At 40.2% G+C, this 1,135,192-nt stretch overlaps 9 protein-coding genes and 2 long non-coding RNA genes across 47 annotated transcripts; 6 read left to right on the top strand and 5 right to left on the bottom strand.

Annotated features, from left to right (window-relative positions):
- Positions 1-52,152: 52,152 nt before the first annotated feature.
- Positions 52,153-53,025, bottom strand: LOC148054490 (uncharacterized). Its single transcript, XR_015706711.1, has 2 exons — positions 52,635-53,025; positions 52,153-52,549 (listed from the first exon to the last, which is right to left on the bottom strand). It is a non-coding gene; the product is annotated as an uncharacterized LOC148054490 (long non-coding RNA).
- Positions 53,026-104,682: 51,657 nt separating this feature from the next.
- Positions 104,683-664,128, top strand: CELF2 (CUGBP Elav-like family member 2). 11 transcript variants are annotated; one of them, XM_087768249.1, is made up of 16 exons: positions 104,683-104,956; positions 208,002-208,044; positions 208,769-208,804; positions 357,596-357,631; positions 532,702-532,898; positions 564,089-564,171; positions 586,768-586,816; positions 595,250-595,384; positions 605,951-606,030; positions 610,925-611,083; positions 612,506-612,569; positions 624,036-624,170; positions 644,104-644,223; positions 649,850-650,047; positions 652,870-653,013; positions 658,428-664,128. In XM_087768249.1, the coding sequence occupies exons 5-16, from the start codon at positions 532,721-532,723 to the stop codon at positions 658,553-658,555; spliced, it is 1,473 nt and encodes a 490-aa protein (XP_087624375.1). In that variant the 5' UTR covers positions 104,683-104,956; positions 208,002-208,044; positions 208,769-208,804; positions 357,596-357,631; positions 532,702-532,720; the 3' UTR covers positions 658,556-664,128. The 11 variants fall into 11 exon arrangements, with proteins under 11 accessions (XP_087624375.1, XP_087624371.1, XP_009465565.1 ...); XM_087768245.1 differs by lacking the exons at positions 104,683-104,956; positions 208,002-208,044; positions 208,769-208,804 and adding an exon at positions 289,458-289,582; XM_009467290.2 differs by lacking the exons at positions 104,683-104,956; positions 208,002-208,044; positions 208,769-208,804; positions 357,596-357,631 and adding an exon at positions 405,918-406,117 and having other exon boundaries at positions 658,428-658,599; positions 659,889-664,128.
- A 61,541-nt stretch (positions 664,129-725,669) lies between these two features.
- USP6NL (USP6 N-terminal like) lies at positions 725,670-856,642 on the bottom strand. 5 transcript variants are annotated; one of them, XM_087767356.1, is made up of 15 exons: positions 856,564-856,642; positions 850,835-850,924; positions 796,523-796,596; positions 794,536-794,618; positions 775,429-775,468; positions 769,794-769,874; positions 759,893-760,000; positions 756,855-756,964; positions 754,070-754,118; positions 752,112-752,232; positions 747,747-747,841; positions 744,997-745,062; positions 744,811-744,910; positions 742,019-742,171; positions 725,671-730,897 (listed from the first exon to the last, which is right to left on the bottom strand). In XM_087767356.1, exons 2-15 carry the CDS (start codon positions 850,836-850,838, stop codon positions 729,456-729,458), a joined length of 2,526 nt encoding a protein of 841 aa, XP_087623482.1. In that variant the 5' UTR covers positions 850,839-850,924; positions 856,564-856,642; the 3' UTR covers positions 725,671-729,455. The 5 variants fall into 5 exon arrangements, with proteins under 5 accessions (XP_087623478.1, XP_087623479.1, XP_087623482.1 ...); XM_087767354.1 differs by lacking the exon at positions 856,564-856,642 and adding an exon at positions 856,376-856,498; XM_087767355.1 differs by lacking the exon at positions 856,564-856,642 and adding an exon at positions 856,073-856,094.
- Positions 856,643-879,606: 22,964 nt separating this feature from the next.
- ECHDC3 (enoyl-CoA hydratase domain containing 3) lies at positions 879,607-887,834 on the top strand. Its single transcript, XM_087766698.1, has 5 exons — positions 879,607-879,798; positions 879,919-880,040; positions 882,261-882,358; positions 885,560-885,760; positions 887,319-887,834. Exons 1-5 carry the CDS (start codon positions 879,668-879,670, stop codon positions 887,646-887,648), a joined length of 882 nt encoding a protein of 293 aa, XP_087622824.1. The 5' UTR covers positions 879,607-879,667; the 3' UTR covers positions 887,649-887,834.
- Positions 887,835-887,961: 127 nt separating this feature from the next.
- LOC148054491 (uncharacterized) lies at positions 887,962-900,152 on the bottom strand. Of its 4 annotated transcripts, none has more exons than XR_015706673.1 (5): positions 900,062-900,152; positions 898,728-898,845; positions 896,771-898,649; positions 895,686-895,749; positions 887,962-892,629 (listed from the first exon to the last, which is right to left on the bottom strand). It is a non-coding gene; the product is annotated as an uncharacterized LOC148054491 (long non-coding RNA). The 4 variants fall into 4 exon arrangements; XR_015706674.1 differs by lacking the exon at positions 900,062-900,152 and having other exon boundaries at positions 887,962-889,627; positions 892,431-892,629; positions 898,728-898,919; XR_015706675.1 differs by lacking the exon at positions 900,062-900,152 and adding an exon at positions 895,284-895,585 and having other exon boundaries at positions 898,728-898,919.
- Positions 900,153-909,815: 9,663 nt separating this feature from the next.
- PROSER2 (proline and serine rich 2) lies at positions 909,816-935,918 on the top strand. Of its 3 annotated transcripts, XM_087767383.1 has the most exons (5): positions 909,816-910,042; positions 911,496-911,665; positions 919,539-919,754; positions 930,961-931,216; positions 932,114-935,918. In XM_087767383.1, exons 3-5 carry the CDS (start codon positions 919,575-919,577, stop codon positions 933,103-933,105), a joined length of 1,428 nt encoding a protein of 475 aa, XP_087623509.1. In that variant the 5' UTR covers positions 909,816-910,042; positions 911,496-911,665; positions 919,539-919,574; the 3' UTR covers positions 933,106-935,918. The 3 variants fall into 3 exon arrangements, with proteins under 3 accessions (XP_087623509.1, XP_087623507.1, XP_009465563.1); XM_087767381.1 differs by lacking the exon at positions 911,496-911,665; XM_009467288.2 differs by lacking the exon at positions 911,496-911,665 and having other exon boundaries at positions 909,819-910,042; positions 930,961-931,213.
- A 9,733-nt stretch (positions 935,919-945,651) lies between these two features.
- Positions 945,652-1,015,249, bottom strand: UPF2 (UPF2 regulator of nonsense mediated mRNA decay). 5 transcript variants are annotated; one of them, XM_087764901.1, is made up of 23 exons: positions 1,014,848-1,014,915; positions 1,012,448-1,012,528; positions 1,009,875-1,010,254; positions 1,008,028-1,008,807; positions 1,002,788-1,002,948; positions 1,001,595-1,001,792; positions 999,594-999,743; positions 993,150-993,253; positions 992,531-992,616; positions 985,366-985,474; positions 983,980-984,093; positions 982,657-982,773; positions 976,363-976,548; positions 975,622-975,825; positions 974,718-974,993; positions 972,730-972,913; positions 968,821-968,960; positions 966,916-967,020; positions 965,893-965,991; positions 964,986-965,153; positions 959,903-960,044; positions 955,865-955,985; positions 945,652-948,090 (listed from the first exon to the last, which is right to left on the bottom strand). In XM_087764901.1, exons 2-23 carry the CDS (start codon positions 1,012,454-1,012,456, stop codon positions 948,081-948,083), a joined length of 3,843 nt encoding a protein of 1,280 aa, XP_087621027.1. In that variant the 5' UTR covers positions 1,012,457-1,012,528; positions 1,014,848-1,014,915; the 3' UTR covers positions 945,652-948,080. The 5 variants fall into 5 exon arrangements, with proteins under 5 accessions (XP_087621027.1, XP_087621029.1, XP_087621030.1 ...); XM_087764903.1 differs by lacking the exons at positions 1,012,448-1,012,528; positions 1,014,848-1,014,915 and adding an exon at positions 1,015,074-1,015,249; XM_087764904.1 differs by lacking the exons at positions 1,012,448-1,012,528; positions 1,014,848-1,014,915 and adding an exon at positions 1,014,976-1,015,249.
- Positions 1,015,250-1,020,421: 5,172 nt separating this feature from the next.
- On the top strand, positions 1,020,422-1,040,607 carry DHTKD1 (dehydrogenase E1 and transketolase domain containing 1). The gene is made up of 17 exons (XM_087764906.1): positions 1,020,422-1,020,627; positions 1,022,427-1,022,582; positions 1,023,358-1,023,569; positions 1,025,378-1,025,572; positions 1,025,889-1,026,158; positions 1,029,308-1,029,479; positions 1,031,046-1,031,244; positions 1,032,138-1,032,450; positions 1,033,534-1,033,618; positions 1,034,259-1,034,398; positions 1,034,784-1,034,934; positions 1,036,172-1,036,278; positions 1,037,368-1,037,532; positions 1,037,931-1,038,013; positions 1,039,127-1,039,296; positions 1,039,818-1,039,903; positions 1,040,372-1,040,607. The coding sequence occupies exons 1-17, from the start codon at positions 1,020,471-1,020,473 to the stop codon at positions 1,040,471-1,040,473; spliced, it is 2,763 nt and encodes a 920-aa protein (XP_087621032.1). The 5' UTR covers positions 1,020,422-1,020,470; the 3' UTR covers positions 1,040,474-1,040,607.
- A 5,644-nt stretch (positions 1,040,608-1,046,251) lies between these two features.
- On the top strand, positions 1,046,252-1,078,499 carry SEC61A2 (SEC61 translocon subunit alpha 2). 8 transcript variants are annotated; one of them, XM_087764912.1, is made up of 13 exons: positions 1,046,295-1,046,351; positions 1,047,575-1,047,642; positions 1,048,534-1,048,601; positions 1,051,510-1,051,575; positions 1,053,484-1,053,562; positions 1,057,960-1,058,091; positions 1,058,237-1,058,346; positions 1,058,958-1,059,111; positions 1,060,070-1,060,230; positions 1,061,265-1,061,462; positions 1,061,681-1,061,872; positions 1,062,023-1,062,099; positions 1,062,918-1,064,026. In XM_087764912.1, the coding sequence occupies exons 5-13, from the start codon at positions 1,053,502-1,053,504 to the stop codon at positions 1,063,102-1,063,104; spliced, it is 1,272 nt and encodes a 423-aa protein (XP_087621038.1). In that variant the 5' UTR covers positions 1,046,295-1,046,351; positions 1,047,575-1,047,642; positions 1,048,534-1,048,601; positions 1,051,510-1,051,575; positions 1,053,484-1,053,501; the 3' UTR covers positions 1,063,105-1,064,026. The 8 variants fall into 8 exon arrangements, with proteins under 8 accessions (XP_087621041.1, XP_087621034.1, XP_087621033.1 ...); XM_087764915.1 differs by lacking the exons at positions 1,048,534-1,048,601; positions 1,062,918-1,064,026 and adding an exon at positions 1,078,480-1,078,499 and having other exon boundaries at positions 1,046,252-1,046,347; XM_087764908.1 differs by lacking the exons at positions 1,048,534-1,048,601; positions 1,062,918-1,064,026 and adding an exon at positions 1,064,720-1,065,027 and having other exon boundaries at positions 1,046,252-1,046,347.
- On the bottom strand, positions 1,064,978-1,078,755 carry NUDT5 (nudix hydrolase 5). Of its 6 annotated transcripts, none has more exons than XM_087764919.1 (10): positions 1,078,522-1,078,663; positions 1,076,507-1,076,611; positions 1,074,176-1,074,284; positions 1,070,513-1,070,580; positions 1,069,348-1,069,400; positions 1,068,546-1,068,653; positions 1,067,915-1,068,010; positions 1,066,830-1,066,931; positions 1,065,599-1,065,652; positions 1,064,978-1,065,311 (listed from the first exon to the last, which is right to left on the bottom strand). In XM_087764919.1, exons 3-10 carry the CDS (start codon positions 1,074,236-1,074,238, stop codon positions 1,065,202-1,065,204), a joined length of 654 nt encoding a protein of 217 aa, XP_087621045.1. In that variant the 5' UTR covers positions 1,074,239-1,074,284; positions 1,076,507-1,076,611; positions 1,078,522-1,078,663; the 3' UTR covers positions 1,064,978-1,065,201. The 6 variants fall into 6 exon arrangements, 1 of the variants encoding a protein (XP_087621045.1); XR_015706376.1 differs by having other exon boundaries at positions 1,065,217-1,065,311; positions 1,065,599-1,066,399; positions 1,078,618-1,078,755; XR_015706374.1 differs by having other exon boundaries at positions 1,065,217-1,065,311; positions 1,065,599-1,066,399; positions 1,078,563-1,078,696.
- CDC123 (cell division cycle 123) lies at positions 1,078,751-1,114,082 on the top strand. 2 transcript variants are annotated; one of them, XM_087764916.1, is made up of 13 exons: positions 1,078,751-1,078,968; positions 1,080,052-1,080,123; positions 1,082,424-1,082,478; positions 1,083,300-1,083,332; positions 1,086,919-1,087,014; positions 1,087,733-1,087,839; positions 1,096,298-1,096,346; positions 1,098,010-1,098,085; positions 1,101,086-1,101,208; positions 1,104,885-1,104,913; positions 1,110,280-1,110,408; positions 1,112,246-1,112,383; positions 1,113,196-1,114,082. In XM_087764916.1, the coding sequence occupies exons 1-13, from the start codon at positions 1,078,895-1,078,897 to the stop codon at positions 1,113,220-1,113,222; spliced, it is 1,008 nt and encodes a 335-aa protein (XP_087621042.1). In that variant the 5' UTR covers positions 1,078,751-1,078,894; the 3' UTR covers positions 1,113,223-1,114,082. The 2 variants fall into 2 exon arrangements, with proteins under 2 accessions (XP_087621042.1, XP_087621043.1); XM_087764917.1 differs by lacking the exons at positions 1,098,010-1,098,085; positions 1,104,885-1,104,913 and having other exon boundaries at positions 1,078,832-1,078,968.
- Positions 1,114,083-1,135,192: the final 21,110 nt, after the last annotated feature.

Genomic DNA, 1,135,192 nt, shown 5'->3' on the forward strand with positions numbered 1-1,135,192 from the left:
TGAAAGTTGGTCTTCTTATGGGGGCTGGCCTCCTTTTTAACAGCATTTACTTTCTACTATTAATGTGTTTGTGCCCCCACTTAAGTAATGCTAGCAACACAGTAAAAATCCTTTTCCAAAGAGCTTCCACTGCAAACCAGCAGAAAAAGTGGAAAAGGGGGTACTTAGCCCTGACTAAAGAACATCTTACTGCTTTCATAGAGTTAAGTGAGCTCCTGCATAAAGCCTTTTGATATCTGCACAGCCCCACTTGTGAAGCTGGAAGTGTGAACCCCGTGGCTTGGTTTGACATTGCGCAACAGAACCAGGTAGGACCCCAAGGAAACTGTGGGGCTGGGCAGGAGAGTTTCCTCTTCTGTCCACAGCTCAGAGTGGTCCAGTCTGGGAAACTGCCTTGCTGGGAACATGAAAGCCTGAAAAACTGCTTGCACCTGTAGAAACTCCTAAAGGCTCTGACTGCCAAGGGTTGTGGCAGATAGCAGCAGGGAGGATATGTTTCATTGCCTGCCCTCCCATCTCCCAGGTTCACTGCCTGTTAATTCTTCTTCCCTCCCCTATTTGAAAAACCTCTGCTGTAAAAAGGCAAGGAAGCAAAGACATGAAGTCTCTTCTCTGGGTTTATACTGCAGATCTGTTGAGACTTGGTCCAGGCCTGTTCACTAGACAGCTACCTGGCTTCTCAGATGTAAAGGTTTCGTCTACACAGTTCTATGCAGTTGAGAGAATTCAGGTGCCTTACTTCATCTCTGAATTTCTGGGTGATTTTCTGAACCCTTTGGTATTGTGCCAATCTGTGATTCTTTTGCATTTTTATCTCTAGCAAAAGGACACGGAGAGCATTAGACATTTCAAATCTTAATTAATGAAAATACCCTTATTGTGCATAATCAAGGTGCTGGGTAAAATTAAATAAATGGACCCTATTTGGAGACAGAGCGGAGATCAAGAGATCGAGAAACCAGATTAGACTATAAAACCTGATCCATCAATTATCAGTTACTAAAATTAACTTTGTCAAATGTCAATATGAAGCCTTTCCCCCTTGAGAACTGATGCTAGTGACACAGACTTATAAGATTAATCATCTTTAAACACTTTGTTGTTGTTATTGCTGGATAAATTTCCAGTTCATTCTTCTATACATTAGAGGAAGTTTAATTCCAGCAGATTGTTCAGTAAAACAGATGCTGTTTATCACTTTCCCTTCCTTTTCCAAGCTGCTGTTGGTTTCACAGTCAATGAGGAATATTAGTTTAAAAAGCTAAAAACCTTCATCAAATAATTGTGGCTAAGAGGACACCAGAACTTTGCAGGAGTATATCAAAGTGCATCCATTCATTGGCTCCTACTCTTGACTCTTACTGTAGAGATCTATATTTATGTATGTTCCCTGTTTACTTACTTAGAAATCTATAAATTATATCCATATCTGTCAGTCTGACAAATGCTTTAGCCAATATACCAAAGGAAAATTTGACCAGTAGGAATTTAATGGTGAGTAGGTATTGAAATACACAGCAAGAAATGCATTAACCATTTCTTTTTAATATTGACAACTGTTTTAAACAACATACAGTACTACAACTGAAAGGACAGAATCGATATCTTCCTTTATAATTACACATTATTCACAAAGAAATGTAGAATTAGGAAACTGAAGAAGCCAATGGTTACCTCTGCATTTGACTGTATCATTTTGAGGTCTTCCACATCAACAGATTCCCAAAATCAAGTACTAGCATGCACACCAACATGCAGAAAGAGCAATATTTTATCTCCCAAGACGACTATAATTGCAACGCCATGCATCTGAACTCAGAATCACTGCAGTTGAGCATTCAGTGGCAAATATATTGAAGTAGTACCCAAGAAACCTCATATTCTTGTGAATTCCAGTAAGACAGGTTATGCCAGAAGAACCAGGTAAAGAAAATTCCAAATACCAGTTACCTTCTGAGGGCTATGAATCAAAATCTTTCCCTCTCTCGGATTGATGCCTGGTTAGAGTCACATGTAGATGTAATAGGCAATAGTAAGTACTACTCTGGCTTGGGAAAATAGGTAGGATCCTATAATGTATTAGCTAAAATATGCTGAGTTTTAAAGAGTTCTCAGCACTGAATACAAGCAAAATCAGTAATAAAATAACCCACTAATGGTGGATGACAAGCAGATCTAAAAGCAGTAAGCCATGTCTATTCTATACACAGCAAAATGAAAGAACAACTGTAGTACAGAGAGTCAGCTACAGTTGGTTAAGCAGATAATTAACCAATTGTTTAATTGTTAGCTAATTGGATAACAGCAGCAGAGCAAATGCAGCTGCCTGGGTTTCAGCATAGACTTGGACCACAGCAGGAGCCTCTGGGCTGTTAGTCTACTAAGGAAGAGGATAGTACTACATGTTCATTTATATTTTTAGCAAGATAATCTGGAGTAAAGCTAGAGCAGATATGTCTATATGTGGTACAATCAGGCTCTTCTTTTGCTGTCTATACCTAAAGTGAAGGTTAGCCAATTAAAACACCAGCTACCACAGTTTAAAACATAGGAAAATTCTAAATGAAGGGGGATTTTTAAGAGCTGGAAAAAAGTAATACATAAAATAGTGTTCAGTATCATGAGTATATCTCACTCCTTTCTAAAATGTAGCACAGCAAAATTCTCCAGGATGTTATGCCAAATGTAAGTATGGTTATGGATTTGCAAACAATTGCCTCTCACAGCAAAATGTCTCTATCAAAACCACCCACTCTCTCACCAACACTATTACTCGATTTAGCTACTTAGTTAGCTGGACATTTTGCAGAACAAATAAATAGTTCTTGGTCCAAGGATCTTGTCAAATAATTTCATCAGTGATGTAATGAGTGACAGAAAGTTGCAGCAGTAGAGAAAGAGAGGACTGAACTTGGGCCTCAAAAGTATGTCTATGATTATCCAGTCTGAGCTTACAAACTAGGTGATGGGCAGTACGTATACTCTTTGCTTTTTATGAGAAGGCAGAATTCTGAACAGTAGTTTTTCTATACCTTTGCTACTGAGATTTTGATAGCCATCTCAGTAAAAATCTGATAGTTAGCATACACAATATAAAGAAATACTGTATGACTGCCAAATTTTCAAAGTATATTCCAAAAAGCTACCAGGAAGGAAACCATAGAAACATTGCTGAGTGTGTAACATCCAAATGAAAGTCCATAAATAACTACCAAGAAGAAAAAAAAACCTAAATTTTTTAGAAGACTTAAAAATTAAGGAACAATTTCTTTTTCCAAAGTAATAGCTGTATGCCACCTTTTTGGCTGCTTTCCTTTACACGTCATCTTGTTAATGTAATGACTTTCTGTTCAAGATAATACACAGTATCCACATAGTGTTGAGACATGTACAGCTCAGGGGGAGCCTACATGGAGAAATCAGTGCTCACTAGGTAAGGATATGAAGTTATATCAAAGAAGCTACTCTGCACCAATTCTTAATGCGGACACTGGCCTTTGCTATATCTGCCTTTATATACCTGAGGGAATTAAATCAGAAGCATGATTGTCTTAATTTCCCCATGTGGTGAATGGGCAGAAAGAAGTGTGTCCAGAAGGAAGGACAGATGTTAAATGGACTGTACTGTGCTGTTGAGGTGGTTTTACATCTCTGCTGCTTTTACAGGGAGAAACTAAACTGAACTGACTTCAAAGAAACATACATTCCTTAAAAAGGGAATAAATTACTTTTTTTCACCAGAAAGACTCAATTCTGCCAAGAGGACAGGATGCATATCACCTGCCTACAGATATTTAGAAGATGGGTTTGATACAAGCCTTGTAGTACTGAGGACAATCATTTTTCACCGTACTTTTCCCTGTTATTTAATTCCAGTGGTACTGGGGCCTGAGATCACAGTGTATATTTTCCACACATAAATTCTAAAGAACTAGACTTTGAATTTTGGCTTTGCTGGTGGCCTCTGTCATGCATGAGCATACAGGTTCCTGATACAATAGTTGAGCTCTATCTGTTTTCTAGTGTTAATTTGAACACTTCCCTCACATCTTTCCAAGTTCCCTCAGCCTTAGAATGGGCTTTATCTCATTTAACCTAATCATTTAAAAGTTAGGCATGCAGTCAAAGCTAGTCATGGAAGTGCCATCTGAACTCGATGAGAGGGGCAGGAGGAACAAATCACACAATATTTTAGGAATCACGCAATATTTTAGGCAGAGGGGACCTCTGTAGTTCATCTAGTCCAACCCCCTGCACAATGGAGAGTTAATTTTGACACTAGATAGGGTTGCTCAGTGTATTTTCCAGGTGAGTTATGAAAATTTCCAAGGATGGAGATTCCATAAACCCATCCAACCTGTTCCAGTGTATAGCCATTTTTACTGTGATTCTTTTTCCCCATATATCCAAAAACCTCACTTATTTTTTCACATCATTTGCCCCGTCTTTTAGCATGGAGAGTTGCTTTTGTTCCAAGGGACTCTATGAAATATCAGCACTCACATCTTGCTTTAGCAGAGTCAAGGTGATTTGCCAGTGAGCTGTGAAGATTTTCTTTTTGTCTCCTTCACTTGGGCTAACATGACTATTGTGGTTTGTCATGAGTGTCTAGATTGTGGTTAGATGTGGAAATACAGTAATAGATGCTTTCACGCAAAGATGGAAGGTTGTGACACCAGTGTCAAACCAACTATTTCAGCATTCCCTGGTGATGCATCAAAATGTCAAAATAGTGACAGAAGTTGAAAAGCATCTCTAACAGGGGAGGACCCTGAACACACACCTTCCAAAGAAAGAAAAAGGCAAGGCAGTTTCTGTTGTATTCTGAAACAGAGAGCGTCCTCTTTAATGATACGGCACTGGTTCTGGTAATGTCTAGTTTAGAAGGGCAATCAAATGGGCATGCAGCCATGTGTAAACTGCACATTTCTTTGTGGACAAATAATCAGCGGATGCAAAATGTCTGAGATAATCAACAATTATATAATTTAAGTGAAATGGAAGAGGGTTATGGAAGTACCAAATATTCTGGCAGAACAAAATAGAATTAAGTATCTGGCAGAATGAAGTAGAATTAAGTATCAAGAGCACTTGCTAATTTTTTAGTCTTCTTCTGGGGATCGAAAGTACCTGTAATTTTGCTGTACTTTGTTTATGCTGTGGTAGCACAGTTATGGCCCAATGTGCCAGATGAATAGCACATAATAGTAATTAATCCTTGCACCACAGAATTTGCAATACAATTAGCTATGATGAGCGAAGAATGGAAGACTTGCTTTGGGGATGTGTAATCTTACTTGGGACTAAAATAAGATTTACCCCCAGTTACACTTACAGTCATGAAGGCACAGAGAATCAAATAATCTGCTCAAGTTTGCAGAACAACAGATGTAGCAATTCCAGGAAGTGATCATATATTTTTCAGTCCCATAATGTGCTTCAAACTGACTGTCATTTCCTATTTCTTCTTTTAATAACTACGTGCTTAGTGCAGGGCAAGAAGCTGGATTTCTTTTATGCTAAATATTCAGATGGAAAAAGAAGGCTTGCAGTCCGGAGATTCCTGCTCCCTGAGGAGATGTTTCCTACCCAGACTGCTGAGGTACCACTATGCATAGCTGAAGAAACCAGGATGGCAAGAAGTGAATTAATTTTTTAAGTGCTAACCCATGGCTGAAATGGTTTCAAACGTGTTTTGGGAATTTAAATCCCAAGGTCTTTATTTAAGCCCATATTAGCTATCAGTTTAGATGAGGGTCTGAACAATACCTCTTAGCTTTACTAGGTTTGTTTCAGATGAATCATCCTGAAATCAGTATAGAAGTCAGAAACGTATTTAAGTAGAAATGAAGTCAGTGTTCTTTATTGCTGAAGTCCAAGTAATTTTTTATCTTGTTTAGCTTAACGTTGCCTGGCAGAAACAACAACCTGGGAAAAGCTGCAAAGGTAAATAAATCCATTAATTAAGCAATTTAAAATTTACTTAACATGCTGTTTTTTAAAGAATTTCTTAACACTATTTTCTAATATATTAAGGTGTCCATTATGTTAGTTACAGCAATTAGTTCCATCAAACTTACATCATCATTTACTTACTATTGTTGAACAGTGTAATATTATTATAATAATACTGCAGTTCACTGCAAAAATTAAAACCTCCTATTTCAATAGAATTATCACATCTTCATTCTCCTCTTTAACTAAGAAAAAAGGCTCATCACAGCCATGTTGTTAACAGAATGATTATTAGACCAATTCATCACTGTAATCCACTTATGCCAAGTAACCTTCTTAGGTCTACAGTATTTCTGGTGTCCTTTCTGAAAAGCTAAAATACCTCAGTAAGGTGAACAACTGACTGTCTCAAAATAGTCTTGTCAAAGGTAATGTAAATTCCTATTACATTCAGTAGAGGAAGGATGTTTTGGCAACTACCAAGACTAGTCTGACACCTCTCAAATATTGTACACCTGTGTGTACCTGTTTCTTACAATTTGTTTTGCTAAACATGGAACAGAGTCTTCAATGTTAGAGCACTTAAAATCAGTAACCTTTATTTTTTCATATGTGACATTGCCCAGTTCCCTGTTGAGTGATTTCATATCTAAAATGCAAGTGTTGCTGGACGATGCTATTTGCATTAGATGAAATTTGACTTATCCAGCCACACAGGAGAGGAATAAAACACTTTCTTTTTATTGTAAGAACAAGGCTCTTTTGGACACATCAGGGGATGATTCACTGCAACCATCTTCCATCACCAAAAATATCAAAGGTCTATTTTAAAAAGAGGCCAAAGTGCTTTGTCTATTTCACAGCCAAAAACTACTGTGAGATTAATTTTCTCCTATAAAGGTATAAAGTTCAAGTTGCTAAAATTAGCAATTGTTTCACCTAAGCCTCTTCTCTATGGTCCTATTCAAAGCAGTATTGTTTAGTGTTTCAGTGCCTGCTGCTTAAAATGTAATGTTCCCCATTTAATGTGTCAAAAAGCTATAGCTAATTATTCTCATAGCAAGGATAATCGTACCAATTATGATTCTTTAAAAAGAATGGTGGAAACAAAGAAGTAGAGATAAGATTTAACAATGACAAGACAAATTGGGGAGGCAGGGAAGTCTTAAATGTTGAAAACCTACAGTGCCTTCTTTTTTACAGGAAAGAATAAAATTACAGTTTTATGAAAGAGACAAGTTATCACCGTTCAATCTGTGGAATTATGGATTATTATGATAAGGCTCTTCCCGGTTTGTAATGAAACTCATAGCTGTCTTTTCAACCTCAAAATCTAGGGCTGAGGATATGACATAGAGCAAGATCTAATGTTTGTACCGTATCTACCTTAGACTGATAGGTGGTGGAATTTTAGGTGCATAGTCCTGAAGGCACTGGTCCGCCCTTTCCAAAACAAACACCTTATTTCTCAGGATGGTCTATGAAGAGAGGCAGATGGTCATAGGATTATGCAGTCTTCCTATGTCAAGTGTCTATATCCATTGATTGCCTCAGGAACACAAGTATTGCTAAAGGACAATTCAGACCATCTAGGTTAGATCTCTGTTTCTCTTTATTAGTGTATAGAGTGTACAGGCTTTTCCATCCAGCTAGGATACAGGCTGCATTTCCCCCTTTTAAGGAAAAGTATCAAAAAGAGCAGATCTGAATCCTGATGAGGAAGAAAACAATGGCAACAATGAGACCTATATCCCCAGCAAAGGTAAATAACCAAAAAGTGGAAGACGTAAGTTGTCAGCCTAGAAGGTGAAGAGCTCTTCTTTCCCACATCAATAAGACCACAATAGGACATAGGACACTGTCAGGGAGGAGCACTCTGTGATCCTGCTAAAAATGACTCTTTATACTAGTAGAAAACCAAGGATCAAGGAGACAGTGAGGACTTTTGCTCCTTCTGCCCCTCTGCCAGAACAAATGGAGAATCTACTGGCTTTTCAACTCAGCCAGCGATCTGCTCCTGCAGCTATTCTACCACTTACTTGTGTGTATTGTTAATCACTTTAAATGGCTTTGCAACACATTTGGATTTCTCTGAATGTAGTCACAACTTTGGACAGAAAATCACAAAGCCTTTGGTTCTGATCCAGATCACACAGATAGTTTGAACATACCTACTGTCACTTAAAAAATGAAGAATAGCATTGCCCAATTGTCCTTTTGTACCTGACAAATTCAAAGCCACAGATTGAGTTCAAACAAGTGTTGCCCTGTTCTGCAAGCGCTGATAATAAAGACACCATGAAAGTTCCTGGCACAAAGGAAAACAAGTCAATATACACATCAGAACACTACAACAGGTAATATTTAGCTCTATTATAACCAGGTATTCAAGCACTCTTGGAGAAATTGAATCTTCCTGCTGCCATTTCTGCCATGCTTGCTTTAAGCTGTTCTCTTATCCAACTCCCTGACTGTTTATCAAACAGAAGACATCGTCTGGGTGCTAAGGAGACATTTCACCATCAGGCTGAAGTGTGGCCCTCTCTGAGAGGTGTCATGGTAAAAGGTGCTGAGAGATGGGAAGAGTATAAAGTCTTTTTGACTCTCTTCCTCCCCTATTTCAAAATCCTTTTCTGAAATGTATCCTTTGTTGCTACCAGGCAACTTTTATATTAAGAGAAATTTATACCAAGGCTAGAGAAAGAAGTGGACGGAATGAAAAGAAAACCTGTAAGTGTAAAGGTTGCTGAGACATTTAGAAAAAACTTGAAGGGGCTATTAGAAAGTTGGATTTTTGCTTAGCAAGGTTTAAATGAAACATGGTTATGTGGGGCCACATTACCTTTAGAAAGACTGTGATTATCTCACAGCACAGTGAAATGAACACCTACTTAGCAACTGCCCCAGGCTGTTAATTATTGTGAGGATTTTTCCACATTCCCACCTCCCATGACTGGTATTGTTCTGTTCCTAAAAGGCTGGGAAACTCAAGAGACAGTCAATAGGGCTTGGATTCCTTAACCAAAATATAGCTGCCTATTGCATGACTTAGACATACAGGTCTTGCAGTAGAAGCACTGGTAGGTCGTTCTCTGTTATGCAGAAAGGTGTGTAGCTGGGAGTCATACTTTACATTGGGAAAATCAAGGATGTAGCATTGAGTTCTGGATATTCAAAGGTATTAAAAAATACCTTAGGTTCTAGGATCCTTCCCTGTATTTGTTCCATCCTTCTTCACAAATCTTAGACCATTTTTTCCATTATGAATTCCATTTTTCTAATAGATTTTCCACCCATTGTATACATGCAAAATGAGACTAGTTAGCATTGTCTGCGAAATACCAGTTTGCCTTGAATTTCCTTAAGATGGCTCTGTGAGGCAGAAGGGAACTCACGGCCAGGATGCAAGTTTTGAGGACCTATGGGCAAGTTTCACTTCATCTCATATAAACTATGTAAACGTTTTTTGTCTTGTCTGTGCCAATTGTCTGTACTCTTTCTTTAGGAAATGGAAAGGGATAACTACTTTCAGCGGGCAAACGATCCTGCTCATCATGAATACTTATTTTAGATTAAGACACATACTCTGGAATACCTCTCTGCCTCTCCTTGAATTACAAAAAAGAGCTTAGACCAAATGTTTTCCTACTGGATAACTAAATTTAAGCTCTTGTTGCAGCTAAATAGAACAAGAACACTGTGAGACTAAGCCTAAAAGCCTTTTCTGTACTACAGCTGGTAAACAGGCCACCTGACAGCAAGGTTACATGCAGGTTACAGACACTTCCTCCTAACATTTTTTTTAAAAACACTGCTCTCTTTATCCTCTATAACACAGCTCAGACTATCTCAAGCCATCATGCACATGAACAGTCCAGACAGCTGGATGGTTTTGAATGGTTCAGTTGCTGTTAAGTCTATACATGAATCTTACTAAAAGCCTTTTGCAGGATTCAGGAGTTACCGCTTCAGCCAGTTCTGCCAATAGCAAATCTCATGTTCTGCCAGTAACAAGCCTATTTTGAGTATGCTAATAGTTTCACTGAATTACCTTAGGCTTGCTTTTGCATACTGTCATTTTGTGGCCTAGTCTAACATCTGAGGGGGCATTAGGAAACTGGTGGATGAAGCATCTAATGATGCCGTGGTCAGGACATGGTTCTGCAAGGAGAACAGCCCAAATGGCCTCATGAGAGTATTCAGAGATTCTCCTCGAGGACTTTAAGGTTTAAACTACAGCAGAAGCAAAGCCTTTGCTTTTACTATATGAGAACAAGAGGGGAAAAAAATTGGTTTCCCTTCTGTTCCCTAAATGAGAAGCAGCAACCCATTCCCCATGCTCCCTTACAAGTGGCAAAGCATGAGGAACTGCCAAGGTGTCAGACTGGAGTTTCAGGTCATTACTAATCTGGTTGACATGCAAAGTGCTGAGGTAGAAATTGAAAGCCCCGTTGCACATCCCAGCCCCCTGAGACATTCGGTCTTCCAGGAATCATTATTTCTTCTGTACAATCTATTGTTTCATAAAGAATATTGTGTTTCAGCAGAAAAGTCAGATGTGTCCTCTCATAACTCCATGTGGCTGTTAGCTTACTGCTGAGTTAATACTTTGCCACATAAATAAAACTGTACAAAAAAGAGAGAGCAGACTTGCAAAGAAACATGGGGAAAAGTATAATGCATTGGTGCTCAGGGCTGAAAAGCTGGTGAGTTTCTTTCCTTTCCTTTTTTCTTCCCTTTACCCTTACAAGTTGATGTGTATCCAAACAGCTTGAAAAGTACTTTGAAATCCAGCTTTAGTCAGCTACGATGAAGACATAAGAGGAGCTGATTTTTCCTTTGTGATGCTTTGTTTTCTTCTCTCTTTTATTCAGTGTTCGCTTCAGCAGTGGCAGCAGGAGAGGAGCCAAGTATTTTTTCTTGGAACTTTTTACTTTTTTGGTGCAGTTAAAGACATATTTCTTGAGTTACACTGGGCAATAGTCACTACCTATTGCTATTAAGCCAAGTTCAGCTAGTGAGCTGAGACAGGAACTAACCAAACTGCAAGCCCTCTCAAGGTAGGTATACCATAACATTTTGCCTAAGGGCTCTTTACTCAGGTAAGAAAATGCTGTTTTGGGAAAAGATGTGAAACAACTTTTATTACAAAAAATAATAAGTAGTACTATATTTATCTGGTTTTATTTTTGATGAAAACTGTACTGAAAAAATCAATTTGACAAACGTTCTAAGGTACCATTTGTATGGGCTTTTCATCAAATTGGGGACCAGTCATTGCGCTCAAGAGCAAGGCTGCCACTCAAAGGGATCTAGACAGGTGGGAAGACACGGTCAACAGGAACTTCGTGAAATTCTACAGGCAAAAAATGCAAAATTCTGCACCTTATATGAGTTATCACTGCTTGGCCAGGGAGCAGCTCTGCTGAAAAGTACTTGGAGGTCCTGGTGAGCAAATAGCTGAAAGTGAGCCAGCAGCATGCCCTGGCAGCAAAGAGCAACAGTATTCTGGGCTGCTAATGCAGGAGCAGAGCCTGGAGTTGGAGAGAAGGGATTATTCCTCTCTAATTGACTGTCATTAACCCACAGCTACTATACTGACCCAGTTTTGGGTCACTCAAAAAAGAAAGGCATTGGTAAACTGGCATGAATTCAGTGATGGTCCACCAACAAGTGAGGTGGGTGTGGGAAGCAGGAACTGGAGTAATTGTCCTTCCAAGATGCTGGGGACCTGGGTTTGTTTGGCCTGGAGAAGAGACAGTTTCAGGAGGACGTAACAGCATCCTGCCCATACCTACAAGGAGGGTATCAAGAAGACAAAACCAGGCTCTTAAAAGTGGAGCATGGTGGGAGGACAAGACAACATGGGTATAAGAAAAAGAGAGGTTCAGAATAAATATACGGAAAAATGAGGACAGTCAGGCACTGGAACAAGTTGTTCCTGGAGCTTTTCAAGACCTGGCCAGCAAGTCCTGAGCCACCTGGTCAAATCTCATAGACGGCCCTGATATGAAGGAGCAGGGTTGAAACAGAGACCTCCTGATGTTCCTCCCATCCTATGTCCTAGGATCCTATGAAGTCTCTGCTGACTTTCTATTCCTGTGTCCTTTGTCAGCATATTTGAAAATGCCACCCATTAGCTTGCCATTCTGCTAGTGATAAGGTCGTTTTTGAAAAAAAAAATCCAGAAGAGCACAACAATGGGTAATGGTTTTAAACTAAAAGAGGGTAGATTCAGACTAGATATAAGGAAGAAATTTTTTATGCTGAGTGTGGCGAAACACTGGAACAGGTTGCCCAGAAAAGTGGTAGGTGCTCCATCCTTGGAAAAATTCAAGGTCAAGTTGGATGGGGCTCTGAGCAACCTGATCTAGTTGAAGATGTCCCTGCCCATTGCAGGGGTGCTGGACTAGATGACATTTAAAGGTCCCTCCCAACCCAAACTGTTCTATGATTCCATGAATTACTAATGATTTTAATACTGAGTTTGTAGAGTAGACCTATGCAGACAACCATGAGTTTCCTCAAAATTAAAGTTAATATTAAAACTCTTGTTCAGCAAAGCACTTAAACTCATACTTAAATTTAAGCATATCTTTATTTCCTGTTCATTATAGTCTCTCTACTAAATTTAGATATTTATGCCTTTTTTATTCTGATTTCTCTAATGGACTCACACATTTGTATCTTTTTAAAAGATTGTGAACACTTTCTTAAAGCTGGGCAAACACTTAACATCTTTCCTGTGCTGAGATGTTTTGTAATATTAATATGCAATTATCGTTCATCCAATTTGTGGATTAGGTGTTATTTCATTTTATTTTTACAGCTATATGCAGTATTACCAACCATTACTATGTAAGTAAGAAATGATGAAATTATATGGCTACCGCATAAAATGTAATCGTGCCAAAATTATGAGTTTTAACTCTGAACAATTTTTAAAAGTAAAAGGATCCAGTTCTATGATATTCCTTTGGCAGGGTGTGTGGTGTGACATGGAGTACAGCGGGTACGCTCCACAGTGCTCATGAGTCGTGCACAGCCTGGCCATGGGAGCTCCCTGCTGACTTGAGACGAGGACATGCATTGCTGCTGTACCTCATCATTTTGGTTCAGAGTTGACTCCATGTGAGTGTGTTCTAGCACATATTGCAGTTTCCACCCTGCCCCTGCAGCCTGATTGTTGCTGGAGGAAACCCAGATATGGAGCTGCTTTAGAGGAAATCCCACTGTCTGACATGGCCTTGGGGCCAGGAGAGCATTGGGCAACAGGAGGGAAAAACATAGCTGAAACCTGTTTGAATTATCTTCAGCCAGCATAACAAAAGAAATGCTGCCAAGGACAGAAGACCCTCCAAAGCATTGGCTAGAGCTGTTATCTCATTCACAGCTGAGAAGAAATAATTCTCAAGGTCAAATGGAAGCTGAAGTGCTCCTGGCCTCATCTTGGGAGTCCACCAGATAAATCGTTGCTTTTAAAGTGTCAGGAGGCACAAATGACTTGCTCCTTCTTTATTGATTTAGGGGACTGTATTCTTCATGGTCTGACATGACCATGGTGACACCTCATTTGAGATCTCCAAATAACAGCACAGCGGTGGTTGACCATAAAAGCTACACCGAAGATCCCTGCGATCCAATGCCTGATTCCCTCATCACAGTAAGATAGCACCATAAGACAAAACAGTCCTTTGGAGCTGGACAAAGAACAAGATTAAAATCATTGTCTTTGCAAAAATGTCTTGTATACTGGCAAAGATTAGATAAAATAAAAGAAATTAATATAAATGTCTAGACAGATTCTCAGAAGCATTGGCTGGCAAATGACAAATGAATCCAGGAATGCTGTATAAATTTACAATATCTGAGAATCTGATACTGTTTCCTTAGGATAATATAAAAGCAATAAACCCATAAAAATTTAAAAAAAAAAAAAAGAGAATGATGTAACTTAGTCTTGGAATACTTAAAAAATTATATCCAGTGTTAATACACACACAGATGACAAGAAAAAGGTTTTCAGAATATTGGTTAAATGCAACGCTGAATGGTGTGTGTTAATATTAATTACTGTTTTCACCATTATTCTCTTGATGTTCTAGGAAAGATCAAGAGAAAGACTAGCAAGAATTTTTAACTTACACTGATATGCAAATTATTTTTCCATATAATATTATGCATTTTCTTGTGGCAAACTTCATCCTTTATGCTTTTTCCATCAAAGAAAGAAACAATACTTTCTGCCTGAGGTATCCAATCAAAATTTGTGACCCATTTCAAGCTTTATGATTCAAGTATGCACAGTGAAACCCTTAAGTGCATGTTGTACAAAGGGTGACTCCATTATGTTTCATGGTGGGGTTTGGGTCTTTTTTATTGCTTTTTAAATTATTTTCCTAATAATTCTTAATTACTTTTACAATTTACTTTTTGACCGTTGCTAACCACTGAGCCACATGTTCACAGAACTAGTCATTGCAATTTCAAGATCGCATTCCTCAATGACAACAACTAATTTTAACGTTGTATATGGAAAAGTTAGGACAATTCTTTTCATGTACATCCATTAACATTTGGTCTTATACAGTTTTATATCCCCACTCGTTACCTGCTGATCATCACATGTTGTACATCACATGTATCATATTGCTAAAATGTACTGAGTTGTAGAGCTAGAGGTCAAGGCAAGGCTTTAGTTTAGTTGTTAGGCTGTGTCTCAGCATTCAGATCTTAGATATCCCATAGATCTCTGTGAAGCACTTTCCTGTGTGATTTTCCTTCACAGAAACTAGAGTATCAGAACTTCAGTACCTCTGGAACTGAACCTTTAATTCTTTGTATCTGTGTTCTCCATGTATCAAATCTAATATTATTCTGCACCAGAGATAACAATTTTCTCCTGAAGAACAGGGGCTGTAAAGAAAAATTCATTCATTTTTTTTAGGCACCTCAGGCAGGTTTCAACTGGCCTAATTTTAAATGTCTACAAAGTAATTGTCTATACCTGAACTAGGTGGGCTTTTTTTGACTCTTAGAGACCAGGGAGAGAAACAGGCACCTAAAGAAGCTGATTCATCTCATCCTCAGGTAGACATCCATAATAGGTCAGATGAAACATGTAATTTAAGTGCCTGTTCTCTCTATGACTGTAAAAGAAGTTCAGATGCATACTGGACCATACAGTTCAGATGTAGACATCTACACAGCTGGATAGCTACACATACTGAGATGAGCTTGACATTCTGAGTTTACAGTGATGACTGCTGTTTCAGCCTCTACATAGATACCTAATGGAAAGTTTATGCAATATATATGTCTTTGGGTTATAATCTAATCAATATTTTAATAACTACATTTTTCACAGTTAGAAAGGATATTTTCCAAAGCTATACGAGCATGATTTTGGTTTAAATTAAGATTTGGAGTCTGTCATGAACTGTAGAAACTCTGAGAGAAAAGTGCCGTGATCGCATATAGCATCATGACCCAAAGGATGCATGGAAATTTGTTTGCTAAATTCTGAATAAAATAGCACAGGTACAATGAGATTACCCTGTAATTGTATTTTCACCAAATTACTTCTGAATTCAATATAATTAGTTAAAAGTAGCTCAAAGCACCAAGAGGAAACAGAGTAATACAGAGGGGAGAAGTGATAAAGAATATATCAGAATGATAATGCAGGTTAGGCTAGTGAAAACTCCTTGTTCTGTACCGGAGGTGATAAGTAAGAAAATACAGTTTCAGATTCTTTGAGTATTTAAAACTTCAGAAGGAAACAGGAAATGTTATATGTACAAAAAGAAAGGGTGATAGAAGCCTGCCTGGCCTTCATGAAGGATGCTAGCATGCATTAACCATCATTTTTGGTACAACTAATCTCACAACAGTGAGAACTTCTACCTTTACTTCACACACAAGTTCAGAGACATTGTAGAAGTCAACCTTTTATGGCAAAAGTGCACTAAACTCTGTTGAGCATCAAGGAGGCATTTCCAAGAAGGGCTCAAGGAGTCTTCTAAATGTTGTGAAAAAAGTGGCTTTGTAATAGTTGAATAAATTGGCTTCATTAGACCCAGAGGTGAGAACGACACAAACTTTTCCTGGGTTCAGTATCTGTACTAGCAGGGTGAGAAAGACAGCTTTGAAGTGTCCTGATTGTTCTTAGGAGTGAGATTGTGTTCTAGCATAACAAAAGACAGTATTCTGAGAAACAGAAAACATTCATTTCATTCAAAATATAAATATATTAACAAAACAGACCTAAATCATGGGGGAATGAATTCAGAAGTGCATCAATCTTTAGCAGATAAGCAAAGGCAGGGATCAGGCTCAATGCATGAAGAGAATTGTTATGGGTGAGGAAAGCACACAATCCTCTTAACAATGGGCTATGATGAATTGAATGGGAAACAATGATGAATAATTTCCCACAAGATAACTTTATACTACCTAAAAATGTTGGAAACATAAGAAGAAAGTTGTTGCATTATTGCTTGCTTGGAATCAAACATTGCCTTCTCCCCAAGTCTCAAGGGCTACTTGTGGGAGTGTCCCATTAACCTTCAGGCCATGGGACAGTTTTCTGAGAGTACCCCACAGCAAATGCTTTCAGCCAGCCTCATCCACAAACTCCTAGCCTGCAGTTCCAAAGTTGTTCTGGAGGCAGTTTAATGCAATTCAATAGAATTAGCCTTTAAAATCACAGCTATTTTCCAAACTACCTCTGGTAGGTCCCCCATTGCCTCTTTCTCTATTCCTAATCATGAACGTTGATGGCTGAAAGTAGCAATTTTTCTCCAGAAAATTTTGGTTTAATAGCTTGCTGTGAAAATACCCCTCTCCCACAATTTATCCTAGAAAGGCATGATCCCAAGCTTTCTACCCTGCAGATTTCTAGACTCACAGCTCCCCATGGATTGAAGAAGAGACAGAAGCTTGAGTATTAGAGATCTACAGATGCACTGCAAAACTCAAGGTCCAGGCTTCCTGCTCTGCCTTTCAGGATCTTGTCAGCCCTTGGGAGTACTAACCTGGCAGTTTTTTCTGACTTCTTGCCACCTTTTCTCAGTGAGTCTTAAAAAAACGTGCAGTTGCTGAATGGAAAGCAGGAAGAAAGGGAAAATGATTAATAACTAATTATGCTGCATCAGTTCCCCAACAGAAAACACAGTCCAGCAGTTTAGGGATGTGAGGAACATGCCTTTGCAACTATTTATATTTAAAAGTAATAACCTATACACAGGTATAAAACTCTTCTGAGGGAATTTAATGTTTGTGCAAGATTTCAACTCACTGCCTCTGAGACTGAGATGCTCTGTCATCACCCACAGGGCACGGATAACAGAAGTGCTTGCAGTGGACAACAGTCCGCTTGCAGAGGTAACTCCAAGAGCTAGGGCCCCTGGTAGCCACACAATCCTGGTGTCTCTCTGATTAGCTTTCCTGCTTTTTCTCATTGAGGGTAGTAAAGTGCCCAGCTATGGATGAACTGAAACTCATTTCATGTATACCGTTGAAAAGCCAACAGAGAGGAAGAGCTTGAGGTGCATCAGCTTGGATGCATCAACCTCTCTCACTCCCTGAGCCATGTAGCTACTCCAGAGCTCTTGCTGCCTTTAGAAAAATGGGATTTGCAGTGGAAGGAATCAAGTGTGTTATATTATTTCCAGCTAAAAGGAGTCATCCATGACGGTAAGACCTTTATCTTTTGGGACCATGGCTCAGCAACCAAATTGCTTGAGGATTTCAGGGGGAGAAAAGGAAGGAAACAGAGGTTGAGGGGTAAGAAGAGGAAGCAGATGTGACCACAGTGAGTGCCTTGACTCTAATCATGTCTCAGTCCTGTTGGTATAGCTTATAGGGAGGAGTCTGTGTGAACTTGTGGAAGCTAAATAATGTTGAATGTCATCTGTTATACAACTCGGTCATTGCAAAGGGAAAAAAAAGTTTCTTTTTTGCCTCCTATTTTATTCTTTGATGTTGCATTCAGCTATTTTTTGAAATTCAAAGTTACTACTCTTCAGTTAATGACTTCTGAAAAAATAAATATAAACTTTGATAACTTGAGTGATTATTTTTTAATAGTTGTCTACAATCTAAGCTTGCAACAAGTTATTTTAAAACATTTTTTTAGCCAACTTTTAATTTATAGTCACTCCCGAAACAATGTTCGTGTAATATCTTGATTAAGTAATATTAACAACTGCCTTCAAAGTATTGGTTTCACAAAGATAAAGGACTCCCAACTTACATAAGCTGTCACTTCCTGTGGTCTGATAACATTTTAGATTAGTTGAGTCTTTAATATTAACATTTTCTCTAGACATTCCCAATTTTCCTAGTGAGTTGCATTGTTTTGATTTTTACTTATATAAATAGAGAAGCCCTAAGGGGCCTACATTGAGATGCCTTAAGCAGTCTGATTTTCCAATGGAAAGCAGAGAGTCCTCCATCTTCTGAAAACTAGACATCTTTAATACGTTTGTTTATTTGGACATGCATAAAATCTAAGTATGCAAAATTGTATTTTTTAATAAGGTTTAAAAAAATCTCCCTTTTTCTATATGTACCAGTAAGGATTTGTAAAGACTGCAGTTATCACTTCTAATATCACTTCTAATATAAATTTAATTTCACATTTTTTCTGTGTATCTGTGATGAGAGTTTGAGCAACAAATGAGAACTTACCTTTTGTATTTTTCTTTATTTTTAAAGCACAAGGAAAATCCTAAGGGAGAGCAGAAGGGAGAAGGAATATACGAACAAGTATCCACTTGTTTTATATATATATATATATATATATATAAAATATCACCTCCAGTCATATTCATACAAGATAACGAGGTGACCCCACTGCCACTTTCCTTCGAAGTTGAAAGGGAGGTTACATCTTTGCACACTTAAAATAAATGTTTGCCTTCTGTAAAAAAAAAAAAAAAAAAAAAAAGGTGTTGCTCAAGGGAAGCTATCAGCACTTGAGAGAACCATAATCCCCACCATCTGCTACCACAGAGACAGAGCAACTATTCACAGCTTTTGTTGCAGTCCTCAGGCTGCAATTGTACTGCAACTGAGGGTGGTCACAGTAGACCTGAGCAATTTTATATCTTTACTGCTTATTCCCCTGCCTACCACCGCCTCTCTTCCTCCCTGCTCTGCCCATTTTTTTACTGTAATAGGCAAAATGAGGGCAGGGAAGGGATTGTATCTTTCTGATCTTTAGGCCACCTGCTGCCACCAACAGAAACATGAAATATGCATTGTATTTTGGGCCTGTAGGAGATGTCCCCTAGGCTGAGATTCATTTCATTTAATTATAGTCATCTAAAAAGTATCCAGTCTAAGCTAACTATCTAGGCTCCTCCTATAGACAATAAAAAAAGAGACAGTTCCAAAGGCGATTCATCCTGTCCTACAATTGGTATTAATCCTAAAACAAGTGCTGTGTAAAACAAATCATCCTGTCTGCTACAAAAGGAGCTCAGTCTCCAACTTAGAGCAGCAGATACCCAGGATGGGTTTTGTCTGAGCAAATGCAGACACCTTCAATGCAGATGTCCTTATCTGAGCTGACAGTTTAGACTTCTTTTATAGCCAATGGAAAGAACAGGAACTTCTGATTCCTCTTTTCCTAATGTAGATACAGAAAGATTGAAACATTATAAGTATTTCTCTCCACTAATGACAATGATTAGCTTGGAAGTAGACCTTTTTTTATAGATTTATCCAGTTAGAAGAGGCAACTTGTGTTTCTAATTTCCAGGTGGTTAAAATTAAGTGAGATGAGTCTGGACTTTTCTGACTGACCCATACAACTAGAAATCATGCTTTATGAGCAATGCCACTAGCTTTAAAAGATTAGTCCCCTCGGCTGGACAGTCATTGACCAACATTATCACATTCAGTTTCTGGACTGTGCAGCTTTTCATGCGCTCTCCAGAGTAGCATGCAGTGAGCCAAAGACTGAAGACCACTCTTTCTTCTATCACACCAATGTAAAGACACAACAATTCCTTCGAAGTTTCTGAGTTATTGAAAGGGAACAGACAAGAATTTAATGCTAGAGGTAAAATGTGTGTATGTTACATGAACTGTCTGGAAACATTCATATGGCACAATGTTCAAATGCCCACGGCACTTAATTTTCATAGGCTGGTTGTCTTACAGTAAATATATTATGTGAGCTACACATTTGTAAGGGTGCTTATTCACCACAATGTGCATTTCAATAAGTACTAGTTCATGATAACCTTTAAAACACAAGCATCTTTACTTCATTGGCATTTAAGTATTGGATTGAGCTTTATCTCAATGAGCTCATTAGAGAGAGTTAAATGTATGGGAGGATAGTTCTTCAGCCTTATTTCATTGTGAGTTTTATAGTTAATTACTAGGACAAAACACTAAATAAGAACACAAACAGTATTACAAGTTAAAATGGAAGGTTCTGTGGCAGATATAGCTTTATAAAAAAAGCATAAGTTAAATGCTAAGAACTCATTCATAATAAAAAGCTATTTCCCAAGTATTATGTGCTATCTCCATTATGGTTAAACATCATAAATTAGCAGTGCACATTCCAATTCCAACGTCTTGTGTTCTTCAGTATTCTTAAAAATCGGTCAAATCATAAGTCCACTAGCGCTTCAATGGAAGTAATAGAAGACAGAAATGTGTTTTAGATAATACTTCTTATCTTCAGGCAACACATTTTATTACCTAAAACTTCATTACTGTGCAGAAAAAAAGGAGAAAGAGAAACATATATTTACTTGTAGTGAATCATACATTTAAAATGATAACAGAATTGATTTCTTCCTCCATTTTTTATCTTTACTGTATACATCATGACCTATATGCTGAAATGTGAAAACCTAGAAATTTCTGTTACACTTTTATATTTTCCAGGAAAAGAACAATAATGTTCTCAGAAGAATGATATTTTTGCATTGTTATAATGTGCATTGTTTTTCTAAGATCAAATCTAAAAGGAAAGGGGCCCCCATATCATCCAGGGCAGTGCTTCTGTCAGATCACATAGTTATATTTGCTGAACAAAGTCAGTTTGCAGTTTCAGTGGGAATCCTCAGCACAACACTAAGGAGGCAGTAATGCTAGTTTTTATGTGCAAGTACTGTGTGTGAAGTCTACTTTAAGGATAACAGGGTGACACCAGTGATTTTAAGTGTGTATAATCAGTGGGGAACGAAATAAAGAATCTGAACCTACTGTCAATGATTACCTACAGATTTTTGTCATCTGCTTCAGAGAGAACAAAATGATGTCCAGTTTCTGCTGTTTCTGTACAGCCAGTTATGAAACAGCCTCTAGCATTCCACATCAGTGCAAAGGTGTGTAGTTTGACAGGGACACAGAATTAGATGGTATGTTAATGATTAGAAAGAATGAAAATAACTAGGTCCACAATCCAACAGCAGACCTTTTCACACTATGATTTACAATCTAGTAGTTATCCTGGAAAAACACCTAGAGTTTTCCACAAAAAATGAGAAGAAGTTGAGTCTAAAATGAACAGTCCACTTCCTAAGACTATGAGACAGTTAAAATCTATTTTGGGGCTATAAATCAAAGCTTGAATAAACAAGATGAGATCTTCAATTCATGGATGTATTCAACAGTCTTAATCCCATTGAAATCAATAGAAGGCATGTCCTTCTTACCAGAGCCTTTAAGGATCTAGATCTAAGTTCTTACAGTCATGGTACAGGAGGCCCACTGACAGTCACAAAGGTGTTAATTGACTTTGACTCAGAATTGTAATTGTATTACAATTATTAAAACAATGTATTACAAGTTTTAATACACAGTAATTGAATTACAAACTATTTAATATTGGGGATGGGTGCGGGGGGAAGAAATCATCGCAGAGAATTTTACAGGTGCACAGAGAACAGAGAATTGACCTAGATTGCTTGGTCGGTCAGGCAGAAGCAAGCAATATGGACAACAAGAACACAGATCTACGACAAAGACTATAGAGCTTCTACATAACTATTGAATCCTATAGTGGGAAGCAATAACTCTGGGAACACAGCAGACTGTCATCTGTGTGGAAGCCTTTGTTGTACTATTGTAGTTGAAATATTAGTACAATCCATGAATTGATAGAAGGAAATACAGAATAAATATAGAGTGGTAGCATTTCTTCTACTGGGACAGTTGCAAACTCCACTAGAATACAATGACCAGTTCCAGAAACCAGATAGAAAAAAAAAAAAAAAGAAAACAACAAAACAAGCAAACAAACAAGCAAACAACAACAAAAAAAACCCCTAAAACTAGTAGAAGGCTTAAAGAAAAAATAATGGCATAATGAAAAGATTGAAGAATAAGGAGAAATAGCATTCCTATATTTACACTACATTTAGTCCTGTACTGCTTTTGAGCTAGCAGATTCCAGTAGTCTGAAGACTGCTATGCTCCTGAGACACAATTATATGCATTATAAAGCATGTTGGTAATTTGGGTTGAATGCAGGTTGCTTACAAGCACTGTCTGTTTCTGTGTGACTGCAGGACAATCCGTCTGACTGACATCGACCATGGGACCATGCCATGGCCGTTCAAACACAACATTGTGAGAGGCGCATGAAAGCAGTGAGCAAACTCAACATTTTCCCTTTGAATTTGCCTCCAGGTTCAGTTTCTATGCAGCTCAAATGCACTCTTATTAATAAACAGTAAGAACTATTTATCCATTTGATCTAAAGTTCTGTCTCAAGGACCTCTCGAAACACAGTGTTTCTAAAGGAAATGGGTTTAATGGCCCCTCAAAGTGCCTGCTTCCATTGGTGCAAATGACTAATGGAGGCTGGACACTGAACCTGCAGGCAGCGTAGTTAGCAGAAATGAATCTTGCTGAGGGTGACCAGTGCAATTTTATTTTGCTTCAGGTCAGTATTCTGTTCGTTCCTATATTTTTAATTTGTGTCATTAATTCCTTGTCACTATTTCTTAAATTAGGAGGTGTTTAAGTGAAAATCAAAAGATATCAATATGACATTTTGTTTAAGATCTGAACTATGTTTCATATTCTATTTTTTTTTTCTTTCCCCTAACGTGTTTATGCAAATGTCTGGAAACAGTCTTCCCATCGCTAATACGCGTTAGTAGTCCGTTCTTACCCTCAATGTCCTGATTTCATCCTCTTTGAAGAAATGTACTATTTGTAGAGTATTATTACTGGGATGAAAGAATAACATGGGTTGATGGATAAACAAATAAGTAACAGTAAAATGTTAGCCTTTCACAGCACTGTACAAACATCAATTAATTCTCTTTGCAGCAGCCTTATGCAGCTGTTAAATTCCCATTCTGCAGATGGAAGTGCTAAGGCAAAAAGTGGCAAAGTAATTTACACTGTGCTGGGACATTGATTCAGCCGGAGTTTTGAGGCTTGACTCTCCGTAGAGTGCTTTCCCAAAAACACCAGAAGGTTCTGTAAGCTCTGGAACGAGTTTTTGTTAGAACAGAAACTAGATGCATTACTTCTTTTTTCTCCCCCGTAAAGAAAAATCTGAGACAGTACAGAAATACATCAGTTTATAAATAAATCTTTCCTTGTCCTTTCTGTCCCTGTGGAAGAGGTGCTTTGTTTCAGGCTCTTTAGCAGCTGAGATGCAGTGGATCGCAGCCTGTCCCTTCTGGGTCCCCAAGAAGTCTTTTCTCCTGTATCTTCACCTTCACTACTGAGGTCTCCTTGATGGTGTGCACCTTCTTTCTCCCAGTAGCCCACACTCAAACATCCCCTGTGTCTTCCTCCTGTCTTAATAAGCCTTTCTCCCCATCCCCTGAACCCTTATTTTCCTTGAAGAGCCCAGCTTTCCCCCTTGAGGCTCCTGTCTGCAGCCAGAACAAAGCCAAGAGGCAGCTTTCCTCTTTGCTGCTTCGCCGCAACCTTTTAAAAGAGCATAACATCTGATGCACAATGGGCTGCAAGCAGACATATAACCCAGACACCATCCATCATGCATGGCCACAGAGTGACTCTCTTAATTCTGCTAGTCCAGTCCACCTTGGGAGACCAAGATAGGGAGGTTGTTCCTCGAAAAGCCTGTAAGTTTTTCTTTGGTATAAGCTGTGAATGTTTTACTGTTGCTCATAAAAGTAGCCTTACATAGCCTTTTATACTTGATTTGGTTTCTCTCTGTGCAGCTTTTAACTGATGGAATCATTCATGGTGACTTTTTTAATTTACTGAATTAGAACAATTTATTTCTTTCCAGAAATAAATACTTCGTCTTCCCAAAGCACAGTTGCCTTTTAATTGGGCTAATGTATCTGGTGGTGTTAAAAGTTGCTGCATGGCTGCTTCCCCTTCTTGCTCTTCTGTATTTTTCCTCTTAAAACATTAACTGGATTTCTTTCTCAGCGGAATTACAGCCTCCTGAGGACAGAGGGAAAGGCAGCGTGAGTGTAGGATATGATAGTGGCTGAACACTGAAAGGACAAGCAAGGCTGGAGCTCCCGAAACACAACCTTCAGACTGAGTATCACTCTGGAAACACCCAGACTTGATCTACATCTGTTAAAATGGTTGAAGAAGCCAATGAGAATTTATTTTTAGCACACCAGCATAATATGTAAACCATTATTTATTTTTATAGAAGAAAGCTTTTTTTATTTAAGTCTAAGAATGAAGCTTCCTTGCTTGTACCTTTTTGTCACCATGCTGTCAAAATGAGTCAGTCAAATACCTGATTTTCTTACGGATCACTGTTCAAGCTCTCTACGTTAGGCTTGAGCCCAATACTGTGCCATCCTGTGCAGCAAGCACTCTGCTTTCAGGCTCGGGGAGCTGGGAAGCAGCTCAGCACGGAGCAGGATTGGAGCCCAGTCTTTCTGAAACAATTTCCTTCCTGTTTTACACCTCATACATGACCAACTCAAACTGACATTCAGCTACTGGTAAAATGAAAAGTGAAGAAACACTTTAGAAAGAAGACGTTTCAAATTCAAACTGATATTCTGGAGAAAAACTTTGATCTCTTTACAGCATTTGCATATATATATATATTCATATACCTAGTACATGTGTATATTCTCAACATATTTGATTTTAAGAGGAAACCACTTATATGATTATTATTTTTAAGAGGGTTGAGAAGTTTTCTGTAATTATGCTATGCTCATCTTACACATCTGCTCATTACATGTCTGTGTCCCTGTAGCTAAGCATTTAGAAGTTCATCACATGAAATATATAAACAAGGCAGTTCCATCACATTGGCAGCCAATCAGAGATGTTGGCAATGCATATATAGCTATTTCCCAAATTAAATATTTCTGTTAAAAGGCATTTTATTTCATAATTATTTTTCTGTATTTTAGTACTGGAACTCCCCATTTACACAGGCACAAAGATTTTGAAATAAATGCCTGAAAACGGCCAATTACACTGCCAAGGTCATCTAACATTGACTTTAAGTATTAAATGGAGGTATTCACATGGCAGGAATTTAGTCGTTAGATACTCCTCTGGTTTTCAAAGGGGGAGGTGTTCTTCATTAGAGAGTTATTCAGATTTCATAGGGCCCAAATCGGACTTTGGAAGGGCCTTTCTCTACATGAACCTTACAGAAAGCCCAAAACCACTAAACTCTTAAGTTACGTCCCTCAGTTGTAGTCCTTAAATTAAATGGAATAAGTCAGATAGAATTCTTTTTTTTCCAGTAGTCTCCTCCAGAATAAATAGTTCAGTTTTTTGGTTTTGTTTGCTTTTCTCATAAAGCCCATACACTATCCATCATTACAAGCTGGGTTCTGCAACTTTTGCCCTAATGAAAAATATTATTTAAAGTAATATATTATGCAAAAATGAGGATTGGGTCCTATATAAAAAGGCATAATTTTGCAGGTGAATGAATGTATTTGTGCACAGCTTACTCTCCACATGCTTGTTGTCTTTGAGATCTCAGGGACAGTACCTAATGTTTTCCCTTCAGACTTGTCATAAATAAATGAACTGGGGAGAAAATAGTGAAAGGATTTGTGCAATTGTTGAATCACTGCAACTGATTGAAAATACATAGCCATAGAATTTTGACAAATATCTTCAGCTCACAGCTGGCAAGGTCACAAAGCCTGAACTGAGCTGCAAAATTATGGGTATTTACCTCTCACTGAGTTAATATGGCCTAAATTCTTGAAGCAAAACAGCCCGCCTTTGGAGTCAGAATGTCATGACAGCTCAGGACAGGAAAGCAAGCTCTTAAAGTTGGTTTGAAGTGGTTTAAGACAACGTTGTCCAAATTAGAAAAATACCACTCAGCAGGTGGTAGTTACCGCATACCTAAGTGAAGTGCAGGAATTGATGATGACTTAAAAGCCACTGGGTTATGTTACACTGAGCAAACAGTGAACGTGCAGGAGCACATTTCAGTTGATGGGTGGTAACTCAGATGGCAATAACTTCTCAAGTTATTCCTATTTGATCTGCAGGAGCATGCCTACACTTTCAGCAACCGGGACGCTAAAAAATAAGTGTGTGTTGTTGCATGCTAATCACGTTACTGTATTTTCTGTCCCAACGCAGCCACAGATTTAAGTATAAAGAACACATAGAAGGATGTCTTATTTAAAATAGGGCGTTATTTAGAAACAAGGCAGCACAGCCTGAGTTATCTGAATGCTACTGCATCCAAGTCCCTGTGATCTTAAACAGATCATGTCCTCTACGTCTATTAATAACATTGCAAATTCGCCTGATTGTGCGACTGTCTAACATATTCAGTGTCGTGGCTCTAAATTCTGTTAATTACAATTCTGCCAGATGGGTGACAGAAAAGGGACCAAACTCCCAATTTCTGTAAAAAGTTAAAAGAAAAGAAATGACATTCTATTTTTCATGTAGCAAATGTTAAACCAGATCCTGGCCTATGTAAACTGACCAGCTCTGTTACTGGTGTCTGGCTGATTCCTACCAGCTGAAGATACGACCCAGTGTTAAATGAACAGATGATTCATGCAGTTTTTATATTAAACATAAAAATTATGTTCTCTAACATAGTTTAATAGGTACTTATTGAGTGCCAAGTTTCCATTGGTGCCTTATAAGTATACTGACTAATAATAATTAACAGATCTTGTTGGAAAGCCATAATTTTCATATATTCCCCTGCAAGATTTTTAACTGTTAATGCAAGTTAAATTAACTATTGCTGTAGATGGATCTATAATCCTTAGCTTTTACCTTTTTTTACCCTCAGCAGTGCGAAGAAATGATCATACGGGACTCTAGTTTCCATCACAGGGGAAACAAGGACCCTCAGGGACGTTCCCAGGGTTGACTGAAACAGGGACTTTTTCAGGTAAAGCAGCCCATTGTTGTTGCTAAGCAAGTTGAAAAATGTGTTGACATTCTAGTCCTCAGTATTTTTTACGGGGATTTTTGTTAGCTCATTTTGTGTTCTGCGATCATGGAAATGAACGTGATTTCCCTTCAAAGGTATTGCACCATTGCAGAGTACGTAAGGATCTAGAAGCATAAAGGGTTTTTTACACAGTGTTGCAATCCTCAGGCTGGTACTTACTGAGTTTGGGCAGCTTGGCAAAGGGATACCATATAAACTTGGGAATGAAAGCTTCAGATTGTTATTTGCACCGCATGGGGATAAAGCCCTTTGGACCACAGCAGGTTCCTGTTATAAACAGGTTAGGGAGCTGGGCACCACCCTCGCTAGTCCTGCAGCATCTGACAGCACCACCTTCCTCCCAGGACTCCCCTTTCTCACCTAGAGTAGTTCCTGCCAATGTGAGCACTGAAGGAAAGTTTGTGGTTTTTTTAAGAGAAAAAGTAGTAAAAATGCAGCCCAGGGTCTGAATAATACTTACACCGAGAGAACCCAGCCAAGCTCTGCTGATACTGATGTTTCACTTTCCCCAAAGTAATGATCTAATTCACTACTTCTGAAGAAAAAAAAGCCCAAAACATTGGTGGTTTTCTGTTGTGTGGGTTTTTTATTTTTTTTAATGCCTGCTAGTGGGAAGTCCTGACAGGCCAGGCTTTCCCTGAAACAATGCAAATGAAGGCCTTAGCACCATACAGTTATTGGTGCCTCTATCCTTTGTGGGCTGCAAATGCAGCAGAACTGTGCATATTTAGTGTCTGCCTTAGATAATGATCTTTCTCTGATGCAGTCTTATTGCTGTTTCTGGCAGACTCTAGGAGTGCAGGCTAATTGCATAATGTCAGATGGTAGGTGTGTTATTGGTTAAAACTGTAAGAGGCACATCAGCAGAGCTTTTTACAATATAATAGGCACTGATTAGCCAGCCATGTAATATGGCAGGAAAAGTTTCACCACTCACTATTTGCTTTAAGTTCAAGAGGTCTGAATGTAAACCAGGAATAAAATGGAGACTTGTGTTTCTTATTATGGGAGTGAGGGATTAAGAAATTGCACTGCGTGAAGAGTCTGGCCCCTTCACTTTACTGAGCTCTGTACCACATTTTACCCACTTTAACACCCATTCCTTGGAAGAGTGTGGTTTGTCATTTAGCTTTTCCCAGGCTGATAATACCTAGGAATCTTTCAAATCCCACCAGAATCATCAGCAATTTAATCCATCAAATAAAATTAGGGCTTCATTCTGCAAGGTGCAACAAAATCACTTGCATAGAATGTGGAAGGATGTGTCCCCTGGTTTATAAAAGCCCTATAGCAAAATGGTATCAATGCAGATTGCAGTGGTAGCATTTAGATGATAAGAAAAATTCTTAGATCTCAACTTACCCACTTGAATTGAATCTAGAGATTCTTCTCTCTAGAAACAAAGAGATTGATACTCCAAAAATCCCAAGAATGCATTTCTGTGTTAACACTGAATACATGAAGGAGGTGCTTAGATACTAGATGGCAGTATAAAACCTTAATAAAATTCATTTTAATAATGACATCCCAAATAATCACACAGTACATTATCAATACACTTGCCAACCGTATCCTGGGCTGCATCAAAAGAAACGTGGCCAGCAGGTCAAGGGAGAGGATTCTGCCCCTCTGCTCTGCTCTGGTGAGACCCCACCTGGAGTCCTGCATCCAGCTCTGGAGCCCTCAGCACAGGAAAGACATGGACCTGTTGGAGCGGGCCGGAGGAGAGCCACAAAAATGATCAGAGGAATGGAACACCTTTGCTATGAAGAATGACTGAGAGAGCTGGGGTTGTTCAGCCTGCAGAAGAGGAGGCTGCGGGGAGACCTTATTGCGGCCTTTCAGTACTTAAAGGGGGGCTTATAGGAAAAATGGGGACAAACTTTTCAGCAGGGCCTGTTGTGATAGGACAGTATCCTGTTAAAGAGATTTATAGTCTGCTTTTTATTCTTCGTTCTGGGGGATATTAGCATTCTCCCTTTATGTTCATAAGTCGTTTTCATGGCAATATCCATAGTTCATAGACTAATTCTTAAAGCATTGTTAAGTTTATCTAATCCAACCTCCTACATAACACAGGTCAGGGCATTTCATTAAGTGTTTCTTGCACCTAGAAAAATACTTTTATAGCAGCTATCATAGCAATGGTAAACTGCCAACACCTTTCTATCAATTTATGGTCTGTTACAGTGAACTCTCATTGCCCCAGCCCAAAGTGTTACACACTGCCATTTACTCTCAACAGTTTATGGTTGCACTTTCACTCTCCCAGACTGCTGGTTCTTCAGATTTATCAACTAAATCCACGTAAAAGGGCAGAAATAGTACCTGCATGATGCTAAGTTCAGATGAATACAGAGTAAGCAGTAGTAAGGCAGGGTATATTAAGCAAGAAATATAAGACAAGCGCAAGCAGCAGTTGAAGGGCTCTTGAGTATTTTGCTAGGAAAGGTCCTCTAACCTTTGTGCATTGTGCATTTCAATTGGCTTTCAAAGACATCTGGATCCATAGCTCAACTGAACATCAAACAGAGCCTACTTGAAAATTACATGAAAATAAATTTTGCTTATTATTAACATTGCAGGACTTTTTTTGTTTTGGTTTGTTTTCTTTTTTCCCCAATGAAACAAAATTCTTTAAATCATCTATACTCCACAAGTAACAGCAACTGCATTTCTGACTGTCTACTGGTTTGTTTTTTTTTTCCCATAAGGTTTTGCTTTCCAAACTAGCATGAGCAAACTCATATCTGCTAAGAAAGCTTGCTGACATGGTAAGGTCACACAGTCTTTTGCGGACACACCTGCTGTTGGTCCATAGCATGCAGGCAGATGAGAAAGGTCTCCTCTAAGAGCTTCTTAGCTTTGTTAACACGCCAGGTCTGTGGCATCAATGGAGCCCATCAGATCAGCATAGCAGCACCTTCAAACTGGGACTTGCAAACATGCAGTAACTCACAGCACATGTGGAGCAAGCACAGGTCTGTCTGCAAGAACCTGTACAAACTTGCATGTAATTTATTATAGCAAATGAGGCCCATACAGACTTCACACAGCCATCATGCTTCTGCTTCTGCTGTAGCTGGCCTACCAAAAGGAGCACAGAGGCATGGCAGGGACCAAGGGGAATAAATGTCCCAAATGGGCTTCAAAATAGCTTTCTGCAGCTTTGACTGTGATCTCTACTTACCATATCAGACATGATCAGTTTGCTTTTATAATTTTCCTGTTTTCCAAATTCACCAGTTGTCTTTCATCTTTAAATCCAGGAAGCAAACCTTGTACAGATGTGGACAGTTTTTCCATTACACTGCCCACAGTTCATCACATAGCAGGCCCCTTATCACAACATCCAGATGATATTGCCACATAAATAATAAATGACAAAATTTATTTCATATCCAAAGTTGTTGTGCTGGATGACTCCCAATTCTGAGCATCTCAAAATCATCCATCTATTATCTGCATGAGGAAGAAATGTATTCTATTTCCCTACAAATGAGAAAGAGTCTCAAAAAGTAGTAAGTGAATTTCCAAGTTCTTCGATCTGGAAATATCTCCTAAATCCAAATAAAGCATTTTCATTATTCCCAAATACAGTAGTTCTCAATAACACCATTAGTGGGACTGTTGTACTGAAGGAAAGTAGATTATTTCAAAGTATTTAGGATAGTCTCTAGGCAACATTCTCCACCTTATTAAACATCAGTGGTCAGGTGCAAAACCCCTTGAACAAACTGAAATTGTCCATTTGTGTCCAAGTAAATTTGGACTCCAGCACAAGACCTGCTGAATTTCACTTTGAAATGTTTTACAGATACCAACCCAATACTGGTATCATCTTAATTTCCCTCCATTTGTACTTAAATTCAGAATCATCCAACTGATCTGCACCAGGAAAATGCCCATATTTTCACTGATGTGCATACCTCCATTAAGTTTATTCTCTTATTTTACACCCTTTGTAAGGAGATGAAAAGAAATAATTGCATCTACTTTTTTCGGTCACATGCCATTAAACTTGCCACATCAATGCATTCTCTTTTAGTTTGTTCAGGAAAAGGTAATTAACATAAAGCCCAAATGTTAAATGCACAACCGGGGCATATTTTTAATTGCTTTTCGTCACTTTTAGAAAAATAAAGGAACGAGTCATTTTCCTCTAGTTCCTTGTCTAATCAGGTTTCAGATTCCCAACACAAATTAAAGTCTATTTGTATGCAATTTTGGCTTTCCTTTCTGAGCCAGCTGGGCCTGACTCTCTTGTCTGTGTAAGATTGAGTAGGATACCCTTTGTGCCATATCTGGTTTTCAGCCTCCAGTGAGGAAAAGTACCAAACACCCCGTTTTCCAACACTTCCTACTGACATATAATTTTTTGTTACAATAGCAGAAGTGATATCCTAAGCCCCTGAACAAAATTTGTCTATTTGCAGAGTAGGCAACAAAACTTGTGCTTCAAACACCCGTGCTATAGTGAGAGCTCTGACTACATGACTTTATGTAAGTGCAAATTTAATCTAGTACTCAAGGCACAACAAAATCCCAGGGCTAGGAATGGAAGGAAGGCAAAGTCAAATGAGATAGGGCAGGATTTTAACAATAAAGCTAATTAACCATCAGAATGACTTCATATGGAAAGTGTTGGCTTTCCCTCCCTTTGAAGACTTTAAAATCAAACTTCACTATCTTTCTGAAGCTAGATCTTCTCTAGCTTAGCCAGAAGTCATTGATTAGGCTTAACACAGGAATTACTGTGTATAATTTTGTGTTATGCAGTAGGTCAGAGGAGCCATTGGGTTTTTTGGGCCATAAAATGTAATTTCAGTATGGTGGTGCCAAAAGCTTGATGCAATACATTAAATCCAGATGTCTTAGAGCACTGGATATGATATGGGAGTGAAATCTAATCTCAGCAAAAAATTATTTAACATTGCTTTGGCTTTTAAATATGAGATACCTAAGCCATGGGATCTACTGATTGGCTCTGCTCCCAGCTACCTCTGCCAGTGAGGAAACCTTGAGCCTTGAACTTGACTGCTCTCTCACCCACAGCTGACCAGGACGATGCCTTTTCTGTACATTCAGCATGGTTTCTGCAATGCTCGTCTGTTAAATTGTGTTTTCCAGCACAATTAGGTACTACAAAGAGAGCCTCATACAGCATTCAGTCACAAGCTGCTAATAGATGCTGATTCTTCCTTCCGCCGAAACACACATTAAAAAGGAGAAGATATTATCAGGCTCATGCTGAGATTTAGAAGTCCCCTGTGTGGGTGCGGGAAGAGAGAAATGGGAGGAAGAATAAGAGGGGCGATAAAGAACTAACACAATCTCTTAAAAATTAGGGCTATTGAAAAGAAAAAAGTTTCCTGGCTCAGTCTTGGGAAGGCAAACTGTCCATCTGAACATTTGTCCCTTTTTTTTGCCATTGAAAAAATTTCTTCTTACAGGAGATACCTTACGATATTATTGGTTTGAACCTAGACCTTGTCCCTAGCTTGCTAGAAATCTATATTTGTTGCAGATTGCTTGCTTTATGCTTTTTTATAAAGAGCAGTTTTTTCAAAAGGCTTGACTTCTCCTGATGTCCATGGGACATTTAGCATTTAACTGTAATGCGAGCAAAATTGGACCAATGCTGAGAAGAATCTCTCTCCCATATGCCATAATGAAACCCCCCCTTGTGTTTATGTGCTTTTTAAAGCATGTTAAGTGATTATGATGGGGAAGACACTTTTAATATATAAATCTCTAGAAAATGACAGAACATTTCAGAAGCTTCCTGAGTGGATAGAAATCCTGAACCAACTGTTATTTCATATTTAATCCCATTCCCTTTCTCCCCAGAACTAGGCAATCCTGATTAGGCTCTACTTTTTAATAAAATAACAAATGCAAATAACAAATGCACATACAGTAGTGTGCTTCATATAAAATTTACATTAGAGCTTTTCTGAGAAAAGCTTTAATGCTGTGTTTGAAGTCATTTTATTTTTACAGAGTGCTGCTAGTTAAAAGTTGTAAATCCATTTCTGTGTTGCTGAGGATGTGTCTAGCTCTCAGTTAAATGGAAATATATAATCCTTCTCATTCATTTGCTTTGCTTCAGCTCATGGTGCTCTTTCTGGGCTCAGTCCTGAAAGGTTCTGGGTACTCCCCAGATACCTGTCAGGAAGACTGAACCACAACCAGATCTTCCTCCTGATCTAGGAGGTATTTCACTTTCCTGAATGAAAGCCATCTCTTGTCTCCTCCTGTCCACATTGTACATTCCTGAAAAATGGAATAGAGAAATGGGGCAGACCTATGTTTCCAATCCTCCCACATCCATCCACTCACTGAGCAGCAGAGTTGAAGCTGTGGGAGAAGCTGCATGTTGTGTGCATGGCACGTTTCCCCCAGGTGAGGAGAAGACCACGAGGCAGACTGAGACTTTGAGGATCTCATCATATTTCACAACTTCTTCTCTCCTAGCCACTGGGCCAGTGGGTGTGCCTAATATGAGCCTGAAGTCTAGTATTTCAAAGACATTTTAGCAGCTAGCAATCACTGTAGGACTTTGGTGCCTAGCTACTTCAAAACGCAAAAACTATGCCTGAAAATTAGTAGCAAATGGAACTTCCCACTATTTGTCCCTGTGAATTTCTACTGCAAAAATAGAGAAATAATTAAAACAGAGCAAAATCACAAGGGGAAGGTGATTCATTCTTTATTTGTCAAACCACCGGAGATGCTAAAGGCCTCCTGCCGTCACATATTTCAGCCTCACAACGGTTTTGCCTGTCCTGAACATTACCAGAACAGTGCTGAGGCTTTGGGAAGCACACACTGCACCATTATCCTCAACTGGAGCCACAACCCTTAAAAGAATCTTCTCTGTGTTGAGAGAACAACAACTCTCTCCCAGTTGTATTTTGTCTGAAGTATAGACAGGGTAAGGTGGTTTTTACCTGAGACTTTTAGGTTAATGTGACAGATGCCAGAAGTCTGATTAGGCTCTTGTGTGAATTCCGAAAAAAAAAACCCTCCTTTAAAACATGCTCTTCTTGCTCAGTGGAACCAAGCAACTTTGTTTTCCTCCTTCAGGTCTTTTTTTTTAAATGTAAATTAATTCAAGGTTATCGCTTCCCTTCAGCATCCCCCACTTCACTAGAATTACTCTTAATTTACTTTGATGAAACGTACAATATTAGTCTTAATTAGAAGCCTTGGGGACAGACCTGTGTAGGCTCCTGACACAGACACCTTGTACTTTTGTTGGAGCCTCTCTTCTTTGTAATTTGGGATGTAGGAATTTGTCTTTCAGCAAATGATAGCCCTGATATTTTCCAGCTTTATTGATCAGCCAAGTAGTCAATGACTACACACAGATTTCCTGAGAGACTCTGACTTACACTTAACTAGCTCCTTAAATCAGCATTTGTTGTCAGAGGGAGGAAAAGCAGTGCGAGTTAATTGGTTCATACGACCAACCTATCTTACGCACGCATTGCGTTTCAACAAGTAAAACAATTAAATAAAAGTTCAACAGAACTGGCCATTGAGTGACACAAAGAATGAAACTGGCCCCATAATCTTCTTTTTTCTCTCTCTTCGGGTGTATTGCATGAAAAGAGGGAGGACGGGTCTGCTTGACAGGCTGCTTTTGCTGTTGTTCAGCACAGGCATGTGACTTCCTACTTGGCAACAGCTACAAAGCTGCTGGTTTCTTTCCAGAAACCCAAGTAGAAAACTGTTTTGCATTCAATTTGATGGAGTGAAACATCACAGTTTTCCATGATATTTGGAGAACACAAAACCAAATATGGGGTTTTTTTGCTTCATTTTATATACACGTAAATATATGTACATTCATGTATATACATGTATCAATTTCAAAAGATGTGGAAAGAGGCAAAGTTTGTATGTGAGTGGCATAAATGTTTCTTGTACAACAGAATGATCCTCTATTTTTTGAGAAAATTAAAACCCCACAGTTGTTCGTCCCACCATTGCTCTTCAGCATGCTAAAAAATACAATAGACCGCTCTCCCTCGCTCCAGTAAACTAAGGAATGTTTAAATTGATTCTTCTACACCTGTCCCTCTATGGTGAACACTCACACAGCTATGAATATCAAACTCCAGATGTTTGAGATCTTGGCAGTCATGCCCGGCTCCTGAACCTTTGCCATCAGCTGTAGCAAATGACTGTTACTGAGAGCAGTTGTTGACCTAAACGTTTTCTGACAGCAGCTTCACCCTGCCCCTATGATTGGCATTTCCCAGAAAGCTGATGTGTCTGATGGACTGTATCAGTTTCAGTACTTCATGTTTCAGATTCAGTAGCTGGTAAAATGAGTTCAATCCTCAATGTGCATAATTCGGTAAATGCTGCATCAGCTTCAGCATGCTCTGCATTTAATTTATTAGAAGAGATACGTTTCATACGCACAGATTGATTGCTATTTTACTAGGTGATGTGTTTCAATCATCAGATGAAATATGTCATTTACTATATCACACTGTTTCAGATGTTGATCTGTGGTTCAAAGGGAGATGTACTCGAATTAGCAACATTTTCTAATGCATTTCAACATGCTTTTCATTCAGTAACATATCCAGCTTTCTCTTCTATTGTGTAGGTTTGTCTGGTGGGCTTTTTTTGTTTTGGGTTGTTAGGGGTTTTTTTCTTAAATGTGTGATTTATGGATGTTTCTCTTCATTTAGACTGTACTTAAACCTTTTACCCCAACTTCACTTAATTTTGCTTATTTATATATCAGAAATACATGTAAACTATTACTACACATAAACCTCTGTACAAAGCAAAATTAGTAAATGCATAGAGACATGGACTAAGCATTACAAAATGTTTATAATAGTTGGACTCTTAGGACACTGCTCAAATACCACTGAATTCATAACACGCTTCACATGTTCACTACTTTTCTTGTTGTGATTTATGACTTTCTAATTTTCTTTATGTGAATATAAGTAGAAAAACATTTGCATTAAGTTTTGTGGACTCAAATAAATCCATACATACTTACAAAGATTTCACAGTCCTGAGATGCACATTTAGGAAATGTCTTGATTTCCATTTGTGCTGGAGAGAGATTTTCTGAATTTCCAAGCTGACAACAGTTCTACCACTCATAAACAAATGTTGTTGGACAAAAGCATACTTTTTCTCCTTGTAAAAAAATGGGCCGTTTTCCTCAAAATGTAGCAGTATGCATTCGGTAGTAGGCAATGGATAAATATTTTCTCTGAAGAAAGATGAAGTGTCAGATTAAGCTGCAGCTTCACATACCACATTGAAGCTAGAGGTTCAAACGACATTCAGGCAACTTCAGTTCTGCCTTTTGTCATTCTGGAGTGGATGCTCTGAGGCAGAGATATTTTACTTGAATCATGAGGTTTATCAACCTAACTATGCTCCAGAACTTTAACTTTACAAAACACTTCACAGACAATATTTAGTCCTTAAAAGAACTTCCTTAAAAACTAAGAATGTCAGTATTCCACACAATTGCTAAAGACCACATGACATTCTCAAGAGAAGCAGAGATTTAGTCCAGAAATAAGAACAAAGTTTTGCCTCACCTTTGTGTGCTTCAGTTCTGCACTCCAATCCTTCAAATAACTGCTGCAATTCAGAATATTCTCTAATGTTTTTGCTGTGAATGATTTTGCTAGCGTATTCAGGGCACTTAAACTACGTTTCTCCTCTGAACTGCTCTCTGGAGAAGGCTTTCTCACCCCAGTAAGTATAAAGAGAGCCAAAGTATACAAATCTCCTCACTTAGGTACCTACACTGTAAATACCCTCTGCGGGACTGTTGCTACAGAATGTAGCATTAAGACGTGTAGCGATACCTAGAATTACTGAAGTGTTGTCACAGGCAGGCAGCTACGTATCATTTTTCTGTCACTGAGCACCTTTACAGCATTAAAAATATTCTAAGTGCTCAAACTATGTGCAAAGTAAATCCATTTTAAACCAAGCCAGGTAAAGTATAAACAGTAAAATGTTTGGCTTGATTTTTCCTTTTCTTATTTTCCCCATACCAGAAAATAATCATTTGTGAGGCTGTAAAATGTTGGAACAATGAGAGCAATTTTATAAAGTGTTTTAACAGTTTGAAAAATGTTCTGCTTGGAGGATGAGGAGTATATGTGTATATATCTATATATACGGGGATGGGGATTTTTTTTTTTCTTTTTCACACCGCTTTTCTGACTTACAAAATGCTTTAGTTCATTGAATTTATTAAAAGAAAATTGTATGTCAGTGTTTCTGATCCAGTGATTGGCTGAACTTCTCTCTTGAGAACTGTGGGAGAGAAGAAATCTTATGCTTTGTTTTTGCAATGCCACCTCTGGAGGTAGATCCAGAATATTGATATCAAGGGACCCACCTAAAGTTTATTGAAATCAATAGGAAGACCGACCGTGGTGATAATGATACATGCTACTAGCCGCAATTTTGGAAAATTCTTGAGCAACAGCTTTATACTGCAATGGGATTTGAGTAAATGCTTAAGCGCTTTGCTGCACTGAGATTACATCCTGGAACTGGGGCTTATATACCTGCGTTTATCAAACATGGTATGAGTATATGCTTGTAGGTGTGTGTGCATGTGCCCAAAAGAGCAATACATGCAGAGCTGCTATGCCTTTATTACCCAGAGCAGATATTCAAAAATCCATCACTCAGATAAGATAATAGAGAACTGCAAAAACTAACTTGTTTCTCCAGCTCCATCGTCCTCTCTTTCTCAGGGAGACAGTTATGTTGTTACATTTGCCAGGCTGTCACTGGCTATTTCTCTAGTGTGGGGAGATCCTGGCACCAGCCATCAATATATCACATCCAAGTTATGTTGTGCTGAACACTCACATTTTTTCAGGCTATATAGTTCTGTGTTCTGCATAAGACCCTTTAGATGAGAGTAGGGTCTGTAGCAGATTTACATCATGAAGTGAACTGAATTATGAGAATCAAATTGTTTTTATGCCTAACTTGCTAATTTTAAAGCTTGCTTCTGCTAGCTTCAGACCCTGTAGTTTCATGAAGATATGAACTGATCTGCTCCCTTGTTATCCAAATGGGCTATCCAAAAATCCCCTAACAATAAAAATTAATTTGTGCTCAAAAGTTTTTGCCATGCCATAACAGCATGTAACCCATGAAGTAAGGACTTAAAAAATAAGGGAGAAATCATGTCAGTAGGTTTTGGCAATGAAAGAGTTCTGGTAAATGTCAAATGACAAAAGACTGCCAGTGCCTATGGGTCTGAGAGGCCAACACATGTCACTCTCAAGCAAAACTAGAACAAAATGCTTGAGAAGCTGTGTCTAAAGATTGCTTTAGAAGATCTTTTTCATGTGAGTTTGTTATGTTGGTTTGGAACCACAAAGCCCCTCGACAGTGATAACAGGGATAAAAATGTTATGTTACTCTGGAGAGTGTTTTGAGGTAGCATTACTTGGGAGTTTATTTTGTGCTGCAGTTATGTACTGTATTTGTAGTGGGGTTTTTTTTGTGGCTGCTCTGTGCTAAATTACTGCAGTACAAAAGTTTCTTATCTCACTTCTCTCCACTTCCTCCCCATCTTTCAAAAAATGCTACTTCGATAACTAGCTGAAGATAACTTGCTGAAGAGTCCTTTGTCTATTTCTCAATCATTTTGCACTAAACAGCTTTTGTTTTATGGTTCAAAATAAGCAAATCGTTACTTGCTGGAACATAATTTTTTCCAGTGGCTGTGGCACCACATTAATCCCAAATTATTTTTCTGAAATATTAGTTGTAAAAGAAACTACACTTAAATAAAACAGCATTTGCCTGGAAATTATATGAAACTGTAAGAGGATAGAAGTTTATTTTAGAGATGGATGGGAACGATAGACAGACGCAAACAGTTATCTACGCATGTCCAGATGGTACATTTTAGTGATCTGAGCTTAGAAACATATGAAAAAAACTTGAGATTTCTAATCTTGGGTCTGACACCACTTCCCTCGGTGGCCTAAGGCAAACCACTTAACTTCTCCATGCCTCAGTTCACCATTTGCCTCTAACTTTCAGTCTATAACAGCAGCTGTTTTCACTTTCTTTGGTAATTAGGCAAGCAATCTCTTGCTTGAGGCCTGGCATTAAAAGCTACCCCCCTGCTTAAAGAATAGAGGAGATTTTTGACATCTGTCACACTCATTTTTCCTGGTTTCCAATACTTCTTAAAGGTTTCTTTTGACATATCTTGCACATGATAATGCAATCAAGATATTTAGGTTCCTGTGGATGTAATAGCTGAGCAGCACACACTTACCAATGCATTACATCTGCCACTCCTCCAGCCTCAAGTGGATTGAGGAAACACAGGTGAGGATTTCAGGTACATCATCATGACCTTGCTGTCTATGATGCCAGACATTGGACACTGTTATTGTATCTATATAACTGAATAAAACAGACCAGGGACCATTTTCTGCTGCCAAGACCTAGCATATGCCTCACACTCATACAATACATATTTTTCAACCCCAAATAGAGTGGTTATATCCATACTGCCTATGGGGATTTGTCCCTTTCATATACTGTCTCTTCTACCACTAGGAGAGGGAGAGAGTTAATTGGGAGAGAGGTTAATTGGCACAGGACAAAATCACATGAGGGAGAAATCTGAAGGTTTCATGAGGACTGCAGGCCATTGTCAAGCCATAGACCTGTTTTATTTGCCTGGATGGATATGGATATGTCCCAAGGAAGTATCCTGACTGCTAGGTGAGGAATAAGTTTAAGAAATAAAGCCTTTTAGATGTTATAGTACGTTCTCTATAGATAACTGAGATACTTGCAGTTTTGATAAAAGTAATAATACCTAAGAGGCTACTCTTTAGTAGTGACTCTCAAAATATACAGGTAATAAAGTATCATCATCTCCACTTTACAAATGGGAAAGCATGACCAAAAGAGAAGAAATAACTTATCCGAAGTTGCTCAGCACATCTATAAGCAGGACAGGACTCAGACTTGAGGCTCCCAAGTGTTCTGTGCTGTAGGAAACAGGGCTTCCCAAAACCAAACCTTGGTTAGATTTTATTTAGACACATTATGTAGTAAACTCTGCAACATTTTTACAAGATTCACTCTGATTAAAATAGTTTTAGAATAAACTAGCAAGTCCCAGGGTGATTAGTGACTGGTCTCAGTTACTCAGGAAGCTTTTCCCAGACCTAAGTTTCTTCAGATGTTCACACTGCTCCTCTAATTGGGAAGCATATGTCTTCTTTTTAAGATATGAGAGCAGTACCTCATGTCTTGGCAGTGCCTTGTTCAATGACAAGACCTATATAATAAATGTTTGAGTAGCATTTATTGTCGTGGCCATATCAACTTACAACCTTGTCATCAACTAGTATATCCAACAAAATCCTTCTTTTCCCTGGTCATTTCCAACTGAACACTGCGTTTATGGAATAATTTTTGTTATTGGTCCCCAGATGCATGCACTTGCCCTCTGTACTATTGAATTTCATCCCATTTCTATTACTCCAGTTTTTAGACTCATCCAGTTCCTCCTTGCAGATGCTCTACACCTCTCTGTAACATCAGCAAGCTTCATTAATGTACTCTCACTTTCTATGCAAGGATTGGTAGTGAAAATATTAAGTAGTATTGCTCCCAAGGCTCCTCTATCAGCCTTCCTTCAGGCTGAAAACTTCCAGTCTCAGCAGTACCTGTTGCAGTCCTTTGGCTAACTGGTGAGCAACTCCACAGTTCTCTGTCCACGTCACAGTTTAACATCTTCCTGGCTTATACTTCAGCTTTAATTTTTATATGGTTTCGCCGAAGCTCATGCTCCTTTGCTGAGGAAATCAGTGTGGTTTGAGTTTTTTTTTATAAATGAAAAGCAATCATTACTCCAGCAAGACCTGCCTTTGGCATCCCAAATTGTATTTTACTCTGTATCAATTTTTCTGAATATTTTTTAATTTTTCTTTTCCTTTGAGATTTGTTTCAAAGCTTTTATACTTTTCAGGTAGGACTAACATGTCTGTAGTGAGCTGGATCGTTTTCCCCTCTGCTTTCTGAAAATAATCCCTACTGCTTCAACTACCTATGCTTTAGAGATTTAGTGCTACTAGCTCTGCAACTTCTTGTTGGTTTGTAATTCAGGCACATCAGGTCACCCTGACTTCTTTTAAACCCTCTGAGTTTTGCTTCTTAATAATTTCCATTTCCATGCCTTGGTGTGTATTAGTCCTCCTGTCTTTGTTACTGTGTCCTGCATTGCTGTTATCAGCCACTTCAGTACTAGTAAATAAAACAGGACCAACGACCCATGCCATTTAATTGTAAGGATACAATTGACCGGTTTTGACCCATGTAAACTAGTACTGACAGATGATGCCCATGCCCAGCTCAGGGACAGATCCAAGTAAGAAATCTGGATGTGACCATCCTGCTTTGGGAGGTGCAGAGAGTTTAATCATATCAATATTAGCACTTGCTCCACCCACATGTAAGATTTTAGGTCCATTTTATTAATTAGCATAGTTGTATCCATTGAAAGCAAGGCACAGTATTCATTTAGATTAGCTCATTATCTTTCCTCCCTCCACCGCTAATTCTTACTTGGCAGTGAAAAAAAATTAAGATAGAGGTACTCAGTAACTCCCTAGTTCAGTACAGTCCTCAAAACAGGGTGAATGAAATGGGACTAGAAATGCAGAGAGGGGATTTCTATATGCCTTTATAGATTTCTTTGTCAAGCCTCTGGCTTGTAAGCACCTCCCTGCTTGAGTCTTTTTTTATTCTCTCCATGTTGTGATTTTATCTGTTTTCTTTTCTCTTTTGGACAATAGGTTATTTAACTTCTCCCTTCCCTTTCCCCTCCCCATTCTGTTGTCTCTGTTGTCTTTTTATAGCTTTGTTTGGCTGATTTATGTTTGCATGATTTCTCACTCTAATAACCTTTTCCTGCAATGGTGACAGGGAAGGTGCCATGGAGGGTGGAAAACTCCTTCTTCTTTGTTGTTGTCTCCTGTGTGATCTGACAAGCTGGGAGAGGAACACAAAAGTGGGAGGGATGGAAATGGGAGGCACCGGAGCTGCCAGAATCCCCCTTTTTTAACATTTCTGCCAGGTTTTTTAGAAATGACAGGTTCTTCCACCCTTTTGTTTGAGCCTTTCAAGGGGAGAGGGTGGGACTGAAAGGCAGTAGCATGAAAGGGTGTCCGGAAAAAGAAAATAGTTGTAGGCTTGATGTGACAATTTGGGTTTGCAAAGGCTTCACCTCGGGTGAGTTTCTTTTTGCACAATTCAAACTAGCTGTGGTTTGGCTGTAGGTGCTGTTTAATTCAGAATGGCTTGTTCTAGGGGAGTGGGGCGAGAGGAGGGCTCATATGGCTGTTCTGGTTTATGGTCTATTTAATCTCAGCAAGGGGGAAAAGACTCCAAGAAAGGACAAAAACGAATGAAAATAAGACTAATGTTCGGTCTTCTGTGGCTAAGAAGATTCTGAGCTATTACAACATCAAATAACACAGCCAAGCTCTGTCACTGTTTTCTCTCTTTATTTTATGCCAAGTGCAGAGCAGCTAGAGACCAATGGCCTGTTCAGCTATTTTATAGCAGCTTTGTTTCACCTTCACACTGAAAAAAAAAAAAAAAAAAGCAAAGCATTGATTTCCTCCATTTTACCACATATCTTTTCTCATTTACTGTCATCAGAGCTCCTCTCCCTCCATCCACCTGCTCATATGTCACTTGCTTTAATACTCCAGTTTCTTACCCTACTGTTAAAACTTTTCCCACCACTCTCATGGCGCTGCTCTTAAGATGTTTTTGCCATAGTTTTTCATCACATTTTTTTTTCCTTGGAAGATGCCAAAAAGTATTCTGTCTCAGGAGAGCTGCCCACTTGCAAAACTGGCTACCATGCTTTCTTTCCCAGGAGGCTGAGATTATAAACTTCTCCCAGATAGAAGGTCTGTTTTCAAAATTACATTACACCTGAATATTCTTAGTAATAAACAATTTATATCACCTTTAGGATGAAAAAAAAATGGCCCATGTGGAGTCAAGGTTGCTTAAGATCATAGAATCATAGAATCATAGAACAGTTTGGGTTGGAAGGTACCTTTAAAGGTCATCTACTCCAACCCCCCTGCAATGAGCAGGGACATCTTCAACCAGATCAGGTTGCTCAGAGCCCTGTCCAACCTGACACTGAATGTTGCCAGGGATGGGGTATCTACCACCTCTCTGGGCAACCTGTGCCAATATTTCACCACCCTCAGTGTGAAAAATTTCTTCCTTAGATCTAGTCTAAATCTACCCTCTTGTAGTTTAAAGCCATTATCCCTTGTCCTATTGCGACAGGCCCTGCTAAAAAGTTTGTCCCCATCTTTCTTATAAGCCCCTTTTAAGTACTGAGAGGTTGCAATAAGGTCTCCTCTCAGCCTTCTCTTCTCCAGGCTGAACAACCCCAACTCTCTCAGCCTTTCCTCATAGCAGAGGTGCTCCATCCCTCTGATCATTTTTGTGGCCCTCCTCTGGACTCGCTCCAACAGGTCCATGTCTTTCCTGCGCTGAGGACTGCAGAGCTGGACACAGGACTCCAGGTGGAGTCTCACCAGAGCAGAGTAGGGGGGCAGAATCCCCTCCCTTGACCTGCTGGCCACGTTTCTTGTGATGCAGCCCAGGGTACGGTTGGCTTTCTGCGCTGCAAGCACACATTGCCAGGTCAGGTCCAGCTTTTCATCCACCAGTACCCCCAAGTCCTTCTCTGCAGGGCTGCTCTCTGTTCCCCTGAGGGACACCACTTGTCATCGATCTCCATCTGAACACTAAGCCATTGACCACTACCCTCTGGATGCAATCATCCAGCCAATTCCTCATCCACCAAACAGTCCACTCATCAAATCCATCTCTCTCCAATTTAGAGAGAAGGATGTTGTGGGGGACCATGTCAAAGGCCTTAACAGAAATCCAGATAGATGACATCCATAGCTCTTCCTTTGTCCACTAAGGTAGTCACTCCATCATAGAAGGCCACTAGGTTGGTCAGGCAGGACTTGCCCTTGGTGAAGCCGTGCTGTTTGTCTCAGATCACCTCCCTGTCCTCCATGTGCCTTAGCATAGCTTCTAGGAGGATCTGTTCCATGACCTTCCCAGGCACAGAGGTGACGCTGACAGGTTGGTAGTTCCCAGGGTCCTTCTTTCCACCCTTTTTGAAAACGGCTGCAATGTTTCCCTTTTTCCAGTCCCCAGGGACTTCACCTGACTGCCATGGCTTTTCAACTCTCAGGGAGAGTGGCTTGGCAACTACATCAGCCAGTCCCCTCAGGACTCTGGGATGCATCTCGTCAGATCCCATAGACTTATGAATGTTCAGGTTCCTTCAGGTGGTCATGAACCTGATCTTCTCTTACAGTGGGAGGGATGTTGTTCCCCCAGTCCCTGTCTTGCAGTCCATGCACCTGAGAGATGTGGGAAGAGAGGTTGCCAGTGAAGACTGAGGCAAAGAAGTTGTTGAGTACCTCAGCCTTCTGCTCATCCATTGTTACCAGTTTGCCAGTCTTGCTCATCAGGAAGGGTACGCTTTCTTTGATCTTCCTTTTCTGGATGACATACCTGTAGAAGCCCTTCTCATTCTTCCTTGCCACCCTTGCCAAGTTCATCTGCAACTGCGCCTTGGCCTTCCTGATCCCATCCCTATACAACCAGGCAGTGTCCCTGTACTCTTCCCAGGATACCTGTCCCTGCTTCCACTCTCTGTGCATTCTCTTCTTGCCCTTTAGTTTGACCAACAGGTCAAACTCAGCCATGCCGGCCTCTTCCCTTCCTTGCCTGATTTCTTGCAGCTGGGGGTTGAGAGCTCTTGCACTCTATGGAAAATGTCCTTAAAGATCTGCCAGCTCTGTTCTGCTCCCTTGTCCCTGAGGGCAGTTCCCCGGCGGGTCCTTTTGACTAACTCCTTGAAGAGCTGGAATTTTGCTTTCCTAAAATTCAGGGTCCTGACTTTACACTTCACCTGACCCATATCCCTCAGGACTGCAAACTCCACCAGTGCATGATCACTGCAGCTCAGGCTGCCCCCAATCTTGATGTCACTGATTAGCTCACTTGGGTTGGTGACCAACAGGTCCAGTACCACATGCCATCTGGTAGGGCTGTCTATTACCTGGCTTAAGAAGTTATCCTCCATGCACTCCAGGAGTCTCCTGGATTGCCTGCAGCTCACCGTGTTACTTTTCCAGCAGATGTCAAGGTGGTTGAAATCCCCCAGCAGGACAAGAGCCTGTGAGTGTAATGTCTCCTGTAGCTGGAGTAAGAAGGCTTCATTAACTGGTTCCCCTTGATCAGGCAGCCTGTAGTAGACACCAACTACAAGGTTTCCTTTGTTGCCTCCGTCTCTGATTCTTAGCCATAAGTTTTCTATCTGCTCATGGCTGTTCTTCAGAGACAGCTCTTCACATTCTATCCATTTCTTGATGTAGAGGGCAACCCCTCCACCCCTCCTTCCTCACCTGTCCCTTCTGAACAGCCTGTAGCCCTCAATAGCCAACCTCCAGTCATGGGATTTGTCCCACCAAGTTTCAGTAATGGCAACTAAGTCATAAGATGATGACTTTATGCTGGATTTGTAACACCGAAAGGGTTTTTTTCCTATACTACCATCTCAAATCTGTTCCCACAGCTCAGCTCTGAGGCACAATGTCATTTTCACTACATGCCTCTCCTCTTTTGTTTTTGTTTTATAGCAGGTAATTATTCAGGATTCCAGTTTATTACAGCACAGACCAAGCACTGTTTCAGCAGTCATCAGTAAGTCTGTCAGGACTGGTTCTAGTTAGGCTCCTGAGAATCACTTCTGCCTCTCTTTTCATTGCTCCTCCCTGATACTTAGTGATTCTTCACAATCCCATTTTAATTTATTTTCAGGGGCTCTCTCTGCAGGTTCCTCCTTCATAACTTGGACTTGGCTCATTTCCTGGCACTGGCCTTCAGGGTCTGGAGAGGGGGTGATGATGGCTCAGGTAGTTCATGGGAATAAGGAGAAATCATCCTCCTGAAACCTCAGAGTACCACTCTGCATGCCAGCTGCACCCCATAGGCATCAAAGCTGGCAGTAATATGGATTCAGTGTGCCCTTTTATCAGTGGTTTTGCATGCATCTAAAAGACGTGCTCTGCCTTCTGCTACAGGTAGAAAGAAACTAGGAAAAACTGTGCTTTTTTTGCAAAACAACCTTTTGCTGCAATGTTTAAGGGCTGAATTTGTAAGAAGAAATTATGGATCTCTTTCAGATCTCCAAGACTTAATTAGAAACACTCCAAATTTTACTTTATTTTTTTGCCAGACATTTGAATAAGTAAGTTTGGGTGGCTCATTCCACTTTTGAATCCATAATTCCCTAATGCTTTGAAGTCCTTTCTATGAAACTGCAGACCATCCCAATTATAGACATTTCTGTAACACATTGTTTGTTAAATACAGCTCTGATTCTGTTTGTGACTTGATTTGATATTAGACTCCTCAGTAATACAACTTCATGTTAGTGGGAATAGTAGTTCAGTATTTAAGTGTAGTTTGGCATCCCATAATAAGTTTTGCACAATCCCAAGATGACCTTCCCCTGCATTGGATAGTGAGTTCCATGTCTGAAGGCAGTAAACCCCATCAGTCTGCATGGTGATCCAAAAGCTGCTCCTGTTGACTTGTGATGGGTGTCACCTCAAGACCATGGGGTTGATGTTCTCTGGGGACGGCCCTGCGAGGAGTCAGGGCAGGGGGTCTTTTCTCCAAACAGAGTACTGGGGTTCCCCCGCTTGCCTTGGTGCCTCTGGGTTCCTTCATGTTTGCAAGGATGAGCCTTCAATCACATAACCTAGCAATTCATGGCCCAACATATCATTTTGTCTTATACGCTTCTCCGTGATCATGAATCATGCCAGGTTGTCATAATTCGAAGCCTGTGATCTGGTGCCTCTAAGTACTATATCATCAGCTAGAGAAAATTCTCATTTAAATGAGTAAGATGCAGTGGATATATTTTGTAATTCCCATGCCATCTTACACTGATAGCCTTAAAGATTTTCTGCAACGTCTCATCCTTTGCTGCAGTCCCTGCAAATTTATTCTACATTATTTCTGAGACTGGATAATTGTTTCTTATATTTACATTATTATATTTTCTAGGTTTCTTCAATCTGTACACACTCTGAATCAAACTTAGGCTAAACATGTTTTTAAACCCAATGTTGCCTTTTCATTCCTGTAGCTATCACAGACTTGATCAGTTCCAGTTAAAGATAAACTTCAGATCACGTAATCCTTTACTCAGAATTAGTTTCATGCTATGCATTCTCAATTATACTTGTCTTTCCTCTATGTATTTACATTTTCCATTTTTTTTTTCCCAAGTAATCTATGTTTAGTTTATAATTTATAAGCATTTCATTATTTTTTAATGAAAAAAAATTGTTCTTTGCTTCAGCATTTTTCAGGCAATCCCCATGCAGAACTCCTCCATGTTGCTGTCTACTCTGTCGCCTGGAAGAAGGCCTGGTGTGCATGGGAGCTTGTATATTTTTCTGACTAAGTTGCCCTGCTTAAAAGTACTACCTGTCCCTACAAACCTTGTCACTCTCTGCTGTCCTGACCAGTGAGTCACGAGATGTTCTTTTTTGTTCCTGCTACTCCGGGCTGAAAAATCTTGCAATGGTTGTATTTATTTCTAAATGCTGGATGTTGCCTGGGTCTGTACACCTTTTTTTCTTTGACATTTTCTTGCTGCTTATTCTACAGCATCTCTTCCGAATTCCTCACTTTGCTGTGACCTTCTGCTTCCCAGCTTCCTCTCCTGCTGGTCAGTCTGTCGAGAGTAGCTGCAACTTGTTTTCCTTTCAACATTTTCATTCTGCCTTGAGTATTTCTGCAGCTTGGCACATCCTGATAGCATTTTCCCTAAGTCTAAATCTACATCTTCCAGCAGTCCTTCCTTGCAGCTCTGGAACTTTGATGCTGGTCACTATCTGATCTCTTTTAATGAAGCCTGACAAAGTATTAGAGTTACACATCTGACTCATTAGTTTAAAAGCAGTTGAAAAAACCTTCAAAAGGACTCTTCCTCTTCTTTCAGTTTCCAGTGAAATCTCTCTTTTTCCAAAGTTTTGTTTTTCTCAGGAAGGCTATATTCCCCAAACTTATGAAGCTTACTCGTTTGTTCTGGCTTAATTATGCAGAACTAAAGCCAACAATGGTAGGGAGAGGTACTGTAAGCTCTAGGTCAATGCTGTGGATTTAGTTCAGTATGAACTAAATATCTCTGACAGCAAAGTCTTAGCAACTGACACTGTTAAAAAAAAGACCGTTGTGAGCTCTTTCAAAGCTTGTTTGAAAGTAATCAAATACTATGGCATTTTGGGAAAGCAGACCCCTCTGTGTTTCTGCTTTCCAAAGCTGGGACACGGAAAAATGCAATATTTGACCAGGTTCTGATTGGAAGATCTCTGTCTTTTTTGGGTAACTTCTTTGAAACCAGTGCAGCTGGAATACCAAAAAAACAGGCAAAAATTAAAATAAAATAATGAAATGAAATAATATGAAACAATGAAATGAAATAAAATATAAAATATAAACCAAAACAAATCAAAGCTTCATCTCCCAAAATATAAGTTAGGAACAGTTATTAAAAAAAAAAAAAAAAAAAAGAGAGAGAGAGAAAAAAGAGAGTGCTGTTCTCATACAGTCTCTTGTTTCCAACTGTTGTGCTGTTAAAAATACCTTGTACGACTCATCGTAAAACTGTAAGAGGTTGTGATACTCGCTTTAAGGCCGGAACTGGGACCTGTGCTTTGCTTAAATATGAAGCCAATTAAACATGGAAAATACTGATTAGTTAAATAGCTGTGAAAAATCTTTTCGACATTTGAATATTTATTTAGAGAAAGATTCCCGGTATATAAGGTCTCATTCTTTGAAGGTAATGCTGTGTGAAGTAACCAAACACAAAGTGCAGAACTGCCTGCTTCAGCCATGTTATATTATGAACTGTACTGAGCATCAGTTAGGACTCTGGAAAATTGTGACGTCAATTTAGGCTGGCTCACCTTCTTGTATCGCAAATGGTAATTCTTGGGCCCAGCTTAGATCTGGACTCTCCTCAAGGATCTGAAAAAGCTGCAAGAAATAGCTTTCCATGCTATTTCCATGCTTTCACTTTCTAATTCCAAAGAAGATGCTGTTGTGAAATGAAAATACAAAGAAATAACACAGGTAAGCATTTTTTGGAGGGTTTTAGGTTTGTTTAGTAATTTTCATGCTTTTTCTTTTTACAATGCTATCTAAGCAGAAGAGTAACTCTTTGAAATACAAAGCATCATTCTGATTATATTGAGACATATAAAAGGCATTTAAAACATCATTTTAAATACAGAGTATCATGCTAACAAAATCAAGCATTCTTTTATTGATTGAAAAGTCTCTGCTTGTGATTAAAGTTAAAGGCAGGTTTTAAAACAATTGCACTTTTCTAAAAAAAATGAATATGGGCTAAATTGTTTAATTAACATTGAGACACCTTTCTGAAAAAAAAAAAAAAAAACCACCCACATTAAAATTAAATTTGTGTGTGATTACTTCAAACATGTCCTTATTAGTAGTTACCTAGATGATCGTGGTCCTTCATGCATTCATGTTTAGTTCCCAATTATTCACAGTTTGTTAATTGGTGTGATGTGGGATGAATATTGATGGTACAGTCTGAAGATGATTTCCATACCAAAGGAGCAGGCATATTTACAGTCCATGTACACAGCAAAAAACAAAGTTCGCAATAGATCTGACTTTGAAATTTGACAAACACCCTCTCTCTGTGCTATATGTTGGCTCATTATGCAGATAGCCTTGCAACATGCATGATGGAAAATACTATGCAATACAATAAGAACAAATTAAAAAAAAAATCAGAAGAAAGTAAAATGGATAAGTTCAGTTTAATTTGTATAAACTTCTTGAGAAGCTCTGGACCCAGTAGATGATTATGATAGGTATAACAGTGGTGTGACTTAGTGTTTCTAATAGAGGAGGGCCAGTGTGTTGTATTAGCTATCCAGATTTACATCTAGACTGAAGCATTAGTGTTTTCTGTGATGAAAAAAGTCTTAGGAATTCAGATCTGTGTCAGAATTTTCCCCAAGCCGAGTGTTAGCACCCCATTTTGAGCTCCTCTGTGCATCTGTATTAAATCTGGCATGGCCTTGAGCCAAAGTTATTCAGAGGGGAGGTGAAACATCCTTGAGAACCAGTGAAAAAAAAAAACAACTTTCTCCTTCATTCATTTCAAAGCATTTATGTTTGTTTGTTTGTTTTTGCCATAGGGTAGAGCATACTTGAGCAGAGGGATGTGTTAGCGAGTAACAAAGCAACTCAAGCTGGAGAAGCTGGAGGTAGAGAGAGTCTAATCTACGAGAAATTCATCTCTGAGGAGCTGGGATTGAACCTCAAACATCTCAAGGGAAACCTGAGAGATTATGTCTGAGCCAACACCTAAGTGGGTCCAAACTGACACTTAAAATAGGGATGCAACAGGAAAATATGCAAGAAGTAAATGCAAGAGGTGAACGGGATGGAGGATTTCAACAAGAGACAATACATCTAAAGGAGAACAAGTTATAGCATGACACAAAGCCTCGTATCCAATCTGCAAGAAAGGATTTTCTCCTAACCAGAGACAAAGTGCAGTTTCCAAAGGAATATGTACATACCCTACTATGGAAACGAGCCAGCGAAATATGGGTTCACAATTATTGTGTCCCGTCTCTTCTTCACCCTGGCCACAGTGTGCAGCATGTAAAATAAACCAATCTATACAAGCATGTGAAGTTCTTAATGGATTTCATTTTCTTTTGAAATGGCTCAACTTATCATTGAAATGTAAAGAAATACAGCTACTCTGAAAATGTTCAGAAAACCAATGTACGAAGAGAAAAAGCATTAACATTTAACTTGCATTTGAGATAGTCTTCACCTTTGATAAGATAGTATAGCATAAAAAAAAGTTATTGAAATAGTGACATTTCCAATTTTCAGGCAATATAATTTTGCACATAAGAGGAAGAATAGTTTTGGCCCAAATTCTTTTCACTAAAAAAACGCAGTTTTAGTACAGTCCAGGTAGCCTATAAATTCAGCTTGGTTTGTCTGACTTAATTAAAAAAAAATTAAAGACATTACATAAAATAATAAATTATTTTGTACTTGTTCAAAATGCTGTGGGCTATTTATAAAATATGTTAATTCAAAACCTTACTTTTTCCTCAATCTGAAACAAAGCACATTTTAGTTTAGATAAAATATTGTGTTCTAAATGAAGTGGGTTTTTTCACCTTTTAATTTGCTGCTTTTTTTTTTTTTCTTTTTTTGTTTTCCCAGTCAGTGGCAATGGCTGATGATCTGGGAAAAAAGACAGTTCAATTTCTAATTCTTCATACTCTTATGAGCAATGCAAGGCAACAGAAGATCATTTCTTCTAGGTAATTCTATATGACAGAGAGAGAGAGATGCTCTGGCTATATTTATACCAGTAAAGTGAACAGGGTGGTGTGCAAGACACAATCACTCACATTTCAAACGTCACCCTTCCTGTTAAATTCCCAGCACAGTGTCTGGCATTATTTTGACCTGGTCTAAATCATGTTCTCCCAATCAATGCCCAAGCTTGGTACAGGGCTTAGTTTAGGCAGGAATAATTTTTAATAGGCAGCTTGCACATATCCATCCAGTTGAAGACAGAAAGAGTAAGTTCAGCTAAATGTACCAGAACGGTCCCTGTACCATTTAATTTTCTATTAAAGACATAGCCTCCAAGGCTACATTTAGGATCAGCTTTAGTCTCCATATAGAAGCCAGGTATGCAAGGCTGGCTCCAGGCACAGCTGAAGGCTGCCTTCCACAGCAGACAGGATCTCATCAACAACTCAGAAGTGTTTGAAGAAGAGTGTATTTTAAAAAGTTCAGTGGTTAGTGGCATAAGCACACAGAGCTCTGCTAGCCTGCTCTTGCACGCAGACATTAAGTGGAAGTATCCCATCTCAAATGAGCTGCATTAAGAAGTCTTTGCAAACCCTTCCACACCGAAAGTAAGCCAAGTAAACCAGTCTTCATGATGTTTTCATATGAGGCAGGTTGGTAACGCTGAGGGGGGAGAAAAATAAAGACATGAAGGAGGCAACAAGCCTAGGACAAGAACATGGCTTAAAAACAAGAAACTAATCTATACCTTGCTGTAGCAGCTTTAATGATGTTAAAGGAGGGACTTATTCCACCAGCAAATTTGAGGTTAAGTCCTGCACTCACTGTAGTGAGTAGTAAGATGTCCACTGACTTGAAAAGGGGTTAGGTTGCACCCTTGGTCTCCTTGGATTTTTCTTTCTCAATCATCCCTTCTCACAATCCTCTTTTGCATCTACTTCCACTTACTATGTGTTCAAGTATCAGAGCAGGCTGCTAACCCCCCTAACTCTACCATATTTCCCTTGTCACATTCACCAACAGAAGGAAAAGAGAGCACAAAATACTTATTCATGAAAGATGGAGAGCTTAGTTGCAGAGTCCACAGAGTCTCCTTTATAACAGCATTGGGTTTTTTTTGGGTTTATGCCAGAGGTAGATATCTTTTCAGTCTTGCAGATCCCTGAAAAGACAAGTAGACTTGCCAAATATATAGGCACACACACTTAGGTTTGCACATCTCAAAGCTATCAAACATGCCACATTTTATTTCTTTCACCTGCTTATGGATTGTGGACACCTGTGACTTATTGGCAGCACATACTGGTTGCGATGGGGGAAGTCTCAGATACAGGAATTAGCTTTGTACTCCTCCAGCTTCATGAAACCATTTTGGATTCTCTCTCAAACATTTACTATCTGTTTGAAGCAATTCTGTATGTTTAAAATAATAATACTTTTTAAAAAAACAAAACCAAAGCCAAAACAGTCTTTCTTTGGAATTCTACAAAAGCCTACATATAGGAAAGCAAAGAACACCTAATGAAACCCAAAAGTATGTAATTGTTTATTTTTCTTACTACAAAATAGCTTCACTTGTGGCAAGTGGAATCAACAGTCTGCAAACTGAGCAACAGATGCTCTTAGGTAGTAAGAGTTACTAAGCAGAAAGAGCTTTAGTAGCAGTTGCTAGGTAGTGCAGGAACCATTTCTGGTAGCAGATGCTACCAGGTATTCAAGATATTTGTGCTTCTCTGATCATCTGTTGTGCGGGCTTCACTCTTTACACTGACTCAGAGCTGAAAACATTTGGAGTTTAGTGTATTTCTGTTAGTTTTAGTGGGTTTTAGAAGGGCAGCGATCAGTACAAAAGCCACCTTACCTGAGGACCATGCAGGAACAGAGTTTTCATGCACACATTTTGAAAGAGTTTTGGGAAGCTTTGTCAATAAAACATGCATTGATATTGTGAGCATATAGCTTTTTTTTTTTTCTATGAACAAATACAAAACTTATCCAGAGGTTTGAATGCTTGCTACTAAAAACACAGACTTAATTTTTAAAAGTTAGTGGAGACCCAATCTCTTTTGTCAGATATTTTCTTCCTAGTAAATTTTATCACCTAATTTGGCAAAATGCACTAAACTAGATTGACAAAGCTGATGACTGGTGTATGATTATTCTGCTATCCAAAGGTAGAGTGGCCAAAGCTTTTGGCAGCTGTTGGAGGTATCAACTCCCAATTCTTCTTATGGGGTTTCACACCCATATCTCCAGCAGGGTGTAACCTAGCCATTAACTCTGCTGTACTGGACATGTATCTGCTGAAGCTGTTTCATTTCATCTACGAAATTTAAACATCTAATGGAATAAAAACTGGAACCCTTGTCCCAGCTTCTGGTTCAGTGTCTTAATCACTAAAGCAGTATCTTATTTCTCATTGTTTAAGGAACTGTTTAAAGTATTTCATACAACATGAAATAGCTTCAACACAGACAGCTGAGATAGTACCGCTGAAGAAATACAGATCTGGTGCTTCAAGCAATATTCTGAGTGTCAGGAAATGTGTGAAAAATTTTAATCTGAATGTTGTTTTCTCTCCTCCTGGATATTTATTCCAACCACAGACAGATGTAGTCAGACAGATTAGACAAAAAGACTGACCACCCCTTTCTAGGACTGATTTGTGAACCCAGTTCAAACTCCTACATCCCAGTCAAACCCAGATGGCAAATTCAGCATGAATTTCGAAGAGAGGTTTGTGACAATCAGCTGCATTTTTCACCCACTGGTATTCATCAGCTCTTCTTTCAGGATAACAGTGCAAGGATCCTAAGACACAGTATTTTTTTGCAGAAATGCAAGTGAGTGTTTTGAGATGTGATTTGATTTTTGGCTTAGATCCATACACTGGTGATCATTAGCAAAACAGGTTAGAAGGTATGTAATCGCTTAAGTAAGTGGCAGAGGGCTAGGAATCTTGGCTTGTAAATGTAATTACAGAGCTTGTCAATAGCCATTGATTTCCTTAGATGGATGACTTGAAAGCATTCAGAAAGGTGGGAATAAAATGGAGGAATGCTACAGAGCTCCAAAAGGAGCAAATAGCTTTTTTCCATCTCTTCCTCCAACTTGTGTACTTACACGGTGGAGCATCTTACACTTCAGAAGCACCTTTTGTATCTTTGGAAGAAAATGCTCAGCATTCCTCTTGTTCTCCTGTACATGCTAGTTTTAGTGCATTTCATTGAACTTTGATTTTATAAAGCCTGACTAAATGCTCTAACATGAAATGATTACTAATCTCCAACATTTCTGTTCTCATAGTCCATCTGCCCTCTCTTGAGTGACTATTTTCTCATTAAAATGTAATGTTTCTTCATATTATGAGCTTTTAAATTACCCTATTGTGAACCAAACTATCCTATTGTTTACTTTGCTCTGCTGAGGCCCCACCTGGAGTACTGCATCCAGCTCTGCAGTCCTCAGCACAGGAAACACATGGACCAGTTGGGAGATGGAGATGGAGCACCTCTGCTATGAGGAAAGGATGAGAGAGTTGGGGTTGTTCAGCCTGGAGAAGAGAAGGCTCTGGGGACACCTTACTGTGGCCTTTCAGTACTTAAAGGGGCCTTATAAGAAAGATGGGGACAAACTTTTTAGCAGGGCCTGTTGTGATAGGGCAATGGGTAACGGTTTTAAACTACAAGAGGGTAGATTCAGACTAGATATAAGGAAGAAGTTTTTTACGCTGAGTGTGGTGAAACACTGGCACAGGTTTCCCAGAGAGGTGGTAGATGCCCCATCCCTGGCAACATTCAAGGTCAGGTTGGACAGGGCTCTGAGCAACCTGATCTAGTTGAAGATATCCCTGCTCACTGCAAGAGGATTGGACTAGATGACCTTTAAAGGTACCTTCCAACCCAAACTAACCTGTGATGATTCTATGATTCTATGATTCTAAAAATTTACTCTTGCAAAATTGCTTTGCCTTCTTGCTCCTTCTTTCCCTGAACCTGGTATCTGAACTTGTTGATAGGAGGGAAATATTTAAACACCGAGTCCAGAAGTCTTTCTGCAGTTAGTTGGAATTTGAAGCAGGATGTATTAAATGGCACTGAAAATATCAAACAAAGCTGAACTGTAGTTGAGGAGAAGAGAAAGAAAGGTAAACTCATTGTGGAAGTCACCTGTCAGGTAATAAAAATGTGAATATCTGGGACTCCTATTCAAACAGTAGCCTGGAGGAAAATTATTATAATTAGTGCCAGTAGATAACAACCTCTTTTCTGTGCAAGAAGTGATAGAGATCCAGCCAAATATTTCACAGCAGGAAACCAAAAATGGGTATCATAAACAATTGCCACTATGTATATCACACTACTCTTCTGTCTTCTTAGTTTTGAACGTTTTCTTCATTTTTTTAAATAATTGCTGCTGTAAGCCTTTCCCATGTTCTTATTTATAGGAAAGAATATAAATTCTATTCCATCCACTTGGTGCTATTGAAATATGATAACATGGCTGAATTTCAGCTGGACATAACCAGGGGAAAATTACCTTCCTGTAGAAGCTTTTTTTCTGGAGGGCAGAATCAAAGTGTAGACAGTTGTACTGGGTTTGTGTGGCAAGGTTTTGGTAGCGGTGGGGCTACAGGGGTGGCTTCTGTGAGAAGCTGCTAGAAGCTTCTCCCGTGTCTGATAGAGCCAATGCAGCTGGACCTGCTTCTGGCCGAGGCCAAGCCAATCAGCAGTAATGGTAGCACCTCTGTGATAACATATTTAAGAAGGAGAAAAAAACTGCTGCACAGCAGCAGCTGGAAGAAAGGAGTTGAGAACACATGAGAGAAACAACCCTGCAGACACCAAGGTCAGTGAAGAAGGAGGGGGAGGAGGTGCTCCAGGCACTGGAGAAGAGATTCCCCTACAGCCCATGGAGAAGACCATGGTGAGGCAGGCTGTTCCCCTGCAGCCCATGGCGGTTAATGGTGGAGCAGACATCCACTTGCAGCCCATGGAGAACCCCACGCTGGAGCAGGTGGATGCGCCTGAAGAAGGCTGTGACACCATGGGAAGCCCATGCTGGAGCAGGCTCCTGGCAGGACCTGTGACCCCATGCTCCAACCCATGCCGGAGCAGTCTGTTCCTGAAGGACTGCACCCTGTGAAAAGGACCCATGCTGGAGCAGTTCGTGAAGAACTGCAGACCGTGGGAAGGACCTATGTTGGAGAAGTTCATGGAGGACTGTCTCCTGTGGGAGGGAGCCACACTGGAGCAGGGGAAGAGTGTGAGGAGCCCTCCCCCTGAGGAGGAAGGAGCAGCAGAGACAACATGTGATGAACTGACCACAACCCCCATTCCCTGTCCCCCTGCACCATCAGGGAAGAGGTAGAGAAATTGGGAGTGAAGTTGAGCCCAGGAACAAGGGAGGTGTGGGGGGAACATGTTTTAAGATTTGGTTTTATTTCTCATTAACTTACTCTGATTTTATTGGCAATAAATTAAATTAATTTCCCCGAGTTGAGTCTGTTTTGCCTCTGATGGTAATTGGTGAGTGATGTCTCCCTGTCCTTATCTTGACCCACAAGCCTTCTGTTATATTTTGACCCCCTGTTGAGTTGAGGAAGGGGAGTGCCAGAGCATGTTGGTGGGCACCTGGCATCCAGCCAAGGTCAACCCATCACAATGATACAGCAGAGTCTTCCAGTGCTCCACTGCTTCTCTTCCTAGCAGGTAAATTAAAGTAGACTTAGGACTGCAATAATTTCTGCTTGGTGAAGGTTTAGGGAGTTAATAATCCACTTGTACAGCTCAGACATTGTAGGCTGACCCAGTCCCACCCCTTCCTGAGGACTAATGGCCGATGCACCTACAACCAAGGACTCAAAAACTACCTAATCCTGAAAAATCAGGGGAATTTCTTTCTCAGATAGTTCACTGATGGGTTCTGAGCTGGGTGTAGAGACCTCCAAGGTTGTCATCTCCTGTGTTTATCATGTACCCTATGTTCCTCTGCTTTGAAGGAATTTCTGCTAGCAGCTCAGGGCTAGAGGAAGAAAAAGACAAGGAACACTGAAATTTCAGGCCCTGCCCTCAAACAGCATCCAACACAGGATTTTTATTCTTCAGATTTACAGAGAAAACATAAAGTTGCCTGGACTTCCTTACTAATCTGGGGCAAAATGGAGATTACCACCATATGTTGGCTGGTGAGCTAAATTTTCTTAAAACAATCTACAGAAGATCTTGACAGCACAAGTGTTGCAGAAGTGGGTATGAGCCAAGTAACCATATGTGGCCAAAAGGAGTATATGAACATTCTTTTCTTTCAATAACATCTGCAAGATAAAGCATCCACTGGGGTTTGAGGCTAGGAAATAGCCCAGGAAATATCAAGACCCTCCCACTGCTTGCATAGATACGAATGAATACTTCCAGGGTGTCAGATGGCCTAAGTGTCTGGCCCTTTGTGGGCAAGCACTTTGGAACAGAAATCTTGTCTTTTTTAAGGTTTGTGAAGTCCCTGTATCCTATGTAGCAGAAAACAGGTGTGCAGAAAGCAATAGAAAACAGCAATCTGCTGAACATGCCACACAGATTTGAGAACAAGACAGACAGCTAGCAGAAAAAAAAAAAAAGAGCGATAAAAATAAAAGTTAAGTCACTTTTTAAATCCCTTAAAAACTCTCCAGGGTATTGCAAATCCCTGTAGGCATGGAGACTACATGTCTGTGGATTTTTCTCTAGAATTCTGCAGACTTTGCAAACACTTTAGAATGCTGCAGGGAGCAGATGCTTTCTAGCTGTCATCACTGGAGTATAGCTAGCCAATTATGTTTTTGTTTCTCAGCACCTTTAATATTTCCATTCACTTTATCGTTTTCCCTTAACTTTTGTTAAGCTAATCGTAGGCTTACAGTTGCCAGCCTGATGGACTTGGAGAAGCAGTTGTTAGGTAAAGCAAGTTTGTCCCTCGAGAGATTCTCTCACAGTCAGATAACAATTCTAATAATAACAATGACATGGGGAGGGGAGGAAAAAAATAATTCGGGCAATAAAATACAGTATTCATTATGTTAATTTACTCCAAAGCATTTATGCTCTGTTACTTGGCTCTAAGAAATGAAAATCAGTGCGTCCCGTTCATGTAAGGAGCATGGTAACATCATGTAAAGTGTCCAGGGTTTCATTTAAGGCAGGCAGGGAAACAGGGTAATGTTTTAATACTTTATCACATAAAACCTACATTCAAAACCTTGCATGCCACATGTGAAAATAGGGGCATCTTTTTCCATCAAGCAGCTCCATTTGGCTATACTACACAAACTACTGGCAAATACTATTTGTTATGGCTAAGTGTATCCATTCAAGAGAGTCTCAGGACTAGAAAAAGGTATGAGGAAGAAGATAAGGCAAGTTAAAACTGAGGTGATTTGACAAGGAGTTGTGGAAACACTTTAGTGGTAGTGGTTTGCCCTCCAACTGTTAAGTACTTTGTGTATCTCTTATCTGACCCTCACTGGGGGAGATTCTGCTCTGTCAGTAACCAGCAGCATCCAAGTTCTCTGGATGATTTCTGGATAACTCAGATTTTTTTCTAGGACTATCTCAGAGGGCCTAGGGAAGTGAGATTCCACTGTTGTTTTAAACTTATTTGAAGCATCCACGTTTCTCTCCTATAAAGGTGCCATGCCATGTAGAGGCTCAACAGTAAGAGTGTGTAAGCCATCCCTTGGAGTAAAGAGACTCTCCTTAAAGCAGAGGGTTTCCACAAGGAGGGTTGCACCAGATACACAGGTTAAATATGGGAATTACATGAGAGTCCCCTAGAGTGAAGAAATCTCATTGACACTTGAGTCTACTCAGTTGGCAAGAGGGAATAGGTTTACTCCAGGGCTGACCCCACCTCCTTCCTCTTCTGATAGTCCTGATAGTGGGACCTTTTAGAATTTCAGGCTTCAGAGTGGAGTTCTGTTTGCATGGGTAGCCAGGGCATGGTGGAGGTGGTGAACATCTACATCTCACTCTGACATGGTGCTGGATCCCATTCTGCACTGCTACATTAGTATTTTTGGCATGAGGGCTACCTTGGAAGAGTATCCATGACTGCTAGCCCTGCCCCATAGTCCTTCAGCTTTTCAGACAGATGCACATTACTGGAGGAGCGAGGGATAGATATCCCATCCAAATTCTAGGCAGATTTTAAAAAGGAAAAAGAAAAAAAAAAAAAACAGAAAAAAATCCCATGGCTTTTCTCCATTTCTATGCTCCCCTCTATCTGTTTCCAAGTAGGAACTGAGCAGAATCCTAATTCCATTGAAATCAGCAGGAATCATTTGCGCTCCCATTGACTGCAATAGCAGTAAGTCTTTGGTGCATAATACATTCAATAATTTTTTTTTCCTATTCTCCTCAGAATTTGGAGACGTGGAATAAAAAAAATCTAAATGTGGCATAATGCAGGGAAAAAGAGGAAACTGCACACTTAACCAAATAAAACAAATCTCTGACTACCTAAAAAAAACCCAACAAATAAGCCTGACTGGACCTACATCGGATCATTCTCTGTCTAGTAAGGAGTGGATCGGAGAAGAGAAATGCATTTAACTGCAGGAGGCTGCTGAACTTCTTGAAAATGACGTTGATTTTAAAATGGAGATTTCTTACAGGATGCTTGTACTGAAATACTGACTGTGGCCATAGCAAGTATGTGTCCAAGCAAACCCACACTTACTTTAAAGTGCCTTACTCACATGCCAGACCCCAGCAGCCTGCAATTCAGAGTACACAATATCAGCTTGACCATAGCGTTGGGTATGTGCATAGACATTTGGTTTGCTCTGAGCTCTGTAATGACACAGCTCCACTGTACCTGAGCTGGCTAATCAAAAGCAAAGCCAGGACTGTCTATAGGTGCTGCAATCATGGCTGTTCCTTGCACAACAGCATCTCCTCAAAGGGGAAAAGCATAGGGCTGAGCACGGAGAGCTGCACACTGTGGACAGGCAGGCACTTGATGAAGCTCTCCATGGTGGTACTTGTTGGGTTGCATGGTAGGAGGTGCCATGCACACCGCGAGGCACAGTCTCAGCTGCAAAGTAGCTGCCAGCCTTTAAAAAAGTTTGGCCATCCCTGGTTAGAAAAATGGCAATGCAGGAAACGAAGGCACAGAAACTACGTAATGTGGAAAAAGGGTTTCTTAAATAAGTATCTCCACCAAAACTTTGATCTTCAAAATGTTGAAGAAAATGGAAGCATGAGCAAATGTCAATTTCTATTTTCTTTATAAATTACACTATATTGCACATATACTGCTAGTGTGAGAACGTGTGTAAGCATGTGTGTGTGGACTCATATATAATTAACATTTATAGACTTAAGCAATGATTCCTCAGATGATTTCAGTTATATTTCCCCACTGAAAGTCTTCCATTTAAAAAAACCAATCTTCCATATAACCCAAAGCAAAGAATGTTGGGGTATCTGATCTCTTTAATGCCATTGCAATTCTTGAACTGGGTTTTTTTTGTGTGTGTGTTTTTTTTTTTTTAATAGAACATTGCGACTGAAGTTATTTTCAGAACATCATATGGATTTTTCATTGAAACATCTGTGTTAACTTTTATCATCCTTGCTCTGCTTTGTAATTTTGGAAACAGATATAAAGAATGAGCAACCCAGAGCACAGTAATATAGTGGGAAGCATCCTTCATAAGTCAATTGAGGAATTTAATAATCTCTTTAGAAATAAGCTCTGCAGCTATGAGAAAAATGTGTGGGTTAAAGGCCTTCCAATTAAGAAAGGTTTCTCTGTGGATTTATAGGCTGGTGGTTAGCTCTTCCTGTTCTTGTTTCCATGGCAACTGTCAGGTAGATTTTCTGCTACTTGCTAGGAAGTTGGAAATGTTGAGTCTGGTTGAGCCTTTCAATGCACTGAAGCTTAAATGAAATTCTTTGCAAGGAACTGGCATTTAGCCTGGGTCATTTATTCATATCTAGAAGAGAAATCAATTATAGTAATCGAATGTGCAAATTTTTTTATTGGAATTATTTTGGGTACACAATTTTTTATTATTATTGTGCCACAATCTATTTTTAATGCTAGGGTAGGAAAGGTTTGAAATGCTGCAGCTGGCCTCTTTGCTACCGATGGCTTATGGCTTTAATTACAGTCCAAGACACACACAGGCACGTATCTTTCTGGTCTGCTTTTACAAGCTATAATCACTCCTGGTGATATTCATGATACGAGCTCGAATACCGTAGACTCATTAGAGTTGAGACACCTGTATTTCGAGAAACACAGCTTATCACCTTTTCTACTTTCAATTTTCTTGTCTTGTTGATTTGTTTGAATTAGGCTTGAGGAAAGTAAATAATTTGTATGCTGTTATTCAAACTTTCTGAGTACATCGTGTTTTAATTCCACATCAGAATCTCTGTGTGTTTGCGCACTTCTTTGTGCTCCTTATATTTTTCCATCCCACACTGACTGCTGCTTGACAGCTGCAATGCAAGCTTCATTCTTTTATTTCTCTAACATTAGATACGTAGGCGTGCATGGTGTGTACCTATACTTTCAGCCTTTCTGTAATGCATAATCTATACCACCCAAAGAGCTGTGTCCTGCAGGCTTTATGTGAATAATACCATGTAGACTTCATTGACTTTTCTTGCAAGAATAAAGCCAGCATGGCTTGGCCTAAAGATCACAGATTATCTAAACAGAGGCAGGATGGTCTTCTGGGTAGAGCAATAGTTAAGAGCTTGGAAAACCTCGGGGCTTGCTTTCCCACTCTGCCCGTGGCTTCCGGGGAAAAGGGAGATTCGTTGAGTGGTGGATCCTAAAATCCATTGAAGTCCTCTCATACCGGAGTTAATGGAGCTGTGACAATTTATGCTAGCTAAGAATCTGCTCCATTACCCGAGCCTCACTCCATCTGTATAATAGAAATAATAGCAGTCCCCTACCTCAGAGAGGTGTTGTGAGGATAAATAGTTAGACGGGGAAGTGTTATGATACCATGATAATGAAGACCAGAAAAATACCTGTGATTGATAGACAGAAATCAGCATAACTGATCTGACATTTACTTTTATTCTTTCAGTCCTTCTGACACAGAGAAACAGTAATAGCTTGACAAAGAAAAAGTGATGCCCAGCCCCCGTTTCTGCTGTTGCTTTGCTTTGCTTGCTTTACTTTCTTGCCTTCGTTCTTTCTTTCTTAAGATTTCCACTAACTTTCCTTAAAAGCTTTTAAGAACCAGCTAACAAATATTTAATTTCATTTTCACCCTCACCTTGTCCCAGCATATTTAATTGTTCTTCTCTTTTGTGCTATTCTGCTTATCTTCATTTCCATGGATTAAGCCCAAAAGCGGCACACACAGAAATCCAAACAGACTTAGTTAACTTTAAACACAAAATTAGTTCCTCTGGCATTGATAAAGCACGCAGAACCAAGTTTCAGTGCTGTAAATTTTAGCAGTCACTTCCAGGCCACCTCAGAGTAAGGGAGCTGATTTGTGTCAATGGAGACATAGCTCCTTGGGCTAGAATACCCCATGCAGAGATGTTTCCAGAGAAGGTCACATCACTCTGAGTACCAGTTTGAATTTATGGGTTGGTATCATCAGACATGCATCAAGGAGCTGAGTGACTGGATGGATTCACAGATGCATAGGTGGGAGGAGGTGCCTCGATAACAACCACTGCCCAGGCAAACAACTCAGTTGCTGAACGAGTATCTGGTTCTTATGGTCAGGAGGATGTTTTGATAAACCACTCTGACCTTCTCCACTGGGTAAGGGTGTATAATTCACCAGGAGATGGAGCTGAGCCTAATCTCTAAATCATATTTTTTAAACCATAGAATCATAGAATCATAGAATTGTTTAGGTTGGAAAAGACCTTTAAGATCATCAAGTCCAACCAGTCCTCAAGAGACTAAACTGTTTCACACCACAAGCAGATAAGAGGAAACCAATGTACTACTAGCACCACCACTACATATTGACAGTTCTGCTCCGAGGTCTGTATTGACTACCTTTGTTCTCTGTTTTATGACATTAGTTTTAACCAGTGAAGGGAGGAGCAGCTGTGCCCGTTCAGAGGACTGTCTCCATTACAATACAGTTCTGCTGGGCTTCCAAAGGTCGGATCCTACTCCTTTCCTGCAGCAAACACACCTGGAATAGGCAGGACTGATCTTTCATTGTCACTGTAGAAGATGGCGGTGTGACCAAGACTTTGGAAAGATTTGAAAATGTCCTCTTGTGGCGCTAGGCGAACAGAAGACAGGGTCCCTTTATTATGGTTTGGGAAATTTCAATACATTGCAGATTACAATTCCAAGAGTCTGAAGGTTTGGGTTATAACTTGGTTTTCCTCTGTATGTCTCTTCTGTGGCTATTCAAACACTGGGTTCAGGCACACACAATAAAAGCCAAGTGCCTACTTAACCTCAGTCTGGCACAGCACATGGGTGAGAAGAGGCTGGGGAATAACTCTGCTTCACTGCTCAGTAAGTAGTGCAGCTGACCCAGTAGTGATGAGTTGGCAGGCTAAGGGTGGTATTGCTGTGCTGCAAAACTTCAGTCTACCTTGCTCCAGTGCAACTAAGCAAGGACATGGGGGGAATTCAGACTGTGAAACGTAATGTATCTAGGGTGGTTATCTTTGTGTACCAGCCTTTGCTGACAGCTGTGTGTAAAGTAATTTTTTTAATCATCTCTATGAATACGTGCTGAATATCTGACTTTAAAGCAGTACTGTGTGTAAGCTGTAAGTGTCAAAATGGGAAAGGGCTGGAAAGCATCGATGCTTGTTACACAAAACCCGAAGCAGTACCTTCCTTCACTGTTCTATATAGCCACATCTGTTTTAAATGTAAAGGCTGCTGTTGCAAGTGACCTTATATACTTTCAAGCATTAGAGTATGTTAGCTAGTGTGTTTTGGAAAGGTTAAAAAAGATGTCGTTTCTTTTTTCAGAAGCTATTAGTTGGATACAGAGTATTTCAGCCACACGGTGTTACTGTAGGAAATACGAGGATCACTTCAGATTCAGTAATGGCTTGTTCTTCCTGGCACTAAAGAATTGTGGCATCTAATTAATGACTATACTTCTCCATCACAATCCCAATACAGATTCATATTTCCATTTATGCAGGCGCTCACAGGATTATCCATATACAATTACTCTGTGGTTGTTCTCAATAGTTCTGCTGCAAGGCAAGAAACAGTTTTACAAGTCACTCGCTTTCCTTCTAAGAAAAACAGCAAAATGGGGAAATGAAAATGAGCTTTTCTTTAGGTGCAATGCCTGGACTTCTTCTTTGAGGAATGAGAAGTGCTAGGAAAAGACAGGACCTATTTGACTAGTGAGGTAAGAGCATCCCTGCCAAATGGCTTGCCAAACTGCTGGGGAGGGCCTTAAACTGAGTATGGGAGGTGATGGTGATAACTTTAATTTGGGCTGATAGGGAAATGGCAGACAAACCCTGTCAAAAGGGGCTGCCTTGAGTGCCTATACGCAGATTAAGGCAGACAGGGAAACAGGCAGGAGGAATCAGGCTGTAGATGTGGATACAAACACTGTTGGAGTAACTGGGACATGGTAAGCCTGGAGACCTCCCTGGGTCCCTTCCACCCTGAATGAATCTGTGACCTGTCACCTGAGTGGAGTTGCTCAGTATTTGCATTCCTTTAGAAGGCATTGATCCATGCCTGGTTTCTTGATTCAGTTCATAGCCTTTCCTTTTTAAATTCTTCTTTCTTAATTGATCAACATAGTCTCTTTGCAGAGCAATAACTTTTACTAAAATTAACTTTCAATTCTTCTCCTACTTACAATAGTATAAATCTGAAATAACTTCATGGAGACCAATGCAGTGATACAAATTTACATTGCTGTCATTGATGTGTGGTTCAAGAGCTTTAGAGCATGAAGAATTTTAAAGATGGTTGTGGGGACAGATGAAGTTTTACATACACTGTGTGTTCTCTGTATGGATATATCCACCTTTCCAACCCAGAGAACAGCTCTTGAGCTTTTGAACCTCATTTAAACACTGTAGAGTGGTGACACTGAAAGGCTACTTTTTTTCTTATTTCTGTATATGGGATCAACCTGCTTCCTTTCCAGCTCTCCTACTTTCCATCAACAGAAACAGGCCAATAACATGTAATCCCCCATCTGAGGGAGAACAAAAAGGTACAGATCATCCAAGTCACACAGATGACTGTTCCTTATCTTGTACCCTTTCAAATATTAGCAAGCACACATCATCAGGAAGATCATTACACTGCATGGTTTAAATCTGAGACACAAATTTATGTGAAAATGCTTCAGCCACTACTGATTGTTCTTATTATTAAAAAAAAAAAAAAAAAAAAAAAAGAGCTAGTCTTAATTGTTGCCATGGTAACTAACACATCTGCCAGGATATGTTGCAGTGGGAAAAGAGTGAATTCTGTGAACACTTCCTGTTGTCTTTCCATGGAAAGACTTAGAGCAGGGCTCCTTAATGGCAACTTTACTAACTCAGCTAGAAGGCACTGTGAAATTGAAAGGCAAGCAGTGTGAAACGAATGGAAAGAAGCACTCTTGTTTAAGAGTGTTTAAGTTGCTTTAACAAATAAGCAGAAAGAGCATGATTGGCCAATAGAACTCATTGCTTTGTTAGAAACAAAGGATTTTTTTGTAGAGTTTAAAACACTATCGGGCACTTTATATAGGTGGCCACATATTCACTTGGTAAGAATTCAAATACCTATATTTTCAACAGACTCAACAGAGTTACGCTTTGTGGTTCAGGCCAAGTCATTAATATGGAAGGAAGGAAAGGAGCAAAGGAAGGAGGTCAGCTTCTTTAGAGTTCCCATCATCCGAATGTGGCCTTACACAGGGTGGGTGAGGAATGCTCGTTTGGATGTTTGCCCGTTCCACATTCTACAATATAAAAATAAAGAGAATATTTCCCAACCTTTATCTCACATTGTCAATAAGATGACCTGCATCTTCTCTTTCTCACCCTTCCTGCTACCCATATTTTTACGTTTCATTCGGAAAGAATTTGATGCACTGCTCCTCTATTTATAGCTCAAACAATTCAACTGCAAGGCGGGTGGTTTCATTGAAAGATAAACAAACTTCTAACAAAACCCCACTGATTCGTAAATGACCAACTTTGCTGACACTGCAGGCTGCAGGGGACTTAAACTACCCTGGGAAGTTAGCCATTTACTGTACTACAGAGTAAGAGCCCCTGTTGTTTCCTTGACCAGGGAACAGCTGATAGGGTTTTTCTTTTTTTTCTTTTTCTTTTTATTCCTTACATAAAAATCAATTTCTGCATTGTTTTGTAAAAGAATTAAAATGTAAGGCTTTGTTGCTGTTTTAATGTAATATATAACACACCATAACTTCCATTGCATCCTTTGTCTGACACATGTATTGATTTCAAATTGTTTTGGGGGAGATTGTTAGCATCTTTTTTCCTTTTAAAATGTACTTCTGAATCTAATAGTTTATTCCCTTGCATTCAGGACTTTTGACCTTTAGCACTGGGATTTCTTGTCTTGATCTTGTTCTTGTTGATGCTTGCCTCTGCCAGAATTAAAGCAAGTTTCTATTCCATTGCTACTTTTATTCCATACAAAAGAGGTGGTAAGACATATGATTTTGCACTCCATCTCCTTTCAAATTCAGTGGGCTTCTAGGTGACAATTTTTTTTCTCTAATATTTCAAAGGTAAAATACACTTTTGTCAAACAGCACAGCTGCATTTTGTTTAGAGTTGTCTTTTATGGAAATGGCCTAATATCAATGAAATGTAGCCTCTGCATCCCTTAGAGAAACCAAGGAGGAGAGGAGATGACTACATACATATGCAACATTTCTAAGCATCGAGACTACTTCGAAGACTACTTCGAAGGCAGATATGTGCGTTATCTTGACTCTTCCTCACTCCCAGAGTGTATTCACTTCCTTTTTTAGACTTCTACAAATTAATCACATCTGTTTGACCTGAAGATACAATTCTTTGCCCAGCAAAGACATTTTGCACCACCTACCTCCACCTGAGGTTCCTTCATTGTAGGGATGACTCAGGTTGCTGTATTGTCAAGAGAAAAGCATGCTTGCTGCTGGGGGGGGAGAGAAGATTGTATAGCAAGTTTAGGTAAGCAAAGATCGGCCATTTTTAGGATGGAGAATTACATATATATTCTCTAGCTGTCAGTGAGCTCAGCTAGATCAGCTACATAAACTGCCATCTCCTCCCAGGCTATATCCACATGACTAGTCATCGGGTCCTGGTAGCAACTTCTGGCCCTTGTCCCAGTGTTGCACAGCTATATGGGCCAAGATTTCAAGCCTTCCCACATCCAGAACCTTCTTAATCTGGATGTTGTCTGGGGAAGGCTTGGAAGGTCTGTGGCCTTAAGAGTTATTGTTGATTTGTTTGTGAGGGGGTTGGGATTCTGAATGCCTGAAATAATGAAACAACCATGTAACAGTGCATCAGAGAGGTGTTTCTGTAAAATGACCCAAGGGATATGTGTTGTATGCCTTGAATATGGCATGAGAGCCATAAGGGAGGTATAAGCCTGCTGAAGTAATATTGAAGGACTGTGCAGGGAGAGGAAGCAAAATAAGGTGTGATTTCATCCATCTCTGGAAAGACCTATCATCTGAATTATATCCTGGCATCACCTGGGAGGGAGGTAGCTGGTTCCCTCCAAAGGAGAAACCCAGACATGAATGGATGCAGATGAGTGGGGGACCAAGACCAGAGAGCAATGTGGGAGTAAATTTGCTCTACCAGCCTCTGCATCCTTTTAATTTTGTGATCTCCTGTTGAATAGTTTTGCAGGAAAAAATTATTTGAAGAAATAAGGGTGAAGATGAAGCCTGGTTTAAATAGTATTTTTAGTGGATTTTTGGTGTACTACTTGTTAATGAAGCCACATCTCAGAAAAAAGAGTGTGATTTTTGCACCTTCTTTGACTGTGTGGGAGAACTGCTGAAATCCATCTCTGGACCTAGACGTACTACACTTGACTTCATTTAGAAGAATTCTTAAAAAAAAGGAAAGGAACTGATAAAAGTAATTTTAACTTGATTTTTTTTTTCATTTTTTTTTACAAACTCTGAAGTGTCTGTGTTTTGTTAAAATCATTAATACAAATCAGTCTTTTTAAATTAAAAAAATTGATATTTAATTCAATAGAAAATCATTTTAGTACATTTTCCTTGTTATGAAAATAAAAATACAACAACAAAAAAAAGCCCAGTTTTTTTAAAATCTGTTGGATAAAACTGTCATTTACACTTGCTTAGATTTTTGGCCAAGTTATCAGTTTTCCTAGTCTACATCTTTTCCTGAAGTTGACTCCAAATTATGTCAGCTGGTTTGTTTTACATGCCTTTTAAACTATACATTTGTATTAAAAAGTGAAAATAACAGGACAGACTGAAAGGGGGGGAATTGTCTTTAAATTACCGGGTTTCATATTCAACATCCCACTGTGTGCATGACAGAACCACAGAAACTAGCAATGTCAAAGATATTAGATCATCCAGTATTTCTTTCTTAAAATGCAGAATTTTATTTGCTTTGATATCAAATCAAAAGAAACCAAAATGGAACTGTATGTAAAAAATTAAGGCAAATGGTCCTGGCCTTAGAATACAAGTTACTTTACTATTTTATATTTCATGTCTCTAAGGGAGGATTTTCTGAAAATACAAATGGGAGTTGGGTGCCTGAGTCGATGGAAATCGGACACCTGACTCCCATTTGTGCCTTTGAAAATCTTCCTTTTATAAATCATTGTGGAATTCCTATACTATGACAGAATGTAGAAAGGGAGAGAGGGCTTAGAAGTAATGCTTGAAGTTCTCCAAGGACTATAAGGATACCCTTTCTACTTTCTTGCCTTTGAAACCAATATTCTTGGTTAAGTCACTGTATTTAAACATAGCTGTTCTTTTGCAAAGAATTATGGTTTGCAAATTATGATAACCAGCTATCCTGCTGCCAGTCATTCAAAAGTCTGCTGTATGATATTTTCAAAAAAACTGCACTATTGTTTGCACCCATCTTTTACTAATAGTCTGAAATAGCAAATCTCTGAAAAACACAGGGAGATGAAAGTGGTCTGTAGCTCATTGGGCCCCTGATTGCTGTAACTATTGCAACAGTTTTAAATTACTTTTGTTGCTTTCATTTTTTTTTTCTGTTTTCAGGCTTTCTGACCAGCTATTATGCTATCCTAACAGGAATGTACAGAAAATCAATGACCTGAAAAGTTCAACACACTGTAATATGACTTAACTTGGAAATATTGTGCAATATGGTATTACTCATGGTCTAATCCTCCCTCAGTTTTTTTCATTGTTGTAACAATCTTCTTAATGCTTTATACACCTGATACAGTATAACTCTTCCTTCAAAGGAAAATAATTTCTGTAAGGTATAGGATAACAACGAGAGATATTCTGATTTCCCATCACTATTTTTTTCATCACGCGGAAACCCAAGAGAAATGCCATATCCTCTCAGCTGTGAGAATGTTTTCAAGGTTTGCTTGTGTTGTCCCCCAGGACAAAGTTTTCAAGGTCTTAAAACCAGACTGGAATTCATTCAGAAGAACAGGCAGTTGTTTAGTGAAATGGAAGATATGATGGAATAGGAGATTCAGTTTGATGAAGATGAAACATGCTTTAATTCATTAATAACTGAACAGTACATAAAATAACACCTAACAGATACTATACTTTTTATATCAGCAGGCTTGGACAACATACACGTTACAGTTCTTTAAGAGTTATTCAATGAAATATGGTTCAGTTACTAAGATATTCTTAGTAGATCCTGCAATACCAGAAAAAATCCTGAAGGCTGAAAAAAATACTAATGTGATTTCAGAAAGGATGCGTGGAATCATCTGGTAAGCTTCAGGGCTGTCAGAGTGACATAAAGTTATGGAAAATATGTAAAAAAGAAAGAGGAATTAAGTGGATGGAAATTTAAGGAATGAAATATCAGCCAGTACTAATTAATGCAAAAAATATCTTTTACAAATTTGAATGTCATCTTTGATGAGATTATGAGTTTGGTAGGGATAATTAAGAGATGAAACATGTTACTTTGGTTATGCAAATTTGGTATTACAATTCCTAAAACCATAGAATCATAGATAATCATAGATTAGTCTGGGTTGGAAGGTACCTTTAAAGGTCATCTACTCCAACCCCCCTGCAATGAGCAGGGACATCTTCAACCAGATCAGGTTGCTCAGAGCCCTGTCCAACCTGACACTGAATGTTGCCAGGGATGGGGCATCTACCACCTCTCTGGGCAACCTGTGCCAATATTTCACCACCCTCAGTGTGAAAAATTTCTTCCTTAGATCTAGTCTAAATCTACCCTCTTGTAGTTTAAAGCCATTATCCCTTGTCCTATTGCAACAGGCCCTGCTAAAAAGTTTGTCTCCATTTCTTTCTTATAAGCTCTTTTTTAAATACTGAAAGGCTGCAATAAGGTCTCCTCTCAGCCTTCTCTTCTCCAGGCTGAACAACCCCAACTCTCTCAGCCTTTCCTCATAGCAGAGGTGCTTCATCCCTCTGATCATTTCTGTGGCCCTCCTCTGGACTCGCTCCAACAGGTCCATGTCTTTCCTGCGCTGAGGACTGCAGAGCTGGACACAGGACTCCAGGTAGGGTCTCACCAGAGCAGAGTAGGGGGGCAGAATCCCCTCCCTTGACCTGCTGGCCACGTTTCTTGTGATGCAGCCCAGGGTACGGTTGGCTTTCTGCGCTGCAAGCACACATTGCCAGGTCAGGTCCAGCTTTTCATCTATCACTATCTCCAAGTCCTTCTCCACAGGGCTGCTCTCAATCCCTTCATCCCCCAGCCTGTATTGATACTGAGGGTTGCCCTGACCCAGGTGCAGGACCCTGCACTTGGCCTTCTTGAACCTCATGAGGTTCACATGGGTCCCGTTCTCAAGCTTGTCCAGGTTCCTCTCAATGGCATCCTGTCCCTCAGGTGTGTCAACCACACCACTCAGCTTGGTGTCATCTGCAAACTTTCTGAGGGTGCACTCGATCCCACTGTCTATGGCATTGATGAAGATACTAAACAGTACCGGCCCCAATATGGACCCCTGAGGGACACCACTTGTCATCGATCTCCATCTGGACACTGAGCCGTTGACCACTACCCTCTGGATGCAATCATCCAGCCAATTCCTCATCCACCAAACAGTCCACTCATCAAATCCATCTCTCTCCACTTTAGAGAGAAGGATGTTGTGGGGGACCATGTCAAAGGCCTTACAGAAATCCAGATAGATGACATCCGTAGCTCTTCCTTTGTCCACTAAGGTAGTCACTCCATCATAGAAGGCCACTAGGTTGGTCAGGCAGGACTTGCCCTTGGTGAAGCCGTGCTGTTTGTCTCGAATCACCTCCCTGTCCTCCATGTGCCTTAGCATAGCTTCTAGGAGGATCTGTTCCATGATCTTCCCAGGCACAGAGGTGACGCTGACAGGTTGGTAGTTCCCAGGGTCCTTCTTTCCACCCTTTTTGAAAACGGCTGCAATGTTTCCCTTTTTCCAGTCCCCAGGGACTTCACCTGACTGCCATGGCTTTTCAAATATCAAAATGACCTCACATGGAGATTTACAACACCTGCCTAATATAACACTTTAGATGGGCTTAGGCAGTGTGTAAATATGTGGTCCAAGAGAGCTGTATAAGTATGCTATCGAAGGTTGCACGCAGACAGGACCTCTAAGTCAGTTTAACAGCTTTCTGTTAACTAAAGAGGCAGTATTGACCCTCCTTCCCCTCTCTTCTCCTCCTCTTTCCCACCTTCTTCTGTTTCAAGCCACTCCCTTATGGGACTTATCTGACCCTTTGGTGAGCTAATTCCACCTGCAAACTCTACTTGAATTTATTCACTGTTTTGCTGGGTTAATTTTCTTGTGCTTTAATGGGTGGAATTGACTCATCAAGAACTCAGACAAATGTCAGAGCCTGCATATGGAAATCAGCTGGAGCATGTGGCCTGGAGCCTACTGGGGGAGGTGGAAAGACGAGAAAAGTCAGGATGCCTTCTTTCAGGAAGAGAGCGCTGTTGAGTGAGCCCTGGCCATCCATTTGCCCAGTTAATTTGGTGCATAAACCTTAGCTGAAATAGATCTGGTGCATCAACTGAAATGTCTGCCTCAGTTTGAGCAGATTAGTTCTCCGTCATGATTGAGGGAAAGAGAAGACAGGTCTAAGATATACACTGTATTTTAGAAAAGAAAATACTTTCCCAGAGGAGGGAAAGGAAGGTGCTGGCTTGTGATCCCACAGTCTTGAACAACAGGCAGAGTAGCTCTTTTCCACTCAAGTGCCTAAACTCTGACAAAGTCCATAATGAGTATTCAAATGGGCATATAAATACCCACACACTTATTCTTTTGAAAAGTACCAAGTAACACTGTAATCAAAGAATAGCTTCACAGAAAATCAGTTAAACAATGAAGACTAAACTGGACATCAGAAAAAAATACTTACAGGAAACATTTCACTCTATGAAAGTATTTCTAGTAGTATTCTGCAGGAATCTATATTAGGGCTGAGAAAATTCAGTGTTTCCATAGTGATGTAGAAGTAAACATGATACAGCTGCCAAAAAATGGGTAATTATTGGCAGAATGATAGATAACGATAGTGACAAGGAAATCCTGCAGAACAATCTGACAAGCAGGGTCTGTTCAAAGAAAAATGCCTACAGATATTTGCATCTGTATAGCTAGTTGCACACATAAAATTGAGGAACATTACAGAATTGGGGAATTGCATCCTGGTAAACCACTAACCCTAAAATTATATATCTTTGTAACATAACAGGAACTCAATATAACATCCTAATAAATTATTTGGCCAGAAGGACAATCGGATCTCTTAGAGGAGAAGCAAAAGATTGATACTAATTGTTTATGTGGCATTCATGAGTCAAATAATCTTGCTTGGTCTTGTTGGCTTTATCATTATTTCTTTTAAAGAAAAAATTGATAACAACTGGACAGGATACAGGCAAAGCTACAAAAATTATTTAAATGCTAGAAAAAAACCAGCTTTCATTTTCCTATTTAAAGAGCTTAGAGAGTTTCTTTTGTCTACGTCCACACATATATGCATCCTGTAAAAGTTTGCTTGCCCTGAGAAAAAGGTTGTGACTGCAGGACACAGCTCCTCAAACCATAGGAAATCTGCTGTCACTAAGAAAATATTACTTTGTTTCCAATTGTAGGTAATTTCTTCCAGAGGTGAGATAGCTTTTTTCCTAGGATAGCTTCCCAGGTTAATTTGTGCATGGATGTGCTATCTCAATTAACTCCATGCTCTTCTCTTGGAACAACTCCACATGCACAGCCATGGCTTGAAGGAAGGTTGAGAGGTGACTTGATAAGTACCTCCAGGAGCAAAAGATCAGAGGTTTTAAATGAGTCTTTAATCTAGCAGAGAGAGCTGTAACAGAGCGATGCCGAACCAAGTCAAATTCAAACTGGCAAGTAGGTACCTGCTGTAAACAGTGAAAGGGATTAATTACTGGAACAAATTACCAATGGACGTGTTGGTTCCTCTGTCTCTTGATGTCTTCATGTCAAGCATAGGTGCCTTTGTGGTAGTCAAGCAACTGCAATTTGGTTCAATTCAGGCAAAATTAAATGGTTTCTGATCTACAGAGGGTCAGAGTGCATGAGCTGAAGATTTTATCTGCCTCCATCTGCATGGCTGTCTGAGCAAAAGAACAACATTAAGGAATTATTATATGGATAATTTGATTCTTTTTTTTTTAGTATCAATTATTCCAGAGCTCATTAAATATTAATGTAAAATCCAGGGTTTTTTACTTGAAGGTCTGCTCAGTGAAATTTCAGTTTTCTCCAGTGAAGCTAATGAAGATAAGGAGATCTCAGCATTTTGCAGGACTAAATGAGTTTTCCTCCTCTTTATGGTGCATGTGATACCTGAGTAAATGCCAACTTCAATTGTTTTTCCAATATAAGCTTTCATAAAATCAGTAACAAAACTAATATTTGCACCCTCTGAAATTATAATCCAGTTTAAAGAGAGAGAGAATGATTTAAAGAAAATCCAGAAGTATGGCTAGTCACCAAATTCATATGAGAATTTCCTAAAACTTTTTGTAAATGAGGTGAATGAATAGTAAATAAAAAATCAGAGAACAGCAAATATATATCTATTCAAACATTTATGCTTGACACTTTCAGCATTCATAAGCATTTTTGCAAAACATCTGGCTCACTGAATACTCAAATAACATGACCCCTCTAGAAGCAGTTTGTTGATTAACCGTGTTTATTTATGAAAATATTCTTGACTAAGTTTTTTCATTTTTTTTTAACTCAAGCAGCTCTAATGGCAAGAATGTAAAGCAAGATCTTAATTAAAACATGATGGTAAAATCAAATGGTTTTAATTAGAGTAGGGTGATATTCCATGTATAATAGAAGTGATTTACAATGTGGTTAGTTTGATCTAGATGTCTCTCAACTTGAACCTTGTGACTTTTTCTCTAAAAATTATCCAAATCCTGAGGAAATTTTATAGGATTTGAAAGTGTTGACATTCTCTGAAAAATGTTAGTCTGAGTTCTTTAAGGTTGCAGTAGTGCATGTGAGTGCATCTATGTGCTTAACAAAGTGCTTAAATGTGATTTTCAGAAGAAATTTTTTTAGGTTTAGTCAATTAAATGTCCCTTTTTCAGATGCCTAGTAAAACAATAGTTTTTGTGAAAACACCTCTTTGCTGTTTCAATTAAGCTGTAGATTTGATATTCAAAAACACGGAATCATTACCTGTACAGACATTTCCAAGAACTCATGGAAAGGTTTTGGTTTGGTTTGGTTTTTTTTTTTTTTCACTTCCCTGAGCCATTTTAAAAAGATGGATAATTTGATCCTGAAACTTTTTAATTATAATGTGTAATTGAAACTCTTACATTTCAATTAAAACAAAGCAGCCTAAAACCATAGGGTGTTAGAAGCTTATAAGCAGGGTATAATTTATTGCCATTTTGATGATCTGTAAGACTTCAACTTAAATCAATTATAAATAACTCATTTGAAAATGGATACAAGTGAAATTAACTAAATTGATACCAGTTTCTTTTTGTGATCTGAAAATACATGCCTAATGGCAAGAAAATGTTAATTGACCTTAACCTTTTCTGTGAGTACTTTTCTTCAGTAATGTAGTAATACTTTGCACTTATATAGTATACTACCTCTTATCTAAAGATCTCAAAGAGTTTTACAAAAATTAATTAAATCTCACAGCACTTCTTTGACGTAGCCATATGAAGTATTAAATAGGTGATTAAACAGAAAATGAGAAGCTAAAGCCAACATTTTCAAAACAGAGTGCCTAATGTTAGGAATGAGACTCTAAGTCAACTTATTGTGGTACTTTATTTTCATTAAAACCACACTTCTCACTGATCCCAGGTCTCTAATGACTCATAAGCACAGAGCTTTTGACTCACAAGGTCTTTGATACAAGAACTTGATTACTTTGGCCTTTATAATGCCAAGCAAATCACAGGTCAGACAGTGCAGAGACTCCTGCTTGGTGGAAAGAAAGAGACATCCTCTCATCTTTAACACCTCCTGATTCAGCAAGCCTCAACACAGAGAATTTAGCTTCGATACGTGGCATGGCTTTGAAACATGTCACCGTCCAAGACACTGGAATGAGTTTTCTCCTGAAGGTGCCTCTCTCCATCAACAGTAGAGGTAACCAAGAAACTAGCTGACAGAGACGTCTAATTTTTAGGCAGCCAATATCCTGTAAGATGAATTTCACCCTCATTAGGGGAAATTCTACTTGTGTGGACCTGATTAGCATAGTAATGCTAGAATTCCAGTATTAAGAAAGCACAACGAATAGGTAATGCTAAGAGATATCTTTTAAATAGAGCACTTAGAATCACATATTTCTTTGTCACTTTGATACTAAAGACATAAAGGCAGAATAAACTTTATCATTATTACACTATATTCTTGTTAACATATGTTGCAACATGGATAACCATAAAATCTCCTGCCTGAACAAGGTTTACACTCACACAGCTTGGAAATGCAAGGTGTTGTTAAGCAAGATGTAACTACATATTTGCAAGGGGGAATGTGATGGTATGTGCATACATTGCGCCTTACTTCCAAGATTTCCTGATTGAGGAAAGAGTTCAGTGTCAATTCAAATAGAGGTACCTGTACAGGATGGGCACTCTCTCTGGCATGTAATTCATTCATGACGAATTTGAGGAGGAAGACCTTCTTGCCATCAACTAAGCATTCCCCCTTTGAATTAATAAGGATTATAAGCAGGGGTGACAATTTGTGTTAGCACAGAGCTCAGAAGTCCACAACAAGTCTCCTAGCAGAGACCGGACACCCATTGGTACTCCCACAACCAAGAGGAGACAGGTAGTATTTTATTTTCAGCATCTCTGTCCCCAGTTTCTAGGTGTCTTCTCAGGTGATGTAAGAAAATATTTGAATTCTGGGTTCTAAGTGCCCTGCGTTGGGTAGCTCCAAAACTGAGAACACAGAACCATAGCGGGGAAAAAAGAAAAAAAAAAAAAAGGACAGAAGGTTTTAAAGATGCATTGATACCCTATTTTTACAAGAGTCGCTATCAATACATTTATGGTGTTACAGTCCAGGGAAGATCTCAGACTTATATATATTTATCTCCTATATCTCTGCTACCTGTCTCTCTTGGTTTTGTTTGGCTTTTCTCCCTCTACTTTAATCTTGAACACAAGTCACTCAGGCTAAAGCAAAATCATATAATTCATATTTGAAAACCACCAACCAAAAATATAATTCAGTCTCATAAGCACTTTGCAGGACTGGGCTGCCTTTGTTTGTATCACATAGTGCATCAGTAAGACACAGCAACTGATAAGAACATGACCCAGCTTCCCTTGCAAGCAATGGAGCTATCTTAGTTTATTTTGCTTGGTGGAGCTCTAGAACTACTGCATGACCTTGTTGTATCCAATAAAAAATGAAACTATCAAATTTTAAAAGTTTCATGTGTTTCTGGGTGAAGATCACTGAAGTGAAAATCTTTTCAAAGAATCAAATATATTTCTGGGTATTTTATTAAAATAACAAAAGCCAAGTTCAGAAAACACATCTTGTGTTCCTGTCACCGTGAAATCCTTGAACTGGAGTATTCATGGCAGAACAGAACCAGCTGCAGCTATTGAGCTTAATTCTGGTGGTAGCTTACATTTTTATAGCTCCAGGGGCCAGTAGCGTACAATGCATATTTGGCATCACAAAACGCAATATTAAGTTTTGATGTCAATCTTTGTTTTTTTAAAAAAATAATGTCTTTCTGTTCAGCACGTAAGGAGCAGATGCTTTTTCTAGGTGTCTCCAGGTACACAGGTATGATGAATACATTCCACATTATTCAGTTACACAGCTGAGATATTTTCTAAAATGGCATGTTGAGTATTTCCTTACGAGCTTGGAGCCTGTCCCTGAAATAGCTTAAAAAAAAATACAGAGCCAAATCAGGTATAGTCTTCTTTCCTTACATTAGTTTGCCTTTTCTTGTTCTAGTAGCAATAAAGTTTGTCTGGATCAGCAAATTGTGGAATTAAACCATTGCATTATCTATCAGTCCTCTTTGAAGAGTGCTTTTAAAGTTAGCCAGATCCTCAAACGGATTAAAGCAACCTTATACACCATGAAAGAACACCCTAAGTGCACCCAAAAGATCATCCTCAATTGAGCTTTGCATTCCCTTTGAAACAAAGATCTTATGCAACACCATCAGCTGTACGGATGCCAATTAATAATTGGGAAGACAGCTGCTGGTTCAGTTATTTATAAAGGTTTATTTACCAGCATGACCACTGAGAAAGTCAAAACCCTAGGTGTAGGTTATGTTTTCAACTAGATTTTGCATTGTCCATCCTGCTATCTTACAAATAATTCTTATATCATTATCTGTGCTGAAACAATGTAGGATACGTCTGAGTATTTAAAATTCAGAAAATGCTGCATATTGAAGTTGAACTTTGCCCTCCTGCAAATGAGTGCTGTGATTCCAGGATAAACTCTTCTCTAGCTTCTGTTGGTAAACTACACAAAGTCCCCTTGTTCAGCACCCGTCTGCAGCAGCAGCCGCCTTCGCTCGGCGAGGGGCTCTGTTTCGGGTTGACTCCAAAGACCTGCACCACTCATCTATTTGTCCTACTTGTGTGGGCCTGATTAGCATAGCAGCAGAGCGGCTTGCAAACCACATCTGTTACCTAATGATACTGCCTGCTGACACATTCATATATCTTTCAGGGAGTCCTTTCTACCTCTGCGCACAGCTGCTTCCAGTTCTTTTCTGGTCCCATTCAATTTGAGTTTTGCATAGCTGTGTGAGTCTTGCTATGGCTTGGATCCTAATTCTCATTTCACTGCCTCTCTGTGTGCATTGTACTTGCTGGAGATTTACTTTGCCTGAGCTAACTGCCTCTAGATTTTGATGGAAAGGAGTTAATTGTAGTGGATTTTTAGCACAACTCATATAAGGAACTTTTTTCTGCCCCGCAAAGTAGTTTGCTGCTCATATGGGACCAATGCTCAGCTGGCAGAAATAACCCTATTGACACCAGTGCAGCTCGAGACACTTATATCAGCTAAGGAACTGGCTTTCCAGGGTATGCTGAAGGCCTATCTTCCCACACAGGCTTTTGCTTCTCAGATTGTCAGAAAGACACTGGACTTAACCTTCATTGTTGACTTGACCTTTAAAGCCCAGTCCCAAGTGCCATTCTTCCGCACCTGAAACAGTCTGCTCAAGCTCCTTCAGCCTGGGAAGGGTTGGCAGGACACCTCCCTTGGCACCTCAGCTCTGGCACGCACCCCAGGCTGGGGATAACTGAGGCAGCTGCAGAGACCATCTATGTCCAAAAGCATCCAAGGAGGGGCATTTCGCTTGAAACACAGTTTGTAAGTCTGGATTTTTTTTTCCATCTTCTTGTTGCCATTAAGAGTTTGTTGCAGCTAGTTTTATTTGTAAGACTTGATGTGTTTCTTAAGTAATTGTAAGGACACCTGCAGCTCAGGGGAAGGCTACAAATATGAACATTCATTTTTGATTGCTTGATCTTAGTTGTCCAGCCCTGGAGGGATTTTGTGATAACAAATATTTTCACTTAGTAAATCAAACTGGACACACAAAACTGAGATACACCTCACAGTAACCAACAACACTAATCATGTTGAAATAGCTTGCCTGGTGCCATTTTTTAAATCTACTTTATATATCATAATTGATGACCTCATATCTTGTAACTTGTTTAATGTGTCCCTTCTGATTGTTCTAGCGCTCAGACATTGAGCGATGCTTGAAACCAAATGAATAAGAGCCTTATTCCGTGCACTGCTTGGTAGGTTGTCCTTGCGCTAATAGACAGAGAACAGTAAACTGCATCACTGAAAACAGTCCCTTATGGTTTTAGGTGACCCTGTCAAATAATCCCATTCATAAATCTATTAAACTCCATCTTCAAACCAGTTAAGTTTCTTATTCCACCTCTCATTGTTTATCTACCAAGCCAGGCTCCTCTGATAGTTATAACTTTGCATCTCTTTCTAGTTTAAATGTACCTGTTCTCATATTATGTTCACACATAGTTTGTAATGTCCAGTATTGCCAAGTAATAGCAACAAGCATCTTTTGACCTGCATCATAAAGTCCATAATTAAAGATAAGAGATGCAAATCACTTTCTGTAGCAAGGTGGCCTTGCTATGTGCCTTTAGAGCACGCAAGGAAATACCTAACTGGTTAGGCAGCACAACGGATGAAGAGAGTCTAAATTCATATCAATTGCAGAGGGAAATTTGCTAAAGTATATGGCACTGAACACAACTACAGAATGCAAGAAGGTTTTGTGTAATTTGTGTTTCTAAATAGTGTGGTCTGACTATTTCCCATATTGCCAACTCAAACATCAGCAAGGAAGTATGAACAGGTTCCTAAATTCTAGCAAAGACTTACAACTAAAACCCCTGGTTGGGCTTTCTGAATCATGTCTAGAACTGTAGCCAGGTAAAATTTCCTACTGATCCATGAAATGCTAAAGTTTAAACAGTACCATTTAGCTGCAACCACCTGTTTCAATTCATTGTCTTACATGTTTCATGCCTTGAAAGCTTTATTCTATCTCTTTAAGTCACTCTGTCAAAGACCACAGATGTTTTATTTTTGCTGCAGCCCTATTATGCTTTCAGTAATAACAAGAGTTGAATTAAATAAATCTAGAAAACACAGCATACGTGGGCATCCATCATCACTTGCAAAATATGTAGGCATAGTTGTCAGATAAGAGAAACAATTTTAAAGGACTTGGCAAGACAACAACCAGCCTTGTGCTGTACTTGCTGGATATCGCATTCAGTTATAAGCTTAGGGAAGGAAATACAGTCTCATAAGTGGGGCACTAGACAGGGAATTGAACTGCTGGTTATAATCCTTGCTCTCCTGCTGGCCTGACAGGCGGTATTTTACTTTCCACTCCATCTTGTGAATTTATGCTGAGATCTGTCTTTGCTTAATGTGTGGGGTATCACCTTTGGCAAGAGCCTTTCAGTGTAATACTGATATGGACAGTAATCTAACATCAAAAAAATCATACATGGTTTTTCACATTCTTGGTAAAACTAGAGGCACTATACTGAGCACCGCCTAGCTAGTAACACACAACATAAAAGTGAGATGATACCTCGCTGCAATGCAATGAAGGATTGTCTCAAATATTTTCAAAATCCTCAGTTAGCATTTATTTCCCATCTATGGCTGTCATATGATGTGAAGGCATCCTGCTCCTGCCACCTAACCACCATCTTCCCTGCACTATAGGTTCTGTCACACGTAACCTGTGCTTCTCTAAGGAGAAGTTCCTGCAGTTCCTTGAACCCTTCTCCCTGCAATACAGACCCTTACATTTCTAAGCAAGCATAAAGAAAGGCAATTTTGTAACTTTATAAGTGAAGACTAACAAGATAGTTCATCTTGTTTTGCATTGTTTTGCAGGAGGACCACAGTGGTACACTGAAGACCTGGTTCTATCTGTTTACATTATCTATAGGATGCCTTCGGATCATCCTTTGACTTGTTCTAAGAAGCTCTCAGATAATACCTAGAAGAAGGTTCTCCAGCTCACCCAAACCATATATCCTCCATAGACAACCTCTAGGCCATTTATCCAGGAGGACTCTTCCATGGAGCATCCTGAACCTGTTGGTACATACTTTACAAGGCTGCAAAGTACCATCTCTGCCACTGTGGCCTGCTATCATAACACCTTGGCTTTAGCATCACAACCATCTGACCTCTCCCAGAATTTCTGCTGGTGTCAGTTGTACATCTTCCCTTCACCTTGTCAATAGTTTATCTTCAAAATGGATAGCCTTTTGCTCCAGCAGGAAGAAGCTGGAAAGGAATCTCTTGCATCTCCCCTTATTGTACCCATTGGTACTCCCACAACCAAGAGGAGACACTTTTCTCCCTGAATGTCACAGAGCTAAATTTTTCTTTTCTACAGCAGTTTGAATGCAGTATTATAAAATATTTTACAACTAATGGAACTACTTTGAATTTGATTAGACTAAACAAAACCACTGTTTTACTTGAAACTGAAAACTCATTTCTGTATTTTTATTACCTTCCATTCCAGACACCATAATATATCAGACTCACTGTTCTGACTGTCTGTTGGTCAGTCCAGAATGGGACAGGGTACCCTAGAAGAGCAGGGAGCCAAGGTCACCTGCTGGAGGTGAAAGTCATGCATGATGACATTTGCACATGCATGAGTGCAGTGATGCAAACTCTCCTTCCACATCTCAGAACACATGAACTTGCTCATGGCTGGCCCCAGACTCTGGAATCCTCTTTCTCCATACCTCTTTGCTTCAATCCTTCTCCCTATCCCCTCTGCAGCATGTTGGCCATTGTGGTCAACCTGCAATGGAGCTCCTTCTTGCTGTAAACTGGCACTAGTTACCAGTCACATATACTCAAGCAGGCAAAACCAGACAAAGATCTTCTCACACAGGTGCTGGTTTTAGGTGATGTTGGTGGAATTAGAATTTCATACATGCTACTTATATAAGGGGAGGTGCATCCAAAGATTTAGATCAAGACTTAGCTCTTTGTATTGAAAGTAGGCTGAGGATGCTGGTTTAATGGCTCTTAATACAACTGCAGAAGTTAGCAAGTAGAGATCAAGGAAAAAAACCTTTTTTTCCTTTTTTTTTCTTCTCCATTTCAGGGAAATAGGTCATGCAGCTCAAGGAGGAAATATCACAATGCTACAGGGACCACCACTGATATCACGAGACCAATTAGTACTACTTTCTTTTCAACAAAATTATACACAGCTGTGAAGTTCAAGGCATACAACAAAACTGAAAGTCACATTACTTCTTGGAATGCTTAGATGTAGATTTCAGTTACTCACTTTAAAAGCACCAGTCTTTATTTATTACTTTTACGCTTATTTTTCCACACACTTGTCTCTGGCTTCAGCCAACCATAACAGCAGCTGTCCTTGTAGAAATAGGTATATGGAACTTAATACAGGGAGAAACCAACAGGTATCCAAGGAAATAATTCTAGCTGTCTTTTGATGTACGTGTTTCTATCTACATTGCAATCTGGAGGTGGGTGGCTATCCTGTGTAAATATAGCCAAATTAACATCATTCTAGCTGTGTCTCCATGGTAGCGAGGACTTCCTGTGAGATGTACAATCCTGCAAGATGTGGGGTGCGTATGCTGGAAAAGCTGTGCCTCCTGAGTTCCACAGCTGTCAAATTAAAGCTCACTTGGAAATGTCCATGTAAGATGCCATCATGCAAGAGCTTTAGGTGTATTTTTTTGCTGTTGAACATTATTGAAAGAGGACTAGGTCACTTTTGAGATGATGATTCAAATCCTTACAGCTTGAAGAGGAAATGAAATCTGAGGTGCTTACCCATCTGGGGCAAAATACAGAAGAGCTTTTATCAGTTCTGACTTTCAAATGTGGTCACTGTGGAGACACAGACACATATCTGTAGCCCTGATTAAGATACCTAATTTCTAAAGAGATCATCCTAGTGTTCAGTGTTTTCCTGTAGATTGGTCTGCTCAATGTTAAGCATTGCTCTTCTAAGTTGTTTATCTTGTCAAATTCTTTGCACGACAAGCCTATGTATCTAACTCCAAATTTGGGGGTTTACTTTGCAAACTCATTACATCAAAACATAGATGCTGCAGCACTTAGAAACACAGGCACTGAGATTTTATTCTACCTAGCCCTCAGACCCTAAAGTCTCCCTGTGCTGCTTATCCTCAAAGACAGATAGATGTATTCCATGGGATTTCTCTCCTGTATTTTGAACTCGGACAGCATTAATTCATATCCTGTCCTCTAACCAGCTGCAACCTGACTAGAAAGAGTGAGATTAGCTCTCCGAAAACTTTCCACACTGAGGATAATATAGATACTTCATGTGTCACTCTCTTATCCTTATCACAGACATCTATATAAATGAGTTTCTGGCATTCCCCTGCTTATCTGTTACACAGCATTACAGATTTGTAAGATTACGCTTTCTGTGGGCTCCAAGATTCCCTCTTGAATCCAGACATTCAGCATTGTTTTCATCACGCTTGGACTTTGTTCCACCTTTAGTAACAGCATGATGTCAGTCACATTTAAATCAGATGAAGCCCTGAATTTTTCATATTAATTAAAGTTCAATAGATTCCTTATAAAGAATAGATGAAAGGAGCAGCAGTGACATGGGAGTCATGTAGGCCGGATTTTCTGCAGATTAGCTAAAGCTGGTATGAATTTATTCCCTGGCTTTCTCAAATATTTCCTCATTTTTTTAAGAGATTGACAAATAAGGTTTTGCACAGTAGCACAGGAGCTCATCATTTCATCATTTGCTCATCATTTCTACAATGCAAAGAAGAGACAGGAATAAAAAAAAAGACAACAAAACCCAGGGATGTCTCTCCAATATGTTGTTTCTTGAAATGCTCTTAAATGCACAGGGGCCATATTAATCTCCAATATAATTCTCCCAGTCACACTGGATTACACCAGCAATGAATTTGTCTTTGGTGTGTTTAGGTGTAATGTCCTGGAAAAAGCACTAGCAGAGTCTCTTAAAACTGTCCATTTTTGGAGACTGATCATAAATGTTATTTTCAAGGAAAACCCCCACATTACATTAAGACACCTGCTTTTAATATAATTTCTATAATATCATAGAATTATAAAAACATAGGATCATACAATCATAGAATGGCTTGGGTTGGAAGGGACCTTTAAAGGTCATCTACTCCAACCCCCCTGCAATGAGCAGGGACATCTTCAAATAGATCAAGTTGCTCAGAGTCCCGTCCAACCTGACCCTGAATGTTGCCAGGGATGGGGTGTCTACCACCTCTCTGGGCAACCTGTGCCAATATTTCACCACCCTCAGTGTGAAAAATTTCTTCCTTAGATCTAGTCTAAATCTACCCTCTTGTAGTTTAAAGCCATTATCCCTTGTCCTATTGCAACAGGCCCTGCTAAAAAGTTTGTCCCCATCTTTCTTATAAGCCCCTTTTAAGTACTGGGAGGTTGCAATAAGGTCTCCTCTCAGCCTTCTCTTCTCCAGGCTGAACAACCCCAACTCTCTCAGCCTTTCCTCATAGCAGAGGTGCTCCATCCCTCTGATCATTTTTGTGGCCCTCCTCTGGACTCGCTCCAACAGGTCCATGTCTTTCCTGCGCTGAGGACTGCAGAGCTGGACACAGGACTCCAGGTGGAGTCTCACCAGAGCAGAGTAGGGGGGCAGAATCCCCTCCCTTGACCTGCTGGCCACGTTTCTTGTGATGCAGCCCAGGGTACGGTTGGCTTTCTGCGCTGCAAGCACACATTGCCAGGTCAGGTCCAGCTTTTCATCCACCAGTACCCCCAAGTCCTTCTCTGCAGGGCTGCTCTCTGTTCCCCTGAGGGACACCACTTGTCATCGATCTCCATCTGAACACTAAGCCATTGACCACTACCCTCTGGATGCAATCATCCAGCCAATTCCTCATCCACCAAACAGTCCACTCATCAAATCCATCTCTCTCCACTTTAGAGAGAAGGATGTTGTGGGGGACCATGTCAAAGGCCTTACAGAAATCCAGATAGATGACATCCGTAGCTCTTCCTTTGTCCACTAAGGTAGTCACTCCATCATAGAAGGCCACTAGGTTGGTCAGGCAGGACTTGCCCTTGGTGAAGCCGTGCTGTTTGTCTCGAATCACCTCCCTGTCCTCCATGTGCCTTAGCATAGCTTCTAGGAGGATCTGTTCCATGACCTTCCCAGGCACAGAGGTGACGCTGACAGGTTGGTAGTTCCCAGGGTCCTTCTTTCCACCCTTTTTGAAAATGGCTGCAATGTTTCCCTTTTTCCAGTCCCCAGGGACTTCACCTGACTGCCATGGCTTTTCAACTCTCAGGGAGAGTGGCTTGGCAACTACATCAGCCAGTCCCCTCAGGACTCTGGGATGCATCTCGTCAGATCCCATAGACTTATGAATGTTCAGGTTCCTTCAGGTGGTCATGAACCTGATCTTCTCTTACAGTGGGAGGGATGTTGTTCCCCCAGTCCCTGTCTTGCAGTCCATGCACCTGAGAGATGTGGGAAGAGAGGTTGCCAGTGAAGACTGAGGCAAAGAAGTTGTTGAGTACCTCAGCCTTCTGCTCATCCATTGTTACCAGTTTGCCAGTCTTGCTCATCAGGAAGGGTACGCTTTCTTTGATCTTCCTTTTCTGGATGACATACCTGTAGAAGCCCTTCTTATTATTCTTTGCGTCCCTTGCCAAGTTCATCTCCAACTGCGCCTTGGCCTTCCTGATTCCATCCCTACACAATTGGGCAGTGTCCCTGTTTCCACTGCCTGTGCATTTCCTTCTTCCCTTTAGTTTGGCCAGCAGGTCTTGACTCAGCCATGCTGGTCTCTTGTCTTCCTTTCCTGATTTCTTATAGCTGGGAATTGGGAGCTCTTGCGCTCTATGGAAAGTGTCCTTAAAGGTCTATATTTACAGTGCATTATGCTGGTAGATACCCACATGGTCTTACCTCCCACTTAGGACAGCGGGTTCAAAACCACCTCTGTGGAAGCTGTACAGCCACATAAGCACAGTGACGCAACCAAGCTAGAAAGCCTTATGAAAAGGTCTATAATGTCTCCCATATGCCATTTTATTAATGAGGTTGGAGGGCTTCTGGTCCTGTGGGCATGGTGGCAGTACACAAGCACTTGGAGCCAACAACCTTCCCATACACACATTTACACAGTATATTCTTCCTGGCATGAGGAATAAAGAACACAAAGAGCCATCAGTGAAACAGAGCTCTAATGTGATCTACATAAATGCTCTTCAAACCATACATACTTCAAATTATACATACCATGGCTGAAATTTGTGTCACTACAGATTCCCGTTCATACTATGTATCTGTACAAATATCACTCAGTATATTACAGACAAAATTTTCTTAAAGTTAACCAGCTAAAGACAGCAAGGGTGTAACTAAAGGCTGTACCTCAGGACTCCTGACCTATGGGCGTAGCTGGCAGGATGGCAGATCCAATTAGACCCTCATAGATCCTCAGGCTGTGAAGCCACTAATATGGGGAGCCCCCACTGTTTTAAAACCTTATCTCATTGCAAAAAGAGATGAAACAAAAGACAGCACTGGAGCTAAACATCGTGTTAACATGGATACACCCTAGCCAATCATTAGAAGCAGTAACCAGTCTGGAGTCTACCTGCCAGGTCTTGTGTTATTTCCCTTTCCAGGAACACTACCAGGGATGATACCAAAGCACCTGCCCTGGAGAATGGGTCAACCACCAGAAGAATACTTATCCTTCTCACAGGAGTAATCATCTCTAATGTGAACCAGATCTGGTTTATATGATGTTGATAAGCCCAATGCACAGGGTGGAGACCCTCACTTCTTTTATTTGTACTAATCAATGCGATAACAGTTGTAATCGTGTTTAAGCCTGACTGCATTACAATGACAACTGCTAACAAAGCAAGCTATAGTTGTACAAATTTAAGAATCCCACCCATTAACATGAACTTGGCAGAGGGAAATATAAGCATAATATGTGAAACACAACCCCCCAAAAATGAAGGGGAAATGTACTTACTTAGTTTTCAATATAGCTCCTTCTAAAAGTGGCATAGATGTGACAAGGCTAGTAGCTGTTCAATGAGTGTTGCATTAAAAGAAAATGCTGAAAGAGAAATAGTATGCATATGGAGATATAATTTATCCACAACTGAAGCTAGTATAATTTATATCGGCACAACAAAAACTACCTTAACCCCCACAATGCATCCTACTACCTCCAAGACCCCTGATAAGACTGTTGAAACCTTATCCCCACAGATTTCTGAAATTGGACCCTATGCTATTAAATATACAGGCCAGCAACAAGTGCTTATAATCCATCATAGTCCCTCAAGTGAGTGGAACTATCAATGTAGGTTAATATCTCTGCAATTAAACCTACCTGCTCATCATTTCTAAATACGTCCTATACAGGATGTAGGCCTAATCAAAGTTATCCTATTGTGTAAGGCTATCAGTGAGAACACAGCACCAAACCCCCAAAAAAAACATTTGGCCACAGACTGGGCTGCTAAGCAGCCAAAACTGCATTAATATAGCAGAAAATCTGACTGCAAGTCAACCACTTTACGCTATAAATATCTGGAGCCATCAGGGTCCATTGAGCTCTCACTCCATACCAGCTGACTGCACAGCAGTGATCTCCCCTTGAGTAGGGACACCTCTCAAGGTTACCCCTCAAGGCTGAGAGATCCTTTATCTGACACCAGACATCAATGGGTTGGTAAGTGACATTTTTTGCATGCATGTAAAATTTAAGATACATATGATAAGCTTAACTAATAAACTTTGTATCCCATCCTAACTTTAAGTGTAGTAAATAGTAGAGTATTGACTACCAATCAATCTGTAATTATTAAATATTTTACACACTTAAATTTACTGATTAAAACTCAATAAACTAACTACTAGATCAGGTCTGTCTGAGTGATCGCTGACTCTTCTCCTATGACACCTATTGATCAATACCAGCCTCTAGCAGTGGAGCGAAAAAAGAGGACTCATGACCATTTTTGCCAGCACCATCCAACCTACTCTTACCACAAGTGCTGCAGGTACATTTATTGCTTCTTGCTAAACAGTGAAGAAACTGTTGCTAAAATATTATGTCTCATTTGTCCTCATCTTCCTTAAGTCTTCAGAAGAGACTGTTAGTTACACATCCAGAAATAGGGTAAAGAAAAAGTGAGTGTTTACAAGACAGTAGTTTAAAAACAGAAAAATGTACAAGTGTTTTAATTTAGTTTAGGAAATAGGTAAATTAATAAATAGGTAAACAGGGTTATTAGTGACAGATTGCCCAGAGCCGCCCTTATTTTAATAAATTCTACTTTAAGCAAACCACTCACTGTTATTACTTAAGGAGATTCTGCTTGTACATCTCACTACCTTTTCTTAATGAATATTTGTAAAACTCTAGATAAAATAGTGATTCTGTATTTTTCACAGACAGATCAATCAATGCTATTGTTAGTTAACATTGTGGGCATTTTTTTGTTTGTTTGTTTGTTTGTTTTTTCTTGATACAAAGTCTCTACGGTATTAGTGTAAGGCTTGGCTTGACTTCATTTGGGATGACAGGCTCGAAAAGGGGCAATCCAAGACAAGCATACCCTAGAAGCCTTTGACTCTGAGTTCACTTGCAGCCAGGGAGACTGTAAGAGTGCCTAGTACAAGAGATGCACTAGGGAAATTCTTCCTGGCTTTCTCCTTTGAGAAAGGGGAGAGGTGGGATTTAGGATGTAAGTCTCTTCCCTTCTCTACCCAGAAGGCTATGCATTGTTACTTATCACCTACAGTATTTCTGACACATATAAGAAAACATTTCAGTTTTCTAGAAGGAGAACTATTGCCTCCCTCACTAACAGAGACTGTGAATAGTGAACTTGCTCTCTTCTCAGCTAACCCATCAGAGGACAGCAGCTCAGCATTTATGGCCTTGGATCACTCAGAAGCCTCCCAAGGCTCCTTTAGCAGCAAGGACAGTTTCCTCAACCATCTAGGATGACTCTGAAGCTAGCAACCATAGAGACCCAAGTTTGGGCTATCAGGGTACTGAATTACTCCAGGTAGCATAATGGACAGCTGCCTCACAGGTCCATCAAGTCAAGCCAGGGAGCACGGGTGTACCTGCAAGAAACAGGAGAAGAAACCTCTCCTACCACAGCCTCTACAGTCATGTAAAGACTCTATCCTATTTCTTTAGTCTGTACAGCTACCAGATATACATCCCAACAAGACAATTTTTAGCATATTAAAAAGCAATCCTGACTATTAGCCAAGCAGTCAGTAAGGCAGGGATATTTTGAAGTAGATTAACAGCTTTCTCCATCTTTGCCAGAGCCACCCTGGACTCTTTACAAATAGCAAGGCTGGACTGAAGTTGCTGCTACAGTGATTCTTGACTGGTATTCCTGCAAAGGAACCAGTGAGATAACATCAATTAGACAATGATTTTAGCATTTAATATCACCTTTCCACTAAAACTGTTCCTGAGAGAATCAGCAGCAAGGTCAAACTGGTCTAGTATTATGGGGAGCATGAAGAGAAATTCTCAGCAGGAGACTAATGCTATGCTCTGTTAACCCTGCTCTGTGCTCAACTAGATCCCCCCAAAATTGTCTTTTAGATCAAAGCTCTGTTTTGAGAAGGCAACTTCTTGTTTCACACAGACTTAAACATCTAAAAAGGTTAAGCTAGACTAGGCTATGGTAAATACTGAGGTTAGCCTAGGCGTTTACCATCCTCTCCATGCCAGAAACCTGACCATTTCATCCCAAGTAACACAGACAGCTTTGTACTATTTCTGAAGCATGTTTCTACATGGGACAAGAAAGCATGGATTAAAAGTATCCCTAAGCCATTTCATCTTGTGCAGTATCCTGACAGTGCAATATGAGGGTGTGCTGAGAAGAAAGAGATCTCTGGAAGGCTGGAAGGTAACCTTCAGCAGCAGCAACAAGCCTCCAGAACATGCTGGCCTAATCTAGATCTTATGTAAGCCACTTTGCCCGCGATTTTTCTCTGGCATAAGGAAAAAGTATGTACACCCTTGGTCCTGGTGCGTGGGCATGTACACACTTCCCAAAATGGAATAGTTGGGCCTCCCGCTAATTTTGGGGGATACATAGATCCACAGGGGCACAGGACCACTGCACGGACTTGTAGAAAATGTTGGGAATTCATAGCAAGTCCAAGCAGTAACTGTCTCAAGTATGTGATCTTCAAAATTGCCTGAAAGGATACATTACGGTGCACCATAAGCCAGGTGCTCCCTACAGGCCTCACTCATTCTTCTGTCAGGGCAATCAAGACATTGCCGTGTGCAGCCGAAGGGCAGTATAACATGAACCATTGGGTATTCACTCACTCTGCCTCCTGGAGGAAGACCCAGATCCTCAAGAAGCAACTGCTTTGTAATTTAAGTTCTTCCAAAGATGGAGGTCCAAGCACTTCCAGAACTCATTCTACAACAGAAAAATGCAAATGAGCCTTCAACTAAGGGAAAACACCAGCTTTCCATATTGTTATCTACTAAAATTGTATTTACAGCTACTGTAAATAAGCAGGAGTATAACACATTTCAGAACAACTTGATAAGAACTTAGACAATGTTCATTTTCCATCCAGAAAGAGGATTACTGCTTAGAGTTTTTTTTAAAGGACCAAAGCAATAAATATGCTAGTGAGCCATGCAAAGAACAAGTCTACTGACTATTTTATTGGGGTTTGGGGGTTTTTAGTTTTACTTACTATTGTTTATAGTAGATATTCTAAGGTTGAAGAAACATCTTTTTATTGTCACTCACATTGAAAGCTGTCTAGAGGATTCTAAATGATGGGTAATGAAAAACAAAGTTCAAAGTTGCTGGGAGGTATCTAGCAGGTACTGCAGGAGTCAGGTCAGGCCTTAATGTCTTCATTTTGGTCCAGGGGAAAAGAGTAAACAGAATACTAATGAAAGTTGCAGATGGTACTAAAATCAGTAAAGGTTATCAACTCCAGTGAAATAATGCAAGAGGACCTGAATAGGTTAGGAATGTGGGCTTAAAGCAAAATTATGTTTAGCCTGGAAAATTGCAAGCTAATCCCACTAGAGAAAAAATAATTAATGTTGGGTAGCAAAGGGAGGAAGGTAAAAAGAGCCTGAAATGCAGGGTTATTGAAAGTGATCTGGGGTGAAAGAAAACTCAAAGTTAGAGATAAATTTGCAGTGTGAAGCAGAAAGGAAAAATATTGTTGAGTTAAGGACTTAGGCAAAATTCACATGTGTCATAAAACAAGATGAAACATTGTAGCTTTGCGCGTGGCAATATCTGGCAGAACATCTCTAAATGAAAGCATCTCAGTACCAGAGGGCAAAGTACAAGAAGTGAAGACATTTTTTTCTTCCCTTCAGGGATAATTGTTTTCTAGGGACACAATAAAGAAGTTCTTGAATAAGTCATGTAAATGTAGGCTTGAATAAGTGGTGTGAAAGTGGGCACGTCCCTCCAGAAATAAATATTTTCTTCTTCTCTTAATACATTCATTTTAGTTGGCCAAAGAGAATGAGATGAATTTAAAGAGATCAAAATCAAGATCTAGCAGCCAGTGTAGCAGGCACACATAGAGAAGACATAAGCTTTAGCACTTCAGGCATTTGAAGGAAGGAGTAAGCAATTTTAGAGCTGCGCAATAATAAACTTTGGTAAAAATGGAAAGTAAACTAGATAGCACAGCAGATCTTCCACACTTGTAGCTTATGCTACTTCCTAGTGACTTAAGCTTTCCCATCGGATAAAACTTGATTTCTAGGAAAGCATGTTTCAAACTCATCCAATCTCCTGAAGTGGATTGCTTCAGTGTTTTCATGTAGGATAGAGATTTTTTTTTTTGTCGGGTCACATTAGTCTAATTAATATGATAGATCACTAGCCCTAGTACTTAGTTATTTACTGCTTCATCTAGACAGCTTTGGAAATAAATCAGTAGTAGTGTGTTCCAAGGCAATGTGCTCTTTGCTCAGAGATCTGCCCTTTTTCCTGTCCCTGACTTTATTTGTCTCTGTAAGGAAGTTATTTAACATCATTTTAGACTTTCCTTACGTATGGATAATATGGAGGTAGTAGTACATATTTTCAAAAACTGCTGTATGGATGTATGGAATGTATGGAATTTCCTGTATTTCTGTATCAGGGAGAGATTTTATATCATGAAATATTATATATATATATATATACACACACACTGATTTTGCATTCTAATTAACTATATTTTTTCATTCAGTTAAAGTACTGATATTTGTTTCTAAAAGCTCTTAATTCTGAATTGATAGGGTTTTTTATTAAATATTTTATAGTCCAGAAAACTTTCCACAGTAAATAGCAATTTTCAGATAGATCAAATTTTAAGCCTAACTTATGTGTTGGTTTTTTTTTTTTCCCCCTCTGAAAAATCCAGTTTCTATGATTTCAGTGAGACGTTCCTATTTTATGCACCATACTTAAGAAAGATTAATGAGTTTCATTGTTAAGGCCAAAACTTTAATAAAATCTATCCTAAGTACTGTAATAACTAATAACTGGTTCTATTGAATTATCTAAAGTCAATTGAATTGAAACAAATATAGTTGAAAAAAAATCACTTGCTGCTTCATTACTTATGCTAAGTGCAACATACAAATTCTTAATTTTGCACAGGCAACATAAACGATTTGCTATAGAGCAGTAGTGCAGTTATACCCGGAAATGTTTGTGCTTAAGGTAATTTCTTTCTCTACTTCATGGCAAAAGGTCATTTAATGTTGTATAAAAGGAGTAGGGATTTCTGACGATACAGGCGTAAGGCAGACCAATTGCTGTTTCTCACACTTGTCCTCAGGAAAATCCAGTTCTGTTCCTGCCTCATTAGACAACGAAGGGATCTGGGAAGGGAGTTAGGCTGAAATCTTGTGAAGATTAAAAAGAAACGTTGTTCAGACAGGCAGTATGGTTTTGGCACATATTTTGACCTCTGTGTATCTCCTGAGCTCTGTACAGGAGACCATCACAACACCATTGGAAGACAATTCTTCGACTGAGTCACACACGTAAGCTCTGGCCTGGGGAACGTGCCTGTGGCATACGATACAACGGCAAAGCAGAGATGCACTGCAGCCTGTAAAGTGACAGCTAGGGTGCACTGATACATAAGTGCCTGGCAACTGCTCTAATTTATTGCAGTAGCTGTTATGACTCTCTGTGAAGCCTAAAATAATCTATGAGCATTTCACATTTTAATAGTATTCATGTTGAGGGCCTCTGTGTGACTGCAGCTATATGATAACATATGCCCCAATGGGATCTGCCCTTTGTGTACAAGATGACACAATTTGTGCATAGTTAGCCATGAGGGAGACGGAGATTACCCATTTCCAGTGCAGGCAACACCGAGTCTTCCAGCCTCTTGTATACACCAAAGAGACAAATATTTTCCTTTTTAAGAGCATTTACACCCTCAGAGCTCAACAGATGGGACGTTCTTGCCCTTCAAGGCAAAGCTCTGCTGTCAGAAGTGACACACAGAGGAATAAGTAGCAGGCACAGAAACTAGTTAAGAGTTTAATGGTATTTATCTGATTATTACATTTTCTTTCATTATTATTAACTCATATTTTCAATAACACCAAGGACCTCAAGCAAGGGACACCATTAGGCATCTGTACAGTTCCTAGCAAAGAAATATGTTGTCCAAGAACATTACAGTTTATAGAAGCTGAGCTCTTCAAAAAATTAGGAAAAAATACAGTTAAGATCACTAGTAATATTCATTCCCTCCTCTGAAGCCAATGTTGTACAATGCTACATAATCATGTGTTCTTCATTACACAATTTCTCTTTACCCATCCAGCCTATTTCCAACAGCGCACCTCCAGTCTCCATGTCTGACTGCCTGCTCCCACCTTACTTCCAGGCAAGAAGTCCTGCATAACCAACTTAGTCTCCTCTCCAGCAACATCTCAGTTGTAGTTGTCTTTTTCCAGGCATTTCCAGTCTCCTTTCTTTCTGTGTCCTCCTCAGTATATGTCCAGATTTGCCCTCCTAACATACTGCCTCCAGTCCACTTTTGCTTCTCTTGTCTTTAGTTTCAGAACATTTCTACCAACAGTTCAAGTGCTTAGTGATACTGTAATGGCTATATCTACACTAGTAAGTGAAGCGAGTTTCAGCCTTGAGAACAAGGGCCACTGCACAGATCTATGTGCCTAAGCCTTCCTCCCTGAACTTTCTCCCCCAAATATATGATGGTGTCACCCTGTCATTCCAGTCATGCTGCACCATACCCTAAACCATGCAGGATATAGCTTGTCCATCCTGTGTTTTTTACTAGCTTCTCCAGAAGTGCCCTCATTTGTATAATTTTCTTTATGGATGTTCTTTTTTGCTGTCCCTGACATAAATGCCACCCTTATGGACAAATTTCAAGTCCCTGCTTGAAGCCTGACAGAAACACAATAGTTGCAGACTTCCTGAAAGAAAAGACTACTGCTATCTTAAGATGCTTTTCTCCCCAGCCTGGCTTTCAGCAAAGACTGTGTTGATTTGGCTGAAGATTTCCACTAGATACCAAATCATGTCTTTGTCTGTATATCTGCATACTTCTCACCTGTTAAGTTTTAAGCTCAAAGGCAAAAAAGGTGTTGGTTCAGGAGCTGCCAACATGCACTTTGTGAATTCATGTTGGATCCCTCCCAGATCTACGCAATAAGGTGCGAACACAGAAGTCAAATGTCAGGGTCAGTGCTGAATACCTGGATGTCTTTTTGTGGAGTAGCCCACAGAGCACAGTCCCGTGGTACATGTCAGGATTGACTGAGCACATTTAGGGAAGCTGCCAAAGTGTTTGGAGTGCTTTGGCAGCAGAAGAAACAGCTGGTCCCATCAAAGTGATCACATTCTTGGGCATTAATTTAGAGTCTGAGAGGATGGACTGATGTTTGCCAGAAGATAAGCTTCATAATCCTAAAGGGTTAGTGATTCAGAAATTACAGGATAGTAAAGGTGTGGTTAAAGCAGTTGCAACTGCTTTATTAACTGGTCGCTTGAACCTTGGAGAAAAGTGTATTTAGGCAACATGTAGTCTCCAAACTGACAAGTTCTTTCAATGGCAGGAGCTATAGATGGACTAGCATTGTAAGGCATCAGACTCTGAGCATTGGGAGCCATTTCATGGAGTCTCAGTAAATAACAATAAGACAGTGCTAGTGCAAGAATTAATTATTCATCGGCGTGTGTTGTAAAAATACACTTGAATGTGTCTGGAAGGTTTTCTTCTGGGGAGCACACGCTGGAGGTATGTGGAGATACGTATGAGAAAAAAATAAAATATGTGTTTGTGATGACCTCCATTAAAATATGTAAGGCTTATTTCTGCCTCATTTATTGTGGTATTTCTTAAACACAAGATAAGTAGCTCCTATAAAGTTTTGGTGTTGACCTTCTCATAAAGGCCATAGTAGATGTTTTTTTTATTTTTTTTTACCCATCCAGTCTATTGCAATGAGGAATGTCCAAGTACTTCCTGAGCCAATTAATGAGTCCCTTTCTGCTCTGAGGTTGTTAAGAAGAAAATTTCATAGGAGTCAGTTATGAACACCTGAACTTGATGTTGGTAAGGAGAGTCTGGTTATCTTCTCTCCTTCTCCTATTTACACCAGCATGGAAAACATCCCCTTTCAACTCGGCGCCAAGGTTACTATTTCAACATTACAAAACTGCTGAGTAATTTTCTTGCTCTGCTTAACTATTTTCAGTTTGAGCATCTGGAAGTTTCCATCAGATCATCAGTTAACATCCCACTGAATGCAACCAAACATCAAAGCAAACCCCAAAACACATTATGAACAGAGTTGGCACCCTTATCATCCACATTATTTTTCCTGTGAAAAGAGCGGGAACCACACAGCATCTGTCTCTCTTTCTTGTCTTAGGGCTTTACTTTCAACCCACAGACTATACTTAAGACACAAGCATTAGGAAGGCTAACACACAAGGATGGATTAATTTATCAAAGCACCAAATTCCATAGAGATTTTTTTTTTTTAAGTTAGCCCCCTTTGATTGCAAGACAGCAGGATGTACCAAGGGGACAGCAACATAGGTATGAAAAATGAATTCAACCACAGGCAAGGCAACAGCGAAGGACTAAGATGTGTAACTGTCATTTATTAAATCACATAAGCTACAGAATTTTTTCTTCCTCAATACGAAATTTTGGTAAGCAAAACTACACCTTATAAAATGATGATCTTTTAATGGAAACTGTAACAAGCCATTTTTTTCAGTTGGAAAAACAAAAATAATTAAGTGATTGTTAGCCGCAAGGCAGTCAGAAGTTTACAACCTGACTTTTCATTTTACCAAACCATTTTTACGGACTGGATTTTGCTGGGGGAAAGTGAAGTCTCCTGGTGGGTTTTGGTTTTTTTTTTTCAGCATAAGGTAATTAACATATATAGGTCACCACATCAGATGTAGAAATCCTCCAACAACACACTACTTCTGAAATAATGCACTGGATTCAAAGACTACACAGAACTGTACACAAAGTACTCCATTAACAGGTGCTATACAAAAAAGCTTACTTTAAAAGAGCTTTTAATTACTTTATATCTTTGTTTAGAAGCCACCTTCAACTACCTTTTCCTTGTGAGTTACAGGGGAAAGCAATTAAATGCATGAGAAAGCCACCCTGTCGTGGTTTAACCCCAGCCAGCAACTAAGCACCACCCAGCCGCTCGCTCACTCCCCCCCAGTGGAATGGGGGAGAGAATCAGAAGAGTAAAAGTGAGAAAACTCATGGGTGACAAAAAGACAGTTTAGTAAGTAAAGCAAAAGCCTCACACGCAAGCAGAGAAAAACAAGGAATTCATTCACTGCTTCCCATCGGCAGGCAGGTGTTCAGCCATCTCCAGGAAAGCAGGGTTCCATCATGCATAATAGTTACTTGGGAAGACAAACACCATCACTCGGAACGTCCCCCATTTCCTTCTTCTTCCCGCAGCTTTATATGCTGAACATGATGTCATATGGTACGGAATATCCCTTTGGTCAGTTGTGGTCTGCTGTCTCAGCCATGTCCCCTCACAGCTTCTTGTGCACCCCCAGCCTCCTCACTGGTGGGGTGGGGTGAGGAGCAGAAAAGGCCTTGACTCTGTGTCAGCACTGCTCAGCAGTAACTAAAAAATCCCTGAATTATCAACACTGTTTCCAGCACAAATCCAAAACATAACCCCATACTAGCTACTATGAAGAAAATTAACTCTATCCCAGCCAAAACCAGGACATTCTCCACCCCTCATTCCATACCATTTACGTCATGCTCAGGTCCCCCGCTATCCAATACATCTTCATTACCACCACCCCCTTTCCCATCCTTTGATATAATATCCAGATATCATTCCCTTAGTCTATGGACCACCCTTGTGAAATGTCCATGACTTTGAGCTCCATCTCTTATGGTGGTCACTCAGGACAGGAGAGGTGGAGTGTTGCATGGAGTTATTGGGCACCAAAGCCAGCTCAGGTCGAATCACTGGTGCACTTCCACTGCTTCTTGTAAGGCTTGTCCTCCATTGGTTCAGGTGGTTCCTGCTATAGTAATTCCTATAACATGCAACTCAAATCTTGGATTACAACAATTTAAAAGTATTTCCTTTACAATCTCTACCCCTGGTCCCTTTGGGCCGGGTTATAGCGTTTAATATTGCAATGAACTTCTTTCCCCTCCTCTGGCTTGGACTTATCCACAGACTGCAGTCCCTTAGGGATGTACCTGCTCCAACTGGAGCCTTATCTAGGAGCCACAGTCTCTCCAGGGGTGTACCTGATGCGGCATAGACTTATCCACAGCTGTAGTCACTTTGAGGTGCACCTGTTCCAGCGTGGTCTTCTCTATGGGCCACAATGTCTTCAGAGATATACTTGCTCCAGCATGGCCTTACCCACAGCCACAGTCCCTTCAGAAGTAAACCTGCTCCAATATGGCCTTACCCATGGCTGCAGTCCCTCCAGAGGTGTACCTGCTCTGTTGTGGGATTATCCATGGCCACACGCTTTGAGGTGCTCCAGAATGACCTCATGAACAGCCACTGATGCTTCAAGGTGTACCTGCTGCAGCATGGACTTATCCACAGCCACAGGTACTTCGAGGTGCACCTTCTCCAGCATGGACTTATCTTTGGGCCACAGTCCCTTCAGATGTATACCTGCTGCATATATGTTGAACAGAAAAAAACTGACTCTTAATAGCTGAGGCCTTGGTTGGAGTGCATGAGGAAGACCTACCCTTCTCGGCTTGCTCGGATATTTTTTGGGTCAGTCTGTCCACAGCTGAGACACAGACCCACATGGAGGAAGTGAGATTATCTTCATATTCTCAGAGTTGTCTGGCCAATTCATCTATAGCTGGTGCCTCCGTGTCTGTCCAGCTCATTGTTGCCAGAGCGCAGATGTATGACATCAGTGCATTTCATACAAACTTTCGCCACATGGACCACGTGCACTGGATTTCATCCTGGTCTTTGGATGCCTGGTTGTCATCCAGGTTGTTACAGATCACCTCCAACATGGCTAATTCCCTCAGATAATGGATACCTCCCTCAACGTTGGTCCATTTGCTTTGAGAATTTGCAAGTTCTTCCTTGAAGGTATACTTGTCCTTCACACTTGACAGGAGTAACCACCAAAGACTGAGGTATCCTGCCTTCTTTCCAATCCCTTTGACAATGGCTTCATCCTTAGCAAGGGATCCGACTGCTGGTCTTCCTTACCCTCTAGTTCCTGACTACTGGCCCCACTGTCCCAGCATTGGAGTAACCAGCTGAGAATTAGCTCACCTGGTTGATGGCTAGAATCTTTTTGCATATCTTGCAGCTCACTTAGGGATTGGGGTCAGGTGGTTTCTGTCTCATTTATGATGTCAGTCTCTTTTCCTGTTCTTGTGATTGTTCTGTTGCAGAACAGGCTGCCTCTTCTGATTCTTTCTCTGAAGGAGAAGCTTCTTCATTCCTTACTACACAAGCTGACTTCCACTTCCATTGCTTCTTTTTACTTGTAGGGGTGACTGATATAGTGTCTGGTTGAGCCATAGTGTCTGTTGGTATGTTTTCCCTCTCTTCTCCCTGAGGGTGCTGCATAATATCAAGCAGTGTTTGGTAGATGCTGGCCAGGGCCCAGCACAGTGCGGTAAGTTGTGTCTCTTTGGAATAGCCACAGCATTCTTTTTTCAAGCATTCTGTCACTTCATCAGGATCCTGTAGTTGTTCAGGAATGAAGTTCCAGACCACTAGAGGTAAGAAGTTCTCTAGATACCTGCCCATATTCTCCCACATGCTGTGCCACCCATGACCATACTCTCGCAGAGCCTGGGTCATATTCCTAAATTGTTTGTTAACCTTAGATAAAACTGAAGTAATATTCCTAAGAAATACCAATAGAAGTACTTTAACTGCCCAAGGATGTTCAAGATACTGAGAAGTTATTGTAACAAGGGAGAAAACATCACAAAAGAAGGTAGAGAAAGTGCCACTCTGTATTTCCTCCACAAAAAAACTTCTCAGAGGAAGAAGTATAACTGTTAATTGTCTCCATGAGATGGTACCTGAAGTACAGTAATGGCTTCAGTACCGAGCCCAAACACCAGATTAAGCTCAAGGTCAGTGTTTTAATAACAAATGTCCCAGGCAAAATACCACTAATCACTACAGAGCACAGCAAACTGTAAAAGCCAACACCAATCTTTAACATGTACAGCAAAAAAAAAAGCATGGTGCAGATCAGATAAACTAATATCGAGAACAGATGAATCAATATCGTGACCCTCAACTGTTAACAGATATAAATCCCTTCTAATACACTCTGGTCAATCTGTCTTTATCTTAAACCCTTCGAGCCCCATGTTCGGCACCAAAAAGGACTCTGGTGGTTTAACCCCAGCTGGCGATTAAGCACCACACAGACACTCGCTGTTGTTGGAGTGATCCAACCCTGGTGGAATGGGGGAGAGAATCAGAAAACTAGCTACTATGAAGAAAATTAACTCTATCCCAGCCAAAACCATCACACACCTCAACGTAAAGCTGCAGGAGGAAGCAATTAACATAACAGAAGTCTTAGTTGTACACAAAGAAATATTATATGGAAATATATGGTACATGAAGTTACCGGAGGCTGGGTATTACTTTGACATAATTAATACATGTCATAAATTTTAAGATATGTGGCTACTGTAAGTTGAAAGTCATAGCTGGCTGTATGGCCCATGTTTATTCCCAAGGCTCCCTGTAACAACAGAGTTGGCTGTTTACACAAAATTACATTTATATCGCTTGGCTGTGTAATTTACACCGTCTCTAAATTCCATTTACATAGGCAAAGGGTGTCAATATAGCTGAGTGAGCTCCTTTGCTTCTAAGGGACAGGAAGGCACAGGGTTTTATTTATTTGAAGTAAGGCCATTTAGCTAGATCTGACTACAAAGAAAGACTTTACAAGAGGAGGAAAGGGATCTTTCTGGTCTCGTTTGATATTTGCCAAGTTTACAAGTCTTCATTTTAATACTGGGACTAATCTCATACTAGGCTAAAATCTCTTCTTCAACCCTTCTCCCATCACAGTACAGCAGTGTCTATTTAGACACAGTGCAAAAAGGGATTTTGAAGATTTGGTGTGTTCTTTTTTTGTTTGTTTGTTTTTTAAAAGGAATGGAAATTTAGAAAATGGTTTCAGTGATTTTAGGAGCTAATCCTTGATGGTCAATGACATGAAAACTTGTGGAAAAAAACCCAAACAGTCAATATGAACTCCACTGCAGTTAAAGGCAAAAATGTTCCTGACTAAAACAAAACCAGAAAATGCTTCACTCCATGGTGTTTTGTGAAGGATACAAAGGTTAATTAGATACTTTCTGTTGCATTATACAGTAGGAAACCTCCATTAATTATTGCTTCTTTAATTTAACTGATTCATTAAAAACTGACTATAGAACCACAAAAAAAAATATTATCTTTCCCGTAGTACCTAACTTCTACAGTTAAAAGCCTATGACCCTTAATCAAAATTAGATTTTAACAGAGACATTGAATGGTTAATAATAGCGTACAGCATCACTAAAACCCTAAAATGAATGAAGCTTCCACTGACTTCAATCAGACTCTGCCCTTCTAAACACCTCAATGTTTGCTCTTGTGTTTTCTAGCATACAGGAGAAAAGCTTGATATTAACAGCTTACTTTACCACTATTTTTATTTCAATTTGATAGCACTGGTAAGGTGTTTCTATAAATGTTTGATTTTATGAGCTCTTGTGCATTTTCTCCACCAATTAGTCAAATTACCTTCTTGACTGTATCTCCTTGCTAAATCTAGCTTTTTTATTTTTTGTTATTTAGTGCACTACTGTATTCCATTAAAGGCAAAGTTCAATTATTTGTCTTTTGAAGGTCTGAGTGCTTTGCTTAAAATGCCAAGTGCATTAAAAACAGGCCACCCTTGACTTTTGCAAGGAGATATAGAAGGTTAATAAGTTGGATTTAACAGAATTTTGAAATTGAGCATGTGTGTGTATGTGTGCATGTGTGTGTATGTGTGCATGAAGACAGCAAAATAAGGATTAAGTGCTGTCAAATCATCAAGAACACATTTTTTTTTTTTACCATTTAACGTTGTTTCTTCTTTACAAGGAGCAAAAAGAAGGAAAGTCTTGTGGTTAAAACAAAGGACAGGGAGCCAGGAGACACTGAACTTGGATGAAAACGTGTACTAAAACATTTTACTAGCATAAAAATAGGGATTTAAAGACACACAAGTGTAAATGAGAGCAAATTCTGGTGGAAAAATGCTGCATTCTTGCTGTGACTATTTGGGGAAACTACTGTTGCACCTCTTCTGAATTATGTCCACTGTCCTTATGTATTTGTATTTCCATTTTGAAGACAACTCTCTAATGCTGTCTTTCCCGCTATACTGAGATTGAACTCACAGGGCATAGCAAAAGTTCTTGTAGACAGCATGCATCTGCTAAGAGATCTTGGTGAACTTTGCAAAGAGATGGTTCTTGGCCATGTCAGTTTAAACCTCATATCTTGAATGGTGGGAGATTTCTACCATCTGTAGAAATGGCTTCAGGTGGTCACTTGTTAAAAGGGTCTGGAGGCTTTAAAAGAGAAGAAAAGCAACTTAAAAGTTGACTGTGGTACCGATTTAACATGGCTGGCTGTTCATGAACAGGAGTCTTATGAGGGCTGTAGGGCAGACCCTACTCTTTGAGCCCTATTGTGCAAGTCCTGGTGGTAGGATCTACTTTGATGAGTAAAGGCTGAAGAAGGGATGCAGGCGTAGTAGCAATTAGTTTCTGCAGAGTTTTTAAAAATCTATTTAGAAGGCAATTGTCTATGGCAGGCATGTTCAGCATGCATGTGTCTCTTTCTGTGTAAATGGCAAACTTCGAGTAAAACAGAGATTAATTTAATTAAGTTTAAACATTTCAGCTTTTTATTTTATGGTTACACACATAAGTAGAGCAATAACTGAATATAAATGTTGCATATTTACTGTGGCATGATCCAAGCAATTACTACTAAAGTATTAAGGAAAAGCATCATTTCACTCTTTTAATTTTATTTTATAATTAGGTGGGAACCATATTTTGGTGAATACATTTATAGTTAGAAGTTATAGATTATGCTTCTCTTTGTTTTGGAAGGATGATTTTAGCCCTGTTGCTAAAAGCCTGTTAGCAACAATTAAAATAGCTATAAAAATGCGTTTATAGCTTTTGTACTTGTTTTTCCTGTTAGTTTTCATCAAATATTTCACACTCGTGATGTATGCAGTCTGCTAATAGTCACTAGCACAGACTTTCAAGAATGGTTTTAAACATCTGGTTAAAAACATAGCTTTTTATGTACTGTAATTGTTAGTTCGACCTTTTTACATGAGTGTTGTGCCAGTTGTTCGTTATGCCTCTGACTTCTGTTATTTTTTGTTCTTAAAAATGATTTGAAAAAGTTTAGAAGGAAAACTTGAAAGCAGAGCAAAAACAATACTGGCAACTTTTTTTAAGTGTCAGAGTTTTAACTGCTTTCTGTTGAAACACTTTCCTGATTTTCCATTCAAGCAAACATTTTTGTACACAGTATTACAGGAAGGGCTGAATGAATGCCTGCAAAGTGCAACATGGCAAACGTCTGTGTCGATTCTACATATACCGTACTGTTAAAATCAATCTGTTCAGGTTAGTTTCCATTCTGAGCAGAGCTGAGAAACACCACCACCAGTTTCTGTCACGTGCTGTGTCGTATCAATTAAAAATAAATTAAATTTCATGCAAAGAACCCAACTTAAAAATCCCAGAAAACAACAACAGAACCTTTCCACTAATGATTTTCAGTCATCAGAAGTGGAGAGAGACTCAGACAGCAGACAGCATGGTCCCAGCATGCTTTTTGCCTTTTTTTTTGTTTGCACAGTAGCTGTCAGTTGCAGCCCTGCAGGTAGTAGAACCCAGTGGGAAGAGGGGCGGGACAGAGCGATGCTGCCTGAACTGACAGCAAATTTAAATTACTGAGCTTTCTTTTTCTTTTTTTTTTTTTCTTTGCGTGTCTTTTTTTTTTTTGGTATTTTTCTACTCTGCGACAAACTGCAAAGATTCTAGCACAGGCTAATTTAACAACCCTGCTTCGTCGTCTTCTTTTTTTTTTCCCCCTTCTGCTTCCAGGATAATTAAAAGAGAAACCTGTAAAGACAACATTCCTTCAAGCAAGTTGGTGCTGCAACGTGCTGGTAAGATGAATTTAATTTTTTTTTACCTTCCCCATCTTTTCTTTTCCTTTTTTGGAGCTGAAAGCTTTTGTATATCTAACGCAGTCATAAGTGTGGTTCCCCTGCTGTGGAGGGTTAGGATGTAATGAAAAGGTGTAACTGCTTGATATGTGACCTTCTCCTATTACTTAAAATGGATAATAACAGCTTTCGTGTCTGTCCTCATGATGCTTTTCTCTCTGTGAATTGACCATTTGCTCAACAGAAGCGGTGCTGTGATTGTCGCACTATGACAATGAGGACTTGATTGTTTTTTGGTTACTGTTCCATGCTCCTATCAGAAAAGATGGCTTGAGTTGGGGGTTTTGTGTGTGTGATTTTTTTTTCCCGAACGTTGCCTGAAGCACTGATATGATGGGGGTGGAGATGGGGGTGGAGGAGATGGTCTTGGGTATCATTCTGCCTGTTCAGCTGTTTACTAGGTAGGGAAGTGCAACACTGAAACTTTTTTAAAAAATAAATAAATATTGTTCAGCTTGGATCGAGTGGGGTCGGTGTATCCAGGATTTATTGTTGTCCAGTGCTGGGTAAAGTTCTTGCTGTCCCTTGCATTGTTCTTCTGGAGAAAGGGGGAAGGAATGTTCCACCTCATATCTTGTCATACCATTGTAGTAGCTAATTGCAACAAGCTGACAAACTTTGAGATGAAATAACAAGCGTTGCTTTTGTAAAGAATGAGTTTGATGCTGTGGATAGTTTCCTATGAATACAAGCCTGCCAGATACAATCAGATCTGTATTATACGTGTTGCAGTCCCTGCCTTGCAAGTCCCCTGATTTCCAAGGTCTGCTTTCTAGTCTTTTTCTGACACTAATACATTATTATTTTTTTTTTTTTTAGAAAATTAGATGTGTTTTGCTTTTGCTTTGTGTTTACCCTTATAAAACTTATGAAGTGACTTTTTTCCTCAGGCTTTCTGGATGTAATTCTGCCAAGTATTAAATGCTACAACACCTACTGAAATCAACAGGAAGGGTGAGCTTGTCCTGTATTTAAGAGGAAATTACTGAGTACTAGCAGAACTGGATCTTATGATTGCTGAACTACATCTCTTTTCCTAACTGCAATTAGTTGTTGTTACACTTAAGACTGGATTGTGTAGGCTTTTACCGAAGTATATTTAGAATAAACTACATGAATAAACACTACCCTTACAGTTAGTCGTTCACAGGTTTGTGGCCATGCTGAGGAAAACTTTTTGAACATAGGATGGGATTTTTCAGGGAAATCTGATAGAGTTAGAATGCCAGTGTGATTCAGTCCTCTAACTCCTTGAAAGCTGTTTTCCTTAATATTTTTTTTTTTTAAAAAAGGTGTCTTGAAATTGATCATCTGCAGATTGATACATCAGATTTTCCAGACTCGAAGGTCTGTTTTGCCAAATGCATAATGTGATCACAGGAGCAAAATTGTGCAAGGAGAGGGGAGATGAGGAGCAGTCAGGGATTAAACACAGACTCCCTTACATGTCCCTGGAGAGAAGGAGAGGATGTGCAAATGCCATATGGAAAATCACATTCTTTCACAGCAACTTTGTTAGGGCACAGGATTAAGGGCGCTGCACTTGCAAAAGTTCATCACTCCCTGTTTCAGCCTCAATTTCAAGCACTGCAATACTTTTCTGAAGGTTTACTTTGCTTGTGTAGAAAACACTGGTGTCTTGTGAAATGAGGTCAATGTAGCTCCCACATCTTGCTTTTGCCCTGACAACTTTCCTTCCCCCACCCCAACACCAAGGTCTACAAAGCCCAGAAAATTAGTCTTTGTCCCTTGTAATCCTAAACTCCCATCCATTTATAACCAGAGAAGAAAAGGATTGAATTCAGTGTTCTTGTTATGGAAATAAGTTTTTATTCACTCAGTATCAACTGACAGTTAGAAGCGTATCTGATGTAATATGAATAAACTGTAGGCTGTTGACAGTAAATTATGCAGCTATAGTCTCACATTCTCCTAGAAACAGTGCTTTTACAATGCTCAAGTGGCCTAATGGGGTGAAACAACTACCAATACTCTCATTTGAGTTTCCTAATCATCCAAAACCATGAGAAGTCCGTGGTGGTTGATTCCCACTGCCCAAGGTGGGCATCTCAGCAATGGACAAGGCTGCATGGGATAGAGCCTGAATGCAGCCAGGGATATTCAGTCATGGAGGTGATGTCAAAGTTACTGTTATGAGGCAACACAAAAACATAGCACAGACAAGTTTAGATGCTGAGTTTGGTGACAAGAACTTGTTCCTGAAGTCATAAAGTACAAAAAGACATATATTTGTACCTTTAAAAAAACCCCACCACTCTAACCCAATCTGCCAGTCTACTTTCTCTTTGAATTTAATCTTTAAATAGATATATTTTTAATTAATATGTGCACATTAAATTGCTGTTGGCTTCTGGAAATATTGTATTCCACCCAGTGCTTGGAAATTTCTAGTTGAATGGAATTGCTTTCATTGTAACAAAAAAAAGCAAGCCAGAAAACTTGCTGTAATTTCCTGTCAGTAACACAGAAATAAGAAAACACTAGGCTAATAAAAATGATAATCTGAGTTTACAACTGTTAACAAGATTCCTGAATAGAAATGGTGCTATTATGCACAAAGAACTTCTATCATCACTAGAGGAATGTAGTATAAAATTATGAGTTTTATTATTAGGGCCCTGTCATCCAATCAGAAATCAACCCATAATCTTACTTGTGAAGTGTCATAAATTTTGGCATCCTCCCTCCCCTCCTATTAATAAAATATTAAAGAAATTTTATAATTAGAAACTTTGATAACATAGCTATGAATTTTCTTTACAGGAAAAAGCTGGCATAAATCTGTATTTCTTCCACATCTCCAGCTCTCCATATAAAGTTACTGCAAGTCTGAGTTGCACGCAGCAGGTAGAATTGGGGTAAATCACAGACTTGCCATTGGCAATAATGACGGGATTTCATCAGCTTCTTTCTCCTGAGAGAAGCCAGATTCTCAGACTTTTCTCAGGACTCTGCAGAAGTATTTAAGAACATGCCATAACACCCCTTTCCCTGAATGAGATTATTTATTAGCGTTACATTTCTGGTCAGCTGAATTAAAGTATTATAGAGTCATGACAAAATGCTTAGATTTTAACCTCTGAGGATTTTTTTTTTTTCATTCTAGTAATAAATTTTTACATTTCTAACTGCAAATGATTTATGGCATTATAAGGGTCTTGCTGTGTTTCCATTTGATTTAAGAAATTAGCTATGGTCGTCTTTCGGCAAGAACCACTCTTGAAGCTCTACATCACCAAATGAAGCAAGACAGCTGTACCTGGCTCAGATTGACCCCAAGTCTCTGGTCCTCCCCCACTAGCTGATCGATAACATATTGGGCCCACACTTGCCAAGACACACTTGTTCCACAAGCCTGGCAGCCAGTCACATATCCTTCGTCTCCTGGTGTTGTGTGCATGGTTCACTGTAGACTCCTTGGGACTCCTAACCCTGTGTATGGTATGGGAAACCCTAAAAGTAATCTAATATCTCTTAATTACTTTCATCACTCCTAAGGCAATAGAGCACACAGTATTTATCTGGTCAGTAGATATGAATTAAGAATATAAATAAATATTTTATTTTATTAAGGTAAACAGTAAAATATTAGCAAGAATGAAACAAAGTGAAAAGAGAAGTAGAGCCCCAGAGAGCTCAGTTCTAGACTATAATTATCACACAAAGTCTTCCTTGGTTGCTTTGCGTCTCCTGTGGCCTGTGAGGCTGATAACTTAGCTCCCGTCCTAAGGCTGATGTGCTCCAAGAGCTCTTGGAGCCACGTCTTTCCTACTCCCATTGTTAAAGACACATACTATCATCTTCCTTGGGGATGGTAACAAAGGGGGAGCAAATCAAAAGCTCTGCATATATATTTTTTAATTTGCTTTTTCAGACTGGAATCTCCAGCTGCCTGTATATTGCCTATGTAAGTGTTTGGACTCTGTTCATGGCATTTGGGCACCAGAGGTAGGATTCATCTTATCCAAATTTAGATACCTATACTGTAGACACCTACATCTGAGCTAACCACCTCGGGGTCCCATTACAGTGAGAGGAAAAAAGGAGGCACTTTCAGGCAGTGATTTATCTGACCTATTTTAAAGGTTTATTTTCTTTGAAACGCACTGAAGGACATCACATCTAAGACTCAGATCATTTAACCACCTCTCCTTCTCAAATTTTCTTAATTAACTGTACTGTTGCATTGTTTAGTTTAGACATCTTTTCCTCATCTGCTTGGCTTCCCTTGTAACTACTTTATGAAGACAGAGGGCTTAAAACTCTGTAAATTGCACACCTTGAAAAACAGTCATAGTAATATTGATTTACGGAGCCTCATATACCTGGCAGTGGGCTTAAAACAAGGGTAATCATAGTGAAATTAGGACTGGATTGCATAGACACAGTAATATCACTCACATATTTTATTAGTCCTCAAGAGCTGCTGGGGGGATGCTGTCACAAGTGTATTCCAGGCAGCGTGTTTAACGTACAATTAATCTTGCTCCTAATGGCTACTTTTATTAGCCTGAACTGATCTAGTGAAACAAGATGCTGTGATTGGTTTATTTGTTCTACTTTGCAGACCAGTGGCATTTAAAAGTTATGCCGCAATGCTTTAAAAAATCTAAAAGTCAGGAAACTCCATGAGTACAACGAAGTCTATCTAATTTAGGCACCAGCGTTTTAATGAGCTGATGCTCCTGATGTAAGTTCCCTTACCCAGAGGAAGCCACATGCACTTGAAAGCTTCCAGACAGACAATTTATACAGCTAAGGCTGCATTTACAGTGTTAAAAGTATCTGCTGCAGAGACATCCCTGTCTCCCAAGTGTTACAGTGTACCTCACCTCCATATCTCACCTGGCCATCTGTGGAGGGGCTAGTTGTGTCCTCTTGGCCCTGTGCTTGGCCCCAGGCATTTGCTTTTGTGCCCAAGTAGATGGCATGAAGGGTTGTGGGTGATCCTGGTGGGCTCACAGCCCACTTGAACAGAGGGTTGAAAGGAGCAGAGGGAGCCAGTGTCAGGTAGCCTTGTTTGTAAGGTCTAGAGGAAGTGATACCTAAGGATGACCATAACCAGCATCACAGTCAGGTTTATCTTCAAGGAAAATTTAATTAATTTCAAAAGCAAACATGTCAGCACATAAATATATATTAATATATATATATATAAATACCCAGTATGGCTGTTAGAGACATAAGACCACACTAGATAGCTAAGACATTCAGCAATATGGACACACTGTACCTCAGACAAACATGGTCTCCCTTAGGATTCATTTCTCTCTTCACCTAAGTAACCTTCAGCATCCTAAAGATTAAGTATAGGTTTGGTTTAAGTCAGAGAAACTGGATTCTACCATTCATTTAAATATAAAGTTGTTCATCATCAGACATAATTGAGGTAGCTCTATTCTGAACCTGAGTTCTGCAGTGTTTTGCAGAAATAGTCTTTATTCAGACAAGGACAGTGGCCGGATTTTGAAGCATGCAGAAAATGTGATAATGCACAATGGAACTGCTCACATAATAAAAGAGCTCTGAAAACAGGATCTGATCTCTTATACATTTGCTATATTCAGTGATTAATGTATAAGCACTGTACAAGCCATTGACATAGCAAGCAATCCAGAAAGCCTGTTGCCTGCATTTTGGATAACAAGAGACAGAAGTATAGATTAATAGTGGTTCTTAATCAATCTGATGCAGTCGTTTTCCATAGGCACTCCATTAATAAGCAGCTCTACTAACATCTTTCTTTTGCTGTATCCTAAGTCACTGACAATTATGAAGGACATATGCATACTAAATGAAGCTTTCGCACTTGAGTGAAGAGCAATAGCAGCCTACCCAATGTCACGCAGTAAGACAGACCACGTTCACAGGACATTAAAGGCTGGGTACTCTTGCTGAACAGATTTACACGTTTAAGCCTTGATCCTGCAAGGACTTACACACATGCTTAACCTTACACACCGCGAATGAAACCCTGGGCCTCTCAAAATCAATGACAAAACTCACTGACTTCAAAGGGCCGCTCGGTGAATAGCCTTTTTGGCTTCAGTGCAGCCACACAGAGTGTAGAAGCACGTGAGCTGATTGCCCCAACCTTGCTTGCGTGAAGTCTTAAGAGATTGAGGGAGCTGCTAAGTGTAACTTTCAAAACACTTCTGTCTCACAACAAACCATAAGCCTTCAAAGATGGTTTCTTGTTTGATCTGTGTTCTTTAGGGGTTTTGCCCAAACCCCGTGATAAAACCTGCGGGAGTGGTTTCTGCTGGAGAAGTCTGTGAGCAATCCATGATGCAATCATCTCCCTGGCTAGTATTGCACTCTGAGCAGGTTATTTTCTTTACTTTCCAGAAGATCCAATCCCTGGAGTGAGGTGATTATACTAGAATCACATCTTTCTTTTCTAAAGAAAAAAAAATCTATAGCTCATGATTTTATAGGAAATCTGGAAAATATCTACTGAAATGACTTACAGGTCAGAAAAACAATAGTATATGATTTTGAGCAGGTTCTAACTGCTGGTTTTGATCTGCTTGCTGCTGGTAATTGAGATACCCTGTTGCAAAATCTAACAGCTGTTTCAGGATCTATTGGAGACCAGAGACCCAATCCTGGCTGTGCCTCTGTGTGTAAATCTGTCCCCTGGCAGTGATACCCCTGAGACCTGCTGTGGAGTCCTGAGGAGTTTGGTGAAGAGCTGGGGATGAGGTAAAGTGGTGTTAGTCCCATTTTTCAGCATAGATCCCTTCTCAAAGCAGATTAAGTCAATGATCCTTCCCCCTGCACAGACCCTCTGGCTCTACACATGATGCAACATGCACCCAACCCTCATGCTGGCTGAGATGATGAAGCTGGGGGATCATTGGCAGGCCTGAGTAACACCAAAGTGTCTCATTTCCAGCAGCAAAGCTCGTGCTGGTAAATGCAGATGTCCCAGGCTTGAGTGAAATAGCTAACAACTGATGTGCAGATGCACCATTGTGACTTCTGCACGCTAGGAACTAGGAAAGTTTTGGCTATCTTCTCCCTAAGCCAGCAAAAAAATTTGTGAGGACAATTATCCCAGCTTAAGTGTACTGTAACAGGGAGCAAGGGTTTGGAAAAGAGATTGACAAAGATTTGCAGCCCAGTTACGCTTTAGGATAAGCCTATGTTAGCATTTGTGTAAGCCAAATTATCACTTCTCACCTAAATTGGTGGCAGTCATTTGAAAAGAAGAGTAGGCTGGGTGAGACCAGTGAAGCTTTTTTTTCTATTTCAGCATTTTCCTCTGACACGTTTCATTGCTCCAGTAGTGAAAAAAATCCCCAGACTTTACTCTTTTTTTTGGCTTTTCCTGTAAAGGTATTTTAATTTTATCTTCATCGTGCTCCTGTACTAATGGGCTTTACATATTCCCAGCAAAGTCCTGTGTGAAATTCTTAACCATAGAGATTACAGAAATTTACTGCTTCACTGGCATGGTCAAGTTGCCACAAAATTGCATTTGTTAATGTAGCTGTGAAAACACATGGCACCTGCCATTTCTTAGCATAAGGATTTTAAATATGGCTGGGAAGAATTTAAGAATGCCTATAAAATGGGGCTTGGCCATGTCAGTTTAGCTTTAGGAAGGAGACTGTGCTATAAAATCCTCACCCATAATTGGACACAAGTGACAGCTTTACTTAACTAGTGTTCACAAATGAACGAGCAATGAAAATGTTCTGCCTTTCTCACCCCAGAAGAATGACCGTGGCAGATGTTAACACTGTTGAGAACAGCTTTATTGTAACTACAGGTGAGACAAATGGAAGATTTATTAATCTGGGCATTGAGGGAAGGGGAGGGAGGGTAAAAGTCGTATTCAGTGCTGTTCCAAAGAAATGCTGTGTACATTACCAAACACATTGGATGATACACACAGTGTTCTAAAGCAGGCGCTATTCTGTGTCCATGAATTCATGAGCACGCCTGCTTTCTTGTTTGCTTTTTAAGTACCCAATACCCAGAATCACAAATTGTACATGATTCTGCTTTTTGTTTCCTCATGCCCTATCCTGTACCCATTTGAGTCGATGGCAAATCTCAAACTTCATTGATAATACAATGTAATCAATGACTCAAAGTCTGGGAACTCAGTGACCTGCGAAAGAGTAAACAAGAGACAATGTTGTTTCTCTGATGAAAGTCCTGAGACGAGGCTTGATCCAACGTCTGCTGGATCCTTTCTGTTCATATTAATGAGCTTACAATTGGTACCTAACATAATGTGCGTTCAATAGAAAACAGCACTGGTTGTTCACGCACTGATCCAGTAAAGCCCTTAATTATGTGCTTAAGATTATGGTATGGGAATAGTCCCATAGAAGCCACTGCAACCACAGAAATGCTTTCAGTTCAGCAAGTAAATAAATGTTTTGTTGCTGGAGTATCATCAAATTTTTTTAGTCAATCCTCTCTGCCAAGCAAACTAACAATTACAGTTTCTGGAAATCCAATGCCTTGAGATGCCATAAAAGTGTTGATATTCAGATTTGTACCCAAATTTTTTTGCTGCTTTATACTTCTTTATGCCCAGATATAGCAAAACATTTTACTGCAATTGTGATATGAATAGGAATACTTGCAGCTTGAAATTCAAAGCTCCCTCCCCTTTTAGATACAGGGTACACTCACATATGGTGCTACTGTCTGATTGTCAGTCCCATTTCTAAGTAGAATAACATTTTAAAATTTATATAAAGTAAAACTGTTTGCAGTATAAGCAGGAAAATATTCTTCTCTGTAGTTAAAGTAAATTCTGTCGGTTTGCCCCAAACTCTTTAACCAGGTGCTTTCTTAGAAGAACTGCTTAAAAGCAGTTTGAGCTTTTGTGCCATGTGAAGCACACATTGTTTAACTGCTTCAGTGCAGCTCATCCCATTTAACTAAAGGGTACCGTATTTCTGTATTGTCTTGCTTTCATGAAACCTGTGATATTCACCAGGTTTTTCAGGTAATGCTGTTTACAGCAAACACTGCTCATGGTGTTTCCAGAAGTTTCCTGCTGTCAGAAGCATGAGGGCCAAACTGAAAATATTGGTTTGGGAGAATGTAATCTTTTCAATACAGACTTTGGTCAGTGTGATTGTGTTCAGTGTAAGTGCCCAGTAGTAATGATGTCCAGGCATAGGGCCAAATGCTAAAACTGCCCCCAGAGTGAATAGACTCATACTCTGCAAGAGAAGCAGTAAAGTATGCTCGTATTCTGGCCAGCAACATCCGAAAGCACAGCTCCCCATGAGGATAATTCTTGCCAGGAGTATGAATAAGCTGCATTGAGGCTATGCATTATGGCAACTGCTGCATCAGGGACTACTAAGTAACTCATAAATAAGCAGTCTCTGCTGCCCCCCAATTCCTGTCTCGAGCTTCAGAAGGTACTTACGTAGCTCCAAGTATGAAAGGCTTGCATAGTGGCCTCAGTGGACTTTGAGAAGCACCAAAACAGAGGTGGCTACTTTCCATCTCCTGCTCCTTTGACTGGCCATAATTTTTCTGGCAAGCACAAATATAGAGCGCCTAGAAGGATTTGGCTTCTATTCTTCAGCTCATATTCATCATTTGGGTTGCTCCAGTGAAGTTATGAAGCCAGGAGCTCCTGTTATGGTAGGATAAAAACTCGACCACAGCTGACATCTTTATTAATAAATGAATTATGAATAAACCCAGAAAAAATAGACACACTTTACTAAACCGACTGACCGTCTTGGTTTGGGCACAAAAGTGTATTTATACCCACACCAGAACTACATTAAAATGTAGGGTTTTTACCTTACTGCTCATTTCGTTTTTGTTTTCTTGAGAATGACTTCCACTCACATAAGCCTGCCAGACTTTCTGCTGATATAAATCAGAGTGACCCCTTGAAGTCTACTAAGGATCTACCCAAGAATGGCAAATGATAGTCTCTAGAGCCTGACTAATCTTTAAGGACGATAGAAGTTACTGATCCAGCATGTACAACTTTCTGCATAACACAGACAAAATAATTTTAGCCAGGAATTCCTACACTACAGATAACCATATTGTGTAAGACTGTAGTATAAGTTAACTGTATTCTTGCAGCAAAGCATCCTGTCTTGTTTTAGAGGTTTCAAACTCGCTTATATGGATGCAGTAGTTCAAAGTTTTGTGCAGACAGGTAGTAGTCAATATAATATATGTAGTAGTCAATATAATATATAATATAAAATAATATATGAGCATTAGACCTCTATATTGCTCTATACTGTGCCTCTGTATTAGAAATTCTCCCAGTTCTAACTGCTGACATACAAAGATCCAGATGCTGCTTCTTTGCAGCAGAATTGCAAATTCTGAGTTCAAATAAGCCAATAAAGTGATTTTCTGGAAGGCAATACTCTGTCCATGTACTTCTTTTCTTCAGATACATTTTTCTTGCCTTTCAGGACATTTCATAATCCACTGCACAGGTAATATCACCAGTGGATGTGGTTATCTAAAGAAAAAGCTGTATAATTCAGACCAAGGATAATCAACCCCTTCTGTATGTGAAGACAAGCTGACCACCATAAAACAGAAAAACATTGTCATAGTTTAATTTTCTTTCTGTCCTCTTTCAACAGTAAAGGAATATACTTTTGTGCTGTAGCTACTTATCTTTGGTTGAATACAAGACTGAACAAACAGAAGCAGTTCTTTTTTCTGTTATTTCCAATCAACTTCATACCTTAAACTATTAAAAACCTCAGGCAAATCTTTCTCATGAAGTGTGATTCCCAAATTTGTATGAGTTAGTCTTGAAAGATTTTACTAGAACAAAAATAGTAATCCATGACTCCTACTAGTGGTTTATCTTATATAGATGTATATCTCTGCATAAGTTTCACAAAATACATTAGGGCAAATTAAATTACATTGAAGTAGGACAGGAAACATTTCAAAAAGAACTGATTTCCACATGCTGCAAAACTAGTTTGGGGAACTTCTTGACTCAAAAGATCCTCCATGCCTCCAAGTTTCTTTATGCAGCTTCATTCATTGCCTTAAAATTAATTTTCTTGGGTGGGAAAACTTCTTCTCAGGAAAGTAATAAAACTGGTTTTGAAAGTCCTGATGATAGTTGTATATGTTACTGTGTTATCAACCCCGTACTTGTGGGCATGCCTCTATGCAGTACTATGGAATAAAACAGTCAAGGACCACCCTATAGCCCCAAGGCCTGTTGGCATGGCACAGGTCATCTGCAACCCCAGACAGACTGACAGCATCCAACCTTGCTGTTAGTACCTGCTGTCCCTCAACCCAAGCTTGAACGTTTTGAAGGAGAGTGTAGTTGGCACAACCTAAAGCTCTGCAGAGGAGCACACTATCAACTAAATATCTATGAACAATCAGGCAATAGTGCTTAAGCCACAACCCTGGCCTTGATTTTTTTTATTAGGATAGACATAATAGAAACACAGAACAAAGGGTTCTCCTATCCTGAGTACTCAACCACTTGGATTTAAACTTCAGATGGGTGTAGTTTCATACCTTACCAACCATGTTATAGAGGACCTGAAAAGAGGAGATTGTAATAATTGCTAGCAGGTGACTGCACAGATTAAGTAGGATGTTTTCATATCTAAAAGTATATCCCTAACCTTCGTAATAAAAATTCAGTATGTGGATATATCTACAGGACGTCCCTGAACCATAAAGTTTTGGAAGAAGGGAAAGTATTGTAACCTTGCTTTCCTCTCACAGCCTGCTCTAGGCATCCACTATTGACCACTGATGGAGACAGGACAGTGAGATGAATAGACATGATTTAACCTGGTGCAACACTGATGCAAAATTATCCTGTTACCTGAAGGGGTGTGGGCAGAGGCAAGGAAATTTTCTGCCTTCATTAGAGGAAAGAAGGCTGGCTATTGGTACTGAGTTAATGAGATCTGATGAGGGCTGCTGGAGTGGAGCTGGCTTTTAGACCAACCACGTCTGTGTCTGTGCAAATAAACATACCAGGTACTCATCGATACGCCCTTGTCCAGGAGCAAATTGGATTCTGAACGAGCATCCAAAGATATAAAAGCATAAATATACTGATGCTGTCCCTTTGGAAAAGTCAGCTGCATGCATTTAACACAATGGGAGGGGGTGAGGGAGTGGGGGTTGTGTTATTCTACTCACTTGAAATGTCAGTTTAGATAATTTTTCTAATTGAGTCTTGATATTTCACAGCTTCCCATATTTCCCAAAATGATTATTAACAAATAAACAGATCTTTCTTAGTTGTCTCTGAAATAATAATGGCAAAGGCTTCATTGCATATGCAGGAACTTCAATTTAGGTGAAAATTATTTCTGGCAATGCAGCAGGTGGCATCATGCAGGCACATCTACTAATGAAGCTACTTCTTTTGGTGTGTGTTGTGCAAGCAGCTAAGGCAGGACATGTTCCAATCCTGGTTTTATTAAACGAACAAAACAGACCACCAATAAGTGTTATGTCAGTTGAAAATAAAAACATACAATATGCATATAATATGATGATGTGAAAATGCACAGAGGACCACATCACTGTGCTTTCCTTCTGCAGGGTTTTGGCAGGCTTCCTATGTAGCTGGCCAGTTTAGAATTAGCAGGGTCAGAAGAGGTGTCCCAAAATTTAATATAATTTGGATTTATCAATACCAGACTCCTCTGAGGAAAAATAAGTCTGCTTTCCACAGGATAGATAAGTCTTCCCAGAATATTTCCCCAGACAGATTCTCTTCTGCACATCCGTTTGCCAACTGGAACATTTTGATCTCAACATCCTTAGTGCCAAATTCTTTAATGGTGTAAATGAGTGAAACTCCACCTAAGGCAGTGGAGCAGATCCCATTTACACCTGCAGAGAACCTGGCTTTGATTCTGTAGCCAAGAAGAGATTAAAACCATTGGTTCTAGTAGATTTGTTAGCCCGTAAAAATGCTCTTCATCTCCGGTTGCAGATAGCTCTGTTATCCATTCGAAATGTGAGAAGGAAAAGCAGCAGAAAATGCTCTTGAGGGGGTGAATCCTGGACAGGGAGGGTGATACACTGGAGGATTTAACCAGATTTTGTGATCACGCTCATATGATTGAGTCTACATTATCATCAGTTTGATTCTGATCTCTTCACTTGCTCTCTGTGCAGCTTTTTTCCAGATCTCCTAATATGAATCACTTATTCCAGATTGCTTTTGAAGAAGGCATCCAGTGATACATCAGAGATTAAATGAGTCACTCGTGATGGATTGTGCTTCATGGCTTTATATACCACAGAAAACTATGCATTTTACACTACCTTGTAAAATAACCATTTATCTAAGTAAACATACTGACTCCTTTTGGATTCATATGAAAACTATCCTGGGTTGTGAATCTTAATTTAGCAAGCTCTTGACAGGCAGGAAAAAAGACAGCTAACAATGATGGAGAAGAATCAGTTACTTAAATGTCAGTAGAGGGAGTTTAAAAAATGAGCTCAAAGTAACAGATCAATTTGTTCTCTAGTGTCCAGTCAGAGATACAGACTTGGCAACTTCTAACACCTTTTCCCCTCTCAAAAAAAAAGCTTTAGAATCTGTGGCAAGTGGTGTAGTTATATGCTGCTATGGTGTTGATTCAAACACAACAGCACATGCTAGAGAAAGAAATGAGACCAAGTGGTTAGAACAAAGAGGAACAGTTGAATATCATTTTCCAGGGATTCTGACTCTTGTCTTTCCACACTTACTGTAGGTACTAAAGCAAGATATCTCTTTTCCAAGCATCTCAGTTTGCACATCTGTAATATGGAAATTATACTTCTGAGCCAGATTCTCTCTGGGGTCATTCCATGTGCATCACCATAATGTTTAGACATCCGACACTGGTAAAATTGGATCAGCATAAATGCACCCCAATTCCTCTTCTGAGTTGAAAGTGTCAGAAGGCATAAGTATTGTGCAAAAATGCAGTTCAAGAATGGGGGTATAACGGCCTCATCCCAGGCCCTTTGGAAAGCCCTATATTTGTCTGTCTAGGGAGCAGGAGTACAGGTTAGCACTAATGGAGTCTCGCTCAGCTTTCAAAAAATAACAGGTTAGATTTTCTTGTACCTGACCATTTCCACTTGTTACCCCAGATTGCACTTAATTGGTGTACCTACCTGATTTTTGTCCTTTTCTCATCCTTTTCTTGCTAAGTATTTACATCCCTCTAACTCAGGATAGGGTCTAAGATGCTGAGCGCAGCATTGACTTCAGCAAGCTTTGGATCAGACCTGTAATCACTTCAAGCCTCTGACTAGCTGCCTCTAAGTATTTAGGATGAATCATCTCAGAGACAAAGGAGAATATCAGAGCAAAGTATTATCTTATATTTTTCTGCTTCCCCAAAGGTTTACTCTTCAAAAAAATCCATTGTCCTATATGTAATGTAAAATAATTCACCGTGGAGCAAAACATTGTATCATGATACAGATCTGGGCAGTGATTGAAATAATAACAGACTGTTTAATTGCTAAATTACAGTGGTGATATTATGAAATAACATATTATATCCGCATTTATAATAAATTAATCCATCATGATTAAAGGTCTCTCAATGAATACCAAATGAATTAATACATGATTGGCCTTTATAAGTATAAGCCTTTAAAATTATGCAGTATTCTGCAAGCAGCTAACAGCCCACAGAATAAAGTTGCAATGAGAAAAAGTGTCACAGAAAAACTTTTCTCCATTTCATGCAGAATACCTTTTTTTCAGAACATTTTTGCATTGAATTTGTTAGCAATTATGACAGATAGCTTTTTAACAGGAGAAAATATGTCCATAATCACACAATGTTTGGGGGAGAGGAGAAAATTACCACAATATGACTAATTTTATGAAAGACATCTGTCATTTTCTACTGTTGTAATACAAGCTGTTTAGTAAGTAAATTTAATTAACCAGATTTCTCATTTTAAAAAGGAAAAAAAAAAGGCTTTTGCAGCATGCCAGGAGCATATCCCTTGAATATAGTTTGTTTAATGTGTCCAATTAGACTGAATCATCAAATTTTCTGAACCTTAAATATCTCAAATTAATTTGTTTCCACATTGTTTTTCTATATACCATTTTGCAGCCATTTGTACCATGTAGTGGATGTTGTTTATTGTTGATATTACCATTTTGGAGTCTCTGCTTAAAACTGAGGCTTTTTTGTGCTCAGTGTTGTACGTAAAGAAAGAAGTCTCTACCAAAAAGTTTCCCATTGAAGAAGAGAGACATACAAAGAGTGAGGAGTGAGAAAGGCAGGGAGAGCAGGTGTATCTGCCTCAGGTCATAAATAATTCAGTGAAACATCTGAGTCTTGATCTAGTCTTCTATCAAATTGTAGAACACACTATACTTTTGGCTTATAAAAGGATACAATATTAAGTCAACAGTAAGCTCCTGCTTAGGAGTGCGAAATTCCCTCTGTTGCTCATAATAGTTGCAGACCTGATAGGCTGGTCCTTTTATTAATGAGGATAATACGGTTCATTTTGCACAAAATACTGGTTGCCCCTACTTCATGAAGCTGGCAGCACAAACAAGGATGTTCTATAAAGGCCTTTTACCGGTAATATGCAGAAGCTTATGCTATAATATGGTTCCCCCAAAAAACTGCTAGTATTTATGCAGTGTTTTTCCAATGATAAGAAACAAAAAAACCCAACCAAACAAACAAAACATTTATTTTACTGAAGTCAGTGTAAATCTGGAAACTCCACTGACTGTATTTTAATCTAGCTAAGGTCAAAATCTGACAAGAACGCTCAATTCAACCTCAGTTAAAACAAATACTTAAATAATACTAAAATAGTTGTTTGTAACTTAATATAGCATGTTTTCCACTTGCTTAAATTATTCTTAAGAATATTTAAGCTTGTAGAAGCTACTCACTTCCTAAACAAAACCTCTTGGTGAATTTCTGGTGTTGGTGCACCTTCTGAATTCTGCTCCTAAATACAAGCACCATCCAAAATTTAATATCTGCTGCTTTTGTACACAGGGGAAGACTTCCTCCTCATTCAGAAAAAAAAGCAATCATTGCAAAAAATACCCATGCTCATTGCCTAGGAGTGTGCTGAACTGTACAGAATTTCACTGAAGAATGAAAGCTCCTTTTTTATTTTTATTTTTTTTTTTTGCTTTCATTTAGAAACACTTACATAGGTTATGTATGGAGAGCACAGCATTAATTCTGGCAAGTTTTTATCACCCTAACCTTAGGTTTAGGAAGTCTAATTGTACATAATATGTGTCTGGTATTTAGAGAGCATCATTCACTTAATAGTGTGAATGGAGTTACTAAGTGTGGGGAATAAGTCAGTCCAGAAGATAATAGATTGCTTACTGGGGTGGAATAATCATGAAGAGAAGTGGATGGGGAAAACTGAAGGGCTTTGGTTATTCTCATGTACATGCATGCATTGTAAACCTGGTAGAAAATCTGCAAGTTTAAACACAGTATCTAGTCCTTTAGACCAGAGCATTCCTCCACACTGTTGCAGAAGGATAGACTTTGATAACTCCAGTAAAAGTCCCCTATTTCCTGCACAGAAAAAAGTTCCCTATTTCCTTTAGATGAGTTGCAGTGGAGAAGGGTCAGAAAGCTGGCAGAAAAGTACCACAGTAAAGGGTTGATATGTGGATTTAAGCATCTTTTTTGTCACAGACTCACTCTATCACCTTTATGAAGACTCTCAGGGTTATACTCAGGCAGCATGAAGTGCCCATGTGTGGTCAGGGGAGAGAGCTGGCTGCTTCTGAAGAACAACTGATGCTTTAGTAAGGCACCATATAGGGGGCTGCTTAGAGCAGCCAGGAGAAAATATTACATCCAAAGCCCTGTTTACAATCCAGACGATTTGAATATGGCTTTTAGATTCTCTTTGCTTTAATTCCTCATCTATAAAATACCAGTTTCTAAACATCCAGGACAGATAAACGCAATGGAGCTTAGCATTAGAGGACATATGAATATCTATATTCATATCCGTGCTATACAGATAGAAGAAATATGTAGTTCAGCATGTGGTGCATGCAGACATGAAACAAACCCACCCCTGAGGGGTCAGCAGCAGAAAAGGTGTTAGAAGCTCGAGGGAATTTTATCTGAGCAAAGGCAATAGGATCAAGCTCTGAGACAGAACAGCTTTTAAGTGAGTCACAGACAATCCTGCAATTAATGGAGACATATCTACTCAGTATTACAGTACAGCCGACCTGCATCCTTGGCTTATTAATTTCTCCCACTAGTACAAGTAGGTTGACGTCTTCTAAATTAAAAACAGTTCCGCCTTAGGAAGAATTGCCAAAGAATTTGTACATTAGAAGTCTCAGGAGAGGCAACTCTTGCATGCCGCCTTCACTGGGGAAGAGTACAAGCTTATCCTTCAGGAAGTGTCATCTGCCAGTTATGACAGCTACACATTTGTATTCATTTATGAATTCACAATTTACAACTGTGGCTATTTAACACAACAATTCCCTGGAAAATCTTTGGACTCTGTGTTTGCATAATAAGAAAAAACTTTCAAGAGGAGCTCTTCTCCTTCCTCTTTTACTGCTATTATTTTTTGTACCCAACTAATTTTATACAAGAATAATTTAGGACAATATTTGGCAGGGTTGTTCTGGCCTCTGTGCACATAGGAAGCTTGTGAATCTCTTGCAGTCTTGCTATAGGGGACAACATTTCTAACAGGGTGTATTCAGGAGAGTTAATTTTGTTATTCTGTAGAGTGAAAGTGTAGTTTGTCACCTGGGCAGATATGACTGTTAACTGGAGCAGGGCTCCATGTACTGAAGCTCTGTTTCTGATTCAGCTAGAGAGATCCTGAGTGACCCTAAATAGATCACTTAATCTAGCTGGTTCTTCATCTTTGTATAACATCAAAATACAGCTAAGATTTCTTCTTCTCCCAGGCATGCTGTGGGAAAGCAAGCTGTTCCTAACTACGAGGTGTTTAGATAGCTCAGTGTCCACTCCGCTGTGTATTTGGTATATAAGACACATTGCTTCTTGAAGCTGAGCCATAGCATATATAAGTCCACCTAGGCTGTTAGCTCTACCTCTTCTGGGTGCTTTCCTTTTGACAGCTGAGCTGGTGGTGGTCGTCTGTGATGTTAGCTTATTGATTTCTTTAGACCAAGAGACTGAGAATGAAAGAAAAGGTTGTCTAGCTCTCCCAATATAAAAAGAAGACAACTAAGTATCAAACTTACCTGTGATGGAGAAGCAAAAATAAAAATCTTATCTTACTAATGTTGAACTATTTCAGTTGATTTCAACAACTGTATTTAAATATCTGCATGCTCAGGTCAAAAGTTGATCCAAAGAGGATATTTCCATGAGTTTGATTTTTTTTTTTTTTCCTTCTTGGTTTCTCTGTTCATTAGTGGTGGTGAGGGGTTGACAGAGGGGAAAAGGATGTCTGTTTGGAGGGGAGTAGGGGTTATTTTAGTAGAATATTGGCCTCTGAGAAGTACAGGGAAGCAAATGAAACAGAACTGTTGGTGGACTTGTGCCTCGGAGAAGGTGAACCAACATGCTGCTTAGTACATATGTAATAATGGGAGATTTATGAGGAGAAGAGCAGGTTATAAGAATAGACCACATTAATCTTCTGCTTCAAACTCTTCTCATTAATCTCCCAGTAATAAACTGCAATGGTCAAAAAAATAGAATATTCCTTTAGGCCAGTTTTGCCATGATTTTATGAAGCCCTTAAAGAGCTTCCCAGAAAAGAGATTCTCCGCTTCTTTTCCTCTCAACTTCCTATGATATCCTATATGGGACAAAGAAAATTCCTAGGCAAGCTGTAGGTTTGCAATAACTTGCCTCATCACCATAACTTCTTTTCACTTCTAGCTGGAAGTCAGTGTCCATTCCTTATGGCTCCCACCTTCCTTTCTTCTCTCCCTTCTCCATAGCTAATGATTTATAACAGAGCTGTAACTTGTGATTTTTATCTGCTGATTAGCCTGAACCTGAACAACATGAGTAGGTGAATTTGCATTTGTAACACTGAAATAAAGCCAGATACCTGAATAATCATGAACATCAAAAATAAAAACAAACAAAAAAAAACCTCCACTAACAAGATAAGAGTTTACTTTAATAATCTATATGAAAGGAAATTCAGCAAAAAGATTTAATCCATCCTGAACTCTGTCTGTTAGATGTAAGGATTTCAGAAGTGCTGCATGTTGCTGAAACCATCCAGATAACTTGGCAGTATCTCAGTAAAATAGATTGGGCTAATCACTAGCTGTTGAATTTTATTCTACATCTGAATTTCTTGGCTTTGGTGTACTGCAAATGTTCAGTAAGTCTGGTTTTTTATGATTTTCAGTTATCTTTAAAAATATCTTTCGAAGAGTGGAGGCTCTGACCAGATAGGGATCACGGACTCCATGGAGTCATTTTTCTTCACAGAGTAGTAGAAGTAGCACTGTCACAACAGCAAAATTGTATTCTATCCAGGGAGTAAATATATTGATCGTTTACTTAGCAGAACTAGCGAACAGTGCACATTACACCTAGTCTCTGCAGCTTGCCCTGACTTCCAATTTGCTTTTGGATGTTGGATTTGACGTATAAAGCCATGGTTTTGTGCCTGTGACAGTTTTTCTTCTTCTTCTCTCCTCCCTGTGTCCTGCCACCAGAGATCAGCTGGGATCCATCTGCTAACAGTCCCCCTTAACTCAGAGGTACCCAAGCTTCTGCCCTGCAAAGTACTTCTCCTGCTGCCCCAGTATTTTTAACCCATTTAGTGCCTGGTACAGAGACTATTTACTCAGATGATTGCCTGGGGAATGAATGTAGGCTGAGTTGAGATCATCTACAGGAGTTTATTATTTGACATTTTTCAGTTTGTTTTGCAATCATCATTCTCATCAGTCCTCTGCCTATGACCAGAGGTTTATACTGTGGTAGATTTTTGTTTTGTTTCCCAATGTAAAATGAATATGACGGGGCTTAGGTCTTCAGATCAACTTGAACTCAGTTTAGCAGTGGCCACATACTGTGTAGACACATGGTTCCTCAGTTGCAGTGGTGAAAACACTCAACCTAAAACCAGCATCCATGAAGGCTGCTCTGTCTGGTGGCTTGGCAAGGAGCTCCCACATATGAATTCAAGAGAAAACCCTCATTTAAACAGTCTTTGCACCAAGGTATTGCCCAGTCACTTTGGGGAACCTTGCAGCTCTTCTGCTAATATTTCTTGTGCCTTTAGGGGAAACGTAGAGCTTCAGATGTTCCATGTTATTAGCTGCACATCTCCCCACTACGCACATTTTTAAATGCAGTTGAGTGGATCAGTAAATTAATGTTTCACTAAGCACACTGACACACACTTGATGCTTCATTATTTTTGCTCTGCCTTTGAGAGTTTTGTTCACTCTAATCATGGTTTCCCTCATGAACCTATATGCCTATGACATGGGATTGCTAATATGTGTCTTCCTTGGATTTAACATATGTGAATAGAGAAATCCTACTTGACTACGAGGTATGGTACAGGATTTCTGGTAATACGCTGATTGCACTGGCTAGCAGATACTGGGTAGCACCTGCACAGCACCCACCCAGCTCTACTCATTTGGCTATGTCTGACCAGTTCACATCCACACTACAGTGAGGCATGTGCAGACTTCAGCCTGTTACCTTCAAAGTATCTTTTGAAGTCAACATTTCAGGTACTTTATTTCCCTAATGTATAGCTTGTTCCTAGATGCACTCAGCTTGTGTGTCCATGGCTTCTCCGTAAGTCACAATAAAGCCAGCGTTCATGTGCCTGCACAGGCTGAACACAGTCAGACCAGCTGCTGTGCGAACCTACCTTCAGCCTGCAAGATTGCTGGAAATTTTTCAACAGAGTGAGTTTTCGTTAGGAGATACTGCATTGCCAAAGAAGTCTTTTTTTAAGGCAGTATATTGACTTTGACTGAAATTTTACTGTAAATATCTCATTTGAGTAAAAAGCAGTGACCTCAAAATAAAAACGTGGTTGGCTGCAGTGGTACTCAACTAGGTTGTGGGAAATATGCTGCACGTTCCAGCGCAGGGAACGAGTTCATGTCTTCTCCAGCATAAAAAGCTTGGACTGGTCATGGTTTCATCCTAAGGTAAATGATTTTAATCCCCCACATTTTCTGAAATGGGTAAGCTGTTTCCTATCCAGCTAATCCACCAATTGCAAATGTTTATGTCAACTCAAAAAAACACCTAAAAACTTTACTGCTGAGCCCAATCCCTCAGGAAAAGTTTTGTATTTTTGTCTTGCAGACAGAGATAACCTCTATCTTGGTCTTCTTAGAAAAAAAGGCTTATATGATAACAGTTCTTGTCCTCCAGGCCACCATAACAAATAACCTCTGAGTCCACGAGCAGCCTTCAGCCCAGTTTGACAGCCACTCTGTATTTTACACCAATAATTGGTTCTGCACGCATAAAAACCAGGACTAGTCACAGTGTCTCTTGCATGCCAAGATTTCATGGGGAGGACCAGCCCATACACTAGTTGGGACAAGCCCAGTGCACAACACGGCTGCAAACTTGCAGGACGTTTGGTTTCATTAATTCTGCAGCTCACACAGCGGTTTGTGAGGTGGGAGGGGGATGTGGATTGGCAAGAAGGGATTAAATATTTTGTATTTGGAGAACCCCTCGAAATGGCATGTAAAGCAAATCCTCCGCTTTGCAGAGCTTCCTGGGAAATGACTGTCCCAATCCTTATCGCGGCTTATCTCTCGCGCAGTGTCCTTTTAGCGCGTGCACACCAATGCCCAATCAGACTACCGAGTTGCTGCATTATCGCGGCCATAAGCCCTCTCCTCCTCATTCTGCAAGAGCAGATAAATGGGAAGCAGGTGTGTTGTATCCGGCATGTTAACTGAGTGAGTGCTCCCCAAATCTGCTTCTTCAGCTCTCGCTTTTATCTTGTCTTTAACACCAAGCAGCCACCGCTGATAACAAGCAGATTAAAAACACTATCAGATTAACATTTTTATGTAATAAATGGTCAAGAACCTCACATTAAAAGAGTATCTTTCCTGGCATTAAACATCCTTCACTCACCCAGGAAGCCTTTATCAGTTTGAACCTGCTCTGCTCGTTGCATAATAAATCTCCGAACCCTGATTTCATCGTAAGGAAATTCTTCATGAGGACAGCAGGGAGCTAAATGGATGACTGTGTTTGAAAGGAAAATCAAGCAAAAAGATTAAAGTGCTGGTCTTCTTTAGTTTAAAACTAACTCTCTGTGCTAAATCTTTTAGCAGGGGGACTGCTTATTTTGGATTGTTCATAGCGTGACACAGTTTTTTGCTTTCTCCAGGGCAGTTCAAATTTAGCTCAGGTCAGATTTACTCCAGATAGACTATTTTTTAATGAAAAGTCTCTATTTGGTTGTTTGTTTTTTTTTTTTCAAAACCAAAGCTCTCATCCACTCACCCTTTCCAAAATGCTAATATTATTATTAGCACTTCTTGTTTTTTCATGCTACTAATTTTATCTTTGACAGTCTCTGGCATCCTTTGTTTAAAAACAAAGTACTTCTCAGACCAAACGCTGGACTTCTAAAAAAAGGGGAAAACCTGAAAAAACTACTTTGATAAACATGGCTATGGTAAACGTTCCAGAGAAAATCCTGTGGAAAATGAGCAAAGGTCATTCTGAACCTTGTCAAATGGAAACATACTTGCAATTTAGCTTGGGCAGCAGTAATCTTACAAGTAAAATGTAGTAAGAACATTAATCCATTTTTTTCACGGTAAACCCTGAAAAACTGTCACTGTAGGTGCCACTAACTTGCACTATTCTGATTGTAAGGGGAGCAAGACTGGGGATGAAAAGAAACAGAAGACCCCATTTATCTATAAGCACATCCCCAAAGATTGAGGGCAAGGAGTGATGTTCAAGGACTGATGTTTGCATCGCAACTGCTGCACCTCTCGTAGGCAAATAAAGCTTCTGAAGCTCTGGCATCTTTAGATGAGCACTAAAGCCACTCAATGAAAAGTGAAAAAAATAAAATATCTTTCTGGTAAAATGTCTTTCTGGTAAAATATCTTTGTGGTAGAGTGAATAAATGCAAAATCATCTTGGATGGAAACACTGCTTTTTTGCATAATGTGTCCATGTTAAAATAAGATGATTTAATTAGGTTTTCAACAACAACTGTCCCAGAAAGAGTTTTATAGTCATTCAGTGCTCTGTTGCTCTTCAACATCTTCCTTAAAGATAATCTTCAAGTCTACTTTATCTATACTTTAAAATAGGCTGGCTGGCACAGTCCCAAGTTGCGTGACTAGTGTTTCCTGATAGATTTGATTTTCAATCCTGAGATTATCTCAGGATTGAAAATCAAATCTATCAGGAAACACATAGTGCCTGAAGGAATCTGAATTGTGTTTTCTCCTCAGGATACTAGATAGCCTCTGTCCTTTCTTACAGAGCTGTACAATACTCAGACTCAATCATTAATAACTTTCCTATACAATGTTCTTAAAACTATGTGTAAACTCTAGTACATTGCCATTTAATAAAACCTTTTTTTCAAACTCAGATGTTCACAGCCACCTTTGGGAAAGGAACAAATCTTCATCTGTGAAGATGTCTCCTTTTCCATTTGGTTGAAAACTACTCCAGTAATCCCTGGAGGAAGCACTATTTTCAATCGCATCCCAGAGGTAATCTGGGCCGGTGCCTTAACCTTTAGAGTAAAAAATAATTAGAATGTTTTTTGTTGCTTTAAAGAGGCTACCCTTCAGATACATATACAAATTAGCAACTTGTCCAAAAGCATATCAATATAAAATGTATAGGGAACCAAACAAAAAGTTGTTGTAGTGCTTTTAACAAAATATACACTCCTTTCAGTTATTGAAAAGTAAATCCTACAGTAAAGCTCCTAGGGCTGGATTTTGCAGCCCATATTCACACTGGTTAAAACATGTCTCGAGCTAACATGTGCATCTCTCATATCAATTGAAATGTTGCCCTTGATTTCAGTGGAATGACATCATTTTGGGGGAGCAAGAAATTATCAAGTAATAATTGATAACACCTGCTAGAAGCTCATTTTAAGTAAGGCAATGACATCAGGCGCACTTGACAGTATTTTAACCCCAAACATTTCAGAATAAAATGGTAAGGAGCCAAGCTTTTGTTTGTAGAGCACCTTTCATCTAACCAGATCCTAAAGTATCGTGCAAACGTAACTGATTGCGTGAACAATGCAATGATTCACTGCAGCCAACAGCAAAGTTCAGCAACTGCTGAGGCTGAACAAAGCGACCGCATACAGAAAATCCAAACAAAAGGGCATGAAGCAATAATGATTCTACAGAAGAGGTTCTGTTTGGTTTGGGTTTTTTTTTAGTGTGAAAGGATATTGGGGAAAGAATAGAAAGGTTAGGCATGGAGATTCCAGCAAGTAGGAGCATAAGAGGCAACATGACCAGGCAGAAAGCGATGATTGGGCAGGAAGACCAAACAATAGAAGTGCTCTCAGCACCAGATGCCAATTTCCAATAAATTCAAGCATCACATAGGGTTTTAGCCACATGACTCCTATTGACTTTAATAGGAGTCATGCAGCTAAAAAACCCTCATTGCTTGGAAAGTTGCTTATTAAAAAGTGAATACGAAAAATTAATTCAAGACAGACGGGCTATTCTGAAAGATCTGGCTTGGAAATACTATGAATTATGCCAGCAGAGAATTTGGCGTGATAGTTGCAGTATTACCCCGGACACCTTTTTCCACTTGATATTGAACATGTGCCTTCTCCAGCATTAGTTACTGGATAAAGAGGAATGTGAGCTCAGTTGACACTTTGGTTGACTGCCAAATAGAACTTAATAGAGTTAATAGACACTAATCCTGATTTAGAATTTTTCAGGGTTTGCTCCATAAATTACTGTGGCCACTGTATGTTTAAATACTGTTTTTAAAGAGGAAAAGTATATATGAAAGTGTAGTACAGACAGTTGAGTGCACCCAGGCTTGTGCTGTTCCCTGTAAATTGCATTTCTGAACTCTGTTTAAGATGTTGTTATGCAAAGAGATGTTCTGTATTTTTTGAGCCATTGTAACAGCAGTTGTCATTGACCAACAAGAGTTGCCCCATAGAAAAGATATTCTGACAACATTTTGCACTCCCACCTCCCTTACCAAGCCAGGCAAGAGGAAAATGAAGAGGTTTTAGCACAGGATCAGTAAAATGTTTTTAACTGGGATGTTAGGTGACAAGAAGCATAAACAACAATTAGAGGGATGGCAGCTCTTTGAAGATGCAATCAAGAATATATAGATTTCCATCAGGCCATCCTCAAACTGCCTGGTTTGGAAAATCTTCATGAGGAAAATGAGCTATGTTCATTCTTGAACATATGATTGTCATATGTGAAACCATCATTTCCAAAGTTTGTTGTTGACAAGCTGAGAAGAGGAAAATACCCAGATTCAGATATCTTTTGTTTCACAGGCTGGACTCTCTTTTGGAGAAAGAAAAATTCCCAAGTTGAGTGCATGAGCTCATTTTACCATCAAGAAACTCTCCACAGATACAGTAGGCCAATGCAACCTCAGCTGTTTAACATGCAGATCTCTTACCTGAACTACTGCCTAATCATTTTCTTGAGGAAGGTATTATACATCAGGTGCAAAACTATGATTGCAAAAAGCAGCTGCAATACTGAGTATTCCCATACTAATATGCCTATGTCATGGCAGCCAGAGCAGTTTTTTACAGTATGAACCTTCTTCAAAATGTTACCCTGTATAAGCACAAATCAGGCACCATATAGGAATACTGAATTCTTACATGTCTAGCTCAGCAGAGCTATCAAATCTATCCCTTATTTAACTTGCACGCATCCTGAAACAGAACAGGTTTCTGTATTTAACAGAACAGGTTTCTGTATTTAAATAAAAAGTTCTTAATTTTGCTCTGCTTAATCGTATTCACCTACTTACCTCCTTGGAAAAAACAGGTAAAGGTCAAGGTAAATTTTGCGCGTTAGAAGCTTCAGCTCTTAAATCAACTTCCAGTTACAAGGGGTTGGGAAAAGACTACAGTGTTTCAGGAAGGGGTAGCTTTCTCCATCAAGGTTCAGTTTCTTGAATGTCTTTATGAATCTTCTAGGACTATACTGGATAAAGACATGACTTGAGAGTGAAAACAGTAGGACAATTCCTATGATTCCTTTTCTTGATCATACCATAACCCCAATTAAGTCAGTGAAGGAGCAAAAGAATAAAAGGACATATACATATACAAGACAGCACGTAATACCGTCCCATATTTATAGATGAAGCTGATATTAAAAATCTGAGACAGGCAGCTTCAAAAGGAAGCTGTGTGAAGTACACAGAAATGAGCCTTAGTGATATTATCATGTCCAAGAAATGGATGATACATGCATCTACTAGGATGTACTGACATTTCTACCAGCATAAACAGTATAGGATGAAGGAAGTCTGTGAGATAACAGTGAATCCTGAAAATATGTCTTCACTCACCCATGGCACATCCATATATCTGTATTTCCATGGTTTTTTGGTTAGCACGTTGGATCCTGTTAATGTTAATCTAGGAAACTCTCTTCCCCTCTCTCCCCAGGATTTTGGATGACTAACTTTCCCCACTCTGAGTAGGAGCACTAGCTTCTCAACATGGAAATGCTAAGCATGACAACTACCTACTTTCAAATACCACCACAAGTCTTGCCAATGAGCAAACAGCCTCTGTCATCCAGATTTCTGGCCAGCTTGAGGACCAAAATAATGACCTGTGGCAACTCTGTTCAGACGTCAGCTATTCTCACCACTCATTCTCATGAAAATAAGAAATTGGAGTCCACTACAGAAGAACATTTTAAGCTGCTTTTTTCTGTTTCCTAACCTTGCAAGTCAAGGCAGGATCCCCATTGCATTAACACTTCTCACTCCTTTGTACTGACACAGCAGAGGTAATGAAGAGAGAGATGGAGGAGGCAAGAAGGAGAAGGTGCGGTCAGAGGATTTTCTCAAACTGTGCTCTACTGGTTTCTCTTGGGATGGTTGTAATAGTTCAGCTCCATGCAATATACCTTGTCACTTGTGGTACAAACACAAAAACTTGCTACATTTTGTCATTAAATACAGGCTGAAGAAAGTCCCTCAGTTAGGGGAGTGAATGTGGTGTGTAAGTGCTTATTTTTCAATTCACAGTTGTGATGAGAAGCCTGAAATGTTTTTATCCCTCATTTAAGATGGTCTTCCCAAGAGATAAAGATAACTTTGTACTTTTAAAAAAATGGGGAGGGAAGCAAATATCCTAATATGCCATCCCTTGGCAGTCGAATACAGCAGCATACTTTGCTGCCCTCAGACATCTTTCTTTGTGTCAGTAAACACGTAACTCTTAAAAAGCAAAAAAAAAAAGGAAGAAAGAAATCAAACCACACAAACAAAATGCTGATACCCCAGGGACAATAGATGAAATATGTCTGAAATCCAGAAATATGTTAATTGCAAATCAAAGAAGAAAGCATAATCCAATGAAGCAGTGATCCTCTGCAGGTTTCAGCTGACACCTGCATTAAGCTTCCTTGTTTTTTTCCCACCTTAATGAACATATGGAGACTGCTCTATAAAGGGAGCAACATGTCATACTCTCTATAAGTAGTTTTGCACAGTTGCTGAAATGAAACAGAATAACTGGCTGTATAAACACCTTTCATTAATCACCCAAATACTGCTATGACACTTAAGGTAGCAGTTTGATTATTAAAAGCTCATGTTCCTGGATTTCATGTTCATGCAAATATTTTGCTATTCTGATAAAACATTAGGAAAATAATGTGTCAAAAGGAAATCAATCAGTCACTAGTGGCTGGCTTATTTTTCCATTTCCTTATTCCTTTCTTTGCACTATTTTAAGGAGAAATATCTTTAAATACTAAAGGCTAAATCTCTACATATGTGCCTAAAATCAAACAATGGCATAGAAATAAGGGTGTCCAGGCCTCCCATGCACAACAGTATGGAGAAACTGAGGGATTTTATGAGACCCCAGAGCTGTGGAGCTTGAAGCTCACCATGCTATTTCCAGGACTCCAAAAAAGCTGAAAGCTACCACTCGATGTGGTAATAAATAAAAGAATAGCGAAACTTCAGGGCCTTCCAGCTCAGTATGTGACAAGTTTGTGAGTTCTGTCTTGTCCAGGTCAGATAAACTATCTGAACCTCTTTCATTCTTGACTACATTTCTTCTTCATATCCCCTATCCCACTCAGTTCTTAGGCTGTTTGGGGGGGGGGGCATTTCTCAGTTGCCAGACTTCTGGCATTTCCTGGGAAGTGCAGAACCTTTTAAAACCTTGAGTTCCTCTAGATTCCTTGTTCCTAAATCAGCGCATATGCCTGGACTGTGGTGAAACTGAGGATGCCGAAAGGCCAAACACCTTTGCTTTGAAGGCAGCTGATGCACTGAGGCTTCCCAGAGCCACAAAAGATCTGGGCTCCTATCAGATAATCTGGAAGGATGCCAAGCTCATTTCTGATAGAAACCTGCATTAGTATAATTTCAAGAAAAAAAAAGAAGAAGAAAAAAAGGACATATTTTCTCAGAGCACCATATATAAGAAGAATTGGCATTTTTCCACAGAACCCTGCTTTGCCAGAAAATTTACAGCTGCAACAAACTATTTGAAAAAACAGATGAGCCCAAAATGTCAGAACACAATTAACAGTCTAGCAGTCAAAAAAGAAATCTCCACTTAATGGTATAGCAAAAAAAAATAATCATGGAAACTTGCAGATTCTTTGTTTATATTAAATTTTTGGTTTATATTAAATTATCTCTTTTGCAAATGAGAGATCTAATAAACAGATTACAGAATATCCCTGAAAAATAATTTCAAAATTTCTCATTACAGTTGTGTCTATTTGTGTTTCTCAGGAAAAGTCCAGATTGGATAAGCTCAGGGTACTTAGTGTTACTGTGGTCATCTCTAAATTGTTCTTGGTTTTCCTGCACCTATGGCTTTTGCTCACTTTTCATGTATTTTAAACAACAAAAATATCACAGTCTGCTGTGTTATGTAGGCAGTTAAGAGGGCTGATGACAATAGTTCAAAACTAGATTACTGCCTCTTGAACTTTCCCTAAATGGAGTCTTCAGTGTGGCAATAATAGGAAAGGGAAATATCTGATTCTAGCAAAGCTGTGTAGTTAGCAAGGAATTGTACCTTTTCTTGCTGAACAAATGTCAAAAGGCAAAAGGCTGTTCTAGGTTAGCACCTTGAAGCAGTTTTAATGTACACGTCACTGTAGCAGCTAATCATGTGCAGCAGTATGGGATTTGTCTTAAAAGCCAAGGTGGGTTCTGTCCATGAGTCTGACTGCTGGTAGGTGTTGCATGTAAGCAGACGGGGAACATTCCTTGTAGTCTACTAGAAAAGCTGACCATCTTACTGCATGACAAAGGGTCTGCTCATTTATGCTCGGACAAGATCTCCGATATCATTTGCTTATGCAAAAGACTAATGCACATAGTGTTTTGCAGACAATCTATATGTTCTTCCTTGTTCCTAAAGGATTTGGGGTTTTTTTAAACATATATGTATTTGGTATCATATCCAAATGAGCCCACCATTAGAGAATGCAGCTTCACAATATGTCCTCTGGATTACTAGACACACTGGGAACTTCCTCAACCACTTACACAGCACAGTGGCATACCAATCCTCCTGGGGCATCCTGGAGATGACAACCTGGCAACCGTCGTGAATAACTATTTAAGTATCATTGCTCCAATATACTGAGTCTAAGACAAAGACTTTGAAGGCAAGGTACAGCAAGTATGTGTCAGTGGTCTTTCTCAGTGCCAATGTGATCTACAGAAGATAAAGAGTTTGTCTTTGCCCCCAGTTATGGCTTTTGCTTTTCGGTTCAAGCTGTAATTGGGTTTTTTTTGTGTTTAGCTTTGCTGGTTTAAGCATTTTTGGGCAGCTAAGTTAGCACACATGAGGGCCTTTTTGTTACCTCTGTTTTGTGAACCCAATAGGAGTCAAGGAACTTTGACTTTCAGAAATGGTTTTCACTCTAACTCCAGGTCAAATAATGTGTAGACTGAAGTGCTTAGCACGTCAACCAATCAAACCTTAGGTGTTTCAATAACGGACTTCATGGACTTTTTTGAAGCTGTTCACCTAAATGTACAGATCATACACAGAATCCTAGGAAGAGCCAGGCACATCCCATTCAAAGCTAAGGCTGACAATACAAGACTATCCTTCCTTACTTTAGGGACTGAAAGGTATTTTGGGCAGAGTCTCTGTAATTCAATCTAAGACAGTGTAAGTAAGTGATTTACTTTCCTGTGGCTTGTACCAATAGTCCACATTCCCACTAACAAGACCAGCACGTATACATTTGAGATAATATATACCTAAACTCAGTGCTTTAAAGCACTGCCTCCTATCCACCTATATGATTTTCCTTTAATTCATTGGGAAAAAATAAATACTATGAGACAATGGCAAGTAATTTTATAAATTCAAACAGAGCCAGTACTGATTTATGCCACCTAGACTGCTTGCAATAAAGTAGGAAAAAATGGCTATGACATTCAGCAGACAGTGCTTGGCTCTCTATCTTTCCTTGTTAATACAATTAACTCCCACACAATCCCTGGTAACACTCCCATTCACCCTATCCAAACAGGAAGAACAATATAAGCTTATCCTGCCTATCCTCTGTCTCTAGAAAAACCCTGAGATATACTGGCACCCATTTAAAATCAACCCTAAAGCCATCCATTCCTAATGATTCAAAACTGACAGATTTATTCATATACTTCACCATACACACTTAGCCCCGGAGGGCCTTGGAACATTTTCTTCCTAGATCCTCAGGGAATTTATGCAAATGTTAAGTTCTCTACTTAAGAGAGTTTCAGGAGTGGAATAACAAGGATGGTGTAGCTCAGGACCAAGGAACCATGATGCAGGGGAAGATTGCATTACACCTGTTAATATTAAAACTGGGTCTTGCCTGTATAATGAACACCCACTTTTATGAAGTAAATTTGCGTTACAGAGCTTTTGAGGTTGGGTTATGTCAGTCCTCTTTAGACTTGCTGCTGAAGGCAGGATAGCGTGCCCTCTTGTTGACACCAGAGTTGGGCACTCTGAAAAATAATTTATAGTAGTTCACCCTGATTTTTTTCTAAAAGCTTAAATATTTCATGTTGACGTTTTGCAAGTGTTCTATTCCAAACTTACTTGATTAAAATCAGAATTTTGTGAAGGATTAAAGGGAACGAAGTTGCACCTACTGATGCAGGTAGTAAGTTTGTACTCCTGTTCAGTACAGAAATCCCTGATTCTTTTTTCTTCTGAAGAACACCTTCTTTACTTACGAACTGGGTATTCCTCTAAAGGCAGCACTTTAGAAGCTATACCCAAGAAAATTCTTGGTTGGAAATTGTAACGTAAGAATGTGCAGGGCATCCAAAATGATGCAGAAACCAGGAAGGAGAAGGATTAAAAACTAATGCACTTGGTGACTTAATTTTGGAAAGAAGTTTTCTAAAATACTCCCTGGATGTCAAGCAAGACAGAATAAGGTCAACCAATTGGCACTATCAACTGTGATCTAGAGAAAAATGTGGAAAAATCTTACAATTAGAAATAGATCTGCAAAGTGCAATAGTCAGGAAGTAGTGAGGAAGAAAGGAAAGATCATGCATAGAAAAATGGAGAATATAGAAGTCATGGCAGAGAAGATAACGTAGAAGACTTCTGAAAGATTTAGAGGAAGGTCTTGTGAAATATTTGAAGTCAGCCCTCACGTTATTTTTACAGTTGGAACAAATATATTAGTTATCATAGATAAAGCAGAATCTGAGACAGCCAGAAAGTTTTCTGATTTGTGTCAAGGAGGACATACGGTGTAAGTATTTCAAGACATATCACATACAGCTTTAAAGAAAAGGCAGGAATTAAAGCTTCTGCTAAAACAGGAAATGTTAAATACAGATTGGCTTTCCCTTTTACATTTATCTTTTAGATCATGAATGACAGAACGTCATAAAACCAAGCAAAGGTTGTATTTAAATCTCCAAGTGCCTGAATTTACTAGGAAACATACACCCACAGTAGGGTTCATCTCACCCAAATTTATAGAACTACAATGTAGAGATCTCCATTCCAGCTAGTCACACCAGGTTCTCATTTATAGTCAATAGAGAAAATCAGGCATTTTTAGGATATGATCTATTTTATGTATCTACTGCAGGATGAGATTAATTGTTTCTGTGAAACACTTATTTTTCCTTTGATTAAACTGAGAGTCTAGACTGCTTATTTATGTTAGATGCCTGTGTTGTAGATATCTACATTTGTTTGAATGAATCTTACACAAAGATGTAGTATTTTACCCTAGAAGCTGTGTAGAAAGCTGTGCTGTTCAAGCCAGAGTTTTTGCTTTCAATGTTTTTGCTTTCAATATTTTTGAGTCTAGTGGTTAGTGGCCTCCGTCTCTACTGTTTCTTCATGGCTGTTTATGTAGGACCTGTAGTTTCATTCCCCTTGTCTGTCATGAGAAGGGAGAGACATAATTGCTATAAAAATTGCTGAGCAACCTGATCTAGCTGAAGATGTCCCAGTTCATTGCAGGGGACGTTGACTAGATGACCTTTAAAGGTCCCTTCCAACCCAAACTATTCTATGATTCTATAATTCTGTGAAAATGCTGATCTTTAAACTACTTCCATGGAGCTTTGCCAGAGAGCAATCTGTCTGAATCCTTTGGAGAGCTAGACCGAATTCCAACACTCTCAGGAAAGCCAAGGGGGTGCAACACTAAAAACTGCTTGAGTATTCACATTTTCGGGAAACTGGCCTGTAGAAAGCATAAGGAAAAACTCAAGGACAGACATCAAACTTAGACAGGCTGGTTCAAAGTTCATTTTTGATCTAGAATGTATAAATGGGTACAAGGCAACGAAAAGAAATAACCTAGATGTACAAAGGGTGTTAGAAAGTAACCTGGAATTTCATTTTTTTATTATCATGAAGTCCTATCTATAGAAAATTTTAATCAATGTGTTTGGTATTACTGGTGATGATACTTAACTTTGAAATATAGTAAGTATTGAAGTTGGCAGGGGAATTATTCTAAAAAATATAAACAAAAAAGAATATAAGTACACAGGCCAGGCTTCAAGGTATCTTATTCTCTCTTGAAATGAAAACCAACTGACCAAAAACCTTTGGTCAAAACAGCATGGCAATATATAAGTACTGTAGTCAATATCTGAAGTTCTAGAGGTAGTCTGGAGGCTTACAGTTTTGCTCTGTACAGTTATCCTTAAGCTTCTTCAATAGGAAATAGAGCTTCTTCAGAGGGGTTATGCTGAGCAGAATAAAGCCTGACCACAGCAGCAGGGCAGGTGCACTGGGTGCATAATATCACCTTACTGCTCACCCGTTGGTCACCACACATCAGTAGAGTCCTCTGACTGAAAGGAGTAAAGGGTGAACAAGGAGGAAAACATGATGCTATTCTTCATGCAGATGATGTGTAGCTTTTTGAACAAGACCCACTTAACTCCTTGGAAAAAAATATTCAATCTTTATAAGGTGATTCACTTTGTGCAGACTTTTAGTGCAGTTCATTTTTATTGTTCTGAATCAAAATTTAGTCAAACCTATCATGTCTTCTTCTTATTAAGAAAGGAAATTGAAGGTAGTGGGGTAAAGTGGCCCATCCTCAAATCCCCTCTGCAGTGGAGGCTCCATTTATCACTTCCATGAAAATCTCACATCTTTGGCAGATGAGGAAATGACTACTACCATAGCAAGTCACCTAATCAGACTCATGTGCCTGAATATCTTTATGCTCCTGCATTTCTTTACCCATCCTTCCCTCAGATTGGCTAGGAGGCTAAGATAATAAACAAAAACCAGGTCCCACCTCCAAAATGAAATTTGCCACCCTTGCTCCTCAGTTACCCCGGAATCAAAAATGTATGAAAAAGTTCAAAGTATGCTTTTCAGACAGGTTCACTTGTTTGACTTTTTTTTCCAGACCCCTCTAATTGAATAGAAAAGTTTGAATTAAAAAGACATATACAAATCAAAAACAGGGACTTGTCCCCAGATACTTTCCTGTTTGTCCAAAATCACTTTCTAATGCTGCCTGTATTCAAAATAAACAAACATCTTTCCTTGAAGCATGAAAAGCATGTATTATTAAATAGTAGGTATCTGTGATTTTAAGCTCTAATTCATGTTAAAATTGGAGCTAATGTTTAACTTTGAGTTCAAGAAATTTTATTGCATGTAAGCTAATCACATGTGAAATGCTTTTCTTTCACCATCACCCTGATTCTACACAGATTTACATTTGTGCTTCACCTTAACCACAAGAATTATCCCACTGAATCAATGAAATTGGTCTTATGCTTAAATTTACATCAATATATGTGAAGTTTGGGTCTTAAAGAAAAAGAAGGATGATAGCAATTGTACCAGGCATTTATTACCATGTCTTTATGACAAGAAGTTGAAATGGAGATGAAATTTTGGTAGCTTTTTTTTTTTTTAAAATGCTGTTGTCTTTTTCTTTAATAGTTCTTGTCCTTAGAACTTAGCTCAGCTTTTTTCCTGTTGCACTCAGGGCAGCTATCATATCATAGCCAGGAAAAGATAATTGAATGAAGAATTGATTTTTATTGCCTGTAATAAAAAGCAGTTCTTATTACTTTTACAAATTACTCATAATTACAATTGTCTAGAGAATGCCTTATCACCCTAAGTGGAACCGAAATAAGCTGGATGCACAATAGTACTTCTATGTCTGTGATTTAAAACTTGTGTTCTCATTAATGGCAATGTAAATTAGCACTATGGCAAATTTAGTTCATATCATTTTACTGGACAGATTCTAATACTGCTGGGGAAGAATCTTAAGCAGACATGCAATTTATTTCTGAGTGGCATCATTCCTGCTGGAGCATGTGCACTGAGTCTGAGAGGTTTCTTTAATTATTAAGGAAGTAGAGTTGTGCAAGTTACACTTCATGAAACATTTTGATTATGTCTTTTAGAGCCCAAGTGCTGGAAACTCTGGAGTGTTATAAGCAGGTAGCAGATTTGTTACATTGCAGACATGCAAAGCTAGTTTCAGCATTAAGATTGCCCTGATTAGGTTCAGCAGATATATATTGAATGGCCTTTCTTAAAGTCTTGTCTTTAAATTTCACCGAAAAGCAGCAGTAAGTTTGCACCTGCCACATCTGAATTCTTTTTTCATGTTTATCATGCAGTAAGGCTAATAGAGGATCTGGCTTTTTTCTGCCTTCTTTTTTTTTAAGTAGAACAAGTAACTCTGGGTCACTTTCATATACTTGATTTGTTACAAGACAGAGAAGGAAAAACTAGAATTAATCACAACCTCTCTCACCTCCCTGAAGAAAAATGAATTGTTAAAAATTCCCTGGGCACTCAGTCTTCATTAACTTCTATCGCAGAGTTTTGTGCCTTGTTTAAATGTGTCATTCTGATAAATCAAGGTATTGATCTCACTTGATTATAAAGAAAATGTCTTTCAAGAAGAAAGAGAACCAGTTTTGGGATGAGAGATTGATATTTCTTCTGTTATGACCTGTTGCATGGCTGAGAAACATCTGGCCTCCCCTTGTTAAATAGTGTGAGCATAAATGAGGGTTAATTTTCTGAGAAGTGTTTTAATGCTAAATTAGATCTACTAATTTTGTTCGTGTTATACTTTATGTGTATTAACTCACTCATTTAAAACTTACTACCTTTAAGGCACATATTTATGTTAGACAGTACTGTGCAAACTAGGATTCATGATTAGTTTTTACCAATCAACAAGTCCTATTTATTCACTAAAACCTGCTTAAGGATATAATCAGCAATTTAAAGAACAGTTCATACATTAAACTTGCATACCGGATATCTAGACATATCCTAACCACACTGTGCCACACAAACATGCAGTTTATGCAGGCATGTGCTGGGCTTCTGCAGTTATTCAATACTGCAATTAAATTATCAACTCCTTATTAATGTATCTGGTATTTCTAATGATCTTTGCCTCAGGCATTTTTGTGAATAAGAACCTTTCATTTCCTGTGTTTGCCAGTAAAAGCCCCAGTTTAAAGCATCAAAAGTACTAAAAGAAAAAAAAAAAAAAAAGACAAAAAACCCTTCCTAAGGCTTCTCTCAGGACATCCTACTTGAAATTTTAGTGAAGAAATGCATACTTAGACCTACTTAATAAAATCTTGGAATGTCATTGTACACTCAATGGGAGCTTTTTTGGCTTCTAATATTAAAGGAAACAAAGCAAAATATAACCTTGGAGAGGAGAGCTCTTCTGGTCCACTTAGTCCTGGGAACCTCAGAGGAGACAAACTGCTCCCTTGCTGGATTCAGCAGGCTGCTGTGGGCTCTGCAGCTTCTTCTAAGGTTTCCCATGGCAGCCTCCTGCTCTGCATCCCTGATGCATGGAACATCTGAGGAGACAACCCTTTCTTGTTCCCCATGGACACATGCCACCAGGCTCTCAAGTAACATAAATCATGTATATGCCATCATATACATTTAGGTTTAAATCTGCACTAGAGTCCAGACTCCCTAGTTGCTTACTTTCCAGCTTGAGCCCCCAGTGGCCTAGGTAGGCAAGCTGGGAGGAAATTTCTTCATGGTGGGGTCGTTATGCTCAAGTTCTGTCTTTACATGTCCTGTAGATGTAACGGCATCACCATGAATTCTCTTGGCCTGTCAGTCTCCTCATCCCAAGGAATATCTACTTTTAGTAGGCCTCTACAAAAGAACTGTAATTGTGAAGGAACTCTCCACCGTTATTGCTACAGCAGCTCATGGGGAAGGACTGAGGTTCCCTTAGATGGAACCATGGTGTAGGTTTCTGTCTGAGAAGACCTATGGAAAAACTCTCTGAAAAATGAAACAATACTTTGAGAAGCCAGGCTGAGGCTGAGGCTTGTGTCAACAGAGCAATGCTCGGTTCAGAAACACGAGGTGAAGAAAGATATTCCCTTAGAGAAAGGACCGAGCCGATTAGGGCTGTGAAATGCACTTTTCCTTTTTAAGATGATTTTCACAAGATACACGGATGGTAGATCACCAGGGAATGCTTAAATGTTCACAGACTGTTGTCAGCAGGGCAGAGCTGAGTGTCCAACAGAAGTCCCAGGGCCACCGCGGCAAAGGGTCCTCACCACACCTCAGGTTCAGCGCACTTTCAAACTCAGACCTGGTGGCATCATCCAAGACATGATCTTCCCAGATCTCTCGAGACACAGCCAGACCCCTTCCACAGTTCAAGAGCTGGCCTCTGGTGAGTACATTTCTGGTGGAGGGGAAATGGAGAGGGGGCATGTGAGTGGGGGGCACATGGATCCTGCCAAGGGACCAGATGATGTTTGTGGCACTCTGAGCATGACAACTGCAACAACAGCATGTCAGGGTTCCTTTTTGTCTTAAAACTTCCCACCACGACTTCAGCAACTGATGCCCTCCCCAACTTGCTCTGGACCTCTAATTACATAAAACCAGAAACTCCCTTTAATTAGACAGCAGAGGCGCATAAACATAGCCAGATGCAAGTTCTCCAAGCAAGCAGTTTTGTCATGACCAGAAATGTTATTACCCAACTTTGCCAGCCCCACACACTTCAGTATTTGCACCTGGAAAAAGTCTGGTCATCTCTTTCCTGAGCAGATGACCCCAGCCTCCAGTGTCCTCCTGTCTCTCCCGCTCCCAACACCAAATGTGTGTCTGAGCTGGATCCCCTGGTTCTGCCCACCACAAGGTCCTAAGAGATGGAAACCTAGGTTCCAAAAGACCGTGAAGTCAATTAACTGTAGAATTAGATCATTACCCAGTGATACACAGCAGCAGCAGCTCTTTCTCACCCCATTTTCTCACCCCTCTGTCTAGACTCCACTCATGTACCTCACCCAGCCCATCAAATTCCATCTTCTGCTGATATTCCCAAACCTGATAGTGAGTGAAGTCTAGTAGGAGCTCATCCCATTTCACTCCGCCACTCTCTGCTCTGTCCCCAATAGCATAACCTGTAGATTACAAAAATGCAAAAGGTTCTTGGCCATTTCTGCTAGACTCTCAGACATTTACTTGTAGTTTTCTGATGATCTGTTCTTTGTATGATCTCCAAGGTAACACAATCAGGTTTGGGCTCCAGATGCAAAGTCACAAAATTTGACCTGTAGGTAGTCTCAGTCCATGTCTGGATGTTGATGTGGTTTATTATCGTCTGCCTTCCTGATCATGCAAAACAATGACATAGTTGGTTTTTTGTTCTTTTTCTCACAGACATAAGTAAAGGAGAGACATTGATCCAGGATGCTTTCACTACATGATTTCCAAACAAATTCTATTTGTTCAAGTGGACCAAGAGCAGATGATATGGCAGAGAAACTGCAAGACAACTAGAGGACAGAAATGAGAGTCTGGGTCCAGAAGGACTGTGAGGATCAACCTAAAATCAGCTGAGAACAAGCTGGACTCTGCCAGAAGTTCTTGGCCTATGAATGTAGGACAAAAAAAGAGCCGAAAGGCAACTTTTGAGGGATCTCTCTTTTTAAGTGCTGGACAGTGCCAGAGCTGCTACCAGCACCCAGTGTTGTAGGGGAAAAAGCCCCATGACCCTGCAGAAATTTTGTCCACTGAAACACTTTTCAATATTTTGGGCTACACCTTCAACCACTAGAAAAGCTAGGGTAGTTTGACTCCTCTTTCAATGACTGTGATGGGTAGGGACTACATGTATGTTCTCTGAAACAGGCCATGTGACAGTTGTTATTTTTCCCTCAATGATGTAATACCTCTGCAACCATAATCATTCCTTGTTCTTAATGTTCTCATATTAAGTTAATTGACCAACATTTACTGTTTATGAAAAAATAAATGTCTTTCAGCTGTTGAATTTGTCTGCAGTGCCTTAACTACCGTTACTTTTCTGAAACTCTGTGGAATTCAAGGGAATGAGAAATCCCCATCTTGTTTCTTAATTTCTTTCTTTAAAAAATGAATATAATGGAATAGGTTGATATCTTATTGCTTGTTGACATCAAAAGTCAGTCTTGCAAAAATTGTCATCTGCTTTCCCTATTTACAAAATTTCTTCTTCTCTCCCCTCCAACCAGCAAGTGAAGAGTGATACTGTACTTCCTTTTAAATGTAAATTGTTTATTCTTGGACAATAAGCAAGTAGGATGTTGCAAGTAGATATAATTTTTAAAAATAGGCTGAACCAACTGATGACAGAAATCAAAATTCAATCATAAGAATTATTCTGTCAGATTATTCACATTGTTTATCCTTTCCTTCGTCCTCACTGACCCCTTGAAAGAAAGCTTCTTCATAAAAAGGCTTGCCTAATAGCTGTACAATTATTTCTTAAACAGTGTTCTGGAATGTATTTCATGATCAGTTGTGGTTAGTGTTTTAATTAAACTTTTGCAGTGTATCTGCATGAAAATATAACCAGTGAGACAGACATACTTGTTCTATGGGAGCTGATTGACGGAAGGGAACAGATTGACTTGGCATGTTAGTAAGACTCATTAATCTTCTTCAAGTACATACTGGGAAAACATGGAGTTCTCTCAACAAGCTGTTACCAAAACAGAGTTTCTGTTTGAACAGTTGGAAAGCTAACGGTACGAGTGGAAGTTGTAAGCAAAGAGTGAGATGCTCTTGCATGATGAAGCATTGTAGTTTGTGGGGTTTGTCACTGTGTGTAATGTACTTTAATATTTAGAACAGGATGATGCTTGTTAGAAAATAATTCATTATCGCTTAGATCTGAATTTTTGTGTTCTGAGTACAAACCTGGAACCTAGACATTGAAATCATGCTTCAAGTCTTGATCTACAAATTATTGTATTCATTTTATACGAGATAAACACGCAGCTTCTTGAAAAAAAAGTATGTATATAATGTGCTTTCATACCTATCTAATGTGACAAAAGTATGGAAACATAGATACCTTAGATGTAGCACAACAGAAGGGTTTAAAGGAAGCTGCAGGTACCTGGACATATTCTTGGAGAATCAAGTGAATTAGAAGTGCAAGAAATGATAATTTCACTTAGTACTTCTGATCAGCTTCTCAGTAGACAGACTTTTAACATCTGTCATATGTGACTTGTATTGAGGCAATTTTTCATGTTTCTTCTACCGAACACTTAGCAGGAAGGGTTGAAATTCCTTTTTTTTTTTTTTTTTTTTTTTGGATTCTTAAATTAGTTAATAGCTAACATTTTAACCACAGGCTACATCTGACAATTCTCCACAATCTAGTCTTATAAGTTTTATTGCATCTACTAACAACGAATATATCATCTGAAAAAATGTCTTTTTAACACAGAATGTGGAAAGTCATTCCAGCTGAAGTATATTAAGGGGAGAGGTATAATGAGGTATTTTGGGGGAGATACTTACACAGGCACGATTATATTTATGAGATGGCCCTGAAATCTATCTCTGATCCAGATGCAACTAATGTAAAGACCCTAATCTTGCAAAGGGCTATGAATGTCCTTTTACTCGCACTAAACTCAACAAGATGTTTAGTACGTGACAGAATTCCCTCAAGACAGAAAAATACTCAAGAGCCCAGACAGGAGTGGCCATAAGGAGGAAATTAGGCTGAAGCTCTTTCCAAAAGTCTCCTTCCCTCATTATAAACTAAATTTATGTACATCACAGGCTGAAAAGCTAAGATGATTTGAAAAGGTGATTACAAGGAGTCTGTGGTCCTGATTTTTTTTCTTAATTTTTTTTTCATTGCATTTCTCTGAAAGTACAAAGGGGACCAAACATACAGAATTCCTTGTTATCTTAAACGTACGACTTAGTTCTCTGACATTTTTCCATTTGTAAAATGAGGAACACTTTTTACTGATGCTGTAAATAGTACAGGCAAATTAAATGCTATCAAAAAGCCCATGAAACAGTCAAAGCAGCATCAGCATCTGCTTTGCATACAATATATTGAAAAAAGAAGTTTCCTCTGCTTTCTTACAGGAGAGATTTTTATGTACATTCATTGTATTTGCAGAGCTTTCTTTTCCAATGCAGTGTCAATTGAATGGTTATACATGATAAATCTTAGCAGGCATACAAACACACAGAGAAATAATACAGACTGCAATACACTTAAGCATGGGATATGTATATTGGAGCAAAATTGGACATCGTTAATAGACGTTTCCTGGTAACAGAACTGCTGTAATATGAATTTTTATTCACATTTGGTTTAGCAGGCATGCTTGGGGTGTCATGCTCTGTTCTGAAATGTAAAGCTGACAGGAAGATACAATACACAATAACACTGCATGTTTCCAAGGGAGAACTTTGCTGTGTCTTCCTTGGTCCTCTTTTAGCATAGCTGTCTGCAGTTCTTTACATTTCCAAATTTAGGCTCATGAATACATGTCCCCCCAAGAGGGCTAAGTGTCATTGGTATGAATTTTAGAAATCAGGAGAAAAACAAAGACATTTTCAGTGATGTTTACCAATGCTGACTGCCTCTTTCTGGGATGTTCAGTGGGTTATTACATCCTGCTACATCCTACATCCTTTCAAAGACCATCAAAGGTCTTCAGCCATCTGGAATCAGCAGGTTTGTGTAGGTACTCATTACTTTTGAAAATTAAGTCCATGGTTTCAGCTGAGCATGCAAACAGCAAAACTCATATATTTGGAAAGTGTTCTTCAGGCTTGCTTGCCAGTGATAAATAGATGATACCAAAGGAGCTCCTAAACAAATTTGATTAGAACTTTTTGAACAATGTTTGGTAAAATGCACAGTCTAATTGATGCTAAATCTTTGCAGAGATGTACCCATTAAGTTTTCCTTAAGTGAGTTTTACAGATTTGCAACTCTTAGGAGGAGAAAAGAGAAAGCAAGCAACAAGGACTTTCAATTTACAGCCAACGGAAGAGCAAAGTACAGTTCACAGCTGTTGAGAAGTGTCTGTGTGGATGCTTTTGGTCTATGGCACCTTAGGAGACAGATAGCAACTGATCCCTGCTTTGTTGACACCACATCTTGGATAAAAGGTTGGGAAGAGGAAAAATCAGGTTTTGATCCCCATTCTGCCTGATTTGGACGGTTGTTTTTTCACATCTCATACCAATGCCTAATCCTCTATGCTACACTAGACATCAAAATCAGAGAAGATGTTAAGAAACTGGCCTTCGCCATGCAGGCAGCCTTATCACAGTTAGACAGTAAAACCATATTTTATGTATCATCTTCTCCATTCCATGCTAGTGTCCAGCCATAAGTCCAGTGTTCAGCTGTCTGGGTTTTGCCCTGCCACCTCTCACTCATTTTTATGGTGTGTTGGATCATTCTTTGCCTGCCTTCCTCTTTCTCCCATGTGCGCCTTTAATGCAAATTTCTTCCTTTGATACGTCAATGTTAGTGTCTAGGCCTCTCGACCATAAAGCAGAGAGCTCTAATTTCATTGTGTGACATTGATCCAACACCTCCAAATCATACCAGATAGGGCTTCTTTGAAACACAAGATCAAGACTTAGGCATTGGTGTATTTCCACAGATCTGAGATTTAGAAACTTGCAAACTCTCCCTGCGGCCCCTTCATATGCACCCAAATAACAAAGGATTTTGGTGGTATTGAAACAAAGAGCTTCAGTCAAGTTCAGTGAAGCCTGAGCTGGAGTACAAAAGAAGGAGAAATGGAAAAACAATATCTGGAAATTTCTGTATTCATAATCCAGTGACATTTCAGGAATCAGCAAAGGTCTGTGCTTCTGGAATTAGAAGCTTTATTTGAACATATTTAAGGGAGAATTTGGCTTGGACCTTAGTTCAGCTTTTGCCACTTGTTTCTTGAGAAGTTTCTGTCCAAGGTTTCAGACCAGTACTCTGTCCTTACCCTTCATTCACCTCCCTGGCCTTCTGTACACCCAGTGAAGCATAGATGGGAGCAAAGAAAGCCAGCCAAATGTTTATGTTAACACCTTAACTCACAGCCACACTGAATGGCTGTGAAAGAACCTGTGAAAGAAAGGTGGAAGAAAAGAACAAACAGTACCTCTAATGGGGTACCGCAATGAAAGCCACATAAACCCAAGGGTGAAGGCCACCAGAGAAAGAAGCTCTTAAATGATGAGTAATTCATACTAAGACCATTTCAGAACCTGAGATAAATGGGGATAAGACAGCAAAAAAGATGCATTATTTTGGTGACACTCCAGGAAAGGTAACTGTGAAGCTTTAGGTGCAAGTATTGCAGTTCAAACCCTTCAGGACAGAGGTTGACACTGATACCAATCAAAGAAAGAAATATTAAAACCAATTAAAAATAATATTAATATCTAGGGCACCTGGTGCTGTTAATCCAGCCAAAATAGTTTCAGAAGCACCAAAGCTGCTTATGCAAAAGCAGTTATCTGAGAAACTGTTGTTGAGTTCTTATACCATTTTGATAGATTGACAGTAGAGTCTGTTATGTTAATTCAGAAAGTGCACAGTAATGGTTTAGTTATTACCAAATAATTCCTGTATTGCTAATTACATGGAGCATTTTGAATAAATTATTCATACACAGTTTAAACTTTTTAAAACAAATGTTTTTAATCTGTTTTTTATCTGTTGTATGCAGCCCCTATTTTGTTCAAGTGCATGCTCCCAAAGTAATACTGATGCTAGTAACTAACATGGGCTATTTTAGGGGAAGGATACTTTAAATACCCATTTCTTCCCTATGTATGGGTGCCTGGCTATGCTAAATTGTAGCACAGACTATGCAGTAAGTAGATTCAGCAATAAAACTGACTGTAAATTAATCGAATGTTGTCTTTGTCACAATGATGGATCATGTACAGTCAAAGATCTGACACTTTACGTGTTAGAAGGGACTATTCCTCTACTTTACTTGCTCTATTTTTCAAAATTCATATGGCAATTCGCCTAGGAAATCTCTAAACTGTTGGTTGGTAGACTTGGCAAGTCTGTTTTCACTTGACATTTGAATTGTAGTTGAGGTATTATGAAAAGCTGCCTAACTGTCTAGGTGCTGAGCACTTTTGCAATGCAGTATAAATTATCTTACATGATTACCAATGATTTATATGTGTTTTTCCTAGTCTTCTGAGTTTTGCTAAGATTAGGCTTTCAGTTATTATTTATTTCCACATCTCTGCAAAGATAAAAAGTGAATTATTCATTTCTGTGTCACAGACTCATATGGTTGGGAGGGATCTCAGAGGCTATCTCATCTATCCCCCTGCCCTAAGAGGCATCAACAGCAGATGTGTTAGTCCTGACAGATGCTTGTTTAAGGTCTTCTCGTAGATTTCCAGTGATGGAGTCATCACAACTTCCCAGACAGTCTGCTTGATGCTTCCCTATCCACACTATTCAAAAGAGGGTTTGTTTGTTTGTTTGTTTGTTTTCCCTAATGTCTTTGCTTTGATTGAATTCCATTATTTTTAATCCTCTGGCACTGGCCTGAGGAATAGATTGCTCCCCTTCACACTGCAGCAGTCATTTCTGTATCTGAAGACTGCTACCATTCCCACATCAGGTTATTAATTTCTTTCACTCATTTCTCATACACCAGATTTCCTTATTCTTCTGAAGGTTTTCTAGCTTGACCCAAGCCCTATGAGCAAAGTGTGAACACTGGGTGGGATTTCATCTTCACTGGAACTTCATTCCAGTTTCTATGATATAGATGTCTACAGATGACCAAGTCACCAAGGGCTCCTTTTGTACTCACCAGAGAGCTCGTTGGATCCTTAAAATTGGCAGTGTTCAGGGCACAAATGGTTTCATTACAAAGTGGATGCTTGCTTTTGGCCAGATGAATTGCATCCTAAACTCCAACATCTGTACTGGGGAAGATTCATTTGTGTACAGTAGGTGCGCAGACAGCTCATCTTGTAGATGCCAGAATAAGGTGATACGAATTCCGGAACAGTGATTCCAGAGATAATTGCTTTAGTTTTGTGCTGCTTCTATGTAGCCATCTAATACCTATACATATAGCGTAGGCTTATCCCATCTGGTCTCCATCTTCTCTTCAGAAACAGATGTGTCTCATATGGCTCCTCTGTTTCATCTATCTGTCCCATACAGAGGTCTCAGGTATCCCAGGGTGTCTAAAATGGCACTACCTGCCTACATTTAGGCAACTGAATCCTTCTGTGTCTTACAGGTTATGCTCTTCCTTATATTTCCCAGTATAGTACTGGCCCACTTTGAGACACTGTAAAACCCAGTTCCTTTTCCATGGAAAACCTACACAACCAATTGTTCTTCATGCTATACATATATGTATGTGATGTTAATTATTCCTGCTGAGGTGTTGTATATTGTATGTGTCTTAAGTCTAAAGAAATGTACTTTTGTTACATCTGCTTTTGAATGTGTGTGTGTTTTAGTATATCTTTCCTGAACCTTGTGTAAATTTATTCTCCAGAATGTTAGAGATTGCTCCAGTATCTGTGCTTCACTGTTTAGCGGCACAAAACACTTCTACAAAAAAGTGGTGGGTTGCAGAAAGTCCTTGGGGATCAGGGTCTCATCCAAGCTCATTCACTGACTTCACTCTTAGACGAATCTCTTTCTTTATTTTCCTTTTTATCTCCATCCTGTCAGATCTCTGGGACAAAGAATCTCTCTTCCTTTGCGTTTCGGTCTCTGCTGGGACTTCTAAGTGCTATTGGAAATCAATTAATAATAATATATTATGCTTATAATAAACCTGACATTTAAAAAGAGATAAGCTACTCATTTTTATTTCTAAGCATGCTATATATGAGGCCAACCATATCCTACACCAGGAATGTTTTTGTACCAGAGGGAGAATTTCTGGCCCATTGAAGGAAAAGTGAGTTTTGCAGCCACAATTTTAACTGCAATCTGTTATTGAACTCAGAAAGAGCAAGGTGTGATGGCAGGGTGCAATGTACCAGGTTTTTTATCAGATAACTGTAGAATTAGACATGGAAGGGACTCTTCTCAGGTTTTAGAGGATTTTCTTATGGATTGTTCTTCTGGCTGGTTTGCCAATACAGTATCCATTTCTCATAAGTTTAGAGTTCATGTTGTGTTATTGCTTGTGTCTACCTATGCTAGATCTAACAGCTAGGAAGCATTTTCTGATATTCAGTTTACAGTTTCCTTTATTCATATTTCCTTTAGAGCTTCATTTTAAAGGCTTATCTATTTCATAGAAACTAATGCACTTTTCATTTTCTAGTATTTGGTATTAAATGCAGATAGCAATCTTTGCATTTTTTTTTTGTGGAAAAGGTTATTATTTTTCTTTTTATCACATGGATGTCTGTAAGTAACATGTAAAATTATCTCTACTCTTGTAGAATTGTAGACACATAGTGCTTGACTGCAAAGCTCTGTAATTTTCATGTTTTTTTTTTAAATACCCTGCATTTAAAGTTTCACATCTGCAGATCTGAAGAGGAGGATGTAAAATAAAAAGCACACAGTGTTCTCAGGAAAACAAAAGAGGAGTGGGTGGCTTTAGGTAAAACGATTGCCTTGTACCTCTGACACTGATTATTTTGTTTGGTGGTGCATAAGGCTCTAAAGGAGAGAGTCCATTTGGGAGAGACATCTGCACTCTGAAATTGCCTGGTACAATGGGATACAGGTTAGTCTTTGGCTGAAGAAAGAATTCATATAAACTCAGACAGAAATGAATGTTCAATGTTAAGCAAAGAATACTGCATTCCTGAATGGATGTTAAACCATGTGTCAGGCAGCTCTAAAGCATACCCTTTAAAATGAAAAGATGGTATTGCCTCCATGTCCTACTTGCTTATTTGCACTGAAGCACCAGTGACAAAATATGGATTGTTTCTCTGATTCTATCCAAAACAAGGCTTTGATTATCCTCAGCTGCCAGGCAAACTAAACCCCAGGTATTATCGCAAGACAGACATACTTTCAACTCGAGACATAATTTACACTGAATTCATGGTCAAAACATTTATAGCTGACCTGGGCATAGGCAGAATCATAACGAGAATCCAAGATATTTTTCAAGTAAGAGTAATTTTTTTATTTCTTACATATTTCAATCCAGACTTTGAAAGGCACATTTTTCTACATAAATTAAAAGGCTTTCTCAGGGAAGAGGTAGGTATTTGTATGTAGAAATAAGGAATTATGAGATTTCACTGTAGTAAACCTAAAGGGAATGCATTTTTTCTTACAGGTCAGTGAAAACAAGGTTAGTAGAACCTCTTGTTGAATAATCAAAAAGCAATATACTATACATCCATGTAAATCTTGTCTGATTCAATATTTGCTTTAATTAGGCTTGCTGCAGTGCTTACAAGGGCTAGTGATCCCTTTAGAGAACCGGCATTTCAGATTAGGATTCTACTGAAAGACTTGCCGTACTTGTCAAATGAAAAAAAAACCCCTCCCCCACCTTCTTTTCCCTTCCTTGCAAGGAAAAAAAAATGAAATAGCAAATTTTAATCATTAAAGTAATACTTTCATCAATAAGTGCTAATGAAAAATAATTCAAAGCATGGTATTCCATACTTTTTTGAAGGCTAATCTAAGGGACAGAGAGGTTACACTATTTAATCTAGGTAATGTGAGATATTAAAGGGAGGGTCAGGACGGGAGTGTAAGAAGTTTGTGGGGTTTTTTTTATCCTGGGAATATATGTAATTATCTTCTTGTAGTTAAGAATAACATGAGAACAATCTGCTGCTGCTATTATTTTTTTTTATAATTCCAAATGTGTGGTGTTAAGGATAATATAGACAAAAACCAATGCTTCCAATTTGTGGAAAAATCCTTATTCTTTTGAAAAAGACTGAATTGGTCTGAAAATGTTTTATGCCAGAATTTTCTGTAGAGTAGAAGCTCTCAAGAGGCATTGAAATTGGCAGTCTGGCTACATGTATTTCTACAAGGATATCAGGTTTACAGGACTGCAGCAGGGATTTCATAAGCTCCCTGGTTTTAGGGCAAATCACCCAGGAAGACTACCCCAGAAGTGAGGACCTCATATCTCCATGGTGTCTGGCTTTAAGTGCTATTCTGCCTCACAGCTAAATCAACATCGCAGGTGTCTCACAGAGGGCTTTATCTGGACTGAGACATCTAATTTCTTTTTGTTAACTTTGTCCCAAAATTTCCGATCACTACTAGCATAAAGGATAGTAAAAAAACCTCTTCCTTTTCTTGGTTTTAAGAGGACAACTAAATAAGCATTGAAAACATCTATTAAGCTACCTTACAAAGGTTCCTGTTCCCTCAGAGCCTAATAAAATAGCCTTCAGATGTTAGAGCTTTAAATGAGACAATAAACTTCACCATGCTGATTTTTTTTCTAGGCTCTTTTCAGCTCATTGCTAGGATAAGACTTTTAACATTCATAGTTTCAATACCAGACAGCAAAGACTGAAATCAATGGATGTGGGTTTCTAATGTTTCCAAAGCATTCCCCAGGAAATACATATACCGTTAAGTAATTATCTGTGCTTCTTTTTGGGTGATTAAAGATTCTGCTTTGGAATTAAAATCCTTAGCCCTCTAGATATGCAGATGTTTACAGGTGCGACATTGAAAAGTATCCTTCCGGTACGTTGCTCTTTGCATTCCACTTCCTAAGCACACCGTGTCAGAAATACTGAGGGACTCGAGTTTCTCCTGGTTGTCTTAGGCAAAGAAAATACCATAGACATTGTTTGTCCATTCTTTGTCACTGTTGATGCATAGCAGAAACCAGGCAAAACAATGGAGCTAGAAACAAAATAGAAAAGGTATGAAAAAGAGAAAATAAGAGAAAGCCTGAATGAAAGCCAAATGTGTAGAAAATCACTGACAATTTAAAAAAAAAAAAAAGTTAAATAAGTCAATAAAAACAAACAGAGATAACAGATCAAAATGAGAAAAGAAAGAAAAATGTTGCTTATTTTCAGTGTATTAAAGGAATGGTAAACCTAAAGTAGAAAAGTTCAGGAAAAAATCATGACAGCAGAAAACGAAACCATAAAATGATGAAGAAAAATAAAACCAAGACATGCTGTAATAATTCCAAGCATCTTATTTACAGGAAAGTGCTTGTAAATATGCCTTCCATATGCTTATAAATATTAATGTTACATATTGAACATATAATAAAAAGGCAAGCAAAGAAAAGAATCTAGCTTTAATGTGATTGTGATTTTCTAAGCTGTGCCACTTTTTAACATTGACATAATACACGAGGAATCTAACTGAGCATGAAACTTAAGCATATGCTGAAATTTAAGCATTTCAAGAATCCCATTCACTGCCGTAGCTGATTAAAGCAAGCATATGCTTAAATGTTTTGCTGGATTAGGGTTTCTTGGGACAGGTTAACTTGCAATGCCTACGAAAGAAGATAATGTTTTAAACAACATCAATTTCACTCATTCAAAGTCTTTCTATGACAGCATAGGTTTCTATGCAAATATTTGGGATCTCTTTTCAACTGAATCTATTCCCATATTAGTTGATTTTAACTGAAAATGAAAGCCAGTTTTTCAGAACAGACTATTTTTTAACTGGGATGTATCCTATGGTCCCACTGCCGTCCTGTTTGCAAAATTCTTAATTAAGAAAATAGTTTTACAAGACAAAACTGTAGGAAGGGAAAATTTTCAGCACCACACACTGAAAATTAGTGAGGATGGGAGGTTGAATTGAAGAGATGAGGCTTGGAAAATGTAGAGCAAAATTGCACATGCACAGGATTATTTCTTCAGTACGTCCACTAATTAATCACAAAAAAATCAAGGTGATGGCAAATACCAGATTTCCTAGTCTGTGTTCTTGTTTGCTACCAGATATCTTCTTAAATCCTGCTTATATTATGACTTTTTTGACACAGCACTCAGACAGGGATATACCGGCAGCCTCAGTGCCAAATTGCACAATTAATCTAAGGTGACCTGAGTAATTCGGCTAAATGAGGCATGATCTGAATATCACAAGGTAGAAGGCATGCAGAAAAAGAGAGCAGAGCATGAAAGGAGAGGGTCCTAGTTGAAAACAAGATGCAAAGATTCTGGTTCACTATTTCCCTGCACTTTTTATATTTATTTGCATCTCTGTACAAAGTGGATGTTACACAATACAAAAGAACAAGTAAATGAAAATGCATCTCAGTGGTACTGTCCAATGGTAAAGTAGGACAGGGCTGTAATTTAACACATAGGGACAAGGCTATGCTAAAGAGCAGCAAAAAAACACTGCGCTTTAGCAGCACTGTCTCTGCTCTCTCAGACCTCTTCACTGTAACTTCAAGCCTGACTCTCACAGATTTGTATAAAGATGACAGTCAATTGAATTTCCCTTTCAACAGCCCTAATAGCTCGTCATCATTTTTTCTGATTCATTTGTGTCATTCCATGGTACATTTTCTCCAGCTGAAAAACCTATATAAGACTTTCTTACGCCATCATGCCCCAGGCACCTCCAGCCCATGTCTCACCAGAATAATTCAATACCTCTGTTCTACCAGTGCTGCTTTTGCAGAGCTGCACCATAACTCAGATTTCTGAAATGAGCTGAATTAAAAACAAAACAAAACAAAAAAAAAACAGAAAAGAAAAAAAAAAAAAAAAAACAACACAACAGTTCCACAGTTGTGTGGAGAGAAATGTGACACATGGGAAGGAATAAGGAACTTGGAGAACAGAATTCAGGGAAACTGGGGAAAAAAGAAGGAAATCTTCAAGCTCTTGTGAAACTGCAACCTAAGTGGGTAATGTACTGGCCAAATAGCAAAAGAAAAAGCAGTGCTGAATGACAACTAACTTGACTCAATTATAGGCAGAGTTTAGTGAGCTGTCTAAAATCTGTAAAAAAGAAATGGAAGAGCCCAATTTTGTGAATCACAGTGCCCTAATAAAAAGATCATAATTTCTCCTTCTACTGATGCAGTGTTCATAGGAATGAATAATTCCCTGGGGTTTTCTGCAACAGGAGCAGGCATGTGCTAAAGCACCAACATTATACACCTTTGATGATGCTGGGACATCTTTCAGACAATTGTCTGGTTTTATACTGTTGCTATTAGGATCACAGTTTAGTTCAGAGTAATTTTAAAGGTATCCTTAGCTCTTTCTTGCATCTTTCCAATAAATCTTATCTGCTGGTTTTGTGGAGTAGGGGGTGGTATAGAAGACTATTGTAAGAGCTGTTTGCTTTATGAGGCAAGGTAAAATTTACAAGTTACAGTCCATCCAGCTGCTGGAAACGTGCCTTTTTCGCATGCAATTCAGTAAGTCTTTTTTACAATTTTTTTTATTTTATTATTTTATGAAGAGAGCTCTTGCAGTCCATTATAAGCTACTACCAGAATCAATTAAACATGGCACAGTAAAACTGCAGAACAAAGGACAGCAGCTTTGCAGGATACAGTACGTTCAATTAATTATTCCATTGTGAATTAGAGGCAATTAAGATTGAAATCTTTTTCATTGATTTGTGCTAGTTTATCTGTGATTGAGCCAGTAGATGAATTACATAAAAAGACAGAGAGAAGGAGGAGTGAAACAACTTCTAAGAAACATTTAGCTTATTTGGATTTGTTTAAGATCAGAAACCATACCAGATATTTCTCAGATTTGAGAAATAAAGCAGAGGCTGGGAATGGCTGGGATGAAGAAGACGACTATCTCTTAATTACAAAAATTTTGTCTATAGGGTGGGAGTAGGTCTGGCCAAATACAGCGTGGTTCTGGTGGAGGTTTGTGCTCTGTTCTGGGGACCATGAGGGTCATAACCATCTCCTGCAAATACTCAGAGGGAACATCTGGGCTTTTAAAGTGCACTTTTCTATGTGGTATTTAAATGCCTTCAAGACAGCTGTGATGGAAGCAGCTCATCTGTTATTTGAATCTAGGAATTTTTGCTTTCAAAGTGAAAATCAGATGCCTAAATCACTGGAAGCTGGAAGGAAGGAGACCATAATATCTACATTAGAAAAAGTTTATAATAGTCCAGAAGTGTAGCTAATACTCTCTAACTTGTTTTCCTGCCAGAAACACACTGTTTCTGAGCCTAATTATCTCTAACCAGTTCACAGATCTCCCAGTTACACACCTTCTGAAGAGATAATTTTTTCAGCTCTATATACTTTCCTTTTGGTGCACTATAGATTATTCAACTATCCCGATCCAGCTCTTGAGCTGGAACTAGAAAGCAAGGTCACGATGCTGCACTTCACAAAAATACACGTACAAGGCAATCCTCAAGACATTTATTGTACAATGGGCAAAGTACACATAATAAAATGCTGTTATGGTATATTAGGCTTTTTGTGGACTGTGAAAAGCTTTAAATGCGAAGGGAATTGCTACATTTCCAGATCCTGGAATACCCCTAGTTTTGCTGTCTCTGAGAAGACACTAATGCCAGAGAAAGAAAAAAAAAAAAAAAAATATATATATATATATATATTTAAGGCATTTTTTAGTCACTTATAAGACACCATATTTATGAATGCATGAGGAACCACATTACTCAATAAATTGATATTTGGACCTCAACAGCTATGAATCAGTCAGAAGTTGTTACTATCTGGTGGCCATTTAAGAAAGTAAGTGCAATAGTCCACGTCCCTGCAGGCAGGAGAACAACATCCTAATAACCGTGGTATACCCTCTGCTTTTATTCCTGGTGCCATTCTCAACACTCAAAGATAGAAATGAACTTAATTTTCTCCCATTGAGGCCATGTCTTCATATCAAGGCTGAGCTGCCTCGATATGCCAGCATGGGTAACTGTGAACTTGTCGCAATACACATGGCTTGCAGACCAGAGTGAGGATTTGAGACTCCAAAAGTTAGCAGTATGCCAGCTTCTACCATCAACAACATCAGACACAAACGTGCAACAGAATCCCATCTTTCTGAATGTAAAGTGCATTTATGTACAGCTATAGGTTCACGAAAGGGATTCCACATGGAAGGAGGTTAATTAATCTCTTCAACAGGTTTTTCAAACATTTGATTTTTCTTCCTCTCTGTTTTTTAACATGTTGGCTTCACCTTTCTGAAAGTAACACATATGGGTAGGCACAAAGGTAGGAAAGCACAGATGGATCCATTAGAGCTTGAACGCACAGACCCGCTCAGAACTGCTGTGTTATGTAACTACTTCTCTGCACACACAGTTTTGGACCACAGCTGTAGTAAAAGCATCGCTCCCTCGTTAACATTTTAAGTGCAAAGAGCAGTGCTGTCTTGCTGAAAGACCAAAGTGTGAGCATAATGAATTATGCTAAGCTGATTTATTACTGCTCCATTATGCCTCTGAAGAGATGCTTTTTTTACGTTAGCTTTTCACAACTCGTAACAATTCTTACATATAGTTATACTTACTACACATGCACCTCTCTCTCTCTTTTTAAATACATACAGTCATACATCTGTAGATTCATCTATAGCTGTACGTAGAGATAAACACAAGAAATAAGTAGTATAGCACCCTAGATGACAATAAATAGACCTTTCAATGCACTTCTTGTTGGTACCTGCTCCCAGGGTGACAACTCCCACCAGGTAAATGCTAAGCTCCTCCCAGAGCTGCCATAGCCAGAGATGTGCCTGAACTCTTCCTCCAAAAAACTGTTTAAAAGATGCAGGGAAGTATCTCAGTTCTTTGGGATTCCAGAGCTCAGATCCTTCACAATGCTGAGAAGGTAAGTAGGATTCCACTCAGATCAAGACACCTAAATGTAGAGATCTTCAAGTATCTACATGTAAGCTAGATGCCTAAGCTTCCACAACAGTCATTGGAGTGTGGTATTCAATTTAAGTGCCCACAAATGGGCATCCAGTGCTATCTGGGATGGAGCCAGGCATCCAGCCTGTCCTCCAGAAAGCTCTGGGGATCATATACTTCGTGTTATATGAGCCAGTCTCCTGGTGCACCTCAGATCCTCAGGGGTGCATCAGGTGGCACTAGAAACCTATGTTTAAGCAACTTTATCTTTGTCTGCTTTCAGGTGAGCTGAATTGCTCTCCAGAGTCTTTCGACTGTATTGACCAGGGGATTGATAAGTTGTAAAAAGGTTGTAAAAGAAACTCATCACGTTAAAAAAATATATCTACATACAGTAATGCTTTTTGTGAGGAGTCTGATCATGTCAATGTAAGTTAAATACTCTCTCCATGGACCTACCAACCTGGGAAACTGAAGGAGCTAAGTTATTGTCCCATTAGTTTACATGGAATTTAGACAGCAAAAAGCAGTTCAGACCACAGCAAATAACTACACATGGTGTTTCTGGCCTAATTCAAAAGGAGAATCACAAGCTATCACATCACTGCAGGAAAAAAACTTTCTGCAAATAGTGTGTTTAGGCATCTTTAGAAGTAGTCACCAAACTACAACATCCCAGAACCTAAATTTTACCCAGAACCCAATTCAGTTGCCTGCAGCCTTCTTTGAATCTTACCCTACATGCCCATAAACCCCACATTTGAGGCGTGTATAGTTGAACACCAGAAGATTTAGATCATCTCCACAGATTTCCTTAGTTGACAGCCTAAGTTAAACCAAATACACACTGTGTGTAAAAGTACAATACTTAGCATTTTGTGTCATTTTCATAAAAATTGACTGAAAAGCAATGATTTCCCTAAATTTTGCTTTTAGAATTTTGTGGCAAAACAGTTCCAGAAAAATAATGTGTTTCTTAAGTCTGCTCTACTACAACAGCTACAAATCTCTGGCATCTCAATGACAGCCCTGTGTCTTCAGTTAATCCTTTGTTTAAACAGAGCATACTTGGGTCTTGTTTCATTTCTCTGGAGGGAGCTAATCATTCTGCAGCAGGAAAAGCAGCCTACCATTTTTAAGTGTTCTCACTGTAAATCTCAGAAATCTTATTTTGAAGCATCCTAGGGTCATTTTAATTGTGGTCACTCGTTCCCTAGCACAACAGCCCCACAGAGTGTATGTGTTTTATTAGATCATTCCTTCAAGCTCTGACTGGAGCTCCCAAAAAGTGCTTGTAGTCTGAAAAGTGACAGTAAAAATGACATTGTAGATTCCTATATGTCTTCTCCCAATGGATTCCAGATCCAATTTTCTCACTTCATGAGTGAAAAATGCTTATTTTCTCTTCTCCCACTTGCAAACACAGCCTGTGATCTGAAAAACCAAGCGGGGTTCTTTGTGCCTCTTGCCTCATTACCAGTAATAAAGGTTCTGCAAGCAGAGTTTTACCTTTCTAATGATGAGAATACATTCTAATTTGCTCTTCACTTTTGACTTTATTCCTCTAATCATATTGAGTCTTTTTCCTGTCAACAGGATAAACATAGTAAGGGCCAATATCTGAATAAGAAGAGGTCACTTCTATGAAGTCATGTGTCATAGTATAACAGCATTTCACAGATTTGGTAATGCATCAAGAGAAAATTGATATGTGGAAGATATCAAAGATTGTTTCTGAATTTCTTGGCCTGAAAGATCAATTTGAAATAGCATTAGAACTGGACTGTAATGTCAGCAGGGAGCCCCACTACTTTGTAAGATTATAAAGAAAGAAAAATCTAGAAGAAAAAAATTCTTTTTTTTTTTTTAAGAACACAAGAAAGTACAATGTTTGGCTTTAGACCCTTGACAGCATCATTTTTATTGAACCAGTCATCATTTTTTGCCCCTATGTTTTGATGAACTACTGTGGAGATCGAGTGCTTCCCCTTAGGGCAGTGTGGGTTAGCCAACCAGGATCACTCTCATGGCATTACAAGTGACATTTCACTGGCCCTCATTCCAGGTAGATCTTTCTGCATGAGCAGGCTCTTTTCAATCCCTCTCTTGTCTCTCAGAAAGCCAAGAAGCTGTTTCCAACAATTACCTTGACCATATCTGAGCAGGCCAAACTGTAGTCGGTTCCTATTACTCTGTCATGTTGAAACTAGAGGTGGGTGAAAGTCGGATTTGAGAGCAATAGAGGAGAGAACGTAAAAATTAATATATCATATCATTATTAACAATAAAACATCAGCCAAATATAGTGATCATAAAATAGTCACAAACTAAAATCAAGGGGTGTGAAACAAATCGTTTAATCTTCTTGCTTCACTTCACACTTGTATTTTATGGTAGATTGCGCAAAATGCTCTTTGTGCTCCTGCAGTTGCAGGACTTTTTTATTTTTAATGTGTATATTGCTGTTAACCTCACCTTCTCTACAAAATCTCATAGTTCATTGCAAAATGTAGTGTAATGCACTTCACCATTCAGATTAGATATGGGTGATTACAACACAATAATCGTGTGCATGTGCTATATGTCTATACGATCAAGTCATTCTTTTTTAAATATTAAATGGTCTCTTGGGGCAAAAAGTAGGTTAATCAAAATAATACTGTCAAGTAGAGAGTACAGACCTTTTTATAAGAGAAAATTAAGTAGAACTGGTAATTATAACTAGTGTACAACCTTTCAATGTAGTCAATAAGAAAGTCAATTTGCTTAAAATAATGAGGTATTCTGGCATGAACAATCTGTTCATACTTTGTTCCCAAGAGCCTCCAGAGGGAATCAGAGCCCTAGCTGACATTTGATACTTTCTGTCAATTTATCAGCTCTGTGTCAGTCTGAGTTTGTAAGATGGTGGTAGGAGGATGCTTGGGGACTGATTCGAAAACTGGGAAAGCACAGTTGGTTTCTAATGCCTGAGCTTATCCTTATTAAAAATAAATAAACCCCTCACATTTCCATCCACACTCCCTCCAAAATTGACTTGGGATGTTTAGATATGGTATTAAACTAACAGGAATAACTAGGGTAATAATATTAATTGCTAGCAATATTTGGGAGAGGCGAGGACATCTTAAGCTGCAAGCTTCACTAACAGAGATCTGTTTGCAAGTTAATGAGTATGGGAGAAAGCAGATTACCTCCCATTTCCATTTCACTCTGAGGTTGTTCCTGTGCTGCCAGGGGGGCTGTCAAGTGCCAGTTTTGGTAAGACAAGATACCGGATGAGGTCAATTTAGTGGCCAGTTCAGAACAGCATTTTTCTGTATCCAGCAAATTATATGGATTTAAGCTCCAACCATGGAGGCTTGTGTTCCCTTCTGCTGCTTTGCCTTCAAACACATTTGCTTTAGGAATTTTTTCTTGCAGGATAGAAACAAATAGCCAAATAATTGGGGAAGGCTCAGGGTGACAAAAATCTGTGGTTATGACAAGTTATCCTGGTTTTCATACACTGTTCACACTCAATGTGGAAAGATTTGGACACCCCCACAAATTGATGGTGCTCCATCGGAAAGCAGTATTATTAGGAGAGTGGTCTGGAGAAGATATCTGTATATATGCCACATAGAGGTCACAGCTAATCAACAGCTTGTGGTTAATCAGAATACATAATTATTCATGATAATACTTACTGGTTCATTAAGACGTTGTGCCGCCAGTTCGATTAGTTTGCAGAATCATCAACGTCTGAATGGAGATGGTCTTCAGATCACCAAAATCAGTCTTTCAGCTGACACGAGGCAACTCTCTGGGTTTTGCAGAGACCATTAAAACAGTCCACCAGGATAACTGACATTACTGCTCAACAAGACAGCTTGCCAAAGTAAGGGCAGTAGCTAGTCCATAATCTCAAGTCCTGCTCAATTATGGCCAGGTGAGAATGGCCAATTATCCTGTGCTGAGGGAACTCACAGTGGAGATGAGACAAATCATTACCACCATCATCTTTCAAAAATAGCCCCTGAAGACATGCCCATGAGACCAAAGAAGTAGCACCGCATTTCTTCAGTAATGGCAATGTTACAAGTAAAAGGGGGCTTCAGTATTGGTGATCCTTTTGTCTTTGACACAGATTATCTAAAAGCAGACAGATCTCACTGAGAACAAAAAGGAGGTGAAGGAAGAGAGGAGCAGAAAACCCTAAAAACTGAGAGGACAGCAAGGTCATCTATTCATTTCAAAGGCTGTCTAGTTAACTAAGGAATTGAAGTGTCCATTAAAGACAGGCCTGTGCACATTTGTAAACTGTTCAGGGAAAAGCCACTGATAGCAGGTACTCAGGAGCAAGCAATATGGTTTTTGGGCTTCTTGTGCACAACCTTGCGCAGGTATTCCAAGCATTGCAAACTTGTACAGAGCCCAGTGCAGGACCTGGGACCCGGGGAGCTAGCAAAATCCTTGCTTTCACTAGTGCTTTGCCATAATTGTAACAAAATCTGACCAATTTTCTTTGGCCTCTGACGAGCTCCATGTAGTAGGTTTGTTTATCCTGGCAGGGGAGAAGGTAAAAGAATTTGTTTTCCCAGGCCTCCCCACAGGCAAAGAGGGAATGCTCAGTCCATGTCAAGCATTCCTGGGAATGTGCAGAGCCATGCAAAGCCTCGCTACCTTTGACCCTCTCTGCATGGATGCAGACATCCTCTGTGAGACATCCGTTCACGAGACCACAGCCTTCCCCAGAGGCATTTCTATGTGTTTCTGGGGCACAAATGTGGATGTAATATGTTCGTTGAAATGGAAGTGCTCTGCAAAGTCACAGCACCTAAAAACTTCCCTCAGGGAAACTTTAAAAACACCTGATCTCTAGTACTGTCTAGCCTATTTTGAAGGTAAATGTTTGCTCTTCAGAAGGGTTTTTAATATCTCCTAGGGGTGAGCGTCATCCCTAGCAAGGTCATTAGCACTGCCTTTGGTTTGGCTAAAAAATATATATATTACAAGTTCTTTCCAAGAACACTCATCAGCACATTGCAGTTTGTCTAGTGAGTGGCAATAGCTATGGGACAAAAAAAACCAGCTTGCTTTAAAGGAAGGGGCAAAAAAGTTAAAGAATATTTAAAGGATAGAAAAGTTTTTATTACTCGCTAATGTAAAGCAGAGACAAGCAGAACTTCCTTACCATGAGGTTTTCCTAAAAAAAACTTGACTCCTTTTCCAAATAAAGGAACACTTAGGTAGACTGTGTACTTTTCCAAATTAAAGTAAAAGAAAAAATACTCACTTTAAAGTGTTATATTTCATCCTCTCAGCATCCTCACATTTTTTTTCTGGAGTGACCAAACACAGAAGGGATCAATCAGCAACTTCCTACGTTCCTACAAATATGAAAATGTGGAACAACCTGATTTCAGTCTAATGTTCCTTTTAAAACTTTCCACATGAAAGAACTAGCTAACATTAAAATGTAAAGAAAGTCAGAAGGTCAAACACAAATTCCTGATGCTGAGAACAGTACATATTACTTGCATTGGACTACGAGGTCCAGATACCTGCCTGTGTCACATTGTCCCATGAACAACAGATGTCTGACCATCTCCTCTAAAAACATGCTATCAAGCTAGGGCAAATTATACATCCTTTCCTAATTAATTCCAGGGAGAGGCTAAAGTTTGACAGGAATTGAGGTGATAGCAGGAAATATTTCCTGCGTTCACTACCATGGGGGGATTAAGAGAGAAAAGGTTAAAACTTCTCACTTTCCCCACATGTCAAACACAGACCTTGAGTCCTTAAAAATGCATAGCAAGTGATGGATTTATTTTCCGTGAACACTTGTTCAGTTATTTTTAAGACTAAACCAATCTCTTCCTATGAAATTTTAAATAGAAAGAAGTTCTTTTGGCTATGTGAAAATGAAATTACAGGTGAAATCTTCATACAGTACATAGCTGCACAAAGCTGGTAGTAGTTTCAGACTCCAGCAACTCATTTGATGATGTATTTATGCTCTTAACTGGGCTTATGTGCAAACCTAGAAGACACTTGAAGAATTCTGAAAATATTTCATCTATATCTGCACATATTGTCCAAATTGACTTCTGATTTGGGGTTCTTTAATTTTGGAAAACTTCCTGAAAATGCCTTAAATGGGCTTAGTTTTCAACAGGCAATGGGTTTCTACCCATTGATGATTGGGCCCCACTGAAGTGTCTCAGTTTGAGTACAATAAATACTAATTGAAAAGTACAAGCTACTCTTGAAAATGTTTCCAGTGTTATCTATAGGGCAAAAGAAATGCAAAAAAAATTTTTTTTTTTTTTTACTGTGTGTGTACTGCACAGGGTGGAATTCATCTGACCTCACATGGGTTTTTGGATATACACAGACACACATAAAATATTGGTTTCAGCATTTCACGAAGTAACTCTAAACTCCTTTTGTAGAGAGATAGTCAATACATCCAAGAGTCTCACCTTATTTTAGACAGCTACATTTCACTAGATAAGTCTTCCCCCTAATCTCCACTGACTCTCATGAAGCCTAGATTCTCATAGCTCTGAAGCCTGATCTCAGACATACACTCACCTTTCGTCAGATGAATCCCAGTTTGTGTTTCTGACTCTCCAATTTAACTTTTTTCTAAGCTTTAAGATAAAAAAGTATTCTCTACTATCCTCTTGCAGAAGTTAGAATTTATGCTGTTTCCCCAGGGTTAGGGTTCTCCAGTCCTAAGGAAAAACACAGTTCAGCCTGTTCACCTTACCAGGGAATTCTTCATGCTGCCAGATGTGTCTGGTTGTGGATATACCAGTCCTCGTGTCTTTTTAGGTCCCATCCACCCAGTGTGCCTGGGTTTCATCCACACAGTGAAATTGCCCCTATTCCTTGGTATCAAGCAGGCTGATTTCAGTCTTCTTTCCTCTCCCCACTTTTTCTAGTCCCAATATGTAGATTTATACATAATTCCCTGTATTAAGTGTGACACTAACTTATGAAACTTCAATGGCTGTTCATACAGGTTTGTTGTTAATAATAGGTTAAGTGATTTCACATGTTCACTTAGTGAGTCAGTTCTCCATCCTGTGCTTCTGACAGACAGTGAACTCTGCCTCTTCATGGCATGATGAACACAGGCACTGAACACTAAGAATCATTAACTGCATCTACAATCCACTCCACGAATGTCTTTCACTCTGCTAGATCTCATTGCTCAATTATAACCTAGTCACTTATATTTCGCTGCTCATCATCAGAGGCTTCTTATCACATGTGGCATTTGCTCATTAAGGCTGAGATGTTATTCCCAGGATTCATGCAAGGGTTAACATCAGCAGGAGTTGCATACTCATTCTGTAAAAATGTCGTTCTGAAGCATGACTAAAATGATCATCTCCTGTTAAAAATTTGCTTCTTAAGGAAATGAAAGGCATTGTCAAATAAAAATGAAAACTTCCTAGGCTCCCAGTTAAACTAACATACCAGGCATGCATTAAATCAATTAGCTGTAAAGCCAACTAAATCAAACTATCTTGCTTTTTTTTTTTTTTTTTTTTTTTTAAATAGAGGACAAAGTCTCACCTTTGCATTTGCTAGTTGCCTGAATATTTAGTGTAATCAAAATGCTGAAATATCCGGTGACCTATTTCTGAAGCTGAAGATAACATGCAAAAAACATGAGCATGTTTTTTGTATGTTGTCTTGAAATATTTTTTATAGATTTGTCAGTCATCATTGCTTCAAAGACACATCCACATTTACCGTCTTTCTTGTGGGACTTAACACCATGCTGTGTGGAGGAACTTTGACTTGGGTTGGACCACTGTAAAAATCAATATCAAAGCACTGAATGTACTGCAATAGGGAATGCTTATTAATGTGCAGCTGAGGGGAGTAATGAAAATGACCCATCTTAATGCTGTTGACAGCACATTTGTCTTGGTGTCTTATTGGTTTTAATTTGTCATTTGATAAATGTCCATTTATGTAATGGAGAGTTAAGTGCTCATTAGTTTACATTTAGCTTTGTGTCTAGAGTCAGGTCAGGCTGCTGAAACTGATGTTACATGAAAGCTATTAATAGCCACAAAAGGTTATTTCAATAAAAACAACTGAAAGGAAATATTATATTTGTAACTGTTCAAATAAATTCATCATTTGGCTGCTTGATTGACTCTAATGTCAACACAATAGTTTTTCTTGGTGTTTTTGGAAGGTGTGGAATTCGTAATCCTTAATGACCAAGAACTTTTGTATAGAATGTTTATCAAATCAATTTTTAAAGTATGAAAATAGATCTATAACCTTTATTACTGGTGAGCAAAATGGGTGCTAATGTAAAATTATTAATTTATGTCGTGTCATATGGTCTGTAGTACAAAGCCACCTATCTTCTGTCTCTCTCCGGTTTTGTGTTTTCTCAGTCTTACAGTCTCAACGCTACTTATAATGAAGATGTTACAATAGAAATCATTATTTCTAGGGCTTTCATCTGAGACCTGCCATATCTGGTGAACAGCAAGGAAGGCATAAACGACAGGATAATCCAAATTCATTCTGTAGAGCTGGGCAGGATTGTCCTTCTGAAATCTGAATATTTTACTGTCTTTCCCTAAATATCTTAATGAAAAACACTCAGCTGTTCTGGTCATGTTTTGGCATGGGGTGAGAATGTGCATAAGGTCAAGTTATATACTGAACTGTAGCCTGGACTACAGAGTAGCAAGAAAGTCCAAATCGAGGTGCTTTTAAACCAGCCCTGCCAAACATGTCTGCTCTATCCTCACCCATTAAAGCCACTGAATCTGTTAAGATCCAGTAAATTCTCTTTGCCAGTGTCTCCCTGTAAATTTTAGCTTCTTCCAGCTTGCAACAAGTTATTACTTCACTGTACATGTGAACTCTGACTTCTGCAGCTGAAGTTGAAGTATCTTTAGTCTCAAATCCTTTTAAACACAGGAAGATAGGGGAGAGCTTAGAGTGTGATGCACAACATTACTGACACCTTAAAACAATACATGTTACGCTTTAAAAGCAATCTTAGGCCAAGCTACACACTGATTTCAAATCCATTCTGCAGCTGTGTTAATCTTATTGAAAAAGCCAAGATGCTTTTGTACAGCTTTGAAAGGTGAAAAATGAACAAAGAGGACAATGAACTGCAGGGAGAATTATTTTCCATATATTTTTGAAAATCTAAGCAAAAGGTTTCATCCAAATGACCACTTCAGTTAGTACCATACGGCTGAAGTCCTAACCTCAGCTTTCCCATCGACTGAACATGGTTGACCTCCTTCATAAAGTACCTTGGTTTTCACTGATGAAAACCACAGTGTAATAGCTACCTGGTGGTATTTTATATCCCACAGGTCAGTGAGTGCAACTTGTGCCTTGTGCGACTAAGCCACACTTAATAAGTATCTGTATTAGCTTTCAAATCTGGCCCTTTGACTTAATTTCTGTACTTGGGAGGCTTTCCAGTCCAGTTCCAAGCAAGGACAAAACTGCAGTCGTCGTGCTTCCAATGTCCCAAGGTGACAAGTTTTCTGAAGTGTTACAAGTATCTTTTCTCAGATGAGTCCTGTATTTTCCAGGCAAATATAGTACCTGAGCACCAGGAACGGAGGCATGGAGAGTTGAGAAGCCAGGACTATCAGAGTCAGAGAGGATTCTTCCCTGAAAAAGTCCATTTTCTTCCAGAGACCAGAGGAGCACAAGAACGCCTGAGTTCAGATACAGGATGGTTTTGAAATGGTTTTGTGTTGTCAGCCTCACTTCTTCCAAACAATTCCTGGACACAATTGTGCTGAGGTAGTCTGAGGTGCAGTCGCTATATTTTGGGAAGGTGACAGAGTTCAGCTGTACGGACATGAGCCATGCAGTGCTAATCTGGTTTCAGGCCAGCTGGAGTTACCAGTAGGCAAGTCGCAAAGAGGCATTAGGGACAGGGGAAATAACAGTAATCAATATTATTATGTTCCAGTGCTATACAGAATTACTGTGATCTGGATTCCCAGGTTGAAATAAGGGATGATGTTTTATCTTTCACAAGGTGTCTCTCACACTTTTCTTTCAGCTCTACATTCCTATGGACCTTAATGGTCTTACTACATTTCACAAGCTTAATTTTGCTTTTTAAAATTGTGCTTATTAGTTTTCAAACTCTTCAATACATTTTTAATCACTTCCTGAAACTGAAAAGAGTTTGAAAACAGTGTTAATTTTGATTACAGCATTAAGTGCATCAATGTTGAGCCAGTTCCTGCAGCCAATTCGTATCTGTTTGAAAAAAGGAATGTTCTTACTACTGCTTTTGAGACAGGAACGGAGAAAATAAAAGTTCACAAATTTTCTGAAGTCCAAAGAGTTGAGATTTGAAGACAAAACTTCTGGCTGTTTTCTAGAGCAAGGCTCTTCATCTCATACACACCCTGAGCTGAATCTCTAAGTACACAATATTCCCCAGACAAACAATCCATGTCCCCACCCCCCACTCCTTATCAAGTTTCAATCCTTCAATAATGCTCACAATTTTGTGAGAAGTCAGGACTTCTTCAGAGAAAGTGAAGAGATCAGGTGAGGTTATTTTTTTTGCTGAAATCAAAATGTGAAGCCAAACCTTTCCATGAACTAAATCCCTTTCTACTTCTTCTTTATAGCCAATGTGTTCAGGATCAAGTCTTTGTTATAAGTTTCCCTCTGATAGGTATACGATATCATAAATTTAGCACATAGGAGATGAGATTTTTATAATTTTAGGCTTGCATTGTTTACAATGCAATACTGTTATATTTCTTTCTTAGTGTCCTCAGTCATTTAAGGCATCCTCATCACCCTCAAAGACGATAAAAATTTCATCTGGGTAATCTTGACCTGCACATAATTATATGGAAAACTAGTAAACAAAAAGTAAACTACAATATTTGGAAGCATCTTAATTTTTTTTCAGTCTGGAAGGTCTAGTGATTAACAAACCTCACCCATTCCATTAATTATATGTTTGCAAAACAAATTTACCTCTACCTCTCAAATTCTTCTGACAAATATCAAAAAGCAACCAAACACTTGTTAGATAACATGCAACATCAAATAATCATTCTCTATGTCATAGTTTGTTGTATTATATAACATGTGAGGTGGGCAATTAGCTGGAAGTAACTACTCATTATCATTTTCTATGAACTTGCAAACAGGGTGGTATCTCTTAAAACGTCAAAATTTAAGGAGCAGTTTATAACAAAAAGAAAGTGTTTCTAGTAGGGAAAATGTTCTTAGAAAAAAAATGTTCTCAGGTTAAAAAATCTATGCATCATGGCTAACAACAAAATCCAGATTATATATAAATTTCACAGGATTTAATTAAGATAGTCAATCCAATAAAGCATTTGAGAAAAAGGGATATTCAGTATCTATGGAGCAGAAAGTGATAGTAAACTGCGAAGACTGTTAAAGGAAAAACACATCGACCACTACAACATGGAAAATAGTCTTATGTAAAATGGAGAGCTTGTAGCACAAAAGCAAGGCTAGACAAAGAAAGCAATTATGTTCTTATCTACTGACAATTGCCAAAGGAGAAGTCAAGTGTAATATCATGTATTAAGAGTCAAAGTACCAAACATGAGGCCACAGCCATAATTTTTATTTCAGATGTGTAATTACATGAAGTCGTAAGACAACGCAAAAAAAGAAACCCTTTTTTTTTTTCCAGCTCTGTGATTAGTTCTTGTTAAATCACTAGCTTGCTTTCGGTTCAATTCTGAATGGAAATAAAATTTAATCAACAGCTACGTTGCTTAGTTTTGCTCTGTAAAGTTTTGATGGATTGATTCAGCTTTCCCCTTATCCATGCAACAAATCAAAGAAATATGGAGGGTAATTCAAGTAAGAAAGATTCGGTAACTCTGAGTGGGATATAAGTTGCCTCATTTGGAATGAGAATTCCAGTAATCTTTTGAGTATTTTGGCTAAACAGGTTGCATACCTAGTTATTATGAATTTAGTGAAGGCTTGTTCTTTATTCTGTTCTCTTTGTTGAATAAGAAAGCTCCAAGCACCAACCACCATAAAATCATCTGAGACCTGTTTACCTTAAACTGGACTGATATAATGCCACATTAGTCCCTTATTGGTTAGCTGGCAACAATTAACATTTTGGTAACTGTGATAGTTATTCTTGGCTTATATATATTTTATTAAAAACATTAAGTTTTTACCTTTGTACTAGCAATAGCAGATCAGAGTAAACATTTGAACCGAATCAGCACAGAAGCAACCAAAAGACACAGTTTTGTAGGGAGCTGGCATAGGGTGGTGACTGTAGATACTTAACGTCATGAAGAAATAACAGGACAATTGCACCAGTTCATAAAAAATTGGGATTCAGGCCCCCATCTGTGGGTACAAGTAGCACCAGTAAGAAGGATGGTTTCTTAATGGCACAGGATCGTACTCTGAGTCACTGCTGAACATACTGAAAACATACAAATATAACACCAAGGCCTTCAATTCTGTAAAACCAAAAGGAAGTCATTCTTATTTGTGTTACTGTATTACACAAGAAGCCAGTGACAAGGACAGGACCCCATAGTACTAGTCTCAGTACAAACATAGAACAAAGAGGCTGCCCGGGTCAGGAGTTTACAATCTAAACATAGCTCTTGATTTGTAGAGGGCAGGGTAAAAATTGTCTGTTCAGTCTGGGCAGCACTGGTTTAGCATGTGCATCACATTCTTTTTTTCCATTCTGCTTTCCAAGACCAATCAGGAGGGATCAACTAAGAAGCGTAGTTCAGGCAGAATAGACTTACTATTTTCATTTTCTTCTACATAAATAATGCAATGTTATTATGGAAAGGAATAGAAAAAGATTATCCTCTTTTTAGTTCCAGTCCCTGGATGAAGGTTGAAAAATATATTATTGTAGTTCGCAATGTTACACTTGCAGAGAGAATTTGAATATCAATAAGCACAGAGATTTTTAAATGGATATTTACATATAATATCACTGTATGTTTACATTTAATATCATATTGGATTTAATTTTATTATGTTCAAGAAAGCAATTGGGTGAAGAATAAACACTGTGGGATGTTATCTCATTGATATGCAGAATCAATATGATAATCAAGTTGCCGATATAAACTCATAAGAAAAAGCTTGTGACATTTCATCTAGGAACCCTAATTTCATATTTACAATGTGATGTGAAACTATATACTACAGTCTTACTGTTTAATTAGGAAGATTACTTTTGTATCAATTTTTATTTTTTTTCTAATTACTTTTGCTCTCCTTTCAAATGATGGAAGACTAATACTGGCTTCTACCAGAAAGTCATGAAGACTTTAAAAAAAAAAAAAAAGTTTAATTAACAAATATAAGGTGAATATATAAAACTAAAGATCATCCTAAACCTATGCTATAATCCTTGTGAGAAATATGTTTGTCTTTATGAGTTAGAGTGGTTAGCATGTATTTCCAATATCCTAAACAACTGTGAGTTTCTGAAGGAAGTTGGACTGGGTATACCTTGTATTCTTAGCAAAAATATAGTCAGGCATGATGACTAGTCGGTATGTGCTCAATGCTGTATTTTACAGAAGTCATTTCTCTTCCCTATTTTCACTATCATTTGACTCATTTATTTAACAAGTGTAATTATTCTTTTCCTTGCATTTGGCCAAATAAGCCTCCAGCAGCTTTAATGGGTGGCATGTTACACGCTCACTAACAAGTTGGCTGCAATACATACCTAGCTGCTCCTGAGATACTGAAACACAAAAACCAATGCACTTTCCTAAAGTTCACAGTCAGCATCTATAGGGTGGATTTATTGCATGACCTCTATAAGAGTGTGAGTGTCATCCTTGGACATCCAGAGCCAATGGCAGTAGTGCCCGGTGCAGGGAACATAGCAGAGCCGGGGACTTGCTGTGGTTTTGGGGCAGGGCACTGGCATGCTGTGAGGCTGGAGAATAGTCTGCTTTGGCTGGAGATGTTTTATATCCTTAAAGGTCTGGGCACTGGAAGGACTATGAACCAAGTGTTCTCTTCTATTTAGACCCGCCTTTAAATGTTATTAACAAATAGTTCACTCTCCCCCTGGATCATCCCTTAGGGCAGTATCACACACAGGGCAGATATGTTACCCTTGCAATGGACTAAGCAAAGATGACAGTGACAAACTGTCTTTCACACATGTCTTCAATGATGTGAGAACACCTCATGAAATATGTTTCTCTGTCTGAATTAAATAAGCTTATCCTTTTCCAAACTGTTCTATAAAAAGTTATGAGCGCCGAATGTCTCTAAAACTGATATATCATTAAAGCTTCTACAACATTCCAGGCATTGCCACTAGTAATTTTGTGAGTTAGGATTGATTGGGTCTCTACTCAAGAATAAAAAACGAGTGGTGTGCCAAGAATGTTGACAAGGAACGATATGAATCCAGTCTTATCTCAGTGTTATTGCTCTTGCCAGTCACTATCTTACTATTAAGATAAAGCAAGTTACCCCGGCGTGTAAGCTACTGATTGAAGGCTGGATAATGATTTCTGGATTTCTCACTGCAGCTGCAATATTGGAGAGAGTCTGGAAGAAGATGGATTGGCAAATTGCAAATTTATGTTTTAGGATGTGCACATAAAAAGCAATTTAATGAATTTATATACCTGTTCATATATGTACTTCTCCCTGTCTTTCATTGGCATAAAAAAATGACATCTACTTTTCATAAATAGGTGTACATAAACATGTCATCTCTGCTTGTTGGTATGGCATTTTAGTTGTGCAGAGGTATTTAAACATAAAAAAGACATTATTTCTATTCTGAATGGTTCCATTAGAGTGATATATATCTCAATATTTGGGAAACATCGGTGTAGCTTACATATTGTATATCTATAAGCACTGTATGCATATATGTGAAATTTATATGTGGACAATGCAATGCCGTAAAATGTTTCATGCTTGTAAGTGGCTTTTGAATCAGTCCCAGTATATATTTCTTGTCTAGATGCAGCAGAATTTAATACTACTTTTTTTTTTTTCCTTGTTGGCTGTCTGATAAGTTATGGTTACAACAAGCAGGAGCTGTGCTGGGGGAAAAGAGGTTATGAGATTCCAGAAATGTATGTGTTCCAAACAAGAATTAAACTAAGAGTGTAAAGATTTTTGAAGAGATAGAGGCAGACCTCATAGGAGAGTAATAGGGCATTCCAGTAGGTTGCTAAAGCAAATTCCTCCTATACATAATTCAGATCACCAATCTGAACCTCAGTTTCCACACCTCAGATTCACTCCCCAACCACCAAGTTATTAATAGTGTTGGAGTGACATTTGCTTTTACTTCTTTTGTGAGAGCTTATTTCCTATCAAAACTGCTATGTGTTTCAAGAATACTATGTTTTTTCAGGAAAACTTATTTTATTGGAAGATCCTCGACCAACTCTGCAAGACAGCTTTCGTTTTCAAAGTTGGATGTCTCCCAAATTACTCTGGCTTCATCCTCCAAGCTATCTGGTGAAGCAAGGATGCGCTTAGTGTCGTATATATCTTTATAAAATATCGAACACAACAGAGCATGGGCTGAGTTAGGCTTTCAGGTGTTAACATAATATTTTAAAACTTACAGAGCTTGTTACTGTAGGGCTCCCTTTGTATTCAATGGACAGCAATAAGCACCTCAACAAAATAACTCATTTAAACTCTTCTATTGAGGTGGGATTAATCTTCTTCTAGAAATACCTTTTTGTCCTACAATTCTTGAAGGATTCTTAGCCCATCATAGGTATTTCTCCTGGTTTTTCTCATTGTCCTAACCATTTATATTTGGGGATATTTTTTAAACTTTACCAACAATACAATTATAACACATTCACTTGGAGAAAAAGCCTATATATAAACATCTTCAACATTAAGTGTATACTGAGTTAAAGAGCTAACAACAAATGTGAAGTATTTATGTCTTCATTAGATATTTACATCACATTATTCTCTGTAAAACTGACAAAAAACAGTAACACAGATGTTTTTCCTCCTACTGTACTATTTCAGGTAGCAATTGTTGCTCCTATTTTATGGTAAACAGACTAGTTGCTATGATTTCTTTCTTCATTTTACTATTTTCATGAGCTCAAGCCCCGAATTCCATAAAAATTGGGGGGCTGGGTTTCTTTTTTTAATGTTATCTCATAGCTATGAAATCAACACTGATCTACTTCCTAGTCTTGTGCTAGGTAGTTGCCAGGATTGTCCTTCATGCATCTCCAATCTGCCCACAATAGGCTTTAATGTCAGTGTCCACTTCTTAAAACAGACATAAAAAGCAAACATACTGTATGGTATGAAATCAGAAATAGCTAATGAATTGCTGCCAACCTTGATAATTATGACAGCTTTTGGATTTATTTTATTAATTGACTGCATTAAAGGATTGTCCGATCTAAGCCTTTTCCAGTTTTTAATTAGTGTTTAATGGATTTCAGGCAAAACAATATTTTAATCTGCACTGCCACAAATTATATGGTTTGGTGTGAAATTCAGAAAAAGAAATTAAGACACTGTCTACCTACCCTGTATAGGTCTGTGTTTCATAAATTCTCATGTAGGCTCTGTCTACGTTACATATATCATACTTATATAAGCTGGCATCCTCTACAGACCTCAAAATCCCTTGTAGACTATAAGCAAGCAGTATTATCTCCATTTTTTACACTTGGAAATTTAGGCATAGAGGCTAATCTGAAGTTCTGTTTAGCATAAAAGCTTTTCATCCAAGGTTTTATATTCACTGCTTCTCTCTAGTGTGTTGGTATTTCTAAAGAATAATACATATATTATACACACAACACTTGCAAGAATGAAATTTTTCCTTCAGTGTATACATAGAAGCTGAGGAATAAGAAAGAACAGTGACTCATAAAGCTGGGTAGATGATGTGTGGCAGAATACACATCCAGCATCTTATAAGTCTCCTTCTCATTTAGCGTGGAATCCTGGATTTATTCTTACCCTCCTGTTTTAACCAAGAGCTTCGTATTTACTTGTTAAATGCTGACAGATGTCTTCAGATCACTGTGGTTGTGAGGAGCTTATTGTCTAAGTAGACAGTGTGAAATGGAATGCCTAAATCCCTGTTCCAGCTAAATTAGGACTAAGGCTTCAAAAACCCAAATTCCACTCAATAATCCAGTCTGCCTCATTTCCAGGGGAGTCTACCAGTAAAGATGCACACATTCATTAGGCATCTCCTTACTCAGTACCTAACTTTAATTGCTCAAATATGCTCAGAAATGCTTGCTGTGCAGAGTTGGAAAACATCTCTTGCTGTAGTTTCTGGTTTAGTCAACCATGCACACTGTGTTGATGTGCCCAGAGAAGCCCCAAAGCTGGAAACGGACAGGACCAAAATAGCATGAGTGCTGCACAGCTTTGCATAATATTAGGACATGAAGCATTTTGGATGAGAATGCCTTTCATTCCTCCATTTACATTACTGAAAGAACAAAAGACAAGAACAAAAATTCCCAAGGCAAGGTGGAAATCCATTGGCTACCCACTTTCAGTTTCTTTTCCTTATAAACCCTGATTTCTGGCTCAGGATTTGCACTTATGGGCATACAGTCCTTCATCTTCAAGATATTCTCACTCAGAACACTCTAAAATCTCAAAATTGGGCATTCAAAGTTGGACTGAACTCTGCATTTTAAGAGGCAATGATCTCTCCCCATTAGCCATACACATCAGATACAAACTAAGGTAGACTTGTTTTCTCCCCTTCTCCATTTCTTTTTCTCCCCAGGTTTACATTCTCAAAAGTTTAGTAAGACAATGCTCATATTTGGCATTGAAATCCTCCCAGTAAATATCCGTCATGAGTCTCCGAAATCTCATGTTCTGCCATCTGCTATTTTTTGGTTTTTTCTGCTGACACTTCTTAATTTAATGATTTGGAATAGCTGTTTTTAAAGATGAGCCTTGGGAAGAAATTTTGAAGGTGAGAATGTGGTTAAACATCCTCAGCCTGAGGGAGTTCAAACCTACACCACAGAATGCCCTAATTATTCAAGTTTGGAGTATTCTAAGGAACAAAATATCAGAATGGGAAATGATGAGAAAGCAAGGTCTTTTAGGCAGAGCAAGGAAATGCTAATAAGGAAGGACAACAGAGACATAAACAGCTCAGAATTTGAAAGGGAAGAGCCCAAATTTGAAGCTAGGAGGGATTCTGAGAGGAGGAAGCTCCCTGATATCTACTCCAGATCTCATTGATGTTTTCTTATTTTTTTGCTGCTGAAGTCAGAAGGAGCATAATACACCAATATTTCAGAGTGCTGCTAATTTTCTGCTCAAGCTGCAGTCTTCTCTTTACAAATGTGTTATAGCTTAACTTGTAAACTACTGATTATGAAACTATGCTAAATAACATGTTAATGCAAAATTTTATCCATCTGTACCAATTTTTATTAATCTGGCATACACATGTGCCTATGTAAAATTATAAAATGTCAGTTTTTTCATTGATTTACAGTATGAATTACAGACTGTCACAACTTAAATCACTTCAGGGTGTGCAACAGTGCTTGGACTCACAGTTTCATCATTCAGGATTAGTCATTAAGATACTGAATGCTAAAATTTCAATCCCCCATACATGGTGAGCAACTTCTATAGGGCAATGTGTGGTTTAAATGAGGTAAAACCAGAGCAAAGGCTGTAAATCTTCAGGAATTTAGTATGCAGTTAGCAGCATGTAGATCCATGAATGTGATTAACAGTCTCATGCAAGTAAGGCAGCTCCTCTAGCTGTCACGATTTTCACAAAGCAAAACCCAATTACACATAAACAGATCTTGAATTCTCCCTCTAGGCGTGTGTTTCTCTTAGCTATAGATTTTCATTCTTACTTTTTTTTTTTTTTTCCAAATGTAATATTTAATACATTTAAAGGTTGCCATTTTATTGAGGAATTCAGACAGCGTAATCCCCTGGGTGGCTTTCTTTGATCATATATGGTACATATTAAATTGAATATATTGACAGCCTATTATAACATGCTTTGTCTTGTAAATTAATTTTCAGTTAGTTTTTAATGTGTGTCAAATATGGATTGTAATCAGCTCTTGTCTTTGTGTTTGAATATCATGACCACTTCTTTCATGGAAAGGACAAAAACCTTCTGTAAATGGCTTAGGGCTACTTTAAAGTAAAGCATGTCATTTCATCTCAAAGGGCACAAGTGAAGGTCACTTGGGACACGGTTCATGTGCCATAACTTAGGCATCTAAAAATTGCTTCTCTAAATCTGGACGACACATGGTCCCTACATAGTCTACAGAAAGAAATGATTACTTCTTAAGGGTTATTAATTTTCTCCAAAACAGTCAGTTTTGCTGGGTCAAATGAATTATCCTCTGAAGGTGCTAATTTCCCTCTAGTGACTCCAGAAAGAGCCTGTATTGTCTAGCTCAGACCTCAACAACACACTTTTTAGATACATAGGGTAGGATTCAGTTGCTTAAAATAGATGCCTAGGGTCATTTGAGATGCCCTCTGGTATCAAAGACATGCACATGCAGTGGGCAGATAAGATGCAGGGCCTACAGCAGGCCCAAGATCTTGTAAACTAGCAATTAGAGCTCATGCAAAATAATCCACAACACATAAGGAACACTAAATGTCTATTTGAGGTAGCTGAATTCTATCCCTGATTTTAGGTGACACGTATTCCACCCCAAGTGACTTCAGCAAAAGGGTGGGCAGTAAAGGATTACCTTTGCTCCCTAGAGTGCTGGTGTAAGGTTAGGCAACTCTCATTCAGTAGGTTTGAGATTAAGATGTTGAAATTTATATGTCAACATATAGTTGTGTGTCTGTGAGCTGGGTAGCTGAGCTCTCATGAACACCAGTTGCCCATACGTATGTATCATCTGCAACCTGTGCTGCTGAAGTGTATCTTAAGCATTCACACATATTGGTGGCTATGATACAGGACTCATGAGAGACCCATGCCCATCTGGACTGGTAGCTGAAGAGCAGATGAGGCACCAGTGCCGTCTCCAGTAACCTCGATGACAATATGCAGGCAGATGGATCATGCCCCTTTTGATACAGCCATTGGAATCTAGACAATCACAGAGTAAATCCCACAAGAAATACTTGCATGTCATCAGATGAATCACACCTTAGATAACTGATTTTGTTAGATCTGAATTAACTGTTGTGAAGGATTTGGTAACTAGTGCACATGTAAGTGCTTCAGTCTGCAACTGGATCAATCCAATATCAAAAGCTGATTGGACTTTTGTTCGCATGACACAAGCTACTTCTCATCTAATCCTCTCTAGACAAGGTCCACATTTCTAAACGTATTTTCCTCTTATTCATTATCAGTGTTAGAAGGGGGGTAAGACAATCTGGGGATTCCTCTTTCAGTTGGCTGTGACTGTGACACTTCTGTTGAAAGCTGTGGGACTAATCTGACTGTCTTTAAAAAGGTTGATAAATGGGGCAATATCCTGTCCCCTAAAACAGTATTTTGGCTGCAAAATGCCTCAGAAAAATCACTTATCTCCACATCACCAGAGAAACCAGTTAAATACTGGCAGCAACTTTAAAGGAATTCTCTGTTTAGCTGCTCAAATGAACAGATTTAAAAGTAACTTAAATCACAGTCTCTATCTGCATGAGTACTTATGCTGAGTCTGGAGGGGCCTTTAATCTAGCAGACAGAGGCAGGATAAGGTCTAATAATTGCATGCTGAAATCAAAAAAGTTCAAACTAGAATTAAAAGGAAACTCATTTATTTTTTAACTGTATAATGAGCTAACTTACTGGGGCAAATTACTAAGTGTCATTGTAGTCCTTAAATCAAGATCAGATGTGCTTATAAAACATACATCTTAGTTTAACAACATATAGCTGGGCTTGAGGCAGAAATCCCTGGATGAAGTATGGCCTGTGTTATGCAGGAACTCAGACTAGACAGAGGTCAAACTAGTTAAGCATAATGGTCCTCTACAGCTTTAAAATCTATGAACCTATTAATTTCAAGAAATAGGGAATATATGTTCGTGTAAAACTTAATTTCCTTAGGATCTCTAAACCCACCTTCTCCTTGTATACTAGTTTCTGCCCCTATGTGGGACTCGAAGCTGATGCTGCTTTGTGACAGACTGTGGTACTTCAACAAATAAAACCCAGGGCTTAACTTATCTCTCACTTAAGTGCCAGGATTTACATTTAGCTGAAATAGAAGATAAGTGAAAGAGTAGACACTTTCACATCTGCTTTTCTTAATATTCATGGCCCAAATCTGAGTTACCATATTTAGCGAGATACCTTCTGTTTTAGTCTAGTGATACCACAACAACATCTTAGAATGGAACCCTCTTTCAGATCATCAATGGGGTCCTGCTTCTGGAGGTTTAGGTGACAACATAATGTTTATTTAGACAGCGCTGGAGGTATATAACTCCCCCTCCCTCACCTTACATAGAAGTATTATATTTATGGGGCAAAAAGAATACCAAAGACTCAACTAACCACAGAAGAATTACACATTAAATGAGATGCCCTTTAAAATGCAATCGGCTAGGCATCTTCTTAGCAGTTCCTGCCTCAGTAGTTGCTTTTCTGTCCAAAAGAGTGAATTAGCTTTCCAAAAGACATCCTAGTGCCAGTGATCTAATGGACACCTGGAAAATCACATTAAAAAGCATTTGGAAAACAATGAGCTTTGCTAGTCCTTGGATTCTAAAGAAGTCCATCAGCAACCAGCTTCAACACTGACTCATGACAAGACAACAGTGGCTTGTGATGTATATGATGGAGAAAAAAGCACACGAAAAGAACAGTAAACCCGGATAGTAGCCTATATGTCTATTTTAATGTGAACTCTACCTCGGGAAAGAGAGAATTATGCAGACAATACAGAGACACTGCCATTACCAATGTGAAAAGCTCTTATCAATGTATCAGCTGGGAAAAGTTGTGCTCAGAAAGACCAAAATCATCAAATGTTGCTGCTATCAGGCACCCTACAGTCTGGTCCATTTCTATATGTGTAGTATTTTCTGTCAGCATCAGTAGACTGCATTTTGGAGTGTGGATGCACTGTGAAATCACTATGTATTATATTCATGGTTCTGGATACAGTACTTTTGAATTTCATGACTCTTATGCTGCAGAATACTCAAGAATGACACTTTTGTGTAATGGAAATGGGAAAGCAAAAAGAGATCTTTTTCACTGCATGCCTTTGATCTTAAAAACATGTATGTGCAGGAGTGGGAGAGTGCATTTGTCACTGTAACCGCTTCTTATTTTCTGATGAGAACTGGGATGCAAAGACAGCATTTCATTTCCTGTTAATGTCAGTAGTCATTCTAAACATGTAAGAACGTGGCACTTTGGTTTTCACTGTGAACAGGACTAGACTGGGAAACAGCAATTATGATAACTCAATTTTTAATATTTGATTTCTTACAAACCACAAAGCGCCCAAAAATAAAACCCTTAACTCCAATGTCTTTGCTTTTTTTTTTTTGCAATTTCTGCCAGAAATGTTTATTTTTGTGTCTCACTGGATTTGATCCACAGATTTCCTACTGAGTTCAGGAGAATTGGTAAAAAGCTTATACAAGTAGAAATAGGCAGCCTACAGGACTTTTGGGGCCAGTAGTAAGCTGAACCTTTCTTTGCACATCTCAACTTCCTTCTGTTAAGTAACACTTTAGTTCTGTTTAACCGGCTGAGAATTTTTATTGATTTTGTTCATCACAGGCACTAAACAATCACCACTTTGTCACTTCGCTAGTTTCCCAAATCCAGTTCTGGCCACCTAGATGTCTGCATGGCAAATGTTCATGCAGAGATTAATTTGTTCATGTGCAGTAGGTCTAAAATGAGATGAGTCAGATTTAACTGCTTTAGATCCATCTTTGCTGACTGATCTTTTTATGTTCTGTTGTTCACTGGATTTTTTCACATTATAAGGGCCCATTCTTAATAAACCACTGGTAGATCACAGACAAGTGGTATTTAGCTTATGGTACTTTCACATTAGTTCCTTTAGGTTCACTGAGATACATACACAAGAATATCATGGAAGAACAGATAGGTACATTTAAGCATTACTTTTGCAATTATGCCCATACATAACTTAGCACGTTATGGCAAGGATTTCAAAGAAGAGTTGGTAACTTAATGCTCATCCTCCCTTAAGGATCAATGGGAATTAGACTCCAAAATCCCCTAAGCACAGATGAAAATTTCAGTTCTAACCAACACATTTGTAATCTCAGATCTAGAAAAGCATTCAAGCAGGGATCCCTACAGGTCTTTGGAGCCATTAGTTCCATGGAAATCAACGCAAACTTGCTGACTAAATACCTCATGCATTTGGGCTCTATGAAAGTACAGCTTTCAGCTTATTGGGTTTTCATTGACCCTGACAGACTTTATTTTTGTCCTTATAGCTGGGCAAATGGTTACGTTCTTTGCCCTAGACCAGTGTTTTTTTCTGTCCATTGCTTTTAGTTGCTTTTGAATTGTTCCCTGCTAGTTATCACCATCACTAATTCAAATATGGGTTGAAAAATATTTATAAAGAACTCCATCCATCATCAGAAAGACAGTTTCTAAAGGTAAGTCCACATGGTTTGCTGTGATACAAACCTAATAACTGGCTTTTCAACCTGCAATAAATATTCTTTTCCTTATCCTTTTCTGATTGTTCCATAATTAACACTAAGGACACACAGATTTAAGTCTCTGACAGATATTTATTTAAAATACCTTCTGCTGCATATATTAACATTTCTGTATCTACTTTTTTAAAGCAGCTTTGAGTTCTGCAATAAAATCAGATCCAGACTTTGGTTATGTTAATAGCCTTGCACGGCGGTAGTATAGATCAATTTGGAAAAAGAGATGAATCAGTCATCTGCAATATAATTGTATGTGTTTACACTGTAGAAATGTTTTTAGCATAAAAACACAATAGAAACATATGACTCACATTAATATCACTTAAGCTGGATAAATTCTGAAATGAAGTTTGGTGGAAAGGAGGATTTAATGCTCTCCACATACATGTGCTGATGGCATATATTTATGCATTAACTAAGTCTTTCTCCTGAGCCTCTGCAAAAAAGTAAAACTACAAATAACTGCTACCTATCCAACATCCTGGTCAGTGAATGCAGTTGTGCCACTCAAAAAGAAGGCCTAAGTGGCCATCCATGAGGTCAGCTTTATCACACTATCTGGCTGTCTAATGCATCTGTCTATTAAAATCCCAGAAACCAGCTGAAAGAATAGGATTTCCATTGTCCCCCTTCCCTTCCCTTCCCTTCCCTTCCCTTCCCTTCCCTTCCCTTCCCTTCCCTTCCCTTCCCTTCCCTTCCCTTCCCTTCCCTTCCCTTCCCTTCCCTTCCCTTCCCTTCCCTTCCCTTCCCTTCCCTTCCCTTCCCTTCCCTTCCCTTCCCTTCCCTTCCCTTCCCTTCCCTTCCCTTCCCTTCCCTTCCCTTCCCTTCCCTTCCCTTCCCTGACTGACACCACACCTTACAACTGTAATGTTAAGGATACCTGGCAAAGGTACTGGATGCAAACAGATCAGGAACTTCATCACTACTATTAATGTCAACTTTTTTGCAGTAATATTCCCCAGGCAGCTCTGATCACTTCAAGCTATGGCTGGTTGAGCAATCTGGGGTGCAGAAACCCCGCAGAGACAGCCACTGAGGTTGGCACCCATTGCATGCTCAGAGCTCAGGCAATAAAGGAAATGTGTAAATATTCACACTGTTAGCGCATGCTAAGGGGTGCGATGCTGACAGGCCCAAGGCAATGTAAACCCAGCTCATGAGTGGCAATGTGAGTCACTCCAGGCTAATGCTACCCAAAAGCTTTTGCTCCTGGACAGCGAATGGTATCAGGACAATGTCCGTATTCTTTATTTCGTATCTGCCACATGGTGAATCTGTTAGTGTGGCTGTAGGAGCCAAAATCACTTTGGAACATAGATGAAACAGAGATAATACAGGTTACTGATCTGTCAGGATGCACAAAACCCAATCCTGCTGATCCCGGTCATTCTGCTACTATCTGTAGTGTAGTTCACTGGAAACTTAGCAATGGGTTTTAACTGTCCTACATGACAGAATCTTCCTGAGCAAATGAGTCAGAAAGAAGTCATGGGTTAAAACCTTCTTTTGCCAGAAAAGTCTTTGTATATATCCTTTGTGCATGTATACATGTAGGTGCATCTAGAGTGGAAGAATCTATTATAGACACGTTCTAATGCTATGGTCATCACAACAATATCTGGGCACTTTCATATCAAGCCTTAAGATCCATGATTAAGATCTGCAATTTATAGTTCAACTTCTCCCAGGGAAGAATCAAGTGTGAAATACGCTGTATTGTTTTGAGAGGGTTTTATTTTCTTTGGGGTTTATTTCCAACATATATGCTGAGGTCTGACAAGATGAACACTGTTTTCAAAAATAGCAAAGTTGCAGATTGAGGAAATGATTTGTTTAGGGTATTCTCTATCAAAGAAGTGTCACAGATAGATGGGTTTTACTCAAATATTAGAGTTTGCAACCAGTTCTCTGATTTAGCTGGGTAATAAGTATATACTCAGGCAGCAAGACAGCTTGCTGTTGGCTATGTATATCATGCTCAAAAGTACAGAGGAATCCCAACAAAGCCACTTGTAATTTGCACTCACTAAATTGGATACAGATCCACCTTTTTTTCCAACAGTAGCCTAGAAATAACAAAGGTTTTGGGAAAAATGCCTAGTTTTGGTTGAACGTTTCTTCTCATTGGCTATCTGCCACCACAAACACAGAGGGGATATAATAACAGTCATTTGGAGTTCTGTAAACCTTGTCATCTGAGGACCTCAGAATGCTTTCCAAGTGTTAATTAAATCCTCACAACATCCACGTACCCATGCATAGCAGATTTCAGGTTGTTAGGCTCTCCCTGTGACCACAGCGGCTCACTAACTCTATTGCTCTTGGGAAACTTCAGACCCTTTCACACCAGAGACACGAGTTGTATCTCAGCCGCTGCACTGCCAACCCAAACACCGGCACTGTGGTTTCCACCTAACTCTTTCAAAAAAAAATTAAGAGAATTTTTCAGAGAAACTGAACCCCAGGACTTTAATTACAGTGGAGCTTTAAAACGTGTTAACCTGTTTTTTGGGGATAATGCTTTATTAGCAGCTTCAGAGATAGCAACTTTAAAAAGCACTCAGGTCAGTATAGAAAGAAATCGTTCCTTAGTTCTGAAAAAGCACACAATACCTCCCCATGTTGCTGACTCCAAGCAATAAAAAATCATGAGTTCACTCCAAAAAGTTCTTTTAATAGTCTTTTTGTCTGCAGGCTTTTTGCTCCCTGCCCAGTTCTTGAGACATCAGAGTTTTAAAGTTCTTTGGAGTGGGAAAAGATTTTTCTCACAACCATAAAGAAATGAAAACAGATATTCTTTTCAAGTCAGATGAGTCATTAAGCTAGAAAAAATCAAATATTGCAAGACCTGGTGTAAAACCATAAGAGTTAGCAGTGTCGTTTGTTTACCTCTTTAACATGGCATTATTTTCTCTTAATAATCAGTTCTGAAAAGACACTCAATCTCAAACTCTGTGTAGAAAGAGCTCTTTCTCTCTTATTGCACTCTAATAGGCAGCTTGCAATATGTCTCTGAATATATCTGGCGTGATGATATCAAACAAAATTCCATCTGAATGCTGTTTTCATTTTTTTCCCCTCCTATGCATATTTGTTTAATCTACTGAGTGCATGCAAATAAATTCTGCACTGATCTCTAGAGAGAGGCAAGAGTGAGAATGTGGTACAACACACGTGGAGCTTTGCCTCGTTACCTCCTGTTGGTGCAGTTCTGATTATCCTAGGTTCAAATCCCAGTAAGTCACCCACGGGGACAAGTATCACATGCAGATAACAGTAAATATTCTCCAGGCAGCCTTCTAGAAGTGTTTCTTTACCTTGAAATATCAATGTACGGTGCTTTATATCATCAGCTGCACTCTGGAAGGCCATTAACTCCTGTCTACCTTGTGATCACAGAGGAAACTGCACAATGCTCTTAGTGACTACCATATAGTGTAGATACACAAGGGGTAGCTTTAAAATGGATCGTTTGGATGCCATAACAGCCCTACCGTGATACCCTGGAGTTCGTTTGCCCTGCCAAGAGACCTCTTCAGGCCATATTGCACATGCAAATCATAACGATATTTCTTCTGTGTTCAGTAGAAGTCTGTGCAAACTAAACGTCGTCTGAAATGGTTAGCTAGTCCACTTTATAACTCAAGACATAACAAACTAGATTTCCAGAAATTGCTTCCTCTGACATTGTTATGATGAATATACTTCAGCAGTGCTACATACAGCACCTTTCTGGGTTTATAATTAGTCAGAAACCACTAAAAAATGTATTGTCTAGAAGCAAATATTACTTTCTTTGTATTGTCTCTTGATGATTGGCATGAAAGTTATGAAAGTCTCACTGGGTAACAAAACAGAATACCTAAATGTCTTGATTTGTTTTTAATGGCTACTATAATTTTCAGTTCATGACATGCTGTATATGTAATTATGGCAGAGAGAAAGCCTTCCAAACTATCTTAGATAAAGTTGCAAAGAATTTTAGTTGCAAATTTTTTCCCAAGGATGTTTTATTTGGAGATGAGATGTAAAATGCTCCTGTTCCGTGCATCTGTTACATCACATCTAACAAAATATTTGAGAGCCTTCCAACCCTATACGCAGTAATATTACTAACTTTTTCTGTATTTTTTGTGTTCAGTCCTCCCTCTGAATTAAAGGTATATGCTGTAGAGTGTTTTGCACTGTGCATGTACAGAAAATATGATTTATGTGACATATTTGTTAGAGGAGGCAAGTTCAAAGAAACATACACCACACATGGAATGATTTTTGCTCCTGTGGGACTGTGATTCAGATATCAGACAGTAACTGAAGCTCCATCAACTTCATGTAGCCACCAGGTCTAGCTTTTCAGACTTACTACATCAGTGGTACTTACTACGTCAGTCTTTCTTTTAGCATATTCTTTGTTGGTCACTGTATTTCAAATAATGTTCTTCAGAAAAACGAAGCAGCTCCTAATTTCTTCTCCTAAAGCAGCCCCAGATGTGCTTTCTATCATCCTTTTCCCTACCCAGTTTATGATAGGCCAAATGGTAAATCCTGTTTTTCCCTGTCACTTTGCAGTGCTCTGACCTCACCCTTCCTATTTCTGTTTCTCCTCCTGAACAGTCTTAAAGAGCTCCAAGACCCAGCTGCTAAAAACACCTACAATATTTCACACATCGTTATTCTCTAGGAACTATTTAATGCAAACACACTTATCTAGGTACTTACAAATGTCAGCGTAAATTCACCAAGCAGAAATTGTGTCAAAACAATCTAGATGCCACCCACTGGAATGGGAAGGTTTGGGGACAGAGGAGAAGCAGTTGAAAGTAGATCATTTGACTTTTTAGTACATTTTTTGACATTGCCTTATGTGATGTTCTCACAAGGAAAATCAGGAGAGGGACGGTGCAAAATCATTTGAGTAATTCATCAACAGTAGCTTGTTACCAAATTAGAGGGAGTTATCAAGCAGAGTTTCCAGGGAGTTCAGCTCTGCTTTATATTTTATTGAGAGTCTCCATTAAAACCTCAACAAGGGGGTAAAGACTATACTCACTAAAACTGCAGATGACACAAATCCCAGAGGGACAGAAGCCACTGAAGGACAATATAATTCCCATAAAAATCTCAATTGCAGTTCTTTGGCCGGTTTGAGATCTTCTGGAAAGATCCCAAAGGATAGTGATGCTAATGTCTAAATTTATTAGGGTTTATTTAACCTAAAGCCAAGAATTCTAAAGGGGATATGATAAGTGTTAAAGATATGAAAGGCTCTTAGAAGTAGAAGCTGATGCAAACAACAGAACAAGGTATCTCAGGCTTACACTATGACAAAAAGAAAGATTCAGATTAGACATTAGAAGCAGTTTCTAACAATGAAGACAGTAAAACTCTGGAATAAATTGAGAAGGAAGCGGGCAGAGTCCCCACCAGATTAGACAAGTATCTACCAGAAAATTATGTAAGGTAAAGCTGGTCCCAACTCAGAGAAAAGACTTTTTCCACCCACTTTTATGTTTCATTGTCTCCAGCACCGTAGAGTTTGAGTGCCTACAAATCACTACTTCATTTGTCCTCACAGCAAGGCCATTAGGTAGGGAAATAAATATTATTATTTAATTTTTGAAATGAAATTAATGAAAAGAAATTAAATATGCCTTTAGCAAAGGCACAAAAAAAGATGCTAAGGATCAGATCCAAAAGGTACTCAGGAATCCCACACCCATTGATGTGCTGATGATCCCCTGTAAGTCTAGATCAGTACTAGAAACTTACTTAAGCCTCTTTTGTTCATTATAGCACCTGAACTGCATCATTGTCCTTTGTTCCATTTCATGTCCCAAGAGAAAAAAAGAGGCAACTCCGCTTCTCCTAACCTATCACACAAGCATGCAGGCTAGAAACACTGTGTATAAAATAATGGAACTACTAAGTACAGTCTATAAACCAATAGTTGTCTCTTGGCAACTTTACAGCGCATTTCAACTTTGTTCATAATTTAAAAGGTGACATCTGTATCGTGACTGCTCTCCTTTCAAAGTCTTGTTTCTCATGAAAAGTGGGATAAGATGCCTTTGAAGCTAACAGCCATCAGGATATTACATTAATGTTATATTGACTCAGCCCTTCATCCTTCCAAGGTGTATAACTCGAGTTCCATGCAGGCAGGTATGTGATGAGACCTTTCGAAAGAGATATTGCTCATTATCATCACTATTACTTTATGTGTCCCAGAAAGGCATCATTGTGGGACATAGTAAGTAAAGCACAGAAATGTGAGACTTGGGAGATCAGACTGATGTTCCTGTCATGACCTTGGACATGTAATTTCCCCTTCCTGTGCCTCAGTTTCTGCTTTTATAAATTGAAATAATGACACTTTGCAGACTGCATTAATATCTGGAGTTGAAAAGCATTGCCTGAGAGAGAGCTATTGTTATTATCTTTATCAGTGTTCTACTTGGGCAAAACATTTTCCACCCCTAACTGCCAAGAGCTTGCAGCTTAAAACAGGTAGACAGTAGAGGTAGGAAACAGAAAGCTTTATCCTCATTCTAGAGAAAGAGAGACACACAAATCAAGCACATTTCCTTTGGTCACAATGGAAATTTGTAGCTAAACCAGGGATCCAATTTGCAAGTCAGTGCCTTAAGCACAGGCTTTTCCAGGTGTTCTCCCTGGACATTAAAGATTTAGTGGGAGTTTTCATGAGAGAGTGGATTTGTGCCAATATCCATGGCTAGGATTTTTCCCTTCCTCTCAAGTTATGCAGAAAACTGTTTGCTGATAGTTTGCTGGCCTGTCTATGGTCACCCCAGAGGTGACCATATAGCAGTAAAGCTGCACAGATTGTAAATTATACAGATCCTTTCATCCTATGAAACAGCAATCAAAATCTTACACAGATTTTCCAGTCATTTATTTGAATGGAAGGTGCAGCAGAAGGAAACTCAATACTTGCTGCAAGGTGCCAAGGGTTTGGAAAAGTCCCAGGGACAAACCAAGTCCATTCAGAGGAGAAGGATGAATCAAATTTTGAAACTGGGACAATGGACTGGGGCATAAATCCTCCCTGCTCTGCACAGCAGCTTACTTTCATTGTCACTCTCTGCACAGAGACCAAGGGGCAAATCTGGCATAATGTAGTAATTGAACATTTAACTGCTGTTACCACATTACACACCAGATGAAACCTTTCCTCTTGGTTACTCTTTCTTCTCACCATCCCTTTCTCTTTACTTCCCTTTTTTCTGAATTTCTTTTCCTCAATATTTCATGCCCTGGTGCTACTCTCCCTTTGCAACTTAGTGGGTTTCATTATTACTGTCAAGCCCCATTCCATTCATTGAAATGATCAGTGTCTAAATAATATCATTGATACTGATTTATCAATATAGGTACTTCACTTCCACAGATAAAGCAAAGATTGTGGTGCTCAGATTTCTGGTTCATTGTTTCAGGCTGTTGATACATATGAAGTGCAACAGACTAAATATCATATAGAATCATAGAATTCTTTAGATTGGAAAAGACCTTTAAGATCATCAAGTCCAACCGCTAACCTAGCACTGCCAAGTCCACCACTAAACCATGTCCCTAAGCACCACATCTACACATCTTTTAAATATCTCCAGGGATGGGGACTCAACCACTTCCCTGGGCAGCCTGTTCCAGTGCTCTAGACCCTTCACCAGCTTCGTTGCTCTTCTCTGGACATGCTCCAGCACCTCGATGTCCTTCTTGAAGTGAGGGGACCAAAACTGAACACAGTACTCAAGGTGTGGCCTCACCAGTGCCAAGTAAAAGGGGACAATCACCTCCCTTGTCCTGCTGGTCAAACTATTTCTGATGCAAGCCAGGATGCTATTGGCCACCTTGGCCACCTGAGCACACTGCTGGCTCATGTTCAGGCGGCTGTTGACCAACACCACTGGGTCCTTTTCCACAAGGCACCTCTCCAGCCACTCCTCCCCCAGCCTGTAGCGTCACATGGGGTTGTTGTGACCCAAGTGCAGGACCCGGCACTGGGCCTTGTTGAACCTCATACAGTTGGCCTCAGCCCATTGATCAAGCCTGTCCAGATCCCTCTGTAGAGCCTTCCTACCCTCCAGTAGATCAACACTCCCACCCAACTTGGTGTCGTCTGCAAACTTACTGAGGGTGCACTCCATCCCCTCATCCAGATCATCAGTGAAGATATTGAACTGAGCCCTGGGGAGCACCACTTGTGATCAGAAGCCAACTGGATTTAACTCCATTCACCACAACTCCTTGGGCCCAGCCATCCAGCCAGTTTTTTTAACCAACAAAGAGTATATTCGTCCAAGCCACGAGCAGCCAGTTTCTCCAGGAGAATGCTGTGGGAAACTTTGCCAAAGGCTCTACTAAAGTCTAGGTAGACAACACCCACATATATTTGCTTTGTATGGAAGGCCACCTTCTTCTTTGAATGCTTATATCTTGGCCATAGTTTATCCATATAAACATAATATGCCACTGGATCTAGGCTAGGAACTTCAGGTGGGATCACCTGTGTTCACAAAATATTTTATGAATGTTCTTACTAGAAGAATTAAATTTTGAATAGCATTTTCTGTGCATCTAATCCATTAAAGGTTTTCTATCCCATCTCCCATAGTAGTCAAAGTCTAGGTACTCAGCGTAATCTATTTCTACTATTCAAGAATCAACGTCAAAAAATGACACCAGTGACTTTCTGGGCTGCATTAAGCACTGTCCAGCTCTGGGTTCCCCAGTAGTATGTCGCAGAGGTGGACATACTGGAGTGAATCCAACAACGGGCCGTGAAGATGATGAAGGGACTGGAACATCTCTCATATGAGGAGAGGCTGAGAGAGCTGGGACTGTTCAGCCTGGAGAAGGCTCAAGGAGATCTTATCAGTGTGTATGAATACCTGCTGATGGGCAGTAAAGAAAAGAGGACCAGGTTCTTCTCAGTGGTGCCCAGTGATAGGAAAAGAGGGAATAGGCACGAAATGAAATACACAAATTCTCTTTAACCATAAAAAAAAAAACTTTTTTAATGTGAGAGTGACTGAGTGCTGGAACAGGCTGCCCAGAGATCCTTGGAGATATTCAAAACCCAAGTGGACATGGCCCTGGGCAACCAACCTGCTGTAGGTGGCCCTGCTTCAAACAGGAAAGTTGGATTAGACAATCTCCAGAGGTCCTTTACAACTTCGGCCGTCCTTTGATCCTATGTTTCTGTGAAATAAAATATTTTAGTGTAGGGGAAAATCAAATTTAATTTAACTGTCTCCCCTGGGAACCACAGTATATTACCATATCATACAGGAATAGAGGGGAAATAAAGACTTGCAAGTTCTGAACACCATATGAAACTAATACCATGGAAACAGTGGTCTGAAGGGTGCATCCAGAGCAACTGAGTTCAGTCCCTTGCTTGTCATCATAACAGATAATCCCTGTTCTAAACGTTATTATAAATTAGGTCCAGGCACACCTGGGAAGACCAGGTATTTCCAAACTGAAAAAGGGAACCTAATAGGGACACTTGCAGAGAGATCAGCCACACTCCCCATGCTCCAACACGTCGCTGAAGGAGGATGACCTGCCTTGTATGGTGTGGCTGGAACATGGAAAGATGAAACCCATGTCAGAGTTTGAGACTTTGTATTAATATGGCGTAAAATAAAGGAAGCTGGAGAGCTGAGAGAAGGAGTACTAGGTGCAAAGCCTTTCTTTTCATGGTGGGTGGGACTAGTTTTGAGGCTAGCTGACTAAAACATGTATTGTCGTTTTACTGTTAAATGCTGTGTGGACATCCAGTATAAATATAAGTAACGCCTTTTAAGTCCATTAAAAACAAAAAACAAAAAACCAAACCAAAACAACAACAACACCCACCCCCCCAAAAAAAACAAACAAACAAACAAACAAAAAACCCCTTTGTTTTTGCACAGTTGCACAAAGAACAGAAAGGAGTACAGTATTTATGGGCTGTTAATAACACCATGTTGCAATTTAGGCTTCCTTTACAAAATAGTGCCCTGTACCTACTATCTCATGATAAATAGAAGCTGTATCGCATGAGACTTGTGAACAATGGGTGAAATGGATATTAGAAAAATCTCATTTATCTTCTGCTTTATTTCTTGATAGAGGTCCTTGTCATCATGGCTATTATGTGACTAGCCCTAGAAAGGCCACCTCATTAGTTTTCTTTATCAAGATAGCAAGGTCTCCTTTAAAGGGACAGCACTTAGATTTTAGTTTCAAATAGGAAACAGATTTCATTGTGTGAATGTGTTTCTACCTCTGTTTTCACTGCCTAAATGTGTAGGTTATTTCCATAGCTGTCAAGCAGATGAAATTAACAGCCCTGTGATGAGGAAGGTGCCTCTGGAACAGAAATATAAAAATGGAATTTTATGAGCAGATTGCTTGTATTTACCTCATGCATTTCTTTAATGCATGTGGCATTTCTTTAATAAAAAAACACACACCAAGGGGAAAAAAAATGAAAGCAACTTTCTGTAAATTCTGTAGATCTATTTTCCCCTTTGTCTCTTCCACTGACAAATACATCTTCCTCTTGTATGACAACCACTTTGAAAATTTTCCTCTATTGCCACCAAAGCAACCATGTGAGTGTCAACAAATCAGTAATGATTTAGAATATGTCAAAGGAAATTCAACATTTTTGTCTCTTTTCAAAAATCTTAATGACAGGCAGATAAAGTTGGACAACACCATCTCTATCGGTTTTCTGTAAGTTTTGATGGGTATTTTTCATAGAATGAAAGAGCTTGCTTCCCTTCTGCAGCAGGCAAAGCAGCAGAAGAGTAGCTGCAAAATCTGATAGTTGTATTAGGCTTGTCCAGCTTTCTGCATAATTAAGACTGTTTTGGCTTTGGTCATATAAAAGATCAATGATTACAAAATACTATTGTTTTTTTCTTTGTTCTGAGTTATGATATAATAGTAATTAACTCTCAGAATACACTGCTAGCTTTAAATAGGTGATTCATTTGATAACTCACTAGAGAAGAGCCTTAGAGGTAAGAGGACACTGAATGGATCTGAACAATACTATTACCTTACTGTATAAATCACTGTGACTTATTTCACTGCTTTTTAAATTAAGATAAAATATTAAAATGAAAAAGAATTGCATTGATACAACATTAAAGTTAGGAATTTTAAGGCATAAGATCACAAAATGAAAAAGCTAAGGCTCTTTTAGTAGTAATCCTGATATGTGTGTGCTTGCAATGAGTGTTTTCAACAGGTGTGTGTTTTCAATGGTAACTGGCAAGATAAATACTATATCCGAATACATTGAAAATATCCTAAAAATAATGGGCCAACTACATTTGCTAGGAATAGATTAGGTACATGGAGTTTGAAATTCCCGTTTGTCTTGTATTTACAGTTTTGAATATGAAAGAAAGAAATGACAGTGTGGGTTTTTCCCTGAAGTTGTTGCATTCCCTACTGCAAACCGTCTGGGAGTAGTTTCTCCATGTGTCATGTCCACTAAAGAAATGAAGCAGTCATGTTCCAGAAGCTCACTATGAAAGTACCATCAAGAAAGCACAGGAACAGCTTGCACTTCAAAGAATTTCCAAGTTCGGTGTTAGAGTTAACAGATGCAGAAAGAGTTCAGAGAAAGAAGATAAAATAGATCACCATGGTGGAGGGATATTCATTGACACTATGAGTCTGTCCTGCTTTGAATGAAACATCCCTTAGGCAAGGTAGCTGCAGACTCATTGATTAACCCACCAGTGCAGAGTTCCTTGTTGTGTTGCTTATGTCTGAAGTGAACTTGTGCTCCTTTAATGCCAGTTTTGTTACTCCCCTGCTATCAGTGATTGGCAGACCTGTTCAGGAGCCTGCTTGACAGAGTCCCTTGGGAGGCAGTCCTGAAGGGCAAAGGAGTCCAGGAAGGCTGGACGTTCTTCAAGAAAGAAAACTTAAAGGCGCAGGAGCAGGCCATCCCCACGTGCGGAAATACGAGCCGGCAGGGGCAAAGACCGGCCTGGCTGAACAGAGAGCTGTGGCTGGAACTCAGGAATAAAAGGAGAGTTTACAACCTTTGGAAGAAGGGGCAGGCAACTCAGGAGAACTACAAGAATGTTGTGAGGTTATGCAGGGAGAGGATTAGAAGGGCCAAAGCCCATCTGGAACTTAAACTGGCTAGCGCTGCAAAAGACAACAAAAATGTTTCTACAAATACATTAGCAACAAAGGAGAGCTAAGGAGATTCTCCATCATTTATTGGATGCTGGGGGAAACATAGTGACAGAGGACAAGGAAAAGGCTGAGGTACTTAATGCAGCCTTTGCCTCAGTCTTTAATAGTCGGATCAGTTGTTCTCAGGGTACCCAGCCCCCTGAGCTGGAAGACAGGGATGGGGAGCAGAATGAAGCCCCATAATCCAAGGGGAAATGGTTACTGACCTGCTGCACCACTTACTTACACACACACAAGTCTATAAGGCCAGATGGGATCCACCCAAGGGTACTGAAGGAGCTGGTGGAGGTGCTCACCAAGACACTCTCCATCATCTGTCAGAAGTCCTGGCTAACCAGGGAGGTTCCAGTTGACTGGAAGTTAGCAAATGTGATGCCCATCTACAAAAAGGGCCAGAAGGAGGATACAGGAACCTACAGAAACTCGGTGCCAGGGAAGGTTATGGAGCAGATCATCCTGAGTGCCATCATGTGGCACGTACAGGACAACAGGGTGATCTTGCCAAGTCAGCATGGGTATATGAAAGGGAGGTCCTGCTTCACTAACCTGATCTCCTTCTCTGACAAGGTGACCCACTTAATGGATGAGGGAAAGGCTGTGGATGTTGTCTACCTGGACTTTAGTAAGGCCTTTGACAGCGTTTTCCACAGCATTTTCCTGGAGAAGATGGCTGCTCATGCCTTGAATGAATATACTCTTCGCTGAGTAAAAAAACTGGCTGGGTGGCCAGGCCTAGAGAGTTGTGGTGAATGGAGTCAAATCCAGTTGGTGGCTGGTCACAAGTGGTGCTCCCCAGGACTCAGTATTGGGGCAGTTCTGTTTAATATCTCTATCAACGATCTGGATGAGGGGATGGAGTGCACCCTCAGTAAGTTTGCAGGTGACACCAAGTTGGGTGGAAGTGTAGATCTGCTGGAGGGTAGGAAGGCTCTACAGAGGGATCTGGACAGGCTTGATCAATGGGCTGAGGCCAACTGTATGAGGTTCAACAAGGCCCAGTGCCGGGTCCTGCACTTGGGTCACAACAACCCCATGCGATGCTACAGGCTGGGGGAGGAGTGGCTGGAGAGGTGCCTTGTGGAAAAGGACCCAGTGGTGTTGGTCAACAGCCGCCTGAACATGAGCCAGCAGTGTGCTCAGGTGGCCAATAGCATCCTGGCTTGCATCAGAAATAGTTTGACCAGCAGGACAAGGGAGGTGATTGTCCCCTTTTACTCGGCATTGGTGAGGCCACACCTTGAGTACTGTGTTCAGTTTTGGTCCCCTCACTACAAGAAGGACATCGAGGTGCTGGAGCATGTCCAGAGAAGACCAACAAAGTTGGGGAAAGGTCTAGAGAACAAGTCTTATGAGGAGCGGCTGAGGAAGCTGGGGTTGTTTAGTTTGGAGAAGAGGAGGTTGAGGGGAGACTTTATTGCCCTCTACGACTACCTGAAAGGAGGTTGTAGCGAGGTGGGGGTCGGTCTCATCTCCCAAGTAACAAGTGATAGGATGAGAGGAAATGGCCTCAAGTTGCCCCAGGGGAAGTTTAGGTTGGATATTAGGAAAAACTTCTTCACCAAAAGGGTAGTCAGGCACTGGAACAGGCTTCCCAGGGCAGTGGTTGAGGGTCCATCCCTGGAGGTATTTAAAAGGCATGGAGATGTGGTGCTTGAGGACATGGTTTAGTGGTGGACTTGGCAGTGTTAGGTTAACAGTTGGACTTGATGATCTTAAAGGTCTTTTCCAACCTAAACGATTCTATGATTTTCTTTTTGGAATTTCGTCAGTGCTTAGGAAATAAAGGAGACTGAGATAGGAGTGGAAAATGAAGATTTCCTAGCACTTCCTTTCTCAGTTTGTTCCTACCTTTGTAATCATACAGATGTTTTCTCTAGGAGCTCCTTTTACTTTAGGGTCCTTGAAAGTCACATTCGTATTCCATTGGAGCACAATTGTTCCGCTCTTGAGTAAGTTTTGTGCCAGAAAAAACTCCGTCACATCACTAATACATATCACATTGGTTACTATGTTGTGTAGGTCAGCATGTTGTTAGTAACAGATGCATATGAACTGAAGAAATCAAGGAAGCACCTGAACTTACAATCATTTTTGCTTCCTAATGGAAATAGCCTGTCAGGGCTCTGAACACTAGTGCTCAGGCCAAAGACACAACAGTAGAAAAAGAAGACAGCTAGTGCAAGCCTGTAGGAGCTTAGTCTAAATAGAAAAAGCAAAGTGGGAAAAAAAGCTGGGGAAATGGAATACAGACGTGGAAAGATGAGGAGAATAGCCTAACGAGCACAGAGTGCATCTAGATGATAACAAAGCTGGAAACAGAATCAGCTCCACAGACGCCTGGTTCAGGGCATGATCTAGCAGGTTTAGTGGGTGGCCATAGTGAGAACATATCCAATTTGTTGATTGACAAGCCAGTCTAGAATGAAAAAAAAAAAAAAAAAATTTCTGGGTTTAAAAGCCACTTGTTTGAAATAATAATGTCCTTGGAGGCACAGAGAATATTTTGAATGTCATTGGCACCTGCTATTGCATATATTGATCGTCCCCATGGTCTGGACAACCACCACACAGAGCTAGACCAACCAGTATAAATACCATAGGCACCCGTTACATAACAAATCTTTATCTATTTACCTTCAGAAAATTAGATTGATCTGCTCTGAACTCTGGTCTTTTCACAATCATAAGTATTATTGTTTCCCATTCATAGCAACTGCAGAAATAGCAGGGGTACTGCTGATGGAAAGACCGTGACCTTACTTATTACACCACCTGTGTACTCTTGAGAACCCTATAATTGAAACATTACATGTTGACTCACCTTTTTCTTATGATGTATTGTAACTTCTCAAGGCTAGAGTTTTCAATCATGAATTTTCAGAGTTATATCAGTGAAACAGATTTTAAACCTATTCTACTCTGAGAAAAGCTGGTCCTCCTCTACAAACTCTCTGTCTTTCCCAGTTATTTTATTTCATTAAAACGAATGTTCTAAACAATTCCTTTTTCTCATATAGTCCAGTTTATTCTTGAATAACATTTTACTATAAGGTTTTCTGTTAACCAGGAAGGATTCAAAAGTACAGTCGGGCCATTCAGAACTCTAGCATATCAGCACTGCACACCCTCTTTCCCCCTCAAAGACCCCTATACCTTTCTTACACCGCATATACATATAAAAATATCCTCCTGCTACTACTGCATCTCAAAAATGTTCTCCCCTTTGTTCCACTTGTCTCCTGCAAAACCTCTCATGTAGATGCTACCTTCAGCTCCTCTCTGCTACTATTCCCCAAAACAGGGAACCAGGAAAGTGTCTAAGATGTACTCATCTGTCAGTGGACATACTACACTTTTAGAGGCAGCCTGTGCCATATTTCTTCCCAGGAGATACCTCCTGATGGGAAGCAGTCAGACCATCTGCAGATCATCGTCCAGGACATTTACCTCCTGATTTATTATGAATCGTGCATTGGCCTAATAAACCTATTAGTACTGTGGAGCAAAATTACTATGGAGACCAAATAAGTTTCTAGATTGACTAACATGCTTGCCTAAATAGCTTTTGAGGTCTGATGCTTGTTCTGTCAGATGCTTGAAGGATGTTAATAGCCAGAAGACATTTCTCCCAATGAACTCCATGAATATTGCTCATCTACCAGGGCTTGCTGCAACCTCATGCACCAGCTGAGAGATGAAGGAGCACAGAGTATGGTTCATCTATCTATGGCAGCTTTCCACTCCCATGGGGGAAATCGGCTCTCTTTGCTAACAGAAAGCTCAGTGATTAATGCATTTTAGCCCATAGTCCCTACAACACTAGCCAAAAAGTGGGAGGGACTTTTAAGGACAACTGTTTCCCTAGCTGTGGGAAATGTATTCCCTCTAAACTAATATATAAAATAATCTTAATGATAACCAAGCAATGCTTTGGAGCTTCTGATCACCCTGGCTATTTTTTTGTTCCATATGTCATCACTTTATGCTAGTTAATTACCAGTTAAAAACCCTGCTGAAAAGCATGTCACCTCCTGTAGGAATAGTTGGGGAGAATATGTTACAAGAAGTTACAGGGAAAGCTACTTATAGGTGAGAAAACACATCTGAAATATTCTCAGATTTTTGAAAGCTTGCTGGCTGGATAACTGGAGATCTGATTACAAAAGAAAAGTGAATCATTGATAATTAACTGTCTGGAAGTATTGATGTTTCTAGCCTGATATTATTTATGTCCTGTCCACCCTTACACGCAATCTCCCCATTGCAAGTAGTAGTACCTTCTGGATATTTTAGGGTTCAGTATTGTGGAAGGTTTCCAGAGACTTTCCAAAGACTTTTCAAGAGAACACTAGTTAATATAAAGTCCTGTGGAAGAATTGAACCCGATTCTTGGCCCTGACAATTGTCTGATGGATAAATGGGCACAAGTTCTACTTCCTTGCATATAGTTAGAAACTTGGCATCTACCAATTCCACAGTGAGTTAGATGCCTGAATAAATTCAAGGATCCCAGTCCAGATCTCCTTATGACACATGGGATACTGTTAAGGATCTCAAACAGTTTGAAATCTATTAAGGTAGTAGTAAGGAATTATTATTGACAACAGTTTTGAGTGAAAATAATTAATCCCCTTAATTCTTTGAAAAAATCTCTTATTTTTGATAAGGCACATGTCATTGCTCACCTAAAATTCCTGGCATTGTTTCCAACTTCTTTCCTCTTAATAAAAAGATGTTCCAGAACACTGCTTCCATATTTTACATGTTTTAAATAATGAATGTCTTCTGAAAGGATGCATGAAAATTATGCTTGGCTTTGGTTACTAGAGAAGTTAACATAAGCTACTTAGATTACTATTATAAAAATGTTATTCAAATGTTTTTACTAATGTAAGTCTATATTGAGAGCTTGATCATGAATGGCTTTTGTTCTTCAAGTTCTTCTTGACCTGCATAATCCTTTGGTTTAAATCCTTGAGGGAAAATAAAAGCGCATTAAAGAAATCATGCCCTGTATACAAATAATTTTTCATTATTTGCATAACGAAGGAGTAGTCTTCCTATTATGCATTGCTTTCTTCTTTCACTGAAATATTTCTTCACATCCAAAAAATATATAGCCTTGAATAACAAAGGTCTAAAGTTTGACAATGTGTTAAAATACTTTCACTGCAGTAATTTAAAATAGGCTGTACCAATTGCTACTTTTTCTGTCAACCAGAAGATTACAAAAGATTTGCAAAGGGAAAAAATACACCCAGTCATTTTTGCTGGCCTATGTACAATTTCCTAACTGCTTTCTACTTTAAAAAAAGAAGGAAGGAAGGAAAAAAAAAAAAAAAAAAAAAAAAACACAACAGAGAAGGAATAAGGGCGGTCTCAGAAGGTATCAGAGAAATCCACTTTCTACTGAAGAGACAGCAAGGAGTTTCCAGTTCTGAATAATGCCCTGCTACCAAAGTAGCAAAACCGGACTGAGGAAAGGGAGGAGACATTTAGCATGTTCACAGTGCCATGAAAATGCAAATGTAACACATCCTGCCACAGTGTGGCTCCTTTGCTTCTCTAGAGTTTAACCCGCATAACACTGTTGGTGAATATACTGCTGTTATTGATGAAGTTAATGGTTCTGGTATTATTAGTTAATCAGTAGAGATTCCCATTTTCAGATATCCTAGTATTCATTCTCATAGATGATTATCCTCAGGAGTATTGTAACCGTTAGTAGTCATCAGCTGATGGTAATTATGGAAGAAAAATATTTCAGATGAAAGAGAGATGGAGATTGACTGGATTGAGCAAGGTCACTGAAGTGATTTGGGGATTACTTTACCAGTCCTATTCCCATCTCGCCCCCAAAACATATTCATCTGCATGGTGTATTCTTCCCTTGAAGACACAAGCCACAAATGTTACTGTACTTCTCCTTTACTGTGGAGTGCGGTAAAGTACTGCCACCCTCTGGTGGAATATACATGGACCAAGCAATTTTTCCAGATCCCCATGTCTATTTAGAAAGAACAGCATGGATTGCGTCATGTTTTCTTGTCAGATATGGTTATGACTTTTTGCACCACTTCTAAACCCCACTGGAGAACAACTAAAAGCAGAAAGAGACACAAGTTCAGCTACTGTCCTTTCTTTATATGAACCAAGGTCTACTTGGTATTACTCAGGTTATAAGCCAGCATTTCCTGCTTTGTTACAGTGGAATCAAAGTCTTTCGAGTTACAAAAGCAAATAAAGGGTGTGATGAGGTGGGCAGGGATAAATTATTTAAACAAGATCAAGAAATCAACAACTTTGCTTATATGTTTGTTCTAAAGAGGTACAATAAGCCCCATGTTTTTTTAAATGCAAGTGATGAAACTGGGCACCTCCATTTCTGCTTGTTCAGTTTCATGGCTTAAATGCAGATAAATAATGCTCAGTCCTCTCTGAGTACCAGACTTCTCCAAAATATTTAAATCCAATACCAACAGGCTGAAAACCACCAATCCTCTCTGAAAGCTTAGGTTTATTTTTCCATCATCACTAATGCGCAGGATGAGTTCAGTTTCTAAAAAAAAAATTTGAGCTATTAAGATCAAATTCTGACCATATGGGAGTTACAAGAAGGTCTCAGCGCAGGAATATTCCATCATGTTAATTGATTACTGCAATATGTTGCACATGAGGAGAAAGAAGGAAAAAGAATGTTATGAAGATGTTCCAGCAGGTCCCATCTTTGAGTAATGCAGATCACTGAGGATTTATTGCCCAAGAATTTACTGCTTTTATACACATTGGGCTCTGATTTAAGGATCTGATCCAGATTCTTGAAAAAATGGTAGACAAAACCTTGACTGTACTTGAGCTATGTTCCTTACAAAATGAAGTTAACTATTATGTAAGACAATCAGATCTTTGCACCTAGCAGTCCATAGCTGTTGTACAACACTGACTTAAATGGTAGTCTGACATGCACTATGATAGATTCATGATCTTAGTCTATGTATGACCACCTATGATGTTTTTACTGATAATATTTGATAACTTGGATTTATATTAAGTAGGCAAAAATAAAAAGCATTAGTTTGGGTAATCACCTACTCATAAAATGTTGATCACATTTATTTCTAATCCAGGCTGCATTCATTATTATTTCTGTCCAAAAATGCCTTAATTCTCTGTGTTTGAACCTTAGCTATATGCAGCAATACCCCAAAATGGTGGCAACTATAGTGTAAGCAAGGAAAAAATCATGACAGTTTAGGAGGGAAAGTGTAGCATAAGGGAAAGTTGGGTTAACATTAAAGCTCAGTATTTCATTGTCTTCACTAATAATTTGGAATTTAAAATCAATTCAAATTACTAACACAAGACAGGTTTCAATAAAATCATGGTGACTGGACTTATGAGCCATCTGTGCCATATACTGAAGCTTAACTGCATTACTGTGGTCAAAGTACTGAATTAAAGGGAGTCAGGAGGGGGACAAGGGAGAAGAGACAAGAGGTATAGCCTCTAAAACCTCTATAAATCTAACCTCCCTCCTTCCTACTGCCATCATTAGATTCCTACTCTGCCACTGAATAGTCTCAGGTAGGGCTTTAGCATTTGACAAATGAAGGCAATTTGAGGATTTTATACTTGTGGATACATTGTAGGACTTACTGTGTGACTTAAAAGCATTTTTCTTGTAAATCAAATATTACCTTGGAAAATAACAATACTGGCAAATGAAACCAGTGAGGTGCCACTCAGGACTACAGTCCTGCTTTAATCATGTTGTTCTTTGAGAATTTAAAGCTTTTAATCATGCCAGGCTGCCACGTTTTGGGTTAAAATTCACAGGAATTTACAGATATTATTTTGGCCACTGGAGAGCTCACTTACTAATACAACAGGGACTCTATTGAAGTCATGGAAATTTTTTGCATTATTATTTTTTGAATGCGCTACAATGACTGCAACGTTCAAACCTACCTGAGTTCATACGTGACAAAATTAACGAAAAATAGGCTTAATTTGCAATGATTTTGCCTCTTTTGTTCTTTTGTATTTTGTCTGTGTGTTATGCATTAGCAACTGATTCAGTGAAAAAACAGCATATTTTGATTGCTTCATATCTTCATAGCAATAGCCTGTGTTGACTTTTGTGCTCTAACATTGAATTAATAAATATATAAATGAATTCTTACATCTATGCTGTTTTCAGTATCTAGTCAAGGCCAATGTGGTCTTACGATAGGATAGGCCAACGATTAACTGCTTAGAGTTTCATTCAATAAGGCAATTCTTTATCTTTCACATGAATTATCAAGTAACCACCTATGAGATACCAGTCCAAAATACAAAGCCAAAGCCATTAGAAACCAGTCTTGGTTTTTTTCCTCCTAGGTTTAAGGACAAACCTAAGGGCTGGCAGCAAACATCAAGAGCAATTCCTATTTCCCTTCCCTTCTCTGCATGCATGCAGTTATATAGCATTGAGAAGGTTCAGAAAACAATAGGGGCAGACAATATATATAGCGTACCGTTATAGATATATAACCAAACAAAATTAGAAAATGGTACCAACTCGTTGCTACTGCAAATAAACACTGGAAAGACGTGCTTTAGTTTTACAAGCATGTAAGTCTGATTTTATGGAACACACTGCATGAAAGTCTAAGCCTTTTGAATATATCTTCAACAGTAATATTCCTCCTGTTGACAAATCTTTTAACCACCTTATGCAAGCATCACTTCATGCAAATCAGATTTTCAGAGGTGCCATGTGAGAACACACGCTTTAGATCCAAATCCACCAGAATACCAGGGATAAAAGTATGTTGCCGAGTCATGGGAAGATCCGAACAGTTTTTAAAAAGCAGTCTTTCTAGAATGTAGATTCATTTCTTCATAACACCATTTTCCAGACAGATTTATTTCTGAGTATCAAGTTTTGAGTTCATCTTACTTTGTATTTCCTAACCCAAGACTGTCAGCCAGATATTTGAAAAGCCATCTATTTGTCAGGCATTTAAACTAACCTATTCATGGATATGCATGGCTTGCAAACCTACTTCCATATACCAATCTTAATGAGGTTTTTGCTCTTCAGCCTTCTAGTTATGGGCAAAACAATCTGGGTTTGTGACTCCAGTGTGTATGCTTCGAATGTGAAATAGACTTGCATGTTTCTGTCTCTCACTTTTGTATCTGGGTGACAATTTATTTTATGCACAGAGCAACACAGTTTTAAATCAGTAATAAAAACACTTTAATCCTACTTAATTTTCTGGATTTCATCTATTTTCGGTTGTGTAAAAGCATAGAAAATTTACTGAAGTGTCAGTCTAGAAAACAGTTCTCAAAAAAACCCTATATAACTGTTAACAGCAATTGTGTCCAAAATATACGCCATTAAATATGGTGCAGAGGATGTATAAGCCATTTCCAGTGCAAGAACAATGCCAAACAGCACAATAGATTTTATATTTCTCTCAAGGTGCTGAAATTGTTAAATAACAAAATTCAGTTAGTTAAGTAAAGTATAAAGGACTGTATCACCATGATTCCAGTCATTTAACCTTTAACAGCTATGAATTATTAGCACTATGAAGTTGCTTATGGATAGCCTAAGAACTCATCTTCAAACTCCCTAAGTGCTTGCTATGGACATGCTTACTTGACTGCCAGTGCCTGAACAACTGCATTCAGCTGTCGTACTTCTTGCCAGCTGACCCATGGTATCTGACCTTCTGCATGCTCCACTCTTATCCCATTAATAAAACAAGGCAAATAGTCTTAAATCACCATTGTGTTAGTTTAACACATTTTAATTTGCATTTACAAGAGGTGATGAATGCACTTAGAGTCAAATTCAGTAGAAGTTTATAAAAGAACCACCATTTACAGTGAGCAACAACATGTAAGCACTGGACTATATGACTTCCAGAGGTCCCTTCCACCCTCATGTTTTCTCTAGGATTCTAAGAATTATGTAATTTAGTAACTAAACTGCATCAAAGATTTGCAAACAATGAACTCCGATAGCCAAGAAAAGTAACCAGAACATCTCGGTTGGAATAATCATCACTATGCTGTTGTTATGATGCATCTTACATGAAGGAACTCTTATTTGAAAGGAAAGGAATTTCAAACACTAATGAATAAGGTGTCGACACAAAAGGGTTATATTGGAGTATCTGTAACCCAGACTAGTTAACCAGTTATGTCCCTGAACTTAATGTAGCTTTTAGTGCTGCCAAAGAATCTGTTAAAGCGTACCTGGAGCAAGAATAAATTGTTGAGGAAGGAGATGTAGGAATGAGAATATTACAAAACTCACCGGTGAGGTAGACGTTATAGGGACGTAAGTTATAGCCCCAAGCTTTATAGGTTTAAAGCTCCTGATTTGTTATTGGGCAATATATATTTTATAATAATGTGATTCTTCATAGACTGGTGGCCTCATCCAGTTCTGAGAAAAGCCTGAGTCTATCTGTCTGAACTATGAAGGCTGATCCAAAACCAGGAATTTTCCCATCACAGACAGACTGGAAAGCCCGAAACAGACAAACTGGGAAGTCAGATGACTCAGAGTACTTAGTCCCAGACCTGTAATAGTACCTTATCTCATGTTTATTGAGAATTACAAATGCACGTTCTCTACAAAGTTAAGCCAAATTAAAATGGTTTTATCATTGATTTAAAAGATTGGAAAGCTTCAGAATCACATGCAAAATGCTCACAGCGTGAGTGACAAATTGAATTCATTCTTTTCAAAGAAAAGTCTCCATTCAAGAAAAGATCAATTTTTTGAACGTAGTAGGTAGGCAGGTCAATTTGTAGTAGAGCTGTTGTTCAAGGAAACTTCAGAGCCCCGTATTGTCCAGGTTTAAAAAAAAAAAATTAAAAATTTTAGATAATGTAAATTATGCTCTTATCTGATTTCTGATGTGAGTCTGTCAAAGACTTGGACTGCACCAAAGGGATCAGTTCACCGTTGTTTTGTGGTGGTTTTATTTAGCTCAGTTTAACCTCCATTATGTTGGTATTGAAGAGCCCATTTGACAGTCTGGTTCAGTGTAGGCAGGCAGTGAAGAGGATGGATGGTGCATTAGGGGACAGGACACACTGGACAGAAAGGAGGCAAATCGGAAAGGTCAGAAATGGATATACATGAACTGAATAGCCAGTAGGAGAGGAAAAATGACTTTTTTGGCTCATGGTTCGCCTAATAAAGGAGGAAATAACTCAAAGGCACCACACCAGAAGTAGCTTACCATCTCACTTCTTAGTAGTTTAAGTGGGATGAGTAAGAATTGCCTTCATTCATAACACATCTTTTACCTAAATACCTGCTGTGATGGCTAGGTGTATTGTACATAAATGGTCTCTGGACCAAACCTGAATGGAACTTCAGCAGTAGGGATAAAAGATGAAACACTGGTAGAGAGTGAGCTTGACAGGAGTAAATTGTTACAAGGTCATGATCCTAGATACAAATCATACTACTAAAAATGAAAGGGAATAAGCTGCTTGAGAACTTTAATGTGGATGTATTTGATTTCATTTTGTGAGCCTTTCAAGCCACAACAATATGTACCCAGACACAAAAAAAAACCCAAACCACCAGTCTAAGAAACATTATATGCCAATAATTTTGAGGTTAATATTACCTATTCAGTATTTTTAGCTCAAGCATTAGGTTTGAAATAAGTGCAGAACTACTTTTGGTGCTTATATGGCACCTTCCAAAATTCAGGCTGCAAATGGAAGCAGTAGAAATAACAGTGTTAGGCCAATCTGCTGTTATTCATATTCTAAAAAGAAGTATAGAGCACTAGAAATCTCATAAGAAAATCCTTGGTACTTCCAGCCTTGTTTTTAGCATTTTCATGTTGGATCACTTTAACACAAACAGCAAAACTCCAAACATTTGTGAGACTGCTCACAGTTTACCTTGTCTGCTTCTTGGGGCTTCCTATTACCAACACTTAGCTGAAGATTTTCACTGACTGATTCAAGTAGGATTATGATCTCCCAAGTGTCCTGAATCAGAAACCCAGAGCTTGTGACTGGGGCAGCCTGAGAGACTCTGCATCATTGCCAAACTTCTTCCTCATCTGATATGAAGCTGGAGAGCAGGTGCAATGCTACTTTGCAATTAAGTTAACAAAAGGAAATAATCTGTTTTAAATATTTTGTTTTGACTGGACAACAGTGATTTTCTCTGTTGCTTCTATCCAAATACTATTCATTCCCTGCTTTATGGAGGTAATAATCCTCCTAAATAGCCATTGGCTCGCATTTAATCAGAACTTCATTTCTCAGGTGGGATAATACCATTTTCCGCAATGAGACACTGACCCAGTCACCACAGGGATAGCAGCAGCACATACCACTCAGTACATCAATAATTTTCTTTCATGAAGCTTGGATGGGCAAGGTCTGCTTAGTACCTAGGTTATAGCTATGTTCCTCCATAGCTGTATACACGCTAGTGACCGAAAGAAATAAAATTCAGTCCAGTCATTTTATACTGCCTTTTTGAGCCTCATGGTATTGGTAGCGTGTTAAACTTCTGCTTCTTAAATTTAGAGCAGACACATTGAGTATTAAATGACATTTAGAAACTGCCTAATGTTTTTGTCTTGCTCATGTATAAACCTGATTTTGAGCATGCAAATAGACCTTTTGAAGTTGTTGAGAACATTTGCATGTGACACTATACATATGCTTTAGCAATGTGCTTTATGAAACTGTTAATGATTTTTGTCCTGACCATTTTTAATGCCCATTCTAGCATCTGTCATACATGAAATTCCTCTTACTGACCCAATTATGTGGATAATCTGGCATTTAACTCCTATCTTTGCTGAGTCAGGTGCATTTTGCTTTCATCTCTATTCTGAGCCAAAACAGTGTTCAGTGATTACCTTTATCAATCTCCCTGCACTAAATTTGAGTATACTCATTGAATAAACTGCACTATAAACAACCTGTTTGGTACGCAGATAAGAACTGGATCCTTTTAATCCCAAATTGTTATTACTTCAGGTCCCAAATGCGTAATTTAAGGATCAAAGCTTGAATTGTTATCACAGATGTAATTCAATATGAATAAAAACCTGAATGGTTTTCAGATAAATAAAATCAGGCTAAATCAATGTAAATCTATAATCATTTCTCTCACATAATTTAGTGTATTTAATTTCATTTTGTATTTTTCTTTGTTAGGTCTGCAAATAGAAAGAGCTCAAGGTGTTAATCAACTGAACAGGTAAGAGTCAAGTTTTCCCTAGGACTTCAGATTTTCATATTAATTATTCTATTTTTCTTCTCTCTATAAGATTATAATACATTTATAATACAAAATTATAATTCAGTTATCAGATCTTGTTTCTAGTTTCTATAATCTTATTTACACTAGCTTTGCACATTCTTTTCTATGTGTTTTATTTTCTTTTAGGAAATTTTCATAGTTCCTTTCACTTATTTCTCATATGTTTAATACTTGTTGTTTTCCTTGTTTTAGCTAAAAAAAAAAAATACAGGATTACCAATAAAATATTAGTGCATTGGTGAAAAAAGGAAGAAAAAAGATGCTACAGTTTGATGTCCATTGAAATGTTGGGAAGCAGTAAAATACACGGGATAGATCAGCTATATAAACATCCAAAGTATATTGCCCAGAATTTTGAATACAATTTCTGCATTCTCTCTCCTTCACTTAAATATACACAGATGAATGCAACAAGATAATGCGTGCAACTTTAATATAGTCTACCTGTGATCATGCAAACTTTATCAATACAATTTAATCAATAACTGAAATGGAAGTGTGGAGTCCTTACCTGTGGTTAAATTATACTTTTTTTCTTTCTATAATAAATGTTTAATTACTGTTTACAAGGGCTGAAAAGCTAGGAGAAAAATGACAGCTAATATAAATATTTACTTGACCATCATTTAGTAAATACATAAATCTTTTCTTCTTTCCTTAGATATTCAGCTCTTTTCAACAGAATAACAAGGAGTAGGTAAGTTACAATAATAAATCATTCTTTCCAGTTTCATATTCTATTTATAGCTTTTTCATTCATTAGGGTTTTTAATTTGTTTGGGGTTTGTTGGTTTTCACGCTCCCATGTATTTTTTAAGGAATAATTTATTACAATTCATATTTCTTTCTTTTCAAAATTATAATCCAATTACTTTCTCAGTAAACAAAAATTCCTCCTTTTTATGTGAAATGAACTACCAGCAAAAGTGGTTTCTGATTAGACAAGTTAATTTTGAAAGGACAGATAGAATCAAGGAATGAACTGGATAAAAATAATAATGGAGCATACCTTGTTAGATAACAAATGGAACAGACTTTGGAGACAATTAATGCAGGAGATACTTAATGCTGAGATATGTTAAACAAGCTTTGTCTTATTTATTTGCTGCTATAAATCATAGTTAATTTACTTAAATAATGTACTGTAACCACCTAGCTAAAAACATCACATTTCTGTAAACACATGCCACTGTAACTCCTTTTGTTCTCTCCGACTTTGCATGGAAATCCCAACACCCTTTGTAGGAGGGAGTGTGTGTATATATAAGTGCGTGTGTGTGGATAGTAGGTAGATAGATCGATTGATCAATCAATCACTCAATCCAGAAAGGGAAAGTGTTCTAACAACATTCAGGACGAATATTGCAGGAAGATGTTTGGTAACTTTATCCAATGGATAAACATGATTTCTTTTACATTGGGTTTCCAAATATGTAAATTACAGACTGCGGGCCTTTGCTTGCTGGGCTTGGTTCTGTTTCAAGTCTTACACTAAAGTAGCACTTTTCATTGGACTGTTGGAAAAGTTGTATCAGAGTCAGGTGGTCTGAGGGACATTTTTTCCTATATTGTTTATTTGCTGTATATAGTGAAGTTCTCTTTCTAAGAAGAAGCATAAACAAGGAATTTTTTTGAGTAAAAAGCTGGAGTGGTAGACTTTTGAGGAAAAAAATATGCATATTTCTCTTATTCTTTTATGCTCTGGAAATGCGCATACGTGTACACATTTCTAAAGAAAGAATCAAGTTAGTATTAAAAATATCCCTGGCCCATATTAATGACTTGCCCCCTCCAATGGAAACAATCTTGCAAGGACAAACTTAGTCAAACTCCAGAAGTCAAGGGTAAACAATATGAGTTTTAGGACTCTGAAAATGTGTACATTATAATCAAAATGGAATTTCAAGTTTTTTAGTACAGATATATGATCCTGACTGTGTCTGTTCAGCTTTTTATTCAGCAGTTAAGCAATTGGCAATTTAGTTAGGAAAGATAACATGTAGCTGCATATCCCTGTACTCTGTGTCTGATGTTTTTTGTTTTGTTTGAAGCTAGAGAAATTTTACGTAAGACCTGTTTGTCTCACCTTTAAAAAATAGAAATACATTTTCTTTATCTTCCCTTAGCAGTAATACTTCCTGAGCAGTTTTCAAGACTGCTTTCAAACAGTAGAGAAACACTATGTGCAACTATTAAGAAATCAGAGTTTGACATAGTTCTCTAACTATGTATTTTATGATTGCATTTTGTATCAAACAGCAAAATTTACTGCTGTGAAAGATTCAGTTATAACACTATTTCTTCATCAACTGGCAATGTACTAGAGGGTCATTGGAGCAAGCATATGATACACAGTTGTTTAAAAAGGAACTGGACAAGGTTATAGGGAGTCAAGATGAATTTTCTCAGGAACCCACAACTATGAAAGGTGTAGGAAATGCTTCATTTTCTATGGGAACATGGGGACCTGAGTGGTGAACTTTCTCATATGATTTTGGGAACAAATGACACCAAGGAGTTAACACAGGTCTTCGGGAGCAGACTCAGGCACCATAAATGGTTAAGGATACTGTCTTACAGGCTACCTATGGTCCCAATCCAATGTTTACTGCCAAATTGTTCCATTGTTCAGTAGAAAGGCAGCAAATACAACTAGGGCAATAAACAGCCAACGTTTAGTCTTGAAGAAGGGAAGGGAATCATAGGTCTTTATCTCTTTCTAACAAATATTGTACATACAATTTTTTTAAACCAAGGACTGCAATCCCTGTGGGGGCCCACATGCTGTGACAGTATTCAGAATAAATCCTTCTTCTGTGCTCTCACAAATTGTGTGAAACCAGTCCTTTTACTTCTGTTTGTGCTGCAAATTTCAGTTTTACCCAATGCTTTAATATGAAAAACTTCAACAGTTTTATTTTATTTTTCAGCACTCAAGCAAATAATCATGTGGATGTTAATTTTTCTCAGTGATTGGTAACCTGTTTCTAAGCAGCAATGCCTATACTAAAACTTTTTCATTTACTTCCAGACACTTCCCCTTATTCACTTCCTTTTGGAGATTATACCAACAAATCCCTCTTATCTCTCATGTCTGTATCTGGAAATATCTCTAACTGCCTTCTCTCCCTTAATCAGCCAAATTGCACCTTAATACTGATCCAGTCAAACAACTTCATAGTTTCAACATCTGAAATCTCTTTCTCTGGTTTTTTGTGTCCTTCTCCAATCACCAAATCCAGGGCTTCCAGATGTCTATTACTCATGCTGTACTGCATGTCTAGAGTTACAGCCTCTCTCATTTTCCTACTTGTTCCTTCCTCTACTATATCAGCTTCCCTTCTGTCATGGCTCTCTGGATGTACACTGCCAGAAGAATATGAGGTGTGCGAGGCTATGCTGGGAGGTAGAGCCAAGCCCAGAATACAAACCTCTAGTACCTCAGCATAGGGCATGAGATTGGGTTTGTAATATGTGTGATGTTATGATTTTGGGGTACTGTTGAATAGCACCACCATCTTTGCTTATGAACCCTTGCCTAATTTTGTATAATTTCTCATCTCCTCTGTTCTCGGTTTTCCATTAAGGACCTTGGGATTTCCTCTTGAGAGCTCCTTACTTACAAGAAAGTTGTTTCCAGGATTATTACTTTTCTGGCCTTGTGCTTTCTCTTAGAGTACTCACTCCTATCCTGTGACTATCCTACTTACTGATGGAGCTTATTTTTATATAGATTAGAGTCCTTCTGCATTTCAGAAGTCCTTAAAACATCAGAGAAACACCCTGTCAGAGAGCCACTGCACAAATGCTGTTACAATTGAATGCTGCATGTGTTAGTAAATATGACTGTTTGCATTTCACCTTGCCTGCCTGTTCCTGTCCACTCTCATTATATATGAGTAGTCGGTAAAGAACAGAAGTGAAAGATTAAGTAGTCATCTAGGGGTGTGGAAAGATAGGTTTTGGTCAGATAGTCATTGCATAATTCTGTGTGTTTTATTTGTAAGCCGTATTTTCATTTCTTGTGAGAGATGTTGCCAGGAAAAAGACTTTTGCCTTCTCATGTCTGAATTAGATCCTCCAGGCAGCTAATACTCCAGTCAAATGTGACACAATTTAGTAGTTGCAGTAATATTGGCTTTGATTTTAATTTTTTTTTTTTTTTGGCCTAAGGTTATGTGTAGGCCAGGGTTTCACGCTGCCACAGAGCAAAAGATTTCAGCTGTCTTAGAACACGTGCAATGAAGTATATGGGAAAAGATAGAGACAAGCCTTGGAGCACAGATCAGATCCCTACCATGGAAACAGAAAGGGTTATGTGTTGCAGTTTTAGTCTGAATGGGTAGGAGAGAGAAGGGTGGAAAGACACCTGAGTGCAGGAAACATGGTGATGGGAGAGTAAGAACCATCCCAAGGAAAAGAAAAAGCACCAGAGGCAGGTTGTAACAGGAACCAGCTGTGATTTCAAACACTTATTGAACCAAACCTCCTCCAGCATAGCCCTGTAATGGAGCTTGGGGACCAGGGACATCTCTGAGGAATGACGGTGAATGATCCAGCTGGGAGACAATGAAGATTTCAAGGCTTGTCTGTATTTCATTAGAAAGTTGAGCAAAATCAGCACATTTCCTAGAAAATAGTTCTGTATTGATGAACCAGCATTTTCTGTAAGAAGACAAATATTCTGTTGACAGTTTTGACCAGCTCTATTTTAGCATCAAGGGATCTTGTGCTACTTCTCTCTGTCATATCCACTCTGGTTCTTGATGCAGGAATTGTCATCTTTAGTTATATTTGCACATTGCCTGCAACAATGGCTGAAGGCTGTAGACTACAGCACAAATAGGCACAGAAATCAAGAGACCTAAGGTATTTTCATTTCCATGCCTATCTAATTGATGGCCTCTCTAACTAATGCTGCCAGAAATTGATACTGTCACATCACAGATCAACCCCGAACAAGTGAACCATATGCAACGTTCCAGATTATTTTTGGTGTCACTGGCATAGAAATATATAACAGTAAAACCTCAAGTTGCCAAATGTAGATAGTTTGTACCCAAGCAAAGCGTAATTACAAGCCGTGACACTGCTCTCCTCTCTTTTGTGAAGATTATTTAAATTTAAGTTTAGTTCACTCTTTTTAATTTATTTCTCCTTTTAATTTCCTCTTTTCATATAGGGGAAATTATGATCTTATGAAGCTGACATTAAATGATCAAATAATATTGAACAACCTAATGAAAATCTTAAGCAAAAGTCATTGTGAATTAGGTATTTGCTAAACTGACAACACAAGCCTTTGTAAACCTGATATTGTTCTTATGTAAACTCATGAATGGAGACTTTCTCAAATAAATTACTTAATAACATCAGAGAGTCATTGGCTGTGTAAATATATCCCAGGGGCGCATACTAAGATTCCTGAATTTAAATGTTCAATAGAACTTCATATTTGTCACCTTTACTAACGAGTTTTTCCTTATGAAATCATTATTAACATGAAAAAGTTAAATTTTGTATCTAATTTCTTGAATTAATGCTGTTTGAAGACCCTAAGGGTTTGAAAGTTCTTTCACTGGAATTCATCATTTACATAATTTTCATAGCCCCAACCCTTTGCTCTCAACTATGAATGCACATTGTGGTTTTTTCACGCGTTAAGGCAGCAACTTCTATTTTTCTCTACACAAAACAATTAACAGAAGAATAACAGGTAATAAACATTTTTAATCTTTAATGTTACATTAACAGTGAAGTGCCATATTTCATGCTTTCGCAACACTGCCTACTGAATGATGCCTTTCTGGTTCCTCACTAGGAAGATATTTGATTAGAAGAGGAAAAACAATTGAGTTATTTGAGATCAGTGGAGCTTTCCATCATTTCTTGCTTGAGATACTTTCAAGTGCACAGCAGCATGGCCAGATTTTTAAGCAGACTAGAGAGTATTTTCTCAACTCTACATTATCATAGTTCAGCCATGATCTATGAATGAGATGTTTACTTGATGTATTTCTCTTTGTTGTTAATATAGCTTATTAGATAGGAATTTTATTCATTTCATAAGCCCAGACTTTAGACACCAATGCAACACAGCTTTTGACCAAAATATCTCTTGATGTTAACCTCTCCTTTGCCTACTGCTACTAATAATAATTTCTATTACTGCAAGTCGTTGTGGACTCAGGGTCATGGCCATATCATAGGCATAAGACAAAGACGTAGGATAGACCCCAGCCTGAAAAACACTATCAAGTTAGTGGCAAAGATAGGCCTAATATCTGAGTGCTTCGGGTTTAACATCACAATTGCAACGGAAACATGACAGTTCAGACGGTATTTTCAACGGAAAAGCTGAACTTAGCTCTGTGTCGAGGCTAAACTTGTTTGACAACTGCTTCCATCCAGTGATTTACTACAGACTACAAATCAATTTTACGTTGTAGACACATCCACTGTTTCCCATTTTAACAATGTGCATGATAATTTTTTATTATTATTATTGCTGTCTGTGCACAGTGAAAAGACTAAGGCAAATGATGCAATCTGTTTTGTGGCAAATTTTTTACTAGGATTCAATGTGTGACTAAGATTCTGCTTTTAGGTATACACTTTTCATCCAGTTACAGGTATCTAAAAAGCTACTGCACCCACATAAGATCCACTGACTCTACCGGTTGCCTCTCCCCCGGCCATGATGGGAACTTACACACCTAATGCACCAATTGCTTCTATATTTTTCACATTTAAAGTCTAAATCTGGAGCCAAATATGACCATTTGAGTTTGATTCATTTGCCCATACATTCATGTTTCGTGCTATTTTAGAAGCCTAGTGTCATGTTCTCATATAATAAAAGAATTAACACCACCTTCTTACACCAGCTCCTGGAAGTAGTTTATCCCATCCCAATTCAAAATGGAGAAGCAGCTTCATAAAGTTTAAGCTGAACACAATTTAACTTGCATTGCTAAATGTAATGCAGTACAGTGAATACCAATGTTTTTCTTAACCCAGCCTATTGTGTCTCAGACTTCCTCCAATCTCTTTCAGAGTTTCTGTAAACACACACTCTTGTTTTTCCATAGAAGGAAAAACACGTATCTGTGTGTTTTCTCTTTAGTCACAAAATGTCTAGAAAGAGCTTCTAGGTGCATTATCTAAATTCTTATTATTTTCCAACAGAAGTTTCAAGTGTCATGTTACATGGTAATGTTGCTGGTGTTCCCACCCAGGGACAGTACCAATGCATCTCAGGGATGGATAAAAAGATGAACAGTTTTGAAAATATTGTTAACAATGAAATACAGATGTTACAATTTTTGGTGATCAGTGCTTGATGTAGAAAAGGGCTTAAATGAAATACTGAAACAGAATGAACCCAACAAAACCCTGTAAATCTATCTTCTGACCACCATCAGCTTCCTTGTAAACCTTGTCCCACATTTTGTCCCCAGCCGTGTCCTGGGGTGCATTAAGCACAGTATTGCTAGCCGATCGAGGGAGGTGATTGTCCCGTTGTACTCTGCACTGGTGCGGCCTCGTCTTGAGTACTGTGTGCAGTTTTGGGTGCCACAGTACAAAAAGGATACAAAACTACTAGAGAGTGTCCAGAGGAGAGCCACGAAGATGGTGAAGGGTTTAGAGGGGAAGCCATATGAGGAGCAGCTGAAGTCACTTGGTCTGTTCAGCCTGGACAAGAGGAGACTGAGGGGAGACCTCATTGCAGTCTACAGCTTCCTCATGAGGGAAGGAGGAGGGGCAGGTGCTGATCTCTTCTCCTTGATGACCAATGATAGGACCCGAGGGAACAGCAGGAAGCTATGCCAGGGGAGGTTTAGGTTGGATATTAGGAAAACGTTCTTCACCCAGAGGGTGGTGGAACACTGGAACAGGCTCCCCTGGGAGGTAGTCACGGCGCCAAGGCTGACAATATTTAAGAAGCATTTGCACAACGCCCTCAGACATATGGTGTGAATGTTGGGGTTGTCCTATGCAGGGACAGGAGTCGGACTCGATGGTCCCTGTGGGTCCCTTCCAACTCAGGACATTCTACGATTCTATGATTTTCTCTCTAGAGAAAACCCTCTGCTTGACGTAATGGAGGAAGTCCAGTATGTGTGATCAACTGTGTACAGTTTTAAATTTCCTACAAATCATGTTAGTTGCTTGACAATATGTGAAACTGTAGGAATTAGCCATACTAAAGTTATTCATTTTGGACTCCAAACGAACAACCTCAGAACAGCTTGTTAGAAGGTCTGGCACTTAGTTACAATCAAATTCGATGATGACTTGTAATATGCATGTTGAAACAAGGTCAACCATTTGAGGCTGCTCACTACCAACCTTCCTTGTCCATGAGCCAAATCACTGCCCAGGCACTCGTAGAGGCTTATTATTACCATAATGCCAACATTTTATCCAGGTTAAAATGTGTTTTTGCTATTGATCCAAACATACACTAAGCCACTGGGAAACTTTATCAAGGAGTGCTATGCTGCTCATGAATGCCAAAATTCGACTGGCTCAGAATTTTGACGGATTTTGAGCCATTTGCTATGTCCTAACTCACTGTGTTGTAAATTCTGGTTTATAAGATATGAGACATTAAATGAATACAAATGCTTGGGTTTGGCTTTTTCCTTGCTTTTGCATGACCATTTCCAATAGCCAGCCCTGCAAACCAGCACTTACCAAAGACTCCCACTGATTTCTGTGGGTTCTGGATGCAGCTGTTAGAAAAGCTGCACTGACATCCATTGCCCTGCTGAGAGTCCAGTCGATGTTCTCACCCTGTGCTGATGTGCTCTTCAGATATAATTGTTTGTTTCTGATTTGCAGTATCTCTTAGTAACGCAGGCACACTCCTTCTTGATTCGTTCCAGTGACAATGGGCACAAATTGAAAAAAAGCACTTCTAAAACTAAAGTTAAAACATATAACTCAAATCTTCATGCCAAGCAAGGTTTGACTGGTTACAAATAAAAACTATATCTGGACTGATATTAGGATTTTAAGAAAATACATTGTGGCCCTGTAAACCAAAGCCATGAAAAATGACTAATGGTACCAGGACAACAGGAACTACATATTTCCATCTGTTTATCTATTCTAGCTTGAATAACTCAGGAATACATTCTATTCCACTACTGTTAGGGCACTAATTTTAGGTTTGTGGACCTAAGCTTCATCTATCTATCCATCAGAAGATCTTGAAGGCATGCCAAACTTGTGTTTCATTGAATCATTCCTCTGTTTTCAGCTTTTAAGGTATATATTAGTCATCAGATTGGAAAAAAAAAATATCTTTTATTAAAATTTCTCTCAATGTTGTGATTTTCCATTTTGTACACCAGTATCTTGTGATTTTACTTCTAAGAAATATGCAGTTCTCAGGAATATTTTACGCATTGGTGTAGAATTGTGTCCTAAGTTGGAAGGGAATATTCATTCAAAACCATTTTGTTTTTTCTGTGTTGTCTGCCTGTACCTTTGACTTTCCTTTCCTTAGTTTGTGTACACAGTAAACTTCCCTGTGTTATTTATTGTCACCATTGTGATTTCTATTGTATGACATATATTTTCTCTTTCTTCTATTCAGAAAAGAGAAGATGGACTGTCAGGAAAGATTCCTTTTATTCTTATCCTGCTTTATTTTGATAGTATATAAGTTCATATTGTTGATTTGAATTACTGTAACAGCTGCTTAGTGCATAGAATGAGCTTGTACATTAATTAAAGAGAGAGAATCTCAAGCTATTTAACTTAATAAGAAGAAGTTAACTGACTTGATCAGAGTCTAATACTTGCAGAGGGAAGAATTTCTGATAATCATTGACTCTTTAATTTAGCAGAAAAATATATAACAAGATCCAGGCAATGGAAGATGAAGCTTGACAAGTTCAGAGGTAGAAATAAGATACTTAGAGTGTAATTAACCATCACAGCTTCCCTACAGATGTGTTAGATTCTTCGCTGCTTGCAGTTTGAAGTCTTAAAAATCTTCTGACAAAATTGCATTATTCAAATAGAATTTACTGCCTGGTTGTGATGCTAGGCTGAAATTCCTGATATATATTGTGTAGAAGAGCAAGCAAGTAGTTTTACAACAAGCCTTGTTGGATTTCATCTATATTTGTAGCAGAACGCTGTCAATTCACTCAGCTGTCTCCATCACATCTTCCATATGGCAGGGCTTCACTCTTCAGCTTTGTGTGCAAGGCCTCAATTGAATCATAGAATCATAGAATCATAGAATCATTAAGGTTGGAAAAGATCCTTAAGATCATCGAGTCCAACCATCAACCTAACACTGCCAAGTCCATCTATACCATGTCCTTGAGCAGCCCATCTATCCGTTCTTTAAATACCTCCAGGGATGGACACTCAACCACTTCCCTGGGCAGCCTGTTCCAATGCCTGACCACCCTTTCGGTGAAGAAGTCTTTCCTAATGTCTAACCTGAACCTCCCCTGGCGCAGCTTGAGGCCGTTTCCTCTCGTCCTATCACTCGTTACTAGGGAGACGAGACCGACCCCCACCTCGCTACAGCCTCCTTTCAGGTAGTTACAGAGAGCAATAAGGTCTCCCCTCAGCCTCCTCTTCTCTAGTCTAAACAACCACAGTTCCCTCAGCCGCTCCTCATAAGACTTGTGCTCCAGACCCTTCACCAGCTTCGTTGCTCTTCTCTGGACACGCTCCAGCACCTCAATGTCCTTATTGTAGTGAGGGGACCAAAACTGAACACAGTACTCGAGGTGCAGCCTCACCAGTGCTGAGTACAGGGGCACTATCACCTCCCTGGTCCTGCTGGCCACACTATTCCTGATACAAGCCAGGATGCCATTGGCCCTCTTGGCCACCTGAGCACACTGCTGGCACATGTTCAGGCAGCTGTCAACCAACACCCCCAGGTCCTTTTCCACGGGGCAGCTCTCCAGCCACTGCTCCCCAAGCCTGTAGTATTGCATGGGGTTGTTGTGACCAAAGTGCAGGACTCAGCACTTAGCCTTGTTGAACCTCATACAGTTGGCCCCGGCCCAACGATCCAGTCTGTAAAGCTGGAACCAGAAGCTGAAGTTCTGGTTTGCATCCTTATAGGGTGTAAATGATATAGGACAAATAAAATTAATATTTAATAGGATGAATAGCCTAGAATGTGAAGATAACTGTAGTATTGTGCAGTACAGAGAGACACAGATGCCTTCTCCTAGACCACCTGACTTTGACAAACATGATCCGTACTCCAAGAAACTCATTAAAATTAGACTATGAATGTGTATTTGATTCCTAGATGGAAAGGCCCTAGTAATAACAGCCTCTACTTATGGCAAAACCAGGGGATGTTTGCACCATATGCTTTAGGAGTGGGATTCAGGTCAGTGGATTAGACATCTAATTTGAACCAGTTCTCAAGTTACGCTAAAATATTCTTCATACAGTCCACAGAGAAGGGCTTCCAGAGAGAGGTCCTGTCTACCTAAATTTAGGTTTTGTTTCAAAGTCCTGGGCCCAAATCGGTTTCTGAGACAGTCTGTTTCTCTTCTTTAACTGAGTAAAGATTCTAAGAAGAGATTAAACCCTCAACTTAGGTAACTACTTAGGTTTCAGGAAAAAACATTATAATAGACCTCTGATGACCTTCAAAAATTACAACTTGCCATTTGCATTTTGCTCCCTAAATACTTGTGAGTGCTGTCTAGCCACAACAACTGACAGATCTTCTTTTTCCCTCTTTAAACCCACATTCCTCTTAGGTAAGGTAATTCTGTTAAAAAATCTTGGAGGGATTTGTCGGACTAACTGTAGGCCTCTTGGAACAATCATCCTCAATTCTCTTTATAGCCAAAAAAAAAAAAAAAAAAAAAAAAAAGAAATAGTTGTTTGTAAGACATGATTCATCTCCTGTAATGTACTGCTACATATGAATGCATTCTAATGATACCTATTTTTCCCTATAACCACAAAGTCAGCCTAAGGAAATTAGAGTTTAGATACTGACACGGTAGATGTCTGAAGTCAGGTCAGATGAACCTTCCAAAGGCTTTCATGTCAAGCTTCTTCATCTTGTCAAATTAATAAGGGTTGAACAAAACAAGATATAACTCAGTAACATTTCAGAAGACATCCTAGAATAGCAGTAAATGAGTTTTTTATTGTATTGCATGCCTCATTCATTTACTATTTTAATACAGGAGAATAAGTTTGTGTTACACAATAGCAAAAAAATGGAAATAAATTTTGAACACACTGTACAGAACATTTCTCCTGAATAAACCTTTAATATGAAAATAACACATCATATGTGAAGTGCCATCAGTATTTCTGGTGATCAGGACCAGAACATGCTGATTATGCTTTGGAGTGCACACATGGCACTTAGGCACCTAGCTGACATTTTAAATGATTGAATGTTAAGAACCCACATCCCATCCTTCTTGCTGAAAATATGCTCCCAGTGTTCATATCCTGGAAAAGTCCTGGATTATAGGCATAACAAATAGATGAGGAGAAAGGGAAAAGATGTTATCCATAAGGTCATACAGCTTCTTTTCATTGTGAGAGAATAGTTTTTTAAAGTCAGCAAACGATTTGGAAAAGAATGTCAAAGCTTTCAAGGCAGAGATTTCTGTTTTAATAGGGAGTTGGAGTTGGGAAACATGGCGGTATTGAAGAGTGTTAGGTTTAGAGCCACAGGCATTGCGACTATCCTGATACAGCCAAGAGAAATAGAAGGATACTGGAGGATGAAAGGGAAGCATAAACAAGTCCTAGGACAACCGTTATTACTGATTGTCCTTACGATGAAAGAGATTAGAGTGAATGATAATCTCAAATGCCTCCAGCCCCTCATCAAAAGAAAAAAGGAATTTTATACCTATTCTTCTTTTAAACTAAAGTTCTGTTCTTTTTCCAGGCTGACATCAAATGCTTCCCTCTATGTTCTACTTTGTTTGAAAAGTCAGCTTAAAGGGGTACAGGTGAGAGCAGTGTCACATGTATGATGAGTATTGGGGTCTATATCTCAACAGCAGACGTAGAGCGCTCTTTCCCATTGTGAACCTGTTATGCAAGTAGATACAGTTGCATCAAAGTATGACTGACTTATCTTATTGCAACTTCTAGATCTTCCACTACTTATGTCTTGAAAGCAAGTGAATTTAGTTCAACTCTGATTCTGAATGGGTTATCAGGAGTAAGTGGCTTTGAATTTTAGTCTTTATACAGTTGCAGAGCAAAAACTTCCTGAGGGTTGGCTCTACTAAGTAAACACAACATGAAATCCAGCTGTGACTTTCTCTGTAGGTTTGGCTGTTTGTTGAAAATATCTTTTGAAGTTCTCAGATTCATACCCTATCACACTAAAAAGCAACACCAGCTAGCATCTCTTGGCAATGTTCATGTACTTGCTAATAAGGACTCCAATGTACTTGCTAATAAGGACTCCTGGAAACTGTAAAGTTGTTAGATAGGATTCTCAAATGATGGAACTCTATAAAGTAACTATTTGCATTTTATTTCCACCAACCTGAGATAAAATTTCACACTGTTCAGGTAAGATTGCATTTCTATCCAACAAGATTGCATTTTTACCCAAAACAGAAACAGAAAAAAGACCTTTTCTTATTGTGAATCTTGTCATGACAATTTGCAGTTGGCCCATTTCTAGGTTTTATTTTCTTAGAATGCATCAGGGCTACCAGTCTGGGACATATGAAAATGTAATTAGGCTTGAAATGTCATCTTGATAACAAGTGATACAGTTAATTCTGTTGGTAAATGTTGTGCAGTGCTAATTGCTAAGTCTAAATTTAACAATTAGTTTAGAAAATCCGAAGTGTAATTTATAATGGGATATAAGCTGCAGGCTTCAGCTTGTACTGGCTTTTTTATTATTCTTACTTATACCAGTTTAGGAGAATGCAGCTGAAGAATTCTAACCAAGAATCAAGATGCATCCCTAATTTAGCTTCAACCAAATTTGACTATACATCTAGTAAATTTGCTATGGCTGTAAAACATGTTCTAACAAATTAAACTTGTATCAAGTCTTTTGATTTCTAGAGTTTGTAATTATACATGAACTAATATTGTCATCCTAAACTTCATTAATTTCTTTAAAACTTTCATTGATGTTGCCTATCAGAGAAGCTGGTTGGTACTGTTTTGTGTGGTTTCTATCCTTTTAAAGAGGAATGTTGCTATATTTCATCATCTGGGGTTTTGAAACCTTGAATTAGTTACACAGATTTTACATTGGACATTCTGAAATACCAAAATCTTTGAGATAATGAAACATTAGCAAGAAGGAAATAAACTGGAGATGATAAAATTAAATCTTATTTTCCTCACACTAAAATATTTTGTATTGCAGAATCACAGGCTAGTTAGAGTTGGAAGGGACCTCTAAAAATCATCTAGTTCAAATCCATGCTTTAAAGTGGAGTCGACTAGTGTAGGTCGCCCAAGATTATGTCCAGACAGGTTTTGACTTTCTCCAAGGATGGAAACTCCACAACCTCTCTGTGCAACCTGTTCCAGTGTTTGAGCATGCTCACAGTAAAAGAGTATAAATGGAATTTCCTGTATTTCAATGTGGGCCCATGGCCTCTGGTTCTGCTGCTGGGCAATGCCGAGGAGAGTCTAGCTCCTCCCCATCAGTTATTTATACACACTGATGACATCTTCTTGAGCCTTCTACTCTCCAGACTAAATAACCCCAGCTCTCTCAGCCTCTTCCCATTTAACAGGTGCTCCAATCCCTTAAGCACCTTCATGGCCCTTTGCTGGACTTGCTCCAGTACGTACATACCTGTCCTGTACTGGGAAACCTAGAGCTGTGCACAGCACTCCAGAAGTGTCTCACCAGTGCTGAGCAGAGGGGAAGGATCACCTCCCTCGACCTGCTGGACACGCTTGGCTTAATGCAGCGAAAGATGCCGTTGGCCTTGCTTGCCATGAGGACGCATCACTGGCTCATGGTCAACTTGGACTCCCACAGAACCTCCAGGTTCTTCTTTTCTAAGCTGCTTTCCAACCATTTGGACCCCAGTATGTACTGATATGTGGAGTTGTTCCTCCCCGTGGGCAGGATTTGTCATTTCCCTTCATTACCTTCATGAGGTCCATGTTGGCACACTTCTCCAGCCTGCTGAGGTTCCTCTGAATGGCAGCACAACCATCTGGTGTATCCATCACTCCTCCCCATTCTGTATCACTTGCAAACTTGTTGAGGGTGCACTCTGTCCCATTACACAGGTCATTAATTAAGCTGCTACACAGTACTGGCCCCAATATTTACCCCTGGGGTGCTCCACAAGTGATTGGCCCCCAGCTGAACTTTGTGTTCCTGATCATAACCCTTTGAGCCGGACAGTTCAGCTATTTGTCAGTCACCTCACTGTCCACTTGTCTAGCCTGTATCAGCTTGTTTATGAGAGTGTTGCAGGGGTTGGTCTCTTCTCCCAAGTAACAAGCGATAGGATGAGAGGAAACGTCCCCAAGCTGCGCCAGGGGAAGTTTAGGTTGCATATTAGGAAATAATTCTTCACTGAAAGGGTAGTCAGGCATTGGACCAGGCTGCCTAGGGAAGTGGTTGAGTATCCATCCCTGGAGGTATTTAGAAGACGGGTAGACATGGTGCTCGAGGACATGGTTTAGTGGTGGACTTGGCAGTGTTAGGTTGATGGTTGGACTCAATGATCTTAAGGGTCTTTTCCAACCTTAATGATTCTATGATTCTATGTTATGGGAGACACTGTCAAAAGCCTTACTGAAGTTGAGATAAACAACATCCACTGTTCTCTCCTCACCCACTAGGCTAGTCATTTCACTGTAGGCGGCTTTCTGATTAGTTAAGCATGATTTCCCTTTTGTAATTCCATACTGATTACTCCCAAACACCTTCTTGTCTTTCATGTGTTTCAAAAGGGTTTCCAAAATTATTTATCCCATCACCTTCACAGGGACTGGGGTGAGACTAACCAGCCTGTATTTCCATGGATCCTCCTTCTTGTCCTTCTTGAAGATAGGAGTTGCATTTGCTTGCTTTTGTCCTCAAGAGCCTTTCCCAATCACCATGACCTTTCAAAAACAAGTGAGATTGTCCTTGTAATGATATTGGCCAATTTCCTCAGCACTCATGGGTGCATCCGATCAGGTCCCACAGACTTGTGTGCATCCAATTTGTTTAAATATTCCCTAATCTGACCCTCTCCCACCAAGGGTAAGCCTTCCTTGTTCCAGATCTTCCCTGTGGTCTCAGGGACCTATGATTCCTGAAGGCTGGTCTTACCAGTAAAGACTAAGGCAAAGAAAGCATTGAGTACCTCAGCCTTTTCCACCTCCTTTGTCATCAGACGCCCTGCCACATTCAGCAGCAGGCCCACATTTTCCCCAGTCTTCCTTTTGCTGCTGATGTACATCTAAGAATAACAACGTCAGGTTTCACAGCAGCTTTTCTCAGATGTCTCAAAACACTTCTGTAGCCTGGGCTTTCTGCTGGGGTTACAATTTGGAGTTATGGTAGCCAGGAGCTTCCACTTCCAAAAATGTTTTATTAATCACATTAGAAGAAAACCGTAACTCCTCTTCACCAACCACACTGTTTACACCTTAAACTTCAATTATACCAGTGTTCTTACATATTCATTCTGACACGTGCTTTTTAGTAAACTCAATGTTTTCCAGAAATCTGTGCTCCTTTGTCTGTTTCAAATCTGGCACTGAAAATCATACGTTATTCTTTAATCCATTGAACTTCTCAATTTACCCAACTTTATATATATACCTATGCACGGAAAAAAGCTTTCCACTAACTGATATTATAGTCAAGATTCAGCTATGTCCTTGGAGCACTGCTAATTTGCAAAAATGATAAAAATGATGAAAGTTGTTGCTACTTAAATACAACAATATGAAAGGTGTACTTAAGTTTTCACTTCAGCAATGCTTTTGGGTTTTTTCTTTTTTTTTCTATTCCACTTACACTTCATTTTTTCTGATTTCTGTCTCCTTCAAGTATGTAAATCTGCAGTTGGTCACCCTTTTCTGATCAGATCTTTAGATACAGTAGTGTAGAGTTTTGTCATTGGCAATAAACACAACTGAATTTACTGAGTTACATAACCCTGAAAAGATTCAGTTTTGAGAAAGGCAAGATCCTCAGCTAGTATAAACTGCCATGTTTCATTGAAGTGTGTCGTGCCAGACTTGCATTGGCTGAATATTTGGATCCAAAAGCTCCTTTTGAAGTCAGTGAATTTCTTATTGTCATCCCTGTGGAATGTGGAACGTTGCACCCGTGCCATAATCTGTTAGGTAGAACCGAGATGAGAATTTTCCTTGCCAAGAGAGTATTACAGAAGACAGAGAACATGTTAACGGCTTTTTAAGATATACAATGTTGTTACGGAACAGTCACTGCTTTAGCATGAGGGAAAATAATGACTGAAAGAATGGTCATACAGTAAATAATTTTCAGCCCACCGAAAGATCATTTTTGTTCTCCCACAACAGTCCAAAGATGATACAAAAACTTGAGACTGGTTATGATAGCTGATATTCTTCTGCACTGCCCTAGCTTAGAAAGTGTAATTTTCCTGTCATATAAAAATCACTGAATGACAACAAGGCAATACTGTAGTTCAGCACCCTGCTTAGTATTGACCTGAGGTATGAATTACCAGTTCACTACTATGAGGAGACAGTTACGTGTCTTCTCTTCCACTTAACCTTTCTTTACATGAAACAATTCAGAATCGGTGTGCCTTCCATCAGTCCTCCTGAGCATAGAATGCAGAGCACCACAAAAACTCAAGTGACGTTAATGACTATTTCCTTCTCAGGAAATGGGGAGGGGGTGTGATGAATTGAAATGTGCATCACACAGACACGATGGCAATGACAGAAAGAGGAGAGGGATTTAATCTTCTGCAGGATGTGCTTAATTAATTGAACACTTTTTAAACTAACACATATAGTGACTTCTCTAGGTCTGTGTAGTTTTCTTTCTTTCAGTAGCAGGATTGCAATCTGACATTCTTCTTTCTGAATGAAAAGAAAATAGGTTAAATGGAGTCAAAATGTTACTCTGCTAAAGATGCAGAGACTTGCATCTGTCACAGTACCTGTTTCATAGCAGTCTTGTACGGGATTGTCATGGCATTCACATTACCAAATGGAAAGTAACACGCATCTTTTATGCTTTTGTTGTAGAAGTAGTGACACCTTGCCAGACCTCTTTACTGAAAGCCAGGTGAATTAAATGAGCCTAAAAGCAATAACCTATATACTTTACCCTATAATCATTGAAATGAACACGATTATATTTCCAGCCATTTTCAGAGATTAAGGTTAGCTCCAAGCATTAAGTATGACTTTTAGTGTTCTCTTCATACAGTACCAAAGGCACAATAAATTAAGTAAGTTACTATGGTTCATAAAATCACTGTAAATGTAATACATCTCAGTTGATATAAATGAATTCAGTTAGGATTTTATATAACTAAGATGAGCCTTTAAATGTTGAGTAATATTTCTGCCTTTTATTAGTTGAACTAGAGAAGGTTTTTATCTTGCATTTGTGAAGAGACAGTTAAGACATAACTTCCAGGGATCTCATCAAATGGATTTACAAGCTTTCACATCAAAAAAGCAAGAGAGGCAGATGGTCAACAGAGTTCACCAGGTTCATTTTGTAAGGGTTACAGAGAGGTAGCTTGGGTGTCAGTAAAGCTTTAGCAATGGATATTAGAAACATCATAATTTTATCAACAATAAGCTCCCAGCAAGAATTTTAATTGTTGGCAACACAAAAAATTGTTTTAATTGTTCTTAATGAAGAAAGGACACAAAAATGTTGAAGATGTAGATACAAAACAGGCAGAAGGCAAGGAGCGAAGATGGATACAACTGTCAGCTTCTGAGCAGTTCTTATGTAAAAGAAAATACTAAAAATATTTTTCACATTTTATCCTTCAAAACCAATGCAATATTAAAAAGATGTGTTCAATAAAACCAGAGAGACTTCACAACTAATAATGTACAGTTTGTCCAAGCCCTGGTATGAATCCTGTCACTGCTAGTTGCAAAGCTCTTATACCTCCATGTATTCTTATTGCTTTTTAAAGCAATCTAGACTTGAAAGCAATCCAAAGCTACATTGTTACATTGTAAATTGATGTACGTCAGCGTTAAACCAGTCATTAGTGTGAAGGGAACCAGGAGAAGACAGGGAAGACATAAATTATTCAGCATACAGGGAGACCATTTTTCCATATGCTTCCATTTTTAATATAAAAAATAAATGTGCACACACATACATGCACCCACACATACAGATACTTTCTACAAACCTTTCACATTTGAGCATCTTTGAAAGCAATATCATACAGATACAATCCAAATGTTTAGTCCAATTCTCTGCACAATGGCATTATTATAAATAGACTATCTTTTGTATTTGGCGGTCAGAGGGACAGAAAAAAAATGCTAGGTTTTGACCTGTTGATTTTATTAAGAACAAAATTTGTCTAAAATTAAGTACTTTTCACAATTTTAGCCATCATATATTGTACTAAGAGCAAAAGATTCCATTTGTGTTCATATCTTTTATGTTTGTTAATAATTATCTCAGACACTGAACAAATAGCAACATTATAGAGAAATTAGTTCTGGAGCTGGTAACTAGTTTTAATGTAGCCTGGCATAGAACTGGAAAACAGCAAAACTATACTCTTTAAAAGGGATGTCTTATAATACTAGGGTGTACCAAAGGGGAAAAAAAAGCCTCTTTTGTATTAAAGAAATAGAAATCATAATTTTTTAAAATATAATTTTCTTTTGCAATTTTATCTGTATTTAATGTACAAGCAGCACTGAATGAAAACTTAAGCTGAACCAGGCATTGTCATTTTCCAATTTTTAATCAATAATAGAAAATTTCCACATATATTTCTGGTGTCGCAATGGAACATTTATGAAGCTGAATCTGTCCACTCCTATTTGCATGAAATATTTGTGGTCCTACCATGAGTCACAAACCTCAGAATTTAAATTTGGAACACATGCTTGCTAATAGCCTCTCTTTAATAATGTATCTGTGTTCCTAATCAATGTGAGTGAAATGTTTTCATAATTTAATAATAAAGTGGGTACATTCAGAATTTTGAACAGGTGAGGATAAATCATGTTTGCCTGTGAATAACAGCTTTTATCATTTACTCAGTGGGATCATAATGTATTCTTTCAATCTGCACCAAAGGTAGTAGCAGGAAGCTATTTTATAGATTTCTTGGTAATCTGAGCTGATGTTATACCTGTTACAGGACACTTCCAATAAAATAGAAACACAGCAGGATGAAAAAAGATACAAATGGTGTTTTTATACCAGTCAATAAAAGCATGACTCTGTAGTAATAGAAAATTTGTTCATGAATTGTGAAGTACCAGTGGCTCAGTTGGTAAGGTATTAAAATAATTCATGTCCTGCCATTGTAACTTTTCCTTACAATTGTACCTTTAATTTGCTGTCTCATTTTCATTGTCAATGAGAAAAAGTAAGCCAAGTACATTTATGGACCGTATCATTAAAGCAGTTTATTGGAATGACTTTTTATTTTGTAGATCGTTTCCTGGAAGAAGAAGGAAGCCTAGCACATGTGTACATATGAACTTGTTGCTAATGACTCAAGTTCATGTTTTAGAAGTTGTATTTTAATGATGCAAAACTTATTTTATTTGACATCCCAGGTCTGCTTAGTCAATGTCACAGAACCACTCCCCAAAACATTAAAAGGTCTAGGCTGCTATCTGCAGGCTAATGCAGATTTCAGGGGTACTCCCAGTAGGCATAAAGGTTGCCAGTTGGGCTCAGTTTGCAGGATAGAGTCAGTAATTTGGAAAAGAGCATTACAGATATGGAAGTTAATTGAGTGCGCTGGATTCTGACCCCAGCCACACTACTCAAAATTGGGAGTCATCCCAGAATGAGTAGAAATTTTTCTGCTTTACAGTTATGGTCCATAAGTTATGATTCTCATCAGTGTCGGTCTTGCATTTCTTTCAAACCAGGAAATGAAAATTAAATACATTGAAGAGAAATAGGAGTAGCCATGCTGCATCTGAAATGTAATATCTCTGGCTGGCTGGAGAAGATTTGTACAGCTGTTATTCTCTCAGCTTTGGTAAATAGTTGTTTTGGCACATTTAGGTGTCCAGTCTCCATTCTTTTAACTGTGGATTTGCAGGTTTTTTTAATATCTAGAGGGACATTACTCTTTTGCTTTTGTTTCACCACCTGTACATTTGTTAATTTTTTCCTGAATAGGAAATTCTGATTTTTATAAACAGGTACTTTTAAAGCACATGATGCTAAGCACATTCAGTCTGTAAGGGAATATTCTTTCTAGCTTCCATGGGAAAAAAGAAATCATGAGTGATATAAATTTTGCATCTTAGATCTTATTTCCTCTTCAGAATATAAATCTTGTGCAAAGGAAATAGGGTCTCCATTATCTCTTAAAGATGAAACAGCTTCTAATATGGATAGTCTGCATTCCCTCTGTCATGTTCCTGGGGGATAGGTTAATAAATAATGAACTTAATGTCATATTTTGAAGTCTCTTTTTTCATGGTGATGCAGCTTTCTTACATGTTTATTAGATTTCAATCTTCATTAAACAGGGTTAGTGGAGAAATTAGGTCCCTCTTGTATTGGTTTAGTAATGCAGAGTTATAAAATAAATAAAAAGCAGATAGATTTTTGTGCTTTTTTATCATCTGTGGGTCTTTCCTTGATCCTGACTGTGCCAGGTACATTATCTATGACTGAGTCAGCTGAAATATTTGTCAAAATTATTTCAACACCATCCATTTGACAGGTTAAAAAGGGAAAAGAAGATTTGAGATTACATGTTATATTTGAACAACAGTGACCAGCCTGAGCAATTGCAAAAAAAATTTGGTAAAACTCTTTGTAAGAACTCTACTTGGCACAAATTACCAGGACCTTCAGGTCTGTTTGGGTCCCAGACACAGGGAAGTATGTGAACACTAGCCCTGTCACCATCTCTCTTCATCTGTATACTCAACTGGGTCACTGGGGTCGTCTTTTTTAATTTCTCCTCAGCATCCAGGCGCTAAGTTCAGGTGGAAGAATTCATGCTAACTTTATGTTTGCTTCTCACCTTTCGCAGACAGTAGTTTAGCATTCTAACGTAAGCATAAAAGAAGTGGTTTGGGAATTCAGAAGTGATTTAAGGACTAGCAAATCCCACCTACTGGACATCCTGATGATTGGTAGGTTTGAGCTAAATGGCTTAAATAGGCTGAACAGAGCTTGGGTTTCTAGGCATCATCTCCAAATGTAATGCCAAAAACTTTGCAGTCCAGCTCTCTGGGCACTGAAACTAATGCTTGTGATGGTCTTCACATATTCTCCACTCTCCAAGAGTTTAAGCAAAGCCTTACCTTATGCTCCCATTTGTTGGGAGCTGCCATTTGCAGTTCATCTCCCCAGGGTTATAAAAGAGCTGATGATCATAACACACAGGACAAAAAAAACAGACGTATACATTACCTAGATAGTATCCTAGAATAATTCTGATGGGTAGGGATCTCAGGGTGTCTGTAGTCCAACTTTCCACTCAAAGTAGGATTAGCCACAGGATCAGACCAGGTCGCTCAGACCTTTGTCCAGCCAGATCTTGAGGCTGAATACAGGGACAAAGAAAGGCTGACTAATGAAAATAATGATCTGAAAATTAATAGTTGCAGCTAAAAAGGTGAGAAACAAATCCCCAACTGGGGGGCGATTTGGTTATAATTACTAACGCACAACTCTAATAGTAGCAACATGTACAACCACACATGAGAAACTTGCTAAGCCAGGTAAGTACCAATAAGTAGAAACTAGCTATAATTAATCATATAATTAAGAAATGGACCTTGGAAAACTATAAATTTGAAATTATGTAATACCTTAGAACCTATTTTGTAGAAAATAATAAAAAATTCTGAAAGGAAAAGGAAAAGAAAAATGCTATAAAAAATACAGTTTTCTCAGTGGAAAGATAACTGATTGTCTACTTAAGAGAAATTTGAAATTTACTAAACTATTCCCTCTGGTAATATATGGAAAATCATTACTCCTGTTGGAAAAAGTGGGAATTAATACAGAAACTGTAAAAAAGGTCAACTAAAAGGAGACAAAGTGAAAGAACAATGGGATTGAAAAGAGGTTATAGATGGATCACAGGATTAGAATCATAGAACCATAGAATCATAGAAACATTAAGGTGGGAAAAGATCCTTAAGATCATCGAGTCCAACTGTTAACCCAGGACTGCCAAATCCACCACTAAACCATGTCCTCGAGCACCACATCTACCCGTCTTTTAAATACCTCCAGGGATGGACACTCAACCACTTCCCTGGGCAGCCTGGTCCAATGCCTGACTACCCTTTCGGTGAAGAAGTTTTTCCTAATATCCAAACTCAACTTCCCCTGGTGCAGCTTGAGGCCATTTCCTCTCGCCCTATCCCTTGTTACTAGGGAGGAGAGACCGACCCCCACCTCACTACAGCCTCCTTTCAGGTAGTTGTAGAGAGCAATAAGGTCTCCCCTCAGCCTCCTCTTCTCTAGTCTAAACAACCACAGTTCCCTCAGCCGCTCCTCATAAGACTTGTGCTCCAGACCCTTCACCAGCTTCGTTGCTCTTCTCTGGACACGCTCCAGCACCTCAATGTTTTTCTTGTAGTGAGGGGCCCAAAACTGAACACAGTACTCGAGGTGTGGCCTCACCAATGCCGAGTACAGGGGCACTATCACCTCCCTGGTCCTGCTGGCCACACTATTCCTGATACAAGCCAGGATGCCATTGGCCCTCTGGGCCACCTGAGCACACTGCTGGCACATGTTCAGGCAGCTGTCAGCCAACACCTCCAAGTCCTTTTCCACGGGGCAGCTCTCCAGCCACTCCTCCCCCAGCCTGTAGCATCGCATGGGGTTGTTGTGACCCAAGTGCAGGACCTGGCACTGAGCCTTGTTGCATCTCATACAGTTGGCCCCGGCCCAACGATCCAGCCTGTCCAGGTCCCTCTGCAGGGCCTTCATACCCTCCAGCAGATCTACACTTCCACCCAACTTGGTGTCACCTGCAAACTTACTGAGGGTGCACTCAATCCCCTCATCCAGATCATCAGTGAAGATATTGAACAGGACTGGCCCCAACACTGAGCCCTGGGGAACACCAATCGTGACCAGCCACCAAATGGATTTGACTCCATTCACCACCACTCTCTGGGCTTGGCCGTCCAGCCAGTTTTTAACCCAGCGCAGAGTGCACTTATCCAAGCCGTGAGCAGCCAGCTTCTCCAGGAGAATGCTGTGGGAGACAGTGTCAAAGGCCTTACTAAAGTCCAAGTAGACAACATCCACAGCCTTCCCCTCATCCATTAAGCGGGTCACCTTGTCATAGAAGGAGACCAGGTTAGTGAAGCAGGATCTCCCTTTCATAAACCCACGCTGGCTGAACCTGATCCCCTGGTTGTACCACACGTGCCATGTAATGGCACTCAAGATGATCTGTTCCATGACCTTTCCCGGCACTTCCCGGCATTATTGGAGTGGTAGGATGCAACTGTGAAAAAGGATGTGAAGACAAGTATTTCCATTATTCTTGCCACTTGCCTTACTGTTAAGACCTCACTGGGAAAATAGAGTGCAGCGCTGATCACTCCTATATGAGAAACGTGCTTTCAAACATGAACAGACACAAGCAGAGGCTGCTAGGATCAGCACAGAAACACGGTGTTTCCCTTGCAGAAGGACACAAAGAGAGTTTGGCTTGTTTAGCCTTGCAAAACATAGACGAAGACAGGATGTGATTGCTCTCTGTAAACTTATCAGGTGGGTAAACACCAGGGGGAAGAACTGCTTAAACTAAAGAACAATGTTGGTCCAAGAACAAATAGTTATAAATTGCCCAGGAATAAATTTAGGCTGGAAATTAGATAAAGTTTTCTAATCCTCTGGTGATTAAGGTTCTGACACAGTCTTTCAGTAGGAATAATAAAGAAAATGGGGAATCTAGTTGGTTTTAAAAGGGGCATTAAATAATTTTTGAAAGGGATTATGTGGTGTGGGTGCCTGTGATGAGCAGATTGGATTCAGTGGCCCGGTGGACTATCTCCTCTTTTATAAGTGGATATTCCAGTCAGGCTGATTCTATTGCATTATATCTAACTCTTTACTCATGGGTGTCCTGTTTGAGTGGATAGTGATACAAATGTAGGAGTCCTCCCTGTTGGCCCTAAAACAGAATTAATAATTTACTTTTCTGGTGTATTTTATGTGAACTTGAAGGTAAAAGGTATCAGAAAATGAAAACAAATAGGATTTTCAAAGCAGGCTGCTTGCTGTACAAAGCAAATCACAAAGAGAACAAAAAAGACACTTGATGCCTCAAAGAAAATGTGCAATTTAAAAATAAGAAATAGTCAACAGTTAGATAGTGGAATATGAGGAAACAATGAAGCAGTATTGGTCAGCATGCTGAATAGTTGTGTAAGCACATGACAAGTTTTTTGTAAATATGTTAAAGGAGACCTTTGAGGAGGAAAATGAGGTAACTGTATTTATGTGAATTTGCTTTAAAGCTTGTATGGCAGCGAAAGTGGAAGGGCAGAAGAGGGTGCATACATGTGAGCAGCAAAATTAAAGGTGTACTCAGTACTTAACCAGAGACAAGAGTCCACCACATGAGAGAAAGAGATGATAGACAGGCAAGGCTGCAGGTGGTGAAGAGCAATAAAAGTAAAGGGAATAGTTCCCATTTGATGCATGGGAATGCAGCAAGCAAGGAAAACAAATTAGTATCAAAACAAAAAAAATCAGAAGGTGATGTTTGCAGTGGCAGTCCAAGTGGACACAAGTAAGTTAAAGTTGTATATGTCAAAAAAAATGGTATCACAGAAGCAGAAATCCAAATAAGAGATCCAGCTATGTTGGCAGGAAATAAACCCTACATGTTATAAATGTTGTGCAAAATCAATATTATTGAATTATATATATATATATTTTGAATTTTTTATATATATATATATATATAAAAACTATAACATTTGAGTGAAAGGGAAACTTGAGCCTGAAAATGAGACTCTAGCACAATAATAATGCACAAATGGAAAATTCAGGAATTCAGATGGAATCTATAAATTGTCTAAAGATGGACATCCCAGATGATTACAGATGCTCAAGTACCTTTGACTCCCAGTGAGACACCAGCTCTTCAAGGACTCATGTTGGGGTTGTTAAAAACACTCTCTTAAACCCAGGTTTTAAAATTGTCTTTAGCAGAAGATAGGACACGGGTAAATAAGTGTTTAGTTTTCTTTCTTCTGCACTTATGATGGAAACAGATTAGCGTCAGACCTAGCGTTCAATTTTTCACTTTAAGTCTTTTATCCATTTATAACTTTGCAGCATTATTTCCTTTAATAGATATGCTCTGATTCTTGAGTATGGGCTTCATGTACTCAATCTATCCCTTTTTTCTCCGAAGTGATATTTAGCAATTATTGTTATTTAATTCCTGGATGAAAAATTACAGGGCTCTGCTCTGTAATTATCAATGACCTTTCAATGTAGAAAAATGGAGCTGATCAGATGCAATGGAACTGCCACAGGCGGCCTGAGTATTTGGACAAATAGCTTAGGAAGAATGCTTTCCCTCCTTTGGATCTGTCTTTTGTTGAAGGCCAGTAGAGATGTAGGGTAGAGTTTTGAACAAAATTTTCATATTGCTACTTGTCATTTTAGAATTATTTACATTAAAATATGAACTAGGAATGAATCTACCTGGAAAATGACACAACACTCACTTATTTCATTGCCTCAGACAACATTGGTTTATTAAGTCAATAAACATAACACTAATGTTAGTAGTACAGCAAACCTGGAGGTACATATGATATCGGGTACTATACTGACACAGGAAAACTCATTCTTTCTATAGAGAGTTTATGGCATAGCTAGGAAAAGCCAGTAACAGTGAACAGGAGAACTTAAATTATTCTAGAGAGAGAAATGCAAAGATGAGGATCTGATTCAGCAAGCCACTGACTTCAGGCATGCTGGGTAGACTGCTTCACATCCATGACTGGTAGACCTCCTCCAGTGTCTTCCTGCATCACAGCCTAGAGTGGTCTGTCCCAGGTTACAGGAGGAGACTATGCTGGTGAGAAAGGTAGAGGGCTCTTCTACTTCGCTCTGGAGACAAAAAACACACACACAAAAAAAATCATTGATATAAGCACACCTCTGCTGGCTGCCCTGCCTGAGGCACAGTCAGGAGGTGACAGGCAATAATTAACAGCTATCTATGAAAAAGCCTAGAAAAGAGCTTTGCAAAGCCAATAGCACTAAGGACCCTCATGGGAGCTCCCCCCTCTGCTGTTTCTTCAGGTGACTCCACGTGGAGCCATCTCTGCTGATCCACGTTTGGTGCAATAACTAGACACAGCAAAGAAATCTCTTCTATGGATCTCATTGACTGTTGCAACACAGGGAATTACCCTTCCTGGGACAAATCTTGCCCTCTGTTCATAGGGTGAGCACCACTACTTTTCTGAGCTTTGAAACAGGAACAAAGTGAGTTGGCCCATGTGCTTTTACAAAGTTAGCATTCCTCAATTTATTCATTCAAATTTCTGAATAGGGCACTTTCCACTTATCTCCGTGACTGTTCCTGTATTCTAAGTGATACACCTGATAAGAAGGCCCTAGCACTCAAGATATTCCTTTTATTACTTTTGCTTTTTGTCTAATCTGATTGGAACTAAGATTAAAAAATTGTTCACTTGTCTTGTTCACTGTGATAACCAATGGTGCTTTAAAACTAGGTAAGATCAAGAAACTTTGAGGCATCCTCACAGAGTCATGTGTCAGAAAGGGTTATATATTTAAGGAATCTTTTTCATCCACTGACCAGGAGTAAACTGTGGGAGCTGCTCAAACCACACCATTTAGGACGGGAAGTGAAGGCAACTTCTGTCTCAGTAATAGGAATATAATTATCCTTTTGGAAATCAGCCAATATCCTGGATCTAATATAGATATAGTATTCCATACTAAGTGATACAGATTTTTAAGGACCACATGTGGCCAACTTTCCATTCCACTTCCTTATTAAAGACATTTTCAGCAGCCTCTTGTCTCCTAATAACATAGACATTACCTCAGGCTTGACACAGAGAAACAGACTGTCTACTAAATTCAGCCATTCTGGTGGTTTGTCTTACACAGAATACTGCCATGCACATATTCACCAAGCTATATACCCTATATACCCCACTAAGCCTGGAAGATCTGAGAAGATAACTCCTGAGGTTGAGTGACCGTGGGTGGTAGGATACTGTTGAGTGTAAATGAGAAAAGGAATTTGAGCATCAGAATCTTAACTGTGAATCACCACCACATCCAACCAGCATGATTTATTAATTTATAATTAAATGTTGACTTTTTTCCCTAAGGATATTTTGGCTTCTCTATCAGTATAGTTCATTAGTTAGTCACTGCAGTTGATCCAGTTATTGGCATGCCTTTGATCACTTTCCATCTAACTGAGCACGTTAGAGTGGATACCAAAAAGCTTTGTGCTTCTTCATAATTGCAGGCAGAACATTTACTTCCTACGCAAGGAATAGCATTTTCTCAGCCTCAGTTTTGCTTCTCATGACAGTCCTCTTATTTCATTGAAACTGCTGAAACTTTCTCAAAATCCATGTTTTGTATCATGATGTTTCCTTTTCCTGGTGTCATCTACATCAGTGAGATAACCAGTCTTATCTTCATGGGACTGTCTAGTGATTCTTAAAATGAGTAATTCTTGCTAGTAGAGATGAAAAACTCATTTAAAAAAATCTAGTTAATAAAACATCTATGCTATTCGTGCTCTAGGTCTAAAAGTACTCCAAATAATTATATTTTTTTGCTTAAATATAGTGCACAATAGAATTCCTGTTATGAATCAGCCCTCAAAGGATAATGGTGTTTGTGTCTGTCAGAAGGTAAAGATGTAGAAAACATGAAGTTTACAAGAAGCTTGACTGAACTTAAGTATCCTATTTCCAGTACAATTCCCTTTACCTTAGTTACCAATTGATTGAACTTTCTTACTGAATATAGCAGGGCATTTGATTCTTTACAAGATATTTTCCTACTTAATTTTTTATAGTTTAAAAAAAATTGTTTAGTGCAAAAAACAAATACAGAGCTGAAAATACTTTTTAGTAACATTGCCAACACTGATGATTTACAGATGACATTAGCTTGTTAAAATGCACCACCAACTTTATAAAACATCAGTTTCTCTCTTACATTTCTCACAGCTTTTGCTACACATAACACCTAAGACTCCCATAACTGAAGGTTTAATGTATTTTTTAAACCTGCCTCTTTAATCTTTCAGTATTTCTTTGAGCATTCGTCAGAACTTTGTGCTTACACACCGTCATTAACTCCCCTGTATAGTCACTCAGTTAGGATTCGTTTAATGTAACTTCAACCATCTAGAAGTTAGTATGTGGAGTAAACGAGCAATCTAAGCTTTCTGCAGGGACAGCTGATCCCTTGCTAGGATACACGTCTGATATAGATGGAATTATTTTCTTCTGAAGTTGTTTATCTCTCTCCACTAACTACGGGGGAAGCCTAGGCAATTACCTCAAAAGAAACACCAAATATTTTAACAGCTAAAATGACGAGACGAATTCTTCAGCCTTCTCTTTTGTTTATGTGGCTGAGCTGCAGGAGAGGAAAGGATTGTTTTCATTTTTTAACAGGATATCATGATTGTGAATCTAGCAACAGAGACAAAATTGAAAACTATGCTTTGGCTCATATTTTGAAATTAACAGTAGTGGAAATTGTGTCCCTCCTTGGTTCATGCATATCCCTGGAAAGTGTGTCTATGACTGTATTTTCTGGATCTTAGATACAACTGCTGTGTTACAGACCTAAGAAGCAATCAAGGTATTTTCCCACTGCTAACTTTTTCCATGACTTGATACAATAACTAAGCCGGGGCTGTCACCAAAAGGGACTATTCCTCTTTCCCCATCCCTAGTCCTTCTCATGCATTCTCTCCCTCTTCCTTGACTAAAGCTTTTATTGAGAGATGATTCAATGAAAAACTCTCTTTTCAAGGTTAATTTTGTTTAAAATTCTCCCACAGACCTTGCTCACCCAATGCAAGGTCAGCAGTGGGAAGGACCAGTTGGGTTGGCCATGGGGGGAAGAATGGACTGTCCGCATTTGCAGCCTTCAGCATTTCTAGATAAAAGGAAAATCACACCCTAAATGATGATGTTCTCATGGCATGCATGGTTTTGAACTTGTATGCAAGATGTATATAGAAATGTAAGCATATAGAAATGTAAATCTTATATTTATAAGATTCAGATAAACATTCTTTGTCTTACATCTTAAGAGTGATTAAATATTTTGTATTTATTTATTATTATTCTAAAATATTCAGAAGTGTATACTGATCAAGCTTCACACCCCTGAAAATAAATTCTTTCTAGCCTGGACTGTGGAAACTGGCTGTTGCAAATAGCATAACATGCTGCTGTCCCACTCTGGGTGTTACGACTCCACTAAGTTTGAGGGATGAAAAACCCAATCTTTCTTTATACATGGAGGGACAGAAGAAGAGTGATACATAGTCAAATTGTGGTCAGGAAATTTCTCAAAAGCACATCAGTCCCAAAAATTTTAGCCAAACTTTCAAAAAATTACCTTTCAAAACATGTTTGTGTGGTGCTTTGAAGTTATCTTCTGCTACTTATACAGGATTTTGTATCATTAATGATCTATCTTGTTCTTATATTACTTTTTATGGCTTCCATTCATTTCACATTGATTTTTTCCTGATTTATTAAGGGCCCAGTCTTACACTCTAGACACTCTGCAAATGTAAATTGCTGCACAGAAAATAAAAATGCCAAAATCAGGCTGTGTTTGCCAAGACATAACTCAATAATATCTACCATCTATGAAAATAAAATCCATAAATACTCCTTAATATCTGCATTAGCTTCATAGAGCATAATCTGTAAATGCTGTAACCACTCCCTCCTCCGATGCATGAAGTTACTTAATCCAGACGCTAGAAATATTTCTTTTACAAGCATTAATATTAAAGTGCTGATCAAAGTGAATCTTCAAAGCTTCCACATGTCTAAGTATTTACAGGATCCTCGGCAATCTGCATACAGTCTTGCCACCATATTTCAGACTGTTTACGTGCTAAACTTCACACTGAATATATAAACAATACTGGATTGCACCAAGCACGCTGTGCAAACACTTCATTGTGGAGAGTGCTTTCTCTCCTGGGCTGCACGATACCAGGAAGATGCTGGGAAGGTCTTCATAAAAGCAGCAGGAATTATTAGAGGACTGACTGGTAGATTTAGGAAGATGGAAAAGAGTAAGAATGAATCTGACTAGTTTGACTAAATAGTGTCTCATATTTATGAATAAATTGGTCTAGCAAATCACTTTTAAGTCTTTGTCCCTTATCAGTAGGCACATAACCAATTTTCATTATGGTTTGTAGGGCACCCACAGATAAAATTCATGCCATAGTGTCTTTCTGTCTTATGGATATGCAGGTAAATATATCATTTATCATGTGCTTCTTCCTATTCATTTGGAAGACAGTGGAATATTTTGCAGCATATTCCACTGGGATATGTAGAAAACATTGATATCCTGTTATGCAGTAGCCTCACATTGGTTTGAGAGTTTACTTTGCACAGCAATTATGAAGTATAATGTAGATGAATTGTAATGCAAAATGACTGTTTAATTCAAGAGACATCCAAGGATTTAGATTACGGCAGATATATACAATATGTATGAGGAGTATAAGTATATCCATACTTTGAGCAGGAGAACCTGACATTTACAGGGATTTCAATATTACAAGGAATAACACCAGGTTGCCTTAGCATGAACTACAAATATAAATCCATCTTGGTGTTCAAGATATCTTTTCAGTTTACTCCGCTGTGTGTTTCAATGGATATTAAACAGGAGGAAAACAAGTTGAAAAAGCATAGGGTATCATTTAAGCAAAAGCTGATAGGAGCATCCTCACCCCTTCTTCAGCTCTTCCATGTGGATTCCGCCTAGGAGGGAGTTGGGTGGCTCAGGGAAGCCATGCCCAGCTCAGGAGATGTTCTCTGCACAGCAAGAGCCTCTCTCAGATTTGACAGCAATCCCCATGGGAACTGAAAGGCTGCATATAATACTATTAACTTCCAAGGGAAGGGCTTTGCAGCCATATCAGGAGTAGCCCATGTGCAGTGGGTGCATATGGGGAACCCATATACAAAACATATGCAGTTTCCCCCCTTCGCAGTGGGACCTTCTGCCTCCTGACAACCAGCTCTTCCCTGAGGGATATTGCAGCTGGAAAGAGAGAAATACCAGGAGGTTTTTGTCTGCACGCTGTAGGTGTGCATAGATGATGTGGTTTCTGCTCACATTCTGCTGCATGCATCGTGCTCCGCGCTGCCCATTAGCAAAGTACCTATAGACTGAAAGCGGCATGTCAAGATGCTGACACAGTCAACTTTCTTTTCATCTGACTGTTGATTTCTGCAGTTCCTTTGACTGTGGTTCATTTGCTGACAAAGTTTCCCTCCCATAAGAACCAGCAGACTCATCACTATTTCTTCACTAGCTGGGAAAATAAAGCTGTCCTTTCTGCAGAAGCTGAAACTGCAGAGAACATCACACTTTAATGCACAAAGCCACAGCTCCAGGGTGAAACAGTCTTTCACTGCATGAGGAAGAGGCATGCAAAGATGCTCATTCTGTCTTGGCTGTGTAAGGAATTGAGGCATTTCATCTAAAAGGACTGGTTTTCTAGAACATGAATTTAGGTGCACGTAATGCACCAATTAATGCAAGACAAACAAATTATGTCTCATCTAGTCTTTATTGAACTAGGCTACTGTTATTGTTGGAGATGGGACAGTTGAATAGCTAGAACATTAATCTAATCTGTTAAGGATACCCCTGTTGAATCTTAATTTTAAATGTTTTTTAGCATCTCAGAGAGCACAGGGGAAAAATCTGAAAAAAAAAATCCCTTAATTTGAAAACTGACATACTTCACTTGGAAATGCTGTAAAATAAAGCTTCTATTCAGAAGGACTGAGGCAGGCCTAGGCCAGTCTCAAATGTTCACAACTATTAAAATATTAATTTTGCTTGTGTTTTTTTGTAGTTAATATAATTTATCTGTATTAATTTACATCAAAAAAACTTGTAAGTCAAAAGTAGTCTATACACAAGCATCAAATACTCAGTAACTGTTTAGGGAAAAAATTATATGTATATATACACAAAAATACACATATATTTTTATGTATACACATACAAATATATCTCAGAGCTGCTATTTGCAGACTTTGATTAATGCTTTTGTGTCAAAGTTTTGAAATTGAACCAGTACTCCACAATGATTTCTCTTCTCCTTTTAAGCACAGATATTGGATAACTTCTTGATGCCTTTTAGGGCTTTTTGATGGCCGAGAAAGGAATCCTCCCATCTTAGGAGGATGAAAGATTACACGGAAATGGGATGTGCAGGCAAATTAGTGGAAGTCTGCTGCTACCGTGAGAGTCCTACTGCAGCCAGACACAGGTTAGAGCTGGGGAGAAACTGCTCCAATGAACACCAGAGGATGAAGAGGCCAAAGGATTTGACAAGTGAAAAGCTATTTTTGTGTCCTTTGGAGCTATGCACTGCTGGAAAACAAGCAGATGCTTTGCATCAAATGATCCTTATGGATATTTAAATAAAAGCTTCTTTGTAAGAGCTTGCAATTTTGTACATGCCCCTAACCACAGGCAGAACCAGGCACTGAATCTAGTCCTGACGCTGTAATGTCAGCTGGATGTTGAAACTCCTTTTGTAGCTTCAAGTGACCCATGGAAAAATCCCACATGCAAATATAAGACTCCGTCCTGCAATAGAAGGACTCAGTCAGACATTCTCATCTCATATTGTACTTCTTCACACCGGCCAGGAATGGGTGAGGGATAAAAAGTAATATCAAATACTCAAACATCTACATCTTTTTTCAATTACTTCATTTTTTCTTAGTAGTCTCTTATCTAAATGTAATCTTGTCTCAAATTAATTCAGCTAGAAAGACTTGGTAAATCAAAGTTCAAGTCTATCTGACTGCAGATTTCCAGTTAAGAGCATTCAGCTTAGATGACTGGAACTAACCATTACACAAGAATTTGGCTAAAATCTCAAGGAAAAAGTTCTATTTGTTTAGTTACCTTTTTTAATGAAAACATGCTTGTCTGAAACGTTTCATGGAGGCTGAGTCTCTTTAAAAAATCCAACCAATACATATTTTGCTGACAGTGCAACTTAGATGCCACAAGACCTTTGGATGCAAGTTATCTGTACAGATATCAGCCTTTAGTATTCCCATTATACAACATATGAAAAATTGGCAAAGGTCTTGGAACTGGAAGAATCTTCAAACTAGAATTATAGTTCTATCACAGAAAAATTTTGAATAGTGAAAGGTGGTGTGGATTTATTGCTAGTGTCCTGCCAATGTTTTTAAAGGCCTTCTACACAAACACATGCACATGCATACACAGAATATCTCATAACTGCGATAGACCTACCGTACAAATACACCACTTGCCAAGCAAATGTAATCCATGCACTTCAGCTATGACTATTTTGCATGTCAATAAAACGTTGCTTAATTCCCTTATGCACTTTGAAAACAAGGTAGGAAGAGAAATCCTTCTTTGTGGCATGGCTATTCCAAAGGCACAAAAAATTTGCTCTTCAGAAGTGTTTTTCAGAACCACAAGGATAAGTTGTCTCTGGCAAAGAGTTAGCTGTAGACAAAGAGGGGGTGGACTCCATCAGAGAGAGAAAAAAATCACACCTACTCTTGAGGTGGAGGAGGATTTCTTAAACTGGGGCTCCCAAGAGCCCCCTCTAGCACTCCTTCATATGAAGGCTTTGAAGATCTGTGATGGAGACTTGGAGCCATATTCTTCAAAGGGTAATGAATAGATATACTGATTAGAAAACTTCAGCAAATAAACAGTAAGCCCATTAAATATTATTTCGATGTACTGTGAAAGAGTTTAAACAAGGGGTTACACTGACTGGCAGTGAGGTTTGTGACTTTGACATCTAGCACTTGAAGAAGAGGCAGTGATATTATCTCCTGCAGACAAGAGAATCAGTGACCATAAGATTCTGGAAAAAGTTAAGTGTTCAGTAACACTTATACCCAATGATAAAAGGATTGTACTACAGGAGACCTTCAGTTGTTTTATTTAAATGTGAACATTTATGGATATAGCTGTCCTTATGCTTCACAAAATATACATCTATGAAAAGATTCAGTATGTTTACAATTATAAGATGTCTATGGAGAGTTGTTAAAGCCAAAGGTGAGCACAAATACATCAGCTGACCAAAACAAAGATTGCCTCTCTCTGCATGCCTTGCCTCACTTATGTCTCCACATCCTCATGGCTGCAGAAAGCTACTGATGCTTCACAGAAGTGTCCACATACTTTTAGAGCTGGATGCTGGACTTTTTTCCCAAACTGTTTTGTCGAAGCCTGAACAAACAGATCACACCTTTCCGTGAAAAACAACTCAAGTCTCTAGATCCATTTGCTTTTCTATTGAGGTTGCAAATAGTGATGTTTTTGAAATCAGGAAAACTATCTGCTAAAACTCATATTGAGTGCATTCAACTTATTTTACACAGAACTCATTGACAGGTTTCAGGTGCAAATGCATCCTGTTCATTATCAAGCCAAGTTTTTAATCAGTTGTCTCAGGGTAAAAGGCTTTGCTACAGGAAATGTTAATCTGTCTCCCACTGCAGTGTTTGGTCTGCTGTACAAATCAGGGATTTTCCAAGAGACTTTCATGCACCACAGATGGATTACAACGCTTGACACAATGCCTTCAAAAAATGACATGCTTTTATGGTCTTAAAATAACATGCTTTCATAGTTTTGTTGCTCTTCTAGCTAAAACAAGGAGAAAGGACTTTTAATTTGTCTTATACGAGCAATAGGATCCAGCTTGTCAGATTAGGTGGGAGGCTTCCTAAATCTCCAGTTAAACAGAGTCCAGCAGAACAATGCCCACAAATCCCAAAGCATTATTAAACGGTACCCTATATCATTCAAAATTAAGAAATTGAGGCAATTTGCCCACTGTGATCCCATAGGGTTGGTTTTCTGCATCACTGTGGAATGCTGTCCATTAAATCACAGTGTCATCAGTCTGTTATACGCATCACCATATTTGATAACAAACAAAAATTTGTCTTCCTCATGCTTAACTTTGACCCTTCAGATATATCCAAATAATTTTAAATCATCAGTTCTTAACCAGGTAGAAAATTATATTTTAGTACTTCATTAATAAAGAATTACTAGTTCTATGTTAATGGGACAGCACTTATACAAACATAAAGAAGCCAATGTAAGTTCAACCTCTTGTATGGTAGGGTGTGAGAAAAATGCCAAGAGCACTGATGAATAAGAGCAATGATGTCACTGAAAAGTTACAAGCATTACCGATACAAACATGTTGCTGATACTGCAGCGCACCATGCCTCAGGAAAAGACTTAACCCTGCTTATTTGGGGCAAATATTTAAAACATATAGGAATGCAGATAGATAGAAACAGTTCTGTCTTTCAAATAAGTAATTTTATTCTTCTTTCCTGAATTACGTAAACCGAGAGAAAAATGTTCTGCTCTCAAAGGCCTCACTTTTACGGAGGAAAGAGAGAGATTCTTTACCCGAATCTGCTAACATGTAGCAACTAATTTGAGATGAATTTATGAAGAGAAAGGCTGTTCATCCATCTCCATGCAAGTTAGCAGACTGACATGTTCATTGTGAAAATCACTGGCTACCTTGTCTCCTCTGAGGTTTTTGCTTTGTTTTAGCTAACATAAAATAAACCCACTTTTTCTCCTCTAATATTAGCATAATGAAAGTCACTTCTTTTTATTGTGGAGAAATATTTTTTTTATCTTCATTCTGGACTGACAAAACACTTCTTTTCAGAGGAAATGTGAAAAGAAATGTGTGATTTCTTCTAGAATTTGTAGATTGCTCTTCACAGAAACAGGTATAGCATATATACAGTTGGCAGTCTTTCCTCTAGAGGCAAAAAAAACAAACAAACCACATTTCTTTTGAAGCCATCTATTTAATTAAAAAAAGATAAACAGGCAGAAAGTCAGAAAAAACAGAAAGATAGTGAATGAAAAGAATAGAGAAAGGGAAAAAAAAGAAAGCTTCAAAATGCAATGGTCTGATGTATTTGAAAATTCATTAGCAAGAATAAAGTTTAAAAAACTGTATCTGGAGAAATATTCACCCCTGTATATGTGCTATTAGTCCATTCAAATGCAATGTGAAATGTCCTGAAAATCTTAGAAGAAAACTTATGATGTTACTCCAGATAGTGAATGAAGCATAGCCATGTCTATTCCATTTAATAACAACCCACTTAAAGTGAAGAATATAGCCACACAGCAAAAGCTTTCATAAATATATTAAGAGATTTTTACCTATAAAGTATATTCCAAAATTGATCCTTACAAAATCCCTTGAAAGGAGTTTGTATGTAGAAAATCAACAGAGATTATTTTTGTTGTGACTATTTTTTTTGTACCTGTGATAGAGTGAGTGGTAAGGTCAAGAGAGGAATAGGACTCTCAGTCATCTGTTCTTGACACTTGACCTGCAGATAAAAGTGATCTGCGGAGGTCAAGCATCTTCACAACATGGAGATAACATCTCTGATGACTAGTTTCCTAACTCAGACCTCTTCTCAGACCACTACACTGCACTAATTGTTTTCTCTAGCTATTTTTAACATAGATTCCCTTTTCAAAATCCAAACAAGATTTAACTTCCTGATTATTATTATTCCCTTTCTTTACATTCTTCAGAAGATTTCTGTGCCTTTTTTAGTAAATTCTATTATAAGCTTCAGTGGGTTTTGTAGTGATTTGTAAAGTATTCATAAAATGTCTTTGCAAAAACTGAGCTGAGGTTTCAGTGTAAAGTTTCAGACTAATCCTGAAATCACTAAACTCTGTTCTACCAGATCAAAATGTAGTCAGTTTTTAAACACTTTGGGGAAAGGCCCAACACCAGTACAGATGGCAAAGCGTTCAACTAGCTCTGGAGTCTATAAAAATAACTCGGTTTTATTACTCAGCTGTTTCACAAGTAATACGAAAATAGGTCTGCTTCTTGATGGTTATATTAAGGATAACTGGGAGAAAGTAATAGGGCATCTTCTCATTATTGTCTATGAATTGGTGTTCCTTAATTATATTCTTTTTATGTGAATGTCTTGCATTTTTTCTTCTTTTTTTTTAAGGGAGTAATTTTGCCTTCCAAGTGTCTTTTCCAAAGGAAATTAACACATATCACGCTTTTAGACAAAGTACTGTAGTGTAATTCATCTCTGCACTGTCCTTTCCTAGCAACCCAAAGTAGGAAATATATGCAGCCAAAGTGTAAAGCTAAACAGCTAGCAGGTTTCTATATTTACATGAATCAAAGCAGTTAAATGACTCAGCTGCCTCCTAATGTGGGTTATATTTGAATTTGGGGAGGGTGGAGGGAAGAATGGGACATTATTGCTTTAACAAGGTTTACTGCTAAACTGAACATATGTTGCTCATAATGTCACTTCCTAAATCAATGAAATTATCATTATAGAACATGTCGACAAATTAGACATGTAAAGTGCAGGCTGTATGTGGGAGAGATGTAATTTGGCTCTATAAAAAGAAATTAAACAATAAAATATCAATGACAGATGTAGTTAGCTAAAGGTTTTGAGGTTTAAATACCAATTTGTGAAAAAAAATTATACAGACCCAATCAGGGTACGAGATAAAAATACCAGCCTTCATGCAACAAGATGATTAAGTATTTGGACCAGATGTTCGGAGACCTTAGCTGTGCCCTTTATTTAACTGGCAAGCATGCTGGCAAGTCCTTAAATTTGTAAAATCCAAGTAACGAAGGTTAGCTCAGATGGAAGTAATAAAACAATCAAATATCAGAAGTCATTCATGTCTGTGCACAATAGATCACGCTACAGTTCTGAACCCCACATTTTAATATAGCAGCATAGGTTTTAAAGGAATAAGCTTTTTGTATTATTTTTTAAGAAACTTACTGAAGTATTTTTTCTGTTCCAACTTTCAGTTCTCAAAGCAAATGCAGGAATTGAATGCATTTGATATGTTTTTAGGTCCTTTTCCCACAGGTTTGCAGATTTTATAGCTCTCGAGTCTCAGCTAAAATTCTGTGTCATAATTCCTGGGTTATAGCTTTGTCTCGCAGCTGCTATATGGTTGTGGGCAAGGTGTTTAAGACTCAAGAATAAAATGTCTGTACATTCAAAGAAGAATGTCTTGCAGGTTAAGAGATTACTTCTGTTTCAGACTCTTCTATTGACTTTGCAAGGTGATCAATCTCTTTGTGCCTCATCTTTTCCTATTCACAAAAAGCAGGGTGACATAATCTAATCTTTTAGCTCATTTTCTCTCTTTCTTTCATTCTTAACCACACTGGAGGTGCTGTGCACAACCGTGTTGTGGCAGACCAACGTTGTGGTATGCAATCACGTGTCTTGGGGTCCTGGCTGGGCCATGCTATGGCTCCTGTCTGACCCATGCACCAAACTCTCCTTCCTATGGAAACCGGGGCAGCAGATGTGGGGTGGGGCTTTCACATATATTTGGATCTTACCAGAGTGTGAAATAGGGATATATCCCAAGATTAGAAATACTGGATGCAGCCACTGTGCTTGGACAGTGACTAGCAGAGATGGCCCTGATCTTGTTTAAGCCTTCAAGACATTGCCATAATATAATCAGCAGCAATTCTGAGGGCATAAATAAAAGATAGCATTCATGAGATTTTCAGAGGGATGACATAGTGTGCATAAAACATTTGAATACCACAGACAGAGCAGATGAAAAGGGATTGAGCTGTAAAGAAGAAATCATTCCTTGATGGGCTGATGTAGTTTGGCAGTAGAAGATGGGTTTCATCTGATCAATGTAGGCATCTACAGTGTATAGAAAGCATCTCAGCTATTCACCCCCACTCTTTACCCTTACAGACAACGAAGAAAAAGATGCTTCTCAGGCACAATTTAACTCTTCTGAAAATAAATCTTTTAAGTAGCTTCATTTTAGCTACAGCCTAAAAATGCATGTTCCACACCATTAAATCTGGAGAGAGTCTATGGTGACTAGCTCAGACGTGGACATCTGCTGGATAAATATGAAAAGGCAAATGAAATGTGTGCCAACCGCGGTGACCATCAACTGGTAGCTTTTCAGCCTGCCTTGCTACTCTAACCCCATCTTAGAAAGCATTACAGTCAGTTAGAAAGTTAAAGAAAAGAAAAGAAATGCATGAAAAATACTGACATGAAAATTTTCCCATTTCTTATGAGAAGCCTGATGTGATATTCCCCACAACTTAGGAAAATGAATCCAGCCACGTGAGTAGAAGGATATGCTCTTGTGTACTCTGTTGTTCTTGTGTAATGTTCTCTGAAATACGGCTTTCAGCACTTCTGTTACCATGGTGTCACTTACAAAACACTTGTAAGCCTGCAAGGGACATCAGAACTTGATTAATTAATCTCTACAAAATGCTTTGAGTTTCACTGGGTGAAAGATACTCAGGGTTAGTTTCTTTGGCCTTCTTTCATGAGGAGCAGTACCTTCAAAAGATGAGTGAAGGTATGTGAAAATTATTGTTTGCCTGGAGGCAGATAAAGTAGTCCTGAAAAATGAGGTTTTGTAAATTCATTTTGACTCTTCTTTTTTCCCTAGTGCCCTTTAAAGGGCAGATCCCAGTCCTATTCAAATGACTACACTCAGTGTACTGACTACTCTAAGTGTAAACTGTTACTCACTCTAGGTAAGCAGGGAACACAGCTTTCGTTATTGAAAAGCACTTAAATGAAGTGAAATACCTTCTTTTAAGTGATAGTTTGAGCATAGAAGAGAGATGGGACTTATAGGAAGAAGTAATGTCTTTTTCAAGACAAACTGATAGAAGTGAAAAGAAACAGACAAGTTTTAAGGGGCTTTTGCCCAGGAAATATAAGTTTCTTTCCAATACTACATTATTTTAATAAAAGATATTACCTCTTCCTATAAACTTTGCCTCTCACCTCTTAATGTTTCTGCCATGGTTTAACCCCAGTCAGCCACTTAGCACCACACAGCCACTCGCTCACTCCCCCCCAGTGGAATGGGGGAGAGAATCAGAAGAGTAAAAGTGAGAAAACTCATGGGTTGAGATAAAGACAGTTTAATAGGTAAAGCAAAAGCCGTGCACACAAGCAAAGCAAACCAAGCAATTCATTCACTGCTTCCCATGGGCAGGCAGGTGTTCAGCCATCTCCAGGAAAGCAGCGTTCCATCACACATAACGATTACTTGGGAAGACAAATGCCATCACTCCGAATGTCCCCTCCTTCCTTCTTCTTCCCCCAGCTTTCTATGCCGAGCATGACATCATATGGTGTGGGATATCCCTTTGGTCAGCTGGGGTCAGCTGTCCCGGCTGTGTCCCCTCCCAACTTCTTGTGCACCCCCAGCCTCCTTGCTGGTGGGGTGGGGTGAGAAGCAGAAAAGGCCTTGGCTCTGTGTCAGCACTGCTCAGCAGTAACAAAAACATCTCTGTATTATCAACACTGGTGTCAGCACAAATCCAAAACATAGCCCCATACTAGCTACTATGAAGAAAATTAACTCTATCCCAGCCAAAACCAGCACAGTTTCTTATACTGATACTTCTTTTTATTCCTGTTTTCAAAGCTATATGGATTTAGAAAGAGTCCATATCCATCTTCTACAGTTTCCAAGTGCTTAAAACATTCTGCCTGTAGAATTTATACTGTATATGGAGTTCTCTCAAAGAGCTGCAGCTACATAACAGTAATTGATTGAATGTCTTATTTTCCATGTGCAAGTCCAACCGGCTGGAAATCTGGACTGCTGAGAAATACCTGCTTTCTGAAAATCATTAGTCTTTTTCTCCCCTCTCTAATTAATTTTTTTTTCTGCTACTAGAGAGTTGCACTAGAGGTCCCAAGTTGACTGAATGTGGGTCATGCTCCGATGTAACCTGGACTTGCCTAGAGGTCTGCTAAGATCCCCTGCTCACTCCTACTGGGGCTATTTGTGAGCTTGACATAACTTTATTCCCAGAATCATGCGGAAGTTATATTTAATTGTTTTTGCTCTTCTCTGGACATAATTAGAAGGATGTTCACTTTGTCTCTAAGATGGCTCAAAAAGGAGAAAGCTTCTGGGTATTCATACTGAACTTTCCAATCGCTCCATTTATCTGCACAAACTGAAAATTATCTACAGTTCTTTGGATGAAGGCAAAATTACCTTGTCTGCTGAATTGACCGAAAATAGCATCCCTCCTGTGTTACCTAGCTTGGACTACTATTTGTAGCTGCTAATTGGGGTTAGTTCTACTGTGCCCTTTCCCAAACTGTCAGGGCACTGCATCACCAAACTGAGACAAAATACTTCTGTAAGAGCTATGACCCCCATTTTGACCAATATTCCACAGAAAGAATATGCCTAGTAGGGAAATACCCTCAAAATTGACAGAGTCTGATAGTCCTAGTTTAGAGAAAAAATAAGCAGAGAGATTATCTGTTGGAGGGACAACACAACAAGCATAAGCAATCCAGGAGGTTCCTGGAGTGCATTGATGATAACTTCCTCCTCCAAGTGATAGAGAAGCCAATGAGGAGAGATGTTCTGCTGGACCTCATACGCACCAACAAGGAGGGGCTTGCTGGGGATGTGAAAGTCAAAGGCAGCTTTGGCTGCAGTGACCGTAAGATGGCTGAGTTCAGGATCCTGAGGGCAGGAAGGAGGGTGAAAAGCAAGCTCACAATCGTGGACTTCAGGAGAACAGACTTTGGCATCTTCAAAGATCTGCTCAGAAGGGTCACATGAGATAAGGCCCTGGGGGGAAGGAGGGCCTAAGAAACCTGGTTCATGTTCAAGGATCACCTCCTCCAAGCTCAAGAGAGTTCTATTCCAACAAAGTCAGGCAAAAATGCTAGGAGGCCCACAGGGATGAACAAGGAGCTCCTGGCCAAACTCAAACACAAAAAGGAGGCATATATAGGGTGGAAGCAATGAACTCTAGGTAGCCCTGCTTGAGCAGGGGAGTTGGACCAATTGACCTCGACAGGTCCCTTCCAAACTCAACCATTCTGTGATTCTGTGATTCTGTGATTCTATCTGCCATCATGTCTTGAAAGCCATTCAAATAGAGACAAAATATATTTTTCAAGCTATATAAAATATCAAGACATTACATCTAGCTCACTGAAATGCTGGGTGGTGTTCTGGCATTGTACCGTCTCCCATTTTCATCTCTGGGCCCAGGCCACTGGGTGCTGGAGACCAAGCTGACCTTTACTTGGAGCAAGAATGTTTTTAACATCTGGCCAAAGAAGTCCAGCAACTAGCACCAATTTCTAACTGCATTTCCATGGCATTTTTTCACCATCACAGAATGAGTTCTGTAGACATACATAGGCACAAATGACAGAATATAAACTTCCTCTCATTTCACTGAGGGTATATGAGAGTGTTTGAGAAGCACTACAACATCCAAGTGTTCATTAATGTAGTTTTCTGCAGCTATAAGATATGCTTTTTAGAATAATTCCTGGTGGAGTTTAATAAGAGCAGTTAAAACTTTTTGAAACTGTCTTTTGATGGGAAGATCTTTTCAGTGAAATGGAATGTCCCTATTTGGTAAAATTTGCATGTTTGGGCTGGGGGGAAGAAAATCAGACAATAAACTTTTAGTTTTGCAGTCATAATCTGGAAAATATAGAAAACTTTACAAAAAAATATTTATTAATACTTACTAAATAATCATTTCTGTGATTTTTTTTCCTCAAGGCAAAAGAAATTATTTTCTGACTAGTTCTCTTTGTACCATAGATTTTGCATAACAGGTTGTATCAGCCCTTTCTCCCATAAGCAATATAAGCAAATGTAATTTGTTGGCATGAATCCAGACAGCTGGCCTCAGTGGGACATCTTCCTTGGTCATGCCTTTGAATCTAAACACTGCAGACAAAAGGCGGCGGTGAATAAGTCACCCTTTTCACACTGGGCTCCAATTACATCTGTTGCTTTTTGAGGGAGGGCGTTTGAATTTTGCAGACAGTCCTTGGGCAGCTGTTAAGTTTGTAGCTGTATCTGAGTCTGAATTCTCATGAATTGGAAGTACTTAAACTCCACTATGATTCCCATATCCCACAACCATGGGAACCGTGAGAAAACTTAGACTGATTGATTAGACTCTCTGAGTCACCTAACTTCTGTCAGGGATGTGAATCTGGAAAGCCAAAATAAGCTTCCTTCAGACAGGGGCTCACTGGAGATTTCTCTATGGTGTTTAATAATATGACTGTGCCCAAAGAAAACCAAGAAATCATACTCTTCCTCTTATCTGACATTAATAAAATTAATTTGTCTTCAGAGTAATAATGAAATGTTTCTCAAAGGAAACTTATTTTACATGCGTTTTTATTTCTTCTTTTGAATATCTCTGCATATTCTTCTGATTGTATTTATAAATGATACACTATTTTGAAATCTGAAATTAAAATGTTTTCAAACATAAAAAATGCAAAATCTGATAATAGTTTCTTGGCCATTTTTCTCTCCTTCAGCCTTAGTCCCATGAAACCAGAATGGTAGGGGTTATTAATTCCCTGTTATTTATTGGCTATCTAAAGATTTCATCCTTCTTGTGATATCTTAATATATTAAGTGCTTTCTATGGAAATTATTAAGGTATTACAGGCAGAAGATTGTGATACTGCTTGAATGGTTCCAAAGCATGTGATCTCCAAGGAAACAGAGATCCTATTACCAGTCCCTTTCCTACAGAAGCTGTCAATGGTACAAGATGCTGCGAGTCATGCCGTTGACTTCAGTAGCACTATTCCTTATGTGTGAAGTTCGGTATGTGAAATATGCCTCATGGGGTTATTTTTAAAATAAATGAAACTGTACACAAATTTACCTCAATGACGGGTGTCCCAGGCTTTTGAACTTCTCTTGTACTCTTCTGAGAGGACTATTGGTATGAGAAAATTAAAACTTTACAGCAGAAGTTCAGCTTTTGTGGCAAAAAAACCCTGTGGACTCTGAATGTGATCTGTCCAGGCATTGCAGGGGTCAGCCAGCTTTAGTTAGCTTCACAATTTGGGTGCATTTTCATCCCAAAGAAATATCAGAGCCTCTCCAGAGGTGTAAGGCAATTAACACATTTTGGCAAACACTTTTACTGCAATGAGGAGGAAAATGCAAAATAAATTATGGGTTTTACAACTCTCCATATTACCTCATGACCAGCCTTCCTAGTTAAATATGTGAATTGTTGTCCATATTTCCAATGAAGTACATGCAAGCTTCATTGCTGCTATATCAGGGCCCCTCATCCCTTCACAGATGAGGTCTGGGACAGCACAAGGGTGTGCAGGCAGGTTCCCAAGGGCTAAAGTAATGTTATAGCCACAGGACAGCCTTGTATATTTATTGGAAGGAGGAGGGGGGCATGGTTTTCCAGTGCTTTGCTGAATTGGGACCTGTATAAGCTTGTTTCCAGGTGGTTTTTTTCTTTGTTTCTCTCACACACTACTTTATATTGGCTTTACAAAATCCTGCTGTATTAGATGTATTGCAAATGATGTCTTAAATATCACTGATGGCTCCCTGAAGTATATTCTCTGTTAAAATGTTCCGTCTGATTTAAATGACCAAAGCTACACAGCTCCCCCCAGCTCCCTGAGGAAGCTCTTGAGACTCTAACAGATCTCACCTTCCAGTCAGCAAAACTCTTATTTAATTTTGCCTGCCTGCGGACACTTCTTGTACCCTAAGCATGCCATTTGCACTTTCACTGTGATGTGTTATAGCTTAAGACACAAATGACTTAACTCTCTGTTGGTTATGTCTAGCCTTTTGTTCAGAAAAGATGTGGACGGAAAAACATAGAGCAGAAAAACTGTTAGATATTTCATAGCTAAGCCGAAGAGGTTATTCCCTAAATCTTCTACCTTACTCTATTTTTACTGTTTCCTGTTTTAATTGTCTTAACATGGATAGCTGGAAAGAAGTACTAATCCTATCAATTGTGCTCTCTAAATCCCAGTATCTTTGTTCAGGTCAAACTGGAAGTCTTCTTTAGAGTCTGCCTTTAAAGACCTTTTCATGAATTGTATCAAAGGGTAGAAGCTTTTAATTTCTGAAAGTTGAATTGGAGATGGAAAAAAATTTTAAAAGCCACTGTTGCTGGCTTTTTTTAAGGTAATGCATCTGGCACTGAGATTTTATAAACAGGCTGGGAGATTTAGCCACTCTATTTTCCAGAAGTTTATATAGTTTTTTAATGAAGGAAGCTTTACATTAAAATGGGCCTGTTGGTTCTGGAACAGAAATGTAAGCCATATGTCTCTTTTATGATATCTTAAGTGAAGCCAGTTTGATACTGTAGATTTTGGATAGATTTGCATTAAAATGTAAGAAAGAGAAAATGAAAAATAGGATTGTGGGTTTCAAGAAGCTTAGACTGCCTTAACATTGCACAAGGCATTTGCAGGGACAGATATGTATGCAATAAGAGTCCCTGCAAGTGCAGCACAACTTCCTTATGTACAGTTTAGTTGTATAAGATAACGTGCAAGTTTGTCTGTAGCTACATTAAGATAAGGAACAAGGGATGGCCTTGCTGGACTGAAAAAGACAATCTCTATGCAAAGATCTGCCATCAGCACAAAGTGGGATTCATCCAATATATTATATATTTTTTTCCTATCTCTGATCTGTCTTTCCCATGTCAGTTGTAAACTTCAATGAAAGGGCTCTATTTTAATGTGTGTGCCTGGCATGAGGTATTTCTCATCTTGGACAGCACTTTTGGATGTTAACATAATGCAGTAATGACTCACCTTCAAATGCAAAATGTTCTGCTCAAGAAATCACTGTTGATTATGACTTGTACTACAGTGATCCAGGATGAGTCTTGCCTCTCACTAAATAGGGTTCAGATAAAGTTGAAAAAAACCACTGTTAGAGGAGGAAACAGCATTTCAGGGAGAGCATAAGGCTATATGCATCTTCTGTACAGTGCCAACAATAGAATGAAGCTAACCGCATTTTTTTCTTTAGTATTTCTCAGCCCTAAGAGCTAATCCTGCAGGAGGTTAATACCTCCTCTGATGTCCCTCAGTCTCATTGATTTAATGGTGCTCAGTGCCTTAAAAAATGAGGTAAAACATTTGAATAAAATGTAAAACACCCTATAAAAACAGGGTAAGCATAATAATTGAAAGTGACAATCAGTCATGATAAATTTAAATGGAAGTGATTTTTTCCTGTTACGTTCAGCTTTCATTCATTCAGTGGACATTCCCACTTTAAGTCTTTGTACCTTTAATTATTTCAGATATGAAATAGCTGCTGTTTCAAGAACATACGCTTCAGCAGAACATATAATCAGAATAACTTTCATGCAGTAAAACCAATTTGACTTGTGCGGAACTGAAATGCAAACAGGCAATGGTAGCATTAGTCAGAAGGTTTGTCTATGCATGACAGTTGCTTTGTAGCCCCTGTGATAAAGTGAAAGGGCATGGCATTGTCACCTGCCCGTCTCTCCATCCGTCATTAGTTAGGCTAGAATTAGTTAAGGTGTCATATATGCTGACTGATGTATCGGAATGCTGTTCAACATCGGTTGCTATGGGTTCCAGAGTCACTAAATCCCTTTTTATTCCTATTCAGACTCAGGATCTATAAAAGGTGCCATATCCCTTTGTTAAAAACTACAAGCTGGCACTGAAACCTACAGAAATGACAGACATCATTTCTTTGAATATCTGTAGGAATCTCAGACATGTTTTCTGCAGTACTTAAAAAAAGGTAAAAACTAAATATTTTCCCTTCTTTTTGCAGAACACAGAGGGATTAAGAGCAGAGTTTGTCTGTCTGATATACCTCAAAAGATTTGCTAGTGACTGTGAGCTTTCAGTAATTTTTCCGTTCCTTCCTAGTACCCTATAAAAGCTCTCAAAAATCAAAAGGAGTCTTTGAGGTTTCAGACTGAGGTTAGCCTAAAAAGAATAGTTCAGAAGAAGGACTTAAGTAAGGATTTGTGGGACCAAGATCAACTATTCTAAGAGGCTCTGCTTCCAATGTAATAATCTAATATGTATGTGATTAGTGTTTATAAGAAAATCAAGCTGTTGGTTTTTGAGGAAGAGACAACAGTGTTCATTTTTTCCAGCTTCTCATAGCTTCTAAATGTGATCCGTCATGTTATTTGATGCAAATTTTCATTTGGAACTTTCTCTATTATTTCCTTTGTTTCTGAAATTTGGGGTTGGAAAGCATATGTACATTTTTAGAAAGTAAAGAGCAAGAAGTCTTATTTATTTTGTTATTATTGGGTCATTTGTACTGTTTCTGTTGCATGCTCTTGATTAAGATCCGAATTGCCAAGTATCATTAAAATCAATATGTACTTATACAAAATGTGTGTGTATTAAAAATCAAAGCAAATATCATTATGCTAACTACTGTAAAAGCGATATGAACATGAGAAATAGCAAAGGTTTCTTACTAAAGAGTTGCATGCCATTGCAAGCACATTATGACCTTGCTTTCACACTGTAGTTTGTCCTGTGCAACGATCATATTTCAATACTCTTCACAATCACCACACTCATTTGGCTTGCCATAGAGTAAGATGGAACCAAAGGGACAAGTATAAACCTGCAGACGCAAGAAACTATTTAGTATTCTTTCCATATTGAAAACAATATTTCCAATATTGTTACTGTTCTTATTGTTTTCATTACTATCTCAATATGTTCTGCGGGGCATTACAGCGAAGACTTTCATTACATGTGTAACACTGGATCTGAAGTATTGCAGGTAAGAGTTACACCACATCAAACAATTCTGAGTCTATTTCTTACAGGCATCATTTTAAATTTATAGTTCCATTACTTCCAACTGGGTTTGCAGATTGAGTACTGGTTTATGAAGTATTAATCCTTGTTTTATTTTTAAAAATACTGCTTTCTTAGTTTAAAAAAATCAATATATACAATAGCGAACATTTTCCCACTGGGTTACAAGCAATTAGAATCCACTAAGAGAAAAGTCATCTGTCAATTGCAAACATTGTACTTAAAAACAAATCCTCAGTGCTGTCTGACTAAGCCAATGTTTAAGCAAACAAATATATTCAAATATTCAAAGATATAGTTGATGTAGTAACACTTTTTGCTGAGCTTAATTCAAAAATCATTGCAGTGTAGTAAGCAGAACACCCCCTAAAACAGAGATTAACACAAGCGATGATAGAACTGCATATAAATGACAAAATAACCACAGGTATATGAATCTTTATTGCTGAAAGAGACCACATTTCACAGTAAACACAAGAGGTGGAGGTGGGGTGATAGAAAAAATAACCGTTTAAATAAAAAATAATAGGATGTTATCAGTCTGTGGCATGGTCAGAGTGTTTAACAATGCTCAGATCATTCACCAGACCAATAATGTCTCTTTCTTATGGACATATATTATATTATAAATATATAGTATATACAGACGTAATATTATGCATTTGGCTGCATCTTATTGATCATAAGACTCAAAGACAAAGCATAAGATTTACTTTTTCATTGTTTTTTGAGTCTATAGGGCGCACTTGAGTTACATTTTCATGCTTTTCTTCAAGATCTTATGGACTTGAAAATTCATAGTTTTAATAAAAGATGAGTTTTTTTCTGTTTTCATATGACTCATATTAAAACACAGGACCTGGCAATATTGCTATAAATTCATAGGCATGCATAACAAAGATTAGAAGAAGGCATTTATTGTCTTTGAACACATCTTCAACTTTCAAGGTACACACTTTTATTTAGGGATCTCTACATTAAGCTTTAACCCCTTTTCTTATTTCTTTTTTTTTTTTTTCTTCCTATCAAACTGTAAAGCCCAAGGATCCTAGTCTCTGAACTGGTGTTAAGTGCCCAGCGCTAAAGACTGTACTGAACGGTCAGCAGCAAACCTGCCTCCCGTAATTTGTATGCAATGCTGCAGCAACGGCAAAGAGAGGTTACATTGCCCATTGCTTGGTTTAATTGGAGTTAAGTAGATCTATTATGTCGGTGCGCCCCATACACTAGCTGTTTATTTTGATTAATGCTTGCATTCCTATGAGTGAAACGTCTGTGTGAGAGAGAAATTTTTAGAAGAAATAAGTGAAGAGTAAGAAGATGTTATATAGACTAATTTTCCCAAGAGAGCTCTGTGGTTTTTAATGTTTCCCCGTCTGGGGTATTCAATTTCAGACTCTTTAACAGATTTGCTGCTCAGGATGAGAAGTACTCAGCAATTTTTATATTTCACAAGTTGGGACCCTAAGAATTGAAATACACTAAATCACCAATCTTGCTTAAATTGTATTACTTTTAATTTCTGACAAAAATAATAATAAGTAAACTAGGAGTGGGTATCTGGGCAAAAGGGATGTAGAGACTTGAAATGGGCAGTTTAAAAGAATAACATTTGAAATAATACAGGGGAAAAAAGCAGCTGGGAAGAAGCTTCTTAAATTTGCTCATAAGCAAAAGGATATACAGCCTGCAAGGGTATTGTGACGGAGAAAGAACAAAGGTTAAGGCATTAGCTAGAGAAAGGAGGATATATCTGCTATCTACAGGTATCAGACTGGCAGATAGTTTCAAGGCTGTCATCTTCCTGGACTGTAACCAAAGAAAAAGTGGTTCTGCTTTGGTAGGCTCACAGGAGAGAAGATGACGCTCCTGGAGAGCACAAGGGGTAGGTGAACCTAATTGAAAAGAAAATGTGAGAACCAGCACAAAATCTTTCCAGACAAACTCCATCAAGGTCAGGTAAATTCAAGTCCCTTCCAGCATCAGCTGAATCTTCCTGGTGGTTACATAGGAAACCTAAATGACTCGTTTATGCTAAATGCCTGAAACCAAAGCATCAACCCTGTGCCAACTGTGAATGTTACCAGCCATATGTGCTGCAGGAAATGGCTGTACTGTGGCCTCGGACTGAAGGTTATTTAGAGAAAGTCCTTTTGTGATCTTATTTATTGCACTGAAAATCTCAGGGAAATGTAGTGCCCTCAGCAGCCAGAACCTGCTCAGGACCTCATAGAGCCACACCACCCACATCTTCTGGTGGGAAACAGGGACAGAGAGATTACCTGGGGGAGATTTTTTAGGATGTTAGGACCAAGAGAGACAAGTGCTTATTAGAAAATAACAACCAAAGTTGGGATAATAGCTTATAAGCTTTCAAAGTTTCTAGATGCTTATCCTAATGAAAATTGAACCTCTGAACCTTCTGAGGTTAACTTGTTCCCACTTATAACGTCATTAGGAGATAATGTCAATGAAACGGAACATTGTCACAGGACAGCAGTTTCCCACTGCTAAATAAATGCTGAGCCAAAGCCAAGATATTTATTTTCAAAGTGGGAGATATTTACCCTGTAAACATGTTCTGTTCCAGTGACTTTATGCCTGTTACACCAAACTGCTAATGAGGTAGATGCTGCCTGATGCATGTGGTTAAACTAATAAGAGTTTCTCTGTGTCCTCCTATTGATGATATGTATTTTTATTGGATTAGAGAACAGATTAGCTCAGCATTTCAGCTGATCTGGAAAAGTTGATTCATTCCAGTGCAATTTCTGATATACACCCTACTTTGGTGGCTCCTCAACGTAAACAGCTGGAAAGCCTGTTATCGTTCAACAGCTATAGAGCTGTAAATTAATTGTCTTGCTAGGCTAACAACCTGACAGATATGATGCAGCACTAGCACTGCAGACATCACAGGAACCAAAATTTCACAATCCCATTAATTCCAACATGAATTGTACCGAAAGGATATCAACAGTTTCTGGAGATATGGAGAAGGAGGAAGATGTCTGGGACAAGAAGCTGTTTCTTGTGTTGAGCCAAGAATTTCCAGGTCCAAGCCCAAGCAGATGCAGGAATTTGCAGAAAGGCACATCTGCTCAATCAAGCATAGGTAGTACAGGTCCTAGAAGAAAGTCATGGATATAGGGGCAGGAAGTGTAGATAATTTTAACAGTCACTTCTATTAAAGCAAATCTCTATCAGAGCTATAGATTGATTTCTCTCCTGCTTTGACAATCACAGTCCTTGATTGTTGACCGCTTAGAGAAAACAGAAAAACTGTTTGCAGAAAAAGACCTTTATTTTTAATTATTGCTTATATTAAAAGAAATCAAAGCATAAATTAGAAGTTTTAAAATTCAATAAATTCTTCCTTTCTGGCCATACGTATTGAGGAAAGGCTTAAAAGTATGATTTGGAAAATAAATTTCTAGAGAGAAAAAAAAATCCCATTAAAGATACTCCCTTTCCCAAGGGCACCGAGTTCCTAAGTCACCTTGATGTTAGTAGGATACTTGTTATTTCAGGGGTTTAAGGCTCCTTAGTGCTTCTGTGGATCTGGATCTTCACACCTTAAATTTATCAAATCAGAGTTTCTTCAATAGTGAGAGCTGAATATTGCATATTGCATAGGCCTGAACTAGAATTTGATACAAGCAGTAAAAAGCACTGACTGTTAAGGAATACTTATATATTGCAATGAAGCATCTGTTATTATTTACACCTATTGTCCTTATTAATTTTACCATGTGGGCTTTTTCTTAGGCAAGGAATTTGGGTAGAATCACCTAATAAAACCATTAATCCATTGCCTAGCAGTTTGTAGTAAGGTATTCCCAGTGCTTCCACCAAGCACTTTCTCTGCTCCTCAGTGAGGCCAGGATCTTTTGGTGTCTCAGAAATAAACCAGCCTCAGAGCGTGAACCACAAGGGCAAACATTTATGACTTACTATATTCCATTTTCTTGCTTTTGTTATGAACTCTCTCAGTGCTTTATTCTGTTCTGAAAATGATTTTTAAAAAAAGGAAGCAGGAGCAATCCTAGGCAACGCTGATGTGGATTTGAGTTTGCATTTTGAGGAACCTTCTTTTTCAGCATATATCCAAAGCTCCATGACAGTCCTTCCTTGGACCACATATGTCAATGATGATAAGCTCTACAGTTTCCTCCATATTCAAGTTGCCTCAACATGCTTTTTCTGTAGGTTTATTTCAATTCATTTTAATATAGCCTCAGAGCAGATGCCATCAGGATCCAATAATCACAGTTTATTGGGTGGACAGAAAGCAGGCAGTGAAGACTCTATTGGGATCTTCAGCATCAATTTATGAGGTGCACTGCAAAACTAAAATCCATCTGATTTCCATCAACTTAGCTATAAATGTAGGCATAATGATTCTGTCCACTTATTTTCAAATCAATTTAACATAACTATCTCCCAGAATTAGGAGACATGGATCACTGCACAGTTTAGGCACTAATATAGTGGTTTCTACTCACCAATGTCCAATAGCACTGATTAGTTTAGTGTCCCACTCCTGTATTCACTCCACATCATTAACAACTATTGGAAACTGTAGACTGGTGTTGTCTGGGCTTTCCTACACCAATCCATGCAATTTAGAGAGCAGAAAATGCAAAATGTTTTAATATCAACTGTTGCAATTGATAAGTGCTTAGTGCATCAGAATGCTAAAAATGATTTGGTGCTTTGGGGATAAAAATGTCAATAACTTAAAATTTGGAAATTTGGACTGACATGTTCGTGGAAAACTTGGACTGAATAAAAACATGCATTTTATAAGCAAAATTGAACCCTGTTTCATTTATGTTTTCCTCCAGTTTTCAGCTGTCTCATCAGCTTTGCTAGAATACAAGTGGTTTACATCAGTGTCGTTATGCTGATGGCTGAAATGGGGGCAAATCCCAAGTTAGACAATGTATTAGCAGAATTTATATGAGTATGTAAATATGCATAGCAACATTTCAGCATACACATTATTCCAGAGAAAAATTCAATTCACATGTAAAGAAAGAATTGAGACATTAAGTTGGATGCATTTTAACGTGAAGTTTAATTTGTATTTTCTATGTTTATTTATAGGGAAGGCTTTATTACGAACAGGATGTTCATCTGATCAAATGCAATGATGCAATTAAATTGCTGCTTGTTGAAACAGGTTTTATGGTGCTTATTAAAAGTAAACATAAATAAATGTTTGAAGATCTGTGTGATCAGAAATGCCTTTTGATATTAGACGGAAATATATCAGTGCATGAAATGCCTTAACTCTTTAGCTGTGGCAGATGAGTGTTTTTAACATCACCACCACACCAGAGTACTATAAACACAACTGACACAAGTCATTTGGTTTTTTGAAAAGCTTTTGTCAGAGACTTCATGGGAGGCTATTAAAAAAACAACACAAAGTAATCATGGGCTATATCAGAAATATCCAGGTCAAAGACAGAATCCAGTATGAGAGTATACTGTTAGAAAGTCAGAGTCTTCTTACTCAAGAAGAGTAAGAAAAGACTTGTTCTGCTACCAAATGGAGTTAGAAATCTATGGACAGAAACACCCAAACAAGCCACAGTGTCTACTGCCTCTTTTGCTTCTGCCTTCACTAAAGAGATTAATGTGATGAAATGGCTAAAGCAATTAAAGGCATGAGCAAACAAGAAAAACTGAGACTAAGTAAGATAAGGTTTTATATTAGTTATATATTTTCATGGTCACTGAGCCTCAGGAAATCGACCCCAAGGTGAGCACTATCAGAGAAAAAGAGCTGTCAGGGCAATCTCAGAGCTGTCACTGGTTATCTTGGGGAGCTTATGGGGGGGGGGGGGTCCAGAATACTGGAAAAGTGCAATTATTGAGCCTACCTTTAAAAAAGGGGGAAAGGAGGATAGATTTGTCAGCTTAACTTCAATTCCTAGAAAAATCCTGGAGCAAATAACCAAGCAAACAATTTGTAAGCCCCTAGAAGACAACAAAAAGATGAGTGACAGCCAACATGGATTTGTCAGAAACAAATCTTGTCAAACCAACTTCATTTCCTCCTATGACAGGGTAGCAGGCTTTGTAGATAGGGCAGAAGCAGTAGATGCTATATGTCTTGACTTCAGTGAGGTTTCTGACAATGTTTCACCTGACACTGTCATAGTAAGGAAGCGAAACATTGGCTAGATTGAGCTACTATAAGATGGGCAGAGAAATGGCTGGAGACTTGTACTCAAGGCATACGGAGGAAAATAAAGTGTATTTATTAGGACAGAAGATGCCAAGTAACTGAAAAGAGGTCCAACCACTTGGGAGGGTGAGAATTCAGAATGAGCTTGACAATTTGTAGGAAGTCTGAAACATCTAAGATGACTTCAGGGAACAACTGGCTAATCAGCAGCTCTGCAGAAAAAAAACAATGATGGAGAATAAGATAAGAGAGGATCCCTGAAATGAATATTATCACCAAATGACACTTTTGCAGAAAAGACAAATACTATTATGGGATGTACAACCAGGAATAATCTCTCTAAGATGCATGACATAGTCTCTCTGCTCTATGAATGAGGCCATAGTTGAAGCACGGTGTTCCCTCTGCAGTTTGCATTTCAAGAAATATTTGCGTCAGCTGAAGGCAGAGCAGAGTGATTAGGGATGTAGAAACTTCACCTATTAGAAATCAAAGAGTTGAGATTGTTTCCTCAAGAGAAAAGACCAAGTAGAGACAGGATTAGTAGTCTTCAAATACATAAAAGTTTGCTGAAAAGGGAAAAAGCCTGAATTGTTCCACACACCCGTTTTGTATGTGACAAGAAATAATGTGCCCCAAATTGCAGAAAGGGCTATTTATGTTAGACACTGGAAGAACTTTTTAATGGTAAGAATGATTAAGCACAGAAATAGACTGCCTGAAAAGATTGTGAATCTCCATCACTGTAGACCTTAAAAGCAGTTTAGATAAACATATGTTAGGAATAGTTCAGAGAGAACTGATCCTGCCTGGGGTAAAAGAATGACCCCTTGATATTCCTTCCACCCATTCTTTCTTTATTTCTCCAAAACATTACATGATGGCACACAAAGGTTCACCATACAAAGTTGCAGAGCTGAATGCATTTGCTAATGATGTGCACAATGGATAAGCAGGGCATATTGGCAGAGGACGGAACATTTTCTCTAAAGTTTACTTAGAGGAACATTTAACAGTATTAAATGGGAAGAATGATAGCAAAGATAGCTTGAAATATATATTCACAGTGCTGGCTAGGCTAGCTAGCAAACCAGAAGATCTAGGTGACTTTGTGCATAAGACACATGAAGGGTCAGTTCAGCCCTCCCTGATGGTGAAACTGAGCATGAGAGAAAGGAGTCCACACTAACGCTCATAATGCTGTTATGTAAAGCAAAAGGATTTTATTGTTTTTTAACCTGGATTATCATATGAATTTGGGTCATTCTTTAGCAGAAATACAGAAGTCCAAATTTGTATTGTTTCCTTATTACAGAGGAACTGAATGACTACATTGGTTGGAGATGAGTAGGGAATATTAAAAAGCTAACAAAAATAATTATACACTAGAGTGTATTCCATCTTATAATTCAAGACCACATGAGCATGCAACATCATTTGTGCCATTCAAAGTGATGAGGGAAATGAAACCCTAGAATATCCCTAACTGGAAATTTTTTAGGTTACCTGTCATTTAGAGTAGTCTGGCTTCGAGACAGGAGTATATTCATCAGAAGAGCAGTAGAGCAACACTCATAAATAGGCGGTATGCTTTGAACTCCATAAGACCGCTTCAGCTCTCTCTACAATAGAGGCTTGTATTCTGGTGAAAGGTTTTCTTCTTGTCAGTTAGTAACTGTGTGCCATTATTAGCCATCAGAGTCTACACTGGGCCATTCTTCCCTTGCAGACATGTAATCTATTTTAATATGCTTCTTTGCAACTAGCAACTCTTTCTTGAAGCATGCTTACATAGGCAGGTTTTACCTAATGTCAGCATATTCCACTTCTCAGGGAAATGCATAGCATCGGATATGAGTCTACAATATCTTTTGAATTAACCAAGATGTTACCTGGAGTCTTTACTGTGATGACAAGCCAAAGAAAACCTATGTGCACCAAGATGCCAGTGATTCTTTGTAAGGAATGTTATCTTCCAAGTCATCAAAGAACAAATCCGTTCTCCTAAATTCACAAAACATAACACAACACTGCTAGGTTTTCTTGATTTTTTAAGACAAAGAAACAAGATCTTCCTACCTGCCTAGAGTGTCAAGGAGGGAAACCTCGCTATTTGTATATCCTATCTAAATATATTTGTCTCATATTAATATAAAATGATTCTTGTATTTCCCCCAGCTGCAGTTGTCTTCACAAAGTGGATAATTGTACCTCAGAGTCTCTAAACTGTGTTGGTGTTCTTCAGGATATAAACTGCTACACAGATAACTAAAAAATCATCTACCTTCATGGTTTAGGTTTGATCATAAAGGAAAGACAAGTGCTTGCACAACATTTAGAGGAGGAAAAGTTATTAAAAGAGTTTAAAGGTGTTACTTATTGGAATACAGCAATGCAGACTTGACAATTTGAAATTACTATAAGTGTCACTAAATAAAGTAATGGGGTCAAATCTCATGTGTCTCTAAACTGGTACAGGTCCATGGAGTTTAACAACGCTGTGCTAATTACATCAGCAGAGAATTTGCCCTCTAGTTTCTTAAGGCCTGTCACAGATAAAAATGCTTTGCACACAAGCACTTATTCTCAATTTGATATCCTTGGATGTGCTTGTTTGTGTTTATATAGATGCAGAGACTGATGCAGGGATAGATCTGTGCAGTTCTCTGGCTCTGGTATGGCTACCAGCAATCTGTACATTTTCATTTTGAACTCTGGCACCTCAGAATAAGCTGGAGAAGAACTAATAACTCTGCCTGGTGTCTCCAGGTCTAGAGAGATCTGAAATGCTTTTATTGATAGACGATGAACTCTGTTTGTGACTGAAGAGTATGGGAAGAGTTGGGGGGGTTCTGCTTCTGAAAAAATGTAGCTATTGAACTACTTTTACTGAGGAAGGGAAAAAAGCAAGCAAACAAAACAACTCAATGTACTGTGTATTAGGCCTGAATTCACCTTAGGCCCTTTATCTACTTTTTTCATCCTGTTTTCTCTCTGCTTTATTCCCTCTTCCAGCCTATAAGGATTTGACAGCACTGCTGCCCTTTAGCAATGCTTGCTCTACATGGGAGGGCAGCAAAATATTAGCTAGTTTAATGACACTCTCTGGCTCCCTAGAAGAGCAGCATTCATCATCATCGCTTAAGAAAACACCTTATCTCAAGTAGACAAGCTCAAGCAGGTTATTGCATCCACATCCATTACAAGGTTTCAACATCTACACTGAGGTTACCAAGAGTCAACATACATTTTACTACTACTTCAGAGAGAATTAATGTATTGAATCACAGTGCTAGCTAATTATCCATATCATTGACCCCGACACCTTAATGGAAAATATTGTTCACCCATTGAACAGCAGCTCACACAGAATTAGTGTTGCATTGAACATACCATAATTAAGGCCTGAAAGCACGTACATGGTTAGAAAGAGGAAAAGAGGCCACTCTTGGTCTACCTTACTCCCTCGCTCCTGTTCTTCCTTCAAGTGCAACTCTAAGTAGAATTTCGTCTCATTTATGTATGTTGCAACCTTTTGTCACACAGTGATGTCCAAGCTGGTTTTGTCTTGGGATCCTAAGATTGTAGGCTCGCAGGTTAATGCAAACTAGAAAGGACCTCATCTAGGACCTCATCTAGGTGACCTTCTGCTCACAGCAGGGTCAGCAACAAGATCAGAACAAGCTCCTCAGGGCTTCATTAGCTTTAGGTAACAGAAGCAATGCAGAGGTGTGAGCATAATGCTCCATCTCTCAACTGGATTGCTCTTGCTGATCACTGAGGTCACTGCACTATCTCTGAGTACCACAGCTATCTCTGCTTCCCTATGTAGTACTAACTCCAGCATGTAGAGCACTTGACTAGTTGTGTCTATTTCCTTTTAATTGTACGCCTTACTAACACCCCATCACTTTGTCACCACACTTGTAACACTGAGGTAGTAAGTCCCAGAAAGGAGTTCTAAATATATAATTATTTGTGGTTTCCCAATCACTATCTATTTTCTAGTTTCTTTTCCATTATTAATTTGGTCCCTCTTTGCCTACTAGTCAGTTGTCTTAAATGTTCTTTTAAGTCTCCATAGTATCTGATGAAAAGGAATTAGGCTTCTGAGTGTGTTCTCAGACTTAATCTTGCAATTATCTTCTTTGTATTGTTCATCACTCTGTCCAGGCTCTCTCTTTAGGAGGATTATGTGGCCTGAATAAATACCTTCAAGGTTTGAAGACTCAGTTTCCATAAAGTTTACAGAGGCTTTCATCTTTATCTACATTATGAAAGTCTGCAGTGTGATTTTAAATTTAGTAGCAGTGTCTTCCTTAGACTCATAACAATACTCTTGCCCAAGAGTTAGGAAAATTGTAGTAACCACCTTTTCAGTATTTTGATTCTTCTCTTCCTTAGTCGACTCAGAAACGGGATTATAAAGACATGTAAAATGTTAAGAATGTGTGAAGATCAATGCATAAGACTGAAAAGCAGAGATCCAAGGATCATATACCATGTTTCACATGATTTGTGAAAAGATTTGTTGCCCTGACCTTAAGTTTTGGTGTATTAACTGTGGTAGCATCTCAGTCTTTATGCAAAGTAATTTCAGGCAAATATCAAACTTTTAGAAGTGCTTATAATTTTTAAATCCTTAAAAACAGAGTTCTTCCGAAATGAGTAAAACAACATCATCTCAGAGCAAAACTTTCATGAAGCAGTCAGAGACATAGCAATGGCTTCAGAAACTGAGATCCCTAAGGAAACACACGACCATTTCAAAGCACCAATGCACAGATTTGCTCAGGATGCAGCTGACTGCTGAGAGCAAAAGCATCTTCCTAGTTTTGAACCTTTAACCAAATATCAGTATGAAGATTTCGGCACCAAAACCAAGAAAAGTAAGCCTGACCGTGACTGAGCAGGAGGTTGAACTAGATGACCTCCTCTGCTCCCTTCCAACTTGTGATCCTATAAATCATGAACAAGAGTATCTTTTTTAGGATATATTCTTACATATTTAATTGCCAGCTTCATTACTGTTGATTTAGAACTAGGAATTTTCTGAAGAAATTAACTAAAAAATCCCCCAAAAACAGCAAAGAAGCTGTAAAATTAAATTAAACATCATTCTTTAATATCTAGGCCAGAAAATACAAAGTTTGCAAAGCAAATACAGTAAATCTATGTACATATTTTAGTGGATTAGATGTATAATACACGTGGATGACTGTCCTATGCTATGTTTTATTTGCTACACTAAATGCATCGTATCTTACAGACCACAGAGAGTTGTGCTGCTGTATTAATTACATTTTTAAGTGATTTTTCTAATCTTTGGACCATTTTAATACCTGACTGTTGCAGAGAGAGTGTATTAGAATTTCACACAGCACTGCTATTTGAAAGAATTTAAATAGTAAGCAAAAGGTCTCAATTTTTTGTGTTCTTTCAGCCATTTATTTCTATTAGTATCGAAGTGGCTGGTTTACCTTATGCAAACATTCATTACAAAAGCAAGTTGGATAGTAGGTTAACTCTTATTGAAGAAATAAACTCTATGATAACATTACCCAGTGTCAATGTGTTACACTTAAGACATTAACTTAAGTATAAATCATTCTTCATATCAAATAAAAGTGCTTTATTGCATTACAGTAAGACCCTAAAACACAGTAGATGGATGTTGCAGGATGTATTCTGGGTGTTGCCAGTCAATTGCTGCTCTTTTTAAAGTAAAGGATGGAATTGTAGACAATGATATCCAAAAGAACATAAAAATCTGATGTATACTCACAAAATCAATTACTATTTAGAATGAAGCTTGAAAACTTGGTATAAAACACTATCTTCATCTCATCAAGCTAGGCCTACATCTTGTCCCATTGAGGGGATTTATGGAGGCAGTACTGCAGTATCTTTAAATGAATGTGAATTCCCTTGCTCCTTCAGGTCTAAGACACACAGTAGAACATTATGACCTGTTGAGATTTTTCTGAGCAGCAGCAAAGATAATAACAGCTTCACTTACAGGGATATGGGAAATCAACCAGTCTTTCTTTTTAAGATCCTCTTTGCTTGTGAATAATATAGCCATCGTATAAAAGTATGTTTAGCAAAACAAGGAATTAATTTGTTTTCAGAGCTTGCTGGAAATTTTCCATCCATGTTCTTTCAGCAGAAAAAAAAATGTGTTGTGAAAATGAAAAGTTCTTTTGGAAATGTAATTTTCTGAGAAAGGCTTCTTTTCTGCCTTAAAAACATGTAGTATACATTTGGACTAATAAGCATATTTACTGTTCTTTCCCCCCCCCCCCCCCCAAGAATTTCCTCTCTACGTTACTAACTAATCCTTAAGTAGCAGTTTTCATCAGTAGCTTTCAAATCAGTACAAAGGAGAAAAATGTCATTGTTCCTCCTGAACCTAGGGCACAGCAAGGGGGAGGAAGGAGATGCTAAGTGGCTTGCATTAATCACCCAGCATGCCAGTGCAGCAAAACCCACCTCCCAAACCCTAGGACAGTTTTCTACCTACTTTTGCACAACCAGCCAGCACTCCCTGTATGCTCGGTCTTTTGGCAAGAATTCCACTGCAATGCTCAGCCCAAAATAGCTTTAAGTATGGCAGAATATGGATTTAACCTTCATATTTGAGCAGCTCATCTGCTGAAGAAGGAACTCAAAAAATCTTTCCTTCCTTCTCTGTTCACTAGCTTCTGATTATTGGGAGCCAAACCACATGAATTTTTGTGCCTTGAATGTTTATTATTTTACTTTGTAGCTCAGCAGACAAAGAAGAAGAGAGCAGGTGTGGAAGGCAGGGAAGAACAGTGGGACTCCTTCAAGACAGGAAAAAATAATCTCAGGCATGGGGAGAAAAAGAAAGAATAAGTTGCTTTGTGCTACCAATGCCTACACTGGAGGAGCTAAACTACGTTCCCAACAGCAGTTCTGCCTCTTTCTTCATGCACCTCATTTTTTGCATAATAAGAGAAAATGATACTTTGTCATGCTGTATTAAAGATAATTATCTCCAGCAGTCCTTGTGGTTTTCTATGGTTTTATAGTTAACCCAGTTACAGTCCTTGATATTTGCACAGCAACTGGTTGTTACTGCCTCAAATCAGAAATTCTTTGTTTGTTCCTGAAGAACTCCTTATCAGTCCAGATGTTGACCTTGATTGCTGGTCACTCAGCCAGCAACAGCATGGCCAAATTCAAGGAGAGCTGTGGTCGACCCTTTGACTAGTTTGCATTCTTGAGAGCCTCTGAAAAGGGTCTTCATGATTGTGACACATCTGGGGCCTATGTCCCTATTAGAGAAAATGGTAGTGACCTACAACATGAGCCATCAGGGCACAAAAGGGAACAAATATCCACAGAAGTCTTACTGATTTCCACATAGCTGTGGGGGTGGAAAAAAAGCTTCATCTAATTGAGCTTGATTTACTGATGGTAGCTGCTCTTCCAGCGAAGGGCCCTTTGTAGGAAAACCAGTCCCTGAAGGAGACATCCAGAGGACCTATTCTGGAGGTCCTGTAGGTCTGTACATTCACAAAGCCTGGAAAGCTCCTGATGTCCTTAAGAATATCATGATGCTCTTCATGTTCTCTGATACAGCTGCATGGATGGCTTACAGACAGATGTGAGTCACAACTGTGAAAAGAGTCCAAATAGATGAAAAACAGACCAATAAAAGATTTCCTGAATGAGGGTGAGAGATAACTATACATCTATCATTGAATACAATGTGCCTACCAGTGAATATCTTTGGAAAGCCTACAGGATGCAGCCAGTATTTGAATACCTGAGACTTTCCAATGCATTAAAGGGCTTGCAGATTGGAAAATATAAAACCTCATGCTCCAGTATTTAAGCACACAAAGCCTTGGCTTTGCCTACAAGACAACACCGTCCTCCTTGTCTCAGGGCTTCGTTTCTCGGACTTGCGGGAGAGCAGAGTCATATGCTAGGGCAGGATACTTAGGTGCCTAATGAGTATTTTTACCTTACAGTAATATCTAAAAGCATCAGCACTGTGCCGTACACTGTACCAGCACTATAAAAGACAGAAGGATTCTCAAGCCACTTATCATTTAAATAGACAAAAGAATGGGAGAATGTAAATATTATCATTCCCATTGAGCAAACAAAGAGCTGGTATCACTCAGGGGGGTCAGGCGGATTAAGGAAGAAAACCCAGACCTTGCGACTCCCAGGCCAGTGTCTGAACCACACAACCACAGTTCTGCTCTCAACAGAGCTGCTGTCTCTGGGTTTTGATCAGCACATATTGCTTCCAGCAGTTACCCTGTCTGATTTCCATATCCCTATTAAATTTTCTATAGATGATGTAAAAGGTCGGGGCGGGGGGGGAGGGAAAGCACATGCAAACGTGTTGAGAAAAATGCCATCCCTTTTCTGAAAGCTTATTGTAAAATAAATAAATAAAGTAGTATTAAAGAATGGAAAAATTACCAAGGGAGTCATAAAAAGTTAGCTTTAGGCCAGAGAAATGTTGCTTTTCATTTCTATATAGTACATGAGAATATTTTGTGGACTAACAGTGCATGAATAATGTTTTATTAAAATGTATATCTTTACAGCTTTATTTTATCAGGTCCTTCAAGGCTTGGCATAAAAAAGGTTTAACAAGTTTGACACATGCTGATTTAGCATTTATACCACAAACTGAATCTGCTGCTTTGTGAGGGAAAATAGGCCAGCTTTCAAAATACAAACACTGTGAAGTATTCAAAGTGAAACAAAACAAAAGTGAAAAGTGGGAAGAGAAAAAAAAAAAAAAAAAGAAGAAAAATGCAAACCATGATCATTCCAAACCCGCTGTGGAAAGGTTTTGGACTAACTTAGAAAATACATTGCACTGAAAGTTGTAGCACTGATGGTCTCAGCATCCAAGTTTCTTAACATAATATGCAAGTCTGATCTGTAGAATTTAACTAAAAGTAGTCAGTGAGGTTTTCTTCTCTTTTCTTTTTTCAAATGAGTATTTGATCAGGTCCTTCCTGAGAAATCTTAACACTTTCAGCTATTATTAGCTGAAAAATATTAGCCAAAAGAAAACATTTCTGAGAATGTAAGAGTTTTAAAATTTTAAATTAATATCACATCATCTGTTGCAGGAGGTATTTTAAAATCTCCTTGTTCAGCCTCAGACTCCAACCCAGAAGAAAGACGCCCTAATGTTCATCGGGGCTGTTATTTGCAAGTTGATTTACAAGGCCATAATTATGCATTGCTGTAAACCCCAACATTTAGGAGAAAAAGGGCTTTTCCTGTGCTATGCTAAACTGTGACCTAGATTCCTGAGATACTGAAGTTAGCCGAACCTCATCTAAACTCTTAGCTAACCTGTCTTGTACAGAAAATTTTTTAATGTTTTTAATCAGAATTTGTCTTTTTGTACAAACCCTGGATAGCTGGCACGTTTTGTAACTTTGCATTTCCATTATTAAAATTGCCAGATGGAGACCAGTTAAAATGATTTTTATTTCTGTTACTTTGATATTTTTGTACTTCTGCTTTTAAAGTAACCAGATGGGGGTTAGCTAAATCCTCTGAGCTACTTGTTTATACAAATGGACTGTAGAGACAAGTGTATAAATCTATATACTAAGCTTGCTGGAATTGCTACAGCACTGTAATAGGTAGAGGATGGGTAACATATCCTTTTTGTTAACAGGGCATCATCTTTATAGAGCTAATCAATAAACTAATTAAGATTTGGAGTTGTACCATTGCCCAGCTTCACGGTGAGGCTTTTATGTTCTATCTACAGCTCTTCTACATTTCCTATATTTCTGCCAAATTAGAGACGACAGAAATCTGCCTCTCTCATGACACATATCTGAACTTTTATTTCTAGGTGTATTGAACAGCAGGGACCCACTCTACATCATAACTCAACATGCATGTTAGAAGAAAAGCTAGTTATAGATGAAGCCCCTAATGTTTTCTCTGATCAATATATTCTTAAGATATTCGCTTAATCTAAAGATGATTTTCCTCACCTCTGTATTCTCTTTCTTTTGAAACTCCCAAGCTTTCTAGTACCTTAAAATCCTCTTAGTAGATATCATCCCTGAGGTAATTAAAATATTTTTTATTTGTATAGCAATTTTCCTACCATTAATTTTTGAACTTCAAGAGATTCCAAAGCTACTTGTAGGGGTTATTTCATTTTCCATTAGTATAAGTGGACACAGCCACTTTCTGCAGCAATCCAGGAGAAGGAATCAGTGATGGTTGTCACATTCCGTTGCAATTTCCAAAACATATACATACACATTTTATAAAGCCTGAACGTCAAAAAGTAAAATTAACAGAGCTCGTCTCATTAGGTATACTTCATGATTTTGGTGAAACCAACAGTCCTTTACTTGCATGCATCTACTTGGAACACATGAATATGGGAAGTATATATCAGAAACACTGTAATTTATTAAGCTTTCTGGAACCATCCTTTGTTCTTTTAGAAACAGAGTACTTTTTGTAGTTTCAGCCAACAGTTTTTATCTTAACTGTGTCAGCTAGAATAAACCTTTCCTTAGCAGTCTTCATAGGCAATACAATATTGGGGGGGAATATGCTGTTTCTTGTGGTAACAGGTGTTGTAACATTAACAGAAATTTTAAGCCAGTTTTTGCCTTTTTAGGGTATACTTAGTATGAAACAGGCTCATACTTTCCTGAATAAATAGCATAACTCTATACAACAATTGCCAATTTCTCTACATTCTATGTTTTATTGCTGGGTGATTCAAAACTGAAAAAATGCTGAAATCATCCTAGGAAAAAAATAGTTAGATTGGGTAATGGGGCTAATGGAAAGTGATAATTGGGGAAGCTATAAAAGTTGGAAATTTTCTAGTCTAATAATAAAGGAACAAATGTTAATTTTGACTGCTTTGCAGTAATCTGCATAAGAGAAGATTTGTATAGCAATAGAAATCTGATCAATGAAGAAATTGTCTTGGGATTTTCATACAAATTCACAAGCTCTGCAAATCTACATTTTCGGGTGACATATTATCCTGTTTGTTCAGTTGCCTCTCCTATGAATTTCCATTTCAAATTTAACTTCTAAACCCTTTGTGAACATAGTAAGGTAGAGTGACAACAGTTAGAGCACTCTGAATCCTTACAGCACTTTCTAACCAACGTTGCGTATTCTGTGGCAAATTTTTCTTGGCTTCAACAGCAATAGCTCTGAAACCTTCTCACAGATTTAATTTAATGTCATCTGCTTCATAATATCATCTTCTCCATAGTGTTGTCTCCTTCATAATATTTTCTTCTTTTTAGTTTAATCTTTTTTCCCATTTGGAGAGTGGAAATAAGGGTTAATCATTGCAAATGCTCATTGATATAAAGTCAGCTGATAGCTGTTGATGAGCGTGTTCGAGGAAGGTCTGCAGAGCAAGTTGTTTTGCTTTGTTTCCTGCTAAGCATTGCAGGCGGCCCAATCCTCTCTGCAGGCCTCTGCGCCCACAGAGTTGTCCAGATGGTCTGGCTCTGACCCTCTTTCCTTTCATGTGAAGGTGGGGAGGTGGTGGGGAAAGTTTGTGTCTGGCTTAAATGACTCATTCCCCAGATCCTCGCGCCTCAGCTGCTGTAAATCCTCAGAAGACCCCAATATGTGCCTTACACCATTGCTTTTTTTTTTTTTTTTTTAAATAATCTCATCATCACCTCTTGCTCCTTGAGCCCTGGAAGGATACAGGGGAGCAGATGTTGCCCCCTGTTAGCTCTATGTTGTAAGGCAAGCTGGAGAGTGAAAGGCAAGGCACGTCAGGATGGCTCTGGCTGGCTACAGCAACAGTACAGTAGAAATTCCATTGCTTTTGGCATGTTGGAAAAAGGCCATTTTTCCAGGTTTGTGGAAGCCACAACCTGACTGAGACGTATTGGAAATCAGTTTCACTCCATTCCCCACTAGACAGCTGGTTGTACCTGTGTTCAGGGCTGGCTGAAAGCTGTCTGTCTGCTTAGCACAGCCTGACCCTCAGCTGATGAACCATACAGCACAATACTAATGTTTCAGTCAAATAACAGCTGGAGCCGCCAAGAGGTCTTTAAACTAGCATGTTTAGTAGGATACTGTGAAGGTCCAGGCAGTCCAAACTCAAAATGGAACCTCTGCAGCAATGAGCATGAAATAAATATGTTTTCTTATTCCTTACATGTGAGAGCTAGTCCTATGAATTAAAATCAAGGAAATTGGGAATTTATATAGAAAAATCTGATATAGTTATCTTTTTGAAAGACTGCTGATTTGAATAAACTGATTTAGTATCTCTACCCATGACCAGCCTAAAAAGGGTGGAGTGCGCAAAAAAAAAAGGTGAGTGGAGAGGATTTGGGGATCTTTGGATGGCTGGGGTTGGAAGGGACCTCAGGAGATCTCTAGTCAAACCTCCTGCTCAAAGCTGGGCCAGCCATGAGTTCACACCAGGTTGCTCAAAGAGAGGAGTCTGCAAAAATGAGTCTATGTAAAGCATAAAATACGTTTGCTAGAGAGAAAGCACTTGAAATGGAGACCATTAGTGGAATGAATGGATGGATGGAATAGGAGATTCTCAGTGCTGTGGAGCTCTCTGCAAATTCATAAGGTCATGGACCATAGGATTGTAGGAGAGCAGTCCTCTGTACTAAAACCACCAGCTGCATCTGCATTAGCAGGACTGACAGTACTCATCAATCAATGATGTAACTAATAGTCCGTTAAAGGCGTCTCCACTCAACTATTTCAAACAAGAGATACAAATCAAACCTCAGAATAAGATGTGTTATTCCATAAGCACCAGTCAGTAATGCATGGAGGGGAACTGAGGTGTGATGGGAGACTTCAGTGCCTGAGACGGCTACTGTATCCATGCAGTTAGTAGCAAAAGATCAATGATGATTTGTTTGGGTTTTTAAGGAGAGTAGTCCCAAACATAAATGATATTGTGCTCAATGCAAACAAAGTCTGTTCCGGACTTCATTATGTTGGGTAGAGATTAATTTGTCACTAGACTGGAAGTTAGTGGTTGCCTAAGGATGAATGATCATGACATGATTACATTCAGTATAGCAAACTGAGTACATCCCTTCTAGTCATACACATACTGGTGCTTTAAAAGCAATAATTTTGCAAAGGAGAAAAATTATGAATGAAACTGATTGGAAAATATAAAGTTCTTTATTCATTGTTTATTAGGTTATCATAATTCCACAGTGACGAAAGAGGACACCTTTGGCTAAAAGCTTGTGCCACCTCAGTGGTACGGATGGCAATTATAGATATACCAAGATACAGCAAGATAAAATGGAAAAAAAAAAGGGGAAATAGAGGTAAATGAAAAGTTATGAAATATGTAAGGTTGTAATAGAGAAGCCAAAGGCATAGCAGGGGATGGAGGGTGGTTATCAGGACTAAGACCAAGTGGGAGAAGCTGGAGATGTGCCAGGAGCAAACAGCAGTGCTATAGCTCAGGGCACTGTGAACATTTATTGTCACATACTGGTATTGTTGCTGGTAAGGCAGTAACAGTTTTTGGCTCTGGGACAGACTATTTACTTGAAAGTGGTTTTATATCACTCTTTAATTTGGGAATTCCTGCCTTTAGGAATCCTTTTCTTGTATTATTGAAAATGACATAATTTCTAAAAATCTAATGTATTTTTCATTCACTAGGTTATTTTCTTAATTATATTTGCTGGAGAGTTTTCAATTGCAGTTTTGTTCACCTTCAATTTATGTTCTTATTTCTAAAGCCTTTGGCAGTTTTTCAAAGAGTATCCATACATGCTGAATTTCATCTCTCAGCTTTAGATGATAACTCCCAATAAATCCACGAGCAGTGCTTGCAGAGGGGAGAGCACCTTCCCTACTCTCCTCCCTGTAGCAGAGCTCCAGAATAAGTCATTATCCACAACACTTCATTGATCTTGGTAAAGCTCTCCTTTCTACCAAATTCAATGGCTGATGAAGTTGCAGCTACTATTTCTCCAGTCATGTGCCATTTTTTTCAGCAGTTGGAGCAGAAATTAAAGAATCTGTAGTATATTAATGTTTAAGTGTTGTTTTTCCATTCAAGGTATCCAAAAGCTGTCCTGCTGCCCACATCAAGACAGCTTTCCACAACAATTATTTTGCTCAGACATGAGTTTGAACTATAACAGACATATCAGTTCAGGTGGTTTTGCTAAAATGGTTGTCACCTCTGACAGCGGGGGAGAGTGGCCAGATGGGAGCTGGGAAGTAGGAATTTGTTTCAGCAGGAGCTGGCAAACTTTCAGCACATACGGGTGGGGATAAAAAGTGGCATTGCTTCTCTATGCTGGGCTGTATACTCTTTTACTTACTTTTTTCTTAAAGAAACTTGTACAGTTTCTTTTAAAACAGTTTCATACCCCCTTCTGTATATGAACTCTATATATAGGTCATTGCTAGCCATCCTGGGTGATAAATATTTTGGTTCTGTATTTGAAATGTAGCAGGATGATTTGCCCACATCATCTAAGGATAATGAAATTTGTTTCACATTTATAGAAAATTTAGACAGCTACAAACATCTCTTGGGAATGGATCATTTTAAATGTGTAGACTGGGTTAATCTGCACTGAAAGGGAAATTTTATTTCCCATACCATGGTCATGTTAAAGTTATGCGGGTTCAAAAAGGGCAGGTGGGCTGCCCCACATCCCCACAGGCTGCTCAATCTGTCAAGAAAGGGAAAATACCGGAAAAGATACAAAACATTTGTTTGAAAAATATTTTACTAATAGGAATGTAACTAATGAAAACCAGGAATTCCTTGAAAAATACCCATTTTATTCCTTTATGACATTACAATGGAAAAGTATTAGCACTTCTAGGCTCTTTATTTTGCATATCTTGGCAGTCTAGGGAAGATTATAACTATTCATTACCAGCAAAGCACAGGTTAACTGGACTGAACACAGGCCAATTAACATCTCAAAGCAGGCCTCAGCTGGATGATTGTGTTTTGGGAGAAGTATTAGGCCCCCTTTTGTTACCAATAATGTCAACACGAAGCCTGAACTCACTACTGATATCATGAAATGAACATTAATTTTAGATGCAGCATCCATAATTTGAAAAGAAGGTTGTCTGGAAACAACCTTTGAATGCAATTCAGGACCTTGAGGGCAGGAAGGAGGGTGAAAAGTAAGCTCACAATCCCGGACTTCAGGAGAACAAACTTTGATGTCTTCAAAGATGGGATAAGGCCCTGGAAGGAAGGGTGGCCCAAGAAACCTGGTTCATATTCAAGGATCACCTCCTCCGAGCTCAAGAGAGTTCCATCCCAACAAATACAAAGTCAGGCAAAACTGTCAGGAGGCCAGCGTGGCTGAACAAGGAGCTCCTGGCCAAACTCAAACACAAAAAGGAAGCCTACAGAGGGTGGAAGCAAGGACAGGTAATGTGGGAGGAATATAGAAACACTGTCCAGTCATCCAGGGATGAAGGCAGGAAAGCTAAAGCCTAAATGGAGTTGAATCTGGCCAGGGATGTCAAAGACAACAAGAAGAGCTTGTATAAGTACATAGCTGACAAAAGGAAGACTAGGGGAAATGTGGGTCTATTTGTAAATAAGACAGGGGACCTCATTACACAGGACATAGAAAAAGCTGAGGTACTGAATGCTTTCTTTGTCTCAGTCTTGACTAGCAAGACCAACTTTAAGGAATCCCAGGTCCCAGAGACCAGAGGGAAAGGCTGGAGCAAGGAAGATCTGCTGTTGGTGGAAGTGGTTCATGTCAGGGAATACTTAAGCAAACTGGACAGACATATATCCATGGGCCCTGATGAGATGCACCCATGAGTGCTGAGAGAGCTGGCAGAAGTCATTGCGAGAATGCTCTAAAGAATTTTTGGTTGATGATGGTGACTGGGAGAAGTGCCTGAAGACTGGAAGAAAGTAAATGTCACTCCTGTCTTCAAGAAGGGCAAGGAGGACCCAGGGAACTACAGGCTAGTCAGCCTCACCTTGATCCCGTGGAACATGATGGAACAACTAATCCTGGGAATCATTTCCAGGCACATCGAGGACAAGAAAGTCATTAGGAGTAGTCATCATGCATTCACCAAGGGGAAATCATGCTTGGCCAACCTGATGAACTTTTATGATGATGTGACTGGCCTGGTAGATGAGGGGAGAGCAGTGGATATTGTCTACCTGGATTTCAGTGAGGCCCTTGACACTGTCTCCCATAAGATGCTCATAGACAAGCTGTTGATGTGTGAGCTGGAGGAGACAACAGTGAGGTGAACTGAAAACTGGCTGAACATCCAGACCCAGGGGGTGGTGATCAGCAGTGCAAAGTCTAGTTGGAAGCCAGTAACTAGAGGTGTACCCCAGGGATCTGTAGTGGGTCCAGTCCTATTTAATATCTTCGTTAATGATCTGGATGATGGGGCAGAGTGTACCCTCAGCAAGTTTGCTGATGACACTGAAGTGGGAGGCATGGCTGATATGCCAGAGGGTCGTGCTGCCACCCAGAAGGACCTTGACAGGCTGGAGAAATGGGCTGACAGGAATCTCATGGAGTTCAACAAGGAGAAGTGCAAAGTCCTGCACCTGAGGAGGAACAACACCATGCACGAGTACATGTTCGGGGCTACCCAGCTGGAAAGCAGCTTGGCAGAAAAGAACCTGGGGGTCCTGGCAGGCACCAGGTTGAGCACAAGCCAGCAACATGCCCTTGCTGCAAAGAAGGCAAGTGCTGCATTAGATAAAGTATTGCCAGCAGGTCAAGGGAGGCAGCACTGATCAGACCCCCCCTGAAGTACTGTGTCCAGTTCTGGGCTCCTCAGTACAAGAGAGACATGGACATACCAGAGAGAGTCCAACAAAGGGCAACAAAGATGATTAAGGGTCTGGAGCATCTGTCCTATGAGGAAAGGCTGAGAGAGTTGAGACTATTCAGCCTGGAAAAGAAAGGGTTCAGGGGGATCTTGTCCATGTATATGAACACCTGAAGGGAGAGTGCAAAGCGGACAGAGCTAGGCTCTTTTTGGTGTCGCCCAGTGACAGGACCAGAGGCAATGGGCACAAACTGAAACACAGGGGGTTCCCTCTGAACATCAGGAAACACTTTTTTACTCTGAGGGTGACCAAGCACTGGCACATGTTACCCAGGGAGGTTGTGGAATCTCCTTGGAGATATTCGAAAGCCATTTGAACATGGTCCTGAGCAACTGGCTCTAGGTGGCCCTGCTCGAGCAGGGAGCTTGGACTGGATGACCTCCAGAGGTCAGTCCCTTCCAACCTGAATCATTCTGTGATTCTGTGAGAAGCAAATGATTCAAGTACTGAATAAAATGCCTTAAGTTAGCAATATAGAGTTCAGTCTGTTCTGGAGGTTTTCAACCTTTTTTTTTTTTTTCTTTCATTTGTGGAGCCATATAAATGTTCCATTGGAGGCAAAAAAACCCAACGTTTCTGGGGAAATTTAGGCCTGTTCATGATTAGTTCACTTTCTGTTTACTTTCCAAGGAGCTGGTATCTAAAGGAAAAAGGAAAAAGGAAGGCTTGGGGTATCTAAAAGCAGCCTGGTAAGTGACTAAACACCTATTTCTGCAAGAGGAAAACGTTTTCTCAAACTACTGGATAAGGAATGATTAGCAGCAACTGGAACTTCTTATTTGCAGACAAGCTACAAACTAAAAGAGAGAAATACAAATTATTTGAAGAAACTATTATGAAAAGCATCAGCACCTTCCCCTCCTGATTTCTCAGACAGAGACTGAACTCTTTCCTGGCTGATGAGGAACAAATATAATTCACCCCTCTAAAAATCCCATCAGACAGAGGGACCAGTGAAATCTAAGGCAGTCTTACAGGATGATCTACTGAACTCTTCTTGCCGGACACACCAGGAACCTGTGAAATGAAGTTTCCCAAGAGCACCCCATGAGTTATTAGCAACCAACTTAATCCAGGCTTGGGGGACTAGGCCCATGTTAGGTCCTGCAGCTTCCAGAGAAGCATGGAATTGCTGAGGCTGTAACAATTGACCATCCAAATGAGAAAACAAGGATATTTTCCTTGCTCCTCTATGGGCCAAACCATACAATATGCAATTTTCAAGACATCCAGTGTTTAGAAGGCAGTGTAATGTTCTAGAAAGCTGGTTCTATTAATCTAACTCTTTTTGCAGTTTTTATTGGTTGGATTTTGTCAGATGAAGCAATGAATGTTTATGCCCGAGGTTTAGAAAGTAATAAAAATGTTTTACTTTCAACATGGGGACCTGTGCTTGTCTTTATTGGAATCACAGCCTAGGCCTTGTCTGGGAGAAAAATCACTACAGTGCTTGTGCTTTTGTAAATGAGGTCAGCGAGAAAGAAAAGTGTGACATGAGATTTTGAATATTTTTGAATGGAAGGAAAGGATCTCTTGTAAACAAACTGCATGTGTGAATATGACCTGTGTATATAAATAATGTAATCTGGGCTACAGTAACTATTAATGCTTTGAAAGATATAAAACTTTCATGAAGAGATGTAGGAAGTAATGGAATAGTCAACACGGGAATGAACAAACATTTACGTGATTTTTTTTTTGACTGAGTAGTCCTCAGAAATAGAAAAAAAACATGGTACTGCTTTTTTCACAACTAAAAGAAGTTTCTTCAGATAATAAAGGCAAATAATTACATTCAATAATTAAGCATTAAAAAAAGTTTTCTCTGATTTCCTCTGAATTAAGGAAAGGACGTTTTTAGTGAACTTTTTTTATCAATAAGTTGCATTTTAGAACAGAATTTAATTCCAGTCTTCTATTGATGATGTAATACTGTTACGAAACTCTCTCCTATACTGTTTTTACAGGGATAACATTTTTTTTCTCAGGAGAGCAACAGATTATTTCAGTGTGCTCCATAGTGCTTTGTTTAAATGTACACACACATCTGTACATGGATTTGTAGATGCTTGTGCCTATGCAAGCAGATAAGCACTTCTAAACAAAGGCTCCAGGGGAGTTACATGCCCAGAATCAGGACACTTAATTGTTTTCTGTGCCTATAAAAATCTCCTGCCAGCTGTTACGGCAAAAAGTAGCCTTCACATTTTGTCAGCTCTCCCTGCCTTTGTGATAGGAAGGAAAGATGAAACAGTGTTATCTCTAGTGAGTCCAGCAAATCTTGAATCCTGACCAGTGTCAGACATAAACTCAGCCTGTGCTGGTGCAGTTCATGCACAGGCTAAAAGGATGCTTCTCCCTGCCTTTATATGAAATATGTATGTGATTGCTCAGGCATCTAAAGCATTTTCTCTTTCCCTACTTGCATGTCATCATCTTTAGGTCAATAGCAAAGCACACTGCCACAGGGGACCTCATGTCTCTCTCTCTCTGTTTAAAGGATATAAGCTCCATTTACAACATAGGTGTTTGCGGTTGGCACTTTCAAATGTCTGAATGTAGTTTAATAAAGATGAATCTCCGAAATGGAAGATTTATTTCACCATTTTCTTAATGTCTTAATTATTCCCTTTTGCTATTTTCCCCTTATTTGGAGCTTTTAAATTATTTTCTTTTTAAAGGGTATGGTATAGGTGACCATTTTTTAAAGCTTCAGGGGTTTCTTGCTTTGCTACAGCAACTCTTAAATTTTTGAAGTGGTAGAAGCCATCTGTCTTAACAGATCATGTTCTTTTACACTGAATGATGAACCAGTATTTCAGTTGATTCAGACTTAAAACAATCTTGGAAAGGAGGGAATTTCATAAAGCTGCCAATTTTTGTGTCTTCTACTAGGTTCCTAGTGTTCTGCTCTGTAGATTGCTAGGGTGGTATCCTTCCCTCCCAGATGGGAAAGTAGGGCACAGATAAAAAAATAGCTTTCTCAATGTCAAGAAGAAAGACATCAAAAGGAATTAACTGAATATCTCCATTTAGTCCCTTACCAATAATCATCCTATTCTCTGGACTTCTGTGATGGATAGAAAACCAGAGGTAAATATTTGAAGAATCTATTAAAGACACATATGGGTATGGAGCCACTAATTTTCCTTTGTCTCTTTGGAAATCGTTTCCTAAATATTTTACAGTATGCATTCAGCATAATTTAATTACTCTTAGATTTATACTTCAACACTGCATGAGATGGCGTTCAGACTGTATAAATGCAGCTGTGGTCCGTGTGAAAACATGGCCTTCATAACAAAGCACTTATTAAGGTCATTACCAAAGTTTTTATTTTCTGGACTATGTTACGGAGGCAGCCTGAACAATAACCTTTTCATAAGGATTCATAAGGACCTCTTGGTGTTCACTGTATGACCTGACACCAAAAGAATGGAAATGAAAAGACAGACAGTGTCAGCTTTGGCTTTTCAGTCTGCTGCGGCACTGGACCAGTTAACGGCTGCTATTTTCCTCTCTACCAAATTTGACCCATGACTCTCCCAAATGGAATGAAAGGAGCAGATTGGGGTGTGCAAGTAGCTCTTTTTGAACATGTCTGGCAAATACAAGGAGCTTTTCTTTTCTTTCATGCTTTCCTTTGGGTTAGGAAGGGCAAGCCCTGCTTCGGACTACAGCAGTGTTCTTGCTCTGGCAATGCTGCAGAATGAAGAAACCCTCCTGCCAGCCAATAAAGAGAAATTTAACAGAGGACGTAAATGTTTGGCTCATATGTTCTTTAAAGTAAACTACAAACACCTTAAAAACAATTAGGATGATGGGAGTTTGGGGAAGACTGTCTCTTCAGAGAGGCTGGAAATCAGTTCTCCCATAATAAAGTATGCCGTAATAGTCATTTTCTGCTAGGTGAATAGGCACAAAACACATCTTTGTTCATGAGGCTTTTTATTGTAGCAGTTGTCATGAGCAAAACCTGAAAGTACTTGAAAATCCATTAAAATCACAATCCGCATAAAAAAAAATAACATCTCTTGAAAGTTTGTCTCTACAGACTTCGTAAAAGTGAGAAGTTGATGAGACACATTTATGTAATTTAAGATTAATGATTAACTGTTAAAGTGCAGGGTTTGTACAATCAGGCCTGCTGTTTAGCAAAGAAACAAAACCCTTAAATCTCTGCAGCTGCTGGATGAAGCCAACTTCTAAGTTGCTGTATGTGATAAGATGCGCTGAATCCCAGACTGACTGACCATTGACTGGCCTCGAAGCAGCGATTACTGACTGTCCCCAGGGTGTTTCGGTTACAGTACTCTTTCCCAAAGGGTAATCGTCATTTGGATTTATGCCTGCTTGTAACTGCTTTTTCTCTGGTTGTGTCCAAGCACTGGTGCATAACTTTGTGCATTTCTTAAACTTAGGACTTACAATTTCTTGTCTCCTGGATCATGTATTTCACCAAGAGAGAATGGACTTGCTTTAAAGATTTGTAATACCCAGATTTACTCATACCGGTTCTAGAAGCGAGATTTTTAATTTTTTCTTTCAACAGAATTATTGAATTCAGCCAGATTTTTTTCACACATCCAGGCCATGAACAAGTGCCCGAGTTCCCAAGTTAAAACAGTGTCTTGCCAACTTTAAAACATTTGGCTGGTCAGCAGGAAAGGAAAAGCTGCTTGTAAAGCACTGGAATGCATTTTCAATTAGTCACTCCATTGCTTAAAAGGCAAGGCATTAGGCACTGGGAGGAGAGGCAGGGGGGTGGCAATGCTGGTGGGGAGGGACAGCATGAGACAGACTGGAGAAGAGCCTTTATCAGCCCACAACAGCAGCCCTGAAGTTGGAAGCCACTCTTTAATAGATAAGCTATTGTTTAACAACAGGCTCCCTAGGGAGAGTGAGGTTTTCCTGGTAAAAGACCAGGATTTCTTTCAAATAACTTTATATTGCTTTGCATGAAAGAGCGATGGAAAATATGTGTTAGGAAGATGTTAGAACGTTATTTATTTCTCTGTTATTGCCTGATATAATGATGGCTGTTGGGCATCCTGACTAAAAAGTTGTGCTCTAGCAGAGCTTCCTTGGCTCCTAAAAAATTTTGAATGAGATAACACTCTTGAAAGAAGATTAAATAACCAACCCAGACTGCTTACTATACTTGGTTTATTTTCCTGCCCAACACTATTAAGTCCTCAGTCCAGGAGGTTTCTGGTAAACATCTGGGAAAAAAAAATCTCATGGCATAAAATCATCTTTCTAATGCTCAGTAGCCATCATTGCTTACACTTTTTTAAATGCTTTGTCCTGTACTTGGCCTTCAAATGTTTGTAACTAGCTGATCTGGAACTTTTTTGACTCCACAGCTGTCTAAACTAAGGATAATGACATTGCTTAGAGATCCTTTTGTGTATGTGTGTGTATATACGAATACGGTTTTCAGAAGTATATACATATACACTTACTTCAACATGACTCAAAATCTTGGAAAGCTTGTACTTCTTTATCATATTAACCAAGAACTGCTAAGCTCTCGCTGGTGGGACATGTTATGGCATGATAGACCCAAGTTATACAATAGGCTGGATTTCAGCAGGTAGAGGAAACTTTCAGGGCTGTTGCCTTCTGGCTAACTAATAAATTTGCTTAAGTAATATTTCACAGATGTGCTGGCTGTTTCTTGGCAAACAAGCTGAAAATCATAGGAAATTTCTTCACTTAAAGCATAAAAACCAAAAGTTTTGAAGACAAAGTCCTTAACCACAATGAAAAAAACATTTAGCTAAAAGATGGGCTGGAGTGCCGCTATCCTAGCACAAGAGTTAAAATAATGTTACAGTGGGTTTCTGTTTCTGTTTTATTTGTTTTCTCCTACTATAGCTACATGCTGTATGAAATACATGAGGCTGTTTTGGAAAATCCATTGCCTGTCGCGAGTTCCTCTGTGCTAAACTTAATCTTCTAGTTTTATTTTTAGAAAGCTTATAGTTGCTTTCTTCAATGTTGTAGGAGAAGATGGCAAAATGCCAGCCAGGTCCAGAAAAATGGAGACCTGGCTTTCATTCCGGACATGAAAAGTTTAAGAAGAAAATAATAAAAATAACCATAAATAACTGAAATGGGAAAAGAATAAGAATCTTTACTCCTACAGTATAGTTTTCATGTGGATATGTTGGAGGAAATAATGGAGTGTTTTCTGTGGGAAGGCAGTGAAAAATGTGTCTATGGAAAGTATAAAACATACTTGTTAAAATTCTTGAAATGGAGACAGTTTGTGAAATTTCTGGATGAACAGAGTAAGAGATGCTCAGCATCTTGGTACAGTGGAGCTCTGGGCTGGTTTGGCGTTGACCTGGAGTGGGGGACATGGGCTGAGTTGTTTCTCTTGGCCTTCGTTTCTCCATATACACCAGGGGAAACTGTGGTCCTCCGCCTCATGTGTCTAGTCCTTGAAGTCTAGGGATACAGGAACATCCAACCTCAATGTAAAGGTCTCTTACCCTTGTAGCTTTCACCTACTCTTGAATCATACAGAAACTGAAACCAGATAGATCCCAAAGTGGGGTATAAAGGCAGAGCATCATTACCTTGTTCTCATCTTGGCGTGCAACAGTGGGCAGACAGCATGTGACAAAGACTCAAACTGGGCTTGCCAAGGGGATATGATAGGACAAGATATTTTGAATTTATTTTGTTTGCAGGCTAAACTTGAAGCCTTTCTTAATTTGAGCCTGGTCATCAATATGAAACATTCAGTGAGAAGTTTACATGGGAAAATACGTGAATATAGCTCTAAAACCAGCAAATGTGACAGTAAGGTAGAGAGGAAAGAGAAAAGGCAGTGTGCTGTAACCATTTATGTCCTCCCCAGCTTCAAGTGAGGGATTAACCTGTGTAATGGTGGTTTACAAACTTTTGGGAAGAAAGGAAGAGACACTGGCCAATCTCTTTTTAATTGCTTCCCATGCTAAAAATGAAGGTTTCCTCAGCTAAATATATGGCCCCAGTTTCCAGAGGTGGCTACAACCCTTATCTCTGAAGACATGCTCAGAGATATGTGTGTATCAGGTGAGAGACACCCTGTGCCACAACTGACGTTAAGAGGAAGGTGGAGCATCTGTAACCCCCCAGCTGTCCTCCACCCTCCTCCCCCAGATCTGCACCTGCAATCTCACCATCAGCAGTTTCTGATGTGTTTATCCTTGTTACACTCCTCAGAGATAAAGCAAAGCTGTTGGAGCCGTTGCCCAGGGGAGAATGTAAAATCCAGAGGTCTGAATTTGGGGCCTGACTTGCTAAACTGATTAACTGATATGGTCCCACATGCTGAGCCAGGGGCTTCACCGGGCAGAGGGGTGGAAAAAGAGGCAGGAGAGGACTCAATGCACATTTCTCCTAAATGAGGGGTCAACGATCACTGGCCTTTGAACAAAGGAGGCATTTTGTATCTAGGTAGCTTAAAACTGGTTGTTTCTGTCTGACCACTATCTCCTGGCTGCTTTCTGGCAGACAAAATGGTCACAAAATGTTTTTGGGGCAGTGGGACGCCTCAGTGTCAGCCTTTTACCATAGGGACACCAGCAAGGGGAGGTTCAGACTGCCCGAAACCAGCCTACAGCATACAAGAGAGCCCTGAAAACAGTTTAGACATAGCTCAAGTTTTATCTCACCAAAGGAGGTGGTAGTGGCAGACTTAAAGCAGCCTCAAAAGTTTATTATGCCTTATTATACCCTTTATTAATGTTTCCATGAGTGTGTGATGTCACACACTACCAGATCTCTATGTGACCATCATATTACTGCTTCTTTTTAACATACAAGGGCTGAGCTTAACTTTTTTTTGAGAACTGGTGGCAGAGAGAAACTAGGAGCATATGCCTGTGGTATAAATAGCAAAGTGGAAGTATCTGTCATTTGGGGTAGTTTGGTTCTGACTGAACACTTCATAAAGTACAGTTTTGCTTCCCCCCCCGAATTTTAATTTGGGAATTTCCAGAAATCCCAATGAATCTGTGGAGCTCAAGGAGATGGTAGAGTCATTCACAGGATGAATGGAAAACATTTAAAGGCAGAAAAAAAATGCAGAAGAGAAATATTTAAATACAGGGAAATCAATGTCAAAAACTGTTATAGAAACACAAAAGAAGGCAATCATCTAGATTTTCCTAAATAAACACACACTAACACACCAGTTACACAACTTTTCAGATCACCATAGTGATTTGGAGGATGCTTTACTATTTATTTTTTAAGTAGCAACAAAAAGAAGAAATGGATTTAATAGAATTATATAGACACCTTTTCCCCTTTCAAACACCCAAAGGCTTACAACTGTCTTTGCATTATTATGCTTTTTATTATTCTACCATAACAGAAGTCTTGCTATAAATCAGACTGTTTTCCGTCACAGCTTCAGCTTACAAGTCTATCATCAAGTCTATTAGATTTTAAAAAAAAAGGGGGCAGAAAGATTATTTTGTGTTCAAAAGGTTGTAAACTGTTTTTAATGTGTGTATCTGTCTGTCTATTAGAGGGTGAGGGGTAAGGGGAGGAGGGAAGGGTGGGAGAGGAGTTGCATTAGAAAGTCCCTCCTTTAAAAGTGTCAAACTCCAACCTGCACAGAATAGGAAAAGGGAGACCCCCAACAACCTTCAGAAAATAATATAAAAGCAAACCTCAGAGGCAGAAGAAAATACCCAAAAGGAGAAGACTGCAGCTTGCAGTAATCTGTAAATGATTGCTGGCAAAGACTGGAGGCTTCAAGCTTGAGCTGTGTTTGTTCCAAAAGAAAGCCAAGAAGGACGGTGTTAATAAAGAGAGATTTAACTGAGGGCTGTGCTTGGAATAAAGTGGGCTACAAAAAGGTCAAATTTGATCAGTTGGAGCAGATTACAAGGGCTTTAAAAGGTAGTGGTGAAGAAATGAAACTGGGACTGTGAAGCAATATAGCACAAGATTGATTTTGGGGGTGGAGAGAAGCTGGGACAAGTGCTTATCAGCTTGAGAAGGAGGAAGAGCTGTGCTGGGTTTGTTGTCATTCCCACACTGAGTAGAGTACTTGCTGCTTTTGTGGTTAGGCTTCCCTGCCGTGGTTTTTTTTTTTTATATATATCTATATATATTATTGTTATTATTACTACAATGGTGTCTATAATCTCTGACTTGGATCCTCTGAAAAGCTGGAAAGTTTTAAGGTAGGCCTATGTTTTCTTCTGTTTGGTACAGGCATTTTTGGTTTAGCCCTAAATTAACTGGAGCTTGAGTTATAATCGAAATGTGAGCCCTGGGCTTAAGTAAGAGAGGAGTTTCTGGTAATTAGAGCCCTTTTAAGATACAGCAAACCTTTAAGCAGATGTTTAGAGAGACCCGAGGGAGATTTTTTAAATATACTTCTCGGTGTTATAGTGCAGTGAGGAATTTTTTTTCCTTTTTTTTTTTTTTTTTAAGGAGAAATTGCTCCGTAAATTCAAGTTAATAGTAAAGGCTCACACCAGTTGAAACTGCAGGATTAACTCTTTGCTTTCCTTGCTGTGCTCTGCAGGGGCATGGGTGGGAAACTTCGGAGGAGCAAAAAACCAGCACAAAAGTTGATCAAGAAGTGAAAAATAGTCGGGGGCGGGGGGAAGGGGGACAAATGTGCTTGTTTCGTTTTGTTGTTGAAACTTCCACAGTTTGTTGTCCCTCTAAGGCATGTGTTTGATACTCAAAAGTTGCTACTGATTTGCACCTTCAGTACTGCTTTCTTTTATTTTGAATAGTGAAAAATGGTAACTCAAACTGCTAAAAAGAAGGATAAGGAGGGAAAAAAAAATACCATTAATTCCTGCTGTAGATATTAAAACTCCACAGTGTTAAATGTCCATGTTTAATGCTGTTATAAGTGCCTGGTTTTGCCTGTTGAGAATCCGGACATGTAAAAAGTTTGCAGATGGTTTGCAGAAACTTCACTAAAACATTGGAACCATCTGGGAGTGTAGATGGCAAAATTATACAATTAGTTAAATATAAAGTTTATTTCCCTCAGCTCTTAAGCAAAACATGAAGCTGCACCTAACACAGTGGGGGGTTTTTAAGGGAATAAATGACAGGGATTTTGAGGGAGTATGTGAATTGTGATGTTATTATTATTTAATAATATTTTAAAGTATACTTGAGCTTCTTGCTACAATGTTTTAAAGACCTTAACGTGTCCTGAGCTGAAAGAAGAAAAAACAACCCTTCAAAAGTCAAACCATAAAGTCTACTTACATGACTAGGGTTTTTTTCCTCATGTCAGCAAAGCATTGAACTTTCTTTTTCAGAAGTTTAAATTTCTCTGACCCTCCTCTGAGCCTGTGTGTAGGAATGTGGACTAAGATCCTTTATCCTTGTCTGTGGTATGAGACTTGACATAGTGGTCTTATTGCAAGTTTATTTTATTTTTTTTTTTAAAGTCTTTTAGGACTGTCAGCACAGAATGATAAGTTTCTATTTGACTTACAAAACTTCGGTGTGAATGTTAGCTCCCATGTAGCGTTGTGCAGCATGGTGGAGTGCAGGGCTATGATTGGCATCTGGGGTGGATGCTCATGTTAGGGACCAGAGCCGGGGTGTTGTCTTTCATGTGTTGTCTTACAGCGTGTGTGCTCTGAAAAGCTATACTAGGAATTATTTTAAAAGTTTATCTCGCTCTATGAAACTACTTCTGACTCCTCTGATAGTCAAGTCAGGTGATACCTGGGTTTTGCTGAGTTGAGGGATGACAGAGAGGACTTGAAAGTTGAGAAGATTTGAGGAGCAGAGACTGTTGCCCTCTCGCAGAATCCTGTTTTCTTTAAAAAATGACATGTTTACATGACTGTAGAAGAAATAGCTCCCTGGCCGTTTTTCCCTACAGCATGACTGAAGTTTCCCAACTTTGTGTGTGAATCTGGAGATTACAGCTGTTCAGACACAGAGTAGGTCAAAGATATGATTAAGTCAATTTTACCAGACATTTCTTTGTGTGGTTACTGTGTATGATTACAGCAGTAACTCTGTACAGGCGTGACACTGTGCAGATCAACTGCAGAATGCAGAGGGTTAAGAGGTGGGAAAAGGCCACTTATTGTAATATAAGTGAAATGATCACTGATAGTCAAAAAAAAAAAAAAAAGAGCTGGAGGTCAACATGTAGCTCATATGGCTTGTGACTTATTAAATTGTAATGCTACTTCTACTTTTTCTTATAAATTTTAGTTCCTCTTCTGCAGGCCAATTTCCAGCCTGTTTGATGCCTCTGAGTTTACCAGTTTTAGTCTCTCCCCTCCATGTATCAAGGGATCCTGTAGCTAAGATTTATAAGAAATAGAGGAGCGTTCCTGTGTGTTTCTCTTAGGTGGCACAAAGCAATTCTTTAAGACTCAAATGAAATGCTGTAACAAACACTATGGTCAGCTCGAGAGTAGTGTCCTACAGTGGCAAATTCTCAATTTTGTTTTCCTTGTGCACCCCCTGTAATTTATTCTGTGACTCACTCACAGTTTGAGACCTGCTTAGCTGGGAAAAGATGGGAGGGTGAAGATCTCATGGAGGCGGGGGGGGAATAATTGCATTGGGGCTTAATAATTCTCAGGGGTGCAGAGCAGCTATGGTTACCCATGGGTGCTGGTTACCCCCATCTCAGCTGAGCTCTGGCTCCTCTGCCCTCCTCCCCAAATCCCCTGGAAGCACATCATCTGCCCTCTGAGTAAAGATAATTGTAAAGGAAAAGGTACAATATAACAACAGACAAGGCTGTGGCTGGTGGTGGAGCCTAACGGGTGGGAGAGGTGGTGTTGGAGGCAATGCCAGGGGATTTTGCTGGACTTCACCCAGCAGGGCCGGGAGAGCTAGCAGAGGTATTAAAATAAATCAATGGCAATATGGTGTATATATATAATATTACATCAGGCCTCCCTCTTTCGTTGTGTCTGTCTGGGGTAGCACAGTGAGAGCTGCAATACTCAGCACCCACTGGCTTCACGTTACAGCAAGGGCGGAGGAATGCAGGGGCTCTAAACACAGTTTAATGTGCAGAACAAAACCCACTTCAGAAAATATTTTCTTTCACTGGATTTCTTGATAGTGATCTGAATATTAAAGTTATTAGAAAGTAAATCTGTGAGAGCTCCTGGATTTATTTTTTTTCCCCACTCCTGTTGTCTCTTTTCAGATAAGCTCCCAACAAAACCTCTATGCTTTGACATTAACACACTGCTGCCTGATCTTCCTTATAGATGCCTTCTCACTTTTCATAGTGAGGCTAGAGTAAGTGCCGTGTATGTTGTACTCCTTGGAGCCAGGAGAGACTGGCAAAACTTCAGGGTTTTTTAAAATCCTTCAGAGCCTTACCAGCAAATGGTGTGCGCTCACCCAGCCCTCCGCTGACATAGAAATCCTATTTACCTGTCTCCAGAATTGTATGAGAGTTGGGATCTAGCCCCCCTAGTGCATAAGAGAGACTGTGATCAGCTGCTGTGACTCCAGAAATGTGTCTTATCCCTGCTCAAAACTTTCCCTGTACTTCTGGGACATGGTTTTGTTCCTCATATGTGACAGGGACAGCTTTGGTTGCTGTTTCTAAATCCAGAGCCTGTGCTCTGGGCCCCTATAACAGCAAAAGCAGAGCAGTAGCCTGGCAAGGAGAGGCAGAAAAAGGAGGGAAAAAAAGTATCCCTCAAGGCCACATCTCCTCTGTTGCTTTTCTCCCTTAATTTGGCTCCAACAAGGCTAAATGCAGCACTATAAATCACATGATTTACCTATACAAGAAAGACCTTGTACCCCTTTGCATTCCTGTCTGAAGAAGTATGTGACCTTTCTATGGCTTATTGCTAGGAAAAAAACCCTTGTTTTTAACTTGACTTCGCAACCTCAAGGTGAAATCCAAGCAAAGAGCAGGAGTTTTCACGCAGATGAGTGGTCAATTTACAGTCTGTGAAGCAGCAAATCTTGCTGTACTGCTCTGCATACAGATGACCTGAATTTTACAAGTCCTATTGAACTGGCCCATACAACTTGGCTAGTGGAGTTGGGAACATCTTGTTTGGAACACATCATGTGTCAGGCGGATGTACAATTCAAATGTTCTCTCCAAAATGCCTTTTCCCACCACACACACCATCCAAACAGCCTGTAAATGGTTTGGCTTTTCAGGAAAAAATGGTTTTCTTCATGCTTGGCAAGTCAGTCCAGGAGGAGCAATTTCAGCCTTGTTGGTGTTTGTATTATGAGCTATTTTGGGCAAATAGTCCTATCCCCACAGCCCGCTCCTGTGACTGCCTGTGAATTCAGATGGGTGAAATAGCTTCAAGGTATTCAGGTTGGGGAATGGAGGAGGAAAGTACGCATGACAGCTCAAATTCGGGTTCTGGCACAGAACAATAAACGGAGACAACTGTAAGTGATGTGAGTTGTTCCTGATTTGGCTTTTTGCCTTTCCATCTTAGCAAAGGCATCCTGTGTTGTATTCAGTATATGAACAGACCAGGTAAGTGAAGGGACCCCCAACAAAGAACTACTGTTCAGAAAAGGGGGTAAAAAACATTATTTCACATGTGCTTTACTCTGAGGACCTGAACAATGTTGTCTCCACGCACACCTCAAAAACAAAACAAGTCCTGAAAGTTTGGCTCAGGGACATAATGCTGGACTCCATTGCCACCATGAAGTACAGCTAATGGAATTTCAGATGTCAGCAGAGAATATAAATTTCCCCATAATTGCCACAATATGCTTGCTTTAAAAAAAATATATGTGTGAAAAGAAGGTGTGTGTATCTTGTAATAACTAAAAACACATTTGAGAAATTGTTTTCCAGTTAACCCTTCTGAAAATACAGGTCATGTCCGAGGTGGCACTGAAAGGGCTGGTAGTGAGGGTCGTGTAAGTCCCAAGTCGTGACACAGATGAGTATCACCAGGGGGAAGATGGTTGTTACTAAGCTCTAATATGTAAAATATGAGCAGCAAAACATAGTCTGGATTCTTCTGCTTTCAGTTTGAACATGTAACTCTACAGTCACTCAAGTGAGTAATATGGGGATGAAAAATTAGGGCCAGCTATATTGAAGTATGAGTTTTTAACAACTTTTTCATCTTTTGTATCTGTGCTTCCTCTGCACTTTGTAGAGGACAATACTAGCAGTTTTTCTTGGCTTATTTTTTTGTTTTGTTTTGTTTTTCCTTGAAAAGGCAGGATATATGGAGTGATTGAAAAAGTAAAGATAACAGAAAAGAGCAGATGAGGATGTAACACACTCCTGCATCCATTGTTGATGGCTGAGAAAGTCATCTAGTCCTTCTATAAGCTTGTGCAGATTTATTCTTGCATCTTTATTTTCCCCTGATTAAAATTCAATATCACTCTTTTCAATAAGAGGTTATTCTCCACTGTTTTACTAAAACAATCCACTTTTCATATCAAGCCTGTATACAAGCTTATTACATCTTGTTCATTTGGACATGAGCTGTTAAATCTTCCAGGTGTTTTATGGGGGATTTAACCATCCAATTCAAATGAATGCTCTCACAAAGAGGTTTACTTACCATTGCTGCTATATTCCTTTGCCTAATTGTTTAAATTGCCCTAACCCCTAAAACATAATATAAAATTACTGCACCAGCAACACAGATGCCGAGCAAGAGTCTAAGATAATAAGTATGTAGTAATAGTCTTCCAGCCACCAGCAATTTTCAGTTCAGTGACTCCCTATGCCAGCAGTGATGTCTTTTTCTTGATGAATGTTTCCTGCATGAGTTTATCTGATTGGTTTTGCAGTTTTAACTTGAGCCCATAATGTTTTGCAGTAAAAAAAATCAGTAGTTTGACACACTGGTTGCATCTGTCCTACAAAGCAGTGCACTGGAAGGGTTATTTTTATGTGTAAATTTGTCTTGCATCCATGTTTTGGGACATGTGGTAGCTGTTTGGAGTGGTTTCCCTGCTGAGGCCTTGAGACATTGAGTTGAGGTTTTGAAGGGAGAGGGAGGTTGTGTTGGTTGTTCATCTATTATATCCTAAAATTTCATTCCTGACTGGTGATTAGTGACACCCAGTTACATGGATGCACATGTTGCAGGATGCAGGTAACAACAGGATCATCCTTTCCTACATGCATTACTTAATCATACTGACTTAAATCTACCATTTTATCATCTTCATCTCTTAAATCAATGAGAGTCCTAATGTACTTCTGCAGATCTCTGCAGATCTTTCACAACTAACCATTGCAAATTTTAAGCTTTGTCTAGTTCTATGCTCAGTGGAACTGAAATAAGGAGGAAATTGCCTGTAGAAAGGAAAGGTAACTGGGCAGTGGCAGTGTTATATTGTGCCTTGAGAGATACAGTTATAATTTCAAGCTCTTCCCAGTCTTTCTGTGTCAGTTTGGATGAGTTACTTAATCTCTGTGTGCCTCAGTTCCCACCAGTAAAATGGAGTTGTTAATACCTGTCTTATCTACTTTGGCTATAAACTTTTCATAGCTATAGAGATGTATGGCTCTGTCCATATAGAGCCCACAGAAGTGAGGGCTCAGCCTTGGCCTGGGCTTTTCACCGCCTGCCCTCATAAAAATAATTCAGTTAAATGAAACTAGAATTTAGCTCCTTTGAGAACAAGCATTTCCTTGCTCATTTACTAAACCCCTTTCTTCAGTATTTCTGCCTTTGCAAGGCAGCTCCGCAGAGGAGTCGTTCAAATTCCTTGTACGCACCATCTTTTTTTCCAAGAAATTGTTAGGCTGAAGCTGGTTGAGGCCCAGAACCCAGAGCTGAATGATGTGGCTGAGCTTTGCCTAATGGCAAATTACTCAGCTTGGGAGTTTGGGTTTCATGTTTTTCCCCTTTGGGTGTAGGGGTTTTTTTGTGTGTGATGATTCTGTTCAGTAACCCTTTATAAAAATTTGTAAGCTCAGTTAATATTCTGCTTTATTAAACCCCCCTCCAAGCTTAGTCTCCCCTTTGGTATGCAGTTCCTTTTCTGCATAGCTGCTCTTTTCATGTCTCATAGCTGCTCATGTGAATAATTCTTTTCATAGGCTCGTTTCTTGCTCTCCTTCATTTTTCTAATCCCCTCCCCAGTTGACATTCAACTTTACTCACCTGTGTTTCATCACCTTCATTCAGTAATACCTGTGCCACATGGCATTTTTCCAGCCATCGGGAGCATGCCCCACTGTCCCCTGGGTGGGGTGTAATTAGAGCAATGAAACTCTTCTAGTAGTTATTATTCCAGCAGTCATTATTAAAGCATTGCGTATGTACCAGGCTGTGTTTTGTTCAAGACAGATTCATTAAGGATCTCGTGCACCCCTGCTAATCTGAAGGTGTCACATCAAGTATGGAGCAAAGGAAGGTGAAACCAGGGAGATTTGCAGCGTCTCTTGCTGGGCCTTTACATCAAGGTCCAGATGATTGTCTTTTGCTTGACCTGAGCAGGAGCTGAATTTTCATCTGTAAGGAAAACGCTCTAACTGTTCCCTATGGGTGTTGTATGGTGGGTATCAACATCTCCCAGGGAAGCTGTTCAGACTTCAGGAGCTCTAATACTCCTGAAAAATGCTCTGTGGCACTAAAAAAAAAATCTTAGCATAAGCTAAATGTTACCATCCAACCTCTTTTATAGGAACAGCTGAACATGCTCATACTGATTATAGTTTAATTTTGCTTAATAAAAAAATAAAAAAATAAAAACAAAAACCACCTTATATGAATTGCATTTCTGTATAACTTTCTCAAATGCTTTTTTCCATGATTGTGTGTGTTTCCCCGTGTTTCATCACAAGTGGAAGAGGTTCCTCAGTTTTTAATACCCCATCTGGGAAAGTCTGTGCATCCCTTGTGTATAGAGTTTGTTCTGACAATTCAGTATAGGATACTTGTTGTTGAATTGGTCCCAAGCTGATATTAATGGACCACTTTGTTTACTGGACAACTGTTGATCACAGATACTGGCTTTTTATTGTTGTTTAGTTGGTTTTTCCGACCAAGATTTAAAACTGAAGATTTTCTAAAGGTAGAAATATTGGGAGGCTCTAGTGATTATAACAATAATTGTACCATCTCTCTCTTCTCTTGAATGTGTGGATTTCAGATCATTGGAAAAATCTGTTGTGTCTGTTGTGCTGGATTTTTTTCTTTTCTTTCGTTTTGTTCAGATGTCAGGTTAAATTCTCCATAGCCAGTTATCTTCAAGAAATGTTTTACATAGATAATTTGTATCTGATAAAAAAAATCATAGAATCGTTAAGGTTGGAAAAGACCCTTAAGATTATTGAGTCCAACCGCTAACCTAGCACTGCCAAGTCCATCACTATACCATGTCCTCAAGCACCACATCTACCCGTCTTTTAAATACCTCCAGGGAGGGACACTCAACCACTTCCCTGGGCAGCCTGGTCCAATGCCTGACTACCCTTTCGGTGAAGAAGTTTTTCCTAATATCCAAACTCAACTTCCCCTGGTGCAGCTTGAGGCCATTTCCTTGCTTGTTACTAGGGAGAAGAGACTGACCCCCACCTGGCTACAACCTCCTTTCAGGTAGTTGTAGAGAGCAATAAGGTCTCCCCTCAGCCTCCTCTTCTCCAGACTAAACAACCCCAGTTCCCTCAGCTGCTCCTCATAAGACTTGTGCTCCAGACCCTTCACCAGCTTCATTGCCCTCCTCTGGACACGCTCCAGCACCTCCATGTCCTTCTTGTAGTGAGGGGCCCAAAACTGAACACAGTACTTGAGGTGCGGCCTCACCAATGCCGAGTACAGGGGCACTATCACCTCCCTGGTCCTGCTGGCCACACTATTCCTGATACAAGCCAGGATGCCATTGGCCCTCTTGGCCACCTGAGCACACTGCTGGCTCATGTTCAGGCGGCTGTCAACCAACACCTCCAGGTCCTTTTCCACGGGGCAGCTCTCCAGCCACTCCTCCCTGAGCCTGTAGCATTGCATGGGGTTGTTGTGACCCAAGTGCAGGACTCGGCACTGAGCCTTGTTGAATCTCATACAGTTGGCCCTGGCCCAACGATCCAGCCTGTCCAGGTCCCTCTGCAGGGCCTTCCTACGCTCCAGCAGATCAACACTTCCACCCAACTTGGTGTCACCTGCAAACTTACTGAGGGTGCACTCAATCCCCTCATCCAGATCATCAGTGAAGATATTGAACAGGACTGGCCCCAACACCGAGCCCTGGGGAACACCACTTGTGACTGGACGCCAACTGGATATCTTAACTGCAGACTACATTTATGTATTAAATTAGTAGATCAGCGGAGCCAGAATTTAGTTGGATTTGGAAAACTCAGTATGACTTTTGAGTGGTTTGATTAAGCATATTCCATCCAAGAATTTGTAAAATACTATGGAAAGCTTTAAAGTAAAAGGGGGAAAGGGTAATTTTTTCTTAAGTTTTAAGACTCTTAGTTTTAAATAGGGCTCTTGGTTTCCAGTTCCAAAGAAAACAGTGATGTATTATAGAAAGGACTTCAAGTGAGTCTTTGAAGCTGTGGACATTGCAGTTCTCAAAAATATGTGGACTTAATAATCTTTCTCCAAGAAGAACAGGTTATAAATTTACAAGTGAGTTAATCTACATGTGTAAACCCAGCACTACTTTTCCCATTGCACTCATCCTGAACCAGGAGGCACTTGCAGATTTCAAGCTGAGACTACCTAATTCTGCAAATAGTAACTAAATTCACCTTCAAGCATTTGTAGGATGAATTTCACTTCTCAGTCTCTTAGGCTGTAATTAGTCTTTGCTTTAAACAAGCAAGGGGTTACTGCATATTGACCAGAGGTGGTTTCTAGTCCCTGGGAGGTTTGCATGGCTTTCCATGCAACTTCCTTCAAGAAGTACTGGGTCCATGATCCATGTTATGTATTTGAGCCTTAATTTTTACATGCATTGTCAGTAGAGCTGTTGGGAATGTTTGCTAACTTGTCACTTCGGCTGGCCTACCTTTCTGCTCTCATGTGGTCTTAGGGAAGAATTTCAGTCCTGCCAGTAGCCGGCACTGCTGAGGCTGGTGGGTGTCCCTGTAGCCCTTGGACTTCCCCCTTGTTGGAAAAATTGACCTTGCCAAGAGTTGCAAAATGTTATTGACTGGGGTCAAGTTTCAGCTGGACATGCCAAAATAAAGAATTTATGTAGCCTGGGAAGAATTATGGGCTTGGAAGGGGGAGATAGGTATTAAAGGTCTCAAATGGGGTGATGGGGAGAAAAGTATTTAAACACTGATGTAAACTTTCATTGACTCCACGAGGAATTAATTGGCAGGGTCTTTTACGTGACTTTTGGGGTTAGATTTCCAGCTGACACTCCATTGAGCAAGATCTACTGACTTAAAGTAACTGAGAGTTGGGCCCCATGTGTTTAGTAGAAGACTTGACATCTTTCTTTTTATACATAAAGTTTCTGGATCTAATAGGAGAAAAAATGTCTTGGTCAGAGCACTTACTGTATGAATGACTTCCAGCCTGTTGATGCCCAGTTTTACTCTGTCTGAAATCTGGACTTTAAAAAGCTCTTGGGAATAAGGTTACACTAAGTTTTAATTTTCTAGTTATTTTTTCCTGTATTTAAAAGAAATGGATGACCTAGCTCTTTAGTCAGCATTCAAGCAGACTAATAAATTTAGCATAATCTGTTAACAAACTGAAACCTACGACATGCTATGTTGCAGACAAGCTGTGTAAACTAACTATATAAGTTGCATACCAACTTTAAATCATTGGAAAGTGGTGATAGGAGAAAACAAACTTGCTGTATTGTAGAGTAACTTTTTCTTTATTTTTTTTTTGCTACCCATTTCAGCTGAAAGTTTCCCAATTTTTGCAAAGGGATTGTTTTGTTTGTTTGTTTGTTTGTTTTTAATTTCTGCAAAAGCAGCTTGTATTTTTAATCCAGAACAATGTGGTTCCCACATATAGCTCTGGAACTGCTCTTAGACTGCGTTCAGATCTCCCTGCTGTTCACTGAAAGTTGCGGCTACATCTGTGGGCATTAAGTTGCTCTGTTTGCCACGTAATTCATTAAAATCTGGGGTTAATGAGAGCTTACATCATGCACGCAGGTCTTACAAGTGCAACTGCAGAGTCTTGTTACATGATGCCTCAAAGCTGGCTAGATTGCTATTTTATGTGGACTTTGAGGTCTTCTCTTACATCTTTACTCTCATTCTTCTCACAAGAAGAATTTAAAAGCAGCCTCAGTTCTCCACCCCCACACCCCAGAGAAAAATTAAGTTACCCTCCTATTAAGAGGTCCCCTAATTTAAAAGTACTCTCTCTAAGTAATATTTTCTATAGTAAACTACAATCTGAATTTTTCTGTTGGTATGAGTCTGGGATGCGCTTATTGCACTTTGCATCCTTTCTTCTCTATCTTATCTATAGATACTGTACAACCATGCACAGCAGTGTGTCCAACAACAAAAATAGGTAATTATTCTTAAAAGTGACAAGTAGCACAAAGACTTTGATCCACTGCAAAGAAAATTCATGTTGTTCCCATTGATGTGGTTGAGTAAAGGCAACAAGACGAATGAGCATGGATAAAGCTGCAGGTCCAATTCCAGGAGGCATAACTTTATCCTATTTACATGCAGATAAGAAGTTACCTTTGCCAGAATTATTTTTTGTTACAGTTACAGATGTTTACTGGGCAGGCATCATAGCAGAAAAATCCTAGGAAAAGACTTCAGTTAATTTCCAGAAAAAAAACATCATAGTCGCTCTTTAAGAAAAATGAAACACCTTAAAAACAAAAATGTCCTGTAATGTACAGAAACCTAGCTTGAATGTACTGTATACTTGTATTAATCTGACTGTACTAATCATTGCCTTGTTTTCCTATTAAACTCTCTGCAAGTTATTACAGGGTTAATTGTACCTCGTGTATTGGCAATTCAGGTTATGGATTAAATTTAAGCAGATATTATGAAAATACAGTCTATAACAACGGGGGAAAAACAAGTTCTGTTGATGAAAATGAGCCATGTATACAGTGAGCTTGTGATTTGGACATGAAACAATGTTGGGCTCCAGGTTGCAACATCGCAAAACATGACAATTTGGAGGAAAGAATGAGTTCTGCATTTATTTCCTCCCCTCCTCCATTTGTTCTTATAACACACAACAGCAGTCGGACCACACAGGAAGGTTGCACAAACCTACACGGTGAAAGTGGGATGGGAAAGCAGAACTAGTTCAGCAGCAAAGGGCTGGGCATTTTTTCTTTCTTCAGCAACTGGAAGCTTAGTGTGGCACTACTGAATAAAATCAGCTGTGCAGGGAAGAAGCTGTATAATCAGTATGTATGACAGTTTCTTAAGATGTGATGATCTGGAACAGAGCAGTTACCTATATATGGTATCTTTGTATCTTCTCAGTAGTAGCAGCCAATTTTGAATTCCTTCAGGAAGATGATAAAAAATGTGCTTTAACCGAGGGGTTCCAGCAATAATTAGCTAATAATTTCAGACCTAGAAGGACTTCCTTATGAGGAGTGTTTTAATTACGGAGGCGAAGAGTTGTACAGAATAACAAGCACTTCTCAGAAATGGTGATTTAGGTTTTTGTTGTTTGAATTTTGTCATAACACAAAGGGGGGGAAAAAAATCTTGTGAGAGATTTGAAACCAATAAACCTCATGACAATTAGCTCGCAGGATACTGTGCCAATAGAAACCATGGAGGCCAAATGCTTAGAACTGGAAAAAAAAATGTGGATGATGAGAACATCTACAATTAGATAGGATTAAAACGGATGAGGAAGGACATAAGTCCTCACGCTTTAGGCCAACTACTATCTGAGGCTGAGAAGCATCTTTCCTTATTTGGCAACATATCCCTATCCATGTAGGCTTTTTGCATCTCTTAGGGATAGAAGGTCATATAAAACAAATTCCCGTCTGATCCCATGAGACAATTTCTGTGTTATACAAGAGTGTTAAAATCCTACTAATTGAATTTTCCTTCCTAATACTGAATTCTAACAGCATTTACTTTATTGATGCAATGCATGAGTCAAAAAACAGAAAAAAATTTTCAAGCCTTGTCTTACTAAAGCATGTACTTTTATTTAACAGTTTTATATATGGTATCTTAACCACTTTTTGGACCAATGAGTTCCACAGGGTAATTTTGCATTGCATTAAAATAATTATCTGTCACCATTTGAACTTTGTGTAATCTCAGATAGGTAAATTGTATACTTTAGCAAGCCAGCATGCATTCCAAAATTGTTATGGGAAAGATTTGCATTAGGAAAACATAGACTTCCTCCCCCTCCTTCCCATGAAAAAAAATCTCCGTGCACAATAGCTGTACTGCCACATGTCATGGGGACATTGTGTAAATTACAGAGTTACAAATTTGTCAGCCTAACCAAATGTCTGAAAGAATAATATCATATTAGTTATATTTCAGCTGTAAGCCTGGCCTGTTTTAACCTTGATTTGTGTGGCAGCTAGCCATACCAACAGCTTGTGCATGGTTGATTATAAACAACTTTGTTTTAATGTAACAAAATTCTCATTTAATTCCTGGGAGCTTGATGCAATGGTGATCAAAGTAAATTCAGACATATTCCTGAGGTAAAGGATTAGATTAGACCGACCAGAAAAGACAGAGTCCTGAAGATTTCAAGATCATAAGATCTTTTGTATGTTGTAATTCAAGCTTTCTGAAATTGGATAGTGTACCTGAAAATATATAGACAGAGAATTGCATTACGTACATAGCAAGCCTTGATATAACTTGGACCCACTTTGATTTTTACTTAATTCTGCTTTTGTGTGGAAGGACCTGTATGTTCAACCAAGATTTCTTTTTTTTTTAGAAAAGCCTTATTCGTTTGGGATTGCAAGTTATTTTTCCCCTACATTATCTTTCCACATTAAGGATGAAAAATTTATTCTGGAAGAGCTGGAACCCTTGAAATCTGTTTTCTTTGTTTGGGGTTTGTCTTGGTTGGATCCTCTTGTGCTGAATCAGATGCAAATTCAGACTTGGGGAGGGGGCGTACTGGTTTGGGTTTTTTGATATTTCTGGTGGCTTCAGTGTTGTTGGGGTTTTTTTCTGTGTGGGTTTTTTTTCCCTTTTTTTTCCTCTTTATTATTATTTAATTTGTTTTAGAGTGGGTTTTGTTTTGGTTTTGTTTGTTTCTTTTTGTGAGGATTGTAAGTGTCCTTGTCTGAAGTGGTGTACCTGAGAGGCTCTCCGTCTTTACTTGACTACCTATTTCCAGGAGGTTTAAGACAATTTAGTATTTTTGAGATTACCACCTCCTTGCCAAGGATCTCAGAAGCTGAGCAAGAAGTTCAAAAAAGGTGGGAAGGTTTAAGCTAACATTTGTATGTGACTATACTTACACGTCTGCTTCCTAAAGAGGGTGGGAAGGCACTATGATGTTCACTTTATTTTGAAATCAGCAATAGTCAGCTTAAGTCTGTAAATGTCACACTTGAGGGTTTTGGTTACATGAGCATCAAAACCTGAGTTGAACCTTTGAGTGGTTCTTAAGCTTGTGGTGAACTGAATCAAACTGCAGGAATGATCCTTAACTTAATTACCCCAATAAACTCCTGCTACTTTGCAGCTTTATGTTCTTTCTTTGCAAATAGCTGATTTTGAACATTGCCTCTTTCCCACCTGTAGAAAAAATACAACCCTTGCCTTCAAACAGAATCAAACCTTTACACAGACATGGTTGGTAAGGTTGGGAAAAATGTCTTTTTTTTCCCTCAAGTATTCAATTCCTGATTTTTTTTTTGTTTGTTTGTTTGAGACATAAACCATGAACTTTAATTTTCTGTGTGGTGTTGTCAATGGTGGGGTGGGGGAACAGGAGTAATAACCTAAGGCTCTTCATTATGAGTTTGATATTTGTATCATAGGGCAATATGGCGTTGCCCATCATCATGGTGTTGGGGAATCTTTAGGAGTAAAGATAATGAATCCAGTGCTGCCAGTTTTCGTAGTTACCAAATTCCTTGGCTCTGGGAAAAATAACTATGTGAATGGGGATTTCTAGTTTATAAACACACAGGAAAAAGGCACAGATACTCACATGTACACAAAGACTTTTAAGGTCAATAACCTTTTGTTCAGTCAGAAGGTAAAAATGCAGAAATTTGCTAGTATTTTTTTAAATATATAAAATCACATAGTGGGGTTTTCTTTACCTCTATGCTAAGATTATTGCACAATCTTAGGACTTGCTTTGAGACCTACATTTCTTTTGTGGATGTCAGTCCATGAGTTTTTGAAACAGGAATGACAAAGATTTCTGACCTCACAAGGTAACAGAAATTACTCTTCTAAATTCCACATGAACTTACAACCAAATGTTCACTTCTGCTTCAGCTGTGATATTTCCCCCTCAGTCTGGACTAGTATAAATGTTTCTTGACTAGTGTAAATATTTCCCCCTCAGTCTGGACTGGTATAAATGTTTCTTGACTCCAAATGGAAGCATCAGTCCTGTTTCTGGGCCAAATTTTAATGGTCCTTTCAAATGTGTACTACAGAAACCATGTAAAACTCCTGCTCAACATCCACAGAAGACATCAGCTTGTGAAGGTTTCTGACAGTGTGCTTCAGGGAAAGATTTTAAGTCTTTAGTTCTTTTATATTCTCATGCTTATGGCTTGCTGGTTTAAAGACCTTTTATTTTTAAGACTTCATACCAGTACTAATCAATCTTAACTGTATGTCCCCAGATTATGTATGAAGAGAGTGTATTTATGTTTTTATTTGTCAAAGATGACTCTATGCCAAACCAAAGGCTTAATAATCAGTGAGTGCTGGGTGGGGATCTTTTTTGTTTAGCTGTGTTTGTCCTGGAGATTGTTAGGCTGAACTATTTGTTTAAAAGAAACAAAATGAAAATGAGAGGTCTATAGCCAAGTTTTCAAATGATCCTCTTGCTAACTGGCACTCGCTGAGACAGGAAAAGTGATGGCTAGTTCTTCAAAAATCCTTCGTGCTCTCATTTTTTGGAATTTGAGCTCCTAAGAGAGTCTGGCTTTTTGCCTACATCCTGAGATTAGCCCAAGCACTGTTTTGTTTTGTTTTTTTTTTTTTTTTTCCAGTCTGCACAGTCTAAAATTAAGATATTGGTTGGGAAGTTTTTAAGCCAGTTCTTGTTAAGGCATCTTCTTTGAGGTATTAGCCTCGTTTAACTATTCTTGACTTCAAAGAGTGTTGATGAGTGAGTTCCATATTGGCATATCAAAACAGAAACAGACCCCCAGTTTGGGGAGGTATGCTTTCATTAGGTTTTGGACCTCTCTTGCCATTTCTTCTCTGTGACTCTCAATTGTTTCTAATACTGTGTTTAACTTTGCGGTGAACTTTTGTTTGGCAAAGGAACGTATTTGCTTGTTTGGGGCAGGCTGTTTTACTGCTTTGCTGGTGTTCTCCAAAATCACAGTGTCTTACTTGGGAATCTTGCCAGTGTTTTAGACTTCAAATAGTGATAGTGAGATTTGTGTGCTCATTTGAGGCTTACATAAGGCTAAAGCTAATATTTGTGGGCATGATTAAATGTGTTTGGTATTTTTGGGAGGAGGGATGTATCTAGCTTATGAGTTATGCTTGCTGCCTTGTGGGGAATCTTATGAAATGTAGCAGCAGCTCAACAGGTTATCTAGCAGAGGGAGAGTTAATGCATAGTGCTGATACTCATAAATCAGTAGATTAGTGCCTGCCTTACACCTCTTAATAAAAATAGCAGAGAACAACAATCTTATCAACATACATGTAATCAGTAAACAAGTGTCATATTCATATACAAAATAGTTTTTTTATCAGTCTTCTGCTTCAAACCATGTGACTTTGCAGTGAAGCACTTGCAGGAGATGAGTTAATACATGTTTGACGACAGTGGCAGCCAAAAAAAAAAAAGAAAAATCATGAATGCTAACATAAGGAAGATAATTGGGATGTGTGGGCGGGTGAATGTCCAGATTTGAACTTTTGAACTATCAAGCATAAAAGCCTGCTGCTTTCTCTCAGCAACTGGTACAGGCTGGTTGTAGATTTTGTGAATGCCTGGAGTAAACAAAAGTGGCACATGCTAAGTCTTCCAATTAATAAAGAGAGATGACATTGATGTATCAATTAGCAGGCTGACCACTTGCTGTCCTGCACATAGACTATTTTGATTGGTAAATGGGAAGTTTGGGGGCCCAGAAAGAAGAGAAGGCTGAAAAGATGTGTTCCTAGAAGGAAGCGGTCTTGGAGAGGAGGAGAAGGTGGCGGCTTAGAAAGAAGATGATCACAACTGGAGGAAAGATCTGGGAAGTGAAGTTTGTTCTCATCCTAGAGATGAGAACGATAGGCAGAGATGAATGTTGAGGGATGTCTGGAGACCTTGGCCAGTGATGCCCAAGATGGGTAACTGCAAGCAGTGGCACAGCACGGATCAACACAATGTCCTACCCGACCTTCCCAGACCAGGGATGTTAAGACCTCGTGAATGTACCATGAATGTAGTATGTGAGGTGATCAAGTATGGTAAAACTGAATGTTCTTGGTTCCTAATTAACTCCTTGCATCACCATGAATGGTCTGCTGAAACATTAACAGATATTCAAGCTTGCATATATAAAGGCACTCCTTAGGTGGTGGTATGTAGCACTTTTCAAAGCACAAAACAAATTCTGGCCCCTAGATTTAAACATGTCATGCATGCATATGCATGCACATGATATACAGGGTCAAAGATGATGTGGAATTACAGTAATTCAATAAATGGTGTTTATAGTAGGTTGTGGGACTGTAAGCAGCAATGTAATCGTACGTATTTTGCAGAGGAGATTGTAGTTGCCATTTCAATGCCAGTCCACTTCCAAAAAGCCCAAATAAGCTTGAAACATTTTGAATTAAATGGTACTCTGTGAAGAGTAGGTAGGATCATTGCACACATTCCTAATTAGGTCTTTGAATATAAATGATTTTATATGGTATTAAATAACATATTTTGCTTTGAACTCTCAAACCTCACTCTAATCACCTTCTAGCTTTCTTTGGTACTCTTGGGTACAAACTAACCCCCTCTCTTTTTCCTCAAATAATCTATCAAGGGTTGTTAGCTGTGGGAAGAGAGTCCTCAGAGAAGGCAGTAAGTCAGTGACATAATTGGTTTCCTCTCAAAAATGTGTGTGAATGGAGATAGTTGCATCTGTTAGCGAGTACAGAGATAAACTTCCCATGCTTTGATTAAGAGTCTTCTGATACAAATTATTTGTGCATACACTTTGCAGCTAACCCATTTTAAGGAAAAATTTCAATAAATAGGATATCTGTAATTCCTAAAAAGTGAGCTCTTATTAAAAGTGAAGGAAATGATAAACTATTTTAAATGGCTTAACTTTGCATAGGAGAGACATGGAAAAGTAGGTGTAAACCCCTGGTCTGTATCTTGAAGCTGGAATAAATGATGACAGGCATAGTTATTGTTTCAGTATCTTCCTACATAAAGCTAATAAACCGTTTTTCACCCGATTTTCTCAGGGCTTTGAAACTCCTCCTAGCATAGGTGCCTCTCCTCCAGCAGGTCTTATAGCCTTCATCACTGATGGTTTGGAAAGTTAGAGAGGAAGTCTCTCTTCTTCTGCCCCCATCTCCTCACCATCCTTAATCCATCTTCTCCAAACATTAATTGAAATTAATGTTAAACCATAAATCTGAGCAGAATCCAGGTGTCAGACCCCTAAATCTTATCCTTTAGAGTAGCTAGGGTATATAATAGCTGTATTAGCCCAAGCAGAGGAAAGAGCTCAATCTTGTAAAGATGGCTTAGGCACTGGGCAGAACCATTTTGCCTCTAGTCATACACAGGGAGCTCTCAAACTATCTTATAAAAAGGACAGTCACAAATTGTTATAGCTTCAGATACTTATACTTGGAATTGAAAGAGTTTGGATCATCTGTAGTTAAATTCCAGTGGTGACTGAGACTCCTAACTCCCAAACCAATGCTGCTATTGAAAGCAGACCAACATTAGCTTTGAGCCAGCTAAGACTAGGTTAGATTTTAAAATACATAAATATGTCTGTCTATCAACAAAGAAATTTTAAATTAGGTCAAGTGAAGCTACTCTGTAACCACAAGCATGGCTCTAGTGCAACATTAGTTGTTTGGTGGGGGTGTTTTTGTGTTTGGTTTTGGGGTTTTTTTTTGTTTTTTTTTTTTTTTTTATGAAAGTCTCTGTCTTAAGAAAGTTGTACTCATGTAATTGCCAGCCAAACGCTTGACTGCAATTTCTTTCTGTCAAATGAAGATGCAAATACAAGAACAATTTAATTTACATGGCGCTTTTTTTTTTTGTGATTTACAGTGATTTTTACAGAGGTGCCCAAGTGGACAGTGGCCCCACTAAGTTCAGTGTGACTTTCAAAATCTGCCAGAAACCCTGGCAAATACTTGAGCAGTTTGTCAAGGCTCAGTTCTTTGCTGCTTAAAAAAATATGTAAAAAAAATATACTGTTATCCATTTTCAAGTAGGTTGGGTACATTCTGATCTAAATGAGCTAGACTCAACTCACGAAGGACTAAAGGACTGGGGGTATCTTTAGTATCTGTACTGCAGCTATTTACCTGTAAAAGGAGTTTGACAGGGATGATGTCCAGGTAGATGCATTATTAAACTGGGGGGGGCCACCAGCATTTGCACCCAGGTACACCACTCAGAGATGCACATGTGAGAAACGATGTGCTGCACACAAGGGTTTTTTTCACCAGTGTATGAAATTGGTGCAGGTGTGAAGTGTCTGAAGTTTCTTGTATTAATGCGGTGGTTGTACTGCATCTTCTTTCCACTGATTGCTGACTGGAAAAAAAAAAATATTTGCTGTCTCAGCTGCTGGGTTCACAAAATGCTTCACTCAGTGAGTCACACCAAATGCATAGTATAGTTATCATCTGTCGGGGTTAATTGATAGAGAACTCTTCAGAAACAGAAATAGACTCTTAATTCTTCTACGTACTGTTTCTCTTTTGTACAGAGATGACATGAAGGGAAGAAAATCTTTATGAAGAATCTCATTGAATTAATAAGGTTATACAAAACAGTATTGGAGACAATGTATGGGTTAATGTGCCTAAAATGTGTTGTAAAGACCTAACAATTTACACATGCCTATTTGGGATATCCAACATACATTCCAGAGGATACTTGTAACAAAACCCCTGTGTGTGCTCTCCCTAACCCCTTCCTCCCCTGGGCTACACCCTGCTGTTGAGTTGAAGCCTTTTTTCATCACATCTTGATTGATTAATACTAGGTGCTAAAAGCAAATTGGTGATAACTGCTGGTCATGACAGCTATTGTGTAAGCTCTTGCCAATGGCATTGCTAGTTCTTTCCTGTTCTTACCTGCAGCAGCCTTCGTATTTTAATCATGGGCTCCGAGCAGAAATTGTCAATTAGATTGAGCCTTGTGGTTGTCTTTGAATAAATGTTCTTTAGCAGATAGATTTAGTGCCTTGCTACTCTGTTCCTGTGGTTTCTATGTGCAATATACTTTCCATATACACTAAAATGAAGTATCTTCCTGGGGAAAAAAAAATCTATCCAATCACACACCAGATAAAGTGGCTACTCTGCTGAACTCAAGAAAGAAATGAGAGGGCTTGATGAATGCCTTGAGGCCAAAACAATGATTCTCTTGCTGCTTTCTCTTGGAAAAAAAAAAAAAAAGTAAGATGGAAAATCTGAGTTATTTCAATTTAAACAGTACAGAGGATTGTGGTAAAAAAGGCAGAGTCACTTCTTTTATCACGTTTACATTTGATCAATGCTTCTTGAATGGTTTTGTCCCAAGTGGGATAAGCGAAACTGGGATCTTCTGTGTAACTGGCTACAAATTATTGATAAATGGGGCAGGATCTGTAAGGATGCAGGGTGGGTTGTTCCACTGACTCATGAGAGCTTTGGGGATGCTGCACACAAATGCAGCTCAGTTGTGCTTCAAAGGATAATTGCATAGTCAGAGACCTGCCCATCTTAAAAATCACAGACAATTTGCACATAATTATATCTGTTGGACTTGAGTGGGCCGTGAAAAGGAAAGATGATAGAGTCTGGAGTTTGGTTATGCCTAGGGAAAGTCTAGCCCAAGGCAGGGAGGGACAGAACGTCATCTTGCATCAAATTTATGATTTTTTGAGTTTCTGATTCTTTATTTCAAAGAAGTTTCTTAGTTATCTTTTATAGTGGAATCAACTGTATATGTAGGATTCTCATACACTAGGGTGAGTGAATGAGGGAAAGCATCCCACTTGAAGGGAGTGTTGTGGCTACCAGCAGGGCACTGAGATGACTCCAGGATCCCACAGCACTCCATGGTGCTGGGCTGGTATATGGCCATATCAGCCACAGGAGACATAGGGAGAACTGCCATTATCTACCTAACAGGTGGAGTCCAGAGACTAGTGACTGGACACTGTGGCTGAAATTTTCACAAGGACGGTTTGTTCTTTTTGTTTTTCTTTTTTGGTTGGTTGGTTTTGTTTTTTATTTTTCTTTTTTCATTCCACTAAACTAGTAAAAAAGGAAAAAAAAAAAAGATTAAAACAAGAAAAACACAGGAAGAAGCTTATCTAGCACATATTTCAGCAGTTGTCCTCACTGGCCCTGAGTGCACACATAGATGTGAGTTGCTGACTGAAAACATGATGTTGGGGGTTCGAGGTGGACAACGGGATTTGTTGTGCTTGGCAGCGTACGTGCATGCTCTAACACGTGCTTTTCTGTAAGAGTGTGTGGCTGGAGGAGACAAAAAAGAAAGCAAATAGTTGTTACCATGATATGAATGGGTATAATTAGGTGCCTTGCCCAAGGTGACATGGAAATCCTCTGTCAAAAATGAAAACGGTAATCCAGGTCTTGTGGAGAAAAGCCTGCTGCAATAAACACAAAGTTATCCTTCCTCTTCTAGCTGCCACTTTCCAGCTAAGCCCTCTCCTCCAGGGCTGTGGGCTTTGGTTTTACTTCTAGTAACATAATGATTGAAGAAAAGGTGCTTGGGCAAAAAGGATTAGCTTCCTACCATGGGCAGTGTGTAGAACAAATGCCTCTTACTGGCAATTAGTTCCAAGGTCCATCTTAGGTTGTGGGGTTTTTTGGTGTTTTCACTATTCATTAATTTTTTAATTAATATCTGAACTTTAGAATGGAAAAGACTCCTGTGCAATGCAAACTCCAGCAATTTTGTACTGAATAAAATGGAGGCAGCATTCGCCTGTGCTTCCCCTGCAATTACAAAGCAACTCTCTTGTTTTGTTTGAATTTCCTTTGTCGTTATGAAACACAACAGGCTGACGGCTTGATATTAAAAGCAATTGTGTTTCCATTCATGCAGATGCCAGCCTGTTTAGGTGAATTTACTAAGTCCCTAGACGTACATTTTTATATTATTGCTGTCTCTGGGCCGTGCTGAGCATTTTAATTCTCTGAAAATAACCTCTGTTTTCCTTTCATCTCTTCATTAGCTCTTTCATCATGAGGACATGAATTTCAAAAATATATACATCTTAAAATTGTATGTAATAAAGATGTTTTTATCATTCCAATTTGTTGAGCTGTGCTTTTAAAGTTGCACAGCTTTCACAACCATAAAATGGCACAATTATTTTTGTGTTGTATTGCTTTGTACCCTGAGGTTCCATTTAAAGCAAAGCAGAGAGACATGTTTATAGGCAGTATTGAGAGCAATGTATATGGATCTTGATGTCAAGCATATTTTATTGAAGTAAGATTAGAAAGGGACCTGATGACAAGTTCTGCACTACTGAAGTGAAGTCAGAATGAGGTTTTGTGCCAAGCTGCACATAGTTAAATCAAAATTAAAGTAATACTAAGCTGTGTTGTTATTTTTGTGGATTTTTGGTGGCATCTTTTAAAGACAAACTTTATAGCCAATTACGAGTATCTTAAACTAAGTATTCTGAGCTTTTTGGACGTGTTGGTACATTGCAGCACACGCTTATGCTATCCCAGCTAGGCATTGGGGTTGGGGGGAATTTCTGTAGGTGTATCAGATATCTGAAGATTGCAGTTTCCTGCTATATATTGTGCATGCATGCTTGGATTAAATCCTTGCGAGTAAAACTAATTTCCTTTCTATATAAAATCACCACATTAAGTACATTTCAGGTGAAAAGCCCTTTTTATTTGATCTCTTTGTCTATTTTGTTAATGTTCTGAAAACAGGCTGAGAAGGTGTTTTTTTTTTTTTTCAAGAGGGATAGGCTTAAATTCAATCTGTTTTTAAGTCAAGTGCCTGGAGTTGGCTCTAGTTAATACCTGCAGTACAGGAAAGAGAACAGTACCAGAAAATTAACAAAACTGTGGATTTTCTTTCTGTGTACAACTTTGCATTGTGCTGGGAAGCAATCCCATAGGAAACGTAGTTTTGCTTTCAAATTTGCGTTTTGGATTAATAGAAGGGATACATTTCTGTTTAATAGAGGGGCCACCAAAACTACAGGCTTAATTAGGCTATTTGTGCTTCAGGATGTGAAGGAATCACCTCTTAAAGCATGGTCAAATTAAATATCTTGCTTCAGTGCTTTACGATGAGTTACTCTGCAGGAACACCTTGTAGTTTGCACATGCACTAAAATTTTTGTCATGCTACAGTATTAGTGTCTGGAAAATACACTTACTTGAGGCTTTTGAAGCTATGAAGTAGTATGACTCCAACTCTTAGTGTGCTATTGCAAGAATTTGAGTATGTAAGGGAACACCAGGTTCCTATTTTAACTGCCAGCTCTGCGTGTTCAGCCTGGGCTCTGAATGTCAAGCTGGATTTTTTTTTTAATCATCACTGGCATTATTATGTCTCTCACCTCTCCTTCCCATGAGACAGTAATCTTAGAAATATATTATCTAATAAATATAGATGATTTAAAATCCCAGCCGCCTTTACTCCATCTAGTCATGGTTTAGCCACTGCCTGGTATGTGTCACATAGTAACTGTCTTCACCTTTTTTTTTAGCTGTTTCCCTTCCAGGTTTTTGCTGCTTTTCCATTGAAATTGTAAAGGATGGAGACTCTCCTGCAATGTGTTTTATGCAGCATTCAACACAATCAGATCTGGTTCCCATTTTAGGCCTGTAGGTGTTGGCATCCCAAGCATATTCCTACTTGCTATTATTATTTCTTTAACATGCTCAGTCCTGGACTCCCTTCAACAAGGGTGAATAACATGGAGCTGCTGTGCAAAATGCACTTCTTTGGTCAGGTGCGCTTTTTAGTTCCAAAACTTCTGTTTTAATCACTGAGTGATGATTCTATGTAATAACATATTATATGATTATATGAAGAGAATCATGTATAATATGATTCTATATAATAACAAGATCTGTGGTACAGAAGTATGATTTTTGCCTGTGCACTGAATTTGACCGTGAATTTGGTTTTTGTTTTGTTTTTTTTTAATGTTAGCAAAATCTATCTACAGATTAAATCCTGTCCGTAGGACTACTACTAGGGAAGGACTAGTAATCTTTAAGAGCTAGTTTTCTGAAAACCTGTTTATCCAAGGGGAGGAAGGAAGAAAAGCTGCTTTAATTTAGTTTTACATTTTGAGTTATTTGGATGGTGCAGTAAAAAGGTCTTTTGCCAAGCTCAGGGGGAGAAGATAGTAAATGACTTATTGTTGTCTCAAATTTTTGGCTGTTATAACTTGAGTATGCTAGACCCACAGATTTTTAGTTAATTTTTGGAATTTTTCCTTTTGTTTCAGTTTTTATGGAGAAATTTGACATGTGGAGAAATTGAGGATTTTACCACCCAGCAAAAAACCAAGCTGAATGTATTAGTTAATACCAACCCCAGAGTTGGTTTGTGCGTTTTTAAAGAGACACATACTGCTTGGGCTTGGAGAATTAATGAAAACAAAAGACTAGGATGATATATTCAGGGGAAAACTTTGCAGACAGTCATGTTTCTGCAAGTTTGCCCAAATGGGCAAAACTGGGGAATCCATAGCAATGACCTTCTTTGTCTAAAAGGCACCATTCCTGTGTTGTTCACTGTTAATAAAAGTGTAAGAACTGGGTATTTGGGAAGCTACTGTCCTACAAATAATGAATGTTAGTGAATGGCAGGGAAAATGCACAGGACACTGTCTGAGATGAAATTACTAGCTTTAGCAGAGTTGTCTGTCACCCACTGCAGGTAATACACAGAGAAGGATGTCTTGAGGGAAATTATGTTATCCATTTTTGGTTGCTTTCCTTCTGACGTTGGCATGAAAGCAAATAGGCTTCATAAGATCTGGGGGCTTTTGGCTTCCCATTTGTTTTTTGGTGCCAGATGACCTCTACCCTTGACACTCAGTGCCGTTCTCAGCCAGGCATGTGAGTGCAATACGTGTCAGCAGTTGCACTGCATATATATATTTTTTTTTTTTATTTATCCTTGGGACATGCATGGTGAAAGACTTATTGAGCCCCTGCTGTAATGCAGCATGTCAATTTGGCAGCCTTGTTTATACAGGCACTCGTCCTTTTCCTTTTCTCATCCGTTCAAATGCTCTGTTTTGGCACGTGTGTCAACAAGTGTGATCAGGTGTAAAGAGGCATGCCACACAGAAGTGACATAGCTGTCACATAGGATGGACTTCCTGCAGTCGAGACGGCACCTCCCGCGGTATTGCACAGGCTGCCCGTACACAGCCCATTGGTACCTGTGCCCCCATGAGAACGAGTTCACCAGCGCGGAGGTAGCGTTTATGTCTTCTGGTAAATGTTTGTGTTTTGACCTCAGCGTTGCAGTGCCACCACTGCATTAGCTCAGTGCCTTCCTTGCTTTGCCCTCTTCTTGGCATGGGAATGCGGTGCCTTTCATCCCGCTCGTATTTCGGAGCAATTTGGAAGCCTGCCAGCCGAAGGTGACTTGATTCCAGTTGTCAGTGTCAAAATCTGCAGACAACAAGACATCGCTGCTTTATTGGTTGCTGCCAGGAAATCATCCTGGTAGAACAGACCCTGAAAGTAATTTAATGGGACTGCTACATTTCAGACTGCTTAGAGGCCTCCACTGAAAGCAGGTCTTGGTTAAAGAGAAACTTCACAAAACACCGTGCAAAGTTAACTGCAGCAAGTACTGTATGTCGTGTTGGCCTTCCCAGCAGATGAGGAAGCAGTACAAGTGCTAAATACTGGTGGAAGAAATTATCGGAGAAGTATGAAAACATGATTTGGTCAGTAGGAGTTATGAAACATTTGGTTTCAAACCATTAACAGTCCAACTGTAATGTTTTGAAAAATAGTGTACTGCTGTAAACATTTTGGTGTTTGAGGAGATTGATGGCAAAAGGCATTTTAATTCAACCATCTTCCTTTGCATCTAGCATAAGCCTAACCAGCTGGAGAGGTTTAGCTATCTGAGGTTTCACAAGCTGATGGGATCTGACACAACTTCCTAGAGGCTGGGTGGTGAGAACCCCGGCTGGATGTAATGCCCTTGTGAAATAAGTAGTCTCTCAGTCCTGTCCTGGGTGTTGATAACCACAAAGAAGTTTCCCTACCTCAGAAGAGAGACCAAGGATGGGTTACTCCAAAAGTCAGGGATTTTAGCTGCTTTTAGCATTTCTCTGCTGCCTGCCCGTGATGTACCAGCGATGGACTCCATCAGTAACTTCCAGCTGTACAGCTGTCAGTCTTTCACTAGTTCAAATTCAACTTTAAAATAAAGCCAGGGCTTCTCCATAGCTATGCAGGCTATTTTTGATGGCTTCTACCATGGCTGAGAAGCAGGCAGGTGTCTGTGCTCTTTTTCAGTGGTTGGGACAAAGCTTTATGAGTGATATGGAAGAAGGAAATGAAGAAGGGTCACAACAGGGTCGCATTTTGCTGGGCTTGCCTGTCCCCTTTCAGATGTTACCCTCCCTCCACCAAACACAATTCTTTCTGACTTCCATGAAGTTATAAGTGATTAAGGTTAGGAATCAAGAAATCCCAGAGCATGAGAGCTCAAAGCGTTCAGATCAAACAGGGCATGGTGACAAAAATGTAGGCAAAGGACACAGAGCAAAATTCCAACTGTAATTGCAGTTCTGCTGTATCAAGCAGTTATTCAGACAGTGAACAACTGAAAAGCTATTCACATCACTTCACATTTGCTTAGCCTTGTGGCTAACGTCATTTTGGCTATTGTTAGATGGCAACCAAAAGCAGTGAATAGTCTCTACTACTTGGGGAAGAATTTTAAAATCTAAGCAAATTAATAGTTCTTTCTTGGATGTCTCTTATTGTGCCAAGTTAGACATTGATGTGTTAGGTGAACTCAATCTGCTCTCTGCAAGTGCCTTGATCTATCTGTAGCATATGTGGAAAACCAGGAAGAATTAATTAGAAAGGATGTATCTAATTTTTGTACAGTGAATGCTAAGTAAAGCAGATTCAAGCATGACAAAAATAAGGTGCAAGGAGACATCTCTTGACAGGAGTCTGTGTCTGCTTGCTTTGGAGATTTTCCCCCAGCATGAACACAGATCTTTTATTTCTGACTTTGGATGAAACTGAAAGAAAACTGAGAGAAAGGCTCTTTTTGCAGGAGGGGCCTGTCTGAAGCCTGAACAAGAACTAAATCAAACTTCTTTAATCTAAAGAAAGCATCTGGTTCAAATATTGGCTTTGAACTTGGCTGCTGCTTCTTCTGTAGAAGCTGTTAGCCCTTCCCCAGGTCTGACCTGGGGCTTCCAAAATCTGAAGGTTTTTCTCTTCCTTTGGATTGCTGGCAGCAATTGCTCTTAACTGTTACATTTAAAAAACAAATGAACAAAAAAAAAAACCACAACAACTAAAACACTCTGTTTCAAGTCCATGCTATAGAGAGATGATGTATTATAGCTTTGTGAAGCAGTATAGGGGAAACCAGCTACACAGGAAAGACCTTCATTAGCCGCAAAGACTTGCAAGGGTATCAGAATAAAACTAAAGTTGATATTAATCACTGCCAATGCTATTGTTTGGTTTTAGCATTTCACTTGATGTAGAACAAGCTCAGACAAATAAAAGATACCTGTTCATGTTAAGGAAAACTCTCTGAAATGCTCTAGTCAAGAAGAATCAAGCCTGTTTGCCCAAATTCTTGAGATGCAGCATACTTGATTTGTTATTTGCTTTAAATTTATTTCCATGTTTCTGCTGAGTGAAAATCGGGCAACACCATGCAATTGCTTTTTGTATGACAGCTAAGATGTCCTTCTGTATGTGTTAAGGTGTGGCCTGACACAACAGTTAACATGGGAGAGAAGGGATGTCTCAGACCTTCCTTTTACAGTTTCCAGCTTTCAGGAGTCCTCTGGAACAAGTATCAAAAGCAATAACCAAATAGGGTTGGCTGGTTTGATTGTTTTTTAAATTGTATTCAGCTCTTTGCATTGTAAGGATCACAGCTTAATTGCTTAACTGCCTAATAAAGAGTCACAGGCACATGGTTAATAAATAGATCAAACGAGGGCAAGACGTAGGACTTGGAGTCCATAGGAATCGGGGATGCCATCCCAGGTTGGCAATAGGCATCTTGCATGCCCCTGGAGAAATTGTTTAATATCTAGGGGGGCTCTGTTCAGTATTAGAAAAACAGGATGATAATAACTTAAGTATTATGAAGATATAACTCATTAGCACTTGCATGGGGCTTGGCCATTGCAAAGATGAAAGCACGTTCCTGATGTGGTCTTAACTTCACGGCTAGAGTGGACTCAGTCAAAATCCAGTCTGTCTGCCAAAATATTACTGAGTCCAGTTCTCTGTGTGCTTTAAGGATAAGAACAGACTAGGTGTGGAGGTTTTTTTGTTTTGTTTTGTTTTTTTCATGGTTATGCCAGTTCCATTGACAAGGTAGGAGCAAAAGGCTTTTGGAAATGAGGGACACAGTATTTGGATTGAATGAAGCAGTGTATCATGCAAGCTAAATTACTTTGTACAAATAACTAACACGATTATGTTTCTATATTAAAAACAGTAACTCATAGTCACAAAAATCCATTCCCTGAAGACAGCTTAATACAAAGAGGCTGATTTGGCAGTTGTGTGTTCCGCCAAATCTTTTTTAAAATTAGATATTTATTTTGTATTTTTTTTTCTTAAGGATGCTTCAGAAAAATAGTAGAGAGAAATATAAACGGGGTGTCTCCTTCTATAAATTCTTGTATAAACACCTAGACTCAGAAAACCCAGACAGATCTATCTGCCACTGTGCTAGGCTCTGTACAAAAGCAGCTAAATTCAGCCTGTATTACAATTTAATTAAAATAAACTGCAATGAGTATAAGGAAATCATTGAAAAGCAAAAGGCGAGAGTCTTTGGAGATTAATCATATTTGTCACTTAGAAGCACTTTCAGCACAAGTAGGGGGTTTCACGTCTTTAAAATAAGTAAATATATGTACGTTAGGAAGCTGCTAACATCTTCCAATTAAGAAGTGATAGTTCCTCTATCAGAAGTGGTGTTTCAGGAGGGATTTTTGTAGCTGGTAGGAGTTTCCTAGGAATGTGACCTGGGTATAAAAAGAGTCCAGTTAACCTGTTAGAGATAGTTATGTCCCTTCCTGGAAGACTAATTTGAGGCAGATGATACTCAATTTTGAAGAAGCAAGATACTGCAGTACACCTACATGTGAAGTACCTGAGTGAGCAACGAACACCACTTCTGGCAGAGTGGAGACTGTATATGATACTGTAAAATGAAAGTGAGGACTGGAGTTGGTCTTAAGTCATTAAGCAGCATGGGAGTTTTAATATTAAATAATATTTGTTCTCATTTCCTGAAGTGTTCACAGCTCAGTTGTAAAAATCCACTAATTCATAATATTGTGTTGTTTATGTTCTTCAGGAAAAAGTGGGGGTTTTAGTACAAAATCTTACTCTTGGTGGGGGGAGAGGGTGTTGAAAGGGAGAGCATTTTCACGTAGCATTCATTAATAGCAAATCCTTTTTTGCTTTTTACCTGCAGCTTGTTTTCTGTTCAGAGAGGTATTCATAGTTATATATGTTTAAGGGAAGAAAATTAAATTCCTTATTAGATTATGCTTTTTAGTGTTTAGGTCTACTTTCACCAGTGTCGATACATTGGAAAGGCAAAGTTAGACCTATTTAAGTTGCTTGCAGAGATAGACCTCAGCAGCCTTGCAGCCTTGGTTTATCAGGGCTATCCTGTGTGGCTGCATTTATAACATCAAGCATCTATGAACAGGCCACGGGGCAAATAGTTTAAAATGTGTTGCAATTTGAGAGGCTGCTTCTTTTTTGTCCTCTCTCTAAAATGGAATTGTAGTGGTAGGTCCCAAACAATCTGAAAACAAGTGTTTTATTCTTTTTCTCTAAACTCATCTTTCTTGGACTCAGTGTAAAGGCTCACTTTCAGTTCTGTGATGAGTCTTAGAAACTCAAAGTAGCAAGTCCATCCTAGAAAAGAACATTATTGCAGTTATCTATGCAAAAGAGAAGCTGAAGTGGCATCTAAGTCATCCAGACAATCTCAAGCCCTGAAACCTAATTTTAGTCTTTCAGGGAGTGGAGAGGGATGCACAGATCTACTTACTCCAACATTAGACCAGCCGAAAAAGGCACATGTCATTTGAGACTTGAGCCTGTGGAAACAATTTGGAATGAAAATGTAGGAGGAAACTGCTTGCTTAATCATCATCTTTCCACATCTTCACTGAAGAAGAAAAGTAAAGTCATATAAATCCAATTTGCATGAGATTTTTCATGCAGAAAGCTCCTGCTGTGAAGTAGAAAAATATTTTTTCTGCATTTGGAGAAGCCATGGTAGCCTGCCAGTGGCTAGTTTAATACCTGTAAGCCCACCCAGCTCTTAACCAAGTCCTGTGAATCCAAGCAGATAAAGCAATCTTATTTCAAAGATAGTAAGTTCAAATCTCGTGGCTGCACGTAGTGTTTTATCCTCTATGCCCAATCCATTACTGTGTTTTTGGCACTTATTTATCGTATATCATACCCAGATTGTCTAAATTGAGAACTGAGGTATGTTTCACTATGGAGGACCTTGCCTGAGTAGTAGGAATATCTTATTAAATAAAATATAATATTTTTATCAGTGTAGAGGGTTGCTTAAATACTTTTGCTTATATACTAAAGGAAAAGGTATGATGACACCTGTTTTCAATGATTTCACTAACTGTTGCATGCTTTTATAGTTTTTCCAAATAAAGCCCTTCAAGGGCTTTAGATGTTTTAACATTGTTAATGATTTTTGGGAGGCATGAGGGCAGAAGTGTGTGTTTTACATTGAAGCCTTCACCATGTCTTTTAGCTTTGCCTGCCTTTGTGATTACGGTGCATAGCATATCATGTAAAACTTCTGTTTTCCTTTTCCAGAGCTGCAAAGTTTGAATTTATAACTTAGTGGATTGCTCCAAACAGAATTGGTTTAACCAAGGAGCATTACTACACACGGGAACAGCTGGAGGTTGGCAAAGCTACAATCAGTTGGTCATGATACGAGCTGCTAAGGGAGTCTTAATTGCAGTTAGTTTTGAGGTACTGCACCAGTACGGTCATTAACATTGGTGTTCCATTGTCAAAGCAAATACTGATCAGAAAGCTTTTTCTACTGATTGGAGAGGGAGATATATATATATATATAAAATTATATATATATATATATATATATAATATAAGGGGATGGTGCATATTTCCCAAAGGTAAGGAAAATGTGTACTATTTAAAGTCCTTGAAATACTGCTTCAAATTCTGAAAAACACTCTGGATGTCACTAATATATTTAGAAAACGCCAAGCACCTGGGAATTCAAGTATGTAAAGGTGTGGTGCTGCAAAAGAGGTGATGCTTCCTGTGTGGTCAGCAAGAGCAGAGGACATATCCCACCCTGCAAACTCCCAAACCTTTTCTCAACCAGTAAACTAATAGTTTCTTGCTAGTGATAATTTTCTCTGAACGACAAATAAACCTTCAAAGAAATGTAATATCAAAAAGCGCAAGCCCTCTGCATGACTTCATCTAGCAAAGAGGAAATGTTATTATCTGAAAGTGGAAAAATTGAACTTTGGGAACTTTGTTTAACAATCATTTTGGTTTTCCTGATTGAAATAAATGAGCCCAAAGATTTAGCCCCATGTTCACTCTTCAGAGAAAGGGCTTTTACACTGAATTGTTTCAATGAGCATAATTTTTTATTTTGATGTGCAATTAGGGCAAATTCAACTTATTTTTTTCCAGCTCTTACTTTCGCACAATGCCCCTTAATTAAACACACTATACAGATATGGCAGGTGACTTGACGTGCAGGGCTGAGACTCTGCTGTGATCAGAATTACAGCCACAGTTCCCACCAGCCAGTGGCACTTTTAAGAATATAAAGCTGCAAAATTGAAGGGTTGTTTAGTCTGGAGAAAAGGACACTGAGGGGAGACCTTATTGCTCTCTACAACTACCTAAAAGGAGGGTGTAGCAAGGTGGGGATCGGTCTCTTCTCCCTAGTAACAAGCAATAGGACGAGAGGAAACGGCCTCAAGTTGCACCAGGGGAGGTTTAGGTTGGATATTAGGAAAAACGTCTTCACAGAAAGGGTAGTCAGGCATTGGAACAGGCTGCCCAGGGAAGTGGTTGAGTCTCCATCCCTGGAGGTATTTAAAAGATGGGTAAATGTGGTGCTTGAGGACTTGGCAGTGCTAGGTTAGCGGTTGGACTCCATGATCTTAAGGGTCTTTTCCAACCTTAACCATTCTATGATTCTATGAAAGCCAAAGCCCATAATGGCTCACTACAGAGCTAGCCGGTGAAAGCCAAGCATGGGCTAGCCCTCAGCTGTATGTAGGAGCTGGTGTGTATAGCATTGTGTTGACTAGCTAGTGGTCACATATAGCAAAGGATACATCTCACTAGCAAAATCCAAAACCAAGTCTGAACCCCTAATTTGCTTGCAACTTGCTGTTCAACAGCAACCCTCAGTAAGTAAAAAGAGCCCCTGCTTGTCAGCGAAGGCTGTGCTAATTGTGTTTAATGTGATTCGGTTCCCTGCCCTGAATCCTGGGCTGAAAGCCAGCGGGGACCTTCAGCTCCTCCTGTGGCTTTGGGCATTCACAGTTTCCATTGCCCTAATACGTGAGTAATTCTTGCATCCCGTACCAGTGTGTTAATTCTTCAAAGCACTTTGCAAATCCCTGCGTGGCCAGTTCCAGCTGGCCGCTGTAAAGGCACGTTGATTTGAATGTGTACATGTGGACACTTACCTGCCGAAGCAATCCTATAGGACAGCTTTGCTTGAATTTTTTTGTGCAAATTGTGTCCCGAAGTATCTTCCAATGATAAATACTTTTTTAGAGCGAAGAAGGTGTGGTAGAATATAGAAGATACAAGGAAATAACTGGGTTTTTTTCTACTATGCTCTAAGGAAGATGGAAAATTGAGAAAGCAAGAGTATCCAAGGAGACTTGTCCAGGTGGCTAAAGGACTATTTAAAGCGATTTTTGTGCCAAATTCTTTCAGACTTTTAAATTCCTGACCTGGTCAGGATTTCAGTTTCTTTCTACTACGTATACCAATGTTTCTTGACACTTAAAACTAAGAACATACTCAAAAGCTTAAAAAGGAGATCCTCTTCCCCTTAAAACGGCAAAGGGGAGACAGGGAGATAAACTGAGCCTCTGAAAATGGGCTTTAAGGATAAAACTGGGCAAACTTCAAATTCTGAGATCAGTTGGTATTCCAGCAATAACCTGTTTTCAGGTGCTACATGTTTTGCTGAATATATGACAAGGATAGCTATGACACAGGGACTTGAGGAGCCTTGGAGAAAAACATAGTTAGAAATACTTCTGGGTTGGCAGGAATTTTTTTCTTTTTCTTCTTTTTAATATATCCTGACTGCCACAGTCCATATTTCCTTTGTTCGAAACTGTACAGTAGCTGTCTACAAACTGCTGTAAAGTGCAGTTACCTGTTATTGCCCTGTAAATAATTGAATAACCTCTTCCAGGCAACATGGTCAAGATGCAGATTTAATTTACTTACAGGCCAGGAGTAAAGATGGTTGAATCTGTTCGGTTCACTGTCTGTGTCTGGAGGTGTTGCGTACGGGTACATAAATAGTTTACTGAACCTGTCAAATTCTCTGCCAGGAATGAGCATGCCCTCTGGTCTGCTACATGTGCTTATATGAAACAGTTCCCCTTCAGTTCTCAAGCAGTAGGGAGTAATATATTTTCCAATACTTTTGTGGAAGTAGGTAAAAGACATAATGAATCATACATATAGTAGCAGAAATGGACATAGGGTTTGGGTTTGGGTTTTTTTTCTGGTTGTGGGTTTTTGGGGTTGTTTTTGGTTCTTTTGTTGTTGTTTTTTTTTTCCAGGGGGAAGCATGGTATGAGATTTTTTTTGTCTCTGTGCTCTTGTGAAATTATATAACCTCACTGGAAATGTGATGTGTAATTGTCTCTGCCAAAATGTTGAAGGTAATAGACGATAGGGCTCAAATGCTCCCTAATGTAATGTTCAGGTTGTGAAATGAAGCGCAGGAAAATCAAAACTCAAATTTGTCACCATAAACATGAAATCAGATGTGTGTGGCCTGCAGCTTGCTGTGGCAATGGCCCTTTGAGCTGTGATGCTGGGGACCAGCCGGTTGTTTCTACTGAAGTCAGGCTTTCAGAAGTGCTCAGGGGACTGCTCCCCATCACCAGGGCCTAGGTTTGTCACATCTCTAATGAGGATGTCACACTGAAACTGCTTTTTGGAGAATTAGTACCATGATACGGAGTGTAATTTAAAACAAGAGAGTAGCTTATATTTTACTTAAAGCCAGAGTCAGTAATACCCCTTGACTAGTTACCTAAGCCTTTCAAAATCTTTCATGTCTGATTTTCAAAGTTTTTGTATTGCTTTCTGTCTAAAGAAAAAGCAAATGCTTTTGATTCTGATCTGCACTCATTACATAAAACTTTAATTTATATAATTTTCTCCTCAGGTTAGTATGTTTTGAATTATTTAGTCATCTTTTTTTAATTTTTTTATTTTTTTTTTTTTAAAGACAGATGAAGAGAAAGAATTGTTTAGGGGTGGGAGATGTTGGAGGGAATAGAGAGAAGAGAGAAACCTTCCTTTTATGAAGACAGCCTTAAATGAGGTATCGTCATCTGCAGATGTCCCATTCTCTAAATTGCTTTTCCAGAATAATTAATAAAACCTGGATGCCACTATTTCTCCATTAACACCATCCCTTTGGAACTGTAGATGCTAAAAATCATGTTGACAGCACAACTCTTCCAACTGCTGCCATTAAAAAAGCTAAGATAATAGAAACAAGAACACTCCATTGAGCTGTCAGTGCCCAGGATGTCAGTGCTTTAAGACCTGATCACATGTAATCAGTAAAATTCCTCTTTGTTTTGGTAAGATGGTGGGTGTCTAACACACTGACACACACACACAGGTTTGCAATATCCTGGCAATGTTCCAGAATGGATAATGATTTTCCTGTCTCAGTTCCCTTACAGTTTGGATTAGATACAGTATTTTTCTACTCTTGCTGTTGTCAACTCTTTTTATATCACGTGGCTGTGCGCCGTTAAACAGCTGTTACCTTCTTCTCTAGAGGCAGATGCATTAAGCCAGGCCGTTTGCAGAAATACTTTAAGTGCTTTTTAATGAAAAGTATAGAGGAGGAGAGCCACTGTCCAAAATGATGATATTTTCTTGGAAATGGCCTCTCTGAAGGTCAGTGAAGATATTCTGTTGTTTTGAATGGGTGGTCCATAGCCTTTCAACAGTCCATGTGTCCCATTTTTGATTGCCCTCCATCCAAGGACAGTGCGGTGCCTTCCTGCAAAGTGACCAAAAGGCGACTGTCCCTAGCATGTAACCAGATATGTAACCATCGCACAAGTGGCTTGCCATAACCCTGACCAATAAAAATGTCATAGTACCAGATAAGACAAAGTGAAGCCAGATCCGGTATCTCGGAGATGATGAACCCGGTGGCAATATCGGTACCCAATGACTCTGTTAATGCACGACCTGGGAGTTTCAGAAGGAGTTGCTATCATTCCCGTCACAAGGCAAAACCTCCTGACTTGAAGTCTGGTAGTTTTGAAAATAACCTTCTTGTACGGATAGATATAAAGCATTATATCTGTATATAATAATGTGCAGCTAATATTTATAGAAGTGCTCTGTGCTGCTTAATAGTTTGTCACTTTTGTTGCAAGCTTACATAAAATCTATGGCTGCTGTAGGGCAAAGGTATAAAACTTTCATGAGTAATATAAAATATACAAAATGTTGTTGTTAATATTTAATACAATTTGCAGCAGTCAATGAGCACAATCAATGTTTATTAATTAAGTTGTTCTGTTGCAATAGCAATTTCTTCTTTTTGGTGTATGTGTGTCTTTGGGGAGAATTTAGCAAGCTTTCTTACCCTTTTGAAAAAAAATGGCGTGTTTAACAATAGTGTTGGCAACATCTTACATTACTTGTTTGCCTTTTCTTCAGCAAGTAAACATAACTCTTTTAGTGACATCTTCTATTTAAACACACTACATGATAAGAGCACTGGGTTTTGGCCATGGTATTTAATAAGATATGTCGCAATTCAGGCTGTTCGTAGCAGCCATGCTGATGCACTGCAGATAATCTAGCATCTGGGGGGGTGATTTTTTTTTGTTTTAACCCAATTTCGGACATGTTCATGGAGGTTTCAGACGGCAGTATGCAGGGCAGGAGCTGAATTTGTTCAGCTGATGATACCCGTAAGATCGTAAGATCATAATATCTTTAGTTAAATTTGTGTGTGTCTTGCTGTACCTGTTGAATCAGGCCACATACCGAATTGCCCCAAAGGGACAGTGCTTTGGCCCCAGGCACAGACTTGCCCATGTTGGGGTTGCTCCCCCTCGAGCCTACAACACCATGGGGTGCTTCCTCTGAAATCACAGGAGGGAAGTAATTCCCAGACTCAACTGTTCTTGCAGAGTTGAACTGGTCAGCAACAGTATTTTAAGTAAACCCTCCGCTGCTCAGCTCGGTCTGGTTTATCAAGACTGCATGAAAACCACTAGCTTTGAGGTCTTCGTAGTACCAAAGTGGCTGATTGTGTTGGAGAGCCACCAAGGACCAGGGCCTGTTTCGGTGGCAGCAGATGCAGCGTTTGATTCAAGTGGATCCAGGAGATTATTTCTGTCACCTGAAGTATGTGGTTAATCTCTCACTGTGGTTTTAATCTGTCTTCCCCATTTTTCCATGTTATGTTTCTCTTAAATAAAACTAAGCAGTTTTAAGATGACTTCTTCACACTATAAAACAACTCGATACATCTATCAAAAATGGTTTTTGTGGTAGTGCTTAATGCCATATCCAAAATTGTGTGTAATCTGTAAAGTCCATCCTTTCATTCTCATCTCTGTGCTATACCAGTTGAGAACAGCTCAAGTACATTTTACTTCTGTTTTTTCCCCTAGACCATATTGAACTCTCCAGCTGCATTAGAACTGGAGCACTTCATGGTATGGGGTTTTTTCAGCTTCTTCAGAAGTAAAAACATTTTGCAAGATAGACTAGAGCAGTGTGAGAAGTGGTTCTGCAGCAGCTACGAAGTGGTTAAGTCATTAATTTATTTGTCTCAAATAATCCCTAAAGTAAACATAAAAGCCACGATACTTTATTTAATTTGTCCTCTGGGCTAAAAATGTCTTGAGATTACCAAAGATCTTAGTTGTAATAACCTTTATATATATATATATAAAACTGTGCCACATTATTTTGAACTATACTGCTAGGGGTTTATTGAAATATATCAACCTTATTGCTAATATTTCACAGACGGTTCTTCATTTCAGCAATATAGAATTCAATTTAGCAGAAATGTGATATTCCTTCTGAAATTTTAAATTCCCAGCAGATGTATAATTCAATTAAGTCCAGAAGATTAAAAAAATTGAAGTCATTCTCTATACATACACTCTTTCTGCTCAGTTCCAAAATAATGAAAAACTACAGCTGTTCAGTTTTGGTTCATCTATCGCTTTGTACAATTTTTATGGGTTTTATGTGTAATCACATTTGCAGAGAGAATTTTTATACAGTCTGCTCCATTTTGCACAGTTATTATCTTTCCACGTTAAAAACAGATTGTAAAAACTGATACACAAGCCTTGGGCCCACTCCTTAAGGAAAGTAAAGCACGGTCATTAATCATGGGGGGGCAGGCAGGGGACAAAGGAGCTTGTAAAACTTAATTGTTCTGTTTCCTCATGCTACAGGATGGCCTTTGTCTCCTCTTCTTCCTTTCATCAACACGCTTCTTTTATTTTAAACTCTTTCCAGTCTGTGTGGAACTAAAGGGGTCATTTATTTGTGCGTAACCAACTTCAGCAGAAATTGGACACACACATTACCTAAAACTGTAATTTTCCTCCAAAGGTGAAGAGGTCCTTTCATGTAAGTGCCTGCATGCTGAGAGTCTTACCAAACCCTTCTTAAGTTCTTGGCTCGTGTTCCTAGGCCAGTGCTCAAGGTCAGGTTTCCATGTCAGATGTCACAACAGTATCTGTGTTCTGTGCAGAATAATTTAATTTCCTGTGCCTCAGTTTGTCCATTTTTGAATGCAGCTGCAACACAGACCTGTTTCAGAGGATGCTACTTGCATGTCAGAAATAGCTTGGTTTGTTAAACTGGGATGCCTACAACCTCGTTACTCTATAGGGGTATAAGTGAGGTAAACCTTGAATATATTCATATAACTTATGCCTCAGAGTTTGCACATTTCTTTTTCTTCTAATCACATTGGTCTATTAAAATATTACCCCTCTCTGTCTCTCTGAATTCCTGGTCCAGAGGGGAATGAAAACCTATTTCATCTTGGCATTTCAAACATAAAATATATAAAATATTTTTATTCAGACTTCCAGATGTAGGGTGTCAGAAGGGTATTTTGAAAAAAGTCCGATTCCTTCCAAAAAGAGAGCATTTGCAACTCTCCCTAAGCAGTCACTCAAAGGTAAATAGCTTAAGCATTAGTGATCACCACTGCATCTAATCAACTACCTGATTACCTATACGAACACTACACTGCTCAGTATTGACCTCCATGAAGAAAAAATTGATTCACTGACCTGTCACTAGATTGTTTTCCAGAAAGTACAAGGGACTTACCCATGCTTGCTGAAGGTGCTTCTTATCTGTAAGGTGTCTCACCTTTAGCAGATAATGGTGGGGTTTTTTTTCTCTCCTTCTTCCCCAGCAAAACTGGAATGTAGAGCTATTGAAATGGGAGAACGAGATGATTTCACTTTGATTCTGTTTTAGCTAAAGGATCTGGCTTTGGGGTGAATAAATCAGCTGAGGAAAAATAACTGGCAAAAATTTAATGTTGGCAGCAGAACTGGATGGAACTGTGAACAATCACGCTAGGTGAAACATGATGTATGTACTTGCCATAGCATGTGCAATAACACAGCTGTCCTGTCCATGGTTACTACTTCAGCAGCCGTGAAAAGGTTTTCAGATCCGACTCTGCATTCATCTGTGTTACAAACTGATAATCAGACCACCTTAAAAATTATGGAAGAATTAAAACTTATTTACTGTTGACCTGTGGTTCTTACGTCTTGTGTACGTGGCAGCATGTTAAGATCGCAGTCATCATTTGGGTACTATGCATTCCTCTTCCTCCTCCTCTTAACCTCTGTTTTGGTCTATGAAATGTGTAGAGAGTTTGTTTGCAGATTTGTAGAGATCCAGATCCCAGGTTTGTTAGTTTTCTAACAGGAAAAATGCCCATGCCATCACGAACCAAAAGGTATTAGTACCTACTCTAACTTTTCGCCTCCTTCTGAATCGTGTCCTTTAAAATATGAAAATCTTTGAGCTGCAGTTGAGTAATTATTTCTTCCCTTCCTCTTGCAGTCTGCCTGCATCATAGATGCCTCCCTACATCTACTAAGTTACCAAACCTAAACATTGTGCTCTTCTGATGCTGCTATTCCTCTTTTATTATACAGCAGCCTTTCCTTGGACTTCGTGCTTCTACATACGAACTAGAGCTGCAGGAGATACTCTAAGTAAGGGACCATAAGGAAGGTCAGTGTTTACTGTGATCTGACCTCTGTGATTACCCATCACACTTGTAACATGCAAGTTGGACATCTGCCATTATATATGTCTAGTTATGTGAATTCTGCATTCCTCTCACTCTGGACATGGAGAACATATTATTCTCCTCTTTTTGCAGCAGCCTTTTCTGTATTTGAAGATGTTGAAGCTTCCCTCAGCCATCTACTCTTCAGATCATCCTAGCACCCTCAGTTCTTCCCCCTTTTGCTACTTGCAGGTCCTAGCGTTTCAGACGTGGACCATTCTTGTGGCTCTCCTCTGGGGTCTCTCCAGTTGGCTCATAACTTTGTAGTAATTTGGTGCCTGAAACCTCAGCAGCACTGGGTAGAGTGCATTGTGCTAAAAGTTACTTTGATGGAACAAAAATTCCCAGTTCCCAGTGAACTGTGTAAATGTGGTGGCACTGACTTTGTGTTTATCTTTCCTGTGGTCAAGGAGGTCTTCCCACCCTTTCTTTCACATCTCTATGTTCCTTTCAAGACAAAACACCCTCTTCCCACTATGTCCACACTGCACTGGTGTATTAGGACTTAACTGCCTGCAGGAAGAACTCCTTCGGCCTGGCCAGCCTAAGCTGTAACGAAAACAAATAATTATTGTCCAGTTGGATGATAATTTATCTGTGATGTTTTCTTGTTGAATTTGCTGTATTGCAAAACTTTGAGTCATGTGCCTGTAGCCTATTTTTTGGAAGCTGACCCTGTTGACGTAGGAAAGGCTCAAGAAGGGCATCCAGAACAGAAGAGGTTGAGACATCCTATCCATCTGGCTGACTGATGAGACAAGAAAAGAAGGACAGTTTGGGGTTTTTTTGCTGTTACCCAGTCTGTGCTCAGACATTATCTGCAAATCCAGACACACTGACTTTTTCCCAAAAAATCTCTATGTGAGAATTTTTTCATAGTTCTCCCATTGCACTGAAAATTTATTGTCCAGTAGATGGGATGACATATATATCACCATATCTATATGTGATAAGTTCCTTGAATGAATAAATAATGCTTGTCGGTAAATACTTCTGGGCTTTTTGTGCAAAAACTATATTTTCTTCATAAGTGGGTTTCCTTCTCTTAGATTATGAAATGAACCAGCCATTTAAATTTGCCATTTAATTTGTCTGGGCAATAGGTTATGTGACTGGAGCCAGGAAGGAAATGGAGCTGGATTTCTCACCTTACAGTTTTGTTCTTTTTATTGCAGTGAGTATGTTTTGTTGTCAACCTATACAGGTTTTCATGGCTAATGCCCCACAGCAGCCCCTATATAATTTACAATTCATCAGGGCCTTAATGTAATTTCCTTTGTAAAAACTTGATAAAAGTTTTGAAAAGCTTGTGAATTTACCTTTTATCAGGTGCAGGCATGAGTCTCTACTTAGCCTGCCTGAGTTGCAAGTGAAGAATAGTCTGGGTTGAGCTTTGAAGTATTTTTTTTGCAACTTGCCTACAGTTAAATGTGACTCTGTTGGTCTGAGAATGATGGACTTATTCAGCCAGATTCAAGAACATAATGCCAAATTGGTAACTGAGATCACCCCAATTTGTAAGATAATTTCTCCTTTGTTTTAAAATGTTAAATCCTTTATCTCTAGTAACTGGAAAGAAGACGACAGACTAAAGTGTGCTGCCACAGGCCTGGTCCTTCTTTCTCGTTTTTTTTACTGCTGGGTGCACATTAGGCTTTCAATTACTTTCTTGTTTACATCAAGAGAGGAAAACAATGCTGATTGTACCCACAGGTGGTCAGCCTTTAGGTAATCAAATGAAAGCAATTAATTCCTTCCATGCACAGCAATGCACTTCCTCCTAATGGAAAATAAACACTGTCACTTCCCATAACACAGCCGAACAGCAGGGGAAGGGCCCACGGATGCAGGGCTTTCTCAGCTGCCATATTGCTTTCCCTTTCCCCCCTGAGAGGGGAGAGGTGAGGGGTCGGAGTGGGGCAGGGAGGATCTCTGAATGGATGTTTTATTTCCCAGCTGGTGCCTTTCTGGAGAAACAGATAAAAACACGCAGATCCCTGGTGTGGAAAACATTGGAGCAATCCATATCCACTAAACTCTGGATATGAGTTTGGATGGATATGGAATGAGTGTTTTAAGGGGCAATTTGTGGTTTACTGCACTCCCAAACTCTTAAGCAAGCAGCAAGTAGATGCTGGAAGTGACTGAATTCTTGCAGCAGCACCTGTTCTTCAGCGAGACGGGGTCCAGGTACCTTGTGGCCCAGATCTAGGGTCAGTGGTTTCACAGCTATGGGTGCACCCTGGGATACTGTTGACTTGAAAACCAGCTGCTGTCTTTCCTTCAATGTCCGAGAAAAGCACCTCTTTTTACCCAAGCGATGGCACAGCAAAAACGAAGATGAGTAAAGCAGGCATTGTCTGGATAAGGACAGGAATCCACTCATCCCAGCACTGGTAACCAGGTATTTAAGAGATCCTCATTAAAACATTACAGCATGGGCCCTCAGAAGAAACTAGAAAGATGGTCTTTCAAATGCTCAAAGGTATACAAAGCTCAAGTTGTTAGTTTGGTTTTTTTTCTCTCCATTAACGTGAAGCCTAGAAACTTACTTGTAAAACAAACAGAAAAAAAGCATCCTGCTAAAAAAAGTGCCACCATGGGACTAGCAATAAAAGCGAAGGAGCTGATAATCCTGTATCCCATCTTTCCCAAACATACATCTGAGAATTTTACGACTTTGACCTGGGTAAGCATGAAATCTTACTCAACCCTAGCTTGAAACTCTTGTGGGTTTTGTCTTTTGAATTGCAGTATGGATGAGTTGACTGTACCAATTTAGGTATACTTAATGTTTTGTTGTGGGGTTTTTTTACCATCTTGAAATTAAAATGTCTTGTTTTCTAATATTTACAAAGATCCTGAAAGTGTTTCCTTGTAAACTGAAAAAAAAGAAAAAATCCTCTGCAGTGCAGTCTTGTTTAGTCTGTTTATATGCATAAGTGGTCAGCGTGATACTCGTAAGAGATTGCAGCCTAAGTGTGTCCTAACCCAAAACAAATTCGGAAAAAACTCAGCAATGGACAGGGTAGGGCATTATTTTATTTGGGGCTGATTTTTTTTTTTTCCCCCCAATTGGTTTATGCTGCTTTAAGGCAGGACCAGTGATAGAAGGAAGACACTGCAAGTGGGATGAGTTTAATGTTATCCCCAGTTTAGTAGACAGCAATGACTTTAGAATCATAGAATCGTTAAGGTTGGAAAAGACCCATCGAGCCCAACCGTTAACGTAGCACTGCCAAGTCCACCACTAAACCATGTCTGTGAGCACCACGTCTACCCATCTTTTAAATACCTCCAGGGATGGAGTACTCAACCACTTCCCTGGGCAGCCTGTTCCAATGCCTGACTACCCTTTCAGTGAAGAAGTTTTTTCTAATGCATTTTCTTAATACATTCTTTCAACTTTTTTTTTTTTTTAATCTATTAACTCCTAAATAGTTGAGAGCAGTGAAAAAGAAAAAAGAAAAGGCAGCAAGCACAGCTCTCTGAATTTATCAGACCCACCTTTCCTGTGCTGTGGCAAGATCAGTCCTATACAACTTCTTGTGCAAATAAACTTGAGTAACGTGAGCTTGATAGTGCAAAGAACATTAGTGCTAATCACTTGGAAGCTTGTGTAGCTCTCTGTCACATTTATCTTTGTCACATACATCAAAATGAAGTTTAACTTTTTTTCTTCATGTCTCAACATTTAATCTCTGTAATTGGACAACTCAATCTCTACTCCTACTGCCCCCCAAGACATCACACAATAACTAATGTCTGCATTCAACAGCCTGCTCATCCTATGGCTATCCACAACAACCTCAAGAAAATAAGCTTTTTTTTTTTTTTTCCCATGCAACTGTTAGGCCTCCAGACATCACCTTTTCTGCGTTCAGTTTTGTATAAAGGGCATAATTGTTCTTGTGCTTTAAGTGCCCATAGGAGTGACCAAAGCCTTGAAGTCTGTTTTGCTCTTTAGCGGGAAGACCGCTGTGGTTTGTGCACATCAGCTTGGCTGCTGCTATCTAATGTGTAAGTTGTAAATGTGAAGTGTCATGACTCCTTCAAGTGGCTCGAGTGCTGAGAAACTGCCTTGAAAGCTGTCAAACCAGCCAAAGCATTGCTCTTCAGGCATGATCTGTCACTAAAAAATCCTTTCAGCTAGAAGTTCCCTCAAATCGCGAACTCGTTACCTGGGCTATCTGACCAATTTCTATTCATAGGGTGGAAGAAAAGGAATGTACAACACTGGGAAAATTACTTGCTGGTAATTTTTTGTTGTTATCCTGTTCTTTTCCCAGACTGCTTTCCTTCTCTCTCGCCTGTCTGGGATGTTGCTTGACAGATGTTTCCTTCTTATCTCACTCTTTCTTTATTGCTCTGCCAGTAGAATCTGATTGATAGAAAGTGGGCAGGCTGGTACTTACAATACCATTCTTGGCTGATAACTCTTTTGCCACCTTTTTTTAAGAGAGCTGGAGTCATTGCTCTGTTTTGACTGATTTCTGCTAATAGAGCAGGAAAAAGAACGTAGGATAAATTGCCCTGTGGTAATTATTATTCTTATTTTGCATGGAATTTTAGTAAAGCCTGAATATATTTGAGCAAATCCTAGAGTTTGAAGGATCTGAGTGATCCATTTTACTTTAAATATTTAGCTGGGCTTGGACTTGGATTGAGCTCAAAGATGTAAAAATATTTTGGGCAAAAGTTTAAGACCTTCTATCATCTCTGTATAAATAAGCCCTACTGACCAAATTGCTGGTCATGTTGGAAGTGTCACCTTTTTGCCTGGCTTTTTCTTTCCATTTGTGCAAGTGCTTCTCCTGTTGCTGAATATCTTTGGTCCTGGTCTTAGTTCAGTAAAACATATGCAAGTCAACAGCATGGTTTGTGTGAAGTAGGACCATTAGTGGGGATACGGACGAGACCTAATGGTCCTCCTAGGCATGGGAGAAGCATATTTATTGGTTTCATTGCAATTTAGTAGACAATTTTTGTCTTGATGGCTCTTTAAACTATCTGGAACGTATAAAACCACTTATGTGGGGAAATTTTGCCGAGTAAGAAATGGACACCAGTTCAAATTGCTATAGTGCCTAACGCATTAGGAGTGATCTCTGTGAGGATTTTTGTCACTGTATTTCTATTTTATTGTTTTATTTACTATATGTCATTGCCAGTACACCCCGTTCATCTGTGATTAATAGGATAATTTCATTCTTGACTTAACTGAGACTCTGCATAGTAAGAAAAATGTGGTGGTTGTATTGCTTTATGCGATAAGAGTTGTGTCATGTAAGCAATTGGGGAAACATTCTGCCTGCATGTGTTTATTACAGTTCAGTACTTTGTAAAGTCCATTTGAATTGAACAAGGCTTTTGAACTATTGATTTAGCTGGCACTTTGCACACTGAGAATAATAAACAGTTGTATGTAGACAGCAGTCTATAAAGAGGTAGGAGTCTGTCTGCTGCCTTATGTAATGCAACAACCAATGTCAGCTGCACTGATGGGAAGCAGTAATGAATATGGTAAAGCATAAATTAAAAAAAAAAAAAAAAAAAAAAAAAAAAGCTTAACTTCAAACTGTCTAAGCACGAAAATACAAGGCATTTTGTCCTGAGGCTGGCTTTAGGTATACAGGAAATCCCATAATGTGTTTTGCAATGATGTATACTTGGCTGAAATAATTTACACGGTTCAAATAGACTTAGAAATCGATCTAATAGGAGAATAGCATATGTATTTATATTGGGTAGATATATGTTTGTATGGGCTAACCACCTTCTTCTGAGAGATTTACCTGGAAATAAAGAAGTATAAAATACATTGTCTGGAAATTTTCTAGCCAGTTTAAGTATTTGTAGATTGTTTATGAAGTTTGCAGCACAATGATAGAGCTTCACATCTTAAATCTTTCTTTTTACTAATGTATTTGAATCGACTTTTCCCCCTATCAGTGAATGGAAGAGAGGGTTGCACCCACTAAGATGAAGCAGACATAAGAAACGGTAATGCAAAGCTCATGTGGGGATAGGTCAAAATTGCTGTGGGGTAATGGGGATGATCTTTTTTATCTCTGGGAACTCCGATGACTAATGAACGCAGATCAAATCCTCAGCACCACTTTCACTTAGTTGTGGTTTGTTTTTTTTTTTTTTTTTTGTTTTACCTTAAATGCCTGCCTGAAATGACATCCATTAAAAGTGTAGGCGCTAGCTTTGTAGAGGACGATGGGCCACATCACGCTGTCACTTTGGAGGCAGAACTCCCACAGACTTCAGCGAGCGCTGCTGGGAACCAGATGGCGTGTCTTGGCCCAGCCGAGGCGTACGAAGCCGAACCGAGGCATGAGCAGCCTGTTCGGCAAATCCTTTTGAAATTGGGGTAAATTCTTGCGGCTTTCTGTGATCTAACCTGGGTTTCAAATAGTGGGATTTTTTTTTTCTTTCTTTTATTCTACAGCATCAGCAAAGCTTTTTCGCAGTCCTGCCGATCCGCTGTGATCAAAAAATGGTGCTCGAGTCTTGCTGCTGGTGGGAGGTTTCATACGGTACCTCCGTGCACAGAGTGGATCCTCTGCTTAAATCTGCAGCAGGTGGAAGGAATAAAGCGGTGTGTTCACCTGGTGTACATTTTTATATATTTAAATGTAACGGTTTATGACAGAATTCAAAGTAACCAACTTTATATTCATAGAGAAGCTGAGAATTAAAACTGGTAGGGTTTTTTCCTTTCAGATTTTTTTTTCCCCCTTCACAAAGGCCTCGAGGCAGCAGCAAGATTAACACATCATGAGCTTTTAAGTGCAGGAACATTTTTTTTTTTCCCCTTCATTTGCGTTTGCCACATGCCTAAAGTTAACCACGTGTTTAAGAGCTTTGCTGGATCAGAGGTGAAATCCAGCAAGTCTGACTGTCATTTCTAGCACAAGCGAAGAGAAATTAAGGACTGTCAGTGAGGTTTTGGTAGCCGCAATTGTTTGGGACTCTGGAGTCCCTGGGTAAAATTGCTGGACCATATTGTGCAGAGTTCACAGTTAACCTGCAGTAGCTGCTTTAAAAATTTTTTATTTGATGATATACTCTCCATAGTCTGCCTGAAGCACTGATCATAGACTGACTGGTCGCCACCTTGATCCAAAGCATGTCGGCTGTCAGCCATGGAAGAGTTTTGGGTTTTCCTGTGGCATTTGAAACCTGGTTTTGGTTTATTTTGGCCCTCCTTCCTGTATTTGTGTTGATTTTGTTACCCTCGTTTTCTGTAAGATGCTCCGCATCCTTTGACCCTTGTAATGAAGGGTTTGCATGTAAATGACTGACCACAGGAAAAATGTGGTGTGTCGTTATTCCTGACGTGTTGTGGGAGCCAGGTTTTGGTTTGCTGGTCCTTTTTTTTTTCTTTTTTTCTTTTTTTTTTTCTCTTTTTTTTGTTCCCCTCCGTTTCACTGAAGAAGCAAGGATTATATAGTTGAATTGTCTGTCAGCCCCTATTTTTTCTCCTCCTGTCTCTGTGGCTTTTTACGCCAGTGAATACATTTTAACCAAATTTGACAGGCACAGAGGTCTCAGATATATTTAATTTCTGCCAGTTTCATGAAAATAGCCGGCATTACAGAGGAGAAAAAGTAGTCTCTACGAGGGAAAGTCAGGAGATCAACCTTTATTAGGTATTCAAAAATTCGCGTGGGCAGGCAACTTTGAGACATAAATCAATAGGCAACAAGGCCCCTTTGGTTCTACTGCTCACCAAACCCCTCGTCTTTCTCCCACCTCTACGCTTAGCTGAATCATTAGGAGCAGATACGGCATAATTCTCTGTCTGAGCACACTGTGGGATGATATAAGATGAATGTGAACTGTACTAGTGTTACATTGAACACAAAAAGCAGTTGGGGAAACTAAATTCAGATTCACTTATTATTTCTGGATGGACTTCAGAGCCAGGGAGGGCAAGGAAATGGCCCCGCTTAAATGGTCTGCGCACTTAGAGTGGTTGAGTATGGGAGCGGGTCAGGCAGGCTGGTGCTGCCTGTGTGTGTATGTGTGTGTTTGCAGTGCCAATTAATTAAATTTCTTTGTAGCTTGGTAGCAATTTCATCCAGGGGAAATGAAAGGATGTGCAGTTAAATAACATTCTGTGTGTATATGTAATTTCTGGAGCTGCCTGTGAATGTTAATATTGTTATTCGGTAAGTTATTTCTCGGCTCTTGCAGCCACCCGGCAAAGCACAAATGGAAGTTTTGTGAACTTCTAGGTGATTTGCCCAGTGAAGACACAGCAGGTTGGTGAAGGCATGATCTGCTTTTGTGTCTCTCTTCAGTTCCTAATCTCTGGGTAAAAATCTCCATTTATTTTCAAAGAAATAATAGGGAGAAGAATGATCTACAGATTGTTTAAAAAAAAAAAAAAAAAGTCTGAAGTATAAATTCTTCATATATGTGAATTCAACTCTAAAAATGAATCTAAGCTAAGGAATTTTTCAGTCTGAAATCTGTGGATTTGATTTTTTGTTGTTCTCTACTTCTGGTTGCCGTTCTGTGAGATGGCGCCTGTTTGGAGGTGTTAATCTATACATAATGAAATTTCAGAGAACACACGTCCTATATCTGTAGTGCTCCAACTGTTCTTTGAGATCCCTGCAAATGCATCTCACATAATAACCAAAGAAAATAGCGGAAAGCCTGCAATTAGAAACCTAACAAGTAGAGCTTATATAGCAATAGCTAAAAAAGCTACCATTCACGTGAGCTGATTTTCTTTATACAGCTCAACAAGATAGATCTATGCCTTTGATGGAGTAGAAAACACTTTAAAACAGAGTACAGGAATTTATTATTTCCATGGCTCATTTTGAAAATCGATCTTTTTCCACTGTTTTTTCTTTTTTTCTACTGAAAGCTCTTTTTGAAGGTGCAAGACCTGTTACACTAGCCAGCTTAATCTTTTTTCCCCACCCTGTGTAAGTCAGTAAAGTGAGAACCTTTCACGCAAGCAGCACTAAAAGATTAGTACCATTAAAAGCATAGCTAATACCTGTGTTGAGTCAATAACAAAGCATCTTACGTAAAATTACTGACCATTCCTTAGGTACTAGCTTCACGCTTAGTTTTATTTTCTAGGACATTGTGTGTTTGTCACTTGCTAAATAGGAGGGAAGATGTGGTCTGGGTCAAAATAACTTGTATCTAAGCAGTCTGTGGCACGTAGACACGAATATGAGCATAGTAAGAAGTAAGGGAAGTGGCAATTGGCTATAGCTGAATATTGCAATATATTGGTAATTTGTGCACTGGGTTGTTATGTATATTCCAGCTTCACTATTCTGCATGGTTTGGGGAAAAAATTGGCTTTATGAAACAGGCCTGATGTACTAAAAAAGTTTTGTGTAATGGATAAAATACTTGTGTTTGAATGTTATTGATTGATAGTAGAGGAGGTGAAATAGAAGACACTATTTCTGGAGGCAAGGGTATACAGACAGATCAGAATTGCCAGAATAAAGCAAGCTAGGGCAGAGGAAGATGTAAAAAGGGATTGAAAAGCAAGAGGAGGTGACTACGAACTGAATACTGGGAGTAAACCAGACTAGAAGAGATTTAAAAATAGAAGTAAAAAAGACACATGAGAGGCAGTGAAATAAGGAAGGGCCACTGAGATTTCTGCCAGGAAAAGATGTGGAAGTATGGAGATAAACCTCAGCAGTGGAAGAAAAAAACAAGAACATCAGTCAGCTTGCTGGGTTTTGTCTTTTGGTTGGGTTTTTTTTGGTTTTGTTTGGTTGTTTGGTTGTTTTTTTAAGATGGGTAAAATCTCGTGCATGTTAATAGTATTGGAGTATGAGGGGAGAACTTCAATAGCTGACAAACAATAATGTAACTGTCACTGTTGTGCATGTGGGGAAATGTCCCTGGAGTTTATAAAAGTGTTTCTAACTTCTAGTCCTTCCTATTTAAAATACAAAGCTTTAGTGTCGCTGTGGGGTGTGGATTTGGTGTTCACTCAGGGAGCGTTACTTGTGAGAGTCGCCACCAAGAACTTCCTGAAGCATCTGGGGTTCCCTCGGAGGTGTCTCCCACAGTCCCAGCCCGACCTGGCCCCATTTCGCTTATGAGATCTGACGAGATCGTAGCCCGGGGTGGGACTGGCTTTTGGAAAGAGTTCCATAGATTCGGGGAATAGGACGGATTGGGGTCAGGTTGACAAGATTTAAGTTGACACACATTTTGTGAAATGAAAAGGTCATGTTTCAATGAAAAAGAAGTGGGTTTTTTGTTTGTGGGATTTGTCTTTTGGCTTGAATTTCACTGATGGCAATCTGGTCCACAATTGTAAATGAATGCCCCAATCCTTGAATATCAGGGCTTTTGTAGGGATTTCAGGTGGTTACAACTTATTCATCTGATGTGTTCCAGTTGTTTGAATACGCCAGTTCACTCCACACCTCCCACATCCTCCATCTTTCAAAAGCGTTGCCCATGGCTTCATAAACTAATAATATCCAAGAAAGCTTTGCTCCAATACCCCTTCGTCTCAAGGGATTCAGCTGGGGGAAAATGTTGAGATCTCTTCTGGCTGAGAAAACTCTCCTTTTGTCCCTGCTATAAAGTTTTAAATCTAAAGAAGCAAGGATTTTAAATGGGGTAAAGCTTCAGTAAGGACATGTTTTCTTGCATTGAACCATTCCTGGTTTTTTCTGTTGAAACACTTATGGCATCACCTCAAAGCCCTAGCTGTGCTCTGTGATGTCTGTAAATGCAACAAAAAAGTTGCTTCTGGCTCAAAGAGAATATAATATATATATAATATAATGCAACTAGAGGGAGTTCTCACTAATACAGGCTCCTCAGCTGGAAATAAACTGTTGTAGATATCTCTACTGTGGACAGGAGGGTTGGAAGCTTCTGTTTTCTGCCTTTGAGATTGCTTTTAAAGGACTTCTGCTGATACCTATTTTTATTCTTCTCAGTATTTTTCTCTTTGGCATTGATTTGTTTACAGCTCTTGTAGTTGCACCCAATTTCCACCTGTCATGGAGCTGCGATGACTTAAGTTGGATCTCATACATAAGGAGTCCCTAATACCAGTTGGAAATACAGTACCCCCTAAGGTGTATGCATTAAGACCCTTAACACTTTCATTCACTGGTCCTACTTTTTCTCTTGTGCAGTTGGCATGGTCGCTCCGAGCAGTTGGCACCAGAAAGATAAATCTTCAATTTTCCTAAACACACGTGCATTACGATGCTATTGGAAGCTCTGTTTTGCCCAAAACACACGTGCATTACGATGCTATTGGAAGCTCTGTTTTGCCCAAATGGTATTATTGACTAACATGACAATGTGTTCTTCCACCTCTACCCCTTCCTAGAGGGGCAAATAGACACCTCCATTTTTGCCTTCTTTGATCAGAGCAATCAGCACGCCCATAGCATCTAAAGATGAGTATTTGCCTAGTCAAGTGAATGTGATAGCAGCAAATCTCCGCTCCATGGGCAAATGAATTGTCAGGCATTTTAATGATGAGGTAGCTTAGCCAGGTTATAATTGTCTTTAATTTGCACTTGCAGAAGCTGTAACATTTACCTGAACATGATTGGCACTGGGAGAAGTGGAAAATTCTGTTGCACTTTTTAAAAAAATCAAAGAAACAACTTCAGATCTTGTATTTGAAACAGAATATCCTGCTGATTGACCATGCACATTGGTATCAGTAGGATTTTTTGATCCATAGAGCTGAATGATCACTGCAAGTAGTGAATACAAAAAAAACAGTTCCATGGTGGAAAGTAAAGTTTTCCTTTTATTTTATCCTTTTTTTTTTTTTTCTTTTCCAAGAGCGTTTCAGAACACTCAGCCCTTTTCCCTGCTGAATGACACGTTGAATTCTTTCTCTTCTCTCTGCTGTCCTCGGAGACTTGGAAAATTTTTTAACTGAGGTTATCTAGGGTTTTGTCTAGTTTAGTTATTTTTAATAATGGAAAGAAGAGGCTGTCCTTCCCATCCCGCCCACTGTGGCACCTTTTTACTGTAAAATATAATTTCCTTCATGAGTGAGAAATGAGCGATGAACATAACTAGTGCAGGCCTGTGCACCAGTCCTGGCACTTCTCATGAACTTGTAAACCAAGGTTGCGTTTTCGTATTCTGTTGTGTCCTGCAAACTTCCCCTTTTCCTTTGCAGAAGTTTTTACAGGAAATACCCATAGGCTTTAATTTCATACTTACTGCTGCATTTTTTGTTATTTTTCAGCTTCTGCAGTGAATGGTTTTTGCTTTCAGTGTTTCTGTTCTGTAGGAGGGAACTGTGGGTGGTTACAGCTGTAACGTGTGCTCCATAATCTCGAAGCATTTGTTCAAAAATTTCCCGTTTGCTCTGTTTCAATTTTTAACCAGTTGAGTGGCGTATGCTGGTGCCCTGGGGGAGCCTTGCTGCTCCAGCATGGCAAGCTGAATTGCATCCCACCAACACTTGTAGCACTTGGCAATTGCAACAGGACCCTACAGGACCCACAGCCTCCAAAGAGAGGATAAGATGAGGGATGGAGTTTGCATTGTAAGCCTAGAAATTGCTGTGGGTGGGAACTGAGGGAAGAGGCTTCTGAAGATTTTATTTTGTGTTTGGTTTAATTTTTTTCCCTATAAGCTTCTGGCCAGCCAGTCCACGACCTATGTTTCTGCTGAAGCCCCTAAGGGAAGGCATGAGGGCGTATTAGGGAACAGTGGGAGTTGTCTTGTTGGTAGCCAACAGCAGAAGGGCCAAAGTATTGATTGGGAAACATGTGAGAAAAGGATACTGCTTCCTAAGAGGAAGCAGAAGGCATGAGCAGCAGGCAGTTTGGATGGGAAGAGGGATTTTGGATTAGGGGCAAGGAGGGAAGAGACTACAGCTTGCCTTGGTTTTCATCCTCCTGACTATTTGGGAGCACGTGGATGTTATGTCCTCATGTTAACATTGTCCACAAATCCCTTTTTTTCCCCTCCTTGTTGTGATAATGTGATATTTGCAATGCAAGTTTCCTTGATACTGTTGTTATAGAGACATTTCTCCTCTCCTTGTGCCAACTATTAAGAGCCATCATGTGCAATAGCATTTGAGCTTATTCTTCTCCTGGCATTAGCAGAGAGATTTCTTCTCTTTGTAAATGTTGAAATGTTTTGCAGCTTAGTTATAAATATAGCAAAATCATGTCGCTTTAGTTCCAGCATCTGGTAGGATCACTTTAAAATATAATTGAGTAAAAATTAGACTTTAAACAGCAATTTTGTCCCTATTTTGCTACTTTAAAACCACAAAATCCAACTTTTTTTGTCATGATATGTATAAACAAATCTCTTCTTTCTTTCATGAAACTAAAAATAACTACAAATGCAGTCTCTTTCCTAAATTGCTTGCAATTTATATTAGCGGTGGCCTCAAGATTCGAAGTGTGGCTCTGCCTATTGAACAGTCCCTGAACTGATGGATATGAGATTGTGGGCTTTGTCAGGGAGATAGCCAGACATGAAACCCTGGTTGCCTCTTGTCTGCTATTATGAATGTTCATTTTTGATAATTTTGTAAAGAAACGAAAGCCAGATGAAACGTGTGTGAATCTCGTTGCTGTACATACAGGTTCCTGCAACGCGGGGTGTACACCAGGGATACAGATGTCTGTTCTCCATGCCACTAAAATGGGGTATTCAGCCCCTCTCTTGGGGAAGTACATGGCAGGTTTGCGGTGGGGTCTAAAATTGAAGTAAAGGATCTATTTATTCTCTTCCTACGTTTTTTTTATTTTCTTTTTTTTCTTTCTCCTTTTTTCACTGTCTTGTTTTTTGGGGTAGCCTTTGGACTAAAGACCTTTGAAATTCTGTCCCAGGTTTTACCTTTTCAAGTCTGGTCTTGGTTTCAGTGCAGAAGTTTTGCGCAGCCCTAGTGGTAGGTACAAACCTCTGTTCAGGAGAGGAGGCTGCTTGGAAATAGGTTGAGCACCTAACATTTTTCAGGGCACTTCTGTGAACCAGTTGTGAGTTTACTATCTCGGTCTAACCTTCTTCTGAACAAACAGTGGCAGTCATCTTCTCTTTTACAAGGTAATTCAAGCCTCTAAATTCCTCATTTATCATTTATTTTAAATCAGTTGATGAAACTTCTGTGATTCTCTGCAAGGAAGAGTTTATTTATACATACAGAGAGAGCCCACTGCTTCTCTACAGAGCTGGAAAAGGGAAATGCCTCTCTTCTGTCTCAGAGCTCCTCATTTGTTATGTTCATCTTCGCAAGAGTAAAATACCTTCATTAGCCCTGGTTTGTAATTTATATTTCTGTGTAAAAGTAGTAAGATTATTGCTTGGCAAAATAGCTGAGTCTTGGGTAATTTCACTATGTTTTCTTCTGATGACTTGAAGAAGACGACTAAAGACATACATGGGAGATTTGTGACTGTGTCTCGAAATGTGTTTCTTTAGTCCCTGTTGCTAGTTCAGCTACTTTGGGGGAGGCTCTTAGCAAACAATGTCTGTGCTAGAGAGATTTGTGGCTGTAGTCAGAAACCTGTTGCATCTGTTTAACACATGTAAAAGATGGATCCTGCCACAAAAACTTCTTCTAAACTTAATCAAAGCAAATAATGTGGGCAAAGGATGGATCAGGAAACAGTTCAGCTGTGATCCTACCCCAGGCTTCCCAATTCCTATGATTTAGATTACGCTGTTCTTAATCTCCTCAAAGACTCACCCCTCGGAAGACATGGCCAGTAGAAATAGAAAACTTAACATGACTTGGTGGTTGTAGTTTGCTATCTTTTTGCATCACAACACTTATTTTGCAGTGTTCAGAAAAGATGCGTTACAGAGTGAGAGAATTTTACATGCCATATCTTCATTAAAAAGCTGTGGCATGCACTAAATTTAATTACTCTCCTTCTATGGCATAAATTGAGGGCAGCTTCAAAAATGAGGGTGGCTTCTATTAAACTTAATTACTTTTCCCTGCAGTCTGCATGGTTAGTAATCGCGGGTAGATTCTAAACAAAGATACAGTAGAGAGATTCTTTTATGAGAATAGGGCTGGAAAGTAGCCTATAAAATATAGAGAAATGCCAAATACCTTTTATGCTCAGCTTTAGTTTATTATTGTTATAGTTAGCTAGTATAATAATAATAATAATGTTTCAGTGTGATTAAGAAGGTATTGCTGGGGAAGCAGTGTTAGTTGAATTTGGCCTTTAAATGTTTAAGCAATGAATTCTTCCATTTCTTCTAGTTCTTTTGCAGATTTATGGGGTGAAAAAAGGTTAATGATAGAGTTTTTTTACAATGTGTTCTATTGACTATAGGTGGCAGATCTGACAGTTAAAATGAAAATTGTTCCAGAAGAAACTTGAGTCAAACTAATTATTGGAGATGTTATAGGGATGTATAATTATATTCACCTTTAAAAAAAAAAAAAGAGGGGAAAAAAGTTTTATTACAACTGTGCTTTTTAAAGAACAAGTGGAGAAATAAAAGCTGTAATTGTTCTTAATTATAGCTAACTGTAATTGCACACGACCGCAATATGCAGCACATCAGCAGCAGATTAAGAGATCCTGGCACATGTGTAGTGTACAGAGCAACTTTGAGCAGAGGTGTAGTTTTATGAATATAGTTATGTATAATTTAGGTCTCCTACTTTGGATTCCATCCGTGTTGATTTTATTTTATTTTTATGGCTATTATGGCAAGATAATTGTCACTTGGAAAGTGCTGCTGTAGTGATTTATCTGTTCCAAATGAGTCAAAAACCTTCAAAAGGAAAATGTGTTTTCTTTTACGCCAATGATGTGATGTGACCAGGAGAGGTTTTCTTAAATGCCCTTGTGTATCTACTGATGCAGATAGATGGCTAGCAGGATTTTTTTTTTTAAGCATCTCAATATAATCAGCACTGAGCTCCCAAGGATTTTGCAGCATGGTTGAAAATCTTTGTTAGCAATCTATCCACAAGTTTTTTAGATTCAAACCCCTCAAAAATGTAACCCATGAGTCTTTAGCCCATGTGAAAATGCTGCTTTGAACAAAATCTAGGGATGTGAATGCCTAAAGGTAGACTCTGATTTCTTCTCTTTGCACATGATTTACAGTCAAACTTTTTTTTCAGCTGCATGTACGCAGTTCCCGTTTTTGAGTGCAATTTTGCCTGTAAAATATTAAGCTGTTGTTACTCAGTGAACTAAAGAGGGAATGCAGATGCTTAAAGGAGGCTGTTGAGCTTCAAAACTACTGGTTATATTTCCTACTGCAAAACAGATTATTGCTGAAAGAGTGAGGGTCAGTGCACACCATGTTATTGATGAATGTGTGCATGTTCTTGTGATGGTAACTTCTGCATCTCTTGAGTGCTTCAGATGCATTCAGTCTTTGTCTTGATGTGCCAGGATCCTCTCCGATGTTCCCAACCTGTTTTAAGCTGTTCCTTTTACCCAAAAATAAATAAAATCCATCTGTCACTGAATGCCTTCCTTCTTTTGCAAAATGTTTCACTCTTGGACCAGCAGCAGAGCTGATTCAGCCTAAACTTTGTGGACCAGAAAGGATCTTTTAGACTGCTGGGATAGGGTTGCTTTTTTGCCCTGCTTGCTGGCACAAGCTGTAGCCCCAGTTGTAAGGATCTGTACTTCTAAGGTTTTTTCGGCTTTGTAGTTTGGGAAAAGTGTGTATGCTTGTCCCAAAGCAGTAGAGAACGCTTTATGAAAGAACAGTGTGTTTTTAAAAAAGGGGTTTCACCAAGGACAGTGATGCACAGAAGTGAGAGGGAGATTTCTGAGAGTAAGAAGCAGTATCAAGAAACTGCGAGAAATCGGTCACAGCAAAAAGAAGTAGTAAAATGGATGGCTAGTTTCACAAGCAAGCATGCAAAGATGCAGGTATAATAGAAGTTAAAACTCATTCTAGCAGGTGGCAATGAGAAATCAAAACTTGTTGTTTCAAAAGATTTACCGCATGGAGAATCTCCTGATAACTGGTATGTTCTAAATAAAGCGTTCGCTTCAAATGGCAGCACCGTAGCAGAAATGTATTTATTACAGGGCTGCTAATAAGCAAATGTGAGCAATATTTCTTGACAGCAGGCTGTGGGTGTTTTTTAATAAATCTGTGTTAAGTAGAAAAGGAATAAAAGCTGAAATCCAAATAGCAATCCACTTTGGCTACTGTTTTCTCACTCCAAGTATAGGTGGATGGATTGACCCCGGTCAGAAATTCTTGAAGGATAATTCTGGTAGTAGAAGCTAATGTGGAATTAAATGTGTATACATTTGTGTATGTAGAAAAGCTAATGATACGATTCCAAATGCTGAACATGTTCCCCACTCTTCTTTGTTAATACAGTGTTGCTTATGCTCAGCAATAAACTATTATTTCTGTGCTACTTCTGTAATTACATTTAATAATCAGCTCTCACAGTCCAATAGTATTAAACGTAGGAGTCTTTTCAACAAACTATGATAAATAGCTCTCGCAAAACTGTTGTACTTGAGGAAGCTTTATGGCTCTCTCTGTAAGATTTGTCATTTTCTTAATGCAGCTTCAAAAAGCTTCTGAGCTTCATTATGGACCGTCACTGTATTTTCCCTTCCCCCTCTGCCTATGAGTGTAGCCGGGTAAATGAAGCTTAATGTGCCATTTCCAAGCACTGTGACACTCCTCCAGGGCTGGTTACATTTACCATTGCTAAAGTCTAAATAAGTGAGTTTTAATGAGCAGGAATGCTTGCTAATAGCTGATTCAGGTACTTAGTAGTCCATGTTATTTAACTGTGGTAGAATTACAGAACATAAATGGTCTGATGATTAATAAATGTACCTGCTATATATTGCAGCCTAATAGTTTTTGCCATTAAAGAACTATCTTAACATCTTCTGGTTTGGATGTGGTTGAGGAGAAAAGGACTTGCTTGTAGATTTATGTCACTGGTAACTTACACCTTAAAACACTTTATATAATAATATCACAACAGCATCAATATATTGTTCAGTAACATTAATGAACTCATTAGAGAATGGTGGTACTTGTGTACTTCAGCTTCCTGAGGGGGCCAGCTCAGCAGATTTAGTCTCTTTGCTTAGGGCTGTCAAAAATAAATTCAACCCATCCTTTTAAGGTCAAAAATACGGCGGTGAATTAGATCCTCATCTCCTTTCTTCTCTTGTCCTGTTAATTTTGGGCAGCAGTAAAGAGACCAGTAAGAACAGAGCTTGACCACAGGTTTTTAAACACTTCTGATTTGTGGACAGGCAGGTGGCAAGAGGAAAAAAAAAAAAAAAAAGGGCAAAAAATAACAGATGACCAACAAATGAACAAGAATGAAGAAATAATAGCATCCAACATCTGTTGCGGTTTGCACTGAGATACTCCAGAAGATACTGTGGTATTTATGGAAATAGTATAAGGACTGTTTTGAACTGCAGCTAATGGGACACAGACTGCTGGCTGGCAGGCTTGTTCAGAGTCCTTTCTGCGTTTTTCCTATTCCATCCCATATTTCAACCTGATGTTGTTTTTTGGATCAGAAGGAGGAGATGTCAGGACAGAAAGGAGCTAAGCAGTGACTTTATCCTTGACTAACCAGTAGAGAGAAAGGCAGTAACTATTTCAGCAGGTGGAATAAAAGACAACATAGGCAGATGTCTGAAGGAGATGTTGGCAACACTGGTGTTCCAGGTAGAGATGAGCTGTTTTCAGTGGTTCCTCTATCCATTGGATGAAACCTCTAATAAAGAAAAGCAGGATTTTCCACAGTCATCGAATGCTTCCTCAGAGCTGGGTTAAGGTAGCTGCAGCATTTTTCAAAGCTGGTTTCTGTTTCCGTAGCTGGGAGTGCAGACAGAGGAGTTTGCATCTGCCTGTGGTACAGCACGTGGGCATGCCCAGCATCCCTCTGACTGCACGATGCTTCAGCAAGAACTGACCTTGTGACATTTCTGGTATTTGCTGCCTTCTGAGTGGAAAAATACTGTGAGAGTTCACTGCTCTCGAATCTTGAAGTAGGAGGACCCCAAAGCCTGGAAATCTGTGGAGTTTTCAGGGGGGTTTGTTGTTTTGGGTTTGTGGATTTTGTGGTTTGTTTTTTTTTTTACCCCCTGATTGCTGCCAATGCAGTTCCTGTAGAAAACAAGTTGTTTGCATATTGAATTGAGCAACCAAGGCCATTCCCGTCCTAATGTTAGTTCTTCTAAGGTGCCTATATTTTAGCATCTCACTTTGTTCCAGAAGTCCCTCAGCTTCACAAAACTTCAGAGATTCCCAAATGCACGTCTCTGCCTGGTCTGCATTGGGTAAGAAAATGAATATTTGAATACATAATAGCTGAAGTATCCAAGTTGTTCTGATTCAGTAAAGTATTTTGAGACTTGGATGAGATGCCATTTCCAAGCTGGTCATTTCTTGGTGGAGAATCAAGAGATACTTCTCTGAAACAAGTTTAAATGAACCTCCAAATTTTTTGGGTGGCTTCAAGTCTGTGTATATTAGTGAAAACATCCAACACCAGGGAATACCAGAGTTTTGAACTGTTCAGCATGTGAAATTGGAGGGGAGGGGGAAGAGTGAGGTGTGGACATTCAATGGAAAACACTTGTTAGGGTGGCTTTTTTTGACATTCATCACCAAAGACATCAACATTTGACCCAACCAACAGCTGCTACATCATAAAAGATGCTTGTGTAGATGGTGCACATAACTGCTCCCTGCACCCTACACAAATATGACAAAGTCTTAAATATGAGAAGATATTTACTGCAGCCCTGTGCAACATCCTAGAAACTAAGGAAAGAATCTAGGCCATCACTGTCTATAGAACTTGAATAATTTCTATGTCTTTCTTCACATATCTTATGCATCCTTGTGATTATATGACTTCTTGGGATTGTTTAGCCTAGAGAAGAGAAGGCTCTGGGGAGACCTTATAGCAGCCTTCCAGTACATAAAGGGGGCCTACAGAAAAGATGGGGAGGGACTCGTTATCAGGGAGTGTAGTGATAGGACGAGGGGTAATGGCTTTAAACTGAAAGACAGTAGATTTAGATTAGATATTAGGAAGAAATTCTTTACTGCGAGGGGGGTGAGGCACTGGAACAGGTTGCCCAGAGAAGTTGTGGGTGCCCCATCCCTGGAAGTGTTCAAGGTCAGACTGGATGGGGCTTTGAGCAACCCAGTCTAGTGGAAGGTGTCCCTGCCCATGGCAGGGGGGATGGAACTCAATAATCTTTAAGGTCCCTTCCAACCCAACCCATTCTATGATTCTTCTGTAGAATTAACACACGGCCCAGAGTTCTCCTTCAGTTCTATATTTGTACAACTGAGTTTGACCTCAAATTACTGCTGAGACTTCAGGCATGATTCCCCTCCTTTGCTTTGTACAGTGGAGAAGAGATGGTGGTAAAGTATAACACCCTAACCAATGGAAATGGTAGTGTGAGCTACAGGTCAGTCAAATACCAAGTGTGCAAAATTTTCTATGCAGGAAGGTTACGGTAAGTTTAATGAGCATATGGGGAGAAACGTCTGCTCTGTTTCGGATCTTGCTTCTCATTTTGGAGAGACACAGAGGGTATTTTCCTCCCACTGAGCTCATAGAGCTCCCTGAGGCAGGAGCCTGTGCATTACTTCTTTCTCTCCCTGTACTAACAGGGTGAGGATGTAGGAGTTGGTACCGTGGTGGATTCTCCTACATGTTCTTCCTGCCACTTACTGTGCCCCAGAGAGCCAAATTCTGTACCCATGGTGCTTCCTTCCTTCATTTCTGACCCATTAACTTTCAAAATGCAGCACTTCCCTGAGACGACACACGGCAACGGCAGTCCCTGTGCTGCGACAGCCATATCTGTACATCCATGATGGCAGGGTCTGACCTTGGAGCAAAGCACCAAAGTGGAATCTTTTTCATTTCTTCTCTATGCCCTGGCATTTCTCCCTGATGACCCTGGCTAAATTGCATCCTATCCGTGCCTCTGTTACCAACCTATAAAATGGGCACACTACTGTGTTTCTTCCACCTATTCATTTTTATCTTTCTCTTTAATACCAAAGCAGAAGGTGTAAGAGAGAGGAGCTTTCATCTGACGTCCTTGGTGGGTACTTAGACAAGAGGCCAAGATCTTAACTGGGATTTGTGGGTAAATTGCAAGGAGTGAAGATTTGGCCTAAATTATGCTTTAACTTGTAAGTTATAATATTACTGTCTTCAAAGATGTTGGGGGAGGGGGTAAAACGAAACTTATTTTTTTATGAAATATATAAAATAGTCCCAATCAAGAGGTCACGTTTTATTTGGGGTATTATTTGTATATTGGATGTACACTGGACTTACACTGTTTTCATGGCAGGCGCTTATCACTGAATACACAGAGATTTCTTTCCTCCTTACCTAAGGAGGAATGAAAAATTCAGAAGTAGCAAATTTAGAATAGTGAAAAATGCAGCTTTTAAAAATAATCATGGGAGAAAACAACAAGCATGTTTGCTCATGTCCTTTATCTCAGTCAGCTAATCTTGCAGAATGTCAGCTTGTATAGAAATAGATTTTTACATATGAACTTGTTACATCACTTCCTAAAAAAAGAGTATTTAGCTTGTACTTAAATAGCACATTCAGAGACTGTTTATGCAGTATTTCTGCTGCAAATTTATGATCCTTGTTAGGTAGCTAAGCTCTGTGTGAAGTTTTAAAATTGCAATGTATTTATTTGCTGCCTACTGTGCGAAAGATAAAACACAAAAGAATCAGTTTGAAATCTTGATTTGTTTTTTTTTAATATCTTAATTTTTTTTTTAAAAGATAAAATTGTTTTCTGCCATTTTGATCTTCACTGGTGATAGGGCACAGTGCTAAAAAAAAAAATGTTAAAAGCGTGTGACATAGAGAAAACAAAACTTTCTGTGGAATCCATCAAATTAGTCATGGCAAAACTGAATCCAAAATTTAAACCCCATATTTTATCCAAATGTAGCTTGTTTATTTTGCTGCACTCTAACAAAGCTGAGAAACTATCCAATTTAAAACTGGTGAAATATCTTGTGTCTCACAATTGTGTGTCAATACACACTATTAATTCTTCCAAGTCAACTTGGACATAGTCACCCCATGTGATTTTAGGAAGAGCAGAGACAACAATGTGTCTGTGGAGGTGCTATTTTTCAGCTGAAATGTAAAATCAATGTCCTGACCATTCTGGGTCATTAAAAATCCCATGGCACTTTTCTGCAAGAGTAGAGGCATTGACTCCCAAGCCTTGGTGAAATTCCGACTAAGTAATTGTATTCCTCCTGATACAACCTTCCTTTTAAAGCTAATTTAATGTTCCTCTTCAGCTGGTCTCCCCTGCTTTAAGTGGAACTTAATTTCCTTCATTTCCCTTTGTAAACTTTTCTTTAGTTCTGCTTTATACTGACAATTAGTAGCTGTCTTTTGCCACCTCACTGATGCATATATGTGCAATAGCAGTGAGCGTGTGTGCAAGCATGGACCCCTACAACTGAAAAAGCTGTTTATTGGTGGTCTGGTTAAAAGCCATGGAAATTACTGGGACATATCCCTTTGAGTTGGTGGTCGCAGGAGCCATCAACGCTGTAGCTGAGAGGTGTTGCTCAACGATACCCACCTCTACCCTGATTTTCTTGTGTTGCTGAGTGCAGTGTAGAGAGTTGGTGGTACGGTGTCTGCTCCCTGTCTGTGTGTAAGCAGAGCCAGGAAAGAGTGGTCAAAAGCATCAGGTGCATTGTTTGTTTTGGCAAGCCAGATTTGCCCATGGGGCAAAACAAAGAACAACTTCACAGTTATGCAATATTTGCAAATATTTCAAGGTAGAACTTCCTAGTTATCAACATTATTACAATTTGTTACACACAACTTATCAGCACACTTGGCATATCCAGTTATGCCCACTGTGGATATTCCTGGAAAAATACATACCTTTTCAAGTGATTCTCTCAAATACCTCATTTCTCTTCAACTTATACTTATTTTTATTCACAAATATATCCCTTCTGGTATGATTAATGCTTGTGCCAGGTGTAGGACTCTGTTTAGTAAAGAGTTGAATGTTTCACCCAAACCAGAAATATCAGCTTAACCTCTGGGGTTTTTTTTGTGCTTCATGGAAAATGAGCGTAAGTGATAGAACTAACTGCTGCTACACAACCCAGGGAATCAAAGGGGTCATGGTTACTTGTCCTGGAGAAGATAGGACCTTCTAACCCTCCTGGTCGAAACAGCTGCTGGCTCTGATGCCTACAACCATGACCTCAGGCTGTAGACACTTCTCTTCACAAGTTGGAAGACTCCCATATTGTGCATCTGGGAGTTTTCTGCTTGCATTTGTGCTGTTTTCTTAATAGCACACCATACAGATCCCTCCTTCAGTTTTGCCCTTATCCTTATGTCCTTATCCTTATGTGCCTCGTGTGCTGTAGGCGGGCTTTCTCCCCTCCCCAAAGTGTGAGATGGAAAAAGGAAGAATGGTGACACGATTGCAGGAATGTGTTGCTGCCTTTCTTTTTGCATCTTCACCAGCACCCCGACAGATTGCTTAGCTTGAATCCATATGCTTTCCTTCTCACAACAAAAATTGTTCTCGATGGAGACCTAAGGCTTTCCAAATCACTAAGGGTCATGATCCTGCAGAAGAAAAAATTGTTTCTAAGCATAGTCTTGACTCACATGGTTTGAACTCAGTACTTGCTAAGTTTTCTGGCACACATCTAGCAGAATATACACAAGATTACCTCAGTTGCCCTTTAAACCCCTAACCTATCTCTTGTGCCTCAGTTTACATCTCTGTAGAAGCACAGCATAGATCATTAAAACGGACAAAAATGTTGCACAGTTAAACCTCAGAGCTGTGTTGTGCCAAACCCTGCACATAGGTGGGTAACAACAGCTGCCAGTCAGCCTCTGAGAAAAGAGCACCATATGATTTCTCAGTGAACAAAACGTTTAATACAAACACAACACTTTCCAAATATTCTGAAGAGTTTTCCTCAACAACTTTCTTTAAACAAAACTAATAGGCAGTAAAGTCTGTTTGCTGATCTTTATGCAGATCTTCCCACTTCCACTTCACTACAAGGTTTTTGACTAAAATATTTATACTTTTCTGCTTTGGTACACATCCTACTCCGATCCTACGGGAAGGATTTCTCAGCCTGTAGAGAGAAATGACAAAATGTGTGTGTGGTGCTTGGTTCGCCCACACTGGCTTTCTGGGTTTTGAGAATAACTACGTAGTCCTCTCTGGAGGGTGGAGAGCCTCTTCAGTAGGTCAAAGCTCCTCACAGGTCTAGTGAAAAATTTGTAAACCTGCAATTTGATTTTTTTGGAAGATCACATATGAAGGGGTAGCATTTTGGGGTGTGGGCCTCCCACCCAGCACCCTCCTGGCTTCAACAGCACATTCATCTTCCATATGTACGGACCACACTGCCCCAGATCCATCCTGCGCAGCTGAACACAAAATGCCAGGAAATTGTAAATGACCTTCCTGGAAATGCTGCGACTGCGCTTCGTAATGCCACCCTCCACCTAACAGCTTTTCCAGGGTCTTTAGCCTTGTCCTCTTCTGTCCTTAGCATTGCTGTGCATTAGCTTTTCCCATTTGCATTGGCACCGATTTCGGTGGAATTCAGGGCAGCCCTGACAAAGCATTTAGGTTTCTGTCCTTACTCTTTTTCAAGGTCATTCTTTCTCATCATAGACAGGACATGTAAATACCTGGTCTTATATTCATTTTCCATTTGAGTATTATCCTTCTCTTGTTTTTATCCAAGAAAAAAATATTTTTTTTCTGTAGATATAGTAAATTATGAGTTATATTTATTGTACGTGTCATTTGGGAGTACTAGGGATCTGAAAATTGGTTGTATAAGTCTAGCTTCAGTTTCTTGAAATACTGCAGAATGAGTGTCCATTATCTTTAAATAAACTTTAAGGGTTTTCTTGATGAGTAATTTGCTCCATAAGATTTTCTTTTTTAAACTCCCATGAAATATATTTATAGAGCAGTGTTTCAATTCCTGATATTTATAGGACATTTACAGTGGACATTAACTATCTTCAGCAGTCCGTGTACCATTTATTTCCAGTGACATTGCAGGGATAATTGTGTTTGTTTTCTAGGAAAATAGTATTTTTAGTGTAATAATCTAAAGGCGTTTTTAATTTTTTTTTATGGTTTAAATGTTTACTGAGCTGATGAGAAACAGTGAAATCTTTGAATAGTTGGGAAGTAATCAGACTTTTCTTTTACTTGTAAGTTTTAGAATTTTATTTGCGTTTGATCTGTTTTTCAAAAATCGTTACCTTACATATTTTTGTTTAAAATTGGAATTTGATCGGACCAAATGTGAAACTGGCAATACAATTAATTACATTAAAAATGTATATGATAAAGGCCTGCAGTGTCTTTGTTTAACATTCTGATCACATTCAGATTTTTTACCACTGTATCGACTATTTAATAATTGTTTTCATAAGGCCAGCATCTCTTGTAGAGAGGGTTATTTAACAAAAATGAAAATCTTTAGAAATTTAGATGCACCAATCACTCACCGCTCTGCTCAGAAGCGGACAGCGTGTTTGCAGTTTAACATCCTCTTTTAAACCTAGCTACTTCTGCTTCTTGATGCTTCCTGCACTACCCACCTGTGATTTGCCTGGTTGTCTCTTTAAGCTGGATGAGCAACTGCTATTTTATAAAATGTGCTGCCATATCCTAAAGCAATAAGGTTTGTGCTATTCTGTTATTAGAGTGATAATAGGTAGCTAAAGGCTAGGGAGTCCCTTTAGAAGAAGAAACAAAGCAACGCCCAGCCTGACTTTGTAGTCCCAGTTCTTTCCCCAAAAAAGCATTTCAATGAAAGGAGATGATGCCTGTGATTAGTGGTGGAAGGGAAAAATTTCCTGACTGTTAGAACCATTTAGTGATCCAATTCTTTGTTAGGTTACAGAAAATATCATATTAATTCTTTGAACAGTTATGAGTGGGGCTTGGAAAATAAGGTGCTGTGATACCAATGTGCAGGAGTTTAATGAAAATAAAATATCTAAAATATACAGCTGCATCAAATTACCCCATAGAAACCAAGTCTGTATTGCTCCACTCTGATTTCATTTTCTTATCTCTTTATGTTCTCTTCCTCTTGCTCCTGGCTCTCACCTTTGATGTCATTTATATCATAGACTGTGTTCATCCCAGGCACCTGCTAAATACGTATGTGTCTGCCTTTGCTGGGGTGGGAACTGGCTCTTCTGAGAGGGCTTAAATATCTGCTGGTCTGTTGCTGAATGGTGTGTGCAAGAAAAGGGTGTGAGCCATCTTTTTATTTTTTGCTTATTCCTCTTTGCAACCACTGAACACGGTTCTGATCTGTGCCTTTTGAAGCAAAACACTGGGAGGTTTAAGGCAACCTTCTGTGACCGGCAAACTGCACAGCTTGAAGATACTCAATGAAAATGCAAAGCCGTGCATGTTTAGAGGGACCATTTTATCTTCTCTGACACTGTAATGGAGTCTACAATTGCCAGTGTAACCATTAAAGAAAAAGCCTGGGTGTCACTGTGGGGTGCTCAATTAAAAAAAAAAAAAATTAAAAAAACAAGACTCTTGTAGCTGCCCATAGTTCATATAGTGCCAAAAAGCATGGGGAATCTAGAATTAAAGAAGAGCTCTGAATTATTGTGCTTTTACTATAACAACTTTGTAGCTGTCCCATCAAAAATGTGGCTTCAGAACATGGTAAAGCTCTACAAAAGCCTTCAAAAACACCTTTCTTTTTTTTCTTTTTTTTTTCATTGGATTCCTAAAGAAATTAGCCTTGGGGGTTCAATCTGTATTTATAAGGTTTATGCCCCTGCAGCAAAAATGTGTAGGTTTGGTTCCATACTTAGAGAACACTAGATCCATGGTTTTGGGAATTTTTAAGGCAAGGAAGATTTTTGAGACCTGTCTTTACCACCACAACTCCCCCCCCAAAAAGATTAGATTTTTTTTTTTCCCCTTTGTATGTAAAAGTGGACGGAAGATTTTCTGTTCCTCAGCTGTAAACAAGAAGAGAGTACTATGTTGAGAATTGTCCCATACCACAAGTGCAAAGCTATGGATGTGAAATTTTTTAATTTGGATCTCAACTGAAGCAAGTAGGGTATGAACTAACCAGGAATCTTTTGTGCAACAAACTTAAACATAGGACAGAGATTTCATAACTAGATGAGCAAAATGTGAAAGGAGATGGACCTCTGGTCAAATGTAGGAGAATGAACCCCTTTATGCCTCCTTGCTGTTTTTTTTTAAGGTCTTACGTATGGGAGAGAAAGGAGAAATGGAGCTTTCCAGCTGTATTCCTGATGTTTGGATAAGGTCTAAGCAAATGTGCGGGGGAGGGGAGCAAGGACATACAGTGGTGGCAGATCTGGGATGTATTTTAAGGATTGTGTACATAGGTAATGGTAATGTATTTCAGTTGTGCTTTAAGGTGACATACCGGTTACATTAGTCCACTTTCACTATCTCACTCTTGGTTTCCCTCAAACAAATTGCAAACCCACAAAACAGATTCAGACAAGTAAATTGGATCCAAAATCACATATTTGGAAAATAACTATTGCCTAAAACCCCATATAAGAAGATTTAACATTAACATGGTATTTTTTTCAGTGCATGACATAGTTATAGATCTGTCTAATGTCTTGCTTTTGCTGCAGTACTGAAAGAAGGGAACTTTTTCTGCTGGAAAATTGGCCCAGTGTTACGTTTTGGCTATGTAGGATCATACAGTGCTGGCATTTGAAATAGTGATAATTTTATGCCTAAAAAATGAGTAATTGAACCATTAAGAGCTTTATTCTGATGAAATCCTTAGATCACACTCCATCATCTGTTTCACATTCTTGTGTATATGATCATGCAGACGTCGCATCCGCAAATGGCGCATTTGCGTATAAAGCTGTGTATGTGTCTCTGCACTCCTAAAAAATACAAGCAGTAAAAAGGCATCTTTAAAATTTTATAGCTTCTTTAAACACAAGCTAATTTTTCCTCACTTTGTGTCTTTCAGAGAAACTGCCACAGAGTTATCTGGAACATTACCAAGGTAAGCAAGTTGTTCTATACTGCATCTGTGTATCAATGTCTGGAAGGTGCTGAAAGAAGCATGACCTTTTGAGCCAGAACATAATGCTTTCCCTAAGGAAAACTGCTGGGATATTGAGAACTGGAGGTGCAGAGAGGAGAACACACACTGTGTGCCACAGACAGACAAATGACTGTGAAATACTGGCGCAACCAAAACTACACAGCTTAAAGCGACACATTGAAGTTGCTTTGAGGCTCAGCACAGTTGTGCACCTGATGAGAAAAATCCCAGATGTGGCTTTCTTCCAGCTGTGCAATTATACCCATTGCAGGTGGTTTGGCTTTTGTTTTAAATTTCACCTGAGGGATGAGGGGAGGGAAACTTGGAGGTAGGAGGAAAAAACACTGTGATCTTAAGGCATTTTCATTTGGAAAGCAGGAAAGCAGCTTAGACCAAATTCTTCTGTGCTGAGAAAGCTTTTAATAAAATAATAGAACTAGACAAGACTTCCAGGCTGCGATAGAGGTTTTTGAAGAGAGACCTGCCTACATATTGTCAGAGGATGCAATAAAATGCTGTAATGGTGCAGACAGAGAAAAGGGTGGAGGGAAGGGAAACAAAAAAATCTGGTGCAGTAACCTGTCACTTAGCAGAGATGCCTGGTGAGGAAAAAAAAATGGTGCTCTCAGTCTTCTTGCATATTCTGCCACCAGTTTTGCTCTTTGAGGTGAAGGGGGTTTTAATGATATCATGGTTTGGGGGGGGTTATTATCCTCTGATTAATACCAATGTTGTAGTTCATGCAATATATAATGTTAAAAGGATATTTCAATAAGAAAATAAGTTTTCTTGTTTTTTCTTGTTCTTATTAAGCATAGTAATACATACAAGGTATTTCTGCTTCTAAGGCAGAGGAAAAAATGTCTACCTTTATAGTATGTGTGGTGTCTATTAGTTGGCTTGACTGTGGCGTTAAGCTGTAAAAATGTAGATTTTCACTGTATGTGATGTTTTTCCCCCCTTTGTAATCTATAACCTTGTTTTGTAGGTACAAACTTGTGTAATTTATATCAGTCGTTCATTTATTAGATACCTTTCTTCTTATGACTTACCATCACTTGATATCCTCAGTTGTGCAAGCAAATATGCTGGTGAAATTTTGCCAAGCGTTTGAAGTGCTGACCAATGATCAGGCCCACCTGACGTGTAAAAGATTTTATTCATCTTCGTTGCAAAAGAATTACAATTCTTCATACATACAAAAAAAAAAAAAAGAAAATAGAGATTCAACAGAGTAGCTGTCTCCTTGATTAGGAACGTCAATAACACTGCTTAGCTGTGTCTTTTGCTGGTTTTAGTGCTAAAATATTTCCAGTTTGACTGCATCCCCCTAATTGGTTAGGTATTATATGACTAATATACTGGAAACATGAAGTTCTTGTACTGCAGAAATGAATTCCGTTTTAAATTAAAGTTAAAATGAGAGATATAGGTGCTTGAATAAACATCCAGTTTCATACTTGCCATTAATGATTGCCTAAATGTGTTTTTTGAATTATTACCACATGGCTTTAATTTCAACTGTGGCAAGTGTTGCAAGTAAAAATCAGATTATATAAGCAATGTGCACAAGGCATTGTAATTGTGTTATAAATATTAAAACCAATGATCTTGTCTTGATTTAAAACAAATGTTTACAGCTGTGTGCAGGTTGGCTAGTCCTCCAGCCTTCTCGGGGATTCACCTGTTCCTGCATTTCTCTAAACAAGCAGTTCCTTGGGGTTTTTAATCTTATGTTGTGATGTATTAATCTAATATTTTTGTTCTTCTTTCAAACTTCAAGTGAACCATTTTTCTATTATTAATTCATAACAGTGAAACAGTCTAATTTCCCCACCAACACCACATCTTCCTCCACCTTCACCCTGCAGCTACTTTATAGCATATATATTTTTAGGTGTTGCAACTTGAAATGATGAAACTAATAACCGCTTTCCCATAGTTACTGTGCTTCTTGTATTTTGTCCGGTGGGCCACAAAAAGTTCTCTGTAATCCTAGAAATCTAACTCTCATTTGTGCCGGTAAACAAAATACCTTTTCTCAGGGCAATAATGGCTCATGGGTATATTTGTGGCCAGAGTTGATCAAATCCTTTTCAAGCATTTGTAAACCTGGTGAAAGGGTTTTTGTTGCAAGCAATGTAAGTGGGAGCAGATGCGTCTGTACGTGAAATATTTTGTCAGACTGTCAGGAAGACTTTGGCATCAGTGGCATTAATTTTTTGTTGTCATTTAAAAAAAAAAATTCCCAAAAAACCCTTCTGAATTTTACATGGTTGAGTTACAGAAGAGAAGTTAGGGATTTGTTCCCAGAAAGCCCTGTAAATAGTCAGAAGTTACATAAGAGAACATTTTGAATATCTTCTCTTCTCCTGTAGTAACCAAGAGAGGTTACTTACGTGCATTTTAAAAAGAGAAAATATAACCAAGTGTCTTGGTAAATGGTGACTTTTTAATATAGGCATTTTCCATTAAATACTGCTGATTGATCTCTCATGATTATTTTTAAGAGGAAGAAGAAATTACCTTACCTCTTGCCACTGAAGAATATGTCTCATTGATAGGCAAAAGTAGAAAAATCTGAGTTGGTGGACATCATTTAGAAGGAAAGCTAATAGATTAACTTTGCCTGTAGAAAGATATAAAAATATTCAGCACAATTATATCGTGTCAGTTCTAATTTACCAGTTATTTCTGATGATTTTGGGAAGCTCAGGCTAGAGAAGGAATTTAAAATTTAAACTTAAAATATGATAAAGAAGCTTTACAATTTTTATATTAAATGACATTATTATATCTATGAACGTATATTGTTTTTTTCGAAGAAAGGCTTTCTGTGTGCAACAGCACATCAAAGAACAGATCTTCACAAGGAAAACTTTATAATAATATTAAGTTGTTCATTGCATGACCTATTTAGAGTACTCAGATACTTCTTGTTGTAGACTACATAATTAAATTTTAAATGGAACATGATAAAGAAATTATACTGGTGATCTCTAGAGATTTGAATACCCTATTTGGATCTTTACAAGAGTGTAGCGAAGGCATACTTTAAAATTTAATAAAGTTCTGGCCTATTTTTTTTTTTCCCTTTTAGATGTTCTATAGCTGCTATGGCAGTCCTAATTCAAACTGTATTTGCTCTCAACATTACATAGATGGTACCTGCGATAACAGACCAATACTAAAAGTATTACAAGAAATATAGCTTAACTTGAGAAATCCACCATTTAAACGTGATACAGAACAAATAATGAATGAAGATAAGCTCCTAAAATCTTGTGGTACCTAAGCTCGTAACCACTCTTTCATAGACCAGCATCTGCGTTAAGCGGTGGAGGGGAGCAGTAAATTAGCGAGGTGGAGTGCTTGAGCACAGTGCAAAGCCCTGTGGGCATGAGGGAGATGATGTTTGGAGCTTAAACGAGAAAATACTCAGCTCAATATCAAAGGAATGATTTCAGTCTCTAGCCACTTCTGTTTGTTTCTGTGAAAGTTCTTTAAATATAAAGAAGAACAAATATTTTAAATATAGACTAACCGCATGGAGTATTTATTTGCTTAATACCAGGTTAATAATGATAACAGAAGTAAAATCTGGGCTACTTTTCCACTTTTTTAGTGGCTCAATTTTACACTTCACTCGGGGGAGGGAGTAAAGTTTAAACAGTCACTTCCTCCTCTAAGCTGTTCTTATTTACTGTTAAAAAAAATTCAAGAGAATAATTTGCATAGATACTTTTCATAGAAAAAATTGTAGAAAGATCTCTGCAGCCCCTGCTTAAATCTTCAGCATAACTCAGGAAAGCTTATATTTTGAGGTAAAGGCCATCTTAAAACTGTCATTTAGAAATTTTTTTGGAAGGGTGGGAGGAAATCTGCAATAAAATATAATGGCATGGGTACATTGATGTGAAAACAATCAAGTATGTTCAAAATGGAAATTTAAATCTTTAGCTTGTCTTAGAATTGTAATAATTTGCAAACTTTATATGTTTTAAACCAGTGGTCTGGAGTAGGATACAAATTTTAAGCCCTCTTGAGTTGGGCTTTTATTCTCCACCTTTCCATAAATTTCTTTAATAATGTCTAAGTTCCATTTACTGTAGAGACTTATGTTCTTGCATGTCTACAGCATTTTGAAAATAGAATTTAAGTACTGAAGTCACTTTGGTACTTTTGAAAAATGTTAACCTGCAACTTCACCATTATTTAAATCTAATGCAACTAAGCTTTTATCTAAAGGGAAAAGAAGAATTGACAACCCACCATATGACAAGCAAAATGAAATCTCTTGATCACTAACTGTCAGCAGTCTTTCTAATACCATTGTGTTAGGAAATGATATGTCTTCCAAGGAGCTAAGTACACAAGGTTTTGAATCATTTCTGTCTTGACAGCCTAACCCAAGTAACTACTTGTAAGTGCTTGGATGAGTTATAAAATCTATGTGGCTCTGTAGAGTGAGTTAATAAAACATCTATGAGCATTTTAATTACTGTAACATGAAAAGGATTTTTTCCTGACAGTAATAGGGGCATGGACTAAAGACCTACTTGACATCTCAACTGCTATCTTCACTGGTTTTGCATGGATGGTGGGAGCTGGGGTTAGCTTCTGGGTTTGCTCTTCTAGTCCTCCTCAGGTCATCGGCCAAGCAATTTCTCTCGCTTTGAGAACACCGGGTTATACCTTTTGCCCCTCATGTTTCATATACTGTGGATGTCCTCTCCTGTCACCAGTGCTGCTTTACCCATCATATCAGGCTTGAACACTCATCCACCTACACCATATGCATGTCTCTGCCAATTTACAGCAGAATTTTTGTTACTTTGATATAACATTTACTGAGGTTTTATTCTCCCTTAAATAAAGCAGGGATTTGGCATTGTCCATTTGTGACTCTCTCTTCTAATGGAGAAGTTCTTCTTTCCACCTCCAAATCCCTTCTCAAAACTAACTTTTGTTTAGAGGCATATAAATAATAGGTCAAGAAAATGTTGTTCATCCCGGGTGGCAGGCAGTGGTAGCTGATAACATTAAAATCTTTTGAATGTCAAACTGTATGTGGCTAACCAGAGTTAGTCTTTGGAAATGATATCATCTTGTATCTTTTCTGAAACCACATCATTAAAAAGAAAAGAAAAAGATTCCAGCCCTCGATATTTAAATGTTCTCAAGTCAACTGTCTTCAAGAGAAGGTTTTCCATAATTTGGATGCCTGCCATTTTCTGAAGAAAATCATTATTTTAAATTGAGACTTGAATTTAAATAATCATTCCCTTAAAAAAAATAATTCTTATGTTTGACCTTTCTCTATGCCTCAGATGCTTATTTCTAAATACTATTTTCTTTCATCTAACCTTTGAGCTGTTTTTCTGTACTGCAAGCAGGACTGCCTATTACCCATTGTATGTGCTCAGTAGGAATGCCCTGATGTTGTTTGGTCTTTCTGAGGTACTATAATATAAATTACAGCAATTATTTGGGATAGTAACGAGTTTGACGTTATTGTAAGTGAATCTGGGTTTTTTGAGGAAATAATACACAAGTTGTCTCTTCACTATTCTGATTTTTATTTTTTCTAAGTAAAGCTTCAATATCATTAAAATGTGACATGGAGTTATTCCTTCTAGAAGCTGTCGGTATTTTTTTTGTTGTTTTACATCCATTTTGAAATATGTTTTTTACAGCTAATGTTAATCTTAAAACACACTTATGTGCAATCTGATGTCTTTCTGAAGAGATATTTTTAAAATCTTAAGAGGAGCCTAAGGAGCATGGAGGTGATTATCCATATGTGCTTACTGATGACTTGCATTCAAAAATTACTAAGATACCAATGGCAGGATTTACATTGCCTAAATTTAGCTATCACAAAAGTCCTCAGTCTTAAGAACCAGCAGAGAAATGAAGAGAAATAGGTGCCTTATCTCAGGACAGGGCGAATAACCTTGGGGAATTTTTTTTCTTTCTCCATTGCCTGAAAGTGGAGCCTGGGGGAATAGCATAGACTAGATGTTTCACCTGATGATAGCTTTAATTTAAGGTGAGTCCTAGCAGCCTGAGTTTTCTAAGTGCTAAAGTGCCAAGTGACGTTAAGCCGATGCCTATTGGAGTTTTGAGGACATTGGTATGCTTAACCTCAAAAAAACTTTCGATATTTGGTACTTAAGTCCTAAATATAGACCCTGGGAAGGAGGGGGGAAAGTCGGACTAAAATGATTGTTGGACTTGATACGGCTCTGACCCAGAAGGCAGTAACTCTTCTCACAGTGCAGAGTCCTCAGAAATCACAGCTCACAGTCTTGAAATGGCTCCTAATTATACATAGTCTTTGAATCTTAAAATGAGTGTAAGTTATTTTACTCAGTGACCTGGGTTTTGAACCCACAATCATTTTTCACCAGCAATTGTTAGCATCTCTCACAAACACTAATGAATTTGACAGCAGACCTTTATCTTAAAAGTCTGGTAGGGCTTTTATTTTTATTCTCTATTGTAAAACTCTAAAACTAGAGACATATTCCCTTCTTTTTTTTCCTGTTATTCACCTTTACCAGACTTCCAAGCATCTTTTTAACTTGTCTTACAAAGCATTGCCACCCATACGTGCCCAAATGAGGATAACGTGCAGCAGAAATGAAAGGACTCGGATCTCTTCATTTCCATTCCTGAAGGTGAATTCCAAGATCGTGATTATTTTTATTTATACAGTGCCTAAAGAGTGCTAAATACTTTATGGAACAAATAAAAGAGCTCTTGTAAAAAGCACGCATTCCTATAATCTAATTTTAGTCTCAAATCAGGCAGTATGAATGCCAAGTAGCAGGGCTTGAAGAAAAATGGAAGGTATATGAGGGCTACACTAATAAGATTGAGCAGTTATTTAGGTTCATTATCTGTTCCACTTAATAGTGCTGCAATATCTTACTGGTTTAAGTTAAATTTACATTGGTCTGGGGAGAACGTTTGACTGACACAAGAATGGTATTTCTTGGGTTTGTTCAAAAAATGAGCCTTTGAACAGCACTTTGAATGAAGATAGAGAAAGGGACCATTACAGGTGGATTTTGAGAGGCCATTCCAATATAGCAAACAGCAAAGGAAACCACCTTAAAATACAAAGCCTTTTTTCCCCCTTCTCACTTTATTTCCCAGCTCAGTTGAAATACTTGTGCTCCAAGTTAGTCATTTGTGTGTATCCTTAGCTTAAGTGTTGTTTTAGCACTTAAGATCATCGGAACAACGTTATTTAGAAAGTCAGTGCAAAGGATGAAACTTGTGGGAATGACTTCAGATGTAAATATGCATTTCGGGGGAAAAAAGGTGTATATGCATCTGCCCCTGGAAAAGCAGCCCAGGAACTGAAGGCAAGGAGAGCTTTGTTAACATGGCAGAATTGAGAAATTCTCTCTAGTACCTTTGCTACGGCATAGGCCAGGCATGTATCATACATTATGATACATATATTATGATATAATACAGAATGTTAGAAACAAACTGCTGATATACAGCATTTTTAGTGTGTCATCCTTACCATTGGTCCCAGAAGAGCAGCAATAAGATACATGGATGGGACAGTGTCAGGAAACCCACACCGATACTCCTAGGACAGCAGAGACCCCAGGTTAGTGCTCTCTTCAACGTTCTCTGCTTTCTTAGCATCACTTTTATTTATGAAATAATAGCTATTGTAACATTTACAAAAATTGCAACTATTTTAACAGTTCCAAAAGATTTGCTATGAATTACAACCAAATCTTAGACAATTCTTAGTAAATTAAAGAGGTTAAAAAAAACCCAAGAACCTAACGCATTCCCCAGTGTTCAAGGTTAACAGTTTATACTTCATCTACATTATATTAAAAACATTTTTACTGGAGTCCATAAATGCTACTACACATTTTTAAAAGGCAATGATCACAGTGGGACCGGGTACATTACATAAAGCCAGACACAAGATTTGCAAGCAGTAATTGGTGACTGTTTTTTATTTTTTGAGGGTGCTGACTTGAGATTCCTCCTATGAGACGATGCAAATTTTCACGTCTGTGCCTTGCCATTAGAAGCAGGCAGCCCCTAAAGTTTTCCTGCAGTCAGCAGAAGAAGATTTTGAGCCCCAAACTCATGTGTTCAGAGCAGTCTCTCATAGCGGTGCTGTAACTCTCTTACTAGCCAGTTTGGAGCCACTGAGGACCTACCCCACTTTCTGCGTAAGTTCTCCCAATGTGTTTTGCAAGTTGTGCCCTACACAGCACTTCTACAACAGCAAAGTGCCGGTGCAGCGCTTCTCTTAGCTGGGCTATAATGGAAATTATTTTTCATTCAGACCCTTGGAATTTTTAGAGCTTTTGCACTGTTTTCTGCAGGGAACTTTTAAGCCTCAGCAAAGCCATGATGTTGTAGAGTGGATGCAAATCATGTCTGTTTGCCATAATCTAACCTTAATGAACGTCCATGGAGAAAGGAGGGAAAACAAGATACCAGGCTTCACCTAACACACACAAAAAAAGAGAGAACTGACTTTCAGCCCTTTCTGATTATTTTGCTTCTGAACTTTTAGATACTCATCTCACAATGGTTCACGTACTTAATTTTGGAGAATAGTCCTGCTGATATCAAAGTGATTGCACAAGTCAGTGCAATTTTAGCATGAGTATTGCTGCTTTCTCATTGCTGTGAAATGAGCATCATCTGATTTGATCCCGACTTTGTCACTAAGACTATAGACAGCTCTACTTCATTAAGAGAGAAGAATATACACATAGAAACTGGGTTTTGGTAGCATCCTCTTAAAACGTGAACTGAGAATCGTAAAGTGGAAGCCTAAAATAAGGGCCTAAATGACTCCTAATACTGTTTAGATATATGGTTTGGGTTAATCAAATATGCTGGACAACTGCAGGTGCCACTGACTTTGGTTCAAAGGGCAAGTGCTCTTTACTGAACCAGGCTATTAATTCAAGTTCGTAAAAGGTGGCTGTGATATTTAGGAAATCTGCTAGGGCTTGGAGCTCAGGAGCCCATCCTTAAATAGACGTTCAAAGCTTATTTTCTTTATTAAGATTTTCTGTTGGGGGGTACAGATGCACATGCACCTATGTGCTCATGGACGCCAAAGAGACTGTGCCTTGTCTCAGTTGCTGGTAGCTTTCATTCCAGGATTGCATGGTGAAGTAAGCAGAAGTTCCTGCAGCTAAAAAGTTTTATTTAACAAAAATGAAATATTATTATTCATGTCATGAGTAATTGAATCCCCAGATGTTCTCATTCTGTATCAATGGCTGAGGACAATATGACTCTAGATAGACTGTGACAACATGAATTGATTTCTTCTTTCTCTTCTTTCTTTTTTCTTTTTTTTTTTTTATTTTTTTATTTTAAACCTGCAAAGTGACTGTGGGGTTTTTTTTAGCTGATTGCTTGGAGCTGACATTACAGGCTGTGCAGCTGTAAAAAAGACCTTCTCATTTTCATTGAGAGTAAATAAAATAAAATATTGCAGAAATAGCATTACTTTTCCCCGGTCCTGCCCCTGCAGAAATAAACAGAGATAACTTGGATAAAGCAATTGGATTTGGAAAGGCATTCACAAGAAGAGATGGTTGCTGCTAACATTGAATATTCAGAATATAATAATAAAAGTAATCATGTTACTAAAAAGCCACCTGTTACTTTCTTCAGTTTTTATCTAAAGCATAGAGTTCACTTTTTTGTTTCTGAATTTATAGCAGAGAGGGAAGCACAGCTCTTTAAAAACCTTATCACATGCAAGGTAGTAATTCCTTATTAAAGTTAAGTAGAAATGTTAGTGAGCATGGTTTCTTTTTCTAAAGCTGTTAAAGATGGACGTTTCCACAAAGGAACAGAAGTAGAAAAACTTTAAGTGCTTGTTAAGGCATGCACATACTGTGCATACAAGCAATAAGTCTGTTTTGCTGAACTGTGAAATTGCACTGAGTAATTTCTCTAATAACAGAATAGATATTGCACCTCTGACCCCAGAGGAGCTCAGGGCTCGGTGCAGCAGCCGGCCCTGGCATCAGCAGAAAGTTGTGCAGCCAAAGTACAGGCTGCGCGCTGAGTGGTGGAAAGACAAAGAAAAAGGTGGCAACAAAAGAATTTGACATACAACTTGTAAATGTTCTGGCTGATTTAAAAATTCAGAAAATGGTTAATGATGAAGGTACTTTATTTATTGATTCCTGCCCCCACCCCGTGACCTGTTCTTCAGAGGAGCTGCACAATTGTGTCCAAGTTGTGTTTTTGACAGCTACCTCCTACTTCCAAAGAAAGTATTCAATCCACTACGAGTGTACAGTAGCAGAAACTTTTAATTGGCATTTCATGTTATCTTTTTCTTATAGAAATGATGCAGTGGTGATGTTTTTCCTCTCTGTTATGGAGAATGCCTGTGGAAATAACAGTTCAGTAGCTGGAGCAGGAAAAAAACCCACAGTATCCCTCAGGATAATACTGCACATGTAGAAATGGGAAAATAAATCCTATAATAAAAACATTCAGTTAAAGCAGCAACTATATCTTCTATTTCAAAACTTGCAAGGTGAAAAAGAGTGATGTGGTTTAAAGGGAATATTGATTTGGCTGAGCTACGCATGAACTCATGCCACAACCCCAGTACTTCTCCGGTCTCTGAACCTCTTAGAATTAATGCAAGGGTTTTAGATTGATTGCTTGAAGTTTTTCTATAAAAACAGTGAGTCTGATGAATGGCAAGTACTCCAGGTGATTAAAAAATAAATAAATAAAAAGTTACTTCAAGGACTGAGAAAAATTTTATCAGTTGTATTTTCTTGTAGTGCTGTATAGTCAGAGCAAGGCAATGAGAGACTCTACCTCATTTCTTCTGCCTTCCATGAGTGAGTGAGTGACTTTCTTCAGCAGCTCCATCAGGCAATGTGACATAAATGGGAAATAAATTCCCATCATGAATTTGTCTCACAGTGCCAGGGACATAACAGACATTTTTAGATATTCACCCATTTGAAAAAATTCGGAGCTCAGGCAGATGTTGAAAACGTGGCAGTCAAGTTTGGCTTGCTATTCTAATGCAGGTTTCCAAATTTTGGTCTTAACTAGATGATATTTTGTTAACTTATGGAACTGTAGAGCCTTGGTAGTGGGTGCTGGATAATAGAAAACATGTGGCAGGAGCTGTTTATCTTTACAGCAGCATAAGAGTTGTTGTTCAGGGGGAAGCCAGTGGTTCATCTCTTCGTCTGGTATTATCTAGCAGCTGCTTTGAAAGACAGGCTGGCAAAGTCGAGAAGAGGCAGCTATGGAAAGAAATATCTGCAAGAAAATCTTCTCAGTCCCTAGACAAACCTCTTTTCACACCAATAAGAAGATGCTTTATATCTTTCTTTTCTATGGTTTTTAGGGCCTTTATAACTCCTAATATTCTACCTTTTCAAGAGATACAGATGTCCAGTTTTCTTCTGACTTTCAGCTGTGATGCTTTCTTTGGATGAACCAAAAGCAAAAACATGTTTCCTTTTGTAAATTCAACTTTGGATTAACTTCATTCTGTGAGACAAAGCTTTAAAGAATTATGGCTAGAGTTCACAGAAACAATAAATAAGGAAATAAGGATTACCAATAAAAAGAAATGCTCCAAATTCCTTTCCAGCCCCCGGTTGCCCTGTATTGTGGATGCATCAAAGCTGGTCACTTCCAACCTTCTAGAGACTTCTAAGTTTTATGGTCTTTATAAATCTTATGGTGAAGCATCAAGTCTAATATACGAAAAAATCAAACTGTCCAAAGCAAAAAGACACAGAAAACAAAACAAAAGCCCAAAACCTCCACCAAGCCCATCTTTGGTATTATTCTGCCTGCGTAAGAACCTCTCAGAGTAACTAGAGACAGTTGCACACGATTTTCCTGCGTCCAGTACTGCCCGCGCAATGCTCACCAGTGGGCTGCTGCTCTCAGGCATGCGATGCATCAGTCATCTTTTGCTTCTCTCACTGTGTTTTTTAGTCTTCCTTACATTCAGAAATTCTCAAAATGTGCTTCCCAAAAACAATCTGCTCCAACCACCAGTCTCTCTTACTGGTATTTCCTTATTGAAAAATAAGGGCTTTTATCACATATCCTATATGTGCTTTATGGTGCTGAGACTTGATAACTGAGATATGATTTTATAATGAAAAATCCCCCAGGGAAGGATGCAGATGTATTATGGAAAGATACTGACACTTTGTGCTTTATTTGTAGGAAAGATATAAACGCTTTCTCCCCTTCTTTTTAACAGACAAGAGTATTAAATTAAGAAATAGACTTGTGTCTCTTGCAAAACTCCTGAAGATATGTCCAAGTGGTGGCTGAATGATGTACACATGTTAACGTGGTACGCTGCAAAGCATCAGGATAAAATTTAGAAACGATACCTGATCATTGATGATATCACTGTTTCTTTTCCTTCAGCTAAAGCTGTAGGCTTTTGAAGTGAATGCTGCAGCTAGGAAAATTCATCAAGATGGCAGTAATGGGGGCTATTGATGGCATGCTCTGTACTGGAAAGCTGTCTTGTTATTGAATGCAAATGTGACTTAGATATGTAAATTATATTCAAGATTTCATCAGTAAGGCTTTAATATATCTAGAAACTATCTTAAAGCATTTAAATAAAACGTTAATTGAAAGTATGGAATAGTGTTAGCAAGCTCTTTCAAAGAAAGTTTCAATTCCAGGCACGTAACAAGGAAGCAAGCACTCTGATCTAGTCAAACAGAACCTCCCATGGTAAAAACTATAATTGTTTTAAAGTTCTCTAAAAACCTACATCTCTGTTCTCATCTCATCCCACACACTGTGATATTCCTTATGTTCCTCACTCTCCTCTCTCAGAGCTGACTTTCTTTGTAGCCTTCTCCCACTCCCAGCGTGCTGCCTTCTCTCACCTCCTACGCGTGGAGCTGCCTCCTGCTGCCCATACAACAAGCAGTATTCTATACGTCCCAGCCCTTTCCTTTCCTTGAGCTCATCTGCATCGAAGTCCCCATGAAGCCATCAGGATGTCTTGCCCTGCATCAAAATCCAGAGGGTGAACTTTGTTTCCAAACTCAGGAAAGCTCGGTAAAAAGCCAAGCAGTGAATTTAGATCTTCTGAGAGTGATCATCAGATGGAGCAAATGACTGATCTTTATATCTAAAAATAAACCCAAACTTATTTTAAAGAATAAAGAGAGAGTGATTGAGCTAGACTGCATCCCTCTGGTGTTTATGGAAATGCTTTCACAAGTGGCGGGGCAGTTGTCAGCAACGTTGACTTCAGTGGTTCAACTTCAACCAACCCCGGTCCAGTTCATCAACAAAAGCTTGAAATTAGTCCTAAGAGCTAGAAGTGTGGGAACACAGAAGCACAAGCATCTCTTTCTGCACCTCTGGTTTTGATTGTCACTCCTTATCTACTTACTAAGCAGAGGGATTTCGGAGGTATTTGCTAAGTTACCTTCATATTTGTAGATGGTCTGCAACAGTGACAGCAGCTGTTCCAAAAGCGACCATGAAGGGAGGTATTGTCACTGCTTAGCTATGTTTACAAATCTGTAACAAGACTACTATTTAAAGTATGTTCTTTTGTGACTGCATGCAATATGTTATCATCTAAATATTGCTGGATTGATGGGGGGCATCAAAGGGATGCGGCACAGAGAGATTTCTCTGCTTTGGAGTGGTTTCTTTCTTCCAGAGCTTGTGTGAATCTCGTAGGTTTGGGCAGAGGTTGCATGGGTTACTACTACAACCTGTGACTTGTGCTCCCATGACCAGAGGAAAAAGGAGGGCAGCCACATGATAGTGTTCAGCTGACAGGAGTTTACTGGGTAAGGCTGGGGAAGTGCTTTAGTTCAGGAAAGACATAGTTCTGTACTGAAAAGCAAAATATAAGTAGAAATAAAGCACGTTTAGTTTTTGCATGTTGAACGTACTTTTGATGATAGAGGAAAACTGCCAGCTAGGAACGCTTTTTATGGTCTTTTTTGACAAATCACTACATCCACAGATCGAAGGAACCCAGCCACGTGCTGTGCCTCAGGGAGGCCATTGGAGCACTGGGATGCTCTTGCGTGGCTCCCAACCATCTCTCCCAGCAGCAGCGACTCAGGCAGGCTGTGCTGCTTTAACTGCGATGCCACACAGGTGTGACCAAAGTGCACAACTCATGCGGGCAGGACCCAGCTCCTGAAGCTGTCAGGACCATATCAACCCAAACCATACATGAGGGGTGAAAGCTAAGGTCCTGCCCATGCTCTTGTAGTAGAAGCTTCTCAGTTTCAGTGTATCCTTTCCATTGTGCTTTACATAAAATGGTTACCATTGAAGATGGGTTTTTTTGCTTTGCAGCTCATCTATGAATGGAGGTTTCTGACTGCCTTTTTCTACGGGAAGTGTTCACAGAAAAAAGAAAAAAGAAGAGAGGAAATGCATTTAATAAAAAATTTAAATACAAAATCTAAACTTTTTAGTAGGGAAGTGAAAATCCAAGCTGCCTCATTTCCATTGGAAACATGTTGAGTTTTCCGCTTGCGTGACTCATTGCTGGTGTTTGTGTTATTCCCACTTGGCTTTGAAATAGTTCCCCACCTTCTCAGGTGAAGGGATTCATCCCACAGCCCTTTACAGATCCATATTGGAGTGAGATGAATCATTCCAGTCTGTTTTCACTGCTGACTTGAAAGGCACCTACGCAACAGGGTTCCCATGGAAAAGTCCATGTTGGAGACAGGTGAAGTTACGGGCCAAAAGTTTCACTGTTGTCTTTGCCATCATTTTAGTGAGACTGGAACCACAATTCTCATTTTGTTGAAATAACGCACGGCAGGGGGGGAACTGTAGTGATGTACAGGTCCCACTGTGTGGTACCGTTTGGCAAACCACACAAGTTAGGCTTATGAATTGAAGCCTATGGTAAAGTGAGAATATGTTGTGTGGTTTTGAGCATTAAATGTTAATAAATACATTTTGGCTAGTGAAATATATTTAATTATCTTTCTGGGAGTAAGTGATCGTCATTTCCTGATATTCTTGCATATTGGGAAGCAGAACTAGAAAAATGTGTTTAAAAATTGCACCTTGCTGAACTGGTTTAATTAGAGGTCAGTAAAATGTAAATTGTAGGAAAAGAGCTGATGCAGACATTCTGAGTTTGTTTAGATTGGGTATGAATACAGAAAGCCCTATAATGTAGGGCTGAAGGTTATACCTGGGTTCACTCAAAGGGAAGGGTGGGTGTACTGTGGCTATTACCTGTTAGGGGAGGTAGAAGAAAAGATCATCATTCTCTGCAAAGCCAAAAAGCCCATATTCACAAGACTGTTCCTGCATATAGCGTAGTTTACAACTGCTTGGTGTAGGTTTTCCTGTGTTCCAGTCTGCTGTCATCCCCCTAACATTTGAATACACCTGCGTAATCAAATCAGAAAGTAAAGGTCTATCATTTACTTCTCTTAATACCCTTAGACAGATTGCTGTCTCATTAGAAAGTCTCGTCAAAGTAATTCAAGAACTGTAAGGCGCTAATAAGACGCTGTCTTTAAAAATGGATTGGCTGAGTGGAAAGTCTGGCAGGTCCCCAAAATGAGTATCTGGCCACAGGCTGGAATTATTCCTGTGATAATCTGCTTGGTGTCTTCAGAGGATCTACTTGCATCTTGTGGAGAGGGAGGTTTGGAGGCTGCTGACCCATGAAGAGCTCCCATCTGTGGATCCAGCTCACTGCAACGATGCCTGGTGGGTGGCTGAAAAGTTTGCCGTTTTTTACAGCTACAGTCTGTGGGCCAGGGTGTAGTCTATGAACAGAGGCATATTCTGAATATGTCCAGCCTTAAACTGCATTTACATTTCACTAGGGTGATGTATAGGCTTTATGTAGCTCTATTTGCTGAAGTGAGCTGTCAGAGCTTATAACTGTAAATTTATTTTTTTTCTATGCATCCTTGGAAGAGGAAGCTTTCGATTTTAGAAAGGGAATGGCAAAGAGAGAGCTGACAAAATCAGAAGCTGTGTACTTCACTGAAAAGTGACTGGGCACAGCTCTTTAAAATACGGGGTTTGCAGTTGTACAGAATTGATCTGGAAGAGATGCAAATTCCATGCAGACTAAATTCAGATTTAGATTTAAAATGCAACTCACATGGGCACCAGCTAATACACCAGCCAAATTCACTCCATTATTAAGTTAAGAGACTATCAGGTGACCCCCATGAAATGTATTAACATAATGTCAATAACGAGTCTTTTTATAGGAAGGTGTTGAGGAAATGCAAGCAGAGTTTGTAGTATGGTACCACGCTTCCAGCCTGGCTCGTTTCTCATTTCACAAAGCTTTACGTGATGGATCCATCTGTTCCCAGGAGATGGGAGTGTGTTGATGCCATTTTCATGGGAGACTTTGTTTCTAGGTTGAAGCTTTCTGAATTCTCTGGAAGTTGCCTGAGACTTGTTATTCATTGCCTGGGGCTAACTATTGCCAAGACACTCAGCATAGCTAGCAGAGATTGCCTTCACAGGCTGGGTGGGGCCTTTACTTAACTGGATCAAGGCTCATTAAAGCTTCAAATCTCTGAATGCACGTTCAAAATTGAGTGACAGGAACTTCTGGGAAAGTTTTGTTGAAAATCCTGGCATAACTGAGTAATTATAATATAGCAGTACTTCATATGCAACTTGATTGTCACAGCCTGTGTCAAGAGAACTCATAATTTCTGAAGGATAAGACCATATGTTCCAAAAAGAGCTTTCAGAATGTGGGATACTTGTTTTGCAAGTTATTTTTTTCCTCTTCATAAAAAAACAAAGTGTTATGAAATGCGATTAAAAAGATCCCCCACACTTAATTAAACTGATTCTCCAAGAAGAGGTCCCAAACCTGTTGGGTAAGGATGTTCTAGTAGCTGCGGTTTCTGATTTACCTCTGGATGTAGCTGAAATAAAATGTTGCAAGGATAGCTGAAAGGACATTATTATCCTAAATATTCTTATACGTTCTTAGATTTATTTTTTTTTAAATTTGTTTTTCCACTTATACAGTCTAATGCACTAGTTAAGGACCTCTTTGTGTAAGATGACAATCACCTTGCCGGTTATATAATATATAATTGGCCCCTGAAACAAAGTATGGTCAGGAGAGTCCACCAAATGTCCAGACAGATTTGTGTGTAGCAACTGGAAATGTTACGTGGTGTGGTTTACATCAGCATTGAATATAAATGTAGGTGACTTCATCACCTTCCATTTTAAGCTGTATCTAAATCACCTGTATTGTCCTGAAAACTTCTTGCTTCTTGAATGTAATGTGAAAAGGTAGCTTGGGCATCACTGGTGTTCAAAAGTCAGAACTGAACCTGAGCTGACATTTCTGAGGACATAAGTATTATACAGGATTCTGCTCCAACAGGAAGGAATAATACTGACTAACAAGATCTCAGTCTGCTTTTGGAGACCCTGAATATACACTGTGGTTATATTTTTAGAATTTAGATTTTATTTTCATCAGCAATAATATTCCAATAATGGGGTGGTGAAAACCAACTAGAGTCAGGTTGGTGGGTTGGGATATTTTTATTCCCAATAAGGGACAAGCACATAGGGAGATGTGATTATTGCCCCAGGAGATTATAATATCCATAGTCACAAGCACAACTTTATCAGCTAATTAAGCGTATCCCTGTAAGATTTCTTAATAGATTTTTTTCCTGCATTTCTTTTTGAAGAAAGGTGCCATGCAGCAAGCAATCTTTGCTTGCCTTGCTAGGGAGAAGTTTTACTAACATTGTTGTGATAAAATGGGTAAAATAACTCTTGTAAATATTTTCTTGACCTAGCTGGAAGACAGTCACATCATCTTAGCTCTTCATGCTCAACCCCTTCATTTTACTGTTAGCTTCCTTTAAATGAGGGTAGTATCATGTAAAGTCTGTAAATTTACCCACTTTAAATACTTGGAACTTTCTAAATGTTTCATGTGTGTTTAATTTTACCTCTTTTCTTAACATTGCATATTTCAAATATCCTTTCATCACTAGGTTCCTAGTGGACATTTACTAAATAAATGACAGATACCTCCACTGGAAAGAATCTATGCAGATTTGGCATTTGTTAGGCTTGTAACGTTTGCTGATCCATGTTTCCTGTGGAGTAGTGATTGAGACACTAGGTGAATCCTAAAAAACATGTTGTAATTGCCTATTGGTATTACCTCTGCAGATGTCCTCATCTGGGCTGGCCGTTCAAGTGTTGCCTTTATGGTCAGTAGAGAAAAGCAGGCACTTTTCCAAATAACTTTCCTCGAGGTAGCTATTTAAAATAGTTTGTATGGCTTGCTTCCTACTCACAGGAGAAAAACAGGCATTACTTACTGTACAGAGAGTCTGAATTAGTGGTTCAGGTGTGGACACCTTCTCTGAAGAGGTCTAAAGTCATCTGAAATGGTTTGTACCACTTGCCCCTTGACTTTTTATGGGGAGGAAAGAAAGATAAATCCTTCCATATATCTTTTCCATTATGCTGTCTCACAGAATAACTTCTAATGGACTGACAGATGCTAAAACGATCACCCATTTTCCATGATCTGTCAAGTCAATTAGACAGATTCTGCCTAAATTCTTTTCATGTTCCAAATCCCAATGATTTGGTTGCCTGCGTTTTGGCTGGCCAGCTTGCAATGTCTGCAGCAAACCATCTTGTCTGTAAAGGCTTCACTGACTGGTGTTAAGAATAAACTAATTCTGCAGAGTGTAACCTCCATCAGGAAGCTCTCTGGTAAATGCTAATGAGTAAGTAGCAAGAGGTGTTCCAGAAGTGATGTGAGCTGCCTCCGCTTAACGAAATACCCACCTTTTTCCTAGTTTTAGCTTGTCTCAGGCCTCGTTTCCTAATCTAGGCAAACCACAAGAGAACTGTTTAGCTAATGAATGATTGAAAAGTATGAACACTGAATTCAATAAGTCAAGAAGAAAACAAACATAAAACCCCACAGAGATAACAAAATGTATGCTTAAATGCATCATTCAATTACTCTGCTCACTCTTTGCTTCCCATTACACTCTCCTTTGTCAGTACACAGTGTATCTAAATGGCAATCTCTTTGTGACAAGAAACTTTTCTTCATGCCTTTACCTGCTGGTGCAGAACACTGTTGGTACTTTGCAAATATCAAACAATAAAAAGAATTGATCGCAAGCCATACATAAATTGCAAGATGGTTAGTGAAGCTTCTCAGAATTTTCCCTACCCAGTACTAAGGTAGCCACCAAACTTTGAAGATTTGGACTGCGCTCGTCTTTATGAATGAGAAGGGCAGTTTCAGGTCAACTACCACTAGATGATTTTAGTTCCTTAAGTCACCAAGGGCCATACAAGCCACAGAAGGATACGATCGATATGGCATTATTCTTTGGGTTTTCTTTCAGTGTAAGTCATCCAGGAATCATGTTGCCATTACCTGCTTAAAATTGTTTGTCCCCGAGGATGTAAGTTGTATCAGGTTTACTACTCAAGCTTTTCTTTCTCGAATTTCTTTCTTTCCTTCTTTCTTCTTCTTCAATATTACTAGAAAGTTGGTTCATCATCCTGGCACAAACAGAGCAAACCAGCTTTTCTGCTCAGAGACCACCCTTATTGTGGAATACAGAAGTTCCCTTGCTTCAAAGAACGGAGCCAACTGCTTTGTCTTATACCATTCTTAGCAGGTCTTTTTAACTGCCTGTAATGTGAATAAGTCACCGGCAGAGCTAACATTTGTTTTATTAGGCTGCATGGCATTAATGCTTCTTGGGATCTCAAAATCCTCATTTTCAGTGTACTAGCATCTGAAAATGATTGTATGATTCTCCAGAGACTTCACTTGGATATTGCAAGCAGATGTTAGAAAAAAACCTGAAAATGGATAGTGGTATTGATGAGTCCCGTCATAAAAAGATAAAATAAAAATGTCATTACCTTTGCATTGCTGTGTAGCTTAAGATGATGAAATGCAGCAGTTATTATGGAAGAAATGGTCTTTTTGCATCCTCCAGCTATAATCTATTGCACATGATTAACACTGAGAGTCTTTACTAATTAGCTTTTATGGTCAAACAATTTTCATGAAGTTGGTTTCAAAGAAATCAAAATTAAACTCCTTATAGCTCTGAAAGATAGAATTATGGAATATGAACGCATAGATAATCTTTACAAGCTAGAGGAAAATGATAGTTGAGCAACAAAAGCTACATAAAAAGATCCAATAATATCTCAGCTATTGCAATATAGTGTGTATGGGTAAGTGATGACACTAGGATTTTATAAATACAGTCTGAGTAGATTGGGGGATATACAGGGTTATCTTTTGTCTGATAGCATGTATTGATGAAACTTTACATATTGATGCTGTGAATGCAAGTGGTATAGAACTGATCAGAGCAGGATGCAAAACTTGTCTCTTTAGTCACCCTTGTAAAATTAAAAAAGATAAGAATAGGATGTGGAGGGCTGACTTTATCCCATCAGAAGAACTGCCACAAATCAAAATGAATAATTTCGCCCTCCACCATTTTGCTCCTTAGTTTCTCTTTGCATTGTTTTGTTAGTTTGCCATACCTTCAAAATAAAACACTGCTTCAACTGACTTCATCCCGCAGTGTTGCACTGCATCTTCTGTTTGTAAGTGTAATGACAAAAGAGCTTTTAAAAGATGCTTACGCTAAAATGTGGTGGTTCTTTCCCAAGTCAAACCACCTTAATTTACTTGTGTGTTTGTGCAGATAAGCTTTACTAAACTGTGACCCAGTAAATACTCTCTCTTCAGTGAGCCTGTAGCAATTACATTTCACAGAAGGAAGGGAAAGCACTGGATTTAGTACAGTTTTCAAAACAACTTAGTTTTATAACAGAAAAAAGTTTAAGAATTTAGGGGCTCGTATCCCAGTCACTACCAACAAATTTCTAACTCCCAGAAGATTTAGCAACCCAAGTACTTTTGAAAAATCTATCTTTTGCTCACTGAATTTCATAGACTAAACACAACCATTTAATTATTTTATGGAAGAAAAGGAAGGTCTTAACTCTTCTTTGGGCTTCATCCTGAAATCAAGACCTTTGTAGTAGACAGTGGGTCACTGGAGACAAAAACATACAATTCCAAAAGGGCTGGATCTCATAATTAGTTTTGTGAAATTTGTCCCATTTCTGTATCATTGATCCCCTCAACAGTTGGGATCTCAACAAAGAGATACTTAAAAAATTATTAAATGTTAGAGACATACACAAAAGAAGCAGCTCTCATAGGCTGGCTTTGTTACAGGGTGGTTTCATAGGAAGGCTTTATTCTTCTAGTTGTATTGTGGAGCCCTACAACAGAGATTTTTGCAGTTCTGATGTCGTTCACATATTTGAGATTCCCCAAACACTGCTTTCTTTGGTCCCATTGTTAATGTTTGCCTAACTAAATAACAGGGTGAAGTTGAGGATGATTCTGCCCTAGGCTAGATTATTCCAGCTCTGAGAACCTGCAAAAATTTAGTGTTTTCCTGAAGTAGCAGAGAATGACCATGAGATACTTTCACTTGAATTTTGTCCTTTTGGCCCAGGGTTTGGGGTTTTTTTTGTTGCTTTTTTTTATATGGTTTGGAGTTTTGGGGGGGGGGGGGTTGTACCTAGTCATACAAATTCTCTGTACCATTGTTAAGAAATAACACGTATATAATGGTAGAATCTTACCCATTCAGAGAAGCATCAGACTGAAGGCATTGAAGGCAGTTAGGTCTATATAGGTAATTCATGTTTTCAGTGTCTTACAAACTCCATTTCAAACCAGGTGGATTGTCTCTCAGGACGAGGCAATCTCCACAGCCTGCTGAGATCATGGTTTCTTTTTTTGACATTGCCAATGTAGGCCCAATAAATGTAAAACTTGTCTTGATTTTGAGGTGCACCCTCTATTCTAAAGATACACTGATGGTTGTCATTTTTTATTCAAGACAGCACTACCCAGTAATAAATGCGTCTACCGCTACACCAGATTAAAGGATGTGAAGTCTTGGAAATGCAACAAGGAGTTAAATTATGAAGTGACCCAGATGCACTCCATTAATAAAAGAAAAAAATCCACTATTTCAAGTGTTGGGAAAAGTTTCTTTAGTGGTTGTAAAATAGATTCCATTGCTGTGAAGAGACTTAATACAAGAAAAGGAGCCGGCCCCATTATATCATTAAGAGAATCCACTTCTTATTTACAAGTTAGGATTAATTTTTACTGAGGCTTAAATGCTATAAACCCCTGTTGTGTGGCAGAGACTGTGACATTCTGTTACAGGTTAATTTCTTTCCTTGCAAATTAGAAAATAGTGCGACTTGCAAAACAGGGGGAAAGAAAGGGGAAATATGCCAGCAGCTGTGCTTAGGCTTTTTTGCCTTTTGGCTTCTTCTTTCATTTTCTAGTCTGCTGCACTTCTTCTTTCAGTGATTTGGATGCTGGATGCCAATTTAAATTTCCAGTGCATTTAACGTCCTACAACACCAGGGGATTGAAAAGAGAATTAAGAATGTACACAGCATAAAAAAAAAAAAAGATGATATATTCTTCTCCACAGTCCTTTTTATCTTTTTACCTCTCTGTGATCGCAGTGATAACAGAATCCAGTAAACTACAGCCGCAAAAAGCCAGTAGCATGTTTATTTTGCAAAGGTGTGTTTACAACAGGAACCAGACGGGGCTTGCTCGTCGCTCACAATCTGTAGAGGGCTCTTTCACAGATCAACAGACTATAAGATTGCTTTCGTGGATATGAGCCACTGATGGACCCATACAGGCTAGTAAGTGTCATGTAAGAGTCTTTTATCCTGTGTCAGCAGGGACATCTTCCTCATGGGCTTCACGAGAGAGTGTTTTCCTAGCAGCAGATTTAACGGGGGGAGAGAGGGGATGGAAAGAAGATTAATGTTTCTTCCAGTTCCCCGCAAGTTCACAGAAAATATTGGCTAGAGCAGGAGTGGCCCGACTCTGTCGTGCTCCAGCCTTTTCTGTGTACTTAGAGTGGCATGTTTTTAATCAAATGTGAAATATAGCTTTAGCAGGTCGAATGGATTAGCCTTCCTTGTAAGTAACTCTGTCTGCTTTAGTCAAGAGTGCAACTTTTTTTTTTAATGTTTCACACTTAAGGTTGTCGTCTTTAACTTCATCAGTTTAATGGGTCTTTGGAGTTTTGATTGTTAAAGGTGGGAACTGTTTAATAACCATAATCAATTGAGCTTCGAAGTATGCGCAGTGAAGACAGCAGGGTAAGAAACTTCTCAGCCAGTCTGTCATAAAAGCTTGGAAATGCTTTTCCTTTTTTAAAAACATATCGAGATTACAGCGCTTGTAAATATTTAAGTCTTCCTTGCTTTGGGCTTTGAAATCTGCCTGTGTTTAGAAAGTTAATAGTCTCGTACTCAAAAGCTGGAAAATCTGCTAATAACGTACATAACTGATTTCCTTCTTCTAATGTTGGTTGTTATTTATCAGCATCTCATCCGTCTCCTGTTCTTATACAGCATTGGAGTTATCAAAGAACTGGAGGGATTTTCAGCTACCTTATTTCTGGGCCTCTGAATCAGCTGAGCCTCTAATAAAGTTAGGCTGTTCGTATCAAACCATCCTTTATCAGTAATGTACTTTGAAAGCTGTTCTATCTGGTTAAATCCAAGTGAAATAATAGACCTCGTACCTGTCACATCCTCAGGCTGCTATAAAGTGCTGTTGCTCCACTAAAATAAGTAGTTCAGGTGATTTCCATGTGCCAAGAAATTGATGTAAATATTAGAAATAATTTTTTAAATAGTTTGATTTTCAGGGTAACTGAAGATTTTTTTGATATATTAATCACTGCCATATTTCAGTGCCAGATATGGTGTGAAATTGCTCTCAATTCTTCTTGTAACACAGACTTTGAAAATTTTCATTTTTCTTTTTGGTACTATTTGTAATTACCTTTTACATTTCTGACCTGCATTTTAATGTGTTGTTTAGACAAGTTTCTAGGGTCTTGTTCATTTTACTAAGTACAGTTATAAAAAAGTAAGGTTTGAAAAAAACCAAACAAAACCAAACCTCAAAACTTTTAAAGCTGTCTTTGTAGGAATTCATGGGATTTGAAGACTGAGGAGAGAAAGCAAAACAGAAATATATCCAAAGATTCATGGGCTGAACCAGGTCTCTGCAACACTTTTAAGACCAGTTTAATTTTGTTCACATTAAAGTAGATGGGAAATTCTAACTTTCTGTTTAGCAGAAACCAATATTGACTTCTCTGAAGACCCCATCTTAGATGACTACCTTCTTGTCAGTGCTGTCATGTTGAAAACCCTCCTCCTATGCTGCAATAGTCAGCAGTATAAGTGCAGACAGCAAAAACTCAAGCAGTCAAGATATTCTGCAAAATTTCAGGCAACGGAGAACACGATAACATCATAGCTTGACCATATACCATGGGATTAAAAATGTAAGACATAGTCCTTTGATTTTTATGAAGATCATCTTCCAGTCATTGCAGTGTGACAAAATTCATTACTTACCATAATAGATTTATATATTTTCTTTTTTAAAAATAAATAAAAAATAGTGAAGCCCAGTAGTATTGCAAAAGATGTTGGAACCAGATCCTCTGGTTCATATTCCCAACGCCTTGCATGTTCTGATCTTGTATCTTTTCTGTTCCTGCGCCTGTCTGTCCGTTGAGCAGGAATAAAACTCAAAGGGTGCCTGGTGTCTTCTGTACTTTTTTTTTCTTTTTTAATTTGAATGTTGGTTCAAGGCCATGTTTCAGCAAAGCATGTCAGCATTTGTTTAAGTCTCACTGACTTTAGAGATGAGGGCAGTGTTTTGAGAAACCAAGGCCTCTGAAGTTATGCGAAAACAGTACACCCTCAGTATAAATATCTCTTGTTTTATCTGATTAGTGATGGGCTATGCATTTTTTTGCTTTTTAAAGCCAGTGCCTTCATTTATTACCATCCAGGGACCTATTTGGATAGTCAGTGGACAGAAAACAAGGCATGAATCAGTTCGAAAAATCATTTGGCTCATGTAGTCCTTTCTAAATATAACTCTCTGATCAAAGTGCAGTGTCTTTTTCTAAGTCCTATCCAAAACAGATATTAGATAAAGAATACACTGAAGCCCTCAGATTTTTGACGGTGCCTTTTCAAAGGCATGCCATCCTGAATGTAGCACCATGTGATGCTGTTTGAACTGAGCAAACATCTTGCCTTCAACTTCTTTCTCTTGCATTTGTGCCACTCTACAGAGATAATTGTATATACAGCTTAAGGGGAAAAAAAAAACCAAAACACCACAAAAGCATCTTCAATTAAAATGCTGGGGATTTTTGAAGGCTGCTGGAGAAAAGCAGTTGCAGTGTTATGTCTTAGAAGTAATTTTTTGTATTTATAGCAACTTCTGGACATAAATAAACATAAATTGTTTCAGGGTTTTGTAGTACATTCATAAACATCAGGGTCCTTGCAGTTGAAATGGTATCCTTCTGAAATGACAGTTAATAAAAGCTATTTTTGATTTAGATACTAACCAGTTTATATTGAAACAGTGTCTTTCAGGTGACTCTTACTGTCTTGGGGAGAGATGCAGGTGTAGGCAGAAGAAGAATGACTAAACTCTGGTGAATCTTTACAATTATTAATTGAGCACTGAAATTTCATTACATTGCTTTTCCAATGCTGTGGTTTTCTAAAACAAAATTGTTAACTGTTCTGGGGTGCAGTCACAGGAGAGAGGGATGTGCAGAGGCATGAGGCTTTCTTACTAGCGCACGTCGCAAGAGAGGGGGCCAGGGAGAGAAAGCTGTTGTTCCTGTAAAACTGCCACAAACAACACTAATTAATACACTGATTTTACAAGTGATGTAGGGGACTTATATAGACAGAATTAATTATTAAAATCTCTTTCTTCAAAACACTGTTTCTAAGGTGCTTTGCATGATTATAATATGAACCTGCCCTACAAAGAAGTTGTAGATCTAAGATTGGACTCAGACAACAGTCATGTACTTTATCAACAGTTTGAAGATGAATGTATGCACGCATCTGGTAAAATTAGGGAGCCTGGTTCTGAGAGATGCTGTCAGGATCAAAGCCTGGGGAGTACAAGACAGCGAGAGAAGTCAGCCTGCATCAGGGGAAAGTAAGACTTTACTAAGTCAGTCACAATACATGGGACTGCTCCCTCACTTGCTAGTTTTTAAAGTATTAAGGTGGTTTTTTTTTTTTATTTTGCAAGTTTTAGGAACTTTATTGGGTCATTTTCATCAGAATGCAAAGAGAGATGTAGTAGACAAATCCAGCTGTGATTACGGTGGAATTGCACTCTCTTGGTGCTGGATTTACTCCTAAACTACATCCAAGAATCTGCAGCAGGTATTCTGTAGTGAGCTGAGGGGTTTTGTGCAGCTATCTAATTGGGGTTCATGCTTCAGGGACCTATTTTTAGAGTTATAGCAGAAATCAGACCTTGCAGTGGAGAAGGGTTTGTAACAGAGCAAAGGCCAGATTGTTATTTCTAATGCTGGTTTTATTCTTAGCCCTGCATAGTGATGTTCCTCATGTCTGGAGCACAGATAAAAATGAGATATTGATGACTTTCAGACTCTAAAACCCTTTTGCTTGTCTAGAATGCAATTATATAAGTGGCAGTAAGTGATGCCTGAATGAGATTAATATAGGCTGCTTTGCTCCTCATTGCTACAGGTAGGAATGAGAAGATCTAGGGAATGACTATTGAAAGTATTAAGCAATTAAGGTGGGTAGTATAAAGGGGAGACTGACTGACTGGATTTTTTTTTTCTTTAACTTCATGAAAATCTGAAGTAATGAGTAGCTGCATTATATAAACCATCAGGTGTGATGATGCATTACATATATTATTCTTATTTCGTTTAAGAATAGCTTCAAAAATCTAATGCATCTTCTCAATCCGATTTTAAGCAATCGGAGAATATTTAATGATACATATCTGTCTTTACAGCCTAAATGTCTCTATCCGTCTAAATTAGGAAAATTAAAAACAGAGTTTGTGCAATTCAAAAGCAATTTAGTCTGCCAAATAACAATAGTGTACAGAAAGAGGCTCAGCCTCTGCTGATAGGGTCATGTCTTCACACTGGTTAAGTTTTGGGGCAGAATCTGCGCTCAGTTTTACACCTCTGTAAACCGACAGTGATTTCATTAGTGCCATTATACTTAATCTGTGTAATTCAAGTAAGAATTGAGACCCTGGAGGTTAAGAAGCACAATGTCAAATTGCAATAACTGTGAAGTCAATCACTGTATAATTTCCCTTAGGTTTCATGGATAGTGAAGTCTCTGGATACCTGGATAAACTTTGAATAATTGGGGGAACATAAATTCAGGGGTTTGTGTTGAGGAACTGAGCTTTCAGGGAGGGAGATGTTTGGTTGGTTGGGGGATTTTTTTCCAGAGAAGGTGAAAAGATTGCGTTGATTACATTGCTGTAATTGATGTGTGGCAGCCCATTTACTACAAAATAAAACACATCAGAAGAAAAAGACTTGCTCCTTTCTTGGAAGTACAACATTAAAATCTATTGAACTTAAATAAATCCATTGAATTTCATTGCAGAAGAATCACTTGCTTGAATAGTTACCTAAACGGACACTAACTGTGTGCTGGGAAATGAAGCCTCAGAACCAAATTCTGATCTCATTTATACTGATATAATTAAGGAAGACTGTAGGCCCTTTGGTCTTTGAGGTGATCCTTGTGCATGAGTAGGGCCAATGGGGGCTACAATAATAAAACTAATTTCTCCAAGAAAATCACTGCCACAGGTGTAAAGCTGCTTTGTGGTAAGAGTAAAGCTGATCAACACATAAAGCATCCACTATACATTTTTCCCAGGAGGTTGTTCATATAATACACACATGAGTGTGGGAATGAGAAGGGTGATTGTCTTTTACATTAAAGTCTTTTTATGTCTCCCTGGAATATAAAGCAGCTGTAGGAAAGAATTTACACCTATGTTCAGTTCCCTGCATACGATGTCTGCAACATAGAGTGGATATGTGTGTGAGTGGGAACAAGGTCCATATAGAATATATTTCAGTGCTGAAAAGGGTTTTCTGCTTTGCAACGCTTATAGGAAAGCTTGAGCATGGGACTTTGCCCATGCAACTCCCAAATTGTGCTGGTGCCCTTACTAGGAGTGAGTTTATTCAAGGCAACATGAAATATAATCCAGTAACCTTGTCCCCACTGCAGATGGAGGACGGAAGGTGGCCTACCCTTTCTTCTTGCAAGCTATTCAGCTCTGCAAAGAGAAATCTGGGGTGTTGAGCTACCAGCTGCTCCTGCCGCAGGGGCATCCGAGGATGCTGCAGGGGAAGGACTCAGATTGGGGCCAGGCAACATGGATCAGGCAAAATATCTGCTGTGAAGACTTGCGTGCACCGTGTAGGGCAGCTGGTGTCACTGGTCCCTTTTTGCTTTTATGCCTGTTGGGGCTCTGTGGAAAATCCCATCTATTATATTACAAAAAAAATAGATCAGTATATGTCTTCAGCTTTTATATCCACAGCAGCGCTGTGATAGCAATTTCATCCCTAGCTTCTCTAGTGTGGATAAAGCTGCCGTTTCTCCTTTACTGAAAAATAAAAAGTAAAAAAATATATTTATTTTAAGTGTGGCAACTGTGTGCACATGGTTCCTGTGAAACTCTTTTGAAATGCCCAGTATTTCAGAAGTATCCGCTAATTAGGGCTGCCCAGTTGGGCCTGATTTTTCAGATCTTCTGAGTGATTGTTGCTTTCACTGATCTTTAACAGGAGTGGACAGTCAGAGCATCTGAAAATCTGTGATGCAGGCAGATGAATGTTGATGAACCAGAGGGAGAGTGTGGAAAGAAAATGCTTTGTTTGATATTGCTAATTGTTTTGTTTTGGCAATTAAGTATTTTTTGAAGCAAGTGATTGATTTGGTGAGAGATGAAAAGGGATTAAGTGTGACCCACTGAAACTCATTTCTAGCCCTAGCTGCTTATTACGAAATTAGTTTTTGTTTCAGAATAAAATACACAGACAGACTTGGTGGTATGGAAACTATCAATTAGCTGAATATACAGAGAAGTCCCTTTCTGTAAGATGTCATCTTCTTATGTGACAGTCTTCTAAATATATTCTTTTGAGAGTTTTAATTATTTGGTGATGTTTTTAAAAGTAGCAGTGATAGGGAAAATAAATAGATTGTGATGGAAAACAACTGAAAATACTTGTTTACTCTTTCATTTCCCCAAAACATATTCAGAATAAATTCTTTTGGCAATTTTAAAATAATGCTGCTGGTTTGGTCAAGAATTGTTTGATACTTTTATTGTGAAATATTGATTTTAGTGCCTTTGAGTTAAAATAATAACAATACCATGTTGTTTGCTTCTTTTTGTTCCCCACCTGAGGAGCAATTACTATGAAGTTAGGCAGTAGGCACAGACTTAGGCAGGAAAGTGTTTGTGTTATTATGGTTATCAGACGCACAGACACTATATAGAATAAGCTTAAGAAGAGTCTGTGTTATTTTGGGCATCTTCTTTCCAGACCTTTTCTGCAATAAATGTCTAGTTGAAATGCAATCTGATGTACCTCCAAAGATCTGGGAATTAATTTTCTACACAAAATAAAATTCAATTAAAAAATCCATCTGATCTTACAAAGTATTTACCTTAAACGAATGATATTTGAATACTTAAATCACTTTATAAGACATACAAGCAGGAAAAAAAGACCTAGGATCCCCAAAATTTTGGATCTGTTTTTAGGAACATGAATGGATTTCACAGAGGGTTCAGCACGGCTGGTGTAGACCCTTCCACAAGGATGATGCTTGGCCATCCTTGGGTCCCCAGCCAGCCACCAGCTCCATCTCCGTGGCTTTGTAGATGATCTTTCTTTGCAGCTGCAGCTCTCAAGGCAGACAAGAACAGCAGAAGAGCACATTCAGGAGGATGCAAAGAAGAAAGAATAGAGAGGAAGAGAATGGGGCTCTTAACAGTACAGCTTGATTTGATGTTTTGCCTGAATCTTCACAAGTGTAAATATTTGACTGCAGTTTTGGTGCTTTTTTTATTCCCCTTCAGGTAGAGTATTTATTTACATAACATAAAATTTCCTCCTTCCTCTCTTCTGTTCTTTCACTCCACGAGTGAAAATCTGCAGCTCCTTGGCAAGGGCTTAAAGGTAGTAACTCTAGTGAGTGGGAACTCTGCTTTCTCTGGAGATTGTATAAATCATTCTCCTTTTATTAAAGGCTCCCATGGGAAGGGGCATTTGAGTTTCACGCCTCACCCCAGTGGGAGTCCAAATGGACCTGTAGATGTGGTTCTTAGGGCCATGGTTTAGTGGTGGACTTGGCAGTGCTAGGATAACGGTTGGACTTGATGATCTTAAGGGTCTTTTCCAACCTAAATGATTCTATGATTCTATGGAAAGCTTGATTAACAAAACCATCTGTTTTTTAACATGAACATCCAAGTTTCAAATTCGTGCTCAGGTGAGACCTTCCTTACAAAGTGGAGGGCAATTTAGGAGCTAATGCTGGAAGTCTTGTGCTTGACTACTATCTACTCCATTCATCCGAATGAATACTGGGAATATATATACCAGGAATATTGTCTTCTTTTACATGAGAAGAATAGTCAGCACCAGAGTCCTATTCCCAAGAAAAAAAAACATGGATATGTCCCTACTTCTAGGAATCACATTCATTATTTACTGTTTCATTCAGGCACCATTGCCTCCAGCATGTGCCGTTATACATGGACGTGGTAGGATTGTTCACGTTCAGGAGAGTTTACCTTCGTTTTGGAAGTTTTTTCAAAAATAAGAGAGGGACTCTACCATAGCTTTCTATTTATGTTGTTTGTTTAGAGGGCGGCAACAAACAACTAAACATATGTTCTTTCAGATGTGTAGATGTAGAGACATTTGGTTATAAGGCTTCTCTGATGCTGTATGAAGGTTGCTTTTAAATGCCATAAAAGCAAAAAAAGAAAAAAAAATTAGTCTTAAAAATCCATAAACAAGAACACGTGTTGACATTTGGTAGGTTCCTACCCCATTTCTGGGATCCTGCACACCAAAATAGTCACAAAGGAAATTTAACACTGCAGTATCTCTGGCATTAAAAATCTCCCTCTTTCGAGTGACTTTGCTGAAGGAAAGCATGTAGTTGTAAGATTTAGGAGTAGCTTAATTTAAGCATATTGAAACCCGATGATTGAGTGAAACAGTTTTTCCTAACAAGTACCTTGCTCCCAAGGTAGAGAAGATGACTTGCAATTTTTTTTCTTAATGAAAACTGAATAGGAAGGGATTAAGTTTCATAGGCCTGTTGCAGAAGTGCTAATGCAAGAAGCAAATCAGTAATGAAAGTACAGTTTTGGGGTTTTTTTGGTCATTTAAAGGGAAGTTACTGAACCTGTCATGACTGACAATGGCCGATTTTCACATTGCTAACAATTTTCTCTGTGCGTTTTATTATGAAATTATTTGACACTTAAATACCATAATAAAATTATCAGGTTTAAAAGACCAGCATGGGAGAGTGTGGAAGATGTCATGCTGTCATCTGTGCTGTTTCCCATAAAAGTTTCAATCTTATTTATTTTGATTTATGAGTTAGGAAAGAAGGTCTTTTCTAGAATAACCTGCAAACACCTTGCAATTAGTTGTTCACACTCATGGCATCTCCAGGACAGAAGGTACCAGATAGGTTAATGATTTTTCTGTCTCAAATTGATCATATTGCTTGACTTAGGAGACAACAGATGAATCAAGACTGTAATATTCTTTTAAATCACAGAAGACTGGCAAAATCCACTCATTTGGATGGAGAGGGAGCAGATATGTGTTGAAGAGTGTAGTAGAGCAATTGAAGTAAATGGAAATTATTTGGGAGTGGAATTTCTGTCACCCAAAAAATATTTTCTTGAGCTTAACTGTAGATGTTTTGAATGCTATTAGGAATTTTTAAGCTGTATTTGGCTTTGTGTCCATAGGGTCAACTATCTATGAAACACTGTTCTCCGTCTGCGGAGACAGGAGTCCTTGAAAACCAGGTTTAATATCTCCTTGGTTTTTCATGCTGAATTAATCCTTTGGGAATGTCATTCTCCCTTCAGTTCAGCCGTCTCAGTCTTTGGGAATGATTTCATATCATTTGAAGAACTGAATCCAACTTCTCTAACACTAACCTACTCGATACTGCATGATCTTATATAAGTGCTGCCTGGAAAGCCGTATGTAGCTAGACTGAAATATGGACAGTGTGGGTTCCCATTAGCTGAAATACCTAAAGAATTTGTTATATTTAGAATTTTGTTCACTTATGCTTAACAGAGCTCCACTTTAAGTTAGGGAAAATTGGTTTCATTTTCTCTTCCTACCATTAATAGCTATTAGAGTTGAAAATAAGGCTTTAACCATATCATTAAAGTACACTTAAGTAACTTGCAATTGACAATTAACTCAGCATGGTAATACATTATCATAACATTTTCCTTTGATAGGTTTGTCTCTTAAAAGATACAAGGAAAGACAAAGGATGCCTTTGTAAGACCCATATTGAAGTTATTTGTTTTAATTGTTCACGTTTTGTGTATTTTATGAGTGAAATGTATTCCACCATATATGTTTAAAAACCATTTATTTGGTGTTTGATGGTGGGCAGTTGTAAGGGATGGTGTTGAGGGGGTGTCTGGGTTTTGCTGATTTGTTTCTGTGGGTACAGTGGTCAGGCAGATGGATACAGAAGAAAATTTGCTGCACACTTCATGGACCTCAAAGTTTGGGAGATTAGTAACCGAAGGAAGATAGAGGCAGAATTCAGATCCACATTCAAGCATGTTTGGCTTTCAGGCTTTAGTAAAATCCTCTTCAGCAGACGGCATGATAAGTTCTGGGGAAAAAACCTCTGATTACCAGCATCTTAGCATAACATACCATGTGTTTTCCCTTTCAAGACAATAGTAAAATATAGTACAGCACTTAAACTGAAAGCACTGTTTGTCCTGTCTTTTAATACACAGAGTTAACAGGGAGCGTGTGAGTGTGCAGTTCCCCGGCACGGTGACCAAGGACTGCCACCTCCCAGAGCTGAATTGGAACGTTACTATGACAATAGCAACACCGATGACATTCTCCGTTCTTTGCACAGCCAATGGGCATTGACCTTATCCTGTCAAAGCATGTAAAAAGCAATGTGGGCAACACTGGCTTTGTGAAAATTGGACACATTTATCTAGGACATTTCACTGCATTACCATATACTGAGTTGCAGAAGTGTAGCTAAAATAGCTGCTGTATTGTAAGTTTTTTGCAGTGAAGTTAGAAATGTAACAAAGACAACTGTAGTCTGAGTGAATATTTTTTCTAATGCTTTAAAAGCAAAACCACCGGTGCCAGGCATGCAAAATCCCATCAGTTCTGTGCCCCAGATCTTCTCCTCTCCTGTTTTCTTGTAAATCCACTCTTGAACATATTGGTTTAGAAATTGTACATCTTCGGGCTCTGTAGCCTGGCAGTCCGAGCATTTTGTTTTATTTTGAACGCTTTTGCCATGCTTAAGTCTGCAGAACTTAAAGAAATCAAACTGTTTGCATACATCCTGCTGAAGTCAATAGTAGGGCAGCATTCAAGCATAGTATTTCCCTAGCTCACTCTCCTCCCTTTCCTCCTCAATCATTTCTTGAAAATTCCTTCATAATAACCTTATCCAAACCATAAATATGAAAGTCAAATAAGCCCAAAGGAGATTTATCATCCTCTGACTCGGCACTCCTTTTATGATTAATAATGACATTGATTCCTTTAGAAATAAAACAAAAATTAATTTAAAGGTTCTGATTGGTTTTAATATTAGGTAAACTTAACATATTGAATGAGCGTAAAACAATTATCAGTCTTATTAACAAAATTAGCTACAGCAAATTTACCAGAAGGAAACTGTTGCTATTTAGCTCCCTAATTATGTCACTATTCTTTGTGACCAAATGATATAATGAAAATAATTTGATCTACTGGTGCTGCATAGAGAATTTCCTAGGAGCAGCTGAATATCATAATCTGTTTTGAACGTATGTTTTCCTACTCTTCTTCTGTTTCAGAAAGTAGAGGTCAAGGGCTTCAAAGAACTTTGCAGTGAAGTGAAGTTGAACTGTGCTGGGCAGAATATGGAATATATTCTTTACTATTATAAAATATTAGATAACCCTTTCCTTGAGGCCAGAACCCTTTGACTTCTCCAGCTGATTCATGGTGTATGAATTTCAGGCTCTGGAAGAGCATGGGATGTCTTTTATTCTGCCTGCCCCAGAAGCCAAGAACTGGACTTTCTGTGCTGTGCTATTGTCTATGTATTTCCTTGCACTGTGTCTCCATCCAGGCACTTAAACTTGGCAAGTTTTTCTTTTCAGCCCTGAGAGTTGATAAAGCGGAGAGCAGTTGGATGCCCTCTAGCCGTAGGCAATTCAGCCCAGAGGGACAGTCACCTGGCCAGCTTTGAAGGCTATCCAAGCATTGGTGATACACAGAACTTGGGGCCTGGGTGCCAGCTTTCATCTATTCTATGTGAGTATCTTGTGCTTATGGATTAGCAGTGCAGTGGCATAGAAGCAATGAGAGCTGCCGAAGGTAATGAGAGAAATCATACGTGGTCTTGGAAAACTTCTTGCAAAATGTCTCTACTGGCACTACCGTACTTCCACCCCAGCAAGCATCTAAATGGTGGGGTCTCAGAACGTTTTCTTCCTACTAGATCTGTCTGCTCTCCCTGGCTGCATCCTGACTTTGTCAGGATACGACCCTCACGGTATGTGTTCTCCTTTCTTTCTTCTACTTGCCATCTGTCTTCCCTGGATTTCCATCAGTGGGCAACTTGGGTTTAGACGCATTTCCTAGCACCATTCCTGTAACAGCTGCCCTGGGGAAGTGGTACCATTTGTAGGTAGGATCCTTCCCTCTCTCCCTCGTGGTGTAGCTTTATGAACTGGAAATAAGGATATGAAGACATTTTGGTACAGTAAGAAATCTGCAGCACATGAGTGATCTGCATATTGTAACACTGCCTTAGATTGTAACAGTGAGCTTCAACATGATCAACTCTAATATTAAACTACACAGAAGAAGTGAATGAGAAAGCTCCTGTGGAATAGTAACCCCTTGAGTACATCCCCTGGCTGATTGCTTGACGCTTATGAAGATGCTCTGAACTACACAACTTGTTTTCTTGCCCATACTACAACTTTACATCTTTACAGTTTGTGTCCTCTGGGAAATATTTTTATTTTTGTTTCATTATTTAAAGCAAACCTAATATTAATGGTGGGGCTGCTGTGCATTAAATTGCTGTGCTACCGATCCACATCAGCACATAACTTTTGGTGAGGCTTTCTGCATAATTTATGTCCAAAGGAGAGTATGCTGACACAAAACTGAGGATTTAACCATTTTTACTGCTGCTTGCAATAATTAGATAATTTCATGCTGGAACTACTAAGCAAGTGTAGCAAGGTGGGCCTCTGAGTAAATGTTGAAGTTACAAACTTCTCTGTAACTGGTCAAACGTAAAGAACTTGAAATATATTTCATAGCCTGTTCTTTATATAGCATTATCAGAAAACCCAGATGCTTTAAATAAGATACTTGGGTGCCATCAGATGGACCACTGCAAGAACTGGCACGCAAAAATCATGTCCAAATCACAGGATTTGCCCAATCATCCCCAAATCGCTTGGGTTTATAAAACTTTCTATGGTATTTCGTGAAAGAGTTGTGTAAGAGCTGTGTTAGGCCCCAGAAGTTCCAAATATCACAATTTGTTGACAGTTTCAACACTTCTAAACATGGCTGGAACAGAAAGGGCTTTAAATGAGAAATCAAATCCACATGTGTGCTTCTGTTAACCTCTGGTTTGGCACATTTTAAATCGCTGCACACATTTCTATATGCTGTCCCTTCAGCCATGCTCTGGCATCTGTTTAAAAGTGTGTACCAAGTCATATGGCTCAACTGTCTAAGAAGTAAATGCATGGGATGTGGGGTGTCAGTGTGAGGAAGATCTAGAAGGCTGAATACGCACCTAGTTCAAATGCAGTATAGAAAGATGATTTGAAAAAAAAATCATGAAATCTGTTATTTTAAGTGGAAAACAAATGCATTTTTTCTACTGATGGATTGTGAAAGAATTACAAGAAACATATATTCAGACTCATGCAGCCATGCAAAGCGAGTTTACATCCAGCAGCACTAAAATCTTCACCATCTTGCACAGGTAGACTGTAGAAACTCTTAGTCCTTTGCTTTGAAAAGTATTTTCTATTAGTCAGTCACTCTTGTGGCTCCTTCTCACCTTCATGTTCTGCCATCTGATGTTTAACATCTCAGCTGAAGAGGAAGTCTTTTATATTCAGAGTGGCCCCATCCATCCTTTGACAGCACTAAAGGATTTAGGTAGCAGAATGTGACCCTTCGTTTAGTTTATATTCTGTTTTCTATTTAATTAACTTCTGTAGCTGGAGGTGTGGAGAAGGACAATCGAGCAAAGCAAAAACCTGTCTTCAGGAAGAGTTGGGCTGGATCAAACTGCTACATGTAATCGAGCCAGGCTGTTTTGAGAGGAGAGGTGGTTGCTAACCTCTGCCTCACAAATGAGACTTTAAATAATTAGACCCTAGAGATCAGAGAGGAGAAAGCATTAAGTTTGGGTGCTTCTTGCAATATTCCAGAGAGCTGTTTTTCCTGGTGGTCACTTGTTTCTTTCATGAATCGGACAATACCTGTTCTTATTTTTGCAGCTTTCATAGCAGTTCACTTTGTTTCCCTTTAAATATCCTGAAGTGATGTGTAACAGAGGTGGGCTCTTGTTAGGGTGCCTTGTTACATGGGAATGTGTGTTGGGTTGTCCCTGAGATGACAAGAGGTCCAACCTTCTTCTAGACATCATCCTGCTTAGTTTTGGGTGCCTCTTCTGAAAGATCGGTGGTCGCTGGTATGTACTACAGATCTCAGAAAAGGCATCCAAACCCAAGGAATCTGTAGTACATACTAGTGAACATCCGTCTCTCATTCACATCAGAGCATGGAGATTGCAAGAGAAGCCATGACTTGGCTTTTGTGTGGGCTTAATACAAGCCCCCCCATTTGCATCCTTTGCTAGGAAAAGAGAAACTGTTCTTCCTTAAATCCAGATTCAGTTGGGCTACATCTTTTTTCAGTGGGCAGAGCCTATCCTGCTTCAATCTTAACACAGAAATTCCTGTTTACAAATCCAGTTTTCCAGTCCCTGATGCAAAGTGGTTAAGAAAAACGCAGTTCCCGCATGTGTTACTCCTGCACTTCGTTTCCTCAGTCATATCTTTGAGTGAAATGCATTCAAATGCCAAAAATACGTAGCATTTCTGAAGCTGATTGTTATTAACATTGTTCTGTTTGGGGTTTTTTAGCTGTAAACCTTTTTGAAGTGCCTAGTGAACGGCAAGAGGAGCAGCTTTGGAGTGGGGAGACAACTTTGAAATCCGCAGAGCAGAAGCTTTAATCTCCAGTTGTGACTGACATCAAACAAAAGTGCAAAAACTCCCTTTGTTCTTGAGCACAAAGGGTGTGTTTGTTGTTTGTTCAGGGTAAGTGAAAGGCCCCCATGAAGACCCACTGAAGATGTTTAATGAATCTGGCAGCCTCCAAGCTGTCTCTTCTACAGAGTAATCCTAACGACAGACCCATCACACATAATTTAACAGTGTGACATGACAATCTCTGCTCAGGAGAGACTTCGGAGGGGGAATACTTTTACTACTCAACAGCACAGGCCCCTTAGGGTTGGTGTTCTGCAGCAGAACTGATGCTGGTGGTGGTCACACTTTCGTCTCTGAATTGAGGAGATTTACTCGCTCAGGTATCGGTTATTAAGCTTCCTAAACATCGACTTTGAACTCGTGTTTAGAACTGAGTGAATGGTACTATCTGTAGTGCAGGGGGCTGGAATTTTGGCAGCCTCAGCTTGTAGTAGAAGTCAAAGTCAAGAATATCGAAGAAAGGAGGTCTGCCACCAAAATCAGGCCAAACAGGGACATGTGTATTACGGAAGGAAGGGAGAAATAGCATCAATTAAGAGTGGAGCAATAATGGAAAAGACTATTTAAAAAAAAAACACAACAAACATTTCTTAGGCATCAGGTCAGTTAAGGGTTACCATATACATGTCATCTTTTTATCTGTTCATCCTACTTGATCAGTCTTCAGATAACTAGAATAGGAATGACCAGGGCGTGTGACTTCAACCGCCCGTGTCCTCTCTATGGTCTAATGTTTATAGCCTTTTGTATTGTGGAAGTTGGGCTGTTTGCTGTCAGGTGTCATGTTTTGTTGTCAGGGTAAGGATGTTTTGTGTGGTTGGGAGCATGTGGAGTTGCTTGTTTGTGCCTTTTTGGTCTGGGCATCTATTGCCCATGACCTTTCTGCTGGGGCAGATCCTCTCTAGACTTGAGTGCTCAGGTGGGACTAATACCTGAGCGTATTGCTCTTCTCTCAGCAAAATCTGCTTTCCGATGCTGCATGTGTAAATTTGGGCAATTCACTTAACTTTTCTGTATCGCCACTTCTTCTGTAAAATGGGCATAATATTGTTTACCTCCTTTGGAATAAAGTATGGCGTGGAGTGTGACTACTTACTGCAGCAGAGCCTGTGAAGAAGCAGCCACTGTTCTCTTGGAGAACACCACATTTGGGGTTCTTTTTTTCCCTAGCTTCCTCATGACATAAATCAACTTGTATCCCCACTGAGGGACATAAATGCCAAATGCATTTGTACTGTAAATGTCAGCCACTCCAGGGAGTGCTGAAGAGCTAAGCACTACCTGTTGTTGCATTTGATCCCCATGCCAATTGCCAACCAGAGCCCCAGCAAACCATCATATATCAGGTCTGATGACTGGGATTCAGACTCAGTGACAAACCAACACTGATATCCTGGAATACAATACACAGCCCCTTTCTAAGAGCTTCTCTGCCCGGTATCACTGTTTGAAATAATTCCTTGTTCTCTCTTGAATTGCAAGAATATTGTAGGATCTATCTAAAAGAGTAGTCCCTGTCTCCCTCCCTTCTTCCCCCACCCTTTATCAAATCAGACGTCCAAAATCAAGTGCCTGTGTACTCTGCTGACAAGCACAGGGGGATTAGGGAGTGACGGGTTTAACAAAACTGGCACAAGGTTTTGTAAAATGCATCTTGGAGCTTGAGCTCTGAACGAGCCATAAAATTTGTCCCACGAGGTAGAAGTGAGATTTCTGCAAGACTGGATCAGAACTTAATAATGCTTTTTTAGGTTATTTTTTCTTGCTTTCTAAAAGGTGCTACCAAAATATCTGACTTTTGAAGATGCTGCAAGACTAACAATGACTTAATGTAACCATTGTGTAAAAAATCACAAACATGTTTTACCACCAGCAAAAAGAACTGATTTCTGGACTGCATGCAAACCATTTGGGGCAATTAGCATGTAATTTAATTTGCATTAATCAGCACAAGGTCAGCAAGAAATTAACTTTGGGTGTAGATTTTACATATAACAGCATATGAGAAGAAGGGAGGAACTGTTTTTACAGGGTCTTAATTTGGAGTTAAGTGCATTCAGCAAGGTTTGCAGGGTTTGGCCTTGCAGAAGAAAGATGAATGATGTGGATTTGAGAACACTGAAAGCACAAAATGATGTGGCGATTTACCAAGCATTTAATGTTGCAATATGTAAACACTTTAACAGACTTCTTGGCACTTTTAAAGACCAGAGCGCAGGTTTTGCTGAAGCATCGAACACACTGCTAGCACTGAAGGGCTATGTCTGGCTGAACATGGATGGGGTCCCACAAGGCTGTATGCACTGACCACGCGTTGCGTGAAACGATTCAAGGACACAAGACAGATATTCCAAAAGCACAGATCTCTGTGCAGCTCCACAGTACAACCTTACTGAGCTCTGAAGTGGGAGGAACTTAGGCAAATGACATTTCCTCATGCACCCCTTTGGCCCTCCAGGCTTTCCCTCCACTGCCATTTCATTTCACAAAGTCTTCTGGGGCTCCATGATCCTTCAGTGCTAGCAGCACGGTAAGTCTTGCGAGAAATCCACCGCGGGAGAGACAGAAATTCTTTTTGACAAGTGGTATCTGAGCATTTGGTTATGCGAAATAAGATGCTGAGGACTCTGGTAGCGTTTGGCTATGGTGAGGGGGTAGATAAAACATATATGGCTATTCTTATGCCTTTTTCTTTGAATGAAAAGCATTTATCAGTCGTGGGGCACGGAAGGTGTCTGCAAGTGAGTCTCTTTTGTTACCTGTTTTTTTTTCCAGAGGATAATCTCAAGGCGCTTTGGAGCTGCCACCTGTATATCTGTAGTCCATGTACATCTTTGTCGTACCAGAGTTAGAAAGAACCGTGGGCAGCATTTCACAGCCCATTTCAAGAGAGGGTGCCAGGACAGCACCCATTGCCTAAATTTTCTTCTGGAAACAGGATTTGTGGATGGAGACCTCTCATCCAGTTATTTATGCTGAACTGAGATGCTGAGGTTGACCCTAGTTCACTTATGCTTCTTGCCTAGTCAAAGGGAGATCCATGGTGGGTTGAATTGGAATTGAATTCGAACACACAGGTAATTACGCTCTTGGGCTTCTCTGTTAAGTGCCCAAAGTTAAGTGGCATTAATCAGGCCAAAGCATGTCTGAAGGAACCAGCTATACAAAGAGTTTGATCATGCAAAGTGCAGTCACTTTGGGACTCAGAATTAGGATGCAGTTTGTTCGCAAACTGGTATCATATCTTTATCAGATAGCTTAGTTTTTCCTGAGCTTTCCTCCCTCTGTGGCTTAGGATACACTTACAACATCCACTAAAACATTCAAGCTAGTGGGAACAGTCTACCTGCCATGGCAAGAAGCTGTTTGCAAGTGGACTTACCCTACTTCTCATGCTTCTTCCATGGCTTCAGTAAGGTTTAGGTATCTTAACACTCATCAAGATACCCTTAAACAATGTTTTCCTTAGTTAGCTCACTGTTAAAAAAAAAAGTATGTTTAATTTTTAAGTTACATGGCAGATTAATAAAAGCAAATTCGAACTTGATACCTTTCTCTTCAAAAACTTGTGCTGTGACTATTTAAGGAATCTCTTAGCCTAGAACTTCAGTTTGGCCAGGTTTTCATCATGGGTTTTCAAGTGCCTCCATCTTCTGGGTTTTTTCACAAGGTCTGATTTATTTCTTCTTCCCCACAAATCAACATCCTAACTCTGAACTACAGGCCCTATGAAACTCCTCTGTGAATTTGGGGACTAGAATCACCAAAACTCACTTAGCCATTTTTTAACATCTTTCACAGAATTGTCAAATTCTGGATTACATGAGAAAGGTCAGAGAAAAATGTATTGTGTAGTAAATCTAACTGAAGATTTATATCCCAGCTCTTTCTTTTTAATCAATGCTAATAGATTTTTAAAGACAAAAAAAGGAAGAGAGAAAGGGAGAGTATCCTTTGGATAAAAAATGTTAGGTAGAGAGTTTAAAGTATTAAAAAAGTGACATTTTTTTCTTCTGTCATGCAATAAAATTAATTAGGGAGGGTAAAAGCTGCTGAAACAAGTGTTTGTACTAATTCATTTATAAAATAATAAAATTATTTTGTAGTTATTAGTTTTATTTTTATGGCAACTGTATAGAAATTGATCCATTTCCTTCCCTTCAGAGCATATGTAAAAGGAAATATATATTCTGTAAATACTCCTTTTTTCAAAGTCTGACTCAGTGTTATCAGATAATGAATCAAGAGTTCTCAACCAGCATTTGCAACCGAAGATCACTTGATCTGATTTGAATTACATGACTTTCATTTTGCTTCCCTTTCGTATAGGAGAATGTCACATTACCTTCCTTTTCAGGCAACTTGACAGATCATGAGTTGTTCTAATAAGCCTACATTTCATGCTGGACAGTGTAGGAGTAAGGTCCACATATCACATCACATTCATTGCTAAAGGTTCTCTTGGTAGATGCATCCACTCATCTAGACCCCAGATCCAAGAAATTAAACTCCTACCTCATTTTCACTTGTACATGAGTTTCTGTTGAACACCACTCTCTCTGGTGATATCTGGTTTTTAAATATTCACGTCATTCCCTAGTGTTGGATACACTTCATGGATGTGTGAAATGAACCTTCTGCGTACAGCACCATAAGATCATTTTAAAATAGGCTTGATAGAACTGTTAAATTTCTAATTTTAACTTAAAAGGATGAGTAGCCATTAAATTCTCATCTGTAATTATTAACATCTTTCACATTCGTTCGTATCTGCTAATATACAGTTTATACATTTGTATATATTGTGCAAGTTCACTCTCTTTAGATTGTGCTCACAAGAACACAAGGTCTTTGATATTCCACATGGCACATCTAAAAGTGATGATCTTGGCATTACTACAAGTGTAAAATAAAGATATTCTTGTTTAGACAGAGCAGGTTCTACTTATACCTTAAATAGACTTTAAATTAAAGCAGGAAATAAATTATTCTATAACCAGCTGTGTTTGTTCTCTCTCTCCCTTCTTTTCTCTCTCTTGCTCTCAGATCTGGTGCTCTGTTGCCTCTTCTGTTTCTCTTTGCTCTTTTGATCAGCTTTCTCCTCCTTCCCTTTAGTTGCAGGCCAGATGTTCTTATGACATGTAGACCTTTCCAAATAAATTATTTGCTTTGTAGAGTAGCCATGTCTGCAATCACAACCTGGCCAGTTATAAGTTGTTTCAAGTGATGTATTGTCTTTCAAAAAACACACCAATGTGTGTTTATGTGTCAGAATTTGTGATTTGCACAAGCTGCAATTTTTGCCCCTTCCCTGTCGAGGGTGGGGGAAGCACCAGAGCGCATGGTTTAAGTAAATAGAGAGGGTCTGTTCCTTCTGGTGCCTCTGTATTCCAGATGCTGAGACGCACTGAGTCAGCGCTGCTGAATGCTAGAGGGAGGCAGCGCACACCTTTTCTAACGGAGAGAAGCAGTGGATGCCAGTCTTGTTGGATGCTTTAAATACGAAACATTTTATTCCCCCACTGCCCAAATAGTAATCTTCAGCATTTACGCAACATTTTGTACTTCTGTGTTTTCTGCCTGTGCTATTTAATTTTTGTGATGCTCCTTGGATGCTCCCAGGTGAAAAAGTAAAGCTAGAAAAGACCTCTTGCATCATCCAGACCGACCCGTAGGTCTGTAAGTACTTGCTACCCCCATGACTCAGATAGGAAAGCTAGGCATATAATCTAAGAGATCTACCAAAACAGATAAAAGGAGATATGGGCAAATGTTACACTGTTTTTATTGCCTGCCTAAACTAAAGAACTATGATTTGCTGCATCTCTGCTTCAGGAGCTTGAAAATAATTTGACTTTTCCCGCGCACAGAGATGACACCCGCAGATAATGTGGGTATGAGTAACGCACACAACGTATACAGAGTTAGTATATGTCCTGAAGACAGCGTGGTCTGCACATGTGCAACTGCCTCTACAACTGATTGATATGGTTTTATCATGAAATTGTTTGAAGATACTTACTGGTGAGGAACTGTGTCTCTGTGACCTGTGTTTTCATAGCCTGTAACAGTAAAGAAACTTCTCCACCTGTATGTATGTGCATAATACAAATAGCAAATGCAGGCTGTCTAATACCACATGGTTACTGCTCTCCTGATAAAAGTAATATCTTAGATGTCAGACTGCTGGAGTTCAGGACCAAATTTGATCTCCCATGTACAGCTATCTTAAAGGCTGTATAAACAAAACAAAAAAAAAAACACCAAATCAAAAGAGGAAACAGAGACAAATATGCAGTAATTTGTTTTAGATAAAACAAAACAAAAACCTCCATAAGAGCAGAGGTAAAGCCTAATGAGATAAAGCCTATTGAGTTATAGCCCATTTCTTGCTATTCACATTCACCAGTGAAGTCATCCAGAGTGCTCTGGTTCTAGCAACACCTGGTCTCGTGCTCCACAATTTCTAATAACATAAGAGCTGCAGGCGATGAGTTGCTCATTTTTCTAGGAGATTTTAGGAGGAGATACCTAAATGAACTGTCTGCTTTCTCAAAGCACGCTGGAAAGACTTCACATGCTCCACTTCTGAAGCTGAGGCCAATAATTTCTACTTCAAACTTTGCATAGGCGTAGCTTATAGGTCTGCTTCAGACCTGGTAGCTTTGCCTAGCTACAACTTGATTGCTGTAGACGTCCTGCAGGCAGGTTACAGCTACATCTGGAAGTGCCAGACATGCTTGAGGTATCTGAGCTGCACTTGCACAGCAGTCTCAGCGAGCCCGGCACGCTGGCAGTGCTGCGGAACGCAGGGACACGTGCTGGCAATGCTGAAACAGAAACATGGGATTTCTCACCTTCGCTTTAGGCATGTGGGTAGGATTCATCTTGCCTAATATATGTATTTAAAAGTTAGGGATCTAATCCCGTTGTAGTCAATGGAGAGAGGTGGTAATGCTCTTTAGTATAACTAATCTCTCCTCAGTGACAATAGAGAAACCCTAGATGACTAGTTTAGACTAATTGCTCAACTTCAAAGGTGGGATTTAGACATCTAAAACAGTAAAATGCTATCAGATTAAAGAGTAGCTTTTCGCACCTATAGAAAACAAATGTGATTTGAGTCTAAATAACCGCACAGAACAGCAGATAACCGAGACTTAGACTGCAAGTCCCTCTTGTGAGGAGAAGACATATTTGAAATGTTTGTGCGACTCACAGTAATACACTGTTTTATATAGCTTTTACCATTCTGTATTATTGTCACGCTGCTCTGGAGTTTATTGGGCTTTTCCATTTTACAGATGGAGATGCGAACAAGAGGTTAATTGGCTTGCATAAGGTCTGACACGGGGACACGTAGTGAAATGGAAAAATGAATCAAGGCTTTCTATTCCTCTCATGATATTTGGGCTGTTGTCCTGGACACTTGTCTACCATTTCTCTGTCATGAAATGTAGTTCATTGCTTGGCTGGTAGTATTGCTTTAGTGTAGCAAAATGCCATTGTATTTTGGGCTTCTGAATATTTAAAAAATGCTATAAACAAATGGAATGGTCCAAGAATAATCTGAAGTAGAAGTAGAGAGCAGAAGGCATATTTTTAATTGAAATAAATTACTCATTATTACTGGTTTGCCACAGAATTTTTTATCATTTTGCCTCTGTAAATGATTGGTATTCCTTGGCCTTTCAAGGATTTGCAACATCACTTAATTAGTTTAGCAAACTCATAGGCCACACATAGAAGGCTTGGGTTTACGTTAAATACAGGGCAACAAAATTATTAAACTTCCACTGTATGTCATTTGTGCAGAACATTACGCAATATATACATACCAGTTATGAATCTACAATCCATTTTCATGTTAAATGTTGAATTTAAACTCCACAGCTGGACTTTCATCTTGAAAGAAGCTAGATAGCCCTGTGCATCTGGTTTAATCTTCCCTTTAGCCATATTATTTTAAAGGCACTCCTGCTTAGTACATCTTACAATTGAAAAATAATACTCATATTCCCTCTCATCCTCAGCAGCTGTGATCCCTCTGCAGATGTTGTTCTGTCAGACGTTTCATTATGTGTGATAGAAAGCGTAGGTTCTTTTTGTCTGTCTGTGTTACCGCTTTGTGGATTTCATTTTCTTTTTCTTTATTTATTCCTTTGGCCGTAGATGAGTCCTTCCATAATACTTCACTTTATTTCCTATTGCTGCTGCTTCGCCTTCTTTCTAAGCACAGAAACGATCAAGAACTTGCAACCATGCGGAGCCACCCAACAGAAGCCCATTGATTCCCCACCAAAGGGCTCTGTGTGAGCCATTCTACTCCAGCCTGAAAAGAAAGCTTTGTTCCCTCAGCTGGTAGTGTCTTAAGATGCTGATCCTTGCCATATTTTTGGAAAACTGTAGCAGTTTATCAGACTGTTTGACACTTCCCGTTCAGCTGTGTATTCCGTAGCATACTCTGATATTTGCCTCTTCTCATACATCAGTCTCACGAGTGCGAGACTGGTCTGGAGCAGCCCAGGCGTCACGGTGAGTTATGCTGGGCAAAAGTCATTTGGAGGCGAACAGTGAAGGAGGAGGAATCTGGAGTGCTGGTGGCCATGCCTGAAACGGTAGAAATGGATTTAGTATTTGGGGCAGGAGGTATGGGATTTGTCATGTTGGCTGAGTATTTTCCTGGCCGCCTTCCATGGCTGTTCAGATATTTTTAGCATGAAGTGCAAGCTATGTTGTCTCAGTTGACCTTGGAGCATGACATTTTAACATGGAATTGGTTTGAATTGTTAATCATTAAAATGATTTATTATTTTTTATTACAAGAGCAACTAGAATCCCAGTCATGTTTTGCAGATGAAAAGGAAAGCAAATTGAAACCTGTCTTCTCTTGACTTGCAGTCCTTCATGATATCCATGTTTCCTAAACTACCGTCTTCAGCTCTTTCTCTCTACATCATTAAAAGTAGATTATGCTTAGGTTTGTTTTTTAACTTGTCTTTTGGTCATTTGACAAATATTATATCAGAACGACTGCAACTAATCCCAGGATCTCACAGTGCTCTACAAGAAGTGTAGAACAAAAGGATCGTTTCTGTTGCAAACGATTTATGACCTTAATAGAAGTTTACAGCTGCTATCAGAAAGGCAAGATCTTGCTATCAGTATATTTATACTGGTGATTGCTCCCTCTTTGCCTTCATTCACAGACTCAGGTCTACCAAAAAGATCAAGCCCCTAAATGTCAACTTCTGTTAAGGAATTAGAAGCAGTAGCGCTGCATCAGGATATTGTAGCACTATATTTTAAGGCAGTAATATATAATGTAGGAAAAGAGGTTCAGACCAACCAGAGACATAGCCAGAAGTCTATGAAAGTTTGAATTTGAGTTTTGAGGTCCAGAGCTATTTCTAGCTCAGTGTATTTTACTCTTGCTGCGCTTTTTGATGAGTTGTCAATTTTGGACAATTCATGTTTATTGAGTTTTGCATGTTAACAGGACCTCAGAGGAATTGACAATCATTTTTAAGATGCATTTTACCACCACAGTGGTGCAGAGAAGCCTCTGATTGAAAAAAGCATCACGGTCTTGTTGACTTTTTTAGTCTATTAAATAAGCACCTACTCAAGTATCTGATGTAGATTTAAAAAAAAAAAATGAAATGAACCCAAAAAAACCCGACCATTCTCCTGCCTCAAAAGTCACTGCATGGTTTAAAGATTTACCCAGCAGAAGTTGAAACCAAGATGTGAAAATAAACCTCTCTTTGACTACCTTGGCAACTAGGAAGGCCACAGCCTGTTTCTACAAATTACATGGCGGATCTCCCAAGCAGGGCCAAAGAGGTTGCTTCCCTGAAATCAGTGTCACACTATGGTCCCTTTCATACATAGGAAGTGAGTAAATCATTGAATAATGCAACACCCTCTCCCGTCTGTGAGAACTCTGCCAAAGCCAAGCGTAAGGGTCTGGGTTAAAGCAAACTCAGTTACTTGGTAAATGAGTTGTGTTTTGGAGGGGTTAAAGTTGGAGGGATTTTGGACTTGTGTTTTGGAGGGGTTAAAATTGCCAAGAAAAACTGAAAACGTGAAGAAGATCCCCAGGTGCCTGCATTAATACTCCCCAGTCTCTGTGATGTGAGCTGGCAGGTCCCATAAAGCCACTCAGCCTTGAACAGGGAGGGAAGGAGGGAGAGAGCAAAAGCTCCAGCTGCAACTCCAGAGCCCCAGAAAGAGCCTCTAACCCAATTCCCTTAAAGTGCACAAGCCTCACAAGCCACAGCATCTGTTTGCCACTGTATTCACCGAGTTCACAGGGCAAACAAAAGATCCATATCAAGCATGCACCCTTCCAGAGGGGGAAAGCCTTTCCTCTTTCACCCGTAGATTTTCCCCGCTTTGCTTTCAGTTATACACATATATATATATTTTTTTAGGGGGGGTGGGGGGATGTTGCTAATTTTTTTTTGGATGGTAATTAAGAGAGCTAACACCAGCTAGGCTAGAGTGAACGCAAACAAGACCCCTATAGGCAGCACAGTGCATTAATGTAAAATATGCCCAGACAACATAACTTGTCAGAGAGGATTATTTCTGCTTAGTGAATCTGCAGGGGCCCCTTTGCTCCACCACTCAGCGTCTGACTAGAGAGAGAAAGAGAGAAAGAGTAGCCATTAGTGAGTAGCTACTGTGGCATTGATGTTTGAGCGCACTTCTGAACTGGCTTTTGTTGAGAATATCGGTGCAGAAAGCATGCGCTGTCCCAAATCCGCTGTTACTATGAGAAATGAGGAGCTGCTTTTAAGGTATGTTGTCTCCTTTGTTTTAACGCGTGCTTTCGAGTTGCCTGGGCCCGCTGCAACTATAACCGTGCTGTGTATTAAGTAGTTTCCCTATTTAAAGGAAAAGACAGGCATTGCTGTGTGCAAGTAGCATTTTCCACTAGTTAGAATCGCACATTTCATGTATGACGACAAATGTACGGAGAGGGCAAGGAGGAAAAAAAAAAAATTATATATATCTTTTTTTTTCCCCCTAAATAAGAGCTGGTATTTCTTTTATCACCTCCTTTGCAATATTTCTGCCTGCTTCATTATTATGCACTGGGCATGGAATAAGCATGGAAAAAGCTCAGGGAGACTCCATATTAGAGCTAGTGCCCTAAATACCACTTTAATTTTCACTTAGCCTATGTAAATAGTTACTAATGCTCTACCTAGTCTTTACCACTTAAAGATGTTTTAAAAATATCTAAATACTCCCATACGTGGGATTACACATATATTCTTAATGTTCCAAGGTTTAGCGGGGGGCCAGCATCGACTACTCTTTTCAGAGACACACACACACACACACACACACACGCAGACACATGCACACACGCACATACACACAGAATTATGCTAGAATTGGCACCCCGCTTTGAAAAATGTAGTCTTTTGTTTATTTGCTAGCAGACATTGTAGCATTGAATACATCTTTTGGTCTGACAATGGGACAGCTGAACAATGGTGCTGTCAAACTAGCTTAATGTATGTCTGGCGATGGGGTGGTTTGGGGTTTTTTTTCTTTCCTTTTCTCAGCCCCTTTTTCATTTCCCTTAATCTTTTTGTACGTACGGTAGCATACGAAGTGTATCGCCTATTTTGTGACTGTTGTTGCATTTGATACCTGCTGCTAAGAGTGCGGGGAGGGGGAGGTTTGCATCTTACAATTATGCCTATTGCATGAAGTTGGAGATTTATTACTAACCTCTCCTTTAACTGTGGCGAGAAAACTTACTGATTCTGAAAGCTTACAATACTGCTGTCAGTCTGGCAAATACATAGTTGCCAAATGTGCCCTTGCCGGATTTTATGCCTGATCATATCAACTTTAACTGCTGTTTTGAAGATACTGTTTCTAATTTTGTTTAGGTAATGAAAATGCAATAAAAATGATAAATCAGATCTCAAAGTGGGAGCCCATGCTACTTTCCATTTTTATAATCCAGCTATTAGCATACGTTAGAATTTTTTAAGGTCAGGCAGAATAATTTACCTGGATGATTCCTATCCCAAAATCTAACAAATTATTCAGATGACATTTCATGAATTATCTTTCTGTTTAGACAGCCGTAGTTTAGCATTAGAACAGTTAGCAATTTGGGGTTTGAATTTGGCAAAATGCTCACGCATCTTATGCATTCTGAGAAGAAATTGTTATAAAGCTTTTGAAAAATTTTGAGTTACTACTTGGACAGCAGCTTGTGCCTTAAATAAAATGAATTGTCATCAGTCTGTGGAGTTTCTGAAACTGTTTAAAGTCTTTAAATACTTTACATGTTAAGTAAATATATTACTTTTAATAATAATTGTAAGCATTTTCTGAGAGAAAAGAGAGAGATTTATCAGTGGCTTTTATTTTTTGCTTAGATCAATTAATTGTAAGGGTTTCATGCTTTTTTTTTAAAGTGGATTCTAGTCCATGATTTATATGGGTCGAGGGGTCTCTTGGACCCCTTAATTAAAAAAAAAGACATTAAAGATTTATTGGTAGCAGTCAGAGCTCTCTAAAGCATGTATTTTCAACAAAAATATGTTTTATGGGGAGACTCTGAGTACTTGCTATGCTTTTTTGCATTTTTTTTATTGTTGTTGCATCTCCTTCCCTTGTGTGTTGAGATGGTATAAATCAATAGGAAAGAGTTTACGTGAACAAAAAGGTAATATGGTATAAAATACGCTAGAAGCCTAGGGGTTATGGATTATCAGGTAGTACTTGCATGCTGTGTGTTGTGCATAAACATGAAGAAAGCAAGGATGGTGTTTAATGTAATGGGACCATGCTATAATTCACTTTCTTGGAAGAACTTCTTTCGAGACAAACATTAACTCATTCACAACTGCTCTGCTTTGCCAGAACTAGAGGAGGGGTATGCTTTTTTATCAAGTTATCCTCCTTCAGCCTGGGCTTTTTAGCAGCTGCTGCCCTTTGTGAGTGGCAATAAAGTGAATCCCTGGCTCTCGGTTACATGGAAAAGCCCCTTTAGTGATTGCCCAGAGTAGTGTGCATGCCACTTTTGTAGCAGACACCACCAGCCACCTAGGCAGCATACCCAACCACCACTTTTAAGGACTATTCAATACTAAAACTGTTTCCTAAGCGCTCTTCTCACAGGTGAGTTCATACTAAACTTACAGTAGTTCCTGTGTTTTCATATAAAATGCTGCATAAAATACATATACTGCAGATTTTTGTCTTGGATTGCCAATTACTTTGTTCTTTTCCAAGGGTATTTTCTGACATTGCATTCACATCAAAGACTAATTTTTGAATTATTCTGTGTGAACCCTACTCCATAAAAAAATTATTTCTATGCATATTTACTGAAATATTGCTTTTTGAGCCATAGCAATTATTATTAACATCAAAGAAGGTGAAGCAAATCTATAACATAAGCCATTTCTTAGCATGCTTTAACAAAAGTGTCAGCTTTTGAGAGACTATATAGGTTTCGAGATCTTATGCATGAACATCGCAGGTGTCCTTAGCGTTACCTGTTTTGAATCTCACCCATTCACAAAGCAATGTGGTGCCTTGCAGTTGTCAAACTTGGCAACATCTGTTTCCACAACAGTGCTAAGAGAGCTAATTCAGACTCTGCATGAGTTGTTATTTGTTCTTGCAATGACCAGGTGTAATGCCAAAAAGAAAGACCCTCCTCGGTCCTACCTGTCAGAGCAAGAGCAGGAGAGGTCTTAACCTGGGAACTGGCTTTCCATGCTGCCATAGGAAATGGAAGTGAATTATATTTATTTATTAGTCTGGAGTCTTTGTCTATATTTTTTTTTTTCAGATTCATGAACCACAATCTCTAACATCAACATGTTAATATTCTCTTTGTTAAATGAGAATAAAACTGAAGTGTTTCTGTTATCAAATTTAAGTATATAAGATTGCAAACTATACCTTTGGGGCTGAAAAACAAAGGAGAGCATTCAATTAATATTCATATCTAGAAGTTTTCCTGCAAGTGTAGATTGTGCTTGAATACTTAAGAAGTCATTCAGGAGTGAATCAATACTAATTATTGTAATCAGGAGGGTTAATTAGCTGAAGATGCTGCTGATGGAAAGTTCACTGCTTACAGCCCTGAAAACACCTAAGTTGATGAAATCTGAAAGCAAGATGTCTAAGAGGACTTTGTATGGAGAGAAAAGCTTGGCTTTCCTTTGGCATTTCAAGAGCCAGTTGTTCCAAAGGGGAAACATAGCTCGTACTTTGCGTTTTGCATGATATTAATTCAGGGGGTATTAGAAGATGCAACTAAATCTGTCTTGAAGATATTTTCTGGTAGTTTCTCATTAAATGCAAGTACCATTTTGGATAACCTGTACTGTCTCTGCAGCATTCATTTGTAGATTACCATAAATTAATATGGATAATCTTATGCATTTGAAATCTTGTTCCAGCACTGTTACTTGGAACAGGTTTTTGTTGGGTTTTTTTGTTTTGTTTTTACCATTTGTGTGCAGGCACGGCGTCTTTAAATGGTATATGTACATGAATTACACATGGTCTATATCTAATGTACAGGTATAGATCTCTGTGCACATGTACACACGTACACATAAGTTTAAACATTTTTTCATTGCGAGTGTTTATTTCTATAGTCCTGTGCCCTCAAAACTCCCACTCAGTTTCCATCTGCAAAAAAGTATTCAACTACATAGAATTCAGAGGACAGTTATTGAACAAGTAGTTCATGAAATTTAAGTTAGAAGATAAAGAATAAAGACTGAAAAGAAACGACTGAAGAAAATCCTTTTTTTTCCCTTAATTAGAGCAGTTGTATTTCTTAAAGTGAGCATTACTGAATTCAAGCAAAATCTAGCTATACAAAATCTTTTCTCACAAGTGAATTGCGGGAAGATTTTTTCTTTAATGCTGGGTGTTCGGGGCTTTTTTTTTCCTCCTTTCCCCTAGTTATATCTATTAAGGTTATAACCAAGACAAATGTCTGGATGTTTATTCGAGAAAAAAAACAAAACAAAACAAACCACAAAGAACCCCCTCTGAGTCACACACACACACTCACATAAACCCCCCGAAGTCAAGTGATGCTTTCAGAAGAAAGAAATTCTGTTTCAAAACACATCCTTCTTTGCTCTCTAATGACATTAGAGATTATCACGTGCAGGTGCTATTTATCTTTGCAACTGCTTTCCTATGACTGTTTTACTGCTTCCAACACATTTACTTGTATGTCAGCCATAGAAAAGGTAACTGAAAATGGCAGCTGTTGAGAAAGCATGTCGCCATGCCTGGAATGACATGCATTATCAGGGCAGCAGGAGTTGCTGGCTCTCCAGCCCATTTCTACTTGACCTGCCGAATGATTGGCTGCCTGGGATGGTGATGAATCACTGGAGTTTATGAAACAGGACTGCTGGCATCCTCACAGAGGAAATAAAACCGGGTTTTTTTCTATTCCTCTAACACTCTTGCTGTGGCAAAAAGCTTTTTTGTTTTGTTTTGTTTTGCTTTTGTGTTATTTCACCCTGCGGCGGAAGTAAATGTGTCAATTAAAGTCGCTTTAATACTGTTCTTGGCAAGTTAATAATGCACTGAAGGTTAACTATCTTTATTGTATGGGAGGGGGCAGGAATTTTCCCAAATTTTGTGTAAATCTTGATCTGGACCCTAATTTTCTCATCTCTCACTCCAGTCTTGAGACTGAGATAGCATGACTAAGTAATCAGCTCGAGCAGGATGTAAAAAGGATTTTGGCTGTTCTCACACACAACTTTATTTTCTCGGATAGTCTAAGGATCAGTGACCATTTCGTGGGCTAATATCAGACAGATCCATCTTCAGGCTTTCTGAACTAATGGCTAAATTGACATTTCTGGAAAGCATCGACTCCCGAATTTGCACTCAGTTTCTAGGTGGTTCATGAAATTATATTATGCATTAAGACCACATTATTGGATTAGGCTCTTATGAGTCAGTGCTTGTAAGAAAGTATCGTAGGTCTGTAAACCTGCCAGTGCACTGACAAGACTGACACAGTGTGGATCACAAGCTGCCCTGCAAAATGCAGCCAAGTAAAAACGATCCTTCTATTTCAATTAAAACACCCAAAATTGTGTTTGGGGGTGGGGAAGGGAGAGAATTACTTGCTTGTCTCTCCATGTAGCATACTCAGTGGCTGATGTGTGGCTGATGTGTTAGCCCGCGTCCCTTAGTCAGGTACAATAATTTTAAGTTAACTCTGTCTGATTCAAAGCAATAGGGTTACCAATAAAATTGCTTAGGAAGTTTTGAATATGGCACTTATACGAAGATAATGCTTTCTGCCATTACATTAGAGAGGGTTTTCCTCGAGTCTTATGCTTTGCTGCCTAAGCTTTTTCTCCATTAGTTTTGAAAAGCAATTTGCATGCTCACATATGCTATTAGACTTTTTCACCTTACTCCAAATAATTCAGCAGTGGCTGCTGCTGGACACTGGAGAGGCTGCAGCACTCATGGTATTTAAGGCACAGCTTTCTGATGTCTCTTGGAAGGCTTCTGAAATAGAGGAGGGCAAACTTTTATGGGTGAGAGGGGTGGCATGGGGAGCTGTTGCTTGTGCCCTTTGGTGTGTGAGGGGTAAATGCTGTCCTCGTTCTGGAGTTCCCATGGCAGCAAATCAGCAGGTCATCTTCAAGAGCAGCCTTTGAGGATGCCAGACAACAGTCTGTCACTGGGAGGAAGATAGAGCAGAGGGTTGGAGGGGGAAAAAAACTGATAGAAAATCAGAGAGAGGATATGGGAATTTACTGTCCCTTTCAGACAAATAGAGGAGTGAAGAGAAAAGAAAGGGCACCCAAACGTGGATCATCTGGAAATTGAACCTTGCAAGTGTAGATAGCAGTAGATGATATGATAGCTGTGCTACAGAGTGAATTTAAGATTCAAATCCTGCACCTGCTCTCCTTGGAAGCTGCAGGTCAGCATCTGAAGAATTGAGGCCCTCTAGAAAGGAAATGGTGAATTATCAGAAAACTTAAATTCTTAGAGACTTGGTTTTCAACTGTAACAACCTCTTGCTTTCATTTTCCTTCTCTTCTGCCTAAAATTGATCTATTTTCAGCTAAACTGCGAGGAAGAAGCTCACTCTAAAGCTTGAGAATTTGCCTGCATCATTTCAGCCCACATTTAATTTTAATGAGAGTTATATAACCCCCTTTAAAAATAACAAAACAGTAACAGAACTGCATCGGCAACATCAGGTGTTCTGCAGTGTTGCTCCAGTGAATCATATGGAGATTTGTCTGTGTACAGCTGATGAACATACATTTAACTCAGTTAACCCCCACCCCCGAATAGAGCAATCCAAAGTGACCAAAATTTTTCCTGAAGAGTCGTTCTCACAGAAGGAAGCCAAACTAGATGCCTGTCCTAGGAACTTTGTGGTTTCAGCATTTTCCCCTTACAAAATTGTGTAATCAATGGGTTTGTGTTTTTTAAAAAAGTTGCAGGTGAATTATTGTGACTCTACTGAAACGAAACATTCTATGTTACAAAGTTGGGTTTAATGTTTTGCTGTAGAAAAGAAAGCCATTGTTCCTGTTTGTTCTACTGAGCCCCAAATTTCTGAAATTGTTAAGAACAGCCCGTTTAAGAGGCAGCTTGGGGAGTCATAAACATATGACTTCATCAATGTTCCTTTCGGAGGGAGAATTTGGGGGAAAAATCAAATCAGCGATTTTGAGCTTGTTAAACATCTTGGTTCGGATAAAGTCCTTGACTTTAGGCAGTCCCTCAGCCACTGGTTGCTGGAAGGTGGGAAGGATCACAGTGCACTTGCCATACTCATGCTTTTTCTCTTTGCATCCATTACAAGCCATTATCAGAGGCAGGGTCATGGACTAGACGGACCTTTTGATCTGACCTATGTGGCAATTCTTACACTGTCCATTTAGGGGGGAAAAAACTGCCAAACCAGGCACGCTGCAGTTTTCTGCATGTCTGAATGCCTTACAGTTCCTGCAGGAGCCTTTTCTTTCCTTCCTTCACGTCTGAGGTTTAATGGATTCTGTCTGCAGGAAATAATGATGTCAAACAAAGATAGTTACTTTACATATTATCAGGGTGATTGTTTGTTATTTTTGAGGACTGAGATGTATGCTAGGCACTTCACGAACAAATGAAAAAAAAAGACCTGTGAAATTTCCTACCTTAAATACGCTACAATTTGAACGTAAGGTGAGATCCAATTGTTTGCAGTGAAAAAGAAAGAAAAACATGTGGTGGAAGTGAATGAGAAGGGAAGATGGTGGTTAATGTTACGAAGATCCTGCAGTTAGTCAGAAGTGCAGTAGGTTAATTTAGATATTGTAATACCCCCCATGGATTTCTTCATATTTTGTTTTTAAAAATAGGTCTACTTTTGGCTTCCTGTCTCTTTTCATGTCCCTTACCCAACCTCTTGCCTTGCTGATGCCACGTTAAAACTTCACACTTGCCTTTGCTCTTTGCTCTTGGAGTTGGAGCTGCCCTCCAGCATCACCTCCTGATGCAGCCTTTTGCCGTGTTCAGCCCATCCTCACCATCGCTGCCCTGATCCTGCATCTCTCAATAACCAGCCTCCCTAGTGGGCAAAAATCTGCAGAAATCTCAAATTGATATAAAATGAGGGAGGGTTTTGTGTCTCCTAGTAGGTGTTCCTGCGGGTTTGGATGGAGGGGGAGGAGCTTTTTTGGTTACAGTAGACTTTTTCCCCTGCCCTGTGAAGGCGTAAGTGGGGCTCTTGCACATTGTGAGGATGGAGCAACACAGACAAGAGCACCAGATGTGTGATTCCTCCTATCCTAAGTAATATAAGATTATACTTTTTCACGTGAAGATAATATAATAGCCAAATCCAACAATATTAAATTCCCTCTTCCAGGGTTGTTTGGAAAGGTGCTTTTTTTGACCATAAATAATGCGCCTGCTGGCTAGTAGGAAATCAGGTCTACCCAGTGCATGCAGTGCCCCAGTTTCTCTCCTGGTTGGGTAGTGGTTGTTGATGGAATCAGTCAGTGGGTGAGAAGATAACGTAGTTCATAACAAAAAGGGGGAAAAAAAAAAGAAAAAAGAGGAAAAAAGGAAAAAAAAACAATCAATGTCTCTTGTCAAGTTGAGATAGGACTGGGTTGACAAAAGCCTTGGTCTTGCGTCTATATGCACAAAGCACTACAAAAAGGCAACACCTACAGATCAATAGTGATGCTCTTTAGTAGGGCTGGAAATAAATAACAGGACGGTAAGACTTGGTCTTGCAAATATTTACTTGCTACTACTTTACTTTAGAATTTGCTAAATACAGTGCTGAGCGCCATGGATAGCTCAACTGGAGCAAATGGTACTGGGCAGCTCCCGCTCAGCACTAACACTATGCAGGATTGGACCTGAGGGTCATGATCGACTATCCCAAGTATTTGCATGCTATTAACAAAGTAGGGTGTTCCTCCAAATTAAAGGCCTTTCCTAAAAGCCCTCCATCACATGTAGCATCTGCCTTGTGCCATAAAAGCTTGCCTAATTTTTTCCGGAAAGATTGCGTTAATACCCGCAAAATGGAACAAAGGCCTTATACCCACAGTGGGATGAAATCACCTCTTCAGTGGTATAAAATAGGAAGAAAAAAAAAAGAAGTGAGTGGGAAGTTTTACTATAGCAACCAAGTTTACATAATATCAATGCGCTTCAAGTGAAAGCTCTAGAAATGCTTAATTTGAGGTACCTTTTCACAGGGCTAATTTTAAATGACGTTTATTTCTGAAAATTACTGATTAGCTACAATAGCCTACAGAAGTGGGGGGGAGCCTCACAAGTGGCTAAGATTTGAATACTTAAAATTCATTGATCAGCTTTTAACCAATAATTTAATTTTCTTTTTAAAAGGGTTTTGGTTATATGCAAATTGTTTTATTTCTCAAAATAAGGTGAAGGGAAGACTGTTGTGTGTTTGGTTTCGTAAATAAAATATCCTTACTGAAAGGTTAAGGTTTCATAATGCAAAACTTTATTCCAATGTTAGACCTAACTGGCAAAGACTGATTTGTTACAAGTAATCAAAATCTTCACAAATGGTAAAACAGTGCAGAACTGGGTCCATTACTTCTTGCCACTCAAAGAAATGCACTACTTTTTGCTGTAATTGTTTACGGCTTTTACACCATTCTTTACCTCTGCCCAAACACTTTGTGTAATTTGTGCCTGTGTGCTTTGCTTTTTTTTTCTCTTCTTTCCCTCCCCCCCCCCCCCCATTCTTGTCCCTCCAGAAGTCTGCTAATAAAAGTTAAGCTGGTGGACTTCCTCCTCCCTTTTGGGCAGGTAGGCTCATGTCCCGCCACACAAACCAAAACGCTGTATTTTCTGCCATTAGCCATGCTACTACTTCCAGACTCATGGTTTGCCTGGAAGGTTATTTCTTTGTGAAAGATAGTGAACACTTCATTTGCATTCACTAACACTTTCTGGACCAGATTTCTTTTTCCCCTCGCGTTAGTGGAAGATCCTGAGTGATTCCACTGAAGTCATTTGAGCCCGCTCCAAATTTACACCGCTGTCGCTGAGCTCTGCTTCTGCTGCCTCTGTTAGAAACTTGCTTTGATGCCAGAGATAAGCTGAATCCCGAGCATGTTCATTGGCTTAGTGGGGAATAAAGCAGAGGATTTGAACTCTCTTCATACTGCCTTGCAGGCTTGGGAGAGAGTGAAGTCATTCGGAAACTTTCCCTTGAAGTGCTTCCAACGGTAGCGTTTCCTTGGCCCAATACTGGGGGGCAAGTTGATTAAAAGAATGGCAATTAAGGAAAGGCTGAGGAGGGGGACGTGATGTGAGCTCCACGCTGGGTTTGGCTGCGGGATCTGGAAGGGAAGGGGGCGTCTGCTCTTTTTCTCACTCGCTGAATGAAAGCCACGGGCAGTGATGTCAGAGTGAGCTCATACACTCGACAGCAGTCCACCACTCAACCCCTGTCTTTCTCCAGCTGAACTTTTTGTGTTTTGTTTTTTTTTTTTCTCTCTGAAGAGGTGTTCGGTTTTCAAAGGTTGAGTTGTTTGGAGAAATTGCATATAGCTCTGTGTTTGAAAAGCTGCTTGAATGGTGACTAATTCACAAATGTGAGGTGGAATTGCTTCATCTGCCCCGCTTAGACGTATGGAGAAACCGAGGCACAAAGACTAAATGATGCGACTGCGGGGGCAAGCGGGGTCTGGGCCTCTGCAATGAGGGGAGGATGGATAGGAGGCAACGTTTGTAGCTGGAATAGGATTAAAGCCCGAGAATTGCTGATTCCAAATTCCAGGTTCCTTCCTCAAAACTGCCATATGCTCCACCAGCTGAAAAAGCTTAATATCGGCGGGCAGCGACAGCACAGCAATGATGCAGCTCCTCTAAGCCAGTGTTTACATCTATTGTCTGATTTATGCTGTGAAAATTAATGCAGCTTCATTTGCCATTCCCCCTCCCCACTTCCCTCTGTACCATTGTAACGGACCAAAGCTTCCGTTTTTTCCTTCATTTTTAATAAAAGTTGCTATTTTGCACACATGTGCCAGTCAAGAAACTGGTATTAACGTTACAAATAACAGAGCTGAGCCTGTAACAGTGTGAAACATTCAGGGGTTTTTTTTGTTTTTGTTTTTCACCACTTACCCTCTGCATTCGAGAGTTAATTCATACACAGACACTACATAATTTATGTTTGAGAACCAAATCATTCGAATGCAGTTCTCCCTATAAGCTCTCCTTGAGTCATATCTCGGTATCTTTTATAGAGAGGGTTTCTTTTTGCATTTGACCCTGTTCCTGCCTCTAACTTTTAAATGGAAAAAGCAAATGTGCTTTGAAAAGTGTGTTACACTGTAGTTGTTAAATAAAGCAATAACCTATGCACTTGTAATGCTTTCTCTATGACCTACTTACATACTACTTCACCCTCCTTATAGTATGATTAAAAGCTGCTTTGAATCCACTATTCCCTCAAGGGATTTGAGGCTAGAATTTAACAAACTGCTGAGAAGGCTTAAGTCAGTAAGAGGGCTTCCCTACAGCTTCTTCCAGCTAATTCACATGTAATTAAAAGGAAAATAAATATTTCAAAAGAACATACGTTTTAATGAAGCATTTTTAAGCACTTACACCTTGTGAAATGGGGCAAATTTATAAAGATCTCACTATTCCATATGCAGATTTTAAGCAAAATTATTTGTGAGTCTCTCCTCCTCCGCCCTTTGCATCCTGTGCAAAGCGTGGATTTACTTTTCAGTCAGCAGCAGTGGGACTGTGGTCCTTAAAAGCGACAGGCTGGTGAGACTGAAGTCCCTTAGATTTAGCAGGTACCAAAAAAAAAATGATGATGAAGAGGTACAGATGCAGCCGCACAGGGTGAAGTGGGGGTGGAGACTTCTTAAAAGAATATCTTCATCCTCACTGAGCTGCCTGTATTTCTTCTGAGCTAAAACCTGCCCCTTCTGCAGTGGCAAGATTTTGAAATTGAAAGTTAATCCAACTCTGCTCTGGGCTGGATTAGCCACCATGGAGGCCTCAGATCAAAACCCAGGTGGCTGCATCCAGCTGGAGAAAGTTGTGCTGCTTTCTCCTTTTATTTCAACTTTGCGCTTATTTTTTTATCTGCTGTGTAGTCCTACACTGCGATGGATGGGTGGCGTAGAGGAATTGCCATTAATTTAGTAAAGAGAAGCCATAGCTTTGCTTTGTGCCTTTCTATGTAGATGTTTAGGTGCCATGGTGATGAGGACAGTATGCGAACATATAGAACAGAGCAGATTAATAACACTATAGATATCTGTTCAGGATTGCAGCTGTCCTACGGGGATTACGCTGAGGGCCAAGTGAACCTTTTCTTTCTTTAGACTTGCAAAGTAGGCAAAAATCTTAGCAGCCTGAGGGGTTTTTTTCTTCCTTTTAACCTTTTAAAATGGAAAAGTCTCTTAGTGCAATAAACCAGACTCTGAATATTCACCTGGTCTGTATTTTAATTATCAAACCGATGTTGGTCACAATTTAAATAAAACTTGGCCTGACAGATAGCATATTTATTTATTGGTCAATTTAATTTTATTTTAGACTACTCTTTGAAAAGTTTAAGTGTAGTAGTTTTTAATTTGCATTTCCTACTTTTTTTCAAGTGCTGATTATCCAGAACAAATCAAACTATAAAACCTGGAGAGAGATTCGGAAGGAGAAGCACACACAATGCAGAGAAACGTTTTGTCTGTCTAGGCTGCTCAGATCATCCAGTAATCTTCGTAAATATGTTAATATTCTTTTGCCTGGAGCTGCTTTGTATTGAAGCAAGTAGGTTTTGGAGATGCAAAGGAAAATTTATACAGATTTTCAGGGGGCGGTAGCGTGGGGGGGGTGGCTCCAGCTATTTGTATGTGTGGAATTTTGTGTGCGTCTTGGCGGTGTCGCTTCTGTGTGCGCGCTGTGGCCAACTCCGAGTGCAGCGGGGTTGGGAACGGGCTTTTGGCAGGTTACAGACATGAGGAAGGATTTACCGTCTTTACTTATTTAAATCCCTATTTTTGATCAGTGAGGACAGAGTTACTACTAGTCTCTCGCAAGCCAGTAACAGCACTTGGAGCGTTTAATGGGTGCCAAGGTCTGAATGGCAGGAATTTGAGTAGAGAGAGCCTGTGCTGGGCAACCTGCTTAAACGTTCCCAGTGCTCCCAGTTTGGCAGTGGCGACTGCGCCCTTCCTACCGTACTGGCAAGGACTGGCTCCGTGCGAACCGCTCGCGTGTCCTCGTAGAAATTTAGGGCGAGGGTTTTAAGCCCGGCTGCTAACTCCGCGGGGGCAAGGCTCTCCCCTGCCTGCGCGGTGGGCGCACCCCCGATCGGGGAGCGCGGGGCAGGGGGGAGCGCTGCTGAGGCAGCCGGGCGGGCGCCGGGGCTCGGCCGGGCTCTGCCCTCCCTTCCCACGCCGCCGCCCTCAAAGTTTGGCCGGGCGCTGCCCGCCGGCGAGGCGGCGGCCCGACCCCACGCCGCGGGGAGCCCCGGGCGGCGTGTCCCTCACCCCCGGGCGGCGGGCCCAGGCCTCTCCCCCGGTCGGCGGGCCCCGCCGGGGGCGTAGGGGTTAACGGGGAGCCGCAGCGGGGAGATGGCTCCGCCTCCCCGCTCAGCACCTGGCGCTCCACCGACAGTTGCCTCAGCAGTCGATTTCGGAGGGGATTGGCGGAAAAAACCAAGAGGGGGAGAGAAATGTGACAACTGCCGGGGCTGGCGGCTGCCGCGGGGAGGCCTCCGCACCTGTGCCTGCCTCTCCGCCGCCCGGCGCAGTTGTGGGATCCGCCGAGCCCCGCCGCATCCTCCCTCTAGACCGCCGCGGCGCCCCCGGAGCCCAGCATGACTTCTTCGTTCAAGCTGGATTTCCTTCCGGAGATGATGGTCGACGGCCGCTTGCTGGTCTCTGACAGAATGTAAGTGGCGGAGGGGCTGCCGCCGGCTATAACCCCCCTCCGCCCCCCGACTCCGGGTACCCCCCGCCGCCCCGGGGCTTCGGCCGGCTCCCTCCCGCACCGTCCGCCCCTCCGCGGGAGGAGAAGGGAGTCCTCCCCTTTCCTTTCCGTTTTTTTTTTTTTTTTCCTTCCCACCCCCTTCCCAAGTCACTTGGTGGTCTCCGTGTTGTGCGTGTGCCCCCCTCCTCTCCCGAAAGGGCGGCAGCTGGGTGTTTAGTATTCCGGCAGGTCGGTAAAAGGCGGGCGAGGGGCGGCAGGGTGAGCGTGGGGGTTTTTAGATGCTGCTGATGCAACGTGGAGAAATGTACAGCGGCCGTGCATAACTGAGCGCGCTCCCCTCCGTGCCCAGCGGGAATTCCTCCACAGACACTTGTGCCCTGCACCCAGCCCGGACCCACCCGTGCTACCTCAGCCTTTCCCCGGCAGAATAAAAATCCCCCCTTGCAAAAGCTTCATCAGTTTTCAAGTTCAAACGAAATACTGAGCATCCACTGGGAGTAAGACCAGGCAGAAAGCAGGGATTTTTCTTTTTTTTTTTTTTTTTTTTTTTTAGCCTGTTCCCGACAGCTGCCTGGTATGGAGAGTGTTAATTAGGGTGAGGATGGTGGTTTTACATGCAGTTGAACTGGGGATAAGATTTATCGGAAGGCACTGTATGCTGGAATTTCAGAAAGAGAAGTATTCCCCTAGCCCGCCTCTGCTCCATTAATCTCGATCTGAAAGTTTCTATTATCATTCTCTTGGGCATTGCCAATTGCCAGGGATTTTCAGGTAACCTAGCCTTATATGAAAAAATAAAAGCTAGAAATGAGGAAATAGTCATTTGCTGAAAGGTACGAAGGCTGAGGACTGTGCTGCATTTTTACAGTATCCAAAATGTCTTTTATTTTGTTGCTTTTTCTTCTTTCATCAGGATGACAAATGTGGTTTGAGTTACATTAGAATGAAGCGAGAGGCTTTGGCATTGACTCTGTACTGGAGCTATTCCGGTTGAGGCAGCACTTAAGTTACAAGTGTAAATAAACCCGTGTGTGCAGCAGAGACTGTCACCTGTGATTTGCACAAATCAGGTTGCATACTGTGCCCCCATCTAAGACTATTCAGACTTTTATTACCTTCTTTACTGGCAACCAAACTTTCTCCTAAGGTGGAGTGCGTTCTCTTGCATCAGCAATGTTCTGCGTGGAGATATTCAGCGGTGGGCAGTTGTTCAGGCAGCTGAGATTTAATAGTGTGTGGAAGAGGGGAAAGAGGCAGGGGGAGAACCTGCTTGTGCGGATGACTTACACTATTTTCACAGTCCTCGAAGGACAGCAAAGCGTTTGTGTAAATGCTGCCCGTTGTCTGTGTTTCGTGATCTTAAATTCAAACGAGTTCTCTGCTGTGTTTTGTTTTTCCCATTGTAAGATCCCTGTTTTTATTGGCATCAGTCGGTTTTGGGTAAGGTGCTGTATTTCTCGCCTTTTGCACAAAAATTGCATAGGTTTGACGATTAGGGTACAAAGTTGCAGCTGAACATTCGTATCGCTTGCTTTGCAGCCCTCTGTAGGGACTTGCCACAGCCGAGCTTTCCCTTGTTTTCATCGTCTCAGCTTTGATTAGACTTTTCTACCCCCTGTCCTTCCAGGCAGTCAGAAAAGATACTGCTAACAAACATCTCCAAGCTCAAAGGCACTATTAACTGCAGCTGATGATGCCCTGTTGTCACTTAGGCTTATATAACTTTATCTCCAACTTGCCCCTCAAGGGGGAAGTACCATGTCAAACTCTTCCTTCTGCATTGCTGTCTTCATACCCCTCTTCTCTGGGAGGCATCCATAATATATTTTAACACAGCTTGAAACACAGTCAGTGTTCATCAGATGCAGATCTTAATGTGTATCCAAAGAAACAAAAATTACTCTGGAGATATGTCAGCATCTAAGTGGATCTCTAAATACAGAAGTTTAATAATGGAATCGTTAAACACACATCCTTGTAGGATTTGGTGCTTGTTCCTCATATATTGGGGGGGGGGTGTGTGTGTGTGTCTGTAATGTCTTGAAGGAAGAAAAACTTTCCCTCCTGCATCATTGCTGGTAGTGTTGTGATGTGCTAACCAAGCTTTGCTTTGCTGCGGAACTAAGTAATTGTGAAGATGTATGATTTCAAGGGATCATGTGTCATGCATACAAATTAATATTGAGGCTAAATTGCTATTAACTAAGGGAGCTTCTATTCCTAAAAAAAAAAAAAATAAATAATCTTGAAGCTAAATGCTGTCTGTGGAAGCTTTGCTACACCGCCTTTCTAAAACTCTCTAATTCACTATTTAAACCATCGTTACTTTGTCCTTCTAGCCAAGTGGTGACACACATTTATTTGCAAGTCCCCAACTCTCTGGACTAATCAGTGCTGACGAGAATGCAGTTTGATTATGCGTAAGGGGTCACGGGCACGTATGCACCTTACCCTTTAGCTGGCCCACCCCAGACGTGCAGCGAGCCGCCAGCGGCGTTCAGCGGGGTGGCACAGTGCATCGCAGAGCATGCTCCAAGTTACAGTGCTGCACAAAACTTTTAACCTCACCATCTGGTCTAGCCATTGAGTATCGCTTAGTTCAGTCTTTAGCAGAAAGGAATTTCCTATTTTAGAGTGAGGCAATTAGCAAGATGTATGTAAAACTCTTCTTTCACAGTGACAATTTGCAGAACTAGATTTTTAATTTTTTTTTTTTTTATGCCGGTGGTGTATCAGATGTTTTAGGAAATCAGCACCATACAGTATCACTTACACTTCCCGTTGTTTACATGTTTTAAAAGTTCTTTCTAAAAGGAATTCTTTTCAGTACCATCCATTTTTTTTTCAACAAGCAACAGAGAAGGAGAATTTTCAAGGAATAATTTTCAGTGCGTACCTATTGTGAAAGTTAACTGCCAGCTTGATAATTGTCAAAGTTGAAACGCTCTTACCTCTGTGAGACTTAATTGCTCTTGAATATTGCTTCCTTCCAAATTTTGCTGCTGTTATTATCTAGCTAAATATAAGCAAAATAGAACATCAGATCTGTTGAGCATGACTATTTAGTATAATTAAACTGTATGCATGGCATCAGTGTATCTGGTTAGTAATTGAATGGCAATTTTACTAATAAAAATTCATTAATGAAATGGCATCGGAAAATAGACCCTGTAGGCTATGAAGCGTGAAGATGCACGAACTTTTGTTCTTGAGGGCAGATGGCGAGCTGGATGCTCTGGCCATCGTAAATGCTTGCAGAAAGACCGCTCGGTTAGTGCTCTAGTTAAAGGATCAGGGTCTGTTTGACTGACGTTATTCATAGCCTGTGTCTGTTAACTGTGTGGAAGAAGCAATTTTGAAGAAAGATAGAGGTGGAAGTTTGTGTGTGTGTGTGTGTGTGTGTGTATTTGGGCAGGGTAGGAGAGGGTTAATGGTTACTAAGTGCGGTTATAAAATGTGAGTTCAATGTAATTTGCTTAGTAATTTCAGTGACTTACATGTACATGCCAACTGGATGGTTGTAAAGTGGTTGCTTTGAGGATTAAATATTCATTGTAGTAACCCCCCACGTTGATTTCTGCAATACCACCAAAGATTTTCTGTTCCATGATACACATTCCACTGCCTGGGTTTACCTTTAATGTAAATGAGTAATAGTGTTTGCTGTTACTGAGACAAGCTCAAATTTTACTTTAATTTTTGATAGCTGGGTATATAATCTCAATAAAATACATGATGCTTAATGCAGTCCACATGCAACTGCATGGGTTCCATGGCAATTATGTGTAAAAGTATTTAGTCTTCCAATTCCTGCTTCTTTTTATCCAAGATGAGTCAAAATCAGATATATGTGCAATATGCTGATTAAAAAGGCAGTGAAGATCAATTTTCAATACTTCTTGTTTGTTTTATTTATTGCTTAATAAATCAGAGATGTCATCATTCACAGGCATTCTTGCACTTTAAAAAACCAAGACTTCCCTTTCTGCACTAAACCTGCAAAATAGGATTTTTTCCAGCATAAACTGGAGGTAATAAAATTAACTTTTTTTTTTTAAATTTCACTGCAGGGAAAACTGAACATACTGTCAAAAATAATTTTTCAACTATCTGGGTTTTTTTACATGTAGACTATCAAGCCATTAATTGCTAACTGAAAGCTGGGTATCAGCTGGTTTTTAATTCTATAGCCTCATCCTTATACTGTCATTTTATTCTAACTTTGATTTAGTAATAGCTTTATTTTAAGTATTATGACTTGTTACTTAAGTTACTTGCATGACAGGTTCCTTGGGCGACTACTGAGGGAAATTAAAGCAAAGGAGAAGAAAATTCTTGACTGTTGACAAAGAGCTTCAGAAAGGAAAATAAATGTGCAGATGTCGATTAAGTAACTACAATTTCATGGTATCCTTCTCCCCATCATCTTTTCTAGTAGCTGCCTAGAACCCCGTTCAGTATTTAACCTACAATAACTCTCAGCACTTTAATATTTAAATATATCTTCCACTTCCTATGGTATGATCTCACAAGTTTTGAAGCCTCCCCCACATGTCTTCATCATCCAAATTAATCATCAGTTATGACTGCTTTAAAAACTTTGATAACTCTAAATATTTCATTGGCATTTTAGGATGTTTGATATCTTATGAGCATTTGGACTATTCAAATTTCATAATTAATTCATAGATTAATATAAAAATATTTGACCCAACCGATATAGGGGAAAGGTGTACAAAATCTTTTTGTTTTTAAAAGCTCGTGGAATGCAAGGAATATACTTTGGCAAGTCAATGCTCTATCATTGGCTTATAGTTTAAGTATATAAAAACCTCTTCTCTTCTAAAGCAGAGAGGTGATTTTTTTTTTTTTTTCTTCATTTCTACAAACTGTGTTTCCTATAGTGGATTATTTCTTTTGTGTTCATATAATTGCAAAGTATATTGCATCTCCTGACATGGTTTCCTTTGATTAAAACAAGCTGATGGCAGGGCAAGGTTAACCAGAGGCTAAAGTCACAAAATAGAGAATACACAGAGAGAGTGAGGCTGAGCTTTCCTTAGCGAAGAAGTGGGAAAACAGGAAAAACCTTCATAGGTGCAAGAAAAATGCAGGAACAAGAATGCCTATTTGGAAAATAAAAACTAATTAGAGCAATAAATGTAATGTTCTCAAGTAATTGTGAAATAATTATTCCCCTTTAGAATCATCATACTTTAATTGCTTTCCCCCGCATTCCTGCGTTCTGCATGCCTATGGAAAGGAAGCGAAGCGCTTGTGTTCCCTCCAGGATTTCATTTTTCATTTGCAGTAAGCTGCTGGCTTTCTCGTAAAGGTTTTCAGAAATATGTTGCCTTAAACGCTGTTGTGTTCTTCCATATGGCGTTAAATAGAAAAGGTGAATGGCAGATGCTGAAGCTATAAATTCTCTCCTATCGTCCAGATAAAGCACCCTGAGATTTAGTTGTGCAGTTTATCCATCCTCTGTATCACAGATTTATAATCAATCTCTTATTTTCATTGAGACTGTGTTACGTAAATAGGACACACTTCAGCAGTGTATTCTCTTTTCTCACAGCTTGATCCTTGAAAAATCAGCTGACAATAGTTTAAAATTATAATATTGATAAAAAGGAGATCATCTGGCCTTCAAAATGACATCTGAAAGCTGCTTCTGTTTTGTGTTAAATCTTAATTACTGTATTTAAATGAATGCCTAAATGAGCCAATTCACAAAGGAGTTGCCTACTGTACCAATAGTGGCTGTTTGGTGATTGTATTTTTTTTTTTTTATTTTGTTTTCTTGTGGGTTTACACAAATACAAAAACCAGTTTATATTGAAGAGAACATCTATGTTCTCTTTTCTCTTACAACTCAGCTGAAGACGACTGAGTATGTTGAGTCTGGTCTCTGCCCTGGGACAGCTTCTCCCTTGCCTGGCTGCCATTGCCTATCAAATGGTGGCAATACTTGCAGCCAAGTTCAAAGACAAGTCTCCAAGAGAAACATTGGCGCAAGAGCAGCGGGAAGGTCTCCGTGTCAGCCTCCTGAGTGTTATTTTGTGACTGTACCCATCGCGTACTATCAGTGGCAGCATATTGTCACACCTGAGGGACCGAGCTTATGGCTTAGGACCAGGGAGAGACTTACACCGTGCCTGTAAAGGCCCCAGCCCTGCTGCTTTTGGTTGTGCTGGAAGGGATGCGATCGATCGTGACCAGCTGTGCCCAGGTGGCTCTGGAAGGAGGCAACCCCACCCCCAGCTGCCACCTGGGATGCACTCATCCTCTGCCAAGGAATGTGTAGGAAATGCGTGTCCTTTCTTTCCCTGTCAGCCTACATGAGTGGAGCCACTTCAGGTTTGCCAGGAGAGCAACAGCAGCAACCTCGGTATTTTGTTTTATGATTTTCACATCCCTGTTAATTTCTTAAATTGCTCTGTGTATCTTACTCTGGGGTTTTAAAGTTTATGACCATGGTTGTTTCAGAGATGCAGCCATTGATCTTTCATGAAAATGGCATTAGTGATCTACTGATTTTTTTTTTATTATTATTTTTTTTTTCCTTTTTCCGTGCAGGTTAGCATCATAAAGAAAATATAGTCCTGACAGAAAGGCCTAACACTGACTGTCTCCCAGAAGTGGTGGTAATTCATTGCAACACTAATTTCCGACTTTTTCAGTTTCTTTCCACTCAAATGTACTGGCCCCTGGACAACAGTGGGGTTGCTGTCTGGGAAAGAGAGAGATGTCCAGGCACACACACTTTAGCTGGTGTGTGTAGCTGGATATCTCCACGATGGGAGGACAGGCAGTTCCTTTTGAACCAATTACGATCCTTTCTGTCCCAGAATATACTGTGCTTTTTCTTGTTTTCTGTTTCTACATTGTATATCCTTTGAAGCATCTCCAGTCTGATTGCAAGTCACAGCTGACAAGAGCTATCTTTTGTTTCATAACCCTGAAAAATAATGGAGATCCTTCGTCCTCTTAATCCAAAGGCATGACGCTGTCTTCTTGTTTAATATACACGCGCTTTTCCCATTTCTTGCTTCTCGACAGCTTTGCACCACTAAATTGCTCAGAGATGAAAAAAAAAAAATCCATAGCTTGCTTGACCCACCACTTGTTGTGTCATTGACTCCCGACCTCAGTGGCACTTGGTCCGGTGGCACTGGTGGTGCCTGGCTTGGTGTGAGATCAGTGCACTTCATTTGCCTGAAACAGACCCAGGTAATTGAAAGTTATTAACTTCTGGCAGAGGATAACCGTATTTGAAAATCTACAAAATCAAGTGATCTGTTCCCTTCTCTCTAATTTTTTTTTTTTTTCTGGCTCATTCAATTGCTTGGATCTGTCAGCCTTTGCCTGCAATTCATTGCTAGTGAGAGAGACATCTGGCTATGCCCTTTATCAATAAACGCTTTTTTTTTTTTTTAATATTTTACCACAGGTGGATTGTAGAACAAGCATTAGGAGTCTGAAACATTGTCAAACACACTCCATGCCCAGTGGCTATCGCTTAAAGAAAACCCTATTCCGTAGCTGGTTTTCATACAAAACGCTGTAGAAATTGCAAGTTAGATGGCTGTGGTTTTGCTTGATTTCACCATGCATCTTAGTAAACTTGATCCCCGTGTCATGTCTTTCAGGGGAAAAAAATAATCTATTTTATCTGCAATATTTCTGTATAAACATATAGAAAAGTTGATCATTTCATTAGCCAGTAAATGAATTTTCATTTTTTTAATTAAGTTTAATTTCTTCTTCCAAGATCTTGTTGCTTAGAAACCTTTTTTTTCATACTTTAACTCCCCTATCCAAACTACTTTTACCTCCTGCTGTCCAAAAAAAAAAAAAAAAAAGAGAGAGAAAGTTTAGGAAATTACAGTGACTATTACTTTAAGTATGAATTTAGTCTTTAAAATTGATTCTTGAAAATATCCAGATTGGGGGCTGCTTCAGAGATTTTATCGCAAAACCATAAATGCCTAATTAAGGGGTAGCCACAGGTAGAGATGATCTCTCCAGGGAAAGAAATTGCAAAAGTCATTCCCCTTGTCCTAAACTGACTCATGTAATGCAACATCTTCCTTGAAGCACTGAAATTTTGGGATTGCAGGGTGAATACCAGCTTTCTCTGGCAGGTTCAGAGTTGCCAGCTCCTTCTGGAGGAGATCAATATTGAGTGGGAGGGGAGCAGGGGGAAGAGGAAGAAATAAAATTAGCATTTGATTTAGCAGGATGTGGAGAAATGGATGACAAGTGAAGCAATTCTTAGAAAAAGAGAATGTCTCTGGACACATAAGGCACTATTATCGGATATTTTATTACCGACTATAGCCTGCAGTCAGTGTTCAAGCCAAACTTTCAATAGGTTTACAGGAGCTTGGCTTGAATGAGGAATGCATAATGCTCGGCTTGGTGTCCCATGCCAGGTTGTCTGGCTCGGAACCATGATTCACAATTGTATATGTATGTTTTTTGTAGTCTTTTGGTCTGTATGGTTTTTGCAGTCTTTTTCCCGTCGCTCACTTCGGAGTGAACTTCAACATAGAAACATGAGGCAACTAACTTTGCAGATACTATTCTACATTACTAGCCCAGTGAGTTGCTATCTTGATGATGGAGTGGAAGATAAGTCGATTTTAATTGGGCAGGTATTCTTTTGAGGGATGTTCACACATCTCAGGTTGGTGCAGGGGGGTTTCTTTTGTTCTTGACAAACCTTTTCCCCTTTGCCAGAGAGGAGGATTCATCTGGACGCCTGAGGGCTCTCAGCTTTCACCAACATACATCTCTATCATTTGGCTGCAGAAGACAGAGTACAACTTTTCCTTTTAAGTTGGTTTGCTGTCTGTGGAGAAAAGAATAAATGCAGTAGCTTCATAACAGTGCTCAGATATAGTCAAAGAAAGTCCAACACTATGTTACAGGTTTTTAAAACTATTGTGTTTGCCTGATTTCATTACTGCTTAAGTGTAGCCTAGTATCTCGCTTGCTAGACCACGTTTATCTTCAAGACAAGACTGTGTAGAATAGGAAAACCGCAGAGCTTCAATATCCTCTTTTTACCATGCCCATGTCTGTGCTGTTCTTGGGGTATTTCACTGGAATGGAATGAAGCTTTGTACGCTTTATTATGTATTGTAGAGCATAGTGACTTAGTGGCAGATTGTGTGTATTTTTGAGCTCTTTTTTCTGCAATGGCTATTACAACGCAGCCCTATAGATGTTGATGCAGGGTTCCTAGCTGTCATTGTAAAGTAAGACAGAAGCAACTCTTCAGTGTCCTATGCAAACCCTTCCTTTGGAACAAACGTGCAGTAATTCATAGAGGAGTGAGATCTGTTTTCTAGCCAGAAACATTGCTTACAAGGCTTAGTTAGGCACATGGAGTCTTTAACAGCACTGACTGATCCCTGTGTTTTCAAAGTATTATTCCAGGGTCCTTTAGGTTGTTTCTTCTTTCCACTGCATGTACAGTTTATCGGATTTGGGAAAAGGTCCTGCAGCAGCATCGTTGTTGCCTGTGTGTCTTTGTTGAGGAACAGCAGGCTGCTTGTAGCAAGAGGTACATGCCGGGATTCAGAAAGGAACAATTTTCAGCTTGCTAAGATGCCCATATTGCTACCTGGAAGCTCTGCAGGAGCTAGAGACTTTTTGGCTGTTTTCTGTGCCTCTTTGCTCCCTCTGTCCTCACCTCCACATCAGGGGATACTTAGACTTCTTTACTTTGCTGGCCTTCGGAGGATTTGAAGGTCTCCGAGCTTCCCTAGGCTCTCCATTTCTACTCAAGTGGGAAAGGAAAAGGAGAGGACTGCTGCTGCCTTCAGCCAGGCGGGTCTCCGATTTTCCTGTTTGGTTTGAAGCCACAGATACAGAGTGAATTTGGAGCTGAGAGATGCCAGGCCCTTGGGTAAGATGGCTATTGTGGAAGGGAGATGAGCAGAAGACAATGGGGGGAGAAACGTATGTATTTAGGCAGACTTTCATAAAAGATGCAAATTCAGGATTACTTAGCAGAGAAAAAAATAATTTAAAATGTATGTTATATTTAAAAAGCGGAGCATCATTTGTGTTAACAAGAACGAAGGTTTTATTTTTAAGCTCAGCAAAGCCTCAAATCCCAGAAAATGCAAAATTGCTGCTGATCATTTCTGAACGTGAACCTGGAAGGCTTCGTCGAAACTTAGAAGGAAATAAATCAACTTCCCTCTCCTTCCCCAAAACTCTTTGGGCAAAAAAAATCTGTAAATATTTAACAGCAAATAATCACATTGCCAAGAACCAACAAACAAAGCCCTTTTATCCAATCCTATAATATGCTGTAAATAATGAAAGCCCTCATAGATCTCGTTGGAAAAACTTTTTTTTTTTTTTTACCAGTGAAGAAGCTTAGCATCTAGTACTTCAAAAGCCATCAACGTGGCTAAAACTCTTTTTCCAATCTCTTACCACTTCATGTCATATTTCTCTGTCCTTGACATATGCAATTTGCCCTGCTTATATCTGTTTAAAATGCTGGGAGCCTTCAGCATGCTCTACTCCATGTTGCAAGACTGCAAGAAGCCTTCCCCCCTTTCCTACCTCGCAAGGTGAGAACCACCCTGCTCTGCTGTCCCTTATCGCCATCCGTTCAGTATTCAAACACACACCTCTGATTCCTACCCAGCTTCTCTGGTGGCAGAAGTTCCTATAAATATCTGCAAAACACGTACTTTATTTTCCTCCTTCTTTGATAAGATAGGTAAGAGAAACCTATTGAACTTGGAGAATCATCTAGAATTTAGATCTGCACTGCTTAATGATTTTATATTCGTACTACCCAGCTAGTGGCTCATGTCTTGTCAGTCTGTACAAGTGTGACCATCCTTTTTGGTCTGTGCTCACTGACCCAGCGTATTGGAATTATCAGCCCTGCCTATGATTTTCTAGGTCTTCTGGGGATCTGTTGTCTAATAAAAATGTTGCTTGACAAAATATGGTAAGTTTTCTTGCATTTTTGTAGTGGATGTTTTATTAGGTTCTCTCAGCTCTGTTTTTTTTTTTTTTAACAGTCTCGTACAACAGTTGTGAACCAAATACAATACTATCATGTGGATTTTCTTTTTTTTTGCCACAACCACAAGTTGCCCTACTTACCCAATGCAAATCACTGTGGATCTACGTAATATGCCTTTCTCAAGGGCATCTGTTAATTCCACGTGATAAGCTGCGAGTTTCAGCCAGGAATATTGAGCATTGAAAGAAGACCTGGTTAAACTCAGTAGGACTTAAATTTAGTCAAATTTTAAGCAATTCTCCCAAATTATAGCTCTGACAGACTTTGTGTGTGAGCCGTTGCTTCAATGTTGAGGTGTTTAGGTGAAACTTTTATCATTAAGGGGAACAGTATTCCCCTATACAGTCAGTATATGCAGCTGCAAGTTAGATGATGCAGCAGGAAAACACATACAGGCTTCAGTAGCTTGTGGCCCTTTCTTTAAGGACTTGACTTTATATACAGTGAAACTGGTGGTAAAACTCAACCAACATGAGTGGTTTAGAATCAGCTCAGAGATTCAGATTCCAGAAAGACTGGGTTTTATGAATAAATTAAGGACTGAATCCAAGGCTTGTTGAGTCAATGGGCAGCCTCCCTTCGATTTCAGTGTATTCTGTATCTGTGATCCAAACGCACTGCGAACAAATAAAGACAAAGAATTTGTGTTGATTGGACATATTCAGTGTGACAAAAGCTTAAGTGTGATTCTCCTCTTTGCTTACGAAACACAACTCTGTGCTTCTCCCTGGGGTTGCTGGAAGACAAGTATTTTGGTAGCTGCATGCTAGGACTCCCAATTAGTGCAAGTGCTGGCTCCTAGTGCTAAGAATCACAACGATCTGTGAAATGGAGAGAAAGTTATGGTTGATAAAACTATATTTTGGGGTTATCCTGATTTGCCTTCAGGGTTTTAAGGCGTTCATTTATCCTCCCTTTTTTTTTTTTCTTTTTTTTTCCCCCTTTAAAAAAAAGAAGTCATCCTGATCTGTTATGGCAGTAAGTTTAATGGCACCAAAAGACTTGCAGTTAAATTGTGGGGTTTAATGAGATGAGGTTCTCTGCTTGCTGACCGCCCTCTGTCCTCACCCCTTTGTCCTGGTTGGGGAATACTTTGTGGCATCAGGCTCTGGGTCTGCCTGCCCCTCACACCTAATCTCCTGTGAGATTTTGGGATGCTGTGTAGGTTCTTTGTTCTGATGTGCAAATATGCATTCTCTTCTTTCTGTGTGCAAAACTCTATTTTCTTTAGAAAGCAGGTTAATTTTCTTAGTCACGGAGCTCAGTGCGCTCTAAGGGATGGATATGCTGAAAGTAGCACCAAAGCAGCATCAAGATCACTTACGCCTCAGGCTGATTCTGGTTTACTACTGAGGCGGACAAGTAGTTACGCTGCATATAGAAGCACAAATAATTTTTACTTAGGATATGCTTAATTTATATGATGCAGAACTCCTCTGATACAGATTTCTTTTTTAATATCAGATACATACATTTCATTTTACCCTAAAATAATTTACTCTGGGTGGATCTTCTGACCAAATCAAATGCTTGATTTCTCTTCCTGAAATTCCTGGTCATGTTAGCTTTGAAGCAGTCTTCAGTCTTAGTTCTAACCTGCACCTGGTTAGTTTGTCTCAAAGTGACTTTCCCTCTTGCAACATTGATACCTTTTCACTTGCTATCTTTTTGGTTTGATCTTGATTTACTTTTGTGACTGCAAAATGCGTGGTCATTGGAACAAGGTGTATCGATATACCTTTATATTTTTAGTTAATGTATTTTAGATTTTTTTTATACACATCAGATTTTCAAAGTAATACAAATTAATCTTTGTTCTGGTTTATGGTTCCCTATGCAAAGAGTAGAATAAGGGAAAAGTAAAAGCAGAATGTACGTATGGGTTACTATAAACCACAGTCCTTTTCATACTGAACATAAGCTTGTTGAAATGCCTCCACTCTTGGCAGAAGACAAGCTTCGTAACCTAAGAGGATGTGATTTGAGTGGAGTTTTCATGCCCCATGTGCTCATTGTGTTCTTGCCACTGATGCAAACATTATCTATAATTACATTTTCAAGAGACTGAAAATTGCAGTCTTTGTGGAACAAAAATGCAGCTGAAGAATGGCATGTATCCTCTCCACCCTCATTATAAGGCTTATAAAAATCAAACTATAAGGCCCAGTACCGTAGCTTTTAGATACAGGAAACCAGCACTGTTAGCCTGTGTTAGAGCATTTTTCACTGAAAATTATGACCTTTTGAAGATCAAGCTAGTGCTGTTATTTCCAATAGTTTGCTGTTGAAACTAGGTGAACTAAACTTTGTAACTGAGATCAGTATAAATAGTCAGAAAAATTACTCGTCTGCTTATTTATAATATTATTTTCATGGATTTGAGATTTTATTCACGATTGGTGGTAGCATCAAAGACTTAATAGACAGGTCATAACATGGGTGTTGAAAATTCCTACCACACGATGCTGTGGAACAGCCCTGTTTTTCAGGAGAAAAGCTACAGTACTGAAAATGGTGTTTTTCTGATGTTCTCCTGGACACCAAGGAGTTTTAGTGTTACAGCTCAAACTCTGCGCATTTAACTGAAGCACCTCTTCCCCACATCAAAATGTTACCATCTTCCATTCCAGTAGCTGGAGAACCAGAGGCAGAAAGGAGATAGGTATCCTTGACTTCCTAATTGTGTAAAACAAGCACTGGAAACTTAGACAAAAACTTCTAGGTGGAGACAGCTAATCCTGAACTCCTATAATATGCTTTTTGGAGTAGAAATTCATAGAATCATAGTATGTCAATCACCTGTTCATAACACCCATATGTTCTTTTTCCTTTCATGACCTTTAGTTTTGAGTGGTTTTTTTCCCCCCAATAAGTGGGGCAGTGGAATCCTCTCCGAAAGTGGAATTCGACCCTGTAGGGATGATCCCAGGGAGATAGCTGCATTTGATGAGAAAGTCACATGCAGTTATTGGTTCTGTGATTTACTGCATTGAGAAGTGTGGGTAGAGGTGTTGAATGATGACATGAATGCTAGTAAATAAATAAGGGATGGTCCTGAATGCCTGTACATCCATGAGCAATTAATAAGCACATGCATGTAGGTCAATGAATTTATTGCTAGTAGCACAAATAGTCTGGACTGAAATTCCAGTGTGTTCACTGCTTTCCTTTCAGTCTTGTTTTTTCTTATTCTAAAGAAAGTGATAATTTGGATGCTCTTCATAGGTTCAGGTTTTCTTTTTTTTTAAAAGCAATATAAAAAATCATTTGGATGAAATAATATTAGTCTTACTACATATCTGTTTATGGCCGTCTAGCTTTCTGTGGCAGGAGCTCTGGACAACTTCGTATTACAGCCAGGTGACAATACATCACGTGCTTCCTGCAGTTGCTGCCCAAGGTGGTAGTTCTGCCTCCAAGTTCTGCTGCCTAATTGCTGCAAGTTATGCACAGGAGCACCGTGGTGATTGAGTGCTGGAGTTCCCAGGACAGCATCTATTCTTAGTGGTCCAGCAAAACTTATTAAGAAAAGTAATTAGAACAAAGCTCAAGCACATTAGCCTCTTTAATGCTCCTGAATTCTCAGAGCTATCTTCAACGTTGGCAGAGGCTGTGTTTCCAGTAGAGAAACTGAAGCAACTTTTTTTGCTGAAGTTAAACCCACTTTGGTCTTAGCATTGTGATGGGAGTTTCTTCTTACGTAACAGTATCAAGACCCAGACAGATAAAAGGGCAGTGCAATGCCAACTAGTGAAAATAACCCACCTTTGGTTTTATTTTTATGATGAATTTCCATTGGGATGGAAGGTTCTGTGTTTCTGCCTGCTTCTTATGTGTGGTGTTCTTCTATGCCATGTCACCTTACACCTTTCTGTCAACTCCTGAGGCTCGAGAACTATAACATGGATATATAGCTAACTGTTTCAAGAATAATTCTTTCTTTCTTTCTCATCTGTTAACTCTGGCAGGCTAGAAATATATTTTCTTTCTCTGCTTGCAACACCACCCAGCATTACATTTGCCCAACAAATTGTCTCCACCATTGTTCTGAGTATTTGTTTCTCCACTGGAACCCAAAAAGCAGTCTCAAGCCTGTTCAATCTTGTCTGGTGAATCAAAACTATGTCTTCTCAGGCCTTCAGGATGTCTTTGGGGAGATCTCTTTGGCCTTTAAGCTACTTCAGAAATGTGAGTGGCTGTCTTCCTGAGATGGGAACATTCAATAGATTTGAAGACCTTAAATACAGGGAGGCACATGCTGTATTGAGTAGGCTACCAGGAGAGCTGCTCTTCATTTTTCTTATTATATACCTATATTCATTCAGCTTGCGTACATATCCCCTTCCTCAGGCTTCCCCCTCCCTGCTAATTCTGGTATAGATGGACAAGAGTTAACACAGTATCCTTTGAACTGTAGGATATCCAGTTAGGTAGCTATGGAGAGTTCAAACCAGGCAGGAAAATGGGTTTCTAGGTTTTATAGGTCCAGACTACTCACATTCACTTACTGAACAAACAATCTTTTTGTAAAAGGAACTACAAGCTATTTTTTCTTCCCTTATGCCAATTAGTGACAATTTTTAGGTCTTCTCTTCTGCCACGCTCAGATTTTTTTTTTTTTTTTTTTGTCTTTGTTCTTCAGTTGCCTTAGAGAGATCTTTTGATGCTTTCTGTACTGTTGCTTTGTAGGCCAGATAGTCATGTCTAGTGTCACTCCCGGCAACATGCAATCTGTATAGGAAATTCAATAGAATAACACTCACTTGTTCTTTTTCTTAAAAATAAGTTCCTCATTGAGTGTAGGCCAGTGAATTGCGAGGATTGCACAGCAGCTTGTGTTTCTGTGAACACCTGAAGGTTGACAAGACCCATTACTGTGACCACACCAGTACTCTGGTATTTGGTTTTCCTTCTTGGCAACCTTTAGAGCTATGGGGGAGTGAAACATAGTTTTCAGTAAATTGGCTTGTTCCTGTATTGAATCAAGCTTGTGTCAGTTCAGATCTTTGTGTCTTAAATTTCCAATGGCACTGAAAATATCATGTTTGTTAATTTTAGAAGATTTTCAAGACGTTCTCGAGGATGAAGACGTCCCGTAACTCCCGAGGCAGGCTGACTTTTCCCTGGCACTGCAGACAGGATTTATGTTAGTTTCACAACCAACTTTTTAATAAAATACACTGTTTGAATATAAATATTACAGTAGTCAGAAAAGAGTCTGCCGCTACCTGGCTTAAAGTCGCTGCTTCCCCACGCTGAGGAGTTGAACGCTGATCCTCAGGCTATTTTATTCTGTAATGCTAATAGTGCTAATACAGTATCATTGTGTTTGAGGCTTCAAAGATACTATACAAGCATTTTCTTATGATTCCCTGATCTTTGCATTTATACCCAGCTGTTTGTTATTCAGTTCAGCCATCAGCATCTAAGTCTCAATGGACCATGTAATATGCAGCTATAGCCAGATGTAATGCTTCCTATTCCTAAATGTTTCTGTTAGAAGCTAAGAGTGGCAGGCTAAAGACTACTGATAACAGTGTTGCTTGCATTAATTTAAACTCTAGAGCTACACTGATTCTGTTTGGCAAATTTATTCCATGGCCAACAAGCAGAGCAATATTTCCAATCTCCATCGTTGCTAGCAGTGTTGACATTAAATACATCGAGTATGTCTGCACTGATACAGAATGTACTTATGGTGCTAATTCAAATAGGAGAAGGATGTCCAATTTGCATAAACAAATATATTTTCAGATACAGTTCTATTTAAGAGAGATAAAGACAGAAAGGAGCCTGTTCTAAACAATGACTCGCAATAATTTAGAATAGTTCAACAAATCTTCACCCTCTTTAATTTTTTGTTTTCTATGGATAGCTGGGAAACCTTTACAATATCTTGTTCAGGCTGCAGGCAGGTCTTGCTCTGCTCAGCTTTCCTGGCTTGGGTGCTGGCACAGAAGGGAATCGCAGCATTTGAGTTTTCTGCCACAGATCACTCCAAAGCATTTGGGAAATCACTTCAGCAGGTGCCTGGGGCTGCACACATACTTGGGGAGCCTTGGCCAAGCCCTTCACTTGAAGCTGATGCCAATGTGTGGTTAGAGACCTCTGACAAACTTTGGACAGGAGACTTCTGCAACTGCAAAATGCCCTGTCAGTGAGGACTCGGCATACATCAAAATCTTTATGGAAATAGTATTTTCTTCAGGGATTTTAATTTTTTCATTGGCAGTGCATCTTCATAACACATGCTTTAGGTTCTGCTTTGTCATTTCCAGGTGTATGGTTTAACTTGATGTAAGAATGAAAACAAAATTAGATGTATAGTGGTGGCTCCTTGTTTCTTCCCTTGCTCAGCCCCTGCCCCTACCCCCAGCCCATTTTGTTTTGTTTATTTTTTTTGTTTTATTACTCTGAACACTAAGTAATCCTAATCCAGCAAGGTTGTAGAGGTTAGGAGCAGTGCCGTGCTTTCTGCTCTGTGCACGCCCAGGGTGGTTAGTGCTGCGCAGCAGCAGGCTTCTGCCCCACGTGCGGGGCAACAGGGGCTCGTGTTTTGATTCCAGAGCCAATAGCGTTACACAAAGGATTTGATGCGATTGTAATGAATTGCATAGGGGAATTGCTTGTTTGAAATCAACTCCATTAACTTGGAGCACAAACCATTGCAAAGTCAACAGTTTTTCTGAGTGGCCACCGCCAGCCATCTCTTTTGAAAACACTAATGGGCTGTTTAATTAGGTGCTGAAAATTGTTTACAGTTGGTGATCCCAAGTTTTGTCATTTTAATAATGGTTAAATTCAATCTCTTCTTTGATTCTTGGCAACTCTCATTGTTTCATAACCTGCTTACGTCTAGTTTAATTCATTTGCGTGTATTAAAACGGAACCTCTCTCATGCAGCAGTGGTGTTTACTTAACTGCACTGTGTCATTATAATAGGTGGGGTGGCTGTTAAACGAGTATAGCATTGCAAAAGAATATTTACATTTGTGAAAGATGTGTTCCTTTTGAGCTGACTATATACGAGACCTAAAGATAATCCTGCCAATGGCATCTAAATTTCAAGTGTTCCTGTGCGAGTATTGCTCCTGGGGCGTGCTAGCTTCTCTTCCCTCTCTCCTAGCTTAATAATGTCTGTCATTTTAAGAATCTAAGATGGGACAACTTACAGAAGTGCCCTTATATGCTTGGTTTTGCCTTCAGTGGTTGCTTTAGAGTAAACAAGAGCAGAAGTTTTCTTTTTCTCTTAATTTTCTGATGCTTATCTTTACTTAGAGAAGGTGGATTGGAATATCGGGAGGCACTGAATTGACTGTTAATTTTTTTTTGAACGTTAATAGCCACATGATGCCTATGGGCTCCTTTTTCTCTTCAACTTATCTAAGCATACTACAAAGACCCAAAAGTCCCTGTCTTAACAAACCTACAATCTAAACAACAGGGAAAAAAATGGTTGGAAGGTGAAAAATGAAATGGAAGCACACCTGAATTGCAGGAGGTGCATCCAGACTCATTGGATGGCACTGGCAGAGGCCAGAAGATGCCTGGTTCCCTGTCTCTTGGTTCTGTGCCCTCTCAATGGACGTGGATTTTGGGTTGGTTTGTGATAGCATTAGTTATATGCCACATATTTTGCAGATACTTTCTGCCAAGGAGCTAAAGCACAGGCAGATAAACAATCAATCTGGCAGATGCTGGGGGAGGGAATGTGTTTTGTGTTTTGGGTTTGTTTGGTTTTTTGTTTTTGTTTTTTTTTTTCCCTCCCTCCATTTCCAAAATATGTCACATATGGGTCTTTGAATTCAGGAGGGGTAGCAGCCTTTCAGATGAGTTTTGGATGCCACCAAGAAGGAAACATAGAGTGGTTTTTTGAGGAGCTGGTGACTGGTCTGTTCAGAAATCACAGTGGTGTTAGGTTGATACTGTGATATGAAATCCCTACAGCATTTCTAAACCTCTCTGCACCTCTTAATTTTGTGTTGCAGATGTAAAGTCATCATTAATATAAGCATGCAATATGCTGCATGAGTAATTAAAGCATTCTTGCATAGCTTTCCCTTGCAAAGTAGTACAGAAAGTACCAACCATATGTGACCACAGTTAGATAAAGGTTGTGCTTCCTAGAGCTCGGAAACCACGTAGGAGACCCAGGCCCATCTTCAGAAGGCATTTGATGGCTTCTAAGTCCCAGTTACTTTTAGCAAGTCCTAGTTTCCTGAGACATTTTCGAAAAAACTCTTCCTGCAGCTCAGCTGCTCAAGTGTTCTTTAACCCTAGAAGTTCCCAAAAAAGGACAAAACCTTAGCTATAATTTTACAGCACAGCAGTTGTAGGTGAGTGACCAGCTAAGTGGTAAGAAGGCTGTACACAACGGGGTAGGCATTTTCAAGCATGACAATACTCACTTAGGGTGTTTTCCACTGCCATCATGTCTACTTAGCTTTCTGAAATCAAGGTAAATGGGCAAGCTGTGGGTTGTTGTAGCCCTGTGTCTCTGACATTACTGGACTTCTGGAAAGTATTGTGATGCTGTTGTGATATAACAGCTGATTATTATATAAATAAGAATGGCTAAGGAAGAAAATGTTTGTGTTCAAGGAGTAGAACTACATAAATAACTCCAAAAAAATGTGATTTGTCCCATTTTCAGGCTGCTGTATTCTTGGGAAATTCTCTAAATATGCATAGAAAGTGGAAGCAAACTAGGGTTTTTAAAATTTGTAATTGCATGTGCCGTTTTCTCCCTAGGGAGCAAACAGATGAACCAAAATAAATAAGGTTTATTCTACAGCTTTAGCGATAAAGATGCTTGACCTGAGTAACGGTAGAAAGTAATGAATGCAAATGTTTGCAACAATCTGGCATATATCTTTATTATATAATCAATACAAAATAGTTGGGAATGTGTTCACATAGCAATGGCACACCCTATTAAAATATTATGGTTCACCATAAATGCAATTTTAAAAGTACCACTCAAACCCGTTACATATAAGGGATGTTCTTAACAACCTTTTCTTCCTTACCCTTGTGTGTTACACATTTAGAAAAGTCTCTCCTTTGCTTAAAACTTTCTACAGCAAACTGCATGAGAAAGCAGTTTGAGGTTTGTTTGGGGTTTTTTTGGTCAAAGTTGTATTAGCTTGGCTATTTTCAAAGCTAGAAAGCAAAGGGTTAAAAGGAGACTTTGTATTTTTCTATTCCCCAACCAACGTTTAAATTGAAACATAATTTTATAAACATTACATCTGAATACGATTTCTCTTTACAGGATCTTTTACCTCTGGGACACTGGCTTGGATCAGGATTCTTTTTTTTTTTTTTTCTTGCAACAGCTGTTCAGTGCATGAAATAAGCTAGTGGATGTGGTCCAGTTTATAGTGGGAAAGTGTCCATCTCAAAACCACCATCTCAATTGGCACTGAGTAACATCCTTGTCTCAGCAGAACAGCCAGAAATTGAATGAGCATGAATAATGAACCCTTTGCAATTGTCCAGGTCAGGTTGACAGCAATTTTGCCTCTATGTATTGATAAACTTGGCAAACGTTCCATGTTTCCAGCATGCAGAGGCCTTTCTTAATGATTAATTCTTTAAAATAAAATGCACCAAGTTTAAAGTCGCTGTAGTTCCTACTGCTGATTAATACGATGATGTAGTTTTGAGAACATTTTAATATAGAGAAGATCTACTTCTTACCTGGAACAGTTTTCAATTTAAAATCACAACTAGAGGAACAATACAAGGTTGCTTCATGTTGCAGTAATCCAGGATATGAGATTTAAATAGTATAGATTGTCACATGACCTAAATTTTCAAATTTGGGTATCTAAAGTTAGACACTGAAAATCAGGCCAATTATTTTAGTCTTCCTACCCATTTTTTTTGCAAGCACAGAAATGTATTGTAAAGCCTCATATTCATTTTCTATGGAAGTAATGATGGTTTAGTTTTAACTTAGTGCTTTTTCTCTGAGGAGCTCTGAACGTTTTTATGAAGTATGTCAATGTCTTGGTAAAGAAAATTTGATATTGAAACACAGGGAAGTTGAATCTGTGTTCTCATCTTAATATACAACTGTCCTTTCAACCCAGCCTGGAGCCTTTGGAGGTGTTTCCAAGGATGATTATCTTTCTTGGCTTCCTCCATAATCAGTGGAGAATGAGAAGCTCCAGTTCTGAAATGTCCTGTCGGAGCCAAACATCAGTGCTCTGCATCATCTGTCTGAGGACCTTTTTGTCTGGTGTCTGTAGAGGGAACCCAGGGCACTGCATTCCTATGCCTAAAACTAGCTTTGCGAGTACCTTCTTTTGTGGAATTACTGCAGTAAACAAGGATAATGATTCTTCCATGGTTGCCACCTGGAGGACTTTTGTCCTTTCAGCTCTTGAATTTTCTTATCCTTGGGAGATGCACGGATCAAACTCTACAAAATGCTCGAGTGGGGCTGATTAATCTTGGTTTTGTCAAGTATTTACTCAGGAATAAGCCTTTGCCTTTGAGGGGCCTGGTGGGATACCCTTGTGTTGCACAAAAATGAGACCAGATTTTTCCATTGGGTTCGTCTTTATGTAGTTCATCTTGATTTGCGTCAAGTTAGGTGAAGAATGTCTTGTTAATTGGCTGGTCCTATATGACCCGTTTGTCCAGGCTGAGCCCTAGAGCTGCTTTCAGCAACTCCATTGTGCTGGTTTTGGCTGGGATAGAGTTAATTTTCTGTGTAGTAGCTAGTATGGGGCTATGTTTTGGATTTGTGCTGACACTAGTGTTGATAATACATAGATGTTTTTGTTACTGCTGAGCAGTGCTGACACAGAGCCAAGGCCTTTTCTCCTTCTCACCCCACCCCACCAGCGAGAAGGCTGGGAGTGCACAAGAAGCTGGGAGGGGACACAGCTGGGACAGCTGACTCCAGCTGACCAAAGGGCTATTCCATACCGTGTGATATCATGCTCAGTATATAAAGCTGGGGGAAGAAGAAGGAAGGGGGGGATGTTTGGAGTGATGGCATTTTGTCTTCCCAAGTAACCATTGCACATGATGGAGCCCTGCTTTCCTGGTGATGGCTGAACACCTGCCTGCTGATGGGAAGCAGTGAATGAATCCCTTAGTTTGCTTTGCTTGCATGTGTGGCTTTTGCTTTACCTATTAAACTGTCTTTATCTCAACTCATGAGTTTTCTCACTTTTACTCTTCTGATTCTCTCCCTTATCCCTCCGGGGGGGAGTGAGCGAGTGGCTGTGTGGTGCTTAGTTGCTGGCTGGGGTTAAACCACGACATCCATCCAAGCCAACTAGAAAGCAGTAGGCTCAGAGAAAGCAAAAGAAGCGTCCCAAATGCAGGCTTGTCTCAGAAGCTCTCCATCAAATGGTGAAAGCGAGGGTGGAGATTTAGGTTTATGTGGTTTGGGAAACTTCCAGTGAAAATATTCTGTTTGCAAAATGTCAAGTCTTTGTCATCATGGTTGATTGTGTAGAAGTACACCAGCTTTCTGTCAAGGAATAGTCCTTTGCTCAGGAGGGGGAGCGGGTAAAAAAAAAAAAATTACCTAGGTGAGCTAGCAAGCTACCAAGTGGACCACTGTCTAGAATGACCTGATTTGAGTAAGCAACTTGAACCTCGGTGTCTTTATATCAGCTGAGTTCCCTGCCTGCCAAATTGTTTGGTGGTTTCTTGTGCAACAGTGGAAAGAGTAGGGCCTTTCCATCCCTCCTGTCCAAAACCACTGGGCTCAGGACTCACAAGGACCGTGCAAGACAAATCTGGTCTTCAAAATTAAATGTTTTCTGGCCTGTAGAGATCACAGTAATTCTTATTTGTGTGTAAGTCTCATCCCATGTCATCACTGCCCTCCCATCTCAACAACATGTCTTAGAACATCCAGTTGATCTATACATACCTTTTCTAACCTTAAAGTAAATATTGTTCCTTTAAAGGAAAGCTGTAGATCCAGTTCTGCACTTCTCTGTGATTAGTAGAGTAATCTTACTATTTATTTATGTACTATACAGCTCAAAGGCTGCTTTGCAGTGTAAAAGCCATAGAAGATGGTCTACAGACTGACCACTTACAGTCAAGAGCTCAGCTCTGTCCTGAACTCCTTTTACTGAATAAATTTGCTTCTCATTTCAGACTCATTTGAGACCTTAGACTGTGCAAGGTCTTTAGAGAAAAGACCATTTCCTTGTACTGTGTTTATACAAAACCTAATTCTGGGGACCCTGATCCATGAAAGATCTGAACAGCTCCTACAGTGCAAATAATCATTTGGGAAATACAAGCTTAACCCCTGCGAAAACGAATGTATTTGCTGGTTGTTGAAGGGCGGAAGGAGGAAAAAAAAGTGTGCATAAAGAAAATGGCATCTGGTAGGCTGCCGGAAAATGGACCAGTCTATTAGGAATTAGTGTTAACAGGCCTCTAAGTTTCTTTCATCAAAATTACTGCAGTCAAAAAAAAATACCACTTCACATTTGTGCTTAATTTCACCTCTGTTTATTCTCCTCTCCTGTTCCCTGAAGAATGTAGATGAGGTTTAAGTTAGTCTTAATAGTAATAGGTTTGGAATCTAGCACACTTTCACAAAATTAACTTTGCTTCTGTTGATCTGGGAATTAAAATGCTTCATTAATTTAGCGAGTCCTGGTTTGACAGCCAAATAATGCATTTTGTGACTTGTACTCTTAAGTCTAAAATTCTTATCTGCGGTTCTCCCTGGATGTCTCTGACATTCAGGGCAGCTTGGAGATCTGCGTGGCCTGGAAAGGAAGAAAATGTGCATGAAAATATATATGTACGAGTACTATAATACAGTTTATATGAGTGACTATGCTGTGTCCAAGCATGTCTCTAAGACCTGCGTGGGTAGGTAACTATCAAGAATCCTGTTTCTTACCACCTTTACAATATACGCTTGTTTTTTCCTTTGGTTTTTTTCTCCTTTACCAATGCAACTTAACACAAGCAAGGATGTTTTTGCTGAAAGGAGGCTTGGAGGCATGATGGATTGCTGTACTGTACACTGAGGCTGGAGGAAGGGAGCAAAAAACCCCCAAACATGTCTGTATTAAAGAAAGAGATTTGTCATCTTTCTTCATGCTGGACACAATGTGGTACTGACTCCTGGGAAACGCAAGAGATGCCTATACATACTCTTTAGTTGTATATTCGAGAACTTGGTGGCTATTTAGAGTGTTCTCATGTTGCTGGTTCCAGTCATTCTGTAAATGCTCTTTATCTAATAGGTGTTTTACACTAAAAACCTCCGGGAGCTATGCAAACCATGCTATGGTCATGTAGCAGGCTTGCGGACTGTCCTGTTGCATGACGTACACCTACAGAGGACTCGTATGGTGCCTTTGGAGTTTTCCCCATCACAGAAAAGAAATGTCTTCTTCACATCTGTTATAAACATATACGATGCCCTCAAATCACTTCTATTTGTGTATTGTGGTGTGTCTCAGGAATTACTGTGGTTCTGGGCTGTAAGGCTGTGCACTCAGATTGCATGGGCACAACCCAGGCAAATGGCTACAATACACAACTACAAAAAAGACCCCAGGATCCTCAAGGCCCCATAAAACTAATCGTAAAGCACTGAAATATAAAACAAGTTGAAATAGTTTTGCTTTAGTGGTGCCTAAGAATGCTTTTTCCCCTTTAGTGTCTCCTCAGAGCGGTGCAGTCCAGCAGTTTTACAAGAAAATACTATAAAAGCAGGTACAGGTTCCCCAGCATGAGGCATCCCTGGATTCCAGGTTATAAAGGTAGAGAGGTTCAGCCATACACAGAGGTTAGCATGCTAAAAACCAATGCAATAGATTCAGATTAACTTGTGCTTCGTTTTTTTGCAAACTCTAAGTTTTATGTCGTATCGTTGCCCACTGAAATGTCATGCAAAGACGATCAACTGCAAAATTCTGTTTGTGTGCCCTGCTGAAAAAGCAGGGATTTTTACCCATGTGAGATGAGCGACATTTTTTAAATTTCTTTTCGCTGCTTTAATTATCATAAGTAAAGATGGGTCTGTAGATCCTGTAGCTGAGGCTAATTGTGTTTTGTTTGGGAAAGGATGTGGAGTGAAAGGCGTATGTTTTTGTGACATAGCAGTGTGACACTTTTTTTTTTTTTTTTTTTTTTGCCATGCATTGCTTTATAACGTCAGTTATTTAAGTGGTAGCTGCTCTTTAATATGGCTCAGAAAGCAAAATTCAATATTTCTGCCTCTGTTTTGGGAGGGGTGGGGGAAGAGTTAATTTTGCTCTTCTGTTGTCTAGGAAACAGTGGTTGTACTTACTTCCCTTTTGAAAATAGATAGTGAATTCCACATTCAGGGAGCAATGAATAAGATAAAAAGCCACAGATTAGAAGCTTGAATTAGACACCATTTGAGAGAGCAAAGATAAGTTCTTGTGTGATGGAAACTTTTAGGTTGCACTGAAGTGAATAGGAGTAGAGCTCAGATCGGTTTTTAAAGACAGTGCTCAGGGCTTTAAGGCTCTGGGCTTGTTGGTGCCGATTCACCAAAGCGTTTAACTGAGTGTCTGATTTTAATGCTATAGGGCCCCACTGAGTCCACAGTTAAGGACATGGTCCTGTTTGTACATTAAGTACTTTATCTCACACCTCTTGGAGAATTCAACTCTGTGCATACAGCGCTAAAAACAAAGAGAGAGACACCAACAATTGCAATTTGGGTGCCTGCTCTGAAAACAAGCTATCCATCCAATTTAGGGCTGTAAATACTGAAATTGGAGATGGAGTTAATGACTGGGAACAGGGAACAGGATTTTAAAAAAAAAAAAAAAAAAAAAAAAAAAAAAAAAGCCTTGACAGTTGACATGATGGGCAGTAAATGACAAGTGCATTTCAATGCAAGCTTAAGATGATTATACTTGGAAGAAGGAACTAAAATATAAAGCAAGGGCTATATGCAACACTGCACGTTGAACTGGAAATGTAGGTTATGTACTTGGTACTAATTCATGTCCCAGCGAACAGAAAAAAAACCAACCCTCTCTTCGATTCAGATGGGACTTGAGCTGTAGATTTTTCTGACTAAAAAGCTCTGGATAATTCTTTTCTTATGTATTATTAATAGTTCTATTACATTAAATCTTAGGTGCTCAGAATGATCCTCCGGAGGTGTTTCTCCCTCTCTCTCTGTTGTTCCCAGCTGAAGTCTAGGGTGATTGTGCTCCTGGGTAGGTGAATCTGGGCTTGGAGAACAGGCACGCAGATGCATATAAAGAGAGACACAATTTGTAGGACTAATTTCTTGCAAGCGATTCAGCAGATGTGTTTTCAGGAGGGACTTTAGTGTAGTCAAGGAGGTGCTGCCCTCCAAAAGGAACAGTTTGAAAAATTGCAGAGTCCTGGGAAAGAAATACTAAAACAAATGAGTGGGAAGGGGGAGGGAGTGATAAAAAAAAGGAACATCTTGGAAGAGAGTGAAGAACGGGTGTTCTGGATGTGTTTGAGGGTGCAAAAAAAGGCAGTGTCAGAGGCAGTAGTGCAGATCGTAAATCTTCTCTCAAGGTTTGTGATTACTATGCCGTGATTAAAAAAACAAAAAAACAAAAAAAAACCCCAAACAAACAAAAAAACCCTACAAACACTCAAACCTAAGGCAAAAAAAAAAAGTCACGTCAAAAATCCTCCTGGCTCTTCTTTTGTATTACTGATCACAAGCAGTCCCTTGTGAAAGCGGTCAGTATTACTATACAAATATGCATGCCATGCTTCTGAGTAGCAAATTCCAGCCCCCCCTTGAGGGGAGCTTTGAGAGAGGTTTTGGAAATATAAATGCAAAATCCAAAAACTGAGAAGGAATATGAAAAATGGAGAATGCTCAAGAGGATTTGTCATGGCTTTGCAGACTGGAAGTAGGATGCGAACTCCCAGGTTGGAAGAGGTTTCTGAAATGGCAGTCAATTAAAATTATATGTGATAGGAGGTTGACAGTCTGCATGTTTTCAAATGATCCAGCTGTAGCTTGGAGTGCGGTAGGTAAGGTGCAGCACTTAGTTGGATGTCCTCCTATGGTAGTCATTAGTCACCATTTCCCTTCCTGTAGAGTAGTGAGAGCCCTAATGACAGTGGATATAACGATGCCTTCAGGGATGCTTAAGGAGTAACACGGCTCCTATAGCAAGGTGTAGCCTGATTCCCTTCATCTCCTCTGTTTCGCCAGTGTGCAGAGGAGTCAAGGACATGCCTCAGAGGGGTTGTCAGCCCCCCTTGTCACCCATCATCACTCTTGAACGTCCTGGAGCTGATAGACAATTAGCGGCTGCTTCCTGCGCATGGCCATGGCTCGAAAGGGAGCTCCGTCTCCACCGCCTCGCGTAGGGCCAGCAGTCATTTGGCCTCCGCTGTAGAGAACCAAGAAATGTGAGTGTGCGTTTCACCATGAAGGGTTATCTGGCGGGACCTCTGCAAGAGGCATCCATGTCTCCTGACAAACTTTGCTGGTGCTGCCTTGTCTCTCTCCGACGTCAGCTTTCCTGGGCTGTTGCAGCCTTATGTAACTGCCCCAGCTCTCCCAGCAGCCTTTTTTGGGGGAAAAGCTGCTGATTCACCCTGCACACAGGTGCTGCAGCACGGCTTCGGTTGCAGCTCTCCGGTTGGGCAGCACCAAACTCCTCTCCTGAGCAGAGCTGGGGAGAAGTAAAGAGAGGGGAAAAAGTTGGAGCCTGAGGAAGGTCACGCTGAAGCATCCGTGTTTCTACCTCTCCCTTAGAGATGCTTGCAGGGAAAAGACAAGACAACCTGATGGATGGTTGTGTTTGCAAGAGGATAGAATACAAAGCAGGTGGTACTGGCACTTAATAGACCCGGGGTTGCGTCCGTGCTGCTTTCAGAGGTACACCTCCAGCAGTCTTTAATCCTGGCTGCCACGGGTTGTGCTAACAAAAAAGACATGATGGCAGAGACCGCAGGGTGAACCGCCCACATGCTAGATCCCAGCAGCGCGGTGCGTGATGCCGAATACAGGTATTGGTGCCTCTTTGCTATCGTGGCTGATATCATGGTGATAATTAGCAGAACTCGGCCTACCATTGGTGCATCTTGCCCAGCTGCAATGCTGCCTCCCTCCAGTGATATCAGCATTCACCCCGTGCGGTGCTCCGTTGTGCTACAGCAGTGGTTTTCCACCTACGGATCCCTGAATCGCAGTGGGCCATAGACTACAGCTCAGATTTTCTTGAAAGGGGATTAAAATAGGAATTACCAGCCCTGGCTCAAGTACCCAACTCTGAAATCCAAGGCTGGAATCCCAGGTTCTTCTGTGCCCCTCCGTGGAGGAGAAGGGGCACCCTGGGGATGTTCATCTCTTCCTGACCCATGGGTGTATGACAGAGCAAACAAATGGCCTTTGAGGGCCAGTTTCTGTCCATTGATGAGAGAGGGAGCCAACGGTGTGACCCACACAGGCTGAGACACCAGGACTTCACGCACCTGAGATGGGACAAGGTGATTTGCAGAGATATCTAGGGACATGAGTAGAAACCAGGAAAGGGAGGCATTTTAAAAATGTGCTGTTTTAATGAATGTTTTCAAAGCAAACCAAAAGTGAAGTCCCAGCATAAGGCAGTCTACAAAGATACCAGACTTCAAAAGCCAAAAAGGAGGAGATTTGTGGTTTTCAGCCTACAGAATGTGCAATATATAAAAATATATTTTTTTGAAGACTTTTAAAAATTCAGAAATCGGAGTCAAGAAGGAAAGGGAAGAAGAAAAGAAAAGGTGAGTTGAGAAGGAACAAAGAGGGGTTTCAGGGTTTTCTTTGTTGTTTCAGTTTTGGATTTTTTACCACTTGTTACTGCAGGAACTCTCCATCAGTTGGCTCTAAGAAACTGTCCCAAGAAGTGTCTCATCTCACAGGGATTAGCCGCTTGTTGTGAGCGTGCTAATTTCTGATGATAGTTCTGAAAGTGTATTTTCTTTCCTTACTGATAGAGACCGTATTAGCCAATAAAAATAATTTAAATTTATATTATCTAGATCTAATTGGTGATTATGCCCTCTAGGTGGGAAAAAATGCTTTCAGATGAGCAGAAGCCTATATTCTCTGTTCAAATGACTAAACTTCTTTAATTTCCACAGAAATGGACTGCAGGGTGAGTGGTATCCCCCAAGCCTGCACAGAGAGGTCATTAGCAGCCATTTCCTAAAGTAATTTATAGTATGGTTCACTGTAGTATGCCAACTCTAACAAACTCTCTTCTCCTTTACTGCTAGCATGGCTGTAATTCCAGTTACTCTACTGGGAATTGAATCTTGGAAAGCTAAGTGATTTATAAATTTTTAAGGAGTGATGCATACACCTAGTCTAAAGGAAAATGGGCTCTTGCAGCTTGTGCACCTGCTCTCTGGGAGGGGAGAGGCTTGCTCACAGGATTCCTCTGTCAAAATGGGAAAACGCTGACAATCTTAGGGTAGCTTGTTTTAACTTAGTGTTGATGAAAGGTCATTGCCCCTGAAGCCTAAAGCCCTTGGTTTACCCAAAAATGGTTAAAGCAAAGATAAGGATTTTGTAGCAGTGGTTAGTCTTGGCTTGTAAATATGAATTTCCCAAATACTGGCTACTTTGCTGTCTATGCAGGGGTGCAGTTTGTTCTGAAACCATAGTGGCATTTAGTTAGGTCAAACTTGTGAGGCCCTTCTTGCATCCTTCCCCAACATGCTTTCAGTGTGGAAAACAAAGTCTTTCTAGGAAACAATCTCTGAACAGCCTCCTTCCCTCCAGCTGGGACTTATGGGCAGTGGAGAAGAGATGTGTGGTGCCAGGAGGGTTGCGAGGCAGGGAGCCGGAGAAGTCCTCAGTGAATTCATACCATAGTAACTTGATATTTGATTTCTGGAAGGGTACAATTATTCGTGAAATTGTGGAATTGCCTCCGAAAGACTTCATGTATGGATACCCGTGACAAACGTACACTTCAAAATGTGACTTAAAAGAACTTCGTACTAATCCATTTACCCTCAGTCCTCGCCAAGGTCCAGGTGAAAAGTTGCATGGTGTTCCCGCTCCCCTGACACACGTGGCACCTGATGCAGTAGAGAGATGGAGGAGAGGCTGCTCTCTGCCCTGCTTCAGTTGTTAGTGTGTCGTTGTTGCTAGAGAAACACAAAACCTTGGACTGGGATTCTAGCAGAATAAAAGCCTTTCAATTCATATTTGATCACATTTAAAGGAGGGGGAAGGAGGGACCTTGTAAAAACCCTGTTCATCCACTAGAGAGCATATAGGCAGTGCTTCTCCTTGGAGAAAATAAAAATGTCAAGCTCTTATTATACACAATAATGCAATGCAGTTTAAATGTTTACTGCAGTTCTACTCGTTGCGGTTACATATGGAGAAGAGAGTATGTGAAAACTGGAAGAAGGCTTTGCAAACATATAACTTTCATGTTCAAAAGCCTCTTACCTCCTCGTTAGCGTTTAATATCTTCTTGTTCTTAAAGAGCGTTGCTATTCTCCCCATGGAAATATTAAATTATTTACAAAGTTCCTGAGAAATCGAGGAGTGGACTCAAGAAGGTGCAGAGCAGATCTCTGCAAGGGCATTTTATGGCTTTTAGCGAATTCAAGTGTTTCATTTCTAGCTGATGTGGCTGGGAAGAAGCTTCTGCAAACAAACTGATGCGAGGCTGCTCGTTCCGCAGATGATCAATGCGAGAAGCTGGCGCTGAGAAGGTGATATCCTTTGAAGTCTAATGATATTAATGTTGACTCTTAAATATTTCATAGCTGTTACTCTTTTGTAGTGATTTTAGGGCTTGAGTTATGGAGCACGTTCTTTTTTTTCCTAATCTAATTTCCATCTTTACCCTCTAAACTGCCGCCTTCTCTGTGTATACAATACACATATATAACTTCAAATTTAAACCGTAGGGATTTGCCTGTGTTAAATGAATGGTGGTAGACCCCACTAATTAATTAAAATTTTCTCCCCCCCTCCCATGGGTATCAAATTTACTTTTTCCAAAGGCAATACTACTGTTTTTTAATACAGTGCATGTTAGAGGCAGTTTCTTCTAGTGGAATATGCTGCTGACTTTCTCTGCTGCCCTAGTTAACCTGATTCCCTCCATCTGTAGGTTACAGATCATTCCACTTACACCTGTAACCTGCTGTGAGAGCTAGGCATGAAAAATAGTATATAAACCCCAGGTAGCTCTTGTGATATGTATCTTTTCCTCTGGTTTCTTTGTGCTTGTCTTACTTTGTGGGCGCTAAAATCCTTCATAGGGAATTTGCTACACTCACATAGAGCAACATGGGTTTGGTGCAGCACAGATGTAGATTCGTTACGTGGCCTTTCCTGGTATATTTTTGCTTTCTCTGTGCCACGAATCTGACTTAGTTGGCAAAATATTTGTGTAGTACTTAGTCACTGGATGGATTTCCACTGAGAATGATGGACAATCTGGTCAGGATTTTATTTGCCCTCAGCATCAAGCAAAACTTTCTTTTTGTTGCCTTTTGCAAGTGATCAATGGATCCACTTACATTATAACCTGGAGTTAGGAGCAGAATTGTATGTTAATATCTCTCATTGCAATAAAACGACTGTTGAAGTCCATTACTTTTCTGGGGAAAAAATGGGATGTATTTAATTTTAACTGCCTCAGTAGTGTACTGGTGCATATATAAATCCTGATGAATGAAATCAAGCAATTAGGATTAGAAATGAATAACACAAGGCATCTAGTCATTTCGGCGAGTTTGCATTTTGATTCTGATTGATTTTTCTAATATTTGCTAAGTGCATATGTATCAGCAAAAGCTCTATATCCATATGTTGTACTTTGAAAATGCCATCGTGTTGACTTCTGGGATCTAGATCTGTTATTTGACAGCATATTATGATTAAATTTCAGTTATCTGAAAAACTCCACCATTAAAATAGCTGACGCAGAATTTAAGCACGTCTGTTCATTGTTCTTTTTTTCAAGGTTTTTGAAAATTACACTTGATGCCTAACACTGCAGAGTCAGTTTACATTTCAGGCAAGGTTATTTTTCCTCTTTGAATGACAGCACGTATTTGTGTGCGTGTATGCAAGTGTGAGATGAAAATGTGAAGATATCTGCCTTGCAGTTTTGTTTTTGCTTTTTAATTGATATTTGGATGATATAAAGCGAGCAACTGCCATATGACAATAAAGTGGACCAACTTTCCCAGCTGGATGTCATATTTTACAAGTATGTAACCAGAGAAACTGTGAATTATGTAAACTGCTAAATAGGATTCTGGGTGTAACTTATTACCCTGCTGGCTGGAAGATACCGCTTGTTACTTGCACTTTCTGAAGCAACGTTATTCTGGCTGTTTCTCAGAAGTGCTAAACTTTTGTTATTGGGGGAAAAAAAATATTCAAGGAGTGAGTGTCGTACTTCTGGTTTCCTATGGTGAAGGAGTGGGAGGTTTTGGAAGGCTGGAAGTGAGTAGTATTGAGTACGACTTCTGAACAGTTGAGTGCTGTGCCCTGCATGTGTCTGCTCTGCTGCCTCCAGGTAGGGACGGGGATGAGCGAGATTGTGTGATAGCTGCTGATGAGGACAGATGTTGTTGTCTGGGTCCGTTGAGATAAGCGTTCAGCGGGCCAGTTTGGGGTGGTGGTTTTGTTTTATATTCTGTGTTACTTCACCAAGGAATATTTTATTTGCTTGTCGGTTGTGTCCCTTTGTGGTTTTGTGCCTGTCTTTTTCAATTAAACTGAATCGTGTCATTTATTTTTACATATAGTTCTTGAAATACCCCTTTCCTGACATCATGCGTTTGTTTTGCTGCATAAACCTCATGCAACTTCACTTCTATGATTCTATGACTTTAAATTTTATCCTCAATATAAAACTTCCTACTTAATTTTTTCTGCTTTTCAACTTTGCTGCTTTTCACACTGCGTCTGCTGTTCTTGCTCAGGGTCCCTGGATTTGCTGTTGGACCACATGCAGCACATTCTTATTTATCAGCCACCATGAGGTGCTTTGTGGAGGCAGCCAAACTTTTTGCAGTATCATTCAAGTTGCGTCAGGAGGTTGTATCTACGTGAGGGTGTGCGAGTTGGTTTGGTTTTAGGAGGAAAGACTCTTTGGAAGGACCAGATTCGGAGAAGAGCTTTGCTCTTGTGCTAAAAATTGTGTTGCCCATGATGTATTAGACTGGGCTTCTACAAAAACTTGCTTCTCAGAGTAGGTAACTGGAGTCATAGTAAGTGTGAGATTAGTATTTGTGGAAGGTATGCATGTCAGAAAAATGTTCATGTCCGTATGTAATTCGGTTTTTTGTTAAGATGAGGCAATATTAGCTGCTGACATGAGCTAGGTTTCTTATTCAAAGGCACCTTATGGTTCAGGGCCACTTCTTGAATGAAGAGCAGTCCAAGAAGATTGTATGAAGAGGTACAGGACATGATGTTGAACTTATCAGGCCTGCTGTTTAGATTTTTATGTTAACTTTTTTACCCCCTCCAAAAGGCCTGATGTGTCAGACCTAATGAAACATTTTGAGCAAATTCCCCTCAGCTTCTTCTCTTGTTCACCTTGTTCCCAATTAGAGCCCAGGCTACAGGCAATATTGTGGTAATAGGCAGCAGGATCAGGCCCTGGGGCCAGGATCTTCTCTGCTCTCTCTGGCCCTGGAGGTGAGGGGACAGTCCAGGGGACTTGCCGGGTTTCCATCTGCAGGCAGAGGCAGCTCATCTTGCTTGCCTCTTCATTAACTGGAGGGGACAAAAGTTGGTAAGGTGAGTGACGCTTTAAATATTAAAGCCCCAGCTCCTGAGTTTGAGAATAAATACTTTCATGTTTCTTCCATTTCCCTCTATATTGCTGAGCTTTTAGGTTCTCTTCCCACCACCCCCCACCCCCCCCCATGTTTTTGGAGTCTTTCAAAGCTGACAGTGCCATGCAATGGGAGAGACGACAGTTCTATCCTCTTCAAACCTTTCCAGCATTTCTTTCTAGGACATGGTTTCCCACACTTTTCGGTGTGAACATTATGCAGGACAAAGAAAGTACAGGGAGAGGCAGCAGCGTGGCTGGGAGAGGCAGCCTTGCTCTTGCCTTGACCTCAGTGAATGGCAAACCTCCTCCTTCCTAAAGACCTGGCCAGAGACTTTCTTGCTCTTGCAGCTAGCAAAAGGCATTCTCGTTTTCAAAATCCCACTGAAAGAACAGGAAAATACCAAGAACTAGAAAACACTTGCACTATCCGCTCTTACAAGACCTTCTCAACTTGTTGGCAAATGAAGGAAAGACCTGGTTTCACCTAATTGGTATTTTCCTAGGGAAAACCTTGTTCAAAACGTGTCTGATCAGCTTACAGAGTAGGCCTGTTAGGTACAATACATTGGGAACTGCTCTTTCCGATAATCTTGAAGGTTTCAGGGGCAAAAAAGAGTGCCGTCGCGGTGCTGAGTCACCAGAGTCTCGTGCTGCTGTGTGCCGTGACCTTCACGCAGGAAGCTCCGTTACAGCATGGAGTCCGAGTGCACGGCGGCACAGGTGTTTGCAACCGTGTGCGTCTGCCTTCCTCGGTGTTCGGTCTCGTTTTCAGCTGTAAGGTCTGCAGAGCTGGGCAAAAAAGAAAAGAGAAAATCAGTTTATATTGCTGTAGGGGGAAGGTCTTACAGAACCTCTGCAAAATGACAAATTTTAAATCAAAACCTTGGGAACCTAAAAATGCGTAGACAACTCGTCCTTCCACACTTCTTCCAGAAATCTTTTATTATTGCTTAAAATACACCTTTTTCCTGTTAATACAGCTATCTTCAGTTACAATTCTGTGATTTTTCCCTCACATATGAACCTAAATCTCAGTTTAATATAATAGCCTTTAGCCAATATGGCAATATGCCTAAAGTATTTGAAATGCAGAAATTTAAAAATTGGTGTTGCAACTTAGGTTCGTCTGTCAGTATTCAGGTAATGGTGTAGCAGTCATTGCCCAGCGATTCTTATTGTACAATGCAAAACTATCAGGCTTAGCAAGAAGGTATTAAAAATGCAACCAAACTGATTTTTTAGTTGCTTTCATGGTTTTAGCTTTTAGATTAAAACTACAATTTGAATGTAAAACTTTCTGTCTAGGTTTCATCATTTAAAACTTTTCTTTTTGTAAATGTGATAATGTGTTTCCACTTATTTATTTCACTGTAAGAGCATAGGCTTTTTTAAAAAAAAAAAAAAAAAGTAGTAACAATTGGGAGACTCAAGAAAAAAGTAAGTTTGATATGTGCTGTGCATTTATTTCATCTGCATAAGCACCTTAATGAAGACATGTGATGTTTCCCCTTTTTTATTAACTCTCAAATGTCATGGGCTGAAAATTGGAAAATTTTCCAGACTTCAGTACTCTGTATCCAGGTTCTGCTTTTACAGGCTTAAGGTAGGATTTTTTTTTTTTTAAATCAATTTACTAATTTCCAATAGGTTCCCGATCCCAAATATCCCATTTCTGTAAGGTTTTGTGAATCTTTTCCTTTTATTGTAGTTGATCTTTGTGTTCTGTATGTAGTTTGTCAGTTATGGGGAAGAATCACGAATATAATTCTCTGCAAACTCCAGTAATATCTTTACCCTTCACAAAATAACACAGAGAGCTTAAAAATATTGCATATCATCTTTAAAGGCTATATAATTTTTTCAGTTTTCACACAGCAGGTAACCAGCGCTCAGCCTTGTCTCAGGCCCTTTTTAAATATCTGATTCTGCTATGTGGTTCCACTGCTGACCCTGAGGATATTCAATAATGTCATTTTTTACTAGAATTTTTTTTTTTCTGTCTTGCAGTCCTCATGCAACCTCCTGCTTTCAGTTTGAATTTTAAGTCCAAGTGATTTTTTTCACTTGTTTCCAGCATTTGGTCTATACCAAAATTCAGCCTTTTCAACTTTTCCAAATTTCTTTTCCCAACTGTGTTCTGCAGTGAGTTCAGTCCCACTTTTCTGTATTAGTTAACCTTTTGCCCTATAAATATTCGTTGATGGAAATTTTTCTCGGTTGGCTTAGGTTTGTGATAGTCAGCGAGTTGAGGCTGATAATGAAACCCTGCTGCCAGCGTGCCGAGGAAAGCATTAAACCACAGCTGTACTCCGTAGTGCTCCTGTCTTTACCTGCCCCTACCGCATACCATTACACTTGATTTATCCAATGTAACGTGATCCTTATACAAAGCCAAGCTTGGTTGTCATAAGACCTTCCATTTTCATGCCTTTCTTATCTCTTTTCCAGCTGCCTTTTCCCCAGTTCAACAAACAGCTCTGATGCAAAACTTTCAGAGTAAAAGGAGCCAGGACTAAATTTGGGTGACTTGGATTTGGATGGGACTCAGAGGGATGAATGTGGGGGTCTGGGGTTTTGGGGTGGTTTTTTTTGATCCTCCTCCCTTTCAGCCTCTTGTTTTCTGATTTCTTTTATGTGATATTAACTATCTTGTTTATCTCAGTACCGGAGAAAGTCAGCAGCAAGATGCACTGCTGTGTAGCATATCCCATTGTCTACGTGTTTTCTTGATCTGCATTTAAGTGCCTTGGGATCCCAACTGCAGCCATCTCAGGCTGGCTTTTAGGGGGATGCAGGGGGCAATTTTTCATTTCCATGAAGCTGAGTACTTAAAAGCTAGACAAAGTAGTCTGGGCAAAATATGCACAATTCTTCCATAGTGAGTCCCACTAGGACGCCTTCTTCTTCAGACTTTGACATAAAACAGGTCTTAGTGCTAATCTTTGCATTGGATCAAGTTTACAGTGAGTTAAGCACAGAAAACTTTCATTCATATCTCCCTGCAAATTAAAACAGTCAAAGGCCTTAGAGTACGATAAAACAAGTTGCAAAACTGGAAGGTGCTGCTAAGCTCAGGTCATTAAAAATAATATCATGCCTTTTAAAGTCTTCAAATTGATTGAAAAATGCAAGATTTCTGTGAAATAACAGAACCTAAAAACCTAACCAGACACATATTTCTTTGTCTTGAGAATCATAAACCTCTAGGATACTCGTTTCCTGTTTTAATTTTTTTTGTTTGTAGCCACATGGACTGAAAACTTTGTCCATTTTTTTAAAGTGAAACCTGAGGCTCCCCTGTTATCTAACGGGTTGTGTTCTTTCAGTTTTGATTTTGATTTGTACTGTTTTTTTTGGGATGCATCAAAAACATGACTTGCAGTCAGAATATGAGTGTCCTTGTCAACATTTCAGTGAGCAGAGGTCAAACTGGAACATGAGAACATAACTTACATATTCATAATTGCATAAATTGTCCCAAAAGAAGGTCTTTTATTATACACTGTCTATTTGCATACTTAGTTAATAGTTTAATGGGTACTGTGAAGATGTCAGCTGCTCCTTTACTGATATATTTTTATTTTATTTCATTTTGCATAAACCTACATACTTTTTAAAGATGAGCATTAGTCTAATCTCTTTCTGCGTGGTAGGGACGTGGGTTCAGTGCTTAGAAGAAGGGTTGGTAGCATCGTATATTTGTTAAAAAGGAAGAAATCCTTGAAATATTCCATTCACCTATAGAGATAAGCTGACTACAGATTCAAACAGTCCTCGAAACACTGATGAAACTTTACTGTATCATCTAGAAGTCTATGAGCACCTGCCTCCAAAAAAAACAAACAAACAAAAAAAAAACCAAAAAAAACCCAAAAAACACCTGACAGAAAAGAGAAAGTTAATAAGTATGAGAAGAGATTTGGAGGTATTTGAAAAGATGAAGCAACTATAAACAGTTACTGCACTAAAGGTAAGACAGTTTTTTAATAGTATGGAGAAAGGAGGTGGGGCAGGCAAATCACATGAAAGCTAATGTAAAAACTTTAATGAAAACTGATGTGTTTTCCATGAACAGCTTTAAGGTTTTGGGGAAAAAGTCATATAATGAAGAAAACAAAAGCAAAACCAACACACCTACCCTCAAAAAGGAAAAAAGAAAAAAAAAAAAAAAAACCAAACACAAAACCAAACCCAAAAAACCTGTGTGATCGGTGGTAGTGAAGTCCACAGATGCAGCCATCTGAAGATAAAGAAAACCAGGTGTGCTCCACTGTTGCCCTGGTCCAATTTTTGGTGAGATCTTTGTCACCAATGACTGTGCTACAGGAATGTTTGTGAGTCTCGGCTCTAATAAGCTCCGTACTGCCCCGAGCACAGCAGTAAAATGCTCTAAACTGCTTAGTCGAAGTACAGCAAAGCCTAACTTGCCTTCAGTTGGGATAGTTGCAATGGGGAATCAGGCCAACGCCTGAGAAGAGGTGACAGAGTTGCAGGGAAAACAAAATGTCAGGGGTGGAACAAAAAACCCACCTGATTACTGGTGAAAGCAAAGCCTGCGACTTGGTTTCCCTTTTTTCACTAGGATGTGGCTTAGTAAGATTGCCACCACGTGCCTGCAGAGGTGATGAGCCTCAAGTGACACCACAGGACTTGCAAACAGCCAAGCTGCACAGAGCATGGTATCGTCTGCGCAGCGGATGATATGCCATAGCTCTGGGGACAAAAGAATCAATCCAAGAGGCAGCATGTAACTACTGAGAAACACAGGGTCTCCGCCAAACCCCTGTGTGGGTCAAATGCAAATGTGCTTGTAGGAAAAAAGAGGTGAGTCAAAACCGGAGCAGGGGCAGCGGCAGAGCCCTGCGACAGGTTCATCCTCAGGAAGCTCTGCATTTCAGATCTGCTGCCCTGTGGTGGTGCCTCCTCCCCCTGCCAGCGCAACCTCTTGCCAGTGGGAACTGTAATTTTTATGAATGCCTTGAATTGCAGCCAGGTAATTACTTTCAGGAAATCTTCATTTTGCTAAATGTTCATCTATAGAAAGTGAGCAAGGAAGAGGAAAAAAAAAAAAGCTACAACTTTAATGGCATGATAAACAACCATCTCAATTTAGAAGCCTCGTAAAGAAAGATCTAGGTGTGATCTTCAGGGAAATACTCCATTTCTGTAAGTGCTAATCCTAGGAGGATACTTTGCCTTTGGTAGATGTACGTGATGTACCCATGTAGGACCCAACACATTTAATTTTGTTCCCAGACTACCCAAAATTAGCTTTGAGCAGCATCGGCCTACTGTAACAGTGCTAAGTGTCAGATCATTGCTTGTGACTTTTCAAGAATCAAAAAATGACATCTCTGCTGAAGAGGCTGTTTCCTCAAGCTGACTTTCAGATTTATTTTTATTTTTTGACTTCTTCTATTAATTTATTTCCTTCATTCCATTAAAAATGGCATTTACAGGTCAAGGAGCATTAAAAAGATTTCATTTGGAAAAGAAAAAAACAAAACAAAAAACAAACCAAACAACTAAACAAACAACAGCAAAAACCTCTCTGCCTTTGTTGATTGTGCACTTTACCAAAGATTTACATTTTTCACATCTGTTGACTTCCCATTATAGTTTTCTTCTTGCATGTAAAATTGATACAGCAAGATAAACATTCTCCGAATGGCTGGAGTAGGGGAGCTTAATAATAGATCTGATTTTTTTTTTTTCCAAAAGGATACTAAAGCAGCCTTTATTTTTTATGATGTCACAACTAGTGGAGAGTTTGACATTATCACATTAACTGCTAATGTATAAATGCAACGCTAATGTACTAGAATTAAAACATTGTATAATGACCTTCCCTTGGTTCAGCCATTAAAAATACATTAATACTCTTTCTTGCAAATTGGACCTGACACAATTTATTCATCAATAACTGGTTTGTGTTTTTTTGTGTGGATATCTGTGTTTATTTTCTGGAAAATTATTCTGACTTTGTCTTTTGCAAAGTAAAAGTCGTCAACATCTCGGGCACACTCATCTAGCCTTTATTTTATTTAGAAGAATTGTAGCCAGAACAAGGAAACTCAGTCGCCCTCCTTCTAGCTTGTATTCAAGTACTTGTGTTGGCTAGCTTTATCCAGCGTTGTGTGGTTCAACATACCCATTTGTAAAATTAGTATATTACCCATCTCACATGCAAATTGAGACTTAATTAACAGATGTTTGTAACTGCTTTCACATCCTCCTAAGAATCAGACTATGTGAGTGCAAAGCAGTTGTTGCTGGGAGATGAGAAGAGCACTGGAGCAAAGGCTTTATTGGAGATGGGGAAAGGGTTAGATAGGGTGGTTTTGGGGTGGTTTTTGGTTTTGTTTTGTTTTTTTAAGCTACTTTGGTACCTTTTTAAAATGCCCTGTTTTGAAGTAGGTGGGGCACAAGATGGCAAAAGATATCTCCCATATAATAGCTGCTACTCCCTGCATCCCCCTTCTACATCCCATATGCATCAAGGTTTTAAAGCTCTAAAATGCAAGCTCGGAGTTGAACAAAAAGACTGCTAGAACAGCAACGGGCATGTCGCAGGACACTTGAAGATAACAGCTGTCAGGACACAGGAGTTGAAAATGCAAGCAAGTATACAGGCTACAGGAAAACTTGGCCTTGGGCATTTTGCTTTCACTTCAGTAGCTTTAACCCTTTGCACACCAGAAACCATTTTTAAAGTTGGGGGAGCACGAAGGAGGAAATCCTTTGTGAGTTGTTTCTGGAATTGAAAATACACAAGTAAGTAGTAAATAGCTGTTGCGCCACAGTTAGAGAGTACAGGCAGAGCTGCATTTAGATAGCTTGGCGTTTATCTGATTGTGAGCCATGTGTTTCCTCATATGGGAGCTACTGCCGACCCAATTTTAATCAGTTGCAATTTTGCTTTTACGTCTAAATTAGAATAGCTTGGATTGAACAGGAAGTGAAAAGAAATATCTGATCAAGAGCATTTCTATAAGGCAATAACTCTCTTGCTTTAGTTTCATCCAGCATCTCCAGTCTGATATTCTTCATTTTACCCGAATATTACCAGGGCTATAACTCTAATGTATTTTACATCAGCCTCCTGATTGCAAAGTTAAATAAACTGTTCATGAACCATATGGTGAAGTCTCCCCGAAGACCTCGCTCTTTAAAACCTGTAAGTACAAGTATGACTCAGGAGATTGGCGATGAAAATGGAAACTTTCAGTTCTGTTGTTGTCTCAAATCCGCCTTGATTTGGGAGCAACCGAAAATATTCCTTCCTGATGGCTGTTTGGGGGCCTATGTGAAAGGAGTCGGTGGTATCAGTTACTGCAAGTAAGCAGACACATATTTGGCACATGTATCAGCAGAGACCAATATACCTCCCAGCCAAGCCGAGGTACCTTTGCAGGACAGCGCTTGATTTGTGGCTAAAATCTGATCTGCAACCCAACAAAGCCTCTCTCTACTGAGCCTGTTGCTCCTGCGCTTTCCACCTGTATTAAATCTAGTTAAAACAAAACCACCTATATGCAGGCTTCTGCTAGCATCTGTTTCCATGCTTGTTGTCTGAAACAAAGCCTAATTATCATAACTCCTTCCCTGATATTTTCTTTTGACTCACCCAGTTGTCTATACCATTGATAGCTAGAGCATAAATGCCAAGGCTGAAACGTGCATTCAATTAGAAGATGACTCTTGACTGACCTACATAACAGTTCATTCATGAGATAATGTGACCTGGAGTCATGGAGATAGAAGTCAGTTGATTGAGCTGGGTTGGCTGTGTACACTGCAAACTCTCCAGTGATTGAGGAATCATCTAAAATTAGACATACGCTGTACGTTATTGAGAGCCTTTCAGATCCGACTGTTTCGGTAGTATTTCTTTTATGAGATGGGCGTATAATTTGTCACATTGTAATCCTTTAATGCTTAGCTTTATTAGAATGAAGTACTTAGGTATCAAATAAAATGAGCAATTAAGTGATTTATATTTAAGGTCTGCTCTCAGTTCAGGGCTTAGGTAGCCAGCCTCCCATAAAGTGGCGAGAGCGTGCACGGTATTTACCACTTCCTTCGGAGAGCTACAAAATGGTGCTTTTTGAAGATGAACCTAGTTGTGCGTGTAAATCCCAAGTGACTATTACTGCGCCACAAGTTAATATGTATATTTATATTAAGGGTTATTGTGTGCTTGCAGTGAACCACAGGATATTTTTCCTAGCTTTTGCCTACTAGATTTGTGAACTCACAGCTTTCAGCTGCGGAAAACAAAAGTTAACCAGTGAGCAAACGGTTTAAGCGTAGCGATTAAGCGACACTTTTTGTATTACTAAGCCACAAAGGAAGCTCAGATAAAGGTTGTAGGTCGGAAAGAAACCTTCAGGAGCATGCTCGTAAAGTGAGGCGGTTCAAGAGAGGCTGCAGCTGCCACTTGCAGATCTGTGAGGTATTTCAACGATTTTCTTATCCTGTCTTGTCTTAAAGATTCATTAACAGAATAATGTGAAATTATCTTGTGTCCTCTAGGGCATAAGTTCCTCTTTTTTTATTTTTTCCCTCCTCTGTAAGTGTGGTAGGAGAAGTCTGCACTCTGTCACATCGAGTCTTCGGTTCCTCTCAGATGAAGCGGCTTCGGCGCTGACTGACGCATGTCGTGAGGAGGAAGGGGGGACATTTTGTACAGGGAGGCTGTGTGCTCTTCAAAACACGTTTGGAGCACAGCACTACGGTTTTTAAGGTTTTCTCTATTAGTAGGTGCATCTCGTGTTTTTTACATGTGTATTTAAAAAGCAGGTTGCATGCTATTTCCTTCTCTGTCTCTTCGGTGTGCTTGGTTGGTGTTTAACTCCGTGCTGGCACGGTTATGATCCTCTCTAGGGGAGGGTAAAGATTAATCAAAAAGCACAGGAGCTTGCTGTCAATCTGTCCGGCAGGAGGGTTCGTGAGAGTCTTTTGTGAGTTTCTTAGTTTGTTTTGGAGTTTTTTTCCTTTACGTTGTATAAGAAATAATAAGGAATTGACTACTTGGAGAGAGGAGTAAAAAGGTATTTAATTTAATCTTTCACTTTGTACGTTTTGCAGGGCTTTCGTACAACCCGTTTTTTTTGTGCTGCATACACATGGTTTGGCTTTGAGTGAAGAAATTGTTGGGTAGGCCGGCAGAGGGGAGCAGGAGAAAACTTTTCTTTCTGGGGGGAGGTTTTGGGTTTAGGTAGACCACTCTGGCTGCAAGCTGAGGCTGAAATTGCACAGGGCCCAATTAGTGCCTGTTACCTTTTCTGTTTGCTCTTGATTGGTTGCAGAGTCAGAAGTTTAATTAAGCAGAAATGGGGATGTAGAGTTAATGTTCATTATAACTAAAATCGAAACAGCTGTTTACCTTGCTGAAGCCTTGTGTGTTAACGTCCATAAATCTCACCCTGAGGAGAGCTCAGAGGAACCATCCCCTGTAAAACACGCCTTTCTGGATATCGTGTTATATCATTTTACATAGTCATTTTCGCAACATTTCCTAATCATATTAATTAACACATTAGGGTATAATTCTTATTGTCTACAGAAATTACTTCAATTAAAACTATTAACATATTATCATGATTGTTATATTACTACAATTCGCTTTGTTACTACTCAAAAACTACTCTAGCAAACCCAAATGTTTGAAATTAGCATAAAATTATTGTGTTTGTACTTTTCCTCTTAACCAATGGATCAGGTCTCACTGTAAACTTCCTGAGTAGTCTCTGTTTCTGTGCTGGGGTTTCTACAGTGAGAAGAGATGAGAGGGGCTGTGACTGTCCCACAAGATGAGGCTAAAGAGAGTTTGTCTTGATTAGCCTCTGCGGTGCCTAACAGGTTTGTGACCACTGTGCAGGAACATATGGAAAGAGTAAATGCTACAGAGGAGCACAAGACAGTAATGGATATAAATTGGCCATATTCATGCTAAAAAAATTAGTAGGTTGTTTTTTTTTTTTTCTTCCCTTGGTCAGAGCTGTGAGTTTTTGAACTGGCTGTCTTGTGGGAAGAATGAAGGCAAGAGGCATAACTAGCTTTAATATTGAAGGTTGTTACACACAAAATCTTTGTACAGGCAAGACGAAATATGCCCTCTATAAAGGCAAAATTTTATTGTTAGCATAATTGAAATCTTAATGGTCTAATCAAAGAATTATTATTAGACCAGATCTACTTATTAAGGGAAAAGAAAGAATACTGTTACAAGGGGGGAAAGGTTTCAATAATAATACATTTTAAATTCATATATGTTTCTGAGCATCTACCCCTTTCTGTGTATTTTTCTCACCCTTACTCCATGCTTCATGAGGCTGTTGGCTTTAATTTTTGAAGCTAGGAAGCAGTTACAGCAAATTATCAGGTACCAAGGACTTCACTGGGAGGGCTATGTTGATGGTGGGGGTTTCTTCTTCCTCTTTGCCACGAAGAGCATCGTGCTGATGATCATTTCTTCTTCCTCACCCCAGGCTCTGCTTCTGGCTATTTTTATGTTTTCTAACATGCTTTTACACCTTGCTCTTTTTACATTGGATTGCAACACCACGTTACCCCTGGATTCAGTATGTAATGCAATGCCTTAGATATGTTGGGTACTTTTTCTTTCTTATCCCTAAAACCACAGGTTTGTGTTTCTTTAGCCAGCTATAGGTGAATTTTTATAGCCCTGGGGTCTTGAGGGTCACTCTGTGCCCGGTCTGATATCGGCTCGTTCCTCCGTTCCTCTGCACTGCATCGTGTGTCACCTCTTCAGAGGCCTCCGCTATGATACCATGTCTGCGTTCCTCTGCACTCTGTCATTATCCTGGAATCATAAATATTTCATCCTATGCAGAGTAACTACTTGTTACTACTGTCTGTATTAAAATTACACTTAAACCACATCATTATGCGAAGATAAGCAAAAGTAAAATAAATTAGGCAATAGCCACCTGGTCGTTAGGAAAATTGCTGCTACAGCTAAAGCAGCTAAAATGAAGCTCCGGGCTGGGCAGTACCAGTGTAGGCAAGCCTGACATGCCGAGGCCATGCAGACTCAGCACAAAGTCTGTGGCCTATTACTGGCACCAGCAGCACTGTGTTTACTGGGCTGCAGGGCTTGAATGTGATGAATGAGATCATTATTTGGGTTTACCCATATTGGCTGGGGACCAAGCTCGGTGACACAGGATGTCCTTTCTGGTCTTAGGTTCCTAGCAACACCTTAACCTGTTGAAATAGAAACGGAATACTTTGCCTTTACAGAGCAGCTGTATATAGGTATACTATTAGTAGACAAGTTGAACAGAAAACAAGAAAGTTGATCTAACTGAGGTAGATAATTACTGTCATCGTTTTAAGCCACACATATTCTATTCATCTTCATGATATTGCTGTGAAAAATCTGTTATCCTCCTTTACAGATAGATAGTATTTATTTACAGTTGCTCTAGGATGCCTCTATAGTCAATGGAAAGACATTGCTACCTCCATTTTAGTCCACCTGAAGTCTGAATTGCCCTCTAAAATGATTATTTCTCTTCACGGACTAAATAGGAAATCCTGCACACATAGATTTAATAAATCTGAGCCAAAGAGATTAGAGATTTGTCTGCAGCAGATGAGTTTCAGAGCTTGTGCTTTCACAGCTGTTACTGGTAACTAGCTTAGCTTAAATTTATTTCGTATATGATCTATATAGGCGACTGCCATAGTTTAGATTTTACTGTTTTTGTACCCAAAATGAGACATGTCCACAGGAAGTCTATGGCTGAGTGTGGAATTCAATTCTCATATTTCAGATGAGAAGATCACGCCCTAATCAGTTCTCGTCCATATAATGCAGTCAGTGGCACTACTCAATTCTTTTCAGTTTGGCTACCACTCCAAATTGTTAAACCATCTGCTGGTGGCAGCCGAAAAGATGACAATATAATAAATTACTGGAAAAAGTTAAGATGCCTAACATCTGTTCTCCACCAAGCTTGAGCATCTTCCCTGTATTGATGTTCTGTCATCTCTTGACACAGTAAGAGAAGATGGCTGCCCTGAAGTTCTTGCAAATTCAAATAATTTGCAGCTGGACCTACATTCCAGCCATCCATCCTCTTGTGAATTTTAGGCCTAAATAGGGAATAACAATAGAGAAGGGAGAAGACAAGGGCAGGAGAACAAACAGTTTCTTAAAATACATTAAGAAGTTCCTGGCCCAGGTAAAGGCCTGCATCTACTCATTCTTCATTATGATTGATGAAGAAATTCCTAATGATGGCAAGCAGAATTTTGCAAGACAGAAATAGAAACTGCTACCTCTTCAGAGCCACGTGATTGTGTGTCCTGGAATTATGTTCTGCATAATGTTTTAATCAAATAACAGTTTGCTTAGTAGTATGGACCATGTTGGTTAGTGCAAACAGAATGCAAACGTATTCTAGATAAGATTATGTGGCTCTGAAGGTGCTGGCAGGCAGACACTGTTGAGAAAATATACACATAATATTTACTTAAAAGGTTCCTGGAGCCTCCTTTGGTGTTATTAGTCTGTCATGAAAATCTGCAAACACACACTTATCAAAAACTCACTGCAAAACATTAGGCAGTTAACGAAGTCAAATATAGAAGGGTGGATGCCATAGCAGAGCACAGTTAATGGTTGAGCTGTGACTTAACTTACATCCAAGTGCAAACATAATTAAATTAGAAAAAGCCCTGAACCAAACGTAGGAGGTGTAGCCTGCTTGGAATGCAAAGATGAACCTGGATCCCCATCTTACTGCTTCAGTCTCTTGAAGTAGAACTGTAGGAGACAGAAGTCCAGAGCTGAATCCAGGTTGAAAGGTGTAAACCAGCCTAGTAGTTGCCACAACGTTCTGCTCGTTATTGTGATACAAACTTGCACAAAATGATGTGATCTAAGAGAAAAGGCTTCTGGAACATAAGGCTTGTGGAGATTGGTATGGCACTAATTTGGGGGATTTTTCTTACATTAACTAAACAATGTAAGCTGATTTCTAGTTTCCTTTTCTAAGTCTGTTCGGGTCTAAAAATATCATATGAAGACATGATTTCTCTAAGCATAATAATTGATCTCTTCTGTGTTCTTAATTTCTCTCACATACGTGGCCCTAGCAGCTTATTATACTGTGAACAGGTGAGGGAGGAGCACTCAGCACAGATCCCTCCATATCAGATCTCCCGGGATTTTAAGCCAGCTCAGAGAAATTCCACTGGATCTGAATTCACCTTAAGCAGAAGGATGATCCTTGTAAATAAATATGAAATAATATAATGTAGTTATAATTAATAAAAGAATACAAACATAATAATAAAGAGTGTAAATGCCTAAATACTCCAGTAGCCATCACTCTGTAGTAAACCAACTGGATGGGATCCTGGAGAGTACCTTCCAGACTGCATTCCTACGAGTCCTGTTCTGCCACAGATCTCTCGTCCATCCATCCATGAAAATCTGTTCTTGCAGGTCTAGAATTAGAAAATGTTTCCCCCTGTTTTTGCCTTGTAACAGTAATGTTCATCGTTCACTCTGCTGCTTCGCCTTACCACTTTCTATCTTCCGATTAGACCTTGGGGCTGCTGGTTTGTGTTCCCTGGGACCAGCAAGTTTTTCCTGAGCTAGACCCAGTAGAAGCAGTAAACAAGCTGTATTTTAGCTTAAGTGATTTGGCAAGCATCAGCTATGACGTCATGGCAGCTGAAATAAGTAGCCAGTAGGCTAGCAACAGGAACCTAAATAACAGGGAGCATCACGGTGATGGTTAAACTGAGATTCCTGCCATCAGTGCGCCTGGACGTCTGTCTAGGAACAGGCACTCGGGTTTATGTCGTACTCTACCAGCCTGGAGAAGTCCTGAGGGGTTACTCAGATGAGCTGGTGTGTTTTGTATGAACCAGTGCTGTTTGGAAACGGTGGGAGAGTAAAAGGCTGTGTGCATGTGTGTGTGTGTCTGACTGCCCTAATTAACCTAATGCAGAAAACAGAATTAAACCTGTAGCTGTCACTGTCTCATCCCAGCGTGGTGACCAGCTGTGACTGACTGGTTATAACAGACCATTTTCCTTTTTAAAGGCATTATTTATAGTGTTATCTTTTAGAGGAAGGTGTGAGACTGCTGTATTTGGCTGGGTAGCAATGTCAGTATGTTCGTCTGCTACAGGGTAGAGGTGATGTTTCTAATCAAGCTGGGGCTGAATGGACTTTCCAAGAGGAGCGAGGTGAGGTTTCTAAACAACTTAAAGGATTTGGTTCAGAACAGTCATTAATCAGTCATTAAAAAGCGATTGCAAATGCCATTACTTTCTGTCCATCTCTAGTGTTTCTCAAGCATGCCCCTGAAAGCTCAACACCATTCTGCAGGTTTAGCAGTAATTTGAATGCAACAAATTGTACCTGCAAAGCACAGATGTTGAAAGCTGAAAAATCTGAAGGTGCCGTATGTTTCCTGTAATTGAAAGCAGGTGCCCTGAAGGAAGCAGAGATTCTGTTTCACTTTATGAAGTATCTAGTTGGCAGAGCAGGCAAAAAATACCCTCTAACGCTTCATTCACTAGGACTGGATAAAACAGATTAAAGCTGCTGTTTTACGATAGCTCTAAGGGGCTCCGACAAGGGATCAAGGTCCTATTTTGTTGGGCACCATAGACAAAAGGAATTAAGTCGCAGAGTTCGGAGTACCGAAAAAATTGAACTGCATGTATTTAAAGAATGGGATGTGGGGGAAGACCATGATAACCCTGCTTTGTGCAGCACTGAATACCAGGCCCGACATCTCCAGCACTTTGGGTCTATTCCACTCTGCCTTGGGATGGGTGCTGCATCCCAGGTCTGCATCTCCCAGTTGTCCCACTTCTGAATACTTCTGGCGTTGCTTCAGTGAGCGCTTGGTATGGTAGGCTACCAGTCTATCTTTTGCCTTGGTCACTGTATACAAAGAATCTAGGCCTAAAAATAAAAGCTATGAAAATTTATGCTTTCAAGGATGACTTTGTGGGAAACAGTCTGTAATGTGACGCCTTCAGGATGATGAACAGGAGAGAAGTGCCCGGTGTGTCCTAGCTGTGGCTCCACCTGCAGATTGCACACGGCTTTTTGTGCAGATTGCACACAGAGGGCTTTTTTCTGTGTCTGTGCCTCAATTTACTTATAGACAGTGGAAAAAGCCCCAAGGGTCCTCCAAGAATTATTCGGTTCATGTTTGTGGGGGTGTTTTGTGTAGCATAGCCTGCGGGTGTAGGTAGTATTTTGTACTTAAAGACAGAAAAACAAAATAACAGAAAAGGACCCCAAAACATCAAAACTTATTAATGTTTCCAGCCAGCTTTGTAATGCTGCGGGTTTGAGCAAGCCAGGACTATTTTGCCTTCCGTTCTGTGTTTTGGTAGCTATAGCAAGTGTAGAAAGAGGAAGCAACTTTGATCAAAACATTTTTCAGCTCTTTCTCTAATGAAACAGATAGTGACTGGCACAGTCTCGTTGTACAGTTATTTCATCTCCCCCAAAATACTTTCGTCAAGTTCTGAAAGTGCTGACTGACCTGTGTGCACCAGGCTCAAAGCTATCGCTCTGAGTCTTCGACCGCCCTTTAAAAACTCTGCAGCACTTTCACGATGCTCTCTTTCTCTTTAGATTGCCCACAATTTTTTTTTTTCCTCCTTCAGCAGTAGACAGACATTTTCTAGGAATTTTTCTTCTTTAGCCTATCGAACCACCTGAAAGAAAAGAAGAAATGTCTTTTGTCCACATTGTGAGAGCGACCATACATTTTGCTGAGAAAATTGAGAATTATGTTTACTGCCTTTAACTAATGGCCAAGAATAGATAGGAAAATTTGCGCTCCCAAGAAGTGGAAGAAAAGAACTGATTTTCAATAGATATTAGTCAGGTTTTCATTCTTTTTGACAATCCCATTTAACTGACTTAATATTGAATCTCAATTCTAGCCAAAATTTTAAAAACTAGGAATTTAATGACTGTCCCCATCATTTCTCTCCGTGTAGCTTCCTATACATGAAAGGTCAAAAATGTCAGTCAGACTCTACCATTTGGCATGAAGATGAATAGAGAAACTAAGGAGGATTTTAAAAAAACATGATCTGGCATTTGAAACTGAAGGTTGGGAGTCGAGTCCTGCTTTTATTCCTTTATCTGCTAGTGACCTAGCACTTTGTCTCTTATGGGGTGTGTTTACAGGTTTAGTAGTCTTTTTGTCCTAGTGTATGACAGTGAAGAAAGTCCTGCAGGGGCTGAGTCGGATTTTAGGTAGGTAGAAGAAGTGTCTGGGTGATGTTCCCGCTCTCCCTAGAGGCACCTATGTGCAGCAAGTACGTACAATAGGGTTAATGCTCTCCACACCTCACAGAACCTGAAAGAAGTCTCTTTACCCTAAAATCCTGCTAATGTCAAGGGAGAGGTAGGCATCCTTGGCAGGGCAGTCTGGTCCCCTTGTTTCTCATTATTGACTGTAGAAAGAAGGAGGATGGCTGGGTTACTAATGTGGTACTTACTGAGGCTTCTGTAGCTCAGTGAAATCAGTCTGAGCATTAGTGCCTTAATTTTCCCATCTGTGAAACGTAGGTTATGTCTCACAGTGGAATCATGATCCTTACTACTTCTCTGTTCAAAATGCCTGGAGAAAGAAGACAAAGTTAAAAGACAGTGGTATTCTGCTCAGTGAGGTATTTACTCTAAAATCTGCAAATCTACAGCCTGAAAGTATAGCACAGATACATATGTGGACATATACAGCATGAAAGTGTAGCACAGAAAAATAAATTAGCACTAGATGTCTTATGAGCCATATTTCTTTGTGCAGTAATGCTTTTCGGTGTTCTTCTTAGGCATTGCTGAAAAGCAGTTAAATATTTCCAGTCAATCTTGGAAATATCTGTTTTAATGTACACAGCAGAGGTGTGTATTTGTGATTTGAATATCTACAAGCGGCTAAGGCTCTGTGCATAGTTCCTCTGCATCTGCTGGCTTGCTGTTCTCTGTCTTTAGCTGCTCACTTTTGTTAGTTGCATTAACCTGTAAAATAATAAATATATATATATATATATACACACACATACACACATATATTACTTTAGTTTTAGGCATCGTTAAACAAAGAGCAGACAGCAGTTAGCCAGCCAGCAGAATTGACCACTAGTTTTTCTTACAAACATTATAGCAAATGACAAATTTCTGAACTTCAGAGCTTTGTGTGAAACGAAGCCTGGCTGAATAAACCACGTCTTCATGTCATCCATTTGTCTTTCTCTGGAATCACACAAAACTCCCTTCTGGCACGTATGGGTCTTCTACACTTCCAGTGCCACATGTTTTACATTTTCCTTTGTCCATCTTGCCAGCTCTGTGGCCTCATAATAGGGTTTGAATTGTAGTGAAAGTATTACGATAGTCAAAAAGATAGAGAGTATCACGGTGATTAGATTTTGGGAAAATCTCATTGAGGATATCAAAAAAATATTTCCTTTTTACTCTGTTGACTTATATGGCTTAGAGATGATTTGTAAGTTTGAGCTATTCACTGATGGTTCTTGGACTTTGTAGCACATCATATAGATAGTCTGGTGGTGTCTGACGATCTTATCTGGTTTTTAAGGTGCTTAAAATGTGGAGTTGAACCTTTGGAATCAAACTGGCCAGCAGCTACAAGTTAGTAGCTTTTGTCTCCGGTTGTTTATAATTTAGTCTGTCTTTCAAGTCGTTTGGGAGGGAAGTGGTTCCAAACTACACATTTAGCATTCACTCATGGGGTTTTTCTTTTTTTGTCTGCAGTAACTTCTCCTATGGAAGCAGAACTAAAGGGTCTGTGAAAGGTTGACCTCTTTGCTGCTCACAGATCCTACACTGAATACCAAATTAGTCTAAGAGCACTTCCTTAGGGGCTGCTAAAAGTTTTCTGTAACTTCAACCACTGCGATGTGATGTTCTGGATGACTCCTGCTTTTATACCTGCATGTTTAATTGCATATCTTGGAGAGCGGAGGGTGCTACTGTGTAGGAGCTTTTCCCTTCAAATGTATGTCACCTTGTTTTAGTTTTCTCTTTCATGGTTTTGTCATGTATTTATAATATCAGCTTTTCTAGAAAACACAAGAATAACTTTCCTGTGTTTAAAGTACAAGCCGAGTTTGCAATTTGATATAACCTACATAGAGTTTTCTTTTCTGTTTCCAGGTCCAGAGAAATCAATTATCTACTTTCTTAGGATGCCTAGGTTATTAGACATTATAAAATATCCGTCACTCATTCCTACATCCAGTATGTTGCCATATGCAGAGAGCAAAATTCTCAATCCTCAATTGCTGCAAATCGCCATTTGTAGCAAAGTGGGACAGGTTTTCTGAATGAAATCTCGGATGATCTGGTGATGTTTAGCCTGTGCAAGAAAGTTGTTCTTTGCTAGTAGGTGGCTTATAATTTATCAAAACCAAAAGACTTTGATACTCTCTATCCTGTCTCATAAGGCTGAGCTGCTGCTGTGGTGTATGAGATAAGGTTATGCTGCCTCTGGAAAAAGAATTCACTTTTTTTCATACTCTGATATTTCAGTTTCATCCCTTCATGATACGATGGCTTTCCATTGTCACTTCTTATTTTTGTAAAGCATTACTAAGTGCTGCTACTGCTAGTAGTAATAGAACCATGTGATAACTCAGGGTGGAAGGTCTCTCAGGAGGTCTCTTGTCCCACCTCGTGCTCAGAACTGGGTCAGCTGTGAGGTCAGACCAGGTTGCTCAAGGCTTGATACAATTGGGTCTTGAAAACCTCCCAGGATGGAGATTGCGTAGTGTTTCTGGGCAACCTGTGGGCAATGGCTGACTGCCCTCATGGGGAACATATTTTTCCTTCTATCCAGTAAGATACTCTTCTTTTAACTAATATATGCTGCTTGTTATCTTCCCATCATTGTGCCGTGCAAGGGACCTGATCTCGTTCAGCCGGGAGAGGAGAAGGCTTCAGAGGAAACTTTGCATACTTATGGGAGGCTATTGAGAAGGTGGGGCCAAGCTCTTAAATTGGTAGACATTCCTGTACCATTTTATCAAGGAAGGTTGGTCTGGAGTTGTTCACTCTTTCAAAAGTCTTTGGAAGAAGATCTTTTAAAGAAAAGTGATATAGTTCCTGCCGATTGGCCATGTGTGTGAATTTAAGGGACCCTCCTTCTAGTCTTTGCCTTAGGGAATCTACTCGGCATTGCATGACATCTTGCCTGTCTCATGACTGAAGTTGCATGCATTGCCTTAGTCTTTTGAGCATCCGTAAGCCATTGGCAGTCTGCTAATAGATGCAGTGAGACTTGTTCTGCTCCAGGTTTTCTAAACAGATAGAACAGGTTTTCCCCCTCGATTGCTAGCACTTAAATATGCAAAACTAAGAATGGTTGTCTCAATTTTTGCATATGTCTGAATTTTCTCTCCAATAGCTGTCTCATGTTACCTTACTGCCTGAAGTTATACAAATTACTGCTACAAATGGTTAACACTTAAGGAAATGGGGAAATTGTTTGTTGTTCAGACAGTACCTATCAGTCTGGGTAGCAAGTATACAAAAACTTGTCTCATTGTAAGGCAGAGTAGCAGCCAAAGGCAAAGAATTGCATTGGTGTTTTCTAGCTATGTAATAACACGTTTTCTTTTTTTGTTGTCTTTTTTAAAGTCTGCCAATAAATACACATCTATTTGAGTTGATTTTTTTTAAAAACCATTTGGGACTATGCTATTATTTCCTTGTTATATATCTCCAGTTTTTTGAATTTTTTCCATAATGTTAAGAGAGAAATAAAAGCAGATCACTAGTCAGGGATGACTCACTAATTTGTATTTCTAAATCTTACATGACCCTGTTCCCCCAGCACGGCAAATACTTAGGTACTAACTGCAGACCTAAATGAAACAAACTTTTGCTGTGTTTCATTCCTGATCAGAAGAAAAATGAGTGCATGTAGTTATTTAGTGAAAAGCCTATCCTTCCCAGTCCTTTCAAAGGACTTGCCACATTTCTCATTTTGGGGTGTTTGTCACTATTGTTAATACTACTTGCAGTGCCTCCAAAGCAGACCTGCAGATTTCACAAAAACAGAACAACTTCTCATCCAAAAAAAAGTTTATCTTCTGAATCTGGAGAGTTAGGAAAGTAAGGAGTGGGGAACAGAGAAAAGGGAGGATTTGAGGTTTTATGGGAAATTATTTTCCAGGTGAGAGACAGGGGAATTCTGTTCCTGGAGCAATGCTTAGTAGCTAGACTATGATCCTTTTTAACTTAACATATGACTAAAAATAAGATGACTAAATCTTTTTTGAAATTTGTTTAAACTTCAGCACTAGCTACGTAAAAGCATATGAACAGCTTTACAGGACCAAGCTAAATGTCCACCTGACCTAGTAGGCTGTCTTCCACAGAAGCCCATAGAAAATGTATAAGTAAAAGTAAACAAAATAATGGTGAAAGTGCTCAGGGATTATTTTTTTTTTCCCGTAGGTTCTCCTAGATGTTTTCAAACTGTAACATGGTGACTTCCAAACCTGACGTTGCACCTACATGTTTGTCTTAAATAGCTTTTGTTGGATTTATTTTCCACCAGGGAAGAATCCAGTGGGTCCTTCCAGGTCCTCATATACTGTGCTATTTTGAGAGAGAAGAGCTAGATATATTTTCATTATATCACTGCTTGCTGCTACATTATTATACCGTCCTGTACATTAATAGTGCTGAGCTATTAGCATCATCCCACACATTCTGTGTTTATGCCAGGATGGTGAATCAGAAAAACATCTGCCTGGGAGGTAGAAATGTGTCTTTATGTATGAGTGCGTAAACATGAAAACTCTGCACCTTCTGATTTAAACTCAGAGCAGAGAGCACAGGAGAGACCTGTGAATGTCTGCGGTTGGGAGCTGGCCCTTGTGCAAATCCCATGTGAGAAGGTTGGAAGGGATAAGGTGTCTGTCCACATCAGTGTTAATGAAGAAGAAAACTGGCAGAGCAGCTGCTTCCTCCAAGAGTAAAGCTACAGACGTCGTGACACTGAGATACACATGCTGTGTATTTCATTAGCACCCATGAACTACTTTGTCATTAATTTGGGTCAGTGTTGCATTGCTTGAATTTAAGATCCAGCACAGGGAATATTTAAGGTAACATTGATCTTTCCTATTTTAATTTTTTTTTCAATGGCCTTTTTTGATTTTTGAAATATTTAAATTTTGTCCATTCAAGATGAATGGTGTATGTTAAGCATGACGACTGCTGATGGGTATTCAGCTCCACGGCATTGATGAAGAGAAACAATACAGGAAAAAGACTGCTTAAAATAAACGAGGAGCTCTTCTTGAACATTTTTACATTCAGAGGAGTGCGGCTACCTAAACTTCCCAGAACGCACTGAGCTTTTAGTAAATAACTGAATAGGCTCAGGGGTCACAGTGATCCTCCTGTTGATACTATGGAGTTTGCTGACAGCTGACACCTCCACGGAAAAGCAGGAATGCCAGCTGACGAGAGCAGCATTAGCATCTTGACAGATGCGTGTTATAATGGCATCTTTAGACAGGTTTGAAAGTACAACAGAGCTCACGTGTTTCTTAAGGAACGTATTTTATGCCACAATTACTGGAGTTTTTAAATTCTTCTTTTGAAAGGTATCTATGATAAAGTCAGGTCTTCCAGAGGTGGTTGCACAGCCTTTCAGGAAAAGCCCGGGGCTCTGTCACTCAGGTCTGCCCAGAGCTTGCATTATTAAGAGTAAAATGGACAGAGAATTCCCTTCCCTCTTTAATCCTGCCCCCCCTTATCTTTCTAGGCATTTAAAAAAAATGCATTATATACCAAAATAGAAACTTTATCAGAAACCTGGCAGATAAGAAAGATAAGATCTTACAGCCAGTGAAGATGCTGTACAAACAGCAGAGTTGGTAAGTATTTAGCAACATCACAGTAGCCTTGTTCCACATTTGCAATTAATACACGTCTGTGTTTGCATTTGTTATAGGACTCTTGACAGCACCAACATAACAAGAAAAACGAACAACCTGAGTAATAAATCTCTGGAGGCATTCAGCAAGTGCCATAGGGCTCATTAATCTTGATTATTCCCCATAATAGATAACTTCACAAATCATCTATTCTCCCCAATCATGCACATAAGGATAATGTATATATAATAGCCTCCCATACTGTAAAACCCCAAATAGAATTTCATTTTTTAAATATAAGTCTTGACAAATGCAAGACAAATATTTATAGAAAAGGGATGGGTAGAATAACAATGAACTGGCCTGAAACAAGTAGGGCAGAGGCTGTTGTGAAAAGAAGATGGCTTCTTTTCTGGTTTTTGGGTTTCGTTTTTTTTCTTTCCCCCCTCACTTTATGATGTCGCTATTTGAATCAAGGAATGTATTTATTTATAGCCTGAAGTACATGGGATTTTCTTCCTGAGAGTTTTGGCCAGGGAGATAAAGGAGTCTGCAGCTGCAGCTTTCATACATGCTCCTTAAGGAATGTAGACAGGGGAAAATAGGAGCTACTGAGAAATACCCTGAATTCCAAACAATTTAGTATTTATAATTTATACTACTGATTCCTTCTTTTTCTTATACTCTTCCCAAAGCTTTCCTTTAAAAAGTGCCAAAGTTATCAAAGGAAACCACAGTTCTGATCTGATGTGGTCTTTACCTGTTTGTCAGGTTTTCTCAACTGCAACTTAAATATGCCAGTGCAGCATGAGAGATCTGTGAAAGACATCATATTTAGAGTAAGACTGTATAAGAATAACAGAGGTGCTCTAATACCCGTAGTTGACACTGGACTGCAGGCTGTGCTTCAGTTCAGAAATGTTACCTTAAAGCTAATTGTGCTAAGAAGAGAAAATATAGGAGACATATTAACTTTAAAAATATATATAAAATATTCTGGTTTTAATGCAATCGGTATTAAAAAAGGATGGGCAGGTGGAGTGAGAAGGAAAATAGAAGAACTTTTTTTTCAATAGAAGTGGACCGGTACCTTTTATATCTTCGTAATTGTAGTGACCTTAACCTGATGCTTAAAAGTAACTTCTGCTGATTGAAGTTTCAGAAGTGTAAAGCTGTATTCACAGCTGATCCTTCTTACACAGCATAAAGCATGAGATTTGACTGCCCTCCTCTTTGCCCACAGCCCCATTTTACCACCTTTCTTCTCCCTCCTTCCATGTGTCCAAACGCTCTCAAAACCCCAGGATTTTGTTCTGTGACCTGGGGCACCAAAATAGCAGTTTTGTGTGGGTGGAAAAGATTTAAGAGACTAACAACTGAACTGCTTTAGGGAGGGTTTCCTCTTCTTATTCACTGTCCCTCCTCCACCCTTTGTAACAAGTACTCAGGATTCATTTCCCTTACAATTTAATAGAAAAGAGAACATGTGTATCGTCTTTCAGAGCTGAAACAAGAACAACCTGAGATTTGGATCCTTTTTTTTTTTTTTTTTTTTTTCTCTCCAAGATCTGCTGTGCACATCACCTGAGCAATTCTGCTTCTTTAATTCGTTTGCATGTGAATGCAATACCTATCTATAAAGTCTCACAGTCCTTTAATAGCCTACATTGCACGTTGTGTCTCTGTTCCTAAATACATACACATTAATCATATCCATGGGCAAAATACCTGCTGTCACAGAGGTGAAGAATGGGTCTTAACTCTAAGAAGTGTTAAAAAGAGGAGAAAAATGTTGAAAATATTCACTATCTTATAAGCTTGATTAGATGAATTCAGGATCCTGTAGATTTGGCTTTTGTGTTTAGACCCATTTTTCTTCAGACCTCTGCAAAGAACTTTCTAAGACCGTGTCAAACAGTAGTGCATTTTGGCTTGAAATTTTTCTTTGATATCAGCACAGTGGTAGTTTGAAGCACAGTTTCGGAATCAGGATAAATGAGTTGTATTCCTAGCTGTCTGAGAAAAATTCAAGTAACTCCCTGAATCTCTCTTGGCCTCAGTTTCTCCCTGTATAAAACTATATTAATAACATTTCACCATCTTTGTAAAATGTTCCACAGTCTTCTGATGAAAGGAATTATTTTAAGTTCAAAGTGTTACTCTTAATGAAAGAATGAACTTGCTTATTTTTGAAGAAATGCATCATATAAACATCAAAGAGCTGTTTGTACCAAGTGTTAGTCTGCCATAAGGTGCTCCTGTGTCTCAATTACCAATATTTTCTCGTTCACTTCTCCATGAAAAGGAATGCGTTTGGTGATCTGGATGCCATGTGATACAATTCCATCAATGTCAATGTGTGCAGTAGAACTAAGTACAGTGATTGGCATTGGCCATAATTTCCTATTCTGTCCAAAAATTAGCATACCAATGGATGCAAAGTGATGTGCAGTCACTTGTAATCATTCTCCTTCCACTGCCCTTCCTGGCTGATTCCTCCAAAGAGCCAAGAGTCAGTGCTGGAGAGCAGCTTGAGTTTCCCAGTTCAGGTTGTGATCCAATGGGTTACTGGCTGGTTTTCGTGCTTGGACCCATCTTTAGATACTGCCACTTGCAATCACCTCCAAAAGTGGGAGTATCCTGATCTTTCGTTGCAGGAGATTATCAAAATGCAGGGATTGTTTCTTTAGAAGTTAATGCAAAAAGCTACCTATTCAGGTAATGATTGACACTAGTTGTCCACCAACATAAAGAAGTTAAGCGAGTGGATATGTTCTTAAATGGATTAACACACATTTTCATATTTTTCCTGTTTGTTGAATTTTTCTACCTCTAGCTAGTCTCAGCTCAGCCACATGAACTTGGTTACTTCTCTGGCTCTTCTCTCTTTGATAAACTGCAGAGTGGCAAGTCTGTCCGCGTTCTGCATTTACTCAGTGCAGCAAGATATGGGTTAAGGCCTCTTCTTGAAGAAGTGCTTTTTTAGGAGACAGTTGGAAAAAGGGAGGAAGATGGGTAATAAAGAGCTTCTCTTCATTGGGAAGTTAATGTGAAGTTAATGGAGGTGAGTTACAAGGCACTGACAGCACTGCACCCTGTTACCGGTAGACATCCCGACAGTGCAGTCATTGCTTCTGGACGAGGAGTCTGCTCCGCTGTGAAAGCAGGCTGTGCTGCTTCTCCTGTAGACACACTCCAAGTGTGGATGCTTCTTCTGGAAACAGGGAAGAGAACAGCGACATGCAAGAAGGCCAACACAGTAGAGTAGAAGTTGACCCTGGTGTAATTTGCCCCTCATCTGGGTTGAAAAGGAACCAAAGAAGGGTTCATAGTAACTCTGGACAACATAAATCCTGAAGGACAATATTTTTGTTGCTTGAACAGCAACACATCTGACTGATGCTCTTGTCTTTGCATCTTGAAAGGGCATTAGAAAGCCTTTTCTTTTCTTTTTTTGTTATGCTGACATAGTGGTACAAAAGGGAATACTGACCCTTCTGGTTAAAGCTGGCAAATAGAGTTCAGCAAGGCCAGAATATGAATATTGGGACATCTTTGCATTTTTTTTAACTGATGACGGAAAGAGAGAGGACAGCACTGTATTAAGACATTTTGAGTTCAAGTACATAAAGGGTTACATGGGGAAAAACTGGTCCCTCTCCAGGCCTTGCTGAGATGGGACTATAAATACAAGTAAATAAGTGGCCAGGGTGTTGCTGGAGGGATCATTTCCATTTTCCAAGGTAACACCTAGTATTATGAGGAGGCAGCACTTAACAACCCTTCCAGTGGTATCTCCTTTTACCTGAGAAAACATCTCCATAAGCACTTTGCCAATACTCATGTGCTTGCTTTGGTGAGATCAAGTGACCAAAAACCTGCTTCCAGTGTAAACAGAAAAATACATTAGCTGGTTTATTTTTAAGTTGTTTGGAAACTTGACAAGTGAAAGCAGCTCTAAATGACATCCAGATTCAAAAAACGTTACTCTGAGTATCTGAAATAGAAGTGGTAGTTGTGACAGACTCCCAGTGCTCACATCTCCGGAGCTTAAAATATGAGAAACACATGTTTAAACTCAGATGCCCAATTTAGAAGTAAATTCATACAGGCTCTGAATCTCTAGACTAGGACCCGTGTTATGGAAAAAAAGTTTATGTAATGCTGTTTCCATTATAAATAGAGACTAATTTTCTCGAAAAGACTCTTAATGCTAAGCAAACAAGTAAGTTTAGTACTAAAAACATTCTCAGTGCTTCATTGCCTTGGGTTTACAATATCATTTGCACGTCAAATTATATTTCATCTTATGATTTAGTAATGCCAGAAGAATAGATCTAATTCTGTGTCTCATGATACCCTTAAAGATGGAAGATTGCTTTCCATGGAGTGTAAAACTCAATTTGTAGTCATGTGTATAAAACATGACTTTATGGCAGATTAGCTTGCTGTAGATTTAGTTCTCTCTGACAGTGAACTGAAAAATATTAGCATTTCACTGAACACGATATTAATGGCAATAAGAGAGTATTATTGTAACATAGAAAGTAGAATAGGATTTTTGAAAGTAGACCCAAAAAGCAGAAGAAAATGTATTTAGAGATTTGCAAGGAGTTTGGATAGAGTTGGTTTAACTTTTTTCTTTTCCTCTTCTCCCCCCCCCCCCCCGCCCCGAGTCATTTTAAGAAACAAAAGTATATTTGCAGTTGTCAGACTGACCTCCCAATGATTTTAAAGAAAACAGCAATTACAATACTGGAAGAGGCCTTTGGACCATATATGTTTCAGGTGACTGTAGTAAATTTGAATTTTTAAATTTTTCTTAAGGGCTCCCTTTTTTTTTATTTGCAGATGTCTTGCTTAGTGCTTGGGTGTGTTGTTTGCTTTTTCCAGTGGAAGGAGAGGGTATAAGCAGAAGATCAGAGTGATCATTTGTATGCGGTTCATTATTTATAATGCTGTGATGGTGGTGTCAGTTTGCTGAAGCAGGTGAACATCGCCTCCCGGGTGTGACGAGGCTGTCCCTTGGCATGCTGAATACTTGTATTAGAAATGGGTCTGAGCCAATTAACGTACCGCTAAAATCATTACATCCATGTGTTGCACGGAGGGTTTTAGTAGAAGAGATGGAAGAAGGAAAGGAATTGAATAGGAAACCAAGCAGACAGTATAATTAAATGGCTTTCAAGAAGAGAATGTTTTATGGAGAGCACTTTGTACTATTCTGTATCCTGTGCTTGAATTTTTGCAGCCTATCTTATGTGTATCTGCCAGAGTGATCCAACACGCTTATACAGTCTGCTTTTATAATGTTGCTGATAATAATGCAATTCTTTATGCCTCACTCAAAGTTAATTCAAGATACATATGATATCTGAGGGCGTAGAAAGCACTGCAACAATTTAGCTGCAGTTGTAGAAAGGTTCCCCATGCTTCTGTTTTAACTGGATACTTTTTATTTATTAATTGTGGTCATTTTAATTCCATAGAAAGTCAAATAACAATGTGTGAAAATGGCATAATTATGCTTTGATATTTCTGCAAAAGTAATAACTGAATTTGATCTGCTTTTAGTCTTTCAAGCTATTTATTGTATCTATCTCTTATTCCTATAGTTATCTTTTTCTTCATTCAGCTCTCTTTGATTAACAGTTAGTGGAGGTCTACCTGCTTTCTTGGGTCAGGCACAAGCTCTGCTTTCTTTTAAAATAGCTTTCAATGTGATTACTGTTCCTTTGTTTCTATTTAGGAAAGCATTTAAGATTGCAAATGATGTGCTAAATTGTCCCATTCTCTACAGAATACTTTCCACATATTCCAAAGGTTGAAAATTATGACAGTGTGCTTGTTCTTAATTATGCACACTTATATTAATTCATACTTTCACTAATTTTCTTTCATTTTTAGCTACAGCTTATACTGTGTGGACCCAGTCCTACAAATATGCGTGCGATTAATTTTTCTCGCCAGAATCGGTTTTGTTGCTATTGCTTTTTGCAATCTCCATAGGACCCGCTTTGCAACATATATACATATGACAACATGCACTTGCTGTGGGACGAACCTTGGTGTACAGTCAGAATAGGGCATAAAGGGATGGAAGGGGAAACTGGTTGCAGCCCCCTGACGCTGACTGGTTTATAACTGGATTGTAACTGTCTAGTTGGGAAGAGCAGACGGGTACTTAGCGACACAAGGGCCGGCACACGGATGGCAAAGCAGTCTCGGGAAGCTGAGATTCTTCTTTGCTGATCTGCGAGTAGCTGCTGAGCTCAGAGTTACCACAGCCACATTGCCAGTGATACCTGAGCTCCTCAGCAGAAACAAGCTGCTGTGGTGGTGGAGCCTCGGATGAACAAAGTGAGTTGCAGTAAGTTGGAGGGGAAGGCAACAGGGGCACACAGCTCCTGTTTCCCAAGCCAGCCTGCTGTGACACTTATTTTGTACACTATCACAAAAGATATTTCTAATCTATAGAAGATGGACTATGATGTTCTTTAATGTCATGGTGGTCTCCTTGTCTTTGGTGGTAGCGTAGGAGGTTAAGTGAGTTTACTCTTGGAGTTACAGTCTATCTAGACTGAGAATTTGGCCCTAAAATTTTGTCTTTAAAATAGTTGTTTCTTTGCCAACCAGTAACAGACTTATATTTACCATTGCAATGAGGCAGAAATTCGAGGAGACATAGGGACCTGTCTAGTGTGACTTCCTTCCTCTGTCCGTGTATGTCCCCTGTCCTAGGCAGAGGTGGAGAGCGCACATAGGTTTTCCTCCTGAAAACCTCAAAAATAAAAGAAACATGTTGTACAGTCTGGCGTGCGAGTTGTGTGCAGTTGGGCGCACGCTCCACGCAACCCGTCGCTCAGGTTTGCCATGCACATGTATGCATCACGGGCCTGTGGTTGCTCTCCGGCTCCATGACCCAAATGCGGCTGATATTATCACAGCCTTCAAAATCAGCCTGCTTGACAGCACTTTTCTCGGCTGGGGTTTGTTGTCTCCTTCCTCATGCACAGCACAGCCTCTATCTTTGCATGTCCCCAACTATTTAAGCAGCACTGTCTGCTGTGGCAGTGGTAAAAATGCATATCTAGAACGAACAGGGCCGAAAAAGATGGGTTTGCTGTAAAAATTCCAAGGAAATAGAGGCTTAATGACATCTTAGCCTTGATGGGACCATAGCAATACCAGTTGTTAACCCTCTCAAGAAAAGTATTTACTGAAATGCTGAAATTTATTTTAAGTCCAACAGGCCAGGACAAATACGGAGTTTCCTGTGGTTTGTCTGGGTTACTGGCATGTGCTAAAACTGCCTCAGCCAAGCACACCCTAGACTGTAAATAGGTAGGTAGTCTTCAAAAATACATCTTATTCCATTGTAATAGCAGTGTCTTTATGCCTCAGCTTTTAGAAAAGCCTGTAGCACTAAATATGCTGTTTTGTGTTGCATGGTTTACAAAAAAATGCTGTGAAAAGACATCTTCAGTTTATGGACTGTGCTCTGCAGTACAGCAGATGGTTTGTCTGCCTACCCAGAGCAAGGAAACCACTCTTAGCCACACAGTGCTATTAATAACAGCTTAGATGTTGTTACTGCGTAGCACAACGGAAGTTTTTTTTCTTTGCATGCAAGGATCAAATTTTTCACATATAAGTATTTAGAAAGACATGCACGTATACATTTTTGAGGGCTCTTAACATGCCTGACACAAGCACCTTTTGTCCTAACAAATGAAGTTTTGGCATTTTTGTTAAGAACCTATGGCTTCCTTGAGGCTTTAAAGGTTATTTATAGGAATTGCAAGAGGTATTCCAAATACTTTAAAAAAAAAAAAAAAAAAAAAAAAAAAGACATGGGCTTTAACTAGTTAATGAATGCACATCATTTACCTAAACAGTGTTTTTACAGATCTTTGCAAATATGACATTAATTAAGGAAAGTAACTAAAGCTGAAGTGCCACAGAATGTTAATCCTCGGCATCAGTAATTGGCTGTGGATGAGAATTTTTAAAAATGTTTCAGTTTATATCGTTTTGTTTTGGAAGAAACACAAGTATGTGGGTTGAATTATTAAGAAAACAAATGAGCCCTGAAAAAAAACTCTTAAGGAGTGGATGCTTAAGATACTCTTAAGCACCTATCTGTGCTATTGCAACAAGCCTTTGCCGGTCCATGGCTGTACCGACTCTGTGATGGAAGACAAATCCCAGATAACCCTTCCCACTCGCTCTCCCCCCCCATGCCCATGCAGGGTGTGTGCTGTGTGTCCTTCGCTCCGCACCGGGAGAAGCGGGGATTGATCAGCCCAGCCAATTCCAGAGGATAACGTTGCATCCTTGTGTTTGCAAATGGCCAGTGAGCCCAGGTAGTGCAGACAGCTACGCGGTCATTCATTTGATTGTGGTTTTAACAAACTAGTAAAGGCAGCTCTTTGAATCTATCCCTCCTGCATGCCCTGATAATTGTTTTGTTTATCTGCACAATTTTACTCGCCGCAGCGGGCAGTGGAAGGTCTGTCTGTATTGTTTGTCTTCTTAAATTGTTAAATGAAATGACTCAGAAGATTCAGGAAATTAATTTTTGTAGTCTAGATATATGGCAAAAAAAGAAAGCTTTGAAGTGGTGATGTCAGTGTAGTCACTCTGAAATTCATGAATTAGCCTTCGCAAGATTTTCAGAGGCTTAAAAAGTGAGAATTTTTAAAAATATTAGTTGCATCCTTTTTAGTTACCTATTGATATCTGAACCTTAACGATTCATGTCACTCCAAGCTTTATTCAACGGGCATTTGGTATGAAAATGAAAGCCAAGATACCCATGTAAGTAGGACTTCAAGAATCAGAGCTTTCAAAATAAAGCATAGCATTATTGCTAGACTCATATTAAAATTGTGATAATAGCCAGTGTTACCTATTCTTTTCTCTTTTTTTCTTTTTTTTTTTATTTTTTTTTAGGATGGTTAATTTAACAGCTACTATTGAAATAGCCATAAACAATTTATAAACCTTCAAATGCTTCTTTATCATGCATTCAAATAGGATTCTCAGCCTCTTGAGTCCTACTGTACACCCTTGAATGCTGCTAAGTAGCGCCATTAAAACAGCAATACTAGGAGACCAGTCTCATTTATGGTGATTGTAAAATAGGGACAAGACACTGGTTTGGATTCAGTCTGAGAGAGATGTTTCCACAATAAATGCTAAAGAATATATAGAATAAACTATAGTGTCTCTGGATATCAGGAGGTTCACTTTGCCCTGTTGGCACGTGTTAATACTGTCGCTGGCTTTCCTCTGTTAAGCTTAAATGTGTGATAGAAAATGGTAAAAATGGATCGTCCTACGTAGAAGACAGTCAGTATTGTGGCTAAAAAGATTATTTTGTCTTACTCAAATGTCATTAATTTTCTATGGGTTGACTTCTTTCAAGATTAGTGGGGTTTGTCAGTTGAGGATGTTTAGAGGGAAGAAGTTAATACAATAAATTTTTTATTGCATGCTTATGAAGGCAGGCTTATTTGAAAATAGTTTTTTGAGGTATTTGATAAAAATTTATACTTTGTCTAATATCTGGAAATTCAGACCTTAAAACCATTCCATTAGTTGAAACACGTTATGCAAGTTCTAACATATTTTGTCCTCCTTTTTGTGATATATATTTATAGGTAATAACTCAAGCTGCGTGACAGCTAGGTGAAATGTGAGCCTGTGGTTTTCGCCCCAGGTGAAAAAAAGTGAAGCCGTGAGCCTTTGATTTCTTGGGTATTTGAATATACTGATACATGTGTATCATTCATACATTCATACAGTCAGGAGTCATCATTGCAGTTGTAAAGATATGCAAGAATTGCACAGAAAGTGTCCCGTGACCTAAACTTGTCAGGGGTCTTCTTTGGGGTCTGTGGGCAGAGGTTACTGATGAAAAGCAAGTGGCCAATCTAGCACATGCTTCTGCCTCCAAGAAGCTGGCTTGTAATTCCTTTCTGACACCCATAGTGGTGCTTTGCATTTTTCAGGGTTTTGTGCTTCAGTGAAGCAGCTGGAAAACAGAGTTTGTAATCAGTGAGTGCAGCAGAGCCATTGCCTTTCTGCTTCTGAATAAGGTCGTCAGGAGTTGCTCAGTTCTTCCTCCATTTCGTTGAGAAAGTAGATTTTTCAGAGATGGCTGCAGAACAGTGCTCGTGTCTCTGATAGACCTCTCCTTTGCTTATGAAATTTGTTGTTCTGCACAGTGACAAGCTGATGAAGAGCAATTTTCTAGAGGAAATAAAGCTACCTACAGTAGATGGAGAAGAGAAGAATATTAGGCTCTTGTGTGAACGTCCTTATATCAGTGGTTGTGCTCCAGTAATTAAATTCTGACAAACAGATGAACAAACAATTTCCAGGGGTAATGAGGCTCAGACAATGAACCACAAGTGTTCACAAGTACTAACAATAAGAGAAAATACAATTGAAACCTCTGCATATGTGTTACTCAAAAAGCAAGTTAAGAACTAATTAAAGGGATTTCTCCTTACCTCTCCATCCTCTGCTTTTAGAAATAGACTTACAGAGTATATTCTCCACATTCCAGTATTCCAGGATTCTTAGATATAAGCATGAGAGTAGGTTTTACATTTGATGATTTTAAAAAGGAAATTTAATAAATTCAGTGCCCTGCCATGACCAAAAGTTAGCACCAGCATTACGGACTTCTTTTCAGCAAACTTGAAAACCTGTAACCAGAGAAGCGAAATCCTTCAAATGCAACGTGCTCGCCCTTTGCTTAGGGTGCATGAAATGCAAACTCGTGAAAATGTGGTCATAGAAATTGAATATAGCTCCTTCCAGCCTGCTTGGGGATAGCATATTTCAAGGCTGAAATGTAAGTATCTTTTCTGCTCTTCAGGAAAAATGGTAACACATGCCATCACCTTAACTGTGCAATAAAGTAACTCAAGCTGGTCATGTCTGTATAAAAGTGCTTTGTGTCATGTGATGTAAATATCTAGATTTTTTTCATGTCCTTTTTCTTATCACCCATGACAGAGGCCACTCCTCACCGCTGTCAGAATTGATTTTTTCCCTTTGAAGTATTGTTTCTTAGTTCTTCAAAATATTTTTTCCAGCAAAAAAAAAGATTGGCAAAACGACCATGCGGCAAGTACAGATGGGAAGTTGACAGTAAACAGAATATCAGCTTTCCCTTTTGCTACTGCTGTTGAGCTGAGAGAGTTAATGCCATCAATAATGACAGTCACGTTAGTTTTATTGATATTTTGTAATCTGTCTTGCCTTTCTCCCCCTGGTTCACTGCAATCCGCTCTTGGTTAGTGACCTGCCACATGCTACTCTGTATCTAATTGCTGTGTTACTTTTCTTATTTAAAACTGTGCTTTTAGGGATCAGGTGAAGTATCTTGATGAACACTGTCAACTGGTTAGATAGAATTTTTTTTTTCCCCCCTCCCTCCCTTAATGGATTCAGTATTTAAACGGTGTTCATCAGGGTGCTCTCTGGCTGCTCTAAATGATGGAGATCACCAGTGGCTGGTGCTTTCAGCTGCTCCAGAGCAATGGGCAGAGGACCTTTTGGAGAGATTCAGTAATGCATCCATAGCCGCATAGAAGTCGTGGTGGTTTGGAGTGGACCAAATGATAGTGTAGTACCAGGTCCATGGTAACGCTCTATCACCGACAAGGAATCTGCTCTCCATTTATGGAGCCTATAGCTGTAATATGCATTTTTTTTTTAATTCCTTTTTATGGTAGAGCCAGCCATAACGAGTACCAAGGTCCTGAGGACAGTAAGGGAAAGTCCTAGTGACTCAAAAAACCAAGCGCTGAACTGAAGTTGATATGCAAAAAGTTGAATGTGGTTCTGACATCCCAGTCCAGAAAAAGATTTGTATCTGGGTTTTGGTTTCGTACTTGTTCTGTCTCTGTAAACAGGAAGAGTAACTTGAAAGCAAAGGGAGGCTGCATGAAGGTTAGTCTCCATGCGCAGTGGCACTTAGAACTTGTGCTGTACACCAAAACTGGGGTAAAGAAGGGTTTTCATCTGGTTTTTGTCTTTTTTTTTTTTTTTTTTTTAAATCCATCTCTGTGCCAAAATGAAATGTCTGTATTTCTTGGGTGCAGGACAGAAAAGTTGCTATCAGTCCTCTTGACGATGCAGCCACACTGTCCTTAACGCCATGGGAGCTTTTGTATACTTCTCTTGATTGGGGTGACGCTGTCTTTGGCAGAAACAAGGGGCTGAGGGACAGTATGATCAAGGCATTGATGTTTCCTCTACTGGTATCCAAAGATGGACAACAGAAAAGAAATTGAGTTGCCTTCTCAAATGAGCCTTTTTTTTCCCCTCTACTCTCCATATTACGTATATTTTATATAGAGCAGGAAGAAAACTAGACATTTTTATAGCTGATACATTTACATATTTAGTTTATAGTATTTATGTAATATTGGCTGATGAGATGACCTGCTATACTGATGTGGCCACTGATGCTGCTGTATTTTACATCTAGGAGACAGTGCTACCCCTAATCTTAGATTTAAATCCTATTCCTCAATCATGGGATACAAATACTGCAAAAGGACAGAGAGACTGAACTGGTAAGGCACAGAGATTTCAGAACTGCAGAACACATTTAAGAACCTAGTGTTCATTGATCCAGTCACTGAAAATTTCATTTTACCTTGAGGCTTTCTGCAGCATGGAACATTGCCATAAAATGAATTTTTATATATAACTGGTAATAATGGCTTAAAATCTAGAAAATTTAATTAGTGCATTTTAATAAAATCTTACATTTTAAAAGAGTGAACTTGAGTAACTTGTAAACTTGGCAGTAGATATCTTTGGAATAACCTATAGTAACTATAGTTGTATGAAGGTCATAATTCAGCCATACAAAAATTGTTCTTTAATTGGTTTTAATAATACTAGTTGCTGTTGTGGTGGTTTTCACACAAGAATCTCAAACCCTTCATTAAATGTTACGTAAGCCTCAAAAATTCCCTTATGCAGTTCTGTAGTCATTTTTCACATTATTCTGCTGTGGCATGGGGAAGTGAAGTAATTTTCCTTCTACAGGAGCCAGAAATAGAACCAAGATTCCCCCCACCAGTGACCCCTTTACTGACTGTCTTTGTGTTCATCAGTTAAAACACGATCACTTATTGTCTTTGTGTATTCTAAGTGTTTTAAGTTTCTTCTGAACTGTTTGCTGTCTAGGGAATATAATAAATGGTGCATAGTATAGTTATGAGTGGGTATTTCATGGTCTGTAGGGTGCTTCTTCCCCTTTTATTTTTTATTTCTTTTTTACTTTGACCCTTTTTCTGCCCCTCCTCCCCCCAAAAGAAGTTTCTAAGCATAAATAAGGTCTGTGTTTTGTCCTCATGACCAATGTACAAGGATGCTGTGGAATTAGTATTTTAATTCTACAGAATTCATTAAAAAAAAAAGTATTCTCATGGCTTCCCCCTCCTATAAAGGAAAACCCCTAACCCTATACCTTTTTATCTTCCCTTGGAAAAAGTAGCCCTGACATCTTACTGTCTGAAGTCTATATACTAATGCTAAATCAAGGATTTTTGACAGCTAGAGGAACAGTTCGACCATAACTGAGAGGTTATTTATGTACAAACAGGCGCCTCCCTCCTACCCGTCTGTGCATGCAGGCGCATGGGCACGCGCTCTCTTACCCTCCCATCCTCCCACTGCATTATTCCCTTGAAGAGCTCTCTATATCTGAGAAATTAAGCCTCATTACATATCCAGCTCCAGTCAATCCCATTATCATTAAACTCTTGTTGTGGGATGCCTAAATGAACTAACTTGTGTATAGCGTGCTGTTTTCCCAGCATTAAGCAGTCCCCGTTTGTGTGGGGTTTTCTTCTGTTGTGGAGCCATAGCCAAGACAGACAAACTTCCCTCCCACAGCACAAGAACAAAGCATTGTTTCCTCTTTGCCTGAAATTATTTTTCTTGAGATAGTCCTACAGGGACCAAAGCCATTTTGCCATTACCCCTTAGTGCTACTTTATGTGGGATTTATAATGAAATTGCTTTGACAATTTGGATAACGATGGAGCAATGCAATAATTGATGAAGCATTTTGGGGTAGAACAGTTTCCTTTGGGAGACATCAACTTTTGTATTAAAACTGTAGTCCTAACGTAATACGCTGAAACTTTAATAATAATTAATAAAATAAAATAACGTAGTCTTTGACTGCATTACTTAGTGTCTCTCACTGATTTTAATTTCTGATAGTTCTTAAAGCAAAATTGAAAAGGGCTCCGGATCAGTAAAACCCACATAGCTAAAAGATTCTATCTCTGCTAATCAAATAATCAAGGAATTACCTTGTTTGTATTAGTTCCAAGATGGACATTAATAACGTGAGTAATAGCTTTCTGTAATTTTCACTAAGCCAAGTAAATAAGCTCAGTGAGACAGCTTTATGTTTTTCTAACAGGGAGGGAGAGAATTTTATTGTGGTTTTTAATAATTTCCCTCAAATTCTTAGTTTAAAACTTATTCCCTAAGATAGTAATATGTTTTACAACGTCTCTATATTTTTTTTATTGTCCATCTAATGCTTTTTTATTTAAAGATCTCAGAACATTTAACTTCAGTTAGTTTATTAATGAATAGTCTCACAGAGCACTTAATGTAGAACAGAGAATTACATTTACTACTTCTGGAATATGGTTTCATTCATTTGTAGATCCAGTGGACCTAATGAAAGTAGGTTGTCCTTCATATCTCCAATTTACAAACAGTAAAAGTGAAATTCAGAGAGCTCTAGTGCCTCAACCAAGACCATAAAGCAAGCCAGGGACCTGATCCATATACACTATATACATTAAACCCTCTCTGAGTACTCGGGATTGTTCAGCAGAACAGTCAATCTCTTTCAATTACAAACATAGGACTATTTGCATAGATGGAGTTTTGTCATGCTAATTGCCAACACTTAAATGTTTTAAGGTAAAGCAGTCAGACCAATTGCTAACAAAAATTCTTCTTCCGAGAAAAATTTTTACAGCTGAGCTGTGAATTCCTGGAAAGGGAAACTAAATCCTTGAAAGCACAGCTCCACAGCCCCGGAGAACTCCTCAGGAGTGCTGCATCGGGCAGATTTATCTACTAATCAGAGTAGTTTTGCCGTGGATGCTTTAAGAAACCTGAACTTCAGCTGTAGCTCTGACACTTGTAAAAGAGATGTTGAGTTAAAACGTGTGACATTACACCAAACAGATAGTTAAAAATTGTACTTAAAGGTTAATGTAATAAAAGTGTAGTTCATGTGAGAGTGATAGAAATATTGATCATAAAAATAAGTAGTGGCCCAGAAATTCAACTGAAAAGGGGGGAAAAAAACTAGTTGATATATGAAGAATTTGAGTTGTGACACTAAGATCAATGGCTGTATTTTCACCCAGTGAAGCATGAGAGCTTCAGATAAGGGCAGTTAGTCAGTGAAATACTGACTGACATACCCTTTTACTGTTGGCATTTGGTCTCCAATATTGATCTCGCCTGTCACTGCCAACAAAGTATACTGAGGCTATATTTATGTTCAGATAATGTTGTGTTCAGTGGTTTATGAATGATTTCTAAAAGCATAAGGTGTATAAGGAGTTAATTCTAGCATCTGCCCTCATTTATTTGATTTGATCTTTTATATTGCTACAAGCCATTATAATCTTCTGCCAATCGGTCAGAAAACAGATAACATGCTATAATCCACACAGATTCTTTAAATCCGAAGGTTTCTCATTCCTCTGCTGAGAAACGGTGTACTGTAAACAACAATTATATAGCACAATTATATATATTCTTTGACTATCAATGGTGGGGACACTGTTCCTGAGTGTACTGAAGGCAGCAACTAAACTGGTTAAAGAATAAATCTGTAGGAGAAAGGCCATTATTTCTTGTGTCAATTTGGTAGAGTTGGAAGAGTTAAATTCAGAGCTTTTGGAAATAATAGTGATATTACAGCAAAACGTGTTTACTGAGAGACATGCATCAAAAAGTTTTGACGTTTTATTTTCCTTTGCCTTTTTCTGCTGGCTCCAGCTGAAAATCATGTGTGAACAAGATCTTTGATTCTGCTTTTGTAAAATTAACAGTTAGAGCTTGAGTCAGAAAGGCTGAGAGAATTGTATGCTTGGTTGCCAAGTGTGGTGGCTTTCACCTTTGCTTCAACCACCTTGGCCAGACCAAGGGTCACGCTCTTGCTCCACTGCAATCAGGAGCTTTTGCGTGTTAGGAGTTAGCTGTTGGCTGCTTCAACGAGACAGAAGGATTCATCTAGCAAAGAGCAGCGCAATCCAAATCAAACCATTTTTCTGTCGTTCTCAGAGCATGATCCACAGAGTTGTTCATTTTTCTCATGTTTGGTCATACCTACAGGATCCCCTATGGTTATCATAGCTAGCAGACCCAACGTGGTTTTTTATTGTAGCCTGGCAAACCTTGAACTTCAAGGGCAGAAGAGACAAGGAAAGAAAGTAGAGCCCAAGCAATGGATTCCCTGACTGCTGTGAGGGTCTGGTGTGCCCTGCTCTAAGGTAGGGGTGGATGCGGTGGCTCTATCTATGCAGTGACTACTTATTTTTGGAGAAATAGTTAGTTAGATAAAGTTGAGTTTTGTCACTTACCCAAGGCAGCCTATGTCAGTCTTAGCCTTTGACCTGTCGTTCAAGTTCATTTGCTTTCTTATAGCCAAGTAACTCTCCAGGATAGTTCTAGCCAGCAGAAGAAACATCACAAGAATAAGTAATGAACTTAGAGGCTGGAGACGTGGGAGCGATGTCAGGAGCAAACTGGGAAATCTCATCAGATTTTAAGAAGAATGAGTGGTTATCATAACAGTAATTTAAGAATATAACAGTTAAGACGAAGTATTTGCATGCAGAATCCTGTAGCAGAAGTAAATAATACTGGAAACTCACTTAATCCAACTCTGCTGCATCCCATACTAGTAATGAAGCAGTGGTTAAACCACTGTGAACTGCCAGCCAGCCACTTTTACTTGTTTCTCCACAGCCAATTGGAAAGAACCTGTAATTCGAAAATAGAAATTTGATATTGTTTCTACCTGTCTTTGCTTCAGATTTTGTTTTCTACACCCCATAAAATTTCGTGTTGAATGCGAGATAGTACCATCATTGCTGATGAATTTTATTATGAGGGTGTCTACCCACTGAGCTGCATGCACAGACTACCCGGGTTTTGAGTTATGACTGGATGTTTCTCTGATGGGGTATTTGAAGTCATGACAGTACTTTACCTTCTTTAAACCTCTAGGGTTATACTGTACATGGCAATTCTAGAGATGCTGAAAGTGCTAAAAGAATAGCAATCTTTTTTTTTTTTTTTTTTTTTTTAAAAAAGAACATTTTATTTAAGCAGAATGAGGAACCACAGTTGAAATACAGATGTGCAGTATTACAGGGCTTCTCAGATTGGATTGTAGTGGTGCTCATCTTAATATGGATTTTCCAAGGCTTACTGAGGGTAGTGTGACCACCTTTTAGCTCAAAGATGGTGAATGAATATGGTCATGAAATGTAATGCAGCACATGGTAGAGAAGAAGCATTCCTAGACATTGGATGAAGCCAGCTGATGTTGTTCTTGCATTCTCACCTCAGGGATGAGGATAAGAAGGTTAAAATTGGAAATTATGCTTTACTCAGTAAAGCTTTTACAGTTACAATTACAAATGAGTATGGGGTTAGAAGGGATGTCATCTGAACCATCAAAAGCAATTCTTAACACTTGGAGATTTCACCTTTTCCTGAAATGGGGAAATCATTTATGCATATTACCAGTTGCTTCCTAAAAGACAAGGTATTTTTCTGCAATAAGCTTGAAAAATGGGACCTTTTCAAACTTTTTGTTTCAGTCAATCAGCTTTGATTTTAAATCATGAAATTGCTTAGATGTAGGTGAGCAAAACCAAACACCTGTGAAATAAATCTGCTGACGGCAGCCAATAGACACATAGTGAGTTCAGTAGTGAGCTAATGTCTCTCTGATATGAGCCCAAGTCAATCAGCATCTGCTGGTTGTCTGTTTAAAGCAAGTATTCCCAAAAACTTTGAATTTGATATTCAAAAAACATGTTTTATTAGAATATATATTAAATGCCTTTTTTTTTTTTTTTTTTCCTTAAGTGGCATAAGCAAACAAGATGGACTGGAAACCAAAAGGGGATATAAACCAAGCTCCAGTTTTCACCATGAGTCTTGAGGGCTGAGTCCTTTCAGTCAACAGAGTAGCTTTCTGGGTTGCTGGAAAATTTGCAGAATCCTTTTGGTTCTCAGCGTGTCTGTCCTTCCATCATGTCTGCAGCCTGCTCTCCCCAGGGGTCCTCTGCTGTCCCTCTTGTTCCTTGCTGTGACTATCATGCTCTTGCCACCATGGCTAGAAGCATCTCTCCCAAACGTGCTCTTTTTTGCTCAAGGAACTCTGTCTCCTTGTTTACAGGAGCACAGGAGCAGCCTGAGAGCAGAGGGGTAGCCTGTTGCAGACATTAACCACTCTCATGTGCCAGGAATTGCCTCTTTGGCTCCCTGAACATGTCAGGGGTTCTTGCTCCAGCCACAGTGCAGCCCTCAGGTACTCTGTAGCCAGTGATCACCCTTTGACTTGACTTTTCTTTTTCTTTCTTCTTGGATGAGATTTGGAGGGTTTGAAGCAGTCTGCAAAGCCTATAAATCATCGAGAACCCCATTACCACGGACGAAAAAGTTTTTTTTTCGGGAAGCACTTTCTGTTTTCAGAGACAGAAAAGGGCAACAAGGGGGTATTTATGGGGCTTCGGTGTATTCGTTGTTTTTCCAGTTAAGAGCCCTTTGCGAATGTTCTCTTCGACACTCTCTGGGGATCTGATGCAGCAGGTGTGTCTTTGGACTTTGTTTCATTCTCCCTCAATCCATCTTTGGCATGATTTATGAAAAGAACAAAGGTGGTCAAGGGTGAATGAAACCAGGCATCCAAAAAGAAAAAAGGTACAGCACACTTCAGTAGCATCTTACAATGATATGATCAAACAAGCCCAGACACTACTAGTGACATTAACGTGATGACAATTTAAGAGCATTAATGATCTGTATCAGCATCTTCATCAGCCTGCAGAAAAAAGGCAAAAGCAAATATTAACATAGCTTGTTACAGGCTGACTTCTTTTCCCCTTTCACTTTATTTTGACACTCTATGTATCCTGCCCGCTGGGACTGTTTGCCTTATCACCATTGTCTTACCAGCTCCGCTTAAACTTCAATTCTTCCTTAAATGTTGCACTAAAAAGAATATTGCTATTAAGTGTTTGGAGGGATTAAGGGTTGTTTTCAACCCTAAGGTAGATCGAGGTAGCACTGTAACCAAGTCTAATGTCTTTTTCTTTCTTCTTTTTTTTCTTTCTTTCTTTTTTTATATCCCTCTGATATATTTTGATTACTGTAATTTTAGAGGGTGATTGTATTGTCATAATTTAGAACCTGGGTTCTGGTGTAAATATACGTATACACACACATATGTAATATATATGTGTTTGTATACTTATGTATATTTATGCATGTACATAACATAGAAATATGCAGAGTACCCCATGTCTCGCTTTCTAAGTGAGATCTGTGGATAAATCCTTGAGTTCAGAACCCATCACTTCTATTCTCCTAGGCACTGTAAAATTCATTAAGCTAAGTAAAATGGCAAATTATTTGCTGCTGTTGAAGGACATAGAAGCGTGCTTGTTTGATTTTGGGCTCTTGTCTATGTTGCTTACCGAGCTACGTTGCCTTGTATTAGAAGGGTTGTGATTTCAAAAGACTCCAATAAAGCTAGTCATATTATGTGTGTGTAGTAGAGTGTAGCAAAAAGCCTTTGTTCATTTTGACTGCAATGGAGCTGACTTAATGCCCTGTTTTGCAGCTGTTCTCTAACTACCACTCACTCCAGTAGCTGTTCCTTGCAAAGACCAGTTTTGTCTGTCCCATGCGTTTGTTCAAGAGTGTTTGCAGTAACATCTTTTGAGGTTTTGCTAGCCTGTGATATGTCTAATGAAACAACTGGATATTTGCTAGTGTAGAAAGCTGAGTAATATTTTCTGCACATCAATTTAAGAGAACAGAAGTAGTTTTACATTGGGGCTTGATAGATTGGAGTATCTGTGCAAATCAACCCTCAAGGTGTTTAGAGCGCAGAAGCATTCATGAGTTTACTCTTTGCACCTCAAGCTCCCTTGTTACAACTACAGATATGTCAAATCATTTCTTTAAGGGTTTGGGGAATGAGACTCAAAGGGCTCGACTTCAAAAGAGCCTGTCATTTGATGGTTTGCATTTAGGCACCTAAATAAGCAACTTAGTCTTGCAGATCATTTGGCATCCAGCAGACTCAATTGATCTTGTTGGGATTGTTTGCAGTGAATACTTCTGATAACCTGACTGCATCCTTCAGATGGCTAATTGGGAGCTGAGCACGCTGGATCTAGCTTGAGCTGGGTGTGCTTATCACCACTGAAAACCCATTCCAGGATCTCGTGTTTTCCAAATGCAGCTTGCCGGTACGCATGTCAGCGCACCTGGCAGGCTTCTAGGCTTTGCGCATCATCCTGTTCACCACCGGTCCGCTCAGCGGTAGTCCTTGCTCAGTAGCTGATAGCAGAGGCTAAAGAGGAAAATATGCTTAGACCTTCTCCTCCCTCCCCATATGCTAAGCAATGCTAAGTATAAGCAGCTGGCAAGGAATCTATCGTTTGTCCTGGGTTTGAAACCTGTAAATAGCCAGATCATTAAAGGTGTCACTTAGCATAAGCCTTTGTCCCACAAGCTACTTATGGTGTGGACTTTGGCTGTGTACAGTTTTCTAGGATTGCCAGAAGCAATGTTGATGTACCTGTGGCAGTGAGGCTGGCAGCGCTGGTGGCGATTACCTTTTCTCCTTTGCGTATTTCTCAATCTGGTCAAATCTTGAAACCTGTGGGGTTATTATAAATTCATCTAAGTGTAAAGGAGAGCAAAATCTGGCCTCAGTCTTTATCACCAAATAGAGAAGAAAACAAAATGATCCAATAACTGGCAAAATTTTCATAAAGGTGTTTTAGATGGGGGAGTAAGAATATTCACCGAATCTTTAGTGCTCTTCAAGGGAAAGGAAGGAAAGGCACTTTTTATTTTAAAGATTTCATTGGGTTCCTGCTTAGTGTCTGGGGAACAGATTGCCACAGTCCAAAGCCGAATACACGCGCTTTAGATGAGTTGTAATGAAAAGATATAGGGACAGGGTGTTCGGTGGTTAAGGGGCTATTAAGAGACTCGGCAGACCCAGATTAATTTTCCTCCTCTACCACAGAGCTACGTTATTACCCTGGTGGTCGGGTCACTCAGTCTGTAAAGGGAGAATTATGCTTGCCTGTTTCTAAGGGTAACATCAAGATAAATGAATCAAGTTTATGAGTCACCCAAATACTGCTCTAGCGAAGGCCATTTAGTATGGATGTGTGCAAATGTTTCGGGGATGTAAGCGCCAAAGGGAAAAGAAGTAACATAAAAGAAAACTTAGGACAAATATCTTTAAGAGTGAGCACTGCAGGTTTTTAGGGATGGTGTTTCAGTTGGGGAAACCCCCAAATATGCTGGAATCCTTCATTTTGTATTAGGAGGATTGTGGATTAGGTGCTGCTATTATTTCCCTAGCTTCCTTCTGTAATTCCAGTGTTAACAGCAAGCAACATGATTTGATTTCACATCAGTGAGGGTCTTTTCCATTAGCCAAAGCCAGTTAAATCATGAAGATTTTCTCTTTTAAAAACAGAAACAAATGTTACTCGAATCAATTATTACTGAAAAATGCTTTGCTAATTGAGTTAGGAGAGACTCTGCCCATTCCATTGTTTCGGTGATTCATTGGATATGACAGACTGGTTTGACTGAAGTCAGCCAGTGTATATATAACAAAATATATATGTGTCTGTATGGGCGTGTGTGTGCGCCCACACGTGCGTGTGTGTAGCACAGCTGATGCTCGCTGAAAGCTTCTTTGTAGTGAACCATGACAAATTAATAGTGAAATCAAGGTTTGCTAGCTGACAGACATTAATTTGCCAGAGGCCGTCCCTCTCCTCCACCCTCCCTGGAACATTTGAGCGCACACGCGCGCGCACACACACACACACACGCACACATATATAATCTCGTCTGCTGTTTTCTGGCAAATCCTATGGATACTTGAAATCTCTGTTCTCAAGAAATTCGCCAGCCAGCCTCTCATTCATAATGTCTTGTGTGCGTTCCTGCAGGCTGGAAAAAAAAGTAAGTGAGAAGAATTACAGATGATTCAATTAAACTGATATTGTGCACAACAAAACTGAGAGCAAATGCAATTTGGGTCCTGTTCATGTGACTTAATTATCTCTTACGTCCCCATTCCACCCCTTTTTTCAGAATTTAAAAACAATTATGATATAATTGCCAATCTGGAGATCCCTAGATATGCAGTAAATACCCTTTGTCTCATCGAATGCTCTTTTCCTCGATTCAGAAATGGGACCTTATTAAAAATGCACACACACAAAAAAATCGCATAAAGTCATCAAATGACCTTCATGAAATAAAATTCTATAATGCTATATACCCAGAGAAGGCATACACGTGTATTAAGAGAGTGAATCAGCTAAAGCCATTGAAGATAATTAGCTGTGTGCATTTATAAGGTGCGCATACTTTCAACACTCGAGGCAAATCCGTAGAAGCCAATTGAGACCTTCTCTGACAGAGGCTTGGAGGTGCATTTGAAGACCAAACATGCCTTTTTCGCTTGAATTAGAAACATGTTTCAAAATTTACTAACAGCTTTTTAATGTGTAATCAGCTTGACTTAATGGGGAAGAAAAAAATCGTGATCATTAAGAAGCCCATACTGAGTATATATACTCACGCGGTGGGAAAGTGCCTTGCAGTATACAGTAGTTTGGAGTAAGTAGGATCCATTACCCATATCTGCTGAAGGGTTGTCAGATATGAAGTAAATTTAGAGACCTGCTTGTCCCTTTAGCTATTCATCACCACTGAGTGGCTCTAGCGGCAGCTGGAGGTATTTTTAGAGAGGAGAATGATACGGAATTTCTCCATGTGCCGAACATTAGCTGATCCCATTACTCAGAGCTGCGCAGAAAGTCACAGCTGACGCTTCAGGTTGGTGGCAAAGAGGAGCAATTGGCTTAGAAGGGAAAACACAGAGGAGATGTCTGAGGAGGGTACATTTGTGGGGACACTGCCACACTGGGACTCCTGTCAACCGCGGTCTCTTGTTACTTGGAGTCAGCAGTAAAACGCAAAGATAATTTTTGAAATATGTTTTTTTCAGGCGTGTTTTCACATAATATATGTAATAGTTTGAATAATAACAACTCTTTTTTAGCTCCATAAAGCATCTAGCAGTCAAAAAAAAAGGTTCGTCCTGAGCTTCGGGATATTTTCAAAATAATGTGGGCAACTGACTATGAATAAGCTATTTTGCAAACAACCAAAGTCATCTGTGTTATTATTTATCATTATTTCATCAAAGAAAATCCATTTAGTTTAATGTTCATGTGAATTGCTTCTCTTTAAGACCTCCAAATCCTAGTAATGCGTCGAACGCACTCCAGAATGTCAAAATAGTAAATTGTATGTAATTTTCTTTGACAGTAAGTGGATGAGTCCTTGCCAGAATTGTTCCTCTTTACACCCGGTGTGAAGTCATTGCTTTTTTTCCATCAAGTGATATTTGACTTTTTAAAACCCACTAACAAGAACACCACTGACCTTCTCGTAACAAATTCAGTCGGCGCTGAGTGGGGCTGGGTGAGTGGGGAGAAGCGGGCAGCAGGCAGTTGTCTTCCACCCAGTCTGCTGCAGCCCTGGCTCCATGCAATCGAGAACCGAGGGTGGGCATGTGTGCCGAACATTTAAAAACTGGATGATTCTTTAAAGAATGTACTTTTTTTTTTTTTTAATAGCTCAAGTACTGGCCCCCAAGCACTGCGATACTGAACTTCCAAAGCTTTGGGCTTACAATGAATAGCATTCATCTTTGCTTCTGGTTCTGATCTTGTAAAAGCTAACTCATGCATGCACAACATGATAGACCATGTTACGCCTCAGAGCCTTTTTCAGAGCTATCATCTAATACATTTTTTATAAGCCGGAGTGCATTCATAGAATTCTGCCTCAAAAGGCATTCTGCTTTAATGGCTGCACTGAAATGTCTGGTCTGGGTACTTGTGCTTTTTGGAACAAAAGGGTAATGAAAATGTTGAAATTTTTTATAGTAGTCTTTAAATTTCAGGTTTTTTTTTTTTTGTTAAAGGTACAATGTTTAAATATGGAAGGATGCCTAGAGAAAAGCTGCTTTCTGCTAGTCCTAAATGAAAAGGGTCAGAATTTTTGCTGCCAAGAAGGCGTATGCTCTTTGTGGAAGTGGCTATTTGTGTACATTTTATAGCATATATACACACATGCATACGTGCATCTGCAGACAGGCTGATCTTGAAACAAATTAGATTAGGAAAAGTATTAGGAGCAGCTTTCTGTTTTCAGTCCTGAGACTTAGCTCAGGTTAGCTGCTAACAACAGAAGTGAAAAGCAGAAATGGTTCATGGATATAATTTTGTGACGTGCATCGAAGTACCAAAAAAAAAATTCAATTAAGAAAGGAATGTTTCAAAATATACATTTACCCTTGTTGGATTCTTTAGTAGATGGACAGTTTTGTACTCTCACTGAGAAATTTCTAAAGAAAGTTAGTAATCTGAAGTAAACATCAGCACTTTTGAAGTTTTCTGGTGCTCTGCAGGCAAGAGTCCATTCATTTGGCTTGCTTTGACACATTTTGAAGATCATTTTCCTATTGATCAGAAATTTGATTTAGCAATTAGAATTATTCTTGGGTTTGTCTGTAACTGGAAAGCTCGTTTGTCTTTAAAACGGGGAAGAAATTTGTCTGTAGCAGTAGAAAAACTGAGATTTTACATTATAATGCTTTCTTGGAGTCCCAAGATAAAAATTCTATTGAAGTATTTTAGAAAATACTTTTTTTTTTTTTAAGATACTTCTGAAAGGCTTCAAGATAAAAATTCTGTGAACTGTTTGCTGGGTATGAGTGACTCATTGTAAAAGCTGAGCTTAGCTCTGTGTTTGTACTTTGAAAATCTGCAAAGATGGAGAGTATGTCAGAATCTGGGTCTTTGATTCACTTCTGTGTAAGAGATGGAGAGTGTCTTTTGCTTTGTCTTAAGAAAGAATAATTTGTCCTGACGCTATTGTCCTCAACTGAGTTTGAAAAAAATAGTTTATGTATTTCCGAGTCAAATTAGATTCGAAGACAAGATAATTGAATTGTGTCTTTTGTGTGTGAGGGTAGGGTATGTGATGCAAAAATTGTCCAGATTTTTTTTTTTTAGATATTTTTTTAATGATCTAGAGCCTTGGTACAGGTTGCCACGTTTTGCTTTGGCTTGGCATCTTCTGCCCTTGGTCACACCATACAGCCATTTAGCGACCGTGCTGGTAGGTTTATTTTGATTCTAGCAGTGATTGCAAGCAGTCTAACCTTTTGTGCACATATGTCTTTCCGTGGGACTTGAGTATCATTTGCTCTGCAGAAAAGGTCCTGGGGGAGGGTCTAGCTGGACAGCAAATTGCATAGGAGTCAGCACTGCAGCACAGAAGGGCAACCGCATACTGGGGTGTTCTAGCAAAAGGGTAGGCAACAGGCCACGAGGGGTGCTTATTTCTCCATTTGGTACTGTGTCCAGTTTTGGGCTCCCCAGTACAAGACAGTGGCATACTGGGAAGAGTTTCGTGGAGGGACACCAAGATGATCAGGGGTCTGGAACACATGATGTACAAGGAGGGGCTCAAAGAGCTGCTTTGTTATCCTGGAAGAGAAGGTGAAGGGGAAATCTGTTCTCAACTGCTTATTGAGAAGTTACAAAGACAAGAGAGCAAGACTTTTTTTCCAGAGGTGCACAGAGTACATAGGACAGGAGGCAATGGGCACAAGTTGTTAGAATGGAAATGCAAAAGTTTATTAGATATAAAGAAAAAGATTTTCACCATGGTGGTGGTCAAACACTGTAACAGGCACCCAGAGGGGCTGCCCTTGGAGGTACTGAAATATCAGCACAGCCCTGAGCAACCTGATCTAGTTGGCCCTGCTCCGAGAGTGGCTTGACCAGGTGACCTCAAGATGTCCCTTCCAACCAAAATTACTGTGTGAATCTATGCTGACACAGGCTCTCCCTGTTTAACAATGTAGTCATGAAATTTTAATGCTGACAAAAGGGAAGAGGTCAGTTCCTCCTGCTTTAAGAACCATGTGTGTGAAGTTAAACCAAAAAAAAAAAAAAAAAGCCCTTGTTTATCAGTTGTGAGTTTTGCACAGCTTGTGACCAGAAGTGGGCAAGTTAGAACTTTTTCTGTTACGTTCTGCAGAAGCAGAAACCGCATGGCTGTGTTTTTGCAATGATGGCAGTAGTAATTCACGGTTCTTGCAACAAATAGGTATTTGTAGTCACCTCCTTTGCGTTCTAATTTTGTTGGAGAGTTGTTGAACTGCTTGGATCCTGTAAGGAATGGAATGAACCAGCGGTGATGTATGACTTCAGAATCAACTAAATGCCCACCTTTCTTTCTGCTTTTAAGACTGTCAGGACATCAAGGAGCAGATTTAACATATCTAATCTTTTAAAGCTATAATTAGCATTAATTTCTTTTGCAGTAGTATTCAGAGAGCTCAATCAAGGTCAGCTGCTAGGTGAACAAACATATAAGTGAGGCAGACTTTGCTTCATCCTCTCCAACAAAAACAATTAATTTAAATGTTAAGCTGCCTGTGCGACTTATGACAAGATCCACCCCACGTAATTGTAGCTGTCTGAAGTGTTCATCCACCGTGGACCTTTCACAGCCAATGGAAAAAGAGTGGGTCCTGCAGAAGACTGCCTCAAATGTTTTAGATGCTACAAGGATAACACATCTGAGATTTATCCCAACAAAAGGACCAGTCAAAGACCAAATTTCTAGTACTGTACCAGGGCCTGGAATAAGACCCAGGTCTTCTGAGTCGTGGTCCAGTGCCTGTGTTATTTTTAAACTCTATCTACCGTGATCCTGAAGGTACCCTTCTACCTGAAGCATAATGGGCTATTTCATGGAATATTATGTAGTCTGTTTTCTCCAGAAAAGTGTGTTTTGCACACCTGTATCACTTCTGAAAGAGACAGTCTGTCATTCCAGACATTTTCAAAAGCAGCCTACAGCAGCCTTGCTTAACATTTCTGCAATAATGATGACAACCACTGGAATAATATAAACCACTTACTAATCAGTTTGCGAAGGCAGGACATCTGCTTTACACAATACAGAGGCAAATTAAGGAGGCTTTCACAGTAGCCTGAAATTGTGTGTTAGAGTTTAAAAAGAGAGAGAGAGAGAGAGAAAGAAACTAATGGTAAATAAATTGGACCATAGTGCTAGTATTCATCCAGCTGTACGTGTCTCTAAAACAGCTACCTCAGAAAGGTACCTATTATTTATTAATTCAAGATGACTCCAGAAAGCAATTCCTCCATAAATTTCTTTCCAACAACTTTCTAATCTCAGTAAGTTGTTGGCAGAAGTTGTACTGGGAGAATATGTCCTCAATCAGTCTCTTCACTATTGTAATTCCAAAAGGCACTTGCCTGTAGACACTTGGCTTTTTAAAGCATGTGGTTTTACAGGCTTATCATGTGTTAGGTGTTGACTCCAAACTATTCAGTCCTACCCTGCATTGCAGAAGAAAGAGAGGGAGTCTGGGATTCATGGCATCCCAGATATGACGGGTTTGGTTTGTGTGACTTTATCAAAAGTTCCTATTCATACCTGCTTTTCCGTCATCTTCCTGGTAGCAGCTCCAAAGCCAGTTTTCTCTGCCTCTAAGAAGCTCCATATATCATCTCCTGAACTAAAACATTTAATATTTTTCATGCATGGAAGGCTGTCAACTTGTGTTCTGAGATGTAGTATCTGTGCAAGGGGGAGACTAACTCAGCTACCTTTGGGGATTAAGTGTCAGAGCCAGGAGTAAGACAACTGGGCAAAATTCAGATACAGATTTGATTTAGGATAGGCATTGCGCTTCAGCTTGGAAGCAGATCTCTCTATTTAATTTCCTGTCTTGGATACATATTTCAATAGACAGCTATGTCTAGCAAGGTTTAGAATGAATCTGGACAGAAATCCTAAGATTAATTTTTATCACTGTCTGGTCCATGACAAGGATGACTGTTTAACTTGTTCCTTATTTGCTCTGAAGACTAGTGGGGTTGGGATCTGAGGTTATATTTCCAGCAGTTAGCCACATCAATACTGTTTGGTTAAGCATACTCATTTCAAATTGGGAGAATATAAGTCTGAACTACATCTGATTGCATGGAGAACTCGGTGGTAGAACATGCTACCGTGCTTTGAATGTTTTAGATGGCACAACATGCAACCAAAATCTGACGGTCCAGAGAAAATTAGTCCTTTTGGGAAATGCAGATGTTAAAGATCTGAACGCGTGCAGCCTTTAACTAGGAGAAAAATACACTTTAAGTTCATCAATATTTCCTTTTTTTTTGGAGTGGGGAATGTACTCATTGGCAGAATTTCTGTAGAATTTGCTGGTTTTGCTAATGTTAAGAGTTACACTTCCCCACTTAAAAGAAAAGGGAAGGACTGGATCCAGTTGTGGAATGTGCATTATTCCTTTTACTTTTTCCTGGATATGCAATTCCCACACTCCTCTCAGAGTTGGAAAGTTTAAGAAACAAAGCAAAACATAATGCCATTACAAAAGACGTTTAAAGCTCTTCAGGAATTGTTTTTCACTTAAGCCCAAAGTAATGATGTGCAGGTTTTCTTTCATCTATTTGTTTTTAAAGGTGATGAAATATTTAGTATACAGTGTTACAGTTTTTCCCTTTCTAAATTAAGTGCTACAGATGCGCATCATCTTTGAACTGAAATGGCACAGCAAAGTAATAATGAAGCAGGACTCTACTACAATCTTTTTCTAAACCAAAAATGTGAGAAAGTACGGATTTTGGGGAGCTACTCGGTGTTTCTCCCAGCTGATCCTCTCATCAAGGATGATAGCAAAGACTGGTGGTCCTCTAAGAAACTGTGGTCCCCTCTGATGTTCATGGGTTTCATCTGTCTGCTGGTAGCCCCTGATAATAAGCTTGTCCGAGATCAGAGCTCTTAGTACTGCTGCAGTGAAGCAAAAATGGGGGGTTTCCTCCTTCGTTAATAAAACAGCTCACTTGAGTGCTCTGTTGTCTCACGATTATCTTAGCATTCGCTGAAAAGTGTGGATTCATTGGATCTATTCACACTTGTTACTAATATGAATACCGCTGGTCTGCATGATACTGGCTACAACAGCCTTAGGACCTGCTGCATAATTTAGGCTAATGATTCTTTATATGTCATTTCGTGCAGCCCGCTCTGCCTGAAAGCAGAGATACTGCAACACTGCTAGAGCATCTCTAAGAATCACCATTGCTCCAGACACTCGTAGCACCCTTGTTTTGTGAACTCACAGGTGCACATTACAAGATCAATACTTGTTTTTGGACTAGAGGTTCAGAGGGAGCCCCTGGAATAATATTTTTGCAGTAACTGAGGACTGAACTCCCTGTGGTTGAGGTATTCTAAGATATTCTAAGGATGGCAGCAATTTATGCCTTCTGCACAATGTTTCTCAAACCTCAGAATGTCTTTCCATCAGCAATTTAAAGGTTGCTGTTGGCTGTGACTGCAGGGGAAAAGACATTACTGTTTCTGTGAAGAAGTTAGTTGTAAACATTAAAAGAGCCTCAGTGATTTCTCTAAGGGGAGGCTCCAAGCCTCATAAAAATATTGACTGAGCTTATGCATAGCTGTTCTGCACCTTGTTGGTTATAAATAAAATCAAGGCACCCAGATTACATTTCGTAATAGAAGAGAGGTGACCTGAAAAATTTATAAAGGTATGAGATAATTAAGAATGATAATTTTCAGTTAACGTTTGAATGATATGGCTCCATTATAAACCATTTAACACAAGATGCAAATGAATGCATCTGAAAAGGGAACATTATGTTTGTGGGTTTAATGTAATCGAGTGCAATATGTATTTGAAGGAGTTGTTAGTAGGGGAATGAAGGTTTAAGGCTAAATATGACTCTTCTGCTGAAAAACCTGAAAATGTTTTAATCAAGTAGTGAAAACAAGCCCCTAAACAAATAGGACTTACAGGAACATTGGGGTACTCTTTGGGGGCATGTGAGGCCACAAGATCTTGAATAGTCAGGGGATTATAAGGCAATGAGCAGAGTACCCCAAATTGTCTTTGTGCTATTGATGTTTGCTGTAGAACATCTCAGTTCATTCCAGATCCGATATCCACAACACCCTCAGAGCAGCAAATTTGCTCCCTCATCAAGAAGTTCTGATGAAAATGTGCTTTAAAAGTGGACACACTTAAGTGGGCTTAAAAGTGTAACACTGGTGTCCATGGAAGAGGGGAAGTGACACCACCACATCTCGTGTGGCCAGCGAGAGGCCAAAACCGGCCCCTCGGGTCGGCTTTTCCGAGGGTGGGTATGCCCTGTGTCTCGTCTGCTGAGTTAGCCGTGTTTGAGGGACAGAAACGGCACTGACTGCATGTAGAGCTGCTGAGCTGGAAAAACCCAAACCCAAAACCCCGCAACCACTGAAATCAAAGGGAGCAGCGGGGTCAGGGGCATCTGGCAGAGTGGCAGGCCAGAGCAACGGGTGCTAGGAAATTCATTAATTAACCTGACAAGTCCTGTTCGAAGACAGAAGTGGCAGTGTGTCTCCTCCCAGGTGAAGCTGGGAGATAAATATTGCCTCGTGATAAGTAAGTGAGGCCATGTGAAGGCCTTTGCTGGCAGATCTCGTGACAGTGCTTCAAATATAAATGTTTGTGGGGGATACCTTTAACTGCTGATGCTCTCCTCCTCTCTGGGAAAACACCGAAGATCGCTCTTTCTAGCCCAGAGCCACTGAGCAGAAGTAAGCAGTTGCAACCTATAGACATTGTATTTTAAAAGCCACAGTCTGTGTCTGGCAAACGAGTAGAGATTTTGAAGTTGCAGATCATTGAACTAGCTGAGGTAAATATATAGGAATGCGTGCTTTGGTCTTCAATTTGTATTCAATTTTAATATCGTTTAATTGATTTTTGAAATATTTTTGGAGCTTCCAAATAATTCGTAATGGTCTTTCAGAGCTTTAGATATAGCGCATCATATTTTCAATTAAAGAATCATTATTTAATTAATGTGGCTCAGTCAAGTCCTGATAAATATGGGCACCATCAGAGCTATTTTTGTTTCCTGGTTCATTTCTTCAACAGGACTGAGGAAACACTGCCTTGAACCGTGTCTCTAATGGTGAACTCATTTCCTGCTGAAGAAATACACTGAAGAACAGCAATATTTGCATGTATGCTACTAAGAATTCCTCCACATAATACAGCAACGAATAATATCACTACATTTCTTCCCCCCCCCCCAAACACCTGACTTGACTTTACTAAGCCCTAAAGTAGAAAGCCAAGCGTTGAACAGAAATAGTAGCTAATATGTAAAAAGAAGATCAAGAAAAGAAAAAGAAGAATGTTTTTAGCTTGGTTTCAGCTGTACTTTTGTCATACCCCAAAACCAACCTCTGTTTCTAAATGATCTGTATGCTGTTTGGCTATTAGCATTGCTGCTGTTCAAAGCTCTCTCCTTTTTCTTCTCTCACTCCCCCCTCTCCCGCCCCCCCCCCCCAGTATTTCATTTTTTTACCTGTCATGAAGTGGTTGGGGTCGAAAGTCAGAACGGAGTGCATCATTTGTACATTGTGTCTCTCTTCCTCATGTGCCTCTGCTGCCAGAGAAATTGAACTTTCATCCATTAAAAATCCATTTATTGTGTCTTGACTTCACTGAACTAAAGAACAGGACATTTCATCAAACAGTACAGTTTAAAATCAAATTAAATTGTACTAGTGCCCAGAAAATGTGACAGGATAAAGACCCTAGTCATTTAAAAAACCTTTTTAAAGACCTCCTTGATTGCACTTATTGATACTTCCACATGTCCTTTAAGGTCAAAACTGGTCAGTGATGTGAAGACTCCGCATGGGACACCTAAAAGGACCCTGTCAGGTTTTTTCTTTCCTTCTTTCCATAAAACGGGTGGTGAGCACTTCCTCCAAATTTGTGCTCCCTCAGGTTTGACACCTGCAAGCTGAGTCTGGCTGTAAGTGGTCTCCAGTTGTGATGTCCTTCCAGGTGAACCTTTATGTTGGCCACCACTGCTCCAGGGTGCTGGTAGTACAGGACTGCCACCTACAGTGATGACCTGCATTGAAGCGTGTAACGTGTTTAAGTAACTCAGTAGCAAACCCCTTGAAAACCAGGGGAAGCACGCTTGTCCAGTAAACTTGCCTTGTGGCCTTTCAACTTGGTTAAACATATCCTCAAAAAATGGGGTTTGCATCCTATGTTCTTCTGTTGGCAACCTGGTCCCTTTATTGCCATGTGTAACCACAGCATGTGGAGGAGAGCCTCGTTAAATATGTTTCTTACCCTAGTTACAGTTTCCATAATGTTGATGTGCCACTGGAGTCAGAGAAGCTGGAGTTTCACAGATGGATTACAGAATTAAATTGTGCAACTTGCAGGGCTACATATGTGCAGAATTTCTGGAAGTCCAGAAATGAAACCGAGGGCTGAGAAAACACCCTTCTTCCAGACCCAATTGCGTGGGCAACAGCTGGAATTTGCACGGCTCCTTATTCAATTAATATTCAGAAGCCACTATTGCATTTTTCCAAGAGCAAAGAAGACAGTAAAAGCAAGCTGCTACCTCTAACTCCACTATTTGTCCTCCCCCTTATGCAGCATTGGGTTGTTTGGTTGGTTGTTGGTAGTGTTTTGTTTCTTTTTTTAACCTCTTATAAATATGTGTTACATTTGGCGAAGAGGCAACTAGGGACCAAGAAGAGAACAGCAAAGTGGTGTTTCAGAAGCCAAGAGAGAAGCATGTTTAAAGTGAATTGCGCCAGCTTTTTGTTCATATGGGAGACGCTTGAATTGGTTTTTGCTTGACTTGCTTCCGTGCATAGTAAACTGCTGAGATGCTCGTTTATAGTTTAGATCTTTCCAAGGTATGGTTTGGGTTTGCAGTCTAACCAACAACAAGGGGAAGGTTTACTACAGCGATAAATATTTGTTTGGATATCATGCTAACAAAGTTTCTAAAATGTATGCAACAGGTTAAATGCAAGTATGTTATCGCTGCCTTTCATTTTTGAAAAATTAGGGATATTCTTTCACTCTTGGAGTGTCCTGTGTATTCTAAGTGGAACCAGGTTACAAAATGCTATTTGAAAAACACTTTTTAGAAACTCTTCTTTTGTTTATATAGACATTAGAGGTATCCATTTTGTTTGTATGCAGAAGGAATACAGCAAGTACGATGATTTTCCTGTCTCCCAAGCTGCTCAAATAGATCAGGCCAGGGAATGTATTCCCTTACAGTGCTGTTTCTGGACTGAAGCATGGGCTGGCCCGTGAACTGCACGTATTACACAGGCTCCAGAAGAGTTGATTCTCTGGCAGCTTGCTTTTATCCCAGCTCAAGGCCAGCCCTGGAGAAACAGAGGTGAAAGAGAGTTACTAAATTGCATAGGTTGTTACTTGCTGGCTTCAAGGAATGGTTTCAGTCTAAGAATCATTTATCATTTCTTGTGAAGTATTGACAAATGACCAAAAGCTAAAAGGAGGTTGTGGAAGTCACGTTTTTAGTTTGCAATCAAAATGAGAGGCTTTGGGGATCTGGATTCCTTCTTTTTCTGACCCACCAATTTCAGGGCAGCGAGAGTGGAAAGCACTACAGTATTTTTTTGTACACTTGGTCAGCTCAAATATAAGCTTTTAATCATTCATTCCAACACAGGCTGAGGAGATGCAGATCGATGGTCTTGACTTCAGTGTTTGGCTTTTTGATTTCAGGATTTCCATGTGCATCAGTTGCATCATCTTAATAGCAAACTACTACTTTTTTGGTACCTCATCATAGTTTAAATAATTGATTTTGGTTTAATTTGTACCCTTTTTCCTATTTTGACAAATGACAATTATAGTGTACAGCTCTATCATTGTCTCATAAATGATATAACAACTGCTTGTGAATGTCCATAAGTTTTTGTTGTCGTGTGCGTGTTAATAACAACATTGGGGAATGGCACAGAGAAGTTTTTAGCAGAATAATGTTTGCATTTCCTCTAGTAAAATATAATACCGTAGTACAATTTCTGTATAATGAATCCATGGAATCTCTTCTCTATCTGTAGTATGGCAATGATTCAAGTACAGAGCTTCTAAACGGAAGGTGTATGTTACATCTGTAATATGGATAGGTAGTTTGAGAAACAGAAGGGTTAGGATTCATCCAAAGTCTGAGAAATTCCAGCTCTGGCTTCACATGATTGAATGGATATCATGGGCTTCCTGATCACTGGGCAAATTCCACCGTGCATGTACTGAGTAAGCAGTGGTCACAGAGTTGAAATGCAAAGTGCCGGAGGTTTGAAGCATTTCGGGGGATGGAGGGAACATTCTCTGTACCACCTTTTCTGGGTTGTAGAGTCAGGCTTCACTTAGGTGTAATGGAACCTCTAGGAAATAAATGATATTACAAAGAGAAAGTTATATCAACTCCTATTGAAAAAAAAAATCCATTTCTTCCAAGGGAATGGAATGGAATGGAATGGAATGGAATGGAATGGAATGGAATGGAATGGAATGGAATGGAATGGAATAGAATGGAATAGAATAGAATAGAATAGAATGGAATAGAATGGAATAGAATAATTTCAGTTGGAAGGGACCTGCAATGATCATCTAGTCCAACTGCCTGACCACTTCAGGGCTGATCAAAAGTTAAAGCAAGTTGTTAAGGGCATTGTCCAAATGCCTGTTAAACACTGACAGTTTTGGGGCATCAACCTCCTCTCTAGGAAGCCTGTTCCAGTGTTTGACCACCCTCTTGGTAAAGAAATGCTTCCTAATATCCAGTCTAAGCCTCCTCTGGTGCAGCTTTGAACCATTCCCATGCATCCTATCCCTGGATCCCAGGGAGAAGAGCTCAGCACCTCCCTCTCCACATCCCCTCCCCAGGAAGCTGTAGAGAGCAATGAGGTCGCCCCTCAGCCTCCTTTTCTCCAAACTAGGCAAACCCAAAGTCCTCAGCCGCTCCTCATAGGACCTTCCTTCCAGCCCTTTCACCAGCTTTGTTGCCCTCCTCTGAACACATTCAGGGACCTTCACGTCCTTCTTAAATCGTGGGGCCCAGAACTGCACACAGTACTCAAGGTGGGGCCACTTTATTTCCTAAAGCATTTGCTACAGTTCCAGCAAATTTTCTTCTGGGTGGTGATGTCTAGACCATAAAGAAATGTAAGTTTGGACCTCTGAGGTCATCTGCTCCAGCCCCTAACTCCGAAGCAGATTCGATGAGGTCAGGTTGCTCAGGGGCTTGTCATACCCTTGCACACAAAAATTCTAAGAATGAAACACCAGATTAATTATTTTAATTACCTCTTCTTAGTAATATGTGGTTGTCATACTTTGCTTCTTTGTTTTAGTTTGAAAGAATATTAATATGTGTCTGAATGGGATTAAACATGTATAAGCCCTGTGTTGACTGGCGCTTTAGGAAATAGTTGTTTTCTGCAGCTAGAAGGTTTTACTCCTGTGAAATGCTCCTAGTAGTTTTTTGAAAGGTTAGTCAAAAGCTTAGAGCTAAAATCAGGGAATGATATATGTTTTACTAAAATTTTATCAAGTGTTTATTTCAGTCATTTTTTAGAAGAACACAAAAGCCTCAATGAGAGAGTTTATCAGGAGTGAAATAACCAGCTCAGGCACGTAATGTGTTTAAATTTACTGCTTATTTTGCTGTGGGCTGGCAGGAATGTGGGACGAATGGAAAGCCTTGAGTCTGAACCAAACCCGACTCGGGAGATGGGCGAGATGGCAAGGCAGGAGTAAGACGTGGCAGGCTCTGCAGGCTCCGCGTGGGGAACGAGGCACAGCTCCTGTCCCTTCTCTCCTCCCTTCCCTCGAAAGCCAGTGCTGTGATAACACAACCTGAAACAGCGAAGGCACGGGTGATTGCACCCTGCCTCTCACCCCAGGACCTTTTTGCTTCTCTGGCCCATTGCAGGTGGAGGAGAATTCGGTATCTGTGGGTTTTTTCTCCTAGGAAATCTCAGCAGTCAGGGAAACAATCTTAGCACTTTTAACACTAATGAAAGTTGAAGGCAGTAAACAAAATCATGAACTAAATCATCCAGTGCTGACATGTCTTTTGGACAACGAAGAGCCTTTCATTCAAAGATGTGAAATAACATTTCCGTCATGTTTTTGCTAGTCTGATAATTAGAAGTGATTTAGGATAGCAGTGAAAGTGCCTCTAATGGGCACCTTGTGGGTGTTAATAAAAGGAAGAATGCATTAAATGTAGTGATTTGTGATTGGGCTGATGGGGTTAATATTTTCTTAGAATATAGCTGGCCGTTTTTCTTCCAAGTAACAGTGTAATGTAATTATAAGTACCTTAGTAGATGGACTCAATTGCTCCTATCATGAAAATTAATTTCAGGATCATGCTGAGGCTTTCTTTCCTTTCTTCTTTATTTTCTACACTGTGCAGGAGGGATCAGACACATACAAATGAAATTATGTTTGAACAGACCTACTCATGAAGGACCGTCCAATTCCTGTGAACGACTTAAATTGAAATCTATGGGAAAGGAGTGCATTTCTTGCTACATTCCTTCACATTTTTTGTACCTGTATGACTGCCAGTTTTCTCGCATGCTCTTTTAAAGTACTTGACAAAGCTAGATGGATATCTCCAATTTATAGGCGGGAGAAGTGAGATATGCTGAGTTTTCCCAAAATGTTTCCCAGAATTAACTATGCTATGATTACAGCTTTTCCAATAAGTTTTGCCAAGCTTTCTAATCAAGCTTTTTCAACACACGTAAATGTTCTTGCTGTAGTATTTTTAAACACTCAAATAATAGATAATAATAATAATAATAATAATAATAATAATAATAACAACAACAACAACAACAACAACAACAACAACAATAAGAATTATTAAGCTTTTACATTCTCCATTTTTTAATGCATGGCAAAATACAAAAACTCCTGGAAGTTACAGTCTCAGGATATGCATTTCTAAATTTTTGTGGTAAGTGAAAATCTAATATACAGAACAATTGCAAAGGTTTTCAAAGAATAAAATAGACAAAAATCTGACATGAAAAATCTGGTTTTAGTGATATTTTGAGCTCTTACCAGTACCTTTAGCTTTGAAGACCTTAATGGATTTAAATCAAATAGGACTCTCAGAAATTGCTCTAAAAACACACACATATTTAGAGAGATATCAGCAACATGAAAGTGTTGGATTGCTGCTGTGTGGTTTGAAACCTTAATTACCAATACTCATTAGCAGATATACATCTGACCTATACTGATTTAAAGCAGCTAAAAATAAGTCCTAAACCTGTAAAGGAAGAGGAATGTATAACAGAACAAAGTAGTGAGTCTTGGTCTGTTTGAAAGCAGTTTATTGCATGCTTTTAAATTCAAAGCAGACACACCCAGGATTAGGGTTTGTAGGTGTGAAATTGGGTCCTAATTTGAGCTGATGATGTAAATTTGTATTTGGGCAGAATTTCAGTGGAAGATTTTGAAGCAATTGTATAGGCCTTGCAAGCTCAGAGAATTGACTGTTGTATGTGTCTGTGCTTCCTCGCTTGCTTCATATTAATATTTCTTGCTATTCTTAACACAGGCTATGAAGTGTTAAGGAAAGAAAAAGAATGGCTGGAAATTCCTTTCCAGAGAATCCTTTGCATGGTGAGGGAGGGAGAAACACAAATGTACTTGCAAGTCCAAGCAGAACTATGCTGGAGTTCGTCACTCCCTTCGGTTTTCTGGAGAGGTACTTAATGGTATTTGAATATGACTGTATAGTGCCATTAATGTAACAATTTTCATTCGTACAGTGCAACACCAGAAAGATAATCTCTGTGTTAAGTACTTTTCCTTTATAATCCCTGGAGAGTCAGAACTCTAAAAGCAAATATTGTATTTACCGTAGACTGTAAAAGGGAAGAAACGAGGCTAAAATGCAAAGCAACAAAGATTATAAAATAGAGTTCCTTTTGGATGTCCGTAGTGGTACTATGAATATATACATACACAGTGTTATGCTTTTTATATTATCTCTAATTTGAAAGAAACAACATGATTACAGATTAGATCAATCACGGCTTCAGTATTTCTGGCCAAAGCAAGAAAAGACTTGATGTGCTAGCTAACCACATAATTGAAGCAGAGATTGTTTCACTGTTGGTGATTTGTTTAAGGATTTTAATTTACAGTAATGGGTATTCTTTGCTGCACTGTAACCTGGTTCCCCATGTCTGCCTTTGGAAAACAGTCACTGCTTGTATATACCACTGGAATGATGATGTGAGGCACTAAACACCAAAATGGAGCAGTTGAATGCTGCTGCCTGACATCTCCTTTCCAGCATAGAACAGAGTGGGGAAAATTGATGCCTAGCTGTCCTTACTTTGATTTGCACAGGAGCTCTGGTGGGAGCTCAGCCACTGCTGGGGACTGGGGGAAATAGAAGTGGAGTGTCTTTCAGAATTCATCAAGTGAATAACCAGTGCGTTCCAGAGGACGGTTCTGCCTTGGCTACTGGAAGGACTGAAGGTTAAGATGACTTTTTCCTGCGTCTGACTTGTGTGTTTCTTCTTATGAAGTTAAGCAAAGGAGCAACAAGCAGCGGTAGCTGGAGAATATCACAGGTGCTTGAAAGCAATTTGACAAAAACAGTAAAGAGAAAAAGAGATCAACAGTGTACAGCACATTTATTTTTGTGGAATAGTTATTCAGACTGGAAGAGAGCTGTTGGGAAGCCAAACAATGTTCAAAAATGATAAAACACAATGCTAGGAGCCCTATGTTCAAACGCTTTGAAGTTGCTGTCACTTACTCTGCTTTTGGAATACTGTCCAGGAATGAAGCAGTAATGAGGGCCAGCTACCACGGTTGCCTTCCTTATTTTCATACGTTTGGTGTATTTTTGGTGGAATCATCAGTTTAATGAAGAGCAAATATGCTAAATGTAAATAAAAGGTGTGTTAAGGACAACTGAAAACAGGAGTGGTAGTAAAACTGTGAATACAAAGGGAAGTAGAGGAATAGGGGGTAGTGTAAAGAAGAAAATGTGGTCAACCTTATGGAAAGTTATTCGAATGGCCAGAAAAACAGGTTTGGTTGCCTGCTCCAGATGGAGAAATGATGCCTTTTCCCTTGAATTCCCTCTGGGGACCCCATCCGTGCTTTCAGTGCACATCTAAGGAGCTCGATGGACTCTCTCTTTGGGGTGCCTGGAAGCCTTGGCCATATGTCAGGATCCTCTTTCTTGTGCAGAGCTCCGTCGATGCTGAGAGTAAAAGTCTGTTTTTCACTGAGAGGTAAAGGCATTCTTCCTTTAATGCAAAATTGGAGATTTTGTGTCTGAATTCAGGAACTCTTACAATCAACAGGATTTTATTCTTTTTTTTCAGGAGACTGTTACTTAGACTGCCACTTAGTGTGCTCGTTGATAGTTCAAGGGTAATCGTATTTACCGTTCATTTTGTTTCGATGCTGGTGACTCTCATCTTTCCGTAGTGTCAGTGGTGCAGTTCAGCGCTGATGTACGGGTTCACCGTCCTGCTAACTGGAAAATCCCATTGCAGATATGATTTCTGTCATCTGTACAAGAGTTAAGAGAAAGTATGTTGTGGATGTACTGTGGAAAAAGAGTGGGTGGTATGAGGTAGAAATGCAGTTTGCGACCAAAATCCTCAATCTTGTCCACTCTGTAATTTAAATGTGAATCTATATACATGAAACATTTAATCATGCGGTGTACCTGTAATTGCTAGAGGAACTGAGGTACTGGTTATAGAACGCAACGCCAAGGCGTTGCACAGTACTGCTGGAAAGTGTAATAAATGACACGGAAAGCTGAAACGGTCAGGGAAATCTAAGTAGCTGCAGTGTTACATACTCATGTTTAATTTTTCAATGAGACCCTTGGAATGACATCTTTTCTTTTATAAATGCCAAGGAGAAGGATTTTTGTAGAAAAGATTGCAGAACGACACAAGTCTTCCATTTCACAGGACTTTGCACCAAGTAGGAATATTAGTAGGCTACTCAGAGGGAAGTAGGGCAGATGAATTAAGTCTTCATTTCATTTCTGTTGAGCCTCAGCAACTGAACTTTAATGCTTTTTAATTACGTTCCTTACCTGGCTGGTGAGAGGGGCTGTATTAAACCACAAATACTTTAACATCTGAGGCTCATTTGTTCCAAAATTAACACCATCTCCCTTAATTCCCTATTTGTCTCTCTCTGCTCTTACAATATTTGCCTTGTACTGATTCTCCTTGCTAATTGCAATCCACCCAGTGCTGTATGTGAAAAAGCCATTTTAGTTGCATGATTTAATGCTTTTAAGTCATCTTGGCTTGGCTGACTCATTGGTCAACCTTGAAAAATCATAACAGTGCAAACATTGCAATGCCATCAGAGGACTAGCAGGTTGCACAGGGGACTCTGTTACTGATTAGTGTCATTTTTTTTCCAAGTTGAAAGAGCTATTGTGTTTAAGGCCATGAGATTTAGAATTAGGAGTAATTAAAAACCAAGGCTGCTGCCTTTATATTTTTTTTTAAATATGAGGGGCCTCAGGAGTCTCTGTAGTCATTAGAAAATCCTATTCTCGTGCTAAGCTTGTCCTTATAAGCAGTTCTGTTGTTGGGTTTCCTGAATGTAAAGCAGGATCTTGTTTAGAGTAGATGCTGAGAGGGGGGAAAATATTGTAAAGATAGGGGAGAAGAAAAGTGTGTGTGTGTGTGTGTTTTGGGGGGCAGATATTTAGTGGTTGCATGGTTGCTTTGTAACGTGTCCTTAGCAACTGGCTTTCTACTCTAATGGGAAAAATAGATGGTGGGAAAGCATTCAAGGAAAGTGGGTCACATTTGATCCATGACCTAAAAGGAAAAGTGGGGGGAGGGAATAATCAGCTCAGGTCATTAATGAGGTAAAAATTTATCCTTATAAGGCTCATCCATCAAAATGGGCAAAACTGCTATTCCGGTGTCTTGGTTATGTGATAGAAAACGCAGCTCCCGCTCTCTCAAAACACTACAATTGCTCCACAGCTTTTTATTTAAAAAAAGAAAAAAGTTGTTTGTTTTAAACACACTCGAGCAACACAATGATTAGACATGACAGTTTGGCTGTGGGGCCTTCCTTTCAGTTCAGGAAAATACAGAGCATAGCTGAGCTGTCCTTTCCCGGTAAAAATGAGGTCATTTGTAAAGCTTTGTGTACATTTCTGCAGCACTCGTAGAACAGAGCTAGCAAAACAGTTCTCCTGAAGTCGCAATCCTACCGCCACCGATATTCCCATTTTTAAGAAATGCAGACCCATTGACCATGTAAGATGAGAAATCACGAGCTGTGATTTAGACTAAATGACTCCCCGAGGATGTATAGTTTTGATTTAACTGTCAGGGGCGCGTACGCTGCAGTTGTAAGTGCGCTGCCGTTGCTGACTCTGAGCTTCTTACAGCTCTGTATGGCTAAGGGAAACCTTCTTGTAATGTTTCCTTTTCCATGCGAGCTCTGTATGTGCTCTGAAATAAGCAAAAGTAGACTGTCAAGCTTGATTTTTGTCTTTGTTACATATACAAATGTATTGTATACATTATAATTGTTAATCCCTGTTGTTCATAAAAATGCCCTAGGCAATTATAATTAATTAAATAATAATTTATTTTATGTAAAAGGTACTACTAATTTTCATATCCAACCGTTCTTCTTCTACCAATCAAATGTGATATAGCTGCTAATATTTCAAGGTAGTTTTAATTAGCATCTCAGCCTAATGCAACTCTGTCCCAGAATGCATCATCAAATCAAATTAAATAGGAAAGGATAGCAGAGGATATACTGGATAAGTGACTGGAAAATATGGAGTAATGCGAGATGTGAGTTGCATTCCGTTCCACCTTGAAACTTCAGGGAATATGTTCCCATTCTGTCCAGGAAACTCTTGATGTTAACCCCCAGATTCTCTGACCTTGCTTAGAAAAGCATTAACTATTTCAGTCAACTCTGTTGACATTTATTCCAGTCACGAAAGGTGGAAGGACAGAAAAGTAAAGAAACGTTCAAGATCTTGGGCTACTTAATGAGGATACTTGGTAGAAAACAGTAGATTAAAAATGTCTGGCTTTGTAGGATAAGTGAACTTAGACCTGCCATGTCCCCTTCTCCCCTTTTTTTCTTAACCGCCTATTAAAATACTCTGGGAGTGTGTCGTGTTTCCTAACATGTGAAAATAGTAGGAAAACATCTGGGCTTACTAATAAAATTAGGTCTGCTGCTTAAAAAGCAGCCAGCATTGTCTGGGGCCTCTGAGATGCTCCTGCAATGCAAATAATAATAGTGGCTTTGGAAAGCCACTTCTGCTGTATTGCATAATTTTCAAATACTGCTTTTAAAAGACAAATTAGAATTGCATGAAGTTAAAAGAAAAAGTGTATCATGAAAGGATTTTTTTTGTCTTTAATAACATAACAGTTCAACAATTATATAGGGCTTTCCTCTGTGTGTTTCGGAGTACTTCTTTGGGATGGGAACATAAGGTACCGAATCAAAGGTGAGGGAGATAAGCACAGCAAAGGGAAGAGAGTTATGATAGAGTGTGGCTGAGAGACAGGTTTCTTTGTTTCATAGTCCTCTGCTCTTCACTGTCAGAAACGCTTCCCAGTTTTGCTCTTCTATCGGATTTCATCTTCTCTGAAGGATGGTTATAGCAAGAAAACTGATGTGCCTTAAAATAATCTGTAAGTAATAACCCTCTCAAGGAATTTGAAATTGCTTGAGTAAAGCTCCAGGTTTGGTGTTCATAGCTGACCTACTGCCCAGCTGGTTGCTCTCTGTCGTGAACGATTGCATGGGCACGAGGTACAGATACCCTTCCCTGCGTTAAACCAAAATGAGCATGAGTCCGCAGTTCTCCAGTGGTGGCAGTCAGAACGAAAATCCAGGCTTTGCGTTTTTTCTCCATATCTCTTACTTACAGTGACAAGCCCAGCAGGTTCAGCCTTCAAATCATTAAAATAAATGTTCATATTATTCAGATCCCATATTTGATGCTTGGATTCCCCTCTGTTTCCTCTATCAGGCAACTGAGACCTGTGAGCTTCAAGTCTATATTCTCCCATCGGCAGCATCCAGGTTCCCTCACCTGCCCTGGGGCAGTTTTCTTCCCTTTTTCCATCTGCTGAGTGAAGGTGCTGATGACCTTACAGAGAGGAGTTATATGGAAAAACAGTTGGAAGAGGGCTAGAGATCTTAGGGAACCACATGGTGTTACTAATCCTCCAGCTTTCCAAAGACTTGTCATCACAATTAAGAGTTTTCCACTTTCAGGGGGAGGAGGGAAAGAGAAAAAAGAAGGAAAGAAATTAACCCTGTGGTGTGATGACAGAGATTTCTATAAATCACACTGTGTTTCACACCGCTGCTGACAGCCAGCCAAACCTGAACTGGCCAAGTTTCCGCAGGTTGAGTATGTTACAGGGAGCTGAAAAATACATCCATAAGTGTTTAACTACCTTTTCTGTTGCACGAGGCTATTGAAGTTAAGCGGCTTTGTGCATCATGGGATGGTCAAAGGGATGTGGATGGTATTCCCGTTTTTCCCCATCTCCTTTCCCATTTCTTCCGGAAAAGTGCCAACGAGTCCCCAGGACCTGGGTTCATTTTCACTTCTGAATAAAATCTCCACAGCAAAAAATAACCCACTAGGATAAGCTTTTGACCAAAACATACAATTACGAAGTTATCTCATCCTTCTAAATTTCTCCTGCTGCAAGTATTTACCATGACCTTAAAAACAGGGTTTTCGGCAACTTTTCAAGACATATTGTCCTGTCGAGTTGGCAAACAAGTTCCGAATGGCAGCGCTCTGCTGTTTTTCCAATGCTGCATTTGCACAGAGCGCCCGGGAAACTCCCAACTGGAAGATGGAGGTCTATCTTTGAAGTCAGAAGTGTCCCCATAAATGACTGCCATATGACTTGGGAAGTGTGTGTGTTAGGGTGTGGTTTTGTTGGGATTTTTCATGGTATGTTTATTAGGAAGATTTAGACCCGTTTTTCTGAGGGTTTTTTGTTTCTTTGAGTGATGCCTTTAAAGGAGGAGTTGCTCTTTCCTACTTATGTGTAGTTGTTTATTTTCTTGTGGAACTCAAAAGAACAGTGTAACCCAGTGGAGTTGCAATATTAGGGTAAAAATAAGAAACTTAATAAAATCTTGTACTGTAATGAGAGTTTGCCTTAAAGGCTCAGATATGTTGTTGACTACTTGTGTGCTGGTGCTACTTAGCCTTATATAACTGCTCTCTCTTCAGATGTAAATGTATAACTGTTGGTAACCCAAAATACAAAGGAAAATGAATCCTTCTTTGAAGAGCTTAGAAGACACATTGCAATGGGATTTAGAGGGTTCAACAAGTGCAAAATGGAGACAGCGTGGCCCGTTTTGCCATGGGTACAGGGCAATACTTTCCACTTAGCGCACACAGGGTTTTTTTCATTAAAAATTGCTTAACGTTCTGGCTTCACAGCCAGTTTCTCATCTGCAATCTACGTATCGCGGTTGCACGTGTTGATAGTGGTGCATCTGATGGGGCCTGGCTCTGCCACCATTTGATGCTAGCAGTAGCATGTAAGACTTGCCCAGCTGAAGTTGAAGCCAGGCTCCAGCTTAACCCCTTGTTCTGTCTTCCATAAAGCTGGTAGGTGTGCTTGTGCTGTAACACAGAATCAACTACCAGTAATACTAGGGTTTGAGGGGTTTTCCCCCTCCCCCCAAAAGCACTAGAGCGAGTTATAAGTATGTTGAAAGTCATTGGGGAAAATCACTTTCTAACTATTGACATTTTAGTAGCAATCTAATGAAGTACTTTAGATTTTTCTAGTATGTTATATTGAGGAGTAGTTAGAAAAGATTCAGAAAAGGGAAACGGGGGTTTTTTTAACCTTCCCTGTAATACACCATGAAAAAAAACCCCTCTGTTGATTTTGTTGTTGTCCAGCAATCTGATCAGAGCTGAGGTCTGCTCTACAGAAAGACTGGGAGCTTTCCCAACTCCCTTTTCTGCCCACAAAAACTGGCTGGACAAAGGTGACTCCTCTCTGAAGACCTGGGAAGTATTTCCCACACAACATTCATGTTTTCCTTTACTAAACAGACAGAATTTAGAAGAGGTAGGAGGAACAGAGGTGTTCTGCGGAGAGGAGGGGAAAAAGAGCAAAAAAACCTCTGCCCCCGACCCCAGATCCCTGCTATATTCTCCATTTAAATGGCAAAGTCAGCTTGTCTTCTGCCCTGCTTGCAGATATTCAGTTCAGCTACAGTTTCCTAGGATTATTCACCCCAGTAACATTTGAGAGCTTTCCCATAGTTTTGCCTGCCCACATATTTTACCTTCAAGCCTTGGGAGGGATAAAGATTTTCTTCTTTGTTTGTTTGTATATTTAAGATTTCGCCTTCCTCTGCCACTAAACCAAGCCTGATCCTGATTTTGAGTTTCATTATTTTATCTGTAGCCTCTCTAATGCTTGACTAATAGCAGAACCCTGTTTTCCAAGACACTGTACAGGAGGATTGACTACCTGAGAGAGTTACAAAGGCAGGCAAGGGACTAAAATTCCCAAGGCCAAATAGCGGGGTGAGAAGAGATAGGAACAACATCTAGCACCTCTTGATTCTCTAGCTAGAGGCAATACCACCTAATGAATAGGCACTGAATATCTTAGCACATTTTATCCACCTGCAAAAATTGCCCTGTAGTTCCCTGGGGTGGGATTGCCCCACTCCTGCCCTACTCCTTCTGGCTTCTGATAGATTGCCAAAATGAAACCTCAAGTACTGGAATAGCCAAACTCCTTCCCCGTCCCCTGACCGCTGGTGGAAGTCCACCCAGCCCAAACGAAACGCTTGATTCATTGAAATAAAGTATGATGGTCTGCATTTTCCTCTGTGCCGCAGAAGTCGGCTTTTTCACCTCTTCGACCTCCAGTTCACCAAAACCTTTCCATGTGTGGAAAGTAAAAAGTTGGCTACAGTCCTTCACAGATGACTGACAGCTTCTCCAAGCTTTCTACAGGGTTGGTAAGCGGTCAAGACCACACCATGCTGCAGTCTGAAGTGCTCACGGTTTTCACCCCAGCAGTATCACATTAAACCCATCATGTACCAAGAAGTGGTGGACCAGCCACCCTAATCTGAGCACATATGATACCCGAGAGCTCTCGTAGCATGTGCTGTGTTTGTGTATACGCTATTAGTGTTTCCACTGAGGTCTGCATCTTTCTAACAGCTCACTGCAGCTGTATTTGCGCATTATAAAATAGCATGCTTTAAAGTGCCTTGTGAAGCAGATCCTTCCAGCCTCACGCTGTAAGGAAACAAGAGTCACACCATGCAGAAGTGTGTCTGCGCGTGTCAGCAAAGTGCTTTTTCAGCGTGATAGCTGAGTGCAAAAATTTCAAGAGGAATCAGGCAATTAAATTTCGAACCCACATCTCTTCTGTCTGTTAGGAATTCATCGTTTCACATAGATGCAACATTTCGTTGTGTGTCTCGTATCTTCTATATACACAATTTCATTTTAATTTTTTAATATTGTCTTTCCCTGTTGTTGGGATTTTTTTCTTTCTTTTTCTGGACAGGTTATACATATGCTAATAGAAATATGCCTATTATTTGAAGCATAGTTCTGCTTGTCAATGAAGCTTCATTAACACCGTTATCACTGCCTGACATTTATCTTATAATTTTCCAGAGTTGACTGTTACATCTCCATGGAAACCCAAATTGCAATTGAAACAAGTGAGATAATAAAGGCATCCATAGAGGATTGACAGTGTGCAAGCCCACAGTGTTTGCAGGCTACATTTGTTTATAGTTCCTTAGATAAATCCATTGCAGTGGAGATTTTTATTACCTGTCTCCTATCTTTCTATGACTGCTGCTTATTGCAAGGTTTAGAGCAACACTTTTTTTATTTTGCTTTTTAATTAGAGCAATAAATTTTATTGGACTCAGCAAGGGAGACATTGAAGATGTAAATTCTAGTGTGATTTTTCTGGGATGAAATATGAAGTTATTTATATATGTGATTTTGGCACTATATAGACTGATGCATTCTTAGGTTGGTTTGAGGATTTTTTTGAAGCAGCCAAAACTTACGAGTGCGGACTCTTTTGATTTGCTGAGTCTTTCAGTATGCAAGAAGGATCTTTTTTTTTCCATACCTAAGGACTTGAGCTCTCTAAGTTCGTGACTCTAAATCAATTTAGATGGTGCCTCAAAGCATAGAGTCATGAAACTGGAGTGGGTCCAGAGTGAATTAATCTGAAATTAATTTGATTTTGAAAGGCTCCATCTGGCTGTGTTTGGAAAAGGCATTTAGACAGATATATAAACAAATGATCATCTGTATTCTATATGCCAGATGTGGTGTCAAAAAAATGAAGAAATGGTTGTAAAAAAAAAAAAATCAGCTGAGGGGGATTTTGCTGTAACGATGCTCAACTTGTTAAAATTACAATTGCATCACACTTTGGACAGTAATCTTTTCTTATATTCAGATTTGTAAAAGGGTGAGCTTGATAGGGTATTCTGTTTTAAGTAAGAAAATTGAATGTCACAGCTTGCTTTAATTGTCTATTTGAGATCTCACATAAATAAGTGCAGCTAACCGAAATTGGCTGTGCCCTTAATACGAGCAGTGCTGTGATCTTCCATTCCCTTTTTAAGGAAGCTATTTAGGTGAAACAGCCGTGTCAGGCACGAGCCATTGCCCCCCCCCGTCTTTGGGCATATGCTTTTGGGCCCTATGAAAATAGGTCCCTGTGCCTGGTGGAGCTCAGCTGGGAGCGGGTCCGAGCGTGTGCGTACATACGTGGGTGCCAGCCTTGAAATACATTGGACTGTAAATTACTTGCAGTAATCAGTTGACTTTAGCACACAGAAATGGCTGTGTTTCAAAACAAATGTTTGGAGGACACCTTTCCTATGCCTTTCATCCCCAACCCCAACTCCAGCACACAGTTTGTCATAAACTAGATAAGTCCTTGCGAACCTCTTCAGAACTTGTAGATAACTGCCAGCCTGGACATAAAACTTGCTGAAACAGTCACATCATTAATTATCAAGTAAAAAAAAAAATTTGAAGCCTTCATTGCTGCCTTTGAAGTTTTTTGGAGGGCAAAGGAAGATGAGAATTGAGTAACAACTTTGTAAATTTGGAGCAATAAGTGTTTGGAATGTGGAGAGAGAGACTAAGGTTGTTGACAAGTAAACAGATGGTCCTGTGTGTCCTGAATTTTAAAAGCCTGGTACTATTCTAATTCGGTTGTTGACATGTCACAAATATATAAGCATTTGGGTGTAATCAAATACTTTTTTTTTTTTTTTAAATAATACCGATAAATGTTTCCTGCCACACAGAAAGAACTATGCGTCATTGCAAATATGTGTAATCAGTAAAGCAAGGCATTAATAATCCACATCATTAATACTGAGCAGTCAGCTACTTCAGACTCCACTTCATGTGCAAAATTGTATCAATCAGTGCTCCAGAATTATTATCTAATTGTGTAAGCGCATGAGCGCTCCCTCATGCTACTGCCCAGCTTACGGTAATGCAGAGAGAACCCCTTTGCAATTTGAGTCCCTTTTAGACATAGCACAGATATTTATGCAAAAGGACAGCCTCTGCCCCAAAGAGATTACAACGGAAAAAGTTGGTGAGGAGCACAAGAGTGGAACAGCGAGTTGCAGTCATTGCTTGCGAGCATCATAGTTGTGGTGATCTGCTAGGGTTCTCTTCCTGCCATAACGAGATTAGTTTAGAGACAGAAAAATTATAAATTAGAAGCCTTTGTTAACGTTAAGCTCTCCAGGTCAAAACTAGATGTGCAGATGCCCATCTGGGAGTTGGCCAACCAAAAACAGATATTTAAAATTCATGACTTGGGTATTTATCGGACATGTCTTAACTCTTCTGGTACTTTTCTCCTGCTGCGTAGAGTTAGAAATGCACCTACCTTGCACCTGATGAAGACAGACCCAATCTTGTTTGAGGGTTTAATGTACAGAACAAATTCTGCCCAGAAAGCAAACATGACTTACAGGGTGGTTGCCTAAGCTGAGCCTTATGTTGCAGAACATTATTGCTTGGCAGACCTCATCTAGCCTTGAACTGATTTTGTTCCCAAAGCCTACAGGACAGCCTGCAAGAACAAGGCTGGGGGTTGATACATAGCCTCTTAGTTTAGATCTCCAAGCACTTATTTTAGTCATTCTTATCACATATCCCTAGAAATTTGTGATCTTCATCCATACTTGAACAAGAGGGGAAACAAGCTCAAGACAGTAAGGGCTGGGGAGGGGTGGGTTTGACTTTCTTCAGCTGCTAAAGGGCAAGTGTCTGTCACTGGCTGTTGAGCTGCTGCTAGTTTCAGTTTGGTACAATCTATAGGCCAGTGTAGGCAAATCCTTAAAGATACTGAAAATAGACCATTAGAAGTTTTATCAGCATAAACAAAAAGATGCTACCTAGTTCAGACCTGTACAGATGATGTGTTTGTTTGCTTCCACTATTGGATGAACTAGCAATGATATTTAATTAGTTTCCAAAATAGAGGACTTTAAAAAAAACAAACCTCTTTCTCTCCCGGTTTGTCTTCACTTCTGCACTCATTCATTCTCTTGTTTACATGTATTTTAACTTGTATGAATTACTCCACTCATGTCTGTATACAGCACATACACATCATTAAGCATTACTGAGTGTTCTAAAAAATAATTTGCTTGATAAAAAATAGGTTCATACACCAGCGGTAAGAGTTGAGACAGTCTGAGACACATTGGACATCTTTTTTGTTAAAAAAATGTATTTGAATGTAAGGTTTTTTTGAAGGTGTGATGTAGCATATATACAAAGCTTTTGCAAAGTTACTGTTGCTTGACTCTACACGACTAGAAAGCATTACCAAAAGCAGGGCATTAAAGTAACATCATTTGGTAGTTTTAAACATGCATACAAGGGGTATCCAGGGTTTAGGTCGAAACCCCAGCCTTAAATCAAACAAGTTTGGAATGGAGGTGATGCAGCAACACAGAGGTTGAGCACCTGAAGAGCCACCAGCCTTAGAGGTGAATGTTTAGCAATGAGCCCAGGGGAGGCTGCAGCCAGGTAGGGACAGAGCCTCTCTCATTTGCTTTGGTGAGCAGAACTCTGAAGGCTAACTTTGGGAAGTCAAGAAACCTTAGGACAAAGGAGTAGATGTGCTCCAATGTGCACCACGAGCTGAAGAGGTAATTGCATTTTAACATAGCTCTTATTATGATTTTCTTCTGTATCCTTGATTTCTTCCTGTGGTACTAATGACGAACCTACATCTATACCTCTAAAAAATAATGTATTTTATCTCAGGTGTGCGCAGCTCCCTTCTGATGTTTCTCCAGTATGTGTTCTGTTCAGTACTTTACCCAATTCGTATTGCCCTCAGTATCATGCAGTCTGACCTACCTGCTTGAAAGGCAACTTCCCTCTGCTGCTCCTTCTCCCAGCCCAAACTTATTCCCCATCAAAACATTTTTCAAGTTAAGAAGAGGTTTTTTCCCCAGGTTTTCAAATCTTTTTTTCCTTTGTGACAGGATGTTACCTCCTTATCTTACCTAAAATTTGCATTTAAGGCATTAAAGTGATCACGTGTACTAAATTTGGAATTCATCAGAAAGCAGGTATCCCCTATAGTAACAATGGTTTGCCACGGTTTGTGTGATCTAATACACGGAGAGAGTTAGCAAAGCTGAGCTACAGCTAATCACTGATTTCACCAGAAAAATGACTGTGAATTTTAAATTAAAAAAAAATGCAGTAAAAATGACTCCATTGTCTTAAGAAACATTATGCGTTTACACATAATTTCTGCCAATCTGGAGGAGGCAACACAAGAAAAAAATCTTTGCATTTACCATTCAGTGCTTACACAAGCACTTGAGTATTATTAGCTCCCGAGAAGAATAAACTCTGAGCATTGGATGTCAGGTATTAAAAGCCATCAGAATCGTTCATGTAGTTAATATGTGTGCGTCAGTGCAAGTGCGGTTGCTCTCTGCTGGATGGATGAAGAATTGCTCAGCTCTTTGTTAAAGGCTTTATGGGTCTGTAAGATGGACTAAGGGAGAATGTTTTGCGAGCTCAGAGTTTCGGTATCCCTCCTGCAATTGCAGTTGGCCTTCAAGTGTAGCAGAATGGCAGCTTTATAACTCTTACAGTGATTCGGTTGTCAGCCCTGCCGATGGGTGCAGGGAAGCCCGGAGAAAATTGTTTTGTAGGCATCACTGCATGCATAGGACCAAACGTCCTGCCATATGTGGCTTTGTTCATTGGGCAGGATGTCAGGTTCATTTAGCAACTGCTGTTATGGGTATGTGTTACTTAATAATAATTATTAGTATTATTAACGTTTAATAGTTCTGCCAAAAACTGTACAAGACATTACAGCAGGAGCAGTTAATGATTTTTGAAACATCATCTTTCCTTTGAGCCGCTCTTGAGCAATTACACTGTGAAAACGCTGATGGGCCAGAAAGCTTATGGAGATGACTTTTTTTTCCCCAAAACACAGAGACCTGGTCATTTACAGCTTAAAAATATGGAACAACTTCTTTTTTTTTGTTAGAGGTTCTGGCCCTTATTTTGCTGGCCAAAATCCAATTTAGGTAATTACATTCTGTGTCTATAAATCGCAACCCCCTGCAGTTTTCAATTGGGTATGGTATTGTTCTACCCTTACTGGCTGAAATTGTTGTGCGATAATGCTCCATGTCATTAAACAGCTGCCGTCTGTCACCTTACAATGAAGTCATTCCTCTCTAAACAATGAGTTTATAAAGCCCTTTTGGGTCCTTCCAGACAAAATTTGCTCATAAACCAGCAATTATGATCTTTTGAGTACAGTAAGGTGATGCTTGTTTGTCTCTCTTGACAGCAGTTGGAGTCCTTCAAACGGGTGTTGTCCCTTTTGTCAGCTTGTGTGATATCCTGGCAGTGACTCCACAGCTCGGATGTAAATATTTATTACTGAAAACCCTGATGCCTGTAAATGCCTCTGTGCTGGGCTGGATTTAGTGGTCTTTACACTTGGAGCCCATTCGTTATCATGTTCTTGTTACGTTGGCTCTTAGAGGGAGTTCAATGTTCTCCTACTGATGTAGGAGACATCACTTATACCATAGAACGTGAAAAAGGCAAATCCCCAGCAAAATGGTAAAGCCACTAAAATAAGGTGAGGGTTGAGACATGAATTAACCAAAGCGGAACAGTGAGAAGGGTTCTGGGCAGGGTTAAAGACAGATTTGCAAAACAGGTCTCATGTAAACCCGTTTGGTCCCCGTTAACAGCTGTTTTTCAGCACCTGGCTTGACACCTAGTTCATTCATGGAAATGAACGTGGATTAACGCCAAAGCTCTTAACAGTGATGAATTTAAGAGAGTCCCTTTTGATCCAGACTTTGTTTCTGAAGTCTTCCTCTCTTTCCTTAGCGGTCAGTTCGCTTTTAGCAGCCTTGCTGTAATTACAGATATGAATGGGAGAGACAGGGAAGGCGTCTACTAGGTTTTTCCGGTGCTCCTGCTTAAACAGCAGTGATATTAAAACAATCTCTAGCTCCTCAAAGAGTGGCCCTGTCAACTTGCTGAAATGATGGAATGGTAGTTAGGTTATTAGAAGGAAAATTGGCACAAATTGAGAGAGAGAATGCTCTGGCAGCAACCACAAGCAGCCAGCAACTCAGTGGCTTAATCTCTGCCCTCGGGCTGCTCTCTACGATACAGATGACACCTTGTCAGTGAAGATGATGTGCTGGGTCACCCCTGAGTCCAATGGGCTAAATTGGTCATGGAGGGAAGGATTGCTGCGGTGTAGAGACAGCAAGCCACATAATCTTTTTTTTTTTTTTTTTTCTGTCCTTTTTTTTTTAATGTATGTCATCATTTGGGTACTGACAGTAATTGTCAAGGGATCCCGTTCTCATTAGTGTCCCCTAGACACAGTTATCTCTGTATGCTCATGCTTTCAAGAAAAGACATAAGCTTTTGCAAGGATTGCTTTGCCTCCTCTTGGAAAGTTTCATGTGTGGTTTCTCTTTTGCCTTGTTATATCTTGGGTACAGCAGGAAGGGAAGATGGGGAAGGAAGGAGCTGCTTCCTCTGAGGGCCGTTATGTTGGCAAAGAGAAGTAACAAAAAGCCCTGCAGCTGTTGGCGACTAAGAGGTCTTAGTGCAGGGCAGTGATGTTCATTGGGTGAAGATGAAGGCTGGGAGAGGATAAGGGAATTCATCTTTAGCAGAGATTATTTGCGAGGGATCAAGGGTATTTGGCTGGATTTTGTATTGACCCAACAAGCTCAGTGACAACTGAAGCATCAGGCAGGTGTGCTGTATGGTTGTGTCCCTCAGTGGAGCCTTCAAATATACTGCACGGATCAGATCCATAGAATCTATAAAATAGTGTGGGTTTTTTTTTTCCATTGTTATATCTCTGATGTTTTATTCGCTTGTTCAATTTGTCTGCATTGGCTGTAGTCCTATGCCTACTGCTGGAGCTGGGTGAGGATGCTACTGCAAGTGCCCTTGCTGCGACAGTGCTCATGTGCTCCTCAAAACCCCGACAGTGACAGTGGGATCCCTCCTCCGAGGTGCTCGAGAGCCTTAGTTTGCACTGAAGTCAAAGGAAATGCAATTTAGAAAGGAGCCCAGCTGTGCTTGCAGAAACGAGTGCCCTCTCTGCGGACTGAACTTGCCTATCAACCCCCCAACATGCTGGCAGCTCAGTGAAACCCCGACCTTGCAGTAGAAAAGGATTATAAAGAAAAGTCTAAGTTATGCTTGTTTTTTTTTCCTAAATCTGCAGGAGTTAGTGGATTGGCAGACCTGTCAGTGGATGGTGGAATTTAGTCCAGAGAAGTTTTAATGACTTGCACAAGTTAATTCAGGCAGCGAGTGACAAAACCTGTTCCCTGGAGCTTTGCGTCACAGCGTACAGTGGCCTGTGCCTCAAGCCAAAGTCTTTAACCATCTTTATCCAATAAAGCATTTAAGGAATATGATCAATGTATTCAATTCAACTTCAGTTCCACCAAAGTAAAGAAAGGGCTTAAGCATTTTGTGGAATTAGAAGAGATCTTGGCCTGTGCCTAAACCTTTAGCTCAAAGCAGGAACTTGATGCTAATGGGGTCGTCAACCTGAGAAAAGAGTTAGAAGTGTTCGGTTTTGTGGTTTCCTAAAAAATGGCTTGTTAGCAATGGAAATTGTGGTGCTCTTAGTGGTAAAGGTGGTTGGGTAAAGGAAAAAGCAAAGGAATAAACTTGTTATTCTTTATTAAATATGACCTTTGCTGTAATTTTGGGCTAAAGTAGCAATTGTGTATGGATTTCTTAAAGAAGGGATCCAACAGAGAGAATAGATGAAGGGCATGATTTTAAAATGAACACAATTCATTTTTTTAAGTAAACAACACAGAGAATAAATGAAGCAAAAAGCGAAGCCGATTTCTGAAAGAGAATAGTTGACTGAGTCCAGGGCAAAGCTGAGGGCTGCACAGCTAAGCTTCTACCTTTTCCTGTCTTTGCACGTCCAAAATAGTGTGTGAGCATTTTGCTTAATTATTTTAAGCTACGGGTCAGGGATTTTTTCCACCTTGCTACTAAGGAGGTTGTTTAACGGACTGGGTTTTACGTAAAGGAAGAGGAATTAGAAAGAAATAACAGAGTGATGTTCTGTTCTGGAGAGCCTACTGGAGCCTACTGCTCCATGAAAGTCTTGAAAGTTGTTCCCATGGAGTATCACGCAAGTGAGTCAGTCAGGGGTTTTCTGTTTCTTGGAGATTTTGGCGGGGTGATTCTTCGGTTGCTTAGTTTCATTTGGCTTTGTGTCACGCATGTATGGAAAATACAGTTTCTAAGGCCTGGAGAAACTGTGATTTTTCCAGGTGTGCTTGTGACCTGTAGAGCATCTTCAAAATGGAGAGCATGTGTAAGGCAAGGGAGGGTATTTGTGCATGAAACGTGATGTAAAAGCTTGGACCACATCTTTCAGTCTCTTTCTCAGGCAAGGCTGCTGCTAGAATCAATAGGAATTTCGTCTAATAAATGAGTGTGATAAACCCTGTTGTCTGCTGATTTGTATTGAAGACACTTCACAAGTGATGATCAAACTTCTTGTTGGTTTAAAATGTGCCTTTAATACAACTGTCTCCTTCCTGCAGTAAGCACGGAAAGTGCAAAAGTTAATATGGGCATATTAATGTGTTCAGGTGAATTATGCTTTCAAGGAGATGAAACACATGAAACTAAGTAATTTATCTTTGCACAGGTTATAGCTGTGAGACAGGGGAATTACACAGGGTCGTTTTTTTCTTGCCATTCTTAGATTTTTTTTTTTTTCACATGCAAAATATGATTTTGGTCTGGTTGTGCAGATTTTGAGCTCTTCCAAGTCCTCCTGTGGGCATTCTCTCCCATCATCAAACGGAGAAATTGTAATTAAAGCCAAGTTTTTCAAAAGTGGCAGGTGGCTCTGAAATGCCTGAATTCTGTGATGATCAACTTTCACATTGCTGAAGACAGACCATTTCCCCCCTTTCCCCAGTGGAAAGATGGGGGGAATGCTCTAAAAGTCACGTCTCATTAGTGTTCTTTCTTGAAACTGAAGCATCCAAAAATTATCATCACTTGTGGAATCTCTAGCCAAGTAATTAGTTGGAATTATTGTCCTTAATTATCAACAGTGGCATGAGGGGGTTTTTGTATTTTTATTTTTATTCAGTATTTTAAATTATTTTTTTTCCTTATAAGAGTACAACCCTTCCTAAACCATAATATGTCATTTGTCTCACAGAGCAGGTTATTTTTTGTTACTAAGTTCTTTTCCCCTGCAAAAGTGTGTGGTTGTTTTGAACTTAGATGTACATCTGGAGATCAGATAGGGTAACAATTTATAGGGTGTGAAAATTTTCAAAAATTTAGTGTCCTTTTGCAGGGAGAAAAACTTTTTGAAGCAGCATTTTAATTTTCGCAACAAAGTGGGCAATTTTGCCACTGCCTTCTCTTTTTGAATTGTGCCAGGGTGCAATAAACAATGTGCTTTAAACTGGAGCTTTCCAGACTGCTTTTCCTTTTTAAAGAGCGTAGGCAACTAATCGGCAGCAACCAGCCGCATAGCTGGAGTGTTTTCCATTCTAGGCAATATCATACTAATTTGATGCACACATGGATGCTTCACACAATCTGCAAATTCATCGCTGGCATTAGCCATCTGACAGATTGCCAAGTGTTTCATATTCCTTTCATGTGACTTTATTACAAAACACACGCACACACACGCGCACTGCCTTATTTCTGCCAGTAGCCAGTTTAGTGAGAATTCACTGCAGTTCTGTTTACAACAGCCATGGAGAGAAATCGGCACTTCTTTGCAACTATCCTCTGCTTTAAAATGCAAAAGTCCTCGTTTGCGTTGTGCTGCTCTCTTCTTATATAATGACATTAAGCAGCAGCCTGCAGAGAAAACCAGACTCAATGAAAAATGTAATCGCATTGTTTTTTCTTCATAATACTTATGCTATTAATTAAATACTGATTTTTTTTTCTTCTGCTTTGTGCCAGTTGACATCATCTTCTGCATCTAGTGCACATGAAAACTGCATAGTCCCCTAACTTGCCTTCTCTTTTTAATCTCCTTTTCCACTTTCTAGTAACGGCACAGCTAACAAGATGAATGGAGCTTTGGATCATTCAGACCAACCAGACCCAGATGCCATTAAGATGTTTGTTGGACAGATTCCCCGTTCATGGTCGGAAAAAGAGTTAAAAGAACTTTTTGAGCCTTATGGAGCTGTCTACCAGATTAATGTTCTCCGAGACAGAAGTCAGAACCCTCCCCAAAGTAAAGGTACAGTAGTTGTGCTCTCTTTGCTTTCAGGTTTTTTTGTTTTGTTTGTTTTTTTTCCCCGAGGATCTTGCTTGCCTTCAGGATTTCCAAAGAGGTTTGCATCTGGGCTGTCTGTTTTGAAGCATACTGTGCTGAGCTATGCACCAGTCCTAAGAGGAGAGGACTCCTGAATACCTATCGATTACTGTCTTCCTCCTCTTAAATTGCAGTTTAAATGTCTGTTATCTGGAAGTGTGCATTCCAACTGTGCAAAAAATAACAAAAGATTGCCGTCCTTGTTTAAATTATTGCTGCCAAGAGACATGGAAACCTGAGCGGTCACTTTCCCAGGATTAGATAATGAAAAATATAATTTTCTACTTCCTTTTGTTTCCTCTCTTTGCACCCCAGGTGGGAATAATTTTCAGGATACAGGAGGGGAGAAAGGATAGTGGCGGGCTCTTGCTACGTCATTGCTCCAGAGACAGTAAAAATTAAAAAACAGTGTCACTGTGCCCTTTTTCCAAAATATGATTTCTTTTCTGTAGTCACATTAAAGGATTGATTTTTGGCACTGGCATTTTTCAGAATGAAAGGGTTGTTTTTCCTTCCTGCATTTTTTTCCATACACATGTAAAGTATTTGTCCTTAACTATGTTGCTTTCTCTGTGTATCTGTGCACACTTAGGCATGTGAGAATTCTGTGTATTATAGCTATGCAATTATAACGTATGCTTACATGTAGACTGAAAGTGAATATTTTGTTTCACAGAATGCATTTTTCTCCCTAAATAGCTATATACTTTCCTTTACACTTTGAGTTCTTCAGGTTTGGAATATGAAAGTGTTGCTAGCATTACAACTAATTAGTGCAGCTCAGAGGCATAACTAGATATGCATGTCTGCCTGGCTGTAAGGTTGCTAGATAGTTATTCATTCTTAATGCACTCCTGCCACTGCTTCTAAAAACCTTTAAAGCGCACATGCTATGGAGAATATCATAAAATGATTTTGTGGACTAGCAGCTAACCACCAGTACAAAACAGGACTCGCGTGAGATTTCCAGTTCAGCGAGAGGTGACTGCTGTTGTGCGAGGCACACAGCACAACTTTGGGTGCTCCTGTGCTTTTGTGCATAGGTTCAGCATTTCCTCCCTGCCCCTGGTGCAGGGCAGAGGATCCTCTCAGTGGCCGCCTCTTTGCTGCCCCGATTTAAGCAGTCTTGTGCTTTGAGTGACATCAGTTCATTTTGGGTTGCTTGCATACATCACTTCTGGTTAACAGACTTGGTGCGTTGGTGTCACACCGATGTCAGGGAGGGGGTTCATCTCACCATGCCTTGCCGCTAATCAAGTCTCCATACTAGATTGCTCTTTCCCTTCAGAAGCAGAAGGTTTTTTTGGTTGGAGTACTTCAGTGTAGTTTTGCTTCTAGCTCCCTCCATTCCCCAGGATTGATGTATTGTAGCATGTAGACCCCTGCTCTGTGAGAACAGAGCCCTCACCAAGTGTCTTTTTCTTGTAATGCTGGGTAGAAGACAGCATTAAGAGGTCAAGCAACTGGATTTTCTGCAGTCCAGGCTGCTATGGATGAGCAAACTCCTACTTAGTTTAAACCACTAAAATGCTGAACTTTGAGACTCGTCCATTTAGAAAGAGCTGATTCCCGGCCCACAGAAATGCCTTCCCACTAAGCAGTAAATGAAGTGAGAATGATATTGTGGTTAGACAGAAGAAAGCCATTGATTCCCGTTTCTGTAGTGTTTTCCATTATACTGTACCTGTCTGTCAGGCAGCTGGAAGGCATAAGGATTAACCACAGGTCATGCAAATCGTTGTAGACTAATTATGAAGGCTTGTAGTCCCCATATTCAATATTCTTTTTGAAAGGTGGTTGGGTGTTTTTTTCTTTGCTTGGACTCTTTTCAGCCATGCAGAGACGATGCTTTTATGTCACTTCAGGCATTATATGTTTTAATGAGTAAATGAAATTAATCCGCAAGAAAGACAGACTAACCTTCAGACTTATATTTCCCTGACACAGCAGCAGTCTCCTCTGGTGGTCAGCTTTTCCCTTGGAAGCTTTGGAGGAGTGTATCTCCATGCTGGCTCTAACCTTCCTCCTGGCTGAGTCTGCCAGCAAGGTTGCTAGATATAGAAACCTCTTGAGTTTCTTGTGGATATCTCTTGACTAGGAATGATCTTTATTTTCTTAATCCAGTAGCACAAAGGATTCTATGTGAAAGACTGTTAAGAATGTTAGAAACAAACAAACAAACAAAATTGCTCTGAAAAATGTCTGATAGTCTTGTCATCGTGATGCATGAGAAATCCTTCACCTGTGCTATCTAATTGGTATTTAATAACAAAACTGAGGTTTGGCTTTTTGTTTGGAGGTGTGGTCTAATTTCGTGCTCTCCTTCTGTGTAAACACCCATGCGAAACAACCATTTTTATTTTATTTGAGCTGGGTGGACTGGGGTAATGCCAGGCATTTTCCTGCTCGCTGCCTCTCTGCATGACCTCCAGTTTTGCAGAACAGTGCATCAAGGGGACCTTGTGGTCGGGTGACGCTGGAAAAAGTCCCGTTTTCATTTCATTGTGTGGTCATGGCTGTGTGTCTTGCAGGACATTCACAGGCTGGTATCACCCAGAAATTTTCTCTGAATATTCTGCAAGCTATGAACGGCAACGACAAAAATGCAAGTTAGTGTTACTACACCACGCGGGCAGGTGGCAGTTTGGCTTTATTCTTTGAAGAAAGGCATTTTGATTTTCGAAAGATTTCTCTCTTTTTGGACAAGGGCTGTGCATTTCTGTTAGCTTGGCCAAAGGGGCTTCTCCAGTTTGGACAGAATTTTTCCCTGATGAGCTGTTTATGAAGCTGCAATCTGAGTCTCTCCCGATTCTGTCAAAAATAACCATAGGCTGCTTCTCTCTCCCCTGCTGTTATTAAGACTGTCTTTCATACCCTCCAACGACAGACGGCCTAGTTCATGTCTTTCCTCCTTTTTTGTATTTCTTGCCACCTCTGCAAAGCTGAAGCTGGAGGAAGAGGAGGAAGACAGGTAGAAAGCCAAGTTTTACTCACTTTGGGAAACTAGAAGAAAGCCATCTTACTTCCACAGATATATTGCTGCTAGTGCAAATGTTGAAGCTTGGCTTTATTAATTGGGAACCACGGGAATGTCTGTGTGTCAATGCATGATGGTTGGAATATCCTCTGTCAGTAGGAAACTCCTCGTGCTTCCCAGAGTTTGCAGTTCTGCGGTTCTTTTTGGATGTGTGAAAGAGCTCAGCAAAGAAATTTGACTTTGTGTTTATCCCCTGTTGTTTTGTAAGGCTTTTTCCTCTTTCTGCAACCAGAGAAATCCGGGGGATTAGGTAAACTAAATTAAAAAAAAAAAAAAAAAAAAGGCAGGAAATCCTGTAACACTGAAATAAATGGCACTTTCAGCTTCTGGGGACTAAGGGGATTCAAAGTCTAGGCAGATCAGCCCTCTCTGTTCCCAGTCCAGCTTCCTCCCTTTATATAATTTATTCTAGGTGGATAGATGACTTTTTTTCAGAGTAGTTGTTAAAGAGAGCTTCTGTAATACCTCAAATTCAGGAAGGTCTATGCAAAGGCAGTATACGCTGGCACCGAGACCTCTCTTCTTCCCCACTGTTCTCCTAAGCCGGCAAGATTTCCTTGGCTGCTTTTGTTTCAGAGTCCGCGTGCTGAAGCAAGCAGATGGCACAGGGCTACTTTTGCCCTTTGAAATGCAGCAGAAGAGTCCTGGGCCAGATCCACCAAGTCCTTTTGGTACCTTGCCCCTGTTTCGATACCTGTTAGTTCTTGTAGGGATCAAGGTCCCCTAAACCGGCTTTGTAAGCCTGAGCCTGCTTGTGCTACCGTGGGAATCCCGCTGCAGAAAGCAGGGCAGAGGCATCCCTGTAACAACTAACTCCGTGTTTCCTTGTAGCCTTTTACAGACCGTTTATCAGATTAAAGGGAGGCTGCTGAGTGAACAAGGATGTGCTGTAGTTAAAGGCCAGTGTTTATTATTATCCTATTTAACAGGGTAATTTAAGTCTACCGGGAAGCAAGCAGAGGAATCTGATAATGAGGCATTCATCTGCTGCATACAGGAGAGACTCGATGGGCAAGGCATATAGGAGGCAGAAGTTATGTGGCTTGTTTGGGTACTATTTCAGCTACAGTTTAGCCCTTCAAAAATACTTTTGTGTAGGCAGGAGGAACAGTTCCTCCACTCCAGCAGGTCCCTGCTCACAGTGCCCCGTTTTCTGTGCGGTGGGAGAAGAAAAGGGAACTCAGGCAGTCCTGAGTAGAGCTGTGGCGCTTTGCTTGTCACACAAACCCATCCTGACTGTCCTAATCAGCAGCAAAGACGTTAACCAACTGTTCCTTGCCTGCCCTTGCATCACCGCTCAGCTGATTGCATGCTTCTGCTCCTTGAAGCAATTTCAATGCCTTGTGTTTTGCAAAACTATTTTAGATGCTTTTTAAAAGCTCCCTTCAGCCAGAGCTCCAGGAGTCAGGGTTTCTCTACGCATTTTGACTTATTTTGTGTTTTGAATGCTCTCACAGGTCCACATGAACATTGTTTAGCTTTTGAGATCTGTTGAGTTGCATCGTGAGCACGTATGCTGTCGAAACTGCAGGACTTGGGACCACAGCCATTATGCATGTGTGTTTTAGACTAAATTTTAGTGATCACGGCTGACAGAACTGTTACAATTGCAGACTTGAAATCCTTCATGCACTGTATGAAAAAGTGGCTTGCATTCTTTTTTTAGCAGGTGCTTTGTGCACTATATGAAGTTTCACACAACAAAGACTGGCAAAAGCCAGATGTTGCTGTTAGGTACAGGTACAACAGGGAGGGAGAGCAAATGATGAAGCTGAGTTTTCAACTTTCAGTTTCTGACTTTAGCATGCTTAAATTTAAACCTTAAAGAACCTTAATTCTATAATTTCGTATGGCTTGTAAGTAGCATTATAAAATACATTATAGATGTGAGCTGATTTTTATAAAAGGTAATTCTTATTCAACAAATCTGCTGGAGTTTTTCAAGAGGTTTCTCTGAAAGTGGACAGGTGTGAAATTGTGGATATAATCAAGCTGGATTTCCCAGGGGCATTTCACACAGTGTCACACAGGAGACTAATACATATGGTTGCTGGTGAAGCAGAGAAGGGCCCATTTTCAAATGGAGAAAGGAGCTGGTTAGATGATCGAGGGCAGATTAGAATGGGGAAAGGTTACGGACCAGGGGAAGAGAGGGAATGATGATTGGAGAGCAACAGGGACTGTTATTGGAGATCGATACTTTTTCACTCTCTATGTAAATGGCCTTGACAGAATGAACCACCAACTTGTTAACCAACTTTTTGGATCATGCAGAAGGGACTGGATGGGGGCGAAGCCACCTAATAACCCGGAGAAGACAATCCAATACAAAGAGATTCAGCTGGGTAAAACGAACCATGAGCAAGAAGAGTAAATTTGAGTTTTGAGTGAACACATATGTTGAATGAGTATATTTTTCAAAGATTTGAGAGCAGAAGAAGATTTGAAGAGTGCACATATCATAAAAGGACTGACATGATGTTTTGTATCCGTGTGGTCAAAAAGGCACAGAAAATGCGAAGCTGTATAAATGGAAGCATTGAATATAGCTTTCAAGGAAATACTGTACCACTTGAAGGTTTTTTTTGATCATGTTTAAACTACAGTTACCAATATTTAGTACTATTCTATAGAAATAGGGCAGAGGTCCAGAGAAGAGCAGCATGATTTTGTATGAAGTCAGGAAGGGTTAAGCCATGGTAAAAGGTCTAAGAAGGTTAACTTGTAAAGGGCTTCAAGCATTGACTTACAAGAAAGCTAAAAGGGGAAAAGCTGAGGAAGAATACAGGACTGTACCTTGGTTTGGAAAGAAAAAGTTATAAGGGGATATGATTGAAGTTTCTGCAGTGTGTTGAAGTGCATACTGAAGGCAGGAATAGATAAGCTCTTTCAATTAATATTAAACCCAGGGACTGCACAGCGTAGACTTAAGACTGAGAAACAGCAGGCCAACAGAAGAAAAACCAACTTCTTAAGTCAAACTTTCTTCCTCCACATGCAGAGTAAAGAATGGTCTTCCGGAAGTAGCAGTAAAAAAAGTTCCTGAAGAAACTTCTCTTGCTTGCTTCCATTTAGTATTTTGAAATACTGTGTCTGGAGCAGTATGTGACATGACTGCTGCCCACGGCCCAGTCCAGTTTCACCCTGTAAGCAGGACGAGGTGCCAGGGCTGCGGTTGCACAGCTGACAGTGCCTTATCTATGTCCAGCATAAGAGGGTCTGAGATTTCTGATGACCCCTGATATTTTTGCATTGCTTTGAAGAGGGGGAGCAGATGAGGATAACGTCCCATTGCGTACTTGACTGCAAACCTGTTGCCCACATAAATCAGTCTCACTGTATGTTCCCATCATTGACCATGGCAAAAAAGTCAGTCCCTTTAACACTGAAAATTATCACAGCAAACCCAACCCAGTCAGATGGTGCAGAGGTAGTGGAAGATCTTTGGGAAGATCCTGTAACAGGAGTGGGGGTTTTGTGATTGCAAAACAGGAAGAGCAGCAGATATTGGGGGACTGGGCAGAGAGTGGGTTTTGGTTGTGGTATTTAAAGAGGGAGATAGCACGTAAAACCTTCCTTAGCCTTGTTTCTGAAGTTCCTATATACAGCATGTGAATGACTGGAGCTGCAGCAGAATTAAGCTTTTTTTTTTTTTTATTTCTAGACATCTTTTCACTCCATGTTCTTACAGTATTTATCACAGTGGGCGCTTGTTCCAGAAGTAAGGACTCTAGGTGTTTTTATAAGAAATTAATAAAAATAACACATCTCTAAGGGTTTAAAGTAGATCGCTTTGGGGCTCATTGGTTGCAGTTTTGTAGCAGCTTAACTATGATTTACAATTTTCAAAATTAAGCTAAGACTGTATAAGCACATTACTAATTACATCTATGCTGAAAAAGTGCATAAACTTTAACTACATGAATTGGCTTAGCTAAATTGATAGAAAACCCATATGTAGACCAGCTATTAGAAGAGTAGGACTTCATATTCCAGTTGTGGTTTTCTTAATTGATCTCTAATGTTCATGTCTGATAAACATTTGAGGAAAAGGCAAGTTAGGTAAAAGGATGTTTGAGCTTCAATTCAGGCATGAAATAAATCCAAGGACTTTCCAGGTACATTCAACAACTCCAAGAACACAGGTGAAAACATGGGTTCAGTTTTCCTGATAGTTCAGGAAAAACAAGAAAACAAAAAAGGAAGGGATATGTCTGTCTGTCTTTTTTTTTCTAATTATATTTAAAAACAATTGAAGGCTAATGATTGAGAATTAGGGGGCTTAAACAATAGTGGTTGTTTGTTCAGACAGTGCTGGAAAAGAGTATTTTGCACAATAGTTAAAAAAGGCAGGCAGTTCTTTGCTATAATGTTGACGTCTTCAGCACACCATCCAGCATTTACCTAGAGAATATTTTAGAACAACTTTACAAAAAATCCCAAATGTTCTTAAAATATAAATGGGTAATCTGTTTTTTGTAATGCCATCATTACATCGGAAAAAAACATATAGGCAAGTGGTTAAAACAGCCTGAACTTTCAATAAAATTGAAAAAAACAGTTAATCAAATTTCATTGTTGAATCTGAATAATATGCCAAACCTCAGTCTCTCAAATATATAATCTCAAAGGTAAAAATTAATGCATGGAAAAATCTAAGTCAAGTCATGCACGCACTTGCATACAGGAATTAATCAATGGATATAATACTCAGACATAAAATCACATGCATGTTTAAGTATTTTCAAGATTGGTGCCTGCATTTAAAATATATACCTCCGTAATAGTGCCAGATACTGTCAGTTTGAGATTTATGGTATCCAATTTCTTCAGTTGCATATTAAAGCTCACATCAATGAGTTTCGATCTTTGTATGACATGTTGTGCCACTGAAATTCTTTCCTCTTCCAATTTTCTATTAAATGAATAAACATACAATATTTATCTGCTTGCCACATAAAAAAATGATGTATGTTTTTGTTAAAGAAAAACCACTTCAAAAAAAAAAAAAAACCAAAACAACCACAACCCTTCTCTTATTATATAGTGTTTCTCATTCTGTTCAGTTCTAATGTTTGAATCATTCACTCGTAACATAGGAGGAGGTTTTGCAAAGGATTTGAGAACCAGTCTGAAATCTTCACACACTTTGGCATGGAGCTCAAAGGAAGAAAACTCCTGACAACTGAGCAGTGTCAAAAACGAAGTGTAATTGGGGAGTAGCCTTATGAGCATGTATTTCAGCTGCACTGCAGCCTCCAAGTCTCTCATTTGCGCCGCAAGAATGGCGTTTTATTGCTTTTATCTTCTGTTCCTGCCACCCCACTAAAATCATACACAAGTGCGCATGCACACATAGGCACAAATAAATAAAAGCCTAAAATTAAAAGCCACAATGTGAGAAGTTTTGCTCATGAAATATAAACAAGAGACTCTGAGGCAGTAAGAATCTCTGTCGCTGCTGAGATGATGTGAGAGACACATAAATATTACGATGATGGGTCACAGTAAAAAGCTAAAGACCACGTAAAACATTTTAGCATAAATATGTCAACCATTTTGCTAGTTCTTGACATGAATTTTAAACCCTGGGAAAGCCTTGAAAGGATGTCTGTTATTCTTTATCATTTTGAAATACATTACAAAATGGATATGCGTAGCATTTGCACTGTAAATTAATTACTAGTTCATTACTTCCATCTTCCTCACACCAGACCTTGTCACCCTGTATTTTCTGCTAACAAGAGGACAGTATTGGGCATGCTTTGGGTCTGGTAGGACCCACAACCTCCTCAGTGTCAGACTTCTGTGATACAGACGCCGGGAAAGGATGCGCCACGCCAGTTGTAGTATTAGGGTTTTTTAGATATCAGTTCCATAGTGCACTGTAACATCAGCATATTTCAAAAGAATAGCAAATAACTCCCTAAGGATAAAGTCTGGTAGTGCCTTCTAGGCCTGGTTTGAGCTTAACTCAAGCCAGTGAGCTATGGGTGGAAAGGCTGCGTATGCCATATAAATCTCCTGGTCCATCTATCTCAGGGAAGAAGGCATTTTCAGGAATCTGTGTCTTTCTAATTGCTTGTAAAAACACTCTGAGACAAGCCAGCGAATAAATTAAATTTGGATGTTTCCAGTGGATCTTTTTGGGTTTTCACTGAACCTAATTACTGTCTAATCTATGCCCATGAGTATGCAGTTTTAAGTGGGACGTTAGACTTCCACTCTGCAGATTAAACTCTGTGGTGCATAAATTCATTATTATTTGTGGAGGAAAAAACTTCAGCATCTACTACCTCGTGGTTTTAATTTAAAATAACTACTACATCGGAGTCATGCATTCTTTTAGAAGAGTAAGACGAGCTGTAAAGAAGTGGAAGATCTTTTCTCATAAACCATGTCTCTTATTTGCCTAACTGAATTGGGAAAATTTATGTTTCAAACGATAATTAAACTGTCCTAGTAGCTCAAGATGTCACACTTTCAATTGCAATTTTAGGGAGCTGTATCGCAATGGGGAGTAGATTAATATAATGTACTGCATGAAACTTTTTAGCTGCAAGGATGAGCATGGCACAGTAAGGAGCAGCACTGCTACTTCAGCTGTAGATCTCCAAGTGTTTTGCAAAGGGAGAGAAATATCACCACTCAGTTTTTACCAGCTGGAAGAACTGAGATAGAGAGGCCTGTGGGGACTTTTCCCAAAATTTTTTAGTCACTCTAAGCAGACAGAGAATAACGTTCTGCCTGCGCCGTTGGTGTGTCGCCTAAATCAAATCTGCTCCGTTCATTCTCAGTGCTTGAATCCCTGGCCTGCCTGACACAAAGGTTTTGTTACGTTAGCACTGCCCAGGTGAGATCTGCATTAGTTTATTCACGTATTAATCGGATCTGATGAGGACTGCAGTTAGAAAGCAAGTGTGGAGCAGACCCATAGACACCAGCTCCCACTCTTCCTATGCCTCCCCCAGTTAAAACAATGAGTATTAAACAACAGGCTTCCTTTATTATTTGCAGATCATGGGATATAAAAATCATTGTAGATTTAAAATGGACTATATTAACCTGAGTAATTCCGCTGGGGCTTCAGTTTCTATAGTGAAAAGTGTTGTGTTGTCTCTGGCTCAATTAGATTTTTCTCAGTGTCAATTTTAATTCACTTCACCGGAGCGTGGGGGAACTCTCTGTGGAAGGGAAAATGTTACTTCTGAATGAGAGCCCACATTTTATTTGAGAGTTTTAAAATGCTTCGCGGTTCCACGTTCTCCCTTGAACGTCTGCTATTGTGTGCCGTAAGAGGTGAACAAAATCGCTTGATGTTTCTTAATGCGACAGGCATCTGGGTTTGAGCGGGAGAGAGAGAGTCTTGGTTCCCTCATTTTATTTAATACTAAAAAAAAAAAAAAATGAAGCCTTGGCAAGCCTTGATGGCCAAATAGACATAAATACGTCAAATGTTTCTCACCCTTACAAACATCCACCTGGCCATGCATACAGAGAAGTAAAAACTAAGAAGCAGGGTTTCCTTTTGCAATGCTGAGTCCAGGGCAGAGATTGAGTGGGCTGAGAAGGTTTTTTTTCCCCTTTAGACCTGGCATTTCTCACCTCCCGTGGCCATCAGCACTTAGGTGTGGATTGCTCAGTTACGCTCTGCTTGGTGCGTGCTGCTGAAGTAGCCCAAAATGTACCGTTTCTTCCCTATTTTTAAAGGGAAAAATGGAGTAGATCTTTAATTTGAAGGTGCTTCTTGTTGTGAGAAAGAGAAGACAAGAAAAAGAGCCTACGATAGAGGGGAAGGTTTACCATAGACAAGGGCCTGAAATGTCCACTGTGTATAGGTGGGGCTTTCCAAAATGCTTGTTTCCATCACGCTCAGCAGGTTTCTCTTCTGATCTCTACACCTGTCCTTCCAATATTTCATTAAACTCTCAAGACAGTAGATTTATGGATATTTGTGCATACTGAAGTTTTACTTTGGGGCTGGGGGGTTTTTTGGTTTGTTTTGGTTTTTTTGACTGACACCTCCCAGTTTGCAGTTTTGCAAATGTTTTAGGCTGCTTTCCAGTATATCCAGGGCTACCTGTGTGAAAGCACCTGAGAGCATTAGCAAAACCAGTCAATCGGGTCAATAGATGTGAGCCTTTTTTCGGGTTCAGACAGAAGACGATACCGCAGCGTGATGCTGGAGTTCCCCATAGCTATTGATAACGCCAGCTTGTGTATGAAAGGTAAATAGGAAGGTGTCTCAGAAGAGAGACAATTTTATGTTTTTCAGCAGAACTGAGCAAAATGCTCTACCAAAATTCTGGTTTCTGAATGTGTCTGCTCCCAGCCTTTCCATTTCCAACAGTGTTATCTTTCCTTTCCAGTCCTGAGCTGTTAGCATGCAGTGCCTTTCTGTACTTTCTTGCTTGCTAGTTCTAGCGTGGGTATATACTGAGTTAAAAGGTGCTGTGTGAAAGTGGGGAATTATTATTATTATCATCATTATTTAGATGCTGCAGTCTAAGTAGTTCAAAAAAATCTCACAACTAAAGGTCAGCGTAGCTTGTAGGTTTACACATGCACAGTACAAGTAACCTTCAGAAATTTCCTCATGACAAGATAAGTGCAGCAATTATATTTAAATGAGTGCCGGAGAAAATTTCACTGTAAACTACATTAGCTGGAGAGCGTATGCTGTAAGAGAATTTAATTGAATTAATGTTACTTACTATCAAATGCTCCATCTAGTGTATTGCCAGGTCTCCTTATTACTAAGAATAATATTTGGCTCATAAAGACCCCTGATCAACTAAGCACACAGTCCTGATGACTTCAGCAAGTGATTAAAGTTAAAGCATGTTCTTCACTGCTTTGCTGAATAGGAGTAGGCTTGAAGCTAGGAACGGGTATTGGTGCGCGTACGTAACGCATAATCACCGAGCCCTATAAGAGGGCTGTTTATGGAGATTCTGCTCACAGATGGTTTTCCAAGTGTCTAATGAAGGTGTGATTTTGGCATAAGTGTCCTTCCCAGTTTGAGTGTAGCCGTTGTGGATAATGGCTGCACCAGTGATGAAGACGAGCAGCCGGAGCACAAGTCTGGGTCTGCAACAGGAGGGGTGACGGGGTGATCTGTGCTGGGGCTTCAGAGCCTTCCGCTAATAAGAGCAGCAACTGATCGTGATGGCAGAGGGATTTCATTGAATAATCCTGGTGGTGTTTTTAATGCTGCTATTAATGCAGGATTCTTACTCTCGCATTATACAGAGATGCCACAGTGAGATCCAGGAAGGTATTTTGTGTGACTTCCTACATAAAAGCAGAAATGCAAATAAGCCATGTTAACATATTCACATTATACAAATGGAAAACTCAGACGCAGGGAAACACAGTGACATAGCCAAAGACATGCTTCAAGACAATGATAAAGATATCCACAGTTTTCCTACTCTGCTCTTATGTTTTAACTATTAAGAAAATGTGATATATTGGATGTTTTTGCAGAATATTTTTGAATGTCAAAAATACCATTGAAGTGTGTCTCCTTTGTGTTCGATATTACTTCCCTTTCATATCCATTCTTTAAAAAGCGAATACATGAAATCTAGCAAAAAAATCTTTTATTCTCCATTCGTTCAGCAAAAAAAAAAAAAAAAAAAGGATTTGAACTGCTCTTTTATGGAAATTGGGAAACAGTGGAATAGTTTCTAAGGCAACTTTATTGTTGGCCGAATCAAATGGCAAAAGTTTTTTTTCACCTACGCATCTTACATTTTAATGATCCCCATGTCACTCCTGAAGTTCACCCACCCGTGTTTATGCATGCAGTTGACATTCTGGTACAAACAGTAAGGCACATGCCATTCAAAGGAGTTACAATCTCCTCTTTGTTTTTGTGTTTTTGTTTTTTGGGGGGAAAAAGAAAGAGTAATTGCCCATGTCAACGGATGTTCATTACACGGAATTGTTTAGCTCTCTTAAAAAATCATTGATCTGCTTTTCCCCCGTGAAAATATTCAAGGTCTCAGTTCACAAAAGAGAAATCAGCATGTAAAGCAGCAGACTGCTGCAAGGAGTGAGAGTGCAATGTTCTCTGCAGCAAATGTGAGAAGTGCTTGCTATCTTAAAAAAAAAAAAGGCAAATATTTAGTAAGGATGAGAAACATTATTACTGTTGCAATCAGATGTGATTTTGGGGAACAATCTGTTTGAAAGTAGGGAATTTTTTTCAAACATTTGTATGTAGCATTTATGATTGAACACCCATTAGGCAGCATCTGGCATGAACTATTCCTCTTTCTCCCTAAGTTTCATGGCTTTGTTTTGTATTTAAGGAGGATATTACAAAAGGTAATTTGGTGTCTCACTCCCATTGGTGTGGTCATGGTTTTAACTTTTGAATGACTCCCTTGAAATAGGAGGAAGGAGGGGAAAAAAAAAACCCTTTGGGGTTTTCTTCTAGGGAATATACAGTATTTAGATTTCATGGAGCGTGCCCATGGTACATTGTGTGCACGCAGCAAGTCTGAAGTGCAGCCGCCTCTGCTGTGGATCAGGGTCCGTGCGCTACCGATAACAAAGGGACCCGAAATCTGGGGCTCCAGTCTCGTCCACATGCTCTTATTATTATTTGCTGTTTGTATTGCAGATGCACGTAACAGATTGTACAATATGCTGTACAAACAGATTGGTAAAATGATCTTTGTCCTGAAATGCTGGCAGCATAGATGAACGAGAAGGATTGAAAGTGTGCCTGCAGTGAAAGCTGCACAGCCCAGACGCCAGAGTTTTGGACCCATGTCCTCAACAAAAAGGGCTTTGTGCATCTTTATTGAAGCAAAAATCTGTTCTTGCTGATCTTACTGTAAAGGGCTGAAATTTTAAATAAGGTTTAAAAGAAAATAGCACAAAGATCACTAGAGAGTGAGTAGGAGAAGGGAATGTGCCTACTTCTCCCATTTTTTCTTCTTCTTTTTTTCTTCTTATCTAACAGTATTTCTCCTACACTTAGCCAATCGAGCATGTCAAAGGAGCAGACTTTCAAACTTTGGGTAGTTGGTCACAGTATTGGAACAACGCCCTGAAAAAAAAGGCTGGGGCGTGCGGAGCTGAGGCTTTGATGACCTGACTCTGGGATGCACTGCTCATGGAAACTCTGACGCTCTGGAAATGACGACGAGAGCGAGCCTGCAACCTTGGCTCTCGCTCTCACTGGGCTACTCAAACAGGAAAAATTCCAATACTTAATGTCTTTTTCATCGTCCAGGGCCCATAAAGAGATCATCCACTTATGCCCTGTGTGGTTAAGAAAACTAAGAATTGCTCATCTTATTTACTGAAGTAGCTAATGTGCATTTCAAAGTGCCTGGATGTTAGCTTGTCGGGGAAGGAAGAGTGAACATTAAGATTAATTTCAGTGAAAATATTTTTGTGGGAATAGATGTCTCAGTGAATATAGATTATCCGCACCTGGTACAATAATGATATAAGCTTGTTTATATGTTTTATTAAATCGATAAACTGATTACATGAAAATGGAGGTGTCTGGATTGTGCAAACAGCTCTTTCAGAGGAGCTTTGCTTAGGGACGAGAAATGATTTTGCCATTTCAAAACACTTTGTTTCTCTTTCACGTGAAAGTGCTCTCTCACTTATTAAAGAAAACAATTTTCAACTCTGAAGTATTGCTGATATTTTGGCAGTGGCTGTGGCCAGTAGTCCAAGTGATAGGAACTGCTGAGCGCTCAGAATTTAAACTTGTGTTGACTTTGTGGTAAAAGAAATTTTTTGCCTGGACAGGACATAAAACCTGGACCCACGTGGTTTTCTGGGTTTGAAGTACAATGGTACCTGAATGTACCAGGAGCCAGGGCTCAGGTTCCCTGGCTGCTCATGGCTGAGCCGCTATGGCCTTGGTCAAAAGAGGTGGGTCTCTAGATCAGGCAAGAGATCTCATGTTCAAGGATGCAAAGGTCTCAGGTTTGGACATCTAACTTAACTGAAAAAAGACCTGCTAGTTCATCCAACTTGTTGTCTGCCAAATCCACGCTTGTTCTGTTCAGTGCATTCCTAAATGTTTTGTCCAATTTTATTTGGAAGTGGACCATGGGATGCTGTTTCCAACTGCCCCCCTCCTCCGAGATTAAATGTTTTATTATTGTACTGTAAAAACACACAGTCCTAAGATTTTTTTGGTATTTTGGTCTCCCCACTCTATTTATTTTCTGTTGTATAATCCCTGTTCTGTGCTAATATTGATGAATGGGAAGGATGCATTTTCTGTCATGTAAAATAGTACCGGGGATAAACTCTGCCTAAGATTTTGGCTGACCCCCTCATCAGGCTTAGCTCAAAAATTAATTTGTCATTACCGAGGTGCTATGCACTAAGCTTTATTGGCATAGAGGAGCGCCACATACTGTATGTTCTTTGGAAGGAAAAAAAGTGGTCATGTAATCACTGAGACAGTAAACAGTCATTTCCAATCTAGTAATATTTTATATGAACTGGCACTGTATGTTGTATATCATCCATCTTGCTAATCCTTGTTCCACATTGCCTCCCACTTGAGGCCAAGAACATTACAGCTGTGCCAGAGAGTGGGTGGAAAAATAGCCTTATTATTAACCTAAGTTGAAAACATAATGGCTTTTTGAATGTCTTCATTCACAGATGCAGTCATACTAAAATATTAATACCCTTAAGTATAGAGAAACAGAACTTTCATTTAAAATCCATTGTCCATGTGTGTTGCAACAGTGAAAGCCTTAAAAAAGTGTTGTGAATGCCCCGTACCTTTTCTTTTATGTTTTATCTTGTAAATTCCAGTATTCTGTAATAAAAGAGCCAAAATATTCTTCAGAGTAGGTTTTGAGCAATGTTGTTGCCGTCACTAGCATCGTCTGGTGGTAACTGAGAGTTTCCCCAGTCTTCTGTTTCTTTTTAAACACAGGTAATAATTAAATGGATATTGAAACACAGATAATGACTTTTTAGTACCGTGGTCAAGCAGAGTTGCATTGCCAATGTCAGTGTTTGTTTAAATCTCAAGCCCAGTGGGATCAAAAGTATTCAAGATGCATGTGTTTTCTGGGAGCAACCATCATGAAGAGTAGAGGAGAAAACTGCAAGCGCCTCACCTGATTAATCTTCATAGCACCCCAGAATCCTTCATTTACAAGCAGAAATGAGGGGAGACTGAGTAAATCTGCAGCACAGTATCACTGAAAAGCCGCAGAAAAAGGAGATGATGCTGTTCTTCATCTGTCGTTGTGCTTTGCCTTTCCTAGGTCTGTAACTCACTTCTGTGTCTATCTTCCCAGGTAAAATATGAATCTTCCACAACCATCTTTGGGAGGTGTAAGAGTTGCTCTTGGGTATGCAGGAAAAAAAGAAGTAAATCTTGATTGTACTAACTTATGACTAGCATGAAAAAATGTGTCTCCTTTTAAAAAGCAAAAAAAGGATTCAAACCTACATTGTATCAGGCCATGTGTTGTAAATCAGCCTAATTATTTTAGAATACAGAAGTGTTTCATCATTTTAAATTGGGCTTGTCTGATATTTAGTTCCACATTTTTGATAACTCTGCAGGACTAATCTGAAGCCTGCTGTTGCACATGAAAAGCTTTTTTTATCCTATCTTTTAAGACTGATGGAATGAGAGGAGGTTGACAAGTAATCGCTTGGTTATCTCTGTGTCAAAGCTTATGATATGCATTATAGTGAAAACGTGCAATACGCAGTTCCAGAAATAATTTTGCTATACATTAAGGTTTATCTTTCTTGCATACAAAATGCAAGAGTGAGTAATACCGCAGTCTGACAGAGGATTTCAAATTGCTTGGAAATATCTTTAGATTTGCCCTAATAAGGCTTAGCGGGAGCCAAAATATTGTACAAGATGAGAGTCCCAATCTTACCAGGACATCCCTTCGAGCGCATCCTTATTCCCCTATCCCCCATCTCAAGTGGGAGAAGAAATTTCAAATTTTTAGGACATCATTTTGCAGTTTCTCTGTTGACCCACTGCACCCTGTGGATAAATACAAGTCATCTATGAGTACGGTTATTTTTTTTCTGAAAAGACCAAGCAATGCTTGTTCCCAGTGAGAACTGGTGGTTGCAAAGCTCGTTTGACAATCTAACCTCTAACCCACCATTCCTCAGTTCTCCTTCAGGAAAAGTTTGCATAGTTTTTCCTTAAACTATCTATTATAAGCGATAATAACATGTTGAATAAAAGGCGAGGGCGCACTGTAACATTAACTAAAGGATACTGCTACCAAAATATTATGATTGTTCAGGTTGGTCTTCATGCGAAATGAACACCGATTAAAAGAAAGAGCCTTCTGTCAGAGAAGGAGCAGAAACTGAAGATGAAATACTGTAGAAGGACCCCTTGGATTTTTTTTATTTTATTTTATTTTGTATTTTTTTTAGCTTTCAGATAAGACTGGGGGCTTTGTTCTAAAGCTCTATGAGTTTTTTGGTAGCAAAGCACTGTTAAGCTGCACATCCGTGATATTTTGTTGGACGTGTTCCTGCGGCTGCCATGGTGACCTGCGGAGAACGCTGTACAGAATCATGCTACTCCAAACGTGATTAGATACGTTCAGGATCCGCGTGCTATTGATGCCAAGGAACACTGAATAGTTTCATCTACTTTGCAGACGAGCTTCAGTGTAAGCCCTCCTGCCACTGCCTGCTCAAGGCCACCTTTGACAGCCGCAGGAGCCAACACATAGCTGTTTAGGCACTCGTTTTGTTCCTTTTCGTCTATTTTTCCTTCTCCCTCTGATTAAGTTGCCAATCATCCAGCTTCTTTCTCTTCTTGTCTTGATAAGTTGCCAATCATTTCATACAGCCTGTACCTCTCTAGCCAAGTATTTCTCTTGTCATAACTTGGAAACAGGCTGCTGGAGATTTATTTTAAATCTTGATCTGATTAAATGCCACATTTTGATCTTTGGAGAGCCACAGGGCCTATATATCATGGTACTATCTTGTTTGGACTGCTGTGAACTGGTATTAATTAGAGGACTTGAGACGTGCCCCATGGGTTGTCCAACACAATCTGGATATTCCCTTCCCTTAATAGGTATTAAATATTGGTGAATAGATTTTTTAATCAGTTTTCCAGGTCATACATGGTTGATAGTAGCAAGAAAGAAACCATCAATTGTATGAAGACTTCTGGGGGCAATAACATATTTATTTGTATGATACATGGGTTTTTACTGTTTTGCTCTGATTATCGAATCATTCATACAAAGATTGCAAAGTAGTAGCTTTATTTAGGAAGGTTTTCAAGAAACAAATAACAACGGGAAATTAAGCAAAGTTGAAAGTGTTTACCGTGAAAAGTGTCTTTAAAATTAATGTTAGTGAGATTGTGAAATAGTTTTCTGGGGAAATTATGGGAAGCCTGATTCTGGGAAATCTACAGATAGGACCAGATAAAATTTTAGAAGACTTACATGTGGAAATGTAATGCTGTCCTCTGTGGGAGGGGAGCTTAGCTGTATTTTCCTGTCTTTAATAGTTTTATAATTCTATTAAAACTGCTTTCCTAGATGTGCAAGATAACACTTTCCCCCAGTATTTATACTTCATTAGCTCATTTTCCAGTCACAAGGAAAAGACTGTATGAATCATCTTAGCTTTTCTCTCTCATTTTGGAAGTACATGTGTTACACGTCTATTCTGCATCTCCCTTCATTGATTTTATGTTAGTTAATCAGCAGACAAAAATACACAATAATAATAATAAGTTAGGGTAACAATCTCTTACCACAAGTGTTTTCTTTGCTCCTGTGAGGCTGCCCAGGCAAGGTGAAACATGAGCTGTAATTCTTCATCAGGCCAATTTTTATTTTTACACTGTCAGTCTGTGCAAAACAAGATGTTGTACAAGGGGCAAACGTGAGTCAGGCTGGGAGGCTGTTATGAGATTCCTCTCAAATATCTTTGAGCTTGAGCTTTCTGAGCATGGATCCCCCACACAAAGTGTGTTCTTCGTTCTCATTGCTTGGGCTCATTAAGCGCTGCCATTTATTTTTGTGTGTCTGCACAAATATATGGCTTTATTACTAAAGTGGTTTGTTTATCTTTGCTGCTGCTGCATGTATTTTAGCACTCATCTAAACAATTAATTAGGGAAACACTTGAGTGCCGAATACACTTCTTCAGATACCACTCAGTTGGTTTTTTTTATTTCCAGGAGCATCAAGCATTTTAAAATAAACATCTTCTGCGGTTTTTTCTAACCATGCCTTTTTCCCCCTTGTTTGAAGCTTCCACAGGCAGACTACATTGCTTTGAAAGATCATGGGCCCTGTTGAGAGTTCAAAGCCAAGTAAAGATGATGCTTAAAGTTCAAAGGCTCTGTAGAGTTGCATCTTCATCTGCATGAAATTGTTTCAACCAACTAGAAAGATAGAAGAGTTGCCAAGAATTTCTTCTATTTCTTTTTTATTATTATTATAAAAAAAAGCTTAATTGGGGAATAAATGTGTCACTGCTAACAAGTTCAAGGAAAGTGAAGCTCCTTACGTGAAACATTGCTTGAAGGTGTACACAGTGTAGGAAAGATTTGACATGTGCTGTGACCCTGTGAGAGTGAAACTGTGAATGTCCAGAAATCAATATGAGATATGTAAGGGTTTATAATGTTGAAGTCAAGAAAGAATTGGAAGTGTTTGACTGCATCTTGGGCAAACAGAGCAGGGAGTATGACGTATTCAGACAATGGATTTAGACCCAAGTTTAAAAGATGCGGAAAAGTAGCACATTTCTAAGAAAAAAGTTTTCAAATAGATGAAAATTTGCTCCTTGAAAACAGTGTGTGTATTGTAACATATTATGACTCAGAGTGGAGGCTTTGTCAGTTCTTCAGCCAGCAGAGAATTGAGCCCTTATTAGGTGGCTTGGCCAAAAGCAGTAAAATAGGGGGTTGGGAGGTGTTGGGGGAAAATAGGTCTTCATTGACTGAAGCTCAGGGCACTTTGAGACAGTATTTCACCTAGAATTTCTTCCCATGCTCCTTAAGTGCTCCTTAAGCCAGCTCAAGTCTTGTATTGATTTCTTCTGTTTCCTATAAGCAAACTTTTGGAGGAAGCATGCCAGACTGTAGTTGGTTAGATGGAAGCAGCACTTGCAAGTATTGCTTTGCTGTTACTCACGTTGCTATTATTGCAATATCTTTTTACGTCGCTGGTTTTTTAAAAAAAAAAAAAATGGTTTCTTCACAATATTCCTTTGAGCTCAGAACATTTTATTCTTTCCATTTTACAAGGAGAAGCTGGGGCACAGGGATATTAAAGGATAGATTGTTCAAAAGCATTTAGGCATCTAAAGATTCAGATGGGCATTGAACATCATTTTGAGAAGAACTTCAACACACTATTCCTAGAAATGAATTATCCAAGGTCAGATTTAGATTCTCTTGCAAAAATGGTATCCATGTCTTCCAGATCCAGACAAATGTTGAAACCAACCGACACGCCATCTTCTTACCAAGTTTCTGGGTAAAGGACGGGGTTGGGTTTTTGTTGTTCTTTTTTTAATGGTTTTTCATTAAGTGTCAGCAATAGCAATCTTTCCACCCTATGCCTTCTTTTATAACTCCTTCTCCCTGGACCTCTTCCTCTTTTGTCTCTTTGCGCTGCTAGATCTGGCCTTTCCCATGCTGTCTCTAGAAGACACACGCTCAAAGTTTTAGAGCTGGCAGGGCTGTGGATGGATAGGTGGTCTTGTAATACTGAAGGAATGAGTGGGATTTAAAAAAAACTTCATCATGTCAGATACAACAGAACTGGATAAACTGGAACTTAAAAAATGCATTGTCATATCAGCTTTTGAATTCATAAATTTCTTGATATATTTCTGAAAACAAAGTGTGACACGAGACATTCTTATTGTTTTGCATGTCTGTGGCAACAAGGGCCACGCTGAGATTTTAATGTCTCTAGTTCTGTTTCTTAAAAAAAAAAAAAAAAAAAATATTAATTCCTGTGTTCTTGCTATGAAAAAACTCATCTTGTGTGTGAAATTTGTTACTGAATGAGAGCTGGTTCCCAACTGATGAGTACAACAATAAAACAGTAATTTAACTGATGTTGCCTGCTAAAGTTAAATAAACTTGCAATATATTTCTGAAGAAGTTAAGCTGTGTTAGTAGGGGTTTTGTGGAAAAGCCACTTAAATTGCTTCATTGCCATTTCACAGAATCACAGGCTGGCTGAGGTTGGAAGGGACCTCTGGGGTTCATCTCATCCAACCCCTGCTCAAAGCAGGGTCACCTACAGCAGGTTGCTCAGGGCTGAGTCCAGGCAGGATCTGACTGTCTCCAGGGTTGGAGAGTCCATAAAATCTCTGGGCAAACTGTGCCAGCGTTTGTTCGCCCTTACAGTAAAAATGCTTTTCCTTATGTTTAAATGGAATTTTCTGTATTTTAATTTGTGCCCATGGCCTCTTGTCCTGACACCGGGCACCACTGAGAAGGCTCCATCTTCTTCACTTCCTCCCTATCAGGTATTCGTACGTATTGATAAGATCCCCCTGAGCCTTTTCTTCTCCAGGCTGAACAATCCCAGCTCTGTCAGTCTCTCCTCATATGAGAGATGCTCCAGTCCCTTCATCATCTTCATGGCCATTCACTGGACTCCCTGCAATATGTCCATGTCTCTCTTGTACTGGGGAGCCCAGAACAGGACCCAGTACCCCAGATATGTCTCAGCAGGGCTGAGCAGAGGGCAAGGATCACCTCCATTGACCTGCTGGCAGCGCTCTGCCTGATGCAGCCCAGGATGCTGTTGGCATTTAACTAGTGAAAATAATTTCCAATACAGAACATAGGTTTTTCATAGTAACAGTGTATACTTATAAATTGCAATGCACTCTCAAAGTCAATGATATGAAGATTTTAAAGGGATAATTTTATGGTAAAGCTATGCTATTCTGAGTATTTTTCAGTACAGAGTTGCCTCCTAGTTGAACTACGACTTGAGTGGCTTCTCAGGAGCCGCAGTGCAATTAGAGGTTTCATCATAGCAGTGGTCTGGAAGTTTTATCAGAGAAAACCAGTCTTTAGTGATCTTTCTCAAGCATTCAAGTGAAAGAAAACATAGAAGGAAATCCAGGACTATAAGATTTGTGTGCTAGGAAGTTTGATTTGCTACTAGTGAATATCGGGGTTGGAGACTGTAGGGCTTTTGAAATGTCATTAGGGAAAGATGTGTCCCTGCCTACATTAATTTATGTAAACATGATCTTCATAGAGTCTTTTTGAATTGAAATACCGTCTCACACCAGTTTTCTGCTGTAAGAATGGATTAATAAGGGATGACATCTTAATTTTTCATTTCCATTTTTTTTAGCATCTGTGCTCTGAACCCTCTTTTCTACTAAATCCAAAGACGCATTTAGCAGATGGACAAACTTAGGAGTTAACTTGCACAGGGGACATGTTAATTCATTTCAGTAAACTCCAATCAGAAATCGTTACCTGGCCAAGGCAAAAAGGAAACAATGACCAGCTGCTGGGAAAAAAAGAGTAAGGATTTGTATGAGGGGAGGAGAAAGTGAATTAAAGATTAAGGAGAATTAATGTGAGAATAAGAAGGAAAAAAAGACAAGAAAATGTAAAGGGGAAATGAGGAGAAGGCAGCATAAGAAATAAGTGATTATTTGTGTTGTAGTTTCATTGAGATGTCCCCCCCAAATTCAAGATTTCTTTGTGATACGATGTATTCACATAATGACAGGACTTGTTTAGAATGATTTCCAATTGAAAAAAATATTGTTTCTCCTGTATTTTGTTTATAATCTTTTCTATACTTTACAGGTGGGAAGTGCAGTGACTTCCCATGGGACACCCCTCACAGAGCTAGAGACAGGAATACCGTCTCCCCACTCTCCCTCTCTGCTGCCCTACTTACTTGAGATTTTTTTTCCAAAAGCTCTGACTGGCAGTTTTTATTCTAAGCCGTATGGACTGATGTATAAGATCCCAATTATTCTCTACCCCTGAGATCTAGAAATGTGAACAGACCAAGCATGAACTCGACAAGAGGTGCTGAGCAGCTGCTTTTATTTTCTCAGTGGTGTTGATTGACTGACAGCCTTCCATCTCACAGGACTGGAAAAACAATGACTCTCCCAACTCTCCCAAGGGATTTACACTGGATGGGTGCTTGGAGGGGCTGGCAGAGGGGGAACATTGCAGGCGAGTGTTTCCATCAACCTGCAGATCAGGGTGTTGATGCAGTACTGATGTGCGGGTCCAATGCCACCGACTGCTCGCCTATATCTTCACAGCGTTTCCTGAGTCTGCATTTGGACGTCTCTCACCCACTAGTCAGCCCAGACCATTACAGCTCAGCTTACATCCCAGCATGCAGTGGTGGTTTCTTTAGGGACAGATTAGTTAGTAATGACATGAAATTGCCTTGATGCTGTAAACCTGATTTGTATGTATTTATTTACCCTGCCACCACGTATATAATCTAGTTCTGCATCTGCTTTTTATTCCTCCTTTATCACCATCAAGTGCAAATATCGAATGGGCATTACCAAGCTGCAGATGTGGAAGTTGGCCCCTTTCTTCAAAAGTAAACCAGAGAGTACCAGCGGGCTGGCCATTCACTTCCCGGTCATTAACAGTCAGGAGGAGAGTTCAGGAATTTGCAAAAGCTGTCATTGTCCTATATGAAACAATGTCCATTGAAATTCTTCAGATACCGTTACAGCTATTAGCCATTTAAAACTGTTTAATATAAGTGGCTTATTTCAGAAAGCAAGAAAAGCAGATTCTGGCAATTTTGCCCTTGATATCTTTTCTGTCTGTGTCGCACTTTAGTCAAAATTTACATAATAATGGGTAGGGAAGTGTTGTGGCACACGAACCGGTGCATATTAGTTCTTACTTGCTTTCCCAAAAGGCTTGAAAATGCAGCAGATTTCATCTAGGTCAAAAAAAGAAAAAAAAAAAAAAAAGAAAAAAAACCCTTCCATTTTGTAGGCAGAGGACATTTATAAAGAGCATTTGTATTCACAAGGGTATGGGAATGACAGAGTGCGACTCCTCCAAAAGAGCTCCCCGGTGCAGCTGAAGGCTGACAGCAAACTAGGACTTGTGGCCAATTAACAGAAAGGCCGTCATAACTTGCAAGGCATGGAGAGAAAAAATTGAGCTCCGTGGGATCATTTTTCACTGGCCATTTACAGGGCTGTTACCGGCCTGGAGCATTTGTGCTTTAATGCGATAGGGGTGGTTCGGGGCATGCTGGGGCTGGTGCATTGCTGCCCTGGATGTTATAACCAGGAGGAAAAATAGAGCACAGGGTGGAATTTGGCACGTCCCAGTTGTGAATCCTTCTCGCATATGAGCCCTGCCTACCTTCAGCTAATGTATTAATATTAGAAGTGGCATCGCTATAATATGTGCTGTCATTAGAGTGGCGATGTGGTTTCCTGGCTGGTGACAGGATTGGTAATACGGTTTCCATCAGGGTGCCAATTATATCAAACTATTAGCAAACCTGAGCTAATTGGGAGGCAGTATTGTTAAAGGTTGATTTCTGCAGTATATGGCAATTCTATCAGGGATTGCTTCGGGAGTGAATCATTGCCATCGTACTGTCGAGTGACTCCATATACAATAGAGCAAGAGGATGGTGCAGGTAGGAATCAAAATGCATCCCTGCCTTAGCCACCTTCTTTTTCTGTTCAGCAGAATTACAGGAATAGTTGGATTTTTATTTCTGGAAAAGTTTTTTGTTTTCCTTTGTCAGGAATGTCTGTATTTGCTATTCAGGCAGTTCATGTTTTTCTCTGGTTTTGTATGGAATCACCCAACCAAAGTCTCTGAGGCTTGAAACACTTCTAATACTAGACAGGTGTCTTCCACGCAGGTTAGCTAATTGCGCTAGATCTGTAACACAGAAGAAATGCTGGACAAGGCTCACTGCACCAAATTTAATGAATGTGAAAATGCTCATTGCCCAGCCACGCACCTGAACTCCTGTAGCAATAGGTCTTTTCAGTGGCTTTAGCAGAAGAGAATTTTTGATGTCTTCATTGCCTTTTGGAAAATGACAGTGCAGGTCATGGTGGGTTTGGTTGCAAATCATACTGTTCGGGCAGCTGTTTGTGATTTACGGAGCACATATTTCAGCGTTTGGGTGAACAGCTGGAATGCAAGAGACCCTTTTAAAAAGCAGCCCTGTTAAATCACAGTGTAATGTTTAAATTTTGGAAGTGGAAGACTGAATGTGAAAATCAGGAGAGGAACATTTGGAGGAAAAAAAAAAAAAAGAGAAAGAAATTGTCCTTACTTAAACTAGCTTGACCTGTGCTGGATTGACAAGAAGCTACTGTCCCCATTGAGATTCCAAGCTTGTATGAAGCCAGCACCTGTTCTGCTTGCAAATGCACACACAAAAGTGAGCTTCATTCACAGAAAGAAAGAAACATAGTGGGACTTCACTCATTTAGCCTTCCAGGGCCTTCAGTCCCTTGATCTGTCAGCCCCTTAGAATTCAAACGCAGCCTTTAAAGGAATTTTCAATTCACAACATGACGACTTTGTTGATGTCCTGAATGTGAATGTATTTTGAATTGAATTTGTCTGCCAGGATTCCATTACTTGCTAAAAGAATACAGAGTTCAATCATCAGATAATCATTATAGCTGTTTTGAAGTGTTTATTTTATTAGTCTAGAAGGTAAAGCAAATTTCATACTTTTAAGTTGTTGCAGGCTTTGCAGGCGCACTGATAAGCTCTTGTATTTCTATACCCTATGGTTAGGGTTCAGATACTGGCAGCAGGTGATAATATGCACAACGCAGAAGAGATCCAAACTGACAAATTTTGACAGTTGAAAACTATAGAACCTCATAAATCAGACCAACAAATGTGAGGGGTTTTTTTCTCCTGTATCTTTTCTATTTTAATCCCCAGAAGTTAAATTTTCAGGCCTGGGAAATTGCAGCATGTTTTTCTTCAAGCAAATCAAAACCTCAGAGTGTCTTGTAGAACAACGTGTTTTAATTCCTGTCCACGTCCAAGCGTTATTTTCTCATATTGATACACATGTGTAATTCCTGGTTACTTTAACCTAGGAACCATATATTCAGTTTAGGGACCTGTAAGAGATGTTTTCACACCCAAAGCAAGATGGAGGTTGCCGTATTCATTCAAGCATGAAATCCTGGCTGAGAGATTAAGCCTCTTACACAGATCCCAGTGCTGTTAAATGCCAGCAAGGACCATGTAAGCCACATATCGGAGTGGAGGAGACCTTACTTTTGTTAGGTGTTCAAAATTAAGAATGTAAACAGCTCTCATGGAGTAATTATTCTGTGCTTGAATAGGGAGAAAGTGATAAAAATAATGACAGGATGGAGCTCCTAGCGATGTCATACGGCTGTATCTTACAGCCTAACGAAGCCGTGTCCGCTCTGCTGGGTGGATGGGGGCAAGGGTTTCACAGGTGGCTAATTTGGGTTGTAGAGCAGAAGTTGCATGGGAGGAGAAGTCCCATTGCAAGAGGGCACTAAGAGCTCTTTGAAAAAGTCCTCTTGCTCATAGGAGGAATGGCATTTTTTGAAGTTTCATGGTGAAAACTGCAATTTGTTGTAATTCCACGATGCGCACAAATGTCCTCCAGAAACCCAGGTTCGCTGTCAGCAGAAATTCATGGGTACAGTGGTGTGAGAGTCCTCACCATTTGCTCCGCTTTTGCCCATCCCTAACTTCTAAATGGTTGCTTTAGTGAAGCCGTGGCTGCATGATCCCCATGTAATCCGTTGCTGCCATCTTTGACAGTGACTCAAGTAAAGCTGTTTCTAGCTGTACGCAAGGCTGTTTGCCCCTGTTGGTATCTTGCTGAACAAGTTTCTGTGGAAATTAAATAAATAAGATCTCCACCACTGGTGCTAATTGGTGCCTTTGGCAGCCTGAGCAGGGGCTTGTGAATTGAATGTGTCATGGAGAATTGAATGTGTCAACTCTCTCCCAATGGCTGGAACCTCGAGGTCTTTTTCTGGCACTAAATTTCCTTTAAAAAAAAGAGAGAGAGAGAAAAAACAAGCTGAAATAAGAGATCTTTTCCCTTTTTTTAATGAGGTGTTGAAGCTGAGCATTGTATACACACTGCAGCGTTTTCTCATCAGATGCTTTGAGAAGTAGGGCTGGTTTCTGCCTTTGTTTCGCAGGCACCCCGTTTGTTGCTATCAGGCGCTGTGCAGCACGGGGTGGCAGGTTTTATTCAGTCTGTTCAAGCATCTGGCAGGATAGCCATGAAGTTGTTGCCGATGTCCTTAAGGGACTGTAGGGATCTGCATGATTCATTCAGTATTTTTTTTTAGGTACAAAGAAGAGATATCTCATGCCGTAGTAAATATGATTCCAAGTAGAGCACAACCAGTGTACCAAAAGACAGGAGATTTGCTGCTTTGGAGGCACTGACTGGCAGCAGAAGCTCCTGTTCCTTTGGTCAAGAAGATACTAGCCCATGTGGAGTTAAACTGGACTCTATTTCAGGCTGCTGAGAATCAGCAGAACCATGTCCACAAACCAATTCACCTTTTAAGTTGTCCTGACTAGGAGAGGAGAAGGTTATCACTGTCAGGCTTTGAGTTATTTGGATGTCAGAGGAGTTTAGCTGTGGTTCAAGCTGCTGTCAAGTTTGTTGGTGATGAAGCCAAGATTATATGTGCAGGGGGCTGGAGAGAGGAGGGTTGGGTTTTTTTCTCTTCTCTTAGTAGGAAATGTATTTTTTCTTTTCCAGCAGCGTCACTGGTTTTTCTTTGGCAGTATTACATTTTCTTAGGGAAAATGGAGGAAGAAAAGTCATTTCCTAGTCATTTTCAGCAGGGACCAGCTACCAGTCCTAAAGCACAGATTAGCCCTGTCCTCTTACACAGGCGTCTTCCCTTCCAAAATTTCTGCAGAAGGGGCTGAATTTGGTACTTTCTCCTACGGGACGTGGTACTGAGCCAAAGGGATTTTACGCTGGAGGCATCTTCAAAGCCGGCGCGTTGGAGCTGCAGCGGTTTGTGTAGCTTGGCAGCGAGCACCTCTGGAAAGTCCGTAGGCTCAGCTATAGCATTTCCTTCGGGACCGTGTGCACTTTTGCCTTTTCTGTTCTTCTGCGTTTTCTTATTTTCTTTCTTCTTTAGTCCAGCCCTGACCCCTTTAGCAGACAGCTTCAGAATCAGGTGTCCACAACTGGTGCCCATGCTCCCCTCAAACCACAGCAAAACATCAGTTTTGTTGTGGTTTTTAAAGGAGATATGAGCAAAACGAGTCCAGAGAAAGGTTTTATCCATGTGCGTTGTCAGATGTGTCGATTTGGGAACCTAGAAGGCTCCATTTCTGTCAGGGCCTGATGACCTGCCTGAAACACCTGCACGTTTCCCATTATGCTACTGTTTTCTCCCAGTCCTCATTCACAGAGACATTTTTCTCTCCTGCACTATTACTTCCTAAGAATGGCTAGTTAAAGGGTGTTTCACAGCATATTCATCTTTCAAGTGCCGTTCTTTCAAGCAGTGCCAAGACTGATAAACCACTAGATTTCAAACTTCTTATCGGAATAAGCCCACAGAGCTGAAATCTAAAATGAAACTCTTTGGACCCACAGTAAAGGACATCGCAATTGCAAAGTCATGACTACTGCTTGATATTTTCCCCTCTGAATCCTCTCTCCTGGTTAAAAAGCTTTCTATTAAAAAGCTAATAAACAAAATGGAGAGACAATAGTGGAAGACAGACTTTGGAGCTGGCTGGCAGGATAGAAAAACTTTGCAGTACTTTCTCAAAGTCACACTATTAAATATCACAAACTCAGATTTGTTTCCTATTTTAGTTCTGGAGTAAAATAATTTACATATTCAGAATTTGCTAGTGAAATAGAAGATTTAGAAACACTCACAGGAAGCAGAAACCTTAACAGGCTGTGGTTGTCTGTAATAATCATCCCTGCCGAACAATCTTCGGCTCACTGAAATAATTATTAAACTGTCTCTATCGTAAACTGTGAAATTTTAAGGAACCTGGTGGCAGTATGAAAAGTGTTTCTCCCAGCTGTGTTAAGTCTGCATTACCTGCCTGCCCGTGTATTGTACTGCCTGCAAGTGCTTTTCTGCGTCAGGGATAAACTCGCTGTATTCCAGCTGGGAATACATGATTACCTTTGCTTGTTATAAAGGTAATGGTCGTCGCTTCCCCGGCTGCAAAGCCGGAGGGAGCATTCACAGTGCAATGCACAGCTTGAGCCAAGCAAGAGGCAGCGGAGGGGGAGTTCTGGATTCAGCCCGTCCTTCTAAGGTGTGCTATGGGCCACCTCCACGCGGTTACTTAAAATGTCCTAGCTGTGTTCTCCTCTGCACGCTTTCTCCTAGGTCTCCTTTGCTGTTACAGGGATGCTGTGGGGTTGAACAAAAGCAGGGCATATCAGGTGGGATGTGATGTTTCACCTTGGTCAGCATTAGGGAGCCGGTGCAAACAACAGCTTTGCTCACTGCCCGAAGGACAGATTATTTTATCTGTGTCACGCTCCAGGGGAACACTGAGGCTCGAGAGCCAGGGTTTCTTCTGTTTCCTGTTTGGTTTTGGCATTTCTCTGGAGTTGCAACAAATCTCTGTCTGTGATTAAGAGAACGGGATTCTTTCCTGATTCGTCAGTAAAATCTGTATCATGTCGTTTGATACGAAGTAGGTTTTTGCTTCAGTAGCCACTTCTGCCTCCCAGCCAGCATTACCCAGCGTGTTTCCCCCATAGCAGCTGGGTCACTGAGCGCCCCGTCTGCAGCCACATTGCTCTATAGGAGTTTTGGGGTCTCTTCTTAATGTGACATGGCTCCAAAGCAGGGGCTGCTCACGTCCACAGGACAAGGGCTGCATTCAGCCTCACCCTATTTCCCCTGTGGACAGAGTAGCAACAGATGAGGCTCTAAAGATGTGCCTACATCACTGATTTACTGTGCTGGGTAAGAGCTATTTAAGTGTGAATTTTCCTTGTGTCTATACCTGCAATCTTGTGTTTTGTGCATAAGTGAACAAGTGATGTTCTCAAAGTGGTTTCCCTCCCGCTGGAAGTAAGGTTGAAGTCACAGGCTGAGATACCATGAGATACCAACATGGGTGCAAGGTCCTCCTGCAGAAAGCTCTCCGCACGTGCCCCGTGCATCCCTGGGGGCAGACTTCATTACTGTGGGGCATTACAGATTGCAGGAAGTCAAATCGTGGTCCTTGTTTCTTTGTCCTGTGCCTACCATGTTATAGCTGCCCCCGAGGATCTACCTGTGAGCCCTGACCTCACCCTGGGGCAGGTGTTGAGCTGCCTGGGTCGCGTGTGCTGCGGGAAGAGTTACTTTCCATGTTTGCAATGGAGAAATTGGCAACAACCTGTGTTTGGTCCCACAGACCACTTAGTTGGACCATGCTGCCAAAGGGATAAACAACGGATTAAGGCAACTAAAACTGTCTGCTTTACTGAAGGTTAGGCGGATGCAGCCTCACTTAGTGCTGCCAGCCATCAGCAGCCTCCACGATCCCACCAGTGGCAAATTCTCCTGTAGCTTATCTTCCTTCCTGCAATGGAGATGAGCGTCCTACCTCCAGTCCTACCTGGCTTCAAATGGTGGGGAGCAAACCTTAGCTCTTACACATAAGGACCTTTAAATAAGGTCCTGCTTTAACCTGATTTTCTGCCTGGGATGCAACAATGGATTCCTGCTGCTTGAGCTTGCCATGTTGCTTATATTCAAAGTATAAAGGGGAGCCTTCAGGAAAATATAACCTTATTTACACTGTACAAAGCCAATTGGATTTTGGTTAACTTAATTTCTAAGTGATTACAGTTCACTAACAATGTAGGTGTGCTATAGATGCAATGCACAGGGGGTGACTTTTAATTTTAAACCATACAAGCTTCCTTTTATTCATGTCATTCAGGCAGCCTCATGATAATTCACATTTCCAGCTTTCATAATGTGTTGTTCAACCACTGTTTTTTCTCCCTCCTATTGTACTCTCACAAATCATACTCACTAATTTCTGAAAGCTTTTCATTTCTCTCTATAGGTTGTTGTTTCGTAACATTTTATACAAGAAAAGCTGCTCTTGAGGCACAGAATGCACTGCACAATATTAAAACTTTACCTGGGGTGAGTACATTTACTTTTTGATCCTAATTATTTTATTGCCAGAAAAATAGCCCTTTTGCTTAAGATGCTGTTTGGTGCCCCAAATGACCTTGATCTCTTCAAGGAAGGGTGGCTAACCTGATGGTCTCTCCTGTAACGGTGCCAGTCCTGTAGCAATGGCATCATCTCAAAAGGCAGTTGCTCTTCTGTAGAAAGTCCCTTGGCTGGAAACACTGCTGATTCCTGCTGACTAGAGGCAGTTACTAAAGTGCAAGGTAGATTCAATTTTATTTTTTTATTTAAGGGGGAGGAGGAAAAACATATGGCAGGAAAACACTGCACCACTGGGGCTTCTAGTTTGAAAATGGAGAGAAGAGGAAAAGACAAAATACAGCCGACTTTGTTAAAATGCAGCCTTTATCCACATGGTTTCTAAACAACCTGACTGCGTTGGTGTGGTGGCTGCACATCAGGGTACCATAGAGCATGGTACCATGTAGCGGCTTGCACAGTGTCACCCTGTTCCCTGCCACCGCCTCTCCTTAACAGCCTGTTCTCACTGAGATATCACACCGGTGATCAAAACAGTTGTGATTGTGTCGTACAAGCTGTAGCTTGCGTTATCCTATGGTAGTTCAGCTAGAGAGAAGTGTATCACTGGTAATTGCGTGACTTAACTCTGAAATCTGCTTGTTCTGATGTTTTCCTTTCTTCTGCTGAACATAGCCAAATACTTTGGGGATGGGAAAAGGAAAATATAAAGGATGGAAGTATATTCCCTCTTGATGTAGGGGAAGTGTTCAAGCATACGGTTGGAGTGTATGGTTACAGACACAAAAATAAATAAATATACAACACTGTATAAATAAGTAGAACATTGACTGGACTGACAGTTATATGGCCAATATCTCCTTTAGTTCCTACGTGCTGTATGTGGAATTGAACACTATATGTTTGAAAAATTCACACCTAGCCAGCTCACTTTATGCAACTCCTGTTAGGAAAGCCACCTCATCTGTCATGGAAATGACCAATGTAGAGAAGTATGTCAGATAGTTACCTGTGAGTCCTGCTAATTCACCGAGACAAAATGGGAGTACTCTGTCATTTGTAAGTGAAAACGCTGGAAGGGGTGGTAGGAAATCTGCAGAGGTAGACCAGCTACAGAAAAATAAAAGAAAATTGTGGCACTTCAGATTCAAGTGATGTTTTCCAGGAACTGGCCCTTGCAAGGGACAATGTCAAGACCTTACAAGCCTCCCAGTGGCAGGCTCAGCTTTTGAGGGTGTAGAGGATGGATGAGAGAAAGGGACAATTCCCTTTGAGACCCCTTCAGAGCTCAGGTTGAATCTCAGCATCCTGTGGCTCTGCAACCCCAGTTGCTGGTTCCCATCCCCACTGGCAGAAAGTGCCAAGCCCTTGGCCGAATGCTTTCTAACCCAATTTAGCTAATGTTGCACTTAACCCAACTCATTCTGTAATTGCTCTCCAACATGCTTTGAGTCAAGCGGCTGCGCTGACTGGCTGGGTAGGATGAACACTCCAGTGAAGGTGGTCCCAAGCTGCTGGAGCAGCACCCTGCCCAGCCAGCATCCCTGGCCCCAGGGAGGGTGTGGGACCCTACCGTGAAGCTCTCCCCTGAGATCTATGCATCCCTCCCCTCAGAAGCAGAGTGAGTCCTTTCCTTTGCTCCGCTGTTCTTCCCTGAGCCCCATGAGCTGGCTGCTGTGTTTTGAGAGAGCTGAGTTATCCAAGCGGGTGACTCTCAGGGGCAGACTCCTTCCCTGACCTCCCCATGTACAGGTGGCAAAGTTGGCTCAGCTCTGCATCGCATCTTACTTGAGCAGGGCATCATTTCTTCTCCGCTTTTGTACAGCTAACAAGCATGCAGCAGTTAAAGAGACTACTGTACCTTTTGATTTTTTTTTTAAATAAAGCTCAAAAATATAATATTTTTTTCTAATGCTACCTCTAGCTCTTTTAACACTTATCTTTTCAAGCTGTGTTTCCCTGTCCTGACTATGAGGTTACAAACTTTTCTTTTAAGGAAAAGTGAAAATTGCATTCCCATTACTCTGGGGCTTGGGCTTTAAAAAACTCCTGCTACTGCCAGAGATGGCAAGATTTTACTTTGAGATAAGTTGTTATACTTTCTTCTTAAAGGGACACCTCTAATAAAGAGAAGCAACTCAAATACAGATTCATTCCTTCTCTTTGAGAATAATTCAGCATATATTATATAACATTCTATATTTTGCATGTGCTGTATGCTGACATTCAGCATATATGGTGATACTGTTATGCTGCATCTGTGTATTCCCAAAATAACTTAATTTAAGCACGCTTTAAAGTTGTGGCACATGTGCTGAAAACACTTCACATTAGCAGGATTCTCCTTATAGGAATTTTAGAAATTTTCATGTTGTTAGCTCTGGCCCACTAAGCAGCTTCCACTGAACAAGCAGGAATTGGTATCGGATAGGTTCATGTACGAACAGTCTCAGGGCAAATGGAAGCAATCTTCTGGCAGAGTGACAACAAGGGATGAATTTGGATCAGGTTCATTTGGGCATCAAGTGTCAGCTTGCTTCCAGTAAACGAGATATGGTATGTAGGAGGTTCAGTAATAAGGTGTCTCCCGGAAACAAAAGAATCCATGCCTTCCACTTTTACTGTAATACCACCATGTGTCAGATAAGAGGCATCCTTAAATAGCCCAGGAAGAGAATCCGAGGGAAAGGCAGGTGATTTATTAGTGTAAGGTAAGGATGATGGCAGATGCAGGAGCAGGGGGCTGCAGGGATGCTGCGGTGGTTGGAACTTGCCTACATTTTACCTGCACGCAGGTATAACCCGTACTACTGCGGAAGCATGGAGGGGAATGCCTCTATGTTCATTAAATGATAGAGGCCAGATTATTTCTGGGCTTAGTATCTTCATTTCTTAAATGCAGACCCGCTCCACGTGGCTGGATAAGCAGGTTTTGGATCAGCACTGGTGAAGCCAAAAAAGTGAGATTTTAGTGTTAAATTTATTTCCCTTCCAAGACTGCACGGTCAGTTTAATTTAGGTAGGTATTTGAGCAAAGCCTGCACTGTTCTCTTTCTGTATCTACTTTTTGCATGGACCTCATCCTTAACAGAGACATGAAACCACGAGCGCTTTATCTGCTCCTTTGAGCTGTACCCTTTTAGTGGACATGAAGAAAAGAAGACCAGACATAAATGATTAATGCAGAATCTTGGAAGAAAATATTGCAGGGTGCCTTGCTGTTTGATTACAAGCCTTGGAATTAGTCAACATTTCCATAATTCTAAACCAATATACACCTGTTTTCCCACTGTGATGTGAAGGCACAACTTAATTTAACAGAAACCCCGCTGTGCTAAATCTCTCATTAAATACCAAGCTAGTTCTGTAATTTAAAGTTGCAGCACCACTATTTTAACTGAATTGCCTTTGTATTATAAAATTAATAAGAAGTTAATGATGCACTTTGCTGTATTCTCTCAGATTTTTTTTCACAGCAACAACAACAAAAAAGAAAGATAAAGGAGAAAAACATGTCACCAGCTGACATCTCAAGGCTTTTCTGGTTTTAATCATTTTCCTGAGGATAAAATTCATTTAAAAGATTTTTTTTAAATTTTTTAAAACTTTCAGCATAAGTAGGATCAAACATCATCTTTTTACTCATGATTAGTATAATCTCTCTGTTAGCCATAATATTCCTTGACATATAATGGAGCTTTTATCTTTCCCCCAAAATGTAGATATCACTTGTTATGGCAGGATTGCTACTAGGCAGAAAAGAAGATATACTTAGGAAATACGGCATATTGATATATACGGTACATATCAGTGAAATAGGGACAGTTCTGTTTACTTGGTGCTGGCGTTACAAGTGGCTTTTATATCTTGTAAATGAACAACATGAATTTCCAGATGTGTCTTTTCAAATATAACATGCAAGCGCATAGCTCATATCCTAGCTCATAGGGATGTGGTTTGTATTACTCAACTTACAGTCAGGTTTTCTTGGAACGTTGGTTTGGATTTTCTTTCAAAAGGCAGAAGGGAGAAAAGAGAAAACCTCAATTTCAATGTAATAATGATCTTAGAAATGTGCTTCTTTGGGATGAGATGTAGAACTGAGGCCTTAACTAGTCTTATCTTCATTAAGAATCTCATGGCTTTGTTAGAGGTGTTTAACTTCTATTCCCTAAACAAAATAATCCAATAAATTCCTCCCATCTAAATTTATTCTGTACCTTCAGTTAGATGTAATAATCTTAGTCCTCCCGTGCTCTAATTTGCTGCTTAGTGAAAATTGGCATCTGTATAGAGGGCAAACCTCGAAGAGCTGTATGCAGGGACTACTTTAGCTGCCTTTGTGGTACTGACATTTTTTGTTTGTTTTAGTTTTAACATGCAGTAGTTTAAAAACAGAATGTGCTCTGCTTTGCTAACTCGTGAGTTGGGTAGGTTTTCCTGGCAAGAGCTAAGTGCAGATAGGTAACGCATATGTTAGTCACATTCTTGGAGCCCAATAGCTGAATAAATGCACCTTTAATCTCAGGCAGAAGCTATTTGTAGTCAGGAATCCATGGGAATCTGTAAAATCTACACCTAAAACTCTTTGGAGTTTTTGTTATGTATTTGAAGTTAGATCCATCTGACATGGCAATGATTATTTGTTGCCTATATGTATATTGTTCCATATATCCTCATAGATAAGGTTATCACAGAAATAATCATAACAGCCCGCACTGATTTAGGTCTCAGCCCTCCTATGCTTTTAACAGACTAATGGTTTATGTGGTTCTTATTTCAAGTGGGATATACATATTCCAAGTAGCAGCAAACTCTTTGTACTGAAGTTCTGGCATGAAATTAAGACATTAGCTGTATGAATCAATTTAATTAAGGGTTTAACAGTGGAGAAATAGTTTTTGAGAAAGCTCTTAAAATTTTAACAACAAGGTGGAGTTTGTAGGATCTAACTGTCTTGTAAAATATTAATGGCTTCCTTTTTTGGCAGATGTTGGCGAGAGAAAGATTTTTCAGTTTTAAAAGATTTTTCAATTTTTTAAATTATAAGAATCACTACTGGTTTTATTAAATATCATTTATGCGACAGGGAAACTGGAATGCCTTAGAGGGAACTTTTCCCTAAATATTCTGCGCTGGCTGTAAGGAAACCTCAGGGTCCGTTTAGGGGTGTAGAATATGAAAAACTGATTTTTAAAGAGGAATTTAGATCATTCTTCTCTTTTGGTGCCCGTTCACAGTAGGGTTCCTTCTGCCCTACACCAGACTGACAGTCATCGGCACGATGCCAGTCCGCTTTGGGGTTTCTCCTCGCCCCCGCAGACCAGCTCAGGTTTCACGTGAAGCGTAAAACACATTGGGTCTTGCTGCGTGCCACGGCGTGGGTATCGCATGTATCGGCAAAGCAGGGCCACGGCCCCTCCGGGTGCACGGGACTTAAGGGGTTGTAACATGGGAGAGAGATCTCAGCACGGTGCTGAATCAGTTTAGCAGGTTATTTAACCTCCAGAATAATCTGTTTGAAGATGCAGGCATCCATGACGACTTGCTATGAATCCACATTCACTTTCCGATAAAATACTGTTTGTCCAACAAGAAGCAAAAAACCAAATACGTTTCTGATTTTCACTTTACATCATGAGCTCTGCTCATTTCTAATTAATATCCTGGCACACTCCTTTCTGGAGTAGTGTTTTAATATCCAGTTGCCTTCTCTGCTTTAGGCCTTATGAGTTGTCAGTACTGTGTGAACATTATGTAAAAATTACCTGTAATAAAAAGGTAATCATCCACTATGACTTGAATAATAGCCTGAATATGAGATATCAGTGACTTTGAGAGATTTTGACAAACAGAAAGGGAATTCAAAGAGCAATTAACTTAGTTAAGGGATTGAAGTGATTGATTTATGATGACAAATTAAACTAATTCAGTACCCATATAGCATGGCCAAATGCTGTTTAATGAAGGATCTGAAAAGTCTAGAACTGTTTAAATGATAAAAATAACCAGATGGGATAAGCGGAGAATTCCCAGGGAGTGCCTGATCCTAGGAACTGAGACATTGAATGATGATGAGAAAGTGAATCTGGCCCATTTCTTCCTTTAAAATACTATGCAAATGGAACCACTTTAATGATACTTTTTGTCCAGCTCAGAAGAAGTGGGTTTTTATTATGCAAATACACCACTTCCCCTCTGCTCCTCAAAAAAAGTTGCACTGACTTTGCCACTTAAGTGAAAAGTCAATATATGCACTAAATTCAGGTAGCTTAGTAGAAAGGTTGGGTTTCCATCTACCATTACTTTGAAACACAGAATGGATCACCAGCCCCGAATTCATAAAACAGTAAAAAGTGACTTAGGAGCCCAATGAAATCCCTGTAAGTAGCTGAACTTGCAGCTTAATGGCAGAATGATGGGTGTTGTGCAGGCGTAGGGAGAGAGGAATATTGACGAAGTGAAAATAACTTCTCTAAATTAAGAAGAATATTTAATTTATAATTATATTGTCCCTTTTTCTCAATGAAGGATGGGGGGCAGGTTCACCTTCCTGAACAGGCTGATCATGAGGGTAGCTTTCTGGCATGCAGGAGAATGCAGTTCATATCCTCTCTGGCTTGTTCGTTGTAAGGATTTAGCTTGAATTGACCTAGCAGAGCCTTCACCACTGGATTTAGTTGAGATTGGAGGTCACCATTGCTCCTCTTGAAGCTGTTCCACTATGTGTGAAAATATTAAACTCTCGTGGGGTTGAGAGAAAGCAAGTAAGAGCACTTGGTTGCCTAGTACTGAGGGCAGTGACTCAAGAATTTTGATATCTGGATATAAGTCCATGCCCTAATAAGTATTTTTATTATTTGGAAAAGCTTCAAACATTTGGAAGATACTCTCCAAGAACAGGGAGTGCAGGAAAATCCATTGACCTGAAGCACTGGGAGAAGGAGGCTAAACCTTGATCTGCCTTACTCGGGGGGCGATGCCCCAGCCTGACCCCTGGTGTGTGTCAGGAGGGTGCAGAGCTGCCCAGCGTATGGCCATCAGTGAGCTGTTTCAGAACCTAGAGGTTCATATCAGACTGTTGCTTTTCCCTGGTGTAGCAGATCTGCTGTGGAGCAAGAGCACATTAGCCCAGCTCCAAATGCAGTTAGATGCACGCTAGCTTTTCTAGACAGCTCTTTTGGAGTAGTTCAGGATATTTTTTTTTGCACAGCTTTGCAGCATAATAATATTGCGATGGAAACTAAGTAACGCATAATACTGGCTTAACCTCAGAAAAATTCCCTAATGTGAAGCCCATCCCCAAAAGGCCAAACTGTTCTGGCGTGTGACACTGGGTTTTACCTCTGATTTCCATAACTCCGGACAGTTGAGGTCGTCATCACTTTGCAAAATGCCTCCAGAATTTAATGTCCAACTTAGAACATCTTATTCAGCGCGGCTGGAGGTTCTGTTCACAGGATATCACTTTCAGGCTGGGTACCCAGAAATCACTGACTGGTGAACTTTTTGCTGTGCACTTCAGAATGGAATACTCTGAACAAAAACGAGAGGCCATCACTGGAGTACTCTAGGGTATTGCAAAGCTCACCAAGATTTAGGTGGGATGCTTAGCTAAGGATAATAGCCCATGCGCTCTCTTAAACAGCTATTTATCCTCCTGCTGGTGTTAGCCGTTTTCTGTTATCCGGGACAGAAAGTACAGGTGCTTCAGTCAGCCTCATTAGCACCATGACAAGCTATTAAAATTGTCTTCATAATGAAAAACTAGTTCAGGGAGCCTTCCTAGCTGTCTGACTACTCCTGCAACGGTGAAATTAGAAAGGCAAATCATAAACAATGTTGCAGGCATCAGGAAGTAACATCATTAGAGATGCCCTTGGATGCCATTTACCTGCCTCCATAGCAATGTTTGGCGCCCATGGATCTGAGTTATGTTATGACTAAAGAGCCTGGGCTTCATGGCATGTTTATAACAGAGAGATTGTTTGTTCAGCATCGTTCTGCCATTGTGTCCAACCCTGGGAGCTGTGCTGCTTCTTTCAGAGATCTCTGCTGTGTGGTCTGTGGCTCTGTGCACCGCTATCGAAGGGATGCAATGCTGTCTCATTTAGAGTTTGTACTCCCATGGTGGGGCGGGAAGCTGAGGCATCCCTTTCTCCCATCTCAGCTGGGTAATGAACCATGCAGTTTAGATGCATCGTGCTGTTGTATGTGACAACATACATGATGAGAGAGAAAACATAAGTTCGGTCTTCTCTGTGGTCATTAGAAACCCCATAATATGTCCTGGAAAAACAGGTGAAACTGAGTGGCTTGATTGAGCCTCCCGCTCTAATAACACACTTTGGGCAATTATATTCTGCCTAATTAAAAATACTCTTTGCAGACCCAGAGAGATAATTGATATTTTGCTCGTTCTCCGGAAGAAATTATCATCTTCATCACCTTAGTTGGAAGAGCCACTTCTTTGTCTGCTCTTCGCCTGTGGTGTGCAGAGCAATCCTTTCTCCTTCTGCCAGCAGGGTCACTGGGGCTGCTAGAAATACTTGGGGATTCATTTGGGTGCAAGCACCTCTTTGGGGTACAGTTGTGTTCATCTGATTGTCATGGTAGACATAGAAAACCTTTAGAGACACTAAAAGGGGCTGTGAATTCCCACCCTGAAAAGTTAAGGAAGGCCCCTAGTTGCAGAGCTGCTATTTCAGGCTGTCAGTGTATGGAGCAAGTGATCAGCACCCTCTAAAACAGAGAGCAAATATCACTGAAGTGTTAAATACCTTTTAACGGGAAGAGCAGTACCAGAGTGAGCAAGACTAATGTTTGCCTTACGTTTGGAACGGTCCATCTTTTCACTTGCAGCTTTTCTGAAATCAGTAGTGGCTTTGCTCCCAGAATGTAGCCTGAGTATCTCCAGGAGCGAAGAGAAGCAGTCATCGAAAACCATGCCGCCATAACTCCATTTATTAGCAAAAGCCTATCTCTGTTGCCTTGTGCCAGGGAAGTTAAACAAGCAAGAACTGCAAAAGGAAAAAAACATTGAACTAAACATAGTCTTAAGCAGTGGTAAACAAAATGTAGCTTCCTTTGTGGTTGATTTTTATCCAGCTGCAGCCAAATATCAAAGTGATATCAAAGGAAAGCTACCCATTAATTAATTCAGACTGACTTCACAAAGCAAGCTGGAGCTTTTGCTGATATCTGATTCTGACAACTTCCTAATCTTCACAAGTTGTCATTAAGAGTGGCATTAAAGCAGTCTGCAGTCAATCCCAGCTCTAGCCCTATTGTAACTCAGAGATGGGCTATCTCCCGTCGCAGGAGGGGGGGATACACAAGCAGGGGTTGGAATAAGCAACTTTGCTTCTTTGGAAATGGAATTTGCAGCGTATCGGGGAATCTCATGAATACATTGCCTCTGTCATTCATTCTAGGAACGCTCACCCAGTCCCACTTGCAACCATTACAATTTGCAGCGAGTGGAAATTTTCTCTTGTGAAGGAGAAACACAGGGAAAAAAACAGAGAAAGAAAGAAAAAGAAGCTCATGTCTGAAAGGAATAATTGGATGTCTATAATGATCTTTAAGAAAGTATGAATAGAGCCTTATCATTGATTTCAAGATAGAGAGCACAGGATTTTGAGTTGAAGAAAATAAGATTGTGGAAAATAAGACGCTAATCAGAGGATAAGATTAGTTTTAAACTGAGAACTGGAAGTCAGGTACCTCCATAAGTGAAGCTTGTAATTCCACTGTGAAAATAAACAAAACGCTCTGGTGTTCCTTACCGCTGCCAGGATCTCTCAATGGGATTACAGCCTCATGCAGAGATGCGAGGTACATGATACCTTTGTATTTCCATTCAACTGTGAATGGCTCAAATGATTGAAGGGAGTTTGTGTTCTAGACCATCGCTTGCACAAGAATCCGCCAGACAGCGACTAATATTATTTTGTGGCCAATTCATGACAATACCTTAGAGGAAAATGTGCTGCGTTATTATACAATATGTTCATTTCAAATATTGCGAGGAATACAGAGAGGATAAATGCTGTTGCGGGAGTACCTCCCCAAGCATCCACAGCAGCATGGATGGAGATGGTGCATTTATTTCCTCCAGGGCCAAGTACTGCCCAAATGCCAGTGACAAATGGGAATTATTTTTGATTGTACACAGAACTGAGGATTTACCGTCATAAGAGGTGAAATAAAACTTAGATCAAGTATCAGGAAAAAACAGTATTTGTCCAATTAGAATAAGCTTCTAAAAGAAACAAAGTTAAATCCCAAACCTTAGGGACATCTGGGGTAGGAAAGAATTAGAAAATATATGATAGGCAGTAATCCTGTATTGGCATTAAGTCATTCGAGATGAGCGACTGGATTTTTTCATCTTTCATTTCTGCAATTGCTAAGAAGGGAAAGAAATTGCTATGCTTGTGTGAATATAGAATCCTCCTATTTGTACAAAAATATATGATTAACCAAAAAGGAAGATGTTGGTAAGTAAGAGCTACAGTCAGCTTAAATGCTGTGCTTATACGCTTGTGTCTGGGGGGCTCTGAGGGTTGCTCAGGCAGGCGTGTCCCTTGCCCCTTGTGACCCTTTCCATTTTGCAAAGAATAATGTGGATTTATCCGAGTTTAAAAGTAGCCTGATAGCTAACAGCTCTCATGTCTGGCACTTGTCTTCCTCCCTGTTGACATGAGAGCCAAAAATAGAGGGTGTGACTCGGTGAAAATTTCTTTTCTGCACCCATGCCGTCTTCTCCCGTGCTTTCATTGCCCTCCGCTAGCTTCACCGAAGCTGCAACAGCCCTCAGGCTGTGTTAGCCCCACTCAGAAAAAATAGCATATGCCAAGAAACTGGGAGTTGAAGACTTCCCAGTAGCTCCAAATGCTACCTTTGGAATAGGTAGGATGAATGATGTAAGAGCTTTGAGCTCAGTTGGTTTTATCAGAGGACCTTCCTGATAGCTCTCCGTGGCTTCCAGCTGTTCCACCTGAAGCCATTTATGCAAAGAGATTTCTTTGACCTTTAGGCAAGTTGCACATAAAGATGTTACTCATGGGGCACAACGCAGAGAAAACTTCTAATTGAGTAGAATAGCAATATAAAGAATAAGTAAGAGAAGACAGCTTTGCACATACTGGCATTTACAGTCACTAAATGAAGCATGTTGGTGCCTTTTTCAAGGGAATCAAGGGGCCCAGTCCCTGGAAAAATGCATTAAGCTTCATATTTGGGGTCAGATGCTAGCTGAGAGCTTTGCAAATGGGTGGAGGCAGGTTGATTTTGGCCTTACTGTTCCTGATACTGTCCCTTCTACAAATGAAAGCTTAATCACAGCTCGATCCAAATACCACAGCCAGCTGGAACTGACTCATTCTTCAAAAATACATGTTTCTGCTGCTGCCCATTTATTTTTTTGTTTGTTTAACTTCCCAAGCACCTACTGAGGGAAATATTTAAATACATTAGAATTCCTTAAGATTAGCGTTATAAATGTATACTGCATGTTTAGTATGAATAAAAAATACTTTCCTTATCCCAAAGAAAGCACTGGCAAAGTACATTAGCTACAGAGATGCTAAAAAATTAAAGAGAATGAGTTCATACAAAGGGTGGTTAAAAATTACGTGGTTACTTAATGTGTTTCTTACTGCTGTTTGTATGTGAACACAACTAGACGTTCATATTTTTGTGTGGACAGTGTGTGTTTGTGTATACTTGTGGCTGGAGACTGCAGTAACATTCTGTTTTCGTAGACAGATCGAATATCGAGCTATCTTTTTTCACTCTCTCTCCACAGCCAGATTATTTCGCCACTGCAGAGTATTGGCATAACACTGGGAGATTTTATTTGGATGCTGATACTGGATAGTTGTGGAAAATTCCTGTAACTTCAGCTCATGGAGAGCTTAAATAGAATTTATGAGCCATATCCTCATTTGGCGTAAAATATTATGGCTCTGCTGGTTAAACAATAAAACTGTACTACTTACCCCAGCTGATCTCAGTCAGGAGAGTAGGATTTTTGACATCTTCATTCAAAACCCCTTTTCTACCTGAATGCTTTGGCTGTTCCCTGCAATATTTAAAGAGGCATGCATGTTGACGAGTAGTTCGGGGCTCATATCTGACCTTTGAAGAAATCTGGATTAGTCTGTGTTTGGTAACATGGAGGAATTTGACTGCCTGCCTGCCTGCTGGAGAAGTGGGAATTGTGAATCAAGACATGCATTCTGGACTCAGAACTGCTCTGCACCTTTGTTAAGGGAAAGCAGCAGCAGCCTCACATCATCGGTGCCAACTCTTTCTATAAATTATACCCTTTGCACTAATTTAAAAGGTAGAATTTCAATAGAACTTATAATTTGGATGCTTTTGGGGCTTATTTTAGACTTACTTCAATCACACTTTTTAGCTATAAGATGTTCTTGCTGGTACATTGTAATGCAAATATGAAAGCTTTCCAACAAGAACTTTAAAAAAGCTTTACATTAAAAAAATTAAAATACCATAGCCTAGAATTTGAGTTTTGTACCAAATAATAGACTCTAGTTTCTGTCAGAAGAGGAGACCAAGTGCGTTGTTGGATCAAGGTGACCTTCCATGCTGCCAACAGAGTCAGGCAGAAGATCCACTTAGGAAATGAACAGAAAAATCTGTGATGTGAAAATGAGGGAGTGGTTGAGGCTGGTTTCTCTCTTATTGAATGAAAGCCAAAAATGGAGAAGATAAGTGTAGATGAGATAACGTTATGAAAGAAACAGAGGAGCCCCTGACTATGCTTTCTTGCCTTTCTGAAATGTTGCTGTCGCTGGTCGTTCCCTTTAGAGGGTTATTTCCTGAATTTCAGCTTGGCAAAGGTAGAGGATATTGCTGAGCATAATCACATGGCGTTTTCCCAGAGCATAGTTCACAGAGGAGACAGTACATGCAAGCACAGAACAGCGTAAATCTTAAAATAAAACTTCTGCAAAACAAGCATTTAATATCCTGGTAGCTGTGCCCTCAGTCACAGCTGAGTCTCTGTTTTGCATTCCAAAAGCCATTGCATGTTTTTAAAAACCTTTCTTTTAAACTAAATTTCTTCATGGTCATCAGTAGCCTAAAAGAGAATTTATTTTGGTTTTGTTTGGGATTGTGTTTTTGGGGGAGGAGGAGAAGGGGGTAGAGGATTGCTTTGTTTTCTTGATAAATTTCTAAAAGTCATCCTAGATGTTCATGTGGAATCAGACGGATTTACGTGGAAAGGGAGGAGTTTCATGTGGACCAGGCTCAAACATTAGCACCCTAAAATGGTGCCTGCAGCCTGAACTACTTGAAAATTTCAATTTGGCAGCAGGAGAGGTTTTTTAAGATGGAAATTTAGAAAGTTGAAAGTCTGAAGGAACATCGTCTTGAGTCTTCAAAGATCCTGAAGTCATAAATGAGAAGGGCAAACTTCCCTGAGCATGCCATCAGGAGACAGTGCTTCCTAAACAGGGGATTTGACTTTTGCTAGGAGACAAAATGTGAAATATGTCTCTGCAAACCACTTAAGTAAGCACAAATGTCTGCTGTGCTGCCTTCCCCTTCTGGGATGGTTAAGGGACCTCTGTTTCATTCCCATGGGAGGCGGAAAGACTTTTCATAGATGATGAGATAATAGGTAGCATGTTTTGGCTTTGCTCTGGTTCTGTTTTCCAAATATGAATATGGGGGGTGGAGAGGGGTGGTGCTTTTAGATTTGAAGAAAAAGTACTCCTTTTTAAGTCTCAACCTCCTGTTGACTTCTGAAAGCCAACGCCCAACTAGGGAGATGGAAGAAAGTACGGCTTCAGAACACTTGAGTCATGTCCAGTGAGACATTGACTGTAAGGCTTGTGTCATGCTGGGAATTGAGTCCTGGCATCTTAGGTCATGCTGGGCAAATCCACTCGATGCAGCGCAAGGCTGTGTTAGTTATTAGCTGAGATCCCAAACCACGGCAGCTTGGCTGGCATTTGGTTCCTCCAGCTATCCTGGATCACTGCTTCAGGTTCTTATGTTACCTCTTGAGTAGGATATCTAGGGAGTAATATTGTAAAAAAAATATGCTTGTGTGGAGTACGCTCGCTCATTAATGCCTTACCTATACCTGGTGATAAAACCACGAGATTTTGGCTTCAGAGACTTGGCTTCAGTTGTGGAATAACTCCAGATGAATCACGTGTAGCCTCTGTGCCTTTTTTCCCTCATCGTCTTCCTTTCTGCTAAAAAGAGATAGCAGCAGTAAGCACCTCGCAGTGGTGTTAGTAGGAGAAATCAATTAGAGCGTGAGGAGCTCAGGCTCTGCTGCGGTGCTTACATCTCGGCTCCCTCCCTTCGGATAGTCATTCTGGGCCGTGCAGTGCCTCCCTGCGTGACGCCGGGCAAATCGCCGCTTCACTGCGCTTCGTTTTCCGCTCAGAAACGTGGGCAGTAATTTTTGCTCCTCACAGTTACCTTGAATGGGTGTTAAAACTCAGTCAATTAATGTCACAGAGAGACTTTTGTTATCTTCCTGTGCCTTATCGTTTTAATGCAAAGGAAAAAAAAAAAAAACATTGGCATGCAAACTTCAATTGGCAAAATGTCAACAAAAGTTATTGCCGCTGCAGATGAGATGGATAACTCTCGCTGTTAAAATAATATCTGGCGTTTTGCTCAGATGTCTAATGGGTTTGCTTTTTAAGCACGGATGATACAAAATATCCCCAAGGCATTATTCCCAACAAGATATAGAATCCCACTTGATGTCTATTTTTAGGATTGAATAGGTTCTGTAAAGGCTCATTTGTTTGAAGAAAAGATAGTTAATCACTTTGGTTTCCATGTGACTTTGAAGAGAGAAATTTTGGTCGTACCCTTCCTTATCTCCAGTCCGTTTGGCTCACATGTGTCCTGGAGTTGTTGCCACTTGTGTGGGTGGTAAGAAATGAAGGAATTAAATAAATGGAGAACTGCTAACAGAGCAACAGTAGGAAGTGAAGTTGTCACTTCTAAGACTGCCAACTTTTTCATTTCTATATGAGGGTACAACTTTTAAAGGAGACTGAGTGTCATAGCCTAATTAGTAAATGTATTGGAGGAACAGCAGGATGGGGGGGGGGGGCTGCGGAAGGGATCGCTAGAATATTATTATTATTTTAAAGCACAGCATTGTTTTTAGTCACTCAAGCTAATGTTCAATTTAACTTGAATTTAAAACATGGAGTGTAGTGGATTGCAAATGACTGAGTTGGAAAGCTTCCAAAAGTCATTGTATTTCAGCAGGTTTAGTGTTCTCCGGTAAAAGAAACAACTTGTTTTAAGCAAGCTATATGCTTGTTTCTGTGCTCTAAATAGAAAATAATGATGTTATGCATTACCGCATGAACTATATTTGGCACCCAGCAGCAATATTCATTTTCTCCTGCTCCTCTCCCTTCCTCCTTCCTTCCCTCCCTCCCTCTCGTTCTCTCTCAAAAATATGCATATATATATATATATGTCTGACAGTAATCTAGGAGGCCAAGTAACAGACCACATTCTTCTACTACTAAAATTGTATGAATACCTAACACAGTTTAAATCCCTTAAATTGGGATTTATGAAAGGATGACAGCAAACAATCTTCTGGCTATGCCATCGCTCAGGCAGTTACAGCCACTGCTTTGCGTTTATTTGTGAGAGTCTATGTGACGGATGCACATTTATGCTCCTTTTACCCGTGAATAAACTAAGGTAAATGACTTAAACCAATACTGGGAATCCAAAGCTCTGCCTGTGCCGGTAAAGCAAGCAGGACCACAGCATTGGTCTCAGTGCCAGTTAGCACTTTCCTGCCTGGGGTGTGGGCATATTTGGGGGAATAACATGGGCTAGACACTGTTCCCACGAGGCAGTATGGACAAGGGCATCCTGTTTTGAGAGGAAGGAGAAGTATAGCTGTGTAAATGCAAGCTGTGTCACACCACTTCTCTTAAGAGCCAGAGAGCAATCCCTTGCCTCTTTTATTCACTAGTATTTATTTGGCCTCAGAGACTGTTCCCAGTTCCCGGAGAAGTTCCCTGAAGCTGTAGCCAGATATTGACTGTGTAATTCAAGTTAGTTTGACCCTAGAGAAGTCGTTCTAAACAGTTCTCTTCGATAGGAAAATATACCTCTTCCACTTCTGGGAAACTTGTATTACTTGTGAGTCACAAAGGCTTAAAAAAGCCAAACCAGTTGGCATTGAAATGATGTGAAAAATATGTTCAAGAGCTCCTCCAAAAGGATCCTACTGAAAACCTTGGGAGCTAAGAGCTGAAACAAGGGGCTGGGGGTGTGTGTAGAGGTGTCTGCACATAATAATCCAGAAAACCAATGATCTCTGAAGATGCTGAAAATCATTTAATTCTCTGGTGCTTGTGGACCATTTTCTCTTCTTCCCCCAGTCTTTGGTAGGTCAATACGTTCCTTCTGGACTTCCAGACTCGGTGAAGGTGTTCAGGAACCTGGCAGGTAGAGATTTGGGTTCTTTTCCTTGGACTACTGGTGTAATTAAGCTGCAATCACTAATGGGATGAGGAGCTTGGAGAAAACTTTACATTCATTCCCAGACCAGAGTTAGGCAAAGAACGTAAATTCTTCCCACTGTTTTTCATGCTGATGCCTCTTTAGGTGCTTTTCTTCTCCTGTGCCCTTAGCCTGTCCCTGCTGCTTCTTAGTATTTTCTTCATGTTTGGTTTTCCTGTTGGTTTCAAAAAGTCTCTGGATTTATAATCCTTCCCCCAAGGAGAATATTAGGGTTTTATTAAGGTCTGGCATCTCTTCTTCTCTCTCCCACATTCTCTCCTGCCATTTTGCAATTCTGAGATGTACAAAATGTGAAGGAAGTCCCCTTTGGCTTCAACAGTGATTGATGCTAGCAAGAAGCAAGTCGCAAAGTGCTAGAAATGACAAGATACATGCAAGCTATCATTATTTAATCCTATTGCAGTTTGTTTGGTTTGGATGTTACCCAAGTAACCCAAGTTCTTCAAATTTACCCTTTGCTTGGGGGAAGGTTTAGCTCGATTTTGTGTTGTGTTTCCCTGCGATGCGGTCTGCGAGGGCGACAGGTAAGGGACGAACTGAGCTGGGTCATGGCTAGAAACTTATAGCCGTGGCAGATGACAGGGAAGAGAGAAGGGGGACAGGTCTAAAGAGGGCCAAGAGCTCTAGAAATCTGCTGGTGGCTTTAAAGGGTTGTAGAAAGATGATGAGAAGAATGGTAAGGAGTGAGCAGTCATGGATAATGTCCTCCACCCACATCCCCTAAACTCCCATGGTGTAAAGTCACACTGTGCTTGATTTTAGAGGACTTTTAGGAGGTGGTCTTTGACTGACATAGTGAGCTGGGTGAAGGCATGGGCAGGTTTACCTGCATTCAGGGGCCTTTCTTGACAAGTGGTTTTCTTTCCTCAAGGCACGAGGAATGACAGGAGCGAGGCATGTGCAGTCTGCAGTGACAGGAACAGAATAAAAACTACTAATAGGTGTAGTAATCATGTATGAAAGTGTTTTTGCAATGGACCATAAACTAATGTTTTTTCACAGCCTAATTACATGGCCAGAGTTTCGGAGGTGCTGAGGGCACCCGAATTTCACAGACTCAACACAGCTGCAGCAAATTGAGCCCATCAGCTCCTTCATCTTCACTGAAAGGCATTTCCTGCTTTTTAATCACCAAAGTCCTCTGTAAGACAAACATACTCACATATGTAACAAAATACCTCTTATTAAACCGACTGATACAGATCATTTAGAGTGTTGACTACCTCAGCCTACAAACCTTGCTTGACTTGCAGAAATTACTGCTTGCGGGAAGTCTTTACCCTGCCTAGAACACCAAAGTGCCCATTTCTCTTCAGAAAATGGATGGAAAGTAGATGCCCAAAAGCCTTTCCACCAAATACGCTGGCAACTCTGAAATGAGATTTAAGCAATTGCTGGTGACGTGACGGTGACTCAGAGCGTGCCAATCCCATGCTCAGCCATGCCTGGAGACGGTTCTTCCCCATTCACCCCTAGCGCTCCGGGCTTAAGATTACACCTGATTTGAAGCATCCCTGACTAAATAAAACAAGCCATAAGCTGATCGCCTCGTGCAATGTGCAAGCACACAATAGTAATCACAGCTAATAACTCCACTAAATGCTAGGCTGCACACACCTCCTTGTTTGGTGTTTGTTTTGTATACAGAAGGTAACATCGACTGAATAACGAGGATGCCAAGTTACAGATGGGGTTGTGGAATCGTATTTGACAGCCGATTAGAGTAATCTGACAGAAATGATGACTTAATCACCACGACAGACTCCAAATTCCCAGATAGAATTCCACCCAGGTTAATCTAATTTCCTTGCAATATTTTTGCCAGAAATAGACTCTTAGCCAGCTTGTTTTCTCCCATGCAGATGTCACATGGCTTTGACAAGAATGTAAATAGGTAGCGTTATTATTGTTGAAAAGATGACTTTGAGGCTCTAAAGCTGGAGAGGATGCGTGCCTTTGAGAGGTTTTTGGGTTGCTCTGCTGTGCTTTTTTTCTCTGTTGAAGTTATATTTACATACGGCGGGAGGTACTCAGGAAAAAGAGGGGGAAAAAAAAGATGTAACTAGTCGATTGTAATTCTAGGCCATGGCTCAGTTCTGCTGCTACCCTCGACATAGCCAGCAGCCAGATTCCCATTGATTTCAGGGGGATTTTCAGGATTGCATGTTTGACAACTGTTTCTTGTCCTTTTTGGTTCCCGTGGACCACATCAGCACCCCTGCTTGGGGTGCACCCAAGGAGAAGCGGTGATGTGCTTGGCCTCGGGCTTTGGGTGTCCTCCGTGACAGCACAGGCAGCGGATGGAGCCTCCGCTTTGCTGCCAGCGCTGCCGCAAGGCACCACGCAACCTTGGGCAGCAGGCACTTGCCTGCTCTCAGTTGTAAAACGGTGTTGATGGTGTGTTTGGAGACCTACGGATAGAGAGCGGTTATAGGAAAGGTAGGTCGTGTCGTTACTGGCGGCACAACTGCATCCCGTAGAGCTCTCTAAAATATTGCCAAGGAGAGGTTATTCCATACAGCCTATTCTCCAGTCTGGTTTCGATATGCCCACGCACAGTGCTTGCCAGGGGAAGCTGCCCACACTCAGAAAGAACTTGCCTGAGAGCTGTGTTGTTCTCTTTTACTATAGGGTCTGAGCACAGGATGATGTTAATGTCTATATAAATTATTTACTGCAGTTACTTTTCTCACTCTTGCCTATTTGTTAATTGCAACTGTGCATTCATAAATACTGTATTTTTATAAACAAAGCTTTCTGCAAGCACAGAAGAAAATGTTTCCTGTTTTTCTGTGTGACAACAAGACATACTGAGAAATCACTTACCTTGAGATCCATAAGTGTATGCCTTTGTGATGTATAGCTACAATAACAGCTTTCTGATAAGACATGAAATCCTTCACTTCAGTAGATGACATGATTCTAGTGGGTGGCATCTAATTTGAAACAGGTTTATATCATCTATAATCTTTTGGAGGGCCTCAGAAAGCACAGCTATTTTATTATTTTATAGCCTGCAGTTATACAAGCAAGATATAAAACGCACAGATTATTTTCTCTTTTGCTCATCATAGAGTGAAAGGATAGTACCTATTTAGCCTTTGTTTCTGCCCCTTTAATTTTCTTATTCACTGCACACTTCTTTGAGAGTCATTCCTTTCTTTTATTTTATTTTCTTTTTTACACTTACTTTTAAATATTTTATGGGTAGAGAGCTTATAATATGTATTGTCACGGCAGTTGTCTCTAGAGGTCAGCAATGAGTTTACTAATGAGATGCGAACCAGTGACTCTGTAAAACCCATTTCAGGTTATAAATGGCATGTTTTATTGAATCTAGTGTTAAAGGTTGTTAACGTATCAATTGGTGATGGTCAGGGTTAAACAAGCTTCAACACGAGCCCTCTCATGTTAGGAAACTGTAGGTAACGTATTTTTCCATCTTCCTCTTCGCTGAAGCCATGTTTGTGTATCGCATCCATTTTACCATGGGTGTTCTGCAGTTTAAACCCTCCAGGCCTGATCTGAATCTTTTATTAGTTTTGCACCGATATAATTTTGTTAAGCACCACGGCATCACTCCTGACTTCGGCTTGCTGGTGCGAAGAGAATTTGGGCCATGGGTTTTTTAGCAGGAACTTTTGAAATCAAGTCAACCCAGTTGAAGCATCTTGTTAAATCTTGCCTCTTGCTTTGCCAACGTAACAGATTACTGACTTAATGAACTTGGGGTAATTATGCATACAGATGAGGATGATTTCCGATGTGGTAACTGTGTTTGTCAGGTGACACTGATCTTTATATTCTGACCGTGGTGCTGCAAAAATAACTTCTTCACATGAATTTGGTCTAAAGTTGGCTTCTCTGGTTCAGGCAGTTTGAAAAGTGAAAGGTTTTTAATGTTGTTAGAATTTCCTGTATTCAAAGTATCTCCGCTCAGGGGCATATAAGTGTAGCTAGAAAGAGCGATAGATTCTCTGTCTCCATAAGGTCTGGATTTGGGTTGGGTTTTTCTTCTATAACCTGCATATTCCCAGATTTACAATACTCGATTTTCTGTCCTTTGTTTTCTCACCACTCCATTGCTCCGCAGACGTCAATACCTGCAACGGGCTCATGGAGCAAGTTACACCTTTTTTCTTCTTTCACTTTTTGCTTGCTGAGTGGACGTGCTGCATCACATTCCCATGGATTTGAAGTCTCCTGCAGTGCCCAATGTGTTGTTGATGCCAGGATAAATGTTAAGCACTAGTTAAAGAAGATAGACTACAATAGAAGTTCCCTTTTTTCTATAAATTAGATTGAACAAGAGTGGTGGCAGACAAGTGCTGGGCTATTAAAGTCCATTTGGGAAACAAATGATTCAAAGAGAACAGAATTGTTAAAACTGAAGCAAATTTATGCATCCTGGTGACTACATCCACCTTGTGGCTTTGACTTTTCCTTAGGGCACAGTGGGGAGTGTTGCCAGCGGTACAAGGAATGCATTGATTTGCAGGGCCAGGGAGCGTTCTGGACTTTGAGTAAATCTTAGGGAAACATTCACAGCAGTATTTTGTATTTTCTAAAGAATCTAGCAACTGTGTCCCTGGAGGTTAAGTGACTCCACCAAAAGCAATGCCGATTTGGTTTTCTGTGCTGCTTTGAAAGCACGTTTGATATGAGTGCATGGATGTTCTCTCCTGCTCAGCTGTTTTTGTTTCCCAAAGTTTGCCATAATAGTCTTTTATTAAAAAAATGGAATTGCCTCTGACATTTTCAGGCACTACATGGCTCTGCTGCACTAAAAAATGATGCAAAAGCAAAAAGAGCATGGATTTTTTTACATGCTCACGTGAAATGGTGAGGAATTGCTGAAGAGTGAAAAGGCAGTGGCCCTGCTGCTGCCGGAAGGTTTGTGCAGCCACATCCCAGCAATTCTGCAGAGCCCAATGAAAGAAAAGTGGGGTTTTTTTGCAAGCTTAAACGTCTCCCACACTGAAATTCAATATGAGGTCAGTTCTGAAGGCTTTTGAGAAGCTGTAACAAAGTTTCCCTGAATCCGTAGGGATAGGACATAGGGCTGGCTATAGCCAATGTCCAGTGGAAATGCCACGCGCTCTGATCAGAAGGAGCTCAGCTGTTGTGGTGTTGCCATTCCTGAAACAACAGAAAACACCGTTCCTAAAAATTTTGTTGGAGTTATCAACAGTTCAATGTGGGGGAAGCATCATTTAGTAATGAAAGCTGAGGACACGCCGTACCCAGAGTGCTGAGGTAGGATGCCACATGATGCTCAGCACAGCGTGCTGCACACAGGGATCAGTTTCTTTTGCAGTAAGAGGGACGTGAATGGAGGAAGAGGTTGAAAAGGAACAAGTACGAGGAGGTTTTATGGAAGCCAGAATTGCGCCGTGTTGTGATGGAAGCCTTATGAATGAATGCATAATGTATCCTGAAAAAAAAAAAATAAAATAAAATAAAAAGATGAGATACTAAACAGTTATAGGAAGCCATTATAGGAAGCACAAGTCTCTTCCTCTTCAGTCCTGAAAGAATCAGCACATGTTTTTTTAATTATAAGCAAAGTTCATTTGTCAAACTGAACTCCTCTGAGTATGCTTGAAATGCTTGCTAGCTCTTAAATTACTTGAAAATTCCATCTCGGTTTTGGCAGTGGTTGAGCTCAAGGAAAAAAAGTTGGTAAAACAGAAACCAAGCATGCCATAAACTAACGAGGGCTGTAACTTTAGAGGTCTTCTGAAACTAGATACAGCAAATTAAAGTTTTATATGAGTCCTGTGGGCCCAATGATCTATTTTTTTTAATCTTCGTGGTTATAAAATGCTCCTTTACCCTTTTTTTTCTGTTAAAAGCCTATGATATAGTGTTATTTTGAATTTATATCATTTCAACATGTTTAATATTAATCACGTATCCTTTAAGCCCTTCATTAAAAATATGATTCTTGATTTTTATGACTATCCAACCTGCCTTACTCTCTTTCATTTTTGTTTTTAGATGCATCATCCTATTCAGATGAAACCCGCAGATAGTGAAAAGTCAAATGGTATGTGTTTAATTTATTTTTACTTAATTGTGACTCTCTCTAAACTAAAGCAAACACAACATTGTGAGAGTTTTTGCATTACTCCTTGTATGGTGAAAGCAATATGAGGTAGTTTCCCTACACCTGACATGTTGGGGAAGATACTGACCTGCTCTGAACTCCCGTTTGTCCTCAGCTTTAAAGAAGGAAGGAAATATTCTGAAAAACGGTCTTTCTTGTACCTGCTGTATGTCACGGTCTGCCTCGCTACACGTCTTTCCCTTGTGTTCTCCTAGCGGCGAGGTGATGCAGGAGCACCTGCTATTGATAAGATAGAGATGGTGAAAAGAAAAAAAAGAAAAGAAACAAAAACCATTCCCATGTTAACAAACCATGTGAGCAGCTGATGGGCCTTAGACATTTGCCTAAACTTCCTTTTTATAGAATGATGCTGTTCTGAATTTGAGCCAAATTTAGGTTTTAATCATATGCTTAGTTCTGAACTGGGAAACCCACATTACAGCTCCCTGTATACTTATTCCTCTTAACGTTTGTAAAATGAATGCTATAATGACAGTAATATCCGTTCAGAATACTAGGGTACTGCCTAAGTGGATGTATATGACATGCAAAATAGACGGCATGCTAAACCTATTAAACATGCCAGGTTTGTATATTCAAGGAAATAAGATAATCGGATGGTAACGCAGCCTGGCGGTGTGTGATTCTTTAAAAATATATACATGTGTATATTTTGCCCCTTGATTTGTTCCTGTAATTTTCTAAAATATATGTTAAAGATATCATCTGCCTTCTTAGATTGCAAGAGCTTCATTTTCCCATAAGGCCCACATAATCAGAGCTGGTTCCTCCAACAGGCATCTTTGCACCTCATTAATTAGTAATCAGGGCAGAAGCCGTGCACTCAGAGATGTACATACCTGCAAATGTAAATTATGATTGGGCTCTAAATCTCTCCGCAAGGCTTTTTTAAGGCTTCTTTTTTGCTAATTGTAGTGCATCCCATTTTCAGGCTTCTCCAAGGATTATAAAGTTTGGAAGGAAATTAAAACTTCACATTGTGCTAGCTTTCCTATTACGACAACTTTCAAACCAAAACTGGCCACAGGCACGGGAAATTTGAGCCATCACCCATTTGTAAGGGAGCAGTGTTCTCTCTCTTGGGTTTAGTTTTAGCCGTGATTTGTTCATTTCTTTGAATGGTCAGAAGAGAGGCCAAGGCACCTGCATGGGCAGGAGGACCAAACTTCACAAGCACCACTGTCGTCAAGGAGAATTTTGCTGTTGGAATCCAAACTCTACTCCCTAGTGTTTATTGTGCTTGCAGTGGGCAAAATTTTCCCTTAGGTACAGGAACGTTGGCCTGGACCCTCTGAACTAAGTATAGCCTCTATGGGTTCTTCTTCCAAAGATAAATTTCACCTCAAGTTCTTTGGCAAATTAGAAAAATAAGAGGCAATGGGCCAAAATAGACTTCCAATGAGTTACTTGTTCATTGCCTGAAGTTCTGCTTCCTAAAGGAGATTGAACATACTGGCAAAGCGCTATGGGGAATTGTGCAAATTCTGTCTTGCTTTGCAAATAGCACCTGCTTGGAAAGCCGGGTAGGTTAGCTTCTGCTGCTGTTAGGCCAGGATTATCTGCATGATACTTCTGTCTGCACTGTGGGAATACCCTTAATCTTCGGAGTATTCTCTTGCACCTATCCCTATCATGAAAATTATGAGGGATTGGCTTTTTTTTTTGCTTTTTTTTTCTTACCTGCCTTTGTATTTTGGGGAAAAAGCATTGGCAGATCAGAGGCTGCAGTTGTCAATTTAAATACCTTTTTAAATTTAGGCTCCTGAAGGGTGTAGATACTTCTGGTAGGCAGGTTCTGTGGGTGGTGAACTCTTCTTTTCTAATGACTGGGGAAACAGAAGGCAAACTAATACCATGATGATGGTAACAATGGTACAGCTCCTTGGAAAGACGGGGCGTAGGCGTGGGATCCATGGAGGAGGTGAGAGTTTGCAAGTAGCTTGGCAAGCCGAAAAGAGAAAGAACAGCAGCATGGGGGATGCGGAGGCCTGTTTGGCACGTGTTTCCCGTATGCTTCAGGCTATCCATCTGAGGAGGTATATTATCTGTGCCAACAGCAAGTTGTAAAGTGTACCTCTTCAACCAGATTGGTAAGTTCAAAGGGGAAAAGAAAGAAAGCATGCCAAGGCATCTTGGTTTTCATCATGCGTGGCGTTTGAGCTTTTGAGGAAGGCTTGAAACCCTTTGATTTCTGAGTACTAGGAGGATCCCACTACATTTTATAGTAAAGTGGTGTTTCTCAAGTTTCAAAGAGGTTAAAGAAATTCTCTTGGTCAAAATTTCTAGGTAGCTTGTGGAAAGATATGTAGGAGAGGCTGAATATTCATTACAGTTCTTCTGAGCTTGCACATATTTGTGAAGGCTTAAGACCTTTCAGGTTCCACAGGCAGGAAGGAGAGGACCCCTCATTCATCTTACAGAGGTTTTCAAAGAACAGTATTTGCTGTGTGATAAGATGTCCCCTCCCCATCCCATGTCCCTTGCAAAAAGGTTTGAATGAGCATCTGAGCCCAGGAGTACCAGGATGAAATGCTCCTCCTTCCCCATCACTGTTCCTGTCTTTAGATGTAGACGTCGCTTCAGAAACCTGTCCTTTAGCACAAAAGGCTAAGCTCACCTTGTAGAAACTGGGAGATGGGTATGGAAGAGGCAGCTCCTGCACACGTTTGACTAAGTGCCTGGGCACTTCTGCAGCATTAGGACTCTTAGCAACCTGAAGATCTGTTTTCTTCTGGGTAGGCTGATAGATCTATACAATCATCTCCATTCCTTCATGTGTACAATAGCTCGTGTGTCTGACTCTGCTCGTGCAGATGAAACAGAGCTTAATTTCTTCCATCGAGCTTTTAGCAGCTAGAGTTGATGGGGAAAAACTTGCCTTTACATCTAATTAATATGTCTAGCTGAAAGGATTCTGAAAAGACTTTTATTGTTGAGAAATGTAACATCCCTGAAAGATTTTCAGAGGATGAATTTTGTAGTGTGTCCTGTTCTGAGCACCCATTAGGTCTAGTCTGACCACCTTTATTTGCTAGGTGGTTATTTTAACCTATCTACAAAGTTTTTTTAAGGATTACCTGCCAGAAAAGCATGGTTTCAAGACTTTGAAATCTACCATTGCTAGATTCATCTCAACTGTTAAGCACTCACCGTATTTGTCCATTTAAGGATATTTTCCCTTTTTCAAACCAAGGGAGTTCCTGCATTCTAATGCCGAAAGGCACATGAACACATGCTTGACTCTGTCTATGGCCATTAACATGCAACAATTTAGCAAATACTTAAATGTTTCTTGGATCAGGATTTGAATGCAGTCAGTACTTTCAGGCACATATCCTGAGGACAGTATGCTCTTAAATGGATCAAAGCGTAACCACTTCAGGGAAAATGACAAAATTCTCTATTTTAAAAAAAAAGGGGGGGGGGGGTGTTGCTGAGTGATCTTGTAATTTATTTTTATTTATTTTATTAGTGAAAACTTGAAGAAATAATTTTGAAATTCTAAGTGGCACAACTTTGCTGATTTGGAGGGAGTAATTAAATGCCATATGTTAGCACTAACACATAGAAAAGTTGATAATTAATGCAGGCAGCTCCAGATCCAGGTGTGACTTCGACAGATTGTATGCAAGGGTTTTTCACAGGCTTACAAATAGGGATAAAAAGTCTGTTTTCCCCCCTTCCCTTCTGGATGAAAAAAAATATATATATATACATAATTAACTATTTCTTGATTTGCTCAAAAGAGAAGGCAACTTCTGGATGGAAAATGCACTCTTTAACTGACTGGACTCCTCAAAAATGTATAATAAAGGGATATAACTGATTTTTCAGGACAGAATTTAGAGGGTTTAGAATAGAGAAAAAGAAAGTTTGTTGAATCTACAGGGAGATTTCCCATGATTATTACAGGGTTTAATTCTTTTGTAGCATACAGAAAATAATCTCTACTCCTTTATTCTCCTGGGTTAGCACAAGCGATCTAATACAGCCTGCAAGAAATGCTCATTACTGAAGTAAATTGAGTAAAGCTAAAAAATTAGACCCTTCAGGATGTTATTCTGCAAGTTGGATGTAGTGCTGTCAGAAGCAGGAGGTTCGGTTTGAAAAAAGCCCTCCCCCAGCAGAGGCAGACTTAATCTCAGCTAACCTTTGATGGCTAACGTAGCCCTCTGGATTCAAACACGATACTTAGGCACTCGTGCTAGCGATTGCAGAGCTAGTCATGATGGAGTTACAAGAACAACTCGTCTCACTTTGAAACAGATATCTATGCCTCATCACACAGGGTTCCTGCATTTGGGCAAAAGATTCCCACCCCAAATCCAGCACGCTTAGCCCTGGATGTGTTGCACTAACTGCCCTGGCAGCATAGCTAACCTGCGTTTGTAATATGTTTGGGGGGATTAGAGGTAAACCCCGTAATTAGTTACTGTGCAGTTTCACACCTTCCTTCATGTAACTAGAACTTCAGGCCTTGTTCACTGTGACCTTTTGGCTGCTTCTGCTCCATCAACGAGAGGTACTCAGCCACCCCATCCTACTAGCTGCTTACAGATGGTTGTATCTCCTTCATGCCCCCAGAGCGGTGCAAAATAGCCAGAAAGTACAACTAGGCCTATGAGCAAGGTTCAGAAATAATGATATCAAAGGCTTGCCAAAAAATTTTCATTCATTTTCTGGATTTTGAATTATTGAAACCTACCCGTAGTGTGGGAGAGAGAATTATCAAGCAGCAGTGAAATGCTTATGAGATGTGCACACAGGTGCTGACCCTTGTGCTCGCCCAAAGCGCTCACAGCTCCCAAGCTTTGTTCAGTCCCTCAGAGCTCGTTTATTCCTCCTGTCCCTGCAGCTGGAGCTCAGGACATGTATGCGTTATCATGATGACCAAGTTTTGACAGTTGGCTGGAAGGTAACAGCCCTATCTACTGTCAGTAGCAGGGGAGAGACTCCCATGAAACAAGCCATCCTGCCTTGCTGGGAGAGGTGAGATCAGGCACTCTTTGGAGGAGCTGATCTCTTGGCATTGACAACAGCCAATTGGTAACATTTTAGCTGAGACTAAAATTGAACACCTAAACTGTAGATGTCTAAAGTTAGGCGAGATGGCTATGGACTGCCATCCTTTCTCCAACCAGCAGCAGGTAGCACCTTTCCCGATCTCGATGCTTTGTTGGGTCGCGTGTGTTTAATGTTGGGCTCCTCATTTTATAGTCTGTGGGAGCAACCCAACAGGCACAGGCAAATCAGCAGGCTTGGCTGATCAAAACGGAAGTTTGCTAACCTCTAAATACGTTTCACCCATACTTCTTGCAGTCCTTTGTCTACTTGATTCTCAAACCATGCCTGCATGGCAGGTAAGAATTCATTTTAGAAAGAAAGGAGAGAAGTGGCGGACCAAAAATGCAGAAACAAATCCAGACAGCCAGTCTTACGGAGGTGAAAAAGCATTCCTTTCTCGGCATGAGACTATATCGCTAAAAGCTGTTTCAGCCTAATAATATCAGATGTTCTATCAGATGGAGTGAAAATGTGTCATTTTGATCCTGACAATTGTCCCTTTAAATGTTTTTTATGCTGGGCCCCTAGCCAAAAAAGAATAGCAATTTTCTTAAGCTTCAACACTGATCAGCGCTGACTAATAGCACTGAATGCAGAGCACGTCATCATATCAATATGTTTTCTGTACTCTGAGCATTCTTTGTGAAATCTGCATTTTTAAGATGTACAGTAAACGGGAGCTGGATGTTTAATTTACTATAAAATCACCCTCAAGCTGAAAACCTGCAAATCATGTTAGTTAAATGGCATATTTATAGGTTTGCTAGAGAAACTGAAGGAGGCCGGTGGGGAGTTTGTTGTCTGCTACTCTTTGGAAAATTAAAACAAAGCCTTCCTATTTGCATCTCATTTCTTTTGAATCTCCGTGTGAATCTCTTTGGTTTGAGTCTTTGTCCTTGCACCTAAGCAGGACCCGAGGGGCGTCCTTTGGGATAGTGTGGCAGGCATTCGTCCAACTCAGCCAGCAGCTATTTTTAAGAGCGGGCTGGGATCTAGTCACCCTTAGGGTAGACCTGCACACTGTATTTCAAGCCTAAAATCAACGCAAATTTAAACTGGCCAGTACTAGCTGACACAAAGGCAGAAGCTAAAAGAGGTTCATAACACAGAGCAGAAGGCAATGCTTGGACCCATGCTTGGCGCCAAGGCAACCCCCAGCCTGACCTCGGTTTGTGGTATGGAGAAATCCATACCTGGCAGCCCAGCTAGGTTCCTTGCCTCATGCCCTTTCCTGCAGCCTGGCCATAGTGTGTGGCTGTTCTCGAGGGGACAGGCTGGCCAGCCACCTTCCTCAAAGAGATTACTCAAGGCAATACAGGAATTGTAAGCAGCCAAGTTACAGGCATTCTTCCACCAGCAAAAGTGACTACCTAGACTCTCCCTGTGGCTGTGAGCAAGGCAAGTCAGTTTTACCATCCTTAAAGTGGTATCTGGCAGCATCAAGGCCAATTATATATTAAGCATCAGATGTAAAGTTTCATTTTAAGACATAAATATATGTATATACACACACACATATATGTGTGTGTATATATATATATAAAAATCCCAACTTGCAGGTCTTATTTGCAATCCCTCATATTCAGCTCCTGATCTGTATATAACTGGCTCATGCCATGCATTCATCATTTGTTAACCCTTTCTGGAGGGTTAACCTGAATGTGGAACCTCAATATAAAGTGTGAATGAAAATATTGAGTCTTGAGGAATCTCTGCTGAGAAAAACTTCTCCTAGGTGTTAAATTCACGCCAATTTTCTTGCAAGCTTGTAAAGTGAGAAGCTGGGATTGTAGGGGCTGGTCTCTGTTTTGGATTCTGAAAAATGCCCGGTCTTGGTGCTTGCTTGTATAAAAGCTACAAATACTTTTTAAACTCAGCTATTCTAAGGAAAAAATTACTTCAAACACCTCTCATGATCAATAAACACGAACCTCTTCTTTTTATTCTTGAAATTACTGAATGCACTTAAAATGTTGAAGTATAACACAAACAAAATCCTATGAAAATATATGCAGTTTCTTCTTCCTCAGCTGCAATTTATTCCATTTGACAAACTCGTGCTAATACAGGAGAGAGAGTTGGGGAGCAAGGGAAGATTTTTTTTTTTTTTTGTAAGCCCAGAAATGAAAATACTTTGTTTCAAAAATAATTTGCACAATAATAGAAATAAGTAAGTGCACTGAAGACTCTCTGGAGTAAAGCTTTCCTTCTCTTTTTGCTTGCCCGCAAACTCTGACCGTCTGCTCATTAACAGTGAATTGGATTTACATGCCATTTCAAGAGAAGACGAAAGCACTGGTGTGTACACTGTATAAAAAGCACTTAGATTTTTGGTTTAATGTAGATGGGAGGGTGCGTTAACATTTTTAAGTCTTTCCAGGGTGAATTAAGTTTTGATGACCTATTTCATTTTTGACAAGAGTCCACAGCTTTAGTCCTGTAAATTTGAGTTTGATTAACAGGACTGCCTGTGCCCTGCTGCAGCAGTCTAGCTTTTGCTGATTTTGGTGACAATGCAGGCAGGAAATATTCTACCAATAATTCAGGTAAAGAACCTTTTTCATGGTTTTTTGCAAACTCAGCATCATTACAAATCAAAGGGTTTGGCGCTGGGAAAGCATTATGCAGCCCCCTTGTTAAAGTGATGCCCTAGAATATGCCTTGTGTCCTCTTGGAGGGGAGAGAGCTGTGTCAGTCTGAAAAAAAAAAAACAGGAAAATTTAATGCATTCTTTTTCCAGAGCAGTCGTTACACACCTGCCTTGCGAGTGCCACACATTAAGTTGGTTGAAATTGAAAGCTCAGATAGGAGCCTCTCTCTCAAAACATTTCTCAGGAATATTTTTCATTAGCTCGTATCGTTATGTGCACAATCCCTTCTTCACCCTCACCCCTGTCATGATTTCTTTCATACATGAGGGAGGTAAGGGAATTTATCTGAATTAAAATCTATGCAAAGATATCTTTACAAGTCTCTCTAACAGCCTGCTTTTCTCTTAGAAGCCATGATGGGGAGGCATATGCAGAATGACTAAGGCAGCCAATTAATATGTTACATAAACAGCAAGCACCACTAGAAAAAAGAGAGAGAGGAAGAAAAATGAGAGATTTGGGGTGGGGGAAAAAGGGGGGAAGGGAGGTTGTAAGTATAAAGTGTTTGCCTTAGGACTTGTCTTCAGTTACAGAGACAGACTCACATGACTGGAGCTTGGTTTGATGTGGTAATGAAGCATTGATCACAGGAAAAAGATGAAATGGCCTTTGCTCATTCATTATTTTTATCTTCTAGCTGTGGAAGACAGAAAATTGTTCATAGGAATGGTTTCGAAGAAGTGTAATGAGAATGATATCAGGGTGATGTTTTCTCCGTTCGGCCAGATAGAAGAATGCAGAATCCTTCGGGGACCGGATGGGCTGAGCCGAGGTGAGTGTGCAGTCTGTAAAGTCTCTTTCCTTAAGTGCTAATTGGGAGCTATATGTCACAGCCAGGGTAGGCATAGCCGCTGTCTGCAGCTAGAGGTTGTGCTGCAATATGTCCCACGTGATGAAGGTATCCACGTGAACTCTTCACAGTGACTGAAATTATCACCTTTTATTTCCAGTGTCAGAAAGGTCTCGGTGCCAACATATTAACTTGTGTTATCACCCTGTTTGTCAGCTGCAAAGGTTCCTTTGCACCCTGAGAAAACACCCTCAGTTTTGTGCTCTCACAAAATCAAAGATCCTTCCCTGACCCCATTTCTGCTTTGTAGCATAAGGCCGAAAAAAAAAAGGACTGTAAATGACTGCTTGAAGGCATACAGGGTCATGGGAACTGGCCCACCTTGTAGCACTATATCTCCTCCATTCCTGTGTTTTCTATAACTATATGCAAAACATAGGTCTGCTGTAACTCAGAAACAAAGAGGTTCGCTTGAACTTGAGAGCTTTGCCTGGACAAAACTTTGTAAAAAGAGCTTTTAAAGCTTGTGCCTCTATCACAACCCAAAAATCAGGGCAGAGGTGTTAAGCAGCACCACAGAGAGCGGTCAAGCGGCTGACCTGAACTTTGGAAATGAAGTGCAGCACAGACTTCAATAGCCGGTGATCCCTTTTGAGTGCAAAAGTGCCTTTTGGGAAAAGGCCCTCTGAAAACATATTGAAAAGAAAATAAATGTATATTGATGACCCAGGCTGCATATTAACTCCATGGTATATGGACCTGAAATTATTCTCGGAGCATGAACCTTCTCAAAAAGTCAGTGCCAGGTGGTGCTGAATGGAAAAGAAAATAGTGATAGTCCTGTCTGTCAGTGGGGAAGGATGCTGTGGTACTAGCCATGGCCATTTAACGGCACAGGGAGTAAAGTAATTTTAAGTGTGAGTGTGGAGCTGTGAAAATATCATTTCTGTTTCTATAGAAAAAAAAAACACATAGAAAGCACAGTTTATGCATTTTATTACATTTTCAAAAGGCAAAGAAAAAATAATAGTTCCCATTTTGCATATAGATATAGGTATAGGTATTTTTCTTTACTTTTGGATCTACTTGTTTCCAGTAGGCAGGAATCCACAGTATTTTGTGCAACAATTTGTGGATGGGGTTTTTTGTTTTATGTGCAGCCCAGCTTCTTTAAAATGTCTATAAATTGCAGCAGGGGAAGTTGCAGGTATTCCTATATTTCATGGCACTGCTTGAAAGCACTTACTATACTACTTCTGAATAATAAGGACTTGTTGAAAAGACACTCTGACAATAAATAGGGAGCCCCGAGAAAATTACACACTTACATTTATGCATGCTTAGTCTGCGATCCCAAAACTTTTGGGGCTGGGATGCAGCAGTCCACTCAGGCAAGGAGAGCCTCAGGATCATGGCTTTTGCCTTGGAGAAGACCGGGGAAAGGTCTGAAGTCAGTTCCTGCAGCTCAGTAATGAATGTTAAGTGATGGAGTCGAGTGCTGTCATTATCTTTCTAGACGCAACATTGAGGCAAAAGAAGTATTTCTGAATTTCACTGATTTCATTTTGTAAGTAGCACAGGGAAGGGGTGATGAAAGACACAAGTGGGAAAGGAGCTAAGTAACTGCTGAAATAACAAGATCTGGGCATCAGATGTTTTGAGCCCCAAAAAGGTTTAATTGACTCCTCAGCATCACCCAACAAAGAAATGGATCTTTCCTGGGATCCATAGAAATCCTACTGCATACTTGTTTTTGTTCAACAGACATCGGGCATAGTACAAGCATAGAAAGGCTAATTATGAAATCCAACAGGGTAAGTAAGGTTGGTGGGGTAGTTTTGTTCTGCCGTAAATAGCAATCTGACGGTAATCAGAAGCTGAGATTTTTAAGCCATGCCACCACCATATCAGGCAGGGCAGTGCCGCCCAGCAGAGCCATAGAGTTAATGTGCTGCTCTCTCCTGCTGGAGGCTGAAGATCTCAGTCCGGGTAGGTCACACACCAGTAGTCATAGCAGAGCTGTATCCTCTCTGCCACTCAGGTTTATTTTGGTCACAATCACGACTGATATTCTATCATGACCTCATGCATCATGCCTTGTTAAACTCGAATTGCTTTCTACGCACCCATGTTCACACTTGAAAATGAGTTCAGCTGTGCCAGCCAGGTTTTCAGGCAGATGTTTATCAGCTTCACAAAACCACCACTCCATGAGAGAAAGCAAAGTGTTGGGAAAATGGTTGGTATTGCAGTTGAAATGAAAAGTGCTAAGGGAGATTTGCAGTGGAGGGAGCTTGACTGAAAAAGCACAGGGTAAAAAGCTGCTTCACTAAAGCAAGCGGGAGAATTTATACAGTTAAATCTTTGTAACGAGTTCCAATACTTAACGAGTTTTAATTCGTGTTACCATTTCCAAGATGTTAATTCCCTTTGCCACAAACAGTATTTGTTTTCCCAGCACCCGTCCGGATGTGCTTCCCTCCCAGACACAGAGGGGTGAATGAAAAATAGTCACTGTCTTAGGAAAACACTGTCCTCGCCATGCCAGAGCCTTCGGGAACTCGCAGTGCTCACAGCAGTGAGTTGGAAATATGGTCCAATAAACTCTGTTTGGCATCTCTTTTCAATTGCATAACAAGTGCACATCATGGTATCTCAGATGAAAAGAGCTTGAAAAGTATATTCGTTGGTATTTATGCCAGCTTTCGAGCTTTGTTAAAGGGTTCAGGCAAATAATCTTTATTACCAGCCGACAGTTGCAAGGAATAGCTCCAGATTACACTGCTCAGTAGAACAGTTTTGGTTTGTGCTGCTTATTTTTTCTTAGTAAAGAGTAAAGAGCTTTCAGCTGACTTTTAGGCCAAGTCTATGTTACAACAGCAACCTTACCACTGGTACGGTAAGAGTCTGCTGTCCACCCACAGGCAGGATGTAGGGTTGTAGTGTGCCACACGGCTCCGGTAGCAAGGAGAAATCCCGTCCTGTGGCATCAAGGGAAAATGTAACACTTTGTGATGAGTGTGATATAAGTGCTAAGATAAAGAGAGAGAGGGAGAGAGATTGAGCTGGTGGTTTCTATCGTAGTTTCTAGCCAAGAGTTGACAGAACTTTAATAAAGTCGCACCCATAGCTGTCACTACTGATAATGGACCATCAGCATTTCTACTCCAAATTCCTCCTGTCAGCTGTTTGAAACTCATCTGTAAAACGAGACCAAAATAATGATACAAAGCTCCAGTGGTGGAGCAGTATATTTTAAAGAAACTGAGATTTTTTTTATCTTGAGACATTTTTTTCCCCACTGTTGTTCACTTCTGCATCTAAGAAATAATTGTTGTTTATACCTGTAACTTGTTATGTTCCAGCCAGCTGCAAGAAATAGGCATCAACCAAAAGGCACTGCCTTCTGAAGGCTCTGATATAGTCCCTGTGAAATTAGTTCGCTGGCAGAGAGTAATTCCTAGCTATGAAAAGTATTAAAATATAAAAATACCTTGTTGGCTGTAGAGATAAAGAAACCAGGGACTCAACAGACATGGAGGCTGGCCTTTGCTTTAGCAGGGTTCATGGAACTATCTAAAGAAGCTTGCCACTGCCTGTACTATATTCATTATTCAAAGAGAAGGATTCAGCCTGCAGGGTTGTTTAATCCAGCACTTTTTCTGAAGAGCTAAGTATGCTTTACAAAAATTCATGATTGTGGTATCATGTGCTAAGCTTCATTATCATGAAAAAGCAGAAGTGAACTGCCTCAGATGATTAAGATTTTAAATCACTTATTGTAAACGGCTTAAGGAAACTTTCAGACCTCCTGACTCCCAGCACTGTGTAATGTCTACATGACCACAGATGCCAACACAGACAGCCACGCAATGATAGCTGGAGTGTGCAAAAATAGCCAGAAATACCCAAGTTTGATTTATAGCTCTGCCACTGATGTGCTGTATTGACCGTAGGTGAGTTGGTCTCTCATCGTCTCTCCATTACCCCATTCCTTAAATTAAGGATAGCGATGCTCCTCTACCTTTGTAAAATGCTTTTTTTAGATCAGTGGATCAATATCTCTGTATCACTCTAGGAATTATTACCATCCGTAATGATGATTAAAAAAATCCTCTTATCCTTATCACAGGAGCACCACACAGCAAATTATTCTGCTGTATTGCTAAGTGCAGATTTATATAACAGATACCAGCAAGAAGTCAACTGGGTTAATAGCATGCACTGAAAAAACCTGCTAATAACATGTACAGACAGTTGGATATACCATGAAAATTGTGGAAAAGCTCCAAATGCATATTCTTACATCTTCTAGGCTCCTAATTGTATGATTTTTAACAAAACATCGCCAGGCATATGGGACAAGTGAACATTCCTGCAGACATTGATTACAAGGATTTTTTTGTTTGTTTCTTTGCTTTAAGGGCAGGTTAGAAATGGCGTGGAGAGTTATACCATGGTCAGGCAATTTAATTTCATGAAAATCCATTCATAACTTTCCGATTCAGGGGTTTTCTTGATGATTTAGTAAAAGAAAATCAGTATTTGCATCATAATTAATTGCAATGAAAGGTAGGTGAGGAAGTTTTATGCCTATTTTTTTAATGGATATTCACTGCTCCTTCATAAGCTAAAGTAACGTGAAGTGCCAGCCATGGGGACAGCCTGGATTAGGGGCCACCTTCTGAGTTCTGTATGTGATGGGAAATAAGCATGGTGGAAGTGCTGGATTTCTATTTGGTCTTCAGAAGGACCTCCATGCCTTATTTCTTTTGCTGTAATATGGTAACATTTTAATTTTTTCCAATCATTATGGCATATTTAATTTTCTTTTTTTCCTCTGGTGAAACTCTTTCAAAGCTGGGAAGGAATGAACATGCCCAAGTGACCAGTGTCTTTGCTGGCCTTTAGCCAGTAACTCTACATCTCAGATCTCCATTACTGCATCTTCGAATCAATCTCTCCACAGAAAGAAGTCTAAAATTAAATAATTTACAAGAATTTTTATTCCAACAAGAGGGTCATCAAGACACTATTAGAGAATGTGGTCTTTGGTACCCATCTGATTCTGGGTTTGTGTCAATTCCAGTTACTGAAGTCTGTACTTTGCAGGGTGGTTAATTGACTGTCCAGTTAGAAATGCTTCGAGGGAACCATGAACTTCAGGAAATTTAAAATCTAGAATCTGTCATCTGGTGGATAGTGAAGAGAAGTCAGTAAAGCCAAAGAGATGAGGCATGTTTACAGGATGTGCCTGTTGTTACCTTTATGTGCCTGATATGCATAAACTAAAGAGCTTCACTGTGACTTTTTCAAAACGCTTTACTTTGGGCTGAGTTGTTGTACTTGGTCTCAGACCTGTCGTTGTGTGTCTTAATTAATACCTAATGACCAAATGTCTGTACAATAAACAATTTGATGTCTTAAGTTGTAGCTGAAATATATTTTAACCATTAAGATTTTTGTGTGATGTCTTCATTAGAAGGCTGTTTCCCAGGCTGATCCTTCCTTCAGCTGTGCTATATTAGTTTCCTTTTCTACAGAAAAGGGAAAGTCTACTTTGCAATCTCAGCTAGAAATATTTTAACACAACTAGAGCTTATTTTTATCATGCTTCAATTTCCATGGCTTTTTATTCGAGCCTTATCTTTTCTTTAAATAGAGGCTTTCATCTCAGAGGATCCTAAATACTTCTTGCAGGAGTATTTTGGCAGCTTTTCACTATTGTTTCTTCACAGAAAGTGAAGAAAAACCTTGTTTACGGTGAACTAGGAAGCTGTAGGGCAACCATTATACCACCAGCCGCGCAGCCACCACACGTAGTACTGCGATTGCTCGGATGACTTTGAAAATCTCTCGAGCCTGCTTCTGTGTCAGAGGGGTCACTATATATTTTTTTTTTAAGAATTTATTGCATCTGCCTTTCCTTCATCTCCAGAACTTTAAAGCCATGGTTTTTAAACTTCCATTTTTAACTCTAGGCCTGATTCAAAAATGTCTAGGGGTTTTGCATCTCCCTTTGGCTTTGCTGAGGGTTTGGAGGCTTTAAAACCTCTGGCAGACCACAGTAGTTTTATGTGGGAGGTTTCTTGTGTAGGTGTGAAATCAGACCCCTTACCTTGAGGCCTCCATACTTTAAAATGTTCTACTTCACTTGCAGCTCACAAGTATTGATGTTATGTTAGACTGTGCGTGAACTGCTGACTGAACGCTTCAAAACAGTCTATGAAAGCCTGAGATGAGAAGAATCAAGTGAAGCGGGAGCTGAAATGGGGCAGTGCTGAGCTTTTTTAAATATTTCAAATAATTCAATCGCTCAAGCAGTGAGCCCTAGGTTTGGGATGGCACAGGTCAAGGAGGAAGCTTTTCTAATTTTGCAGCCTCTTCAAAATTCTTTTTCAGTTTGGAGTGGGAGGGGGGTAAGGACCAACCCTGTGAGTTTAGATGTTCTCTCAGCCGAGATGGCAAATGCAATAATGTGCTCCAAAATCTCTTCTGTGACAGGGCCGGGTACCTCCCTCTGATTCTGCCTGCAGGAGGAAATTACTTCCTTTTCCCCAGCTTTTCCCCAGTCAATCATTTATCTGGTGTAGGGGGTGAGAAGGCAGCCTTGGAGAAGAAACTAAAACTCTTAGACCTCCTTTCTCCCTCCCCTTTTGTTTCTGTAAGTGATCCCTGACATTCTGAAACCAGAGGTGATAAATAATTGCAGGTTGGCTGTATTTATAAAAAGATTTTTTTTGTAGCTGGTGGTACAAAACGAAGTAATTTCAAGGCATTAGCTACGGAAATATACCCCTCTCCGCGTTTTCTCTCCCAGAGAGCTCCATAGCTCCACTAAGAAGGGAGTAATTGAAGTATGGGAACTCAGTATGGTAGAACAGAAATAGTTTGCTTGTAGCTATTGGTCTGGAAGACCTCGGCCCACAGCACTACAATCATTGCAGTGTTTCATAGGATGAGGTAAGAGGCCACGGAAATCTTTCTTGTTTCCTTGCACCATGAGGCATGAAATCTGATTAGTCTTGTCCTCTTATAATTCTGATTTACAGTCCTAAAGCTGGCAGCATGTTCCCAAAAGACCACCTGTATCCATGAGATATAGTGAGAGCATGCTGAAAAGGGTTTTCCTAACCCCTCAGAAACCGCTGCAGCGAGAGTACAGGATGGTCCAGACAGAGCTCATCTGGCTTAAATAAGTGAATCTGGCTTAAATAAGTGAAATTTAACTTCTGATTAAATTCTAGGCGCTCAATGAAATCATCCTCCAGAAGTGCGTATGTACCCCATATAGGAAAATAAAGGTATTGCCATTGTGGCTGAGAATATAAGCATCTCAGAAGAACTTTTCTGAATACCTAATTATATATTCAAGTTCAGTGATTGAGTTAAGTGGACTGAATCCTATGATATAGGCTTAGCTCCCCTCCCGTGTGGCAGTCTGGTCATGAAGGAAAGGATCCCATGGTTCACAGACAATAAAATATATAGGATCTCATGTTTCACACATAATAAAATGTATATGCACACATAATAAATATACAAATTTTGTGTGTGAGTGTCCAGGTTTGGTATGTGAAAAAAATAACCCTTGAATGTGAATACATGTAGCAATGTGTGGAAAGATGGTTAAATTAGCTAGCATTTAATTGGGGTGCTTGATGGTAACAACTGAAGGTCTAGGTTATCCAATAATTTAGAAATAAGGTTGTCTACTTAAGGTTGATTTTTTACCTTCGTTGTTGAGGCAAATTGGGTATTTACTGTGCAAATGGCCACTGTCCATCGGTGGGAAATGGCCTGCCGATTGGAGATAACAAGGGTACCTGACCTTGTAGCCTCTGGCTGGCAAACCGTAATTAAAACGCAGTCCCGTCTTCTCTGTGGAATGCTGTTTCCAAACTCTCATATTCAAGCCGCATAACCTCATTCATCAGGCATTCCCCTTGCCCAGAGAGCAAGTCTCTTTTAAATTGGTAGCTCACTATATGGCACTTTACAGAGATCTGCTATGAAGGTCTCTTCAACTCCACGACAGAGGCAATGGGATCCACGCAAATGGATTTGGGCTGAGGAACGAAGAGGGAGATTTTGTGGCAGTGTTGGGCACTGAAAGTCCCCAACAGCTGAGCTTTGTGGTTAAAAAGAGAAAAGGGAGAGAACAGAGAGTCTGCTTTATCTTGAGAGGAGCACAGCTTTATTTCTCTGCTGATTCACATTTCTTTTGAGACCTGCTAATTGCAACATCTCTCAGTAAGTTACTTACAGCGGTACTGCTGGGTAGAAATTGTGATAAATGCATAAACTGTGTCTTATTGATTTTTGTTGACATTTTACATGCTGCTTATGCATTCTAAACCTCCATTCAGTAATTGTCACTATGGTACACACTCCTGGATAATGAGAGCGAAAGAAGTGAATGAAGCAGTTTCTTGACCATTATAAACAATATTATTCAAGGCTCTGTATGGGGTTTCTTGCCTGCCCTCCAGTATATCTCTATTTGTGCTCATCCCCCATTGAATTTGCAAGACAAGAAATGAAAACCCTTGGTGTTATTTCCTCTGTTAATGATAATAACAGAAATGTTTTTAAGAGAGATTACTTTGAGACTGATGGTGAATTTGGGCCTCTTTAATTTTAGTGCACAGCAGCAATATGGAATCTAGCGGAGGTACTGTAGTTTATTTACCCTTCTACTGCACATTTTGTCTAGATTGCCATACAGAATGCTGGTTTTTTCCTTCATTTTCTTTGACAGTAATTTGTTGCTGAATAAGAATAGTATAGCTACACGTAGTGTGACTGAACAGCAGTAAGACATCATCATCTGTTACGTTACCTGAGAAATATGTAAAGAGTCACGACACTGCCGCAAAGTTGGCATAAAAGAATTCTGACTTCTGATTTTATAATGCCCACTTATCAGTCAGAGGTACATAAGCCAGCTTAGGTTCTCTTGTACCAAGGGCCTTTACATCAAAGAGAAAAAAAAATACCGCATGATGCAAAAATGCATTGACTTTATTTTCATGACTAGATGTAGTGCTTTTGGGTAATGATCAGGCATTGCTTTCTCTTACTGTTGTTTGATTAAAATGTGAATACAGTCTTGACTTGATAATCTTACCAGGTACACACGAAGCAAAAAAGAAAAGGTATTTTATGCCTCAAATTGATTTGCGTAAACCAAACAATCTGTTGCTTGTTGGATTGCAAAATGGTTTATTTTGCCCATTGGCCACAGGGGCAACAATATTGTATTTTTGATGCCAGAATGTAGCTTTCATGCATTAGCTCTAAAATGACAATATGCTTTAGCCTCTCAGTGCTTAGATTTGCTTCATTTGGAAATCTTTTAAGTAGTAATAATAATAATGTTTTGAGGAAATTGAGTGGAACACTAAATTATTCTCTGAAACCTAAGTTCAAACTGTGCAAGGCTAAGGGAGCTGAAAATCAATGCACTTTTAAAGTCATTAGAGATCACAAGTGAAATAAGTCTGTGTTGCTTTAGCTAAGCTTTTAGTGTGCCATGGTATTATTACAAAATCAGCCTGAATCTGCATTAATTTCACAGTCTTTTTCTTTAAGATGCCCAAGGGTGCATGAAGAATAAAATGTAAATCTCAGAAGGCAATGTTTTTATTAGTCAAAAGGGCAGTGAGTCACGCGCTAAAAAAGTTGACCTGTACCATGCCCAGTGTAGGTATGACTGACAATAGTAAAAGGCTGGAAAAATAGCCCAGGCATTAGCCTATTGGCTTTTCATTACGATTTAAAAGGCTGAGGAGGGAGAAAAGTGATTTTTCAGTTATTCATGCACATAGCTTCAGAATTTTTCAAGTCGGTGGTAACTTTCATAGACCAAATTATACTTGTACCTAGGACTCGGAGAAACAAAAAATCATTAAGATTTTTATTTGAAATATGTTATTTTCTTAAATGTTGAGATTCCACCTACATTACTGAATTTTGTCTGAGTCTTTTCACAGTTAGTCACAGGCTACACAGTGGAATTTTTCTTATCCTTATTTGTATGGTTGTTCTTGGTGCATCACAGAAATATGTGACATTATGGACTCCTTTATTAAATTCCCAGTTCAGCTGCCAGTGATGCCAGTCACTTATTCACTATCCACAATTTACCTGCACAAAAGCCATAGCAAGCAATTGTTAATGCATGGCCTGAATAGACTAAACTATGCAATCCAAACTCTACATAAAAGCCTTACTTATTTCAAACCCTGTGGCTAAAAAAAAAAAAAAAAAAAAAAAAAAAAAGAAACAAAACCCAAAAAGCAAATTAAAGGAAAAAACCCTTTCTCCTCACCCATCCCCACCTAATTTTTTTTCTTTCATCTATGGTCAGATTAGCAAGTCAGCACTGTCGATAAATAAACTAGAGAAGTTGTTTATTTTTATGTACTACTGAGAACAGTGTCGTCTTGTGGCCGTTCTCGTAGACTGTGTTGGTTTAACAAGCGTCCAACCCTTTTGTCTTGTTGTTTTTTGTCTTTCCTGCTCCCTGTCCCCTTGTTCCCACAGGCTGTGCGTTTGTCACATTTTCTACAAGGGCAATGGCACAGAATGCAATCAAAGCCATGCACCAGTCTCAGACCATGGAGGTACAGTACTGTATCATTTGCCCTTTCTTTGTTTTCTTTGTGCAAATGATTGCGAATGGTAAAGCCATGCTCTCCTGGACGAGATCAGACACATGACAATCACAGATTTAAACTTTTTACCAGCTCACTCTACCTCTCTTTGTGAAGCTTATTTTTCTTAATGACCTGAAAGCACACAATAAGGTTGCTGTGTGATATCCAAACACGGCTCTTCATCCTGTTTTCAGTGGCATTCAGGAGAAAATAAAAATGCTGTGAATACCGCTCCTCAGTCATACTCAGAGTATATCTGATGAGTAAATTACCTTTAATTTTAACACACACACCCCCAAAGAAAAATCTTAGTTTCTTTTAAATAGATTTTTAAGTGTTGTAGTTTGCGCTGCTCTGAGAAAAAGCTCAAGAGATTTAATCTGGCCACACCGAGTTACTAGTGCATGTGTTTTCCTGTAAATAGAATCTCTTTTTAAGTTAATGTAATTTCTCTTTCTTCATGTAGCCAATAAAAGCGCTAATGATGACAGAGCATATCGAAGTGTGGCACTTCCTGCAGAGCACTGTCGTGGCTGGCCCTTCACAAGCAACGCTCTTTATTTCTTTCCAAACTGCCTCTACGGCCTCGTATTTTATGATGATGAGCAACACAAAACTTTAAACCTGTTCACTTAATGTGAATATAGCTGCAGGCTAACGATCCGTTCAATGGAGTGGTTATCGAATGCCACAGCTTGTCTGGCAATCTCAAAACTTTTTTCAGTCTGTGATTTTTGTCATGGTCTTTCAGAATTTTGCACAAAAAACCGCACAAGTATGAAGTCTTTACTTACTCTGGATCTTCTAGCTTATCATTGGAGAGTGCATGTTATACTGTATTATGTATACTGTATCTTCGTGTAGTGATGATTTTTCTCAGAGGTGGCATTGATGTTATGTGCACTTGTTTCTTTTTTTTATTTATTTTTCCACCAGGACCTTTCGATTTTTTTTTTCCTCAGTGATTTTTCTTTGCAATGCTCTAGTCTCCCAAAGCATGCTGGGTGCTGAACAATCATTATTGCGTCATGTCGTTGAGCTGCTTTGTGTAACGAGCCAAGGGGGGAGACCAGGGGTGGGAGGGTGGAGAGAGGAGAAGAAGGAGGAGAAGCTAAAAATCAAGCCAGTGCATGAAAATGTCACTAACTGTTTCCTGTATACTACAAGTAATGATACCAGCATTGCAAAGCTATTGTCTTTCCAAACATCACATTTGAATTTGGTTGAGCTTCTTTTATAATCGGTGTGTTTTCTTTTCAGTGCAATGCATTTTTAGACCCTGAGTATACAGTCTTAGATGAGAATCTGCCAATGAGATGAGAATAATTGAAATTATCTTTACTAGAAAGCTGCTGTTATACAATCTATGCAGTCTGACAGTATATTGTGAAAAAAACTGCCACTTTGAGTCTCTGAAATAACACTCGTAATTTGTCTGCCATGCACTGCTCCATTAATTCAGATCTATATGTTTTTATGGGTTTGATTCCAAGTAAAAAGGAAATGTTTATTGGTAATACTGTGTTTTACCTATATTTTTCCATGTGTTTTAATGTATTTTTCTGTCTAGCAAAATGAATTTTACACAGCTCTACTTCAGAAGATGGTAAAATTAAAGAGATAATACCTCCCAGACAAATTCTCCCATTCTTCTGTTGTATGCAGTACTCCAAAAGAGGCTGCATTTTGATGTGATACTCCTGTTGACATTACTTCTATAGAATAGTTACTCTTGGATCAAAATTCTTCTCAACACCTTTAGAGACGTCATCAATGAGATCCCCAAACTGGCAAGGCGATTCCAAATATTTTGCACTTTGAACGTCTGGGTCTTTGTGCCAGTTGAGCTTAGACTGAGTCCCTTCTTGGAGAGAAGCATTACACCCTCCAGCTCAGTGGGTGAGGGACTCAGCAGAGTCTGTACCTACTGTCTTGATAACACAAAGAAAAATATGAAGGCAGCAACAGCTGATGGGAAGAAAATGGCACTAAATGGGGTGGAGATACCAAGCCATTGAACGAGGAAGGGAGCTGCACCCTGTGCATGTGCTGGGACCTTCCTCTCAAGATAGAAAATGGAAGAGCATAAAACAAATCACTCTTTAAGAGCAAAAATTTTGCTCGCTTTTGCCCATACTCTTGTAGTAAAAAGTTAACTTGGGTTAGCTGGTGTGAAATCTCAACTCTCAGCCTGAAAGAGTGGTCCTTGGACACTTTCGTTTCATGGTTTTTTGCAAACAGAAGTGGGCTGGCAGGACAATATGTAGTACACAATTACATTTCAACCCAATTACTTCAGAATTCTTTTTCTGATTTCATTATTTTCAGTTCTTTGGCACACATCACTGAGTAGGATGAATTTTCAAAGTGGGCTAAGAAAGAGCAATGGGGATGTTAATGTTCGGATGAACACGTCTCATAGAATAATGAATTCTCTTACTACTCTTTCCACCTGACTTTCTGACCTGGTTAAATCAACTGATTTTAAAAACATAATTGCTGCTCTAGAGTTTTTGCTCTTCTATCTCATTTCTGGGGAGTTTTTTTGTTTGTTTAAGGCGTTCAAATGCAGCACCAGTAGAAGACACTAATTTATTATCATGGAGTAAATTTGATGCAACAATAACAACCCTTTTCTCATATAGAGCCACTTGCTACATATAATTTCAGTCTTCAGAATGTTTGCTCTCTTGAAAATGATGAAGTGATGAAATATAGAACAGACAGTGAAAAAATGAATTATGGATTCATAAATTGCAGAGATATTGTTTTTATACAATTTACTGACATTTAAGCACTCATAAATATGATGTCGGCTGTAGTGTTGAGTGCTGAGCTGCTGAACTGAGAACTGAAATGGCCATATGATATTTCTTCCTTTGAAATTAATTTCTATTTCTTTGGAAGTAGACTTGCTTCTCCTGTACATCTAGGTAGAAGGCAGTAAGTTCTAGCTGTTCTTAGCCCATTGCTACCAAAACTCATATTAAATAGAAACAGCTTGCTTTTTTTATTAGCGAAACCAGAAAAAACTCTCTCATACCCTCCACCCCGCAGCTCCTTTTTCTTTCTTTCTTTTTAAAGGGTCTTGTTTTTAATATTAGTATAAAAATCACTAGAGAGAGGTAATTGTGTAACAAGCTGACTCCTTCATAATCTTTATTTGATTGCTGGAGTGGTACGTATCTCCTTTCTTCCTCACCGAAACACTGAAAGACATTTTTGCAATGAAACACGCAGGAAAGGAGTTGGAGGTGGAATAATAAATCCCAAGTGATGATTTTCTAAGATAATTCTGAAAGAACAGTATTGATGGGAGATCTTCATACAAGAGATATTATTATTGTGGTTTATTTCATCATTTCATCTGTTGATTGTGAATATTCTTATCATTTTCCCTGGTGTAAGGTTCTCCAGAGAAAAGGTACATGGCTGCTTTTTGTAAATAATAGAGGACAGGAACTTTTCTGAAGGCGTTCACAGTGTTGTGAGAGCTGCCATGGGAAGAGTTAGGTTAAGTATAACCCCGCTCCTCATCCCACACTATACACTTTGGCTGAAGTGCTGCTGTGTTTTTTGGACTTGAGTCACCTTTCACTCCTACCATTGTGTTCAGATGGAAGTTAGACAAGAAATTAGTATAACAAAGCATGGCAGGTGGAGGGAAGTTATTCATTCGATCCTATGAAGTTGGAAAACAGTATGCAATGGATTGACAGTTTCTATTACTCACAAAATGCTTGAATTAATTTGAAGAACTGAATCATTGCACTATATAGTTTGCTCCCTTGATTTTAAAAAATGAAGACTTGAAAGGTTAAAATATGAAAACATGTTTTTATATGTTAGTGGGGGAAAAAAATAGAGTGAGAGCAACAGAGACAACTTTCATATTCACATGTCTCATTCTCTCAGTGACTTTGCCCTGGAATACCCAGGGATCTGAAGTCCGAGGGAAATATCCAGCTTACCTCAAAAGTCCATCTGGTCCATGACCTTCTACTTCTTCCCAAGGGTCCCTCAGACATGGATGAGGAGTAGGCTACAGACCAGATCTCTGGGTCTTTCTTACAGCCTCCCTGTTTCCTAAGGTGTCTTACAACCCTCCCATATCATGTAACAAGATGCTCATAGAAGCAATAGAAGAAGTAGTGGCAATCAGGAATGGGCTGCTATCACCAGAACTACTCACTTTTGGTCTGCATCCTGCCCTTTGTTCACATCTCAAGGGTGCTTGATACAAAGCGTGCCTGGGAGCAGACCGCAGGTGGGTGAATTGTCCTGGCAGCATCGCCCTTTGTGCTCACTTGGGACTGGGGGTCCTTGGTACGAAAAGGACCAGCGAGCGGCTGCTGATGGGGTTGCTCACGGTCTATTTACATAGGGTGCACAAGCCAGCTGCACAGAGTGTGACCGCACAGCCAGACCGTGGTGGCAGGGCGGTGTTGGCTGTGTGGTCTCTGGCAGCAGGGAGGTTGGACACCTTTCCCTTTGGCGATGCCTTGAAAACAGACTGCAGACAAAGCATCACATCCATCTCATCAGCTGTGAAGCTTAATTAAAGAGGACTGGTACACTTTGCTGTCTCTGGCAGCAGTTTTGATAGCTGGAAGGAAAAGAGAGCCTGAGGAAAGGTGCTTTATAAAAAGAACTGCGGAATCAATAATTTCTCCATAGCCTCTTTTCCTAAGAAGCTGAAAATCTTAGTCCTTGCGGTCCTGCATAGGCCAATCACAAAGAGAGGGTGAGCGACCAGGTCATGCCATTGCCAGTGGCCCTATGGGACATGGCTGAGCTCACGATGCGAGGGTGACTTGGTGGGATTTAACGCTTCTGTCTTTCCTGATCTGTCTAACCACAGGGCTGCTCTTCGCCAATCGTGGTGAAGTTTGCCGATACCCAAAAGGACAAGGAGCAGCGGCGTTTGCAGCAGCAGTTGGCACAGCAGATGCAACAGCTCAATACTGCCACTTGGGGAAACCTCACAGGTCTTGGAGGACTCACACCACAATACCTAGCTGTAAGTTCATTTCAGAGGCGGTGACTATACTATACTGTATTTATTTTAGAACCATGGTAAATCAGCTGTAGTAAACTCCCTGCAATAAATTGCTAAGTCCTCCAGGATACGTAGCATGTCATCTTCCATGTAAAACACTCTGTATGTTTATCACATGGTCTAAAAATACATAACAAGGAATAGACTTTGAGTAAACATTTCAAGATGTGTCAGTGCTGTCCAAGCACTTAAAGTTTACTCATGCTGCAAAATAAAATTTGATTCCATTAGTTTTATTGTTCATTTGAATGTTAGAGCCTGTTTTTTATAGCTGGAATAAAATTTAAGTTCTTCCTTAGGGGAAGGACAGATAGGCAGCTGAACACGGTAGGGGCCATATCTATATGGTGCAGCCTCTAAACTAGAATGTCGTCGTTCAATCCTCTAATTTTCCACATTTTCATTTGGAAATGGCTTTCGCTTTAATGCGTGGTCCTGTCAATGCTAAACATGCGTGGTTCATAGTACGTTGTACAGAAAGTGAAGATGGCAGGGGAAAGCAATTTGTTTCTCATACATTTAAAATGGTATTTTCCTTGGTCCATTTGTAAGATGAGAAAGAGGCATTAGCTGCTGCCCCTGTTGGAGAAATCTGAAATCCACAGCCGCGTGTCGTAGGTCCTGGATGGCCAAGAGAGACTCCCCTGCAGCACAGCTGAGAGGGACCCTCTACCTTTTGTGGCTCGGGAGTTGAGAGGTCTGGTTGAGCAGCTTTTGGATAACTTGGGGAGTTCCTGATGGTTCCAAGTTAGACAAATAGATTCGTCCATATACATGTACTCTGTATGCATAAATACATAATTTGTATGCATACAATGCTTTCGTATAGTGATATAATTACAAACAGCAATTTACCTCATAAATAAAAATATGTATTAGTACTGAGGTAGGCTAATTAATACTGAGGTAGGCTAAATTGTTATATACAAATACCAGTCTAATGAGTATCTGTGTGCTTGATTCATAAAGATAATAAAGAAAAAACTGAATTCAAGGGGGTGGGGGAGAATGGACCGTGATTGACAGAGATGAGTTATGGTAACTACCAGACTACAGAGGGTTGTAATTAGTCACGCTATGTTGGTTTAAATAGATTTAACACCTGGTTGTTAAAAAGAATAAATTGATTAATTGTTTTAAAGCAGCAATGTTATTGAGTTTCCCTTGTGTCTGTGTGTTTCTTAATAGAGATTAGACATTAATATGGATTTACAGCATTGACTCTAGGGATGTTCATTCCAACAACAGACAGAAGCAAGAGACTATATAAATGTAAAGGAAAGCATAAATACTCCAAATGTGAAATGATAGCTCATTTTAGTTTTATCTTCATTTGTTACATTAATGTCAGATAGATTGCTGTGTTGTGTTGTTAATTTGCAGCTTCTGCAGCAAGCAACTTCCTCCAGTAACTTGGGTGCCTTCAGCGGCATTCAGCAAATGGCCGGTAAGTTATAAACCATTTCATTTTGCTCCAGCTATGTTTTGTATTCTTAAGCTATTGAATTCTGTACCTCTAATAATCACATTGTCGGGGGTGGGGGGCGTGTTGGGTATTAAATGTGGCAGATGTATTGGCAGGGGACAGCTCACGGTTCAACGTCAATAGAAACACTTTCTCCCCTCTTTCAGAAACTGAAATTAAACCCAGTGCTCCCAGGTTGTGCAAACAGTTTGTCTTGCATTAGTCACCTGCCATTTGTCCAAAGTAACCAATTGTAAATTGCAGGAGAGCTCTTAGTCCCCGCAGCTGTATCCTACCCTATGAAAAGTGTCAGTAAAGCAACAGCAGGATTACATTCTAATTTCCAGTGAGATTTCTGTGTCCCAAAAAATCAAATTAATGGCAGCCCTCAAACATTTTAATAATAGGTGCTGAGTAAAAATGTTCTGACCTTTTTAATGAAACCCAAGATTACAGGCCTACCGTCAGTATGAATTTTCAGGCTCCTTTTATAATCATGGAAAATTAACTGGGTGCCTTTTTGACTTTGGAACCCTAGTTGACAAAATTACACAACAGAAGCTTTTATATAAAAGTATAATCTTTAGTCTGGGGGAAAAAAGAAAGAAAGAAAAGGGAAAAAAAAATCAAAGCGTGAGCATATTTGAAAGCCAGCTAGTTGGAGGGTTTCTTAGTAATGAGCTGTGTGCCGGTAGTAACTGATGTGTAGTGATTAGCAAAAGGTCACTCCCACTGTGTGACCTACCATGCTGATACCCTAACTTAACATGATGCTAGAGAAGGCAGCGTGTGCAGTAAATCAGAGCACAGATGCACATTATGCCTGCCGCGAGAAACTGTTAAGAAGCTTTTTTTCTTGTTAGAGGAGGAAAAAAAAAGGAAGCACAAAACCCTTAAATTGCTACATTAGTTTATTTTAATCATGAACTCACTGAATCAATGAAATACAACATTGTCCTTGCTTCATCATCACAAAACAAGGGCTAAAATATTCAGAAGTCTTTATGAACACCATTTTCTCACTCTTCTTTTAATCCTGGTCTTCTGCTTTTTCTGATTCTGCTTTGAATGAATCCTGAAATACTTTAACAAGTACAGATATACCGCACCATATAGCTATACCCCACAGGTATTCTTTGCTCAATCGTCGTATTATGCCATTATTGCAGTGACATCAGAGACTAATGTGAACCTGCTGTCTGACAATATAAATTGGCCTACAGATGACAATATCTCCGAATTATTCTCTCTTCCTCAGACCTGCTGGCAGTGCTTGCTGGTTCTATTATGTTACACTTGCAATCTAGCATTTTTTCATCAAAAAAATGTATCTTAATATGATAAACAGAACAGAGCAGTTCAGTAACAGTTTTATACTTGGCAGTTTTGGAAGTGGCTTTGAGCTCAGAGATTGTGTTTAATGTTTTCATATTTGGTTAGGTCTACAAAATGAAAGAATTGAGACACCGAGGAAAAATAATGTGATATCCATTGCATTATGTGCACCTTAGAAGTTTTCTGTTGCCTGTTTCTCACTGTTAGTGTAGATTCAGCTTTGTCTCCAAGAACTGTGTTGAAACTAAGAATTTTAGTCAAGTAATTTCAGGATAGGTTCTCAGTCCAGGGTGTGATTTATTCTCTGAAAATCATTTGGTCTTGAATCTAGTAGAAAATCATCTTAAGAAATCATAGTGGCACATCATTGTTACTTGAGGGATATGCCTTGTCGACTAAAGATTAGATTGCTAATGCTCTCATCTATGGGATAATTTAATCACTGACTGCCTTTACTAGAAAATATGTATTTTTTTATCTTATATTCAAGTTATCAAAACAACTTGAAGTTTACTCCTTCCTTTCCCCAAAACACGTAAGTCTTAAACCTTCATGTTCAAGGTCAAATTACTAAATTTCTCTCCAAGCTGCAGCTCTACATGAAAGTGCCAAACACTAAGCGCTATTTCATCATTAGGTCTGAGACTTCTTGTCCTCTCCTCAGAAATCATGTGGCACTACGTTATGCTGTGCGTCTAGTATTAAAGATTCATTTGTTATGTTTTGTGAAAGGAGTAGAAAATACTCCTATGTCTGCAGCAAGATTTTGCATTACCTGCTGAAGCCATCCTTGAATGTTTGTAAAGGCCCAGAGTTTTTTAACTTAAGCTATATATGCTCATTTTACAAAAATGAATCTAATATGTATTTCCATATTGCGTATAGCTTGCCTATTAATAAAATATTTCAAGGTGAGGAATAAAATCTAGACACAATTAAGTAAGGTGCTAAAGAAGATCCGTCATTGCAGCTTGCAAGTTCTTTGAACTTTGAGTTTGAGGGGTCCAACTTTTATCTTTGAAGTCAATGGGTGTGCTTACCACTGAATTCAGACACTAAAAGTTTGATCAAGAGCCACATGAGCCACTGAAATTTCATTCTTACTTACATGTCTAGGCTCTAGCATCTCTTTTGTGCTTAAGTCTCAGTGAATTCACAGTTTGCTAAATTAGGACTTCTAATACAGCCACCCTCCTGTCCAAAATTAGGGACCTCCGAATCTGCAAGTATTTATTTGTACTGCTAAAGCTTGTGTTGTCTCTGTACTGAGCAGAAAGGACACAGCACACTCCCTGCTGCACATGTGAAGAAATATTAGCCATGCAGTCCTCAGCTATATTATTTCTTAAATCAAAGCAATTTTCTTTGCTAGCAGAGCAAAGACACTGATCTTCAGTGTGAAGTTATAAATTCCTTTTCCGTAATATCATGCCTCAGTCTGGTTAAAGTACTTTTTATGTGGCAAAAGCAGGCATTCTTTGGTTTTGTTGAAAGGAGTGGGTTTTTTAGGAATTTTTGGTTTAAGATAATTGGAGTTTGTTTGCTTGGGAGCTGGGGATCTGATCCAAAGAAAAATAGAGATTTTGGTCAAGAACTTGCTAACGTACAGACATTAAACCCACAGAGCACCAGCTCCAAAAGTGATTGCTGTTCTTGCTGTAGCAGCCCACTGGCCCTACTGTATGTTCAGTATTGCCTTTGCCCTATGTTCATAAACCAGGCATGAAGTCCCAGCAAATCATGAAACTGGCTCACTTAAAATCTGTGAAATACTAACATTTGAGAGACAAGAAGTAGCAGTTTGCCATTTAGCTTTCCAAGCTTTAAGGTTCCACACTTGGTTCCCCAGTTTAGGTTTTCTCATTTCTATTGAAAAATGAGATTTTCATTAAATTGTTTTATTTCTGGAGCCAAGCTGAAGAAAACAGTGTAATATGTTGAGACTGGTAATAAAGTCAGGAGAGCTGGCAGCACTGCCTTTGGTATTATAGTAATCCCCTGGTCTTGACTACAGGAGCTGACCCTACCTTGCCAAACTCTGCTTCACTGTCCTGTGTAAAACATATAAGCACATACCATCGTCAAGTGTATATTTTATAGTGAACACTTCCTCACATTTCCTCCCATCCTCTGCTATCTGCCAATGCTAATTTAAAGGCAATGTTTTCTCTCACATGCCTCTCAAACCTCAGTGTCTAGCCTGTGCTTTGTCTTTGGGGAAGGCTAATAATGTAGATGAATTACATTATGTGATTTGATTGTCTTACTTTAAAAAGACAATGCAAGCTACATTAAGCACTAGCAACCTTTCAAGCAAAAAAGATTCCTCTTTCAAATACACACAAATTGCATGGAAGGCTTAGTCAAAGGAGATTGATGTCGCATGAACGTTTGCATTGAGTTTGGCTGGCACTGGATCAGACCCTAAAAGCTGCAGTTATTTAAGCCAACCTGCCTGTTTACGAATCATAGAAACGTTTAGGTTGGAAAAGACCTTTAAGATCACCAAGTCCAAACGTTAATGTCACGCTGCCAAGTCCACCGCTAAACCGTGTCCCTAAGCACCACATCTACCCGTCTTTTAAATACCTCCAGGAATGGGGACTGAACCACTTCCCTGGGCAGCCTGTTCCAGTGCTTGATAGCCCTTTCGGTGAAGAAATTTTTCCTAATATCCAACCTAAACCTCCCCTGGTGCAACTTGAGGCCGCTTCCTCTCATCCCATCACTTGTTACCTGGGAGAAGAGACCAGCCCCCACCTGGCTACACCCTCCTTTCAGGCAGTTGTAGAGAGGGATAAGGTCTCCCCTCAGCCTCCTTTTCTCCAGGCTGGACAACCCCAGCTCCCTCAACCGCTCCTCGTAAGAAGAACCTGGAACGTACTATACAGAGGTTTTATATTACATAGGGCAATTGTAGAAAATTGAATTGTTCAAAATTATATGTTCTATGAAGATTTTCTATTGTCCACTGATGTAAAACGTTTTGGCAGGAATAAATATTCACTTGTACAGAAATATTTCTATGTGTGTGACCATTCAGGACACATAAACATGTACATTACTCACAAGACACAAAGGGACTCTCTTAATTTCATTCAACAGACAGTGTATTTTGCTTTCTGAATTCATGCAGGAGAAGAAACCATGATTTTGGCTTTTCTTGCTTTGGCTTTCAGATCCCTAAACCCTCTACAGCTGGGACTTTTTATATTTTTCCAATGTATGTTTTTTTCCCAGTCCTTTCCAAACTCTCTCACAGTTTGGTTGCATTTTGGGTTGAACTTCTGGCCCTTTCTGAGCCCTGTTCAATCCATTTCACCCTTCTTCTGTTACCCAAGCCAGATTTCCTCCTGTTGCAGAGTCTGTAGGAGCAGATGGGTGAGAGAAACTCCGCGAGGTTCTGCTTTCCGAATATTTTCCTCTAATTGTTGGACTGGCTCAGTGGATCTGGAGGGACCGGTTGGAAGCCAGGACCATCTGCACAAAAGCTCTATACTTTTGCATTGGCCCAGGATCCTCTATATCCTCTGACTCTTTGGTGGCTTCATTCCAGCAAAACCATACTGAAGGAGGGCTTCTCCTGCTATGACCTCTTTAGGGATATCATATTAAAAGTAAAGGTCACTGAGAAACTGTTTCCAGCTCAAGGGAGATAGCTGTTTCTTAAAGATAACTAGCAGTTTTGAAAATGTTGACCTCAGGGACTTTAGTAACAGTAATTCCATTGAAAGTCTTGCTTAATTTAACCCGTACCATTAGCTTTTTTTTTTTTTTTAGCTAGCAAATTAAACAACTCCAGTTAGCATTTTTTGGAGAGGCAGAGTTTGAAGCAAGTGAGGCTGTTCTCAATGCACCCGTTGCTTCTGCTCACAGGAGAAGGAGAGGCACCTTGAGAGGAAAACCAATGCTCGGCAGTTTATGAGACGTGCTTATTCAGGTGGTAAAAGTGCACAATATGGAAGTTTGGCTGAGTCTGGGCACAAGATCTGCAGCTCTGGCTGGGCTTTCGTAAACAGCAAAAGGAGGGAGAGGGGCTTTTTATTGTTTCGGCCCCTCTGTGGGTGAAATTCATCCCACTGAACCTCAGCAGTTTGGAAATGAGGTGTTCGGACTCCCTGCGATGTCAATGAAGAGGGAGTCACTCACAGGCTGCAATTCATCCTACCAAGGGCTGGGGTTAATCTATCTATTTTAGGATTGGATGAATCATCTGCTCACTCTCTCTCCTTTGACTATAGCAAGAGCCTGGGCAAGTAACTTTTATTTGGATAAAATTAGATCAGATGAATCTTTCCCACTAGGACTAGGGAAGCTTCAGTTGAGAAAAGCACATTTCTTGCCAGGAATGTGTTTAGAGCATGTAAAACTTGAAAATGTGCTGAAATCCTACGTGAGTCAGCTAGTAACCCTAACTTTCAGTCAGATTTAAGCATATACTCTTAAAAAGCAGGGGAGAATCAAATGTGGACTTAAAAGTTGTTTTAAGGGCTTTGCTAAATCAAACACTAAATGCTCAGGGTACCTTAAGCACTGTTCAGATAAGCAGCTTTTCTAAAGGTAGGCGCAGAGTATATATGGTTTGATGGAGGGAGCGCTCAGGTCTCCCATCTATTTTAATTCCTAGAATATTGCTGGAATAACATCACACTCTTTCAGACACAGGCCGTGAAGCCTTTACCCCCATTTTTAACATCAGCATGCAGAATGGCTGATGTCAGCATTACCAAATGGTTGCTTTTTGGCCCTGAGATGATAAATTTTACCTTAATCCACAAATTTTAAGCTTCAGTCAGGATTTAATTCAGAAGGAATAAATCCTAATAATTGGGAAGGATAGAATTGCCAAAGAAAAGGAAGTAAAGTTAGTGGGAACTGCTTATGAGCTATCCAGATTTGGCTCTGATAATCACCACTGACTTTGAAATTCTCCATGCATATATTGTCACTAAAATGTACCCAGTGCCGTCCTTTATTAAGAATTTGTTCAGCAAGCAAATCTCAACTGTATCCTAATATGATTTTATTACGGTTTTGGAAACCCAAGCACTGATGAGGCCTAAGAAGTCTTTAGGAAAGGCTCATGACTCTGTTGCCTCCTCTACAAATACCCGGTAATTCTGAATTTACAGTTATCACAGGAGAAAAGCTGTGGTGACTGAAATGAGGCAAATTGCTTCATTGTATGAAAGTTTGCGTCGGAGGCAGCACAAGAAGTTGTAAAATGTAAATCTCATGCTCTCAGATTTCCCCATGTTTTCACAGAACTGCATCTGTGACTGTGCAGCACTACAAAAATTTCCTGCGAATGTGCTAATAGGCCTTATGAGAATGTTCTATCACCATCCATCTGTCACTTTTTAACAGGCCTGATTGGCAAGCACTTGTAACAACTGACATCTGTTCTCGCTTATTGATATGTAGATTTATGGTAATTGCTGTGAACAATAAGACACAAAATTACCTAAGGTGAACATTAAATTAAATTTTCATGCCCCTATCCTTATAAATAATTTTTTTTAAATCTTAAGTTTCAAGCAAGACATACTGTGCATCTGTTTTGCACATAATTTAATTGTTTTTTTAATCTGCCAAATAACAAAATGAAAGTTGAATTTCCGTGCAATCTTGAATATTTGCCAAGCTGATAGCACATTGGTAAATACATGTTATTAAAAATGGAATCAAACAGTATTGTGATTCTGGTTTTTTTTTTAATAATTTCCCTTTAATTCCCAACATCGTCTCCATCATGAAGATCAAGAGTTATTCCTTACCCAGTTTTTTTTTTTCCCTACAGAGGGTTTTTCATTTTTCATGTGCAGCTCTGCCTATGAGGCTGTTCTTCAGCGTTAAGCGATTTGCATTTCTTCAGAGGGAAGTGCATTTGCTGAGTGAGCAGCACTTTCAAACAAAAACAATCTCCTCATTTGCGGTCCAGCTCTGTTGCGGGATTTGGGACTGTTTTGAAAAAGCTGTAGGATGCGAAATGTGTGAAGATAGTGTGTGAAAGGGGAAAGAATGAGAGAGCAGATTAGTCCCACAGAGCTATACCTTGGCTGAAGTTCAATTGGACCAAAAATCCCCATTTGAAAGCAAAGTACTTTTTAGGTCTGAGAGCATTTGGTTTCCCTCCTCCAAGTTTGTCCTAGCAAGTGGGATGTTGACGTACTTGACAAGTTGACGGGAGAAACCAATAAAGAGGGAGCAGAGATGGTAAAATGCCTGGGGAATGTGAAACAGTGATGACAGGACTTATTTTTTATATGTTTGAGCAGACAGTGGATCCTAAAGAGGAGGCATATTAAGCGATAAACCTGTTGACACAATCAGCTGTAGAGCATGCTGGATGACGGTGCGTGCCATGAGTCCTTGCTGACAGTCACATTTGGGTGCTCAATTCAGCGGGGTTCTTTGCTGTCCTTCTCTTATGTGTGTGTGACAACAGCAAGCAGTCTTTTTTCCTGAAGGCACCAAAGCTGACACCCTATAACATCTGCAGAGCTGGTTTGTGGTCTTTTAGTCACCTCTACAGTAAAATGGACTGGGTGGGAAGATGACGTTGTCACTGCCTAGCTCTTGTTTCTTAATCTTTTTTGGCATTGAAACTCTTTCTTCAAGTTGATGGGTTCCTCTTGTGCTTCCACAGGAAATGTCCCACTATAAAAAATGTTTTTGTGGCATGAGGCAGTACTGGTGTTTGTTTTGTATCCACACAGGCGTGACAGTGGTTTGTGAGCCTGGAGAGAGCAGTTGTTTGTTCTGCTGCCTGTTGACCTTGTCTTGCCTGCTGTACTTTTCCTTGAATGCTGTACAGCGTGCGTATGCTGGCTTCCAGCTTCACAGGCCTCTACGCACATAGCCTTCTGCAGCCTTGCATGCATGGATAAAGCCATGCATATGAAATGCAATCGAAAAAGCAACATTAAATTGCTTCAAAATCCATTTTCTTCTAAACTGAGGTTTGGAGAAAAGTCCATGCATCTTCCAGAAGCACGTGGGATTTCATCTAGTTGAAGCTATTTTGAAGTCTGACCTCTAGGACTGTTCTGTATTGGTTCACTATTATTTAATCCTGCCATGTGTACTGTTTAAAAGTCCAAAGTGGAAACCTCCCCACAGAAGAAATATAAACTGATTATGACTGATCCTTCTGATGAATAGCTACCCAGTGCGTGACAGAAAACCATGCTGCCATGGTGGAGAGCAACCCACTGCTTTACCAAATCTCCATTACAGAATGGCATGAAATCTGGCCTCGGTGAAGACCAGCAATGTTTGCTGGACATTCTTTGCTGCATTATTTATATTTCTTATGAAAGAGGAAGGTAAATGATATTTGAGGACCAAATATCAATCCAGGATAAAAATGGATTCCATATCTCATTTTGAGAACCACTGTCTGCTTTGTTTGCAAAGAGCTGGACCCCAGCTTAAGTCTTCTCCATCCCTAAAATCCTGTTTGAGGTAATCTGCAGAATCTTACTATCAAAGAAAGAGGATTTTTAAATGAAAAAAAAAGAATTTTACACCTGAGGCAAGTAGGTGTAAGTAGGTCAGTTGACTAATTAAAAAGAAATAAATTAAAATGATGCTAGCAAAATATCCTATCTCAATTTCTGTCTGAATTGTACTTTTTGACAGAAAAGTTCTCAAGTTAAACCACAGATAAGATTTGAAAACCGTTACGGATTTCCTTACCACCGCTGGTTTCAGAAACTTATTCGTTAATACGATGCTGCTTTCAAAACTTAGTTTTAGACTGATAGTAAAAATAAAAGGTTTTTAAAATATTCAGTCAACTTTTCCTGCTTTAGAAGATTACTTTGTTCAAGATTTGGGATGTTTTAAGCAGTTTTATTCTATTCATTTGAGTATCCAATATCTAATGCTTTAGTATTTATAAAATGTCCATGTAATTAAGGTACAGTTTTGCCATTTCAGACTTATCTTTATATTTTAAGCACTGAAACTTTGTGATGGCTGGTTTAGAAGACTGACCAAATTGCAACAATGACCCGTGATCACTTTATTTTGTAGTTACACCTAATTGTCTAGGTTAATAGTGACTTGTGACTAGGGTAGCTTTATTGCACCTTGCAAAATAGTTTGGGTTGGTAGAGTTTGAGAAAAGCCTTATTTTTTAAGGTGGTCATTAGCCTCCAAAAGAAATATGGAAGAGCTTTTTTGGTCACATAATTCTTCCAAGTCTGTTGTGCAGGTTCCAGACTGCAAAGTGGTGGATCTCGGCTCAACGAAAACCTTACTCCTAACACAGTCATTGTGCCACATTTTCAAAAGCACCAACATCTGAGCTGACTTTGGGCATTTGACTGAGGCACAGAAGTTAGAACCTCAGCCATGCTAGGTGCTCACCTGCGCCCTGACCTGCCTGTTGGAACATGCTGTATTTAAATTTGGGGATTTGTTCACAAATAGATGCTTATATCAAGGTTCACCTCAGAGTTCCTAATGCTGGGACAGTGAGAATATCTCTTTATGGGGCTCATTGATTGTACCAACCCGAGTCTGCAACATATGCATTTTAAAGTAATATCATTCTCCATTACTGCAGGAGTTCTCAATTCCTAGAAAATACCTTTCTTTTGTTGCATTTTTCTTCTTCTCAAACATACTTACAAAGTATTATGTTTAACCTCTTCTTTTTTCATCTTCTCCAAGTTGTTATTAAGTTCCCCTGGTTTGAGAAACAAAGTGTGCAGGGAGAAGTCATATCTCTTGTTAAACTAACTAACGTTCCGAAAAAATTGGACAAGTTTCCAGGCACTCAAGCTCTTCTTTGGGTGTTCCCCAAAACTCATACAGTCTTCCCAGCTCTATCACTGGGTCAAAAAATGGTATTGCTCTTCATGCCACCTAACATTTTGTGTGTACTTATATTATCAGTCAGGACTACAAGAACATTATGAAACTGTTTTAGTATTTTATGGGGTGTTTGTGCACTTTGTCAATTCTATTGAGGGCTCAAGCAGCATGCACAGATCTCCCTCATGTCCAAACCAAAAAGAATGAACACTCACTGCTATCCAAACAATCTCTCTCACGTCTGTATGTAGACACCCAGCCTGATCATCACCCCTGGGGGCAGTTGTATCTTTTTCAGAGGATCCTGGGAAGGATCCAGTCTGATTAACACTAGCACCTAACTTGTATCTGCATTTTAGTCTCTTAATGAAGCAGTTCGCCTTAGAGTAAGTGCCTAAGTACTTTGTGTAGTGCAAAGTAAAAGGTAGGTACTTTTGAAGGCCTCTGGAGAAGCAGACTCCTGCCCCTCTGATTTAAGTCAAATGAATGCCATTTGCTGTTCCTTAATCATCTTTTTTTCCATTTCACATAAATTCTGCTTATTGTTTGTCCTTTTTTACTTGCCATCTAAATTAAAGCCTTTGCTATTTAAATGCATGCATTTCTTGAGGGCCCTCATTGAAATGCAGGTATATCTCCCCCACATCTTCTAAAACAATGAAGTGACAGATGACTGTGTAGACTTGATATCACATCCAGAGCTTATGGCCTGGAAGTCCCTACCTCCATGATGGCTCTGTGATCAGACTGATACTAATTTGATGTTCTTAGTTCATATGCGTTTTTAGAAATGAACCGTCGAAAGGAAAATCAGCACAATTATTGGCTACTGCACAGTGTAGCCTTAGTAGATACATTCAGAGGAGATATGGGAAACAAATTGTATTCATCCCAATTATAAGACACCGTCCTGAATGTGTTTTGAATGTTGGTTATCTTCTTTACACCTCCTGTTGTGTCAGGAAATAGTATTGTGCCTGGGCTTCACGCAGAGTTTAAATGACTTTTAATTCTATGCATCCGTTATAGAAGAGGCATAAACAAGGTTTAATTTTCCTGAACTGTAGGCTGGTGCCTTTGCTATATTCTCTCAACTCCAAGGTAGAGAGGTGAGAGATGCTATTCGGGGACTGTAAGAGGTGGTTCCCAGATTACAAATGTCTTGGGAATGAAAAAAAGAATTTAATCTCTTGGCAAGGTACATCCAGAGCTCCATGTCCATGGAAAATAGCTTATTATTTTTTTTTAATTACATGGTTTAATTAACCTTATTGCTTCTCCACACAGGCATGAACGCTTTACAATTACAGAATTTGGCAACTTTAGCAGCCGCAGCAGCCGCCGCCCAAACCTCAGCTACCACCACCAATGCAAATCCTCTCTCCACAACGACTGGTGCTCTGGGAGCCCTCACAAGTCCCGGTAAGAGCAGTGCTTGCTTTCAAAATACAAAAATGAGAATGAATGGGAAGATGATGGTTAAAACGGTGATTCCATGTTGTGTCTGAGTTCTGTGCTCATATAATTTCTCGAGACCCTTTTAATAGCTGAATACATTTTTGGTGCTCTTATTTTTAAGCAAATAACTAATTTTTCAAGTGGTCCAATGTGGGCATATTCACCTTTCCAGACTCATTTCAGGGGCCGTTAAAGCCTAATAGGCCCATCTTACAAAACTCTACATGAAGATTACAACTGCATGGGAAACTTAAGCTAAATTATACTTTTCAGGAAGAATTCAGAACACGAGCCAATCCTTCCCATCCTACAAAAAGATCAACCAAGGTGGTTGTTTTTAATCCCCAAGAGACAGATCTTTGCTTCCCAGCGCATCATGCACGTATTGCCTTCACCCATCATGAATTTCTGTGAAGTCCTTCTCTCTTCTTTCCCTTCTCTTTTCCTTGCTGTAGCCTCAATTGAGCTTTCTTCTGGTCGTAACCGAGAGTATAGTTACAGAAGTGATATCAGATGCACAAGGAAAATACACAGCCAGATTCTGACTTCATTACACTGAGCAGAAGACAAATGTATGGGGGAATAAGGGACAGGATAAGAGGTGGTGGTACCTCCATGACCACCATGTAGACTTCTAAGCCATGCATGTCCCATGTCTGCAAAACCGGAGAGAGAAATCAGGGCAAATCCAGAGTTCAGTAACACTTCAGCATCTCCAGAATCCACAGAGAAAGATGTTGATTCAGTGTAGTTACTCTGGATTTACAGTGATGTAGCTGAGTCAAGAATCTGGCCGCTTATCTTTACATAAAGGCTGCAGGGTGTAATTATTTGCATCATGAAGTGTGTTTATTGCTGTTCTAAAAAACATTCATATTATTTTAGACACCACTAAAGAACATTTGTGTTTAATCTTGTTTAAGTGTGTATTTATTCCCCATGAAAAAGTAATTCATGGCAGACGGTTTGAGCTCATCAGTAAGGAAAACAGTCTTCACTGCACAATAGAACTGGGACTGAGTGTGGTGCTGGGTGTTAAAGCTGGCCAGCGCTTCCCGTTATATTACAGTTTTATTGTTTGTTTGGGGGAGAGGTTAAATGGAAGGCAGCTTGCCTAATACAAATTTTGTGCAGCATTTTCCTGTTTCTGGTGTGAGCTTCACCTCGACCTAAAAATAATATTCATTCACAACATCTCGGAGAAGCAGATTGGGTGAAAATCATTTTGGTTTGCTGATATATTTTTTTTAAACCTGAGTAAACTCTTCCCTCTGTCCTGGAGCTGGGGCTTAACACTTTGCAAAAGGTTAGTCTCAGTGTCAGTGCTTCAGCGCTGCTCCTGTCTAAATGTCACCCATTTATAGAAGCGGAAATGTTGCATTTCATGCATGCTCTGTAATATCTCTGCAGTTTAGCTGTTAAATGTCTGAGTAGCCTGTCCTCCCGAAGCATGCTCAGCATTTCTTGAGCAGTACTGACAAGACTTCTCAGGGCAACTCAACGTAATGCACGACGGTGCAGAGGGGCTGGAAATGAACTTTCCTTATCATTGCTGCTCTGCAATAAAGTGACACCAGAACCTCGGGTAGCAGCATGTTTCTGTTGTGCTCTTTGTCTTGCCATGTTAGCACAGGACTCAGATTCATCCTTAAGGTCCACATTTTCCTCTCTCCCTCTCCAACACAATCTTCTTATCCGGCCTAGCCGACTTGCTGTTCCCTCTTTTAACCTGGTCTCGAGGCTTCTTGAGTACCTGGCAGGTGGTTTCATCTGATGTCCAGGTCTGCAGAGGCACGTGGTTAGAAAGGTGCTTCATCTGGGCTGGGCAGATACTTCTTTGGGATAACCAGAGCTTACTATTGCTCAGGGTGGTATTGTAGAGCAGATACCAAGGTTTTTCCAAAGAGATTAATGATTTTGGCTAGCACATTGAAGATGTATTATTTTAAAAAAAAATCTGGACATTTAGCCTCTGAAATAGTGTATTCAGAATGACAGTTGCTTTTGAAAGTCTTATGGATAGTAGCTGTACACAAGTGTTTCTAATATTAGACAGCTTGGTGTGTCAAAGAGAAAGTCTGTATCTAATAGGTCCATTGACCTATTTAAGTTGCACAACCAACCTAAAATCAAGCCTTGTTAACATGTCCTTCAGTTTAACCTTTCTTATCTGGTTCCACATTCTCCACCCTATTAAATATTTTGTAAACCTGAATAATATCTTCAATGATTCTTCTCTGCTCTATGGAAAATGAATTTAGTTCGATAAAGCTTTTCATAGTAGCTCAAAGTAATTCCATTAAAACTTGAAATATGTTGGCAGAAAACATTTAAATCTGCCTTTCAACGTGTGGATATTTGGAGGCCTTGAGGGTATTTTTTTGGTTTGGCTTTCTTTTAATAGAACACTTCAGTTTGTTGTGTTTCATCAGTGTAAATTATTTTGTCTGATTTCAAAGCCTGCACTAAGCCCAGGAAGAAATGTTTGTGTTTCTCCAGATAATGCATTAAATTAATATTTCTCAGTTCAGAAAACTGCCCAAATTTAGGAGAGTGCAAAGGTACATGTTTATGTATCCTTTTCTTGACGCTGTTAAAGCCAAAATACTGCACAGAACAGGGATGGGGATGAGCATGTACTTCTAATATGCCTTTAAACCATGGCAGACGCATAAATCATATCCATGTTTCTACCCATATATAACTATATCTCTCCTGAAGATCTCTTCTGAATCAATCTTTGACCAAGAGCTCTTGTTCTGTCCTTTGTAGACATGTGTCATAAGAGCCCCAAAAGGTGGTTACTTCAGTTAAAATTCATCTTGCAGTTTAATTTTACATAGATAAGGTTTAGCAACCTTCAGTGCATCAAACTGTTACAGAGGGATGGTGGCCAGACCGACTTTGATGCATTGGCCACACAGAAAAACAGGCCAGGAAGTGAGGAACCAACAGGGCATCTGCTGTTTGAGGGTGTCAAGTTTTGCTGCTGGCTTCTAATTGCAATATATTCAAAAAGAAGAGAAAAATACGCAGCATCTAACAGTGATTGTTCAATCTGTATGAAACTCCTTCTTCAAGGTTCATACAATCACGTATTTCCAAACAAATTAAACTCCAATGATCTTTCTCTCATACATTCTTACTAAATAGCTTTGACCGCAAGAGAGTCTAAGGACACTTGTTCTCCTCCATGTGCTAAATACTTTCTCTTAAGCTTGAAACAGTATTCATTCAGAAAGAACAGAGACAATGCAATCCCCCAAACTATTAATTTTTTTATAATTGTAAATTTATAATTTCAATTTTGCATACCCATGGAAGTCTCTCCCTACAGCATTGTTAGAAATGATTTTTTAAAAGCCTTTGCTTAAAAAAACATGAAAGATTAAGCTTTCATTTTAGTAAAAATCCCCTCAGGCAATAAATAGGTTCTTTTGTCTCTTGGCCCTGGAAAAAAAAATTAAAATGGTTTAAATTGCCCATGGTTAAAGTAACTGTTTCTTGCAATTATCAGATGGTAGTGAATAAAAATGAAAATGAAATCATGAAAGAATAAAAACCAGGTAAATGCATATTATGTCTTTCATGAGTTTCTCACGGGTCTTTTGAAGACTCATTTAATCATCTTTCTTGTCTTTTATTTTGATATGATAATTGTTTCCTTTATTTACTTTAATCACCTCTATTTAGTTAATTAATTCTTCACTTTCTTTTCATTTCACTCGCTCAGAATACTTTCCTATTTTAAAGGCAGGTACCTGTAGTATTTCATAACATAAGGATTTGGGCTGGGGTAGCTCTTACCTGACTCCAGGTTGTCTGAGCCAGTTTGTCTCAACTCCCTTTTCGTTGGGCCCTGGAAGTCTGCATTTCCCATTAACTGGGAAGGGATTTTGGAGGCACTACCTCAGGTGTAGGTATCGACACTGTAACTTTCTCAATTTAGGCACGATGAATCTCAGACAAGTGCCAGGAACCTTGTCCTCTCTTCCAGAGACAGTCCTTGACAGGTCCTGCAAATGGATTGACTAGCAAAGAGCTCACAGGGAGGCTGCTGGTCCAGAGCCTGCAGAGTTTTATGGGTAATTCAGTGGGTGGTGGGAAGGCCTGGAGGTGGATGTGAAGGAGGGACATACAAGCTCAGGATCAGGGTATCTGCCTCTAACACTGACATTTAATTTGCCTCAGTTGACCTGCTACCCTAATTTTCCCAGGATAATAATGTTTATTCTGAGTGTCCTGGGTGGTACAAGGTTAATACAGCACTGTAAAAAATTTCCTGATATCAGGAGCTATGAAGCTCCTGATCTCTTTGCAAACTGATGTTAAGCAACAGCAGAAAAAAGTTTTGTACTCACAGGAAGAATACGGAAGCTGGGGTTCAGACAGCAGCTTACATTGTCATCTTGCCCTTCTCCATCACTGCACGGATTTTTATTGTTTAATGCCATAACATTAGAGTCACAGAATCATACAGGTTGGTAGACACTTCCCAAGGTCTCTAATCCAGGCTCCTGCTCACAGCAAGACCACTCAGACCAGGTTGGTGAAGGCTGTGTCCAGTCAAGTTTTGAATATCTCCAAGGACGGAGATTCCACAGCCTCTGTGAGCTCATTTCAATTTTGTTTCTTAAAATTCATGCATAAATGTTTTTTCAGTAGCCAGTAGGAAAGCCCTTCTATGTGCAAATGAAGAGACAAAACATCTAATTATACATCCAAATTTATCTGCATAAACATAAACAATATAACTTCTGAGCTGTGGGGGAATCGAATTGCTAAACCAGAAGCTAATTCAGTTTCAGTCGTAGGAGCCTTGATTTTCCATGACATTTTCATGATTATTTGATTCTCTAAACTATTATTTATTCGCACAGCTGAACTAGCTATTCATGCGTCGGTAAAAAAGCTCTTCAGGTTTATCTGCTGTGTAAACCTAAGAGGAAATCTTTCTGCAAAAAGATATTGTCAGTGTAGAAAGACAGACTTTTTTCTCTAACGACCTCTTAAAATCCAGCCCAGCTTTTGCCATATTATATCAGAATTCAGCCATTAATTCCTATGTTGAAAAAAAAGCCCTCCTAAGCACAAAAGTCTAAAAATACTCATTTTCAGACAGATGCTGACATTGAAGAATAACAACCCCAAAAAAAAGAAGTCTGTGAAGTATAGAATAAACTGAAAAAGAGACAAAACCTGATTACAGTGCCTGTCCTTTAAGAATTAATTCATCCTTTCCCCCTGCTAAAAGCAGAGAATTATAACTTATAGTTAGCATCCGTGGTTCATTATTTTCTCTGCCCCCTAATATAGCATGAAGATTGTCTTTGTTAGTTGAAGATATTCATGTTGTGAACACAATTGTTGAAACGCTAGAGATTTTATAGAATATCCAAGATCCTTCAGCTGAGAAGCAGTGAAGAATGTTCAAATAATCATTCTTAGAAGATTCTCTTTTTGTTCACTTCAGTACAATATGTTTTTCTCCAATCAGTAGTGCAAGTCTGCCACCGTGACATTTTGTTAGAGGCCAGTACACCCACTGAGATAGCTGTGATTTGCTTCCAGGATGATCCAAAAATAACCCTACCAGTAGGTGTGTAGGAAGGTCTGACAGTTTGCTAAAGAATGAATCGAGGTAGATGTTTCATGTTGGAAAAGATCGGTTTAAAATGAAGAATGGCACTCCTCATACTGTAGTACAAATTGATGATTTTTGTACCGTTTCATGTGGACTTAATGCAGGTTCCATTATTATAAGATCATTTAAAATAAGGTACCACTATAAAATAATTTAAAATAAGCTTTATTAAGCAGTACATAGAAAACTTCCCCAGTATAATGTTCATTATTTTTAGGATAAAGATACAGTTAATACATGTAACACATATCTTAAATAAAGGTTTATAAATACAGTATACTTACAGTACACATACCCTGGATGGATGCTTAAACAACCCAAGTGTATGATTTTCAATTTTATATTTAAGTTTAGTCTTATTATCTTAGTGCTCTGAGCACAGAGCAGTCCAATGCCTTAACCCTGATCTAAGCACCAGTTTTTTAAAAGTATGTGTTTGCAAGGAAGCCATGGCAGAAAATCCTGCCTTAGCCTGCCCACCACCCAGTGCCTGTCACTTGACTGCCTGCTTCAAGGAGATTTGTGATGGGAGAAGTACATTTCCGAACTGTCGTGTGGCAGCTGGGCTTACCCACATAGTGTTAAGTTTCTGAGTCTGCAGTTAGGCTCCTAAATGAGTGAATTGATTTTGACTGCTCTTAGTGCCCGGAGATTATGCTCCTTCTTGGAGAGAGACCTTGCTGCTAAGCCCATCTGATAATTAGGTGACCCTTAAGCAGGCATCCAAACACACGTTGGAGCCAAAAATAGGAAACTGGGCATGCATTTTTGACCTATATTTGTGGTTTTAATAATGCCTTAAAATGTCTTAAAAGCCTGTAGAGGAAAAGAGTGGGAATTGTGGCTAAAAATCTCCCAGCATCCCAGTGCAGTAAAAGGAGAGGTGAAGGGTGATGAGTTCCCATGGAGCCTCCCTGGAACAGCGGCATCTCTCCCTGGTCTCCTCATTTGGAAAAACGAGCCAGCGATAACCTGAAGGATGCCGATGGCAGCAGACAGGCCATCAATTAACCGGAATGACCTGTTTGCAGATGCATCCCTTAAAATGTAACAGGTCTTCGTATATTCTCCTAGCGCGCTGGTTTCTGGACAGGTGTATCAATTCAGCCTGAAGGATCTTAGGGAAGTTCAGTTGCTGAATGGCTGGGCTGAGGGTGGGCAGAACCTGTCAGTGAAGAAGTGTGAGGCTGCCCAATAACTGCAGAAAGAGATGTTTTGCAAAAGCTCCTTGCCTCTTTTTCAGAATAAGCATTACAATTTTATGAATTTTTGGCACAGAAAAATCTCCAACTGTTTCCTCAGAATTGCATCAATATCAAAGTTGTATGCTGAAGGACAGAAACACGTGCATATTTTTCTGTGAAGCATTGTCCTAGTTAAATCTCTGGGTTTTTTTAGGAAACGGTGTACAGTACTAAACCATGGATTAGGAGGATCTAATTCAGCAGAAGACATGTTTGTTTTTTAAACATGAGTACATTATCATTTTCCTAACGTATGAAATCCATTGCCTTAGCACATTTCAGGATTTACTTCGCTTGAAGTATACAAACACTTTGTAATACATTATATTTTGTAAGTGTCTCTCTACCCCACTCTTAATCTCTATTTCAAGCCACGAGAATCCCAGTTTGTAAAAAAGGCTATTTTTCTTTCTGTTGGAAGTACTATTTCAAGTTCATTCAGGGTTGTTTTCTACTAAAGAAACATGATACTATCAGCTTGGCTACACAGGTAGACGTGAGCTTATATGCTATATATCTTACGAGAAGTTCCCAGCCCAGAAAATGCTGGAGTTCATAGTATTCAGGAAATAATGTAAAACTTAGCGGAACTCGTGCACTTGAAGGAGCTTTCAACTATTTAAGGTTTACTACTGCCAGCACTGCTCCTTCAACCCTTCTGAATTGTGCACGTGTCCATGGATACTCATGGTCTGTTTTCCTAAGGCAGGATAAATTGTGGAACATAATGGGAATTAGAGTTTATGAATGTCTTTAACCTAATTGTTTCAGCATTGTCTGAAAAGAGCTAGTTGTTTGAATATGGGGCTGCTGATTTATTTTATGCATTGGCCAAACAAAAATATCTCCAACAAATGCATGAGTTTAAAACCAAATAAAGTAAACTCTTGACTGCCTTAGCTGTTCACAGAACAAAAATGTGCAATATGAATGAAAAGAACCAGTGCCACACTGAAATACATATGACTTTACAAATGGTCTGCAAAGGACTTGCTGAGTAATTTTACATGAGACAAGATAATCCTCGAGTTCTGCGGCTTACAGAGGTGAATGACTGTATCTGGTGGTGTGCTATTACAATGAGGTTGTGCTTGCACACCCCACTGAAAATCCCTTCTTCCATGGAAATTATAATTCATGCACTTTCTGGACTCATAACTCCTTTACCTACAGACTCAAATTTTCAATATATAATTTATCTCATCTCTATTCTAAAATACAATGGATAGGACTCCTAAGTGTCTGAAATAAACAAGTCTTTTCGGCACATCTTGCAGCAATGGAAAGAAACACCTCCTAAGGACTATTTACCTAATCTTAAGACAGATGTGTTAGAGAGGTGAAAACGAAGGCCATCCTCTCCCATGTACTAGAATTTGAATTGCCATATATGCATGTGATTAGTACTCTTGCAACAAAAACATTGCTTACCTTGAACTATAGCCTTGGACTCTAATGACACTCTTTTTTTATGGAGAGATGCTACTGCTTGTTATTCGTTATTACTTAGTGGTGAAAGTATGTCAAAGATGTTACAGGCACATGGGGGGCAGTGTAAAGGAACCTGTACTCCAGGCAGGAGATCCTGGCCTCAAGTAGAGCCTTATTGACTCTAGATCAGAAATTCTCTGGAAAAAGTGATTTAGAAGTAGTTGTATGCTGAAGTGGCTCCACATGGAGGTCATTTCAGCATCGGGGCATGCATCCCTGAACAACAGCTTATTCCAAATAGCATGAGAAAGCAGTAATAAACATGAGAGCCCAGCTGGAAGTTCCCTGTAGAAATGCTGATGCACTGGTTTTGAAGTGAACTCAGTGGTGCTTCAATGAACACAGGCCACAGTCCTTGGCCTCACTGAGTGAAACAGAATCATAAATGCTCAGTAATTATTCTTTGTTTTCTTCACATTGTGGAGTTTAAATTTGGTTTGATTTCAGTTTGAGCTACAGTTGGAAATATCTAATGGGCAGCTATGAAGTTTAACCCAAGCCAGTCCCCTGTGCCCTATTATTCTCTTCCCCTGCCTCTCTTTAAAGTACATCCCACCCAAAACCAAAAGCAATTTATCGTTGTGGGCTGCTGGGAAGAATGCATGATATGTTGCAGGCACAGTGCTGAAAAAGGATACATGACTTGTAGTTTACACTAGAGGTGGATGGTCTTCACTGAGCAATTCATTTCAAAAAAACCAGAAACAAATGGAATTTGCCCAAAATATTAACTTGCTTTTTACTCTCGCTCTCCATCTTTTTAATCTCTCAGGAAAATGTACCCTTAAACACAATAACCTAGATTCGCAAAGGTATGTCCAATCAATAAACCCTTGTTTCCTAAAATACCTTCTGTTGGATAGATAGGTTTGGAGGGAACTTACAGAACGTAAGACTAGAAAACTACAAAAATGGCCAGCTGATACGCTTGTCTGCCATGCCTGTAGTACCTTTGTATGCTCTGTTTTCTCCTTCTTTGCGCTGCTGTGGAAGGTCCTCAGTGTAGACACTGTAATTTCAAGATAATCAGAAAGGTCAAGTTAGGCTTTAACATAAATGACATAAGTGATTAAGATAAGTGACTCTGATTTTGATTTGTCCCAAGCTCACAGAGCTTCCTTAGCTCTCAAAAACCCATGCACTACTGAAGGGTATGGATTTATGAGTCTAAAGTTAGTCTCCAGTTCTTGAAGACCTTGGCTTCTTCTGAATTTACAAAGAACTTGAATGAATTGGTTCACTTCCCTGTTTTCTTTTTTTTCTTGTATAAGTGAATGTACTCAAAGGACTTTGTAGAATATAAAGTTGTTTTCAGAAAGCCAGCTTCAGCCAAAAGGATCACCATGGGGAAAGACTCTTCCTCTCCCTCTCCCGCTCTGTCTTGCTTAGTCTCATTTGCACGTGCATGCACACAGACATACAGAAGCAACCAGATGTTGAGTGTATGCTGATCTCCCTTCCTCCTTTCCTCACTGGTGCTTCTCTTGTCCCGTACCCTGAGAAGATATGGGCAATCTTTCATAGGAATTGTTCACCTATGAGTAATGAAGAAGTAGAGGAACACTGACTTATTTGAGAAAGGCTGTGATATTAGTATATGTCTTTCTATATTGTCATTCTTGTTTCCCCCTGAATCTTTCTTGCTCTCTTGCTTTTCTGGTGCTCTTTCCCTGGAGTGCATCTGTCACTTTTATTTTATTCTATCCAAGCACAGGCAGAGCACTTACACTTCCTAGAATCTTCCTTTTTGAGTTGTCAGACAGCACTTCCAAGATACCAGAAAATGAGCAAGTTTTTACTTCTCTCTCCCCCCAAATGGTAATGTGTTTGTAAGAGGACCTTGCAGAGAATTAACCTCCGCAGACTAGGAAAATGCACCTCTTCTTTGCCAAAAATTGCCCCAAGAAACAGAACTGGTGCATGCTGGTGCTATGTTAGTGACTGGCAGACCACTGGTTTGTGCACGGGTGAATACACGGATTGGCTGGAGATCACCGTAAAGGGCAGACAATTTAATGCCAATCACACATGCTAGTTAGATTAGAATACTGATGAGCCCTTTTGAAAGGCCAACTGCATCTTCTTACAGCAAAAATATTAAAATGCCCCCCTTCCTCCTACCTCCACCCTCAGATTCTCCACAAGAATAAATTAAAACTTGGAGGTGTGGTTAGTATCACAGAATAATTAGACCCCATGGGATTAGAGACACTCAACATTTGTTAATGCCCCTGGGTTGTGATTATCTAATAATGATGATGCCTCTGTCATTGCTTAATTATTCTTCCCCTTTAAAATGTTCCTTATGCAGTCAGAGCCCGTAGAGTGTGCTCATTTCAGACGGAAACGCAACTGTGAATTCCTGAGAGCAATGTCACATGGGCAGTGTGATTGACTTGCCCACTTCTCCCCCACACCCATGTTTATAATCCTCATTTCATAAACTCCATCATTACTGTACTTGTATCACTCCTCTTTTCCACAGGAGACATTTAATTTGCTTGTTTAGGAGAAAGGCTTTTGGCCTCCATCTCTTTAAAACAATCGGTTGTTGGTGGTGCTACATAAAGAGAATACACCTTAATCAATTGATCTTAAACATGTAAGATAAGATCTGGCCAGAATCCCACCTAACACCAGATCGGTGGTTCAGATTCCCCGCTACGTAAGAACCTCCTACAGCTGGGTGCCTTTCTTCTCTGTTTCAGTACCACAACCAAAATAAGATGTTGTAGATCAGACCAAAGTTGGAAGCTTTGCATAGACTTTGTCCAACACAACTAAACTTTGTCCAATATCTTTAGTCTTTCACTCAGGCCAGCAGGTGTTCATCTTGTTTAGATACACTTTGCAAGACATTGTTCCAAACATCATTGGGTTTTACAACTAAAGATTAGAAAGAAAACAGAGAACGCAGCCTTAATCTGATTATCCTTAAGTCCAGTGTTGTCTCTTAGCTTTATTATCCCTCTTGTACTAACAAAGGGACAATGGAATATTCTGTTTACCGAAGAGATTTTGGGTAGTAAACAAAGATTTTAAGTTCAACTTGCTAAAATTGGAGATTTCTACTTTGAGTTTACTATTTCTTTTCCTTTCATCCCCATCTCTTATGTTTTTTTTTTTCTATGTCACTGACTGGGGAAATATTAGAAGTATTAAAAGAATTTTGATTTTCTTTTCTTACTGCATTTACTCTCTTTGCATAATTTCTTTATATCCTTTCTTTCCGTTCTTCTACTATGATTTTATTTTCTGTTGCACTTTGCTAAATCTAAAGGAAACTAAGAGGAATCTAAAATCTCAAGGAATCATCCAAGGTGAGGATCTCCTTTTGTTAGATGTAGATCTAGCCCTGGAAATTTTATACACAAAGTAGTTGTGGCAGACTAGAATCAGAAGCACAGCCAAGAGTTAAGTGGCATATTCGGTGTCAACCTCTATTCCTGTAAACAGACCCAAGAACAGAAGCCAGAACTGTTCAGTTTTCTGCCAACACGTCCTCATTCTTCAGCTTTCTCTCAGTCTGCCTCGGTGTTACCTGACTTTTTCTACTTTCCTGCTACACTGTTCTACTTTTCATAGGTTCATAGAGGTTGGAAGGTCCCTCAGGAGGTCTGTAGTCCAGCCCCCTGCTTAAAGCAGGGTCAGGTGTGAGGTGAGATCAGGTTGCTCAGGGCTTGATCTAGTCAAGTCTTGAAAGCCTCCAAGGACATGGACTGGGCAATCTGGGTAATCTCTGCCAGTGCATGACAATCCTCATGGTACAAATGATTTTACTTACACCTGGACTGAACCTCTCTTGTTTCAATTTAGCTCTCATCCTCCCACCATGCGCTAGTGCTCTATCTAGCTGATGACCTCTTCATAAGCACTAGGAGGCTGCTTTAGGTCCACCTGAAGCCATATCTTCTCCAGCCTGAACAAGCCCAGCTTGTTACAGGATGAGTGCTCCAGCCCCTGACCATCTCGCTGGCCTTCCACTGAACTTACTCCAGCTGATCAATGGTTTCCTTGCAATGAGGAGCCCAAATCTGACTGTACTATTTAGATGTGATCTAACAAGTGCTGAGTAAAGAAGGAAAATCACCTGGGTCTCCTTGCTCTTCTCCTGTTCCAACAGCCCAGGATGCTGTTGGCTTTCTTTGCTGGCTGCTGGTCACCTCCCACCAGGACCCCACCAGGTCCTTTTCAGCAGAGCTGAAAAGCAGCCCATCCATACCCAGCCTGTCTTACTGAAAGGGATTATTTCTTCTCAGGTGCAGGACTTTGCATCTGTCCTTGTTAAATTTCATAAGGTTCCTGTTGGCCAACTCCACCCATCTGCGTCCCTCTGAATGGCAGCCATTTAGTCAGGAACAGATTAAGTCAGATCTATTTTAGGTAGCCCTTGGAGTCAGTGAGCTCAGGAAGGCAGCAGAAAATCAGAAATACACCCAAATTCCGTACAAGAAAGAGGATACTGGACTCAGACAAACGCCAATGCAGATTTGACAGGAGTCTATCCCAAAAGAGTACATGTTTTCTCTGCAACTTCTCATGCTTAAAGTCTTAGAGACACTGAACCTTAAATTTGTGGGTAATATTGATCCCTGGTGCACTACTATATCGTCTTAACCAGAGCAAAATAAGTACTTCGAACACTGAGTTATTTAAACTCTCCATTAAGTAAAACAACAAGAACAAAGTTGTAGTTCACAGCCGAGCGGTGTGGTTTGCTTTTAAACATATACACATCCTCTACAACTGACTAAGCAGGATGTGACCAGAAGACAGATAAGCAGGTAGCTGATATCAAAGTAAACGCTGAGCTTCCTGTTGTGCCCTGCGTTAGGTAGTGACAGGCAATTGTGGAGTGTAACCGAGAGCTGCCTAAAGCAGAGCTGTCAGCAGGGCTGACACAGTTACCGTTGTGAATCTCTATGTGGAAAGCCTCAGCGTAGCTAAGCCGGACTTGGAGCTGCCCTGAAGCCCTGCAGCACCAGGAAGCTGGTTCTGCTCCAGAAACATTAGCTGCTTTCTTCACATGGATGGGGTGGGTGAAGGTCTACAGCAACCCTCCATGCAGGCAAAGAGCTAAAGCTGCCCTTGCTTTTCTTTGCCCGTTCTCTCCTTTAGTCCTGCCCTAAAACGAAAATAATGTTTCCAAAAAGAAACTTCATTTAAAATCTTCAAAATGCCTCTTTGATATTCTTAATACCTTAGTCCCAGGCCTGCAGTGTGACTGTGTACCATTTCCAGACAGTATGCCAGTGTTGGAAGAAGAGGAAGGGAACAGGACAAGGCGAAGAGGAATGGAGAGAGTGCACAGCCTTCATATCACCACCCATAAAATAGTGCCAAGTTAACATATATAGTATGGAGTTCCCAAGAGACCCCTTTTTTCTGTGCCATATGACTTTGCTGAGAAGTCATTGGAGTTCTTTATGACTTAGACATTTCCCAAAGAAATCAAGGAAAGAATGGGCTTGACTACATGCTGCAAACAGTCTCTGCTAAATCATAGCAGTACATGTGCGATTTGAATAGATCCTCTTCTTCAGAGCAACAGTAAGAGGGAGTGCTTCTAGTACTTCGTTTCATCACCAAGTGCTCAGGCAGCCTCCCTGGATCCTCCAGTTGACCCTTTCTGTTGGGGAAGAGAATTCATTTTATAAATTGGCCCTGAGACATGAGAGGGGTGGGATTTGCACAGAGGTGTACTACAGATGAACATACATCTGTGGTTTTCTTACTTCAGTACATCTAGAAGCCCTATCAAGGGCACTCCTTGGTCTTAGGTGGAGGAAGTCAATAGGCATGACAAGAATGTGCCGGTGCCTCCAAGCTATGGCTTTCTAAGAGGCAAGCCAGAAACTGTGAAGAATTAGCCCTGTCTTGCAGCAAAAAAACATAGTGAGTGCTTTATCCAGGGCAGCACAAGAAGTTTGAGGCATCAGTAGCACCTAGTAGGTTAGCTCATCCTTCGTGCTCTTGTGCAAGGCCATCCTACTCTGTGTGACCTAGTACTGTAACACGGCATAAGTCCCTGCTGCCTAGCTCCTTTCTCTGACAGGGTGTGCTTTGCCGACAAGTGCGTGTCCTCTGCAGATTAGCTCAGAATTGCCCAGCATCAGGCAATTCTCTGAGCCCAAGATTTGATTAAGGTGATTAGATTCAAACTCCTGATAGTGCATGGTTTGGCATTGGTTCTGCATGCAGGATGAAAACATATCCCTTGCTTTCAGATCACTGGCTTGTAACACAATGTGTGGCTGACAGGGAGGGCAGGATCCATCCTGCAGCCCATTTCCTCTCTCAGTGGTCTACGTCTACTTTGAGTTCACCATCTCAAGCAGTGGAAACAGGGGCACTTCCAGAGGGCAATTCAGCCTATCCCGAGACAGAAATCTAAAGGTAGGGTGTTTGAGTTGGAGGTCTCTCAACCTCAGAGACACCCTAAAATAATAGTTTTGACTAGACTAGCTTGAACTAACGATGAGGCTGCCAAAGGTGGGGAAATTAATCCCATCCAGTGTGCACAGCAAAGCCAAAGAAATATTTACACATCATTGCCTTTCCTAGATGCTGTTGTCCTGAATCTAGTTTTCCAGCTGATGTAAATCCAGATGATGTAAATCACCATGACTCTATGGACCTAAGCTAGCCAAAAGAATGGCCAAAAGTTTCTATGCTAATACCGGTTGTTTTTCTAGGTTGGCATCATTTTTGGGAATTGTGTTGAAGTGATATTTAAATTAAAGGGGAAATGGCTCATTGCTAGTTTAGATTTCTATTAAAAAGATATCTGACCTAAAAGGTGCTATAATCTTTTACAGGCAGAAATAAATGTGTTGAGGAGAATAGTTGAAAATGCCAGCTCCTTACAGCCTTAAAAATCTCTATGAATGCAACATTGCTAGTTAAACACAAATATTTATACCGTGTAGAGCATCCACTCCAACTGAAAAATGTGTTCTCTGTATCAAAGAGAGCTCTATTTAACATAGTATATTAACCAAAGGCCAAGTCTTTTTTTCGTAATGAAGCTGATGATAGCAAAATTTTCATCAATTAAATGGAGGAAGCACAGTAGCATCAAATGGCTGGGGTTGGGAGTGATTTGAGGGTGTGTTAGGGGAAGGCTGCAGCCATTCCCTTCTCCATTTCACAGCTTCTTAATAATATTATTTATATTATTTGAAGGTTTCTGGATGTTTATTAAGGTGGAGTTGAGTTTGGAAGAAAAGAGGAAGGCTGTGAGATTGGCACAGAAATGTGGGAATAGAGAGGTCAATGAAGAACAAACAGTGAGGTCTCTAATAGCAAAATAAACATTTTTAACTGTCTCACCTTTTATGGTTGAAGATGCTACAGTGTTCTGTAAAGCCTCTGTATGTGGCCTGGATGGAGATGGCAACAGGTGACCAGCATGCAGTGTATCTGCAGGAAACAGAGCAGGTTTTTCTATAGGTCACAGGACAATTCTTCACTCTTACAAGTCTAAACTGACCTCTTTATCCAATGCTGTGATATTATTTTCATGTATTAATAGATCTTTAAGGTCAGTGGGGAATATGATGAACATTTGTCTGAGCTCTTACAACAACAGCCAAAGGATTCAACCCCGTAACTCCTGCCAATAGTCTCTGATTGAGCAACAGCCTCTTTGAGAAAGTTGTCGGCTTATTCCAATGACTGATGATAGAGAGGAAAAAGTTCTTTTGAGTAGACAAAATCTTATCTATCATGTTCTGATGTTTATCCAGGGCTTAACATTGTGAGGGAATGATCAGTGCAGCTGGTAAAAAGCAGCTCTGTTCTTCACCAACTATTGTATATTTAGCCAGCATTCATCAGGCTGGAGCTCCAGTCTGCTGAATCTCTCCCCCTAGCTTCAGTATTAGCTAACTCACTAACATATTGAGTCCCCGACATATATAGGTTTTAAGGAGGCAAGGATAAAATTCCCAGTATAAAAATGTCATGGTTTAACCCCAGCTGGTAGCCCCATACTAGCTACTATGAAGAAAATTAGCTCTATCCCAGCCAAAACCAGAACAAAAGAGAAAAATAATACGCCACATGTTGTGAATAGAGGGTGTGCCATACCGAGTGACACCAGAAAACCAAGTCGTTTGCACATTTTTTGTGTGTTTTGATTTTCCTGACTGTTGCACCAAATGCTGGTGCACCAGTAACACAAAGAGGGCAATTCCTAGTGGCACTACAGCTCCGTACATCAAGCTGTCCAAGTACCTGGAGACAGATGCCTACTGTTTATTAAGCAGTACGATGAAGTGATTCAGTTCAGAGCAGCAATGTTCTGGTGTGGAGGACGGAGGGAGTTGTGAAATGTTTTCTTTTAATTTATTTGGTGGCAGGGGAACCTGGTAAAAAAACAGTTTATAAATTCGGTAGATATTCACTCTATTTTCGTCATCTGGACAACTAAAAGCCATAAATATAGAATAACGCTATTCCGAGAGTGAATTATATTTCCTTTGCCATTACCCTGAGCAGTTGCAGAGCCCAAGAGCTTTGCTGACACAAGAGAGTTATACAGGTTCCCCCAAAGTAGTGCAGTCATCTGCCGTTACCACAAGGCATGAGATTTTTCTTTTTTCCCTTTGGTTCAATATATGTTACAATTTTTTAGTTGAAAGAAACTAGAAAAGGGCAAAGGACAGGAGAAGCATAGTCCTTGTCTTTAGATGGATTTCAACATATTCTGGGAGCACATGAGGTAAAAACTTTCAGCTGGCCTAAGCCTCCACACATGTCTTGTAGGACTTTTCAACTTCTGCTTGATCTCCCTTTATGTTTTTTGGGCACAAGGAATAGCGTTGCTTCATCTGTTGGTTTTATCCAGCATTTTGTGAGGAATTTTTACCTCTCGATATCTTGGACCTTTTACAGCCCCTTTATGATAGTATTTTAGCTCATCACTGTCTTCATCTTCATTTCATACACGCAGGTCTCGGTCAAAGAGAAGTAGATAACTAGCGTGGAGTTAGGAAACCTCACCCAGCAAGGTGCTGGATCTGTCCTTTACAAGTGCCCTAACAAAAGGAGCTCCCTTTATTCCTGTTCACCCCAGGCTCAGTAAGATAATGGATACCACACAATTTGTTCAGGTTCTTTCTCCTCAAAGAAGTAATAAGCCAAAAGGGAAAAAGCATTGTCCCAGTGGATCTGTGAGACAGATCACTGCTAAGCAGAAGAAATAGCCGCAACAACAAAACGCTGATTTCTGAGGTGCTTCAGTGCTCCAACTAGTATTTTACATTGATTATATGCCAAGTCATTATTTAGGCAAACTAGATAATCTGCTTTGCAACTTCAAATGGAAGAATCACTGAGGCACCTGCTCTGCATTTGTCTGATGGAATAGAGAAACTTGATATGAATAAAAGAAGAAAAGAGATGTTGGCCCCAGATACTGGCCATCCCCGAAGCATGTGTTTGGGCAGTGAGACTGTGATAACAGCCACCACAATGCACTCTGTGGGATGCACAAGAGGGGAGGATTTAATCAGGTTTTTCTGCCTTCTCCAACAGATGTGTTGACAATCCATAAGTGTATGGCTCTCATTCGCAGGAGTTATTTGCCCCCAAGAGCTTTAATGTAATTTTCAGGCAGTTTCCTAGCCCCCATTTCTCTCATTTCTTAAATATATGTGTTTCCTTAGGAGAAAAGGGTAATAATCCTCTGAAACAGAAATGGATGGAATTCAGCCCAGTCAAAACCAATCAGATCCTTCAGATTTGAGGTTTATATACTTCATTTAAATGATCTGCTAATGAACATGAGCAGAAACACAGAGCAGTGTTGGTCACAGGGAATTCACTGACATTCATTCACTTTGATTTTTTTCTCTCTTCTCTGTTGGTGCCCACATTATCTGACAAAAGCGTGTTCTTACTTGTTTTTTTGATTACTTTTTTTTTTAATCAAAGACATTATTGGCTTCTTATTGCTTTGTGGAGAGAGATTGAATAATCAAAGCTGCTTCTATCTGCAACATACAAAATTATTCAAGTTAGCATTGCAGATGCTAGGGAAGTGGGGACAAGGAATGCCTCACGGAGCCTGGAAATGTCTCCTCACCCACACCAGGAGAGTCTTTTGGACTTTGAGGCCCCATGAGTGCAAAGGCTTTTTTTTGATGGGTCTTAAGGTTGTAAAGGTGGGTTATTTGTAGATTAGAGCTTTGAGGTTTACCCACAGAGTGAAAAAGTTGCCTCCTACTTTCCTTACTGGACCCTACCAACTGTAGAGACTTCACTTTCTTGAGGGTTCGCTTAGTAATCTGATGTGTTTGACAGCTCAAAAGAGCATCAAGATAAAAGTGATGTTAACCATTTCACAGATAGGTAATGAGTAGGAACAAAAAAGCATGGTGTAGACATGATGTGCCTCTGGTAAATCAACAAAACTCTGACTTTAAATGTTCACTTTTCAGAAAATAATGTGACTTTTTAAAGGAAAAGAAAGTCTTTATGATTGATGCACTAAAGTAGGGCTCAGGAGACAAGCTAAAAACCTAATTGCTTCAGCAGCTTTTATCAGTGTGATTCATCTGGTATAAGTTTACCTACCTGTAAGTTAACTGTTTAATCTACACTGGTTATTCAAGGCCCTTTTATGAGAGAGGCACGTATTTCTAATTCATCCAACCTATCCTAAATGATAGCTCTTTCTAAGGTGCTTTATTACTTTCCTATGACAAGAGAGTGAGTCTCTTTCTCTTCCTAAGCATGTAGTTTAGATGGATTCATCTCATCCACCTTCATCATTCCCTTGGCATTGTAGCAGCAAAGACTTTTTCTCCACCCGAGCCTCAGCTTCCCCTCTGGCAGAGCTTTTGGGGATACATAGAGTATCATTTATGGGGTGCATATACATGACTAGTTATGTACAAAGGCCAGGCTAAAAGCCTGCAATAAAATGGATAGTAGTTACATTTTGTATTTGGCTGGTCATTCTTGTTTTTGTAAACTTCATGGCTTTAAGTGATGTTCATACAGTGTCCTAGAGCAGAGCTGTAATGGCATAGTGTCTCACGTAGAATAATTAGAATTTCTCTTAGAACACTTGGGGCCCAGAACAGAAAGCTTGTTGTATGACAAAATTACATTGAGTAATTCTATTTTTTTTCAATGATAGAGTTTAAAATGTGGCAAAATCTCAATAGCCTGATTAGCTGATCAGCCTGGGATGCTAGGTTGATTGACAAACTTCTGAGAAAGTGACTGATCCCATACTTACTGTTTCTGTATTATGTTTGCATATAATAGCACAATGCTAAATTTTGTGATCCGGTCTTTGCAGTTCAAGGTTTGTCAACACTTGCCATGAACAAACATACTCGTAGTATCTTGAACAAGGTTGGTCTATTGGTCTCATTTTCTTTTTTTCTTTTTCTTGCAAGTAGCCCTGTTGTTGAGCTCAGCATTATTGTAAGCTGTTTCGTGATCAACTAAAATAAGCAAAATATGGCCTTAATTTTGCCTTTTTTTTTTTTTTTCTTTTCAGTGGCTGCATCAACTGCTAATTCCACAGCTGGTGCGGCCATGAATTCTTTGACTTCTCTGGGTACTCTCCAAGGATTGGCTGGAGCCACTGTTGGACTGAATAATATTAATGCACTAGCAGGTACCGTAAACAGTGAGTATTTATTGCTGTGGTGGACAGCCTTCCCCAATAATCATGCCACAAAACCTATCAATTGTAATGATTATATGATTCTTTTTAACCTATATGCAAAATAAGGGAGTCAAGTTGATCTAGTTCCATTCATGGTACAGATGCAGTTCTGGAGTCTTTTCGTTTCACATAGTTTGCTCTGCAAAATGAAGTCCCTTGGGTCCCTGCAGAAAGACTCCTTTTCTTGCAGGACGTATGGAAGGTAAAAGAAATGTCACCAGAGATTTGGGTTATCTAGGTTGTACGAGAGGCTCCTTTTTCATTTAGGGAGTCTGACAACAGGTATATCACCCCAATGAATGACCTCACTCAGAAATGTAGTAGTAAGAAAGATGTTTGCCACGGAGGCAGTCCTTTTAAAATGTCTGTAGGAATTATCAAATTGATTTGAGAGCAACATACTTTAAAAATGAAGGCAAGTCTTTGGCTTTTAATTGGCAAGTATAAGAGAATGATGCAGTCAGTCACCTGTAATACCAGAGCATGCACACCTATCCTATGACATCTTAAACAAATCCTGGCATCTCCAGCGAAGTAGATGCTGGTAGTTGTTACAACATTCTTCCTTGTTCTTAGCCTTGGTTGAGATTTTCCTGAAGAAGAAGGATTTTTTTTTTATTGTTTCTCCTATGATGACTTCACCTTTGCCTGCAATGGAAGAGATTTGTCCAGCTGCATTTTCCCCCTCCCCTTTTTTTTAGCTGCTGTTGTTCCTTGCATTTCCTTTTGCAATGCAAGGAATCTATTTGGTCATTGCCAGTCCATGACCCATCATAATGTACCCCCAGGAATGGATGTCCTCCTCAGTATCTCTTGCTCACTCTGATGCTCTGCATGATGTCCTTTTTGTCACTGTTACTTGGCTGCTCACCCAATCTTTTTGTTCTGTGATCTCTGGTTGTCATTGTTGGGAGTTGGGAAGGAAGGGGGCTAATGGATGTCCATGTAGCAATGTTGAGTGGTTGCATGGGGTCTTGTGTAAAACAGGTCTTGCTTCTGGCAAGGACATGCATATTTCACACAAACAACCTCATAGTAAATATGACTCAAGAACAACTTAAGAAAAGTAAGTATTAGGTCCCAAAATGGCAGATGTTACTTTCCTTTCTTATTATTACACTAAAAATGGCATGCATGAAAAGCTAACAATCTCCTCTCATGAGCTCTCTTAGTAAGGGAGCTACCCTGTCATAAGTAAGAAATCCTTAATGTCCTTTCCTGATAAACAGTGATTGTGCTTTACTTGGTTTATAAGAGTCACAATATCAAGAGCGGAGTATGGCTTCCCACTCCTTCCCTCTCACAAGTACTAAGAACCCAGGCACACTGGGGCACGCCAAGATAATGTCCCCTTCATCAAGACCGAGCAAGAATGAATGACGTATGAGCTCTTGACTTTGCGTGGGAACCCTTCTGTTGCACTCCTTTTAACAATTCTTGCTAGGCTACAAGCAAAGAGGTTACTTTTCCTCAGCAAGTATTTTGAGGTGATGTGTGTGCAAACGTATCTGCATGTGTCACTTGGAGTGTTAATGACGTGTTCACGACCTGATACCAAATTTCAGCTTGTTTTAAGCCACCATTACTTTCCATGGACTTGTACCAACAGTGGCTTCAGTCCCCAGTCTTCTTCATGGATGTTTTTATGGACACCGAGGGTGTATGTGCCTAGAATATCTGTATGTGTATAGCACTTACAAAATCTATGTTGATATGCCTGTCTATGTATATACATATATGAGAGAGATCTAAAGAGGGGAAACTGCTTCCCCACAACCCAACACAGTGTTGTGGCACTGTTTCTCTCAAAAGGGTGACACTGATTATCAATTTCAGGTACTTGTGATGCTAATGATAGCGAAGCATTGTTCAAGTCACAACCTCCCCTGTCTATTTTAATGACAAGCCAGTGCTTTTCCTAGTGACCGTGTCTGATCCAGTCATCCGCACTCAAACCTGCCTAGGAGTTTGCCTTCGGGAAACCTCACGTTCAATGAGTCTGATGTTTCACGCTATGCCATGGTCATAAGCGCTCCAGTAAAAACATTCAAACATCATTTGGTCATGGAGGTTCCTGAAGTAATTGTGCAGAGAAGTTGGAATTGAGTGACATGCTTCCAATTGGGGAATTAACGAGAGCGATCCAAAGCACAAGTCAAGCAGAGCTTAACCCAAAAATTAATCAGAAGGCGGCATTGGGTGTGGGCATTGATTTACAGAGGTGTTGGAAGGGGTACTCTTCTGTCGAAGCCATGGCCTGCTCTGTATGTGAGAATCACAAGGAGAATGTCTGAGCTCACTAGAAGACTTTTATTTGTTTTCTGGATCCTGGATGGGTCCATGAAAAAGACACTGGACTGTGGAGACTGATAGTGCTCTCATTGTAGAGAGAGGCATTGTAGAAAGATGTCTGGAGGCCTTAAAAATTAAAGGAAGTGGAGTATGGCAAGTTTAACTGTCTCCAAGGGTTTGGCAACAGTTGTACGTACATTTGGGGATTCACCCAGTCTTCCCTCAGTTGTGCTTGAAGCGTCTGAAACCTTAAATGACAAAACATTAGACTGTCTCCTTTGGGCACGTAACTTTAAATAATGTAACTAACAAAAAGAATTATGAATAATGAGGAAAAATTAATAAAGAGAGAGGAAGAGATTCTTTGCGGTTAAGAAAGAACACCACGGATTCAGGATACTGGACAGCTATGGCACAATATTTGTGTGTGAACCCAGGGCAGTCACTTAGCCTTTCTGCCCCCATATTTACATCTGTAAAATGGAGATAAAACTATTTGCAACGGATTTGAAGGTGCTTGGAAAGCACTTTAAGAGACTTTTGGACTTGCCAAGCATTGTCACTTTTGTATTATGTAGAGTAACTGAAAAACATAGAAGGCCATAGATGAGAGACTCCAAAAGGTTATTTCACAGAAGTGAGGAAGGGACCAGAGTTCAATATCAGACTGAGGTGCATTGGTAGAGATAATAAAGAGATGGCAGAGATGTGTAACTGCAGCTGGACCTTGTAGATTTCATAAAAATGTAAAAAGGGAGAACAGAAAAAATGTCAAGAGCTTTCTGCAGTTCTGTTTTGCTCAGGAGGGAAGTGTATTTAGACACGTGCGCTGCGGTCGCAGTAGCAGTGCCCTTCCCAGAAGCAGAGCTGTGAGCTGTCTGGCTGTTTGCTAATCTGAAATCATTTGGTGGGACGGGACTATTGATTCTAGGTGAAAGAAAGGGGAGGATGCTGCCCACTGCAACACAAAGCATGTTTATCTGATAGGCTGATGACTCACAAAAGATAACATGTTATCCTAATGCTTCCTCTATTATCAAGTTATTTCAACATGATAATAAAAGGAGAGATACAAGCTGCTTTATCAGGAGCCTTTACTTTAACCAGTGTTGTGTAACCCATGCAAACAATGACACAAACCTAAGTACAAAAATATCAGCAGGTTACGGTCAGGCTCAGGATCAAATAATATTATTATTATTACAATGACGATGATGAAGAAGAAGAATCTTCATTTTCCAATGTAAGATATGAGATGCTTGACAAGCTATCTTGGTTTGCAACTTTTTGTTTTATAACTGGGGCCATTATGCAACAAATATCTGGCACTCTTGTGCTCTGACAGAGGTTTTTGTTCAAAGTAGTGGCAGCCAGTCCCTCCTATCAGGATACAATGATGCTCTGAAATGATGTGGAGGGGAAAGAGAAATCTTCAAAGTGCGAGACATTTTATTAAGGAAAGGCTAAGAATATCACATCTCTGTCAAGTGTTTAGTCACACAAATTATAGGAATATCAAAAGGTATAATTTATGCAGTACAATTCTCTTAATTGGCACAGACTCTGGTGGAGCCAGAAAGGTGCCACTTGAGCAATTGTCCTGATTATCAGAGACTCATAGGAATACACTTTTTGAATCTACATAAGAGATGGAAGAAAACTAGTAGGTCAGCATCTTTATCCTCCTCTGTCAATGCAGGATAATTCCCTGCAGTATTCTTTCTATCTCTAAATTACTCATATGATAAGGTTTATGCCGCTCTCCTTGAAGATTGTTTCCCAGTCTAATAGATTTCATTGTTAATTCACTATAAAGTGTCCTCTGCTTAATTTCCTCACTTTTCTCCAATTTACATATGACTCCTTATTATTGCTCTGAAATTAAGCTCTCTCTTGCTCTTCAGTGTTCCTAGCTTTTGGGTCTTAATATGGCTCCACCAGTCACCTCTTCCCCCGTCATTTTACCAACCGAAAAATGACACAGTCAAGGTCTAAGAAATGGTCGCTGGTGGTTCTGAGTGCCCCATTTTTCTGGTGACTGACCTACTGTACCTCAAGGGGCCTGATTAAGCCCTTTTAAGTTGTTTGTGAGCTGGTCACCTAAAAATGGGGGAGCACAGGATAGATAGTTGTGCAGAAAACACAGCCTAACTCTCAGTCCTGATGAGCACTTACTGCTCCGGTTGACACAAGTTGGAGGTGTGGGCAATGAGCGGGACTCTGAACACTGCCACCCTTTTGACTGCCAAAGAGACTGTAGCTCTAACAGAAAATTCACTTTTTCTGGAATTTCTGAAAAAAATAAGCGTTAACACTGTTAACTTCAACGTGGCTCATTTTGGAGCCATGATGAGGAACAGAAGCAACAGAGAGAGGCTGTAGCCCAGGAATTTGTCCACCACCGAGTCAGTGGTAAAAGTTTTTCTGCGGACCACGCTGTGTGCACGGATGAGGGATGCCATTTTCCACACAGCTAGCAATCCAGTCTGAAATTTCCTCTCTGGCAGTCATCCCAGTTAAATTAATCTGTTATTTATCAGGGTGTAGAATTGCTTTAAAGAAAAAAAATTAAGCAATTCTGCTTCCAGTGAGAAGAAAGACATTGCTAGAACCAAATGCTTTTATTTCTTCATGAAAGATGCCTAGTCTGGATGAAGCACTTTTAGTCACTCTAGATGTGCTGCTGTTCATCTCTTCTGGAGTAACTGGAGTAACTGGAGGAGGAGGGTGGAAGTGTAGAGCATCGCAGTCCATCTTCCTACCACAAACCTAAGGGGCAAAGCCCATAATTGTACAGAGAGTTGTTTCAAAATGCTATTAATCAGGGTTCTCTGCTAACTCTGTATAAGCAAAACACTTCTGATGCGGTGTGATCATGGCCTGTCGCTAAAGACCCTGGTCAGAAAGAGTGAGTTTCCTCGCAGACTGCTTTTTCCCAGTGGCCAGCTTGCAAGGATGGAGGTCAAATAGGTCCCACTCTCCCAACTTCAGATACCCTCAGCAGAAGCATGGGTGTTGAGGAGGGTGGGCAGAGGCTTTCGGGAGCACCGAGCTGTAGTACTTGCCAGTAGCAGGCTGCATGCGAGTCCGTTTGACTGTGCAACCCTTGTGCTAACGTGATCCTGACGCCAAAGTCGTGTTTCTTTGTTTTCAGTCCCATTTGGTGAAGTGCCGAGCTGCATGCACTGCCGTCGTTGTCAGTGTCATATAATACCAACGACTTTCGGAAAGCACTAATGAACAAGTGCAATTTCTTTTCTCTATTGTTGGGTTTTTTGTAAAGTTGCTCAAATGCTCTCAGGTATGGCGGCCCTGAACGGAGGACTCGGCGCAACAGGCTTGACGAACGGTACGGCTGGCACGATGGACGCGCTCACCCAGGCCTACTCAGGAATCCAGCAGTACGCTGCCGCCGCGCTGCCGACGTTGTACAGTCAGAGCTTGTTGCAGCAGCAAAGCGCTGCGGGCAGCCAGAAGGAAGGTAAGCACCCGCTGCCGGTGCAGCAAGCCCCACGCCGAGCAAGCTACCTATGGCCAAACGAAAGCGGTGGTGTGGGTTCGTTTCTTCACAGAGGCTTAAAGAAGGACCTCGAGTAGCCTAATCTTTGATTTTTTTTTTTCAGTTTTCTCCTGTTTAGTATTGCTACTTTCTTTAACCTCTAACGTAATTCACTTCTTAACCATCGGTCCCTCAAGTTATACTTTACTGACCATCCTTTCTTATATAAAAGCATTTAGCAACTACCACGTAAAAAGGCACCAGTAACAAAAATCATCCCTTTATGGATGCCATTTTCTCTTCTGGTTTCCATTTTCTGTTATAATGGAGTTAATCTGATTAGGTTTAAAGTTTTGAGTTAATGACAAGATCTGTTTTGGCTTTGAGTGGTTCTTTGCTTAATTGTGGGTCTTGCGGGGAAGCAACTAAGTGAATGATTGCCCCCTCTCCCCGCGCCAACAACAAATAAACCTCAGGAAGTTACTGCTAAGAATAAATGAATACTAATTACAAGATGTTTAGGAAAATGAGGTTACCCTTTTCCCCTCTTCCGTTCCCCTGCACACTTCCCAGGCATTTGGGGGGTTTGTTTCTGTTTTCATTGCTTTCTCTCATCCTAATTTCCAGCTAATTCTAGAAGGACAGGAAAATAATTGCATGCTTTCTAAGATTGTATCTATGTTGTCACTACTGTTCTTGCCAGGGCTAAGCTTTGGAAATAAACCTAGTGTAATATCCTCAAGAGAAATTTTTTTATCCTCTTTTATAATAGTATCTTCTACTGTTATGGGAAGTGTTTCCTAGGAAGACAAATTTGGCATTCCCCCAGCTGGCTATTGTATAGGGACACTGGAGTTAAAATGTATATTTTTTCTGAATTCTTTACTTCATTTACTGCTAACAGTTTGGATTATTTAAAATGAAAGGATTTTTTTTTAATTAACTTTTTTTCCTCATTTTTTCATATTCTCTGCATTTATCTTTCATCTCGCTCACTTTGGTCAGTGACAACAGACTATTTGACACCAGAAAGAAATTGTTTGGTGTCATTGTAAGATACATATTGAAGGAAAGATTGATTTTTTTCTATTTTATTTTTTTTTCTGTTTATCGATGTTCATATCAAGTGTAGGCTTACTTTTTATTGTTATGAATTGGCAGTGTCCCTTTTAAAATACAGTCTTTTTCGTTATATGTCTTGTTTCTGTTAGTAAGGGGTTAAGTTAAAGTGAGTAAATTCTGTCATTGAATACTGACAACTGTGTTTTGCCTCTTAACATGATTTCTGATGGAATGGTGAAGAGTCTGGAGTGGTTGAGGATAAACAAGTACCAGAGAAAAATGCTATATAAATATTAAATGCTGAAGCACAGTGAACTGCCTCATGCATATGCTCTAAACTATTGTTTAATAAGTTTTTCTTAGTATTTTAAAAAATACTATTTTCTGGATAGGAAATACTTGCGGTAAGAAGAAATAAGTTTCAGGTGGCCAATTTTTTTCCTCTTTTTTTTCACCCCCAAAAAATGTTTTTCTTTTTAAAAACATTTGTTTTCTAATCCATTTATCACCTCCTTTTGGGCAAACATTGCAACCTTTTCCTTCAGGCTGAGAGAGAGCAGCCAGCCTGGTTCTTCTGTATGGGAGAGGTGAGGCTTCGTAACTCTGTTGCAGAAGGTACTCTATAAATCTGATGCACGCTTTCCTTTTCCTCTCCAGAAAACCAAGGCCATCACATCTGAGGCACACTTGGGTTCCGTTAAGTAAAGGAATACTTAAACAGGTTATTCTAGTGTTTTTACCAGAAATGTTTGTGTCCTTTGCATACCACTTATGCTCCTGGTGTCTGCATGGGAAGGCCACATGCCTGGCTCCATCATACATCATGTTCTTCCAGGCATCCTTTGCTCATTTCCAGTATGTTATTGTAAAGGAGAAATTGAGGTAGGGAAAAAAATAACCTATTAGTGCTAGGATGAGTGTTTTAACCAACAGCACTAAGAATGTGTATCTCAAATTCTGGCTGCAAGAAAAATATTCAAAGCACCTTTGAGTTTGCACCTTTCTTTACAAACTCAACTTTGTCTACAGCCACTTTAATTTCAACCCAACTACTTTATTTTGAACTTATTTTTAAAAATATTTACTTTACAAAGTTTCTTCTCTGTCTTTACAAAGACAGAGCTTTCTATGGGGAATTTGTATTTTAAAAAAAAGCTGTCATTTTGAAATGAGTCGGTAGAAATTTGATTCTGAGTATCTTTCTCTCTCTGACTTCCCTGATTTCTAAGTCACAAGGTTTGTTTTGTCTTACCCTTTTTATTCCCATCTCCACCAGTTTCCTGCCCTTTGAGTTTACATCTGTGATACTCAAATCTGAGCTCAGCTCATTGTGTTCCCATAAGTTCCCACAACTAGAATTAAACCGACGACCCCATGCGGGTGTTTGAGGCAGCAGAGGACTCCTTGTGCAGTTCTTGGGGTATTGTGAGAGAGTAATACCTTGTGTACCTGTTTTCCTAACCTTAATGATACTGAAAGACACTCATATAAATTGAAGAAAGAGGCTGCATTTTAACTTCTGTAGTAGAGTTATCAAGTAAACACTTTTCAAGATAGGATGCTCTAAAGAGCTGCATTTCAGCTCTGTTCCTTTGATGATCCACTTGCTTTTGTTCCTTCAAAGTTGGAAAGTGAAATGCTTTCTGACCATCACCTCCAGTAAGTATTATGGAAAAACAGATTAAATATAGCACCTGTAATAGCTGTTTTCATACTTTTTGTTTGTTTGTTTTTTCCTAAAGGTCCAGAAGGGGCAAACCTCTTTATTTACCACCTCCCCCAGGAGTTTGGAGACCAGGACATTCTGCAGATGTTCATGCCTTTTGGAAATGTTATCTCTGCTAAAGTCTTCATTGACAAACAGACCAATCTGAGCAAGTGCTTTGGTATGTCAAATTTAATAAATTGAATCGTAGAAACCACATGCACTGCACGGAAAAGGGGCCACGAAAGAAAATTAACAGCAATGTGAGAAATGTCATACTGGAATCTCATTCCAAAAAGAATGGACTGTTAATCCTCAAATGAGTGGGAAGATGCACAGACAAACTAGTTCTAACTAAAAATTGGATATGAAAAAACAATAATAATCTTCCAGTCTGACATCTTGCATGAATGTGTCAAGTACATGAAACTAATTACACCCTATGTGGGGGAATGTCATTTAGTATACTATTAAACTGCCTTTTTATGGATACCTAATTATTCTCTATTGTATAGCTGAGCCACTTAAAAACGCTCTATGTTTAACCCATTACTTCTATATTACAGGAATTTCTTTCTTCTGAATTAAGCACAAGATTTTGCAATTAGTGATTGAATGGTGTGTACATGTAGTTCAGAACGCTTTACAGACAGTTGATGTCTAGATATGCAGCTCCAGCTGTTGCAGGTGGGCTCTAGTGTATTATGGAAGGTAGCATCTCCCCTTACCTTAGGGCAGGGATGGAGGGAGCCTCACAAGATCAGTGTCAAGTTTCCCAGAGAACGCTTTGAGCTGCCAGAAAATAGATCACAACAGAGGAGAAGATGATATGTTGATATAAAACAAGTTCTAGTGTTGATTAAGTGGGCTGATGTCTTTTGAATAGCATAGATGCACCAGTTCAGTGCTTTGATGGAGTGGAGTACAGAATGTAAGCAAGTGGCAATCTGTTAGAGCATTGGTCTAACAATTGTGGTCTTATGCAAGACATGAGGAGGGTCTAGGAGGAGGAAAGAATCTCTTAAAGATAACATTTATGAGGTTTGACCTAACATATTTGAGCTTCCTTCCCAGAGTAAAGGAACACAACTGTATGTATGACAAAAGAGTAACCAATCCAGACAACCCCCTAGTTTCCAAAACTCCTTTGTACCAACAGTGTTGCTCTTTGCCGAGCACCATCGCTTAATTCTCAAGTGTCCCCATTTGAAGTGTCCTCATTAACCATAATACATGTTTCTTAACTTGCATATCATTACTTGGTTTTAAATCTAGGTTTTGTTAAATTGTGCCTAAGGATTTGTCTCCACCAGGGCCATCCAAGGGCCCCACAGCTATTGGGCTTTAACCCATCTTGAAAGGGTTTGAATTTATCTAAACAGAGAGTACCCAGTCACGAGGAGAATTCATCAAGTTACTCAGAAATACATGCTGCACTGGAAATCAAGCCTTGCCACAGTCTGAGTGTTTTTCACCTTAGTACATTTGGGAAGTTAATTCAGTTCAGAGAAAGGGTGTGACATTCTTTCTGCATTTTTCCATAGTCTTTCAGTTTGTTTTTGAAGCATTCATCTCTTTAAGCTTTACAAAAATTGTTCTTATCTAGACTGATATAGTCCAGCATGTTTCTGCAATGGGTTAGAACAGTCCCTGAGGCTGTAGCAAATTTGAAAAGTGGAATTGAAATGGACTCCCTATTGATCTGGAGCCAGTTCAGTTAGTACGTTGGGGTGAGAAAATCATTGTTGAGTCTCCAGGAATCTTGATGAAAAGTCAAATCAAGCTATGTTAATCGGAATGCAGCCATTGTGGTGACTGCTGAAAGAAGGTAGATTAGTTTGGGCAGGCAGCTTAATTCATCAGCTTGCTTCCCACACTTGCTTTTTGTGGGTTTCCTTTTACTCTGTGATTACCTACTTACACATTTGTCTGGATTTATGGGACACAGTTACCTAACTTAGAGTGATGCACCCAGGTTATCTTATTTGAGGGAAAATGGAGGGGTCAACACCCAACGGATGGAGGAGTTCTCTGTCTTTTTGGCATTAGTGAGCTCTCACTAACATTTCAATTTCTCATTCTTCCTCCCCAGATATTCTGCCACCAGTGAGAGAGTTCTGCTTTAAAAACAAAAAGTACTGCAGTGGCAGAGGAAGTTGAGATTTTCTGATTCAGTAGGTGACTACTTGGTGATGCTGCTAATCACAGGCAAAGCCAGGATTAATCCTGCTAGTTTAACATACTAGCGTACTCTGTATGTACCTCCTCAGCTTTATTAGCAAGAATTGTCTGTTGGTTGTTTTAGTCCCATATTTGTGTTTTAAAAAACTTTAATTTCTCTCTGTTCTCCCACCCAAAAATTAGGACAATAGTGCATCTGAAGAATGCATTTCTCTCCTGTATCATTAATGGTCGTTGCTCTTGGTACAGTTTGCGTTTGGTTTTTTTTGTTTGCTTGGTTTGGTCTTTTTTCCCCTTGTAATAATAATAATAATAATAATGGTAATGATGTTTTGCACATGCTTGGTGCTTTCTACTCTGGAGTTTGCAATCTCCTTCCCAAAGGAGGAGGAAGTCAAATTACAGATGAGGACAGGTTGAACACCAGAAAGATTAAAAGATTGTCCAAGGCTGTCCACTGGCAGAACTGGGAAGGGAAGGTGCACTCTGAGTGTCGCAGGGTAGTGAACTTTTATGTAATACTGCTTCTCAAAATGAAAAAAATTACTTTTCTATGCAGAAAATGGACTTTGGCATTATTTGCTTTCTTGTCCACCTCAAATGAATGCTCAAAAGATTAAATGGTGATGAGGATGACAGGACAGTCTGTTCATGCCTGGAAGTGCTCTTCCATTAGTTCTCATGAGCTCTAGTTGATTCAGCAGACAAAGGGTTTCACTCTTCCAGCTTATGTCTCGCCTTTCATAAACCTTAAAATGAGAGAAATGAGAGATGTAAAAGTACGGCAGGGGAGGGGGGACCCAATGACACCAGTGCATAAATGCAGTCTGCCGCATAGCAAAATTGCTGCTCGAATGATTAAAAATATTTATCCTGATTATAGAGATACCTAGAGATTTAAAACAAAAATCAGAATTGTCATGACAGGGTCTTTGAAAATTGATAAGAAACATCATCCCATCTTCATGTAACCTGCGGTTTAAAATTTAGACAAAAAATGATGAATGGGTACAATCAGAAAAAGTTAAATAAAGGGAGAGAATGCCAGATTCCTCTGCAAGCTTCATAAATTAAGGTCCTCAATAAGGGAGAAGGTGAAAGTTTAGCAGGCTAATGTAGATGTAGCATTCTGTGTAAAGAGGCAAATTGTGAATCAAAACAACTGAATGATAAAGGCTGATGCCACCAATGCAGCGCAGAGGTTGTATGTTTGAATTTGTGATTGAGTCAAGGGAGCTGATAAAGAGACATAGCATGAGGTGGCTTGTCTCACCCTCTGGAAGGTAAGCATAGCCTGAGCTAATTGTTCTTCTGTCATCAGTGGAGGTGTCTAAATTGGTGACATCAATGGTGGGTGGAAAAGCCACCTCTGGGTGTGCTTGTTACTCTTCGTTCACCGTTCATAGATGCCATCTAAGTGACTAGTTTAGATCAGTTGCTTAACTTTCAGGTGGCTAAAACTAGCTAAGAAGAAAAGGAACTAAGGTCATGAGAAGTTCATAGCAGAAGACTGTTCTGAATGCACTTAAGAGAACAAAGCGAAGGTCAGAAAAGCTGTAGAGGAAAATGCTGAATTGTCAAGGTAGGTAAGAGTAGCTACATCTCAGTTGTGGTGCACCTGCCTGGAAGGTGCTACAGCTGCCTTCCAACTCATGGTAGATCTCTTTTCTATCCCCGAGGCAATCCTAGAGATCAAGGCTTTGATCTGTGAGCTGAGGGAAGTAGACACAGGAGTGCAGTGCTAAGACAGTGACTGGAGTCATGTGAACAGACAAGATCTCCTAGAAGCAAACAGGGGAAAGGAAGAAAGGAAGAGAGTGATGAAGCTCCTCAGGATATGGCAGTAATATTAAGAGGAAATGATCTAGTGGAGAAAGTGAGGAAGTGACAAGAGTTACTAAAACCAAGGAAGGTATGGAGGAACGTTTATTATCCCTTAAGGAGGTAACAAATAATCAACCACAGAACAACATGAATAGAGCATATTGGCTTTGGCCAGGAGAAGGTCTGCAGAGATTTAAGTGAGAGGTGGTTTTGGGAGGAAGGAACAGAAGTTAGCCTGAATTGTCAGAGAAGAGTCTTAAGTTAAATGGTTTGGTGAAGTTGATTTAAGGGGAAACCATAGGGATGGTCTATGAAGGAGAGCAGCTGGAGAAGGACCAAATGACTTGATAAGAGGGGGGTTTTCTTTACAAGGGGGAAAGTGTATCATTCTGACACTGAAGATGGAAGAGGGCAGCAGTGCAAGGTAAGCGAGAGCCATAAAAGAACAGGTTAAAAAAATTATGGTAGAAAGAGGTTATGAATCGGAAAAGTACACAGGCACTAAGCACAACTGAAGAAAGCTGGTAGAAGAGAGGCGCTGAGAAGCCTGTGTGTTAGGGCTGAAAACAAAGTGTGTGGGATCCACGCTTTAACAGAGTGAAGGGATATGTGTTAAGGCAAATTCAAGTGGAAAGAAGAGGGAGCATTTCAAAGCAGATGCATTAAAGCAGGCTGAGTACAGTAGTAATTAGCCAGAGCTGAGGCAGAGCAGCAGTTAGGCGAGCTTTGCAATTACAAGTGGGAGGCCCAGATATGAAAATGAATTTTGAGCTTCCAGAATCAGGGAGATTTGAGTCCATTATGAACAGAGCATTTTTAGTCTCCCGGGGAAAAGAAAGCTGAGCCAGGCCAGCCATTCTGAATTACCCGAGCAAGCATTATCCCCCTAGTTAGTGCTCGCAACCGAGGAGCAGAAGATCTGGGCTTCTTGTCAAGCCCTGCCGTTGTCTTTACGATGCTGCTTAATTTTGATGCTTGCATACTGCTTTGGGGACCAAGAGGCTGAATTAATTAACATTTAATGTACCTTGAGATCTTGAACTGGAAGGAACTGTAAAAATACAAAATATTAATATTGTAACTGTCCTAGGCTAAGCCTAAGGAGACGAGTGTTTCACAGCACAGAGGACCAGTGCACATGAACTCACATTCAGGTGTGCAAATGCGTATAGGCATCTGAGTTTGGGTTTTGTTTCTGTAACCAGGCTTTCTGTTTCAGCTTCACATCTGCAGACTGGCCTAATAGTACTTCCTAATAGACTGGGAGGTATGTAGATATTACACTGAAAAGTGTCACAGTAATTAATATCTTCAGTCTCTAAGGTAGGTAGATAAATAACAGATTGGAAACTGCATTGCACCAAAACTGGCCAACTGCATCCCAGCTAGTAAAGAAATATTATGAAGGTAAAGGGGAATGCAAAGGAAACGGGAGCGGAAATGGGATACAAAGTGGGATCAAAGAACTAATTGAAAGTGAGGTAAATGTGTCAAATAAATAGTAATAATAAAATCCTAACAAAATGCCTTCTGACATTTGTTCTAACCTATAGTTCACTTTCTCTCCTGCCTCCGTTCTGTGTCTCGTAGGTTTTGTTAGCTATGACAATCCAGTCTCTGCACAAGCTGCTATCCAGGCTATGAACGGCTTTCAGATTGGCATGAAACGCTTGAAGGTTCAGCTGAAACGCTCCAAAAATGACAGCAAACCTTACTGATCTTAACCCCAGATGCTTACTGCTCTTATTTTAGCTTTCTTAGGGTAAGTCCCATGAGCAAACCTGTCCTCTGCAGGGGGGTTAAGAAAGAACATAGAGCCAACCTTCACAAGAGACAGTTATTTTTACAGTTACCACTTCCATTTCCCCACTTGTCCTTATTACACTTGGCTCCCATTTCCTTGCCAAGTAATTACTGAGTTGTGTTACTGTATTTTGTTTTGCAGCATAATTTATCTCCTTTAAAAAAAAAAATAAACGTCTTGAAATTCAAAGCAACACACACACACACAAAAAAATGTGCAATTTAACTCTGTGAACCCTGGTGCCATTAGCACACAATAAAAGTTGTTTTCTATGGATGGATCATATTTTACCAGGGTGGCACCAGCAGTTTATAGGTTAAACAAAATGGCCTCATGCCAGTCGAAGCACTTATTTTGCAACAAAAATTGAAACAAGTCTTTCCACTACATCAACTTGTTTTTTTGAGAAGATTTGATTTTTTTTTTCGGTTCGAATCAACGTATTGTTATATATTAGTCTGATTTTACACTGGTCGTCTTTATATTTCACTTTTTTTTAAGTTCTTGTTTTTTTGGAAAGGATTAATGTAAAAAAGATTTAGAGATCTGTTTCTAAAGCTACAGGGTTTAAAATAAAAAAATAAAATAAAATGAGTGACAATACTTGATGTTTCTTGAGAGATAAATTTAATAATAATAAAAAAAGAAAGCCACAGGCCTGTAAATTTTATTTGTAAAAAGCATTTCTATTTTTATACAAAATTTTTACTGCCTCAGAAATAATGGAAGTTATTTATTGCCTATTGTTAACTTATTGGATACCTAAAGAGCAGCTCTCTATGCTAGCTAGATCCTTTGAAGTAGTCTCTAGAGTAATTGTGCCAAGAATGGGCGCTTTTTCACTGTTGAACCCTACACCCTTTACAGTTCATGCTTTTATCCTCTTGTTTGTATTTGTCTGGTTATTTTGTTCGTAGTTTCCATTACCTAGTTTAAAGTTCAGTTGTCTGACCCTTTTCCCCCCCCTCCCCGTACCTTTCTGTTACATTTGTAGAAACTGGTTCTTTCCTCTCTTTTCTCCCCAAAGAGGAATCCATTCTCTCTGACTCCTTTCAGATGGATTCTTTGGGGGTTCCATTGTGCTCTTGTTGACAAGTATTGTAAGTTAATGCAAATTATGTGAATGGCTCATAGACTCTACTGATAAAAGATTTGCATTAGTTTTCTCCTGCACCCATAAAAGTGATTTTGTTTGTGCTGCATAGATTCTATGTAACTTTTTTTCCTCTTCCTTGTTTTTTCCCTAGACATCTCCATGCCCGTTAGCCCATCGTTTGCCTAGCATGTCCCTGTGGCGTCTCAAAAAAAAAAAAAGTTTCATCGTCCCGTCATTGTTTCTGATGTCTTTCTGACCTCACATCATATTTGGTTCTCCTACTGACCTTTGATCTAGTTTGACCTTTGAAATTTGCATGTGACCTCATCTAGCTATGAATTCTGGGAAGTCAATGTGAAAAAACATTGCTGCATTCATGCAAGACTGAAATTTCTTATTAGATAAATTAATGATAGGATTTAAAAACAACCTGTGGCAAAATGTTTTTTCTTTCTTTCCTTTTGTTGGTTTTCTTTTTTCGTTTGGGTTTTTTTTGTTTGGGTTTTTTGTTTTGGTTGTTTTTTTTTTTCATTTCGTAAAAAAAAAAATAAAAAAAAAAACAGACTTGAAAGTATTATACAGGGATTGGCATTCTGCCTGGTCACTGGTGACAATAGCAATATGTGTCCAGAGGCACAGAATGTTGGTTTCTAACAGACTACTTCCAAAACAGTTTGAGAAATAAAACTGTCTGATTTTAAGTCTCTAGAGGTCTGTAATAGTTTTTACATTTTTCAGGCAGTGTAAAGTTTTTTGATAAGGCCATTTTAGGTGGCTCACTTTCTCATTAAAGTATATATATAGAACCACTTTTTGTAGATTAGTATAAGAAAATATTTACCCTGTTTTAGGGCAAATGCTACCTACTTGTGTCACCTTTTGCTGAACTGACTCACAGTTAGACAATCCATGGTTTAATGCACATGAAATTACCTATATTTTATACTGTTTCAATGTACAGAAGAAAGGTTACTGTAAAATGTGTTACGTTGGTGCTTCTGTGAATTAAGTTGTGGTTTCATCATGAGTCTAATGGTCTTAAGTGTTCTATGTTTATAAAAGACGAGTTTAAAATTGGTTTACTTGAACAACAAGAACAAAAACGAGATTCAAAAAAAAAAAACAAAAAAAAGTTGTTTGCTTAAAAAAATGAATTTCATGTGAAAAATGAAAAAATATTCCAGAATAAGTTTGTGTTGGCTTGTGACGCATTGATGTCATTTTTTTATTGTGAACAATTTAGATGTGTTTGTGTTCAGCAAAATGTGATCGGTTTTTCTTTTAAAGAAAAAAAAAATCAGTGAAACTATAGTGCCAAATTCCAAAGGTACTTTCTTCCTAGAGCTTCAGTGTGTTTCTTGTGTGAAGTAATTTGATAACATGGGTATTTTATTATGTGTTTTGTATAAATCCCTAATATTTAAAGAAAAAAGAGGTTAAAAAGTTTGTTAACTTGCTATCCTGTGGTCTTGTTGCCTGAAATTGTTATTGTTTGTTATTTCTCTTTGATGTTTTTTGTAAAACATTGTATAAGTGCCCATGTTTCACTTTTTTAACCACTCTGCACACATCAATGCTGTGAAAGCAAACCTCACTATGTATTTTCTTCATATTGTATGGAAACCTCTAAGGTGAGAAAGTTTTGAACTTTTAACCCTTTCCACCCAGAGCTGTCTTGAGTGTTAATACCTTTTATACATTCACCATTTTGCTGTTTATTTTTATATATATATCTATATCTATAAATATATATATACTTAGTTTTTTGTGGTTTATTTAATACATGGTTGAAATCAGAACAATGCACAGGGCAGATCTGAAGGACAAAAATATTTTACTGCTGTCTAAATTTCTTCTGTATCTATAACTAAAATTATTTAAAACCGTAATTAACTTGTGGTTTTCCTTTTTAGATTTTGGGGGATTTTGTCTTTTCTTAAAGAGCTTTTAATATGCTGCTGGAATATGCTATTCAGTATTAATAAAATAAAAGAAAAAGAAAACAATTCTTTAATTATCTATTGTGTGAGCCACTCCCAGACAGGAGCGGTAAATCCACCATTTGAAAACCTTGAGGAGAAAAAAAAATAATAATATTTTTGTAATTTAAATAAATGAACTTTTGCTTAAATCAGATGCACTAGATCTTCCTGGGTGAAAATTCAGTGTGCACTGCAGTTAAACTACTTTTTATGGATAAAGTTTACATACACTGTAATGTTTGGTGTGATCTGCCATTATTTGTAACGGCAATATATTGGCTTACTCCTGCAGACACTCGTATAGAGAGGAGTTACTTTACTCGTACAAGTAGTCCATGGGAATATATTTGTGACTGATGTGGGTGTTTGCTGGAGGAAGCTCTCTGTAAGGAACCAGAAAAGAGATGCTGGTAGCCCTTTTCACTGCCTTGTAAGTCTGATCAGATTGCGTTTCTACTGCACAAGTAGTGACCAACAACCAAATTTGGGTTTTTGCTACCGGTATAGAGAATTCATTGCCAATCCAATGCGCGTGAGCAGCAGTACCTGCTACTGATGATAAAGTGCCATACCTTCTTCCACTTCCTATTTCTATCCAATTATATTCAAAGCCGCCTAAAATTCAAAACGAAGCCCTATATGAACAACATCAGCTGGTGCACTCTTGTCTCTCATCCCCAACTTAAATGCTTCTTTATGTAGAGCCCTGGGATGGAAAGGACTAGCCTCTAGTGATGCAAAAAAGTTTCCTTCTTATAGCACATGCACTTATAAATAAATGATCTATACTTTTCTCACATGTTTTTACTACTGCTGGGGCCTTCCTACACCCTTTGAGGGCTATTTTGTACTACTTGCAGCAATTTTGCATATTCAAAGTATCATCTCACGTACGTTATATTATATATATGTACATATATATATAATATGAGATCATCATTTGGATTGTTTAGACTGTTTCACTAATTTTTCTCATTGTACCCACCGTATAAATTTCCAAAGCTTCTTTAGATGCCCTAGTGTGTCCTGCGGGTTTACCAGTCCGGTTAGAGCGGTGATGCCTTTGGTCCTCAGGCAGTGTAACTCGGTATCAGGCTGCCCCGAATTACGCTACATGGGACATTGGCTTAGCGGTGGGAGGGGAGAAATGTTTCTGTACTTCCAGGCAACTGAGATGGGTCATTGCTGAGAAAAGTGTCCCTCTTGAAATAAAATTTAAAAAAAAAAAAGTCAAGTACAAAACCAAAAACCCAAACATACACCTCCTTGGAGACAAATTATCTACCAGTTCTCTTTCAAAATATTGAAAGGAAAAAGCTGCAAGGGTGCAAGGGCCTAATAAGAGAGGAAGAAAAACAAGGGAAATTGCTTTACAAAATTCTAATCAAAAGACTAGACTAGTTGTTTTTTCAAACAAATTAGCTAATTGCGATGAAATGGCAGTCCTCAAAGGAGTAACAAGTTCATCTTTCTTTCACCATAGGGGTTACAGTTCCTTGGCTTGTGCTACTCTGGAATCATTTTACTGTTTCTGTTTTTATTATCTTAAGTGCTAATTAACAAAAGGAAAAAAATAACCTGTAGTTTCATTACCTTTTTGGATAATGTCATACAAAAAAAAAAAAAACAAACCTATGTATTTGTGTTTTTTTTGTGCTGTGAGAATTGTTGTTTGTAGATTAATAATACTATCATTTTGTTTAGAATTACAAACTAGTTTTTAAGTATTGTCTGAGAAAAGCCAAAGTTAATGCAATCTAGTGGAAACTGTAAGACCATTTGAGTATTGTTTCTGTTTTATTGATGCATTTGGATTTTGTTGTTTGATGGAATTTGAGCCAAAAAAAAAAAAAGAACAAAAAAAAAGAAAAAAAAAAAAGCAGGCTTTCCTATTTCTACAACTTGATTGTACTTATGCATTTTGTACCAGTGGAACTTTTTATACTGGAGATTAAAAAACAAATGGAAATTTTTGTGGCTTACTCTCGTGGGCCCCCTCGATCATGACTGATTTTCAAGTTTGATTTCTGGACGGTAGAAAGAGAGTTGGTTTTGTTTAGAGAATTCAAAACTTTGGCTTGATTTCTTTTTTTCCCTTTGCTTATATCTAGTGTTTAGAATTTTGTCTTAACAAAAGCGGTAAGTTTCACTTTTTATTCTGTATCGTGCAGTTACACAATAAGGTAATTAGAATTAGGAGTACTCGGTCACTTTGCGTGGATAAATGTATTAGTTAAAACGTTAGGGGTTTGCTTTTTTGCTGTTTAGATCAGAGTTTTTTCTGATTCTTCTGTCCTCATTGTGAACATAACCGTGTAGTTGAAACAGTCAGACTTATTTTTGTAACGTATGTTATTGTGTGATGCAGTTTTTTGCTTCTGTCTCCAATATTAAACCATTTTCCTAATACTTGTCTCTCTACTTTGTGTGTTGTATTGTTGGTGGTCATTCTGTGTTGGTAATACATCTACACACCTCACTGTTTCACGTGCCTGTTTTTTTTTTTCTCTATTTGTTGGTCGTGTACAAAAGATACAGTCGATTCCACCTAAGTGAATATCTGATTGGGGGGCAAAAGAGGATTTGTACATTTTAGACATGTTATGGTTTCTTTGACTTTTATTTTTTTTCTCTCTTCCTCCCCCTAGTCATGCCTTATCACCTGGATAATCTATCTGAGCAGGAAGCGTTTTAAATGAGTTTCCTGCAAAGTCATATTGAAGGTAGCTTTTGTTAGCCGCCTAACTGCAAAAGCTTCTGCACACAAACACACAGAAGCCACCTGAAAAGATTATTTTTTTTTTTGCTGTGACATTTCAGTCAGTCTGGAAAATGTGGATTATGGAGATCAATTCTTCCTAGTTGTTAAAAAAAATAATAATGATACTCTGCCGCTACTTCGCAGAAGCGTATGAAACATTCAAGAAAAGGAGGATATAGCCTTGGGATTTCTTCCAAACTGCACAGTAATCTGATGGCATATGGTGTTAGTCAAACTCTCCTTAGAAACTAATCACATCTTAACTAGGGCTGTGAGAGCCTGCAAAAGCCTACCAGCTGATCGAGCTTGTTATGTGCAGTTATACATATAATAATTAAAAAAATAAAATAAAATCCAAGTGAGCACAGGAAGACTTTATATTAAAGCCAGTGGAATTTAAAAAAAAAAAAAAGAGAGAGAAATAAATGATGGAAAAAAGATCTCCTGTTGTTCAAATGGGTGATATTTTTGCTGTGGACTTACAAAGCAGATCATTCTCAGCATTGGCTAATAGTATTACACAAATCTCAAAAGGGACAAAAGAAATACCATAGCAGGTTTTTTCTCATTATTTTTTACAGTTGGCTTTTAGATTTTTTTATTCTTTCATTTCCTATAATTTTTTCTTCCTCACAAGAATCTCTCTGCTCTCCCCCAACCCCTGTCTACCATGATGAAATAAAAGCTGCAAAAGAAAAATCTATGTTGTTCTGGTTTACAAAAAGTCTCTCTTCTCTCCTCTGATCACAAATACAAACCTTACAATTTGGAGAGGGGGGAAAAAAAACAAAACCAACCAAACCAAACCCAAGGAGGAGAGAGAAGCACTGGCGAGTGCTCTCTGGAATTCAAGCCATACACCCCCGTCCCTTTCCTTTGTCCCACTTTCTGTGATGCTCAGGAATCGAAGACCACTTAAAAGTGCTCTTATGAGACCCAAATGACGCTCCTCCCTCTTGTCTCCTCTCCCCTGGTCTTTCTGGCACTCTGGCTTTGGCTCACACACACAAACACACACACCCCCCCCTCAAGTAACGGCTTACGAGGTCATGGCGCACTGGGTGTTTCCGTCTGGTGTCAGCAGCGACGTTGGCTCCTGTGTTTGGAAGAGTTTTGAAATTTTCTGGTGGCTCATGAGTTGACCTGGTTGTTATTGCTCGATATATTCTTTTTTTTACTTTTTTTTTTTATTGCTTTTTTCGCTTTTCCGTTTCCATGAAAGGCAAATAAGTGATAAGTCTGGAGTCCCAAACAAGCTCAAATGTCGTCTTGCAGGGTCTGTTGTCTGAGGTCAGGGGTCCAAGCAACTCTAAGTTTAATCTAAAGCCACAGAAGCCTGTAGTGGACAGCCCAGGCAGGAAAGCAGAAACCGATGGCCAGACTATATCCTGGGTCTTTTACACCTCTAGAGTCTATGATCCCGATTCGGATAATTTTGACACCAGTGAATTCAGTTGAGTAAGTCTTGACTTGCATGAATGATAAATCAGAATTGGTCTCTGTTTTTTTTAGGTTGCTGTGAATGTTTTGGGTTTTTTTTTTTCTTTTTTTTTCCTCCAAAACTTGGTCTTAGGAAAGAAACTAGAGCTTTGTGAAGGGTCTTTTCTTCCAAAAATACAACTGAAAAAAAAAAAAAAAGACTTATACTGCAGTTGGGTTTCTTTTAAATACTCAGGGCTGAAAGATACAGGTTTTTCTTTCTTTTTTTTTTTTTATTTCAACAATGGGGAAAAATGAGTTCCTTAAAGCAATGCAGCTGAACAGTTTGTCCTGCTTAAATGCATGCTTTTAATTTCAATTATGTAAGGCACCTTGCAGTGTTAGCAAAATGTCTCTTTGTTAGCTATATGTGTATCGCCATGGGAAATTACCAAACTGTCACAAGACTCGCTGATTAAAGAATAGCCTGCCAGAGTGTGTGTGCCTTTGCCCAGTGTGACTTTTAGGTATTAGGCTAAGGAAAACAGTTTAACAAAATGTAGTGTGAATCATTCCTGATAAGTGAATAAGGCATTGTGACCAAGCAATCAGATTATTCACTTATCAGGAATCGACTGTACTGATAGTTTGCCTGATTGTTTTTGTTCCTCATCTCTGTTGTAGTTTCACTACTTTGCTGTGTTCTGTTTTTTCTTTCATGCTCTTAGCAAAATCACTGGGAATATCCCTTCGTGTGATCATGAAACATGCTACTGAGTAACAAATAAAAAAAAAAAATTTAAAATATAAAAATGATATCTTAACAAAATCTATGCACTTGCTATCAGGAACACAATACTGGATGTGTCTTATATATATTGAACTATAATAGTATTTGATTTCTTAAATAAAGCTTAAGAAAGGATTCTGTTGTCTGTAAAATTTTATGAGCATTAAATGAAAAAAAAAACATGTTTCTAGGGTTGGGCACTTTTTGTTATACGAAATCTTACTGGGTGCACGGTCTTTAACCATGCCCAGGCAAATGTTATATAATTCGCTTGATATTTCATTAATAACAGAGACCTTGAAAATTAGGCTTACTGAAGTGTGTGGGGAGAAAAAGTCTTACCGTTCAGTGACTCACAGCAAAAGATACTGAAATGAAGAAATTTCTGTCTTTTTCTGTATTGCAAAAGCAAACATGCCTGCTTTTGCACCAAAACTAAGAAAGAGCTAAAACGTGTGAATCAGAAAATGTAATGAAACAACACCATATTTCTTCCACAAACAATACTGTACTTCTTTTTGGTATGTGACTTTTTTTCCTCCTGATTCTAGATAGGTTTAGAATAAAATATGAAACCCCGTATGCTCAAAATCACAGATTCAACACTCAAGGTGAAAGCATCTTTTAGCGGAGGATGTCTGGCTTGCTGTACATCTGAGCCTTCTTTAGGAAAACATTTTCACATCAAAACCCATGAACTAAATGGGAGTTGAATAGCTAAAACTGTTGAGTACACTGAAAAATTTATTCCTTCAATGGCTGTACATTTGCCACAAAATTGTAGGTTTGGAACAATCAGATTTTTGTGGAAATACCCGTCCTTCTTGTATTTAGCAAACTTTCAGTAATGTCAGCCTTTGGCAGAAAGATCCAGGAGAGTGGTGGGGGTTGCTTTCTTTTTCTCTTTTGAACTGCATTACTGCCTCACTTTTCATATGCCATTATATTATCTGAAACCGAAAAAAAAATTAAATTGTGAAAAATCTATCCGCTGCTTGTATCATTCTCCTCTATTCATACATATTTAGCAAACGTTATTGAGCTCGACATCCAGCAGCCAGGTTTGTTAGCCTGAAATACTGCTCCCCCAGGGAGGCCGTGGAGAGGACTGACCTTGGTGGGCAGCAGGATGGTCCTGTCCGTCCCGCACCTGCACAGAGTGCAGGTGGGGACCCAGCCCTGATTTTCAGGGGCTGCTGATGTAACACAAATATTAAGTAACAGCAACGATTAGCTCATGTTTGTATTCCCTCTGATTTTCCTCATTAGCAGACTTTCTTTTTTTCCTTTAAAGAGAGCTAGAAAGTTGCAGTCATTTTCTGAATCATTCGCCCCTGTTGATAACCTAATTGTTTTACATGAATGCTAATATTTCCCTCTCACACATTTATATCTATCAGCTAAATCAGCAGTAAAGTAAACTCTTCTGGGATACATTCCTATATCAATTAGCAAGGATTTATGCTCCAAAGCACCATTAACATTAATGGGAGTGTGCTCTTTAGCATAAACAATTGGCGATAGGTCTGGTGGACTTTATTTCATAAACAAAGAAGCATTTGAATCTCAGAGACTTGTTTCCTGAAGATGGCACTTCAGGGAGTGATGTCCCAGCCTCCGCGGGCTGCTCCGGGGACGTCTCACTCACAGGACATGCATAAATTGTTGCGTTCCCAGCAAAAGGAGACAGCATCGATTTGGAAAGAGAGCTAACTTCTGGTACAAAGTTTTGCTGGTGTTTTCCCTTCTGAAAAACCTGCCTGAGAACACACCAGGCAAAATTTTCAGCACTATCTCGCGTCCCTCCAACTGATGGCTTGAAAATTTTACTCTTGGCTGACCCACGTTGCGTGGTGCCACAGGGTGAAGATCACAGAGGTGTTGGAGGGAGGGATTTTGGAAGGAGGCAGAAGACCAGAGGTTAAGTCCTGTGGGAAAGTAAGTGGTGGGTTTATCAGCTCCCTGAACTATAGATTTTATAGCTTCATGCCTTTGAGTAGTGAGTTAGAGGGGACCTGTAAATCACCAACTCTCACCTTTCACATGTAGGACAACATAGTTTCCCCCTCACCCCATGCTTGATCGAGTCAAAAGATGTGTAACCAAAAGGTTTCAGTCATCATCTGAAGCCACTGGGAGTTGGGTTGAAAGTCCCCCACTTCCCAGAAGCACATGATCTGCTGAATCCCTGCCCGTGCTTCTGCAGGTGTTTTCTCTGTTGGTTCTGGCTCTGCTCACATCTGCTACATTAAAGACCCCTTTTTGTATCTACCATTTTCCCCCCAAAGGCACTCATAAGGAGGTCTCGAGCTGCTTTTCATCCCATTTTTTTCATAAAATAACTGTATCATGCTCTGGAAGCGTCTACATACAATAGTGTTTTTTTGGTCCCTCAATAATTTTTGTGGTTTATTCTGCAACCACCTTTTTTTTTCTTTTTTTTCCCTGGCATCCTTTCTAAATTTGGAGTACCAGAGCCAGATGCATTATTTCAACATCAAGTCTAGTGATGCAACATGCAGAAACTAAAAATGTCATCCCTACTTTACTCCTCTGAATTACATGGTCAGGGATTGCGTCAGTCCTTGCAAAGAATAACACGCAAAAGCCACAAAACACCATATTGGCAGAATTATTTTGGGTTGCTGCTTTAGTATGCCTAAATCCTTCTCAGATGTGTTGCGCTCCAGGTTCCTGCGTGTGTGGTCTGCTTGCCTGTTCTTAGATTTGAAAGCTTGCTTACAACCATAAGAAGAGCACTTTTGTATAACTCGTAGTCCTCTTCATTATTTTCCAATGTTATCAGCAGGTTTAATATTTACTTCCAACTCATTAGTGAAAATATTCAATAGCATTCAGACCTATTACTGATCCCTGCAGAACTCCTCTAAAAAAATACTCTCCTACAGTGAGCCCCCTTTGACAGCTTCTTTGTTGACTTGTCAGCCAGTTCTTAATCCATTTTATGTGTCTTGTATTGATAGGGTAGAATGCTAATTTTTTTAATCAGGAACGGCTGCGCTGTCAAACATACAAAAGTCAGAGTATATTCTGTCTTTGCAATTACTTTTATCAGCCAAAACCTACAATCCCATCAAAGAATGAAATCGAGTTTGACAACCTTTCCTCTCTAAAAAGCACGTTGATTGGCATTAATTACTTACCTCTTCTTTAACGTCTTCTACCCCTTTATACCCATATCAGTACTTCTATTATTTTGCCAAAGTAATGGCAAACTACCCTCCCATGAGCTGGGTCATCCTGCTTGTCTTTTATGAATGTGAGCATGAGAACGGCACATTCTGCATTGTCTGGGATGCTACTCGTGTGCTTGAAGAGTCCTAAAAGTTCGTATCAATGGATCAGAGCTCTCTGTCCCATTCTCAGTCCAAGGTACCTGCTTGCAAATATTGTAGCTTTAATAGCAATAGCAGTTAAGTAGACTGTTAGAGAGTTGGACCAGAAAGCATTTTATACTTTTCCTGACATGTAGATATGTGAAAAAAGAGAATTTTTGACATTTCCTCTTTTTCTGCATCATGACTAACAGTTTTTCCATTCCATAAGCCTAAGGTCGATGCTAACCCAAACATACTTAAAAGAAATTTTTGCAGTTGTCCTGCCGTTCTCACCCAGGTAGAGTTGACAATGTGGTGGGGAACCATGGGATAATGCATATTTGTTTATAAGTCAATAGGAAGCGTGGATGAAGGTAAAATACTTTTTCATTCCATCATCCTCCTCTGAACAGATACAGTTGCTTCTCATTGATGCACATGTGATTAAAGCCCTGTGCCTTTGATAGTGAAGAGTCAGTATCACCTGGGGAGCGGGGGATGCCTGGATGCACAGGACCTATTAGAGAAGAGAGGTCATTTGGAAATCAGAAGAAACCTAAGTCAGTCAAACTAACCCGACACCAGTGTTGTTACAGATAAAAATGGATAAGCAGCAGCAAAAACGGAGGAAGGCAATGTGCTGTTCTATGAAACAGCATAGGCTCAAGTCCTCTTTCAGGCCACAGTGATACGATATAGGTCTCTGATCAGGTCTCTTGGATGTAGACCATAAAGGTGCTGAGGTACCAATGTATCTGCTCAACCCCAACCTCAGCCCAGCACCCCTCAAAGCAAGCACGTACCCCTGCTTAACCCTGTAGACATCTCTGCTAATCACCGTAACATAAATGCACCCTGGAGACGATTATTCCCACGGGAAGCAGTATGCCTAAGCCCAGGGAGTGGAGGACCTGTCTGGAGGTGGTGCTGACTTTCCATTGGCTGTAAGAGGAGAACAGGAGCAGAATTCTAGTAGAGACATCAAGTATTGCTCCCAGTGCCTGAGACTACCCCGCTTAACCACTAGCTGCAACCACTGCAATAGAAGGCCACAGGTCTTCTCTAGGTCCTTTGTCTTATCTGCCATGGGTGTCTCATGGCAGACTGGTGTCATATCACACCATGTGGGTGCTCAGACTACTCTAGGTATCGCAGATGGCACTCAGCACCTCTGTTTAGGCGATTCAGTCAAGCCCTGAATGACTAGCTTAGTCAAGTCAGAGACGCAAGTTGAGGTGTTTCCATGTGCACCAGAAGTCTTAGCTCCCATGTTGGGCAACAGTAAACTGGTCAGCAGTTATTCTGCTTGCCCTGAAGTAGGCAAGTACAGCTCAATTTTTTTGCCAGACATAGGCACCTAGTGCTGTTTGAGATGTCCTAGAGTCTCCAAAATATCCATGAAGGCCCTACAGACATGATGCAGGATGAACAGGACATCTGTGACCTCCGATGTGGGATATCCTAGGCCATTTCAAAGGGTCTAAATAGCATAAGCATGTGAGTCCGATGCATCCAGATACCCGGCTAAGGATCCCTAAGGTTAGAAGGATGAGTCTGTGAGCTGAATCCCACTTCAAGGCCTTTATTCACTTTCCTACACCTGTTAGATACTCCAGGGCAAATCAAATGGCATTGATGCCTGCATTTATAAAAAAAAATTGAGCTCTAGGGGTCTAATTTGTAGACGGCTGAAGGTGCAATTCAGTGAATGCTATTGTTAACAAATGAGCCCCAGGTGACATCCCACAGGCCCTAAGTGGGAATTGTGCCGAAAAAAACACCGACTGCAGCGGGACTGCTTTCTAGGGGATAGGTGTATGCAGACTATCCTACGACAGAACAGCCAGACCCCCAGGGAGTTGTACTTACGTGATCTATAGAGCACCTCTGGCATTAGTTTCATCCTATTCAACTTTTGGCACTGAGGATCCCTCGGAACCGATCACTTACTTACCTTTCTTGTGGATGTGGCCAAAGTATCACATAATTTGTGTCACACCAACCTTGGTCTCTGATCCTGGTGTAATCATGCCACACACTGGAGCACCCCCCCCCACCCCCACCCCAGAGACTGAATCCTTCTGCTCAAAAGAATAATAAAAAGTAGGAACTTTCACAGCCTCTCTTGGCAATTTGTTGCACTGCGTGACTGTCCTTATGGTGAAGATGTTTTTCCTGATATCTAGCCTGAACCTCTCTTGTTGCAGCTCGTGCCCCTTGCCTCTCACACCCTGCTATATGCTACTGCAAAAAGCCCTGCTAAAACTTCTTGATAAGTTCCTCACAGATAGCAGGGGAGGGTGCTGCTCTTAGGTGCCCCCAAAGCTGTCTCTGCTCCAGGCTGAACAAGCTCAGCTCCATCAGCCTCTGCTGGTAGCAAGTGCTGCAGCCTGCCCAACCATGCTGGTGGCCCTCCACTGAACTCCTTCCAGTTTGTCCATTACTTCTCTGTACTGTAGGAACCAAAAATTGGATGTGGTATCTAGATGTGGTATAACACGTGTCTTTGGTGGGGGATAATCACTTCCCTCATTGTCCTGGCTCTGCTGCTCTTCATGCAGCCTAGGATGTTGGCTTGCCAGGGCACATTGCTGGCTTGTGGTCACCTCCCACCAGGACCCCCCCAGGTCCTTTTCAGCAGAGCTCCTCCCCAGCCTCTCCTCCCCAGCCCTTATCACTGCAAGCACCTCTTCCTTCCCAGGTGCAGGTCTCTGCATTTAGAATTATAGAACATCTCAAGTTGGAAGGGACCCATAAGGATCACTGAGTCCAATCCCTGCTACTCGCAGGACTACCTAAATCTGAACGATATGACTAAGAGCATCGTCCAGATGCTCCTTGAACTCTGACAGGCTTGGTGCCCTGACCACCTCCCTAGGAGGCTGTTCCAGTGACCGACCACCCTCTCAGTGAAGAAGTAGGTGTATGCAGTAAGTTTAATCATTAGAAAACCTTTTTGTTGCAGACAGTGAAGGAGATTTTCATCCCAATGTTTTTTTGAGCAAGAATCAATGCAGATTTTTGTCATCACTCAGTCACTAGGACTCATCCAGGCAGGACTATCTCATTATGCCTGGCAGTGATAGAAGAGACATGGAGGCAAATTCCTCCTACTGCTGCTGGGAAAACTTGTATTGCTTTTATTTCCATTACAAGCCTATACTAGGAATAAAAGACCCCACTATTACCTACATAGTTTCGGTCTTTATTTAAGATTCGACACAGACACCAGTGAAACTGCCTGAGAGGGAAGAAAGAATATATCAAGGTTTCTTCAAATGTGTTTAACTTCAGTAGATACAGTGGAGTCCTTGTTAAAAGCTAGCTTCTGTATCATTTAGGTATCCCTGATGTGGGCTGGGACACTGCACCCTCAACAGCTCTAGCGAATACACTCGATTCTTGTGGGCAATATCCTCGCTAATCATCACGTGAGCCCCATTTCATCTCTTTCCTCATCCACAATATCTCTTGCTGTTCTTGTCCTGACCCTCATCAGTTTGTCTCCAATGGGAAAAAAAAGGTTTCATACTAAGTGGACAAATCCCAAACTTCCTTACTTTCATAAGGAATTAAAATCTACTTTCTTTGCATGCAGAAGAGACTAGGACTAGTCAGTCTGCTGAGACTATTCAGTTTGCTCACTGACCACAAGCTTGTTATTTTTGTCACTCTCCTTCAACTGCTTGCATGTCATTTGCATTGTTTAAAGTCAAAACAAGATCACCTCAACTTGCAGCTACAGTACTTCTCATTTCATACATCACCAGTCATGCTGGAATCGCAACTTTGCGTGTTATTTTGTCAATGTGCAAGAAGCAGAAGAGAAACCAGCTCACTCTTCTGAAATTACACTGGCTCTGCAGTGCTGACAGCAGGAAAAAAACCATCAGTCAAGTTAACAGATATGACTCAGGACAAACAGAATTCCTGTTTCAGTCTCATTTCTGACCACGTAGGCACACTAGGCCTGGGGATACCAACCAATCCGGTACTGCTCAAGAGCACTGCACCTCCATTGCCCATTTCTGGTGTGTATCCCTGCCCTGGCTCATCCTGGTTGGCAACAGCAGCATTTGCACAACACTATTCCCTCTTCCAGAGTCCCTCAGCTTTTCAGGTGTCTGTTTAATAGATATTTGCTTATTCACAATTATTTTCCCTTTCCTTTGCCTTCCTAATTCTGTCTTGGTTAGTTCTTTGGTGCTTGACTACAACCTTTATTCAGATTACTCAAGATCTACTTACGATCAGTATGGTATGTTCTCATTCAGCTGCCCTAAGACCCAGCACTGATAGTACAAGAGGAGAATGCTGAGAACAAGGGTTTCCTTGGGGCTGTTAAAGACACCATCGACATGTGACCTCCACTGTTCCCTCAGAGGTTTAGGTCCTTTGAAAGCAGCAACACTCTTTCTTTCAGGCTTCAAACAGCACACAAGATCAGGGCATGAATTTCACATATTGACGTTTTTATTAACAAGGCCAACTAGTTTAATTTTTTTTTTAAACAACAGCACAAAAATGTTTTAGGGAAGCAGTTTGACAGTCTGATGACCTTCTGAAGTACAGATAAGCCACACCAAATATGAATTCCTGTTAAAGAAAAAAAAAAATACATGGAACTCCAACCTTTGTATTAGAGGGTGTTGTGTCTGTCTAGTAGGTCATGCTACTTTGTGAAGTAAATGATGGCACACAGCTTAGCCTTCATCATCACACCAGTCATCACAAATTTAAGGCTTCTTGAATTGTCCTTCTTGAATTTCACAAAATTCCTGCTGGCCCTTTCCTCCAGCCTGTTGAGGTCACTCTCTATAGCAGTCCTGCCCTTGGTCGCCCCCCATCAATTTGGTGTCATCTGCAAACTTGACAGGATGGGACATGAAGCGGTGTGAAATATGGATGTTGCACTTGCACTTGCCTTGGGTTGCGCTTGTCCTTCTACAGGTGGCTGAACCTAATGCAAATCCAGGCTGAGGAGACAGATAGCACATTATGGTATCATCTCACCCACTCCTCTCTCCTCTTACTTTCATGCCAAAATGAGAATAAATTAAAAAAACAAGGAAACTCCAGAAGGTGGTAATAAAGCGAACAGAGGTTGTTCTCTAGCAGGTACATTGTAAGTTGTCACACAGCACTCTCAGAGCACACCTTGGGAGGCAAGATGAGGATTTCTGCTCACCATCATGCTGTGAAGCACACTCTTGGCAATGCTTTCACTGGTCCAAACAGCTCCTAGTGCTTATGTATGCCTTCAGTAGCGACAAAGCCAAAGCTATGGCTGCAGCGCTTCCAGGATGGCCAAGATCCTTGTGCTTGCAGGTGGCAGGAATCCATCCACCCACCCACCCATTTCCTTGTTAACCAGGTGTCAGTCTGCTGCTGGCAGCCAAAGACATTCTTCCTTTCCACAGGCATGAGCACAACTTGTGGCACAAGGTTTAAGGCCTCCTGCTCTCCTGTTTTCATCCCAGCTTTTTTTGCAGCTCACCTTTGTCCCCCACACTCTCAACAAACCCCAGGTTTCCAGCAATCTTGTGGGTAGGATAAGGGAAAATTAAAACACCACCACTCAGTTAAGGACTGAGACCATGCTGACTGGAAAGACGTGAAGACCTTGACCAGCATATGTGCAGGGAGACAAAAGGGTCATGAAGGGCCATTTCTCCTCCCCTTCCCACATCCCAGGTTCCTGTCTCAAACCATGGCCATACATAGATCAAGGCAAAATAAGCCCAGCAAATAAGATTGCATAGGCAGGTCTGCTTTCAGTTAATTTTTTTTTTTTTTTTTTTTTTTTGCAAACACAATCTGCCAAGCCGGTGGATCCCATGGTCATTTTCATGGCATTACACAGTCAAGTGCTACCACAAATTCTCACATGAGATGCCCCACTTCCCTGTCCCCTTCCAAGCACCTTCTTCATGGCCGGGGATGCTTGCTTACTAGACTGCTCTGATTTATGCCAAAATATGTTTCCCAATAAAAAGAAAACCCTAGCACTGTCCCATCCCGGCTCATGTTCCTCCTTTTAGTGTTCCTGCTATCTCACAAAAGAGTTATAGCTGCATCCAACTTCTGAACAACAGCAGTGGGGCTGTGGGGTGGACTGGGAGATGTAAGCATTTTCACAACTACTGAAATTGTACCCGCGCTTATGCCACAGCCTGACTGTTTATATCTTCAACATCTTGGCAAAATGGCTTGTCACTGGGTCACAATGCAATTTCTTTAATGTAAATCACCACCATGTGCCTGGTGCAGGAGCAGATGCCAGCCATAAATTTACTCTCAGTGGAACAAGGGCTCCTGGATGAGAGGTCATGTTCCCAGGTGTGAATAAATAAAAAGTGCACGATTTATGGAAATAACACCAAGCAGCTGGATTGTAACTTTGCATGGAGGGCAAACAGGTTTAACAGGAGGTGTTCACAGTGTCCTCTTCTTCTCCAGCCTCATTTTCTTCAGCTCATTTAGCCTTACTCTTTTCTATTAACAGTTAGCCATCTCCCTGCTTGCTGACTACCCTTTCTTCCTTGGCAAAGTACAGAAATATTTCTTACCTACAGTCCCCAGGGCTGTGGACTTCAACCCAGGTGATTGGTGCCAAGTTGCCTACTTAGACATAAGAGATTTTTTGTGGCCAGCCCTTGGGCTCAGTTAACCAAGGTGTTTGGTTGGTTGAGCATCCTTGTACACCTATTGGGAAAGCTAGAGAGATATCGCCAGATGTGGGTCAGACCTTAGCTTGACCTACTATGTGTCTGAAGAAACTGCTTGTTCTCCACTGAAGGAGAGTGAGGAAGGGATCCTGGTGCAGAGACCTGACTTTAGCATCCCGGTTGGGTGCTCAGCTCGTGGTAGCTGGACACAGTGCACTTCCTTCTGCCAGGAAGGAGCCCTTGGGCTCTAGCAATGCATTTCTGGGCGCGCCTAGAAATTTGAGATCTTCAGCCTTCAAGGTCTAAGGAAACAAAACACACAAAACCAAACCAAAACAAAACTCCTTCAAAATAGATTTTATGCAGCAAAATCCACCCATGCCCTTGGGAAAGCAAGCTTGTGAGGAGCATTACTGTTGGTGCTGGAAGCTCTCGAGTCCTGCTTCTGCATATACGCAGAACTGCCTTCCCCTGAGCAGCTTTCACCTGCCGAAGGCTTGCAGGGCATCTAAATGGCTGCAGGGCTTGCATTCATGGTGCACTCACCATTGCTCCCGTTTTACGTTCGGTTGCTCAGCCGTGCCTGGGGAACTGCCTGCACGCTGCTGCTGTTTTGGACTGACAGGCATCAAAGGATACCTTCTTCTCCTGAGCAGAGCACTTCAAGGCCTCATGAGGAGCTGTGTTTTGCATTCCCAAATTAATATGCAAAGGTAAGCAACATGAATCAGCCACGGGGCACTGCGGTGCTCCTGTATCCCTTTTACTCTTACCAGCAGCTTGGATTTTATGCTTGGAGCATCATTCTTTCCCTGTTCCTTGCCTCTCAACTGGTCCTCGCTCATCCAGTTCCCATTTCTTTTCTTCCTATGAGTAATTCTTGTTCTCTGCTCTGTATTCAACAAGTGTTTGAAATGAATGAAGGAGGTGATTAATTATTTAGGATTGTACAAGGGAATCTAACTAGGTGCAATGAGAAGGAATTAAGCAAGTGAGACATAAAGGCTGAAGATCAGGAAAATATTTCCTTAAAGTGAAATGTAATAGAGGGCAAGCCTGCCTCTCGGGCAGCACAGGAATTTTTTCCTCCCATGGGATTTAAGATTGCAAAGGGCAGAAAATGGTCTTTAAGTGTAATCCTTCTGGGACAATATTAGCCCAAAAGACTGTATTTGTCTCTCCCTTCTAGCACAATGGTGGGACAGAGTGTGAGAAAGCACTGAAACGAGAACACAAAGAGATTTATTCATGCTGCAAACTTAAAATGCAGTGGGCAACTTCCCTTCAGTGCAAACAACTCCTTTTATAACCTGTTTGAAGATATTTTTTTATATATCCTTATTACTCAAGTAATTAATTTTCAGCAATGAATGGACACTGCATTAGCACAGCAGGTAAATTTGGGACTGAAAAGAAAGTGCACTAGCCCTTAAAATGAGTTATTTGTGAAGACTACATCTAAGATTTCTAATAGTACTCTGAGCAATATCAGGGCTTTCTGCTTTCATTTGCTGTGCTGTCTCCTTTCATTACAGAATGTCCTAGCACAAACTATCTGCCATGCTCTTGAATCCTTTTATCTCTCGTTAACTCAACTTTTTTTTTTCATTGATCACTTCCTTCTCATGCAAAGACTTGATATGTTTAACCTTCATAATCTTCCTGCTTTGCAGTGTGGGTCTGTAATTACAGGCTGTTTGAGGGCTCACCTAGCAATAAATCAAGTTGCGCTAATTGAACAAAAACTTGTTCAAAAACCTTCTCGCTGCAGTGATCGGTTTGCCTTGTTTTGGAAAATTTTATAGCTCAGAAATAGCACACAAAATTGTTGCTTATGTGAAGTCTCAGGATTATTTTGGCAACTCACAAAGCCCATTCTGCCTGCAGACAAAGTGGTACCTGCAGCTGAGCTAGGCTGCGGGCAACCCAATGAAACTGAGTGGCCAAATGTTGGTGTGGCTGAAGCCCATCATTAGTGGACAATTTTGTCAAATACAACAGTGTGACATTTTAGTACTACAGACATCCATTCCAGCCTGTCTGAGGGCATTGCAACTTACCTGGTTCACTGAAATGGCTAAAATTTTGCTGCCTCTTAATAGCTTCATTAGCTGTGTTCACCACTTTAAATACATCTATGGGACACAACGCCGTCTCTGGAGCAATTCCCACTCAAGTGCTGAATTAGTTACCCTGAGCCCTCGAAGCTGCTGGAGCACTGTGTTCCTCTTGACCTAATTAGAAAGGCAGAGCACAAGATCATCTCACGCGGCAAAGTCAATGCGCCTGATCGCCTGATCTGCCTGTGTGCTTTGTGTGTAGCACACGTAGCCTGCGGATGGTGGCTCCTACACACATTAGTCTTCTAAGTTCATAGCGACTGAGCCATACGCTGACGTTGGTGCAACCATCAGACATTTGGCCAGGTAGAGACACATGTATGGCAACACCTGGCGATAGGGACTTACAGGTCTTGAAGCTTTTTGGGTGCCTGATGGCTGTGTGAGTTCATGGCAGATATCTACTAGCACTGAACCTCCAATCTACATTGGCTTGCAGAGCAGTACTGGCTAATAATTAATACTTTATAACTTGCTGGTCACACCAAAACAATTTTTCTTTGCTTTCCCTCAACTATCACATTGCATAAGACTCCTGGCAATGCATGTTCTTCTCTTTTCTCTAATTTACTGCTGTCGAGGTGAGGACTGCCTGGTATCCCCAGGCAGAGGCTGTGGCTTCAAACCTGCAGTGCTCCGAAGAGCTGACAGTGGTTTCAGGTTCCCACAAACATAGGCTGAGGAAGCAAGAAAGATAATTTTACACTAATTTTACAGTACAGGATCCTGATGCTTCAGAGCTGTTCACATGAAAAGCCCCAAGGCGGGGCGGGGGAACGCAGAAGTAACACAAGGGGGAGGTTTCTCATCACTTTTTGTTCCTCCTGGAGGATATTAGCTGCACATTGATGCCAAACAATATTGTGCATGTTCTTTACTTTGGCACAATACCTCCCGCCTTGCTCTTTATCTGATCTCCTGGATAAATCAGTCGACTCATCTTCCGGATCCTCAGCTGAAATTTTTTGGTGTACCAGTAAGCAAAACAAAGCTTGCGCATGTCCCAGTGGTTTCAGATTCCTTCCCTCTCATTTAATTAGTTCTTGTAGTAGTTAACGGCCACCAAGTCTGCTCTCTATTTCTCCCTGTGGGTTATGAGAGTCTCATTTACAAATGATCTCAGGAGGCATCAGGTAGAAGAGGAGGGCTTTGGCACTCTGGCCCTCAACATTTTATTTGTATTTTTGCTGAATCTTCATTTCCAGGCTAAATTTTGCAGCCAGCTGACACCAGTGGAGGATAACCAAGTCAGTTTTTCCTGCACATTGCCATTTTTTGAGGAACAATTTGAGACTGTTAGGACACATCACCCAAATTAACATTACCAGATATTGGGTCCAGGTTTCTCATCTCTAACAAGCTCTTCTTTGACCACTGCAATGTGCAGCACAGGCTGTTGAATACAGAGGGACTTGTGACCAACCTGGTCTTAAACGAACAGCTATAAGCTTCAGCAACTACCCATATGCCCTAGTGTCCCCACAGATGTCTGAATGACATTTTCCTTCATAGAATATCAAGGAACAACGATGGGAAAATCTGTGCATCCATGCAAAGACTATTTATTGCTGGTTGGTAAGCAAACTTGAGGAGAAATTATTATGTGCCTTGGATTAAAGAGAAGCATTGGCAGGACCTTGGAAAGCTGAGATTGTGTCCATATAACATTTCAATGAGCAAAGCTGTGCCAGGGGAAATAAGAGGGGGAAGGTTAGCAGTAAAAAGTAACAGCTTTCAATTGCATTTAAAAAAAAAAAAGAGTAGATTCTGTGAAAATATTTAAATGTCTTCTTACAGTGAAAAACCTGGTGAGTCTTTCCCATCTGTTTTTTTTCACATTTCTAAATAAGCCTATGATTATTTTTTAATGTTTTCTCCATAGGGTGTTAAAGTGTTACTAAGTGACGCTGGTTCCTGAGCCTCTATTTTTAAGACCCCACCACGATTGCTTTGCAGCAAAGATGTGCCAAGGCTTGCATTTGACTCTGTAGTGCTCAAAGACTTCAAGTTCTTATTATCACTATGGCAACTATTAATCATTCGTTTGTTGTAACATGATAAATACATGCCCTCAACTAGAAAGCATGTTATAAATCACTGGAGTACCCTCAGAGCTGCTCTGCATAGCACTAAGTCAGCCAAAGGAAAGCACAAGTACAGCAGCAAGTACGTGAAAGTATTGCAGCAAACCTTGTGATTTGGGTCATCAGAAGAACAAGGTAATCAAGTTCTCGGTTAAGTTTTTGTTTGATTTCTCAAAACAGTAAGTGCACATGGGGTGTAAAGCATTTACTCTAAAAGGCAGAAGCTTAGAAGTGTGGTAGTCATGCATGTCTCTGCCGTGCGCTGGGAGATGGCATGGTGACCCACCGCATTACCTCCAAGGAGCTGGATCCATCATACAAGGATGAAATTTCAGGTCTTGAAGACAGTACAGGCACATCTGCAAGGATCTCCATTCACAAAAACAAAGCTGGGGATAAGATTTTTCCTGAGCACAGAGCTATGCTGACATGGCTACACTCCGTAATCTTGGAGCTAACATGAGAGTATCATCTCCATTGTGCTACACAGCATGAGTACATCCTTTATATGGTTACAAACCACAAGCCAGCATAAGACATCCTCTGCTCTCCTCCCTCTTTTTTCTAGCCCCTGTAGGCTGTTTCTAGTCACCAATACCAATCACAAGAAATGTTTGAAGGCAACATCTGCTAAGAAATTTAAGCAGCCACATTAGCACCAAGCAAGACTCAAAAGTAGCTTTCTTGGCCATACTACTACATTGTTGGCCATAGCAAAGTCCCCTCATTTCACTTCCCCTCACCAAGAGCAGTTGAGGCAGACTGCCTTATATCCAAACTGACTGGAGAGAACAGTCCATGGAGTAGATCGGCCAGTGTGCACATCATTGGTCAGCAGCTTGACTTAGGTTTCCCATGTGATGCCTTATGGCCTTCAGACATTTTGGGGGGGTACTTTCCCAGAAGCCAACCCCACAGTTTCTATTTCACAAGCTGTTCCTGTTATATCTTTACAGCATGATGCTGAGGGTCACTTCAGTGCCCCAGATCACAGGATAAGGAGATGTCTGAAGGTGCAAAGCCTGGTAGGAACATGTTAGAGAATTTGTCTGGTCCTGTTTCTGGAGCCTGCACTGATTTATCATGGCAGCTATGCCCAAGAGCCTTCTCCAAGTGACTTTTAGCTGACTTAGTCCAGAAGCAGCCCCTGCAGCCAACTAGTATGCTTGTAGCATGGGGGAGTGAGCGTAACCATAACAGGGCAAAAAGTGTCCCTGGCAGCAGGAGACTCCCAACTGCCCTGAAACAACTTAGCCCTTATCCTGACAGGCCACAATCAAGAGTAAAAGCCACCACCCAACATCACTTAGTCTTTCAACCTCTTTTGAGACAACTAGTGATTTTTTTCCTGGATCAATGTGAATTTTATACAGTGAGAACAGGCCTAAGGCCATGATTTATACAGGTCACTGGCACTGACAGCGGGTGGCAGCTTCAAAAGGCTCTGCAGGATCAGTACCAGTGGTATCCCAGAGCATCTCCTTTGCTCCATAAGCAGGACAAGGGAACTGATTATTCACTTTTATTTGGTTCTTGTGAGACCACATCTAGAGTACTGTGGCCAGTTCAGGGCCATCAAGAGAGTGATCAGACAATTGGAGTGAGTCCAGTTTGGTGACAGTCCAAGATGATGAGGGAGCCAGAGCACATGATGTATGAGGTGAGACTGAGCCAGTTTGTTCATCTGGAGAAGAGACAGCTTCAGGGGAAGAGGAGGGAGGTGGGATCTTACAACTGTCTTCAACAACCTAATGGGTGGCTCTAAAGAAGATGGAGTCAGATGTTTCTCAGGGGCAGATAACAAAAGGACAAAAAGCTACATGGACGGGATGGGCACAAGAATTTGCTGCAAGGGCAACTCCAATGAGACATAAGGAAGAAAAGTTCACCCTGAAAGCAGTTAAGTACTGGAACAGAGGTCCTGAGAGGAGATGGGATTCCCCTCCTTGGAGACATTCAAAATTCAACTAGGCATGGCCCTGAGCAACCTGACCTAACATCGAAGTTGGCCCAGCCCTGAGCAGCAGGTTGGACTAGGACCTCCCAAGGTCCCTTCCAGTCAAAGTTGTACTATGTTGCTGTGATCTTTTAGTTAGGTGATTCCTACCTAGCTAATCTCCAGCAGCATGTCACTGCAGAATACGTGCTTCTTAATCCACTGCTCTTTGATCTTTAGGGCTGGAGTCAGTGAGAGGATCACTAGATGAACCCAGCTCTGGAGAGATCTTGTCTCCAGAGATTTACGAGAGCTAACTACATTCCTTGCTCAGCCTACATGGCATTTTATTTTCTTTTATCCTGCCCCGCCACATCCCTGTGCCCAGTGTAGCAATTCTCCTCTGTGTTGTACAGAATCTGAAATAAAGAGTTCAAAGATGCGTCAGTGCCAGCAGGAAAGGCTTTAGAATTAGCTTGTTGCTGTACGTCTTATATTCAGATTAATCAGGGAAATAATCACACACAATGTTCATAAATAGATGGATCCTGTGCTCCTAACAGAGGCTAAACTTGCAAAAAAAAAAAAAATCAAAGGCTGGTTTGCATCTGAGAACAGCAGGCTTAGCGGATGGAGAAGGAAAATCTTCTCATGGTATTTCTATTCAAGTCCAGCCTCACCATACAGTGATCACGTTATGTATTTAAAAATGAAAAACTCCCATTTTTCTGAAGGGAGCTTTATCACAAGGATTATCTACAAAGGCTACACAAAGATGTCACAGCAAGGAATAATGTGCCAGACTGTATAGGAGCAGCAGTAAAGGGGCTCCGTGATGCCCGGCACAGTCGAGATACTGAGATAACAGCCTCTTTGTTCCATAAATGTTTTTCCATAACGCTCATTGCTGAACTACCAGAGCACTTTCAAGTCATGCACTAGGCAATATGACTAACATCTGTCATGTTTTTTCCTTTCATCCTGTCCCCAGGGGCAGAAGCTTGTGCAGTCATGGGGAGGGGGAGTTAATTACATCATATACATACATTTGTACGCACACATACGCACCCACGCACATGCACACATATGTGCCGATTAAATCTCTTCCTTGCACATGTTGCTTTATCTTGCTTTTTGTCAGTAAGGGGAAGAGCTGGAAGATGTACTTTCCACAACAGTAGCGGGGGGGGGGGGGAGATTTGCAACACATTTAAAAGCAGAGATGCATTTCTTTGAAGTTCTGAAATTCAAAGTTAGCACACCCAAAATTGCATCCTACAAGTAAAAGACAGACATTACCTTAAAAAACATAAACAAAATCACCCCTCCTCTGAAAGTTCCAGCCCAGAATACCCTTCCCTCGTCTCAAAACAAACAACTTCTGGCTGCAAAAAGCAATGTGAAACGTGGCAAGGCGAGAGCTGTAACGGTGTTCTCTTCCAAAGCAAACACTCATGCTTTCATTATAGTGAAAAATAACAATGGTAGACAGAGTGTACATGATGTAAACACCTTTAATGCAATTCTAATTTTATTGTTGCTTCAAGATCGCAGATTGTTATGGCAACTAAAGAGGGAAAGGGGGAAACCTGATCGCAGCATTAATTTGATATCAGATTCATTTGTTCCACATTTGTGCTTCAACACATGCATAATAAACAATCCCAGTTAAAGACAAATAATAATATTGAAGCTATAATAATAGCATAATGTAGTATCCACTTAACCCCCAAGTCTGGTTAGAAAAATAAAAATAAAAAATAAATCCTTTATGAGTCTATTACAGTTCCAGCTGCAATACAACTCACATTATAATCAATAACACTTGTAAAGCAGGAAGGCCAATTTTCAGAAATACAGTCTATCAAAGCACTGAAAACTGCTAGACTGGCAGCTGCAGCAGTAGCCTGATGTCCCAGCTGTAAACTCTGGGCAGGCGACTCAGCAGCAGCAGTAGATCCCGCTCCACTCCCTCAGATGGGGTGTGGGCATGGCAATGCCAAATGTGGGAATGAATTCCTCTGTGCTGATGTGCCTCCTCCCAAGGAAGGACAATGCAACCCCTGGGTGCAGCCCTGCCTGCATGGCGAGGAGGCAGCTCTTGTGCTTTGTGAACCTGAGCCATGACGGTTGAGCTAGGATTTGGTTCTTAAGCTCAGAATGAGAGTGAGAAAACTCATTGCAGATAGGTAACTCCCCAACGTGATTAGAGCACTTACCATGGATGTCATAGACCCAGCTCAAAACTCTGCATTGGCCATTAAAGCCAGGAACCTGAACACACATATGCTACCTTGGGTCCCCATCCAGAAGGACTTGGGCAGAGCTCCATTCGTGATGGAAGAAAAGTCTTTTACATTGGCTGCAGTCTCCTAACTGGCTTCAGGATGTGCAGGGGGCAAGAATCATAGAATCATAGAATCGTCAAGGTTGGAAAAGACCCTTAAGATCATCGAGTCCAACCATCAACCTAACACTGCCAAGTCCATCTATACCATGTCCTCGAACACCGTACCTATCCGTTCTTTAAATACCTCCAGGGATGGAGACTCAACCACTTCCCTGGGCAGCCTGTTCCAACTCTTGACCACCCTTTCGGTGAAGAAGTTTTTCCTAATGTCTAACCTAAACTTCCCCTGGTGCAGCTTGAGGCCGTTTCCTCTCGTCCTCTCACTCGTTACTAGGGAGAAGAGACCAACCCCCACCTCACTACAGCCTCCTTTCAGGTAGTTACAGAGAGCAATAAGGTCTCCCCTCAGCCTCCTCTTCTCCAGACTAAACAACCCCAGTTCCCTCAGCCGCTCCTCATAAGACTTGTGCTCCAGACCCTTCACCAGCTTCATTGCCCTCCTCTGGACACGCTCCAGCACCTCGATGTCCTTCTTGTAGTGAGGGGACCAAAACTGAACACAGTACTTGAGGTGCGGCCTCACCAATGCCGAGTGCAGGGGCACTATCACCTCCCTGGTCCTGCTGGCCACACTATTCCTGATACAAGCCAGGATGCCATTGGCCCTCTTGGCCACCTGAGCACACTGCTGGCTCATGTTCAGGTGGCTGTCAACCAACACCCCCAGGCCCTTTTCAACCAGGCAGCTCTCCAGCCACTCCTCTCCCAGCCTGTAGCGTTGCATGGGGTTGTTGTGACCCAAGTGCAGGACTCGGCACTGAGCCTTGTTGAATCTCATACAGTTGGCCCTGGCCCAACGATCCAGCCTGTCCAGGTCCCTCTGCAGGGCCTTCCTACGCTCCAGCAGATCACCACTTCCACCCAACTTGGTGTCATCTGCACCAGAGACCTCTCAGAAGAGGCTGAACTTCTCAGGGTGGACCTGAAAGCCTTCTCCTAATGAATTTCAGGTACCATGAGCTTTAATCACAGCCACTGGTGAACATTTAAGTACTCAGCGGTCATTTTGTTAACGGACACCCAAATTAGGTGTTTAAGGAGGTAGAGGCCATCTAAGTACTTTCGAGGTTCTGTGGCAGTTTCTTGCTTTGATTTAACAAGTTGTGGAGGAAACCTACACAGCCTGAGCTGTCTGAGAGCATGGAGTCATTGCCTACAGCCGCACACAGCAACACACAGTTGATAAAAACTTTTGTTTCAGGAAATACTCTCAAGTTGGGAAGATGAGGACTGGGGGCAATAACAAAGACAATAAGCCCAGACAAGTGATATTGTGATGGCTCAGATCTTCACTCAGGCTCAAATCTGGAACCAGCATGGGTGTTGGGTTTCTTTCTTCTACACAGATAAGTGCCTCTGTTACCCAGCATATATAAAACTGATATAGGCAGAAAGTGGAATATGTACATTTACATGTAAAGAGACTTATACCCTCGCTATCAACAGGTCAAAAGTCCTCCTTTCATCCTTCCTGAGAACAAAAACTAACTGCAAAACCCTAAAATTTTCCACTAACCAGAATACCAGTTCTGCCCAGAAGATCAATAAGTGTAAAGTGGAAAAAGATTGAAGCTACTTAAATGAGGATTCTTAAGGGAACCGTATCCATCTCTGATAAAGGGAAAAAAATAAGTGGCATCAGAGAAATGGAAGATACAAGCTATTGCCCTCCAAGGAATGTGATGTCTGCAGCTTACCCAAACATAATTCAGGAGGCTTTGGGGCATGAAGTGTGGTTTCACTTTGAAAAGGACCCATTATTAATAGTGTCATGGATTTCTGGGATTACTGTGTCTCAGAGGTTTATTGTATGTTCATTTGCTCTGTTTACTAGCAAAATGTTTCTCCTCCAGATTCTCATCTTCCAGGGCTGTAAATGCAGCTTAGGATCTGAAAGTCAAGATGAGCTCTTCCAGGTTCATCCATCAAGAGCAATAAAGTGTCTCCTGGAGGTTACACATGGGTAAGCAAGAGCACAGTCTGACGGCGGTGGGATTACACTGTGTGTCCTACAATTAGAAATTAATGATCAATGATTTCAGATGATGCAGAAGATAGAAAAGGCTCCAGTTCCTGAGTTCTGCTAGTACGCCGTGGCTGATGGTAGTAAAAACATGCTCTTTCCCAGCCAGAAAACGTAACTCTCAACACACAAAAAGCATCCAGGCTTACACAGGCGAGAACATGCCTTTCCTGTGTCCACCATTGTCAGAGCAGAAGCAGGTTTTACTCATACTTCTTTCTTTGAAGAGGTGAAAGCAGTAAGGCAGGATGTGGCCTGAGGGTCAGAAATATGAACACTTTGTTAATGCAGAGTCAATTAAAACACGAGAAACAGTTTCATACAATTGGCTAATAAATGCAGAAACCAGAAATTAGTTTGTTCTGTTTCCAGACAATAGCCTCATTCCAATGTGAGTCTGCAGCGCAGTATTCAGAAGCGTCATCCTGTGCCTGGGAGCCAGGTAAAAACTGTGGTTTAGTCCAGTTGTTCCAAATGTACCCGTATTATTTTTTCAGTGACAAAAGTAAAAGCAATAGGCCTCTTTACAAATGACTCCCAGAGTCAGCAGCACTTGCATTTACAAATCATAAACAACCAAATCCAGTTCAGCAGAAACAGTGTCACGTAGCTACCAGCTTCTAGTTCAGTGTTACTTAATTATTGCCAGCATCATTGCTTCATTTTCTATTTCAGTTTATTTCTGGCTATTCATATATGACAAGGAAAACCAATGCCATCAACTAACCACATATTGTGTTCACCGTCATTGGCACCTGATGCATAAGATGCAGCAGTAAATTCTTAATTAGTCAGAGCTACAGACAGATCTTTTTCTCTCCTGTACTGAACTGTCATCAGTCACTCCAAAGCATGGAGGCAAAGACTTCTAATGTTCTTGGTGATCAGGGGTGACTAACCTACAATCTTTGAAAAGGCTTCAGTCTTTACAGGCCAGGCCACCTCCACCAAGCTGACCACACAAAACCTGGGCTCAGGTTTACACTCTGGCACAAACATAACCTTTCAAGTTCTTCTGACCTGCCAGTGTAATCTGTATTAACTGACATGTCATGCAGAGTTGTAGGAATTCGTCTGCATGGTTGAACCAGCCGTGATGGGAAGCTGAAACCTGACAAAACTTCAAACAGGAAACAGGGTGGAAACGATGGGCTTCCTACAGAGGAGAGCAAATTAGATAAGACAATGATCCTTTCTGGGCTTGCAGGCCAGGAATTGCCTTCATTTTCCATAAATAAACACGCAATCGGTGTTTTGCTCACCCAGGTACTTGGATAACAGCTTTTTTTTTCTTTTTTGCACATGGACCATCATCCAAGGCTAACAAGGACAGGTTATTTGTGCAGAAATGGAAATATTTGTCCTTCATAGTTCATTTCTCATTTGACATTCTTTATTCCTGATTGCTCTGCTTTAAAAGATAGAAGCATCCAGCCATGGAGAAGCAATAATACCCAGCAAGAGAGGAAGTTGATGACACAGCACAAATGTTGTACTTTGCGCTTGGTGCCGGGCACTCAGCAACACCACAGGAGCTGAATCCAAAGGGTTTTTTTGCACAAACCCATTTAGTAGATTCTTCAGAATAACAAACACATTTAAACGAGTGTCTTGATTTCGGCTGAGATAGAGTTAATTTTCTTCTTAGTAGCTGGTATAGTGCTGTATTTCGGATTTAGTATGAGAATAATGTTGAAAACACACTGGTGGTTTAGTTGTTGCTCAGCAGTGCTTACACTGGTCAAGGACTTTTCAGCTTCCCATGCTCTGCCCAGTGCACAAGAAGCTGGGAGGGGGCACAGCCAGGACAGCTGACCCAGACTGGCCACAGGTGTATTCCATACCACATGACGTCATGCCCAGTATATAAACTGGGGGAGTTGGCCAGGGGGGCAGCAATCGCTGCTCAGCGATGGGCTGGGCATCGGTCAGCAGGTGGTGAGCAATTGCATCGTGCATCACTTGCTTTGTATATTCTTTTATCATCATCATCATCATCATTATTATCATTATTATCATTATTATCATCATCATCATCATTATTATTATTATTATTATTATTATTATTATTATTATTATTATTATTATTATCATCTTCCTCTGCTGTCCTATTAAACTGTCTTTATCTCAACACACAGGTTTTACTTTTTTTTCAATTCTCTCCCCCATCCCACTGGTGGCGGGGGGTGTGAACGAAGGGCTGTGTGACGCTTAATTGCCAACTGGGCTTAAAACACAACAACGAAGATCAGCCCATAAGCAAGGGGTAATCAATTAAAAAAAAATAAAAAATTGATCCACCTGCTCCCGTTGGGATTTTGCAAATATTGAAACTGGGTCATGAATTTTGGCTGCATGGTCTTGAAGGGAGGCATTTAGCCTTCAGATATTATCCTCAGTCATCTTCTGGGAAAAAGATCACTCAGATCAGGAGTTCCCATGTGGCCTACAGCCTTCTGTCTTCTTTGGGACAGTTTGAAAATGCCTCCTGTAATAAAAAGGTCAATGTTCTGGTCAGGTAGGTAAATAACAGGCATGACATGTCCCCCTCCCAGGGACATTGCAGCATAAAGGAATTCTTTATGTGAGTTATAAAGGGTACAGTTTCTGTAACACTTTTTCCCATTATCCTATTGCTGATTTTTTTTTCCCTACCATCTGTTGCTGTTCTGGAACTAGAAAACACATGCTGAAGGAGAAATAATCCCAAATAAGGATTCTTAGGCAATTTAGGCAAACTCAATTTTTTTCCCCCCATCTCTTCTTTTCAGTACGGAAATGAAACTTCTAAAAAGTCTTTTCCAGCCAGAAAACCAAGTGTCAGCAGGGGTTTTCAAACTCCCCTCACCATGGCATTTTGCAGTACTGCTGCCCAGAGCGAAAAATGTGAATTCAGATGTGATTTGGGGGTTTGGATTTGGTCACTTCTGACCAGAATGCAACCTTCGATGTTTTCTTGATAGTATATCGTGGATGACATTGACCTGAGCTAAGAGAAAGCCATCAAGAAAATACAGTGAGCCAACAGCGCCTGAATGTGCTCTTCTTTTTCATCCATGAGATCCCAGTCACAAGCAGCATAAAATAATTATAACTTGCAATTCTGAAGTTGATTTTTACAGTGATTTTGAGTTTTTCTTGTTTAAATTTGTAACATTTAGAGCATTTTGCTCTTTCAAGTGCTTTTCTGCCTATGATCTCTCAGCAACTTATAATGATTAATGAAAGCTCCACTCTACTCTCATATGATAGAGGAGACACAGGATTACAGCAGTTTCTTCTTCAAGAAATGAAAATTGCATTCTCTAAGCCACTAGAATAAAGTAACTGCTGATGAACATTGACTTCAATGGCTACTGGGGATCTTTCACTCCACTACTAAAGTTCAGCCACTTGCAGGATGAGAATACAGCTGCCACCCAGCCATCTGCAGCCACGGTGAAAAGCAGGTCAGAGGCGGCTGTTTCAGGGTCACAATGCAACAGCAATGGTAGCAAAATGCTGTTGACATTCAATTAAAGCAATTTCCCTAACCTGAAAATTATTTTTATGTGAAATTTTTTAAAAAAATACTAAAAGAAATTTTAAAAGGACTGACCTGTTTGAGTTAGGAACGGTTCAAAGCAAAATGTTTTCACCAAGCGGAAATTAAATATTTAAGAAGGTTATTTATTGGGAAATGTTGCCATTTGGGTTTAGATTTGATTCATTTCAGAAAATACTTTTGGACTTGCAGTGTTTTCGGTGCAGTGGCAATGCTGCTTATGACACTAACAGCACAGAGATGAGCCCCAAGACACTGTGCAGATGGATGGGAAGAGATATCCCATGTCCCAAAGAACCTGGAGTCCAAAGAGATGAGTCAGGCAAAGAGTGGAAAGAGATGGCAAAGACCAGACTGGCCTGATTTTTCTCAATGGTTGCAGGAGGCCAGCAGTTAACCCAGGCCTCCCAAATCCCCCTCTGGTGTCTCTTATTTTGAATCCCACCTTCTCATGGTAGTTCCATGCTTTTACTTCTGAAGGACTCTGAGCAGGTTGAGCTGCACTACCTTGCATGGCCAGACATGAAGGCAAGGCTTGAATTCTTGATGTTTCAGTCTATTTTATGATTATAACTGGCTCAGGTTTAGAATGAAAACAAATGAGCAAATTATTTGTAATTAACATATTTGGCATTTGTTACCTTACACAAAAGGTAGCTCAGGTGAGTTTCCTGGCAAATACAACTTGTTTTTTTCAAAGATGTAAAAGCCGTTATGCAAATCTCAGAGCCAGAGGACTTGTTTCTCTCTCAGCCTCACAGATACAGCCAGCTCCACCGAGTGCATGGCTCTGTGGGCTGCCCTGATATCATGCTGTTCATGTCCTGAAACAACCAAAGCCCCGTGGCTGTGGTTAATGTGGCACAGATTAAAGACATCCTTTGCTAGGGAGCTTTCAGCCAGTGTGGCAGAGCTCATGCTGCCTGAAAACAGTTGTGCAAAAACACCTTTAGTGACCCAGGCAACACCCAACCACCCCATGGACTCATTGCCCAAGGAAAAAACCTCTTATCTGTGAAAAGTGTGCATGGCAGGATCAGTTTTAAATATGCTAAGATCCCTCTTAACATAACTGAACATCACAGTTTGAGCCCTTCGGCCAGGATTTCTAGGATCTCTGAACGTCCTACCCTGGGCCCATGAGGAGGCAATGCTTACCCACCCACCAACACCGAGCCTCTGCGTGTTGCACAGGGAAAGCCTCTGGAGAAACAGCACATCACTCTTAAGTGATAAAAACATCTTCTCCTGCCCTTCCTCTAGCTGTTAAGTAGATATGCAAAAAATACCTGCTCTGCACAATCAACAAGCAATAGTTAGTTTTTTGCTGAGACACATCCTCTTCTGTGCACACAAGACCCTGAGCTGCTCGCGGTGGCTGCAGGGTGCCCAGGGTGGCCCCTGTCCCTGGGAAGGTCTCCTCTGTGCTGTCCAGGCTCTTTGCCACATCATCCAGCAATGAAGCTGTCAGCTGTCGAGTGCATGTGTGGGAGACGCACTAGAAGACATTGATTTTTATCCTCTGATGAAGCCTCGTGTACAAAATCTCCTGCAAAAGGGAACTAGTCAGAGGTAAAGGAGACTCCTCAATATGAGGCAAAAATAACATTCCCATCCCTCTCTTCAGCTGGGGCACCCAGCCAAGCAGAGGGAACACCCCCACGATGGTGCAATGGCTGTGGTGAGGGAGACAGTTGCCTTCTCATTGAGGCCCGGGGGCTGGTGGGCTCCCTGCAAGCCCCTGGTGGTGTGTTCACACTTGACAAAAATGCCAGTGACTGTTAAAAGAGCTTTGCCGTGATTTGCAGTAGACTTCCCACCATTGTGAAGATGCCCGTGTCCTCTGTCCTGGAGGTGAGGTAGGCTCAGCTCCCAGGTCAGGGATACTGGGAGGGAAGGGAAGAGGGGTGCTTAGTTAAAGTTTAATTATGGTTTTAGATGTCTAAGGCTTTTATATTGAATTGGCTTTCAGATGCAAAGACTCGCCCTTAGGAGTCTCAGAGGAGAGGTCATCCCAGCTGATGGAGGCCAAGAGACCTTGGTTTCTCCTTGTAGCTGTATCAGAGTCAAAATGAAGAGGCAGGATGAACAGTTGGAATGGGTTTCACCTCTACATGCACATGTGGTGAAAACAAACCATCACGTCCCTGCCCCTGGCCCAGCCAGCCTTCCCGTGCCTGTGGGGACCCAGGATGGCCTTCAGTGCTTACCTGCCCACCCTCAGCCATAGAGAATGTCAGGATGGGGCATGATTAGCTAGTTAAGACATTAAATGTGGTTTTCTGGTGAGAGTAGAGTCAGGATTTGGCAATCCAGGGCCAACCAGGGCCGGTGAAAAGTGTCAGGAGAACGGCAGGAAGGATGGGGACTGAAATAACGAATGTACAGACAAGAAAGCTGGCGGGTAGGAACTGATGGAGAAGGTGATCTAAAGAACAGACAACCAACCAGTCAATCAAAAGAACTGCTGGGTGAAATAAAGGCATGAGCAATTAGGCAGCGGAGGCAGCAGGGAAGTTGGTATGAGACAGTAGCTGACAGGTAAAGCGGGCAGCCGTGGTCCCACCGGGCAGAGGGAGGCAACTCCACAGCACCAGTCTGTCATTCCCCGTGGTATTTATTCCCCTCCCCTTCCCCTTTGATCAAATAATTGTCTTTTCATCCAGAATCCCCTTTTGCGTTTGTCCCTGGCAGCCTCCTCATTTATTATCTAACCCCTCCCTCCCTAAAGTCATCCTTCCCATCACTAGTCACTCACAGCCTCCCCAGTTCATCCTGCATCCAAATAGTCGTGTCCCATCCCCATCCAAAGCCAACCCACACGCTCCTGTGTTTGTGCTGGGGCTACTCAGTGATGCAGAGGCAAGCCTAGAGCGCCACTCGTCACATCACGAACGAGCTGTCGATGTAAACGTGCCGCTGAATAAGGGACACGTTCCTGCAGCTCCCACACATTGAGGGAGGCTCGGGCTCTGGGAAAAAGCAACTCCCTGCAAAGACAGGTTATTTTAGCTGAATGTGCATTTATTTGGAGTAAGCACACCATTTCTATTGGGTGCAGAAAGGGTGAGAGCCGAGGCACAGAGAGACCTCATTTTCTGTTCCTGCTAAGGGAAGAAACAGAAGAAAAAGCTAAAGGCAGCTCTTGCCCGTGTAGCCCAAGACAGGCCTGCAGTGGTCACCAGAAGGTTGTGCGGGGCTCCTTGAGCTCTCCCTGGGCACCACCAACCCAAGCCAGCTTGGTGCAAGCGCTGCGTGCATGGGACCTGCATGGCCTTTGCAGCTCATCTTGGGTCAGAAGGGAGGTGCGTACAGCACAAGAGCTTCATTATCCCCAGCCATTACAACAGCAAACAGGGAACAGCCAGCAAAAAAAACCCAGAAATGACCTGTGACATTTGGGATCATGTGTTTCCTGACAGATGAAAAATGTCACCACCAACTCTCTGTACATCCGTGACAGATGAGCTGGCAACAGCTCCAGGTCACAGCCAACCTTTGCTGAACTCACACTGGCCCCACAGAAATGACCCCCCTGGCCCTAAATCCCTCCCCACACACCCTCCTGCCTTGCCCACCACAAGCTTCTGAGTTTGCGGGGGGACAGTTTGCTCCCTGAAAAGAGCAGCAACAGGTAAAACAACACTTTGCAGTTTTGAGTAGAATCCAGTAAATAGCTTGGAATCAGAAAAGAAAAAAAAAAAAGAAGCAAAAAAGCCTCCCCCAAAGCTCACAAGAGTTTAATGTTTCCTTTTCTGAGATTTCATAATTTTCTGCTGTCTTACGAGATTTTAAGACTCCAAATAGAAGCAATACCATCGTGATGATAAAAAAGCTTCCGTGTGATCTTGAACTACTTTTGAGCAGGGACTGAACTGGTCTAGTTAGGAAAGCTTGTTTGTTCTTGCTCAGAACAGACCTAGAAAGAACATCATTTAGAATTATTGTTTGGTTTGGCCCCATTACCGAAAACTGAGAATCTTTTTCAGTGTGATTCACAACTGTTTTATAAGTTTTTTGGATAACAAGAAGGAAAAGCTATGCACAACTTTTCCTTCTGCCACAGCTGGTTCATCAGGAGAGTAACCAAGACAAAAGAAGCCCAGGGAAAGGAGACTTGAAACGAACTGAATTTTTAAAAAACTGCCAAAATAGTTGTTGGGGTTTTTTTTAATGAAAGGTGTCATGGCTGCTTTTCCAAAATGCATTTTTGAAAATGCTCTAAAACCAGGTTTTCAATCACTAGAAACTACTTTTTTTTTTTCAAGTATTGTTTTCAAAATACAAAAAGATGGAGAAGGAAAGCACCTGATTCAGCCATTTCAAGAGGAATACAATTTTTGCCACAAAACATCACATTTGGGACATTTAGCTTCTAGCTCCTGGCAGCTCTGCGAGCCACAGGACACTGCTTGGGACAAGTCATTCCCATTTCTCAGCCACACCAAGCTGCAACTCCATGAGCCCCTTTAGGTGCTTTGCTCCGACAGTAACAGCACCCAGAGAAGGAGAGAGGGAAAAAACTGATATTGGACAGTAATTTACAGGTCCAGCACAGACAAGGAGCTGGGACATCACCGGGACGATAGAGCTGGCTGTGCCACAGCACTGCCATGGACCAACTTATGTTGATCCATGTGGGTGCTCCATCCCTGGAAGTGTTCAAGGCCAGGTTGGATGGGGCTTTGAGCGACCTGGTCTAGTGGAAGATGTCTCTGTCCATGGCAGGGGGTTTGGAAACAGCTGATCTTTAAGGTACCTTCCAACCCAAACCATTCCATGATTCTATGATCCCACATCTTCAAGCAATGGGCCAGTTACCACTGTTGTCCCCTGAACTCCAAGAATTGTCCTTTCGTCTCTATTTTTTTTCCTCTTTAAGGAAGCTTGAAAATAGGGAAAGATGTTCTTTGGTGCCTTTTTGTGCTCCATGCAGAAGGTGGTGCTGGCAGAGGAGAGGGTAAGAGCATAGTATTTCAGCCGATGGTTTTCATTGCGTAAGGAATATTTTTCATTCTCAGCACCTGAAACCTGCAATCATTTTAATCAGAAGGGGTAAAAAACTCAGCCTTCCTCCTTTGCCTCAGTGGAATTTTGCTGGAACTAAGCAGAAAGTCCAGTGAATGTGTTGAAATTTTTCTACATGACTTTTTGTTTGTTAATTGGGGGGGAGGTGGTTGAAAGGGAAGTTTAAAAAATAAACTTACCACCTGTCTTTTCAGCTTGTGGGTGTCAAGCTTACAAAAATATTAACAGCAATGTCAAAATCATAGCAAAATTTAGAGCAAACATCATTTTTCATATGAACTAACCACATTATTATGCAACTTTTAAAAATGACAGATGATAGCTATTGAAAGTAAATTATACTGAGAGTTCAGATGGAAGTGTTGGGAAAATGCATAGGCAAGCATACAACTTAAGCTTGCAAACTGTATGTGTTGACTAGAGACTATAAACTATATATTTTAAGTTAAATGAGAGTGAAATGTTCCCTAGAAGAGCTAAGCCCTATGAGCTCAATTAGCCATTCACATGCTGAGTTCCTAAATAGATGTCAAATTTCATATGTATGTGTATGCACATATTCTAGATAATTATTAAAAAATTAACATTTAATTTCATTAAACATTTAATTTCATTAAATAATACAAAATAATATAAATATATCTGTGTGTGTATATAAATATATGCATACATACATACCTGTGGATTTATTTTTTTGAGATATATGTGTGTGTGAACATACACACATATCTATATATGTTGGTGTAGGCCTGCATCTTGTGCACATATGACTGATCATATTTTGACATAATGGATTTGCAAAATAAAGTGGCAAAGACGTAAAAAAATGAATCGTGCTGCAAGGACAAATTAGCATATTGTGAGATCCCTGCAGAGGAAATCAAGTATCTATACATTTCAGCCTACAATGTCCTGCAACAAAGAGATCGCTCCAGTTGCCTGCAGCTAAATTTTTAAAGATGAGAAACTAATTAGCAACATTATCAGCATATCTTTGTCAAAAATTCTTTGTCTTACCCGGATTGAAGAATGTTGTGCAGGGGGAAAACATTGACTTTAACAACATAATGAGAGGGCATCTGTGGGTTCTTACTACAATAATAATGATAATAATAATAATAATAATAATAATAATAATAATAACAACAACAACAACGGCAACAACAACTACAACAACAGCAACAACAACAACAGATATGATAGGTTTCCCTTTTTCCATAGGGAAATGCCTGATATCAGTCCCTTTTCTTTTGGCCAGAAATAGAAAGATCTTAATTTAACCCCATCCCAGTTTACTGAAAATATACGGTGCCTAACTCAGGGTGGGGTATAGAGGGATGTGAGGGCAGAGAGGACCAGCTTTGGTGGAGTCAAAAGAAGAGGTGAGAAGAGGTCCCTGGAGCAAACTACCCTCAGGGTTGCACAGTGGGGAGAACAAGCTGGTTGAAAGCTGGGGAATGAACCTCCACCCACGCACAGAGTACAGATGGCCCGGGGCAACCAGAAAATCAGACCATCGGTGTAGATGCACCTTCAGGCTGGGGGAAAAAAAAAAAAAAAAGGTAGCTAAAGGTAGCTTCTCCTCTCTTTTCACTGTGATGAAGATGGAGGTGACTCCATGGTCTGGCCATCAACAGCCCTCACTCTCAGGAAGCGTCGTCAGAGACCTCTAAAGTCCAGGGACAGCAAGAGTTTCTTTGTCTAAATTTTCACAGTCAACCAGAGATTTTGAAAAGACATCTCAATATTCAGGCCGGAGAAGTGCAGGCAGTGTTAACACACTCAGAAAAGCAGCTGGCTTTATGTAGCTTGTGTTTGCTGCTCAGTGTTGTCAACTGCCATGATTTTATCAAGAAACTCATAGTAAGTGGTGCTTTTCCTAAGAGCTGGCATTCCTGGAGTTGTATGCATGTATTTTATGTATCACTAAAAGTTCGAAAATTTCAGTCCTGTATGTTTCTCTACGGAAAAAGAAAGCAAAAGCACTTTTGGTTTCCTTTTTAATCTTCATTTTTAAGTCATTGTTGGAATTTACAGGAATGAAGAATTGTGCTGGACCTGGTGCCACTGAGCACCCAATGATGGTTTCCACTGTGGGTTTTAAGGTTTTACACGAGAAACCCATCCCCAAACTGTGCATACCATGAGCTGCAGAAGACAACGTATTCACTGCTGAAGGTCCAAATTATCCCTGCTGGGACATGGTCCAGGGCAGTGTAGATGGTCGAACCTGAGGCTTCAACAACTGGACTTGGGAAATGTCACAGAAGCCTGAAGAATAGTAAAAACATGGAAATACCTCCTGAGGGAATGTGTGTCACTCACTGCTCCTGTCAAGGAAATTGCAGAAAAATTTCAACTGACAAACATACGTACCCCAGGAGCAACACTACCACAGATGACAAACCCATCACACAGGGGAACAGTGATTGCTGCACCCCTTCAAACAGCATCCTCGCCGCTGCGGGGCAAAGCAATTTGTAGGAGACAAACAACCCCCAGCCCACGCAAACTCCCACACTTCCTGAGAAAATACCCTTCCTCAAATCCCAAAATCAGGAATAGCTTTCAGCCCTCCCAGGAAGGGGAACAACATGCTCTTGCCCTTTGCCTCCCACCCAGTTGCCACCAGGAGAGAGGAACCAAACCGCCCTGAAGAGATTTTTCCATCCAGAGTGCAGAAGGCAGCTGATATCAGTCCTCTGGACTTCTGGGTGTTGCGTCTCCTCTGAATTGAGTGAAATGAGTCCAGAGGGAGTGTGTGTTGCCAAAAGTAATCATAGTTGCTGTGGTGACGTCATTGCTCACAAAAAACCACTCACTTTGGAGGCCACCAGTTAAACTGAGCCCTCAAGCAGTGCTGCCTGCAGCGTGGCCAGGGACGGCGCAGGGACTCAAGGAAAATACAGATTTCTTCACTTACCTTTATGGCTTTTCCCTTGTACTGCAGCCCAACGGCTGGCCAAAAGCTGAGTCTGGAAACATGCTTGGTTGCGTGTCAAGGTAGAGGGGCTGCAGGGAGAGCAGGGCTGTAAAAATCCCTGGAAATCTATGTAGCATCTATGTTGTACCTAAAATGTTTTCACTGTGGATTTAATCTAAGCATGCTCCAAGCCCAACATATTTGGAATGTTTTATTTGAAAACCAAATGAGGTGGTGGGTTGATGTCAGAGCTCAGCTGTGAGGCACTAGATTTAAATAACATTGTGGGACTTTGGCACCTGGGCTCCCGTCAGAGCCAGCAGAGCCCGCAAAGCAAGTCAGCTCTGCTGAAAGTTGAGCTTGGGGCATGCGGCTGGCAGATATGACATGGGACCTAAGGAAGACCTCTGCTCTTCTGGACTGACACCTGCATTTGGTCAAACAAACAAAGCCCTGGCTGTCTGGTCTGCTGTGCTGCTCTCCAGATTGGCTTCATCTCCACTGAAAATAACGGGAGCTTAAAGACTTAAGCATACATATGGAGACTTAATGTATGTGTCACTTCAGGCTGAATCCCACCCTGAGTGCTTGAACTAAAGGGACAACTCATCCTTTGTTACCCATCTGCTTTGTATTGCAGATTTCCATTTTGCCAATCCCCAAAGATGGGAGAGCAGCCATAGGATGAAGACAGACATCAACTGGGATTGCCACTGGCCAGCAAACTGACAAGCATCACAGACAGATGGAAATACTTCATGGCAATTACCAAACCACCTCAGCGACTCCTGAAGCTGCCCAGAGACTGCAGCCAAAGCTGGGACAAGGCTGTAGACTTGCTGATCCAGGATGTGACTTCTGGTGAAACCAAAGGATGCCTCTGTTGTGAAGAATGGGCCCTGCCAATTGCGCAAGTGGTTTGCATGGCAGGCAGGCTTTTTTGCTAGTGCAATATAGAGTCTGAGGGATTTACGCTTTGCTCTTATCCCTCTGCTCACCATGGAGCTCTGGTCTCGTGAGCAACTGAGGACCCACCAGTCACCAGCTCAAGGGTTCAAATACAGCCATTTGCAGATCCTTCCAGTTGGGTGTTTGCCAACAGGGTTATGAAGCACTTGTACAAAAATAGAGATGCTGTCACTCTTCCTGATGAGTCCAAAGTTGCGTACTCTGTGTATTGTGGTCATCGGTAGATGATGCCTAAGAAAACATCCGTGAAAGAGCAGAGGGCCTGAGAGGTGCAACGTTGCTGAGCTTGAAGCAGCAGCGGCAAGGACTCTGCTGAAACACCACCCAAAATCTTCAGCACTCCCAGGGAGGCTGGACCAGTTAGAAAGATGTAAGACACATTTTTTTAAAAGATAAACAAATTTTCAGAGACCTTGAAAATACAGTGTGTTGGGAAAGCTGGAAAGCCCAAAGAAGCAAGAACTACCAAAAAAGCAAGGGGCAATCTGTTTTCCATGTCCAGGGCATATAGGAAAAGAGTTAATGGGATTAAGTTAAGAAGAGGAAGATTTAGTTTAGATATGAGTAAAAACTTCCCAGTGGTTGGGATAGTAGAGAACTGGAATAAATTTTTCTGACAAGACTCTACATCATTAAAAGCAGGTTTTAAACAGATTTTTAAAACAAGTCAAGAAAAAAGCACCTCTCAGAAGTGTTACTGGCATAAGTGGTACTCTTTCATTCCTTCCAGCACTATAATTCTGTAAGGCAGTGTAAATACCTGTTACAAATTGTACATGCTCTTTTGAAAGCTCACTTTTAAACATGGTGCGGAGATGAAAAAATGAAAACTTGCATAAAGGGAAGACTGCATAAGGAATACTGAGAGGTTTATGGCCCTATAACTTTGGGGTTTTAGAATAGTATAGCCTATCATAGGTAACTATTTACAGCGTCATGTTATTTACATGGTTTTATATATTCTAATAGCGATTTATTAGCAAGCTGCCTGGTTCTTTTTGAAGCTGTGAGCTACTAATATTTATTTATCAAAATATTGTGTATAAGAATGACACCTAAGTCTGGAAAAAACTTTCTGCATGATCCCAGTGGACAAAATTCTGCTCTGGGATTCAGCAAAAAATTTGCAAGTGCTTCTGCATACCCTGTTTCAGCACATAGTTGGTATGAGTTACGGTGGCCTTGGGAATGTGGGATCTTCCAGCAGCCTGCTCCCCTACTCCAACGCAGTTCTGCACCTTGATAAATCTCATTTCTCTTATACATAGATACAGGCACACACATATGCATAGAGAAATTTAAAGTCTACCCCAACAAGTGGAAACAAAGAATATTATTTGAGATGGGCCTAACAGATTGGATTTAAAAAAATAAATTAAACCAGCAACAAACAGCCCTTGAGCACCCATGTGCCAAGTTTAATCCCCTCGTTAATTAAAAATGGCCGAATTATAACCCCTTTCAAAAATTAGGTTTACAGTGGAAATGCCAACTGAACAGACCCTTCACTGTAACAGCCCTGCTGGAGCCTCCAGAACACAATCGTAGAACAGCAAAACATATTGGCACCTCCTGTACACGCAATTGAAATATTCGTTTGGTGCCATCTCTTCCTGTTAATTGCTGTGTGGAAAGTGGTCCCCGTACAACCTCTTTATCGATCTGCTTCAGAAGCACTGCCTACCGCCACGCGTACTCGAGGGGCACGGTTGGCCAGGCTGTCAGGCTCGAGTGCCAAGCTCGGCGAAGTCAACGAGTTCGTTCTCCCGTCCCTGAAAGTGGCAGCTGGATCGCCGCTTGGCTCCTGGGCTAGCGCCTTGGTTTGCTCTGCTCTTGGCTGGTGTGGGGCTGTGCAACAGCTTGCACACCTCGCTGGGCGAGATGCTCGCTGCCACCGTCGCTGCTGGGCTGGCTCAGCAGCCTCTCCTTGCTTTTCAGGAGACGAGTGCTCCCAAGGTCCCCTCTTTAACTACTAGCTTTTCTCCTTTGAACACCAGCAGCGTAATGCTAAAAACCTCACCTGCTTTGAAAACCAGTTTGCTTTTCCATGCACGGCATCCTCTCCTGTCCATTTTCTCTATTTTCCACTTAAATCAAGAGCTTTATGCAGCAGGGTTGCTCTTAATTATGAGTTTCTTCAATACCCTGTATGATGCAACAGCACCCTGATATCAGCTATTAAAACTTGTCAGGCTAAGGGTAAATGCAGTCTGTAAAATGGCTTCTGCCTTTGCAGACGGATTCCCTGTACGAATTCAGGACCAAGGGCCAGATCTCCACTGGAGCCGTGCCAGTCCACACCAGCTGTCAGCGCAGCCACAGAAGATCTGTGTGTTTCTGTTCCACCCCGTCTCATCATCACGACCGTCAGCTCAGGCCCCACCACAGAATATTTATTAGTGGCGACAACAGGAAAGAATAGAAATATCAACTCTTAGGTTGACTTTTGCAAAGTCAGTAGGTAAAAAATTTACAATTTGTCCTCATAAAGTGATTAAACATGTTGGGACAGATATGGGAAAAAAACACCCTTGGGGCTTAGGGGCATGTTTGCTTTTTGTTTAATGAAAGATTGGGAAAGGACTTACACTGCATGAAACTTGACATCTCTCAAATTCATATACAGAATTGGAAAACAGAGCAATCAGTGAAAGCACCGAAGTATCGGTGTATCTGTGGGTCTGACCATGCAAAAGTTATAAGCAGTGAAGCAGTAAGGGTTGCTCTGTACTGAGAGACAGTATAAGTCTTTGCATTTACATACCAGCTGTCACCAAGGCTTAACCAAAGTGTTTTCAATTTCTTTTTATTGTATTTTATATTGTGTTTATGTGTTGGAAATCGAGGCACAGAGCCTGCAAGTCCGGGTGAAAAAAAGGACAAAGACAAATTAAATGAGATGCAAGTGGAATTCAGGTGCTTAAATGCACAGAAAGCAATATTTAAAACCCCCTGCTCTGCTGCTGTCTAAACTTAGAGATAAGTATAAGTCTTCATTAATCAAAAATTCCTTTATTCCTCTCCTCTACAGTGTACCAAACCATTCGCAGTCCTCACTCATGGGCCCTCAGTCCAAGCTCCCCAAGCCTTGCCATGCTCGAGAACCTCCCCTTCCTGCCAAACTGGGACGAATCCCATGGCAAAGGATGAAAGACTCCCTGTGTCCCTGACCATGGACCGTGACTGGTCAGAGGAGCTTCCCAGAAACCCCACATTTGGGACAAAAAGGGGGTTAAGGTTGATCTGCATGGTCTGCCCTTGGCCCAGCAACCACCCAACTGACTTTGGCATCATCCTGCTCCCACCTGGAGGGTGGTTGAGTCTGACTCTCGTTTGGAGTTCCTAAAACCCAACCAGTAAATGAGGCGTAGAGGTCCTTGGGTTTCCTGCTAGGGAGATAGATTTCCAGGTGCCCCACGGGGACTCCAGCCCCGAGCGCTCTGCCTACGGTGGTAAAGGCACTCTGCGTAGGGGGGCTTGTGTCAACTGACTTCCTATCCGGGCTGCTAATAAGAACTCCCTTGACTAGGAAGACACTACCACAGAGAACAAAACCATCTCCTGCTGAACTGATTATATTTACTGCAAAACACGGAAGCAAATGAAATCTCTGATTGAGAGAGAAGGAGAAAGCTTTTAATCCCGCTCTATGATGCTTCCCAGACTGACAAGTCTAGAAATACAAATGGAAGAGTAATTATACAAGGCTCACTTATGTCACTGTTCAGATTTATTTTTTCAAACGCAAGAAAGAGAAAGAGACAGAAAAGGCCTGGCTTGTTATATTGGTTTCCATAGCTGTTAGTGCAAATTGATTAGAAATCTAAGTTCAGGATGTACCAAACTACTCGAAAAATCTTCTCCTCTTAGCCATGGCACAATCACAGCATTACGGATTGATACAAGACAAAGGACGAAAATAAAAGGAAGAAAATAACAATCATCTGGGGCAAAGTCATATTTTCATTGTTACAAGTCCTATAGCCCTTCATGGAGGAAGGAGGAAATGTATATGCTACCTGACCCAATCATTTTAAAGTTACGGGAGAAATCTCTAAAAACATCCATTAAATCTTTGAATTCAATCAGTAAACAAAAGTGATAGAGAGAACCAAATACTGGAGTGTTTGGCAACTTATAGCCACTAAATATTAGGAAAAGATACGTCAGGACTTTGGGTCAGACTTGAGCTCAGCACGAACGCATTTCTCTGAGGGCCCTTGAGGACACTGTACTTTTTAATTGGACTTGTACTTCCAATTTGAGACCCGAGTATCCATCACACAAGGCATTTTTTAAAAATACAGCATAGACAGGATTCGTCTTGCCTAATTCAAAACATCCACGCTGGAAACATCTGTGTCTTACTGAGCCTCCGATCCTTTGTAACCGTGAAGAGAAACAGGCGCTTTTACAGCATGCTCAGCTGACCTATTTTAGATATCGGCTTTAGGGCAAGATGAATCATGCCTTGAATGTGCCAATTTTCCTGTGGTGCCAAAGCAAGACTAGACAACCAGGTTATTTGCTCAGATGAATCCCACGTGGCTAGGGCTGATAGACTTGTGCTACAATCTGGCTGAATGTGAACTGTCTCTGGTCCCAAGTCTTACATCATCCTACGGAGAGTCCTGTGAGTCGGATAAATTAGCTTGGGTAGTTATGCACTAATTCCATGATATACCGTCAGTACCAGAGCTGTCTTGCATCTGGCCAGCTAAAAAATTAGGTGGAAGAAATCAGTTTGGAGAAGAGGAGGCTGAGGGGAGACCTTATTGCTCTCTACAACTCCCTGAAAGGAGGCTGTAGCCAGGTGGGTGCCGGTCTCTTCTCCCTAGTAAAAAGCGATAGGATGAGAGGAAACGGCCTCAAGCTGCGCCAGGGGAGGTTTAGGTTGGATATTAGGAAAAACTTCTTCACTGAAAGAGTAGTCAGGCATTGGAACAGGCTGCCCAGGGAAGTGGTTCAGTCCCCATCCCTGGAGGTATTTAAAAGACAGGTAGACGTGGTGCTTAGGCACATGGTTTGGTGGTGGACTTGGCAGTGTTAGGTTAACGGTCAGACTCCATGATCTTAAGGGTCTTTTCTAACCTTAACGATTCTATGATTCACATACCTTCAATGCAGTAAAGAAACCATCACTGCTTCAGTGTTGCTGTATTAACAGGAAGGGCCACGGGAAGCAAAAGAAAGAGCAAAGGCAAAAGCAGCTTGCCCAAAGTCATACTGGAAGCATGATGAATGTAGGAGTAGAAGCCACTTCTTCCAGTCCCCTTCCCACCCAGTTCAATATTCATGAGCTGGAAGTTTGATCACGTCTTCTAAACACTTTAATTATCTTTGGAAATCTTTCAGCTTCCCCGGGAAATCTGGCACTTTGTGTTTTAAGAGCAGACCAGCTATGCGATGTCTTCAGGAGCCCCCAGACCTCTTGTTCCTCTTGGAACCGTTGCAGCACCAGTCTGTGGTCTGCAGTGAGCGAGTGTAGCTGTGCCTTGATGTGTCCTTAGAGGTTAATTTGAAAAGCAGCAACCATCCCCAGATATCATCAGTGCTGTGTAACAGTAGTGTCCCAAAAATTGCCATGCTAATGAATCTGCATGGTTTCCTTTGAGAAACAAATCACCTTAAATTTTTAAGTTATCCCCAGAGCTCTTAGTTCATAAAGTCTGAATTAAACAATGGCAGAGTCAGCCTAATTCCAGCAATGTTGGTATGGATTTGTAGTGGGAATAATTTGCATTTTCAGTTTTTGTTTCTTGGTGGATGTATATTAATGCTCCAGATAGCGGTATCAAGAAAATAATTTACATTCTAGTCTTTCCTCCTTTGGAGAAGACTTTTTCTGAAAGGCAGCTTTATAGGTAAAGATTCAGATTGCACAGGGACATTGAATATTGAACAGGAGCTTTCCTTCCAAATTTTGTTTCCAGCAGGGCTTAAGAAAGATAACAAGAGTTTTATATGTTTGATTAGAAAGCCAACACTCCAAACTGTGCATATGTAGGTTTTTGGTGTGATTTCTGTTGTGGTCATAATCAGCTGCTTGCCCATTCCAGCTGCTAACACACAGTAGACAAGACTTGAATTCCAAATATTATTCTTATCACCATGGTATCCTGTGCACAGATCCCCAAAAGTAATTAAAGAAGTTTGAGGCTCTGACTCCAAAGGCCAGGTCCATAAATAATTTCAGCTCTCACAATTAGGTGACATCGTGTTTTGTTTTGAGACTTTTTTACTGCAGGGAGTGAATCCAGAAGCTGCCTTGCCTCCAACAGACAGGGAGAGATCAGGGCACTCCAGAGAGGGAATGGAAAACAGACCCCCCCAAAACCACACACACAGAGCAGAAAATCATGTTAGGCCAAGCTCATAGAAGATGCTGCACACAGGGACACGTCTGCAGTCTCATCTCTCTTGGAGGCTCCTCACCCAGGCTTGCAGGGAAGCAGCTCCATCGCCTCAGGGTCTTTCGACAGAATCCTCCTTCTCTCCTGAATATCAATGTTAAAACTTACGTTAAACACAAACACAAAAGAAGGCTTTTTGGTCACTCCTTCCTTCACCTCCCAAATGCCCAGCAAAAGCTTTAACTGCGAGGTGACAAAGCAAAGACCTTTTGCTATGCTGACTGTTTGGCTCAATATTCCCACGAACATCCTAAATCCCACATTATTTTCTAGACAGCAGCTAAAACAAAACCAAGCCTCTCTTCCAGGAGATAGCAGAGGAAGATCAGAACCCCTTAAGGATGAGGGATGTGAACCACACTGGTGTACACTTCCATGTTTTCAGAAAGGGAGATCCCACTACTTTCTTTGAGCAGCCTAATCTTGTCACTGCCCATTAGAGAACCGCTACCAGACTGGATAACCCAAAGGATCTACCTTTGTCTTTAATCCTCCATTCCATGATAAACAAAAATAACCAGGACTTCAGATTGTAGCTTTTCATGCTTTTACTCAACATAAAAAAGCATGATTGGTGAGACTGAACAGCAGCAAACCTGTAGGTATAGAGGACTCCAGTAACACAAGGAGACACACAATCAAAGCAAGAACCTCCAGAACTGGGTGGTGGTTGGAGATAGGTATTATGTGTTGCATTATTGTATTTTACTTGTTTCAGTGTCACATTTCACTTTAACTGCTAGGTCCCTTCTGGACACCATCCTTATTGCCTTGCATGCAAACATGGCTAACATCTGGTTCCATTAGTTTTCTTTTGGGGGCAGAGAGAGGAGAGCAATTCATAGAGATTTTAAAAACTGGTTAAAAGAAGAAACAGCAGAAGGTTGTCTTGAGATAGGAATTGGAAGTACTGGGGCCTGACCTGGTTTTCAGTTCCTGCAATAGCTCATACAGTAGTGTAGGACCAGTCCCTTGGAAAGTCACCACCTTCTGCATGAGGAGTAAAGGATTGGCTTTGCCTGAGGTGCAAGTGTTTGCCCTACATCTTCATCCTGAAAAAAAATGGCTTTTAACATGTAATTTTATGTACTTTTAAAGATGGCACAAGAGGCACAGGATCGGTGTTATTCAGTTGCATGTTTACTCACTTTTAGATCCTGCAGTTCCAGGTTTTTCCTTTCTGTCTGCTCCAAGGCCGAGTTGCTGGTGACCCATCTCAGGTGTCTTGTCAGTCCTAAACACAGTCAATTAATTGCCTTCTGATGAAGATTTCGTTCACGACTGAGAAGCCAGCTTGACAAATTTCTTGAAATTACAAACCTAATTATACCATTTCCCATAATGTAAAAGCTATGAAGAAAAAGAGAATAAAACCATTGGGAAGAAGAGACACGTACGTTTCCCTCAAGTTTTCTTCCATCCCTGCCATCTTCCATCAGTCTGACAAAAAGCTGTTTGTAAGAGCCTCTTGAAATGAAGAATCTAATATTCAATCACAAAAAGATTAGCCTTTGACTGTACTTCACTCCATGCTACACTAATACAATCAGCATGGGAAATGTTATCCAGTAAGAGGTTAGGGAGAGCATGGAAGACCAGGTGGTGCTGGAGACCTAAATTGTAAAGGTTTATTTTCCATGAAGCATGACTTCTATTTGCTTCTAACTTTAGGAAGTAGCAATGCTGGAGATGAAACGCACAGCATGAGATGTTCAGCCATGTACTCGAGGGCAGGTGTGCTGCTGAGTCACTCCTTACAGCGCTCCCGTCATGCTGAGCTTGGGCCGACCTGCGAAAAGGATACAGGAAAACTGGGATTACTTCGGAGAAGTTAATTCAAAACTAAAGCAGCCTGCCCATACTGTGCCCAAGGTGCCACTGAAGGCGCAAGGAACTGCAGGAGACCTGGACAGAGTTTGGGCACTCAAATGTAGGAGTGTAATACACAAAACATTTATCACCTGAGGCTCCTGAAGGGCCATAAACACATAATTTTTGCCACTGTAATTACCCAGCTATCTGGAGTTTTGCTACTGCGCTCAGAAATGCTGCCATCTCAGCAGGACTGTGTGGGTTAGCAGCTATGTCATGTACATGCCTGTTGGGATCTGCAAATTAGGTCTTTCTGTGCTTAAGTTCCCTGAGCAGTCTCAGCTTTTTCTTAGGTATGAAGCACAGGGGAGGATGTTTTGCACAGATTTTCTCTCACGACCCAGAAGCTCAGACACCTCTTTCGGAGCGGGAGATAGGACACACCACCTCCCCTCCCAAAATTGCCTCAGCACAAGAGGCAATCCAAAGCTTGAGCGAGAGAGAACAAAATTGTGCAGCCCACTGATAAAAGCTCTGACCCTGCACAAAGGACTTAGGCTTTCCAGTTTCTTTTACAGGAATCACGCCTGCATTTTGCACTATTTTCGGTAAGTCATACACTGATCCTGCACATTTGCCGCCTCAGCAGTAAAAGAGACGTCTGATTTCCTATAGCATAAGCTGCCCTTGTAGGATAAATACATTATATTTTTGTGACTTGCACTGTCATATGCGCTCTCAATGCTAGGATAAACCAGAGTTCATGGTTTTGGAAAACAGAACTGATGACGAGCATCATTAAATCTCCAAGTAACTTCCCCCCCCCCCCCCCCCCCCGAGATGTCCTTCCTGAAGCCACAGAGAAGGACATTCAATATATACACGTGTCACCATTACTTACGTCAGTAATCTAGCAGACAAGACCGTGGGATTGACATGATGGCCACAGGGCCTGAATTTAGGTCACATACGAAATGAATTAAAAGCTTCTCCTTATCTCAGTGCAACATCTCTCCCTCACCCACACCCTTGTCTTTGGCACCGCTGGGGGTATGCAGCAAAGATGAGGAAAACTAACCCACTGCTTGCCAAGTGACTTCAAAGCAAAACCAGCTCCTAAATCAAGGTACCAGACCACATTATAAATTGATCTAGCCACAACAGCAAAGCTCCGAATTGTGTTTATCCCCATGTAGTTACTGCTACAGATCCCAATGACAGAGATCTGTGTGTGAGCTTATCTTAAAAAACAAACAAACAAACAAACAAAACCCACAAAAAACACAACCAAAAAAACCCCACCCCTACACAAAATTTGGACTAAATCTAAGTCATTGGCTTGTATCAGATCAACTGCCCAGTGGTACCCCTGCCTCGCTCATGCTCCCCACTTCACCTCCTCCTCCACAGAGTGAACTGTGCAGCAGAGATGGCTTCAGGCTGAATGATAGACTGCAAGCAGAAACTACCACCCAGAAGTGCCAGCTGAGCTCTCCCGTAGGAAAACAGCTCCCTCATCCCCTTTTTAAGTGATTTATGGTTTTATAAAGCACATTGAACACCCCACACTGCCCAGATTTGCATGCACACATTACCAAAGTCCAAAGAGAAACCTGCAGCCAACACAAAGGCGCACATCCCCACCCAAACCCAAGCGGGTCTGAGTCTTCTCAGGGTTGAAAGACAGCAGATGGAGGGGTTTTCTGGGTGTTTGTGGTGTACTTTTCCAGGACAGGGTAGACAAAACCTGAGCCTGGCAGCTAAGGCAGTCCCAATGTCAGGGTGCTGAAGGGACAGACAGCAAACCTAGCAAAATGAGGTGGGAGTTGGGGTGCTGAGGGAAGAGGTCTGGAGCTTTAACCAGGGACATTTCTTGTGTTTGATTCTTCCTGGGCACCTAGGAACTGCCTCTCTATACTTATTATGTAAATAAATACAGTACCATCAAAGCCAACAATCTCCTGGGGCTTCTCTCCTGAGTCAGCTTTGCAAAACTCTACGTTTTTGGCCAATCGTTCTGATGAAAACCGACAGCAACACACATTGCTGCGCACCTCAGAAACAGAGTGTGATCCCTGTGTGAAACCTCCTGCATTTCACAGGGCTGGTATGGTCCCAGCATCCCCTCTCGGGGGGCTGGCCAGTGCAAATGAATGAGGCATGGCAGAAATTAAGCAGAGGTTAAAATTACTGTACAACAGCATGCATATACTCTGGTGCATAAGGAGGATGAGATGAAATGTATTGGGTTTTTTTTCCTGTTTAGTTTTGCCTCTTGTATTTTTGGAGCTTTCTTTTTCTTCTGTTCTTGAAGAGCTTTTTAAAAGGTTGCCAATAGAGGCAGTAGCACTGAGGTATGGATGTACAGAGGTATAAGGCAGCGTGGTAGACCATGGGGAGACAGCAGGGCGGGATGTCCTACCTAAAAACACCTGCCTGCAAAAAGGGAGAGGCTGCATGTTAGAAGCAAGTGGGCAGTGAAGAGCGTGTGTTTGTGTGTGCGTGCATGGAGGCAGGAGCAGGGGCTGGACACCCGCAGGTGCAGGAAGGGCAGTGGGCCAAGGTCAAGCGGGAGGAAGGAGAGGCTACCGGGGAGGTGACATTGAAACCTCTGTTCCCCAGCTTTGCTTCTGCAAAAATACAAGCCAGTTGGTTGGGACATGCATGCCGATGACATTCAAATGGAGGATTTCTCCTCTACCCAGCATTTTAGAGTCGATTAGACCATGGATTATGACAGTCAATTTAGGCATGCCTTTCATTGCACTTTAGCCTGTTCCATAATCACCGCAAGACAGAATTTGGCTTTAAACCCATCATTTTTCATCCCAGGGACAAAGCCTGTTTTCACCCAGTGTGCCAAGACATTCTATGATATTAAAATTATGTCTCTTGCAAGATTGTCAAGATCCTGCCTTCAAGGGTCTCTTTCTAATTGTTTTCAGAGGCTGCCAGCCTTGCAGGGCGTAGTGCTAACTTCAAAAGATGTGGGGTGGAAGTCTTTTACAAATGATTTTTAAAATCAGAGGAAGAGAGGAGGCTATTTAATTCCATACAGAAAATCACTTCTTCTTCCTGCCAAGCAGCAGTGGCAGCACAGGCCTTGGAGTTCACGGTTCAAGGGCGCAATCATTTGACATGCAGTCATTGCCAGGAGGGAAAAGGAGGGGAGACCAACCCAGGCAGAGGCTCTGCGACTCTGACCTTCCAAGAGAAAATCCCAATTTGCAGAGCTATCCTTCAAGGACCTGGCTCCAAAGACATTCATTGCATTCACCTTCACCTGGGCAATCATAACAATAACAAAGGTATCAAGGTTGAAAAGTTTGGACTTAAGCCTATAAGGTTGAGGAAAGAAAAAGAGGGCTATTCCCCACCAACAACAACTCAAAAAGCCCTCATCATGAATGGCACTTGGATTTTGGAAGAAGCTTTAAAACTTTCATTTTTCAGGCCCAATATTTAATTAGGACACTTAAAAATGCAGAGGAGTGAAACAACAACAACAATAAAAGACAAACACACCCTGCCCTGGGATTAATCTGATGTCTGGCACTGAAAAAGCCACCAAATGACAGACCGCACTGTGGTAATTCATGTTCATGACATTACAGTGATCAGCTCTTAATGCACTCGCCAATAAATTACCACTAGTCAAACAAAGAGCTCCAAGGAGAAAGACGGACAGAAAGGAACATTCAAGGTTCTTGATTATTTATCAGTTGGCTGAAACATTTGGAGACCAAAGAGAGCATTATATATCCTACTCAATGAATCACCTCACGGCAAACGATTTTACATTCCCATAAAGTGAAGTTTCCACTAAGGGCTGGAGGGAAAGGATGTGCAAACAGCTCGACTTAGCCAAGGTAGCATTAAGACAGCATTAAGAGGCCAAAAGTTCTTGAAGCCAGTAATAAGCTGTTGATTTCAGCCAAGCCCTGTGCAATGCAGGAAGCAAACTCAGATCCCCAGAAGCCACACCAAGGATGCTTCGCTAGAGGGAAGCTATGGGGCTAAATGCATGTCCAGTTTCAGTGCTACCATCTTTAATCAAAATTAAGGATATTTAAACCACCTAATTTATTCTTCCCTCCTTGCCCTGTACTTTTTTCGGGATGCTTTATGCAGCCACCTAAGCAGCTTAAAGACTTTGCCTTTCATGAGCTCACATTTTGGCTCTCCCACACTGTACAAATGTTGCACCATGAAAACACCATGCTGGAGAACAGCTGAACAGAACTGTGCCTCGGATGACATTTTAACTGATTCCAACTAGATTTTTCCAGTAGTAAGGGAAAAAAAAGAAAGGGGGAAAAAAAAGAAAAGGGGGGAAAAAAAGAAAAGGGAATGTTTCCACCACAAATTGCTGTGTTCACCCATTAGTGGATAATAACGCCAAAGTGTAACGATTAATTTGTAAGTAAGTGCAGTGTGGTGGGAAGCACCAGGTTGGTAGCAAGAAATAGCAATAGGAGACAAAGTACTCAACTAATGTTTCCAAGAAACCAACCTGAAAGGCTTGTAAACTGTTACAATACTTATTTTTTTCCTCCGTCATACTTACATTTGCTTTGCATCACAAATCCATTGCTAAAGAGCAATGCAGTCTTGGTGCTGGGTTTTTACAAAGCCATTCTTAAAAACATTGCATACCAGGTGAAAAAGAAACCTAACCAAAATCATAAGGCCCTGCACGTGGCAGCACCCTTCCCGTTGGTGCGGTCTCTCAGACTGGATTCGGTCTGTTCCCGACGCCAACGTATGCAATAATTTCTGCGTGAGCCATGGGAGATAAGGACCCCTGCGGCTGTGAATTGCCACCGTGCTGGACTGCATGCGAGTGATAATTTCACACTAGCATTTTGGGATAGAAAACTACTGTGTATTTTACTCTCTTGTAACCTTTTCTTCATCTTAAACTGTCTTTCGTATGGTAATTTGAAATATTTTCCCTAGACCTTCTATCTTTAGTAAAAGTTAGACAAAGCCTGAATCATCCTGTAAGTTTGGTAAATGTTTTGCTACAGATACATTTTTAAATAAACATCTGGTTCGAAGATCCCAGTGCACAGTGTTAAAGCGGGATATGCTGCTGTAATTCTTCCCATTTCTACCCAAATATCTCACTACATCTGTGATGTTGCTGCGTCACCTAATGTTAGCACGTGCGATTTATAGGCAAGAAACGGAGAGAAAAAGAAGACGCTGAAAGAACTTGCCTATAGCAATATGCAGAGAGCCGATGCCAGGGCTGGGAATTAGAGCTCAATTGATTTCTGGTATCCAGCCCCTTGCATAATTCACTAGGTCACAGTGGCAAGATTTAAATATGGGAGTAATTGAATCTTCATATAGGAACTGCTGCTCTTTCAGTCCAGCTTGGAGAGGGAGAAGGGTACAGAGAAGAAACTGAGGTCCCTGGAGGAAAATGCAGGGGAAAAATATCTAGGCATATAGCTGGAAGAGAAAGCTGCTCTGTCCCTCTCCCATTATCTCAATGGCAGGTTAATTCTGGATGACAAGTTAAACGTCAAACACGGTCAATTTATTTCACCAGGGAAAATAAACCATCTCCTCAAATCCCTGGTGACACCGGCAAGAACAGAAAGCACCTGGGCCTCCGGTGGGTTGTTAGAAGAGAGCATGGTGAGCTCCCCGAGAGCTGCAAAACTGCCTTCAACAGCGGGGCCATCTCCGGCAAGGTGCGACCACGCACCCGGGGGTGACACTGGAGTCATCCTTGACTTACCATGAATAATTGTAAGCAAGAACACGTGAGGTGGTAACAAATATAAATGTTAGGATGAATGTCTCCAAAGGAAAACGCTCCCGAAGTTCTGAAAAACCAAACCAAGCGGGTCAGGGGAATTACAGATTCCCCATTTCATGGGCTGTCCACCACATCCAGCCCGAGATTCCTCCTTCTATTTATTGGGCAGATGTTTTTAGTCCTACCTGCTTTTCCTTTCATCTAGCTCCTGAAGGCAGCGGCAGCACTGTTACACTTGCTGAGAAGATGCTTCCCCTGAGCAGCGTGCGTTATAGGCAGCTTGTGGTACGAAACACAGCTCCGCTGAGCCACTTCGGTCTTGCTGCATGCGTAAGCAGATGTACTACAAATATTCCTATTTCTCCCCGCCGGAAAGCCAGAACCAACCTTGGACTCCTGGGGATCTCCATCGTTCTGCCAGCACAGGAGAGGACTTGCATTGCTAACTAACCTAACCGTGTGGCTTGTCCCTGGGGATGGATCCCGAAGCAACTGCCCAGGTATCTTCCCTTAACTTGGCAGTATTAAAGCACATTCTTCCCAGGACTGTCTCCTGCAAGACAGCAAATGCCAGGAGCTAGGGGTAGTATGAAGCATTAAATATTTCATAATCTCCAAAACAAGCAATTTTTCCTCAGCCACATGGTATTCTTCAACCTCCAATTACTTTATACAGGACATCTGGCATCCCTGGGACACCTGGAAAATGTTCTTACAGATACATTTCTCACCATAAGATCTGCAGCAACACCTGTTTTTCCTCCCATGCCATAAATGCCACACATTCTCCATCTGCTCCCCTCTTCAGGACCTCTGGGATCTGGGCTCTCTACCAGGTACTTCCAAAGGAGTGAAATGGTGACGAGGTGACACGTAAGGAGATCAAGTCAATACAACACAGTCTGCTCTCCAAAGGTGGTTGCTGTCAGTTCCTAATGGTTTCATTTTCCAGTAGCTAAATTATCACCCAGTCTTCCTAAAAGAGCATCTAGAAAAGCTCTCTCCAAAAAAATCCCTTTTTTTGGACTGCTCCACAGAAATATTTACCTTTCAGGTTCCTTCAGGAGCAAACCACAGTTGTTCCCATCAGCAAAGGTGAAGGCTGCCCAGCTGCAGGTCTGCAAACCCTATTCCATATTTTGTAATCCCCATTTAGAAGGCTTTGTTAAACTTGCTATTATTTAAGGTTAGGGATAAAAATTAAAATCCTGTGAGTTTCCCCCCACCCCAAAAAGAAAAACAATATCTCCCAATAACTCTGACCAAAAGAAAATAAAAAGTCCATGTAAGAAAAAAAAAAAAAAAAAAAAAGAGAGGAGTTTTTAATGTTTGCTCTTGTGACCATAGAATTTTTTTTTTTTATTTCAATTCTCCCAGCCAAATATATCCAACAAAATTATTTCAGGAAAACTTCTGGCCAAAAGCTTTGTTGGTGCTGTTTTTAAAACCACAAACTATTTCTACTGTATCACCCAATGCTAGCAGGAGAGAGAGGTGATCTGAAAGAAAGGGAATGCTTTGTGTCCTTTTTATATGTGACCACCCGGGGGGTTTTCCAGTTTTACAGCCAGGCTGTACTGATTCCTGTGCTGGCAACAGAGCTGGAAGCTCTGGACACGCCGCTGGGGACATGCGGTTCTTCCAGATCCCTCATGCTCAGACGCTTTCTGAAGGTGGGATCTGTTTATGGAAACACAAATCCCTTGGCTGGGCTCTGAAATGACTTAAAGTGGTTAAGAAGCTACTGACCAAAGTCATTACAAATCTTGCTCATCTTCACAGGGTCATTTGGAGATGAGCAGAGAAAACTCGCCTTTGGGCTGTCACCAAAGCAATATTAATAATTATGAAAAATAACTTATGCTTTGCACGACATAGTAAATCTACAGTGCCACGTCTGGGATTAGCCTTTCCTCAGTGACAAATTCTAAACAACAAACATTCATAATACAAGTCTATAAACTATTGACTGTAAGAGATAATAAATCCTTCGGCAATATGAGGAGGATAGGAAAAGCTTCCCGGTACAAATATTGTTACCTCTGTCTGTGCATTAAAATGGCAAGCTGAGACAGCTCTGGTTAGCAAATACAATGAAACCTTTAACAGAAGGGTTTCAGAGAAAGGGAAAATCCCAAAATGTGATGCAGGGTGTTTTTGTGACAATGCGGAAAGGTCAAACACTCACAACCCACTCGGTGGAAACGCCGAGGGGATTGTTCCCAGAACCAGCCGAAGAAGAAAGGGCAAGCGCCTACATCCAAGCACGGAGCTGGAACTGCGTACGGGGAACCGCAGCAACAAAAAGTGGTGAATAAGTGCTTTCAGCCGTGCTCACCTAGAGAAACGAATGCTGTAGAGGGTCTAGAGACACAGCTGGGCAATGCCCCGACGGCTGTAGTTTGCATTGAAACATTGGTTAGGGTTAAAGGTCCTCACACACGCCATCACCCCTAGTACAGAAACACAGGGTGCTTTCACGCGTGCTTGCTTCAAACACCATTGTCTACCAGCGGTTTCACAGCTCTGGAGGAGGATGTAAATAAGCCCAGCAATTATTATGCAAAATGTTTCAGATAAATGCTAACTGAGCCATACATCCACCTACTGTTTTAAAAATATTTACGCCTGTAATAGGTAAAGAAATAAATATTTTTTTTCTAATATCTTATATATAAGGCTTTCTAGCACTACCCTTACCAGCTAGAAGTCATCTTCTACCCAGGTTCACAATCCTGGGTAGGTGGGAATTTTTTTTTAATACTGTTTGCTTCTCAAAATCATTATCAAGTTTTAATTCAGCTCCCCATGGGCAAGCGTCCACCCCACGGCTAGGTCCTCCGAGCCATTCAGACTCAGACTCCTAGGCGTTGGAATACTCGGTGTTGTAAGCAGCAAAAGACCGGCATCTGTAACACACAACCAAACGTTGTGAGACAACAGGGTGAATTATTCTTTAAAAATTGGTCTATAATGTAGAGAAAGGAAAGTTAATCTATCGCGAGCAAGCATTGCTGGATACAGCCCGTGGCTACCTAACAAAATTTAGAGTTTCTGGGGGAAGAAAAAAAAAATAAGTTTCATGGCATGTGAAATCAAGGGACAGCTTGATTAGATTAAATTCCCAGGAGTAAATCATTTATCAAGAAATTAGCGTTGGCCTGGGTGCTGGGAGTTGTGACTTGGTGAGATTCACTGTGTGTAGCCAGACATGCGGTCGACACAAGCTTATTGGGAATTTTTAAAGGGCAACTTTTTCAAAGCATAAGGGAATTGTTGGCATACCTAACTGGGAACATTACATTTGGAGTGGGAGCGACATAAACAGCGAACTGTTCAAGGTCTTCCACCTGACAGCAAAAAAACCCCCAGCAGACAGGTAAGAAGTTATGCTCTGCAAACAATCCATCTAGTTAAAAGGAACAAATACTTCAATAAAGAAAAATGATAAAAAGCAGGGCAGGAAATGGCAAAGAGTTTCAATCAGGTTGAAAATATAGACAAGTAATAATGGAGACTACAGAATTCAATGAAAACTTTATAAACTTCAAAAATTAAGCATAATAAAGAAGACAACTTGAAACAAAGAAATCTCAAGCGTCAGGTACAGCTTTATTGTTAGATGTTAATGTTAAAATTGTAAACACTGATATAAAAAGGCAACTTTATGTAATCGCATTAGTGGGAGGTGTGAATCGGGGGGGCTTTCTCCAGCAGATTCCCCCAGGGACTAACTCTTGGCTCAATATTATTTAATATTTTATCAATGTTTTAGATGTTCATATAAAAATCTCTGTAGATCACAAATAAATGGGATGGTAGCAAATGATCAGAACTTAGTTTTACAAAATAAACTGGTTTTGGGGTTGGTTTATTGGGTTTTTTTTTGAAGGATTGCAATACAAGCAAATCAATTCAACCATAACCAAATGCAAGGAAATTCTTCTGGGAACCAGGAAGGGTGACTTTGGGATTTTATCAACAAAGAATTAGAAGCCAAGCCATTATGAATTCGCTTCTGTCACAGGGGTCTCAGTTCAACTGACCTTTGTTTGGGGCACAAGAGTTTAGTTTCATGAGTACTTCCTATTAACACACTTACTGAGCCAAAGGATTTGAGTTTGGGATTAAAAAAATAATAAAAAAATACTCAAGACGTGTGATATGTAGCACAAACTCACCAGTCTAACAGCCATTACATTTCCAAACGAAGTAGTTTGAAGACATAGGACGGCAAATGTCCAAGGCCAAGGAGAGGTAAGGGCTCGTCTACATCGAAAGGCGCCTGGCAGCCCGCAGAGCTGCTCCTGAGGAGCTCTGCACGGGCACTCCCGAGGCATATTCGCAGTTTACTCTCTTCTAAGACACTTACACACCGGTATGAGAAGCACATGCATATCCTCAGTTTTGCAACCCACAGAACTAAGAGCAATAAACTCATTAACTCCACAGCAAAAAGGTACTACTTTTCTGCTCTTCTGTTTTAAAGATGGAATCAGCCACCACAGGCTTACCTGCACGCGGGGAGCGGCTCTTCGCAAGTTAGTGGTAAATCCGCTCTCTACTCTGGAAATGTATTCTTTGAGACAACATTTAAGCACTACAGCTGTAAGTTTTAAGATGAGTCAACTAGAAGCAGAGAACTGGAAGATGTCTAAGCTCCCTTGATTTGTTCCTGTTTTACAGCCAAATAATAGATATATTCTTGAAAGTTCTCATTATCCATAAGAATCACATCAAATACTTCCGAGAAAAAACTCATAGGCAAGGCAGGTCGGCAATTTCTACGTATGCATACATAACAGGCACACACAGCCAGATCCTGCCTGTCTAGTGGCAAGTGGTGACCTTACTACGCGACCAAAGTCACAAACACAGCTTGCACCTCGTATGACATCTGTCCGTGACTATGTTTAATTATCAATGAAAAAAAATCCTTTCAGTCTCAGAGGCCAGAGACTTGTTCAGCCTTTGTGTTCAGAGATGTTGCTGAGTGCTTTTTTTATTATTATTATTGTTATTTCTCTGAAAGAAGCCTGAGTGAAGAAGTCTCACTTTCACAGGAGGTCTGGGTCCTCCATCTTCCACAAGCCTTTGTTGGCATCTTCATCCTTGATTTCAATGCTCCTTTATATCAGAGACCTCTGATCCAAAGCTGTAAAGAACTTTCAGAGATATAATAAGTTTCTTGAAGTTTGTTAGAATTAATACAATTCATTTCTCTTCTGCCACATCTTTGCATTGTACTGCCACTTCAAACACAGAGCCCACTTAGCTTCTTCTGGAAGACTTCAGATGTCAAGGCTATGAGGTTTTTGAGCCTCTTGGAGCCATTACAATAAAAATCTCATTTCAAATACATGCTTTTAAACAACATCTTTACAGAAAAAAACTCCCATAAAAAATGTTTTTCAGGGTGAATTAATAAACGTGTTGCAGAGCGATGGGTTCGTCTAACTTGAAGAGATGAAAATATTTGGCATCATGCACAGAAACTCAGAGAGAATCAACACTTAGTTCAGTACTTCTGAACAGACATAAAAGCATCATCCTACATCTGTGTATGAAAAAAAAAAAAACCAAAACAACAACCCCTGAATGAAATTAAAGATTAAAGAAATGTAATTTAAAAGAAAAATGGAAATCAGACACGGGAAGAGCTGTTTGTACAGTGCCAAGCCTGCATGAAATGCATTACTAACAGGTATGGAGACCTCCTCAAAGTTTTTAATCTCAGGCACCAAACATGCAAAGACTGATGGGTTTTTCACTTTGCTTATGAAAAATTCTCTCACACATAAATATTCCAGTTCTGCTGAGCTCAGTGGGCTCGTGCACTCTGTATTTAGTCTTGAAGGACTGAACTTCTGCCGTGGAAGGCTTTCCTCTCCAGGACAGAAAGCCCTCTCCAGCCCCAAGCAAGCACAAGCTAAGAAGCAGGAAAGCTTGGGCAGATATCAGGCAAGAAGAGTCATCCAAATCTGTACCAGCCCTTGCTGTGCACCTGTGACTGGTGGTTTCTCAGCTGGCGTGGTTAAGAAGAGAGCGACCAGAGCGGTGTGCAAGAGAGGGCGATGGTTCCTGGCCTGCCGGTGACCGAGCTTACACAGAAAAGAGCTTCCTGAGCAGAGGGTGGGCTGGCAGCAGGAGGGGCCGAGAGCAAAAACTGGGCAAGGAAAGACAAGGCAGGGTTGCAGAGAGACTAAAAACCTGCTGAGAGGGGCAGGGAGCAGATATCCCACAGCGACAACTCTCTGTGGATGAGAGGGGGCTGCTTCCAATAACCCAGAAAAACACGGCTGGGTTGACTTAAGTCCTGGAGGAAAAGACCTGCACAGGAAGAGACTTAATGGGCAAGGGCAAAGAGCGCTTAAATATTTAAGAATGCTCTTTGTCGCTTTGAATTCTAATTAAGATAATTAAGTATTCTAGCTGACATTCTAATAAAGCCTTTTGAATTCAAAAAGCCATTCTCGTTTTCTTTTGTAAGCCCGTTGTAGTGAGAGGTTCAGGTATACCCACCTCAAAGCACCACGAGCATCCTCTAATTCAGTTCCTGGGTGGTAGGGAAACAAAGCAGCAAGTGACTGAAAAACAGGGCCTCAAGCTGAAGGTAGGTCCGAAAGGTCAGACTAGACTTATCTCAAAATGATCGGATAAAAAAATATTTAAGAAATTCTGTCCAGCAGAACAAAGTGCAGTTATAAAGATACCTTAGGAATTAAACATTGCAAAGCATGGAAGACACTTTACATCTTGTTAGGCTGATAAGCATTTATTATTTTTTTCCCAGCAAAGGCAAAAAAGCAAAGAGAATTTCTCCCTAAGAGTTCCCATCATTAACACGTGGAGTTAAAAATAAAAGGGCTGCAGGTTTTTCTTACAAACAACACTAGAAAAGAAGTGTCAGACAGAAGACACAGGCTGGGAAGGTTTTATAAAGTGGCTCGGCTATGGGCTAATGGTAAAAGTGAGCATCTGTTAAACGCCAAGGATATAAAGATAGGATTTCTTCCTTGCCTTCGTAAGCAATTTGGACACTGGCTCCTCAAATTCTATGAAAAATAGTGGGTGCTAAGTCACTTGAAAAGTTGGTCACAAGCTCTATGACCTGCTTCAGTCATTTAAAATAATTGGACCCAACTCCCTCGCAGGAGCACCGCCATGGAGAGTGCTCTTTCAGTGCTGCGTAAACGTGGAGCGTTTGCTTTATGGCTGGAAACAATTCCGACCCCATGGCAATTGACTGCCACTGTATTGCTTAAAGAGAAAAAGAATTGCCAGACAGGAGTTCAGGCAGTTCACCTTCCTTATTCTGAATATAAAACCCTTTAAAATTACTTACAGACCCCCAATGACCTCCCCACAGCTTGTGGCTTAGGCTGGTAGATGGAAACACAGTCTTCAGTTTACCTCTGGAGGCATCTACTGAGGTGGCCAACTTGTCAACTAAGATTTTGCCGAACCCCCTCCAGCAAATGGTGCACACAAGGACGAATCCTTCTGCGTACGGTACTCAGAGGACAATATAGCAAAGGTAACTTAAAAAATAAGCAAGTCCAGTTCAACTACCTTGCTAGCAGCTGACAAGTCTTTTCAAAGGTATAGCAAACTTTCTGTCTTTGGATGGGTAGTTAGGTAATTTTCCTTTATTAAACCAATCCAATGATAACTAGAAGTCGTAGAAGTTTGGCTACCCTCCTACAAGCCCCATTAGTCCAGCTAGGAAGAAAATTTGAGATCTCAGCTGAGGGTTATCCTAAATATCAGAATATGATTCACTTCTAAAAGTGGAGGTAGACAAGGGAGTCTATCCTTAGAGTTAATAATAAAGTAATTATCAGGGTTGCACAAAATATTATTCTGGAACTTGAAGGCTTCTGTAAGAAACCACTTAAATCAACAGGGAAAACCACCACCTGATGAACCCTATTGAGTAGAACAAGAGGGTTACAATATGTGCCCAAAATCACAAGCTCTGAAAGCATTTCAAAGCCTTTCAGACATAACATTTACAATGATAAATGTGCGCACAGGATGACACCCCACCCATTCACTGAAATCATGCTTTTTTATAATGGCATTTAAAGAGCAAAACTATTTTCTTCCTTGCCTGAAGTTTTGCCGTCCGAACTTTTCTCCGCGGGGAGCAGATAGAGCTGCACAGCTTCCAGCAGGTCAAGCCTGCAGATATTTAAGCCAAGGAGAATTTATGATCTGCCCCTCTCCGTTAGTGTCTGGCATAATTTAGACAGAGCAGGGAGGACCAGGAGAGGAAGATGTGAAAATCAAATAGGTCCTTAGCTTTGTCACAAAACAAATAAAACAAACAAACAAAAAAAAAAACCCACAACCAGCACCCAGGAGGAGCCGTGAATACTCAGAAGAGACAAGGGGCTTATTTCTTCCGCTGCGAGACGCGGCGTGCTCAGCGGCACTGAGCACATCAGTAAAACAACTGCCGCAGGCAGGACGTACGCCGCCAACCTAGCTGCACAACTGCACGGCAAAGAGAACACCTGAGGTTAATGCTACATTTTTACACATTACATAGCAAAATTGCAATTTACGGCATCAAAAAGGTGGAGGCATAGCTCTGCACAACAGATGAACTCCAGCAGCTATAAATGACTTTCTATAGCTGCAAGCACACTAATTCTATGGCTAGGAGAGGCTATTCTTCCTTTACTCACTAGATGTGATTAAATATTTACAAAGAGTGGTGCGCCCAGCCACCCGATAAAGGCTGGCTTGCTCCTTCGTGCTGGCCAGCATAAAGCTCTCAAACCACGGGCATAACCTCCCACTCAAGCAAGGTATCGCCGAGGGAAAAAACTCAGCAAGCCACTTATCACGCCAGTCCTTCCAATTAAGTAGATAATATATAAGCACTTACATCACTTCTGATGATTTAGGTGCTGCATACTGTAAAGCAGAGCACAACCACCAGATAGGCCTTTCTAAAGCGTTTGTGACCGGCTTTTATACTCGCACGTACCATCTTCTGGTTTACGGTCTCCAAATCATTTACTTTATCCTTTTTCAGAGATTTCTTCAAAGCAAAGTGACAGCACTGGAACTTGAGAACAGACTTAGAGATGGACTGGAGAATGCAATGAATGGATACGGAGCAGGTAGCCCGTGAGAAGGTGACATAAGAACTGGGAAGGAAACTCATTCCCCAGAGTAGCAAACAGGTGGGCATCTCTACTGGAACTGAAATAACTGTGAGGGAAACAATCCGACACAGTAAATCCTGGGGACAGAGCTGTGAAGGATATCAGGAGTTACAGACACAACGTTTGAACAAATGAAGGATGTTCGATGCCCAGCGCATTCGTTGACATCAAATAAAGACCTTCTAACACAGTCACTTTCGTTAGAGAGTGAAAGGTTGATGGGCGAGTTACCTCTAAGGAAGACCGAGGCCAAGAGGACTGTTTTAAAACCACTTTAAAAAATACAGTGATACCCAGTTTGTTCTAGGTTACCTTTACAGAGCACGTATCCAGTACTTTGAAACCTGTTGACTTGGAGAACAGACCTAACTCCTCCTTTTCTGAGAGAATGGCTTCTCCATCATGCGGTTTGGCCACGGCATTGCTCAGCTTTCAGGGGAAGAAAGCCCAGGAGTTGCTAAAAACAGGTTTTACACTGAACTCCAGCTCCATCCCCAAACATTAAGGCAGAGCTAAGCACCACCACCTTTGAAAACCCAGCCCTTTTGCTTTTAAGCTTTGTGAGTTTTAGTAAAAAAACACACATTACTGCTGAATTCAAGCAGAGTCTTCACCCAGAAAAGCTCTTCCACTTACCTGTATCGCAGAAACCCAGTTTTGATAGCTGGGTGCCAACCTGCCTGAAAACACCACCCAGCCCACCTGAAGGTAGCACTGGAGGTCGCCTCCTACCTGTGGCATCGCTCTCGGCGACACGCAGCCCGCCCGGCCAACCGGCTTATCTTTGGGGAAAAAGTCTGGGAGCAGGCAAGCTTAAAAAGGCACAGATCAGACAAAATAATCGAACAGAGCTCTTTGTTATAAAAAACAAGAGAGATCTGTTTTTTTTTTTTCTCCTAAGGGACAATACTGCAAATGATTCTAGAAGATACTGCTGAACTTGCAAACGCAAGGCTCAAAGCGGATGGTTTGAACCAGAAATCAGCTCTAGGCCTCCTAAGCAAGGACAGGAGCACAGGCTTCAATTCTCTGCCTCGTCTCAGTTCGAGCAGAAAATCTAACAAAAGCAACGTGTTATCAGGAAACGAGGGGGTATTTCCCTAACCTAAATCAAGCATGTCGTAGCTCCATCTGCCCTCCTGCCAGCTGAGCTGGCATGTTTCTGTGGCACGGTGCAGCATTTTGCGGAAAAAAAAAAAAAAAAAAATAAATAAAAAAAATGCTTGATCGGCCCTGCGTGCAATACAGCTTTTGTTGCTTGATCCCGAGCAGAAGCAACCTATGACTTCGGATTGTAGAGGCTGTACAAGAGCCTCTGCACTACAGCGTCCTTCACCAACCGCTAAATTAAATTGCTTTCTGTCAGAAAAAAACGTCTTTCCGGAGAATTTCTGACCAACTAGAATACTGAGAACATAAGTGATTTTTTTTTTGGTTTTGGTTTTTTAATTTGCACATTGTCTGGAGAGGAGAAAAGCTGAAGAGGCAAACAGTAACCTCTGATATTAACTGCTTTATCATGTTCCCAATGAACAGCAAAAACAGCAGCAAAAAGGCATCACAAAACCTCCGAAAAACACAAGCTGGCACATTATCAAAGTAAGGAGAGGGAAGAATCAAGCAGCTCACCTTGACAAGGCTGACAATAAAATCATCAGTAAAATAAACATACTAAAAAAAAAAGGGGGGGGGAAGAGAGAAAAGTCAGAACAAGATATGTTCATTTTCAGATTATTCAGAACGTGTGGTTTTGGATCTTCTAAAAGCACCATTGATTTTCTACTACGACATTAACTCCATGAGCACAAAGAAAGGCAGTCGGTGTTAGAGAGAACCCAGTCACTCAGGAGAGGGACCCACGCGTTCCCCGTGGCAGTCGCAAGTCCTCTTGGCACAAAGAAGCCAGAAAATGGTGTCTTTCCCCAGCTCACCAGATTCAGCAACCACTTAAAGGCTATCCTGAAACAACTGCAGGTATATTTCCAATTTCAACTGGCGGCCTAGTCATCTCCTCATTGCGACTCTGCTGTTAAAGGCATTTGGATTATCTTAATATTCCCCAAAAGAAAAAAAACAACCAACCCTGCAGCAAACTCTGCAGTAGCTTTATGCCATCTAAAGAGGAGCCTAAACCATACTTGGTTAAGTAACTGTTTAACTACGGTACATTTACAGAGCTTTACAAAAATGCAGTATTTAAAGGACTACAAAAAAAGATTATATTTTCCTCTCACTGAAGTATTGAAAGCAGAATGTACTCTGCTGGAAATGAAACGGTGGGTGTTTGATGGCATATTTTAAATAGTATTCCTCTTTGTGCATGCAGTGTAATGCCACCCAAGGGGGAGATTAAAAAAAAAGTCTGTAATTTGCAAGTCCATTTCAAAGTCATACTGAGGATGATGTGAAATTCAGGATAGGATTCTTGAGAGAAATCTCCCTGGAAAATGTGTCTGTACCTCAGGGAAGCTTTGGATTTGCTTCCCTATGCTGGAAGGCTGTTCTCTCTTTTGACATTTCCATGTTGTTTACTCTTTGCATCTAATTTTGGAATTATTGAGTGGTTTATTACGAAGGTGTATCTTTGACTAACAACAAGGTATTTCTCTTCTGCAACGGCCAAGGTTTCTAAAAATCCCTCACTATTAGTCTTGAAACTTTTATTGGTAGCGAGGATATAGCAGTTACTTTTACAATAAGGGATTAATCCTGCTGTCGGGTATTATGAAGGTAACCGACATTTACACGTGTGAAGGACCTTCCTTCGTGGCCCTGGGAAAAACAGGATTGCCCGCATCGGTCTGATCATTCTCAAACAATTGCAAACAATATCATGCTTTAAGGCTTTAGGTAGTCATCAGCAGGGATTAGGAGGGAGTACTCTCCTTAATAGACTTCTGGCTAAATGGATTTTCTCTTTCTTGTGTCACCTTCCCTGAAGCGTTACAGGCGGGCCACAGCTGGATGTGGCGAGAGGAAAAGGGTAAGATCATTTTCCTCAGGTCGGATTCTGTTCCTTGGATGCCCGAGTGAGCGGATGCTTAGATTCAAACTCATCACCGAATCTGACGTCAAAAGAATCTTCCCCCGGGTCAGATGAGGAAGGAGCAGGGACAGCTTCTGTCTTCACTTGTAGTGCATAACATGGCTTGATCATAGAGATAAGCAATTTGATCGTGTAATCACATTCCACTCATCGAGAAGTTAGGAGTGCCAGTGATACCGCAAATCCTTCCACAGCCACAATTTGTACTGCAGAAGACTAAAATGTTTCAGTCCAACACCGAAGTCTTCACATTTAATCTAGCATGGCATCAGGGTGAAAGAAAAAGCAACCAGAGAAGACCACAGCATGCAACTAGAGTGATTTGCTTGTCCTCCTGAATTCTAATTGGTTTAATTTCACTTAATGTTTGCCATACAGAAGTTAAACACCTATCCTTAGTTAGTCTTCTGCTTTGTTCTGTGTTAGTGGAGAGAGCGTGACATCGATCAGTCTCCAAAACCCTACCTTGAACTTGTCTCACTAACCACAAGGCCAGCCAGGACAACTAACCTGGACAAAACCCCCACAGTTCACACAGCTCAAGGCAGGCAAATTTTGGAAAACTGTGAAACCATGGGAAGAAAAGGTCGTAAGTATTTTATGTTGATATTTACTGCTTGACTGTTTTCAGATCAAAGAAAACAGTGACAGAAAAGCTCTTCTGAGGATATCTAATCCATTACGCTGAGATGATTCCCTCTACCAGCAAGATACTGGCACAGCTGCATCTCACTTTACTCTGCATCGAGGGGTTTTTGTTACTGGTATGAATGACAGATTTGAATCTGGCAGTACCTTTAGTTTGGTTTGTCCAGTTAAATGAAGACAAAAGTGTATTTTGCACTACAAACAGATGACACAAGGCTTTTTTTTTTTTTCCTAAAGCTCTATACCATCCTCTAAACATGTGAGAGACACAGCAGCCACAGTCAGATTATTATTTTGCACTTTGATCAATGCAACTTTGCAAGTCTCTCATGACAATAATTCTCCTCTCTTGAACTGGTATCGGGTGAGATTATTAGAACAAAGCCAGAAAATTATGATCACAGTTTATACTCCTAGTTTTCGCAAATGATAGGTTAAGGTTTAGCAGTGTAGTAAACTATAATCAATAACCTTGCTGCTTCTATAATAATGCAAAAGCACTATATAGATTGTATCCGTATTGCTCAGTCTAAAACAAGCACAAATGAAACAGGACATACATTAAATATACATATACGCATGATTCACTTATGAAAAGCAATTATTTGTGCCGAGAAGACCTAAAGTCCAGTTTTGAGCTAATCAGATAATTAAAAACAAAGACAAGGCAACATAAGCTTAATTATTATTATTTTAACATGTTAAAAATACAGTCACATCAAAATAGGATACACAGTTATAAAACTGTTGCTGATGACTTAAGAAAATAGTGTGTATATATTTTATATATAAAAATCTACAGTATTTACTAATGCTGATACATATTTTGGAGCCTTGTGTTGCTTGCACAAATAAATTGTACAGCTTTGTTATGAATTGCAGAACCACCGTTAAACACTGAGATTATTACACTTAGCCACAATATTATATACATACATTTCTAAGCTGCTGTAAGCAATCAGAACTAAGGTAAGCCCAAGTCATATTTATCTTCACAATTTTAGTTTAGGGTTTCAGTGTAGTGCTTTGCTACTGTTACTTCGCTGCAGTTTGCAATTTTTAAAATATAAAATTGCCCAGTTCGTTAAAAATTACATCAGACACATTATATACACAAAAAAAGTTTTTGAAATATACTAAGTAAATGTTACTTCCATTTGTAAAAATTGTTTTACTTCTGTACCTTAAAACTTACAGAGCCAACCTGCAGCAATTATAGGCACTAAAGCTCATTCTTTAAAGGAAAAAAAAAAATATATATATATCCATTTCTATGTTTTCAGTTAACAAATCTTACAAAATAAAAGATAACAGGACAAGCTTCCAAACCATCCAAAACTGGTGTTGATACCAATTTTTGGTACTTAAGTATCGGAAAAATCTCTCTGTTAAGCACTCCAAGGACCTCTTCTGGCGAGATCCTTATCCGCCTCGACTCCCGCTGGTGTCAATGAGAGGTCAGTGCATTTAGCACTTGCTACGCAGCACCCAGCAGCTCGCAGGACTGTATCCTACATGTGCCATTTAACCTGCATTTTTTTTCACCCCCAATTCACAGTCAAGGAAAGGAAAACATGAAGTAGAAAAGGCTGCAACCACTAATTAAAAACACTTATGTCACCAGGAGTCTAAGCTTCCTATTAACAGTCAGGATCATTTTAGTGTGAAACACGGCACAGTCCCTCAGCAGCCTGATAGCACAGCAGCACATGCCCAATCACAGACACGAACCTACCAGCTCTTTGGGGTAAAAAAGGGCAAAACAAAATGGAATTGACGTGACGAAGCTTAAAAGAAGGGATACTGTGTACTCACACAGCTCAGGGAATGTCAAGCCTCAACCAAATCTCAGACTCCTGCGTGTACCTCACAAGAGTGTCGAGGAGCTGGTCATTCTCCGATACCTGTGAGATTTGGCCCTGCAACCAATTTGTTTAGTTTGACAGCACAGCACGGCAAAAAGTGAAGGGTGCAGCACCATTTCTGTATCTGGCATTACTCTCACTGTGCTTCAATATTTTGCATATAGGACGACATTCTGAAGGTAGATTTGGGTGAGAAGGTAAAAATTCTCCACTTTCGATGCACCTAAAAAACTAAAGACCGCCCTGAATTTTAAGCACCATTTCTTAGCCAGATTAGAGAGACATTTTTGGCTTTCTGCTTTTGCCTGCCTGCTCCTTCTTGCTGAGGAAAATGACAAACAGTAGTCAAAGGAGAGGAAATTAACTCTCACATAAGATTAAATTAATAATCCCAAAGCATCTCTCCTGCCCAGAACAGATTCTGAGATGCTGAGGCAGCTGTATAAAAATGACAGAAATTCCCATTCAAAATGAATGGCTTCTCAAATAAATTACAAAGAAAAATTAATATGAAATAAAAGTACTTCACAAGCTTTGCCCAAAGTTAAATGCATTTACATTTAAACTCTTTAGCTCTTTTCAATATGCGTTTGTGTATTATAAGTGCACACTCACACGCGCGCGCGCACACACATCTATACAGTGCATTAACAATGTCAGTCAAAATAAAACTTGTAAATGTGTTACAGGTTTAGGCAGAAAGATCGTAACACAAGTTATTTAAATGTAAGGAACCATGACAGTATTAACCACATTGTGTATATGATCTTATTGCTATGTCTATGTGCATCAGATCACTTTCAATAGCTTCAATGCAAGTCTCAGAACTCAACTAGCCTTCAATGAAAGTCAAACATCTCTGAAATAGTGTCGCTATTTTTGAGAGTCACACGAACCGTCTGCGTTTCATAGAAGAACTGAGGTGGGCTAACGCAGTAATGTTTAACTGGTTTTGGTTCTTGCCATTTACTAAGTATAGACAGATTCTCAGAGAAGCACAGATTCATGCATAGACAACCCATCATTTCTGTTTCGATAGTGTTGGGCTTGAGCTGATGGGCTTGAATATTGGTACTGTGGTGAACCACAATCTTCAAAGGTTGGTGAAGTCCTGTATCGTATTGGACTATCCACAGAAACAGCGGGAAGACCATGGTCTTGAAAAGGCGTTGACTGAAAATGCTGATATTTCTGGAAATTATCCAAGTGGCCTTTGTTGGCGTCTTGGCTCCAGGGCTGCCTGTAGGGTTCATGTCTGTAAATATATGCAGCATCTGGCCACTTTCTATCTTCTGGAAAATAATCCACTGGAGGGATTACCAATTTGACACCTGGGGGGGGCCTTGAGTTGCTGGTATAAGCATCGACAGGGGCTACTTCTATCTGTCCAGGGGTTGGTGAAAGAGGATTTTGGCGACTGGCAGAATAGGAATTCATTTGTAGTTTGTCCGGAGAATAATCTACTGAAATAAAAGAACCATATGGCCTACCAAAAGGGCTGGTTCGATTCCCATGATAATGTAAAGGTACAGAACTTGTATTGCCTATATTAGAAACATGCTTTGGAGAATTTCCATGGTAAGTAGGTGGATTGCTGTAACAGGGCAGTGGCTGTTTTACATTCAGTCCATGAGGTGATCCATCAGATTGGGATGAATATTTTGGAGATCTGGGTTGTGAAGTGAAGGTGTAATTATTGGATATTTTTAATGGAGTTGGTAGTTTTTCAGTTTGCCTTCTTGGACTATTAGAATATGCTACATGCCTAGGGCTCTGTGGATGAACTCTCTCAAGCATTTCTTCAACAAGATTCTCATTCTCATTATCAACTTCCAGAACATTGTCATACTGAGACGCATTAGACCCTCGCTTACCTTCATCAGCATCCAAAACCCTCATCTTTTGCTTTACATTCAAAGGCTGCGTTTCTCCTGGACTTGGTGGCGGGGCTGAAACCGAATGGTTTATTGGCCTTCCTTTCACCTCTGCAGTAAGTTTCATTGTCTTTTCAATTATTTTGGTATCAGATGGTTTATTCCACTTAGGTACAAATTCCCTTCTTATATTTGAAGTAGCATTAGAATTTTGATTAGCAGCTGCATTATTATACTGTCTCGAGTTGTCCTGCTCTGTTGGCTGAGGCTTTCTTCTGGTATCTACCTCGCTCTTAGGCACACTACTTTGTGTTTCTATTGGTCGAGTCTTCTGCTGTTTTAAGGAAGGTTTCTTTTCCAGTGAATTAATTCTCTTTCGGTTATCTGGTGAACTTTCTGGTTCTTCTCCTGGGGATGGTCTCCTCTCTGTCCTTCTTGTTGTTTGTGTACCAGTGCTGTTCTGTCCATTAAGCATTGGAGTGGAGTTAAGCATAGCAGGCTGAGGTCCTGATGGAATCTGCCCCAATGGCTTCTTTGGAAATTCATCTTCTTTACCTAAAACAAGAACAGTAATAACATAAATTCACCCTTGTACAGAAGTTGTCTTTGATCTGTCGGTCATGCAAGCAAAAATAGCTATGAACTCTTATTACCTGGGCCTCTCTCTGGGCCACCATGCTGCTAAACACCTCAAAGGTTTTTCTGTATACTGACACTGAACAAAGATTTTGTTTAGGCTCTCATCTCAACCAGTTACTCTAGTCTTCCTTTCTACAGCTGATGCAATCTTGGCAAGCTTTTGCTCATTCCTGACACTGCTGAAAAAAAAACATTTTCCTAGATGACATTTCGGTTACAGTACCTACTCTGTATGTAACCCTCCTCACACCGTCCCTGTCACATTAAGTAAACTACTTTCTCCACTTCAAAAATCCTTCCCAATATCCCTCTCCCAACCTATTCTCTTCCATTCATTCATCTTTTAATGTTCACTTCTGTTAAGCTATACTATCAGCTCCTCACATACGCAAGCTTCCTACCAGACAACTTTGAACTTTCTCTCACTTCTTTTTTTGGGTGGAGGTCCTCATTAACATCTGCACAGTTAAATCCTTGTTCCCCCTCGACCCCTGTCTAGAAATTTCACCCTCACTATTAAAATGCTACAGTGTAACTAAAAGACTCTAAGTAGAATCATATTTTTTTCAGTTCGGTTTTCTATCAGTTACAGAACAACTGAAGTAGCTAATGCTGATACTGGCTACGTCATGATTTCAACTGAGTGTTCAACAGGCGAGTTTTGCTGAACAAGGGCGTCATTTACAGAACTGGGATACGAATGGAAAGTTCTGCCAGACTGGAGCTCAACACATTGCAACAGCCAGTGGTAAACATCGGTTATGTGGGGACCCAGAACAATCCACATTGCCACCACAGAAAAAAGAAGCATTTCATTGCTCGATCCTGCTCATAGAACAATTTACATCGAATTTTCCACTGTAGTCTTTCTCCTTAGCAGTCAACGCCCTTCATTTTCTCAAAGTCTTTTACCATATCCACTTGCATACAACTTAATTGTGTAATACATTGCTTTCCCATTATAAGCAGAAAAGGTCACATACTTCTCATTAAATTTATTAATCTAAATTTGATTTATTTCATGTTCAGTACTTCCCAAAAAATAAACAAATTTTTAGTCAGCATAACCAAAAAAATCCTACTCTGTATCCATTTATTAAGCAAAAGCTCTGTTGTAAGGAGAAAAAAAAGAAATGGCTACCCTTGCTTAAATGTTATGCAAAATAAATTCTATCAAGTGGCTGTCAGTAAAGTAATTTTGTTTAATTCCTGCTTCTTCCTAAGACAAGAACTGTAGAATCTTTCTCCATCATCAAAGATCATAGAGCTAGCACCTCACTCTTTCTAGTTATTTGTAACTAAAATTCCTTTTATATGTCTATATGGGTTCACAAGAGCGAATACACACAAATGTCTCTATCCCTGACACGAGTGCTGTGGTTAGAAGTGAGCTATGTTCATTTTTACAGTCAATAGCATGAGTTCAATCTTTGATGACTGGTTCATGATAGAGATACACAGAGGAATGCCAGCAGCCAAGGTCAGTATTATTTATTATAACAGCATAACAAACTACCATCACAGATCAGTTGCTATATAAACTAAAGGAAAACTTACAGTTTGTACCAGCTAGGACATCGCAGGAGGACAGCAGAGAAGAATACAATGACGCCATTTGTCATGACAAGATAACTAAATAAAAAGTACTTAACAAAAACAGTCTGGTTTTGCCAAACAATTAAACTAGCCTTTTCTTGATTTTTAAAGTCTTCATACGAGGCCGAAGTTCATATGGAAACCTACCCTAGAAATACATAACTTCAGAAACCTCAGTTTACATATAATAAACACAGCTTGCCCAGGCTTTCTGTAGGAAAACCCTCCACTCTTATTTTCCACTACTTATCTTCTGCTCAATTATGATCATACAATTATTTAGATACACAAACTTATGCTCCTACACTGAAGGTACTCACTGTCTACCTTGCTACAACTTGGCAAAGGAAGATACTCATGCTGAGCCCTCTCCCCAGTTAACTTGTCCCCAAAGGGGAGATTCCACACGTTAAATCACCTTCCAGGATTATACACCTTGCGTGCTATACTCTGTGATGGAGAGCACCTACACGAATGGTTGCAAGACAGTACAGCAGGTTAGACGGTGGGGCAGTGCCTCAGCATCAGGCTCCAAGGAGCGGCCCTCGGAATTACAAGCCTCGTGGTCTGTTCCCTCGCGCTGCGGGGCCCCGCTGCTCGCAAACCAGGCTAAGATCTGGAGCACGGATCTGTAGACTCGCTCTCCCCAGCACCTCACCGTTGGAAGAACAGATGAGGGGACAGAGGAATGAGCTGCACGGGTGCTGTAAACGGGTGATTTAACAGCTTTGCAACATACTGTCTGCTGCACCAGCCTCTTCAAAATTCTTCTTTATTCTTTATGAACAGGAGTTAACTTTCTGAACTTGCTTCAGTTTGGCAAAAGGCATTTGTACCATTTAATTCCATCTGCATCCTCAAACACAGTGTCAGGCAAAGCTGAAGATCTTGTCTTCTAAATAGAAGTTAATTTTGCCTGTAATAAATATTCCTGATACTGGAGCTATATATTACAGTGCTTTCAATCTTACTAATTTTGAATGTCAAAATAGCATGGAGTCTGAATTAAGAAACAATACTTAAAGTACATACCAAAAACTTGTCATCTAAATCATACAGAACTAGTCTTTATATGCTGCTAATCCATTTATCACCTCCAGGTGATCCATAGTAGTTATGGGATAGCATAACAAAATGGCTCCCCAACATTTGTAAATTATTTAATTTCTCTCCTTGCATGCAATAAATGTTTTAGAAAAATTTCTTTTCTTCCATGCTTGAAATTAAACTATTCAACCTATATATATATATATATATAAAAGTGAAGGCAAGTTCCTCTAGTAGCTGCAATGCTTCCTTTATTTGTACAAAGACATTAAAAGCATGAACTGATTTCCTTTCTTCCAGCTTTTACTCTAAGAAATGCACACAGTGCAATATGAGAGAGATCCTTTGAAATATACTTGGTTGTACAATAAAGGTGGGGTTTGTGTGAGTTTTTTGTTTTCTAATTTCACACACTTAAGGTTTCTTAATTACCATTAAGCTCTAATAAAACCCAGGTGAGAATACTGCAGACATTTTTACTGAATTCTATCTAGGCTGCTTTGAAGATTACCTTCTGTCATCTTTCCTTCACATTTCAGGGTAAAAGAACACACTACAACTAGGTATGTGGGCTGTACTGTCTAGATGATGTACGCTATAACATGAATTACAGCTGTAAAATGAATATCAGAGAAATCTTAGCATGTCTGTTGTGAAACTGCTAAAACTCGACATTAATTCATGTACTGAGTAACAAGCAAAGTGTTCCAAGACAATAGTTCATTTAGAAGAAAACCTCTGCATTCTAGCAGCATGATACCGTGTTTATAGGATGGTAATACTGGAGCTTAGTGCTTTCAGGGAGAACAAAAATAGGGAGTGATGCATATGTGTGGAAGGAGGGTCAGTGGGGAAAACAAGAAATACAGCTTTAAATCTTAGCCACAGGGCTTCCACAGAACTTGTTTTAACTTGACCTTAGACAGAAACAGCTGACACAGCTTGCTTAATCAACCACATCTGCATGTGAAACTTTAAGAAAGGCCACATTGCTAGAGGTACTCAACTCAGTAATCAAAGCTACGAAGCACAGGCCTTGTTCTGGTTCAAAAACGCTTGAGCTCTCATCACCTCCTGCCATAAAAAGCACTGGAAGGAAAGGAGTTGTATAAGGATCTATGCTGCTGCAGCACAAACATCCTGCAAACCGGTCACCTTCTAAAGGAAGACCCATTTGCTTTAAACTGCAAAACAGATATTTAATTCTAATTTAAGTATACAGATCATACATACATATACACACGTACACAGAGCTGTCACTTCCAGTGGAACTACCAAGTACTTTAAAAACAAATAAAAGCTCCTAAAATGCAAGAAGAGTCCACGAAATTAAACAAGTAGAGGATAACCAAATCTATCACCATGCACATTAATACGAGACATTCCTCAAATACACAAAATAGCATGCAAGCTACGTCTGTGAATGCTTTAAGTAGTGCAGTATCAGCAAGAATACCAAGAAAACCACGATGCTGCATGCTGGCAAGAATGAAAGAAAAAAGGTAATAAAAGCAAAAAGCTGAGGAAAAGAAACCACAATGCAAAAGCAAACAAAAGAAACCAAGTCACCACAAACATCTCTACCATTCAGAGGTACACAAACAGCTTGCCAGAGAAGCGTGCAAAAGCACCGATTCTTCTTACAAGCTGCGTATCTTTTATCTACCAATTTTCCACTCCAAATCTGCCTAAAGCCTCACACGCAGCTCTCAATCATCATCTGTACTACTTCAACTAAACTCACTGTTGAAACTCCTCAGATCTGAGCATGCAGAAATTTTATTTGGATGTTTGAGAACATTCAATTGAATATCTGTTTGTGCTGTTGATCCAAAGTCCGAGTTAATTCACTTTCTGGACATACCTGTCTGACTGAGGAACAGAGAAACATTTGAATTTTACAAGAAGTATTTCTGGGACAAGTGCTTTTCTATACAATCCATTATGTTTACACACAAGGTTTAAAAGCACTTTAGAACTAGAAGTTAAGACAAGCTGTCCAGTTTAGCTGAGATTATTTTGGCAGCGACCACCACAGACATCGAATGTGCCTTTGTCTTCTGAAGCAAACAGGGCAATCGGCTTTTTTCCAGGTTGCCAGCATTTGCATGAGATGCAGAACTGGGTACCCCTCATCCTTCTCTCCCCCTTTTCCTTCAACAGAACAGGTTCTTAGAGTTTAGTTACTGGTTTTTCCCAAAGACAAACATAATAGCTTATTTCAGAATTTACAGAGCTGGGACTATAAGATTTTCTATTTTTCCGTTAAAAGAAAGGCAGTGATTTAGTTGGCTTGTATGCAGTATAGCACAGAATAAGCAAACAACAAAGAAAATAGGGTGAAAAATGGGTGAGGAAGGAGAGAAATGGAAGTAGAGGGAGACAATTTAAGCAAAACAAGAACAATCAGGTGCTTGTTTGCTGCTGGTAAACATATTACCTGACATGAAAAGAAGCAAAGCAAACATGAACAGATCTGACTGTTCCCCAACAGATAAGAAATTTAAGTCAGAGTAAAGAAAGTTTTAGTCTACTGAGTTGTCCCTGCTCTAACAAGTCTTGGTCACCACCCAGTGGAAGTCGAGCTCAACTACAAGACTTTTACAGATAATTGCTTCAGGAGGCACTAGCAGCCTCATGCATTGAATAGCAGACATGTAATTGGAGTAAAGTGCTTTAAGTGCTCTCTCTGGTGAATAACAGTCTAGTCCTTAATTTCAGCACCAGAATACATGCACTTTGACTGTTCTAACACAGTTTTCAAGGATGATAATGGTCATAAAAACAACTCTTAAAATGACATCTTGATATTTTGTGTTTATTTCCATCAGTGACATCCCATCTTACTTCTTCAGTTTACAAGTCCAAGAGAATTTAAAAAAAAAATTAAGTGCCTGCACTAGAAGCTCAAGCTGCTGTCTGAAAGTCAACCTCTGCTCCTCCTCCTTTACATGCCATCCTAGAGAAAGGAGTTACTAAAATGAAATCTTGCCTGACAACCTGAAGGTAGAACAAAATACACCATTTCCCTTTCTGCTGCTATGTCACTTTCGTAGTACTGACAGCGAGGAAAACTTACTTTATAAACATCTGCATTTAGATAACCAATAGAAATGTTAACAAATTTGGTCACCAACCAGAAGATACAGGTGGCCAGCTGTATGTCTGTAAGCTGCCTTCGCAAAAATTTCTAAAATTAACCACTTTGTTTTACATCCCTAATTCCACGTTTCTTCCAGAAAATATGCTTTCATGAAAAGTCAGTTTAAAATAGGAATATGAACAATGACTAACGTAACTATCTGGATCATATTTTTAAAAAGCATGCAAGTTCTAAACAGTAAAGATTATTAAATGATGCAAAGCCAATGTCTAAAACTGCTGAATATACTAATTATATTAGTATAAGTCCATATATTAATTTTTTCATAGTATTGTGAAGTAGTTGTATCACACAAGACACAAGGCAGAAAAATTAGTTTAATTAATTAAAATATGAAGTGCATTGTATGAAATAGCTACTTGTGTATTCTTCAAGCACAAGTGAAAAATCCAAAATTCCTCTGAAACAAAACACAACCAAGAGAGAGACACCATCAGAAACAGGAAAGTCAAGCTGACTTACATATTTCTATTGTTTTGGCTGTCAAAAGGTGCAATAACAGCAGAGAACAGACATTATTTAATAGATTATCAACCTAGTATATACTTCTACACTGTCACTGATGAGTATTTAAAGTAGACAGATATTTGAATAAAAGATATTGATAATAAATTTAATAAAATATACTTTTAAAGATAAATAACAGATAAACATTTTAAAATTTATGGCAAATGCCAGATTCAAACTTTGCTAGTTTCCCCTGAATATAGAAAAGGCAGGGAGAACTAGAAGAACTGAGTCGGAGTTTAAAGCTGGTGTTATCATGCACAAATATAGCTACGATGATCACAAGGACAAGGGCAGATTCCAAATTTGCCAATACTGCTTTAAAATTAAGGTACGAGACCTTTACCTCTGATTTAAGGCCTTCTCAGCTGCTGTAAGGTCTATTAAACTTTCAGTCATAAAAAAAAAAAAAAATCCAACCTGGGATCCCACTGCCCTCCCTTTTCAGGACACCTTACATCAAAACGCAAGTGAGAAATTGTCTGAGGAACAGACCCGAGAGCCTTCAGCCTTGAAGGTGGGCCTGACTGTCTTGTTAATAAAGCACTAAATTAATAAACTCTTTTCAGCCACATATTTTTAAGTAGAATATGAAACTTTCACTGGTAAGCACTTTTGTTTATTAAAGTCAGACACTATAAAAAAATATATGTATTAACATATAAATATTGTTTATAAATCATTGCATTATTTATGTAGTCCTACAGGAATAACTTATAGAAAACTTGGAAATTCTATCCGTATCTTGTGAGCATTTAAAGAATTTTGCTGCTGTTAAATAACAGCCAAGGAAAGAATCTGCATCAAGAAATTTTGGAAATCAGTGGTGTGTACCAAGAAAATTCCTTTCATTATGCTCTAGACATCATCCTTGAAGTAAGGAAGAGATTGTCCGCTCTGCGTCAGTTCTGGCTCCTTGAGAAGATGCAAACAGGAGTCATACAGATTTAGATGAGTGTGCTGTTCAAGAACCTGCTGTGGTATGGACACCCTTCGTAATGTTCCAGTTAATCCAGAAAATATCAATTGTCTTTTCTACTAAATTCGCTTGAGGATATGTCAGAGGAGAGGTACCTTAAAGGACATAGCTGTCACAGCCTGCCTCTCCCAGGGCTTGATAACGAAGCCGCTTGCCAATAAGCGTGCTTATCCATACAGTTTACCATCTCCATAGAGAGATGGTATGATGACAGTAAGATATCATAGAGAGACAGCATCTCCACTGCAACAGGGATGCTACCTTGGGTTTTGAGAACAGCACTTAAGTTGCAAGCCATCCTCTGAAGGTTGTAGTTGCTGAGCACAGGCCAGCAGTTAGACTAGAAATTACCACAAAGAGGAATGAAAAGCCATGGGCTGCTTTATGCAAGAGAGCCCTAGTATTGGCAAAAGCATTTCACTGACATCCGAAATTAGCATGATCCCCTTAATGTCCATGTTCTGGCTGAGCATTTTAAGGGTTTTATCAGTGCGAAAGTGCTAAATGAAGTCCCTTCCTTCCTCTCTGCTCTGAAGGGAACAAGGAGCTCCTTAATTCAGTGGGAGAAGCCATGGAGGAAGCAAGCCAGCAAAAGCTACATCAGACATAAGCAGACATCCACTTTAAAGTAAAGCAAAAGTTATTAGCTCTTTTAATATCCTACTGCAGCTTACCCTACTAGGGCAGGAAAATCTATACAGCCTAACAAAGGATGCCAGATGGAAAATTCCACTGAGCTTAATTAGCTGACTGCTATTCCTGGATGACTGATACTGATGCAACTATAAGACGGAGATTTTTTTGTTTTTCCTAACGTGCATTTTTACTTTAGTTCTTAAAGGTGTAATTGTTGCTCAATGAAAAAAAAAAAAAAAAGTACAAGATAGGAAATAGTGCTTTGCCTTCAGCTGAGTAAACTAAAATAAACACTATTTTCTCAGGCTACAGTAGATACTTAAATGAACAGTCTGGTATTTTTGGTGTGTATTACTGTATGACATAATGGTTTCATAACTTTTACATGGAATTAGAAAAGAAAGAGTAAAAAGAGACTAAAGGTAGTAAAGATAGTAGAGTCAGACAGACACGTGAGCAAAGCTGAATGTCTAGAGAATGCTGAGAACCTGTAGAAAAATATTATTGCCTGAAGACAGTGATTAGTAAAACCAAAATGAACATCAAAGTGGGAAAAGAAAAAAAAAAAATAAATCAAAGGCTTGTGAAATTCATATGAAGAACAAACGAGGCAGCCTCACTCAACGACAGATAACAGCAGACAAATCAGCTAGATTCCCAAGGATTAGGATGAAGGCATTTTATATTTATTTTGTGAAAGGTTAATTAATGGTCCCATTTACCCCTGGCAAAAATATACCACACAGAGAGGCTTTCCCAGGGTATTTTGAAATTAAAAAGAAAAAAAGCTCAATTCTTCATCCAGCACCAAAATACACTTCATCTTTGCTTTTCCTATTTTAATATTAAACCTCCCTCATTCCTGTTGGAAAAAAAAAGGCATTTTATTGTCATTGGTGTTGCTTTAGCTATCCAAAAGAAAGAACCAATATGGCTCAAAACAATTACCATCCTGTCACCTAGTCATATCAGAAGTTAGACTTAAGCGTACAAAGTATGAAACCAAACAACTTGCATTCCATCGCCAAACCATCTCAACAAGAAGATACCTTCACTACCCTTCGCTGTTGGTCTCCACAAGACGACTCCTTGTGCCTCACACCTTCTATTACTGCATTGCAAGGTGGATTGCTCTTATGTCACCTAAAGCCTCCTGTAATTTTCTGTGAAAATCCAGAGTATTCTCAAACAAAATTTCACTTGGAGGCAATTTACATTCTCCCAAAAGAAAAGCCTTAAAATATAAATAAGTTAGAACAGACTTTCTCCCTTCATTTTTTTTTTCCATCAAGAAAATTTTCAGTAAATTCTGTATTTTCTGCAGAAACTGTCAACACAAGTTACATGCATGTGATTTTCTAGGCTATAAGATACATTAACTCCATCATGTAACAAACTACTTAAATCCTTCCCAACTCTTCAGCTATCACAGTTTCAAGTGGAAACTAGAAACTTCCCACTGCTGAAATTTACTTTACCACACCCATGAAAAATCTATCCATCTACAAACAATTAAAGATTTTTGGGATAACCCCCTCACCGTTCAAACACAATCACGGAGAACTCTGTATTTAAAATTTAACAGAAAGCATTCCCATGATCTACCTTACTTTAATGTGGCAGAGTGGAACTGATGCTAAAAGATAAAGTTGTTCATTGACATATTTGCTCCCAACTAGTCACCATGACCAAGCATCGGCTGTGACAAGGTGTCTGACAGAGCACACAGCTGAAGAGTAGTGCCGAAAAGAGCAACGTGCTCCGAAGAATAAATCAAGACTGAAACCTAGCTTGTGGAAAAAGGATGGAGAGAGGATAGCATGGGAAGGCTGTGATTAGAAAGGGGAAGAAGCAGCGTACGCAGTAACATGGAGAAGAACTGTGGACCCACAGAACACAGTCTGTGGATGAGAAGGACCAAGAAGACAGAGCAGATGAAAAGACAAGAGCAGGAACTGACTTAGACCTATTGTGGGTGGGAGAAAGCATGCTGGAGAGGTGTTACAGAAAGTCAGAAAGAGGGCAAAACAGAGGACTAGGCAGCAAGAGAAATGGGAAACTCTGACAAGAAGCCAAGACGATGGGAAACAAACGTACAGAAAGTGTTTGTACTCCAGAGGGACAGATCTGCTGAAGCACCAGATGTAACAGGTATCTATTTGTGACGAGTAGTCCTGAAACAGCCCAATACTGCATGCAAGAAATACAGTCCACAGAAACAGAAAAATGAAGTTCATTAATGAAAGAGCTTCAGGAACAACTTAGCACAACAATGCTACATAGGCAACCTTTACTCTGACACTTCTTAACTTCTGAAAGCTAACCATAGCAACTTAATAAAGTTATTTTAAGGTAATTTCTGCCATATTTTTAAAATTTTTAAAAATCTATATTCCTTCTCACATACTATTTTACAATTAACAAGGATAAAGAAAAAGGACTCTGAATAATCACAAAAAAAATTCTAATTAAAGATTGTGGATGTAAGGATAGAAAAGATAATAGAATCTTAATGCAAAAAGAAGAGATCCCATACACATTTCAAGTAGTGCCACACGAAACAACCATCTCCACTCTGCAACTAAAAAGCACAACACAAAGGCTGAGAAGAAACAAAGAAAATAACTCAGTTAAACACCCAGAAGGTCTATCACCTGCAAACAATTAAAAATCTGGATTTGACTAACAGAAGAAACTATTTGACCTGAAGTTTGTTCCATAGCTAATCAAGCTACAAAACAAACTGGATTCTTGGACAACGCCATTGCTTCAAATAATTTGAAACCTTGACATTTAATCTTTTATCTTAAAGATTTTATAAATCCAAGTTAATAAAATTATCAGAACATGGGATGTTTTAAAGTGTGTTGCCATTAGCTTACAACCAGTAAACAAAACACCAAAAAAAGAGCAAACTCATGAAATGAAGGGCATTGATTTTAAACTGTAAAATATTTTTTGGGGGAAAAAAAAAAAAACAAACCCAAAACCTATGCAGTGATGAAGAGATAAATATTTGCACAATTTTTAGCAGCATGAATTAACACTTCAATGGACAATGTGTGAATAGCTCCAAATATCTAAACCTGTATATGTACAAGTTTCTTACCAGCTGCTGGTAAATCCAGCTTTGCTCGCTTCAATTCTGATATAGAATTTTGGAGCTGGTCTATTACAAAGTCATCTTCATAGAAGAAATCCTTGGCTAAAGACTCCTGCAGAAATTCTACAAGCTCTTCCATTTGTAACTTCATCAGATGCTCTATGTAAGAAGAAAATATTATACATTAAAATATCTTGATTATAAACATTGGAAAACGTACTTAAGATGTACATTAGATGCCTTTGTTTTCAAAGTAGAATGAAAAACACTTATTAATTAAGCAGATAACAGAATTCTACACAAGAAATCTATAAAATGCATTAAAAATTCACTTGCAAATCAGCATGGAAATGCTTTCAACTTATCATTCCCTACTTAGGACAATGTTTTCCAAGAAGGGGCATCTTCAGAAAACTAACTACAAGTCTCTAACTACAAGCCTTCTTATGCCCAACAGCTTCAGGTCTTTATTTTTCAGCCTGCATCCTCAACTTACAAAACACTGCTGTAGATCTGTACAACATACATCATCTCTTTTATTAAGAGCTTTGAAAAGCAGTAAAACATTTTAAAAAACGATATTTACGGTATCCTCATTCACAACTGAATTAACTTCCAATGAAATGACGATGGCAGTTCACCCTTCAGAACCATTGCTTCAGGCTCTCTGAAAATTCAGGTGCTTTTTGCTACTTCAATCAAATTCAGGTCATATTTTGAAAGTCATTTTACAGTTACCAGATTATTTTTCTTTCCCTTTTTACACAGCAGTAAGGCTATGTTTCCCACACAAAACCATTTGGCTTGCAAGGCTGTAACTGCATACCTATGTAGCTTCTTTAAGCATATGTATCCCATCAAAAGTTCCAGAATATACAATTTCTATACAAAAAACATAAAAAATGTTTTTGCACTGTAATAAAAATGCTCTTGGTACATATTCCACAATGGCACTTTGACGGGGTAACTGTACAATCAATGTTTTTAAGGGTAGACAAAAGACTGGAAAACAAATCTGAATCCGTCTTCTGCCACCTTCTCTCCCTGCCAGTCCTCTAACCTCTGTTGCCGTAAGGTACTCTTGGCGTTTTGATCGTGGAGAAAGTTGCTATGTACTTGCTAAGCAAGCAAACCTGCACTCGAACTTTTTCCTTATGTCCTCCCATAAAAAGAGTGGTGAATTAAAAAAAAAAAATTTCAAGTAGATGTCTATTTGCAAATAAAGAAGATAAACCAAAATGCTAAGTCTAACGATTTGCCTCTAAATGTTTAGCTTTCTTAAGTACAATAATTAAAAAAGTAACCTTTATCATTATTCAAAGCAGTTTATGAACAAACTAATGAATACACCCCAGTGAGACAGTGAGGTAGGATCACCACAGTTCAAGGAGGGTAAACTATCAAGCAAATTAAGACATCAATTCTGCAGAGCTCCATGCAGCCCTCTGAATTTCCATAGAGTTAAATGACTTCACTAAGAAAGCTGAAGTCCCAGAATAAGACTGTATCAAACTCGAGCTACAAGGCATCATCCTGAGAAATGCTCAAGTATATTTAGAAGTTAACATCGTCCTCAAAAGCTTTTTGGATCCTTTAAAACTGAAGGTGCTATATCACTTTGGAGAACCAGGCATAGATGCTTTGGACAATTCTTCTGTTTAAAGATCTCAAATTTTACTTTACCCGAAGGCAAGAGATGGAAGAGAAGGCCATCCAGGCAGACTACAGAAATTCTGAATTTTAATCACATTCTTGGACAAGTAACGGTATAAAGAGACACACACACTGGTGATGCCTCATTGCGGAGTTGTTTGCCGATAGAGTTTCAGGTATTTAGTGGTACCGTCTGGATTCTTCGTGCACTTTTTTGATTAATTTAAATCCTGTAGGGGCTAACAAGCCATTTCCAAACCATGGAACTACAACATTTTTTCCCCGTTGTTTAATTAGCAATACAGCTCACCTTATGTCGATGTCTAAATAACTTTCTTACTGTAATACATGTTTTTCTTTGGCAATCGCACTGTATTGGGTCTGGCTGAGATGGAGTTAATTTTCCCCACAGCAGCCCTCATCGTGCTGTGCTCTGTATGGGTAGCTAGAAAAGGTCTTGATAGCACACCAGTGGTTTGGCTGCTGCTAGCAGCGCTCACCCAGCATCGAGACTGTCCCTCCAACATTTCCCACCCTCACCAGTAGGCTGGGGGTGGGCAAGATCTTGGGAGGGGACACAGCCAGGACAGCTGACCCAGACTGACCAAAGGGATATTCCATACCATATGACGTCTGCTCAGCAATAAAAGCTAAGAGGAAGAGGGGGGGAGGCATTCGTTATTACAGCGTTTGTCTTCCAGAGCAACCGCTACGCATACTGAAGCCCTACTTTCCGAGTGGCTGGACATTGCCTGCTGATGGAAAGTAGAGAATAAATCTTCTGTTTTCTTTTGCTTCCACATGCGGCTTTTGCTTTATTAAAATACCTTTATCTTGACCCACGAGGTTTTTTTCCATCTTATTTTCTCACACACACACCGTCAGCCCTTCCTGCTGAGGAGGAGAGCGATACAGCGGCTTGGTGGGCACCTGGCATCCAGCCAAGGTCAACTCACCCCACACACACACACATTAATAAAGCAAAGATTTTGATCTTTTTGTGCATAAGGAAAGAAAAATACCTGTCAGAAATAGCATAAGGCAAATGGAAAACTCAGATTTTCACACAAGGTCAAGCTACACAAAATAAGAACAAAACCAGCTGAATCTCTGTTTAGCATTCAAATGTTTAAGAGATTTCTTACTTCTGTGTAGTTTCAGAATTGTGTAAGACATTGCAGTGAGAATCCGCTCTCCTTCAAGTATGTAGATATCCCATATCCTGAGGCTTAATGTAAAGGGAGTCTGCAATGACAGAATCAGGCAACACTGAAACAGTCTGTCCCAAGTCACAATTAAAAACAGAAACAGAAAATGAAAAACATACTCACACGATCAAGGAAACACTGGAAAAACCACTTTGTTGTGTAAAAGCTAGTGGACATATCCTGGGAGTCCTGTAAAAAATGCAGAAGTTCAAAAATACTCACAAAAATCAAGTAATGCCTTGCACTGTCCATGAAAAAACATTTTCACCTTGAGGCCAATGTACCCAATATTCACCATAAAGAATTAATCTAACTACATGAAACACTGTTACTTCAATCCAACGAATATAATTTCTGTCTTTTATAGTTTTTCTTCATGAACTTCACCACCTGAAGAAACAAGTGTTCAGAGATGCAGAGGTATTAACACATCTTAGACCTCCATCTTATTCTTGGGACAGCGGTAGCAGAGGATTAAATCCTCTCTCAAGAAAATAAATCAATATTCTGGAGCAACGAAAGTTCAGGCACTGGGTCCATTTAGTCTTTCATTTCTCTATAGCAAGGCTGCCAATTCATGCCAAAGGTTGAAAAGATTTTGTGACACGAATACCTATCTACCAGAAACCAGCCTAAAACAATCATATTCTTCAAACACAGGACCTCAAAACAGCACTTAGACTGATAAGGAATTTCATTCCTTAATTAAGGGGCCTAATTTCCCCTAGAGCACGGATGGTCCATCTGGTATGCCATCCCATTCAAAGATGGCTAAAGCTTCTTTGCACTTTCATGGGGCTCCTCAAAGTCCTTTGCACAGCTAGAGGAAAAGCCAAAGTAAAAGCTGAAAAGTTAAGCAATTCTGAACTTCAGCTTTGGGATAACATCATATTCTATGCTTGCCACATTCAGTTGTTCCAAAAATTTCAAGTATGCAAACACTGAATAAGCAATGGACCAAATCCCTCTGGCTTATCTGCAGGCTTTACCTTCATCTTTCAACGAGTTAGAATGGGCTCATCTTAGTGATACATTCACAGTAAGAAATGAGGGAAAATAATTCTTAATATAATTGAAATAACCTTTATGAGATTTTCATTTTGATAGTCTTTAAAAAAAGCAGACAGAACAAAAAACACTTTATTTTGAGGATTTTCTAGCCTGTAAGAACGGCCATCAGCCTACTGAAAGATAGATATAATGGACCATGCCTTTCCCTGATAAAAAAACCTGATTGCTACTAAATTTAATGCCACTACACTAATTCACACAAAACCAGAACTAAGGTCTGATTTAAAACTGAAAACAAAAATATATAATAAATACAGAGAGAGAGTGAATGTTTTCTGGAACCCTCTAAACAAGTCGTCAAAAACTCCCTCAGAAGAGATCTCTCAAAGCATTTTATTTAAATCAGCTTTTTCAGTTACTAAAGCAACCTTCTGCACTCTTCTGAAACTTTCTTTTTCAAGTGACCCAAGGTGGGGTGGGGGGAAGAGATGGGGCACAGGGATGGATGACAGGGAAGGAAAAAAAAAAAGTTCTAATTGTTAAATGCAGTAATAAGAGGTATATAAGCAATATACACAATTTAATAGCATGCCAGCCTCAGGTTGTATCATCTCAATCATGTATAATTATTTTTGGATTTTTAGAAAGTATAAAGGCCTGTTACCATTTACTGTTAAAACCAGCCAATCTTCTTGGGATTATTCTATATTTGGTTCCTGAAACGTGACAACCTCAAAAATGAGCATAAGACTATATTTCTAAACAGGAATCATCATCTTGCATGTACTGTAAAAACTAAATCCACAACTTTCATTTCAGAGTCAAGTGAGTTACAGAACTGGTCTTGATTTTTTTTTTTTTTTTTTTTAATATGACAAGATCATCTTGCATGACTGATTTTGACTTGACCTTTTAAAAAAAAGAGTGGGGTTTTTTTCCTAACCAGATCTGCCTAATTCCATGTTATGAGCAGGTCTTACAGCATGTTGTTAAAAAAAGACATTAAATTCTATTTTATAATACAACTGGCACACATTAGATGCAATTCATCATTGCTAAGGTGCTAGTCTGCTCCCAAATGGTATTTTTTTCTTTTTCTGAGGAGATAAACATACTAAACAGAAAATAATATAGGCTTGGGAAGGTTATGTTTGTAAGCAGCCATCACTCTTAGAAGATGTTCCTGCAACCGAGCATCTCTTACTCTACCTTTTAAGACTTGGAGATGGATTCTGGCAGAACCAATGTGATTGTAAAAGACAATTTGTGATGACTACTGGAAGGGCATTTTTCTCCCATTAGGAAAAGAATTTGTTCCTTAGAATATATACAGCCAATATTTGCAAGAAATAAAGAGCATTAGAAGAGATAACACTCAACATTTAGCTTCGTGAAAATACTACCGAGTACGTACAAATTTTAAAAGGACCATTAACTCTTCTTATAAAAGTTATATTTTAAACAGAGATTAAAAGTGGTTGGCTGCAAAGTCACCTCTGTCCAGAGATAAGCCACAAAGCTCTACATACCATAAACTCTCGACAAAATGTTTTAACATTTAACTGCTTGCTATACAGCAGTTTGCACAAAGGCAGGTAGAAGGACCACGTATTTTCCTTAACTCAGAGGTCAAAAGTGAGACAGACACCCGATTTAATTACTTTTAGGATCCAGTTTTATCGTAACTATGCGAAGATGCACCATAACTTCGTCTATAATGAAAACAACAGCACTTCTGCCTCTTAGAGCTTTGCATTTTTTTCTGAGGTTTGAGATATTCTTAACCTAGTGCGTTAACTTGAACTGAAACAAGGTAGAAAGCTGTAAATTAGTATTGCTTTTATTGTGATAGAAATACTTACCAAATGCTGCTTAAGTTTGGACAAAAATTTTTTCAGTATTTTGTCATGATGCTCTTGAAACCTCAACAGTTTTGGAAAACCAGGAATAAAAAAACCTAAGAAAAGAAGTTGACCATGTAACAGGGTGCATGTACTATAAAAACGACATAAAAAAAGGCATTCAGGGCTCTGAGAACATTATCCTTCTGTAAGACCACTGGATCTGAACAGTAACTAAAACATCCCTGAATTATCAACACTGTTTCCAGAACATATTCAAAACACAGCTCCATGCTAGCTACTATGAAGAAAATTAACTCTACCCCAGCCAAAACCAGCACAATATTCAAAATTTTGAATAGGTTTAGTGATCATACACTGGAAAAGGAAAGCACTAAGATCTTCTTCCAACTGAGTTATCAGCAGAGTTAAAAAAAGGCTCGGAGCAAACACGTAATACTAGCCAAAAAAACTTGAAGTGTAAAGGAAGGCTAGTACAGCTACCTAGCAGGAAAAGAAACCATTCAATGAAGATCCTTCAAAAAGCTGAAGCTGTGTTCAGATCAGAAAAACAGAGATGATCAAACACCAGCAGTATAAAAATGTGAAAAACAAGCCGTCCCCAAGAAAACAACTTACAAAAGACATTAAAAAAATACTAATGGACCTATTTTCAAACACCTTGGAAGCAGAAAGCCTGACAGAGAATTTGTAGGTTCAACAGTCTGTAAAGATTTCTAGAAGTGCTCAGAGAAGATAAAGTCGAGACTAAAAACAAGTTAGATTCTTGCATGGAAGACACTGGGGAGGTTCCCAAGTCAGAACCCTAAAAAACCAAAAAGGCTTCACTTATGAAGTTGCACAGGAGTTTGTGCTGGGACCTAAGCTCTTTGACACGTGCCACGTGTCCACACTGTGAACAACCAGTCAGGTCCTAGCCATCCCGAAAGAGTATTGGAAAATCTGGAAGAGGCAAGAAGTCACAGAAATTATCAAAGTATACAAGCACTTCTGTGTGAAGAACAGATTAAAACGCTGATCAGCCTGCAGTAAAGAAACTGCTGAGGGGAAATATCATGAAGTGCCAGTAGTGAACAGGTTATGGACATTCACTGTCTTATCTAAGACGAAATCTAGAGGGCATCGTCAAGAAACCATCATGTGGCAGAGCCAAAACAAAAATGTAAGAACGCAATCCATAGGCAATGAATTATTTAAGGAAGAAAAGTCTACTGGGGACTATCAAAGGCAAAACAAATTTCCATATCAAGAAGTTTCTCCAGAAATTCTTTTAGTCTCTAATACGTTTTCCAGAAGGTGTTGATCTCTGGTTGCCTTATTCTCAGACACTTCGCTGAGCATCTGTTGCTGGTCACTATCAGAGACAGGACACTGGGTTAAAATAGGTCTGGTACAGCAATTCCATATTCTTAGGATTAAAAAAGGCTACAAAAAAAAAAAAAAACCAACAGTTTTTACTTATAAATGATACGCAGTGTGGAAACTGGAAGAAGTAGTATGGACCCACAGAACGCATGTCACTTTAAAAAACAAAAAGGCACTGAAGTCCCAAACCAAAAAGAAAACTCTTCCTAGTTACCAATTACCTAATTCAGCGCACAGTCACTAAGCTGCAAGATTTGCTGTCTCAGATTCACACACGTTTAGTATTTCACAGATACAAATGCACATTCCATCATACTTAAACGTCAGGTTGCATATTAGGAAATGTTACTAATATAGGCAAGGAGTTTGGGTTTTTTTCTTAATGTGAACAGTGAATTACTACATCAAAGCTAATTAGCCATCATTAATAACATTCAAAGGTGCTTTTTCCATGGAAAGTCGCTCTTTCAATTTATACATACCAACTCATTATCTTGAATTTCTAAGACAATAAAAACCCCAACGGAAAGAGCTTTCAAAAACCTAAATCATTTTCAGGGTCAGATACCTGTATTTTATCGTTTAGAGACTTCACATCATCCAGACAACATGAAACATCAGAGAGGCATAAATTCATCCCTTGATTTCAAGCGGTGTTATGCTAGAAATTAGTCTGGCTATGTATCTGAGACACATGGGTTGCACCCAAAGAGCATTCCAGGTTTCCAGATCACAGGTAGAAGAGAAAAACAGATGAAAAACCTTGTCTATGGGGAGGAATTTTTAACCATCAAACTCTTGTCAATATGATTCTAATTGAATTACTCAGCCCACCCCTGTAATTTCCAGAGAGAGATGCTCATTTCAGAGAACCGCCTGATGGTCAGTGGCATCAAGTGTAATTATAGAAGTTTTCATGAATATCAGCAATTTAGAATTGAAATGATTTAGGCTTTGAAGAGCTGGCAAGCAGTGCTTGAAACTACTTTCCCCAAAGAAGAACACAGAAAATGTGCAAACAGTTATATGACACCAGTTAAGTCAGCTTTAAAGTTTCCTTTCCAGAATCTACAGTGATATTTACAGGAACACTGCACTGTGGCATAAACTCATTTGAAACATACACATTCCAAGAATCCTAGGAAATCTAGGTTGGAAGGGACTCGAGATTATCTGGTCCAACCTGCTGAAAGCAGGACCTTAGATTAGGTTGGTAACATTTAATAAATTATAAATTTGGAACATTTGAGTTATAATTAGGGTTTTGTCAGCATATCTATAAACGCAAACTTCCTTAACAGACATTGCCAAGACAGCTTCCATGTGTGTATGAACCTGTGGCATAATGGTTTGTATGCCCTGTAGAGGAGCTCATTGAGCCTTGGGCTACTCATAGCTCCCTCCTTCCCTGGCTAAGCGCTTGTCAGGTATGTGCCCTGTAACTGGGTTTGGGGGGGGGGGGGGGGGGGGGGGGGGCGGGTTTTGAAAGGAGAAGGGACAGAACCAAGGAGGGAGAGAGAGAAGTCGGAATGGGGTATTCAGTTACAGCAGCGCGCTGACTCCCGTATGTACACGAGCGACACATCTGCCTCTGTAAGTCCATCACCAGCTACCAGATGAACCCCTCTGTTCATCACAGCAAGTTCAAATGATGACTACAAAAGTCAGCCTGAGAAATTCATACTAAGAGTTCTCCATTAGCATCACACTCCAAGGTTAGGACTCTCCTCTTTTAAAAAAGGTGACATGGACAAAACACTAAGACATAAAGTCTGGAAAAAATTTTAAAATCCTGTTTAACAGTCTACAGCATCTTAAAAAGGCAACTACGCCTATGTGAAGCTCCCATGTGTCAAAACTGGATCAACTGATTTGCTATATAATGAGTTGATTTAGAATTACCCGCTAAAACACCTAAAATTTCTGTGACCTTTGAGGAGCTCAGCATTCTGCATAGTTGTATTTGCACAGTTGTAGCTGCACGGCTCTTGATGATTATTAAATCTATAGATTTTTTTGTAAGATTATTTTAGTCTTTGTTATCACTGTGTAAAGCTCCAAGCAACACTCTGACTCTTGAGGAATTCAAAATTTCACTTACAACATTGTCAGATAGCACTTGTGGGGTTTTTTGGGGGTTTTTTAGGTTTTTTTTAAAGGCGATAGCTTTGCAAATGTATAAACAGAAAAACAGCCAACTAACGCTTCTTGTAGGGGGCAGAGAACATGCAGGACCACTGAAAAGCCAGGGAAGAAAGCTAATCTCAGTATGAGGAAGTCTTAAGCAAGGAAAAGGAGCCAGAGCCTGTTGGAAATTTGCTAAAAAGCCCAAGTTCTAGATAATATTTACTTTTTCAGGCTTCCAGGAACTACAGCTTTTCTGAATCACCACATCATTAACATCTACAAAAGATGCTGGAATTCCTGGAGTAGTTCCATACCAGTAGGCACGGAATATGCATAGATCATACTAAATTTGGCATGGGAAGAGAGAGCTACCAATAACATAAAAGTAACAAGACAGCAGGAAATGCTGTGCCAGGCAGAGATAAAACAAAGAAACTCAAAGTTAACGCCTAGATACAGTGTCCATTTTTTACTGTGGATTCCTGTCCTGCCAAATGATAGCATAGCCACAATATTATTTAACAGTACAATATTACAATATTATTTCTGTATCAGGTTTCCAGTAGTATTTTATTGCTTATATAGATTATCTGCATAACCAGCTTTCAACTGGTTACATTCCCTGAGAGATTAAGAAGAAAGGAAACATCTGATTTTCATCAAGAACTATTTGAAAGCTATCACCTAGAAAAACAATTACTTACCATCACGGGTGAGCTTCAGTAACATCCAATGGCCCCCCAGTATAAAGCTCACATTATGTCTTATTTTGACTATACAGACAGCACAGCACAGTTCCATTTTCAAATAATCTACAACTTAAATAGGGTAGGTTGAAACCTAATAGATACTAAGTGACATGAAACTCCATACCATGCATAGCATGCTTTGGACCAGAGAGAAGTTTCACCAAGGCCCAGAAGGCATCTTCTTCGTTCATGTACATAAGGAGTAAAGCTGTGATCTGGCTCATTCCCTGACAGTATCCAACTTCCTGAAAATCAGACAGTGAAAAATATTAGAACACTGAAAACAAAAGCCTCATAACCATGAGCTGTTAGTTCTTCCTCGAGCTACTGGAGGAAGGAGGATGCCTGCCCTGATGGCCTAAGTTCCCTAATTATGACACCACCAAACACACTCAATATTTAAACATTTAAAACGTTGATAGACAGAAGGGATGATGCACAACCCTCCAACTGAACAGCAAACTGGAAGTCTTGATTGTTCATTAGAACTCTTTACTGATGCACAAAATCCTTGTCAGTGCTAATATTTTCAAGTAACTGTATAATCTTATTCCCTGAATGAATGTATTTTCCACTTAGTTGTCATTTGGGATTTTTTTGGGGGGAGGGGTCTTGCTTTGTTTTGCATTACAGTCAAGGCACCATCTGATAAACATACCACTTTTCAAGAGTGACCTATAACAACAAACCTGCTCAAGTTTAGCAGCCCATAGCAAGCAGATGCAATAAACCCAAAGAAAAAAATGTTATTGTTCCAAAACTGAACTTGAGTATTTCCTCTGCTATTTATTTTGACTTTTATGGCAGGAACAAACTGTCACTATCACTTAGCTGCTCAGATAACCCCACTGATAAAGTATTTGTAAGGACAATGACTTAATTTCAGTAAGTTTTTTCAGGTTTACAAGTTCTTTGCAGAACTTTGCTCTAGAGATAAAACCGAAGCATAAGAACTGCTATATATTAAAAGGAGAAATGCAATAACATAAGTGCAAAATAAAAACCTCATTGCAGTATTCCCATTATTACACTTTAATAGTTGATTTTAAACAATATTTTTCATGCAACTTGAAGATATTAGTCCTAAGTTCTATAGGAGATATATAAAAGTCCTTCCAGAGTTTTATTTCTCAGTGTGTCAAGGCTGTTTACAATGAAAAGCTTAAGGCAACAAAACAAGTGAAAGACAACAAATTCCAGCAATGTAAGTTCTTTTATGGGCCAATAATTGCAGGGAGACAGAAACTGAAACAGCATAGAAAGGTGACATTTCCTAGAACTTTGAAAAATGAAACAAAATGGTAATTAGAGTGTTTAATTTCACTTTCTTCTTCTTAACTTTACATATTTCTACATTGAATTCTAGGGAGCTGCTGCTGGATATAAAATGAAAGATGTACAAAAATGATCAAAATGGGCACAATGAATGAGAGGATACTGCATAAAAAAGTTCAACGTGGACATGATAGCGTTTCTGTTTCTTCTATTTTCTGCATGCAGCCAAAAGACATTACAAAATACCTAAGTTTCTAACCCTTACGATATAGTCTGGGAACCCCACTCTAACAAATCCCCATCCCGGACTGCAGCCAAGACCAAGGGCTTAAGTAAAGAAGATGCAACCTTTAAAACCATCTTCCATTTGTTAGAACCCTCCAGGTTATGAAATATGCCTGTTCACTCCAGCACGCATTTTTCTGCAGTATGTTTTCCTTCCCATCATTCAAATGAATGGGAGGCATATAATATAATGGGGGGAAAATATCAGTAGTATAAAACTCCGGCACAGCACAAATTCATTATTCTTATTAGCTACAATACTTCGTTTCGGTCAAACTGTATGCACAGTTCAGTCTGTCCAATAAGATGCTCATAATCAAGATGCTTTGTTTTATTTTAACTTCAGCTCAAAGCATGTCAACAAACAAATAATTTATTTCTATGTACTTCCAAACTCTCTGAAATTCAGGAATGTTTGGTTTTATATTTTTTTTTTAGGGAGAAAGAAGATACAGAAATTTAAGTTGTTATCTTATGGCAGGTTCAGAGAAACCATATTAAGTGCGAAGGTACACAACTTACCGTATTATATATGGAATATGCAGCTAAAACATGGAATAAAGATTGTTGCCTGGAGAAATAAGAGTAGAAAAGGAAAATACTGTAATATTGTCTTTTGTAAAAGCAGAAAAACATAACTATGTTTTGGAAACCTGTTTGCCCAATTTAACTTGTCTAGCACTAAAGAACAGGACAAACCACACTTTACAATGATATGCAGTTCTGATTTCAAACCAACGTTATATTTAGCACTTTTCTGATGTTTTACATGTTGAAAGGTTTCAAAAAATTCCTATAATGCTTTGAGAAGGCAATGGTGTCAGATCATCATTTTCACAGATAGGTACAGTGAAACATAGGATGGGCTACATTTCAAACACTGATTTATTTTGAATGCCAAACTTCAAACACCCCAGACCTGATTTCTGTGCTTGCAGAACACTAACAGCTGTTACTAATTGCAAACAGAGACATGGAAGAGTTGAAATACACAAAGCAGCCACAAAGGTGTCTTAATCTTGGCACCCAAATTAAAGGCTGCTTTAGTGACAGCTACTGTCAAACTGAAGAAAACCAACATCAACTCTCACTCGCCATCCTATGCTTAGTTCTCCAGAGGGTACTGATCTCCATGTACTTCAGAGTTAGAATTACAAAGAGCTTTGTATAGGTCCTTTGCTTTCTGTAAAAACAGTCTTACTTGTGAAGGTAGTAAGACACCACCCCACCCCCCAAAAAAAACTCCACAAAAAAACCCCACACTCCCAAAATCAACCACCAAAAAAACCCAAACCCAAATCAAAACTCTGCTCTTCTCCAATTGGGATATCAAAGTAATGGTGGAGAGCTCTCATAATGAATTTTTAAACTCTCACCTACCTTTTGTGATTTGTTGGGGAGAGAATTTGGAAATCTGAATGCCTACTTTCATCCACAACTAAAACTGCTAAATTTTAACTGCTGAGTTTTGCATACTGTCCTTTTTCTGTCCAGTGAAATTCCCTCTGCCTGTCACTAATCAAATGTATAGAAATAGGTATTAGCAGGTTAAAAAAAGAAAGCATAAGCAAAAAGCTGCGTATTTTCTATTGGGAAGAGGATGCATATTTGGAGAATTTTGCCAGAACCTCTAGATTATGGCATTTTCATTTGCCCTCTTGCAGAACGGAAGCTTAGCCATTCTTCAGTAACCAAAGTGAAGTGTAACAAAGTACTAGATACTAAGCTGGAGTCTTATTTTACAAGGACAAACTAAAAGGTCCCAAATGTACCCAGGAACCTTCTGTATCTTCAGTTGGCCATACAGAACTCAACATAAGAGCTCAATCTCATTCACGGTAAAATACATAAACTAATGGTAACTTCCGTACTGTTTACTCTAGATGATACCACTAAAGACCTTTTTAAAGAATGAACCTTCAAAGACATACAATCTACTTAGAAGTCAAACAAGCTATTGATTTACCCAGGGGACTTTATTTCATTGCTATGTGAAATGGTTTCTGAATTTTTCATTGAGGCATCACTGGAAATGCATAATATATGTACAGTAATTCCAAGATATATTCCAAGTGTGAAATTGCTTTACGCAGCCAAAGGCTTTCCTGTGGACTCTGAGGGCATGCTTACAACACAGCTCCAGGGACTGGAGCTGCCTCTGCTTGTGTTAACCCCAAACTGATGGGGTAGCAAGCTTCTGCTAACACCTACAATGTGTGCATAAAACCAAACTGGGGCCTGGAAGCAACACAGCCATTTTTGCACGGTGCTGTGTCAGTACTACGGAGAGGCGAGGCACGGCAGCTCAAGTACGGATAGCAGAGCACAAATATATCTAAACTACAGTGGCTGCAGAGAATAGCTCTCAGCTTGGGAATTTCTGCTTTGTACTCCATCCTGTGTCACAGCCATCAGAGAAATTCCCCATATTTAGAATTTGTCCACAAAATACCTAGAATAATAATGTAAGAAAATGTTTGGTTTATTATCACATTAAAGTCCACAGCTCTGAGCATTGCTTTTTGAAAATAGCAGACTACTGTAGAATCTGCCTTGGAAAGAAAAGAAGATTAAAAACTGAACTAATACGGTCACAGAAGGGAAAAAAATACCCTCTTCATCTCAGCAGGGTGCTGATGCTGCAAGCTAGCAACAATGCTGATGTTTGTATCACCACTTATTTCACTATTAAGCATTTTTAAAGATGACAGCTGCCTAATATTCCTCATCCAATGACAGTTAAAAAAAAAACAAACCACATTTTGAAGAAATCCAAAAGCATTAAGGCCAACATTTGTAAATAATTAAATGCTCACATCTAAAATACTGCTTTATTTGGTTCTGAATTAGATACTAGGGGAAGAGGAATATAAAATCCAAAGGAAGGGTAAAACCTCTGGGAAGATAAGTTATTAGAGATGCAAAAAGTTATTTTGGTTTTGAAAATACACAGTTAAATAAAATGATTGGATAATAAATCTTAATTAATTTATTAGCCTGGAATTCCCATGCTTTTGTATTTACAATATCTGAGACTGCTTTTATTAAATATGAAACAAGATGAGAACAGTTTAGAAATGGTTTTCATTGGAATGCTGCTGACCACCTCATCGTGAGGGAAAACTAGCTGGCTGGAAGTGACCATCTGGTTTTGCGGCAGTAACGGGAATTACATCATCGCACATAGACAATCCTGCTTTGAAAGTTTGGAGCTTACATTCAATATTCTTGCATAGGTCAAAGAGGCTTGAGGCAGATCGGAAGCTAGTTTTAAGACAAATAAAACAAAACCTTTTAATTTACTTACTTAACACCGTATCTATCTCGAAACATGATATGATCTCTATACGTTCGATTTACATCGAGATCAATTTGCCTAATGTCTGGCGAAGACCCTCGTGCTTGACACTTCAATTTCTAGGAAAATAGTAAAGAACAGAAATTAAAATTGTGAGCACTAAAACAGCTGAAACCTGCCTGACTGTACACTTATACTGAAGTATTTGCCATCTCATGATTTAAAACGCTTAATATAGAATAGCAACTCACAACAACTTTAACTTCCAAAATATGCATGTACATATATAAATTCTATACAGTCAAGACACTTTTCACACAGTATAGACGTAAGAAGACTAATCCCATATCACACATTTTTGTGACACACCATTCACTATCCATATTCAAGGCTATGTTTCAGTGTTTTTAAATTTCTAATTGCCATTTCTCAGGTAGGCACATCACTGGAGGAAGACAAAAAGTGAATTTTACCACTCAGGAACAAGAACCTAAGATGCAAGTGCTCCAGACTGGACTTTTAGCAGATGATTTAGTGTGGTTTTCATACTTTTCCTACCCTTCCATCTCAGCAGAAGTAATACCTACATAGCTGCCAGTTATTATCTAAGCATAGATAATGGACATTTCTCTGTCATTTCCTCTGTCTTTCTGTTCTAAGCTAATTTTGTTGTAGAATACCTCTACTTTAGCACTTCCTTTAATGTTTTATAATTAAATCCAATTTTGCAATTGAATACTTAGGAAGCCTGCACAAGTTAGATTGCCACCTTATTTTTTGCACTTACAATAATTTTCTCTTGACATTCATTCATTCATTCCCACTTCTGTCCCTAAAAGTTGCGTTTGCAAGACATTTCTAACTGGATTCAACATAGTATTTTCAAAACATTACATTTGAGTAGGCATTATTAGAGAACACCACAGACAATCAAAAGGCAGAACTACAGATTCTGGTTGCAGGAGAACAAAAAGGCTTAAAGACAAAAATATTAACAAAATAGTATTAAGAAAAATAAAGGGATCAAACAGGGAACAATAATATACATTCAGTCTGTTGAATACAACCAAAGCTTCGGGAATTACTTGTAAATCAATGAACCAACTGGCAGCAGCCATCAACCAGCACAACGCTAACCACAAGCTCAGCTTTGTGCACCTTTCAGTATAATTTAAAGTACTAACATCCAGCATGATTTTCCCCCAGACAGAGAGAAAAGAAGGGAAGAGAAAATGTATTATTTTAAGGTGGCACGAGGACCCAGAGCCTACGGTATGTTGGAATACAGGAAAAGAAGCACCCTGAGTCCTTGCCATCGCGGGAGCCTCTAGCGTGAGTGAAAAGAAAAGGTACCTAGGGTTTAAGAAATGGAAAGAACAGAAGATTAAGAACTGGTAATTGCCCTGCACAGAGAACTGAAAGAAGCTGTTTGACCTACAGCAAATGCACGTATTTTCCTTCTAATTTTAAGGTGTGCAATTTGTAAGTGATACTTGTAATGAGAAGTGTTAATATCACTTTGGGAAATGGGAAAGAATGGAGAGCAGTAAAATGAGCTTATCGCAAATAAACAAGCTAGGATAATGATGGAAGAAACTCTACTTCTATATCTGAACTACAAACACTTCTTCGTTTTGCACTGAGCACTAGATGGCATTAATAATCTCTGAAGATGAATTCACCTATTTTTAAATGCTTCTAGTTTTACTCAGTATTCTTTCCCACAACTACATTATTCAGCATGAACTCTGTTTTATTATCCCTTTTGTATCTGCCCCTAGTCTTGCTTACGAAGTTAAACAAAATACAATAGTCAGAAAGGGCAGCCTGTTGGACTAAAGAGCGATAAAAAATTTAGGAGGAAGATCACAGACACCAAAATTTAGATAACATCAATGTCAACATCGATCTTCTTTCATGACCTTTCATGACAAGATTCCTTGTCTACTCAGACACAAAATCGCAGCTCCAAAAAAGTGCTGTTAGAAAATGCCAAAATCAAAAAAGCCATGCATTTCCTTGAAACTCTGGACATAATTTCTTTCAAAGGCAGTAAGTATTTAAATTCCCGTGGGGAAAAATTCAAACACTCTACAATACTAAATTGCCCTTCTGTTAACTGAACTCTCCCTATAATCCTTTAGCAGAGAGAGAGACAGAGAGAAAAAGACAGAATTTTAAAGGATTCAATTCCCCTCCTGCCTAACTTAATAGCCTGCACATGAACCTTACTCTCCATTCTTGGGTCTGAAGTTTAGCTCTGATGGCCATCAGCTGTATTCACACCCACTGAAAAAGTACAGTTAGTAGGCAAAACTTTAGAGGACCATAACCACAGTAATTCAGAGGTTGCTTTAACTGCTACTCAGGGTGAGGATGGCGGCTGGTGGGGGAAGACACAGCTGTTTTCTTTATATTCTAAGTAGGAGATACGCCTAAGTGGTCAATTTATGCCTGTAGAATTTTGTGGGGTTAACATCCTGTCATCAGGTGCACCTCTGAGAATACAATCACGTAACCAGACAGTGCTTTGTAAGGGATATCTAAGCTTCACTTGGAGATGAGACGGCATAAAGATAGCCAGCTTGTTCTGGCTTTTACAAGATTAAGGCACCAATATCTCCATCCCCTCTGGAATACTGGAACTCTTCTTACTGATACTCAGCTAACAAGGTGCTTCCTTAACAGACATTTCTCAAAGGGCTGTAGTTTCAGAGGTTTACATCTTCTTACTGGGACACGATTTTATTCTTATTATGTTTTGCTTTGCTTTTAGAAGGGCTTTTGCAAGTATTGGAGGATGGGAAAAGAAATGGAAAGAAGATCAAATTAATTACATGAATTACAGTGCCAAAAAATAAGCTGGAAAAGTGCTTTTCAATACAAAGCCTTTTTCCTAGCTAAAACAAGCAGTAGAGTTCAATGCAATTTCCAGTCCTTTTTTTTTTTTAAATAAACACTGCATAACAACAGAAGTTTAATAAAGCCTGTAGTCTTAGTATCCAAAATTTTTAAATTAATGTTAAGTGGAAATTCTACAAACTCACATTATAAAAGTCTTTCATTTCTTCTTTCATTTTAGGGACATCAAGTAGTAAAGACCAGACTTGCCCTCTGAACTGCAGTGGGATTCCTTTATAAATTCGCCTATGAAACTGTAAAAAGAAAAGAAAACATAAATGCAGTACAATCTACAGTGTTCTGAACAAAAGGAACAGGGACACACAACATGCTAAAGAGAAAAATGCAATTATATCAATTGTCCTAGCATAGGGATGACCTGCTGGGGACAAAGTGTTCTGGTGTCTTTTGAGGGACTGAAAGTGTCCAGCGACGCCATCCAGGACCTCTGTGGACGGACTCAGCAGAGGCACAAGGAACAAAATGGACACACAGGCCAAAACATCACTCTGTGCAGGCAATGCTTATAAGCCAGGACTTTAGCATGCAGGAAGGCCTATCAAAATTGTATCACCTCTGCTGAGCAGCACGTATTCTACAAATATTGGAAAGACTACTCCAAATTTTGTAATTTAGACCCCAAAAAAATCAGATTCTTCTCAACACAATATTTCAGGACAAGCCACAAATAACTCCCTATAATTACAAACTATAAATGGGAATGTTGAAAGGCAATCAGTAGTATCACAAAGCTTTAAAGATTACCAGTAAAAAAAAAAAAAAAAAAAAAAAAGGCATGACTGATTTTTGAATTCTTGTAGAACTGCAAGTGGTCTGAAATGTATGTACACATACCAAACATGAGATCACAAAAAACCACTCCAGGATATGCCATTTCTAAAGCTAACAGATTTCCAATCATATTTCTAAACCAATAATCAGTTACCTAAATGCATATTAAAACATTTGCCCAAACCCAACATATAAAAGATATTCTAGCTACGGTTTCTAAGAATACAGAACAACCTACCAACACTGCATGCAATCCTTAGCTGTGAAATAGAAAAGTAAATTCCCCATTCCTGACACATTCTGTTCTGACACATAAAGCTTGTATTAGAAATGGGTCAGGAGGGGATAACTCGGTACCTGTGCGTAACTAGAGTCGTTATATAAACTATTTATCAGTCTTGCCTCTGACTTGTCACTGCTCTTGCACTCTTATTCACTGGTTTGGTTCTTACTGGGCTTATTTGAAAAAATCAGGAGCACTGACAACCGTCTTCCTCAGTTCTCTTCTGATTTGTATCTCTTTATGCTGCAGCATTTAGGAGCACGAAGAGCCTCTAAACAGAGAAAGATGGACTAGCTGTCCAAAGTCTTGGTTTTACGCAGCCAGGAGAGACTCAAGATAAGCAAAGCCTCAGAGCAACTGAATCCTAGTAATGCTGAAAACACACAAAAAATATTATCATCTTTCAGGAGACGTGTCTAAGAAAAGGAAAAACGGAGCACTCTAACAAAGAAAACAAACCTTTCTGAAGTTCTCTTTTTACCATTATTTTAATGGTGGCACAGGGATACAATTAGATTGAAAAGAGAACAAAACACACACAACCCCTCCCCGAACAATTTATTCTTTGCATTTAACCTACAATGAAAGTTAGACCTTAAAAATTTCAAGTGACAAAGCTATCACTTCCTTGAAACATTTATAAAAGTTATGTTTGTAACATAAGAAATATTTTAACAGAAATGTCCTCCTCAAAGACAGGCTCCTTTTTTCTTTTTCACATATGTCACGTCTCCAGTTTTGGAAGATTAACGAACCCCTCATTGCAGTGTATTTGCAAACCTCCTGCTGTTTGGGCTATATCAGATCTTTGAAGGTGTCTTTAATGCCAGCAAGGATTCATCTCTGGATTTTAGAGTGTGTTAACTCTTACACAAGTAAGGTTATGACTTTTTTTCCTGTACCCATTTCAAATCAAAATTTTAAACTTGTATAAGATGCAACAGCAATCCTGGAGGCTGTCCACAAAGAAAATGTTGTGCTTTTTAAAGAAAACTCTGCTGCTTTAATATTATTAAGAATGCTAAAGCAGCAACACTTCTAGTGTGAGCACAGTTATGTCAGTACAGTTTCTTCTGGAAGGATAAAGAGCAATGTACAGTGCTACAAAGCACCCTTCTCTACAGATGTATATCCAGACTTCAGCTCACACAGAGAATTTCAGTGTGTGTCAAGCCAGACACAAGGATAACTGCTTGCAAGAGAGAGGATAATTCAGCCTTTTGAAAGCCAAGCAACGCCAACTGTAGTGGAGTCATCCTGAGAAGAGATTAGCCTGTCTACTGGAAAGCAGAATGAGCCAAATTTGCAAAATCTTTTCTGGGCACTTGAAAGAAAAAAAAAAAAGAAAAAAAAAAAAAAAAAGAGCAACGTTATATGTCAGCCTTTACAATTCTATGATTCTATGTTCCCAGTGACATGTAGCTGTATTCCTCAGACCCATGGTACAGTAACAGTGTACCTTGATAACAAACATTTTTGCCAGTCAATTTTAATTTTGTAACTCATTTTCAAATGTCTCCAGCAACCATAAGGTTATTAATGAAGAGAATTGGTTGAAGAATAAGTTCTCAAGACTACTGTTGTTCTAAATTAATATTTTGGGAGAAGGTCAGGTGGACATGAAAGGCCAGAAATAAGCCTTTGTAATAATAGTTTCTTATAAAAATAGAATTAAAACAAATTCAAACCATCCAAAGTGTGGGGTTGTTTTGGTTTTTTTCAGGAGATAAAACTGAAGAACAACCAGTTTCAGAGGAGTCTATTGCTTTTACAGTTTTCCCCATCTTCTGCAGTTCCCAGACTGAAACAGCCAACCACTAGAAAAGCCCTTGAAGTAATAAGTAAAAACTGAGATAGAGAAGTGTGGAAGCTCTTTTAAAAGAAAAGTTTGAAAAATGATTTGCCAAATATAACTTTAAAAAGAGTGGAAAGGAGAGAGAGACCAGCAGTTTCATCAGTCCGCTACAGTTATGCCAAAAAGAAAAACAAACAAACAAACAAACAAAAAAACCCCAAAAAAACAGAAGAAAAGCAAATGTTTTCAGTAGCTAAGATCAGAATTATTGCACTACCTGACAGAATAAACCGAAACAACATTCGGAGCTTCTTGCAAACCATTTTAGATCTGTATCCAGCTGGCTCTGCTGTTCCAACTATTCTTTTACTTAGGCAGAGAAAAAAAACCTCCCAGTCATCCCAAGTCGTTACAAGATCCTGCCTACAGACTCAGCAGAAGCCGAGACTAAAGACTTTCACTGTCTGCCCGGTATACAAGAGAGAAATGTAACTCCAAACCAGAACCTTTCATGGCACAGGCTCCCATTACACAAACGATAATGTGGAAACAAGTGTGAATCATTTTATATGCAATGGAAAACCGCGAGGAGTGGCTGATATGCCAGAAGGTCGTGTTGCCACCCAGAGGAACCTTGACAAGCTGGAGAAATGGGCTAATGGGAACTTCATGGAGTTCAACAAGGAGAGGTGCGAAGTCCTGCACCTCGGGAGGAACCACCCCAGGCACCAGTACATGCTGGGGCCGCCCAGCTGGAAAGCAGCTTGGCAGAAAAGGACCTGGGGGTCTCGACAGACACCAATTTGAACAAGAGCCAGCACCATGCCCTTGAAACAAAGACGACTAATGGTATCCTGGGCTGTGTTAGACAAAAGTATTGCCAGCAGGTTGAGGGAGGTGATCCTTCCCCTCTGCTCATCAGTGGTAAGGCCACATCTGGAGTACTGTGTCCAGTTCTGGGCTCCTCAGTACGAGAGAGACATGGACATACTGGAGAGAGTCCAGCGGGCTACAGAGATGAAGGGACTTGACCACCTCTGCTGTAAGGCTGAGAGAGCTGGGACTGTTCAGCCTGGAGAAGGCTCAGGGGGATCTTATGAATGGACATAACTACCTGAAGGGAGGGTACAAAGAGGACGGAGCCAGGCTCTTTCAAGTGGTGCCCAGTGACAGGACCAGAGGCGATGGGCACAAACTGAAACATGGGAGGGTCCCTCTGAACATCAGGAAACACTTTGTCACTGTGAGGGGGACCGAGCACTGGCACAGGTTGCCCAGGGAGGTTGTGGAGTCTCCGTCCTTGGAGATAACTCAAAAGCTGTCTGGACATGGTCCAGCGCAACTGGCTCTGTGTGGCCCTGCTTGAGCAGGGGGGTGGACGAGATGACCTCCAGAGGTCCCTTCCAACCTCAACCATCCTGTGATCCTGTGTGATTCTGCGATTTTGTGGAAATGACAGGGTTGCAATGCATCTCGGGGGGGCAGGGGGGAACCCACACATACTTCACAGCAAACTCATTTCTGATAATCATTCAGTCACCAAACAGTTAAAGAAAATATAAATGAGCAAACTGGTTGTTAGCTAACTGAATATCTTTACCATAAGTACCATACTACTGCCCTCTGCTGTCTTTTATTTCCTTATGTAATACAAGGTTGAAAATATGTTGAGAAACACTGGGTTAGGTCTATATACTTGCAGAACCCTAATCTACTCTTCTGTTCTCTCTGAATTAATAATTAAAATAAAAAGTAGAAAATTCAGCAACTTTACTTTTTCTTCTGCTTCTGAGGAAATGAAATAATGAGTCAATCTTCAACAAATTCTTTTAAATTACAGTTCTCTTAAGATAATAGCTCAAAACAAAATAGAAGTATATAAACTCAGAGTTCAGATAATTGTGGTATGAAAACGTGCATCATTCAAAGAATGGTGTTATGGCATCTGGGATGTTTCCATCAGCATAGCACATAGAAAAAAGAAAGTTATCCTCGGTAGATATAATTATATAAACGCAACTTAAATAAAAATAGAGGTTCAAGTTCTGTATCACATCTAAGCTGATATTCAGGCAAGGATAGCTGTCATAAACTCTTGCAATTATTACTAATATTTTTGATCCTGAAGGAGATAGGACAAGCGGACACTAGATGAGGCCCTCCTACCTGGTAACTCAAAAGGAACTTCTCATGCAAAAAGAAATTGGACCTGTAAATTGAACCTTCCCATTGTAAAACAAGAGACTATACAGAATGAATTAAAAAGCTTACAAAGCAAGAAGAAAAAAAACCTCCCAAATTTGGAATATTCCAAATTAGCTATCATAACAAATAATAAAGTCCGTAACATCCAACATTCAATGTGGCCTCCACGCAAAAAACCTGGGAAACACACAACCTCCCCTTCCTTCCCCTGCCCCAATCTCTCCAGCTCATAAACGCAACTAGTTCCTGGACAAGAAACGAGGCCACTGCCACACAGCACTAGTCTGAAGAGTGGGAACTGGCATTCTCGCTGCTACAAGAGACAAAACTGCTTTTCTTGAACATAAAACTTTCTCAGTTATGTCAGGAAGAGATGCACAAGCAGCAGAGGGACTCTGCCACCTCAGAAAGAATCAGTGATGAGAAGCATAGGAATTAAAAATCTGAAGTCTCACAAGAAAGTATATTTATAATGAAAAGAAAGTATATTTATAAAGGCTGCTGCCTTTAGAGGTTCTTCAACTTGTGTGGGTTCCATAAAAGAAAGAAAAAGTGCAAATACAAGAGTTGCTCAATCTCATTCAAAAAAATCTCAGGAATGCAAAGAGGATTCTTCATTAATGCCCTGTCTTCAGACTCCAAACTAAGTGGAGACTTGATTATTATATTCCGTGTGAATGCCAGAACAAATAGCCAGCTACCCTGATTGTTTCTCTTCTTCCTTTCCCTCTCAATTTAGGCAACTTCAGTCAGACAGATGAAGGTAGACAGTGACAGACAGAAATACTTTGGTGGAAATACTCAAATGGGAATATAACATATAACAGTTTTATTTAATCTTTCCTGAAAGTTATGATCATACTAAGCCAGGAAGGATTTACTATCTGTGGTGATTGATTGTACCCTGGATTATTAAGCAGTAGAATACAAATAGGAAATAAAAGCATAAGGTAGAGGAAGACCACACTGAAACACAAACTTTGCTGCTCTACAACACTTGCTGCATACGAAATGACTGATGGGGAGATGAAAGCTTTGTTTTGATAAATATCAATCACGCAAAGACACAAGGGCAGTTACACACATCAAAGACTGGCGTCTGCAAGAATCATGATGACTCCACTGAAAAGATGCCTAAATAATCATATAGGAATCAAGGAGTTTTATATACAGTTATGGAGTTTTACATGCGTTCTTTTTGCTATGTCATCCTTCATTACTTCTAAGTTATTACTCAAATATGGTAGAGACTGGCACATTTCTGGTCTTAATGTGACAACTCTTCCATCTCTTTCCAGTTCCTCATGGTCACACATTGCTGCCTCCATCCCCCCCCGCCCCCGGCTTTTTTTTTTTTAATTAGGTTTAAGCACATAATGGGATAACAGTGTGAAGTTCCCAGAGTCCCCGTCTCTCTCTTGAGATATTCTTCTGCAATAAATATCAGGGGAAGATGTAAATAGAAGCATCTCACGTGCACGCACACACATCAGTGCGTTAATGTTTTTTCATTAATTCTCCTTGTGAAGTTATGACAGAAAAAAATAAGGCAGCAGCCTATAGGCAACTCTGCAAGAGTATTAAATGAAAACTGTATTTTGCAATTAAGCATATGACAGTTTTGGATAATGTAATCAAATATATGGATTCATTTTCAGTCTGTGTACAGTATGAACAGATTTCTTCAAGCCAAAACTCTCTCAGCTGTATATTATGAAGGCTCATTACAAACGGGCTGTCTGAAGTCCTGTACTTTGTACATACCCGCTCTATCCCTGGGACCATCACCTTCTCTGACTCTCCCTTGCTCTCTTTTTAAGAACGCAAGCATCTCAAGTATGCCATTTTCCAAAACCAAGCCATCGCTACAATTACAACCCATAACCCTACAATGTTATTACTGTTGTCGTTGCTGCAATGTTCCCTCCAGTGCTGTTTCTAAACAATGCTGATTTCGGGAGCAGTCTGACTGCACAGAAACCATGGGGATGTCAGGCGAAGTGAGTCTTTTAAGATACAGGCTGTTCATTTTCTTCAGCAATTTGTTCCTCTAGTGTTAACCCCTTTATCCAATCAAGTGAAGACAGAAAGCAAGAGTCAGGAATTGTTCTTGCAACTATTGCTTCCGTGCTTCAAGAAGGCAAGCATGGGAAGCTGGTGCACTCTTCCAACACACCTTCAGATAAAAACAGTCTTTATTTGTGAGTTTTGTATAAACCTGAGAACATCACCAGGCTTTCCATAAAGAGCAGTGACAAATAATGTCTGACTTTCCACTGCATGCTGGGCAGGAGGAGGAGGCTGATTCTTTATTCTGTATGTTCTGGTTCACTTACCGCATAAGGTGCAAGAAAGAGTAAGGAAAACGCCCTTGTTTTTACAGTCTCATGTGCTCCACCAGAGTTCAACAATCACTGAAAATTTTTCCTAGCCTCAAGCAAAGTTCATCCCCTTTACGAACACATTGAATTATTCCTGTCACTATTTATAGTTCAGCCTATAATTTGTTACATGAACTGAAACTCTTTCTGCTCAGCTGATCTGCTATACCTTCTGTGTGCTTGGTGAATAGAGGATTATTCAGTTAAGTCAGTGTATCATGGACTAACGTCACCGATGGCTGAAGAGGAAGACCGCTCCTGCTTAGACAACACGTAGCTATTGTGTTACCTGAAAGGTCATATTTAACATTCTCTTTGCAAACAAAGTAGCTGTTACACAGTTTTCCTGATCATCCCTTTGACTTGGGAACATACCTGATCTTCAAATCACCTAATCACCACAGTAAAACAAAGCCACAAGTGTTATGACCTCTAGCTTCTCCTTCCAGAGAAGATGACAGGACAGAAAGTAGGATTATAAGAAAAACAAATTATTACTTTTTCATGCATTCACTTAATATTTTAAGGAAACGAATTTGCTAGCGTCTTAGTTATACCCTGAAAAACAGCCACTGGCATTGTGTTTTTAACAAAAGCAAAGTGCAAGACATAGCTACTAGTCTCAAAACCAAAGGTAGTAAGCAGACATGATGAGTAGGGGACATGCCGAGTAAACTTCTCCCTCCACTTGAATTGTAGTATCTCAGTTCCCTGCTCATCAGGCTAACATGTATTTTGGTCTCAATCTCTCCCTTTAAAGTTTTCCACTTTGCACAGAATAATTTACTAAAACAAAAGGCTATCAAGGGAGTAAGCTAACGCTGCAGGCCAGTCATCCAGGCAGTAACCTGGGATGCCTAACAGTTGTCCCCTAGTCCTCAGCTAAACACAGGTGGATCAGCAGCATCAGAAAATACCAACAGAATCCCCAATAGAAACTGCAAGTTTTAAGCCCTATTGAGGAGAAGAGGGAATTTGAATTTGGGAATCTCATATTCTCTGCATTATCCACCAAACAGCCACAGGAACAGTTATGAAAACCTCCCCCGAACGCAGTGTTGGGAATATAGCCTCTCCAGCAAGTTTTTTTCCCAGCCGAAATTCTTCCATAATGTTAAGATGACCAACACTACAATTCCAGCAAATAAACTATTCACATGAAAATCCCTACCTGGCTTTTAAAGCAAGTAAAAGCACTTAGCACTTCATGGCATACCTAACATAACCCACTTTCTGTCATTACCCCCAGACCATTATTTGTTCTCTGAGTTGGATAAAAATAAGTCTGTAACTAAAAATCCCAAAAGCAATTTAAAGATTATTAATGGGCAATTCACTTCCTTAATTCACCTTCCTCACCTGCAGCTTCACATAAAAAATAATTTTACTTTTTTTTTTTTTTTAAGTCAAGAAATGCTGTAGCACTGCTGGGCACTGTCAAGTAGCTGCCAGCATATTTCAGTTCTTCCATACCGAATCCAAAATTAAAAAAGCCTATCAAGGTATAAAGTATTCTATTCAAAAGTAGATCCCATTCATACCATCAAAAAAAAAAAATCACTTCTCTTGAAGATTATGAATGCTGTGTTGCATATTATTCACAGAAAGAACAGACTTAGCCCAAGGGGGACAGGGCACTGAATGGCTTCGTATTCTTTTTACCTTCTAGCTTACTCAGTGCAACTCTCCTTTTACCAAAGCAACCAGGTATCTTGGGACATCCTGAGATATCTGTGCTGGCAAGCATGATAATTTAAACATCAAACTATATGCCCCATGTTATGACTAATCAGTTTCCTTGGAGAGTTATTCAAGGCGGTTTTCACCGACCCATGACTGTACGCTACCCTGGGCCCTTCAGTAAACCTGGGCTGCAAAAAAGAAAAAAAAAAAAAAGAGAGAGAAAAAAATGGGAACTGCAGAAGAGAAGATTAATAATAAGAAAACTCATGGATCTTAATAAGACGCCACCAGTAACTCAGAAGAGTAACTTCAAATTTAAATATTAATCATTACAACACCCAGCATACAAAGGAATAAAAAAAAGTAAAGTTAAAATTCATAACCCTTAAAAGGGGATTTATGATTCCTGAAGAATTCAGCTACACCCATTTAAAGGTGTCCCCTCTTTTCAAGTTTATAAAGATTTTTCTTTTTTTCCTCCTTCGCATTCTCAAAGCGTAAATCAAATACAACTTCTCGCTCTCTGCAAGACAAGACAAGCAGGTCTGATGCTTCACCCGCTCCACAGATTATTTTGCAGACGTGAACACAGTATGCTGCCTGATCCTAGTTCCCATCCCACAGTGCAAGCACAATGCAATACAGCACACAATTATTACCATGAATATGCTAGAGAGCCTATGCAATACTGCCCTTAGAAACTCCTTGCGTTTGACCACCGGTTTTGTTGGACTATTATTATTATTATTGGGTATTACTATTATGTATTATTGCATTTTGGAAGAATGAAAAGCCTTTTTCTTTCAGTGTGATTTTTTTTTCAGATCTCAAACAGAAACAGCCTAATTTAAGGTTATACATTCATTCAGAAGTGATAGCTGATGAAAAAAAGCGTGTATAAACTTTACCTTTTCACTATTCTTGTATTTTTCCCAGCTTTTCAGCATCTTAAGCCATTTTGTAGTTCTTTCAATTTCAAGGTGCTTTTGCTGAAAAGAAATTAAGACTTTTTTTAATCTTTTCAAGTTTAATACATTTAAAGTTATTTATGTATTTCTACAAATATTGAGAAAAAGTTCAACACAGCATCATCAACTTTTTATCCAGTCATCTAAGAACAGCAACAGAGTAACATCAGTTCACTTAAAACATCCAAAAAAACAGTCAACCAAAAAATGAGCAGAAACCTTTATTTTCAGCACTATGTAAAGAAATCTATCTTGTAAGAGGAGTTTAAGTACGAGAGTTATAAAAGTTTCTTCTCTACACATTTTTGGCAAGTACAAAAGACTTTAATTTGGATTTTATACTCAATAAATTTTCAGGCAAATAATTTCTGCTGCAAGCTTTTTAAAAGTTAGTTGAGCAAGGTCCTGCATGTGCGTCAGGGCAATCCCAAGCACAAACACAGGCTGGGTGGAGAACAGATTGAGAGCAGCCCCGTGGAGAAGGACTTGGGGGTGTCCGTTGATGAGAAGCTCAACATGAGCCAGCAATGTGCTCTCACGGCCCAGAAAGCCAACCGCACCCTGGGCTGCATCCCCAGCAGCGTGGCCAGCAGGGCGAGGGAGGGGATCCTGCCCCTCTGCTCTGCTCTGGTGAGACCCCACCTGGAGCCCTGCATCCAGCTCTGGGGTCCTCAGCACGGGAAGGACATGGACCTGTTGGAGCGGGGCCAGAGGAGGCCACAGAAATGATCGGAGGGATGAAGCACCTCTGCTGTGAGGAAAGGCTGAGAGAGCTGGGGTTGTTCAGCCTGGGGAAGAGGAGACCCTGGGGAGACCTTATAGCAGCTTTCCAGTGCCTGAAGGGGGCCTACAAGAAAGCTGGAGAGGGACTTTTTACAAGGGCATGTAGTGATAGGACAAGGGGTGATGGCTCTAAACTGAAAGAGGGTAGATTTAGATTAAATACAAGGAAGAAATTCTTCACTATGAGGGGGCTGAGGCACTGGAACAGGTTGCCCAGAGAAGTTGTGCTTGTCTCATCTTTGGAAGTGTTCAAGGCCGGGTTGGATGGGGCTTTGAGCAACCGGGGCTGGTGGGAGGTGTCCCTGCCCATGGCAGGGGGGTTGGAACCAGCTGATCTTCAAGGTCCCTTCCAACCCAAACCTTTCTATGGTTCTATGAAAGTTAAAAAGGCACAAAGTACATGAACAAAAACAACGGTGTGCAAGAGCAGCAGTGCAGTAGCAGAAGGGGAAATAAGTTCTAATTCTGGATATTGAAAGCCTTGCTATAATTCTCACCTTTGGCTTGGTACATTTTTACATAGATGGCTCTCTATCTTAACATCAAGGATTTCTTCTGAAGGTAAGATCTACTTGCTTAACTTATATTACTGGCAAGAATATTTCAGTAACAAGGTGATAAAATGAGAATTTGAAACAAAACAAACCCTGTCTTCTCAAAGTAAATAGTTGTATCAAGTAGTATAACATGTAACATCATAAATATGTGAATTCCACGCATTATTTATATTATATATGGCTTTAAAAGCACAGGACAACCCTACTACCTTAAAGATTGCCATTCTGCCTATGAAAACCTTGCTACAATTGCCATCAACTTCCTGAATTTCGGAATCAAACAAGCACTTGGCATTATCTATTTTAGTCCCTGGAATTTCAAGACACTTTGGTTCTTCATAGCCAAAAAATCTGTATTTTGTTGGCTCCAATGATAAGAAGATTTGTAGTCCATATTTTTACAGCCCAGTTTTACATGCTGTAAAGTAGGCAAGATGTCTCTGATTATACTAAAAAGTTAATAGTTAACTGTACTTTTAAAAATTTTTTAAATTTTTTTAACGACACTATTTCAACTCTTTCATAATGCTTTGGAGCTGAGGATCAACACTGGAAAAGCTAAAGCACAAAAACATATGTGGGCAGCTACTGCTTTCTCTTCAAAGATGAATATAAACAAATATTTAGGTTTTTTTGTAAAGAACAGCCCATCTACCTTCAACTTCAAATCCAGGGCTTAATAAAGACAGGAAGGATATTCTGTTTCATATGGTTAGTCATGCAATCCGATAACAATGTAAGAGTTTAATTTCAAAGCTCTGCAGGATACTGAAAACTTTATTAATACTTTCATTAACTGCATCTGAAATGTTGGGGGGAAAATATGAAAGAAAATTATTACTTATTGTCTCAAGAGAATTTTAATTTTACTTCTAGCTTTTACTCATCAGAATTTGTGCATTCTTTCTTGCCTATCAGTGCAACAAAATGGGAAAGACTTCTTTAATCCAGGAGCCCAAAGCCTTGTGCTTGCAGAATTACGACTTCATGACTGTTTAGGTCCACCTCAACCATGATTCAGTCCATGAAGTGTCCTCGAAATAAGCTGGTTTGGGTTTTTTAAGTTATTTTTATTTGAATCCAACTGATGTAAGCCTGACATAAGTATAAGAAATTTATGGGGGAAGAAGTGCCTCTACTCTCTCAACCTTAACTTATTCAACTATTCATGTTGTAATCAACCACCCACATTCTTGTTCAGGTTCCACGCTGTATTCATAACACCTCAACCACTTGCCTTTTTTATTATTATTATTTTTAATTATTTAAAACACTTTCTTAGGAGTTAGGTTAGAGGGAAGCTGTAGAAAAACTACTGCTTCCCAAGTTTCTGCTTCTGATTGTCCTCTACACTTGCAACCCCTTTAAGAAATAGGCATTTTTAACATCTCTAAAGCAGATGTTCTCTAGGCAGAATTTAGATTGCAGAAATAACATTGCTGTCAAGTCAGGAAAGGTGTCTGCCCTCAACAGGTTGTTCAGATAATTGGTAAGAAAAATAAAAACCTATCTGCTCCCACAGTCTTTTTGTTTGTATGTTTGATCTACTTTCAAGATTTTTGGTCTTCTGAGCCAGAAGCTCACTTCAATTGTATGTTTGTTAAAGCTTTCATGTCTTCTGTGTCAATTTATCCCAGTTCTCAAGTGATGCTACAGTAGTCAAAATAGCAATTATTTCTGTGTTCAGTTGTTGAAAACTTTTAGCTATTTGTTCCCGGTCTGAATTATGTTCACTTTCACGTCTAACAGGTGAAACACTGAAAACATGGATAGATCTGACGCAGCTCATTGCAGCGTAGACGGATGCTGCTGCTGCTCTTTCAGGCAAGTTCCATGTAGTTGTCACTAAAAAAAAAAAAATCCATTTATCTGTCTTCTGAGTACATTTTACACTTTGAAGCATTTTTGCCGTTGGGAATAACAGAATCCATAACTGAAGCAGAGAAGTTTTCTTACTCTTGTGTCAGTAAATAATACACTACCGAAGCAAAAAAGCATGAAGTTAAGTTGGCAGGCATCCATCTTTTCTGCAGCACTCTACCTTCCTGGAGAGCAAGTGTGCTAGAGCTGAGGCTTAAAGTAATGCTTTAGCAGAAGCCTCAGACAAAACCAGAACTCACTGAACAGTTCCCTGGAGAATTTATAATCAAGTAAACCAAGGACAAAACCAAACTGAAAATGACTTACAAAACATTTCATAGCACTTCAAAAACAGAGTCAGAGACAGACTCCAGATTTCCTGAGGTCAGTTCTCTGCCCGCTTTTCTCTTCTAGATGATCTTTCCTCCCCTAGTTTTATCTCAATGTGCTGTACGATTCATCCGAAGGTTAAGTAGTTCACAATGTAGGACAATGATTTGATGCATTTAAGCCACCAAATGCCCAGCATGGTAATGAAGCATCAAAATTACTCTGCATTCACAGTAATAATGCCTGTTCTGTAAGTATTACGCACGTAAGTACACACACGTAAATACACACACAGAAACCCCAGCTTAAGCTTTACACTAGAATGTATACAAAGAAGAGAGATGCAAAATTCACAAGGATACACAACCCTTTATGTAAGCTGCAAACTAAATGAAAACATGACTTGGGAATATTCTTTTTTTACATTCACAAGCAAGGCAAAAGGAAAGCAGAAATAGTTCTGCCACATAAGTGACTTCAAAAGATATTGCACAGAAAGCTTTCAGTGCTAGCCGACATTAACATGAGACATTAATTATGCTATGAATGGTATCTTGAAAATTGTAAAGATTCAACCACCACTGACAGAAGACAGATAAACCTCAAACCAGCAGAGGTCAGGATATCATCAGGAGTATAACCAGGAGCCTAACACAAGAGCATTACTGTATGATTATAAAAAGACACTAGATTTGCAATTTAACAGTGATTCAATAAATACAGTTTCTATGCTGACATTTTGTCTGAGATAGCACGAATACAATATGTGACAGAGAACTGAGACTCTATTTTCCCCCAATAATTTAAAGCTAACTACAAAGCCACAGTGAATCAGAGCTTCAAAACACATATACCACAATAACTGCAAGCTGTCTAATGCTTATGCTCATAGACCCACCACCCTGATGGGTCCTTCTGATGGGAAAGAAGTTATACATACACTCACTCTGTTATTAAACGTAATGGAACATCGCAGGAAAATGCAACTATTTCAGGCTGTGTACGCAGAAACACATGTGAACCAATGCAAAACAAAAAGGACGCAGCAGTTCCCTTCTTTTGTGAGAAGCTCCTACTAGCCCAATACCTAAGCTCAAAATAATTCATTTTTAGAAACACCGCTGCTCTTAACACTCAGGGAGCTGAGCTGCTTAGAACAAATCGTTGCATCCCTCTTCCATGCACTCTACTGATTTGTGCAGCCAAGGGGGCTAACTTTAAACTTACAGCTCTAAATATTTTATCGTGAGTTTTCTGATCATACAGAAGTTCAATATGGACAAACAAGAAGGACCTGATCTGGTCTTGGAGATAACAACAGGTCTGACAGACCAAGGGGAAATACCAATAGTATCTAGGCCCAGACAAGTAGAAATTCAGTTCCCGACGATTTTAACAAAAGCTTTCCACGTTCCCAGAACATCAGTTCCCAAATTTCTCCCCCAGTACCATCCAGCAGCAGCAGGACTTTTGGACTAGGGCCTGCACCAGCTGCTGACAGGTCTTGCATGTCCAGAATACAGCTCACTCGTCAACGGAACATTACAAGGGAGGTCACCGTGTTTCAGTGGCAGCCAGGATATATGTCACCATTTACCAAACTAGAAAAGCATGCTATGCTCCTCAGGGGACGGCAACGTACACCTCAGCATCAAAGCCAGCACCCCACTTGGACAATCCATCCACCCAGCACAGCGGATGACAGCTCGTGACACAGAGACAATAGCTTTCGCTCTTCCAGGGCAGAGCTGGGTGTGATCTCTTAAGTAGCTCTGTTTCCTTTACTAGGTCATATAATGGGTGAGGAAAACTCATGTCTCACTGCAACCAGTAAATGTAAGATTGCATGGGCCCCAGGGGATCTGTGGGCAAGCTAACATGGCCTCAAGGACCACGGTCCTTATGGGACTTAGAACATGTTTCTCTGGGAATGCAAATCACTAAAATGCTTCATCTCCTCATTTCACAATGATTTATATTAAAAAAAGTTGTAAATCTGTGAACTTTTACTTCCTACTCAAAAAACTGGAAGACACTGGACTTACCTTTTCTATCGCTGCATCGTGGACAGGAAGCTCCTCGGGACTGAAAACAAAGACAAAGTTCATATTACTCGTGGTTAATCTTGGCACAAAATCATTTCTGTATAGGTTCTTATAAGTAATCATTTACAGTAGCAATATGCAGTAACGAGTAAACAAGAATTCTGAACTTCAGAGAACTAAGGCAATGACACACAGGAACCCTTGGAATTTATTTTTTAAAGCCAGTAAAACTCTCAATATTTTAAGTACAGAACTAGAATTATTTCAGTCTTAAACGTTCTAAACCAAAGTAGTTGCATAGCTTCAAAAGACAAGAACTTAACAGAAAGTTGTTTTGCTTTAGTAAAAGCACCCTGTGCTGTACTACTGAACGGAAACTTCAGTGAATTTTTTGTTTTGTTTATTAGACCACACTACTGTCAGCTGAAACACTCCTATAAAAGCTTTTCCTCCTTTACTACTGTGCCCTGTGAAAGGCACTGAGACTTTGCTTGACTTAGGAGAGTTAACTTCCAGTTTCTCAAATCTCCGCAAAACTCACTCTGAGTAACAGGGAACCAACATCAGTTTTATTACTAGGTATCTAATTAATATTAAAAAACACAGTCCTTTCACTTCTTAGCCTAACTCTAAAAAGGCAGGTTATGAATTGAAAGCTTGAAAAGCAGCCTTTGAACAGATACATTATTTTAGTTTCATTCTGAGGGCTCTAACTTCTGTTTTTCTTATCAAAGAAACTTGTGTTTTTCTTATCAAAAGTAACTGGACCACTTTGAAGCCAAATGAGCCTGCCTTCCTTTGCCTGCATCATCTGCAGCTTCTGAAAATACAACAGCTCATCTCTAAGTAGCAAGGCTCCCTTCTTCTGCTCTGCAGATCAGATAAATAACACACCCAACAAAACCCTGTTTAAAAGGGACTAAAAAGCAGGCACTATGTGAAATCCTTTTAAAAAAAAAAATTTCCTACTGAGTCTTGATATTACGAAAAAACTCCTACCCACATCATTACAGCTTTCTATAGCAAGGACATTAAACCCCAGTATTTTAGACCTGTATCAAATCCGTGCAAGGGCAAAAAAAACCACTGGGGCAGGCTACAAAAGTAGTTGCTGCTGCAGTCAATGTAAAACAAGTCTGATGCAAAATGCTTGAATTATATTTGATCTCATTTATTTCATTTAAAAGATGCAGTTTCGGTTTCGTAAGTTATATTTGAATCAAGAAATACATTTGATTTACTTCAGCAAATGAAGAAGCTTGCTCCAATCAACACCTTTTCAGAGACCACACACACAAGTCAAAGTTTCCAGTAAACAGCCTCGAAACTAATTTAAAAACCAGAAGAGTGTTTCTTTTGAACAGCATTGCAAAAGCATAATCCATTCATTTAGAAGCACTTTCCAAGTATCTGAAAGTTTTCTTGAAGAACAACATCAAAACCCAAAAAACCCCAATGAACATCTGTCTAACGCACTAGGAATTGCCCACATGGAGTGCTATCTGAGGTTGTAAACGCTATAAAATCATAGTATAGTGCACATTCCCATATAACTAAATTAACAAACTGAAAGTAAGCCCTTTGTGTGCCAAATATCACCTCAAAATTAAGCTTATTTGAACAGAAGTAAAAAGAAAAATAAGAAAAGCGGAAGAAAAAAAAATCAATTTGATAATCTGCCTGTGGTTTTTTGTTGTTTCATTTGGGTTTAAGTACAAAGATTGCTAAGCCTTGCAGACGCCACTTAGAATTTTCAGTTCTTTAGCAACCCCAAATTGCTGAATAACCTCCTCAGTTGCAGGCACTGTCTACCTCCACCAGAAGCATCAGTCCCATGCAACAAGACGAGCGCACAGCAGCCGCATTCTTCGTGGCCCTGCAAGATCACACCAGCAGCCGGCTGCGCACCCAAGAGCCTCTCCTTCCCCCAGCGCCTCCAGCAGCCTGCAAGACACCGATCTGACGGCTCCGCATCCCCGTGGGCTCACATCGGACACAGCTACTCCTCTGCTCAACCGGTACCACTTGACAGCTTATCTTCACGTTTGCTAATCCAGCATGGAAGCTAATCACACAAAAGATTAATCAAATCTCATTTTCTCACAAAGGATAATTTGCAACAATTTATTAAGGAATTGTTTTTTTGCTAATTTTGCAAGTTCCCATCGACGTACAAACAAAAGGCACAGCTGGATCTACTGACAGAAGGCTCTTTTGCCCTGGGAAGCAGACACCGTACTCCCCACTAGATTAATCCAGCAGCATATTTATGACCACATTCCTTGTTATTTCTTTAGCTACAGAGCTATGCACTAATACCACATACCTATACATTTTAAGCACTGAAATTCCACAGGAGCACATTAAGCCAGCCCCATATTTTTATTCCCGGAGATGCTGCTGGCAGCTGAGCACCAGGAACACAGCGCTGAAGCTGAGCGAATTGCCCCGGGCTGCTCAGTAACTCACTGGACTGGAACAGGGGTTCCTGGAGATCTTCCTCCCAATTAATGAGATTGCACTAACGACGCCCATGTATTCACATACATAATATTCAAATCTATCCTGCCAGGACTGAGGGAAAGGCATATTGGGCAAACAAACTCTCAACCCCCTAAAGATATTTTAAATTAATACATTTCCATTTAGTAAATGTGTTTTTTTTACACAGAAGCACCTTTTTTTTTTTTCTAAAAAGGATTATGTGGGATCAGACACAAAATCAATGTAATTTTATTGTACCTTTTTTTTCTTTATAAGAATGAACGTTCCCCTTCCTTTCCCAGCCTAGCCAGTCTAATTTTGTTATACCTTCATTATTTCTTTTAATGTTGAATCTTCTCCCACCATCCCCAGCCTATTTAAACTTGTATTTTTTTGATGGTTTTTATCTGTGTACTTCACCAAGTAATAATGTGAAGTAGTAAACAATATTAACATAATATAGCCACATCCTGCCCTAAGATGACTGCATCCCTTTAATAGCTCAAGTAATATTCATTTAGGGGATACGGAGAAGAACAGGACTGATTCAGGTAATTAGCTTGGAACCATACAATAGCTGATATCCAAAAGAGGAGTCAGAGAGACAGCTTTTAACTGAACTCAGGTAAATAAGGTCTCACTTAGCAGAAAGAAAATCTTAACACTCTATTGTCCACAATAAAGAAAGATCCAAACTAGGTAAATTCACCCATTTAAATCGGACAGGAATCAAGAACCATCACATCTGGCACCTGCCTTTGCCCCAGGCATAAAGACTACAGCCTCGCACCCGCAGGCTGGGCAGCCCACCCTGCAGCTGAACGGCAGCTCAAGGGCTCTGGCTGTCACTGCCAAGCAGCTCTGGTGTTACAGCGTCAAGAGAAAGGTCCGAAAGTGTTGTCTACAGCTTTGGGAGCTGCAAAACGCTGGGAGCAAATCCTAACTCCAATAAGGAGCAGAGTCCACATGAAGGTGTACTGGGTTTCCTACTAGAAGGCTCCTCAAAGGCATTTCACTGGGAGAAAGTACAAGACTCCAAGGTTTGACTGGAATTCAGGACCTCTACCCGTGGTCCTCACTGTTGGTGAGCTGCAGCACCAGCCCAAAGCCTTCCTCCTGTCTTTCAGCCTGGACTGTTACCACCTTCTGGTGAGGATTATAAGGCCTGCAAATTCAAAGAGACAGGATCTCATTTTGAAGAGCAAGGACTTGATTGAAAATGCTTTTTTATTAGATTATAAGTGATGAATGGATTTTAAATCTTTACATCCACCACGATGGATAACACAGGTTTTCATTAATTTTTCAAGATAACTTAACAGAAATATTAATCTTAAATGCATAAATATCTGACACTTCAGGACATTAAACATGCAGATCTATGGTTTTGGCCATTAAGCTATGTGTTGTAATTAGCCTCCTTGAGTAACAGTGGTAGTTCAAATAAATTGAAAAGTCTCAGACTTAACAAGCTTACAGTCATCTACCCACTGCTGCTGTTTAAATCAGTCTTCTTTAAACAGCACTTTGATATATTTGTTCAATATAAACACAAGGAAAGACTTTCTAATATTACTCACTCATCAGATTTATTCTTCTCCTACATTTGTATTTAAATCCCAAATACGTTCCCTGCTGGCTCAAATCACAGCACTTTCCTGCTTCTAGTTTGGCTTAAATAAAATTTAAGAAATGTAAAGGCTCCTCTGTCATTTGCAGCTTCAGTTGAGGATGGAAGATGTTTAGTGCAATAATCAGCAGTCTTGATATGTTGATAACCCCAGAACTGTAAATTCCTGTCAATTTAATTCCTCACAGTTACAAGTTGTATAAACCCTGACACTCAATTTTTCATTGGGAAAAAAAGTGGCAAAAATTGACCATAATACACTAAAAATCCCTACCACAAAGCTTACTTGCCCAAAGAGCTGTCACGTTCAAAATTTCTTTGTAAGCTGTACTTTCATTTCTCATAACTTCTATTTCAAAATGCACCACTTGCTTAAAAACCCTTTCTACTTGCTGTAGTCTTTCTTACCCCAGAGAGAATTAGCCAGTGCACTGTGAAGAACTTTGGGGTCCTTCCTCCTGAGACATGTTGCAGGAATAACTGTGATATGTGCAAGTCATTATTTAATTTTTTTTAAAAAAAGTCAATTAAATTCAATATTCCTGTATTACTGAACTCACAATAACATGACTATTAAAAAACTCGAATCCTCATAAAACCTGGGGTGCAGTCCCTATGCAGAACAGTTTCTCAAACTATTTCTCAATTATTTTCTTATGCTCTCCTCAATGTACTACTAAGTGCAATAGCATCACCTTGTACCACTGCAAGCACATTTTAACTGAAAAGTATTTGAAATCACATTTGGTGTCACATATTAAATACAATGTGGGAAAAGTTTCTTGCAGAACACTTATCTTCATGGTGTCATTGACTTAATCATGAAGAAACAGATGCCGGGCATTCAGTTTGTCATTTGTGATGTTAAGTGTTTAAATCCATGAGGAAAACACACTTGCTGCTACCTGGGACAACTATTTTGAAGGAACTCTTTAAAAAAAAAAAAACAAACAAAAAACCACAACAACATCGGTCGTTTGTATTGTTTTGAAACATCTATGATCAAGGAATATGTGAGTGAAACACCCACAAAAACATTAGTAAGGCATAAAACTCAAAAGCAAAAGTGTCATGAAATAAATTTATGAAGAGTGATCATGCACAGGTAAGACATGAGAAGGAAGGGAAGAATTCAGTGGACAGACATCTGAACAAGAAAAGCTTTAGTACAAATGGAGTTGTTTTGCCGCACAATATAGAACTTAGATTGTTGAGTAACAAATTGCAACAACATTTCGGTACTCATGTATTAGGAAAAAGTAAATCTTCCCAAGTATGAACAATTTTTAGGCTGTGTAATTTGTCAGAAGTGAGTTGTAGGAGTCTATAACTTTACTAGACAAAAAATTAGTATCTTCATGCTGGGAAACCAATTCTACAATAATAAACCCACTGACTAGGTGCTCTCAGATCTGCCTCCCTTGCAGGGCCCGATACACAGCACATAACACTGTCAAAGCCATACACAGTATTATGGATAGTTACAACGATGCTTTGCAACAGAATGACACCTTATTTTATATATATACACACTGTTTCCAGGTAGCTTTTACTGCCTCGTGTCATATAACATACATACTGATCTTTGTTCTCAAGTTAGCTGACAAGATAAATAAGACTATTTTTGTAATTCACAGGACACACAACATTGTCACTTATAATGACCATTTTTATGCCTGCGTTATGTCACAAGATGGGCTACAAAGCAAACTGTTTTCTGAAGTCAACTGAAAAAACCTCATTAACCATTGTAAGTAGAAATAAAACAGTATTTCAATGTCATGCCTTCCTTTAGACCTATGATTAAGTTATTAATGTTGAATTCAGATCCTTTAGTCCAAGCAAGTTAATTTTCAGAAGAATTCTTATTACGAATTATTGTTTTAACCTTCCAACCTTTGAATGGAAATTAAAGGCAATAGTGTCATTTTCAAAAACAACAACACATGGAAAAGATTTCTGAAAACATTAAGGAGAAAGTAAGAAAGCTGTTTTTTAAACTAAATGATGGATTTTCCAAAGATAAAATTCTGTGGATCTCTTCCTTCTTTCCATTACACATTTTATTTATATAGCTCACAATTTTGACTGTATGTGTCTATCAAAATAATTGGAGCTCTGCTACTGTAATCACCCATTTTGAATTTTCACTGAATAACCCCTGCACAGTACGGGGGTGGTGACTACAGTAGATTAAAAACCAGCTTTCAGAAGTTTTCTTAAAATTCATAAGCAAGCCAAAGCAATTAATTAGCATATGGGATAAGCCAATGTAATATTCCACAATATAATTATCAGGAAATATGCTGCAAGAAAGAATTTAATGCTGGCAAAAGACTGGATCACATGTGATTTTGTGACTAGGTTTTAGTTACAATTATTATTTGTGGATTCTGTGGACGTTGCTGCCAATATGCACAGCACGGTGCCATGAACATGAAGCTCCCGTCCAGAAGGTCTCAAGTAATGCACACTCTCAGAGATAAGATAAAATCAAAAGATTTATCAAATTCAATTAAAATCTCAAAGTGGTGACTTTTTAGTAACATACTTTCCTGCTTGGGAGAAGATAACTTCACTGTAAAGTTTTTATTGCCAATATAAAAAATGATCGAGACATTCATAGCAAAAAAAGATACCTGTATTCACACTGCCACATGCTAAAATACATGTTTTCGTGTCCTTAGTAAGAGACATGTTCTATATGCAAACTTTAAAGTTTTCCCAGCTTGGAATCAGAAAACCTTTGTGAAAATCTATAATCTGCATAATTGAGCACAGCAGCATTTCCAGTGAGTTCTGATGTCACTTTAATTGAACATAAACACTGAGGTTAAAAGTGTCTTCTCAGAATCACATTCCATCACATTTAAAAAAAAAAAAAAAAAATCAAAAAAAGATAGAAATTAGTCTGAGCTACCTTAAAACTCTCAGGAAGTTAAAAGATAAATGAAAGAGAATTAATCTCTCTGCCTTGCTTCTGATTTACATCTGATATATGTCTGAAACAGCTAGGATTTTTTCCTTAAGCATATATATATTGCTCTTAAGTACTGCTTGAAGGTTAGTTACTATACAGATCACTTACCCTATATATTAATAGTGATCCAGGACTTGCATGTTGGCAGCTTCATCTGTATTAAAATTCATGTGCTATGCAAAGCGTATTCCAACATAAATTAAGAAAGATGGTAGCGTTCCAGCACTGTATATTTGTTCACTGCTGAAGCTCGACACTTTATAGACCTACACTTGCTTTTTTTATGAAATAATCTTCTGCAGTCTGAACTTCCATTTTGGTGGCTCTTTCACTTGGGTTGAAAGTAGCAGCGTCTTTGCGCTTCTAAAAACTGTCGCCCCAGACCTCTTTTAGCGCTCTCAATAACCAGTGCCAGTGAAGCACACTCTGGCCATTCCCTATATTCAGTTACTTTAATCTTCTATAAATGCTAAATGTAGTAGGAAATATATGTGGTAATAACGATTGTGTTAAATCCTTACATTTTAGGGCTTAAGCGGTAACTCAAAACCAATGCGTGCCGCTTTATGTATGTTGTATAAATTAAATCATATATTACCATATTCAATCATTTATTCAGTTCTGCTACCTAATAGCTCTTTTCATAAAAGGAAGTAGTTCATGAATTCCTAGTACACAGTGGGTGATCTTCTACTCAAATCAAGTAGCAGCAGCTGTTAACAAAAACACACTGTTTGTCCTTAGTTGGCAGAATTATCCTGCAGTTTACTTTTGTGTTTGCAATCAAATCTGCAGGATTGCATTCACCTCATTTCTTTCTGTATCTGCAGAGGATTGTTGAAGTGACAGCTTGGACTAACTCAGCTGAAAGAATGGATTTAAAATTCAAATTTCAACTCCAGTCCTAAGAATAAGCTAAAGAAATGGGGACAATTGTGACACAGTTTTAGGGAAAAAAAATCCATACCATTCTGAATGATAGCAAATAATAACAGAACATTCCTTCCTCCCATGGGAAGAACCCGCATGAAGGGAGAGTAGTGGAAGAACCATGTACCAGATCATCATGATAAGAGGAAAATAAAAATAAAAATAAAAAAAAAACCCTTTCAAATGATTCTTAAGAAAAAAAAACACCTTTCATTAAGATGAACACAACAGAATTAAAGAGAACAACATCTCAAATGCTTTTGTAAAGGAACAATTAGCAGTCCAAACCACAGGAAAATTTATTGCTATCTTCTAGACACATAGATATTAAAAAATGACTGCAACCATGACAGCACAGCACATGGACAAAGCTGCTTATTTTCCAATGGAAGCCAAAATTAACTAGACAACAAAACACGGCTGAGAAAGATATACCTGAAATCCTGCTACTCTCCTTTTGTGACGATAAAAACCAATCCAGGAGGCAGGTTCTCCAGCTGTTGTTTGAACTACGGGTGATTGGTGGCTTCTCTTAAACAGGTCCAAAACAGGTGACTTCAAGCCTTGCATAAAATGAGTTGATTCGGGGTTCAAAGAGTCTCCTTAGCTTCACAACATTCTAAAGCGAGCCTGTCTCGGACAGTGACCTAGCCAAGACCAGAAGTAAGGCACCTCCTCCTTCTCCTGGTGAAGTTCTACCACCACGAACACAAGTGGTGTGCAAATACTATAAGATCCTATATGATTGTGAAGCTCACAGGTGATCATCTGGGAGAGAAAGTCTGGCTCCTGTCCCTTCTGCTAGGACTGGTTTAGACAACTTTCAGGGAACAGCTTTTGAATAAATGACCACTTTTGCCATCAGGCTGGCAAAAAAAAGATTTGCTTAAATAGCAAGCGTGGGGAAAAGTGAACAGCACAAGCATTGAAGAGTTCCTCATAGCGACCAAAACACATTCTAAAGCAACATTTCTGACCACATACTATTGCAAAATAAGACATTGATTTAAGGAAGCAATTACTGCACATTGCCATATGCATCTCACGCTTTTAGAAGTAAGTTCAAATGCATCAATACAAAGAAACGGATCACAACGCAACCACCACCACAACTGGGCACGAATGCAGAGATCAAAGTTCATTGTCCACCATGGAAGCAGAGCTGTAAACTAAAGAAGTCAGAATGGATAACAACTACGTAAAATTTACAGCAAGTCCAATGTACTCTTTCCGCTGTCAGTGATGTTTAAATAAAATTGCCTACTTAACCTCAGTCTCTGAAAGGTCTGTCTGAAACTTAGCCCCATCACTTCACAATCACATAGTAAGCAGAGATTCATTTCAACTTATCAGGAGTTCCATAACTGATAAATAGTAAAATTTGTAAAACCTCTTCATTAATGTTTATTATGTATCTATCACCCCTGTGTTTTCAAACCAGGCTTTGTCTTACAGAAATGCAATAAAAACATTCTTTTAGAAGCAGTTCCTTGTGAATGCATGCAAGAAAAATGGTTCTGTCTACTGCTAGGAACATGGACCTAAAAAAAAGCATTCTGAATCTCAATTACTAACCCAAGAAAACTTCCATTTCTCTCCTTACATAAAAATAATATCCTCAGCGTACATTAGGGCAAAAGGAAAGAACGTTAAACAGAGCTGAAATTTGTGGCGTGGTTTTTTTTAACAGCAGTTCCTCAGTACATTTATTAGCAATGAATATTTCAGAGCAAAATCAGTCTAGTAAAATGTATCACATATTAGAGGGCAGAATCCATTGCACACAATGCAAAACTACAGTAGTTTTCATAGTAGATCTTTATAATGGCACAGTCAAAGTGAGGCATATTCACGTATTTAGTAATAAAGGGAATTAAGAGAACCACAACTCTTCTCTAACACCTGAGATCTGAAATATTTTTTTTTTTAAATAAAGATTTGTCTTTGGCAGCTGGAAGAGGTTGAACTTAGCACACTGTCTTCCCAAGGGAGGGAAGAGCTAAGCCACTCTCCTGACAAGTAGGGCTGACCCTGTCTCACAAAGCCGAGAAGAAAAGAAGAGAAGCGGAAGATGACAGCAAGTCCCTAATGAATGACCACAATATATATAATGCAATGAGATTTACATTTATGATTGAACTGTTGAGAATAAACATTTCATTGCTCTTTCAGCACCTCATCGTACCACTTAATGTGTTTGGCAATACTTACTGTGTCTAGAAAATTAAGGATAGTGGCTGTGTGTCACTATGAGCAGTAACCTTGCAACTCTCCTAGTAACCTTAGAGTTCTTTCCTTAAGCTTTGACGTGCAGACTTTTCTACTAAAAATTTGAAATTACAATTATATAAAAATCCCTATTTTTTTAATACTACTTTGATTATTACCAAATTACAGCCGCCATGCTTCTTTCTTTAATTTCTATTACCCAAAACTTTTGGCATCTCAGCATAACTTCTTTTGCTGCCAAGAACACTCAGAGACCAGTCCTTACATCTCTTATCTGGAGACACTTCACCTGCGTACCTACTCAAATCAGCAGGGTCAGCTGCATAAGAGTAATTGTTCTTGGACATGTGCTTTGACAGCCACCTTGCAGAAAGTATTAAAGAATCCATGAAGAATATTTTGGAGACAAGGACTATCTTCCAGCAAGTCTATGTAGAAATTACCAAGAAACAGAATGAGAGAGGGGATAACTTGTTGCTCCCTATTAAAAAGTTAGGGGCAAAATCATAATACTGAAAAAAAAACCCCAAAAAATCAATAGCTTCATTCAGAGACATTTGATGGAATATCTCACAATTTGCTCTCCCCTAGCTCATTTGTGCAGCGTGCTGCAGAAATGCATTACAGAGCTAATAAAAATGCAATACATTTTTTTAAAGAGCAAAGTTTGATGGAGGAGAGCAGGTAGGCCTCTATCTTAGCAAAAGAAAGAATAATGAACTCTGCTATTTGAAAAGCGCCTGTGGCAACACAATGATCTCCGGCATTAGCAAACTATTCTAAAAGCACGTTTACCGCTTTAATAGACTCATGGGATAAAGAATAAGAGTATGAGTCAGATTCTCAGCTGCTGTAAATTGGTACAATTCCATCAAAAGCAGCACAGAGCTACTGTAAGAGCAGTACAAGAATCTAATCCAATTTTTTAAGAGAGCTTCGTGAACGTAGCGGGGGGAAAAATCCACACCGTATTTTCTACCATTAGTACTTGTACATCTTTTCCTTCACTGGGGGGGGGACACCAAAAAAAAAAAAAAAAACAACCCACCACAAAAACAAAATCAAAAGCAACCTTGCAGAATCAACCTCCAATCTGCCCAACCTCACTACACTGATCCCTGGATGTTTATCAACATAGGAGCATCTGCCACACTGCACATACATCCCCAGTTTCCATTTATTGAACAGGTAGTAAAAGAAAAACATGTTTAAGCTTAATCACCCAAGTCAGACCACCAAACCTGACAATATTGGTTATTACTATAAGATAATAATTATTAATACAAGTTAACACAGGCCTTGATAATGACAAGAGCTGAAAAGAATTCATATTGTGCAGGTTGGAGAAATAAAAAGTCGTTAAAATAACTGCTGCATTTTTTTAAATGATGTCATGGCAGCTTATGATTTTCACAGCTCATTATTGAAAGTTAACAGGACAATTCAGTTGATTTTTTCAATGATGGAAAGAAAAAAGTGCTTGAAAAGTTGCAGCAAATAAATTGTAGCTTCTACTGTTATTTCTACTTTGTATCTATTAAGACCTGAACAATTGTAACGATTTCCACAACATATTAGTCAGCGTATATTAGTCATAATCTATGTTTCCCAATGCAGAGTAGTAAAATTTGGCCTTGAGCTGTACCTGCCCCGAATTCCAAAAAGCAATGTTACTTTCTTCTTACTTAGAAAAGCAAAACTGTGATCTTTAAAAGTCTTCTTACAAAAGAAAACTGAACGCCTCCCTCACAGCTGGGTGATATAAAGAGATAGATAAATAAAAGAATCAAATGAGAATATACACACAAGTACAGCTAACAGAAGACCAGATAATATAAATCCTACTTACTAGCTAAAAAGGAAAGGTGTGGAATTTATTTTTTTTTTTTAATACTTTTTGCTCGGTCACTATCTGGGACGAAGGGCTGACATCACTAGTTCCAACAGGTACCCAACGAATGATCCCAGCTGATGTCTCATCCTCGAGAGGGAATGTCGCTCAAGGAGTTAGAGATTTCAGTACAAAGGAGCACAGAACCTGGCAGTGTACTGAACGGGGGCATACTGGTGTGGAGGCCTAAGCAAAGGAAGATGCCTTCTAGCTGACCGGATTTGCTCAAACTTTAGTTTTCTGTGCCATCCTAGGAAGACACTGAGGCTGTTTTGGTTATCCTGCTCGCTGACTTTTGGCCTGGTGCTGAAAGGCGTGAAAGAGGACCAGCTCTTTAAACATGAAATGGGTGTTGACCTTTAGAGTTGCAAAATGCTGCTTTCAGCTTCTACCCTATTTTAGGAGCGCGTACAAAGTTTAGGCTCTTTTGCAAACCCCAATCAGCCACCGCTCTTGTGACCATTCAACCTTAACATTATACAGGGCAGGGAAGAAGGGAAGGAATGAAGTTATTTTGTCCTTGTAGCTAGCTGGAGAGTTTCACAAAAAATACATACAAGGATACATTCATGAAAATATATGATTAAATATGTGCTTCGATGATCTTCAGTTAAAGCTTAAAGTCTTATTTATTTTCAAAACATTGACTGTCATTTGGATTTGTTGCTTTCTTTTAAGACCTTTAATAATTTTTAACTATCTTTACAACTTTTAAAAATCATTCATATAATTGCCACTTCTAAACAGACAAAGTAATATAGATATTATTATTTAAACTGTAGGCTTAAAAAAGAAATTTAATTTCTTTTAAAACGTTCCTAGGAGTAGTAGAGGACTTGCCACCGCCCAAGGAGTAACGTATTAATTCTAGTAGCTTTTTTTAACCATCCAAAAGCAGTAACAGATCAACTAAAGAATTCAAGGAGGGGGAAGGGGGAAATCCCAGATCCCAAGGCATTACTGGAATGCCTGTTATGAGCTTCAAGACACTCAAATTCCTTCAGTTTTTTTCCCTGAAGTTATTCCCTTATCAATGACTGCTGCTAGAAAAACTGCAAATAGAAGTATCTGCAAGGTACAGTTTCTACGATAGAACAGTCCACAGTAAAAAGATTAAGAACATTTACTTTAAAATTTCGCCAGGCTCCAAGATAAGACAGAAAGGAACTGCCTTTTTTGTGGGGTACAGGTTGTCTGGAGTTTGGTTTTCTGGGGCATGGGGTTTATTTTTGTTTCCTACTTGTTTGGGGTTTTGTTTTGGTTTGGTTTTGTTTTTTGTTAATTGCAACATTCTGGTGCTTTTGTGTGTGTGTGTATTCTGAGCATGAAATGAGAACTTTTGATCAAATCTGGAGGAAAAAAATGAGGTAGCTTGACACAACATTGACCAAAAAGACACAACATATCCAAAAAGGAAAAAAAAAGAACAAAAAAGAAAAAAACCCCACCAAACAAAACCCTTATTTTTTATGAATACCAAACACATTCCATCTTTTTCATTTCCAAAACTAGCTGAAACAGTTTTTGTTATGACTATCTGTGAAGAGATCTGAGGCATTTCTCCCATTCCTAAAATACTTGATTGAAAAAGTCATATATTATAGACTAAAGCTTATCTGAACACTATGGTGGTCCCCTGAGATGGTCTGCTAAACTTATATCAACTTACAGGTATAAAACAAACTACCTGTCACATACAATTTCAAGAATGTTTGCTAGAAAAGAATATTTGATCTTATCAAAACACTGCTAGACTCTATATACAAACACTGGTGTTAGATTTCCTGGAGGAAAAAATGTTCCTTTTAAAAATGAATGGTATTTTTCACATCAATACTGTTGAGCATTCCTGCACCATAACGTGCAATCAGGAGTCCAGCAGGATTTTTACTGGAGAATTTACAGAACGAGGACCATGCCTGAAGTTTTTTGGGTAGAGATGTTGTTTCCTTTTTTTTAAAAAAAAAAAAAAAAAACACAACATATTTTTAGGACTATAGGTAACCACAGTGCACCTGTGGAAACATACTGGTCTGTTCGCTCAAGACTCTTGTGTTGATGACTAAGATGAACTCCCTCCTAGACAAACATTATGTAAGTGAAGAGTTAGGTTGTAGCAGGCACTACTCCATGTATACCAGGTGACTTTAGGAAGACCAACAGCACTGGACAGAAACTAGCCTACATCAATTAACAATGCTAATGGAATTAAGACTGTATGAAATGGTATTGAGATGAACCAATGCTACTTCACCTTTTTTGTATTGCTTTGCAAAGTCAGTTTAACATAACAGGGTTGGAAATATTGCACTGGAAAGTATGACTAACTATGAACAGGGTCCAGGTGGCACATGTGCAGCATAATCTCAGCTATGAGAAGGCACATCAGCATCTGAATCGTAGCTCCCTCGGAGCTGATCTGTGCCCCTAGAGTCATTTGAGACCTCTGGACTCTGAAATGGCCTTTTCCCCTTGGAAAACACTGCTCTGAAAGCATCTCTTTCCAAATACATCCGCAACCTTCCAGAAGGAAGCAAACACCCTGTTGGGTTGTACAACAATCTAGTAACCATGGTCACATTTACAGCGTTCTGTTACCAACGTGTCCAGACAACACTGGCCAACATCTCAGATATCTTCTTCACAAGTTGAGTTCCCAGTGCTTGACTTGACCCAGCATGGCAGTTTTTTGTATTGGGTTTCTGTAGCCAGGGGCTGCAGGGGTGACCTGTGTGGGAAGGGGCCATGACCTGCCCTGTGCCAGTCATGGCTGCTCCAGTCAGCTCTGAATCCCCTATAACAAAGCCATCACTTGCCAAAACTTCAGTCAGTTGGAGGAACCCACGATCCCTCTACTAAAAACATCTTTTTAAAAGCACGGCAGCTGCTAGAGGCAGGAGAAATGGAAGAGATGTGGGAAGAAGCAGAAGAGACACATAGGAGATGTTGCTGGCGACACAGCTGGAGATGCGCTCTCAGGAGGAGGCATGCCATGCCAGGGGAGGGACATCTCCGAGGGGACTGCAGCCTGCGGGTGACCCACGCTGGTGCAGCAGAAAACGAGTAAGATAAAAGGAGCAGTAGACAAAAACAGGTAAGAAATCGAGAGCGGCAGAAAGAAGTCATTGCATGCAGGATCCCGACCCCGTGCACTGCCGTGCCATCACCTCACCAAAGGAACTGGGGCGAGCCAAGGGTAACCCAAGGCAAAAAGCAAGGGAAGTTTGTGCTGGGGGCAGAACGGAGAGGAGTGTTTCCCCTAGGCGTTCGTTAAAGTTTTATGTTTTGCCCCCTCCCCCCCTGCAATATCGAAAACAGCAATCAGAAAGTTGCGTTATTTGGCAATAAATTAAATTATGTAAAAAATTCCCCAAGTTGAGACTATTTTGCCAGCAACACCATATGGCTTAAATAAACCATGACGACCACCACTTCCTTACAGCCTTGCAACAACAGTAATTGGTAAGGCCAAGTTTTCTACATTTTAGCCAATAATGAGATTTTTAACTCTTTCTGGTTCATGCATGCCTCTCATATACAATTTATAAACTACTCTACTGAAAACATACTCATTACAATTTAGTCAGTCCCATGGACAAAACTCCTCGTAGGTCCATTTTGTTTTGTACAGTCTGGTTTTAAACATCTCAAGAGACAGACCCCTTCGGCTCCCCACAGGGTTATTTTGCAGCTTAGCATGTTTGCTGGAAACCTTCTTCTCATATCCAACTTCCCTCTAAAACTTCCCTCTAAAACTTTCCTATTTTCTTTTCAAACAAGTCTCATTATTATAATGCTTTGGTACTTCTCACTGAACTTACTTTCTTGTTCCTTAAATTCATTAGGTATTAACTCAGCCTTTTTGGTTTAAATAGCTATTTTAATAACCTGTCCACACCAATTTCCTTTTAACATCCAAAGTTAACTAGAACTTCCATATTCCTTTGCAGAATTGCAAAATAAACAACAGTACTACAGCGAACAAATTAAATTGTGTTCCTAAGGCAGCAGCTATTAAAAATTTAAGACAGTGCTAGGTAAAGATGGTCTTAACTATTGCAAACAATAAATACTACAACAACAATTAGAATCGACCAAAGCTGCCCAACAGATATTTCAGCTGTGGGTCTTAAATGAAGGTTAGCCTTAAGGTGAGCTATTTCACCTGAAGGGAAATGCCCTATCTGTTTCCAATCACCAGCCATTTCTACACTGTTACAGAAAAAGGCACCTTCCCTCTGCTACTCAGTATGTTCTCAGAAGAAAATCTAAACAGTTTTACCCGCTTCTACTGGTACGGCAGGAAGACAATAGAAGCGTAAGTGTCTTCACGTTCCCCAAGTTTACTAATTCCCAGTTTGACACGCAAATAAGGACACTGGGACACCAGAAGAATTGTAGATCTAGACCAAAACTTCTCTTTGAAGTCTCTAGTCTTTACTTTCTGCCATCTTCTTCTTGGTGGCAAGTTGCACAGGCAGCTTGAGTGCTTCATCTCACCTGCCCTATCAGTAACCAGCTGAACTCCACAGAGCCAAGGAAGGCTGCAGACAGGACATAGCCAAGGAGAAAGAGAAGTTTATAAACTACTGACAGTAATCGAGGCCTACTGTACTTGAGCAAACAACCCCTAATTTTCCATCGGGTTCTCCACATCCAGCAGCCTTCTGATAAAAGAGACATTTTTCAGCTATTTAGTATTTTAAGACGTCAGTGGAAACAAGATTACAAATCATTGCAGATCTCAACTTAGCTAGAGAACAATAAGTTTAATACTGTCCCCGGACTTTCAGTTTCCAATGTGCATCGGCCTGTTGCATTAATTCACACTGTAAACACCTGATAGATGGGTCATGGGGAATTATGGGTCTGATGGATGATAACCATTATGGCAATTGTTTGAGGCTTTTGGTACATACTGCTTAGTTTCAAATTCTTGTAGGAACAGGAGTTTCTTTCAGAAACTGTAGATTGCACAGGCTCAGTATCGCAGCATACATGAACCCAGACCATAGTTAAAATCTATAGTGCAATATAAATTGTCTTTTCAGGGAAAGACAGTTGATATGCTTATTCTAATTATATTTCTCCTATTAGGAGAGATTTTATTTCTCAGGAAAATAAAGACATCATTTGCAATGAATTTGCTACAAAGAATCATAAAGTAGCCTTGATGGCACTGTCAGGTGAAATCTGTCTTATAACGAGACATCATTAGCATGTAAGCAAAAAATATCGCACAATTAGTGAAAAGACAGAGTATCCACATACATTGTTAATTTGTGCAGTGCTCATGTATTATACATCTTTCAGATTTCATCCCTGAAGCTGACTACGCAGAGAATGAATTCTGCATAGACTTGGCATTGGTGACTAATGACATTACTAGAAAGGAAGTATGGCCTAACGTCTAAAGGCCATCTACCCGACCACATCACAAGAAGGACTGCAGTGCGATGTAAGGGTGCCCACAGTAGCTTTCAGTTACAGCTACAGCAGCAGGGAAACTGGCACATGGTGAAGTGCCAAGCAGCACCTCCATAACTGCATCTCAAATACACTACGGCACTGGAGCCATGAAATCCAAGATGCCTCAAAACTGACTGCAGCAGCAACTGTAGCAGACATGAATAACATTCTTCCATGCCTAACATATAAAAAGGCAAATATCACAATACAAGTAACAGGAAAAGTTCAGGAGTTCATAAGGATACCAAAATCAAGAATCCACTTCCAAATCTGAAGGCGCGTGATTCAATTCCCATTGAAGTTGGTGGTGAACTTGGCAGTGGCTTCAATTACTTTCGCACAAGAAAGAGTTCTGACATCCTCCATTAAGAATGCCTACAACTGCAGCTACAATACCAGACATGTGGTGTTGCAGCTGTAGTTTACCAACACAAAGACCTCTCTGTGTAAAATAGAACTGTGGAGGTCATACACCGAATTAACTCACCCTGATGAAGCAAAGGCAGTCTACAGGTAAAGAGCACTGTTTTAACTGACAGCTTATAAAAACAATAACATTACACAATAGAAGAAGGGGGGGGGGGGGGGGGAATCCTCCCAAAACCAAGACATACACACCTCCCCCCCAATACTATAAAAGTACATAGTTATTACAATAAGTTTTCCACTCATCGTTGATTTTTCTGGATTTTAATTGCACTTCATGTATTCAAACATAAATGGCCGACACCAAGAATGGCAGAGAATCCTGACTTATCAAAAGTAGCAAGTCAGCTTGTGTTCAGTTTCTGCAAGTTGGATATTTACACCTGCCAACCACAAAAGTCCTAATACAATTTAATACTCTCATCTTTTATTTGCCAAAAAGACAGAGAATATTTGTTTCAAAGGAGGTACCTATAGGGTAATTGGATCTGGATTCTGGCATTTTCTGAATTTACTTTACGATGCAACATTAAGTCCCAAATTGGCAGAGACTTCAGTAAGGTTACTAAGTACATGAAGTTAAATGAGATTTATCTTTGAAGGACTGCAATACATAGTTGTTCATATACATATACAACCATTAAGTAACCTTAAATGTGTTCGTATTTTTTTTTCTGAAGATCAACATTATAGTAAAATTTTTAAAAATCCTTCCAAGAACTTCAAGTTTGTTTATATATAAACACAATTACTTAAAACCAAAATTTATCTGCAATTTAATTCAGCTTGAACTATGTTTTTTGTAGACTATCAGTTTTCATTCCCAAATAAAATATTCAAAAACATTTCACTCCCTACACAGGATCAAGTTACAGAACTAAAAAACAGCTAGAAATGGAATTGAAAAGCACAGTGAAAGATTACCCAAAAGTTACACAGCAAACAGTTTCCAAAAGATCTATTAAAAGGCATAATAATACTTTCACCAAATAGGTGATACAATAAAAAGCATAAATAGTAATAGTAGCAAAGTCCTAATCTTATTTTCTTTTCAAGTGCGCTACTTACTGTAGAAACCCAAATCTATCTGTGACTTTGTAAAGACGATAGTCAGCATCTTCCCACGGTTCAATCTGTGCACCCTCCCGTCCCTAAAGGAAAGAATAAAAAAAGAGCCAAATTAAGTTTTATGACACAATAAGATAAGATGCAGAAGACAGGATTCAGCCACTCAAAGCATAATCTGTGGGACACACCGGTAGTAGGGTAGAGAAGGGGGAGGAGACTGCTAGTCCTAAACTGACCAACTAAGAAACAAAAAAAAAAAAAAAAAAAAAAAAAAAAAAAAAGAGAGTAGCACACCTCTCCCAGCCCTACAAACAGTGTTTTCATCCCAGGAAACCTCTTTTGATCACTGCTATACGCAGAATAAATTTGAACTACTGATTTCAACCACAGACTTGTAATAATCTCACATCTGTTGTTAATCTCCAAAAGTCCATCAAGGTCCCCACACAGTGCCTTCTACTCATTTTATTTCCATAATCTATCTTTCCTGAACCGTCACCTGACAACAGCACATACTGTGGACAGTCTCAAGGTAACGTCCATGCTGACTTCCAGCAGCTGTCAAGCAGAATGCAGCACTGAGTTTTCCCTCAATGAAGCACTCGTTCATGTTCCTCTCTTCTACTTCAGTTGCCAATTTTTGTAAGACTTGCAGAAATTTAAGTATGTTTCAGCTATATATTCTTCCGGTATGGGCTATGCGCAGGTTACTGGGTGTGAACAGAGGCCACCGCTCAGAATACAAACCACGTGTGTGTTTTTTCCTTATTAAAAAAACCACAGCCGCTCACTTAAGCGCACACCACTAAGCCTGGCATGTAAAATGTTTCACGAACTTTACGAACAAGTCTATCGCTCAGTACTCCAATGACACGTATAAAGCCCATAAGTGTTACAACAATATGTCAATATGGTGTAGGCATTCTAGACATACTCTGTGCCAGGCTTTTACTTGACAAGCGGTTCAAGAAAAAAAAAGGGATATGACTAGGGTATTTCTTCAATTCCTCACACCAATCATAGAACCATTTAGGTTGGAAAAGACCCTTAAGATCATCGAGTCCAACCGTTAACCCAGCACTGCCAAGCCCACCACTAAACCATGTCTTCAAGCACTACATCTACCCGGCTTTTAAATACCTCCAGGGATGGAGACTCAACCACTTCCCTGGGCAGCCTGTTCCAATGCCTGAGAACCCTTTCGGTGAAGAAGTTTTTCCTAATATCCAACCTAAACTTCCCCTGGCACAGCTTGAGGCCGTTTCCTCTCGTGCTATTGCTTGTTATTTGAGAGAAGAGACCGAGCCCCACCTCGCTACAACCTCCTTTCCGGTAGTTGTAGAGAGCAATAAGGTCTCCCCTCAGCCTCCTCTTCTCCAGACTAAACAACCCCAGCTCCCTCAGCCGCTCCTCATCAGACTTGTGCTCCAGACCCTTCACCAGCTTTGTTGCCCTCCTCTGGACACGCTCCAGCACCTCGATGTCCTTCTTGTAGTGAGGGACCCAAAACTGAACACAGTACTCGAGGTGAGGCCTCACCAGTGCCCAGTACAGGGGGACGAGTACAGTACAATCTGACAAAAAATGCAGTTCACTCACCCTTCAAGTTCTCTGTAATGATTTAAATGTTTCTATTACCATAACCAAAAAATAAATAAATAAAAAGTAAAAGAAGAGTCCTTCTGATCTCATAGCTACACCAAGCATCCTCAAACATCCCAGTTTCATTACTTCCAATACATTACACTACCTTAAAAGAGCCCCAAAGCAACTTGTCATGCACCTGAAAAATGAGTTGATTGAGTCATTATCCAGAATATCCCCCGTGGAGGGAGAGTTTAATTCACCCAGAGGCCAGTGTATCATGAAACAATCAGATTAGTACTACGTAGAGTATTTTAAACAAAAGCTAGCGGGAACCATGATTCATTTTTTAAACAGACATTAATTATAGAATGTCTTTAAAATTATTATCAAGTTCACTTACTCTGTCATACTTGGCAACTATCTCTGCTCGTTCTTGGGCAAGTTTGACAGCAGCATCCTGCTCAGCATCTGCACCTGTGGAGAATTAAAATAATGCTGTTCAGATCCTCTCCCTTCTGAACACAGAACTGCAGCTAAATACTTGGAAAACAAACTTCAACCTCAAAGACACTGCTTGGATGGAGAAATGCCAAAACAATTGTATCAAAGCAACATATGACCTTGGTGCACGTCTTGAATACCTTTCAGAGTAAAATACAATTATTGGATGGTATCCTAACTGCTGAGTTTAGAACATTCCTGATTTTCCACCAAAGCTGGTATTAAATAAAGTTAAAAAAATAATACCCCACAACCCACTAACTGAAAGACTGAACAAAGTAGTAAAAGCTACGAGTTGCCAATTCCACAAACATTCACATCGCCAAAGAAAGCCAGAACATACACTACTGGTTTAAAACAAAAGCGTGAACTCTTTACAGGATTTGTAGAGAAGGATTAGAATACTGATGAATGTTGAAGAACTACTGCATGACTTCACCTGAGAAATTGCCTAAGACTTATTTCTCAGAAAACAGGGAAGGATATCGTTATAGTATCAGAACTGCAACTTTGGCAACCCAGAGCTGGAAGAAGCATAAGGATATGACAACAGGAAGGTTGACAAGCAAGAAAAAAACAGATGCGTGGGTAAGCACTGGACGTCACTATGCTGCAGATACAGCAGAGTTTACTACAGTGGTAGAGTTAATGTTTAGATAAACCTGGTTTGATTGAGAGAAGGTGAAGCAGACTCTGTGTGTAACCGAATTAGGTTCCTTGGCATTGTTCCCACAACAGAAACCATCGCTAGAACATGGACAGGAATGTAAAGAGGGCACCATGAAAGGAAAAGAAAGAAAGATGCTGCTTTGAATATTCAACAGCATAATGCACTTCAATATCCCAAATGCGATTATGATTTCAAACCAACGAGGCAAATCAGCTTTAATCAATGATAAGTTTGTGAAAGACTCAAGAGTTGATTTGTTTCAATTATTAAAAGGCAATGAACTCTAGATAAAGCAAAGCTTTAAAAAAGGTTTGAAATAGTTTTCAAGTGCACGCTGTTATAAAAATAACTGCAGGCAAGTGTCTTTTCTTCACTGGTTAGTTCATGGCAACATAATGAACTTCAGCAATTGTACATGTCAACCATCTGGGCCATGAAATAGAAAAACAGATCAGATATTACAGCCTTCCACCATATGACATTATTAACACATTTATTTGTTCAAACCCAGTATTTCTTTAATAAAATTTACCTGCATATTTCTCAGACATTTAGAGAAGAAGTTATGCCAAGGTGGCCTTCTAAGCCATCCGTTTGAGATGTAGCAGGGTCTCTGCATGTTTTCACTTGAAGTTTCTTTAGGGGAATGCAGAGAGAACCTCAGCACGCCCCATCACGGACACAAGCACCAGCGCTCAGGCAACAGCGATGCTTGTCCCAAACTTCCCCTGACGGAAAGTCTGACTGCTTCTTTAAAGCTTTTACTTATGGTCTCCAGAAGTTACACTTCGTTATCCTCATTCTGGCCCTCTTCTGCTTGTCACCATCATTTGCCAATCATATTATTCCCATTTATTAGCGAGGACATCGAGCTTTGTCATTTTTTCCAGTGAGCACCAGAACCAGCACACATGTATTTACAAAATTATTTGAGGGAGAAAAATATAATAATTAAGAATGACATCTGCTATATTTGGAAGCTATGCATCTGTGTGCCACAACACTGATAAATAATTTCCTCCCTGTAAGGCGAGAAGCAAGTAGCGTCATTTCATATTGCTCAGCCTTTGGTGCTGCCCAAGCAGCGCGCTGTTCCCCCTGCTCCTTCAGGTGCTGGATCCACCCTTATTCCCAAGCTTAAAGAGGAGTGCAAGACACAAAGCAGTTCGGTTTCAGGTTTGTTTTTCTCCGACGCAGTTTTATAGCGATTGCAGGATATGTTACCCCAGCTACCTATGTGAACACCGACCAAGACACAACTCTTACACGCCAACCGCAGCACCCTTCTAGGACCCCTCCCCAGCGCTGTCACCACAGAAGGGCACAGACTGAGCTCTATGCGACTCTAAGTGCATTCAAGCCCTATATATTCCCCAACACAATTATAACAATCTGTTTTTTATCCTTTACTAGTTGACATACTATGCCTACTAAATTGTCAACGTCCACGAAAGCTACCAAATCTACACTGACATAAAGTAGTACATGAAGCTTAGCATTACTTTCAAAGTGAGAAGCTAAAGGAACCATAATCAAAATTAAATTGCATTTTCTTTCGTAAGACACAAAGAGATCTGTGCTCACAGTAAGACGTTATAGAAGGCCAGTTACAGGTTTTTAAAAAGCACACTTTACGCTTACTTAGAAAGCTGACATTCCTTCAGAGAATTCTCTGACGTACGGAGCAATCCTAATCTTCACTTCTCCAACAGACAGATTTAGGGGAAAAGCTTACTTGTTTAATGTACGATTGTTGCTGGGCTTGAAGAAATGGGGAAAAATTCCTATCACTATTTTCCCAGTAAACGAGAGATTAGATTTTATTTGAGAAAGAGTGTGGCTGAATAGGAAGTAATCAATATTGTAATACCTAGTAGTCAATACATTCAAGCAGTAAGTAATTAGTTGATACATTTTTTATTAACAGAATTAAAAAACAGATTCCTACTTGTATATAAAAAAATATACTCAAAAGGACAAGCGCAGCTCTTCAACAACACAGACGGAATAAGCGGCAGAAGTTGAAACAAAGTTTAAACCTTTGCTTAAAAGAACACAAAACCGTATGTGCACCATAAACAGAGTCCTGATTTATGCTGAAAACGTGGCCACGGCTTACCTTCCTTTCCTCTGCATAAGTAGCATACGAATCAAAGTTTGGCATGTTCTGTGCCTCATGCCAATTAAATTACATTTAGTGTGGAAATTATCATATTGCCTTTAAAGTAATCCTCTTCCCTTTCTGCCAGAATTATCTTAACCTTCTAGCTGCACTGAGATAGTTTAATGTTACGTTCATCCATCCATACTGAAAACTCAGAAAACAGCTTGAACCGGGACAAGAGGTTATATTTTGGGAGATAAGCATAAAATATGATCTTTCTTATAAGAGGAATTATTTAAATATCTCAAAGTTAGAAATTACACAATGATTCCTGATAAAGTAAAAGCTAAATATGGGAGCCAGAAAAAGTCTTCATGAAGTATCGTCCTGGGCACAAAAATACATTACTACATCGCTACGAAATTAAAGACAAATAACTGGTATTCTAAAGTCTTATCAGTTTTATTCGGTAAGTATTATCGCACTGAAAGCAGTTAAAGATGTGAAACAAGTGTGATTAAATTTTCTAATTAAAAGTTAGCATTACAGATGATCAACATCACATTACACAGGAAAGAATGCAATCTCAGATGAGGCTGACATTAATATACAGGCAATTAACTAGCACAGAGAACTGATTTTGACTGAAAACTGAGGAACTATATTATCAATGACCAAAAAAAAGTATAATCAATGCTGATAAAATCTGCCAATGGTGGCATGCTAAACAGTGCATTTAAGTCCCCCAAAAAACTGGTCAGGCTTACAAGGTACAACGAGCATGCTTAAAACCCTGCCAAGCAGCAATGTTGCACATCTAGCTTTTGAAAAAGGTAAATCATAAAAAGAAAGGCCAGGAACAAGATTTTCTCAACAGCTGGCCTGATACACATAACACTCCTTATTAGAGAGTATTTTCCCCTCATCACTTGGTCACACTGACCTGTCTTCTGTATTTACAAATATTACAAATTTATAAGTTTTGAAAATCAGCATGCAAAGGAACTGAAGCATCATCACAGCCAGAAAATGGAACAGAAAATCCCAATCTGCGATGATGTGAAAAAAGACTGCCATAACAGCTAGATAACTGCTTTTCTGCTACACTTGGAAATCAGATTATCTTACTTGTTTGTGCTGCTGAGATGACTAGTAAACTGCTGGATTAAAACTTTCAAAAGGATACTTAAGGATGGGACTAGAACTGGTCTCATTTTGCAGCTCACTGATTTTAAACTGCTAAAGACTCAGGCCTGACAAATTAGACACCCGTGGACTGCCATCAGCCCTACAAAGCGAGAGGAAAGCATTGCCTAGCATCAACGCAAGCTTTCTCCCTTCATCACTCTAATAAGAATCTCTCCTTACCTCACTAATTATCAAAGAACTGAAAAAGACAATTTTTTCAGGAACAGAAAGAGGTGATGGTAGGTAAGAAAGGTAAGTGGCACAGGCAAAAAATTAAACTAGTCCTACACGAAGACACAATCCTAATTAGTCTCCAGTACTTATTTTCTGAGAGAGGAAGTAAGTGATCTGGAGATGCCAGCATTACTCAGTAGCAACAAGTTTACAGATGAATTCTGGGTGTTATCCTGCTATCCATTATTAGGCAGCCTCTGTGTGCATCATGGAATCATAGAATCACAGAATACCAGGCTGGAAAGGACCTTGAGGATCATCTGGTCCAACCTTTCTAGCACAACCTAGACGAGATGGCCCAGCACCATGTCCAACTGAGTCTTAAACGTGTTCAGCGTAGCGGAGTCAACCAGTTCCCTGGGGAGATTATTCCAATGATAATTGGAATTGGATAATTGACTGTTCTCATTGTGAAAAATTTACCTCTCCTGTCCAATTGGAATCTCCCTGGGAGTAACTTGTACCCGTTACCCCTTGTCCTCACCATGTGACTCCTTGTAAAAAGGGGGTCTCCATCTTCTTTGTAGCTCCCCTTTAAGTACTGGGACATGGTGATGAGATCACCTCTAAGCCTCCTTTTCTCAAGGCTGAACAAACCCAGCTCTCTCAGCCTATCCTCCTATGGCAGGCTTCCCAGACCCTTGATCACCTTGGTGGCCCTTCTCTGGACCCCCTCCAGCCTGTCCACATCTTCTTTGTATAACGGGGACCAGAACTGTACACAGTATTCCAGGTGTGGCCTGACAAGCGCTGAGTAGAGAGGCATAATGACTTCTTTATCTCTGCTGGTGATGCCCTTTTTGATGCAACCCCGCATCCTATTGGCCTTCTTGGCCGCAGCAGCACCCTGTTCACTCATGTTGAGCTTCCTGTCCACCAGGACCCCCAGGTCCCTTTCCACAGAGCTGCTCTCCAGCCAGGTGGATCCCAGTCTGAGCTGCACTCCTGGGTTACGTTTTCCCAGGTGCAAGACCTTACACTTATCTGTCTTTGTTAAACTTCATAAGGTTCTTGTTAGCCCACTCTTCCAGCCTATCCAGATCTATCTGCAGGGTGGCTCTCCCTTCCAGAGTGTCTACTTCCCCACTCAATTTGGTGTCATCCGCAAATTTCATCATGCTACACTTGATCCCGTTATCCAGATCACTTATGAAGATATTGAATAGTGTTGGGCCCAATATCAATCCCTGGGGGACCCCGCTTGTGACGGGTTGCCAGTCTGAAAAAGAGCCATTTACCACCACCCTTTGGGTGCGGCCCGTCAGCCAACTCCTCACCCACTGCACAGACCACTTGTCCAGGCCATAATGCATCAGTTTCTCCAGGAGGAGGCCGTGGGGAACCGTATTGAAGGCCTTGGAGAAGTCCAAGTAGACAATGTCGACCGCTCGTCCCATGTCAATCGAGCAGGTCACTTTATCATAGAAGGCCACCAGATTTGTCAGGCACAATCTGCCTTTTGTGAAGCCATGTTGGCTTTTCCTAATCTTCATTTGACTCGTGCGTCATTTGACTCGTGATGGCCCCCAGGAGGATCCGTTCCATGACTTTCCTGGGGACTGAAGTAAGACTTATGGGCCTATAATTACCTGGATCCTCCCTTGAGTCCTTCCTGTAGATAGGGGTAACATTTGCCTTCCTCCAGTCCTCTAGGACATCCCCTGATCTCCACGACTTCTTGAAGATTATAGAGAGTGGCCCCTCAATGCCATCAGCCAGCTCTCTCAACACCCTCGGGTGGATGGCATCAGGGCCCATCAATTTGTAGGGGTCAAGCTCCTGTAATAATTCACATACTAACTCCTTCTTCACTGATGGTGGGTCTATGTTTGGATCCTCATGGATTTTTGTTCCCAACACCTGGGATCCAACAGCGTTGGTAAAGACAGAGGTGAAGAAGGTGTTGAGAACCTCTGCCTTTTCAGCATTGTTGGTGACTGATTCACCTCTCCTGTTTAACAGTCTATGTGTTCCTTCTGTTTCTGCTTGCAACTTACACACTGGAAGAATCCTTTCTTGTTATTTTTGACGTCTCTGGCCAGTTCCAATTCAAGTTGAGCTTTTGCTTTTCTAACTGCATCTCTGCACACTCTGGCAATGCCATTGTAGTTCTCGGTGGACAATCTTCCACTTCTCCATCTCTGGTATGCATCTCTCTTGGTTTTAAGCAGACCCAGGAGCTTGTGGTTGAGCCAAGGGGGCCTCTTGCTCCGCTTACTTCCTTTTCTTTTATAGGGGTCATATCTTTATGCAATCATAATTGCATTTAAAATAAAACCCCACATTTTAAAAGCTGGAGCTTTTTTAAAATTTCAAAACCCCTGTCCAGTTCAGTCAATTGATATAAAAATTGAAAAACGTCATGCTAAATTAAAATAAATTTCTAAAACTGACAATGAACAGGCTTCTTACACAAACTTAAAAACTAACTGCAAACTCCCAGTTCCTACTAAGCAGCTGCAATTCTAAGTATCTTGCAGCTTGCAAGGAATACTGGGGAGAACAGTTTACTTTTCCAGAATTCCAGATTCTTACAATCATAAGGAAGAGAGGCAAGTGCAGTAAATTTAAGCAAGGAGGCATTAATAATATTAATAGACATAATGTTCTGCACTATAATGAATGTAAGACTAACTGGAATGGACCAACTGCCATAAGTGACATATTTAATGGCAAAACAACAGATCCAAGTGAAAATAAACACTATTAAAGAGACGATAAGGATGTGCCCTACAAATAGATGTAAAAATGAAATTCTGGCTATTAGAAAAATTTTCTCACAGAGAGAAGTTTTTGCAAGAAACCAGGTACTGATACAGAGCTACAGTTTGACAGATCTGATCCAACTCAAAAAGAAATAATCCTAATGCCTTACTCTTGCCTTCGTGCCATCTCCTCCCTTCTGTTTCACAGGAAGAAACAGCAGCTGGAGATGTAGGCACCTACAGACACCAGACAACCAAGGTCCCCCTATCACCCACCTAAAATACAGTTTTATAAGGGGGAAGAGAGGTGAAGGCAAAAAAGGAAGAAATAAAATTACTAATAATGTATTTTTGTATTGATTTAAATTGCCAAGCTAAACATTGAGGATTCTTCTTGCAGCCCCCACAGTAACTCAGCTCTTCAAAACAAACGAGTGGGAACAGGCACTACTATCCCTTGTGTTCCCAGTGGCCAAGGAGCAGCTGAACAGCCTGCGACAGCCCCGCAGCAGCTCGGCTGCTCCTGGTCAGGGGTGACTGTAACACCAACAGCCCACAGTTACACCTGGTTTTCATCGCACAGACCGACAGAAGCAAGCTGCTGCTGAGTGAGGAACTGCCAGAGGACAGTAAAATGCTGGTCTTTCCCACAAGAAGAAAAGCTTCTGCTCTTCGAGTTTTACTAAGTATCTGTAGTTTGAACTCGCTTGCCTAACCCTGCATGGCTTCTAATCCTGTTCAGCTACAGAACTGCAAAAAGGTAAGGCACAGCATTTTAAAAAGTGATTTTCATCTGCAATCCACTGAGGAAGCTTCTCTAGCCCATGCAAAAGTAGTCATACAACTTACGGGAATGATTTTTGGGGTGACTGAAACTCACTAGTGAGACTTCTCCCTGAAACCAGCCTAAAAATGCCTACGCATATCGAAGGAGTGTGTAGGTACGAGGTACCTTATAGTGCTTATGCATTATCAGCAGCATAATAAATTGCTTCTTACAGATGTGCCATAAACACTGGAAACACTGGAACAGGTTGCCCAGAGAGGTGGTAGATGCCCCATCCTTGGAAACATTCAAGGCCAGGCTGGAGGGGGCTCTGAGCAACCTGATCTGGTTGTAGATGTCCCTGCCCATTGCAGGGGGGACGGACTAGATGGCCTTTAAAGGTCCCTTCCATCCCAAAGCATTCTGTGATTCTGTGATAAATTTAAGTATTACCTCTTTCCGATGTGGTCAGTATAGTAATAGCATCCTGTATAACTTTATCCCAAATTCTGAAAAGCAGATCTCTCCCTTTTTTGTTCTTTGACCCATCATCACTGCCTCCTCAACTGCGGAGCAGTTTAAAAACCCCAAAAGACTGGGAACATGCTAATTTGTTTTCCATTACTTCACTCAAATTCTTGCTTGTTTGCACATTACACATTCCACTGCACAAAGAGCTGCACTGGCACAAATTCCTGTCTGCAGGCACCACCACCAGCTGCTACGCATCTACACATTCAAAGCACATATCAGAGCAATAAACAAAACATTTTATAAGTCTCTGGTCATATCAGAAAGTCCCTTTAATACCCAGGCTGTTTATTTTCCTTCCAGTCCATTCCCACAAACAATGAAATAAAAGCCATGACGTACACTTAATAGTATTTTGTTGTGGGTAGACAATGTTCAAAAGGAAAAATCTTGGTAAATACCTGCACATAGATATTAAACCTGCTCTGAACAGAAAAGATTAAGCATCATTTATTATATTTTATTTTTCTCTTCATGCAGAGAGACCTTTTAACATAAAAGTGAAATAGTTAGTTAGAAAAGCAATCCCTTTTACATAGCAATACTTCCTCAGAAAAAACAGTATTTCCAGAAGTTAACTGAGCTACATTTCTTCCACCATTAAACATAATACTATTATGGTAGATAATTAAGTATTTAAAACTCAGAGTTATCACTAATCCAAAATGAGAAGTAAAACAGCACATCATATAAACAATTACAGACCAGTAGATAAAATAAAATGACGTTTTACCAGTCTTTAGACTGCAATTTTCTGTCCAGTCCTTGTAAAGCTCTGTTTTAGTCTTCATGAAGTAAATCTGTTTATTTCTAGACCATATTCTAAATCAGTTTATCAAAAATGAAGGGGGGAAAGTTCTCCTCCTCCACTTGCAGCATTTGCTCCACATAACTGAGCCACTTGACACGTGCTCCTTCTTTCTCAAGGCATGGCCCCTCTACAGTTACACGAGCTGCAGATACTCAAACAAAGATATCGTTTGTTAATAAGAAGTGTCATGCAAGCACCATGCTAGCGTTCTCCGCTGCGGCCCACAGCCCTGCGTTCCAGCTAATAATAAACAAGAGGATTTGAACAAACAGCCTCAGAGGACGCGGCTCCTGTAACACATCACTGTTACACTCTTGGGTAAGAATTTTTACTGGCATTTACCAAGTGCTGCATGAAAAGCATCTTATTTAAAGGACTGACTAGAAATGGGGCTTGAAGTACCCTCCTTCTGGCTTACTACCTAAGAAATCATGAAGTAAAGTAACTCTAAAAATACAGTTTAGATTTCTGTAACTGTTTGGCATTCCCTGCTTACAAGATGGAGATTTTACATATTTTCTATTTAAAACTCCTTTATTGTTCAGGATACAGGATATCTTGGGGACCTGAACTACCTAGGATATCAGGAGTTAGAAAGAATGTTTTCACTGATGAAAGTATAAACATTCAAGATTTAATATTGTTAGAATTCATCTGCTTTTTGAAAGCGGGTATACAGTCAGCATCCTCAAAAACCTGAAAAACAAATCTCCCTGTCAAATATTCAAGGACTCGCACATCAAGCCATTCTCCTGCATAGATTTTAGTCCTTACACATGCTCTCTCAAGCAAAATGTCAGGTGCTATGTGATGCTTACAACCAGGAGCCAGCCAATTCCATTTCTTAACCTCAGCAAGTCAGAGCACACATGCTGCCAGACTTGGAAGACTTGTGTGGGCTTCCAGCTCTTTGTGAAGCCAACAGAAAGATGACTGCTGGGACTGTTCAGCCTGGAGAAGGCTCAGGGGGATCTTATGAATGGACATAACTACCTGAAGGGAGGGTACAAAGAGGACGGAGCCAGGCTCTTTCAAGTGGTGCCCAGTGACAGGACCAGAGGCGATGGGCACAAACTGAAACACAGGAGGGTCCCTCTGAACATCAGGAAACACTTTGTCACTGTGAGGGGGACCGAGCACTGGCACAGGAGTGGAGTCTCCGTCCTTGGAGATACTCGAAAGCTGTCTGGACATGGTCCAGCGCAACTGGCTCTGTGTGGCCGTGCTTGAGCAGGCCAGATGACCTCCAGAGGTCCCTTCCAACCTCAACCATCCTGTGGTTTCCTTGCACCTTGAAAAGTGTTAAAATACCAGAAACAGGAGATCTGATCAAGTGTGCCGGACTATTCTTTTTTCCTCAGAGACTACAAAAAAAAAAAAAGTTCCTTCAATTGTTTTAACCTTCCTCCCACTATCGCCTGGCAGAGCACTGAGCCTGGAAATGAGCAGCAGCTCCTTTGTCTTTACCAGTGATTACTACTCATGGATCCTACCCAAACCCAGGTGTCAACAGTTTAGTCTATGGATTCAGTGTGAGTTTAGACTGAGCTAGTGCGATATCCACTACTAGGCATGTTTCCCTCAAAAGCTGCATGTTCTTACTGCTGACATTCATACGCACACAGTAGTAACCTTCTTGCTATACAAAAATTGTCTTCCGTTTTTCTCACGATAGAGCTACTGAACTGGTTTTGTAAAACCCAACTACTTTCTGTTTCCTTACCTGAGAGGATATTTGTGGGGAAGACAAAAAGAACTCACACACAGGCTAACTCTCTCAATAGATACCTTCACCACCTGAAAATAACTTGCTTTTTAACATTGCTGGTACTCTTCTATCACATGCTATCCTCAGGCAGAAATAAGTTAAGAGCTATATTGCACTGATATTTTTCTTATATCTTTAATTGGTTTTCAAGTTCGGTATGTCTATTTTTGTGGATGTTTTCAAGTAAAGACTTACATAGAGAAAAGGGAAGATTTTGGCTTAAGTGAAATTTTTCTCTGCTCAGAAGCAAAAAAAAAAAAAAAGCTAAAGGTGGAGCAAAACTATTTGTAAAATCAATATATTCCACTATGCTCTGCACCAAAAAAACTCCGAGTCCAACAGCAAAACACATGCACCCTTCCCCCTCTTAATAATCAGCGTTTCTTCAGAGTAGAACCTGTTGTAGGTTTACTGCATGAGGAGTAATGGGTGGAAGATACGAAAGTAAGGATTTAACTTGCCTGAAGGAATACGATTGAACTTTCATCTTAATGAAAAATCAAGTTTCACTACAGCAGAATACTTGCGGTTCTGCAGCATCCCCTGTGAGACGCTGCACAGTCACCAACGGAAAGTGGTCACTTTGGAAATTAGTAGAATTAACTGCTACTAAAAGCTATCTCAAAGCAATTTTAAAACTATCCCCAAGGGGCTCAAAGCAAGAGCAAGGAAACCAAGGCAGCCCTGCTAAGCAGTACTCCACAGAGGAAGCCTGTGTCAAAACATGAAATTAGAATTTAGGAGTCTAATATATATTGCAAAGGATTTAAATCAACTACTCTTACTATCTCGCTTTTAAACAGCAATTGACTAAAGGACTTACAGAAACTCTACTAATATTAATCAGTTATTGCAGTATGTCTATGACTTTATTTTTAATAATGCAGCCTTGCTAATGCATATTAGTTAAGAGAGCACTGAAAGAACAAAGCTCAGAATAAACCAGCCATAAAACAGCAAAAGAACATAATCTAATAACATACAACTTGGTCATTTACTTAGTCTTAATTTGCAATTATTTTCTGTATGTGTTTCACATAAATAAGTACACCTTAAAATTAAATCACCGCCATCAGCTATGCCTACAGCTAACCCAGCTGAACGCTCATGTCATCACTTTACTCTTAAGCCTTCTGAATGTTACCACGAGGGTTACGAAGTGGAGCGACAAGAACTGGCAGGGTTCTACTGTAATTCCATTTTACAAAGTGTTGTGTGTGCAGTCATGAGTCAGAAGATAATTTGCTGAAGGTTAACATGATCAGTCGCAAAGCCAGAAGAAACCATAATTGCTAATTTGTGATAAACTACACTGAAAGGAGTAAGCCCGGTTTTGAACAATGCTCCTTTCTTGAAAGAAAAAGAGAAAATGACCCAACACACAACCCACCCTCCTGCCCAGGACTCTGTCAACACAACCCAAAACATTTACGGCAGCTCTTAACAGACTTAAATGTAAAGACTTGGGCTGGGTATAATTTGGGGCTTGCCAGTATGTAAAGACTGGTCTAACTTGAGCAACAACTAGCTAACGTCTTATGTCTAAGCTTAAGTCATCCTTTGTTCTCCTTCCTCCCAAGGGTGCAGTTGGCATCTGGCCTTTTCACTATTTTATTCCTATTTTTCTCTTTCCTCGCTGCTATGAAAGGGCAGCATTATGACCATTATGAAGTGGTCATTCACCTATGCATTTCATCTTTAAGGAGATGTAAACACTATGCTGACTTAAGTAATGTCAGCCCTACAAACAGCTGTTCAAGTGGTGAGCAGAGCAGATTTGCATTCTCGCTGTTCAACGAGATAGAGGAAGCCTTGTTTCTGTAACACGTTATAACCCAGCAGCGAAGAAACGACAAAGATACAGTCTTCTTGGAAAAACACAGGAGGTTTTCTACTACATGGAAATCATTTTACAGTCTTCCACCAAAGGTTACATTTCCTGGAACTCGTACTGTGGCTAGAACCGATCCTGCTGTAACATGTAATCTGTTTCATCTACAGCCCATGAGTATTACTCCCACACTCCCCTTGAAATCCGTGACCTTTCCCAGTACTAGTCCTAGCCTTTATAATTAATGTCTTAATAAAATATGCTGCAAATCAGCTGCTGCATTAGATGGTACGATCAGGCACTTGACCACAGAAGCAGTATTGGCAGACAAAAAGCAGGACTATTTCAGGAATTTACCCTCAACCTAATGCACGTCAAGTCATCCTTTCCACACTAGCACCTTTTCAGGTATTTGTTACGACTTTATAAGCAAATCTAGCTGAAAATGCCATTTTTTTTGATCCCTTGTAGTTTAAAAGTATATTATGTATGGAGTCCCCAGAGGCTTTTGAAAACTAAAATATCCCTTCTGCACATTGACGCTACTCATACTTCTTTTAACCATGACAGGCTACTAAACATACAAGCAAAACGATCTTTCAGCAAGATTGAACATAACAGTTCTCTGCAATAAATTCCCTCTTCATTTTCCCAATGCCATACATCAGGATGACATATAAAAATCATATTTCCCAGCAACATAAATCAAAAGGACTTTTTTTTTAAAATTATCTGAAATTTCGACATAATTTTAGACATAATTTCAGATTTCCTGTATTGTACATCTCCATTAGTACCAGACCGTGAACGTTTTCACAGCACTAAGATTTGCAGTATCAATTTAAACAGTACAATGGTTTTAATATTTTAGATTCTGACACAAGCCAGAACATTTCATGAGAAGAGTTACGCTTCCCACATTAACAGACTTCAATATAAGTAGTCAGATGCTACACTGCACTAATTATGTTAAGTCTCCCGATTAATCATTTTTTCTCAGCATTAGTCAAAATTAATGGAGCAAACAATAATTATGTTTTAAAATTCAGTGTTAATGATGTGAAGTCTATTCTCAGCTTAAAGCATCACCAAAACAATGCTCATGCATACCCTGGAAGAAGTTTTTGAAAGGGGCTCTTCATTTTGGAGGAAGCTGTTTCATTTCTTCTCTAGGGCTAAAGAAGTTACAAAAGTTCTCCAACTACAAAAGTTTCACCTATATTTGTATTTTACTGGCTAAAATAAAAAGATTTGTTCCAGACAATACACAGTACACAGACAGTCTTTGAATACTCTGACATACATACAAGTCCAACTCATTATTTAATTACACAGCCAATTTAACCAATTAAAACAGGAAGAAAAGGAGGGTTTGTTTTTGTAGTAGATGTTGTTCTGCCAGTTAATAAGACTAAAAAGCTCCAAGCCAGCTCAGAAAAATGCCAGCACTGACTCAAGGTGGCATGAGTAAAACTTTACCAGCATCATGGGGAAGAAGAATGAACTCCCCTCGACCTGCCCAGTGACCACAAGCTATTACCTAACGGCTGACGCTGCCTTCTCGCTCAGCTACGCTGGCTGCTGAAACCGTGTTGGACCTTGCGTGATACGGAAAAGGAAGCGCTCGCAAACAAGCAACAGAGGAGCAGTTACTGACGGTACCAGCTTTTACTTACCAGCTACACATATACTTCCCGACTTTCTTTTTTCCTGCCATCTCCTGGAGGAGACATCGTGAGGTACCCAGGGATTAGTCCTTACCCAGAAGCGTGGGAAAACCAGCCTTCAGCCTCTGTGCACCCTTCAACTTGAGTCTCCCAGATGCCGAGCGAGTGCTCTGCTGACTTGGGCACAGCCTCTGCATGGGGAAACCTCAGGATTTATTTTGATGTTTTAAGCTCAGTTTCACACCAATGCACAACAGGAAGATAAAATCTTAAATATTGTAAAAGTTCTGGCAGGATGAAAAAGCATTTCTTGCTTTATGCCAGCAAAAGCATACTACACTAGTTACTATAGGCTCCTGGGCAGGCTGCTGTGATCCATACGATACAGTGTGGATTTAAGGTGTCCCTCCACCTGCCATAATGATACACTGAAGGGACTATTAGGGATCACAGTACCAGTTACAGAGGAGCTGCGAGACCTTTCACTTTAATGATAATCTTAACATATTAAAAGTGTTTTCACACAAAATACTGAGAGTTACCTGCTACAGCTCTGTTCACCATAGCTAAAGAGCTTTCTTCAGCAGCTCTGTCTCTGAGCTATTCATTTTTGAGCAGATAAACATTCTAACTGCAGTAATACCTTAAGTACAAATAGGATCCTCTAAGTAAATCCTATGAAACGTCTGAATGGCACCAAGAAGCTCCTGTGACACTAAACCTACTCTTGGTGACTCTATGATAAGTTTGAGTAAGCCCACAGAAAAACATCAAGGCAAATTTAGATACCTGCCTGCTTATAAATGTCATGTCTACACAGCATGAAGTAGAGTTGCTTTGAAAAATCTGAGTAATCAGCTACTTAAAATAGCTGTCATTCACTTTATTAAAAACTAAAATGAAATTTGAGAGAGGGAAAAAAAAGACTGAAATCCACTCTGAACATTTGAAATTATCCTAAGTGTCATGCAGCACTACATCCATGGTTTTTTATGCTCATAAAGTGGTTGTAGGAAGGGATGGAGGAATAAGAGACAGCCAAATGAAGGGTAAACAAGTTTCTTCAGCAGCAGCAGAAACTGGGGAAGAAAATGCTCTCAGTTTCTTCATCCTTGCTACGAGAAAAGGAAGTTAGTGATAGACAAGAAGCTTCTGTTTTCAGTTTCACTGACTGAGGACTGGTAAACAAAACAAAGTAAACAGCCATGGCATTTCCCACGCAAAACAGGAATTAGGGCCTCAAGGCTGTCCTGTGTTGTTTCGGTCCCAGCCTCAAGCTGAGGGAAAACACAGCAGAGCGGCTGCAATAAAGCCCAGCTGCACACCTACCAGGCTGAAATCACATTACGTTCGTACCGGTACTTCGCAATACCAGTATAAATTTGTTTGCATCAGCTAAAACATTGATTAATATAAAACAAGTCCACAGTTTGGTTAAAACAGCACAAAGAAAAAAAAAAAGGAGGAAAAAAAATAAAAAGATTAATCCCTCAAACTTTGCAGCTGTTTAGCCACAAAACACTGTACCAGTAAGATAAACCTTCTGGCTACGTTATATCCGTCACCTTTGTTTCAGTTAATTTTTGCTAGATGTGACACCTAATTAGTTTTTAGATTTAATCTATCCATAAACCTTAAGACAGTCTGGCAAAAAAAAGTCTTGCGTTTTTTTCCCAACCTCTGCCAGGAAGATGGGAGACATGAGTTAAGCACAAACAGCGCTGAGATCCCATTACCACTGAGAGGCAAGCACAAAGCTGCAGTACTACAGGACCACAAAACAAAAATGAAAAGGCTTTTGTTTGAATATTTGATTTTAAAGGATAACACAGGTTAATCAGAACAGAATTCTCCACAGAGGTCATACGTCTCCTTCAAGGAAGGGATCACAGAGATGTACCATTTGGCTCATTCTTTGGATAGTCTGAAAATGTTTTACAAATATCCAGTGTTCACTTAAGACGACAATTATTCATTTATTCTGCTGTTGCATAGAAACAATGACTTTAGTAATCAGTGCGCTAACAAATATATCGTTAATATTTTCTTTTTACTGGTTTATAGGAAGGTTACAAACAGTGAGGTACCTTAATGACACTTACAAACCTACCGTCAAGTTTTCAATGCTACTTCTCTCAAAATCAGTACATTTATTTCAGTACTGATGCAAGATGAAGAGCTACAAGCACACGTTGCAAAGACCTTAAGAAGTCTCTGTTACACGATAAGCACAAGGATAATTCTAGTCCAGCCCTTGTGCACAGGCATCAAGCAAAAAAATCCATTTATTTGTTAATGCTGAAGCCAATGATGCAGTAAACCTATTAATGAAGATCCACTTTTTTACCACTATGCTCTGTTAAAAAAATCCCACCAAAAAAAAAAAAAAAGCCCAGAAAAATCTGACCATTTGTCATAGACTCTCATACCTCAGCAGAAAATTACCTGAAATGGCTAAAAAGCATTTCTGAACTCAGTACACAGAAGAAACTCTACTTTATCCAATCTGAACACTGACGTAATACTTTGGCAACACCTATTCCAAGTTACAAGGATTAGCTCTAGGATAATACACAAATAAAGCCTTTTATGGATTTCAGTTCTGCTCAATAACCTATTTCATTCCAAACAGATTGCCCTCAGCCCCTGCAAATTCCATATCCCTTAACAGAATCAAATCCACAGTAAGAGTCAAGACTTTGTTGAGCCCATGGAGCCGCATGTGGCAAACAAGCCTCCTGTGACCTGGGAAAAGCAGGCTAACTGGAGAATCCTCCCAAAGAAGGGCAGGCACGAGCTGTCCTCTCTGTTAGAGAGCAAGGGGAACAGCACGGCTGTACTCAGTGAAGCACAAGTTGAGATTTAAACATAGATCCACCCACTGTCTGCGCTGTGCTTGTATACAAGCAATTAGGATATTCAGCACTTTGGGAAGGGTTCAAGTTCTCATTTGTGCTGCCTGGACAGACCAGGAACGACAGGGCTGACTGCTCACCCAGACATCAACAAAACGTCAGAACTCAACTCTTCACAAGAAGATAGCTTTGAGCTCTAACTACAACCAGCAGCTGCAGACAGAAAACTTACTGGTCAAAGCACTTGGTATGCCTAAATTGCCTTTAAATCCTCTTTTTGACTTACAGATTTAGCCGTGGTGGTCAGACAGGAAACCTTCCCATGAGGCGCAACACTCATGCTAAAATTCATCAACTTCACATGAAAGTTCAACAAGTTCAAGCCTGAAATTTTCATCAGTGAAGTTAAACCCAAAATAAACTTGCAAGGGAAAAATGTATCTTAGTTATGAATTCTGGTTCCCTCTTACCTTACCACTGAAGACATTTCTTCAGTACACATTGAAGTCCCAACTTTGCATTTCTGATGTTACTATAAACAAAGCCAAAGTATCTCCTTGAAACAAGGAACTGTAATGCAGTAAACCAAGGCATCATCTCTGCAAAGGTGTTCCCAAAAGGTCTAGCAATAGGGTAGGAAATGAAGAGGTTGAACATAACAAATGTTGCTTCAGTTACAGCATTTTGGAAGGATTAAGAGTTATCACTCCAGTGGCTTCAAACTTGATGAAAATCCAGTAGCTTTTTCATCAACTCTTCCCTCTTCAGCAAAAGTACAGTTGTCATCTGCTGTCCCTTAAATAAGTCTGAATGTGCGTGAAAATTATCAAGTGTTTCTCCTGGTTTAGAATATTTTCTGAAATTAGTTAATTTAACAGCAAACTTCCTGTTATGACAGCAAGTTCTTGAAAGAATTCACAAAGAACTCAGCCTACATTAAGGCTGGGAGAAGAGAGAGAATTTTCAACTTAAATTTATTTTAATATAATCCACAGTAAAGACAACAGCTTTTGGTGTGTCTCAGCCACAAGTACAAACTTTACTGTACTTACTCTAGAAATTCTGCTCACTTTTTTTCCTCCTTCCCTACCTCACTTTCTTTCCTGGCATAGAAAAAACAAGGGGTGTAACTACTGACACTATAAAATTACTCACACATACTCTTTATTTGTCAGCACCCGCTGTTTTGGAAGAGCATATCAAACCTAAAAATTGACAACAGGGACCAACAGTTCACATTATTGTGATAATGCTCTATAAAAACGTATAAAAATAAAAACATCAGAGTACTTTGTACCTGAGGTACAATAGGCTGTTTAATCCCAGGGTAACATTCAAGCCATCTCAGACGAGGATTGTTGACAGGTTTCTCTGAAAAATGAGTCAGATGCACGTCCTGGGGGAAGTTCTCTCTCTGATTAAAACACTATCACAAACAGCCATTATTCTTCAGGTGCTATTGAGCCGAGATGGCGTTTCACTGCATCACATGCTCCAACACAAACTAAGTCCCTTTTTTTTTTTTTCCAGATAAACAGGCAGATCTTTGAGGAGTTTAACTGAATGCAGAAGACAAATACATGGATTTGCAACCCAACTAATCAAGTTCTACTAAACCAAAATCTTTGGTGGGAATGTAATGAAAGGCTACTACTCTTTTGAGCGGTCCAAATCTATTCGGATGCTGTGGGTGCAAGCGAAGACTATAACACATAGCCACGGCAGCCAGAATTTCAGGGCTGATGGAAGTACAGCCTGACTGCTGTGGCTTAGCTTAAGACAGCGCAACCTGTACCCTGACACACAACGCACCGTAAAGAGGCAATGACCTGTATAATTGCTTTCTGGTAATATAACACCTTCTGAAACCAGAAAAGCAGAAGAGTGACGATTTACAAGTTATGCCTAATGAAAAGCACAAATGTGAATAACAGGAAAAGAGGATATGGGCAGAGGGATGGAGGGAATGTGATGCGTTATTTAGGGAATGGCATTTTGAGAGGACGATGTACAAAACTGCCAGAATATAATTACTTGTCAAGTTAAAGCATGCGGGGGTCACCATCTCTAAGGGGTAAAGGACTTAAAGCCAACAGAAAGGGATTTTAAACTGTACCTTGCATCTCAGATATTTTAATGCACAAAACTACAGGTAGGCAACCCCAAACTTAAATTAAATAAATGCAAAAATTATTAAGCTGCTCTACGTTTTTCCCATCTTGTTACACAACTAATTCCATCAGATTTGAGTACCAATTTTCTCATTGCCTCGCACCTGTTTTCATCCTTCACACCTGTACATTAGATCAGCAGTATTTTCTATCTCCCTGCATACACAAACAGTGCTGAAATGAAAAAAATAAAAAGCAAAAGCCTAAGGAAAGCTCATGGAAGTTTCCTTTCCGTGAATATAGAAGTGAAACAACTGCACAGGCTTAGAAGATGGGGAAGAAACAGGACCCAAAAGGTTGTTCCAAGGGGTTGTTGCAAAGGGGTCTACTGAAGTATAAGTAACTTTCTGAATACCAAAAACCCCATAAACAGAGAGAAAAGCACAGCTATTCTCCAAAGCCCATACAACTGAGACCTGTGAAAAAAACTTCCCAGCATGAAAGGGACACATATAAGGGGCGTCTAGATTCGTTTCATTTTAAAAGCGTTATAGCGACCTTTTAAGAAGCTCCAAGTTAATCAGTAAGGATACCATAGAAATAGGGAGCTACCATATTTATAAGCTACTGTGATGGTCTGACTGCCAAATGCAATTGCTACATGGCAACTTCAGGGCAGGCAAAACAAATTTTGATTTCTTAAGACCTCAGAAGTAACTATTTCTCAGTGAAATTGGTATTACTACTCCAATACCAGGCAGTTCCCTGATAAATCATTTAGCCATCAGTATTTTAAGTTCAAGCTTATAAGTTCATATAAATAGAATACCAAACAGGTACAGCCTTTCACATGGGACTACAGGATTTAGACCAAATTTTAACTGAAGGACTTCTCAGATTTGATCAGAAAGAAGAATGGTTTGGAAACAAACTCATCTGCAGTTTTGTTGTGGATTGAAAAGAAAAAAAAATCATTGTGGAAATTGTGGAGAAAAAAAAAATCATTCAAAATAATAAAAATAACTGAACCAGTTTTCATGTTACAGCAATTTTGTAACATCTTTGTATTAAAATAAATTATTCTCAAATCTGAAGCTGAAAGTTTTTTGTTGTTGTTTTTAATTGGAAACAACTGTTTCCCAACTAATAAGACATCTATGAACTCAACTGATGAAAGCTGCATGACAGATAAAAGGCAGGCAAAAATAGGTTAGGGAGGGGAAGCTCATACAAAATACTGCAGAAAAGTTGTTTTAAATTAAAAAGGCATCAGAAATTGCCAAGAAAGGCAGCTTAGTCAAATAAAGCCCAAATCAAATCACTATTAAATAACAATTCTACAGCAGCAGAAATGTTTAAGATATGTAAAATAAATGTTGTGTCCTCCCATCCATCTGCCCCCCCAAACCACCTCACATTCAAGTGTATTCCCATTAATCCTAATTCGATTACCTCTTCTAAAAGCTTCCCGTATCATGCCATTTCTGTAGCTAGGATGCAAGAGAGAGAATTTGTTGAGTTTTCCTAACGGCAGTAATGACTTCAGTAGTTCTAACACTTACTAGCTAAAATTGCTGAAAAAGTCCACTGGCATACCAATAAATACTGTTTCAAAACCAATTACCACAGATAGGTAGTTGGAAATGTTGAAAAGGTTTGGGTTTGGTTTGGGGTTTGGGTTTGTTTTTTTTTTTTTTTGGACAGGCTTATTTATTTTTTAACACGGACAGATTATATTTAGTAGTACATTAAGAGACCATAAAGGAAAATGTAGGAGGACATCATTCAGACGTCCCATCCTGGATTTACAGCACTTGTTGAACATGTCATTGCTCTTTGTCTTCAGCTCTGCTGGAAGCTACTGCTCTGGGCTGTGCTGGTAAACACGATCATGTGAGTGCAGGGTAATCCACAACAAGAAAAACAAAACTGCTGAATTAGCTCATGCTACCATCACTGGCATTTTAAGGGAACTTGGACAGGAGAGAACTCACAGGAATACACGTGTGCAAAGTTTAAGTTTGTCTGCATCCTCGGTGTAGCTGTAGTGGGTTGGACCTTGGCTGGCTGCCAGATGCCCACCGAGCTGCTCTCACTCCCCCTACTCAACAGGACAGGGAGAGAAAATAACATGAAAAAGCTCATGGGACGAGATAGACAGGGAGATTGCTTACCAATTACCCTCATGAGCAAAACAGACTCGGCTTGGGGAAATTAATTTTTTGGTAGTTAAAAACAGAGTAGGGTGGTGAGAAACAAAGCCGCCTTCTTAGCTTCAACTTCACTCCTTTGGTCCCAATTCTCCTACCTCCTCCCCACCTTGAGTGGCACAGGGTGATGGGGAATGAGGTTTGCAGTCAGTCCATAACACTTTGTCTTTGCTTCTCCTTGCTCCTAATGCTCTTCCCCTGCTCAGGCATGGGGTCCCTCCCACAGGATACAGTCCTTCACGAACTGTTCCCGTGTGGGTCCTTCCCACGAGCTGTTGTTCCTGCCAGAAAACCTGCTCCTGTGTGGGCTCCTCTCCAGGACCCATAGCTCCTGCCAGAAGCCTGCCCCAGCATGGGCTCTCCACAGGCTGCAGCTTCCTTCAGGGCGTATCCACCTGCTCCCGTGCGGGGTCCTCCACAGGCTGGAGGTGGATATCTGCTCCACCGTGGTCCTCCATGGGCTGCAGGAGGGACAACCTGCTTCACTATGGTCTTCTCTGTGGGCTGCAGGGGAATCTGGCACCTGGCATAGCTGCTCCCCCTCCTTCTTCACTGACCTTGGTGTCTGCAGAGTTGATTCCCCCACATTTTTCTCACTCTCCTCTCTCACAGCTGCTGCACTGTTTTTTTTTTTATCCTTTCTTAAATATCCTATCACAGAGGTGTCACCAGCTTCACCGATGGGCTCAGCTTTGGCCAACGGTGGGTCTGTTTTGGAGTGAGCTGGAACCGGCTGTGTCCAACACAGGGGGCAGCCCCCAGCCTCTCCTCACACAGGCCACCTCTGCAGCCCCTGCCACCAAAACCTTGCCACGTAAGCCCAATACAGGGGCCCACTAGAAACTTTCCCATTAATTTAGCACTTAACCTTGAGAGGCAGAGCATACACAAACACAAGTCATAAATGTCAGTCTTCAATACATTAATGCACAATCTCTTGATCCCCTTTCTGCCCCTGAAATATCAACCCTACTAGAACTTCCACTTATTCCTAAAAAAAACCTCATTAAAATATTCTATCCAATGTCAAGATCATAAATCTGGGGTAAAAAACTACTGATGTTCCATGCAATTCTACAAATAGCATTTTAGTTTAGATTGGAAGAGTGTTTTTGGAGCAAATCTCCAGATCTATTTACTGTTCTTCAGTTTGCGGTGGGAAGCGACATGGAAGTATGCAAAACTGGATTCCTTCCAGATTCAACTATCTGCAAGATGCACTCCTAACTCTAAGTTATGTTCTGCCCAACGAATAAGGCCAAGGTCTGATCTAGCCTGAAAAACCTGCTGAAACACAGAGGGATGCTGGACCCTCAGTTTTCCTCTCTAGGTCTATTACTACAGTGCCATGCTACTTGCTAACATAGACATAGTCTATAGGCTGCTGTTATGTTAAACACACAGCACACGCCCCAGCACAACCGGTCACCCTTTGATTTGCCTAAGCATATTTGATCACTGTTCCCTTTAGAGCCTATCTGCACTATTTATAGAATGGCTTTACATTCTTATTAGTTACCAGACAATGATTTTTAATACATGTTCCATCACTACGAATACTCTTCTGTGAAGCTTTATACATTATGTAAAATAGGCAATTATCACTGCACAGTTTAGAAGGTCATTCCAACGCCTATAAACTAAATAGTAAAGGGAATTGGAGTCCGTACAGCTCTTTTTATTTTTATTTTTCATCTATAGATTTGGCAAGCTCCAAACTAGCATTCATCCCACATATTTTAAAACCTAACTAGAGTACTAATTCATAGCATAGAATTGACAAAAACATTTTTATTGATCTACATATCTTTGATTTGTGTAACATGCGCTCCACACAACAGTCTGCGAACATAACATTTTCTGTTACTGAGCGATGAGACATGGTGACTCCAGGACTTGATGCAGCTGCAGCATAGATGAGGAAATTTTTCAAAACATGTTAAAGTCTTTTCAATGTACAGCTGTCGTGAGAAAAAGGGAAGGATTAGTCAGGTTTTTTTCTTTTTAGAAGGAAAAAAATTAGGACACAGAGAAACGGTGCAGACATTTATCCATCACACAGCAAAGTGCAACGCCTGAAATCAGCAGTATATCACACACTGGGGAGCCCTGGAAGCATCCCAAAAACACCCAACACTTGAAAATCATGAAGAATTGTTCTTCTAATCCAAACAATGTGACTTTAAATGAAAGAGAAAATATTTCTCTATGAAAGATCACAGCATATTCATGTCACCAAAGTCCCTTCATTACTACAAACAGTATTTCCCTCTCTATCAGAAAGGGGAAGTCTCAGATCGAGGCAACTTCTCACATTCCAGTTGAGACCTGTGAACTGTTCTCTGTTTCCTTCAGACTACTCCTACTTCCCACTCAAAAATTAGGTTTAACAACAAAAGCTACACTTCCATTCTGTGACGGTCATCAGCGAACCAAAATTATTAAAACTAAAGTTCTGAAGGATATATTTCTGAAAACAACCCTGAAACTTGGCTGTAACCTCTAGGAAATACTCCTGACAAAAGGGAGATAAAAAATGGCATGGAAAAGAGAGTGCCCTTTTGTCAAAATATTTTTGAGGAAAATCTATCACATAGTGTAGACTAGCAGACATGGTGAAACTTGCCTGTTCACACTCAGGTTCCCCACCACCCCCACCCCCAAATGCTTACGTATTAATCTTGCCTGGTACATTAGATAAATCTCAAAAGAAAAATGTCTTATCTAAAAGCAAGGAAAATTCCAGGGAATAAAAATACTTGCCAGTCAATAAATGCAGAAAGTTTTGTGCCACCTGATTAACCCATAGATTACAGGCCTCTGCCACTTGCTTTTGGAGAAATAATGGACAGAAAGATCACATTTTGAACACATCACATTCAGATATAACTGGTGCCTGCTTTGGTGCAAGGAGAAGGCGGCGCAGACATCACTTACACCACTATGATACGAATGCTGAGAAAAAAAACATTTGATTTTTATATTCTTAAATAGAAACCTATTTTTCAATGAAGAATTAAAACAAGGAGAAATAAAGACATTTCTTTTCTTACCATCCCACTTATATTTCATTGATATCTGCATTAGACTACCATCACATAAAGACCACCTGCTAATGTGCCATAGGAATGGAGCATCTATATTGTGATAATGTGTCGTTCTAAAAGCACAACAGTGCCATACAAAGAACCGTTACGTTTAAAAACAAACAAACAAACAAAAAACCCTACACACACGCAGTGGGAAGGGAGGGAGAAACATCTACTACTGCACACCACTTTTGCTCCCCAAGGACAAGTGGTTTCAACTGCGTGCATCAAGACTGTACCTGGCTTAAAAGCTACAAAATCCCCCAACTCTTCAAAACACCCTGAGACTAAAGGCACAATTAAGTCCTATATGACTCTTCAAACAACTCTTGTAGATTTATTGCTCAAGCTGCAAATTCCAAATTAAGTATGCACTCCAGCTATTTCCAAGTGGCAGCAGAAAACACCTGCAATCCAGCAGTGGTACTGCAGTGGTATCTGGCAAACAAGAGTATCAAAAGAAGTCTAAAGCTGAATATCAATGAGCTTCTCCATATGGACAGAAACTGCTCACAAGAGCTGCGGTCAGTGAGCCCGGATTCATTTTACAACAAAGCCCACGCGTGCACACAGACCCCTCGTAGCTGGCAGGTTCCAAGATTTATATCACGCTCATCACCACGGCCTGCAGTGAAGAGTTAAGTGACCGTGACATACTGATGTCATGCTCTTTTCCGGGAGAGGAGTGTGTGCAATCAAGTGTTTTCATATCTATTTTCTTTTATTTGTTTATGTTTCCATGCAATAATGCTACAGAAGATAACAGTAGGAAAAAGAAGAAACCTACATCACCTGGGACAATGCAGAAGGTTTGTTCCTTCAGGAAATCATTCCCACCAAGGACCTGCCCCCTCCAGGTACAGCTAGAAAATGCTTCATTAGCTGCTTTATTAGCAAAGAGACAGCAGCAGTCTTGGGCATCTGTGTACTTATTTTCTCATTTCCACCAAGAATTTAATTAACTGACATTAATTAAATTTTCTGTTTGATCTGGAAATTCAGTTCAAATTAACATTTTTATGGATAGTTTAATACTAATGCTGACAGATAATTTAGTTTAGAAGAAGCTGTTTGGACTTGGAACAAGGACGAAACAGGGGAACCTATTCCACTGAGAAACCACTATTTTTATTTGCTGTTAGACATGACTAACTAAAAAAATTGGTTATGTTATCTGACTTGAGAAGTCTGGATGTTTTTCTTGCAAGCTATACCAAAAGATCCGGAAGCTCAACAGGACATAAAAATACTTTGGAGAAGCCAGATAAGATGTCCAAGAGTTGTGAATTGCCAATATACATCAAAACACTATCTAAGCCACCCAAATGCTATAATTATCTGTTGTAGAAAATGTCCAGCTGAGACCCTGTCACTTTGAAATATTCACCACATTTTAAGTTATTAAAAACAAACAGACAAACTTATTAGCATCTATCTCTACACTGTTGCTTATTCCTATCCACTGCAATTTAACAAACAAAATTGTCACCTTCTTAAGCTGGAAGTGTATTAAATAAATTCTGTGCAAGCTTCACACAGTAAGCATGGACGACAGCGTTCCTATTTAACATTAGATGCCAAATTTCATAAGCCTGAGGATAAAATACTGGAAACTCAACAATTTAAGGCAAAAAAACATTTAGATGATCCCTCATTGCTTTCAGTGCACACATCTCAACAGTACAAGTTTTAAGAAAAAAAAAATGCTTTGTAGTGTCAAATAATGTCAACATTACACTTTGAGATTCCACAAGAAGAAAGAAGTTATATGTACTTGAAAATAGCATGTGCACAATTGCCACGATCTTGCCAAAACCAAGGTCAAAAAAATATGTTCACCTGAACCATGGAAATGCAAGACAGAGAGAATGAGGCTTGTTTTTCTAGATCCTTCATGCAGAGCTTCCCAGCCTTTTCTCAAAAGTCTCCAAATCCAAAACTAAAATGTCTGGGCTTAGTTGTAAAATTCACATCATGATAAAAGTACAAGAGCAGCTACAGAAGGAAAGGTACAGGACACAAATGCCTTTTTGCCACGTTCAGATCCAGGCTCGAGATCTCATCACTATTCCAAACATACTGGACAAATGCCTCAGGCAAAACAGAATCCTTGTCGTCTCGGTTGCAGTATCACTGAAACCAGAAATCCAAATACATTCATCCTACCAGCTCAAGCTCAAAACTATGTAACCCATTAACCTTCTGAAACATTAAGCAAACACTTGAATGAATCCCTAACGCCCCACACACAGCTGTCCTCTTCTTTCAAGAAACCCAATAAAGCCACCTTGCTTTCAGTTGGTCTTTCCACCCAGCTGCCAGGTTCCCTCTGCTGCGGTGAAATCACAAGGGCGATGCTGTGCAAGTACTGCTGCTCCGGGTCAGTGACAGTCCTGTGCTTTACACAAACTAAGAAGTCCAGACAGATTTAACAGCATGCATCTGCATATTGCAACAGGTAAAGATTAAATTGATCCTCATTACCACAAGCTTTAAAAAGAGATTTCATGCGAGGCTTTGTTTCTCTTGTTTCTACTTAGCCGGTAGCTAGGACCAAACCAATGAATTTGAATTGTAAAAGGCTCTGAAGGCCACACAGGGGCATCCCACCGCCCGCGGCATTTAAAACCACAAGACGGCCTATTACCAGAGGAGGATAAACAGCAACTTGCAACCATATATCATCATGCAGTCTTTCTAGCCTGCACATTGCTTGCTTTCATTTTTTACTATTTTGGGTCAATAAAAATTTTAACCAAAGCTATACTTATATTTGAGATTTTTGACATTAGCTGAAGAAGAGAGGCTTGTTTAGACTCTTGCAACATCAGTGAAACCAACCCAGGGTTTGCAGCTCGCTATTACTTTACGACCACCACAGCAGTCAGCAATACTGGCAAGGGAACAAAAAAAAAAAAAAAAAAACCCAAACACAAACCACACCACAACTCCTTTCTAGTATTTTTATAAAAGTGCTGTTTCATCTACAGGACAAGAACTGTGAACTATGTAGCTATGTACAAACACACACACCCTGAAAGAAACAACAGGATTTTTTCCTTGGGATTTTTTTTTTATTGCTGGGTTTTTTTAAAAACAAAACAAAAAAAAAAAATCCAAGAAACAAAAAACAAACCACCACACACACAGCAAGTCGGATCAGCTTCACTGATGCCAACACAGTTGTGCTGATTTATACCAAACTGACCTTCTGTCCCATCTAGCAGAAACATCACTGTGAACCTGTTGCGTTTTTCCCCATTACATTACTGCACTGTTCCTTACTGTTCACTCTTTTTCAAACCTACTTTTTTATAGGAATATTTTATGTTGAGTTGCCACATTTTGCATATGCTACAAATAAGAAACCTAAAGTCGGATTTAGGATTATGGAGAATATTACAGTTGACGATTCATGGGCTTAGGGTCCCACCCCCCAAAAAACCCCCATTTTCTTCTTGCAAATTAGCTCATTTCAGTTGACCAACATTATTGCATAAAGACAGACGTACTTCATTTCTCTGTAGTTCCTCTATAGCTATATCAAACCCAAGCTGTCTGTATTAATTGTTAGGCCATAGAACAATTCCCAAGATACAACATCTAAGTACTTTGTTAAATGATGCTACCTACCTAATGATCAAAGACCAAGTAAGCAGATACTAAAATAAGTCATTAACAGTTACATATGGCTAAGCAGCACTGCGACCTTTCTTAATCGCTGCATCTGGCATCACACAAATGAGATGAAATATTTTAAGCATTTTTTTTTAAATAAAGTAAAAAGGCAATAAATTGTCAGGATAAGAAATACATTAGGAAGGCCATAATGTATAGAATCATAGAATCATCAAGGTTGGAAAAGACCCTTAAGATCATCGAGTCCAACCATTAACTGCCAAGTCCATCTATACCATGTCTTCGAACACCACATCTACCCGTTCTTTAAATACCTCCAGGGATGGGGACTCAACCACTTCCCTGGGCAGCCTGGTCCAATGCTTGACCACCCTTTCGGTGAAGAAGTTTTTCCTAATATCTAACCTAAACCTCCCCTGGCGCAGCTTGAGGCCATTTCCTCTCGTCCTATGTATATCCCATGAAAGTTATTAATATTCAAAGTGAGAGACAGCGAATGTCAGCCACAGAAATAGAGTACTGTAGGTAAAAATCCTCTAGATGAGTCATACTGTGTGTCCAGTTGTTCAGCGATCCAACTGTATTATGACTTGTGTTTGTATCACCCTGAGATGGAATTGCTCATACTCCTGCAGTGGCAAGTCTCAGCAGCACTTTAGGCTCGCACCAGCCAGCATCACCACTGAAGGAAGGCCACCCCCCTGTATTTACTCACATCCCACTGCTGGCTCCTCCTTTAAGCTAGCACACGTTTGCAAACCTGCATCAGGAACTGGATTAGTTAAACTGATCAAGATTAAAACTAGCTCAACAAGAAAGAAAAGTATAGTTTAATTCAGAGCAGCTTCCCGATTTAAATCACTATATGGCTATACAAATGCTTGTGAAGCTCTACAGAGATCTGAATTGGGATAAGGAGACAAAATGAGCAGCAGAAGCAAGGCAGGAGTGCACCTTTAAGAGGAGTCATTTACGCTAGCATTAATTATCTGTGAAACCACAGCCGAAAGGCCTAACTTTAATACAAATATAATAGTGTCAGTGGAGGCTGTCGAAATACAGTTAAATTTTGTCACATTGGTAGAAACTTAGTAAATAATGAATTGAAGCTGTGTATGTGTACTGATGAGCTGCAGAATACAATAAATTATCTTGACTGCCGTGGGCAGAATTTCATATTTAATGACACAAAAAAAAAAAAAAAAAAAAAAAAAGATTTAACTCCCTGCTGTCAGACTTGGCAACTGATTGAACAACTTGCCAAGTTCATTTTTATTTTAATTAATAAATAAATAAAATTTACTGTTCTGGCCTTATGAGGAAAAGATCGCTCATCTCCCCTGTCCATTCTACCTGTAAAAAACAAAGTAATTAGAGAACAGGTATACAAGTCTAGAAAACCTTTACTTCTATCCAGCATTTCTCAGTTAAAATAACCAACCTGGATTATAATAGTATTCCTTGAACAATAAAACACCCATGACTACCCAACTTTCATTCATATTCACATGAACTGTAGTAACACTGGCCGTACAGAGGAACTGCTATAGTCAATAGTCCATCTTCAAGCAAGAGGTCACACTAAATTATCACAATCTCATCTACCCTTTAAATACACCGATTTTTCACATCAGCTTTTCTAGGTACACTTGAATGAGAAGACTTATTTTCTACCTCCTAGATAAAGTCTGAGGAAGCCGAAGTTTTTCTTAGGGTTCTTTCAACCTAAAATACCATTAAATGTTTTTGCCAATCAGAAGACACTGCAGGGTATGAGAGGCGATTGTTTTTCAAGGAAAAGATTGAGGAAAACTCTATGTGTAACAAAATCACACACACTGGAGGAATTCTCGAAGCAGCTCCAGGAGGGACAAAATCAAAAATCTGAATTTATCTGAAGTTATCCAGTCCTGCTGCGTTCCTTGTCTATGTTCAGTTTCCCTGGAAGATAACAGATGATTAGCCTGCGAGGAAAGGAGCAAGATCAGGACCACCGGGAAAAAAGTTCTGATATAGGAAGTTGGCACCAAAGAGATACAGGCAAAAAGCCAGTGTATTTTTTTTATTATACTCCTGAAAAAAATCTAAGCAATCTTTGAAAGCGTTACTGATTTGTTCAGTATTTTGGTTCTGGCTCAGGAGTAAGAGGGAGGCAGAAGAGCTTTCTTCAGGAAAATAATCTCCTTATTATTGGTTTGCATCAGAAAGCATGCATATGCTTTCATAATGTCACTCGCTCAATCCAATTACACAAAAAATACCAGTTATCATGGCAGTTCTTGCATACAACAATCCTTTGTGGGACTAATCCAGAGCTCAGCAAAGAGTACATGAGATTCTCCTGTGACCGAAAAGGAATTAGGATCTTCTGTCACCCGGATTGGTGGAAGAATCACAGATGATGCATGCCAAAAACTTGAAAAATTGGGCCAAGCTTAGCACAAATGAGGTGCTGGTCAATGATGGTCAAGAACTTGTCTCAGAAACTCCTCAGGAACTTTTCAAGCTTTAGGCTGCATGCGGCATTCAATCAGCTCATGTGCATGCCTGGGGAACCTCACCTGAAAGCAAACAGCAGTAACATATAGCTCTGTTCTTAAGAGAGTCCAGGGCAAAACTCAAGAAGTCCCAAGATTTTTATTTTACATAGACATTTCCTATTCCTATTTGCTATTCCTAGCAAATTCCTATAAGCAGACACTGAAAAGTTAAAAAAAAAGGCTTATCACATATATAAAACAAAAGTCACTTAAGAATAAAATACTACATTAAAAAAAGTTCTCAGAAATAGAAAGGAGAAAAGTATGTAATTCTTTCTGAAGGAAAGCAGTAAGTTAAAAGAAGAAATTAAAAAAAGAAATTCAGGTAACCCTGAAACCTCTCATAAGAAGTAAAATTCTCAGCCTCCTGTGCAAAGATGTTATAACAAATAGAAAAATCAAGAGACTGTGAAGAGAGTTTCCTCCATTTCACCCATCACCTTGAGGGAATGCATCTGATTATACTTTTCCTCTACTATCACCAAAGGTAATGAGAAAATACCATGCCTACTTGCTGTGGGACCTTTATTTTATTTTCTCCATCTTGCAACTAATCAACCTAGTCCAGTCCAAATGAAATAAACGAAAAAGAGACGCCAGTTTCCTCGTCAAGTCTAAGTCTGAAATATAAGGTTCTACCATGGTACCATCTGCAAGTGAATTCAGGCAGTAACTTCCAAAGTGGGAGCTATTATTGGCACATTTAAACATGATTATCCTCATCTGGCCCAACATTTACTTACCTCGTAGGCCCACATTTCCAAAGTGAAAATTATCTTTGAAACTGAAGATATCCATAAGCTTTGTCCGAAACCTCAAAGGCTGAGATAAGATATAGTGCCTAAAGAAATATAGAGGATTCCTGATGAGCACTATCTTTGGCTTACAGCCCAAATACTGCAGTGACCAAACCCGTCTCCTCTTGCAATCCGCAAAAAAATGAAACCAAAGTTTTCTCTCAGGTATCTATCTATCTCCTACACTAAAACACTGCATGCCTTTTTAATTCTGTGGTTTTGATTTAGTTCCCCCATCTGCTGGAAGTATTTTAATACAACGCCTCTTTTTATATCCTAACATCAAGGTGATGTTGCCAATTAAGCTCTGCTGTGGCCATCTGTAAAAGGAAGGAGGATGGAAAGAAGTAAACATGAATATTTCTTTATTAAACAACTTGGATTTCAACCAGGATTTCAGTGACGGAAGAAAGAAAATAATTAATACATTTATACTCTACATGGACTTCTCTAGGAAAAGTAACATTTGAATTAGTTCTTAAAATTCAGAAAGGTTTCAGATCTCATGAAATGTTTGACTTTGAATTAGAATGCTTATCAAGAGAATTTTATACTGGCATGATTTAGGATTTTATCCAATGACAGACTTTCAATCCCATAAATTGATTAAGAATTTCAAGTCTCCTAAAATAAAATAATGGCAACCTCTTCAAAATTTCTTTACTTTCTTTACAACTTCATGTTCACCTTCAAACTTACAGAGCATGTAAAGTGTTATCCCTTTGACAATAAATGGACTAGAGGCAATTTTTTCCGTTAACTGACCTGATGTTATCTAAATATGGTAAGGGTCTGGATTTTCCCAAAAACAAAAAACATAAAAAGCAAAACAAAAAATGCTACGTGTTCAGCTTTTCCTGCAATTGGAAGAGTACGGAACACAACTGCAGAGTGGTTTTTTCTTTAAAAAAAAAAAAAATTTCAAGTTTTAAGCAGCACAATAAGATTTAAGGATGGAAATGTGAGACAATATAAACCAAGACTTACTGTTCAGCTCATTGCATGTATCACTAAGCAAGAACGTAAGAGGACTACTGAAGGATTTTCTGATGTCAGCCTCAACAGTCAAAGACTGACAAAACCATAACCACAGGACTTGCAACTGGGAGACAAGGTGGATACTCATACTCGCACTGCCTAACTATTTGAAGGATTTAGTCTTGTATTTGTAAACCACCTATTTATCACACTCTTATGATACAGAAAATGAAACTTAATTTAACTAGTGGCATGGGTCACAGCCACAATGAAAACAAAGTCTGGCCTGTAAAGAAACAATTAGACTCAGCAACTTTGGCAGGCTGTTCAACTATCCCATTAAATCCACAGCTCAACCCATGAAATGTTAATAATGGGTTTCTTTTAAACAACATTCTGCAGGAATTTCTTCTGCAGGAACTGAATTTTCTTCTCCATAGCAGCTATACTTACCATGGACCTTATAACAAGCTTCTGTTGTTGAACCATGGAAGCAGACACTCTCTTAGCTAGTAACTATGTTTCTAGGTCTCAACCTGAAAATAAATGTTGGGAAAATTGGAGGCCGGAGGAATCCTTTCCCCCACGACCTTGTGTACTATTTATAAAATTGTTATACGGTTAGGGCATTCATTCAATCTTAAAGAAGAAAAGATTTAAACTAGGTACAACACATGATATATGCAATTAATACATTATACTACTTTGTAACATTCATCTCCTGAGTGCAAGTTAGGCCCCTACTGAAGCCTACACTCTTCCTGCACTCCCCATGTGCAGTGACCCTTCTGCAAGTATCTGCTCAGTTATTTTCAATTTCAGTTTCTTGAATTCCTATTTTTCACAAGAGACAGAGATTTTACAGAAAATTTTGACACAAGTCAAAACCACTGAATTTCAGACTTCTACCCAATAAATTATAAACACTCTTTTTTTAAGGGGAAGAAGGGGATGCAACCAAGGAGCGAGATTAAAAACCTTTACCATGTACCCCATGTACCAACACCAATTTGAAAGCACACTGGTAAACACTTCACATATCCCTCGTGTCTCAATGAGTTCACCTCACATTCACACTGGGCTTCCTAGCAGCTCTTCCTTTACAAATACATTTTTCCATTTACTGAAAACAATAATGAAAATGAGTCATTTCTGTAGAATACAGTCCTTCACATACACCAGATGCTTAATGTTGCGTGCTGTGAAAAAAAAAAAAAAAACACAAACCACTAATGCCTACTCAAATTGCTGTATTTATCACAGAAGTCTGTCAGCATTTTGCATCTTTTGTAAATGTTTTCTTCAGAATGTTTGAAATTTTTTTTATGTTAAGATCTTAATATTGCTTGTCAAAACGCACTACCAAGTTCTGTAAGAGCTAACATCTAATTAGCTCAGTTACTAGCAGCTTGAGAATACCGCCCAAACAATGACCCAAAATTACTGTCTTTTAACAAGGGAGTAAAACAAACGGAGAGGAAAGAAAACCTCAACACTTTAGAACTGAGAAAATTAGCATTTCCTTATGTTTTTCAAGGCTTTCCCTTCCAATTCCATTGAATCCGTTCCAATAAACAATGTTTTTTTCTATTTTTTGGTGTTATCTTTTTAAACCAGTTCTTACACTACTTCTATAAAAATCAAGCCTGACTAGCTAGCTACACACAGGAACAGACAAGTAGAACTCCTGTCCTCTTCGTTCTTCTCTGTAACTAGTGAAGCGTAAGTACACAAATCAAAAAATGAACAGTGAACAGGGAACTGAAATCAAGTAATTCACTCTGATGAAATTATAAAACTGTTGGGTGAGATGTTCAGCCAATCACTGCAAAATCTAAAGAAGTAATTAGGAAGCTTGTGTTTATGAAATACATGTCCTTTTTTCAGAGTAAGAGGATAACAGCAGAGCCCAGTTCCACCTTTATACATTTTGGTTTTTTACAGAGGTGTTTCATTCGCTAACTCATTAGAACTACAGCAACCTGATGTTATTAAATGAGTGACTTAAAATAAAGGTACTTGCCTATAGCCACACATTACGTGTGAGGGCAGAACAGAACAATGACATAGTAACAGGCAGACACAGATGCTGTAGATCCTAAATTATTCATGACCTATTCAATACAAAATAAAGTTGTCCTAGAAAATTAATCCTAGTAAGAAAGGAATGCAATTTTTAAGACATCTCTACAAATTATTTATTTCCTCTACAAACCATATATTCAGCAATTGCAAATAATTAAGATGTAAAAGTAAAGAAGAAAAATAAGTGTTTAATCAGTTCCTAATTAGATAAGTATGCCAGATACCACAAAGGATGGCACTACTATAGCGAAGAAAAACCAACAGACATTCAAGACACTGAAGAGAACAACAAAAGCATTTAACATCAATTAATTTCAAACAATAATTGAGTATTTCAAGTAATGTTTTGTACACTTGCAAGAGCCATTTCAGATTTTCAAGTTTGTTGTAATCTAGAAATAATCTCATTGTAAAACCTAAACAGCAATGCAGCTGTGTACTTTCAGTCTCTCTCATTTCCATAAGCACTAAAGCAGCCTATTTTTGCTCTTATTCTCATTTAGAATATTAAGACTCTAAAAACTATTCTGATGCGATTACACAGAATACAGTTGCTATTTTCACAGCCTGAGCTATCTGGACAAGAAAAACGTTTTTACCACAGAAAAATAAGGAAAAGATCTTTAGAACAACAGTAGCAGTTACAAATGCTGACATAAACTCCATCTTCAGCATAATAAACGTCACTGGGATTCTCTTTGGGAAAGCTGCAGTTGCAAAACGATAATAATTAGGCTTAATATAGTTCAAAGCCAATTTATGGCAGCTGTACATGCCACAACAAGGAACAGTTTTAAGTATCAAGTACACATTTAATTTAACTACAACCAAACTCCAAAATATTTCTGATTTCCAGCAAATTACTCAGAACACTGAATATACCCCAGTGCTGCTCTTACCTTTCTTAGCAGCATCTGTTCTCCGTCTTGCTGGCGACACCAGATCCTTTACAATCTGTAGCACTTGAATCATTGCTTGTTAGCAAGATCAAAGAGACTAGATGCTCCTCTAAAATTCCAACAGGTTTCATTACTACACGTTATTACATGGCTGTCTTCAGTATGCTCAAGCAAAACTGATGCAGGAACAACTCGTCTACCTTCACAGAAAGATTTCTGCCTGACGACTCTACAGGCTGGGGTGATGGATTTAAAGTGACTTCAGCACAAGGAGACAAAAAAACTGCAAGCGCTCCTAAATGGATTTCTACAGAACATTTTAATGTTATTTACTGCAGAGAACACATACCGATTTCTCTAAATAAAGTTTAAAGGAAACATTCACACCACAAAGTAACTAAAGAAAGCACCACTTGAAACGAATGCCGACAGATGCAACGAACTCCCCTAGGCTCAGTATCTAAGAAGTGTGTCTGCATCCTCTTTTAAAGTCTCTCTCAATTCATGCGATTTCCTGTAATGCTTTAAGAGAGCTACCGGTGCAGCGTAGAGCCAGCATCAGACCTACTAACAGAATTAAAATTAAATCTAGCTTGCTAAACTCCATCAGGCACAAGCAAGCACCTGCTAAATAGAGTCATTCGGTTCCTTTTCTCCCCCCTTGAACACACACCTCTGACACCCTTGTACGTGATGGGAATTCTTGCACACCGGGCAGCACACTGGAAATCCTGGGAGTATTTTGGGCGTTCTTCTCTCTCCCACCACCAGAGGCCCAGAGAACTGTTTCAGCTCAGGTATTATCATTACTTCTGTCAGGTAATTTCAAGCAGACAAATTGCAGTATGTGCCCCACAACATTTTTAATGTCATTTGGAAAATGTACAAAGGCACTTCAGAAAGGCCTTCTGTCAAAGCCTCTACAGAGCTAACAAAAAAAATTGCGTTTTATACGGTCATGTTAAATAACTGTCAGCCCTGACAAGAAAACCGAATTCCCACACAGCATTGCGGGGCCTTGCCTACACAAAGAGAGACACTGAAGAAGCCAACTACATTTTCCAAAAACCATAACGTTAAAACAAATCACAGGCCACAACCGAGGCACAGCAAGATGTATTCCTTGGCCTTTAGACCTTCTGTTCCCATTGCTTAAGCGTTAGATGCCGGGGTGGGAGAGGTCATCTCTTTCCATTTCCAGCTGCTGATCACAAGCATTTCAGATTTTAGATTTGCTGGCGTATTTATCCACATGCATGTCAGTCTCTTGAAACACACACAGCGTAGGCACGACAAACAGTTTCTGTTATGTCAGTCTCATTTACAGCCTGCCCATTAATCCACCTCTGCCAGAAGTAATAGCAACCCAAAGTACTATCGCATTTGGCTTGGCAAAACAAAGACAACTAAAATCATTCTCTCTGATGAGCTGTCCGATTTCTTCTCCCACCCTGCAAGTATTCAAGTGTCTACTCAATAGGAAGCTTGCAGATATACTGTGCAGCTGTAATTTATCTGTTCCTGAAGAAGGATTCTTCAAACCATTAGAAACAGAACTCCCAACTTTCTACATTAAGAATAATTTCTAACTCCTGTATATAAACTTAAATTCCAGATTTCAGACAAATGACTTTATACATTGAGAGGTAAGGAAAAGATTACCTAAACAGATGTTTCCAGAACAAGTATAATTTCGAAATGTTTAAGTAAGAGACATAAAATGTAGGGTTGTCTGGTAAAGTTTACCTGAAGGTTCTTTACTTAATAATCCAGTCCTCAAAACTCCTGCTGTTAAGAGCTTTCCCACCATTACCTTGCCATGATTTCTTTACTTAGTTGGGTTAGCAAACAACTCGTCTTCAACTTAAAGATACAAACTCAAAGGAACATTACTATTTACAGCTACATTACATTGCAAATTTCCTCTGAAAAGCTGACTTTGGAGTTTACGGTTCATAGAAGAACACAGCTACCTCTACAGCACTATCTGATTGTCCTATATGAACATATTAAGGATAGAAAAAAGAAAACAGGAAAAAAAGAAAAAAAAAGGAGTAAGGTAGAATAAAATCTTCAGTAATAACATCCACTTAACCAACTAAAGCATGAGTATACCTTGCAGATCCTGAAGGTGGTTTATAACTGAACTGGATTATCTCATTTTCACACCGAGGTTCTCAAGTGCTGGAACAAGGAGAGGGTGGTGGACTGACAAAGGGTAACAGTGGGGAAGGGGGAGCAGAGGATGAGAAAAAAGGAATAGAAGGCATGCTTTGTACTTCCTTTTGTGTCAAAATTACTTAAAAAAAGAAATGGAGCACTCCAGTAGCTAGGAATTAACGCTTAGGAAAGGGTTACAGCTATTCCCTACTGCTCCCTTTTCTTCAAAACTATCCCTTCTCCTGCTGGTAACAGAGACGACTAACCAGAAAAGGACTAGTAGATGATTTGTAGGTCTAGTGGACTATGGTGCGAATACAAACCCAGTACCTACAAAGTTTGCAGAATAGCCATTGGAAAGGGTTTCATCCCATGATCACCAGTATCTCTCTCTTTCCACCAGTGGAAGGGGTATCTTAAACAGTTGAAGCCTGCTCTGAGCTTCTAAGAGAAACACACAAGAACTTTAGGACTAGAAATCATTTTCACATGCACCTACCTCCCCCAACATGAAATAATCTCCAAAGATGGTATGCACAGTAGTTTTCCCTCTCTTCTTTGTTAGGGAAATTGTAGAAAGAAACTGAAAAAAACCCAAAACTCTAAAATGAATTTAGGAAAACGTGAACAAGTTTACTAAACATCCCGTGTGCAACGCAAAGAAAGAAAATGGTGCAAGGCTGAATAAGGGCCATGGTGTTCACAATAAACAATGTAACAAACTTCAATCACTCCAACTTTGAAGAATTATACAATACCCTTTGTGGCTGCTATTTCTCTTTCCTCAAACCAATTTATACACCTACCAAGACAATAACACTAAACCTGCTTTAAAAAAGTGGCAATACCAAAAAGACTTCAAGAAACAAAACACACTAACTAGCTAAATCATGTAACTTCATCTGTTATCCATGAGTGATAGCTTGGTTATAGTTCACTCTTATCTTCGAATCATGTAACCCAACTGGTATTTCCATACAATCTGTCACTACAACAGCCATCTCTCAGACCACATCCTAACAAAACACAAATTGTGGGCAAGGATATTCACCAGCTGAAAGTTCAGAGCAATTCTGACACAGATACACGAGGTAAATCAAAAAGAAACCGTGTCATAAACTCAGTGTAACAACTTAAGTAGATTCTATTTTGAGGAGAAAAGTAGTGTTACATATTCAGTGCCTATCACGTGAATTTCTGCTAAGCATTTTTCATCTTTGACAGCTAGTTTGCTAAGCAATATGTGCTTGATGACATTCTTGCATTTTGCTTTTCTCCCTCAACTTCAAAATCATAGGGAATACAGAAATCACGCACATGTTATCAACCTGAGGAAATACGTCGGTTTGAGAAGGAGCACTTAACCAGGATGGGATTTTATGGATCACTGTGTGCAGCCCTTGACCTCTCCTAACCATAATAAAAAGAATGACCTGCATCCTGATTAGTCAGCTGTCATCACTCAAAATAAAAATGCTTCCATTAACATAATTATAATTAACTGATCTTTGAAAGCAGTTCTTTTTCATAAAGCATATTGCCAGGAGGTAACATATTTACAGCACAAAAGATGCTGCAAAAGTATGGCTCAGTGGATATTTGTCAAACGACGCCTGGAAAAGAGGGGGAGGGAGTAAATAAACGATACCAAAATTTAAGTTTGAGGAACACATCCTATTTTCTCCTTCACCCTCCTCTTATAATTTTTAATGTTTATATATTCATGGCATTCTGTCTAGGCTTTTAAAAAAACATCAAGAACTCTCAAGGTAATCTTAGGCAGCACTGCAGCTACTGAAAAAAAGTGCCTGCTTGTTGTGCCCTCATTTACAGATAGATAGATATACAAGCTACTAAAAAAAAAAAAAAAAAAAACACCACTAAAATGGCTTGAGGGCATTCATTCATATGAACAATAGGCCTGCACACATTTTATTTGAGATGCAACGTTATTGTGACCGTTCTTTTTCCATCTCACATCAACCTGAACTGGCCAGAATACAGGCTGCACACAGATTATTCCACCACATCTCTGCAGAAACCTGTGCAGATCTGTCTTCATAATCCTACCTTAGGCTCCCCATAGCCAGAATTATTTATGTCCTTTTCCCTACCTGCTAGACTCTAAACACGGTTAAGATACCAAGCTTTCGGACCCGACACACCCAAAGAAATGGACAGCCCATAACGCAATGGCCAGCAAGGTACCAGCCTGAAATCCAGTCCTGTTGCTACCTGTTTCAATGGAAGCAGGATCAAGCCTTAAGTCTTGCCGTTATCACCTAGGAAGCACATAGACATACATAAACAAAACACTCCTCCTGGTATCTCTTCAGTTCTGCGAAAGAGCAAAGTCTGATGCTACAGGCAGGAGATGGGGATTTACAAGATGTCCATTTGCTCTTTGGACCCTTCTTTCTACGTCTGTAAAATACAGATGGCACTTGGATATGTTAGAAAGCCAGTAGGACTATTCAAAACTTGGGCTATAAAAAGTCAAGTACCAGCAAGCGAGGGCAGCTGTTCTTAATGACCAACCTAAATGTTTGCTTTAAAAGCTGTGGTTTCAGAAACCACACATGGCAGAACTGCTTCATCTTCCCTCCCATCTTAGCAAAGGGGCTCAGAAAATGGAGCAGATTTTCTTATCAGGAGCAACAACTATTTCATAAGCAGGAGGAGAGTTTTCAACAATAGATTAAAGGATTAAGGAAATACAAGTAAGGCACATTAGCCGGGGAAAGATTCTTTAAATATCAAATAGAAGGAACAGCATATCGTAAAAACATTTGTTTAGTGAGCTCACAGTAAAAACTGCGTATTTCTTGCAAAAAAAATAATAATTTCAGCTGCTAGGTAGACTTTATCTAAATCCCAGGAACACCTGAAGTATCAATAGAAACATTTTATGATGCTCCTCTCTGACTTTTCCTGTCACAACTGGTCTTCAAATTAATATCTCAAAATAAATAGGCATTGAGCTCTAAGACAGGCAATATATCATGATACAAATTATTACTAAAGTAGCTATAAAGTAGTTTATCTATCCTTTCTCACTAATGTTTTGAATTAATTTTCCAATCTATAAACCAAAGCCTACAGTTTTCATTAAGTTTTAAATAGCCTACTGTAGTTGGCATAGGAGAATTCTAGAGGTCCAGATCAATAACTACCCCCCCATAAACCTCTGAAACCTTAAATTTTGATCTTCATTATTTTCTATAGATTATTCTTTGACAGTAATGCACTAAAGGGAACCATGAAAGAGATAATAAAAAAAGAAAACCTAATGCTCTCAAGAAATCATATGTGGAATTCTGGAAGCCTTTCCTGTGAAAATGTTCGCACTCCATTTATTATTCAAGGCATTCATTTTTCAAAGACGACTGCTTTAGCTATGCATTTTGCACAGCATCCATAAAAATAAATAAATAAATATCCTCACAGGCTTCTGAATGGCCCCCAGAGTCAGTAAATGTCAGTAACTGCTTAATCCAACAGAATTTGCATTCACATAGGAGTATTTTTTTTCTTCAGTTTTAGCACTTTTGCTACCATTTTCAAAGCATGAAAGTACGGCTGCAGTTTTTAAAACAAACTGATGTAGATAGATGAACCTCTTTTAGAAGAAATCTTCTTGGGAGCAGAAAGCAGCTTGATCTAGAGGCTGGAGAAGTAATAAATAATTGTAACAAAGCCATCTACGTGAACGCTGATTAAAGAGGATGAGAGGCATTTGTTCACTTTTTTTTTTTTAAAGTCTGTTTTTCTTTCTACTTTAAACATGCAAGAAAGCTGTTCATTACATTCAGGATGATGATTGAGAACTTCAATAAGCAGTCATTGAAATTAATTCCACCTGTTCCAGGCAAAAACTTATCAACCCAAAAAAGAAAAACAAATGCTAAAAAAGGGGAAAGGGGAAGAGAAAAACAAAAAACACATAGCTATGTTCAGCAGCCATTATTGCACACTTTGAAGTTGTACGGAAAGAAACTACACATTGCAAAATCCCGTCACTGCACAACACTCTTACTGTTACCCTTCTTACTCAATTCACATTGGTTTTTACCCTTTAGCTCTTGCTACAACACATTCTGGAAGTGGATCTAGGTGATAACAAGATAGACACAAACTTTCCCAGAGAGCCACAACGAAGCCAAGGGAACTGCCCATGTAGATCGCTTTCATCATCCTCCTGATACAGACACGAGACACTAATGGAAATCAGTATCAGATGTTTGTGTTCAAATAAGTCTTGATAAAAAAAGAAAAAAAGAAAAAAAATGCATGTATGTATTTTATTCTTTCTTCCTGATAGAGGTGTTTTTATACCCATCACCTCCACAAGCAAAATAAGGGCACTGCTTAGTCTTTGCTCATATATGTACTGTAAAACCGTACCATCAGATTTAGACATACAAGTGTGTCTAAACTACACAGTTTAGCAACAGTTTAAAAGGCTTCCAAAAGCTCTTAAATATTTAACCTGTAAAGACTTGTCAAAAGGAATAGCTTAGGCTACAGTACAGAACTCCTTAGATACAACAGAGGTACTTCATGTCTTCTGGAATTATGCGATTAGGATAGTGGTAAGGAAGAAACATAGCTATTATGATAACGAGTAACTACAGAAGCACAGATTCTTATTATGGATCTTCAAATTTATCCTATTTTTCTCCTCTCCCTCACACCCATGCCCTTCAAAAGGCAAAAGGCCCCTTTATAAGGCACAGCAATCTAGTAAATAAAGCAAGCGCCAACAAAGCAAATGGCATTTTCCCCAAGAAAAGTTGTATCTAAGCAGCTCATTTTAAATATGTGATAAAATATATTTTTTTAAAACAGGAGGAAGAAAGAGTGTGTTAGTACAAGATCTCACCTCAGTGAATGCACACACCCCACGGAATTTCTGTCGCCCTCATATTACAGTCCAAATCTTTATACAGTTTTATCTGCAAATGACATATTTTGAGAAAAAAGTTCCATACTAGAAGTCTCAAAAAGAAACCAAACATTTATGACATTGTAATTATGACAACAGAAAAGTTTTAAAAGATTTTTCCAAACAGAATATGCAGCATTTCCTGCACATGCAGCATTCCAAACAGAATATGCAGCAATTCTGCATCTCCTGGATTTGGGTCGTGGCTACAGTATTAATCAACAGATTTGCCTTCAAGCTAAAGGATATTCTAAAATATTCTGTCAAACCTAAACATACAGAAAGAAGCCATACTAGTCATTATAAGATTTTTTTTTCTTTTTGCAATATTAAACAAAAATCAAAACTACTACTATCTTACATGTGTCAATACTGAAGTCAAAGCAAATTCATTAGTTTAATCTGGCAAAGATTAATAAAAGTGAATGTGTGTTCAATTCAAAGGAAAAAAAAAAGATAAAAACTTTGCTTTTAATTTAAACCCTCACTTGGTTTCCTGTTGAAAAGGATATGAATGAGATTAATAATATCTTACCTCCCTGAAGCAAAGAAAAATTACAAAATTTTGTGCATCTCTACGTGTTAGCAGGATTAAATCCTTTACTGCATGTAACATTTCTATGTTGATATTTAATCCAAGTAATAAAATGCAGCTGTCCACAGCCACCAGGAAGAACATCAAACCTTGTTAGCCCACTGCAACATACAGAGTACTTTTATTAACCTCATGTATTTGCAGGCTTAATTTCTGTAGCAAATAATCTATGGTATGGCTTTCTCTCTGCAATAAAATCGAAGTTTTTAAAACAAGTTTTTGAACACTTTGTAATAGGCTAATCTAACACTGAAGAAATATCTATTTGCACAAATATAGCTTACCTACTGATGAAAAAACTGTTATAAAGAGACACATGCTAGGGAAGAAAGAATTTAGCGTTTCAAAAGTAACTGAAGAAAATTAGCCTGAAGGTCACACAGGTCAGAAGTGATCCACCCTCCTTTGTAAGGAAGCATACCGGGGTCCCTTTCCTTACTGCAGCTGTGTTCTAATGGCAGACACCATTAACTGTTCACTTTCAGACTTCTGCCTCCTGCTCTCCTTGTACATTCACTCAGAAAATGCAGTCTTTTAAAACGTATTTTAACTAATGCATTTAAAATCTGAGCTTAGTACTTGAATATGACAATCATGTTAACTGTGACTATTTAATGTTAATGCTAGAGTTATATTTGATATGTGTTCTGGTTAAGCGGCTGGTTGTGGCCGCCTTTACGGTTCTCTCTCTTTTGCCTCTGTTCTTACAAATGGATTTATTTAGCAGTGCACTGTAACTAGCACATCACACTTGCTTCATATCCAACCCTATTTCCCATAAAGCATATACGTGGCTCAGCTACTAACAAACTTCTATTCCCTGATCAATGAAAAAACTTGCTGGAAACACCTGGGCATCTTAGCAACACTGCTTGCAGATAAGCTATGCGAGACCGATGCAGGCAGCAGCAGTGCGCAACAGGCTTCTTTATTCAGCCTCACTGCAAGACAACCAAACTATCCAACTGAAGGACACCTCACCTACCCACTACTAGAGCAAAGATAGAGGAACTGTACATGCCCTAGTGACTCAGGCCCAATTTTGGCTGACAATAGACTGTAGTACATTTACTGTTCTCCATGCTCTCTCTGTAGCTGTAGATTTAAATTCATGCCAATTTAAAATCATGCCAAATTTCAGCCAACAATTGCCCATGGTCCAGATGAGAAGGGACTGAACCGCATCACTCCACCTAATATTACAGTCACGCATTTTAATCCATTATTTTAACTACCAGTGGTACTATTCCAGTGCTAAAGGAACAGAAAAAGAAGTGCCATCATCATCCTCCATTTGCAGCAGATTTATCCTTGAACTTGATCTGTTAGGTTTCACTGGACAACACACAGGTAACCCGGCTTTGCTATAGCATCTACTAGGACCACTGAGTATACAGCATTAAACAAAAACACAAATTAAGAGTTAGTTCTCCAAAATGGATGTTCCACTTAATGACTGATGCATTTAAAAAAAAAAAAAACAAAACAAAACACACCACACCCAAGAGCCTCACAGTGAGTTTCACATAAATATTATTTCTTTTAGTTCGTTTTAATGCATGGGGAATAAATAAATATTGAAACGTCACTAAAAGTGACTCATTAGCCTTTGCTCTGAAAAGAAGTACTTTCCTACCACACAGTTAATGTAAAAACTGCAGACATTTTTGTCACTGCTTCCAGCATAGAAAAGAGTATGGTGGTGGAAAGAAGTAACAAGCAAAATTAACACTTTTCAGTTTTACCTAATCTTTTCAAGGCAAACTATAAACTTAATTTTTCCTCTCCCATCCTCCAAGACCAACCCCGATGTCCTTCAAATACTCTTACAGTAACTTGATGTAACTGGGGGGGGGGGGGGCGGGGAAGAGGAAGCTAAAAGCTTGTCTAGTTTTTATGACCAGATATAAAGTAATATGAAATATAACCGCTCTGAAGCATGCAAGGCAAGCAGGGTCTGTAGAACAGCCTGGACACAAAGTATGGCTGCAGCACAGCATCACTGATAAGAACAGAGAGCTGCAGCTGTCAAGCGTCGCCTCCAAAAAGTAAGTTTGGGGGAGGACAGGGAAGGAGGTTTATGTCGTTACAGTCAGTGTTTGTACAACTCAGAAATAGTAGCATCAAAAAATAATAGTCCTCATATAATGCTGTACAAAATTCTACTACCCAAAAAAAAGAAGGAAAAAGCTTTATATTGAATGCAGTATAAATCTCTGGTGAGAGACTTCTTTCCCTATATCTCTAAAAATTCTGGGAAGTCTTGACTGCTGCTCAAAAGAGCTCTGAGTGAGCCTTTCAGCACTCTACCACGGAATTAGGCAGGTTTTCAAAGAGCTTTTCAAGGGTAAAACAGAAAGACTGCATTCAAGAATCGTCTCCTATGGCAAACCAAAGTGCTTTATTAAAACAAAGTGCCCTTTTATATTAGTGATCTATTAGGTTAATGACTGCAGTGGCCAAAAGCGCTGGAGATTCTACAGCATGTTGGTATGCCTTCCATTCCAGAGAATAATTATGTTACACAAAATAAAACGTGGGAAAAGGAAAAGAAAAAAAAAAAAGAAAAAAAGAAAAAGAAACCGTAACACACCAGCTTCCCAAACTAGCCTAGAAGTCCTGCACAGGTTTCTGCTCACTTCAGAAATTTTGAGCAGGACAGGTACAGGCATACCAATAGCCTTGAAAAAATTCCAGTGCTATCATGTCAGTCTCCTACATGATTTTAAGAACTAAAATCTCTTAATTATAGGGGGCTCTTTTGCAATGAGAGATTAAATAAACCTTATAATCAGCTGATTGATAGGATATCACCTAAGTGCAACTACTTTGTTTACACAAACATCTGCAACCATCCTTTAAACACTGAAAGGACAACAGATTGGACTGTTTAAGTAAAGAAAAGATCTTAAATTTAAACAAACATAGAGTCAGTAATCCTGCTGGGATTACTTGCATAACCCCACTTATGGCAACAACCCCAAATATTTTGCATCCGTGCTACAAATCAAAGAAGTTGCTTCCCATCAAAAATTGGGTAAAGAATGTCAGAGCAGTTTTTCTTGAAACACAGTCAATTTAGCTTAAAGTAACTACACATCTTGTACATCAGGTGGTTTGTTTCTTGAATACGAACATAAATAATGTAACATAACACAAAATGAGGGTGCAGCTCACTTATTTCTCATATCTGTGATGAAGTTACATTAATGAGCAGCAATAGCTTCACTTCTCCAACACAGTGGCGCGTATTATTCAATCATTTGTACAGAAAGGGAGAACAGCATGACTCACAACAGGCAAGGAAAGTCCTCTAAATACCTCACTTAACACTGCTGTTGGAAAAGTTCCTCTTCAGCTCATATCTAACCCTTCATCTGCCTCAGCTGCTGTTTTGTGAATTCTCTAATTCAACAGAAAATTGTAACACCACTAGGGAACTTAATACTGCAGCCTCTAGAAAGCCCTCCCTGCAGTAACTAGAACAACTTTGGTCTGTGCCTACACAGTGCCTTATGCAAAGAGGGGGGGTGCCTGCCCAAACATCTACATTTATAGCTCTCACTTTTCATCTGTGCTTGAGCTGTGAGTTCCTGCATCCTCCTCCCTTTGGAATGTACTTGAACACCACCCTCAACTTATCACAGGATGAACAGGATCCCAGAAATATGAATTGCTTACATAGCGGTGGATACTTGATAGCCACTCCAGAGAACAAGGTTACAGTGTTCTTTGCTACTTACTCTTTTTTGCTGCAGGAGTACCAAAAATCCACAATAAAGGCATTATTGTGCACTGTTCTATATAAAGAAATACAGAGCTAGGCCCAAAGACTAAAATTTAAATAAAAAAAAAACTGTAACAGGAGAGTATTATCTTGCCAAAGGGATGTACTTCTGTGTACACCAATTAGCCGTAATAATTCAGCGGTCCTTACTGGCCATCAATCAAAACAGCGAGAGGCAGACAAATTTAGAAAGAGGACTCTCTCCCTCTACATATACACATATAAATAAAAGAATTGTTATATATCTTAAGCAAATATATAATTTATAATATAAATAGAAAATAATTATATAAAAATATGTAGTACAAATGTAATGTAATGAATTTTTAAATATATATGAATTATTATTATAAACGTATTTCTATCATCTTTGCTATTTTGGACACACACACAGCGTTATAAAATAAATAATTTGTAAATAATCCAACCGTAATTTTCAATGCAAATGTGACAGAATAAATGTGAAGTGCAAGTGTCTAAAAAGGACATATTCAGGGAGCAGTAAGTGTGTATACAAAAAGACTGGTCCTCCAATAACATTCATGATCGTAACTTTCCTGACACCACTCTCCTCTCAGTTCAAAACTAACAATAGTTTCCTGCCACCGCCAACATCTTGGTTTACAAACAAAAATTACATTGGTTTAAACGTGGGTGTCATGTTGCACTAACTTATTTACAGAAGCCCCATCAATCTGACCACCAATTTAAACCCACAGGGAGAAAGCCCAGCTGAAAGAAGAAAACTTTGAAGTTCCCTTTATGGGGGAAAAAAACCAAAACAAAACCAAAAAAACCCCACCCAACTTTTTTTAAATGTTTAATAAATGCATTTGAAATATATGCAAAGGGGTTTAAAATATTTAGCTTTACTATACATTATTAACTAATTCAAATGAAACAGTAAATACTAAGCAATACCTGTTTGTTCACAAAGCCTTATAGAAAGTGAGACTACTGGACTTGAATATATCACCTGGAAGCACAGTTTCTGAATGCGATAAATACATTTTTGGTAGATGCAACCTTCTGCAAAGCTTAAGAAAAGAAAGCAACTTCACTTCAGTCTATGGAGATTGAAGACTTATTTTGTTCAGTTAAAAAGTGACAGAACAAAGCTCAAAAATGTTTGTCGTCTTCTTCAATCTAAAAATAAAGTTGAAGTGCAAGGAAAGCCACAACTTACCAGTCCTAAATATCCTAAAGTGGTCAAAAATAAAGGAAGGATTATGAAAAAAAATGATCTTAAAAGTCTGCTTAAATGCAGATGAATTTCAAAAAGTTTTCATTGGAATAATCTCCCCAGGGAAGTGGTTGACTCCGTTACACTGGCACGTTTAAGACACAGCTGGACAGGGTGCTGGGCCATCTCATCTAGACTGTGCTCCTGCCTAGAAAGGTTGGACCAGATGATCCTTGAGGTCCCTTCCAACCTGGGATTCTATGATTCTACGATATGTTTAAATACCTATACTATCAGCAAAAAAAATAAGTTACAAGGTCTCAGAAGGTGCATCATTATGTCAACTGAATAAAGAAGAACTGAATTCAGAAGAAATCCAACATCATAAAATGCGAATATTAAGAAAACAAGTTTCTACTAACCAGCCTACATTTCCTCAATGTGATGCATGAGTTCTGTCATGTAAAGTATTTGGGTTTATATTTTATTGGGACTAATGCACCATCTGTATTTAGAGGAGCGGTTTAATTACAGCATTGATGAGAATCTGGGTCATTGAAGATCTGATTAGCCGTCTGGAGATGCCTCTCCTCACTTAGTATAGAGGAAGCCTAAGATTACAACATTCCTAAACAACTTAAACTATAGTTCCATACACACTTCAAGCAAGGGAAAGACGACAGTCTCACCCACCGACCACTCCTCCTCACCCCTGCACTTCTCTCCCTGCGTTACAGCTGCAAAAATGGTTGTACTGCTATCTAGTAAACAGCTTAGGGAGCCCACCCAATTCAAATCAACCTCATGAATGCTCCTGCAACAAGGAAGAATGCAGGAATTCAGAAGAGGAAAGGACACCACCCCCTCTACTGGCAAGGGCAACATCTTAAGGGGGTCATGAAATTTTAAAGACCCTCAGTTCAGCCTTGGCTCCTACAGGCCAGACCTTTCTAATAATGCGTTCAAAGCTTTTCCACAAGTCCATACAAGTTTCTGTAACTCATTAACTCTGGCCTCTGAATCTGCATTTTAAGTCAGAAAACTATCTCCAGCACGTTTGCTGATAGCCTCCCTCGAGTATAGCTGCACTACACAGAGAGGACAGCCAGTCGGTACAGCATTAACTAGCCGTATCTGAAGAAAATATAAGTTAAGACAACACCGAAGAGTAACAGTGAAGCAAGATCAAGAATGGTAATCGCTTCTCCTGACCGCTAGGTTCAGGAGCCAAACAACTTCGTATACATGTATTTTTCATGCTTCATCCTCCCACTACAAAAAAAGAGTTACTACACTACTACTTCTGATCCAAGCACTCGTGTCAGTCACTACAGTGACGTACAGTGGTAAATTCCCCTGACAGTTTCAAGAAAAAAAATAGATCAAACAGAGGATAAATACGAATGTCATCAATGAAGTAATTCTTATGGGGTTGTTAATATACAGTAGCTTACTATTTTAGCTTACTATTTTAAGTATCTTGTGGGTTTCATTCTTTTCCAGATAGCTCAATTGCGGGGGGGTGGGATGTTATTATTTAATTCTTAAAATATTTTACATGTCTTCAAACTAACCTTTTTCAAATATGCATTATGTCTCTTTATCCCCTCTGTCCTACAATTCTTTATCATTCAGAACTTCAGTTTCTAATAAAGAATTACTATTTCAAATTTCAGTAAAGGTTACCTAGGAGACAATAGCTTCTTCTATATTTCTCAAGTCACAGTATTTATAAAGATTAGAAGATAATCAGAAAGTGAAATCAGAAGAACAACTGTTAAAGAAAACACTTCACATACTGTATCTTCAAGCTTGCATTTTATGAATGGGTTTTCAGGGCTCATAGTTCAAAAATAAAACAAAAACTTAGCGTGTAGCACAATAATCCGACATCCTTTAGCTATTCATTGTTATACTTCATTTTAAAGATATTTTAGCTTACTTCTAAGCTTTCCTTCCCCAGCATGCAGTTTTATGTATGAATCAGAACTTAGTCTTTCTCCTTTCTTTCAATCTCAGCTCACTGAAAACTGATGACTACAAAGCCTCTTAAACTACATCGATCAGCTTTACAGTTATTTGCAACACTTTAACCCCAAAATACACAAAATGCACAGCCACCTTACACTTTGTGTAAACCATATAAAATTGTCCGTTTTCCAGCATTTATTTTATGAACAGTTTGACTTGATCCTCAGTTCACTACAAATTCATTCTGGCATACAATGAGGGGAGATTGGAGGTGAAGGGGGAAAATTGAGCCAGCCTTAACCAGACATTTCTTAGCCTAGGAAGCTTTCTAAAAGCCCAGAACACACTTTTCTCAGTTGCAAGCATAGGAATTACAATGCATACTTGGTAAACCATATCTTTATCTATTAAGGCTGACCTTAACATTTGTTTTAATTCCCAAGTTTATTGCTCATGAACAGAGAAACTGACAGAGAAAACTATTTCTTTACACACACTACAAGAACTCAAAAAGAAAGGTAAATTTTTTTTTTTTTTTTTTTTTTTTTTTTTTTTTTTTAGAAATCACAAAACCCTAAGGTTCCTCTGTGAACACAAACCAGAAAGCCAGCTGTAATGAGAGGTCAAGATAAATAACCAGCCATCAAACAGAAGCAGCCTTTAATCACACCATTGTGGTCTTGATTTGAACTGGTGAAGCAAAAAGTTTCCCACCTCATTACCAGGCCACACTGACCAATTTCAAAATATAAGTTACATCGCATAGCATCTCTCCAAACACACAAAACGCACTCCTATCCTCAGTCAATCACGAAGAAAACCTGACGAGATGATACTGAAGCATGAATAACAGCAGATTAACTTCCCAACTGCACAAAGTATAAAAAGTTTTTAGGGTGTGGGAAACGAAACTAAAAGCAGAAAGATAAAGCCAGGAAAGAATTATTCTGTACAATTTATTATGACAGCAGAATAATAAAAAAGTTGGCACTGCATCCTATACATTTAAGGGGGGGGAAAAAAAATGAGGATGTCAGCAGGTTGCTGCACCAGTATGTACTAACATTTAGTTTAATTGTTTGCAAACTGAGTTCATTGCAGCAGCTCAAATAAGTTCACCGCACTGACCTTTCTTCAAAGGAGAAAGACACAGGAAAACTCCCAAACATAAAAATCACAGTTTATAGTCATAAGAATTTATCATGACTCTACACATTTTCTTGCAGCTAAATGTCAACAACTGGAGAAAACACAGAAAATTACACCAACTCTTTCTGTGGTATCACATTCTAGGCAGGTTACACACAGCCAGGATTTCCCTGACAAGTTATCTTTAAATACAAAATAAATCAAAATCAATCTAACTTAGCTACAGCATGTGACCTCGCTGTCCCATGGGGCACACAATGTTAAAAGTATAATTTGAAATACGGACTTGTCTTACCCTTATTTATGAAAACAGACATTTGTAAAGGGCATTCCACAGAAATAAAAGCCTTAATAGACTGCCTCAGTTTTAACACCTCTTCAGATTCTCTGTATTACCCAATAACTAAAAACAACTACCATGACTGGTGGACTTTGCAATTCTGTCAATACTCTTCCCCAGTACTGGAGAAGATCCAGTACAACAGGATCTGAAGCACTTACCTACACACCTGATAACTATTACAAGTTATACAACAGCAGTAGTTCTCCTATTCACTTCCCAAAAAATTTTAACTGATAGTTTGCTTAAAAATAAGCTTGTGTGTGCTTCTTAATTACCAAGATATTATGGATTTATTTCTACAAGCTGTTTCAATAAAATAATATGCTCTATGTAACAAACTGCTAAAATGACAAATATGATACAAGGTAAAAATGGCTTTTTCAGCTAATGAATAAGGTTGGCAGAAAACCAAATAAATAGGAACTGCTTGTGAATAAATTCAGGACAAATATTAGAAAAGGAATTTAATCATTTTAGGACTGAGATTCTAGAACAGCCCTTCACAAACAGCAATGGAAATATATATTGCATCAAGTGTATCACAAGAAAATAACAAGCAGGATTCTATAATGTAGCCTGCACATAACAACATTCTGAATTTTTTAACCAAGAAGTTATTAGCCTTCATAAGTCTGATGTTCCCACATTTTAGATCATCATTTTAGACAGATTTTCTGTTTGAATTACACTAGGTGATACACAAGTTTGGAATACTAGAGGCTCCCATCACTTAGCTATTCTAGGTGCCCACAGATTTTGTGAATAAGCTTACATGCACAGAAGTATGCAAATAAATACATCTTCATAAGATGATAAATACCCTACAGACTGAGGTACTTAGTAGAGAGGAGCCTAAAACTATGTAGACCATGCTTATAGTTCAAGTTTCTCAGAAGTAAACGGTAAATTAAGAAATCTAACACCAGCTGAACCTAAACATCTAATCTTCTCTAAACCATATTTTTGAAAAAAGCAGCATTTTCTCTCGTGCCCGTGAAGCCCATCACTTAGCATGGACTTAAGCATCTAACCTACCACAGGAACGTGGTGTCCTGCAAAGAAGAGACTGTATTTTGAATAACGTTATTATTAACCACCACAAAAAGTACTGCCAAAGTGTTATCTTTCATTTGAATAAGGGTCTTCATTCTTGCTAATATAAAGCTAAACTCTCCAGTCTGGAATCATGTCGAAATCTCACCAAAACCAATGGTGTTTTGCTCAAGTCATGACAGCATTTGTTGTACTCAAACCAAAAACATCCCAGCAGCACCTCGGTGACTCACACTTAACACAGCAACTATGATTCAGAAGGTAAAAGGATTTACAGATATTTGTTATGTTTAAGACTATGACAGCACATGGGATGCTCTATAAAACAAATGAAGACTAATATAGCAGCGTCTGACAAATCAGGATATTCAGGTACTTGAATAACTGCCTGTAAAGTTGTCATCTATGCAATACAGCAAATACTTTACACGTCAGAAAGTAAACAAGTGTGAACAGCAATACGACAGAGAAAACGGATGTAATTCTATATAAATACTAAAATAGTTCTACCTACACTAAGCATGAACTCTAGAGTACAGCAATTCTTTCAGTCCTTTTTTTGGTGTAGTTTTTCCTTTGCTGCATTTAGCAAGCATTTCCTCCAGCATTCTTTTTTTCTCCCAGATGTCAAGAACAGTCACTTTTCATTTAGTTTGACAAGAAATTTAACCAACAATTTTCTTTACTCACTTCCTCCCAGAAAATCAAATGGTCTTATTTTACTAACACAGGATATAATTATCCTATGAACTAGATGCTTGTTCTTCAACAGATTCAGTACAGTTGTGCTGAAACTAAGCTACATTATAAATACAGTTCCTGTGCATATGAAGTTATATCCTTATTTCTACATGAAGAAAGGCTAGGTAATGTTGCTGCCAAGAATTATATTAAGAAGTCTCACATCCGCAAAACTTACGAAAGATCTTTAAATACTCAAAACAGTTCGCTAAAAAGAGATTATCTTACCCATCAGATATGGGTAAAGCAAAACTTCTGGTGTCTTTCATCTGTTTTTTTCACCAAAACACATCTTAAGTCACAGTTTTCTGTGGCTCAGATCTTTCCAATCCATGCCAAAATTCCTTTAGGATCAGACCTCTATACTGGAACTTGAGTAATATATTTTTTTTCCCCATAAAATGAAGTCCATTCATTTTATGTTGGATTTTTATCAGCTATTCTAACTTACTGGACAGTCAGATATTTTGGAGTTCTTAGCAAACCCAAAACATCTTCCTCTCAGAGTTACATGTTCTATTTATACTGAAAAAACAAACATCAGCTTGTTACAGAACTCACCTTCTGGAAAATGATACCAGACTACCAACACAGAAGTCTTACAGAGCACACATTGGTCAAAAATTTGCAGGTTAAGAACAGTATCTGCCAAATCTCAGCTTTATTCGGTTATTTTTAAAGGACTGAAGAAACAAAACTCAGTATTTTTGAGGAAGAACCACCTTCCAAAACCCACTACAGAAGTATGTTTCTTCTAAACTGCAAGCTAAGGGTTTCTTTTTTCTTAAATAAAGAAATCTACTCACTCATGACTGGAAACTTCTTTGCATATAATCCAGGACAGGTCTTGAAGCAAGGTATCTTGTTGGAGAAGGTTTCTCAGAGGTATACATGTCCTGATGACAGTAGGAAAATAAAGAGACAAATCATTTTTTTCAACTTCAAATAACTGGAATAAATGTTTATATATAAACTGCCTTTCCTACTACCTTTTCATCCTCCTTGTTAAAAAAAGGAATGCAAAGATGTATTTGTTACGACTGAGGAACTTCACTCCTTATGGATATATTTTTAAGTGTATCAACTCAAGACATGTACTTTCTTCTAACATTCATATTATAAACTTGTGTGCATGTACTGGTTCATAAAATATAACTGCTCCCAAAAGAAAACAAACATTCTTAAGAAGTTAAAAGTACAAGACTACAATATGGATATAGTAACTGAAAATACCATCAATGTAGTATTTTCCTTCAGCAACCTCAGCTAGCAAGAAGATGCAACATATTCTGTAAAACACAAGAATTCAAAATAAGTTTACTAAATAAGGATGGGTTGGCATTAGCATCCAACACTTCCTCCTCAGAAACAAAACCTGAAAAAGTTACCATTTCTAGCAACTGTAAGCCATCAGATCAGTCAATTCATAATCAAAATGAACAAAAGATATCCAAGTAGGGCAGATATGGATTCACTAACAATATAACTGGCTCTCCCTGAAGCGAAATATAGAGGACTTAATCTCCAACAATGACAGCACAGCAAGGTCATTTTGGAAAATTTATTATATAATCTCCATCCTGCTGCTAAAACTGAGTTTATATAAATCTGACAGAACAGTTAAACGAAAGTAACTTCACCTCACAGCTGAGATGAAAAGAAAAAAAACAAGCATATCTATTAAGCTATAAAGAGTTTTCCTCTAATACCTCCACAAATAGCGAGTTCCTGTAAATTAAGGAATATTATGCGATTTATTTCCCCTTTTCAGAACCAATTAGAACCTGCTGAACCTGACCACCTGTGCTAATCCAGCCAGATAATATCTTGTGCTGACTCAGATTTCAAGTCTCAACTCTCCCAATCTCTTTAATGTTTAAAAAAATAAAATAAGAGACAAAAAGACAAAAGAAGAGATCTAACTTTTCCTGAAGTATGAGTTCGCATAACATTTACAGATTTACAGCACATGCCAAAAAAGTAGAGGAGCTATCACAGGACTGGATTCACATCACAAGAAGGCTCCTATATCAATTACTAAAACCAGTTTTGTAAAGGGAAAAAAACCACACACCCAAAAAAACCCAAAAAAGGAAAAAAAAAAAAAAAAAAAAAAAAGAAAAACCCAAACTCCACACACACCACAAAAAAGCCAACTGCCAAAAGGAAGCCTTCAGTAATGCTGCAGACTGAAAATTACAACCACCTTTTTTTGCATTGAAAAAGTAAACGCAGGGAAGAGACTTAATAGGGGAAGAAAATGGCATCATGCTGAAGAAATACGTATGCAAACGTTATAAAAAACCACAGATGAACACAAAGCCATTAGATGGTGCAATCACTGAAGAAGAACAGTTTGAATTGCAGGTCCTGTCAATTCTCTATGAATGGCTGCTAAATTAAACATTTAATCACGCAGAGCCTAATCAAAAATAAAGCGTCTGGTTAAAACATATCATTAGAACCGCAGCCTTGTCAGCTTCCTTTTGATTACTGATGTCAAAATTAGCAAATATAACTTCCATGACTTTTAATTATTTACTGGACTAATTACAGCTATTATGTTAAGAACATCAAATGAGTCATACAGATGGCCCTCAACCCGGGTCCAAAGCACTTCTGACCGGAGCTCCACACTACCTTTGGGCCCAAATTATTCTTCAATCTTATGCAGAGTGAACTGGAAGACTGGAGTCTCCCATTCAACTTGATTTTCCAAAGGTAGAGTCTCACCTTAGCTTTATAATATGAACTAACAATACTTTGCCTCAGAGACGTTGCATTACATGACTTTTTATTGTGTGTAAGTACAGGAAAAGGCTGCTCATTAGGAAAAAACAAAACATCAGTTCTGAAAAATCACTTAAGGCTAATAATAGCATAATTATGCACCATATCATTTATAAAAATCTAGTCACGTAACACTAAGGAAACGAGAAGGGGAGAATATAGCAGCTATATACTACCTAAAACCACATGTCATAACCATGAAAAGCAAATGTTTTGCTACACCACAGCAACTTGAACTCCAACTTCAGCTATAAAATCTTACTCCCATCTTGCTTTCCGTGTCTAAATATTTTGCTTAGCTACTGCTAATATCTGTTTACTAGCCAATATAGACTTCTGGTTAAACTGAGGTTTTTTTCTTTGAAATAATGCTGCACATGTGCTTTATAAAGTTCCCCTTGTTCACAACTTTATCATTTCGCTAAAGGCCATTTACTTGGACTATTTGAAAGTGCTTAAGTCCCTAAAAAAGGAAAGTTTCATTTTTTTATCTGTAATTTCAAGTATAGCAATAGCAAGCAGTATCGCAAAGTCTGGAAAAGTCAACACTGCCAAGTATCAGAAAGTCTGTGCTTTCTATTGCATTACAATATTGACGCTTTTCCTAAGGATGTGTGTTAGAAGCTAAACGGTTATCACATAGCTCTCTCAGCCAACAATTTAATTTATTTCAATGCTTGTAGGGTTCTCTCCTGCACAAAACCACTACCAACTATTACACAACCGACGAAAGAAAGACTATTACTTGTTGAGTGTCTTGCTGAAAGATACCATCTTGGAAAAACTACCTTTTTATTCAAAATAGTACCTGACATCCTTTATGCTTTTCCTTGCAATTAACAAGGCTATAAAAAACCCCCCACACATAGCTTTGATCCTTCTGTTTTCCTGAAGAGCTAATCCTTGTATTCCATCCAGTATTTCCTCTACTAACATACATCTTCTAGCCCTTGGTGGTATTCACCTTAAGTAGTTGTGAAACTATCAGCATTTTAACTTAGATTTGAAAGGAATACCTGAAGTGAGGGAAGCTCTTGGTAACTTCAAATTCAAGCACACTAATAATACATTCAATTATCTGTTTCCACATCTAGTGCTAGGTCTCTTTTTTACCCAATACTCTGTTTCAGGATAATTAAGATGAGCCAGATTGCAAGTAAATTACAGGATATATTCTATGCACTATGACTCTATCCAGAGAGAAGATTTTCCTTTAAGTTGACAATTAAAGATTCAGGTCTAGTCTGTGTGTATGTTATCGCAGTATCTGTTTCATTTAGATGCTAAAGAGTTAATGTCAAGAATTTATATCTCCAGTTCCCAAGAACCAGAAATCACAGGAGCAGCATGCAACTGCACTGTTTAAATACACACACAAAGACAAAGTAGTCTAAAGAGAGCCTGCCCGGCACAAATCAGTAGTTTACTGTCATTTACTTTCTTCTTTAAACCAAAATGTTATGGCCCCTCAAAGAAAACAGATACAGAGATTTCAGAAGCACATGTTTTATAGCTAGCTGGCTGGCAAAACATTAAGTCTGCAATTATTGGTTTCTGTGCTGTATAATCAGAGGGCAAAAGAACAGCTGGTTAAAAGGCAGTTCTACTAAATACTTATTTTACACTGCATCCAAGTTGAATTAACTTCAAAGTTATAATCAGTAACAACAGAAGTTAAAAAGAAGCAAAACTAAGTCACTTAAGAGCACGGCTATTAAAAAGAACATAATAAAAATTCCTAATGTAGCACCAAGCTTCTGAGCATCCCAGCTCAGTAAAATGCCCAAGACAGCGCCAACGTAAAATTCACAACAAAATAACACTACTACTGTTTAAGAACCTACACAAAATCATTGACTGGCCACAAATGAGGAAGCACGTAGAAGTACAAATGAAACAAGCACAATGACACACCCTCCTCTTTGTTCATAGCAGGAATATTTACACTACAAAGCGTTGAAGCAAATTGCTTTTAGTTTCAGGCACTGCTGATTGGCCGCCGTATTTAATATACACACGCCTAGCAGAGTTTGAGTTTCGACTGTCACACGGCAGCTCTAGATTGCAGGGTACGCATCAAGCTAAATAACCAAAGAGAACAAGTATTTAATAGAATTATTCCAATTGAACTGATCCTCCACAAAATACATTTCGTAGAATCACAGAACCATAGAACGGTTTGGGTTGGAAGGGACCTTAGAGACCATCTGGTTCCACCCCCCTGCCATGGGCAGGGACACCTTCCCCTAGACCAGGCTGCTCAACCATTTGTTGTGAACAAGGCAGATGCTTTCATTCCACTGTAATTCAGTGAAAGCTAAAAACTAGCTACGCTCATAGCCAGCTTTCTGCGCAGCTGCCTGCTCCAAACAGAAAAGAGCACAAAGAAAGTTATTCTCAAGTGTATGCGGGCAAACGACTGGTACAGGAGTTCAGCGACAGTGTTTTAAGTCACCACTTGACTCTCATTCAGCTGGCAGTTCAATGGCTTCGGTGGTTTCCTACGGGCAACCATCCACACCACAGAAAGAACCCGAAACATCTGATAATTGGTTCCCTTGCTGGTAGTCTCAGCAGAGACCAAGGACTAAAGGAGGGCTGTGGAGACTGAAGCCTGCTGGCAGTACCGCCCGCGGGAAGCCGGCCGGGCTGCGGACCCTTCTGTACCACACCACGACGCTCAGCCTGGCGCTGGCACTTTTCACCACATACCTCAAGTATTACAAAAAGCAGAGGAGGGAGCAGGTACACAAAGCGGTAGTGCCAGAAAGTCACGTTAAAAGACGGGTTCAGCCATCCAAAACCTCCCTGCTCCCCACAGGGGTGGATATTACAGCCTCCCACCTTGAGAGAAAACGGGGGCCCTCAAGAAGGCCCCAAGGGGTGTCTCTCCGACCCACAGCCGTGACCCCCACACACGCATCCCCTCCACACGCCCCCGCCTCAGCCCCAGCCGCCTTCTGACGGCGGAGGCCCAGGCCACCGCAGCCCCCCGCTCCCCTGAGGGGAGCGCACCCCGCACCCCCCCGGTCGGGGTTCCCTCCCCCCGGGACACGGCCCCCCTCATGGCCGCCACACCTCACTCAAGCCTTACAGTGGGACCCAGGGGCATCTCCGGCAGGGCTTCCCCCGGGCTCCCCAGCGCCCTCGGCTCAGCTGCCGCCCGCACCGCGCCGACTCCCCCCCAGAGCTCCCCACACGCTGCCCCCTCCCCCGCCCAGCAGAAATAGTAGGGACCCTCCGAACACACGCACACCCCTCCGCTGGCAATGGAACAGCCTGAAGCACCCCGGTACTCTCCGGGAGCCGGCTCCCGCCTCTTCCACCTCCCCAGCCCGGCGGGTGGGGCGCGCAGCCCGAGCTCCCCCCGGGGGAGGATGGTATTGCCCGCCTCCCCTCAGCTCTCTAGGAACAGGGTCCCACCCCGCCCGCTTCAATGGAGAAGTCCGGCGCGGCATCTCCCCCCCCACCCCCCGCCGCGCCCCGGGAATGGAAGGGTCCAGCCTCCCCCCACCCGGGGGGCCGCACAATGGCCGGACGTCCCGGATCGCCCCTACCTTTGCTCGGCTTCCTCCTCCTTCCGGGGCCCCCGTCCGCCTCCTCCCCAGCGGCGCTTCCCTGCTTGCTGCCCCGGGACCGGCGGCCTCCAACCAGGAAGTGCCCCGGTGTGACACCGGCGGCCGCCGCTATGGAAACCCTCCCCGCCCCTCCCCCGCCGCCGCCGCCGCCGCCATCTTGGACTCACAACGAGGCGCGGAGGTGTCCGGCCCCGCCGCGCTCTCTGCTCCCGCCGCCGCCATCTTGGGCTCGCAACGAGGCCTGGGCAGCGACGGGCGGGTCGGTGCCCCGGCGGCGAGGGGAGCCGTCCCTCGCCGAGGCCGGAGCTGCTCTGGCAGCCGCAGGGATGGGCGCCCAGCGAGACTCGGGCGTTTGCCCCCAGGTCCAAGCCCGGCGCCCACCAACACCCAGCTCAGGCATCTGCCTGGCCGGTCACCACAGGCTGAGCCCACGCACCGGCGCTGAGGCACCTGGCAGGAGCAGGCATCCTGGGGAAAAAAAAGGGAAAAACACAAAACAGGCCTTGTGCTCCTCAGATTTATCTTGGCCGCTAGGCTGTGGTGCGTGAACTGCCAAGACCCTCGCTTTGAAAACCCGGTTGTGCTTTTTTGGCTTTCTCTGGCAAACCACCAGCATTGGATAACCGGAGGGTTGAAGTACGGCTTTATGGGTCAACTTCTCGGGCTTGTGTGTGAAAATACATATGACGGGATAGGCCGGGTTGCGCGTTCCAGCTCCCCTGGCATCGCGTCCCAGGAGGGACGGCTTTGATCCCAGCCCCACCTCAAGCAGAGCGCTCCCACTCCCGTGTGCTAATTACTTACGCATATACATCCCCGTGCTTTGCAGGGGGCAATAAACACAGTTAGAAACAAAACTGGGCGGGAAGACGCATAGAAATGGGACAAACAGCTGCTTGAGACTATTGCACGTCTCAAATGCCATAGCGGTGTCATGACCAGAAGGGGCGAGTTTGTTTTAACAACAAAACCATTGTGGTTAAGTGGGAATTTGAAGTAGCAATAAAATATAATGTTACATTAGAAGCAAGATTAAAATAAACAGTAGTTAAAGTGTACTACCAAAAGACATCCGGTAATGATACAAAAAGAGAGCAAAGCTCAGTAAATGTTTTGAATGTTTTAAACAATCCTGTGTTTGTCTAATAATTATATTTAAATACTTCCTATTCAAATAGTAACCAAGGAATTTAGCATCATCTACTGAAGATAAACTCTTTAAAATAAGCAGTTCCAGACAACTTGCGGTATGAGTTGTGGGGCCCTCGACTTCCAATATTAATTTTTACTAACTCTTGTAATACACGGACATTTTGTGACAATTTGGAGAAAGCAGTGCTCCATTATTCCAGGGTAGATGAGATGAGTTGAATAATTATTGACTGGTTAGCCGAAGATCAGTAAATCTTCTCCACAGATACTATCATTTTTTAATAGGCTTTCTGTCTTCAGAGTTCTCTCTCATTTGAGATGAAAAATAGCCTGAATAGTGTTACTTCTGGAAAAACGAAGTATCGTCCCTGACACGGAAAATACCCATGCCAGCACGTCTCCCAGCTCTGAGAATCTAGCAAATCTACATAGCTGTGTGTGAGCATGGTTGCATGTGACGTTCATTTCACGTAGGAGAAAATGGCTAAAGGCAGTAAGACATAGCAGCTCAGATCATTTTTGTCTAAATGTTTCCTCTCCTTGTGCAGAGGAAATGTAACAGAAAACAGAAATTATTTATTGCTTTGCGATATGTTTCAGAAAGTAATTGTGATTAACTAGCCTGTCAGTATCCTATAAATCCCAAGAGGGATACTGTGGTCGGATCCCACTCCTTACAATTTCAAGTCTTAATTGTCTTTTTAAAAATTATAGAAGGTGTTGGAATGTAAAAACATACTTAGTTTTCTTCCAGCTAGGGATTTGTTTCCTCCCAAAATGGCTAATTAGTTAAGGTAAATGTCTTCCACCAGGAGCTCCCTACTTCATCTGAACCATCTCGTCCCTATTTCGTACCTTCTCAATCTATAGATCATCATTTTTGTTTCCCCATATGCTCATTGTTTCCTGTTGCACCACTATAACAAGGATGTGGAACAGTTCTAAAATCACAGCTTTCCAAGTGGCTGACAGTGATATCGTACTTGTTTTATCGCTACTCCCACGTACAAATCCTGCAATATCATTTCTACCAACACTTCATTTTTTATTACAGCTCTTAGTCTGAGAAAGTATATGCAATCAATGTTATTTATAATGCTTAAAGATCTACGTGGCATCGCAAGAACACAGAAGAGACGTTGCCTGTGTGTCTGCTGTCTTTGCAGGAGCGCGCCCCGGGAAGCGGGCAAACCTCAGCATGGTTCTTACCCGTCTTTGCCCCCTGTTATATCTACACTGCCCTCAAAACCAGTCCTGTATGTCACCTGCCAACCGACCCCGTGCTGCTTGGCTTCATGCGACTCCCGACATCCTGATTTCTCTTCCGCATCATGTAGGTAGGGTGAGCAGCGCGGGTTACGTGGTAGAAAACTGGCCTGCGTCAAGTCCATCTGCTCTCTAAACGGGAAAGCTGCAGTTTGCTCGCCGAGCGTGAACTTGGACTGCAGAGATGTAAGGCACGTTTGGATTTGTTTTGGGCTTGGACTCCCATTTATGATACGGTCTGGACTCTTCGACTGAATTACATTCTGAACTGGTAGTATCTGCTGATGTTAGGGAACGTTCAGTGTCTACATGACAAGGTGACGTGGTCTGTGTTGATGTTCAGATGTTGTACTGGCCACCTGCAGTTGTGACTGGAGATACAGAAGTGAACACCTCACAAACTAACACTTCATCTCATCAAGCCTGCACTTAGGATATACCGCATCCAGGTACGCAGTATGACAAGGTCAGCCGCTTAGTGGATGAGGGGAAGGCTGGGGATGTTGTCTACTTGGACTTTAGTAAGGGCTTTGACACCATTTCCCACAGCATTCTCCTGGAGAAGTTGGCTGCTCATAGCTTGGACGGGCGTACTCTTTGCTGGGTAAAAGTCTGGCTGGGTGGCCGGGCACAAAGAGTGGTGGTGAATGGAGTCAAATCCAGTCGGCGGCCGGTCACGAGTGGTGCTCCCCAGGGCTCAGAATCGGGGCCAGTTCTGTTCAATATCTCCATTGATGATGTGGATGAGGGGATTGAGTGCACCCTCAGTAAGTTTGCAGATGACACCAAGTTGGGTGGGAGTGTTGATCTGCTGGAGCATAGGAAGGCCCTGCAGAGGGACCTGGCCAGGCTGGATCGATGGGCCGGGGCCAACTGTATGAGATTCAACAAGGCTCAGTGCCGGGTCCTGCACTTGGGTCACAACAACCCCATGCAATGCTACAGGCTGGGGGAGGAGTGGCTGGAGAGCTGCCTGGTTGAAAAGGATCTGGGGGTGCTGGTTGACAGCCGCCTGAACATGAGCCAGCAGTGTGCTCAGGTGGCCAAGAGGGCCAATGGCATCCTGGCCTGTATCAGGAATAGTGTGGCCAGCAGGACCAGGGAGGTGATGGTGCCCCTGCACTCAGCACTGGTGAGGCCGCACCTCGAGTACTGTGTTCAGTTTTGGGCCCCTCACTACAAGAAGGACATCGAGGTGCTGGAGCGCGTCCAAAGAAGGGCAATGAAGTTGGTGAAGGGTCTGGAGCACAAGTCTTATGAGGGGCGGCTGAGGGAGCTGGGGGTGCTCAGCCTGGAGAAGAGGAGGCTGAGGGGAGACCTTGTCGCTCATCTTATCTCACTACCTGAAAGGAGGGTGTAGCGAGGTGGGGGTCGGTCTCTTCTGCCAAGTAACAAGTGATGGGATGAGAGGAAACAGCCTCAAGCTGCGCCAGGGGAAGTTTAGGTTGGGTATTGGGAAAAATTTCTTCACCAAAAGGTCAGTCAGGCACTGGCCCAGGCTGCCCAGGGAAGTGGTTCAGTCCCCATCCCTGGAGGTATTTAGAAGACGGGCAGACGTGGTGCTTAGGGACATGGTTTAGGGGTGGGCTTGGCAGTGCTGGGTTAATGGTTGGACTTGATGATCTTAAAGGTCTTTTCCAACCTAAACGATTCTGTGGTTCTGTGGTTCTATAATCAAGATGCTGAGCACTCAGCATGGCCACTGATATTATTTGGCAGCGATACTACAAAGCCAGAGCCAAGAGAACAGAGTATTAACATTCCCTTTTAAAGTATCCTGTTCTCTGTAACATTGCAATCCTTCCTACTGGACTTCAAAAGAATACAAGAATTCATATTGCAAAAATGATGAGATTTTTGTCAGCAATTATTTCTCAATGTGCTTTGCCCTTCGTTCTTTTTAGCTATGAAGCTTATGAAACCCATTCTCTTCAATAAAACAGCATTTTAAAAAATTAAGCAGAACACAAAGCATATGTGCAGGATTCTATGAGCTAACTGCAACATCTCATGGAAACAAATTTGTCTGTCTTCAAGTCCTGTTTACAGTCTGCCCTTACGGTATCGATGGGCTTCCTAGCTGAATCATTGAAATTGGAGTCTTGCTATGGGCCAAAGGAATGAATTTGATGACCCCTCAAGATTCCTTCTTGAGCAGTTGTCTTCCTTCCTGGGCTTCCCAAGTCTTCAGAGTGCGCTCAGCTCTGCGGGGCTGTGGGTGTACTGGTGCACATACATGTCTTTTGCCGTCAGCTGCCTCAACGAGTCATCGATAGAGCTGTAATCCCTGACAGAGCAAGGTTTCAGAATAACAACGGCTTTGAAAATCAAAACCCAGGCTTTGAATTGGCAATTGTAGACTGGAAGTCCATAAAAGTTTTAGAGCACTTTGCTGGGGTGGCCTATCCCTAAGGCAGCCCAGGGGGCTAAACATATAAATTCACGTAAGGACACAGCTGCAGCCCTGAAGAGCTTGACCTGGACTTTACAAAATTATGTATTCTGTGAACTGAAAAGACAGCAGTTAGCAGAAGTTTGTTGGTCCTAAAATAATTTTTAAAACTGGTTTTGGACTGTTCCTTTTCAGATTGTGTTTGTGCTATAGGTTTGGCTTACCTTCTGTGGTGTGTAGGATTTCAACCTACTTTCTGTGGCATATGGCATTTCCACTTCTGCTTGCAGATTGTTTTTAAGGCACATGAGCTAATGTTTTTTTTCTGTGTCACTCAAAATACAAACCATTTATGCACAGGCATGTACCCCGAGAGTGAGCGGCTCAGAAGATCCTGCAGGTAGCCGAACAAATACAATCCTGACTATTAGTCTTAAATTCAAACAATTGCCTGTTCAACCTTTGAGGCTTGTCACTTTTAAAACCTACTCTAATCATTACAAAGGATATCAGTCAAAATATTGGATTTGATACGAAGTGTTTATAGGACTACAAACAATAGATGCCAGATGGCTATTCTTTCCAGTATCACAAAGTACATCAATATTTTATAAGATTAAATGTACTCAGCTGCTATACCACCTGGTGATTTTGCTTTTGTTTATTTTCCCCAAAATGACAGTTGTGGGTGACTGTGTTTCAGGTGTTACTTTCAGTCCGTCACTTGCTTGATCATGTCATAGACATTTCCAGGAGCTTAGCATCAGCCAGTTCCACAGAGCAGATGATTTAGGCCGAGATTTGCCTGTACATGTGTGGCGGCATCAGCCCACCATCTTGTATTGAAACCCTGCATTATATTGAGGAAGGGATGTGTTAAAAGCAGGGATGGGAGTGAGACTCTAGGCAGGAGGGTTTGCCCTCTGCTTCATTATTGACTGCTGATGTAATTTTTCTGGCTGCCTAAAAGACTGTTTTCCTTTTGGTTCTGATTGTTCGCTTGCCCTCGTTCAGTCCCATTGTCTACAGGCTCCCTTGGTTTGCAGAGGTTCAGGTTTCACCGATTGAGGCCTCTCTTCCTGCTTTTGGTGGCTCCTGCCACGGGAATCGGATTTGAATGGATGCAGCACTTGCTGTTGCTGCCTGGTGAAAGGGCTTTTTCTGTCCCCTCTGTCTGTCAAGACAGATTTTCTTCATCTCCTTCCTTTTTTCCCAATTTTTCTGTCTCCTCTAGCATTTTCTTGCCTTTTTCCATTCGCCTCCTTCTGTCTTATTCCTTCCGCTACTTCAACATTGTCTCGTTTATTTTAAATGTTGATTTAGCTTTCAGTATTCTTTTATCTATAAAAAGTACACACAGAACAAAGTTTAGTACGCTGATACAGTACAATACAACTTTTTTTAAAGTCTTCTCAATACCAAGTAGTTTTTCAGTGAATTGAAAAACATCACGGTACCAAAAATGTGTCACTTACCTGTGCATCCCATGTCATATAACTTCCCAGAGATCCCTTTCTACATTGACTAGATACATAATGCAAGATGGCGATGCGTAGAAAATGCAAAAGTTAGAAAGCCTGACTGAAGAAGGCACACGTGGCTGTATATATATCCAAAGCATATGATGGGTTTAAAATATGAAATTGGTGTGTTTTCCTGAATCTGAATTTTAGATTCTTGTTAACCAGGTTTCATCCTGCTCCCACAGCAGAGGGAGAAGGGATTTGATGAAAGAGAGGGAAAAGCTATTATCAAATCATCCGGCTTTCAATTCAAGGAAAAGTAGAACATAGAACAGAGAAAGAAAAGGAACAGATAAGAAGACAGCAGTCTTATTGGCAATGACGCACAACAAAACACAACATTAGCTTCATCTTTTGCGTGCCTTAGTGTGGTTTTCTAGTACAGTAGTTGGAAGATATGTTTTTGTAAACTGAAGATTTGATGTGGACTTACAGTAAGACAAGGAACCTGGAATCTCATGACAGTATTTTAGAGAGTCAGTTTTCAGAGCACAGTCACTGTTAAAGTTTATTATCACTCACCCGTAACCGCCAGAATGTGAGAAGTAATGCAAAGGTAAAATAAATAGAATCATTTCTTAGATACCAGCAAATTTAGAAACCTCGAAGGGATATATTTTCATGAAGTTACAAGAAAATGAAAACGGGAGCCTATAATAAAATGTGTAGATGCTCTGTGCTATAATAGTGTACCCTGCAAAAGGTGTAATTACTTGTCTAACATAGTGCAAAAGTTAAATCTTTCTGACCTTTTCCATTTGCTGCTGAAACAAGCAGACAAAGAAGTGTAAATGACTGATGGAGAAGAAATATATTCAGTTCGTTCAGGTAAAGCTCCTTGTGGAAGATAAAAATAATTTTTTTCCAACAGCGTGGTATTTAGTCGTTTCCCGGCTCCACTTCATGTAGAATTTCTATAGCACAACACGAAATGGGGGATGCAAGTTGGGCTTTTAAGCACATTCTTCCTCCTCTGCCTTGAGCCATCTGTGTTCGGCCAGCCTCCTGTTCGCGGCAAAGCAGCGTGAAGTTTTCCTAGGAAGCCTTAACTGTAGAAATAGCTTGCCAGGGAAATGGAAGTCCTATCCATTTATCTTTTCCCTAACCAAGCCCATATGGCAACCATAGAGTGAAACAAGCCAACGAGAGGGTGGCCAAGCTCTCTCAAGCTGTTTCACACCAGTAAGCAACAGAGTTCATTTCCCACGGTAGGGCCATCGCACAACTGGCAGTAAGACTGCCCAAATACCGGGACCGTTGGGTAATTCACATTCCTGGCTGCTGAAGAAGATGAGCTCACAGATACTGCTGAGGCTGGTGTTTACACCGGATCTTACTAGGAACCAGTTACCCAGTTTCATCCTGTAAGGAAGCCAGGGGACCCTGTCAACAGCCACCATCGTTCATAAAGGCGCCCCTCACCTTTGGCAAACAAAGCCAGCTTTAGGCTGTAAAGCAGTGTGAAGCTTCCCAAACATTTGGCAAATACCTCTGGAGTGTAAACATGCTTTATCCTGTCACAGAATTTTTATGCAAAGAAGAGCTCTCTGAAAGATGAGGCACCAACCACCAAATAACAGGCTTTTTTCCTCAAAGTTGCCATATAATCCAATAATTTACTATCACATTTGGAGTTTTTTCTCCTTCCCTAACCTCAAAATAATAAGCAGGATTCAATCTGACCACACTTCAGATCAATCAACATCATGAAAGGTGGATTTCTTAAATACTGGGTTGAGGGGAAAGTGAATTTGTGCAAGGACACACATACCTTGAGATATATGAGCCAATCGGCTTAAAATGTTGTTTTGCCCTGACCTGACAAGGCTTGCTGTCTCTGGCAACACATAATCTCTTTTAATATACTACCAGGAAGGTGATGGCTGTTGGAAAATGCTTCTAAACTGCAGTTAATCTCAAAGGCTGACACCTTAATAGAAACTATACCATCTCTTTGGGAACCCTGTTACGAGCAGATATTAATAAGGGTTGTGTTGATTCAGAGGAGAAATGGATAAGGAAAGACTCTGAATCAACTTGTTGTAGGTTTTGTGCAGAAGCTTAAAAAATTGCGTGTCGAGGATTTCAAAGCGGACGCTGCCAATGGAGGTACCTATTTTACTTGATAAAGTCATGAGGTTTTGTCCTGCACATCAATATGTTTTCCTAAGAGCGTGCTTCTCTATTCATCACCGTCAGCATGATTTAAAGTTGTGCATTTAAGACTCAAGTAAGCTTCTTTGCAAACACTCTTGAGAATAGGATCAAAATGGGAAGAGATTACATGTAATCTAATTATGTTAGGTTCCATTTGAAATCCTTCAGTATAAAAATTAAAAGAATACGACACAGCTTTACCATATGCTATAGTTCATATGGAAATTATATGAGCATGTGTAAATGAGGCAACATATAAGAAAAGATCATGTGTTGGGTATAGGGCAATGTTTGCGTTAAAGAATCGAAATCTGAGGACTAGATTGGGGAACTAAAAATAAATTATAAGAACTTTACCCCCTATGACATTAATGTGAAGTTAGCCTTTGCCTCTTATTATCCGGCCACAGCTTATATGAAAAAGCTGGCCATCAAAAGATCTGTGTTAAAAAATCAACACCAAACATGACATTGGTCAGCAAGGTTGTGGCTGGAGCAGCACTGACGCTGCAGATTAACATCTGTTCCTGGGACAGACAGTGAATCTCTGTTGCTAAGTGGTCTGTACATTTACACCATAACATTCTCCTTACTGTAAGGGCTGTAAGGACATCTGTAATCACTAGAGACCGTTTTGAGTAATTCTTCATTTTCAGTCTTTTCAAAAACACACAAGTGAATTAAATGAACTTTGGCTGTAGGATGAGGAGGGGTGGTTTCACTGAAATTGCACCACCTTAGGATCCACACTGAATCAGGCCTCAAATTACGTATTAAATGCCTGATGCTCACATGTGCTCCAAATCCGCTTGGAGGGAGGACCTAGAAAGCCCTGTAGTCTCACTCACCTTGTGCATTAAGTGCTTCAGGTGATCTGGTGAGAGGCTCAGGTGCAGTACGTCCCCCCCAGATCACCACTGACGCTCCCGATCCATGCATGATCAAATTCAGAACTGGACTATGCTTAATTTGCCACTTGGGTTTTGGAATGCAGGCTGTCCTTCCTTGACTTGGGTCTGGAGCACCATCCAACTTCCCAAACTGTTCTGGGAGATTTCCTCAAAACAGATTGTAGAAAACTTGTGAAAACTTCTTGTCCAGCTATATTTCCATTATCCTGAGTTACGTCAAAACTGGATTCAGAAAACAGGTTCCTTTCTCATTTTGAATTCAGTCTATGAGCTTAAGAAGCTTCTACAAAGTCCCCTTAAGAAGGAGAAGGTTGGATTTCTCTTCAGATTTTTCTCTGATTTTAGGAAATGGATCAAGGTGCAAAATTCACACCTGCATTTTGCCCTCCACCACAGGACTCATTCTAATTCACTGTAAGGCTACAGATCATTTGCCAAGGCTATTTCTAGCCCAAATTCCAAACGTTTGGGCACATCTTGATCTGACGTTGTAGTCTGGGTCTGTCTGATCGCAGAAGAGCAGCTAGGGAATCCTCATGTTATGTGCTCTACAACCAAAAGAAACAAATACATTTAAAACAATGAAATAAGTTCTGTACCAGTTGCTGGCCAGATGGTATTGTGAATTGTTATAATTCATCAGCAAAACAGAGGAAGGAAGTGTTTTAAAGCAAGATTATATTATTTTCCTTAAGTTCTTATTATGAAATCTTCCTGAAGTGAACTTTCAAAACTTGAAAACCCTTCCAGAGGGAATGAATGGAACAGGGCAAACCGGAGGCTCACTGGGGAGTAGTTAAAAACAAGGGAAAAGTACAGCATGCCAGTGAAATAAAGGAAGAACCCATTACCAAGTTTTCAGTTTGGGAGACAAACGAAGAAGAACACAAGTAACAGAAAAATATAAGCTGCACATAAACGTATATGGTGTTTCGGTCCTCCTAATAATTATAGACTGGAAAGCACCCAGGGTCTTCCCTCCCACTGGAGGGAAATAAGCCTGAAAGCTGAGAAAGCAGATAAGGCAAGCAGTGATACATTCACTACATAGGGAGACTGCAAGAATTAGCGAATTATTGCCAATAAAGCGCCTTGAGATCCTTAAGAAAAAATGCTGAGAAAAATGCATTTTATTTTTGCTGTCATTTAAGAAACAAAATACATTTGAAAACCATGAGAAAAAATGTGTCTTAAATGAAAATGACCCCTGAGCATTAAGTTCACTCCAGTCAAATAAAACACATCCTGTTTTTGCAACTTTTTTATACAAGGCAGATCCCGGTCTGTATACACTCTTTCCAGGCAAGGATTTGACCCATAGTTGAATTTTAATTAGAAGCAGGGGAGGTGATGGAAAATACAAGGTGCTGCTCCCGCTTTGGTTAAGTAAAGGGTGAAATCTGCATTTGGGAAAATGCAGAAAATGGAGTAAGTTCATTGTAAAATTAGTTGGTACAGAGTTTGGAAATACCCTCTGACAGGGCCAACATATCCACTCTATCAGTTAATTAAATGACACACAGTTGGTCACTTAAAGTACATCCTGGACTTGTCATAGGATCACAGAATGCTTTGGGTTGGAAGGGACCTTTAAAGGCCATCTAGTCCGTCCCCCCTGCCATGGGCAGGGACATCTACAACCAGATCAGGTTGCTCAGAGCCCCCTCCAGCCTGGCCTTGAGTGTTTCCAAGGATGGGGCATCTACCACCTCTCTGGGCAACCCGTTCCAGTGTTTCACCACCCTCACTGTAAAATATTTCTTCCTTATATCTAGTCTGAATCTACCCTCTCGTAGTTTAAAATCATTACCACTTGTCCTATCACTATTGGCCCTGATAAAAAGTCTGTCCCCATCTTTCCTGTAGGCCCCCTTTAAGTACTGAAAGGCCGCAATGAGGTCTCCCCAGCCTTCTCCTCCCCAGGCTGAACAACCCCAGCTCTCTCAGCCTTTCCTCACAGCAGAGGTGCTCCATCCCTCCGATCATTTCTGTGGCCTCCTCTGGCCCCGCTCCAACAGCTCCATGTCCTTCCCGTGCTGAGGACCCCAGAGCTGGACGCAGGGCTCCAGGTGGGGTCTCACCAGAGCAGAGCAGAGGGGCAGGATCCCCTCCCTCGCCCTGCTGGCCACGCTGCTGGGGATGCAGCCCAGGGTACGGTTGGCTTTCTGGGCTGCGAGAGCACATTGCTGGCTCATGTCCAGCTTTTCACCCACCAGTACCCCCAAGTCCTTCTCCGCAGGGCTGAACTCAATCCCTTCATCCCCCAGCCTGTACTGATACTGGGGGTTGCCCCGACCCAGGTGCAGGACCTTGCACTTCATACAATCATGAAAATCTGTCACACAAGCTAGAATATCTGCATTGAGATACAAAGGCATGCTTATGTTGTGTCCTGCATCAGTCACCCCCCAAATCCTTCCCACAGGAAGAAGGACTTGTTGGTGAACCCGCACCCTTATTGTGCACAAAGGAATCTTTTTTCTCCTTGTCTAGACTTTGTGGAAGAGCTTGGAAAAGCCAGGTATGTGCAGAGTCTCTGGGCAAGCCATGAGTGAGCAGGGTCACAAGTGTATCTAACCACCTTGTTTGTGAGACTGCTTAGCCAGGGACTGCTGAACTCAGTTCTACAGCCTGTTTCATGCAAGAAGTCAGACGAGAGGATCTCCTCATCTAGTAGTCACCTAGGGTAGGATTGATCTCGCTTACCCTCAGGTGTCTACAAAGTATGAGCCTATATGTAAACGAGGTGTCTAGGCTCCCATTCCGGTTGCTGGAGGGCTAGTCAAAGGAATTGAGGGCGCGATTCAGCTCATTATAAAACAGACACTTCTAGCTGATTGGATTAATCACACCCGAAGCTCCACTGACCAGCTCTTCATTGATTATACTGGGAAATCACTCAATAAGTACTTGCTCAGCTTCAGATGTCTATTCTATAAATGCCTGAGATCAGGTTCAGCTTGCAGTTTGAGACACCTAACAATACGTGTCTTCAAGATGTAAGTGAGGCATCTAAGCTTCCCTTACAGATAATGCCAATATCTGATCAATAGTCAATGAATCTGGAGCGCTGTCAAGCATAGGTGCCTCCTCTGACCGCGACGGGAGCTACGACAGCTGGCTCACAGGTAAACACCTACGTGCAGACACCTAAATTTAGGTGTCTTAATCTGCGTGCTGAGTCTAACCTTTACATTAGGTAAATGAATCTGCTTGCAGTCAACTTTGTAGAAACACAGGTTTAAAATCCAGATTTGAATAACTTTGATGAACTAAATGGAGAGATTAAACGGTTTGGAAAATATAATCTGAACTGCATTTAGAGCTGAATATAAACCAATATAAGAACCAAACAGGAATCTGCTCTGTATGTGTGGTATCTTGTCTTTAAATATATACGTACCTCCTACTCAGCTGTTCAGACGCCACAACAGGATCTGCCTTTGTAAAAATAGATCAGGATCATTTGTCTTCTTCAGGATTATAAACTGATTATCTATTTTTGAGTAGATAAAACACACTTTGTGATCGTTCATTCTTACTGACAAGAAAATGTTTACCTTGCATTGAAATCTGCTGCCTGCTTGATACTCTCAGTCATTTCAACATCAAAATCAATGTTGATACATTAACAGTCTTAATGATTCTTAGTATTTCTGGTGCAAATGACAATCGAGGATTTACAGGTTTTAGTGTTTTCAGGTGATGACATTGTGTGCCCATGTAGGTCTAAATACTTAGCATTTAATACAGTGTAAAAAACTTCAGGCACACTATTTTTGCCAGAGATGGTCTATGTAACTGAATGTTTTCAATGCTAATTAAAGCCTTCTCTTCGTACAATGACAAAGAGTGTTAGACAAATACCTTGTAATCAGGCAACACTCCAAATCTGCTTCTGTGTTCACACTGGATATTGCTGATAATTATCCTCTTCCCAATCATATTACCATAGAAAACATAACTGGAAGGGACACTGAGATGGGCTCATCCACTGTATTCTCCTACCCCCAGCTGGATCAGCTGTACCTACAGTTTCTAAATAAGTATACCTTCTTTAGAAATTTATTAAAATAATATTTTGTTCTTTACTGTTTTCTTTGCAGGATTGGACATTGTTTTAATTCCTTTTGGGGGACAGGAATGGTTTGGATCAAAGAAACAGGTAAAAAACCCCACGCTTTTTGGTTTATTTAGCCTCTTGGACAGAATGCAGATACAAATTACCTGCCCATACAAAGGAAGGAGACCAACTCTTTTGTCCCAGCTGTCAGGTTTGAGCATAACTGAAAGGGGAACAGTAGGCTTGAGGATATGGAGAGGAGAATTATTCTTCGTCAAAAGCCTGCCTCTTCCTGGTAAGAGTAACAGAGTCTCCTAATGATAATAACAAGCTTCCAAAATCCAGAAAACTCTCTCTGAGCAATATCAAGTTATGCGGGTCTAATAACCAGAACAGGACCAAATTATCCTCTTGGCTGCATAGCAGGCTTTTTTTTACCAATGAGTGGAAGCTGTAGGTGTACAGCTCAGCAGGATATAGTTCACAGCCTGTAACATTCCTCATACCTGAACCCCTTGCCATGGTGAATCAGCGTGAAGCTATAAAAAGAAAATGGGGATTCCTCAAGACAAATTCTGATCCCTGTTCTAGCAGATACGAGCAGATGGAAGAAACAAACAGACAGCTTAGTGCGTTACAGGAGAACTCCCTCAGTGGGGGACAAATCCTGAGGTGGCCTGGAGCTGATGTAGTGAAGAAACAAGGGGACATCAAAACATCTCTGTTTTTCTGTCACGTGATCAATGAGGCTGTGAGCAGCCAGATTTAATTTAAAACCAGCATTAGAGTTGCTGTAATTTAGCTTGTAGGTACCTAGCTTTAGTTCCTGAATGTGAAGAACTGGGCCAATATTTTCAACACATTACTGCAAACGTCCCTCCACGTACGCCGTGTGTTTCACTCCTTAAGTCTGCTTAAAAAGGAAGTTCAGAAGGAGAAAAAAATAAATTATAGATGTTCTGGGTCACATCTAAAATGACAGCAGTCCTCATTTCTGGGGGAACCAGGTCTCAGATGGGGAAGAAGCAAGCCATCAGAGCAGCTGCTGAGGAAGGAGTGACAGCCACCCCCAGAGCCATTCTGTAGTTCTGGCTCAACTTTCACCCACGTTCACTGGTTGGTTGTTCCAGCTCCTGTGCTCAAAATCTCTTTACATCAGCTTCATTCCGTTACTGTTATTCCAACAATCCTCTTTTCAGTATCTCTTCTCCTTTCTCTTTTCTTTCCATTTGTATTCTTAGAACTAGTCTTACATCACCAAAATACTATATAGCCTACATGCTTGCCATCAAATCGCAACCTTCGCTTTTGTATATACATTAAGCTACTTTTCTCCAGCTCTGAGCTTTTTTGGAGCAGGAAGTACAGTGGCTTGTGGGGGGGAGCCTCATACTTTCTCAGCCTTAGGCACTCATGTCATAAACATGATTTACCTTCCTAATGCCCCTGTAATTTCACTTCTACAGATTGATCCAGACCTAGACAACTGATTAATGCTAATGTGCACTGAAGAAAAGGAGTTGGTCTTCTACTGTCAAAAAGCTGTGCAATTATGTACTTAGGCTGCTCTGCAATTTTGGGAGCACCGGGGAGGCAAGGTGCTGTCTGAATTCCATTCTGTACTGTTGTGGCTCTGAGACTGCACAGGCGTTATTAGCGCTGCATATCCAAAAGCTGAAAGTAAGTCTTCACGAACCGTCATGAGTTGCCACTAGCATCAGTGCTTGAGAATTGCTGTGCCAGGCCCAGGAAGCCTGCAGATGGAAACCTGGTGCCAGTGAAGTCCGTAACTTCCAACAGGACGTCGACTTCCAACAGGACCACGACTCAGCTGCCGTGCCAAGTCAGACACTCTTCCATCCTCAGCAATTCAAACGAAACTTCATGCCACTGTCAACCACCAAATCTGTATGTTCATGAAAAACATGAAGAACTTGAAAAACTTCACAGCCACAATTAATTCATATAATCGGATTTTGTTTGCCTCAGATGTCCAAATATATGCTGTTCATCTCCCTGGAGGTTCCTGCTGAGAATAGTAATATCAGCTGAGGTGCCCAGGTTCATAGAGCTGCATGTGCCAAGAATCACAGCACGGAAGTCACACATCAGGGTACTCCTGAAACAAGAAGAAATCTAAAAAGTGGAATTTAAATAAATTACTAGCTAGAAATGGTCTTTTTTGGCCTCCTCCAGAATTAAGCACATAAATACTGATGAAAGAGAAATGCAGGTAGCCATGTTTTAAAATAAGTGATATATTAAACTACATATTTTAAAAAGACCTAGCCAAACCCTCATATTTTGCATACTGTACAGATCTAATTGGACAATAATGTACCCAGATTTAAGTAAATGAATGTCAGTGGGATTAAGTAGGATGTAAATCAGGGAAGCATTTGATTTTCTTGCCTCTGATGAGACGAGAGGGGGAGACTGGTGTGCACACGTCTCTCCTGCTGTCTTGTGAAGCCAAAGCACAAGTTTCTCATACAAGTGGAATGAAAAAGTGAAAATAAAACCAAAGATAAACTAGAGAGTTGGCGGTTTAAAATAAATGGAACTCTAAAAATTCACTAACGTGATTAGTTCATTAAAATACTCATTGATAATTGATAAGTCCATATTAAGAATCTTTCCAGTACTAATCAGTGCAGGTCTCAATAAAACAGTTACAGAGCAGTGAAAATCTATAGTAGTGTCGCTGTTGTGCAGGAGGCTATTCTTCGTGAAAACAACAGCGTAATTTTAAATGTCTGAGATTAACATTATCGTGGAGGTTATTTTAGCCTGGTTTCCTTTGGCAATATGATCATACTGTTTGTCTCCTGCTACATTTGACAGCAGGTTGGGGTTCTCAGCCACCTTCGGTATCCACCTCTCTTAAGAACAGCGATGGCCGGACAGAGACTAGACACCCAAATTATCGCCTCTAATAAGAGCAAAGCTGCAGAGTTCACTGGGCAATCATCTGTTGTGTTTGACCTGCCAACCACCTGCACTCTTCACACCGTAGCACGTCTTGCGCAGTTAATGGAGAGGATGATAGGGAGGACTGGAGGTATGGTGGGGGAGTGAGAGGGCAGGCGATGCACAGTGTTAGGGATGTAGCAACACAAGTTATTTCTTCAGCTACAGAACTAGTCAAGATTGTTCTCTACAAATTTTAATTCAGTCATGCGCTGTCACAGTAATCCGAAGTTCGCCTTACATATAATCTCCTCTCTTACAGTGTCTCTGTTTAGCACATACACAAATGTGCTGTGTCTCGGCTTCCTTCCACACCCGCAGCTCCTCGCTGGGTGAGAGGCAAGGCTGGGTCTGGCTCCGAGCCGTGCGTGTCGATTGGCACACGCACGTCGATTGATTGGCCAGTAGGTCACACGAGAGAGAGAGAGATGATCACTGAACTTGTGCTGCAGCCTTTTCCTCATAGTAAGCATTCATTTCTGTCTTTTTGTTCTCCTCAGCAATAATTTTCCTGCAGCTTTCAACATCTCTCCCAGCCTCCTTGATAGATCTGGGTGACTGGCAGACATCATTCCCTTAACCTTTTTTTTTCCTTCAAAACTAAAATAATCCTTTATCATAAAAGTGCCTCTTTTAATTTGTGGGTTAGTATTCCCTAAATACAGAATAATTTTCTTTGCTCATTATGTATTAATATTTCCTCTGCCTGGAAACAGGAACCACGAGCACTTTGACACAGAGAGTTACAGGATGTGTCTCCACAATTGCGGACAGCTGTGTTGAATCAGACCATCGTCCCTTCCTTAGTGTCAACACGCTGCGAATTTAACATCTGTGGCTTTGATAAGATAAAACAGTGCAGCAAGAGTACTGGGGCCAGCTGGCTTACGGTCTGAGCCCCGACTCCTACCTGGTGTTCCCTCCTATGCGAGGGAAGAAAATACACACGAGCAGTCGGCAGCTTCGCCGGTAATTCCTTGTCCTGCCTCATGGCTGCCACATTCGACACAGCGCAGGGGAGATAAGATGTAAGATAAGGTAAGATACACGACATTAAGATACGTAAATCACTGACAACCCGTTAATGAGCAGTGTTCTGGATCAGGCCCCCTGCGGGAAATGTTTCACCCGAGGACACTTGAAAGCATCCTTCTCCTCTCACCGCAGTCTGGTATGGACGTGCCTGGCTTCAGCTCCTAACTGAACTAATTTTTTGTGTGACTGTGTTAACTTTTCTACCCAAGGTGGATTTTATCTGTGTTTTCCCCGTGGACCTTCTGACTTCGGTGGTTCCAAGGAAGCATTACCTATTAGGATTCTGGCATTCTCCTATTTCCCTATAAAACTCATGCTCATTTGTAAGATTCTGGTATTCTTATTGGATAAAAATCCTATTTAATTGAAAATAAATTAATATTCTCCCCAGTTCTAATACAATGCCTCTGGTGGTTGTTATGGGGTGCAAAGAAAAGGAATGAAAGATAATGAAATGAGTTGAAAATTGGCCAAAGGGCAGGAAACAGGTGAACCGGAAGAGTCCAGAAAATTCAACGTATTTTGCTATGGAAAAGAAGTTACTAGTGGAGGCGAGGACAAGGTGGGTAGAGGGTGTTATTTTGCAGTGAGAATTGTCATTTGCAGATGTGGCTTGGAGCAAAGCCACACAATGACAGTGGCTGTTCCCAAGTACAGAGAGCTTTTAGGCAAATTTTTGCTCTTGGCCCCAAACAGCAGCTACAATTTACCTCCTCTTTCACAGCAATGTTTTTATCCGTAACCACAGCAGAGAGACATTGACATCTGAAAGTGAATCCTGAGATACAGTCAGAGGATCGGCAGGCTGAGAGGATTCTGGTACTCCGTTCCTCCAGCGAGGTCCCTGGGCTGAGATGAGCATTTGTAGCTTCTGTGTGGGTGAGGGGAACGTTCACACCCTCTGCCAGAGGCATCTGACTGGTTTCCTTTGGTTCCCTGCGCAATCAATAGAGAGAAGCCGGCAGCCTGGAGAGGCATTGGGAGCAAGCATCTAATTTAGACACTGACCAGCCCTGCAGCGGAGCACACATCTCCATTGGTTGTGTAGGGAGCCTTGCAGGATTGAGTATCTAAATTGGAAACCTAAGGTTAGATACTCTGAGGACAAGAATGAATACTGTCTTTTTTCCAAGCCTGTTATAGCCTCCCATATATTTCATAATTCTGATCATTGTTCAGATCTTAAGAATCTCATAATTGGAAGGCACATACAAAAAATCTAATGCTAAAGCCAGGGAAATAGGAATCACTTGAAAACCTCTGAGGAAGTGAGGACAATGAAGGATGAAAAAGGGGGGGGGGGGAGAATAAGAGAAAAACAGCAAATAAAGAGGAACAGGGATGGGTCTAGTGACAAAAGGGCTTGGATCCTTCACCTGGTTCTCAAGCTGAAGGGAAAATACGTAGCATCCGTTACATGGAGCAGTGCTGCCACACAGTGACAGGGAAAAAGCTCTGAGCAGTAATTGCAAAAAATTGCAGCAGCGATGGCAGTGGGAGCTTTACGTTTAGTGTCAAAGCCAAACAGGACACTGGCTTGTTTCCCGAAGGAATGCTAAATGTAATTACGGGAGGCAGCAGTACTGCCAGGTAAGGACCTAATCTGAGCCTGAGTGGAGTGGCAGGTGTTGAGCCTGGTTCACAGGTTATTACAAAATATCAGTAGCAGTCATGGACTTAAAACTGCATTCAAGTCCTTTGTTTTAGCAGAATAATCAATGATTTTTTTTAAAAAATCACTTTCTCTTAGAGTACAGGCTAAACTTTACTGATAGTCTGCTACACATTAATCCTATAACTGATCTTTAATTACTACTTCTAGTAATTAAAGCCTCTCTAAAGAGAAGGCTGATATATGATAGATCTTTCTGTGATTAAAGTAGAATAACATCTTTTCAAAGAAAAAAACCAAGGCTGGGACCCACAGAAGGTTAGGTAGCAAAGTCACATGAATTCCAGGCATGGACAGAGTAAAGAGCCATTAGCTTCATGTCCTGAAAAATCCCAGCCCAAGTGAGCGTTGTCCTGAAGTTTCTGTGCTATTTCTATCTTAATACCAATACAGAAAGCATAAATTGTCTAAGGATACAGTAAAAAATGTTACACGGGCAGCACTCATCATGTGGTGCTGGGACTCAGCTCGGAGTCCTGGCTAAATGGGAGCAAAAATGCAAAATCTTTTTTCATCTTTTCTTTAGGCAGTCCTGGAGGGTTCCACATCAGAGAAACCGTAAGGCACTAATCTGTCTCTTTGCTAGCAGAATTCACAAAGCAGGAAAATAAATTATTTTCCTTGGCCTGGGTGCAAGAACAGGGCCCTGCTCTCCCTGTTATCCTGGAATTACTACACACCTGACCAGAATTAAGCAGTCCTGAGTTTTAAAGGTGCTGAACCCCTCTGGCTCCCAGTGGGATTTGAATGCCTTCAGCAGTGTTGAAAATCAGGTCACAAGATCCTCTGGGAATGCCAGCGTTTCACGAGAAATAATTTGCATGCAACCCAGCTAGGGATACGCTTGCCTCATGCTCCATAAAATAGTCCCAATTTTTCATCACAGCATCCCAATTAATAGGTAGAAGTGTATTTATGTATATATTTACTCATTCACATATGTGTGTGTGTATATGTGCTTTACATTTCAGCCTCATCCCAACAAGGTCTGCCTTTGCCCTGGGAGGAGCTCGATGACACTGACCATTGGCGTGAAGCAAGTACTCCTACAAGGTGCACGTCCCATCTGGGCTCATTGAAAGCCGAGGAAATAAAGACACAAATAAATACTTGTGCTTCGTAAAGAAGAGGATCCTGTATACTGCCTTTGTTGTCCATGCATGCTATCTATCTAGCAACATTAGAATGGAGACCCCAGGGTGCTTTATAGCAGCTAAGCACACTTGAATTTCGAAACATCTTTTCCTAGCACAGTGTGATACCCTGAAAGTTTCTGTAATGATCTAATGATGAAGTTGTGTTACATCCCGTATCACCTCCCTTTTTATTTTATATGAAGGATCAATACAGCTAAAGGTTAGAAAAGCCCCGTCTGGTACTTGCAATGCTGGCTCCTAGTTGTCTGCAGTTGGAAGCGTGAGCTCAGCCGTAACCACAATGCTGCTAGCAAATGCTATAAAAAGGAAAGCTGTCTGAAATTGGAAAAGCTTTTTCCGACACTTTCTCAGAGAAGGCAGCAGCAGGTCTGTTTAATGCATTGGGGAAGCTGCAGCCAAAAAAAAATCTGTAATGGGGGTGGGTGTGAAAGGAAACATGAGGTTGTCAATCAAAGTGAAAAAGAACAGAATTTCCAGGGAGCTGGAAACACTATATTAAAAAGCAGCTTTTTGGAGAAGAAAAAAAAAATTTTTCCTTGGAGATGGACAGAAAAAGGACAAGAAGTTGGAGAAAGAGAAGGAACTGGAAGAAAAAAAATAAGGTTGTCCTTCACAAAGCCAGCGTGAAAGAGGTCACTGGTCAGAGTTGCAGGGGACTGGTAATTCCTCCCAGAGCTAGCACACACATTGTGTTCTCTGTCTGCTGGCCTTTGCCACATCAAGCACAGACTTTGAAAACTCCCGTGATCTATTTAAGATGATTTTGTTTTCTTCTAAATGGGCACTTTTTTTGCTACAGATTCCTACCACATATTAAAAGTCAATTTTGGAAGAACTTTTCAGTGAATGACCATGAAGTACAACCAACCATGAGAAAATGAAAACGGGCAAGCGGGGAAAGCCCAGTGCAGACCTAGCTCCCAGGCTATCAGTGTCCTCCAACACTTTAAAATGTACATAAACCCACTGTTGCTGTTACAGTAGAGCCACAAAGCCCGATGATCTGACAGGTCATTGTTTTAGGCAATATAAAATCAGTAAGCAGAAAGCGTATCCCCACACTAAGCTGTTACTATCTGTATAAGTAAATATATTATTAAACACAAAATTCAAGTGGTTCTTTTATGAGGCTGATGCTCAGAACTGAAAAGCCACAATTGCCAATACAGTCAGAAGAAGCTGCAGGGGTTCAACAGACACCGATGAGAACTAGAGACGCATTTGGGAACCTACAAGTACTTCGCAAGAGCTCACAAGAATGGCGAGATCAGGAACCAGGAGCACAGATTTACATTTACAAGGAACATATGTTGGACCTATATCTATTTTATTTTAGAGTACCTACTGCTCTGCCAGAAAATGGAGCACAAACAATGAAGACTTGCATGTGCATAAAACACTTCAATTACTAATGCTTTCCCCTCACATTTAGGAAAGGATACACGATGACTGGGTGCGATAAGGAAGAGCAGGGAATCATGACTGGGGCAGCCTGTATCTCCTGGAACAACGCTGCTTCGTCTTTGGGCACCTCACGGCAGATGAGATTTTTCGCTCACTGTCTCATCCCCACAGCTGCTTCTTTCCCAGGAGACTGCCTGCGCCAGGTATGAAGAAAGAGAGGTCATCACTCTTGCAAGGAAACAGAGAACAGAAGAATGAAAGAAATGTGAGAGGTTATATTGCAAAGTGACATTTTCTGGAAGAACTATTTTGAGTAATTGGGGTCTGCAGAGAGTTGTGCAGCAAAGGAGAGCTTTGGGGTTCAGCAGAAACACAAATGGAGAGGGCCCCACTTCCCCAGATCCATCCCTCTGGTAACGTAGGCAGAGGCATCACATAACCCCTTTTAGAAGCCTCCTGAGCTCCCTCTGAAAAAAAAACAAACAAACAGATTTTATCCATGTAGCTTCTATGGCTAGGGCTGTTCCACAGTCTCACTCCTCTAATGGCAGTATCTTTCCTCCTTCATTTCTGGCTCATATAGGTTAATGTTCAGTGTATGCCCGTTTGCTATAGTGCCTGCATAGTTCTCCATCTTATATAGCTTTCTGCCTTCTCAGATTGCAAAATGCCTGTCCTCTGGAGACAGCAGTCGTAAGTCCTTTCATATTTGTTTTGCTCGACTCCAGGAACAACGCTCCTCTCATCCCTCGTAACAGAGCCTCTGTTCTGTGTCACATCTGTTCTCTCTGCCCCTCTTTTAGTTTGGCTTCTTGAACGGGGATGATCAGAAGCATACACAATAATCAAGATGAGCTGTGAGTGTACCTGCATGTCCCTAAAATACTTTGACTTTTAAAATCACCTCTTAAAATCGCATTTGTCTTTTTTTTTTCTCTCTTGGATGCATCATACGGACTACAGACTGACTCTGTGGAACCAATTAACACACCCAAGGTCTCCTCCACGACCATTTCCAGATGATGAGCTCCCAGTGAACAAATGATGATCTTATCAGTTCCCAAGTATAGGACCCCAAACCCTGTAGCACTGAATTTCATCCCATGCCGGTTACTCTCAGCCTCAAAGCGATCTCATTCTCTCCGCGTAACACAGTTGTCCTCTCCGTTGAGGATACACCCCAGCTTAGCGTCACTAACACGTTTTCTCAGCACAGTCCTAATCTCCATCCTGTGGTCCTAGGTGCAAATGCTCAGTGGAATCTGAAGAAATTATAGCAAAAATCGTCGTTTCTAGTACCCCTCTGACATCGCCGAGATACCCGTTGATGAGTGCCACCTTCCCACCCAGGCCTTCCAGCGCAGGAGGCCTCAGGCGGTCTCGCTGGTTCTACAGCCAGCACACTGGGGACATCAGGCCGAGAGCTGCACCGGCGGGCGAGGGAAGGCCTGCACCGGTTTACCCCGTCCCCTGGCAGCACGCCCGGGCTACCCGGGATCCCCGCTGCCGAGGAGAGGCCGCCGGCCTAGGGGTCGGTAGCGAGCCGCCCGCCGCGCTTTCCGGGCGGCCATGGCGGCCGCTGGGCTGTGGCGGCTGAGGAGGCCCTTGGCCGCGGCCTTCAGCAGCGCCGCGGCGGCGGGAGGCGGGCGGCCGCTCCCGCCGGAGCAGCTGACGGTCCGGCGGCAGGCGGAGGGCGTCCGGTGAGGCGGCGGCGGCGGGAGCGGGGAGAGGCACCGCTGCGGGCCCGTCCCTCAGGCGCTGAATGCGTTTATTGCTTTTTTTTAACTAGTAACCCTCCCGGTGTTTAACGGCTTTTACAGAAACATTATCTTGAACAACCCGAGGAAGAGAAACGCCCTGTCCCTCTCCATGCTGCGGTCCCTCAGGGAGGACCTGCTGCACGACGTCAAAAGCAAGGACCTCCGCGTCATTGTCATTTCAGGTACTTCCGTCGGGGGGGGGGGGGGCGGGAGGAAAAACGGGGTAATGGGGAGTTTAAACCGAAATCTCTCACAGAGTTACGGAAGGCGGTACGGGAGCGGACTCGGGTGGTGGTGTCCGTACGGCGGGGCAGGAGCGGGCAGGGCACCCTCCGCACGCCTTCGCCCCTCAGACCCTGCTCTCCTGCTACGCTCATCCCGGTTTCCACGCTCGCCTACTTAATTCCTCGTTCTTGAACGCGGCATTAACAATTGACTTGGGTTTTGTTATATTTTTGTTGATACTTAACATGTCTAAGAAGAAACACTGTAGAAAATGTCCGTATTTCAGTCAAGGTTATGCAGTGTGTTTACAGACTTGATGAGCTTTTGTAAAAACAATCGGCAGATGAAATAACTGGTTTAAAACCTGTATGTAAAGAATACTTTAAACAGAACAAAAGGCAGGTTCTAACGCTAATCAAACTAAAGAAATAACATTCCTAGATGCAGGTTTTCAGGCAGGAGCAGGCTGAGCTGGTACAACACTTGCTGCCTTCGGTGGCAGGTATAGATCGTAGTAAAGAGGGCTCACAAGGTTCCCTCAAATCGTGTGTTCTGTTCCTCTGCTCTAAGCCAGGATCAGCCTCGTTATCTTGGCCGCTGGTTTGTCTTTAAAAGTCTCCGATGAAGGAGAGACCATAATATCGATACTGCAGTCACCTGTAACCTGCAGATGTAAGACATTACCTCTCAGAGCCTATTACTGTTTTCTTCCATTTAGGTGTTAACCTGTAGAGTTCTTAAAGATAATGAAACTTCAGCTGTTCTCAAGCCATCATTTTTTCCCCTGCTATTTTAAGATAATCTTCCCCTGCTCCCCTTCCAAACATCCTGGAGAAATAGGTTTATTAATTTACAATGCTGCTGTTTCCTGTACAGAGAGGAAAACACTGTGTGTTTGTGCACGCACACGTGAGCGTGGAAGTGAGCTAACTTCACAGGGATGAGTTTAAATACATCTATTCAACGTTTCAAACAGCAGTTAAAATTTTTGTGAAACACTTCAGGTTCTTCGTTGGGAGTACAGTAGTCTGGGAGTTTGTGAGCACAACTTCATTTGTTTTTTTGTTCTAGTTTAAAAAGAAATGGCATGTTCCTGATGATTTCCAATTCCCTTGCTGAATGGAGTGCAAAAGAAGAAATCTCAAGAAAATAAAAGACTTCTCAGGGAATGCTTTGAGTCTTTAACACAGACTTTGCAGTGGATTCTTCTTCAGTGAGGGACAAATGCAGATGTGATTAATTTCCAGATAGGTATTGCTGATCTCATGAGCTGAGTGATGTTAATTGTGTGGTTATTTCTGGGCAGACTGTGCCACAATAATCTGGTCCGTAAGAAACAAATGCATAGGTAAGGTTGTGTCTGCATAGTTGTAGCTGGAAATGTCACATCCATACAAATATCTGAGACGTTCTGAAGGACTGAAAAGCATCACATTGGTTTATTTTTACGGCAGATATCCTCATGATGAAGGAAAACTGTTGTAAAGACAGTGTACCTCTAGAGGGTGTTTTGAGCTTAGCTGCCACTGGAGGCAAGCAAAGCCAAAACCTGGGTCCACAGAAACCTGCTCTGTTGCTGCCCAAACCCTGGACATGCTTTTTGGGATTCTCTAGATGACAGTTTTAGGAGTGGAGGAAAAGGTGCCCCCACAACTCTTCTGGTTCTCCTCTAGCAGAACAACCTTTTTTCTTTTTTTTTTCCATTGTGGCCTTGAATGCCATGACACAAAAATCTTGATGCTTATTTAGTAAAAATTAATCATTAATGCTGGGTTCAATCAGTAGGGCATAACTGTATCTGTTAGTTTGAGAGCAGAGCACTCCGTCCTTGCTCCAGCTGACTAGTTTACATTGTACCAAGGAGCTGTTTAGTACTGTGTCCTTACAAGAAACTGGACTCAGAGGTGGAAAGTGCCTTATTTTTAACTGAGTTAACTTGGAATGGAAGTAAAACTAGGCCTTTCGAAATGCTTATGGGTGTTACTGTGGTTAGATGTTGCATTGTGTCAATTTAAAGTTGTTACAAAACCCAGAAGGCAATATTTCAGAACTGTGTGTAAAACTCCCTCCCCAAGCTGATTTTTGACCATTGACATACCTTTAACTGGGACGTTGATATGCCGCTACCCCTGGTTTCTTGATTAATTCAGACTGACTTTTCCTGAAATTCTTTGCAGCTGAAGGACCTGTATTTTGTTCCGGCCATGATTTAAAGGAACTGTCAAGTGAAGATGATGTGAAGCATCATTCCCAAGTATTTGAAATATGTGCAGAGGTAAGCAGTTCTTAAGTGCCGACCCTTTTGCCTAGTATTAAGAGCAAGCAATGATACTGGTTTAAGGAGGGACAGCATTACTCATCTGCTAGCTAAAGCACAGACTGCTGCTCCACATTCCTTGGTTTTTGCTGTTCTGCCATTTTAATACCTGATCCTGGTAAAATTTTGTTTTTCCTGGATTTTTCTACATGCAAATAAAAGAGCCAGAATGCCAACGTGCGTGCCATCTACAATGGGTACAGCCATGGCGTGTTCCTTAGTTTATCCAGTCTTCCTTGCAGCTGAGTATTTAGGCAGTGTCTTTCCTAGAAATCTAGGGATAACCACCTTCAAATCACTTGTGATCAAATGTTCTTTCCCAGCATCTAGCTCATAAGACCAGCTTAAACATCAAGTAGACAATGTGAAAGTAAGATCTGAATGCATCTCTACTTGGTGGTTGCCCCGTCAGCAGACCATACAAGTTCTTGTTACGAAGGCAGGGACCCAGAGGTCGGGAAGTTAAAGCGAATCCTGGAGCCTTTGGAGAGAATGGCAAAAACCCCTTTCATTGTAACAGCACTAGAATTTGACCCCTAATCCTGCTCAGTGTGGCCACAGAAAGTAATTTGAAACCTTTTATTCTAGTTCGCCCAGTAATAATGATCTCTGTACACACTGTCAACGTGTATACACATTTCACAAATGCTGTAAAAGCCGTGTGTGAAAGTTACCACTGACGGGCCTTCAGTGTAACATGAAGCAATCATCCTGGCAGCTTTGCCTGGATTTCATCTTGGTGTGCTGATCACAAAGAGGTAAGCACAAATCTGACTGAATGACAGGTTAGTCCCTTCATCAGAAAGGAGCCAAGGTCCAATAGTTTAGCAGCCAATAGTTTAATATTAATTTCGCAGTTGCAGGGCAGAATAGCAGTATGTTGTCAGTGGAAAACTGAACCGTGCGGCTTCCAGGTCACAGAATAGGAAAGATGAGGCAGAAAAAAATGTGAAACTTATTCCATGTAGCATGAAACGAGGAGTTGGTAAATTTCTCACTTTAAGGACCAGAAGAATTTAAATTGTTCTGTATGTATATCTAGCATTGTGGCTATATTCAGGATTGATGAGTAGTATAGCAAGCTTAACTTTGATTAATGAAGAGAAATAGCAAAAAAATAACAGAATGTCAGCATTTAGAGTTAAAAACAAGCCTAGGTTTCTTTGTGAGGGTGGTGCCCTGCTGGATAGTAAGTTTAGTAAGGGAGCATTATCACAAAAAATGGTGTACCAATTTCGGATGGATACTCCTGAGACCGTGAAATTCAGAGAGAGGGAGATACTCAAAACGCAGCTGGACACAGTCCTGGACAACCTGCTCTACCCGAGCCTGCTTGAGTGGGGGGGTTGGACTCGATGATCTCAAGAGGTCACTGCCAACCTAAATGCTTCTGTGAAACTGGCAAAGCAAGTTCAGGAAGAAATTAAATGTAAGAGATGAAATGACACTTGAAGTGATCCCTTTTCTGATGTTCGTGCTAGTGATAAGTGCTTTAAACTCTGTTGTGTGAGTATCTGAAAGGGATTTAAGTTTCTCATAAATCACAACTCACTGTTATCCCCATGGAGGAAGAAGGTCTTACTGTTAAATAATAACGGCACTTTACTGGCAAACGGAAATAGAGAAATTAATTTAGGCTTTATTTAGGATCCTAACATCTAGATTTTAGTTGTCTGGTAGAATAATTGACTTTTGCTTTTTTTTGGTCAACAGAGAGAGAAAGGTACTTTTGAGGGCTTCCAAAACGGGATCACATCTTCCTGAATTTCAATCCTTAAGCAGAATGGATCCTACCCTAAATGACGTGCCTGCAGCATTGTGGATTAGGGGGTCCAGAGCATTGGACTTGGTTTTCAGGAACCTTGGCTTCTGCCTCTGTCTAGGACTGGTAATCTTAAGCAGATCATCTCAGCTGCTACACCTCTGTTTCCCCACGCATATAACAGTGTTAGCAGTACTATATCATGCAGCATCCGAGAACTAAGTACTCGCCACATACAAATTTGAGACAGCTGAAATATCACTTCTCCAGAGGCTTTTCAAATGCGAAACCATAAGTACCAGGGGTTTTTTTTGGAGAAGCAGTTGACTGAATTTTTATAACCACAAGAGTACTGTCTAGGTGTTTGTCTGCACACATGCACCTATCGTTACTCTTTTGTTGTCTGCTGCTCAAGATCCACTGAAAAATGGTTTTTAAACAAAGATGGAAGAACAGAGACAAAGAATGATCCAATTCAAAACTGAATGTAGGTAATTTTACCTAAGCAACATAAAATTTGCTAGACTTCATCTACTGGAGAAACTGAAGTAGCAAATGAAAATTTGTTATCTTGCTACACTGTGCTAATATGAGGGTTTTTTGTAATCCAGATAATGACTGTAATCATTTAACTAGCATTTTGTATCTTCAGGCATTAAAATTAGGTGAGTTTGTTGATTCCCACTGTGTGGAAGGACAACCTGAGTTAGAAAAGTTAAGACAAATTCATCTTTCGTAACTTCAGCTATCTGAAGTTGGATGTCCAACCTTCAAGAATTATCAGAGAGAGAGAGAGAGAGAAATGAGAGAGTGAGTGTGGTTTTGCATCTTATGTCTAATGCAAGCAGGAAAAATTGTTTCCTGGCAGATAAGTCTCTTCCTGGACTGCGGAGTAAGCCTCGAAGGACATCCAATGATTGTGTTTGGGTGAGATCAACCCAGGCTCGAGAGCATGCAGAAAACGGCAAGAGGCTGGGTTAATTTCTTGGGACAGAGACTTTTATGAAGTCAGTTTTACGGGGCAGACAAAGGTGGGGACGGTGTGTCTGGCATACACGTCTTGCCACAGCCAGGAGCACTAGACCTGCGGCGCAGAGGCACCCAAGCTCCACGCAGATCTGATAACAAGTGTTTCTGCCTTTCATTCTTGTGTTTTCCGTTTCCACGGGAGTCAGCAGGACCAGCTCATGCTACATAAACGCAACTGAGCAGCTACCGGAGCAGCAGTGGTCTTGTGCATTAAAACAGGTTTTGCAGAGAACTTACTTCTTTTACTAAACTCCAATTTAATAAAGCTGGAAAATGCACACATCAGGTGTGTGAAGCAATTGCAAGTTTTAGAACAGCCACTGCTTAAACTTCAGGAACTAACTGACCGCTTTCTTTTGTGCATGCAGGTTATGACTTTAATCCAGAAACTTCCAGTACCCGTGATTGCCAAAGTAAATGGCTTGGCTACAGCAGCAGGCTGTCAGCTTGTGGCAAGCTGTGACATTGCAGTGGCGAGTGAGAAATCTCAATTTGCTACTCCTGGAGTGAACATCGGACTGTTTTGCTCCACACCAGCTGTGGCCTTGGGCAGATCTCTTCCAAGAAAGGTAGGCTTCCTTCCCAGATACTCCTTGTAATTTTGCAAGCAGTAGGTTCCCATGTTAGGATTTTTAGTTGTGTTGCCTAAACTTTATTCTCCTGCAGTACAACATTCAAAATACTTCATTGCAAAAGACGTCTTCATAACTCTTTGGACTGCAATAAATAATAAAGGGATGAACTCTGTTTAGGGAAAGCAGCTTCCTACTGATGCGATTCCAACCAGCATGAACTCATGCCAGCAGCACGCCAGCTCAGCAATCCCTTTCCTTTCCAACAGGCAGCTCTGTGCTTTAGACAATGATGTTGTCCCCTGATGAGGAAACCCCTGCAAGTTCAGGATATCAGTCCCACCAAGGTATCAATTCTTGCCAGGCAGTGACATTTCACTGCCAGCGTGATCTGCCTGGGTGTAGATCAAGATGCTTTAAATAGCATCTAAAACCCTCCTATGCTTTCTTCCTGCTTTATTTCCTGCTGATGGCGACTGCACATCTCTCACTGCGTAAACAATAGTATGATCTGTAAAGCTTCCGTAACCGAGAAAAGAAATTTTAAGTTCTCATCCAGGTGGATTCATGCAGATAGACTCTCCAGGCCCAGCAGGGGCTGAGATGCAAGGACTTAACTGCACAAGTCCAATTGCTGGATAAGAGCTTCACCTTTAAATTTCCCATCTGTAAGGCCATCCTGTTCAAATACAGTCTGTCTGTGGGGTTTTTTTTCCAAGTGTGCTGTAGTGTACAGCTAGAACTGTTTCTGAATTAGTATTTCTGGGGTTTATGATTACCTTTTTAAAATGTGTGGGATATACTTTTCTCTGTGCCACTTTTCAAAGCAGCAAGAACATTGCCTACAGTTCTCAGGATTACTGATTTTACCTTTTATCAAATGAAATGTTGCCATTGTTTGTAGCTACCAGAGCAAAGATACTAATGGTGATAATCGGCTCTTATGATTCAGGGCACTGGTCAGTTGCATCAGGAGTCATGGACAAAAAAATCTTATTGATATATAGCATTGAATGGTCACTGAGTATTTGTGGGATTTTTTAATTTGAAACCTCAAGTACAAGATGCTAGAAGCAGCAGGAGACTGAAATAGATGCGGCTATAAGAAGGACATATTTAAAAACACCCTGGCCAAACTTAAACTAAGGCAGGTATTTTCGAAAACTACACACTGACATAGTAAGTCTTTATTTATCATTATATGCTCAGCTTAAAATACTGAGTTCAGTCATTTGACATTGTGGACCATCCGCATCTCTCTTAATTCCTGCTGCAATCACTAGAGATTCTGGACTTTTGATAAGAAACCCAGAGGTGTCAGCCAAGGACAGCTGCAATCAGTGGGCAGGTTTGAAGAAAGGCCAGCTTTAGACCCAGTCCTTCTCTTTGCTGCAACCTCTTAACACTTCCGTGGCAGTTTAAGAGGCCAAAAGATTTAAATCTTACATTTGTCAGAAGAGTAACTTGTACTTGAAGGAGGAAGCTGAAATTCCCCAAACCAACCAAAGCAATGAGGCAGTTGAATTGACTTAATACAATATTTTTTCTTGTTCAGGTGGCATTAGAGATGCTTTTCACAGGCGAACCTCTTTCTGCTCAAGAAGCATTAATGCACGGGCTTGTCAGCAAGGTGGTACCAGAAGACAAGCTGGAAGAAGAGACTATGAAAATCTCCCACAAGATATGCAAAAGCAGCAAATCCATCCTGGCATTGGGGAAAGCCACCTTCTACAGACAGATGACACAGGACCTTGATACTGCTTACAGAATGACTACTCAGGTCATGGTAGACAATTTGACCTTGAGAGATGGGCAGGAAGGTATTGAAGCCTTTATTCAGAAACGTAAGCCTGTCTGGTCACACTCTCAGGATGAGAAGAAATGAATCGTGTTTCTAAGCTAACCTTAGCTGTGCTTTACAGAATCATAGAATCATATTTGTGATTCTTCATGCAGTTGCCTTCGGGAGCTATATCTTTGTTCTTACTGAAAGTTAAATTTCTCTTCTCACATATGCCAAAGACACAATAGATTTATTCTGAGTATATAATAAATGTTAAGAAAAATCAAACCAAGTGCTTTTTTTCAGCAATGAATTTAATCTATGGTTTCAGAAGGAACTCTGTGCTGCAAAAATCAGTTTAATATGTTCCAGGTTACTTAGGGAATCACAGGGACTGGGAGAGAGCACAGATCACTGCTCAGTACCTGCCCCTGTAGTTCTGGATGAGAATTTCCATTTATTGTTATTAATAGAGCATTAAAGGGCTTGAACACATTCCAGAGATGATGATAGTACGTATCTAATGGATTCCAATACTGTTTCTATGTTGCAGACAAAAGCCTGCAACAGTAGTCTGTTGCTCCTCATTAATATATCTGCTTATGAACTGTATGTGTTGCTAGTTTGTCTCCCTCAGCAAATCCTGTTTTTCCACCATCAGTTCAAGCAGTTGTCCCAGCTCTAGAGGATTTTGCTGTTGACTCCAGCGAGGCTGAGCACGGCTTGGGGGTGTTTAGTTTCACAAAGGGCACACTGTGAAAGCCACTGCCTATGGGCTTCAGCAGAGATTCTCACCTGGCAGTGTTTTGACCCAGCTGTAATTTTCAGGCTGCATGTCTTCAGTTTATCACAGAATCTTAGATGTGCGAGTTGGAAAGTCGATCCTTGTCTTCAAACCTGATTTTTACCGACACTGGAGCAGTTCAGCCATGGATTTATGGTCTTGACAACCTCCAACAACAGGGATTCAGCTGCTCCTCTGGGTAATCTGTTACAGCGCTGTGCAACCCTCCTGGTGAAATATTTTTTCTTAATGTCCACTCTGAGCCTCGAAGCAGCATTTTTTTGGCCATTGCCCTTTGTTACGTTATCTGACATTATTAAGAAAGCTTCAGCTCCATTATCTTTGTAACTGTCTTCAAGCAGTCACAGGCTGCAGTTAGACGACACTTAAGGCTCCTCTGTGCCAGGCTGAACAAGTCCAGCTTCCTCCGCTCTCCTTGTAGGTCATGTTCTCTAGGTAACCAGCTTGGTAGCCCTCCAGTAGACCAACTCCAGTTTCTCCACATCCCTTTTGTACTGGTTGTGCCAAAACCGGATTGTATTCCAAATGTGGCCTCCCCAGTGGAGAAGGAGAGGAGAACAAAATATTCTCCTCTCCAGCAGAGGAGAACAAAATATTCCCTCCAGCTGCTGGGCACTTTGAGCCAGTCAGTATTGCTCAGAATGCATTTTGTCGTATTTGTGATGAGAGTGCACTCTTGGCTCGTGTTCCTCTGGGCATCCACTGTAAGCCCGGTTTCAGCAGGACTGCTGCTCTGCCAGTCAGCTCCGAGCCTGTACTGGTGCTTGGGGTTATTCTTCCCCAGGTGAAGAACCTTGCATTTCTCCTTAGGTTATGGTTCTTCTGGATTGAAGCCAGGCCATTTGGTGTGTCAGCCACTCCCCCAGCTTCGCATCATCTGCAAATTTGCTGAGGATGTATAAATTATTGATGATGATACTGAATGATAGGAGCCTCGGTATCAATCCGTGGTGATCAACATGGGATGGCCTCTCAGCAAAGACATTTTTTCTGAAGTTCCACCTAGCCAATTGATGAAGGCTCATCCATTTCATCCTTAAATAGGCATCCAAGAAAGACCAGATGTATCGCTGTATGGATGGGCCTTTTTTTAGTTGTTGACAGTAAAAGTAGCCTAAAGTGCTTAGCTCAGACTTAGATCAGATGAATCCTACCTGCAGCTACTAAAACTCCAGATGTAGAAGCATCACGAATCAAGAAGGATGTTTTTAAGGTATGTTTGCTCCTGTGTCCTTGGTTCCCTGTCCGAGAATTTTGTTCATTCCTCCATTCTCCTCTGGAATGAATCAGATAGATACCCAGTAAATCACAGGATCACAGAATGCTTTGGAATGGAAGGGTCCTTTAAAGGCCATCTAGTCCGTCCCCCCTGCCATGGGCAGGGACATCTACAACCAGATCAGGTTGCTCAGAGCCCCATCCAGCCTGGCCTTGAATGTTTCCAAGGATGGGGCATCTACCACCGCTCTGGGCAACCCGTTCCAGTGTTTCACCACCCTCATTGTGAAAAATTTTTTCATTGAGTTCAGTCTAAATCTACCCTCCTTTAGTTTAAAACCATCACCCCTTGTCCTGCCACAGCAGGCCTTGCTAAAAAGTCTGTCCCCATCTTTCTTGCAGGCCCCCTTTAAGTACTGAAAGGCCGCAATGAGGTCTCCCCGCAGCCTCCTCTTCCCCAGGCTGAACAACCCCAGCTCTCTCAGCCTTTCCTCACAGCAGAGGTGCTCCATCCCTCCGATCATTTCTGTGGCCTCCTCTGGCCCCGCTCCAACAGCTCCATGTCCTTCCCGTGCTGAGGACCCCAGAGCTGGACGCAGGGCTCCAGGTGGGGTCTCACCAGAGCAGAGCAGAGGGGCAGGATCCCCTCCCTCGCCCTGCTGGCCACGCTGCTGGGGATGCAGCCCAGGGTACGGTTGGCTTTCTGGGCCACAAGAGCACATTGCCGGCTCATGTCCAGGTTTTCATCCACCAGTACCCCCAAGTTCTTCTCCTCAGGGCTGCTCTCAATCCCTTCATCCCCCAGCCAGTACTGATACTGGGGGTTGCCCCAACCCAGGTGCAGGACCTTGCACTTGTCCTTGTTGAACCTCATGAGTCCCATTTCTCCAGCCTGTCCACGTCCCGCTGGATGGCACCCCGTCCCTCAGGTGTGTCAGCTGCACCACTCAGCTTGGTGTCATGTGCAAACTTGCTGAGGGTGCACCTGCTGTCTATGTCATTGATGAAGATATTGAACAGCACTGGCCCTGGTACGGATCCCTGAGGGACATCGCTTGTCACTGACCTCCATCTGGACATGGAGCCATTGACCGCTACCCTCTGGATGCAACCATCCAGCCAGTTTGCTATCCAAAGTCCTGGGACAGTTGTCTCTGGGGATCAGTTACTCCTAGGCAGTATGGATGAGTCCACATGAGCTTTGGCTCGCTCTGCCCTTCACAATGTCCTGATACTATCTATCCCCATAGGCCCTGCCTAACGCTCGAGCATCCTCAGCATCATGCTACAAACCACCCTGCCGGCAGGCCTGCCTGTTACTTTGGGCACTCTGAACTGAAAAACTGCTGCAATGAAACGTCAGCACTTCCGCCTTTGGGCCATGGAGGTGCTGTATGGAGGCAGAGGAGGCCCAAGTGCTATGCAGTGCAGTTGCTGCAGGTCTGCTTCAGAACGACCTAACCATGAGGGCCACCTTGCAAAGGCTGTTGTCGGTAGCATCAGCCTTGTTGTTGTCCCCCTGTTAGGAGACGTGGTCTCATGGTTCAGTCTGCCTCCCGCAGAGCAGCAATGGGCTGTACTCTGTCAGGTGCACTGCTGGGATCTAGGGGTTGAATGACACTTTGCTTCCTGAGTAGCAGAATTAAATTCTGCTATTCCTTACACTGGAGCAAGATCTGGATATTTGGAGAAAAAAATCAGCCTCTTCTCTTTCTAACTGGCCTACACATTTTCATTCAAACCAGGGATATAAATACTCGTATCATTTATACATACATATACAGCCCCACAAAGCAATATATATATATACGCACCCATATATATACAGCTATATATATATTTATATATATACAGCCCCACAAAGCAATTCTCTTTTCCATCTTGGAATACCCTTGGTGATACCTTGGGTGAAGAGAAAGCAATTTCCAGCTCTGCTGCTATTTTTAATTTTAAATTTAAATTTTAAAAATAGTTTGTTTCTATAGGAATGTGAAAAATGTGGATCATTGGGAACAGTTGTTTTAAAAATATAAACTTGTATTGTTACCACCAGGAAAGATGGGTAAATTTTATATAAACTCACATACTTCATATATATAAAGTTAGGAACTGTTATGAGCAGTTAAGAGATAGAAGGGTTAAATCTGGAGCCCAGTAACCTTCATCGTGTCCTTTTTAATGCAGTAAGATGCTGCACTTAGACTCTGTTCCCACATGCTGCTCTAAAAGCATTAGGAAAGAGTAAATTGTTTTTAAAAATATTTATATTTAATGGCTATCTTGCAACTACTCAGCAAATCTCTACTGGCTCTTTTGTTCCAGGCTTTTAGAAATAAGTACATTATCTGATTTTTGCAGAATAGTGCTCTTTCCAACTAACTGCAGTAATAAAATGGTTTCACTGGCCATCTTAAACATGAGTGATAGTTTAGATGAGCCCATTCTCTCAGATATTTAGAAATTCTCCCTCTGCAATTGATTGCCAGCTACACAAAACGGGGTTTGGCATTATTATTATTAACTCCTGGTTATAATTTTTGACCAAAAAAACCCTGTTTTTTTGAAGAATCATTACTTCATTGGAAATAGCTATACTGCAATGGAATCAAATTCTGGTCAGCTTGTTCCTGCACATGGATTCATTGAATTTGAGTGGCCTCCTAAGACACTAACATTACAGAGACATATCGCTACCCTACACATTATTCACTGTGAGCAGCCCGACGGTAATGGAAGTGCTATGTGAAGTTACGAACGGGCACACTTTCGCAAGGCAGAATGGTGATGGGAGGGGAAGTTAACTACCAAAAGTGGTGTTCTGGTTGTTTCTATGCTAGGCAGAGAGTAAGAAAGAGTGTTACCTTTTCCTTGGCTTTCCCTGTAAAAGAGCAAACACCACGATGCCTCGAGCTCCTTCACAGTTCAAGTCCGTGGAAGTTGAGGAAGCACAGCGCTCTGGACAGCTGGGTTCAGATCCTTAAGAACACTGCTTTTCTAGGCTCGTGGTCTTTTTCAGTGGAATTCACGGGTGTGACAAATGTTTGTGTTGTACTTTCAGATCTTGAAGAGAAAAAATATTTATGTTTTAACTCAGTTTTCACAGTATTTGCTTGTACTATTTAATGCAATAAAGTAATCATGTAATTAGTAATCATCAGTTCCAAAAATGGTGGCATCCACAGGAACATGTCCCTCTTGCCTGAACCACTAGACAGAAAAGCTTCAGAAGATTTTAGAACATTCCTGCACTGGCCCCTGTGGATTGACAAAGCAACATAATGTCTTACTTCTGACTCGTGTGGGATTTTTATTTTTGCCCACATCTGCCTTTATTGTTTAATTTAACGGATTTACAGGCTATTCCTGGGAAGCAGACTGGTTCCAGAATTGTTAATTAAGTTCTACGGCCAAGAAACAGCAAACCAAATGATAAATTGGGAGCCTTACCGCTGTGGCTATCTGCTGCCTGAGGAGAGAGTTTGTCCCAAAATAGCAAGGAGTCTCTCCCTTGTCACCCCATTTATTTTTATTAAAGAATCTGCTCTGCGGCGATGTCTGCCAGGTAATTAGCCTAGTTTCAAGTGGCCCTAATAGCATGTGGCATACACTCAGCCTTCTCTGTAAACTAAGTACGACTCCATCTGTGTACAGCCTCTAGGATGCAGCTTATCACTGCGAATGACAGACAGGGGCACGTTTTCTGTTCATATACACTGGAACAGCTGGAATGGAAACCGCTCCAGAAAATGCAAGCAAGGAATTGCCAGGATGAATGTAATGAACTATCCAGCCACCGACCTCAGAGTCCATGGAGGCTGTAGAAGAATGGCTTTGAGCCTTTACCTGGAAATTTTAGAAAAGGTGTATAGGCAAAATCTGGAGGATATGATCATATCACTTGTGGTGTAGCTTCAGGCTCTCCTCATGAACACAGCAGACAAACGAGCCAGGGTGCAGCGACAGCTAGAGTAACACTCGCCTAGGTTGTTGCCGTTTCATGGACCAGGCAACACTCTGCCTCACCACATTGTTTAGGGGATATACGCTGAAGACGGAGTTAAACAGAGGACTCGCGTGATGGGCAAGGTATTTATACCTTCCACATTCCACAGAGCCAAAGAACAGAATGGGAGTTTATATAAGCTTTTATATAAACTTCATGTGGTCTTCTTAAGGCCGCCCAACCCAGAATTCAGCAGACTGGGTAAGAATTAGTTTTGCGCAAGTTTGAAGTGATCTCTTGTAGCTGCGGAGGAGAAAGCTTGAAAATATGTACCACAAAGGCACAAGAAGCTGGACGTAGTTAACATTAAAAATACATGACTAACTCGTTGGTAAAAGTCAGCATCGTGGTTTTTACTGTCTAGCTCACAATTTCTGAGCATTTGGATGGCAACACCGTGTCCTTCACAGAATTGCCTTTGGGTAAATCCTATACTGTCATTCCTGTATTGCAGATGGGGAAATTGAGGCCAAATGTGCTCTGCCTAAGGTCTCACGGTGAGCCAACAGCACTGTACCGGTGGCATCCAGAATGCCGACACCTGCTCCTTGTACTTCTTCAGCAACAAAGTTTTCAGTAAAATCAGCAGAAATGCAGGATGATTGCATGCCCTGAAGAGACTGCAAAGACTTCTGAACAGGAATTATGAGCTACTGCATCAAAGGCCCCATGCTTGACATTTATTGGCTTTTTGATGAATGTTGGGGTAATTTTACTGTCAACAGTTTCTCATTAGGAGCCTGGCAATGTTCTTTCTGGCCATTATCTTGCTCAGTATCACATTGGGTTGCTACAAAGAGCAGAGATTTTATGTAAAACCCATCTATCTCTGTAGCTGCAAAATTTTCTAATAATTCTACATTTAAATAATCTCATGGAAATGCTGGCTGCCGTCTCTAAGCAATTAGGAGAATGGACAAATGGTTAAATTTCCATGAAGACCTAAAGCTATAGGACAAATCTCATACTACAATGAGCAGGACTCATTTTTCTTGATTTCACTGGCATTGCACCTCGATTATACTAATTCTGAATTTAGCCACTGAGTAACGCATCCCCATCCTGTTTTACACTCGCAAAGGAGGGAAAAAACCATCAGAGCTGTACCTTTCTCACTCTCCACTGTACGGTGTACCATTTCCTGGCTGCTTCTTGTTCAATATTAGGAATTATTTTTGTCAAACCCATAGCTTTTATAAAAAGAAAATAGTAGCACCATACCCCTAATACCATTGTGTATTTGGAAAGGGGAAAATCATTCATTAACCTTTGATGTGGCCAACTGTAGTAATTTTCATTATATGACTTTTAAAACAGTAGTTATTTTAAGTATTTGTATCCTGGAGTCGTGATAATGGGAGCATCACAGGATTATTGTATATTTTATTGATTATGCTTGTTATATAGAAAAATTTGAAAACAAAACCAGATAATAAAACAACAAATTGAATTTGTACTACTAAAATTTAAGCCAGATTCGTGGATTTGATTCATGACTGTTGTTCATAGCTACTTAATGCAAGAGATTTTCATTTTCCCTCCTTAGGTAGGACAGTGTTTTCAGCCTGCCAAAACCAAAACTTGTAACGCTGTGGAGTTAACTGAAAACAAGAAAACATTCCTGTAGCCTAGATCAAAACGCAACCAACTGTTTAACTTTCATAGCAGTGCAAGTTAACCTGTTGGACTTAATACAGATACAGGTATTGACCTCATCCACCGGTTCTGCTGAAGGAAAGTCACCTCCTGGAAAGGCAGAACAGGTCTGGATGGCAACATCTTAGACTGTCTGCAGCTTGGCTCATTAGAGCCATATGTCAGTGAGGTCTGATGTAATGGGCCATGTCTACGAGAGCAGAAGCTCCAACCATAGTCTGCTTTCTGAAGGAGTTTTTAAGGACAAATTAACTGCAATAAGAGAATGTTGACATTCAGGCTGCCTCAGCTGCCGATGACAGAGAAGCTGTTAAGTCTTCCAAAGTGGCACTCAGGTTTTGTTCCAGCTCTGTCCTCCTATAAACAATTACAGTGGATGAAGTCATTTTTGGAAAGATGAGCGATGTTTTCCCTGTCAACTCTGCACTGTCAACATCAAGGATAATGTGATATATACCTGCTCCGGTCTTCTCCGCTTCCTGGCCCAAAATCATTCTCGGTGTGGACACCGAGTGATGCTTCTGGAAAGAAACAATAAAGGATTAGTAAAACGTATATAGAACATGGGGGAAAGGAGAAAGCAAATGAACACATGAAGTCATTCTCCTAATATGGTCTTCAGTCTAGGTATGAATATTTTGGTTCTTGTACCTGTTTAATGAAATATACCCTTCATGCCATTAAAACTTTATCATCTGCTGTTTAAGGCAGTTAATCCTGTAACAAAAATCTCTTATTGTGAGTGTTAGGATATAGTGTAAATATAGACATGGCGAACACTTCTGAGTTAGTCTCCCTTCTCTATCAAGACCTCACTAGATTAGGTCAAAAATATTTTAAAATTAGTGTGCTTTTTCTTGCTTTTTTGAGTCCTTAGTGTGAAGTCAGAACTATTATTCCCTTTTTTTCCTCTCCCTCCTTGAGGGTTGTTTTTTTTTAATGAATGCTGAGGTTCTTATATAAGTACACAAATCTGGAAAGCTTTACCAAATACCACATATCACAGTTTAGCAACTGGTAACCCTGCCATAAATACTGGAGTGGGGGAAAACATCAGGTTTTAATGCAAAACCTGTAAGAAATGAAGGAGACGTAACAGATGAAAGAGCAGAGTAATGAGAGAATTTGGTTGTCTGAAAGAAGGCCCTGCAGGAGAAATACTGATGTGCTCTCCAGAGCACCCACGCAGAGGAGTGGAAAACTCACCTAGTTTACCCCTTGGGTACTCATTGGGACCAGCAAGAATATTCATACAAGGACAATGAGCCCCTTATTCATTAGCCCGAGGTTATTATTAATTATCAATATTATTACTTATTATTGTTGCTATTATTATTGCTCTAACCCACTTCATACAGTGACATCACTACAGTTCAAGAATTTAAATTTCGATGTCTCCTCCCCATAGTTGGGCTTGGAAACTGGTCTTAATCGCTGAAATCAGAAGCCTCTGCTGCTTGAGCTGGGGAACAGCATTTGCCTGGCAGCAAGAAGAGACTTTTATCCTTTTACGTAGCCTGTGAAAAAACACTTAGTACTTACCATGTAGTCAGCATGGTGAAATGGAAGTTGTTGAAGATAACAGTCCTTTTTGTTTGCTGTCTGTCACTATTCCTGTAAGCTTTCAGTCTTTTTCCACGTGAGCATTTATTCAGAGCAGACAATCCAGGAATACTTCCATGGACAGCCTGAAACCTTTATGAGGCACTGGATAGTTGAAATGCAACACCAATTTATTCAGCGCTCACAACTACCAAACTAGCAAATCCAAACAGTACATTTACCACAGCAAAAGTCCTGGTAGAGAGCTCGGTAGCAGTTCATAGGCTAAAAAGAACTGTTAAAATGTCCTAGACCTTTCCCATTCATCACTATAATATTTAAATACATTCCTATAAGCCATTTGTTAGATAATTCTGAAATGTAAACAAGAGGAAAAAAGATTTCAAAGCCCTGGGCCAAAAAAAACCCAACCCTGGATTCACTTCCTGGCTTTCTCACAAAACTCCAGTGTGACCTTGGGCAAGCTGATAGAGGCAGAGAAGAAATGTGACTGTCTAGTCCAACCTCCTATTTATCATAGGTCATTTCTTCTTGGCCTGCTTACCCCAATATGGCATTTGACTGAATTGCAACTTTGGTTGAGCTAAGGAATTATCTAACTTTGTGAAGAAAAAAAAGAAAAAAAAAAAAAAAAAAGAAGAAAAAAAAAGATGTCAACAGTGTGATCCATTCTTCTTGCAGTCAGAACCTGTGGCTTATTTCTGCTTTGAATTCATCTGACCACAGTTTCCAGGCAGGGTAATCGAGCTGCCTTTTTGTGGGCTCAGCTAGATCTTCCAGTATCTCAGCGACCTATATGTAAAATGGGACTGATCATTCTTTTTTTTCGCTATCTGTATCTGTCTTTTCTCTGCAGACCACAAGCTCTCCAGGGAAAAGCTGGCTCTCGCTATGTGTATGCTCAGTGCCTTGCACAACAGCTTAGACTGGACTCATCTTTAATGAGGGATGAGTGATATGTAGCTTCTAAGTTACAAGAGTAGAAAGACATACAAAAATCAAGCAATAAATCTCAAAAATCTCTGTCCGAGGGCAGTTCCTTCAGTTTACTACAGATCCTCAGAAATCCTTGTTTGCGGTACAGCAGAAAATACTTAATTTTTAAAATGATGGCACTACGTAGCAAAGTGTCAGCAGAGGGCAGTAACAGCTCACATCTTGAAGCAATTCCCGGTTAATCTGTTGGGCCAGTTCTGCCAGTGTTGTTTTTCTACTTGACCGCTCACTGGGAATGAGCTCCTGGTTTAAGCAGGCAGCCCTCTGAACAACATGTGTGAGAAAGCACTCCTGGAAGTCATGCAAGTCATGGGTCTAAACTCTCTTCTCCCACTTTCCCTGCAGCCCCTGGCTTTGCATCCTCACTGATGATGTTGGAGGACCAGTTGTAATCCAATAGTCAAGATGGGCAACTCGGTACCAAATTCTAGGAAGATCTTGGGAAGAAAGAGGAGACCCTGTTCTGCTTTAAGAAATACACCCGTGAGAAATACAGATGTGTTTGGGGACCTGGACCATTCAGCAGAGCGCAGTTTGGGAAAACCTGGCTGTTCTGGCTTTCCTAGGGAGTTTTAATTTTAGATCCACATGAGTTTGTGCAGATTGGTAAGAGGTTCTGGAGGGAACAAGTGGTTCACAAAGACCTTCCAGGAGACTGGATCGGCAAGCCAGGCAGAAGAGGTGAGCAAGGTGTGACAATCATGCCTTCATGCCTCAGATTTTCAGGAATAGGTAGCAATCCAGAGGATGGGTCTCCCAGCCAGAGTTCAACCAGCCAGGATCTCAGTGTCGCCTCTTCCACCCTTCTTAACAGGTGAACTAAGTGGCACCATCCATTCTCTCTGTGACTCAATGTCCCCACCTATGAAGGAAATTATAAAGGTCTCGGTGACATACTAAAAACAGTGAATGATAAAAACTAATCCATCGTGCTACTCACAGCTCGGTGATAAACTGATGCACTTGTCAAACTGCTGGCCCAGAGTCTGCTGGGTAGAGACGAAAACTGCTGAAGGTGTTAGTCCAGATGGACTGTAAATGCCAAGGCACAGCAGGGACTGTTGAAAAGTAAAAATATTCTCTCAAGTCCTCTCCCAGCAGGAACAATATTTCAATTGTAATGCAGATATCCTGCCAAGTCATTCCATCCCTCAGGGCAGGTGAATACTTTGCAGGAGTCTGCAATGGTAATCATTCGACTAGTGTAAATATTAAAGAATACAAATGCCAGGTGTCTCTTTATCTGAGCTTCAGTTTTACGCCTGGCTTCATGAAAAGTAAGAAAGCGTGATAACCCATAATGATACCATTAATAATATTTGGAATTTCAGGGACAACTCATTATCAGCCTGAATCAACCAATCCTCCCCCAGTTCCCATACTGTAGAAAAAGGATGGGGAGCAGTTACATTAAAGGTCTTTCCCAACCTGAACAATTCTCTGATTCCACATTGTTCAAAGCCACCACGGTGAGGAAAGCCTATAACTTCAAACATCAAAAGAGCCCGTGTACCGGGCTGTGCTGAAGCTGCGGAGGAATTCAAATAAACAACATTCAATGACCAGCTCTGGAATGCAGTGAACCCAGCTAGGTCAACAAGCACACCGATAAGCGTGCAAGGTGGCAAGCGGGGTCCAGCCCAGGCTAAACCTCCCGGGGCCCATGGTAATGGGGTAGAGGTTACATCAGCTCTGTGCCCGGCAGCTTCTGGACAACTCTCACCAGCAGACTGAATGGAAGATGTAATTTAACTGCTTCATTGGTTTTTACTACAAAGGCTCCACTCAGACTAGAGTCATCCCTATCAGTCATGATTCAATGTCTTTTCCACTAGACAACCTTTGGTCCTGTTGTACAACTGTGCTCCTACACAGCTGAGACAGAGGTGATCTGTGCTCTCTGTTTCATTTTCCTCTCTGCTACTTTTGATCCTTCTCTGACTCAGTGTGGAGGCTTAAGCTGGTTCACGCAGAAGCCATTTCAGACTGTGGCCATCTGTAACCACAGGAATTGAGCCACCGCCACTAATAACACTAAAAGCAAGCAACTGAAACTTTGAAAGAAAAAGTAAATGTTACCTCAGACTGATAAGCAGCTTTAATAACAGACCTGGCAAGACAGTATTTTAAGCCAAAAACGTGCTAAAGAAATATTTTTCCCACCTGTTTTGAAATCTTTTCTTCAAAGAAGCTAAAATATTGGTTCTAGGAAAAAGGTACTGAACACCAGTTTTAAGCAAAGGGGATTTTTTTTCTTCTTAATTAAAAACTTACCTCTTAAAGGGTTTAAACAAAAGTTTATGCAAGCATTTCCATATAGATGAAAAAATAACCACAACATTCTGTTAAGCGGACAGAATTCCTGTTAAGGTGGTGGTTGCATAGAGGATACAAAAATAGCTGGTAATATAAGTATATACGGGATGCCATTAAGAAATCAGGTGCTAATGAGACTGCTGAGGACTGACTCACACCTGCCCTGTGGCTATTCCATGACAGCTCTACCAGGAGGTGTCTCTAGCAGCCGTGAGTCAGATCACTGCCTCTGTGTCAGTCCTACAGGAAACTCCCTACAGAAAAGCTGGCAGGTGTGTCCTTAAAGGCAAAGGAACCAGGGTCTTCCCATGCTTTACCTCTTCCAACTGCAAGAACAGATCACAGCGGCAGCTTGGAGTGGGCACAGATAAAAGCAGCCTGAGAAGTCTCTGTACACTGGCACAGGCACACACCCGTCAGCATTGTAAAGGTACAAAAGATGGCTGTGCACCAGTTTTGTTCCTGTTGGTCCTTGAATTGATGTTGGCTCTGACACTCTTGTGATCTTGAACGTAGGCCTAGAGGACGGAGTCTTTACTGCCTGAATTAAAATCCTGCCCTCAATTACCCTAGGCAAGGTTAATGACTATAATTTATTAAAAGGCCTATAATAGTTTGTTAAATGATGTTGAAAATGGTAGTTTCGTGAAAACAAGTTACAAAGCGTCCCAGCAAACAAAAGGTTTGCCCTGTACTTCCTTTGAAATGGAACCGTTACAAGCCATGCATTTGTCACCTCTTTTGGGCCAAGAACAATGCATTAACGTGTACCTACCATATCCATACAGGTGCCCTATACCATACCGTTTGTTGGTGTGCCAAATGCCACTGCATGACGGTTTCCTTCCCATCATCTGCACTCCATGGGCTTCACAAGAACGGCACCCATAGCAGAGTCTGCATGGAAAGAAACAAGTGAACCAGCTGTAAACCACCTCTCTCATTGCTGTCTTCCTCTAGCAATGCGGTCTCAGTGAAGCAGCACCCTTCCTTCTGAGAACCAGCAAAGTACCCACAGGCACTACCTTCCAAGAGACAAGGGCTGGCAAGAGAGGGAGGGATTAGTGCACAGGTGACCTCACCTGTTCTGTTTGTACTGATGTCATTCATAAAACACTTTTAGAGCTATTAAAGAAGAACTCGATATTAAAGACTGGCAACGTTAATTTGGTATTTAGCATTTGCAAGAGACCCTGCATGGCTGGAACTCAAAAAAGCCTCCAGCATTCAAACGATTTTCTCCTGTTCCCAGGGTCATATTCGCTCACTAGCCTATTGCAAATCTCCTGATATCCAGTGTCCGGAGCTTAGGTCCCCAGCCAAAAATGATATCCAAGCCCAGAGCTAATTGTCTAAGTTCCTTCTATAGTTATAAAGAGAAATAAATGCTTCAAAAGATCAAAACACCCGAAATGCTGGGAGGTACAGAGCTGCCTAGCAGTAGCTGGTAGGGAACTGATGTCTCTGAGCGCTTGGCCTTCACCAGGGAACTCCTTGGCAGCTGGAGTCTGACACATTGTGCTGAGCACAAGAATATTTTCAAGAGTAGAACAGGGCCACTGTTTTCCTCTTGAAACCCACAGATTATAAAAGAAACGTTTTTAATGTTATTTTGCACTTACATACAGTAACTTCGTGCTTATTTAAGGGCTGTAATATTGCTCTCATCTTGATATGACCCTTTTTTTATACACCTTTTTTTTCCGTCAGGAATGCCTCTCCCATTCCAGTTTTAGAGGTGCACAGAATAGCAGTGTCCCGACCTTAGAAACTGAGCTGTTAGCGCAAGATCTGGTACTAATTGTCACACTACCTCTTCCATCTGTCTTTGCACAGCATCAAGAGGAAAAGGGGGGGGGGGGGGAAGCAGTAACCAATGTGCTGTCATTCCTCGCTTTTAAGGGTAAGATTTCCTTTTTATGGGGAGATCTCTCAAATTATTTACTATCAGAGCCTAATATCTTTAATGGTACCTTCTTTTACCAAGAGAACAAATTAGTCTGTAAAAAAGCCAATTCTTTGCTTGTTGCCACTGCCAGCTGCATGCAAGTACAAAATTACAAAGCACTCACTTAGATGAAGTGAATACTTCATTAAACAATTAAGCAATAAGGCAGAACAAAGGCTGTGGTTTCCAGGGCTTGTTCTGTAATTGTATCCTACAGCATTAGGAGAACCAATGCTCAAGCACAGGGTTGCAATTTAGGCTAGGATTATCCTCTAACAGCCTTGTCCTGTGGGATTAGAGGATTGCCACAATGGGGAATTTTTTTATCTGTCGATAGCGATGTAAAATACATGATTTGTCCTTGAAGGTCTAGAGGTGAGGATTTCCATCCCTCTTGCCTCATCTTCTTGCTCTAACGCCTTGATTAGCTTTTATCTCTGCTCTCACTTTCTGAACCATGAAGGTTATTCACCAGCCCAGTTTCTACGAAGGTACAGTACATAGAAACTCAGTTCATAAGTAAATATCACTGAGTCTCCCCAAACACACTGTGGACACTTTGAGCCTGAGTGACACTGAGGATGGAAAATGTGTAAACCCTGATGTTGAACAAGGTTAAGTTTGAGCTGAAATTTTCTGTTCACCTCACACAGCATGTGCATCTAGTGAACTTTCAGGTCAAGCTGAGAGGCACCTGCAGAGATAAGGCAGATGCAGGTTTAGGTGGCTGATAAGCAGATTGTTTGGATTGCAAATGAAATTTAAACGTCTAAAGTCCATCTACATTCTGCTATAGAGGTCTAAACCCCTTTCTTGATCTAGTAAAGGCCTGATTCAGCTCCTAATGAAATTACCAGAATTTGTTCCACTGACTTGAAGCTGACCCTGGACAGAGCCCACAGCCCTACCAGAATCCCCGTCCAGAAGAGTTACAGAACATCCTGGATAACAACAGCAAGTCCTTCCCTCAGACATGATATATAAGGAATCTCTCCACGCTGCTCTCGTTCTCCATAAACCATTCAGTTCTACTGAAACAGAAAATACAGCTCAAATGCAAAATACAGCTCAATGTATGACGGGACACCCTGTCCTTGGGAACTGGAATTAAGATCATCCAGACTCATGTCATGGGCCAACGGAAGACCATTAGAAGAATTAACTTTCAGTTCTAACAGGAATCAAACCAGAAATTTAAAAAAAAAAAAAACACAAAGAAAAAAAAAACATAAAAACCCACAACAATTTTAAAAGACAAATTTCCAAGTATATGTATTTTATGCTCTTTTAGACTAAATCATCTTCTATATTTCTTTGATTCTACTTGCACTCCTCCCCTTTGGAAATAATATGATTAATATTTAATTCAATTCAGTGACATATGTCTCCGTTCCCCACAGGAAAATAAGTTGCATCCATTTCAAACTCGCTGACACTGGAAAATAACTCGCTGTCTATACTCATTGGGATGTATGGGAGAACAAACTATCATTAAATGTCAGAAAACATAGGTTTTAAATAGTAGAAGCCAACGAACAGCTATTAGGTATACTTTTCTATTGCATTAATGCTATAGGAACCTGCTAAAATTGGGCCACTTTCAACCAGATACTGCAAAATCAGTAGAAGGCTGTCCCACCCCCATCTAAACAGACAAAACACGGGAAAAGGGAAGTATTTGCTCTAAGGGTAGGATCTGCTGAAGGAAAAGATGAAGGATTAGATCCAATAAAGGATTTAGGAGCCAAAACTAGAATTTAAGTGCAGCTGGGGTACTGAATGCCAAAAATACACCCCAGCTCCCCTTTCTCTCCCCCCAGCTGAACTGCAGACAAACCCTGAGGACAGCACAACTCATTAGGCAACTTCTTACTCTCTAGAGTTGTCCTCATACCTGCACATCTTGTCTCAGCAGTGAGGTGCACTAACATCAAAAGTAAGGTGAGGAGAGAAATTAGGTCCAGCTTACTAGACAATTCACTAGTACACCTATCAGATTAGGCTCTGGAGCCACCAGCAAAGAAGAGGGATGTGGCTTGATGGAGAGAGAAGGCAGCAGGAAGCCACAAAGGCAATATGGAGGGTTCTGGGGAAAGAGGGTGGGTGAAGAAGCACTGGTGGGGTGGGGGTGATGGTGGAGGAGGCAGAAGGAATGGCTTGGGGACAGTGAGATGGCCTCAGCAATATAGGAAGGAGATAAGGTTCTGAAGAGAAAAGGGGACAGGGGTGAATCTGGGGGTCCAGAAGACAAAAGGAAGACTGTGAAGGCTGGCTGGAGAGGAGTTAATAACCACAGCTCTCGGTGCCTCCAGCTCTGCTTCTGTACAGGTACAGAACAGCACTGGCCACAGCAGCTTCAGGGCTATTTCTCAATTAAGTTAGAACATAACCTGGAAATTAGATATTCTTCTGGCTTAATTGCAAATAGGACTAAATGCTAAAGGCATTCTTAGAGAGTGCCCAATAAATGCTGTCTCTGCTCTCCACAGATCCTATCTTGGCCATTTTTTTACAGCAAGTGATGGTATCTCAAGTGCTCGTCTGGGAAGCATCAGTCTAGGAGACTCAGTTGCCTCTGAACCATCAGGCTGTTCAAACTCACCTCTCACTTTCCACACATGTACCCTAATCATCCAGGGGAGGAATGGAAGTTGCTCTCTGCAGCTCAGAGGACGGGATTTTAAACTTCCCATCTTTTCTTATGAGAAAGTTAATGTTTTTAGTTCTTTTGGAGCTTGGGTCAACATTTTTGGAGGTCCTTATTCCTGACCCTATGGCAGCAGATCTGGTTTCAGAGGTTGCTCTCTGTCTCCCTCAACCTAAAGTTTGGGTTTGTCCCATGACACTCTAAACCAAATGCAAAAATATCTGGGTAAAAAAAAAGATACACGTTGCTTCCAAAAATGTTCATAGAATCATAGAACAGCCCAGAATGGAAGGGACCTCAAAAGATCATCTGGCCCCGTCCTTTGTGGGAAAGGGAGCCTAGAGATTATCTAGCACCCTGTCCAGTCACATCCAGTCACACAAGCCCTATGAGGAGTGGCTGAGGGAGCTGGGGGTGCTCAGCCTGGAGAAGAGGAGGCTGAGGGGAGCCCTCATCGCTCTCTGCAACTGCCTGAAAGGAGGCTGTAGCAAGGTGGGGGTCGGTCTCTTCTCCCAAGTAACAAGCGACAGGATGAGAGGAAATGGCCTCAAGCTGCGCCAGGGGAGGTTTAGGTTGGATATTAGGAAAATCTTCTTCACCAAAAGAGTAGTCAGGCATTGGAACAGGCTGCCCGCCCAGGGAAAAGGTTGAGTCTCCATCCCTGGAGGTATTTAAAAGACGAGTAGACGTGGTGCTCGAGGACATGGTTTAGTGGTGGACTTGGCAGTGATAGGTTAATGGTTGGACTCCATGATCTTAAGGGTCTTTTCCCACCTTAATGATTCTATGATTCTATGATCTTGAAAACCTCCAGCGATGGGGACTCTACCACATCCCTGGGGAGGTTGTTCCAGTCAGTGATCGTTCTCACTGTAAAAAATATCTTTCTTATATAAAGATGAAACCTCTCCCGGTGCAACTTGTACCCATTGCCCCTTGTCTTCTCCATGTGGCTCCTGGTGAAGATTGAGCCTCCATGCAAATTGTAGCTGCCGCTTAAGTACTGGAATACTGTGATAAGATCCCCCCCGAGCCTTCTTTTCTCCAGGAAGGAAAGACCTAACTCCTTCAGTCTTTCCTCATAGGGCAGGTTCTCCAGGCCTTTGATCATCTTTGTGGCCCTCCTTCAGACCCTCTCCAGTCTGTCCATGTCTTCCTTGAATTGCAGTGACCAGAACTGGACACAGTACTCCAGGTGTGGCCTGACAAGCGTTGAGTAGAGTGGGATGATCATGTCCCTCTGCTAGCAGTGTCCCTGCAGATGCAGCCCAGGATCCCCTTTGCCTTCATTGCTGCAGTAGTGCACTGATGACTCACGTTCAGCTTGTTGTCTACCAGGACCCTCAGGTCCCTCTCAGCAAGACCGCTCCCCAGCCACACAGATCCTGGCCTGTACTGGGCTCTTTGGTTATGTTGTCCCAGGTGCAGGACCTTTCGCTCATCTTTGTTAAACTTCACACAGTTCTTGCTAGCCCTCTCTTCCAGCCTGTCCCGGTGTCTCTGTAAGATGGCTCTCCCTTCTGACATGTCCACCTCAGCACCCAGTTTAGTGTCATCAGCAAACTGGGTGAGGGTGCTTTCAATCCCATCATCCAGTGTTGAACAGCATGGGGCCCAGTATCGATCCCTGGGAGACCCCACTTAAGTAAAGACCATTGATCACCACCCTCTGAGCGTGGCCTGTGAGCCAATTTCTTACCCATCTCACAGAGCACCTATCCAATCTGTATCTTGTCAGTTCATCTTGTTTGTTTTAATCTAGATCACCACACAGACATGACTTGACAGCACCACAAAAGCCATCGAATTGGCACGAGAGAGGCAGCAGTGACATCTGGGCTGGGATGTCAGCCTGCTGCTGAGTCACAGACAAATCCCAAAGTTTTGATTACTGTAAGTTTATCTTGCTGTTTGGAAATTCATTCTGCCGGCTGGGCACTGAAAAGCAAGGCGTGCTGTGACAGCAAAGCCTTTCATCGGCTCTAGCTGCAAGCACCTTGCCAAAAAAAGGACATGGTCAATCATGAGGAAAAGTTGGATAAATAAGTCATGAAGCATATTTCGTGTGGGATGACTGACGGTAGTCAAAAATATCAGTGACTGTATGCTACCTGGTATTTGTACAATACTTTGTACTGTACATGGTCTTGGCTTGAGGTTTCCAATGGCCACTTTTATACAAATAACAAATCATAATACCATGTTTATCACAACAGTAAGTCAACTATAATGACCATAAACGTAACTCAACCTTCACCTTAGCTAAACCCTGTTTCCTTCACAGTTATCTCATATCTCGGTGCACATTTGTTGCCTGTTTTGTCTATCTGTTGCCTTACATTCAAAAGTTTTCTTTTTCAGCTTTCTAAAACAGGACTTTTTTTACTTTATATATACTGCCTTGTACAAGGGGACTCTGAATTTTAACTGTGGAGCTTTCTAAGCCTACTGAAATTCAAATAAATAACAGATAGCTTTCCATCACTCTACAGTTTCTTACTGCTCGGTTCTACCAATTGCTTATCAAATCCCGCCCACATGCAGCGGGGAAGAAAAAAAAAAAAAAAAAAAAGACCCAAAATGAAAACCATTTGTGAAGAAAGTCCAAAACAGGTGAATAAGATCCTCTTTGACCACAGTTGCTTAGTTCAACTTGTCTAGTCTCAGCTATTTGCAGTAATAAATATAACATGCACATTCTGTGAAAAGAAACTTGAATTTTGACTTGTAACAGAAGGAAAAGGAGTCAGATTGCCAAGAGGAGTTTTGCAAACATGGGTTAGTGGCTCTGGTTTGGGCAGCGTTTCCAGAGGGGCTGCAGAATGGGCTTCCCATACATAGGACTGTATTGACACCGAGAGTCTGGTATGTTGTGACGTCAATGTTGGAGTACGATAGAAGAAGTCAGAAGCGCACATAAAATACTGTTTTGCTTTATGAAGTAGCAACCAGAAATGTCAGTATCACATGTTAATTAATGATTAATGTTAGAGGAAGGAGATGCATGCCTGACATATTTTTAAACTGGTATAACAAGTTTTTACTGCGCAGAGGAGGGAAGTTCTCTATAATACATAGTAATGGGCTGTGTACTTGGAACTGTGCACCATAAATTTCTCCACCTTCAGGACAACCGAGTGTCAACACACAGTTGCTCTCCTAGAATAAAGTCAAATAAGCAGCTGCTAATGTTGAAGAACAAAGAAAGAAGAAAAAACATACAAATGATGATCGAAAGGACAAAAAACTCTTTCAGACACACCTGGGGTAGAAAAATGTCGACAGAGCACATTTTTCATGTAAGACTAGACCTGATATTACAAGGCGCTGAGAGTAAATCAAGAAATAAAGAAAATAACACTGTGGAGCTGACAAAGCCCTGGAACTGTAAGATCTTCCTCAAGGTGGTGTCCTACTTAGCAAGGAGAGCTTTCGCTCAGGCAGGGTGAGTTAGCATACACATAACGCTGTAAGAATACATTGCAGTTATCTAACATCCCACATCGACGAATCTCAAAGCACTCTGCATCCGCGTATTGATGTTCCCACACTGGAAATCCATAAAGTATATGCTTGCCTTTAAGTATATTCTTGAACTAAATATGTTTCCTGAAGAAAGATGTTCTCCTTAACCAGGGTCTACATGCTATATGTAGTAGACACCACTCCCACTTCGCTCCTTGATGAAATAAGGCGCTTTCCTCTCCTGCACTGTTGTGTAACAGATGTTACACGGGACAGTCATATGATCCTGTACCAAGAATAAAAAACAGAGGTGGGATTCATAGAGCCTAACGTTAGCAAGTTATAAACTAAGGCCTCCAGTTGAGAGAGACATGCAGGACTCTGGTCAGGCTTCACCACTCTACAACCACTGGAGACACGTTTCCTCACAACGTCATCTGTCCAACCTGTCTTAAGCCAGTGGAGATACCCTCTCTCTCTTGACTGTAGAACGACCAAACAGCTTAGATTAGCCACCAGCTTTACAATAACCAAAAATTACCTAAGGTAAATCTCTTTTTGGGATCTCAACCATTTGCTCTCTTTCTGGACACCACTCCTGCAGCTCTGGAGGACACTCAAGAGAAAGCTGCGGATTGGGGATGGTCTTACCATTTCCCAGCCCTCGCTGCCCCACATTGCACAGCTCCCCGGTTCTGCTCTGCCATCTATTTTGGCTAGGGTCGCATCTTTTTGAAACATCTCCATCTTCCATACTTTGAGGTACTTCCTGCTCTAGGAGTATTTCTGCCACCACAGCATGGGGAAGAAATAACGATTTCTGAGAGTGGCTTCAAATTTTTACAGTGTAATATAAGTCAAATTGTTAATTTGATGGCTGCCGTGGCCTTGCACAATGAAGGAGGGAGAAGACATGATTACTTGATAAATACCAGTGAGTGTGTTGATATATTAGCAATAAATAACAGTTCAAATAGACAATATTTGTTATTGAGCTGTTAAACATACAGGGTGGCACAGATTAACAAGGCATCCAAACCCCTTTCTTTTTTTCCTCACTGAAGACGCAGGCTCGGGCGGGGAGTTGGGCCAGTCATTTTCAACCCTCTTTCTTCACCTTTTTTCCCCTCAGCATTTCCCAGTAGCTCAGCGGAGGGACAAGCCCCACAGACACCAAATCCAACACAATTCATCCCTCATGATCGGGGCCGCCCGGAGGCGCCAGGGCCGGGCAGGGCTTTACCTCAGGGCTCCCAGCCGAAGCCAAAGGCATCGCCTTCCCCCGCACCCGCTGCGGGCCGTCATGGCGCCCAGCTGCCTCCCTCCCCGCCCTCACAGGGTGGCTGTGGAGACCCACGTCCCCCACTCCGCGCACACCGCTGTGGGGACACCGGGGACCGCTCCTCGGCGGAGCCATCCATCTCAGGCAGCGCTCAGAAGCGGGAACACGCGTTTAAACCGCGCTCCGCGGGGGGGTCTGTGGCAGCACAGCGAAGCCCCTCAGACCACACCGTACGGCGCGCTACCGCCCTCGGCCGCCTGGGAGGGAGGAGTACCGGTCTCATGCCCTGCCCCGAGGACCCGGGACAAAGGCGACCGTCCCGCCCGGGCGAGGCGGAGCCGCGATCGGCCGCCGCTCCCACACAGGACGAAGCGCCCCGCCCCAGCCCGGCGCGGCGCCTGTCGCTTTAACCGCCCGCCGTGGGTGGTGGCCGGGCGCAGTGCGCATGAGTTCGGGACCGGTTGCGCGGCAGAGCCCGCGTCTGGCTGGCACCGCCGGCCACCTGCTCGCTGCCGACCTTCGTCTGGGCTCCTTCCCGCTCCTCGTTCTGCCCTCCGCCGCCCCGCCGGGAGAAGTGCGGACTGCGCCCCGCAGACGGTGAGTGCGGGCTCCCCTCCGAGGGCTCATCTCGCCCTGCGCCGCGCTCCGGCTGAGGGGAGCTTCGCTTCCCGCCCCGTCCCCGACTCCGGTGCCCGTCTCCCGGGAGCGGGGGCTGGCGGCCAGGGGAGCCGCAGGCGTGAGGCGATGAGCTCCCTCGGCTCTGCCTGCCCCTGGCTCGCTCTTCCTCAGCGGTCCCTTCGGGGAGAGGCCGCGGAGCGGTCCGCGCGTTTGTCACCCCTTGCTAAGAACGGTTCAGTATTGGGCTTCTTCATGGATTTCTTCAGTTCCGAGAGCCGCGGTCGGGACGGCGGCTGCTCCGTGTGTAGCTGCGCGGGTTCCGCCCCGCCGCTCTCCGGGCTCTGGGCGGGCTGGGAGCTGCCCGCAGCCCGGTCGGCGGGAAGGGGCGGCGGGCACAGCCCGGAGGGGTGCTTTGGGCTGGCTTTGGCTCCGCGTACGGCGGAGGGGAGGAGGAGAACCATGAGCTGACCGCTTCCCCACCGTACGCGAGGCGCAGTTTCCTAGTATTGAGCTGTGTTAAGGTTTATTTTCCTTTTTTTTTCCCCTTGGATTTATTGTTTTTCTCCTTCGTATCCTGTCTAATAACAATTTGTGTGTGATAATTGGCGACTTAAAAAAAAGAAAAGAGGGTTAAGGAAAGGTTTCATACCTGTGCGTTGTTAAACTTTGGATGTATGGTGTTACTGACTAAGGGTGATGGGAAAGAGCTGTCTTATTCCTCCTCATTTTCTGACTGTCTGCAATTTAATGTTACCATTGGAAAAACTGTTGGCAGTAGCAGATTCTAGTTCAAAATACTTTTTTTCCCTATCCTGTGTCAGGTGCCTTTTCCATCTGGAGATGGTAAGCCTGAGATGGCTGGTGCTTCTTCAGATCATAATCTTAGGTAGTTCGGGTGAGGTTTAGTATATGTAAGAGAAACCACAGCTTTAAAAACACTCTGGGGATTTTCAGTAATCCGGGATCTCAAGGGCATGTTTCCTGAATAGTTTTTGGTTTAGTGTGGTACTGGGAGGAGGTGGCTGAAAGTGGAGCTCTGTTGTGCTTGGTCCTGTGCGCGGGTGCAGCAAGAGATGATTCCCGCGGTAACAAGCATGCGGATGACATAGGAAAGAAATTTGGAGGAGGTTGTTTATCTTTCTAAAAAATTTTTCAAGGATTTTAACCTATAACAAGTATCAGAAAGGTAAGTAACAAGTATTTCCTTTCCCCTTTCTTTTATGAAGGGCAGAGAAGGAAAGGCTTCTTTCCAAACCCTAAAGCATAAGGCTTAGTTTTAAAAGCTTTTGCAGTTTCTGGCTTAGGCTAATAAAAAGGTATTATTTTAAGACTCTTCCAGAGATTCTTGACTAATGTAGCATTGCAAGTGGACTTCCTTGCACAGGTACTACTATAAAGAATAATGATTGTGGTTTTTCTCCTTCCTTTGCAGTAATTAGTGCTGTGTAAGGAGGGAGCTGGTGTTTAAACAGTAAAAGGGAAAAAAAAAAAAAAGAGTTGCTCACTTGGATCTCCAAGAAATGAAGATACTAATTATTTCTCAGAAATGGAACAGATTTTTTCCAGCTGTGTGTTTCTTATCAAGGATTTTTACAACAGAGAGTGAGTAAAATGAAGTTTTATGAGTAGAAGTACAAGTAATGCCTGACATTGGAGATTCTATGTTACATCTCTATTTTGTCAGTAGTAAAACTCTTCTCCTTTTGTTGGCCATAGTTGCTTTTTCTCTGCATGCCTCTGAGAGAAATATTAACCAAGAATGTTGGCGGAGGGGCTTGCTGGTTGGATATAGTAACTGGAACAACTTAAGTCCTGAGCAGTTGACAAGTCTCAGGCTGACTGACCTTCTAAAATACTGGAGCATGAAAATAAATGAGCATATGAATGTGGCTTTCAAAGCCAGCCAGACAGGCTGTGTCAAATACTGCTACCAAGTCCTCCCGCCTCCTTTTTTTTAATTAAAAAATAAAAGCAAGGAATTTTAATTTCCAGTGTAACTTACTGCCTAAAGATACCCTTTCCAACTGGTTGTTATTGATTATCCCTGTACCAAGGAAAGTCCAGGGCAAGACTTCACTGCTCTGTTTTGCCAGTGCTGTTTTCAGCTCTGTTTGCCTTGGGCAGGCAGACCTTTATGTACTTACATAGGAATGAAACGTGCATGGAATCAGCTGCTTTTTAAAGTAAACAGCTCTGCTTTGTGCTTCAAATGTCTTCTGCCCTCCTCCCTATACCAGCATAGCAGTCACAAAAAGAAACATAGGAAAGCAATGTAAGACCCAGCTGTGAGACGGTGAGGCTGAAAATGATCTTGCTGTCTTAAATACTTTGTAAAACAGGATTTGGTTCACCTTTGCTATGACTGTAGCAGTAGTTACATAATGAAACCCTAAACCCCAGTGATGCTACACCTGTAACAAGACAGAAGTTGACTAATTATAGAGGAGTCTGTGCCTGAAATTGTTTATGTACATTTCATGTTTCTGAAGTGTTGGCTGTCATAGGTAGCACCACACCTGTTAACAGGGGAGACTTCAAAAGAGTAACTTTAAAAGAATTGGACGCTTTCCTTCTTGAAATTTGGATAAGGACATTTGAAGTCAGCGGAGACCTCAGCCATCACCTGGATGTGTTTAAAGCCCCATATAATACCAGACTAGACAGCTCTGGGTATCATATGTAGTTTTCCCACTGAGCAGATACTGGTCATCAAATCTCAACTGGAGAGTACAAGTGAGAGCCTTATTATCCTTGGATAAGATGTTAATCTAAAGAAAAGTAACTACTTGTCACTGGCTGTAGTTTTATTTTTAGTTGGGGCAGGGAAGGATTCTGTAGCTGTAAACACATGGGAAATGTGAGCACTTCAGGGATCCTTCTCTGGTGATTTAACCCACACCTTTGCCACTGGCCTTCTTTGCTTTAGGCAACAGGATTCAGCTGAAGCTGCTGGTGATGTAGTGTACTGGGAACAGAGTTTACTTGCAAGGGATAAGGCATGTGAGAACCTGCTTCACAGATTTCTCCTGAATAAATTCTGTCTTGAGGCTGGACCAGTGTGCTTAGTTAGCGTTGTCAAATCCTGCATTGGTATTCCACTGTCTGTTTTAGAAGCAGCAGCATTCCCCAGACACTGCAGAGAGGATGATGAGCTAATCATGATCTAGGCTTTTGCAAAAGGTTTCTTGTCTTGCATTGGCGTAGTTGCCTTCAGTAGGTGACAAAGTTTCTATAGTGTCTCAAAAAACTGAAAAGGCTGTTCTTGAAAATCCAGAAAGACTAGATAAGAATAAAGCACAGTATCGAACCCTCTTTTTCTGGTATCTTGAGGCGTGGATTAACGTGGTCAAAGGTGTGACCTTAAGCATTGTTTCTGAGCAAAGCGGGATTCAGAGAATTCAATGTAGTAACTGAATTATTACTTAGGTGATGAAAATGTTGGTTTGTGATTGTTTCCCTTCTTTTTAAGTGGTTGCTACATTTAATTTGAGATCCAATTCAGCAAACCATTTAAGCGTGTGATGAAATATCCTAGTGAAGTCAGCTGGATTTAAGTTTTACTGAATTGGTGCTGTGCCCATCTAGTTCTTTTAAAAACTTATGTACACAGGATTAATTATTTCACTGTTGGCAGCTCTTACAAATTCTAGTGTGAGTTGCATGAATGACATCCAGTGTGTTTCTTGGGGCTTCACCTTCCAGATTTAGAGGACTGAGAGAATCTTTGTTTTTAGGTTTAAAACTAACGGATTTTGTAGCTCTCCAGCCTGTAGAGGAAAGTTTTTGAATTGTCATGAATGCACCACAGAAACCAGAAAGTTTAAAACACAATATTGGGGTTACTTGCATTAAATTCCCTTGAATTCTGGGAGTCTTGTGTGGTTGTTAGCACTCTCATTACTTTGGTTGCAGCTGCCTGTCTGTCCTGGGCTGCCATGCTACCATGAGAGTACCTCGAGTTCCCACTTTGCTAAACATTGTTCAGACTTACTTGACACCTGTTCTGAAAATCTCAATCAGAATTGATAGCCAAGAAAGCGTCTATAAAAATGCTGTTGGCCTGGCTCTTGTTTAGAGGACCATACTGCCGTAGACTGGGGGGGTGGGTTTTCTGTTCTTTTTTTTTTAATGGTCAGCATTTCTATTTGGCTGGTTGTAGTAGGGTGACAGTCCCTCTCCAACCAACGGCAGGAGCGTTTCCTGGTTACTGGATGTTAAATAGCTGTGGCTGTTTCAGACGGACAGGATTTTTCATGAGCAGATAAGGAATGTGCATCATAGTAAAATGCATTAGCACATTAGCATAAGCATCTACGCTTATTATATGGAGAAGAAAAGTCAGAATTTAACTGTGCTGGCCGGTTTTGGTTTACCTTGGTTCCTAAAGATCAAGCGTTGTTGATTGTTACTTCAGTTTTGTTTTGACTCTTTCTGTAAGAACAGCTTACAAATTTACTGTCTGATTCTGGAGTTTTTATGTGCTCAAAGCAGTACCTCTTTGGACATCCTGTGTGCTCCTGCAGTAATACAGCAATGCCTCTCCAGACATCCCATGTGCTTCTGCAGTTAGTCAACTTGCCTGTGAGGTTTGTCCTTTGTAGGCAGTGCTCTCACTTAGTCTATTTGTCTACCAGAAACCTTAAATCTTACTGTATATCACAAGAGTAGGACATGGGTTACCTCTAAAGCTCAAGGATTTACTCTCTATTTCATATACTGAAGGACATAAGAAGAATTCAGTTGCTGATAGCTCTGTTCATAAGGAGGAAATCATCCACCATACTGGATCAGTTAGTTTTGAGGACTTTGTAACATCAGTAGCCCAGTGAAGACATGTCATGACCCAGTTGGTTTTGTTTAGCTGTGATCTTGCACAGCAGGTTCAAAAGTATGTCGCAGGAGCACTTAATACGAGGAAAAATTCATCAGGCTATTAGACACAAATACCTGGCCTGTTTTGAGACGCCCTGTGGTCTCCTGACCACAATGTGCAGGAATCTAAATTAATTCCTACTCTCTGCTTGCCTTGTTGTACATACTCTTCCCTCAGCCTCTGCTGTGAACTGTCAGAGGCTAATAGAGATACGGGTCTCTAGTCTGCCCCTGCACCATCGTTTTTATAAAACCCATCCCACAGTAACACTTTGAATGACCTCAGAGTACTTTAAGGTGTTTTTTCCAAATGCTTAACTCTCCAAGCTCAAGCACTGCCATGGAGTGCAAGACGACTGATGGTGTGCGCAGAGCTGAGTGTATGCATTGGTATGTCTGTATACTGACAGATTAAACAAACCTGGAAGTTCGCTGGCCAGTTCTTCTGTTTCGGTTGTGTCACTGAGAAATAGCTGTTTAAGAACAGGCAAAGTGCGTGTGTTGCTCAGGGTACAGTCTAGGCTTAGAGATCTAGCTTAAGAAATGGTTCATGCAAAGAGTGTTCTAGAAATTGTATGTATAGTGAAGGGAGGGAGAGACTGATATTGTGCCCTTTTAAAAATGTATGATAACCTTCTAGAAATTGTCAACTCTGCTTACCTTAAATATATTGTGCAGTAAATGGGATGATGCTGTCTGTTTGCTGGCTTTCAGCTCCTGGCTTATGTAGTGGTTAACTTTTAGCCTCTAAATGGCTTCCATTTTTTGTGGGATTGATCTTTTGCCTATTAAGCTAGTCTTCAAAAAGAATTATTAATAAACAATTTTTTCAATCTCCTGCTACTGCAGAAATGGTCCCTTGTAGATGTTAACATTGAACTTCAGTGGAGAAGTAATTTTAGTCAGCAAAACTATAAAAATACCCTTTTTAAAAGGACAGACCACACCTTATCTTTGATGGCAACTTAATACAGTCTCTCTCAATTATGTGCCTCTGTCAAAGCAAAATTAAACCGTCGGAGGTAAATTCAATGTTAACTTCAGAATATTTCAATTTCCTCCTCCTGCCCTCTGACAAACGCATGATGTGTGAATTGTATTCTTTTAAATATCTCATGAAGGCTAGCTCTGGTGTAGCCAAGAAGTGATCATTTCAGCTGATAGAATCACGGCTGCCCTAAGATGCATTTTTGATTTAATATTTGGGATATTCTCTCCAAATAGCACTGTTCCTGTCACACTTCTGCACTCTTGTGTCATGGTCTGATTTTTTTTTTTATTAATCCCTAATGGTACAGGCACACATCTCTTAAACCGAGCAAAAAAAACCCCACTACAATGCATCGAATAGACCAAGCAACAAATCCTGTTGCGAGCAACTTTCATATTTAATGTGCCTCTGAAGGTCAGGAGGAACAGCTGCCTGTTGTCCTGCTGTTCTTGCTCTCTCTGCGGATGGTTACCATATTTTTGAACCCTTGCTTGTTACCTAGGCAAACCTACTGAAACAGGCAGTGGGGTCGTCTTGAAATTCCTCAGATTCTTGGCTATTTCTATCTTAAATCCATAAAGTCTTTCAGTTCATAGAGGGGACATAAAAAAGGGTGAAGGGACTTCTATGTTAGCCATGGTTAGGAGGGGAATTTGCCTGTAAAGCATGCTGTATGTACTGCAGCAGTGCAAGGCAACCTCACATCACCAGCTGTAGCTGCACTAGGCACTGTGCAAATATGTAGGAGTTTCTCTTAAAGTATAAAAAACAGCAAAGGGGAGAAGAAGTAATGTGTACGACTGGGTTATGATCTTATTGATGTGTACCCTTGATGTGTTAAAAGATGATAGAAGGGAAAAAGATCTTTCCCCCACCCCCTTTCTGCAGGCTCACAGGCTATTGTGCAGCTCCCGAGCTTTTCTGAAGTAAAACCTCCGAAGAAGCCGTGGCTTACAACGCAAAAGCAGAACCAGTGCCGTAATGCTTGCTACTTGATCTTGTGTGGGTGGCTCTCTTCGCCAGTCGCAATCGCTGCCTTTATTCATTGTTCAGGAGCTTTGTGAAACATCTGAGCTTGAGCTCCAAAATGAGTAATAGGAGCTTGCCGGAAGCAGAGTTGTTTGTTGTTATTTAGAACTTGTGGCTTTAAAGTTTATTACTACTGAATCTGGGTGTTCCTGCTGTCCTGGATGCAGATAGCCCACTGTGAAGCCTAGACCTGGTTATGCTAAGGTTTTGCTGTTGGAGAAAGCAGAACAGTACTCTTAAATACCTTCTTCTCCCTCAAAGTTTTGGCCCATTAATTGGTAACTTGGATTAATATCTTCATTTGGTTAGCCTTTAAATGTGAGTCTTGTCTATGATATCTACTGTAATCTGGAGCTATGACCTCTCGTAATGTAGTCTATAAAATGTGCACAAAGAGTTTTGAGTATAATTCTAGAAACCTAGTAGTTGTCTATAGTAAATCACTGAGGGACTGAACAAACGTGGCATGCCCAGTTTATACTGAGGACACCTGGATAAGAATTGATGCTGCAGCTTAAAAGTGCTGATGAGAAATAATGCTCACCTTATGTTGGATGTCAGTAGGAGTACTCACCTCTTGCTGGTCCCTCTTTAGAAAAATACTCTTTTTCCATCTGAACATCACCTTGAAAGTCATGGGATGAAATCTGAAGTCAGTGGGAGTTTTCTGTGGATTTCAGAGGAGTCAAGATTTTCTCTGATAGTCTTGCCTTCTGAAAATGATGTTTATTTTCGTGTGTGTGTTTGTGTGTGGCTATTCAGTGCCACAGGGTTGGTTGTAGATGGAGCTGCTGTTGCAGGATATGTTCTAGACTCAGGCTGCTCTTCTCCAGTTTAGCTTTCTGCAGCATAGCTCTTCGGTTTGAGCCTGGGTACGTGGCAATCGGAGGTACAGCAGCTGCTGCAGTGCTCTCATGTCTGCCTGTCTTGTGATTCTGAAAACCGGGACCAAGAGCATGTTTCTACCTCTGTGGCATCCCTTAAAGACTATTATCCTGAGGATGCAGTGTATCTTATTTTTAGCTAATATTATTAATAGAAGAAAGGAAGAATGTTCTCTTTATGTCAAGGCTAAATCTTAATTGTTAGACCTAATGTTCCTAAGAAAGGCTATCAGATGCTTTTATTGTGACAATCCAGTACTCTCTTTATGTGGATTGTGCGTCCAAGACTCGCTGGACTGCAGCCCAGCTGCATCGTGTGGGAGCCTTCCCACAGGACACATGTTGGTGCTACGGCATCGGCAGGGAGTGTTCGTAGGTACCTCTGGTAATGTCATAGCTCTCTGCTGGGAGGAAACGATCAGTGGGATGGAATTGTTGCTCAGTATTGGCAGATGTTATCTCACTGCTATGAAACGCTAATCAGCTTACCAGGAGGCTCTGGTTTCTCAGCCCTCAGCTGACAGGGGTAGGGAGGAAGGAGAAGTAATCCAATTGAATTGGAAATGCAGACTTGACTTTGCTTCTCATGTCGCCTCTCAAACCATAATAAAGGGAGAAGCACTTGGGAAGCAGGACCATCTCATTTCATCTGTACAGTGTCAGGGTAATGGTATCCAGTTCCCAGCTGGTTGCGTACAGCATACTACCTCAGAACCAGCTGTTTTGAGGAATACATCACTGCTGTTTCCTGATCGCAGGCAGGGTGGGTGAAAGGATGGGCTGTTAAAGAACAAGGCAATTTCTGGTTGCGAAGGATGTTTTAACATATTGGAGAGGGAGAGATGAGCTAGGTTCTACTTTATTTCCCTCCCCCTGTCTGTGCTGTTAGTGTAAAAGGATGACTTTTGTCTTCGTGGTACTTCGAGAATGAAGGAAGAAATTCTGCCAGGGTGTTTTGGGAGATGACGACAATTCAGAGAAGTATTGCAGAACTGAGCATGAGGATAGCTTAAAAAACTGGGGGGCTTTGCTCCAGTAAGTGCTAGTGCATTTGTCTGTTCCAGTAAGCATCTTCCAAATATACAAGTACCATTTCTTCTTGGCTGAGTGAAATAAAAGCTCTGTAAGCTTTAAAACACAATTTTGCTATGTAACACAATGGTGCAAAAATGGCATTAAGTTCTGTTCATGGATCATTCGCCAGAAGTAGTCGGCATAGAGCTGCTTCGGTAACACACGAGTTAGCTTCCTAACACTGCTGCAGTTAACTGGATTCTGTTTCCCTCATGTGATCCGATAAATAGAATTCTTGTCTAAAAGCTAATAAAAGATGAAGAAGTTTGAACTGGATCAGTTGGTATCTCAGCTGATGGGAATTTATTACTGTTAATGATGTGCCATAATGGAAAACACAAGCTGAATCTGTAGGACAGGTATGTATGCGGGGTCCATGCTTGTAAATGTAGACATCTGGTTTGGAAGCACATGAGATGGGTACAGGACCTTGCTATGCTGGATTTTTAAAGTCACCTTTTAGAATAACTTTTTTAAAAGGTGCCCACAGGTGGTAGACGTGTTCTAGAGCATAAAGATATGCCTGTTAGTAACTTGTGTGGGATCTTTTTTACTATTTATTTTCCACTCCTTTTAAAGGATTTTATAAAACATTTAAATATAACACGTTGTTCTTTGTTTTCAGAAATGAATAAAGCTAGCAGCCCTACGTAATACGCTGATGGCATTCTACGCTGCGTCAGGATCGATAAGTCAAGAGGGTGTGATGCCTAGAAATCTCCTCTCAGATTCTCCTGAAATGGCATCCGAAATCTCTCCAAAGCACGTGCTTGGGAGCATGGAAAGGGGTGGCAGTGTGGAAAATCGTGGCGGCCAAGCTAGGTGCAGAAATCTTGCCTTGGTAAGTGTCTAATGAGCCTTATGCTTAGTGATACAAGTTACATCAGTAGATTGGTTCACATCACAGGGTTTTTTTTTTTATTAAGCGTTTATTTTTGCCATTTCTAGTCCAAAATGGTTGCTTGTGGTCTTGTTTGTTAACAAACTGAAAGGCCAGAAATAACTACTCTGATTTGGTACAACAGCTTGTTATTCTGGTCTGATTGTCTCTGAGAGCTTGGAGAGTGCTTCTCTTTGGCCATTCTCCGCAGAGAACCGGGAACGGCAGTAAGGAGCACACGTTACACTGGGCAGCTCGGTGCAACCACCTGCACGTGGTGCACAGTTTGTGCACATCTCTGCCCTCACTTTAAGTAGCTCGTAAAGGAACTTAAGGATAGTATTGGTTCTATGCGCTGTTTCTTGCTTAAGCTCCTTGTTGACACTACTGAATGAAGGTCTCTGCTTATTCCACCTTCATATAATTAGGTGAGTAACAAATACGTCACCATAAATAAAGCTGTCTTCACATCAGTGAATATGAGTGTGTGGCCATTTAAATAGTATGTGAGTAATTGAAGGAGTAGGATGCACTTCTGCATTTTTCCATTTAGCAGGATGATTCAGGCGATGAACTCAACAGTACTGTTTGTACTGTGACAGGCTAAGCCTAGAAAGCAGGTATGGTTCCTTGCACGTTTTTTTTATCATCACAACCATTTGAAAAGCATCCATTTTTAGTTGAGGAAAGAGCACTTCAGTAAACATGCTTTCCCTAAATGGGAACATAAATCTGTCTTGCCTTAAACATGGAATTAGGCTTTCCATATCTTTCCCTCTGCCCTCCCTGATAGCTTCCTGTTAGTGAAGTAGTTTGTTGCTGTGAAAGAGTAAGTGATGAAAATAAGTTGGCAAGTTGATACCTGTTGTTTATCTATATAAATAGATATGCTATTATTTATCTGTGTAAATAGATATGCTCAGTGTTTTGTGCTACTTCGTGAGCTTTTTGGAAACTGAGGTAAGTCTAAAGATGTTCCTTATTGGTTGTTTCTAATGAAAATACAACTCGGTTAATATTCTGCTGTATCCTTCAGGCAGCTTGTGTTGCTAGTTAAAACACAAAACAAGTATTACTAAATTTAGTCCCTTAACTGTTCCTGATCTGCTCTAGAACAAAGTTGTGAAGGGTCAGGGCGGGGGAAGTGGAGAGAGTAGCCAAGTACACCATTTGGACTTGGGTATTTAGAATATGTTTTTCATTATATGAAAACTGATTGGCTCTTAGAGAATTACAACATAATTTTATGCAGAATTACAAGTTAATTTTATGTGTTACTCTAACTCCCATTTTCCAGGTTATCAAACTAGTAGCCATCATGTTCCCGTGGGTTTTATTCTTAGCTGCGGTAGCAGGCATGGGACTGGTCATTCGAAAAAATCAGCATTGAATAACGAGGCTATGTATAAATCAGTATGTTTGTGCAGTCTCACCCTGAGTCTGCTGTGTCAGAAAATGACATAGATTCCCTTAGTCTAACTAGATCTCACCATGTGATAACCCATATGATGATGCATCAGCTAGAATTGGAATCCCTTCCTACTCTGTAATGCAGTAATTTATAGATGGAGTAAAAGCTGGCTGCAGGTTTAGGCAATTCCCATCAGACCTGTGCATCAGCAAAAGAAGTTCCCAAAGCCTTGAGCTTGTCTTGTTTGAGCTTGTGCATGAAGAAAGCGAAGCGTGTACTGACAAGTTTAATTCTGGTGCCACAGATCCCCTTCCATGACTGTTCCTCCAGCAGTATAGTAGGTGGCATGTCCGATAAGGCTGGCATGGAATAACAGCTTGGGGGATGGAAACCTTTTTCAATAAAGGCATAATGTCAGTTTCTGAGTTTGAGAAGGGGTCTGTGGTGAACTGAATGTGAAGGAAATTCTGCCAATTGTGACTGAGTAAATAGGACGCAAGCGCTGCTCAGATCTTTGTGATCTGATGTAAGAAAACAGTATTGTTCCACTGGCTGATACCTTTTGTCTGTTCAGCACTGACACAGGCTTTAGAAATCCTCAGGATAAAGAGCAGTATTCTTAAAATATTACTTTTTCTATATCCTTGTGTAATTGTGTATTAAAAGCATGATTTTCACGGTCCACTAAGCAAATCGGGATTTGTAAGAGGAAAAGCTAGTTGCTGGAACGTGCTCCTAGAGACCTTAACTTCTTGCTTCAGTGATTTTGTTATAGAAGTTCAGAAGATGCAGAAGCTTTGACGGCCTAACGAGAAGGAGGGGATAGATAACTTTGTGTAGACAAATAATTTCTTATTAGACTGATTCTGAGAAAGGAAGGGGCAGATTTTTAGGCACACTGGACTTTCTTAGCCTGGAAAAACAGAAGCAACTACAGACTTGCCTGCCTCTTTGTTTATCACTTTGCTGGGTCTGTTCACCTAGAGATACAACAAGGAAAGTCAGGGTTGACTTTGATTTTTTTTTTTTTTTAATGGCCTTGCAAAGGAAAGAAGTGTAGCAGTGCTTTTTGTGACAGGCCTGTACTCTGCAGGCTTCTTCCTACTCAATTACAAAAAAAGATGCTCTTAAGCCTCTCTGTGTCAAATTACATTAGTCACTAAATATAACCTTTGTATTGCATCTGTGGAATTCAAACAAACCTAGGGATGTGATAATAGAGACAAACACTTGGACCGGTTTTAGCCTACGCTGACTGCTTAGAGCTGGTCTGGCTGACTGTTGGCTGTTACTGCGTGCGAGCACTGGCAGTACTTGCTGTGGAACTGGCTGTCGATTTAGGAATGACTGGGAGATGGACATGAATTGCCGTGTGCCAAAAAGGTCTTGAAATTCTCTGTGTGTGATTCTTACCAGTCAGCTCTTGTCAGTTCAGTTGAATTTTGCCAGAGTTCTCAGCTGTTTCTTAACTACACAACAGTGCTTTTAGTTAATCTTTCACAACTGCAGTCCTTAAAGCCAAATTTTTTTTTTTTTAAATGGAAAGCAAGGTGCTGATGTACTGTCTTGATTGCAATAGAGTTTTCCTTATAAATGACAGATGTTCAGGTCCGGATTCAGGCTGCCAAATTTATCACAGCAGCTGAAGACAACTACAAGAGCCTACATTTAGATGGGAGGAATGTTTGCCTTGATATTTTCATCTCACGCCAACTTTTTTATATAAATTATATATATGACTTTTATATAAGTTCTTATATATGAGGACATGAATTTGCACATATATTGTGGTTTCTTTTTAATGAAGGTGGTATCCATACATATGCTTGGCAAAAGGATGAGACAAGTGTACCTTCTTGATACATGGAATTGGTTGCGCTATCCAAGGGGGAGGGTAAACAGAAATGCTCTGTTCTGCTTGGCAGTTCTGACTTCCAAAACCCATTCTTGAGTGACGCTCCCTGATATGTGATGTAAGAATTAACTTGCAGTGAAATACAGTTGCAGCAATTTACAGACACTTAATTCAGAGATAAAGCTAGGTCTTAGCTTTTTTTGAAACAATTTGTCTTGTTCCGTTGGCTGAATAGGCACAGACTGACTTGTCAAAGCCAATCCTTTTTCAGTGTTTCACTCTGGTAATTGTACTGTGTATCTATTCTCAGCCATGAGTAATAGCTTTAGTTTCTAGGTGTGAATAACATGCTAGGACAATAGTATCATCTGTGAAAATCATACCAGAAGGTGCTGGTTGTACCCAAAGTGAACTGTGGTACTTGGAACTGCACTAGTAATAAGCTGCGTCAGTGCCTTGGATCTGTTGATACGACTTCAGTACTATCACCTTCTGTATCTGAACGTGTCTTACCGAGTGACAGGTTTGAGGGATAGTGAGTTCCTTGTTACTCTCAATGGATCATGCTGTGGGGTTTTTTATTTTATTTTTGCCTTTGGTTCAGACAGATCCTCAGTTAATGCCACAGTTCATCACCACTCTTTTTGGGGCAGCGGCGACCTCTAGAATTTGGTCAAGTGACTGACTATTTCCTTTGGTCTCTAATCAAGTGGCTTAAATTGGCAGATGGCCATGATTCTAAAAAGATGTCTTGCTCATTCCATTTGTTATTTCTTCAAATGAGCTTCCTGTGTGGCTCTAACAAGACTTTAAACCTGGTCACTGAAGGTGGTTAGTCACTACTGGACACCTTGTATAGTACAGTTGACATTTTGAACATGGATTACATAGAAAAGAAGAGCAAGTATCTTGTGAGTAGTCTGACATGCCATTTAACTCAGGGTTGACCTGGTTATTTTGTAGTTATGATGCCTCTTGGAGCCTAAGAATTAGTTGCTATGACCTTTATCCCTTTTGGATCAGTACAGGTAATTCAAATGCAACAGACCTGGTTTTGGAAGTGCACTGTGTTACTGTCTCTTTGCCCTAGCCTCTCTGAAGAGGTCCTGGGATTCCAGTGTGGTTTTAGGAGTTACTGGAAAAGGACAGGTTGTGTGTCTGTTAGCCCACTGCCATGTTTTTCTCACAGTTTGAGTGTGTAGAGTCTTGTGATGCTGAGCCACACTTCAGGTACATTCAAAGGAAAGTCCTGAGAAGGACTCCTTTCCTAAGTCGCATGTTTTTTTCCCCCTTCACAGTGATACTCTGCAGGCTTTACTGTACTACAAGGTCTTTCACCATGTCCAAGTACTTTGCCAAATAATAATACACAAAAAAATCAGAAGAATTTTTGACTGATACTTTCTATGGATGCAGCTGTCTTTGGGCAGGTGGAAGCCATTCCTTACAGGGTGTGGAGAGAGCTATGCTATGCTATGCTTCATCCCCTTTAAACTGATATTAACATGACTTGGAAGCAGAGTGCCTTAGAAAAATAAGAGTCATTTTTCCTACCAGCAGGCCAAGAAGTAGAGAGGAAGAGGGGCTTGAGGAGTGCTTACTTTAGACCATGAGTGTAGAACTAAGGTAAAGAGCCTGACTCCTAGCAAGGGATGACCTTGCTGTAAAATGTGCTAGTGAGAATGTGCATAGGGTGCAAATTGTCTTCAGGAACTATAAACTGCATCATTCTGCCTCAAAGTGGGATCTGGCAGATAAAGATTATTCCAGCAGGTAGGCAGCTCTGCTCTGTAACCCTCACTGATAGGCATTCCTGAACTTCCAAAGTGGTTTCTTTGTAGTCCACTACTTTCTTTCTCAAGGAATACTTGGATTAGAGTTTCTGTAATATGAAAGCCAATTGTAACTTGTCTTGCATTGAGTGCACATAGTGGTCAACACTTTACGTATTAAAATACATACAGGGCTGTGTCTGCCTACCACCCGTTCTTCCCTGTTTTAAAACATAACATGCTTCATTCTTCCAGCCTTCCTGCGCAGCTAAACTCTCAGCATTCCTTGCTTTGTTCTGGATCCTGTCCAGCTTGGCTGCATCCTTTCCGAAGTTCAGCGACTGAATCTGAACTCTGTGTTCCAAATGAGGATGTGCTGTTATTTCATCACCCTGGTTAATGTATCCCAGAATGACATTCGCGTACCTGAGCAGCGCTCTTTCCTCTTTACGGCACTTAAGCTGACTTGCCACTCCTTCTGTCTTGCATTGCTACTTAAACATTGTTCATCATTCTATATTCATGTGTTTTTCAACTGAATTTCATCTTATGGACTACCAGCACACTTACATGGGTCATGAAGGTCTCGTGCTGTCCTACCTAGTTCTTGCAGCAACATCTTCCAGCACAAGGGGATTAACAAATACTGAGTTAATTGTATACTGTTAGTGAAATATCAAAAGTTTAGAGGTATAGGGATAAACCTGTTCAGGACTTGTCTTGTTTCATTGTACAATATATGATATGTCGTGCTACTTCTCAAAAACAACATTCTCTTGCCTGCCGCCCAGTTACATAGGTACGTTGCAGTAGCTTCATCTAGGCATAGTTTCCTTATTTGTCTGTGAGTGTATTTTTGGGGGGCCATGTCATAAAGCCTTCAAATCAAGGTATATAGACATCTCGTGCTTATACCTATTGGCCAAGTCAGTAGCCCTCTTGTGAGAAATGAGATTGGCGTGAAATTACTTGATTTTGTAAAAACAGCGTTAGTGGCTTTTGTCTAAAACTTCTCCCAAATTTTATCAGCCTTGTTCTACAATAGAAATTAAAAGGAAGAAGAAATTATAAGCTGATCAGCCTAACTTTGAGAACCAGAGAGGTGTCTTCAGGGTTTATGTAGATCTTGCATTACTTTAGGTTCCTTTTTTAAAAAGTAGGTTAGAAGTAATTGAATCAGTTTATGACATCAGTTCATCTAGTTTATTTTTTACATACTTCTAGACCATTTGTTTCCTCGCTTATAACCTATTGATTGTATGCTTTGCTAACTATTATGAAGCACACAGGTACAATTACATTAATAAACTGAAGCAAACAACATTCAATATTATAGTTGCCTTCACCAAATGAAATGGTGGTATCAAAATCATCAGACAGTGGGTCGTAAAGGAAGTACTTTTTGACACAGCACACAATTAAACTGTGGAACTCATTGTCACAGAATGCTGTGCATGCCAGCCATTAAATGGGCTTAAACGATAAGATGAATTCTTGCTAGAAAAGCTCATTAAGTGCTATTAAGTACACAGAAGCGGATGCAACTGGGAAGACCCTAAGCCATTTATTGCTGGAAACTCAAATGATGTAGGGAAGAAAAATATAAATCCATCCAACTTACAGCAATAACCTTCCCCCAACCCTGTTCCCCTGTCCTGTGCATTACTGGTGGCTGAAGGCAGACTGCTGAGCTAAATGGACTTTTTGGTCTGATCTTGTGTGGTAGTTTTTATTCTTATCTGTAATTCACTTGCTTCCAACTTGAGCAATGCAGCGGTACAATCCATTCTGTTTCCCTTTTCTGTAAATATAATCAGAGGTACTTGCCTTTTTCTTCTGTGCTGAAGCTTTTGTACCTGTTCTGATTGTGTTCCTGCATGCAGGGCTTTCTTCCCCCCCCCCTTTCTTTTTACAGGTAGAGCTGCCTGCCTTGTTATTAGCAGGCTGAGGCCTAAGTGGTGCTACGTTGGTCTCTTCCTCCTACATACTAGAATAATTTGCTCCCTTCACGTTTTTTTGAGAAGCATCCAGCCACTTCTTTCCCGTGGAACTGTGCCTATTAATTCTTTGGCACTGTCAAGTGATTGATGATGAATCAGTTGAATCTGCTGTTCTCCTGGTATTTTGCTAATTGAAATGTAACTGCTTGACATGGGTAGTAAGATTTGGTTCTCTAGCAGTTTTCAGAAGAATTTTTTTTTTTTTTTTAAAAACCACTGCAGGTGTCTCGGGATTTCCCCTGCTGGTTCTGTTTCTGTCAAAGCTGTCCTGGTCGTAGGATTCTAGGTCTGGATGTGATGCTGAGAATTGCTTCAGATGCATGTGAAAAATTGTGGGCCTCTGATATTAAGTCACTGTTTTGGATAGGTAGGAAAGGGATCTTTTCTGTAAAGCAGATTCTGTTCTTCTTTTCTTTTCTCTTTTTTTCTTGTTTCTTTTTTTTCCTCTTTTACACCAAAGACTGTCATAATGGACTTTCCTGTTTGGCGTAAGCAGGAAATGTTTGGCTGTATAGGGATCTAAAATATTAATGCCAGCTGAACATACTCAGCTATTTCAGCTGTTTGCATCCCAAATTTCTTCTGTCCAAGCAGTCTTTTTAATCCTGTTAAGGCACAATTTTCAAGTTTCAAATTTAGGCTGTCTTTTGACAGTATCTTTAAAGCCAGTAGTGTTAGGTGTATGTGAGATTTAGTTTTGGGAGGTGTGTTTGTGTATTAAGAGTAGGGAGTTGGTGGAAAGTATGAGGGGAATAACTCGAGTAGCTGAAAAGACTCTGCTTTGTTAAAAACCCAGATTCTTCAAGGAGAAGGGAGGCCTGGAAAAGCAGCCCGGAAAGAATCTGACCTGTTCCAGGACTCGGAATATGTGGAAAAAGAACTAATTATGAATAGACTTGGTAACCTTAGTTAAAACTGGCACCAGTTGACTACAACAAAATTCCTCCCATCTTTCTGAATGCTTTACTATAATATAAGTAATACAAGTGGGCATTTTATAATACACCACTGTTCACAGACTAGTGGTAAAGCAAGTCACTGCTTGCTTTATATCTCTGAGCTCCTTTGGTTTGACCAGCTTGAGTAGGTTTATTTTCACTGTGCTCGTGTGTCTAAAACGGGATTATTTCCTTGTCTCTCAAACTGAAGCATGCCTTCCCTGAGGGGGTTTCTAGCCAGGCTGGATGCCTTGCATCTCCGTATGGTGACCTGCCACAGTGCTGCCTGTTCCCTAGAGCTGCTGTCTTTTTTTTTTTTTTTCCCCTCCCCCTGAGGAAATGTGGCATTGGTCATCTTGAAGGAAAACCACATGAGGAAAGAGATCAAAGTGCTAACTGAGATGAGGTTGGCCTTTCAAATCTAGGTATGCCATTTACTTCAGATGTATTTGCAAAGGGATGGTTAGTCATTTCAGATCCTTCACCTAAAGGGAAACTGCTCATTTCAGCAAGATCTGTGAGGGGTGATAAGTCAGGCAGAACTCTGCTGACCAGTCCTCCTGCAAATCTTACGGGGCATGGAAAAGTGCTCAGTCTTGCAGCACAAAAATGGATGGAAGGAAGGGCTTCTGAAAGTCTCTTGCTTCAGTTCACATGCTGTTTTGCTCAGCTCTTGATCAAATGAGTTAAGCTCGTGTGGGAGCAGTTGTTCTTTTAAATGAACAAAGTGTGGTGCAGTCATTTCTGTACGGTACCGCACTCTGGATCTGCTGCCACCATGAACCTCTTAAACACAACCCCCTTTTTTTCCCTTTGCCGGGGGAAGTCTGGCTCTCGCAATGAGCTCACCCACAACAAAAGCTTCGTGGAGTCCTGTTCAGCTCCAGCTAGGACCTACCTAACAACGGCTCCTTTCCTGTCATTCTCTTGCCTACTAGACATAGCAGCCGTATGAGTATTTGGGTGGGGAAGGAAGGAGATTGCAACATCCATTAAGAAAAAAAAGAAGGCTTGTCTGTCTCGCACTTCTCAAGTGCAGCTGTAAAACTTTCCTTGGCCTTTGAAAACCGAGCTCTGCCATGTGGTGGGTGCGAGCTCTGGAATACGTCAGTCTTTGAAGTCAGTGCTTTAAATAGGCAATTCCAAATGGCATCCAAATTCAAGCTTTTGTAGCGGTTTTGCTACAAGCTGCAATAAGTTACTTAGTCTTGCCATCCACAGTGCACTGTCAGAATAAGTTACAGGTACCCACACCTCTGCCAGCCACACCACATGTCGCCCAGTCATTACACCACGTTCACCCTGGTGACAATAAATCTGAATCTCTAGAAATGTAGGTGTAGAATGAACCTCTTGTTGAAACCAACTTTGTATTTCCCTACAAGACTTCTGTCTTCTGTTCTAACAGAAAGCTGTGCCAGCTGTGATTGAAGACTGTGTTCACGTGTTTGCAGCCACAGATAAGCAGTCCTGTCCTGAAGTGTCTGAACTAAGAATGGCTGAAAGGCTGCGTGTCTGTGTTCTGTATTTCATTCATTTATTTACGGGGAAAAGGTTCTGCTGGCCATACAGGAGAAGGCAACGAAGAGCCTGAAAGCATTTATTTTCTCACCTGTAGTGTTTTGAGTGCTTAGAGACTAACTGCCACTTGGTACAGTGCAGCACTTCATAGTTTTTAATCTATAGGCATTACTTTTCTGCAGAGGTACATTGTTCTTTTTAACGCCAGGGATGGGAATAAAAGCTTTGTTTGCGCAAGGAGCTGAGTTACCAGGTAGAGCTGCACACGGTTTTTTCTATTCTAACCTAATGCAAGATGATCTGAACAGGCATGGTGAGTTTGAAGCAAGTTGTTCTGCCCTAGCAAGAACGTGTCTACCTCTTGGATATTTGCACCGTATGCCTCTATGTATTTACCTAAACTCCCCCAGTCCTCCATTGAGAAGTAGCCTTGTTACCTGCATGCACAATCAGAGGGCCTTGGAGAAGTGAAGAGTAGAGATGAGAAAGGAAACTGTCTTGCCTTGCTTTGCTGGTGCCTTCTTGTTAAGTTACTGATGGCAAAGTTTCCAGTATATGCCTGGTGGGAGAGAAATTCAATCCAGAAAAGGGAAAACCTTCCTTACTTTTCAACAATACTTAGTTACATTCCAGAACTTACACAGCTCTCTTGGGAAATGTCTTTCCTGTATCCATTGTCTTAATGTAGTGCCTTTCCTAATCATTCTTTGTCATCTCCAAGCTTCTGGAAAAGTGAGTGTTTCCCAGGGTGTAGGCGGAGGGAAAAGAGTTTGCACATTGCTGCCTAGCTTCTCACAGTGATATTGTGTTAATAAAGTTAATCAAGAGCACTGACTCAGAAAATGAAGACTGGGTAATCCAAGTGGTTATTTGTCACTTCTGTGGTCTACAGGATTGTTTCCTGCTGGAGAAAATACCCAAGGCACTTGAATGCTAGGGAACACATCTTCATACTTATTCTAAATTTTTCCTTTCTGTAACTCAAGGGTAAAATCTTTAGAAACCCTCTCACTCTTTATTATTACTTCTCTGTAATCTACTGCATAACTCTGGATAACTCAGAGATTGCAGTGGTAGAGCCAGATTTCAGCTCCAGCTCTGCCTCTAGAAGCCAAGTCCCACTTTGGTCTAGAGCAAAAAGGGAATGAAGCCATTTGTTGGACTGTCCTGAATGCACCCTTTCCCTCCCGTGCTGCTCCCAAGCCTTGTCCCTGAACCTGACACAGCAACTGAAACAGCTTGCTCCAGTTTGGAGGCTGAAGAAGCTATCTTAACCCTTGTAAAGGCACAGGTGTGGAGGGGTTTTTGTTGCTTGTTTGTTTCTTTCTAGTCTGCTTTTATGATCTTTTAGCAATTTGTTCTGTCCAACTCAAATGGACACTTGTCTGCTGAACTGAAGTTAGGTACTTTAAAGGATGAAATACCAGTTGCTGTTCTTCAGTCAAAACTAGTGCACTGTAAACTCCTGGCTTCCCTGCCTTGTAGTGGCTGAAGGCCTCTTTGGGAAGGGATGAAACAGCAAGCAGGAGATGCTTCTGATGTGACTGCTGCCTGTTTCATCCTGCCCCTTTTGGCCTTTGAAAAGGGGTGCTGCGTTTGCTATCAGTGTACTTACCTGGACTCACCTGTAGGGTGTTAATCTTTCTGGCTTTTTTCTTTTTTCCCCATAGGATGATGATAGTCTGAAACACTTAACTCATGAAGAGCAGGATGTTCTCATGTTCTTCGAGGAAACCATAGATGCCTTAGAAGATGACTTGGAGGAGCCGGTCCTACGTGACAGTGGCATCCACTGTCAGTCTCCAAGGTCAACGGAAGAAAATGTGTCCAGTCATTCAGAGACTGAAGATATCATCGACTTAGTACAGTCTACACCTGAGAGTAGCGACCACGAAGGCCCTCCTAGCAGAGAAGCAGAACCAGGTAGCAGTATTTCTTGAAAGTGTGGGTCTCCCTTTGACCTAGCCCTGACATACTCCAGTTCTCAACAGAAACAGCTAAAGAAATTCTGTACCTTCCTTACTATGTCAAGACGAATCTGTTACACATCAGGAGCTCTAAGGACCGTGATTTTAATTTGACTTGACATTTCTGAAATTCCTGATGTTAGTATAACTTTTTTTCCCCTCATGGAGGTCATGCATATGATTAAGTTGTTGGACTGCTATCTCGGTCCCCTTCCCGGTGACTGAGTTGTAACAGAACTGAGTATTATGCAGAGTCATCGCAGCAAGGCAGACTAGTGTTCATCAATGTGTTCACGCTCTGCTTCTCTCTAAGACCTTTTAAGACTGTCTCTAAGAGTTTTAAGATAGCAGATTGTTTGTAGTGTTACATTGTGTGGGACTGAAAGGCACACGATCCTATCAGTAAGTTTGTGACAAGATAGTGTATGGCACGTTGTTTTCTTCACCCTTCAGAGTTTGCTCTCTTCGTTTTTGGAGAATGGATTTATCAGCTAGTACATACAGTGGGATGCAATGCATCCACTCCTGGCTGTTATAATAAATAAGAATTGCAAAACCCTTATGGAAAAAGCAGCCATTGAAACACAGGAAAGCTAACATGCGGATTGTGAATGAATGGCAGAAAGAGGGCTTCTAGAGAAAGCATTGTAAATATGGTGATTTGAACTACAGTGTCGCCTACAAGATGCCATTGCTAGGAGTTCAGTTACAGTTTCTTCAGGCAACGTGGGCTGAGTTTCAGTTAGACAGTTTGGGGGAGGGGAGTGCTGATGCTTACTAATCCTAGGTGAAAGAAAGCCTTATATTCTGCTCTGTGTGAAGACTTAACGACATTATTGCTGCTTTGTCTTTTAAGTGTTGGATGCTACCTGGAGAACGGAGAGCCCTAAGCCAGCTGTACCTGCTGACATTCCCCCACACCCCCCTGTACCACCACCATCGGTACCTGAGACGCTTCCTCTTCCTCCTCCACCCCCTCCTCCAGTGCAGCATCCAAAATTGCTTCGCTCTGTCCCCACTCCGCTCATCATGGCCCAGAAGATGTCTGAGCAGCAGATGGAGAGCAGGGTGCACTTCCCCACTGCCCTCAAGGAAGGGAATTCTGACAGGAAGAAAACCCCAGTAGCCAATGGTGATTATTTTGTGGCTCCGAAGCACCCTCCTGCGCCTGCACCCAAACTGCACCGGTTCCCGAGCAACATCAACATCACAAATGTCAGTGGCAAAGAATTCAGTGAGACCATTTCAAAAGCAGCAGTTAACGTCCAGGAGCGGAGAGCTCAGGTGCTGGCCAACATAAATGGAGGAGCTTTTCTAGCAGCTGAACTGGAGGAGAAGCTGCAGAAAAACGATTTCTTGTCACGTAACAGAAGTTCTTCCTTAAGGGATCTCTCCTCTGAGCAAACACGGTACGAGGCCCTGGCGAAACTTGGCCTAGTTAAGGGAAAGCCAGCTCAGGACCAAGTGGACCATGCCCCAAGCACTCAGCAGCTTGATGTGCAGCCCAAACAGGCAGACGCTGTGCCCAATGGATATCAAAACATCCACGATATTTTAAAAAGTGAGCCCAGCCCTTTCCTTCCTATGGGCAAAACTGTAACAATCAAACCAGAGGTAGCCCTTGCTGCTAACAAGGTCAGCAGCGCACAGCAGAACACAGCAAAAAGTTGTAACGATTATAAACAACCTAGCCTAAACCTGGATATGAGGAGGAGATCAGGTTCGCTGCCTAGACCTTCAGGATTTCGATCCCAAGGGATAACGGTAAAGTTTTCTGGCCGTGGCTCAACAGAAGAAGCTAGGAGAGAGGCACTTCGGAAACTGGGACTACTGAAAGAGACTGCGTAATTTGGATGGGAATATTTTGGCAACGGGGGGGAAGTCATAGCATGGCTTTGTGCTAGAATAGTCCCAACAGGATTTGGATCAAACAGATTGGAAGAAGAAAGGGGAAGTTCTCTGCTTCAGACAAGCTAAGGAGGGACTAGATACTGTGGAGTGACCACTCGTGTTTATCCCAAAGGACTGGCACCATGTATGGTCATGTACAGCGAGGGGTTTCGCCTCTTCTTCCTACAGAGATACTCATCTGTTGCTCTTTGTGACTAAGAGGAATTTTATTTAAGTAATGATGGACTATAGCAGACAGCATCTTGTTAATGAAGTGTACAGTGCAGTATTGTTGTACATAGCAAACTGAATGGCAAATCTTCCTTTTGCTCTTTCTGAAGCCAAAAAAAAGAGCTGCATTTGTCTTGCCCACATGTGTATGTCTGTTTGGGGGAGCTTGAGATGATGTCAAAACTGAAATTTCTGACCAGCGTGACACACTTCCATGACTGTTGTCTGTATTATCTGGCTTGGCTTCGCTTCATTCCCTACCAGTGGTGGAGTCTTCTGCTTCCTTGCTCTGTGCCCCCTTGACTCAAGACTGTACAGAGGGTGGTTTCTGTTTTGACCTTCTCCTCGACAGAGCGGCCCAGGCTTTGAGCGGGTGACTGCATCGCTGTGCTGCTTCGCTTGAAGTCTTGCCTTTCTTCCCAGCCACCTGCTTCTTGGTCACGCTCTAGCAACCTACGTGTCCAGTGAAAGGCACCAGTAAGCCTCAAGGATATGCACCATGCGCTGGTTTTTGCACTGACAGCCAAAGTGTCTCCTGACAATCTGTGACCCCAACTGTTCTGTACCAGTGATGATCTTAGAGCAGAGAAGCCATAGGAACAAGTTAACTTTGTACCAAATGTGAGAACCTTATGTCAAGTCTTATCTTTTTTAGGGTTCCTGTGAAGAAACTGTTACTTTTTGAACAGTAGCTGTACTACACTGAATAGTTTTAAGTTCTGTTACTTCTAAAAATTGTCATTTGATCTTCTTGTAGTTTGATAGCCCTAATAATCCTATGTTCACAGCCTTATTTGATTCTGCCCTGCAGATGCATAACAGAAGTTGCAGCCAAAATTCTTGCAGGCTAAGTGGAGTTACAGGAGAGTGCTGTATGTAAGAGCACATCGCTCCTGAATGGTCCGAGTTGGCCTATTTTGCCTTTGTTCAATAGACATGCTTTTAAAGATGGTCCCAAAATATATTTGTGCATTGGTATGATTTTTTTCTTTTAATATGGCAAAGCTGCTCTTCCACGTTAAAACTCCTTCCCTGTTTGTACACCTGAAAACATCCAGAATAGCCATTTTAAAATCAAATGCCAAACTCCAGACCCTCTAAATTTCTTATTGTTATTCCTGCATGTTTGAGAGTTCTCAGTGTTTTGGTTTTTTTTCTAAAGGGAAAAACTCACTCTCTGCACTTTCTAAAGCCTCAAGCAACCCCCTCTTTTTCCCAAGAAGCTGAGTAATAAACCTTGGAGAAGAGGAGGGGAGCGGCTATAATAGAAACCGACACACCCTTCAGCGAGGAGCTCTGATATAACTGTGACAAACAAGTTTGTAGTTCTTGTGATAAAGTATTTCAAACTTGCTGAGCTGTACTTGTAAATGAAGCTGTCATGAAGGAAAAATCTTTGCGCCATTTTCAACCTGCCTCATAAGTTAAAGTTTTTTGGTTTTGTTTTGTGGTTTTTTTTTTTTTAAATTATCTGCTTGCTGCTTAAATTTTTAATTGTGTTCTTATGGTATCCGGCTGGTTCTGTTATGTAGTTATTCTTTTCAGCCTTTTCACTGGGTAAGTGATCACGTACCTCATTGTGACAGGCATACTATACATAAGCAATCAGTAATTAAAATACGTGGCCATTCCTCAGTCTGGCAAAGCACTTACGCATGCATAATCAAATGTGAGAAGTGCTGCTGAAACAAAAAAGGCTGCTTGTATGCTGTAAGTAAAGCACATACTTATTTTGCTGGGCTCTGAGTCTGTAGTTCTAAATCAAAAAGACAAGGAAGCCCATAAAACACATCCAGGCACCTGCTTCAGTGCAGCCTGGAGTGGAGTCCTACATGTGGGTGATGCATTGTAATTTATTAGCATAACCTGATAAGTAAATTGAAACGTTTCAAGACCTTTGTGCTTTTAAAGCAAATTATTCATTATAAATGTGAAGTGTGTACAAAGCAATCTTCGCATCTCATCATTTCTTGCCAGCTCTTCTTTTTCAGTTGTTTACAGCTGAGAGCCCATGCTAAGCAAACGGGGGGGGGGGGGAAACCCCAACACTAATTGTTTCATTGAAATTCAGTCCCATTCAATAACTCTGTAACATAACCCTATTTAAAAAAAAAAAAATTAGAAGTTTAATGTATAAAGTTGCAGTATGCTGGATTAGCTGGATCATGTTCTTTCATCCTTTGTGCAGGGCTGTGTCCTCAACCAGTGAGAAGTGAGTTAGATCTTCATTAGATAAACCAATTTCTGCCTAGTGAGGACTTGGAACGAGGTATTCATTGTGGCCCTTCATGATAGCAAATATCCTACTGGTAAATTCTTCTCTGTGCCTAAAACTGTAGTAAGTAAAGCCATGTACTAAATGAAGTTAAGAGCCTAGCTGCTAATAACCTGTATATAAATTTAGCTCTGTTTTGTGTATCTTGTTTTGTGTGTATATGTTGCTGTGATTTTTATTTTTTTCCCCCTTGTGTTAGAGGTAACTGTCTTGCACAAATCTGATAAATCATCTATTAAACTGGGATAAAACCAATGACACAATGGCTGATGGGAGGTGGAATTTTGTTCTTTGTCACCCAATAGCACGCATCTTTCTTGGAGGAGGGAAGTGACTTTAATGGCTAATATCAGTTTAATAACATGTCTTTTTGCAACTGTGGGTGTGTGTGAGCCAGAGCTCAATCTTGTCACACCATAAGTGAAGGAGGGGAAAAGAAAAAAGGAGGATTATGTCTGTCTTCTGTCAAGAGACGTGTGTTCTCACTGCTGGGCTTCAGTACCTGTGACCAGGGTCCTTGCAGGAATGAAGTTCATCCCGAACAGCGTTTGAAGTAGGTTAAAAGCCTCCCTATTGCAATGATTTGCAATATTAAAATGACTTTTTCGAGAGGAATATTGTATATGTGAAAGAATGGTAACTCATGTTTGTGTTTCCATGGCTGCCTTCCATGGGTGTTAACGTAAGTGAGTGTGATCCTGCTGAGGGCAGAAGTCTGTCTTGTTGCACAGGACAAAGTTCCCCTTCAGAGAATATTCCTGCCCATCCCTTCTGAGTGTGTGCATGTGTTTGCTGCCTTTCTGTCTTTCCTTCGGATACTTGCACACCAAGACTGCTAAGGTGCTTCCAACCAAGAATTAGTGCTGACTCTGGCATGCATTACTGGAGTTACAGAGGTGAGGGTTTCCTAAGGAAATGCTACATAGCTGCGGTGGTGGCTAAATCATCTTGTGCTGAGACTTGTCCCACTTCAAGTAGGGAATGGTTTAGAGCCAAAACTAACGAACTTTGACTTAACGACAATGATGACAAAACCCTCAGAAGAACAGATGTTCAGGAATGAGTGGCTGCTTATTACTCAGACTCCCTAGGGTAGGGGCTGCGTTCAGAGGCTTCAGCCCCTGGTTCTTTGTGCAGGCTGCCCTGAGCAGGAGGCTGGAGGGTGGCGCTGGCACCCAGCTTGCACCAGGGAGGAACCTTGAAACACTTCTACTGTTTTGAAGATGGATTTTCTTTTTACATATAGGTGGTGTTGAGCATTTGTCCAAATATCATGTATCATAAAAAATAGAACAGAAATCACTCTAGAAAAAAGTTAATGCCCATTTGCATGAGATACTTTTTTTTTTTTTTTTTTCTGTCCCCCAGGTAGGATGGTGGTGGTAGCAAAAAAGCATCATCAGGTCTAGCAGCCTGTCCCCAAGCTTTCCAGGGCTGCCTCAGGGCTTGGGTATGCGTCTCAGCCAGGACAGGGCAGGTGGCCTCTTGTAACTGTGTCCAGCTCCAGCCTGGAGCCAGTGCGAGAGAATTTAACTTCCCTCGATCTATACAGAAACCTAAGTTACAGTGCCTCACCTTTGCTGTAGGGTAAAACCTCACACAGCTGCCCAGTTACTGTTAGCCTTTCAAGTGGCTGCAGCTTTGGGAATAAGCTTTTGATGTTTTGACTTGCAAATGAATTCAGGTTCTGCCTTAAAAATAAATGGCTTCAGAAGGTGTTGTCCGTAACTGATCAGGGAAGGCATGAGGCTAAAGGCAGATGATAGCTTTAGCCCAGCAACTGGGGCTGGTTTTCTGTACTGCTGGAGGCACCAACAGAAGGACTGTAACTTACAGTGCTCCTGAATGAACTCGGACCGTTTTTGTAACTGAACCCACCAAGGTGAAAATGATGGAGCGCGTCCTCGGGCTGGCTGCTGGGCCGCCGCTGTCCTGGCAGAGCGGGAGCCCAGGCTGGCGCAGCTCAAAAGCACAGCGATGGTGTGGGATTGCTCGGGCTGCTCTGGAGGCAGCTACGCAGCCAAGCCCCGATGGTTCGGTTTTCAGGTGTATCCCATCCCCCTACAGCACCCACAACTCCAGCTAACTTGTTCTTGGTGACTTGGAGCCTGTTTGATGTCTTCAATAGGTCAGCACTGAAAGATGGGGGGTGAATGTGAAGCGAGTGGAAAAACTTGAAAGTCTGTTTACCTTACTTAAGCACATTTACCTCTAAGTGTTACCTCTAACCTTTCTTTTGCTCTAAGAATCTGACAGCGAGTTGGTTTGGCTTCATCTACCAGTCTGCTTTTAATCCTTTGGAGAAGGCGTGAGCTTACCTGAGCTGGAATAGCATTTAGCATTGCTTGGCCACTAGCTCAGGAGCGAGTTGTGTTAGGTAGAGATCTGGTCTGTACATAACTGTGTCCCATGCTTATTCCTGTTAACTCGCCAGAGCAAGCTGTACCAGCGTAAGCTCCTGTCCTGGCACTAGCACTTGAGTCCAGCAAGGTGATTTTAAAACAGGTGTGTGTGTAGGTATGGATGCTCCCTTAGATGAGAGGAAGCCGTTAATTCATCACTTCTTACATGCAACCCTCCACCTGCACAGGGTCTTGCTTTCAGATTATCCCTGCATCATGTAGAGGCAAAGGCAGAGGAGTCTTCGTCATGGCGTTGACTCCCAAACTATAAATATCCTTTCCCCTGAGGTAAGGAGGGTCCTTAGACTGGATGGAGCCAAACCTTTCCAAGGGAACACACCCTTCTCTTGCGTGTTTTGTTTTTGTTTGGTCTTTTTCCCCTCAGAAGGAGGCTTTCTCTTCCCATGCAAGGTGACCCCTCCCAAATTAGGAAATGCCTTCCCTGAAAAGCTGTCGGTGCATCCGTGCTCCTTCACTGCTGGGGCAGATGCGTTCCTACCTCAGGGGAGCCGTCAGGAAAGATTATTTCTGTTAACAGGGCTAGGCATTACTTCTCAGACTTTAGATTTTTCCACACAATTATCTCCTGCTACTTGCAACTAGCAAAATAAAGAAAAGCAGAAGAGGCTTCGATAACTTCAGGATTAAATCTGCAGGCGTGAGGAAGAGTAGAGAAACCAGCTGGCAGGCTTGGAGCAGTAACTCGGCTTCAACTTCTCTTTTGTTCCCCAGTCTTTGCACCTGCCCCGAAGCAGTAAGGAATGCTTCACAGAGCCCCGGGAACTGCAGGCTTAATTCAGAGAGGTTCCCCAAAGCTGCTGAGGCACTGGTATCCTGGGACCCTTATTTTCTTCTCTATCACAAAGAAATGCAGCTGTTCCAGCAGCCTCACCTCAAGGACAAACAAAGCCCAAGTTTTTTGGATTTTTGGGTTTTTTTTTCCCCCCCATAATTAAAAAAAAAAAAAGTTCCCTTCCCCAATAAAATAACTTCATAAAACAGTGTGTGTTTGTTGAAGGTTTGAATTTAAAAGAAAACAAATAAAACCTTTTTTTTGCGTAACCACTGAATGGGGGTGCAGCTCTAATTTCCAAAGCTGGGGAGACTGAACATCCCCCCTGTCCCTGTGCTGCAGCCAGCCAAGGGCTCTGTCACAGCGATTCACTTGCCATCGCTACACCCAGTACCGTGTTCCCACCAATCCCAGTAGGCACACAGCCACCCCCCAGTGTCACTGCACTCCTGTCAAAGTCCAGCATGGACCCTAGGGCAGGTCCTGTCTGCTTGTTCAGCCCAGGAGGGACCCGGCAGCCCTACGGAGCTCGATGCAGCTGCGTGGCGGGGTGCGGCTCCCACCATGAACCTGGAGAGCCAGCCCCCAGCGGCACGGGGCCCCCGAGACCCCGGCTCTTGCCGGGCACAGCGCGCATCGGTGCTCAGCGGCAGCTACCACAGCACTCAGCTCTTACCGCTGACGGTGGCTTCCCGTGCAAGTCACCCTCTCTGATTCAGCCTTGGAGATCTCTCTTATAACAGGATCACTCATTTCCTCAGAGGCTTGGGGAGGTCAAATTCACCATCAAACGTTCATGATGTGTTTTTTCCCATCATTTCGTCAGAAGCTCTCTACTCTTTTGGGCTTTTGTTATTGTAAGCATCAGAAAATTGTGTCATTTTTTATCTGTTCTCCACCTGCTTATCCATCCCCGTGAGGAAGGGCAAGAGCTGCGTTTCCCAGCTGGGAAATGAGGGCAGTGATGGTAAGCCAAGAAAAAAGGAGCAGAGATGAGCGTGACCTTCTGGTTCCCAGGCTTACGCACTAACCCTGCATCACCCTTCCTCTCCCACCACCACACCTACCGCTTCGGGAGCATTTACTTGCCAGCCCAGGAGGAAAAAAAAAAAAACCAGCAGCCTGGAAGCACAGACTCACGTGTGGGATGAGTTGTTCATACTCTGTGCTTAACGAAGATAAGCCACCCGTTGTACTGATGCTGAGAGGGTGGAATGACACCAGAAGGAAAAGCGCACTCGTACAAGCTCGTACAGCAGGAGGGAGATTATTTCTTCATATTTAAACCTCTATTAAGAAACAGTTGTCAACACATTTCTATTTCCAATATACAAGCCAGCACAAGGGTAGAGGATCAACAGGGTCTTCAGGCTTCGTGACACCAACAAACTTCATTACCGTGGAACATTTAGTTTGCCTGATTAGGTTTAATTTTTATTTATGGCATGAGTTTTCCAGCATGCTCGTGCCCAGCGTGGCCATTCCTGCTACGTCCTGTAACAAACCCCCGACTTCCCTCTGCGGCGTGTCACCCTGCAGGCAACAGCGATGCTTTCTCTGAAACCAAAACCTGGTTTGATTTTATGTCGGGTAAGACTCACAGCTAGTAATAAACCCCTCCTTTCACGGGGCGTGGGATCTGGGACCAACCTGAATAACAAACCACAAACAATTACGCCTCTCAGGCGTTACAATAAAAAAGGGAGAGTTTGTCTAAGTCCTGTTCTGTCCATCTTTCCACTGGAGAAGAAAGGCTGCTGCAGGAGGGCTGAGGAACCGGCGTCTTTCTGAAACAGCTCGGCTGAATTCCTGGAGAGAAGCCGACTGATCCTCCCCGGCCAGGCTGCCCGCTGGGTTTCCCCCCCCGGAGAGGGCTCATCTTGCCACGGGCCCGAGGAGGAAGCCGGAGCCCCATCACCACACAAAAGCTGCTCAGAGCGGCGATAAGAAAAGCCAAAGCCGCCTCTGAGACCCCTCTCACTACTTCCTTACCTGGGCTTCATTTCCATCACACCAGGGATGCAACTTCCAGCAACTCCTATCAATTTAATAACCACTTACTGGATTAATGCACTAGAGACACCAAACGTCTCTTTGGGTGGGTTATGAAAGCCTTCCTTACTGATGCGTTCAAGCCTTGCTTCCCAGGAGAGAACATCGCATCTTTAGCTTACTATGAACAGATATAGGAGAGACATATATGTGTGCCAGCATGGGTTTATGGAAGGGAGATCCTGTTTCACTAACCTGGTCTCCTTCTCTGACAAGGTGACCCGCTTAGTGGATGAGGGGAAGGCTGGGGATGTTGTCTACTTGGACTTTAGTAAGGCCTTTGACACAGTCTCCCACAGCATTCTCCTGGAGAAGCTGGCTGCTCACGGCTTGGATAAGTGCACTCTGCGCTGGGTTAAAAACTGGCTGGACGGCCGAGCCCAGAGAGTGGTGGTGAATGGAGTCAAATCCAGTCGGCAGCCGGTCACGATTGGTGTTCCCCAGGGCTCAGTGTTGGGGCCGGTCCTGTTCAATATCAATGTGGATGAGGGGATTGAGTGCAGCCTCAGTAAGTTTGCAGATGACACCAAGTTGGGTGGAAGTGTCAATCTGCAGGAGGGTAGGAAGGCCCTGCAGAGGGACCTGGACAGGCTGGATCGATGGGCCGGGGCCAACTGTATGAGATTCAACAAGGCTCAGTGCCGAGTCCTGCACTTGGGTCACAAAAACCCCGTGCAACGCTACAGGCTGGGGGAGGAGTGGCTGGAGAGCTGCCTGGCGGAAAAGGACCTGGAGGTGCTGGTTGACAGCCGCCTGAACATGAGCCAAGAGGGCCAATGGCATCCTGGCCTGTATCAGGAATAGTGTGGCCAGCAGGACCAGGGAGGTGATGGTGCCCCTGTACTCGGCATTGGTGAGGCCGCACCTCGAGTACTGGGTTCAGTGTTGGGCCCCTCACTACAAGAAGGACATCGAGGTGCTGGAGCGTGTCCAGAGAAGGGCAACGAAGCTGGTGAAGGGTCTGGAGCACAAGTCTTGGCAGTGCTGGGTTAATGGTTGGACTCGATGATCTTAAGGGTCTTTTCCAACCTTAATGATTCTATGATTCTATGTGTGTGTGCATAAATATGTATATAAAATTTAAAAAACTCATGGAGCTGCCTGCATTTTAAGGTCTTCTTCCAGTTCAAATTCCTGTTTTGAGGCAGAGCAGTACACAGCGGGGGTCTCCTCGTGCACATAGAGCTTAAATTCCTACGTCTGGGAGGGGAATTCGCAGTCTGAAAGAAATGTGAGATACAAACTCCTACAACAAGCTCTGTCTGCCCTGAAACGAGGCTCCTCACCTCGGTCCCTCCTGGACGCTGGCTTTCTCGTTGCGCCCCTGGCTCCAGAGCTGCCTGGTCCCTTTAGCGGAGAAGAGCACCACCAGCACCCAAGATCGCTTCCCAGCTCCCACTGGGGAGCGTTGGGGCTGAAACACGTTAATGAGAGCATGATGGGGGCATCCTGACCAAGGCAACCCTGAGGTACTACCAACAGATCGCAAAAAAAACCCAAAACCATTAAGGGGTAAATACAACAAAGTTTTCAAGCTCTTGGGCTGTCAACCACAACTTGTTTCCAGCAGAAAAGGTGACTCTCCTTTATCCCGCGCACAACAGAAACTGTTTTCCTGCAGGTAAATGTCAAAGAACAAATAAAGATCAGCAAAATCTAAATTTCTTCCTCCTTTTTAAGTGTCTCGACCATTTTTCTATTTGCCTGATGGCTTGGATCCAGGTAATGGAGGGAGGGAAGGAAGGAAGGAGTCTTTTTAACAAAACACTGTTTGTTCTTCTAACAACGATCATAAACAGCAAGTGTTTTAATGGCACAATCATACCCTGACAATAATAACTTAAAAGCAAAGTTTATAACTCAAAACAATACAAGTAAATGTTTTGACATTACTCACTTGTTTGATTCCTGCCCAAATAGTTTCCTACTCCCAGTGCGCTCGGTTCTCCTTAGGAGTGGTTGGAAAAAACCTATTTATAGTTGAGTTCTGAGAAGAGACAGTGAAGTGTCGTCTCCGACGAGCGTCTTCAGCGGGCAGAACAGCGTGGGGCCGAGGAAAAACGTCAGTGTGTGAAAAACGAGTTACGAAGCTCAAAAGAAAAAAAAAAAAAAGGGGAAAAAATTTATTTATCAGGGGCAACAGCAGGCTCATGGTATTATTATTATCGTATTTATTTTGAAAATATTCACGCACCTGGCTGGGATATGTGGTGGGAATACTACGGCACCACTTTTTGTGGACAGGAGGAATTGGCAAGTTTGTTTACTCGCTTTTTCATTTATCTGCCTTCCTTTATACCTCCCGACAGGAAAGCGCAATGACCGTTTCGATAATGAGCGCGTAGCCGACAGCGGCTCCGCGGCCGTGCTCGGTCAGCGCGGTGCCTCCCCCGGCGCCGGTGCTGCTGCCGGCCGTGGCCGAGGTCTTCCAGGTCGAATGTGCAGGGACTATCAATTGCTCGCCCTTGGCCGCAGCCGTTCTGAGCCGGTGCTGCTGCTGATCGGTTGGACGGGCAGGGAAAAGCCACGAAGCCCGTCCTGGGTTATTTCCCCGAGTCAGCGCTTTTCGACAGCACCGCATTTCCTTCAGTCAACTGCGCTCCCACATAAAGAAAAGAGAAGGCTGCATCAGCAAACCGCCGGAGCCCAACGCGGTGACTCCTCGCAGCTCTCGCCGTGCCGCCCTGCCAAGCTTCACCGGGAAGGGCAAACGAAAAAAAACCTGACAACTTCAGCAAATCAGGCCGTCTCCGCAATACAGAGGTGGTTTTCTAAGCCTTAACGTATATAAAATTACATTATGTGCGTGTGCTGCCGTGTACGTGCATTGATGTGTTTGCATATATTTTTATCTCCGTAACACAAACCGCAGAACTGACTTATTTCTCTGAAGGCTTGGGAAGTCAATAAAATTAGAACAAGTCTGAAAACTCAGCAATTCGTTAAAAAAATTTATACCATTTTTTAAATTTTACCACATTACAGCATTGCAGGGTAGAAGACGACAGCCGACACCGCCCGCTGGAGTTCCCGGTAGTGCCTGCGAGTGTTGACATTCCCAGGTGAACCCGGCACATTCCGATGTCGGAGCTTCCCAGCCACCTTGACTCCATCCCGGAGCAAGGACTAACACAGCACCTCACCTCAAACAGGCTTTCGAGTGATGCGCCACAAATCACGAAATCACAGAAAGGTTCCGGTTGGAAGGGACCTTAAAGCTCATCATGTCCAGCCCCCCGCCATGGGCAGGGACACCTCCCACCAGACCGGGCTGCTCAAAGCCCCATCCAACCCGGCCTTGAAACACTTCCAGGGATGGGGCATCCACAGCTTCTCCGGGCAACCTGTGCCAGTGCCTCACCACCCTCACAGTGAATTTCTTCCTTATATCTAATCTAAATCTACCCTCTTTCAGTTTACAACCGTTGTCCCTTGTCCTGTCGCTCCAGGCCCTACTAAACAGTGTCCCCATCTTTCTTGTAGGCCCCCTTCAGGTACTGAAAGGCCGCAATGAGGTCTCCCCGCAGCCTTCTCTTCTCCAGGCTGAACAACCCCAGCTCTCAGCCTGTCCTCACAGCAGAGGTGCTCCAGCCCCTGGGGTGCACCTCATCAGCTCCCACGGACCTAGGTACGGTCATGTTCCTCAGCTGGTCACAAATCCGATCTCCTACAATGGGAGGGACTTCATTCCCCCACTCCCTGCCTTGAGTTTTAGGGGCTTGAGAGATGCATGAAGAGAGGTGACCATCCAAAACTGAGGCAAAAAAAAAATTGTTGAGTACAATCATGCAACACATTTTCTGGTTGTCAGCAAGCCAGCTCAACGAGCCTCGCATCAGTGCAGACACAACTTCAAATGCCCCGGACCTGACTTGAGTCCAAATTCTTTCCAGAGAACGATAAGATAACAGAAATCTTTTACGCAATCAAGGACGTGAAACAATTTCTCCTTCACCTACGTACATTTTTCCAGATTTAACTACTTCCATGTGTGTTCGGGAATGCTGCTTTACAAATACTCTTTGCAAGAGCGTCTTTAGAAACGCTGCCGGAGGAACATCCCCTCTCCCATCGGACGATGCCACGGCTCGAATTTGGCACCGTTTCCCCAGCGACCTCTTGCGCCTGCGGGTCACTGTGCTGTAGGAAAAGAGGAGCAGTGATGAGACATAACTTCATTAATTAAAATAAACATCCCGTCATCCGGGTAAAGCAGCAATATTCATCGGTAACAGACAAGCGCCGACCAAAATACAGGTTATTCCCCTGTTCCTGCACCGAAAGCAGGCTGCTCACCTGGCCATTTTAATTAAATATCCTTTGAAGGAAGGCAAACCAGTCTAATGCCAGAAGATGAAGGAAGCCATGCAATCCCTACAGCCGCCAATGGCAGGTGAATGGGTGGCAAACCCTCTCTGCAAGGAGCAGGACGGCACTTAGCCACGCCACCAGAAGATGGAAAAGCAAAGAATAAATAGGATCCGAACATTTTTTTCCCCGCTGCGTATGTCCAGCCCTGATTGTTTCACTCGCTGTGATTTTTGACATGAGATTTTTATTCAGCAGAACTTTGGAAGCGTTTATTTTAAAATTAAACTTCAAAAGGTTTCGCTGCATTGTGTTTTGATTTCAGCCTGAAGTCTGGGAAAGCTCCAGCTGACCCCAAACTATTTTCAGCAAATAATTTTATGAAGATATTTCCATTGATCCAGATTCCATCCAAGACATTTGATTGACCCATACAAAATAGAGGCAATGCGAATTCACATTTTATTTTTACGCAGTTATTCAATCTGGATAAATTAAATGCCTTTGAAACTAAGCAGCGTGTTGAGAAAAGGAAGTTGACTTTCGGTTGAACCACAATTAGATGCTTAATTTGCTATTAGGAATTGGCAGGCATTTTTCATCAGGGAAGCGGAAATTAGATTTGACCAATGGATACGGCCAGATTGCTGTAGAAGAGATTCCTGGAGGAGCTCAGAGCTACAAACGTGATTAATAAACGTACCTATAAATTTTGCATGGAAAAAATGCGTATGAAAAGAACCACCCAAGACTGGAAATGAAGACCTGGTCTTCCTACAACGCCCTCCTCCTTACAGGCACCTGCAACCACAGCCACGGCACGGAAAGCGCCTTCCTGGGCACAGCCAGCCGCACCGGGGACAGCTTTCGGAAGGGTTTTTGGGCGACGGCAGACACTCAGGATACTTGCCTCCTCACGAGATGAGATCTGCCAGAAATCTAGAGAGACGCGTCTTACGTGGGATGTTATAAAAACTTCACTCCCGGCTCTGCAAACTGGCAGTTGCCTACGGCCAGCCTGACCAGCGACGTCCGCGGGGAAACGTGCTCCGCCGATCCCAGCACTTCGCAACCCGTGACTGCTGTCGCGGCGCCTGCAGGAAAGGAGCCGACCTAAAGCTGCGCCTGCAGTTTTCCCACTCTCCGTGTTCGATCCCGCAATTCAAGAACATAGGTATATCGTAAAAACCTTGAATTCTTCTCTCCAAAGCATCCTTGCTGATGTGATTCAGGCCAGTCTCCCACCGCTGCACGAGCCCCGGGTCCGCACACACGAAGTGGGCAACGGGAGGCTGCTGCCGATGAGGTGGTGGTGAAGTCGCTTCGTACGACAGCTTACCTTACATGAAACGATGATCTCTGTTTCACAACTCCTTGCTAAACAGCAAGACGATCTTGCATTTACTAAATGCGCTTCGCGTATGTTTCTTGGGGCAGCAATCCTGCTCTGGTACAATGCCATCGATTTTTACCTTGCTTGTACGAAGCCCTGTCCGAGCTCCAGCCCCATGATAGACCACAAACTCTTCAAAACGTCATTTCAGAAGAGCAAAGTCAACGTAAAGAGACAGACGCCCATTCTAAATTACAACACTTTATTGCAGCATTGGCAAAGGTCAGATTTCTGAAGCTGGTGAAGATCGGGCGGCATTTCTGTATGAAATGTTACAATTTTACAGGTCTCTCTTCCTACATGCAGAAACCAAAAACAGTGGTAAAAAGGATTTTAAAAGAGCTAGAAAAAAGAGTTAGTAGTAACATACAGATGAGCTCCTTAACTCAATTAACTACCTCTACCTGAAAGCAAACAAAAAACTACGCTAATAAATAACAGATTGTCAGAAACAGACCAAGAAACCTCATTTCTACTTAGAAAAAAATAAAAATTCTACTTGTTTCGAGACTTAAATCTTTTAAGCTTTGTTTGTTTGTTTGTTTCAATAGACACAGAGGCTTATCAACCCATGAAGATCAACAAAATATTTGGATCCACTCCTTGACATCCTCCTGTTATGCTGACTGGCACGTTTTGGTTTTCAATGATACGTACAATGGGCTCAACTATATCCCTGTCCTTCGGCTGGTGTCAGGCTGTTCCAAGCAGTACGAGTCAACACCCTGGGTTCATCGACTTCGCGTTCTATTTTAAACCTTAACGGACATTTTACCTCCTTGGCTCTCGAGTTTTTCACCCCTCCCCACCCCCTCTTTCTTGCTCGTCTGGCAGCGAAAGGCTATTGCTTAACCAAAAACTTTCTCGCTGAGGAGTGTTTGATAAGAAGTTATCCTACTTGTCAGGGTTTTCTTTTAGATTTCACCGTTTGCTCTGCATTTTTCTACTGCAGATTTGCAGCCCCCAAGAAATATCCTTCCAACACGAAGTGCTCGATTCGGAGATAACGTAACTTGCGTCAAGTTTAGAACTGCGTTCTCCCACATGCTGAGCTGTCAAAGACCTTTTCCGTTCCAGTGTAATCCATCTGAATTTCAGGTTGATCTTTGTTTTCGCCGAGCTGCTCAGTGGTCAAGTTAACCATCTCATTCATTTACTTCTGCTCTTATAAGAAAATTAACCCTCAACGCGGTTCCCACAACAAAAAGCTTTTTTTTTTGGTTTTTTTTTTCCTTTTTTTTTTTTTTTTTTTTTGGTAGGCCATGACTGGAAGCTTCCACTTGTTCTGTGCGGGGTTGGGGGGGAAGAGGGGAGGCTGTTGTTTCTGCCCCACGGCCCCAGCCTGTCCCAGGTTTCGATTCTGAACGCTCTAGACTGACATGCTGAGATGTGTCCACTGCTCTCGTGTAATCGCTGGAGGACTCCACTATCCACAACATCAGAGATACAGAACCTAATGAAATGACACTTGCTGCTGGATCAACGTCTCCTAAGAAAAGAAAGGAAAAAAAGAAATACTTTAATATGGGATATCCAATACTGTACGTGTTAGCAACCAGTGGAATCAACTGCTAGGGATTTGGGTATTTTTAGCCTCTACGTATTAAAGTTACTTACTTCTATTATCTGCACAAATTTCTCAAAAGACCGTATCGGACAAAAGAACTTCTATCAGAAAAAAAAAAAAGTCCCCTACACAATTTCAGACAAGTCTAAAATTGTTCAGAAACAGGCAGCTGCCTTATCCTCCCAGATGAGATGCTAAACTACTGAAGCGCACAGCTGATTTGTGAGTTTGTTGAAATACAAGTGATTTTAAAGAGTTTTCATTTTTTATGCAGTTTCTTAATGTTTAGAAGTACTGCAGAAACGTTAGAGAGGGCTTTCTAGAGTCAGATAATTGTTCAGAACGTTTTTAGAGAGTCGACAGTTGTATTAAAAACCTTCGATCATCCCTTGATCATGAAAAACATGTCCCTACCCAGAAAAAGTCACATTTAATTCTCCTAATAATGTAAATAAGCACTGAAAAATTACACCAATTTGCAGGCACGTGATTCAACAAGACCAGAGTAAGCTAGCAGTAACGCTAACCTAGCATCCCCATCTTCAGCACAGCTGTCAGTTACTGTATCTGGGCTGGCTTTCAGTTGATTTTTAGACTGCAAATTAAAATTCAGTCATACAAAGCAAAGTAAAAATTAGATATTTACAGTTACAAGAAAGCTCCAGGGCTACACACCCAAGTCTTTTACCATGTAAACGAAACAGTTCATGTTTCTTTACATTAGTGCATAAACCTCACACATGTGTTGAACAGTAATTTAATCTAAACCTAGTTTTTATGGAAAATCTTGCAAGAAAAACATTACAAGTACGTTAAACTGGACATAGTAACTTCTGCATTTCTTGTAACAGACAGAGCTTTCACAGTAGTTCTGTATTCTTATGTATTGCTTTGGTTTGTTACCCGGTATTTGTGTATTTTATTTAAACACAGTGTATATTTTTGTCAGGCAGTACCGAGCTGATGCATCACCAGAACTTACTGCAGTATTGCTTCTATTACCACCTGGTTTTAACCATCTTTTAGTGTTAGGTAATACAATATTCCAGTTTTGTTGTACACTCGATATCAGGAACATTGGCTATGTGGTTGCAAAAGAAAGGAGCTTTAATTTTAATATATTTAGTAGAATGAGATTTTACTTGCAGAATGAAGTTTCTTCTCAGTCGTAACAAACATCACTGAATTGCAGAATTGTGCTTTTACCTCTCCATCTCCCTTTAAAAAAAATAATTCTGCTGTTGATGGGGAGGGAAGGAGAAAGGCCAGGACGAGCTGCGTGTGTCTAACTTCATAAAAATGACTCTCACAGCAGCGGCTGCCACGGCACGTTGGCGGCAGGTAAGGCAGCGTAAGCAGCGTTTCAGTGGCTTAGGGCAAGGTGCTGCTGGTAAAAAAATCCTAGCAGCAGTTTTTCTAAAACATGTATTTCACATGACATTTCTCCCCAAATTAATAAACTTGATCCAAACCTGTATTTGTCAAGGGCAACCTTTGTACGTAGCTGTAATTAAAGACATCTTGAACTGTATGTCTAAAATGAATCCATTTTTCACGACCTCCTCCCCCACCTCCCTTCCCTGCTACCCACACAGTTATTAATTTGTATTAAAATCTTACAGTCATCTTTTCCACACCACTGCGTAAGTATTAATACTGCCTAAATACTCCGTGTGATACAGAAACACACGGATACACTTTTACCTCATCACGGCTGGAGCAGAAAACCAGAACTTGTGAAAAGGCACAGAAGCGTGACACCATAGTACAGGCTGGGAAATAATCACAAATCCATTGCACGTGTGACATTGGCAGAATTTAAGTCAGCAAGACACCGTTACGGCTGGAGTTGAAACGTGCCCAGGAGAACATATGTAACTTAAGAAATGAAGTCCTTTTTGCACATTGTTGGCATCCCACCATCACAAAAAATTATTATTTCCTAACAGGTGAGATCTTTGAGATGAAGTTGCAGACTTCTCCCTAATCCCTTCGTGTCCTCCATTGACCCACAATGCACTAGGCATTTCTGGAGTACTGTATTTCTTCACAAATTTCAAGCACCTTCCTTCTCCTCCAGACACCTCCTCTGAAACCTCACTTGCTGCTTGGCTTTTCATCACTAATCTCAGCTTTGGTGCTCTCTGTTCTCTCCCCCCTAATCACATTAACCAAAACGAGGAACATGAAATAGAAACACAATGAACACCTGCAATGTATTTTTCTGTTTTAAACATAACACTTTTTCATGAACAGCTCTTTTCTTTTTGTGCCTTATTCTGCTGGAGACGTTTTCTTGCTTCCAGATGTATGAGCTTTAGGGGGGAGAACAGTTCTTAAAGAGGAAAATGGCCTCTGAAGTTCCGACTCCCACTCTGAACTGTTGCCTGCATGGACAGCAGAGAGAGCTTAGAGAGACCCATCTTTGCTTTCTGCTCTCCTCCCACAAAACTGGCCTTTGAGAATAAACAGCATGTACGCATTCCTGCGTACTGGCAGGAGAAGAAAGATACTGGAGAGTACTAACTTCAGTCCTGGGAAACTTAAATTCAAGTGCCTGTCGTGCCACAGTCAGCTGCTTTCCTGCCTCACGAACCTATGGAACTGGACAAACCACCTCTTGTCTTCCACAGGGGAGCGTGTACGTCTGTTCACGTATCGGACCGTGCGGTGACTGGATTCCACAGTAACGAACGCAGTAACAGAGATGACAGACACACTGTACCTTAACGTGACGAAATTCTCAGCAGCAGAACTGGAAATCACATTCTGTAGAACATTAACCTAGCCATTCTGTATTGAAAAAAATGTAGCACTGGATTTTAAACAGCTGTTATCATTTTAGCTGTGCAAGAACGTATTCTCTGGAACAATCACACTTCAGAGCGTGTGTTTCTGGACTAATAAAATACTAAGGTGCCCTGGTTGTTTCCTAACAAATCTGAATTACCAACTTTTACACTGTAAACACCACAGATTCACCACAAAAACTAGACTCGCCTAAGTAAGAGAATCTGAAGTTGTGCGGGTTATTTTATATTCTCATTGTTGAAGAAAAATAAAATACTCTGACAAAATCAAATCAAAGTCACAGTACGCAAAGTGGGCTATTATCAGGAAGGTGTTTTGAGGATTGGTAAGTAGCTTCCAGAGGCCCACAAAGCTGCAGGGGTTTTTGTTTGGTTTATTATTATTATTTATTTGTATTGAAACAACTTTTTAAAACAAAGAGTCTTTATAAATGAGCATGCTAATAAATAAAATCGTACCTTCCTTTCCCTCTAAACTATAATTGTGATTGGGTCTCTCTTCACCTTTAGATACGGATTAGACTCACACCTACATTTGTAGAGCCCAACAAGCACCGTGTTGCCAAGACAAAAACCTCAGGACCTCGCTTTGCTGCTTCTTTTCTGTTCAACTCCAATGCAGTCCACCAAAAAAAGCTGCAGGATTTGCAAACCCCTCCTTCAGTTTCCTACCCTGGGCTTTCCTCCCATAAGAGAGATGAAAAGGGAGGCTGGAATTTCTGTGCGGAGTCTGAACGGCTTTCATGGAAAGCTACACTAGCACGTGTATGCGTTAGGGAAAAGGATGTCGTACAGGATCAAGTACAGGAACTGAGAAAAGGTCACGATTGAAATACTGGTGAAAAAGGTGGCAAAGAATAAGGTGAACCGAGCTAGCACGCAATTAAATAGAGCACTGAATTTTTTAGTATTTATGATATCTAGAATGTGAAGATGGGAGCCATTTCATCATAAAAATCTCTGAAGCAAGAGCAAAACATTACTGCTGAAGTGATGACTTTTTTTTGTTTTAAAAAAAAGAATACAAGAGATCATTGAAAAAGACAACTGGAGATTTCAAAAGCAGCGTGATGTACCGAGGGGTAGATTCAGTTCCAGACAGTGCCACACCAACACCCAAGAGATTCTCTAGTTTGAGACAATGACAGTCTATGGCAATCAGCTAGACTGAGCCTAACAGAGAAACTGGATTTAGGCTGCCCAAGACTTCTGGTATATGGCAGTAAGAAGTGAATTCAAAGCTTCAAAATATAATATTGGTCAACACATCAACTACATCACGGGTGAGGTATGAAGTGTGTTTGTCCAGTAGCTGAAACAGTAAATCATGTTGAATTCACATTTTTCCTTATTATCTATACTCTGATTTTTCAGCATTAATGAAATACTCTTTATTATGAGACTATTTATCTAATAAAGTGCTAGCATCCTGTTATTACCTTTATGCTTCATTTTTCTTTTTTAAATGGGTTAGAGTGAAATAAGAGTCAGATGCAAACAGGAGACCTGAAATGACCAACTAACTTGAATATGATTTCGGTTGTCGGCTTACGTCTGCATCCCAATGGGCCTTTTGCCACAGACGGGTCCTCTTTCTTTACTATACTTCCAAAACAGCAGCGAGTTTTGAGGTTACAGATTTTAGTAAGTAGAGGTTTAACGAGTTAAAAAACCTCCTTGGTAAGGCTCACTTCTCTACAGTCAAATTTCTTACTGCAACTCTTCTTTCTTTCTTGGTAATCAATGTTTTGAAACAGATTTCATAAAATGTGGTTATTCACATTTCACTTTATAAGCAAGCCATTTAATGGAACTCAATCCTCTTCAAAAATGTGTTTCCCCGTTGTTTAAAGTGAGAGGCTGTTCTCCAGAACTGTAAAAGAGTATTTTCATGATAATCCCATCACCGAAAAAACATTACTTTTGTAAATTTTGTGTTTCCTGACGGTATCATTCAACAGCTTGATCGCCAAAGTCCTCTTTTAATATACAAATGCTACAGAACTGGAGGAAAGAGTGAAAATTGTTGCCTTCCCAGTTCTGTGGAAGCAAATTAAGGAACCCTACTTTTAATGGAGTCACAGTAAGTCACCTTTAAGGCAAGTCAGCCTTAAATGTTCAAGTCCCAAAAAGAACCTCCTCCGTGCAGGATTAGCAGCAGGTCTTAAAACCTGAGGCTATACAAGCAGGCAATTACAAATAAACAGGAATAAACTCCAATTTTTTGATCCAGCATTTTGCACACAAGAAGAAATCTGAAAAAGGACATTAGTAGATAACAAATACAGTAAACACTGCAAAAAAGACTTCTCTCCTTTTTTAACAAAATGCATGCTGTACAGCCACAGCCACTCATCCGCTCTTCCATTTACTGTGGGTTTATCACAGGGAAAGGAGGCGACACATTGATGGATGTTTTGGGGTTTTTTTTGTTTTGCTTTGGTTTAGCACCCTGCTAGACCAAAACAGAATCACAGAAAAATTCAGGTTCCAAGGGCCTTCTGGAGATCATCTAGTCCAGATCCTGCTGTGACAGCAGGGATAATTGCGGAGCTAGATCCAGTTGTTCAAGGCCAAAAACATAAGAGAGAAGCCAGTGCTGTCTTCATTAATCTTTCAATCATCCATTATGATAGGTAGATTTGGATTTAACTTTCTAAAACATGTTTGAAACAGGTGCTTAGGACATGTTTAGCAACACAGAAATAAAGGTAAAAACACCAAATCCATTTCTCTACTCTTAACACTACCTGAAATGCGAGCAAGTCCTTGTCCCGACCTTAGCTATCAGAACCTGTCAGACTGTACGCTATAGTGGAATCAACCAGGAGATTTACTTGCTCAGATTATCCCTACCCTCAGGAAATTTAAAATAAAAAGTTGTATACCTTAAAGAAAGTAACATCCATTATTATTTCCAATAAATTTGAGTTACTATTGAGAGAAAATAACGTCTTGGTCTTCTTCACACACGAAGAAGAAACAATGCAACACAGCTCACTCATCATGTAAGTGATAACATCTGTAATTATACAAATTGGTTCTATCATGTAGGCAAGTGAAAACTTCTCCAAACAGATCCTGCAATTAATAGCTCAGTTCCTATTTGCTCTCAGGAAGATACTCTAGTGTCCTCAGAGTCCATGGGGTAACTTCGTAACTAAAACAGGAGGGTAGTCTGGGCAAAGACTGCAGTTCACCCTGCAAAGCCAGAAGACAATCTTCAATGTATGCTATAAACCAGAAGCTCTAAAAATGCAGGTGACAGCCAATCTATACCAGTGCCACTGGATCCACAGTCTCCAATAAATAAATCTCTGCTTAAATCTCTTTCAGCTGGGGTTAAGAAAAGTAACATTCCCTTACAACAGGCAAAGATGGCTCAACTGATGCATGACTGCAAGCCTGAGCATTGCACTACATAACCAATAAAAATATGCCTGTTAAAACAAACTTCCTGGTCCCTGCTCTAAGGAGCTTACAGATTAAAAGGAACAAAGAGTAAATTACAAAACACAAAACAACATCAGAATTGCAAGCACATGGCACAGCTATTTGAACAAGCAAACGCTACTTGAAGTGTTCGCTGCACAATGTCTGACCTAGTTCACAGTGAAGTCCTACATTATATTTTCCCTAAAACATTTGAAAATTAAAAGCTTTCAAAAGAACAGCATTTAAAAAGATCTGCAAATATCACATCTACTGGCCTGGCTGCTGTATTTAAAGAATAATGGCAGCGTGCACCTCGTACAGGTTGCAAGGCTTTTGGGAAAGATGACCTAAATAGTTATTTATAGTTATTTATGAAACACCTGCAAGTATTATGGCAATTCAGTGTAACTGAACAGTATGTATTTCTATGACAGGATTAGGCCACAGCGATATGGAAAAGCTAAATGGACAGCACTCCTCATTTTATTGAGTTACATCTGGTTAATGTTTTAAAAAAATATTTATTTTTAAATTGCAGTCTGTTTTCAAAAAGAGGCGGGTTTTTTGTACAAGCAGTATCTGTACAGGGTTTCAGTGGAGTGAGTGATCATCAGGAAGTTATAAAATTAGTGTAAAAATGTACCAGAAAGTTGGCAATGTTACTGTAGCATAGGATTAGTACATTACATTAACTTATTCGTAGTTTACAAAGACAGACCCATTAGTAGGTAAACTCTCCCTTCCCAGTTGCTGCTCCTATCTACACGCCTCCAAAATTAACTTGCAAAGAAAAGAGAAACATGAAAGCAGTCTGCGTTTTACCTGAAACTCTGCCTATTCAAATTTGTCCTGCAGGGTTAATTTAATGGTTTATTTGCAAGCTTACTCCAAGTGAGAAAAGACACACTGAGATATATTAAAGCTGTAGAATGACTATTAGGCAATCTGGAATGACTCTTTTAATGTTAATTCTGGTTTTGGTATGCTCTTGCACACCATAAGTCAAACGTTCTCCTCCCCCTTCCCCGCCTTTCCTACATTTACTTTCATTCAGGGCTTCAGCTACAGAGATATAGCTCTCAAATCCACCAAATTGAAAAAGCACAATGAGAATTTTTCGAGATACTCAAAAATACCCCCTCCCCCCACTGAGAAAGCAGACTTGCATCTTTCCCCCTGTAAAAAGAGGCTCAGGTTTACCAGCCATTTCACAACCAAAAAATAATCCTCTGGCTTCCAAACCTCTGTCAAGGACGAATTTACAGACACTGTGTTAGACGCACAAAACACTACTCAGTATCAAAACACTGCTCAGTATTTTAACAGAATGCTTTAGAATGGAAACTACTAACAAATGCACTTGCACTACACAGATCATTACCTGTTTCAATTATGAAGGTAATTACTTGCCTAGAACCAGAAATACCACATTTAAAGGAAGATTGTCCTACCTCCCACCAGTTTTAAAGATTAGATCTGCATTAGGTGCTCCCTTTGGATGCTGGTAACGAGGCCGCCGTTCACGATTAGTATTTGCTGGAGCTGGACGCTGTGCCAGAGACTGCAACATTTCTGTAAGTGCGTACAGAAGAAAAGTTAAATACATTTTCGATGCATCTTTTTAAAGAGGAATTTACACAAGCACATGTCACTGCCATGTAGTAAAAAAGACATCTTATTTACGCTTTGCTATACTTTAGGTTAACACTCCTCAAGTTATTCCACAACAGCTCATTTTAAAAAAGTTACTAAATTGCATAGGCAGCTTTGACAAATCCAAGCTACCCATAATATGAACTTGCATTTCCAGATGTTCTTACAGGAGGAACTGCCAGCAATGGTTTTCATCACAGGTGCTTAACAAAGGGGCTGTGACCTTTTTTTTTCTAAACATACCACCCACCGCTTCCTTTATCAATGATCAGGGACAAAGCTTCACAGCAGTATGAGAAGCCACAACATTAAACTACCCTGAAATAGTAACAACTGGACAACGTTGCTGCCAATTAAAGACTCAGCAGGAAACCTGTCCTAAAATTAGGCATTGAGAAGTCAGATATTTAAGTCTAAGCTAGCCATAATAGGATCCTTTTACGGAGAAGACAGGCACCTGAGGAGGGTGACTCAGCTGACCTACATTACACCAGCTGTCTCATGGACAGAGTTTTTCACTTTATGACCAGTGAGAAGAAACAGGTGCAGAAATAAGGCTACACTACCCAGTTTAGCCCCAGATATCCAAGTCTGGGGATGTTTAAACTAGGTAAGTATTGTGTTTTGGCATTTGAATCATAGAATCGTAGAATCGTTAAGGTTGGAAAAGATCCTTAAGGTCATCGAGTCCAACCGTTAACCTATCACTGCCCAGTCCACCACTAAACCATGTCCCTAAGCACCACATCTACCTGTCTTTTAATGACCTCCAGGGATGGAGAAATACCTCCAGGGATATCTGGTATAATTTAATTTCTAAAATTTCATTTCATTTTTTTAATGATAAAAAATGGCTCTTTACCAGGCAAAGTTAATGGTTATTAAGCACCCAATATCGTTACGAATACATCATAGGAACCTCCACATAACCTCTGCCGACATGCTGGCGCATCTAATGGAAAGTATTTCTGACAGTCCACCTGTGTAAGAATCTACATTGCTCAGCAAACAGCCAGACGGAATAAATGAAGGGGAAAAGTGGAATAAGCTGTTAAACAGATTACGTTTGAAAGTCTGTCCTGTCTGATTCTCTAATGTCTGGTAATCTCATTGGAGACACATACCCATCACCTGCTCGAAACAAACACTACTCTCACAAGGACTTGCACAGGGCAAAACTGGAAACTCTAATGAGATTCCCTTGCCATTTACAAAATGCAGGCAAAGCTTTTAGTAAGTTATCCACCCAATCTTTGAGAAATTGGGAAAGTACGACTGATTTAATATACAATATTGGTGTCAACAGTTAACAAACCACGTATTCACGCCCTGTATATTCCCCTATCAACACCTGGAAAAGGCAAAGAAAGCCATTCAACACACTGACAGTCCATTTTTGTAAACATCGTGAAAGAACATCCTTCAAAACAATTCTGTACGCCAGGAGAGATCTCTGTTGGCAAAGATGAGACCCAGGAAGAAACTAAGGAGAGATTATGGTACATTGCCAGCCAGGTGCCAGAAGCAAGCAATGAACGAGCAAGTGCGTGCATGCCTGTCTCTTCTGCTTTCCACACCCTAGGTGAAAAAAAATATTGGGGTTTGTGAAAAGTCAGTAACTGAGAAGTTAAGTAATTGAGTTGATAACAGAAGGAAGAAATGGCAAAGGAGCACAACGTATTAGCTTAGGCATGTCACCCATCTTTGGTTTTGGTGAAGGAAAAAAAAAAAAGTCATCTACACAGAAAAAATACTAGTCTAAATTAGAGAGTCACCCAGTTCCTAATATTTCTTTAAATTAAAAATGTTTGTAATACTAATAAACATTAAGTATTAAATAATTATCTGATACTACTTTGGTGAATTTTCATCTATTATCTACCCTGCGCAGATGAAAAAAAAAACCAAATGTACATGCAAATGTTAGGACACCCCTGTGGCATTCTTCCAGAAATTGAGACTTCTTCCTCCCTTGGTAACTTCAAAGCTTGCAACAGAAATCTAAAACCAACTCTTTCTTTCACTGGGTACGTACCAACTTGTTACAGGCAAGCTGGCTCTTCAAAAGTAACAATCAACTGCACAAAATCTAAATAAAAAATAGTTCCAAAGAGGAATGTAATTTGGCCTGTTTAATTTAACCTGATTAAAAGGTCCTTTTATGTTTGGTTTTACTGTGTATATTACCCAGGTTAATAAAAAAGAATCAACAGCTGCTTTAAAAATGGATGTCAATTATGGAACCTATTTCTTCTGCGTTGATTTTCCTCCTATATTAATGCTTTCTACACAGCACCTAGAAAATCTATGATAAAGTAAAAAAAAAAATTGCCTATTACTGGTTATCAACTGATATCAGTCGTCTGATTCATTTCTCTTGGACAAAATCAATGTGATCCTTTTTTGGATAGGAAGCACAGTTGCTCACGATAAAATCCTAGATTAAACAGACTGATTTTAAAGGTACCAACAAAGTCATATGACAAGGCGTAAAAATCCAAACACCCTGACCAGTAAAAATATCAGAAATATAATTAATGAGGAAAACCCCACAAAAAGTCTGAGAAAAGCACTTAAACATCTAATGCTAGAGCCTACTGTTTCTCTTCCTTTTTCACGAGTGGGCTTTATAAGAGGGGAGCGTCTCGAAAATTACTTTTTTAAGCTGATTACAGTGTTTAATACTAAGAATATATTGTGTTACCATTTCAGAGCTCTGTAGACACTCACTTTGGAAAAATACTCCTTTTTACAATTACAAGTTCAGTTCTTGTACTATCCAAGTTCTGAAAGGAGCGTTAGATTCCACAGTGCTTTGAATGTTAAGAGTCCATAGCACTTTTAGAGTTAGAGCTGCTTTAATTTAAATTTCCCATTTCTTGATGAATAATGACCTTTCACTAAATACCTTAAATGACATTTCCTTCTAATTAACTACTTACACTGTGATTACCACCAGACTGCAACATCTTTACAAAAAAGTAGAGCAAGAACTTTGGAGATGTTAAATGGAAATACTAACATAAGAACTGAATACTATCAATATTATTGGTCTGGCTTTGTTTACTGAGTAAGCCAAGGAAAGCTGAGTCTGAAAAAACCCAAAATGAACCACCCAACAAACACACATCAAGTGCACCAGTTTAGGGGCTACATGATTTGTTGAATTAACTGTTTGCTTCAATCTGTTCAAGTTCCAAAATGCCTGACTTGCACATCTTTAAAAAACAAGTTAGATAATATAATTTGTATAAAACCTTCATTCTCTTAATATATTCTTATGCTCCAGATTTGTAGCACTCCTAGATGCTTTAGCAATATGAAGCTGAGGTGACAGTTTTTATTTCTCAGGTGAGGGTTACCTCTTGGTATTTGCAAGTCTTAGCAAGACTGATGAAGATTCTAAATGCCATTAATATGTAAAATACCTATTAATATCTAAAAAGCAGAGTTTAATTTGCACAGAATTAATTCCTCTTGTATCCAACTTAACTGCCTTGCAGTAAATGGAGACAATGCCACAAACATCAGATTAATTTTGTGTTATCTTATTTTTAAGGAAACAATCTCAGATCTTCCCCTTTCCCAAAATAAATGGAAATGCTGAGACTTTAGGCCCACGTGAAAACTCCCTTTCATGGAAGAGCTATAAAAACTTCTTCAAGCACAGACACCAGGGAGTAAATAATGAATGACAAACTAAAATACAGGTTTTCCATGAAGTATTGCAAATCAATATTCAGAACTTGAACTCCTAATTATCACAAATAATATTTTCTGCAGATCCATGAAAGTTCCTCTGAAAATAAAAATTAAATACTTGGTGATTTTCTCACCCTGGTAGTCCTCTTGTTCTTGCCGTTCATTGATGTCCAAAGTGAGCTTTTTCATCCTCATTCTCTCCTCCTGTTCAGCTTGCTGTTGGTTCCAATGGTTTGCAGCAAGTTGGGAAGACATTGGTACATTTAGGATCTTAAACTGCAAATGAAAGTAAATTTCTAAGTGCCCATCACAGAAAAAAAACCCACAAACACAAACCAATCCAAAATACAGAAGGATTATGGTTATTTCCAGGGTTTTGTGATGAGACACTTTCTACAGAAGTTTCTACTGGAAAGTGTGATGTTTGTTGGTTTTGTTTGGTTGGTTTTTTCTTTAAACTCTGTTTCACATAAGGAAGCATGAGAAAATATAAGTTATTCAGACCTCCTAAAGACACAGAGAACATACAAAAAAGGCCGATGTACTCCTAAGGCAAAAGACTATTTTTACACACAGTATTTATGGGAACAAAATCGATTAACTTTCACCAGGAACACATACCTATATGCTTTACTACTTATTTTTACACAAGCCGATACCCTCACAGTGAATTACACTGGTCTTGAGATAAAAGCACTATAGCTGGCTCAGAAAGCTGCATCTCCCTCCAAAGGTCTCTACATTCCAAAGAGATGAAGCCCCCGAGCAGAATTTCTACTATGACTCCTTGTGGTAACAGAGGAGAAATGTCCCAAGCATTCAGATATCCCCCAGCATTCCTTGGCTTTTGCTTTTACAAATGATTCTAGCTCCATAGTGCTTCTTATTAGTCTGGAGACAACTGTGGTGTCCAATTTAATCTTCTCCTCCTCCCCCACGCCAAACATCCACACCACACATTCAACACACTCTGATTTGCCATAAGCTACATTAAAGGTAAGCTTGGTACTACTCCTACAGAAGTACCCTCTCTCTGAAAAATACAGCTGAGATTTTCAGAGAGGCGTTAGGAAGATGCTTTCTTTTTCCCCAGACTCAGAAAATACAAGTTTTTATTTCCACAGAAAATTTTTTTACAATTGTTCAAAACCAGAGAAATTATTCTTAATCTTATCTGCAAATGAAACAATAGTTTTCAGAAACACCTTAATGCTCAAGTTTGTGAACATATTCAGAAAAATTTCACTTCCTCCTTCAACTGTACGTCCATCAGAAATAAATATTTCTGTGCTATAAGTAGGGTAATGCATTTAAGGATAATCACTCTCAATATTCCACGAATACTCCGAAACCTGCTGCTTGTTCTTGTCATCTGAGATCTATTTCCACAGAAATAGGAGCAGAGCAAATTTCTCAGTGTTCTTTTCTGCTATAGTGTCAAAAGCTGCAGACAGAAAGATACATTATCAAAACCTCTGTTGAGAAGGTATATAGTAAAAGCAAAATCCTCACTGCATATGGTTAGTATTTAATGCAATAATTACGAAGAGATCTCAAGGTATCCATTAGACAGTAGTGCCCCACTAGCAGCAGATGAATGATGAGTGGGAGAAGAGACCAAGTACTCAGATGCAGCATTTGAAAATAAATTGTGTTTGAAACAGTTAAGCCAGACTCTTGCAAAGACTTGGGAAAAACCTGGGTACAGTGAAACTAGAAGATTTATTTAGATGAGACAAATCAGGCAATAGATTTTTTTTTTTTTGGGGGGGGGGGTAATAGCATATTATATTGAACTTTATTTTTAAGTTTGTTATTGAGGTGTGCAGGGAAGAATAAAAATGAAAGTTCTTGAAATTCCAACAGAAAAGTAAGCTTTAGTTACTTATTGCTGAGCAGACTATGCATGGTCCCAGTTTTTGTCAAACGAGCTTTACGCAAACTACACAAATAACTAACCCATTAGCAGCATTTCATGATAAAAAACATTCCTTAGCTTCACCATTAAGCTCCTCATCCATCATAATATGTCCTTTATATTTTATCTGTTCTATGGATTTATCAGCTGAATGGGCTTGGTAAGCGTTTTCAGGATGCTTAAAGTAGAAAAAAAGAAAACGGAAATATAGACGGGTGCAAACGAAAGAAGCATACAAAAACCAGACTGGTAATTAACAAAACATCACTGAGTCACTATCTCAAGGCAATCAGACAGTTGCCATCTGAAATCAAATCACTGATGACAATTACTAAAGGATACGATGATTACTGAGCCAACGAAACATTTCCGATTTGCAAATAGCGAAGAGGTATATCAAAAACCTCTTAAAATCTGTGAGATGGGGATAGAACATAAAGACTTCACTTAGAAGATGGCAAACTGAAGACAGATCAAAAAAGATCATTCAGAAGACTAGACTACAGATTTCATAAAAATGTCACTGAGACAAGGAACTTCACATTCAAGGACAGACTTGACCGTTCCACGGATATTACCATTCTTTTATGCAACCTGGCTAAAAACCTTTCAAGTGAAAGGAAATGTTTTGTCTTGGGTATTAACTAAATTTCTTGACGCTAGGTGACTTTCTTTTCATTGTCTAAATCTCACCTTAGTTCACACCTCCCTGGCATAAAACGTCTTGGACAATTTCAAAAATATCAAATGGTATTAGATAGACCTCAGTTCTGGTCCCTTATGATGGCAGTATTTCTTCATTTCCCCTTGCTCGCCCATGGCTTGTGGATAAATCATGATGCCACAGTCTAATTACCAATAACTAGGTTCAGTTCTACTGCTACTAGTTTTGTAAGTTTTGTCATACAACTTCTTTGCTACAGCCAATGGGTGAAAAACCCCCCGCCATCCATTGCAAGACACTGGTCTACCCAATACCCTTGCTATTGCCTGTTTTTGTAAATCACAGTGAGACAAAAGAGGATAAAATATGGTGTCCTTGGTTACTATGCAACGACTACTAATTCAGGTTGTACACTGCTGGTAAATAACAGTCAGTTGTACTGGTGTTGCTTCAAAAAACTAGTTGGCAATGCTCCACTAAAGTCTGGCTGAACACCGGCATGTGAATGGAGTATTTAGTGACTGGACCTCAGCCACCAAATATTAACCTCTGGAAGGAAGCACAGCACATTCCATTTTCATCAGTAATTCCCTTACAGTGAAGACTTCCAGCTTCAGCAGCACCGTTGACAAAGCACACAGAGGCCAAACCAACCGCTAACGCAGCGAGCGATTAGGCTGATGTCGTAGTGAGGTGATGATGCTTATCATTCCAGTGACTGTGCAGACGAGAAGTTATACAGCTTTCCAGGTTGTCTGCAAACTCCTTTTGACCATTTGTAAAAAGCTGAAAGGTTACAGTTATAACTTAACACTAAAGTATGCATCCATCACTTCAAAACTCTGTGCACATTCTGCTCATGCAGATTTAAAATAAAAGGACTATAAGAAGGAATAATTATTTTCTTCTCAACACCACCTCTTCTTTCCTGCTTATTTTTCTATTAAAACTGGCTATTAAGACATATTTCTTTTTTTCTGAATACAGAACTATGGACAAAGACGCCTTTCACTGACTCAAGAACTGAAGTAGTCTATAAAGTAACTGTTTTCTACATTTCTAGAAACACTGAGAGGAGTTTTGGCAGGAAGAGCCTACTCCCAAAAGCAAATACTGGGGGAGGAGCAGGGAAAGCTCCTGAACAAGTTCTGCCTTCTTTTTCAAGCCACACGTTGGCAATATTTTCTCCTCAACACAGAATATGAAGATCCTAAAATTCTTGGTAACTACAGATACTCCCAGTAAATTATCCTGAAAAAGCTAAACACCATTTTCTTTTAATGGAATTCCCTTAAATCCATTCTGAGCCCAATGACAACAGTTACAATTCCCCACCCAAAACTTCTGTAGAGCTTTGTATACAACATTCAAGTTCCAGGAAAACAGAATAACCAAACAAATGTAGTAAGGAAATCAGTTAATCATCACTACTAAATGCAAGCACTTGCATGCCCATGCAAATAGGTATCACCACTTACATTTTCAGAGCACTTACATAGCACAGCATTTTCTTAGCAGACTAACAAGGCTTAAAAACAGATTGGGAATCACACACACCCCCTAGTTCAAGGGTTTTATGAAAACAGACCTCATTTTATAAGCAGATTTTTAAAGTGTCTTTCACATTCTACTTCAGCTTTATATACCTCAACTGTTACACTACTGTCACAATTCAGGTAACAGAAGTCAAAACAAAGTAATGACATGGATGACATAGCTCTAAATACTTGAAAGGCACAGATGCATGGGATAAAACAATGCCTTGGTTTTGCTTTCAAAAAAACCCACAACACTCAACAACACCCCACCCCCCCCCCGCACTAGAGTCATTCACTTTCATCATGAATTTATACAACCAAAATGAAAAGGTTTCTTTAAAGGACCTACACCATGATGAGAAATGCATGTGGAATGTGTTAGGTACTGATTTGTGTACTATGCATTTGCTGACCCAGGAAAATTCAAACATATACTGGAGAAAAGAGCCAAGACAAACGTATAGCTTGGCTGCATGAAGCAAGAGGTTTATTTGTTTTATCAACATGATTTCCATTTAAGTTTCTCCGAGATTCACTCGGTGCATTCTGGAAGAGTCCCCTAAAAAAGCCTTCACAGATAATGACTTTTTTCCAAGTGAAACAAATTCAACCAAGTGGCAGTTACTTAGGAAATGGAATTTAGCAAACATCATATATCTTGATTTGAAGCTGAAGGTGTTTTCAGAAAAATCTGTAGAATCTTGAAGATTCTGGAATATTCCTCCTTCTTTTCTTTTCTACTCCTTTTAACTTCCAATGGCAGTCCACCAACCTCAAGCATTCAACTTCAACAACTATGTTTAAAATACACATAAAACGTACCACTGTCCACTGGTGTGATCACAAAATGTAATTAGCAACGGTATAATTTAACCACAGAATTTTCCTACATGATTTCTATTAACAACTAAGAATTCAAAGAAACTACATACAGTATTTTCTATTTATCAAAATTAAGATGCCTGCATCCTAATCTGATAAAAGGATGAAGAAACAAAAAAATTCTGTGACTTCAAAAGTCAGAGTGTGACTTTCAGAAAAGTGAAAGGATTTTATTTATTTATTTAAGCAATATCTATACCTTTCTGAACTCTTACCTGCTGTTTGTTGCCTTTTCGTGTTAGCATGACAAATGGCATTGTGTCTCCCGACTCTGACTCTCCTTCCCCACCTCCAAGTGGGGGACCCTTCTTGAGCTGACTTTTGAGATGTAGAGGAATAGCAACATCCAACTGATGTACTTTAACAGATTCGCCACTCCGTTGCTATTAAAAAAAAGTAAATTCTGTAAGTGATCAGATGCTAAAAATGTCAGTCTGGCAACGTTCATATTTTCATGGCTGAGAGAAGTTTAACCTTCCAAGAAAACAGAGTAATATATAAATAAACATATTATATTTTCCTTTAATTTCCTTGCTTGTGAAGAATTAAGTTACAGAGACAGAATATTTCAAATTTCAAAGGAATTTTAGATAATTTAACCTTGTAAGGAAAGAAATCTAGAGACTTGATTAAACACACTTGAGAATGGACATTCTACATCCAAGATTTTTTTGTAGCTTGTTGTTAATTCCTCATACAGGGCTTGCAATACTCAACACTTAAACATTTACCAGATGTGACTGAAAAAAAAAATGCAGGGCTTAAACGTTATGTAAATTTAAATGCAGCTACATTTTAAACATTAAAACCTAGGCTTGGATAGTCTAGGATAAAGTCGGAAACATTGCATAGTATCCGATGCAGTTATTATTCATCCAATAAAATATCTCTCAGCATGTCATATATTCACTGAGCAAACAATACAATTAACAGCTATTTTAACTAAAAGCTACTTATCCAAACATGTCAATTGCAGAGAAGAGGCCACAACTAAGAAAAAACCATCCATGTTCTTTAGTATGGTAAGCTATGAATTTATCTTTTACTTACTTTAAAAAAAAAAATCAAATACAATTAGCTGTACAGCAAATTACATTAATTTAAGAAAATAAATATTTATACCTGAAGATTTTCCAGCATCATTTTATCCAATGCCTGAATGAAGTCCTCATCTTCTGCACAAGGGACATGCTTAAGTCCTCCTCCTTTAATCATTACTTCCTATTGCAATAGGAAAAAAACCTTCTATTACATTAGATCCAGAAATATAAATACTCAGTCTAGAAATAAGGGGAAAAATATCCTTATTGCTTCCCTATCATACATAACCAAAAGCTTAAAAAATTGTTAAAGAAAAGTTTTTAGCCTGGATTATTTTCTTGAAGAAATATTTTCTGACATTTATTGCATTAATTATTATGAAGGCTGGCCACTCATTCTGACATACCAGCGTACGTGTACAGATGCGTGTGTACACATTCTAGATATGGCAGCAATACAAAAAAAGTCTCTATTCCTACCACACCTAATTTAACTAATTTTTCCATTAAATCCATAATGTTAGATGGTCTTTTCAAGATGAATACTATCCTTCAGTATTTGGAAAGCACAACATGACAACAAAAATGTTTGAAGTCAGTACCCCAACACATTGGTCTATAATGATCATTACTTTCTTTACTATGTAGCTGCAATTCATGCTCAATTCTTTTGCTGCAGATGTTATAATCTGCTAATCCCAAATCTGTATTTTAGGAATTCTGCACTTCTTGGTTTGTCTCCTTTTCAGTTTTGAGATCTAGTGCAGAGTAACTAGTTTACCTTGTTGTACCATATCAGTTTGCTACCATTGCTGGCATTGCAAAACCATCACTTATGCAATCTTTTCCAGTCTAGCTACCTGTGAAAGCGCACGGTCCTGTGAAAACATGTTGTTGTAAAGTTGATGGCATAAATACTTTCAGAAGGTAATAATCAAAGTTCGCAAATACAAAAATAAGCTCCAAAACATATGTAAAAGAATAGGAGGGAGTGTTCTTGCCATGTTTTCCCAGATAAGTTATGAGCAGCATTGGAAAAAAACATTCAGTAAAGAAAAACAAAGATGCAAAAGTCAATTCACTTATTTAAAGTAACACCACATACTGTATTCTCCTCATCTGTTTCATTTTCCTTATTAGAGTCTGTAAGATAATCCGTGTTTTCTTCCTCCTCTTCTTCACCTTCTTCTTCCTCATTGTCAGAGCCCTCCTGAAACATTCAATGTTTAAAATTTGAGAGTAGAATAACTTCTGACTGTTTTACAACAAAAAAGACCACTTACATCTGATTCCTCGTATGTGTTTTCTGCACCTTTCCTACCCTCTCCCCATCCAAACCTGTTTAGTTCAGTTCGGTCTTAGTAAATTATTTTGTTATGTTTTGTAGTTAATGTTTCAGTCTGAACTCACTGGGATTTATCTGCCATTTTCACAAACATACAGCAGAAAACTGGGAGTAGCGTCTGAGGCACCAGATGGTTGTGCTGCCACTCGGAGGGAGCTCAACAAGCTGGAGGAATGGATTGATAAGAACTCATGAAGTTCAACGAAGGGAAATGCCAAGTCCTGCACCTGAGAAGCAATAACCCCGTTCACTAATACAGGCTGGAGGCTGCCCATCTGCAAAGCAGCTCAGCAAAGAAGGACACAGGGTCGTGGCAGACAATAAACTGACCAAGAACCAGCCATGTACCCTTGCAGCAAAGGCATCCTGGGCTGCATTAGGAAAAAGCGTTGTCGACAGCTCAAAGGAAGTGATCCTTCCTGCCTGCTCAGCACCAGCAAGATGCATCTGGAGTGCTGCGCCCAGCTCTGGGTTCCCCAGTACAAGACAGATATGGACATACTGGAGCAAGTCCAGCAATAGGCCATGAAGACGATTAAGGGACTGGAGCACCAGTCATAGGAGGAGAGGCTGAGAGAGATGGCATTGTTTAGTCTGGGGAACAGAAGGCTCGGGGTGGGGTGGGAGATCTCAATGTGTATAAATACCTGAAGGGAGGGAGCAAAGAAGAGGGAGTTGGACTGTTCTCAGTGGTGCCCAGTGACAGACCCAGAGGCAATGGACACAAGTTGAAAAATTTCATTTAAATATAAGGGGAAAAAAAAGCCTTCTTTACTGTGATGGTGTTTAAACACTGAAATAGATTGCCCTGAAAGGCTGTGGAGCCTCCATCCTTGGAGATATTCAAAACATGATGGGACACTGCCTCTGGCAACCTGCTGTAGGTGACCCTGCTTTGAGCAAGGGAGGTTGGACAAGATCTCCAGAGGTCCCTTCCCCATACCCCAACCATTTATGATTCTAATAACATTGTTAATTTGTGGGTAAAGGCACAAACCCAGCCAAACTTCAGGAACTTTAACGCTGAGAAGCATAGACTGAAAGAACGCTTACTAGTAAAGCAACCAAACCAAACCTAAGGAGAAAAAGTGTTTCCTATTTTCTTGATGAACTCATTTTCTCACAACACTACCATTACCATGTCAACTTTGCTGTGTCACAGTGACAAGTTAGAATTTCTGTGTACATGTCTCTTTTATTGGCTCCACCATTTTTGATTCAAAAGATTATTGGCACAGTAAACAAGGAAAGTTGTTATGCTCCATAAATCTTTTATTTATTCATATTATACAGGCATACTCTGAACGCCTGTTATTTTTCCTATCTGACTGCTAGTCAATACATTTGCTTCTACAACAGATAAAGAAAATTATCTGAAAGTGTTTTCATGCAAAAAAACTGAAGGCAACTTTTTGTTGAGAAGCAGCACATGCCCTCAGCAAAGTTGTCAGGTTCAAGTTTCAATTTCTCTGGGATAAGCCTCCGACACTCTGCATTCAGTTTTCCATATATACAAAACCGGGATGGAAATACCCTCAGAGTACTGACTGGGTTGTGCATACCCACATTTCACCTGCTAACTCTGTGGCTTCAGAAAGTAATAAGTAATCAAAATATTGATTATTCATTCTTTTTATGCGAGGCAAGGTAAATCATTAAGGTCACCTCTTCTTCTGGCTCATTTACTTCACTTTCATTTCCAGATTGTTCCTCTGTCTCTGCTCCACCTTCCTCCTCTTCTTCATCCTCTTCCAGATTCTCTCCTTCCGTAATGGAATCTTTGGAATCTTTGTCATTCACAATTCCTGAAATTTGGAAAAGAGAAAAAATTAGAATAAGGAACTAGAACAGAATTAGAACAGTAGAACACATATAACCACTCAAGTTATATGTGGAAGATCACTTCAAAAGTCCATTGTTACTGAACACTTCCAACGGGTCATAATGTTTGACTTCTGAATTAAACATTTTCTCTATGGTTACATTACTCCTAAATGTTTCCCTGCCATAAAAGGAGGAAAACATTATGGAGAATGTTTAAAATCTCCCACAGAACAGCAATCAAGAAGCTGCACTGTGCAAACTGCTTCAAAATATCCTCAAACTAAATGTGCAACCTCACTGAAACAGGCAGTGAAATACGAGCACTAAATTACAGATGCTCTACAAAACCAGCAGAACCCAAGACGACATCAAGCCTCTGCAGTCTTAGTTCCAGTACTTCCCACTACTGCCAATTAACAGTTTTGAAACAGCAACTTTCTCAGCCTGTAATAAATTTCTAGTTTTTCTGTAATAAATTTCTAATTTCTATCTTTTCTAATGCTCTGAGGCTGCACTTGAACCTATGAGGATGTAGGCGCCTATATAATGTCTTCAGGAAATCAGTCTCTTCCAGAAGTATTATCTAGTGTGCTCATCCTACTTGCAGACAGGACTGACAGTTCTTTCACTGTGTTTTAGTTCATCTTGCAGTTTTCCTTACTGACCTGCTTGCCACCCCTATGCCTCAAGACATTTTAGTTTACTCTGTGTGTAAGGTACAAAGCGTAGCTCCCTAAACCTCTGCTTTCTTTCGTTAAGGTGTCCTTCAATGTAACACCCTTATCTATACCATTCCTATAGCAGTGAAAAATAAGTTTTTGCTCCTTTCAGTGCTTCAGTGTCCAATTTAGTCTTAGATACAGATTTCAATCAAAACTATTTTCAGAGAAAGATATTTAAGAATTCAGCATGGTTTGATTCAGGAAAAAATGAAGACCTGTTTTTAGAGAACAGCTATTGCAAAAATTAAGTCATCCAATGCAAAAAAGAACAAAACTTCCAGCATACACTATTGTTCTCATACATTCTTTTAATTTTTTCATTAATTTAAAAAGCCACTTAATGCTCCAGAGGATCATGGTTTGAGCTAGCAGAAAGCAACGCTGATGCCAGCCTTCTGCAACACAGCCAGTAATTTTTCAAAGATTTTACTAAGGAGTCAATACAGTTACTATGCAGTTTGTCATTCATACTTTGACATTATACCAACCATGCTTAGGGTCGACCATTAGCTTAAAGTTTTCTGGACGGCAAATGAATGCATCAGTTCTGTGCTTGTGGCACTTCTTGTTTGTTCTCTGCCATATGCAAAGAACACGTGCGGTAGTACGCTATTCTTCAACAGAAGGCTAGATTCTGAATACACAACTGGTTTGGGGCGTATCAGATTTTTTTTTTCTCCACCTCCAGATGCCTTTAAGAGAAGCAATACACAGACACACACAGCCAGGTCTCCTTACAAAAATTTGACTAAGATCACAAAGATCAGCTTTGGGAGGAGGTGAATCTTTACAGCCATGCTTGAATTAGACAATACTCAGAAATAAAATGAACGGTATATATGGCTGCATGGTAGTTATTGAGGATTTCAGTTCTGGGTGAACACACACACTCTTCCTTCTTCATATTCCAGAGGTTTCAAAGCATTCTTTTCCCCCCCCCTATTTATAAAAGCTGTGCTCTTCAAAATCTGTGCTGCTCCATAATTACACAAGTGTTTCTTTCAACTCACTCAGTATATTCCCAGCAGTACAAATTACCAGAGCGGCACAGGAACCAACAGTCAGTCCCCAACTCAAGGTCTGCAGGCAATGAGCCACCCCGCCGTTCTGCCTAGAATTACACTTCAGAATGATAAAAAGCAAAGCACCTCCTGGTCCTCAGCACAGTACCTTCTCAGTGTTACTGTCCACAGGCCGAGGAACTGTGGGGACAAACTGGTCAAGAACTGCAGTTTTACTAGAGCTTTTGCTGAAGTATTAAAAATCTCATCTCCTTCAGATATGCTCACCCCTATTGTCATAACCGTCAAAGATCAGAAAGGCAGATGACAACCTTCCTGAGACCACCTTCAAACAGTCCTAATAGGAGGACTAGGAACTATCCCACCCTATACTGGTGTTTAATAGCAAGCAATATCAATATCAAGAAAAGCAACACACTTGGGGAGGACACATGACACAACCCACTTTTTGAAGACTCTACTGTTGACAGGCTTTGCTCGTGCCAAAACAAAGACAATAAAGTGTTCTCCAGCACTTGCTCACATTCAGTGACCACATATCTCCCCCTTAACTACACCAAACTCAACTGCTGTAGTGGTGGTGATTCAGAGAACAGAAGTTCTTATGATTTGTAGGAAGGAAGTGCTGAGTATCTTTCAAAAGAATATTACAATTTATGTAACTAGTGGTAAATTACTTCTTGGTTATCATTTTGAGAGCATAAAAGCTAGTAATTTAGACTGTACCATAAGGAAATTTTTATCTGCATTTCAGTTGCTAAATAGGTAATTTTAAGGCATGTCAATTAAATGAACAGCATATTAAAAATATAAATTCCTCCTAAAACAGAAGTTCCAACATTTCACCTGGCAATTACACATACTCATCCCACTGGATTAAAGGATTATTCTTAAAAATTGAACTTCTCTGACTAGATGAAGTGCTATTAAGACTATAATTAACACTTATAAAGTGTAAAATTTACATATAAAAGCTTTTCATGACCAAGCTTGTCTTCAAATAAAAACGGAAGATTAGAAAGCAACTCCATTTAATGAGAAATGAGCACAGCAGTATCCAATAATTAGCAAGAACTGATATGTACAAAAGGTTTAAAGGTTAATATGATGATAGTAGTTTTAAATACACACTAACCAGTATTTTGTCAGCTGAGCTGTGCTGCAAGCCCAACTCTCTTCTCCTGAAATTAACTGATTTTTAACACACCAAGATTTATAAATATACATCACTGTAGTCTTAGCAGGAACTACAAGGTAGCACACAACCTAGCCGACAGATACATTTTAAGAAAAACACACTTTAACAATCCAACCAAAGCTCTAATTCATGAAAAGGAAACCATCCTCTGGCCTCTATGGAAATGTAAAGCCCATTCAAAATTATTCCAAAGGAAGCGTAAGGCCCAAAGTACCCAACAGCATTTTAAAAGCAAAACACGCTTTCTGTTTTATTATAGTCTTACACTAATGCTTACTTTGACACAGCAGCTCCAGTCAAATCCAGCGCTGTGGAAGGAACACAGAGTTGCAAGCGACCAATCTACCAAAATGACCAAGCTGGTTTCCATCAGTGCTCACCAACCAACAGGCTGCAGTAACTGAGTGCACAGATACTCCCTGCTTTTTGTAGCAGAGCATGCTTCCTGAATTTTTCTGATTAAATTCATAGTTTTCTTCCTCATCGTTTGCACCATACTACTCCATATACTTATTTTTATATATACATATACATACACACTCCCCTTCTCCAAATACTACTATATTAATAGTATTCATATTGACTTTTTTTTTTTAAACAGTCAATCACTTTAGAGTTATGGAGATTCTACATTATCTCTATGGTGATGAGAAAAACACAAAGAAGTTACAAAAATATTTCTATCATGAGAATAAAAAGATCATACCATGAGAATAACAATAGTTACCTGTCAACATCATACAAAAGATAATTTTAAGAAATACAGGAATTGTCAAAAAGATCTTATTTCCCTTGCACATTTTCTTACCTAATTTTATTAAGAATTCTCGTTCCAAGTCTTGCACCTGTCTGATAGCTTCTTCCAGAGAATTGCAGAGCTTTATCTTTGGTCTCAGCAGTTCCAGTGTATCGCTGATCATATAGTCAATGTCTATAGGAAACGGGTGGTCTTTTGTCCAAACATCCAGACTTTTTTTCCACCAAACGTACCGCTAGAATACAAATTATTAAAATAAATTATATGCACACTGGCATTTAGAAACTATTTAACTTATGAAGTTTGTAATGCCTAGCTATGTTTGTACAGTAGAAAATGCAGAAGATTTCACATCACTACTCTCGTATGTCATACAGCTATTAGATATTTTGATATCACTAAACATTGTTTGATAACAATGGACACCAGAAATGTTAAGAATATGCTCCTTTTATCATAATGACTGTTAGAAGTATGAAGACTGAGCAAAAAAGCACTGAAAAGAAAGTGACTTCTAAGGGTAGATTCTTTCTACAAGAGATGAGCACTTAACAATTGACCAGCTTTCAATTCCTTCCTCCATGTATTTTCAAGAAAATTAATCCTCCCAAAGGAATATTATGGGGAGAAGGGAAGAAACATCACAAAAAGCTTTAAGACTGCAGCTAGCATGAAGTCATTTATCCAGTTTGCTTTATAACAAATTAGCGCATACCACTTACAATAAAATTGTAAAAAACAAATGTTGATCTTAAGCGAACCTGACAGTAAAATCTGAGAACAAAGGTGTGGCAAAAATTGCATCTGAAAATGAAGTATGAGTAACAGAATATTTATTTGAAAGGTGACATGGTCAAAAGGAACACTTGTGGAAATTATAAGGTGTAATGAAAATATAATGGCTTCTTCACTGACAAGTTTATTTTGGGTTTAAATATAGGACCATACTGTACTTCATTTTACATCTCGGGTACAGATGAAGGATATGCATCCTGAAGGTATGAAATAAGTCATTATCACCTTCATTTTAAATTATACTAAAACAAGGATAGTAAAAGAGAGAAGCAGAAAGAAAAAGAAATTAAGTCCCAAGAGTTTTAGCATGAACTCCATGGACTGGAATTCCACATTTGCTCAGAGGAACCCATTCCAGTGTTCAAACACTCCTGTTATGAAATCTTCCCCCCCCCCCCCCCCCCCCCATCTATTGAGTCAGAAATTTCTTTTCTGCAACTTGTGACCATTACTTCTCATCCTTTCACCATGCACTCCTCAGAAATATCAGATGACTCCTCCTCTACAAACACTATTAGCTGAAGACAGCAACCTAATTAGCATTCTCTTCTCCAAGCTGAGCAAACCCACAACGTGAGAGCTGAGAGCCTCCTGATCATTTTGGTGACCCTCCACTGGACTCAGCTCAGTTTGTTGATGTCTCTCCTCTCATCTACCAGGGAGCCCTGAACTGGGAACAGTGCTCCAGATGTGGCCTCACCAGTGCCAAGCAGAAGGGAAGGGAAAAAAGGGGGGGCAGGGAATCACTTTCCTGGCTACACTCTTGCCAACACAATTGGCCAATACTGTTGGTCTTCATCACCCTAATGGTGCAGAACTTAATGTCATGTTCATACAGTCCGGGAGTCCCAGCTCTATTCCTGAAAAGCTGCTTTCTAGGGAGTCAGTGCCAGGCTGTATTGTTGCATGGAGATCCCAACTGCAAGACTTGATACTTACCTCTGCTGGAATTCTTAAGGTTTCTGTCCACCACAAGTGGTTTTTCCACTTGCTGAGACCCCCGGAAGGTGCGAACCTAAACCCTTCAGTGAATCAACTGCTACCCCAGCGTCCTGCAAGTTTGTTGGAACAGTAACATCTACATATAACTGAACATACACGTCACTAAAATAAAACTGCTATGAGACAGACAGGGTTCTAAAAATTATAGTGCTAGAGAACAATGAGAGAAATATGTAACAGACTGACTTAAATTAGCTTGTTAAAGAAATCTACAGAACTATATAAAATTTAGTTTAGAATACCTGAAAATATACAAGGAAGCAATCAAGCTTTCGTTTGCTGGATCCCCTGTCAAAATACTGCCCACAGGTATCGAGGATAGTACAAACTAGTCTGATTCTGAAAAGATGCTCTGGAGGGTCCAGTGGACTAGGGCTACCATCAGGGTTCACACCAAACGATGTGAAAGAATACAGAGTTCGAAATATTACAGCTGATTCCACCATTCGATAATTGTAAAGCTCCCCCAAAAACTTGGCACTGCTGATCCGCCGTTGGTTAAACTTTGGCTGGTTAACCTTTATCAAAAAAGAACAAAAAACTCACTTTATCATGCAAACACAATAGAATCTTTGTAAAAGGTCTGTTGTTTGCTTTTGTGCATTTTTTTTTTATTTAAGAAAAAAGCAGTCTAAAAAAATTAAAAGAATTTGTTATAATAAAAGTTATTTACGGCTACATACATTACACAAAGTTAAACATTAAAAAGTAGTTACGAAAGCTGGTCAACTAGTAGTTATTATAAAGTTCATATACATTTAGCATACACTCTGTCTTAAAGCTATGATGATTTTTCATCGCCCAGAGAATTCCTGGAATTATAACATCTATCAGAATATGGACTAGTCTCCAAGTTACTTGAAGTTGCATGAATCTGACTACACTGTGAAAGAATAAATTGTATGCCCTTACTATGATAAGGGGGACAGAACAACTGTCCTGGTAACCTTTGCAGTTTGTTGGGTTTTGGGGGCGTGTTGTTATTTTAATTTAAATAAACCTACATAAAGCAAACAACTGAGGTAGAAAAGTCGTAAGACATAAATCCAGAATCCAAGGATTCCTTTCTTTAAGCAAGATTATTTTACTGTTTTCCTTTCAACATAAGTAGATAAGTATAGCACAATAAGAATGTTGGTGGTTTACCTCCATTCCTAGTCGAATATCCTCTAGCACTCCATCCACAACATGAATTCCAACATCTTCCTGGTAAAGGACCAACCCTGCTAAGAGGTTGGCTACACAGTGAATACTATTATATTTCACATTCCAGATGTTGATCATACAGCATATAACATAGTCTTTTACTTCTGCATCCTGCCAAGGCAGCTTGCGCATCTGTCTCAGGACCTAAACCAAATTTTAAGACAAGCTTAACATCTTAGCAGGCAAAATATCAAGATACTCACTGTCATCCCGTCTCTCACAGTTGGGATGAAATCCCTGTAAGCACCTGCAAGCAACCTCATTCTTTTTCAAGCATCCTCCAGATCTGCAGTAGCTACAGAAAACTTTATATATGTAACCCAACTGCTGTCCTCTAGCTACTAATCAAGCTGTCCAAATCTGTTCCATAATTTCCTTGCTCTTACAGTCTGTATTTAACTGTAGTCTTTTGTCTCTTACTCTGAACACAAGATACTTAGCACAAAGATTCTCATTTCATTCTCTATTTGTTCAGCACTTAATGCTGTGGAGAATGCAGGTCCATGACTGGAGCTTCTATGCGTTACAATAGAAGAAATGAAACTATCTTAACAATCAGGGATACAAAAATGATCCCTCTTCCTTGCAATTAAAAAAATTATAACCCTCCCCAAACCCTTCAAAAGTTAGTACTACATCACTTCCAGTAAAATCTGTATTAAAGATTTCAAAAGGATTTACCTTCTCTGTGGTGACTTTGGAGAGATCCTTGTAAAGAAGCTTACGAATATACTCCTGCAAAGGAGGACGTTTTTTCTTCACAGTTTTTTCAGCTGGAGGGGGATTACAGTAGTAATAGGCATTTTCTACCATTGTAACATAGCGAGCATCAAGATGCATTGCTTGTTTTTTTCTCATCATTTGTTCCTGGAAATAAATGCAAATGATCAGTTAAAGATGTTGACATGTTACATGTTCAAGCCAAAGGCTTTTACAGTTACGTTTAGGATAAAGGAAACATGAAAGGTTGCAGAAAAGTAAGTTAAAAGCTTGGGTAGAGAGAGGAGAGGAAAGGACAAAACATATATATGGTTCTGTGTTGCTATTTCCAGGGCCATTTTTCTTTACAAACCCCATTTTTATAATGGTTCATCTGTGGTGAATAAGGTTTCAGAAAAGTATTTAAAGTTTAACTTGAAATCTAAATGTTACTGTTTAGATAGATGGTTAATAAGATTATCAGCCACTCTGTTCAAAACATGATTTTATTTAACTAAAGCAGCTGAAATACTGATGTCTTGACACAAGCATAGTGAACCGTCATAAGAGTGGCAATCTACTTTTTACAACAGTATGCAAGTCCAGAGAGTTTATATTGATGGTTTCACATGAATTTTCAATGGTTTAGGCAATGGCATTTTCCTTATTACATGCTCCATTGTTGCTGTTTAACCAAGCAGAAGAGCCTGCAACAAAACCCAGTACCTACCATAAAGTGGTATTTCAGGAAAAATCAGACAAGTTAAAGGTTTCTACATCAACACTAATTACTGTGCTTAATTGTCAGGATTATCGTAATTTTCCTCACTGAATACAATCTTTTCTCCATACTTCATTTTGGATATGTACTTTAAGATTTATTTTGTGGATTTTAAAAATTTCTGGTACCTAGAAATTCTGCACAAGAACTAAAGTAGCAGTTCTAAGCTGCTGATTTTTACAGTAAAAGATGAGGATGAGCTTAATTCCACTACAATTTTTTTTTATATGCATGTGTGTTTATACGTATATATGTGTGCAATTCTATAAGTTGCATTAAATTTTTATGTACGTCATATGATCCCATATATTCTCAATCACTCTAAGGTGGTTCAGCAGGAAAAGAAACTGCACTGGTTTAGACTTTATTATTTAATAGAAGTTGGCTACACAGGAATTCACAGCATCAAACAGATAAACAAAACTAACACCTAAGTACTTTTTTATCACTGCACACAAATGTTAGTATATATGTTTGTGCAGTTCAGTAAACTAATGAAAAGAGTTTAAGCCTTCTTTGATCATTGGTGAAGCAGCACAATTTTGCATGCTGGTGGACTTTCCACTAAACTTGAATAATTTAAAGTTTGTTTTACAAGGCAGTGGTTCAGTTCAACTGAAATGTAAACGTACTGAAACAGCTCCTTAACCTTGAGTTTCTGCTGCTAATTCAACAAGGAAGAGTAGTTTCGTGTAACATAGTAACCCAACAAATAACATTATTTTCCTCCTAGATTGTATGCATGTATTGCCAGGAAGGTCTCAATCTGACACCAACCCTAAGGCATTTCATTTTTAACCTTTTCCATGACACCAGTGGCCTCCCACTTTGACTCCCTAACTGAGACTGCTTCTTTCCAAATGGGAGATTTCTGTCAAGTAGTAGCAAGTTTACCTACAGGTGCTTACCAGATGCACAGCACTTTTAACATTTGAGTACATAAATTGTTTTATATGCGGAAAAAACACTTACAGTAGAAAGTTCCAAAACCTTACTGTCATATACGTTACTATTACCTTTGTAAATTTTTCCCCTTTTCTAGATGCATCAGGAGAAAACACATCTTTGCTGCCTTAATGACATTTATCATGTTTTACTATAAACTGAAAAATGAAGTGGGGCAAAGTAAAGCATAACAGAGAAAACAGCAGAAGAGCTTGCAAATACAATGTAAAAAACCCTAAAACTACATAATTTGTACATTTTCCCGTTATAAAAAGTTGCACATCATACTGTAAATAATAGGTTATAATTAAAATGTTTCTTACCAGAAGAGACACACTACTCCAAGTCTCAAAATCACTGTAATTTATAATTTTTTTTTAACAATCCCAAGTATGTATTCTAACTCTAAGTGGGTGGTATTAGTCTTAATCTCTACTAAAAGTCATCACCATTTTAAGCAACGGTGTGTGTTTCAATCCTTTTTCGTTTAAGGCATCAAGTCAGATGGAGAGGCAGGAAAGAGGAACCATAACAATAGAATCAGAAAATCATAGAATCGTTAAGGTTGGAAAAGACCCTTAAGATCGAGTCCAACCGTGCCTACAATAACAAAAACCTTGACACATTTCAGACGAAAAAGCAAGACATGCAGTCGAAAGCATTTTCAGCTAATTAACTACTTTGGGTCTTCATTTTACTAGGACAAAATTAAGAACTACAAAGGTAAAGCATTACATTTCAAGATTAGATTTCTGTTTTTCCTTTGATAAAAAGAGATCACAAACAACATTAAAATGTCCAAATTAAAACAGTAGAAGGGTTTGTTTTTTTTTTCTTGGTGAGTAACAAAACCTCTCTGCACGTAGCACATATTGCAGATGCATTTCAAAAGAAAATCTGGTGAGAATTAGGAGGTGCTCCCCTGCTTAGTAGTCTTGCTCCTGCCCCTCCCAAACCCGGTAACACCAATTTGCATTGCAAGAAATAGAATTTTTGCAAAGCAGCACCAAAAAAAAAAAAAAAAGTCACCAAGTAAAACCTAGGCAGCAGGAAAAGCCCAATTCAGAAAAGCGTTTCAGTATGATTGACATTTAAATTATCAGATTGTAATAAGATACTGAAACTGTTCAGCTCCTCCTTCCCTTTACTACCTACACTGCTCTGCCCTGCTACTTGTTCCAACAGTTCAAAATCAAAATTTTAAGTTTCTTGGAAGCACACTATTGTTATAGTGAATTAACACAGTCTCATTCTAACTACAATTACTTTGTCACAGCCTCTGTGTTCTCCCACAGTTTCAACTCCACCTGTAAGAGGAGTCACCCCGAGAAATAAGCCACCCATGTAGCTTCAGTTCCAGAGGTTTATAAGTACAAGTGATCTTGCCCTGAAGCTTAAAAAGACAATTTGACACAATTGTCTAAGTTAAAAGATTAAAAATGCATCAGAAGTCTTTTAATACCAAAACTTCAGATATTCTTTTAACAAGACCACAACAGCATAACAACATGATTATGCTACAGAAACATAGATCAAAATAATGCTGATCTTCCTTCCAAAGCACCAATTCAAATAATCCATTTATCAACAGACCAATCCTAAAGCCAAGTTAGTTTTACATTAATATTTTAAATTACAGAAAGGACACTGAATTTTAAAGACTTGCCAAGAAGAATGAGTAACAGAAATAAACATTGCCCTGATAAAAGAAGAATCTTCAAATAATTTGCAAAACATGACAGTAGTTCTACAACACCAAAACGTGATCATTAAATGTATCTCCAGAATAAGTCACTTAGTGCTGCTAAGTTTGCAGCACTCTTACAGAACCCTTTACTTCTTAATAATTAATTTTCCCTTAATTACTTTTAAAATCCATTTTTAACTATGATGTTCTTCCACACCAGGACAAAGCAATGCTGTCTTTAATAGGAGACATACAGCCTGTTTGGCATCTTATTACACAACATATCGTCAGCGGTAAAGATTAAGACCAATAATTATTTGGAAGATCAACAGACCTTAATTGTACCCATAAGAGTCATTGATAAGATCAGCTTTACATTTACTTAGATTTATACCACAAGATCCTAATTAGCTTGCTTTGGGAGTAATCTTTTCTACAGTTAACACTAACTGGTACTATAAGACTATGATCCAATTTGTATAATATTATTTAAGTCAAAATTAATCTCTACAGTTTCTATAGGGCAACATTAGAAGATGCAGCTATTAAGATGGCTGTAGAATATAAATCTATTTAGCTTATTTTACATCTTAATCAATAGATATTCCAAACTTATTTGCCATCTCTATCTTCTAGTTCCTCAATGCAGAAGAAAAGACTACTTATCCAAAACCTTGTGAGGCTTTAAGCCTCAGTTATTGAAACAGTGTTTGGGGTTTGTCTTACACTTCACAGTTAAGTCATGTTTAGCATTCATCCAGCAGATTTCAGCAATACCGCTAACAATCAGCATTTTTGTAGTGCGTAAGACTAAAAGCAGTCAGTTACAAAAAGCAGTTCTGGTAAAGGTATTTAATTTTTTATTGACTTCTTGAATTTTTATTAACTACAATAAAATAGTAGCAATGAGTAAAGTGTTTTTTAAAGATAATGGAACAGTGTTTTCAGGGGAAAAAATACTTGATTATGGAAAGGAATATATTTAACAATAAAACATCAGCTGGCAAACCTTTAGAAAACTTCCATTCAAACCTTTCAAGATACAAAGTACACTGCAACAAAAAGCACGAGTCAAGACCTTGCAGTTAACTTGTCCATCTCTTTCCTCTTGTGACTACACCACTGCAACAAACGCTATGACATTCAAAGAGGTTCAGAAAAAAACGGCATTTTGTGGAAAAGAAATTGTACAACAATATACCAACGTACATAACAACTGCTTCTCCATTAACTCTACAGCATGAGAAGGGAGGCTACAGATTCAAGAGAAAGACCTGCCAAGTCTAAGCCTCTGCTTTGATAAGAAAGGAGATAAATACAGCAGAGACAACGATATTCCACAGCTTAAGAGCTGTGCCTCTAGAAAGAGATTCCAAACACTTCAACTGCTCCCTTCCAGAAGGGCATGCTACGTCCCCTTTCTCCCCCAAACGCAGACACTACTTTCTTTACTGCAGATATGCATGTCTATATTCTTCCTGCAGTGCATGGATTTGAAGGGAACTTTAAAACATCTAGTCAGAATTCTAATACAACAACATGGTCTAGTAGCTGGTCTGTATCTGCTTAAATTGCTTTTAATTTAATGTAATTTCCTATTGCTAGTATCTATCTTTGAAGGACTTCTTCAACCATGTTTGACTCAGTCTCTTGCCTTGGACACAGAGTTTTAGGATTGTCTCTCAAGCCAGTAAACATATTATTCAGGGCTCAAACTCATACACTAAAAAAGACCCAAAGCTAATCCTTGCTATTTTTAAATCTTTGCCAGTACTTATCTAGACTTATGGATACCAATTCTACTCTTACCTTAATTACCAATCTCTAGTTCTAAAACCCCTTCCTCTAGTGTCTTCATAAACTTTTTCTTCAAGTTTGGAACCCCAGATCATAGAATCGTTAAGGTTAGAAAAGACCCTTAAGATCATCGAGTCCAACCGTTAACCCAGCACTGCCAAGTCCACCACTAAACCACAAACTTGAGCACCACGTCTACCCGTCTTTTAAATACCTCCCGGGATGGGAACTCAACCACTTCCCTGGGCAGCCTGTTCCAGTGCCTGACTGCCCTTTTGGTGAAGAAGTTTTTCCTAATACCCAACCGAAACTTCCCCTGGCGCAGCTTGAGGCACAGGGCACAGAAACCACCTCTTTCACAACTGTCTTCAGCTCCAGTCGAAATATCTTATCATCTCTGGTTCCATTCACTACCATTTCTCCCCTCAAGTAGTATCTCAGGCACGTTCAGGTACAGCTACTACATTCTTCCAATCTCATCCTCTGTTTTTGCCCTATCTCCGAATTATATGTAGTTCAAAAGCAATAGCTTTTTGCTTCAGAAATTTAATTCTTTGTTTACATTTTCTTTTAAGTCATGAACAGATTTATAGGTCAATTGCTGGTCTCCAGAATACTTTCAGAAAGCTATTCTCAGAGGAGGTGCAATCTCAGAGCTAAGACAACACTGGACAGGCTATAAATAAGAAGATGGTACAAGTCCGTAGGACTACAAAGGCCGATAGTGCCAAAGCAGCCTAGGACTTGAACATATGTAACACCAGTCCATCTCAACCCCATTCCACAACGAGGAGGCAAGATTTCAGGAAAACTGGTTCATTCTCCTCCCATACTTGTGTCTGGTTTTAATAAAGAATCAAGAACGTTACCCTCCCTGAGCATTCAAGACAAAACTTAATGAAAGTTTTCACTTAAGTAGTGCTCGAACGTTGTAACTGATAATTAAGATATTAGTCACAATCATTGTTATGGTCAGACCGCACCACAAAGCCAGGAAATAAAAGAAGTAATTGGTTTAATTCAGTACACGACACCCTCCCCCATAAGACGATGAGTTTTCTCTTACCAAAAGAACACTGGTTCTTAGGTGAGATTCTGGTGATCTAAAGAGGAATCTTCCACAGGTTTCCAGCAGAGTACATGCCATTTCAATATGGTGATGAGAAAAGTCTGACAGAAGCATCTGATATATATTTATATAAAAACACAGCATATTAAACATCTTTTTCAACTGCAGAAAACAGTAAGTTATATCTCCTAGACTCTACACTATTGTGGTGTTTCATATTCTTTAAGAAAAAAATGCAAATTGATTTCATTGATCAGATGTTAACAAAATTCAAAATATTAAGCTCATTTGAAAAAGCATTATAAGAACAGTCTAGACCGCAAATTTAGGCTCCAGAAACCTAACACCAGGATGCCTCCTAAGCCTAGCAAAAAAACCCACCTACAATATTAAAACAAACACTATAATCTCTCCCATACCCCTTTTCAACTCTGTTATCTGCTTTAAAATTCCTGCTGCTAGACTGGAAAACTACCAAACAATCTCGCACAGGGACACAATAACCTCAAAGCACATCAAATTTAATTGTATTGATTAAGTTAAGCAACAACTAAAAATTAACAGAGCTTTGCATTTTACAATATTTTATAAATGAGAGAAGAAAAATGATCGAGTGCCTATAATTTTTAAGAATTCAGCTTCGATGCCTAATGGGTCAATGAATAGAAACTATTCCTAGAGGAAGCAATCTTAACCCATGTTAAGTCTTCAATCACCTTTTATAAAAGGCACTTTTATTTTTAAAACCCATTTTTAATTTGGGAATTGACATCAAAGATAAGTTTGAATGTTTATCAGCATGCAAACTGAGATAATACAGCCAGAGATGAATGCTTTCCAAAGATTTATTTTGTTCCTCAGCAAACAAAAACACCTGCTAAGATGGCATATAAGCATCTCCTTCCATCACTGAAAAGCTTTCTGCCTCTAACCCCTCCCCCTTACTATTATTTTCTCTGTAAAAAGATGACTTGACATCAACATAACGGAAAGAAAAGCTTACTTCGTTTTGCAAGATACAGCAGATAAGTAGCAATGTCTACATTTGCGTTACAAAGAAAATTATTAGCAATTTGGTTATGTCCAAAGGTGGAAGTTTATCTTAATATATTCCTACCATTAGCAAAATTAAACCATTTAACTTCTAGAACAGCTATAAAAGTCTCCTCGTGCACAGTAGCAACAGACATCAGGGCTTAAAACATCATAAGCAATGGATTAATGGATAACATCGGCAATAGATATATGAAGGGGAATAGGCTGGAGGCTGGGGATACAGTATTAGCATATACAGTAGAACAGGACTATCACAACACTAACCTTTAAACAGTGGAGAGTATCGTTTTTTGAGAACATCTTAAACTTGGTAAGCTCACCAATAAATCTCACAGTTTTATTCTTTGTTTCAATGTTGATCTGGTCCTTTTTTCTCACCTAAAAAAAAAAAAAAGAACCACCCACATTTGATTTTAGGCCCTCAAAAATACCTACCTCTTATAAATGACTTTGACCCAAACGTGCTTAATAAACTCGGGAATTCAGAAGTATTTGATATTTGTTTGGTTCCTTATGCTCTACCTTTACCTATCACCAGGTTTCCTAGAAGTCTCTCTACTACCTTGTTTCTTCAGAAGCTTTTGAATTTCTTTCCCCATCCTGCTGCCCCCCAAAAAACCTAAGTCCTCTAACTTACCTACAGTTATAGACACACACCAACGTGGCCACCCCACCTTTGCCACAGTGAAGTAGTGGTTAAGTATTCTAGATTCTACAGAATTCTATATTTTTAGAATCAATAAGTAGTCTCTATATGAATAGGACCCCACTTGCATAGTCCCTAAGGAAATATTAAACATTGACAGCTTTTTCAAGTCAGGTTTAATAAAGTGCAGAGTTTTTTTTTCTTCTTCTTTCTTTTTAATTTACTGACATCCAGCATAACTTTACTAACAAAGTACAAATTTGTATCTATGTCTAAACATAATCCAGAAAACACAAAATCGTATTTCTTTCCAACAGAAATAGCTTTTCCTGAGAACAGTTAACTTCATATAGTTAAGACTTAAGTAAGCCGGAGCAATTCATACACATTTTTCATGTCAATATTAGGAAATAAAAAAAATGAAATCCATAAACTGCTATAAAACTCAGAAAACAGTGAAGGAATCATCACTGTGCACCATAACCAATTTGATTACAAAATTTATAACAAAGTGGAAGAAACAAAACTGAAAGATACATTTGTGAAGAATAGGAAATTTTGGTTGATGAAAACTGTAAAAAATAATTTGAATTAAGCACTACGTTACAATAGTAACCACTATATTACAACAGTAACCTTGTAGCGGGGAATGTGTTGTTAGAATAGGTCAGTTCTCATTTTAAATGCAAGTTATTAATTTACAGAAAACTCTTAACACTTACAGCTAGAGCACAGTTTCTAATTTTTGCAACTTTTGTTCTAGCTGTTGTACAGTTCATTTTAATATTATATATGCGAACATATATGGTAAGTTGTAAAAAAAAAAATCTTTTTAAATGTACAAAGCTAGTATTCTAGAACAAATCCGCTCAGATGACAGAAAAACACTCACTGAATTTAAGAGTTATCATCTACATAATATCAAGCATTATTTTATTCCCCAAAGGATGACTATTATCAGATAGGTTAATTTGAATGCAAAAACCAAAATCAATAAAACATACATGAAATCTGAAATCCCCTTTCAGCATGGAACAAAGATCCTCTGCTACATCAGACATACAGGGATGCAATGTGGCAACCAGTCTTGCATAAAATGGTAGCAAATCCAACCTGAAAACAAAGCAGATGATAAAATAGATAACTAATCTATAGACAAAAATGTATTTATGTCTACAAGTATGGGTACCGTTTTACTTGTGAAAGGAATGAATGTGCATATACTGACAGAACTATGTACATGCAATTTGAGGGGCTCACGCTTCAGACTGCAATATCATTTAAAAATAACAATACAAGAAGGAATACTACTACATCCTATTGGAATCCTTCACAGTTAATTTCCTTTCAAAGCTACTGCCTTAGGTGAAATGCCAAACACCATCTTAACTACGGAATTCGACCTTTAAGAAATTACTAGATACAAACAAAATCTGGATTCCTCTCAATATGCAAAATGAAAAAATTCTTACAGACAACTCCATTTGTTATTGCATTTTTTTTGTTTTTTTTGAGTAGCAGCAGACATAACCAGGAAGGTAAGAACATCTTTATTTCTAAGGCAGTGAACTTCTAAATGAACGTAGTAGTTATTACATAAAACAAAGCTCAGCAGATGTGATGTGGCAACGCTTTTCCCCAAAACTCAGCTAGTACTCCCACAAATGGTAATATTTCAAAATTTTCTATAGAACTTCCCTTATTTTCTTTTCTCTTTCCTTGATTACATGCCTTCATACTCATTTCATAGTATCGCATGTTTCCCTTAGGGAATTCTGGAGGGCAATTTGTGTTTTCCTTGGTTTGTACTTTGTTTCTTGCCATTAAAGACTGTCTGGTTGTAAAAATGGGATAAATGCCCTTAAACCTGGTTTGTGGCATCGTGAGACAGGACACAGAATATAACACAGCTGCTTTGCATAAATGTGCATGTATCACTTTTAAAGGCAGAGAAACCAACTGCACTCTGAGGCCTCATAATGTCGTTTAACAAGCTGAAGAAAGTATTTTTCGTTTATATTCAGAACGTAAGTTAAACAGATGAACTGCAGAACAAGCCTACTGTTTTAAGTGGAGAGAAACATCTTAAATTTGCATGCTTCAAGTGAGAAATTGCCTGTATGGGAAAAATGGATCTTGAGTTTATACTTTAAGAAGGACTAAGGTTTTCCCTACTGCTAGGGAAAAGGAAAAAAAAAAAAAAAAAAAAAGGAAAAAACCAAAGAGATGCTGCCGAAAAAATCTAAAAGCAGTCGATACATAGAGCTTGCCCCGGCACAAAGTAAAACTGGAAGACCATCAAGACAAAAACCCCAAAACAAAGCATACACGACTGCCTCCCCTCTCCTTTCTACTGCTATGTCACTAGAGCACATTTCCAAGATCTTTAATATCCACTCACAGAAAGAGGGATAATTATGTATTTAAATTGCGGATTAGAGCATCAGAATATACTACCTGAAAGAGGGAAAGCTAAGCAGTCTCCTGATACTACATAAAACTCCTGGTGAAACATTGCAGATATCCTGGTTACCTATTTAAAAGTTTTTATTCTCTCTTGTTAATCAATAACTGAAGCAGTATTTACATTTTTCAAGCTTGCTGGAACACACAGTCAAGGATGACTAGCCACAGCAAATTACTACAATGTTATTAAGCATTTAGCCATTAACTCTCAGAGAAGAAGTGAAAGTCTCATTACTTCATGCACACATACAAAAGCTAAACTAAAAAAGGACTGTGGCTGGATTGAAGGTGCATATTTTAATTGAGGGGATTTCTGTAAGGCATCTCTTTTAACACAAATAGCAGAAAGTTTTATTCTGGTCTGAACAAGTACCTGCCTGCTGAGAGATAATAATTTCATGTCTGTAAAGTGAACATACCTGGGGGAAAATTAAAGTCTTAGAGCACATTGTTGTTATTCCCTCACAGAACACAAAAAGTTTCTTCATGGGGAAGAATACTAAGACTGGGTATTTCTAAATAGGTGAAATATAATAAGGAAAAGCCTTGAGTCAATTACTGGGAAATTGGCAACCAGAGGCTGAATCCATTCCCTTTCTCACAAGGGAGACAAAAATTCCTGTTCAGACTGGAGAGATTGCAGTATCAGTGGCACCATCTACTGGTACCTGCATTAAGGCTCATCTAACTACGTTTTTTGTTTTCTCCAAAGGCATTTCTTCTTCTTGAGAAGGGGGGCAGAAATTAACTAAAAAACCCACAAAACCCACAGTATTGCTTTCTCTTCCTGCTCTTCCACATTATGAAGCAAGATCTAGCATCAGGAATGAGTCAGTCTCTGAAGCCTATGTTAAGCACCCTGATACAAACTACCATAGTGAATAACCACTACTTCTGACCATTGTCATTTTGACCACATACCTTGGATTGAAATCTAGTCAACTCTGGATCTCTGGATCACATGGACTGCACTTCAATGAAATATCTAAGAGCATGTCTTTTTTTGCACAAATTAAAACATTAGTTTATTTAAAAAAAAAAAAAAAAACAAAAAAAAACCCAAACAAACCACAAAAAAAACCAAAAACAACCCAACTTTGCTCAATTAAAGTCCTAATTGCAATCTCTCTAGAACAGGTACATCCAAAGTTTTATACCCAGAAAGAGTGAAGTATTTTGTACATTTGTTAACTGGGATTCTACCAGAAAGACAGCTTAAAGAATGAAGCAACAGAGCAAGAACTCCTGCCTCACAAGCATAATCATAATCCTGATAAATGCAGGGCCTGAACAGGTACAAACTGCCACCCACACTGCTCAGTGGGAAGAGAATGATGCTGTGGAATTGGCATGCTCTCAGATAAGCACTTTTTGCTTTTGCTTCTTAGCACTGGCATAAACTCCTTATCTCAAGCACATCCCTCAATTTTATCCTCAAATGAGACACACCACTGAAACACTGGTAAGTCAAGTTCAATTGAACAAAAAGGACATTGCTCTGAGGATTCTCAGGATAAAGAGCTGAAAGAAGGTAGATATATAGGAGGTTTACAACTTTTGAGTTAAAACGCTCAGAACTATTTAACACTCAAGAAGCAGCTAACTGCTGAATTAAGAACAGCCAATGATAATGCTAAAAATTTCCGTATGATGAACAACAGATCTCTTGGTTAGTAAACTTACAACTTCGTAGATCACCATAGATGGGAATGGCAAAAAAAAAAAAAAAAAAAAAATCAGGAGCCGCAGCAGCCCCTATTTACTGTTTAGCATTTGTCTAGAATTGTTTAGAATTGAAGGCCTAAAAAGATATTTCAAATTTCTCATATCAAAGTTGAAAAAATTCAATGAAATTGCAGTATGCAGTTAAACATAAATAATTATGTGCATCTGTACTGGAAGATAATTCAGTTAGATAGCAAAGACTTACAGATAAATGCCCTAAAGCTGCGAGCAGTATGGGTTAAATCACTGCACTGTTGCTTTAGTGCAAACTATATAGTCCTGAATTAAAAGGCTAATATTTAGTTTTAAATCAATTCTCCAATGTAAATCTGAAAGCCACTTGTATAGTACCATTGAAAAATCTTTTTAAAAGGCTTTCTGTTCTGTTGGGTTGGAGGTTCAAATCGCAGCTGAAAATGTAAATGTGATCCATTCGTAAGTATTCAACAGAGCAGTGCAATGATTTTGCATTCTAACACTAATCTATAGTTAGTTGAGGAAAAACTGTCCTTTTTTTGTCAAATTAAGTTTTCTGTCTTGAAGAATCCTGCATTTGTCCCAATCTATCCAACCCTAATGGGAGCAAGAAAGCTCCCTGGCAACACTGCATAATGACTTTGACTTTACAGCGCCTGCATTACTCCTCAAACACGAAACCAGTTTTATACTTTCTTGCTAAAATTGTTGTGCCTGCACATTTCCTAAAACTGATCTCTCAAGAGAAGAAACAGAACTTACTCTGTTATTGAAATAGCTTATTATGGCTGCCAACATAATAGCTAGACTTAGACAGCGTTATCTGATACTCTTGGAGACTAAACACTGTTGGAAAATATACTGCTTTATCTACATCCCACAAGGATGCTTCTGGAAAATACACTGCTTTATCTACATCCTATAAGGACACTGTTCCTCTGAACCTTTCACCAAAAAAAAAAAAAAAAAAAAAAAAAAAAAAAAAAAACCTGCCAAAAAACCTCCTCAAGAACATAACCACAACAAGCTTTCTTCTCTCATGGTATCCTTAAGAGCTATTGCAGAAACTCATGGAATTAGTAAAAACTAGTATGCGACAACAATAACAGAAGGTAAAGACAGATCATTATGGCTCAGTGAAGAGATACAGGAAGCAAAAACATTGTTAATGCACAGCATACAAAGCTTCGAAGCAGTGTGTTAAATAATTTTCTAAATGAATTTGTAGCATTTTATAGCAACTGTTAGTACTGTGTGCCATATACACACCTGGAGTGTTTCCACAAGGATTATAAATCATAGAATGGTTTGGGTTGGAAGGGACCTTAAAGACCATCTGCTTCCACCCCCCCTGCCATGGGCAGGGACACCTTCCCCTAGACCAGGTTGCTTAAAGCCCCGTCCAACCTTGGTGGGGGGCAGGGATGGGGCATCCACAGCTTCCCTGGGCAACCTGTTCCAGTGCCTCACCACCCTCGTAGTGAAGAACGTTGATTTCAAGACAGAAAGCAGAACTGCTCCTTTAGCAACTGCAGTAATAAAGCTAACTTAAATATTAGGATAGATTGCCCTTCAAAATCATCTGCATCTATGGGCAATTCAGCTGGTATTTTCATTGCAACTGTTGTGGTTCAGAACAAGAAGCTCGGTCAACATCCTGTTTCTCCTGCTCAGTAGCCCAGAGACGGGCATCACTAATGCAGGCAAAAGAACAGGCAGCTACATACAACCGTACTGAAGATCTTACAACTGGAAGCTGGACTATTCATTAGTCCAGTAGGTCTCAGAGCAGAGAGCAGAAAAAGGTATTTAAAAAAACAATTGTACGTGGAATATTAGTATTTCTTAATAGTAAGAATAATTAATATTTATAATTAAAGAACAACAGTGATCAGCTGAGCCATTTGCTTCAGTATTAGTTCCAACTATTGGAGAACAGAACTGCAACGAAGATAGCAGCTCCTTGAGCCAACCAGACCATCTATACTAGTCTACTGAGCTCCTACAGAAAAATTAACAATTTAAAAATTATTATTCTTTTTAAAAGAAGTTTGTGGGATAATGGAACTACCATTGGGAAGACAACAAATCACCGGCAACGTGGAGACTGTATACATTTCTAGCAACTTACCGTGTTCCTAGTACAGCCCGATCAAAGACACATCTTTTTTTAATACCACAATACACTAGGAATTTTAACTTTTGCTTTCATGGTATCTATGAAACCACACTGCTGAACTGACAAGCCATCATACGTTGCTCTTGTTTGGAACTACCTCTTTTGCTGTGTACAATGTCAACAAGTTCCTTTAGGTCATTATCATCTAGTACACTTTAGTGGATTATGCAAGGAAATCGCACATCTTCAAAGAGGTTCCAAGAGTTAATGACCAATTTGAGCCATCTGGAGTCTACAGCACCAGGGAGAAATACAGGGCAGTGGTATAAATATTACTGTATGTTCACAGCCAACAACCCATTTCCATTTTGCAAACAAACAGGGAAAATTCTCTATTATGGTAGAGCTGAAGACAAAAGTCCAAGTCATCCTGCTGATTTACATTGCTATAGTTGTTCTAGGCTGTGAGAAAAAGTTCCTGCCAAATTGTGTTTTGATGCATTTCATGATTACCACCAGGCTGACAAATAAAAAGGTTATTTCCTCTACGTCATAAATTTGGGCTGAGGAGCACCTTGTTACATCTAACACAGAAGATATTCAACTGCCTGCCTCTGCTGTCAGTAATTCACATTTCAGGCACAATTAGGCCTCTATCAAGGTCTCCAAAGACTGAGGTGTCAAAACTATAATTTTTAGAGAAAAGAATACACAAGAGAATGAAAGATCATGTGCACTTCTAATTGCAAAACTAGTATCAGGTTAATGCATACAGTCAGCAAACAAACCATTAGTTTATATACTAAGAGCAGGGTTGTTAGCACAGCAGATGCTTATTACAGACGGGATGTAGAAATAGCCTAGAATTAAGGTTGAAAACACAATGCAAGAACTAAGTGATTAAAAATAAGGAAAACAAAACACTGAAGTCTTTATTCAATGCAGTAGCCTATGCAAGCCTTGAAACAAAACAGACACTCAACAAACCATGGTTTTTCCCCAGTGTTAAAAGAGAATGGAACCAAAGTGGTGTGAACTCTAACAGGAAATCCAAGATGATGATGAAACATTTGAAACTAAAAGCAGCACCAAAACAACCTCTCAGGAGAAACAGGGCAAGGTGGAGCAAGAAAAGTGACTCCTTCATAATTGCACCTATTTAAGGAACAAGTTTACCAGAGTGCAGAGAAATACATTATTCTTCCAATGAATTTAACAACTTTATCTCAATATTTGCAATCATTTCTGTAAGCAAGGCTCTTCCTGTAAGTGCAGGGAACTCTCACACAAGGAGACATAGGAAAACTCTACCTGGACAGATCTACACAGATGGAAGAGGCCAGGCTCACACTCTTACCCTTGCTTTCTCTAAACTGGCCAGCCTGAAACCAGCTCTGTTCCAGAAGATAAAAGGCTACAATGGCTATGTACTAATTCAGAATTAACATATCACAAGAAATCCTCCTTCCTAAACTACATTGTGCTCTAACTATTCATAGGTTCTTATACAAAAAACCCACAAGTTCTCCTGAATGAGATACATCCTCCTTTTTTGATAGAAGGTAGGTTTTGTTGTTGTTTTCATGGTTAAAAAAAGTCATGAAAAGATCCACTATAAACACACAGTACTAGAAAAGAGAAATCTATTATTAAAAAAATTTACACTGCTATGGCAAAATATTATGGTGAATTGCTTGATCATTAATCCTACATATTTTTTTGGTGCTCCAACACAGATCACTCCAGAAGTGCACATCAGGAATAAACAAATACAACTTGAAACATGCACTGGTCTTCAGGAATTTAAACAGCTAAAACACATATACGTATGTTAAGTTAAATAACCAAAGGGTGGATCCAGCTTGTTCGCCTTTAGTTCTTACCTTTGTCTAGGAACTATGAAAAGTGCTCGTACTAGTTTTCTTCTGTTGGCTTTTGTATTCATATTCATGCAAAAATCCATTGCTGCCTATAAAGAGAAAAGTCAATATAATACTTCACCTTTAATGCAGCGCTTTTTTTTATTTAAAGCAATATAGCATGCTTTTCAAAAGCATCTTTTACAGAGCTATTCCTGTTACATGAAGCTGCTTTAAAAAACAAACGTAAAGAAAAAAAAAATCTTCATTTTTGTCTAGAACTGACATAGTTAAAACACATGTCCAGTTACAGGAATATAACCTGATTCTTTGGATCAACACAAGGAAGAAAGCAGCTTTAGGTAGATGGGGAGCAATTGGTCAGGGAATGATGGGAATTAAAAAGGAAGAAGCCAAGTCTACTTCTAAAACAAACTAAAACATAAGAGAATGGGCAGACAAAACCAATATCACCTGGTATTTGGGCAATGGCTGACTAAGTGAGAAAAAGAAAGTATTTCCTCCAGGTTAAAAATGAATTCAGCTACTGCTAGACTCCAAAGCTTCAAATCTTTATTTCCAATCAATCTGATCTAGCCTTATAGCTTTTAAGAGTGGGGAAAAAAGGAAACTATGACTATACCTTGTCTATGAGGTCTCTGTTGACACAATTTGGAAGCTGCTGAAGAAAAGCATCTACTATAAGTTTTAAATGAGATCCAGTACTGGCTTCTTCATCCTCTTGTTCTAACAGAGTGAAATAAACAAGCAGCACACATCTTTAAGCTATGAAATATAATGATTTACAATCACATACCCCAAAGACAGTGCATTTGTAATGTTTAGCTGTTAAACATTCATCCATGGATTCAAAAAACTAGGATATAAAGATGAATACAAAATTTCATTTTTTAATTAAAAAAAAAAAATCCATTGATTGTCTATGCTGACAAAAGCCAAAAGTATCACCTTTAAAGCATGTCTTCCTATTCATGGAGTTCCCTACCTCCTAATTTATACTGTCAGGAGTAACAACAAATACATATTCCTAGAAAACTATGGTAATTTCTTTAGGTGATAAAAGGAGGACCACAAGAAGGCCTAAACATGGGGGAAAATAAAAAAAACCCACCAACAAAACACCTTAATGCAATTGTGGATTCTATTCTTTTATGTATGTTTGCCCTGTAGAAGAAATAGAATTTTTGATCAAAAATGTTTATTAAGGCCATTCTTTCATCCAGTATGTCCGTGACATCTTTTCACTTCATGTAAAAGCTAGAGGCCAACTCAATTCCTTCAGCTGTACAGAAACCAGGGTATAGAACCATAAAGCAACGCAGATGGAGGGTTGATCACATAGCAATTGCAAGGCAAGTGACAACTTGTTCTTTAAGCAAATGCTTCCATGTAATTTGCAACATAAGAAGCAGAGACAGCGACCTGTATCTACTAATTGAGTAACACTACTCAAGCAAAAGACTGCGGGACAACTCTACCATTGAAACTCAGATTTTCTGGTATCAACTATGAAGATCTCACCAGACCAATCCCCCTACAGTTACCCTTTAACTGCAAAACATGTGGTACGCTTCAAAAATTTTCCAGATTTTATTAAGTCCTAGAGAAGAGTCTAGTTGTGCTATAGAGCACAACACGAGCCAAAACAATGAGTTATAACACAAATGCTTGGGAAGAACCCTTCCTTGGCCAAAGCAACACAAAAGAACACTGCTTCCTGACAAAGGAACATGATAATGTTTCGTTTCCTTCCAGTTTGAGGATATTCGGCAGTAACAAGAATACCTAGGAAGTATTTGAAAGGAGAGCAGAGACAGACAGCCTTCAAAAAGGTGAATATGGTAGTGGTGAAATTGCACCCAAATAAACCACAAAATAACCCAAGACTTGGTAAAGTCACTTTGTCTTTACAGGCTAAACTAGCATACAAGACTGAAGTTCCTTTTTCAAGTTAGTGAAAGGCAAAGAGAAAACAAAGATGCTACACTGTAGGACGTTTTTCCCTTGGGTTTTTTTGGAGATGGCTGGGGGTAGGGGTTGAGCTTAAGTAGAGAAACACTAAGAATTGTTCCAAGGAACACTACCAGCTACCCTATCTTGAAGATGCCAGAGACTGAAGCAAATGATGGCCTCCTCTCTTGCACAGGCAACTAGAAGTCAGAAGAACAAGAGAGAAGGGTTCATTAAGAAAGGAGAAAAAAGAAAAGGAAGAAGTTCCAGATGCTCTGACAAAAGAGGACCATGAAGTTTAAGGAACCCTGACTCTCTCATCACCCATATACTCAAAGTTAGAGTTCACTAGGATGCATGCAATAGCTCAAACCAGACAATTTTACTACCAAATCTTGTTTTAATGCATTTTTCCATTTAGATATTTACAGCCACACCTTCCTGTCTCCTTTTCTTCCCCTTTTTCCCTTACAGCCATTAGTTGTCTCACCTCAGTCTTCTATTCAAACTGACTCAATGCTCTTGAAGTAACTTAAAAAAATAAGTCTTCGACAATTCAGTCACTTTTCAAGACAATCTTTCAAGAGACCCTGCTATCACATTCAATTTCAACAGTTCCCAAATATATCTCTTGTTTCACTGGTCCTCTCCCTCACTGGAGGGCTACAGATATTCTCACATTATATTTCTATCTATTTCTTTCTCATCAGTAGGTGGATCCTTTCTAAGAGGAAAGGCTTTTTTGTAGTACCTGAAGCAGGTTTGGGACTTAAAACAGAAAATTAAGAATTTTACAGTGACAGGAAGTGAAATGGTCAGAGCTTCCTTCTCTAAGGCAAACAACGATTTTAAATATGCAATTCATGCAAAAAATGAGTTCATTTCTTGCTTTTCACTTTGATCCTCTTGAGTTCCAGTCTTTCATCATCACTACATTTTAAAACTGTATTACCTCTTCTTAAAAATTTACAAGTAGTAATGTATAACAATTACGGTTAGACTATTTGTAATAGTCTATCTGGGTGCGGATCAAATCATGCAGTAAGATCATTCTAGAAACTGAAAGAAAAATTATTTTTTCTTTTTAAACACCTTTACATTTAACCAGAAATGCATGCAATCCTGCAATATTCAGGAAGAAAGTATGAGAAGACCCTAAGGACTTACTGAAGTTGTTCTCCTGCAAGGATTGGTGCCAATCAATCTTCTGCTTCAGTAACAACGGTTATTCGCTTTCCCCTCTCCCTGCACACATACTTTCTGATAAAGCCCTGGCTCCCTCATCGTTCACGTCTTTTTTCAATTTTTACAAAACTATAACTTTACAGAGGGCTCTCTCCTAGAAAATCCACTCTGCCCGAAAGCTTCACTCTACTTTGTATAGTATCACCCAGACAGTGGAAATAACAGAATTGCTTTTGTGATGCTAGTAGCTATTCCTCTGTGAGATGAGCTTCTGTAATGAATTTGATCATGCAGGAGCCGTCACATTCAGATGGTACAAACCAACACTGTGAGCAAATTGTTGGCTGGATCCCCCTTCTCTGTACAACACTTAGGCAGAAGCATAATGTTAAACATCTTGTTGAATCAAAGCCTCGCTGAGCAATGTGTTCAGAATCTGGTCTCACAAGTCTTCCAAATCCAAAAACTATTTCTTAATGAGTATTTTTAGATCTTTTTTTAATTCTTGCTCTTCTGATAGGAACTTTGCTAGCTCTCTAAACACTGTAGCAAAATTAACAGGCTTGACTTAATACTCACTGCTACACATCATCTCTGCTGCTGACCAACCTTACAAAAACTGGTGCTAGATATATATTAACATCAGACTCCTCCTGCTCCCAGTACCCTTGATGGCTTCCACCCTGGCCATTCCTTACTTAACATCTCTGTCTCCATTCACACAGCTTTTTTTTTAACATTTTATCTTCTTTTTTAAAAACAACCTCAAAACTCACTTCTTTCAGCATGTTTTCCGTCACTATTTTCAGCTCCGGTGCTATCTGCTCCCTCTCTCTTCCCTGAGCATATTGAAAATAAGAAAATTAAGATTCACTCAAAGTTAACACAATAGAGAAACAAAATAAATTAGCTGAATTCCTGGTAAGCAAACCTCTTCAACTAACTGCTTCAACTTTCCTTTTACATGTCATATCTTAAACTTAGCTGACTATGGACTCCAACCTTCAGGAAAAAAGTGCAGAAACAGGCACTGCAATGCTGTGAAAGATGCTACACCAGGGCAGACCTGCTTTAAAAACACACACTTTGGAAAACTGCCCTGTCTCCCTCGTATTTGGACAGGGGAGGAAAGACTGAAGAGAAGTGACAGAGGAGATGCAGAAGTAACAGAAGATATGCAGTACCCACTGTCTGACTGGACTGTCTACCCTATTTATCCTATTTTCCCCTCTATAATTTACTTATTCCCTCTGCCAATGAAATCCGCACCCCCAGATTATCACAATAACTAAAGCTGCTTTTTTTCTTCATCTTGGACCTTACATCTAAGACCCTGCTATACTTTGTGCACTCTCCCTTTTTATACTAAAGGCCCATCTCAACCTGGAAATACTCTGTTTTATGTTTGTAATAGAGTCATAATACAGTCGTTTCATTCCTTGCTGGCTTTGCACAAAACATTACTACTACCTTACCTCAAGTACAGATGCACAAAAGTTCTGTACATATGAAGAAAATTAAAGCTATATTTTGCAGCTGAAGGACACCTAATTTTCCTAATTTCAAATCTAAGTGAATTTTACTTAACAGAAAGGCTGAAAAAAAAATCTACCGGTTCACTAGATAGAAATACATCACAGAACTTGAAACATCATCTAAATTAAGATTTTTCTTAATTCTGTATATTTGGTGCTACCAACTAGGGGTGTTCAGAATTCCACACCCACAACAAAAAAACAATCATTGTGTTTCTCTATATGTTTCAAGTAAAGTAACATTTATATGCTGCTAATTTATAGCCTAGTTTTCTAGCAGAACAAGGATTTGGCGATCATATCTATTTTAATTTCCATCATTAATTTATGAAGCTACTTGTCAGTATCAAAGAAATTTGACAAAGGTGTAGAATTCGCAAAGACACCTTAGATTAACCTTTCAGATGGGAATATGTTTAGTCAACAGCTAGTTTAAAAATGGAAACTAGTATTGATGGTTAATATTTTATATTATGACAAAGCATGCATCATCTTCCTTTTACAATCAAAAGCATGATCATCAGTCCCTTCTGGGCTCCTGTACGTGCTCAAACTGGCATTGCCTCCTAGTGAGCTAGAACTATACAGAAACTGCATCTTCTATTTCTGATCTCATCTCCTGTTATTCCTTCCTCACTTCTACAGGATCTCACTCTCATGTTACTTAGCTTTGTCTTTAGATTTGGAATAATCTTCATCCTCCTATCAAGTGAAGAATCCTTTCAAAAAAAAAAAAAAAAAAACCAAGAAGGAAACATCCACGTTCCTTTAGATGTCTACTGACAAAGTATTTTGGCCTATCTAGCAGGCTATGACCAATCCAGAATGAACTGCTGTTTTTCCTTTTGATTCCAAGACAACGCCTATGTGTACCTCCCTTACAGATAGCTGGAACCAAGCTCTTCACTGTTTTGTTTGAGAGCTCTGACCAGAGGGTAACAACTCACTAAAGGTCAACGTCCTGCAATTAAAACTTAACATCTTACCCAGCTTAATGAGCTGATGACTACTCAGAGAAGAATATAAATGGAAGGGAAAATTTTTTCCAGAGGGTATGGCTTTTTCCAACCTGTCTGAGTAAAGAAAGGAAAAACCTAAGGAAATATTACATAGAATTATCCTGACAGTTTTCCTTTCAGAAGGAATCTGAAACCGTCTGACTCTGGAGCTGTCTAATTTCTTCAAATTTGTGAGGTGTCACAGACCAGCACAGTCCCAAACTTAATCTCAGCTCAACTAACTTTAGGTACACAAGAGAGGCATCCAACTTAAAGACCCATATGCCCTAACACTTCCCTATTGTCAGCTGAGAGAGACTAGCACTTTGAGGAGTTGTTCAAGCTACTCAACGTCCAAACCCACAGATCCATGCATCAGCTTGGTTAGATGAACCTACGCTTTAAACACCGACACACAGTCTTTGCCAGGGCCTGAACTTCTTTGCTTTGATGTGAACTCCACGGCTTGAAGTTTTGGCTTTAACTTGTTAGGTTTTATAGCCCAATGCAGTTTCAAGCAAGAGGATGATTAGACTATAAATTCACTAGATCAGGTAAGATTTTCACTTTTAAGCCACAGAATCTCCAGCCAGTGGACTCTAGATGCTATTTTTTTCCACATTCTAGACACAGAACAAGTTTCCTGCTTCAGAAATGAAAGAAAAAAATCTGCATTGGTCCTTGGAAATCCAAAGCAGCAAAACCGATGTGTCTTACAAACCAGGCTCAAAGATGACACCTCACTTGCTCCTCTATGAATTTGGCTCTTAACACCTGATGTTGCTTTCCCACTATTCAGTACCACTGAAAGAAAAGCTTGCGACTCATAAGAAGAATTCTTAAGAAACATTTTGCTGCTGTTTCTCCTAGTAAAACCCAACACAGCTAGATTTTCACAGGTGCCATTTGCAGCCCTTCATGCACAGAGGTTAGAATTCTTAAATCCTGCTATGTAAAGCCATAACGTCAAAAGGAAAGTCTTTAACAATAAGACAGAAAGGCAGAGCTGAATCTTAGATTTCAACAGAAGTTAAAAGCAGAAAATACTTTATTAGTACCCTAAGCACATTTGATAAGAAAATAATTTATGCACTGAAGCCTACATACTTCTAGTCATTTTTCAGACAACTGCCTTCACATTTGATTTATTTTTAAAAGCTATATGATGGATTCAATAACTTTCACTACATAAACCTCCGTACAATACTGTTCACTTGTATCTGAATGTTGTTACGAATGCATTTTTTACCACAATCCTAAGAGTTTCTAGCTACTACAGTTTCATAAATCAATAAATAGTTCTCCCTGAAGTCACTCTACCTACTGACTAAAAACCATTAAGCTCAAAAAAAACAATCAGGAAACAACAAAAGAACTCCTAAACCCAATTCTTTTTACCTTGCTCATCAAGCAGCTTTTTTGTAAGATCTTCTGCCTCGTCTCCACAGTCTAACTCCAGAGGATCATCATTAATATCCAGGTTCTCCAGCTCCAACTCCAAATCCTCGCTCCCAGGTGCTTCTTTATTATCTTTGGCATCTTTTGAATCTATTTAAAAGTCAAGTCGAAATATTGAACTATTAAACACACGCAGTCATGATTAGAATACAGGAAGACTCACGTTGCTAAACCTACATCTCTTGAGTGTCTTAGTTGCATTAAAAGGAAATGTGGAAAAGAATATCTACTTCTTGAGACTATACTGTCTCGTCGGTTAGGTCTCAGTGGTTTGATATCCCTCATATAGCTCTACCCATACGCCTGAAAACTGTTAAGGATTGACAACAGTTTTTAGTGCTTTGGTTTGTTCTGAACTATACCTGGTACATCTTCACTGGATGACATGCATACAATTCAGACAGAACAAGATATTCAGAAATGTAGCAATCCAAGTCCAAAAGTGCTTAAAATTGATTGCCAGGCCATCACGTGTAAAGTGCAAACAAAAAACAATTGCATACTGGGAAGGTCAGATAGAAAAACAGTATCCTCCAAAACCCCAGTAAATGAATATCACAAACATTAGTCAAAAAGAGCCAGATTCAAAGGTACAAATTCTAATTTAATGTTTGCACTGCATATTCTTCAAAGCTCAGCTGATAACAAAATTGTCAAAGCAAGGTAAAGTATTTTGTACAGACCAAGAAAAAAAAAAAAAGCAAAAAGCAAACAGGAAGAAGATACTGAAGAAATAATGTGCTATGAAGAAGGTCAAATAAAAACCATATTTTCCTTGAGCACAAATAATCTATGAATCTCTAGATGAAGATTCAGAAAGGAATAGCTAATGTTTTTCTTGGACAACACTGGTCCAGCATAGTAATCTCTTGGAAAAATGCTATATCCACAACATTTTACTATTCTTTTAGGCCTCCTTCAAGCCTCATTTGCAGACTACGCTTCACAAAAGAAATAATTTTGAAGGCAAGTAACTTTATTAAAATACTTGATTTTTTCAAACAAAACCATGACAACTAAACAGTGTACACGTCACATGGAAACAGCAGACTCACAAAGCAAGCAACCTGTTTAGAATCACAGAATCGTTAGTCTGGAATGGACCTTGGTGAGGTCTCTAGTTCAACCTTCTGCTCAATGTCAATGAGCACTGTATTCAGAGCAGCTTTCTCGGGGATTTCTTTCCAGTTATCTTGAAAAATCTCTTAAGGCAGAGATTCCAGTCTCCCTGGGCAAGCTGCTCCAACATCTAATTATCCTCACAGGGAAATTTCAGAATTTAGAAATCAGAAAGAAGGCCATGAGCTATAAAGTTGAAATTCCATTAATACTCAACACTGACCTACTGCATGAGTGTATTAGAAAACCGCGTAGCCTGTGTCTTTGGTGGCATTTTCTCAACGCCAAAACACTGCTCTTATCCAAACATGCATCTTCTGTTACACGTTGAGCCAGTGCAGGTGAACGCCATTTTTATCCCATTACAACTAAAGTCTACCAATGCCTGGTTGTGAACCTAGGGCTGCATCAGAAGTGAGGAACCATCCAGGCCTTTCAATCTACTGGAATTTTATACTGAGACAGTTGGCTACCATTGACAACTTAGTGGAAAAAACAGAATGAACAGTAACACCTTTCAAAGAAGGTAAACTTTTAGGTTTCTGACAGAAAAGTTAAGGTTTACTCACATTGGTTAATCTCCAATTATTTTAAATTTAAAATTCTACCGATACTGAAATGCATTTACTTGTTTTCCTTCCTTGAATACCACACCCAGATATAATCCCTATTCCCACATAGTTTCTTCCCCAAAAATTCATCCAAACTGATGTACTGTCCTGATCACCACAAATTATTTCAGTGGAGACTCACTACTTCCATCAAATTTGCATACCTGTTGGACAAGATATTTTAAAAAAAATACTCATCTAAGTGTTCTACCTCTTGATTCATCTTTGCCGGAATCCTTGTTCTGGGAACATTTTTCATTATCTTTAAACAAAATTGCTGGCACAAAAGCCTTTAAGTCGATGAGATTCTCATAGAAGTTTCTAGCATCTTCGTCTTCCCAGATACCCCCCTCCAGGTCATATTCGCCAGGTTTTCCTGGTGTGAAAATATCAATACCGGGTCCATGTTCTGCAAATAGTGAAACCATAAGAAAGTTACGTACACAAATTTCTCACCTTCTAAATGCAGGCACCTTTAAAGATTAAAAAAAATACTTTTAGAAACATGTTAACCTATTTATTACTACCACTTTTAGCAACCCAATCTTAATATTAGATATATCAATAAGCTATCTTAAAACTGTAAATTTGCCATTGATAGAAAACACAGTGTCAGAGTGAAAGTCAAATCAAGTAAAATCAAGCAACACATCATGTGGTATTAGAAAGGAAAGCTATAACAGACTTTACCTGCATTAGCCTAAAAAGTAATCGCTTTGAGCATGATGAACTGTACCCCACTGTATTTTAAGAACAGAAGTTTAAAAAGAATAATTATAAATTTAGAGGCATTCAGGAAATACAGCTTTTTTAAGCTCAAGATCACTGCAGACAAAAGGTACACCCATGATTTCAACAACATCTCTAAATCTAAAATTTGAGATTCATTAAGGCATTGAATAGCTCTGCCAGTTAAATGCTGTACTTCTCAGGAGGTCAGAGAGCCACCTAGCGACTTATCTGGCTTAACAATATGTTCCTGCTTATAACGTCATGACCCAAAATATACTTCAAACTCATTTTTTAACATTATCAGATTTTAAAAAACTCTAACATATACAGTTCTTTAAATATTTAAAAAATGCATTAAATTAAATGGGAAGGATTAGATTAAAAACGTTTTTAATTTTCCATTTATTCCTGTATTACCTGAAGCAAATCTAAAGAGATATTACTTAAGTTACTGTAACTACACAGCATATACAATAGTTACAGTTATATGTTAGGTTTAATTACTTTAATAAAAAACTACGTATTATTCATTTGTTGATATCCTTAAAGAGGAAAGCCTAAATAAAAAGAAATCAATGGAAAGAACACATCAGTAAGAGGGTTTGGTTAGCTTTCCCACCACATCCAAGCCAAGTCCAGCATCCTGTTTACTTGCTTTAGTAGATGGCCTACCCTCAGGTGTTGGTTTCTCTTGGGGAAGGTCAGGCATATTTTCATCCAAAAGATCAGCTAGAGACTGGGAATTTGCCAACAGCTTCTGATAGGACATTGCAAATTCTTCATATTGCTTGTGTCGATCTTCACTCAGCTCTCCCTTGGAGTGAAGAATGCGCCTACAAAAATCAAAGTTACAGTAAGACAACCTTTTTTCTTAAAATATATTTGAGCTATGCTGAACCACTACTGATTTCTCTACTGAGCAAAGCCAACCTTCTCTCTGAGGGAACAGTGAGTATCCTAGTTTAGACTGCAATAGCAAAAATTTGAGCAACGCTGTTTTTTCTAAGCAACCATACTGAATTACCGACTTCAGTATCATTGAGCATGCCATGATTATCCTGTTAACAGTCCTGCACAGTGAAAAGACTCTATAGTAAAACATTCAACTAACATGAAAGCTGGATAAAAGTTGCTTTGCATCTGTAAGAATACATTTCCATGTTGTTCAAATGGGCAATCATTGCCAGGAAGCTCAAAAAAAGTTGCACATTAAAACCAGTCCATTAATTTTCCAACAACCCAAGTTATTTCAAGGCTATCGGTCCAAATCAAGAGCAGTTACATTTATTTTTCACTTGCTCTTTGTTTTCTTCTATGAAACTATCCATATTTATTTTAAATTCTCATTTTTAAAACCGAAATCTTGTCAAAAGCAACTTGCATTTAAAGGAACATAATCACTGCTTACAAGTGCACAGGGAAGCAGTTGCAGGATTGACGCAGGACAGTACAACTCACTTTTCTTACCAATCTAACTACAATTAAGGCCTAACGATTCACCAGCTATTGCTCAACACCATATACCAGCTTAAAAATGGTCTCACTTGTTTTTAAGCAGTAGACAATATAGTTCAAAAGTGTTACTCACTACATACTTTTTCATTTTGCCAGTCTTCATTATCTACTTTCAAAGTCATATAAAACTTCACATAATCGGTTTGACAAGACCAGATCTTCTCTACAGAAACATGCTAAAACAAAAACCACTTAAAGCCCTCTATGCTTGCTGAAAGCCAAGGCATTTTAAATTGACATCACTTTGTAAAATCATCCAGTAAATACTAGGACTGCAAGTTACAGATGTATCTTTCATTTCAGAAAGACAAATCTTTGCCTCATTTTCAAAAGACTCCCTTTTACTCCCTATTGAATTTAGTTGCTCTTATTTACTGTAACTACATATTTTAAGAAAAGGAAGTAATCTAAAATGATCGATTATTTCAGAAAACACCAAAAGCCAATGTTAACATTATAAAATTTTATGAAGTAACATACAGCTTTTCTTCTTGTATTTTCTCATTTCTAACATAAAAGTTGTACAAAAAAAAAAAAATTCCTCAAGTCCCTTGAAAACTCTTGGACTAAAGCAATTTTGATAATTATCAGCAAGTTACCATCCATTTAGTTCAATTTATTAGTTACAAACAACCAAAAAGTACACTTCTTGATTCTGGTAAGGTGTTATACAACTTCTAAAGTCAAACACCAAAAAGGAATATAAATAACAGAAACCTCTGTAAAAGTCCCTATACAAGCTAGAAATACAAAACATCCTGGATTTTAAGCAACAAATATCAAGAACTTTCAGCAGTTTGTACCAAATATACAGAACAGGTAACCTCTGCTAGTACAAAGCTTGCCACAGAAGACTGATGAAAGACTGTCAATCCTTGATTTTTGGATTAACTAAGAATAAACTGATTGCTCATTAGCAATGTTCTAGTCTGTCCCCAACCTGAGCTCCCGAGAAGTGCATTTTCCCCATCTTTGGCATGATCCGCTCTGCATGAACAGTTCTTGCGAGGACGAGGCACAGTCAGTTCTTTCCCAGGAGGGGACACTTCAGGCCAGCTGAGCTGTTTGGGGGACTGCTACAGCTAAGATACAAATGGGCTCAGAGCAAACGTGGACTTTCAAAGGGAAGCGGACAGAATGAGCTTGCCTAGCAAGTTTCCAATTTGTTTTACACTAGCCTGAATAATGCTAGTAACATTGGACTAACTGGCTGTAAGCACTGACAATGCACCCTGCACCGAGATGAAAGCATCAGAAGATAAAGTTTGGAATAAGGTGCAAATGCCGTAATTCCTAAAGCAGGTTGCATCATCCCATTATCATTAGGCTTTTATTAAGCAGTAAGTATACAACCACATTCTTGCCAAAAAGACTCAAACATTTCACAGCATAAATATTCTAAAACAGTTTAAGGAATGTAAGTTGAGGGATATAGGTCTCGGTTTTTTTCAGTTCCGGGTTAACTGTAAAACCAAAGTCATCTTTGTACGCAACACGCTTACAGGGTGAGCAACAAAATCCCTGTCTGCTCAGAACCAAAACTTGACATAGATGTCTTGCCAGAGGGCTAGAAGCAGTAACATTAGAAAAAGTTCTATTTCTTGACCCTCTTACAAAAACACACCTATATAACGTTTTACCTGCTCCTGCAAAGTAGAGCAAGAAAAATTAACAAATTAAATAACCATTGACAATTTCTAAAGTGTAGTAGTTCAGTTTGGATTCAGGAATCAATGTTAAGCGCCAATTCATAGCCTTTCCATGGAGACAGCTATCCATTATGTACATATTTTAAGTTTAATACCAGCAGCCTCATAAACATGAGCACTGAAGCTCCGTGGTATTATTAAAAAACAAAAAAGCAACGTGCTGTAACAACAGTACAAGAGCTTCAGTTCTCAGTTTCAGTTCCCAAAAGACAAGTGTTAACAAATTCAAGCAAGCTAAATAAAGCATACTAAGCAAACTTTAAAAAGCACAATTCATTTTTGAATACAATTAAATATACAACATACAATACTTATCTTACTTTGTCTCTTCAGAATTTCATGAAGTGCCACAACACAGGTTCAGCAGATCTTAAAAACATCCTTAATTTAGACAAAAGAAGTCTCTTCCATATCCAACACTCATTTTTGAAAACTCAGACTAGAATTTGGGAATCAAGTTGTTGCCTTCCAGTGACACAGCCTACACAGATTGTGCTGTGCCCTTAGCTGTGTAACCAAGCGACCATCAGGTTCCACTGTCAAAGCGTAACTCACAGTAGCTTTCCTAATTATCCACTTGCAGAAACCCTTGTGTCTAATAATGCTTTAATTTTACCTAAATGATTCAGCAGGTAACACAATATTAAAGCACTGTTAAGGTTAGCATATTCATTTTCAATTAACTCAACCGATCTGTACAGCTTGAGTTATTTCACAGTCATTCTCCTGACACAGGTAAATTCAAGAGGTATTTACCTGACAAAATATCATGACCTAAACAGATGAAACTGTTGATGCACAAGAGGGAACAGTTCGCTCCCTGTTCACTTCACCAGTTCTGGACTAACAGTGGGAATAAAAGCTGCTGCTATCAGCAAAGTGGATCAGGTTTCAAATACACAGAGGACCATTTTTTCCAATGGGATTATTCCTTTTTTTTTTTTAAAGAAAAAAAAAAACAACTACAACAAACAACACCACCACATCACCACAATCACTTTTCAGAAATCCACAGTTTAGGAAGATTTCTATAGTATTCACAGACTTCTTACCAGGCAAGTTTCTATCTTTGACCTCATGCCTTGCACATCCACAGCATGCAAATGCCAAGCATCTCTCTTGTTACAGACACGTTGTAGAGCAAATAAAACTAGGCAGGAAAGTTTTTTGATGCCTTGTATCTTTAACAAAACCTATTCCCCAACTTTTATTAAGCAGCTAAAATAAACATCTAAAAGTTCAGACAGATAAAATAAAATTATCTTCATCCAGTGATAAACTACACTTCTTCACATTCCTTCCCCAAAACAACTCGCACCCAAGTTCACAGGGATAATTCAGGCGATAATGTGCATACGGAGGTCTCTAGTCTGATCTACTCAAAGCAGGCTCAATGACGAGATCAGACCAGGCTCCTCAGGGCTCTATCCCGTCATTTTTATTCAGTTGTGCAAGTAAACATTAAAGTATATTTCCCTCTCCACATTGCTTACGTTCTTTCTTCTTCGTGGTTTCTTAACATTCTTCATATCTCTTGGAATTTTTTTTCCACTTTATTTCCTATTGTACTGACTTTTCAACACTCACTCCTTTAAATCCCAGCCAGAACTGATGTCCCCAGAACCAATTATAATTGTGAAAGTCTAAAAGTTTATATTCATTAACTTTAAAAAATAACAACTAAGTCAATAACACACTTTAAACTAATAAGGTACTTGTAGAAATAATGGTAGCTCAAAAGACAGTTTATGGTCCTGTGAAACACACCACTTAGCTGACCGAGACCAGATAGGACTACGGCACAATACCCATCAGCACAATGGATCCAAGTTTAAAGCGTTGGTTTGGGAACACCAAATTTTAATGTATTCCAAGCATACATTTGGCTCTGGACTGATGTTCAGCCTTTTAGTTGAAACCTGTGCCTACGCACAGTACCATGCTCACTTCTGTCTGCTTGCAATGCTTCCAAAAGGATTTAAGAATGACCATGTTTTAAGACCAGCAGTTGGGTTCAGGCTGACCCCAATAATGACAATTCAGGATGCTTTAAAGAAAAGCAAACAATTATTAAACAATGTGGTCATGGTAGAAATTAAATTATTCAGATCTTAAAGGTGTGTATATTCATACCCTTCGATATTAGTATTTCATATAGATTTAAGAGGATGTGAATCAAATTGTGAATCAACCCTCCAACATTTTAATATATAAAATTTGCCCACATCAAAGTGCAAGGGATACATTGTCTTCTAACCGAATTTTTCCTCCATACTAGCACACTAAAAAAAGTAAACAAGCCAAAGCCATTGTGGCATATGCTTCGTTAGATACGTGTGGGTGGAAAGGGAGAAATTAGATTGTGCCAACTGGAAAAGGACAGTACCAGCTGGGTAAGAAGCATTACTCTCAAGCTGCTAAGGGAACATCACCAATCTCACAGAGGTATAGAGAATTAAAGCCTACGGTCAACCTCCATTTTCCTTAAAGATATTCCAAGAGTCTGTTTGGTTTTTGCTTTTTAAGTATGCAGAGCAAATGTAGAACTTTTTTCAGATATATTGCAGAATACACTTATCTTCTACACACCACTAACAGACGTTGTTTACAAAAACTGCAACAAATCTAAGCTTTTCAGAAATAAACTATTTTTTTCTCCATAAACAAAAAGCAACATTCAAGTGTCACCTGTTTTGTCTTTCAATATTTTGTAGCTCCCTGTGGTCCCTTTTCAGGTGTTTGGTCAAAGATGTAAAGTATTCCTTCAACAAATTCTGGAAGGGCTGTTGTTTCTCTGGGCTAATTATCTCACTAGGAGGAAAGCCCAAGTTAAACTTCTCTGCAACAGTTTTTACTTTCCTTGGTACCAAACCAGCAATGTCATCTCCACAGTGCCGACAAAAGCTGATAACCACAGAAACATGAGTGTGGGATTCTCGATCAGCGTTAATAATATTTTTAAGCTGCTCATAGATTAAAGACAGACCTTCCTTGTCAGTGAAAATCCCAACTATTGTCAATTCTGCAATGAAACGCAAATCAGTTCTTAACTTGGTAATGTTCGGTGTCTTCTCTTCTTTCCTTGCCTCAAAATGCTTTTTCCAAGCCTGAAGTAATGAAGGAGCAAAATCAGCATAGCGCTGGTGAAAGAGGGAACACAAGTGCACAGCGCAGTTCACATCTGATATTTTCAGTTTGGCTTCCACGATAGAAGCTACTGCTTCTGCAATGTATTTGCTTAAATTCAGGCTATTAAAGTCATGGGACAAGGAGTCCCTTTGTTGCTCTGTAATGGTTTTTAGCTTCTTAACAAAAGCTGTGTTCTTCTTCAGACTGGAATCCAGTCTGCTGAAGAAGTTTTCCTCAGGGCGATTGTCTGGTGCATTCTGGTTTTTGCTGCGAAGCTCTTTTCTTGCCTGGTGGCGCTCCCAAGCCTCCTGATGGAGCTGATGCGCTTCCTCTTTTTCTCTAAGAGAAATAAAAATTAGTCATTTTCGTTACAGAACCTTACTTTCAGGTTAACAGTTCAGAGGAAAAAAAAGTCATAGTTGGAAACCCTCCAGCAGTTCTAACCATAATTTCCCCTTAATACTCTATTTTTAAATATTTAACAAGTGAATCCTAGAAAGCTAAAGCATCTGCTTCATGGACTACTCTGTTTAATTTTTTTTGCTGCAAAAGGCAAGTACTACTTGTTACAAAATGAAATTTCTCTAATATTTCTATGCAGAACATATTAATCCCAACAGACTTAGAAAATAAAAACTCCATTTACTCCAGACGGAGATGAAGTTCTTACAGAAGAGGACAACAACCTTTCAACAGGTTACTGTATTACAGTTAAGGGAAATCTTTTATTCCCAGACTACTGAAATTACACAGAAAGTTTTAAATAGGTGAAATACACCTGTCCCAGCTAGAATTCGGCTATGACATTGCCTCAGTCTTAGGAAGTGACATATTTCAAACACAAGAATGTCTGGAATCCTGGCTTTATTGGTCTAAAGATGCTATCTTCAACACTGTAGTACCTTTAGATAACATACTAAGAAACACTGTCTTGGTAATATCACATATTAAACTGCCAGGTTACATTCAGTGTTTGCCATCTAGGTATCACTTGTCTATGACCTATGACCGATTAAAAGAAATTACAGCCATCCCTCACAGTAGATTTTCTCCTGTTATGGTCTGTGGACCTGTTAGAGCCTGTATTCCCGATTTTATGACACTAACACTTCTGCATCTTAAAAGAAACTGTGCTTCTTGATTGAATCATATTTGTGCATTACATGGTCATCACATGGAGAGCACTATCAAAACCCGATATTAGTGACTAAAGTAACAGAGGTTAGAGGTGAAAACTCAAAACTACACAGAAGTCAAAGCATGCTCAGCTAGCCATATAACATTTATAACACTACATACAACTTACAATAAGTACCTCAAACAGTTCATCTTTTATAATTCCACCCACAACCCTGATAGCAGGACTACAGCACTTGGCACAAGTAAACCATTAAAAGACAACTTACTTCAGTTGAGCAGCTGCTTCTTCCTGTTTCTTTTTCTCTTCCTCCTCTTGTTTCTTTTTCTCCTCTTCTTCAAGTTTCTTTTTTTCTTCCTCTTCTTTCTTCTTTTGCTCTTCTTCTGCCTTTACTTTATCCTCTTCTTTTTTCTTCCGCTCCTTGTCTTCTTTTTTTCTTTTATCCTCTTCCAGTTTTTTCTTTTTATCTTCAGGAACCTTTAAAGTCTCTCTCTTCATGCCAACCTTGACATCTTCTTTTGGCTTCTCCCTGGTGCTCACTGGTCGCCTTTCACTAAATTCTTTTTCTTTATTATTTAACGGAGATTCTTTTTCTTCCATATTTGCTGGCTTTTTGCGCTCCGCTGGCATTGTGTTACCCAGGCAAGTCTGCAGAATCACAGGAAAATAAGTACTTTTAATTTGTTGTTGATATATTGAAGTCACTTTGACAGCCCACCCATGATCACTTAGTTCTTAACGAAGTAAGATAACTCACAAATGCCTGACTCATCAGAATAAAATACAGGTTTAAGGTAAGTTTTCTTGAACTAAGGAATGGCCCTAACAACAGGTTAAAAACTAATCATTTTGTTATAGTGGTTGTCTTCAGCATGAATTGTGAAGTAAAAGCATTTGAAGTTTCTGCAACTTGAGGTATACAAGATCTTGGAACATAAACAGAAATCCATGTGCAAAAAAAAAAATCCAAGACTGATGAAAGTAAGGTACTCCCAGCTTAAAAATGAATAAAAATATTTGATTCATCAGCAAACACCTGCACCTCACTGACCTTTCTACACATCTAAGAATACTCCCCCTTCCACTGCCTCTACTTAGGATCATAGGACAATTCAGGTTAGACAAGACCTCAAGGGGCTCAACCTCCTGCTCAAAGCAGGGTCGACTATGAGGTCAAGGCTCCAGTCGTGGAAACTGCCAAGGAAGGAGACTGCACAACCTCTCTGGCCAACCTGCTCCAATGTCTGACTGTCCTCATTGTTAAAAGGCATCATCTCGTTCCCCTCTTTCCTCATTCCTCCCAAGATTTCCCCAGTCATCTCAAGCACTCTTCCCATATAGCACAAGGACCAGCTGGAAAAGCATGCTGTGCTGACTAAGATGTATGCACAAACCTCCACGCCAGCAGAACAAACGGAAATGATAGCGGAAAGGCTACAATTATCAAGAGTTATCAAAGGCTCCAATTTGTATCTTTTTCTACTCAACCAATGTTCTTCTGGGGACTTGTAGGAGCTTTAGCATCTTTGGGGGTTGCACCCCTCTAAGCTTTCATTTCATTTGGCTAAGCATCCAAAAGATAACAAATATTAACAAAAAAGGACAGAATTGCAGAATAATTTACACGGGGAGGAAACTCTGGAGGTCACCTAGTTTACTCCCTTGCTCAAAGCAGGTCAAATCAGACCAGGGACTTGGCTAGCTAAGTTTTGAGTATCTCCAAGGATGGAGATGCAATGGCCCCCTCTGAGTCCCTGTTCCAGTACCTGAATAACCACACTGTGAAAAATCTTATCCTAATATCATCCTGGAATTTGTTATGCCCCACTTTGTGTCCATTTCTTCTCATCCTGTCCCTGGTGAGGATCCTATCCCTGTCTGGGATCTGTCACTATCCTGGTGATCCTATCCCTGTCTTCAGGACTCATCCTCTTTGACAGTAATTTGCAACAGCACCAATGAAGAAATTTTTCTGACACTGATTTATGGAAGTAAGACCAATCAAATCAGCATTGCTTAAACAAGTACTAGCAAATTTGGCTCCCTAATGCATATCTACAACTAAAAGGTTTCACAGCTCAACATCTCAGAACTACTTGGATTTCAAAAACACTGATCTACATCATCTTAAAACAGTATTATTATTAAATCAGTACTTAACCAAGGCAGGGGGGGTTCAACAAAACCCAAACAACTAAGCAGCCCCCTAAACCCCTTCGTATTAAAGGTGTGAGCTAATTTTTCCATCTCTGTAGGCCAGTTAAGTGGGTTCCTCACAGATCCACCTGGGAGATGCAAATCCTTTACATGTTTTGTTTCAAATTCAACAATAAGTATATTAATCTTTACTCACTGCAAATCCGCATTGGAAATTCCATCAGTTTGAGACAGCTAAACTCTCTCCCACATTTTTAACAAAAGGGGTTTGAAAGGGAAGCTTTTAGCATTTAAACATCACTGTAATATCTTACTAGTAAGATTAGGTCCATTAGAACATTGCATGAGACTCTCCAATAATTGTATTAAAACGTCTCTCACCAAGAAGTCTACTAAACAAAAAAAAAAATAAGAGTAACACATTCATTAAAAAAGTGTTAGATTCTGAAAGATAATGAATTGGGAGCTAAGTTTAAAAAGAAAACATTGGGCGGGGTGGGGGGGGAAGAGTTGTTCGATTAAAGAAATGCTGGAAAGACATACCACAATTCCAATACTCCAGCTTTTATCTTTGTCCCCCACCTGTTGTTAGTAGGGTAATTCAAATACGATTGGGAAAAAAAAATATACAAAACAATAAAATATCCAGCTACAGCTGTAACTTTTAACAACATGGTCACTTACCAAAATCATTACAGTACTCAAGTCTTACTAATTTTAGGAACTCAGAATTCTGTTTTAAAGATGTATCTGACATTTGTTTGTCTAAAAACAAAACAGAGAAGATAGGATAAAAAGAAAAGGGATGGAGCATAATCGGGTACATTGTGATTTCAACCACAAGGCAGTATTATCTGCTTCCCCCCCATGAACCCTGGTCACCAAAAGACTGCCAACAATCTAGTTTATAATAGATTTCTGTCCTGTATCACAGAATACTTATGTCACGATACTCCCGACTACCTACTACATATATAGCTCCTTATCTCGCAAACCCTTCCGATCGTACTGCCAGCTCATTTATGTCTACCCACCACTGATGGCAGGAGGCAGGCAGTGCGGTTGCTGCCTCCAAGATATACACAGAGCGATTCACGGGTCAGCACACGACTGTCAGCCAACAGCACAGACAAAACAGAACTGTCCACTGAGCATATGACACAGCCCTTCCCTCAGCAAGAATGCTAATTCAGACCTTGTTACTTTTCCTCAGCTGCCAGTTACCACAAGATCTGTAGAAAGTTTATACCTTCAAAACATCTGCCTAATTTGATTGAAACTGGCAGAAAGGTTCAAAAGTTGTGGGAAAGAGAGAAAAATGGAAGCAGGCAGCAGACTTGCCTGGGTCTCATTTCCATAGGAAATAAGATTGAAGAGATACAGTTTGGTCCAGATTAAGGGAATGGTAAGGGAATTAAGAGAAACTTAATCATTAAGAGAACTTCTATTTAATACCTAACATTTCTGTGAATGTACTGATGAAAAGTACTGATGAAAAGGCAGGATAATGACATAAACTTCAAAAGCCAATAGATATGAGAAACTGGCTTTCACAGCTGAAAATCAGAAAGGACGGAGAAGACAGATACAAGACAAGCATTCCATGTGCTCTTGGACTCTTCACAGTCCATTTCTGTAGTGACATTTAGATGTTTTAACACTCTGTCGTCTTAGTTTTATCACTTACAGATGCTATTTTTCCAGAGAAAACTATCTCTTATTTCTTCCACTATTTGACCTACCTTAACTCAGTTAAGAAATTTTTATTGTACTTGAATTTCTACTTCATTTTTTTTCCGTACCAATCTCAGAATTTAAAAAACTGACGGGATTGGGCTCACAATATTCTAGGCTCAGAAACTTAAGGTCTTGAAATGCACAGGCAACGCTTAAGAGAAAGCATCCATGTACTTACTCTCAAGGAAACCAAAGAGTCATAAAAGGTATTCAGCATCATTAATCTAGCCACCATTCATAAAAAAAGGAAAAGCATCAACACCTCGGTCTGATATGCTTGAATGCTCTCAAATCAATAAAAACAGCCAATTGTCACAGATTGCAGTACCATGAACCAGAACCTCAATCCTTGCAAACACAAGTATGCGGGGAAGAAATAGAGCTTTATTAACTAAGAATATTGAGATTTTTCACATTCTTTTTTACTGCTACTGGAAACTAAGTTGATCACACAAACAATCCTTTACACAGCTACTCTATTACAAGAGATAAGGGAGATAAAGAATGTAGGCAAGATGTCCCACTTCTGACCCACTGAAAAAATCTCAAAGAGCAACAAACTTCTTCATCGTTAGAAATCACACCACTAGAAAATTAAAAGTTTCAAGAACTGAAATGCAATTAAGATTTCTCTTAAAGTAAAGGAAGGAACGTGAGAAAAATACCGTGGTCAATCGGAAGAAGATAAACTTAGCCACAAGTTTTGAAAGATGAGACACAGAGCGAGACAGGAAATTCTAGTGCAGAGCAAAAAGCCCCCCCTACACACTGGCAGGGAAGGCAGGCCTGCCTAACCAGCCGGGCAGTTTTACTTTCGATTCCATAGGCCTCGGAGAAAGTGTTTTGCTGTCAGGTCTGCAGGAACACGCTTTCCACTGAGAAAAGAGGCCTACGGACAAGTCAGTAAATGTACGTGGAGCAAAAGACTTCCTAGCTAACAACCCTCCTGGCTTCCTCCAGGGCGCCCCTGCACCCGTCGCTCCGCGCAGGCAGGGTCTCCAACAACCCAGCCACCTCCTCGGGCTCTGCCTTCCCCGCTCGCACCGCAAGCCTGAGGAAAACAGCGACCTGCCCCGCTGCCTGCCACCGCCTCGCCGTGCCCTGCAGGCAGCCCTCACCCCGGCCCTTCCCTCTCCTCACCCCCACGGCCCCCCTCTGCCCCGGGACGCCTCTCCCCGCGCCGCCCCACGGCCCCCGCCTCCGACAGGCCCCTGCGCCCTCCCACCGCCTCCCCCCGGGCCCTCTTCCCCACACACCGCGGCGCCGCCCCACCCTCCGGGCCGTCCGGCGCCCCCGCCCTCCCCAGGCGGCCGGTGCCCCCGCCGCCCGCCGCCTCAGGCCCGCTACCTCGGCCCGCTGCGGACATGGGCCCGGCCTCCCGGGGAGCGCCAGCTCCTCCGCCCGCCGCGGCCCCCTCCCCAGCGCGCGAGGCCCCCTCGCTCTTCTCCCCTCACGACGCCCGCCGCGCTCCCTACCGAGGCGCCCGCCGCGCCGCCTGACCGACAGCACCGCCCCGAACGAACCCGCGGCGCCCGCTCCGCGACGCCCAGGCGCGAAAGGAAGGGCGGCGTACCCTAACCGCGCCGTCGCCGCGGCCCCGGCCGCTTCGGTGAACGCCACTTCCCGACGGGCGGGGGTCAGGCAGCGCGGAGGGCAGCCCCGGGCAGGGTCCTGACGGCGGGCTGCCCTGCTCGGGTTACCGGGAGGCTGCGGAGACGGAAGTAGCGAAGGGGGCCGGGGGGGGGGGGGGCTCGGCGGCGCCGTCCCTCACAGCGGGGATGGGGAGGAGGAATGGGCCCGGAGTGGCGATTCCTTGGTGGCCCCAGCGCACGATTTGCCTTGTCGCCCCGCGTGACGTCACTGCCGTGACGTGTCTTCGGTGATGAGGCGTCACGTCTCGTCACGCTGGTCGTCACGTCAAGGGTGGCCTTTCTGAGGGGAGCGCGCGGCGGCTGTACCGCACGGGGGGGGGGGGGGGGGGGGAGCCGGCACGGCGCTGCCCGATCTGTTCAGCTGTCACCGTGATGAAATACTAGGAGTAACAGTGGCATAATACCAAGTCATTACATAATTGATGATTTAATGGATGTCATCTGTTGTGTTTTGTAGTCCTAGATCTGCTGTCTCCACCTCGTCCTCCTGTCCTGTCAGTATTCTTGCCTGGACATCCAGAGGCATTTTACAACGGTAAATTCAGTTGCACAGACCTTCCCAGTTTATTTGAAACGCTCACGCTCTGCGTGCCTGGGCATGGCGTCTGCTGATGGGCAGCTCTGAGGTCGCCCAAGCTGGAAAAAGCTGGCACAATGCAGAATTTCGGAGTGTCAATCTGGTATTTATTTTACATTTAGACTTCTGCTTCTGACAGAAGCTTTTTCTTAGCTATGGGAAAGTGTTTACACCCCTCTAGACTTAGAATGAGCGCACACAAATATTTGACCATGACAGCAGGCGCAGGCCTGGATGCGCATAATGAGATTATTCAGCTGTTAAAGCCACCTTTTATTCAGAGGCAAGACTCAGCCCAAATACAAGACTCTGTTTACGGATGCAGAGTTTTAGGTATCCTCTGCCAACTGGTACAGGACTAGACAAGTTTGGGTTTTTTTCCAGGAAAGAGCCCTCCTCCCTCTTGTTTAACTTTATTGCTCATTTTGCAGGCACATCTAAAAATCTCTTTCTGGAAAAGTTTGAAAGAACAAAGTCATGCTTGTTATTTACACAGATCATTCAAGTGTCCCCGCTAGACAAAGATTTCATTTACTTGCCAAAATATCTTGAGTTACCAGGCTGATTAAACTGATTCACTAGAATGGAGAAGATCCATGTGCTAAACAGAGAAAAAAAGAGGTTAAATGGGGAGGGTGACTCCATGTTAGTGTGGGCGCTTTATTTTCCAAAGTCCTGTAGCCTGTCAGTGGATGCCTTTGAATTATTCTTTTTTGGATGGGTTTGAAAAGGCAGACTCAGCGTTACATTAGGCTTAAGTATCAGTTTCAGTGGCATTACGTCAAGAAATGTTGGCTTATTTTCTTCTGAAGCGTGATATTGGTGCCTTTTCTAACATGAATAAAATGTACTATTGCTACAGTTTTGAAAGGAAACAAAAGCTCCTTCTGTGTTTATATCACATTCCCACACAGATACGTCTATGTTGGAACTGTCTTTTGTAAAGACCATGCAAGTAGATCTGGTTTTACCATTGTCTGATAGCTTGGAAAGCTTTTCCTTAGGAAGTACCTGTTTCATTTGTGTACATACTGATCAAGTTTTCCTACTGACTAACTACCAAAAAGAAAACCAGGTAGATCTCATTTCCTGAGTCTCAGCTATAAAGCGTGTCTTGCAATTTTTTTCATTCCTGAAGCTCTTCTTCCCAACTTTTTCAGTATGGTTCCTCAATTACTGGCACCAAACATGCACACAGTATTCGGAGAGGAATCACAGTTGTGCCAAATACTGGCCTAATGTAGAATCTGTAGGTGTACTCAGTATTTCCTTGTAGCCACATCCAAAAAACTATCTTTCTTGCCAAGTGATATTCACATAACTTTTTTAGACCATCTGTTTTATTCCCATGGTTTTTGGAGATTATTTATAGTCACCGTTTCCTAGAAAGGAGCTACATTTTAGTGCAGATACTCTTTCAAGGTGTACAAGCTTGTGTCTCATCCTGTTAAAATAAATCACATTTGCTTATGTCCAGTCCATTTTGACACTCAGATACAAGATAACCTCTCTTCACCACACATACCTCCAGCTGACAAACTTGGTCAGGACTTACTTGTGGGAATGTTTTTTGGGTTGATATAACTACTAAAGTGGCAAGGACTATAATCCATTTAGAAATACTCCCAGCTGCTGCTGATTTTTTATTTAAAATATTGCAAGTTCAGATCTGCTAGGTAGTCAGCCATATACTATTTAGTATATACAACCTTGATTTTGAAGCATTTTGAGTTTTCTTAGCCAGAACGTGGGGTAGTATTGAATCAACCTCACACAGGAGTCTTCTCTAGGACTGGCTCTCTGTGCCAGAAGAGTCAGGCCAGGAGGGTCCCCTTGCAGAGCCAGAGCATATGCCCTTAGCAGCAGGGTTTCTGCTGGCATAGGTACCACTTTCTCACATTTAGACATGAACCAAAGTAAAAAAAAAAATATTGACCAAGATGTAGTTACAGCAAGGCTTTTGCCACGTGTAATCATGTCCTACATAAGATGATGATGCTGGCGAAAGTCTGAAAAGTACTTTAAATCTTTATTAACTGAATTTTGAATCACAGAAAAAAACCCAACAAGTTGACAAGATATATATTCCATAAACCCATGCTTAGACTTGATTAAACCAGTAAGTGAACCTGTATATACAAATACCCCATTGCTTCTCCGAGATCGACATTGTGTGACTGAACGATCTCATTTAGTCCTTTTTAACTTTGGAAGATTTTTAATGTTCAAACCTATTCCTATCAGTGCTAATGGGGAAATATTCAACTAACTCTCTATCTGCTTTAAAGCAAAACCATATCGATATCTGCTATTTGACTGATATTTGCTTAAGAACTGTGGAAAAGTATTTCATCATCATGCGATTTGCCTGCAACATTTGTCTTTTTCCCCAAGCACAGAATAGAAATATTTAACTATATCAACCTTTTCTGCCTCTTTACTCCACAAAATCGTGTAATGTTGCAACATTATTTTCAAAGTTCCTTTGTTCTAATACACATTGAAAAAATCCATACTCAAAGCCACATTTCTACTATGCTTTACTCTGTTGGCCACATGTCAACTGTCCTACCACAGTGTACCCTTTGGCCTTCTTTGCAGCTTTAAAGGTCATTCACCTTTATTTTTCTCCAAATTGGCTGTTATAAATCTGCATAAATCCAACCATACAGGCCTCAAGGAACGCAAGTGGCTCCTCTCCAAGAACTATGACTATCATAAAATCCCTGGCCAACTGTGGTATCATAATTGATTCAGTTGCAAAATCTGGTTCCACCTGTTCCAAAAGCATATAACCACAGTTCGATTTGAAGGAAAAAATACTCTTTGATTTCCCCGTTGTGAGGGATCAAAAGTAGATCCACGGGCACAACCAGGCCTGTGGAAAGGTAACTTGCCAGTACCCCTCCTGCCTCCCAGGCCTGCATTCACACAAAGTTTACGGAATCACAGGATGGTGGAGGTTGGAAGGAACCTCTGGAGGTCACCTGGTCCACCCCTCCCTGCTCAACCAGGGCTACCTAGAGTCAGTTGTCCAGACGGCTTTTGAATGTCTCCAAGGATGGAGACTCCACAACCTCCCTGGATATCCTGTTCGAGCGCTTGGTCACCCTCACAGTAAAAAGATGTTTCCTGATGTTCAGAGGGAACGTCCCGTGTTTCAGTTTGTGCCCATCGCCTCTGGTCCTGTCACTGGGCACCACTGGAAAGAGTCTGGATCCATCCTCTTTGTACCCTCCCTTCAGGTACTTATGTCCATTGATAAGGTCCCCCTGAGCCTTCTCTTCTCCAGGCTGAACAGTCACAGCTCTCTCAGCCTTTCCTCATGTGAGGTGCTCCAGTCCCTTCATCATCTTTGTGGCCCTTCGTTGGCTTCTCTCCGATATGTCCATGTCTGTCTTGTACTGAGGAGCCCAGAACTGGACAGGGGCGGCCTCACCAGTGCTGAGTAGAGGGGACCTGCTGGCAATACTTTTAACGCAGCCCAGGACACCATTTGCTGCCTTTGCTGCAAGGGCAAGGTGCTGGCTCCTGTTCAACTTGGTGTCCACCAGGACCCCCAGGTCCTTTTCTGCCAAGCTGCTTTCCAGCATGTACTGGTGCCTGGGGTTGTTCCTCCCCAGGTGCAGGCTGAGTCTCCATCCCTGGAGGTATTTAAAAGATGGGTAGACGTGGTGCTCGAGGAAATGGTTTAGTGGTGGACTTGGCAGTGATAGGTTAACGGTTGGACTCAATGCTCTTAAGGGTCTTTTCCAACCTTAACGATTCTATGACTCAACAGGACTTCGCACTTCTCCTTGTTGAACTCCATGAGGTTCCCATCAGCCCATTTCTCCAGCCCGTTGAGGTCCCTCTGGATGGCAGCACGACCCTCTCATGTATCAGCCACTCCTCCCAGTTTTGTTTTGTCTGCAAGCTTTCTGAGGGTACGTTTTGCCCCATCATCCAGACCATTAGTGAAGATGTTAAACAGGACCAGACCCACAACAGACCCTTGAGGTACACCGCTAGTTACCAGCCTCCAACTAGACTTTGTGCCATTGATCACCACCCCTGGACCCGGCCATTCAGCCAGGTTTCAATCCACCTGACTGTGCTCCTCCAGCTCATCAACAGCTTCTCTACGAGGATTTTATGGGAGATGGCGTCGAAGGCCTTACTGAAGTCCAGGCAGCCAACACCCGCTGCTCTCCCCTCATCGACCGGGCCAGTCACTTCGTTCTGGAAGTTTATCAAGCTGGTTGAGCGGGGTGAAGCCGCGCTGACTACTCCTGGACTTTCTTGTCCTTCATGCGATTGGAAACGGTTCGCGGGCACCTGAAAACTTTAAATGAAGCTTTTAGATTTTGTTAAAACTTTGTTTCTCTAGAACTCATGTCTTTTTTTGGTAGTTTTTCCAGAGGTGATGAGGTTACTATGTCTTTTCCCAGTCTAAGCATAATCCGGCATACAGGATACACAAGATTGAGCTTTGATACGTTTCAGAGACTGTTTAATAGGAAAATTAGGCAGCCTTTTAATAGGAAATACCAGGATATTGGAAAACGCGTCTGAAGTCGCTGAAGGGATCAGAGAAATAGCCCGGGCAGTCACATTTCACGGATATGCACACGGCCGTGGCCCCGCGGCCGCCACGGCCGCCTCACCCCTCCGCCGGCGGGGCGGGAAGCGGCGGCCCCCCCCCGCCCGGGGGCGGCGGCGGCGGCGGGGCCGGCGGTTGGCGGGCGGCAGCAGCGCGGCCATGGCGGCGGCGGCGAGGGCCGTTCGCTGCGCTCTGTGGAGGGGCGGCCTGCGGCGCTGGTACCGCACTGAGCGGGGCGTCTACGGCTACAAGCCGCGGAAGGCGGAGAGCGGGCGATCGGTGGAGTCGCGGGGCGCCGGGGCGAACGGCAAAGCAGGTCGGGCACCCCCCGTTCCCACCGGGGCTGCGCCGGGCTGAGGGGAGGGCGGCGGGGGCGGCCCCGCAGGCGCGGGGAGAGGCGGGGGTCCCGCCGCCGCGGCTCGGGCTGTGCTCGCCAGCCCCGCGTTCGCCTCAGGGAGGCGACGGCCCCGCCATCGCTGAGGGGCCCAAAGTCCGAGGGCGCTGAAGCGTCGATCTGAGGGGCTTTATCCAGCGGGCGCCGTCCGGAGCCGCCGCCGCTCCTCGGGGCTGCTGGCGGGTTTCGCTCGCCGTGAGGCAGAGCTTGGCCTCCCGGCTCAGCGGAGGGCTGAGCGCCGTGCGGGTCCGCCTCGCAAAGGCTTTGGTTGCCCAGAAAGCCCGCTGACACCTTGCCCGGCCCCACGGGCCGAGGTGACTGTGAGGGGCTGAAGTTACTTTGGTAACGTGCTCTTGTCGCGTTTTGCTGCTCATAAAAGCACCTGTGTTATGCGCCTGTGTTTTTTCTTTTTTATATTATTGTGCTTGAACGAGCTAAGTACAGATAACTGTGCTGTAGCAATAACTGTGATGCTTTTAGCTCAGTTTTATAGTGTATAAAAATAATTTCAAGCAGAAAACTCTCTGGGATAGGAGCGTCGTCGCTGCATTAACGCCTCAGGTCACTCCGCTAGGAATTAAGTCCGTTGCGCAGGAGCAGGAGTGACACTGGTTTGTTAGCTCCCGGACACTGAGTCCCATCATTGTTAAGCAAGGAAACTGTTAATATGTTTTTATGTTACATCTTAAAACTGGCTTTTAAATGGCTTTCTTGCTGACTGTGTGGTGTGAGACGTTAGGGTTATGTTCTTCCATTGTAGAACCTGTTAGAGAAAAGGACTTGTTTTGAACCGGCCGACTGCAGGAACGTAATAGCTGGAGCAGAGTGCCAGCAGTGGAAATACAAATGTCAGAGAAATAACTTTGTGAAATAGTCTCAGAAATTGCATTGTTTTGGAAAATGAAAGTCTTCAGACCTGAATACTGTCAGCGCTGCATCTTTATCAGGGCGAAAAAAACACTGCATTAGAAATGCGTTATAAACTGGTTCATATCATTAATTTGTAGCAGATTCTGCTTGTGATATATTTTATTGGTTTACATTTTATCGACCTGGTCTGTGGCATGTGCTCAATGACAATAATGTTGTGTGCCTGACCTTTCGGCTGGTCAAATTTTGCTTTTGTTGATAATTTTTTGACCTCAGTGCAAAATGCCTGCAACAGTGTGTTGCTGGTGGTGTCTTTTGAAAACATGTTCACATATTTCAGTTTTTAGTATGTCTGGCTCAGCATGTGCACATGCTGTTGGCTACTGGCTCCTGCAGACGCAGACTTCTTTGTGAAGTCGTAGGACGTGAATGATTGTTAAGACCCTATCCTCCTGTCATTCCAGCAAGGAACAGGGAAGTGCAAGTGGTATGATTTGCATCAGCTGAGGAAATAAGACTGCACACTGGTACTGTGCCATTCTCAAGTTGAACGTACCTGTTGTAAAGAGATTGGAAGCAAAGTGAAGTAGCTTTGTGTATGTTTACAGGAGCCTAACTATGAGGGGAGCCGTGGGGGAAATCTAGAGTGTACTTGCTTGAAAATTTGATGGGTGAGCAGATTTAGCAGTTTGATTGTGGGGTGATAAGGTGAAAACAACTGCTTAGAAAAAGTGTCTTTCCAGCCAGAGCTTTGATGATTATCAATGGACAGAATACTCCTGTGTTGGTGCTGTAAATGGATTAAATGTGAGCATGTATGCGATACTGTTCTGCTTTCTTTTTGGTTTTAGTTGACCATGCTCTTGCTCGTTTAATAACTGCATACGCTGAACATGGCCACAAAGCAGCCAAAATAAACCCACTGTTTGCTGGCCAAGCTGTTATGAACATGGTACCCGAAATCCAAGAGCTGGCTGAAGTTCTTCAAGGGCCTCTCATTACTACAGGTAAGTCTGCAGCCTTATCACAGCAAATTGTCTTCACGGGTGGTTTATTAAGAGGCTGTGTCCTCTGTGGAAGAGCCAAATATTGAGTGGCAGTTCAATGAGTAATGAACTGTTGGACGGAGAATTTTTAACTTCAGCCTACTTACGTGTTTGTTGCAGAAATCATCATGTAATGAGTGCCTACCTTCTAGCATCTTTGGAAACCATGAAAATTTTTACTTGTTCTTACAACTACTGAGGTTATACATTAATTTCTTATGTTGCTGTAACATTCTGTGATTTAGCATAATACTTAACACGGCAGTGAAGCTGCCAGAGCACTGGGGCAGAAGTCAAGACTTGTCTTTTCTTGGGTCTCTTAGACTCTCGCTGTGGCCTTGAACAAAGGAGGGCCTTCTCTGCGCTTTATGTTCTCCATAGGCAAAACAGGTGCTTATTTACTTGTGGTGCAGCTGGGATTGGAGCTCGTCTCTCTGAGCCACGAGATACTGAGTGCTATACTGAGTCACAAAAACAGCGACTTTGTTTCATTCATGGTAAACTCTTTCAGAAAGGCGTTCTGAGCACCTTACAAATAAGCATGAGACCCTCATATTAATAACACTGAAGTGTGCTTATAAAATAATTTCTTGAGTTTTGTTTTTAAATGGAGGAAAGGAAGACAAGACATTAATTTGTACGCTCAAAATGTTAATGTAATTGCAAGACAACAGTTTCGGTCTTAGGGCTTCCCCCTCGTCCCCCAAAGCAACTAATAACATTTGTTTCCCACCAGGGCTTCTAAACATGGGAAAAGAAGAGGCTTCCCTAGAGGATGTGTTGGCTTACCTTGACCATATATACTGCGGGCATATTTCCATAGAAACAAGCCAGCTTTCAACTTTGGAGGAGAGAGAATGGTTTGCTAAAAGGTTTGAAGAGCTAAAACAGGAAGCATTTACACCTGAAGAGAAAAAGCACTTGTGCAAACTCATGTTGGAGTCCCAGGTACCGTGTTCATTACTCTTGGATTGTAATAATTGTCATGGAGTCTGTCCTGAACCCTTCGCTGCTCCAGACATTATTCATGCAGAAGAAGAACAATCGCTATCCTGAAAGGCTTTGACAGTATGCAAGAGGGAGAAGTACAAGGTTTTGCCTGAAAAAGTGCAGTACACAAGTGCAGGAATCTCATTGGAGGTTGTTGCTGAATTACTTAGCAGCCATTATTGAAACAAATAGCGATACCTTTTGGTTTGCATTGATTACTTTGGAAATTATTTCTGGGTAAATATTTCCAGCCAGTTCCAAACTCAAAAGGCTTTTAGAACTAATTAGAACATATATTGAGTGTAATATATATTCTTGTAACATATATTCTTTAACATCTGGAAACACAAATAATGACACTACAAATCCACAACAGTCTTCAAAAGTGAGATTCTCTTAGGCTAATGATCTGACAACTTACATTCAATGTTACTGATGGGAATGCAAGGCTGGGCAGAGCTCTATGAAATTCTGTGCTCTGGTGTAGCTGTTCTGTGTTTTCCTTTCACCCTCATGCTGATCTGTTTTATTAGCTTTGAAGTATGATGCCTCTCAAGGTTTTGGGAGAACAAAACAGGGTTGGACTGAGGTGTTAGCCATATAGCACTGGTAAATTTGCTGCTTTTCAGCAAAGGAACCTTTGTTCAATGCATTCTGTAAGGAACTGAAAGATTTATGTACTTGCAAAATAGCGAAAATTTATTCCAATACTTCTGTACTGTGAAAATTTTTCTTTTTTTTCCCATTTTCTCCCTGTGTTATCCATAAGGATGGAAAGGTAGAAGAGCAGGATCTGTGAAGTTGTCCCTGTTTCCAGTTTTCCAAGTGGAAGGAGTGTTAAATGTAATATTTACCAATGACTAAACAGAAGTATATGGCACGTTTCATATTTTTCTTGCCTCTTTGGCAGTTAAAGGAATTTGACAGTGACACAGGAGGGTGAAATCAGGACCCTGATAAATCCCCTGTTGACTTCAGGATGACCAGAACTGTTCTTGGAGTGTAGAATTTGACAGGAAAAAAACTGCTTCTATGTGCGATTAGTTTTGCATACGTTATTTCTTGGAACTAAATGTTGCTTAACTAGAAGGTGTTCAGCAGTTGGCTCAGATCTTTGGCTGTGGCTCAGTCTTCCCTTCTCAGTTACAGACTTCGTTTATTTTCAGTCTTCAGTTGTAAAACACTAGAGACACTTCCAGTGCTTCCAAAACTTTGCCACTTGCGAGAGCTGTCTAGGAGTAGATGAATGGAGTGAAGTGGGAGGAGTGAGAGGAAAATGAAGTAAATCCAGATTAATTTATTTTCCTTCTCTCAAGCATTCTTCTACCTAAGTAGTAAGGACTGGGTCTAATAGTAATCATAATGAAACGCTGTGCTTCTCTAGCACTTCGCATCTCAGGATAGTTAAGGTTTATACTGTAAAAGAACACCATTCCTTAATTTGCACCTAAAATAAGTAAACTGTCAATGAATTTCTAAATTGCTCTGGTGTTATATTTCTTCATGCATCTCCTTCCATGTTAGATAGAGACAATTTGGTCCTCAGTCTAACATTTTTCTGCCTAAGAGGAGATAAGATCTGATTTCTTGTAGTCATCATAGCTTCTGGTCTCAGACTGCGTAGGTGGAGAATGAGCTGAGATTCTCAAGGGGTATGCTTAGGTCTGTAGGCCTTAAAGGTACAAACATAAATTATATTTCAATTTTATAAACAGAAGACCGCTGCTTAGAATAGCCTAATACTGAAGTTCTCCCATTTTTAATAGGAGTTTGATCACTTCTTAGCCACGAAGTTTGCCACAGTGAAGCGGTATGGTGGTGAAGGAGCAGAGAGTATGATGGGTTTCTTCCACGAGTTGTTCAAGATGTGTGCGTACAGCGGTGTGACAGATATCATTCTTGGAATGCCTCATCGTGGAAGACTTAATCTTCTCACGGGTTTACTTCAGCTTCCACCTGAGGTAAGAGACTTAGAATTCATTGACAGTTGCTCTGTGCCTAATTTGTTTGCAATGAAGTAAAAACCTAAAAGTTTGTTGTGTTGCCAATGCTGAAGCAATAAAAAAGTTAGATGTGTGAGAGTGTATTCCCCTTCTGTCAGCACCTCAGCCGGATCTTCACAGGAGACTGTTAAAGAGAACTCTAATGAAGGGGTTTATGTGCTGTTATCTGAAGCATCCTTGCAATTTCAGGAGTAGGAGAGCATACTGTAAATGTTTTTCTTCCAATGTGTTAATGAATCGCAAAGGGGATTTAACCAAATTTGTTTCCATGCAGCTCATGTTCCGTAAGATGCGTGGTTTGAGTGAGTTTCCGGAGAATTCCGCGGCCATTGGGGATGTTCTCTCCCACCTGACATCTTCTGTAGATCTTGACTTCGGTTCACACAGGCCCGTGCATGTCACCTTGCTACCTAACCCCTCACACTTAGAAGCAATCAATCCAGTGGCTGTGGGCAAGACGCGAGGAAGGCAACAGTCTCTGCTCGATGGAGATTACTCCCCAGAGAGCTCCGCACAGCCTGGAGACAAAGTTATTTGCCTGCAGGTATTTTACTCACAATTTGTAATTAATCTTTATCAGACTTCCTGGACTAGCATGTGAACAGCAGTGGTGTATATAGACATATCAAACAAAACTGAATTAATGTAGAATATCAAGAACTGGAATCCTCTTTATGGAGAAAGAAGGGGGAAAGAAGGATTTCCAGGTGACATATATGATGATACTGGCATTTAAACAATTCCACTTCCAAGATTTTTGAAGAACCTTCCTTTATTTTAATAATACTCTGCATTGGCAGCCATGTGTGCCTTTCCTCACAGACCACTTTTGCATTTAAACCACTACTGTTAGGCTTCTTTTTAATTAAATGAGTTTCAAGAAGAACTATCAACAGGGTTGCATAATACACAGGAGGATTTAGAATTTTGTCATTTTATCATGGTACTATTGAAGAAAGTCTGCTGGAATTGGTTTTTGCTCCTTGAACTGTCTGTCATAGCTGTGGAGGCAGTCCTAAATAGTTCCTTGATAAGTTCTCTTTTCTTGTATTGTTTTCAACTTGGAAATAGAAGTGAGTCAATCTCTTAAACATCTTTAAAGCCGGGAGTAAAAATGAGTTAGGCAGAACTGTTCTCCTGTGAAGTATAATAAACATGGAGGAAGTTACAGGTAGAAGTGATGACATATTTCGGTTAAATAAATGTTTTGCTTCCTTCTGGAAGGATGTGGATACTGCGAAAAAGCAGAAATATTGAGAAAACTGGAGGCAAGTTGGGGTTTTATTGTTCTTATTTTTTAATTAAAAAAAAAGACTTTGGGGCATGCAAGTGCAGGAGGAAAAGTTTGTTGCCGGATGCGTCTTCTCCTTGTCTTTCAGTGCAGTTATGTCGGTTAGTTTGATAAGATATTATTACTTCTTACATTGTGTCTGTCTTATAATGTTAGATCTTCACAGTGTAGTAACGAAACTACTATGACTCTTTAAACAAAGATTCTTTAGGATAAATGGACCCTCCCTATGCAAGAAAGATTTAACTTTTCGGTTTTTGAGGCGGTAAGTGGTAGGGAGGGTTGCATAGTAGAGAGCAACATTTAACTCCAAGCTAGCCACCTCCATGTTATGTGAGTAAACTGACTCAAAGTATTCCCAAAAGAAAGAAAATGTTGCATGTAATGTGAACATCAGTACTTGTGATTGTGTCTTTGAGAGGTCCAAGAGTTACATTACGGGAAAAAAAAAAAGGCAAATTTTTACAGTTGTGACTGGTAACTGCTCTCGTTCAATTGAGAAGAAAGAGATGAAAGCAGACACTTCCTCTTTCAGAATCTTGGTTTGGAAGTTTCTCCTTGGGCTTTCTCTTTTCATAGTGCTTTCTCTCCAGAAATACAAGTGTAGAAACTCAGAATTGAGGTTTACTCTGGCATTTGTTCTATTCTTCCACTAGCCTGCGTGCCAGAGCTTGAGGGTGAAAAGAGTAAAGATCACCTGAGGTGCCAGTGTCAGTGGTGATCCTAGTTGTCCAAGGTCTGAAGATCTACTTTTCTGGAACTTCAGTGTGCTTGGAATGTATGAAGACTATAAAACTCTTCCTTGGATAACTACCGTGGACACTTCTGCAATGTTTAATTGTCCATCTCTACTGAAGAGTGGCTTATTTTTCACCTTCTCACATGTCTTAACTCCATTTCCTGGATATCAAACTACTACTGGTGTCTATGATTTGAACTGAAATCTGAGAATAAGGTGTCCCTGAAATAAATTTCACATTTGACGTTCCACTGTCAGGGTCACTGTTTGATGAATTGAACTTGATGGTGACCTTCCTTTTATGTGTTTTGCTAATGCTGCCCAGAAAAAAACATGTGCTAGCAAAAACTGTTTCCAGCTTTCTGCTAGAATGAGTAAAATCCTACCTGCTGCACAGGAACTGAATCCTCTGGGCTTGAGATGCATATGAAGAGTCCTGTGTAGTTGGATAGTCACACTGTCTGTAGGCTTTAATGCTTTGTGGTGTACTGAAGGCCATAAAGTTCTTTCAGATGTTCTAGGGTCTTCACTCAAATGGTATCACCGAGATACATAGCCTTCGTAGGCAGCAGAAGAAACCAAAAGGGAAAAGTGAAAACCCAACACTTCAGGAACAAGTGTAGCATGGTAAGGGGTAGAGTGGGGATGCTGTGTTGGCTCTCTCCTGCAGTAGTTAACTTTGGTTTTCTGTGATACCTTTAAAAAAAGTCTCTGTATTAGAACTGTGTAAAACACGGTGCTGCCATTTCACTGGTTGATTACACCTCTACTCTTGTCCAGGTGTAGTTGCACCTCCAAAAGTCTCTTAAGGCTTGAAACCATTATCCCATAACTAGAAAGTAGAACTGTCATCTGGTTTTAATAAGAAACTGCATCAGTCTGCCTAGTGACTTTGATCTGCAAAAGGTCGAGTCTGCGTTCTGAGGAAGCTGTGATCAGATTCATCAATGGAGAACTTTCCCTAGTTTCAAAACATTGAAATGCTAGATGATACTCACTCTAGTATCTCTAACCTTTTTGGAAACCTGGGTTGAATGCCACAGTAGTCTCCCCTCCCCTTCCAAACTTTTTTATTTGCAACATTTATTTGCAGTTTTGAAATGTAACTAAAAAGTTAGGTTTTATTTCCTTCCGAAAGCTTTTATTTACTTTTATATGCTTCCATTCAGTTCTTTTCCACTTTTTTTTCTATCACGTCTGTTCTTGTCTCTATTTGGTAAGGTGGCAGTAGGCATAAATCCCAGTTCACCAGCATTTAGCTTTCAGCAAAGCGTGTAGCAAATGCTGTGCTGACTGGCTTCCTTTGGTTCAGTGGTCAGCGACTTGCTGCTGACTGCTGCAGCTTTGCTGTAGCCATGATGCTTGCAGTCACCTATACGCTGGTCGGTCAATTTTAAGAGATTATAGGTCCGTTCCAGGTAGGGGTTACATCAGGCAGTCACATGCAGATGTTGGCTGCTATGACCTTGTGCTAGTGATAAGACTATATACTCTTAAATCATGGAAACAGTAGTCTGAAAGGGGTTAAGAAGTGGATCTGGCGGAAACTGTATCTGTTCTACCTACTCAATTTAAAAGGTCTTGCATAATGAGTTATGGTTTTGATTTTGCTGTTCCACCAGTGTTTTCTAATGAGACTTTTCCATCTTCTTCCCCAATGTAGGTTCATGGCGATGCTGCTTTCTCTGGGCAAGGGATCGTTCCTGAAACACTGACCCTCTCTAATCTGCCACATTTCAGAGTTGGTGGGAGCATCCATTTGATTGTTAATAACCAGCTGGGCTATACCACTCCTCCAGAGCGAGGAAGATCATCTCTGTACTGTAGTGACATTGGTATGTATAGTTGAGTCAGGAGGAAGATTGCCTGTTGCGTCAGAAGGGATTTTTAACTCCAGTGTGAATATACGCTGTTCTATGGGCTTTTTATAGCAAGTGCCTATCAACTCCAGGGAGTTAGATTAATATATCTCCGTTTTCATGATGGAGTAGAAATTAAAATTATTATTGATTATTACCTCCTACTAGCAAAAATTCAGACGCTAAAAATATGCTCTCCCCCATCTGTTTTATGGCAAAGACTAAATATCAAGGGAAAATCTTGTCACATTTTTACTGGATGTTATAAAATATTTGCAAGATTACTGTGAAGTCTTATAACTCATTTAATTTCTGCCATGTCATTGACAGCTTTTAAAAATCTATTGTGCTGGAGTGTATAGTAGATGTATTTTAAACATATCTTGTTAAATTTAATAAAAATAATTCCAGTGCGTTTTCTGAGCGAGATTTATAAGTCAGATACTCCTTCATTTTTCTGTTTTGTTTGTTGTCAGGTGAACTTGTTGAGCTTTTAATTGAAAGATGAGTCTCATACTATTCTATTAAACTAGAAGTCTTTTGTTTTGGACTGGTCTTTCTTAGTGATAAACAGATGTATTATAATCAGCAAGATCAGAAACGCAGTAGTTAGTTCCCTTGTGTGTGTCTCCTAGAATTAAAAATAGACAAATGTATGTTTTTAAGACTTCACATCAAGTGTTTGTGTTTGTCTTATGGTTTCATCAAACCGAACATTAAATCTGATAAGGTAGATAGCATATGCTATTATTACTTTTTCCCTGGGCTGGTTTTGTGTTGTGGGTTTTTTTTATTTGTGTTTTTGGTTTTTTTCCTGCATCCTTAGTTTTCCTTTCTTCTTCCCTGGTCAGTGAGGAGGGGGGGTGTTACCCATTTGAGCTTTGGGATTTTGCTAGGGAGGGAAACTTGACGTGGGTCAGGAATGGCTGAAGCATCTTAATTTCCCAGGATTTGGGCAGGTAAAGTACAGGAGGAGCACTCTGTTGCTGGGAAGATTTGCAGCCAAATTGTCCTACAGGAGAGGGTGTTAAGATGTTTGAATTTTGCAGTGTTCTCTTTCATGAAGAGACCTTTCTGCCTGGAGGAGCAATGGATAGAATGACTACTAACAAGGGAGAAGATTGTTTCTAGCCTGTATGAATTCAGAGTAGTGATAGCTTAGGATAAGAAGGAAACAAAACTCGGTTTTTGCTTGAAAGAGAAGCGATCAAATAGTTCTCTCCCCTTCCCTGGAAACTTCCATCCAGATTAAGAAGATGTAGGAACTGTGTATAGAACGTCCTCTGGGAATTTAGCATTAATGAAGAAATTGTGCTCAAACTGTGACAAGTACAACAGGTTGGGCTAATTGCACTTTCTCTCGGGGAAGACTCCTACTCCTTACCCCCGCTGTCATCACAAAGAGCATCTTTTGTAGATTTGTTTTTGTTAAATACACTTCGCATGAGGTGTCTGTAGTTTTCAGCAGAGCAGGTGTGTGTCCGCTTTCTTCCGAAGGGGGTGAGTGTGATTACTGTTGTTGTGTTTTGAATCCCTGGGCAGGTAAAATTGTTGGATGTGCAGTTATCCATGTGAATGGCGATGATCCTGAAGAAGTCGTCCGTGCCACACGACTGGCTGTTGAGTACCAACGCCAGTTCCGCAAGGATGTAATAGTAGACTTGCTGTGCTACAGGCAGTGGGGCCACAATGAACTTGATGAGCCATTCTTCACGAACCCCAGCATGTACAAAATCATCAGGTAAGGGTAACACACCTGATGGGGGAACCCAAAATGTACTTGTGTCTACGCCAACTCACTATTGCCTGCTGCTGTAGTAGAAGTCTCTGTATAACGAAGATCCTTCGCCATACTGACAGGTCTTTAAGTAAGTGTAGCTACGCTGTCAGCAGCCCTTGACTGAGGCGTGAGTCTGATAACGATGCGTTAATGAAGGTCACCACTGGTGTTGGTTCTTGAATATACGGCTTGATGCCTCTTGGAGAACAATCTTGCACGTAGCTCTTGGATTTCAAGTTCATGACGGCTAGTCAGCAGAAGGTAAAGTTGTCTTCTGTGTGCCAGAGGGAAGCGTAGATAATGTGGGAGAATGGGCAGGAAGCCAGTATGATGTTTGTCTCGTCTTTGCCTGGTCCTGCTGGTTCCAATGGGGACTCATCTTTATGAGCATTTAAATGTATTCAGATGCCATCCTTATCCCCAAAGAAAAATACACGTAAAAATTTACTGGCCAATGAATTCTGGTATTTTAGGACAAGCATTTATGGAATGGATGGCTTGATTCTCAGCTAATACTGAAATCCTGCTGTCAAGTTTTCTGAAGAAAATATGCATGATAGCACAGAATCAGTCTAACTAACTGGGAGGTTTTTTTGACTTGCTTTTACCTGTAACTGCCAACTATAGGCACTTTTTTTTTTTTTTAAATAAAGGACTGTAAAGCACATATCCAAGAGAATTGTTATCTTTCTGGAAATGCCAGGAAAGCGGACTCAATGCAAATGAGTATACTGCACCAGGACATCATTTATTTTAGTTTTCCACGGTACCTGACAGTGATAAGGTGGTACTTGTTCTGCAGTGACACTGTTTTCAGGCTTAATGTCTATGGGGTTTGATTCCCTCCCTGACAGATCCCGTAAGAGTATCCCAGACACTTACGCAGAACACCTAATAGCTGCTGGGCTCATGACTGAGGCTGAAGTATCTGAAATAAAGACGACCTACTATGCTAAACTGAATGATCATCTTGCCAACATGACTTTGTATAGTCCACCTCCTACCAACCTCCAGGCTCACTGGAAAGGCTTCGTCGAGCCTTCTGCTAAAATCACCACTTGGGACACAGGTATGCCTGTACCACTTCTGCAGTTTATTGGAGTCAAGTCCGTTGAGGTGCCTGAGGAACTCCAGGTGCACCACCATCTTCTGAAGACCTACGCACAGGTCAGTAGAGCATAATGATGCTTCTAGTCCCATTGCTCAAAGATGCGACCCGTTACAGGAAAAACTAAACACAGCAAGGCTGCCAGTTGGCAAACAGAGTAGTAGTCTCTAGGAAAAGCAGCTCGCTCTCTTTTTCAAGGCTGGGATTATGCCATTTTTCCTCCAGTTTTGAAGACAGACATGTCCTCTCCCCCAGATCTGACCATATACTTAATTTTGTTATTTCAACAATGTTTCGTTGCAATGAAGAAAAGCTTATAGAAAATACATTCTGTTATTCTTACAAATAATAGAAAGTATTATGATAAATGACTATCATTTATATACTTTATGATTCTAATGAGTACTTTGTGAGAGAATGAATCAGGAACTTGGTAATAGTGTACACAGTTTCTAAAGCCAGTAGTGAGCATTTATGTTTTATATATATAAACATAAGCATGCACGTGGCCAAGTTTGACAGTCCATTTTTGATAGCTCACAAGTTTGTGCGCAGTAATTGGATTCGTTTGGGTTTGTGAACGTTTCCCTTTGATGAACGATGACCGCGCGCAGCTGTCTAGTTGGCAGCCATGGAGAGGCCATGAGTTGAGTATTTCAGAAGACTGATGTTCTTGCCTTCCCAGCCCAAGGCAAAAACACCGCAGCTGGGTGTGATCATTTGTCTGCAGTTCTGCAGGCCAGAGCAGGGGAGAATACTGGAGACTGAAATACTTACACCTGGTGTCTTTCATCACTGCTGACCAGACAAACCAAAGGTCTGGCAAGAGCACGCTCTGTGCTGTGCTAAGATTTTTAATCTTTTCAGACTAAGGTCTGATTTGTCAATCCGCAGTTTGTTGACTGGTAAGTGAACACGTGGGTTATCCGTGGTTCTGTGGTCTGCAGGGCAACCTTCTTCGGCATGTGCTGAAATAAGACTGTGTGTATTCCAAACCAACCTAAGCTGGCTGCAGGAACACAGCATTTCTCTCTACAGTGTTTTATTTTTTTTCTAGCTTCTAATATTGATCTGTGCCACCAAAAGAGCTACAGATGGAAGAAGGCAAAATAGTAACTTTTCCTTGTTGTTTGCTTGTTTAGTCGAGAATTCAAAAAATGGAGGAAGGGAAAAAGCTGGACTGGGCAACAGCTGAAACTTTAGCATTTGGTTCCCTCCTGAGTCAAGGTAAGAGGCAACTAGACAGCAGACAATACAATATTTTTGCTTTGACGACAATAAAGTATAACATTAGACTTCTTAGGTGTTTCTAAGTCCAAAGGTTGATATGATGTATAAATTTGAGAGTTTGCATTTTCATGGTACTAAGAGAAGGTAAACGTGAGCCCTGTGTGTCAGTAATATTTGTAGATTGGGTACTAAACGCCTTCAAAGAATTGTTGCTCCCTTCCACCCCCCAAAAAAGTTGGGGCTTAGCACATAAGCGACGCAGCTGACGTCAGTGGGGCCTCCCATACGTTTACCTTGTAGAGTGCTTCATGCTACAATTTCTTTTCCCTCGTCTCTAGGCTGAATTCATGGCTCCATTTACATATGATACAGAATGCTCATATTTTGCAGTTTGCTTCAGTAAATTGAATCATTTACCACAAAATAATTCTTGGCTGCAGAGAGGAGAAAAGAGAAATGTCTGAGCATCTCTGTCCTTGTGAGTTGGAGCTGCTCCTGGTTAAGAATTCCATATGAGGGGAAATCCAAGAAGAGACATAACAAGAGAAGTAATATTTTAGGAGCGGGGAGTTCTTGTCCTGCAGGTTTTCTTTTTACATGACTTGCTAATCGGGTGTTTTGTTTATTGCTTGGCCAGGGTTTAATATCAGACTAAGTGGACAAGATGTTGGCAGAGGAACCTTTAGCCAACGACACGCGATGTTGGTTTGCCAAGAGACAGATGATACCTACATTCCTCTGAATCATATGTCACCAGACCAGAGGGGTTTCCTAGAGGTAGGTTCTGTGGTCCACAAGACAACCTTCTTCCAGTCGGGCTGAAACAGAATGCATATTTTAAAGCTGCTGAGACATATGTAGGTAGTCTGTATATTGTGGCAAACCGCAGATACAGAGACATAAAAACTGTGAGAGCACCCCCATTCTTTGTAGTTACCCCTTTATGAATTTAACAAGGGGTTTTGCTTTTCCTTGAGAGATCAGCTATTATTCTTTTCCCCTCAGTGTCTTCATTGAAAAGCAAAAAAAGAGGTGACCGTCAATTGCCTGTAGGAGTGCATGCCCTCAGTGTGCCTAGCACTGATGTGCCTGGTTCCAAAGGTTCTTAACCTTGGGTTGTCTTCTTCCTCACCCACCCCTCCCAACAATTTCCTTTTGGTAGGTGAGTAACAGTCCCTTGTCTGAAGAAGCTGTGCTTGGGTTTGAATATGGAATGAGTATTGAGAGCCCTAAGTTACTGCCAATTTGGGAAGCTCAATTTGGAGACTTCTTTAATGGAGCCCAGATAATATTTGACACTTTCATCTCTGGAGGTGAGTGTACAAGGAGCTAATAGATTTAAAAATGATTGATTTGTAGTAAGTATATTTTTAGAAAATCCTTCATCTTTGAAGTTAAAGGGCAACGTGTTGAGAAAAGAATTCTGTTTTCTCAAGAAGTCTTGTGAGCTTGCCTGTGTGATCCCGACTTCTATGCAGCTTTTCTCTGAAGACAATCCATCTAAAATGAAAGAGAAACCACCCTTGGCAGAAGACAGTCATTCGGAAAGGACAGTTGATTATATTAATGGCATTTCTTTCCCCCCACTGTTTATTTTTCTGTGTATATATATAGTTGATAGCTTTTTAGGCTGTACCTTTCCTTCATGAGGCATCTGAAAAATTCCTGAAGCAATACAGAAGGAAAATAGTGATTATTTAAAACAAACAAACAAACAAACTCACAACAGCACCTTCCAACCAACCTCTAAGTTTGACTCTAGCATGTTTTCTGAGTGCTCAGATATTGCAAAAAGACCTCTCTGAGCTGGAACGTGCTGAGAAAATGCTGAGATGGAGTTCAGGAGTGGGATTCTGTGTATGTAAGCATCCAGAGTTTTGGCATGTAGCCTCACTTAGGCCTCTGCACTCCCTTTATAATCACAGATGGAAATTCAGAGGCCCTGTTATCCCACCCATCCTCAACATGTATTTGAGGCTGGGATGAATTACCTTCTGGATTTGACTGTAATCCCTTAAATAGCGCAGGAGGTTTGATGGAGCCCAGGGCTACTAGCCTGTGGCTAGCACTGTGGTATTAGCTAGGACTGGCTCACAGGATGCTGCCTGGGTCACACCTGCAAAGGACCAAGTGACAAGGTATGCAGAAAATAACAATAAATTATGGTTAGCGGTTTGCTTACTGGAGAGTTACCTTTGAGGACCCCTGTTAGTCAGGAGCACAATTGCATTAAGAAGATTCTTGCATACTGTGGTGATGTTTTAGACTGTTTTAAAATCTTCACCATGTCATGCTCCACATGGAGGCTGAAGTCTTGTGGAAGCCCAAAGTTACGTGCTAATTTCAGAAACTTCAGGTCATCTTCTGTGTGCTGTTTCACTGTTGTGAATCTCATGGCAAAATGCCAGCAGCATGTTTCAGGCTTGTATTTAATGATGTGGAAATCAGCTATTCTTTTTTCCTGAGTAGTTTGTGCAAAGTGATATGTGTTTTGCAGCTTTATGTTCCATGGGAATCATTCTTTCCTTCCTCCTCATTGTATGTTTCTAGGTGAGGCCAAATGGCTTCTGCAGAGTGGGATAGTAATTCTTCTTCCCCATGGCTATGATGGTGCAGGCCCTGAGCACTCGTCCTGCCGGATGGAACGGTTCCTACAGGTACCCTGCCCCACCTCTCACATTCCCATATCCCCCATCACAGCACTGGCAAACAACGCTCTGGGAGTCTTGCCGCAAAACGCCCCGTTCCTGGTATACATGCTAGTGACATCAGAAGCTGGCGACTTACCAGTGTCATACCATCATGATGAGAAAGGAATGGGCTGGGGTGAAAGTGGAGTTAGAAAGGGGACTGTGATGAGAAGGTGCAGGTCTGGAAGTAGCGAGGAGCAGTTTTGGTTTAAATGCTGCCAGAACAGCTCTGGTTACAAGACTCTGAACCTTGCAATAAATGCTTGCTCTTCCTCTTGCATCTCTGGCACCTGCCCAAGTGGGTGTGTGCTAACATGAAATTTTGTAACGTGAGATTTGCATAGTGTTTGCAGAGGCCCTGTGCCCTCTGCAAACAGCTCTAGCGGGAGGTGCTTCAGTATTGTCTGCTGTCTTTTTTTTGATTGCTGCTCCTCAGCAGTGTCACTGTACCACAGAGTGAGTCCAGTAGCAAGACAGAATTGCTGAATTGCAAATAGCAGACCTCTAATGAGCACTTACAGAAAACATTTTGGGAGTTGGCCTCAGAAACAGGCAGCCACCCTCTTGTGCAAGCCACTCACAGATCTATCCACTATAGAGAGAGCATACAAACAGAATGCTGGGCACTATTAAATATCAGTTAATAAATCTGTGGCATGTTTTGGGGGGGGGGCGGAAAATCACTGTTGTGCTCTTGTGACTGTAGTAAGTAACTGAAAGCCTTTTCATCTGAGTAATGGCTTAAGGAGGGGTTTGCAGCATGTTTAGAGGGATGCTGCTGCTGAAGAAGTCATGACCTCTCCGCTGTTAGAAAAAGTGTCATGCCCTGGTTACAAAGTGCTAGAAAGAAGCAGTTCAGATATAATCTTGCCAGTTAAATGCTAAAGCCATTTCTTCTCTGAAGTTGTTCTTCCCTTGCAGTCAATGTCTGAATTGGGATATTTGCTCTTCTATTCTTATACCAGTCAGCGTGCCTTACGTGCCTGGGTTCTCTCTTGCATATTTGGCTCACAGCTTGCTTCTTGACAAGGTATTGCCTGTGTTCCCCTTATATAGATGTGTGACAGCTCAGAAGAGGGGGTTGATGGGGACCAGGTCAACATGTCAGTTGTGCATCCTACCACCCCAGCACAGTATTTCCATTTACTCCGGCGGCAGATGGTCCGAAACTTCAGGAAACCTCTCATTGTTGTTTCTCCCAAAGTGTTACTCAGGCTCCCTGTAAGTGAAAACTTTCTTTTCCTTTTTCTTTTTTTTTTTTCCTTCTCTTCTTCCTCTTCCTCTTGTTCTCTTCCCCTTTCTTTTTGTTCTTCCTCTCTGTTCTCTGATCTCTGTTTTGGGGTCAAATCGGTGGGGCTTTGCCTGTTTGGGGCTGCATAGGTTGAGGATTAAAGCTGGGTGGACGTGAGCTAGAAGCAGGGTTGATTCTAGGTCTCGCGGTGTTCTTGGGAACCTTATCATCCCACCTTTCATCGGTGGGAGTGGGAATGGGAATAGGAGGGAAAGGGAAGACTGTATCTTTTGTACTTACCAACACCCTGTCTCGGTATCCTCTCCCCAACTCTGGCCTGAGGGAGAAGGCAGCAAGATTTGGTAACTTCCAGCTCTCCCCCATGTAGGCTGCTGTATCAAGTTTTGAAGAAATGGCCCCAAGGACAACATTCAAGCCTGTCATTGGTGACTCCTCAGTAGATCCTAAAAGGTAGCTCTGCCTTCTTAGAGGAAAAGCTCAGAAAGGATGTCCTATCCCTTTCTCCTACCTAACAGCTCAACTTTGAGGTGATATGAAAGAGGTGACTTTGGGGGGAAAATGTTGGTTTATGGTGGGTGACTTAGTTTTACTTGTTTCTCTCCTTTTCTTCTGCTTACTTGTTGCTAGTTACCATATCTGTCTGCATAATTGTAAAGTGTTCGGGCTTTCAGCCCTTGCCCCGACGGGGAGGCTGTGACCATCGTTACTAATCTGAGGGATGCTGTTCTGCGCCATGCCCGGTACCTAACAGTTGGTGGGAGCAGCTGTTACCTGAAGAGATGCGGAATTTTTGTTCTGGTGTTGGAACACCTGAGCTGATGAAGTGAAGTTAGGGCAGTCATAAATCGTGTGTGTGTATCTCCCTCCCTTCAGATACGCTAGGGAATCCTGTTCACAATGGGCAATTCAGGCCTTCAGTTTTTTTCCCTCCTAAGGTTCTTATCTGGTCTTTGTCACAGTAGTACCCGAGTCTGACAGCATCCCTGATGTTTGCATCCTCACCCACAACCAAAAGGCTGGAAGTATCTTAGCATCTTGGGTTTTTTAAATGGGATGGTGAGGCACAAAGGGTGAGGTTTATCTCCTTGCCGTTGTCCTGTAAGGTTAGGCAGCCGAGACCTCTCTGATTGCTGGAGGGAACTGCGTATCTCCAGCAGGCATTTTCTTTTTGGCATGGGAGAGAATTGTCCTCTGGAGGTACTTCTCTCGCTCTCTGGTTTATTCTCCTCAGAGAGTGCATAGATGACTAGCTTCAACTAGGTGTTTAATTTTTAGATAGTTAAACCTAAGAGGGATGAATCCCATTGGAAGGTAACTTTCCAGGATTACTGAAGAACAGGACCTCTGGGCTCTGGCATACTGTGCCAGGTTAGTTTGCCAGCTGTTGGAGGGGAGTGGGAGGGAAGGGAAGGCAAAGAAGAGAAAAGATGGTCTAGGGCAGCAATTCAGCTTCATAAAGTTGCCTTTAAAATTAGGCTGGTTGTTTTTGTTGAAAGCGTGAAACGGCTTTGCATAGAGTTTCTGTAAAACACTAAACTTGGAAACATTCCTGTTTTTCTTTAGTGTCACCCAAGTGGTGGTCTGTTCCGGTAAGCATTACTATGCTTTGGTGAAGCAAAGAGAGACACTAGGAGAGAAACAGCACAATACAGCTATTCTGAGGCTTGAAGAACTGTGTCCTTTCCCCCTGGAAGCTCTACAGCAAGAGCTGAGCAAATACAGCCGTGCGAAAGGTCAGCCAGATGTTTTCCTTTGTGTTTCTGGACTCTTTGAAGTACTGAACTAAATCTGTTGCCAGTCTTTTAGGATGAAGAGTTGCAATGGCTTTTTCCTCTTTGCTCTCCCCCGCATACATCTAGTGTTTCCGGAGCGGTATAATACAAATGTTCAACACTTGTGCAAAAAGGGCTTGTCTCTCTGCTATTGTTAGCTTCCATAAAGCACTACTAAAAATTGGAGTGAACCATTTGGGGCATTTTTTGCATTGGTCTTTGCAGTCCAGTTCTGTAAGGAGCTTTTGAAAACAGCCGTAGAAGAGCAGAATATACCCACAGTATACCCTAATGGTGGACATACTTTTGGTTTGGCTTCAGCAAGCTGTGACCTGCAAGGGAATTCAGTCTGGCAAGCCTTCCCTTCAAAGACAGTGCCAAGACAAAAAAGGCAGAGGCACTACAAAAGAAAAAGCTATTTTTCTTGAGCTGCTGAAAAGATAAATGTGTGCATTTGTAATGTACCCTTATTCTTCCTTTAGTCTTCATCTGGAGTCAGGAAGAACCACAGAACATGGGTCCATGGTCCTTTGTGTCACCACGGTTTGAAAAGCAGCTGGGGGTTAAGGTAAGATGTCCCCAGGGTGTTTTAGTCTTGGCGATGAAGTTTGAGGTTCTCCTTGAATGCAAAATTCTGTGGTGCTTACACAAAAAACTAATCCTAAACCAAATGTGTGTTCTAATTTAAGCTACTTACGCTCTTTATAGCACCATTTAGTGGTGATGAGCAGGACTGGAGCTTTCTTTTACCAGATGTTTAGTCTAAGTAGACAGGATGATGAAAGATCCCAGGTAGGAAACAACATGCTTGAAGTGAGTATGAGGAGAATCCAAAGCTGCTGTTTGCTCTGGCGGATCGTGCACTGTAAAGTTCTTGGAGCCATGGTCTTTGGGAGAGGGAGGATAACTTCCTGCATTACTGCCAGCTGGGACCGCCCAGTATCTGGCAGTAGATATCACCATGGCATCAGAGGACCTCAGGATGCGATCCTGTGCTTGTGCTTCATTAATCATTTCCTCCTGACTCAAATTTCAGCTCCGTCTTGTGAGCAGACCTCCTTTACCAGCCCCAGCAGTTGGCATTGGAACCCTACACCACCAGCAGCAGGAAGACATTCTTACCAACACGTTTGTCTAAGTTTTCAACGGACGGACTACTCCTGCTGTCAGTCATGTTTGGTGCCTCCTCCTATGAGGAAGAACAAAAGCCAGACCCTTAAGACTCTTACTTCTCCAAAATGGGAAAAAGGAATGGAACGAGTTCTGTAACGATGAAGCAATTTTTTCATGTAGGGGAATATCTAAAGATGAGAGGTGATGCCTGTTACTCTAGGTTCTTCTTGTTCTCTAGCAGTATTTTCTACAAAACATGTTTTTAAAGTTAAAAATAAATCTAGTCCAGGGGGCAGATCGGTGAGGTGGCTATAAAATACCTTGTATTGCGTTGATTCTCTGCACTTGACAGTTCCCTGGGACGGCGCATGTGTGGAAACAGTTTCTGTTTCCACAGAAGTGTTAGTGCTGTTTGGTTGAATAAATGCTTCCCCGTGCCTGAGAATGAGCCATTTCTATAGCAAAGTGTTGTGGATTTTCTCATTTCTTTTCCTACGGGCCAGGAGTGAAATCTGTTCCAGCTGTTGGTGCTCTTCTCAACGCATGAGTTGTTAAAGCAGGATTCCTGAGGAGGACCTTGCGGGATGGCTCCTGAAGGCTTCAGGCACCGCTGTTTCTCTCACTCGGAGAAGCAGTGCTTTAAATCAAGCTTGCAGGGTGGAAGGCAGGCTGCAGGGATCGTGCCATGCTTTAGAACCATGTTTTGTAGAGGCCAAACCAGTTCCTAGAGGCTAGCCTGAAGGGTGACTCTGCCTCCTACCTGGGAAATTCTTCTCAGTGTCCTTCTGGTTTGTTGGCTTGGTATTTTTTTAACCCCAAGACTGTACTGTTGAATTGGCCCGTTGGTTTAGTCTTCTGTGTTGACAAGGAACGTGTAACTTCTCACAAATAGAGCCAAAGGGAAGTGCATTTAAGAAACCATCCCTTTTCCAGTCCCAGGCTGCTGTGCCGTTTCACCCGTTCTCATGAAGGTGGCCTGTTTTCAAGGGCTTACTTCTGCTCAGTTTCTTCCTCCAGCGGTCCTTAGTTCCCACACAAAATCTTGGTCGTGCTGGACGAAGGCTGAAGTTGTGACCAAGTGAGAGCAACAGAAAAGAGTCCAAAACTGTGGCAAGCTAAACAGAAAAGTGCAATAAAGGAGGCTGCAAATAGTTTGAGGGACAACTTGCTGAAAGGTGTAATAGTGGGGCTTCTTTCAAATACACCAAAAGCTGGAAGGGTGAGAGGCAGGAGAATGAGGAGGTTGAAGGGGCTCATCAAAAAAATCTGCTGTAGCAAAAAACCACAAACATCATGGCTTTTTTTGGGGTTGTTTTTTTGTTGGGGGAGATCCTCATCTAGAGGCCTGCTGGGAGGTTCCTGAGCAAAAACTCTTCTTCGCAGTGTAGGTATTGCAGACTTTGTCGTGAAAAGATGTGTTAATAGAAGAAATCAGAGAAAGGGAGAGCAACAAATGACAGAAGGAGGGTAATCAGCCAGGTTTTCTGAGGGAGCTCAAACAGATACAGGTATTCAAGCCATTTGAAGAAGTTCCCAAACTGCACCTTTGCTCCAGCAACGATACAAGGTGGGCAGGAGAGGACGGTGACTAAAAGGAGTTCAGCTTTAGCCCTCACAAGCAAGGAGTGACCACGGGTCACTTCTCGTGAGAGCTCTAAGAGGGCTGCTCCTGAATCCCGTCTTCTTCACCAAGAAGAATTCTTCTTCCCTCCACAGTATGTGGGAGCTCTGCATCCATTCAGAGGACCAGTGTAAGTGTTGGCTAGAGCTCCACAAGGGATCTGTTAGGGCTCCCTGGAGGCTCTGTTACACCACTGCTCTTTCCCTTCTGCTTTTGTGACTTTTTCAATATAATGTGTTTGGAAGAAATGTGAAAAAAAAACCCTTTGCCTGCTTGTTCCCAAGCTGCCCTCTGCTCCCAGCTGCAGAGACATTTCTGTACCCAAATGCTCTGTACCCCAGCAGTCAGCATCCGGCTCCTGGCCCCACAACTCCCCCAGGGAAGGTTTCAGCACAGCCGTCATCTGGGGACAGGAAAGAGACCAGTCTTAATTGGGAAGCAAAGGATAAATGACCAAAACATTGACGTTAAGCAGGAGAATACCAAAGCCAGATGGCAGAGGGAGGTAAAAGCTGCCCGGGCAGACCCCAGTGTTGGCTCCCCTCCTCCTGCCCCACGGCAGCTCCCATCACCACAGGATTTTTCCCAGCATTTTCTCTTTTCCGGTCTAGTTGTCAGTGTGAAGTTGGCACCTCCCTACTCCTCTCAAAGTTATCTGGGGGAGCACGCTTGAATAAACCAAACCCACCACGAGCCAAAGACCTTTTTTAAAAGAATCAAGTGGGGTTTAACCAAATCCAGCACTTCCAGATGGAATGTCCTGGCAGGTGAGGAAGGGTGCGCATTCACCTGGGGAAGCAGCTCCCAAAAGCGTCTCTGAAGCATACTTTGGCACCCTCATTAATTCCCACATTCATTCATTAACTCTATATGACCCAGAAGTCGCCTCTGTAATCTGTTCTGTAGTCTGTTTCATGTGACTTCTTTAGCAGATCCATCACAGTGACATGAAATCACGTTTGCTCTAGCAAACTTCACAACTTCTTATGCATTCTGAACAGCTTTATCTAATCAAGACATACTCTGGTTTAAATTTCTGCTCTGAGATTTCCAAGGATTTCTTGCCATGGTCCCTGGGCAGTAGACTTCCAGGATGAAATCGCCTTTCCTGTGAACAGCTGGAGCTCTGCCTGTCCTTTACTTCTTGCTGGTTTTAACCACGAATATTACCTAATAACAGCAGCTGTCCTTTCACAGGGATATGGTTACATTTTGTTTGGGTATAATATTTGGGGTGTGTACTTCAGTTTGTTAGACACTTTGCCCAAACAGGCACTTGTGTCGTGCTCGGTACTTCTTGTACAATTTATCTCCCGATGCTCTGGTCACAAAGAACTTGCACATCGATAACTAGAAAAAGGAGGCTGAAGGGTAACATTGCTTTGGCTGCAGCTGTAGCTAGGAAAGTTGTAGAGCACAATCATCCGCTTTGACTTGAAGCTGCATGAAATTACATAAACCCACATTTTTTCACTCTGACAGTACACACAAGGGAAGAACAGACCCGGTGTGCTGAGGTTCACGTGACCTGAGCCTGGCCTTGCTACGCACCGCTCACACACCTGCAGGTTTGGTTGTCTGACCAAGTAAAGGATGCTCGAGTGTTCAGTGCCTGTTTTATCCTCCCGGTGGGAGACACAGCTATTCCTGTAGTGCTGCTCGGCTAAATGCCCCCAGCCTGGTGTTGCTGTGCCCCCAGGGGTGCTGGGGTAAGGAAGGGAGAGCTTCAACACAGGTATCGCTGGTGCAGATCGCCTGCAGCACACCGCTCTTCCGTGACGGCTAACAGCTACCAGCAGCAGGACAAAGCACTTGCTGAGTTAGGGGTTAACGCCGTTTCTCCCACCAATTTCGGATGCACCAGGGGCTGTTTTCAGTCTGCGTGCCATGCCCTGCTCTGCATGAGCACTGGATTCCTTTTGCAAAAAAGCGTTTTGGAAAAGAGAAGCAGAAATTGCGAAAGCCCCAGATGAGAGTGCTGCTTGACAACAGGAGCGAGTTTCCAGTGTGTGCAGGAAACTTAATTCAGGAAAGTGCCAGATGAAATGGTAGACAAGTTGGGTGAGTGGGTAACAGCAGGTCCCAGTCCTTGGGCAGGAGAATTTTGTGGGTCATTAAAACAAGAAGTGAAGCTTTATGTGCTGTTAGATAGCTAAAAAGCTAACTATCAAGAGGGGAAGTGTTACGGCACTTGTGCATTGTGGTGTGTGGGCTGAGATGCAGAGGTGACAACAGAAGTTATGGATGGATGTTCAGGATTTTCAGAGAAGTGCAAGACTGGAAGGAAAAAAGTAAAAACGTTGAAGGAATGAGATGTTAGGTAGAGCAGTTCATTAAAGACAGCAGTAACCCTCAGTGACAGGAAGAAAACACATCAGGAAAACAAATATTTCAAAACAAGTGTTTTAGTAACAGTGATGTTATTTTAGATTTAAAAAAAACCCTAGCCTGAATTTTGAAGGCACAAAGTTCTGAACACAGTAGTATTCATTCCGAATGAGCAAAGAAAACAATACTGCATTTTGATTTTTTTACTTCCATCACTGGGAACCCATTCGTAAGTGACACAGTGACATTGCTTCAGCACAGCTGGAGTGCGGCATCTGTTAGTAGGGGTAGAAGAAACCTCCTGGTTTCAAACCTCCTTTTATCAATCACCGAAACATGGGCCAGTGACGTACAGCTAGGAAGGTTTGCTGTGAGCAAGCAAGCTAACGAGACCTGTAATTGAAGGAACTTTTAAGATAAATATGGCTAAAAATCTGAACACAGGGTAATTATGAGAAACTTCCTGAAACCTAGCTATTAGCCCAGCTATTAATCTGTAGATTATAATCTACAAGTAAGATGCTAGACCAATTAATTATGGGCATTTGTCAGACTATTCAGGAAACTATAGGTGAAAGTAACTGCCACAGGGTAACTCATTAGTATTTGTAACATTATGACTATATAAACTGGAAGAAAAAGCCTTTTTCAGTGATTTCAGATGAGGGAGGCTACTGAACAAAATTCTTTGAAAATATTGTATCAAGGTCTTGGTTAAGAGGATTTCTTCTCAGGGAATGCAGAATAAAATCCAATATATAAATTCAAGGTTGGGGGGGAGCCCTGATCATGCACACGTCTCGTATTCTTGGTAATTTAGCCCAAAAGAGGAAGAGTACAAGCCTGTGCATAGGATGAGTTGTTCAGCCTGGAGAAGAGGAGGCTGTGGGGAGACCTCGTTGCGGCCTTTCAGTACTTAACGGGGGCCTACAAGAAAGATGGGGAGAGACTTTTCAGCAGGGCCAGTAGCGATAGGACAAGGGGTGATGGTTTTAAACTAAAAGAGGGTAGATTCAGACTGGATATAAGGAAGAAATTTTTCACGATGAGGGTGGTGAAACACTGGAACGAGTTGCCCAGAGAGGTGGTAGATGCCCCATCCTTGGAAACCTTCAACGTCAGGTTGGACGGGGCTCTGAGCAACCTGATCTGGTTGTAGATGTCCCTGCTCATTGCAGGGGGGATGGACTAGATGGCCTTTAAAGGTCCCTTCCATCCCAAAGCATTCTACGATTCTATGAGTTACTCAGAAAGGATAAATATTAAGTTATCGTATCTAAATTCTGCAGTAAATTCTGACAACCCTCATTTTACAGACCACTGTGTATTGTAACGGAGAGCTCTGAAGAAGGTATGATACCCGTTTCGGTGATACCCATTCCCAGTCAGTCTCCATTATCGGGTTCACTTCACCCACAGTCCTGTGATTTTATCAGATTATCAAATTACCTGTGAAATTATCACGTCCGCTCATCCATATAGGTGGATGGGGGGTACTAGTAAAACAAAGACGGCGTTTTGGAGGTGTGAAGGGCGCCGTTCCCGCCCCGGGGCAGCCCTGAGGCGTCGCGGAGGCGGTGCGGTGCCTGCCCCGGGGCGCGAACACCCGCCTCACGGCGCGCAGAGCATTGTGGGAGGGGCCCTCGCCGTTGTGGTTGGCCGCTGGCCGCCTGATCCGCACCCGCCGCCGGTCGCCTTCCCCTCGCCTCGGGGAAGGCAGCGGGACGGCGCTCCTTGGACCGTTAGCGGAGGGCGATACCGCTTTTCCCCACCGCCCGGGTAGCGCCGTCCCCGCGGGGGCAGAGATAGTCGTCCGGCGCGATGCCTGTACGCAAGGGGCGGGGGGGGGGGCCTGCGGCCGGCGTCACGTGACGGCGCCGGCCGGCGGCGGAGGGGAGCGGCGGTGACAGCGGCTGAGGCAGGCGGCTGGTCCCGCCGCCGCCATGGGCAGTGAGTACGGACAGCGCCGGTCCGCGGGCGGGCGGCGGCCCCGGGAGCTAGGCCCCGGGTCAGGGGAGAGCGACCCCGGGTCGCTGCTTATATGAGGGGAGGACGTGGCCGGTCGCCGGCCCCGGCGGGCTGAGGTGGCGGCGTGCCTGAGGTACCCGCCCCAGGCAGGCCGGAGAGGCGGCGGCAGCGGGGCACCCTCCTCCCGGGCAGGTTTCCTCGCTGCCGGGCAGAGGGTGAGACGAGTCACCGCTTGGCACCGCTTTGTGCTGGGTTATGGGTTTTTTTCCCCCCCCTTTGGCTTTAATATTTTAACATGGGAGCCGTGCCGCCTTCTGTGGAGCCAGATGCATCTTCTGATGAGCTGTCTGAGGGCTTGGAATAAATAAAGGAGAAATACGTCACAGCAAAGTGCAGAAGTAAACATGGCATTTCGACTAAAACGTTACTTAACTTGGCTTGCAGCGTAATAAATGCATTTTCTTTGAAGAGGTGCTGATGATCGTTTTCTATGGCTATCCGAATGTGTTGGGGCTGGGGATAGTGTACAAGTTTTGGAGGATGAATTCCCCACCAAGCAGATGTGCTTTGATTTTCTTTTTTTTTCCCCCTCAGAAAAAGAGTTCAAATTATTGAGCCTTTCTGTGTTTTTAAAGGAGAAACTGTGAAGAGAGATGTGTCAAAAGTTAAAATAAAATCCCCCAAAGTTCAGATCAGAATAAGTGTTGCAGTGATTGAAATTACGATTTCTAAACATATTTTAGTGATCGAATTATTTTCTCACGTAAATACTTCTGTAAAACACAAGATACTCATCTCTACATGGATACTTTTTGATGTCAGTGTCCTTTGTTTGTGTGTTTAACTAGCACAGCTGATACTGGGTCATTTATTTTTAGATGGAATACAATTTAGTTCACTTCTGGTGATATATACAGTGCTGTTTCTTATCTAAAATTATTCCAGTTGTGGAAAAAGGGATGGGCCAAATCTGATTAGAACAAGAATTCTCTTTCACACTTTTGCCCTGTTTTCAACTGTTTTAAGAAGAAGCCATTAGTTTTCAGACATTGAATTAGAGTGTGTTGATGAAGTGATTCACTTATGAAGTGTTACTTATTTTTCTTCCCATAGAAGTTAAATAAAGTTGTATGATGTTTTATAAATTCGTGAAGGTTCATTAATATATTTTTCTCTCTTCTTTTGTGTCTGTCTGTTTTTCTGGAACAGTAAAATTTTTAGAAGTTATTAAGCCATTCTGTGCAGTGTTACCTGAAATCCAGAAACCGGAAAGAAAAGTGAGTGCCACATTGTGTCCTTACTTTTATTGGCTCAAAGAGAAGAGAATATTGTGATATTCAGTTCCACACTCCAATATAGATACAGACAGTGGGCCCTAAAGTAGGACATATTTTTTGGAGGAGGTGGAATCCATGTTCAGGTAAAAGATTACCATGATGATGAATTCTTAACATCCTTCTGGTAAGATGTTCCACTCGGTAATTATGCTAACTAATTTTTTTTAAAAAAGTCTCATCTCTAGACTAAGTTTATTTAGTTTCAGCTCCATATAATTGGATCTGTTTTAATATACTACAACAGAGTTTTCAGGCTTTTCTTTCCCACTGTGGATACCAGCGTTATCTTTGTGGATACCAGTGTTGCTGTTGAGTATTGGCCACAACTCTGGGCTTTGAGCTGGCTTATATATTACTTTGAAAAGGCTTGTGCTGTAATTCAGGAACCTCAAATTTAGTTCTTCCTTTCCCACAAAATATTCTCTGCTCCCATAGCTGTGATTCACCTTGATGAAGTGGGAAAGTGATCTGTGATAAAGTTCAGGTAATTGCTCCCTGTTCACCTGCTGGATGTGACACTTTTCTTTGTTCTGAAATCAGTTAACTGAGTTAATTTACAGCTGATCTCTCTATTCCCCTAGCCCTAGAAACTCCTCCCATTTCTCGGCACATTTTCTAGATTAAAATTTATTAATTTTGGCAGATCAGAAAGAGACCTGCCTTGCCAATAAAAAAGAAACCCCCTGTTTTTTACTTCCAAAACTCAAGCAAGCACATATTGCCTAGGTGACAGAGGTCCTAATTAGAGTAACAAATTTACCTAATATTCATTGTCATGACTGGCATGAAAATTCCTTAGGAGCTAAATGTTGATTTTTATATTCTTAAAAGGAAACGCATAGCTGGGAACATGACACCGTCCGAGAGAATCCTCTTTTGTTGATGAGAGCTTCCTGAAGGTTAGGACTGGATGCAGAGGTGTTTGTGCCAGTAACCATAGCTGAGCCTGCTGGATTGAATGGAGAAGATACAGTAAAAACTGCTGATTATTCCCCTCTGGAACTGATTTTTAAAAAGATTGGGATATATCCCCTGGTTCTTTGCTCCATCTGTCTTTCCTTGTTGCTTTCCAGCATCTTTCACTCTTGGGACAGGTTTCCAAACAAATTATTTGGGTCAGACAAAGGCATCTTCAGAGCAGGAATTTCCAGAGCCAGACCCTGTGCTAGGATTTGGATGCACCAGATCTGGGTGGAAGGTACCCATCTTTGTTCCTGCAGCGGTGAACCTTAGTGCAATCTTCTGGTGCTGATTTATGGCGTGTCTGTGATCAGTTGGTTACGTCCGTCCCATTTTTGTCTAGTGAAGTGGATGGGAAGAGGAATCTAGGACAAATCTACAGATATTGATGTTTCTGTAAAGCTCATCGACAGTTGTGATTCTTCTCTTGGTTTTTTTCCTCCTCCCTTTCTATTTGCCAGAGAGGAAGAGGGGCTTGATCTGCCCACGTCCTCCATCAACAGAGGAAGGATGCCTAGAGGAGTGTCGAGATTCCTGTCCTCGCTATTTGGGTCACTTTGTCTTTATTACTATCTAGGTCGCTGTCTAGGCAATGACTGCCAGTTGCCAGCGTTGTACAAATTTGAAGTGAAAATATAATTGGGAACATCTTTTCCTAGACTGAAGAGCCCTTTGACCACTTTAAGTTATATTCCTTGCTTGTGTGTAGTCTATCAAGTGACCTAGGTCATTCAGTATAACTCTAATTCTCGTTATTTATTGTTTTCTTGCAAGCTATCACTGGCAGACATCATTAGTAATGGTTTTAGTGGGTTGGTTAAGGCCAGGACAAGAAATGAAGATATTTTTTCTAAGCTTTTATTGATTGTTAAGTGAAGATGAAGTTTTGATTCAGTTTGGCTGTCATTGAGTCATTTTGCCATTATTGTTGATGAGAGAAGTGGGCTTTTTCTGGCCAACTTGATTAACAGAAGCAATTGCTACTTTTTGTAGTTAGTAGTATCGGCTCATATTTCCCTCATATGCGCAGTTTTTTCTGAGTAGAACACACTCGTCAGAACACCAAGAAGATGATGCTTAAGTCCCTTTATTTTCACAAGTTTTAAGAAAAATGTCAGAGGAATAACATGTCCAATTGAATCTGACGAGATGAGGAAATGTACTGTCCCTGTGCTTGTTATCATTTGTGGCTGGAATATTTTGGTACCAGTCTATATTTGCTGTTCCTGGCATATGGACTTGGATGCCTCCTTTTTCTTTTTTGTCTTTTTGAATCATAGAGACTGTTTTCCTCATGAATAAATGTGATTTGGGTGATGCAGAATTTCTCTAATGCTCATACTCACCACAGTTACAGAGAGAGCCAGAGCAGTTGTAGAGCTTGACCTCAGAAGCTAAGGTTAACTATTGGGCTGCAGAGACAATTTGGTGAAGCGTTTTTCTTTTTAGAAGTCTGTACTTAAAATCTGAGTTGTAGAATTCAAACAGCACTTGGTAAAGTGGGTCAGGGCTGCATAAAGCCTAACACAAGACACTGGATTTATTTGCTGCTGTCACTATTTTTCTTTTTTTTAACTTTGTACTGTAAGTATTTTTAGCATCTGGCCTCTTTTAAAAGAGTGAGGCGGTATCAGTAAATAGATTAAATTACTGGGATTATTTTGCTTCTAAGTAAGTGCGTGATTTCACTTACAAAGATACAGGCTACTTCTGGGTTTTCTTTTGCTTGAGAAGCTGTGCTGCTGTGTCATTTTGCAGTTTCTGGTTTGTGGGTGTTCAGTACCTACAAAACCAGGCACTAATCCTTTTTCTTGTGACTTCTCTACAGGCAGATTCAGTGGTTGGAGGCAGAAAGCTAGTGTTTCTGCTGTATCTATCTTACATGTTAGTTCATGTCACGTTTTAGTAGCTGCTGTACTCTTGCCTACAGTGAACGCACTTATCCTAGTGTTTACAGTCCATGGAGGAGAGGTGGGAACTTGAACGTAACGCTGCATCTTGGCTCTCGCTGGTCTCTTCAAGTGCATTTCTTTCTGTCTTATGCTTTGAGTAATCGTCTGGTTCAAACTTAAATCTTACGATTCTTCTCTTCTCGCACCTGGCTCTAGTTACAGTTGCCTCAAATGTTGTGACCCTGAGATTCTCTTCAGTGTATTAGTGACTAATGATCATTGAGCTGACATTCTTTTTAAAGTAATAAATAATCTACATTGATAAAAATATTTCGGAGGGAAAAAAAGAGTCTTTAAAAATTATTTTGTGGTCTGTGTCCATGAACATAACGGTGAATTTAAGCTTCCTCTAACACCCTTTGAAGAATTTAGTTCTAATTTTGAATTGCTAACCAGAACTCATGGTTCTTCTGGTTTTTATCACTTGTCTTCACAGCAGTTAAGTCTCTTTAAAAACTTTATAGTGCTTTAGTTTAATAACTTCCAGCCTTACAAAACAGTGCCTCCAATCTGTTGAAGCCTAGAGCACTAATCACCAAAGATATTTTTTTTGCATTAATCTTTCATGTTTGTTCTTGTATGTCCATGTTTTTAGCCATACTGTTGCTTTCCTGTAAATACCGACTATATTAGAATACTATATGCAAAATACATTCTGCTGACTGAATGTCAGCTATGCTGCCTGCCAGATCCCATATAAGTTTTCTTTGACTACACAGAAGCCCATGACTGTCTCTATAAAATCTGAAATCACATTAAAAATAAATTCTAATGAGAAATGATGCCTTCTAGTTCAATATCTTCGCATTTAATTCTGAGTGATACAGCATTTAGTACTAACGTGAGAAAATTCTACATACAATGAACACATTATTCTCTGCAATCTGTTCTGTAGATCCAGTTCAGAGAGAAGGTACTATGGACGGCTATCACGCTCTTCATTTTCTTAGTATGCTGCCAGGTAGGTATTGATGTTTTCTGTGTTTCAGAAAATGTGTGTTCTGTACATGTAAAATAGAATGCTAAAAGTATGAGAAGTTCTTGTTTCATGTTGACCTACTGGTTTCAGTTATGTATTTTTATGCTTAAGTATTTAAAGTTGAGTTAAAGAAACCTGATTCTCCGAAATAGTCTTTATTATTGGTTGTATATGATTTCGGAAACTAATGCTTTCTATTTAGTCTAAAATACATAATGTGTTTTTCTTGTTATATGAAAGGTCCTATCAAATGATGATGCTGGCTGCAGGGTAAACAGCCAGGCTAATTATTCATTGAGTAAACAAACTGAGCAATATTATGCATTCTTTATCCTCTGTTCATAGATAAATTTAAGTTTTAGCAGTAACAAGTTTGAAAGTGAAATAAAGTGACTGTTTTTACTTGATTTCTCTTGAACAAGCTGACAGGTTGTAAAGATTGCAGAAAAAAGTTTTTCTGAGGTGTTTAAGTTGACATTTAGAACTTGTTTTTTGTGAATATACTGACAAAGATGTTAGCTAAAACCCCTCCAAAACACAGGTCTTTGTAAACATTTGTGTGATCTTTATTACTCACAGTTGCAGGAGTTTCTAGAACCTGTACCTGGGTTGTAAACAGATAGTGTTGTGGGGTTTTTTTTGTTTGGTTGTTTTTGTTGTTTTTTTTTTTTTTTTTAAGAATACTTAGATATTGCAGAAAATGAGAATCCATATATTACTTGATAAATATTTTTGAGAACTTCTAGACCCCTGAGAATGTTTAAAATGAACCGTACATCTTCAAAAACAGGCTTTTTAGATTATATTCATTAACTTACCCATTCCAGACTCTGGAACAGTAGTTTAATAATTTTTGTTTGCAACTCTGAAGGTTTGTTGAAAGGCTAAAACCCAGCTCTTGTACCTACCTGGTTTTTTTTGGAAGTAGGAGGCAGGAATGATACTAGAGCTACAAGAATATGTTATATATGTTTCCTTGCTGCTGGATATATGCATAATTAAGATTTTGAATCTATACAAAAGATTATAGTAGTTTAACAGAAATCAGATGGTACAGGCTAGAGTTTTCAGGAATTAATCTATAAGATTGCCTGGATTCCTTGTCTACTGCTTTTGTGATTAAGAAGAGTTTTAAAGAGCTCAAAATCCCTCAGTATTGACGTGTAGAACACTGGAGGTTTTGTATAAACTTGGCTAACTTTGACAGTTCTGTATGGGATATTTGAAAACATATTCCCAGCTGTAGAATTTGAATATTTAAACTTGCTGGAGGAAGGTATTTACATTGTAGTTTATGCTGTATCTTTAATTGGTACTGAGAAGAAATTCAGTTTAGGACCATTTAAAAAAATAAAAAACTCGCTTTCTTCTGTCTTCTCAAAGACATTTTGCTACAGTTTTCCCTGTGTGGGGTTTTTTTTTTTAAACTCAAAATGGCTGCAAAAATTTTGATGAAATAAGTAATGGAATATCATGTAATATTTTTCCCTGTTCTGTTAAAGATTTGTGGTAGCTAACCTATTTATTTTATGGTTTTTCTGTTCTTCTGGGGGGGGTTGTAGTACTCCAGAACCATATATGTCAGGCATTTACATATTTAACTTCAATAATCTGGTTTATGTGCACTGACTGTACTTTCTAGGGGTTTCTGCTTTTTCCTGTAGAAGGGTCTTGGTTTACATAGTTTAGTCCTCTGAGTCATAGCCCAGTTGGAGGATTAAAATAGATGGTGTCAGTATATCTGTTATGGTATGCTCTGGTTTAATTTAAAAAAAAGTTGGAATAAATTATATTAAACAGTACAACAGTTGAATCATTGGACATTAAGATTTTTGGATTAATGCAAGCTTTCTTTGTATATCTGCTTAACGCCGCTGTGCACTTTGACAGATACCTTTGTTCGGAATCATGTCATCGGATTCTGCAGATCCGTTCTATTGGATGCGAGTCATTCTTGCGTCAAACAGAGGTTAGTAGATTATTCCTTTCTCTGTTTTGTAGCGGTATAAACAGACCAGGAGAAAAACAGTTAGCTGATAAATTTCATACAACCCAGATGTCATGTTGAAACACTTGTAGCTATAATTAAAATTCACTGATGCTTGAGTCCTTCATCTCAGGAATGGGGTTTCCTTTGATGTGCACATGACATTAATCTTGATTCTCAAGTTTTGGGATGATTCTGTTTTGAATTGTAGAGCTGTCTCTTTCTGATTAATATATGGGACAGGGAACCTTCTGCCCCACCACTTATAAACAGCACTAATGTGCAGTACGAGAGTATTGAGTAGAAAATACCTTAGGTGTGCAAGTCAGTTACACCTCATCATATTTTGGCAACATTATGGGTAAGTAATTTTATAGGTGGGAAAGCTAAGGGCAGAGATGATTAGGCTTACAGTTAAGCAAAACCAAACTAACTTATTTTAGAATAGACAAGTGGATACCAATCAAATGTATAAGATGACTTAAACTAATGCTAGAAATCTAAAACTGAAGATGGGTGACATGGCATGTGTGACTCTACATGAGGACAGTGACCTCATCTGTATCATGGAAAATTGGCTGGAAGTAAGAAAAGCGTTGGAACCCTCTAATGTGAAGGTACAAATTATTTAGGAATGGCAAATTTTGTCACACCAATGAAGGTAATAAATTAAGGTAAATAAGTTAGCTGCTTCAAACTACTGCAGAATGTGCCTGTAAAAACTCAGTAGCAGTGTGTGACAATATGCAAAATAAGCTATCCACTACTGAGACAGAATGGTCACAGTGGCCAAGAAAAGACTAGAGAGACTGTAAAGGCAACAAAAAGCCCAAGTGGGAAAGTTAACTTACGCCTAAGTCAACTGACTAGATGTCATTGGAGGATGTAAGGTAAAGACTAAGGTTTTTGAGATCCTAATTTTCTTGCTGTTGGAGAAATAGAGGTTTCTGTGAGAGATGACATGATATTTAACATGGTGTGTAGACTGTAGGATGCAAGTATGAGAGAACCACATTATTATAATGACTTTAATGCTTTCACATTTTACATTTTGGTAGCAGGGAAAACACTAAAAAAAAAAAAAAAGAAAAAAATAATTGTGCAATAATGCTTAAATTTTTTAAAAAATTGGAACTGAAATGAGGACTCTGGTAGTTAGGCAGAAATGACAAGATGACTCCAGACAACAGGGGAGGTGCTCAAAAACCCTTTGTTAAATTCAGATTACTTATTAAAGGCTCTTCAGGAAATTAAGCTATTGCGGGATAAAAGAGAACACCTAATGGCTTAAGAACTGGTTGAAAACATCAGAAGAAATGCCTGTACAAATCTATAAGGTGCCACAAATTGAATATTGCATGCAGTTCTAATCTACCATGCCACAAAGGATATAGTGGAACTAAAAGAAAACCACTCAGGAAAAGGTACCAGGGAGAATCTTAAGGTAGATATTAATCTATAGAAAGAGATCCTACAAAAAAAAAAAAAGGATTCTTTGCCATGAAATGTGCATATCCCAGATGTCTTTTAAGTCTTCATCTCTGGAAAAAAAGTGGATAGGTGTCCTGGTTTCAGCTGGGATAGAGTTAATTTTCTTCCTAGTAGCTGGTGCAGTGCTGTGTTTGGGATGTGGGATGAGAATAATGTTGATAGCACAGTGATGGTTTAGTTGTTGCTCAGCAGTGCTCGCACCGGTCAAGGACTTTTCAGCTTCCCATGCTCTGCCCGGTGCACAAGAAGCTGGGAGGGGGCACAGCCAGGACAGCTGACCCAGACTGGCCAAAGGGCTGTTCCATACGGTATGACGTCATGCCCAGTTGTCATGGTTTAACCCCAGCTAGCAACTAAGCGTCACGCAGCCGCTCGCTCACTCCCCCACTGGTGGGATGGGGGAGAGAATCAGAAGGGGCAAAAAGGGAAAACTCGTGGGTTGAGATAAGAACAGTTTAATAACTAAAGCAAAATAAAAATAGAACAGTAGTAATAGTAATAATAACAATAAAAACAAATAATAATAGTACAATGGTAATACAAAGCAAGCAATACACTGTACAATTGCTCACCACCTGCCAATCAATGCCCAGCACGTCCCCCAAGCAGCGATCATTGCCCCTCCCCCGGCCAACTCCCCCCACTCATATACTAAGCGTGATGTCATATGGTATGGAATAGCCCCTTGGCCAGTCTGGGTCAGCTGTCCTGGCTGTGCCCCCTCCCAGCTTCTTGTGTACCTGGCAGAGCAGGGGAAGCTGAAAAGTCCTTGACCAGTGTGAGCGCCACTTAGCAACTACTTAGTACTATTTAGCAAAAACCAAAACATCAGTGTATCATCGATATTGTTCTCATCCTAAACCCAAAACACAGCCCTATACCGGCTATCAAGAAGGAAATTAACTCTATCCCAGCTGAAACCAGGACACCAGTATATAAACTGGGGGAGTTGGCCGGGGGGCAGCGATCGCTGCTTGGGGACGGGCTGGGCATCGGTTGGCGAGCGGTGAGCCATCGCATTGTGCATCACTTGCTTTGTATATTACTATTACTACTACTACTACTACTATCTGCTGGGGTTAAACCACGACAGCAGGGAATGGATAGTCACTTTTTCCTTGCACTGTAAGAGGGAAGGGGCAGCCAATGGTGTTATTAAGCAGCACATGTAACTCAAAGTTTCTGAATAAATTACGGGCAGAAGTTGCCAGAAGCCATTTCTGTATAAATGACTGATAGATGGGAAAAGGGAAATACAGAATGATCCTTCCCCCAAAGAAGGGGCCCCTTTCAGAGGTGGGGTGTGAGGATAGATAAGCCTCTAGGCTGATCGGCTATGGATATACGATATCTACTTCTTTTCATCTTCCATATGACCGTACAGACCAAGCTTCCCCTGTCACTGGTTCGTGTTGAGACTTTACAAGTCTGCAGTGGCTAAATAGTTTTTTATTACTAACTATCTTGGTAATTTTGTGATGGAACACCACTGTACTACACATGAGAGCAGAGTTCCACTTAAATGTACAGAATTGAAAAGAATTGTAAGCTGATTCTCTTTTGAATCTCCCTGGTGGGTATTGTGACTTAACATCAGAAAAAACGTGCATTATTTATGTCCCTTGAGTGACCACATAAAAGATGGTGATGAAGTAATTTCATCTGGCTTAATTGAATATTAAACTTGTAAAACGTGACCTTACCCAAACTATTTTTCTTTAATGTTCCAGCTTGGGAAATGTGGAGAGTTTTGTCACTTGGTAGTTCTAGTTTCTTAATTTTCATCCAGATTTGCAACGTTTTGGTTTTTTACGTTTTCAACATCTTCAGGTAGGAGAAAATTTTCTGGTATTAGCTGAAGGACAAATTAAATTTCAAAAAGTAATCTCTCTATAATGCCATTGCTCCAAAAAGATGATGTGAAAGAATGTTTTTGTGTTGAGATGGGAGAGTATATTGTACAGGCAAGAGGCGGGCTATTTCCCTGAGTTTAATTGTTTTATGCACATTCAGTTCTGCTCCCATACTGCGTTATAACATAACTCAAGGAGGTATCAATACTTGAACAAGACCTTGGTGAGAATATTTCTAAATTAGAGTGTCAAGTGGTAGTTGTGGTGTTGCTTGCATCCTTAGACGGATGCACCTGCAAAGTGAGTGGTGCCCCAGTTCTTACTACACCAAATGAAGGGATTGGGAGGGAAAACCAGGCAGGTTTTCTGGAATATACACCTGTGTGCTGCAGCAGTAGTGTTTTATGAAATTATATTGCCCCGTTCGAGTTGTATACAGTTGGAAGTTGATACCTGGGTGACATTGCGCCAGCAAGTGAATTGGCAGAGTAGAGCATCTTAATGACATGTGCTTGTTTTGTGAAGACCTTGTTTAATCCTAAACTTCTGTGCTCTTTAGAGTCGGTGATTCCAAGAGTGGTGTTATCAGCCACTGTGGATCTGCAGCATCTTTCTTGTGGTCTTCAAAATCAAAGTTTTGGAAAATGTGACAGTTGAAGCACTGACAGAGTAAACAACCGGGGACAAGATGCTTTCCAGTGAAAGGTTCCTTGATATGATATGCCAAAAAGCTGAGCTTTGCTGTGCATTGACCTTTAGTGTTAGCATGGTTTCACAAAAATACTTGAAGTGAAAAGCTACATAGGTTCTTCGTGCTGCCTTCAAAATTACAGATTTTAACACAGCAGTCTTGTTTTGTGAGGAGATGATGGTCTTTGTTTTGATCATACCTGTACTGGAATATACATGTTGGAAGCGTTATGAGAAACATTCCTTATAGGTCAGAAACCTTTCAACAGACCTAATATACTCAGAGTATAATTCTTTAGGAGAGATGCTTGAATGGCAATTGTATTAATTTTTCTTCCTGTTCAGGTACTTTGATGGAATTAGGTATTTCACCCATTGTGACATCTGGTTTGATCATGCAGCTGCTAGCTGGGGCGAAGATCATTGAAGTCGGTGATACTCCAAAAGACAGAGCCTTGTTCAATGGAGCTCAGAAATGTAAGCACTGTTCCAATTAAAATTAATAAGCATATTTTTATTCTTGGGAAAGCAGCCTGCCTAAGTGATACTAGATGTGAGATTTCTTTGGTAGGTGATTTCGGCAGTTTTTTTTTTAAAGGATTTGCTTTTTCTCTTGTTTTAGTATTTGGGATGATTATTACCATTGGGCAAGCCATTGTGTATGTTATGACTGGAATGTATGGAGATCCTGCTGAAATGGGTGCTGGAATTTGTCTTCTTATTATAATTCAGGTTTGTAATGAGCTATTTTGTGTGTAACTGAGACTGGTTAGATACAGCCTAGCTGGAAGGAAAAAGCTATGTCTGGTTGCCATTTATTTATTTATAATGCTAGAAAGCATCAGCCTTTGTATCTTTCTGTCTATATATGAGAAATTCTAAATATTCCATAAAGGAAGAGAAAGTTGGGATAGTTAATACCAAAAATGTTTCGGATGGGAGTGGCTGTTTGATTCAAAATGCAGGAACTCGTAGAATTTGAAAGCAGTAGCTGCTGTTTGGTACCATGGAGGACTTTGCGCTAAATGGCACAGATGCAGCTTTGAGACATTATCCTGTAGAGCAAAGCCGTAAATGCACAAACTTAAACAGTTTTTTGAATAAAAGTGTTTACTGAGTAATCTGTTTGCTAGCATCAGTGTTGAAAAGTCAGAGATCGTTGCCAGGTGAGATGCGCAGGCATTTGTAACGTGAGAGGGCAAAAATACTGCATGCGTGATATTTAGATGAAAAACTTAATGATCACTCTCCAACATGATGAAAATACTGAAGCAGGGAACGAATACATAGTTCTTGACTTGATTTATTCTTGTTTCTGCTCAGTTTTGTTTCTTTCCCCGCAGCTGTTTGTTGCTGGTTTGATTGTGTTGCTGTTAGATGAGTTGCTACAGAAAGGTTATGGCTTGGGGTCGGGGATTTCCCTGTTTATTGCTACCAACATCTGTGAAACCATTGTCTGGAAGGCTTTCAGTCCCACTACCATCAACACTGGCAGAGGTAGGTGTTAGTTACAGCATGTTGCAGTGGATCTATATTATACATACACTGTCAGATGTTTATCGGATGGATATTAAAAAAATGTTTTGATGTGTGATGTTTAACTTATAAAGTCAATTTTCTAACATTGACAATGCAAATGTTGTCTGACTGACGTGAAGATTAACACCCTGCAAGTTTGCCTTTGCTGACTTGAATTGCAGGAGTTAAAATGCGACTTGAAGCCCCTTGACTGAAGATTTTTGGATTTCCAAACTGAAGTAGTCTCGTTGTAGCATCATTTACTCAATAGAAATAGAGAAGATAAGAAATTCTGTATGTTCAGGGGAGTTATTAATGCTCCAGCTGTTGGTGGCTATAGGATACTTTTATAGTTGGTGCCTCCAAATTACTTCAGGCTCGTTTGATTCTTCAGAGACCACCATCTCTTCATTCCTCAGCCAGTCTTTGACATCTGGTTGTCCTGAGACCCTAGAAGTACCAAGTTAAGATGCAGCCTGTTTGCATCAAGAAGTTAACTCATTTAATGTGTACATTTGAAATCCTGAGCCATGTTTTTAGTTTGCTTTCATTTTCACCTGATTTTTAGCAGTTCTGTCTATTGCATTTTATTACTGGTTTTCTAAAGCTATTTTTCTCCTCGTTTATTATTTCTTCCTTCCAATCATCCTCCTGCCCCCAGAAAAGAAAGAAAAAGAACATTTGTTCATGTGCCTGACTTGGGTTTTTTTTTTGTTTTTGTTTTTTTTAACCAGGAATAATGTTTTGGTAGATTATTCTACATTCTATAAGCTAAAACAGAATCCCATATTGTGATATGTTTGTTGTAACAGGATTTATGTCCTATTGTATCTGATTTTACATGTGTCATTCTTAAAATTTCCAAAAGAAAGATACTATTTTTTTAATGCTTTTAATTTATAGATTAAAATTTCTTTTATTTTTTTGCTTCGTGCAGGAACAGAGTTCGAGGGTGCTGTGATTGCATTATTTCATCTTCTGGCTACACGAACCGACAAAGTCCGGGCTTTGCGGGAGGCTTTTTACCGACAGAATTTGCCCAATCTCATGAATCTGATTGCGACAGTATTTGTATTTGCTGTAGTCATATATTTCCAGGTAAAATGAGAAATTCGTCGTAGCAGCTCCGCATGGACCCTAGACACTGCAGTCATTGGGAAATAATGCAAAAGTGAAACTAACTGAAATATCTTAGCTTTGAGTAAGGCACGCTTTTTATTTCAATATTGTTATTTCAGTAACGTACCTCTGTGACAGTACAGCTGTCAAATTTTATAGCCAGACGTACTTGTACTCAGACAGTGATGTAATCTCCCATTCCATGAAATGCCATGCACACTATCAGAGTATTTTTACTAAAAATGGATTCTGGAACTGCAGTGGTTGTATCACACAAATAATATACTTGACATTCGTAGTTGACTTAAAAGAATACCTTTGGACAGAGCTAAAGGGGTCTTGCTTCTTTGGGGTGTGCATGATACAGATTTGTTCTAGAAAACAACCGTGTAATTACTGCATAGCTTACTGTTTTTTCCCTAATTTTCTTGAAATACCTAGCTAGTATTTCTTTTTAAATTTAAGTATCTACTAAAATGGACACTAAAGGAGATCCATATGGTGATTTTTTTTTTCTTGTGCGTGTGCCTAAAATGTGATTTTTTTTATTTTTTTTTTATTTTTTTAAATTTTTTTTTAATAAGCTGTTGAGTCAGAGTGCTGGCAAAAAAATTAATTACCTGGTTTTCAAATCCATGTGGCTTTTCTTGGGTCTACTCAGATAGGAGCCTGCCCCAGAAAACAGAAGTCTGGGCTTACCACACAAAAGTCTGCTGTTAACTGGCTAGTTACGTTAAAAGCCATTAAAGGCTTTTATCAAACCCTGTTCTATTAAGTGCATTTTAGAAGAATATCATTTAGCAGGTGAGGGATAATGTTTATGTAAAAAGAATGTAACGCAACCAAGCAGTAACACTTACAAATCCGTAAAATTTGTAATCCAGACTGTGGCAGAAAGCCTTTGGGTTTTACCATCTCAGACCTTGCTCTCTGGTCAGGAATAGCTTTTCAGCATACTGGGAATACCTTCCGTCTTGGAAATAAACTCGATGCGTTTGTCTTCTTTCCCGTAGGGATTTCGTGTTGATTTACCTATCAAGTCCGCACGATACCGTGGGCAGTACAGCAGCTATCCGATTAAGCTCTTTTATACCTCCAACATTCCCATCATCCTGCAGTCTGCCTTAGTTTCCAACCTCTACGTTATTTCCCAGATGTTGTCTGTTCGTTTTAGTGGCAACTTCTTGGTGAACTTACTAGGACAGTGGGCAGTAAGTATTTTACCATTTTTTTAACTGCATAAAGTTATACTTATGTATTACTTCAGTGTGAAATCTTGGGATTTAACCAGTAGAAAATCGGAAGGCCTGTTTTTAGCATTTGTCTATAAAAGCTGTTTTAGACATTGAAGAGGAATTCCTCTATAAATACAGGACGGGAATGTGAGAGCGCTGTGAGAAATAACTGCCTTTTTCTTCCCCTCTCACAGGATGTCAGTGGCGGCGGCCCTGCTCGCTCCTATCCTGTTGGTGGCCTGTGCTACTACCTGTCCCCTCCGGAATCCATGGGTGCAATATTTGAGGATCCTGTCCATGTAATAGTTTATATAATATTTATGTTGGGATCCTGCGCGTTCTTCTCAAAGACGTGGATTGAGGTGTCCGGGTCATCAGCAAAAGATGTAGGTGTTCCGATAAACGGGCCTAAATGGTTTCAAACCCTGCCTCTAATTTAGAACGGACTAGCTACTAACTGATCAGTTATTACTCTGACTAATTATCGGGTGACTATGAAACACCACAGCAGTTTCATAAAATGCTGTTTTTTGCAGGTTGCCAAGCAACTCAAAGAACAGCAAATGGTGATGAGAGGCCACAGGGACACTTCGATGGTTCACGAGCTGAACAGGTGAGGTGCTGCTGTGCTGGGTGGGTGAGGGCGCCGGGGAGGTGACAAATCTCGGACAAATCTGAGACCCCTTTCCGCTCCAAATGCCAAGATTCTTCCCATTGAGCTGTCGCCTTTCGTAGTAACGCAGCAGGTGAGAGATTCACCTGTCGTGTCTTTCGTTCAAGTGGTGTAATGAGGGAATTTGGGTTGAATCTCTTCTGTGTTTGTAAAAGGAAGGCACCTTGATTTTTACAGGCGTTTAATTTACCAGTACTGAACTGAGGTGACACTACAAAAGCAGTATTTTATGCAGTATTGCAAAGCCTGCAGACCTATATTGAAAGGTAGATTTCATAGAATCGTGGAATGTCCTGAGTTGGAAGGGAGCCACAAGGATCATTGAGCCCAACTCCCATCCCTGCCCAGGACAACCCCAGAACTCACACCATGCGTCTGAGGGCCTTGGCCGAACGCTTCCTGAATGTTGTCAGGATTCGTTGTCAGATTTATCCCTCCGTATTTAAGTCAAAGCAGTTACTCGCGGTCCTGTGGAGGTTACGTAGCGTGCACATATATAAAATTCTTCTACTTTTAATTGTAAAGCTTTGCCAGTGTTCAGTTAGTCACAGAGCTTTCCTATCAGTGAATATTTGTTTTCGTTTCTACTTTGTGCAAATATGGAAGATAGTAAGAGCTAACGGCAGAGTTGCATTTGCAACGCAAAGTTTGTCGCTCAGTATTCGAGTTGGTTGTCTTAGTAGTAGGTGTATTGTTAGAATCCTTGGATGAAAATTCACGATTGTGAATACTTTTTTCTGTTGTTGTTGCTGGTGCAGGTATATCCCTACCGCAGCTGCATTTGGTGGTTTGTGCATCGGTGCCCTTTCGGTATTGGCTGACTTTCTAGGAGCCATCGGGTCCGGCACTGGCATTCTGCTCGCGGTCACGATTATTTATCAGTATTTTGAAATATTTGTAAAAGAACAGGCTGAAGTCGGAGGAGTAGGTGCATTATTTTTCTAGATGTCCAAATATTTCATGGTTTGTGTGAAAGGGAAAGTATTTTGACAACATGCGTCATTTAGTCCAATAACGCTATTTTCTTTTTACTTGTTTTAAAGTGCTACATGTCCCATTACTGTAATGGGCGTTGAGCAATGCCTGTGTGCAGCATTAGTACCAGCTGCCTTAAGAATAAAGTTTACATTATCTTGTTTAAGTATTCTCTAGTGTTGCCTGTAATGCTGGAAACCAATTCATCTACCTTGCTGTTCGAACACTACAGTGAGATGGTAAAGCGTATCAGTTTGATATCGGTAAACATTTTTGCACACAGCATTAAAATGTTAAATTTGTTTCCCTGTCCTTAATAGGAAAACAATAAAAATCTGAGTTCAGATTGCCACGTGCCAGTATTCTTGACAAAATTTATTTGTAGCCTGTATTTTACATTAATTTTTTTATACTTTTTTAACTTGCATTTCCCCATCGTTGAACTCGGCGCTCCTTATTCCTTTGTGGTGTCTCCACCCAGCCACCTTTCTCTTAGCTCTAAGGGTGGACAAGCAAACATTTTACCGGAGACTGATACTCATCTCACCTGTGAACTGGTTCTGTGGCCGATTTGCTGCCTCCCCGGGCCCGGGGGCACGTCAGTTTGTTGCCCTGGGCCTCCTGCGAGGCGGGGCGGTAGCTGCTGTCCCGCTAGCCGGTTAGCCCAGTAGTTTTGTTGACACATGTACTTGTGAAAACTGTGCCACTGAAACGCCACGTCCACTTCGCTTCTGCGAGTCCGAGGAAGGCGGCCTGGTTCCTCAAGCAGTGTTCAGAGAAGGGAAGGGGGCGAACGAGGAGTCCCTGCTGAAAATTTATTTATGTTGTCGCACTTTACAGTGGCAGTGTAACAACTGTAAACGTTAGACAATAAACTTATTTAATTAAGCTCTCTCCTGTGTCTTATCTGTGCAAGATGGAATTCGTATGCAGTTTTTGATCATTCCTAACGTGCTTTCTTAGTGAGGAAGGTCCTTTTTTTATCTTTATCCTTTCTCTTTATAGTTCTGATCGGTTTTTAGCAGCCTTAATTACAAAACAAATCTCACCATTCCTCTCCTTAAAATCATTGAGCTTTTCTGCTCAGCTGTACTCAAGGACTCTTTCCCTTTGATTTCACATTTTGATCTCTTCTGTCTTCTCTCATGCTTAACTTGAAAGTAACTCTGTGGTGTTTGTGAAGGCAAGAAAATCCCAAGCAAGTTTTCCGCTTCATGTCTAAGCTAGGCAAGCCTTCCACATTTCGTTCAGAGGCAAGACTTTGATATTAGCGTATGCTTATTACAACTCGTAGACCCTAACCTTTAAGTAGGGGTGGTTTACACAGTCAGCAGCAGCCAACTGCGCTGGAGGTCTGTTTGGCGAGAGCTTGACCTAGGTTCGGCCGAGCGAAGGTGCTGCCTGGGAACACGGATGTGTCTGAGGGAGAACCGCGAGGCTGGGCTGGCCCTGCCATGATCAGACTCCCCTGGCAGGGTCCTGCACTGTTCTGGTTTGCACCACCGGCTGTTTTGCTGTCACCATCATCACCATCGTCAGAGTCTCTATTTTCTTAGCTCAAACCAATTTTTCTCTTTCCGGATAGCTTAAAAGGAAGCACCATCTTCAGGTGTCAATCATTACAGGAAATTCCCGAACCTGCAGTTTCAAGCCCAGCAGCCAGAACGTCCATGCGGTGTCCCGCCGGCTGCTCCTACGCCGGAGAGTCCCTGCAGTTGTTCGAGTGCTGCTGCTCACGGACAGGCGTTGTTTAAACGCTGCTGCCCGAACAGGCGGTGTGGCACCACCAGCTACGCTCCCTTAAGCCTCTTCAACGTAAGCGCAATGATAACGCACTGAGCCATTCTGAAAATTAAAGAGCATTTTTATTACGATTATTCTGTCAAGGCTTGATAGACCGAGCAGTTAGAAGAAATGCTTATTCCAGAGAAAAATATCAGAATCATTCCTACAAATCCTTTTGTTTTGCTCTACAAGTAAAGCTAAAGGGCCTTTATTACAAGAAGAGTTCTGCTTCGAAGCCATCTGAATTGGGCGGTTTCCACCTACGTTTCTCATTGCCCAGTTTTAGAACTTCATAAAAGGAACTTGGAGCGGTTTTTCTGCTGCATGCTTCAGGGCCAAGGCGTAAGTATAAACCCTGGCATCCACTGCAATATGTTCTTCTGCTATCAGTTCTAGGGGGAAAAAAAAAAAAGAAAAAGTAGGAGATGCTGTAAAAAAGTTTCCTCTACAGGCATCTGAGTCCTTGACTAAAATGAAGACGTACAGCATTCCAGACATGAATTGTTAATGCAAACACCTAACGCTGTCACTAACGCTGTTACCTGGCCAAGCCTCTCACAGCTTTTTGGTTAAGATATAGAATTCTAGGATGAGAAATGCCACGAGGAGCCATGAGAAGAGAAGCTAAAGGTTTCTTGATGCTCAAATTAGTGCGCTGAATGTGTCAGAAAGCTCTTACCATCAATTCTTTGCAGTAGGTCGTTTTTCGGAAGCGAAATAACTTCCACAAATTCTAGGAGAGAAGAAAAAAGGTTTATGCACCTTTAATTTAGTGAAGAGTAGAGGAAGTCTGCCTCAGTGTCCCGTTTCTTACAGCTTGGAAGGGGACACAAACTGGCTCAATGCTCACCACCATCCGAAAGCGGTGAGCCTTCATCTGTCACAACAAGGCCGACTAAATGGGGGCAGGCAGTGACCGGGCTCATTAAAAAACAGGTTTGGCAGAAAGAAACCAGGAAGGAGCTGGGAAAAACACGGTGGAGCTGACAGCCACGGAGGACAAGCATCCTTATAAAAGGAGACCTTCTCCCTTCTGAGAATGGAAAATACTGTGTTGAAGCAGACTTTGGTTTGGCTCACGCTGGCAGAGTAACAGGTTGTAGATGCATTTGAAGACCAAACCAGCAGACAAAGGGTTTGTTCTTGGTGAATTTGTGTTGACTCACACCTCCCCTGCCTATCTGAATTCCTTGTCTTGGGGCTTGACCGACAGCTGCTGTGCATCCAGCAGTTTGTATTCCCTGAGATGCGGGTGCTACAGGTGCAGTACTTGAAGGTAACTGATGCCATAATGCCCCACAGGAATCTTCCTGTCTAGGCCAAAGCCAATCTCGTGCATGTTTGATTAGGGTCAGGAGATTAACCAAGCCCAAATAAAAAACAGTTTTAACCAACATTTTCTGAGTAAAACTTGCCACACAAAGCTCACACTTGACCTTACTGCCCCTGTGAGCACAGCTACGTAACGTACCTCCATCATCTGTAAGCAAAAAAAAAAAAAAAAAAAAAAAAAAGAACTTAGTAAGTTAAGGATTTTGAAATACACTTGAGTTTACAACTAAAAAGCATTTCGATAGCTGACTGATGTGAGTGACACTGCAGTTACCGCCAGGGTCAAGCCACAGCAAAGAGGAAGATCTAGGTTCACAAGTGCTGATGGCCCTCACTGAAGTTTGGCACCTGAATCTCTCATTCTGGGTGTGCCAACACCTGACGCTTGACATTTAGGCCTCCCCAGTGAATTTAGGAAAGAAACACGGCTCAGCTTATCTAGACTGCAGGGTATGACTTGAAGGACGTACAGCATCTAACCAGCTGGGAGAGAAGACACCCAGTCATAGGGGTAGTTCTTTTAAACCCACTGTTTTGTTGTCTTCTCCAAATTTTCAGATAAATGGTACAAAACTCACCAAGTTTTTGCTTAGGTCTTGTGTTCTCAGCCTCATCTCCATTAATGGTGACGCTCACGATGTGTGTCGTGCTGTTTGACAAACCTGGGTCCAAGCAGAGAGCTGCCGACAAGCACGCGCAGAGGTTAATTTTTCAAAAGCAGAAGTCGGGCACCTTGCTATTTTAACAAAAGCTTTCACAGAAATATATCTGATACAACAGGAGAACATGTATTTGGCAGAAGTTCACACTGGAAGAGTTGTGAAAAGCTTGTTTTCACATGTTCTTAAAAGTACTGTTTCTGTAACTCTCAGCTCTTTCACAGATTCCTCCTAAGACTTGTTTTCAGCACCGAGGTTTACTTTCCATTCCGTAGAGTGCAGACTAAACTGTAAACTGGAGCTCCCTTACAGACCTCCTCAGCCTGATTTTGCCATCCCGTCGCCATCCCTCAGTCCCCGGTTAACGCGGTTGTACCGGATAACCAAGAGGCACATCTCAGCTGTAATGACATGTACTCGAAATCCTGTGCAAGCTGCCTCACCTTTCTACCTACCTTCTCGAGTTTTATTTATCATCCTCGTTTTGCCTTCATTTTCTTTTATGTAGGAAGCATTGGATTGGCAATAACCATGTTCCAAAGGATCTCTGGATTTACTCCAATTATTCTCTCCTTTCCGGTTGGAGAACCTGAGTGCCGTCGCTGTGGTGACCTCCACTCAGACCCCATCACGCAGCCGTTTTTTCTACCTAAGTTCACGGCTGTTCTCCACATTAAGTCCAGCAATTTAGACCTTTATACTAACACGCCAATCACAGCCTGAATAATCGGGTTTTGTGTCAAGGATCTCAATAGCAAAGTTTTCCCCTGCAGACATGGAACTGTTACTTTAGTCCTGTACGTTTAACAGGAGTTCAGCAATGGACTCATAGAGGACCAAGGTCTCATCGGTGCAGCCACGGGATACTGCTCTCTGCTAATCTGCCTAGACTTTTCTGCATAGATTTTTCCTTTGGTTTAGAGCGTTTCAGACATTTAGAGTAGCCATCACAGACAGAATTAGCTTTGGAAAAATGAAAAAAAAAAAAAAAAAAAAGCCAAGACCTGGAGTACATTCAATGACTTCTCCCTTGTACCCAGTTTCTTCCTCCAACTCCCGCAATGCCGCGCTTTCTGCAGTCTCATTTTCCTCAATGAGGCCTGTGAGATAAATAATACACAAGAGCAATTAAAAAGTTAGCACTTAACCACAATACCCGCCCCGAGATCTAATCCAGCTTTACGAATGAGGTGAAACATTGTCACTAGCCTGTTTTTACAGAGGGATAAACTGAGGCCTTAGGAAGGACTCCAGTTCCAGGATTCATCATGCTGCTGCCCACGTCTTCAACTGGTCATCTACAGGAGCATGCTGCCTTCCCAGGAAATGGCATTAGTATTCTCATGAGGGACAGAAGCCAAATGCTTTGGCTCTTACAGAAAGGAAGAGTGGAGGGAAATGCAATATTCTACTAACAGGATACTGTGCAAAATGCCTCCAATCTGTTAAAGTGAACTATGTTTCTTTTGTATTCTTCATTATCAAATATTCCTATTTTTGAATAGCATGGTGAGCTACAGAGCTCACCACCATTTTCTGGTTAGAGCTACTCCATGAAGATTGACGCTCCAAGCGCATCTAAACACACTCCGCTGTCAGCTTTATGTGACTCATCTTAATGTTTCAGTCACTTACCTGCAGGGAATTCCAAGCAATAGCTGTTAATCGGGGGCCTGAACTGTTTCACTAGGACAACGCAGTCGTAGTGGAGAGTTCTCTGTAGTACAGCTATCACTGCTACGCCTACAAACAGCGACGGAAGACACAAGTACATAGTATTTGAGTAGAGCAGAAAGTGAGTATTTAGTGCTAGATCTGGAAAGGAACCCAAGGACTGTTACTCTGAGCATTAAACGTTTAGATACCTGCTCCGGAATCCTGAACTATGAATTTAAGCTCCTTATACCACGCGCGGTGAGAGATAAAACCCCAAAACAGGATCTCCAAAGTACCCCAGCAAACGAGAGGCACGCGTACCAAGCAAGACCGAGCCTTAGCCCACCAGTGTCTAGGGAAGGGCTCTCCTGCCTGCAGAGACTGCTTGGAAGCCGTTGCATGGGACCCCCTCCTCCTATTTCGTGGCTAAATCACATCCCTCTTTTGCCCAAAGAGAACTGTATCCCTAGCGCCTAAGAGCAGACCCGCTTCACCAGTCTGAGCTACTCTGTATCAGGGCACCCATCCTGTCTCTGAAATTGCTCGGTCGTTCTAAAGTGAATACAATGATCGTGGGAAAACACTCCTACCAGTAAGGTTCTGATTCCTCAGCACCGAAGTTAGCATTTCATTAGCTCAGGGGTACAGCAAGCTCTGCTGAGCTATTCGTTCCGCATCCTCAGTCATTCAGAAATAGATCGGCTCTAACTCTGTGCTGTGAGTTTATCAGAAGAACTTTCACAGGAAAAAAAGCAAACAAAAAAAGTCACCAATGTCTTACCATCAGCTGAAATGCCCTTTTTGTTGCCAGTACGCTTTACCGTTTCCCAAGTTCTGTTTAACACAGAGAAAAGAACAAATGAATACGTTAAGAGGAACAATATCCATTTTATTTGTAAAAGTCGTCTTCTACCCTTGCTACTGTCATTTAAAAGCAAAATATACCATCACACAGCGAGGCCCGATAAGAAAACAGCTGGCCTTAGGCAAGCCCTGTCATGTCCTGGCACTATAAAACGTCTGCAGTATAATTTTGTTTTGCCTACTTTAAGGAAGGAGAAAGAAAGACATAAATAATTGTCACAGAACAGGCAAGTCTTACAAAAGTGATCCTGGAAAAGTGCAAAATAAAGCAATTTATATATCAAACATATCAGATTTTGAAAGACAGTTTTGTAGCAAGACCATGTGCATTCTATCTTTTATCTTGCTTTTGCACAAGGTTTATAGTGTAAGTTACTGTGAACTCTCAGCTCAGTTACTTGAGCACACGAGGAGCACACAGGCAAGGAAGACCAAAGCTTCTCTCTCAAAGTAAGTAATGGGATGAGTAAAAACCAAAAATCTGCCAGCAATAAAAATCCTTTTACAAAATCTCCAGTCTTTGCTATTTTTCAAAAGGATACTTTGCTGATGAACGGGGAGTCACTAGAGAAAGCAATCAGTACTGAATCTAATCCATTAAGAGGAGGGAAGTAAAGCCGTGTTGTCACAACTAGATAAATACAGCAAAACTAAAGCATAGAAAAGAACTGGACAGGCGTGATAATATACAAGAGGACGGTAACTTGTCAATAGCATGCAAGATCCAGCACCATCAGCAGGGAAAAAGAAGCCCATAACGAAGAAGCAGAAAAGCCATGGGATCCTCACAGCCCGTTTGCATAGCTAGAGCTTGCTGCACAGCGTCTTTACAAGGAACAGAAAACGCAAGGTAAACCAGGGCCCAATGTGCCCAAAAGAATTTAGGAGCTTAATTTGATCTAGCACATCTGCCAGAGTAAGGTTTTTTTCTTTGAACTGTACAAACTATCAAGGAATTGCACAATGAATAGATCTCATCTCGTGTTGAGTAACAGGTTTGTAATGCTCACATTCTCTAGCCTGGGGCTGGTCCGTACAGTTGGGAACATTATAGGGGTCTGAAATGCCAGAGAGGCAGTTACCTGGTTTTACCAAAGGGATCAGTATAAGTTGTTTCTTCAAGCTTCAACCATTTTCTTTCTACAATTACCTAAAATAAAGAATTCTTTGTTAAATACATTATAAGATTAATCCCAAAGATATTTGGGGGCTAAGGGGAGAAACAACACAACTATTTTTGGATTCCTTTGAAGACAAAATCTCAGCACCAGAATACATGCAGGAACACGCAACAGCATTCCTGTAGCTATTACAGAAAAAAACATTTACTCCAAGTTCTTGAATAGGAATAGAAAATAAGCCCAGTAACTTTTCTTAATGTGACTTTCATAACCATGTTTCAGTGAATTCAGTGGGATTTTATGTGCTAGAAAGTCCTCCTCTTTTTAGAAGGATTTTGCAAAGGTCATGTTTCAGCTGAAAAAGGGTCACAGACTTTAGCTACGCTGGTGATTACGAGTGCCCACTTATCAGAGAGCATGGCCTAATTGTTAAGCATGCAACAAGACTGAAATCCAAACTATTTTGAAACTTTTCTTGCCGTGATCTCAGACTGTGGCCTTGTGTAACTGCTGTTTTCCATAACTGCGAGCAGTGATACATACTTGCCCTTTTAGGATTTCTCAGAGCTGCTGATTGAGTGCTTGGCATTAACATTATTACAAAATGTCTTTTCTGAGCTAAATGAGTTTATTTGCCCTGTGGTGTTTCCTCATCTTTTATGTAATTCCTTTAAAAGGGAAAAATCCCTACATATTAGCCCAGAAGTTTACTTCATTTAATAACTTTTATTTTAAGCTTTGCTAAAGGTATAGGCAGACAAGAAGCTCGTCTCCAGAACTTTGTATCAAGTTGGCCATAGGTCCGACCACAGAAACCAGAAGTAATCAGTAAGATGAACAAATCACTTGCTATTGTCTAATGAGACACACTGCTGACAGCAAGGGAGCAAGCACAAGCAGGGGGAAAAGAGGACAACATTAAAATGTAGCAAAGGTTGAAGTCTGAGAGGCCATTCAGGTGGTTGGCACGCTACAATCCTCTAGGGCAGGACAAGGAGCAAACAGGGCCCGCGTGGCCGTGTAGATCTTGAACTTAAAACTGAGAGATTCACCAATTAGAAAAAGAATATAGAGAAATGAAATGTAGTACATGATGCAGCTGTAACTAGAGTACAGAGGCACAGTACAGCATCAGCTGGAGGTAGAAGGCAAACCAGAAGTGATTCAGGCATCCAGTAAATTATAACTGAGCTGGGTGAACTCATGTAATTCTTAAAATGTGTTCTTCAGATCAATTATTTTGATAGGCAATTGAAATAACAATAGCACTTCTATGGCTGTAAACACAGCTACATGTATTTTACATGTAGGAGTTTTGGCATTTGTTTTGGAAAGCATAATCTTTCCATGTAACAGGAACTGGAAAATGAAAGCTATGTGTTCTCAAAAGACTTTCTAATGGCTTTGCGCTCACCAAAACAGCAGGAAAGGAGAAGCTGAAGTATATTATGCTCATTACAAGTACAAGAAGTAATTCCGTTTGGAAGCGCTCAGCTGTATTTTAAATAGCTTTGCATTCACTCCTAAATCACTGCAGAACTAGAGTACAGGAAGATCCAAAAGAGAAATAGATGAAAATCAGGTTCCATTGGTTGTCCAAGGAGAGGAATATATACACTTCTGTTAAGTAAACACAGCCAAATGTTTTGTGTTAATGAATTTTTTTAAACATTGCAGAGAACACAAAGGACTAGGTTATTGATCGTGGTCTCATATTGCTGCAGCATTCAACAGAACTGGCAGATCATCACCCCTGACACCAAGTTAGCGTTTGCTAAGCAGACAGGGGAAAATGGCTGAAATCAGGACCACATCACTGTCCCCAGGAATCTCTGAGGAAAAAGAAATCCCTAGTCTGTAAGAAATGAGACCTATTGAAGCTCCAAAAAGATGAAAAAAAAAAGTAGGTTTTATGCGTACAGAACAAACAACGTCAAACAAAGTGTCTTGGTTTTAATCAGATATTCTTAAGTACAGCTTTCAGCCTCTACTGTCATGAAGCAATAATTAAAAAGTACTATAGGACATGTAGCATAAATATTTACAATGGAAGTGTTCCACAATCCTCTAAAGTTTGGTGAAGCTCTTGATGCTAACAGCCTATGGGGTGAGAAATCTGAAAGTTGCCAGGTTTCCCTAGAAGAAAAAGAGAATTTTGTCACCCGCCTCATCAGGTGCAAAATTAAAACTTGTGGAAACTGGCCCAGACGCCTAACTTCTGCTTTGTAAATCCCCTGCTTGGGGCCTAAGGACACTTTGCAGGATGTGTTGCACTTACCACACTCAGTTTTAGAATGAGTTATTTTTATTGCTTTATCTATTACCTTGATGGGCAAATAACATCTGCTGTTGCTTACAACAGCCTGACTGTGGGTTCCCAGAAACAGGAAGAAGGAACTAAGATCAGCCGCTACTTTTAACAGAGAAGATATTCCAACATCAGACCACGTAGTTACTGAAGAGCTACAGAACCACTTTTAATATAAGGGCCACTGGCAGAGGCACAGTAAATACTCTCCTGTATTAATACCACAAAATGACTGAAAAAACTAAATAGTTTAAAATATGTAAGACCTAATTACAAACTTCCAATGACACCAAAGAATACCATACTCCAAAGGAGAAGAACTAAGAGGCGTTACAAAAAAAACAAAAACAAAAAAAAAAAGGATAAAATGAAAACATGACCTGCAAAAACACAGGTCTTAACAGAAAATCCAAAAAGCTTACAAAAATGAAACACTTTATGTTTGAGAAATATTCATATTAAAAAGCCACCCAAGGGGAAAAGCCATAAATATATCCGAACAATGTGAGTCTCTTCTTTCCTGAAAAAGCTTCGTACCTTGAAACCTAAAGAAATTACAAGACTGGGTTCATTCCAAGGAAGGAATGCTGGATAAAAGAAACTACATTTGTGTTACAACAACAGCTGATGCTGTTGCCAAACCTGCCTTTAACACCAAAGATTAACTTTTAAGAATTCACTTAAAAGAGAACAGAAACAAATATAGGCAGTTTAAATTAGGGTGAAAGTGCTCCTAATAAGCACCCAGAAGTATCTCCAAATTCCTTCCTCCGGACCCAATATTTTCTGATTCTGTGAAGATGTGAGCACAATATTTTTGAAAAAATCTTACTACCTCCTTACTAATGTCTTTAGAACAGCAATTATCTAAATTCAAACCCTTTCAGAAAGCATCAAGGAAGGTACAATCCTAAATGTTAAGGCAACTCTTAGTGGTTCATCAGCTTAAAGGAATGGAAAACAAGGCTGAGTTTCCTGATCAACCCATTTGTGTAGTCTCTCAGAGGTATCGGCATTATTTCTGAACATTGAAAACAGCCTGAACAGACAATACAAGAAACAGCTGCAAAACCAAAAAAAAGAAGCTTAAAATAATGCAACACTGTAGATTTCTCTCTCCCCATTGATAATTTGTATGATTATTTCAACAAAGAGAAATGCCACAGTTTTTAAACACACTGACCATCAGGAAAAAGTGTTTTGTCTATTGAACAGACTTTACAAACATACAGCATCTACAGCATTTCTTACTCTGCACTCACAAACATTCTGATCAGTCTCAACAGCAAAACGTGTCAAAACCAAGCATGTTATACCTCTTCTTTAAGGACGAACTGTCTAGCAGTTTTTGGAACTTCTGTGGATGTCTCAGCTGCCATTTTCAGGAACGTCAGGCTTTTCCTCTCCTGTGCGAAGTCCAGATTACTATGAAACAAAGTCAATATTTGCTTTCAGAGTAAAGTTAAAAGGTTCATTTCTGCATTCTAAATTAACAAATAAAACTTGCTGGAGAAAGTTAGGGACATGTGATGGCAAGTGCAATGCACATTTCCAGCTCCACCTGATGGTTTCAGAGCCAAATAATTCAAAGGAGAAGCGGAAGTTTAGGTGAAATTCCTGACTTACATCGTTGAAATAGTCCTATCAGCTGCCAAGTAACCATGCTGGCTGAAGACACCCTCCTTAACTATTCAAAGGTCAGACGCAAGGAGAGACAAAATCGATCCATTTCAGTCAAGCTGTTTCACTCTGATCTGGGTGAAGTGCTCTGTCAACACAGCATTACCACAACAGGACTACGTGCTCCACTGTGAAAGTGGAAAAACACCTTACACCAAGAGGGCTTCAGTGGTACAAATTGCCTGCTATTGAGAAAGAATCAGAACCAGAACCTACCTCCACCTTACACATATCACAAATAAACACGTAAATGACTTAATCCTTCCCCCCAAAAACAAGGTCAAAAAGTCACCCGTGTGTTGCAAGTCTAGGTGGCACATGGAGTTAGCGTGACCAAAGCACGTCAGTCTCTCTTACTGGGAATGATGTGGCTAACACTGTGCAAAAGGCAGCTGAATACACGCCCAAGCAGGGCTCTGCACCTGCAGCTCAATGCCTCAGCCTGCATCCTAACACTCCCTAGGGAGGAAGATTGTCCACTCACTCTCTCAATCCAGTTCTAGCTGAAAGGCACAGCAGGCAGCAGAAAAATATGACGCATTAGAGATTCACCATTAGTCCCCTGTTTCACTGCGGAGCGACGGGGCGCTTTCAGCACAGAAACTCCTATTCCAAGGAAGCTCATCTCTGCTATTAAGCTGTAATACTGAAGTCCTAAACATCAGCACAAATCATAAGCAAAAAGCCAGTGCAAAGAAGCAAACCAGTTTAAACACCAGGAGAGACGAGATAATCTTAAAGATCTCTGTCATTCTTAGCATTGACGGTCATAAACCTTCCATAAAGTCAACAGGAATCTTTCCATTGACTTCAACACGAGTTTAATAAGGCTCTGTGGGCTCTCGAGCAATGAACAGTACCAGAAGTGAGCGATCACCTTCTCTGTCATACCCAGTTTTAGCACTTTCATTTTTTACTTCATCTTTATCCTTTTATGATAACACCTACTGCATGTTTGTGAAATATTTAAGAGCATGCCGCAACAATCACCTTTCTTACATACTAGATTTGCATTTAATTCCACGAAGTAGTTAAAAGGAATAGGTAGTAGAAAACGTTTCTGGTTATCAGCAGGATTAAAACTAACATACATAAATCCATTTCCTCGGTATGTACACAGGGCAGGCTCTTTCTTAAGTCTTAAGACAGTCTTGTTGGATGAAGCAGGTCATAGTGGTCAAATGTTCAAATTGTTTTTGTATAACGTAAGTCCTGAAAAGGAACCCTGACCTATTAAACCCAATTCTGTTCTTTCAAAAATACGTTCTATAATCCTTTCTTAAAGCAATGAAGCTCCATCTTAAAACTACGTAGGTTTACTATCTACCTTACTGCTATTTGTATGAAAAACTGTTCCAGAACCTCACTTGCTTATCTTCCAGTTTCTATCCCACGTTAGTTCAGTTAGCTGTTACCCATTTGTTCTTGAGCCAGCAATGTCTCAAACTCTCTTCACTTAGGATTTGAGAGCTGCAGCTGGACAACGGCCATGGCCTCTTGCTGTGACTCTCAAATACAAGATCAAGCTTTCCACCAAACCTATGCAAAAGAAGCGCAGCCCAGTACAGCAGTTCTGAGAGGTTCCTGGTCATCCAGAGGAAACAGTCAAAGGAGGCTCTGTTGTGATGCCCGAAGTTTCCAGCTTTAAAAATATAAAAACCTCACATACCTAGCCACCTCCTATGTTTGGAAAGAATCATAGCCTTTTCGATTGATAATATAAACACATCAAGAGAGTAGATAGTGAACCATTTCCTTGTTAAACTTTTTTTTTGATCGGGCTGAATAAGTCTTCCTCTTTTACTTAGTCTCCCTTCACAGGAAAGCCTGTCCCATTGATCCTACTAATCCTTCTACATAAGCTTGCAAGTATCAGCGTATCTTTCTCAAACATGGATTACCACAACTGTACCCTAAATCCCACAAGCAGCTATCGTAATGGTTTGTACAAGAGTATTAATACTTACCTATATCAGTTACAAATACATACTAGGACCTCATCTCATGGCAGAAGCTCTTTTCAACACAACTTGCTCTCTTCTGCAGCAGAAAGATTCAAGGGTGGCTTGCGACTTAAGATAACAAAAAATTATACAGCTTCAGTGGTTTGAATTATCACTAAAATCTAAAACAGGTGAAAACGAGAGGAAGATTCATCTATCTCAGCTTCTGTAGTTTTGATCTCCTCCACAAGTGGGTGCAATAACTCTATGTATGAGTGACATTTTAAAAAGTTCCACCAAAAAAGGAATTTTTTCCAAATTCACTTGACTGTATAGAAGTGAGAATTTCTGCTGTTAGAAAGCTGAAATACCATTTGCTTAAATGAAGGCTGCAATTCTGGTACCTCACATTAGTCATGCTGTTAAGGACGGCAACACCTTTTGTTCATAAACAGAATTAGCTGCAACTGAAAATTAAACTTAACACTACAGCGTTATGTTTCTAAAGCCCTATGTTAGGTTTCAGAATAGACCTTGTCTTGCAGCCCTCAGACAGGAAGGTTATTCTGTCTCATAAAAATTACCACTGCATCGTTTGAGTTAAAAATTCAACACAGCTCGCACAGCAGCCTGGGAACCTGACTTACGATTACATGAACTCTAGGAATATAAATTCTCAATAGTTATCAGTGCAATTTTAAGAGTATGTCCAAGTGTCCACATTTATCAGCCTTCTTAGCATGAATCAACAGCACTTGAACTATAAATTGTGGAAAAAAAAAAAAAAAAATGTTTGGCCAGCTGCTACCTTCTCTGATGATTTTTGTGGCTAGTATTACTGGCTACTGCTGGCAAATCATGCTACTTGTTCTATTTATTTCATGTGGGGGTCAAACTCAGACCTGAAAAAGGCGTACAATTTATAAACAGTATAACTTTATTGCCATTGCTTATTCCCTTATTGAGTGGCCTCCTTTCAAGGCAATGTCCAACCATTCTACAGTTTCCAAATTATCCTTCCCAGGACCTAAAATCTTAAGCCAGCTGAGGCCTGTGAATCAGATTAGAGAGCAGCCAAGCTACCGGGGCTTTACATTAACCTATCCAAGTCACAACAGATGGATTAGCTTTTTTAAATCACTTTTCAAAACATAATTCTCTGATCCAAACTACACATCTCAGCTGACAGCAACCAGATTTAATGGAAGCTCAGCAATGGTGTCCTAAGGCAAGCTCAAGATAAAACAAAATACAGGGTTTCTTATAAAGAATGTGCAAAAGGGACACTGGCAGCGTTTTATGTACGATTTAACCAACAGCACGCTGAGCTACGTGCGCTGAAAACAAACATCACTAAAAGCTCCTAAGTCACTTTAAACTTGTTAGCACCGGTCAGTGCACTTGCATTTCACCAATATGATTCTAGCAACAAAATCAATTAATTAGCAGACGTTGATGGGAGAGAGGGAGAAGGAAAAAGTGGGGAAAACGCTTCATTTTTGTCATGGTATTTAGCAGCATGGATGACCCGCTCCGCACCAAACAAAATATAGAAAAATAAGTGGTTCTTGCCCTGCAGAACCGACAACAAGAACAAATATTGTCACGCATAAGCAGAAGAGGGTTAGCAGCATCTCTATATTGTTATCAACCTTCCAGACAACCGATGTGTGAGAGGGCTTGGGGAGATGGCCCCACTGAGACACGAGAGCATTTGAGGAAAGCATTGGATGGAGACGACCCAGCCCTCCACACAGAGATGACGGCAGAACCATGGGGCTTAAAAAGAACATATTATTCAGTTATTACTTGCCACTCCCCAACATCAAATGAAATGCAGCCCTGCTTGAGGAGAGAGAGGAAGCTCTGCCGCTGCAGAGCTCCGTTACAACACTGGAGAGGTGAAATCTTACACAAGCACATGCAAAACAAGAAAGCAAAGCCTGCTAGGCGGGAAAACCGCCCACGGCTTCCCTAAAGCCACCCGTGTTTTCAAGGTAACCGCCTAGCAACCCCCCGCTCGGGCCACGCACACGTACGAGGCCGGGAGAGCGGCCCGGCAGCTGAGGGAAGCCGCTACCGAGCGCGGGTGCGGCCGGGCGGGGCGGGACGGGGACGCGGACCGGGACCGGCACCGAGCAGCGCTGAGGCGGCGGCAGCGGCGGCGGCTGAGGTGAGGTGAGGTGAGGTGAGGCGAGGCGAGGCGGGGCGGGGCGGCAGCCGTGTGCACCGCTGAGGCGGGGCCGGGTGGCTCCGCGCCGTGTGCGCCGCCGATGGCGGCCCGGGTAGCGCCGATAGCTGCGGGGGAGGTTCCGGGCGGAGCGGGAGCTTCCGGGAGCAGCGGGGCGAAGCGGGCCGAGCCGGGCCGGACCGGACCGGACCGGGCCGGGCCGGGTTGGGCTGAAGAAGAGGATGAAGAAGGAGCAGGTAGCGCACTGCCAGTTCTCCGTCTGGTACCCGCTCTTCCGGGCCGTCACCATCCGCAGGTGAGGGGAGCGAGGGGTGCGGTGTGGGGCTGGGGGCGGCTGGGCCCTGGCGGTGTAGGGCTGGGCTGGGCCTAGGCCTAGGTCTAGGTCTAGGTCTAGGCCTAGGCCGGGCGAGGAGCCGGAGAAGCGGGTGTGGGGGTGAAGGTGGGGAGACGTGTGGGGCTGGGCTGGGCTGGGCTGGGTTGGAAATGGGCTTGTGTTGGGTGGGATATAGGGAACCTGTGTGGGGCAGAGCTGGGATGGAGGTGGGGAAGGCTTGATCCAGCCATCAGCTGGAGTTCCAGGAGCTGGGGTCTCGTCCCTGCACCCTGAGGGGGTGTTTTGGGCAGCCCAGGCACCCCTGTGCTCCCTTCTGGGACTCTGCACTGAGCACCAGCTGATATCCACATCACTGCTGATCCCGCTGGGTTGCTCAGAGAAACTGAACATACCCAAACCAAGTGGCTGACTTGGCGTTTCTGTGTATTTCTGGAAGCTGGAGCAAATTCTGCAGTTTCGAAGGTGCTGCTGCAGGTCGTGAGATGGTTACAAGAACTACCAGTAACTCAGGAAAGTCAGGCTCAAGGTGGTTGCCCCGTTGGATCAAAAAGTGCTGACATCAGGCTTTTAGTAATCAAAGCATTTAATCCTGTGTGGGTTTTAGTGTTTAGCACACACATGTTTTTGGTAAGTTTAGTGATAGTCCTGCATTTTTGGAACATTGGGGTGGTACAGGCAAATTTTGGTTTGGATCTCAGAAGGGAAACCTTCAGTTTGAGCAATGTGTTGTCTCCTCACTGGCCGCACACGCTTTTTCTTTGAGCTTCTTAGAGCTTTGAAGGAATGGGGCATTTTTATGCATTTCATCTAAAATTTTTGCCTCTTTCTCCTCTGCTTCCCTGGAGGGAAAATGGGCATTGCTTTTTGGGAAGGGATGAGAGGGGAGAGAGAGAAATTTTTTTTTTTCATAGTGTTATAGAGTAAAACATACTGTTGTTGAGGTATGTTCTATTAAAAAAAAATTCTTTTTATTCAACTCTTGTTATTATTTTAACAAATAATATTAATAGTAAATTATTAAATAAATTCTCATGTTTCTTCCAGTGTTATACTTCCCCTACCAGAGAATGTGAAAGAGTACTTGCTGGATGATGGAACACTTGTGGTTTCCGGAAGGTAAAGAATGTTTTCCCCCCACCCTCCAAGCATTGATACTATTTTATATTCACAGTGCTATTTTGTATACACATATTAGATTTTGCATAATGAGTTTTTTAAATTCGGCCAGTCTGGCTGCAGTAAACCTCGTACTGTATGAGCATGTGAATGGGCTGACTGTTGCTGTTAGTAAAACTTGACTTGCTGGTGCCTGATGCAGATCCTAAAATCATAGAACCATAGAACGGTTTGGGTTGGAAGGGACCTTAAAGACCATCTGGTTCCAACCCCCTGCCATGGTCAGGGACACCTTCCCCTAGACTGGGTTGCTCAAAGCCCCGTCCAACCTGGCCTTGAACACTTCCAGGGCTGGGGCACCTACAACTTCTCTGGGCAACCTGTGCCAGTGCCTCACCACCAATTCCATGTAATACACTTCATTCTAGACCAAGTGGAGACGGTTCTTTCATTTTGTCTCTGCCTTTCTTTGCGGAGTCTACCAGTCTCTCGGGTGCCCAGTCTGCTGGTTTGTGTTTGGGTGCTCTGATACGGTTAGCTCCAGTTCAGAGGCTTGACCTGTCCCACACCATTCACATGCCTGCTGCTTTATCCAGGGTTGAAGTGACATTACCTGAGTTTAATTCTCAATAAGATAAGCTATATATAAAACCTTAGTAATTATTGAGTTTGTATAATCATTTGCATACATCTAATCCACACATATGACAAGGCTGAATGTCCTATATGTATACCTATGCCAAGATTTTGGATGGAGAAAAATGAGGTGGATAGATATGAGAAACAGTTGGTAAGAACCAAGGTCTTGTTCTTTGTTTTCTGCTTCGAATCTCACTGTATGGCTTCCTTGTAAAATGATTATTGCATACATACATCTTGTTAATGATCAGACTGAGAAATCAGTCCACACTCCATCATTTCCTAACTGGTAGTTTGCCTCTCACAGAGCAACCAATTAGGCTGTGAGTGTAAGGGAGCTATGTCTAATTTCTCAGGAATCAATTTATATAAAATTGAAGCTGTTTAAGCACCTTGTAAAGATGAAAGTTCGTTTTTAATTTTAAAATTCTTTTTTTTTAATAAAAGGTATCTGGAAAATTAGAATTGTTTTTTAAACCATTTTGGATAAGGAGTAATATTGTCACCTGCTTCTGCAGCATTGTGCAACTTATTGAGCAGCAGCCATTTATTTTTTAATAAGCCTTCAGAAAAGCTGAAACTGAGGGTTTGATTTTACAGCTCTGTTATACAAACAATTTCTGCTGTCTTCAATGGAATAATGGACAGCTGTATAATGGACTTAAATTATATTTTTAAGATGTTTCCAATTTAAAATCCCATTCAGCAACCAGTTTTTCTCTGAGTTGAACTTTCTTAGTGAATGTGATCTTCTTGCAGTCAAGGCCAAGATCACTTCTAATCTGCAGTGAACTGGTATCTGACCTCTAGATCTCAAAAACAATTGATAGTTCAATCCCTATGGAAGTGCATTAAGCGACTGCGGAGACTTAGCTTGTTGAAGGGTTGACTTTGGGCAGGGACGTACATTTGAACTGACCCTGTTTGCTACACTGACTTGCTGTGAATAAGTCTTCTTCAAGAGCTTGGTCTTCTCCTTTAAGATCTTCACACTCAGTTATATTGGCTGAAGAACTTCAAAAGGCAGCTAAAACTTCAAAGGAATGTTTGCAATCAAGTGTTTTCTCCCAGATATGCTAATGTTTACAACAGCAGGTCTCACCTGTGTAGAAAAAGGAACTTTTCAGAAAGAAGCTAATGACAGCGTGTTCACTTTCCATAGGATCTTCTGTGTGCAGTGTGAGGACATTTTCTTTTCAGAACCAGAAATTCACAGGTCAACATCTGAAACCCAAGTTTTTTGAATTTTTTATTTGGAAAAGGAGTATGGAGGCAAAGCATAATTTAAATTGAACTTGTTTAAAAAAAAACAAACCACTTTGTTTAATTTGTGCTTCTGTGAGAGTACAGTAAAGTTGGAAAAGAATGATTAATAGGATGTTCAAAAGCTTCAATTATAACATTTTCAGAGCAGAAAGTGATCTGCTAATTTGAAAGAATCAAAGTGTTTTGGGTTGTGCCCAGGTCTAACGCCAGGGTGTTTGGTCTTCAGTTTTCTGTACTGGCTTGCTCTGATTTTTCTCTGCCAGGGGTTTTGAGGCTTAATCTTCTTACGAAACATTTTGAGATCAGCATCTGGTAGATGCTGTGGAAATGCAATGTGTATGGTCAAGTCAAACCCCAGTGCCTAATTTTTTTTTCCTGCTAATTTTTTGTTTTAGAGAAGATCCGCCAAGTCATGCTCAGGAGGGGAGTGACGATGCAGAGGAAATACAGGTCAGTATAAAATGCAACTTAATGTCAAGTCTCTTGAGAAAAATAAGAATGTGTAACATTTTGTGCATAATTTATAGGTGAGGAGAGTACTTCACAAAAATCATAACCACGTGGTAGTTGCCCTGAAAAACTTAAAAACGTCATTATTTATGCTGTGATGTCAGGCAAGGTTTAAAATGTTTCTGTGCTCTTTCACAGAAGACTTTTGTATTTTTCTTTATTTTTTGATAATTGCATTTGTAATAATAAGTAGGGAATATTGAAGGATGTTGGAATTGAACTTAATGCTGTTTCATGCCATGAAAAATTAGGAGGAGGAGTATGTTTGGAGGAGTTATTTCAAGAAACAATGAAGTTTCTGAGACCATAATAGCTCAGAGGGTATTCTAGAAGAAAAACACCGGAAAATGTTGTAAGCACAAGGTGACAGAAGGTACAAAAAGGAGATGAAAAAGAAATAGAGGTGAAACTAATGGATCATGGGTCTAAGGATGGAAGTGCTGGAGCTGGAGATAAGCTTTAAACAGGGGAGGCTCTGTTGAGTTCTGAAATGTCCAGGTTTGTGATCTAAATCACAATTAAAATATATAGGTGTCTTCTTTTATCCACACTTTAGAATAGTACTTCTGCTGAATGTACAATATTTTTCCTGTCTTCATTTACAACCATAATTGGAGGATGGTGATGTTATGCTACAGGAGCTCCAGGGCAATGATTTGATCTACATGTTGTAGGAAGCCATATGAATTCTGATGTTCTCATAAATGATAAAGGATGTCTCAGGAAACCAGTAACCTTTGATTTGTTCTTATTTTTAACAGTGGTCAGATGATGAGAATACAACAACGCTTAAGGTAAGGTCCTGTAAAAGCCTAACATGAGGGTTTGTCAGCAGTATCCTTTCTGCAACCTTGTGATATAAACTTGTTGCCAGTTAGAGATATCTGTTGCGATATTTAACATATTTCAGACCATTCTAGACGGGTGGCAGTGTAGATGTCTGTAACTTTTTTAAAGTTTTGCTGGCTTAATTTTATTTAACTAAAAATAAAATGCTTTTCTTCAACAATCACACACTTTTTAGACTCTAGGAAATGAACCGAAGTATGGCTCTAAATATAGCTGTCTTTCATTTTCACCACTTTGAATATCTCCCAATTACTTAATCAGACTGGATGCAGAAGAAACGAAGCCCCTGCAGCTCAATTTTCACAGCTCTTCTCTTACACCTGTGCCATTATTTCCTCCTAAGTACATTTCTTTCTATCATCTTGTTGTTTTTTTTTTTTTTTTTCCCCTTTTCCTGTCTTTATGCTCTCCTTGCACTGTGCCTGGCTTAGAATCAGGATCATGATGGATACGAACCAGGCTTCCTTGATCTTTCTTACATCTTTTTTGAAACTTGCTGTTGCCCTATCATTGTCAGAGTTAATATACTTGCGTCCCTTGTCTACCATTGATACTATTACTTCAGTACTGTTAGCTCCCTAATGTTCAACATAGTGTTGAATTGCTCACATTGCATTAGGTGCAATATAAACACAGCCCTGCTTTGAGTTGTACGTATGCTAGCACAGAATTTATGGCCTAGATTTTAAAACTAATACATGCCAAATTTGCACACGCTGATAGCTTCACTTCAAATATCTAAGCTTTGATAAAGTAGATGCCTTAGATTGTAAATTATTCAGAACAAGGATTTTGATATCCATATTATCTTTTCTGAAGCTCATGTTAATGTTGCTAAAGAAATATCAGACTTTTGAATCAGGTTTTAGTATAGTGTAGGACACAATAAGGAATTACATAATCAAGAGGTATGATACCCATCAGAAGGGTATAGGCCAAGTGATTTCACTTTAGCTAGGTAAGCATTGTGTACTCTGTACGGATTGCAGCTTTAGAGCTAACATTTTACTGGGGCTGGCTGGGATGGAGTTAACTTTCAGCTATGGCTGAACAGTGCTTGCATAGCGTCAAGGCTTTCTCCTTTCCCAGTCTGCCCCAGCCCCTCGCCGGCAACTAGGCTGGGGTGGGCCAGAGAAGGAGAGGGGACAGAGCCAGGACAGCTGACCCAAATTGTCTTAAGGGATATTTCATACCGTATAACATCATGCTCAGCAGTAAAAGCCGGGCTAGAGGAAGAAGAGGGGTGTTTTGGCCTTCAAGGTGGCTCTTGTTCAGAGACTGGCAGGACTTTGTCTTTCGCCAAACCTGGAACTTTGAAAATGGTTCATAATGAACATGGTTTGTGCCCGTAGCTAGTTCCTACAAAAATACACCTACATTTGATCAAAGAAAGAGACTCTAAAAGTAGAATTTCACAATGTGCTCTTTACCATCTCATAAATTTTGTACATGATTGCTCTGAAGACTCTGTCTGTGGCAAATATCCTTTCTTTACCTGAAAACCAGGGACCAGTCTGAGGCCAGTGAGTGAATGGAAGTAGTCTTCTGTGCTTTTAAGTGTTGCCTGTTACCACTTTGACAGTGATGAAGAGGGTGAAGAAACAGCCTGCGTAGAATGCAGAAGGGTGGGGAGCTGCATCTGGAGTTACCTCAAGAGATGAAAATGGATCAAGAAGTAATGTGGAAGCTGAACAGGGAGACACTAGGGAACATAATGTGTAAAGAATAGTGGGACAGGCTGGAGACTGCTGTTCTCCATTCACTGTCAGCCTAGGGCCTGCGTATCTTACTAACAATAAATCTGGGGTTATAATTCTCTATTGGTTTCTCGGCTCAGGGAGCAGTAAGGTGGGCTGTGGTTGTGATTATTCTGATTTAATGACTCACCTGAGAACTTGTTTCCCTTGCCCCTTCTATATTCTGAAGAAGAATTACAATATAGGATTATAGAAAATTCTGTGTTGAAAAAAACATGCATTAATATTGATGGTTGCAAAGTCAGGCATTCAAAATTTAGGAAATGTTAGAATCTAGCTTGTTTATGCAGCCTTAGATCCATCCTCTTGTGTATATTTCTTCACTTGTATTAATCAAATGACATGATGGTAACATTTCCCCAGGGAGGCTTAGTATGTGCTGGTATTACATCTGTAGTGTGACTCCTGACTTCTGTCAAAACAAGAGGGGATTGGATCAGAATGGAGTGGAGGCAGAGCTTTATTCTTGCAGGAACAATTTCTAGAATTGACTGAAGCTCTAAAAATAAAGTAAAAGAAGTCCTTTTTCAGTTTTTCAAGTGTAGTTTCCCATGGAGACTAGGTAACATACTAAGGAAAGATTCAGAATGTTTGAAGGTCAGTCTAGGTCACTGTGCTAAAATGTGAGAGGGTTTTTTAAGTGTTTGCATTTGGGGGGGGCTGCAGAAAGGAGACGCCAAAATGTACGAACTTTTTTTGATCACTTGTGTGGCTGTGAGGGCTTTGTTGTTTTAGAGACATCAGTTAGCTTTAGCCTAGAAGTTATCTTTGGGTTGAGTTTAAAAATACCCAGACAGAAATAGTGCTCTTACATACTTTTTGCTATGAATCCTTTTGCATGAAAAATCTTTGACATATGCCTGAAATCCTTTCATATTATTTTAAAGGTCAGCAATCTGTTTTTTTCTGTTGTACCACATTCATAGTGGAGTTTATAGCATCCTGAGCAGTTTTTTTTTCCCCCTATCTTATGTTTACAATATTGACAATGTTCTTTACAAGACAAGGTTTTCTAGTCCAACCCATACCTTTGCAGTGTGTCCTCTATTTTGATGCAATATATTGTTAAGGAGCTACTTTAAGATGTAATTTAAGAGCTGATTAGTTAAAGTATTACTAACAACATTTTGTAAAACTAAAGCTTAAATGAGGAGCCGTCTCTCAAATTGCCTATGAATTGATTTATTTACTTTTGCTCTCTTACTGTGCTCCTAAATGCAACTAGAGAACTATTACAAAACAGAACTGGTCTCTTTCTACTTTTTAATACTTTGACAGAATGCTGCAATATTTGTATTTTAAATTTTTTAAAAAGATGCTTAATTCTAAACAAACCATTTTTGAAAGTTTGTTTGTTTGTTCCTGAATCTTCTTGGATCTTATTTGTATGCAATAATCTACCATCAGGTATAAAACAACAGGTATGTATTTAAGGGCTGTTTATTTGACTTGCACATTTGCCAGCTGTTGCAGCTTTTGTGATCAACATTATGAAGTTTCAGGTTTTTTCCTGAAGTTCATGGAATCTTGCTATGAGAGCGAGAACTGAAACATATTTTCAATTTTCTCTGACTGAAAGAATGTCGTAGTTGATTATTAAGTGATTTATTTCCACAAATACATTATTTTTGTGGGGTTCTTGGTTCCCGATTTTGGACACATTTATTCCGTCTACAATAGGTATTTCTAATGGTATTTAGAGGATGGCTACATTTCACTATTAAATGTATTGACACTGATATTTTTGTTGTTGTTGTTGTTGTTCTTTGTCCAGGCACCAGAATTCCCTGAGTTTACAGCTAAAGTTCAAGAAGCAATAAGTTCCTTGGGTGGTAGTGTTTTTCCAAAACTTAACTGGAGTGCTCCAAGGGTAAGAATGCTGACTCCCGAAACTTGTAACAGATGTTATCATAAGGATTTTTTTTGTTTGTTTGTTTTATCTTAATGCATTGGAAAGTAGAAGAGAGTAGTGGTTCTGATAAAGGAAGGAATGATAGTCAAGATATCAGTGAAGTACGATACTGCAAATTGTTCTGGTGGATTAGAGCTAGACGGTGCACTGTTTGGTGAGGCTGATGCAAGACAGCACTGGCTTTCTTACATAAAACCCTGTATCCTTGTCACAGATAACAGTATGATGGTCAGACTCTTCTCATTTAGGATACTAATTGAAAACTTTGCCTGGGATAAAGATTAAAAACCCTACATTTTATAAAAAAGCAATAAACTTCCCTCTAGTTATTTTTAGGTACTCTAACTATACTTTAAGGATGGGTGCACCCAAATGTTTGTGTCATATTCTGAAGGGAAACTTGTGTTCAATCAAGCCTTCCAAGAAAGTGTCTGGATGCAGTAAGACAAAAACTTAGGTTTTTTTAAATGGATTTGCTCTGCTTTCAACAGAGTATTCATAAGAAAAGCAATAACTATCGTGTCTCTTGTAACAGCTAATGAAGCTTTCCTCAAAATAAAAAAATAATTTTCTGCATGTATTTCAAATGTTGCATAATATTTAGTGCTGATAGATCCGCAGCTTGCATTCCTTCCTGCTAGTAAAGGTGCATTTTTGGATAATCTTTTTTGTTTAGGATGCCTACTGGATAGCAATGAACAGCTCTCTGAAATGTAAAGCTCTCAGTGACATCTTCCTCCTCTTCAAGAGTTCAGACTTCATTACTCGTGACCTCACTCAACCGTAAGCAGATTTCTAGGAGACAATCTTATTTATACCCAGTCAAAAAAAACCCCAACCCTCTGAGGGTAACTTCTCAGTTCTTTTGAAAGGTCTTACTCTTGACTCTACAGATAAATATCTGATATGAAAATACATATTCATGTTTAAAAGTTGTTCAGGTACAGTAATATAAGCTTCAGGTACAGTAAAAGTTAATTGTTCTTTGAAGCTCCCTCCGTCCCTTCCCTCCTTCTTCATCTCCCTCCGCCATGTAAAAATAAACGCCAGGTCCCATTTAGTGCAGAGAATTGCGAGGCAAATTATCTTCACGGTTACTTACCGTGAATGACTCTTTCCTAGTAAACCAGGCTTGTTTACCTCATTTCAGCTGACAAGAGAGGAGCAGCCTCCATTTTATTCTTACATTAATTCTCTTGATTTTTAATGTGCAAATGAGTGAAAAGCAAAACAGGAAGACATTATATTAAAGTAGTACATGCAAAATGACACTGTGGACTAAGACCATTTTTATTGAGTTGCTTTCCAGAGCAAGAGGTGTTTTAATCTTGGGGTTTTTTTGCCTTCCCACCCCTGTTGGCACTTACTTGTTGCTACCTACCTTATTGGTACCCCTTCTCATGGTAAGACAGTATGACTTTACCATGTCCCTTTCAAATTTTAAAGCTGTTGAAGTTTGTGTGGCTGCCTGGAAGATGCCTGAGACTTCTGCTAATGTATTCCTAGAGCTCCTTCTGAACCTACGTTCTTGTAGCTCTTGAACAAATGCACTCCAGGAACTGTGACTAGGGATAATAGTTACAGATAAAATTACGAATACGATGTGCTTGGGGTTTATTTTGTCCGTTCACATGGAGAGAGTACTTAATTGTATAGGAACAGTTTCTTCCTGTCGTACCTGCATCTGATTCATGTCACTGATTTCTAAATTGCAGCCTTTTTCTGCAAGAAAATAAAATTATTGGAATTTAATGTTCTTGTTACTATTATTACTATTATTTTTTTCAGAAAAGCAGAATTTCAAAGGAAAAGGGCAATCCATGGCTTTGAATCCAAGAGATTGCTTCCATTAATTATTCAATGCTTACTTATATTACTGCAATATTTAGGAGCCTCAATCAAATGCAGGGCACTTGTTCTAGGTGCTTTATAGAGAGTTACCAAGCATAATAGTCCTGTGTTAAGTAGCTTTTGACCTGGTAACAATTGTCTTGTCTAAAATGTGAAACCAGTTGCATTAACGCTGTGCAACTGCTGCCTTTTTTATTCCTGCAACTCTGATAAGACTCTTTTCTCCCAATTTGTTGGTACATTAAAAAAATGATAGGTAGCAACATCCTCATCCTTATCTCTGCATTTATGGAGTGCTAGCAACGCTGTCAGTCCAAGTCTGATGCTAGGTTTTACGTTGTGTCTAACCTACAACATTATGAGGTGCAGAGGAAGAGACTGAGGAGGAGGGGAGAAGATGTTGGAGTGAGAAGACAGTTTGAAAAGTATGTTGGACTAGGGAAACAATTGTGAGCATTGAGAATTCATGATTCTGGGATCACAGAGAATGAAAGGGATGGGGGAGATGAGAAATCTATAGTTTATATTTCAGAGGTGAGTAAAGGACTTGGAGGACTTCAGTGCCTTACCAAGGAGCTTTTTTGCATGGTTTCCCCTAATGGGAGGCTAGGTGACTTGGCCAGGTGTCTTGAAGACAGTTTGCTCAGAGGGTTGAGCACTAAAATTTAATGTGTTCTTTGGTTCTTTGTTGTAACTGCTTTCAGGACTGAATCTTGTGGTTCTGAAAAGAACTGTACACTTTGTATCATCCCTTTGTGAATATTAAATAATACGGGTTCTGTATCCTACTATGCTCATGTATGAAGAGGTTCAGCAAAACGTATCCTGAGCTCCTTGGAGAATTTCTGTTTGGTTACCCACTTTCTAATGAGTTTGGGACACAATCAAGTGTTTAGCAAGCACCACTTGATTTAGAAGATGTGGCAACTCTGTGCGTGTTTGTGCTCATAGTTTATGCCATTTAGAATGAGTTGGTTCAACCACCTTCACCGGGACTGAAATCAATGCATTTTCTGTCAGGTTTTATCTCGTATCAGGTAAAGTTAGTGCCTCAACTATTCACTTTGCCCCTCTGCAGACAGCTCTGACTTAGTGGTAGAGGCAATGAATGCGTTCCAGCTTCTATGTTTTGAGGTTTCACAGCATGGGTGTTAACTTGAACCATCAGTAATTTCACCTTAAGTTCACACCAGACTAGGAACAGTAGTTAGTGGCTGAGCAGCCTGTAGCAGGCACGCTCTTTTCTACTGATCCTGCTGTGGGAGAGTAACCTCTAGCAGAAATACAGCACCTCAAATTGCATTAGTCCAATCCATTTAGACTCCTTTTCCAGTGCGGTAAGACCGCATGCATGGCCAGATAGCACAGCTCACCTAGTGGGTGGTAAATAAGCAAACCTTGTGACATGCTTGTGGGATCATCACCTAATCTCAAGGTCAAGCTTCATTTGAGAAGTGTTGTATTTATTTCCCTTCCTATAAAGTCTAATCTGATGTTGGTATAGATTTGGATTATGGGGTTGTTTTTGTTTTGTTTTGTTTTGTTTGTCAGAACAGGCTTTGTTGTTTTGGTAAGGTAGAGTTAATAGGGGCAGTGCAGCCTTGTGGTTTCCGTGAATTTGATTGGAAGTCGTACTTATGACTAGGGGAACGTGTGTAATGTGTAAAATCACTTGGGTCTCTATGTATCTTATATTTTATGAAGGTGATGTACTTGATTAAAGCAGATATTATTGTCCAGTCTGTGCATGATATTTCTAAATTACCAAGTTATTTGTACAAAATGTCCCCACCCAAACAGTGAAATGATTATTGCTGAATCAGAACAGTGGTCTTCCTTAATTATACTATTGATTAGCTGCCAGTTCCATAGCCCTTAGCAAGCAGAAATTAAAAATGTAGCTGGCATAGGAACCTGAAGTGCTGAACAAATGAAAATTGGATACATATACATCCAAATCCCTTGGAAGGGCTACTCAAAGCGAGGATAAAATGCACTATATTTCTACTTCTTTCATTAATACTCAGTATGGTCTAAAAGTTTCTTGCCTTGCATAAGTAACAGCTGAAATGTTTATACCCTTATTTTTTGGTTTTGTTTTCTGTGCAATTGTATTAACTTAAAAATCCACTTCATGGGTCATAATATGGAAAAGACTTTCTGATGGCAGTTTGAAGATCTGTTTTTTAATCCAGCTTTGCCAGTGATGTGGGACTTAAGGCAAACCACTTTCTTTGCCTCTTCCTTCCTCTCCCATTTCCTATCTGCTTATCTGATATCGATCTATACATTGTTCAGGTCACGGAACTGCCCTTGCTGTAATTCTCAACTGTCTCAAGTTCCAAGAAAACTTCAGCTATGCAATACTTCAATACAAACCATTAAAAAATATGACCTTCATGCAAATATACTAAGCATGACTAGATAAGCTTTGACTATTTTAAATGTTTGGATTCTCTCATGATGTTGACACTTTGTTTGGCTGAAAAGTTCAGAATAATGAGTTAACTTTCCTTCTTGTTAATTTTGTATAAGTTAACAAAGACTTCAGAGCGATGCAGTCGTTAATGTAGTCGATGTTGTTTCTGCTTCAAAATAAGCGTTGCATTTTACTTAGCTGAGTTCACAAAAAGACTTGTGGGTGGTGTGATCCTTAACTTTTCAGGTTTTAATGTAGGCTTTCAAAAACTTAGTGTTGTGGATATGTGATAAAAAAAATCCCTTTCTAATTGGGATTTCTGTTAAGTGATTAAAACTCCTCTTTTGAACAAAAATCCTTTTAAAGCCCTGTTGAGTTTATTGGTTTAGAACACAGTTTTCTTCCTTATTGTTAGAATGTGTGGCCTACGTTTTGTTAAGACATGATTGCCCACCTTGAGACTGGTGTAAATATTAGCAATAGTTTTAATGATATGATAATGCCCTTTCAATTATAAGATAAGCGTGTTATATCATGCTTGTTAATAAACCTTGGAAATTTTGTCAAACTTCGGAGATTGTTCCTGTTCTGTAGGGCAATACTGGATGTTTTAAATCTGCAGATGTTACTATTGGGATTTTGAACCCTAAAATGTTCTTATTTTTCCAGTTGTTTAATAATCACAACCGTAGAGGTGAAATAAGAAGTCCTGTAAGTTCAACCATGTTGAAAAGCAACCTAATGCAGAGAACATCTATTGCAGGGATTGCCCTTTGATGTATTATAGAGGGGCACTATGGGTCATGTGCAAGAATGGCTGGTTCCTCATGTGCACTTTAGTGTTGTAAATTGACTCTCAGTATTTTATTGGACCAGCTGGTGCTATGGACCTGTTACTTCCACAAGTTCATTCCTGAAACCTTTTCGAGAAGCTGGTTAGACAGGTGAAGTCAAGAGTCTAAAAGCAGCCACTCAACCCTGCCTAAGCCCAGGAAACAGAGCGAAGGGACCACCTATGCCACATTTGCTAGGTAAGAAATATCTGCTAGGTTAACGAAGCAAGTGAAACAACTCCCACCGGGGCAAGGAAAAGTTTCCAAATGTATTAATGTGCAAGATACAAAGGAACAGGAGAGGAGAATTAATTTTTTTTATTTAGGTGTTTATAAGAGGGCTTGGTTAAAATTTAAGTGCCTCTTTCTGAGAACAATTGTGAAAGTCTGCTCTTGAGTGAGGTTTAGCCCATCAGGCTCCTAAGCACATTGTTTAACTTTGAAACCTAGCAGATGTTTCAATCCTTTTTGTTTTTAAGCTAGCATTCTGACTACATTTTTGGTACCAGACTTAATGCTTCTAAATACTTGTCGTGGTTTAACCCCAGCCAGCAACTAAGCACCACACAGCCGCTCGCTCACTCCCCCCCCGGTGGGATGGGGGAGAGAATCGGAAGAGTAAAAGTGAGAAAACTCATGGGTTGAGATAAAGACGGTTTAATGAGTAAAGCAAAAGCCGCGCGCACAAGCAAAGCAAAGCAAGGAATTCATTCACTGCTTCCCATCGGCAGGCAGGTGTTCAGCCATCCCCAGGAAAGCAGGGCTCCATCACGCGTAACGGTTACTTGGGAAGACAAACGCCATCACGCCCAATGTCCCCCCCTTCCTTCTTCTTCCCCCAGCTTATATACTGGGCATGACGTCATATGGTATGGAATAGCCCTTTGGCCAGTCTGGGTCAGCTGTCCTAGCTATGCTCCCTCCCAGCTTCTTGTGCACCTGGCAGAGCCCGGGAAGCTGAAAAGTCCTTGACCAGTGTAAACTCTGCTCAGCAAGAACCAGAACATCAGTGCGCTATCAACATTATTCTCATCCTAAATCCAAAACACAGCGCTCTACCAGCTGGTAGGAAGAAAACTAACTCTATCCCAGCTGAAACCAAGACAATACTGCATTACAAATTACAGTGAAATTATAAATTTTTTCTGAGATGTGGAGGAATAACAGCCTGTGTTCTTCTAACAGAACATAGGAGGCAGTGTTGGCTCATGAAGATGTGACTTGGCACTCAGGATACCTTTTTGCAAGAACAGTAGCTGTTGGTTTAGACTTTAGTATAATCTATTTTGAGGTAGGCAGTTCCACACGAGAGGATGTGGAAAATGAGGCCTTTGGTTTTTTCTTCTTGAGGTTTTACTCACATCCCGTTTTTCCTAGCAATTTACAGTGTAGTACAAGATCCTCTTTTGAATGGTGCATGAATTTCCTATTTCTTTTAGTCCTTGAAGTTCCAGCAAGGCTCAGTATTCCAGAAATAAAGATGCAGTTCAAAGGCTGTTCAAAGTTTCTCCTTGATTTTTTTTTTTTTTATTAAGGTTTTAAAATAAACTGTGAGATGATAGCAGGGGAACTGTCAGGTACAGAATAACTGTTACAATTCTCATTATATTCATAATAATTTATTATCCACAGAATAATCTCAGTGATTTGCAAATGAGTTCATGGCTCTCTTAGCAGGAAAGGTACTGGAGGTCTTACAAACCTTCTTAAATTGCTTTTCTCAGTGTTGAAAACTAAACTGCGTAATGGCTTCGTGTAGTGTGTCCAGTTGTCAAGTATATGCGTTTGGAGATTAATATACAGCTGCTACATATAAAGAGACTTTGATCCTTCTGTTCTTGACATCTAAGTATAAATCTGTAAACAAGCTGTTGACCACAGCGCAAGGCCTATAAGCAGTAGAGTCTAATGCCTTCACCTTTAGTAGTATTCAAAATGACAATTTTCCAAGGCTTCAGAAAAGAGAGCGCAGTTATCTCTGAGTTTTGGGTTCCCGAAGTCTTTCTGATCGTTCTTTCAGGTACCTCCAAACCTGAATAGGATGTGGATTAAAGAAACCCTGTTTAGCCTTCTGCCTCTTATGATCAAAAGGCCATATATAATAGACGAATTCAGCTGGGTCTGGACAATTAATGCTACAATAAAAATATAAAAAATAATAAAAATATTATAAATATATATTTAATATATATTATATAAATATATATATATAAAAAAAACATAAAATTGCAACTACCTCAAGTTGCCCAAAATTTACCCCCAAAAAAGAGGTAGTAGTAATGTCCTTTTGTTGACAAAAACTCATGATACTATCTAGAAGGAAAAAGAGACTACAAAAACCTGCGTTTATTTTGTCTTCCACTGCGTTCTCCCATTTTTTCCTCATTTGTACTCAGTCCTGTGTCATTAAGGCTCAAGAAAAACAACGTTACTGCATCTTGCAGTATTTTTGTCTATATTCACCATTTTGCCTGTTTGCTTGACTTGGCAGCAACACCTGAGCAGCCTGTGTGGCTTGGGATGGCACCCAAGGATTTTATTTTCTGACTTAGAAGGAAAGAGGAAGTATCTTTCCCCACATAGCTCTCACCCAAAATATTTGAGGGTTGAGCAGGGGATAATTTTGATTGTTCCTAAGGCTGGTTTTTGACTGCTGGAAAAGACTGCATGTTATTGAAATGAAGCAGATTGCGGGTACCTCGATCTCAGATATGGAAGTCTGTGAAAGGTAATACAGGTCCTAGCGTGCAGGGACTGTAAAACTCCACGTGCGGGACTTCAGCTGCCTTTTTACATACAGTCTATGATTGGTTTTGTGTGTGGGGGATGTTTCCTTGAGCATGGCAGGCATGTATGCTAGTAAGGGAGGAGTTTTGAGTCTAACAAAACTGCAAGCTCTCATGAGTTTGTTTCTGTTGCCTTGACAGATCTTAAATTGCAGGGAATATAAACTGTAGTTGAAGGATGTTATCTGTTTACATAGGCTTACAGATATATATGATCTGTTTGATTACAGTACTTTTGGAAAGCATGCCTGCTATCGCCCTTCTTTTCTGCACGTCGTGGATATTAAAGTCTAAACTAAAATGTGTGAAATTTATTTCTGCTGGCTGCATACTGAATGAACTCTTACAATAGCTTTTCGCTTCAAACCGAAGGCTGGGCAGCCATGTCTTACAAACGCAATGCTTGTATTAGAGACGTTAGACTTTTGGATTGCTTAACTAAGTTCGGTGCCAAAGGGAGATAGCATAAATGTTGCCATTTAAGACTATTGCTCAGCAGCAACCCTTTACACAGTTCTTCTGTGCATCAAAGTAGTTTGTTGCCAGTAAGATCAGAGAGTACACTTGGAAGGAGAACGCATGTTCTTTTGCTAATTCCCTGTGAAAGTTACAGGATTTATTGCAAAGTTTGCTGTAAACCGACAAAAAGGTCCATAGAAGTTGGCTTGGGTATAAGTGACTCCTTTCTTGGTAGTTCCTGAAAGGCGGCACAGAGAGTCAGCTACTCACAAGGGACAAAACCTTGACATCTGCTTGCAGTTATGGAAATAGTTTTGTTTATTCCCACTCTCAAGAGATTTGTAAGAGTATTTCTTAAGGCTCTTAATTTAGAAAGATACCGTGCTGCAGAATCAGAAGTGCCGAGTGGCGCTGTTTTGCATCCCGTATTCATGGAAATGAACTGCTGTAAGGCATGATGATGTGTCTCTGTTGTGTGGTTTAGGAAGTTAAACACTAAAAGTACTAGGGAAAACATGCTGCAATGAAACTAGGTTAGATTGTTCAAGTTTATCTGGTTCTTTGAGAATCCAGTTATGCCAACATAACAACAAAGAGGAAAGGAACAGCACTGTTGATTCAAACAAAAAAACCTCAACAATGGATAAACACTGACATTTTAGCCACGTCCCTGTCCAAATTTAAGTGCTTCCACATTACGCTAGATGAAAAGAGGAGAATTCCTCCCCACCCAAGGAGGTTTGTTATTGATATCTTGAATTTACTTGGTTTGTATGTCTTGGAGATAATTTAACAGTAGCTTTTGTCATTCACAGGTCAGGTTTATTTTTCTCACTATGGCCAAAATCTTATATGTAAAAGCAGATTTTGATGCCTGTGCCTTACTTTTCCAGATTTATTCACTGTACTGATGATTCCCCTGATCCTTCCTTGGACTACGAGGTAAGACTCTTTGCATGATTTCTAGGTAATTTACATGAATTGCTCACAGGCAGGCTGCCATTTGTGCTTGGGTATGTGCCCATAAAATTTTTTTCGTTTGTTTTAATTGTGTTGCTTGGGCCGTGCGGGGAAGCCTGGTTAAGCACTACAGGTCATAAGGAGTTCATTTAATTACAAATCAGAGATGAGATAAAGTTCAGACTTTTGACGCTTCCTTGCGGTTTCCTCTCATGTCTGTCAGGTTTTGCCAAGAAGGACAAGTTCAGTAGCTGATAGTTGTATATTCTTGATAGTATGCTGCTTGTGAATATCACAACTGAGGTTACAAAGAGAGAAGCTAGCTGTAGGGGCTGGGGACATCCTGAACTGAAGTAGTCCATCATATCTTGTTTCAGATGCTTGTTACCAGATTAAAATGTTAAGTTAGCAGTGTAGATATTAACAATGCTTTAAACTGTTCCTGTGGTGCTGTAGCTTTTATGGTAGCATCTAGTCATGTCTCTAATAATTTTTATGTAAATATAGCATTTGTCATCACCCTGTGGGCTTAAAGGACTTTAGAAAAGTGAATTAACTCAGTTTTTTTTTTTTAAAGCACTATCTTAACGTGCTTTAAAAATACAGGACATCTGAAAGTTGGAACGAAGAGTTTAATGTTTGCACTGTAATTAGGAGTGTCACCTTTGATTACTGAGGTTTTTCTACTGCGGTTGATAGGTGTTGGGATTTTCCAGTACCCCTGAGCAGTAATTGAGGCCCTCAAAATAATGGATCCATCTGAATACTTCAGCTTAAGAAATGCAGAAGCTTGAGAAAGTGCCAGAGATATGCTTTAATTGCCAGGCAGTCTGTCCTATTGACTATAATAGTTTGGTTACTATTTCTATCCCATGTCCTTATTTTAACTGGTTTGCGCCTTCACAGGCGTCACAGAATTCTGCTTGGGTGTATACCAGAATAGAGGTTGATTTGGTTAAATTTAATTCTGCTCATCAGCTCTTTTGACTAGGGAGCGACTTTCTGCCAATTCCATGACAGATTTGTTGTGTTGTACAGCAGGGTTTTTTTGTTTTCCATGCTTTATCATTAATGTAACTTTGAAGTTGTTTCATCAATAATTTCACAGTTATAAATGCCATACAAAGTGGAAGAACATAAGATAATTCAGGTGGGAAAGGGCCTCAGGAGGTCTCTAGTCCATTCTCACACTCAAAGCCGGGTAAGCGACGAGATCAAATTGGGTTCCTTGGCGTTTTATCAAATCTGGTCTGAAAACCTCAGTGGATGGAGGCTGCGCAGCCTCTATGAGGGAGCTGTTCCAATGCGTGACAGTCCTCACAGTGAAAAAGTTTCTTTTTATGTCCACTCTGAACGTTTCTGCTTTGAACTAGTTTGGACTAGATGGTCTTTAAAGGTGCCTTCCAACCAAAAGCATTCTGTGATTCTATGAAATTAATATTAAGTCTAATTGCTTTGTAGTATTTGCTCAGATAATTATGTGAACTGCAGGTTAAGATGGTTTTGTTTTCTTGTATCAGGAATAACTTCAGAGGTTGTCTTATCATTACAGCAAAACTGTAGATCTGGAAAATATACCCGTTGACAAAAAGTTACCTGTTACTTTTCTGAAACAATACTTTTATCATGTGGTTTTACTCTATAGCTTGTTCTTCGCAAATGGTGTGAACTAATCCCTGGTGCAGAATTCAGATGCTTTGTCAAGGAGAACAAGCTTATAGGTAAGGATTTTCGTAAAGACAGAATTATTAGGTGAAGTTCTGAGGAGGTTCTCTGATTCCTTGAATTAGCACTAAATATGCAGAAAGTTCTTTCTTAACACACCTCATTTCTGGAATTAACGTTTTCTTCTTCTTTCTGTAATTTAAAATGTGGCACGTCATGTTTCTCCTTCCACTGTACTTGAAAGCCTGATGACATAGCGTGCTCAATATTACAGTGGGAATATTCTTAATTCTAATTGCTAATTCAGAAACTTTACCCAAAGGCTGTTTCGTGATTCTTTTATATTCAGGAGCAAATTGCATCATCTCCCACTTGCAGAATGAATACAGAGGCAATTAGGTATTCTGCTGATAAAATGTGACCACGTGGATGCAGAAAGTTGGGGAGGTCAGAACGTGTCTACAGGTGTACGAGGTGTCTGAGCTCATATTACATTCAGTGTAGCTTAGTCAGAAAACTTGTTGATCTGTTACTCTGGTTCAAAATCCTAATGTAAAATGTTTCAAGTGGCACTGAACAGCTAGGGTATCCGTGGCATGCAAAGAGCTGGTGGGTGCATCGGGAGACCTGTGACAGCTGGAAGACAGGCAGATTGTGCTAGAGCATGTATTTTAGGCAGCTCTAGGGTAAATTTAGCTGAATTATACTCCTCTGGGTGTATTGACTATTCTCTGCTGACTATAGCAGGAGCTTAGACGTCTAGTGCACATACAGGTGCTTGGATTGAGGGGCTTAATTTCAGGCTAAATACTGTTCTGGAGTTTGAGTTAGTTTTTGGTGTGGTCTACCATGGAATCTTTAAAGATGAACAGAAATGTAAATAGCACAGGACTGGTGCACATTTGTCCTTAACAAGATTGAATCCTTCTGCTTAAACTGTTCTAACAAGCAAATTTTATAGCAGTGATGTAGCAAAGCTCTAATCCAGACTTTATAGGAAGGAAGGTGATTTTTTTTTTTTTTTTTTGCTTTAGAATGAAACCAAGTTTGCTCATTTTGTCTGTCTCATACCTACATATTCACAAGCACCAAGATGCATATATACAAGTGGTCTGTCCAGGATTCCTTGTGATGACATGGAAGGGATATTAGCTATCTAGTCCTCGTTGCTTTTCCTGGCTTCTCAGCATGGTGACTATGTGCTTGTTTTGGATGTGCCTTTTTGTACCTGTTAGGAGCTGTCAGCAATTTGTCGCTCCATCCTGTCCCACCTCTGTGAATCATCAGGAACGTACTCCCTGTTCTTTGTTTCCTGATCTGGGTGTCCTATGGAGCCGCACATAGATGTTTTGGGATGTGCTAATCTAGGTGCTGTCAACACATACCATTCTCAATTCTCATAGCCCTTTTATTTGGCTGTTCCTTCTGGTGCTTCTAAGCTCATCTTCCCATTCTCTCTCCATCCATGCCAATTGCAGGGTTTATTACAGTTCTCTGTAACAGAGTTTATCTTGCTAATAGCAGAGCTTCTCCATTAAGCCGGTATTGCTTAATGGCTACTGGCATAGCTTTCTGAAGGGGGAAGAGCTGAATCCTGTCCTGTTATGTGCTGCTGGAACACCACAACTGCCAGAGATATGCATCACTGTATTAACCTCTAAAACATTTGAATGTAGATTTATTATAGAATATATATAGAGAGTGATATTTACTTTCAGATACCTCAGAGCATTTGTATACCGGCTAATTAAACACTCTGTATATTTCACTACTAGGTTTTGAAATAGTAGATCTACCAGTATGGGTTTTTTTTAGCTAGCACTCCAGCTGCATTTCTGAAGACAGTTCCAAGATTTTTCACAATATGTTCCCATGCTCTTAAAATTAATAAGCCTGTCAGTCAAACTAAGGAGTGATACTTGCACAGTATAGTGAATGATTTTCCAGTTATACATCTGCATCCCCTGAGATGCCACCATCTCTTGGTTTTTGTTTTTAGACCTGAGTTAGGCTTTGCAGTGGTATTAATAATTCAAAGTTCCACTGACATCATAAACTTTGTATGAACTTTTTTAAAGAGCGCATCTTTGGAGGTAGTCAGCATTGTCTTAAAGTATAACTTAATCTCTGTTTTGTATATGGTTAAAACAGCAAACTGCCATCATTGATGCATCTTTCTTGGGGGATTCTAGCTTTTTCTTTCCTAAATAGCATGAGTTACTCATTCTGCAGTGATGGCACAGGTCTTGATTTGACATTTGTCCGGCAGGGAACTGCAGTGGCTTATGTTGACACATCCTGTAGGAGAATTTCTGTCACTTAAGATGCATGCAATGTATAATCCTGTTGATGTCAGCTTAAACTATTGTCTTGTAGACAAACAAATGTCTGAAATTAAGAGCTTGTGATGTAGCTGGAATAGTTTATCTAATGTCAGATATGCAAGACAGCCCTCGAGGGGGGCAAATGGAAGAAATAAGGTACTAGACTGCATGCCATCGCGTTGATTTTAGGATTTAAGGTTTCACCTGTAGTGCCTTATCAAACAGGCATGCTTTATTCCACACTTAAAAAATCGGTTAAATGAGAATCTTTATGATACGCTAGGATCTATCGTCTTTGCTAATGTGCAAGCCTGGCCTCTACCCCTTTCATTTCATGACCAAATTCTGGTCCTTACATCTAATGTGCAGAACAGAAAAGGTTTTTGACCAGAGTAACCAGGGGGAATAAAACTGAAAGGAAAAGACAGAAACTGGAAACTTAAATGCAGGCAAAGGTTCCTCCTGAAATTCACTTTAAAATAGTCAGAGTGTCCATATAAAATGAGGTTCACAAAATGTAGGGCAGAACTGTTCAAGGAAAAAATTCCTAATGGAAGTGCTTTAAATATTGGAGAATAAAGCCAAACAGTAAGTAATTCTTAATGGTTGAAATTTGGGAGAACCCTGTCTTCTGAAATATAGATGACATGCATGTCTCTCATAACCGCATTTTGTCTGGTTGGGTTTTTTGCATGCCTAAAGCTCTTTATAATCAACTAAAATTATTGACAGGTATATCACAGAGGGACTACACTCAATACTACGATCACATCTCTAAGCAACATGAGGAGATCTGTAGATCGATACAGGAGTTTTTCCAGAAACACATACAGTATAAATTCTTGGATGAAGACTGTAAGTATCTTAAGACTTCAATTAGCAAGGGGAGTGTGGGGGAGGGAAAGAGGATGTTTATGAAGGTTTTTAAATACTTATTGCACGCATAGTTACAAAGACTCAGAAATTAACTCTTTGAAGTTCTTTTGCAGGGTACTGAGAGGTTTGAAATTGAAAGGGCTTGCAGGGCAAACTCCATAGAAATGAGACCTGTCCTCCCGCTCCCTTGCTGTTGCTAAGCCAGGCTCGTTTCCTCCACAGCGCACCGAGTTGCAATGTGCTAAATTCCAATTTACTTCTGGAGATCAGTGTTAAAACGAGTACTTCTCAATAAATAATGGCATCCCTAATATTTTAAGTCTGTGGATATCATCTCTCTCTTCATAGCTATTGCTTTCACAGGGCTTGGTTCTTTTTAACTTGAGTAGTTTTTGAATGGCTATAAAATTGGCAACAAAAATACCCAAAAACCCTGAAGGAATAGGCTGGAGCTTTTCAGGAAAACACAATGAATGGGTGAATTAGCCCTTCAGAAGGCATAATGATTTTTTTTTTTTTGAAGGCTTTTTCCCCTAACACTTGTTTTTAGTTAAGAAAAATTCTAAACCTGAGAAGTGAGTTAGGAAATGCTTAAAAAAAGGTATTCAGCAGTAAGAATACTTGTTTATAAAGATGTTGTCAGATGTTTGCTGCTAAATTATTGATGTATTATTCCTTGAAGAAAGGATTTGTAAGTTTCTTTTCAAGAAGTTATAATAATTTCTCCTAGAATATTGATGCGCACAGCAGTTTAGCTGCTGAAACTTTTGAATAAAGGCCACAGTATTTGATACACCTAAGCAGCCCAAGTAAATTGTCTTGTTCTTTAAATGTGGAGTCCTTTGCAAATTTTATTGGAAACAGTTTCTTGACATGGTTTAGTGAGAATTGAATAGTGTTTGGTTGTGATGGGTGATCAGTAGTGGTGAAAAATATGATGAACAAATTTAAATTGGGTCTGGCATGAACCAAACCTCAGTTTAGTAAAATACATAAATATGAGAATTGTCTGGCAGTTGTGTTGTCTTCTATAAAGCTTTGAAAACTCAACCTTCAGGTAAGTTTTGAACATCGTTAGGTATTTTGCTGAGCCACCCGAGCAATCAAATAGATCTCTTCTTTCTGGGTTTCTGAAAAAGATACCTTCTAATGCCAGTCTCTGTTATATTAAAATTCTTAATAATTTCACTCTGCAGGGTTCCTTTATTTCAGTCCAGAGAAGTTCTCAAGGGCCACTGCTTGGAGAAGACTAGTAGTCTGGAAATCAGTATACTAATTTAATAGGTCCATAGCCCTAACGTTTTGAAGTAAGATCAGTCATATAGATCTGACATTCCGATTACTGTCTTTTAATTTTCCTCTGTGTTCCGGCATAATTTCAGCGGGTATGTAATCAACTGATAGATAAGAATTCGGGGCACTATTTTTGGAAATTCATGCCTAGATTTAGGCTCCGAAACTGCTGTCTGGTGAACTGAAAGGTCTGAAGTGTCATCTTATGTAAAGGACGTAAAACTATGCCATCTGAGTTACCTTCTGGGAAAAGGAGGTTTCAGGGTGACCTTCTGAGATGAAGGTTTGTTAACCTTTTGTTCTTAGGCACTAAATGCTGGTGACTTGTCCATCTGCAGAGAAATGCCATGCAGAAAATGTTTTCTGTTTGCTTTTTTTACCACCTTTCATTCATCACCCATCATATCCCTTGATCCACTGTCTGGTAGCATATGTGTTGTTAGCAGTAAAAATCTGGGTTTGCTTGTTTGTTTGCTTTTAAAAGGAAAGGTATTATAGCTTTTTTCCTGACTTCTTGTTTCGTTGGGGATTTTGATGCTGTTTGCTCTGCTTTTTCCAGTTGGTCTGGTAGCATCTCCAGATGGAAGAGTTGAGTCAGAGCAGCTGAAGCATTGCAGAGTCAGAGCAGTAGGATAACAGATGGGTGAATGCTTTATAAATACTTCTAAATGATGTTAGAATCTTCTAAATACCCTTCATAAGAGCCCAGTAAGAGCAGCATTCTGGAGATATCGATACTGTAGAGTCGAGCCTTGGCCTACCCTCCATTTTGAGCAATTGCTGGTAAAGTTTTACCACAGTCTGGCTGGCACACGATGCTCCTGCCCTGAGGTGGCCCCTAAGAAGAGGGAACAGTTCAGGTTTTCTTCTCTGTTCAGCGTTTGTGAGTGTCCTGAACTAGTCACCTATGTGCAGTCAGTCTTAACAGGGATGTAAATTCCACTAAACGCCATTAGCCTCAATGATTGCCATAGGCTTGCTTTAAGCTGACAGGTGTCATTTTATAATAAAGCTCAGGTGGAAGTTTTCCATCAATGAAATATGACTAATGAGAGTACACAGTACAGGCAACAAGTTCAGTTGAACAGCTGGAGAAGAAACTTAGAGTTGCTGTGCTCCTCTTCACATGATGACTTAGCCACCAAGGGCTTGTCTTCTCAAGAAAATCATAGCACTTAATTCCGGAGTGACATTTCAAATTGACGTAACTGAGCTTGTGCAAAAAGCTGTGTGGATTTTTTAGCCTATATGGTCAAAAAGAGTTACGTGACTGGCTTTGGTGCTGTTGAGTTGTGGTTTGCCCTTAGCCCAGCCAGCTTTGCATGAAATGTTAGATTAAGCTGCTGAGTAGCTTTATATGCATGAACGTGATCAATCAACGTCCCCGTTACTGACGGGCAGCTTCCTGAGTAGTCGCTGAGGCTCAAGTGTTCTTCAGTCATATCCTGAGTTTAGTTTATCCCACATGTATTGGGAAATCTCTTAGCAGAAATATTCCCTTCCTTATTAGTGAAGGAAGTGACAATACAGCATTTGAGATGTTTTTAAAATCTGTCTTTTCTTTTTCTTTCCTTCTGCTAAACTGGTACAACTTCTGCATGTAGTCATGCCTGAATGCTTATCTGTCCATTTCCCTAGCTGAATAGAAAGACAAAGATTTGTTTAGCCATACAGAACAGAAGCTAATAGAAAGATGCATGTACAAAGAGTCACGCTTAATTAAGTCAAGGGGAGGGACAACAATGGAGCTACGCACGGCAGCTTTGCGTCAGTCACCGAGTAGCAAAGGGTCTGTTTGAAAGAGTTGTTGATAATGGGTAGGTGTGCTGTATCTGCTCTGGGTTACATTAAACATAGCCATTTCACTGCCACCTCCTCCTCAGCACGCCCACCAACCTCTTTGTTCCTACAACCTGTTAGTCTTGTTATCTGCTAAGTCCTGATCTCCTTCAAGGAGGAAATTTCTCATATTAAATGTTTGTGCAGTGTCTAGCACAGTGGAGTCTTGATCCTTCCTTGAAATTTCTCCATTCTGCTGTAAACTGACAGCAGTAACGTCGACGATGAGCTTCTCTCTGTGCTAAGAGTTTATCAAATGTTCTTCACTGGGAGGGGAAAATTAACAGAAGAAACCAGCGTTAAATGGAAAAACCCAGCAGCCGATCTCTCGGTGCATTAACACTAGTTCTTTAAACGTTATCAGCTCCCTCTTGGAAATGAACCTAATTCTGACTTGCGGTTCTTTAGACATACTGACTTTGCAGGTTGTGCTGTGTACACAAGTATCCATTCAGATTTAGACATCTTCTGTGAAATTGTATATCTTTTTAAAATTAACATTTTTTTTTTTCCTCCTTTTCAGTTGTTTTTGATGTGTACAGAGACAGCAGGGTAAGTGAACAATAGGTTGTATATAACTGTTTATTCTGTGGAAACTATTCCTGAAATGCTACAGAGATGAAGCAAATACTAGCTTCGTCTTCCTAGAAGTGGTCCTGGGTGGGGGAAAAAACAAACAAACAAACAAACAAACAAACAAACAAACAAACAACTTGATGTTATCATTCTGTTCTCCAGGTCTTTTTTGATGTTAGACATTGTGCACAGTGGGAGAATAATAGGATTAGGGGTGTAAATATGTCTGTGACAGTGATGTAATTATTTAGTAAATACCTTCCAGAGAAGCAGTCTGTCTTAAAGCACATAATTTTGGCTTCAGCTGCAGTTCTGTCAGTTCTGTGAGTCTACTGAAGGCAATTTAGTTTCCTTTTAAGATGGGTACTTAATCAATATCATGCAACATTACTAAATTGTTTTAGCAAAGCACTACCTGTTGCTAAGGTTCCCTCTGCATAGTGCTTACTCTAGGTGCTTTTGATGGAAATGTATCTGAACATTAGCCAGAATGGCTGTGATATTTCAAAAAATAAGGCGGGGGTGGTATTTTGCTCACTAAAAAAAATATGGGGGGATTCTTACAAAAAATCATTCCTTGGGCTGCTTTTTTTTTTTTTTTAATTCCCCCTGTGATGTTTTTCCCTAGAGCATCTGAACTCATTGAAACTAGTCATTAATAGTTCTTCAGATTATCTGTGTGAGGTTGGAAAATGATAACTTGTACTTCGTATATGGAAGTCTAGGCTAGGAAGGGATAGGGCATAGTTGTTAAAAGAGTATATGAATGTGGTGTGCCCAGTTTGTGACAGATGGAAGCTAATTATTATTTTTTTTTTTTTCAAACTGCTCCAGCTGTGGTTCTGAGTGCTCGGCAGATCAGAACCCTGAACATCCAGATAGTGACAGAGTGGGGAGAAATGTCCCATCTGAACTTCAGAGTTAGTCACCTTGACCTCTCCTAGTGTCAATGGAGAGACACAGGTCAGATGAATTGTGCTTGAGAGACATACATCTATTGTTTTAAAAGCAACCACAACCAAAAACGCATTATGTAGCCTTAAATCTCAAACCTGATTTGGGGAATCACATTAGTGCATGAGAAGTAAGTCTTTGTTTTAGCTTAATTTTTTTTCCAAATCCTAAAACAGAAATGCAAAAAAAGGGCTATATACTTTTGCTATATACATTTACGAGTCCCACTTTTTGACTTGTTTACAGTTATGGGATTGGAGAAGGTCTTCATTTGAGTTGAGTTGGGAGTATTTGTAGTAAGTCCTGATTCTGACTTTGAATGCTGCTAAAGTATTTTGTAATTGTGTAATAGTAAACCATGCCATAGGTCACAAAACAGAAACTAAACAGGAATGCGTGTCATGTGGAAAACAACTATTGTACTGTTACTCAGCACGGCTTTTAACGTAGGTACCTAAAATCGGGCTATGGGTTAAAAACAGCCACGCTGAATGGTAATGAAAATTACCTGCCCAGGCTCAGATCGTCAGACTGGAGGATCCTGTCAGGGAAAATGAGGAGCAACACTTCAGCATTGAACCGGATTCTGCTGTTGGGTACTCTGCCTCACAGCTGAGGCATGAAGACAGATGATTTAAGTAAAAGGTTTCAGCCTGTGTGATCTGAAATGAGCAGTGTTTCTTCATCTGTCAAGATAAAATATATCTGTTTGTAGATATCTCTTGGTCCCTTCTACCCTCATGTCTCGTAAACTGCCAGATAGCCCTTTGTGTGTCAGATCCTCCTCCTTTCACACATACTTTTGTGGTCTGCAACTGTATTATTCATCGCTCCCTTTGTATGTGAGTTATAGGCAGCAAAAGAATATAGAGTGTTGCCGAGTGTGATTAATTTCCAGAGCCTGTGCTCCTCATCAGGCTGGTTGCACGGCAACCTCACCTACAGAATGAGAGAAATGTCCAGTGACTGCTAATTTTAAATTCTTCGAACTCTAAATATTCAGCTCGGAGAAGCTTGTTCTTTGATATGGTTGTGAACGAGAGCAACCCCCTCCCCGTGCTTGCTTTAGTTCCTTGAGAGATGGTATGGAGTAGGCTGCCGCAGGTCCTGCTCGTTGAGTTGGAGGGCGGTGTAGAAGCAGCGGTGGCCTGGTTGAGAACAAGCTTTTATGTGTCTGCCTTTCCTGTTACGCTCTCTTCACTGAGCTCACCTGAGCTAGTGCCTGACTTTGCAGACAAGCCGTCTTTTAAAGAAGAAACGCTGCCATACAGTCTTCCAAGCTAGATGATCTGGAGACCTAGTCCTAAAGAGGCTATGTTGCAGGACTGGTAGCCTGTTTTCATTTGGATCCACTTCTTTTTTTGTGCTGCTAGCAGTTCACAATCGTTGTGCAACAGCTGACAAGCCTGAGAATCAGATCTGCTGTTGCTCTTTGCGTCTCCCAGGTGTTAACAACTTGTCACCATGCTCAAGACAAGTCACTGTGGTAAGACAAAGAAATGCAGTGAGGGGCTCCAGACCGCTGCTAGCTCACAGCTGCTCTTGCCAGCGTGCAAACTACTGCTTGTGTCTCCGCTTGTGAGCGTTGTCACTGTGCATGAAGGTGCAGCTGGAGTTAGGGAGATGTAACAGTTCAGTTTGCATTTTATCTATCTTTTAACTTCCTTTAAACAGTCTTTGTCATGGGCACTTCCTTTCAGCAGCGTCTTGCTTAATGCTTTAGTAAAACAAAGCGTGAAGCTGACATGAGATGGTAAATCTATTGGTTCCTGGTTTAGGATGAAGAAAAAGACCTTATGTAATGCAGGTTGTTTGTTTGTTTGTTTGTTTTTTTCCCCCTCCAGATATGCACAACTTTGCTTTCCTGGCTTGTGCATTTCTGTGCTCTCATATGACAAAGATTACTAATACCAGAAGATGGCAGATAAATAGCTTTACTACTGCTCTCTAGATACACAGCACAAGTCATCTGAAACTACATTTAAATCATGACATTGCATGTAAGACTCGAAAGAGCATTTAATCTTAAGAAAAGAGAGTTTGGTTACTGACCCAGAGTTATATACACTCCCTTTAATGAGCGCTAAAAAGGCATTTTTAGTTTGTTTTACCACTTCTTACCAATTTGCAGCTACCAAAGCTCAGTGCAGACTTAAGACCATCTCAAGGAAGCAGTTGGTGTTGTAGATGGTGTACTGCTGTCTGCAGGGAGGGAAAAGTATTGCTGGGTGCTCACAGAAAACAGGTCTCGCTTTCAGTAGTCTTAAAACCAATTTTCAGTTTTTTCCAGGGTACATTTCTTCTCTCGAGAAATGATCTTGAGTTCCTATGAAAAAGCTGTATGTATTTGTGGTGAGGAGGACTCTCTGTGAAAGGCTTTCACAGGGAAGTCCTTTATTAAGTATAAACATTTCTGATGCAAGGAAAGATTCTCTGAAATGCTGAACGAACTTTGCCAGCCATCGCTTCTGTCTGTGATTAAATTGGTTCATCAGCTTGTTTTTCTAGTGCGATAGAATGAATCTAAAATTACAGATTCCTCCTCCTGCTGCCTTGGAGCTAACAAGATGTCCCCATTAGCAAAAGTAAAACATCACTTACAATGAGAATTTGTGACTGCCTTTTGAAGAGGAACAGAGGTGGAAAATGATAGCAGAGCTTGCCCCGGTTTGCTCTCTGCACCAATGGTGTCAATATTAGTGCAGAGGTGTCGCAACTTAGCCGTGCAGAAACAAGTGAGAAACCACTCAGGTCGGTGTCCCCACAATTCGCAGTTTCTTTTGTAGCCGTTTGGTTTCACTGCTGCTGTTGTGGTGCATTGGCTTCTTCAAATTTGCTCTGCGAGAGCTGTACCCCATGAATCTGCCGAGAGAGAGACCTGCGAAAGCCTGCGTGCAACCACACTCACCGGTTGGGGTGCTGGCTCCGCTCCAGTCTACAAGTAATGTCACTGGTTTCATCTGTGCTGGGACTCCCCCCACCTGCATGAGTAACTCGCTGTGGATGATAACAGACCAGCCAGAGCATTTCTGCTCTCTGTTGTATGGGTTTCCATGCGTTTCCTACTCTATGGTGCGTTAGTGCCTGTGGGGGTGGCCTAGGCAGTGTGGGTGGGAGAGGAAGTCTCCATGTTACCCTGTGACTGAAGGCTTCAAAAGCATCTTTATAAGTTAGAAACCAGATGGCTGTAGTGTAAGTCATTGAAGATGTTTGCTGTTTGTACCAAGACAGGAAGGTTCTCTTAAAGAAAGAAGATCCTTCAGGAATGAGGGAAAGAAAGAAAAAGCAAAATAAATTTCTAGTAGCTATATGGTCTTCGGCTTTGGTTTCCAATTTCAGTTGATCTTTAATAAACACAATAAACCCCTTCAGTCCTGCTTATGTTACAGTAACCTTTTTCTTTCCGTATTTGATAGATCTGACTTCTTCCAGATGCCATGGTTGTTTTGCAAATTCTTACTACCAGTTGTATTCCTATTTCATTATAGTTTATTATAACGTTTTGTTGTATTAGAATAGATGACACGCTCTTGGGTAAGAAAAGATGGCCCTGTGCTGGGGGTTGCACCATGAGGTGGTTCAAGGAACTCAAACTATTTTTTGCTCCTCCGCAGGCATCTCTGTTACCTTTAATAAGTCATGTTAGTCTCTCTGCTTTCATTTTTCACTTGTAAAACAGGCCTGCTGTTGTGCATACTACCAGAACTGCTTGGAACACAAATATATTAGAGATGAGGCAGGAGAAACTAGCCTGGACTATGCGTAATGGCTATACTAAAAATGCCTTTAAGTTATTCTTTATTTACCTATATCTGTGCAGCACCTTTCAGCTTTCATGATCTCCACTAGCATTTTGCAGACCCTGCTCTGTATTTTCAGAGTCCCCTCTGAGCCCAAGAACAGCAATTCTTGTAGACTGCTGAATGGACAGCAGTGCTGAGGTGGCTTTTGATGGAAAGCAAAATCCCTGTGTGGGTGGGGATTTTTGGTTGAGGTTTGTGTTTGGTTGCCCCCCCTTCCCCTTCCATGTTCATGCTGTCTGGGAATCTTGGAGGACCATGGGCATTAGACAGAATTTCTGTGGTCTCATCTGGAAGCACCTTGCACAGAACTGAGTTTAGTTTATTTGAGCTCTGTCTGATCTTCTGTTTAAAAAAAAAAATAAAAAAAAATTAGTAAGTCATAGCTTGCTGTGTTTTAAAACTGTGCCTAATGTAAAGGATGCTAGAATATTTTAAGTGCTTAAAACCAGGTGATTTCAATTTTGACATCTCTTTATCTAAAGACCAAGCATACTACAGTAACATATGTGTATTCTGATTTTTTTTCCTTTTTTTTTTTGTTTTAATTCTGTGGCTTGTTTTAATTCTTCTATTGTTCCATTGCAGGGTAAAATTTGGTTAATAGATTTTAACCCATTTGGTGAAGTAACAGACTCCCTGCTGTTTACATGGGAAGAACTGACCTCTGGGAAGAACTTGAAAGGAGACCAGGGTGAAGGGGAAGCAACGGAACAGGTAAGCCCTGCGGTGAGGGAGGCTGGCTAACAAATCCAGCAGGCCTTATGGCTTTTCTTTTTTTTCTTTCTTTCTTTGTTATAATCAAATTGTGATGAAAATCCCATTGAAGTAAATGGATGTCCTTAACTCATGAAACACAAACTCTTTGTAAGTAGAATCTGCCTTATTAGACAGTAGTTAACCTCAACAAGTATCACATGCTAGTTTTAGATGCCTGCAAGGGAATTTTTAGTTCAAACGGTACAAGCCCCTGTTGCAGCTTTGACCACATTGTGAAGGAGACGCCCTGAAACTTGCTTTTATGCAGTTTTGATGCGCTCTTTTCAATTTCTCTTAAAATCTGTTACTTTTCTATTTAATCAGTTTAAGTTCTGCTTTGTTCCTGATATCTGTCATACAGTTTCCCAGAGCTCCAGATTTATGTTTGAGGGGAGGCAAAAAGAAGCTTAACTTCCTTCTCTTCCTCATATCGAATACCCTCAGGGAAGCCTTGTCCTCTGGTTGAACTCCCTGGACTTGCAGAGCAGGGCTTTTCTATCCCTCTTCCAAGCTGCATTGCCTCCGTAAAAACAAATAACTTCCCGTTATTACAGAGAGGGAGAAATAGTCTTCATTTATTTGTACTCCAGCTTTTTTCTCACTGCGTGCTTGAGACCGAGTCCTCGCATCTCAACGAGTCCTTGGACAGCTGGATAGAAGATGTAAAGTAGCACGTTACTTGATCTTGGGAAACACTTGGTAGTTGTCTGAGGAGAGATGGCTAGTCAGATAGTATGGGCTTTTCTTTATTTTCTAGCTATTCAACTGCATTAGAGGTGACTGAAATGACATACTTTATCGAGCTGATTAACATTTGAGCTTTGCTTTAGTTCTGTCATCATTTTCATAACACATTGAAAGGGAAATACGCCACTCTGCAGGCTATCATTCATGCCATTTTCTCTTAGTCTCACCATGTGGCTATTGCTTATGAAAACCCATTCAATGAACCTTCCTGCTGAAAGCTGTGTCTCCTTTGTTAAAACACACTCCCAATTCTTGAGCTGTCCATGGGACACGTGAACTTTGTTTTGAGGATTTCTTTTTCTCAGTGCCAGACACTTTACACCATTTTCTCTGGTGTAAGCCTGGATGAAAAGTAGAATGGCTTGTCTTCATGCTTCGGCTTACATCCGATCACAGACTCTGATGTGAAGCTACTGAACTTCTGTCTTTAAAATGATCTGTTTGTTGCCATACAGTGGGCAATTACGTTGCATGTCAATGTGTTGAACTGAAAATTATATCAAGTTACCCAAAACCTATTGTTACAGTTGAGCATTTAGAGATATTTCTGGATATTTTATAGAGATATTTTTTCCTTCAGTAAGTAAAATGGTTGGAAAGCTTATCATAATTTTAGTAAGGTTATATTTGCAAACATGAATTTAAACAGGGAACCTGTGAAGACAAGTTCAGGGATTCTATCGTAAAGGTTTTCTTTATCTACTTATTTATGTAGATACTATTGCCCAAAGTTCCTTATAGCTCCATTATTACAGCAGTGTTATAAGCGTATGTATATTAAATGCATTAATAATTGATATATTGTAGAAACTTTAAAGTGAGGGAATGAATGCCTTTATTTGACTGTTATTAACATTTTAACTTTTGCTTTTAAGTGGGCAAAGTTTTTAATAAAACCACAATTTTTAGAAAGTGCAGGTTTAATTGAATGAATTCCAAATAAACTCATTGGCAAAGTGACTCGGACAATCTCACGAAGGAGTTCAAGAAACATTGCTAGCTTTATTCACATGCACTGTTCTTGTCTTATCCAATATCTTTTCCAAAGGACTATCCAGTTTTCCGTTGTACAAACAGTAAAGTTACTGTCCAGCCTAGTCCATACCTGAGTTACCGACTGCCGAAAGATTTTGTGGACCTTTCTACAGGAGAGGATGTTCACAAATTAATTGACTTTCTTAAACTGGTAAGAAGTAGTGAAAAAAATTTCTGACCTTCCATCTTTGTGAAATGGCAACATCAAAGTGCCTGGAATTGTGCTTTTGTAATTAACACAGGCTACATAATTACAGAAAAGTAATGTATAAGCCATCATACAATGTATTGTTGGGTTGATTTTTTTTTTTTTTTAAGTGATTAAGAGCAAGCTTTCACACTGATCTCACTTCAGTTAATTAATTTTGTCTTTATGGGAAGCAGTGAATGTAGTTTGACAAATCTTACTGAAGGACCTAGCTGTTTTCTTTCTTATTTAAATGTAAATACATATGTAGTATAAATGGAAATGTATTTTTTGAATGGCTGAAGCTAATGCTTTTAAGAACTTCTTTAAAAGTTAAAAAATAAGTATATTAGGAAACAACCTTAAACACTTGTGCCTTTTTCATTACAATTTTGTTGTTCCTTTGATGAACAGTGACATGAAAACATGATATCTTTGTAAGCTAGGGAAGAGAGGGCAGGTTGCCTTCATCTTGACCACTGACTTCGTCCACCACCACTGTGTTTTCTGGTTCTTGTATATTCTGTTGGTTAACATACAAGGCAAATCTTGTTCTTTACTGGAAATAAAATCCTATAGTTTGGGATGGGGGAGAGGGTTGATATTGCTCTGTTCCATTTGCTGGAAACATTATCTCTTACCATGCAAAAAATGGCTTAGAAATACAGTCATTGTCTAATATCCATTGTATCTGGAAACACTTGTCATGATGTATTAGTGCTCTTACTTCAGATAACTGTGTCCTAACGTTATGAACTCTCCTGTTCTGTTGACAGAAAAGAAATCAGCAAGATGATGACTGAGGTATCAAGAAGCATTACATTGAATTACAAGCAAGAAATGTGGCAAAAGCTATATTTAGCATAACTATTAAGCTATCGATTTAAAGAAAACCTGCTTTTTATAGTCAATGAAAGAACTGAAGAGGTGTTTGCCCTGTGTGTCTGTTGGTTTATATGAAAGTATAGAAAAGCTTTTTCAGGGAAACATGAAAGGTCAGGGTGAGTTCTCACTGGATTCTGGGTTAAATGCAATTATACCATGGTGCAAGCAAGCAACAATCTGAGTGCAACTGAACGACTGCTTTCCCATCTCATAATGTGAAGATTGATGCCATTGAAGTATGCCATCGGACTCTTCGGTGATAAATATGACAACATTTAATGCTTGTGCAGTTAAAACATCAAGCATTCTCTGAATTTAGTCCTAGTCTTGCGTAAAATACAGTATAGTCACAAGGAAAGAAAGGAATGTACACTTTTTTTCTGTAGTAACCTTTTAAAACTGTAAATTGACTTTGTTTTGGGAGCACTTCTCATCCTTCCTTTATGTAAGAAAAGAAAAGAATAAAAAGTGGAGAAGGGATTTTTGTTTTCCTTGTTATGCGGGCTAATACTTCATTTCAGAGAACAGCTATAGCTACAGTAGACTACTTAAGGTTTGAAACTTTTGCATTTCAGGAATTTGAAATTCTGAATGCATTTCAAGCAAAGTAATATTTTCACAGCAGCTAAAGCTATGAAATTTGTTAAACTTCACCAAATTTAATTTCATTTTCATAGTAAAGCTTTCTTGAAACTTATTTTTTAACATCGTTACATAATCAGACATCAGCTGTGGGTTTAACATAAATAGTTAAACATAACATCAACCTGTGATTTTATGTGTGGACTCAGTCTTGTTTCTTTTGTATCGCGTCTCTTGAGTTTCTTAAGAAAATGATTACTCTTTCAGCTCTTAAAATTCTATATTCATGTGGTACTTCATGTTCTTTCTATAAAAGCAAGCTTGACTTAAGTTTAGGGGAGCAGAAGTTCTTGTTACTGATTGCTGTTATGGGGGATGGGTGGGGGGGACACAATTTCAGATGAAGAACCAACTAACTTGGATATAGGTGTTTGCATGGCATCAGCAATTTGTTTCAACAATTCCTGTTGAAACGAAAGGACATTTGGAGGTGTTTATTGCCCATGGAAATTGGTTTCTATTTCAAACCAGCTATGTGATACTTTGTGTGTGCATATAAAGATGTTCATGTTTCTTTGTCCTGCTTTTGCTGTCAAATTGATATGGTGCTCAGTTACAATCTGTTCTTAGATGTTAAATCTGAGCTTAGGTGTTAAATTATTACTTACTGTCTTTATTTGGCTTCAGTTTTCAATGAATACTTACTCTCGTTAAAGATGATGCAGATTAAGAATCCAGTTCCACCAAATACATTGATGAAACATCACAGATTAAAGCTCCTGGAGTCTGAGAGTACAGGATCTGCCGTACCCTTGAGGCGATGGAATCTCCTTCTCAATAGCTCTTTGTACACAAATTAGATGATCATTAACTCAGGGCTGGGCTATACCTAATCCTGCCACACTGCAGGACTCTGAGTGACTTTTTCTCACCCTTATCAGAGGGATTATTTGAGTATAAATGTCTCTGAATCAGGTAGGAACTTCAAAGCGTAAAAAATCAACAAAGCTTTCCTTTTTCTTTTAAAGTTTCTCTCCATAACTTAACTATTGTGATGATCTAACCACGCTTCCTGTACACAGATAACGCCCTGCAATTTCCAGCAGATTCATAAATGCTTCTGAACTATAGAGTATTGTCTTTAAAAAATACCGGTTCTTGGTTTAAAGCTGTAAGACACTTTCCTGCATCTTTTCTCTGGGCTCCGCTAATTAATTTACCATTACCACAGCTTTCTCTGCTGGATATTCACCGGAACATAGATGGTGTCGGGAGCAATTTGATGGGACTCTGTGCACTCTGGAGTGTCCCTTTAAGTGAGTTGGCTGGAACAGTAGCCTTTTAACAGTCCTTTGTTTCTTGACTTCATTATTTATCCTGAAAATGGCATCGCCAAGTGACCACGTGAACTGACCATAATCAGTGCAGAGCTCTTAGACTCGCTGGCAGCTTTCGTATGTTTGCAAGAACAGCATGCAGCCTTCTGTGGGTGCTCTGCATTTATAGCTGAGCTCTTCTAGGACAAATCGCAGTGGAATCGGAAGCTGGCCCAGCACCTGGCTCCTTAAAAACGGCTTTGCTTGTTGCTAGCCTGTGCTGGTCCTCTAACTAGAGGACCACCATAATAACACGCTGTGGTGCTCCTGTCTCCTGCCCATGGCCCCTGGCACAGCTTACCCCTCCGTCCCTCATCAGTTTCAACAGTTTTAACATAGTCAAAGGCTTCTCTTTATAGTTGTATGCTAGTGATAAGTGAATTCAAAGTTTGCTTTTCTCCCCTATGATGTGCTAACAGATGACCAGTCTGAATTAATGGACGGCTCAGCCAAGCTATCAAACACTGACACTTGACTGTATTTCAGAGTTGCAGGAATTTACGGCGCTTCCTCTGGGCTCGGTCTTAATGAACAACCGTAAAAGGTCGCAGAGCAAAACTCCTAGTCCCATCTTCAGGTCCTGATACAGAAAGAGTCCCCACTGTAAAAATCTGTTCTACATAATTGAATTCCCCAAAATATCATATCCTCACAATTTAAATACATATGTTTTATTTACTTTCCTTCTTTCTCCAACTTCAGGTAACTAGATGTTGGGGGTTTTTTTGTCTGCTAGATTAAAGATTCCTCTTCTAAAAGAATTTTTATCCCATGTGACCTTTTGATAATTAACAAATATATTCCTCTTGGGGAGGTGAGGAAGCTAATGTTGATACATTAAAAATGCTTCAGTTTTAAACTGAATAGTATATGACGCTCCTTTAATTCTATTTCAGGTCATCATAAAATCAGTTTCTGCCTCTAGCCATCATACAGAAATTTGAAAATAGAAAATTCCAATTGTTGAGGTCCTTGTTCGTGTGATTCAATGATGCAATCACCATTTGCTGGGTAAGGGCTAGCTGTATACTATATATTCTTCGTTATATGCTTAAAACATTATTTAAAGATAGTTGTAATGTCACCTAGATGACAAACATGAGAAGTTTCAGAGGGAGGTAGCATGCGGTCATTTTACACAGATCATATGCTTGCCAGGCTGTTGGGAAGTCTGGCTGTGTCTAATGGCTCAAGCGTAGCGAGGCTCAGTTCTTGGACTGCAGCTCTGCCAGGAGCGCCAAAGGAAAGTACTCGTTATTTCCCAGCCAATGCTTGCAATATTTAACCTCCCCGGTGGATAGTGGGGACCAGGATTCCAGTAACCCCGTAAGTAGCAGTTATTGACAGGTACCGGCTTAGTTCAGGGTTTGGAATAAGGCTGCTGTGCTTCTGGGCTGCAGACTGTCCGTTCTGTTTGACTCTTCTTTTTCCAGTGTTGTCCACATCTTTCTCAACCCTCCAATCTAATATTTTAGTGAATGTTAAGATTAGAATAAGCAGCAGAATGGATAATACTCATCTGGATTTTAAAACCTCTCTCTGTTCGCTTTTCTCTCCCTCTTAGAGATGTTGTTGAGCGGTGCTCTAGAATATCTGGAAAAAAAACCCTAAAAGTAGGGGAATAATAGCCAGCTCTGAGTCTCAGTAAAACGAACACCACTTGTTGGATTCTGGTCTCAGTGTATGGCTTGCAAAAATCCCAACTGAATAGAAATTTCATGTATCTTATTTTTATGCACTCTCCTGTTGCTGATGTCCAGGACGCAGTGCTGGCCGGAAAAAAGGTACTCGGGGAGATGCAGTTCGGATGCCCATTTAAGCAACAGAGACCGGTACACTGAGCTGTCGTGGTTTCAGGCTTCTGAGAGAGCGTTGCCAGATGAAAGCATTCCAAAATAGATCAGTGGTAGCGTGGAGTGGGTAATAGCGTGGCACAAACCTGTGTAAAAATACTTCTGGTACCTTTGTGCACGACAGAGTTAGTTTGTTAACCAAAAACTGATCAATGGGAATGTCAAGGAAAAAGAAAAAAAGGCACTATAGAAACAATTAACAAACAGCGCTCTGTTATATGAGATATACAAGTAGAAAATTATAATAGACTTATAACACATTAACACACTTAATCATTTTATGACTACCATCCTGATAAGTGCATCTGCACAGCGGACTGTTGGTTTACTGTATACTATCGATGGATAAATGTCTTGTTTTTAAAGTGTTATCTTACTCTTTTGTTTACATCATAGTCTATTGATTTGTTTTAAAGTGTACATCATTATCAAGTATACTCAATACCATTTTTTCATTATTGTTATGTCTTAAGTTTTCGTATACTGTAGGTTTTATGGGTTTTTCTTTGTTTTTTGCTAAAAAAACATGTTAGGTTTCACATACTGTCCCAAATCTGCAGTGTCGAAGGGCTGGAGAAGCCCTGTCAGTATCTGTCAGTGAGTATAAATAGGCAAATCAGCTTGGGAGCTGGTAAATCATTCCAACCTTAGAGGCCAAGAATATACAATTCAGGGTGTGTTTAGATAGCAGGTCTATCACTACAAGAACTAATATTGACCTAAAATACAGATCTCTGGCTAAGACAAGATGGGCCTTAAAGTGTAATACAGAAACAGACCATCGTGCTTTTGATTCATGATGGACACTTGGTAATGCTGATATTTAGAGGCTTAATAGATCTGTCTGAAAAGTTTGCCTGGATGTTGAATTAACAGTGTCTTTATTTCTGTTTGAATTTGATGACCTCTGCAAGGAGAAAATCTCCAACTTGTGGTCGTTCTGAAATTATATAGAATTAAAATAAGACTTGTTGCCATAACTGGGGTATTTTATGCAGACCTGAAGCTTTCTGAAAGGTACGGAGTCCTTAAGCAGTAATGTGTGATTATAGATTTTTCTAGTAATAAAGGCATCGGCACTGCAGTAAGAAAGAGTGGGGGTTTTTGGGGGGGTGTGGGGGACCTGCTATAATTCTGTGTGCGAACTATTACAGCAACGTGCTCCCTGGGTACCGAGAGTGTTTTAACTGCTCTAAGGTCCTCTTAATAGCTGACCAGGCTTCTTCCGATGATGTCTTTTGGCAGGCTGTAGGGAAAGGTTGGTTGGCTGGGGGGTCAAAAATGCTGACTTCTCCGAACCTGTCTTCATGGAAGCATGCTAGTTACAAATAAACTTTCAGGTGAGATTTGTGACTCCTAAATAGCATTTCTAGCCAAGAGAAAGAAAACCATCAATACTTGTTATTTCTAGTCTTTAGGGCTCAAATCAGGATGGTGGAGGGGCTTGTAATTTTGGTTTCTGTCTTAGCTTCTGCTATGAAAGTCTCTGTCCTGACAGATTGTTGCACTGCATTGATGTAAATGCATTATTCATTGGAGGTGGGACTGTAAGATACAGGAGAGAGAATGAAGCAATGTGTTAAGTGAAAACAACTGTACACCAGTTTGAGGAATACCCAGAAGGAACTCAATGCCAATATCTGTAAAAAATGGTTGATGGGCACTGCAGAGACTGTGGGAGGTAAACTGCAGCACTGGAACAGAGAGACCTGTGGTTCAGGAGGGGCTGGAGGCACGATGCTGAACATCAACAGTGTCTGTATTTCCAAAGCTTGGGAATCATAGAATCACAGAATGGTTTGGTTTGGAGGGGACCTTTAAAGACTGGCTAGTTCAACCCCCCTGCCATGGGCAGGGACATCTGGCACTAGATCAGGTTGCTCAAAGTCCCATGCAACCTGACTTTGAACACTTCCAACGATGGGGCAGCCACAGCTGCTCTGGGCAACCTGTGCCTGTGTCTCACCAACTTCATCATGAAAAATTTCTTCCTTCATGTCAATCTAAACTGACCCTCTTTCAGTTTAAAACGGCTGCCCCTTGTCCTGTTGCTACAGGCCTTGGTGAAACGTCTCTCTCCGTCTTTCCTATAAGCCCCCTTTAAGTACTGAAAAGCCGCAATAAGGTCTCCCCGCAGCCTCCTCTTCCCCAGGCTGAACAACCCCAGCTCTCTCAGCCTTTCCTCACAGCAGAGGTGCTCCATCCCTCCGATCATTTCTGTGGCCTCCTCTGGCCCCGCTCCAACAGCTCCATGTCCTTCCCGTGCTGAGGACCCCAGAGCTGGACGCAGGGCTCCAGGTGGGGTCTCACCAGAGCAGAGCAGAGGGGCAGGATCCCCTCCCTCGCCCTGCTGGCCACGCTGCTGGGGATGCAGCCCAGGGTATGGTTGGCTTTCTGGGCCACAAGAGCACATTGCTGGCTCATGCCCAATTTTTCATCCACCAGCATCCCCAAACAATGAAGTCTGGTGGAAACGGGAGATATTCACTAATTGGGTATCTGTAGGGAAAGTACCCAGCATGGGAAGACTTGAAAAGACAAAGAGTTAATGGATGTTTTTTCCAGAGGACAGAGTTTGTATTTCAGAAGGTACAGGGTGTTATTGAGTTGGCTGTTCTGGATCACAGCCAGGCTTACTAGAAATGGTTAAAAATCTTAAAGTCAGAGGCAATTCAGGTGAAAGTGGCTGTGGAGTTGGCATTTGGTGCTCTTGAGAAAGCAGAGAGATGAGAGAAGCAGAATAAGGACCTCAAAAGGCAGTTTTAGTAAGTGTGGGTGTTGGTTCCTGGGTCTGTTTGGGAGATGATGGGTGGGATAAGTGGAGAGAGGTGCTTTTTTTTAATGGCCCAGCAGCAATCTCCTAATGTGAAGGAAAAATGGCATAGCGAGGACTTGTAAGGATGGGTCAAAATGCAACTGCAGAAATTGGAAGGAAAGGCACATGATTAAGTGTGAAAGATGAGGGGATGGAGAAAAAACGATGGATGATTCAGAGAAAACTGATGCATTTAATGTTTTCTTTGCCTCACGATATCCTTTTTACAAGCAAAAGATGGAAACGAACTACATTATCACAATGTAGCAGAAAAATTGCACTTGGAATAGTTATTGGTGTGTAGCCAGAGAGGGTATTTTGAGTGAGACCACTATACATCTTACTGTAGGGCCTGTATTTTTCCATAACTTCATTAATGACTGGAGCGGTGAAATAAATAGCCCATATAAAAATCTGCGGTTGTCACCGACTTGAGAATATACGCAGGCACTTCCCAGGTCTGTATCAGAATTTGAAATGGCCGTAATACACAGGAAAAATGGCCTGAAATAACAAGAAGAAATTTGATAAAGGTGAGTGCAAAGTGCCGCAGTTAGAAGGAGAAATCAGACATTCAAGTACAAAATGGGGAAAGAGCTGGCAGAGCAGCAGTACAGTGGGAGTGGATAAGTTACGGTAGAGACCATTAAATGCAAGGCGATAATAAGCTGTTGGGGGAGGAAAAAGGCAGGTGTCATTCTGGGCTAGCAGGAGAGAGGGATGGAAGAAATGAGAGAGATTATTTTGTTTGATGAGGGGATAGTGTATGCGATGTGTCATTTTAGGCACAATATTGCAAGAAATATGTCAGTCATGCAGAGCAGCCAAAGATTGAATCATAGAATCGTAGAATGTGATTGAAGGTAGGAAGGCCCTACAGAGGGACCTGGACGGGCCGGATCGTTGGCCCGAGGCCAACTGTATGAGGTTCAACAAGGCTCAGTGCCGGGTCCTGCACTTGGGTCACAACAACCCCGTGCAACACTACAGGCTGGGAGAGGAGTGGTTGGAGAGCTTCCTGGCGGAAAAGGACCTGGGGGTGTTGGTCGACAGCCGCCTGAACATGAGCCAGCAGTGTGCTCAGGTGGCCAAGAGGGCCAGTGGCATCCTGGCTTGTATCAGGAATAGTGTGGCCAGCAGGACCAGGGAGGTGATGGTGCCCCTGTACTCGGCATTGGTGAGGCCGCACCTCGAGTACTGGGTTCAGTTTTGGGCCCCTCACTACAAGGACATCGAGGTGCTGGAGCGTGTCCAGAGGAGGGCAATGAAGCTGGTGAAGGGTCTGGAGCACAAGTCTTATGAGGAGCGGCTGAGGGAGCTGGGGGTGCTCAGCCTGGAGAAGAGGAGGCTGAGGGGAGACCATATCACTCATCTTATCTCACTACCTGAAAGGAGGCTGTAGCAAGGTGGGGGTCGGTCTCTTCTCCCTAGTAACAAGTGATAGGACAAGAGGAAATGGCCTCAAGTTGCACCAGGGGAGGTTTAGATTGGATATTAGGAAAAATTCCTTCACCAAAAGGGTTTTCGGGCATTGGAACAGGCTGCCCAGGGAAGTGGTTGAGTCTCCATCCCTGGAGGTATTTAAAAGCCGGGTAGATGTAGTGCTTGAAGACATGGTTTAGTGGTGGACTTGGCAGTGTCAGGTTAACGGTTGGACTCGATGATCTTAAGGGTCTTTTCCAACCTAAACAATTCTATGATTCTGTGAATATCTCCAGTTGGAAGGGACCCATAAGGATCATCAAGTCCAACTCCCTGCTCCTCTCAGGAAAACCAAAAAGTAAACAATATGACTAAGAGCATTGTCCAGATGCTCCTTGAACTCTGACAGGCTTCGTGCTGTGACCACTTCCCTGGGCAGCCTGTTCCAGTGACCAACCACCCTCCCAGTGAAGAACCTTTTCCTGATGTCCAACCTGAGCTTCCCCTGATGCAGCTTCATTTCATTTCCTTGTGTCCTGTTGCTGGTCACCAGAAAGAGGAGATCAGCACCTTCTCCTCCCCTGCCCCCCTTGAGGAAGCTGTAGACTGCCATGAGGTCACCCCTCAGCCTTCAGCAAAGCAAAATAAGGAATCCATTCACTGCTTCCCATCGGCAGGCAGGTGTTCAGCCATCTGCAGGAAAGCAGGACTCCGTCACGCGTAACGGCTACTTAGGAAGACAAACACCATAACTCTGAAAGGGTTTGTAAGGGGTATCGGTGCCAGCGCCTTCCCCCAGTGCTCTGGAGCACCCACTGGTGCCCTGCTGGGCACAGGAAGGATTCCCGCCCCCGAGGTCGATCCGGCCCAGGGCTTTTTGCCACTCTCAGGAGCCCCTAAGATGGTTCTGGGTTGCAGGAGGGAAGGGGTTGGGCAGTGGTGGCATCCCTGGTAGGTCTGACCAGCCAGGGGGACCAGGAGGCAGGTCTTGCTTACACACTCAGGGAACAGCTGATCGTCAGTTCTGGAGTCAGGAAGGAATATTTTGCCCCCGGGGCGGACTGGCACTGATCCTGGGGGTTTTTTTGCCTTCCTCTGCAGCATTGAGCACAGCCCCTTGCCAGGGCTTCTCTGGGCCATTTTGGATGAGTTCCTGGTGCTGCTCTTGCAGCAATTAGATACTTCTTTTTCAGCACGAAGATGCCACTGATGCCGTGGTCTGGGGTCAGGAAGGAATTTTTTCCCCCTGGGGCACATTGGCATTGGTCCCCAGGGGGGAGTTTGCTTTACTTGGCCACACTGGGCACAGCCCCTTGCTAGGCCATTTTGGCTAATTAACTGCCTGCTGCTCTTGCAGCACGAAGATGCAACTTGTGCCCTGGGTCTAGGGTCAGGAAGGACTTTTTTTTCGCCGGAGGGTTTTCACCTTCCTTGGCCACATTGAGCACAGCCCCTTGCCAGGGCTTCTCTGGGGTATTTTGGCTAAGTGTCTACCCGCTGTTCTTGCAGCACAAAGACACCATGGGTGCCCTGGATCCCCTGGAGCTGCCACATTTCAGCTGTCCCTGCATTCGATAAAAGTGGAGTTTTCTCCTTGATCTTCATTCGCGTTGCGTGTGCTGGTCTTGGGAGCCTTGTCCTGCAGCTGTGCTGTCAGCAATGGCACGTACGCTCACGCCACGGGCCCGGCAGTGCCCTGGCAGAGCCAGGAGGGTTGGCTGGTTGCCCAAGCCTAGCCTGAGCCAAAGTGTTTCAGCAGCCGGAGTGCAAGGCATGTTCAGCCGCTGCCTCCTGGCCACTCAATGTCAGCCTCAGGGACGCACTAAGAGCTGCCTTTAAATGAATAGTTCATGGGACAGTTGACTGTTATCACAAGAAAGTGTGATTTATTCCAAAAAGCAAAAGCTGAATCCTTCAGTATAGGAATAGGTGCTGAGCTCTGTGTTGTTTCTAAAAGATATCAGCTAATACGTAACAAAGATGAGCAGGGAGAGACCTCAGAGGAAAAAATATTCTAATCTCAGCCCTAAGGCAAGCTACACGGGATGTCTGGGGAACCTACAGGAATAATATTGCTTATGCTTAGTCTTACTTGAAACGCTTCCTCACCCTACTTCTTCAAGATGTGGTGAAAATTTCTGCCTTATCCAGGGAGACAACCCCCCCTTCAAACTTCAAATCTCACCCACGTACCACGTACCTGTGCCACGTACCCTTTTGAAATTGTATCCGTGCTTGATTTCATTGATTTCAGATGGAAGCCCTCGGTGTTTTCCTTCGTGCACGTGGCTGCCACCATCTCTTTTGGGGATGTGGTAGTTCAGCCCTTCTCAGTGCACGGGGATGAAGAGGAGGGGGAATTGAGCTCCAGCATTGGGTTTGGATTTGGATTTTCTCCCTTTTCCAGGAGGCAATGATCCACATCAAGTAGTGAAGTCAGCCAGAATCCGGGAATAGCAGTTAGTCTCTCATAGAAACCATTTCATTGGCATCAACGAGCTGCAAAAAGACCTGGTGGGCTTGATGATAGATTTTGATTGCCTGGAGATAGATTTTTCTCTCTAATCTCACATCAAGGGGAAGAAAACTCATCTTTTGTACTCACATACATCTGGGAAAGGGATAGCAGATCTTTTGAAGAGGAGATGCAGAATGGGATCAGGCATGGAAAAAGGAAGAAAGCGTTGTGTTGGAAGTCCTCTGTCTCAAAGGGTTTACCTTGCAGCATTTCGTGTTCTTCGGAGTGTGAATACCCTCACTAAGGAACAAAAAAAAAGGCATTAATATTATTTGCTGGTAATTTTTAATTATAGAAAATCATGTGTGATGATGCTCTGTGTGGGTGTGTTTATTGCTCAAACCCTCTCCATTTTTAACCTAATTTGATCAAGACCTTTCTTAAAAATATTAAATATCATGAAAACAGGCAGCTAGATGGAGAGACAGGCAAGAGTGAGATGCTCTGAAAGCCCCCTCCTGAAGGAAAGGCTGCAGTAGTGGTTTCTCTAACAGTCAATAATGAATCCATGAGAAAAATGTATTGCCAGCACCCTGAGGGCAGGAAAAACCTTCAGTGCAAATTTCTTTTATCAGTCACTGTAGAAACAAACCCCAAAACCTAAGTCTTCACAAGCCTTGCCTATGTTCTACTACCTGGCAGATAAACCTCAAATGAGTTTGAGTCAGAAATGTTAGGCTATCAAAGAACTTTGGTTAATCTGGATGCTATTGACTTGCTTTTGATGACCCTTTTGCATGAAGACGACTTGAAAATAAGTGCTAATGAGTGCTAATTGCTGCTTTTTCACCAGTCAGACCGGCATGGCTCTAAGTAGCGACTGATGATGACTCCTTCCATCTCAGAGAGCGTGAGATTTATTTACTGGATTAGCCATTAGGAAAGCAGTGCGGATTTCTAAATAAAGTACCCGACATGTTAAATGCCTTGGCAGTCAGTGAAAGAACGACCTTTTACTTCTTGCTCCCCAGATCATGCTCAGCGTGTTTCCCTGTGCTTTAGGGAGAAGGACCTTTTCCTCCTCATGAGGTTCAACAAGGACACGTGCAGGGTCCTGCCCTTGGGTCGGGGCAATCCCCGATATCAGTACAGGCTGGGGGATGAAGGGATTGAGTTCAGCCCTGCGGAGAAGGACTTGGGGGTACTGGTGGATGAAAAGCTGGACATGAGCCAGCAATGTGCTCTCGCAGCCCAGAAAGCCAACCGTACCCTGGGCTGCATCCCCAGCAGCGTGGCCAGCAGGGCGAGGGAGGGGATCCTGCCCCTCTGCTCTGCTCTGGTGAGACCCCACCTGGAGCCCTGCGTCCAGCTCTGGGGTCCTCAGCACGGGAAGGACATGGAGCTGTTGGAGCGGGGCCAGAGGAGGCCACAGAAATGATCGGAGGGATGGAGCACCTCTGCTGTGAGGAAAGGCTGAGAGAGCTGGGGTTGTTCAGCCTGGGGAAGAGGAGGCTGCGGGGAGACCTTATTGCGGCTTTTCAGTACTTAAAGGGGGCTTGTAAGAAAGATGGGGACAGACTCTTTAGCAGGGCCAGTAGCGATAGGACAAGGGGTGATGGTTTTAAACTACAAGAGGGTAGATTCAGACTGGATATAAGGAAGAAATTTTTCACGATGAGGGTGGTGAAACACTGGAACGGGTTGCCCAGAGAGGTGGTAGATGCCCCATCCTTGGAAACATTCAAGGCCAGGCTGGATGGGGCTCTGAGCAACCTGATCTGGTTGTAGATTTCCCTGCCAATGGCAGGGGGGACGGACTAGATGGCCTTTACAGGTCCCTTCCATCCCAAAGCATTCTGTGATTCTATGATAAACCTATGAACACCTGAGACTCTCACTGCACGCAGCCTCCACCGTGTGCATTCAAGGGAGAAAGCAGAACACTGCCCAAGGGTGGTGGCTGCTCCTCGCTGGGCTCTCAGGGTGGAGCACAGAAACTGGTATGTAATCTCTGGGCATCCTGTTGTCAATTTTCTTATTCAGCCTGAGATTATTCTAGGTATGGAAATAGTTACTCCACTTCATGTTAATTTCCTAAGCAAAAAATTATCTACTTCTCTTTAATATGGACATATAATTTCTTAACTTCAATTATGTTGTTTTAATACATATAGCAAAGATAATTCTCCTTAATTATTACCTTGAGCACATGGATGCAGATGCTGTTTACATATTATTTTTTTTCAGCAGGAAATCTACATTAGTCCTAAATATTGAAGTGTTTTTCATTATCGAGGGTGCTAATAAGTTATTCAGCCTACAGCTTTCATGTGTCAGGAGATAAGGGCTGCAGTGACTTCATGGTTGCAAAGCCCTCTTTGAAATTAACGTAGGGGAAAAATAGGACCCAACCCTGAAATAAATTAACTGGAGTCGTTCCAGACACCTGCAACTGCCATGTGTAACCATCAGTCTTGTGGCTGACATTTATAGCTAGAGAAACAGGTTTCTGTTTGGAATGGCATTAACCAGCTACTGGGAACCTCTGAAGCCTGAGAACAGCATTGTGTGCTGCTGCCGGTGATGTATTTTCTTCTGAGGTTTCTTCAACAAGAACTTCTGGCTGCAAAAGGTCCTCCCTGGGCAGGAGGTTCTCCCTCATGCTCTGTGCCCATCGTAGGGATGTCCTTCAGCAACAAGAGACTCCCCAAGTGGTCTTCTCCCATCCATCTTGAGGCTGGAAGAAGAGCGGGGAAGGGAAGGAGGCATGGTGGCAAGATGAGTGTGTTACACTGAGGTTCGGGTCTCCAGGCCTAAAGAGGCTGCTGTAAAGCAAGGGAAAACAGTGGCTTTCAGCCTTTCTCAGTTCACAGAAGCTTCTCCAGCAGAAGTGCAGAAGCTTGGATGGGAAATCTGTGCTGCTTGACTTCATTGTCTCTTACAGGCACCTGAGTATGCATCCATGACCTCCAGGGACTCCTTGGTGATGGGCTGAAAACCACAGCTACAGGCAAGGACAAGGAGGCCTTCCCTAGAGGGATGTTCCTTCATAGCTCACTCTTCTCTCCTGCAATAACCCATTATGGGAGTTAGGACTTCCAGCACACGCCTTGCACCTGCAGCACCCAACTCCCAAGCTGTGCAGGGAGAGGATCTTCGTGGGGAAGGACTGCAGGACTGAGCATCCCCTGTGGAAAAAGGAGCAGAAGGAGCCAAAACAGAGGCTAAAACAAATAAATCCAATAAAATGTTCTGTGAACAGTGGAGCTAAGTCTGGTTTCCAAAGGCTTCACATCCCCTGTGTCTCCACAGGCTCCCTTGCACTAAGCTGGCGTCCCTCCCACGTGCACTGTTTGCCCTCAAACTTCTCTCTTGTGTTCCTCAGCCATGGGCAAGGCAAGACACAGCCTCCCAGGGCTAATTTTGAGTGGTGCCTGGGCTCACAGCTCATGGGCTATCTGGTCAGCCAGAAGGACAGATAAATCTTGCCCTCAGACCAGTTTGTTAAGGAAGACATTAATTTCAGACTTTTTTTCCTCTACCCAACTGTTGTTTTTTCACAAAACACTCAGTTATTTCATATCTTTTCTTTTTAGCTGTCCAAGTGGGTAGGAATTGGCCACTGGATGACTTATGGATGGATGGAGAGACTAAGCAATCACAAAAGCCCTGCACCCTTAAGGAAACAAGGCTAAAACATGGGATGTGTTTTGCATCGCAACATCTGGACTCATCTTTCTTCCATCCCTGGCTCCTGCTGGAGTGGCATCCGTCATGCTGCCCGCAGTCCTGCATGCACGGAGGCTGTGCTCAGCCCATAACATTTCACAACGTTTTCCATGAGCCTCCAACAGCTTCTTAAACAAGATAATCCTGGCTGCATACTTCCTACAAATGTTTCCATTCATAGATCCAGCACTTGCTTCTCCTAATTAAAGGCAACACTCCCAGTTTGGATATGTTTTGTCATCAGTAAAGTCAAGGGCATCTTTAAATTAAACTAATTAATAAGCAACACAAAAGACTGTTAACATGAAATAATAACTCACCTGATAACTTCAGGAAGTTTTTTTCCCACTCTAAGTAAAGTGCAATTTATAAAATTTAGCTCATGGCCTATCCCTTTTTCCTTCCTGTTTGATGATTTTTCTTACTATATCATTCAGATATTTAAAAAAAAAAATCATTTTTTTGGTAAATATTTACCTAAGAGCATCTTTTGATGAAAGTAAATATAAGGATTTTGGGGAAAATTAAGACAATGATTTAGGATTCGCAGTGACTTAATGCTGAATTTTGTCTAATGTCAGATTTCAGTAAATTCTATTAGTTTGAAATTCAGAAGTTGTTTATTAGGTTTGGGAGGGACTATATGGGAGAAACAGAAAAAAAGGGGCAGAAAATTACTAGCATGGAATATAGGGGTAAAAATGGAGAGCAGAACAGGAGAGAGACGGTTGCCTTAATCCAACCAATATTTGCACATAGGTTAACCTTGGTCAGGATTTCCATTGAACTGGGTCCTGTTGTAGATGATGACAACATGCTCTTTGCAGTGATGAATTTGTAGCTTTTGAGCTGAACTTTTCCAACAGTGAGACTCTTTGTATTCCAGGTCTGGTACTTTGAGATAAAAAAAATGAAAAAGGAAGCATAAAATATGCATTATTGCCTATATACTTGTAATTATGTATCTCTAGGGTAGTGTAAGGTGACTCTTTGTTCCAGCTTGAGTGTTTTAGCTGTGCTTTGGGTATGTGGGTGGAGATGCTTTATGAATGTGTGTTTAGCTTTGTGCACAGTTATGCAAGAGCACGTTTCTTAAATAGAGAAATCCTGGGAAACACAGAGAGATTGCAGCCTCCCCGCCCCAGGGCACCCAAAAACCTCCAGAGAAACCTCACATCTTCTCCAAGATTCAGCCCTGAGGGAGAACGAGAAGGGAGCAGATTTACATGGTACTGTGCTCTGCGGTGGTAATGAAAATTGCAATAACCTGATTTATTTCCAACAGCTGGAGGGGCTGTCCACAAGACAGCATCATCCAGTCTAAAGACTCCGGGAACTGACCTGTACTTGAGGTTGAGGGAAGACATGCTACAAAGGTGGTTGCTGGTGCAGCGGTCAAAGCAAAACCCAGCATGATGGAGCCCCCCCAACAAGCTGGTCCTTGAAACTTGTTTTTAAGAGTGTGGGTTATTTTATTGTATATATAAGCAAAAAAAAAAAAAAAAAAACAACCCCAAAAAAGGCAAGAAAAGTGAGCAAGCAAAGTATATTTTCAGTCTAAATTGATAGGGTGAGACCAAGGAATCGATTTGGCTCTCAGAGCATCATCTGTGCTTGATCAGGCTAATTAGGTGTGTGCGGAGCCAACTTCTGCTATGGACAGTGATGAGAGAGGAAGCAGAAGGAGCCAGAAAACCCGATGCTCAGGTTACAGTAATGAAGGCCAGCTAAGCAATTAGCTACATCCCATCAGCCTGTCCTGTACTGGAAGAGGCTGCCAAAGACAATATACTAAGGGGATGTGTTTTGGACCTCTTTCTGCAGCTTTCAACAGTGGGTGTCAGAGTTCCTGGCTTGGACTGGCCCGGGGCCTGCCTGCAAGGTGGTTTTTTGGGAGGACATCAGAGCCTGGGTCCGAGCTTGCTGCACAGTGGGATGACTCCAGCATTTTGGACATCTTGCATAGGTTCGTCGTTCCTACAGAGTCAGGTGTGGGTTGAGCCCCTCAATCCGGGGCGTTGCAGCGTGGCTGCTCACATCAGATCAAGGCAAACCATGTCATTCTGGAGTAAAGCCGCACTCTTGGCACAGTCTACTTCTCTGTGGCTTCCTCTTCAGCATCAAGCCTGTTTGTGAAGGTCTCAGGTGTATTAGACCAGTTTTTCACCTCTGCCATTCCTGTCCCAGCTCCTGGAGCACGTTTGGGAACCAGTAACTTAGCATAGATATGAGTGATTCCCCAAAACAAACCGGGGGAAGCAGATATTCCCTTCTGACTGTTTCTAAGGTTTGTTTGAAGACTCTGCAAGTCCTTGCAATTTCATCTTTGGCTTTTTCACGCTCCGAGGCCATGCACCTCTCTGCCCTCCTTCCCTGCCTTCCCGCCTTCATTCATTTCCTTCCACAGAACCATTTCTGTCCTCCAAATGTGAGCTTTATTAAATGGCATTCATAGCTTATTAGGGCCTGCCAATTCATCTAAGGGAGCACAAAAGCCAATATTCCTTGTTAAAAGCCATTAAAGCCGGAATGCTGAAGAAGAAAGGCACCCACAGGCTTGCTCACAGGCTTTGTGATGGGCTGCAACACAGAAGCCCGCCTGAACCTGAAAGACTCCTTCATTTAGCGAAGCTTTGCACCAGCAAGCTGTGCTGAATGTGTAGGGCTGGATCCAGCTGTGTCCGGAGCACCACTCGTGCAGAACTCCTTGAAGCACCTTTACCAAGCCACATCCTCGCTTGCTTTTAAGGGATCTGCCAGTCCAAGACACCAAGGGGGATGACAACAGAGTGTCTTGCTAGAAAACCAGGTTTGGGGCAGCAGAAGGTGCCCAGGACCTGGACCAAGGGCTCACCTTGGGATGCAATGGCTTATGGGGTCTTACTGAGTTTTTCCCACAAACTTAGATCTTGGTATCAAAAGATGAGTTTGCACTGCCCAGACAGCAGCCTGATGCAGAGGCTTCCAGGGAATAGCTCCCCCCCAGCCTCCCCTGGCTCCTGCCCAAGCCCTGTGAGCAAGCAGCAGCCCCAGACACCCTGCTAGGGCAATTCTGCCTCCGTCTCCCTCTTCCCCTGCTCCATGACCCCTTTACTCTAGGGTCCCCAGCTTGGGCATTGCATGGGCACAACCTATACTGTGTTTTCCTGGTGTGTCCAGGGCCCACAGTCCCATGAGAGACGGTGCGGGATGAGGGGACTCGGTCTGCGCACCCCTGCTCTGGCAGTGCGTCCTCACAGAGGGGAGAAATCACAGCATGGCACTCGCAGCAGAAAGGTCTCAGCAGGCTGTGAAAACGGAGATTTCAGTTTTAGTTCAAAAACTTGCTCTCAGCTTTTATATCAGTATGAAAGTTTTCAGATGGGTGTGTTTTTTCTGTCTTCGTGACATAAATTAATATAATGAGGTTGTACCATTGCACCTGTTGTACTGCTTTTCTCTCTGAATAAGAACTAAATCACTAAAGCAGTCAGGTTTTAGATACTCAGAAAGCAATAACTTTTTAAACAGAGGTTCTTGGTTATGTAGTTTCTAATCTAACAGTTATTCCTGCATCAGTCCTGCTGGAGTCAGTCTCAGTTACAGCCCTTGAGCTACTAAAGCATCATCATTCCTTAGATACGTTCTAAAACATCTGGAAAACTTGATGGGAGCTAGAAAGAAATATTGTTCCCTTTTGGGAAAAACCCCATCACAGTCTCCTGGGGCTATAGGCACGTTAGTTCCAGAGCTCTGGGTACACGGCAGGGGCAGAAAGACTTTTCCTACAGCATGTCTTGATGAGTGCATGGGCAACACTGGCAGCACTGCTGCCGTTGGGGAGCAGGTTGTGGGGTTTTGTCATTTTATTGACCCTACTGTAAGAGCTGGGCACTCAGGATAAAGGGAAAAAATAGCTTTTTGACTTCTCAATCGAGAATGTAGGAAACGAGTCATATTAATTCACATTTTTGGTTGGTGCTGAGAAAGAGGAAAAAACAATGTTTTCTTATGGTTAGAAGAATAAATTGTTATTTTATGCACTGGGAGAGAGCTGCCAGCAGGCCTTTAGACTTTCTCCCCAAACAAGAATAGTTGCCGTTTCATTTCAGGTGCAAAAGTGGAAACAAATGTGGTTCTTAGCACATATCTTCTCTTATTAAAAAAAAAAAACAAACAAGCAACAAACCAAAGAATCATGTTCTCTGCTGATAGAATCAGCACAGCTCCACATTTATACCGTCTGAGATGCTGACCACAGCTTTACAGGCAAAAGTGGTTCAAAGAGTAGCACTGCGGCTCTTTTAATGTGAGCTGGAGGCTGGTGGGCAGCAGGGAAGGTGCAGGGAGTAGCGGTTTTGGGAAGCAACTCACATTTACCTCTGCACTTCCTGGGGCAGCTCTCCATGCAAACCAGGGCTGTGTGTAAAAAGATGTACCTTAGGCCCTCCTACCGATCTACTAAGCAATCCGAAGCAATGTGAAGCAAGCTCTGTGCTGCATTTAAACAACCTGCTTAGGATCCATCCTTCCCCACCCCTGTGATGGAGCTCTGCCCTGAGTGCCCCGCTGGCCCTGGCATCCCCTCCGCTGATGCTGGTGCCTGGCTGCTTGTGTTTTGGTGGCAAGGCATGGTCGGGGTGACGCTAGGTTATCTATATAAGTTTGAAAAAGAAAATCCCTTTTTATTATTTATGTGCAATGCCACCTGTCTTGTAGAAAAAGCCCTTGGTCCCTGACATTCCTCCTTCTTTTACATGCTGATCAAAAAGGTGAGGTTTTTACCCCAAGGCGTTTCCAGGCTGAAACAGAGGACAGCAGGAGCATGCAGCCGGTTCAGTGGAGGATGTAAGCAACCCTGGTCGGAAAGGCCTGCTTCATCTCAGCTGCAAAATTAGGACGATGTTTCTTCTAGCTTTTGCAGCAAAGGAGGCCTGGAGGCAGGATTTTGAGGTGGCTGCTGAATGGGGAATAATTTTTGGGAGCATCCCTCCTGCAGGAAGGGCAGGGTGAAGGAAAGCAAGCGCTTGGTTTCTCAATTCAGTGTGGAGCACATCAGATGCACAAACAGGCTGCGTGAGAGCCCTTTGCTGTGAGCTCCTGTGGTTAATATTGATTTAGCATCAGTAAGCAGTAGGGTGGGAGAGCATCCCCAGCAAGGCCACAGGGCCAAGCCATTAAGCAACAAAGATGCTTCCTTGGCTCCAGATTCATTTTGCCGAGGCTGGAAACAGCCCGACCAAAGAAACTCATAATGGTGAAAAAGTGCATTGCTAGAGAAGGGGGAAAATGGGCAGAAAAGTCTCTCTGTTAAAGCCCCTTGCTGCAGCATCACTTCTGCTCTTGAAGTGCTGAACGGCAGGACTGCGAAGGTAAAAGCCCTTTGGGTGTCCGCACAGCCGTGCTTCACCGGGGCTGAGAGGCCAGTGATGGAATGCTGGATTCTGAATAGTATTTTCATACTCAATTTCATACTAAATTAAAGTAAGAATAGTATTTTCATACTAAATTTTAATTACCTTTCACAAAATGTCCCTTGTTCCTGTATAATGCCAGTAGGTAAAAAGTAGTGCCAATTCTGAATATCTCTATAATTTCCCTTTCTTTAGGTCCTTGCCATTCTACAAATTCACCCAGGGCAAACTGGGAATAGCTGTATTTCCACTGACTGTTGAATTTTCCACTGGATCACCCTGCATTGGCTTCAAACTGGGGTTGGAGAAGGGATGATGATCGTGATGTGCCACCTTCAGACTTGTTGGTCGCCGCTTGGCACTTCCAATGCTGAACCATCATGCACAGCTGGATGAAATCAGGAATTTTTGATGTGAAGTTGTCCGGTATGAAACTGGCATGAAAACTGCCTCGGCCACCAGCCTATCTGCTCTGGTTCCTGCCGTGGCTTTGGGAAAGCAAATGTCCTGGGCTTGCTGTGAATAAAACTTGTGGATCCACTTAAAGAGAAGCTGGCAGCATAGCAGTAAAAAAAAATCCATCAGGAGCAAATGTATCTTCATATATTTTTCATTCACAGCCTCTTTTCCTACCCAATAACCCAGTAGCTGTTATAATTACTACATTATATATATAATATCTACTATAAGGAGACGCAGTCCCAAACTGATACCTACAAGATCTACCCCTATATCAGCACCTCATGTACCCACTCCTCCCCGACCACAGCCACCTTATGGGTTTTTTTTAATAAAAATTGCTTCCTAAAAGGAAAATATTCCCACTATTCACACAGCTGCATGCCCACACGGCTATCAGCCTGGCTTTTCCAAATTAATCCAGGCTCCCCTTAAGGGAGAAGGCGAGGAGACCTTGTTGCTGTTTTTCTTAGGGCAGCATGGAGGCAGACGGGGGAGGAATAATAAGAGCATAAGGAAAAGAGAGGAAAAAAGAGGAAACAGACCTTTTTTCCCCCCAGAAGATATACTCTGAAGACAGCCATTCTCAGGTAAACAGGAGCTTTTCTTCTGTCTGGGAGGTGATTTTTAAGGTGAGCAAGGCATCGTGTGTGTTAGTGCAGAGGCTCAAGCGGCAGCCGGGCGGATGGGGTTGTTGTGCTGGGAGGTAACGGGAAAAATAAATGAGCCTGTGCTGGGTAGAAAACATCACAGACGTGGCTATTCCAGGCTTGCTGGTGCGGCAGGTTCCTGGAAGAGAGCTGTTTGTCTGAGCAGCCATCCTGTGTGCTCTAGCTCGTGACAAACACAGAGTAACCCAGGGTACAAGATGACCCCATGTCACGGTGCTATAATAAGGCAAGTGGCATCAAGAACAGTATTACCCCTTCCAGGAGAACGGCAGGCATTTCTGGAACAGCCCTTTTCACTAACTAAGGAAGCTCTTGCTGAAAAAAAAACCTGCAGAAATCTTAATTTTCCCATTTGGTGCATAAATTGAGAAACAAATAGGCTGGGTGAAACAGACTCTTTCCATCCACCTCCTGATGTGCATAACCAAGGCTTTAAGGAAAAGACAGTACTGTTCAGATATTAGCACAGGGTCTGGCTTAGATCCGTTCGCATTTGTGTTGTGATTTTCAGTTCATTGCCATTGGTAGATCCGCTTTGTTTTAACAGTTTCAAACTGCCTGGCAGTGGCACTGAAACCAGCCACCCATCTAACCTGCCCCGATGATGGTGGACAAGAGGACAAGAAGTCAGTCTACCTTTTAGATGTGCAGTGAGATGGAAACCAAGGGAGGCTTTTGGATGGGTCATGTCCTGCATCCAGCTCTGGGGTCCTCAGCACAGGAAGGACATGGAGCTGTTGGAGCGGGGCCAGAGGAGGCCACAAAAATGATCAGAGGGATGGAGCACCTCACCTATGAGGAAAGGCTGAGAGAGCTGGGGTTGTTCAGCCTGGGGAAGAGAAGGCTGCAGGGAGACCTCATTGCGGCCTTTCAGTACTTAACGGGGGCCTACAAGAAAGATGGGGAGAGACTTTTCAGCAGGGCCAGTAGCAATAGGACAAGGGGTGATGGTTTTAAACTAAAAGAGGGTAGATTCAGACTGGATATAAGGAAGAAATTTTTCACGATGAGGGTGGTGAAACACTGGAACGGGTTGCCCAGAGAGGTGGTAGATGCCCTATCCTTGGAAACATTCAAGGCCAGGCTGGATGGGGCTCTGAGCAACCTGATCTGGTTGTAGATGTCCCTGC

The sequence above is a fragment of the Nipponia nippon genome, unplaced genomic scaffold (genome assembly GCF_047370975.1).
Source record: "Nipponia nippon isolate SJK-2023a ecotype South Korea unplaced genomic scaffold, ASM4737097v1 scaffold_3, whole genome shotgun sequence".
Lineage (NCBI taxonomy): Eukaryota > Metazoa > Chordata > Aves > Pelecaniformes > Threskiornithidae > Nipponia > Nipponia nippon.

What these genes read in the sequence shown, in the direction of transcription:
- NUDT5 (XM_087764919.1), bottom strand. Translation starts at nt 1,074,238, where the DNA reads ATGGCAGCTGAGACATCCACAGAAGTTCCAAAAACTGCTAGACAGTTC. An exon ending in GATCCCTTTGGTAAAACCAG is followed by an intron (nt 1,069,401 to 1,070,512) that starts GTAACTGCCTCT and finishes TGTGTTAAACAG; the next exon opens with AACTTGGGAAACGGTAAAGC. An exon ending in AAGACCTAAGCAAAAACTTG is followed by an intron (nt 1,065,653 to 1,066,829) that starts GTGAGTTTTGTA and finishes CTTCTCTCCTAG; the next exon opens with AATTTGTGGAAGTTATTTCG.
- PROSER2 (XM_087767383.1), top strand. Translation starts at nt 919,575, where the DNA reads ATGGCATTCTACGCTGCGTCAGGATCGATAAGTCAAGAGGGTGTGATG. An exon ending in GGTGCAGAAATCTTGCCTTG is followed by an intron (nt 919,755 to 930,960) that starts GTAAGTGTCTAA and finishes TTTTCCCCATAG; the next exon opens with GATGATGATAGTCTGAAACA. An exon ending in CAGAGAAGCAGAACCAGGTA is followed by an intron (nt 931,217 to 932,113) that starts GCAGTATTTCTT and finishes TTGTCTTTTAAG; the next exon opens with TGTTGGATGCTACCTGGAGA.
- DHTKD1 (XM_087764906.1), top strand. Translation starts at nt 1,020,471, where the DNA reads ATGGCGGCGGCGGCGAGGGCCGTTCGCTGCGCTCTGTGGAGGGGCGGC. An exon ending in AACTCATGTTGGAGTCCCAG is followed by an intron (nt 1,023,570 to 1,025,377) that starts GTACCGTGTTCA and finishes CATTTTTAATAG; the next exon opens with GAGTTTGATCACTTCTTAGC. An exon ending in TACTTCAGCTTCCACCTGAG is followed by an intron (nt 1,025,573 to 1,025,888) that starts GTAAGAGACTTA and finishes GTTTCCATGCAG; the next exon opens with CTCATGTTCCGTAAGATGCG.
- CELF2 (XM_087768241.1), top strand. Translation starts at nt 406,011, where the DNA reads ATGTTTGAGCGCACTTCTGAACTGGCTTTTGTTGAGAATATCGGTGCA. An exon ending in ACCAGTCTCAGACCATGGAG is followed by an intron (nt 606,031 to 610,924) that starts GTACAGTACTGT and finishes GTCTAACCACAG; the next exon opens with GGCTGCTCTTCGCCAATCGT. An exon ending in TCACACCACAATACCTAGCT is followed by an intron (nt 611,084 to 612,505) that starts GTAAGTTCATTT and finishes GTTAATTTGCAG; the next exon opens with CTTCTGCAGCAAGCAACTTC.
- USP6NL (XM_087767352.1), bottom strand. Translation starts at nt 832,174, where the DNA reads ATGATTCAAGTGCTACAGATTGTAAAGGATCTGGTGTCGCCAGCAAGA. An exon ending in TCCAAAGCATGCTATGCATG is followed by an intron (nt 747,842 to 752,111) that starts GTATGGAGTTTC and finishes TTCTTTTCTTAG; the next exon opens with GTTTTTTTATTCCTGGTTTT. An exon ending in GCTGGATTTACCAGCAGCTG is followed by an intron (nt 730,898 to 742,018) that starts GTAAGAAACTTG and finishes TTCTTGTTTTAG; the next exon opens with GTAAAGAAGATGAATTTCCA.
- CDC123 (XM_087764916.1), top strand. Translation starts at nt 1,078,895, where the DNA reads ATGAAGAAGGAGCAGGTAGCGCACTGCCAGTTCTCCGTCTGGTACCCG. An exon ending in ACTCGTGACCTCACTCAACC is followed by an intron (nt 1,087,840 to 1,096,297) that starts GTAAGCAGATTT and finishes TTACTTTTCCAG; the next exon opens with ATTTATTCACTGTACTGATG. An exon ending in CAAGGAGAACAAGCTTATAG is followed by an intron (nt 1,098,086 to 1,101,085) that starts GTAAGGATTTTC and finishes AATTATTGACAG; the next exon opens with GTATATCACAGAGGGACTAC.
- ECHDC3 (XM_087766698.1), top strand. Translation starts at nt 879,668, where the DNA reads ATGGCGGCCGCTGGGCTGTGGCGGCTGAGGAGGCCCTTGGCCGCGGCC. An exon ending in TATTTGAAATATGTGCAGAG is followed by an intron (nt 882,359 to 885,559) that starts GTAAGCAGTTCT and finishes TTGTGCATGCAG; the next exon opens with GTTATGACTTTAATCCAGAA. An exon ending in GCAGATCTCTTCCAAGAAAG is followed by an intron (nt 885,761 to 887,318) that starts GTAGGCTTCCTT and finishes TTTCTTGTTCAG; the next exon opens with GTGGCATTAGAGATGCTTTT.
- UPF2 (XM_087764901.1), bottom strand. An exon ending in AGAGAAACCAACACCTGAGG is followed by an intron (nt 1,001,793 to 1,002,787) that starts GTAGGCCATCTA and finishes CACTATTTGCAG; the next exon opens with AACATGGACCCGGTATTGAT. An exon ending in TAAATGAGCCAGAAGAAGAG is followed by an intron (nt 967,021 to 968,820) that starts GTGACCTTAATG and finishes TGAATGTTTCAG; the next exon opens with GAGGGCTCTGACAATGAGGA.
- SEC61A2 (XM_087764907.1), top strand. An exon ending in GTCTTCTTATTATAATTCAG is followed by an intron (nt 1,058,347 to 1,058,957) that starts GTTTGTAATGAG and finishes CTTTCCCCGCAG; the next exon opens with CTGTTTGTTGCTGGTTTGAT. An exon ending in CTGTAGTCATATATTTCCAG is followed by an intron (nt 1,060,231 to 1,061,264) that starts GTAAAATGAGAA and finishes TCTTTCCCGTAG; the next exon opens with GGATTTCGTGTTGATTTACC.